Genomic DNA, 1153433 nt, shown 5'->3' with positions numbered 1-1153433 from the left:
ACCATTCCCGATCCCACCATTGGTATTAGAGCCTCTTTTATAGCACTAATCAAAGTTTTTTGCTATGGCACTAGTTAAAATCATTTTTGTTATGCCTTTATATTATTTGAGTTGCTACTAAACTATATGTTATTTGATGGCAAAAGCTAATGTAAAATATACATTAAATAGATGGAATGAATTGGTATACGGAAGTAGCAATAATCAGTCTACTGTATTAAATAATCTTTCTGCTTCAACTCTCTTCATCTTTTTCTTCTCCACCTTCACCAGAGGTATTTGAAAAGTTTCCTCCTTTTGGGAACACTATCATTCACATGAATTTGGAGGCCTACCACCGCAATATTCTTATGCTGACAGCATTACATAAGATACCATTTAAATAAGTTTTACTTCTGAATCCTGGCTATTTGGACCCTGAATATCAGTGCGCCAGTACTGACTCACTATTGATTGCTCAGCTCCTCTGGCATTATAACAATATAGTGCATCAACTCAATTCATCCCAACCAGGAGCTCCACAGAAAATGTATCTACTGCATATTTTATTAAATTGATCTAAGCAAAATTCCAGAGAGATTCAGATTCGCATCTCGGTTTCTGCATATAGCCAACCTTTGTAAACATAGCTATATGTCATCCATGTCAACAGAGATACAAAATGAACTCTCAAGGTGGACCATTCTCTCTGTGGTTTCTTCAAGACAAATTCACACCCACCTGGGCTCACTAGCAGGTCAGATTATAGAACACTGACTTTAAGATAATAACTATGTGTCTAAGTAGGAGAGTGGGAGTATCAGTGACCCTCTGTTTAAGTATGCCTTGACCTACATTCCAGAACTCTCCTATGAATGGGAACTGTTCCACTTCACACAGGAAACTGACTGTTGGAGTCCATGTACCTCCTCTCCTCCCCAGTGATATAGCTACCAAACTGTTTTTTAAAAATCAATTGAATAAAGGGAAATATACATGTCTATACTCATAAACATATGATAATGAAATGCTTAATGAACACTTAGTTCAAGGGAAGCCCAATGAAAGAAAATGAATGAAAAGTGGCTCTATTACTCTCATATCCCTTTTCTGGGTGACCAACTGTTCTAGTTCTCCCTGGACTGAGGGGTTTCCCAGGAGAGGGGACTTTCAGTGCCAAACCAGGGAAGTCCCTCCAAATTAGGGCTAGTTCTTTATCTTACTCTGCACAGATGTTAATATGACAACCTCAGCCCTCGGCAAAGGAAAGAAATAGTGCCATTTGCAGAGACGTGGACGGACCTAGAGACTGTCATACAGAGTGAAGTAAGTCAGAAGGAGAAAAACAAATATGGTATAACATTGCTTATATGTGGAATCTAGAAAAATAGTACAGATGAACTTATTTGCAAAGCAGAAATAGAGAGACAGATGTAGAGAACAAACATATGGATACCAAGGGGGGAAGAGAAGGGGGTGGGATGAACTGGGAGATTGGGATTAATTTATATACACTTATATTTTATGTATAAAATAGATAACTAATGAGAACCTACTGTATAGCATAGGGAACTTTACTCAGTGCTGTGTGGTGACCTAAATGGGAAGGAAATCCAAAAAAAGAAGGGGTATATGTATATGTATAGCTGATTCACTTTGCTGTACAGCAGAAACTAATACAACATTGTAAAGCAACTATACTCCAACAAAAATTAATTTTGAAATTTCCAAAATATAAGTACTTATGCCAGAATTCATCTCACTTTTCATTTTTATAAATTATGGAGGTCAGATATGATCTGTTCTTAAGAATTCTAGACACTCATATTTGATCTCAGCAGGTCTAAATCTCCCTTCCCAAAGTGTTTGAATTTCTGGGTCTCAAGCCGTAAGACAGGGAAGTTGTCTTAAGGAACCAACTGCTCTCTGGTGGCTCAACTGTGTTAGCTGAAAGAGATTCTCTGCTTCCCTATCTTGGATTTTCTGTCCCAACTCAATCACAAAATGAGAGAAAAATTGTCATGGGGCAAGAAACTTTTCAAACCTCAGATAGATTCTTCTCTTAGCTGAACCATTCCATTTATACATCTTGGCAGTAGTCATTAGCAGTGAGAAACCTAAAGAGACAACAAAAGAAAAATGTATGTCTTTTTCAAGAGCTTCTGAAGTGTTGAAAAGAGTTTCTATTTAAAAGCTTCTGACAATGATTGGCAGGATCTGAGAAAACCTCGCAAAGATGAGCCCCACCCTCTGAGAACTATTATCAGGAGAACAGTAATTGGCGAACACCTATTCCATTCTTACCACAATTGAAGGATTGCAATCTAATTGCTACTTGGTGGTCCCTCTCAAAGGTGAACAAAGCACAGATCAATACAGAACACCATGCAAAGGCTACTGAATGTCAAAGAAGGGGAGAAGTTCTAATGTTCTGAACTAAACTGACACGATAAAATTAAGGAGAAATGTGTATTGATTGACTGAGTGATTACTAACAGGCCCATTAGGGCAGTGTCTCCCCAAGAATCTGACATTTAAAATCAAAAATAGGACAGGCCTAATTTTAAATTTTGCCATTAGGGGATTTAATTTAAATGAGAAGGAGAACAGAGGTGTATATATCAACCCAATTTAGTGCAGACAGAAAAATAGACAGAGATGGAAATTACAGTCAGTGCAGAACAGACATAATGAAGCTCATTTACATTTGACGTAATAGATGTTTAGAATATTAATAACCCACATGGCGAAATGACCTACTGACAGTTGGAGTAATTAAACACCAACTTTTGAACTTTGTTTTTCTTAAGTAGCTAGTCGATGATAAATGTAAATAACCATGAAGGAGTTAAACCAAATTTTACCTATCAAGTAATTGAATTTAAGGCCCTAAACCAATTAGGTTGTGATTTAATCAACAGGGCCTCAGTAATGCGTGCTCTGATTCTCCTAATGAATAGCCTTGAAGGTTAGTTCTAAGTACAGAAAGTTGAGGGTCACCATTATTAGTGCAAGGAGAGGGAAGCAAAAACTGGGCCTTTGACATCTATCGTTAAAAGTGGAGTACAACCGCATGAACCATTTTCCCTTATCCAGCTTTATGTAGTAATCAAGAAAGATGCCTTTAGAAGTCATTTGGTTTGTCAACTAGGCAATAGTGCCTTTAATCCTAACTAAAAAAGAAATTACTTGGAAAAGAAAGAGTCTCCAAGAAGGGGAATAGCAGACATATGCTCAAACTGTGAGATTTCAAATGATATGTCATAAGATATAATATCTAATCACACATATAGAAGAGAACCATTGCTTTGTGGAAGAGAAAAACCAAAGACACTTAAGCACCAGATTAATGCCTAGAGATGTTACAAATGTTTTACAAAGTCATATAAAGAAATTAAGTCAAACTTAACTCCACGTCAGATTTTTCTTTTCAAACAAGAATCCACCAGGAAAGACTGATGTCTGTTAGATCTTGCCATTTTGTTAACAGGGGGTCACAAGTCCTAGTTATTACCTGATTGTGAAAAATATTCAAGAACAGATTGGTAATCTTGGACCTAATGCCTAAGTGAGAACAATAAAAACAGTCTTCAGCTGCCATTATATAACTTCTTTCTTCATTATCACACAGCAGATGATATCTGTTCTTCTGTTTCATTTTTTGCTTTCTAACCTGAGCCATAGGCCAGATTCTCCTCCCCTGTAAGTCTGCAGGGATTCTTTGGTTTGCACCTTTTGCGTAATTCTGCTTGGCCCTCTAAGTATGGCTCATTCGCCTGGGTTTCAATACATTTCTTGACTTTTACCTGCAGACCTTAATGGAGTTGAGTGCCTTGGAATAAGGGGTAGTTTTAACAGCAGGAGAAATCTAGGGATATTATGGGCTTGGAGCAATAATAACTAAATTTCTATTTCATAAACTGAGGGAGGAAAGGGAGAATCTTCTCTGAAGAATGAATTTTATCATTTTGCAATTCAAATTACAATGTATTGCTACAGTATAGTGACTGCTCCCTAAATTAAAGTAGTACAGTTACAGTACTTTTTGATATCTTCAAAAATGGTTTAGCAAAGATGAATTCCCAAATTCTAATCTTTGCAGTCTGAGACTTCTCAAAAACAAAGCTGGATCTCTATTTCCCAAACTGCAATAACCCAGGCCTCTTGTCTAAGAAATATAATTCCTGAAATAAGGTCAAAGCTAAATTCCTCCAATCTTAGTTTAAAAATGTTTTTTATGTTCCAGGTGTTTCACACAATGTCTGCATGAGGTGGTCATGCACTCTGGAAGTGCCCGACAACCTTGACGTAACCTTCGAGAGACAATCACTTACTCTGAACATTTGCAATATTTCCGACCATTACTTTTTTCAGCTCCCTTTGATGATTCATACTAAGGGTGGAGAACCGGAAGGGATATTTTCCTTCAGAGCCACAAAAATAGCCAAGATGTACTTTTTCTTTTAGCCATACATTTCAACATGCATAAACTCTCTGGCTGATATTTCTTGCCATTTGGTCCAACTATACTTCCTGAAGACACTGTATGAAAAGAACTAGTCTAATTTAAGAAGGAATCTGTCCCTGGTAAAACAATACATACAAAAAGGAAAAAAGAAATCATCTAATTTAGCCAACTTCCTTAAAGCCTTGATCTTAGAATCTGGTTTTTAAATAGAAAACTTCAACAAAAGTTACTATCCAAGTCATTTTGTTCTCAGTATATTTAGGATCATTTTATGGAAAACAGAGTATATTTAAATTAATTTTAAGGTCAATGAAACTTACATAACCTAAATAGATCCCTTCTTCATGCATAGTCTCAAGTATAATATATCAATATATAATTTTCCTTTGTCATCAAAATTTTCCTTTATTAAGTTTATTTTCAGAGAGATTTACCATAATTCTTTCAAAGATTCATTAAGATGTATATGGCCCCCCCAAAGTGTAAAAAGGTAAAATACTCTGAAATAAATTCAAAACATACTTTTTAGTAAAAGACTAAAATTCACATACACATAAAGGAAATAAAGTACATATTTACAGATTCACTACTGTGTTCAGATGGCATTACCTACCAGGACAAACACTCTGAGCCAGGGGATCTGCTCAACTGAGAATGGTATCATGATCAGAACTAAGAACTACAGCATAAAACATGCTGAAATTATCATAAATTATTAACACTTCTGAGTCTGATTCATTGAGGCTATTATTTTACTGGAAATGGAGATAAAACTTGAGGAGAAAAGCATAACAAAAGTACTCAAAGAGGTAAATGTCTTTTATTTTCAATATTTTTAATGGTATTATTTGCTCGGTATTTGTTATATACGGGAAAACACAGCTAGAATTTTAGGTCAGTGGTTCTTAAAGTGTGGTTTCTGGACCGGCAATTGCAACATCTCAGGGAACATGTTGGAAATACAAATTCTCAGGCCCCACCTCAGACTATCAAATCAGAGAAACTCCAAGAGTAGGCTCAGCAAACGTTTAACAAGCCCTCCAGGTGCTTCTGATTCACACTCAAGTTTGAGAAACACTGTTCTAGATAATCATCTTCAGGATGTAGTAAATTCCAATACAGACAGAGCTACAAAATATTTCGCATAAGCAATAATTTAAATAATACATTTATATAGTGTTTTGCAAATTACGAAGTACTTTGAAATGAATTAATCTCACTTGATATCTCAATATTATTGTGAGATGAACTGGGGAGGCACTCGTATTTTTATTTTACAAGATTAAATTGAGTGTGAAAGAGGTTAAGTAAATTCCTCAACCTCACAATGCTAGTTAATAGAAATAAATTAGAACCCAGATCTTTAGGCCGTAAAACATGTATGCTGCTACTAAGTAAAGAAAGAGTTGATCAGAATTAGTAGAGATTCTTTGTTTAACAACATTTATTGGTATCCAAACAATGTCGTAAACTCTTTAAAATTTTTTAATTAAGTAGCATTCAAAAATGCTACAAGTCTTACAAAAGACTACACACAACCATTTTAAATAGATATTCAAATTAAGCTCTGTCTCTGACCAAAACCAAATTAAATAAATTCTCAAACTACCAAAGTCTTAGTTAATGATTTTACCAATAAAACAATCATTTATTTTCACTCCTGTTGAAAAACAAAGCAGTTAAATGTTCCATATGGCCTCAGAGAATTCTATTTTCATAAAAGCATAAAGAAGAAATAAAGCTTAAATTTGTGGGAATTCAGTCAATCATTTTTTTAATATTAATTCTCCAATTTACCATATAGGAAGTAAGAAATCTTCTACCTATAATTTTTGTTTCCTATCTGGAAAATAGATTCTAGATATTCTTCACATAGTGCTTTTCTAAAGTGAGAAGGGCCTGTTTCTTACCCTGAGCTGAGTGTATCTCTTCTAAAACTTTAATAATCACAGTCACTTATTCTAACATGATTTATATCATGACCCAATCTCTCTTTAAGGACTCTTCATAATTTTGAAAGAAGAATTTAAGGATGTTAACAAAGTTGACACAATTTCAATTCAGACTGACACTACTCAAGACCTAGGCATAAATGGTGTTTGTTTAGTAAAATTAATATATCACAGAATCTGTGAGAATGTCTGATAACTATAGAAAGATTAAAGCAAAATGCTGGGGAAAACACATTTTTGACTGTTGCAGATGTTCTCAGATCCAACAGCATCTCTAGAAAAAAAGTATGTGTGAGATGTTTCTTTGAATGACACAGGAGAACAATTTAAAAATCTAGCCCAGGATTTCTCAAACTGGGATCTCAGAGTGTATTCTAGAGAATTAGAAGGCCCATAAGAATATTTTTTGTATATTATTTGTCATTTTGATGACAAACTTAAAAAAATCCCTCACCAGTTGTAAAGAAACTTCTTTGAGGTGACCATTTACAATTGAATAAATACGCTGTTTTCAAGGATTGAACATGTATTTCTTAAGTCATTCCTTCTCAAACTAGGGTTCAGGGTTGCACCTCCAAATTAGTTATGAGAATGCCTTTTTCTTTTAAAAAGACATCATTCACATTTGAGAAACAATAATTGTAGCAATTTAATCACTGCCTTAAATCTGATCAATCTAAAAAAAAAGAAACAAACTCTCCACTAGGAAGCTTAAATAAATATGAAACATTATTTTGAAAGCACAAAGAACATAGTGACAATGGCACAGTCTAGCTATATTTTCATGCAGTATCAGTTGAACCGTTTTGACCAACCTTGAGTGAAACAGCAGTGGGACAAGATAGGAGAATCCACCCGTAGGAACGAGTATTTTATCACTAAAAATGTTTTAATTTGGTTATAATATAAATCAGACTGATTTTATTTGGTTTTATTATTGTTTTAAATACTTTACAGACATGCCTCCCCTTATTACTTGTAACTGGGCTGGACTACTTCCACTGGCCTTCCTGTGGTACATCACTACTGACTTTGTAACACACACAATGCAATGACTCAAACCAGCAATTCAACAGGCAAAGACCCTCAGTGGTAAAGATCACGATCTGAAGATAATCTTTAAGATAATCCAAGTGTGTGGATGTTGAAAAACTCCATGGATGAAGAATATGGCCAGGGGTTAGGGAGACAATATATTAACAGAAAGTGAAGAAATATGAAGGAAATTCAGTATTCTCCATAATTGTCTACAATTTACCATTTATTTACCTTGTCCTGTTCTCAGTGAATTAATTTGTAACTGAAAACCCTGGTCAGGTTCTTTAAGTAGAAAAGCAGGTCTCCTCTCAATATCAAAATATAGATAGCCAGATTTCTCAGTGCCTGAGAAGAGAGTTACAACTACATAAAGGAAGGAACTTTGTTGTTGAATTTCAACTAAAAGTATCAATATGGATGGATGGATGGATGGATGGATGGATGGATGGATGGATGGATGGATAGATAGATAATTTAATAAATATAGCTTTGTTTACATATGTGTATATGTGTTAATATATGTGGTGTGTGTGTCTTCTGAAACAATCTACAAGCAATAATACTCCAGTAGCAAAGACCACATTAGCAACCATACTTTGATTTCTAAACATCATTCCATACTAAAAGGAAACAGAGCTTCTTGGAAAATTGGCTGATACCAGGGTTGGTGATGGGAAAATATAAAATGTTCTTGGAATATCTTTGAATCCAGAAATAAATAAATTAACCCCCCCCCCAAATAAGGACATGTCAAAATACACCAAAAAACAACAACAACAACAACAACAAAAACACCAGTCTGAACAAGTTCCTACTGGCCAAACTGGGACACTCTGTGCATCAAAATAAGTAATGTTATTAATAGTTTGTAATTCATTGAATTAAAGGAATATAAGAATCCATTATCTACTTATAAATAAGTAGATAAATAATTAAAAGGAGGAGATGGAAAAACTCATCTTTACAGAAAAATGCCAGCTAATGAGTGTAGAAAAAAATGTGAAATTAGAAATTCACTATGTGGAAATAATCATTGTAATATTTGATTCAGGCACAAATCATCAATGGATACTAAAACTAGAGGGTGAATATTTGATGAGACAGGATATTTACAAAGTCTCAAAGTATCTCTCCACAAGAAACTTATTAATTATGAAGGGGGAAATAGTAATTTTATGAGAGAAACCTGGCAGACACTGCCTTAACCAAATGATCAAAGTTAATTCACCAATAATGGCACAAATGGACATCATGTGCCTCCTGAGAAGGACACAACATCACTTCTGTGGTATTCCTACTAAAAATGTATAACTTGAATCTAATCATGAAGAAATATCAGACAAACCAAAATGGAGAGACATGCTACAAAATAACTATTCTGTACACTTCAAAAATGTCAAAGTCATGAAAGACAAAGGAATATCGGAAACTGCTCCAGAAAAGGGGAGACTAAAGAGATAGCAATTAAATGCAACATTCAATCCTGGACCAAACAAAAAAAAATTTTTTTTGGCTATAAACAATATTACTAGAAAAACTGGAAATATTTGGAATACATTCTTTACTATTACTTATCATATATATACTTTTATTATAATAATATTATATTGTACTGTAGGAGAAAAAAAAGTTTTCCTCAATCCTCATAGAGTCCCTGGTTGGGTCTGAAAATTACACTGATGAAGACGAATTAGCAGGAGAAAAGCTGACAAATTTTATTGAATTTTTGCATGTACATGGGAGCCTTCACAAGAGAATGAGACCTGAAGACGTGACCAGAGCAGGAAGCTTTTATAACTTTTAGACAAAGAAATAATAAATTTGTGACGAACAGACAAGGCAAGGGATTTGGGCCAGGGGTAGTAAATGGTAAAGAATGAACTAAGAAAATAATGGTTAGTTTAACAAGATTTATGAACTCCCTTGGTGATAAGAATGTCTTCCCTCTTCCCGGTACAGGAAGGGTACCTTTCACGGGAGATCTATCTCCTTTTAAGGAAGAAGAGCAAAGGGGGAGCAGGGGGCTCAGAGTGATCTTTCTGCTTCTGCTTCTTTCCCACCTCCTTCAGTTTAAGATACTCAATATGCCAAGCTGCCATATTTTGTGGTAGCCTGTCCTGAACATCAGTATCAATGCCATTTTCCTGATGTATATAACTATACTCTGGTTGTATTCTTATGTTTTCCATAAATACACATGGAAGCATTTAGGTGTAAAGTGGCAGCATACCTGCACTTACTCTTAGTTTAAGACAGAGGGTGGGGGGAGGATTACTACTCAGAGAAGCTAGATAAAGGTTAAATACTTGTACTGTTTTTCAACATTTTTGCAACTCTATTATAATAGAAAGTTAAAAGAAAACATATCCTTCTAATCTGGTGGAAACGTAGAAGATGGTACAGAAAATTCATCTGGAAGGTTAAAGAATAATCTCAGGAGACAATGGTATTATTGTCAGTTTCCATAGGGAAATAAGAACAAAGGTGCCTTCCTCCTCTCTGTCAGGGAGAATGACCTTCTACTGGGAAATGCAAAGTAAGTATTGAATTAGAAAACGAAAAATGCAAAGACATAGTAAGAAAGCACCTTGCCATTTAAAATGTATTTAAACATCTAAATCTAATGGACCAACATCATGGCAAACTGAATGAAAGGCATCTCTAAAGTTAGGTGGGAAAAGCAACTTAGTCAACAATTACAGATATGAAAGTCAGTCTATCCTTGGCAAATTCGAAAAGATCACAGAGTCAGGGAGAGATATTCAAGTGCTACTCAGGAGACAAGCAGATATTTTATTCATCTTCAAAAATGCAGATCTTAGCAGAGAAATTTAACTTTGACACTATTGACAGAATTGGGTCATGAGAACTTAAGAAAAAGAGACAATCACTCCAAGGATCACTAAGATCAAACCAAGCCATACTAATTTCACTTCTTTTTCTGAGAAACTCAGTAGACATGCAGGTCAGGATGCAAGTCAGGATGTATTTTGCTACCAGGAAGCCACAGGCAACATTTTACAACAAATCATCATGAACAAAATAGAAGGTTATGGGCTGATCCCACATTCTAATACAGTTTATATTAAAGTGGGTTTAAAATCATTCAGATCATTATCTCATAGTGTGTTTAAACTGGAGAGAATGATCTCATACTGTAAAGGATTCCATCCTGTTCAGAAAGTACATGCTTGAAAGGCAAATATGCCAAATTTATTGGGCATGGCTTCAGAATCAAACTACAGAAACAGAAATAAAGAATATTTCCACAAGTTGGAATTATTGTTTGACATAACAAGGCTATTGGTTCAGTAAATTGCATCAGATTATAAAATATGAAAAATTTGGAAATTACTGAAAATATAAAATAATATGTATTATAATGGCCAACACACAGAGATTGATATTGCTAGTATATTGACGATTTTTCTTAATTGTGCGTATATGCATGTATGTATATTTTTAAGTGGAAATACACTGCATATTCATTTATTACTTCATTTAGCAAATAGGTACAGGATGCCTGCCAGTGCCTGGCACTATTCTAGGCACTGGGGAAAGTCAGCTATAAATAAAATAAACAAAAACTCTTGAACTCATGAAAGTTATAATCTACATATAATTGAATATTTCTTCACCTAAAATTACAATGAAAGCATATTTTATGTCATTAAATATTTTTGAAATGATTGTAAATAACTGTGTAATGGTTCATTAGTGCTATTATGATGCATTTAACCATTTCCTTATTGTTGAATGTCTAACTAATTTCAAATTTTGTTGTCATAAATAACACTGAACAATTTTGAGCATAAATCATTAATCCCATTTCTCATTTACTTCCCATATAACATTTCCTGGATCATATGATGATCAGCTCTTTCTCATAGTTTCCAATTGGCTTCTGCAAAGATTGTAAGTATTTATAACCAAACAAGTAATAAATGAATGCTTGTATTTTCCTTACCATGAGTATTAAATTAAAATTTGAAAACAAACCAACTAATATTTGGCAATTTGATTGATAAAAAAATATATTTTATTGAGGTTTTAATTTGCATTTTTATTACAAGTTAGGACTGAATTTTTTATATGTTTATCAGATATTTTCATTATTTTTTGTGAATTATCTGTAATATCTTTTTTCTATTGGTAAATGGAATGTTCATCTTGCTTACATTATTTGCAAACACTCTTTATATAGGAAGGGAGAATAATTCTTTGATAACATAAACCTTATATGGGAAAAATATAAAAAGTTAAGTCAATCAATCTCTCTCTCTCTCTCTCTCTCATATATACACACACACGTCCAAACACAAGATGGAGGATTCCTGACCTAACAGTACTTCATCTCCGTTTCAAAAAAAAAAAAGTTTTCAGATGATATGCAAATAATGACCAACGCTGAAATATATGAAGAAAAAAACAATCTTAAGAGAAAGCATGTGTTCAAATGTGGGAAGTAACAGTTTTACTGGTTTTTAAATGTAAAAAATACCCCTCATATTTGAGTGCACATTTTAAGAGCAATACTGACATACAAAGGCTTTTCAGGAAGACAGCGACCAGAAACAGAATAGAACTTAAAATTATACTGTGTCAGCAAAATTAGAAGGGAGGATATTTATATTTACAAATGTAGTTTTCTCTCTCTCCACTGTTAAAAAAAGGAGAGAGAGAGAGAGAGAGAGAGAGAGAGAGAGAGTGTGTACCAGAATAGACTAATGTGGTGCTATAGGGCCCTGAGCTAGTATAGCCTCTATACCTGGTAGAATCTTAATAATTAATTAATTAATGAGTGCATGTATAAATGAGTGAGTGAATGAATGAATGACCAAATGAGCAAAAATCATAGCCTAAAATAAATGGAAGTTCCAGTAGATGTGTTTTTAGTCAACACAAGCACTACCTTTCTAATCGTTAGGTTTTACCAACAAAGGGTGGGCTGCCTCAGGCAGCAGTGAGCCCCCCAGGATTTTCAAGTACACAGGAGAAGGAATTGGGGCGACAGGGAGACAACTTAGCATCCAGCCAAGGAGTCAGTAGGGCCACTCTTACATCTATGGCTCTTCAATTCCGTGAAAGAAGACAAGCATACTATCATTTAGGAATCCAAAAAGGAATGAATGGAATGAAATGGAAGCTGAGAAATAGAAAAAAAGTCCGATTTCAAGCCTGAGGTGAAGGCAATAGATTGAAGAAGAGATTATCGTGAAAACCAGAGTATTTGAAAGCACGCTTCAAATGAGAAACCTGAAGTGTTAGGAGCCCAGAGTCTAAATGACTTCTTAAGTAAGTCAGACCAGTTTATACCACTTTGTGTTTTAGAATGGAATCATACATTCATTATGATCTGATAAATTCATATGATATCTGGCCAAAATGTTGAATGAATAGAAAATGTTAGTGAAGTATATTTCATTCATATTCAAATTTGCGGGCGGGTTGTAGGTAATGAAGAACACTCAATAAATATGACAGTGTTTCATTATTATTAGCACTCATCAGTTAAACGTAGCTGGCTTGATAGAATAAGTTATTCTACAGAATGGGTATAATTGAGATAAGAATCTTCTTCTCAACTTTTATACCTAATACATTAACTGCAATCAGGTTTCCAGCCAAATTAATCAAACAGATATATAAACTATTTAAGACGTTTGAGTGGGAGAGCCAGAGCCACTCTTTCTAGGCTCAGTCTGCCAAAAACCATTGGAGGCGTCTCTATTTCTAATATTAGATACTACAATTGGACCTCCGCCTCCTGTCTCCAGATAACTACGCAGTAGGGCCGACTTTCTCTCAGCTTATGTGAAGACAGAGGAGAACAAGATTCGTGACATTCTGGGATTTTGCCAGAATTCAGTGGGTGGTAGGACCAAGGCTGAAGGCCAAGGGACAAATCCACTAGCGGCACAAAACACACCCTCATGCTTTTGTTGATTAAAGTGTCACATTTCTTTCTGAGCGTGGGGGTAGGGAGGAAATAATCTACTTTTTAAAAGTGTCTCTCCAAGAAAAATAGTTCCAAGTTGAGGCTGGTATACTGTGAGGGGGGGAAAACAACTAAAATAAAAAGCTTAGCTGTAGTTCATTAACTTTAATTGGTTTTTGTTGCCTCTCCTCAGGTTTCCTGGATCTTTCAGCTATCTCCTCCCCCAACTCTCTGCTTCCCCTTCTTCTACCTCTCGCCTCCTCCCCCTCCAATCTGGCTTTCCCTCCTTCCTGGCAGCATTTTTAGCTTTAATTTGATAGTAAAAAACTGAATCCAAAGTTACAAAATTCTTCAGATTCAACTTCTTTGAAAGAAAAAGAAGTTTTGGAAAAAGAATGGATATCTCAGCTTATACTTAGCACTGCTTAAAGGTACATGTCCCCAACATGTGGCAGGTGCTCTATGAATGTGAAATGGATAATACAAATGCATGACATCATTCATCTGTTTAAAAATGTCTTTTGGCGGACTGGCTTAGTAAAGGCACTGTTGTGGGCCCTGGAGACAAGGAGAGAACAAGCAATGTCCCCATTCTTATGGAACTTCTAATTTACTGGAAAGACAGACAAAAACAAATGAACAAATCAATATATTAAAACTTGTTAGTGAAACATGCTATGAAAAAAAACATAAAGCAGGAAGGAATAAATTAGTGTTAGGGTGCTGCTTTTGAGAGCAAAGTCTTCTCTCAGGAAGTGACTCTTGGACAAACACCTAAAAAAGTGAGAGTATAAACCTTGCGACCTTTTGGGGGAATAGTGTTCCAGAAAGGGGAACCTGCAGCGGTAAGAAGACCAATAGATATGGAGTGAGGTAAACAAGAGGGGCAAGGGAGAAAATGAGGTCAGAAATAAATGAAAGAAAAAAGGAATTAATTGAACAACTTTTCCATTCATCTCTTACCACTTGAGAGTTATCCATATGCATAAGCACGCTATAAGATCTAACCCACTACTGTACCAAAATTTCCTAAGCATTTATTTCTGAAATGGAATGCTTTTTTATCTCTGCTCCAAAGTCCCCACTCCCATCATCACAAAGTTAAAGCTAATCTATTGTATAGCCATAACTCAAAGATTAGGGGCTAATTTGGATTGAGGGTAAAAGGGACAATGAGGCTGAAACCTACACCTAGCCCAGATTAATTCCTATGTACTGATAATTGGCCCACCCTTTTATTTAGCTAAGTGAATCTGTAGGAGCCATATAGCTCCTCCACATTTTATTTCTGCTGTATCCCACAAGATTTAGAATCAAGTGCATTCAAACGCAGCTCAAGACCTTAAAAAATCATAAATATGCATATATATAAACTATGTTTATGTATTATATACTGTACATATATAGTATATAAAATATTACACGATGTATACATACTATATATATACACACACATATACACATCTATCTACATAAATAAAAATGTGTGTGTGTATGTGTATGTGTGTCCCATACCCCCTTCCCATGGAAAACAAAACTGATTGCATTTTATCAGCCATGTTTGATATTTAAAATGCGGCTGTAGAAAATATAAGCACCTGCCTGTTTCAGATCCACTCAGAATTCCCCACTGATACAGATTCTTTTTAAAACCAAAGCAAAAACAGAAAGGAATGCTAAATTGCTTTTAGGTCCACTGGATGATTTCCATTAGCCTTGACTTATTTTAAGCTCAAGGCACACACAAGTGCTAATTTTCATCACTAATGTAGTCCAACCTGATCTACCCAGGCAGAATTGCACCTAAACCTCACACTTAATTCAATGCTTCCTAATAAAAGTGGGAGCCAATTTTGGAAGAGAAGAAAAGTTTTGTAAAAACAAAATACTGCAGTAACGACTAGGCAAAGAATATTACCCTGGAACCAGTAGAATTGAGTTCTACTCCTGGTATATGATGACTGGATAGTCATTTTATTTCTCTGAGTTTCAGGGTCCTCATCTGTACAAGGAAAGTATGTTGAATTGATTATTTCTAAAAACTATTTAAGATTTTAAATTCTATCATTAATTAGATTCAAAGAAGATTTGAAATAGATTCTTGGATAATAAATCCACATCCATGACTTACTATCCTTTAGTAACACTGTACCAAACAGAAAACTTTTCAAGACTGACAATTGTCTCATATGCAAAACTGCTTTAAGGTAAGAATAAATAGAAAAGAAAAAGCAAAATGGGGAAAGATTTTGAAAAGAAGAAATAAAGAGGGCTAGGAAAATAAAGTAAAAACAAAATCTGTAGAACAATATAATTCTGGAAGTACCCAAAATACCCACTGGATGCTGAGAGCAGAACAAGAATAGAGGAAGTCCATATAGTTCAACATTTGGGAAATAAAGAAGTCCTAGTAATAATAGCAAAAGTAATGTAAAGTGAGACACATTTGTCAGGATATTGCTACTTTCATGGCCAAGAGAATTCAGGACTTGTACTCTGTTATGGACTAAATTATTGTGTTCCCCCCAAATTAATATGTTGAGGCCCTAACCTCTAACATGATGGGGTCTTTGGGAGATAACTGGGTTTAGATGAGGTCATGAGTGCTGAACCTTCATAACGGGATTAATGGCCCTATAAGAAGAAAATGAGACACCAGAGTTTCCTCTCTCCACCACGTGAAGAAGAAATCAGAAGGCGGCTGTCTGCATGCCATGAAGAGGCCCTAAACGAAAGCCAGATCTACCCACCTTTATCTAGGACATCTCAGCTCCAGAACTGTGAGAAATAAATGATCGATGTCTGTTGTTTAAGCCACTCAGTCTTTGGTATTTTGTTATAGCAGCCCAAACTGACTAAGACACACTCATTTGCCACATTGTTCAATGAGCCGTTGGATGAGAAAGGTCATCTATTAAAAGAATTTAAACCCAGAAGCCTTTCGACTTTTTTGCTTCTTTGAGAGAAGGAGAAAGCGAGAGCGAGAACGACACTTTACCAACTCTATTTAAAAAGACAAGGGAGAAGGGAGCAAGAGGAAGTTGAGAAGAGACTTCAAAAGGATGACACTACAAGGGCTCCTCCATTTTGTACTCTTTCCCTTCAACATGTTCCCTCCTGGACCCAAGAGAGAAATAGCAAAGGACTTCGTATGTTTCTGGTAAAGGAGTGATAGAAATTAGGTACAGAGACAATGGATTTAGTAAAGGATAAGTGTCCTAATCCAAGAGTCTAATACTGAAGATTTTCCCATCCAGAAGATACCCCTTCCCCCCTAAACAAATGGTATACGTTGGCCAAAATTAATGTTTGATCTATAACCGTATATGAAATAGGTCAAAGCTTTTGAAAAATTGAATAACTGGCCAGATGATTCTCAAATAATCCTCAAACTATTCTTTCTGTGAATCCACATCCCCTAGAATTTTCTCCCTGCTTAACCTGAGTCTGACTTGTTTTGAGAAACAGGATTAATTCTGTCAAAAAAAAGAAAGAAATCCTGCTGTTTGCAATTACATGAATGAAATTGGAGGGCATTATGCTATGTGAAATAAGCCGAACAAAAAAAAAGAGAAATACTGCACGGTATCACTTATATGTGTAATTTTTTTTTTAAATAGTAGAACTCAGAAACAGAGTAGAATGGTAGTTGCCAGGGTCTGGGGAGTAGAGGAAATAGAAAGAAGCTGGTAAAAGGGTACAACTTTCAGTTACAAGATGAGTAAGGTCTGAGGATCTAACATATAATATGGTGAGTATAGTTGGTAAGATTATATTGTATAATGGAAATTCACTAATAGAGTAGAACTTGTGTTCTCATCAGGAAAAAAAGGTAAATATATGAGGTGACGAATATGTTAATTAATTTGATGGTGGGAATCCTTTCACAATGTATATATATATCAAATCATCATGTTGTACACCTTAAATATACTACAATTTAATTTGTCAATTATACCCCAATATAGCTTAAAAAAGAAAAAAAATGATTTTATGATAGCTTTAAGAAATTTTGAATGGAACAGTTTTTCTCTGACAACGCAGGATCAATACATGATTTAAAGAGTGAGAATATAAAACACGCAACGCAATTAACTCTGACACAGATCCTATGCACCCCAAATGCTCCACTGCACTAAACCTGCAACGGTATATGATGAGTAAAGGCCATGATACCTTAGGATGCTTGTTCAACCAACTCTGTGGAAGCACAAAAAGGGGAAAGAAGTTAACAGCAGTTAAACATCTACTCCAGGACAGACACTACTTCAGTCATTTTACACACGCTATTTTAGTTACTCCTCAGAACAACACTACAAAGTGTGTATTATTCACCCCCATTTCATAGATGAGAGAGCACTGAGATTCAGTGGATTTCAGTAACATGCCCAAGGCCCCAAAATGAGTAAGTAGTAGAACCAAAGTTTGAACCCAGGTCTAAAGGTGGGGTTGTTTAAAAAACAAACAAAAAAAGCTTGTCAAAAGCATGAGTTAATATGAATTTGCTTTGAACACTGGGAATCATCAAGATTTGAGGCTATTGGTACCTTTGTGACAAGAATTAAGCCCGCATTGATGGGACAGCATAAATCTTTCAGGAAACAACAATTTGCATGTGTACTATATACAGAACACCAAGCTAGACACTGTATAAAAGAAATATATACATACATAGATATATACATATACACGTGTATGTATCAATTTCTCAAGTATTTGACTATTAATTAGCACCTATAATTATAAGTCACCTTCATGCCTAAGCATTCTATTTTTATAAGAAAGGGACAAATAATGATAAAACCAAATGATACCAGCACATAATTCACAGGTATGCTTTTGTCTCAATAATCAGTCAATTCAACCTCTTAGCCCTGCTACAAGTATAGCTCCACTACTGGATCAGGATAATTTCATATTCTCAGTGGTAATCTTGGGTACCATGATATCCACAATCATCAAAGTCTGAATCATGTTGACTCTAAAATTATACGAATAGGAAAGTAAATTTATAAATACATTTGAGGAAATGGGTTATAACAAATGAAAAAGAGATTTTTATTTCTCCCTTCAATCTTACACCAATAAAACATGTCTTTCTTTTCTCTAGCTTTCAGGTGTCTAGTAAGAAAGAAGAATTTTTTCTCACATTTGCTGACAAAATCCCTAAAAGACTTTACTATTGGTGTTGCACATTGTGAGATGAAGGTAAAAGATTACATTTTTAATTACTTTGATCCCTACGTGTGGCTACTGACATTTATAATAATTTGAAATACCATTTCTTTCTCAAAGAAATATATTTTGCAACTGCATACTTCTAAGACTCTTTAATTATGAACGAACAGGTAACATTACACGTAACAGGATCGTCCAGTGTACATGGCACACCTTCTCCTCGAGCAACATAGTAATCCATTTAAGCCTTGGGATATCAAGATGTCACAAACAGATTCACTTACTTCTTGAACTAGTCTCCTTGCTTATCTCCATCATTCCAGCTCCTGCAGCCCACACTAGAAGTTATCTAAATTCCACTTCTGGAATGTAATTTCTGTAGTTTGAATCTTAGTAAAATACAAATGCATTATAGAGTGATAAGAATGAGAGAATAAGCAAATGAATGAAAGGATGAAGCTACTATTAACAGGAGTTTCAGATTCTTTCCTGAGAGCTGACTTTGTGAGGACTAAGGCCTTATTTTTTATAGTTGAATAATATTCCATTGTATGTATGTGTGTATATATACGATATATACACACACATATGTGGTATGTGTATATATATATACACACACACATATACATATGTGTGTGCATATATACATACATATACACACACACACACCACAGCTTCTTTATCCATTCATCCAATGAAGGACACTTAGGTTGTTTCTATGCCTTGGCTATTATGAATAATGTTGCAATGAACACAGGGGTACAGATATCTCTTTGAGATAATGATTTCATTTCCTTTGGATATATATGCAGAGTGGGATTGCTGGATCATACTATAGTTTCATTTTTAGTTTCTTGAGGAACTTCCATATTATTTTCCATAGTGGCTATACCAGTTTGCATTTCCACCAATAGTGTACAAGTGTTCTCTTTTCTCCACATTCTCGACAGCATTGTTATCTCCTGTCTTTTTGATAACAAACATCCTAACAGGTGTGAGGTGGCACTTAATTGTGGTTTTGATTTGCATTTTCCTGATAATTAATGATGTAGAGCACCTTTTCATATATCTGTTGGTTATCTGTATGTCTTCTTTGGAAAAATGTCTATTCAGGTCCTCTGTCAACTTTTTAACTGTGTATTTATTATTTCTGTTATTGAGTTGCATGAGTTCCTTGTATATATTGGGTATTAACCTTGTAGTAGACATGTGGTTTGCAAATATTTTCTCGCATTCCATAAACTGCCTTTTCATTTTGTTGATGGTTGTCCTTGCTATGCAGAAACATTTTAGTTTGATGTAGTCTCATTTATTTTTACTTTTGTTGCCTATGCTTTGGTGTCAATTCCAAAAATTTTTATCTTACACCATATATAAAACAACTCAAAGTGGATTTAAAACTTGAACATAGGACGTAAAACCAAAAACTCCTATAAGATAACATAGTAAGTAAATTTCTTGACATTGGTCTTGGCAATGAATTTTTAGAATGGACACCAAAGCAAAGGCAACAAAAGCAACTTCCTTGGTTAAATTTATTACTAAGTATTTTATTCTTTTTGATGCTAATGTAAATGGGATTGCTTTTTAAATTTCTCTTTCTGATAATTTGCTGTTGGTGTATACAAACTCACTGATTTGTATGTATTGATTTTGTACCCTGAAACTTTACTGAATTCATTTTTGAGTTCTAACATTTTTTTGATAGAGCCTTTAGGGTTTCTTATATATAATATCATGTTATTGGCAAACAGAGACAATTTTATTTCATCCTTTCTAATTTGAATGCCTTTTATTTCTTTTTCTTGCCTAATTGCTCTGGCTAGGACTTCCAGTACTATGCTGAATAAATGTGGCAAGAGTAGACATCTTTGTCTTGTCCTGATCTTACAAGGAAAACTTTAGCTTTTTACCACTGAGTATGATGTTAGTTGTGGGACTGTCATACATGGCCTTTATTACATTGAAGTACACTTCCTCTGTACCCAGGTCATTGAAATGATATTGAGTTTTATCAAATATTTTTTCTGCATCTATTGAGATAACCATATGATTTTTATTTTTCATTTTGTTAATGTGGTGTATTACATTGATTGTCTTGCATATGTTGGACCATCCTTGCATCCCTGGAATACTTGATCATGGTGTATGATCTTTTTAATGTATTGTGAATTTGGTTTGCTGACATTTTATTCGGGATTTCTGCGTCTTTATTTATCAAGGATAATTGTCTTCGGTTTTCTTTTCTTTTAGTGTGTTTATCTGGCTTTGGTCTCAGGGTAATGCTGGCCTCATAAAATGAGTTCAGAATAATCCCTACTCTTTTATTTTTTGGAACAGTTTGAGAAATATTGGTATTAATTTTTAAATATTTGGTAGAATTCACCAGTGAAGCCATCTGGCCCTGGACTTTGTTTGTTGGGAAGTTTTTGATTACTGATTCAGTTTCATTACTAGTAACTGGTCTCTTCAGATTTTCTATTTATTCATGGTTCGGTCTTGTTAGTTTCAGGGTTCCAGTAACTATCCACTTCTTCTAGTTTGTCCAACTTTGGTGACATATAATTATTCATGGTAGTCTCTTATGATCTTTTGTATTTTTGTGGTATCAGTTGTGATATCTCCTCTTTCATTTCTGATTTTATTTGATTCTTCTTTTTATCTTGATTAGTCTGGCTAAAGGTTTGTCAATTTTATCTTTTAAAAAAACCCAGCTCTTAATTTATTGATCTTTTCTATTGTCTTTCAAGTCTATTTCTCACTTCAGATCTGTTAATATTTGCTTTATGTATTTAAGTGCTCTTAAGTTGGGTAAATAAATACTTACAATGATTATATCCTCTTGATGAATTGACCACTCTGTCATTATATCATGTCTTTCTCTATCTCTTCTTACAGTTTTTGGCTTAAAGTCTATTTTGTCTAGTATAAGAATAGCTACCCCTGCTTTCTTTTCATTTCCATTTGCATGGAATATCTTTTTCCATCCCTTCACTGTCATTCTATGTATATCTTTAAAGCTAAAGTGATTGTCTTATAGGCATATAGTTGGGTCTTTTTTTTTTTTCTTAACCCATTCAGCCACTCAGTGTCTTTTGATTGGAGAATTTAGTCCATTTACATTTAAAGTAATTATTGAAAGGTATAGACTTACTATTGCCATTTTGTTCACTGTTTTTTGGCTGTTTTAAAGTTCCTTTTTTCCTCTCTTGCTCTTTTCCTTTGTGATTTGATGATTTTCCATAGTGGTATACTTAGATTCCTTCTCTTTATCCTTTGTGTATCCTATCTACTATAGGTTCCTGCTTTGTGGTTACCATGAAGCTTACATACACTATCATATAGTTGTAACAGTCTATTTTAAGCTGTTAAGTAGGTGAGGGTATGTCAAGACCCATCTGTGTCACAAAAGGGAGGATCTCAGCTAGCACTAGATGCAGGCTGATTAGAAACCAAAATCTCAGACAGCAGCTGGGAAAGTATATAGTGAAGCCCCTTCCAGAGACAAACTGAGAGGGGAGTTTTTGCCAGCTCCCTCTGCACTTGAGCCCAGGTGTACAGATATAGGGGGTCAAAGGTAGGGGATACTCCTCTTCCCATTTAAAAACTGATTCTTTTTTGCTATAGTCCTGTGGGACTCATGAATGCAAGCCCCACTGGCTATCATGTGATTTAGGGACCCATACCTTGAGTGGCGGCCATAAAAGTTGAGATTCTAGATGTGTGGACAAGCTCATAATGGTGACTTGGTTTTACTGTTGGAGTGAGCCAGAAGGAGAAGGCAAGGGGAGTGTCCACCGGTTTCCCTGATCTATGAGGAGAATCAAAGCCAGCCCCTAAATGCAAATTAGAAGGTAGACCCTCACACAGCAGCTTATAAAGTATGTATTCAAACCCCTTCTAGGGAAAGACTGGGAGATGGGCATTATTGCTTGCTCCCTCTCCCCTGAGCCCTGGAAGGGCAGTCATGGGGACTGCTTGTGTACCTGTTAAAAACTGCTTCTCTGCTTGCTACAGTCCTGTGGGTCTTGTGGAGGCAAGCCCTCTTAGCTTTCAGAAATAGGTGTTTGGGAGCCTGACCATGGAGTGGGATCTTAAAAGTTGAAGCATTAGATGTACAGTCCAAACACTTCACTCCTCAGGGAGAATCTGGGACTTGTGTGTTCCCTCTCAATTGTACGCCACTATGCCAGGGGTGGTGTGTATGGCAAGAGTGTGTCTCAACCTTTCCTACCTATTTCAGGGTGGGTATGTTCTCATTTGCCCAATGTGTAGCTGTCACTCAGCTAGTTTCTGAATTTCTCTCAGAGGGATTTGCCCTGTGTGTAGCTGTACATCTGGTGTGTCTCTGGCGGGGGAAAGGAGTTCAAAAACCCCCTTGTTGCCATCTTTTAACACTGCTAGCGACTAATTACACAAGGCTCATGAGTCTGTTTCTCACCCAGAGAGTTTTTTTGTTGTTTTTTTTTGCTTTCAAAAAAAGCAAAAAAATACTCTTTTGAAGTGTGTTATACATGTTCCTGCCTTCATAAATAAAGTATTAGGAGTAAAATTTTTATAACAACAAATACATTTAAAGCAAGATGCTGAACTACTGAAATAAAGATTAAGAAAAAAATCTATATTTCTGTTTTTATGCCAGTACCATACTGTTTTGATTACTATAGCTTTGTAGTATAGTCTAAAGCCAGGGAGCCTGATTCCTCCAGCTCCGTTTTTCTTTCTCAAGATTGCTTTAGCTATTTGGGGTCTTTTGTGTTTCCATACAAATTGTAAAACTTTTTGTTTGAATTCTGTGAAAGATGCTATTGGTAATTTGATAGGGATTGCATTGAATCTGTAGATTACTTGGGTATTACAGTCATTTTGACAATATTGATTCTTCTAATCCAAGAACATGGTATATCTCTCTATCTGTTTGTGTCATTTTTGATTTCATCAGTATCTTATAGTTTTCTGAGTACAGGTCTTTTGCCTCCTTAGGTAAGTTTATCCCTAGGTATTTTATTCTTTTTGATGTGATGGCAAATGGGATTGTTTCCTTAATTTCTCTTTCTGATCTTTAGTTGTTAAGTGTATAGAAATGCAAGATATTTCTCTGTATTAATTTTGTATCCTGCAACTTTACCAAATTCATTGATGAGGGTTAGTAATTTTTAGGTAGCATCTTTAGGATCTTCTATGTATAGTATCATGTCATCTGCAAAGAGTGATAGTTTTACTTACTCTTTGCTAATTGGGATATAAAGTCCAGAGATAAACCCATGCACCTATAGTCACCTAATCTATGACAAAGGAGGCAATACTATACAATGGAGAAAAGACAGTGTCTTCAATAGTGGTGCTGGGCAAACTGGACAGCTACATGTAAAAGAATGAAATTAGAACACTCCCTAACACCATACACAAAAATAAACTCAAAATGGATTCAAGACCTAAATGTAAGACTGTATACTATAAAACTCCTGGAGAAAAACATAGGCAGAACACTTTCTGACATAAAACACAGCAAGATCTTTTTTGATCCACCTCCTAGAGTAATGAAAATAAAAACAAAAATAAACAAATGGGACCTAATTAAACTTAAAAGCTTTTGCACAGCAAAGGAAATCATAAACAAAACGAAAAGACAACCCACAGAATGGGAGAAAATATTTGTAAATGAAGCAGATAACAAGGGATTAATCTCCAAAATATACAAACAGCTCATGCAGCTCGATATCAAAAAAACAAACAACTCAATCAAAAAATGGGCAGGAGATCTAAATAGACATTTCTCCAAAGAAGACATACAGATGACCAAGAGGCACATGAAAAGATGATCAACATCACTAATTATTAGAGAAATGCAAATCAAAACTACAATAAAGTATCACCTCACACCGGTCAGAATGGCCATCATCAAAAAATCTACAAACAATAAATGCTGGAGAGGGTGTGGAGAAAAGGGAACCCTCATGCACTGTTGGTGGGAATGTAAACTGGTATAGCCTCTATGGAGAACAGTATGGAGGTTCCTTAAAAAACTAAAAATAGAGCTACCATATGATCCTGCAATCCCACTCCTGGGCATCGATCCAGAGAAAACCATAATTTGAAAAGATACACGTACCCCAATATTCACTGCCGCACTATTTACAATAGCCAGGACATGGAAGCAACTTAAATGTCCATCAACAGAGGAACGAATAAAGAAGATGTGATACATATATACAATGGAATATTAATCAGTCATAAAAAAGAACGAAATAATGCCATTTGCAGCGACATGGATGGACCTAGAGATTGTCATTCTGAGTGAAGTAAGTCAGAGAAAGACAAATATCGTATGATATTGCTTATGTGGAATCTAAAAAAAATGGTACAAATGAACCTATACAAAACAGAAACAGAGTCACAGATGTAGAAAACAAACTTATGGTTATCAAGGGGGAAGGGGGGAGGGATAAATTGGGAGATTGAAATTGACACATACACACTAATATATATAAAATAGATAACTAATAAGGATCTACTGTATAGCACAGGGAACTCTACTCAATACTCTGTAATGGGAATTACCTATATGGGAATAAAATCTAAAAAAGAGTGGATATATATATATGTATAACTGATTCACTTTGTTGTACAGCAGAAACTAACACAACATTGTAAATCAACTATACTCCAGTTAATATTAATTTAAAAATAAAATAAAAAAGAAAGAAAGAAAAATTCCCAGCCCTCCCTGAACTCACAGCTTAGTTAAGAAAATTAGAAAGTCAAGAAATAATTATGCTGTAATCAGGCCCATTCCTAAGACCTGATGGACCTGAGCAAGGGTACAAATGGAGGCCTGCATACCAGATGTCTAAATATTTTTAAAACTATAAGATAAGCTACAAATAGTTGAATAAAATATTTTGTTGTTTTTTTTTTTTTCCACCTTGACAAATATACCTTCTTAACAACAGAGACTACCAGGTTCAAATTTAGAATTCCTGGATTCCTCAGAGTTCCAGGCTGGAAATTAACGTCATCAAAGAAGCTGCCCTCCAGCCCCAGGCCTGTAACTCTCTTCCCTTCTTTCACTGCCCCACCCTCAGCTCTTTTACTCTGAGGGGCCTAGGGAACATGTGTGTGGACACCTTAACAGAATATGTATTCTATGGTGTCCCGGGGCTGTCCTTAGAATAAGCTTTCCACCCTTATCTAAGCCTCTTGTTTTTCTCCATAGAAAGTTGCTGCTTTGCAGAGACGAGCTTGGCAGTGATGGGAGAAAGGCCAGCATTTGGGAGATTAATAAGTCAACCCGTGTCTAAAATGTATTCCTCCCAGCAGGGATTTTACTCCAGTAGAACCTAGTAGATAGTTACTGTAGAGGAACAAAGAAAAGGCTTTCCCTACCCAGTCCTGACTACCAGTCACATTCTAAAAGTTAGCTTCTTTTTCCCCTATGATTGAGATGTCCTAAGTGAAAATATGCCTGGGTACGATTTCTTCAGGGTGTCTTAGCTGTAACCTGAAGGGGAGGCACCAGGGGACCAAGAGCCTGGCCTGGCCTGTACGGGTCTGCAGCGTAGGTGGTGATTTTAAATGCCTTCCAAACAAACAGTAGGTCCCTGAAATATAGCATGATGGAAACATTTCTAACAAAGCTCAGACTTGCATTTGAAGCATTTGTCTCATTAAGATAGCGCTCAAATGAAAGGTTCATTTTACTAGGCTGAAAAAAAAAAAAGAAAAAAGAACAAGCTTCCAAGCTTCAACCACACTCCCTCCATACCTCAGATCTAGTGGTGCTCACATCAACTACATGGACTATTTTCAGATGCAAAGGTCTAGGGAAAGACCCTCAGCAGTTTGCTGGATAAGACTGGGGCCATTTGAGTAGAGTTTTACGGCACCATATATTCGGAGAATAATTTACAAAGGGGGAGGTTAGGACTTTGTGTAGCACATCCCTTTGACCACATGGACCTCGTCCAACTGGACGAGGGTCAGAGACCTTTAAATCAGGCCCGCTCTTTCCCAGGTCTGTGGGTGGTACTAGCTACAATTATCTTAAAAGAGGTATCCACAAAAGGCTAATGGATCCCTGAATGGGAGTTCTTCTTTGCAGGAGTGAGGAAGTTTTCAGAGGAGAGATGGCATTTGAGCTGGGTCTTACATCATGAGTGGGAGTTTACCATGTAGAGAAAGGAGGGAAGGGCACTCCAGGAAAAGAAACAGCATATGGGAAAACACAGAGTTTGAAAGAGTGGCATATTCAGAGAATGGTGAGAAGTTACTTGTGGCTGAAGCGTAGGGGGCATGTGGGAGATGAGAAGAGATGGCAGAGTTTGTGGAAGAAAGACTGGGGAGGCTTTGATCATGATGAATGTTGTTCTCCCAGAGGCACTGGAGATTACGTAAATGGTAGCATGGCAGACTCTAAAGCATCAACCTTGTGACTTCAGAGACGACCTCTGGCAGCGTGGACAGAACAGAACTGGGGAGACCAACTGATAGGCAGTTACACACAAAAAACAACAAAGCATAAGGCCCTTGTCATCAGCATTGAGAGCCTACACACGAACATTCTTCTCTGTGTCTAACTTATGGTACTGGATACGGAACATGAAGAAGGAAGAATAAGGTCTCAAAAGCATAGTCACCTCCAAAATAAAGCAGTGGCAATGAGCACAGGGACCCAAAATGAAGAGTTACGTAAGAGGGAGAATTGGGAGAACTTGGCTTACTGGGTAAGGAAGGGAGGGTAAGGCAAAGGAAGGTTTCCAGGTTTAGGAGATTGCAGTGTTGTTAACTGAGGTGAGATGATGAGGAGAGGAACAGTTCTTCTGGATTTGACAAAATTCACTTCATTTCTATGGTACTATCCTACATGGAAGCACGGTCTCGGAACACAGTGTTTCTGGCTACCCGGAAAGGCCCCCCCCCACCCCCAAATTTTGCGGCTTTTCCTTTTTCTCTTTTTTAAAGATTCTCTGTCCTAGTCTTTGTTAAGAGATTGTCCCTTGTCATATATTTGTGTTGTCAAAGCCCCAAAATGGACTGTAAATCAAATCATCCTATATGTTACAATTATAAGATTAAACAAGGACCGAAAGATGGACTCAGAGGCTCCTCTAGATTAAACATGGAAACTTCAGGGCATCCCTGCTATGATTTCTTAAAAGTTGCTTAAAAGTTCTATCCCAATGAGCTGAAACTGTCAGATGGGATCTCCAAATAAGAGGTATAATTGCCAAAATCTACAAAACAAGGCCTTGGGGGTAATTTGAACAAGTAAGGGTATTTGGTTGTCTTTAATCCTTCTGTCTATTGGCTTTTCTCTTCCATGAAATGCTTTTTTTTAATTCTCCAAATCACAGTAACGTTGTTGGAAAATCTTTTATACCAACTCTGTACACGTTTGAAATATAAAGGCAAACTTCAACTCAGCCATTTAAATTTCTCCCTCCCATTTCTCCCAAGCCCTTTGGATAGTTTTAAGGACTCCAGAAGAAGCATTTACAGCTAGCTTAGTTCCTAAGAGGACAACAGAGTAGACTGACCTAGGAAGAAGGCTGGTGTATTTAGCCAAGGCCTGGAGAGAGCAGATACCAGCCATGCTCTGCAGAGCTCCATAACCCACACAAGAGGCACAGCTTCACATACTGCAGCCGCACTGGAAGGGGCTTTCTCTGGCTCTGCTTGAGCTGTTTGCATGCTTCTCACCCTCCCAACCTGACAATCTGGTACCATTCAGTGATTATTAAATATACAAACAACAATGACAAAAAATCAAATGCAACAAAAAACAATATTAGCCGGGTAAGGAAGACAGCAATAAGTGATATAGATACATCATCACTGTTTTCAGTTTAATAGAAATATTATTTCAGCAACTTGAGTAACGCAGATATTTGTGATTGTGATTGCCATATACAGAAACAATGAAGGGTTTTTTTTTTTAACATTCTTTCAGGCATATAATAAAAAGTGAATAGTCTTAAGGAGATTGTTTTAAAGTATAATTTCTGTCTTCTAACTGTATGAACATATTGAAGATTTTCTCATGACTTTTTTAAAAAGTATTTTATTCTTCCATTTTTAGGTTTCTAATTAATTCAAGGGTTTTTTTTTTTCCCGATAAAAACATTTTTGAAAGACCTCAATTATTTGCTCTTCTTAAATGTTTTCCATTGCAAGGATTAGAGGTGATAAATCACATTCAGTTTATCTCCTACGGTTTCTTCTAGCACATTGTCAACTCCCCTCTCACCCTCATGGGCACACCCCCTGCACAGTAACTGCATATGGGACAGTGTAAAGGCTGTGGGATAAGTGACACTATTAGCACAGTGTGGTGGCTTTGATGTGTAGCTCTCGGCAGGGTTGCCAGAAGAGTGACAGACTCCTGCTCTAATGCAAAGACTATTTCTCATTTACTCGGTTCACTTCTAATAATCTTATATTACCATTAGTGGCAGAAAGCAGACAGACATCATGGCTGAAAAATCTCACATCCTTGGGATTAGTTTATTATGTTGAGTGCCAGCTTTCTGTATGTAATAAGCCCTTTATTAAAAATAAAAATAATGAAAAATATTTTTATAAAGAAGAATATCCAAATGTATAATAAGTATCAAAATGAGGTCAGTTCTTTATATTTTAATTCAAATAAAAAGAATATTATATCCCACACCGCCCCACACAGCCAGGCATGGGGGTGTGGAAACAATTTTTCTGCACAATTTTCTAAGGCAAAAGCCGCCCTAAGTCTCCCTGCATGTGCCAGTGTTCCAAGAATTTAGTTGTGCCATTGTCTAAGTCTTGACCAAAACACTGTTCCCAAACAGGAACAAAAAAATTTAATGAATAATTTTGTATCTAAAAATAAAACCATATTAATAGTTGAAAATTAGGGGAAAAAAAGAAAAAAGCATCAAAGGCACCCAAGAAAACAGAATGGATTGCACTCTGTGAGTGAAGGAGGAGTTAACCAATGAGCAGTTAACCAGTAGGTTTAAAGCAGAAGCCAGGCTACCTATAAATGTGGGAATGTTTTAAGTGTGAGGAAGCTGTTAAAGGGGATTTAAAAGAACAAAAAGTACCATTTGTTCCCCTAATTAACTTTGAAGAGTCTAATTAAGGGCAATGTAAAAGCCTAAGAAATGCTGGTTATTAGGCATGTACTTTAACTTGATCAGTGAGATGGTGTTCTTGTAAACAAAGATGCTAATTTCACCCAGCCCAAAATAAACCTCTCTGCAAATATCTCACAGCATAATCATGCAGTACCTTGGGAGCAGAATCCCTATCTAGTGCAGGCTGCCTCTTGAGGTTCTTAATTCTAGGCATTAATGGCACTCAATTTAAAGATGCAATCGAAGATAAAGAACATTCTGACAATTTGGTCTGAACATAGCCACTCCTCAAAGGAGTCTTCTTTATGTTTGTTATATTATAACTTGCCTGAGCCGCTCTAAGAATTGACCATTTTGATCATAAAAAGGTTGAACTTTACCTCTAAAATGGAGAAAAGCAAGATAAAGAGCATTTATAACTGATTAAAACAATACATTAGTATTATTCGAGGTTAGGTTAGGCTTTGCTTTGCTTCAAGACTATGTTTAAATTTTAGCTTTTAACACAAATAGATTTAGGGGGAAAAACGACAGCATTTCTTTTTAGAAAAGGAATCTGCCAGTAATATAAAAGTTATTACAATATTAGAATGATGGGATTATACAATTGGGTTTTTATCTAGTTTTCCTTTAGTTGCTCTAAGGAGTTGCTCTATGAGGGAGTGAACCCTCATCCCAGAGTTAAAAACTTTGACTTCTGGGAACTTGTTTTATGTTTTGATTCAGTGAAGATCAGTGTCTTAAGTTGGGGAAATTCAGATGACGGTATTTTCTAGGAATGCTTCACAGGGATGCTATAATGAGACCATTTTAAAGAGCTTTGCAATTTTTTGTGAAAAGGTATAATATTATGATTTTATTATTGTTAACACCAATAATAGGAGTCATTTTATTATTGTTAACACCAATTACAGGAGTGTGTGAAGGTAGACAGTTGTGCCTTAATGATATAATCACACCAAATGGGATTTCCAATCCTATTTAGTGTTTTGAATTAGCCATAGCCTGCAGTAGCTAGGGCAGCCTTGCAATTGGCATGCTATTAAAACTAACCCTAAAGCTTGCAGCTAGGGAAAAGAGTGGCTTCTGTGATGCTTTGAGACTTTGGTTCTAACATCAGCACTCAAAAGGACAGCTTTCAAAAAAGGGCAGTGTCTAACAGCCTTGAGACGAAGGATTATAGATTATAAACAGAATGAGTTTTAAAAATATATTTTGGCATACAGATACTTCCAAGGATTTTCTCCTGCTAGACTCTCAATAGCTTACTGCCTGTACCTAACCTGGCAGAACTTGTATGGATGGCTACTTTGCTGAGGGCATCCTGCCCCTGGAAAACCAACTGAATGTAGACATTACAGACCACAAAAATGACATACCCTAGAGTCAAACTGGAAGAGTTACACAAAATCAAGCACCCTAGACTTGGTAACAGAGTGACCTAAACTTTAAGTCTGCAAGTAAAACTCTTAGTTGCCTTGTGCAACAATATAAACCAGTATGTACAGAGTATCTACTGGGTACAAAACACTGCACTTTTATTTTAAGGATAGCAAAAAGAGGGTAGAAAACAAACATAAGAAGCAAGAGAATATGCAGAAGACAGAATCACTAAATCACTTTCTTTAAGTCCAGATCTTTTACTCTAGCCTTGAAATTAATATTTAGTAATTACTGAGTCCATGAAAATTATATTACACTGTTCCAAACTGTAATTATCCTGCCTGAGAGTACACATATGGCTTCCCACCCAGCCGTTTCCATCCCTTTCTACTGTAGCTCTTCCATCACTTAGGTAAGAGAATGCCATCATCTTCCAGAAGCAAATACAGAAACATATGTTACCCACACCAAATCCTCTGGAAAAAAATAAACAAGAATGAAGGGCAGAATCCATTTAAATCTATTACCAAATATATTTAAGCACTACCTGAGGTTTTATAAACCTTGATCATATCATTCCTAACTACTTTTATCATATCCCTAATCAATTAGTGATAGGAATTACCCCCAATAAAGGCAATGGAGACAAGAATCATTTTTCTTGTGAAAAGAGATTAGACTATGAACACTGTATAGATATTTGATTACAATATTCCTCTCTGATATGACCAAGGTTATTCCATGGTATTTTTCTGCTACATTGGACTGTGTGACTTTAATATGCCAATAGGACTTTATGTGTCTTTACCTGCCGCAAGAGACTAATTTAGTGCTAATTGCTTAGTATTGTCATCAAGCAGTCAGTGTTGTCTGCAACACCTCACTACTTGTGTGAAGCTTTGGGTAGGAATGCTTAGTGTGCACATGTATCTGTTTATTAGCCTTTTATTTATATTCTTTATTTTTCATCTTAGCTAGATTAAAATCAAAAACAAAAATGAATTGTTACTGAGAGCACAGTAAGTGCTGTCCTATAAGTAATGTATGGATAATTTTTCATCACTTTCCAGACAGAAATAAAGTTTACAGAAGAAATAAAGAAAAGTATTCAAAAGACTGAGAACTACCTAGGTCTGTATGCTGAACCTCTTTTTTAATATAGTGCATACCTATTTACACATTTTCTCAAAACTTACATCCTTACAAGCAGAGTACTTCTGGAAAGGGATAAAGCAGTTCCCTGGCCATCTCCTCCTCAAAGGTTAGATGATAAATAAGAGAACATGTAGCAAAATTGACCATTCTTCTCCCTATCAAAACGAGATCAGGCATTATTTTAAAAACTTATGAAAAGCCAACCTATTGCTTCCTCTCAGTTGTTTCTCTGGGAATTTAGAAGCATGCTTCTTGTGGTTATCTCAAGCAGCTTCGGACTTAGTCCTGACAGGAAAAGAGGAAATCTTTCTCAAATTCCGTTAAGCCTTTTTCTTCAAAGCTGCATTTCTTACAGGTGTTTTTTGAAGGAGTACATAACAGAACTACACATCTGTGTTGAAAGGCCCTGAATATTCCTTCCCTCCAAAGAAGTATTTCCTAGTAGCATATCCGAATGAACCGTGGGAGCCAAATTTTAACCTTCCGAGTCCAATACCAGAGACATGTCAACCCACATCCACCCTGCCTGATACTTGGATAATGAAATGCTCTATCCAGATGTTCTAACACCTTTGGCACAATGTATGTCTACAAAAATAATTCAGCAAGTTGCAGCAGGGATCAAAGATTTGGGATGGAGTTATACACCCACATTCAGAAGTAGCAGCTTGTTTCCTGTCATAGATGGAAGGGGACTCACTAGTGAGAACACTGTCTACCAAACCTGACACTAGAGACCTACTTCTTATGCAGCACACACTTCAAGGTATTTAGGTGCATGAAGCAATGGATCTGTACTGATAAATGCACACTGTCTTCCAGTCTCCTGGTGTGAACCAATCACATCCCTACAGGATGAGTAACAGAGGGTTGGAGTCTATTTGCAGACATGGGGCATGGAGGAGGTAATTCAGTCTCAGGGATACAGACTTGGAGTCATTGAGAAAATGTTCTTCTAATCCACTGAGCTAACCGTTTGAACAAGGGAAAGAGAGGTACTAGAATAAAGTGGGTGGGCCAACATAAATTTTGTGTAAGAATTGTTATATTTCAACCATTTAAACTGATACATCCCTGAAAAACAGTTTTCAAAAGCATGCTGCAGGTGAGTCTAAATTGCACAAAAAAAAAAAAAAAAGGAAGGTGCTAACGTGCAAATTTACATACCATCTCCTAAAAGTTATTCATTATTAGCGTTGTGAAATACCTGAAAAACATTTGTGATTTCTGTGTGACTTGTTTTATCTTTTAACAAAAATTCTGCGTTGGTGTTAAACAGATTTTCAACCCTCAACAAACCAGATGGCTAATCCAAAATTATTACATGAAGTATGAATAGGAAACCAAGAACTGTACTCTGCAAAAAGATAATGAGAATTTTTCAGCATTTACATTTTTACCAAATAAGTTATATTTCTATTTCATTGGTATCTACTTTGGAATTGTAACAAATAGGCCCAGTGATAATTACCAAACGTCTATATTTAGGGAAAACTAGCACACGTGTATCATAAATAATAGCACAAATTGATATTTCTGAATTGCTGTTTTTCTAGATATAGACATTTGGTAATTATCGCCAGAGTTGGCATGTAAAGAGGTGTTTAGACAATTTTTTAAATGCATATTGCTTACTCAGACCATGCACTAATGATATTCTGCAATGAAAATCATATTCAGGTATGTTACAATAAGGTGAGATCTTGACGTAGTAGATAATAAAGGAAAAGTATACCTTGCAGCTTAGCACAATCACTTCACTCTGGGGCCACCAAAATGGCTCTGTCTGGGACTGATAAATCACTTGCTATCTAACAGTGGTCCCAAGGTGGAATAACTTTGACCTGAAAACTAAAATGTTTACTGCCCAAATATTATTTTTGTACTTTGGCACAAAGAAGTTCATTAATTCTGCATCACTTGACTGTCTCCTGCAGCTTTTAGTTCTGACTTATTGCCTGATTGGCAAAGAGTAACTTCCAACAGAGAAAGGCTTAGCACAACTTAGCCAGAAAGGGCTTGCTTTTGGCCCCTCACCTGGCAGAACTGATGTCTATAGAAGGAAGTCTCTTTTTCTGCTCAGGTAGTATGCAGGGTACATTCAGACAGCAAATGCAGGTAGCAGATGGAAGACTTGCTTGATTCTGTCCACTACAGTGTCTGGCCAACTCTTGGCAAATATTATTTTCAGAGCACAGTGAGACATGTGAAACACCATCAGCTACTACCAGGTGACACCAACAACAGTGATGGAAGCTGTGACTTGGGCAATGGGAGGACCAACTGGCTGGCAGTAATGTGAAGTTACTAAACTAAACCTATCCTGTTCATTGCCACTGTGAGAAGATGATGCAGCTCAGTGGGCTGCTAATGAGAAGCAAAAGGAGAAAATAAAGGCAATGCCAAGAGGCATAAGAAAAGGAAGGAAGATAACTGAGATAGCATTTAAGCTTCAAGTAAAATCTAAATTCTGTAGTATTAAGACTAAGGATGCAGGCCAGTTTGGACTGACTAATAATAAGAATTTAACAAATATGCTTGAGATGCTTAGGCAAGAACAACAACAGCACAGCACAGCAAAAGAGATGGAATGGAAAAACAAAAACAACATGCATAAAAATGTAGTTAATATCACACAAATTGAACAAAATATCAAAACAATCTCTGCTAGGATAAGTTAGTATGATAAGGTATTTGCTGGTTCTTGGAAGGATTCTAAGGATTGGAAAAAATATTTTTAGATTAAATATTTTCAATAATCTATTAGTTCAGCCTATATGATGAAATGTACATATTATACAGTTAAATATTGGTTCTCTTCCTTCTCACACATCAACCCTCAGGGCCACAGATCTGATCATTTCTTTCACATCTTTTTTTTGTTGTTGTAGTTGTTAATGAGTAATCCTTCACAAAACCTAGTATAATCTCTCATTCTGGCAGAGACCATTAGAGCTCACCTATCACTCCACATGCAACCTTGCAATTTTGTTTTTTTCATGTGCCAACCTGGCTAGCTACTTCAATCAAATACTAAGCTAGTTGTTGCTGTGAAGGAAGTTTGCACATGTAATTTAAAGGCCACAGTCAGTTGACTTTAAGTAAGGGAGGTAATCCTGGATAATTTGGGTGGGCCTGATTCAATCAGTTGAAAGGCCTTAAAAACACAGCTGTAGCTTCCCTGAGACAGAAAGGAAAGTCCTGCTCTGTAGAGCAGCCTCAGCCTGTGCCCGTAAGCTGCAGCCTGCTCATGGTCTCTGCTTCCTGGGGGCCTCCTTTAGATTTCAGACTTGCCTTATCAGCCCCAATAATTTCATAAACCAGCTCCTTGTAATCAATCTCTTAACATGTGTATCTCCTACTGGTTCCGCTTCTCTAGTTGAATCCTGACAGATGCACCCCGCAAAATTTTTCTAACCTCCCTTCCAACTGGGTTGAAGCTGTGTGACTGCTGTGGCAAATGGACTAAGACGTGAGAAGGGATGCATGTCACTTGCAGACTGAGGCAGCTAAAATAAAGGCTGGCGTGCCTCCTCGGTCTCTCCGTTTTCTGTGGCCACCTTGAAGGCCACGTGCTAAGATGGTAAAGCCACAGTCAAAAGCAGACTGTAGCCCTAAGTCATAGAGCAGATGTGTCTCCTGAACTGCATCAGATTTTATGAGAACGAGAAACAAACCTTCCTTCTATTAAGCCTCAGATGTCTTAACCTCATTTTCAGGGTTTATTTATTATGTCAGTGTAGCCTTCTAGTCCCATTTAATAGATACATTTCTAACGTTCTTTCAGATCCCTAGATACACAGGGTGCTCAGAAACTCACGGGGCACATTTTTGTCGTAAATTATGAAGAAGTAACACTAGTATTAGATGATAGGAAATTTCATTTTCATTGGCAATGATTTACGCTAAAAACAGACAAAACTAGAAAACAATAACTGGATCAAAAGCATGAGCTGTAATTACTGCACTGGCTATACCTATTAGTAGAATCTCTGTTATTTTGTAAAATCAATTTTACACTTGTTTGCTCTTAGCTCCACCGCTGCCCACACTTACCAGAATCCGAAGAGTCTCCTATGATCAGAGAGTCCAAGATGTAAATAGCATCAACCACAGGAAGAAGGTGGAACAAGAAACACCATATTAATGTCCAAGGATGACAAAAGAATCTGACACAACAAACGGGAGGGGTGGCTGCCATATATATATATACAAACCTTTTCAATTCTTTGGTCTTATTGGGTCCTGACCTAGTAATCTCCTTACTAGATTTTATTTACTGAGATAAGAAAATATAAGAAATGTCTGGGAATGTGTTTTTAATTTAAAAGAACAGCTTTCACATACAATGCAAAGTGAACTACGTAAACAATTCATACATATAGACATGTATATGAAGGTAGACACACACATATATACACAGAAGAGAGTAAGAATGCTAAAACCTTCACAAGTGAAAAAGTTGATTACTCCTATGAGGGAATAAATAGGTGATTTTAAAATTATTTTCTCTATCTTCTATTTTCTAATTTTTCTAAAATAACTATTTTTTTAATTGGGGAAATTTTTATAATATAAGCAATAAAGGAATTAATTAAATATGAAACATTAAGATAAGCACTGTAAAAGATGATAGCATTATAAGCATTAGATCCTTGCATTTATTATAACACTTGCTTTTCAGATGGCTTTTCATTTAAAATTCACAGCATTTGGATTATTAATAACTAACTACCTTTTCCACAGAATTATCAAAAGTATTTTTTAATGAACAGCTAATCTTTCCCTAGCAACTAAATGATTACTCCATGCAGTAAAATCTAAATGTAAATGCACATTTCTCATTTTAACAAATATCTACTCAGCTTCCTTAGTGGATTTTTTTAATCAAATGGATAGGACTGTTACAATTAACATCATGAAATTTATGTCAAAAGATGCTACTAAATGCACAAGCATGATTGAAAACACTTTATTTCTAGTCAATATGAGGATTATATCCACCTCCAAAATTTGTAAATACTATTAGCTCCCATTACGTCTTGCTTAGCAAAAGTAGAGATCGTCTAGTCCCCACCCAAATGATCACAAGGTCCTGATTTGCAGGGAGTTATTAGTAGGTTTTAATTATTACTCAATTCTGCTACCTCCATCACATTTATCTTATCACTACATTGTTCACTACTAGTTTATTTTTCTTGGCAATATTCTTAATTTCCCAATTTTCTTCTATTTGTTCTAATTATGTCATGGAAATCATTTCTATCCTACATATACACGTTATTACCTTTCATGTACCATATTTGTCAATAACTGATCTTGGCTTTTCTCTATTTTAGAATCCTTACCAATTATGAAGTTTATAAAGATTTATCTTCATGGATGCAGAATGGAAATGAATGAATGAATGAATGAACGAATGAACAGATGAATGAATAAATAAATATTAACCTATTTCAGAGACCAGCTGACAGAGTTAACTGTGGTTTTCGACTTGTAAAGATTTAGAAGTATTCAGCTTCAGAAGCCAAGGGGCAAAGGACTTATCAAAGTGCTTCTGGTCCATGTGAAGTTTAAATGTCCCTGCAAGTTGAAAAGAAAAGAAGGAACCACCTGTCAATTACTCTCTGAAATGTTTTTCTCTGACTTATGCCTAACTTTGTTGATTCTTTCCTTTAACCCTTAATTGTACATCAACCCCCAAATGTTACTTTTTCTCTGTCACAGTATCAGTCTAAAGACCAAATATAGTTCTGACCAACCTGTTTTACCAAGACGTTCCATAATGTTTTTGAGGCATTTTATAGACTAGCTTTTGGGTTTGTTTACCTAGAAAAACTCCCTAATGTTTTTCAAAAGGTAAGTAAACAAGAACAATGATACCTTTTTCTTAATGAGCGGAAGGTATCAAGAGTGTCCCTAAGGCTGTGGTGAATAAAAGAGCAGCTGAGGTGAGGGCGAGCGGGCTGTCTCCTTCTAAGGTATCATTGTGGTTTTGCTGGAGAAGTCCAGGAAAATAAAAGCTTTCTATATCTTAATAAATGTAGTCATCTCATCTCTACCATAAACATGTATACAGCCCTGCCACTAGAGAAAAACTACAGAATTAATGATTTTGAGGTGTCTATCTACTCATCGAGACCCCAAGACTTGACCACCATGCCCACACCCCCATAAGTGCTTTTTGAAATTAGAAAGCCGCATATATTCCCAACAGTATATATACAACATGTGTACAGAAGTACAGCAAAAACAGCTCCATGACATTTTCAGTGAACGCTTTCCCAAAATACCAATTGACTGTTTGCTGTTCCAAGACCTGTTTAGCTAGAGACATAAATATAAAAATACAAATAAACATACAAATAAAACACAGAGAGTAGCTTCTTAGCTAAGGAGAGACAGAGAAATCATGTTCACCGCGTGTGGTTGGAACAATGTAGCCAACATTTACTTAAATTCTAAAATAATTATCTAGTCATAGAGTATAGAAGTTTCTTCACTCTGATTTCCTGGTCCCACAATACTTAGAGTTACTTCAGGCATTACTGATGATCATGGAGTAAAATGAAAAGTTTTACATGATGAAAGAATTAAATAATAATGATAAGAGCCAGATTATGAATCTCTAAGTTATTGGCTTAAAGAGAACAGTCTCTCCTACAATGGGTTTTACAGAATAAAAGAGGAACTATTGCAGATGCCAAGGTTAGCACAGATATGCACACTGAGTAAGTCTGCCTGTTCATGAACTATGCTTAAAATGTACAAAGAAAATAAAAAGATTCATTATCATTAATTAGCTAGTACATAATAAAACCCAATGACAATTTTTTTACAGTTCAGCATCAACCTTCCACACTACAGCTGAGTATTTTTCGTCTTTCTGAAGTGCCACAGCTGTTTCTGATTCTCTCACTATTGTTCTAATTTAAACACCAAGAAGTTTGTTTTCATTTGACATTGGATTAGATTTTCCAACTATTTGCTAGAAACTACACTCTTAATTTCTGCTGTTACATGTTCTTCTGTTTAAGTACCATTAAAAAGCCAACCTTTGTCTGATGCTTTAATTCTGAGACGGTCCAAAAAAATGTATGCTGATAGGAGGACAACAGTCAAAGTAAATCAACAATTGCCCTGGAGAATTTGACACCTTCCTCATTTCTGTTCCTTCCCAAATCAACAAGCTCTTGGTTCTACCAGATCTTTTGAAAAATGGTAGATCAAATGCCAAAATGGGCCACAAAACATAATGTAAATAAGAGGTATATGTATATATTTGATAAACTATAGCAAAACCTAACGGACTTAACAAAAGTGCAATAAAATGTTAAAAACTGTTTGTTACTTTATATTTTCTGTAAACTTGTCTTCCGGCCTACAGGATATCAACTCTTCAGCAAATCTAGTAGCAAAACTAGCATTCCTAACTATCTTTCTCAGTTAACTGTGTCCTCCCACAGCTCCTTTCCTGATGGAATAATAGCAAAACCCATTTTCTTTGTCACCATTATCACCAAATAACTTATGTAATCACAAATTAGCTGTCTGGCCTTGGACAAATTACTTAACCTCCCTGTGTTTCGATATACTCATCTATGAAATGGAGATAATAATATCACCTATGCTATAGGATTGTTATAAGGATTTTTTAAAAGTAATAAGTACAAAACACTCAGAACAATGCCTGGCATGCATTAAGACTTAGTAATTATTAGTTACTGTTTTATCTTTATTATCATTGTATTACTTTCATCATCATCAAATTTCACAACACAAAAGTTTTATCACAAATTGCCAATCATGATATTCCTAAACGAATCAAATATTTCAAGAACATGAAGCCCAAAAAGATCTTGATGGTAACATAAGATCCTTGTGCATGGAAGAGTTCCATTCTCATGATCATCTTTAACATTCCATATTTGGATTAAGCAATATCCTTCCATGACAAAATAAATTTCTCCTAAATTAAATTACTTTTTCTAATCTTAACATAAATTTTATACCACATAAATAAAAATTACATTAGTGGTAGAGGTCATTTCTATTGGGAAACTTGAAATATTTAATTATGTTTCATAATTTCTATAAATTTTCTAGAGAATAAAATATTAGTTGCAAATGTCATCTGATAGTTTGGACTGGCTTCTGTTAGATCTGTTAAGCTGCATACATGTGTTCATATGTATGAGAAAATACAGCCAATCTCAGGCAAAAGAAACAAATCAGGTTTGGACTTTTATCATAACCTGTTGATTAACTACCAGCAATCTGTCATGTTCTGGGTCACATTACTACAGAAAGCGGAGCGTCACCTCCCAGAGTGCCCCTCTGAGAACCTCAAGTTCATGGGAATGAACAGTGGAAGGGACCTCTGAACTCTTTCCCACAGCCAAATGACAGCTGTGATTCTTTGGCCTCAGCTTGCCTTCTTAAGCTGATTCGGCACGAAATTTATGGTGCCTGCTCCACAGTGTCCCATGCCAGCTCTGGACATTTATTATTCTGACCAATTATTGAAGGATATATGTTTTTCCTATCATCCAGTTTGATCAAAATCCCAGCCTCTAAGATATGAGGAATAAGCCACAGCTGAGGAATGAGGTAGGAGTATATTCGGATATGCTGCCAAAACTTGTTCCCTGAATCTTAAGTGCAAACAAGCATATTTTAATACTCTTTTTAAAAAGCCAAGTCGGGGCTTCATTTTATCAGCAAGTTTCTCACATCAGAAAGATGCGCAGGAGGAAAAAAAAAAAAGACATCAAAGGGGCAGACGAAGAGCTCAAACTTTTTTACATGAATGTTGGGTTTCAGTCTTTTCAAGCTTCTACTTATGAGCAGGGGAGTCTTTGGTAGATTTCCTAACCTCACTGAGCCTCAGCTTTCTCATCTGCAAAATGAAAATAATGTACAACTTACAGAATTTTGTGAAATTCAAATGAAATAATAGATGTTAAACATCTGACACAGAAAGGATTCAGTAAATATTACTTCTTACTAATATGGTGTTACTACACTTAGAGAAGAATTATTATATTTGTTTTTATTAAGTATTATTTTTATTATCAGTTTTGTAGGATTTTTTGAAAACTATATGAAAATAAATGTCTTCATGAATTTCATTGCTGTAACCCAAAATATGAAAATTTACTCATTATAGAAGCATTAATTCAACAAATACTGAGTATCTGCTTTGTGCCAGGCACTGTTCATGGCAATGGATATTCAGCAGTGAAAAGGCAAAGTCCTCGTTATCATGAAGCTTACAGTATTTGGGGAGGTAGACACTAACTTATATGTAACAAGAGATTGTATAAGGATTAAAGAGGAAAGAAAACAGTGAAATGAAATGATAGAGGCTGACATTGGGAGAAGAAGTTCGGGTGGAACCCTTTGGATGGGGCTTTAGACAGGTGGGCATGAAACAATCTCTGAGAGGCATTTAAAGTGAATCACAAATGATGAGAGAAGGAGCCAGCCACATGAAGAGCAGAGAACATTTGGGCAAGAAAAGGGATTGTTGTCAAACATCATAAAGACCTCAGTGTGTTAGAGGAACTTGAGCAGGAAAGATAGGAAAGAGAGAGAGGTGATGCAGGACTTGCAAGGCTGTGGGGAGGAGCTGGTTTTACCTTAGAAATAATGGGAGCTCATTGGATGGGAAACACTGTGACTTGTCTTTGAAGAAATTTAAATACGAGAACTGTAAGAAAAATAACAGGGATACTTGTTAGAAAGCTTCTTCTGGTCCTGGAGAGAGATGACAGAGGCTTGGACCAGGGTGGTGGTAATAGAAATGAAGAGAAGTAGTCATATTTAAATATCCTTTGTAGACAGAATCAAAAGGACCTGCCATGATATCATGTATGAGCATTGAGGAAAAGGCAAGAACCAAAGATGGCAAACAGTGGTGCTATTTCCTGACATGGGAAAGAAAGAAGAAAATTCTTCAACTGAAATGTGGGAGTGGGGAATCAGGAGTTCTCTTCTGGACATGTTATGTTTATGAGGACCATTGAACACGCATGGGGTTTAGTCAGGGCTGAACTCATGTAGATCTTCAGGCTGTCATCATACTGGTACCTGAGGAGTCAGTCTTAATTTAGCCAAAAACGCCCTGCAAGGACCTGATGTAAGTTAGAGGGGCAAATATATTTACAGGGGAAAAAAGTCTGCCTCCTATGTGTCAGGGAAAGAGAACTCTGGTTGATGGAAATTTCTTTATAATCACATAGCCAGAGCCATGTTCATCACTTATTTAGGCCTGACCTGTGGATTACAGAATCAGTAAAGTGAGGTATGGGACATGGGAGATTTGAGCAGAGGACAAATCAATCAGAAATCTTAAGCATCCAGAGGACACTCTTCAGTGTTTATGTGGAAGGTAATTCTGGAGATGGCATCCAGGATAACTATCTAGGGTGAGACATATCAACATCAGATTTAAAAGATAAACTTCTTCAGGGACTTCCTTTGAAATAGTAATATGTACAGTCAACACTCAGTTTTGAAATCTGGTGTCTCCAAACAATTATGCTAGACATTAATTTTAAACCCCTCCATCTTACATTTATAAAATAACCAACAATCAACCATACCTGGACTTATATTGAGCTTTGTACTTGTTCTCTTCACTCTTTTCCTCAAATAAATATGCTAATTAAATGTAAAATGAAAAAAAAATGCAGCCAAGAAGGGGAAAAGACAGTACAGTCAATATATTTCATGTTTCAGGATAACAAGGCTTTGCAAATTCTCAGAATTGAGTGGGGTATTATCAGACTACGATTACTTCTGAGTATCATTTAATATAAGTCAGAGTTGCTGTTCATAGAATGTGAAAAGTATACCTTGAACAACTCCCTACTCTCTTTCCAGAGGATAATGCTTCATAAGAAAGGTGGAAAATGTGTGTGTGTGTGTGTGTGTGTGTGTGTGTGTATGTGTGTACGTGTATAAAAGAGAAAAATAAGGAGGGAGGGAAAGGGGCAGAGAGAGAGGGAGGAGACATTTTGTGACATCCAAAATGATTTAATTCTAGCATGGAATTACAGTAATTGATCTTTGGAACCCTGGTGATCCTTGAGGTTGGCGTTATGACTCGGTTTGAAATCTTCTGCAGTATGGGGTGGTTGAGCACTGTTGTCCTGCAGCTGAGCCAGCAGAGTTACGCACTTTTGGTCTTTCCATCTGAGCTGCTACACAGAGAGCAGGTTTTGGAGCAGGTTCTTAGAGCATGAAGCCATTATGACTGAAGCTTGATGCTCCAAGCACAGACACATTCTCACTTCCACAAATGTTTAAGTAAAAAGAGAATGTGCTGAAGGAGGAAATTATTGTCTTTTTGTTTCCTTCCTTTCATTTTCTTTTCTGCAAAAGCACACCTCGTATGGTGTTTTGACTTACAGAAAATGAAAAACAAAGATGAATTCTGAAACTGCTAATTGGGTAAAAGTCTGGGTTTTCAAAGAAAGTAAAAGTTCTTTCATTAGCATGGAAAAACTTTTGAAGAGAAAGTATCAACCCTTTTCCATAGAATATTTCTTCCTAATAGAACAGATATTTGGACAAGATTCATCAAAATATATCTGTCAAAAAAACCTGCCATAGCAAGCTGATTTTTTCATGTTTCTATAGGATCATACTTAAAGTTAGTATAATTTCTAATGCAGCAACATTTTTTCATGAAACAGTAGATTTTCATTTAAGCAAAAGACATTGATTTCAGATAATGATAATTGGAATTAATGTAGTTAATATTAAAGAAATAAGATCTGCATTTCTCCTAGGCCAAGAAAAAGATAATAGAGTGGTAAGACCACATACATTGAAAACATTTCCCCATGGTTAACTACTGCCAGAAATCAAAGGTAAAAAAAATCTTATCTCTGGATTTTTCCAGAGCTTTCTCACCATAGCTCTGGATCTGGCAACCCAACCATGAAAATAAGAAGACTCCTACTCTAAAATATTATTCCTGACAATTCTTTGTGGAATTATCATCTATATAGACAAAGTACATACTGAATAAATATTTGGTATCTACTTAATGGCATACTGTATCCCTCAATTTTTTGGTGTCAGCAATTAGCACTGAAGACTTTTGTGCATGAAGCACACTGCTTATTGCCCACTCTACAGGGGTAAGAGACAAAGTGTATATGCACCACTGGCTTCTGAAATAATAACCCCATAGGGTACATAACTATAGTTGGTGTCTTTGGGGAGTAACTAACATTATTTTATAAAAATTATTCAATGTGTGTCTGCATTTTGATTGCTGTATAAAGGAGAAAACAATGTGAGGCCTGCAAGTGTGATGTTTATTTTTCAAAGCTACAGGAATAAGAAGATTGTTAATTATCATTTACCGACAAATGAGAAAATAACCTAAATCAAACTTCAAAATGGGTAGCAGCCAATATTCTGTAATACCCTAAATGGAAAAAGAATTTGAAAAAGAATAGATACATGTATATGTATAACTGAATCACTTTGCTGTACACCTGCAACTAACACAACATTGTTAATTAACTATGCTCCAATATAAAATAATTTAAAAAAACAGCAACAGGTAGCAGCATCTTGATGAAGAGTATAAATCAAAATGCTCTAATTTATTGGCGAGTTATAACTATCCCAGGGTTTGTGGAATAAAACACTCTTCATCTCTGCTTCCACCATTCAAATGCTTCCTCTGCTTTGTTAGCCCTTCGGGAAATCACAGTTCTCTCTTAAGTTGCATTTTCCGCCTCAGCCAAGCAAACTTACTATGTGATTACACTGCCATTTAAACCAGTATAACTGTAGTACTATGTGCAGTAGGGGCTACTCAGCAACAATGCCCCTCTGTCCAGGGAGGCTTTGTGGAATCTGGGCACTATAATGCTAAGGAAGAAGATGCTTTCATCACCAAGGATGGTGAAATCACTTCCACCAATGGCTAGAACTGAGGAAAATATGGGCTTCCTTTTCTTAAGAGGCAACAAGTTAATAAATCATCATTGGAAAATTCTGAGGCAGGTTGCTGGATATATGCTAATGAGACGATCCTGTAGCGAAGAAACCAAGGGGGATTTAAAAATCTTGAAACTGAGTAATGCTGCCTCCAGCAAGCCTCTCTCTCAGTGGTCAAAATATGTTTTCACTCTCTTGCTCTCCTCATGTTTCCTCTATGCAGTTCACACAATGCAGTCTCCAGCTTTACAAATAGCTTAATGTCCAAAAGCATATTTGTAAATCAGTGTTTGAGCTCAGAATGTGTCTTACCACAGGGGAAGAATATCACATGTGGGGGTTAGATTTCTAGGCTACACAGGGATAGTTAATTTCACTTTAATTATATAAAATAGTGAGCATTATATTTGTGATGAAAATTTTGGAGTTCAACGTTCTTAAAATATTAATAATTATAACAACAAAAACCATGTAAACCGTTGCTTTGTGTTTTTTCAAAGTGGAAAGCTGAAAATGAAAATGATAAAAGAATAATTGATCTGGGTATAGGCCCAAGAATCATTGCCTCTATGTAAGAAGATATCTAAATTTAAGGGTTAGGTTTTGATACTGCAAAGGACAAAAGTATCATACTCAAACCAATCATACTTCGATAATTTGCAAATTACATCATCAACACATGTACTTATTTTGCATGTGTCTTCTTCATTCATTAAGAGGTTGGACCACATCTTCCAATTATTTTATTTCGATCTCTATACCCACTATAGTTTTTAACTTTCTTTGGGCACAAGATAAATGAAATTATGGCTCTGAAAAAGTAACTGAGTTCTTTGACCACTTTGAAGCTTAACCCTGAGGCTAAGCTTTCCTGGATCTTGCACTGAATCTTATACTTGACCAATGAGAATGCTCTACATTGACACATTTATATCACTTCTCTTCAACACCTGCAACAACACAGCATTCCAAAGGTGTCCTCTTTTGAACTCTTTAAATTTGGCAGTGGAGGAAAAAAATACATACTGGATTGAAAAGATGTTCATGGAGCATGAGAGGAACTATGTTGTCAACAGGTTTCCCTATCTCTGCTCTTTCCTCTAATAGTCCACTTCCACACACACCACAGGGATTTACCAAACATTGTATCACAACTCTGCCCACTCTTATGTATCCAGTGGCTTCTGATCATACTTAGAGTAAAATCCAAACTCTGTATTATCACCTTCCAGATGCCTTCTGTCCTGGCCCCAGGCACCTCTCTGAACTCAGCTAGCACCACTATTTCCCTCGTCCTCAAGGTCTTCCACATCTCAGCACCACTTTACTTCTTCTGCCTGAAGGGCTCTTCTCCAGATCTCTGAATGGCCAGCTCCTTAACAGCATTTTGCTCCCTGTAAAATGTCATTTCTTACCTGACCACCCTTTCTAAAATAGCCCCTGACCTTTCTTCCTCTAATTTCAGTCATCATACTTTGCTTTATTTTTTTTTAGGTCACTTATCACTGTCTGAAGTCATATTATTTATCTTACTAATTTCTCTTTATGCCCTCCCCAAATGTAAATTTCATGAGGGTAGGGACTACTTATATCATAGTTAACATGTGTAGTAAATGAACAAACAGTTATTGATGTTAAAGAGACATCCTTGAGTTTATGTTGCTGTCTGTAATCACTACATTATTATTTACTTATTGCACTACTTTTTTATAATTAAATCATATTGTGATAGAGAAAAAGAAAATCATACCCTTTTCGACAGAAATGCAAAGTTCAAGAGGCAAAAGTTCAAGATACAAAGTCTGAAAGCACTTTAAGCCAATTCTTTCACAAATGAACTGAAAGGAAAGGTTTAAAGGGATGGAGTTTTTTAGTCTGCCAAATAGAAACCCAAGAAATTAGTTAATTATCGTCTTCACATATATGACGACATTTTTTATCATGAAAATGTCAAGGTTTTATCTGTCTATGAAGGAAAAGACAAAAACAGATTTAAATTAAAGCTGGAGATAATTAGAATGAACCTAAGACCCTCTTGGCAACAAGAGAATGGAGTACTAAAGTGATTTGAAATATAGGGGCCAGAATTCTAACAGGAGAGAGTTGGGAACTTCTACTTTGATTACATGGACATTAACTCGTATGAGAAGTGGACATAGTTGGAAATCCCAGACGGCCTCATTTGGCTAAGGAATATGTTGAGCAATATAAGGTTAACACAAAATAATATATGCTTATGTAAAACAGTTCAAACTAATACAAACATATAAATATATGCTCCAGTCTTTTCTAGTCCTTTGCATGCAGCTAATATTCTCTACCTGTCTGTCCAAATAAGCAGTTTACCTTCCAAAGAGAAACCGAGTGCATAATAATTCTGTCCTAGCTGACTTCTCCTTCTCCTTCTGCTCCTCTTACTTGGTTTACTCAGCAGATCCCAGAGGAAGAACAGGAGGAGATAAATGTCCAGTCAGACCTAAAACTACCAATGGTATAAGAGATACTACTCTTACCTATGATTTCAGAAAAACTGTTTTTCTACTCCATCGTTAGCTAATAATAATATTAATTTACAGTTACTGAAAATTTATTTTTTTATTTTTTTTATTTTTTTAACTTTTGGGTTTATTTATTTATTTATGGTTGTGTTGGGTCTTCATTTCTGTGCGAGGGCTTTCTCTAGTTGCGGCGAGCAGGGGCCGCTCTTCATCGCGGTGCGCGGGCCTCTCATTATCGCGGCCTCTCTTGTTGCGGAGCACAGGCTCCAGACACGCAGGCTCAGTAATTGTGGCTCACGGGCCTAGTTGCTCCGCGGCATGTGGGATCCTCCCAGACCAGGGCTCAAACCCGTGTCCCCTGCGTTGGCAGGCAGATTCTCAACCACTGCGCCACCAGGGAAGCCCTGAAAATTTATTATTTGCCAAGCACTTTCCGAAGGGCTTACATGAATTACCTCACTTAAATCTGACAGGTAGTTTAGGAAACCAAGACTCAGAAAGGTGAAACTCATTTGTTCAAGTTGATACAGATAGTAAGGGGCAGAGCCAAGTCTAGAACCCACCTTCTCTGACTACATTGGCTATGTTTCTGAACCATTCTGCAAGAGTAAGTTGGAATAGGCTAGAAACAGACAGTAATTCATTATACATTTTCATTTATCAGAGAGCATTAGTAACTTCCTGAGTCCCATGAGAAACAGTTATTCCTTTTTTCCTCCCCAAATCTCTTCTTTGAGAATCCCTTCCCATCTAACATTATCCAAAACTGGCCATAAGCCAGCAAGTATTTTTAAGTCAATCCATTTAAAAATTGGAGAGACTACCATGCTGAGACACAAAACAATTCCAAGAGTGTGAAGAGGAGAAATGCCCACAGTCTCCAGCTCTGTTTTCAGTATCCCCACATTGTGCTCTCTCTGAGATGCCCCATTGGGATTACAGTCAAACAAAGTCTATCCCCATGCATACACAGGGAATAAAGGACATGTTATTCTGTGTACAGACATAAACGCCACCCTAGCTGGTGTTTCTTGAGGGTAGTATGGCAGGATATAACAATTTTTTTAAATGTACATAATGTTTGCTCTAATAATTCTGCTAATGAACTTGCAAAGGACATACTCGTAAATGCACACAAAGTTTAGTTAAAAAGTTGTTCACTGCAGTATTTTTTTTATAGTATTAAAAATAAATGAAAAAAACCTACAAATCCTCACGCAGTGGACTGGTTAAACCAATCATGGAACATCAATACAAGGGCATTAGTATAACGTCTGAAAATAATTGTTAATTTCATTTTAAAAAGTGCTCACAATATATTAAGTGAATAAGCAGTAAGTTAACAATATGCACATAATGGGCTCATTTTTGCAAAATAATATTAAGATGTGTATAAGCACGAATAAAAAAGAGAAAGTCATGCATCAAAAAGTTAATAACAGTTATTACTACATGATGGGTTTGTATATTAATTTTTGCATATATGTGCTTTCTAAAACTCATATGCATTACTCTCCTTATGAGAAAATTGAAAGAAAGGGAAAAACAGGGTACCATAATGTCCTTTCATGAAGAGTATGAACTCCTCCTGCTTTCCAACAAGATTAATGTTTGCTTCAAATTGTTTTAATGAAAATGTATGCCTAGGAATTTGGCACTTGCTCAGAAGTAAAGAGAAAGATTTATTATGAGTTTAAAATCCTAGAAATCTCTTATTTTCACCTCTTCATGGAATTTGGGAAGAAATGCAACATTTAATATTTATAGACAAAGCCAGCACCTGAGCAACACTTGTGTGGCAGAGAATGGGCAGAAGAAGACAACCAAGGTGCTCAGGAAGAAAATCACTGAATACTTGTTAGTGATTTGGGAAACAGCCAGAAATTAATTGAAAATGAAATATAATGAGAGGCACCAGCCATGCAGAATATCAAATAAAAGCTATACAACAGAATACAGAAATTGGGAGACCTCCAAGATGGCAGAGGAGTAAGACATGGAGATCACCTACCTCCCCACAAATACATCAGAAATACATCTACATGTGGAACAACTCCTACAGAACACCTACTGAGCGTTGGCAGAAGACCTCAGGCTTCCCAAAAGGCAAGAAACTCCCCACGTACCTGGGTAGGACAAAAGAAAAATGGAAAAACAGAGACAAAAGAATAGAGACACGACCTGCACTTCAGGGAGGGAGCTGTGAAGGAGGAAAAGTTTCCACACACTAGGAAGCCCCTTCACTGGCGGGGACAGGAGGGGAGGGGGCGAGGCAGGGGGTGGGGGGGGAAGCTTCAGAGCCACAGAGGAGAGCACAGCAATAGGGGTGCAGAGGAGAAAGTGGAGAGATTCGCGCAAAGAGGATTGGTACCAACCAGCACTCAACAGCCCGAGAGGTCTGTCTGCTCACCCGCCGGGGCAGGTGGGGGCTGGGAGCTGAGGCCCGGGCTTCGAAGGTCAGATCCCAGGGACAGGACTGGGGTTGGCTGCAAGAACACAGCCTAAAGGGGGCTATTGCACCACAGCAAGCCGGGAGGGAGTCCAAGAAAAAGTCTGGACCTGCCTAAGAGGCAAGAGACCATTGTTTCGGGGTACACGAGGAGAGGGGATTCAGAGCACCGCCTAAACGAGCTCCAGAGACGGGCGTAAGCCATGGACACCAGAGATGGGCATGAGACGCTAAGGCTGCTGCTGCCGCCACCAAGAAGCCTGTGTGCAAGCAGAGGTCACTATCCACACCTCCCCTTCCTGGGAGGCTGTGAAGCCTGCCACTGCCAGGATCCCGTGATCCAGGGACAACTTCCCCGGAAGAACACACGGCGCGCCTCAGGCTGGTGCAATGTCACACTGGCCTCTGCCGCTGCAGGCTCGCTCCGCACTCCATCCCCCTCCCTCCCACTGGCCTGAGTGAGCCAGAGCTCCCAAATCAGCTGCTTCTTTAACCCCGTCCTGTCTGAGCGGGAATAGACGCCCTCAGGCAACCTACACACAGAGGCAGGGCCAAATCCAAAGCTGAACCCCGGGACCTGTGCGAACAAAGAAGAAAAAGGGAAATCTCTCCCAGCAGCCTCAGGAGCAGCGGATTAAATCTCCACAATCAACTTGATGTACCCTGCATTTGTGGAATACCTGAATAGACAACGAATCATTCCAAAATTGAGGCAGTGGACTTTGGGAGCAACTGTAGACTTGGAGTTTCCTTTCTGCATCTATTTTGTTTCTGGTTTTATGTTTATCTTAGTTTAGTATTTAGAGTTTATTATCATTGGTAGATTTCTTTATTGATTTGGTTGCTCTCTTCCTCTTTTTATATATATATATATATATATTTTTCCTTTTTCTCTATTTGTGAGTGTGTATGTGTATGCTTCTTTCTGTGATTTTGTCTGTATAGTTTTGCTTTTACCATCTGTCTTAGAGTTCTCCTTGTCTGGGTTTTTTTTGGGTTTTGGGGGGGTTGTTTTAGTATAGTTTCTAGCGCTTGTTATCATTGGTGGATTTCTTTTTTGGTGTGGTTGCTCTTTTCTTTCTTTTTTTCTTTTTTATTACTTAAAATTTATTTTTATTTTTAATAATTTTTTTTAATTTTTATTTTAATAACTTTATTTTATTTTATTTTATTTTAGTCTTTCTTTCTTTCTTTCTTTTCTCCCTTTTTCTCTGAGCCATGTGGCTGACCGGGTCTTGGTGCTCCAGCCGGGTGTCAAGGCCTGTGACTCTAAGACGGGAGAGCCGAGTTCAGGACACTGGTCCACGAGAGACCTCCCGGCTCCACATAATATCAAATGGTGAAAGCTCTCCCAGAGATCTCTATCACAACACTAAGACCCAGTTCCACTCAATGACCAGCTAGCTACAGTGCTGGACACCCCATGGCAAACAACTAGCAAGACAGGAACACAACCACCCATTAGCAGAGAGGCTGCCGAAAATCATAATAAGGTCACAGACACCCCAAAACACACCACTGGATGCAGTCCTGCCCACCAGAAAGACAAGATCCAGCCTCATCCACCAGAACACAGGCACCGGTCCCCTCCACCAGGAAGCCTACACAACCCACTGAACCAAGCTTAGCCACTGGAGGCAGACACCAAAAACAATGAACTACGAACCTGCAGCCTGCAAAAAGGAGACCCCAAACACAGTAAGTTAAGCAAAATGAGAAAACAGAGAAACACACAGCAGATGAAGGAGCAAGGCAAAAACCCACCAGACCAAACAAATGAAGAAGAAATAGGCAGTCGACCAGAAAAACGAATTCAGAGTAATGATAGTAAAGATGATCCCAAATCTTGGAAATAGAATAGAGAAAATACAAGAAACGTTTAACAAGGACCGAGAAGAACTAAAGAGCAAACAAACAATGATGAACAGCACAATAAATGAAATAAAAAATTCTCTAGAAGGAATCAATAGCAGAATAACTGAGGCAGAAGAACGGATAAGTGACCTGGAAGATAAAATAGTGGAAATAACTACCATAGAGCAGGATAAAGAAAAAAGAATGAAAAGAACTGAGGACAGTCTCAGAGACCTCTGGGACAACATAAATGCACCAACATTCGAATTATAGGGGTCCCAGAAGAAGAAGAGAAAAAGGAAGGGACTGAGAAAATATTTGAAGAGATTATAGTTGAAAACTTCCCTAATATGGGAAAGGAAATAGTCAATCAAGTCCAGGAAGCAGAGAGAGTCCCATACAGGATAAATCCAAGGAGAAACATGTGAAGACACATATTAATCAAACTATCAAAAATTAAATACAAAGAAAAAACATTAAAAGCAGGAAGGGAAAAACAACAAACAACATACAAGGGAACCCCTGTAAGGTTAACAGCTGATCTTTCAGCAGAAACTCTGCAAGCCACAAGGGAGTAGCAGGACATATTTAAAGTGATGAAAGGGAAAAGTCTACAACCAAGATTACTCTAACCAGCAAGGATCTCATTCTGATTCGACACAGAAATCAAAAGCTTTACAGACAAGCAAAAGCTAAGACAATTCAGCACCACCAAACCAGCCTTACAGTAAATGCTAAAAGAACATCCCTAGGCAAGAAACACAAGAGAAGAAAAGGACCTACGATAACAAACCCAAAACAATTAAGAAAATGGTAAGAGGAACATATATATTGATAACTACCTTAAATGTAAATGGATTAAATGCTCCAACCAAAGACATAGACTGGCTGAATGGATATAAAAACAAGACCCATACAGATGCTGTCTACAAGAGACCCACTTCAGACCTAGGGACACATACAGACTGAAAGTGAGGGGATGGAAAAAGGTATTCCATGCAAATGGAAATCAAAAGAAAGCTGGAGGAGCAATTCTCGTATCGGACAACATGACTTTAAAATAAAGAATATTACAAGAGACAAAGAAGGACACTACATGATGATCAAGGGATCAATCCAAGAAGAAGATATAACAATTGTAAATATTTATGCACCCAACATAGGAGCACCTCAATACATAAGGCAAATGCTAACAGCCATAAAAGTGGAAATTGACAGTAACACAGTGATAGTAGGGGACTTTAACACCCCACTTTCACCAATGGACAGATCATCCAAAATGAAAATAAATAAGGAAATACAAGCTTTAAATAACACATTAAATAGATGAACTTAATTGATATTTACAGGACATTCCATCCAAACAACAGAATACACTTCCTTCTCAACTGCTCATGGAATATTCTCCAGGGTAGCTCATATCTTGGGTCACAAATCAAGCCTTGGTAAATTTAAGAAAATTGAAATCATATCAAGTATATTTACCAACCACAATGCTATGAGACTAGGTATCAATTACAGGAAAAAATCTGTAAAAAATACAAACACATGGAGGCGAAACAGTACACCACTAAATAACCGAGATCACTGAAGAAATCAAAGAGGAAATCAAAAAATACCTAGAAACAAATGACAATGAAAACATGACAACCCAACACCTATGGGATGCAGTAAAAGCAGTCCTAAGAGGGACGTGTATAGCAATACAATCCTACCCTAAGAAACAAGAAACATCTCAAATAAACAACCTCACCTTACACCTAAAGCAATTGGAGAAAGAAGAACAAAAACTCCCAAAGTTAGCAGAAGGAAAGAAATCATAAAGATCAACTCAAAAATAAATGAAAAAGAAATGAAGGAAACAATAGCAAAGATCAATAAAAGTAAAACCTGGTTCTTTGAGAAGATAAACAAAATTGATAAACCATTAAGCAGACTCATCAAGAAAAAAAGGGAGAATTCAAATCAATAGAATTAGAAATGAAAAAGGAGAAGTAACAACTGACACTGCAGAAATACAGAGGACCGCAAGAGATTACTACAAGCAACTACATGACAACAAAATGGACAACCTGGAAGCAATGGACAAATTCTTAGAAAAGCACAACCTTCAGAGACTGAACCAGGAAGAAATAGAAAATATAAATAGACCAATCACAAGCACTGTGATTAAAAATCTTCCTACGAACAAAAGCCCAGGACCAGATGGCTTCACAGGCAAATTCTATCAAACATTTAGAGAAGAGCTAACACCTATCCTTCTCAAACTCTTCCAAAATATTGCAGAGGGAGGAACATTCCCAAACTCATTCTACGAGGCCACAATCACCCTGATACCAAAACCAGACAAAGATATCACAAAGAAAGAAAACTACAGGCCAATTATCACTGATGAACATAGATGCAAACATCCTCAACAAAATACTAGCAAACAGAATCCAACAGCACATTAAAAGGATCATACACCATGATCAAGTAGGGTTTATCCCAGGAAGGCAAGGATTCTTCAATATACACAAATCAATCAATGTGATATACCATATTAACAAACTGAAGGAGAAAAACCATATGATCATCTCAATAGATGCAGAAAAAGCTTTCAACAAAATTCAACACCCATTTATGATAAAACCGTCCGAAAGGAGGCATAGAGGGAATGTACCTCAATATAATAAAGGCCATATATGACAAACCCACAGCCAACATCATTCTCAATAGTGAAAAACTGAAACCATTTCCTTTAAGATCAGGAACAAGACAAGGTTGTCCACTCTCACCACTATTATTCAACATAGTTTTGGAAGTTTTAGCCACAGCAATCAGAGAAGAAAAACAAATAAAAGGAATCCAAATCGGAAAAGAAGTAGTAAAGCTGTCACTGTTTGCAGATGACATGATACTATACATAGAGAATCCTAAAGATGCTACCAGAAAACTACTAGAGCTGATCAATGAATTTGGTAAAGTAGCAGGATACAGAATTAATGCACAGAAATCTCTTGCATTCCTATACACTAATGATGAAAAATCTGCAAGAGAAATTAAGGAAACACTCCCATTTACCACTGCAACAAAAAGAATAAAATACTTAGGAATAAACCTACCTAAGGAGACAAAAGACCTGTATGCAGAAAACTATAGGACACTGATGAAAGAAATTAAATACAGTACAAACAGATGGAGAGATATACAATGTTCTTGGATTGGAAGAATCAACATTGTGAAAATGACTATACTACCCAAAGCAATCTACAGATTCAATGCCATTCCTATCAAATTACCAATGGCAGTTTTCACAGAATGAGAACAAAAACTTTCACAATCTGTACGGAAACACAAAAGACCCAGAATAGCCAAAGCAATCTTGAGAAAGAAAAACAGAGCTGGAAGAATCAGGCTCCTGGACTTCAGACTCTACTACAAAGCTACAGCAATCAAAACAGTATGGTACTGGCACAGAAGCAGAAATATAGATCAATGGAACAGGATAGAAAGACCAGAGATAAACCCATGCACATATGGTCACCTTATTTTTGATAAAGGAGACAAGAACATATAATGGAGAAAAGACAACCTCTTCAATAAGTGGTGCTGTGAAAACTGGACAGCTACATGTAAAAGAAATGAAATTAGAACACTCCCTAACACCATACAGAAAAATAAACTCAAAATGGATTCAAGACCTAAATGTAAGGCCAGACACTATAAAACTCTTAGAGGAAAACATAGGCCGAACACTCTATGACATAAATCACAGCAAGATCCTTTTTGACCCACCTCCTAGATAAATGGAAATAACAACAAAAATAAACAAATGGGACCTAATGAAACTTAAAAGCTTCTGCACAGCAAAGGAAACCATAAACAAGATGAAAAGACAACCCTCAGAATGGGAGAAAATATTTGCAAATGAAGCAACTGACAAAGGATTAATCTCCAAAATTTACAAGCAGCTCATGCAGCTCAGTATTAAAAAACCAAACAACCCAATCCAAAAATGGGCAGAACACCTAAATAGACATTTCTCCAAAGAAGATATACAGATCGCCAAGAAACACATGCAAGGATGCTCAACATCAATAATCATTAGATAAATGCAAATCTAAACTACAGTGAGGTATCACCTCACACCGGTCAGAATGGCCATCATCAAAACATTTACAAACAATAAATGCTGGAGAGGGTGTGAAGAAAAGGGAACCCTCTTGCACTGTTGGTGGGAATGTAAGTCGATACAGCCACTATGGAGAACAGTATGTGGGTTCCTTAAAAAACTAAAAATAGAACTACCATACGACCCAGCAATCCCACTACTGGGCATATACCCTGAGAAAACCATATTTCAAAAAGAGTCATGTACCACAATGTTTATTGCAGCTCTATTTACAGTAGGCAAGACATGGAAGCAACCTAAATGTCCATCGACAGATGAATGGATAAAGAAGATGTGGCACATATATAGAATGGAATATTACTCAGCCATAAAAAGGAACTAAACTGAGTTACTTGCAGTGAGGTGGGTGGACCTAGAGTCTGTCATACAGAGTGAAGTAAGTCAGAAAGAGAAAAACAAATACCGTATGCGAACACATATATATGGAATCTTAAAAAAAAAAATGGTTCTGAAGAACCTAGAGGCAGGACAAGAATAAAGACGCAGACGTGGAGAATGGACTTGAGGACACGGGGAGGGTGAAGGGTAAGCTGGGACGAAGTGAGAGAGTGGCATGGACATATATACACTACCAAATGTAAAATAGATAGCTAGTGGGAAGCAGCCGCATAGCACAGGGAGATCAGCTGCATGCTTTGTGACCACCTAGAGGGGTGGGATAGGGAGGGTGGGAGGGAAATGCAAGAGGGAGGAGATATGGGGATATATGTATATGTATACCTGATTCACTTTGTCATAAAGCAGAAACTAACACACCATTGTAAAACAATTATACTCCAATAAAGATGTTAAAAAAAAAATACAGAAATTAATCCTGGTAAATATGGTTATTCAGTCTATGGAAGGAGTAGAATTTCAGATCAGCTTTAAATGTTCAGGTTTTTAATAAATGGTATTCAGGTAATTGACCATTCATATCAAAAAAATTCTTTTAATTAATTTCCTACCTCTCACCATTCACAATTGTAAATTTGATAAAGATCCACATGTATGAAACCAATCTATAAAATAATTAGAATAAAGTAGTGAAAATGGAAAGGGCTTTCAAAGTCACATGTGAAAGCGCCAAGAAAATTAGTGATAGATTAAAAAATAAAATATGACCTAAAATTTCTGAGATGCAAAATACACTTTAAACAATATAAAAATAACTGGTATCAGCTGACACTCTTAGTACATAACTAAGCTCCCACAAAACAGTAAGAAAAATAGAAAGGATCTATAGAAAAATGAGCAAAGGATATGAATAGGCAATCCAAGAAGTAATACAAATAGCTAATACGTGAATGAAAAAAATGTTCACCATCAATAGTACATGAGTAAGTGCAAATTAAACAATAATAACAAGACGCCATTTCTCCTTCCATGGATCAACAAAAATTGTTTTAATTTGAAAATATTGAGGGTTGGAAATGCTATGGTGAAACGGAGATGTTCATACACTGGATTACTAGTTTATAACTTGAAACATCTGTTTCAAATATCAGAATAGTATTATCTATCAAAAATTTAATTGCACTTACAGACATCTATCCCCAAGAAAACCTAACAGTTAATAAAGATATGCGTACAGCATCGTTGCTAGTAGTGAAGCTACATGTTAATTGACATGGGAATGCCTAAAGAAAATACACCCCCACATATTCACAAAAAGCCAGACCTAAATGTCTTTGTATCTGTTTTACACATATATGTATGCACATTAATAAATACAAATATAAAACCCCAAACTGAAGCCCAGTTCTAGGTAAGTATAATCTCTACACTGTGAGAGGAAAAGAAAGGATGAGCCCCAGGATTTTAAACCCATTGTTCAGCAGAGGCCTGAGCAGCAAAGTGCATTACTGTATCTCTTCATATCCAAAGAAAAACTCAAATTCTCAGTTTCAGAGAAAGAGCTGGAGAAAATGAAATTTTTCTGTATCATAAAATCAGAGGATTTTTTTTTCTCCTGAGAGTAAAATTTTTGCTCTTGGGAGAGAAAAAATAGAAGGGCAGAGCAACATGGTGAAATGGCCAAGGGTCCCCTAGGAACTTTAATAAATAATATCATCTTAAATTGCTTGAGCTGCTATAGTGTCAAATACTCCATCATCTCTAACTTTCAGAAACATCTGCTCTACACACAAACGTGTGTGTGTGTCTCTCTGTGTGTGCGTACAAATTAAGGAAAGGGTCTGAGTTGCATGCTTGGGTTGGAGCCAGAGCAGAGATAAAGAAGCAGCTAAAAAATATAGAGAAATGAGGAAAACAGCTAAAAAACATAGAGAAATGAGGAAAAATCAAAGGAAGCAAGGAAGCCAGAGTCATGAAAACATAAGCCTACCAGTAATTCTTGAAAATCTTGGAGGCACATGTTCTTACTATAGGCCAGATTAACAGGCATTAAAGAATATCTCATCTAGATCATAAAGAGTAGAGTGTCCTAGCTGGCATGCAGGTTACAAAAGTTTATAAATGTAATGGTATAATGTTTACAACATTCACTGTAGAAAAATTACAAAAGGAACATGCACTGATTTAAAATTTGTATAGAATAAAAAGAGAAAGTCTCTTTTCACTGGCTCCCTCCTAATCACTCTCACTCAACTAGCACAGTTCAGAGTTCTAGACACTTACATGGTCGTTGATATACAGAGAAGCTGAGCTGAACTACTATCATTAATGTAGATGGTTTGTGACTCACCAGAAACTGCCCCACCCTGCCTGCCTGCCTGACTAGTATATACCAACAAGTGGCATACTAGCTATCTATATTTAGATAGGTGAAATAAGTATAACTGTGCATATTAATTGACCAAATTGAGAACTATATACAGTTACTCTTCAGTGTCCATAAGGAATTGGTTCCAGGACTCCCATAGATACCAAAATCCAGGGATGCTAACGTCTCTTATATAAAATGGCATAGTATTTGCATAAACCTATGCACATCCTCCCATATACTTTATATCACCTCTAGATTACTTATACTACCTAATACAATGTAAATGCTACGTAAATAGTTGCCTGTTCCCAGCAGATTCAATTTTGCTTTTTGGAATTTTCTGGAATTTTTTTTTCAGAATATTTTCAATTTGAAGTTGGTTGAATATGTTAAGGCAAAACCTGTGGATACGGAGGGCCGACTGTATTTTTTAAATGAAGTTAGGTTTATGGGGCCAACTGAACCCGAGAATAAAGAGAACTGCATCTATGTAGAAGATGAGACCACTGAGTAAAATAATGCTTTGTTGAAACTGAGAAAAAGAATAGTCCCGATGATCAGAAGTCTGTGATTATTCAGACACAGAGAACAGACTTGCGGTTGCCAAGGGGGAGGTGGGATGAGGGAGGGATGGATTGGGAGTTTGGGGTTAGCAGATGCAAACTATTATGTATAGAATGGATAAAGAACAAGGTCCTACTGTATAGCACAGGGAACTATATTCAATATCCTGTGATAAACCATAATGGAAAAGAATAAGAAAAAGAATGTGTGTGTGTGTGTATATATATATATATATACACACACATATATATATATAACTGAATCACTTTGCTATACAGCAGAAATTAACACAACAGTGCAAATCAACTATACTTCAATAAAATAAATTTTTAAAAGTCTGTGATTATTAAGTTCAGAAACTAAGCAAAGAACTTGTGTCTTAGAAAAACTTAAAACAAGCTCAAGTTTGACCAGAAATTGAATCTCATAAAAACCCGAGACTGGAGATATCACAGATGATGAAAAGGCATTTGACAAAGATATCTATAAGGAAGGACCTGACAAACCCAGAGATGGAATTAAGAGTCACTTTGCTGCCCCTATCCACTGCCTTACCAATAAGACGTAATAATTGATCCCAGCCCTATTTTGCCCAGCTGAGCCAGAGATAAATAAATACTCGATTCTTAAGATAACAGCCCAGGCAGTAACTACCAATGGATAACAGTTAACACAAGAGATGAAATTTTTTTACCACCAAGCGATTGAACAAAGTTATGCAGAAATCAGCTCTCTTCAAGTAAGATACCTCCTTGCCAAAGCAGAATTCAAGTATATCTACTCTGGCCAGAGTGCGTGTTACATGTGTACAGTTTTTACCCTGAGTATAAAACAAATTCCTGTCAATCACTCTGTGCCATCCAGTGTTACAAAACAGAGGTGAAAATTTATGTCCTCGAATCTCTATTCAGGAAAAAATCCACCTCAGTCTTTAAATTTTAGCAACAACAACATACAAAGCCTAGTCATAGTGTAGAAATATATAATGGCGAAAGGAATACAGAAGACCTCATTGCAGCTCTCAACTTCATCTCTACTGCCTCTCCAGAAAAAACTCAAAACAAGGATTACCAGCTCCCCTGGCACATGTGTTAGCCCACTCTGCTCCTAATCATGCAGAGAACAGAAATCTCGTGCCACACAATATTCTGTGACGGGGGAGGGTGGCAGGATTTCTGCTCAAGAGGTCAGAAGAGCAAAGAACTGCATTCTTCCTAAAGAAGGCTCTTGCAAAGTTTCTGCTGAATTGAGCTTTATACACGGGTGGAAAACCCAGTGTAAGGCATGTGGTTGCATCAATTATAAGATTTCAATTTGACAGTTTAATTAGGAAAAGGAGAGTTAGTGTAGGGCTTGCAGAATTCATGATGAATCACATACTCCAACAGGCTTCATTTTCATATTTCAATTACACACATTTCTAACTCATGAACAGCAACATAGCATTTTCTGTTTAATAAATGTGATATCTGTTGGAATTGATAACATTAGTTCAGTAATTACTGAGCCATTTTTGTCAGGCTTTTTAAAAACATGGAAAGAAGCCTTAGTTATTAAAGTTTAGCATCAGCATGAAACTAGCTTTTCAAACGTTCCAACTAAAGAGCTTTTGAACAGTGCACTAGCTATCCCTTATATGTAGAGGAGTAAAACTTAATAGCAGGTATCTGCACGAGATGGGTTTTGATCTAATCACATCTTATTTGATTACTTGACACACAACTGTAGCTATATTCTTTCTAGATCTTTATTCAGAATTCAGGCCAAAAAGCAAGGGAGCAAGACTTAGGTTTGAATGACATAATTTAATGCAAGATCATGCTTTAAATTCTGATCTGATGCTGATCTTTGCTTAAAAAAAAATAATAAAATGTAACAAAACACTTATTTTTCATCAATTTAAAGATAAAAGTAGATTCTAATAGGAACAAACTTTCAAAGAGGAGCAAGCTCAGTCAGTGAAAGCATGTAGAAACTTGTGAGTTCTTTCCCAGAGTGCCTGCTTTGGGTTCTGGGCACCTAAGCTGAGAAGCTGGCTATGCTCATAGATGCACTAGGTCTTTTTCTTTGCCTGGATTTTGAACAAACAGAAGTTCATTAAATCAAATACAGATGTCAGTTTCCTTAGGGACTAAGAAAAAGGTCATGCCCTACAATAAACACAACTGCAAACACTGGAAGTGAAGCACACTTCTGTTTTTTAAATTACTTTCAAATTTGCTCATAATGATCCTTTCATGAATGATCTCTTGACTTCTGTGTACCTGAACTACCTGCTTGCTACTGCTTCACCTGCAAAAATCTTGATATCTTGCTTAGATAAAGCACATTTATGTGTTAGTACGTGTTATATAAATATACAGAGAGACATTTGTATATGTATCACAAAAATTGCTAAATAATCAGGTCACAGAATATAGGAAAAATAGTTTTGTCACATGATATCACCTATTGCAAGTTAAAACTGTACATGTAAAGGGTTTGTATTTTACAGTCTCAAAAAAATTCATATTTCTTCAGATTATTAGTAATTCACATCCTTTAGTATCAGGGAGAAACTGAGTATTTTATTGATTTCTTCAGAATGTTAAATAAAATAATGACAATAAAGTGGCTAGCATAGTGCCTAACATTCACTCAATAACTGGTTACTATAATTATTGTTAGAAGGATTGGAATTCTTGTACAAAAATTAAAATCATATAAAAATTTTAAAGTATAAGAATTATAACCACAGAAAAGTAAAAAGTTTGAGAATTATTTCAAATTTAAAAAGAAAAATCATAAAGAAATGACATTCTCATCCCCAAATGGCACACCCTTAAGAAAATACTTAAGTTTAACACCTTTAGTTCCTTACTGGGCAAAAATTGCAGCTTGATCAGTGGGCAAATGAATATTTTCAGGACTTAGAATTGTTCTGCCCTGTCAGGTGGTAGCAATATAGATGCAAACAAAAGAAAATAAGAAAAAAAAGAGAGTTCAAGAAACAAAGATTTCCACTTCCCTTCATTTTGTAAATAACTGAGGCCCAGAAAAGCAAACTTTTTTTCATAATCACAACAGCTAAGAAATATCAAGTTAGATTGTATAGTAATATAATGTTCTGTCTACTTTAGCAACAGTTGCCAAGGTATGGTCCATGGAGCTCAAGGGATCCCCAATTCCCTTTCAGGGTGCACAAGCTCAAAACTAGTTTTCTAATAACCTTAAGGTTTTGGGGGGTTTTGTTTTTCGGTTTTGTTTGTTTGTTTAATTCTATTGATGTTTTCACTAATGGTGCAAAAGAAATTGTAGGTAAAACTGCTGGCACCTTTGAGTGAATCAAAGCAGTGGCACTGAGCTACTTGGCACTGAGTCGTATTTGTCACTGCCACAATCCCTATGAAAGATAAATAAGAATAAAAAGCCAGCTTAATTAAATTTCAAGTCCTGAGTACTCATCTTTTTAATATTCTGTGGGACAAAATGGGAAGCACACCTAAAGCCCTCTGCATATTGCAGGATAGTGGTCGTCTCCAGGAAAAGCACTTATGATTGTTTAAGTTTCCAGTGAACTAGCCACTTCCTTCACAGAACAATTTTTACTTGAAAGAATGAACTTTGATTATTTAGATTTGCTTATTTTACAGACATTGTCTTGAAGATGACAAAAAATGACTTAGTCACCTTAGGGAAAATTACCTGGACAGTATTTTTTGCAAAAGGTAAAATATAAGCTTTCAAGCAGAACTTAGAATTTTGGAAAATTTGCATCTGTTATCATGACAGCTTTCCAAGACGTAATGACTTTTCTGATAAATTGCTGGTGACAGTAATGAATGTGCTTTATTGATACTGTATAATAAGGTGTGTCAACCTTTGCAGATATGCATAGCTTAGTAAACCAGTATTTTCCAAATCAGCAGTAACAGTGTTACAAAACCATGCATGGGTAAAAGATAAATTTAAAATATAAGATAGGCAAATGGAATTTAATGTAACAAGTATGAATAGTTCTTGGTATGGTTTCATATTCTACATTTCAAATAACCTTTAAGAAATCATTACTACTTGTTGAGTTTTGGTGCAATATCAAAGAAGAATATTCAAAATATCCCCCCTTTTAACTATATGTTTATGAGACTAGGTTTTCTTGATATTATTTAACCAAATAACATATAACAACAGATTGAATGCAGAAGCAGGTATGTTTTCTATCAAACCAGACGTTAAAGATATTTACAAATATGTAAAATAATGCTAATTCTTCTCATTAAATATGTGTTGGGAAAGGTAGGTATTTTTTCGTAAAAATGTTATGTTACTTTAATGTTATTTTTAAATGAATTAATAAATAGTTTGAAACTTTCTCAGTATTACTTTCTAATGTGGTATATACTGATACATATTATTCACAAAAACAAAAGGTCTTTTTCATCCTCAAAAACTTTTAAGACTATAAAAGTCTCCTGAGTCCAAAACATTTGAGAACCATGGCACTATGCTGTAGAGATAACAAATGGGTTTCAAATAGAATATAAACTTGGATCAGTTGGTAACGGCTTCAAGGAATTGGTAGAGAAGGAACTAGAAGCCATGTTTTGAGTTATAAAGATAGAAAATTAGAAAATGTGGTACTTAAGTCACATTGTACCCAAGAATATACTGTATTTCAGATGTTTCAGGATAGTCCAATGTCCTAACTCATCTTTCTCTTCCTCATAGTACTTAGCACAGTGCCTATACAGAGTAGATTAATAAATGTTCATGAATTTAACTGAATCTAATACAAAATTACACTGACCCTTTTTACAAATTCTGATACAAGGTAGAGGGCCAATGGTTATTGTTCTGTGAAGCAAATGCCAAAAAAAATAAGTGTTAAGCTAAGGAGAAAATAGAATAGACATCTACACAGGTTGCATGATTTCAAGGGAACAGAATTTCTACCCATAAATAAAACTTTTTTTAACCTAATGATTAGTTCCTGAATTTATTTTTATAATTGGAGATGTGACCTTTCATTCTACAATGAAAATGTCAAAATACAAATACTCGAAGGAGAGGCAGCATATTCATCCAAATTCACAGTAAGTTTTAAATAATATTATCCAGGTTTGAAATGACATGATCAGATAGAAATAATAGGGCAGAAGATCTCAGATGAAAGACACTATGGAGATGGTGAAAGGAATGACACTAAGAGGAAAAACTGAAGATTCTAAAGGAAATGTATTTATTTCACAATTTGAAATAAGGCCAGGCATCTTTTGGGATTCCCTAGAACAACAACAACAAAATTATAATCATGTATTTTTCCAGCCCATACACAATATTGTAGCCTATGTAGAATAAAAATCTACAAAATAAAAATCAGAATGTCCCACAACCTAAATTTAGCCTACTGGACTCCTACATGGCAGCCAACATTCTACTAAGTCACTCTGCTGTGTGTCCTAGATGCGGACTTCAACAAGACTTCTCTCTTGCAATGGAATGAAAGAAGGCAGCCTTTCAAATAAGCAGTGATGGCTTAACACAATGGAAAGAGAACTAGGGTAGAGATAAGTAACTTGGGTTTAACCCAACCCTGACTATTGATTGTTAGCTCTGTGACTTTGCGCAAGTTTTTTATGCTCTCTGGGTCTCAGTTTTCCCTTAAGGGAAAATCTAATGATCTTTTTTGAAATATAAGATGCGATAGTTTTAAATTTAATTATTTAGATAGGAAATTAACATTTCTGTCACAGACATTATTTTTAGCATGTCTCATTGAAATTTTGTAGAACAATATTTCCTTCAAGGAAAATCAGAATACAGAATATTAAAAGCATTTTAATAAGACAAATTATGTGAGGAGAAAAATCTATATTTAAGCAACTCTTTTGTTTATCTCAACTTTTCATTAACCAGTTAAGAACTTATACTGTTTCACTCTGTTTTCTCCAGCAATGCCTAAAGGGCTACTACCTGAATAACAAGAAAAATGCTTATAAAGAGTTTAAATGGGAATTTGTTTCTATCAATATCCATCTCTGGCCATTTCCTAGGGGAATTGTATGAGTTCAAGATGTCAGAATCATTCTACAGAATGAAAATCTACTTTTTTCCTCTTTTTGTTACCTCAAGAAATACTGAAAATAAATTTTTTGTGTGGGACAATGTTTTTGTCATTTTAAGTCTGCTGACAACTATGTTTAGTCACATTTCCCCCCAACTGTTTGTTGAATAGGATCCCAATCCTAGAGTCACTTTAGAGTGGAAAGAGTAGTCTTTTTTTAATATAAGGTCTAGTGTCACATCGTTAACTCTCAATGGCTTTAAAAATCTCCCTCCCATTTTCAAAATGTACTGTACCAATATATATTTTTTACTAGTCTTTACCAATAACAAATACACACTAGATTTCATTAGACCACCAAAATGATCAGTCACCCAAATTTTCTACCTAGGCTAAGTGTGTCAATTACTATCCCTAATCCTTCCTTCTACTTTCAACTTCCTTTTTTATTTGGAACTCTTTGACTCTGTTGATATTTGTATGAATTTCTCCTTAGCTATTAAAAACAAACAACAACAACAAAAAAATAGGAAAACCTAAACAAACAAAATGTAATTAAACACCAGAAAACAAAAAGAATGGCTCTTAAATTACCCCATGATTACAATAGATTTATTAGAGAAACTTTCCCTCCTATTTGCCAAAGCCTGAATGACTGACAGGTTATTTACTTGGAGCATGAAATGAAGAACAGTTGCCAATATGAAGCACTTTTTTAAACCCAGTTAATCAACAAAGATCCCAACGTTGATTTTTAGACAGAGTAGTTCACAAAGATAATAATAATTCAGACTATAAAATTTGCACTATGGGTTGTACTGCATATGGGCCACTGCCTCTATGCCAAAGGTCCCATCAACAGATGACTGGATTAAGAAAATGGGATATATATACAATGGAATATTACTCAGCCACTAAAAAGAATGAAATTCTGCCATTTGCAACAACAGGAATGGACCTAGAGAGTATTATGCTTAGTGAAATAAGTCAGACATAGAAAGATAAATACTTTATGTTATCACATATGTGGAATCTAAAAAATAAAACAAATGAATGTGTATAACAAAACAGACTCACAGATATTGAAAACAAACTAGTAGATACAGTGAGGAGAAGAAAGAGAGGAGAGGCAAAATAGGGGTATGGGATTAAGAGATACAAACTACTATGTATAAAATAGATAAGCAACAAGGATATATTGCACAGCACAGAGAAATATAGCCATTATTTTGCGGTAACTTTAAATGGAGTATAATCTATAAAAATATTGAATCACTATGCTGTACACCTGAAACTAATATAATATTGTAAATCAACTATATTTCAATTTAAAAAAAGACTCCATCACTCACTTTGGGCTGGGGGTAGGGGGATGACTTTAAGAAGATAAAGTCTGAAGCTGGGCTGGTCATCTCATTAATTCACATCCATAAGAATTCAAATAATGGTCTCCGGTCAATTTGTTTCTTGATGTTCCTTTTTTAACTGAAGTTTCTAAATTACTTTTTAAATTCCAGAAAAAGCATTTGTAACAAATATAGAAGTCCTCTAAAATTTTGTTGTCCTTTAAAATGCAAGTCAAGGATCAATTATCAAAACAAACTCATTCCGCTAATCAGTTTACAAAGGTGCAAATTGTTTCTCAGAATACAATGCCGGGGAGGCTGCTTTGTTTAATGACAATCCTAACAGCAAGAATCCCTAGGGCAGGAAGCAGGTAATCAAGAATCCACCTCAAACTTTGAGGAGGCTGGCAACAGTTTATTATAATGCATGGTTACAGGGAGACCTTGTACAGAGAACAATACACTGAAATAGACCAGACTTGTTATGAAACAATAAACTTAAATATAGCTCTGAACTTGACACAGCTGAATGATTTTTGCCTTCTAGGATGGAATTTAACACTCTAGGCTAAATACTTCAAACAGATTTTTCTACTATCCACTTCGTATGCCTGAATGCACATACCATAATCACATTTTGGTGTGCAACTTCAACAGTGTGTATGTGTCCACAGAGGGTCACGATGTCATTAAAACCCAACATGAAAGGCTAAGGAGGTGACATAAAGATTGTTTGGTCAGATTATTTGAGGGCTTCCAGCACTCACCCTGTATTAGAAGAGATAAAGGATGCAAAAAAGATTTTTACAATACATTTTACAAATACAGTAGCAGGAAATTTGTATGCAAATGAAATATCAAGTGAAAAGAGTCACAGGATTTGAGAGGAAGGAAAAGAGTGAGGCTGAGTTTAAGAACTGGATTTGGATTGAGTTTAAATGGGCAGAGAAGGAGGAGCAGCACACTGAGGAAAGGTGTAGAGGTAGAGAATTGCATGTTATGTATAAAAGATAGCAAGTCCACCCCCTGGGCTGAAAGCAAGGGTCCTGGAGAAAGTAAAGCAGAGGGTAAATAAGGAAGGCAGATTAAGACACATGTGTACAGAATATAGGGTTGGCCTTCCAAACAAGATTCCCATTTTTTTCAGCAGAGTATCTCATGAGTTTGGGAGAATGCTGTGAGTTACATGACAAGCATCATTTTCCCCAAGTTAGAGGTGGGGTCAGGAATGCTGGGAAGAGGTCAGGGTCACACAGAGAGTGACACAGGGAATGACAGAGAATCCTGTTTCCCAGTCCAGCCATCTCTCAGCCAAGATATACTACAATCTCCCTGACTCTTTCCCAGGTTCCAAAATACTGAAATGGAATGACCGTGCTGGAATGAGCTAAAATGCTGGAACTGCCCCTTATTTTTTCCTTTCTCTGTGATGAGAAAGAAAAGAGAGGAGGACTACTGAACTTTAAACTTCCTGATAAACTATAATGTGGGAAAGTGCCATTTTTAGGTTTACATGAAGGAGCTACCTCTGAGAATGGCCTCTTGGCCTGTGAAAAACTAGAAACATCCCAGGAAGTCACTGAAATGTTGTAGTACTGTGAGAATTTGTATAAAAATAAACACTGGATTATTTCAGGCTTAGTCCCTAGAGAAAATGAGCCAGAATTACTCAGAACTACTAGCCTAATCTTGACAGAACAGAGGAAATTAACAACTGAAGCCAGATTTTTTTCCCTTCTTAAAAAAAAAAAAAAAAAAGCCCTATTTGTGATATTTCGGAAAATGAAAAAAAGAATCAGGTTAACCATGTGATTCAAATGACCCTGAAACTAAGATGGCTGAGTTTCCTGATGAGAAAATAAAATGCAGACCAGTGCTTCTTGGAAGGTGTCAGCTGGAAGCACAGAGGCAGGAGAGCTTGAATTCACGGATTCAAAGAGGCACATAATTCAGCTCTCTGTAAACTCTATTCTCTAGAGCTTGGTGGATTTTTTAAAGCTTGCTCATTTTTCCCCCTCAGGAGATATAAAGATTTAAAAGCCAAAGGAAGCACACACTATCACATGACACTATGGGAACTGCCCCCAAGCTTGACTAAAGTGCTTCCTTTCCACTGAAAAATAATTTCCCATTGAATCTCTGGTTTGAAAGAAATTTCATTGAGAACATCACATCACTCCAATATCTAATTCACATTTCTAATAAGAATGACTAAACAACAGCTCAGAGTTATTTATTAAAATACTGAAGACAACTGCTTCTTGACAACACTACGTTACATAGTTTAGTAAGGTAGTGCTTGGCATGTGCTTGGTAACTTCTATGTGTCCAGCACTGTTGTTTCAGCTGTAAAAATGTAGGTCACAAGCCTTCTGCTCAAGGAATTGTGCCACTTCTACACACAAGTATGACCAGTGGATCCATAGCTTCCTGACTTGTACCTCTCTGGGTCCACAGAGACAATCCAGGGATATGACATGAAGCACAGAAAGGAGATCAGAAGAAATCAATATCATGCCCCATTATCCCTTACAGCTAACACTGGCCCTTTTATTTCTAATGCAGAAAATTAACTCATGGAAGAGACTTCTGAGGTGTCACAGAGCAGGTATGGCTTCTGCTAAGACTGAATGACTGGCCAGGCAGTTTGTGGTTATTATGTCTAATCACACAGAAAAATGGGAATACGAGTGGCTTTTCTCTTTCCATGCTTGAGTGTGTCCCTGGGAAGAGTGTGTTCTAATTAGGGACCAGGATCTCTACCTTAGAGAGCCCAGAGTTGTAAGGACAGGAAGAACAAAGTCCCGCAGTAGATCATCGTTAATGATGGTAGTACCATTCTTGCTTCCTAAACTTGATACAGACCAAAGTTTCAGAGGCATGAATTTCTCTATCAAATACAATGCCATATAGAAGGTCTGATCCACCTGGTACATGGCACCACATTCTTCCAGAGTATTGCCTCTGAGCAGGTGATTCACCTCTGCATTCACCAAGCCATTCTTACACTATATCCACCTGGTAGCTTCTGGATGTTGTGGTATTTGATGCAACCAACAGAGTCCACGGTCATGGTCTTCTTGCTCCTGTACCTCGTTAACTGTGAAGTGGGTTTACCGGTGGGATGCTATATACTACAGGATTCCATGCCTGTGGATAAGGCACCCTGACAGTCTCTGGGTGGGGGTGACTTGGAGGGCAATAAAGGTGAACTCATATTCAGAACTGTCATCTATTTCTGTGAGAACAAACCACTAGGGCTTCCAGAACAGAAGAGACTCAATGTAGTCAACCTGCTACCAGTGGTTGGTTGGTTGGTCTCTTCATGGAATAGACACATCAGAGATTCAGCTTTGGTAACAGCTAGATTAGCCTTGGAAAGTGAAAGTCACTCTGTTGGATGCATGTGAAGCCTTCATCTCTGCTGATGGGTCCTCTCAAGTCATGAGCCCATTACACCAGTTCTGGGGTGGCTGACGACAAAGGCAAACTAATGTCTACCAACTGAGTCATTTGAGCCTAGTTTATATTCCATGATTCTTCAACAGTGATGCCTTCTGGTGGGTCTTCACAAACCATACAAACACCTTCACACTTTGTGTCTATTCCTTTGTTGTGTCCATCCACAACTGCTACCTCAGGCATTCCTATCTCTAAACTTCCGGGCCCCTGAGAAGTTATCCAGCCATTTCAATTACTCATGACTCTGTATATATTCTCACCTCAGGGCACTTCTTCCAGAAAGTAGGTAACCAGGTACACAACTAGAAACTGTGACAATGGAGAAGTTGTCTCTCAGCACTGTCTGACTATAGCTTGTGATGCAACCACATCCATTTTTGGTTTGACCCACACAGAGAACCAATGTATTTGATTATTTGGCAAGAACTCCATCTATTATTTGGCCCATCCATAAACCAAAGTTGAGCTTTCTTCTCCTCTTTCAGCAGTCATAAGGGACATCCCCATATGGCCATAGATGGACGCTGAAGAAGGGTGCTGGTGCAACCATAGTGGTTGACATAGAAGGGAGAGAGGCCTAAGCTACCTATTCATGCAGTTTTCTTGTGCTTTCTGGTCTGCCCAGGCTCAATGCAAGTCTGGCATTTGTTATGATGGAAAGCTGCTGGTTCTACCCAACTTAATGCCTTGGGGCATTAAACAGAACCCAGTTCATATGGGTCTCTACCAGGACCCAGTAACATGTTAAGAGCTGTTTCCCCACTGCAGATGCCATGGCCCTACTCTGGAACTGTAGGGTCTTTGACATGATTCTCTCCTTGCCTTAAGCTGCATACTGCATCTTTTCCCACCACTGACACCTCCAGCATCATGTGGTCTGCCAGACAGCATACCCTAAGTGGACTTTTGCATATGTTATAGCCTGAATCTGCTGCAAAGCCCTTTATTGCTCTAGACCCCATACAAAGACAACAGTCTTTTGTATCATTTAGCATATCAGCTAGAACAATATTTCCAAGTATAGAATGTATTACCTTCAGAACACAAATAGGCTTACCAAATGTTATGCCTTCTTTGTGATAGAGGATACAAGTAGCAGTTTTTCTTTAATTTTAGAGAAAATATCCCAGCATGCCCTGGACCACTGTATCCCTAAAAACTACATAAGTATCAGGTCTCTCAATTTTCAGTGGGCTTATCTCTCACCCTCTGGGGCACATATGTCTTACCAAAACCTCCAGCATGCTAATCTCCCCTCTCTCATTCTTCCTCATCAGCATGATATCATTAATGTGATGCTCTGTGGGATGTCTAGATAATCCAGATATCGTCTGACTGATGACAAGAGAGTGGGAGAGTTAACATATACCCGGAACAAAACTTTAAATGTGTATTATTGTCCTCTCTCTGTGTCCTTTCTTTTCTGATTATAGTAGAAAAGAATGAATTTTCTACTTCAAGCCCCATGCCATATACATGAGAATTAATTAATCTACTCAAGCAAAGATACCACATCCAGCACAGCAGCTGCAATCAGGACTATTACCTGGTTGAGCCTGTAACAGTCTACAGTGGTTCTCAAAGCTCTATTTGGCTTCTGAAGGGAGCAGACTTATGAATTAAATAGAGGTATGACAGACACCACTACCCTTGCATCCTTAAGATCCTTAAGGGTGATTCTATGTCTGCCGTCACTTCCAGAGGTCGATACTGTTTTTAATTCACTATCTTGATGGGCAGAGGGGGCAATTCCAAAGGCTCTACTTGGTACCTTTCATTCTAATAGCTTTTACTTCACAGTCCAAGGATTCAATTGGTGTTATTCCAACAGCTGAGTATCTTGAGTCTACATTTGACATTTGGGAATTAGGTAAATGACAACTGTGTGGGGCCAAAAACCTCGTGGACCTGCTCTAAGCTGGACTTCAGCCGGGACTCTACTGAGCATCTGGCCTTGTGTTCTCCCCACTCTAACAGGGACGTGATGATACTTCAGGTCTCTAGGTAACAATGTCCATTCAGGCCCTGTGTCAAACAGCCCTGGAAATGTCTGTGCCCATCCCACAGTGCCTGGGCACCCAAGTAAATATTCACAGATCCTCCTGGGGAAAGCTCGGGGGAATCGTTACAGTATACACCTGACATTATATTGCCGAGGGCTCTCCGAAGGATCCAACCACCTCATCAGTCACTGGATTCTGTGTCTGAAAACTGACTCAGGTCCCAAAATTGGGTAACAGAACGTAGCTTCCTTTTGGAGCAATGACCTTCAGATAACGTCTCATTTATTTTTCTTTTTACTGTATATATTAAGTAGCTTACATGATATCTATTTTGACCTAGGAAAGCCATGTTCTATTAACCACCACACTTCCCTGTGGATAGTCTCCTTAGCTGTCCTTCTGACCTTGCCAATTCTTAAAATAACTATGTCCCCTCCCTCCCCCCACTCACCAGCTTTTAGTGGTTAAGCACTGACAACTCAGCTTCATTGCTTCAGAGACCCATCATCCTCATAAGCTCATGAAGATCCCAGCTCAACGACTCCCACTCCTGCCATCAACCCTGGCCTACAGAGAAGAACCACCACTAAACCTCTCGGAGATGCTGATACTCTTCTCGCCAGTGGGTTGCTGATGGCCTTGGTGAATGGGGTGTTCCCCAGGCCCGCCCTGCAACATAATCCTCTGGTGGGTCTTTTGACCTCACATAATTTACACATTCCAACATGCCCACTTCCCCAAGCCTTTTAATCCCTTCCTCCACCACCTGCCACAGCAATGTAGCCATTTTATTTTACCCAGTGTGAGCCATCACTATATCCAGGCTTCAAAGAACCACCCTGGCAATGGGTTTTCCTCTTCCCCTGGGGTCCCTGACAGAAAATTAAACAACATGGGAAGATACAATGCCCTGAAGTTAATGAACTCTTGTTTATTTAGTCTTATGTCCTGGCCCCCTTGATCAAGCACCCTCAGAATCCAATCCCATGGCTCCTATCAGTCCATGCTATGTCAACCTTGCTGCTCCCTCAATATGACTACCGTAACTATGCCCTTTACCCTGATTCTCAAATTCCCAAAGCCTCTTTTATTTGTCTTCAATGGCATTAAGATCAAGCCATTATGCTTATAATAAAGAAAACAGCAATTTGTTTATGCCACAAAAGTATTTAATTTTAATTTAAAAGTTTATGTCTGTTCAGATACTTTTAGAGCAGGCAGTGGAAACCCCCATGGTTTTCCTTAGGTTCTGATTCATCCTAAGTCTGGATTCCCTCACAGTCACAAAATGGCTGCCAGTGGCAACTGGGCCTGGCTGCTGCTTTGTCTATGTCTAGTAGGAGAGAGAAAAAAAATTTTCTTTCCCTCAAGAAGAGATAAAATCCCTGCTCTCTGGTGTGATTGGGGCCATTTGTCCCACATGCCCACCACTGGGGGGGACTGGACCATGAGAATCTGCAGGGCATGTTGTGGCCTGACTGGCTCTATCTTGATTAATTCATTAACCCCAATCATAGCAGGTAGGGATTTTTGTCTTTTTTTTTTTTAATACTGCTTTTGTTTACGTGTGATTTTTTGTTTGTTTGTGTTGACTATTCTATTTTTATAGATATATTTTCAGCGCATAAAACAGTGCCTGGCCATAATTGGCACTCAGTAAATATTTGTTGAATGACTGAATGAAATGATTAATCAGGATGCCCTTCTGAAGCTGGAGATAGGGTAGATTTCTGAACAAAACTGAGGAATTGCTAGGAAAGGGAAGTGGACATAGAATAGCCAACCAATATCATCTGCCTTTCTATTCTGAAGCAGACTTTGAGTAAGTAATTCTTTCTCAAGCTGTGGGCTGCCACGTATCTATCTCAACAGAAGAAAAACACCATTTCAACAGATAATTAGAACTAATCAAACAAATGTTCTTTGTCCCTAAGAGTTAGTTCTGCCTCAGTTTGGAAATATTTCGTTTTCTTGGTATTAACAAAAGTTAAGGCAGGTTTTTTTTTCTATCTTAAACAACTAGTACTTTACAATGCTCTTAAAGAGATGTTGTACTTTCAAAACCATCATACACTCCTATGTCTGGTATTCAAAATAATCACTCTCAAGCAGTATAATATCTAAAGTGAGAATTCAATATCTTCTGCCATTAACAACATCATTAATAACAAATGTCTGTTTAATTACTCTTGCTAAGATTAAAAAGGCCATTATTCTTGTAACTTGAGAAATTCATTAGCTGGAAAAGGCTGTTTAATGCCAAATGCACTCCTTAAAGATGCAGTCCCCAATATTTGAAGGTATTTCTGAGATTCATGCATTTGCATTACTTTAAAAAAGCACTACCCAACTGTGCTGAAGATCATACTGTGACAATAAGCAAGCGCTGTAACATTTCAAAATCAGAAATGAAGCTACAAGACATTTTACAATACCATGCAGATTCTGTTCTTTCGAATATTTCAACTCCACACACTGAGCCCATTATTCATCATTCACCTCTCACTAATTCTGTGCTCAAATGAGTCCTGTACCAACACAGAGCATCCTAAGGTACAGTTAATATTCATCAGCACCTCCTCCAAAGGGATTCAGAGCCATAACTTAAGATCTTTGCAAGTCAATTTTAAAGTCTGAGACTTCAAGGAATTTAGACCCATTAAATGAAAATTACAAGATGGGATTTAGAACAACATCTTTCTTAATCCACTGTTTCAGCTCAATATATTTTTAGCACAGAAACCTGCTTAACATTTACTAAAAATTAGCTCAGTGACAGTGTACTCACAGAAAGCAATTCAAATTGCTTCAGTTGTAATGGTTACATACCACGTGTTGGATCATTCTTTGACTTTTTCGTCCCAGTGAACAATAAAGCAGAGTCACAAAACAAGCTGTAATGAAGCCTATCTCCTTGCTTCTAGGATTGATTTACTTACTGAATTTGATTCACATTTCATACTCTTTATGTTTTAGGTTCTGAGAAGCAAGACTTCAACAACAGAGGAGCAGGAAGAATTGCAGAGTTCAAGACAACAAAGGTAAATTACTACCTGGTAGAAAGTTGCTGCTCAGAAAGGAGTAAGTGTCTTGCGATAAGAGCATGTTCTCTCTTCTTTCTTTCCTTCATCTAGTAAGTATAAATTGAGCACCTCCTCAGTGTCAGGAACTAGGCTACCAACTATCTAAAGTTGAGTAAGACATGGTGGTTGCCACTGAGGAGCTCTTGCAACCTTGTCAAGGCTGCTAAACTTCTGGCCAGGAAATGCAATCCTGTTGTAGATGCTGTGCTAGACATTTGGGTAGGATGCAGTAGGACAGGAAAAGGGAGTGAGAAGTTCCAAAGAGTCAGTAAAGGCGTATGAAGAGGCATGGAAGATTTATATTTTGACAGATCTTTAAAAATAAAAAGTTTTTGTCAGTTTTCTTAGTTGTCTTTCATACGTTAGGGCAGAACAGGTGAAGGGAGAGTCTGTAGTAGTCTCAAATTTTATCCAGTGAGATTGATTCCTGTTACTCCCTTGCACAGGAGCACAGTTAATCTTATTTTGCTTGCTTGTTTGTTTCCATCTGTCTAAAGAGATACTGGAACCAAAAAGCTCATGGTTTCAGCACCATTTGCCACACTGCTCCTTGGGATGCTTACCTTTGAGAAAGGCAAAGTCTTCTGAACTTTATCTAATCAATTTACACCTATCATTGCTCTCTGTTAGGTTGAGCTGGTGCTCAAAGTACAAACTTACAAGAATCTTAACCAAAAGCAAGAAGCTGATTCTTCTTCATTTCTCTGCTTGAAAATACAGTGCCTACATGATTTTAAGCACCTGGGAAGATTAGGTTTATCAATGGTGTTGTAACCATTTGTGATAATAGTCAAGTAAAAGTAACACATACCTGATTATTCAGAAAATAAGAATAGTTCACTTCAGGAGGAAACTCTGTTCAAGTTAGCCATCCATGGAATAGACTGTTTACTAACTTGCTAAATTCCCTGATATTGGAAGTAGGAAAGCCAAAGTACACTGACATTAATTAGTAGGGAAGTAGATAAATATCTCTATTTTAGAAAGGTTATTTGGATTACATGACCTGCCATCTCAAAGATTTTTATGATTCTATATAGTTTTAAACAAAAACAATTCCTATAGCAATCATCTGTCTGGTCTTTAAAAGTCTCAAGGCAGCAGCAATATCTGTTTGTTCTCCCACATAAAAAATGAAGGTACAAGAACAAGTACATTAGTCTTGGCATGTTTTCTTGCTTGTAACTTTTTACTAACTTAATGCCTATGAATTTTAAAGAATGTAAGTAACATAGGGCCAAAAACAAGATAGTAAGTGGCATCCTCATCTGTATTGATGACTCTCCTGTAAACACACATGCAGTGCTTTTATGTGATGACATGAATTGCTCTTTGAACCTGGCTGGAGCTTACTGTATGAATTTGCCTGTGCTACCAATCCCTGAAAGAATTCAAAGAAATAATAGATGGAGCTTTACCTGGGAAAACTCTTTAGTTGTTAGAGTTTTGGTAGTGACTCAGAATAGGACTCTATGGCCATGGAATCCCTGGGGCTTTTAAAGATTGTAAAGCATCACAGTGAGTCTCTTAGGGCTGGGACACCATCTTCATGTGAGAAGTCTGGTATCGCAGTAGTGTCAATAGCTTGGCTTGAGTCTGTCCAGGCATCAGCTTGGCTCTGCCTGTGTTCTACCTTATGTTTTTATTTTTGAAGTTTCTAGTAAAGAAAATCATACATAATTTTTCACAGAATGAAAAGTTCAGAAAAGGCATTAAAATAATTCAAATAAACCACATGCTTTCTGGAGAACCTTCCCTTATTCTGTTTCATCTCCAACATCCCTAGTCCCTAAAGCTCCAGAGAGGACGAAAGGGTCTTCTTGCCAAACTCATTTGATCTCATTATCAGAAACAGACTATTTAGCATGCACAACTGGGGGTTTTACTCATAGCATGCTTTTCCTCATACACATATACAAACACATGCACACAGATATTTTAAACTTGAGTTTGCATTTCCATGGGAACTAAATAGACTTTTATAGTACAGATAAAAATGAAAGGAGAAGAGACATTTTTATTCTATAAAAGAATCATTTTTATTCTGTGAAACTCTATTGGGAAAATCTAAAAGCTAAGAGTGTAACTTCTTAAGTGGAAAAAAGATTCAATTTTTGCCATGAGCATTAAAATTCACACAAAATTGGTTGAAAGTCTCACCTAGGAGAAGGAAATATGTATACGTGTATATGCAGGTGTATGTGTGTAAATGTGCATACGTATTATAGAAATTAATAAATATGAAATGTTACTTAACAATTGTGTAGTTTTTACTTTATAAAATTCATGAGTATAAAACACATTGAAATATTTTACATAGAAATTAATTTTCAATGAAAGTGATCAAGCTTTCATTTTACGAAATAAATAACTTCACGAACAGCACAAGGAATTTCACATTTGACGAACCACCTTCAATTTGATTCTTTGGTTGTAGGTTGGAAGAAAATTTTAACTCAGGGTAATAGCTTTGAATTCAAGACAAACTTATAGGAAGAGGATAGAATGGAGCATGGGGTTTCTCATATAGTCCTAACAGAAAACCTTTTAAGCTAGCTTCATGAAAAAAAAGCAAAATTTAGTATAAGGGTAAAGGAACTCAAGAACAGGGATGCAGCTGAGCTACAGGAATAAATATGCTGAAAGGACTAAAGGGTCATATATAACTTGGGAAGATTTCTCTCCTAATCTCTCATTACCTACATCTCTCTTTACCCAGGTGTTTATTCTTGTCAAGAACTCAGTATATACCAACTCTCTCTGCTCCCCAAGTCATGTGAAATAAAAAGAAGTTTGTAAACGTTTTTCATTTTATAAAAGATCAATCAGAGTGAAGCTATGGTGTGTTAGGTGTAAGTTCAAACACTCCTACTGCCTACCTTGGGTAAAATGTATAACTTTGGACTGATCAACTGTGGCAAGGTGAATAGAAGCACATTATATGAAAATGGTTGCCTCTGCTGTTACTGGGTGAATTTAAGGGGAATAGTAGTCTTCAGAAAAGTGGCAGACAGTAAATTCAACCACAGTCCTTGTGTACCAGGCAGATTTCAAAGACTATGTGAGTGAGAAATAGAGCCAGGAAGCAATCACAATAAGTGATGAGGGTGTTACGTGACCAATTCTCAAGCTCTGGACTAAATAGCAAGACAGGAAGCTGTGTTGCATCAGAGTACTGGTAGATAAACTACAGTGGGGAGGATTAAGCAGTTTTACAAATTTTTCTATCAGCTGCTTGAATATATACTTGAAGGGCTAGTACACATTTTAAGTCTATAATGATGTCAGAATGTCACCTGAGAAAGTTCTCACAGAAAGCCTCAGAGTTACATACATTGTCTTTGAGAATTTTCCTTAATCAAGGCCCTGTTTCTTAGACTTGCAGGCTCAAATACTTAGTTTTTTTAGGGCCTGAAAGCAAATCCATCTCTCCAAGGCAGACTCATGTCAGCTCCCCTACTGAATCAGTCATGAGACTGTTATACAAGCTCCAATATACATCACACACACACACACACACACACACACACACGCATAGTTATAGATATAGATATACAGATATACAGTGTGATATAAACCCCAACACAATACACCTTCACATGTGCCAGAGTACTCATGTGAACATGATAGGAGCATTCTTCCTTGAAATTAAGAAACATGGTGGCAAAGAGGCACATGAAAAAATGTTCAACATCACTAATCATCAGAGAAATGCAAATCAAAACCAGAATGCGATATCACCTAACACCTGTCAAAATGGCTATCATTAAAAAGCCTACAAATAACAAATGTTGACAAGGATGTAGAGAAAAGGGAACCCTAGTACACTGCAGATGATATCATAAATTGGTGCAGTCACTGTGGAAAACAGTAAGGAAGTTCCTCAAAAAACTAATACTAGAACTACCATATCATCCAGAAATTCCACTGTTGGGTATACAGCTGAATAAAATGACAGCACTAATTCGAAAAGATACACGCACCCCAATATTCACAGCAGCGTTATTTACAATAGCCAAGGTATGGAAGCAACCTAAGTGACCATCAACAGATGAATGGATAAAAAATATGTGGAATATTACATACAATGGACTATTACTCAGCCATAAAAACAACAAAATTCTGCTATTTGCAACAACATGGATGGACCTAGAGAGTATTATGCTTAGTGAAATAAGTCAGACAAAGAAAGATAAACACTACGTTATCACGTAATCTAAAAAATAAAACACATTTATATAATAAAACAGAAACAGATTCACAGATATAGAGAACAAACTACTGGTTACCAGTGGGGAGAGAAAGGGGGAGGGACAAGATAGGGGTATGAGATTAAGAGATATAAACTACTATGTATAAAATAAATAAGCAACAAGGATATATTGTATAGCGCAGGGAAATACTGCCATTATTTTATAAGAACTTTAAATAGAGTATAATCTATAAAAATATTGAATCACTATGTTGTACACCTGAAACCAATATAATATTGTAAATCAACTATACTTCAATTAAAAAAAAAAGAAACATGGGAAGCAAATACTTAAACTTATCTTACTGACACCATTGCATGTGTTCACAAAGTATGCTTATAGCATTGTTTGCATAGCGCAACATAGAAAACTACCTAAATTATATGAAAAACCATACAACCATTTAAGAAAAGACTCTAAATGTTCCAAATCAAAAGCCTCATCCTTTTTTAACTATATGCAGTCTTGCTTTTTAAAAAAAGGACACATGAGAAGTAAACTCATAATCAGAATACTAAGTCACTAATTTACAATGAGAAATACATTTATTTCAGCAATCAGAATACTCATGTCCAGATGACCTGTCAATTTTCTCCCTAAAAGCAGGCCTACCAAATAAAAATAAAGAGTTGCTCAATGAGCATGGAATTAGAACAAGATAATTTAGTTAGCTAAATCAATGTTTAGTGGCATCAGGATAAAAGAATCTTATGTCTCCATCTGTGGATACTGAAGACGATCTTTTTATTAGGTTTGGAATACTTGAAGGCTGTTGGTTACACCCTACTGTAGTCTTTCCCTCAGAAATCATGATTTAGCAAATGGGACCACACAGCTCAAAAGCCCTTTAGCTATGGAAGGCTCCCTCCCTTGGGAAAGGTGCAAGGACACACCCAAAGTTTATTTCTGTGACATTCCTTTCTCTAGACTTTATGGCCAACTACTCCCCTTGCTGTTGGACAAATTATTTCTTTAATACCTTCATTCAGAATAGAGTCTGCTATAGTGTATCTTTGAGGCAACTTAACATTTCCCAGCTGTGACATAGTTATGCAAAAATTTTAATTTAACTTTCTCGGGACAATCTCATTTTCCTCATTTCCAAAGTCTTCAGGGAAGCTCCACCCTAATCCTCACATAGGTCAATTTGTGAATCTGCAGTTTCTCTTACACATTATGCTTCAGTTTACTAGGAATTTACTCCAAATGAGAGAAAGTGAATATTGGTTACAGGATATTGAAAAGTCTTCTGTCTCACCCTAGCTGACTCAACTACAAGCCATCCAGGAACCTCCACAGTGAGCCACAAGAAGAATCTAGGACCAGCCTAGGAACAAATCCAATGCAGAATTTGACCCTGAAAGAGACCATCCACAATTCAAATCCAGAATGGGGTCATGACATGAGAAAGAGGAAATATTTGAAATCTTGTAGTTGGTAATATCATGGAGCTGAATGGTATCTTAGTTTGGATTATAACCCCAGCCAGCGGCTAGATAAATGTGAGAATGTGCCTATTTCTCAGACAGAAGGTACCCTGTTAATTCATAGTAAATTTTAAACAAAACAAAGCTGATGCAGCAAGATCAATAGAAGACAAAATCAAATTAAGGGCAAATAGCATTAATGGAGATAAAAAGGGAAGCTACATAATATTTAAACAATCCACCAATAGGATATTATAATTGACTCTACATACCTAAAAAGACAACTTTAAATAGATAAAAGAAAAACCTTACAGAATTACAAGAAAAATACTGACAAAACCTCAAAGTAAGATATTTTAGCATTTCGCTTTCTGAAACTGACAAAATAAACCAACAAAAAAAAGTAAAAGAGATATATAAAATTTGGACAACACATTTAAATGTCTCTCTTTATTAGATAAATTTAGAATACTGTATTCCCCAAAGTATGAAAGATACATTCTTTTTAGGCACAGATAGAAACTTTTACACACATTGATCTAGCATTAGGACACAAAGAAATCTCAACAAATATAAAAAAAGTTATGACAACACAGACCATGTTATCTGACCATAGTTAAATAAGAAATGAATAATAAAAATACAATACAGTATATGTTTGGAAATATTTCTAAATGGTGCTTAGGTTAAAGAATAAATTTCTAAAAAAGCATAGTATAAAGAGCAAATTATAATGCTTTGATGAAAAAGAGGAAAATATAAAATATTTTAATTGAATGCCAATGAAAGAACTGCATTAAAAAAAACTTGTGGAACGCATCTAATGCAAAATTAAGAGGTAAGTTTATAACATGAAATAGATTTGTTAAAAAATAAAAATGATTCAAAAGAATTAGCATTGAACTTAGAAAACAAGCAAAGGAGCAGCAAAAAAATCAAAGAAAGATATACAAAAATAATTAAGATACTAAAAGCTAATCAAAGAGAAAAAATTATGGAAATTATCAGTGAAAGTTGGTACATTAGAAAAACTAGTGGGAAACACTTATAAGACTGATCAAGAAAAGACAGAAAAAGAGAACAAATTAAAAGTAATAGAAGTTTTGAAAAAATGAATATAATCACTGAAAGACTCGAGATTTTTTAAAATCATAATGCTATAAATAAACATTTTAAAAATGTCAAAGAAACATTTACTTTTCTAGAAAAATATACATTATCAAAACTGACTAAAGAATAAGTGAAAGGGCTTCCCTGGTGGCGCAGTGGTTGAGAATCTGCCTGCCAATGCAGGGACACAGGTTCGAGCCCTGGTCTGGGAAGATCCCACATGCCGCGGAGCAACTAGGCCCGTGAGCCACAACTACTGAGCCTGCGCGTCTGGAGCCTGTGCTCTGCAACAAGAGAGGCCGCGACAGTGAGAGGCCCGCGCACTGCAATGAAGTGGCCCCTGCTTGCCGCAACTAGAGAAATCCCTCGCACAGAAACGAAGACCCAACACAGCCAAAAAAAATAAATAAATAAATAAATAAATAAATTTAAAAAACAAAAGAATAAGTGAAAAATTAAAGGGGTTAAGAATATTCAAAAACATAAATCTTTGATCCAAAACCAGTTCCTATAAAAAATATATGAGCTAGAGACAATTTTAGAAATGATTCTAGCAATGACTGAAAAGCCTTCAATAAACAGACAATTCCTATCTTATGAAATCTGCTCAGGAGACCTGAAAAGAATAAAAGCGTAAGTATGATTCTCAAACCAGACAAGACTATTTATGAAACTTAAAAAATAGATTCTAAAATTTGTATCTAATATTAAAAAACTAAAATAACTATGGCAATCATGAAGAAGAAAGAGAAGAAACGGGAGGAGAAGGAGGGCTTTACTGGATAATGGAAGTGGCAACTTTATATACGGCTAAATATTTGCTCTTTGGTGAGAAAAGAACAGATTATTTAATACAAAGTGCTAAGTCATTTTGTTAATTATATGGAAAATAATTTCTTATTTCTCTATGGATAGGAAAAACAAGTAGAATGAGGAAACTGGATTCCTCCACATACCACTTACAAAATCAATTCCAGACAGCTTAAGAAACTATTTAGACAAAAGATAAAACTTCAAAACTTTCTGGGGAAAATTTTAGAGAACATTTTATGGCCTTATTAAAGAAGAATATGTCGTAAACAACAAACATAAAAGTGGGGGGAAGCAAACTGATTATACTAAAGTTTCAAATTATGCTATGACAACAGATTCCATAAACCTAGCTAAAATACACATTCATTTAATTTCAACACACATGCTTGGAAAAGGTAATTGTATCCTATACAACAAACAAAGTGAAAGTATCCAGAATATATAAAATATAACAAATAAGAAAACTGCAATTACCAACTAGAAAAATGGGTAAAAATTATAAACATTCCCAGATGAGGAAAGCCCAATGGCCAATAAATATATGAACATATACTCAACCTCTTTCACTTGAATCAGGGAAACTCAAATTAAAAATAACATAACATTTTATCTATAAAATATTGACCAAAAAAAATTAAATGCTAAGAATAGGTCAGAATGTGGTAAAGAGGATCTAGTAAACAATTCAGGTACTAGTGTAAATTTGAAAAACAATTTGGCAATAGTCATTAAGTATATATTACATTAGGTCCCATAATTTCACTGCTAGACACATGTACTAGAAAGAAATCTAAATATATGTACAAGGAGACTTAAACAATGATGTTCACTGCAGCATTTTTTTTGTAATAGAGAAAAATTGAAAATAAGTTAATATCCATCAGCAGGATAATGATATATATAAATGGTGGCACATTTCTAAATGGGTTACTATAAAAGGTTAAGGTTAATAAAATAGATCTACATGTATTAAAATGGATTGATTTTGAAAACATAATGTTGAATTAAAGTAAGGAATTTACAGAATGATGTATATTGCATGACTCTATCTATAAAATATTTAAACACACAAGCAATATTCTTTCTTCTCATAGATGCATACATAAGTAGTAAAAGGAAAAGGGGGGGTAAACATTTTTAGGAAGGATTCCAAGCTACTTCAAGAGAGTGGTGACAGGAGTGAGAAGGGAACAACAGCATTTGCAAGGACTGCAAAGGGGCCATCAGTTCTATCTCTAACTTTTTTTAATTCTGAAGGTGAAGTAGCAAAATACTAACATGCTTAAAATTTGGCTAGTAAGTATATGGGTATTCACTGCACTAATCTTTATAATTTTTTATGTTTACAGTATGTCATAACTTTTCAAAAGAGAGCAAGGAGATATAAATTGCCTCTGTCTTAAAACAATTTCCTTAGGGATTGATTCTCAAACCAAGGTACTCCTCACCCCGGGAGTACACAACACTGTTCTAGGGACTCGTCAAAGTCACATAAATAAGCCACATCTTCCAGGATCATCAATTTTGTTCAAGGACTGGGGAAATGGACATAGTTATAATAACAACAAATACAGATTTTCATGAGCGAGAGTCTGAGTTGCTTTTTATTTTCTCTAACCTTCACAGAGTTCTCTCTTCCATTCTACCCTTTCACCACTAACTTCCTCACTATCACCTACAGCTACCACTGGAGGTATTTCTGCAGAAATATTTGAAAAGTATTCCCCTAGGAGAAATTACATGATCCCATCCAATTTCCTCAACAAAAATAAGAATCTATACCAGGATGAAGAACCCATAAGGGAGGAAACAGACTCATATGAATTAACTCAACATTTGAACTCTTGTATTGACAAATCTCTTTCTTCACCTTCGTGATTTTCGTGTTTGGTGGAGACAGAGTACCCTGATAAATGCCAGTGAATTTCTTTCATGAATTGTGTTTTGGTGCAATGCATTCATCCTATATTGAGGGACACTGAGCAAAGAACCTCACAAAATTCTAAGAACACTGCTGAAAATGTTCATGATACTATATGATGCCATTTTATGAACAACCTCAGAAAAAATTTCTCATCTTATTTTAAGGAAATTTTTGCCTCTTCTAAGTCATTGGTTTGTCACTATATTTTGAATAAAGTGAATTGTGGAACAGATCACACTTCCCTTTTGAGTTAGAGTGAAATGTGGCCTACCCAGTGCAAGTAATGCTGTGCGGTGCCTTTTTCCTTTTTTTTTAAACATAATTTATGGTGTAGCTTTATGTCCTCACTTTATTTATTTCTTCTTTAATGCCTAGTTTTAAATCTTGCCATTTTGTTTAGTTGATGTAATTCTATAAACTGTCTTACATCCTAAATTAACAATAGTAAATAGATAAATAAAAGCCTATAGTATAACAATATACACTTGGAGGTTTACCAACTGTAGCTGTATTTCTCACTGAATAATTAACTATTTGGTTTTTTTTCATCAAGTAAATTTCTCACTTTTTATTCTAAAATTCAATGTTTTTTCTTTTTAATTTATTCTTGATTTTTTTTTTTAATCTGACAGTAACTATACTTCTGAACTTTCCTTTTGGTCAAGTGGACAATGTAGAAGGTATTGATTTTCTACTCAGAAATCGTGAATTCAAGCTGATTCTACCACAAATGAGTTATATAACTTTGATTATATCAGAGGGATTTTTATAAAGCACACTTTCATTGTCTGCAAAATGTGTCCACAGGGATTTTTTTAGTATGCAATTAGATAATGTATATAAACCATATTATAAACCATGAAGTTGCCTAAAAATATAAATCATAAGGAGGAAGGCAAGTACCCTAACTTTGACATATAAAAATCTAAGTTTAAGTTCTGTTTCCATTATTTACTAGCTGTGAAGCCTTGGGCAAGTCTCTTAACATCTAAAACTTCTGAAAAGCGGGAGATAACAAACTACTTCAGAAATAACTGTGAGAATCAAATGGGGAATTACATAAAAGGGTCTTACAAAATATAAAACTCAATAAAAATAAACCACTATTTTTATAAATTATTCTTCATAGAATACAGGACTATTAATTTTATATTGTCAGAGCCTAAGACATTACCTAAAACATAATTTCTATTCAATAATTAGGGTAAATTAAATTGAACTATTTTTTAGAATATATAATACTTCTGAAACAGGCCTAGTTGTTTTCATATACATTTTATTTTGGAACATTTTTCCTGAAATAACTGATTGAAAAGAAAAAAAAATAATGAACTAACTAGGAGTTCCTAGTTAACTAAAACATGGACTTTTCTGGTATTTTTCCCACTGCATTGATTGGTACATTAACTAAATTCTCAAATAATTTTAAAATCATTCTTTTCAGAATGCAAAAAAACAAAATGCTAACAGCATATTAAAATATAAGTAACCTCTGTGTTGGAAATGGTATTTTGGAAATATCTCCCCATATATATTTCCTTTCAGTAAACCAGTTTATCCTCCTGCATATCATACAACATTATCATCTACACATCTGACAAATATATGTACTCATGTTGAATTTATGTGTGTGTGTGTATATGTGTGTATGTGTACGTATTCATCATTTCTTACTGTGTGCCAGATAACCGCTCTGGGGTTGCATCATTCAACGAAACAAAATCTCTACTCTCATAGAGATTACATGCTGGTAGGGAGAGACTGAAAATAGAAATATGTATGTAAGTAAAACATAATATTCAGATGGGTGGTACTGTGAAGAAATAAAGAAGAATAAAGGGAACAAAGAGTTGAATGTATTGGGGTAAGAGTCCCCATTTTACCTAAAGTGAAAGGAAAAGAGTCTATGACATGATAGTATTTGAGCAGAGACCTAAATAAAAATGAGGAAGCAAGAAATGCTGATACCTGGTATATGTGAATTTTCAGACACAGAGAACAGTAAGTGAAAGGCCCTGAGGCTGGAGTCCCTTCACATTTTCAAGGAATAATGAGGAAGTCCATGTACCTGGAGCAGAATGAGCGAGAGGAAAATTAGTAGGAGACGATGTCAGAGAGACACTGAGGGATGAGTTCACATGAGGCTTGATGGGACTGTAAGGATTGGGGAGGTGTATTCCAAATTAGGTAAAATAGGAAGAATGCACTGAAACTGAAAAGGAGTACATGACTATGATTGTTAATTTTATGTGTCAACTTGACTGCATCACGTGGAGCCCAGATATTTGGTTAAACATTATTTTTGGATGTGTCTGTGAGGGTATTTCTGGATGAGATTAACATCTGAATCTGCTGGACTTAGTAGAACAGATCGTGCTCCCCAATGTGGGTGGGCATCATCCAAACCATTCAGGGCCTGAATAGAACAAAAAGGTAGAGGAAGGGAGAATTCATTCTCTTAGCCTGCCTACTTAGTTGGGACATCAGTCTTCTCCTGCCCTTGGACTGGGACTTATACTATCATCTCGCCAACTCTCAAGTCTTTGGACTTGAACTAGAACTTATACCATCAGTTCTCCTGGTTCTCAGGCCTTTGGACAAGGACAGGCACTACACCATCAGCTTCCACGGGTCTCTACCTTGCGGATGGCAGACGATGGGACTGCTTAGCTTCATACTCATACATGTCAATTGCTTATAATAAATCTCTTTCTAGATATAGAAAGATGGATGGATAGCTAGGCAGAAATAGAGATGGAGATAGAGATAAAGCAAGAGAGGGAGAGATTCTATTGGTTCTGTTTCTCTGGAGAACCCTAATTCAATGACTTACAGTAAATTTCTCCCATACATGAAGAGAAAGTAGAAAGCCCTTCCCTGGTGCCCCTAGTGGAGTGAGGATCAAGGTGAGATCCAGAGGTAGAGCAGAAAGGGGCCAAACTTGAGAAGGAGTCTATAGAAACTCTAAATATCTATGAGGAAATTTGGGAACATTATAGCAAGGGGCCTCTTTCTCCAAAGCCTGAGAGAAGTTGCAAGATTCTAAGAATAGTTTTGGAAAAGGGAAGAAGAGGGAGGTACAGGGAGGTGGCTAGAGATGTGAACGTGAGACAGTGCTCCTAGTTACCCATGGTCTGTGTGTAGGGGCTTAGGAGTTTCTGCATGCCTTAGTAAGGGGTTATGGAGGTTCTGAGGGGACTAGTTAAATAACAGAAGCCTGGGACCAAGATCAAGAAATTTTAGTGAGATGTTAGTATGCTGCATGCAAATATCTGGAACCATGGACTTCAGCTGTTGCCTTCATGACAACTACAGAGGCCAGATGGAACTAGTCACACTATTCTCACTGCCACCAATCTACCCAGATGCTATCTGGGGATGGAAGAAGAAATCCAAAGGACTAGCATTTTTATAAAAGAGGCTGACTTCCATAGGAGGAGGCTAGGAGACCACTGATTATCGAGGTTTCTTTCTACCCCACCTCCCTGCACACTACTCAGTAATGGAGGAGGTCATGAGAAAGATTAGTTACTTATAGACTGCCCCTTCAATTGCAATTTATAAATTGTGACCCTGCTTCATACCCACATTTTGGAAATCCAGTTTCACACATTGTTTATCAAAGATCTGTGCCATACATTAAAATGAATTTTCCCACTCTGTATGAGCAGTTATGTAACCAATAACATCTGGTTAAAAAATAACAATGTTTTATATTAGCTTGACTTTATAATAAAATCTAATTTAATTGTTTGAAAGTTTGGTGGAGCATCTACCACAGAAAATCTACTTATTAGGCAAAATCTGTTGCTGTTAGTCATTTCCTAAAGTGCCCAGCATTCTCCCCTCACCCCGACTTACTGAATAGGCCCTAAAAGCATGAGCTTTATTAGCCCGGTAAGACATTTTTAAATGTCTTAACTGAACTGCTCCTAAGATTTACTATCTGTACTCAACTGAAGACAAAATACTACTGGATCAGAGGCTAAGTGAGGAACTTTTTCATCTTCTTCCTCTCCATTTAAGCTCAAGTCAGATATTATTTTGAAAGGAATATTTATTTGGATAAAATCAGAAAACCAGCCTAAACATGGTCCTTCTCATGTTGTTATTCTGAAACTTCCATGGCTATTTGTGTATGCATTTTTCTTTCCCTCTTCCTTACAATCCTTATAACTTTATCCTCACTGGGGTTCTTCCGTGTTAAAGCAGATAAGCAAAAGTGAATCCTTATATTAGCCAGAAGGCAGTAGGCATGAGAAGAAAAAAGAAGTGGTGGTCACAATCGAAGGACATGCTCTTCGAAAGTGGTTCAGATATTTCAGAAATCTTACTCATCTCCTTTCGTATCTGCTAGTATGACCACCTTATTCTTCTTTTTCAGATTGCCTTTGGGGTTATCTGCTGTTTGAGTGTCATTACAAAAGTCAGTTCTGCTCAGGATCCTGGCAAATAATTTATCCCTGTGTCCTTAGTTTAACTCCCCATTGCTTCTTCCCAGCACTGCACTCTGGGTTTTAACCATACATCATGTAATAGTAGCTGGGTGCCTCCCTGCATCACTTTCTCTCTGATCATGAATACCAGTGTTATGCAAATGCCACATGAGTGTCTCAGATTATGTGGTTTTGCTGTGAAATCTAATCAAATACTGAGTCCCTTGTGGGGAGTAAAATAAGGCATCCTCAGAAAGTGTTATCTCTAGAGTTTATTACATTGGGATTACCATTCACTTAACAAAATATAATTTCAAAAAAGAATTGTATTTTATAGATATCTTACAAATAAATCCATATTTTTTAAATAACATGCTGTTTAACTCTGTCTGGAATCTTACCTTCTGCCCCCAAATTTTACAGCTTAGTTTTCCAGTGTCTAAGTATTTGCCTTATATTTGAATAATACAGTTTAATCAGATTTTCTAAAGCTTTTATTAGATTATTTTAAAGTGGTATAAATAATGTAAGTAAGGCTAATTTCATATTAGATACCTTCTGTGACGGCTCACGCAGCTCAAGTTTTTTTTTTTTTTTTTTTTAATTAGGGCGATTCTGGCAGTCATTTCTGACTTCTGTGGCATCTTTCTGCAAATCCTATCCACTTTACTGCTATACTGAGGTTCATTTGTGTCATTCAAATCTTTGCTCTTTAAATATCCACTTATAAATTTATTATGGCAATACATTCATATCTTTACATTTAATCTGAAATTTCGATAACAAGCAGGAGACGGAATAAATGAGTAGCAGACACACTTGACAAAATTAAAATGCTCTCCTGTCAGTGCCCATATGAACTATTACAATGACAGAATAGCATTTTAATTTTGTCCAGTTCTTCTTTCTCCTCTTCACTCTTCATTTCTCCTTCTCTGGCTTACTGTGGAAGCTTTGATAAAAGATCTAGACTTTAAGTGCCCAACATCCTCACAAAAATGTCGGAGGATGCTTTAGAATCATGGATTTTTGAATGACAGAGATGAACTTCGCTGCAGCACTGCTGCAGTGGGGCATTTATCATTTTGTTAATTAAGAAGGGTTTTCCAATAGTCACTCCAGAAATTGCCTCTGGAATATCATTAATTAACAATCCCACTTCCACCACGGGAGCGAGGGGGAAGGCCAAGCAGCAAAGCTGACAAGAAGAGTAACTACTACAATACACACATACAAATTTGAAAAGCACCAGACAAATTTGGAAAGGAGGACGAGAATTATTTAAAGCTGGTATTATAGGATCAACAGAGTTAACAAAAAATCCAATTTGTAGCATGAAAGCTATCTCGGTTCACAGGCCTTGTGCTAGTCTCTAAATAAAGTCAACAGTTTAGAAACTCTTTATCTGAACCAAATAATTTACCGTGTTGTTTGGAATTTGAGGTTTGTTGTTTTTCTCTTTTCCACGATGACTGTTTCCTTTCTAGGGAAGAAGAAAACAAGTCTTTTTTTTTTTTCCAGTTTTCTTATTTGTTGAGTATCCAGGTAACAAACTACTTAAAATCAACCAAACAAAACTTGATAATTGGCCCAATCCCCATCTGAGCCACAGAAGAATGTAACTATGGCAACCTGTCATTTAGAGCAGACCATCTCCTGTACCTTTCAGGATTTAAGTATGTGAGAATCTATCCCTTCCTAAGTGGAATTATCATGCCGGGAACATTTTGTTCTTTACTGTAAAGGAAGTATGAAGCCAGGATCCAAAATAGTTCTCAACAAAGTGTTCAGGTGAAAGAGAGGTTCAGTAGCTGTGAAAGATACAGATACATACTCTAATGTGAAGTTCTTTCTCATAAGGAATAAACAAGAAGTGGACTTTATGAAAGGTCAATAATTAAAGGCACAATGACTGTAGCAGGGTAGCTTGCTGAAACCTTAGTTTCCAAAATAAGAAGCTTTATGGTTAGAAAGTAGCAGCCTGACTGCAGAAACAGACCATCCAGAATTTACAGGAGTTTGATCTTTACAATAGTCACATTTAGCAGGTATCAGTAAGTACTATTCATCTCCCTTTTTTGTTGTTGTTGTCCTTTGGCAATCAAACCTTCAGCTATCTGGATTTTATAATACATGGGAACAGTATTTTTACTTCTAGTGAGAGAGCTTAACCTGGCCAGGAATAATCTCATAGACTCTTAATCAGCAGTTGTCCCAAACTGGAAAAGAAGCTTGAAAAGTGATCCCTTATATTAAGTAGACCAAGGCTTTTTTCTTAACCATTCAAGTACTGTTAGTCATGATTAAAATCTGTGATCAGCTTCAATTCTATAAATGAAACTGGCAGCCAACGCCTGCACTTCCACTAGAATAATTTTTTTAATAGACCTTTATTGGAGTGTAATTGCTTCACAATACTGTGTTAGTTTCTGTTGTACACCAAAGTGAATCAGCCATATGCATACACATGTCCCCATGTCCCCTCCCTCCCATCCTCCCTATCCCACCCCTCTAGGTCATCGCAAAGCACCGAGCTGATCTCCCTGTGCTATGCTGCTGCTTCCCACTAGCTAACTATTTTACATTCAGTAGTGTATATATGTCGATACTACTCTCACTCCACTAGAATAATTTTAGAGAGTATGAACATAAAAAGAGAAACTGGTGAGTGAATACCTCAAATTGTGAGGCTAGCAGGAATGAAGCAAGTTTTGTTAGAGCTGGGTATACTCTCTTTGCAGTCTCTACATCAAGGGGGCTATAATGGGTATCCGAAGAAAAATCAAGGGTGGATTTTGTCCTTCACATTGAACATGCCGTCAGCAGATTTATATTTCTACCTCACTGGTGTATGGGGATCACTGTGAATGCATCTAATACTTTTTTCTATATACAATATCGAAGCCATCTGTGATAATTCTCCAATTCCTATTCCTCTCAATTCCTATTCAGGTCAGCAAATGTGTACTGAGCACCTATTGTGTGAAGGGTACTTTGCTAAATGCGGTGGGGCATGCAAAGGAGCAGTAGTCGATTTTCTATGAAGCTAAATAACTTTAGGGCTCCTCCCATCCTCTTGCAAGGACCTGGCAGGGATGCTGGCAATTTTTTAATTTATAATTTTTATTATTTTCCTTTAAAAATTCTTCTAAAATTGTATGAGCTTTAGGTTCCACAAAACCTAGATATGCCTCTCTATCACGTTCCACTGAAGTTTAATGGAAGCATCTTAAGACTCGGATGTTTTTCTGTGAGGATCTATTGCAAGAAGAGCTGTGAGAAATGACTGACAGTGCTGCTAGAGGTCTGAAGATTTTTCAAGGGAAAGAAGAAATGTGGCCTGGGCAATACAGTGATGAAAACTATAATAATTTAAAGGGTTCTCTGTTTTACTGTTTGGGGCATCTTTATTTTAAATTGTTTTTAATATGTGAAAAGTTCCTAGCATTAAGTTAAAGAAACCATTTGGGAAATTCTCTTTTGCTAGCAAATGTATGAAGTCTAAAGTAAAAGAATGTAAAAGGAATAATATATAATTTATGTAATACACAGGCAATTACAATCTTAATAACTACCACTTACTGACTATATATTTTGTATTGGGCAGTATGCAAAAAAATTTATGTACATTGAAATCTAGCAGAACCCTGCAGGGCTCCCCCGCGCCAAGTAAAAAACTGAGCAGTTAATGATTAGGACAATAAAGTCACAGACTCAGTGTCTGGTGCACATTCCTGAGTTGCTGTACAGATACTGTAACTGCCACCAAAGGAAAAAGAAACTAACTGCATGATGACCAGACCATAGGCATGACATAAGCTGCTCCACTTGAGCAGTACTGAATCTACGGCTCACACAATTCCAAGAACTGGTCTCAAGAGCATGAGATTAACACTATTTACTGCTCAAAATAATCTATATCTTCCTGAGTATCAAAATAACTGTAGCTTGCTCTCCCCATATATGTAAGTGAACAACTAAAATTGTCAGCAAAGAGATGCTACAGACCCATGTTGAAACCTTCCGCCCTGAGAATACAGCACCCTATGTCAGCATGAAGAAGATACAGAAGATGGACCTTCGCCCCTAATCCCATAGAAATGGAATGATGTTCTGTCAAGTGGGGATCTGTAAGCAGCTTTTAGCAGGAAAGAGCTCTCTGCAGGAGGCACCCTTTTGTCTTAACCTTGAACCTGGCACTCCCACGCTCAACTCATCTCTGGCCCAAGCACACTTTTCAAATCTTTTAGTCACACAATACTTTGCCTAACTTGTCTGTTCTTTCCGTTGATCAAAGAAATAGACGTGAAGAATAAGTAATTAACTGACCAGATCTCTTCCATAGCGCCCCCTTCAGTAATCTCCTGAACATACTGTGTGACCAAACCGTGTGAACAAGATAACTTCCAGAGGAAGATCACGAGGAGCTGACAAACCTGCACACAAGCCTGCACACAGTGGGGGGTGACAGCTTTGACCCCCTGTCTCAGTGAATAACTGAGATGACTTCTCTGTTTCCCTTTAAAAGTTTCATGGCCGAGCAGAATCTTCGGAGGTGGTTTTTGGGGGATGCTGAGTCCACCATCTCCCCAGACTGCCAGCGTTCTGATTAAAAGCACCTTTCCTTTCTAGCATTTGTGAGTATTGATTTTGTAAGCCGTGAGCAGCAGGACCCCCCCATCTGACAAGACATTAAATCCTCATAATAAACCTGGGAGGTAGATACTATTATTACCTCCATTTTACAGAGGACTGGAGAGAATGACAACATTCCTAAAGTTATAACATTTGTAACCACTTAAAATCGCATTAGAAAAAAACTATTAAGTCACTATTTCATAACAATAAATATCGGCACTGTTACAGAATCTTGATTTGAAATTATAAATTAATAAGATCTCCTTTGAAAGCAATATGACAATATGAATTTTTTTAACTATAAAATTTTCATTCCTTTAAACCAATAATTCCATTTCTAAAGAAATCATCTGAAATTAGGGAAAGATTTATATCTAAAAATGTTTTCAGTATCACTTATAATAAGAAATAACAAATATTTAAAATTAAAGATATATAATTATAGTAGAATTTATGTTAGAATGATGTAGAGCCATTAAAAGTTTTGTTTAAAAATTTACCTAACATTATGATATAAAAGTATTAAACACATAAAAATGCATTTAAAAAAAAAGACTGCAAGAAAATATGCCAAACTGTAACAGTTGTTTGAGGTTATGTCCACCAGGTGGAAAGGTTTTATATGCAATTGAAGGTATGAGACTGAAACTGGGTGATAAGACATATCTGAAGCTCCAAAGAAGAATCATCAAAACAATAATGAAAGTCAAAGTAAACCAGACAGCATTAGATGAGATTAAACTTTCTGAAGCTTTTCTGGACCTTTGAAATCTTTTAAGTTTGAATTCTGTTTATAATCAAAGGATTTTTTTTTAATGGGGGAAATCACTGAAAACTGAAGATGTTGAAGAGGATTTAAAGAGGGAGGGAAACTTCACTTGGATCTGGAAATATCAACAAGATTTATATGAGGAAAGAGGAAAAGGCAATCCAGGGCCAGTACCAGAAGGAGCAAAAGCTTGGAGTAGAGAATGTGCAGGCTGCATCTATTTGGAAATGTCTTAATTTGATGGAATGCAGGATTCCCTTTAGAAAGATAAAAAATACATTTTAACTATTAGTGTGAAACCAAATTATTACGCAATTTGGTGCCATCTTGAGGAGTGTGAAAGTTACCTAGTAATAAGTTTTGGATCAATATAGGCTATCAAACCAAGGACTGGTGTGTAAAATGGCCCTGTAGGAAGATGAGTGGATGGGCTATATGTAGATGAGACAGGAACTCGGGAAGACTGAATGCAGGGAGCACTTTGCTGTAAAGCACGTGATGATTAGCTACGAAAGTAGTTCATTCATAGCGGTAATAATGGCAAGGAATGCACAGACCTCAAAAAAAGTTTAGCGGAAGAATCAACAGGATTTGATGAAAATGAAAGTATGAGTAAAATCAATGGGAAGGTATAGATACTTCAGAGACTCTGAGTTCCAGTGACATCAGTGGTACCCTTTTTTTTTTTTTTTTTAAAGGAGAAAGGCACAGCTTATTGGAAAGAAAATGATCTCAAATTTTAATATGTTTAGTTTGAGGCAGTCCACCAAGGGAACAAGTCCCAAAAGCAGTTGGGATATAGACCTCAGAAGCTGGGAACATGAAGCAAAAGTGTCTCTTAGGACTCAAACAAAGCTATGAGCCAGAAGAGAGGAAAAAAATGATCAGCTCTGCCTAGTACCATGAGAGGGTGTTAGCAGTTACTCATTTTAAGTGTCACTTTGCAAACAGACTTAAACCAACCTTTTGGAACCTAACCACATTATAAATAGAAGAAGTTCTGTAAAGAGAAGGGCCATCAACATGGAAGGGAAAGTCAAAACCATGAGTCATAGTTGATCCAGGGAAAACACACAAGAAGGAGAGAGGAATGGCAAAGAATTAAACTCTGGGAGTGTTCATAGATAAGAAAAAAAGAAAGAATAATTTAATTCCAAAACACAGTGCCTTAAACTATTTAAAACTCTGAGAAGTGAGGCCAAATTTGTTCTTCAGCTCAGATGTGGACAACACATTGAAATCTTAGAAAGAAAAAGCCAGAGGGAAACAAAAAACACACTTTTCTAGTCAGAATTCAGAGTACATCGTTTACTGAAAAACAAGAAGAAAACTCTCAAAATCAACCAGTATGACTGCATGTTTCACAAGAAATCTATTACTCAAAAATTCTCCAGGGAAAATAAGAAGCATATACATTTTGTTTTCAAATTCAGACTAAAGAATATATTAAGAGATTAAGACTAAAGAATATATTTACCTGGGAAGCAGCCCAATTAACTGAATTAACCTGTAATGTTGAAATTGAAATGCTTACATTTTCCTTCAAAAAACACACACGTAAATCAAAAGGACATTAAAAATAACTATCTACATAAACTATCCAAATTCCAAATCCTTTTATATGTATTTTTGTCAGACAGCAAATACAGTGACCTGCTTTCTGTGTCACAGTTTCTTCCCTAGCCATGATTTTAGAAAGAGCCACTATACTCTTTCCCATAAAATCTCACATTTATGGTTTCTCAAGTACAATTTCACTCGAATTAAAGCAAATATGTTCTTTCTCCTGATGGCCAAATCCCAAGAGGCTTATTAGTTAAATTGAAGCTGGACAGAGGTAGCAAGTCTCAAGAGCACTTATTGGGAGTCTGGGCATGTCCCGTCACCAGGATTATAGTAAAACACAGCACCATCCATGGAGGTAAGAGATAGTAAGTCAAGATGTTAAACTTGCTTTAATGTGGAACCAAAAAAAAAAGCTCTATTAACATATTTTTATTTGAATTTAACAATTGCCCACTTTTTGGGTATTTTTTCAAGTCATACTTTTAAGAAATAAAGCAATGCAGATAAGGTTCTCTATATCCACCCTTACTCCCATTTCACTACTTCCCTGCCTAAAACCAAACTCTATAGATGGATTTTCTACTTCAAAAAACTTTAGTAAAATACTCAACCTCACTAGTAACCAGGGAACTGCAAATTTAAATAATAACAATTGACATTCATCGAATTGGCAAGAAATTATAAAGTCTCACAATATCAAGCCTTGGTGAGTCTGTGAAGAAACAGGGATTCTCTTATACCTCTGATGGAAAGGTAAACAAAGCTATCACTTTGAGGAGGAATTTACCAATATCTTATAAATGTAGAATATGTTTATCCCATGACAGGTCAATTCCATGGCTAGGTTATGAAAATAAACTATTCTTTTCTCCTTCTGGGCATATAGAAGGATGATACTCCTCAGTCCCCTTGTCTTTGGGTGAGACTAGTTCTGGTCGATGCTTCAGAGAGTGAAATGACAGATGTCATGTATTGCTGGATATATAATTGCCAGTGTAAACCCCTCCAGCTCCTACTTGCCTTGCCAAAATGATCTTGGAAGCATACACTAATGTGTGAGGAACAAAAGATCAAGGCAGCCTGGGGAATGCTGAGGCAAACACGTGGAAGAGAGCTGCCCTAGATAATCACCTGAATCCTTAACAGATTTCATGTGAGCAAGAAACAAACTTCTTTTGTATTAAGCCACTGAGATTTGGAGGTAGCTTCTTATGGCAGCACAAATAGCTTACCCTAACTAATACATTAATATATACACCAGACAAAAATTCTCACACATATACACAGGAGTCATGTTCTCAGATAAATCCTTTGCAATAGTACAAAACTGATAAATATCTCAATATTTACAAGTAGTGAGATTGAGCAGTTTGGGTATATTTCTACAATGATATACTAATTGAAAACATAAAAGAACTTAATTTATATGTGTATGGATTAATCCTAAAAACATGAGAGAAACAAGTTGCTGAATGATCTGTATGATATGATAATGCTAGAATATAAACACAATTAGGGCAGGAAATTCAGCACCTATCTTATTCCCAGCACTTAGAATATCTTGGTAGGTGATAGTGATGGCTCAATAAATATTTGTTAAATGAATAAATGATTATTATTTTGGAAAGTTTAGAAATATATTACATACTGCATATTGTCTATAGATTCACACATGTAGTACACAGTTAAAAACATGTACTGAAAACATCATTTGTTAATTTATTTTCAGCTTAACAAAGTAACTATAAGATTAACTTAATTGCCTTGTAACCCCCAAATTAATCCTTCCCACTATTAGGACATTTTAATTTGACATGTACTGTTGACGTTAGGCAAGCTACGTAATTCTTTGGTGCCACAATCTCCTCCCTAGTATAATGAGGATTAAAACAGTACGTACTTTATAATATTCTTGTGATGATGAAATTAGATAATACATATAAAGTGCGCAGAATGGGGTGTAGCATAAAGTAAGCAATCAAAACTACTAGCTGCTGTTGTTGTTACTGCCATTATTCCTTAACTGGCCTTTAAAGAATTAAACAAGTCTATTTTCTAATTTCTTCACATATGAGTCATGATGTACATACCTAAAGGAATTAATAAAATTTCTTTTTATATTTGCCAGCCTCTTGAAAATACAATAGGCTTGTAAGTAAACCATTTTAATATCTAAACATTGATAATAACAAGTAGTCTGACAGTATGCCTAAACCTGAGAAACTGAGATACAAAGGGAAAAGAAATTCGGTTAAGAAAAGAAGTTTTGAGGCATCGGCTTCCTTTTCTCCTTAGTTTCTCAAATTGTTCTATTTCACACTACAAAGCTGGGTTACAAAGATGATTGTGTGTGTGTGTGTGAGAGAGAGAGAGAGAGAGGGAGAGAGGGAGAGAGGGAGAGAGGGAGAGAGGGAGAGAGGGAGAGAGGGAGAGAGGGAGAGAGGGAGAGAGGGAGAGAGAGAGAGAGGGAGAGGGAGAGGGAGAGGGAGGGAGGGATACCAAGTAGAATATTGCCATTAGCCAGCTGAAATTTAGAGGTTAAAATGAATTGGCTATGTGTAAAAGTTCAAAATTAAAAGCTGTTTTCTCTACTGATGAGAATGAACTTTAGTTTGGGATTGCACTGTTAGAGTGACCCCTTAACAAATCAATGACCCTCAATGGCAGTCTTACCAAACTTCCTGATCACTGAAAGAGAATCTCTTTCATTAACCCTTCACAGTTATCTTTCTTTTCTGTTTCTCATTGAGAACAACTTATAATTCTTATATGCAGGTAAATTAAATAGGCCAGGTTTAATCATTTGTAATTTGTAATAATATGATTGAATGTTAATCCCTAAATTGCTTTGTTTTACCTTAAATCATGTTAAAAAGTTGCCATCAATAGTAGACATCTGTTTACCATATATTTAACTTTCCTTTACAGTGTTCATTTTAGAAGCATGCATTAGTGAAGAAGTAATAGTCGGTATCCAAAACAAGTATCAGCTTACAATGTCCTACTTTAAATGGTTGTGGTAGTTTTACTGTTTCATGTGGAACAACTTTTTTGACTACCCTGTTTGTGTCTATAAGTAGAATAGGAGATACAAATTATAAAAAAAAACCTAAGACTCCCCAAAAACAGGCGAAGAAGTTTACCTCATAGTTTACCTTACAGTTCAGTGTGAAAACTAGTAACATAAACATTCTATGTCTATTGTACCATTTGTATTCTTTGAATACATCTGGTTTTTTATGGTAATACTAATAATTAATTAGTATGTTTGTTGGAAATAAAGCAGATAAATATTAGGAATTTTAATTTTCATAAAGTAAACACTGCTTTGCCACTAAACTTTATCCTTGGAGAGTTTTATATCTTGTAGGTTTTGATAGAAACAAAAGCTCATTAACAGAATATTTTTTACCCAAACCATTACAACTTCATCATTTTGAATCACAGCTCATTAAAACAATTATAATCAAATGTTTCATTTTCTTTTTGCCTTGTGAGAAACAGCTGAAAAGGTTATGTTTGTTTTACTTTATCTAAATCTCTGGGGGCGATATAAACAGGCTACATAGATTCGTGTGCTGTTTTTCACTTATGTTTCAATGTGTCTCTGATGCTAGTTTGAGTTATTTCATATTTATTTTAAAATTATTTTGGCAGAACTTCAGAACTTGGCATTATGAGCATAGTTAAGTTAACAAGACATTTAATACCATCCTCTCAAAGTTCAAATATTGGCAGGTGATTGCTTAATGGAATTCAGTTACATTCCCTTGCAGGTGTATTCTATTTTGGATCTTTCCAAATTTGAAAGAGGATAAATTCTCAATGGTAGTTTTAAGTCTTCTTTTATGCTCTGAAATCCAATATAACACACCATGTTAACTGAGCAACCCTGGACAAAAAGAAAAAAGCCACCACCCTGGCTACAGGTAACTCAACTAATCCAGAATTGAATGGAGACACACATATTCTAAGAGCTACAGGGATCTAATTGGTATAGCCTTGGTGTCTTCTTGTATTCTCTCGTTGTGTTTACTTATTCATTTTAAATACATATAAATTAAGTATGAGCCTATACTTAAGATTTCATTCAGATTGACTCACCCCAGGTCTCTGAATTGGTACCTGATAAGAGACCTGCCGCTAGAAAAACATTTTCAGCAAAAGTTGGACATCTGACTGCAACTTCTAATACTGATGCTATTCCATTGTAACATGCCATATTTATAGGATCACCTTAACGTTTTTAACCATTCTAACAATACGTAAAGTGTTTCAATTAACAATTAATGACAAGTGCACAATTAGACTTAAGACAAAATAAATATTTTGCATCACAACCTAGACATTGTAGGCAGATCTTTTGTATTTTGATATTAAATGTTTATCATTTAACAAATATTTATAATTATTCTATGTAGAGTACTGTTCAAAGTGCTATGGAGAAGTATAACAAAACAAAGTCATCTTCATGGAGCTCATGTTCACAAACCATAAACACATCAAAATTCTTTAAGAACACAGCATGTATAATTTTACCTCTTTTTCATCAGTAGTTACAGATATGATACTCATTTTATACATCCAAAAATAATTAGGAAAAGTAAAATTTTCATATCATGTAGGCCAAAAGATACTTTCTGACTTTTTTTTAAGTGTGTTCAATCCAATTGAATGATTGTGTAGGCAAAGCCAAAGCATATAGAGCAGATTAAGTGAATAAGATCAAAATTCCAGTAAGCGTTATTTACTGGATCCACCTTCCATCTTAAGTTGCAAATCATTAAAAAAAAAAAAAAAATCAAAGGAAGGTTATACTGTACCATGATGTTTAAGGACTTGAAGTGAATTGACTTGCGTGAATAAAATGGATTTCTTTCTAATGCACTTATGTTTTAAATGGTCAATAAAACACTAAATGATTTTCTGTGATAAACCCTCGAACACTTGACATCATTTAAAAGATGCAAAGGAAACCCACCTTCCTCCAAGGAATCCTAGCAATGTATTTGCAATAGAGCATAAAATGGTTCCATGAATTTCTTTCAAAGGTTGACAGAATCCAAATGGACAATATAAGCTAGTTGAGTTTACTTAACATATAATAGATAAATTAATTTATCGTATGTCAACATATGCAGCTCAAGTCATTCAGGTAACCAATAAGTCCAAAGACCCTACACAAAGACTCTTATTCATCTTGGTTTTAAATATGGCAGATTTATCACTGCATCAGTCTTTTCTAAAATCAGGACCACATGTAACTGGACTTTGATTATTGGACCAATATCTATTAATTGTTTAAAAAATGAAATTAATCCACGTTCACTTTGATGATATAGATAAATGTCCACTGCAAAGTTTACCTAAATTTTGATGGATATTTAGATAGGTTGATTTTAATGTGAGAACTGGAAGAAATAGCTTCATTATATAAATTTCTAAATTGAGGCCCAGAGGGCAAATGACTTGCCAAAGGTCAAATTACAAGTTATAAAGATGGTACTTGAACTCATGTCTTCTGATTTCTAGTTAGGTTTTTTTCCCATCAAACCATATGTTCTAGTTAGCATGGTGTGTAATAAATGACCCCAAATCTTAGTGACTTCACTTCACACCTACTAAGATGGTTATAATCAAAAAGACATACAATAACAAGCGTTGGCAAGGATGTGGAAAAATTGGAACCCTCATATATCACTGATAAAAATGTAAAATGGTGCAGTAACTTTGGAAAATAGTCTGGCAATATGTCAAAACACTGAACTTACAGTTCCCATATGACCCAATAATTTGACATCTAAGAGCTAAAAACGGAAACAACTCAAATGTCTATCAATTGATATAAGAATAAGTAAAATGTGGTATATCCACACCATGGAATATTATTCAGCCATAAAAATGAGTGAAAAATATTGATATCTGATACAACAGGGATAAACCTTGAAAACATTATGTTAAGTGAAAGAAGTTATCCACTAGAGGCTACATATCGTATGATTCCATCCAGATAAAATGTCCAAAACAGGCAAATCCATAGAAACAAAAAACAGATTAGTGGTTGCTAGAGGATAGGAGGATGAGGGAATGGGGACTGACAGCTAACAGAGAGAGGGTTTCTTTCTCTGGTGACGAAAATGTTCTGGAATTAGATAGCAGTGACGGTTACACAAACCTGTGAATATACTCAAAACCACTGAATGGTACACTTTAAAATGGCAAATTTATGGTCTGTGAAATAATTTCAAATAATAATTAATATACTCAAATAAAATATATCAATAAAAATTAATTTTAAAAACTTGACTTAAAACTACAATAACATTTACTTTCCTCATAAATCTGCATTCTTGTCAGCACTTTGTGTGAAACCAAGGTTGGCTAGTGCTACTTAAAGGCTGAGATTAGGAATTATCTGGAGGCTCACTCACTCATTTATCTGGTGCCTAGGCTGAGACTTGAAGAGTTAGGGCTGGGACAGTTGGAGAGACTCTGTCTCTATGGGAGCTTCGAGGCAGCCATGCTTCCTGCATGGCAACTCTGGCTTTCTTTGCCATATACCCCAAGACAGAGAAACAGACAGAAGCCATATGGCCTTTTATGACTTAGCCTCCAAAGTTACACTGCATTACTTTCACCACATTCTCTCGCTAGAGGCAGTTGTTAAACAGTTTGGCCCAGGTTCAGGGAGAGGGAACACAGAACCCACATCTCAGTGGAAGAGCATCAACGTTACATTATAAGAAAAGCATGTGGTCTGCGATATACACTGGTGCAACTATCTCTGGAAAATGAAGTCTAACACATTATACTTACTAGTCATTACAGGAAATCCAAATTTACTGTATTAATACATGTTCATCTTCTGGGGAGGGCATATGACAATAGAGAAGTAACTAGGGCATCAACTGAGCAGAAAAGATGAAATGAAATATTGGCCACTTCGAACCAACATTTTGGTGATGCCAGCAAAATACTTCCTGCTTCCCTCTTTGAACATTTCACCCTGCACTTACACCCTACACCACTCACTTTTTTTAGTATCAAAAATTCCTTGACAAGGAAACACATAGGTAGTAAACCCTGGGCTCATTTTCATTTTGCCTCTTTAAGTCACTATGTTTTAATGTGTTCAGTTTTGAGCAGTTTTCTTTTATAAACTATGGAAATATGAAATAATCTTTGGCAAGGTGGAAAGGATATAAAAAATATGGATCATGAGGGAAATCTCAGAACTCCCCATTCTCCCCTAAAAAAGAACAGAATCAATAAACAGAAACTCATCTCTACTTATCAGCCTAAATTCTGCTGCCCTGAAGATGTGCTTCACCCATATACATAATGATAATTTAAAAGCAATGGGAGAGTGAAGACAGATGATAGACAAGTGACGCTATAATTCTAAGCTTTTGATTTTTGTTATTTTTTTCTCTGAATTTGAGTAATTTAATTTTCAAAAAAAACAAAGACATATTTAAGCAAAAGTCATTTTTTCTAAAGTAAGTACTATTGAACCCCATGCATTAGTTAGGCTATGAAAGACTATGCTATGATAGCAATCTCAAAATCACAGTGGCTTAATACAACAGAAGTTTATTTTTCTGTCATGCTAAGCCAGCTACAAACCCAAGAGACTCTTGATGAAGCTCTCCTCCAATCAGAAACCTGGAAATATAGGCTGATTTAATTTTGTGGTTTACCATTTAAGTCCCTCAGGATCCCAGGGATTGCCTCCACAATCCCTCAGGCAGAAGAAAGTCTGGAGAATCCAGTAGGATCTTTCACTGCCTCAGACTAGGAGTATCACACATGACTTTTGCTCACATTGCATGACTTAGAATTAGAAACTAGTCCTTTTAATCTGCAAGATAACTGAGAAGTATAGCCTTTCCTTAGGAGGAAAAGGAAAATAAGATACTGTTAAATCATAGTGATGTCCATTACAATTTATTTTAGTTCCTATTCCAACTAGAAAAGGACACACAATAAGTTCATGGATGTTTTTTCAGATACCCACACTGGAAAATCTAATGGTCTGAATCTTTCTAAGATCCATCCTCCCTACATTGAGTGCTGTAGACATGTCCTTTATGCATACCAAAAAAGCAAATGGTGAGAGGGTTGTTAGATGTCTTCTATCAGCACAAAACATGTTAGTGATTTTTAATGGCTCTAGGCTTTCTGCATAAAAATACTTTAAAAATAGCAATTTCTGGGAAGGAGCTAGGGCATTTACCTTAAAGGTGAATTTTCATAGCAAGCACACTATTTGCCAAAGTGTATGCTGATGGAGATTAGTGGGATGCTAAACTGCTGTGGCTGATTGCAATATGGGTGAGGTTTTGACATCTTTTATTCTAACCTTTCAGTTTAATTTATATTAATCTGTGACTATTAATTTTTATTAACCTTTAACATTTTCAACTAAGTATATTTGTCTCATTTGTTAATCTTAGATATCACACAGATTACTAAATGTGACCTATGTCAAAAGCAATTGCAACTTGCTTTCCATGGTCCTGTCTGCTTAACCTTATCCATTCTGCCTTCTGCAGAATCTGTATTACAATACATTTTAATGATTGATATTCCATGAACCAGCTGCTATATTATGTTGTAAATTGCAAACTACTTAGTTATGCAAGCATAGTTCAAATGCTCCCAATATGGCACTCTGTAAAATATCAGTAGAGGTGATAATTCCAATTCTGAAAATATTTTAGAATTATAAAGTCCACTGAATGGCATTAGAAATCACTTGTCTCCATTCAGTAATAATTACTAAAATTTACTAAGCACCTACTTATAAGCCAGGCACTACTCTAAATACCTATTAAGTACCTACTAATATATACCTCAGAGTTACTAATCTGCACAACTCTGAGACAGGTACTAGGATTTTCCAGTTTTTTGGCCTAAAACTACCTTTAGGTAATGGTTAAGCCAAGAGTTCAAATCCAGACACTTTATTCCAGAGACTCTTACCTACTACCCTATATTCAGTTTAGATAAAGTGGAAGCTTGGGCTTTTTCAAGATGGCGGAGGAGAAGGAGGATGTGGAGTTTCTCTCTCTTCACAAATGCCTCAAGAATACATCTACAGATGGAACAATTTTCACAGAGCACCAGCTGAACAGTAGCAGAAGACCTTGGACACCAGAAAGGACAGGAAAGATCCCTGCATAACCAGGTAGGATGAAAGAAAGAAGAAGGGAAAAGAAGAGGAGAGGAAGCAGCATAGTACCTTTGCCCCTGGTGGGGAGCTGAGGAAGAGGAGAGGTTCCCACATCTGGGGAAGGCCGCTCACCAATGGGGAAATCAGTTGGGACAGAAGGGGAGCATCTGAGGCTGTCAGAGGAGAGTGAAACGGCTGGTCTGTGGCAGACAGGACAGAATGTGACCTACACAGACTGTCCATGCCACAGCCCTGTGTGCCCCAGACCGGGACGTGTGTCTGCTGGTGTGCACAAGGGCTAGGAGCTCGAACATGGGTATTGGAGAGCAAACCTGGGGAAAAGACGGCTGTTGGCTGAGAAGAGACAGCCTGAGGGGACAGGAGGGAGGTAATCCACAACCAGGAATGCTTATGGAGGAAACCCGGACTGCCACAGAAGCAAGGTGCCACTGTTGAGTGACATGCAGGGGGTGGAGCCGCCATTGCAGCCTCTCTTGCCCCATGCACCAGCACCTGCCTCCCAGGAGCTAGGAAAGGGCCCCGCCAAGGCTGGTACACACATGCCTGCTGCCAGGCACTAGGAAAAGTCCCTACCGGGGCTGGCCTTCTCCTGCCTGACACCAGGCACTAGGTAAGGCCACCGCCAGGGCCGGCCCTTGCGTGCCTGCTGCCATGTGCTAGGTAAGGCTCCCACTAGAGCCTGATCTCTCACACCCGGGGCTGCCAGCTTCTCCGCACACCTACTTACTGGTGGGACTGTATCCCTCGTGGGCGCCAACCTCCCCCTCCATGCACCTGTTGCCGCTGGGGCTCCCACGACCCCGGCAGCCAGGCCACCTCCATGCCCTGTCCTCACCGGGGCAGACCCAAGTGCTCCAGGGCAGCCTTGGGAGCAGACCCCTGTGGGTGGCCCAGACGCAGAGGTGGGGCTAAAACCACAGGGGCGGGGTGACTAAGGAAGAGGAATGAAAGTATTCCTGGGCAGCTGAACAAGCCACAGATTAAATCCCTGCGATCAGCTTGGTAAACCCTGTGTATATGGAATATCTGAATGGACAACGAGTGTTCCCAAAATTGAGACTGGTCTATAGGAACAAGTACACGTGAGAGTTAGGCCAGGTCAGAGCCTGAGTGCCCCCACAGTGCCCACAGTGGGTCCAGAGACCTGCCCAGAGTTACTGGAGGGTCTCCTGGGGAGGCAGAGCTTGGCTGTGACTCAAAGTGGGGGCAAGGACACTGACAGCTGAGACCCCAGAAAAATACTATTACTCTTATTTTTTTATGTTTTGTTCTGTTGTTTTTTATTTTTTATTTTTTTTATTTTTTTCAATTTTAATGTTTTTCTATTTTTACTTTACTCTTTCAGTGTTTTGTGTTTTTTCCTTGTTTTGCTATGTTTTGTTTTTAGTCTTTTTTTGTTTTTGTGTTTATGTTTTCTTTGCTTTTTTTTAGTTTGCATTCCACTTTTGCTTTGTTTCTTGTTTTTTGATTTTGTTAGTTTTGTTTTTAATTGTTTGATTTTGTTTTTGAGTTCTTTTATTTGTCTGGTTGTTCTCTTGTTTTTTGTTTTCTTTGTTTTTGTATGTGTGTGTGTTTTTTTGTTAGTTTTTGTGTGTTTGCTTTTCCTTTTACCATTTATCTTGGGTTTTGTTTGTTTGTTTTCTTTTTGCTTTTTTTTAACTGTTTTGTTACTGGTTGTTTTTGTCTTTGCTCTTTGTCTTGGGTTCTGTTAGTCTGTTTGTTTCCTTTCCCCACCCCTTATTATTATTTTTTCCACACCATGCAGCTTGTGGGGTCTTGGTTCCCCAGCCGGGGGTCAGGCCTGAGCCTCTGGGGTGGGAGCACCGAGTCCAGGATGCTGGACCTCCAGAGAATTCCCAGTCCCAGGGAATATTAATTGGGGAGAACTCTCCCAAAAGTCTCCATCTCGACTCCAAGACCCAGCCCCACCCAACTGCCTGCAGGCTCTGCTGCTGGACGCCTCACACCAAACAACAAGCAAGACAGGAACACAAACCCATCCATCAGCAAACAGGCTGCCTAAAGTCATACTAAGCTTACAGATACCCCAAAACACACCACCTGACACGGCCCTGCCCATTAGAAGGACAAGATCCAGCTCCAACTACCAGAACACAGGCACCAGTCCCTCCCACCAAGAAGCCTACACAAGCCACTGGACCAACCTCGTCCACTGGGAGCAGAAACCAGAAGCAAGAGGAACTATGATCCTGCAGCCTGCGGAAAGGACACCTCAAACACAGTAAGTTAGACAAAATGATAAGACAGAGAAATATGTTGCAGATGAAGGAGCAAGGTAAAAACCCACAAGACCAAATAAATGAAGAGGAAGTAGGCAATCTACCTGAAAAAGAATTCAGAGTAATGATAGTAAAGGTGATCCAAAATCTCAGATATAGAATGAAGAAAATACAAGAAATGTTTAACAAGGACCTAGAAGAACTAAAGAACAAACAGTGATGAACAACACAGTAACTGAAATGAAAAATACACTAGAAGGAATCTATAGCAGAATAACTGAGGCAGAAGAACAGATAAGTGAGCTGGAAAACAGAATGGTGGAAATAACTGCTGCAGAGCAGAATAAAGACAAAAGAATGACAAGAAATGAGGACAGTCTCAGAGACCTCTGGGACAACATTAAAGGCAGCAACATTCGAATTATAGGTGTCCCAGAAAAAGAAGGGAAAGAAAAAGGGTCTGAAAAAATATTTGAAGAGATTAGAGTTGAAAATTTCCCTAACATGAGAAAGGAAATAGCCACCCAAGCCCAGGAAGCACAGAAGGTCCCATACAGGATAAACCCAAGAAGTGGAAGTTTTCAACCACAGGAAAGACTTGGCAGTGTTGTACATGGTTTGATATACCATACAAGACCTAAAGTTTGATTTATTTCCTTCTTTCCTCCTCTCTCAACCCCATCTGTCCCAGCTTAATGAATTCTAGAACAATATACTTTTCTACTTCCATCCATCACATCTTATTGGAGCCTTTAGAGTTGAAGAAACAGCAAAAGAAACAGCCATTTACCTAACACACTCCTCTATGCTATCATGTGCTTCCAGACCCTTATCTCAAACCCCAGTTACTACTACTCTGGAAATGACTCACCAGCAGGGATACAATATATTTTACTTGTGAAAATTTGGGAATGAATCAATACCTTATGGTTCCCCATCACAAACATGACATGCACATGAAGACAGATCAGTGCCGAGATGCTGACAACAGCTGTGTTGGGGCATCCAGAGGGAAAGCCTGAATCACCTGAAAGTCACCTGAAAAGGAGCTTCAATAAGCACTCTTAGTACATTTCTTCCAATATTCCTCATGTTTGTAATATTTCAAGAAGTCTTAGGAAGTCAACATCAAAGATAGATATTTAAATTTCTTCCAATGTCCTTCAAGATTTGGCTCCCTTAAATCCAAAAGAGTTATCATTGGTCATTCAAATATTTAGGGTGAAAGTGTATTGAAAAGGAGAGACAAGAGAGCCTAAATGTAGGAGGAATGTAAATATAATACTCAGATTTTCTTTGTAAATTGAAAGTACAAAAACACTGTGCTTTATGGAACTCCTTATTAATCCAATACAGCCAAGTCCAAGCCTGGAAAGTTTTGATGTCTGATACTATAGACATCCTTATGGCCCTGACTTGTTTATTCCAACCCTCTTGTTTTGTTTATAGTTTTCCCCAAAGCCTCCCTGTTTTCCTTCCTTCATATGCCCAAACTGTATCTCTCATTCAAGATCAGTTTTTCTCACCACCTCCGTTATGGAATTGTCTCAAAATCTTTGACCTCACACTAGTTTCCTCTTTTTCATAAGAAATTCTTGGGCCTCTTATCACCTCTACTTATAAAAATAGCTATTAAAATTACTTGCTGTGACAAAATCATTAACTCTTTTGTATTAGAACATTTCAGTTTTTCTGATATCCTTCAAAGGATACAATACTGTGTTTTCCATTAAGTAAGACCTCAATATATTTATTTTGAATTTAACTGAATTGTTGTTCTTTTGCTAATCTTCTACATTTGGGAGTACTAGAAGGTAGCTGTTGCAACTTTTATGATCATTTTGTTTTAGAAAAATCTTATGTCATGTACTTGAGTTATACTTTACTCTGAGAAATGCTGACAATAAAGTGATACATTTTATTTACCAACCTATGTTCTCCAATGGGAAGGCAAGTCTTCAACTGAAGGTAAATTGACTTATATGTTACATTTTAATTTCAAAAAGAAAATCATTGTCCATTTATACTTCTGAAAATCTGGACTCCTTAAAAAGCAAACTGGGATATCTTCCAGGAAAAATCACTTCAGAAGGCACTACTTAAGAATAGAGAGCTTACTCTGACTCTGGATATTTTAAATACCCAAATTTAAGAAAGAGTTACAAACAATTAGTTATCATAAAACTCTTCTCACCAATTCTAGCTCTCTAGATTATTGTTAGTGGAACTAATAGAAGCATTTATTGAGAATAAGAACAAATTTCTGATAGATTCAATCTGCAGCGCTCTGAGCCACTGGACATTGAATTCATTCCAAAAATGAATGTTTATCTAGCGATGTCAAGCTGCCAATCAAGTTATCATTTATCTATCTAGCATTGTCAAGTTTGATAAGAAAAACAATTGCTAAAAGAAAGAGAATTAGTAAGAACCATGGGGGCAACTACTGAAATGGCCTTTTGAAAATGGAGTCCTTAAGAAATGCTCTATCGGACTCTTAAGATGTCTGTCTGTATTTCCTTTCATGAAACTAAAATTTAAAAATCTTTCTCTTGAATCTCAAGTTCTGAGCTCAGGATTTCTTGGGCTCAAGTCTTGGTCTTTTCTTATGAAAGTTCTTTTGGGAGAAATGTGGTAATTGTGGCAATCTCATACCCATCATTATAGCTTATAATGAAGTGGAATCTAGTACTATCCTTACATGAAACTGCTCTGTTCTTTGCCAAAAATTCATATCACATTTCATCTTCCAGTTATGATTTAATTAAAACCAGTCATATCCTTTTGTGTCTACTCAAGTTCTACTGTTTTTTTGAAACAACATAAGCAATTTCGGCTCTTTTAAAAAATATATGCATATATACCTCTCTGAATTTTTAATGGAGGGTATGAGGGCCATCATTATTGAGATTTAACTGAACAAACCATTTTCATGGGAGAATAGACCTCAAAAGTATGCATAAAATTAAGAGGAATGTATGGCTTCTATTAGTTTTATGTTAGAGCTAATTAGTGCCAGCATGAGCTATTAACAAAAGGTAATAGTATCCTGACTATAATATGTATTTCTCATGATAAGCTGATTCTAATATTAACCACTGGTCCTCTGTCACTTCTGGAAATGTGTTTGCTCCAAAACTGAAAGGAATTATTAGAGTTTTAAAAACCAAGAAAGCAAACACACAGATAAAAATGGCCAAGTGTTCCTCCATCTTTCCCTATAATACTAGAATAGATAATATTTTCTCCTTTTATCTAAAAACTTTAATAATGCATTGTATGACCAACCTTAAAAAAAAATAGGTGAACTCTTTTCTTTGACTTCAGCTGCATTTATAAATGAGTAATACATCACCCAAAAACATTTTAGAAATTAGACTTTGTATTCCATTATGCATTTAGACATTTATAGCTGGATGATAAACCTGTCTGCACCTCTGGGAGTTGGACTTATAAATCAGTGCGGCCTGTAAAAATATTACACTCCTATTTGAAATTATTGTGGTTCTATATCTTGTTCTTCTGGCTCCTTCAAAGAAATATGAATTCCCATGAAGGGAAAAGATACAGATATTTAAGGCAAAATGTATTCTTTGCTTTATTACAGGATACTGAGTTCCATGGGTTTCCTTCTAGAATTCTACATTATTTACTAAATTCCTAATAAAAGACTCAGAATAGTTTCTCCCACAGGTGAAACTATCATTGACATGAGCCCTACAACTTCCTTAATTACTTGGAGACATGTACTTGAATAAAATTGTAGTGAAATAACCTATTCATCTACCGTTCTGTAACTATAAACTTGCTTGGGCTACTCTGTATATCCCAAAGAAAGTCCTGTCTTCAAGACTGGCCTTTGACTTGGCTCCTGGGAGATGACCTCTGAGCCCTGGGAAGAATCTGTCTGATAATGTTTTTGTATGCCTAAAGCCTTGTGCCACTCTATATCAGCCTGACCTGTGGCCAGGGATGGGGGGGTAGGGATCTGAGTAGATGAGATCAGTCATGGAGATACCTACATGACATACCCCAATAAAAACTGGTCACCAAGGCTTGGATGAGCTTCCCTGGTTGGCAAGAGTTCACACATCATTTCAGTAGAATTAAGCACCTCCCCATGCAACTCCACTGAGAGGGAACACCTGGAAGCTTGCCAGGGGTTTCCCCTCAACTTTGCCCCCCAAGCATTTTACATTTTGCTGATTTTAATCTGTATCCTTTCACTGTAATAAACTATAACCGTGAATATAACAGCTTTTCTGAGTCCTGTGAGTCCTTCAATCCCCAAGCCTTAGGGTGGTCTTGGGAACCCTCAACACAAAACCTACTGCCAGTTTTTAAAAGAAATAAATGTATTGATTCTAGTAAGGTCCCCATCAATCTGCATTGGGATTCCCCTGGGTTATGGCTTGCTGACATGGACACACCCCTCCTCTCTGCCATATTCCACACTTGTGGTATGGCTGAATTTTTGAGCTTGCTGGTGTAAGAGTTGGTCTGTCATCAAAAACAATGGGAATAAATTTATGTCTTCAGAAAGTGATTCAGGAGTAATTACAAATAATATAAATTTACAGAGAATAGGATTTGGAAACTTTAAGACATATAAATCCCACCAAAAATCTTCATTGTGGCTACAATTAAAGAATTTACCCCTTATCATTGACTTTTAAAAGTTCTTCTCGCCTTCTAAGGTTGAGAGTCAGCCATCATTTCATTATGCTATTTAGGCAATATTAAGATTTTTCTGAATGACTTTATTTCAACAGGATACATGCTTCTTAGAACCTATATAGCCCATGTGCTCTTTTAACTTTATTCATAAAAGTTAGGCAATCATATATTACTTTAGACTTATTTAATGACTCCTTCACACTAAAAGCTGACCCTCAAGTCTCAATGAAAATGAATCAATACTGATCATTTATCCTAATTAAACGATTGTTTTAAAAATCCTAGGTATATATAACCTTTAGTGATTTTAAATAGTATCAATTTCTATTTTTTACTGAGTTGTTGATGTGGGGTGTTGATTTTTCTAAATTGATTGAAAAATTACATCTCTCCAAAGATCCTAAAAGAATTTGTCAGGACAAATTAAGATTGAGGACCAGTAAAATGTATGTGAAATTGAGTATCATAATATTGCAGTCATTCTTTTAAGCCTGGGTCTTAGTTTCCTAGTATAATCACAACAACAGAAAAGTAAAACTTTCCTCCCTCTGCTAAAAATAAAAAAACCTAGGGTTGTTAAATATTAATATTATAAATAAAAGTAATAATAATTATTGAATGGTATGGGTGCACATGACTAACTTCCCTTCATCAGTTCATTCTTTCAAACATTTGGATAAAGTCAAGCCTGAAGCTATAAAGGAACAAGTGATGATTATATATGCAAAATTCTGGAAAATGGTGAGGGTGTTTCCATTTGTATAGAGAAAGAGAAAAGTCTCACGGTTCAGGGACAGGAAGCTATGATTTACATAGTGAACATGGCAAGGACACCTATAAAGAAGCAAGACTTAGTCAGTGGCAGAAAAATCACATTGGCTTTACTCCAAGACACCAGGCACATCCCTGGAAAATTCTGATGTGCCGAAATATAACAGTATGTACTTTTCCCAGAGCCAGAATCAGTGCAATATTTGGCTTTCCTACTTACACTTGGAACATGGGATTCTTTTTCTTAAATCCTATCAGGGTTTTGTTTATGTTAGCACCTGCATGCAGCCTGAGGGTTCTAAGAAGGACTTTTTATATATGGGTATCGACTGCCCAACAATACAGTCATTTTTTAACTTAAAATATATTCATTTTGATAATCTCCATACTCTATAATATCTGGCAATCATGAAGATCAAAGTGTTACACTTACATAATTGTAACAAACCCCTTTAAATGAGTTTCTACAAATTCTTCACCATCATAAATAGGGAGAAACTGCTCAGCAATGTCATGTACGATGATAAAAGTTTATCAATAATCAAAGCCAGGCCACCAAATACCACCAGGATTAAGAGCCCTAGCTCTGAAGTATGAATTCCAGCTCTACCATCTACTAGCTTTGGGACACTTAATAAATAATACAATCTCTTTAAATACAAGTTTTCTCATCTGTAAATAGGGATAATAATTTTAGCTAACATAAAACTAAGCTGAAAGTGAAAATAACATGATGGATGTAAAACACTTTTTCACAGTGCTTTGTTCAGAGAAGTGTTCAATAACAGTTAATGTGGTGGGATAAAAGCAATGAACATAAGAAGGTCTATGCCCCTTCCCTCTCTCTCTTTGCCAGTCACTCAGGGAACTAGGTGGGAAAAGAGAACTAAGTTAGTATATGCAAACTCTCAAAAGAGAACAACAAAATCGAACAAAGAACATCTCTCCCAGGGCCTCCACTCTTTGAGAGAAGATGGAATCTAGTAAGCAAAATAGCAGGGACAGGTAGATGAGGGCACTATGATGGGATAAAAGTGTGAGAGATTCCCAAAAGTTGGGAATGTTTGAAGACAGGAAAGGACAGGAGATAAGAGTTAACGCTGACAAAATCATCAGACGCACATTAATTGATAAAAGTATGAATAAAGACTGAAAATTCTGCCTGAAGCATGTTTTGTTTTCTTGTTTCTGTCTTTTTAAAACACAACACATTCCAGGACTGGATATGTGGAGTCACAGATTATACAGGTGTTATGGGTTGAATTTTGTCTTTCCAAAATTCATATGTTGAAGCCCTAACTCCCAGTACCCCAGAAAGTGACTATATTTGAAGACAGGGCCTTTATAGAGGTGATTAAGTTAAAATGAGTCCCTTAGGGTGGGGCCCTAGTCCAATCTGACTTCTGTGAGAAGAGAAAATTTGAACACACAGAACACACAAGGATACTTGAGTAGAGGAAAGAACATGTGAGGACACAGCATAAAGCGGCCATCTGCAAGCCAAAGAGAAAGGCCTTCGAGAAACCAAACCTGCTGCCACCTTGACCTTGAACTTCTAGCCTCCAGACGTCTAAGAAAATTCATGTATGTTGTTTAAGTCCCTCAGTCAGTGGTATTTATGGCAGCACAAGTAAACCAATACAAAAGGTAAATATTTATACTAGCTACAAAGGGGCTTAGTGTAAAAGTGGTGGGAAAAGGGGGTTGCCTGACATCAAACTGTTTGACTTCTCAGATCATATTTGGTTCCACTGCTTTCTGACTATATGACCCTATGCTAGTTATTTATCTGTTCCTCAATTTACTCATTTAAAAAAAAAAAAGTATTATAATGGTGTCTGCTTCCTCAGATTGTTGTCAGGCTTAGATGAGATAAAACAATTAATGCCTAAAACAGTAGCTGACATATAGTATTGATCAATGGTCTTAATCAACTATTCGTGTTCTCTGTTATAATTATTTTCAAGGGTTCTCTGTCCTTCTGACCTTCAGCATATTCAAAGACCATGGCAGCACTGTGGAGAGAGTCCCTGAGTCAGCAGAAGCAATTTTGCTTCTTTGGGGTTATTGGGACAGCTTACTCCAAGTCACATACATCTACACCTTTTCCTTTATTCAAGTGACAATGAGAAAGGGTCTTCTCACTGATAATATTCAGAGATTGGGATTCATTGAAGGAAATGTATCCAGTAAAGAAATCTGGATAAAAATCAAGTTACAGAGGCAAGAGAGAACAATGCACTTTGAGCTTCTAAATTCTGACATTCTGAAATATGTTTGTTGCATACCATTTTTGATAACTAGTTTCTCCTTTTCTTTCTATTAGTTTGCAGTTCCAGATACCGTTCTTAGTGCTTTACATATATTAACTTATTAAATCCTCCTTATAAACATATGTGATATATACAATTTATAAATGAAGAGATAGAGAGGTTCAGTAACATGCTCAAGGTTATAAAGTGAGCAAGTACAGTTGGGATTTGAATCCTGGTGGTCTGGGGCAAGAGTCCTGGGACCAACTCTTATTCATCCTATATCCTACCTCAAAAGTTTATTAGGCAGAAATCATTTTTTCTCAAATATATTTAACCCAAAGTGTTTATTCTCAGGATGCTACAGAGCTTTTATTAGAAAAAAGTGACATGATTCATTTACTGGAGCATTAAACAAATATAGATTCATAGTATCAGTGTTTAAAAGCAAAATCTCCACCCTCAGGCTTATATCCCAGATCTATAGAAACTTTGGGAAAGTTATACGGGCTGATCTATATGAAATTGCTGAAGACCATTTTCAAGATATCATGAGCACAGACGACAGGACAGGAAAAAACAGATTATACACCAAGAACATATATGTGCCAAGAACATAATGTGCCGTTTTCCTACAGCATGTACAGTAGATTGAAGAAGTGGAGATAATTCTAGAAAGGTAGGTTTGGAGTCAGCTTGAAATGACCCTTGATTGAGTTCCAAGAACTCAAATATGATTTTTAAAATGAAAATAAGCATTGGTTCTTGAGCAAGAGCTTAAATTAATCACAGTGTATGTATCCCCTTATATGGGCTGTGCAGAAGAAACTGAAACTGGGGATGTAAACAGGAATGCCTTAGCAACATTTCCAGGTATTGGACAGCAAGAACTGAACTTGGTTTGTAGCAGTAGCCATGCAAAAATAGAAAACAATTTAAAAAGTGTTGCAAAAGAAAAGTCAGATTTGGCCACTCCTTAAAAGTGAAAGTAGAAAGGAAAGACAAGGTAAGATTCAAAGAAGACTGAGGTTCTTTGAGTCTAAGTTAATTGGCTCATTCAGGTGCTATCAGGAGAAAGTGATAGGAAGAGAAGATCCTGGTTTTTAAAAACAAAAGATAAAGAGTTTCATTTTATGAATAAAACTGCAGTTTGTTTTCCACCCATATAAATACATTTCTGCCATTTCTACCTTAGGAAGGTGAAGTTCTAATGATTTAAAGTAAGAGACCAAGGAGAAACACCTTTAAATTAAAAATATATAAATTCAACATTATTTGACTTTAAGTGACACCCAAGCAAGCACATAAGAGAGATTGCTCCTTCAGGCAAACCACTTGCTATTGACACAAACTGCTATTTGACAAGGGACTAGGAAAAAAAGAGTCTGAAGGAAAAAAATGAAATGTAAACAATGCTTTAATACTTTTCCTTTCTGCTTTTTGCTAGGTGCTTTACAAATTGTAAAGCAGTTAACTCTGCTTCAAGAGTTTTAAAAACAGTTGCTTACTATTAACTGTTTCTAGAGGCACTCTGCATTAGGGTCAAATTTCCAACGTTGTATTTGTACAGATAATGTAGTTTAGGTGACCTGGGAATTACTCTTCAAATTAGAACTGGTTTTTAAATATTGACAGCAAGTTAAAGAGATTTTACCGATTTTTTAGGAATTTCGGCAACATGGAGATTTTTACAGAGGTACTGAGTATTATTTCAAAAACTTCAGCAGACTCTCCAGAGTTGTGTTGTTGTTTTTTTTATGTCATTATGCTTCTACAGAAGCCAGCACATTCTCTGGAGCTTTAACAGATGACATTCTTCACTTTGCCAGCAAAGTACTCCAGGATGTATAACAGACCAATGAATTACTCCAGTAGAGCACTAAACAGGGGCCTGAAAAAGTTAATGCACCTTTCTAAATGCCAAATTTTTACAAAGTGGCTTATTTAAAAAGATAGATGTCAACCCAGAGTACTATACACATTAAATTCCTTAATAACAGATATTACTTAACAATATAAAAGCAATAAAGAAAAACACACTTTGGAAAAAAGTTGATTTTTCTGACTTCTCAGGAAAAAAAAGTCTGATAAAACCATTAAAACTTTCCACCCTTCCCCCAAAACATAATATAACGCTAGTAATTTCTGCATTTTAATATTTGAGGTTAGTCAAGTGTAAAAGAACAAAAACTAACTTACTTGCTTTTAATTGCTCTGAAGTAAAGCAATATTACACATATACATATTAGATACATATACATTCAGTTGCTTATTTTATTATTGTAGTGCATATATCATTGCTTGTATGTAAATATTTCTATATGAAACTCTATTTATACATTTCTTCTAAATACATAATTTTGTGTTTTCAGTATGAGCTTGGAGGTCAGCAGATCTGGGTTCAAACTGTTTCCTAGTTTTTTGACTTTGGGTAAGTTACTTAGTCTCCCTAAGCCTTACTTACTTCATCTGTAAAACAATCATAATACTAATAATCCCATAATGTTGTTATGAATACTAAATAATTACACTACGAAATCACTTATCATTGTGCTTGGATATAGTGTACCCACAATACGTGCTGGTTTTGATATTATTATGGTTCATTTTACTCCTCTCATTAAATTATAAGTATCTTTAAGGCAATGATTACACCATACTATGTTTTTGTAGTTCTATGTATCATCTAATACCTTGCCTATCACTCCCAGCCTTGAGTGACTGCTTTTCAAAGATTCCCTCTTCTTTATCCTCTGTATGAGTTACTGACATATTCCTAGATTTCCTAGATTCCATTTTCTAGATTCCAAGCAGAAATGTCACCAAATATTCTTTTGAACTTTGAAAACAGAAACACTAGGCCAGAAGCAAAACAAATATTTTGTCAAAATAATAGGAAAGCTTTTCCCAAGCTACAGTCCTCATCCCTCTAAGGTCCTTATGTACCAAAACCGTAATACGAGGAACATGCATGACCATGTTTAGTGCTTTCATTCATTCTATGAAGTACCATCGTACCTCCATTGTCTTGGATAGGCTATTGTCTATCCATCTGCAGTGTTCATCTTCTTTCCACTGGTAATAGAAAGAATTTCCCTTTCTGAGCCAGGAAGTTAAGACATGCACACAAAACAATTTACAAGTTCTCTTGGAGGCAAGGCTCAATATCCCTGATATAACGTCAATCCATTTAGAGTCTAATCACTTTGGAAGATAATTATACTTGTGACAGTGGAAGTCTAGTAGCCTCTTGCCTTGCTGCCTGCCTTTTCCTCTGGTTGGAATACCCTTTCCTTTCCCTTCAGAGTCACTTTTAATCATCTTTCAAAACCAATTTCACAGGAAAATCCTTTTTGATATCCTGAGATTGAATCAGATTTCCTTCACTCAATTATTCACTCAAGAAACATTTGAGCACCTACTATGTGCTAAGTACTATTCTACAGATGGAAAAACACAGCAATGATCACATTAACTAAAATCCCTCTTGGAGCTTACCTTCTAATGGAGGGAGGAAGAGAATAGATAAAGCGCATTACATGCCATAGGGACTAGTAAAACATGTAAGTAAAACACAGGATGGCAGAAAAATAAAACAGACTATGGAGAGTTAGGACAAGATATCCTGACCAGTAGGGTAATTGCTGTTTAAATAGGATGGTCATGGAAAGCCTTAATGATACAATGACACATAAGCAGCAATTCCAAGGAAGTAAGCGAAAAAACCAGGTGTGTGTCCAGAGGAAGAGTGCTTCAGACTGAGAGAACAGCAAGCGCAGAAAATCTGAGGCGGGAACATGTTCAAATGTGTTCGTATGTGTTCAGAATTAGGACGGATGCCCACATGCCTGGAGCTGGGTGAGCAGGAGCAGTGTGGTGCTGAGAGACAGGCAGGCGTGTGGAGCCTTTCACCTCGTCAGCCTGAGGACTCTAGCGTTTACTATGAGTTGAGAAGCCACTGCGGGTGTTTGAGTAGAGGAGTGTCATGATCTGACTTATGTTTAAATGAATTACTCTGACTTCCATCTCAAGAATGGACAATAGTGGGAGCAGGAAGGAAACTGGCAGATCAGTTAAAATTTTACAGTCATTCAGGGGAAAGATAACAGAGGTTCCCTATGTGTGTGTTTTTGTTGTTGTCATTGTTGTTGTTGGTTTTACAAGTTGACCAAAAGTTTAGCCTGCCATTATCCTACTCTTGTACATTTGTCTTGATAAAACTGTGACCTCCTTAAGAGGAGAGAAACTGGTCTCATAGCTATATAAACATTTTACCAAAAAACTTGGCATATTACAGTGCTCAATAAATGTTTACTGAATAAATAAATCTACTAGCACAGACTTTTTAAAAAAATTCAGACCATGAACAGGTCCACATACCATGGACATTTTAACAGAAATATTCATGTGAAAAATAATTTGGGCTGATTCACTGGCGGAGAAAAATATGAGTATTATCCTACATCTCTTGAGACATTGGTCTTCAATTCCATCCACTAAAAATGTAAAGGAATTAAAATTAGGGCTGTGAGCCAATCCCACAAAGGCAACTGAAGTAATAAAAGTAATGGATTTTGATCAGTACATAAAATGAAAATCATAAATAATATGCATGAAAAATGTAGTGACATTAGTAAGTAAACATCTGTTTTATATTATTAATGTCAGTTGAGAAAAAAATCTAACTGTAAAATCTAATTGTAGTAAATACATCAATTACTGTTTTGGCAAAAAGCATTTGAAATTTGAATGATAATGAAATGAGAAATTTTTTTTATGAATCAAGGAAGGTTTTAATACTCCAGCATCTATGCTCTGTCCATTTTTATTCATAACCTAAATTCTACAGAGTTCTAAATCCAATGCCATTTTGGACTTCCTTAATTAAGTTTCTAACAGATTCTATTTTCCATGAATTCTCCTACCTTATTCTATAGCTAGACAGTAGGTAACCTTTTCAGAAAAGACAGAATTTTTAATTTTAACTCTGAAAGTCATTCTCCTAACTTTCAGATCTGTTGAAATACTATAGCATCCTATGATTTTCTGGCATATACAAAATTGGAAGAAGGGACAAAACTGTGGAGAGAGTAAAAAGATCAGTGGTTGCAAGGGGTCAGGGGAAGAGGGCAGATGGGGAATAGACAAAGCACAGAGGATTTTTAGGACAGTGAAAAACTTTGTATGATATTATAATGTTGGATACATGTCATTATACATTTGCCTAAACCCATAAAACGTACAACACTGAATGAACCATAATGTAACTATAGACTTTAAATGATAAAATGTGTAGGTTCATCAGTTGTAACAAATGTACCATTTTTGGCAGAAGGTATTGATAATGGGGGAGGGGGTTGTGCGTGTTGGGGCAGGAGGTATATAGAAAATGTCTGTAGCTTCCTCTCAATTTTGATGTGAACCTAAAACTGCTCTAAAAAATAGTCTTTTAAAAAAATTGAAAGGAGAGGTTAAAAAAAAAAAGGAAATAAGTAAATTCACACCTCCTCATCCATTTAAAAAAATAATAAGATAGCAAAGCTTTGTCTTTCACCTGCCAAATTTAAACACTACAAAAAGCCGATGTTCAAAATCATTTCAGTTACTTTGTTTTCATACATGTTATACATACATATATTTGTGCATATACATACTTTATTTTCAAACAGCAAATGAACACAGTCTTATTAGAGAAATCAGTCTGGGAATCAGACATATTCTATTCTCCTTCCCCACTTGCCCTTTGATAATCACTCTTCTTCTACTTTGAAAAGAAAAAGCATACTTGTCTTTATCCTTCCAGAATCTCACCATGGTGCACTGCCTTGAAGTATAAATTTTCCTGATGCCCATCAAAGGAACAATTTGAAATAATGATATTAAGAACTCTGTGAAGACTTCTTAAATCAAGGCACAGTAAATGGATGATATGGCTTTCTGTCTGCCCTTATATATATTACACCTGTTTCCATTAATGGCTATGAGTGAAATTAAAGACAGGATAATTTGGCCCACGTTGGAATGATCTGAACTTAGATACACTGTGAATGGATATCAGGAGTGAAGACAATTTTTGTCACCTTGTCCTTCCCCTGCCTACTGACAGTGCTCCTGAGGGAAAGTCCTGAGAGCACTTTAGGCACAAAATATTAAAGGTGCAGCCACCTTACTGAATCCAAGTAACAAATCTACATTAAAACAATCTCTCATTTATTCATCAGAATCACTCTGGAAATCAGAAGTGATGTGGTTATCATAAAAAAAAAAAAGTTTTAAATATTGAAAAACAAAGGCAGACACTTTGTGACAGAAAGGAAGCCTAGCTTGGCTGATTTTTTTGACAATAAAAACTGACCTTTCCAACTAGGTTATAAGGTGAACATTTTCCATGAATTGAAAGAGTTAGGTCCACAGTTAGAAGTTTGATAGAACTATATATAAAATACTTTATAAGAAAGAAGAACTTTATCAAAAAATTGACACAGATGTATTAAATAAATGATATTTTTATTTCATCAACCCTTTCTGAGTATATCGAGTTAAACAAGGTGACTTTACATGAAAAAACAACAGTAATAATCACTTGAAAAGTCTTGGGAAAACCTTTATGTTTTTAAGAAAGGAAAATACTAATGACTGGGTAATCCTTTTGCAAGTCAGATGATTTCTAATTCTTCGCTTACAATGAAATTGAAGGTGGCTCTGATCAAGTTGATGATTGAAATACAATTTTAATAATACATAACTATATAATTTTTGACATATGACAATGAACTAAAATGTGGTATTCCTATAAAAAAAATAAACTTCATTTGCATCTGCTTATTTATGTGAAAATATTTATCAATGTTTTCAGCTACAAAAAAATTAGAAATAGAATGGATATAAAATTTGTCTCCTTCTAGTAATAAATAATATACATCCATGAATACATGTACCTTTCAACCCCCACAAAAAAAATTTAAATTTTAATAGTAAGTTTTTTCAAGATTTATAAATTTGTGTATTGTTTTGATCAATTATGTACTAATAATAGTTGTAATGGTAATTCAATCCTAGAAAAAAGTTTAACATTTATAGGTTTATGGTCACAAGAAATAGAGATTTTAATCTCAATTAATATAAATATGTTGCTAAGAATTAAGATAAGTATAGAATAAAAGATTTTCAAGTGTAAAAATGTATTATATCAGGTTAAATCCTTTGGAGAAAATGGGATTCAGTATGAATTCAAGGAAAATAAATCTCCAACTATTAAGACAATTTGTTCACTTTTTTAAATGGATGATGTTGGTTTGATATTGTAATATTTACACTCCGTTGGATACTTTTAAGAGAGTGCTATAGTTTTAGTTTATAATGTTAATATTTACAATAAACTGGAAATTATATCCTTTGCAACTCTTTAAAATTAGAATGAAAAATTTTAGAGTTTAATACTGTGTGAGGATATATATAGGGACTACATAAGACAAAAATGATGATCACTTTAAAACTTTATGCATCATCCTACCTTTAAATAAACAGAAGGGCAATCACCCAGAAGAGAAATCTAACCAGACCCTCCATTTAGGCAAAGAGTTCTACAGATTATTGTAGTAAAGGCTAAAGAACATTTCCATTTGGGACCACAAGTTGGATGTAATAAATATTAGAGAGCTTTAAACCCAATTTTAAGTAAGAAGGGAGGGAAAAAAAAAGATCTCCCTGCAGAGTGCTAATTGGAAGTAGTTTAATGACTGAAAATTTGCATATACCTCATGATTTATGATATGCCTCAAGAGGCCAAATGAACCAGAATCCAGCAAGTACAGTCCTTTTGGCTGATATGATCCTCTCAACAGACTATTTAAATATCCCCACGTGGTAAGTCTAAATGGTTGAGAAATGACGATGGTTAGTTAATCTAAGTTATCCGAAATAGCTGCTTAATTTGGGGCCATGCTTATGCCAGGTTACTACATAGAGGGCATTCATGAAATATCCAAGTGTGCATGGGCTGGTGTGGATCACACTGACAAAGGCAGAAGTCTGTTTTTTCTCCATTTAAATGACTTGAGCGTCCTTCCTTTGACAGTGACTAAAAAGTATATGTTATTTGAAAAGGCTCTTCCATGCACTTTTTTTTACTTGTATTTTTTATTGAGATATAAAGTGGACAAATATTAAATATACAGCTTAGTAGTTTTTGAAAAGCATGTGCCAATGGAACCTCCATCCAGATCAAAATATAGACTATTACTAACACCACAGAAGCCTCTTTTTGCACTTTCCCAGTCATTATCACTCCCCCATCCACTAAAAGGTAAGCTCTAATCTGACTTCGATTACAATAGGTAAGTTTTGCCTGCTTTTTGAACTTCATAAAACAGAATCATACAATATATACTCTTTTATGCCTGGTGACTGAAAAAAAAAAAGTCACAGGGTGAGAGAGTATATTGGCAATACATATATCTGACAAGGGACGTGTCTCAGAATATATTTTAAATACAAATAAATTTTAAAAGATAAACAATCCAATTTAAAAATAGACAAAAGACATATTACTAAAGAAAAAACCAAATGGTATTTCACACATTTTGAGTATCTTCCTTTTAAGTCCTGAGTCTTCTGAGATCCCAGTCTCAAAAGCTTAAAGTGCCCTTCTTTAAAATAACTAATCTCTCCTTTCACATATTCATAAAGCATTTATTAAATATCTCCTATGTTCAAGGCACTATGCCGTACAATGGAGAAGTAGGATAAATAAAGCTCCTGGCCTCAAGGAGTGAAGACTCCAGTAGTTGAAATAAGTCATGTAGAAAAATGGCCATACTTCAGTATCAGTAGCAATACTGACCATAATAGAAATAGGATGACTGACTGTTCCTACTTGACATGGGTGGAAGGGTGGAGACAAGTGATGCAAGAAGAAAAGGTGATATTTGGCTGATTTAATATCTTATGTAATTAGTGTTACACACCTGAATAAAAAACTTAGACAAATATCCTAAGGGAATGTCCTTCTTGATGATTTTCTAGCCCAAGCCTCTCTAATCATAGAAATCAGCCTTTGGTCCTAAGAGAGGAGATTATAAAAAGCTTTATGGCAGTAATTTGATGGATCGGAACAGAGAACCATTCTTACTTCTAATTCTACTCTGACCTTGGTATTCCAGAACGGGATAACTCTTTTCAACCTGTACCACATTCCACAAATTATTGGATTTTGTGACCCTGAATCTTAATATTCCACTAAGTACATTACTGACATCTACCAGAAAACTTCTTAATCTAGCATTTTTAATGCTTAAATCACCTAAGCATCAGATCCATCATCTATTCCTTCCTTCTTATTTCTTCATGCCACATGAACCCTGTTTAGTCCTTGGCCAATACTACCTTCATCTGCATTAGTTTGTTTGCTTGTTTCTACTTTGATTTTGGAGTGATTTCCTGGTTTTATAACTCATATGCACTTACCCAAAATAGACCTCTGGTCTTGCTCTTGAGTTTTGACTCCTGGTTTTCACTCAACTCTGAATGATTTCCACTCTCTAGATCCGAGACTTTTCCAGTCTGGCCTGTCTCACAGCTGTGGAAGTGCCAGCCAAAAAACAGGAGAGAGGGGGGATTTTTTTTTTTTTAATAAAAGCATGTATTGAACACAGCCTATTCTTTTCAAGTCAGGATATCAGTTTTTAAATCTTTGTGTCTACCATCCATATGTATTTAATGAATTTCCCTCATGTTTTTTGTAATACACTGAGTCATAGCCTGGAATAGTTTTCTCAAAATCTGGCCTACCTGAATCAGAATATCATACTTACTCTGAATAAGATTCCTAGACCCCACTGCAACCTACTGAATGAGAACATCTGAACCTGAAGCTTGCTTATCAGAACTTTTCCTAAGAAGCTCCAAAGTCTTGAAACAACTGAAATGGAACAAATTCATGAACCGACTGACCACCAACCAATTCAAGTATTTATTTTTGCCTACTCTTTGATAGGCACTACGGGAAAAATTCAAAGGGGCTGTCATAAACAGGCAGCCAACCCTCTGACATCATGCAAATAAGCCCAGGATAGCCTCATTGAGAGATGAGAGACCATATGAAGAGAGACTCCAGCTATCCCTTCTAAAGCACCAGATATGTGACTGAGGCTGGCCAAGACCATCCAGTCCAAGCCCAAGCCCACCCAGATGAGAAGAACTGCCCTCCCAGCACAAAGAGTGGTGAGAAATTTTTTTTATAGCATAATGTTTTACACTACTAAATTTTGAGGTGGTTTGTTACACAGCAAAAACTAACTGATAGACCTAGTAAAATTTCTTTTGCAGAAAATTTGTGGTAAGGGTCAACACATTCTATCACCCATTTTCTCAGTAGAGAACAACTTTACTGTATATTCCATCTGGTGTGAATTTGGCCCTTCCCCTTTCCTCATTTTCTTCCATTTATTCACAAAAGTTTTGTCACTTATTTTCTTCTGAAAGAGTCCTAACCATCTTTTTGTTTACTACATTTTAAATGCACTAACACTTTGTTCACCATCAACTACATATAAAGTTTTATAACACAGATGAGGCATCCAGTGTAGCTCTTTTTGTAAGAGCACAAAAATTGGAAACTGCCTAAATCCTCAACATTAGAATAGCTAGATAAAATATGGTATGTGATAAAAAATATTCAGCCACTGAAAATCATATTTTGAAGGGTATTTAGTGACAAGGAAAATGCTTATAATAATTAGAAAGTGAAAAGAGCATAATTTAAAACTATGCATATAGCTATTCACATACCCATATATAAAAGTGAAGGACATGTATTGGGATTTAACAGTCGTTATCTCCAGATAATGACATAATAAATAATTTTTACCAGCTTCTATGTTTTTCTTTATCAGTCATTACTTGTACAATGAGCACTTATTACTTTCACAATCAGAAAAAATGTTAAAAATAAATACATAAATTTTATTCTTGCTTTCTCTTGTAGTTCTCCAAATTAATCATTAAAATGTCTTTGTAAACTATATACATTAAATAAAAATAAGAAAATGTTCATTTGGCCACTAGAGTTTACAATGAGTACTACAGGGCTTTTGTTAAAAAAAAAAAAAAAAAAAAAAAGGTATCTAGGTATCTAACATAGATACTACAATAGCTGAAAAAAATTTAAAAACCAAATAAAATATAAAAGAAGAAATACTGGGCGTTGCTACAGCCCCAACCACTCAGGTGCATTCACTCTGTTTTTAGACATAAATGATCATCAGTCACATTGTGTTGCTCTTTCTCAAAAATGCAATTTTTCTATTTGATACTGAATAATGTATTAAATTTATTGGAGTTATGATAACTAACCTAAGTATCTGTGGAAAACAGTGCTTTTACTAAATATTGTTAGGGCAAAGACAAATATATTGTACTCTAAGTAATAAACTAGTTTTTCACAGGGATATAGATTAATAATTGTGAAACTACCTTATGTGTAGACTAGGATTTAGCAAATAATTAAATATATTGTGGGTATAAGAGCCAGCTATCTCACTGTCATAGAAAGGACATATTAACAAGGTAAGGGAGAAGGTTACAATGGACCCTGTAGGTTTGGATGTGAACTGGATGTATCAGTATAAACTACTGTTGTTGCCACTATTATTGTCTTTAACACAGATAGGTATAGGAATAGATATAAATGTGTATGTATGTATGTGCCTATATATGTGTGTGTGTGTGTGTATCTTTCCTAGTTCTGTCCCCTAAGAGTATTTAGAAAAAAGATTATCAAGCAGTAATGATCATGACTAATACCCAGATTTTGGTTTCTAAATATACCATACTCCAAGAAAAGTAACCAGACCTGGGCTAGGGAAAATACAATATAAGCCTGGAACATTTTATGGTGTCCGAAGTTACACAGTATCTTCTGATATGATGTACTGAGAAGGACACAAAATCATTTCTCTACAATTTTTGGCAAAAATGCATAATATAAACTTCAAACAACATCAGACAAACAAACTGAGATAGATTTATTCTACATAATACTGGCTAGTACTCTTCCAAAATGTCAAGATCATGAATAAAAAATTAAGACTAAGGAAATGCCCCAATTAGAAGAGACTAAGGAGACATGAAAACTAATAAAATTGGGGGATTCGGGATTAGATCTTAGACCAGATAAAAAACATTAATAGGAAAATTGGAGAAATTTGAATAAGGTCTGTAGATTGGTTAGTAGTAATATATCAACATTAATTCCTAGGCTTTGATCATTGTGCTATGGTGGGTTATGTAAGATGTTAATATATGGTGAAGATGAGTGAAGGAACCCTTTATGCCATTTTTGCCACTCTGGAAATACTTGAAAATTAAAAGTTTTTTTTAAAAAAGGGGGTTTCATGTAGGACAGGGCAAATTTTTTATTTTGATGTCACCCATACTCTCCTCCAAAAGTTGTCCCTAATTTCATAGTTAATTGTCATCTTATTTGTTTTAAAGATTTTTCTTACTATAACACTAATGCCCCTATTAGCAGCAAGAAGAATCGAGTTAAATGTTACACGATAAAATCTCTTTCTTCTTCCAATAATTTCCTTCTCTCCTTTAAAACTTTGAATTATGTTACTCTCTCATCAAATCTGTAGAAGAAAGTTCTTATTTATTTTTCTAAAATTTAATGTATTGTACAGCATCTTACAAACTTCCAACATTATTTAAATACTATAATAATGTAATTCTGGACACTGTGTTTAAATAATTCCAACTGTCTTGATAGCTACTCAGAATAATGTAGCTAAAGCATTACTCTAAATTCTGTAATTAAATAATTAGAGTTGTCTTGCTTGCATGCTACTTTTATTATTAGTTCTCTTTTTCTTTAGTTTTTTGTTTTGTTTTGTTTTCCCCTGAATCAATGCTGATATATCTCTGGAACGTGCTGGGATTTTTTTTTTTTTTTTTTTTTTTAATTTCCTAGAGTGAGATCACTACAAATCTCAAGTAATTTTCTTCTCTTTCTTTTCCTTTTCATTTTTTATTTTACTTTCTCTTTTTTAAAAAACAAAATTTAATTGTGGTAAAATATACATAAGACAAAGTATACCATCTTACTATTTTTAAGTTTATAGTTCAGTAGTGCTAGGTATTTTCACATTGTTGAAAAAGTTCTGGGATTGGTTGCTCTTTCTTTTTTACTTTTATTCACGTATCCAAACAAAAAAGATTCAGGGACTCCCCTGGTGGCGCAGTGGTTAAGAATCTGCCTGCCAATGCAGGGGACACAGCTTCGAGCCCTGGTCCGGGAAGATCCCACATGCTGCAGAGCAACTAAGCCCACGCGCCACAACTACTGAGCCTGCGCTCTAGAGCCCACATGCCACAACTACTGAGCCCACATGCTGCAATTACTGAAGCCCGTGCACCTAGAGCCCGTGCTCCGCAACAAGAGAAGCCACCGCAATGAGAAGCCCACGCACGGCAACAAAGAGTAGCCCCCGCTCACTGCAACTAGAGAAAGCCTGCACGCAGCAACAAAGACCCAACATAGCCAAAAAATAAAATAAATAATAAATTTTTAAAAAATGCAAAGCAAAGATGATTTGCTTAGTTTGGAGGACTATTAAGGAGAGTATATTCCTCGCTTCATGTACCATTTTTTTCAGATATTATTTGCGGTGATTCACACGAGCTATGAATAAAAGTTTTAGAGCTAATTTTGAGATCAAATGATTAGGAACAAAAACCAAGCAAAGAGAAGTAGCGAACTAAAATACAGTTATGCACCTCGTGTATAGGATGTGTCTATCTAAAGAGCTCAACTGTCCAGAATACAGCTTTACCAGAAAAAGTAAGTAAATAAAAGTTCTCTGGGGAAATAAAATTAGTGTCACAAAATCTATGTCTTAAATTTTATATACTTTAGGCACAAAGAATCTCATGCTTTATTCAAGGGTTTACTCTTTCTTTAAGGGCAATGTAACATTCTTGGCTCCACACCAGTTTGGGGCAAGGGGGAGAGACATACGCAAGAAATTGTACCAGAATCATTTTTTCCCCCAAATATAATTTCACACAACTATTCTAGTTCTCCAATTAAAAAAAAAAAGTGCTGGTAATGAGAATTCTAGTTTCAAAATCCATTTTTTCCCCTAAATGCTGACTTTTCATTAATATTTTACTAAATGTGTAGCACTGAAATAAGATGACAAAGATTAACATTTAAGAAAAATCTGGAGAGATATCAGACTAGATATGCTTAGAGACATTCACTGGGAAATGACCACATGCATTCATGGAGAATTTTTTGTCTCAGGTAGATGCCCTTGGGCAAATGATAGAGGCTTAAAAAGAAACTCCAAATAAAAACTGAGACTATAAGCTCTGTGAGGCCAAGAATCCTGTCTCTCTTCATCACTGTATTGCCAATTCCTGTCATATGGACTGAAGACTGTGAGGCAAAATTAGGACCTGGACTGTGTGCTTTCTACACACGATTATTCTTCTCATTTTCTGTGAAGTGAACTAAGGAGATAGGACACTGGAAGCAAGTAAACATATTCCTTTCTGGACTTAAAATAACTGATTGTAACAAATCCTATGGATCTAAATTACCATCACATATTTTATTTTAATCGGCTCACAGAACTTCCCCAAAGTTTTCATGATGATAGCTTTATTAGACATTTCAACAAGCACACCAGGACCATGCTAACTGCTATATACACAGAGCATCATTTTTTTTTTAATCAGTCATCAATTTTATACACATCAGTGTACACATGTCAATCCCAATCACCCAATTCAGCACACCACCATCCCCACCCCACCGCGGTTTTCCCACCTTGGTGTCCATACATTTGGTCTCTACATCTGTGTCTCAACTTCTGCCCTGCAAACAAGGTCATCTGTACCATTTTTCTAGATTCCACATACATGCATTAATATATGATATTTGTTCTTCTCTTTCTGACTTACTTCACTCTGTATGACAGTCTCTAGATCCATCCACGTCTCAACAAATGACCCAATTTTGTTCCTTTTTATGGCTGAGTAATATTCCATTGAATATATGTACCACAACTTCTTTATCCATTCGTCTGTCGATGGGCATTTAGGTTGCTTCCGTGACCTGGCTATTGTAAATAGTGCTGCAATGAACATTGGGGTGCATGTGTCTTTTTGAATTACGGTTTTCTCTGGGTATATGCCCAGTAGTGGGATTGCTGGATCATATGGTAATTCTATTTTTAGTTTTTTAAGGAACCTCCATATTGTTCTCCATAGTGGCTGTATCAATTTACATTCCCACCAACAGTGCAAGAGGATTCCCTTTTCTCCACACCCGCTCCAGCATTTGTTGTTTGTAGATTTTCTGATGATGCCCATTCTAACTGGTGTGAGGTGATACCTCATTGTAGTTTTGATTTAGAGCATCATTTTTGACCTAGCCTGCCTCCTCAGACTTTATGTCTGCTGTGAATATATCCAATGAAAGCGATTTCAGAACCTAGGTCTTGTGTATTCTTGGAATGTTGAGACTTTAAATATGAATAACTGACATCTTTCATTTTTTTTTTTTTTTTACGTGTACTGAGTATCTACCCTTACCAGTTAACTCTACTAGACACCGGAAGTACAGTGGTGAGGAAAACAAACACATAATCTTTTCTCAAGGATCTTATACTCTGCTATGAAAGATGGGTCAAAAGATGCAACAAAATTAACAAAATAAGGAAAATTGTCAAAAGTACTAGAGGAAGAAATACGGGGCTGATATAAGAATAACAAAAGGGGCGGATGAGGAGCAGTGGGTCTGATTTAATCGGGAAAGGCTTCCTGAGAAGGGGACAGTTAAGCTAAAATCTGAAGAATGATGCAGTGCTTAGAATGAAAAGAGACTGGGGAAGATGACCCTCTGAAGCAGGAGGGAGCTTCCCATGTTAAGGAGTTGAAACAAGACCAGGATGGCTGAGACCTAGTAGAAAGTCCATGATAAATGTTGAGGATTTTTCCAAAGAGCATTGAGAAGCCATTGAAGGGAGTTAGAGAGATGATTTATATAGCCTAGTTATATATGATATATTTTTCTTAGTTCCGAAACTAAAGTAAATAAATACTGCTAACTTAAATTTGATTTGCCCTGAAGTTTTCCATAATGCATTTGAAATAAAGGTTTCACCAACCTTTACTGTTTGAACATGTTAATGCTAAAGTGAAACTTGGTTTTCATGGCTGTCTTCCAAAGATCAGTCCTTACTGAACTCTAACAAAACTCAGAACCACTTACGTGCTTAAGCATCCTAGCTGGGAGCCCTGTTTTCCTTCTATTCTCTTCATGACCACAGAGATCTACAGTTCCCAGTGTTATATGACAAAGTGCATTAACCGTCTGCTTCAAGGGGATCCATTTGTTGTGTTGGCAGTTTTTTTTCTTCCTTCCTCCTCCCGAATGAGGCCCAGTCCCACTCACTGATGTCCTACAACAGTCAGACAAACCACCACCTCAAGTTCTGCCAGGAATCAAAAATAACTTTAATTACATTCTATACTGTGTATCTATATTTAATGATAATGGATAATATCGCTGATGACATTTTTTCAAAATTTGCTTCTCCATTTCCCCTTCATTCGGAAAAACGCCTTCCTGACCATCTGTGTACATAGCTTGTTTGAAGAATGTAAATGCTCATTCACCCTGTAACACCTCTATTATAATTAATGCACAGAAGTCCTTTAAAAGTTCCTGATTTTACCACCTGGAAAGAGAGTGGGCCTCACAATTGTTCAACAGAATTCTCTATACAACCCCTGACTGGGAACACATGCAGCTAATGTGATCCTGCAAATGGGCTCACAGAAATCCTGATACTTCCTCAAGGGAGCAAGATTCTTCTTCCAAGGCACAGGACACTTCAGAAAAGGGATAGAGGGAGACACTTTTCTTCAACATGCATTTATACCTTCTGGTACCTAATAATCCTTACCTGTGGTAGTCACGATTTCTCTAGACTTTATAGTTCTACACTCTTTCCAACGTCACATGGAAAGATGCCAGATCAAGATATAGGACATAACTCCTTACAAACTTCCCTTGCATACTCATGATCCTGCATACCCTGGCAAGATTAAATACCTTTTTGTCAGAACTTGCTGAGGACATAGAATGAGAAGATCCATGCAAAAATACCGTGAAAGATACAAAGGGGTGTGCAAACTTAAGGCACTAAGACTATGGCTTATTTGTCTTTGTATTCCCAATGACTAACACAATACTTGGTATGCAGCAGGTTCATAGTAAATACATACACATAACATAAAATTCTAAATATACATGTATCTATATCAATCTATATACAGTATATGTGTATATATATAGAGAGAGAGAGAGAGAATGAATAAATCTAATTACTGCATTTGAGTATCCACAGATTTAGCTAGCCTTTAACTTCCTTTTGTTTAAAATTCTTATCATTATGAAAGTATTTAGTATTTGTCTTTGGTGCTATCCCTCCTCCCTTTTTCTCTTGTTACCTAAACTTTCCCCAATATAGACACATAATTGCCCAAGGCCCCTCCTGATGGCATATGGTATTCCCACCCAGTCCTTAGCACTCTCTAAGTACTCTGCTATCTCCAACATTTTCCTTCCCACTTTCCCATCAGCTATTAAGTGGAAGAGCAGACATTCAAGTCCAGAGCTATCTGTCTCCAAAGCTCTTTCTCCTGATCTCTGCTCTTTCCCAAGGAATTTCTGGTTCTAATGACTCAATATTGATAGAAGGACCTTTCTGGTATTCCTCCTCATGTGGTACTACCTCTCCCTCTATAGTAAATGCAGTACTACTTAGAAGTCACCCTTATGTATCAGGAAGCAAGTGGGTCAAACTTTTAGAAACTTGAAGTTTGAGTGTCTAATTGGAAGCAAAGTAATCTGAAGACTCAGATGAGGACAGAAATTCTCTCCTGAAATCATCCTCTGTTGTTCATTCTTGGGCTCTTAAGCCACTAAGTGTGAGCGTCAGACTTGAGGAGTCTTTGAGATACAGCCAGTTGTCTTATCACTCACTGACTTAAGAGCAGCACCCCGATGAGTCACACATTGCCTCTGTCACAGCAGATCAGCTACAAGGCTAAAGTCATCATGTACACGGAGAGCTGTGCTATCAGTGATGGAGAGCAGCTCTTCCCTGTTCTTCTGAGGACTTTTAAAAAGGACTCAGCTACAGCACAAAGAACTTAGAATGGATTCTTATAAATACATAAAATGTTGAAGTTCTGAGAAAGTGAAATCACCCAGTGGTAACATAAAGCAGGGGTCTTCATAAGTTTTTTTTTTTTTTAAAAAAAGAAAAACATCTCATTTCCCTAAAGTTTTATCAGGTTGGGTTAGGGAAGGTAATACCAAAAAAAAGCAATAGACTAAAAGCAAAATAAAGATCACTTCTCCCAAACACACTCCCAGACCCCATCTTATACCTGTGCTTACAGTTTAAGGAATTGTAATGGCCACAAGCCATTACATGTGTAGAACCTACTAGCACAACTTGATGTATTGGTTGGACAACTACTGGAACAAAGTACGTATCTCAGGAGAATTTTAAGACAAGGAAAATAGTTTTCCCAAATGAATGAAATGTTGTCTTATTTAAAAGCAGAGAAATAACTACAAAATGTAAATTTTGAAATTCTTTGCAAATCTAAAATTCTGTAATTCTATGATTATTAAAAGCAAAATTAATATATAATAGAAATCTCTTATGTAAGATATTAGCTCTGAATATTTCTATTTTTAATACTTGTATTCTGTGAAACTAAAACATAATAAACGCTATAACAGGAGGGATGTCTTGACATTTGGTGTTCTCTAACCAGCTATTAGAATTGGCCATATAGGCTAATAATTTCAAGCCAAAGGTATTTTAGAGAGATAACTGCACGTAGCCATGTGTTTGCCTTCCTACACCTTGAATATTGTCTAATGGAAATAATACAACCCAGTTGTTCAAGAGTTCTTTAGTTATTTATGTGACTGAAATTACATTCAAATTATTATAACATTGTGAATGCTAGCTACTATGTGAGTTTTTAAAATATTTTCTATATTTAGTATAGTATAACTTTTTAATACCTGATATTAGGTCCTCAAAATGCACTGTAGTAGGGGGAAAAAAAACCCAGCCAACCCCCTAAAGAGAGTAATAAAATAGACATACATTTTTTATGGGACTTGTTTATCTATCCTCCCTGGAAGACAGGACTGCAAAGAGATTTTATTTCTTACTCTCATCCAGGGCTAGAACTTTATCAGGTCCCTGCCAGAGCTGAGTTCTGCTAGTTCCAGAAGGAAATCCTCTAAGTGGTTTAGTAAATGCTAAATGGAAACCTTGGGATATCTGACTACACAAAATTCAAAAGTAATAGCTTAGTAATTCAGAACAGAACCTCTGTGTCTCTCATTACAGTATGTTAAACTAAGTAGAAGATCTCTATAGTTTTAGCAGCTCAAATCCTGCCCTACTTGTCCCAGTCCTAAGCAATGTCTTCTCAACAACATTAACAAAGCAAAGTGTGAGCTACTTTCCTATTTCATCATGGGAGGGCTCAATTTCACATACATGTGTTTGTTTCTTTGGGCTCTGATCAAAACAGTTTCAATAAGTGTCCAGTCATATCATTACACATAAAAATAGTTTTGATTTTTTTGCCTGCAGACATTATGTCTTCAACACCTCAAGGGCTTCAGCAAAACATTCTTTGCTCTTTTCAGTAACAATGGTCCAATTCAGTCAATCACAAGTTTGGCTCAAAAATTGGCAATTCAGTTTGGCTCCAGCTAAACAAATCAGACCAAAGAACAAAATCTTCATAAAAAGGAAAGTATTTTGTAGAATGAAGTGGAAAAAAACAGCTTTTTCCTTCGATGAAAAAATTATGAATCTCTTAAACGGAGAGCTTAATGCAAGTGATCTGAATTAGGTTTTAGCTTTGATCTTAAGTATTTTTCCTTTTTATAACTCTAAGAACTAATAGTTATTTGCCTGAAATTTCAATGAAAATTATTTGGTTTAAGCTTTCCTGGAAAGTCTGCAACTGATTCCCTCACTCAAAATTTTACTTGAGGAGGTAAAGCTCTATAACAAGGTTAATTCTACTTAACACTCATTCTCTTCACAGACTTAAATAAATCTCAAGTTTCTAGATTTTAAATCATCATTTATTCTCTTAAAATAATTAGAATAACAGATCAGCTATCCAGAAGCCTTACGTATAGAAAACTATAGAGAAGCCTTACCTATCAAGAGTACAAACAAGAGTCCCAGAAGTCTCCAAGCAACAACCAAACGAGATGTCACAAAATTGACAAACAAAACATATGCTTAATGTATCAGGGGTCAAGGAAAGGTTTGCACCCTTTCCCTCTGGTTTCTCTGGCCAAGCAATTATGCGTGAAGGGAACCATAACTCAGTGGGAAATGAATATTAGTTTGGAAATGTTACCTTATTCTCTCTTCACTACTCTAACCCACCACCTACACAACTTCTCTCATTAAGAGCAAAATTTAGACAAAGTCTAAATAAGGATTCTTGCTCTTCTCTCCAAAAAACTAAGATTTGGAGCCCTCAAAACAGACTAAACATAATTTACCTACCCAGTCACAGATGCAGAACGGCTAAAACAGAAATAGAGAGTACACATGAGTTAGGATGAGTTAGTCAGGTCTATCTCTGTGAAGTAAACTCTATTTGATCAGTTTAATACAAAGAAGTCAAAAGTACTAGAGAGACAGGATATGGAAATGGATGGGTCATGGCATTAGAGGTAATGGTAACACTCCCTACTTGTTAAAATGTAACCCAATAAATGGCCTGTGCTTTAATCAATTATATTATAAACTCCTTCTCCCATAGGATATAGAAGTGGAAAGAATAAAATCGCTCCAACAATTCTCTCAACACAACTCCCAATGCTATAGTCATGGAATAGCTCCACAGGAGTTTCCTTGAAGCCTAGTTAAACCAATATTTAGAGAAAATTCTATTAACAAAACCTTCAGCCTAAGTAGTATGTAATATACGAATTATGGTAGAGAGAAGAGAGGAGATCAATATAAGAGCCATTTCAAAGGTAGGCTCACAGACAGCAATGAAGGTTGAGAGTATGGTTGAAAAAGAATAAGTAGATATACCAGTGCCTCAGGGCATAGCTCCTTGAACTCCTTAGGAAGAAGGCAAATACTTCTAGGGCTCTTGCAAGCTTCAGTGTATTAGGAGCCAAAGCATTTCTAACCCTGAGTTAGCAGGAAATAATTATGGTCTGGGTGTTCTTTTTTGGAAGTTCCAGAACCATTTGCTACTTTCAAGATGTTCTTTCTTCAAATTGCTGATTTTTTAATTGTAGTTCTCATAGGGTTATGCTTCAGTTATGTAGAAAAGTCATTTATGCATGTATATGAAATACTGTATGTCCTGATGATATCAATTAATTCATATTTGTATACATTTTTAAGGTTTCTGTAGTAAATATACAGATATATGAAAGACAATATAGAGAGGCTTTTGCGAATAGGCAAATTTCAAGATTTATTTAGTCATTCTCAGGACCTAGAACAAACTAAAGAGAAAACTCAAGTGTTAAAACCTTCAGTTTCTTACATTACATCTGCCTTCATTTGCCATATTTCCATATATAAGTGTTTCTGGAAGGCATAGTGTTTCTTCTCTTGTAATCTGAGTCCTGAACACTTGTAGCATGACTGCCTAAGGTATGACAAAATTCTCCCTGTGTGCTGTATCTCAAACTCACATAAGAAATCACCGTGGATTTCCCATGTGCAGAATGGTTTACCCTGTGGCTTGTACTTGGCCAGATTTTAATCTTGTCCTGTTACTGCTTCTTATCTAATCGTACGTAAAGGAAATTTGATAGATATAGATAGATAGATAGGTAGGTAGGTAGGTATGTAGATAGATAGATAGATAAATAGATAGACAGGCAGGCAGACAGAAATCCAGGTGATGTTTCCCAAAGCTTCCTATTACTATATTTTACATACTTGTATTCTACATTATCTGTTATTTGTCACTGACAAGAAGATGGATGATAGAGAGCTAACTTTTAAAAATACATAGTTGAACAACATAAAAACCACCATCAAAATTATGGAACTCTGAAGTAATTCTAATCCAACTTTCTTAGACATTTTAACTGTTAAGCAATGCTTATCACCAATAAAATGCTTAAAATTTATCTACATTAACTTGAATTAATGGGTAATAGCATAGCCTTTGGAGACAAAAAATTTGAGTATACCACACTCTGTTTTCTGGGGTTTTCTTAAAGATTTTTTTTTTGATGTGGACCATTTTTAAAGTTTTTATTGAATTTGTTACAATATTCCTTCTGTTTTATGTTTTGGTTTCTTGGCAGCAAGGCATGTGGGATCTTAGCTCCCCGACCAGAGATCGAACCAGCACCCCCTGCTTTGGAAGGTGAAGTCTTAACCACTGGACAGCCAGGGAAGTCCCCCACACTCTGTTTTGACCCAAGTGTTCTAGAATCCATGGTTTGAACTTCTATGTCAAAAATGATAACAATGGAACAGTAAACAAAACTGGTTTCCATTTGTTCTGAAAATTGTTCTCAGTTGAGGTGGCAAAAATTCTTAAGTTGTTAAAGGGAAAGAGATTTTTTTCAAAACCAAATCATCTAAATATTAATGGGCCAATGCTAGAATGTCAATAATCATAAAGATGAGTTGCCCTAAAAACACTAGAATCCTATAACTAATTGTTATTTGTTGAGTTCATTCATTAGTTTTGTCTTTAGAGAGGGAATTAGTGTAATATATTAAAAATTACCAAAAGAATTTAGGTGATTCATTGATTTCTCTCACTCTTCCTCTTTGGGTAATCTTGATACTTAACTTTTAAAACTCACTATCTTGGCACCAAAGTTGGCCAATAATATATTTTTATTTTCTTATGGGTCTGTTTAGTACTGGATACATTGATTTCTCAGCCCTGTTAGGCTCACATTGTTTCAAAACACACCTGTTCTTTGTAGAAATTTTGGAATATCTTACTACTCTTGAATCACCCTGTACATGCTAATTCAGTTTCGTGTAAATGTGGAATTTAGACAGTAAGGCAGTCAACTGAAATAAGATTAATAAATCAAAATCTTAAGTATTAAATATATCTCTTTCTTTCAGAAAGCATTTGGAAGAGATCCTCATTTACCCTGTCTAGACAGAACTGGTCAGTAATTGGAAAGAGTTTATCAGTCCTAACATTAGTGTCTCAGAGAAGTAGGCAATCTTAACAAAAGAAATAGAACAAAAATCAGGAAATTGGAGGTTTGGAAAATGGACAGGTTGAGAGTAACAGAGGTAAGATCTGTGGCTGGCCAAGTACTGAAAGTTGAATGAACCTCAGACATTGTTGCAATACTATTTATAAGACAATCACATATTTGGAGAAAACTTATAGTTAAAATCCACTAGGACACTGTGCCCTAACTTTTTTTTCCATTGTATTCCACATGTCAGATGCTGCCTACAAGAGCCATACAATTCAGTGGCAAAACTAGATTTGTAAAAAACAAACAAAAGAGAGAGAAAAGAAAATCTGAAAAATAAACAAAACAACACTGTCTTATTTTCATTTACATGGCATTCAAAAAGTATTTTTAAAGCATGAGAATTAAATCATACTGTTAATACTGTTACAGTTCTCAAAAAATGTTTTTTACAGAGAAAAATAAATATGACTAATATTTGCTTTAATATTAAACTACATGTCAAATATGAATTTTGAACTTTCTAGAATTCTACTAAACAAATATTAATAACTTGAGCAACTACATAATACTAGGTATATTCATAAACAAATATAATTCATTTTTATTACAAAATAGAATGTATAAGCTGTAACATTTTTTACATAAAGAGCATCATTCTCAATAAGACAAATATGTAAAACTCTAAGCACCCTAGTTTTTATCTAGTTTCACCTTTTCATTAAAAATGTGTGGGTAAAATTAAGAAGACAATGGAAGTAGCTGTAATATCATAGTTCATAAATTCTACAAAATACTCTAAGCACACAACTGTTGGCTGTAGAGCAGTAATGGCTGCTCACCAGAGGCTGCTGGATCTGTGTGGTTCTGGATCTACCTGTGATTTCTCTCACTCTTCTCAAACTCACATCAGAAAACATATGCGTTCAAGTGATATCATATATAAATAAATTTGAATCCTTTTAGACAGATGAAAATTAATGTCATTCCCAACTTTAGATCTTTGCCTATTATTAGCAACAGAATACTTCCTACACACCTCAAGATAATACAAATATTCTAGTAACTGCCCTCAACTGAAAGCTTTTCAAGGGACTGTTAGCTCCTTGAGTTTCCAGCACTGGTTCTTATTTAAGTCCCAGCACATGGCTTGAGGAGGGCACCTTGTCAGTATTCAATAATTGTGGGTGGAACTCAACTCAGCATCTGTTAGGTGGCCCTACCATTAAGGAGTGGTTTCTCTTCACTAATGGCAAAAGAGAATAGCCAAATATAACTTGTTCCTACAGACTAGCTGTCAGCACTTTTCATCCATATTAAAGTAAGCATGCTTTCAAAGGGAAAAAATAGCTTACTTTTATAAAGTTTTGGAATGATTTATAAATTTTTTATAAATATATATTTTAGTCTTTCCCATTATGTCTCCTCTTTATTGAGATTTCATCAATGCAGCAGAAGTGGGGGTGACTGCTCACAATTGCAAGTTTTGTGTTTATAAATGTATGTGTATGCATATGTGTGTGTTTAGAAAAAGGTAATACTATCTAAAAATGTCTCTGGAAGAAATCCAGTAGAAGAAAGACCCCGATTCTGTACAATGGCTGATATGATAAGTAAATCTTAAAACCTGGGACTCACACTTTAAATTCTGATCTTGGAGAAGAGTTTTGTTTCCAGCAAGGTTGCCTCAACTTCTCACAGTTCAGATTCCTAAATATGTTTTTAAAACTAGGGAATGACAATAGATAGGCCCTCATTCTCCAATTCTTTTTCCCATTTAAGAAACAAAATTTTCAATTCCCACCTCTATCTCAGTTGCATGCTTAAAATAATCAATACATAACATAATACAAAATATCAAACTTCTACAAAAACTTTAAAATGTTTATAAAACTTTGCAAAATGAATAAAGCTACATTTTCTTCAGTGAAGATATGTAAAAGCACCCCAGTGGAAGCAGAAGCTACTAGATCATAGTGAGCAGGTCTCATTTGATATCTATAATTACGTCCAAGAGTAGTATGAAAATGTTTTCCCTCCTTTTTGGCACAACTGATCTGGAATGCCTATTTAAATTAGGACAAAACCGGGAAGATCCCACATGCCACAGAGCAACTAAGTCCGTGCACCACAACTACTGAGCCTGCTCTCTAGAGCCTGCGAGCCACAACTACTGAAGCCTGCGTGCCACAACTACTGAGCCCACGTGCCACAACTACTGAAGCCCACACGCCTAGAGCCCATGCTCCACAACAAGAGAAGCCACTGCAATGAGAAGCCCAGGCACCACAACAAAGAGTAGCTCCCGCTCGCCACAACTAGAGAAAGCCCGCGCACAGCAACGAAGACCCAATGCAGCCAAAAATAAATAAATAAAATAAATAAATTTATTTTAAAAAATTAAATCTTAATAAAAAAATTTAAAAAATAAAAAATAAATAACTTAGGACAAGATACAGTAGGATTTCATAAAACTCCCAATTTTGTACAATGCAGCAATTTTCTAAACGTCTACAGTCTCAACTGCAAATTAAATTTCTATGTCAGTGTCAGGTTAATTTTCCAAGAAGACTCTTTTGAAAAAAGGTTTATTGAATGTTTCTTATGTGCTAAGCACTATGCTAAACAATTTTCAGGCATTATCTCACCAATTCTCACACCTATGAGTTTGATACCATTAAAATCCTCATTTTACAAATAGAAAAGGAGGTTTGGGGAGATTACGCCACTTGTCCAAGGTTGCAACAGCTATTACATGGTAGAACTATGTTTTAGACATAGGTCATTTTAACTTCAAAACTCAAGCTACTTACAGTCATGTACTCTTCTGCATGAAAAATCTTCAACTTGTGTTCCTTGTTGCACATTAGACAAGGAACAGCTTGTAGACTCTCAGCTTCAGAAACAACAGTTTTCCTCTGAGAGTGGTGGTCCTCTAGTCTCCTATGAGTTTTCTCTCTATTCTCTGACATTTCTAAGGCTAGTGTGGACACTAAGAATTATGAGGTGAGGATAGCGTCTTACTTCTGTCTGTTATTTGTCAGCACACAGGACCTTGCCTTTAATACAATAAAAGGGAAATGATCTTTGATGCAGACTTACTTTTCTACCTTTCAAAGCAAGGCTTTTCATACTATGGTCCAGATCTGGACTTAAGGTTCAGTCATTCAAGAAACACATTGTTACTGATCATCTACTATATGCTTTTCTCATTTTCTCATTAAAGAAATTTATGAAGAAATGAAGTATGCACATAATATATTCCCTATGCACTAAGTAAAAGATACTCAAAATTCAAGAGCATCCTGGAATAGGTATAGGGAGTTCATTTACAATCCATACCCTTTTAATAATTTAAATGGAAAAAAGAAAGCTATGTAAGTTAATAATAGTTCCTTAGTTTTAGAACCACCCAGTTTTTCAGGCCATATAGAGCAGGAAAAAAAAAAAAAAACCATCAATTTATTTTATCACTCTAGTGGAATATCTACTTTAAAACATTCCTAAAAAGGCTAAACTTGATCTAAGATATAAAATTATGAAAAGCATTTATTACTGCTTTGAACATGTTCAGTGTTTCCTTTCATATCATATCCTAGAAATACATTTCCTTAGAATCACTTTTTAAAAGAAGTTTAATATATATATAAAGTTTATATATATATAAACTTTAAAAGAAGTTTAATATATAATATATATATATATTATAATAATATATATATATAATAATTCCCACTATTTCACCATCCCAGACCCGATTACGTTGTTATGTTACCCTCTGGGCAAGGTCTACGGAAAGTGAAACATCATAACCCCTTGACAAATTTTCCTCTCTCTTCTTAACTGGAAATGAAAGAGTGAAAATTTGTGTTGAATGAGATCCAACCTAAGGTTCTGTCTACAAAAAGAAACAGACATTTCAAACCCTCCTCTTTTTCTCTGAAAATATAGAGGACAGTTCTCCATGGGGACTTTTCCTTTCAGAGTAACAATACTTGAAAGTTGAGGATTCATCCACTTTCACCACCTGATTAAAATGCCCAACCCTTCCTTGGCCTATTGCAGCAAGTGGTCTGTAAATCTGAGCAAACTTGAATTTCTTGCATTCCTCCCACCTGCCACATTTTCTTAACTGAAGGCAAAAAGTGTTGCAATTGTACGTATTCCCGTGAGCCTGCAGAGATTCACAGAGTTCTAACAGACGTTGCTTTACGTTTTTAAAATAGGACAAAGCAGTCTGAAAATAGTGAGGTTTTGGGGTAGATCTGTTTTTAAAAAGACTTAAATATGGTAAAAATCAATCTAAAAACTGTTCCAGGCAGCTGAGAGGCTGGGGATAACACGAGCGAAGGGAATAAAGAGAGCTCTGAAGAGCCAGTACCAGTTGCTAATACTTAATCTCTTTAAATAATGAATTAGCTGCTCATATCTACTGTGGCTGCTAAGAGAAAGCACTTTCTTTGTGGAGTGAAGTAAAGCTTGAATACCCATGAATTATTCAATATAAAGTGTGCCGGTTAAAATGCCTTGATATTGGAAGTCAAGTGTAAGATTATCTCTTGTCTGTCAAAAAGCATCTCTACCGTGTTACTGAGCCCTAGAGGACGGGCCCGAGGAGTGAGAAAAGAAAGATGGAAAGCCATCCAGAAACAACATCATAAAGCACAAAGCATTCAAAATGAGCGGGCAGCAGCTTCCTCACTGTGGGGGAACCCTTACTGACATGCCCTCTTTAAGCAGGACTTACTGCTTACTGCTTACCGTCATTACCCCTCTGTTCTCCAGGATGATAACATGGAAAAGTTGACGAACTACTTTCCACTGGAGACAACAGATACTAATTCACCAACTATTGCTGACTTAAAGAAATACTTTCCTTCCTAAGGTGTCTATTGAGAGTTGAGTGATGATCTTTTGATCAATTTAGAATTTTTAAAGTAAAAGTGATTAACCACAAAGCATACTGAAATGTAGACCATGGCAGATTTCAATGTACACTATTTCATTATCTATTACTCTATGAAGTAATTTCATACTCAGCTGCATATTTTTTTCTTTCCTGGATGTTCTTCCAGATTTTCCTTTTTCTTTTTGATAACTCAGAGAAATAATTTGGTGCATAGAGAAATCAAAATCCCCAAATTCACCATGTTTCTTTTAAAAATGAAGTACTTATAAACTGTATATGCTATGCCTTCATAAAGCATTTATTAAGCACTAGTTATGGGAAGGCACTGTTCTAGGTCCTGGGAATAAAAAGATCAATAAAGATAGTCCCTGCCCTCAAGACATTTGAAATGAAGAAGGGAAAACAGATGTACACACATTAAATCCATGAAGTTTCATAGATGATATGATAGAACATCCCAAAGGAGAGAGGGCAATTTATTTGAGTGGGGAATGGGGACAATCACAGAAAGCTCATAGAAAATATAATGCTAGAGATTAAATTTGAAAAAAGATGAAGGATGTTCATCTGGGCAGATTTGGGGAGGGGACTTTTATTAATAGGCGTGAGGACGAGTAAAGGCAGAGTGCTGAGAAAATGACCTGGCATGTCTGGAGAACAGCAGCCATCTGGGTGTGGTTAAAGCATCATGTAGAAGCTGACAGGTAAAAAACAGTCTAGGCTATAGGCAGAAGCTGATGTGGATCCCATGCTTAAGAAGTTTGAACTTTATTCTCTAAACAGTAAAAGATAATCAAGGGGTTAGGCAAAAGATTAACATCTTAAGGTTCTTGTTAAGGAAGGTCCCTCTGATGGTGAAAGTGCCTGAGAAAGTACAAAGCTCGGAATGGGAGGCCCAGCTGTGTTCCAAGAACCAATACTTCTGTAGCAGAGATGAAAAAGAATAAGAAGGACTGGTGACTAAATGATTGTGAAGAAAGTGGCAGAGGGATCTAATTAAACTTCTAGGTATCTGATTCAGATGAATGGTAGAAGGTGATGCTATTCACTAGATAAGAATAATCAGAATAGGTTAGGAGATAAAGAGAATTAGATCAATTTGGGATATGTTAAACAGAGATATCCAATAGGCATTTCAGTATTGTTACCTTGAGCTTTAGATGGGCTTGGTTAAAGATGCAAATTTGAGAGTCATTAGCTAGCCCTCAGTGAGTGAAGACATAGGGATGGATGAGTGAACCAAAAAAGTGCATAGGACTCCAGGGAAACCAGTAGTTAAAGGGCAGGTAGAGGAAGAGAATAACAAATTTAGAGAAATACAAGAAAATTTTTAGTGTGGGTTTGAAACTAAAGGATGAGGAAGCTTTAAGAAATAAGTGGCCAACAGATTCAAATGCCCCTTAGAGGTGAAATATGATGAAGATTAAAAATTATCTAATGGATTTGGCAACTAGGGGATCGTTGGTGAATTTCTGTATGGCAGCTAGTTTATAGGGGCAGAAACAGAAACCAAATTATCCAGGATTAAATAGGATGGTAAGAAATTCAAAATTATCAGTATAGACAATTCTTTAGAAAATAGGAACAATAGGAGGTATAGTGGGTTGAATTATTTCCCCTAAAAAGATGTGTTCAAGTCCCAGTCTCTGGTACCTATGACTATAACCTTGTTTGAAAACAGTCTTTGCAGATGTAATTAGTCAAGCTGGTAAGCCTTGGCACTCCTTGGCCTATCAGTGCATCACTCCAGTCTCTGATTCTGTCTTCACATGGCTGTCTTTCCTCTGTGTGTCACTAAATCTCCCCTTCCTTAAAAGGACAACAATCATATTAGATTCAGGGCCCACCATACTCCAGTATGACCTCATCTTAACCAGTTACATCTGCAATGACCTTATTTCCAAACAAGGTCACATTCTGAAGTACTGGGGGTTATGACTTCAACATATCTTTTGGCGGGGACACAATTCAACCTATTACAGTATCCTAGAGACAAAGTAATCTAGCAAATAGATATAGATATGAATATGCAAAATGATATAGATATAGATATAAACACAGGCATGGATACATAAAATGATTGAGGCCCAGGGTTTCTTTTCACTTACTCAAGTCACACAGCAAGTTAGTATCACAGCCCGCACTAGAACCCAGTTCTGCGGATTCTCAGTTAGCTGCCCTTTCTATATTGCCCACACCACCACACAACTCATTCAATGGCTTCATTTGGCCCTGTGGATACAATCCAAACTCTTTAATATGGTCTAAGGATCCGTATCATCTGGCCACAGCCTCAACTCAAGCCACTTATCCTATGTTCTATGCTCAAATCACACTGGCCTTTTTCTAATTTCATCAACTGGCTGGCCTCCTTTCTGCTTCAGTCCACAATGAACAGGCTAATTCCTCTACCTTGAAAGTGATACTCATTCCTTGGCCCTGCTCACTTTCTTCACGACTCAGCAGAAATTCGTTTCCTTGAGAAAATCAATGCTAGTAGCAGATTAAGTTAAATTCTACTTTTGTGTGGAATCCTTATACTTGGGAAAACTTTTTGCAATTATAATTAAGGTTTTATGTGTTTAATGTATATTTTCCCTGATTGACTGTAAGCTCTGAGAGGTCAGGAAACATGTTAATCTTCCCAAAATTCTAGCAGAGTGCTTGACATTTACTATGTACTTACTGACGGAAGCAAAAAGCCCTGACTTGCCCCCCATCAGATGGCTGACAAGGCAATCTGGACATGGTGAAACACTTGGATCCTTGCTGTTCCTCCAAAACACATTGGCATGGACTACTCTCTCTCTCTCTGGAACATTCTTACCCCAGATATCTTCATGGCTTTTATTCCTTACTTTCTTCAAGGGTTTTTCCCGATGTCATCTCAATGAAACTAGCCTGAATTTAAAATTATACCCCCATCCTCCTGAGCTTGCTCTACTTTTTCTTTTGTCACAGTAGTTATCGCTTTTTAACTTACTCTTATTTACTTACTTATTTTTTGACTGTTTGTCTGCCTTCTCCTACTAAAATATAAATTCTAGGGCAGAAATCCTTATCTTTTTTATTCAATAATGTATCCTGACCAACAAGACAGTGCCTAGCATGTAGTAACAGACTTCTCAAAATTAATTATTAAATGAATGTATTCCAGCAGCATGAAGAGGTACTACTAAAACTAAATATGTTCTATAAGAAGTCAGTACATATCCTCCATTGCTAGCATCAGAAACAAGTGTATGGTCTGTATTTTATTTGATGTAATTTCTTTTTTTTTAGAGAAAATATAATATTGCTGTATTTTGTATGCTTTGTGGTCCACATAAAAATGTCAATTTCAATCAAGAAGAGAAGTATTAAAGTAAGAGTAACAGCTAACCTCTGTTTTCCAGTATTATTTGGCAAAAAAAGAAAACTAAGCATGAAATTCAGTAACTGAATTAATCTCTGATCCTTCCTGACAACTTAAATCGCTTGATGCATTGCAATATTTTCTGCAATTTCCAGTGATTTGCTTAAAGCCAACTTCTACCTACTACTCTGCACATAAAGCCAGCTTGGATCTAAGCTTTATGAACATTTCATAAATCTAACAAAACTTTATGAACATTTCATAAATCTAACAAAACTATAACAGTAAGCACTGCCCCAATGTTTACATTTAGATTTTAAAATGTAGCAGAACTTATGGCAGTAAAAAAAAAAATCTTGAAGCAATTAGAGCTCACATACTAATCCATGTGGTTCCCTCGCATTCCTGTTCTCATGGTCTTTTTTGATGCTCAACTGCCTGCAACTGCTTAAGGAAGACAATACCTTAATGTGTCAGTTAAAGGCACTCCAACCACCTGCCACACCCCTTGCTGGCTCACCACTTCTGCTGCTGCTTCCAACACTGTCTTCATCTGTTTGGGCTTCCATAACAAAACACCACTGACTGGGGGGCTTATAATAACAAGAATTTATTTCTCATTGTTCTGGAGGATGGGAAGTCTAAGTTCAAGGTGTTAGCAGATTCAGCGTCTGCTGAGAGCCTATCTCCTGGTTCACAGACTGTGGTCTTCTCGCTGTCCTCATATGGCAGGAGGAAGAGAGCTCTCTGGGATCTCTTCAATAAGGGCACTAATCCCATTCATGAGGGGTCCCCATTCATGACCTAATCACCTGCCAAAGGCCCACCTCCAAATATCATCACAGTGGGAATTAGATTTCAACATAATGAATTCTAAGGGGACACAAACATTCACTATATAGCAAACACCGCAGACAAGCTTTCTCGAGCTCGGGCTCCTCCCAAGTTATTTTGCTGCTTCTGCCAACACAGCCATTCCTCTTTCACTAATTCTACTCCCTTGATACCACTTTGATCAATGTTCCATATCCTAAAACATGAACAAATGCTACCACTGTTATCTTGGCCAACCAATTTGATGTCATTTTTGCCACTAATCTTCTCACCACTTGTTTCTAGGAGGTAGGCAAACAAGATCTGAGATTTTTCATTACCTATTAAAAAGCTGCTGTAATACCTCTGACCTGATCAGAAGAAAGATCTAACTGAATAACTTGAAGTCCTGTCCTAGGGACACTGTGTGCTCAATCAGGCTACCAAGTCACTCCCAAGGCAGCTTATAAAAGTTCTTAGGCAGGCTCTTTTCAATACTAAGCAGGTGAGACAAGAACTTCTTCTACATCCTGGCTAAGGTTCCCAGATCCTACAATGCCTCAGACTTCCTCGTGCCCTTAATGGTTCTAGGCTACCAAATAACTCAAGAAATTAAGCAAAGTCTAAGAAGTGTGTATCTTTTGACTACTGCCCTTTTCCAATTGAGTTTAATTTGCATAGAAAATTCTGAAGCTAAATTTCTAGTACAAGTATATAAAATATAGAGAGAATGTCAAAGTTCTGTTTTGAGCAATGAACATCGTTGCTACTGACTTCTCTATAGCCCCTAATACTTTCAGAATAATTTCATTTAGTTCATTTTATTTATTTCCATGATGGTAATAGGTTTGTACGAAGCCCTCAGCAAATCTGTTGCCTAGCATGATCTGTAGTCCATGGATTGCTAGATTTTTGTGAGATGCCCTCTAAGAATTACAAGGCTAGTCTATGGCTACAAAACTGTTTAGGTTCGTGTTAAAACTAGCTTGTTCTTGTGAAGAGCAAATTTTCCCCTTTATTTCTTTAACACTGTACTCTAACTGAGCTATATGGCTCATATAAATGAATGTATAATAATACTAGAATACCAGAACTGGAGCACAAGATAGAGATTAGGTTTCTGACACAAGTTAGAAACCCAGATGTTACAATGGAGAATGCATCTACACTTAAACTAATAGCAAAATTGATTTGACTCGCAATTTCCAAGTGCTGGACCACAACTCCAAGCCCTGGAGACTTGACCTCTTTACTGTAGCTTCCTTCTTCTCCCTCCCCACAGCCACAACTTGGATCACTACTTGGATCACTACTTTTAACCCAGATCACTACCACAGCTTCCTATGAGAGCTCCCTACCACATACACAACTGCAGCTAGAAAGACCCACCTAAGATGCAGATCTAATGTACCATGACCCCCATCCCCTTGCCACCTAAAATCCTCCAGTAGATCTCCACTGCTTTCAGAAGAAGGTCCAAACACTTTCACATGGCACAAAATGGGTTTTTTATGATAATGTTGTTGGCAGATTCCATAACTTCCTCTCCCTCATCCATACCCTACACTTTACTTAAAACACATTAGCAGCTATTTTCAAAACATCCCATGTCCTGTCATACTGCTATTTTGAAGCTTTATCACTCTTTTAAAAAGTCAGATTTCCTGGGAAATTAATAATTCTTGAGGAGAAGTTTGACAGAAGGTGGAATAAAGGAGAATATTTATGATTTCACGATTTTCCTAGGCCACCAATTCTTCAGTGTAACTATCTTTATTATCAAAATTGAAGATGAGGGGCTGGGTGGGTGTGGGGAAGTGTAGCAGAAAGTTGACTGGGATCACCAATGTAGAGGCTACTGATACAACTACACTGAGCTATAAAATTATTTTTTAAAAACACACTGACTCAACTTTTATTCTCCATGTAGTCTTTCTGAATAATACTTCCAGAAATCATCAAGGTAAAAGACTCAGATTTCGCTATGAAAAAACTATAGAAAGTCACAGTGTCAATATGACCTATCTGCTTTCTGAGCAGACAAGTCTCAAGCATCTGATGGAAACAATCTCCAACCCCGCCCCAGAAAAGAACAATATTTGGACATGATTTCTCGGTACTCTAGAAAGTATTCAAAAGAATTTTGAAAGATTTTTAAACATATTTTACTTTTTATAGGTAGACAATATGTTTCTAATATTTGATTTTCCATTTATTAATAGAAAAAAATGTTTTGGTAAATTTTGAATTGCAGAACTCACAAATGTTTAAGTAACAAAATATAGATTTTACTACCTTTAATATTGGGGAGGGGATTCCAGATGGGAAGAAAAGAGCAATGAATGAGGAAAGGGAGAAAAAAAGGGAGGGAGAGAGTGGGAGGGAGAGAGTGGGAGGGAGAGAGTGGGAGGGAGAGAAGGAGAGAGGGAGGGAGGCAAGAAGGGAGGATAAAAGAAAACAAGAACCTTTGCCAAAAGAACTATCTGTTGAGAGGAGCTTCAAGATGGTGGAAGAGTAAGACGTGGAGATCACTTCCTCCCCACAAATACATCAGAAATACATCTACGTGTGGAACAACTCCTGCAAAACACCTACTGAACGCTGGCAGAAGACCTCAGACCTCCCAAAAGGCAAGAAACTCCCCACATACCTGGGTAGGCCAAAAGAAAAAAGAAAAAACAGGGACAAAAGAATAGGGACGGGACCTGCACCTCTGGGAGGGAGCTGTGAATGTGAAGGAGGAAAGGTTTCCACACACTAGAAGCCCCTTCACGGGCAGAGACTGCGGGTGGTGGAGGGGGGAAGCTTCGCAGCCACGGAGGAGAGTGCAGCCACAGGGGTGCGGAGGGCAAAGCAGAGAGATTCCCGCACAGAGGATCGGTGCCGAGCAGCACTCACCAGCCCGAGGGGCTTGTCTGCTCACCTGCCGGGGCGGGCAGGGGCTGGGAGCTGAGGCTCGGGCTTCGGAGGTCAGATCCCAGGGAGAGGACTGGGGTTGGCGGCGTGAACACAGCCTGAAGGGGGCTAGTGTGCCACACCTAGCCGGGAGGGAGTCCGGGAAAAGGTCTGGAACTACCGAAGAGGCAAGAGACTTTTTCTTGCCTCTTTGTTTCCTAGTGCATGAGGAGAGGGGATTAAGAGCGCCACTTCAAGGAGCTCCAGAGACGGGCGCGAGCCGCGGCTATCAGCGCGGACCCCCGAGACGGGCATGAGACACTAAGGCTGCTGCTGCCGCCACCAAGAAGCCTGTGTGCAAGCACAGGTCACTATCCACACCTCCCCTGCTGGGAGCCTGTGCAGCCCGCCACTGTCAGGGTCCCGTGATCCAGGGACAACTTCCCCAGGAGAACACACAGCGCACATCAGGCTGCTGCAACATCACGCCGGCCTCTGCCACCACAGGCTCGCCCCACACTTTGTACCCCTCCCTCCCCCCGGCCTGAGTGAGCCAGAGCCCCTGAATCAGCTGCTCTTTTAACCCTGTCCTGTCTGAGTAGGAACAGACGCCCTCAGGTGACCTACATGCAGAGGCAGGGCCAAATCCAAAGCTGAATCCCAGGAGCTGTGCAAACAGAGAAGAGAAAGGGAAACTCCCAGCAGCCTCAAGAGCAGCGGATTAAATCTCCACAGTCAACTTGATGTACCCTGTATCTGTGGAACACCTGAATAGACAACGATCATCTCAAATTGAGGAGGTGGACTTTGGGAGCAACAATATATATATTTTTTTCCTTTTTCTCTTTTTGTGAGTGTGTATGCGTATACTTCTGTGCGTGATTTTGTCTGTATAGCTTTGCTTTTAGCATTTGTCCTAGGGTTCTGTCTGTCCGTTTTTGGGGGGTTTTTTGAGGGGTTTTTTTGGTATAGTTTTCAGCGCTTGTTATCATTGGTGGATTTGTTTTTGGGTTTGGTTGTTCTTTCTTTTTTTTTAATTACTTAAAAAAATTTTTTTAACAATTATTTTTTGGTTTTAATTTTAATAACTTTATTTTTATTTTATCTTTTTCTTTCTTTCTTTCTTTTTTTCTCCCTTTTATTCTGAACCATGTGGATGAAAGGCTCTTGGTGCTCCAGCCAGGCGTCACGGCTGTGCCTCTGAGGTGGGAGAGCCAAGTTCAGGACACTGGTCCACCAGAGACCTCCTAGCTCCATGAAATATCAAATGGCAAAAATCTCCCAGAGATCTCCATCTCAGCGCCAAGACCTAGTCCACTCAATGACCAGTAAGCTACAGTGCTGGACACCCTATGCCAAACAACTAGCAAGACAGGAACACAACCCCACCCATGAGCAGAGAGGCTGCCAAAAATCATAATATGGTTACAGACAGCCCAAAACACACCACCAGCTGCAGACTTGCCCACCAGAAAGACAGATCCAGCCTCATCCACCAGAACACAGGCACTAGTCCCTTCCACCAGGAAGCCTACACAACCCACTGAAGCAACCTTAGCCACTGGGGGCAGACACCAAAAACAACGGGAATTACAAACCTGCAGCTTGCGAAAAGGACACCCCAAACACAGTAAGTTAAGCAAAATGACAAGACAAAGCAACACACAGTACATGAAGGAGCAAGGTAAAAACCCACCAGACCTAACAAATGAAGAGGAAATAGGCAGTCTACCTGAAAAAGAATTCAGAATAATGATAGTAAAGATGACCCAAAATCTTGGAAATAGAATGGAGAAAATACAAGAAACGTTTAACAAGGACCTAGAAGAACTAAAGAGCAAACAAACAACCATGAACACCACATTCATGAAATTAAAAATTCTCTGAAGGGATCAATAGCAGAATAACTGAGGCAGAAGAACGGATAAGTGACCTGGAAGATAAAATAGTGGAAATAACTACTGCAGAGCAGAATAAAGAAAAAAGAATGAAAAGAATTGAGGACAGTCTCAGAGACCTCTGGGACAATATTAAACACACCAACATTCGAACTATAGGGGTCCCAGAAGAAGAGAAAAAGAAAGGGACTGAGAAAATACTTCAAGATATTATAGATGAAAACTTCCCTAATATGGGTAAGGAAATAGTTAATCAAGTCCAGGAAGCACAGAGAGTCCCATACAGGATAAATCCAAGGAGAAACACACCAAGACACATATTAATCAAACTATTAAAAATTAAATACAAAGAAAAAATATTAAAAGCAGCAAGGGAAAAACAACAAATAACATACAAGGGAATCCCCATAATGTTAACAGATGATCTTTCAGCAGAAACTCTGCAAGCCAGAAGGGAGTGGCAGGACATATTTAAAGTGATGAAAGGGAAAAACCTACAACCAAGATTACCCTATCCAGCAAGGATCTCATTTAGATTTGACAGAGAAATTAAAACCTTTAGAGACAAGCAAAAGCGAAGAGAATTCAGCACAACCAAACCAGCTTTACAGCAAATGCTAAAGGAACTTCTCTAGGCAAGAAACACAAGAGAAGGAAAAGACCTACAATAACAAACCCAAAACAATTAAGAAAATGGTAATAGGAGCATACATATCAATAACTACCTTAAATGTAAATGGATTAAATGCTCCAACCAAAAGACATAGACTGACTGAACGGATACAAAGACAAGACCCATATATATGCTGTCTACAAGAGAGCCACTTCAGACCTGGGACACATACAGACTGAAAGTGAGGGGATGGAAAAAGATATTCCATGCCAATGGAAAGTAAAAGAAAGCTGGAGCAGCAATTCTTGTATCAGACAAAACAGACTTCAAAACAAAGACTATTACAAGGGACAAAGAAGGACACTACATAATGTTCAAGGGATCAATCCAAGAAGAAGATATAACAATTGTAAATATTTATGCACCCAACATAGGAGCACCTCAATACAAAAGGCAAATACTAACAACCATAAAAGGGAAAATCGACAGGAACACAATCATAGTAGGGGACTTTAACACCCCACTTTCACCAATGGACAGATCATCCAAAAGGAAAATAAATAAGGAAACACAAGCTTTAAATGATACATTAAACAAGATGGACTTAATTGATATTTATAGGACATTCCACCCAAAAACAACAGATTACACTTTCTTCTCAAGGGCTCATGGAAAATTCTCCAGGATAAATCATATCTTGGGTCACAAGTCAAGCCTTGGTAAATTTAAGAAAATTGAAATCGTATCAAGTATCTTTTCTGACCACAACGCTATGAGACTACACATCAATTACAGGAAAAAATCTGTAAAAAATACAAACACATGGAGGCTACACAATACACTACTTAATAACCAAGAGATCACTGAAGAAATCAAAGAGGAAATCAAAAAATACCTAGAAACAAATGACAATGAAAACACAACAACCCAAAACCTATGGGATGCAGCAAAAGCAGTTCTAAGAGGGAAGTTTATAGCAATACAATCCTACCTTAAGAAACAAGAAACATCTCAAATAAACAACCTAACTTTACACCTAAAGCAATTAGAGAAAGAAGAACAAAAAACCCCAAAGTCAGCAGAAAGAAAGAAATCATAAATATCAGATCAGAAATAAATGAAAAAGAAACGAAGGAAACAATAGCAAACATCAATAAAACTAAAAGCTGGTTCTTTGAGAAGATAAACAAAATTGATAAACCATTAGCCAGACTCATCAAGAAAAAAAGGAGAAGACTCAAATCAATAGAATTAGCAATGAAAAAGGGGAAGTAACAACTGACACTGCAGAAATACAAAGGATCATGAGAGATTACTACAAGCAACTATATGCCAATAAAATGGACAACCTGGGAGAAATGGACAAATTCTTAGAAATGCACAACCTTCTAAGACTGAACCAGGAAGAAACAGAAAATATGAATAGACCAATCACAAGCACTGAAATTGAAACTGTGATTTAAAATCTTCCAACAAACAAAAGCCCAGGACCAGATGGCTTCACAGGTGAATTCTATCAAACATTTAGAGAAGAGCTAACACCTATCCTTCTCAAACTCTTCCAAAATATAGCAGAGGGAGGAACACTCCCAAACTCACTTCCCTTCGTCTCACTCCCAAACTCACTCCCTTCTTCTACGAGGCCACCATCACCCTGATACCAAACAGACAAAGATGTCACAAAGAAAGAAAATTACAGGCCAATATCACTGATGAACATACATGCAAAAATCCTCAATAAAATACTAGCAAACAGAATCCAACAGCACATTAAAAGGATCATACACCATGATCAAGTGGGGTTTAACCCAGGAATGCAAGGATTCTTCAGTATACGCAAACCAATCAGTGTGATACACCATATTAACAAACTGAAGGAGAAAAACCATATGATCATCTCAATAGATGCAGAGAAAGCTTTTGACAAAATTCAACGCCCATTTATGATAAAAACCCTCCAGAAAGTAGGCATAGAGAGAACTTTCCTCAACATAATAAAGGCCATATATGACAAACCTACAGCCAACATTGTCCTCAATGGTGAAAAACTGAATCCATTTCCACCAAGATCAGGAACAAGACAAGGTTGCCACTCTCACCACTATTATTCAACATAGTTTTGGAAGTTTTAGCCACAGCAATAAGAGAAGAAAAAGAAATAAAAGGAATCCAAATCAGAAAGGAAGACGTAAAGCTGTCACTGTTTGCAGATGACATGTTACTATACATAGAGAATCCTAAAGATGCTACCAGAAAACTCCTAGAGCTAACCAATGAATTTGGTAAAGTATAAAGTAGCAGGATACAAAATTAATGCACAGAAATCTCTTGCATTCCTATACACTAATGATGAAAAATCTGAAAGTGAAATTAAGAAAACACTCCCATTTACCACTGCAACAAAAAGAATAAAATATCTAGGAATAAACCTACCTAAGGAGACAAAAGACCTGTATGCAGAAAATTATAAGACACTGATGAAAGAAATTAAAGATGATACAAACAGATGGAGAGATATACCATGTCTTTGGATTGGAAGAATCAACAGTGTGAAAATGACTATACTACCCAAAGCAATCTACAGATTCAATGCAATTCCTATCAAACTACCACTGGCTTTTTTCACAGAACTAGAACAAAAAATTTCACAATTTGTATGGAAACACAAAAGACCCCGAATAGCCAAAGCAATCTTGAGAAAGAAAAATGGAAATGGAGGAATCAGGCTCCCAGACTTCAGACTATACTACAAAGCTACAGTAATCAAGACAGTTTGGTACTGGCACAGAAACAGAAATATGGATCAATGGAACAGGATAGAAAGCCCAGAGATAAACCTATGCACATATGGTCACCTTATCTTTGATAAAGGAGGCAAGAATATACAATGGAGAAAAGACAGCCTCTTCAATAAGTGGTGCTGGGAAAACTGGACAGCTACATGTAAAAGAATGAAATTGGAACACTCCCTAACACCATATACAAAAATAAACTCAAAATCGATTCAAGACCTAAATGTAAGGCCAGACACCATCTAACTCTTAGAGGAAAACAGAGGCAGAACACTCTATGACATAAATCACAGCTAGATCCTTTTTGACCCACCTCCTAGAGAAATGGAAATAAAAACAAAAATAAACAAATGGGACCTAATGAAACTTAAAAGCTTTTGCACAGCAAAGGAAACCATAATCAAGACTAAAAGACAACCCTCACAATGGGAGAAAATATTCACAAATGAACCAACTGACAAAGGATTAATTTCCAAAATTTACAAGCAGCTCATGCAGCTCAATATCAAAAACACAAACAACCCAAACCAAAAATGGGCAGAAGACCTAAATAGACATTTCTCCAAAGAAGATATACAGATTGCCAACAAACACATGAAAGAATGCTCAACATCATTAATCATTAGAGAAATGCAAATCAAAACTACAATGTGATATCATCTCACACCGATCAGAATGGCCATCATCAAAAAAATCTACAAACAATAAATGCTGGAGAGGTTGCAGAGAAAAGGGAACCCTCTTGCATTGTTGGTGGGAATGTAAATTGATACAGCCACTATGGAGAACAGTATGGAGGTTCCTTAGAAAACTAAAAAAAGAACTACCACATGACCCAGCAATCCCACTACTGGGCATATATCCTGAGAAAACCATAATTCAAAAAGAGTCATGTACCAAAATGTTCATTACAGCTCTATTTACAATAACCAGGACATGGAAGCGATCTAAGTGTCCATCAACAGATGAATGGATAAAGAAGATGTGGCACATATATACAATGGAATATTACTCAGCCATAAAAAGAAATGAAATTGGGGCTTCCCTGGTGGCACAGTGGTTGAGAGTCTGCCTGCCAATGCAGGGGACAGGGGTTCGAGCCCTGGTCTGGGAGGATCCCACATGCCGCGGAGCAACTAGGCCCGTGAGCCACAATTGCTGAGCCTGCGCGTCTGGAGCCTGTGCTCCGCAACAAGAGAGGCCGCGATAGTGAGAGGCACGCGCACTGCGATGAAGAGTGGCCCCCACTTGCCGCAACTAGAGAAAGCCCTTGCACAGAAACGAAGACCCAACACGGCCATAAATAAATAAATAAATAAGAAATGAAATTGAGTTATTTGTAGGTGGATGGACCTAGAGTCTGTCATACAGAGTGAAGTAAGTCAGAAAGAGAAAAACAAATACCATATGCTAACACATATATACGGAATTTTTTTAAAAATGGTTATGAACAACCTAGGGGCAGGACAGGAATAAAGACGCAGATGTAGAGAATGGACTTGAGTACACGGGGAAGGGGAAGCTGGGACGAAGTGAGAGAGTGGCATGGACATATATACACTACCAAATGTAAAATAGATAGCTAGTGGGAAGCAGTCGCATGGCACAGGGAGATCAGCTCCATGCTCTGTGACCAGCTAGAAGGGTGGGATAGGGAGGGTGGGAGGGAGGGAGACACAAGAGGGAAGACATATGGGGATATATGTATATGTATAACTGATTCACTTTGTTATAAGGCAGGAACTAAGACCATTTTAAAGCAATTATACTCCAATAAAAACGTTAAAAAAAATTGAAAAAAAAAGAACTATCCTGTTATAAAGCTGAGTACTTCACATAGCTTTAAAATCAGGCCAGTGTTTGAGGGTAACAGATAAAAGAAATCTGTATCTTTTGGATTAAAAATTATCAAGGAAGAATTTGGGTAACCAAAAAAAAAAACTACCCAAAAGAAATCAAGAAGGATTGTAAAATGTGTAAGATACCCCAAAGGTAGTTGTACATATACGTGTAACAAATTTTTCCCAATTCAGCCCACGAGGCCACTATACTTCTCACTCAGTAATAGGAAATAGGCCTAATTTACCATGATGAAAAAAGAATTCCCTTTAACTAAATATTAAGACATACTAGATTTCAACATCTCCCTCATTGCTGACACTCAGTAAATATTTATTTTTACTGTTTATCTCAATAGATCTTATAATTGTGCTTGTTCAGGACGGCAACAAATCTTCAAGGCCTCCAGGTAAAAATTATGCAGCCAATGTGTAACTTTCTTTTGGATTCAATTTCAAAAAGAAACTCTGAGTTTGAAGCCTCGTAATTCATTTTAGGTATCATGCTGTCTTTGTATATTCCCTGATGCTTTCAAAATTAGGCGAAGCTCTTTTGCTGCTCAGAAATATACATCCTTGTTAGACTAGTATAAAAAAGGTCTTCAGGCTGAAACCAAATTCCCTACTTTAGAATATAATGCAAAATTTTTTCATATCCAAGAGGATATATGTCAGGAATACTGAGTTTGATGTTCATGACTGCGACTTCTTTCATTTTTTTTCTTAACAGAATATATATATATATAATTTGCTTAAGATTTGCAAAATGCATGTTGATTATTTTTTATTGTTTTCGTCTTAGTTCTCACAAACCATTAGATACAATTCTAAAATTAATACACAGGTTAAAAGTTTCATTTCAAAGATACACCAGTAAGTATTTATGTGTCTTAGAGAATTTTCATTTTTAAGACCATTTTCATTCATTGAAAATAAGTCTACTCAGAAGTATAGGATTTCTATACTTATAGTAAGAAGGATTTCATAACAAATATTTAAAATGTACTTCTCCCAGGCCATTACTTTTGACCAAGGCATAACCTTCAGGGATTTGTGGACATAGATATTAACATTAAAAAAGAAAAATGTTTATGCATTATATCATATAGATCATCACAGCAATCTAGCTGTAACTGTCTTTCTCTTTGATTTCTCCTTCTCCATTACACAAACTAAGTGATTCTATCTGTAAAAGGTTAAGCAAAATCTTTTGGTTTGGGAATTTAGTCTCCAAAAGCTAGTATTACAGAGATCAGCTAAGTACATTGTTTCTTTGTGGCTAGTGGGACTTTATTTTGGCAAACCTCCAAAACAGAACTGAGAGAATAAGTATAGAGAAGACCCCTTAATGGCATAGAAAAAAATAAGGTCTTACCAAAGAGAAATCTATGTATACATCTTATCTACTTCATTTATTTAAGAAAGCAGACCCACAACTTAGGGTACATATGAGCTTGGATTTTCATCTTGTACCACCTTTTCTAAATTGTATATACATATGTATTTTTATTTGCTATATTTTATATGTATATATATGTATTTTATGTATATATATGAATTATATACATCATATATATAGTTATGGTATGAGTAAACATAAAAAAATATATTTATGGATATAGATTCCACTATAAGACACACAGAGAACCCATCAAAGCTTTTACAGCATATTCCCCATTAACTCTTTTATGACACTGACAGTGTGTTATAATTATTAGACTGTGTGTTGTAGAACTCTTCATTATCTTCTGATGTCCATCAGGGGATATAAAGGGTTAAGTTTTTTAAATTACAAATTTAAAAATCATTACTACATTCCTATTCAGAAACACAAATTAATTATAGATGCAAATAAAGAAAGAAATTATGAAGGAACAACCCTGGACAAATTCAAACATGAATTCCTGAGGAGAGGAAGAAAGGGAATTCTGTCATTGGTGTTAAACCCTCAAACTCTACTCCCTGAGCTTACTCAAGTGTTCATAAGTGAGCACGTTACCCCCACTAGAGTTGTTTCCTCCCACAGTGTTTTCATAAATTTGCCATATTTTAATTTTCACAGCAATGGTAAAACATACAATTATTATCCCATTTTAAAGAAAAAGAAAACAAGGCTATGTTAGGTTAAATAAGTTGCTTAAAGTCATAGAATCAGGACTAGAATCCATGGGTCCAACTGTAAGACTACTGTTCATGTGGATACACCAAGGACAAATGTTTCCAACAATGTGTGGATTCCTCAGCAAAATTTTTTCCTCTCAAACAGAACACAAACAGCAAGTAGGCTGGGGAACTGGTTGTTAAGTTGTGTAAAGTAGTAGATAAAAGAACAGAATGAGACTCTTACATTCTGACTTCAGCACTCTAGGTACAAGTCTAGGAGAAAGAAGACATGTTAGAAACTTGGGGGGAATGCTAAAAGCAAAAAGACTTTGCCCCAGTTCTCATTTAGGAATCTAGGAAGAGACAGCTTTGCAGCAATTCCACCAGCACCACTGACTTAGGAATTAGCAAAGCAGAATGATGGCAATAGGCAGAGAAAGAACCTAAGTTAATACTTTCAAGCTGTCTTTCTCTCCTATGTAGTAATAGAAGAGACTTGGAAGTTCCCTTGTGCCCTGAGGTAGAAGTAGAGGTAGCTGAGATCTGTTGGGAAACATGCTGACAGCATGGGAAAGGCAGATAGCAAAAGGGAGTGCCAGCCCCTCTAGGCATTCTCTAGAGTCAGTAGGAGCCGAGGTGGGACCCACGAGAAATGGGGATGGGCTCCTAGTTTTCCTCATGAAAATTAGGCCATGAAAAAAAAGAAACAGGAGGTACACCAGTTATGAACTATAGGAACAGGAGAACAGGACACCTAGTACACTATCAACCAACCACACCTCAGCAGAGACAGCCGACCCTCCCCCAAGGGCAACACAGCTACCCTGCAGCCAAGAACAGCACAAGATCAAGGGCCCACCTCTTATACCCCAGTGTCCTGAGATCATCAGTATTTCTCCTAAACCCAAGAACTACTTTGGGAAAAGGGAAAGGGAGAAAAGGAGGGAAGGTCTGTGGACTAATCAAAAGATCAATTAAACTGGAAGAGTCTGAAGAACCCTAATCCCTCCAAGTTTAAAGTTGTAGGTTAGGTTTGTTTTTTTTTTTTCCTCCACTACATAGCACAGTTGGGATCAAACGGGGAGATATCAGTGAGCAAGACTATATGAGTTGCGAAATAAAAAAGTAATGTTTGTGAAATATAAATGTAATGTTTTCTTTGGACATTTCAAAGTCCAAAGACTTTAGAGTATGAATACATTTCTAAACCACTACAGAACCAACACACACTGAGATTCAAAAAATGAGAAGTACATAAATAATCATCTCCCTTTTAAAATCTTTCCTCCTCATCACTCTACTATTTGCCTTTTCTGTTCTCCTCCCCTCTTGGTTTTATTTGCCTTTAAAATAAGATAACATGGAAACTGAAAAAAACAGAACGGCCCCTGAAACTATATGAATATTTGTTCTGGCCTGCTGTTAACTCATTTGGGTACCCAAGCAAAGAAATTACATCTTTCTGCACCTTACTAAACTCTATAAAATGGAGACAACATACAAATTCACTTCAGATAGAGTTGAGAGTAAGAGCTTTAAAAAATGCCTGTGAAGCACTTTGCAAATGTTATACAATATAAATAATTCTGTATTTTTCTAACTGTTCCCAAAAGAGAATCAGGGCCTTGTCCTACTCTCCAGAGGTCAAGACAGAGTTAGGAGAAGAACTCCCTACAGTTCTGTTACATTTCCTAGTACCTACTGACCGAACCAGATGCTGGCAGGTATAAAATCTGAGACAGCTGCTTATCCAACCCCTTAGGGCCAAATGCTCCAAAAAATCACTTTTTTTGCAGCACACATCCTGATTCAGAATCTCTGAGCTAATTATCAGGGTTATGATTCTCAACCTAATCATTTCTACTATGCCTCCAGAGTAAGAGGGAATCTCAAAATTAACACTTAGTATGCGGAATTGTACACAGACAATATGCAGATGGCCCACGCAGGTTTAAATCATTAAGGCAGTTTCCATTTCTGTTTATGCTCCTCTTAGGTTTATAAAATCAACAAAAACTATTTACCGAGCTCTTATGGCATACAGCATGCTTCAGAGAGACACCAAGATGTAACCTATTTCCTACCCCTTGTTGAACTCAAGGTTTATAAAAATCATAAGGCAAAGAAGCAACTCTGCACCTGATATTGCACAGAAAATAAGCAAAAATCACACAAACATGCAGGCTTAAGTTAGTGAATTTTGTCAAAGGGTGATTGGTAATGAGAATTACATGCCATGTCATTCTTTTCCTGGTCTGTCCAGAAAAACTATCTGGAGTCAGGATTCAAATTGTGCAGGGAAAAATGAAAGAGGGGTGGTTTGACAGAGAAGAGGATGGAATTACACTGATCACAGAAGACAGTGATTGCAAAAGCACAGAGGTAAGAAACAGAAAAATGATTTTCCTGACAATTGCTGAAATTTTGCTTAGAGCTAAGAAGATATACAACCCGTGTGCAATCCATTATATATCTGTATCATCACACGTGCTGGGGGACGGAGCAGCATAATGGTTAAGGGTGGAATGAGATCATCTGGGGTCAAAAACCTGGCTCCCCCACAAACCAGCCTCATAAACTTGGGCAAGGTATTTACCCTCAGTTCCTTCCTATGTACAACTGGAATGATAGTAGTACTTCATGAGATTGGAACAAGAATTAAGAGATAACAATGTGAAGTTTTTAACACAATCCCTGCCACAAGCACCTAGTAAAGTTAACTGTTGATACTGTTGTTACTGTTATTTAGAAATGGATTTCGGGGATTGGTCTTAGAAAGATGTGAATTACAACCCTACCCTCAATTTCATTGTTACATAGTACGGGATAGTGGTAGTTTATTCATGAAACTTATTCATGAAAAAGATTGCTTATTCACCCACTAAATATATGTTTCATTTATAAAATAAGCATCTTAATATTTTTCAGATCAAGATTCTTTGAGGATTAAATATTATTATGCAGCTAAAATGCTTAACATAGTTCCTGGCACATAACATAGTAAGTGCACAAATCTGTGAGTGGCTCTTACCATCATCATCATTTCAGTAATTTAACATTATCACTATCAATTAGGCAAAGAAAAATTGGGACTCAGATAAAGAATATGATATTGAGGAGAGAAATGAAAGGAAAATGTGTAGAGGATATATTTTTCTCCACCTTCATTGCAAACTGGGAGATGTGGAATGGGTAACTGATGAAGCTGAGATAAGCAGGAGCCTTGCTCTTAATTCTGGAAAGAATTATTAGTATGCTTTTACTATGTGAGCCAAGCTTTGTGCTATGTGTTTTACAAACATTAGCTCCTATAACCTTCACAACCACCCTGTAAAATAGGCGCTACTGTCATCACCCTTGTATTATCAACATGTAATACATTTTAGCTAGAGAGGTGGAACATCTTGATAGGAGTCTCATGACTAGTAAGTAGTGGACAGAGTCAGGACCTGAACCTAGGTCTACCTAGTTCTAGTTCAGGTTCTTACCTATAATGTGTCACTGGGAACTTTGAAGGAGGGTCTTGAGAGAAATACAAGGAAGCAGAAGAGAAAAAGTATCTGTGAGAGAGTGTTTCTAACTTGAAAGCCAGAACTGTCCAAGCATTCTCCCATTACAGAGAGCATTCTCCCATTACCCATTCCTCTAGAAGTGTGCTTGGTTTTTATCATTAATACTATGCACCATTTTAGAATGTTTTTCTGGGAAGTTCAGTGTTGAAAATTTTTCTACTCATGCTGGGAATCTACTACAGTATTTCACAGAATCTAAACAATTCCCAGGTAAAAAGGGAACTGAAGTTAACTTTGAAAAGTTAAGCCTAGTCACCAAAAACAAGAAAGTTAATAAGTAAGACAGCAAGGGAAATATATATATATAAATTAATTATTTGAGACAGAATATCAAACTTAAAAGAAAATCCAACTAATTATAATCTCGAGATACTTTCTCATCTTCCACAGACACTTTCAACTACTTTATCAATAAAAGTCAAAGGCTGAAAACACCCATATCTGGGAAAAACATGGCATCTGAATGCTAAACAAGAGTATATTACAGTGTCAAGTGGAACCATAATTGGTGAAATAATAAATAATGTGAATATTTATCTTTGGATACTATTAAATAAACCATAACTAACTTTCAAATAAATTGAATTCCTCATCTTAAAAATTCCTAACCATGTGAATGTAAAAGTATGGACCATGTAGTAAAGTTTTTATTTTTCCAACTTTGGTTCAATTCTTTTTTTAACCCCCAAAATGGGGAGAAGCAAGACTGTAACTTATTTTGCTAAGTACCAATAACTTTAGAACACATATTACAAATTCCACTTAAATTAAAAGTTGAGTCAGGTAGTACACACAATTACATCTCTCCACCGTCCTCATTAAATTTCAGTTCAACCGGGAATGCTGTTACTTCTTCCAGATTTTCCTATTATACTCTTATTTTAGGCCAATAGCACTGATACTCTGCAGCAAGTACTTGCAGATCTTATGCAAATAGCATTATATTACCAAGAAGCAGAATGTGTAATTGTTTCTAATTTTTCTATACAATTATTGCTTTGGTGTGAATGATCATAGATTGTTTCAAAACACACCCTGGGTGACTACTTGGCAAAAATCAACAGGCAGAAGTTAGGTCTAAAGTTTTCACTTGGGGCATCTCCGCAGTAAATTGTCTTCCTCAGAGTAACTTCAGCTATCTAATTTTTCAAATCTTGCTGGAATAACAAGTAGCAAATTAGTGGATCTGTCACATGAATGCTATCTGCAATTTACTTAGAGTACACTCTTACTTCACAATCAAGTTTTGTCTTGATGTAATTGACTTAATAAGCAAGTATTTATCACACTTACTGCTAGAAAACATTAATTACCTTTGATCCTGCTGAACTTCACACCCACTTATTTTAAGAAAATTTGACCAGTTTAAAAAGTTACTTAGATAATTACAACTCATGTTGTATTAGCAATTTCTTAGTAGAGAATGTTGCATCCTTAGGAGTCTTACAAAATTATTTAAGCTTATTCAAAAAAATTGAAGCAAAATATACCCATTATTTAATAGTAAATTACAATATTCCAGAAGAAACTGGGCTGTATAATGAAAGTAAATTCAGTAATTATTCCTTTTCAAAGTTGATGAGGCTAAAAAATTTCTGAGTACAATATCATACGTCTCGGTTATTGTGGCCAAGGTCCTGGTAGGGTGGTGTAACACATCCCTCTTTATTTAAAAAATGATAATAAAGATCATGTAATCTTTAATTTGGGGGAGAATCTAAATTTTACATCTCATCTTCAAGACTCATTGCTAATGATGAAAAATTAAAAGTTGTTTCAGGTTTTAGAAGTGTTCTGAACACAAACCAAGCAGTGAATAGCATTTAATTACTTCATGTAAAAATTATCAGGATGTCCAAAATTAGTTCTATGCATAAATGTTTGGATATTCAATGGAGTTGTAGCCTAAGATCATTTAACTTATACAAAATTAATTACATGCACTCAACAATTTAAAAAATAAAGAGGGCAGGTGATTTTCCTTGCTTTTTCACTCAATGAGGACACAGGGTAGACTAGGGTGCTAAAAATGGGAGATGTGGCTACATGTCCCCTGTGTCATCACAGTTCATGTATGTGTCTCACAATCTGAGCACCCCATCATGCTGTGTATGATTCTGGCGGTTAACAATATGCATTTTCAGGTTAGTGTATCCTGTAAACAAAAGTTAGTCATCTGTTTCTCAACCAAGGAAAGAGCAATTTTTCAAACACTGAGATGAAAATGTGGATATTTTGGACTCAATGAAACAATAGGTTATGTCCTAGGTAACGACTTCTTAAGGGAATTTTAGTGTTATTTTGACTTTGCAATTTTTGCCCCACATGTTCATTTAAGAAACTGACCTACATATAAAAGAAGTCACTGTTCCTTAACTTACTGCAGCCACCTATTATCACATGGATACTCAAAGTTCTCTCAGTAGTGGCAAGAAACATTTTACTTCAGTGCAAAGTAGATTATGTTTGCATCTTTAAATCTCACATACCCACATGCATTACATACTCATAATGCAACTTGATTTGAATATTTAAATAATATACATAAATATTTAAATATCAAAGAAGGTTTCACATAGAAGTAGAGGATATCCATAATGAAACTTGATATTTACCTAATATTACAGCACAATCCAAAAAGTTAGTGCTAACTATCAACTGGAGATGCCAGAAGCAAGCCTTTCCCCACCACACTGAAGAAGCCTGAGCAGGTCTAGCCAGAGCAGCATTCTCTGCCAGGAGGTTTCCAGCACAGAAGACAGAAAAGAATTCAATCAGAATTCTTCCTGGAAAATCCCAGCTTGCCTCTAGGCCATCTTTTTTTTTTCTTTCTTTTTTTAACATCTTTATTGGAGTATAACTGCTTTACAATGGTGTGTTAGTTTCTGCTGTATAACAAAGTGAATCAGCTCTACATATACATATATCCCCATATCCCCTCCCTCTTGCGTCTCCCTCCCACCCTCCCTCTCCCACCCCTCTAGGTGGTCACAAAGCACCGAGCTGATCTCCCTGTGCTATGTGGCTGCTTCCCACTAGCCATCTATTTTACATTTGGTAGTGTATATATGTCCATGCCACTCTCTCACTTCATCCCAGCTTACCCTTCCCCCTTCCCGTGTCCTCAAGTCCATTCTCTACATCTGCGTCTTTATTCCTGTCCTGCCCCTAGGTTCATGAGAACCTTTTTTTTTTTTCTTTTTTTTTAGATTCCTTATATATGTGTTAGCATACGGTATTCGTTTTTCTCTTTCTGACTTACTTCACTCTGTAGGACAGTCTCTGGGTCCATCCACCTCACTACAAATAACTCAATTTCGTTTCTCTTTATGGCTTGAGTAATATTCCACTGTATATATGTGCCACATCTTCTTTATCCATTCATCTGTTGATGGACACTTAGGTTGCTTCCATGTCCTAGCTATTGTAAATAGAGCTTCAGTGAACACTGTGGTACATGACTCTTTTTGAATTATGGTTTTCTCAGGGTATATGCCCAGTAGTGGGATCGCTGGGTCGTAGGGTAGTTCTATTTTTAGTTTTTTAAGGAACCTCCATACTGTTCTCCATAGTGGCTGTATCAATTTACATTCCCACCAACAGTGCAAGAGGGTTCCCTTTTCATAGGCCATCTTAATTCAGATGAAACTCAACTATGATTTAAAAAAACAATTCACAAATATTTATAGAGTTCCCTACTATGCATAAGGAGCTGTCCTGGTTACTACAGGAAATATAAGATATATTTTTACAAGAGTTCTATCTATTAGAAAAGAAATTCATATCCACACACAAAGTTACAAGTAAACTATGGGAAAGTTAGAAAGCTGTTGAAATAGTCTAAGGGAAAAGTGATGAAGGCCCAGAGTAGGATAGTAAAATGGGAATGATGACTAGAGCTTTGAGAGACACCTAAGAACTGGAATAGTCTTAGTAAACAAATACATTTGGAGTGTGAGAAAGGAGTCAAAGATGTCTCAATTCTAATTGTGATAGCATTAACCAAGATAGAAAATAGAGGAACAAGAAAAGGTTTCGTTCAGAAAAGATAACACATTTTTTACTTTGTTGTTTTGGTTTTGTTTTTTAATATGGGTATTTGGGGAACAATTTCTTTTTTTTTCCTTAATATTTTCTTTTTTAAATTGTTTTAAATTTTTTAATTTTTATACAATTTTTAAAGGTTACTTTCCATTTACAGTTACTATAGAATATTGGCTATATTCCCCATGATGTACAACACATCCTTGAGCCTATCTTACATCCAATAATTTGTGCCTCCCGCTCACCCACCCCTGTCCTGCCCCTCTCCCCCCAGTAACCACTAGTTTGTTCTCTGTATCTGTGAGTCTGCTTTTTTCTCACATTCACTCATTTGTTGTACTTCTTATATTTCACACGTAAGCAATATCATACAGTATTTGTCTGTCTCTGCCTGACTTATTTAACTTAGCATAATGCCCTCCAAGTCCATCCATGTTGCTGCAAATGGCAAAATTTTAGTTCTTTTTTATGGCTGAGTAATATTCCATTGCATATTCTATTCATCTGTTGATGGACACTTTAGGTTGCTTCCATATCTTAGTAATTGTAAATAATAACACTATGAACACTGGGGTGTATGCATCTTTTCAAATTAGTGTTGTTGGTTTTTTTGGATATATACCCAGGAGCGGAATTGCTGGGTCATATGGTAGTTCTATTTTTATAAATAAGGGTATCTCAGAGGAAGTTGGGAATCATCTATCTAAAGTGATGTAGTAGGCTCTATTGATCTGTAAAATCACTGTCATATAGGTGATTATTCTACCAGTGGATATAAATAAAATATCCAGTGAGAATACAAATAGTATAGAGAGAGAATTAAATCTAGTAGTGCCCACATTTAGGAGCTTACAGCAGGAATAAGAATGGTGAGATGGAGAAAAGAAAAAGTTGTAGGATAGGAAACATTTAAGTCTAAAGAGAAGGATAGTTTTAAGAAAGAGGGCTTGGTAATTTCTGGCTGCTATTATGCTGAGGTAAAGAAATATGAGAACGGAAAAAATATTGGCATCTGTTTTAGCAATTAGGTCATTTGTACTTTTGAGAAGGTAAGAAAAATGTAGGAGGGAAAAAGCCATATCTTATGCTAACAATAAGAAACTGAGGATTAAAAATGGAGTTATAACTATAGACCAAACATCCAAACAAGAAAGGAAAAAAATCAGATGGTCACTACAAGTTAAGAAATGTATTTTTCAAGGTAGAGGAGAACATTCTAGTAAGGGATGATCAAGAATTATACAGTATCTCTTATGATCACTCTAAACCATAGATTTCTTCAACCTCTCCCCCTCCTTCCAAACTCTCTCCCACATACACTCTCCTCCCCCACCAGAGCCACACTTTTCTAGTAAAGGCAAGACAAAGTTACCGCATTAAGTGGATACTGACACACCTGTCAGAGGACATCAAGATGGCTGAACTGCCATCCAGGCTTCTTTAGGATTCATTTCCGTGAACATATGCAAAGAGCTGTTTCTATTAATCTAAGAACAGAAAGTGTGTACTAGGATGCAGGTTCTTCTTGGTTTAGTAGAAAACACAAACCCCAGTTCTAGCATGCGAACTAGTTCCATCTCAGAATGCTGTTGGAGAGAGATGATGCTAAATTGAATATCCAGACCATACAACCCTAGGCTAATCTCTGAGCATGAATATTAGTGGCAGAAATTAGTAAGCAGGAGAAATGTAAAGGTTCAGTTCTTATTCATCTTTGTACGTGAAACCAAACACAATACCATGTGTGGAGGTTCAATTATTGTTAGATGGAACAGAATTTTCTAAACATTTACCCAGTCTAAAATTACTCTATCAAACAATATGTTATAGTGACAAGCATATAAGACTAGGACACAGAAGGTTAGGGTTTCAGGTCTGTTCAAACTTTTGACATCTTTTATCTCCTTGATAGTTCTATCATCTGCATTCCCATCCTGCCAAATTTCACAGGTTTTGAGAGGGGAACACATTAAAAAATACATGTGAAAGTGCTTGGTATATTTTTTAAATACTATACAAATATTAAGGCACTTTTTATGACTACTATTAATATGTTATTTAAGGTGATCAGATGTTGACATAAAATGCTTTTTTCCTCTAAATTGGCTTTGCCACAAGTGTTATTTTATTCTTATTTACCCCTGTTTATCTAATCCCTGTTTGAAATCTGCTAAACTATTTGCCTATTTATCAGGGTGGCCCTAATTTGGAATACAGAGACGAAAGGCATTGGAAAATTGCACTGAAAGGAGTCACCCATGTACTATGATGGATCATAAATATGGATGACTAGAAAGTAAGATGCTTCGCTTAAGATGCAAATTAGCAGAGAATGAGATGCAGCGAGTTGTGCACCAGAGATTCAAATCCTGATGGAGAAGTCCCTGTAGGGTCACCAGACAAAAAGCAGGTTTCTGCTGTCACTCCCCCATGAGGCTGTAGACACTCCCTCAGCCTGCCATGCAACACTAATTGAACAGGATACTAACAGGAGAGAAAGTGTGCCAACCACATCCTTGAGTGCGGAGCTGCCAAGTCAGTCTAGGCAGGCACTCCTCGCAAGAAGCATACAAGCCTAGAACTACAACCCAGAAATCATCAGTTAGGCCAATCCAAGCAGCAGAGTGGCTCAGAAAAATGAGAAAAGCAGAAAGGGAGAAACTGAAGCTTTGTGTGGAATGCAAATAGTCATAATGAGGATAAATACTTCTCAAGGGAACTACAGGGCTCCATAATCGAAACTCTTTTCCCTGCCCTCCTATAACTTTTGCAAAGTGTCTCACCCAAATCCTCCATCCAGCCACCCTCCCAGCCCCCCCAGATAAGATTCAGATGATGAGATTCTTGGTGTAATATATCAGACAACAGGTTTGGAGTACATTTATTCATGCAGACATGGTAATAGTATATGAATATGCAGTCTTGAGTATGGCCAATAGCAGAGAGAGGGAGCGAATTTAAAAGTCAAGGAGAAAGGAGATCACTATGTAAAATGAAACGACAAAGTATCTGCTGTAAAAGTTCTCAACAGAGGCAGAAAGTAACCAGAAGCACAGTTTTAGTTTCATCGGTACTTGAATTGCTTTCTTTTTGCTGCTCTGTTTCTCTGCATACCTTCTCTCCATGGCCTGTGTTACGAGTCTCTTCTCAGAACTAATGTTACAACCCAAACAGGCCGTGTTCTTTGAAATGTGGCAGTAAGCAGGAAAAGAGAAGGCCAAGAGAAAGAGGAAACATGAGAAAATAAAAATGAGAACAGAAAGAAGGAATGACATGCATAAAAACCAGGGCTTGTTTTTTTTTTGTCATGCCTCAGTTTACCTATACACCCTTCACAAATTCTAAAACACACGCAGAGCCACATTAATCAGGACTGCAGCCTCAGGAACAGCAGGCTGAGTAACAGGCACCTCTCAAATCTGTCTTAGCTGACCCTCTTCCCAGCTGCATCATCTGTTAAACTGAACTGCAAATTTCTCAAAGCAGGTCACTGATACTTTCTGCTTCTGGTCACAAGATAAAGTCCCCAAAGGAACTGCCTCTCTCCAAACACAGGAATTTGGTATTAAAAAAAGGCAAGAAAGGAAGATAAACAAGAACACATTTAGAGCTTCCATTCACATGGTGAATCAGATTCCACAAACATCTTGAATATCCCTTTAATAAAGGGGAAATTTAGAATTAAGAAAATTTGTAATTTTTCCAAATCATGTTTAACACAAATAGATTCAAATGACTTCAAATCCAACTCATTCTCTTAAATACATGAATGGATATATCAAGTGACATTTATCCATTAAGAGATCTTTATTGAGCCTCAACTGTAATGAGCCTCAGTAAGAGGCTTGCCATCAAGGATACCATCTTTAATATCTATAATCCAGGGTGGCGGAGACTGTACGGGGACTCCACATTAAATCAAGATGCCCGCTATAATATGATATGCAAGATAACTCAGAATCCACAACCAGCATGGGGAACAGATTCAGGGGCACAGAGCAAAATAACCTCAGTGAGATCCCCATGTGAGGAGTTATCAACAATAGCTACAGACCACATGTCAGAGGGAAACAATTAATAAGTATAGCTAACATTTACTGAGCTCCTATTATCTGCTAGGCACTAAGTATTATCTCATTTAATCCTTACCTCAGGAACAGCAGGTAAAATAATGAGGAAAGCATTGTAATTATAAAACTGAGTTCAGAGAGATGAAGCAATTTGCTCAAGGCCACACAGTGAATAACTGGTGATGCGGTGCAGGTTTTGAACCCAGACACTTGACACCAGAGCCTCTACTAACCCCCGTACTAGACAGTGACAGGCTCATCCTCCGACCTCACCCCTCACTGATCCATCCCTCTGTGAACCTCCATCACCTACCCTTCTACACGGGTCTCTCATTATCTCTCCTGAGTGTCTGCCCTTCTCTAAGACCATTTTTGTCTCCATTTATTTCTTTTTCTCCTTTTTCAATATTTCTCTTTTCTCCCCCCCCGCAACCTTCTTCCATCTCCCTCCCTCCCTCCCTTTCTCTCTTTCTCTAAATCAAATTGAATATGGAGTTCAAATAAGTTCTTAAAATGACTCTATTTTATATCACCTGTTTTGAATTTAAAGTGTATTCGCAGTATGAGAGAAGGAGTTACCCTTTTATATAGCTATGTCTCCTCCCCCAGAAAAGAAAATCAAAATTATGTAGCTTTTTACTTCGACGTGGCCCATGAATGATCTATTTCTTGAATCAAGGCTTACTTACATGAGAAGGTTTCACCCTACCCAGAATTAGTGCTGTGGGCTGATTTGTGTCCTTCCCAAAATGCCTGTGTTGAAGCACTAACCCCCATGTGACTGTACTGGAGATAGGGCCTTTAAGGGGGTGACTGAGGTTGAAGGAGGTCAAAGGGTGAAGCCCTGATCTAACAGAACTGGTGTCTTTATAAAAGAAGAAGATATACCAGATATCTCTCTCCTTCCACCATGTGAGGACACAGGAAGAAGGTAGCTGTGTGTAAGCCAGGAAGAGAGCTCGCACCAGGAACTGAATCAGCAGGCACCTTGATCTTGGACTTCCCAGCCTCCAGAACTGTGAGAAGTACATTTCTACTATTTACGCCACCTAATTTTTGCTGTTTGTTATGGCAGCCCAAGCTGACTAATACAATTGGTCTTAAAAATATGGCTTTTCTTTAAGTGAAAATCTCATACTTTAAAATGTTAGCAGTATGATTTCAAGATGAGCATTATCATCATTACTGAACAGTTTTGAACTTACTGAGCCTTGGTCGTTTCCAGGACAAAGAAGAAGCATATTCCTAAAATGCTTATATTTAAAACATGCATTTTTAAAAATCACATCCAAGCTTTACCTGGCCATTTAGGACAGAAAACTATTTTTCTGAAAAGCTAACAGATTTTAACAGATGTAACCTAGATCCTTCCTATGAAAAACAAGAACAAGAAGAGAGAGGCCCCTAGATTTATTTACATGTGGGTTTGAAATGTGGTGACATTTTTTTCTGAGTGATTTTATTCTATATCCAATAGATGACCCTGTTACCGATTCAATCCACATCTGGTAAAAAAAATAAATAAACCACTCATCTAGCTATCAGGTCCAGAAACTGGGAACAACCTAACACAGGAAAATACTTTTTCAAAGTCTCTTTATTTTCCATGCTAAGAGCAGTGTGAACGCCACTGCTGTGCAGCCACTCACTGGAGCTGCTGAAACATCAAACAGCTTTAGGAAGAAACCAGTTGTTTTAATTATTTCTCCACTGGGAATCTTTGGCTTCATTGAAAGGGGTATATGAGCTGTTTGACAGCCAAACGGCAAAGTAAAAAGAATACAGAGACCACCGCCACCAACATCCCCTTCTAAGTTTCATGAAACTTCAACAAAATGTGGTTTGATGGCCTGTTGGATGACCTCTGAGAAGTGGAGAGTTACACTGAATCCATACTTCTTCTTCCTGTGAGATAAGCTGAGAAATTTGAGAGTAGTCCTTGTATCTGGGCCCAACTCAGACACGCTTTTTCTGATTCAGCCATAGCTCTGCTTGGAAACCTGTACGTCATGGCCTTGGCGGGCCCCCAAGCTTCCTCCTAAGCAGTCTGCTATTTTTCCTCTAGCTTACCCAAAATAGCTGGGCAGAGATTTAGTACAGTTGGTATGCTGGTGTTTATAGGCCAAAGTGTTGTCAAGTTTCTTTCTGTGGGCAAGCAGAGGTTCTTGCAGACAGACAAGAACAAAAGGAAAGGTGGTTCTGCCCTTCTAGTTTTGTTTCCTGGAAGAGTTAGAGATCCACTTTCCTTCCTCCAAACAACCCCAGTATCAGGAGACCTTTACCATGTTTAAGCTCCATCTCTATCTTCTTTCATTCTCTGAAAAATCCTTTTTCCTATTCTGAAGCCCAACTGCTTGGCATTACAGCATATCATTAGTCATATATTTAAACATATCTATTACCTAGGATCCTGCACAGGCAAGACAGGTATCGAAATTTCCTTCTTTCCTTCTGGAGAATTTTCAGGTATACTATTTCTAGTGTTCTATTTAAAATGCAAAGTCCAACATTTGTGGGGAGAAATGCAAGTGGTAAAGAAAACAGATCCCACCCTGAGGAGAAAAGAAGAAATAGATTTGCTAACTTATAACTATTTTCTAGAAGCTGTGTTTCTTTCCCCATACAATATTTGAACCTTTATTTTCCCCTTTTATAGAAATGGGGACCCCCCCCCATCCTTCCCTTCAATTTCCTCTTTTCTACTCAATGTAGCCCAATAAAATAAGAAGATGGTCCAGGTCTTCCTTATCTGTTATATTCTCCCCAGTAAGTTGCCACTCCCTTTGAAATTCCCCAATCACACCGTTGCTGTTACATCAGGCCATGTTGCAGGATAAGATACAAATTGGTGATTTGATCCAGGTTTTACTCTTTGAGCACTCAATTATATAAAGCATAGGTCTCTGATGTGGAGAAAAAAAAGGCAAGAACAAAATTACAGATTACACTCGAAAGTCTTCGCCACTTAGAATCACTGCAGCCACAAGAACTAGCACTCATGGCTCTCAGCTGCTATTTCTCTTAGCTAGGGCAGGACTGTGACACTTCCATGCCCTAAGAACTCTACAGGTCCCCTACTCCTAACCCAAATGCATTATTAGAAACAAAACCAATAGCAAACCATGAATGATTATTTTATAGTTTCTGAAATAAGACCAAATTCATAATTATGCAAAAATGAAATTAAGTTCTATCTAGATCTACTAATGTGTGTATGTATCTTTCTGCATTTGCTTTGCTGGGCTCTTAACCACTGTGGTTTTGAGCGTCAATGAGTGACCTAGCCTTGCCTGAGGCTCCTGGATTGGGTGCTTGTCCTCTGACTTTACATCTATATGAAATGAATGACCCAACCTGATATGGCTCATCCCTGTGGAGAATGTCTCAGGGAACGTTCGAGAAAAAACATCAGAGAGGATCAAATACCAACCTTTTGTCCAGCTGCCAATGTGGTAGCTCCCTAATAATGGGATGAAGGTATCAGGAACAATAGGTATTTACATTTATTTTAAAAACACCAGTCCTAATTCTATCAAACATTTAGAGAAGAGCTAACACCTATCCTTCTCAAACTCTTCCAAAATATAGCAGAGGGAGGAACACTCCCAAACTCATTCTACGAGGCCACCATCACCCTGATACCAAACCAGACAAAGATGTCACAAAGAAAGAAAATTACAGGCCAATATCACTGATGAACATACATGCAAAAATCCTCAACAAAATACTAGCAAACAGAATCCAACAGCACATTAAAAGGATCATACACTATGATCAAGTGGGGTTTATCCCAGGAATGCAAGGATTCTTCAATATACGCAAATCAATCAACATGATACACCATATTAACAAGTTGAAGGAGGAAAACCATATGATCATCTCAATAGATGCAGAGAAAGCTTTCAACAAAATTTAACACGCATTTATGATAAAAACCCTCCAGAAAGTAGGCAAAGAGGGAACTTTCCTCAACATAATAAAGGCCATATATGACAAACCTACAGTCAACATCGTCCTCAATGGTGAAAAACTGAATCCATTTCCACTAAGAACAGGAACAAGACAAGGTTGCCCTCTCACCACTATTATTCAACATAGTTTTGGAAGTGTTAGCCACAGCAATCAGAGAAGAAAAAGAAATAAAAGGAATCCAAATCAGAAAAGAAGAAGTAAAACTGTCACTGTTTGCAGATGACATGATACTATACATAGAGAATCCTAAAGATGCTACCAGAAACCTACTAGAGCAAATCAATGCATTTGGTAAAGTAGCAGGATACAAAATTAATGCACAAAAATCTCTTGCATTCCTATACACTAATGACGAAAAATCTGAAAGTGAAATTAAGAAAACACTCCCATTTACCACTGCAACAAAAAGAATAAAATATCTAGGAATAAACCCACCTAAGGAGACGAAAGACCTGTATGCAGAAAATTATAAGACACTGATGAAAGAAATTAAAGATGATACAAACAGATGGAGAGATATACCATGTTCCTGGATTAGAAGAATCAACATTGTGAAAATGACTATAACTACCCAAAGCAATCTACAGATTCAGTGCAATCCCTATCAAACTACCACTGGCATTTTTCACAGAACTAGAACAAAAAATTTCACAATTTGTATGGAAACACAAAAGACCCCGAATAGCCAAAGCAATCTTGAGAACGAAAAACGGAGCTGGAAGAATCAGGCTCCCGGACTTCAGACTATACTACAAAGCTACAGTAATCAACACAGTATGGTACTGGCACAGAAACAGAAATATAGATCAATGGAACAGGATAGAAAGCCCAGAGATAAACCCACGCACATATGGTCACCTTATCTTTGATAAAGGAGGCAAGAATATACAATGGAGAAAAGACAGCCTCTTCAATAAGTGGTGCTGGGAAAACTGGACAGCTACATGTAAAAGAATGAAATTAGAACACTCCCTAACACCATACACAAAAATAAACTCAAAATGGATTCAAGACCTAAATGTAAGGCCAGACACTATCAAACTCTTAGAGGAAAACATAGGCAGAACACTCTATGACATAAATCACAGCAAGATCCTTTTTGACCCAACTCCTAGAGAAATGGAAATAAAAACAAAAATAAACAAATGGGACCTAATGAAACTTAAAAGCTTTTGCACAGCAAAGGAAACCATAAACAAGATGAAAAGACAACCCTCAGAATGGGAGAAAATATTTACAAATGAAGCAAATGACAAAGGATTAATCTCTAAAATTTACAAGCAGCTCATGCAGCTCAATATCAAAAAAACAACCCAATCCAAAAATGGGCAGAAGACCTAAATAGACATTTCTCCAAATAAGATATACAGATTGCCAACAGACACATGAAAGAATGCTCAACATAATTAATCATTAGAGAAATGTAAATCGAAACTACAATGACATATCATCTCACACCGGTCAGAATGGCCATCATCAAAAAATCTACAAAGAATAAATGCTGGAGAGGGTATGGAGAAAAGGGAACACTCTTGCACTGTTGGTGGGAATGTAAATTGATACAGCCACTACAGAAAACAGTATGGAGGTTCCTTAGAAAACTATAAAAAGAACTACCACATGACCCAGCAATCCCACTACTGGGCATATACCCTGAGAAAACCGCAATTCAAAAAGAGTCATGTACCAAAATGTTCACTGCAGCTCTATTTACAACAGCCAGGACATGGAAGCAACCTAAGTGTCCATCAACAGATGAATGGATAAAGAAGATGTGGCACATATATACAATGGAATATTACTCAGCCATAAAAAGGAACTAAACTGAGTTATTTGTAGTGAGGTGGATGGACCCAGAGACTGTCATACAGAGTGAAGTAAGTCAGAAAGAGAAAAACAAATACCATATGCTAACACATATATATAGTATCTAAAAAAAAAAAAATGGTCATGAAGAACGTAGGGGCAAGACGGGAATAAAGATGCAGACCTACTAGAGAATGGACTTGAGGATACGGGGAGGGGGAAGGGTAAGCTGGGACAAAGTGAGAGAGTGGCATGGACATGTATACACTACCAAATGTAAAATAGCTAGCTAGTGGGAAGCAACCGCATAGCACAGGGAGATCAGCTCTGTGCTTTGTGACCACCTAGAGGGGTGGGATAGGGAGGGTGGGAGGGAGGGAGACACAAGAGGAAGGAGATATGGGGACATAGGTATAGGTATAACTGATTCAATTTGTTATAAAGCAGAAACTAACACACCATTGTAAAGCAGTTATACTCCAATAAAGATATTTAAAGAAAACAAAAAAACAAAAAAAAACCACCAGTCCTGAAAGAGAGCTCTTTTTGGTAGGGTACACAAACATTTATATTGAACCTTTTATCCCCAGCATTTTTAAGTATTACCTCAGTAATCTTCAAAGCAGCTATTTAAGGCAGGTAGAACAATTTGCTCTGCAATTTTATATGTCCTGCTTAATATGAGTGGGAAAGCGTGCAGGACAGCACTACCAAGCGTGGCTCACGACAGTACAGGCCACCATCCAGAGAAGAGAAGCCTCTCCCTGAGCTTCATCTGCCCACGTCTTTCCATACATTCCTATCTCCCCAACACCCTTAGTTACCTCTTTTAGGGCTGCATCCCATCTACAGGAGCTTCCTATCATCCCTCGCCCCTCAGCCCCCAACCAAAATTGCTCATCTTTCTAGAATCCCATGTCTTTGCCTTTATGCTGAGCAATACTGAGTTAATCTGAGAAATATCTTTGTGTTATACAGTCACGATGCCCTACATGTCACTCTTCTATTTATATTTTGACGAAGAACTTAGGAAGATAACATCATAATACAAATATAATAAAAAGAATGATACTTTAAGCAGGAGGATCTGGTGAATGACCCTTAAATGACATGAGATTTTAGTAGGCTTTACCTAATCATTGGGTCTGTCCAGTGGAAAAGTAAACTAATAGATAGGAATGAAGCTTAACCACCTCTCACTCTTCTTTATCATATAAAGAAAGTATATGTGTATACATGCATTTTGTGTGTGTGTGTGTGTGTGTGTGTGTGTGTGTGTGTGTGTGCATGTGTGTATCCCTTTAAGACTACTACTTTCCAGGTCTCTGCTTCTGCACTCTAACCTTCATCAATATGCAGGTCCTCTGTGTTTTCCTTAACTTTTAGATTTTAGGTATTAGTTTGCATTTCAGATATTCTATTTACTATTTTGTGGAGGGGATACCTGAAACTCTGTGCTTCCATCTTTAAGAAAACTGACTAATCCACAGCAGTTCTGGAATGATTAACAGCATCATTACTGTAACCATTTAGAAGTATTAGCTTCAAGAGACCAAAGAGTTACCCAATACCATTTATTGGTTTGCGTGTGACTTCCTGTCTATTCTAAAAGAGCACTAATTCCTATTCATTAAATCTTTTTCATACGTATTGAGATTTTCCTTAATAGTACAATTCAATTTTAATCATCTGACCAGACAATATGGCTTGTCAAAGGCAGAACTTGCCTCCTGGTGCATTGAGAACACTTGCTCTATATAAATCATTACTTACAGTTGGCCCTCAGTATCCAAGGGGGACTGGTTCCAGGAACCCCCTTACCAAATTCCAGGGATACTCAATTGCATAGTATTTGCATATAACCTATGCAACATCCTCCCATATACTTTAAGTTATGTTTAGAATACTTATAACACCTAACACAATGTAAATACTATGTAAATAGCCAGTGCACAGCAAATTCAAATTTTGCTTTTTGGAACTTTCTGAATTTTTTTCAAATATTTTTGATCCGTGGTTGGTTGATTCTGCAGATGCAGAAGTCGAGGATATGGAGGGCTGACTATATATCTCAGAAATTAATTAGCAACTAACATTTTATCTTAATTAATCAGCTAACATTTACATAATGACAGCTCTGTTGACATCCCAAATCCTCCATGCAGTTTTCATACAAAGATACCAACTAATCCAGGAGGATTCCTCCAAGTAGAGCTTGAGAGAAAGTATACCTTAGATTAACCTAAGAGAAAATATCAAGTCCCCACCAAGAGTAGACTTCTGGGAGGAGTGAAATATAGGATGAAAAAGAGCTTCTCAATAGCTTCTCTACTGTTTAAATTGTACCTCTAACATTTTATCTAAGATGAAATTCTAAATTGGCATCCATGTTTTTATTCAGATGTATAAAAATGTCTCTAGTGCCCAGCACAGTGCCTGACACACAAAGATGCTCAGCAAAGAATTGCTGGGAAAAAAATGAGTATACAAACACTCAAATGCCAAATATTAATCATTTTTGGACTATTCTCCATTTTATATTACCCAAACCTCGGCTTTCTTCCATTAGAGGAATCAGCAGCAGTTGGCAATAGTTTAATTATATTTTAGGATATATACAAAAACATAAAATCTATGTTCATAAAACATGAGCCAAAAAACATCTAACTGCCTAAGTACGGCCATTCTCAACTGCCCTCCATTTCCTTCTTAAGCACCACTTAAATGTTCCCTTATTGCCAATTCCAGATATGTCTTAAATAAGTAATAAGATAATTATCCCTGAAGCACACACACTCAACAGGCCAAATATTAAAATAATACAAGACCTTAGGAAAAAAATGCATTATAAAAACAAATCTTGAAAACCCAGTAGAGAGTGAAATAAACTGGCTGCAGGGCAGGACTGAATCAGACAAGTATGTACTGCAGTCTCCATGATTCTACTTCAGCATGAAAATTTCTGGACAGAGCAGGGATTGTCAGAGAGATCTGGAAATCTGAGACCTAGCTGAAATGTAAAACTAAGTAGCTATGTGAGCCTGAGCATGTGATAGACTCCAGTCTGAGTTTCTGTTCTGTTTTGTTTTCTTGCACACTGTAGACACTAATATTTAACCCAACTTTCCCCATCTGTAAAAATGATCATCTCAAAAGTCCTTTCAAGAACTAGTATGCATGGATTCTGAGATTTTAGGTTTCACTTCATGGAATTAGAGACTAACTACAATTAGAAGGGGAAAAAAATATTAGGAAACTTCTGCTCTCTGAAATTTATCATCAATCTTCTCAAAACACTAGATCCATTCCAGAATCAAAATGAAAGCTTCCCATTTTCTCTAATGTTTAAGCGCCTTATGTCCGCAATATGTTATTGTGCACTGAAAATTAGAGTGTTTTGAATTTTAAGATATCACATGGGCTTGTTTTCATATTTTTACTTGAGGTGGATCCTTGAATGAGAACCAGTGTTGGAAGCCTTGCCATAGTCTAGCAATTAAAAAGATGGGTCAGGCTAGATTTTGACCCTAACCTCAGTTCTCATACATCTTAGGGACCTGTCTAGACCAGCACCCCTAAAGCAATTCAAACTGAGACCTCTGAGGAGCCTAAATGACTCAGCTGAACAAGAGACTAGGACCAATCACCACCTAGAACCACTGCAGACCTAACCATTCCGTAACGATTTCTTGTCCTCCTCCTCTGTGCTTGGTACACTCCCCTAGACAGTGAGGATTCAGAGGTGAACATGACGTAACTCTCCTGTTAGAGTTCATAGTCTAACAGTTCACATGAAGAAGTAAATAGAGAAATACAGTGAGCTGAGTGCTAGGTAGAGATAAGGACAGGATGTACAATAGTACATACGAGAGGCATCTATCAGTCTACGGGGCAAGAAGAGGCAACATCTAACATGAGATCTGAAGGACAACTCAAGTAAGGTAAAGTGATAAGACCCTGGGGGAAGAGTGACCCATCTGGTAGAACAGGAAGGAAGTCCAATGTTGGATATCATTGTTGTAGCAACAGACAATGGAGCAGTGTTTCTCTACCTGGGTGTGCTCTTCTACCCACCTGCAGAGTCCCACCTAGGGAAACTGTTAAATATGCAGATTTTTAGACTCCACCTTAGCCTGACTAAATCAACATTTCTTGTGGGTATACCCCAGAGTTCTGAATTATAAAAGTTCATCAAGTGATTTTGATGAAAGTTGAGGTCTGACAACCACTGCAATAGCAAGCAGCCATTTCATGCTGGTGGCTGCCAGTGTTTAGGAGCTGAAGACGATCACAGGCCTGCACAGGAAGATGATCAGCAATAGAGAACCCTGAATGGTTTCCCAGTCATCAGGTTGGAGTTTGGGAACAGATTCAAGTCATGCAAGGAAAGGAACTGCAGTCCCGGACAAATTAGCAAGCCAGGATTCCACCACAGAAGAAAACGTCAGCCTTCAGAGACGAGGGCAGACAGAGCAGGACCAAGTCACAAGAATGAGGAAAAAGTTTAAATGATAACTAGACCTTAAGGTTAGAGAAAAACTGGCAGGTATAGGTGACCTCATGCTGAGTGCCAGAATGTTGGGCCAGGTCTGTGTTGAGGAGTCAGCTGGACTATGATGATGAAAGAAGGTGGTTTCTGAGACTGATAAAGCAGGCAGGCCCATGTATCCTGGAAATAGATGATAACAGTGTGGTGTGCCAGGTCATGTTATAACTTACTATTCTAATAAAATCATTGAATCCCTTTTGCCCTATTATCATTCTTAGTGCTTGTAGGTATATGGCTCTCAATATTTCAACATTCTTCTCCTTTACAGTTAGATGGAATCTGTTCATATTCCTAACCAGACCTAAATCTTACATTGAGGTGTCCTCCAGCAGGATTAGAGAACCACTTCTTTGATATGTGAGAATCAACACGTATCTGTGATTGTAATTTGGAATCACTGACCAATGATGGCCTTTCTAGTGTAAAACAATCAATCAAAATCCCTTTATTCAAACCACTTTTCTGACTTAATCTGCACTTTAGAGGGTAATTAATTTCACTTGTTGTTTCTAAATGACTAGCACAGTTTCTGCAGGTCATGGGATCACGCAAAGTAACTATGAGCCATACCGAACAAAAAGCCCCAGCCGTGTCCTGTTATGTTCATGACTCCAATACTGGTGTTCATGCTCTTGGCATATCAGCCTGGCTGACTTTCAACCACTTCCAATACTCATGTTGGTTCTGATAAAAAAATGTACAACACCCTCTTAAACTGGATTTTTTACAAGAAAACAACGTATAATATATGGTATAGGCTCTGGAATCAAAAACACCTGATTTAATCTCACCTTGCATTGATTAACTTGTGTGAACTTGGGGAAATTATCTACCTCTAAGATCCTTATCTGTACAATGAGGGTATTTATAATACCTAAATCTTTAGTTCATCAAAGTGCTTTAGAGATTAAGATAACTGTTTGTAAAGCATTTATAAGAGCACATGGTAAGTTTATTGTTATCCTTCTTGCTGCTACTGTTATTCGGGCCACTCCAGCCTAGAGGTACTGTGAAGGCACATCCATAGGAATCACCTGTTTTACTGGGCTCTGTCTCCCCTTGAGAACGAAAAGTGCCCCACAGGTTTCTTCTTGGAACTTGCAAGGAAATGTTGCCTGTCCTGATGATCAAGTGCAGTCTATTACAGTGTATCATCCATCACGTTCTTCCTATCCTGCCCAGTGCCGTGAGTTACATCCCAGGTCTACGGCTTGAGAAGACCACTGTCACTGCTGCTGCTAAGAGTGTTTGTGTCTGAGCCTAAGATGCTGCCTTCTGACATTCTCCAAACTCCAGCACACTACAGCCCCAACGATGTCACACTCCATCACCGGAAGCAGGGTGACTGAATACTAGCCATCCACAGTTTCTGTGAGAACAATTTTTTCAGCTAGTATGCGTAGCCCACCCTCCATACATTTCAACTATAGCTCCATGCACTAAGCCAAGGTAACTTTTTCTGAAAGAAACCCCAGGCTATCCTTCATCTCCACCCCCTTCCAAGCTCCTTTTACCAACTCTCCCCAGATCAACCTGCCAATAAACCCTTAAAACAGTGATTACTGGAAGATAGTATAGTTCAGAAGATGTGGGTTTCAGGGGAAAGTGACAGCCCCTCTGTCCCTCAGTTTTGTTTTGTTTTTCAGCAATAAAATTGATATAATAATAGAACCTAATTCACACAGAAGTTTTGAGGGCCTAAATGAGATGAAGTATATGAAAGATAGCACAGTGCCCAGCACATGGCATTGGCTTGGTAAATGGTGGGAATGACATCAGCTGTCACTCCAGTTTGAGCAGTCACATGTTTTGGACTGAACGTTTGTGACTCTCCAAAATTAACATTTTGAAATCTAATTCCCAATGTCATAGTATTTGGAGGGGGGGTGTCTTTTGGAGACAATTAGGTCATGAAGGTAGAACCCTCACGAATGTGATTTGTGCCTTTATAAGAAGAGACCAGAGTGCTACTTTGTGCTCTTTCCATTGTGCGAGGATACAAGTCAACAGTCTGTAACCCGAGGGCTCTCGCTAGGACCCAACAATGCTGACATCCGATCTAGAAAGTCCTAGCCTCCAAAACTATGAGAAATAAATGTTTATAGTTTAAACCACCCGGTCCATGGTAGTTAGAGCAGCTCAAACTGACTGAGACACTACAGTTTCAGACAAGACTAAGACTTCTTCTGTGACCTAACAGAATCATAATATTTTCTATTCCTGTAGGGTTTTTTTTTGTTTGTTTTGTTTTTTCCTTTTCATGGTTACCATGGGCTCAGTAGCTGTTGGGATAAAAACCTTTTAAGTATGAGAAAATGATATGGAACTTTGTTTTTCAAAGCCAATAACCAACTATATCCTACATAAGTTTAATATATCAGATTTACAAAAGATGCATTCTTCATTTTGTATAAGCTTGCCACCCAAGCAGATTAGCTGAAAAATATGACACATTGATTTAATTAGTTTTATAACCATTGTTCCCCAGAATTATTCCCTTGTTGAAAAAGTGAACCACAAAATGTGTTTACATAAATACATATTAAAGCAGGTTAACCCATTGTAATAACATTTGTATAACATCTAAAACTATAAAACGTCATTTCACTTTTGTAACTTATTTAATCCTCACAACAAACATGTAAGCCAAGTACAGCAGATATCGTTTCTATCTTATGGATAAGGAAACTAAAGCTCAAAGAGTGTAGGTAAATTGGACATGTCACATAGCTGGTAATGATGAAGTCAACACTTGAATCTGAGACTTTCCAAATCCTATACCAATGCTTATTTACTGTAATACCATTGGTTAAAGTTGTTTGCTTTGATTGATTTTGATATATATGCATTTTGGTATGCCAATCTATTACCTTCCATTCTGCCCAATTCACTTACTGAACATTTAAAAAGAATCCATTCCACCCTGTGTCACAATATGATGCCAAGAATCATCAGAATTCCTTATCCTTCTCTGACCTCTCTTTTGAGTTTCCCACCTAGGAAAGATTCTGGGCAAAGAGAATCCAGAAAGCAATTTAGGAAACAGTCAAAAACCATGAATTACCTTCACTGGGTTTTCTGAGGCTCTGAGGGACCTGTGAGAAAACACAAAATTGAGGTTGAGAACTAAGACAGAACTTCACAAATTGTTTTCTTCCTTCTTCCAAACTTTACTAGACCAGTGGTTCTCAACTTCAGTTGCAACTTAGAAATAACCAAGGAGCTTTCCAAAAATCCCAAAGCCCGAACCACACCCAGACCACTTAAGTCAGAATATCTGAGGAGGGGCCAGGATATGGGCAGTTTATAAAAGCTCACAGGTGCTTCCAATGTGCAGTCAGGGTTTGAGAACCAGAGCGCTGGGCTAAATGCCACATCTCAATGGCAATGATAAACTGGGGAACCAGAGTGGCTCTTAGAATAAGCACCCGCCGCTGGTATGAAGAAGGGCTGAGACCTTCTAATAATGAAAGAATGGTGTTGTGCCTGGTCCAGTGACAAAACTGGAATCTGGGTCAAGAGACAGCCAGATCCAGACTCCTCATATCAGCCCTGGCAGCAAGTGCTGAAATAATACAGGAAACCTTTTCTTCACTCAGGTTAAGCTCTCCATTTCCATATGTTGCCTGAGTTTTACCTAGACATTAAGGATTACTCTTCTTCCAATTTTCATTGTGCCTTCTGTGACTGCGCTGTTAATGTTAAAGCTTTGTTTATTAGGGTGATTGGTTCATTACCAAAAAAGAGGAAGTCATTCAAAATTTATCCTTCAGAAAAGAATCTGGAAATGTAAAACATTATAATTTTATCCCTGTTTTATACATATCCTTTTTTAACTCTCTGAAATCTCTTTTAGACCAGATTATTTTGCAAGTTAGAATCAAACATCAGTCTTACAGATATTGAATGTTAAAGAAATAAATATAACAAGAAAAATAACTTTCACATTTGTTTTAGCAGTATATTTAAAACTCCTATTCTCTCATTGTCTTAACTGCTGATATTTACAATAGAATTGAGGCCACAGCATTTATTGACCTTTCTTTAATCTTAAAATAAGTCACCCATTGCTTTTTGCACCAAAATTCATATATGAGAAAAATCCTAACTTTGCCCTTAATTTATGACTAAAAATATTTTTAACGTAAAATCATTCCTTATGTATTTATAGTATATTTCAGAAGATGTAGTCTTTTTGCCACTATTCTGAACTTGTCCCATCTGCCCTGATAAAAATACAAGTTATAGATTTAAGAATCTCCATAGGAATTCTTTAACTTTGTATAAACAGACAAAGAAATCATTCTTGAAATACATCTGATGACATGATAGACTGGTAAAGTCAAATCTCTCCAGAAGCAAAAATTAACTATGATTACTTGATGTAAGACATCACTCAAACCAATCAAATGTTATTTTGGGAAATCATAAATTTATATCCAGCGTCAGTTTGTCACTCATTAAATTCTTATAAGAATGATTAGGAAATTATCTTAATAAGTAAATGTTAGTCTTAACCTCTTCTTAGTTTGATGGCTTAAAAATATAAGTTTACATCAATCCATTGAGTCTTGCTAAAAGTCTCTTGCTGCTTGGAGAGTTATTTATCCTAGTATTAATAAACTTTATCCAGGACTGACAAGGAAATTCCTGCATTGCTCCATTCTGCAACAAATTTACCTATCCCGTGTTAGGAAAGCCTTCAAAATATGATTTGACAATATTAATAAATATTTACTGGGTACCTACTATATTCCAGGCACTGTGTGTGGTGCCTGGAATATATGAAAATCTCATTATCTAAAAGTGTTCCCATACAGAAAAACTCCAGGAGCAGACTGCAGTCTTGCCAAGGTGTCGTTTCAGTGACTGACGTGGATCACCACCTCCAGCAGTCAACAATGACAGCAGGCAAAGCTGCTTAAAAGAGAGTTACTGATCCTGCAGCTGTATTTTGCTTGTCGCTCTTTGAAAGATGCTCATTTGAAGATCTCGATTATGTGGAAGAGAGGAACAGAGAAGTTTTAGAGCCACAAGTAAATCACCCTGTTGGTAACTCACAGAGATCACAGAGGAGGGAAATGTAGTGGGAAAAAAATACAGAAAAGATTCTATGACCTTGATGACAAAGGAGTCAATTTCTTCTCCAATAAACTTGTTTTTTTTAAAAGTACTACAGCAAGAATAGAACCAAAGAGTGCCCTTTCATTTCCCAAAGGGAGAAAAGATCTAATCAAGGGAGACTCTCCCTTGTTAAGGTATCACAATGATTAGTTCTGGTAACATCTACTTTTCAATGAAAAGTATGCACTCCTTTGATTTGCTTCTAAATTACTCCCAAAATAACTATCTACATTTCTCACTTCCATCCTTATTGAACCTAAGGCAGAAAAAAAAAAAAAATTTCTGACATATCAATGATCACTTATCAATTCCCAGAAATGATAATAGCCAACTTTCTCAGATTGACTCTTAGGGTCTGTTCATCAGAATTATACAGAATGTTTGAATGAGGTAAGGGGTTTATATCTGCACTGATTTCCTCATTTTCCATAAAATATCCTGTAAAAATGGTGATATAATTCAAGTTTCATCCAATTTATTATGTTTTAAACATCTTCTACGTGAAGACAGTGAACAGGTGTGATCAATGAAAATGTCTAAAAATAGGACCATGGCTAACATCTCTTAATTTAGCCTAATCCACCTAAATTACAGTAAAACCTAATTTATTTGAACTTCATTAATTTTAAATGTGACAAATCTATACGGCACTTGGCTGAAGTTAATCTGTGAAATTAGATGTAGAATAGAATACCAGTTTACCACTTGTAGGAGAATTGGTTAAACTCTCTAAGCCTCTATTTACCTACCTGGAAAATGGGAATAGTCTCTCATCTATTTTTACTTTCTCTTGTCACCCATACTGTTAATACTCTATTCAATCCTCAAACACCTTCTGCATAAAAATAATACAAAAGCCTTCTAACTGAGACTTCGGCTTCCATTCTTGCCTATCCCACCCCCCAAAATTATAGGCCATTATTTACACAGAAGCCATAGTGATTTTTGAAGTCTAAGTCAGAGGGCTTAGACCTGGGCCACCCCCCAACCCCCAGGTTGCACAACCAGCCATGCCAGGACTCCTTCCCACACACCAATGGATCAGCAGCCACTGTGACAGGCAGGGCCTGGAAGCCAATAGGGCCAGGAGCCAGCCCTACCTACCAGAGTGCCCAAAGCAGTCAGCCCTACCACAACAGAAGTGCCCCTGCAGTTCACATGAGGGTACCCCTAGAGCATAAAGCTCTAGTGACCAGAAGGGTTGTGCTTCTGAGCCCCATAGAATGTCTCCTACATAAAGCCACCTCTCCAAGATCAGGAATTGTAACTGACCTACCTAATACATAGAAATAAACACAGAGATTCAGGCACAAATGAGGAGACAGGGAAAAATGTTCCAGATGATTGAACAAGACCAAATCTCAGAAGAACAACTAAACAAAGTAGAGATAATCAATCTACCTAATAAAGAGTTTAAAGTAATGATCACAAAGATGCTCAATGAACTTAGAAGAATGGATCAACATGTGAGGAGTTTAACAAAGAGTTAAAAAATATAAAAAAGAACCAAACAGAGCTAAAGAATATGATAACTGAAATTAAAAATACACAAAAAGAATTAACAGTAGATTAGATGATGCAGAGGAATGGAAAAGTGAACTGGAAGACAGAGTAGGAGAAGTCACTCAAGCTAAGCAGAAAAAAATTTTCTAAATGAAGTCACTTTAACAGACCTCTGAGAAAACATCAAGTGTATTAGCATTTGCATTATAGGGGTCCCAAAAGGAGAAGAGAGAAAGCAGCATAAAACTTATTATAAGAAATAATAGCTGAAAACATCCTTAACCTAAGAGAGGAAACAGACATCCAGGTCCAGGAAACACAAAGAGTCCAAAACAATATGAACCCAAAGAGAGCTACACCAAGACACATTACAACTAAAATGGCAAAAATTAAAGATAAAGAGAGAAACCTAAAAGCAGCAAGAGAAAATCAACTAGTTATGAACAGGGGGACTCCCGTAAGTCTATCAGCTAACTTTTCAGCAGAAACTTTGAAGACCAGAGGGAGTGGCATTATATAGTCAAAGTGATGAAAGAAAAAAACCTACAACCAAGAATATTCTACCCAGCAAGGCTATCATTCAGATTTGAAGGAGAAATAAAGAGTTTTACTCTAAAGCAAAAGCTAAAAGAGTTCAGCAGTGCTAAACCAGCTTTACAAGAAATGCTAAAGGGACTTTTCTAAATGGAAAAGAAAAGTTGAAATCTCTTTCAACTAGAGATATGAAAATTATGACAGGAAAAATCTCACTGGTAAAGGCAAGCATAGAGTAAAGGAAGTAGGTCAACCACTTATAGAGGGAAGTTTATAGTGATACAAGCCTGCCTCAGGAAACAGAAAAATAACAAATGATCTAACCTCATATGTAGAGGAACTAGAAAAAAGAAGAAGAAACAAAACCCAAAATTAGTAGAAGGAGATAAATAATAAATATCAGAGCAGAAATAAATGAAAGAAAAACTTTAAAAAAAATAGGAAAGATCAATTAATCTAAGAGCTGGTTCTTTGAAAAAATAAACAAAATTGAGAAACCTCTATCCAGATTCACCAAGAAAAGAGAGAGGACCCAAATGAAGAGAAGTTACACTTGACACCACAGAAATACAAAAGATCACAGGAGACTACTGCAAACAATTATATAGCCTAGAAGAAATCTCCCAAGACTGAATCAGGAAGAAACAGAATATATGAACAGACAAATTACCAGTAATAAAACTGAATCAGGAATCAAAAAAAAAAAAAAAACCAACAAACAAAAAGTCCAGGACCAGAGGACCTACAGGTGAATTCTACCAAACATTTAAAGAAGAGTTAATACCTATCCTTCTCAAACTATTAAAAAAAAAAGAAAAGGAAGGAATACCTCCAAACTCATTCTATGAGACCAGCATCACTCTGATACCAAAACCAGACAAAGGCACCACAAAAAAAGGGGAAAAAAAATTTAAAGGCCAATATAACTGATGAACATAGATGCAAAAATCCACAACAAAATATCAGCAAATCTAATTCAACAGTACTTTAAAAGGATCATACACCAAGATCAAATAGGATTAATCCCAGGGATACAAGGATGGTTCAATATCCATAAATCAATCAATGTGATACACCACATTAACAAACAAAATCCTACGAAGAAAAAAAAAATCATATGATCATCTCAATAGATGCAGAAAAATCTTCTGACAAAATTCAACATCCATTTATGATAAAAAAAACTCTCAATAAATAAAAATAATAATAATAATAATAATTTATTATTATAAATTATATATAAATTTATATAAATATATTATAAATATAATAATATAATAATAATAAATAAAATAGGTATAGAGGGAGCATGTCTCAACATAATAAATGCAATATATGATAAGCCCACAGCTAATATCATATTCAATGGTGAAAAGCTGAAAGAATTTCCTCTAAGATCAGGAACAAGACACGGATGCCCACTTTCACCACTTTTTCCAACATAGTATTGAAACTCCTAGCCACAGTGATCATACAAGAAAAAGAAATAAAAGGAATCCAAATTGGAAAGGAAGAAGTAAAACTGTTACTGATTACAGATTACATGATACTATGTACAGCAAATCCAAAAGATGCCATCAAAAAACTATTAGCACTAATAAATAAATTCCATAAAGTCGGAGGATACAAAATTAATATACAGAAATCTGCTGTGTTTCTATACACTGACAACAAACTATCAGAAAGAGAAATTAAGAAACCAATCCCATTCACAATTGCATTAAAAAGTATAAAATACCTAGGAATAAATCTAACCAAGGAGGTAAAAGATTTGTACTTGGGTAACTATAACACACTGAAGAAAGAAATTGAAGATGACATAAATAAATGGAAAGATACATCATGCTCATGGATTGGAAGAATAATTATTGTTAAAATGATCATACTACTCAAGGCAATCTACAGATTCAATGCAGTCCTTATCACAGTATCAATGGCATTTTTCACAGTACTAGAACAAAAAATGCTAAAATTTGTATGAAAACACAAAAGACCCCAAAGAGCTAAAACAATCTTGAGAAAGAAGAATAAAGGTGGAGGTATCACAAGCCCTGATTTCAAACGATACTACAAAGCTACAGAAATCAAAACAGTATGGTACTGGCACAAAAACAGAAACATAGATCAACAGAACAGAATAGAGAGCCTAAAACTAAACCCACACTTATATGATCAATTAATATACAACAAAGGAGGGAAATAGGGAAAAGAGAGCCTCTCCGAACTTTAGTGCTGGGAAAACTAGACAGCTACATGCAAAAGAATTGAACTGGACTACTCTCTCATACCATATACAAAAATAAACTCAAAATGGGTTAAAGACCTAAATGTAAGACCTGAAACGTAAAACTCCTGGAAGAAAACATAGGCAACATTCTCTTAGATATTCATCTTAGCAATATTTTTTTCAATCTGTCTCCTCAGGCAAGGGAAACAAAATCAAAAATAAACAAATGGGACTACATCAATCAAAAAAGCTTTTGCACAGCAAAGGAAACTATTAACAAACAAAAAGGCAACTTACTGAATGGGAGAAGATATTTACAAATGATATATTCAATAAGGGGTTCATATCCAAAATATATAAAAAAACTCATACACCTAAACACCAAAAACCAAAACAACTTAATTAAAAAAATGAGAAGAGGACCTGAATAGACATTTTTCCAAAGACATACAGATGGCCAACATACATGTGAAAAGATGCTCAACATCACTAATCATCAGGGAAATGCAAATCAAACCACAATGAGATATCACATCTGTCAGAATGGCTATCATCAAAAAGACAATAAATAACAAATGTTGGCAAGGATGTGGTGAAAGGGAAACCTCCTACACTGTTGGTGGGATTGTAAATTGGTGTAGCTACTATGGAAAACAGTAGAGAGGGTCCTCAAAAAGTTAAAAATAGAACTGCCATATGATCCAGCAATTTCACTCTTCACTATTTTTCCCAAGAAAACAAAAACTCTAATTCAAAAAGATATATGCACCTCAATCGTTTTTACAGCATTATTTACAACAGCCAAGATATGGAAGCAACCTAAGTGTCCTTAGATAGATGAATGGATAAAGATGTGGTACACACACACACACACACACACACACAGAGGAATATTACTCAGCCATTAAAAAAATGAAATCTTGGCATTTGCAACAGCATGGATGGACCTAGAAGGTAAAATAAGTGAATAAGTCAGACAGAAAAAGATAAATAACGCGTGATCTCACTTATATTTGGAATCTAAAAAACAAAACAGACAAACAAAACAAAATAAAAACATACTCATAGATACTGAGAACAAATGGGTAGTTGCTAGAAGGGAGGGTGGTCAGGAGGTGGGCAAATTAGGCGAAAGGAATTAAAAGGTACAAACCCCATATAGAGGGAACATATCTCAACATAATAAAAGCTATTTATAACAAACCCACAGCCAACATAATACTCAACAGTGAAAAGCTGAAAGCCTTCCTGCTAAAATCTGGAACAAGACAAGGATGCCCACTCTCACCACTTCTATTCAACATAGTATTGGAAGTCTTAGCCATAGCAATCAGACAAGAAAAAGAAATAAAAAGTACCCAGATTGGAAGAGAAGAGGTAAAACTGTCATTATATGCAGATGACATGATAATATATATAGAAAACCCTAAAGACTTCACACAAAAACTACTAGAACTGATAAATGAATTCAGCAAGATAGCAGGAAAAAAGATAAACATAGAGAAATTGGTTGCATTTCTTTACACTAACAATGAAATTGGTTGCATTTCTTTACACTAACAATGAAATATCAGAAAGGAAAAGTAAAAAAAAATCCCTTTTAAAATTGCATCCAAAAAAAATAAAATACTTAGGAATGAACCTGACCAAGGAGGTGAAAGACTTAATATGCTGAGAACTGTAACGCATTAATAGAGAAAACTGAAGATGGTTCAAAAAAGTGGAAAGATATCCCATGCTCTTGGATTGGAAGAATTAATATTGTTAAAATGGCCATACTACCCAAAGCAATCTACAGATTTAATGCAATCCTTATCAAATTACCCATGACATTTTTCACAGAACTAGAACCAATAATCCTAAAATTTATATGGAACCATAAAAGACCCAGAATTGCCATAGCAATCCTGAGGAAAAAGAACAAAGCAGGAGGCATAACCCCCCAGACTTCAGACAATACTACAAAGTTACAGTAATCAAAATAGTGTAGTATTGGCACAAAAACAGACATATGGGTCAATGGAACATAACATAGATCCCAGAAATAAACCCACACACCTACAATCAATTAATCTTCAACAAAGGAGGTAAGAATATACAATGGAGAAAAGACAATGTTTTCAGCACGTAGTATTGGGAAACATGGACAGCTGCATGTAAATCAATGTGAAGTTAGGACACACCCTCACACCATACACAAAGATAAACTCGAAATGGCTTAAAGATTTAAATATAAGACACAACACCATAAAATTCCTAGAAGAGAACATAAGCAAAACATTCCCTGACATATCATACCAATGTTTTCTTAAGTCAGCCTCCCAAGGCAACAGAAATAAAACAAAAATAAACAAATGGGACCTAATCAAATTTATAAGTTTTTGCACAGCAAAGGAAACCATAAACAAAATGAACAGACAACCTACAGACTGGGAGAAAATGTTTGCAAACAATGTGATCTACAAGGGCTTAATTTCCAAAATATACAAACAGCTCACAGAATCAATAACAACAACAACAAAAAACCCAATCAAAAAATTGGCAGAAGACCTAAATAGACATTTCTCCAAAGAAGACATACAGATGGCCAATAGGCACATGAAAAGATGCTCAACATTGCTAATTATCAGAGAAATAGAAATAAAAACTACAATGAGGTAGTTTTTATAAGGGAAAAGACTCTGGAAAAGAATAGATGTAGATAGATAGTTGTGTATAACTGAATCAGTTTGCTGTACACCTGAAACTAACACAACATTGTAAATCAACTATACTTCAATTAAAAAAATAAACACTACAATGAGGTACCACCTCACATGGTCAGAATGGCCATCATTAAAAAGTCTACAGGAACTTCCCTGGCAGTCCAGTAGTTAAGACTTTGCCTTCCAATGCAGCGGGTGTGGGTTCAATCCCTGGTTGGGGAGCTAAGATCCCACATGCCTCATGGCCAAAAAACCAGAACATAAAACAGAAGCAATATTGTAACAAATTCAATAAAGGCTTTAAAAATGGTCCACATCAAAAAACAAACAAACAAAAAAATCTTTAAAATAAATAAATAAATAGATAGATAAATAAAAAGTTTATAAATAACAAATGCTGGAGAAGGTGTGGAGAAAAGGGAACCCTCCTATACTGTTGGTGGGAATGTAAATTTGTACAGCCACTATAGAAAACAGTATAGAGGTTCCTCAAAAAATTAAATATAGAGTTGCCGTATGATCCAACAATTCATCTCCTGGGCATATATCCAGACAAAACTGTAATTCAAAAAGATACTGCACCCCAATGTTCATAGCAGCATTATTTACAATAGCCAAGAGATGGAAGCAACCTAAATGTCCATCAATAGATAAATGGACAAAGAAGATGTGGTACATATATACAGTGGAACACTACTCAGCCATAAAAAAGAATAAATGCCATTTGCAGCAACATGGATGGACCTAGAAATTATCATACTAAGTGAAGTAAGTCAGAAAGAGAAAGACAAATACCATATGATATCACTTATCTTGTGATCCAAAATATGACACAAATGAACCTATCTATGAAACAGAAAGAGACTCACAGACATAGAGAACAGACTTGCCGTTGCCAAGAGCGAGGAGGGATAGGGGAAGGATGGATTAGGAGTTTGGGATTAGCAGATGCAAACTATTATATATAGAATGGATAAACAACAAGGTCCTACTGTAGAGCACAAGGAACTATATTCAAATATCCTGTAACAAGCCATAATGGAAAAGAATATGTATATACATAACTATATAACTATATATTTATAACTAAACCACTTTGCTTATACCAGGAACTAACAAAACATTGTAAATCAACTATACATAAATAAAAAAAAGTTTTAATGGCAAAAAAAAAAGAGGTACAAACCCCAGTTATGTAAAAATAAGCCATGAGGATGTCATAGAGCATAAGGAATACTGTCAATAATAGTATAATAACTTTGTATGGGGACAGACTGTTACTAGATTTATTGTGGTGGTCATTTTTAATGTATGCAAATATAAAATCATTATGTATGAAGTACACATGAAACTATCATAATACTGTACATCAACTACATTTCAATTAAAATTTTTTACCTCAAAAAGCTTAGAGTAAAAAAGAAAAAATCTAAGTCAGAGAATGTCACTCTTCTGCTCAAAGCTCTGTAATGACTTCCCACTTACTCAGTTAAATCCAAACTTCTTCCCATGGCTGATATGGCCTACATTAGCTCCCCACCAGCACCACTTCTTCTCTAACCTCATCTCCCTGTTTTATTCCTAGATTTACTGAGGTACTATTGGCAAATAGAAATTGCACTATTTAAGATGTACAGTGTGATGTTCTCATATATAAACACATTTTGAAGTAATTACATTTTGAAATGATTAGTGAAGCTAATCAAAATATCCATTACCTCACATAGTTATCTTTTTACTTCTTTTGTGTATGTGATGAGAACACTTAAGATCTACTCTTTCTGCAAGTTTTGAGAATACAGTAATTTATTATTAACTATAGTCACTAAGCTCTACGTTAGGTCTCTAGAACTTATGCATATTATAACTGAAAGTTTGTACCCTTTGACCAACAACTCATTTCCTCTACCCCACCATTTCTAAGAGTTTCACTTTTTTAGATTCCACATATCAGTGAGATCATGAAGTATTTGTCTTTCTGTGTCTGCCTTATTTCATAGATCAATGTTCTCCAGGTTCATCCATATTGTCACAAATGGCAGAATTTCCTTCTTTGTCAAGGCTGCAGATTTCATTGTGTGTGTATATGTGTCTGTATATGTGTGTGTGTATATATACAACTATATATGTCTGTGTGTGTATATTACATATATATAATACATATACTTCAGTTCCATTTGGATGGAAGACCCAAATTAAGATAGCTCACCCTTAATAACTATGGTTAATTATACAAGAGCTGATACAAAAATTCTACTAATTCAGTGTTAGTTTTATAAACTTAAAAATTATCAAAGCTGGGTGTGGTGATTTTAAAATATAGCCCCAAATTCTTTGACATTTCTCACTTTGGGAGGGAGGGTCTACCTGTCCCCCACTTAAATCTGGGAAAGTTGTGGCTGCTTTAACTAATGGAGTACAACCTTCCCAGGCTAGGTCAGAATATGTCATGCAGCTTCCACCTCATTCTCTGGGGATGCTCACTTTGGGGTAAGCCAAGTACCATGTAAAATGTTGGACCATTCAGAGACCTCATGGTGAAGGGGCCATGTGTAGGTGCTCCAATCAACAGTCCCAGCTAAGCTCCCATCTGATGACCAGCATCAACTGTGAGCCATCTTGGATGTCAGCCTATGGCATTTCATGAGAAACCCCAAGTGAAGACTGTCCAATCAAGCCTTTCCTGAATTTGACCCACAAAACTGAGAGTAAGATTAAAGAGTTGTTTTGCACTTCTAAGTTTGGAATCAATGCATTACAAAGCAATAGAAATTCATATACCAAGACATGTAAAAATTGAGTTTCTTATCACATGCCACTTCACATATTATTCTCTTTTTTTTTTTGGCTGCATCGGGTCTTTGTTGCTGTGTGCAGGCTTTCTCTAGTTGCGGCGAGCGGGGGCCACTCTTCATTGCAGTGCGCAGGCTTCTCATTGCGGTGGCTTCTCTTTTTGCAGAGCATGGGCTCTAGGCGCGTGGGCTTCAGTAGCTACGGGACACGGGTTCAGTAGTTGCAGCATGTGGGCCCTAGAGCGCACGGGTTTCAGTAGTTGTGGCATGTGGGCTCAGTAGTTGTGGCACACGGGCTTAGCTGCTCCATGGCATGTGGGATCTTCCCAGACCAGGGATCAAACCCATGTCCCCTGCATTGGCAGGCAGATTTGTAACCACTGCACCACCAGGGAAGGCCCTATTCTGACTCTTCTTTCCACATGGTAAGAAAATGATCCATGTTAAATGTAGTCAAATATAAACATTGGCTTTGATTTATAAGAAGATAGGAAAGTGTTAAAACTGGAAGGTACTGTTGATTTCAGTCTCCTAAAAATGCCGCCCATGAAGGTTGTGGCTTATCAGTAGCGCTTGAGTTAGAGCAGGGGAAGTCCAACTACAGGCCAGCAGACCAAATTCAGCCCAACACCCCTGTTTGTATAAAATAAAATAAAGATGGCCTAAAGTAGTTATTATCTTGCCCTATACTAAAAAAACGGCAAACCTCTGAGTCAGAGAATGGCAAAATTGAAACAGGACCGTAAGTTCTTTGACTCATATACTAGTACTCTTTTTTCACTATGCTGCCTAGACAAGAATAAAATTTTTCATTAAAATCAGTATATTTTAATAAGCCTATTTCATGACCCTGTGAGTTTAATTCACATCACTAGTTTTTACATTTTATAAAGACTCTTTAATTTTTGTTTTTAGGGGTGGATTGGTTTAGTGTTTTTGTTTTGCTTTTAGTTTTGTTTTCAGAAAGAGGAGGGTTAGCCACAGGGAAAAAAATATACACTATTTAAAGTTTTCTGTGATACCATCCATGAAGGAAAAGAGAAGAAAATTGATATTTTAGATTAGGGGTTGGCAAATTTTTTCTCCAAGAGCCAGAATATTTTTCACTTTACAAACCATACAGTATGTGTCACAACTACTCAACTCTGCTGTTAAACTTGAAAGCAGCCACAGACAAGGCTTAAATGAATGTGCACGACTATATCCAATAATACCTTATTTACAAAAACAAGTGGTGGTCCAGAGTTAGCCTGTGATCCTAGTTTGTCAACCCTGTCTCAAATAATTTGGGGACACACACACACGTGCAGGGATGCAATGCTTAGGGTAAGAGTTACAAATTCTACACAGAGAAGAAGGGGAACGTTAAACATGAGGTTCATGTAATATTTTCCCTGTGTACTACATGGTTTGTTCACTATACTCTAAAATAATATCCAGTTTGAGAATAATATTGAATTAGAGTTGAGTATTACTGAAAGACCTCTTAAGTTAAAATTCAGTCTTTATTATTACAGCTTGAAAGTCTTACCTTTTTACAGCTGATTTATTTCTCCAAGAAATAAAAGGAGGCCATTCTAGATTTCAATAGCCCACTAAAACAGCTACATACCAGCCTTAAAATCCTAAAACATGGTCTTCTTTCACTTGGTGGCCAAAGTTTCCTAAACACAGTATTCTCAGACTGTATGAGATTTTTTTCCCTCCTAGTTTTCAGAACCCCTGAAGTTCTCCCAATACCAAAAAAAAAAAAAAAATGCTTATTCTTACCAGTTAGTAGAGGACATACCACTTTCAAAGGGAGAGAATTTCTAATCCCCTCCACAGGGCTTTACACTATCATACATTTCCTGGACATGCTGTCACCTACATGAAGGACCAACATTGCCTAAATGCTAACCACTCCGGGGCAAAGTGGGTGGGGTGAAGAAGACAGTGACCCAGTTCCTACTGCACACAGTTGAAGGTGATATTAAAGACTAGACATTTGGAAAAGAAGTATGCTTTATCTCTCAGCTTAAAATAAATGCCTACTTGAACAAAAAACAAAATTTTTTCCAGTGCTAAAAGCAAGCAAGTGGATTTTCTAGAGATTCAAAAAGAAAGAAAATATTTCCTTTGTGCCTAAGATATACATAGATTCAGAAAGGTTTTTTAGAAGGACTGATTAAGTAAGCAACTAATCAATTAGAAATTCCTAGTGATGTTAATTATATAAATATATAATAATGTATATATATAGTAATAATTATAAAAAGCAAAATACAAACATTATAGTACTATTACTTTCAACCATTTCAATCTAAAGAATAGGAAATTTTGAAGTGTTTGCTTTGAAAGCTCATAGAATTATCCACATGTGAAAAATCCAAAATTGCTGTAAAGTGTAAAAATTATGCTTTTTTCCACCTACAGGTAAGTCAAAATTGCTGCGCAAATTTTCTTCAAACTTTTTGAAAAGGAATTATCCAGAAAGGAAAATGTCTGAAGCTACACAATAGAAACTTCAGGAACAGAAGGAAACTGTCTTCAGTGCCTGCTTCTATAGAGCACAAGCAAAATAAACCACCCCCATGCACGCACCCACGCAAACATGTCCACACACACACTAGTGTACATTTATTAATTGATTCAACACAATTTTATTGAGTGCCATGTTAATTAATTTGCATATGAGGTATACGTATGAACATGTATATGTCATGTGGATATAACCCTGTGTGTGAACCTATCTGTGAGACCAAAGCCAAGGACAAGGCCTAAGGGCAAGGAAGAACCATGCAGGTAAGGTCCTCTGAAGCAGGTTATGTGTACACGAATGCTATAAAGGTTGATGTTAGAGATCATAATGGGAATGTAAGTGAGAAAAGAGCATAGAAACATATCCTTCTAGAGCACAGAAAATGTCAGTGGTGGGCAAAGATGGAGAGACATGCTCTTGGGACAGGACATGGAAGGAATGGGAGAAAAGATAAGCTATGTTCCATGAGTGATGAAGAGCAATCACTGAAACTGGGAATTCTCTACACCTTTTGAAGTGAAATTAGTTATTTTAAAATATTTCTGAAGTTGCACGGAAGACTGCTTAAGTTTGTGGGGTTTTTGACTGCAGTTATCAATGGTGAAAACCACTGTTTTCACTTCTAAAGTAAGAGAAAGTAAGGGCTGGCCATTAACTTTTCTCCTTACTCTCTGGCAAACCTGTATTTCAACTATTTTAATATCCATAAAACAAGGTACCAAATTAGTAAACTAGATCTGAGATGCTGCTCATGTGGGAAACAACTCACGGTGACACCAGAGATACAGAATGCTCTTATACTCACACAATAATCCTCTAGTAACAAAGGCCATCATGTTTGAGTTAGCAGGTGGAGACGGCCATCATAAGAATACAGTAAAAGGAAATGCAACATGGTAGACTACTAAGCAGTAATTTCTGCAGAGATGAAAACAACTTAGTCATTATAAAAGTCACTCGAGATTTCCAAACTAATAGCAATCTAGTTTTTAATTCTGATTTAGACATAAGATGCACACATATCAGAAGTTAGTAATTCATAAGAGAAGTAAGTAGGAAAAAACTCTTGGCTCTAATAATCAAGAAGAAACAGTTTATTTTTTAAAGTGGCAAGAATGACATCTGATACAATGCAGGGGAAAAAAAAGGAAATCAGAATATTCTCTCCATTGTTGCTCCCAAGGAGTCCAACATTCCTCTTAACAAGAGAAAACGGCCCACTGTGAAGCTGAGGAGCCAGGAAAACCTGACTGTTTAAGACTCAAAAGTCTCCCCAAGAGATGGAGCACTGAAAAGAAGTAGAACGTGGTCAGTCTAGAGAAGCATTCAGCAGAAGCTCACAGGCTTGGAAACAACTGATTTACCACCCTTAACTCCAAGCTTCCAGAGAGCATCCGATTTCAAAGCCCAAGATCTCTATACCCTGTCCTTCCGAGATAGCGCCAGACCAAGCCTGCTCACCTGGCTGTCTTTCATTCCCACTCAGACCAGCCCAGGACCTCATTGTAGACAGCCAGATGAGACTACCTTCTGGTTGCAGAAGGAGTTCAGGACATGCCACTTCACAGTATGCTGCTTTGGTATATCATTTTGTGCTGAAGCCTTGTAGAGGCTTTCTCTGAACTCCCCTCACCTGCCTTAAGACAGATCCTCCAAAAAGAATTCAATTTTCATAAATCCCACCCCCACTACAGGAATTTCATCAATCAGGAGAGATGGACTCATCATGGGAGAAGAGACTAGAAGTCCACCCCCAGACAAACTTTGTCACAAACTATCATGCCCTCCCATCTGTTCTTCAAAGAGCCCTATATCTTTCTCAAAAATCATTCACTCTCCCCTAAGTAGCCTACATTCCCCTCCCCGTCCCCTATTAATACAACACATAAGCTCTCAAATCTCTTACCATTTGGGGGAGGTATTTACTTTTTTTTTCCCTCTGATGCCACCTTGCATGTAATATTAAAAATTAATAAGTTTGAATAAATTTTCTCTTATTAATCTGCCTATTGTCCATTTATTTCATAGACCCAGCCGGCAAATCCTGGACGGTAGAGGAAGAGTCTTTCCTCCCCTATAAGCAGTCTCCTCCCAGCACCACGCCATCCCCGCCAGGCTGCAGGCTGCCCAAGACAGGTGTGTCAGAGGAAATTTTTTTAAAAGGAAGAAAATGGCCTTTAATATTTTGAGCAGGATGATAATTCCTTGGTAGGCTGTACTGGAATAGCACTTTTGTTAAACAGTAAGCATCTCAATGTCACATTCATTTTAAGAAGTCTTTGCCAGAAAATAATAATAGTATTAAAAATGGCACAGAGGGATTTGTTCCAGGATGTGAATGCTTTACCAACACCAAAGTAAGCTGTGTCTCTATGGCTCTCTTGTGCCTATGCAGAGTGAGTTGCCAGTTCTCTGACTCAGAAGCCATGCCCGGGCAGCTAGTGCATTCCATGTCCCAACTCAGTGAGTGCAGGGAGTTTGACCCTCGCCTCTACCAGGCCTAGACCTCACCTTCCCCATCAGAAGCTGCTGATCGCAAGAGCCACCCTGCTCTGCCACCACAACTAGTCCACAGCCAAGCTGGCTGAAACTTCCTGGCACCACAACCAACATGGCTAATTAGAACCTTTGTTCCCAATACATTTGATCATCAAAATAGCATTGCATTTCCCCCAGAGAAATTCAGTTTTGTCTCCATTTCGAGTAGTCTGATGTGTGGTAATCGGAGGGAGACACAAATTTTGAACTTGAGTCTTATGTTGAGACTAACATTAATTTAAATACCCTACATCAAGGAGCGGGGCTGTTCCTCCAAAGTGCTTTAAAACCCACCATGATTTTTCGTTGTTTCAGAAACCCACAGTGCAATCTGCAATGCATTATAAATTTTGAGCAGAGAATCTTATCTATATTTTCTTGTGCATTCCAAAACCCCTTAAAATACTGATCAGAGACAGTGCCCACATTCCAAGACCAGTGCCACAATTCTGCTGCAAGTTGAGGGAGAAAAGATCGAAAAGTAACAGATGTTTGGGTTGCCTAGTCTTGTTATTTTCAAGACTTCATCAACAATGCGAAATTTTAAATTAGAAATGTACTATAGTTCTATTGTTCCCTATGGAAATTTCTAACTAAAACCAGAGTCTAAGAATTCATTTTCAAACAAAAATTCTGACTTTGGTTTAAACAGGAAAAAAAAATTCTCTTAGAAGGGAAGAAAGTTCAGTCTGATGAGCAACCCCCTTCCCACTCCAGTCAGCACCACATTGGAGAAGAGGATTCAATGGGTGGTAACTGCTCTTTCCTGCTCTTGCAGACTTGGTGACTCCATGGCATGTGCTCCTGGGCTCCTGCTGTCCAGAAGGGAGGCTGTAGGGGATGCTCACAGCCCCATTACAGCGAGAATGTTTTGTGGATCTGGTCCCACCATGCTTGGGATAGCTCCACATGAGGTATCCTGACTCACTTCAAAGACAGGAGAGCTTTAGAAGCCCCTCCAGAAGGCTTGTCTGCATCAATGCAGCCATCCACACTGCTCATCCCCCGCTAGGTTTTTGCATGCCTGGGAAGGAAAGTTATTAGCTCCCTCCTGGACTCAAAGAAGAGTGAGAAGAGTCCATTGTTTACTCTCAAACCTGCATCCTTGGTGGCTGTTGCTTCACATATTAGCCAACTTCAAAGGGACAGCAACACAGGGCTTAAATTATACAGGATTTCAGAAGAGCTCAGATCCAGAGCTTTGGGGGCTGAGGACGGACCAACAAGTAAAACTGGTAAAGCAGAGCCAATTTTATTTGACTGTAAATTTATAGGAGGAAGTCAGTATCTTCTTGTTGTTGTTCCTAAAATCCTTTTATCCCAAGTCTTCCATGAAAGCACTCTCAACTACTCTAACCCACAATGATCCCTTCATTCTCTGAACTCTAAAAAAGACATCCAGTATCTGCTGCCAACTAAGCACTTTTATTATATACCCACCTGTATTAGTATTTTTAACACTGACTCCCCAGATTGATTTTGAGTGTCTCAAGGGCAGACAGAATGTCTTACACTTACTTCCAGGACCTATCACGGGGATAGTGGGGATGGGGGATCCAAGAGAACCATTTGGCGTTAAGTCTCATATTCAAAACAAAACTCAAATGTAAATTTTTTGGTATCTCCAAATGAAATTATACCTAAACTTTCATAGATATACTGGCAAGAGTTTTAAAAAGAAGCATTTCATCCAACAACTTTAAATTCGTCACAGTTTCTATGATCCTTTTTGGCATTACTTTATTTTTTTTTTTAATAATCTAGGAGCCTCAAAAAAAAGAGAAATGGCTTGGTTTACCTCAGATTTTCTGTAGTGCCTGGCATCATGTTACAAAAGATATGTTCATAAGGAAAATGTTCCCTAATGGTCAACAGACATTTTTGTAGGTGGAAGGAAGATGTATAAAACTGGCATGGCACTTCCCATGCAACCGGAAGTGAAAGGCCCAGGGCAACTGAAAAGGACCCCAGCTAGACTGCCTAGCTCCCACCTCCAAAGCAACTGTGTCTTCAGGTCTTTCCTCCTTCTGTAGGAAGCAATAACGTTAGTACCAAAAGAAAGATACCCTCTTCTACTGATAATGAGTACCCTCTAAGAACTTAGAGATAAGGTGGCCCTTTGAAACTAAAACTAGTAAAATCCAGAGACAATGGCTATATTTAACCTGTTTCAAGAGAAAGTCATGCAGGAAACTATCATGTATGGCCAAAGGGTTCTAAAAACGCCACAACTTCAACCAAGGTAGTCTCTAGAAGTGATCTCAGGGAAGCAGGACTAGAATGTGACTGTACTGGAGTCTAAAATCCCATATACTGTTTGGAGAAAGATACTGTGAAGCAAAGTGTCTGAAGAGTAACGTGAAACACAAATTAGTCATGAGTTCCTTGTGTGAGTTCACTTTGTGAAGAGGCTCCAGGGCAGCTGGTCACCTTTTGATGACACCTCCAAAACTGTCCTTATCTCCTAGGCACCTCTTTCTGGCCCATTCTTGATTTTAGCTGATGTGGTCATCATTAGTCCCGTACACCAAATTTTTCTGGCTGCCTTCTGGAACTTTGTGGAATGGCATTCCCTCATGTTTCTTTGCAGTTGGGTATGACCTTGTGACTTGTGGCCAATGAAATGTGATTGATTTAAGAGCCAGTAAATGATTCACCACATGTCCATTGTCCTCCCTTGCCCAGCCTGGATCACAAAAGCACAGAGATGGAGCCTCCCTCTGCCTAGGCCCAGAGTAAGAACAAGCAGAGCTCTCCCGCTGACCAGTAGGGGCTATTTGCCATGAGGAAAAATAAGCCTTTATTATTTTAAGCCATTAAAATCTTGGGATTATTTCTTGCCACAGTATAACCTACCCTATTCTGATTGATAAGAGCAGATACTAGCTCACAGTGTCTAATCTCCTACTCCCTAAACTGAAGTACATTCGGGGTTACATCGTTATATGCCAGGAGATTGTAGAAGCCACAGGATAAGAAAGATCCATGTTACAACAGCATCCACTGGACTCGTTAATATTAAATGTTTTTTTTTAATACTTGAAAGTTGCGAAGAGAGTAGATCTTACATATTCTCGCCACAAAAAAGAAATGGTAATAATGTGACGTGACAGAGGTGTTAACTAACGCTAAGGTGGTAATAATTGTTCAATATATAAGTGTATCAAATCAACACATTGTATATCTTAAATTTACACAATGTTTTGTCAATTATATTTCAATAAAGCTGGAAATAATCAAGTGATCTCTTGTGGCGAAAATAAAATGTTATTTTATATTAAGACAGACAGATGAGTGCAACATGTCATACAGTTTTAAGATAGAATAGAAAACGTCAAAGAATTTTGGAGGTATAGGTTTAGAGGATGAAACAAGTAATCAGAGCAGAAGAGGGATCTTTGAGAGGAGTAGCCTCAGTGAACAGAAGAGGAAACTGCGGTGCAGAGCACCTATGTGACTTATCCAGTGTCACTTAATGTAGTCCAAGTTGGCTTATTCCAATTCCAAAACTCTTTTGCCACCTTGAGTGTGCAGAAAAATGATTCTCCTAGTGTTCCCAACAACACAAGGGGAGAGACAGATCCTCATGTAAGAACCAGGCATCTTCACTATTCACTTGCGGGTGATTCCTTATACTGGTGGCAGTGAGGTAGCTGACCTCAAGATCAAACTGTCAACTGTTCACAAAGAGAGATATCTAATAAATATTCTGCTTTCCTTTCTTTCCCAACTCCTCACCTTACATAGGTGGAAAGATAAAAAATAAACAAAGATTTGCCTTCCCCTCCCTCTACATGCCTCCAAAATTTTCCAGCTTTTGATCTTTGTAATCTAATCAACTGTCTCCACTTTGGGCTCAGGAAATACAATGAGTTATTTTTTTTAATATGCCTCAGAGAAGGTTCCTCAGTGCTAAACAATCTCTTTTAATAGGTGTCTTTAGAACAAGGCAGGGGTTAAATAAATAACCCTCTACAGTCAGTTTAGTATCAGATCATTATTAAAGTATTATCTTAGGTAATGTTTGAAAGTAATATTTATGTTTTCGTTTTTAGGTTGGAACATAGGTTTTGTTTTGGTTTTTTTCAGACTCTTGGAATTTTATGAACCTGAGTTTTCAAGTGGGAGAATTCTTTGGAAGCAAAGAAAATGACTTAAAAATCATAACACACCCTTACTCCCAGTTTTTCAGAGCTAACAATACATATGTAAGATAACTTGATCTGAAACTCTAGAAGCAACTTAGCCAACATTCTTTGTATCTATAAAATCAGCCCATGATGATTTAAGATCAATAGCTTATAAAAGTCAATATTCAAGTTCTACCTGTTATAAGTGTGGTCCATTTCTACTACAGACCTTACTGAATGCTTAGCATTGTGAGGTGCTATACGCCATGTAAACTCCATGCCATGCAATGTCCATGAGCACTGAATCACATTACTGCTTACTTGTTTTTCATGCATATCACTCACAAAAGAGGAATTTCTTTTGCTTTTGCACAAGTCCCTGCTTATTTTCGGAGAGCATAACTCTCACAAATGAACTTTTGTCTCCCTGTTGTATTCTCAGTAAATGGATTTTTCCTGTGATGCTTTTTAGATGAAACTTGTTTCTAGAACAGTGAGTACCACCCCAAGTCAGATTTTAGTGATTCTATTGTCATTACAGCTACAGAAGAAAAGTCTTTAAGAAATTTCCAAAAGCTCCCAAACTAAATGCCACAGGATGGTCCCCATCTTACCTGTCCAAATCGTCCTCCACTCCTTCTTGCCAAAATCTTCTCTGCCAGGGCCACCTCCCAGCAGCATTCCACTTCTAAGCTTTCACTCATACTGTTTTAACATACACATACATACCCCATGTCTATGTTGCACAAACTTTTCTCTCCGCCCATCTAAATTCTGCTCAACCTTTGAACCCTAATCCAAATTCCAAAGCCTCCTGGAGCACTTTCTATATTTACCTTCAACAATAATCCAATTCTGTGAATTCTGACAGCAATTGCTGTGCTTGCCATTCATTCGGATGTTCAGTCTTATTCTGTTCTGCATCATCACGTAACTGCTAGATTGCATGCATGTGTCTTGGTTCTTTGATGTGATCAAAAGGTCATGGAGAGGAGGAAATATGTGTAAGCTAGAGGATGAAATACATGAGGAAAAGCCTACATGGCAAATAAGATCTTCATATATTGCCCAGTTCTTAGATCATTATAAATGTTCTAGGTCTACTATACAATGACCCAAAGAGGTAGACAAAACTTCACCTCTACCCACCTACCACAACAGCCACCCCCAAAATTGTTTGCCCTTTGGAGTCATACTAATATGAAGGCCAAAACTCAGATGACCCTGATGAACCAATCTAGCAAACGGACTGCTTCACCAGTGAGACTAACACATCAGACAAGACCAGGTGGCGGGAAGTTGACAAAGCAGCAGACAGTAGTGATGTGTCATGCATAAGCAGAGGAAATCAGCACCTAGCCGCTGTCAGCTGCAGACACTGCCCTCATTCCCTCCAGGTATAATCGACCTCTAGAAATAGCCTGCATCACAAAGATGGCCACAGAGCACAGGCATCCTAGACACATCCAAGAGATATGATCTTGAAAAGGCATGCACCTATGTCATATATGCAAGTTTCTCACTATAAATACAAGTAAAGATGGAAGTAGATTTCTATTACTTTTGGAATATGGGGTTGGCCAAAAAGTTCGTTCAGGTTTTTCTGTAACAGCTTACAGGTGAACGAACTTTTTGGCCAACCCAATATATATAGTTCTATACATATTTCAATGTTTTGGCTGTGTGGTTGGTTTAGTAGAGAATGGGAAATTTTCAGTATTTTATCTGTATTAACCAAAAATATTGTTGATGGTAAATCAATTCACTCTTCTCAGCATAACAGAGGTAGATGGCTGCACGTGCACACATCCACACCCACACCATCTTCCTTGGACTTTACTTTTTTTTGGTTAACATTACAGTTAATGTGCACTGCAGATAGTCATCCACATAGAGGCAAAATGTTATTTTAAAAGTTGCCTTCGGGCTTCCCTGGTGGCGCAGTGGTTGAGACTCTGCCTGCCAATGCAGGGGACACGGGTTCGAGCCCTGGTCTGGGAAGATCCCACATGCCTCGGAGCAACTAGGCCCGTGAGCCACAATTACTGAGCCTGCGCGTCTGGAGCCTGTGCTCCGCAACAAGAGAGGCCGCGATACTGAGAGGCCTGCACACCGCGATGAAGAGTGGCCCCCGCTTGCCGCAACTAGAGAAAGCCCTCACAGAAACGAAAACCCAACACAGCCAAAAATAAATTAATTAATTAAAAAAAAAAAAAAAAAGTTGCCTTCAGTTTGTGCCTGTTGTTCCAGAGCAGCAGTTTTCAACCATGGGTGATGCAGCCCCCCAGGGGACATTTGGCAAAGTGTGGAGACATTCTGGGTTGCATGACTCGGGTGGTGGTAGTGCTACTGGCATACTGTTAAACATCCTGCAATGCACAGGGCAATCTCCCACAACAAAGACTTATTAGGTCCAAAATGTCAACAGTGTGAAGTTAGAGAATTTCTGCTCTAGGGGTAAAAGCAATATATAATCTTAGGTAAAGTGTGCTTCTTCTTTTGGGGTGGGGGGAGGCAGGGGGTGGGGAGGGGGAATTACTTTAATGATTCTTTGTTTTATGCAAAAGAAAAACCAAAGTCTTTTTCTGAAATAGGGAATTTCAGACTCAAAGGCCTAATAATGGCTTTGTGAACAGCATTTCTATGGAAACCAGCATGGTGTTAACTTCCTTTTAAATTCCTTGGCTAGGGTGAGAATTTTAACTGAGCAGGACCCAATGGGGCCTTCCCAAGACAGATCCCTCCCCCATATCCTCTGCTTTAGCTCCTCTCTGAAGTACCTAGATAATAGTATCTGATGCACATTTCCTGAGTTGTTTTATGAAAACCCCTACCAAAGGGAAGATGTTAACTATTTGATAACCATGAGCACATATCCCCCAGGCCTACTGGAGCCTGAGGATTGATAATGTTAACCCCTGCGACACAGTCCTATTACTTCACCATCAACCAGTCAGAGAATTGTGCATGAGTTGATCACAAATCCTAAGACCCTTCCCCCTCCCTCACCTTGCCTTTAAAATACTTTCCTGAAACCTATCTGGGAGCTCAGATTTTTCAGCACTAGCAGCCTGGATTCCTTGTCTGGTGCCTTACATAAATACTGCACTTTCCTTCACCACAACTGAGTGTCAGTAGACTGGCTTTACTGAGCATGGCCAAGTGGACCTAAGTTTGGTTCAGTAACAAAACGAGGAAGGGGGCAGGGACAAATGGCCCAGATTTCCAGGAAGAACTGATTTGAGGGAACCCCTTCTAAAGGCGATAAAATGACTCCCAGCAATGTCCCAATGTAGGCAAGGGATTAAGAAGAGCCAGTCAAAAATATGCTCCCTGTAATGAGCATGGCAGATGGCAACTAGAATTGATGAGACTTGAACCAGTGGTAAGTTTTCCTTTTTCACATTGTTATTCTTTTATAATACCCCCAAGCCTTCAAAAGAAGTTTTGTGAAGTATCACAGCCTAGTATTTGTTGTGTTCGGGACATAATGATTACCCAGTCGAGGATTTAATTAGGGCAAGTGCAGGTAAAAGTGGGAAGGACACCAGGGGAGACTAGAAGAGTAGTGAGATCCACATGCAAGCCAAACCCTGAGTGAGGCAAAGAGGGAAAAAAGGTTGGGTCGAAGCCTCCTAGACCATTCAGCAGCCTAAGGGAGGTTCAGCAAGGCAGTGGGGAAGTCCAGGAACCAAAGATGGCTGTCAGAGGAGTTGCGTGTCTCCCAGGATGAGTCTGCCTTCGTAAACCTACCTGGCTCAGATACTGGCTGGGAAGTGTGGCCTTAGTGCAAACGTGAGGACAGATGTCAGCCTGCAACATCTGGGGAAGTTTGGTCAATTACAGTCCTTGTACCTGGAGATCTACTAGGTGCATTCTCATGGCCATCTCACAAATATGACCATAACCAACTACTGGACTGGTCAAAGTATCTGTCTCCTGGACACCTACCCTCAACCCTATCATCTGTTCAAATGCCCTCCTTTCAGCCACGTGCAATTGATGCTTTAATTATTGATAAACATCTCAATGATAAATAGTTTCCAACCAACAAAGAATAAAGAAAAGTAAAGGCCAAATCTTCCATAATCGCTGGAAAGCCTTCACCTATATGATAGCTTCACCTAGGACTGACATATGGCTATGCTCCTCAGAACTCCAGCTCAGGGTGCCTTAGTAACTTGCCAACCTCTGTCATACAATGACTGCCAGCTCGCTTTCCAGACTTGAAACTGCTCCATTAGAGACCCATCATTACCCACTACAGAACTTCTAAGAGAAAATTGAGTTGAATAAATTATTAGCAATTTCATAATAAACTTCAAATCATCTTCCATACATTTTCCTCAAACTGCCAGGGTAATTTATATATTAAACATTTAGATAGTATCATCCTTCCTTGTCAAGTCTCCCTTGTGAGAGACTGTTAAGTAAAGAGTAGACCATTATATTCCAGGAGAGTTTAAGTTCAGAAAGGCCTCAAGGCAGACCGTGAGCTAGAAGACTTCTCAAAGGCCTGCCAGCAATGTGATTTTATGATTTTGTGATAATCAGATGAAGAACCTGATAGCACATTGAGAAACTTTCCCCACAACAGAAAAGGAAGCCAGCGGAATAGCCAGCCTTAGGGAATGCCTCGCTTCTTGGGCTATCTCCTAAAATATGGAATATATTTTTAAACCATAGATAATCATGTTGTGCTCTTATTCAGAACTTCTTTTGGAATAAGTTGTCATTAGAAGACAGTATTTGTTTGCATTTGTAAACATTCTAAAAACAGCATGCTGAAGGACTAGTGAGCCTTAGAAGATCATCATAAGATTTTTGGTTTTGGTCTTAGACAGAATTTCAAACATGACCAGCAGGTATATTTCCAGTAACAGTGTGGACTAAAGTTCATTTCTCCCTTGTATCTTACACAGTGTGTTCACATTTACCAGCCCAAAACAGAAGAAATATTGATATAGTGATTTCAGACAAAGTTACAGTCAAGTTGGCCTAAAACACTGCGGACATAAAAATGTCCCTTAGCGTGTTCTTCACTCAAATCCATATGATTTTTGGTTGCCCTCACACTAAAATTACTGTTCACATTGTTTCCATCTTCTTCCATTTGCCCAGTGCTAGAACAAAAATGTTATTAACTTCACAGAGTGCACACACCGGCACACACATACACTCACACACAAAAAGCTCAGCTTGTCAACAGCTTTGGCGTAGTAAAATACAAATGATAATTAGAAACATGTGTCCCCAGCAAAGAGGCACAGAAACTAAAAGGTCATCTTTTTCCAAATGACCTAATTAGAAAAGCCTGGAGTGCTGGCTACAGCATAATGGTTTTACACAGCTTTTAACTCCGACTTCCTGTTTTAAAACAGTGCAATTTACTGCTCCTGTAGCAAATATGAATTGTCACTTAATGCCAACAGATTTAAGCCTCACAACACCACCCGCCTCCAGCAATCTCCTCATTGTTAGACCCATCAGCTGAGGATTGCTGATTTACCATCCCAGAATGACCATTTAAAACCTAGCGCCAGGATTGCTGCCAAGTTGAGAACAAGGGTTTCATGTAGAAGAGAGCCCACGAGGTACTTTACATTAATGCCAATTGAAATATGCATGAATAGACCAAAGGGAAAAGCAGTTGGTCTGAATCAGACTATCAGTGAATGCTTTTTTAGATTCTTTTTTCTAGTCCCAGAGCTAAGATTTTGATGCTGAATAATTTTAATTGCCCAGAGACAACAGACACACACTGGCTGAAAATGCTGCATGGTAGAAACTCAAACAGGCACCCAAATAGAATTGTCGTTTTAAATAGATGTCTCTGTAAATTTGTATTTAATCTCTCTCATATTTATTCAATATGTTGTGATGTTTCATTAAGTATTCATTTCACTTGTCTGTTTCATTGCCTCAATTCTCCCATCTGAAACACCTAACTAATGCTATGAGGAGGAATGTTTATCCAAGACTGTGAAGAATTTAAAAAGCAGTAATAGCAACGGGTGCCCCGCTACGGATTATATTTCCTAGCCTCTCTTGTAGCTAAGTGTGGTCATACGACAAAATTTAGGCCTACAGGAGGTGTATAGAAGGGATGCATACAATTTCTGAGTCACCTTTGTATAGACTATTTGCCTTGAATTCTCTGTCTCCCTGTTGCTGTCTGTGAAATGGTGACAGAGCTTCTCTGACAGCCTTGTACCATTTGTCTATATACTTTTCCATGAGAGAGAAATAAACTTCTATCACTCTTAAGATACTATAGATCAGATCCACTTTGTTACAGTAGTTTAGCCTGCACCTCAGCTGATACAAACAAAGGGAGGATCAAGAAGTTGCATCTATTCATTGTGCTTTTGATTTTGGATAGATCTTTTGAATTGTTCAATTCATTAGTAAACCAAAGAGAAAGTGACCTTCGGCTAATCTTCATTCTTGCTAATCCTTGAATCTATACCAGTCTTTAAGATCCAACTTAGTTCCTGGGTTCTGTTCCATAAAATAAGGAGGATGAGGGTTGTTGGAATTTCAAAATCCTGTGGTCTAAGGTTCTATACTGTACTATAACCTGAAGTAGATCAGTATGACTGAATTATTTTTCATGGCATTATATCAAAAGAGATACATCTGTAAATGTTGTTTCTATAATTCCTCAGATAAGAGAACTTTTGATACATGCATTTCTTTCATTTAATACTTTTCTGCAATATTTTTAATTCCTCTCTTCCTACTGTTTTCCTTCCTTTTATCCTTAGTCACACAAATATCTATTCCAATTTTTTAAATCCTTTCATTGGATTCTGCTGTCCCTCTGGTAAGTATCTTATTTTATATATTACCTTCTCCATCCAAACTTGTCAAACGTGCGGTCTAGGTCATCTGTGTGTATATTACATTCTCATTCTCTCCTTAAATCCCTAAAACCTGTGTTTGCCTCTCCCAAATCTACTAAAATTTCAGAAGATAACTATATACTCTATTTTCCCAATCCTTATGTTCCTGGACTATTTGTTTATACATCCAACAAGCATTTACTGAGCCTCTCTCATGTATCATGAAATAAAGGAATTAGGATACAAATCACAGTGCCTAAAGATCCCACAGTTTCATACCACTGGGCTGTTTTAAAGAATCTCCTTGAACTTGCCTTACTTTCCATGAAAATACCATTCTTCTGCTTCTCACCCTACTGCTCTGATTATTCCATTCTCTTTCTTGGCTGTTCTTCTTCCAGCACCCCTTAACAGGATTTTCCTCCCATGCTCAGTACCAGGTCCTCTGTTCTGTCTCTCTACTCTTTCTTTGGAAATAGCATCAGTTCTCCTGGCTTCAGTTATAATGATTACTATCTGTCCCTAGGCATAAATTTCCACCCAAGCTTCAGTTTCATATTCCCAATTATACCTCACACTACCCTTGAAATCCCAACATGTTCAAAACTAAACTAATTTTCTTTACACACACTCCCATCTCCACACCCTACCTATTTCCCTAGTACATTCCCCTACCTATATGTACATTAATTGTCTCCTCTTTCTCTTTCCCTATACAGGTTAGACAAGCCTTCCTAGACAATATTAGGAACAGAAGTTCCAGTCAAAGCAACATTATTTCCTTGGCTGCTTTAATTCAGGCCAGTTCACTCATGGTAACAGAAGAGCAAGCATTTACCTTTTCTCAGAGCATGGTTTCTTCCATGTAGTGCCAAGTAGGTGGGAGAGCAAATGAAGGAATGTCAATAAGCAGCTACATAATTTACCACCAACATTAACCTGACAAGAATTAGAGGGAGAAGTAATATGCCCAATCCCCAAAGAGTTCTCAAATATTCAGACTTAGATGAATATATTTTTAAAAGCATTTTACTCCAGAATCAAATTATATGAGTACTCCTGGTTCCTTCCATTTCTATATTATTAAAAAAATGGGAAGCTACATGTCTTTTTCCTTTCTTCTACTATGGTCGATGTTAAATTTACCTATTGTCCTCTTGTTTTTGGTTCCACTTTTGGTAAAGACCTGTTTACCTTGATCTGATACACATGTTTACATGTCTCAAAAAGACTATGAGACCTACTTTTGCCTCATTTCATACCTTATTTCACACATGCATACTTTTTATTGTGTGCTTTATCATTCAGAGTTCTTAGATACAAAAAACACAAAAGGATTCTTAAAGAATGAATGCAGAGTGCCCAAGATCACCTAAGTGTCAGGCTTACAGGCTATGCAGTCAGGAACAATACCCAAACCAACTGAAGGACTACCCAGCAAAGACCCCTCCTACACTGCCCAAGGGACCCAGCACAGGACACCAGAAACTCTTCTACTGCTAACCTGGAAGGCCAGATGTCTCTGCCATCACCTTCACCTGAAATTAGTTATTCATATACTTTTTCCCATTGCCCACTTCTGAACTGAAGTCTCAGTGAGGGTCATCTGACTGGTAATACGTCAGTTACATGACTGTACCATATCTGCAAGGGAGGCTGGGAAAGTGAATTATTGCCCTCAGCTTTGGAGAGAGATTAAAAAGGTAAGTTAATATCATCAAATTAGAAAACATATTCAAAGATTCTGTGCAAACAGTAAGTCTGACAAATGTCCACTACATTCACTCACTGGCTTCCCTTCCCAATTTCTCTTATCTTTGCCAGTATTACTATTATTTTACCACCAAGGCTTCTACTATCAGTCATATATGCAATTTTTTTATCCTTCATTTCCTAAATCCAATTAATTAACAATTGTTTTCAAGCCATCTACTACTTGTCCAGTATAATTATTGGTACTGGGAAAATTCAAAAGAAATATAAGCCATGATTTGGCCAAAAATCTGTAATAAACATAAAAAAGAAAATGAAATAATTAAAAGTGGTGAATGAAAAAACTGATTTTATTACAATAGGAATTTTGAGAAGAGATCTATCAGCATGGATCAAGAAGTCAAGAAAGGAAGGTTTTATAGAAGAATTTAGTATCCAATCAGGCCTTAAGTTTGGGCTAAAGATGGAGATTGTGCATACAAATCTACCTGTGTTCTTCCCAAATCCTCACTAAAATAATAGTGAAGAAATAGAAAGTTATGAACCTATAACAAGTACTACCTACTCAGGAACAATGCCCAAAACACAGAGGGAATGTCCAGCAAAGACACTATCTACACCGCCTAGGGCACCCAGCATGGAATCCAGAGAGGGTCCATGGGCAGATAAGAGGTTGCAACAAAATTATGGTAAATGTTAAGCAGATAGAGGAATGATAACTGATGTGAACGAAACCACAGATTAGAATGTTTCACAGAAGGATACAGTTAATAAAGATGTCAATTACCTCCCACAAACTCTGGACTCATGTGCCACATATTACAGAAAATACCGGCAACTAGGTCTTTATACCCTTGGAAGAAGAATGAATATTTTTCCTCTGGAAAAACTGAGTAAGCCTAGAGGAAGACACCACATTCTGACACACAGCACTTCTCTAGCATAAGCATCAGCCTCCCAAACAATAACTATAAAATAATCCCTTCCAGTCCATGAGCGACATCGAAAAACACAGGTTTCCCATTCAATTCTTTGAGGCCTTACTTTTAAATATGGACAAAATCAGGCTTGAGAAAAATGTTCAAGATGCAAGACTGAGGTAAAAATCAATCAGAATATATGACTCCAGAGAAAACAAAGACTCAAAGCCTTTTTTTTAAAAAGCCCTTAGTTATTATATTGCACAGAAACAAGGTGCTCTGAAAAAAACAAGTAGTCAAAGAACAAGAAAGAACGCTTTCAAATTAAAAATATTAATGAAACAAGAAATTTAAATGATGGGTTGGAAAATAAAATATAAATCTCTCAAAAGATAAAGCAAAAAAACAGGGAAAAGATGGAAAGTCTGACAGAAACTATATAAAATACAAGGTTTTGATCTAGGAAGTTCAACATCTGACATATAGAGAAAACAAAACAGTGAAGAGAAGGAAATTATCAAAGAAAAGGTACAGAATAAAATTCCACAGTTTATGAGATTGGTTACCAGCTTCAAGTAACCCACTAAAAGAAGAGAAATATTAATAAACAAATGAAAATATTCATACCAGGAGATGCCCTAGAGATATTTCAAAACACCATGAAAAAGAAGAAATACTAAAAATTTTCCTGCAAGAAGAAAAATGTCAAGAATAAAGACATTAATTAGACATGCAAGAACTCATACAATTTTTCTCACACATACCCTTTCTTAGGAAGTTATTTGGGAATGTGCTCTAGCAAAAGGAGGGAGCAAACCAAAAGACATGAGCCAAAACAGTAAATCCAAAAAGACAGAGTTGACTCCAACAGGAAGGTATTAAGGGAAGTCCTAAGATTACTACTTTATAACAGGCTTGGTGATAACCATCCCACATAGGAACAAAAAGATGAAGACTGAGTAATGAAGACACCAGGAAAAACATTTTAAAAACTTGAAAAACAAATGCCCGATACGATAGAAGGTTTGAAAAATGAGTGAAGAGTTATTAAAAGGAAGCCATAGCAAGAAAAAAAAGGAAGACATGTGAAACTACAAAAAAAAGAAAAAATCTGTAGAAGGAAAAAAAATGAGAATGTGACTTAGATCTGGAGAGAACAATATTCACATAGTCATAGTAATGAAAACAGATTTGATTACATTAATATTATTATATAGAAAAAAATAAAGAAGGAAAATGAGGAGTATAAGAAGCCTATGTTCTTATCTTCAGGGCAGGAAGTAAGAGTTTCTAAAATTGCTCATCACAAAATAGCAGCATAGAGAGTTAAACAGTTAAAAGAGTTAAAGATTTTTTCCTCTGGGGAGTAAGACTGGGGAGTCAGGGAGCAGGGTAGAGTTAAGTTTTTTTTTTTACCAGCCTTTCCATGATATTTGGTTTTTTACCATATGAGTGTTAATTTTGCATTTTAAGTTTTTTTTTTTTAATTAAGGGCTTAGGAGGGTAAATAGGATTTGGCAGAACTGAGGGGTGAGAGTGCACATTAAAATCATCAAGGAGAAATGAAGTCTTGGGCTCACTGAAAAGCCTGGCTGGTCAGAGTTTAAGTGTTACCATAAAACACAGCTGGAAAGCAAGGGTGGGACTAAGTTATTGAGGCCAGCAGTTTGTTGAGAGCTTTTGTAGATAGGTGAATAACACTTCCAGGAATGCAATGTTTTAGAAAAATCTGATTGGCTCTAGTGTGCAAAATGCCAGAGAGGAGGGAAAGAATCAACTTTCAGTCTCTCTCCTAGTCTATCTAATATATCTGGTCTAACATGTCCACCAATTCATTTTTGCCCCATAATCATAAAGCATAATTATCATGGTACTCTTCGCCATTATAAAGTCAAATCAGCATTTAGGACTCTTCATGATCAAGATCAGTGGTTCTCATTACTAACTTCTCATTAGTATCATCTAGGGATACTTTTTAAAAATACATGATTTTAGGGCAACATCTCAAACTAAACTCTCTGGGCAATAGTTCTCAAAATGGGGTGCCTAGACTAGCAGCATCAATGTCACCTAGGAAATTGTTAGAAATTAAATTTTGGGGTCCCACCCTGCAATACTGAATCAGGGTGAGACCTCCCGGTGCTTCTGATGACTAAGAGTCAAGACTAAGAATCACTGCTGCATGGTATACTGCTTCTAGTCCAGACTCTGGAGCCTGGCAACTCATTACATGACCTTCAGCAAATTACGCAGCCACTCTTGGTTTCCTCATCTGAAAAATGGAGATAATATCTACTTATCAGGTTTATGGAAAGGATTAATTTGAGTAAGGAATTTAGTTTATAAGTACTCAATAAATTATTTTAAAATACTATAGTTTAAAAAAAATTTTTATATTCTCTATAATCCAGACAAGCCAATCTACTTACCCTTTCATACACTTGTGTCCACATTGTATTAACTCAGTGAAATGGTTCTGCCTTCAAGAAATTCACAATCTACTAGAAAAACACACATACACACTAATAAAAACTTAATAAATGTTGAAACACATTTAAACAGAGTGCTATTAGAATGAAAAGAAAGCTCCTTAAAAAGTCTCACAGAAAAGCTTAACAGAAAAGGTGGAATTCAAAAACTGGTAGGATATCAGCATCTAGAAAGGGGGAGGAAGAGAGTAATGCAAACAGTCATAAGGATGGGTAGCAAATTAAACATAATCTATTTCAGCACTTTCAACATCGTGTAATAGCCGGCCCCTCCTTCTCTTACTATTGTCTCCCCCAGACAATCTTGAGCTGCACTTCATGAGCAGTACATGCAGACTTTCTGAGGACAAAGGTGGAATTCATTACATACAGTGTCAGGGGCCACACTTCGGCCTTTAGGTGGACATTTCAGCACACTGGACTCACAGCCTTTCTTTCTCTTTGAGTTCTTTCCCCTTCACACCCAGCTCCTTTCCCCTGTCCATCCTGCCCTCATTCACATAAGCGCTGAGCCTCTGAACTCCATTACTTTCTATACCAAGAATGCTCTTCTCTTCGTGTCTCCCAAAAATCCCATTTTACTTTTGGGTCAAAATTCAAATGAGAGTTATCTCCTTTTTGAAATCTCTAGATATTTACAACCAGAAGTAGAATATTCCTATGTCAGAGCATTTCTGAATTTCTATTATAGTCCTTAACATATGCATGCTTTAATACAACTATCAGTATACCTGCTACTATATTTATGAAACTTTAAAGAGCAGAGATCAGATTTTGTTCATCTTGTCATGTCCCTCTATAGTACCTTACACATTAGCTTTCAGTTCTTATTAGCTGAATTCAATTGACCTCTCTTGTTCAGGAGTATCAGTTATACCCATGTGTCTACACCATCAAGTCTAACATCAGAATCTTTCCATCTTTTGTAGCTGCATAGTGCCTATTCTACTTTATTTCCTACTTGACCCCAACACAAATACATCAATACAGCTTTATCGGTGATTCTCAGCACCGGCTGTACATTAGAATTCCCTAGAGAGCTTTTAAGAAATACCACTGCCCAAGTCTCTCCACCACAGATTTTTTTAATTGATCAAGGGTGGGGCCTAGGCATCTGTATTTTTAAAAAGCATCTAGATGATTCTAACGTGCAACCATGGTTAAGAAATGCGGAGCTAGTGTATTTGCCTCACTTCTTCCTGACAGTTACTCATTCATCTTTAAAAATATTTTCACAATCTTCTATCTATCTATTTTGGTGATTTCCAGACACCTCAGTATTTGTACAGGATTCAGTTAAAAGTCTCGCTTCCTTCAGGAAGCTTTCCACCTATTTCTATCTGCTCTAATCTTCTATAGTCCCATGTTTTACTGACTTACTATTTTACAGTTTCACGTATCAGTGCTTGACTTTCCACTACAAAGGCCAGCAGGGCAGGAAATCCAACTTAATAAATATGCCACTCTCAATTATCTCTTTGGTTTGATCACATTTTAAGATAAACACTTCATACAAAATAAATGAAAATAATAAAAACTAGATGTATACATATATTCTGATTATATTTCCGTAATATAGTGTGAAGAGTCCAAACTCTAGAGTCAGGCATACCTTGATTTAAATCCTAGCCCTAGCACCATCTAGTTGTGTGATGTGGGGCAAATTATTAGCCTTTCTGAGTCTCAGTTTTCTGATATGTAGAAAGTGAGTAATAGCAGTACCTACCTCATTAAATTATTGTGAAGATTAAATGAAGTAAGGTATGTAAAATGTTTAGCTAAACATCTGGCACATATTAAGCAATCAGTTCATAAATACAATTAATTAATTTTAAGTGAAAATTTCATACCTAACTCCTTTTAAATCAGAATTTTCTTGAGAAAAAGCATCCACCTTTTAAATCTTTTCTTCAGAAATAAAGTGATCCTTTATGCTGTATTGCTATATCTAACCAGATTATTTCCCTATCCCAAAGTTTAACTGCATTATTATGTTAGAATGCTCGTTACGTAAACTGCTCTAAGTAATTTCAATGCTTATGGATATATCATCACATTATATGCAGTTACCTACAATTTACAGATTTTAATTTAGTTACTAAATAGTAGGAAATTCTGATTAAGAATTCACCAGAGGGAGGAAATCAAATTGAAGGGAAGTCTGTATCATGGGCCATTTAGCTGAATTAAACCCAGCTTCCATGGGATGGTACAGAGAATGATTAGAATGCTACATCTCCGGTTACTACAAACATCAAGTTGATTACCACCCAATCTGCCTCTCTTCCTTTTCACACTCACTACCCATGACTTCAGAGCATTTCAATAATGAAACTCAACAGGGAGAAAAACTGTTTGAGCGTCTTCCTTCACCTTGTATAATCTCGTTCAGCTAACTAACATATACTGAAGTTGCCCCCAAATGACACCATTGAGAAAGATGGAGAAATGGGAACATGAAGCAAAAGGAGTGAGAGAGGGAAGGAGGCAGGGGGAGAGATCACAGGCCACAAATCATATAACTATAAAAATCAATGAAAATTCATTATAAAATAATACAGAAAAATGTTTAGTTTTATTTACTTTGCTCTGAACCCTACTCTTCAAGGTGCTTTATTGTTTTGCTGTTTAGAAAGTGCTAAGAGATTTCGACAACAGAAGTACTTCACTATTTTATTAAAGATCATTTTTAAATGAGCACTGAGCAATTTATAGAAAAATCTATGTTCTCTTCGGCTCATGTGATTCAGCCCTACCTGTGAAAGGTTCAATAAACTGTTATTGCTTCATATTACTGAATAGTTGCAACTATGAAAACAAAAATATAAGTTTCACTTTTCCATTCATTCTTCACATTTCCCCCAGCTTTCTCTCTCATCTCCTTCTAAAGTTTTATTCTTATTTCCTTCATATTTACTTTCACTATGTATCAGTACATTCACATTATTTAAACAGTGTTTTCAGATCAAAGCACGAGTCTTCATCTGAAGTGTATAGGTTTCTGCTGTGTTTAGCAATTTAAGCTCGGTGCTTTGTGACCACCTAGACGGGTGGGAAAGGGAGGGTGGGAGAGAGGCTCAAGGGGGAGGGGATATGGGGATATATGTATATGTATAGCTGATTCACTCTGTTATACAGCACAAACTAACACAACATTGTAAAGCAATTATACTCCAATAGAGATGTTAAAAAAAAAAGGAAAAAAAGCAGCTTTGACAGGTTCATATTTTTCACTGTTCAGTTTCACTTACTAGGTACAACTGAAGAAACTTCAGATGCAAAAGCAGCATAATGTACACAAACTGTATTTTTTCCCATCAAATCACACATTGAAATGGTTGGCTGATTGCCTAAGAATCAATTATCAGAATTTTTTTAATTTTAAGAACTTCATCTTTGAATATAAAAATTGAAAATATTTTTCTCTTCTAAGTTTTTAGTTATTGCTTATGAACTTTAAGTCAAAAACAGAAGTAGTAGCGTCTGTTGTTTCTGCCTAATAATTAGTACAGGCTGCAGGGTTACAAAGGTTAACACAAGGAAATCATTTGTTTCTTCCTACACATAGGAATATGAAAACACTTTTCAATGTAAACATACTTGAGATGCTGAGGTATATTGTGAGGAGTTAAACTGTGGGTCTTTTGTAAATTCACTTGTTTGCCTGACAGACAAGGGCATGTTTCAAAGGCTGTCTATGCCTGGAAGCTTATACCAGAAAGAATCTGCTTTTTCTTTTTCTTTCTTTCTTTTTTTTTTTTTTTAATGTGGGTTTGGGACCCTGGGGTGATGATAATATGTATTATGAATGAAGTACAGAAATTTGGAAGAGTGAAGGAGAAAAATTATTTTTCCAGTTATAATACAAATTGGTTATTGCTCGTTCCTCCAAAGACCAAAATACCGTAACTACTGGGAAGTCAACGAAATTATTTTCCAGTTTTGTGAATTGACACAGCAGAATAGGAGATCTTCATTTAAAATCTTTCGCAGTCAAAATAAACCCATCAGGGCTTCAGTATTTGGTTAGCAGTGTTTTGATCTTTGAGAAGGAACATACAAATTAGAATTATTTGGAGACCCACTCACCGCAAAGTGACCAGTTAGTTTTTATGGAGTCTAGATTAGTGCTAGCATAGCAACACCTACTGGTACGTTTATGAAGTAAAGTTGAAACCATCATGACCAGAAATCGGTTCCTCCATCTTAATGAGAAAAATTACAACCTAAGTTTTACCTGAGACGTCTATGTATGAAAACGACTGCTTCCAAACAAAAGAATGGAAAGGGAAACTACAGCTGTGGAAGAAAAATAACTTGATGTTTAGAGTGCCACCAAGGCAACTGTTACACTTCTCTGCAAACTGAATTTGCCATTCAGCCTGCTTCTAAAAATTATGTCATGTAGTTCATGGTTGAGACTGACCCTTCCCTTCCCCCTCTTCCTGCTCCTTGGCTTCCTCCTTCTCCTCCTCCTCCTCCTCCTTCATACTTTGTTTAAAGGGAGTCGCACAGTCACAGGAAACCATTCACAAGAGTACTGAATGGACTGAAGCAAGCTGAGAGGCATCACGTTTATTTTTACCACAGATATGAAGTCTAGTCACCAAACAATGAATAATACAGCACGTAATGTCAGAGTCTGCCAGCTCTACCAACTCCTAAACAACATCTTAACTTAAAGAGACATTCAGGAACAGCAAGGATCACAAAAAATAGAGCTGCAGAGGGTATAATAAGAACCAAAAGGAAAATACAGTCAGATTGCTACTAATCCCAAAGTTCAGTAGAATTTGACTTCGCCAATGTTTAGAAAAGCCATAGCTCCTGTTTAAACCCCTCTGCTCTGTAATAATTCCTTGAAAAAACAGCCCCAGGAAAGTAAGCAAGAAGCCATGTGCTGCCGCTTAACCAAGCTGTAGGCCTGGACACTCACTGGCTGCCCCTCTGCCTTCTCAAAAAAGGCAACAATTAGTCTTTGCTCATCAACGACTGAGCCACTGAAGGAGTTTAGGAGGCGGGCCGTATGAACTCTGTACTAATCCTTGAAAGCCAAGGCCTGAGGGAAAGTAAAGAGTATCTGAACCGCGGCAAGTCTGGTCAGTCTCTAAAACCCTGAAATAAAAATCCTTTCCCTCCTAGATAAGGTGGTAATGTTTGCTTTCCGTCTTCAAGGGTTATATAAATTGAGTGTCTGCTATTCCTAGTCTGTGCAGTTCTACCTTTCAGTTAAGATGGACTCCGTAACAGTTTTATTTCTTTAGTTAATGATGTACATACATCCACAATCCCTGTAGGAAATATTTAAGTGTCCTACTTGGTTTGAATCTACTGAGACTGATGGACTCTTGGAGAACACTAGAAAAGTTTGTGTTCCCAAAACATGTGAGTTTCGTACACAGCTGGAATAAGTCTAGACCTTTATCACCTGATGCCTGGCTTCCTGGGGCCACCTCCTAATTGCTCCCTCTAATATTAGTCTTACTCCCTTTCTGAACATTCCTGGCAGATTTATTTGTGTAAAATACTTCTTTCACTGAGTCATGTCCCTTCTCAGAAACCTTAGTTGCTCATCTTGCCAAAGAATTTTCACACTCCATAGCTTAATGTTCTGTTTTCCAGACATGGGCCCCGACCTTCTTTTCAACCATGGTTCTCACCAGCCCTTTAACACAGACCTTCCTCTCCTGTCAAGCTGACCAGCAGGTTAATCAGCCCTTTGCTCATGCACACATTCATTAGTACTGCCTCCATGCCTCAAGTCTTGGTGTTTGCCTCCCCCTTCTCTGTTACTATCACTTCTGTCCCCTCACCGCCCCCCCACCAGTGCTTTCCCCATTCCCTCTTTCAAAATCTTCTAGAAACCTCTATATAGACCTCAATTTTTATTCCAGCCCCACGTGAAGAATTCCTCTGATTTCCTTCCTAAGTTTTCTCTGTTCCAGACATATACTATCTTACAATTTAACTTTCCGTGTGTGTATTCCTTCTTCCAAATATGGCAACAAACTCCTCTAGAATAGGGATGGAACTTTACACTTTTATATATCCTACATAACTCCAAATACAATATACTAATCGAGAGGTGAAAAAAGGGAAGAAAGGTAAAAGCTACAAAAATTACTAGAAAAATAAACTCTGAGATACCATCTAGAATGAAAAGTAACTCATATTTTCAAGCACTTTCACATACATTTTCTCATTGAGTAAAGTATTACTATCTCAAAATAGAGCCAGAAAATTCAGGAAACTCTCACAGTTTCCACAGGATAAGAATATAGAAAGGGTGGTGGAATTGGAAGGTGGGGTACCTATAATACCTTTTCAGTGATTCAGTAATACTTAATTCAAGGAAGATCCACCTCCTGAGATACTGCCCTGGCATATTTTCTGTAACTTAAGGTTAAATCACTGCATTTTTCTTTGTTTTTTATTGTGGCTATATATATATATATATATATATATATATATATATGTATGTATGTATGTATGTATATGTATATATATGTGTGTGTGTATATATATATATATATACACACATATATATATATATATATATCTCACTGCATATTTTAAAAGTGGTTACTTTGTAATTCAGACCTCCCTAGTTTTCCTCACTGAATATTTCTTTTTCACACAAAAAACTTTATTTCTTTGGACTTTTGTACTTACCTATTAGGAACATATGTTGGGAAAAACTGGGGAGTTCTTCTACAAACTGCTTTAGAGGCTCAGGGGACAACAGATGTAAAAATATACTCTTCAAATATAAACCACTCTACAAATTCCATTTATTTTTATTATTGCTGCAGTTATTCTCATGTATTCTTAAAAGGTTAATTTTCCTCATAATAAAATGCATTTGGCATCTAGGCAATTATACTAAACCCTCTTTTAAAGAATATTAAAGGTCCTATACATTCCCATGGTCTGTTTTTTTCCTATCACATCTCAAATTGCTGTTACAGTGAAGCCAAATGTTATGTTAAACTAGGCCTGTGATGAACTTGCTTTCAGATGCTCTTTCAATGTAGTATTTCCTTCCAGTCATCCGTTTGAAGCTAGAAACACTCAAGGTCCTCAAAGGGCAAAAGGTAATGAGTCATCTTCAGAGCCCTAGAGATCGACAGGCAAGCTGGGGGAGTTGAAGGAGGAAGGGTAGGGGAAGAAGAGGAGAAACACAGCCCTCATACCACGTAATTTCCATATAAACTCATATATGAACCAAAGTAATACACCTAAAAGCTAAACAAAGTCAGTACAAATGCTGTTAAAATAATTGACGTTGAGGAAGATAAATAAGCTGCTGCCTATTGATCTGACTCCCTTTTGCCTGTTGGTTCTCACTTGACACCACACAATGACATTTCCCTTTGTGACCCCTGTGTCTTGATCTGGAAACCTAACCAGTCATTTCTCACTGAAGGAGAAAGAACAGTTTTGTTAACATCTGTTTTTTAGGTCTTTTATTTTCAAGTTCTTGTTGAAAACTCCTTGATCTGCCTACCAGGGAATTGGAGCACATACCATGTGCCTGCCACCTAAATCTCTTTTCTCTTTATTTGTTCTACAGAATATTGATTTAGATTTTGGCCTATTCGCATTGCTTTAAACTTTTAAACACTGGCTCTTATAGCTAGAGGAAACACTTTGCTGAAGCTAAAATGATCACCCAAGAGAACTTATTGGGGAAACACATAGACCAAAATTAGCCCTTGGCTCTGAATGTACTGCTCCCATTGAAAGCAGTGGAAGCTGAACTCTTAGGATTTGAAGACACATTTTCCTTTACATTGAATATAAAGGCTTTTTGAAAAGGCTGGGTTTATTTGAGTTTTGTTAAAGAAGCTGAATTAGCTCTCTGAATTAGCTCTCTGTCATATTATAAAAAGAGAGGCAGCCATTGCTTCTCTAATTTGTCTTGTAAGGGTTCTTTTGATATCTAACAAAATTGCCAAGACACCCTTTTTTGTTTCTGTACACTGATTGTTTAATACTACAAAGGACTAGGCATTATACCAAGCACTTTCAGTCTTCTATAGCTCCTACAACATTTTACTATAACATTTCCTAATCCTTTACAACCAAAATAACAATAAAAACAGAGTAATATTTAGAATCAAGATGGGAGAAGGGGGAAATGATGGTTGAAAGCAAGCAGTCTGAGTCTCTGATGAAAGAAAAATTTTAAGTTCTGACTTTACCAACTGACGACTGCCATAAATCCTCTCACTCTCCAGAAAGGTCTTTTATTCTGCTGTGGATAGTGCTGTTGAGAAAGATCAGATTTCCAAATGCCTCACCTTAAAACTGATCTTACCACTGAAATACTCAGGATGAATTAACTGGCACAAACTGACCCTAAGAGTCTGTGGCTCCAAACGTTCTGAAAGAGGCGAGCGCTGTGGATGTGCTGACCACAGGAAACCTCTGCACCAGCATGAGTCCTCCCACAGCATGACTGCACAACACAGCACTTCTCCAGGGCTCGTCCGGAGGCTAACACAGTGCCATCAGGTTGCTAGTTTACTCAGGAGAACCTTACCCTGGTTTCCCCATCTGTCCACAAACATAAAATGCATATTGTATACTTTGAGGTAAGTAAGGGCAACAGCCACGCCTCACTTCCTTTTGCATCTTCCATCCCTAACATAATTCCTGCACAGAAGCAATTAGTGTTTATTAAATTTTAATGAATGATGAATGAGAGATGCCAGATGACACAGGGTACCTTATAAGTTCATTAAAAAAAACAAACCTTGAAAGACCCTGAGATAACTTAATCCAGTTCTCTACTTATAAAGTAAGATTATACTTATACCAATAGGCACAGCTAAGTGATAGAGCAATTTGGGGAGCACAGAGACGGGAACCTGACCTAGCCTAAGAGGGTCAGAGAAGATTTCCTGGAAGCCTTGAGTCTTGAATTGAGTCTTTAAAATTATAAGAGGTGTGTGTATGCGTGTATAGGTACTCCAAGCAAAGACAACATTCAAGCCAGAGGACAGATCACGAACAATGCATACACAGAGCAGGAATCTGTGTAACAAACATGAGTCAGGCTGTGGAGAAGAATTAGCCTAGAGAGGTTGGGAGAGACCAGACAATCAGGAACCTTGGCTGGCAAGTCAAGGGGTTGCAAATTTTCCTGTAAGCAATGGGTGACCACTGAAAGGCTTCAGGCTAGAGATGACAGGGCTGAATGCATTTTAAGTAGCTCACTCTGGCTGGTTGTTGGAGGATGGTGTTAGGAAGAACAGGCCTGAAGATATGTAGGTGGATGTTGCAGATGTCACAGTCATTCAGGTGAGGGAAAATGAAGGCAAAAACAGGGAAGTGGTAGTAAGAAAAATGTTAAAAAGTGGAGTCATCAGGTCTTGGTGAGTGATTATATGGGGCAGAAGGGGAATCGGAGTGTTGAAAATGGGAAAGAAACAAAGAGTAGTAAGTCAAAGGTTTATGACTTGGGTGACTAGCTGGCTAATGTCTCCATCAAATGAAAAAGAGAATACAAAAACGAGAGCAGATTGTGTGAGAAGAAACGTGGGTAAAATGATGAGAGTGTCATGTCATCAAAAACAAGGGAATAAAGCATTTTAAGAAAAAGAGAGTATTGTAAGTAACTGGGAGTACATTGAGCAAGCAGACATCATGGAATGCAATCATATAGATAACTTGATCTTGTCTCTTGACTGGCCCTTTAAGTTTGCTCAGTGAACCTTGCAAGTCTTCCCCACTTGGTAAAAATCTATGAATCTTATGACTTTTCTGCTTATTTTCAGGTAATAGAAACTACAATCACCTTAAGTCACAAATACTTTTTTCTCTTTTTACTTCTTATTTTGAAATAATTATGTATTCACAGAAGGTTGCAGAGAGGCCCCATGTACCCTTCACCTAGTTCCCCCCAATGGTTACATCTCATATAACTATAGTATGGTATCAAAACCAGGAAATTGATATTGAAACAGTCTGTGTGTAGAGTCCTACATCACTATCACTTGTAGATTTGTGTAACCACCACTGCAATCACACTATCAAACTATTCTATTACCACAAAGATCTCCCTTAGGTTACCCCTTAATGTCACACCAATGCCCTTCAACCACCACCCCTAACCCTTGACAACCACTAATTTTCTTTTTATTTCCATAATTTTGTAAATTCAAGAATATATTTAATGTAACCTTTTGAGATTGGCTTTTTTCACTAGGCCTAATGTCCTTGAGATCCACTGAAGTAGTTGCATATATAGTTTATTGCTTTTTATTGCTGAGCAGTAGTCCACGATAATGGATGTACCAGTCTGTTTAATCATTCACCTATTGAGAGCCATTTTGGTTGTTTCCAGTTTCTTAGTATGATGAATAAAGATATGAACGGTCATATACACATTTCTGTGTGCACGTAAGTTTTCATTTCTCTGGGACTGCTGGGTCATACAGTAAATGTATGTCTTTTTTTTTTTTTTTTTAAACAAACTGCCAAACTATTTTTCAAAATGGCTGTACCACTTTACAATCCCAGCAGGAATATATGAGATCCAGTTTCTCTTCATCCTAGACAGCTTTTGGTGTTATCACTATGTTTTCAGTGTTCTAATAGGTGTGTGGTGATACCTCACCATGGTCTTAGATTTGCATTTCTCTAATGCCTAGTTATGATCAATATATTTCCATGTATTTATTTGCAATCCATTTATCCTCTCCAGTGAAATGCCTGTTCATGTCTTTTACCCATTTTCTAATTGAATTGTTTGAATTCTTTTTACTATTGCTTTTTTTTTTTTTAATAGATCTTTATTGGAGTGTAACTGCTTCACAATACTGTGTTAGTTTATGTTGCACAACAAAGCAAATAAGCCATATGCATACTCACATCCTCATATCCCCTCCCTCTTGAGCCTCCCTCCCATCCTCCCGATCCCACCCCTCTAGGTCATGGCAAAGCTCCAAGCTGTTCTCCCTGTGCTATGCTGCTGCTTCCCACCAGCCAACTATTTTACATTCATCAGTGTATATATGTTGATGCTACTCTCACTTCGCCCAAGCTTTGCTCTCCCACCCCATGTCCTCAAGTCCATTCTCTATGTCTACCTCTTTATTCCTGCCCTGCAACTAGGTTCATCAGTACCACTTATTTTTTTTAGATTCCATATATATGCGTTAGCATCCAGTATTTGTTTTTCTCTTTCTGACTTACTTCACTCTGTATGACCGACTCTAGGTCCATCCACCTCACGACAAATAACTCAATTTCAGTTTCTTGTGGCCAAGTAATATTCCGCTGTATATATGTGCCACATCTTCTTTATCCATTCATCTGTCGATGGACATTTAGGTTGGTTCCACGTCCTCACTATTGTAAATAGTGCTGCAATGAACATTGTGGTACATGTCTCTTTTTGAATTATGGTTTTCTCAGGGTATATGCCCAGTAGTGGGATTGCTGGCTAATATGGTAGTTCTATTTTTAGTTTTTTAAGAAACCTCCATACTGTTTTCCATAGTGGTTGTGTCGATTTACATTCCCACCAACAGTGCAAGAGGGCTCCCTTTTCACCACACCCTTTCAATCATTTATGGTTTCTAGATTTTTTGATAATGGCCATTCTGACTGGCATGAGGTGATACCTCATTGTAGTTTTGATTTGCATTTCTCTAATAATTACTGATGCTGACCCTCGTTTCATGTGCCTCTTGGCCATCTGTATGTCTTCCTTGGTGAAATGTCTATTTAGGTCTTCCGCTCATTTTTTAACTGGATTGTTTGTTTTATTGATATTGAGCTCCATGAGCTGTTTGCATATTTTGGAGATTAATCCTTTGTTGTTTCATTTGCAAATATTTTCTCCCATTCTAAGGGTTGTCTTTTGTCTTTTTTATGGTTTCCTTTGCTGTGCAAAAATCTTTTAAGTTTAATTAAGTCCCATTTGTTTGTTTTTGTTTTTATTTCTGTTACTCTAGGAGGTGGATCAAAAAAGATCTTGCTGTGGTTTATGGCAAAGAGTGTTTTTCCTATGTTTTCCTCTAAGAGTTTTATAGTGTCTGGTCTTACATTTAAGTCTTTAGTCCATTTGGAGTTTATTTTTGTGTATGGTGTTAGGGAGTGTTCTAATTTCACTCTTTTACATGTAGCTGTCCAGTTTTCCCAGCACCACTTATTGAAGAGGCTGTCTTTTCTCCATTGTATGTTCTTGCCTCCTTTGTCATAAATTAGGTGCCCATATGTGCGTGGGTTTATCTCTGGGCATTCTATCCTGTTCCATTGATTTATATTTCTGTTTTTGTGCCACTACCATATTGTCTTGATTACTGTAGCTTTGTGGTATAGTTTGAAGTAGGGGAGCCTGATTCCTCCCCAACTCCGTTTTTCTTTCTCAAGATTGCTTTGGCTATTCGGGGTTTTTTGTGTTTCCATACAAACTGTAAAATTTTTTGTTCTAATTATGTGAAGAATGCCATTGGTAGTTTGATAGGGATTGCACTGAATCTGTAGACTGCTTTGGGTAGTATAGTCATTTTCACAATATTGATTCTTCCAATCCAAGAACATGGTATATTTCTCCATCTGTTTATGTCATCTTTGATTTCTTTCATCAGTGTTTTATAGTTTTCTGAGTACAAGTCTTTCGCCTCTTTAGGCAGGTTTATTCCTAGGTATTTTACGCTTTTTGTTGAAATGGTAAATGGGAGTGTTTCCTTAATTTCTCTTTTGATTTTTCGTTGTTGGTGTATAGGAATGCCAGAGATTTCTGTGCTTTAATTTTGTGTCCTGCAACCTTACCAAATTCATTGATGAGTTCTAGTAGTTTTCTGTTGGCATCTTTAGGATTTTCTACGTATCGTATCATGTCATCAGCAAACAGTGACAGTTTTACTTCTTTTCCAATTTGTATTCCATTTATTTCTTTTTCTTTTCTGATTGCTGTGGCTAGGACTTCCAAAACTATGTTGAATAAGAGTGGTGAGAGTGGACATCCTTGTCTTGTTCCTGATCTTAGTGGAAATGCTTTCAGTTTTTCACCATTGAGTATAATGCTTGCTGTGGGTCTGTCATATATGGCCTTTATTATGCTGAGGTAGGTTCTCTCTATCCCCATTTTCTGGAGAGTTTTTATCATAAATGGGTGTTGAATTTTGTCAAAAGCTTTTTCTGCATCTACTGAGCTGTAGATGTTAATGTGGTGTATCACATTGATTGATTTGCATATATTGAAGAATCCTTGCAGCCCTGTGATAAATCCCACTTGATCATGGTGTATGATCCTTTTACTGTGCTGTTGGATTCTGTTTGCTAGTATTTTGTTCCGTATTTTCCCATCTATGTTCATCAGTGATATTGGTCTATAATTTGATTTTTTTGTGATATCTCTTTCTGGTTTTGGTATCAGGGTGATGGTGGCTTCGTAGAATGAATTTGGGAGTGCTTCTCCTTCTGCAGTTTTTTGGAAGAGTTTGAGCAGGATCGGTGTTAGCTCTTCTCTAAATGTTTGATAGAATTTTATTTGTTGGAAGATTTTTAATTACAGTTTCAATTTCATTACTTGTGACAGGTCTGTTTATATTTTCTAAGTCTTCCTGGTTCAGGCTTGGAAAATTGTACCTTTCCAAGAATTTGTCCATTTCTTCATGTTTGTCCATTTTATTGGCATATAGTTGTAGTAGTCTCTTATAATCCTTTGTATTTCTGCAGTGTCCATTGTGATTTCTCGTTTTTCATTTCTAATTTTATTGATTTGCATCCTCTCCCTTATTTTCTTGATGAGTCTGGCTGAGGGTTTATCAATTTTGTTTATCTTCTCAAAGAACAAGCTTTTAGTTTTATTGATCTTTGCTACTGTTTTCTTCATTCCTATTTCATTTATTTCTGCTCTGATCTTTACCATTTCTTTCCTTCTACTTACTTTGGGTTTTCTTTGTTCTTCTTTCTCTACTTGTTTTAAGTGTAGGGTTACATTGTTTATTTGAGATTTTCCTTGTTTCTTGAGATGAGACTGAATTGTTATAAACTTCCCTCTTAGAACGGCTTTTGCTGCATCCCATAGGTTTTGGATTGTCGTGTTTTCATTGTCATTTGTTTCTATGTATTTTTTTATTTCTTCTTTGATTTCTTCAGTGATCCCTTGGTTATTTAGTAGCACACTGTTTAGCCTCCATGTATTTGTGTTTTTTACCGTTTTTTTCCTGTAATTGATTTTCAATCTCATAGTGTTGTGGTCAGAAAAGATGCTTGATACGATTTCAATTTTCTTAAATTTTCCAAGGCTTGATGTGACCCTAGATGTGATCTATCCTGGAGAATGTTCCGTGTGCACTTGAGAAGAAAGTGTATTCTGCCACTTTTGGGTGGAATGTTCTATAAATATCAATTAGATCTCTCTGGTCTATTGTGTCATTTAAAGCTTGTGTTTCCTTATTTATTTTCTGTTTGGGTGATCTGTCCATTGGTGTAGGTGGGGTGTTAAAGTCCCCTACTATTATTGTGTTACTGTCAATTTCTCCTTTCATGGTTAGCATTTGCCTTATGTATTGAGGTGCTCCTATGTTGGGTGCATAAACATTTATAATTATTATATCTTCTTCTTGGATTGATCTCTTGATCATTATGTAGTGTCCTTCTTTGTCTCTTGTAATAGTCTCTATTTTAAAGTATATTTTGTCTGATATGAGAATTGCTACTCCAGCTTTCTTTGATTTCCATTTGCATGGAATATCTTTTTCCATCCCCTCACTTTCAGTCTGTATGTGTCCCTAGGTCTGAAGTGGGTCTCTTGTAGACAGCATATATATGGGTCTTGTTTTTGTATCCATTCAGCCAGTCTAAGTCTTTTGGTTGGAGCATTTAATCTATTTACATTTAAGGTAGTTATCGATATGTATGCTCCTATTACCATTTTCTTAATTGTTTTGGGTTTGTTATTGTAGGTCTTTTCCTTCTCTTGTGTTTCCTGCCTAGAGAAGTTCCTTTAGCATTTGTTGTAAAGCTGGTTTGGTGGTGCTGAATTCTTAGCTTTTGCTTGTCTGAAAAGCTTTTGACTTCTCCATCGAATCTGAATGAGATCCTTGCTGGATAGAGTAATCTTGGTTGCACCTTTTTCTCTTTCATCACTTTAAGTATCTACTGCCACTCCCTTCTGGCTTGTAGAGTTTCTGCTGAAAAATCAGCTGTTATCCCTATGGGGATTCCTTGGTATGTTATTTTTTGTTTTTCCCTTGCTTTTAATATTTTTTCTTTGAATTTAATTTTTGTTAGGGTTTATCCTGTATGGGACTCTCTGTGCTTCCTGGACTTAGGTGACTATATCCTTTCCCATATTAGGGAAGTTTTCGACTATAATCTCTTCAAATATTTTCTCAGACCCTTTCTTTTTCTCTTCTTCTTCTGGGACCCTTATAATTTGAATATTGGTGCATTTAGTGTTGTCCCAGGGGTCTCTGAGATTGTCTTCAATTCTTTTCATTTTTTTTTCTTTATTCTTCTCCTTGGCAGTTATTTCCATCATTCTGTCTTTCAGCTCACTTATTCGTTCTTCTGCCTCAGTTATTCTGTTTTTTATTCCTTCTAGTGTGTTTTTCATTTCAGTTATTGTGTTCTTCATCTCTGTTTGTTTGTTCTTCAGTTCTTCTAGATCTTTGTTAAACATTTCTTGTATTTTCTCAATCCCTGCCTCCATTCTATTTCCAAGATTCTGGATCATCGTTACTGTCATTACTCTGAATTCTTTTTCAGGTAGGTTGCCTAGTTCCTCTTCATTTATTTGGTCTTGTAGGTTTTTACCTTGCTCCTACATCTGTGACATAGTTTTTTGCCGTCTCTTTTTTTTTTTTTTTTTTTTTTTTTAATGAGTGGGATTGTGTTCCTGTCTTACTGGCTGTTTGGCCTGAGGCTTCCAACACTGGAGTTTGGAGGCTATTGGGTAGAGTTGGGTCTTGGTGCTGAAATGAGGAACTGTGTGAGACCTCACTCTGATGATTATTCGCTAGAGTCTGAGGTTCTCTGTTAGTCCAGTGGTTCGGACTCAGAGCTCCCACTGCAGGAACTTCGGCCCAACCCCGGGCTCATGAAGCAAGATCCCACAAGCCTCGTGGGGTGGTAAAAAATAAATAAATAAATAACAAAGTAAAAAATAAAATTAGACTAGGAAACTAATAGATATGTTAGAAAGAATATAAAAATAAAAATATAGATGAATCAACAACTGGAAGGTACATCAGTACCATAATAATAACAAAGAGGAGGAGGAAAAAGAAAAAACAGGGGGGGTGGGGGAAGGTCTTGGCTGTGGAGGATGGGGCCTAAGCAAGGGTGGGGTTTGGGCAGTAGGTGGGGCCAATGCTCAGGACCCACAGGGCTGGAAAAGGCCCTGGTCCTGTGGGGGATGTGGTTTAGGCTCAAGGAACAGAAGGAAACCAGGCATGCCCCCCACCCCTGGTCTCAGAGGGCAAGGGACCTCATCTGGGAGCCCAGCAGGCTTCCTGGGTTCAAGTGGGTGGGGCAAATGCTCTCCTCTCCTCTCCTCTCCTGCTCCTCTGGTCTGGGAGGGCCCCTCCCACCTACCTCTCCTGATCTTCCCGGCCTCCCTCCTGTGCCCCCAATGTCCCACACAACCTGGACAGGGCTTTGGAGGGCAGAGGATCAGCCTGGGAGCTCAGCAGGCTCCCCAGGCCTGAGTGGGTGGGGCAATCGCCCTCTGCTCCTCTCCTGCTCCTCCCAGAGGGCCCCTCCCACCTGCCTCTCCTGATCTCCCCTCAGCCTCCCTCCTATGCCCCCAGGACCCACATGGACTGGAGGGGGCTTTGGAGTGCAGGGCACTGGCCTGGGAGCTCAGCAGGCTCCCAAGGCCCAAGTGGGCAGGGCAATCGCCCTGTGCTCCTCTCCTGCTCTTCTCAGAGAGTCCCTCCCACCTGCCTCTCCTGATCTCGCCGGCCTCAGGGGCACCGATCCTGTCTCGCCTCCACTTCTCCTCCCCCCTCAGTCCCCCTACATCCTACCAGTTCACTTTGGGGCTCCTCCCGTCTCTTTGGGTGTCAGAGTCCCCCACCAGCGGCCATCAGGCATCCTAGCTATGGGGAGACACTAATTCCACATCTTCCCACACCACCATCTTGACTCCGCCTCCTGTTTACTATTGCTTTTTGAGAGTTCTTTACATATTCCAGATATGAACACTTTATCAGATCTATGGTTTGCAAATATTTCCCTCCTAGTCTGTACCTTATCTTTTTATCCTCTTCAGTCTTACATAAAACAAATTTTTTTAAATTTGATGAAGTCCAATTTATTATTCTTTTCTTTTTTTCTTCCTTTTTTTATAAATTTTTTTATTTTTATTTATTTTTGGCTGCATTGGGTCTTTGTTGCTGTGCATGGGCTTTCTCTAGTGGTGGTGAGCAGGGGCTACTCTTCATTGTAGTGCGCGGGCTTCTCATTGTGGTGGCTTCTCTTGTTGCGGAGCGCGGGCTCTAAGTGTGCGGGCTTCAAGTGTTGTGGCACACGGGCTCAGTAGTTGTGGCTTGCAGGCTCGAGAGCACTGGTTCAGTAGTTGTGGCACATGGGCTTAGCTGCTCCACAGCATGTGGGATCTTCCAGGACCAGGGCTTGAACCCGTGTCCCCTGCGTTGGCAGGTGGATTCTTGACCACTGCACCACCAGGGAAGCCCTATTCTTTTCTTTTATGGATCGTGCTTATGGTATCGTATCTAGGAACTCTTCACCAAACCCCAGGTTTCAAAATTTTTCTTCTATTTATCGTCCAAAAGTTTTAGTTTTATATTTTAAATTTAAATCTGCGATCCATTTTGATTTAATTTTTGTAGGTATGAGGTTTACGTCAAGGTTCATATTTTTACCCACAAATAGCCAGTTGATCTAGCATTATTTGTTAAGAAGACTATCCTTCCTCCACTGAATTGCTCTTGCACCTTTATCAAGTATCATTTGGCCTTAGGATTTTTGTGGGACTATTTCTGAGCTTTCTGTTCTGTCCTATTAATCTGGAAGTCTCTCTCTACCATACATTCTTAAATACTATAGCTATATAATAATTCTTGATACTGGGTTAAATGATTCTTTCTACTTTATTCTTCTTTTTCAAAATTGTTTTAGCAATAATAATACCTTTGCCTTCCCATATAAATTTTAGAAAACAAGCTTCTCTATATCTACAGAATTCTTCCTGGGATTGTGATAGGAACTGCATTAAAACTGTACATCAATTTGAGGAGAACTGACATGTTTACTATGTTTAGTCTCCCAGTCCATGAACACAGCACATCCACTGATTTATTTAGATTTTCTTTGATTTCTTTCATCAGTATTTTGTAATTTATAACATAAAAGTCCTGAACATGTTTTAAGTTTACTATTTCTTTTTAAAATGATTTTAAATGATACTGTATTTTTAAGTTGTTTTCACGTACTTATTCATATTATATCGAGGCACAATTTATTTTCGTATGTTGATTTTGTGGCTTTGTATCCTGTAACTTTGCTGAACACACTGATTAGTTCTAGGGTTTTTTTTTTGTTAGATTCCTTTATTTTCTACTTTATATTTTTAGATTCCTTTATTTTCTACTTTATATTTTTAGATTCCTTTATATTCCTTTAGATTCCTTTATATTCCTTTATTTTCTACTTTATATTTTTAGATTCCTCTATATTCCTTTATATTCCTTTAGATTCCTTTATATTCATTTTCTACTTTATATTTTTAGATTCCTTTATTTTCTACTTTATATTTTCAGGTGTCTAGGGGCAACAGATTTTTTTCTGTCATATTTGACTGGGTAGAAAAGTAATTGTCTTAAAACTTTCTGTCTTGGTAGACTGATCCTTTGGTGATAAAGGGCAGGAATTTGTTGGTTGTGTGTTTTTGCTTTCGCTTTTTTTGATTTTTCTTTGTCTGCACCCTTTGGAATTTCTGGATTATTGACTCCTCTAGAAATGGAGAATTACCCAGTCTGTGATCTATGAAGCAAAAAGAAAACCCAAGGAACTCATCACCATGTCTCCCCTCAGGTCCCAAGTTCCCTAGCTGGTCTGCCTTCCTCTCTTTAACATTCAGTCTACTTGTGTTTGTTTTATATATAATGGTCAGGACTTTAGCTCAACTTAATGAGAGGAATATGGGAAAGAATATCTACTCCATCCTTCTGGAAAAGGAAGTCATCCATATCACAGCATTTTTATGTCTCAATTAAATTATTTAATTTTTAATTTTCCCAGCTGAGACCTCTAGTTCAGGAAAAGAAGAGTAGTTTCCTTCTTTCTCTCTCTTTCCCTCTCCCCCTCCTTCCTTCTCTGTCTTCATTTCAGGGTATCTATACTTCCATTGGCTAGATAAACACACTTCCCAGACCTTCTGTGGTTGAAGGCATTGGAGGAAAGAAAGAGAAATGGCATCATAACTCTCTAGAACAGGTGGATATTTAAAGTTGACTCTTTCTCTTAAAGTTGACTCAACCTCTTGGATGGAGGTTCTCCAGAATCTCTCCATCCAAGCCCCTCTGAATGCCACTCCTTTGTCATAGAAAGTACCTCCTCTTTAGCCACGTGCTGCTGATCACACCTCAACTGCAGATTCCAGGTAGTACACTCCACAGCCTCTTACTACAAGAGCTTCCCTATGGCAGGATCACTATTTACAAGTCCCTCCAAAACATTTCTACTCAGAGTTCCACATCTCTTCCTTAAAATCGAAATTCTTTTGGCTGCGATAGAGGCAAGATATGTTATCAAGGTACCTAGACATGGCCTCTATTTAGCTACCAAAGTTTTTAAATTTTTTCTCAGATGTAAACCTCATCTACTGTGTCCCTTCAACTTTAGGACACACTTACAAAACACTCCCCCACCAGTCTAGGATGGCAGTGGTGGGGGAGAGGAAAGGAATCACAACTCAGCTTTTTCCAAAGAAACCCTACTCACCAAATCACATCAAATTCTCAACCTCCACCTTTTTACATGTTCAAAATAAGCAAAGGGCTCACGAGTCCTAAAGTCAGGTCTCAATCATTTTCATTGAAAATATGCATCACGTGGTACCTCTCCCTGTCTTATATTACCATATCTTGATACTTGAGTCAAATTTTCCCATTTAACATCTTATTACAGTTACAATAAGGGCAAATTCGCAGATGCTCTGTAAATACGAATGAATGTGGTATTACTGCATTTATTTAGCACTTCCATCAACTGATTAAAACAAAATGGAAGGCTCTTAGAATGGAATTGGATTTCTTCTCAATCTTAACTAAGATATCCATACACAGGATACACATAGTAGGCACTCAAATTGTGAATTACTGAATTGAGTTACAGTCAATAATGAAACACTATTGTTCAACCAAAGCTCAAGTAGCATATAACGAATTAGCTGGCATGCCATAATCATGTGTTATTGAAATTGTGATAATTTACTTATTATATGCAATGGGTTTCTGAAAAATCTACTCTTTCCATTAGGATTTCATTTTCAGCATTTTCTTGTCAGTAAAATCCTCACATCACTAATGTAACTTCTCATCACAGGCAGAATTGAATATTCATGCCTAGCTCAAATCACTGTTATTCTGGCCTGTTGCTTTTTTTTTTTCCCCAGATAGTTAACCCATCATTTGTATGGAAAATTTATTACAGTTTGCCATTTATAGACTCTCTTTCAGTCTGTTCTATGAACTGTAAATGTGGTAAGAAATTGTATTGGATTATTATGGAGGGTGGGGACAGAAAAATTAGACACATAGTAATCTTATGTTTGTTCATAAGACGCTTATCATTCTTCCTACTTTTGCTGAATGTTCCTAGTAACAGAATTCTTCTACTAGTTATGTGTTCTTCTAAAGTTTTCCTATCATATTAATGAAGAATCTTATTAAAGTCCAAAACAAATTAACCAGTATAAGTTAATTTGTTTTGTTAACTTTCTATGAATACGGACAGGATGAACTGCTATGATTTCAAATAACAAAAAAGTGTACTTCTCTTCTTACCTGACAAATAGACTTGCATTTTAATTTTTTATTAGATTATTTAGTAATAGACCAATAAATGTAGTCTAGCACTTTTTTGCAGAAGTAATGAATTCTTTGTAATATGAGATTTTCATGACAGCTCTCTGCTATTAATAAACTTTGCTGAGAGTATAGAGAGAAGGGTGAGGTTGGTTTGAGAATTACTGGATCTGCAGATTAGTGAAATGAATGAGTCAAGTTCTACTATATCAAAAATATTATCCATATTAATTTGTATGCTAAACAGTTTATAGTGATTCTGTCCAGCAGCAGCAGAAGCCACCATTAATTCTAGTGATAACCCAGGGCTGGTATTTTCCTCTACCAGGCAACCTGTGAAAACAAGCCCAAATTATTGTTGAAGCTGAATATTAATTAGGCTCTCTCTTGCCCTGTGACTTACCCAAATAATTCTCTGATAGTTAGGCAACCATTAAATGGCTAAGTATGCCCTGAAACAATATGTGTGCAATCTGGGAGTAATGCAAAAGGAGAACTGGATTAACTGAATCTTATAAACAGCATATTCTGTAGAGTGTTTACTTTCTAGGAGCTTCCATTCTGAAGCCTGGCATTCATCATTGACACCATACAGCTTTTAGCATAAACACCTTCTAAACGAATATTAATTGCATGTTAACAATATGACCCCTATATTTTGCCCACATAGAAAGCTAAAACTGTACAATCCATTATCAAAATAATATCTTGCTGTTAAAAAGCAATAACAGGCATAAATTCCCTAAGCATATTCAGGCTCAAGTCATATACTGTAACCCATACAGCTTCTACATCATATTCAGCTCATTCCAGCCACATCCCCTCCTCAACAGGTACAGCAGGCTTGCCATCTTCTCTGTCTTCTTATTTCCCCAGAACCTCTTCCCTCTCTCCTCCATGACAGGTCCTGTAGTTCCTTAAAAACCATTGCTTCTCACCAACATCCACCCTACCTCTCAGCCAACCTTCATATCCTCACCTGCTCAATTTTGGACTAGTTGCCAATGTTTCATCCAGTTTAAGAAAGTTTCGGTTATTTGTCCCTGAAGGTTGGGTTTTCTTCCCTTCTGAAGGAGATGAAGGAAAGTTTCTTTCAATTATTATGATTTAGAATCCAGCAGCTACAAGACAATCAGACGTCTTTTAAAATGCCAAGAGTCATCAGTTCGCAGAGTATCATGATTCCTATGAGTTATTATGCAAAAAAAGTTTTGGTCTCTCCTTTTCCCTTGTGATACATTACCGAAGGCCTCTTACTATTATCCTAGCTCAATGTGAACCTGACCACAGAAGGCAGATGGGTATGTGCAAGGAAGCAATGGTGAGGTGGGGATGGGAGTGGTGAGGGGAGGAAAAACTCTATCTTGCCATAATACAGATTAAGGAAAATGTGATCCTTGACCTCAAAAAATATATTTGAAGGCGAGCCTCATAAATGTTGATTCACCTAAAGTGAGATAAATCAATAGAAAAATAGAATCCTGGATTGGAAGGGGACTGAGAGATCATCTAGTCTAAGGTTGACCCTCTAAAAATACTCTTCAAGTGTCTTTCAGACAAGGAAATTAATTCCTTGGGTGAATGTCAGACATTTGAGAGGATAACTGTCATTAAAGGGTTTTATTTGCCATGTGCACAAGCAGGCAAGGCACTGTATGAAGGATTGAATTAGCATGGCTTCAGGACCTGGAACACTACCAAAGAGTTAATAAAGTAGCTAGCCAAGAGCAAAAGGATAAATGACATGCCTGGACCTGGTCAAGTTTAAAAGCAGAAATTACTGTCCATGGAAAAATGACCAAATGTAAACTTCAAGTTACACTGACAAACCAAAGCAATCTCAGGAAATTTAACAGTCTTAGCTGTAAAGTGATGGGTTAACAATCTACACTTTCAGGAGGAAAAAAAAAAAAGTAAGAGGCCAAAATAACAGTGATTTGAGCTAAGCATGAATATTCAATTTTGCCTATGATGAGAAGTTACATTAATGATGTGAGGATTTAACTGACAAGCAAATGCTGAAAATGAAATCCTTAATGGAAAGAGAAATATTTTTCAGAAACCCATTGCAGATAATAAGTAAATTATTACCAACTTCAATAAAATATGATGATGAACATGCAAACCTTTAATGTCTAACATTAGGCATTACTGAACAATAGAGGTTTCAGAAAGATGAGCACCTTTTCATGTTGCTCCTTTTATTTTTGAAGTATCCACCTCTCCTTGAGATTTCTTTCAGCTACTAATAAAAGAAAAGCTGTTAGAGGGTTTTAATGTATTCTTTACTTTTTAAAGAAATAAGGGAAAGTGGAGGATTCCCTTTTTTCCCTACTAATAAATGTGATTTTTTTGAAAGTAGTGTGTGATTATGTTTTTTTGGACATGTCAATAAACACATATTTATAATTATAGATTAAATTTTTACTAGTAAACAGTATTTAGACGTCTACTAAATTAGGAATAAAACAAAATTTATTTCTATCAATTTTAAATACGAAAGTGTCCAATTGTGTTCAGTCAGTAGGTGTTACCCTGTTGTTCTCAGGGTCAAAGAAGAAAAACCAAACCTTTCAAGAGCTTCTTGTTAACAGTGTTACTTCACAGAGCAAAATTTATATTCGGAATTCACAGTGGTTTGGCCTTTCTGAAGGAAATGCCTAAACAGAGGACTGTCTGTCAGTCAACTAGCAGTGCGAGTTTGGAGAGAAAGTGATTCCTTTTTCATTCCTGCTTAGTGTCAGCCTTTTACTGGGTTAGAAAACCATTTCACCCATCAGGATGAAAATCAAAGACCCTTTCTGAAGCAGAATAGAAAAGAAAATCTGAAACTGAGGTAAGGTGCTAATTTCCGGTATCTCCAGTGGCTGAGCGGTGAGTTGGCCCAAGGAGGTGGGACCTTGGGAACCCTAGGAGTCAGAATTCCCAAGAGGTCTCTTGCTGCAACAGCCTTTAAAGCTCTAAGGATGTAGAACAGAATGGAATAATCTCTCCCCCACATAAAGATCTATTACTTCAACAGACGCCAAGGTAATTTACCACTGAATACTTGGAATTATCCTCCTGATGCTTTCTCCTGGAAATAACTATCTGTGGAAAGGAGGAATAAAAATTATTTGAAAAAAAAAAAAATTATTTGAAAAGTAACTTCTTATCCTCTCTTGATCCCATACTGGGTTAACATGATCCTAATAGCTCTGTTAAACTTCAAGATGGAAATGACCTCAAGAAATAAATCGTTTCAATACAGAACATAACATTACTTAGCATGATAATGGTTCTGAGAAGTCATGAATTAAAGAACTCTATATATTCTCAGTGAGTACTTTTTACTATATACAAGTGTTCCTCTGGACACACTTTGGGAAATAATGCCCTAAGCAATCAAAAAAGACATGAGTCTTCCTTTAAGTGATATTAAACCTGGTGTTTGCCTGATAGATTTGTCTGCTCAGTTTCCTCTATTTTTCTAGTGTATCTTAATGACTCAACTTGAATTTAGAAAGAAAAATAGAGTCCTATTTTTTAATCAAAAAAATCAACTTCGATCACTGAATGAAATTGTAAAGAGCCTTGGTAATCTGGTTTTTACAGAGATGAAAACTAAATTGAAATAATAAATGCTTATGAAAAGGGAAATATGGCCAAAATCACACAGGACATAAGACCAGGACTAGCATGTGCCAATCCTGCCTATAACCCATTATAACTCAGCACACTGGTCCAAGCCACAGGCCTGATTTTTCTCCCCATCCTTCTCAAAACCTGCCTCCCACTCATCCACTCCACCATTCTACACTCTCAGAGCTCCTGACTTCTCAATCTACTCCCTTGTCCTCTACCTATCTCATTTTCCTGAAGAGATGCCCTGGTTGTAGACTGCTTCTCCCCATGGAACTTCAGTCCCTATCACCTCCACCTTATTCTTGGATACAAATCCTTTCCCTGACCTCCAGATCCACACACTGTCTAGTTCCCTAGATCCAACAGAAAGAAGCGAACAGAACCCAGATCTCCAAACTACTAATTCACCCATCATTCTTCTCATTAGATTCACTGACTCACTGTCTTTTCAGTAAATTCTCTCATTTATCTTATTGAAAAGGATAATCAAGATAGCAAGTTCCTAGTTGGGCGGGGGGAGAGGCAGCATGAGAAGACCTTAACAGAGCAAAAAAATATTGTTTCCCTATATATAGTCTTTCAATTAACCAAATACAGCACTAAGCTTTTATTTTAGTTTTTAATTAAAAATTATTAGATTAGTGCCCAATTTATCATAACTTGAGTTTTACATTGGACAGGCCAATCACATAGAGTTATTCAGTACAAATAAACAACAAACTTTCTGGAGTAATAGAAAGTTTTCCAGATAGGCATTGTAGGAGAGGAAAATAAACTTTTTTTCTACCCTCTTAGATTTGGTCAGGCCCAGCAAACTAAACTAACAAAAGACAGATTAACAGGAGAAAAACAGTTTATGTACACATATGATGAGCATAGATACAAGTGAACTCAAACGAGTAGTTAGAATTGGAGGCTTATATACCATCTTAACAAAGGGCAATAAATTGTGGAGAAGTGATAAAACAAAGGAAAAGGGATTTGGGCTTGTAAGGATGGTAAATTGTGGTAAGCTAAATATGAGAGGAAACTAATGGAAGATAAGAGTTATGTCAGTAAGGCTTGTTTACAGAGATTCACCTCAGTGCCCACTCTTTGCCTCCAGTGAGAAGGGTTGTTCTCCTGCTCCTGTTACAGGACAGAGGAGGGGGGCATACCTTCACAAAGGAAATTTATGCTCCGCTTTTAGGTAGAAATGGGGAGGGCAGATAATTCCTCCTGTGTCTGCTCTTAACTGCCTTCAGTTCAAAATGATCCTTACACCAAAGTGGCATGTTTTGAGGTAGCATATTCTGATTCCCTTCAGCACAGAATGAAATGAGGAAAAAGGCCATGTGCACTGGGAACTGCAGGGATGTGAATACATCCAGCCTTGGATCTAGGGGAAAAGTCTCTTAAAGTGATGGTTCCTTATTTCACTTTGTGTGAACTGATATTTGATTCATATCATATGCATCATATTTGATTCTACAGAACATAAGGCTTGAAACTGTAAATCAAGAGATCAAAAAATACAAATAATCCTTAAACTGTCTATCCATCACATATCTGGAAGACTTATTATTTTTATTTTCCTCACTAGATAGTTATATAAATGAATATTTGGGACCTGAAACCTTCAAACAGAAAGTGCTTGTGCTCTATCAGTAAATACTCTATTACTGGCAAGATGGTCCTCTCATTTATTATAGCTGCTAATATACCTAAAAAAAGAATGAATGAGTAGCATTTTCCTATTTATGAAAAATAAGCATGCCTAATTCGATAATGAAAAAATAATGTTTTCCAGAGGAAGTATTAGAGGAGAGCTTATCTGATTTTTCACTTCATGCCAGTAGAATTAGTACTCTGCTTATTCTGGTGATGAGTGGGGAAGAAGTGAGGAGCAACAGAACTCAAGGATACAAATTAAACTGTGACAAAGACAGATAATTTTGAACAACCTTACAGAGCACAAACCAACTACAAGAGCCTCCAGCCTCCTTGCCTCCCCTCTTCTCCATTCTTCTTTCTCTGTCACTCTCTCTCCCTCTCTCTTCTTATAATCTGTTTTTTGTCTTTTTTTTTTTTTTTCTCTATCTAGGGAAATAAGATTTGGGGGAATATGAATATTTTTTAGTCTCACGAGTTTTTATGTATATGATGCTTCCTGCCAAATAGTTGAGCCATTAGAATTATAGATCTAGCCTGTAACACTGTGTGTTGTCCTTTAGTTGACCGTCTGCACCAATGAAAGGCACTGTTGTCAAGACATTCCCCTTTGCCCTTGTGGTTACCATTTTACTCCAAAGGATTTCCAAGGGTGAAGCTATTATATTGCTCCAGTTACTGTATTCACCCTATTAAGTCACATTTTGGCTAAAAGCCTAATAGATGGCAGAGTCAATACTGAATTCAGATGAATTTATTCTTCAATATTTTTTAAAAGATACTTTTAGAACAAGGTCCTACTGGCAATTAACTAATATAACTGACAGTTATAAAATCAAAATAACATAGAAGCATGTATCATTTAAGTAATGCTTAAAAAAACATTCTTATGTAAAGTGAATTTCCTTTAAAATGTCATTGATTTTAATCTAAATTCAGATACACATTCTCCTGGCAAAAAAAAAAAAAATAGCTCTTGTATCTGGTAGCAGTTATAACTAAAAATGTGGTTACTTGTATAGAATCAAATATTTAAAAGAAAAGTAACATTGTTCTGATATAACATTAACCAAATATTCAGAATTATAATAATATAACAAATAATATAAATAATTTATATTATAAATTATAATAATATAACAAAAAACATTATAAAACAAAAATGGAACTATTAATATAAGGGAAACTCTGAAAGTACATCCCATTATGCCTCATCTGATCCTGCTTTTATAGAGTAAGCAAATTCTAAATCTAAAATAGTCTACTTTCCACAAACCTCAAAATACTTCAACTCTTGAGGCAACTGTCTAATTTTTATTTGTACTTTAAACACAAATGGAAGAAATCAATCTCTATCTAAGCACTGGGGTTTAATAATCTTTGGAGTCACTCCGCTGCTTATTCGCTATGTTACCCTGGACAGGTCACTTTAAATCTCTGGATTTCAGTTTTTTCACTTACAAAATTATGAGAGAAAGTATATATTTCAGTGGTTTTCACTCTAAGGTTCCTTAGAGATGCTTCAGAGACAGCAAGAGAGAAGCTCAATTTTGTCTCTGTTATGTACTGAGGTCCCACACGGGGACATCATGAGTGGGTTGGAGGGGATTTATCTGACTCCCAAAAAGCCATCTCAAATAAATGTATAACCTAACAAAAAAGACACGCCCCCCCAGCCTCAACACACCTGCAAACAGGCCGTTACCCCCAAATCCTTCCATTTAGACATTCTTAAGCCACAGCAGGACCCACGTCCTATTTCATTTTATAAAAGGTTTTTGAGGGGTTTTTGCTCAATTTGGAAGGAAAATGACCCAAACCAAATGAGCTTTGGGTTTTATAGTTAGACCACTTGGGACACAAACTCCTAATCTGCTCTCTATGATACCTTGGGCAGGTTCTTTAACATCTAAGAGCTTCAGTTTCCTCACTTTAAAACCAAGGATAACACCCAACTGGCAAAGTTGCTGCAGTGATTAATAAAATACTGCATATAACTGGGATGTTAAACATTGGGTGGCTTTCCCTGGGCTGTAACAACTCCACAGTCCTTTGAAGTGACACGTCTAAGACTTCCAATAATCCCCAAGGCAATTATACACATTGGCACCCTTTGTCTTTTAGGCTCTGGCTTCCCCAAATTTTACCTCTGCCTCACTCCACATAAAAATCAGTATACTTATTTCAGTTTTCACAAGCATTTATAAGTAAAAATGTGATAGATTTTTACTTATAAACCACCTAGGGTGGTTCATACTTTTTTCTCTCTTCCTGGCTTCCTCTCCCACATCTAGCTCTACCTTTCCATGCCTCCCTCCAGAACTGGCTTGGGAGCTCTAAATTTTTCTCTATTATGAAAAACATCTTCTCTTACTGTAAAATCTTGGCAATAGCTATTACTCATATTCTGATTCTAGCCCACACATCGTCCATGCATTATTTAACAGTTACAGAAAATATAATTCTAAAAAATTTTAGACATTGTGATTATCTCCCCCAAATTTATTCTATCAATCACTCATTATTAAATAGTTACTCTGTTTGGGTTTAGATAAATCTTGTTACTCAAAGTGTGCTCCACTGACCAGAAACTGTCAACATCACCCAGGAAATCATTAAAAACGCAGAATCTCAGGACCCACTCCCGACTAATGAGTTGGGGTCACAGATAACCCCACCTCTCTTGCTGCACAATCCTTGAGACTTCATGCAATTCATGCCTAAGCCAACCAGTGCCATAAATCCTTGGTCTCAGGAATCGGTTTAGGATGTGGACAATGCAATGATTGTCCAATCAGAGTGATGCTCAGTATTTGTGCTTTGTGTTTATCAGCAGAGGCCCTCTCTTCCACATCATACCATCCATCAAATATGAATAAGGAAACATAAAACCCTAGTTGTTCTGCACAGCCATCTTGCAATGATGAAGACAAATCCAATACAAAGAGGGTCTCAGTGAGTCTCAGCAGAGTGGAACCAGAACTCTGATGAACTGCCTTCTGAAACATATCCTACATTTACAACACATAAGCAAGAAAGTTCAGCTTAACTCTTGAGGCTGGATGGAAAAATCATGAACTAAGAGCCAAATCTGGTTTGTACTGCTCCAAACTAAGAATAATTTTTACATTTTTAAAAGGTGTAGGAAAAAAGAAGAAGGAAGGGGAGGGGGGAGGAGAGAGAGAAGGGAGGGAGGAGAGAGAGAGGAGGGGAGGTGGAAAGGGAAAAAAGGAGTGGAGGAGAGGGAGGAAACGAGAGACATACATGGCCCACAAAACCTAAAATATATACTATTTAGCCTTTTACCTCAAAAGTTTGCTGACCCCCTAAGGCAACCAAAGCAACCAAACAGAGGTTCTCTTAACTTCCTCATGCATGTAAATGGCCTGGCACTTAGCAGGTATTCAATTAATATTAGTTCTCACTATCACTCTCCTAAATTCTCCCTTCCCTAAGATTCTGTGACACAGTACATAAAACTAACAAGCGAAATATGCAAATATTAAATAAAATCATATTTTTTACACCTATAATTCTTTACATTCATCAAGAGATTGTGTTGCACTATTAATGGTTAAAAGCACTAGTTCTAGAACTAGTCGGCCTGGGACCCAATCCTTATCACTCACTAGCTGTGAGACTGTAGACAAGTTATTTAACCTTTCTATGTCTCATTTTCCTAAGTTGGAAATAATATCCACAGTACCTACCTCGTAGGGTTGACAAGACGGTTAAACGAGTTACTACATGTAAAGTACTTCAGATAGTGCCTAACACATGGTAAAACAAATTAATAAAGGTTATCTTTATCATATCTCTGCTTTACAATTTTCTAAAATGTTTAAATATCAATCAAGATTCATCCTAATGTTGACAGAGATGTGTAATCGTTCGACAAATGTTCACAACTGTGGGGAATAAAGATGACAGTGCTCCCAATACTACAAACTTCATCTAACTGATCACTGGAATCCTCGCTTATGCTTTCAGCACACTGTTCTTTAGTAGTGCTGGTTTGGGGTTGGTAAAACATTCTTTGTTGCCTACTAGTTCTCAAACTGTGGGTATTGGGAAAGAAACAAGAGTAAAAAGTACCTGAAGAAATTGCTATTCTGTTTCCTCCTTTATTGGTTTAAAGGATAATCTGTCACTACTAAAGAACAAAAGATATCCCCAAGAGCATTCCTTTTGACCCTTCTTAGCTTCCTCTTTTCCTCTGACTTTATTTTTAGATAGCTATCAAACAGGAAATTCCACTCCACTAAGAAATGGTGAATTTTCTAGCTAGAGATTGGATGGTGGGGCCCATTAGGAAATTAGTAGTGAAGAAGAAACCAGGGAGTTGAGGAGGGGAAGGATGGATGGATACTGGTAAAACAAGAGGCTATTTCTATTTTATTTCCCCTACTAGGAGTGAAACCAGTAGCTTCCATTTATCCCTAAGGAACAACTTTTAAAAACCAGACCAGATGATTTCAGGCAAAATTCAAAAAATCAAAAGACTGGCAAGACTACTGAGCAGGTACAGCCAACAGAACTGTTCTAATGCCCCAACACCGGATGGATGAGGGTGTGTAGGTACCAAGAGACATAACAATGATTTGCCGCTTACTGCTAAGTGTTGCCAAATGTGCTTTAAGCACCTCATGTACTGGAAATACACTGCAAATTACCTTCCTTATGTTGTGAAGAGAAACAGAAGCTTTTTCTTTCTTTCCTGTTTATATTATCGATCACTGCATATTCAAATCCACCTCTTCTGCCTTGTAAGAAATTGATGTATAGGATGTACTTTATAACACTTTGTACCATTTGGATTTGAAACTGTAAGATGCCACAGTGTGACCTTTCTGAATGAGTCTATTAGCCTAAATGTAGTTTCAACTTCTTAAGCCAGGAAATATGAAATCTCATACAACTACTAAAATTTTACATATTTTTTTGCAATTTGCAAAAATAGCATTATATTCTGGATTAAAGAATCAACTGTAAACATAATTCTACTGGTCACTATTACTAAGGATCTCTAGTATTGGTTTCTGTAGTGTCGGAGATGTGGATGTGGTAATATTCCAAGTCGAGAGATTATCATTTTTGTTGCAGCTTGCACATAACAAGGTAAAAGAAATGTTATACACTTACATTACCAAACTGGCAAGCTCACATAACAAACAGAGACTGGCCTGCTGATCTTAAAATACCTTTGTACAAAAATAATGATTAACAAATGATTTAATACTATGAAAGCTTTCTTAAAGTTTTAATCTATTAAAAATCATCAAAAATTAAGCTTTATTCTTAGTTTGTCCTCTTAATTACATTTAACTATTTTTTCAGCCAAGTAATATCTGCTTATAGTAAACAACTGAAACGGTACAAAAGGGTATATATAATATATATATAAATATATATATACACATATATATATGACTCCCTCCCACGACAGACACCATCACAGAAGAAACTACATATTACTAATAGTTTATTGCATCCTTCCTGAAATTTCTATACAATATAGGAATATATATTCTTTTTTTTTTTTTAAACACCAATTGAGCATCTTCTGTACTTTGCATTTTTCACTTAATATTTTTGGATTAAATTTCCATCCAATCCTAGTGGCCATGCAATCTTTTCAATCTAATGATCAAATCTTAAAATCTGAATACCGTAATACTGCACAAAGTGTTATTCCTAGTGCATCTTCTACCTACTCAATATAAGTAAAAGAATGGTTGGTCAGACATGTATGAGAAACACTTGGTTAAAAAAAGGTAAATAGCCTTCTTTCTTGCTGAACTTTCCAGATTCCTGAATGTACTGATTTGCACAGTGACTCGTTAAAAGTCTTATGCAGTAAATTACATTTCACGAAGTAATTTAAGCAAGAAGTTTTCTTGCAGAGGAGCACCTTTTGGGGTAGGTATTCCAAAGAACACACTTTGGGAACTGCTGAGTTATAGCATCTAATTTAATCATCCTAAAACCCCTGGCAGATGGGTTGTACTGTGCCCACTTTACAAAATAATAAAGCTGAAACACAAAGTTTAAGTGACTTTCCTATAGTCACCAGCTGGAAGTGGCAGAACTGGCATTAATCCACCAAATATATCCTCTGCTCCTTATACCACTCAGAGCTCATCATCCTTTTAGCATCACTAGGCACTAGTGATATTAAATACATATCCCTTGTCTTTAACTTAACTGATGAGCTAAGCTTAAAAACATTTTAATAGTATAGGTCTTGAATATCAGAAGGACCAAAAGCACCCTACATATAAAGCATGCAACAGGATTTCAGAGAGGGAAGAAATGATTTTGGACATAAGAGACCAGGAAGGGCTGATCTATATGACTTAAGAGTATGTTAATCATGCCCCTCCATACTCAGTTTTTTCAGCTACAAGTCTAAGATAATGCCCTTCTGGTAGTATTTAAAAGCAGATCAAATGAAGGCACTTACACAAAAACTGACTTCTCAAACAGTGTTGGTTCTTATTGTCATCTCCCATAATTTCCAATTTCCTTCCACTCTTAATCTTCACATTATTTGGAAAAATAAACCATTTTGCAGAAAACTGCGTATCTTTTTGCCATGATTCACATAAACTTCTGGCTTATTAGAATTCAAAAATGCCAAATCTTTTGAAAATATTTCTCTAAAAAAAAACTCAAAAATATTTTTGAAGATTTCTAAGTCAAAAAGTATAAATATTTTCAAAATAACTGTCAAGCCTTGTAATTTTTGCTTACAGATTAGAAAATGGAAATAAGACCAGTCGTAGAAAAAAATACCATGGGCCTCAGATGATGAGGACGGGAGAAGGTTATACGCATGAGGTCAGGAAGTGGCCTGAAGGAAGAATAAGTAAGACACTGACTTCTCCTCTCCTCTCTACCACTGAGTTGAGATAGAAGGTAGAAAGTGGATGGGAGGACACCAAGAGATGTCTACTGGCAAGAGCAACCTAACACAGGGTATCACTATTCCTCCATAACTTTCCCCATTCAGTTTCAGAATTCACCTGCAGTCAGTTTTCTCTCTCTAATCACATCTGCAGCCCAAGGAATAACAAAATTATGGGACACTCAGTTTCCAGCCTTTGCTTTAATTTGCTCCCTAAATTGTTAGCAACTTGACCTATCTCTTGATAGTTTTTGAATTTCTGACAGCATCTCCTCTTTCTTGCTATGACCTATTGGCTTTGGCAGAGATAATGCCATTTCTTGGACTAGTGGGCCTCTTGCTCCAGTAAAATGCAATGTCTCCTAGTAAATTCTCATATAAACATGCCATTATTTAACCTCACTTGCACACTGCCCTGCTCAGTGTTTATTTTATACAGGGCCGATCTCCCACTCACTCTCACCCCTATTAGATCTAGACACTTTAAACGGAGGAACCAAGCTGCAGCTCACATATTTTTGAATTACTAACTTAATTTTCTCACCTTGAAATTTTAGCTAAATTTTTATAAGACATTCAAGAAAAGATTTTTAAATATCCATTTCTTATTTTGGTAATTACACCAAACATGTCTTATGCACCAATTTACACATTCTGCTGCCTTCACCTCTTATTCCAACCACTGCAGCAGCAATCAGTTCTATGCAGGCTTCAACCACATTGGCACTGATGAAATCTGATAGGCTTTCACTCTAAACAATGGGAGAGGAAAGCCAGTGGATAAATGTTTACTCCAATCTTCCTCCTATCTGCTCTGAGATAGATTTCATAGGTTTCTTAGAAGGGCCCATGGGATTGAAAACCCATTGCCTACTATACTAAAAAGCTACAATAATCAAAAGAGTATGGTACTGGAACAAAAACAGAAATATAGATCAATGAAACAGGAAAGTCCAGAGATACACCCACACACCTATGGTCACCTAATCTATGACAAAAGAGGCAAGAATATACAATGGAGAAAAGACAGTCTGTTCAATAAGTGGTGCTGGGAAAACTGGACAACTATATGTAAAATAATAAAATTGGAACACTCCTGGGACTTCCCTGGTGGCACAGTGGTTAAGAATCCGCCTGCCAATTCAGGGGACATGGGTTCAAGCCCTGGTCCGGGAAGATCCCACATGCCACAGAGCAACTAAGCCCGTGCGCCACCAACTACTGAGCCTCTGCTCTAGAGCCCTCAAGCCACAACTACTGAGCCTGCGTGCCTAGACCCCATGCTCCGCAACAAAGAGAAGACACCACAATGAGAAGCCCACGCACTGCAATGCAGAGTAGCCCCCACTCACCGCAACTAGAGAAAACCCGTGTGCAAAGACTCAACACAGCCAAAAAATAAATAAATTTATTTAAAAAAAAAAAAAGAACACTCCCTAATACCACACACAAAAATAAACTCAAAATGGGTTAAAGACTTAAATGTACGACTGGATATTATAAAACTCTTAGAGGAAAACAGAGGCAGAACACTCTCTGACATAAATTACAGCAAGATCTTTTTTGATCCATCTCCTAGAGCAGTGAAAATAAAAACAAAAATAAACAAATGGGACCTAAATAAAAGCTTTTGCACAGCAAAGGAGATCATAAACAAAACGAAAAGACAACCCTTCATTTGAAAATATTTGCAAACAAAGTGACCAACATGGGGTTAATCTCCAAAATATACAAACAGCTCATGTAGCTCAGTTTCAAACAACAATCCAATCAAAAAATGGGCAGAAGATCTAAATAGACATTTCTCCAAAGAAGACATACAGATGGCCAAAAAGCACATGAAAAGATGCTCAACATCACTAATTATTAGAGAAATGCAAATCAAAACTACAATGAGGTATCACCTCACACCAGTCAGGAAAGTCATCTTCAAAAAATCCACAAACAATAAGTGCTGGAGAGGGTGTGGAGAAAAGGGAACCCTCCTACACTGTTGGTGGGAATGTAAATTGGTACAGCCACTATAGAGAACAGTATGGAGGTTCCTTAAACAACTAAAAATAGAGATACCATAGACCCAGCAATCCCACTCCTGGGCATATATCCAGAGAAAACCATAATTCAAAATGATACATGCACCCCAATGTTCATTGCAGCACTATTTACAGTAGCCAGGACATGGAAGCAACCTAAATGTCCATCAGCAGAGGAATGGATAAAGAAGATGTGGTACATAAATACAACTGAATATTACTCAATCATAAAAAAAAACCAAAATAATGCCATTTGCATCAATATGGATGGAACTAGAGATTGTCATACTGAGTGAAATAAGTCAGACAGAGAAAGACAAACATCATATGATATCGCTTATATGTGGAATCTAAAAAAAGAATGGTACAAATGAACTTATTTACAAAACAGAAGTAGAGTCACAGATATAGAAAACAAACTTATGGTTACCAGCGGGGAAAGCCGGGGGCGGGGTGGATAAATTGGGAGATTGGGATTGACATATACACACTACTATATATAAAATAGATAACTAATAAGGACCTACTGTATAGCACAGCAAACTCTTCTCAGTACTCTGTAATGACCTATATGGGCAAAGAATCTAAAAAAGAGTGGATATATGTATAACTGATTCACTTTGCTGTACAACAGAAACTAACACAACATTGTAAATCTACTCCAATAAAAATTTTTTGAAAATAAAAAAGGTTATGAAAAAAAAGAAAGAAATAAAATCCACTGCCTGCTGGCATGGCCAACTTGATAACACATCTTTGTATTGCTTTTTCCTTCTTCCTGTTTCATTCCTCTGTCCTTGTCTTTGGCTACCTAAGATTACACCCCCAAACAAACAGCTCTCACAAAGGCCTCTGCCTCAGGCTCTGCTTCGGTGGGTAAGCTGGTGTATTAATCATGGTCCAGTAGGAAAACAGAAACCACGCCAGAAATTTTAAGAGAGAAAATGTAACATAAAGAATTTTTCGATTTTAACAGAGGATTAACTACAAAGAGGTAAGAGAATGGTAAAGAACATGAGTACATCAGATAAAGGAAGCAGCAGCTGCTTCCAGGGCTAAGACAAAAGTACTCAAAGCAGGAATAAATTTGGAAGAGGGCTCTCCCCAAGGCTGAGAGTCAAAGCTCATTAGCGAGGGTGTGGCTGTGGCCCTTGGATGGCTGAGGAGTCAGCTGGAGTGTCAACAGGCAGTTTCCCGCTGGCCAGCCCCATTGGGGGCCAAAGAGGAAGCCATCCTCTGAGACGCCAGAAAGACTCTCTGTGAAGCTGTGCCCAGGGGTTCTGGTGAGACCCTCCAGGAAGCACTGCTGCTTCTGGCTAAACTGGCCAGGAAGCTACCTTTGGGGGCACTGGTAAAACTCACTGGGAAAGAACCCATCGTACCAACAAAGCTTCACATTGTGCCAGCGGGCTAAGAAAAATGTCTACAGGGTTCCACTCCAGGAGTACAAAGCAGGGCAAAGCCGGTGGATTGGAAACAGAGAGGCAGTGATAACTAGCACACAAGGCAAAGGCCACAATCTACTCACAACTGGCAAAACGTGTTCTTTCCCCCGGCCATTTACCAAAGTCCCTGGGACAGAGAAGCTCAGGCATGAACCGCAGTTTCCTTCCACTATCTTCCCAAACCACCTTCCTCTCACCTGCTGTTCTTTTATCTGCCTAGCTTCCCAGCTCAGAAGAGAACCTGAGCCTTCCTTGCTTTCAGGACTCACATTTTGCACTCACCAGCTCCTCGTATCTATCCCTGTAAGACGGGCTCTTGTGCCTGGTTATAGCCCATAAGGCCCCACGTAGGCCATACCAGCTGATGAGCTCCTCCACCAGGGAGAGGCATGCAACACCTCCCTTTCTCTCACACTTTCACTCGGAACTAGCTCTTGCATGTAAGATATTACCCAGATTCTTTGAGTCCGAAGTGCGCAGGGGATCTTGAAACCAAGGGTAATCACCAGTTAGAGCCATACACCTGCAACTTGCCTTCACTGGTCAAGCTCGCGCGAATTGTTTTTACGAAAACTTACATGTCCTCCAGGCGCCACGTAGCCTAAACAGTAAAGTGTTTCCTCGAGTTGTTTTTCAGAGACTTGGAGTCAGCAGCATCCAGTTCTAGCTCCAGCCAGCCAAGCCTGGTTAAGACCACCGACCTTCCAACTGGGCATGCGCCGGCGTCCACTCCGTGACCTTTTGACGTCAGAGGGCCGAGAATTCCACCCCCAGAACTTGCTGGGGCCAAGCGTCTACAGCTCAGTTGCACCTGAGCAGAATGATTGTCTCACCTCTTTCTTATCTCCAATTACCTTTCTCCGGGTTTCCCCACCCCTCAGCTTTATCCCATAAACATCCTGAGCCTTTGGGGAGGCAGATTTGAGATCCCTTATCTCGGCTCCTCGCTTCGCTGCCTTGTGAAGAAACCCTTTCTGTGCTGCAAACCTCTATGTCTCAGCGTTTGGCTTGCTGCATGTTGGGAAAACGAACCTGGTTCAATAACACTTTCATCCTGTCAACTTCTTCCTCACTCAATAAAGTCATCACAATAATTGAAAAACTTTGAAATGGTAAACTCAGCTAATCAAAATGCTTCCAAAGTCCTGATATTGAGAACATTCGTTTTGGAGTCAAACAAACCAGTGTTAAAATTCTGGCTCTGGCATTTGCTAACTGTGTGTTCTTAACCAAATATATACTTTTTTAACCTTTCTCTCTTCTGTAAATGGGAGATAAGGTTTGTTTTATAAGGTTATTTTAAAAATTAAAAAAGATGCATTTGTTCACCCAACAAATATTTATTGAGCACCTACTATGTGCCAGAAATTTTCCTAAACACTAAAAGGTAATGTATATAAACATCTGGTTCATGATTGAAGCTAAATATACAAGAATTTCCTTTCCTTTTCCTTCCCTTTGTGATTATGAACATTGCCCATAGTAAGTGAGCAACAAAATTTAGTTATCATTATTCTTCTTCTTTGTATTTCTTTGTCATATAGGAAGCACAAAAGAACACTCTTTATAAATTACATTCATATACTAGCATTATTAGGGCTCATTCCTATAAGGATACCCAGGTGGCTTTTTTCATAAAGGTGTTTTGAATATTCGTTATTTATGTGAAATTTGCCAAAAGAGAAAAATATCTCAGATAAACTGCTGTGTGCGATTAAGATCATTGTTAGTGGGCACACGTGCTTTCTATCTTACCCATTATAAATAATAGTACACATGTCAAATACCTTTGACATTCATATTGTTTCAAAGATTTTTGTAAGCATGAAACATTAACATTTTACATAGGGGGATGGAGAGGTTAAATCATTTGCCCAAGGTCACTCAGTACATCACTGACCTAATTACTAGCTAAACTCTTAGCTCCCTGTGCCCTGGTCCTACTACCTTTTCCCTGTCCTTGAGAAAACATTCACATACAGTGATGCCTACTTGCTTTTTACTCTTAAGAAAGTACACTGAAAAAAAGTATAACTTGAATTTTCCCCAAAATCAAATTAATCAGAAAATAAAATTAAAGCACATTTATTTAGCAGAAAGCTACTCTTTCCATTAATGAGAATTTTATTAAATATAATATTTCAGGCAATTCTTTTCTTCACGGTTTTTTTTTTTCCTCTTCCTTTCTCAGATTTATTGAAAAGCATTTTTATTAGTGCAATAATAGGTTCTGGGACATGCAATTATATTGAGATGCTGACACTTTCCTGTTAGTTGCAGCCTTTGGCCTGAGGCCAAACACTGAACCCAAGCATATGAGTTTCTTTGCCAGCAGTCCTGGCATGCCACTCGCCTGCATTTGTCCTTACAGCAACCTCCAATTTTATGCAATATAAAGAGAATTAACTAATTTTTCCCTACCATTACAATGGATCCAAATAGATAACTTCCATCTCTCTTTTAGGGAAAACAAAAAATTCCTTATAAAATTTTTGGAGGATGCAGTTAAGGACAAACCTGATTAGAAGCTTTTGATTGGTTTCATGTGGGGAAACACCATAAAGGGTTTCATTACTTTGTGAGTCATTTACAAACATGAAATGCAAATGCTTGTGCCTTTGTCATGAGTTTTCTTTATAGCTTTCACTTCTGTATATTTTTTATTGCAAATCCTCCTTCCAAGCTCTGAGCCGGAGCATTTCAGAGTAAAAGTGTAGATATCGACTATAAATAAAATACAGATCCAAACCTCTGGAACTTTTTTTAATTTCTCAGGCAAGAAAAACCATCCTAAGAAAAAAGAAACCACCAGAGGATGCTTCTGAATCCACTCCCACTTTTCGTTTAAAGACATTATGTTCCAATCGTAAAGAAGTTAAGCCTTTTATCTTTGCTAGATTCTGTGCCATAGATTACTTTACCCACATATCCCAACCTCCTTCTTGGAAATGTTGTATGTGTTGTTAGAAAACCCACATACAAACCTTAAAAATTTTGCTTTTCAGTTAGATGTAAAGAATGAGAAAACACACACACACTAGACCATGCCCTCTAAAGATATCTCTGGGGCTTCCCTGGTGGCACAGTGGTTAAGAACCCGCTTGCCAACACAGGGGACATGGGTTCGAGCCCTGGTCTGGGAAGATTCCACATTCCGAGGAGCAACTAAGCCTGTGTATCACAGCTACTGAGCCTGCGTTCTAGAGACCACGAGCCACAGCTACTGAAGCCCACGTGCTCTAGGGCCTACGTGCCGCAACTACTGAGCCTGCATGCTGCAACTACTGAAGCCCACACGCCTAGAGCCCACGCTCTGCAACAAGAGAAGCCACTGCAATGAGAAGCCTGCACACTGCAACGAAGAGTAGCCCCTGCTCGCCGCAACTAGAGAAAGCCAGCACACAGCAACTAAAACCCAATGCAGCCATAAATAAATAAATAAATAAATAAATAAATAAATAAATAAATAAAGGTCTCTGACCCAAATGTGAACAAAAACAAAGGGCAAAGTAGGTTCCTGCCATCCCTAGACTGCCCAGCAATGTACTGATGACCTTCCACCTCTACAGGTTGACTGTTCCAGCAAACTTTGGCAGTGTTTTGGGCATCACTTCCTCAGCCAGGAGGTTGAGACTAGAAAGACTAGTCCTTCTGACCTAAATTGGTGTGAAAGGCTCCTGGGAGAGGTCCCAAACACTCATGTGTCTTTTGAACTACAGCCCCTCAGCACTGACCATATCCCCTTCCTTTCTCACGGCTAGGGTCATTCTTGGTTTCCTGGGGCCATTTCAGTCCTACTGGATTAGGACTCTGACTGCAGTATATCTCTCATCAATCTCCTTTCTTGGGTACATACTGGCCAGACTCCTGCTTTAATCTAGTCAGACCTCACTCAGTGGCAAAGATTACTGGGAGCACTTTGAAACCAAACCAGATGCCAAACCAGATCAGGCCCAGTAGGCACAGTCCCTAAGACACTGACTGGACTCCTGCACACCTTTCTTTAGGTTGGCTCTACAGCCAGGTACTAAGCAAATGAAACCCCAGGCCTACACAACCACCCCCCCCACCACCACCCTCCAGAGATCAAGCCTCTAAGCTAGTCTCAGGGGTTCAAATGGTACAAAGGTCAGAGATGATCGTTTTTCATTCTTAGGAAGGTGTAAAGGAACAAAGGTCTCTAGGAATCTGTGAAGTTCAGAATAGGTGTGAGGTGAAAAGAAATTGAATTTGTAACCAGAATGGGCTTTCATAACGGAGGAGGAATTACAACGAGGCAGCTGGTGATGCTCTACTGACCACCAAATCAACTCCATTTTAGCATCACAGAGAGCTAGGATGGAGGAACAAGAACTGCTTGGGAGACAGGAATGGGAAAGGACCTGGTTAACAGGCAACAAGTGAGGCTCCAAGTCCCCACTCTCTCACAGAGTGTAAGACAAGGAGCCACATTCCCACACTGATAGAGTATATTCTCTTGAATATAATCTATAATCTTTGTGTTTTAAAGTGTACTCATTTGTTATTCTGTTCTTTTAATATAATCATAATACAATCATGAATATTAAATACAGAAATATACTCATATATGTATATGTGCACCTATATGTAGGTATGTATATGATATATCATGCATATATATAATAATGACGCATTAGATTTTTCACAGTACCCACTGGAACCTCTCTCATCAGTGAAGACATTCTCATGTTCTCCACCTCTCAACAACACGTCTACCCCTCTATATAGTCCCTAACAGCACTTGTAATTTACATGACTTCTGTTCCCTTCTCACCTGCCCCCCACACCTACAATACAGGCCTTGACCATCTTGTGTGTTCTATCGCCTACCGTCTTCCTTCTATCACTGGCCAATGCAATTTACCTTTCTCCTTCTTAAACCAGTTTCCTAGCATCCTTACACACCAATATTTTGCCACCTTCTTTACATATTTTACTCATGGGTAAGAAATAATCCCCATGTAATTTTGTCCTCATAAATCCCATTCAAGTGCATTGAATTTTCTTTGTCAAATTACTTCTCTCTTTTTGTTCAGAGCCCTAAAATGACATGGACGAAGACTAAATATAAGCAATAATAAATTCTCTTTTAAATTAATATTTGAATCAGTATGTGGAAAATAATTGCCATTAATACCAATAACAGTATTAATTTTGAAGCTAGAGCCAGAGAATCATTAGGGCCATACAGATTGGGAATTACTCTATTTGAAATGCTCATTTCATTGGAATCTACTTATATAAAACATTGCAGGGAACTTGTTTCTATTGTACCCTAATTTTTATGATGCTTGAAAAATATACACTGGTCACATTTTATGTACAAGATGAATGAAAACCTTACCTAATTCAACAGTCACATAATTCATATATTACAAAGGATAGGAAAATTACTGTTTACATTTTAAATGTCATCTCCAGGAGGAAATAAGAAAAATACAGGTTCCTCGCTTGATCTACTTGACCTACCAGGTTTGAAATGTGGAATTGTTAGCAGAATTTTTTTTTAATGCAGAAAGAGTAGTTGCTTCAGATTTTGAATGTAAAGTGAGAAATTATTGATATTTTTAACAGATGTGGGTTTTTCTATAATCCTGAAATAAGCAACTAGGGCTCAAGGGTAAGGAAAGGGACAAGCTTAATACTTCCAAACTTTAAAGAGATTTACCAATGATTAGAGAGAGACAACTTCCCCAAGGCTTACTAGGAGTCAGCTGAGAGGATTCTACCCAATTAACTACTGCTGTCCTACTACTGTCTCTGCCATCTATATTAGCCATGGCCAGGGAAAAGGAGGAAGAAAGAGTCACTGGGATCATTAGCCTTATGGGAAATTCAGATTTCAAGGTGAAAATAGATTCTCTTGCCTCCTCATGGGTGAGGGAAAGTGTTGCCTTCGCCCTACCAGATAAAAGACGAGGAATCCAAGAGAATCACTCGTGAAGTTCAGAAGAGGCTACTTGGAAGATACCAGGATATCACTCCTCACTGTGAGAGTTTCTGAGGCAGCAGACTTGCTCGTCTGCTTCAGTGTCTATTTCAGGAGAGAAAAGGAGAACTAGCGAGATGGAGAGCAAGGTAGGAACAGCTGACAGGTTCACACCAGTTTTCCACCATTCAAGTGAACACTACAAGGAGTAGCTAGGCCTGGGCTATCTAACCTGAATTCCACCCAACAGGGAGACTACCATTCAAGCGTGAACCCATAGAGCAGGGAAGAGTAAGGCACCTCCCCTCCCCCAGAGCTTTTTGAAGAAGTTGGACACATGCCCTCAAAAGAGCCAGCTTTCAGACACCTGCCATGCCAGGATCACTAAAATTCAAGCCAAAAAAGCAGTGATAACTAAATGAAAACCAATTAACGAACCTTCTCCTTCCCCCTCATCCCTCCCCGCTCCTTCTCACAATGCCAGGGGAGCTAGACCCAGCATAAGGAGGAAGACAAGAAATTCAAAACACACAGTGTGAGACCCTCCCTTTCAGCATGGCAGAATGAGAAGAATGAAAGAAGAGACCTCACTCCCTTCCTTACTTCTGGTCAACCCTGCTCTGGAAGCAGGCATGGTGATACAATTCAAATCAGTCAATGAATTGAAGATTTTAACTGAACTAGATTGAATGAGCCCAGAAAGTTATACAGTTTGCCTAGGATGTGTCTATGGGCTCCACAACCTAGACAGAAATATTCTTAACAGTACACTTGAAGGCAGATTTTTAAATGTAATAATCCACATGGTTGAAACTCTTCAATAAACCAAATATATTTCTATAGACCCCCAAGCATGGATTTGCATAATTTAGATTTGTATCAAATAACTACTGTGTACCTTACTTTTGAAAAATAGGATGTTTTGGAACTCAAGAGGGTTCATGTGGCAGTGGCTACCAAGATGTCTTGAGAAGGTTTCTTTATGAATCTAGCCCAGATGAGTACAGAGGAATCTGTAGCCAAGCCACATGGTGACCTAAGTTCAGCTTATACCTGGCAAAATCTAGCTATGCTGGTCTCAGTCACACCAAGTACAAATTCTCAATTTTGTTAACTAGTAAAATGAACAGTTTAATAGTTTTGTCCTACTGTACTTACCAATAGTCCAAAAACAGGTAAATTCTGCCTTTGCTGAGACCAGGAGTCACTGGTACAAAATTTTTCTTTTGTAAATTCTAGGCCAATGTCCCATTCGTAATTCATCTATGAGTCAGTTTTAAAATGAGCAGAGCTACACGTGCAATCACTGCCCAGCACAAACACGATTGTTTTGGTTGTATAAACCTAACTACCTAGATTTATATCCAATTTGCTCAGCCTCAGAAAGAACAGAAATACGAGCTTAATATTGATGGTGAACAAGTATTATATTTTGATTGACTTTTCTGTGCTTGTGAAGATTAAGGAGCCCATATTATTTGAAACTGGAGTCCTTCATTTTCTCTCATGTTAATAGCAGGCAGTTGTCACATGAACATAGTCCATCAAAGCCTCCCGTTGCCAGGAGCCACAGTAAAACAATAGTGGGTCAAGCAGCAAGTAGCACCAGATTACACAAAGTGCCTTTGTCTCTGGCTTCTTTCTTGAGCAGAGACCAGCAATACATATGTAGTGTATCAGAGGTTAGAATTAGACTATATCCGAAGATGAAAACTGATATTCCAATTTGTTTAAGGTATTTTCTTTCATAGCTACATTAACTCATGAAGTCAAAATGCAAACACCCAAATTTATGTCTAAAAGTATATTTATGTAGTTAGAAGTACATTTGCTATACTAGTGATAATTGATAAAAAGCAAGAACTCATAAATATGATTGGATGTAATACAAAATATAAGCTTTAATCAGTGTCAGTTATGCTGGAAACACAAGCCATTATAAAATAACTATGGTTGCTTTTTTTTTTCCTTATTTCATTAAAATTATTTAAGCTTTTGCTATACATTTATTATTTAGATTCATATAAGCAAACAATCAACTTCTTTTATTTGGAGTTTTACAGTCTTTGTTTAGAGAGAGGAGAAGTTTGACGTAAGCAATTTAGCTCCATTTTTTTCCCAAAATAACAAAAGAAACCATTTTTCACCTACAGAATCCCAAGGAGATTCTCCTTATAGAGTTATCTCATCCTATGCAACTGCTCCCATCGACTTTGTAGCCAGTGACAATGTAACTGTCTAAGTATTCTAATGAATCATGATGGGAACCAAATTTAGATACTGTTCAGCTTTTCACTGTACGAATGCTTTATTTTGAATTAATCAAAAATAAAAGTACAGTCTGTTGTTCTGACCTGAGGAGACACAAATAATTTACTAAGTTCAAAAAGCTAATTTTAATTTTAAAAATAAATATAAATATTTAGTATTCATGTACATTCAGGTTATCCTAAAAATAAAATGGAAAACAATCTGCAAGAATTATTTCTTAAATCTGTTTTGATAAAGCTTGGAAGTAACATGAAACTCATGAGAAAGTTCAGTATCATAAAGTTTCTAGTTTTATATTTAGGAAAAAGGAAAGTAAAGTCTCCACATTTTTTACTACTTAACTCCAAATTCCGTCCCACATTTCAAAAGAAAGAAAAAGAGGAAAGGAAGGAAGGAACAAAGAAACCAAGGTATGAAGGGAGGGAGGGAGAAAATAAAACTGAAATTTTATCTACAAAGGCTAGCACAAATTAGTAAGCTATTTAGCTAGTATACTACTTCTGAAAATTAACAGATACTGTAGAAAAAAAAGGAAAGGCTACTGTTCAAAAATTGGAGTCATTGTAAGGAAATTTACTTTTTTTGTCAATAAATATTTATAATGCCTTCAATGTGCCAGACACTGTTCTAGATGCTGGTGAAACCACAATGAACCACATAAATAAAATTTCTCTCATAATAGAGTGTATATCCTAATGAGAGAGGCAGGTAATTAACTATATAAACCAAAATATACTGTAATGGTAGGTAGTAATAAGCAGGGTATGGGATAGAGAGATGTGGGTAAGGAGACTTTTGTGAATAGGTTAATCGTGAAAGGTTTCTCAGAAGAGATGACTTGTTTGCAGAGACCTGGGGGATGATAAGGAGAGAGCCAGGGGTAAGTGTGGGGGAAGACCATTCCATGAGGGAAAAAGAAGAGTACCAAGGTAGGGATTTTATCCTGATTCCTCACATCTTCTGATTCACGTGCCAGCTTTCTTTAGCTCTTACTAACGCACTCAATTTTTATCAACTTTTCAATGATAATTTCTTGCTAAAGAATGACTGTTTTCAGTGAAGCCCTCTTTTAATAATGTTTATTTAAGGGCTGGAAAGGCTCTTGGAGATAAAGTGGATCATACTCTTATTTTACAGATGTGGAAACTAAGTCCCAGAAAGGCTACATGATCTTCCTGCTGTCACACAACCAGTTAATAGTAGAACCAGGAGTAAGGGGAAAAAAAAAAAAAAAATATATATATATATATATATATATATATACACACACACACACACACATACATACATATATGGAGACAGAGAGAAAGAGAGAGGATAGTGGCTTTTATAAAACTGGTGACAATAAATATTTCATGAATGACCAACTACTCTTCTAGGTCAGCCATTTTTCAAAACTGTACAATCTCTTTGGTAAAGTTGGTTTGTCTCCCCTAATGGAATTCTTCAATAAATTTGCAGGGATCTCCTTCACATACCATTCTATAAGTGCAGATAGGATTAAGCATGGTCCTTGCCAAATGGTTCATGACCTAAATTAGAAAGGAAGACAGAATATAAACATAGAAGAATCTAGTAATATGCTCATTTCATGCCTGGATAGTCCTGCTGAGTAATATATAATTTTGACAGTAAGCTCTTAAGAAAGAAACTTTATGTTTACTGTAGACATCTGAACATATTGTTGGCAAGAAATAAATAATCAATATTGATAACAGCCAAAATTTAGGCAATGTGCTCTCAATAAAATACATTGGTCTCTGTTGATTGGCACATATGCTATTAATAAACATTTTCTTAAGTACAATATTAGGCTTCCTATATTGTTATACTTGCAACACATATAAACGCAAATTAGGACTACAAAGGCTATTATCATTTGATCTGTATTAATTTATCAATGATAGCAAGGTACACTGTTATACAGCATGGGAACTTAAAACTGGAGTAGTTGATAGTTCTGAAATACAGTAAATTCTTCCTAAATTTGTTCTTCCCTTACATAAACAATATAAAAAAGAATTAAACCCTCCCTGAAAGACAGCAATAAAAAAAATGACCTGGTTTTCTGTGCCCAAGTTCCCAGTACTTTGCAGAGCATAAGTTAAAAGTCTCAGCTTTTCCACCGTGCGATTCAGAGAATGTTGTGGGAACAGAATGCGAAGGCAACTCAGCTGGAAAATATCTTAGATGAAATATTTTTGTCGAGCACTTTTCTCATGTGAATTTGCCTCTAGTTTGGTATATACCAGTCACCAGAACATGGCATTCATTTTACCTCATGTCTTGAGGATTTTTTTTTTAAATCAACAAACTGCTGCATAAGCCAGCAGAAGAAAAGCAAAAAACAAAGCAACCATGTTTAACAGGAGCTGTTTCTCTTATGAGATCAACAGACAAGAGTCAAATTTCAATATCCTCAAAGGTCCTTTCCTGTGATAAAGTGGCAATGAGGAAAACTCCTTAAGGCTCTCTGCCTAGTTTGGCTTTCTTCCTAACATCACATCAAATCCTTACCCATAAGGATTCATTTCTATTTTTTAAAGATACATGTCAATTTGATAGCTTTTATTCAAAGTGAATAACAATCTAAATATTAAAAGCATGTTTTCCTCCAGATGTGCTGATGTCTCAATAGCTTCTTTTTTAAATCAAGGAAAACAAAGCATGTACAACTGCTTATCAGATTTACAAGCTTGTAAAACTGATGCCCTGGACAAAACAGCAGCTTATCCAGTAGGTGTCATCTGATCAAACGTATTTCATATACACGAAAAAAGAAAGTTAAGAGAACCATATGAAAATGTAATCGTTAAAAAAACAATTTAGAAATTAATTAACTCCAATGATGGAACAAAAATAAATTAGGTTATCTTGACCCTATTAAAAGTTTACATTCCAGAGCAGTGGTTCTCAATTGCTCTCAAATTTAATTGTTCTGGGATAGGGGCCAGGTATTAGGAATTTTCTTTTAAGCTCCATAGGTGATTCTAATGTGCAGCCAGATACGGGAATCAATGTACTATATTAACAATAAAAACTAAAATGGGAAATGAGATCTAACTCCAAATAATTTCTCAGAATACAGCAATAAACAACAAAGGAAAAGAAAAATTAAAAGAGCCTTAACAATACGTGTTCATACAAATTGCCATTTAACTTTACCAATGATCAGCAACCAACCATGTTTCTATAGAGGTGAATCTTCCAAAGTGTTGCCAATTCCTTTTTGCCCCGCCACAATCTCATAAACCCCCTTTCACAGAGTACTAAGAAACTTTTTTCCCTCATTCATTGCTACTCTAGCTGGACTGATTCTGGCTTCAAAATTGCTACAGATCACAGAGGACACAGAGGAGACAATCATTAACTGCTAATTTATTATGATGATGCTGGTACAACCCTAGAAGCACTTCCTAAAAGATTAGCCTACAAAAAGAAACAGTCATCTGTACTGAAAATTTGTTAAGATTTTACAATTATTTGAGGTAATGGAATCCTTTGTTTGCTCAAATATCCAGAATTTCTCATTTTTGTAACAGTCACCAATATGCTAGGATGGGAGGGAAAAGAATGAGTTAAACAAGGTGTAGTCATTAGACTTTTTCTTTTTTCTTTTTTCAAAGATTTATTGAGGTATAGTTGGTGTACAAAAAAACCCTGCATATATTTGATGTATACAACTGGATTAGTTTGGATGTATGTATACACCTATGATACCATCACCACAATCAAGGTAATAAAATTATCCATCACTTCCAAAAGTTTCCTTGCGTCCCTTTGGGATTTTGGGTGGGGGGGGAGAGGGTTGTTTGGTTTTTTGTGGTGAGAACATTTAACATGAGATCTATCCTGCTAAATTTTTGAGTACACAATATCATATTTTTTAACTATAGGCACTATGTTGAAGAGCAGATCTTTAGAACATATTCATCTTGCAGAACTGTAACTTTATACCCATTGAACAGGAATTCCCCAATTCCCCCTCCCCTGGCAACCACCATTCTATTCTCTGCTTCTATGAGTTTGACTAGTTTAGATTTTTCATATAATGAAAAACAGAATCATGTAGTATTTGTCTTTCTGTGACTGACTGATTTCACTTAGCATAATGTCTTCCAGGTCCCTCCACGTGGTAGAATTTCCTTATTTTTTACGGCTGAATAATACTTTATTGTATGTATATACTATATTTTCCTTATCCATTAATCTGTTGATGAACATTTGGATTGTTTATTTTAGCTATTGTGAATAATGCTGCAATGAATATGGAAGTACAGATATCACTTTGAGATCCTGATCTCAATTATTTTGGGTATATACCCAGAAGTGGGATTGCTGAACCATATTGTTACCGGTAAACTGGGTTTGACTCTTGTTGGGTGTCAAGCTGAAAGACACAACCAAGACAAAGATCAGGAGAAGGAAGAATATATTACTTGCAGCAAGTAAGGAGAACACCAGGGATCCTTCCCAAAGCAGTGTCCCTCCAGCAAAACTGGGGAAGCTTTAAGCTAAGGGTATGTGCATATTCGTGTAGGGGCTTGAGCAGAGGAGAATTCTGCATAGAATTGGGGCAAAGGTTGATTGAATCCAAGCTTTAGTTGACTGAAGTCACAAGAGTCAGAAAAGGTCAACATCATCATTTCATCCTCCACCTGGATGGGGCGCCTTAGTTCCTGCACAGCTCAAAGATATATGTCAGATTCTTAAGTATATTCCTTGAGGAGGAACTAGGACTCTGTTTTACCATTGAACTATTGTTTCTTGACTGCTTTTCCTTTGTTCCTGCATTCCCTTACTTCCCTTAAGATCATTAATTACTGATACCTGTTCAAGGGCAAGCACTGTGGCCAAGCTTAGATCACAAAATGTCTTAAGCCAAAAATGTCTTCTCTTATGTCAGAAAAGCCATGCCTGGTTCTCTTTCTTGGGGAATTACCTACCCTATCTGCTTACAATATGCTATTTCTATTTTCAATTTTGGTGGACTACATCAAACTAAAAAGCTTCTGCACAGCAAAAGAAACAATCAACAGAGGAGAAAAGGCAATCTATGGAATGGAAGAAAATATTTGCAAACCATATATCTGATAAAGGGTAAATAGCCAAACTATTACTCAATAACAAAAATAATAATAATGATGATACTGAGCAGGACACTGTGGGGCTTCTGGGCACAAAAGCCTTTCTGTGTCCCCTATTTCTTGATTACAGGAAACAGGCTTCATTCAGCCTCCATGACCTTCCCTGAGTTCCAAGGAGCAGGTTCAAACATTTGCTAATTAGGGAAGGGAGGGAATGCGGAGAAAGGGAGGAACAGTCAAGAGAAAAAAAATAGTGCAACCTTTTGTTTAGGGGCAAGGTCCTGGTTCCCCATCAAGGGATATACATAACAATATCTTTGAGCTGTTTTGCAGATACTGAAACCCACACCAGGTGTGAGAAATTAACAATATGCTGCCCACAAGCATGCAGACCCCAGACCAGTTGGAACCAGAGGTTGATGACACTGACTCCCACTTACTTCACCACCAACCAATCAGAAGAATGTCCACGAGCTGATCACGCTCTCTTTGAACCATTACTATAAAACTTCTCACTACCCACTCCAGGTTGGGACACACAGTTTTGAGGGCATTAGCTCGCTGTGGCCCCCTTTGCCTGGCAAAGCAATAAAGCTATTCTTTTCTACTTCACCCAAAACTCTGTCTCCGAGATTTAATTCAGTGTCAGGGTACAGAGGCCAGATTCAGCTTCAATAATAAAAATAACCTAATTAAAAATGGGCAAAAGGCCTGAATAGACATTTTCAAAAGAAGACATACAAATGGCCAACAGGCATATGAAACATCACTAATTATGAGGGAAATGCAAATCAAAACCACCGTGAAATATCACCACACACTAGGATGACTATTATTTAAAAAAAAAAAAAAAAAGATAAGTGTCAAAGAGGTGGAGAGATTGGAGAAATTGGAGCCCTTGTACACTGTCAGTGGGAATGTAAACTGGTGCAGCCACAATGGAAAACAGACCTTCACTTCTGATGCCAACAAGCCTACAGTTTATGTGATCACAAAAAGAAAAGAACAAGAAACGTTGACTGGATCAGGACTTATCCTTTAAACCTCATTTTAGAATTTATAAATAACTTGACTTCCATTTGGTCAGAAAATACATTATCCACTGTTATCCCTTTTCCACAAAGAAATAAGAATATTGCCATTTTCAGTATGGGGCCCATGTGGCTCATAGAGATAAGCTGATGTCAAAAATCTATCTTCAGACAAAGAAAACTATAATTAAACAGATAAGCACAATGGGGGGTGGTGAGAAGGAATCTTAATTTGTAGTATTTGTCAATTTCCAACTTGTAAATACTCTCATCATGGCAGAGTTCAAGCTACAAATGTGATGTCAACCAGCTAGCGAAATTCCTGAAAATGTAACAGTTGGCTCTGGTGAAACAATACATGTAGACTTCAGTACACCACTGCCTATTAGTGTCTAGTTTATTTTACCTATTCCCTGCTGTATATATATTAAAAGCTTGATCCCATAGAAGTAATCATTATCTCCTCACAAATGCCAAAATATATTGAGATTGCATTTTACAGGAGACCTGACCTGGAAAAACTCTCCAGTCAAGATTTATACCCTTTATTTTATGCCACTTGCCCCATTTCTAGTCCCTCATAGGAATCACATTAGCAATCTCATTCATTTACTATTAAGATAAATTTTAACTCCCTGGTTTTAATTTGGGCATGGTTTGTGGTATTATATTGCACCAAATGTTGTCAGATTTCTAGTCCTAGCTCTGCAGCTCCAAGAATTTTGTAGCCCTGAGGGAACAACCACAAAGCCCATGTATTCATTTACAGACCACTGTTAATAAATGAGGTACTCTCCATCAAGTAGGGGCAGTGCTATTCTCACAGTGGTAAATGTTGAAATGACATTCCAGAATCTCTCATTAGGAATTACAAACGGCAGAAGGATATTCTGTAACATAAATTACAATAGAGATCAATCATATAACCATGAAATTTAGTGTTCATCAACAACCAAATGTTTGTTTATATAAATATTATGTATTTTATATAATAAAAGAAATCATGCTTTTAATAAATTATTTTTGAAGTCAGGAAAGAACTCCCAATCACTTGGATCTTCTGTAAGTTCAGCCCATTCTTACAGTAATGGAGGTAATGGAGGAACCCCAAGAGATGGAGAAGACAGCGGAAGAAGAACATTTAATATTTATTAGTTTATGAGGTTTAGTTTTAATTAGTCATTCTATTCATCTTTCAATGTATCTTTCTGAGTCTCCCCAGAAGGGGTACAAAAACTGGGGGGTAAGGAGAGAAAGATGTTTTTGCTCAGTTTTTAGATAACCTCTTGGTCATTTGTCCCCTACCAAACACAACTAGTCATAGTAGGAGGGCATCATTCACCTAGTATAATAGTAAAGAGATATTGAGGGAAGAGACTACTGCTCAACTATATATGAAACAGTGATGAATTTATTGCCCAGGCTAAGAGAGGGCAAAACATAGTCTCCTGAACAAAGCAAAAACCTGATCTTGCATTGGGTTTGGAGGAACCATGGAGTTCAGGGATTGGCTGAATTTTAGAAATGGAGTGAGTATATAGGCAGTGGCTGACTTTCAGTGTGGAGTTTAGTGATTGTCTAGTTTTCAGAAATGTAGGTACCAGGGCAAGACTGCTGCTGATTGTTTGGGAAAAATTTAGAACTAGTTTTGTGGTACTTTGTCAACAACTGGGATTTGAACCAAAACACAAAACAAAAAAAACATTCTTTTACTTCCTTTCACAAACTTGAAGAACAGGAACATTTTAGCCTCAGAAAAAAATCAGGAATGGTGATACAGTCAAGTGTAGAATTTCTTCTAGATGACACCTTCCTAATACATTTTATGAGAAAATATATGGATTGTCTAAAGAAATTAATTTTTACTTCATTAATAAACACAATTATTATTTACTAATATAATAATGCATTGCGTTTTGTAGTTAATCATAAAATCTCTAACAATTCAAATACGTGATTAGGTCTGGCTTTAATGGTGAGAGAATAAACCTGATCTAAACAGCCAAAGTTAAAAATGTTGAAATACGGGGGACTTCCCTGGAGGTCCAGTGAGTAAGACTCCACGCTCCCAATGCAGGGGGTCCCAGTTCAATGCCTGGTCGGGGAACTAGGTCCTGCATACATGCCACAACTAAAGATCCCACATGTTGCAACTAAAGATCCCACATGCCACAGTGAAGATCCAACATGCCACAACTAAGACCCAGTGCAGCCAAAAATAAGTAAGAAATAAATAAATAAATAAATATTTAAATAAATATTTTTTAAAATGTTAAAATATGGACTATTGCACATGATAGTTGGAGGATGTTTTTTGTGTGTTCTATGTTTATCTACTTTCAAAAATGGAAATTTAGGAATCAGCTGGATCTGTTCAAAATCTAACTCTGTCATTTACTAGATGTGTAACTGTAGAAAAATTAGTCACTTTGCTTCATTAATAAAATAAAGATAGTAATAACTTTCAATGTTGTGAGAAGCAATATATAGAAGAAATGCCTGCATTCATGTAGAATACATTGTTGAAATTATAAACAGAAATGTAATGTGAGAAAAGTAAATGATAATGTTGCCTGTCATTGCATCTACAAGAATTGCTGCTGAATAATAACAATGATAATAACAAATTTGTTTTAACAATAATAAGAAAATTATCTAAATCCTGAATTATGTTTTACAATATATTTCTATCATTTTTATATGCAGTCTTTATCTTTATTTTCTCCTCAATTGACTTCACAGGTTAAGTTGAGGAAGAAGTTTTACCACTTTCAGGACACTTAACGATTTCTATCTATGCCTTAATTAAACCTAATTTATGAGACCCACGTTTATTAAGACCAGTAATAACATTTTCATTTTTCTATTTCCACAAAGTGGTCAGAGAAAAATGTAATAAAATATTAAAACTGTTGCAGTAATTGCCAAAGACAGCAATAGTGCCAAACTCAAATCACTAGCTAGGAGGCAACAGCACCAATGCAATTCTCAAACCATCTAATTGTTGAGTCAAATGTAAATGTTGCTATTTCTTGTGGAAGAGATGCTGCACTAATACAGTAGCCATTAGCCACATGGGGTGATTTAAATTTAATTAAAATAATTAACATAAAATAAAATTTTAAATTCAATTCCTGTCTCACTAGCCATACTTCAAGTTATCAATAGTTACATGTGGCTAATGGCTTCCATTTTGGACAATGCAGGGAACATTCCAACATCACAGAAAAAATTCAGATAGTGTTGGTCTAGACACTTTTCCATGTATAATGTTTAAAAATGCAAATATTTTCTGAATTGTCAATTCTTCTCTCATTATATTTCATCCCTTTCTCTCCATTCTCACAACTATTTATCACCTTTCAAGTTCAGGATTCTCATGATTTAGCTATTATAATCATCTGTAAATAGTCTCACAGTTTCTATTCTTTTTCCCAGCTCATCCATCCTATAACACAAACTTGATTAATTTTTCCAAAGCAATGCCTTTTTCCCCACCCAAAACCTTCAGAGTCTTCACCTTGACTATAGTATACATGTCAACAAAAGTATTTAGTTCATAAGGATCTTCCACCAACTGGTTTCTTTCCTTCTACAAAAGGATTCCCAAAACTATGCAAGTTCTCTGTTCCATCACAAATATAAGTTCATTACTCCCTAGTTATGCTTTGCCCATTTCCACTTTTGCTCAAGCTATTTTTTTTCTATCTGGAAACACTATCCCCCATACTTAAATGCTCTGCAGAATCCTATCATATCCAGTCTAAGTCTGATTTTATCCTTACAGCTGAACTTGACCACCTCACAACTGTCTAATAACCCATGTCAGTGATCTCTCCTCTGTAACTCAGATAGTCCCCATTGACTATCATATTTTATGACATTCATCATAACTACTGCTCCTTGCCTTCAAGGACTTTACAATCTGTTTTCTAGAGAGAATTATATATCCACAAACAGTAGCCAAGAACTGTGAGAGTTCTTTTTGTATACCCCCATACCATTTACCACACATCTTTCATGAGGTATATTTTATAAAATAATAGATTCAGATTTTATCTAGAAAAGGGAGTAAAAGGTAGGAAAAAAAACAATATTTCTTGAGCATAACTCTGGATCTTCACAACCTTCAAGGTTAAGTATTATTTGATTCATTTTACAGATGAGATTCAGAGAAGTTAAGTAAATTGTTGAAGGTTATAGTTAAGTAATGGCACATCAGAGATTTTAAAACAGAGCAGCATCTAAAGCTCATGATCTGTAGCTCAAAGGCACATCTCCTTCAAGAAAGGACCTATGCTTTTTCCTCCAGAGCCAGTAATTTGAAAAAGTACTCATGGCACATAATCAAAAGTTATCTCTATGATTTCTGTCTTCTTCTGTCCTTTAAAACATGATCACAGGGGCAAGTTTTACCCTTCTCATTGGATTGAAAGTTAGGCAGCCCCAGGGCTGTCTAGGCTCTTTCTGGTAATAGAAATTCCTATGGTCACTTTAGCCCTTCATTCAGAAATTACAATATTTAATCCAACATATTAATTAACCCCTCAAACGTCATTCAGTGGGGAAGTAAGACTCTTCCCCGCTGCTCTCCAGCTAGTCCTGGCAGCAGATGGCCACCTGCCTTCAGGAGTGAAATGTGGTCTATTTCTTCTCTCTTTCCCTCACTTTTTTTTCTCCTTTACTCAATAGCTGCTGTTTCTTGACCTTCCAGGATCAAATGTGTGGTGGGAGGAAGGAGAGGTAAAAGAGATAGGAAAGTTCTTCCTTGACTGTAAGTCAGGAGAAGGTACCATGGAACATTCTTTAGGCCTGGCAGACTCATACTTTCATGGGTGCTTTAGCAGATTCTTTGGAGACTTTCATGCTGGGTACCTGCAAATGCAATTCTCTTGACTATGCTATGGCTGGCTGCTCCTAATCATTCTGTGGTCTCTGACCTCAGTGACATAGCTCTTAGCCTCTTACTCTAGGGTCCCCTCACCCTGATACACCATCTTCTTTTGCCAATTCCCATGTTTAAATGACTTCAGGCTAATATTCCTACTGAATTTTCCCCATGGCTACAATTCATGTACCTTTGTCCCCCTAACAGAGGCACATACAGAAACTTTGCAAATATGGTCCTTTTCCTTTAAAGGTTGCTTTAACTTACTCAGGTATGAATCGGACGTCAGTCTACTCTGTTCCCGATTGTAAGGAACACACACATCTAGTTCTCTGAGCTGAACCTCTCTCAACAAGACTCCAATCACTCCCATGTCAAGGAGGAGAGGTGATATTCATAGCACTCAGAGTTGTCTCCAAAAACTCTCCCCACAAAATCCTACTCTGTCCTCACTTTCTTTGTTCCTCAACATGGGTTGCAGAGTCGTCTCTCTAGTTCTCAGATGGGGGGGGTCACTCTCATAATTCATTCTTGAATGTAGCCCTCAATGTCTTTATGCCTCAGCCAAAACTGAGAGGATGAGTCCCATTGTAACATCCTGTTGTGCATATTAAAGGACAATTACCTCAGATAGAATATAATCTCTGTCATGGGTTATAGATTGTATTGATCCCAAAGTGGCAACTTTTGCTCTAAAATATCCATTTTCTATGTACTTACTCTGCATCCTTTCAGTTCCCAATTATTTTTTCATGGCGACATAACTTCTTCTCTTTTCTCACCACTCTATATATCGCTTTTAGAATCTACCAAGTACTAAATTATATTTTGTTTTAATTTTCATCTCAAGCATCACTCTTGGCATTTGTACTCTTTTAATCTTTCTCTTTTTACCTAGAAAATGTTGTTCGATAATATTCCTCACTTCCACCCATTTTGAGTCAGAATGAACAAAAAGTAGATATTGTTTTTGCTCTGCCTCTAATTTCAGATAAATTGCTAGTGTTATTGCAAGTAGTAATCTTCACTCATCCAGTTGTCTTTCACAAAAGGAGCAAAGCAGAATCTGCTCCTAAGTTAAACAGAAAGCAGAAATCAGAATGTCAAATTATAATTGGCATATCCCAGACATAATCAATATTGCCTTTTGCAAGTTCCTCCCACAGTTAAAGCAAACCCTGGTTAGTGCTGGCCAAATCTTGACTAATTTGGCTTCAAGTTATTACCATACTTAATATCTCTGAATCAACACTGATGACTAAGAAAAGTGAACTACAAGAAATGATCAGTCTTCAGTGCAAAAACTTTTTCACTTTGTGCCAACTCTTGCTCGTGCACCTGTTTTATGTTCAGAGTGGGAAGAAAATCAAAAAAGATGTGGCCAATTTTGAAAGAGACACAATGTTTTCAATGTCTCAAAATAGCTCAAATACACAGCATTGCTTCTTCTACTTATTCAAACTGCAAGGCTGATTAAGCATATGTGTAAAGCAGGCATGCAAATAAAAAATTACCTACTCAAGTCCCACCTTACTCTCCCAGGTTTCAACTTCTTATCTAAGAATTGATATTCACCAAATAGAGGCAGAGAGAAACCAGCAATTCAGGGGTTCATACAAGGAGGCAATGTGAGAGGAATTTCAGTATTGCATTTGTGAAGGGCTCTAGAAATAATCTAACCCAGTCTCTGTTTTTCAGAGGAGACCTCCAGTCTTAGTTCAAGTACATTGCACTTGTTAAGCTAACATAATACTACAATAAAATCACTGTGATTTGAATCCTAGGAAACTGAGAAGAAATGGAATTTATGTTAAACAGAGTCAGATTTTTACCAAAGTTGTCATTCGAGAACCATGAAAGGGCTCAGAAATTGGTGATAAGAAGGTATTTTAAAGGATTATTAATATGAATAAACCAATTTCATTTCCCTGGAGAGCCCACACTGTGAAAGTGGAAATATGAAGAGTCATGTTCTAGATTCTTTCCTTCAAGCAATTATGTGAATGCCACGGGTTCTTGCAGGGTTCAGGACAAAATATAGGGTTAGATGCATGGGTGAAGACTGAGACACATCTGTGCAGATCAGGTTTAGACTATGAGGGACAAGATGAGAGTCGGAACAAGGATCAACCATTAATGGATGAGCGTGCTGTAATGAGACAGATGGGTGATTCAAAACTGAGGATAAATCCCTAGGAGGAAAAGATATCCAGGGTTTTAGTACAAATAGCTAAAAACTCAAACCAAGTTCAAGATTCAAAGTATGTACCCAAGAAATAAAGGACAGGAAGTGGTTAGAAATCCAGATGGGTAATGTTACATATGCAAAGAAGATTCTAATCTCCCATTAGCAGAACAGTGAAGAATGTAATGATGCAATACTTCATTGAAGAGTGAATGTACATTATGTTGTATAGATATTTTTCTATTGATCAAAAATTTTATTTCATTTAATCTCCAAGGGTAAATTTTTTAAGTTGAAACAATGACATTTTAAATAACCCACCAATATTTTCTAAAACAATTAGGTCACACTTTTTTGGGCAACTGATCCACAAATTGAATTTCAAATCAACTCAGTGCAATGTAATACAAAAACAATTTTTAAGAAACTATCTGGGACAAGGTAACAAGGATACAATGATGAATAAAACATAGGATCTGCCCTCACAGAACTCAGTGTGACCGTGAAAATATCCAAGCAATTAAAAATGTGGTGAGTGTCAGGAAATGAATACTATCGGAGTACTACAAGGGGAATTCAATCTAGTATGTGGAATCAGGAAATGTCTCCTTGACAATGTATCTAAACTAAGATCTGGAGAGTGAGTAGAAGTTTGTCAGGTAGAGATTTGAAAATGTATGGGGTTTATTTTGGACTGTCACCATGACTGGAGAGGCTAGACTGGCATTCACAGGAATTAACCACCCAATCAACTGACCAAATTGTGAAAACTAACATATCATTGTTGTTTTAAGCCATTCAGTTTTGGGGTATTTTGTTGTTTTGCCTTCACATGGCCTAGCCAAGGTGCTGATGAACTAAAAATGGTCTTCTGATCATCCAAACACAGTACTGACATCAGAGCCTGATTTTCTATGCTTTTGCTGACTAAAAACTATGAGTACCCATGATTGGATCTGGCATTTAATTATTTTGTTGCCACAATGATGGAGGGTGCTATTAGCATTTAGTGAATAGGGCCCAGGGATGCTACATACCTTGCACCACAAGAAATTATTCAGCAACTCATTTGACTTTGGAATATCATGCCAGACATTCAATCAGGGGGAAAATCTGAGCCTACAACTTAAGTTTCTTTCACATATAAACAAAGTGTGCTTTATGCTGTTTTGATATCCATGATATTTGAGGAATGTAGCTACTATGAAAAGTGAGAGAAGATTGTATTTTACTTTGTTTGAAAGTATACCTGTAGTTGTTCATCATTCTGGAAAATCACATCACTGACAGCAACACCACTCATGGTATTTGGGCTGCTGGTATAACACAACTGTGTCAGTTTGCATTTGTGCCATCAAATCCACAGGGATTCTTCAAACAGGGGCACACATCTGACTACCTCATGATATCTTCTAGTGTCACTTTGCCAGAATATTTATGTATGGGAATGCATACTATTTTAACATTAATCTTTTTATTCATTTTTACATTATATAAAAGTTGTGGTATTATTGATTTTATATTATCTGTGGAGTTTATTTCAGGAAAGTAGAGGTGACATTACCAAATATATATTGTAAAAAGAGAACTTTGGCTTGGAGACGATTGAGCTCGGAAGGAAAAACGTAACCACTGGAGCCCGTCAAATTCTTGTAAGCGTTTTTAAATGTTGGTATTCTAAAAGAAGATAATACCTTTGCATCCAATTGATCACTTCCCTATTCTTAGACAGTTCCTTTGGATTGAGATATGAGTTAAAATGTGTAATGTTTGCAGCCAATCTTAACGCATACAGTTATTGACTGCCGTACATGTATCTCATAGCTTGGGCAAATTGCTCAACAGTTTGGCCCTATTTTCCCCCCAAACCAAGGACTGAATCAATTGTATAGGTTCTCTCTGGTCACTAGTGCAGCCCAATCTTATTCAGTCAGGGTTTCAATCGATTCTTCTATGGAACATCAAAATTGTCTTCTTTGAACAACTCAAGCATGGATCAGCATTAGGACTGTACTCTGTCCACTTAAGTTCCCTGAATTAACCTTTCTTGCTTTTCCTTATTTAATTTTCCATCTTTACTCACTGCTTTATCTATCAATTATCCCCATAAAATTCCAAGAGATATATTCCTTGTACCTTGAATATTATGATACTCCTATACTATCTATACTGCCCTCTACATAGCCATCTGAGTCTTCCAATCTCCTCTCCTGGTCACTAAGTCTCAACTCAATGAGTCTCTAGAGCAGGTATCCATCTCCTGATTGTTTTGCCTCCTCCTACAAAAATAGCTGTAAATAGCAGCCCATGTAGAGTTCTGATGAACTTTTTTATGCCAGACTCTCCCAGAAAAAAAAAAAAAAGTAGGAGCTTTTGTATAACCTTGAGTTTTTGTGTAATTTAGGCAAAACACTTAACCTCTTTTTGCCTTAATATCCTGATATGTTAACTGAGGTTAAAAGAGAAAATTAATCTCATAGAGTTGTGAGCATAAAATGAACTTATATAAGTTAAGCAATTAAAACAGTGTTTACTCAGAGTGAACACTATACAATATATTATTATTATTACACACAATTTTGGAAGTTATACTTTACAGTCCAGTTTGGTGTTTAAAGGCAATAATTTTAAATATATTTAGTAAAACACTCTAATTCCCATTTAATTAGAAAATTTGCTGATTATACAAACATAAACATACACTATAAAATTCTAGGGCCCCCCAGGAGACACAGAAGAATCTGGCCTATTTCCAAATAGAATTTGCTTCAACACCAGCAGCCTGGGTGAGGCAGTCAGCAACAGCCTGTAAGCATACATTGTGCTGGCCCTTGTCATTCATTGGGCTTTTGTCCCAACTGTGGCATGGTAAGCCCTCCAATCTGAAGTTCACTCCAGGTTACATGAAGTGAAAAACCATCCACTGAACTTTCTAGAAGCTTTGTTCTCTTGCAAAAATGACTCAGCATTTAGGCAGTTGTTCTGCACATGCCAAATTACTACAGACTTTAAAGCCCAGAGAAGGTAAGAAATCAGTTTAAGGTCTTACCAGCATGAAAATTAATCAGAATTCAATTCTCCCCTCTAGCTCTCAAATCTGTGCTTTAATTAGACTGGCGAGGGAGAACCAGACAATAAACTGAAACCAGTCATGAACTTCATTTCATTAAGCCCCTGGCAAGCTTCCTTATTAATTGCCTACCCAACATCCCATTCTTGACTGATAAGCTCATCCAGTTGTGCAAACGTCCAAAATAGAATTCTAATTGTATGGTTGAGGTCCCTACATCACATACAGCACTCCATTCTGAGATTCTCAGAAAAGAGGCAGATGAGTCCCAAGTAGTTGGTTTCAGCATTTAAAATTGGGTGTGAGAAGGAAACATGAGCATTGCAAAAACAACAGACTTAAATCACCAGGAGAGAGATAGTTTAAGAAGGTGCTGGATCCCATATTCCCACCATGGGCACTGGGAGAATCTTGGCCTTCAGATAAAGATGGGCTGAGGGAGAAGCATAGGCATGGGTTGTAACAATTATAGAGTGGCCAAGAAAGAGATATTGGGGGCCAGACAACAGTCATGGCTTTCAGTAACTGTTAGGAGGAGAAAGATGATTTTCCAAGTCTTTGGAAAGGAAATTCAGGGCTTAGGCAGTGGAACAAAGAAATATAAGGATTCAAAGCACAATGAATAAAAGATTATGTTCTTACCCTCTTCCTCTTTCTCTTTCCCCTCAGTGTCTCATTCCTTAACTAGCCATGATATAAAATTGTATTTTTGTATGACTTGTAAATCTATTTTCATTAGAAAATAGATTAAACTGCTTTGGTTTGGGGGTTTGGGAATTTCTTTTCTTGTTTTGGCTAATGATTATTGGCCCGCCGTAGAAAAAAGATACCTATCACTTTGAGCAGCTACTTTGCTAAAGCAGTAAATTGTATAGCAGAGTAACCAACTATTTAAAAGTACATTCAATTTATCTGAAGAAGTGAATTACCATCTTGCATGGTTTGAAGAGGTGAATTTGTGGTACACATATAATGTCTGACTAATGGAATACATAATTAAAAGAAGATCACTCTTTCAGGCATACAAATTATACAAGAGCAACACTTTGGACAGTGAATCATTAAATGTCTCCCTACTTGGAGTAGGCCAATTAGCAAAAGGTGCCCCCTTCCTAAGGACTGACACAATTCCATGCCAGGTTGTACTTTCCAGTCTTCAGCCAGCCTCTAAGGAGAGCATAATCATACATTGGAGCCCTCAACACAAATAACATCTTATTTTATAATCTTTACAGGCAACAGAGCACATTCAATATTCCACATCCCCAGGGCCATTGCACTGTACAACTCTAGGGGATACCAAGCACATGAAAACATCATGATGGTCTCCCTGGAGTTGTGCCACATGGCTATCCTGCATAGTACTTCTTCCCAAAGGATGGAATTAGCATGCAATTTTGAGTATAGGGTAGGAAATCTCTGACAAATGAGGCCTTCTCCCAAACCCTTCCCAACTACACATTGTTCAGCAGGCATCTGATCTATCAATTCTACCTATCCATTCAATATCTAGTCAATATCCATAACCTATCAATCAATTCTGTCTTGAGTCCATGTCCTTCTCTCCATCTCCACCTTCTTTTCTGAGGCATCATCCTCCCTCAGCTAGACCACTGTTCTCATGTTTCCGCTATGTTCCCTCCTCCAGTACATTTTCCACAAATATTACCATAGTCATATTCTTTAAACAAAACTCTAATCATGTCAATGTTTCTTAAAACTTGTCAATCATTTTCTATTTCTCTTAAAATAAAATCCTAAATCCCATGGTCAGCAAAGTCTCTGCATGGTCTTCTCCTGTCTTCCTCTCTAGTCTCATCTTACATCACCCACTCTTTCTCACTATCCTGCAGGCACATGTGCCTTCTTTCAGTTTCATCAGAGTGCCAAGCTCTTTCCTACCTCAGGACATTTGGATGCCCTGTTACCTTTGCCTAGAATTCTCATCCTCCCCATCTTTCATTAGGTCATTCCTGCTCACTCTTCAGGTTGCAACACAATTGCTTCTTCCTTGGAGAAACTTCAAAATCTAAATCAGTTTCCATCATGAGAGGTGGTAATCTCTCATCATCTTCTGTGCTTTACTGAATACTAATCACAGTTCATAATTAGATATTTATTTGTATCATTTATTGAATGCATCTCCCCAGTTTGTAAGCACTGCCAGGACAGGTGGATCCACTGCATCTAGCTCAGTGCCTGCTATACTTGATGAATAACAAGGTGGGTAATGCGCTTAGAGAGAGCTGGACTGGATACATAATTTTAGAAGTTTTCAGCATATATTAGACATAAAAGTGCTACAAAACACTCATAGTAAGAAGAGAAGATGATGAAAGACAGAAATCTGGGGATCTCAAACATCCCTATGTATGGACAGCCTATGCCCAATCAAGTTAATTCCCAGCTACCCAGATGAGAAAGAAAACTTTATGTGAAGATGATGGTAGTATTGGTGGCAGTTGCATTGAAGGTAGCATTTGTGTTGGCAACAACGATAAGAAATTTTTTTTTTCCTACCCACCATTTTCTGCACAATTTCAGTAACTTATTTTGATGTCAAACTTTATCACAGTTGCGTTCTAACTTCTAAGCACATAAACTACAGAACATAAAATCCTCCTCTTTGAAAACCATAGACAGTTCTGACAATATATTTGAATTCATTAACCTCTTAACTCTGGTACAAGTCCATGTTCACAAGTATGACAATGATTAAGTTAATGAGTTAATCATTCCCTTCTAGTTACAGTCTTTCTTAATTAGTTGATTTAAATTGGGGAGTGGGAGGAGGAAGGGGAAGAATATTCTGTGGAGTCTATTTTCATAGTGCCAGATAAGATTTCTGAAGGCTCTTTTTTTTTTTTAAAGATGCAGAAATGTAAACATCTTTTTAATACTGTTTATGATTTTTTAAGCTACCAAGTCCTACTAAGCCGATTATCATATTTTAGTGAAATAAATCACTTGGCAAACACTTTCTACATGCCTGTCCTGCCCTGCAGAGACCATACTCTTAAATTGGGCCCTAAGGGAACACAAAGAGGCCAAAGGATGTGACATGGGCCTGACAGGCTTGTGAATTTGAAGTTTTCTAGTCACCTAACCAAAAATTAAGGGCCACGGATCATATTTCCAGGATCAGCTGCATCCCCTTATAGGGCCTTAGTTCACATGTAACACCCTGTTCTCTGGTTTTAAAAATAAGTGTCAAAATTTACTCTAATGTCCCCACATGAATTGGATGAGGCCCCACAAATACCCTATCGTTACATTATGCAGATATTGTTCAAATAATATTCTTGGCATTTTAATTTCTCTTTCTCGTTTATGATTTAAAGAACTCTCTCAAGTGACCTTAAATGAATGCTAGATGACAGTCTCAAATTTCCTCTCTTCAATAATTTCTCTCTTATCAGTGCACTTGTAAGTTTTAAAATATCTTTGCTCCTCCCCCTATATAGTATAAACAATTAGGATGGTGTATACTCATTCTGTACTTTTGGAGTTCAGGAGTATTTTTCCTTTTACCTCCCAGTGTCTGTAGCAGAAAGAAGCAGAAAAGTGAGTGATTCACTAAAAGCAAACCGAGCTAAAGAACTTAGAAGATGATACCAGAGATTCATTGAGGCACCTAAGAGAAGTGATTTACACACAACTTCCCTTTCCACTTCCACTCTCATCTACTCCCTAAAACATTTCTCACTCTCTGCTTCTATGAGTTTGACTCTTTCACATACCGCATGTAAGTGGAATCATGCAGTACTTGTCCTTCTGTGACTGGTTTATTTCACTTAGCCTAATGTCCTCCAGGTTCATCCATGCTGTCACATATGGCAGGATTTACTTTTTTAAGGCTGAATCATAAAAGCAGAGAGTAGAATGGTGCTGGCTAGGGGCTGCGGGGAGGGGAAAATGGGGAGGCGTTGTTCAACTGGTATGTAGTTTCACTTACGTGGGATGAATAATTTCTAGAGATGTGCTGTACAACTTGGTATTTCTTAACATAAAATTACCAGGTTGAATTGATTTTCCTCTTTCCACTATTTTTTAGTCAAACTCAAAACATATTTTAATTTAAATACTTTTAGGTTTTGTTTTCTGTTTTGTTTTGTTTGTTTGACTATGCATTAGTCTCCAGGATCCTGAAGTAATCGAAATTGGAACTCTGTGACACTACCATTTGGAAGTATAGAGAAGAGAATTTTTTTCTTTATGTTTCTTAGGTATCATCTAATTGTTTACAATTTTTACAAATTTATCTTCACTTAACAATGCGAATATTAAGGCCTCCCTGAGAGTGTCTTGCCATAATTCTCTTCAGTAAATTTAAGCCATTGTAAAAAAAGAAAGAAAGCTTGTAAGGGCAGGAATTTACTGAAAACTGAATCTTTGCTGAAGAAGGCCACTGATCCCAGGACTAGTAGAGAGGTCTCATACTATGTTTGGCTCAAATATTGGCCATGGGAATGGGGATAGGGTCTCAGCTTAGCCCTGAGGTCCCTAGCAGGATGAAGTAGAAGAAAAAGGAGGGAATGGGGGAAAGAAAAGCAAGTTAAGCACTGACCTGGCAAACCATTATGTCATTTCATTTCTGATTTGCATTTTTCCCATGTATTCTGAAAAACAAAGAATATGAAAATTAAATGTAAGAAATCAAGGTTGTTCTAAAAAGTAAATACAACCTAGCACTTTTCACTTTAATACAAAAAAAAATTTTTAATTGTTTATACCTTTTACATTTATTTATATTTTATTGTTTGTATTTGTTTTCATACTATATTATAAGCTTCTTGAAGGCAGGGACCTTGAAGTAGGGCTTGTACATGCCACTCAGGAATCACAGTGCACCAAGTACATATGTACTTGAATGCAGAGATGAAACAGAATCTAACGTTACTTACATTTTTAGTGCCGTAAGAAATTAAACGTTTCGTATTGAGTTACGAGGGATTAAATTTATCTGTATTTTAGTAAATAATTTAAAAATGTGTTTGAGAAAATTTTTATAACTTTACAGAAGTGTTTCTTGTTTACCTGTCATTTTAAAAATTAAAAACAACAGAATATAATTCCAGTCTTTGTGTATGTGTGCACATGTGAGGTTATGTGTATATATATTTTATATGCGTGTGTGTGTATGAGGGAATGTGTGTGTGTGTGTGTGTGTGTGTGAGGGAATGTGTATGTGTGGGTATGTGCATAATAAGAGAATGGAGGGAAAGAAGCATCTCTGAGCACCTGAGCAGCCACTTGACTGAAGAGGACCACAACCAGCATGGCGTCTTGTCCTTAAGACTATACACTTAGTCAGCATCTGCCTTGACACTTGCAAGTCAAATCTCTATTGATTTGCAGCCTCACTGCCTCAGAATGTGCTGTTGGTGAGTAGAGCGTCTGGCAAGTGGGAGAATTCAGAATGCAAAACACTGGGGGAGACGTTGGCTCCACTGGGAAAGAGGTCACAGGGCTTTCCTCTTCATGGTGCATTCAAGGGAGTACAATCTTTCAGAAAAGCAACAGCAGCAAAACAGAGAAGACTAGTATAATGCATCCAGTATGATCAGACAAAGAAAAATAACCCCAATGAAAAATAATATGTAACTCATGAACCTGACTCTATCTAGCACCGGATAAAGAAATAATTTAACCATTATAAGTCCATCAGATCAAAATAAGTAGTCAACATTTAGACTAAAATGGGTATTTTTCACACTGGTTTATGCAGTTTGGCCAATTTCACTCTCTAAATCAATCTGTTTAAGCAGATTGATCAATTTCACATGGATGTAGTTTAAGAATGTTACAAGAATGTAAAAAAATCACACACACAGTCATTTCATAGGTGATTGACCAAAAATGGAATTTCCAACACAAGATAAAAACGAATACAATTATATGAATGGTGTTGGAAGTTGTATTTGCAGTTGAAAGACTGCTCTAAAACATATGATACCTTATAAGTGTGTCCAGTTTTTTAAAGCTGCCCCCAGGCATCCTTGCTGTAGAAGGTTTAGGGGCAGGTTATCAGACACTCATGGAAGTATCTCTGGGCTAAGAAAGGGACTTTCAGGCCACAGCATTCTCATGAGTTCTAAGAAGTCATTCCCAGTGAGAGGGACCACATTCGAAGAGGATTGACAGTTTAGACTGAAAACAGCTTTCAAAGAGACTAATCTTATAAAGTATTGCAAATGAATAAGGGCAACAGGAGTAGGTGTTCACCTGCCAGTCTCCGCCGAGCAAGATGAGCGCCTGTCTGTACTCACACATGCGCTGACTTAAAAAAAAAAAAAAAAAAAAATCACATAAAAAACAACATCTTTGCTACGGAGACGTTTTTAACAAGTATTACAGAAAGAGCACCAGCTACCAAAAAGAGTTGCCAGGGCCAGAAGGAGCCATCAATCGAAACAGTTTACATTTCAAAGTTTTTCCAAGAAGAGTGAAACCATCTCCCCGCCTTGATAGAAAACGGAGGCACTGTAGTAAAGGTCCTACGTGCTGCCTTCTAAGACAAGTTCCTTTCTCTCCAGTGGTCCTTTAACCCTTAGGTTGGTGCCAACAGGTACAGACAAACGGAAGTGTTTTCATCTCCTGGGGCTGGTGATCTGAGCAGCTTACTAGGCTGTGGAGTTAGGATAAAAAATCCTCCTCCTTTTATGAGTTTTGTAAGAAAAGATCTTTCTTGCTCTTGGGTACTATTTGAGATTAATAGGTCACTTTTACTTCTATACTCAGTACTTCCTCCTATCGCTTAACAAATAATTACACATATCTGCCTTGGAATGTTTTTTTCCCCTGGAGATAATTCAAGAATTGACTCTTACTTAGCTTCTTTAACAATCTAAAACATGAGTGCTAACAGTGCTACATTTTACCAGGGTATTTATTTGTCCCTTTTAAGAAATGGGGTGGTTTTTTGTGTGTGTTTGTTTGAAAGAAAAAGTTTGCATGTTTTTCTTTGGCCTCAGGAAAAAAAGAGCATTTCTTAAATTCAGTAACAATTTTCAAAAGGTCCATAACCTAATGTATACTTTTGGTTTTAGTTTTAATTTTCTGCTTAATTTTTCCATGACATTTCTAAACACCATATCTAATTTCCTGAATCTATTAGAATAAACTCTACATACTTTCATTCTTCGTTCTAGAAGCCAGTCAAATAGAAACACTAGTCTAAAACAATCTTTAATTTCATAATTAAGACTTGGGGAAAGAAAATAACAGACACTGCGAACCTTTTTTCACTGACTTGGTCCGGTGAAAATAGTTACTTGTGTGCCTCCCTCCCACACGTATGTCCCTATGTCAACAATCCCTCCACTAGATCCAATTGTGTCACCACATCTCTTTGACCCACTGGCAATTTGTACAACCATGATAAAGATTCAGACACCCTAATAACCCAGCAGCATTGCCATAACCATATTTTCTTAGATTGCAGTAGAATAGATCGGATAGAAAGGGGGAAAACTGAAAGGACCATCCTCTCTTTTTGCACACACATACAAATGCTATTCATTATGATTATAAAAATTACAGTCACTTTCTTAGATTGATCTGTTGATATTAATTACACAGTATCACTGAAAAATATTACCAGTTTCCATGCCAACATTCTTTGTAAATACCACTGGTTCTCAATGAACTCATTCTGACCTTCTGGTCTGAGGCTGTCACTGTGTGATGTACATAATTCTCTCAACACTGATCCATTACTTCTGCTCAGTGTTGGGGGTCAGGCCAATAGTGTAAAGTCAAAGATAATTAGCATCCCTATCAGTAACCAGCTACACGATTGCCGCCTAAGTGACAGGCCAGAAAAGCTAAGAAAAGAGGTAGCAATATGAAGTAGAAGGGAAGTGCCGGTACTTTCTGTGGTTCGAGCAGCTGCTATGGACTATCGGCATCACCAGGAGACCTCATTGCATTAGCATAAATTCAAATGACAAATGCACAGTGCTATTCAGAGACTCATTAATTTGCAATGGGTGCAGTGCTCATGACATATTAGTGCAAAATTCAAATGTCTCTGTAGCAATGTGAATTCAGTTGTGAGACCAAAGTTGCTAAAATGAAAATGTGTGGGTTTTTTTAGCAGTTTATTAAATTATGAACTGTGATGACTATATCCGTGCATCTTTTTAAGCAGATGAGGTCCAGCGTGCTCCAGCGGCAAATCGCATGGTTTATGTTGATATTTTCCTGTCAGACAATTTCCAAGCAGCAGATAAGATACTAGACTGTCTGCTTTGCTCTGCTGCATGTGGACTGAGAGCTCCCCCTTCTGGACAAATGACACTGCCACTCTAAAAGAAAGCCCGACCATTTATTGTCTTCTTTCTATATTTTTAACAACAGGTTCTGATGAAAAAATTTCGGTGTCCACCGAGAGCCAAAAGAAAGTAATTTGGTATCATTTATTGTAAATGAAAGTATATTATCACCTTCTACAAAATGCAGAAAAGCCATCCTCAATTGAAGTTGGTCTTGTATAATTTTATATGAAGCTACACCAAGATCTCATTTAAAAGTACCTTTTTTAAAAATAATTGCCTGATTTATATATACCAAGAAAGTAAGCAAAATACAAGATAATAATAAAAAATTGTCATATCCATACACTTTCATGATGCCATAAACAAGCTTACAATTATTAGCATTCAATTGTATAAAGAAAAAAGCATGCATATATATAGACAGAGCTTTTTAAACAAAGCAACCGAGTGTATATTGTATTCAACTTTGTTGAATGAGATTATGAACATACACAGACAAGAAAAGTCAGATTATACCTGTGCCAAATGTGTTTGGTGGATTAATATAAGGAATCTTCTGCCAAATTATTTCAAATTAGTCAAAGCAGATTTATCACTGGTGTGCCTTTTAAATATAGGCACGCCATATATATATATAAATAATGATTCAGATTAGTATAACAATGGGATAAAAGGGGTTAACTTTGTCTGCAGTACTGACAAAACCCAAACATACAAAATGTCAACCCCTGGACTTCTTAGTATCTAGGGTTCATAGCCTCTTAGAGGAGACCCAGATCTCAGTTTATATAACTACTCACATTCGTAACTAATACTTACAAAGACATACATTTAGCATTTCACAGTAGAAGACATAGCTTTCCAAACCATGAAAACATACCTTTGAATAAACTGAAAAGGAGGTTACCATTTAAAAGTTGCTTTTAGGAGAATAGAAAATCCACAAGTAAAAGTTTACCCTTTGGCCATTTGAACTAACTAGTCTCCACCTGGCTACCAGAAGTGTGCTTTAGCAGATCCTTATGTAAAACTATGTTTATCACTTTCTAAACTTTGAATAAATTATGTAATGTAAAAAGAGGGTTATGTCACACTATTATTGCTTCTCAACTTAATTATGTACTTTCTGAGTACTCAGTTTATGATGAATTTGAGGAAAGCCATTCCACTAAAAGCTGTGTACTTTAAAATTACATTTTATAATATCATTGATGTTTTGTGTCATCTTCAACAATTAAAAGATCATTGTCATCTATTCTACCTACTTGCACCTGAATTGGTCTTCCGTGACTTAGTAGGCTCATTTTATCTTATAGTCACTGCTACAAGAAAGATACAGAGGAAATGAGGACTGAGAAGGATAACTGTACATTAAACATGTGGAAGGAGCATGTAACTGAGCAATATCAGATTTATCTCTGTATCTGGATGTAAGGGCAGTGCTTTTCCCTACCACATTCTTTTTCACCAAGTAATTAGAATACTAGGCTCACAATATATTAGGGCTGGAAAGGCCGATTATCATTGATAATTGTTGATTATCATTTTACAAACACAAGAACCAGAGACTCAGAAAAGTCCATCAAATTAACCAAGATCTAATGGCTAGAAAGTGGTAGAACTGAAAAAAAGGAACCCTGATCTCTAGACATTCCTTCCCAACTTTATCACACAACAGAACCGCTTGGAGGGCTTGTTACAACAGATTGTTGGGCCCACACCCAGAGTTTCTGATTCCATATGGGGGGGTTGGAGCAGGAAGGGGGGAATTCTCATTTCTAGCAAGTTCCAGGTGATACTGCTCTTGCTGGTCTAGGGATCACACTTTGAGAACTACTGGTCTCTAAACCAGTTTTTGTAAACAGCTGTTATCTTATTCCTAATAACTTTTCTCATCATAATGAGCAAAGCAAACTCAAGTTAATACCACATTAATTCGCTATAATCTCTCTAATAGAGGGCTGGGGTAATACCTACAGTGTGAAAAGTCTGGAAGGGTACAACAACAAAAAAAAATTAAAGCAAGATTAAGGACTGTAGGGGCACTAAACACTAAAAAGATTATGGCCACTGAGGTGAATCACTATCCCAGCCCAACCCACCTAAATCTTACGGTAAAAAGCAATATTAAACCATATCCAGTGTAAAAGAGACAAACAACGTCCTAAAATGTTCTCTTTCTCTCCATCCTCAGAAATCTCTATGTCACTTATATCCTAAGAATTTCCTACTACATTTATCAAGTCATACCAAAGGCAGCTCTACTTCTATCATTTCCAAGTTACCCTTTTTCATTATCTCTTACCATTATCACGTGTCTATTTTGTGAGTGCAAAATAATCTCCGAGCTGCAGTTTTCTTAAATCATAACAGAATCTAGTCAGAAGCCAAACACAGGGAAGATGACCTTATCCTCTGCTGCCTTCCCCCACTAGCTGGCAACATTTAGACCAACACAGACGTTTACCTTCTTTTCAGTCTCTAAAACAGAATAGCATCCATAGACCTAATGAATCAAAGTGCAACTCATCATTGCCTATAAAGTATTAGCAAATTTATCTCACAAGAACCAGAAAGAAAGAGCCCCTGCATAAGGGAACTTGAAATTGCCGTTCTTGAAGCAACAGCTCAGAGGAACAGGAGTATATTCAAGAGGAATTTCACTCAGGCATTTGCCGGTTCCTTAGCCTCCTGTACAGAAGTCAGCAAACCCGTTCAGCACCATGGTCTCACAGTTGTGATATCACTGCCTTTTTTCCTGGTTTGGAGAATGACTGTGATGAAGGTAATCACCAGAATACCACCAAAAATAAAACAGTTTTTAAAATAGTTCGTTTGGAAAGTGAAAGTGACTGATGGTGTAAAAAGATTTTAATTATATATATAAACCTTGATATGTTTGTGCTCTCTCTTCCATTTTTATTGGGGTTTAACTACCTCTTTTTTCATAAGATTTTTAATTAAATTACCTTTTATCAGTTTTGTTAAAAAATTGATTTCATGGAATAGGTTTGATTCCAATTCATACAATAAATAAGATAGCACTGTTCTGAACATTGATAATCCTCCCCCAAAAAATAACATCCCTATTTCTGGGGCTCTTTAGTAAGTTATTACATTAAAATCTGCTTTAATATATTAAACGTCTACAGAAAATAACTTTTCCATTTTAGAATAATTTTCAAATATAAATGGTTTATAAGCAGATTTCACTCTTTTTGCCTTATATCCACTTTCTACCATTGTCCCCATTTTTCAGATAAGCCAACCAATGCCAGAAAAATTAACATAGGTTTGCCATAATTACAGGTGCATCCAGGGTGTCTCTGGGCTTACTCCCTGCCTAAACCAACACTTTATGTCCACCATCATTTAACCTCGGCCTTCCTTTAATAGACTCTGAATCCCAAAATCTTTCCCACTCTAGGTGGTTCCTTTCTCATTTCTTCTTCAGGTTTAGATAAAATAGACCTTCTGTCTACCACAATCCTTGAATGTTTTGAAATTTCTGAATTGTAGCAAAAATTTTATTTTCTTCTGGCTGAATTAAACTGAGTGTTTCTATCATTAATAATAAATAATAATAATTTAAAAAATCATGAGTGGCAAACATGGAATTTGTTCAGAACAAAAGACTATAAGAATATGATTCTTCTTTACAAGACAATAAAATATGTACTCCTTTGAAAAAAAAATTGTCTTTTTTAAAAAAATGTATTGAGACCAAGTATTGTAACTCAGAGGTTATTTGGCAAAAAGTTTATTAATGTAAATGGCTAAAAGCTAGCCTCATGTGAATACTAAGGCAGAAAAATAGTACTCCATTAATTCAGGTTATCTGCTCTACAACTGTATTTTTATTTATACCTTTTCATTTCAAAATATATGCGCATATACTATTTTTAATCCCTCAGTAAAAATAAAACTAGATGTTTTCCGGTATATTAAGCAAGTCTGTTTTACCTATTTCTAAAATCTTCTCTCTGATATTTTTAAGACAGTTATCTTACACAGACTCTAGAAATGCAAAGGCAATAAAAATGAATATGTTTTGTCTCATAGAGGAATCTTTTTAAATGAACATGTGAACATTCTCCATACAATTTAATAATCTGTATCCACACATAAAATTCTACAAAGAAGTATATTTTTGTGTGTGAGCCAATTGGCAAATTTGATTTTAATAAGAAATCAGTAAAATATGCATATTAAAAATGAAGAGGGTTCGGGTCCCTATCTGCCATTTATAGTAAGAGCTTATATTTCAGAGCTTAATAATGAACCTCCCTGGGGAAGATTTAATAAAGCAGGTGCTTTGGTATTGCAGGCAGTTTTGCTTTTCTGTCTCTCTTTTTCCCCCCAAAGGAAAAAAAAAAAATCTAATGACCCTGTTTATCTAGCATAAATCTAGTAAAGTATAGTCTGGACGATAAATCACCTAAGCTGATCCAGATCTCCGACCCAACCCACTGTTCATTACTGAGTTTATAAAGCACAACATGCCCCATGAAATTATAGGTTGAATCATTCTCTCTCCATCCTTACCACAAGAAGTATAAAACCAGTTTAGAGCAACTGGCAATTGCACAGTGTTTCAAATTTAAAGAAATACGTGTTATGAGGGGGTGGAGTAGGGGTAGGAGTCGTTCTTAACTGTTCTTTTCTCCAACAGAACACTGAACATCTAAAACATGTTCAATCCTGATAATGCTTGTCAAATATTTCACAGTTAAGCTTTGTTCAGATTTTTTACTATGAAAAATCAATTTAGTGGGATTCAGATTCTAGAGATAGAAGAGCTGGAAGAGACCTTAAATAACCTTGTTCTACCAGGTTCTATAGGTGAAAAACTGAGTCCCAAGAAAATTAAGTGATCTGTCCAAGCTTTTGCAAAAAGTCCAGCATAAAACTCAAGTCTGCAGACATCCAGTCCAGCATCCTTCTGACTGCTCTTTTCATCTGATTTTTTTCTTTAATAATTAAACAATTTCAAGGAGCTATACAATCTGATTTCACAATTAAGATAAAGCAGTCATTTTATAACCAGGACTGTGTAAAAATTCACTTGGTGTTTAGTCATTATAGTCAAATAGTATCATTATCTTTCAATTACAGAGATCAATTTTAGTTCATTAGCAAAATAAAATGCTTGCAGAAGGTCCACGCGAATTCTTCAAAGCTGCAATCTTCTAAATGCCAGAAGTGAAATACATTTCATAAAAAAACAAAATTTGACAAAAGCACTTGAGGTTAAACCACAGCTGTGCAAGCCTCACTGCCCTGCTTTATCATAGATCTGCTATAAAAGCATGATTCAAAGGTCTGAAAAGGAAAATATGTGCCATGGCCAACTAATAATTGCCATTTCCCCCTATTTCTTAGTTTTAGCGGCTTTTCCAAGAGAGATTTGGGTCACGGGATAGTGTGACATGAATAGAGCATTATGCGTACAGATTCAAGCTAAGATGATCTACAGGCTACATAGAAGGAAGACTAGAATAATCTTTAAGCTTTACAAAAGGATTACTACCTATAGGTAAAAACAGTGGCCCAAACAATATAGCTATTAGGAAGGGTGGCAACCTTATTAGACTTTCTGAACTGTGAGCCTTAATTGCTACCCAGGGAAATCCCAGCCAGCTAAGCAGAGCTAAAGCCAGAGGGGTAGCAATATTATCAAGTTTAAGTTGATGCTAATATACTCTAAGTAAGACTGTATTGGTATATTTTGGAAGAAATCATTTACAAAATATATATAAAGGTGTTGCAGGACTTCCCTGGTGGCGCAGTGGTTAAGAACCTGCCTGCCAATGCAGGGGACACGGGTTCGAGCCCTGGTCCGGGAAGATCCCACATTCCGCGGAGCAACTAAGCCATGTGCCACAACTACTGAGCCTTTGTTCTAGAGCCCGCAAGCCACAACTACTGAGCCCAAGCACCACAACTACTGAAGCCCGTGCGCCCAGAGCCCGTGCTCCGCAACAAGAGAAGCCACCACAATGAGAAGCCCACGTACCTCAATGAAGAGTAGCCCCTGCTCGGCTCAACTAGAGAAAGCCTGTGTGCAGCAACAAAGGCCAAAAATAAATAAATAAATTTATTTTTTAAAAAAAGATGTTGCTCCTTAATATGTTCAATTATTGTGAGGTTACATGAGAGTTTCTAAGATGATATGGACTTGTGAGTGTTAAATTGTTAGACTGTGTAAACTGAAAATACGGCCTTTGGTATTCCAACATATTTTTAATTGTATGTTTTTCAAAAAAAGGAGGTGGTGGTCCAGTCATACTATGATGTGGCCACATTAATATCACAACTAGTGAGGCTCATGGTATTAAGTCAGGCTTCTTTTATACATAAACCCTTTTCAATGTAAATCAACTCTTCATAAATTTGGTTATGCAACTTAAACAATACATGATCTCATTCTTCTTAGTGATTATTTGTTTCATGGGACACAATCCCTGGAATTCTCAGTTACTAGAAATTCAAGATGTTCATCTTGTTAAACAGTTAGTTAATATAATAGAAAGATCTTTTTGTGTCATACTGGACAAAGGGCCGTGGTAGTCAGGGAGCCTGACGGTAAGTTAAGGAGGTAAGCAAGTAAACTGGTTGGTTCAGGCCAATCAGGCATGTGGAGGCTTGAGCCAGTCCAAATTTAACCTAGCAGGGGAAAAACTATGTGACTGTCCTTGCATGAAGAGTCTGAGAAATGGTTTATCCCAGTTATGTAATATTGTGTTGTGTTGCTGTCCCTTCTATTTTAAAACTATCATTACTGAAAGTAACTGCTACATGTGCAGATGAAAGTGAAAACCCCACTGCACAACTCTTGATCTATTCTGCATTTTTCACCTGCACACCTAGTCTTTTGGATTATGATATTTACAACTAAATGCCTTATACATAAAATCTAGTATTGTTCCTACTCTTGCTCTTGTACTTTATTCCATAAATAAATCCATGTTATTAGGGATCCTTCTTGTCAAATTGTCCTAAATGCTGCCATTAATTCTTAGAAATTTTCAGCACTGCCTATTGTTTCATAATATGTTGCTGAGCATTCTTCACTTATATTTACCTTACGAAGAAAACAGAACTAAAAGAAATACTTCGGTATATTTATGTTCTCTTGATTTAGCTTAGAGATAAAGGAAAAAGTTTCAACCTTAGAGTTTAAAAAACACTGGAATGATCAGCTCAGTGCTTTGTGACCACCTAGAGGGGTGGGGTAGGGAGGGTGGGAGGGAGACACAAGAGGGAGGAGATATGGGGATATATGTATATGTATAGCTGATTCACTTTGTTATAAAGCAGACACTAACACACCATTGTAAAGCAATTATACTCCAATAAAGATGTTTAAAAAAAAAAAACCCCGGAATGACTAGAAATGAAGCTCTCCATCAATAAAAATTTTTACATAAAAAATAACATGCTACCTTAAATAGCTTAGATATTCTGTTTAAGGGCAAGCACCTAGAAAAGATAACTTCTCAGATTATTTTACTTTTTAGTCTCTTAAGTGACACATTTATGCATTTACATTAAACTACAAACATTACAAGAACTCTAAAGTTCCACTTGATCATTACCCTAATCCAAATCAGCTTCCAAGAGGTAAGCACTGTGACCAGTTACAAGTGTCTTCTACTAAACTCTTTCCTATGCATTTATTTCTTTCTTTATTTATGTATTTATTTTTGTTTAAGGCCGCACCGTGCAGCATGCAGGATCTTAGTTCCCTGACCAGGTATCAAACCCATGCCCCTTGCATTGGGAGCACGGAGTCTTAACTACTGGACCACCAGGGAAGTCCCTCTTTCCTATGCATTTATAAAGATATATAGAATAAGTGCAAAACTGCTTTTATATATATATATATATAGAGAGAGAGAGAGAGAGAGAATCAGGATATATTATTTGCTTGGTTTTACATGAACACAGAGAAAATAACTTTTAATTCTTGGATTGCATAATTTGATTAATTGTTCTGGGCAAAATAAAACATTTCCTTAGAACCATTGGCCTATGAGCTAGCATTGAATTTTGCTTCTGAAATAGCACGTAAGCAGGAGCATCCCCTACCTGAGGAAGAAAAATCTGCTTTTGTAGCCCTATCATGTTCTTTGCAGCCCTCCGACAGACAGCATATATTTGGCTTCAGGCTCATCTACAAACGAGCAATGTTATTCACCCTCAGTATCCATTATAAAAACTTGTACCTGATGAACCTCAAAGTTTCTGGATCACATACCCTTTTGGTCCAGCAACCGACTTTGCTCATCTTTTATCGTCATGCTTGTTAAATTCGCAACACACACACACTCATAAACATAGCCATGGAAAGAATTAAACCCTACACTGTTATTTCCTTAGTGGGGAAAAGGAAAGAAAAACAGGAAAGTCAATATTCAATATTTGCTGTGGTTATTTAAGTATACATATGTGTGTGTTTCCCCTTGGAGGCTGCTTGATAGAGGATGGGTTTACAGAAAGTTTAAATAAGTGGGTCAATCACTCTAAGACATACAGAGACAACTCTTTTTCAACTCTATTATTGGGGAGCTGTTCGATTTGATGTTTGATTTGAAATTAAAAGGTTTAAATAAATGCTTGGAAAGTATACTGGATGGCAGTATTTAGCAATCTTGTTTTCTTTACATAATGTAACACACTAATGGACTACATTTTTCTTTGCTTTCTGCCATTAACTCTGAAAATAAGCAAGTTACTGTCCAAAACAGAGCCAAAAACACCACAGGGTTTCTGGCTGTGAAGGGACACTTCATGCATAAATGTGGGAAAGGAAAAAGTTGATAAACAGCCAGTTGGGAAGTGTGAAGAGATTATTTTTATTTCGTGGTGTTTTCAGTGTGTAGTAAGTATCTCAGATGTTCAAAAATATATTACTGTGCCTGAGAGTTTACAATCCCCATGGTAGCTATTATCCAATGTAGTTGATATGAAACACTTATATCAGGGACATTCTCCCTTAGTCCCTCCCTCTTGCTCTCCCTCTCTCTATTTCTCTACTCCAAATCCAACAGGGTTAAAATGCAGCTTAACAGAAATCAAACAAACATAGGTACCTTGGAATTTTAATGAATGGGTCCATGAGATGCAGTTCCTGAAAAAATGAAACAGATGCTGCCCCTTTGCTGCTGTTCTCTCTTCCTGGTTATTTTTCTTTCTTTCTCAGTCAAAAGAGTCTGGAACTTCAGGGTGATTTTTCTTTGCTAACCGTCTTCTACCCAACATTGAATACCAAAGTATTATGTTCAGACCTCAAGGTTTACAATGATAGTGTTTGAACAAAACTGGGAAAAGAAAAAACTTGAACAAATTACAATCTGCATTCCATTGTTGATCCTGTAGAATTTTTTTTTAGTTATATATAAATACACACACACACAACATGGCCAACCTGGATCTCTGAAATGATAAAAATTAATTATCTGACCAGAGTGCCGACCTCCAACATCTTTGCAAGGTTTCCAGGGTATGATACACATTTTCAGTCTACATGAAACATTACCTGTGCTAGCCTTGCTCATTAGTTCATTCTTCTCGTCATTGCCTCTGATCATTCTATTAGTCATGATCTTGAATTTTTTATTATTATTTATAGATTGTGACAGTTTTATAACACAGGAAACATTTGAAATTTAATTTAAAAAATCGAAATTGTCTTATTTAATCAATAAAGGTGTGTTGCTTGGGAGTATAAATGGGAAGTTAATTTGTTTTGCAAAATAAATGCCACAATAGTGGAAAGACAAAAATATTCAAAATTCTCTTAATAAAAAGCAGCATGAAGAATATTTTCATTTGATATCTTGGAATAAAGGAGTATTAAAATATAATCAATTGACACATGTATAATCATGATTATAAATATTTCTTATATATTCACCTCCCCAAAAAGGCTACTTTAAAAGCAAAGAAATTATCACATAAGAGTTCAAAAGGATCCACCTATAATAAATCTGCTGAGTGAACATTCAGAAAGGCAGAGAGTTAGAACTTTTGTGAAGCTAGAACACAATTTATAAATACCATCTAATCATAATAGGTAGTGATTGCATGGGTAATTCCTCTAGGTATTCCATCCCAGTTCATTAGGTGAAAAACAAGAAAATCCAGAATAAAACTTGTTTCTTGGACCCTCCATCCAAAAGGAACCGAAGTAAATCACAGAATTTCCAATTTAATTTTGGAAGCTAGTCAACCCTCTGTTTAAACTTCTGAAATAATATTGGTAAAATAGAATCACAGACTCCTATCTGTTAGCTTTTCAAAGACATGTGGTTCCTCTGTTCCTATGCAAAGAAAAGTTTTATTTCTAGTAAACAAGACATTTCATGGGAAAAAAACAATAAAAATGATTTTATAAAGATAAAATAATACTTCTAAGGAGAGAAAAAATGGCAGTGTGCTTATATTCTCTATTTTAAGATAGTTTCTTTTTATATCAGCAGTTTCTTATCAAAACAAGAAATAAACTGTTCTTAAGATATTGAAAGATCAACCCCTGAAGGATATTGGTGTTTGACAAATAAAAAATAAAAAACATAGTGATTTTTTCTTTTGTAAAATTTGAAAATTACTAAACTCAAAATAAACCTCAGAAATAAGAGGAGCTCAGTAGCACCAAGAGAAATGTAGTACGCAGAGAACATTCTTAACCAAAAACTGCCAAATTTCCTACTTAGTTTTACTAAACAAATAAATCCATTGGTAGAGTAAGGGGTTGGGTGTTAAGGCTTCCTTCTTGAGTCTCCCTACCTTAGAAATAACCAGACCAATGTACTCCCACTAAGTGTTAGAAAGTGACGTACATCTTTGGGCCTCAATCTTTGGAGGAAATGTTCCCATACTTAGATGGCCACCCCAACTCTCTCTCCTGAGTGACCTCTTTGAGAATACTCTTACAGCTGTCCTGCCTATAAAACTAATTCCACAGTTCATCAAAAAGTTTAACATAGAATTACCATGTAATCCAGCAATTCTCCTCCTAGATATATACTCAAAAAAACTGAAAACAGCTGTTCAAACAAAAACTTGTGTATGAATATTCACAGCAGCACTATTCAAAATAACCAAAAGGTGGAAACAACCCAGATTTCCAGCAACAGATGAATGGATAAATATCATATACCCATACAATGAAATATTACTCACCCGTGAAAAGTAATTGATATGTGAAGTATCAATACATGCTACATGGTTGAACCTTGAAAACATTATGCTAAGTGAAAGAAGTCAGACACAGAATGCCATATGTTATATGATTTCATTTATATGAAAAAAAACAGAAAGGCAAATGCATAGAGACAGAAAGTAGTTTAGTGGTTGCCAGGCACCGAGGAGAGTGGGGAATGAGGACTGACTCCTTAATGGGTATGAGGCTTCCTTTTGGGGTAATGAAAATGTTCTGCAACTAGATAATGGTAATCATTGCACACACTGTGTAATAAAAGCCACTAAATTGTAAGTGGTTAAAATGGTGAATTTTATATTTTATGAATTTTACCTCAGTTTAAATAATAATAATTTCAGTGCATGTGACCTGGTCCAGAAAGCCTTCAGGTTTGGTGTGCCTGGCGCAACTAAGTTAGAGACCCTGGCAGCCAAGACTCCTCACAGCAATACTGAAGGTGCACTGTTTTCACGTTGGGTAAAGTTCCCACAGCAACACCTCAGTGCCTAAGCTAACTCTCTTAAAATGTGGCATTGTGGTCCTAAAGATAAAACCCTTGGTATGTTGACTTTTATTAGTCATTTTAACAGTATGCATTTTCAAGAGATCTGGATTTTAGAACATTCTTCTTTCCAAGTTAAGGACTTTCCGCCTTTTAGCTCTTTGGCCATTAGATAAAAGATATTTTGCAGAGGAAGTGGTGAATTGGCTTCCTTATAGGGCAACCATACATTCAGCTTCCTGGAAAACTTCTAGTTCACATCTATTGACCTAGTGTAATTATTAGTAGTGTCCCTACCACTTTCAGAAGTGTCTCAGTCTGGATGATAAATTATATGGTCTCCCTACTTCAAGGGGACCACTGTTAAGCTTCCCTTCCTGATCTGTCCAACAGAAGTCTTTTTTGTGCCAGCTTTGATCCAGTTCTCTGGCAAGTTAGATATGATTTGTCTTAATATATGCGTTCTGTTTGCCAAGGCATACATAGCATGTTTGGACAATATGGTCTCATTTTATGATCTTTTGCTCTTATTTATTCTTCATATCCTATGGTAGAGCTAATCGTTTGTGAAAACCAAAATGTTAGGAATGATGCCAACAGCAGACTTTTCTGTAGGATATACTTTCAAAAGTAGGTTAATCCGAAAGGAAAATGTCTTATTATACTCAGTTTGGGTAGACCCTGGTGTTACTGAATAGTAGTATTGAGCTAAATCTGGAAGAAATTTCACTTTCACCTATTTGATGGGACCAAGTGCTACAGATAATTTCATGGTTGTCTTCCAAAGCTTACTAACATCCCTCTAGGTAAAAAAGTTGTCATCCTTCTTTTTTCTTTTAATTTATTCATAGTCTTAGAACTTATCTTCATAAAAGATTAGATCAGAGAAGTAAGCGGTCTGAGAAGTCTGAAATGGGCTGAGAGGTTTTCAAATTAGATTTCTAGTAAGCATATCAAATTTAATGCATTTCCTTAAATGTCTGCTTATCACATCTAGAAATTTCTTACTTCTAGGAATTTGGTGGAATAATGGTCACATACCTCAGTATTTGCTGTCAAGATTATCCTAAACAAAAATTAATCAGGCAATACTTCAGTTGGGCTCCTTTGACTACAACAGAGGATCACATAGAACGTCTTAAGAGAAGGGAAGTTTATTGTGAGATTATGCAGTCTTGAAGAATCAGTTACTCTCTGCAACAACCTTCCCTGGGCTAGGTGGTCTTAATTACTGCCTTCCTTCGCTTATTCAAAATGTAAGTTCCCTAAAATCTTCACTTTCTTTATGGCCCACCATGGTGCCAACTTCACTCCATAGCATACCTTGAGCTCCAGCTCCTAATTCTGTCCACTAATTTAGTTCAAATAACTAAAAGTGAGAATCTAATTGGGCCAACTAATCTTGTATTAGGTCATTGACTCCCCTATTGAACAGCTGCCCTTGTGTCAGACTCACCACCCCCTCTCCTTCCCCCCAACCAAGATAAGTTGTTTTGGTCAGAGAAGAAAGGCTGGGTCATGTAGCATAGTTAAAATGCACACCACCTCCCTGTTGGCAGGGATTTTAAGCAAGGGAATCTCCCTCAAAATGGGAGATTCGGTATACCCACCTGGGGCAGATTTTCTTTTGTATTTTCATCAATCTTTTCAGTCCATCTCCATGAAAAGCTAGCACTGTGAACATGCTTTACCTCCATTCCTGCTCCAGCTACCCTGGACTCCATTCTCATTAACTCCTACTCTTAATTAGATATCAAATATTTCCAACATCAACTGTTAATGACAACTTGATGCTTCTCCCAGGAGATTACATTTAAATTAGTGACTCCTCACAGCTAATGGAGACATATTGGGAGCCTATCTGTACTATTAGAGGAATATTTAGAAACAAGAACTGCTGAGCACCTCCTAGCCCCCAATTATATCATACTTCTATTTACTTGACTAACTCGGGATTTTCTTGCTTTTCCATTTAATTCAAATCAATACCCAAACAAAACATGTTTTGTTTTACATTTCCATAACACTGTTTCAAAGTACAAAATTCATACAATAAAGTCTGATTTTTTAAAGTATTTTTTAGAATTGTAAGCATAAGGTGTATTTGAAAGTCCTTTCTGGGGAAATAAAGGCCAGAAATCAGGTGATAAAGCATATTGTATTATCTGTGGTCTTTGCTGCACAGTCTACAAAGTGGTTTCTATGAAGTTTAAATAATTGAATAAGATTTACTAAATGACTATCTAGCATAATATAGTACTGTAAAATAATCTACTTCTTTAATGAAAGCTATCTCCTTGCCCTCAAAGAGCCTATATTCAGTTTATGAGTTCCTCAGTATTCCCATCCTTGCTCAGTCTCTCAAGTTTTCAAATGAATAACTCATTCAGAGACTCGGGGAAAATAGCAAGTGAACAACCCTGGAAAGCTTCTCTGGGCAGAAAAAAAAAAAAAAATCCCATGGAATTTAATGTGTTAAGAAAATATCTTTCTTATTTCTCTGGTCCCCCAAGCAAGCCTGTCGAATTCCCTTATTTGTCTGCGTAGGAGACAATCAGGGACTGTACCAGCAGCCAAGGTTCAGGAGAGTGACGTGTCATGAGCAGAGGGTGGCATCAGGAGCAAGCGCAGAAGATAAAGGTACACCTATCTTTAAGGGGTCGCGTGTTTTGACTATCTTTTGTTCTCTTCCTGTGTCCCCAGGAAACATCATTCTGGAAGGTGAGGGTATGAGAAACAGGAGACAAGATGAAAGATATCAGGCAAGAGAAAGGGAGGGGAAGTAGATACACGGCCTGGCATCTCAGAATGTGAGGATTTTCTCTTTTCTGGGAAGCAAAAAAAGAAAAAAAGAAATGTCTTCTCAAGGAAATTTAACACTTTCATGCATATAATTAATGTATTAACACTTTAAAAAACATAGAGATATCAACTGTAGCTAATTCTATACTGAAGATACTGTTTTCAGGCATAGACCATGCAAAGAGTCCGCAAGCATATAATGAATCACATTCCTGGAAGAGAAGCTATCAATGATATAATTGGGTCTGGATTTTTCAATAGAAATAATGCCGTAAGGAGGATAGGGGGAGTATGTCCCCAGCTAAAGCTGATATTAAACATTTTATAGACTAGGCAGCAAAAAGCTATTTAATCCCCCCAATTAAAATGTTTGTTTTAAACTTGTACAGATTAAAACCTAAAATATGTTGAAATTCAACAGCACCCAAGTATGAATCCCAGCTCTATCACATTCTAGCTATGTGACTTCAGGTAAGTTTCCCCATCTATAAAATTGAGATAATACCTATCTCATAGGGTGTGATATTGTGATATAACAAGTGATACATATTTTGCTTTTCTTCCCTGACTCCTGGCCAGAGCTCTTAAAACTCTTGTAATTTCCTAAGTGATAAAGGTAAAAGGAGTGTCTTTTGTTATAATGTTTGGTTTTTGTCCCTGGCTCCTGAAGTAGCTCAAGAGTGATAAAGGTGAAAGTAATGTCTTTTATTGCTAATGACAAGCTCCTTTCAACCACACCTGAGTTTATGTTAATGAGGGGACCTACGGCTAGCCCCTAGGGATGGGAGGGCTTGTTACCAGGGGAACCAACAATGTAATCTGAGACTTGGAACTTTTAGGCCACCCCCCAACCTCAGGGTGGAGGAAAGAGGATGGAAGTTGAATTAACCACTATTGTGCGATGATTTAATCAGTCATGCCTACCTAATGAAGCTTCCATAAAAGCTCTACTAACCAAAGGGGTCTTGGAGGTGTTGGTGAACACAGTTGCTGGGAGTGTGATGCATCCAGAGAAGGCATGGAAACACCCCACCCCTTCCCACATATCTTATCTTATGCATCTCTTCCATTTGGCTGTTCCTGAATTGTATTATTGGGCTGTACCCCACAGGCCTGCAAGCCCTGTACTTGCCCAACTTCAGGACCAAAGAAAGAGCCTGGAGTCAGCAACAGAGCCATCAGTGATTTAATGGATGGGGGATCTACACGTCTGAAGCAAGGTCCTGGAGCAACACACCATGGTGTGCAGCAGATGGCAGGGTGGACATGGTGGCAGTCTTCACTCCCAGGGGGAGTGGGAGGTTACCAGTTATAGGGAGATTTGATGTCGGATTGGCTCATCAGTTACCAGGGAAACCAGCAGAGGGGCATGTCCCTCACCACCCTTTTGATAAGCTATCATGGTAGAGATGTTCTGATCTAAAGATTAGGACAATCACTAGCTGAGGCCTGGGACAAGTAAGTGGGAAGGTCAGTCAGGTGAGTAGGGAGTAGGTGATACAGGCACTGGTCAGGCAGGGGATGTACAGAGCAAGAGAACAGCCATCTTGAGTGGCCTGACCATACATGTATCTTTTATAATAAACCAGTAATTGTAAGTAAAGCGCTTTCCTGAGTTCTGTGAGCCATTCTCGCAAATGATCAAGCCTGAAGAGAGGGCTTCAGAAACCCCTGATTTATAGTAGGTCAGTCTGAATTACAGGTGACAACCTGGGACTTTTGATTGGTGTCTGAGGTGGGGGGCACTCTTTTGGAACTGAGCTCTTAACCTGTGTGGTGTGCACTAACTTTAGTCAGTTAGTGTCAGAATTGGATTAATTGTAGGACACCCAGTTGGCATCCACCAAGAAATGGAGACTTGGTGGGAAAGCCCCACACATTTGGTGTCAGAAGTGTTATGAGAGTAGAGGAAACGAGTTTTTCTGGTATAGGGTATTGAAAGAGTTAAATTAGGTAATCTATATACAGTACTCGGCAATGCCTATCAAACACTATGCACTCAATAAATGTTAGTTGTTATCATTATCACATGTATTGATTAATAAACAGGCTCCTGTCTTGCCACTCATCTTATAAATTGGCCTGGTTCATCAAAGCACTTTGCAGCTCACATGCCCTAGACAGAAACACCAGCCAACCCTGTAATGTAGAATCTTCCATGGTTATTTCTGACGTGGTTTTGGTTCAGTCACTTCTCCTCCTGGCTTGAACCATACCTCTGGTTCCCAATATCCACACTGCGCCCTCTTTAGCTCCAGCCCTATTCTGGCCCCCAACACTTAGTTGGGACCTGCCCAAGCTAGCTATTTCCCCTGCACCAACCACTCCCCCCACCTCAGCTCAGTGAAAGGATTTGAATCACCATAATTGTCATATATTTAATACAATCCAGTATAAAGATATAAAATATAATGCCCTCATAATTTTCCTTTAATTTAATTGAATCTTGATTCTTCCCTTACTCCTATCCCACTAAAAACTGCTCCTTCTCATCTCAGTGAAAAGCCCTCCCCTACTTCTCCAAAATTCTAGGTGTTGGTTCTTCTCTTTTTCTTCTTCCTAAAATCAACCCATCAACAAGTTCTATCACTCCAATTTTAAAATACATTCTGACTCTTTCCCCTTTTATCTGTATTGTTGACACCTTTGTCCACTGGAGAGTCCGCATCAGCCTCACCTGGGAACTTGCTGGACTGTGCTCAGGTCCCATCCCAGATGTACTGAATCAGATACCTGACGGAAGGGAGAAGAGAAAGGGCCTCAACCTGTGGTTTAACAGGCCCTCCAGGTGATTCTGTTGAACATTTCAATCTGAGAACCACTGTTTCCATCAAAACCACAATCATCTCTCAGTGTCAGTGTGTGGAAATATCTTAACAGCCTTCTGACTCAACTTTCTGCTTCTACACTTGCTCCCCTACCATCCATTTTCCACACGGCAGCCAGAATAATATTTTTTGAGTTGAAATGCTCCAATGACTTCCTATGTCCATTAAACTAAAATCCATTTTCCTTACTCTGGTTTACAAATCCCTATATGATCTGGCTACATCCTACTTCTCCAGCCACATCTCTCTCCATCTTTCATGATCTTGCAACACTGTTCTCTTTTCACTGCTTAAACATACCATGCTGGTTTCTGCCACAGGGCCTTAGGAAAAACTTGTTCCTCAGCTGGAAGCATTCTTGTCATTTGGGTCTCAGCTTCAATGCTTCCTCCTCACAGTGGGCTTCACATTAATTTTATTTAATAAACAGCTTCTGGGATCCAATAACTAGTCACTATTAGATAACCAACATTCATTCTCTACATATCAATGTGATCTCATAGATTTCTTATTTGCTATTTTGAGAGTTTATTATCTTTCTTCTACTATAATAGCCTAAGAGTAAGGACTTGGTCCATTGTGTTCACCTTTGTTCATCCGGAAACCAGAACAATCACGGGCATATAGCAAATGTTTAACAAATATTTATTGAAATAATTAGTTAATTGCAACAAAGCAGCAGAGGAAGAAATACTTTTACCAGTGTCAGGGAATTTGTAAAATCTTTGAGGAGATTGTGTCAAGTGACTCGAAAAGGAGGTAGAGTAGTACAATGGATCAAAGCTAAGCTTGGAGTTGGATCCAGCAAGGCTCAAATCCCAGCTCTACCTCTCACAGGGTAGAAGACTTGGAGCAAATTTCTATCTTTTTTTTGTAACCTCTTCAGCATCTTCCTCTCAGGGTTGTCATTGGGAACAACGAAAATGATATAACAGGGAACTCAGCACATAGGAAATACACAGTAATTATAACTTGGAACTACAGAAGATTTGGAGTTCCTTAAAAAATATGTTATATATTGCATATGACAATATGAAAGTAAATCAAAATTAAATAAAGGAAAACATTCACCTATAATCTTGTTACCTCAAAAAAACAATTTCATCTTGTTATTTCCCTTTTATATACATGGAATATTTTTACATAATAAAAATCCTAAAGTAGATTCAATTTTGTAACTTCTTGACTTTTTGAAAACCCAATTCAGAGATGTCTCCTTTTCTGTCTCCTTTTTAAATTTCCCTCAAGAAGACAGAGAGAAGTGTTCAAGTTGCTGGTCTCTCCTGCCTTTGAAGCTGAAAGTTTTACTACCTTCTTGAACTGTAATCTCTACATTAGCAGTTTCATCTTGCACTCTGATATTATGAATGTCATGCCTTTAAAATGCATGAACCAACCCTTATTTGCACTAAAAATTCCCAGCCTTTGATCATTTCTCATCCTTTTGTCTCAAAAATAACTATTCCAGGTTTTGACTCGAATAGTGGTCAACTCAAAGGCACACATCTCTGTGTTTGATCATGAATCTACAAAATTAAAAGACTTTGTTCTCATTGGAGGAATGCTAGTAACAGGGAGAGGAGTGAATCCTGGAGGCTGGTGGAAGCTGGAAGTCACAGTAGCATGATGACTGTTATTGTTCAGGAAAAACCCTGAGTGCCATAAATTGTTGGCGTGCCCGTGGTCACTCTTAAGTACTGGGAAGGGATGACATAGATGTAGTGAGAGAAGCACTGTAAACTGATGGACTCAAAAGTAAACAGCGGAAAGTGAAAGTCCCCAAGTTCACAATCTATCCAAACAATATTAAACGAATGACTACTACATGCCATACAATGTGCTAAGTGCTAGGAAGATAATAATGATCAAAGATAAATAAATGCATAAAACTGAAACCTAGCCATAGTTCCTATGGCCTTAAATTTATAATCTAGTGTAGGTAATCACAATGAGCCAAATAAATGCACAAATGCACATAAATGTATAACTGAGATTATTGTTGGAAAGAAAGGTACATAGTGTTACAACATCATGAAATAATTGGATCTCACCTGGATTTGGGGATCAAGAAAGGCCTAAGAAGGGGGCATTGAAACTGAGATCTAAAAGTAAATGTTAACTAGGAAACTTTTTGAGTTGGGGGTAGAAGGGAATGGATAGCAGAACATTCTGGACAGTGAGAATAACATACACAAAGGCCGAGTCAGGAGGAACAAGGCATGTTGATGGAACTGATGGAAAAGCAATATGATGATGACCAAAACTGCTCAGAAGGTGAGCTGGAACACTCTGGAAGTCAAAGTCGCATGTAACTGAATCAGTGATGGAGTTCTAACTCACAAAAATCTGTTGTGAGGATTAAAGGAATTAAATGAGATAATTCTGGTAGAGCACATAGTACAATGTCTGGCACAAAATAAAGCAGCTTGTGTTTTCTATTATTATTAATGGGAAAAATTAAATAAAATGGAGTCACTTATGTCAAAGGGTTTTTAAATGGAGCCCGGAGCCATTAAGGAAGTGGACCTTATGCCTGTCCTCACTGGGTGAAACATGAACTTTAGAACTGGGCCAAACTGCAAATATTCCACATATTCCAAGAACTCTGCAAGAACACCTGCAACTTGCTCCAGTAACAGACTTTAGCTTAGTGATAGCATTAGCAACCAATCATGTTTAGCCAAGACTAACTTTCTGTTGCCAACACCAATGAAAATTCTTTATAAGCAATTTATGCTAACATTTCCCTTATTTTTTATTTTTTTCTTCTTTGGCTTTTTTGGTTTTTAAAGCCCATGACTTGTCTCCCCAGGGAGACACTATTTGGGTGGCTACCCAGATCTGTGTAACACAAATTACAATTCTTTGATCCCAAATAAATGCTTTTGCTTGATTACTGCCTCTTAACATTGTTGGGTTGGCATTAACATTATTTGGTATTACCATGTCTAATGCCTACTGTAGGTCATCCCAAAATATTCCTCAATGGCATATTAATTATTTTGAATTAAAGTTTCTCAATGAACAGCCAACGTAAGAGGGACACTCTGACTCTCCTTTCTGTCTCCCTGAAAGCAGGAAATAATTCTATCATATGAAAAGAGCACCTCCTACATCCGGAGGTATAAGGACACTCATCACCAAAGACAGAGAATTTGGAGACAAGAAGCCTATGTAAACACACCTTGTTACTTCTTTAATTTACTACCCCAAGCCCAAACTCTGTTTAGATTCTTTACCAATTGGGCATGAGAGTTGAGAACATTTACTTTGTTAATAATATTTATTTATTTTCTGGTCATTAAAAAGTATATTCAATACAGAAAATTTGAAAAAAAATTTAAAAACATGAAAAAGCAAATAGAAAATCAGCTGAAAACATACATAAACCCTTTATTAATATTTTGATGTATTTCCTTACAGTACACTTCTCTCTATGTGTTTATGTATGGGTATGTACACTTTTCTAACAGCTTTATTGAGATATAATTCATACATCATACAATTCACCCATTTCAAATGTACAATTCATGTTTTTCAGTATGTTCACAGGGTAGTGCAACCATCACCACAATCTAATTTTATAACATTTTCATCCTCCCCTAACTTCTACTCTCCCCTCCCCCCCCACCACCATCATTTAATTAGCAACCACTCCCTATTTTCTCCAGTGGCCCAGCCCTCAGCCCCAGGCAACCACTAATCTACTTTCTGTCTTTATGGATTTATGAAATGCCTATTCTGGGCATTTCGTATAAATGGAATCATACACTATGAATTTTTTGTGACTCACTTCTCAGTATAACATTTTCAAAGCTCATGCATGTTGTAGATGTGTCAATACTTCATTCATTTTTTATAGCTGAATAATATTTCATTGAATAGATATACTGTATTTTATCTATCCATTCATCAATTGATGGATATTTGAGTTGTTTCCATTTTTTGGCTATTAGAAATAATGCTGCTATAAACATTCATGTACAAGTTTTGTGTAGATGTATGTTTCCATTTATCTTGGGTATATACAGAGGAGTAGAACTGCTGAGTTAATGGTAAATCAACGTTTAACATTTTGAGCAACTGCTGGACTGTCTTCAAAGTGGCTATACCATTTTATATTCCCACTAGCAACATATGAGGATTCCAATTTCTCCTATACTCTTTGAATTAAAATCTTAGTGTATTTAGTTTTGTGTAGTGCTTTACAAACTACATGAATGCTTCTCTCTTTGAAAGAATTACTTTTAATGACTGCATTAGTCTGCTTAGGTGTCATAACAAAATACCATAGACTGGGTAGCTTAAACAACAGAAATTTATTTTCTCACAGTTCTGGAAGCTGAAAAGTTCAGGACTAAGGTTCTGGCTGGGTTCAGTTTCTGATAAAAACTCTCTTCCTGGCTTGCAAATGGCCACCTTTTCACTTTATCCTCACATGGCCTTTCCTCAGAGCACATGCAAAGAGAGAGAAAGGTCTGGTTTCTCTCCCTCTTTATAAGTACATCAATCCTATCAGATTAGGGGCCCACCCTTATGATCTCATATAGCCTTTATTACGTCCTTATAGGTCCTATCTCCAAATACAACATATGAATTTGGGGGTTAGGACTTCAACATATGAATTTGGGGGGAGTGGGGTAGAGAATTCAGTCCACAGCAAAGGCTAAACAGTAGTCCACTGAAAAATTCTATATGAAAATAATGCTCCAGGAGCAAGATACTAAAGTTAAGAAACTTTTTCCTTAAAATATATTATTTGCAAATTTCCTTTAAAATTCATTTTGTTGTGTTAGCTACATACCCTTCACGTCCAAGTGTGGATAAAAGTGTCTTTCTGAAATTTCTCACCTGCATCTACTTGCAATCTGGAAGAACAGACTTCACACTCTTTCAAAAGATATTTAAATTTTCTGTGTAGCTCAACTGTTGTTGTCTCTAACTCCATTTCTATGCTAGAGAAAATGATGCCTTTTACACTAGTGAGAGCCTGAATAATCTTGAAAGTTTTCATGTGAACTGATGAAAGAAAAGAGGCCATCCTAGACTTAGCCTTATTGGAAGCTTCTACTAAGCAAAAGAAAAACTTCAGAATTCCAAAGAAAACTAATTGGAACCCTGGAGCAGATGGGAAAAGCAGAAATTTCAGAACACCTCTGTGACCTCATTACAAGCATAATGAAGGAGGCAAGATGGAGTTAATTAGAAAAGAGGCAAGAAAAAAGATTAAATGAGAGTACAAAAACAACAAAATGTAACTCAGAGAAAGGGAGGCATTCAGCAAGAAATAGAATAGGCTGATCTCTGCAAAACTATTCAGAATGGAGGGAGATGGGAGCTAGAATCAAACAAAGGGAATATAAGCCAGGTGGCCACTGAGGATGAAAAGTCTGTAGAAAACACAAAGAACAGGCACCTGGGAAAGAACTACCATGTATCAAGCAGAAAATATAGGCCTGGTAGCCAAAGTAATTTAGCTGGTTACACAGGAGGAGTCATTCTTAGCTGAGTGGCACTAACTGTGTGCCGTGTAGGTGATGGATAAAATTCAAGAGTTTTTTAATAGTCACAAATAGACACTAGTCCAAATTTGTCCTTTGCCATTTAAGACCACCTTAAATTTTTGACATCTTTACCACTTTCTAACTTAAGGGATATTCCTCTATTAACTATGTGTAGAGACTGAATATGACCTCTAAAGATCAATGATTATTTTCACAAGCAATATTTGTTCTTCAGATATAGCCTGCAGACAGTAAATTTTAAGACTTGTTCATAAAACAGCATTTAAGACATGCAGTTTGTTCATTTATCTATGGCTCACACTTGTTTTATAGCTACTTTATTTATTTATTTATTTATTTTATTTTTGGCTGTGTTGGGTCTTCGGTTCGTGCGAGGGCTTTCTCTAGTTGCGGCAAGCGGGGGCCACTCTTCATCGCGGTGCGGGGACCGCTCTTCATCGCGGTGCGCGGGCCTTTCACTATCGCGGCCCCTTCCGTTGCGGGGCACAGGCTCCAGACGCGCAGGCTCAGCAGTTGTGGCTCACGGGCCCAGTTGCTCCACGGCATGTGGGATCTTCCCAGACCAGGGCTCGAACCCGTGTCCCCTGCACTAGCAGGCAGATTCTCAACCACTGCGCCACCAGGGAAGCCCACACACTTGTTTTGACAACAATAAAAAGACAATGTCATACCCCCAAATTTCACTGTAAAAGTTTGTGACAAAGTATATCATGCTTTCTAATCCAAATATAATTTTGCTACTTGTGTAGACTGGTGGTTTAGATTACGAGAAATAAGTGAAAAAGGGATCAGGAAATTACTCAGATGACACAAGTCAACTTCCGGCTAGTTCAGCCGAAAATCATGTTTCTGAATTGTATAGATGAGCTAGTTACAATGAGCACACAGACGAGACATTTTCCACATATTTTCTTTATTTATATTTAAAATAATCCCTGTCTGTATCCTGTGGTTGAATTGAACATGAATGAAACCATAAAACATGACTTACTATGATTGTTAATACAAAAATGCTGGTAAATTTAGGGCTCCAGGTTCTCACTCATGTACTGCCCCAGGGATGTCACCAAGCAGGCATCAAATTGGACTGACCAATCATTTTTGCTGTATTCATACAGCTCTCTGTGTATCAAGAATGTAAGATTTCTTCTAGCTCATGACTGTCACATGAATAATGTAGAGGGTATGTTTCTCACATGTACCATATCTTTAAACCTCTCACAGAGCTACATTACATTATAAAGGTAAATGAAAAGTTAATGCTGCAAACTTCCTTTACAGTATAAAGGAAGAAATGAAAAGTTGAAATAAAACAGAGAGGAGGGTCAAATTACTTTGAATGTGATTTTTGGAGGGTAGATTCCAAATGAGAGGAAGGTACTATCTTATTAGAACTTATTTAAGAATTTATACCATGACAGTCTACATCATTTACCCCCCTTGTGAGAATCATTTCCTAGCAATTAGTCTCTCCTAGAAAGTCAGAACCTCATTTTAACAACCATGGTCTTTCTAATCCACTAATCTCTTTAATCTCTCCACCTCAAACCCTTCCAATTATCTGCCAGGACAATTCCAATTTCTGCCTGAAATTCCTGACTGTTCTCTTCTGTGTCTTCTGAGACTGTAGACCATTTCTAAAAGAAGTCAGATAGCCATGTGGACTGGCTTCTACAAACTCTTACCACACGTTTTTTTCCCCAATTGTTTTTAACGTACAAGATTGCCATCAATGAATAAACAACAGCAGCTGTCCACTTGTCAGCACTGGAGTCATTCTTTTCCCATCTTTTTACATCCCCTCCCCCTGCCTTCTTCATGATAATCTGTGTTTGTTAATAACCTTGATTCCTTACATCGATTCCTTCTCTTGCCTGGCCACTTGGATTTGAGCTGTGTTTTGAACTGTAGTTATTTGTACTTAGACTTGCTTTTTGATGATGATCATTCAGTGCAAAATACAACACTCTTTTTTTTTTTTAATATTTATTTACTTATTTAGCTGCGTCGGGTCTTAGTTGCAGCACATGGAATCTTCGTTGCTGCGTGCAGGATCTTCATTGTGGCATGTGGGATCTTTTAGTTGTGGCATGTGGGATCTAGTTCACTGACCAGGGTTCAAACCCTGGCCCCCTGCATTGGGGGCACAGAGTCTTATCCACTGGACCACCAGGGAAGGACTTCAGCACTACTCTTTGAGGATAGGTCTTAATCACCTTTGATTCTCACACACAAAAATACAAGAGCAGCCACTGAATTAACCTGTTCCCATCACCTACCCCAAAATTACTACCAAACCAGATGCTCCTTCTTCCTGACTCCTCCCAGATAGGGGTAAATTCTGAACATTTTTCAAACTTATTTAGGCCTCAACACTGTTTGATAATCTTTTTTTTCCAGGTCTTGGTTTAATTTTTATTTCCTTCTATTTTATTTTATTTTATTTATTTTCCTTCTATTCTATTTCCTTCCTTTTATTTCCTTCTGTATTCTTCCCAGCTTCTACAAGTCTCCAGAAGGCTGCCCAACACTCCACCCCTCATTTGCAGTAGACATTCTACTCTATCAGTCACTCCAAAGTCATTCAACAATATTAAGGCCGTTGACTTCTTAACATCCCAGGGGGCAAGTACCAGTTTCTCAAGAGCTGAGCTTGGAAAAGCCTTGAGTTTGCAATGTCTTTCTGTAGCCTTAATACTTGAAGCCACTGGCAGAATCCTTGCAAATATGGCAGAAACGAGGTGGTCTCCAAACCTAAGCCCCCTATCTGAAGATCTGCTGGTTAAATTGGTTTTATTTGAAGTAGATGGAAAAACTTAATAAAGGAAAGGGTATAAATATCAAAGTCACAATGGAGATAAAGCGTTACTGATACCAAATTGAGCTCATGAGGATCCTGGAAAATGTTTTAAATACTCATCAAGGAAGATGTGAAAGCCAGCATCAGTCACTAGGAAAAGCATCAGAGTAAACAAGCAGCAGCAAGCAGAATGCATATACCAGGGTGGCCCGGCAAATAGAGCAGGATGGGAGTGAAAGCACATCTCTCCTTAGATGGAGCTGAGCTGTGAGCGACAGCAACACAGTATGATGACAAGGGTAGAATGGGGAACTGACCAGCTGAGAACCAAGTGCCAAGACCTCTGCTCTCACAGAAGAGGGCGAGAGAGGAAATAAGACCACATTAACAAATCATGCTCCTCTTTTAAAACAAGTTTAGAATTTCATTGTTATAGATTGACACACACTCTTACACAATTTGTTCTTATCCTATTTTAAATCAGAACTACATGCAATGCATGGAGCAAGTATATTATATACTCTGTAGGGAAGCCTTTCAGGGGAAAGGCTTAAGAGTATAATAATAATGCCACTATTATATCTATAGCATTTTATCATAATGCATTTGACAAAATACTTAATTTTATAATAATGAATAGTATATAATGTATAGTATTTTCTTATTATTATGTAGTATAATAACAAAGATTACATAATATATATTATAATATAACATAATAGTCAATACTATAAAGTGGTATTTGTCTCCAAGCCTTCCACCAAAGCACCGACCTTCTTCTCTCCACTTCTGGCTAGCTCCTAAATTGCTCACACTTCTCCTTATCTGTGATTGGACTGTGAAAGTATTTTTCCTTCCACTCAGTGAAGACCTTACTTTGTGGTTGCTCTTTGCACTGCCCAGAAAAGAAGCCAGTCCTGTAGCCACTGAGGCTACAGGCTACCTGCTGCCTTTCCCTTCTCCAGCCCCATTATTATCCAAGCATCAGTGTTCAGGGACATATTCTTCTCATTTATCTCATCTTCTCTCAAAGCTTTTCTGATAGAACTGAAGCTTCTATTTCAGAGTTCCCTGGACGTGACCAGGTAAGCATCAGTTCACATTTTCAGATCTCAAAAAGTATGCAAAGGCCAAGTAAACAGAGATCAGAGACCTGCCCACTCCAGCTCCCCCAGAGATCTATAGCAAAAAACACAGGCTGCATCCTAAGCCACTTCATTTAGTACCTACTAGATAGATCATCACAGAGGGAAATATTGTGAAACAGTTGATGGCAAGCAAAGACCACACAATAGCCTACTGTGGGTAGCTTACTAAGACCGAACTTTGTGGAAGACAGACAAGTATGAAGATGGAGGGGATGGTGCAGGATAGAAAGGGGCAAAGAGGAGGAGAAGGAAAAAGAAACAGTATTCTTATTTGAAAACACATAAGATACCACCACTTTTACAAGATAAGTATATTTGGAAAATGACCACTGCTCAGTTAGACCCTAGATAACCACTCATCCTGATGGCTTACTTCATTCCCACAGTTGTCACTTTCCTCTGAGCCATGGAGATCTAAGTTGTCAATTAATAGATAGTGTAAGTTTACCTAGATGTCATGTAAGCTTTTAGCCATGCAGAAATACTTACAATGTTGTACTTCTCTTTCAAGGCTATCATGCTAATTAAACTCTGTTTTTCTGAGGAAAATCAGTGTTTAACAAATGTTCAAAGATTATAGAGTCAGTGATCCTTCGGGATGGGAAGTAATACAATTATTATTTTTTAAATGGCTCTCCACTCCTCTGAGACTACAGAATGTAATATCAGCTCTGAAAAATGTTTACAGTATATGTATATATGTATATATACATAGATTATATAAATTTTGAAATATAATTGCATGATATTTAAAATTTCCTAATACTAAGCATGGATTAATTTTAAACAGTTTTGTTTCAGTAAATGCTTTTTCTCTGTTTTTAACACCTGAGTACCACATAATAAATGTAATACAAACTGGAAAAGAGCTAGATAATGGAATATGATATAATTAGAAAACACTTGTCTCATAAAGATACAGCATCAATGTCTCTGAAAGAGTTAATATAACTTCCAAAAATACCAAACCAGGGACTATGAGAAAGCAGTGAGAAAACTGGTTCAATATAATATTGATTTTTCAAATTCTTGAGTCCAGAGCATGAGTTCCCCACTTGGTCTATAGATCCAGTCTAGGTATTCCTGGAACGAATATCTATAGTTCAGGCAGAGAGCTCAAGAGAGATCTAGCAATATAAATAAAGTTTGACCAAATTAATTCTAACATGGTTTAGCTACAGGTCTACAAACAATCATGCCATTGTTCTCCTGTGAACCCTTGGACTTTCCCATATTATCCATCTTGCTGTGAAATGCCCAGATATACTCCAGCAGCCAGGTAAACAATGGATGGCATTTAATAAAAGCAAATCAAAGTTAACATTTTGAATCAATTTCTTTCCCTAATATAGCAGCAGAGATTTAAAGCAAATGCTTTAATTGTGCATTTCTTCTGGCCAATCTTATTCTAGCATTAAAACAGTGCCTCCTACAAATTCGTCACTCCCACCTGCCAGTACTAATGTTGTAGTTGTGTAGGCATAACCCATGTGCATTTAGGCCCAAATTTAAAATATTCTGGAAGTTAGTGTTCCTTTTCAGTGTACTTATCTCTATACAAACAGGAAGAAGTTAAGTCTAGACAAAATCTGTATCTCTTAGGACATTTTGTCTTAAGCATTTTCCTCACGCTTTTTATTCTTCTTCATAAAACTGCTTTGTCAGATAATACTGGTTAAATTCTTAAACAAAAATAGCAGAGAATTGTAAATAAAGAACAGTATAAACAGCTCCTTGCTCCAAATTAATACATTTCCTATTATATTTTGTCAGTGTAGTTACAGCTTAAAAGATATAAAAGGAAGGTCCAAAGCAGCTGTGTAAACAGTAAATATTATCTAAAAATGAAACACCCTTTATTAGCTTTTTAGGTCTTTCTATTTCTTTTGGCTAATAGAGTGAATAATTCAAATAATACATTTGAAGCTGAATCATAAATCCATCAAAGAGCTTATTTTCCCTAAATCCCAACTTCCAAAACATATGGAAAATTGCCGTAAGGTAAAGAAAGTTGTTGCTTTTATCACACTGTGCATCTAAATTCCCAAGATGATTGATTTAACGAGGTTCACACATTAGAAGCCTTTTCCATTGTTACAATAAGAGGAAATCACGAGACAGATTAATGCCCTCTGCATGGTGCCACTGTATTAAAATGTCTTTGAAATGTCTTCGCTCCAGGAGCACTTCCTACCCATGCCAGTGCTTAGTAAAGTTGGTCTCTGTGTAAAGAATTTATTAGTTATGGCCGATGAAGCAGTTGTGCTGGAAATAAATACCTGCGACATGCTTACTTTCAAAAAGACATATAAGCCAGTCAGTTTGCAAACAAAATTTGATTTCATGGCTTGGTTTCAAGGAGAGCACATCTCTGAGTTGCTTGCAAGTGAGGCCACTCACAGGCCTGCCACAGTATCTAGGATCTTGTCACAACAGGGCAGTGTTAGCAAACTGGAAGCAAAGCCATGCACCCTCCTATCACTTAGGAAACTTCTCACACTTAGAGGCTTAAGGTGTTTTCTCTAAAGTGACAATGTTTTCTTGCCCTCACCTTCCCTCTTTTCCACATACACTGGAGAAAAGAAAACATTTCAACCCACTCTTACAAATCACTGGGATGGTGATATTTACCTGAGTCTGTCCCTTCTTACACCACTCTGGTAATACAAAAGAGGTGACTTTAGAAGAATTTTTTTAAACCAGATTAAGCTCATACCACATGCAATCAACCATCCTACTAATAACATTAACTGGGCACCAATCATATGCCTGGTAATGTGCTGCATGCTGGGATATACACATGAAATGATTTATGAACCAAAAATATTATTTATTATTTCATGACCATGAAGTAGATAATAAAGTCCAAAGTATGTAGCCTATACAGTAATAAGACAAGTTAGAAATAATAAAAATCACATTGAAAAGCAAGAGAACTATGGCTGACAGATACCAAAATGTATATGGCATAGAAAGACAATTGTTGGCACACACTGAACATTGGACCAACAAGCCTGGAAACAGAAAGGTTTCTATCTATCATGTCAGTCTTATTCCCTGGTATTATGCATTTCTGCTTCCTAGCCTTTACTTATGCTCCCCTGGTCTGGAGTGTTGTGGCTCCTCTCCATGTATCCAAGGGATGCTCTTCATAAAGACCCAACTGAAATCCCACTTGCCTCATGGCAACTCCAAACCCCAACAACCTCTCACTTCTGTAAATTCTTACAGTTTTTTTAATCTCCACCTCATACTTCAGCAAATATTGTCCTATACTGCTTGCTATTGTTTCCCCTTGGTTAATTTTATAATCCTAGCTAGCTAGCTTGCAAGCTTCCTGAGGGCAGGAAACAAGTCTTCCTTAACGTCTGCCTCCCCACAATACTTCCTATAGGAATGAGCCCATTGTTATTTGCGCTAAATAAATACCTGACAGTTTGCTCTAGGATGTGCTGTTACCAAAAAGGCTTCGTGTGGTTCTAAAAAAGTTGAGAAGTGCAGAATACATTTATTTACCACTTTAAAGTTAAAAATGAAACAGTTATCAAAATACACAGAAAACAAGAACACTGGGGTACAAATAGTAAAGTTGTAAATGTTTAATTAGGTCATTAGTTTAAAACAGTGAAGATTAGAATCATGAAAAAAATCCATAAGCAAACATAACAGGAACAAACAATGTAAGAAAATGCATAGTCTCTTTGCCTTACTCTGAAAAATTCTAGTATTGCTTCTTGAGCAGCCCCCTCGATTTAAAGAGAAGATAGAGAGAAAAGCTGTTGAGGCAGCTACTGGTGAGAGAGGTAAGCATGAAAATACAGACCAGGGTTCCACTTCTACTCAGATACTAACCAGCAGAAAGATTTGGGAAAGTTATTTAAACTCTTTAAATTACAGACTTCATATCTGTAAAATCAGACTGATAAAACCTAGCTCACTGGGTTGCTGGAAGGATTAAGTGAGTTCTTAGCCTATGTTTGACTCTCAGTAAACGGAGTAAATGTAACCATGTTGTTATCCATAACAGGCTTTGAAATTTTTACTGATAATTACTTAGAAGAAAAAAAGTATCATTTGTTCCTACTTGAAAACATGCTTCCTCTTAGAAATTAGCATATCTCTAGGCAAATTTTAAGAACTGGACCCTATAAGAGGAGATCCCTATAGCAGAGACTAAACAGCATGCTGGTAGTGCATAGAGAAGCCAGGTGAGCATGCCAGACCCTGAACTTTGCACATGTCCTTTCTCTCCATTTCGCACTTCACCCTTCCCATTCTTTTGGCTATTTCTTCAAGCATTCTTGAACTCTTCCTACCCAAATCCTACTTTCACCCTTTCTTCTTTTCCTATATTTTCATGAGTTCCCCTTCAGCCATCCTGTTGCCTACACATATTGCTCCTGAGAATGCAGAAATTTTAAAAATGAAAACAAGAGGAAAAATATTGATTCTCTTTCATGTGTGTAATAAGTTGAACCACATGAAATTGTCATTTTATAGGTAAAATTTATAGACACAAAAATATACAGTATGTCTACCTACAAATATTACAGATATCTTTTAATGCTCTTACTGTTCTGAGTTTGTAAAAAGTGAAGGTAACTTCACTTTGGTAACTGAAAAGTCATGTTCAAAGTGTGTTGAAATTTCAACTGGTTTTGAATAACCTTAAAACTTCCTTGCATTTGGCCAAGATGTGACTACAGCTTGTAAGTCAAATGCTTTTTCAAAAAATGAGTCATAAAACATGGATCAGTGTGTGTGGGTATGCAGTTAGGGTTCTCTGGTTGCAAGCAATAGAAGCTCACTCTGTCTAACTTAAGCATGAAAAGTAACTTAATGAAAGATAAAAGATAATTCATAGAATTTTTAAAAATCTGAACAATCAAGTCTTGCGAGAAAAAGAAGACGGCCAACCATGAGCTCTCAAGAGCAGGAATTAATGTTCAGAATCCTTAGGAAGCTCCCAAAGAATGATAAAACTGCATTTAAAAAAAATAATAATAGGGCTTCCCTGGTGGCGCAGTGGTTGGGGGGGTCTGCCTGCCAATGCAGGGGACACGGGTTCGAGCTCTGGTCTGGGAGGATCCCACATGTCGCGTAGCGACTGGGCCCGTGAGCCACAATTGCTGAGCCTGCGCGTCTGGAGCCTGTGCTCCGCAGCAAGAGAGGCCGCGATGGTGAGAGGCCCGCGCACTGCGATGAAGAGTGGCCCCCACTTGCCGCAACTAGAGAAAGACCTCGTACAAGAAACGAAGACCCAACACAGCCAAAAATAAATAAATTAATTAAAAATAATAATAATAATAGACTTTATTTTTTAGGGAAGTTTTAAGTTCATGGCAAAATTGAGTGGAAGGTAAAGAGATTTTCCATATACCCCCTGTCCCTACATATGCATAGCCTCCCCCATTATCACCCAAAGTGTATAGTTTAAATTACGGTTCACCCTTGGTGTTGTACATTCTATGGGTTTTGACAGATGTACGACATGTATCCACCATTATAGTATCATACAGATTAGTTTCACTGCCCTAAAACTCCTCTGTGCTCCACCTATTCATCCCTCCCTCCCCATAACCCCTAGCAACCACTGATTTTTTTTTTTTACTATCTCCACAGCTTTGCCTTTTTCAGAAAGTCATATAGTTGGAATCTACAGTATTTGCCCTAAAACTTATCTGAAAAAAAAAAGTGGTAATAAAGTTCTTATAAGTTAATATATATAGAGTGCTTAGAACATGGCTTGGGACATCATAATGCTCAATAAAAATTAGCTGGATATTATTCTCCCAACTCTCCTGACATGCGACTGTTATTAATTCTACCATTACAGTCACCCCTCACCCTTTAAGCTTGTATTTATACCCGTCTCTCTGGAATATGGTCTTAGCTTTCCCCCAGACTATATTTCTTTGCCTCATCTCTCAGAAAACCAACAGAGAACACTCCTTTTGGACTGACCTAATTTTTTCCCACCCACATATTGCCCCCATAATCAGTCTCTTAGTCTGATCTCTTATGACTCCAAATATGTCAGCAAACCAATGAAAAAGCTGACCCTAGGTATTCAAGACATCACCCTCATGTTGTTTAGAAAAGAAGATCACAGTAATTAGGAGAGCATCAATTTAGTAGTGAAACCACCATTCAAGTTAGGTAACTTGGGATAAAATCCTATACTCTGGAAATTTCACTCATCTATGCTAAAAGTTATCTTTATAGTATTCTTCTATGCCTAAACTTCACATAAATGTTTCAAATACTAACAAGGTGGCTTGGACAGCAAGAGCTCAGTGGTACTCAGATTGGTTCCAGGGAAGGAGTCAGGCCATGGGATCATAAAGCAATGGCAAGCCATTGAAAGAGAGGGAAGGAAGTAGATCAGCCATTAAAAGTTGTAGTGGATTTTGTTAAGACGTAAAAATAAAGGTTCAAGGAAACTAAAGAGTACTCAGAGTATACAGGTAAAGGATAAGGTTTATTTTGGTAAATTTAGTTAGCTTGTTAGTGATCAAAAAATAAGGAGTGACAATGACATACATATAGAAAGTTATGTTCCACCGGGCATTGTAGTTGCCTACCCACTAGCAAGTTCTCTGCCTTTTCATTACTAACAGCACTCAGTTTTTTCAAATATAAAGCAGCATCTTCTCCTCAAAAATCTGGGCTTCTATTCAACCCCAAGAAGGTAAGCTTGTCTGATTCAATTCTATTGTGGTAATTCTACTTCCCTTGCAAATGATCACTTCAGGAATAGACATGTGCTACCAAAGTGGCCAATAAGAAGTAAAGGGAAACTTCTGAAGATGGATGGATGCGCAAGTTTTATCACTCTTAAAAAAGGCCAGGAGAAAATTTTAAAAACGGAAAGGAAGTATCAAGCATTTATTCTCTCTTTCCTGTATTTTGAGTAACTAAATTGTTTATGAGGAAAAAATCTTCTTTATTCAAGAATTCCAACTAATAAATGCAACCTTTAAGAGAATAACAAATCTAGGCAACAAGTATCAATGCATGCCAAAATACTATGCAAAAGCTGATATGGAACTTTATAAAGAATGGATCTTATTGACAACTTCTGAATCCACTGATGAATCATAATATCACTAACAGTAGAACAACCAGATATTACCTGTCTTCTGATTTGAACTTTTAGGAAGTACACAGTATCACTTATGAAATATTCCTGCAAAATAAAACAAAAGTGAATCTGAATCTGTTCAAGTCTTCATATTTAAATATCTTAAATATGAGGAAGAGGATCAAGTTTAGTGCATCACAAGGAAGCAATCAGCCAAATCCAGTATGTGGATAGTCTACAGGATAAACGATACAGTTTCTTCAACAAAATAAATGGAGAGAGACAATTATAGATAAAAATAGATTTAGAAAAATATAACAACCAAATGCAGTGTGTGGACCTTATCTGGATTCTTTTTTTTTCTTTAGATAGTTGGGGAAAATTGAACATAGATTAGTATGTAAATGATTTTAAGGAATTACTATTACTTTTACATGTGATAAAAGTATATGATTTCATTAAAAGTCCATATTTACTAAATGCATGCTGAACAATTTATGGGTTAAATATGTGATATTTGTTGTAATATAGTCAAGGTTAAAAAGTGGAGGAAAGGAATAAATGAAGCAGATGGGCAAAATATTGATAATCGTCAAAGCTGGGAGAAGGGTGTATGCTTGACATTTTCCAAAATTGAAAGATTTTAGAGACATGGGAAAAATCTGACATAGAAGGATGCACCCTCTTCCTGTTTCCAGATTCTGAACATTACAATGACCCTGATGGGGCACCTCTTCTTATGGCAGAGCAGAAAAAGGGAAAGAAATTCAGTCACTGATGACATCATTGAGCCACTGGATTAGCCAGCTCTGACACCATCCTACTGTGTGATTTTATTAGGTCAAGTAATAAATGCTTTATTATTCCAACTAATTTTAAGATGGGTTTTCTATTACTTGCAGCCAGAATTATCCTAATTGGCACAATGTGATATGAACTTATTTTATTACTGCTTTTTAAACTGTTATTTTTAATTAAACAAGGTATTGCCTGCTCATTGAAAAAATAAACAAACAATAGAGAAGAAAATAGGGCACAAAGTTATTATTCCTCTCCATGCTCCCCCCACCCCATTTCCCGCTCCTTATCAGATGCATCCACTATTAACACATTTTTAATTAACTGGAATATCTGCACCTATGTTTGCCCAGATGATACTGTTTATGAGTATTCCTTTGTGAATCTGTGTGCCTATATATCTATGTGTATCCTCATATGGGACCTAATCCTTTTGGGACAAAGAACTTGTCTTTTCATTCAGCTATGATTGTCTCCCTAAGTGGCTAATGTAGCACTAAAATTTCACCAGGCTCTCAGTAAACATTTGTTTGTAGGTGATCATGATGTTAAAAAGAATAGCTAGGCTCACAAGAATTATTTCCAAACTGCACACAAACTGAACTCCAAGTCTGCAAATGCAATATTATACCTTCCCCACCCCCGCAGAAAAATAACAATAGATCACAACTAAAGATACCAGCAGGTGTGCAACATGCAAATGGCAAGCATGGAAACTGAAGTGACTGACATTCTGAAGACATTTTCCAGCAAGATAAATTGTCAAAGCTGAGAACATTTGAACAGCAGGGCACAGCAAAGAGGCATTACATCTTCACATTTCAAGTCATTTGGCTGTGCACAGCAGAGTTACTTATAAAACTTAGTAAAGAGAAATCTACATTAACTGTTGAGCCATCCATAGGACTGCATTTGGTAAGGAGAGAGGGCATATGTGCCCATCTGTTCCGGATCTAGCTACCTTCCCAACCTTCCCTCTCTTGTCATTTTTAGAATGTAAACATTTTGAATGTAGGGAGGAACTGGGTTCTGTGGTATGTTCTGAACAGTTTCCAGCACTTTGAGCACTTAGAACATTTTTAAGGAATAACAACATTTTGCATTGGACTGGAGGGAATAGAACTTCCCCTTCATTTGCTAAAATGAGAATATCTTTTATTCACCAAAAGCTGTTCTTTGGCTGACCAATTTAGTAAAAGAATAAAGAACTCTTCTCATGCTTAGAAGAGACCTGTTCTTAAACAATGAAATGGTAATTCAAGAAGACATGTAGCATCAGAGAGTTAGTTTGTAAAAGTAGTACTTCTGTGAACAAGAAAGATAGTTTCAGAATGTAAAAGCTCAGTTGAACCCAGCCAGTAGTTCTGCTTTGGGAGGCCCAGTCTCTAGAGCAGATATAGAAGAAAAGTGTGCAAGATTAGGCTGGGCAGTTATAAAAATGGACAGAAAACTTTTTAATTCCACATGTCCAAGTTGCAAAAGAGGGGAAGGGCTAGTGTCAATCTTGTAGAATCTTTAAGAAATAATAATAACCTGTTTCTTAAAAAGAAAATCAAAAAATTTTAAATCCTATCTGGAATTTATCCTACAAATATCATTGCTCAAGTGTGAAGCAGGTATGAAATTAAAGTGAGTCATTGTGCACTGTAATAGTGAAAGATGGGAAACAATGTAAGCACCCATCAATAGGGGACCAGTTGAGTCATTTATAGCACATCAACACAGTGGAATACTACGTAGCTATAAAAAAGAATGAAAAAGTGCTCTACATCATTATGGAAAGATCTGAGTTTAAAAAATACAGAATAGTATGTATAATATAATGTCAGTTTTAGAATAAATGAAAGATAAATATGTATATTAGTAGCAAGTATATGCATAAACAAAACTCTGTAAGGGCACATTTAAAATTTTCACAGTAGCTACCTGGGGAAAGTGGGAACTGGTCATGTGTGAGAAAAGAATTGAAGGACTGCTTTACACTGTGTAGGTTTTCATAGTTTCTTATTTTGAATCACATGACTATTAAAAACATTTTAAATTAAGTTCCTTTTAAACTTTTATTAAAATTTAAAATCAATTAAACAGGCCAAATTTCTTTTTAGGACGATTTTTTAAAATACATTCTTCCAAATATTACAAAAGAAGGCCATGCTTCCTGCCCCGATTGCCTCAAAAAATGAAAAATTAATAAAAAATTGGAGCAGGTAAGAAGGATGTAAGTGTATACAACACACTATTTTTCCCTAGATAGCTGTTAACCAGAATATATAAATATTTGAAATGGTGAGTTGCTAATGTAAAATGAAAGATGTAACCTCAGGGGTAGAACTGAATGCACAAGGGAATGACTACAATTTAGAGAAAGAAAAATACGCAGTCAGACTAATGCTAAAACCTCAATTTTGTCCACAGAGACTGTAAACAAGAAGTCTAGGTGAGTGACAAACATTATAAGATCTTCAACAATGAATGCTGGTTTATATTCTCCACTCCACTTACATCAATAACAGTTATATTTATGGAATATATAGCTGGCATCACCCAAAGGCCCTATTACCATAGAAAATAAAAGTGTGGATAAGGGCAACTCTGCCCATTGCCCCTGGTGAAAATAAATTGTTGAGGATACAATCTAGTCAAAAAATGAATGCCTAAAGGCCTCTGTTAAAAGTTTTAACTTAATTCCTGAAAACTTTTGTTGTATCTTTATTTTCTGTTATTTCTCAATTGTTTTGAAAATAAGTACTTATGATAGTAGGGGAAATAAATGCTGTATTAGGTTCTCTGCCAAGGCAATATGGGTCCTTCTCCCTCAATAATAACACAAAACAAAACAAAACAAAAAATTCAAGTACTATTGTTGCCTTCATTTTACCCTCTTTTCTTATTAAAAATAAAAGTTTAAAGAAAATGGCCACTGCTTTTTAATGTTGATTAAATGAGAAATAAGCCAATATTACACTAAAAAAATGCAATGAGCATAAATGATAAAGCAGCTAACATTATTATATTTGCTATTTAATTTAGAGATATTAATTATAAATATAAATCAATATAATGTAGGCATAATATTCTCTGATAGTGATAAATAATTTCACATTGTAATTCACACAAAAATCTTTCACTGGAAAATGAAGTCACTTTTTTAAATCAGGGAAAATACACTTGAGAAGATTGGAGCCTCTCCAAATAACTCATAGAAGCACAAACATGAGTTAATAATCTGAGTGTCATTTCAACTCAGTGTTTGTGAAGTATCAGATGTATGAAAAACTATGGTGAAAAACAAGGGGAAAACATGTCTCAACAAATTATCGTTATAAGTTATTTTATTTCTATACATGGTTTTTAGGTTTGTTTTAAATCAGTTATCTTTCCTACAATCCAGACCACAGTATATCATAGATGACATTGTTTCATTTGTCTAACATCATTAAAATTTATACCCAAGTAGTTATCAGTAGTTGCAACTGAAAAAATTTATAAAAGGCCCTGTTTAACAATTTGGGTATGCTATACTGTGACCCAAAATCAATCAATCCATCAATCAAATCAATCCAAATGCAAAAGCAAAAGTGCAGTCACTCATCTTGATAGTTTGCCTAAGTCACTAAGTATCCAAAAGTAGAAGTGAAAACTCTTAAGGACTGGAAGGCTCTAAGAGGCATTTAGTAACAGAGGGGACTTCTTCCACAACTCCCCTTGACAGATGATCATTCACACTGGATAACTGGGTAAGCACTACCAGAGATGAGGAATTAACAGAGAGCAGTTCCTTGTTGAATAGTTCTAATTCTTATTGAAAAGCTTTCCTTATTCCAACAACTAGCCCCCATACCTTATAGCAATTATTCCAAATCAAACAAAAAAAAGTCTCTTTCCCCTACATGGCAGCCTTTCAAATATTCAAACACTGCTGCCATGTACTGAGGTTCTTTTAGGTTCCAAACCAAATATCCCGAAGCCATTCCAGTGTTTTCTTATAACATACTTTCCAGACTCTCTACCGTCTACCTTCCCCGATTCTCTTTGATACTCATATATGTCAGTGTCCCTCTTGGAGTGTGACACCTAGAATTGAGTGTAATACAAGTTTAGTCTAACCAGCAGACAGTGCCCCAGGAAAAGTCTCTTGATGTGAACAATGCCAAGCTTCAATGAATGCATCCTGTAATTGTATGCCTTAACAGTCATACCACTTTTTTTGGTCTCATATTTCATTTAGGATTAACCATAATGCTAAGGTCTTTGTAATATTATACTTTCTGATTTCTTTTATATTATTTTAATGATCTTAGGACTTTATATTAATATTGGCAAAATTTTATCTGATTTCATCTTTCCAATGAGTATTGATTCTGTTATCTAGTATATTCACTATACCTCAAAGTTCATATTAGTTGTAATTTTTATAAGCTTGGATACTGTTTCCAAGGCATTAAAAAGAATGTTTAATAAGAAGACTAGCGCATTATGAAACTTCACTAAAGAAAGTCTTAAAAATTGACATCAGTGCATTAATTAACCATTTTTTTTTTGCATTTAGTTCACAGTCATATGCAATTCCAGTTAATTACATTATCACCAATTCTACATTTTATAACCTGTTCAAAAAGTACATGAAGAGGGGCTGTCAAATGAGCAAGCCACTCTGTACCATGGAATATTGCTGATGCATCAATTTCACAATCCAAAAAAAAAAAAAAAAAAGGAAATGGCATTACTTAAGAAGGACTTTTTGCTGGTGAATACATGCTGCCACCCAGAGATTACATTTCACATTTCTATATACCATGTACAAGTTTATTTTCTCATCAAAAAATTTTTCTTGTCCACCACAGGTGACCTTAGAATTTGGAATTCAACTGTTATGGAGTGTGAAATTTTTAAAACACTAGTGAAATTACTAAGAGTGGTCAAGGGCAAAAAGTAGAAATATGGTATGATTACTCAGTTCCAGTTGAATCGGATAGGTGAGTTCTATCCAGTTTTATCTCCAATGTAGTAATAACATAAAATAGTCTGGAGAAAACAGTCTTCTTTTAAACCATTATCTTATTAATAGTACCCAAAGTTGCATGAGTGTTTGCTTTAAGTGGCTTCTCTTCTGTCAACATTTGTTATCTTCTTGGCAAATAGAGGAAGAGTCTAGGAACAAGATACTCCTCCTTGGTTATGATAGTATCTAGGATGAGCAAGTGAATGAACTAATGAATAAAAAATAGGTAGAGAGAAGGAGAGACAGGGAGGGAGGAGTGAGAATTTTGTCTACTAACAAATTGATCTTGAAGCTCCCTTTGTTAGGGTATAAATGCTTTCCTTAAGTGACTTGTGGTGGGAAAGCAAATTCACCAAGGAGAGGAGCACAGAAGCAGTGGCAAAGAGATACACTAATAACTTGAGACATACCACCCAAATCTTTCACACAAGTTCTTGGATAGACTTGATTAACTTATTCTAAAAGATTTTTAATTTTTAGTAGGGAAAGATAAACCCCTCAAAATTCTGTCTGTGGACTAATACAGAAACATAAGCCAGTTGAGAGACCGTGGTCTGTCTACATGCAACATTTTGGAAGGCCTAATTAAAGTTGTAAGAATGATATAAATTATTTCTTCAATTATTTTAAAAATATTCCTTTTATAACAGATGAGTCTAATGCAAAACACTTTTTTCCCCAAGGGAACAAAATAAACTTGAGATGAATAGATTTCCAGAAAAAACTAATTGAGTTGACGTAACCTTATAAGAAAACATTAATTATAATACAAGTAGACTATGTAGAGATTAACTGATCTAAAACGCTACACATTGTGTAGGTGAAGATGAACTTGGTTTCACAAAGCAATTCTGGCCATTAAATTTTCAGGTTATAGGGCAAGCTAAAAGTTTTAAAGAATAGTCTCAATTTTTGAAAAGTAGTTTATTCTATAAGATTTCTCATTAATGTGCATTCTTTTCTTGGATCTTTTCCCTTGACATTAAGAAAATCACTTGATTTTTTTTTTTAACTTGCACTGTTCTGCCAACTACAAATTTGAAAGGCAATATTATTTGCTCTTCCTCCCCCTTATTAAAAATTATAAGCATTAAAAAATTTTATTCCTATTTATGTTTTGTGCCACTTTGGATAAAGTGTGTAGGATGTTAACTGTGTAACAGAGAAGGGTGATTCTTGTTGACTTAACTCTCCCCCAACATCTTCTTAGCACGATATTGTGTTGGTCCAGGGATGGCTAGGAAGAGGGGAGATGCATGGGTACATTGAGCCACACTGGCTCTAAGCTCTTTGGATCCTTGAAGCTAGAAAAACTACCTTTTCAATACTGTGAGCAACTTTATGTCCTCCAAGATGTGAAATCATATACCACTTTTTCCTTTGTCCTTAGAAAAATACCACAATGAGTCCCTTTGTTATATAGATATAAAACAGCGATGTTTGGGAAGCTGTGACTCCTAAGAGCTAAATTGTTCATTGAGATCATGGAAAAGGCTGAGTTCAACTTCCGCAGACTCTTTCCTTTAAAGAAAAATTCCTTTTTCATATCTGTTTTCATTGCAGCATACTTCCAAACTGTTGCTTTCCTTGTGGGTGAGGATGTGTGATAAATCTAATTATTGCTCACAGAATAGCAAGAACTAAGATTTAGAGCTACTGAAAAGATATCTGATATTATACTCGTTTCAAGGATAGAAAAGTGAACTCGAGTCAGAATCTCTGGGGATGGAGCCTGCACATGTATATTTTAGAAAGCTCCATGTATGCTTCTGAAGAACAGTCAGGTTTGAAAAGCCTTCTACAATGGATTGTAGGTAACCCTCTCATGGTCTAATTTAAGGTTAAAAAACCCAGATTTTGAAAATAATCTGATGTTGGGCTATTATGTTCTGATGTGACTAGAGCAAAGACACACCAGGAATGTTCTAAGACTGAGGGTTTTCTAAAAAGAAGTGGAAGTGAGAAGATCCAGGGACAAGACTGAGACTGCACATGTGAGACTGGGATGGTAAAAATTTCTCAGCTCACATTGGGCCTTATAGTTCAGAGTATAGGACCTTGGAGTATCAAGCCATACTAGACGGTGCTCCTGGAATAAGCTGAACTTCACTCGTAGAAGCAGACCAAAAGCCAGACTAGAAAGCACATGGGAATGGCAAGTGCCAAGGGAATAGTGGCAGGGCACTGACAGCTTCACCTACACTCAGGAGCTAGGTTGTACTTGTGCATGAATTATGCACAAGATTGTCTAGTTACCCATCTATTTCTCACTTTTTTTGTGTTAAAGTTATCTAAATTTGGTTCTGCGCTTAAGTACAAAGATCACTCCATTTAAGATATTACAAATCATCACTAGTTCAAAACATCCTCTGCCTCTGGGACAAACAAATAGAGAAGAAAAGTTTCATCTGTCATTCTTGGCATCCGACTTCTTCTCCATCAGCAGCTCAAGATGAAATCGAAACGCTAGCACATGCTCCAGGCCCTGACAGAGAGAAATATGTTGCAACAACAATTGTTGCTACCATGTTCAGATTCACATGGATAATAGATACGACTTTGCAGGTTGCCTAGCAGTGATGGGACTGTATTTCATGTAAGTGAAAAGTGTATGACGGTAATATCTGCATGTGGGCTCAGAAAACTAACATGTTGCAATGAAACGTGCAAGATTTACAATATTTAATGACTTTTGTGCCATATAATGCACAAGGATCCTTGGACTCCTTTTTTTGGTAAAAGATCTCATCACTGAATGTGCTGGTACTGTGATGCAGTGGCTACAGGAAGATTCTAAAATTTCATACAGATTTACACATAAGATTCCTATTGCTGGGTAAAAAGGGAAAAGTCAACCTGTTATTTTGTTAAATATTGCAAAATTCCTTCCAGAGGAGTTGTACATTTTACACCCTCTTCCCCCAGAAATGTAAGAAAGTGCCTATTTCCACAAACTTACCAACAAGAGTATATTACCAAACTTTTGGGTGATGATAATCTGATAGATGAGAAATACACCTTGGTGTCATTTTAACCTAACTTCACTTGTTATGAGTTTGCTTGACTATCTTCTCATGTGTCTAGGGATCACATGTACTTTTTTCTGTGTTGTGTATGTTTATGCCCTTTGCTCACTTTTCTATTGAGTTCTGGTCTTTTTCTTCTCAATTTCTAAGATTTGTAAGACTCTCCCTAAATTAGCTTATAGATTTAATATAAGTCCAAGAAAAAATGCCAACAGTTTTTTTTTTCCTGAAATAAGAAGTGCTGGGTTTTTTTGGATGCTTCTTTCTTGTTTATTTTTCTCTAAAAACTTGAGAACAACTTGGGATTGCTTTAAATATATAGAACAACTTATAAGATTTGCATATTTCTTGTTAACTTTTCTCTAGGTACCTATTTTATCTTTATGTTGCTATTGTAAATGGGGTCTTGTTTTTGACTATATTTTCTAACTCATTTTTGTGTCTATTAAAGCTATTTTTTGTATATTTTAATTTCATATCCTGTTACCCTTCTGAGCTTTGTTTGTAATTACTTTTTAACAGATTTTCTTGGAATTTCCCAGTTATCCATTCATAGATGGTCTTTTCCTTTCCTATTCTTATCATTTTAATTTTTTCTCTTATTTAATTGTGCTAGCTAACACTGCCAATACAATTTTAAATAGTAGTGCCAAAAACACGTGTCACTGTCTTATTCCTGACTTCACTGAGAATGCCTCTGATGCTTCCTTTATTGTGTAAGATGTTGTTTGGGGGATGATGACACACAAATATGCACATATGTGTGTATATGTATTTCTCCATTTAGATAGATATATAGATATAGTTAATCTACCAATCGCCATTTTATTGTTTTTTACTAAATCAGAAATGGAGACTGAATTTTGTCAAATGCCTTTTCAGCATCTATAGACATAATCATATGATTTTTTTCCCCTAAATCCCCTAACGTTACTAATATCAAACTATCCTTACTTTTATGGGATAAACCCCACTTGGCTATGAAGTCTTATTTTTTACTATACTGATGAATACTGTTTGCTTATATTTTATTTAATATAGTAATTGCATCAATATTTAGAAGTGATACTGATTTGTAGGGTTTTTTTGTCTTGTGAAACTTTAGTTGTTTTGGTAACAGTATTATACTCCCTTCATGAATGAATTTGGACATATTCTCATGTTTTCTTTATTAAACTGGAACAGTTTAAATAGCATAGGAAACACCTATTATATTTTTAAGGGATAACACTTTGACCAATTTTTCTTTTTTTCCTAAACCCATCTTCCTTTTCCTCCATCATCCAATTTTAGTCAATAATTATTTTGCAGAGTACTTATTTTGGGAATCTTATATATGTTTATACTTCTACCACTTGATTTGTCACCTTAAAGTGATATTACTTTACTTCTGGTTATTACTAAGGAAGCACTATTGAACTTACATTACTTTCTACCATCTGACCTCCTCCTTCTCCCAATTTTTTCTGAGGTGCTCAATTCTTGCATTGTTGAGGCATATAACATTTATATACCATTATTTCACCCTTATCCTTTTGTACGTTTTTTAAAATTCTTGGTGCTATATTTATATCTATGTATTGCTTACTTCTAGTCCTTCTGCCACAGCTTCCTGATGGGAAAAAGTGCATCTTCAAGTTCTTACTTGTTCTACACTTTTTATCTGAAACTTCAATTTCTTTCCTGAATGCTATCAATTCCCATTTTCATTTCATTCCTATTGTCATTTCATTCCTATTGTCTGGCCATCTTTTCTCTGAGTTCCTTTATTTCTATTTCATGATTTTTAAATAGCTGTATGATATATATATATTATATATATATATTATATATATATACATATACACACATTTTCCTTTCTAAGAACATCGTTTGCAATTTTCTTCTGATTGTGGTGCTGTTCTCTAGTGAGTTTTCTTCCATTGCCAAGCTCACTTGTAATTCCTTACTATGTGGATGTAGCACTTTTACTTTTTTTATTCATAATTGAATGAGTTTCTTTTTCTTGGCTTACCTATTATCAAGAGAACCTGGTGGATGCGAGAAGAGAGGTAAGGGTGCTTTCCCAGTTTCTTAGATCAAGGAATCTGCCTTCTGTTGTTACTGTGACAGGTATTTTCTTTACTATCTTCCACTGCATCTTTCCACAATCGTTCTCACTGCTTCCCCAAGCCCTAATGCCTTGTCCTACTTGTTCTCAGTCCTGCCCTCAGCAGTTCTCACTCAGATAGGACCCTCCCTCTTTTGGAGGGTGAATACTTGCTGATTTTGTGTGTGTGTTCTGCTTCTGCTAGAAAAATCTTACTCCAAGTTCTTCCCCACAGCACCTGCCATCCTGCAGCACCCTTTGGCATCCCAAGCTATTCTGGTTTCATACGTTCTTTCCTCAACTTACATTTTATTTAGAGTTGGTGGAGTAGGGTGTGGGGAGTTGTATGTTTTGTTGTGGCTTTTTGTTGTTTTTACTTGAAACCAGAATTCCTCTAGTACAAATTTCAAGTTATTATCTCTGTTGTTCTTACCTTGTGTTATCCAGGAACCTTTAGTAAATTTTGATAAAACTAATAGCCAGGTCTCTGGAAGATCGTGGAACACTCAGAAGCATCTGTGTTCACATATAGCATCAAACAGAATGTGTAGAAGAGCTTTTCCAGTCGAAGGATGGCCAGCCATCTGAGACTAGAGAAAGCATGCTAAGCAGAGGGAAGCTAAAAATCAGAGTATATCTGCAGTGTCGAAACAGCCAAAATAACACATGATGTGTTATTTATGAAGCTAGTAGGCACACTCAAGAACCCTCACAACTTCCTGTGGGGGAGAAGAATAATAATAACAGCAATAACAGCTAACACAGAGTGCCTCCTATGTGCCAGGCACTGTTCTCAGTGCCTTACATTTCTCTCTCACAACACTGTGAGATGGTTACTACTCTTTTCCCTATTTTACAGGTAAGAAAACTGAGACACAGAAAGTATGAGTAATTTGCCAAAGGTTACACAGCCAGTGAATAGTAGAGCTGAAATTCAAACCCATTCTGCTCCAAATGCCATGCTCTTGACTGGCATGTGATCTATATCTGTCAATCTTTTTCAAAAAAATTAGGCATCTTCAGAAAAGCTGATTTTTAAGGTGTCCTAAATATAGAACTCTACTTTCTTCAGTTTCTTAGGACATATGCCCAAAGCCGCCATAATTTGAGCAGTAATGTTAATGTGACTACATATGAGCCAATGTATAGATCAGGGAAATTTTGCTTTGCACATATATATTAAGAACAAATATCACTCTGGTACTTTAGAAACCAATGGGTAAAAATTCAAATCTGGAAGATAGTTATTTAAGTGAGAAAGTAAATGATTTACTTCAAGATGGCAATGATTTGATGTGCTCCACATTTTAAATAGAAAATGCGATTACAGTAAGTCCCCTACATAGGAACAAGTTCCATTCCAAGAGCACGTTCGTACGTCCAACAAAGTTAGCCTAGGTACCCAACTAACACAATCGGCAATACAGTACCAGCTACATCGCCACTGCTTTTAAACTTGCTTCCGACATCCTGGGCTTGAAATAAAGATACTGTACTACTGTACTCTGTACAGTACTGTACAATAAAGTACACAAAAGCACAACCACTTGTAGAGGATGCACGCATGTGATAATGTACGCCAGACATGTGAACTAACATGCAAATGCACATTCACATCTTTGAAAGTTTGCAACTTGAAGGTTCGTATGTAGGAGACTTACTGTAATTTTATTTCATTTTAAAATCAAACTAATATTAAAAAATAAAACCTCTTCAAGTTAAAAACCATACCTGCTCTGTTTGCTAAAATGACATCTTTCATTTGGGTTCTATGTATGGCATACAATCTTGCTTCCTTGAATATGGTCCCATGACTAAAAAAAGAGAACTCTTTTAACAATCACCAGAATGTACCAAACACCACTGATGAGTTAGTGTCACAATTATTAGAGAATATAGACATCGCATAGACAATTTGTGTTCTTAATTCCAAACTAAAATCTGTCTTTCTAAATTTTTTTTTAAAAAGGTATTTTCAGGAAAGCTGATTTCCCTGAAATATTTTACTCAGAGATGCCTAAAAATGATTACTCTGATTCATATAATAAACTGTCCAAAGAAGTTTTTGAGAAACATTCACAATCTTAAAATTTTAAATTTCTGCTCAAATGGTTTTCTTATTGGTTTTCAAAAAAATCATTAAGAAAATGAACAAGCAAACCAATGACGAGGAAAAAAATAGTTACAGTACATATATCTGAAAAGGACTTGGGGTATATAAAAACTCTTGTAAATTAACAATAAAAACACAAATCACCTAATAAAAAATGTGCAAAAGATTTAAACACTTCACAGAAGAAGATATGCAAAGGGTCACTAAAAAAGTTTTTTTAAGTGCACAACACTATGAATTTTTAGGGAAAAAGAATGAAATCTTGCCATTTGGGACAAAATAGGTACACCTTGAGGGTATTAAGTAAAATGAGTTAGAGAAAGGCAAATAACATATGATTTCACTCACATGTGGAATCTAAAAAAAGACAAAACAAACAAACAAAAGAAATGAAAACAAACCCATAGATACAGAGAACAGATTGGTGGTTACCAGAGGGGAAAGGGGTTGGGGGTGGACAAAATGGGTGAAGGGGTCATTTGTATGGTGACGGATGTTAACTAGACCTTTGGTGGTGATCACTTTGTAGTGTATACAGATATCAAATATAATGTTGTACACCTGAAACATATAATGTTACATACCAGTTTTACCTCAATTTTTAAAAAATGACAATGCAAAATGTAGCAAAGATGTAGAACAACTGGAATGCTCATTCTCTGCCCATAGAGGTATAGATGGTATAACCACCTTGAGAAATGAGTTGATAGTTGCTTATGAAGGTAAACATACATCTACACTGTCATCCAGTGATTTCACTCCAGCTATTTACTCAAGAGAAAGTAAAACGTATGTCCACAAAAAGACTTATACAGGAATACTCACAGCCCCCAAATTGGAAACAATCCAAATATCCATCAACAGGAGAAAAAATAAATAAATTATGCTGTATTCATACAATGGAATACTAATACAGCAATAAAAAAGAATGATTTCTGAAACACACAGCATGGATGAATCTCAAAAACATTACATTGAACAAATGAAACAGAATACATAAGAATATCTGTTGTATGATTTCTTTTATCTGAAGTCCAAGAATAGGTGATATGTGGTGACAGATATCAGAAAGTGATCCCCTCTTAAGGGTTGGGAGAGTGACTGAAAAGGGACATAGGAAACTTTTGGAGATTATGGAAATGTTTTTTATCTTGATTGTGGTGGTGCTTATACACGTGAACCCAAATATCAAACTCATCAAACTGAACACTTAAAATATGTGTATTTTATTGTATGAGAAATATCCCTCAATAAATAAAAAGGGAAAAATTAACAATGGTCATTTTCACTTATTTATGCAAAAACATTGCTTGAGTAAAGTTAGTATAATTATATATTTGATTTAAATTTGGACTTAAAATGATAAATGCCATATATTTCCTGCCATCAGGATCTTAAATTTCATTATTTTTCCTTCTATGAGTAAAGGAAACACAATAGCATCTGAAATGATCCTTAAGTTCTTTGGCTGAAAAAGAACAGACCCTCATTCAAATTACCTCAAATAATAAGGATATTTTGTGAGCATGCACACTGACGTAATCTCAAGAAAACCCAGAAACAGCCATGAGGTGGACCTCTGGAATTTGCAACAGGTCAAAAATTGAAGGACTTCATGTACCACAATGTTCATTGCAGCTCTATTTACAATGGCCAGGATATGGAAGCATCCAAAGTGTCCATCCACAGATGAATGGATAAAGAAGATGTGGCACATACATACAATGGAATATTACTCAGCCATAAAAAGAAATGAAATTGAGTTATTTGTAGTGAGGTGGATGAACCTAGAGTCTGTCATACAGAGTGAAGTGGATGGACCTAGAGTCTGTCATACAGAGTGAAGTAAGTCAGAAAGACAAAAACAAATACCGTATGCTAACACATATATATGGAATCTAAAAAAAAAAAAAAAAAGGTTCTGAAGAACCTAAGGGCAGGACAGGAATAAAGACCCAGACGTAGAGAATGGACTTGAGGACACGGGGAGGGAGAAGGATAAGCTGGGACGAAGTGAGAGAGTGGCATGGACTTATATATACTACCAAATGTAAAATAGATAGCTAGTGGGAAGCAGCCACATAGCACAGGGAGATCAGCTCAGTGCTTTGTGACCACCTAGAGGGGTGGGATAGGGAGGGTGGGAGGAAGGGAGACGCAAGAGGGAGGAGATATAGGGATATATGTATATGTATAGCTGATTAACTTTGTTATAAAGCAGAAACTAACACACCATTGTAAAGCAATTATACTCCAATAAAGATGTTAAGAAAAAGAAAAATTGAAGGACTCAAAGCAGGTATGGGAGCTAATTAGCCTATCACCCCGTCAACAGAAGGACTTTGTCGATCTCCCTCTGTTACTAGCTCCTGTGCTTCTGCTCTAGCCACTACCAAGCCAACTATCTCGCTCTGTGCTGTAGTATGTCTTTTGCCTTCTGCTTATGAATGATTTCTGCTTGCTCATAGCTTAGTCTCTAAGTAATGAACTGCTTACTCATCACTTCAGCTCACTCAGCCCTACTGCTGCTAATAAAATAACCATTGCTTTCTCCATATATCTTCAGTAAGATGTACCCAAATAGAACATCTAAGTTGGCCTAAATAAACATCCACACTTTGACAGAACTTACTTGCAAAATCACCTTGCAAAATGACCAGGCCATTCACTAGACAGCTTAAAGACCAGCTGCACTGAGTTTATTGTCCTTCCTTGAGTCAACCACAGTGACATGAAGACGGAATAGATGATGCCATCATAGCAAGATATGGGTAAGAAAATACATATGGCTTTACTATCAACAGGGTGCTGCTTTAAGCAGAGCAATCTCCCTTAGATGGCGTAATAATTGGTAAGAACGTGATTGGCCTGTACTGCATGTTATCACTCCTAAATAATCCAAAAATATACCTGAAGTCCATAGTGGATTTTTCTGATGGGAGAGGAGAGACTGGCAGGAGGGTACCAATCCCTAGAGATAATACTTAATTTGCATTGTGTCCTAAAGCTCATGGAAGTGAAATGAAGCGTAATCAGTGTGCTCTTGGTGGATCCTTACAAAAAGAATACCAGAAACCAGGCCGGGAGTGAGGCGTAAGTCACCCCATTTAAGTGAGGGGTCAGTTAGATTAACATAATTATAATAACATAATAACAATTACATGGCACTCCCTACACACCAGGAGCTCTTCTAAGCACTTTATGTTATTAACTCTTAATTCTCATACATACTATGAGGTAGAGGAGACCAAGACACATATGGAAAAAGTCATTTATTCAATGCCAAATATCTCAGAAATGGCAGAGGTGGGATTTGATCATAAACAGCTTAGCTCCAGAGTACATTTTAACCACTATATTATTTGGTTTCTTTGTGGCTCTTCACCAATTTACCAAGATAGAATCTAGTTTGAAAATGGAGGACTGATGCCTATTTTAAAGGAAGGAAACCCTCCCTGCTCCCAGTGGGTGACCTGCTTCTATAACAGTGACTTGATTAAACCTTGTAAGAAACCGTTAGAGTAGCTCCCCAATGAAGTCATGAGACTTCATTAATGAAGTGACTTAAGTGACTCTCTAGATCTAAGGGGAAAATGCAGGCTCCATTCCTGGTACTATCTGGATATCATTGGTGAGAGGGAGAACCTTCACCCATGAGGTGGAAGATAAGTATGAACCAAGAGCCAAGCTCAGAACCATCCAGCAGTGGCTGCTCAATCACCTGCAACACACGCACCCAGGAGAACATCTCACCTCTCATCTTACCTCACCTTACACTGTTACACAGCACCTAATAATTTTCAAAGCATCTCCACTCCTATTTTGAGCTTACACCAACCTGGTAAGGTAGGTAGAGCTTTATCATCCTCATGTCACAGATTATGAGGTTCAAGTTCCAAGACGGTAAGTGATCATCCAAGGCCACATGAAAAGTTAAATAGTGAAAAGGGGATGAGGACCCAGGGTTTCTGCACCCAGATTCAGTGTTCTCCCCATAGCACTTTACCAGCATGGACATGTGAGAGACAATCCAAATGCTTTCAAATAATAGAGCAATGAGACAACTTAGCCAGGCTTTCCACCTTAGGTCTAAGATCAGTAGTCAGATACCCAAGAATGCCATCCTAAGTATATGGCAGCTCATGACTTCTGATTTCTTGTTCAGTAGAGAGGGTACAAATTCATTTAGTTTTCTGTATATTTGCCTTTTGAAGTCATCCATCGGTCAACAATAACTGGGTATTAAGAGAAGGACTGTCATGTATGTTAATCAAACATATGCCTAAGTTTTCACCGGGGCAAATGAGAAGCTTACATGGGTTAAAACTAGCTGAATTTCCATTACAAGTACATTCCAATAGATTAAAATCAGTTGACCTAAACCCACACAAATGATCCACCAACACGATATTTAAGTATACTACATTCTATTAATAGTCTATTTTTACAAAAATTTTTTTTAAAAAACTAAATAACTCTTTGATTTTAAATTATGAACAACAAAGTTTAAATTTCTCAAGAAATGTACCATTCTTTAGGAAATAACGCATTTGTTTTGAGAGTCAAATTACCTTTGACCAGAACTTTAAAGATTCCAGTCAGAAAAGACAACAAAATATACTAATGTGGTAGCATTTGAAAGGTAGCAGAATACGCCACCCCAAAATATGATCGTAGGAGTTCAGGACAGGACACCCCACCCCAAACTATGCTGGTCTGGTATATTGATTATTTTGAGCTGTAGGTACTTAAAAAAACAGAAAATTCAAGGACAGGTTTTCTCTGAACTCCCCTTATCTGCCTAAAGGCAAATCCTCCAAAAGTAACTCAGTTGTCATAAATCTCCTCCCTCGGGAATTTCTTCAACCAGGAAAGAGTGACTCATCACATGAGATGAGAGTAGAAATGGCACCACATGGGAATGTAAATTGGTGCAGCCACTATGAAGAACAGTATGAAGGTTCCTCAAAAAACTAAAAATAAAGTTGCCATATAAAAAAAAAAAAAGAACATTATGGATTCAATAATTTACTTCAGGAAATATATCCCCAACATATATGATTTCTTCATATATGATTAACACTTCCTAAAATTCTCATTAATTTATTTATTCATTCAAAAACAGTTACTAAGTACCTACTCTGAGCCATTCTGGACACAAGGGATGCAACAGTGAAAAAAATAGCAAATTGAAAAAATCTTTGCCTTCATGGAGATAGCACTGGGGGAGGAAGAAAAGCAACCGATAAAAAACAAGTAGGTAAAATGTATAGTATAATAGATGGTGATAAATGCTAAGAGAAACAGCAAAGGAGGGAAGCCAGTTAGAAGGAGCTGTAGTTTAAATAGGGTGACAAAGGCATCTTAGTTTGCCTGGGACTGATCGGGTTTTAAAACTAAAGTCCCACGTCCTAGAAATCTTCAGTCCCAGGCAAAACAGAATACTTGTCACTCTAAATCTAGACTGAGTGGCCAGAAAAGACATACCATGAAAATATTATTTGAGTAAAAAGAACATTCCAAATAGAGGAAACAGAAAGTGCAAAGACTGAGGCTGGAACATGCCTGGCTTATTTGAGCAAAAAGCAAGGACCAGTGTGGTTGGAGCTGGTGTGAGCAAGGTGTGAGAGAAGTAAAAAATGAGATGAAAGTATGACCCGGTGTGGTGCTTCAGGGAAATGTTCAGTGTCCTCAGCAGGAGGAAGGAATATCGTCAGTACTGCTGCTCCTTACCAGGAAGAAACCTGCCCTGGATGCTGGTTGTTCCCAGTTCTGACTTCTGGTGCTTCAGGGAGACCAAGAAGCAAAAGGGGACAAGAAAAGTAGTTGGGGAAGGGAGGAGAAAGAAATGAGCCCAGCCCTAAGGAAAGGATCCCGCCCATAAATTCATCTTCCTCAAGGAAGTTTGAGGTTAAATCCTCAGATGTGCCTGCGTATTTATCCCATCTCTCCATTTCTTCCTCTCTAATCCTGTTCAGCTAGGCTCCTTCTGTTTGTTGACAACTCAGGGTTTTAAAGTTAGTACTACCACCAGACATTCCTGCTAATGGAAGAAGTCCAAATTCTATTTGGCCACGAATACAATTACACCCACAGAAGTATATTTTTGCTCCTAGCTTCAGTCTTCTTTTTGCCAGGTAGATAATTTATACAGAGCTAGAAAAAGATTGCTTGGGGGCAAATGACACAATACACTTGGCGCAGAAAGACACAGCCTCCATTTCTGAGACCGAGACATTGAGCAGTTCACTTCACTTTTCAACTCCCATTTCAGCATCTGTTTTAATTTAAATGGAGACGATATTTCTTTACAATCTACTAGTACCAGAAGGGTGTCATGAGGACACTTTTAAAATGCTTTCAACTACCCAAGATGAAAGATACTTTATGAGCATTATGCGATGCTGTCACTGAATCTTCATTCTCACTAGCCCTATTTATGTATCTTTCTTTTTTATTTTCAACAAACATAATCATGCAGTACACCCATTGTCTGCATACTTGGTAAATCTGCTAACTAGGCATTCGTGTGCTCCTTCAGGTGTTTCATCCATATTTATTGATATTCATCAAATAAGCAGGAATAGTGATGTAGCCTGTTTGCTTTTTTTATTTTCTGCTGCTTTAGTTGAAGACGAATTAAATTGTCTTTCACATGTTATCAGCAGCTGTCAAAAAGCATACCTTACTCAAAGACTTATTTTGTATTCAGAAAGCACGAAATCATGCAACCCAGTCACCCCAGAAGCAAACTCAATAGTTATCTATAGCTGTTTATTGAGAGGCAACTATGTGTCAACCATCAAATTCTTAAGACTGTATCTGGGAGCATTACCAGGAATGGGTAAACCACCATGTGACATATATGATTTCAAAGACTCCTAGCAATAATCCTTCCCCTGAATGTATTTTCCTAAATAGATGCCTCTAAATAATACAAGAGGGCCCATTAATGGTCTCCAGACCTTGAGTGGAGGCTTCACAAGTAATTTCAGCCACAAACACCCTCATAAGAGGGGTGAGTTTAGGTTTGGGAGAGTGGGAAGTAAGAGGATAAGAGCATAAGCATAAGAAAAACACTTGAAGGAGATTAAACTGGATATGTGAGACCCCTGCCTGATAGAAAAATGAAGAGTAAAAATGAAAATATTGTATTTTAAAAGGTATTTTTATAAGTATTTGAAGTCATTCAATTTCTAGAAATTGACAATTGATACCTTGTAAGAGCTTATAATGTAGCAAACATTTAGCCTTTAAAAATTATTATGTATATTTAACATAGCAGGGATGGGACTTCCCTGGTGGCGCAGTGGCTAAGAATCCACCTGCCAATGCAGGGGACACAGGTTCGAGCCCTGGTCTGGGACGATCCCACTCGCCACTGAACAACTAAGCCCGTGCACCACAACTACTCAGGCTGCACTCTAGAGCCCGTGCACCACAACTACTAAAGCCTGCACGCTAGAGCCCGTGCTCCGCAACAAGAAAAGCCACCACAATGAGAAGCCCACACACCGCAACAAAGAGTAGCCCCCGCTCGCTGCAACTAGAGAAAGCCCGTGCACAGCAACAAAGACCTAACACAGCCAAAAATTAATTAATTATTTTAAAAAGATAATTGGAGAATATTAGAAGCAATTTAAAAAAAACATAGCAGGAGTTTTTTTGTTCAACTCTTTTTTTTCTTTTGTTTTCCTTGTATTTTGTTTTGTTTTCTTTCTTGAAATAAAAAAGAGGGAGGAGTAAAATATTTACTAGAAAATGTACACACACACACACACACACACACACACACAGAGAGAGAAAAGAAACAAAAAGTTTAAGTTCATGAACCTCATTCTTAAATCTGAGATTGTTGACAAATTCATTTAACCTTCATATATGTTGATTACCTAATCTGGCAGATGCTTATAACATAACCACCCTTCTCTTATCCCAGAATTACTCCATTATGTGAGATAACGTGTACAAAAACACTCTGAAAAATATATCACTATTCAAATATTAGAATTCATTATTTTTTTAGTTTCAACCTATTAATTTTATTCTCCCTTCTGTCCATCAAAGTTTACCCTGAACAAACTTGCAAAAAAAAACCTTATGTGGGACTTCCCCAGTGGCGCAGTGGTTAAGAATCTGCCTGCCAGTGCAGGGAACATGGGTTCGATCCCTGGTTCAGGAAGATCCCACATGCCACAGAGCAGCTAAGCCTGTGCGCCACAACTCCTGAGCCTGCACTCTAGAGCCTGGGCGCCACAACTACTGAAGCCCACGTGCTCTAGGGCCCACGTGCTACAACTACTGAAGCCCGCACTCCTAGAGCCCGTGCTCCACAACAAGAGAAGCCACCGCAATGAGAAGCCTGCACACCACAAGGATGAGTAGCCCCCACTCGCCGCAACTAGAGAAAGCCCACACGCAGCAACAAAGACTCAACGCAGCCAAAACAAAACAAAACAAAAAAAGAAAACAAAAAAAAAACCTTTGGCATTTTCTTATGCAATTGCACTCTGCCACTTCCATAGGAGACTATGTTTATCTTTGCCCAACCTCTAGCAAGCATATCACTCCACCCTGTGTAGCCAAAGTGAAAGAATAGTCCTGAATAAAAAAATAAGGGTCAATCATTCAATAGACAAAAACTCCTTGCGTTTCAGTCATCTACTTGTCATGATGAGAAGCCACAAAACTATATTTGCATAGGAAGTACAAAAATAAATAAATAAAAAATAAAGAAGGGGAAAAAAGAAAAACCTGAGCAATCATCACATATTTTTCCTTTGAGGGAACATTCCTCAGTCTGTGTTTCAAGAAGGTATTTTCGTTAAGGATTTTTTTGTAGATTTCCCAATATGTAACCTTATAATGATGTAACCTGCATCTCTATAAATTATATAGCATGTGTCAGAATCAAATGCTCTTAAAATATTATAAAAGGTTGCTAAATATATTTTGCACATTCCTTCCTAACTCTATGTTATACAGTAATTGATACACAGCCCACAAAACATCTAAAAATACTTTTACAGCAAAATAAATGTCTGCAATTTCTTTCTACTCTATAGTAAATGTGGACCACAAAAACCAATGTAGAAGTTCAAAAGTACAATTCAGGAAGCGAAGGAAAGGAAAGATAAAATAGTGGTCTCCACAACTCAACATTTACTTCATCTCTGCCTAATTACCGATCCACGCATAGTTCAAAGAGTTAGAATCCGTTAGAATCATGCCCTTTTCCCAAACATATAGAAATATTTTTTTCTCTGGTCAGGAGACTGAATTTAAATTAAGCAAATATGAAGAAGTAGCAAACAACTTGCTTGGACACACTGTTGTTTGTTTATCCCACATCCAGTCTCCCTTCATCCTTCCTAACAGAAGGATGGTTTTCTTTAGGTATCCATGTCTCCCCTCCATGACTCAGGAGAGGAGCTCCTGACTCCTCACCCTCTCTAAGCGTAGCTCTCCACTGAGTAAATAGAAAATTGTGTAACTCTCAAAACTGCTTTTGGTCTAAGGTAGGATGTGTCCTAAGGTACACAGATTAGACTGAAGGGAACAACTTGATTCCATATGATTCCATACTTGAGGTCGGGGATCTCACTCTCTCCTGCTGGATGTGAACAAGAAATCATATAGCCCTGACAGTAACCACAAGGGAGAGAAACAGGAATACGATGAAGCTGATGCTGTGTATGCTAGAGCACAGAGGTAGAAAAAAACCTGGATCCTCAATGACTTCACACCAGCGATTTGATAACAAGAAGCCTGCCTTACTTCTGACTTAACCAGTTATATAAAATAAATGTCATAATTGTTCAACCAATTTAGGTTGGATTTTTGTTGTTGTTGCTACTTGCAGCCAAACACATTGCAACTGTTAGCAGACATATTCCTTTCAAGTGTTATTTTGTGCAGCTTATTAATGAGTAGACCTGTTAGGTAGGTACAAGCAAGCTCATACATGTATGTTTGCATTCATTGTATTGTATGCAAGTGACTAGTCCAGCTAGCTGCTGTTACTGGGCTGGAGAGGTGAGGGAGTCAACAGTAAAAATGCTTCATGCATCTCCATACAAAGGTATCAGTTTTAGCACTAACACAAATCAAGTAGTGACTCTTCCCTGCTAGGAGCTGTTAAAACAACATTCTCATCACCACAGTGTACAAAAATTATTTATGAAGAGAAAACTTAGTTTAAAAGGCTGCATGCTATCTCATCTTCCTGAAGGAGTCTTTCCACTCTTCCTCTCCACCTGATCTGGCTGAGTCTTACTCACTCTTCAGGGTTCAATATCATGGCCTCTTCTCCTGGGAAGCCCTTTTTGACCCATGAACACCAGACTAGATGCTCTTCTTATTTGTTTCCAGAGCATTCTCTTCTAACCCCAATCCCAGCTCTCTACTATATGGCAATTTCCTTTTTGTTTGTTTGTACTCACACCTAGCATGTAAGTTCCCCTGGGGCTGGGATGATGTCCAATTCACTATTGCATCCATAGTATCTAACCCAATGCCTGTTCATCATAGGTGTTCAATAACCATTAACAGAGTGAACATAGGCCCAGAATGCTTTGAATAGAACAAGACCTAGAGTTGCAGCATAAAATAGCCATTCCTTTTAGAAAATTGAATAGGAACTATTTTGGAAAAAGCAAAATTTCCAAAATAAGACTTTCTTTGAGGTGAATTCTGAGCATTTGTAATTGCGTATTTCAAAAAATTTATTAAAGACCCTGATGCAAGAAGAAAATATATCTTATGCTATAAGAGATAAATATATGTATGTATATACACATATATATATACATATATTTTTAAACTATGTAAACTAGGGAAGAAAAAAAATTGGGGTTTATAGCAGAGACAGTACCCTTAGCTAGATTGTCTAGAGTAATCATCAGTTCCTTAATGAGAAATAATTGAACATGGAGATCAGAATTCTATGTCCTTTATCATTTATTGTTCTTAAGTATAGTTATACACTTCAGTCATTCTCAACAATTTTGTACTGTTCATAAAGGTCCAGATTAAAGAGTCCTTTCAAGTATTTTTGATGTAGGTAAATCCTAATTGACTGTTTTACCCTAAAGATTCTGTTGCCCAGAAATGATGATTTATATTATGTATGAAGTTTTAATAATTATTAACTTTTTAAAATTTTAATTGGGATTTCCCTGGTGGTCCAGTGGGTAAGACTCCACGCTCCCAATACGGGGGCCCGGGTTTGATCCCTGGTCAGGGAACTAGATCCCACATGCATGCCGTAACTAAGAGCCCGCATGTCACAACTAAGACCCAACACAGCCAAAATAAATAAATAAATAAATATTATTTTAAAAATTCCCCATCTCCACCTTTAAGTAAGTAAACAAATAAATAAAATTTTAATCACTAGTCATGTTATTCTGGGTGCATATAATTCTAGAGGTCAATTACTATTTAAAATGGAACCAGAGACAACCAAAGTTATGTTATTACACCACAATTTTTGGTATCAAATAATTACAAAAACTCAAACTTCACTAGAACTTGGAAATCTCAAGCACTTTTCTAATATAGGACTTTGTTAAAAATAGAACTTGTTTTATGCCATTAGAAAATGTCAAAATTTTAACAATATAAATTGTAACAGAAGGCTTTCATTTTCCTTAATTAGAGCAAAGAAATTTGTTTTTTTAAAGTAATATTTTTATTCATGAAAACTAACACCCCAAAGAGGTCATAAAGTGTGTGAAGAGCAGATTTTATGGGAGATAAAGCAGAATAGTCACACTATATATCTAGAATACTTGCATTTGTTTTTTTTTATTTTTATTTTTTTTATACATCACGTTCTTATTAGTTATCTATTTTATACATATTAGTGTATACATGTCAATACCAATCTCCCAATTCATCCCACCACCACCACTACCCCCACTTTCCCCCCTTGGTGTCCATAGGTTTGTTCTCTACATCTGAGTCTCTATTTCTGCCTTGCAAACCAGTTCATCTGTACCATTTTTCTAGATTCCACATATATGCGTTAATATACAATATTTGTTTTTCTCTTTCTGACTTACTTCACTCTGTATGACAGTCTCTAGGTCCATCCACATCTCTACAAATGACCCAGTTTCGTTCCTTTTTATGGCTGAGTAATATTCCATTGTGTATATGTACCACATCTTCTTTATCCATTTGTCTGTCGATGGGCATTTAGGTTGCTTCCATGACCTGGCTATTGTAAATAGTGCTGCAATGAACATTGGGGTGCATGTGTCTTTTTGAATTATGGTTTTCTCTGGGTATACGCCCAGTAGTGGGATTGCTGAGTCATATGGTAATTCTATTTTTAGTTTTTTAAGGGACCTCCATACTGCTCTCCACAGTGGCTGCATTAATTTACATTCCTACCAACAGTGCAATAGGGTTCCCTTTCCTCCACACCCTCTCCAGCATTTGTTGTTTGTAGATTTTCTGATGATGCTCATTCTAACTGGTGTGAGGTGATACCTCATTGTAGTTTTGATTTGCATTTCTCTAATAATTAGTGATGTTGAGCAGCTTTTCATGTGCCTCTTGGCCAGCTGTATGTCTTCTTTGGAGAGCTGTCTATTTAGGTCTTCTGCCCATTTTTGGATTAGGTTGTTTGTTTTTTTAGTATTGAGCTTCATGAGCTGTTTCTTTTTTGGAGATTAATCCTTTGTCCGTTGATTCGTCTGCAGATATTTTCTCCCATTCTGAGGGCTGTCTTTTCCTCTTGTTTATAGTTTCCTTTGCTGTGCAAAAGTTTTTGTTTCATTAGGTCCCATTTGTTTATTTTGGTTTTTATTTCCATTACTCTAGGAGGTGGGTCAAAACAGATCTTGCTGTGATTTATGTTAAAGAGTGTTCTTCCCAAGTTTTCCTCTAAGAGTTTTATAGTGTCCTATCTTACATTTAGGTCTTTAATCCATTTTGAGTTTATTTTTCTGTATGGTGTTAGGGAGTGTTCTAATTTCATTCTTTTACATGTAGTTGTCCAGTTTTCCCAGTACCACTTATTGAAGAAACTGTCTTTTCTGCATTGTATATCTTTGCCTCCTTTGTCATAGATTAGTTGACCATAGGTGCATGGGTTTATCTCTGGGCTTTCTATCCTATTCCATTGATCTATATTTCTGTTTTTGTGCCAGTACTATATTGTCTTGATTACTGTAGCTTTGTAGTATAGTCTGAAGTCACGGAGTCTGATTCCTCCAGCTCCATTTTTTCCCCTAAAGATTGCTTTGGCTATTCAGGGTCTTTTGTGTTTCCATACAAATTTTAAGATTTTTTGTTCTAGTTCTGTAAAAAATGCCATTGGTAATTTGGTAGGGATTGCATTGAATCTGTAGATTGCTATGGGTAATATAGTCATTTTTCACAATATTGATTCTTCCAATCCAAGAACATGGTATATCTCTCCATCTTTTGTGTCATCTTTGATTTCTTTCATCAGTGTCTTACAGTTTTCTCACTACAAGACTTTTACCTCCTTAGGTAGGTTTATTCCTAGGTATTTTATTCTTTTTGTTGCAATGGTGAATGGGATTGTTTCCTTAATTTCTCTTTCTGATCTTTCATCATTGGTGTATAGGAATGCAAGAGATTTCTGTGCATTAATTTTGTATCCTGCAACCTTACCAAATTCATTGATTAGCTCTAGTAATTTTCTGGTGGCATTGTTAGGATTATTTATGTGTAGTATCATGTCATCAAACAGTGACAGTTTTACTTCTCTTTTCCAATTTGTTCTGTTTTTATTTCTTTTTCTTCTCTGATTGCCGAGGCTAGGACTTCCAAAACTATGTTGAATAATAGTGGCAAGAGTGGACATCCTTGTCTTGTTCCTGATCTTAGAGGAAATGCTTTCAGTTTTTCACCATTGAGAATGATGTTTGCTGTGGGTTTGTTGTATATGGCCTTTATTATGTTGAGGTAGGTTCCTTCTATGTCCACTTTCTGGAGAGTTTTTATCCTGAGTGGGTGTTGAATTTTGTCGAAAGCTTTTTCTGCATCTATTGAGATGATCATATGGTTTTTATTCTTCAGTTTGTTCATATGGTGTATCACATTGATTTGTGTATATTGAAGAATTCTTGCATCCCTGGGATAAATCCCACTTGATCATGGTGTATGATCCTTTTAATGTGTTGTTGGATTCTGTTTGCTAGTATTTTGTTGAGGATTTTTGCATCTATATTCATCAGTGATATTGGCCTGCAATTTTCTTTTTTTGTAGTGTCTTTGTCTGGTTTTGGTATCATGGTGATGGTGACCTCATAGAATGAGTTTGGGTGTGTTCCTTCCTCTGCAATTTTTTGGAAGAGTTTGAGAAGGATGGGTGTTAGCTCTTCTCTAAATGTTTGATAGAATTCACCTGTGAAACCACCTGGTCCTGGACTTTTGTTTGTTGGAAGATTTTAAATCACAGTTTCAATTTCATTACTTGTGATTGGTCTGTTCACATTTTCTATTTCTTCCTGGTTCAGTTTTGGAAGGTTATACCTTTCTAAGAATTTGTCCATTTCTTCCAGGTTGTCCATTTTATTGGCATAGAGTTACTTGTAGTAGTCTCTTATGATGCTTTGTATTTCTGTGGTGTCCATTGTAACTTCTCATTTTTCATTTCTAATATTATTGATTTGAGTCCTCTCCCTCTTTTTCTATTTTTCTTTTTTTAGAATGCAAGTTTTATTTTTGAATCTGCATTGAAATAAATATGTTAATCTTTGAAAAATATTTGGTTATATGCCACTAAAATTATTCCTAGAGCCCCCAGTGATAGTCATGCCCCATTCTGGAAAAGAGTACCATAGGGAATTACTGGAGGTACCCTGGGGAGGTAGGATGAGGCCACTGTTTGTTGAGCAAGGGTCATCTTTGTCCCAAGTAAGCTGCTTGTTGCTGTTCATAATTCTCTGAGCCCCAGACCTACCAGCATATTTGATTTTATCTTTCCTGGCTGGCAACAATTTGGTGGCTCCCTATTCTCTTCTAGATAGAAGAGTAAATGCCTTAACATAACCTACGAGGTCCTTGGGGATCCTGGGATAGGCCTACCATGGCCCCATCAGGCTGGTGAAGAGAGGAAGACAGGAGACAGGGAGGATTTCCTGGAGGAAGTGACATTTGAGCTGAAGTCTAACTGATTTATGGGAGAGAAGTAGGTGATGGTGGTGAAGAGCTTTTTCAGGTAGAATCTCCCTCTTTTTCTTGATGAGTCCGCTAAGGGTTTATCAGTTTTGTTTATCTTCTCAAAGAACCAGCTTTTAGTTTTATTGACCTTTGCTATTGTTGTCTTTGTTTCTATTTCATTTGTTTCTGCTCTGATCTTTATGATTTATTTCCTTATACTAAGTTTGGGTTTTGTTTGTTATTCTTTCTCTAGTTCCTTTAGGTGTAAGGTTAGATTGTTTATTTGAGATGTTTCTTGTTTCTTGAGGTAGGCTTGTATAGCTATAAACTTCCCTCTTAGAACTGCTTTTGCTGCATCCCATAGGTTTTGGATCGTCATGTTTTCATTGTTATTTATCTCTAAGTATTTGATTTCCTCTGTGATTTCTTCAGTGATCTCTTGGTTATTTAGTAATGTATTGTTTAACCTCTATGTGTTTGTATTTTTTACGTTGTTTTCCATGTAATTTATTTCTAATCTCATAGCTTTGTGGTCGGAAAAGATGCTTGATACGGTTCCAATTTTCTTAAATTTACTGAGGCTTGATTTGTGACCCGAGATGTGATCTATCCTGGAGAGTGTTCCATGTGCACTTGAGGAGAAAGTGTAATCTGCTGCTTTCGGATGGAATGTCCTATAAATATCAATTAAATCTACCTGGTTTATTGTGTCATTTAAAGCTGTGCTTCCTTATTAACTGTCTGTCAGGATGGTCTGTCCTTTCATGTAAGTGAGGTGTTAAAGTCCTCCATTATTATTGTGTTACCATTGATTTCCTCTTTTATAGTTGTTAGCCTTATGTATTGAGGTGCTCCTATGTTGGGTGCTTATATATTTATAATTGTTATATCTTCTTCTTGGATTGATCCCTTGATCATTATGTAGTGTCCTTCCTTGTCTCTTGTAACATTCTTTATTTTAAAGTCTATTTTATCTGATATGAGTATTGCTACTCCAGCTCTCTTTTGATTTCCATTTGCATGGAATATGTTTTTCCATCCCCTCACTTTCAGTCTGTATGTGTCCCTAGGTCTGAAGTGGGTCTCTTGTAGACAGCATATATATGGGTCTTGTTTTTGTATCCATTCAGCAAGCCTGTATCTTTTGGTTGGAGCATTTAATCCATTCACATTTAAGGTAATTATCAATATGTATGTTCCTATGACCATTTTCTGAATTGTTTTGGGTTTGTTTTTGTAGGTCCTTTTCTTCTCTTGTGTTTCCCTCTTAGAGAAGTTCCTTTAGCATTTGTTGATGGTGCTGAATTCTCTTAGCCTTTGCTTGTCTGTAAAGCTTTTGATTTCTCCATCGAATCTGAATGAGATCCTTGCTGGGTAGAGTAATCTTGGTTGTAGGTTCTTCCCTTTCATTGCTTTAAATATATCATGCCACTCCCTTCTGGCTTGTAGAGTTTCTGCTAAGAAATCAGCTGTTAACCTTATGGGAGTTCTCTTGTATGTTATTTGTTGTTTTCCCCTTGCTACTTTTAATAATTTTTCTTTGTCTTTAATTTTTGTCAATTTGATTACTATGTGTCTTGGCGTGTTTCTCCTTGGGTTTATCCTGTATGGGACTCTGTGCACTTCCTGGACTTGGGTGGCTATTTTGTTTCCCATATTAGGGAATTTTTCAGCTATAATCTCTTCAAATATTTTCTCTGGTCCTTTCTCTCTCTCTTCTCCTTCTGGGACCCCTATAATGTGAATGTTGGTGCATTTAATGTTGTCCCAGAGGTCTCTTAGGCTGTCTTCATTTCTTTTCATTCCTTTTTCTTTACTCTGTTCTGCAGCAGTGGATTCCACCATTCTGTATTCCAGGTCACTTATCCGTTCTTTTGCCTCAGTTACTCTGCTATTGATTCCTTCTAGTGTATTTTTCAATTCAGTTATTGTATTGTTCATCTCTGTTTGTTTGTTCTTTAATTCTCTGAGGTGTTTGTTAAACATTTCTTGCATCTTCTCGATCTTTGCCTCCATTCTCTTTCCGAGGTCATGGATCATCTTCACTATCATTATTCTGAATTCTTTTTCTGGAAGCTTACTTATCTCCACTTCGTTTAGTTGTTTTTCTGGGTTTTTATCTCGTTCCTTCATCTGGTACATAGTTCTCTGCCTTTTCATTTGGTCTATCTTTCTGTGAATGTGGTTTTCGTTCCACAGGCTGCAGGATTGTAGTTCTTCTTGCTTCTACTGTCTGCCCTCTGGTGGATGAGGCTATCTAAGAGGCTTGTGCAAGCTTCCTGATGGGAGGGACTAGTGGTGGGTAGAGCTGGGTGTTGCTCTGGTGGACAGAACTCAGTAAAACTTTAATCTGCTTGTCTGCTGATGGGTGGGGCTGAGTTCACTCCCTGTTGGTTGTTTGGCCTGAGGTGACCCAGCACTGGAGCCTACAGGCTCTTTGGTGGGGCTAATGGTGGACTCTGGGAGGGCTCACGCCAAGGACTACTTCCCAGAACTTCTGCTGCCAGTGTCCTTGTCCCCCGGTGAGTCAGAGCTGTCCCCTGCCTCTGCAGGAGATCCTCCAATGCTAGCAGGTAGGTCTGGTTCAGTCTCCTATGGAGTCACTGCTCTTTCCCTCTGGGTCCTGATGCACACACTACTTTGTGTGTGCCCTCCAAGGGTGGAGTCTCTGTTTCCCCCCGTCCTGTCAAAGTCCTGCAATCAAATCCTGCTAGCCTTCAAAGTCTGATTCTCTGGGAATTGCTCCTCCCATTGCCAGAACCCCAGGAAGCCTGACATGGGGCTCAGAACTTCACTCCAGTGGGTGGACTTCTGTGGTATAAGTGTTTTCCAGTTTGTGAGTCACCCACCCAGCAGTTATGGGATTTGATTTCATTGTGATTGTGCCCCTCCTACCATCTCACTGTGGCTTCTCCTCTGTCTTTGGATGAGGGGTATCCTTTTTGGTGAGTTCCAGTGTCTTCCTGTCGATGATTGTTCAGCAGTTAGTTGTGATTCCAGTGCTCTCGCAAGAGGGAGTGAGAGCACGTCCTTCTATTCCACCATCTTGAACCAATCTCCTGCATTTGGTTTTTATTTGATGCCTATTTTCACTTATTTCTAGTTTGCTGGTGATAACAGGATTTTCCAAGTTTATTTCTGTTGAAAGATAATGATTTTTGCTGCATATCTCAAGAGGACACCTATAGAAGCTTTTAAAAGCCAGCAAAGTTGCCCCTAATAAGAGTTCTCCAAATATAATTTTTTAAAAGCCAGCAAAAAAACAAACAAACTAGGTTAAGTGAATCTTTTGCAAGTTACAATTCCTATCTATAAATGTTTATTGAAAACCCATTGTGGTTATCACTCAGCCCCTGTATGGGTTAGGTGTAGGAGGTTGAAGAACTGTAGTTAAAGACTTTCATCTTGCATTCTAGCATCTGCATCCTTGGCATGTGCCAATAGAAAGAAAGAGCAAGAGATCTAAGGAGAGATGACAGAGTTGGCAACAAGGTTAGCTTAGTAAATTCTTTGAGCCTCTTATAACCACCATGAAGAGTCTTGGTTCACCTTTATTGAGTATCTACCTACTTAAATCCAAGCATGTTAATTGGGACAGCTTATTCTGTTATGGCATGATTGGTTGGTTGACTGGGTGATTTTTGTTGACAAGGGAGGGAGTAGTTCCCTATACTACTATTGCCTAGACTAGTATATATACTACAGTTTGTTGCTTTACTAATATTTCCTTTTAAATAGTGACTATTCTTATATGTCACCTTAATGCTCCTCCCAAGATATATTATATTTGTGTCTCTGTCTCATGCTCTAGTTCTCTATCTCTCCTCTTTACCTCACTCCCACTCTCCCATAGGTAAGTCTCTTTAGAAAAAAATTGCTAAGAGTATTAACTATGAAATGATGCACCCTATAATTATATGCATCTCATTTTAGAAGTCTAGAAAGGAGAGAAATTCAAAAGCAGCCAGTAGATTTTACCTACATAACCTACTAGGAAGAAGAGATGTAAGATTATCAAGCTGACCAACTTGAGAGAGAGACAATGTAAGGTTCAAAGAATGATGGCATTTGGACCCTAAATATTGTGAAACATCTCACAGTGCACCACACATACTAAAAACCTCATGTTAAGCAAAGAGAATGGAAAGCTTAGAAACCTGACATTTGAAAGGAGAAAGGTAAAAGTTGGTTACAATCCAGAGATGAACTGCGAGGAAGGTAGCATTGAGAAGAGTGGAAAATAGAAAGAAATCAGAAATGCTGCCAAATCCCAATCATATCTATGGAAGATGCATAAAGGAGAAGTGGATGGCAAAGTGGGACATTTTAAAAAAAAGAACTTACCTCAAAAAATAAAAATGTCATCATCAACAGTAGAAACAACAATAAAGGGAAAAGCTAAATAGATTGGGAGTAGAAATTATAAATGTAATTGCATGGGATTTTGAATATTTACATACACAGACACATATGAAATGTCTATCTAACAAACTGCAGAACAATGGAGAAGAGGTTCACCTTGGAGCCCCTTTGTTGAGTGGAAGTGAGTCTTAGGACCACACCTCCCTATGCTTGCTAAGACATTAATGTCAAAACCTAGTATTGATATTAAATAAATCACTAAATCTTTGCTAAAGTCTGTAATATGTAACTAGAAATAATTCTCTAAAGATGTGTGGATAAATGTGAATACTCATAATAGTGTGCTGTACTACTATAAGCACTTTTTCCTCTTTTGATATTTCAATATCCAGCAGTGTGTAATTATATAATGTCAACCTGTTATGTTTGAAAGTAATACCCCCACAGGGGTTGGCTTATATCACAAGATCTTTGAATATGAATGTGCTTATAAAAATTTTCCTTTTGATTATACCTATGTTGAGGTAGTTTGTTGCTATAAGTTGTGGTAATAATACTTCACATTTTATAGCCCTTTCATACAAGGATTTGGAGAGATGTTACTAAAAATAGGAGAGCTAAAATTCAATAACTAGAAAACCTAAAGTTGTGGTTCTTTCTCTATTTATTGTGGAGTATTTTAAAGATAAGATTTTTTTCTTTGGCTATTTCTCAAATTTTTCTGTGATAACACAGAGGAAGATTATACTAATATAAATGCAGAGGCAATTACAAAAAACATACAATTGCATAATCAACTAGAGTATATGTAATTGAAGAAAAATTTGTATCTAGAGCAAAGAAAAGACAAGCAGTTAAAGATTGCTTTGAACTCTGATGAAAACGTGCTATATTTAAAAATAAGATGACATTGGTAAGCTTCTTTTTGAATTGCTTTCTTGGGAATATAACTGGACCCATATTTGCAAAACAGCAGACTATGTCTAGTATGCTAGGCTAATTCACCATTTGGAATGGAATCTACAACTAGTTCTTATATAAAATATAAAAACTACAATGAGAAAAATATTAGTAAAATTACATTAGATTTTGAAAATTTATAATTCATTATAGCAAAAGCCCCCAACCTTTTTGGCACCAGGGACTGGTTTTGTGGAAGACAATTTTTCCACAGACCAGCAGTGGGGGAGATGGTTTCAGAATGGTTCAAGCACATTACATTTATTTTGCACTTTATTTCTATTATTATTACATTGTAATATATAATGAAATAATTATACAACTCACCATAATGCAGAATCAGTGGGAGCCCTGAGCTTGTTTTCACTTGCCACTCACTGATAGGGTTTTGATATGAGTCTGCAAGCAACTGATTTATTATGGTCCCTGTGCAGTCAAACCTCTCTGCTAATGATAATCTGTATTTGCAGCCGCTCCCCAGCGTTAGCATCACCGCCTCAGCTCCACCTCAGATCATCAGGCATTAGATTCTCACAAGAAGTGTGCAACCTAGATCCCTTGCATGCACAGTTCACAGTAGGGTTTGCACTCCTGTGAGAATCTAATGCCGCTGCTTATCTGACAGGAGGGGGAGCTCAGGCAGTAATGCCAGTGATGGGGAGTGGCTGTAAATACAGATGAAGCTTTGCTGACTTGCCCGCCACTCACCTCCTGCTGTGCGGCCAGGCTCCTAACAGGCCACGGACTGGTACTGGTCCATGGCCTGGGGGTTGGGGACCCCTGCATTATAGTGTGATAAGAATATAAGAATTTACTGCTAAATAGAGAAGGTGAACATACATTGCAAAAAATTCTTATTTCATGAATCACTTGATTTCTAAAAGGATTGGATTTCTTCATACTTGTGAGCAAAACCTGAATTTCAAAGTAAAAAAAGAAAAACTCATTCTAAAATAAGGGCTTCAGTGACAGACTAAGTTTTAATTCTAACTTTGTCATTTACTATGTTCCTTCAGCATTTTTTTTATATATATTAATACCTGCTATGGAAATATGTTGTGATGTATATAAAGCACCTAAAACTTCCTGTTAAGTATGGTGGATTAAACACACCTGTTCTCTGACAGCTACATGTAAAAGAATGAAATGAGAACACTCCCTAACACCATACACAAAAATAAACTCAAAATGGATTCAAGACCTAAATTTAAGATGGCACACTATAAAACTCTTAGAGGAAAACATAGGAAGAACACTCTTTGACATAAATCACAGCCATATCTTTTTTGATCCATCTCCTAGAGTAATGGAAATAAAAACAAAAATAAACAAATGGGACCTAATGAAACTTAAAAGCTTTTGCACAGCAAAGGAAACCATAAACAAGACGAAAAGACAACCCTCATAATGGGAGAAAATATTTGCAAATGAATCAACGGACAAAGGATTAATCTCCAAAATATATAAACAGCTCATGCAGCTCAATATTAAAAAAACAAACAACCCAATCCAAAAATGGGCAGAAGACCTAAATAGACATTTCTCCAAAGAAGACATACAGATGGCCAAGAAGCACATGAAAAGCTACTCAACATCATTAATTATTAGAGAAATGCAAATCAAAACTACAATGAGGTATCACCTCACACCAGTTAGAATGGGCATCATCAGAAAATCTACAAACAACAAATGCTGGAGAGGGTGTGGAGAAAAGGGAACCCTCTTGCACTGTTGGTGGGAATGTAAATTGATACAGCCACTATGGAGAACAGTATGGAGGTTCCTTTAAAAACTAAAAATAGAATTACCATATGATCCAGCAATCCCACTACTGGGCATATATCCAGAGAAAACCATAATTCAAAAAGACACATGCACCCCAATGTTCATTGCAGCACTATTTACAATAGCCAGGTCATGGAAGCAACCTAAATGCCCATCGACAGATGAATGGATAAAGAAGATGTGGTACATATATACAATGGAATATTACTCAGCCATAAAAAGGAACGAAATTGGGTCATTTGTTGAGACGTGGATGGACCTAGAGACTGTCATACAGAGTGAAGTAAGTCAGAAAGAGACAAACAAATATCATATATTAACGCATGTATGTGGAACCTAGAAAAATGTTACAGGTGAATCAGTTTGCAGGGCAGAAGTTGAGACAAAGATGTAGAGAACAAACGTATGAACACCAAGGGGGGAAAGCTGCGGGGTGGTGGGGATGGTGGTGTGATGAATTGGGTGATTGGGATTGACATGTATACACTGATGTGTATAAAAATGATGACTAATAAGAACATGCTGTATAAAAAAATAAATAAAATAAAATTCAAGAAGAAAAAAAAAGATAGACAATCTACAGGGACCCATGGAAAACAAAAACTGGAGCTGGACTGGAAAAAACAAAAAGAAAGTAGTTGCCTCTGGAGAGAGGGAATTAGAAGAGGAGAAAAATAAAACAGGGGCCAGCTATTTCTCGTGAGTCTTGAAGTATTGCTTGGGCTTCCCTGGTGGCGCAGTGGTTAAGAATCTACCTGCCAATGCAGGGCACACAGGTTCGAGCCCTGGTCTGGGAAGATCTCACATGCCATGCAACAACTAAGCCCGTGTGCCACAACTACTGAGGCGGCGCTCTAGAGCCTACGAGCCACAACTACTGAAGCCCGTGTGCCTAGAACCTGTGCTCTGCAACAAGAGAAGCCACCGTGCACTGCAATGAAGAGTAGCCCTCGCTCGCTGCAACTAGAGAAAGCCCACATGCAGCAACAAAGACCCAATGCAGCCAAAAATAATGAATAAATAAATAAATTTATTTTTTTAAAAAAAGCTGGAATAATTTATCACTATCCACCCCCACAACACCCCAAAAACAAAAAAATCGTTTAACACTCACATTTCACCTCCAAGTAACAATCAGTTCTGCTTAGGTGATCATATATCTGAGAAATGGTATTTACAGTGTGGCTATTTACAGCTTCAAATAGCACAGCAAACCTGATGAGTACCTGCAGAAACAAAGTAGTCCAGAGCAGAGGCTCAGTGTTTGTTATTAGGATGGACGGATAGTTGGATGGTTATAAGGATGAGTACTGACTAAGAGGACAAAACATAATCATAGCACACACCTAATCTTAGACATGCAGTCTGCAAATATGAGAGTGAGGCTGTACCTCATGTATTCCTTCTTTCACAAATTTGGGTTACCTTATACAGTCACAGGTCTCAGAATTGGAAAGGATATTAGGAGTTCATTTCGTTCTCTTTATCTAACAGATGAAGAAACAAAAGCTTTAAGAATTCAAGGTAAGGAGAAACTCTGGGAAGACAGTGGTGGCAGTGGGGTAGTTTTGAATCTCCCCAAATTCTGTCATAAAAACAGAAAACAGTTATAACAACAAAACCAAAACCCACAGACCAATACTTAAAACAAAGTAGGTGATAAGGTATCCTGTTGAACCCCCAAATCAAGCAGTTAGGGACAAAACATCAGCATCTACATGACCTGCGTGGAGTTGGCATTTTTGTATAAGGAGGTGGAGAGGTGTCTGACTGACCTGAGGATGGCAAAAACCCCAAATCATTGGAAAGTGTTTCAGGCTAAGACTCAAGGCTTCTTCCTAATAAAAATAAAATTGCTGTTTTAGAGGTAAATGTTGATTTAATTGATATCACAAAAGATCGGTGAACTATTCTTATGCTCTAGACTGCAGATTGAGTCACAGAAAATTTGAATATTGGAAAGTTATCAGGTTATAACAGTCACATTAGTTGGCAGTTTTTAAAAATTTGTAGGAAAATAAATAGCAGTTTGAAAGACTATTCATGTATGTGTGTGTGACCTTATCTATAACAATCTATCAATATTTTTATATAATCTTTCCTTCAGACTATTAGTTTTGTACTCTTTTTTTTAGTACTAAAACAAATATTCTAGAAAATCACTATATTTTGATTTTAAAATTGTTTCAAACTATGAAATTGACCTTTAAAAATACTAATGTTTTAGCTAAGGGCTGAAGTATCCTTTTAGCATCAGGAATACTTATTCTTATTTTGGGGATATCAAATCTGCTTTATTCCCTCAGAATGCATGAGAAGACCCTCCAGTATACATTGATATGGTGCCCTGAGGATGTCTCTATTTATAATGTGGGGTATCTCATGAACAATTCTGGTTCTAGGCAATAGTGCTCCAAGGCAGAAGAGCGTGGTCTGTCCCAGGTGAGTTTCTTAGGTGGCCCCCTACGATGTAAACTGGGCTGCCCTCAAGGCACCCTGTAAATTTATTATAAAAATCTAAAATAAAAAATACACAAAAACCCCAAAAAGTTTGCCTTAATAAAATGAAAACTGTTCCCCTGAACTAAATGTAACTTTAAAATAGAGCAGAGCAACAGCTGCCATAAGAAACAATGGAGGAGGCCTCCAGCACCTCAAAAAACACTTGTATATAACTCTGAAAGAAGTTTTTAAAAATCTGATTTTAAGTTGCTGAGGTGATTATAGTGTCTTCCGTGCTTTGCAACCATTACATTGCTTTGTGGGTAGACAATGAGCATTGACAATTGTTACAGTTTATTATAACAAATCCAGGATTTGTTTTAATAACCGTCTCACTTTAATGTCTCCAGAAATGGATCTTAGCAAGAACTGCTGAACAAATAGTTAAATCCAAGTCTTAAACTACCTTTTAAACTTTAGTTATTTGCAACATCTGCTTCTGACTGTGACAGAGTAACAGGGAGCTTTCCACCTTAAACAGTTAGAAAACTTGACCAAAATATAGGAGAGAGTTGTTTTCAGACATTGAATAATAGGTGGCATAGGAGTATGGTTCCTGAGGAGAGGGAGATGCTGAGCTCTACAGCCCTCCAGTATTCTGCATGAAGACAGTTAACAGTCCTCAGGGAAGGGGAGGGAGCCCAAAGTGACCCCAGTGGTCTTGCTGAGTTGAAGAGACAGAAGTTGGAATTCAGAAAGGCCAAGACAGGTAGACTTTCTGGGGCAAAGTACCAGAGAGGAGGGAGCTACAGAGGGATTTCCAGAGTTCTGTGGAGGGTGTCCCACAGATCTTTGGCTAAGCACTAATTTGTACATGCAAGAGAAGATAGTACCTCTGACCAAACAAAGAAGCAGCAGAAAGCAGTAAGCAGATCAATTTTCACATCTCCTACAGGGATGGAAATAGTCCCATGTTCCCACCAGGCAGAGTGGGAAGACATGTAATACACTAAGCTTGAGGAAGAGTCTTCAGAGGGTACTGCCTTAGCCACAGGGCCAAATTAGCCCTAGACTAAAGGCTGTTCTGGATCTGCCTAACAAAGCTTAAAACTCAGCCTCACCCCCATTGTGAAAGTGCGAAGTGAGAGAGCGGCATGGACATATATACACAACCAAATGTAAAATAGATAGCTAGTGGGAAGCAGCCGCATAGCACAGGGAGATCAGCTCGGTGCTTTGTGACCACCTAGAGGGGTGGGATAGGGAGGGTGGGAGGGAGACGCAAGAGGGAGGAGATATGGGGATATATGTATACGTATAGCTGATTCACTTTGTTATACAGCAGAAACTAACACAACATAGTAAAGTGATTATACTCCAATAAAGATACTAAAAATCAAAATTCACCCAAAAAAACAAAAGCACAATATCCATTATCCAATCAGTATTCACCACACAGGAAAAAGAGGAGTACACGACAGAGATGATAGAATTGGCAAACATGATGTGATGAGGTGAGAAATGGAAGATTTTTTTTTTATGGAACTTATAGAGATGAAAATTTTAGGACCTGAAATTTTATAAAAATATATCCTGATATAATTAACAGCAGATTAGGCACTACAGGTGGGGGGGGGTGGATTTGAAGACATGCAATAGAAACTGCCCGAAATGAAGCATAGAGAGAAAAGACTGGGGAAAGAAAGTATCACTGACCTCTGGGACAATGTAAAGTTGTGTAATATATGTGTAATCAAAATCCAGAGGAAAGCCAAGAGAGGGGAGGAGAGAAAAATATATGAATAAATAATAGTTTGAAATCTCCAAAATTTGGTAAATTCTAGTTATTTTTTAAATTCATACTATCTCTAAGAAAATTCCATTCTCCAGTGATTGATGAGCCTAATATTTAACTTGGGGAGATAAAAAAGACAAAAATTCAAAGCTAGTACTGAGAAATTCAACATAACATCTCAACTCTTTTATCAAAAAAAAGGAACAGAGAGAGAGAAAGAAAAAGAAAATAAATAATAGCCATAGGAAGTGAATTAAGGTTGAAATGCCATGTGGTATTTTACCCTTAATTCTGAATTTCCTTGTTCTCATCTATCTAAATGAGGCCCTAATGATATTTAAATGAAGCTACTTGTAATTCCCATAATAGGCAAAGAGAAGGGAGGTTAAAATAATTCTATTATTTCACAATGATGAAACAGATTGAATATTTCAATTATTCTACTTATTATAGTACACATAGAACAATGCTCTGTAATCTGCTTCGATATATATAGGTTCTTTACCCACACCACAGTGGGACTAATGCAGTCAATTTGGTTGAGCCTCACTCGCTGATTCAGTGTTGGAATAAAGTACTTCACAGATTAGCTTAGTCTGCAGCACTTAAAGGTCAGGATTTATTGTAATGTAAATCACAAAGCAATTTTATCTTGACAGAGATTACATACTGTTACAATATTTCTCGCTGAATCTAGCGATGCGTTTGCTTTTTCTTTGCAACTGCTGTGCAAATTGGACCGTAGCCCAGAAAAGAAAAAGAGATGGCAGGCTGCTTTGGCTTTTTAGAAACAACTTAATTCTCTTCATTTTTCAAAGTTCCACAAAGAAAAAAAAAACTCTGAATATACACATAAAACCATACATAAATACTTGTAAACCTTTACAAATCCTGAGCTTGAGTGCACACAGATATCTTTGAATGACCATCTCGCAAATATTTTGACGTGTTTTAGGAAAGAGTATAATTGCTAATGGCTGACCTCTTATCATTCATACCAAAGTGTCTTGATATATTATCTAAATTGTCTCCATTTGAAGCAAACAAACAAAAGCAATAACAAGCACTCATGCTTTCTATTGTCGGAAGTCACAAACAAAAAGAAAACTGAGTGCAAACAAAGTAAGGTGAGCATTAGGAAGTCCACTGCTGTCAGATCTTGGTAACACATACTGAAAGACAGAATGGCAACACCTTCCTAATTTTTCTGTTTCTTTAGAGACTGCAATTAAAATAGAAGGGATTGAGACTAGATATCAGAAAGACCTTTTTGATTACCAGAGAATTAAATGAACTACTCAAAGAGTTTGAAGAGTATTCATTCCTGAAATTCTCAAGACGAGATCAACTAAGTCTCCATCCTAAATCATGCATCTCAAAGAATAAACATGAATAAAATGTTCCCACAAAGTTTAAACCAGTGTATGTATTAAATTTTGCCAAGTTTTATCAATTCTTCATACATAGCTTCCATTAATAACATACAAAATTACTGGTGAGGCCCAGGACTTACCAGGAAATATAACCAAGGCTTATCTTCAGGTGCAAATACTCCATTTCTATTCCCCTCACCTGAGCCACAATTGGGTATTTGTCTTTTCTCCAACTCTTGCAAAGCACTTTTCCTGGAATGAAAGGTGATATATTATAATACTGTTTATTCAAATACTGAATAGTTTATTCTTTCATTCTCCTGGCTGTATCCTATCAAGCAGAGCTTCACACATGTCAGTCATTCTGTAACCCATTTATATGATTTATTTGTTTCCTTTAAATCAATTCTAAATTTGGTCTAAATAAATTTATTTTAAAATTAAAAACTTTACTTCCAAAAATATGGATTTGACATGCTAGTTTAAAAAATTTAATGTTTGCTATATAACAATTGAAATGGTCTCAGGTAACACCTGTTGTCCATGTAGCAAACTTTGGGAAATACAAGCTATACAAGGAGTTGTGAAAATAAAAGATAAGTGGTACAGGTTCATCTTGTATGTGGGCAATGAATGATATTCTTATTCATAAAATTCAGGTATCTGTTTCCACAATAATATGTACAATTAGGCATAGGCACTTCCCATCTGAAAGTTCCCTACGTATGGACTGATCAGACATCCTGGTTTGCTCGGGACAGTCCCAGTTTTTGTCTGTCATTGTCCTGGAGCCCCCTCTTTCACTCTCAGAAAATGTTCTGGTTTGGATGATAACCAAAAGAGTAGAAAACCGGACACCCTCAGAAAACTGGACAGTCAGATGTTTCTGATTGGCCTTAATCTTATCTGCTGGACAGTTCTGCAGCTCTTCCATACACATTGCCTTATTCAGTCTTCACAACAAACCTGTGACTTAGGTAGTATGTATAAATTACAAATGGGGGGAAAGGCTCAGGAAGGTTAACAACCCAGGGTTCACACAGCTATTCCAGGACACAGCTAGAACTCACATCCAGTCTCTGCTCCATATCGAGAGAGCTTTTCTAGGGAATTGGGAGGTGTGGGGCTCTAGGAAGGAAAAAGTGGGGTTTAGGAGGCAGAAGCATTCTGAGAAACAGCCCATTCCCTTTCACAGTGGATTTGAAGAGATCAGAGCAAGAAACAGCACAGCTCGTCTGCAATGTTGTCACATTCTCATGTCATAAGAAGAACTCATTTTCCATTAAAACTGTAAGTACTGGTTAGATTACCAGGATTATAATCAACAGGCCTTGTGAGTTAAATGGACTTCTGTGTTCTGCCCTGAAAATCTAACCAGACTTAATCACAGTTAAATTTTATAACTCTGTTTTCTTTTTGGATGCTGGAAAGAAAAGAACTAGATGGAGGAAAAGGAGGCACCCCTGTGTGGAGACATGGAGAAAAGGGGAGGAGGTGTAACAACATAGTCAGCCTGCCTTTCCCCAAGACCCTCCTTTCCTCCTGTGCCACTGTGCACTGCCAAGCACATCTCCCCTCCCAGCTTGCGTCGGAGAGGGCCAAAAGCTTTGCGTTACACCACTGGTTTACACCCTGAGAAACGTCGCGTGAGCTGCAAAATACACTTTGAAGCAACTTTCTAAAAGGCACATCTATATTTACCAATGTGTTCCACATGATTAAACTGTGAAATTTGTCTCCAGTTTGGCAATACCTTAGAGAGATGTTGTGAGGTTTAGAAAGAAAATGTCTGTGAAGTGCCTTAAGTTCCATGGAAGGAAAGCACTATATACATCCAAGGTGCTGTTACATGCCTTGATGCTATATTGGTGCAACAGCAAATAAAATAACGTAAGTTATGATGTCACAATGTTGTCACGCAACATCATCCACAGTGAGAGCAAGAAAAATCTGTTTTTAAAATGCCTCTTTTCCCCCTCCTCTTCAGCATGTTAAAGCATATGGTATCCAAAACTAGTTCGCAGTGAACTTCATTTCTGCCACTGCTGTAAATGAAGTTTCTTCTCAGGCAGATGTCAGTGCTAAAAGTTTGGTGCTCATAAATACCAAATTTACATAAAATCTATATAGCTTTTCTCAAAAGTCTTCCTTGGTTTGTTTAGGCTGATTGGATAGAACTCATAGTTCACTTATTTATTCCTGAATCCCTAATACATTTCCAGATTCACTAATTTGAAAAACAATAATTATGACTGAACCACAAGTGATATTCCCTGAGGCCTCTCTGACTGTAAATGTCATATGTCAAAAGAAAGAGAAAAAACTAGAAAGGTAACGGATATTCTTGAACTGTTAATTTAGGCCTTATGGGTCTAAACTATGAGTCACCACTTATACAAAAAGCATTTGTAGATGGAATAAGAAGTAAATCTTGTATGTACTTTACTCCCTGAAAACACCACCATAATAACCTCTTAATAAAGCAAACCTGAATTTATTGCTTACCACAGTACGAGAGGCCAATTCTCTTGACAAGAATCATGATGGTGTCTCAGAAGAGGAAAGGCAAAGACATACATATAAGATTTGGGGGATCTAGTTTAAGATGGATATACTGGAGGGCTTGATTACAATTAGGCAAATTTGTGATCTGATAGTTTAGGACTGGTAGACAGAGGGAGGGGAAAGCTTTTTTTAAAAAAAGGGTTTCAAAGCACATCTTGAAAAGTAAAAAACTGTTTAATGCTACTTTAGTTTGAGTTGTCTAATATTGGTTTAAATGGATTCCCAGGAATTTTCTGAAATGAACAATAAAGTTATTGTCAACTTTATCTTTTTGGGCAAGAATTTTCTGAAATAGTAAGTAAAGTCATGTCAATGCAAACCATAGGCTGTTGTGGGTAGAGATCGTTTTGTTTCTCAACTGTTACTCAGCTGGAAAAGCCCAGCACACCAAGAGCAGCTCCTTTTCTGAGAAAAGGACTCACTTTAAGCCACCAAAACAGACAATGGTCTCCTCTCAGATGCCACCTCCCTTCAGCCTTGTTGTCATTGCTTACCAAATTCAGATTGGTCCATTATTTCTTAAAGAAGCTACTACTTCTTTAAGCTCACAGTTAGTTCTTGGGACCATTCCTTTCCTTTACGTGACTTAACATATCTCTATGTATACAACATAGTTCAACACTTTGAGGACAAACCTCCAGTTCTTTGGAAACACCTCATCATCATTTCCACAATAAAAATCCTGATCTTATCTCTACTCTGCTTAAAACTTTTTAGTAAGTCTCCTTTGTCCTCTGGATGAAGACTAAACTTCTCAACATGCCTCTTGAACTGTATTTCCCTCTGCTCCTCTCTCACTTCTCTACATTTATGAGTTCATACATGAATTCTTTATGCCAATCACATTAAACTACTTGCAATTCCAGGACACATTTGGCTCTCTCTTCCCTCACTGAAAGTTCTCTTCTGTGCAGAGCTGTGGCTTTCTGGAAAACTCACCAACACTCCTTTACTTCTCTTACCACTGGTTAATTCTACTCATGTTAAAGATCCACTCAGTTGGATCTTTCTCCAGGAAGCCTCTTGCAAATATAAGGGAAATGCTCCCCTTTAGTGCTCCGTTAATACTTTGTACTTATTTGCATCAGCCAACTCCATCCCCAATAATAAGGTTCTTGTTACATTGTACTGTAATGGTCCATTTACTTGCTTACCCCGTCCTCCCTGTCAGTAAGCAACTTGAGGGCAAGTACCATGTCTTACCACATTGTCTGGGAAATAGAGGTCACTCAACATATTTTTTGAATAGGTAGTGAGTGAGTGGATAGATAAAACCTTATGACTGTGACCAAAAAAATTATAAAACTTGACAGGATCTCAAAAAAAAAATCATCTGATAGATCCTAAAAAATAAAAAGAATTCTCAAAGTGTTAGTTCCAAATCAACAGTAAAATTTAAGAGAATTAAAATTAAACTTTACACAAACCAGATAAATAAAACTTTTAAAACATGGGAATGAACTCTGTTAGTGAGGCTGTGGGAAGGCAGGCACTTTCGTACCTTAGGGTACATGCTTTTGGAGGGGAATTTGACAGCAACTAACAAAACTACATACGCATGTACATTTTAGCCCAACAATTCCACTTCTGGAATTTAGCCTGAAGATTCACTTACAATAGAAAAAGACATATACATCAAGTTGTTCATTGCAACATTGTTTACAATTGAAAAATACTAGAAACAACCTAAATGCCCATAAATAGAATAATGATTAATAAATCATGCTACATCCACAAATGGAGAATTATGCAGCTAAAAAAAAAGAATAAGGAATATCTCTATGAGCTGATATGGAGTGATTTCCAGGATACTTGGCTAAGAGAAAACAGCAAAATGCAAGAGTATCTATGGTATTCTGCCATTTGTGTTAGAAAAAGAAAAGGGAAATAAAAGAAGATATACATATGAAGGATAAACCAAAAACTAATAAAATTGACTACCTACAAGGGGTGGGAACAGAATGGAAGGAAGGAAGAATAAGAATAGGATAGAATGGATAAGGGGAAATATCTCTAAGTACATCTTCTTGTATAATTCTGGTTTTTAGAAAAATGACATTGTTTCACATACAAAAGAATATAAATAAATGATTAAAATCAACCAGGACTTGGAGAAAACCCAAAATGGAATATAAATAGCAACAAATGAGCCTAACTCTATTAGAAAGGAATAACATAACTAAGAAGAAAAGAAGAAAAGAACTAACCTAAGTAACTTTGGAAAAAAATTTTTAATATATATATTTTAAGTCTAAAGACAATAAAAACTGTACATAAGTATTATACCCTAATTAATAAATTATTCTGAAACTAAATGCATTCTAGAACTGAGCAAATAAATATATATGGATAATAAAATCCAGGTATCTATTTCACTGTTGGAGAAAGGATTTACAAATAATGAAAGAGGGAAGGCTAGAATGAATCCTGTAGTGTAGGATTGGAATTAGAGATATCAGTATGAAATTGAGGTTTTTATCTATACAGAGAAAGAGAGAGAGAGAATGTTTCCTTACTCTGTCCACTGAAAGGGTCTAGAAGCAATGACAGCACAGTAGTAATGAACACACTTAGCCCCCAGATCTTGATTTCTAAAGGTATCAATACAATGAACCAGGACTCCTTGGAGAAATGACTGATTCAAGGGCTGGAGCAAAGAAAGTTCAATATGAGCCTAGAACATCTCGTGGAGCCAGAAAGTATGGAAGTGTTTGAATAGGTAATGTTGATCTATAGTCCCTATGCACACACAAATATACAAATCTCACAAAACCTAAGTGAAATAAAGAGGGTGGAAAATATATGAAGTTTTTTGTTTAAAAAAAAACCCCACTGGTGGCAAGGGAGTGTAGAGAAAATATATAGGGGCAATATTCAAAATAGGTACCTAAAATTAATTAATTAATTTAACTCTCATTTAATTTTTTATTTTATTTTGTCTAGGTATCCAACTTTCCCAGCCACTTTTTGAAGGGTATTTAGAATGAAAGCATAAGCAATTATTTTATATCATGTGCTCTAATACCATAAGTGGGAAAAAGAAAACATTCCACTTGCTTGATCATTTTTTTTATTTATTTATTTATTTATTTTTTTTTTTTTGCTTGATCATTTTAATCCATTTTCTCTTTACCTATTATGGTTGTTACAAATAAAGATTAAATACTGCATACTTCAATGGTATTCTCAAGAATAATTTCCAACACTAAGAATAAAGATCCACTTTTATGTCTCATGGCCTTACAATAGCGGTTGGTAAATAAATATAGACAGTATTTCTTTGTTCTCCCTGGGTTACCCCGGAAACAGAAAAGGGAAAAATGTAATTCTCGTTGCCAATATCAACTTCAGATGAATGCTTTTATTTCAAATGAAAGTTGACCATTCTTCAGAGAGTTGCATTAGCACATATTTATGCTAATGGTGAGTGTTCGGACAATTACTCAGGTACTACCTGGGTCAGCTCTTCTAACGTTGCTTTGAATGTTATTTAAATCTTCTATTTTTATTTACTTTTCCACTTGTTTCTGATGTCTGTCCACTGGTGAATCAAAGACACCTGAGGGCACAGATTATATCTTACAATTCTCTTCTTTACACCCCCTACAGCATGTATCACAGCATTTGCTTAAAGAAGGAGATAGGGTTTGAGTAAGAGAGTGCTTATTACCTTGCAATTTTTATACATGCTTTCTTTACAAAGGAAGATAGATCAATATTACATACTATGAATAGAAAGGACAACCAATTAATCAGAAAAAAATATCTTTAATCATCTTCAAACTATTAGAAAAATATAAATACAAAGGAGAATTTGAAAATGATAAATACCTTTAGTCAAGTTAAATTAATCTAAGCAATTTTTTAAATGGCCAAAAGATACTTTAGAAAAAAAGTAAAGGAGGGACTACCCTGGTGGCACAGTAGTTAAGAACCCACCTGCCAATGCAGGGGACACAGGTTCGAGCCCTGGTCCGGGAAGATCCCACATGCTGCGGAGCAATTAAGCCCATGCACCACAACTACTGAGCCTGCACTCTAGACCCCACGAGCCACAACTACTGAGCCTGTGTGCTGCAGCTACTGAAGCCCACGTGCCTAGAGCCCATGCTCCACAACAAGAGAAGCCACCTCAATGAGAAGCCCATGCACCGCAACGAAGAGTAACCCCCGCTCGCTGCAACTAGAGAAAGCCCACACAGCAACGAAGACCCAATGCAGCCAATAAATAAATAAATAAATAAACAAATAAATCTTTTTTTTTTAATGGGGTTTTTTCCTGGCACATTCCATTCTTTTTTTTTTTAATTTAATTTTATTTATTTTTTTATACAGCAGGTTCTTATTAGTCATCCATTTTATACACATCAGTGTATACATGTCAATCCCAATCTCCCAATTCATCACACCACCACCTCCACCTGCCACTGCTTTCCCCCCTTGGTGTCCATACGTTTGTTCTCTACATCTGTGTCTGAATTTCTGCCCTGCAAACCAGTTCATCTGTAACATTTTTCTAGGTTCCACATATATGCGTTACTATGCGATATTTGTTTTTCTCTTTCTGACTTACTTCACTCTGTATGACAGTCTCTAGATTCATCCACGTCTCTACAAATGACCCAGTTTTGTTCCTTTTTATGGCTGAGTAATATTCCATTGTATACATGTACCACATCTTCTTTATCCATTCATCTGTCAATGGGCATTTAGGTTGCTTCCATGACCTGGCTATTGTAAATAGTGTTGCAATGAATATTGGGGTGCATGTGTCTTCTTGAATTATGGTTTTCTCTGGGTATATGCCCAGTAGTGGAATTGCTGGGTCATATGGTAATTCTATTTTTAGTTTTTTAAGGAACCTCCATACTGTTCTCCATAGTGGCTGTATCAATTTACATTCCCACCAACAGTGCAAGAGGGTTTCCTTTTCTCCACACTCTCTCCAGCATTTGTTGTTTGTAGATTTTCTGATGATGCCTATTCTAACTGGTGTGAGGTGATACATCATTGTAGTTTTGATCTGCATTTCTCTAATAATTAGTGATGTTGAACAGCTTTTCATGTGCTTCTTGGCCATCTGTATGTCCTCTTTGGAGAAATGTCTATTTAGGTCTTCTGCCCATTTTTTTGATTGGGTGGTTTGTTTTTTTAATATTGAGCTGCATGAGCTGTTTATATATTTTGGAGATTAATCCTTTGTCCATTGATTCTTTTGCAAATATTTTCTCCCATTCTGAGGGTTGTCTTTTTGTCTTGTTCGTAGTTTCCTTTGCTTTGCAAAAGGTTTTAAGTTTCATTAGGTCTCATTTGTTTATTTTTGGTTTTATTTCCATTACTCTAGGAGGTGGATCAAAAAAGATCTTGCTGTGATTTATGTCAAAGAATGTTCTTCCTATGTCTTCCTCTAAGAGTTTTATAGTGCCCGGTCTTACATTTAGGTCTCTAATGCATTTTGAGTTTATTTTTGTGTATGGGGTTAGGGAGTGTTCTAATTTCATTCTTTTACATGTAGCTGTCCAGTTTTCCCAGAACTACTTATTGAAGAGACTGTCTTTTCTCCATTGTATATCCTTGCCTCCTTTGTCATAGAGTAGTTGACCATAGGTGCATGGGTTTATCTCTGGGCTTTTCATCCTGTTCCATTGATCTATGTTTCTGTTTTTGTGCCAGTACCATACTGCCTTGATTACTGTAGCTTTGTAGTATAGTCTGAAGTCAGGGAGTCTGATTTCTCCAGCTCCGTTTTTTTCCCTCAAGACTGCTTTGGCTATTCGGGGTCTTTTGTGTCTCCATACAAATTTTAAGACTTTTTGTTCTAGTTCCGTAAAAAATGCCATTGGTAATTTGATAGGGATTGCATTGAATCTGTAGATTGCTTTGGGCAATATAGTCATTTTCACAATATTGATTCTTCCAATCCAAGAACATGGTATATCCCTCCATCTGTGGGTATCACCTTTAATTTCTTTCATCAGTGTCATAGCTTTTTGCATTCAGGTCTTTTGTCTCCCTGGGTAGGTTTATTCCTAGGTGTTTTATTCTTTTTGTTGCAATGGTAAATGGGAGTGTTTCCATAATTTCTCTTTCAGATTTTTCATCATTAGTGTATAGGAATGCAAAAGACTTCTGTGCATTAATTTTGCATCCTGCAACTTTACCAAATTCATTGATTAGCTCTAGTAGTTGTCTGGTGGCATCTTTAGGATTCTCTATGTATAGTATCATGTCATCTGCAAACAGTGACAGTTTTACTTCTTCTTTTCCAATTTGTATTCCTTTTATTTCTTTTTCTTTCTGATTGCCGTGGCTAGGACTTCCAAAACTATGTTGAATAATATTGGCAAGAGTGGACATCCTTGTCCTGTTCCTGATCTTAGAGGAAATGCTTTCAGTTTTTCACCATTGAGAATGATGTTTGCTGTGGGTTTGTCATATCTGGCCTTTATTATGTTGAGGTAAATTCCCTCTATGCCCACTTTCTGGAGAGTTTTTATCATAAATGGGTGTTGAATTTTGTCAAAAGCTTTTCTGCATCTATTGAGATGATCATATGGTTTTTATACTTCAATTTGTTAATATGGTGTATCACATTGATTGATTTGCATATATTGAAGCATCCTTGCATCCCGGGGATAAAATCCACTTGACAATGGTGTATGATCCTTTTAATGTGCTGTTGGATTCTGTTTGCTAGTATTTTGTTGAGGATTTTTGCATCTATATTCATCAGTGATATTGGTCTGTAATTTTCTTTTTTTGTAGTATCTTTGTCTGGTTTTGGTATCAGGGTGATGGTGGCCTCATAGAATGAGTTTGGGAGTGTTTCTTCCTCTGCAGTTTTTTGGAAGAGTTTGAGAAGGATGGGTGTTAGCTCTTCTCTAAATGTTTGATACAATTCACCTGTGAAGCCATCTGGTCCTGGACTTTTGTTTGTTGGAAGATTTTTAATCACAGTTTCAATTTCATTCTTGTGATTGGACTGTTCATATTTTCTATTTCTTCCTGGTTCAGTCTAGGAAGGTTATACCTTTCTAAGAATCTGTCCATTTCTTCCAGGTTGTCCATTTTATTGGCATAGACTTGCTTGTAGTAGTCTCTTAGGATGCTTTGTATTTCTGCAGTGTCTGTTGTAACTTCTCCTTTTTCATTTCTAATTTTATTGATTTGAGTCCTCCCCCTCTTTTTCTTGATGAGTCTGGCTAATGTTTTATCAATTTTGTTTATCTTCTCAAAGAACCAGCTTTTAGTTTTATTGATCTCTGCTATTGTTTTCTTTGTTTCTATTTCATTTATTTCTGCTCTGACCTTTATGATTTCTTTCCTTCTGCTAACTTTGGTTTTCTTTGTTGTTCTTTCTCTAGTTCCTTTGCGTGCAGGGTTAGATTGTTTATTTGAGATGTTTCTTGTTTCTTGAGGTAGGCTTGTATAGCTATAAACTTCCCTCTTAGAACTGCTTTTGCTGCATCCCATAGGTTTTGGATCGTCATGTCGTCATTGTCATTTGTCTCTAGGTATTGTTTGATTTCCTCTGTGATTTCTTCAGTGATCTCTTGGTTATTTAATAGCACACTGTTTGGCCTCCATGTGTTTGTGTTTTTTACGTTTTTTTCCCTGTAATTGATTTCGAATCTCATAGCATTGTGGTCAGACAAGATGCTTGATATGATTTCAATTTTCTTAAATTTACTGAGGCTTAATTTGTGACCCGAGATGTGATCTATCCTGGAGAGTGTTCCATGTGCACTTGAGGAGAAAGTGTAATCTGCTGCTTTCGGATGGAATGTCCTATAAATATCAATTAAATCTATCTGGTCTTTTGTGTCATTTAAAGCTTGTATTTTCTTATTAATTTTCTGTTTGGATGATCTGTCCATTGGTGTAAGTGAGGTGTTCAAGTCCCCCACTATTATTGTGTTACTGTCGATTTCCTCTTTTAGAGCTGTTAGCAGTTGCCTTATGTATTGAGGTGCTCCTATGTTGGGTGCATATATATTTATAATTGTTATATCTTCTTCTTGGATTGATCCCTTGATCATTATGTAGTGTCCTTCCTTTTCTCTTGTAACATTCTTTATTTTAAAGTCTATTTTATCTGATATGAGTATTGTTACTCCAGCTTTCTTCTAATTTCCATTTGCATGGAATATCTTTTTCCATCCCCTCACTTTCAGTCCGTATGTGTCCCTAGGTCTGAAGTGCGTCTCTTGTAGACAGCATACAGATGGGTCTTGTTTTTGTATCCATTCAGCAAGACTGTGTCTTTTGGTTGGAGCATTTAATCCATTCACGTTTAAGGTAATTATTGATATGTATGTTCCTATGACCATTTTCTTAATTGTTTTGGGTTTGTTTTTGTAGGTCCTTTTCTTCTCTTGTGTTTCCTACTTAGAGAAGTTCCTTTAGCATTTGTTTTAGAGCTGGTTTGTTGGTGCTGAATTCTCTTAGCTTTTGCTTGTCTGTAAAGCTTTTGATTTCTCCATCGAATCTGAATGAGATCCTTGCTGGGTAGAGTAGTCTTGCTTGTAGGTTCTTCCCTTTCATCACTCTAAGTATATCATTCCACTCCCTTCTGGCTTGTAGAGTTTCTGTTGAGAAACCAGCTGTTAACCTTATGGGACTTCCCTTGTATGTTATTTGTCATTTTTCCCTTGCTGCTTTCAATAATTTTTCTTTGTCTTTAATTTTTGCCAATTTGATTACTATGTGTCTCAGCATGTTTCTCATTGGGTTTATCTTGTATGGGACTCTCTGCACTTCCTGGACTTGGGTGGCTATTTCCTTTCCCATGTTAGGGAAGTTTTCGACTATAATCTCTTCAAATATTTTCTCTGCTCCTTTCTCTCTCTCTTCTCCTTCTGGGACCCCTGTAATGTGAATGTTGTTGTGTTTAATGTTGTCCCAGAGGCCTCTTAGGCTGTCTTCATTTCTTTTCATTCTTTTTTCTTTATTCTGTTCCACAGCATGAATTCCACCATTCTGCCTTCCAGGTCACTTATCCGTTCTTCTCCCTCAGTTATTCTGCTATTGATTCCTTCTAGTGTAGTTTTCATTTCAGTTATTGTATTGTTCATCTCTGTTTTTTTGTTCTTTAATTCTTCTAGATCTGTGTTAAACATTTCTTGCATCTTCTCGATCTTTGCCTCCATTCTTTTTCTGAGGTCCTGGATCATCTTCACTATCATTATTCTGAATTCTTTTTCTGGAAGCTTGCCTATCTCCACTTCATTTAGTTGTTTCTCTGGGTTTTTATCTTGCTCCTTCATCTGGTACATAGCCCTCTGACTTTTCGTCTTGTCTATCTTTCTGTGAATGTGGTTTTTGTTCCACAGGCTGCAGGATTGTAGTTCTTCTTGCTTCTGCTGTCTGTCCTCAGGTGGATGAGGCTATCTAAGAGGCTTGTGCAAGTTTCCTGATGGGAGGGACTAGTGGTGGGTAAAGCTGGCTGTTGCTTTGGTGGGCAGAGCTCAGTAAAACTTAAATCCGCTTGCCTGCTGATGGGTGGGGCTGGGTTCCCTCCCTGTTGGTTGTTTGGCCTGAGGTGACCCAACACTCGAGCCTGCCCAGGCTCTTTGGTGGGGCTAATGGTGGACTCTGGGAGGGCTCATGCCAAGGAGTACTTCCCAGAACTTCTGCTGCCAGTGTCTTTGTCCTCACGGTGAGACACAGCCACCCCCCGCCTCTGCAGGAAACCCTCCAACACTAGCAGGTAGGTCTGGTTCAGTCTCCTATGGGGTCACTGCTCCTTCCCCTTGGTCCCAATGTGCACACTACTTTGTGTGTGCCCTCCAAGAGTGGAGTCTGTTTCCACCAGTCCTGTCGAAGTCCTGCAATTAAATTCCGCTAGCCTTCAAAGTCGGATTCTCTAGGAATTCCTCCTCCCGTTGCCAGAACCCCAGGTTGGGAAGCCTGACATGGGGCTCAGAACCTTCACTCCAGTGGGTGGACTTCTGTGGTATAAGCGTTCTCCAGTTTGTGAGTCACCCATTCAGCAGTTATGGGGTTTGATTTTTTTGTGATTGCACCCCTCCTACCATCTCATTGTGGCTTCTCCTTTGTCTTTGGATGCGGGGTATCTTTTTTGATGAGTTCCAGTGTCTTCCTGTAAATGATTATTCAGCAGTTAGTTGTGATTCTGGTGTTCTCGCAAGAGGGAGTGAGAGCACATCCTACTCTGCCATCTTGAACCAATCCAACAAATAATTTTTTTTTTTAAAGTAAAGGAAATAGGAATGTAAGCATCTATTTGTTTCATCCTTACAATAACCTTATAATGTAGGAATTATTACCCTCATTTAATAGATGAGGAAATTGAGGCTCAGAGAACTTATTAAATTTGCTCACAGTCATTCAGCTAGTAATTGGCAGAACTAGAATTCACAATTCAATTTGATTTCAAAGCAAATAATCTTTCTACTATATCACAAAAAGAAACATCTCTAATAAAATCTGAAAAAGATGAAATCAAAATAGTCAAATGAAGTTTTAATTATATTAAAACTAAAAACAGAGCATGAGAGGCAAAAACAACCTTAGAAATTAAAAGCAACTCAAATAGCACTGGACTAGAAGTAAGGAGACCTGGGTTCTAGATTATTTCTCACTTTACACCTCTTCACTCTTCTAATACCTAGCTCATCTAAACCAGTCATTAAATATTCATTGCCTCATCCACTGACTGCAAGGTACAAATAGAATTCTTAAAATCAATCAACAAACTGTATTATAGTAAAGTTTCAATTAGCCAGAACAATTAGGAGATTGTTCATTTTAATATAATCCTTGGTTAATTAACCATAAATGAGAAAATCCTTTTTGTAGGTTCAAGGTTGCCATTGGAAATCTTTCCAACTCTATTTTACTAAGCAGAGCAAATTTTATTGTACAGAAGCAGCACTGGAGGACTTGCTACAATGCAGATTCCTAGGTTCCACCTCAAGAGAGTCTTATTTGGTATGTATGTCTGGAGAGATTCTTATTCAGATCTTAAGATGAAACTAAGAAGCATTAAGTAAAGGATACAAAACATAATAAAACCTTTTTTGATGGCAAGACTTGACAGTACCTCAGCCATCATCCTGACCACTAATCATTTTTTCCAAACCTCTGAAATTAGAAGTTGAAGGCACAGAATCCTGGACAAGAATCTAAGAGTCAATAACCCTGGCTTTTACCTTTGTTCTCTAAGGAAACTATATTTTAAAACTTCAAACTGAGGTTAGTTGCCTTCTAGTAAATTGAGGTTTTGAAATTTTTATTAGATTTATGTGACATGGAATACAAAGTGATATTTGGGATTATTAAAAACAATGTTCATGATACATCATATCTCAGAAATTAATAAGAATATGCCAGTGTCACACAAATGGTGTACACCAGACCTACTATTTCACACCTCCTATTTCAGTAGATCATAGGCTCAGTATATTCATGATTACAACACAAAGTGCATGGTCAATAGCTATGGGTTGCTAATGGATATATTAGGAATTAGTCTATAAGTAGCAGAATTTAAAAGATATGTTAAACAGCTGGTACAAATATTATTCTTAAAGAGAGAAAGAACAGTCTTTGTTTAGGAAAATGTCCTGATGAGCCACTTGGATGGGAAAATATAGATCAGAAGAAAACAGAAGAACAAAAGGAAGATTAAATTGTTCTGGATGAAAAATGTAAGAAATTTGGGAAAGATCTTCCTTGAGAGTGGAGAAAGAATGGAGAAAGATAAAGGTAAGCAGTATGGCAGGAGGTTAGAGTACAAGCTATGAGAAATAGCTAAAGTTTTTCATTTTCTTTAAGCACAGCAATGTTCAATACAATTTAAAATTATCTATTTGGCTAAGATATAAACTTTTTCTCTCTCTCCAAACATTCACTGAAGTCCACTATTCTCTAAACTTATACTTTTCATTTTAATCCCTTCTGAATTGTTCTATTTTTAATGTATATATATATTCATAAAAAGGAGATAATATTCAAGTACTAAGCTCTTCAGTATTTATTATTTCATTTAATCTTCAGACCAATTCTATAAAGAAGGTACTATTATCAAATCCATTTTACGGATGAGAAAGCTGAGTTTAGAGAGGTTAAATAACTTACTCAAGGTCACAAAGCTACTAAATGATGTACTGGGATTCAAACCATTACTAGATCAAACTTATGTTAACAGCTAAATAGGTACATACAGACATATACGCATATATACATACATACATAAAGAGACATCCTAGTATCTACATTTAAGTAAAATACATTTTTATAAAATAGGAATATTCAAAATATGAGTAAATATTCAAAATACTAGCAACAATGTTATATTACTATTATTTTCAAAATATTTCAAAATCACTAAAAGTGAAAGTATAGTAATAATGAATTCTAGCTATTGAATTCTGGCTATTCAGCATTTCTACTTTATTCCTTTATCATATTATCATCTTTGAAGAGTTAATCACTAATTAATTAATTGCTAATATTAGTAAATAACTAATAACTACTTAGTTAAATACTAATTATAGAGTATAATCTGTACATTGATTTTAAAATATGCCCACGAATTTTTTTGACACTCCTCCCTCCAAAAGTGGATCCTAATTCCCCTTCCCTTAAGTGTGGACTGGACTCAGTGACTCACTTTTAATGAATAGCATGTGGCATAGTGATGGTATATGACTAGGTCATAAAAGTCTGTAGCCTCCTCATTGCCCTCTATCTTGGATCACTTGCTCTGGGGGAAGCCTGCTGCCATGACATAATGACACTCAAGCAGCCATATGAAGAGATGCAGATAACAAGGAACTGAGTCCTCCTGCCAACAGCCAGTGAGGAATTGAGGTCTCCTGTCAACAGTCAAGTGAGTGGGTCACGTAAGAAGTGGATCCTCCAGCCCCAGTCTAGACTTCAGATGACTGCAGCCCTGGCTGACATCTTGACTGCAAACCTATGAGAGACCCCAAGCCAGAACCAGCTAAAGCACTCCCAGACCTGTGCCCACAGAAACTGTGTAAAATAATAAACATTTGTTTTAAGTCATCTAAGTTTGGAATAATTTTTTATACTAGCAATAGTTAACTAATACACTCCCTGTGTCAGTGATTCCCAAAATGTGGTCCCAAGACCAGCAGGATCAGCATCTCCTAGGTACTTGTTAGAAATGCACATTCTCACTCTCTACCCAAGACTTACTGAATCAGGAACTCTGGAGTTGTGGGGCAGCAATTTGTGTTTTAACAAGGTCCCTAGGTGATTCTAATGTACACTAAAGTTTGGGAACCACTATGCTAAGCCCTCAATAATTTGGCTAACATTTAACAAACCTCAAACCTCCTTAATACCAGCCCTCACTCTCCACCTCCAGGGAAACCTGTATTTATTCTTGCAATATGGTGTAATATTTCAGCATCAGATTGTGGACATGCTTCATTCTCATGACAAAACATCAGCTCAGAAAGGGCAGAGAATCTGCCTATCTCCACATTGTGCCTGGCACATAGTCAATGTTAAATAAATATTACTTGGATAAATACATGAATAACTAAATACACAACCATTGTTTAGTGAAGATTAAAATGAAGTCTTATCTTTTTTCTTTTCCATTTATCATCACTTGAACTTGAACTCTTTTAAATTGACTTCAGCCAATATCATGTTTGCTATGATATCCATGGAAATGAGATGCTCCTAGTATATAAAAGTAGAGATTAAAATGACTAAGCCTGACTTCACACAGACACTCACTTTGGTGGCTTGTGGAGTTGTAGAACACAAAATGAAGTCCATCAATTATCAGTAATGTACAATATGTCCCCTGGTCCTTATTAGGGACCTCATTTGGTGTTTGAACACCGAAAAGAGAGCTTGAGGAACCTGACAAATGCTAACATTTGCCTGACATTTGTTCTTATCATTCCTTTCTAAAACATGTATTATTAGAATATGATAACTCCAACTGACTACAGGAATGTAGGAAAATTAACAGGTAGTGATATGAAGCCCTCAAAATCAGCCAACTTGCTGAGCTCATAACACTAATTTTGTAGCATTTTTAATTAATTAAATGATAAAAATCTGTATTCAAACAATTTTGGGTTACAAGGTAGAACAGCCTTTTTTCCTAGTGAACATATCAGAGCCTTTGACATACACTAATGTGAAAATATGGAACCTTTTAAAGGAGCAGCTTGTAAAGCTAACACTTTAGTAAACAACAGTCTATTGTAAACCCTTAACAATTCCTTTACTTTCTTTTTTTTTTAATTGGAGTATAATTGCTTTACAATGTTGTGTTAGTTTCTGCTGTTCAAGGAAGTGAATCAGCTATATGTATACATATATCCCCTCCCTCTTGGACCTCCCTCTGACCCACCCCCATCCCACACATCTAGGTCATCACAGAGCATGGAGCTGAGCTCCCTGTGCTATACAGCAGGTTCCCACTAGCTATCTATTTTACACATGGGAGTATATATGTCAATCCTAATCTCCCAATTCATCCCATCCTCCCCTTCCCCTGCTTGTCCACACGTCCATTCTCTACATCTGCGTCTCTATTCCTGCCCTGCAAATAGGTTCATCTGTACCATTTTTATAGATTCCAAATATACGTGTTAACATACGATATTTGTTTTTCTCTTTCTGACTTACTTCACTCTGTATGACAGACTCTAGGTCCATCCACATCTCTACAAATGACCCAATTTTGTTCCTTTTTATGATGAGTAATATTCCATTGTATATATGTACCACATCTTCTTTATCCATTCATCTGTCGATGGACATTTATTTTAACTGGCTTCCATGTCCTGGCTATTGTAAATAGTGCTGCAATGAACATTGGGGCACATGTGTCTTTTTGAATTGTGGTTTTCTCAGGGTATACGCCCAGTAGTGGGATTGCTGAGTCATATAGTAGTTCTATTTTTAGTTTTTTTAAGGAACCTCCATACTGTTCTCCATAGTGGCTGTATCAATTTATATTCCTACCAACAGTGCAAGAGGGTTCCCTTTTCTCCACACCCTCTCCAGCATTTATTGTTTGTAGATTTTTTGATGATGGCCAATCTGACCGGTGTGAGGTGAAATCTCATTGTAGTTTTGACTTGCATTTCTATAATAATTAGTGATGTTAAGCATCTTTTCATGTGCCTCTTGGCCGTCTCTATGTCTTCTTTGGAGAAATGTCTATTTAGGTCTTCTGCCCATTTTTTGATTACATTTTTGGTTTTTTGATATTGAGCTGCATGAGCTGCTTGTAAATTTGGGAGATTAATCCTTTGTCAGTTGCTTCATTTGCAAATATTTGCTCCCATTCTGAAGGTTGTCTTTTTGTCTTGTTTATGATTTCCTTTACTGTGCAAAAGCTTTTAAGTTTCATTAGGTCCCATTTGTTTGTTTTTATTCTCATTACTCTAGGAGGTGGGTCAAGAAAGATCTTGCTGTGATTTATGTCAAAGAGTGCTTTTCCTATGTTTTCCTCTAAGAGTTTTATAGTGTCTAGTCTTACATTTAGGTCTCTAATCCATTTTGAGTTTATTTTTGTGTATGGTGTTAGGGAGTTTTCTAATTTCATTCTTTTACATGTAGCTGTCCAGCTTTCCCATCAGCACTTATTGAAGAGACTGTCTTTTCTTTACTGTATATTCTTGCCTCCTTTGTCATAGATTAGGTGATCATAGGTGCGTGGGTTTATCTCTGGGCTTTCTATCCTGTACTACTGATCTATATTCCTGTTTTTGTTCCAGTACCATACTGTCTCGATTACTGTAGCTTTGTAGTATAGTCTGAAGTCCAGGAGCCTGATTCCTCCAGCTCCATTTTTCTTTCTCAAGATTGCTTTGGCTATTCGGGGTCTTTTTTGTTTCCATACAAATTGTAAAATTTTTTGTTCTAATTCTGTGAAAAATGCCATTGGTAATTTGATAGGGATTGCATTGTATCTGTAGATTGCTTTGGGTAGTATAGTCATTTTCACAATATTGATTCTTCCAATCCAAGAACATGGTATATCTCTCCATCTGTTTGTGTCATGTTTGATTTCTTTCATCAGTGTTTTATAGTTTTCTGAGTACAGGTCTTTTGCCTCCTTAGGTAGGTTTATTCCTAGGTATTTTATTCTTTTTGTTGCAATGGTAAATGGGATTGTTTCCTTAATTTCTCTTTCTGATCTTTCATTATTAGAAAGTGGGCATACAGGGAACCTACCTCAACATAATAAAGGCCAAATATGACAGATCCACAGCAAATATCATTCTCCATGGTGAAAAACTGAAAGCATTTCCTCTAAGATCAGGAACAAGACAAGGATGTCCACTCTTGCCACTATTATTCAACATAGTTTTAGAAGTCCTAGCCATGGCAATCAGAGAGGAAAAAGAAATAAAAAATACAAATTGGAAAAGAAGAAGTAAAGTTGTCACTGTTTGCAGATGACATGATACTATACATAGAAAATCCTAAAGATGTCACCAGAAAACTACTAGAGCTAATCAATGAATTTGGTAAAGTTGCAGGATACAAAATTAATGCACAGAAATCTCTTGCATTCTTATACAATTTCTTTACTTTGAATTTTTAATTTTAAATTTTAAGTAAACCGTTTGCTTTATAAGATATGTCTTCTAGTGATATTTAAATCATTATTTCATATACTTTCTATAAACTTAACTACATACCCATTCCCAACTCCATAAATACTATTATATATTCATTGATATTATTATTATATACAAAGTAATTCTTTTATTATAAAGTACAACTTAGTTTTTAAAATTACATGCCCAAAATCACATCAATATTTTCCCCTTATGTTATTAATTTAAATAAAAACCATATAGAAATATTCTTAACAGCTCAAGGAAACAATTTTAGAAACTGACTGTGATAGTCAAATCCTTTGAGAGTATACTAATAATCTATATAATTGTACTGATAATACTCTAAAACAATGATTTCCAACTATACTGTTTTCCAACTGTTATCTGCCGCATACACATTCTAGGTTGTCAACCTCATTCTCTGAGAACAAATATTCCACCCCATTCAGAGATGGGTCCTGATACCCATGTGTCCTGGTGCCATAGACCAGAATTAATTGGGCCAGATTTGGATATTCAACTAAAGCTTGTCCAATCAGATTCTCTTTCCAGGAAATTGTATTTAGGAATAAGAAATTCTAGTATGTCTCTGCTGGTGTTAAAAACTGAGTCCATATAAATTGGGGGACTTGTGGGATGACTATTAAAATAGAAAAGAAAAATCAATCTTCAAGAAAAGCAATAAAACATACACACCAAGGAAAGTGTGTATGACCTTAGAAAGGTGCTTCATAATTTTCTATTTGTAAAAGCATGGCATGTCTTTATAATGGATGCTTTACAGATTTAACAAAGAAAAGTCCCTTCAGTTTGTCACAACCTACATGAAATACACACAATAGAATGGTTATAAAGTAGTAGGTAAATTGCGAGTCACAGAACCATACTTAGAAATTTCTACTTTAACATAAATAAAAAAATAAGGAAACAAATAGATAAAAACACTAAGCATTCTCCATTCTCCAAGGTCAAGCTTTCAAAGATCCTTTACCCACGTCTAAAGCAGCAGCCCTATTTTTATAAATGGCTTCTGTAGCTGAGCCACAGAACACAAAGGCTGCTCTCTGTTCTTCTATCAGCAGATTTGATTCTAGGTAATGGGCCCTTGTAAGGAAAAACTTACTTCTGTGTGTTTCTCCTTTGCTTTCACACTACTACCATACTCACACTTCTGATACCAGATGTGTGGGGCTTTTTCTCACACCAAGCAATTTTTTGTGACACCAGCTGGGTGTCCTACAATTCAACTCAATTATGACACTAACCAGAGTTAGTGAAGACCCCACAGGTTAAGAACTCAGTCCTACAACACTGTCCCCAACTTTAGATGTCAATTATAAGTAGTAGGACCTTTGGTTACCCACAACTGCTGTCCAACTTAGTATAAATTGGAGGTTCCCATGACCCCCCCTCCTTGGATTCAATCATTTGCTGAAACAGCTCACAGAACTTAGGGAAACATTTACTTACATCTACCAGTTTATTATAAAGGATATGATAAAAGATACAGATGAACAGTCAGATGAAGAGATACATAGAGCAAGATCTGGGAGGATCTTAACACAAGTAATTCAGTCACCATGGAGTTGAGAAGTACCACCTTCTAGGTACATGGATGTGTTTGCCAACCAAGAAACTCCCTAAACCCTGTACTATGGGGATTTTATTGGAATCTCCATCATGTAGGCACAATGGAATATTAACTCTGTCTTGTCTCTGGAGAATGGAGATTAGGGCTGAAAGTTTCAAGCTTTTAATCTTGGCTTGGTCTTTCTGGTGATTGACCCCCATCCAGGAGCCCACTTAGAGTCACCTCATTAGAACAAAACACATTCCTATCACCCAGGAATTTCAAGGAAGTCTCAAGGAGCTCAGTGTCAGGCATTCTTTTCACTCAGGAAATTACAATGGTCTTAGGAGCTCTGTGTCAGGAACCACATTTTAAAAAAAATTTCACAGCCTTGCTGGAAAAACTTTCACCGTCTTGTGAACTACCTGTGACTGTCATGACCTGCAGAGAAAGCTAAAGGTAAAACTTACAAACACTCCTTGCCCTACAAGGGGTGGATGAAAATATAAGCTATTCGGTGTCTGAGATTTCAACTTTTCCTGACTTACTAGTGTATGATAGCCATCTGGGTTAAAAAGAAAAAAAACTATTCATTTGAAAAACCAACTACTCAGCGAATAATCTGTGGATGGAAATCTGTATTGTTAAGATATCAAAAAATTATACTTTTGTTTACTTTTTTATCGATCCAACAAAACTGGATTATGATGTGATAATAAAACAGCTCCAAAACATAGCAACTTAATACAACCAGTTTAATTCTTTCCATGCTAAATATTAAAGGTAGATCATAGGAGATTTCAGTCTTGTCACTAAGTCACTAAGAAACCCAGGCTGTGGAAATTCCATCTTAACATATAGCTTCAGGATCATCACAGCAAGGGAATGCCAGACTGCACATGGGCTCTTAACATTCCCACCACTGGTTGACACATATCATTTCTGCTCCAGTTTTATCATCCAAAACATATAATATAGCCCACCTAACTTCAGAGGTGGTGGGAAGTTCACTCCTTTCAAACTCCTAGAAGTAGAACGTAATACTTGTGAATACATTATGACATGTTTTGCATTGGAGCACCTGACAGTTCACATTTCTGTGTAAGAAGTAGAAAACACTCCTCCTCACCTCCATAGCCTCTTCTCACTTAAAGTTCAAGTCTGACCCAAACATTTCAATTCATACACAGCACCTCAAACACTTCTGAACTAGTTTCTTATGATATAGAAGAATTCACTAAGGGATTCTGGCACAGGCACTAGCAACCTTTCAGAAATAAGAGGAAGACGATTTGTGTAAGCAAAAGAAATAGTGAGGCCTTGCTTTTCACAAATATCTTCTACCCCCAAAGTCTATCAGTTTTACCTCTTTAGGTTAAAAGGACCTTAAAATTATTTTAAATTTAAAAAGCAATGTATGCTCAGAAATTTCAGAAAGGGTAGGAAAGAATCATGACAATTAAACGTACTCTTTTTCACTACCTAGAGATATCTATTTCTTATTATAGAGAACTTCAATACATATTCAAAAGTATCTAAGCCTTTGATACATGGCATTATATTGTTGGGCGTTTAAGGAGATTATACTTTTATCATTATAAATAATGATGCAATAGGAATTTGTGTGCATCAATCTTTGCACAAATCTCTAAGTATCAGATTAGATTAATAAAAATATAATAACTAAATAAAAAAGTGAGGACATTTTTTAAGGTTTTAATGCATATTGCTCACCTGTAAAATCCATAAGGTCAGGAACTTTGTCTTATTTGCCCCTGGGTCAGCAGAGCCAGAAAAGTGACTGGCACATAGTAGACCTTCACTAAGAATGTGCTAAATGAATGAATGAACATATTGCAGAGACTGTCCAAAATAAACTGTACTTTCAAATATTATTTTTCCCACAGAAAGTTAAGTCTCTCACTTGTTGCCATCTTGATCTGATTCGTTGTTTAGCTAATTTCTTTCTTCCTGATACTCACTAAAGGAATAGGCACATTTAATGAGAGCCATTTCCTGGGAAATAGTAAATGAGAGGATACAAATTTACTTTTCCCTCTAAGTCCTCCCCCAAATTTCCCTGAGACCTTAGGATTCAACAATTTATTTGACAATTTTGCAGCAAGAAAAAGAAATACACTCCATAGGCTGAAAATATTTATATTTTCCTAAAGCCTGGGTAGGGGATAGATGCTAATAGTTGAATGAATATAAATACTATAAATTACTGGTGTGTGTGTGTGTGTGTGTACACCCACTAATGGACACAATAACACCAATTACATTTTGCCTCAGATGAAAAAATGTTAAAAAAAATTGTTCATATTCTTCAAATTAATCCACATCCAAAATGCATACATTGTTTTCCATTTCTAAACAGTACTATGATCTCAGCTAGATCAGCCTTTGACAAATTCTTTAGCTTGCCTGGCTCACTTTTCTCTAATAATACAAACGAAGTACACATGTAGTAGTTTGATACGAGCTTCTATATCTCAATTCCTAAATTAAGACCTTTCACAGAGCTTTTAATAATACAGTCCCATGCTCCTGGAATTACAAAGTTAAAAATCATTCCTTCTTTGTCTTTCAACAAATTTCAGTTCTATCCTCTGTGTGCATGTAAATTCTATTAATGCTAATGGAGGCAATGCATGTGCATACGGCGTGGAATATATCTCTAAACCACACTTTAATCTTTAGCTACATAACTCTGGCGCCTGTTCAAATGATGCATGTGCCTCAGATACACACTGTATGTCTGTGGTTTCCGGTCTGGATATTAAAATTTATTCACGTATTTTTAGTAGCTATTACAACATTTTGGTCAACAAATTTTCCTATTATTATTATACATGTGTTGAGTTTTCACTGAGTGCTAAATGTGACTGTAAACATTCATGATTTATTATAATGTAGTAGAATGTAAATGCAATTCCTGACCAGGTTATATTTGTTTTAAAAAATGGAAAATTTCTGTTGTTTTCCACCTGGTTAAACATAGGTAGTAAAGAGAAAACATAATGCAAACAAAATAAATATAAGTAACCTGGTTGCTTGTTTCTGTACTGAATCATGGTTATCCTTACATTAAAAAAAAAAAAAATTTAATGCATGTATTTAAAACCCAGTTAAATGATATCATATTAGGTTTACTAAAAATACTAATAATATTTTATTAATCATATTAACTTTTTGGAGAAAGTGGTTAGCTAAATAATTTTGCATTATTTTTACATAATCCTAATTGATGTTCTGTAAAATCATGTAGCAATTTCTCAAGAGAGCCCTACGCATCTCCATCTTTACATTTCTTCTTTCCTTTTCCACTTTTTACAATATTGCCCCAAAAGATTAAAGAAAGAAAAAAAAGAAGATAATCCTGAAATATGTAAAACATTGCATGGCCAAAATTTATATACTTTGAGGTGAAGAAAAATGGTAATTCTTCTCTATAACTGATCTCTTCTTATCCTGAAGCCCTATTCCAGTAGAAAAAAAATTTCCAATTAAATGTAATTCAGTCTATTTGCATTTTGAAATGTGAATATTCAGTCAATGCAAAGTTCAAAATCTCTGTCAGATCTGTTTTTCCCCTTCCTTCCCCTTTCCCTTCGAGAAACAGTAGAGGGAGTGTGAAGCTTTCATATCCTCAGGCAGTGATGTAGGGAAGCTCTCCTGTGATCCATGCAGTTTTGTCAGTTCTTTTGGTTGCAGCCCAGTCATTGGCCTCAACCAGTCTTCGGGCATAAAAATCCACCTTCTACAGGAACTTCAAATTATATGGCACTCACATACCCTCTCAGATACCTCTCACTTGCCGCATTCTTCAGCAATCTAATCTCTTACACAGTGGCATGTTGGATGTGGCTTTATTCCAATTTCAGGACTTCTCTAAAAGACTTGCAATGTCCTAAACCATGTCTTAAGAAGCCAAGACTAAGGGTCCCTTCACTAGGAATCTGTGTGTTTCCATCACCCTTAACCTCTGCCTGCAAGGCCCCTTCCCAAGTTTAAACCCCAAGGTGTGGAGTCAGGACATTCATCACTGACCTTTCACTGCCTTTCTCTCTCTCCTCCTCTCAGTGAAAGAATTTTCCACTTTCCCTTCCTACCTCACCAGAACTATTGCTAAAATGTATATTTCTTCTTTTCTATTCCATGGCATTTGCCTTTCTCCTCCCTTATTCCTTGCTAACATAATCCTGACTTTATTCAGGTATGAGTCAGAGATGTGTTTCAGGGGAGCCTGAGCCCCTTCCCAACTTCAGAGAGCATTATTTGGAGTAAGCCAACCTTGGTAATTCCATTACTCTGGTGACTTGTTTAGGAATGACATGTGATGCAATTATGATCGTTGAGATGTGAGAAGAGACATGCTGGGGCTTCTGGCAAAATGTTCAAATGTGAATGTCTTCTTCTCCCATGCTGCCTTTGGATATTTATGAGGACGTAAGGCCTGAACTGCTGCAGTCAGTTATTTTGCACCTATGACAAGAGTAGCCACCATGCTAAGAATAGCACACAGAATAAAAACAAAAAATCTGGTCCCTAATAATGTCATTGAGCCACTGAGCTAGACACCCTACCTAGAACCAGTCATCTCAAGATTTCTTTTTATGTGAGAGAATATTTCCTTATGGTTAAACACTCCTAGGTGGCTATTATTTGCAGCCAAAAGCATACTAACTGATTATATCTTCTCTGGGGTAAAAATGTCAGAACGGCCACACAGAGAGAAATCAGAGACCAGACAAGGAAAACTATATGGAAATATAGTGTAAAAAAATTATACCCATAACAAATACGCTGTTGTCAAGTGAGGTGAGAGATATGTAGTATCATTTCACAATTCTCTCGGGGGGGGGGGTTCAGCTATAAAAGAATTATTGGTGGACTTCCCTGGTGGCACAGTGGTTAAGAATCCGCCTGCCAATGCAGGGGACATGGGTTCGATCCCTGGTCCAAGAAGATCCCACATGCCACAGAGCAACTAAGCCCATGTGCCACAACTACTGAGCCTGCTCTCTAGAGCCCGCAAGCCACAACTACTGAACCTGTGCCACAACTACTGAAGCCTGTGCACCCTAGAGCCGGTGCACTGCAACTACCGAGCCCACGTACCACAACTACTGAAGCCCGTGTGCTCTAGGGCCCGCATGCCGCAACTACTGAGCCCACGTGCTGTAACTACTGAAGCCCGTGCACCTAGAGCCGTGCTCTGCAACGAGAAGCCACCGCAATGAGAAGCCCACTCACCGCAACTAGAGAAAGCCCACGTGCAGCAATGCAGCCAAAAAAAAAGAGTTATTGGTGAATTCAGGTTCCTACCCAGGAGTAATGAGTCCCAGTTGGCTACCTGGACATTATTGAGGCTAGATTTAATCTAGCCTGCATTAAAAAAGAGTGCCCAAAGTGCTATTAGCCCCTATTTAGTGGCATCTTTGATAGAGACCCAGATGTCTACAGTGCTTGAAAGAGAACTCCAAAGAGTTCTTAATGACTCAGATAAAAAAAGACAAGAGATAACTGATTTATCAGATGCTGCCTTCCATTTTTTTTTTGTTTGTTTGTGCTTTTTTTCAGTTATAAATATACGTAGTTTACGGAATCAACGAGTTCCACAAAGTTTTCATTAGGAAAAAAAAAAGCCATCTCTTCTGTACTATCATATCCTGCTTCCCAGAGACAACCACTCTTAGCTCTTTAAGGTAAATCTTCTGGAATATGACAATGTATTAGTTTGCTAGGGCTGCCATAACAAAATACCATAGATTGTGCCTTAAATAACAGAAATATATTTTCTCACAGTTCTGGAGGCTACAAGTCTAAGATCAAAGTGTCAACAGGTTTGGTTTCTCCTGAGGCATCTCTCCTTAGCTTGCCTTCTCTGTGTGCCATCTGTGAGGAGGACACACTTCTCCTCACATATCCTTTTCTCTGTGCCCATGCATCCCTGGTGTCTCTCTGTGTATGCCCTCATCTTTTCTTATAAGGACACCAGTCAGATTAGATTGAGGCCTACCCTAAAGGCTTCATGTTAACTTAATTACCTCTTTAGAGGCCCTAGCTCCAAATACAGCCTCATTCTAAGGTACTAGAAATTAGGGCTTCAACATATGAATTCGGTGGTGGGGGAGGGCACAGTTCAGTCCATAACAAATAATGTAAATTGAAAATATTTATATTGCAGTTACTACATAGCAGTACAGTGGTGATCTAAGCTCACTTACATATTACCCTCACAATAATTGTGTGTGATGTGTATCATCATATCTCCCTTTTATAGATGAGAACTGATATACAGAGAAGTCAAGTAACTTGCCTAAGGTCACACTGCTGGAGAGCAGCAGAGCTATCTTTCAAACCTAGGCAGTCTGAACCCAAAATTCATGTTCTTAATACTAAAGTATGCTCCATTCTTATATTGCTACTTCTCTCTATAGAAGATGAGCATTTAGTTCTCTAACACAGCAAATACAGACACATGAACACATGCACATACACATGTGCATATGCACACACACACCCATTCTTCCCTCATCTTCTCAATATTATTTCATTAATTTTGGTTAGATCAATATTCAACATTTACGGGGGTATTAACCAAGATGGCGGAGTAGAAGGACGTGCTCTCACTCCCTCTTGCGAGAGCACCAGAATCAAAACTGGCTGCTGGACAATCATTGACAGGAAGACCCTGGACTTCACCAAGGAGGATACCCCACCTCCAAGGACAGAGGAGAAGCCACAGTGAGATGGTAGGAGGGGCGCAATCAGAGTAAAATCAAATCCCATAACTGCTGGGTGGGTGACTCACAGACTGGCGAACACTTATATCACAGAAGTCCACCCACTGGAGTGAAAGTTCTGAGCCCCACGTCAGGCTTCCCAACCTGGGGGTCCGGCTACGGGAGGAGGAATTCCTAGAGAATCAGACTTTGAAGCCTAGTGGGAATTGATTGCAGGACTTTGACAGGACTGGGGGAAACAGAGACCCCACTCTTGGAGGGCACACACAAAGTAATGTGTGCATCGGGACCCAGGGGAAGGAGCAGTGACCCTGGGGGAGACTGAACCAGACCTACCTGCTGGTGTTGGGGGGTCTCCTGCAGAGGCGAGTGGTGGCTCTGTTTCACCGTGGGGATAAGGACACTGGCAGCCGAGGTTCTGGGAAGTTCTCCTTGGCGTGAGCCCTCCCAGAGTCTGCCATTAACCCCACCAAAGAGCACGGGTAGGCTCCAGTGTTGGGTTGCCTCAGGCAAAACAACCAACAGGGAGGGAACCCAGCCCCACCCATCAACAGTCAAGTGGATTAAGGTTTTACTGAGCTCTGACGCCACAGCAACAGGGAGGGAACCCAGCCCCACCCATCAACAGTCAAGTGGATTAAGGTTTTACTGAGCTCTGACCACCACAGCAACAGTCAGCTCTACCCACCACCAGAGCCTCCCATCAAGCCTCTTAGAAAGCCTCAACCACCAGAGGGCAGACAACAGAAGCAAGAAAAACTACAATCCTGCAGCCTGTGGAACAAAAACCACAGTTGCAGAAAGATACAGAAGATGAAAAGGCAGAGGGCTATGTACCAGATGAAGGAACAAGAAAAAACCCCAGAAAAACAACTAAATGAAGTGGAGATAGGCAACCTTCCAGAAAAAGAATTCAGAATAATGATAGTGAAGATGATCCAGGACCTCGGAATAAGAATGGAGGCAAAGATTGAGAAGATGCAAGAAATGATTAACAAAGACCTAGAAGAATTAAAGAACAAACAAACAGAGATGAACAATACAATAACTGAAATGAAAACTACACTAGAAGGAATCAATAGCAGAATAACTGAGGCAGAAGAACGGATAAGTGACCTGGAAGACAGAATGGTGGAATTCACTGCTGCGGAACAGACTAAAGAAAAAAGAATGAAAAGAAATGAAGACAGCCTAGGAGACCTCTGGGACAACATTAAACGCAACAACATTCGCATTATAGGGGTCCCAGAAGGAGAAGAGAGAGAGAAAGGACCAGAGAAAATATTTGAAGAGATTATAGTCAAAAACTTCCCTAACATGGGAAAGGAAATAGCCACCCAAGTCCAGGAAGCACAGAGAGTCCCATACAGGATAAACCCAAGGAGAAACACGCCGAGACACATAGTAATCAAAGTGGCAAAAATTAAAGACAAAGAAAAATTATTGAAAGCAGCAAGGGAAAAACGACAAATAACATACAAGGGAACTCCCATAAGGTTAACAGCTGATTTCTCCGCAGAAACTCTGCAAGCCAGAAGGGAGTGGCATGATATACTTAATGTGATGAAAGGGAAGAACCTACAACCAAGATTACTCTACCCAGCAAGGATCACATTTAGATTTGATGGAGAAATATTCAACATTTACCTTTTATGATTATGTATGTGTTTTTTACAGTTAGGCAGTAAAGACATTATTTCTTTCTCTTTCTTGCATAAGTTTTCATTTCCCTGGAGTTAATAGCAATCTTGTTTTTACATTTACTTAGTTTTACATGTAGTTATCACCAACTTAACCCCAAACTCTCTGAAAATTATTAAATCTCTTCTCAATTTTTTATTCACGGTAGGTGTTCTAGTGATTTCATCTTGAATAATTCCTGCCAGAGCTTTCGGACTTACTCAAATCTGGATTGGTCATTCTCTAAAGCCTAGGGCACAATCAATACCTTGGTATTTGCTTAATCCACATCATATTTTGCTTTGCTTCTTCTTTCATGGACAATACATCTTATAGTTTCTTATAATATGTCCTCATTTTACGGGAGTGTATCTTCCAGGAGCTTCCAAAGAAGACAAATGGGGAGGTAAATTTTTTGAGAACTTTCAGGTCTTCAAATGTCTATTCTATCTCACACTTAACAGTTTGCCTGGCTATGGAATATTAGCTTAGAAGTCATTTTTCTTCACCGTTTTGAACCTATTGATATATAGTCTTCAAGCTTCCAGTGTGCTAAGAAACCATTCTGATACTTAATACTTTGTATGTAACCTATCTATTCTCTCTGGAAAGTTACAGAATCTTGTTTTTGCTCCCTAGTATTCTGACATTTTGCTGTGAGGTGCCCTATATTCACAACTGGGCCAAGCACTCAACCTGGAAGCTCATATCTTTAAGTTCTTAGAAATGTTATTATTTTACTGATTGCTTTCCCCTTATTCTCCCCCATGACACCCATTTCCTCTCTTGTCTCTTTCTGAAGCTTTTTTTATTCAGATGCCAGATATTTAGACTCACCTTCAGAACACCTTTTGCTGTACTTTCTGAGATTTCCTAAACTTTACCTTTAAACTTATCTATTGAGTTTTCTACATTTCTACCATCACATTTTTTTTTAATTTTCAGCTCTTTTTTATTCTTTTTTCTTCTTACAGTGTCTTGCTTTTGTAGCATGGATGTAATATCTTCTCGTATTTATCTGAGGTTATTAATCTTTTTCTTTCCATTTTTTTTCTGTTTATTTGTTTTAGATTCTGTAATAGATGGGGTTTCCTGAGGCCGAGATTTAGGGGCAGGTGGTTAATTGGGGAGTGCCTTCAGGAACAATACCTTTAAGTGAGTGAGGAAGGCAGGATTGGGCCGACCGAGAAGCTGACCTCTGATGCAGTTGCAACAGCCAATCCCACAGGGAATTCTGAAGCCGGAATGGCCCTTTAGAGTTGTTCCCCATTTTTGTCCCCAGTTGAGGCAAGGGAACCATGTCTTTGTGACCGCAACTCAACATCTTACCTCTCAACCAGATGTGGGCTGCTCTGAGGAGAGGATGTAACCCTAGGCAAAGTGACACTTTTCAGCCACTCAGCTGAAAGTGAGCACTCAGTAGTCAACATTACCAGCAGCTGGAGGAAAGCTTCAGTCCTTGAAGGGCCAATCTGAACAGTGCAACACAGCATCTACTACAGTCTTTATCTTTCAGGTTAAAAACTTTCCTCAGTTAATTAGTGATCTTTGGTTTTTCATATTTAAGAGTGAGGTACTAAAACGTTGCCTGAAAGCTCTAAGTTCATGTTAGCACTTGTCAACTGTGAGCTTTACTGTACTGTGTTTGGGCCGGTCATTCCATTGGATTCCCCAGATGTCTTTTCTCTTGACTGGTCAGATTTCATAAAGAAGCATCTTCAGCCTAGACTGGACTGTGAACACTCTGCGCACCAAGTGGGAAAAGAGAAATGAGAGAAAGGGTCTTGATATTCAGTACGCAAATGCTCAATTAATCACTTTGTTTTCAGCAAGTTACTTACCCCTCCCCTACCTCTTCCTGGTACATCTTAATCCAAAGAGTTTTGTGGGATTTTTTCTTTTTTTAACCCAGTCCAGAAACTAAACCAGAAGATTGGGGAAGGGAATTTGCCTGGCTGTGAAACTGGGAACTTAACTGCTTAAAGAGGCTTTCAACCATTCTTCCTATTTTTAGCCCCACCTTCAATCGCATTTCCAGAGGTAACTGGAGAAGCCAATTCCTGAACCTTTTGGATATTCTGCAATGTGAAAGCTTCTCAGCTTTTCCCACTGTCAGCGAAGAATTTGGCTTTCTGGGTCTGCTGAGTCAGTACCATTCATTCATCTGCTTTCCAGCTTCCAGAAATTCGCTATTTCTTCCTCTTCCAATCTCTCTGTCCTTGTTGGTGTACGCCTTTTCAAAAATACCTATTTATTGTCATTTTAGGAAGCAAAAGTATATTTGTCTACTTAATCTCTGACTTACATATTCTCTTTTTCTTTCCTCTTTCTCACATACACACTTTTAAAATAGGTAGAATATTCTCCTGGTTCTAAAGAAAATGTCTTTTTTACACATCTCTCAGCTACCCAGGTGCCTCTTTTGCCTCCAATCCCAAGCAGGTAATCACTTGTATTAATCCTTTGTGTATCCTTCAAGAGTTTATGAATATAAAAGGAAATATGAATATGTATTCTTATTCTTTCCTTTTTAGACAAAAGGTAGCTTAAGACTGTTCTGCATCTTGCAGTTTTCATTTAATATTGCCTAAAACTCTTTGCATATCAGTGTAGAGCTTTCTCATTCTCTTTAACAGCTGTGTAGTATTCTATTTATCCAACCTCCTATCAAGGGACATTTATTTCCAATTTTTGCTATAATAAACCTATGAATAACCTTAAACATAAATAATTTTGCATGTGCACAAGTATATCCACAGGCTAAGTTCCAAGAAACATGCTGCTGGACCAAGCAGTGTCTATCATTTATAGGGCTGATAGATGTTATCCATTGGTGGTTGTACCAATTTTTAATCCCAGCAGTGGAAGAATGTCTAGTTTATTTATTTATCACCCCCCAACACACACACCTTCTAGTGTTTAACAGAGTATATTACAAAAATAACTGAATAGGTGAAAATGGTATCTCACAGTACTTTAACTTGGCATTTCTTTTAGTATGAGTAAAACTTTTCACATGTCTGAAACACATTTTCACCTCATTTTGCTTGAGTTGCATTCAATTCTTCATAATGTAGAGTTAAAACTTTTCTTTGGGGAGAAAAATGGTGTATGTGTGTGTGTGTGTGTGTGTCTGTAAACAGAAATTCAAAGGCATCCTTAAAACACTGTTGAGTCAAATGTATTATTATGGTATGAACAAAAAATATCTCTTGCTACAACTAAAACACCAGGTGCTGGTATTTCCTAGGGACAATGGAAATTATCCAAATACTTTATCTAGAGCAAGGCATTTCTCGTACAGAAAAACATATCTAGTCAGAAGGTACACTAACTCAAATTATGAGTTCACTAGTCTTGGTTGAGAAATATGCTTGGAAAGATGATTAGTCCATATCTGGAATACCTTAAAATCAACTGTGGTATTGTGGAGAAAATCCTGGGGTTAGAATCAGAAGGCACAGTATATTACATTAGTCAGGTGATGTAATCATTCTCAGCCTCAGTTTCCTGATCTGAAAAATGGAGATAGTAATATCTGCCCCACAGAATTTGTAAACTGTTCATCACTGAAAACCATTAATGTAAATTACTTCTAATCAGTAAACTCAGGAAGGAGGTAGTAACATGAGTCATGTAAAAAACACCTAGAATATAGAAACAGAATTACTTGAACCATAAAAAAAATTAAGGAATATTAAGAAATATTAGTATAAACAAATAGAATAGTACCTGATGCTAAGAAAGCATGTATAATCTGAAGGCACAAAAGAGAATGTCTTCACTAGAAATGAGGCAAAAAGATTTACCAATTTTGTGATTACACAACTTACCCATTTTATGATTATAAATATTATAGTATAAATTAAAATGCTCCATAAAAACTATAAGCCTTTACATCACAGACAAAAGCCAGTAGAGTAGGGAATAAAATATACTGAATTGGCAAAATTTAGAAACGTGTTTTGTGAAAAAGATTTTTCTCTGTTTTATGTAGGTCATCCTATATATAATTTTAAATACAAATTATTCTCAAATAAAGACTGAATTTATATTTTCATTTTATAATTATTTACTAAAAGAAGTTTGTTAAATCAAGAAAACCTCATCTTATTTCCCTATTTTTATATTTTAATTTTTACATATAATGTAAAAATAAAATTATGAGAAATATTCATATGGAATATAAAAGCATTTTTTCAAATGTGTGTATACCTCAAAAAAAAAAACTAATGTCATGTAACTGTCAGTGAAATGCATGTTCTTCCTCAGATTCAATTTTTTAGTTGCAGTAATAGGTCCCCCTGGTGGAAGTTGAAAGTATATTTTGTCCTATTTTTCTCTCTCCAAATACTATTCTAATTTGAACAGATTAAGTACATTTATATTCTTCCTTGAAGAAATGCATCGAGAAAGGTTTAAGCGAAGAACTGGTTGATTAAAATAAGTTAGAAGGCCTGTGAATTAATTGTCAATTGCACCACATGTAAATTTGTTCTTAACACATTCATAATTACAAGAATCAAAATCCCTCCCCCTAAAAAGAACATCCTCAAAACATAAGATTTAGTTAATAGAGATTAACAAAGTTGAATATGTAACAAGATGAAGCTTTAAAAAATCAGACCCATAGATTACAAGAATCTAGCTAATGACTCCTCTTATTGGTCTACAGCTATTAATGTATACAAGGCAAATGGCTCCCTAGAGACAAAAGTGCAATCACTGTTCACTGAAAACTCACAAGAATACTACCAAATTGAGGTACCAAGAGTTATTACACTTCTCACTTTTAGGTTACATGGGATGATACCCTAAGTGATACAAAATGGGAAAAATAAGTGTGCCAACTTCTTCTGTGCATGAATGAAACAAGTTTTTGAAATGAAACCAGAACCAGGTGTTCCCATTCAATCCCATCAGTGGATTCCCACCCAGTCACCTTAGAACAGTATGGAACTAAGATTTCATTCTGTGCTCTTTTGAAAACTGAGGTCAAGCAAAGTCAGTCTCAGGACAAAAACAGAAATTTGGATGATATTGTTTTCCACACCCTAGGGGTCCTGGAGATCCCAGAACATCCAAGATCAGATTGTAAATGCACAAGCCAATAACTACTGAGCAGTCCTTGCCATCAGTGTTTCTCGGCTACCCATCCTTTTCCGACAACTCCTTCCAGCTTCTCCCACACCACTCCTAAATCTCTGGCTTCCTTGAGGCTTAGGAACCCCTGAGCAGCTATTGATATGGTTAGCAGCTATTGAATTGGGCATTCCTCAGTGCCCAATTTATCAGAATCCTGAGCCATGTTTTAAAATACTGGGCCATACATTACAGCAATCCTAATTTCTTTTAATTTCATGTTTCTAGACTTTCTTTAGAAAGTAGTATATGGGGTATGTCACTGGGCAAACAATGAGTCTGTGAATTACTTTGCACTTTGGAAACTTCTACATCAACACAGTAAGTCAGAGTCTAAATCAAGCTTATATTTTTTTTACCTCTTAGCCCTCACCTTTTACCTTGGTCTGGATTCCTGGAACAAATGTCTTGATTATGTAGGAACAGGTTAACTACTCTGTAGATTAACAACACTAAGGTATAGCAGGAATCCAGTATTTTCCCTCCCCTATAGTCTAGGAGTTGGGGCCATGTACTGGAGAATAAGGGGCTGCTGTAGGTTCTCACCCCCACTTCAACCAGAGATGCTTCTCAGTTAACTCAGCACTTCTCCAATCCCAGGGAGACAAAAGGAAGAAGGAGAGACTAAAAGGGGTAAAAAGCAGCTATTTATGATGGGGAGATAAGCCTCGTCCCAGGTGTCTGCTAGCCAGTTAATTTGAAAACTCTTTCAAGTTAACACTGAATAACTGAAGTTGACTCTGATTTGTCTCTTCTTCCTTCCATCTGGTTTATAATCTATTACTGCTCATTAAATAATCTTACTGTATTTGTGCTGGAGACGTTTGCTATAAATTTTTCTTTGGAAAAAGATGAGATATAAATTATCAATAAAATAGAAACAACTCTTTAAGGAAAAAAATTTGCCTTTTCTATCTCTTTTTCACATGAATTAGAAATGAAGAAATGAATACCCTTTAGAAATGAAGACCCTAATAGCTGCTAGGAATTAAGATTAGCTTTTTACAATAATGCTTTTAATATCTTTTGATCATAATAACTTACGTAGAAATATAAACTGTTATGATTTTAAGCTTATTTCAACCAAATGGAAATAATTAACATTATTATTGTTTTGACCAAATGTAAACAGTATATGATTTATATAATTCTCTACTTTGAGATACCCCAGGTTCCCTAAGAATATACTTCCTTCAAATGGACTGAACACTGTGCCTGCTCATGCTTATGAACATTCCAAAGAAGAAACTAATGTGGGTTTAAAATTTTCCTCTAAGCAATCTCCTAGCTACCTGGGTCTGGGTATACCTGAGAGTCCCTTAGGGGCCTTGGAGATCCCAGAATTTCCAGGATCACACTATAGAACTGTAAGTCACCTGGGCCCATAGATCAATAATTCCAACCAAAGTACACGCCTAATTATATAAAAATTCGTATTTTAATAAAATTTGCAATTCACAAAACATTTTCACAAGTATAATCTGATTTAATTTTTCCCAAAACCAAATAAGTTAGTTACAACAGATATTACATTTTCTAGTTTTAAAAAATCTTTCCTAGCTATTTTTTTCTTTTAATCTTTGCTATAGCAGTGAAAATAGCCAATTAGATTTGAACACAGTTTCCTTTCGTAAAGAAAATCTTTAGAATCTATATCTTGCTGCTTTTCTTTCTATGAGGGAGTTATTTTGTTTTTATTGCCAATGCTGAAAAACATCACACCATCTCTTAGGACTTAGGTTAGCAATAATCCTCTCTCAGCAGGATTGGTATAGAAAAAGTCTCCTGGAAAGTTTAGTTTTGGCCAACTATTCCAGATTTAATTGAATATGTTTATCTTAATAGAAAATGAAAAAGAAAAATGTAGATTTTGCTTAAAGTATGGTTAAGTTTACCAGCTTGGCAAGGATTTTAAATGCCTGAATTTTCAACATAAGCAAAATGCATGTTTTCTAAGGAAAGACTGCTCCTCAGTAAGCCAAACACAAATCATTAATCTGCTGCGAAATTTAAGGAGGTCATCCATGATAGGAAATATGATTTGGACATATTTTAACCATTTAGCATTTAGCCGATGTATGCTGAATGCTATTTACTCTAAAGAGACATCCATTAGGAGTACGCTTGTATCAATGAGTCAACAGAATTTATGTTCTACAACAGTACACGTTTCCTAGCTGTCAGGCTTACACAGACCTTTTGGAAGACCTTGGGGGCAGACAGTCTATGATGATGCCACACGGAGAAAATAATTGCTCTTTTCAGAGAACACAGTGGTATGTTGGACAAATGTTACAATCATATTAAAATTAGAAATATTGGACTCCAGAAGTCTATTAAGTATCCCTGATTTCTTTTATTATGGAATAAAGAAAACCCATTTAAAAATATTTTTAATTAAGTATAAAATGGAAGTAACCCTGCTGATCTTTGATTCTATAAAATGTCAGTAATCTTCCCAAAATTATCATACAATGAAAAAATACTTTACATATTCTCAGAACAGCACAAGACATACAGCTTTCCCAAGTTCTAAAGAAAAAGACAACTTGGATTTTTGTAGACAATTAGATAATACTATTATAATTACACTCAATATTTACAGTACAACTCACAAAGGTAACTCTAACGTAAATATCTCAGAAAAAACAGAGACTTGATTTCACTAGTTTTAGATTGTATTTGGCAATCTTTTGTAGAGTCTTAGATGAAGTTTTCAATGAATGCTGTAAATGTAGAATGACATATGACAACACAGAATCAGGATATGTAGGCAAATTACCTATTTCAATTGAATGGGTAAGCCTAGGCTGTTTAATCAAGATCTCCAAGACCCAACTAAGCTGCCATCCAGATGACTGCCACATTTCATCCCAAGAATTTCTCTTTGCAACCCAAATCCTAAACAAGTCATCAGTCTACCATTAAAATAACCTTTACTGACCCTCTTCTCTGACCACTGAGACCGACAAGAGCTTTGCTTTAGACTATCAGGTCCATAAACCTTCCTCCTCTCCAGCTAGATGCCTCAAAGATCTTCCCACACATCCTTTTACCAAATATACTCCTAAGCCCAAGGTTCCTTCCATTTCCTACCAAGAATTTAAAGAGTTCTTTCTTCATTCAAACAGCCCCTAAAATAAAATCTTCTCCACAAAGGGTAAGTGGAAAAAATGTTTTCTCAAAATGAAAATATTTTATGACTACTCAATAATATGCACTTTATCAATAAGCATTTGCTTAATATTGTATTGATTATTTTTTTCCCAAACATCTACTTTTTCAATGTATTGACTCCATGATTTTAGAAACAGTCTATCTAAGCTTATTAGCTTCCAGAGGACTGGCACCAAATGTTAACTCACATGGAATAACACATAATACAACAAATGCCGTGCTAGATTATGCATAAATGTTTAATGCTTTTGCTGCTGAGCCTCTGAATTCCAGATTCTATCTCTTAGTTTTGTAGTTTTAAAAGTCTGATCCTTTACACCTTGAGATAGTTTATAAAAGTCACTGTAAGGAGATAATACAATCTAGTGGCTATGAGTGGGCCATGGAGTCAGAAGACTTAGGATCAAATTCCAATTCCTATTCCTACTACCTTGAACAAGTTACTTAAGCCTAAGCTTTGGTTTTCTTGTGTGTAAAATAAAGACAACCCAACAGTATCTACCTCAGGTTACTGAGATTAAAATATATAATGTATGTAAATAACTATGTGTGCCTGGAACACAGCAGCACTTAAGTTACTAAATTTTTAAAGACATTTCCTTTATAAAACTTAGCTGAAGAATGGATAGAATATTCATGTGGAAAAAACTACTTCTATAATTTCATGTAAATACAAAGGAAACAGGTTGAAAGAATCTCTAAAATAACAATGGTTACTATCCCAGAGATCAGGTGACAGTTATGTCCTAGTCTGCCCAGGCTAGTTCTGAATTACACCTGTTGTGCCAAGATAAATAATAGTCTCCCCTAAGCTCCTTCACTCTCAAGTAACCCGGTTTAGATCATAAAATATATGGTCAATTGTGTTGGTCATTACACTTTTTTTCCCCACAGCTCCAAACCACTATTCTGTATTCAAATGTGTAACAGTAGGGTTAGGACTGTGTAAACTACATTTCCCCTTTGCCAGCTGAATTTTTTTAAGCTCCACTAAAAAGAGGATGGTTCCATCCTCCAGCTTTTTCTCGAGATTCCCCAAACCAGCCTCATCATTCCCCATCAACATTAGCACCACCTACCAGTACCCCCTTCCTCAACCATCTCAGAGTCCCTGCTCCATAGGACCTCTCCTCCCAGCTTCTAGTTTCCAGTAACTACAACTTTTACCCTCAGCTATCCCAGGGTTCCTTTCCTGATTTTTTTTTTTTTTTTTTTTTTTTTGGTTCTCCAGCACCAATTTAACCTATTTCCTATATTACACTCTGTTAAAATATCCAGTTGTGCTCCTCTTGATGTCTGAGGTCTAACTGAAACTGATACTATTCAGAGGAATGGGAGTGGAGCTGGCAGTTAAAAAAAAAAGAATTTTCACTTTTACTTTATATATTACCTTTATATATATATTACTTATGTAATTTGTTTAACTTCATATTTTAAGTGATTTTTTGAAACTCTTTTGCCTTCTTCACATTGGTCTTCAGAACATTAGAAATTATCTTTAGTGTAGAACACATCACTAGCAATTCCCAAGAGAATTTACATCCAGAGATTAGCATCAGACAGATGGTTTAGGGAGTTGAGGAAATTAGCAACTCAATTGGATCGTCTAACTCATCATGGTGTTTGCTAATGCAAGACCATTAACACTGGCGCATCAACTAAATTTGAAAGTCTTCCATTAGAAGTGCTGTATGAATTTCCTGCAATAAACGATTAAATAAGCCTAGTGCAGTACCCACACCACATATTAAGTGCATAACAAATATGTTTTTGATTTCCTCCCCATCCCAACTACCTACCGCCAGACTCTAATCTAGGAGCTGTTAAGAGGTACATAACTTAAAGTAGGCTTTGTTGGTTTATATGTAAGACAAGATCTTAGCTGACAAATCCCAAACTATCAAAGCTTACCAGGATACCAGAACAGCAGATGCAGTAGGTAAGTTTAGCAAGAAAGTTATTTTCTTACATCATGAAATGCCATTGCATAATAAATATAACTATAATGGTAAATGACTAATACCCACCTCCACTTCCTTCTTGTTTAAAGCAAATTCACTCCTTTCTTCTTATTGCCGCCTCTACTAGCCAATTTTACAAGCCTCTGACTCTACAGTTATTAACACTGGAAAAAACTTGAAAATAATTCATATCCTTCTGTAGGAGAAAGCTTTCACAAACATAAAGAACTGAAGTGAGCACTCTTCCCTCAACCCACAGTAAGAAGAAACAAAATGCTGGCATCCCAAGGAGTAACCATTTATATTAAGAATAAAGAAGTTATCTCTGTAAGTGACAAAAAGTACCTTAGGTTATTTATTCCAATAAAGTGGTAGAAGACTAGCAAGCCTAGATACGTTTGTGTTTTATTCTTCATTTTCTTTATTCTTCAATTTCCTGGAAATCAACATATTTTGTGATTGAGATATAGAAGGCAAATTCATCAGTAAACGTGATACAATTTTTTAAATTTCACAGTCTATTTGTTGCCCTGGATATTGGTATTACTGTGAACACTGATTTCATATTCAAAACTGAATTTTAATATGGTGAACAATTAACTTGCTTTCTAGATAACTATCTGAAATATCACCACCATTACATTATTCTCTACTGATTTTTTGGTTAAATTTCTAGTGGATAACTCTTTCTGTAATATTCTAGGAGGCTCACAACATTTAAAGTGCCTCAAATTATTACTATGACCTATCTTCCCTAACCATGTGTTTCCCCCTAACATACACTTCTACAAGGAAGAAGAACCCACCAATATCTGGAAAATCTGTCTCCACTGTTTCCTGGTGAATCACAGAACGTTCCTTTATACAGCTAAAACAGAGCCTTAAATGATTTCTGTGGCTTAGTTTCCTATTTTCATCACTGTGACGTTTAATTGAGTGATAATTATCTTAACAGATCAAAATTCCAAAATTTAAATCTTTCACTTTGTCAAGAAGTTAGATGATTCAAACTATATTCAATTAGTTTAAGAAAGAAATATCCAGATTTAACTGTCATAACTTAAGATACCAAAAGCGTTACAGAACATAATATTGAATACATGAGGATAAATGAGTCTATATGCACAATACTTTTTCCCTCCAAACTGAAAGACATGACTCATGAAAAAGGAATTATGCCTATACTGAGTCATTTTGTACTGAAACATCAAATGTCAAACTTGTAATGGAAAAATGTGCTCTTCTATTGCAATTTATATTTCAATTTTCGTTTCTGAAAACAACCGTGTAAAGAGAAAAGATTTAAGAAAGATACTCTTGAGGGTTAGCAGACATTTGGAATCAAAATAAACAGAAAATTTACCAAATTTTAAAATACTAAAAAATAAACATTTTATTAAGGAAAGTCTGAAAAACATGTGCACCAAAACAAAAGTGACTACTAATGCTAAATAAAAAACCTTCAAAAAATGTGTACCACGATTCAATTTTTTAAACTTTATATATAAAAACTATATTATAAATACAAAGCTAAACTATTAGAGTACTAACAATACTGTTCATATAAAGAAACTTAACAGTAGTAAAATATGAATACATAAGATGCTTATTTTTGGTCCTTTTGGAAAAAAGAACTAAGTTGTTTTCTTTTTTTAAACACAGCTTCAGGCACAAAAATAGAATATAAGATGATAACTGCAACATTCTTAGTGTTTATCCTTGTAATTCTTTAAATGTCACCAGTCATAATAGCAATGAATTCCTCTTGATTTACTGTGGTAAGAAAGAAAATGTAAGTCAGAAATACAAATTTTTTTCAGAGAACACTATTACTATTTTACTAAGTATCTTTAAATTTTATATTATACAAAATTCTTAATAAACCAAGACATAGCTTTTTGCTTTTACTTCTTTGCTAGGAAGTTGAATACGTTAATTAAATTGAACTTCATGAATACAAAAATACATAAAATATAATAAACAATATAAATTAACATTCTATAATATTAGTTAGGAAAAAGACAAAATGGTATATGTTAAAAAAATCCATCATAATAATATTTATACACACTTAATAAAATAGTTTTAAAAACTTAAAATTTTATATTTCTTAGATAGTTAAACTCTCTTGATAATCATTATTGTACTAGTTCATTTAGCAAACCCTTTCTTAATAAATAAGCTTAAATATATCACACATGTAAGTTAGAATTCTGAAGGATAAAAATATATTAGAATTAGAAAAAACGTCAAATCATTGTTTTTTGGAACTTTTATATATTTAAAAGCCTATGTTAAAGAAAAACTAAATGAAACATAGTTAAAGAAAAAAATACTGCAAAAAATAAGCTATAAGGAGTTAAGAGGAATGAGCCGTCCAGGAGCTGATAAAGAACCTTGAATTCATGCATTCAATATGAAACATCTACAAGACACTATGATAGACACAGTAGAAAAGAATACAAAACCTGTAATACAAAACTGAAAATACTTTCAGTGATTTTATAAATTGTAGTACTGATCTTTAACCTTTGCAGTTAAATGAATACATTTCAGTATCTTATGAAAGCTATGACCCCTCTCGTCCTAGTTAAAAAAAAAAAAATCCAAATATATAAAAATTTTAAACAATTTCATCAATATGTACCTTCATTTAAGAACCCCTGATTTAGAAAAATCTAGAGTGAGGCATCTAGACCAAAACAGGAAACAAGGGTATATTTTTAAGAAAAACAACATAAGGAAAGCAGCCTTGGAATGATCTGACTACACATTATTTTAACAGCATAATAGAGCCATGATTAAAATATTCAAAATCTGAAAAGTACTTATGTTTTGTTACTTAAAGATCTAAAACTTTTTTCCCTCAATTTGTAAAATCTCAATACTCAAATTTCAAATTAAGCTTCATATAGTTCTAAAACAAAGCAACTCAATATTTATATTCTTTATATGTAAACACTTTAAAGCACTGTAGCATTTCAAAAGTATTTTAAACTATTCCATAATTTCATACCTAAAAACAAAATACTTAAGTCCAAAAAAGTGAACCTAAAAGCTGAAGGGAAGAAAGTGGCTAAGGAATTTAAACTAGCTCCTTTATCGTCAGTGAGACTTTCAGACAATTAGGAGAATCTGTGATGCCTTTATACATTCGGTTTTATAACCTTCTCTATCAATCGTATCTTATATCAAGTTCCTTGATGTAAGGAACACAATGCCTACCTTAAAATAGGCATTTGATAAAATATATATTGAATCAAACATATATGACACTTCATTTTTTTCTACACCGCCTTTTTAAACAAAATTTTCATAAATCAATCATTTCATAGGGTAAATCTTACTACATGTCATTAAAATAAAAAATTTTAGAGAAATTAAGTACCTTAGAGACCATCTGGCTTTGAGGGGAAAAAACAAATTTTAATATCTGAAGTGCCAGTTGAATATTTTACTAACACACTGTTTCCCATAATAGTATACAATTTTAAAAACCCCATAAACATAGAAACCTAATTAATATTTTACTTTAAAGCACAAGAGGCAATACAGTGTTATGGTTAAAAGCATATTCTTTGTCATTATGGAGGTATGAGTTTAAGTCTGGCTCTGCCATGTATTAGCTTTGTAATAACCTTGGACAGGTTATTAAACTCTCAGAGCTAGTTTCCTCATCTATATATATGCATGTATCCTATGCATAAATGGGTATAACACTGTATTCACTTCACAAAAGCTATTATGTAAATTAAGCGACATAATCCACAATGTAACATGCTAAGCACAGAATCTAACATATATAAAGTACTAAACAAATGTTAACATTCATCATAATTATTTAGAAGATGGTCCACTTTGGTTTTTTAAATGTTGCTTCCACTTTTCCAAAATGATTTACTGTATTTTATTTTATATATCTTGGGAGGGATTCTTTCTATATCATTACCACAGCTGTATTTATATTTTGTATTATGTCTTCTTTTCCTTTAATTCCTCATTCACCATGTTTATTATTCTATATATACAATAAAAAAAAAAAAATTTTCATTGCTCTCAAATACTGAAGTGTGAAAAATTCGTAAAAACAGAACAATCACTGAAGTCCAAAAAAGGAAGCGAAGTATTATGATCTTTACCAGTTTAACATATACAAAGAAAGCAGGTTAGTTATATCTAAGAAAAACTCTGCCTACAGTCCAAAAAAAAAAAAAAAAACAGATTACGTGATCAGATTAATAAATTATTATAAAATCTAACTTCCCACTTTTTCAAAAATGGGCAGATTTTCAGATAGCTACGGAGACCCAATATAAATTAAGGCAATAACCCAAAGCCACACTAAACAGATTAGGGTTGGAGTTCTCATTGTTTCTGAATATGAAAATGCCTTTAAATAATAATTTTCTGGACTTGCCACAATAACAGCTATCCTTAGTGTATCTCGTTTGAGAAGTAGATAATGTCAAATAGCTATATAAACTCTGCAATCAATCTCAATAGCATTTAAATATAACCGAAAAAAGCAGTATATGTATGCATGTGCAATACTATTATTCATATGGTCTACAGACAATATTTGATGCATACATGAACTCCCAGACCCTGCACAATACCTCAGAAGGCCTCCACCCCTAGATACCCACATCTCAGATTGGAAACTACTGGATTAGACTATTTTAATATGATAAGACCACCCTCCTATCCCCCCCCAAAAAAGACAAGTCTTAACAATAAAAGATTATGTGTCAGGTGTATTTTATTTGTAATCAATCACTTGGAAAAAAGAAATAAAAAGTGTTATTTGCCTGTTATTTTATTTGTAATCAGTCACTTGGAAAAAAGAAAAAAAAAGTGTTATTTGCCTGTTAGTCATGTGAATAAATGACAGTAGGATGCCCAAGCAACAGTTGTACAGTGACTGAAAGTGGAATAATGCAAGCAGTGAGGACCGAAGAAATGTTTTAAGGATGCACTAAAATAAATCTCCCAGCAATGGAGCACAGGTGTGAACTCAAACTCAAAAGCAGCAGGTAGAGCAGTCTAGCAAGGGATGCAAGAAATGGACACATTTTCTAAGAAAAGTTTCACATGATGTTTGAATTTAAGAACAGGTTACTAACTGGTATTTTATTCTAATGTCAAATGAAGCTAATAACTAAAACCTAACTTGCATGAGCCTAGTACAGGAAAAAGAAACTGTTTATAACTCTGGTCGTTTGACACGTAAGTAGCTGGAGTATGAAAAAGACATACCAAGATTCTCTCTACCACTGAAGAGAGTACCTTTACATAAAGGAACTCATTTAAAGCTAATTTAGGGTAATAATCAACAGCTAGGGAAGACACAAACATTTTTTAACTATGAAGACAGCGGATTATAAATCCAAATATTAGAATTATAGCTTAAGAAGTCCTTTAAGTCTTCTCAAGTTTTAATCATCTCTGTTTTAAAATATAACTAACTATATCGATACCCTTCAAAGAGCTAGTACTAAAAATAGAAAAGTTGTATAATGCTCAAATAATAGTCACATAAATATAATGAGAAAGCATAATAATGCGCAATTCTAATGGACAATCTGAGCTCATAACTATTTGCTACTGTCTTATCTCCTTATTGAAGCATGCCAGTATTTCCAAGATTATATATATATATATATTTATGTAAAAATGAATAGTTGGTACTATAGCAACATGTATCTATTGTAACGCACACTCCTGCTCGCTGCTTAAGTCAACAAACGTCAGAGTACTCATCATGTCCAAGAAAATGCAGGAGAATATAAAGATGAAGAAGAAAAAGGAAAACAAGTTTACATTTAATGCTAGGCACCTTCAATTATCTTCATTTAATACTCACAACCATCCGGAAAGGTATTACCATTCTGATTTTTATAAATAGGAAAACTGAGACTCAGACAATGTTAAAAACTTGCACAAAATTACAGAGCTACTAAGTAACTGGTAGAGATTCAATTCGAATCCAGGTCTGTATGATTTCAAAGCCTCAGGCCCTTCACACTATATGATTCCAAACTACTCTTCAATGGCTCACAATATAACTGGAGTGACACACATGTATATAACTAACAGAAGGCAGTGTACAAAAGGTCAAAATAGTTTATTTCTCTAAATGTTATGGGCCCTTAATGGAAATCTCATAATTTATAAACAGAGACCACTGAGGGAGGCTTTTGAGAAAAAGATGGAGTTTAAAACGAACCTGAGAGAACAACTAACATTTTAGCAAACAGCAATTGGCAATTAGAGCATTCTAGGATTAAAGAATAGCATGATGAAAGGCACAGCATAAAAAGATAGGACAGAGTATATTTTGTCAAAGTATGTATACTATATGGGAGGTGAGGGTTAAAGTAGAAAGTAGAAGAATACAGTGGGAAATAAAACTAGATAATTATGGTACGACAGATCATAGAAGACTTTGGACTTTACTCCATAGGCACTGAAGAATCACTGTAAGTGTTTGAACAGGAAAATGATATCACCAAACCTGCATTTTAGGAAAAGAATGCTGCTAGAACAAATTAGGAAGAGAAAAGAGGCTTATAGGCATAGAGGGCAATTAGGAGGCTACAAGAGACTGTAAAGTCAGTGAGAGCAGGGACAACATCAGCCTCTTTCATTGGGTAGCACCAGTCAGCACACAGAACACGGTACCCAGCAGGCATTCAAGGAAATAATGAACAAAGCTATGATAACATTCCTACAAAGAAACTAGGGCCTGAATTAGGACAGTAGCAGTAAACAAAGAAATAAAACAGATTAAAACTATCTGGAGGGTAGACTCAACAGAACTTAGACGTGCACGTAGGTTGAGGAAGAAGACATTAAAGGCTGAAATTTTACTGAGTGGCTGAAATTTTGGAGATATTTCACCTCAAAGAAAAGTAAAGCAGTTTCTTGAAGTGTGGAAGCTCATACTATAATCTGTACAGTTGGTTTTAAAGGTCTGCTTCATTCTAAACTGAGTATGTGAAATACTTATGCAAAAATCCCATTATAGGATGAAAAACATTTACACTAAATAGATAGCTTGCAAAGGGTCTTGAAAATCATTCGGTTTTAGAAAAAATTACTATATGTGTACAGTAGGAATATTTGGAATGTATGTTTTACTCAAAACTTACTTTCTCCATCACCATCTTTATCAAATTCTTCTATCATAGCCCGAAGTTCTTCATCACTCATGTTTTCACCCAATTCTCTGGCAACACGTCGCAAATTCCTCAGGCTTATTTTACCTGAATCATCATCATCAAATAGTTTAAATGCCTTCAATATTTCTTCATGTGGATCTCTTTCCAATATCCAGTCTGTCACTATAGTTAAAAAAACATGAAAAGTAAACCTTCATAGTCTCAAAGGCATTCATTTGTGAAATCAACTAATTATTAGATGAGAATTAAAGCTATGAGTCTGTCAACATTTAGTGTGACAATAAAAATGCCAAAGTCCAAAAACCCAAAGAGATAAACAGAAAATTAGAAAAACCAAATCCATATTTTAGAATTTAACCTTTACATTATCAACAATTTATCCCATTATAAGAATAAGTATAACTATATCACACAGAAGCAAAATTTTGAAAACTACATTTATACCATATTTATTTAAGGTTTACTATTATCAAGAATTGTACTAGGCTCCACTGACATCAAGCACACAAGTCTAGGAGTTTGTAACCTAGTTGTAGAGATGATATACCAACAAAACAATTAAAACCAACTAGATAAAAGTTGTTTGTTGGCTAAACTTAATAGTAATACTGATTGTTCTTCAAATTTAATACAACTTAAAAAGAAACAAAAAACCCCTGACAAATTTATAAAATTAACTGCCACCATTGATACAGATACAGTCTCAGACAGTAGATGAAAATTCCACTCATATCCTCATGATTTAAAAGAACCTCTTGGTTTCTCAAAAGTAGTTATTAAAAGGATTGAATCTGATTGTAGTAAGAAAAAAAAAAGGTCTGAAAAGGAGATCTCTCTAAAGTCAAATCCATTTTGTTCATCAAGATAATAACTATCAGACAACTAAGTTAAAATTAAATGTGAGTAATTTCAGGCCTCAATAGTAATAATTATTTTAAAATACTAAATGTAATAATATATAATAATAGAGTCAACTTAATATTTTTCAATATAACCACAGTCTTTAATCAATAGCCACAATAACAGAAAATTTTAAATCTGTGGTATAAAATTTTTTAAGTTACTAGATAAAATTCTGAAAATATCAAAGGAAATATCTCTGAAGTAATTCTACATGCTAGTCTACCACTACAACAAGACGTATTTATGACCTTCACTGTCCCATTAAAAATAACTCAATCCTGTTGAGGTTTACAGAATCACTAAAAATTTGCAAATGCTTATAGATGGAAAATACTGGAATATTTAATGCATCCAAAAGAAAAATACAATTCAAGTCCCCCACAAATAGTTGTTTTGCTGCTGTTTTCATATTTGGTTGAAGAAGCTTTAGAATAAGCACCTATTCAAGCTAATGTTAAATCATCTATACATATATTCAATAGTTTTCTTTTATCCATTAATTTTATACAAAAAGTCTTCCAAGTAACTAATTGAAGTATATTACTATAAGTATGCAAATCATCAAAGCTCATAAATATTCAGTTAAAAAGGAGTTGGCATATATACAGCCATAACACCAAAATAAAATACCACACTTAACTCTATGGCTCATACTCAACTTATTTTGAATTTAGTCCCAACAAAAAAGCAGGACAAGGAAAAAAAAGTGTTAAGAAATTTTCTTCACCAATTAAATAATTTACATGACAGGTGAACCAAAAAAGCAGCTTGCTGAAAATATTAATGTATTTAAAGAAGCAACAGGGTGATGTGGGGAACAGATGGGGCTCCAAGATGTATAAATTCCTATCCCACTGGTGCTTTAATTGTGTTAGTTACTTCAGACTTATGTGTCTATATAATCTTTTATCAATACTTTGTCTTAGAATGCAACTTTTCTTTGGAACTATAAATACCCATCATTCTGGACAGCTAAAACATTGTAACTTTATGGTGACTATCCTCCAGGCCTGCATCTTCTATTCTTATTCTACAAAGTAGAATTATAAGAAATATATTTATTTTTCAATGAAAATAAATCGACTGACATACAAGCAGTAAAGATGGGTTCAATCTATTTCACAAATTTCTGTCCATGTAACTCAATTTTCAAATGATTTAATTATACTCTCAGAAATGTACTTACTCAAAATACTTAGGCTTTATACATTATAACAATCACTTAATAAAGCAAATTCAAAAACATCACATTAAAACTTTAAACCCTATCAGTTACTTATATCCTAGAGTACTGAGGTTACCACCTTTTTTACTCTTGAATGTACCCCTTTTCTTTTTATTCTCACCACCCTCAGCATAAAAAGTCTATTACAGTTATCCCTCAGTTTCCATGGTATCCATGGGGGATTGGTTCCAGGACTCCCCTCAGATACCAAAATCTGGGACGGATAGCATTTGCATATAATCTATGTACATCCTCCTGTATACTTTAAATCATCTCTAGATTACTTATAATACCTAATATAATGTAAATGCTATGTAAATAGTTGTAAATATGATGTAAATGCTATGTAAATAATTGCCAGGCACACAGCAAATTCAAGTTTAGCTCCTTGGAACTTTCTGGAATTTTTTTTTCCTAATATTTTCAATCCGCAGTTCGTTGAATCCACAGAAGCAGAACCCAGGGATAGAGAGGGCCAACTGTATCTTCTGCCTGCAATCTCTTCCCTCCAACACATCTTTAATAATCTCAACAGTTACCTCTCTAAAACATATTATCTCCTCTTCTTTAAAAACTGACATAGATCCTCTGACTAAAGTCCAAACTCTGTGTTATGCAAGACTTTACCTAGCTAGCCCAGTCCTACCTTTCCAGTTATTTCCCTATCCTCTAGAGCAGGAGACTAACTGAAGTTTTCTGAACATGCTATATGTCTACTATTACTCCTTGTTGTTGCTGTTTTCTCTGCTTAGAATGCCTTTCTATACCCCTCCCACAATTTTCCCCTTGTGATGAAATCCTATTCCTGTTCCCAAAGCCTAAATTAAAAATCCCCTCTGCAAAGTCTTCAATTGCTCTAGATCAGGAATTGACAAACTTTCCTGCCAAAGACCAGACAGTAAATATTTTAGGCTTTTTTTGGGGGGGGGCCGGGGGAGCATAAGGTCTCTATCTCAACCACTCACTCTGTCATGGTACCACAAAAGCAGCATAAAAGAATGGATGTGGCAGGGACTTCCCTGGTGGGGCAGTGGTTAAGAACCCACCTGCCAATGCAGGGGACACAGGTTCGAGCCCTGGTCCGGGAAAGATCCCACATGCCACGGAGCAACTAAGCCCATGCACCACAACTACTGAAGCCCGCGTGCCTAGAGCCCATGTTCTGCAACAAGGGAAGCCACCGCAAAGAGTAGCTCCCGCTTGCCACACCTAGAGAAAACCCGCACGCAGCAATGAAGACCCAACACAGTCCAAAATAAATAAATAAATAAATAAAAATTTTAAAAAAAAGAATGGATGTGGCAGCATACAGGCAACAGCTGAATTTGGCCCAAGGGCTGCAGTATGCCACTACTGCCCTATACAAAATTATAATTTACCACAGAGTATCATAGCTTGTTATCACCCGCATTTAAACTGTAAGCTCCTTGAAAGAAGAAACTCTTAGTAACTTCTGATTAATTCCCTTCCCTCACCCCAGCATAGTACTGAATGCCAAAAAAGTCAGCAAATGTTTGCTAAGCAAAACAAAAAAATATATAATATTCTATTCTAAATAGGCAATGAAATAATAAATAGTACATGCCAAAAATAGACGAGTACAAATAGCTGACTTATCTTGGTCTTACTTTAAAGCAGCAATTCCTAAAACACCTGTAACTCACTAGCCCCAGGCTGTCTAAATTCTAAACTTACATTAAGTATGTTTTAATACGTTTTTCTAGCATTGGGAAGAATATGAAGTGCCAAACTTTATCTAGCAATACCTGTAAATATCTGTGGAACAATATCCTTAAACAGTAATAGATAGTAGATAAAAGTAAGATTCAAATATTCTGATTTAGAGTTATTTGTCCCAAACTATAAAACATATATTCATCTGTGGCCAGTTACTATTTAAAAATGATCAAAAAATGGGGAAAGTAATAGTTTTTGATTATTTGATTCTCAAACAGTAATAAAATTTTATTTTACAGTTGATATTCTCAATAGGTAACCTTAGGATAGTTAAAGTATGTACTAAGCCTGCCAAATGGTTGATCTTTGAAAGTCAGGCTGAAGTTTACTCATGACCATTTATTCTAGAAGGAACCCAGTATTTCTGTTCTGTTAAAAACATAGAAGAGATGCAGGGTTAGGAAAGGCGGAGATTACATGGGACTCTGGCTTCAACTGCTAATAAAATCAAAATTTTAAAACTGTATTCACCTAAGATGAAATAATGTGTTTTGTAAAATTATTAGAGGCAAATAGTGCTTAAAATAACCTACAACTACAGGAAAAAGGTAATGAGAAAAATATAAATACATGGAGCAGAATACTTTTTATGTTCCAGTGATATACATATTTTCCAGCCATTGAAACAAAGACTAATTTTTGAAGTAATAATAACAACAAATACTTAATAGAACTTACTACATACTAGGCCTTTTTCTAAATACTTTACATATTTTTAGCTTAGTTATTTCTCCTAAGAACCCTATAAGATAACACAACTATCCCCATTTTATAGCTGAAAATGAGGCACAGAGAAGTAAAATGACCAAGTTACACAGCTAGTAAGTGGCAAAACCAAGATCTAAACCCAGGTAACCTGGTTCCAAAATGTCCATGCTAAACCACTACACCATACCAAATGTGCCTGAATTATAGCTCTTTCCTAGTAGTATCATTTCTACTGTATCCTGATCCTTGTTTCTATAAACAATCTAAGTTGAAACTTGAACTAAGATCATAAACCCCAGAAAGCTTCAATACTGGGAAAAAAAAGATGGCTCTCTACCTCTTCTCAAGTAAATAATTCTACGAACTAGAGAAAAAAAAAAAAAAGAATATGCTCTCCAAAGGGACACGCTGCCTCTCTAAATAGTCATCTATTAGTTCATAAATTGGGGATCTTCTGTGCAGTGGTTTTTTTTGTCTTTTAGATTTATTTGTTCTTTAATTTCTTTTTTCTTTGCTTTTGGTTTGAATTTTCAGATTTAAAAGAAATTACTAATGATATGAATCTATTTTTTCCACAAGTACTAACTGCCATTTCTTTTCATTTCTCATATTACTTCTTGTTGAATATTTATAATAAAGGGTTTGTGTGTATGTCTGTGTGTAACTGAATTTTCCTAGATTTTAAAAATATCTAAAAATAACTAAATAATATGCTGATATTATAACCCAGTGGGTTGTTCTAAAATGTTTTCTCCTGCTCCCAGTCTGCTAAGTGCCTCCCTTACTACAATCTTCTCCCCAGCAGCAACTTTAAAGAGATGACTTTATTCATTGAGATCAAGGTCATCCAGAGTAGGAAGCCCCTCATAAGCTTTGTCAACCTGAAGGCATGCACTTCATCTACAGCTAAAGATACCAACTGCTACCAATTTCCTCTCCTTCCACTTTGCCAACAAAAATCACATACTAGGATGATCCTGGGAAATATTTTCCAAACAAAAATATACCAAATTTTATCTTTTACTGTGAGAAAATAATTTTTTGATCACTCTTTTACTTTTATCACATAATATAGGTACATATTACATGGAAAGACATCTTCCCGGGAGAAGCTACACAATAGTTCCTTGGTTAAAATCTTCAGAACAAAAGACAAAAAGATAAATCCCATTTACAGTGAAGCTATAAATCTTATTTTTTCTTTGAAAATTAGCAAAAAAAAAAAGTACCAAAAAAACTCCAAAATAAGATCCACATTACACAGCAATGTTCAATAGCAAAATTCCATAACCCAGAGACTTCTAAAAATATTGATAGTAACCAGATAATTTCCTAACAAACTGCTGATTACAAAGACTATTGTAAAATAGTCTTTACAATATTGTAAAATACACACCAACTTCATTAAAATCTTCAAAGGTGATTTTCCCTGTGGCTTCTCTGTCATAATCTTTAAGAATCTTCAGTACATCAGCTTTTTTTACATCAAACCCCAAGGCTCTCATTGCCACCTTTTGGATTAAAAGGGAAAAGCAAATTATAAACATATTTTACAAAAGAAGTGAATTCCAATTCTTAAATAAGTTTTTACTACTTAAAAGATGACAACACATCAATAAAACACACACTCTTTTGCATGTTTTATGTCTCTAAAATAACAGTGATAGTTCTTCATTACTGAAATTAAATGGCAATTTTTTTCATTTATATATCCCTTTTTTAATGACAAACTAATCAATGAGTGTTTATAGAATACATTCTACAATGTACTGACTTTAGTGCACAGATAATTTTAATAAGTTATTTTTTCTCAAAGGATTAACAAACAAATCCAAAAAAAGGCACAGCATAAATATTAAAAAGTTATACAATAGAAGAGATTAAAAAAATTATAATAAGAATTTTCATCAGACTCGACATGATTAGTTACCAAGTAAGTGGTCTAAGAACCTGACCTTAGAGAAAGAAGAGATCTAGTTACTAGTAACAAGGAAGGAGAGATGTTACTGGTTAAAGAAGTCTTATTTGGAGAGATTCGAGTTGTTCTTCGAATCGTATATGGATGAAGTAGAGTAGAAGGGCATTTAGAAAAGAATGACTAGTATTAAAACACACACAGAAATAAAGAATAGTCTTGAAGGCAATGAACAAAGCAGTTTACCTTACCTGAATGGGAAAAGATCAGGCAAAAGAAAGCAGCTAGCAAATGAGAAAAGTAGGTGGTAGTAAAAGTGTGGAGGGCATTCAATACAAATGAAAAAAATCTGAACTTTATCCAGGGTACAATGAGGAGCCACTAAGGGTTTATGAGCAATGAATAATATGATGAAAGAATTTTAGAAAGACGAATCTAATGATAGTGTACAGGAAATGGAGAAACCATTTAGGAAGTTCCAGATATAAAATAAGATCCCAAACCAAGATAATAAGAATAGCAACAAATGGAAGAGACATTATAAAGGAAGAATGGATTGAAGCTGGGTAACTAAAAGAAACAGTGAAAAAGTGAGCTAAAGAGATACAAAAATACTATCTTTCTCATTGTGCTGAGTTTAAGACCCAAACTACCTTAAACATCAATTTCCCCTTGGCTCTTTATAAATAATTCTAAAACTTAAAATTGACATTTTTTCCCCATTAGCATTGTGTCAACATCAGACATCACTTATATTGTTTGCACCAGAGAAAATAGGTTGAGACTGTTAATAACATGTTCAAATTAAAAAACAAATAACACTCCCTCAATCTGAAAAATGAATGGATCACCAAAAAAACAAAACCAAAACAAAACAAAACACAGTGGGAAGAGGAATATAGTTAGAACTGTTTAAAACCTACAGTTTCAAATTTTTTAAGTATGTGAGTGGAAAATAAGCTCCTCCATAGGAATATATTTTTACAGTTAAAATACTATTCATTTTACCATGTGAAAAGGAGTTTCTAAAAAGGTATGTTTTGAGTACTATTCAATTTTATAATAGCACTCAATGGTAAATGCTTAAAATGGTTTCATATTTCCAAAACCAGTTTAATTAAAACACTTTAAAATATATTTTTAATCAACTGTCAAAAATGCAAATCATTTTAACAGAAAAAGATATATTTTAAGTATATTACCTTTAATTCATGATAATCTATTGCTTCATCTTTGTCTGTGTCAAAAAGTTCAAAAGCATCTTTAATTTCTTGTTTCTGTTCTTCAGAGAGTTCTCTTCTTTTTTTCCTCTTTGTTTTGTCAACTACAAGCTCATTTCTATGAAATGATAAGAAAAAAGTCTATTTAGTCCACTTTAATCCTATTCTCCTAGGCTTCTAAATAATAAAATTCCAAAAATGCAATAAAAATTAGCCAATGAATAATCTTCTAAATTTCGAAAAAGGAAGTATTTTGTAAAAATATAAAGAAATTTTCCCTACGTGAGTCAAAGCCCTGCTCATTTTATAGTCTAGGCTGCTATAAATGTGTACTTCCTAAACTGAAAAGTGTTACAGGTTATTAAAAGAAATGAGGACCTAGCTTTCCCTCTTCCTAGCTTTGTATTTATTCCCACTAATATTACTGTGGAAGAAACAAGAACTGTGAATAAGAAACACTAGTTTTATATCAGAAACCCCAACAAAAAACAAAGCAACCGTAGTCCCATCATTCTACAATATAGACTGTTAAAAAAAAAAAAAAATTCAATTCACAACTGATGATCACTATAGATTAGGTTTACTTTTATAGTGCTTATAATTATCAAAATCATTGCAAAAAACATCTAATTCATCAATTAACTTACAAACTATTTTGGCATTGTGGGTTAAAAATGTTTTTAGATTACACATTTTTAACAGTTTGGCACTTCTTTGTAATTTCTCCCATTAATATTAACAAATCAGCCAAAATAATGAACCTAAGCATACCATGAATACTAAACACCAAAAAAAGTACATAATATTTGTGCTAATTCTATATAATAATGTGAAGAGTCAATAGTCTTGTAAATCTCACTTAACATATACATCTAGACTTAATTTCTCATAAACTCTGAAAAAACTTTAAGAAAGTAATTTACTGTAAAAGCCAGAAATGTCTTCCTTAAGAGGTGTCGATCTAAGTGTTCCAAATTTTCAAATGGGGCTACAAAACTTGTATAAGAACAAGTTTTGAAACGGAAGAATTCTATAAATTTAAAAAATGTAAAACCCAGTGGACTTCATTTGCATTTGAAGTTGTTTTGTTCTCTGAAATCTACCCCCAAAAAGGCAAGAGACGACTAAAAATGACCAAAAGAGGTATGACAAAGCTGAGGAAGTTATTTCACAAGAGACCTGACTTCACACAAACTTGCAGCTCCCGGGGGTCATTCTCTTCCCAAGATTCTGAAGGGACAAGTTCGCAACCCACCAACAACAGCTGACCCCATCCAAGAATACCACGATTATCCCTTATTAGAACTCAGTACCTTTTTAGTGTGACCTAACTACATAGACACTTTTAAGGTAAAACTTCTAGCTGGGGTTGGGGGCGGAGGCAACAAACCGTGCGTTAGAGGTTGGAACTGAAGGAAAGGTAAAGAAGCTTAAGACATTTCGGAAATCTAAGAGATTACCAACTATAATCACTAAAATGTGTCTCCGATTATACCGTAAAGCATGGCCGCAGGAGAAGAGCGAGGAGTGGGTTTTGTGTTATTTCCAAAATTTATGGGTAAGTATGTTAGCAGGAGGTCAGCGGGCTGGAAGCCGCTGACAAGGAACTGAAACAAGGGATGCTCCAAGGCCTGGTTTCCCGCAAACACCACGCATAGAAACCTCGCGATATTTCACTGCCTCCTCGAGACTAAGACAGCCCACCTTCTTGGCGGTGCAAAGCCCAACGCCCTGACAGAAATGACCACCTCAGCAGAAGTGTGCGGAGCTCACCAGAGCCTCCAGGGTGAGGGGTCCGGGCCCGGGAAGATTGGCCAAAGATCTCTCCTCTCGTCCCAAACTGCATTCCCTTCCTCGCCTCGGCCCCAAGCTGCCTCCCTTCCACACACAGCCGCCCTGGGGCCCGCGGCGGAGTGTGGAGAGCATTGCCGCCTGCTCATTACCGACCTCAGAGCTAAACTCATGTTCTCTTCGGACAGAGACGTTCCTCTCGAGAACGATTTTAACCCCTACCCAAGGCAGCACGACTTCCACAAGCCGTTCAACAGACACCAACGACCTCCGCGGCCTCAAGCACCTCCCACAAGGTAGACACGTCTGAGCTGGATTGGTTGAAATCGCTAATGTCCTGCCCATTGAGGCGAAAGCGTCACTAGTCCTCTGCTCTCATTGGGCATATTTCGCGTCAATCAAAGAGATCTCCCTGCCGGCCTCCCCCGCTACGCCTCCGGCCCTTTAGATTGGCCTATTGCTTTTCCCCCCTAATCCTTTGCGAAGCGCGGATCTGAGTGTTTGTTTGGCTTTTCGGTCGGAAGGTGGCTGAGCTACGCCTCAGGGGGAGAAGGCCTGCGGCTTGTGGGCCAGTGTCTGGAGACGGGGCGGGAAGGGAAGGGAAGAGAGACGCCGCAGGCTGTCCTCTGGCTAGAAGGAGGGCGTGGCTTACGAACGCAGTCTGCGAAATTTGACTGCCTTGTGTTCTACATTTTTGGATGGTTTAAGTACATGGGTAGTTCGTTTAAAACGCAGATTTAAATATCCCTCATTTTGATTCTAGTAGGTGTGAATCTGCGTTGTTTTTTTTTTTCCTTACAAACGCCAAGTGATTCTGAGGCAGGTGCTATGGATTATACTTTGATAAGCACTGGGTTGAATTATTAGGCAATTTACGGGGGAGCTGTACCTAAAGGGCCATTTGCTCCCCTCTTCCTCCTTTGAACGTTTCTGTCCTTATTTTCAAGGTCTGTAAGCTGCTTATACACATGATGTTACCTTCACTTACCTAACCAAGTCTCTTGAAGCTCACTTGGGTATTTAATATCTTTACCTGTTCATCTCTCCTACTAATCTTGAAGGCCAGGATTATACCTTTCATTTAACGCTATTCCTAGATGCTCAATATTTATTGAGCATTTGTTGCACTGAATGGAATCTTGCTGTGAAAACTCATAAAGTACTGAGCTAAACTGAAAATCTCATAAAGGAATGAAATTGTCTGAGGGTAGGTGTCGAGCCGGGGAAGGAGGAAGATATATAAACCCTGTGGTATAAATATAAAGGGATACATGTACAGGTTTAGAGAAGGGAGAGAACATAGCAGGGTAGAAGAAAGACTTCTTGAAGGAGATGACATATATGTTAGGCCTAGAAGGATGAGCTAAATTTGGTTAAGTAAAGATGGTATGATGGAATAAAGCTAAATAAAAATTAATATTTACAGGCTAGCCCCCCAAAAAAACAAAAGTAGAAAACTTCAAAGTGTCTTTATAAATTATCTTTGAGTCTAAAAGGACAGTAAAATTGTAATTACATACTTGAACATAATGACAATGAAAAAACTATGTATTAAAATTGTAAGATAGAGACCAAGCTATAGAAGAAAATTATTATTAAATACGAATGAAAATAAACCAAACATTTATTAGAATATTTTAGAAATGAAGAACAAAATTAATTGAAATTAGGAAGAAGAAATTACTAAGGATAAAACGACAACAAGAGAATTAGAAAACAGGTTTTAAAAAGAAAATTGTTAAAATAGTAAATTGGTAAGATATTCTCATAATCTAATAATAAACTGGTTTTCGGCAATACCAATAAAATTGACAGAGTTAGAGAAGTGTAACAGGAAAGGGAATATTGCCACTAATAAAGTTGGTAGTTTAAAAGGGAGGTTTAAAAATTATTAAACTACTTTATACAACTCCATTCTGCCAATAAATATTAATACCAAAATGAAATAGTCACTTTTCAGGGAAAACAAAGATAAGGACTCAAAAAAGGTAGAAAACTGATTTAGGTTAATAGCTATAGACAGGACTTAAAAATGATGCCAAAGTTCTGTATCACAAAATAAAAAGGCATCCAGCCTACTCAGATGTATGGGTGAGTTTTAAAAATTCTTAAAGAGCTAATTCTTGTGCTTTAAATCCAAAGCATGATGGAGAGCTTCTTAGCTTAATTTTTGAAACTAGCACAACCCTTAGCGTCTAAAAAAGCATTTAAAGTACTGAATGCAGGGCTTCCCTGGTGGCGCAGTGGCTGAGAATCTGCCTGCCAATGCAGGGGACACGGGTTCGAGCCCTGGTCTGGGAAGATCCCACATGCCACGGAGCAACTAGGCCCGTGAGCCACACCTACTGAGCCTGCGCGTCTGGAGCCTGTGCTCTGCAACAAGAGAGGCCGCGATAGTGAGAGGCCCGCGCACCGCGATGAAGAGTGGCCCCCACTTGCCGCAACTAGAGAGAAAAGCCCTCACACAGAAACGAAGACCCAACACAGCCATAAATAAATAAATAAATAAAAATTAAAAAAAAAAAAAAAAAAAAAGTACTGAATGCATGCTCCATGATGAGAGTGTGTGCATGTTGCTCACCATTGTATGTGTTGGCCTCATATTTGATATTCATTAGTGAACATATGTGCAAAAGTCCTAGATAGTGACAAAATGAATTTGGCATTGTCTTAAGGAACATTTCACTATAACCAAGTAGTGTTTATTTTTAAAATGCAAAGATAGTTCAAAATGTAAATCTGTATTAATTAATCATAACTAATTAATCATAATTCTAGGTTAAGGTGATCATCTCAAATGTCCAAAAAAACACTGGAAAATACTCAATACCAATTCCTAATAAAATACATATTAATAAACCAAGTATAAAAGATACTTTTTTTTAACATGACGAGTAATGTACCTAATAAAATGTTAGTGTTTTTCACACCTGGTCTCTGAAACACTAGAATTTTGTGAGATGTTTATGGTCATTTCGTGGAGAATGGGTTTTGTGGGCAAATAATTTGGGAAAATAGAATATGGTAATCAGAATGGTAAGTCCAGAGCCAGAGCCAAAAGTAGATAAAACTCCTGATTTAAGACGATAGTAGCATTAGTATTTGTTTAGTCTTCCTCCTGAAACCTTAATGAAACAGTAGTCGAGAAATTAATTTCTAATACTGAAGTGACCTGGAGAAAAACCATCAGCAGACAAGGTATTTCAAAAAATATTTGAAAGATCTAAAGAGACATGGGAGCCTGTTAACAAATGACACAGATCATCAAAGTGGCATCTCAGAATTTGCAGGAGATGACTAAAGGTTCAGAGAGAGTTGATCTGACTGGCAGAGCCCCAGAGAAACCCTAGGATTAGAGTTATACAGTAGAGGGTGGAAATGAGAAGAAGGCTAAATACAAAATGTAAATTTAAAAGCTCTTTAGGAAACCACTGCACTTCAGTTTCTCCAGATACCCCTCCTCATTATTCTTTCTCTTCACCTCTGTCTAGAACCCCACTCTTAAAAAAATGAATGAAAAATCAAAAACCATCAGAGATAGGAAGAAAATCAATGGCATGAAAGATAAAACTACAGAAAACAAACAGCTATCTAGGAAGACTGAGCTTAGGAACCAAAGGAAATTCATAATAAATTAATAATATTAAGCTTTCTAAGAGGTGGTCAAGAAAATACTGTATTGGAGAATAGGATACTTTGAAAAAGGAACATCCTGACAGTAAGAAAAGACTTGAAAATAAATATGATTGCAGAAATTAAAATTTTAATACAATGGTGAGATGGTTTAATTGAAATATTTCAGAACATATAGCATTCAGACAAAAACATGGAAAAATTGAAAAAACGTGGAGGATTAATTCAATAGATCCATCATATGATTAATAGGAATTCCAGAAAGAGAGCAACAACTGGAGAAGAGACAGAAAACTATCAAAGTAATAAATACATGAAGAAAAATTTCAAGGTACTGAAGAGTAGCACAAGTCTCCAGATTGATAGATATTCCTAGTGCTGAACAACATAAATGGTAAAGAAACCACACCTAGCCACATCAACAAGACATTTCATAACATCAAAAAGAAAAGAAAAAGGCCTAAAAGCTTTCAGAGACAAGAATCTGATCTCCTATAAAAGAATAATAATTGAATTAGCATTAGATTTCTTTTCAGAAACATTAGATAGATGACAATACCATCAAAATTGTAAGGGGAAATTATTTGAATTTAGGATTCTATTCCCTGTCAAGACAAAAATCAAATGTGAGAACATAATAAAGATTTCAGAAAATTCAGTCATCATTTATGCTGTCTGAGAGGTATATGCCATAAAAATGAGTGAAATAAAAAAATAAGATAGACATAAAAGACAAGAATTATAACCTAGTGTGGGAGGTAGAATGGCTCACCAAAAATGTCCATGCCCTAATTCCTGAAATTTGTGAATATGTTATATTACATTGCAAACGGAACTTTGCAGGTGTAATTAAGGTTACCAACCTTAAGATCGGGAGATTATCCAGTAGGCTCAGTCTAATCACATGAGCCCTAAAAAGCAGGGAACTTTCTCCATGTTGAGGCAGAAGAGGTCAGAGAGATGTGCATAATGAGAAGGACTCAATCCACCATTGTTGGCTTTAAAAAGAAAAAATGATGTTATGAGTCAAGGAATGTGGGCAGCTTCTAGAAGTTGAGACAACCTCCAGCCAGCAACCAGCAAGGAAACAGGGACCTCAGTCCCACAAAAGCATGGAACTGAATCCTGGCAGCAACCTGATTAAGCTTGGAAGCAGATTCATCCTCACAGCCTCCAGAAGGGAGCACATCACTTCTGACACCTTGATTTAGGCCTTGTGAGACCCTAAGCAGATAACTGAGTTGAACCACACTGTACCTAGACTTCTGACCTATAAAACTGAGACATAATGAGTGGGTGTTGTTTTAAGCCATTGAATTTGTAGTAATCTTTTATGGCAGCAAGAGAAAACTAGTATGTTTCATAATTCAATGAAAAGAGAAAAGGTGAGATACAAAAGGCTTAGAAGGCAATTAGTCTAAAATAAATAGATGGACACCTAGAATGTTTTCAAGAAGAAAAATTGAATGGATTGCAAGCAATAGATAGAAAAAATATATGTGTAAAAGACAAGTATGATAATAAAACCAATAAAACCCCCAAAATACAAAGATTAAAAAATTGAAAGGCAAATAATGAAGTAGGAAAAATATTTGCAAAATACATGAAGGACAAGGAGGTGTTATTTTTTATAATATAACTGAAAACTGTTTACTATACAATCTGACCTTGACCTGTTCCAAACAAGAAAGAAGTTTATTTTCTTGTTCTTCAATTACTGCTTTCAAGCATATTTTACCCAATCTCTCCTTCTGGTTGCTTTCTGTCTAAGGCATATCTTATAGCTTTCTTTTCATTGTTGATTATAAGAATAAGTCCCATTTCTATAATTATGATTTCCTTTCTGGTATTAAAACATCCAATCTAGTCTATGGCAAAACCACATCTAGTCCATTGCTTTTCCCTAATAGTTAGATAAGTTGTATTGGAACTGGGTAGCCTTGTGGAAAAAAGATAAAGATGGATTCATACCACAAACTTAACACCAGGATAAATTTCAAATGGATGAATGATTTAATAATAAAAAATGAAGTCTAAAAAAGTACTACAAGAGAGTGTGAGGAAGTGCTTTTATAATATTAAGAGTGGTGAAGTCCTGCCTAAATGTGACACAAAAGTCAGATGCTATATAAGTGTGTTATAGGCTGAACTGTGTCTCCCCAAAATGCATATATTGAAGCTCTAACCCCCAATGTAACTACATTTCGTGGTAGGTTCTTTAGAGAGGTAATTAAGGTTAAATGAAGTCATAAGGGTGGAGCCCTAATCCAACAGGACTGATGTCCTTATGAGAAGAGGTTGAGAAACCAGGGATATGTGCACACAGAGAAAAGATCATGTGAGGACACAGCAAGGAGGCAGCCATTTGCAAGCCAGGAGAGAGGCCTCCAGAGAAACCAACCCTGCTGGCACCTGGATCTTAAACATCCAGCCTCCAGAACTGTGAGAAAATAAATTCCTGTTGTTTAAGCCACCCAGTCTGTTGTACAGGGTTGGCCAAAAACTTCATTCGAGTTTTTTGCTACATCTTATGGAAAAACCTGAACGAACTTTTTGGCCAACCCAATATTTTGTTATGGCAGCCCTAAAAGACTAATACAACATGCAAAGATTGACAGATTCTACTATATGATAATGAAATATTTCTGTACAGCCAAAACTCCATTAAGCAAAGTAAACAAGCAGACAAAAGCATCGAATTCAAGATAAAATAACTACATTAAAAAAATTGATTTGCGATGGAGAACTGTATCTTCAGATATTTCCCAAGCAACGCCACATAGATGACTTTCTGGTCCCAAGGGGGAAAATGTAATTTTACCACAGGGTGTCACCAGTCTAATCTAATGATTTAAGTTAGCATCAGCAACTTGGAGTATTACCAGATATCAAATATCTGCTAATGTAATTCAATATGAAGTACCCAACCCAACCTCTTACATCTTTTAACCAAAAATGTTTAACTTCAATTTTATTAAATTGTAATGTTTAATCTTCCATTTTATAGGAAATATAGGAGATAAGGAAACCTCTTTTTTTTTTTTTTAAAAAAAAAAAAAAAGGCACCATGAGGAAACAATCAGACAAGTCCAGAAAGTAAAACATTCTACAGGACAAATGGCTATTCTCTTCAACAAGTCAGTGCATGGAAAAAAAGGGGCTGACCTAGATCAAAAGGGTCTTAGAAGAGAGTACAACCAAATAGAATGCCTTGTCCTGAATTAGATACTGGTTTGGACAAAGCAGCTATAAAAGGCATTATGTAGACAATTGAGAAAATTTGAATATGGAGAGGGTGATAGATGGACAGGGTGACAGATGATACAAGCAAACTATTTTGTCAGGCATTCTAATAATATTTTGTCAATCTATGAAAATGTTCTCTTGTTTAGAGATACAAACTAAAGTGTTTAGAGGTGAAATATTCAAAATATTTGTAGTTTACTTTAAAATAGCATACCTAAAACAGTTTAAAATTTTTTTAGTGCAATGATAAGTTCTATGATGAAAATAAGACAGGAGAGTGAGGTAAGAGGTGAGTTGAATACTCAGAGGTTGAGTACTACAAATTTGGGAAGGTCTCTGAGAAAGTGACGTTCAAACTGAGATATAAAATGATTTCCAGCTGTGTTACCTCAGGACCTGTAAAGTCCAGAAGAAAAGATAGAATTGGGTGTGACAGAGACTAGGAAACATCTGTGAGAATAAGATGTGGCAAGAAGAAGGCAAGAGAGTCTTCAAACAACAATCCAGTTGTGACACATGGGAAAGGAGAGCAGGAAGGAAGGAAAATTAGGTAGGAAGAGCTTCAGAGTGAAATGTAGTTGTGAGAAAATCTTAGGCCAATGAGGAGCCCCAAAGCCAGAATTGCCCTTTCAAGGAGTCCTGTGTTAGGCAGAAATAGCCTAACACTAGCTCTGATACCCCTGCAGTACTCACTCATTGGCTAGGTGCATCTCAGGGTAAGTGTGGTCTCAGTGTGAGTGGATCTGAAGGTAGAGCAGCTCGAAGGTGTTAACTAATGATCCTCACAGCAGGTTCTTTTAAAGGGAGATCTGACCAGGATGCCTTCATTACTGTTGCACAAACCTTGCAAAGGTCTGGAGGGAGAGTATATCAAAAAGAGGAAATAGCAAAGGCCCTAAGATAGGAACGAGATTGGCATATTCAAGGGAAAAAAAGAATTCAATAAGTTTGAAGCACAATGAGAGTGGCAGAGTGGTACAGAAAGGCAGATTGATAAACAGTCCTAATCACATAGAACCTAACAGATTATGATAAGGAGATGAATTTTATTTCAAGTGTAATGGAAACCCATCAGCATGTTTTAAGCAGTGAATTATTATGATCTGATTTAGGTTTTAGAGCCAAACTTCCTGAAACAATCTACATACAGCATCCATTTCCTCATATCTCATTTTCTCCGAACCCACAGCAAATCTGGTTTACATCCTTACCTCTCTACTGGAAGAGCTTTTACTAGGTCACCAAAGACTTCTTAATTGCTAAGTTCAATTGCTTCTTTTCAATTCCCATCCTAGTTGTCCCCTGGGTCGCATCTGCACATTGACCACTCACTCCGTAAAATTGCTCTCATGGCTGCTTTTTACTACTCCTTCCTTGTTTCCTTTGATGGCTTTTCTTCACCTACTCCCTAAATGTTTATTTTTTACAGAATTATATCCTTAGTACTTCCATGCTATCTCTAGGCCCTCTCATCTCCTAAATTCCAATAATCACATAACATGCTAACAACTCCAAAATTTCTCAAATTTTTTCCTCTAGCCCTCTACTCTCAGTCTTTACATTTGCATGTTATGCATGTCCATCTTAATGGAAAATAATATACCAAAACAAAAATCTTTTCTCCTAAAAGACTTCTTATGTATTCTCTACATTGGATAATGACATCGCCAGTCACCCCGTTCACATAACTCATTGGCATAACATTTAACTCCTCACTGTTGTCAAAGTATAATTTTCAAAATTTAAAGATATGACTATCGTACAAATGTAGAATGAATATGAGTATGTTTCCAAGATCTATTTAACTCTTTAATCAGGAAACCAGCAAGATGATAAAGCTGGTTTATAGAAAAATTAGAGAAACTGAGGCAGGTAGTCACAAAAGGTATGCTGAAATAAATTTGCTAGGTTACAATGTCCTGCAGGTTAATGTTTTTACAGGTCAAAATAAACTCTAGCCTTTGGTGTTACATTCTCTACCAGAGAAAAATCATTTGCAGAAATCTACAAGTTAACATTTTACTCAGTTTTAGCCCTAATCAATGGCAAATGTATCAGTGGAGTAGGCCTACTCATACAGTCAGTTGATTCACTACAAAGGCACTAATATCATTCAATGAGAAAAAGATCTTGCAATGAATGGTGCTGCAGCAACCAGATGTCACACAAAAGAGAAATGAACCTGATTCCTACAAAAATTGATTTGAGATGGATCATAGACTTATACATGAAAGAAAACATTATAAAGCTTCTAAAGGAAAATATAGGAGAATATCTCCATGACTTTAGGGCAGATAAGATTTCTTAAACAGGACTTAAAAAGCATTAATCATAAAATTAAAAATTGACAAATTAGATATCATCAAAATTTTACATTTCTCTCATCAAAGACACCATTAAAAAAGTGAAGAGGCAAGCCACAGACTAGGAGAAGACATTTACAGTACATATATCTGACAAAGCGTTACAAGTCAATTATAAAACTATGAAAACCAAATAAGAACATTGGATAAAATATTTGAATAGGCACTTTGCAAAAGTGGATATCTAGGTGGCCAATAAACATATAAAGAGGTGTCCAACAGTATTAGTTCTTAGGAAAATACAAGTTAAAACCACAATGAATATTATCACACATGCACCAAAATGACTAACATTTTGAAAAATGAAAGTTTTTTGAAAGACTAACAATATCACATGCTGGCAAGGATGTGGGCCAACTCTTAAACACTGCTGCTATGAGTGTAAAATAAAGCAACCACTTTGTAAAATTGTCTGTCTCTACTAATGTCAAGCTCACTTACCTTATGACACAGCAATTTCATTCCTAAGTATATACCCAAGAGAAGTAGTATGTCTCCCTAGAAAGATTTTTACAAGAATGTTTATTGCAGCTTTATTCATAATAACTCCAAACTGGAAACAACCCCAATTTCCATTAACAGGTTAAAGGACAAACAAAGTGAGGTATAGTCATACAATGGAATACTACCAGTGATAAAAGAAAAATAATAAAGGACTATTCATAGAGTCAACAAAAAGATGGATATTCATGGATATTGTTTTAAGTGAAATAAGTCATTTACCAAAGAGTACAGGCAAATGAATTTGTAGCACATGATTCCATTTGTATAAAGTTCAATGACAGGCAGAACTAATCAATGTTTGTCTAAATCACAACAGTATTACCTTTGGGTAGGTAGTAGCCGATGGTATGTACTGAAAAGAAGCACAAAGGAACTTTATGGAGTGGTGGAAATATTCTATATCTTGATCTACATGGTGGTTATAAGAGTGTATGCGTATGTAAAAATCTTCTAACTGCACACTTAAGATTACTGTACTTTATGCATTTTATTAGGTATGTTATCCATTAAAAAAGTTTTTCACAGGATTTTTGGATGAAAGTTTTGTAGAATTAGGGAATATAGATTGTAAAGGGTTAAAGAATGATGAAGCAGTGATTAACTTCACTTTGAAGAAATTCGGCTATGAAGAGGAGGAGAAGATTAAGGAATTAATAAAGATATCAACAAGTCAAAGAAAGTTTTAAAAATTCCTTTAGAATAGGGAATGCTTTATCAGGGGAGAAGCCAATTGAGAGGTACAGGTCAAAGATAGGAGTGAGGTAGGAGAAGAGAAAGTTGATAACACTAGATGCCTTGGAGTCAAAAGTGGAGGATTATCTAAATAAAGGGAAAGAAGATAGAGTGAAAAAAGAGAGGTAGGGTGAAGATACTCAGAGACTGTGGGGTGGAAGATAATTTGAGGACTTTTACTGTACCTGTTCTCAAACTTCTTAGTAAAATAGGAAGTCAGGACATCTACTAAAAGTCAGGAGGTGGGATGAAAAGATGACTGGAGGGTTTGTTGAAACCAGTTAGCTATTTCATTAGCTGTGAAGGACTAGTTATTTACTTTTTAAGTTTCCTCATCCCTGTGATGGAGATTACATTTACTTCACAGAGTTGTTATGAAGATTAAATAAATTAATGAATCTAAAGTATCCATTAAGACAATCAATAAATGTTAGTTTCTCCTTAAAAAAAAAAAGGACCAGAGTTGCAGAAAATCATTCTCCATGAGTAGTTTGAAAAACAAATTGAATAATCTGAAGTCAGGATAAAAGACCCAGTGGAGGACAAGGAACCTAGTCCCCAGCACTTCCTTAACATTTGTGAGGGCTGGTGCAAATGAGACTCCAAATACCTTATATACAAATATTTTAAAGTTATAAATCAAGCTGGCAAGCTGTTAAATAAAATATGTTCTATCCTCCTACTTTGACAAGTATAGCTTCATAATGACCTGAAGTCCAGGTTCAAAGTTAGAATTCTCATTCCTTAGTGTTTCATACTGAATCCTGGTAATGTGGGAAGATCCAGACCAACTCAGCCTTTCCTTCCTTCTTCCAACTCCACCCCACACTGTGAGGGGCCTGTAGTGTACATGTGTTGATACGCCAGCCTGGAAGCCCAAGCTTCATTCTCACCCTTAGCAAACAGCGGCCACTTGGCCACCCATGAGCTTAGGGTTATACACTCCAATGGCAAAGTCCTTGTTGTGCAAAAACCCTAGAGGCAGGCTCAGAGCCATTTGCACAGGGAATTCTGGGGTCCCAAGTATCTGGAACTTGGTCTTGAAGTGGGTATGTGGGCTTTGGGTGTGTAGGGGAGGAAAGTAATTTTCCCTCTACCTTTTTGAGGTCTTGCCTGAGATCCCTGTAATAAAAGACAGATTAACAAGAGAAAAACAAACAGAAGTTTATTAACATGTTTACCCCTCTGGGCTAATAAGGGTCTGTCTCTAATAAAGGATCTGTATCCTTTGAAGGGGGTGGGTAGAGAGAGCTTTTCCTGCATTTGCTGCTTCTTAATTGCCTTCGGCTCAAAATCCTTTTTTTTGTCAGAGGCACATTTTAAGGTAGCGTATTCTGCTACTCTTCAGACGGGTATATCTTAGGCCCCTGAGACTCCTCACCTCGTATGAAGTACAGCTGAGGAAAAGCCAGAGTGGGTTCCAAAGTGTGGTGCCCTGAGTAGGGACCTCTTGTGCCCAGAGCTCAGGGCAATATAGCTAGTCACACTTAGGTCTAGGATTAGCCACACTTCCTGCTTCTAGCAGTGAATACACATAGACTCTAATACTATTAACTAGAAAGAACAAAAAACTTAAGATCAAAATATGCTGAAAAATATAATAAAAGTGAAGTGGAACATATACATCCTTAAGAGGCTGCTTTCCACTTAAAAAGTAAGCCATCTAGCCTTTTGAGTTATTTTGATGGATTGAAAGCTTCCCTGTGAAGCACTGCATAAAATTTAAAATGATTTATTAATCTCAGATCTACTCTTCAGATCAGAGTATTTAGTTACCAGCAGTGGTCTGGTAACCAGCTTTGGGGAGCCTCGGCTAAAGCAAAAATATGTCATGGCTTCTTTGTCTGGCTTTACATTCCTTAAAACCAGGTAAGTTGTATTGAGGTACTCATGCTTGTAGATTCATAGGCTGTCTTTGAACCCAAATTGTGTTCTTATCACAACAGTTAGAAACAAAGGATTTTGCATTTTTTGGATGAATTCTCATTAGTAATGAGTCACTAAACATGCTACTAAATACAATATAGAGAAGAAGATTAATAGAGTTATTTTTAGCTACCACCTATATACTATAGGCAGACAATATCGAGAGCAGGAGGGAAATAATGGTTCTTTTAGTTTAATAAATCCTAATGTTCCTTAAAAAGTCTTCTCTTTCCCCCCAAAATTGGGGCATCCAGTTATATAAAGTGATTACTGTTGCAACAGCTAAGATATGAAGAGAAAGAAAAAGAGAGAGGGAAAAGAAGGGGAGGTGGGAGAGAGAGGGAGAATTGGGCTATTATACAAAAAAAATGATTAAAAGAAAAAAGTGTTTTGACTGAAGAGTAAAATGTGGTAACTGGTAACTAAAAGAGAAACAAAACACTGAAATAATTATGTTTAGGGCTTGGACAACTCAATATCTGAATATCAAAGTAAAGAAAAACTTTCTGAATGTAGATAAAAGAAACACAATAGTAGCTTGCATACGATAGGGTGGGAAATATATGTATATTTCCAAATAAACCCTCAAGTCAAATTCAATAGAATGTAAAATACCATATGAAATGAGAAGATCAAAATTTACATGTTATATAGTATATTATATATTATATATTGTTATATATAACATTTAATATGTTTTTATATTAGAACCTAAAATGTATGGAAGACAGCTCACATAAAAAGACATACAAATAGCTTTTAAACATGTGACTTGCTCAGCTTTTCTAAAAACAAGTTAAGCGCTCAAATAAATTACACTGAGATATAAATCTTCACCTACTAGATTCGCAAATGTCTAAGTCTGGAATTATAAACTTACTATGGAAAATAGCAGGAAAAGCCTTCTTTAAGCATTGTTGATAGTTAGGTAATTTGCAGCAACCTCTTTGGAGAGCCTTGGAGTTCATATGTATCAAGATTTTAAATGCACATACCATTTGAACTAACATTTATACTTCCCTGAAATTATCCTGTAGATGTACTTGTGCATAAAGTATGTGCAAAACTATTCATTGCCATTTAGAAAAAGATTGGAAAAACACTAAATGTCCATGAACAGAAGGCAGTTAAATATATTAATTTACATCCATAGCATGGAATTATTATACACCTGTTAAAAAGAATAAGGCAGATCTGTACATACTAATATGAAATATGTTTGAAATATATCAAGTGAAATAAAAGAAAGTACAAACCAGTGTATATAACATACTATTATTTGAGTTAAAATAATAATAACAATAATAATAAAGAGAGAATTAAGCCCACTTCACAATGTCAATGCTCTTCAGCCAAAGACTAAGAGAAATAACTGTAGTTGAACAAGTGAGTTTATTTATTTATTTTTGCTGCAAACACCACGAGGGAACTGTGAGGTGTCTCAGAAAAAAGAGGGTAAGAAAGGACTTGTCTCTGGTTGAGTCATTTGAGAGGGTCCAAGGAAGCAGGGGGAGCTATAGGATTGGGTGTCTAAACAAATTTCATCTATAGAGAGGACAGCCTATAGGAGGATAAAGATATAATTGGGTGAAGTCTCAGCTCCCCACTTGGCCTTTGCTGGCATCGGTGGGAATGGGGCCATAGCTTCTTCTGTGGTAAATTGGTTATTTTCGAACAGTTTTCTGTCTTGTTAGGCTGCCCTTTTCTGGTCATTTGGTTCAAGGGAGCAGTCTTTTTCTGGGCCTTTGTCAGTGCCCATTGTCATTTTCAGGTTGCCGGCTTCTCCGGTATTCGTTCTGGGATGATGTGCATAAAAAAAAAAAAAAAAATCCAGGCAACTCACCATGTTGTTTGTTCTTTAGATCCTGAAGTCCTTAGCTACTCTGCTTTCTCTTTACCTATCAGAATCTTCATATGTTTGTTTTATATGTTATGCCCAGTATTTTTAATTGTAATTGGAAAAGTACAGCTATTCCATCTTCCGGGAAATGGAAATCTCCTGGATGTATTTTTGCACTGCTTGAATTGTTTCATTCAAAGCGTGACTCATCCATTCAGATAAATAAAAACCTACATAGATACATGCCTTGCTTTTTTAGAACTGATCATTGCTAAATATCTATGAAGAAAATAAAGGAGAACAATAAGATAGAGAGTAGATGAAGTATGTAAAGCTGTGTGGATAGGGTAGTCAGGGAAAGCCTCTCTACAACACTTGAACTGGGATGAGAAGCCAGTCTAGTGAAGAGCTGAAAAAGAGCAGAAGAAGGGTAAATGCAAAAGTACTGAAGTAGGAAGAAGCTTGGCATAATCCAGGAACAGAGAGAATTCTAATATTAGTGGAGTCCTAGAGCTGGCTAGTGTTGTCTTACTTATCGACATAATGAAAAGAATTAATGAACATTCATATTGGAACTACATTTGTTTTATCAGTTGCAACCACAGTTTGAATACAGATACAAGGTTTTGACAAAACTCAATGAGAGAATTCCGCAATAATTGATATACTATGTGGAATTTATAATAAAGAATATTTTCTATTTTTAGTAATATTTACAGCTTTGTGCAACATATTCTTTATATCATTAAAATTTATTCTAAAATGTATGAACCTTTGTATAAACACGTGTGTGGGTGTATGACGCTTCAGAAAAAAGTGAAGGCTAAGAATAAATTTGAGTCATCAGTATTTAAATGGTAAAGCTATATAACTAGATAAAATCAACTAGAAAAAGTAGCGTGTGTCAAAAAAAAATAAAGTTCAAGATGAAATACTGGGCATGTGAAATGGAATGGTCAATATAAGAAAGAAAGAAAACCAGGACAAAATGTTGTACTCAAAACCACATAGGAGGAAGTGGTCAACTCAGTTGGACTTGGCAATATTGGTCACTTCAGCAAGAGCACATTTAGTGAAAGGTTGTTGTTGGAAGCCAGACTGGATTAATTTAAAATAGTCATAGCATTTCTATTGTTGATCAAGATTTATGCAAAATGTATTTTGAAATTTTCTCCTAAGTAAGAGAACTATAAGGTAGAAAGAAAACTACTTATATGCATAGGTTTACCTGATAATTAGAGAAAGAATTCCTTCCTTTAACCTGACTCTATTATGAGACCATCCCTTCTTGCTTGCCCTTCCCCTCCCTATCATCACTAAGAATCTTCCCACAAGACCACTGTATTTCATACATTCCTTAGGAAACTGTATAAATATTGAAGTATTTACAAGTGAGATGATGTGATGTCTACAGTTGGCTTCAAAATAATCCAGTATGTGTGTAGGGTAGGAGAGTAGGGATTTGATGAGGGTGTGGATGAAACAAAATTGGCCACATGTTGAAAATTGTGAGGATAATCAACTCAGGGGTTGATTATAGTACTATTTTTCTACATTTGTATATGACTGAAATTTTCCAGAATAAAAAGATTTTTTAAGTGTGAGGGAAGAACAAGGATAGTCTTTACCATCAAAAAACTTACACACAACTTGAGAAGGACCTTATTCAAAAGAGTTAAAACTTGGCAGGTGAAGGGGGGAGATTGTTCACTGACGGAGATGGCTATACCGTGTTGATGGAGGAAGCCAGACTGCAGCATGATTCAAGCATAGTAGGAACAAACATTCATGGAATGCTTATTTCTGTGTGCTATGTCTTACAGATGTTTTCTCATTTACTGCTCATACATCCTGTGAGGTCAGTGCCATACACACACACACAAAATTAATGCTAGGATATGTTAAGTTATTTTTCTTGGGTCACAAAGCTGGTAACTGGTAACTTCTGGGTGAGTAATCTCACTGGAAAAGCCAGAGTGAGGAAGTAATGGGCTAAGGAAGAGATGACCAGAGACCACCTACTAGCTTAATAAGACCTACAGAAGGTATGTTTAAAATGTTTGATTTTGCTACGAATATTTACAAACCAGGAACAAGGAACAAAAACTTGCAATTTCTAGCTTGTCTTAAAGAATCGAAGATTTAGCATTACAGATGCTGCCCCCTCTCACAGCCGAGGCACTGCTGCCCCCTTTCTGTGGGACTTGAGCTCCTTTATGCCGGAATCCCCTTCACTCGTTTTATTGCAAATGAACTGCTTCACTTTGTGCATTATGGCCTGTATAATTATTTGAGTTCATTTATATACTAATTATATTCAACTTGAAGTGTTATGACACACTAGCGTGGGTCTGATCAGTGAGAGAGAAAGGAATATAGTCATAGAAACAATGTGATTTGTCCACCACATGTTGAGAACTACAGTCCAAACCACTCGTCTAGCCATTAATCCTGTACTCTATGCCTATTGTAATGTCTCTTGCAGAGTTTTCTTGTGCTATAAATGTTAAGTGCCATATGAATGAGTGATATAATAATAAATGCTTGATGATTCAGAGGAGGGCACAATAATTTCTACAATCATTAAGGCAAAGAATTTTAAAGTTGGGTTGAAATTTTATAAGAGAATCAAAAGTATTTCAGATGGAAGGAAAATCAAAGGAAAAATGCATGAATATAGGAAAGTACAAAACATGTGGAGGGACTAGGATGGCAGACTAGTATATTTAAAGCTGAGACTCCTTCATTCCAGTAACTCTAGTATTCCATCAGGATTGGATGGAATCACAGAAATGTTAATACTAGAAAGGAACTTACAGGTAATCTATACTTGAAGCCCTTCTTTCCACAGATAACAACCAAGATTTTGAAAAGCTAGGTGATTTGCTTAATGTCACACAGCTAATTGGTGAAGGAACTGAAATTAGATCTTCCGATTTCTGATATTCTTCCTCCATACTTCCCTTCAATGTGAGTTATTTTCATTATAGACAAGGAGAGGAAAATATGAGCTGAGTGCTGGATATATTATTTTTAATGACCTCAAGTAGCAGCTGCCTTTTCCTTTCATCACTCACTTCCACTTCAAATTTTTAACCAGGAATTAAACCATGAAAGTGCTAGGGGAATCTGAAAGAAGAACAAAGGTTTAAGAATAGTTGATGTATCATACCACTTTCTGCCATTACATTATTATATTTACCTCATTCAAAAGGGATCGGCTCAGCTTCTAAATTCTACATGACTACCATTCTAGTAAGAGGAAGAAACTACATAATGAATTTTCAACCCTCTAAAGTGGACATGAAAAGAGGAAACAGGGCTTCCCTGCTGGCGCAGTGGTTGAGAATCTGCCTGCCAATGCAGGGGACACGGGTTCGAGCCCTGGTCTGGGAATATCCCACATGCCGCGGAGCAGCTGGGCCCGTGAGCCACAATTACTGAGCTTGCGCGTCTGGAGCCTGTGCTCCTCAACAAGAGAGGCCGGGATAGTGAGAGGCCCGTGCGCCGCGATGAAGAGTGGCCCCTGCTTGCCACAACTAGAGAAAGCCCTCGTACAGAAACGAAGACCCAACACAGCCATAAATATATAAATAAAATAAAATTAAAAAAAGAGGAAACATATGCTGGCAGCCAAGTCTCAGGCTTAGCCTTTATAATAATAAGGATCAGAATCTGAAAATAGTAATCAGTCTCAATATTGCTCAAAAGAGACTGACAGGCTGCCTCTGGCTTTCACTCCAAGTTAGTCATGCCTGGTTTACATCTTGGAATTTGAGACTGGCAGTATAGCATAGTATTAAGATCACAGGCTTTGGATTTGAACCCAGGCTCTAGCATTTACCAGCTAAGTGATAAGAACAATTTATTTAACTTCTCCAAGCATTAGATTGCACATATATAAAACAGTGATAAGAATAGTTTCTACCACTCTCATTGAGTTCGTTGAGAATTAAATACCTTGGTTTGGGTTTCCTCCAGAGCAACCTCTTAGACAAGGATTTGGGTTCGAGTAGTTTATTTGGGAGGTGATCCCAGGAAGCATGGTGAGGGTGTGATAAAGTGAGACAAGGAAGGGAATCCTATTGGGGAACCCTCCACTGATGGGCTAGGAAACTTGGAAGGATAGTTATCCACGACCTCTATTCCCCACTGGTTGAGGGTTGCCCCTGGGGTATTAGCTGTTACACACTTCTGGCTTACCCTGAGCACAGGTCAGGCACACTCCAGGGTCAGAGAAAGCCCTCACAGAGAAAGGTTCAGGGCTTGAAGTAAGAAGCTTTGGGTTTTTCCAGGAACTGTCAATGAAGGCTACAGGTGACCTCTGGAGGGGGCTGAGAGGATATGGGTAAGGCATTGACAGCATCTTCTATAGGGAGATAATGTGTTTGTCATGGTAGCATTTGGAACATAACCAGCCCTAGCAAATGACTTTCGTTACTTAAAGTACAAAATACTAAGATTCCAAAGGGAAAGTCTTCCCAATTAAAAAGAAGAAGCACTCTTACCAAGGAGATGAGATGAATGGACTCAAAACAAAACCTAGAAGTCATCCTTCACTCTACCTTCCTCTCATCCCATCAATCTAATCACTTTAACACGTTCCGCTCTCTCTTCTCTGTCCCAGCAACACTCCTTAAAGCAGGCGTTTCATGTTTCTTGCTTGAATTATCAGGTAACCTTCTAACTGGGCTTCCTGCCAGTCTCCCTTTCTTGCCCCACTACTACCCCACTCAACCCCTTCATTCAGGACTATGAGAATGCTTTTTCTAAAACCCAATTCAGAGGGAGTTAACTTCTACTTCCCTACTTCAATGATTCGCCACTTATTTGTGGGTGAGAATAAAACTTTTCAGCTTAGGATACAAGACTCTTCATGATCTAGTCCTGCTTACTTCTCCAATCACATTTCCCCTGTGCCACACTCTTAACTCCTAAATTCCAGATGTAAGTAACTTTCCTTGGTTCTTCATATATGCCACACTTTCTCATAATTCAATGCCATTTTTCATGCTCTTCACCACCTTTCTTCATCTAGAAAACTACTAGTTTTTATTCAGGAATTCAAGTTGGGATCTTTTTATAAAAAACTATCCCTGACATTTACCCTTCCCTTTGGTCTAGATCAGTGATCCAATAACAGTTTTGTATATCTCTTAAAACTTACCACGTGTATTATAAATGTCTGTTTACTTTCTTACTTACTAATTATACCAATGTGCTTCATAATCAGATACTGAGAATCTGTATTCTTAACAAGTACCCAGGGTGATTTTTATTCCTACTGAAGTCTAGGAATCAATTTATTGTACTAAGTGCTTCTTAAGGGAAAACATTTTTCTCTGTAATTCTAGTGCCTATTTATAGCATCTGGCATGTAGTTGGTATTCAATAAGTAACTCCTGGTTTAATAAATACTACTGTTTACATTTTGAGGATTTCCATTCTTTCACAGAGATTTTATCAGGTTGCCATCTATGTTAATATGACTCATTAAAAAATTATTCCCTGTACCAATGGTATTATAAATTGGGAATCTCACTGGTGATCTGCCAGTCCTCCAGCTAAGTGGCTATTAAATTTGACCTGTTGTTCCACTTTTTCACCCTTGATTGCCTTTAAACCTTTTCCATGAAAAGTATTTAGTCTTATTGGTTTTGTTAATGGTGTCTAGAAGAATAGTTCTCAAACTAAGATGTATCATAAAGACCTGGAGAGCTTGTTAAAAATAGATATGGCCCCAATCTCATAGATTCTAACTCAGTAGTATTTGAGAGAGGAGGGGCAAGGTTCTATATTTTTAATAAGATCTTGAAGAAGAAACTATCCCCTATAATAAATAGATCTACGTATTATATAGACAGAGAAAAGGCTGACATTTCTACAAACTGACAGACTCATGTTTTATTTCTTCTAGACAAATAGTGTGACCTGTTTCAGCAGAGACTGTCAACACACTTTACAAACAGCACTTGAAGTTTAGCAGTTCTATAATATTTTGCCTTGATTGACTTGCCTGGTAACTTAATGTACCTAAAGAAAATACATTGTCTGATTTTTTTCTTTTGCTTTTGGTAGATATAAATGTAGATTACATACTTAATCTACCAGGATCCTTTGCTTTTATTAAATAGCTGCGTGACAGCAAAATTGGAAATGTAGTCAAGGATTAGGAATGTGGTCCTCCAGCTTTGGCTTGTGTGTGCTCACATGGCTTCCTTCCTGCACGTAGCCTTCTTACTAGATGCCAGAATCAAATCTTTCTCCAAACCTTGAGTCTGTGCTTTTTTCCATTAGAACCACAACAGGATCTGTAGTTACCTGAACCCTGACAACAACTGTGTGGGGGTCAGGTGGGTGCCTGCAGGATGAGAAGTATACACAGTAATACTACTTCCTTCTCCTTTTTGTTTGTTTGTTTGTTTTTTCCACCTACTATCAGTCATCTTTCTTTTATATGTATATTTCCTTGAAGTATAGCTGATTTACAATGTTAATTTCTGCTGTACAGCAAAGTGATTCAGTTATACATATATATATATATATATACATTTATTTTTATATTCTTTTCCATTATGGTTTATCATAGGATATTGAATATAGTTCCCTGTGCTATACAGTAGGACCTTGTTGTTTATTCACTCTATATAATAAACTTCTCCTTACTTCTAAACACTGCTCAGGGGTTATATGGCAATCTGTGCCACTGAACCATTTTCAGAGTAGAAGGTTTCATCATTTCACACAGGGATCATAAATGGAGCCTATCTGTCCCTCTGTCTAGTTTCTGTGTCTCTCCTTTAGATTTTTGTATACCCTAGAAGATGCCATGAAAAGACATCTTTTCTCTTGTTTGTCCCAGGCTGGATGGATTCCATCATGATACTTTCCTGACCAAGGATGAGAAGGCTCTGCTAAGTTCAATGTAACATTATGGTTCCCAGAGTATAAAGTCTGCTTTAAAAGTGGAATCAGAGTACTCAGAAATTTTTATTTAAAAATTCCTCTTTGAAGAAACCTGGGTACATGATGATCTGAAAATCCAAGAGGAACCTGGAAAAATCCCTATCACAGCCAGATGGAGTCAGAATATCTGCAGGAGCTATTGTCTCTCATGCTGCTATTAGAAATGAAGTAGTTCTTGGGACTTCCCTGGTGTCACAGTGGTTAAGAATCCGCCTGCCAATGCAGGGGACACGGCTTCGAGCCCTGGTCCGGGAAGATCCCACATGCTGCGGAGCAACTAAGCCCATGCACCACAACTACTGAGCCTGTGCTCTAGAGCCCGCAAGCCACAGCTACTGAAGCCTGCGCACCTAGAGCCCATGCTCCTCAGCAAGAGAAGCCACCTCAATGAGAAGCCCACGCACCGCAACGAAGAGTAGCCCTGGCTCACCGCAACCAGAGAAAGCCCATGCACAACAACGAAGACCCAACACAGCCAAATAAATAAATAAATAATTTTTAAAATTAAAAAATAAAAAAAAGAAATGAAATAGTTCTATAGTACAACAGAGTAATTCTGTTTTACACAGGACTGTAAAAATGTATACCAATGCAGAAAATAAATGATGATATCTGTGAATTTTCTGTTTACCTCTAAATGAAATTTTGCTGGACTTTTAAGTATAATTTTTATGTTTAAATGTCAAAGTTTTGGGGTTGGAGAGTTTTTTTTTTTTTAATTTTTTAATTAACTTCACTTTTTTTTTTGATGATGATGAAAGCTTGATGGTATTCACATTGCTTAATTTGTGTCATGCTTTATTTATGGCTGTGTTGGGTCTTCGTTTCTGTGCGAGGGCTTTCTCTAGTTGTGGCAAGTGAGGGCCACTCTTCATCGCGGTGCGCTGGCCTCTCACTATTGCGGCCTCTCTTGTTGAGGAGCACAGGCTCCAGACGCGCAGGCTCAGTAATTGTGGCTCACGGGCTTAGTTACTCCGCGGCATGTGGGATATTCCCAGACCAGGGCTCGAACCCGTGTCCCCTGCATTAGCAGGCAGATTCTCAACCACTGCGCCACCAGGGAAGCCCTGGAGAGTTTTTTATAGAAATACATTTCTTATAATCAAAATGAATGATAAAATAATACTTATTTAATGGAATATTCTTTTGTAGCCAATTTGCTGTAATGGAGCTATTTAATAAAAGCAAAGGCTCCTGTTATAAGAGCCTAGCTTTAGACCATACTTTAGAGAACACGCTATTATAATTGTATGTAATGTATACCTATTTACTTTATATAGTTCCTTTTTAAAGTTTGATTTGAACTATTAATTTTATCATTAATTTGATTTTATGAATTGGCTTAACATTTGGTTTGTGGTTTGTGTAACATCTGACAATTTATTCAGTGGAACATTGTCTTTTATTAATATTTTCTTCAAATTATGAAAACATCTTTGCCTGTTCTAATTCATATTCTACAGAGCTTAATAATTAGGGAATATAACATGAAAAAAAAGAGTGACAAAATCTGAAACAGTAATTTTTAAAAGTATTTTAATAGTTGCTTTCTAAAAGCAAGTTTTTTGTTGTTGTTGTTTTAACTTAGGGCCACATAAAGAAACTATTAATGTGAACCTTCATGAGAAAAATTGTTTTACTGAATTTTTTCAATTAAACCACTAGATGGCAATATCTTTGCTTCTTTATGAATCCACTAGACAAACGGCTCTTGAAGAAAACCCTCAGTTATCATATGTTTTTAAAGCTCTGACCTCAGCTACCAAATTGCTATTCCTCAATTCTAAAGAAAGAAATCTACAGAGGAGAAAACTCCAGTCCAGTTAAAGAGTGCTCTATTGTATTTGGGTAGTAAATTAACGTCCTTCCTTAATAACCAGAGGTGTCACTGGGTCACTGAGGTGAAAACTCACTTAGAAGTTTGGCTTCACTTTGGAGCACACAAACTTCCAAGATTTTAGGCCTGTAAGGATACTCTGTACAGAAAGACAGCTGAAACAGTGTTCTTGAATCTGTCTTCATTTCTTACCACTAATTTTTTTGCTTTCTCATCTGATTTCACTATTTCTAAAATTTCTCTTTCCCCTTTATGGGTTAAAAAATACTCCTTTGTGGAGGAGATTCCTTTACCACAGAAAAGTTTACATACTGAATGCCGAAACTATAGTCACTATACCTAAAATATTCTACACCTAAAATTATCACTACAACTAATTTTTGTATAATTTAGGTTTACATATTTAGTAACCTGTCTGAGTTTCTTTTTCAATTGGAGCTATTGAGATACAATAATCAAAATATCAGGTATTTAATTGCTAAAGTATTATGTTCAAAAAGAAAAAAATATATTTTTTACTTTTATGTATCATAAAATGAACACACATGAAAGATTTTATTCAACTTAATAATAATGGGAGAATCAGTTTAAAAGAAAATTTCAAAAACATACATGCATACACACACAATCAGGAATGCTGAAAAGAACTTGCTAATAGATGCAAAACTGGTTAATTACCAATAAGGCAATAAAATTTAATGTTTGTGGTAATCTTTCCTATAAGGCAGAAATCAATTTTATATCTATGACACAAAATTAATTAATTTGCATTGGTGTGCAAAAGCATTATTCACTTTATTATTAGTTTTGTACAAGTTAATTTCTACGATATTGAGATGTAAAATAGCCTCCTCAGTAGAAAGTCAATCAAAGATGCACAACGTTATATAATCAGATAATCCCCAGAAGGTCTGCTAAACTCAATTAACTCTTTTGCCTATTTCCAAGTAGTGGACAGTTTTTCCTAACATTACTACTTTTTAAAATAATTATGTTGTTGGGATGAGCATTATGGTTGCAGAAAGAGCCTTATTCCATGTGCTGCAATATTTAGGGCAAACCACAAGGAGGCACTTTTTGCACTAGATTCCCTGCACAGATGATGACCAGGACCAATGATTAAATCAGGCGCACTGTCATTAAGTTTTGTAATAAATTAAGCAGACAATGGATTTCCTTAGCTCTGGAAGTAGATGTCAGAAGAGGTAAGCAAAGAATTGTCCCTAAATTAAAAGAGAATAGAAATTACTTGTCTCTGACTTGCCTCACAATTTTGAGTGTAATGTGGCACCACAAAATATTCTCAAATCTGGAGATGTGTCACAATTTCTCCAGAAGTTAGATTTGGAAAAAATTAAAAGAATACAGTAAATTTCGTGAACTAAGAAAGATCAAGATTTGCAAACACAAATGCCTACAAGGGCATTTAAGTAAAATGAGTCAAGCAGACTGGATATAATACAGGACACAGTAGGGGAACTATGACAAATTGGGAAGCTCATGCCCCATCTAAAGAGGGAGACTACTATTTGGGTCCAGCTGTATGACAATACAGATCCCCAAAGGCCAGATTTTCAGATTTTTCAAGAGAAATAAGAAAACCATATTGTTATTTGAATTCTCCTGATTTTTTTTTTTTTTAAAGATGCTGGCCACTTAACCAAAGTAAATAAATAAATAAATAAACATCATGTGTCTTCCCTTCCTCCCCCATAATTTGCCTAAGGGAATTTTCTAGAATCCTTCTCTCATGTGAAGGCTGTTGAAGGGGCAAGTGCTGAGAAGTGAGAGTGTGATTGCAGAAGTAGTGGCAAGAATTGAGCGTCACGGATGAGCAGGTCAACAATAAGTTTGTGTAGACTACACACCTATGAGCCCATTGGTAATTACCAGAAATGGAGGGTCCTTTAAGGGTTTAGACTTTTCATAACTTAGAAAAACCTAGGACGTCAAAGACCACTTTTATCACTTATTGTCCTCCTCACCTCTCCCACCCCAAGTTGTCCAGTACTGAGCTCACTGAAGGGAATCAATAAATATTTCCTCATTGAGTTTTCATTCAAATAACAAGTCAAACAGAAGGATCAAAATAACAACCTTAATTTTTTGTCAGCTGTTCGATAATTTAGACTGTGTGTGTGTGTATTGTCTAAATTTCTTAAACTCAGTGGGGAAGAAAAGCATGAATGAATTAATGGTGAGATTCCAAAATGGAGCTGGAAATATACTACCGCCATCGGCCTCTTTACCCCTTAAGGGTTTCACAAAACTGTAGATGATGTGTATTTTAACTGGTCACAGCCCCTGTAAGGCCATATACTAAGGCCTCCACATCCTATTGCTCCACCTGGAGACACCTGACCTAAACTGAACAAATCGGATTCTTTTTCTCGGACTTTTGAATACAGATACTGAGCCAATGAGTCAGAAGATGCTAAATACTTGAACTGAAAGGTCAGGGCAAAACATGAGAAAGGACAACAAATCAAAGCCAAGAACAAGATAGTTTATGTGGGAGCAGAGATGCCACAAGTAAACAGAGACAAACAGAGTCCATAACACTCTGACGGAGGTGAAAGGAAGTTGTTGGGTTTATAACAGTCTTTTTCCATTTTCCAGGTGACCCAACTGTATTTTATTCTTCAAATGTTTTTCAAATGGCCAGTTTTATCCCTTTGATAAATCCCCCTCTTTCCTGATGCTGATTTGAGTGTGTATTTGTTATACTTACAACCGCACAATTTTCTGTCTACTAGATGCAGCCCTGCCAGATGCAGGGAACTCGTCTTTGGCAGAATGGAGAGACCTCATTAATGTGACCTGAGAACACGGTGTGGTCTCCATGGTGATTCTTACAGTTGATTCTCAAGTACTTTTTAGCGTTTTGATTCTGAGGTTAAATTAAAGTGTTGCTGAAGAGACATGAAATAGAACCTCAGGGTCAAATTGAGTCTTCCTTGGCATTTCTTCTGTAATTCTCTCAACACAATACATTTCTGTTAAAAATATCATGATGACTGCTAGGCTTACATTTAAAGGTTGTAATTTTTGCAGTTTTTGCCATAAGAAATATCATTTAAATATTTAAAATTTAGTTCATCGTATTGTCTATTTAATGGCCAGATATTTCTAAAAGCTTGAAATAACCTAAATAGTTCAATGGAAACAAATAACCTAAAAACAAATGTATTTCTCCTTGATTCATTGATCAATGGTTCAATTACTTTTTTTCCCCTTTCCCATTGTCTCATTTTTCCCAATACCTTACCAGAATTTCTACATAGCTTGATAATATAGAACACACTCCCAATATTCTCTATTTGTGTATTCATTTGTCTATTCCCATACTACAACATATAGTTCAGTACTATGTACCTTGTAAATGTTAAATAAGCAAGAATTGGGGCTTCCCTTGTGGCACAGTGGTTAAGAATCCACCTGCCAATGCAGGGGACACGGGTTCGAGCCCTGGTCCGGGAAGATCCCACATGCCGCGGAGCAACTAAGCCCGTGTGCCACAACTACTGAGCCTGTGCTCTAGAGCCCACAAGCCACAAATACTGAGCCCGCGTGCCGCAACTACTGAACCCCGCGCACCTAGAGCCTGTGCTCTGCAACAAGAGAAGCCACCGCAATGAAAAGCCCACACATCGCAATGAAAAGTAGCCCCCGCTCGCCACAACTAGAGAAAGCCCATGCGCAGCAACGAAGACCCAATGCAGCCAAAGATAGATAGATAGATAAATAAATAAATAAATTTATTTTTAAAAAATAAGCAAGAATTGAAATGAATTATAGAAGATGCATAAAGCATAGTTTTTTAAAACATCTTTTTTCAAGTCTTTTACTGGCAAGTAGCTTTGTAATTATGTCTAATTATACCAACCATGTGGACAGTTATGTTATGGATAATTAAATTTCATTATTATTATTTTGCTATGAACTTACAGTATAGCAATAAGAACAAATAGACTCCTCAGCTTCTTTACCTCTAGTAACAAGCTTCATTGTACATTAGTTTTTATCATCAGTAAATAAATATATAAATATTAAATGATACTGAGCTGGAGAGGATCTATTAAAACCAGTCTTTTAGGGAAATTATTCTAATGGTAGTACTCAGGATAAGAGAGAGAGAAATGATGGGAAGCACAGTTTCCTGCAGTAATCCATGTGTTAGACGATAGAACCTTGAAATAGAGGGAAGCAGAAGGGATGAAACGTAAAAGGACAGCTTGAGAGGCATCATGAAGATGATGGCATTTTTGATAGGAAAGAACCAGGATAACTTGAGTGTTTGAATCTGAGTACCTGTGAGGGAAATGGGGAAATCAAGAGAGTTGGTTTTGTGGCAAGACTGTCTAAGTCAGAGTGATGATACAACTATTCCTTTCATGACCAGTGACAACTTTTATTGTTATATTCTACACTATTGGCACCATAAATAGTTATTTTATCAATATTACACATAAGAATCCAATCATTCGGAATAATCAGGTCTACCCACATTGAATAATTCTAGCCTAGAGCAAATATTGGTCTGAAATAGCCTTCTTTTTTTTTTTCCTCAGCTATTCATTACATAAATATATTACTGAGCACCTACCTTGAGCATGTTTGTCATATTCAAAGAAGAACAAGGGGGCAGATGGGACAGGAATTATGTGAGCTGGGGTAGAATGGGAAGAGATCAGAGAAGTAAGGGGGTAGATTGGTAGCAACTTATAAAACTACATAAGCCATCATTAGGACTTAACTTTCATTTGAAATGAGAAAAAAAAAAAAACTGTTAAAGGTTTGGGGCAGAGGAGTGATGTGATCCACCTTATGAATTTTAAAATGTCACTCTGGACACTTGTTGAGAAAACACCATGGGGAGCCAGGCAGGAGAAGGGAGACCAGTTAGAATTTGTTGTTGCAATAACTCAGGTGAGATTTGATGGGACAAGGGTAACAGTGGTGGAGATAGTGAGAAGTACTCAAACTCTGAATTTGAATTAGATTTTGAAGACAGAACCAATAGGATTTGTTATAAGTGGAGTGCATCAGGAATTTAGAAACTGTATTCAGCAATTAGGAACAGAACTCTACCTAGACTGTTGTTTTTTTTTTTTTTTTTAATGTAAAATAATCCCAGAAGTAGGCCATCCAAAAAGGTGTGGTGGCTCTCTGTGTCTTCTATCCAGCTAAGTCGGACCTTTTAAACAACCTTTCCAGAAGTCCTACAAAATATTAACATTTTGACTTATAACTCCTTAGCTAGAGCTTAGTCACAAGGCTATGCTTAACTACAAGGAGTGTCTGGGAAATGAAGTCTCTCAGGTGAGAATATTATTGCTCCCTGCCAAAAAACCCTGAGGTTCTGATATTAGGGAAATAGGAAGAATAGATATTGGTGGTAACTAGCACCTTCTGCCACATGAGTATGAGATAAACTGAGAGGTCAAGGATGACCAGAAGAAAAGGGCTTTTACCCCTCTTATGGCATGGACCCTTTTAGCCCTTGGTGATGCTTATGAACCACCCTCTTAGAACAATGTTTTAAGTGTATGAAATGAAATGCATAAGATTACAAAGGAAGCCAATTATATTGAAATATTGTTATCAAAATATTAGAAAATATGTGATATATATGCCTTTTCATAATTGCTCCTATAATTCAAAGCAATGATAAGTATTAAAGATATTTTGAAATTTCTGCAACAACTGTATATGATATAAAAATATCTGTGATTTTTATTGGTGACAATGTGGTTTATTGCCTGTGATCATAAATGAAGGAAATATTAAATTTTAGTTATAGGTTCATGGTATTATAGGTGTAAATTTTTCCCCATCCAAGTTTATAGACTCCATCACCCCTTGAGCCTTCATGAACCCAAAGTTAAGGACCCCTTTCCAAAAGGATTTTAGCCTGTGCAACTGGAAGGATATAAGATGCCATTACTGAGGTTTGAGAGAAAAAAAGCCAAAGTCCATTTTTGGACATATTAAATTTGAGATGTCTATTTTACTAGTTAGGTTTAGATTCACTTAAAATAACAGAAAAATTCAAACTATCAGTGGCTTTACATAACATTAACACATAAAGGTCTGAGATAGGCAGTCCAGAGTTGGCACGATGGCCCCACTATGTCAGTAACCCAGGATCCTTTCATCTTGTTGCTCCACCATGATTTTTCATTCCTAAGTTTCCTCTATGGGCCAAGATGGGTTTTGGACCTGAATCATTACATCCATTCTAAATGCCTAGAACAGAATTCTGGCAAAAAGATAAATATTTGTTGAAGGAATACGATAGAGACACAAATATTGTAGTCATCTTCCCAGAAGTAACTGCTCAAGTTTTAAGAGGAGATGAAAATTTTAAGGAAGAGAAATAGTTATGAGTGTGTGTATACACACACACACATATATGTATATATAAAAGCATATATATTTGAGATTTTTCCTTAAAAATCTAATTTTTATATAAAAGTTTGTATTTGTGTATATATACATTCACATGCAAAACACACACACACACACACGTGTAGAAGGGTCTGTGTTTAGAAGGCTTCTACACTCAGCTTAATGCTCTGCCATTGCCATCTTGAAAGTCTTCATAATTTCTGAACAAGGGGCCCCACATTTTCATTTTGCACTGAGTCCCACAAATTAAGTAGCTGGTCCTCTGAACAGACTTTTTGTTTTGGTGATCCAAAACCTTAGATCAGTCTTGAGATTGTACTTTGTCTGCTGGAGAAAACAAAACCATGATAAATCTTGAGCTAACGGTCCTGGAGTACAAATGGTGAATCACAAGTTTTAACTCCCACATAAAGTCTTAGTTCCCAACAGATAATACCTATGCTAAGATACACATATAGAATTATTACGTAGCCAAACACATATCTGAATAAGCACATATAGTGACTTGATGGAATCTAGATTAATACTGCTTTTCTGTATTCACAATTTGCAATACAGGGCAAAGAAATTCAACTTCCTTGCTTGTCAGAAAAGCCTCTTAAGTGGAATTCCAGGTTTTGAACTATTTAATCTTTAATGGATGACACCAAAACATAAAGTTAAAAAAGAACTTGGCAGTGAAACAAAAAGACTGGTGGCAGATAAGTTTAAAAAAAAAAAAATTCTTGACAGACTGTATCACTAGAAATGCAGCTGGTTCTAATCTGCATTCACCAGCTACTTTTTCCTCATTCAAGCACAGGCTGCTCTTCATCCTCTAACCAGCCAAGGTGACTGTCACTGTCAGTCCCAAATATAAAGGAAGCCAGCTTGGAGAAATGTTTTGGGCATTTTGCCTAGTCTAAGAAAAGAAAAGGAGACTGACCAAATCGTCATTTGTCACAACTGGATTTTTTTAAATTTAAAAATATGTTGATTACTTCAATCCAAAAGACCCTGGATATCTTGGAAATGGTGGAAAGAAAATATGAGTCAACAGGTCTGTTGCTTAAAGTTACCTAAACTGACATTCAAAATTTCAGTATAATAATATTTCTAGCGGTGGTTCTTAACCCATTCTCTGAGCATCAGAATCACCTCTGGAAATTTTAAGCACTCAGATATCCAGGCTTTTAAAATTACAGCCCTTCAGTTATACTTTTTTAATTGGTTTGTGTGCATCCCAGGCATTCATATTTTTAACACTCCTACATGATTTATATGTACAGTCAGGCTGAGAATTGTTATTTCTCTCACTTTTATATAAAGATATTAAAATATCTATTTTCCTATCACCCAAATACCTCTGGATTTTTTTTTTCTTTTTCTTTTTTAAATTGTAGGGCAGGTCTGGGATGGTCTGACTTAAACTTTAGAGTTAATAGTAGGCTTACAATTCACTTTTGGTGAGTCCTGTGATTACCTGAGAAAGATAGGCAGCCATCTGCAAAACAGCTACAGAAATCAGTATGTTTTGAGCTGATTCACACAACTTTAAAGAAGGCTTGTGCAGCATAGCATGCTCCAGGGTGAAGAACAGCAGGATTTTATTTAACAATCGTCAATGGACTTCCATGCAGTGCTGGGAAGGCCACTAACTGATGTGATAAAAGTTCAACTACTTGGACACCTTGGGAAATAAAGCATTTTGGGTGACAATTTTCTGGATAGCTGTATGTTTCTTCCTTTAAGCTTTAAAACCTACTTCAACCACTTGGGATACAAATAGTTCTCAACTGTGTTACAGACTTACTATTTTCCTAAGAATTTTATTGAGTATAATTTAATCTTTTCTTTTTAATACAGATTCTTAATCATTATCAACTGTTATGGAGTAGTCAGTCAAGAAATTGTAAAGAAAGGTAGAAATGGTGAGGTGAGCCAGGTTATCCAAGGTCAATAGGACCTGCTTTCTAACTTGAAGGCCCAGAGAATCACTATTATCATAGGTGTTAAAAGATAAACTGAGGCATATTAAAAATGTTAAGAGTTTATTTGAGCAAAAATCAATTTGAATTAGGCCACATCCAATCTAGCAGATAGAAAGGAGCTCCAGGGAGCTATCCAAAATGAAAGACTTTTATAGCCTTAAAGGAGCAGGAACAAGGAAGTTATACTAGGCAAAAAAGCAGGTGGTTATTGCAAGGTTACTTTTTTTTAGGGGATTACAGGGATCTATCAGGCAATTGCTGATTGACTGATTTAAGATTCCATTTCTGGTAGTGCTGAAACTGTAATTAAATTGTCTTGGTTTGGTGACATGGGGCTTAGAATAAGCAACTCCATTTTGGTCCTGTTGTCTTGTCTTTACCATAGCCTAGAGCCATGATCATATAAGATTAAACTCATACTCACTGGGGGGAGGGATAGTACAAGAATGCCAAGTTTGTAACTCTAACTCTCTCACACTGGAAATACTGATGTTAACCTAGCACGCTTTTGCTAATCTTCAAGCTCCAAGGGAAGCCAAATCAAAATTAGAAACTAATTTATAGATTCATCTTGAGAAATCTTAGAGGCTTAAGACGGTTTTCTCTATGTATAGGGAGTATACTGTAGTGGTGAAGAGTGTGGACTCTGGAATCAAGCTGCCTGGATTTTAATCCTATTTCATTCATCTTCGAACTTTTGGTCTCAGGTTCCCCATCTGCCACAAAAGAGTGGAGGGTAGCAAGCTATTAACAGTACTTACTTTATGTACTTTGTTGTGAGGAACAAATAATGTAAGCAAAACAAAACAGAGTTGGGCATATGATAAATTCTGTAAAAAAATAAAATAAATTCTGTATAAGCAGGCAAATATGGGAGTAAGTCATATTAAAAGATAATTTTCAAAAACAGTTAAAAACGGGAATTCCCTGGCGGTCCAGTGGTTAGGACTTCACGCTTCCATTGCAGGTGGCACGGGTTTGATCCCTGGTCGGGGAATTAAGAGCCTGAAAGCCACCGGTGCAGCCAAATAAATAAATACTTAAAAAAAATACAAAAAAACCCAATTAAAATCAAGCTCTGGTATAGTTATAAAATATACATGTATCAAAGATTCTACTTAACTTATTCTTAATGAGAGAACCAGGAAAATGTCATAACTGATTCAAAGGCAAAGTTAAAGAATGGAGTTTTTTTTTTTTTTTTTTAACATGTTAGTCAGAGTTTAGTTTTTTCTAAGGAACAGAAACTCATTGCAGCTCGGCCCCTCCTTTCCCAATGGAAGAAAGCATGTTATTTAAAGTAGTGCTTCTTAAACCATCTGTGGTGAAAAATCAGGTGTTTTTTGTTTTGTTTTTAAAAGCTTTTTTTTAAATTAATTTATTTTATTTTGGCTGTGTTGGGTCTTCATTGCTGCACGCGGGCTTTCTCTAGTTGTGGTGAGCGGGGGCTACTCTTCGTTGTGGTGCGCGGGCTTATTGCGGTGGCTTCTCTTGTTGCGGAGCACGGGCTCTAGGCGCGCCGGCTTCAGTAGTTGTGGCTCGCGGGCTCTTGAGTGGAGGCTCAGTAGCTGTGGCACACGGGATGTGGGATCTTCCCAGACCAGGGCTTGAACCTGTGTCCCCTGCATTGGCAGGTGGATTCTTAACCACTGCGCCACCAGGGAAGCCCTTGCTTTGTTTTTTATTTTATTTATTTTTGGCTGCGTTCGGTCTTCGTTGCTGCGCGTGGGCTTTCTCTAGTTGCAGCAAGCGGGGATGGAGATATTTATAAATCAGAAATACTGAAATGAATTTGCAGAGGGACTTAAAACTTGCTTTTTGGGGTGAAAGGGTCCCTATTGTCCTTCCACCAGAAAAAAATATACTTGCACTTCTATAGACAAGAATTTTATACATTGCTATTTACTCTTCCAAGGCTAGGAAAACAAACCCAAGCAACTCTCTGACCAGGTTTCATAGACAGTACCTATAAATTTGGGGAAATCCCTCATTCTTGAGGTCTCCAAAATATCAGAGTATACCTGGACTGCCAGGAAGGAAAATTCCTTACCATTTGTCAGTCTGGAGCTGTCTTGGTCCCTTCAGCCTTCTATACCAAAAATGCAATAGACTAGGTGGTTTATAGACAACAGAAATTTATTGCTTACAGTTCTGGAGACTGGGAAGTCCAAGATCAAGGAAGATTCCATGTCTGGTGAAGGCCTACTTCCTCATTCATAGATAGTCGTTTTTTCATTGTGTCCTTACATGGCAGAGGGGCAAGGGAACTCTCTGGATACTCTTTTATATGGGCACAAATTCCATTCATGTAGGCTCTGCTATCATGACCTCATCATATCCCAAAGGCCCCATGTCCAAATACCAGCACACTCAGTTTCAACATATGAATCGGGGCGGGGGGGCAAAAACATTCAGTGTATATCAGAGACCCCATAAGGCAGGAACAGGCCAACTTTCCTGAAAGGACTCTGTAGGCAACAACTTACAATTTCTTTAACGTTGAATTCTTTTGGTATTTATGCCTATTTGGATGACACTAAATTTATAAACAGCTTAGGAAGTATAGATATCTTTATGATATAGAGTCTCCTTGTCAAAAACTATGAAGGGTATGAAATTTTACCCCATTTGCAAGCTAACAAGTTAAACTGTTACAATTCTATGTATGCTGGCAGAAGACATGAGACTTCTGAATAAGAGACAAAAGATTTCATCACTCACAGCAATGGCAGTAGCTAGAATATTAGAATTTTCTTACACTGGTTCCCCCAGCACCAATTCCACAAGGTGATGTGATGAGAGCCAGGTGACATCTGTACATGCAGTGAATTACTTCATGGGAAAGAAAGTCTTAGCTTAGGGACCCAAAGTTTTTATATTGGACAGTAAGAAAACCTGCCCCTTGCTGTAGAGGAGATACCATCTCTATTTTTCAAGGCTGTTCACTATATAAGCACCCTTGAAAAATTTATTTCAAAAAGGGTGCCAAGACAATTTAACGAGGAAAGAATAGTCTCTTCAGACAAATTGTGCTGAGACAACTGGCTATCATTTGGCAAAAAAAAAAGAAGTTGGACCCTCTACCTCACATTGTAACCAAAATTAACTCAAAATGGATCAGTGCTCTAAATGTAACAGCTAACACTATTAAACTTATAGAAGAACACATAGGCATAAATCTTCATAACCTTGGACTAGGCAGTGGTCTCTGAGATATGAAAGTCCAAGCAGCTAAAGAAAAATTAGATAAAATTATCTTCATCAAAATTTAAAACTTTTAGGGCTTCCCTTGTGGCGCAGTGGTTGAGAGTCTGCCTGCCAATGCGGGGGACACACGTTCGAGCCCTGGTCTGGGAAGATCCCACATGCCACGGAGCGGCTGGGCCCGTGAGCCACAACTACTGAGCCTGAGCATCTGGAGCCTCTGCTCCGCAACAAGAGAGGCCGCGATAGTGGGAGGCCCACGCACCGCGATGGGGGGTGGCCCCCACTCGCCGCAACTGGAGAGAGCCCTTGCACAGAAACGAAGACCCAACACAGCCAAAAATAAAAATAATAAATAAATAATAAATAAAAAATTTTAAAAACAAATTTTAAACTTTTGGGCTTACCTGGTGGTACAGTGGTTAAGAATCCGCCTGCCAATGCCGGGGACACGGGTTCAAGCCCTGGTCTGAGAAGACCCCACATGCCGTGGAGCAACCAAGCCTGTGCACCACAACTACTGAGCCTGCGCTCTAGAGCTCACAAGCCACAACTACTGAGCCCAGGCACGCCACAACTACTGAAGCCCACGTGCCTAGAGCCCGTGCTCCGCAACAAGAGAGGCCACCGCAATGAGAAGCCCGCGCATCGCAACAAAGAGTAGCCCCTGCTCACCACAACTAAAGAAAGCCCACGTGCAACAACAAAGACCCAACACAGCCAAAAATTAATTAATTAATTTTTTAAAAAATTTAAACTTTTGTGCTTCAAAGGACACTGTAAAGAAAGTGAAAAACTTTCACACAATGGGAGAAAAAATTGCAATCATATATCTGGAAAGTTATTATGCAGAATATCTAAAAATCTCTTAAAACTAAATTTTTAAAAATCCTATAAAAATGGACAAAGGATATGAATAGTCATTTATCTAAAGAAAATATACAAATGGCCAATGTGCACATGAAAATATACTCAATATCATGTCATTAGGAAAATACAAATCAAAACCACAACTAAACCTTCATACACACTAAGATGGTATTCTAAAAAAAGACGAACAATGAGTTTTGGGGAAGATGGAGAGAAATTGGAACACTTATGCATTGCTGGTGGGACATATGAAATGGGGCAGCCACTTTGCAAAACAGTTTGGCAATTCCTCAAAAAGTGAAAAGTAGAGTTGCCATATGACCCAGCAATTCCATTGCCAGGAATAAGTTGAAGAGAATTAAAAACATATGCACAAAAAACTTGTACATGAATGTCAGAGCAGCATTATTCATAGTAGTCTAATATTAGAAACAACCCAAAAGTCCATCAACTGATGAATGGATAATCAGAATGTAGTATATTATACAATGAAATATTATTTGACATTAAAAAGAAACGAAATACTGATACATGCTACAACATGAATGAACCTTGAAAACATTATGCTAAACTAAAGAAGCCAGACTCAAAAGACACATATTATATGATTCCACTTACCTGAAATTTCCAGAATAGGCAAATCCCTGGAGGCAGAAGGTAGAATAGTGGTTACCAGGTTTAGAGGGAGAAAATGCAGAGTGATTACTAATAGGTACAAAGTTTCTTTTTAAGGTGATAAAAATGTTCTGGAATTAGATAGTGGTGTTGGTTGCACACTTTAGTGAATATACTTAAAAGTACTGAATTGTATACTTTTACATGGTGATTGTTTTGGTATGTAAATAATACCTCAATAATAAACATTGGGGGCTTCCCTAGTGGCGCAGTGGTTGAGAGTCTGCCTGCCAATGCAGGGGACACGGGTTCAAGCCCTGGTCTGGGAGGATCCCACATGCCGTGGAGCGACTAGGCCCGTGAGCCACAACTACTGAGCCTGAGCGTCTGGAGCCTGTGCTCCGCAACAAGAGAGGCCGCGATAGTGAGAGGCCCGCGCACCGCGATGAAGAGTGGCCCCCGCTTGCCGCAACTGGAGAAAGCCCTCGCACAGAAACGAAGACCCAACACAGCCATAAATAAATAAATAAATAAATAAAATTTTTAAAAATAAAATAAAATAAACATTTTTTTAAAAATTAGTGTAGAAAAACACATGCATAGCCTCCCCCGTTATCAACATCCCCCATCAGAGTGGTGCATTTGTTACAGTTGATTAAATCTACATTGACACATCATAATCATGCAGAGTTCATAGTTTACCTTAGGGTTCTCTCTTGGTGTTGTACATTCTATGGGTTTGAACAGAGGTCCAATGACTTGTATCCATCATGATAGTATTACAGAGAGTATTTTCACAACCCTAAAAATCCTTTCTGCTCCACCTAGCCATACCTGCCCCGGACCCCAGCCCCTGGCAACCACTGATCTTCTTACTTTATCCATAGTTTTGCCTTTTCCAGAATGTCATACGACTAGAACCATACAGTATGTATGTAACCTTTTCAGAATGGCTTCTTTCACTAAGTAATATCCATTTGAGTTTTCTCCATATCTTTTCATGGCTTGGTAGCTCATTTCTTTTTTTTCTTCCAGTTTTATTGAGATATCATTGATATGCAGCACTGTATAAGGTATACAGCATAATGGTTTGACTTACATACATCATGAAATGATTATCACAATAAGTTTAGTGAAATCCATCACATCATATAGATACAGAATTAAAGAAATATAAAAAGTTTTTTTCTTGTGGTGAGAACCCTTAGGACTTACTTTCTTAACAACTTTGATATATGACATACAGCAGTGTTAATTATATTTATCATGTTGTACATTATATCCCTAGTAATAATTTATCTTATAACTGGGAGTTTGTACCTTCTGACTGTCTTCATCTAATTCCCCATCTCCCACTCCCTGCCTCTGGTAACCACAAATCTGATCTCTTTTTCTATGAGTTAGTTAGTTTGCTTGTTTTTGATGTATAATTGACCAACAACACTATGTTAGTTCCTGTTACACAACAGAGTAATTCGATATTTCTATACATTTCAAAATGATTACCACGATAAGTATAGTTACGATATGTCACCACAGAGATATTACAAAGTTGCTGACTATATTCCCCACAGTGTACATTTCATACCCTTGACTCATTTGTTTTGCAACTGGAAGTTTATACCTATTAATCTCCCTCACCTATTTCTTTCCTCCCTTTCCTCCCCCCAACCCCAAACCTCCTGTTTATTCTCTGTAACTATAACACAGTTTCTGTTTTCTTTTTTCATTTTTTTTCACTTAAATTATAATGATATTTTATTTTAAATAGCCACAACATCTGACACTTCAAAAAAAGATACCACTAATAAATAACAAAAGTAGAAATATCAAAGTTAACAACAGACATAATGTTTAGCTGAGAATCACTTCAACAGAGTAAGGCTCTTAAGATATCAGACAAACCAATACTTGTTTGGAATAAGGTGTGCAACTTTCTTACTGTATAGGCTTACAGACAAGGCCCTGGTTCCATGTGGTCAAGGTTACAGTCACAAAACCTAAAATTTTAGCACAATTGTGCTTCAGACTAAATTTTCAATAGTTGTGCTCATCTACACAGGATATTATGGACTGCCCCCTGCAAAAAATTACAACTTGAAAGACTTCTTTCAAGCATTACCAGTATCCAATATGTATACATTCTTAACATTTCTGAAAATAGAGCAAAATTAATAGGCGCTGGTATTCACATCTCACATCTCAGGTTTTATGACTGACAAGTCTTAATGCTCCTAGACTTTGGGGTGTACAAGGTAGCAGTATTTTAAATTTGTTTAAGTAGAATGTGGGGAAAATCAGGATCAAATGGACATTCATTTCTTGACTGTAGCGCCATTAGCCCTCAATTAACTCTTTATAGGGAATGGTTAAGCCATCAAAAACTAAACCGATAGTTTTTATATTAAAATGCTTCTCCATACTAGTAACACTTTGAAGTCACTAAAAACTAAGTATTTACCTTGCAGAGGAAACACACAGAAATGAACTGACAAACAGAACAAAACAAATTATGAAAAATGCTAATCACCTAAATGGATCCATGTCCACCCTTTGTGTCTACTTCATACATTCTACCCACCCACCCCACTCCAAAAAAGGTTCAGGTTATTACGTCCCAAAGTAATCTATTCTTGAATTACTTTTAGAGAGACAAACTGCTCTGTAGTGTATAAGCTACTTAGGTCTACACATTCTAGGATGATGCACTTCCACTGTCATAGCTCTCAAATTTGGAAATCTGCTCAGGTTCAGTCTCCTTTTAAAACCTTTCCAAATAAACATAATTAGAATTTGGGATCCCTAGATTCAAAGACAGTACAGGTTATATGACACCTCCTTTTTTTTGGATTAAATAAAAGCCACAGGATTCTGTGTGGCTAAACACTAAATCTGAATTATTCGTGTCTGGCATTGAGTAAACATATTTTTAAGTTCATTCTGCTGGACTTCATTAACTACTTCAGGTTCTGCAGGGCTCTTCTGAACCTTTGCCACTGCAAAGTTTATCCCCTGGGTTAATCCAGCTTGGGTAATATTAGCAACCTGGACCATGCAACTTCGAATCTTTGCAAAGGGAGAGACTGCTCTGCTGCTACAGCTCTCTGAAGGAGAAGGAGTTACGTGAAGCCTTCTCTCAAGTTCAAGTGTGCCAGATTCAGAGCCGGGGGTCTTTTGAGATACAACTGAATGCCCTGGTTCAACTGACAAAAGATGTGGGCCTGCTGCAGAAAAAGACACATCTAATTGAGATGGTCGAGAAGGTATCTGTTCCGTTGATTCAAAGTGAGTTTCTTCTTTAGAAACTTGATTGGTCATTTGATTTCCTTCCTCACTAGCCAGCTGAGAAACAGACCTGGTTTCTGACAGCTGGGTCATTTTGTTTTGTGCATCTTGAACAAATCTGTGGCAATAAATACCCATGGGCTAGGCAAAGCCAGTCAATATGTGTATGTTGGCAGCAGAAGGACTTTTCTTCAAAGAAGACGCATAGCCTTTTCCAAGCCCACTTTCATGAACAAGAGTAACCTCTGAAGGAACATAAGTGCTAATATCAGTGCTGCTAATAGACTGGGATGGACTGCCTAATCGAGGTATTGAAGCAATTATACCACAACTAGGAAGAACATAGTCTACTGGCCCCACATTCTCTAAAGAGTTTGCTAGCTGCCTGTCTTCATCAGACTTGGAATTTGTAAAGAATTCATCAGAGTGGTATGAGTCATTATCTGAAGACATTTCCCCATCTGACTGCCTGGGCTTTATTATCCATCACACTAGTGTTTTCCATGGTTTCAAGACTACTATCTGATTTCCAAAGATTTACTTTTAAGTTTGGTTTTAGAAAGTTAACTTTCATTTCAGGTTTTGTAAAGTTTCCTAGCTTTCGTAGAATGCCAATATTTACATTGGATTTGGTCTGTTTCACTTTTTGATTTAGAGATGACAATTTGCTCATTAAAAAATTTTCCCCTGGGCCAAAGAGCCTTGATTTTGAGATCTGATGCCAATGATGTCTTCATGAGGTCTACTGCTCTTCCTCTCAGGCTTTTTCTCTATTATAGGTACATCTAATCCCGTGGCTTCCTTGGTGATCTGCAGCATTTCTGCAATGCACTGAAGGGTATCTTTTCCATCCTCTTCTGGGTTGCACATTACAGCTCTCAGGGTGTGGAAACAGCCACTTGCTTCTTTATATCTGTAGTGCAGTCGCATGCAGCAGAACTCTGCCTTACCGGAAAGAGTGGGTTCAGGACCTATTTCAATTTTTTCCAGGTCTTCTAGACTTAGTCGTTGATACTGGTTTACTTTGTCAACTTCATCATCGTAATAGGCCACGTAGTAGGCAGAGTTGGAAAGCAGCAACAGCATACCCACATCTCTGTGAGTAGCATCAATGAGGGTGCACTCTTAAAACTGTCGCTCGAGCCAAGCCAGAAAAATTACATCACGACATGTATTTTAATATGAAATAAATTCTAAACCTACTAATTAGTGTTACTTTATCTTAGCTTCTATTCTGACACTAATATTTACATTAGTCAGACATGATCTCAGTCAAAAGCATTATGTCCAGAACGAAAAGCACTTGGCACCTTAACAGGCAGTGGAGAAAGATGTCAGCCCTCCCCGCGCCCGCATTTTTACCGAAGTATAAGCTGCAGTAAATACTTAATTTCCCTCCCCGCTTAAACAGAAAAAAAAAAACCCAAAACAAAAAACCCACACTTTTTCTTTTTAAACACGGACAAGAAAACCCCTTTCAGTGCTTCCCGGCCCCCCACGCCTGCAGCTTGGAAGCAAGGGCTGCGCTGCTCGTTTTTCTCTTCCCGCCAGTCAGGCATCCCCTCCTTCCACACGATGAACACGAACCCCGCCAGCACCACATGCAGGCCCACCACTGCGACAATGGTCGCGCAAAAGCCACTGTCATCAGGGGACATTAACAGGAGGCTTTGGAAAAGCATGTGATCTATCCTGGAGCATGTTCCATGTGCACTTGAAAAGCAGCAGTAGGTGCTGCTGCTTTTGGATGGAATGTTCTATATACATCTATTAAGTTCATCTTGCTAACACATGTGTCCTCATGGTAGAATGGCTCCCCCAAATGGCTGCAGTCAGTGTCTGTCCCAATGTGATGTCCCATTGCCTCCTTCCTCTCCAGGAGGCTCTCCAAGATCAGCAGGGAGGTCTGGACCCAGGCTCCTTTCAAATTACTGCTTCTGCCTTGGGTCCCAAAGCATGTGAGATTTTGTGTGTGCCCTTTAAGAGTGGAGTGTCTATTTCCCAAAAGGGTCTCCCAAAAGTAAACCCTGCTGGCCTTCAAAGCCGAACATTCTGAGGGCTTGTCTTCCTGGTGCAGGAGCCCTGGGCTGAGAAGCCCAATGTAGGGCTCAGATCCCTCACTCTTTGGAGAAAAACTCTGCAGTTGTAATTATTCTCCTGTTTGTGAATTGCCCACTGGTGGGTACAGGTATTTTTTTTTTTTTTTTTTTTTTTAGTTTTGGCTATGTTGGGTCTATATTTCTGTGCGAGGGCTTTCTCCAGCTGCGGCGAGCGGGGGCCACTCTTCATTGCGGTGCGCAGGCCTCTCACTGTCGCGGCCTCTCCCGTTGCGGAGCTCAGGCTCCAGACGCGCAGGCTCAGTAGTTGTGGCTCACGGGCCTAGTTGCTCCGCGGCATGTGGGATCTTCCCAGACCAGGGCCCGAACCCGTGTCCCCTGCATTGACAGGCAGGTTCTCAACCACTGCGCCACCAGGGAAGCCCGGTACAGGTATTAATTATACCACATCTCTGCCCCTCCTACCTGTCTCACTGTGGTTCCTTCTTTACATTTTTAGTTGTAGAAGGTATTTTCTGCTAGTCTGCTGGTCCTTCTCATCAATAGTTGCTCTGTAGATAATCTAGTTGTAATTTTGGTGTGCCTACCGGAGGAGGTGAGCTCAGGATCTACCTACTCTGACATCTTGGCCACTCCCTGATAGCTGATTTCTTTTTTAGCACTGAATAATATGCTATTGTCTAGATGTACCACAGTTTATCCATTCATCTACTGAACGACATCTTGTTTGATTCCAAGATTTGGCAATTATGAATAAAGCTGCTATAAACATCCATGTGCAGATTTTTGTGTGGCCATAAATCTTTACTTCATTTGGGTAAATACCAAGGAGCACAATCAGATCATTTAGTAAGAATATGTCTTGTAAGAATGTGCCAATATTCTTACAAAGTGGCTGTATCATTTTGCATTCTCACCAGCAATGAATGAGTTCCTGTTGCTCCACATTCTCACCACCATTTGGTGTTGTCAGTATCCTGGATTTTGGCCATCCCAGTAGGTCTGTAGTGATATCTCATTTTTATTTGCACTTCCCTGATGACATATGATATGGAGCGCCTTTTCATATGCTTATTTGCCATCTGTATATCTTCTTTGGTGAAGACTGTATATTTTTTATGTTAATTTTATATCCTGCTACTTTGTTAAATTCTCTTACTGCTTTAAGTGGGTTTTTTTTTTTCATTTATTTCCATTTATTCTTTTAGTTTTCCATAAGATGCTGGCTCTTGGTGTATATATTTAAACTTAAGAGTAGAAGACTTTACAATTCCATGTGTGAAGGTGCTAAGGAAGGGAGGCTCAGCAATTGTGCACTGCATTGTAGGGTAATCTCACAGGAACCTTTCTTTGGGGACTCTAGATTCAGTATCATTAGGTCTTTTCTTTGGGGAGTCAACTTTTTAAGAAACGGCTTTTAAAATCTACTGTCTAGAGGGTAAATCTTGGTTGCCAGCATTCTTTAAGCTAGGTTAGAGGAGTCTGGGAATGTGAACTTTTATTATACAAACTTCACTGTACGTTAAGCTTTGCTAAATCCCTCTCTTTTTAGTATAGGACCCTGGCTTAACAATGTCTAGTTTCTTTTGAGTAGAGATCCTATTTAATCCTCCTCACATAATAATCCTCTAGTCAGGAGCAGATCCCAGTTTTGCAGGGTCTGAAGCTCATGAAATTTGGGGGCGTTGAGACAGAGAATAAAAAATAACTTAGTTTAAAAAATTAAAACCAGGGCTTCCCTGGTGGCGCAGTGGTTGAGAATCCGCCTGTCAATGCAGGGGACACGGGTTCGAGCCCCGGTCTGGGAGGATCCCACATGCCGCGGAGCAACTAGGCCCGTGAGCCACAACTACTGAGCCTGCGCGTCTGGAGCCTGTGCTCTGCAACGGGAGAGGCCGCGATAGTGAGAGGCCCGCACACCACAATGAAGAGTGGCCCCCACTTGCTGCACCTAGAGAAAGCCCTCGTACAGAAACGAAGACCCAACACAGCCAAAAATAAATAAATAATAATTAAAAAAAAAAATTAAAACCAACCAAAAAATGACCATTTGAACACATTTCTTGGGCCCCTCCCAGGGCCTTGGAAGGGACCCATGCCAGTGCTAGGCTCTGAACCTAAAGATTACTTAATTTCATGGTAAATCTAAACTAGCCTCCAATCTTCCTTGAGGTGGGGGGAGAGGAAATTGCTTAGTAGTATAGAATTAGGGGGGATTTGATTTAAATTGCGAACAAACTTTGAAGCGAAAAGACTTTCACTCCAAGTCCTAGAGGTACCTGCTGCTATCAATTTCTAAGCCTTTTTAGGGGGAGTTGTGTTGTAAAGGATTGCTTCTTTGCTTTCCGCATTCCTGTTTTCAGCTTTCTTGTGTTTGCCAAATTAGTTTTTGTTTCTCTATCAGCTTTCCAATGTCCAAAATGTTGATGCTCTTGGGTCCTTTACATTCTTGCTGTTCTTGTTAGTTTATGACACTTGAAAAAAAACAAAAAAAGCCTTCCTTGTCATTTTACTGAGTTTCAGAAAGGGGCAGAAGTTAAGGTGTGCTATACCTGCCATTCTTAACCCAAAATCAGAATGTGCCATATCACACTCCAAAATTGCCCCAAAAAATGGCTGGAGGACTTTACACTCCTAGCAGCACAGCATGAAAATATCCACTTACCTTACCCTTGCCAACACTCCATATTCTCCACATTTCTCAATCTGGTTAAACTATCTCATTGCTTAAATTTGCATTTCCCTGATTACTAGTGAGGTTCAGGATAATTTTATGTTTATTGACCTTTTGTGTTTCCTCTTCTATGACTAACCTGTTTATATAATTTACCCATTTTTCTAATAAGTAGTGAAGGGTATCAGAACATGCCACCCTAAAATATATCACTTTGGCATACTGATTAAGCTGAAGGCAATTGAGAAAAAGCGAATACAGGAAAGGCTCTCTGACTTCCCCCTTACTACTCAAAGCAGGGCATAAAACTTCCCTTGAGAAAGATGCCTTCCCTGTACCAGGATGAGGAGAACATTCTTATCACTGGAGATGGGGATCCAACATCAAGATTAACCTGTATAAAAAATATCCATTAAAATAACCCTGGGACTTCCCTGGTGGCGCAGTGGATAAGAATCCACCTGCCAAGGCAGGGGACACGGGTTTGATCCCTGGTGCAGGAAAATCCCACATGCTGAGGAGCAACTAAGCCCATGCGCCACAACTACTGAGCCTGCACTCTAGAGCCCGCGAGCCACAACTACTGAGCCCACATGCCACAACTACTGAAGCCCGCACACCTAGAGCCTGTGCTCTGCAACAAGAGAAGCCACTGCAAGGAGAAGCCCTAGCACTGCAACGAAGAGTAGCCCCCGCTCGCCACAACTAGAGAAAGCCCGCGAGCAGCAAAGACCCGACACAGCCAAAAATTAAAAAAAAAAAAAAAAAAATTTGTATTTCATTAGTTTCCACAATTTATCAACCCTAGCTCAAGCCCCTTTTTCCTGTCTCATCATTCTCCAGTTTGTCTTTCTTTGCTAAAATGGTATACATGCGCTCAAGCCTATCCATTCCTTTGGGTTTATATTTCATATATATTAACCTCTGTGTACATGTAAAAATATTAACGTCAAATAAAATTTGTATGCTTTGCTCCTGTTAATCTCTTTTGTAAGTTTAATTCTCAGGCCCAGCCTCAGAATCTAAGAGGGTAAAGGAAAGGTCTTTCCTCCCATACATTAGTTTACCTTTTTCTTGTTGATTTGTAGGCATTCTTTGTATTTGTTTTAACATTTTTTTCTGTTACACAAGGTAGGAATATTTTTAAATTTCTCTCCCTCTTTAACTTTCATTATGACATCTGAGTTCTAAGACATTTTCAATTTTGATATAGTTTTGCTTTTTGTTTCTATATAGAAAAGATCTTCCCTATCCTAATGTCTTAAACATGATTAAAATTTTCTTTCAGTACACATGTGATTCTGCTTTTTTATATTTAGATGTTTAATCCATTTGGAATTTATTTTTATGATGGCAGGGGCCTTCTTTCCCACATCAACAATTAAAATATATATTAAATAGTCCCTCTTTTATCCATTTATTTGAAATGCTGTATTTATTAACTACTTAAGGCTTATACAGGTATTATTCAGTTTCTGGGTTCTCTATTCTTGCCTAGGGATTTACACCTTATTTATTACAAGCTTTTCAAAACTGCACTTCATATAGAAAATAACCTTGTAAGACATTAAATGGAAATTTGCTAACATTATAAAAAATACCAACTATAGATTGAAATAAAATGTCCACTTTAATAGTTATCACATAAATGTTTACTTACACTTATCTGAAAATTATAAGAGGACAATTTGTGCATGTCACATTCATATTACTATCCATATAAGAACAACTACACATAATCATTTATTCAACTATATCAGAATAACACACAAGGTTTTGTTTGTTTTAGACTTCTCAGTTAAAAGGAAACACCAAATAAGGAAACTGAATTTCCAAAAATTAGGTTATTAACAAAATGAATAATAAAAATTATTTCTAAATGTCTTAGGTTTTGACAACTTTGAATTATACTTACATAACATTACTTCCCCAAACCATAAATTACAACAAGGGTCACTGTCAGGGTGAAAATATATATTTTTAAAGTTTCTTTAAAATATGCTATTATGCTTTAACATCACTTGATTTATTCTTGGCACATGTGGCATCTTGAAAAGTAAAAACACACTTTGCCAGTTTTATGTTATTGTGCAGGTATAAGAGAAAGAGCACAGCTTGGGAGACAGACAGACTTGTGTTCAGTTACCAGCTTTGTCCAAAGTTGTGTTGTTAGGCTGGTCAATTACTTCTTGGCACTGGGGCCAGGATTAAATTAAATAATGCCTATTTTAAAATGCATAGCATGGGCACTAAATGAATGATACATCCTTTCCCTAATTTACCCACATTGAAGCAATAGCAAAATATCACAGTCTTATGTTTTGGTACAATTTGAAAAACTAGGAAAAAAATTGGTAAATTTAAAAATAAAATCAATGTGCTTTGAAAAAATCGCACTTTGAAGAAATAAGGAAAGCCTTCATCGGTTTAAATATTTTTCAATAAAACTTAGTGCCTACTATAACCTGATTTTTAAAAAAAGTCCTAAAATATGATAAAATGGTCAATGGTTAAGGACTTTTGGTTTTCTCTTGTGCTATTGATATAAAAATAATGGCTATATTTAAGGCTCATTAAGTGATATAGTTTGTAGTTGCCCTGAACCAAATCTATGTTCTTGATGTTGCACTATCAATTAAAACAGACCTACTGCCTTGAATGACTGTCATAGAGAAATTCCCATGATATTCTTCATTTCAACAACCATGGCTTCCTTGCTGATTTTAAGTAAGGGTTCATTTTGTGGCATGTGGCAGTACAGCTTGTCTGTCTTAAGGATGATTCTTATATACACAATCACAGACCCATCTTTCTTATGCCAAATGCTTGGTGTTTAGAAGATCTAAGACACCGGAAAATTGAATTGACACAAGGAATAGCCTACTCTAGACAGCAATACTTCCATCCCTATTCTTAGCACTGAGGATGCAGAAACAACCCCATTCTTGTTTTCTACCCTCACCACCCAACAAATCATCCTTCCAAATCTGACTCAAAAACTCCTCCTCCAGGAACCTTTCCCTAACCAAACTTCACACCCCTCCATTTATGTCCCTGACACTCATGTGTAATTTGTATTAACTTCAACCTGCATATACTATTATTCAAGTTTTGTTTGTCTTCTACTTCCAGCTAGGATATAGTCTCTGACTTTTTAAGCTTCCACAGTGTTTAGCACAATGTATGCATGTATGTATGTAACTGTGTGTTTGCATGTGGGGTGTGTGTGTGTGTGGAATGAATAAAAGACTAAAGAACCTGAGTGGGGTGTAGGGTAGGAAAAGTTTCATATTTTTTCAGAAATCAAAATTGCTGGACCTTCCTAATACTAAAAAATCTGATTTCCAAAGCTATCTGAGTTTGGTTTTGGCTATGTCAATAATAAAAAGGCAGTGAAAAAACTGTTTAAAAAACCCTCATGAAATATTCCAAAAGGCTTTTCAATAAATTATTAAGAGTACCAAACTAAAATATTTTACTAAATAGTGGGATAATCTTTCCTATATCTTTATAAATGTAGACTTCTTTTCATTCAAGACAAAGAATACTGAACAGGAATAGGTGTTGTGAATCAGGATAAAAAAGGCAATTCACTCTAAGTCAATATCTAATGCACATTTTGCAATTAATTTGAAAAGGCTTCTGTGGCAAATATGTATGTTATGTTAAGTAAAAGAATGGTTTATATTAGGATGTTGTTTGGTACTATAAAATATGACACATATACTACAGCTGCTATTTAAAAAGAAAAATTTTGTTTATTATAGCTGTTATTATTAAAATAGGATATAATTTTAAAATTACTCTTAATGTGTATATTTTCAAATTTGCCTGACAGTGTCCTTTTGAGAAATCTGACAACTTATAGTTAGATTACAGACATTTGAATTTCACTTTTACAACTGAAAGTATTACACTTACTTAATAACAAACAACAATATATAGTAGTTTTTTTTTACTGAAGCACTCTGCAATTTATATTTAAAGCTTTGCAATAAAACAAAATTCACTGTTTTTTGTACGTAAAATTACATAACACATAATGTACACTATAATTACATTAAGAATAAATAAAATGAAGCATAAAAATTCTGTACCATAACAATGGATTGTTTTAGCTGTCATTCTAAATGTTAGTTTAAGTTTTGAGTTCTAATGTACTTTAAGCCCAAAAACCTTTATCTTCAAATAATATATTAAAAATATCGTTTGGAGTATAAACATAAAACTCTTTATTCTCTTTTTTCTAGGTCATCTAGGAAATAAAATGAGAGAAATGAGACGCAAGGATAGTTCTTTCTCTTACTGCAAAATGCCTCCTTGCTTCCTCATATACCTCTATATCATTTCTAGAACAAATATTACAGAATGATGGCAAATTACAAGCTTTGGCAAATTATAAGCTTATTTAAGTGGTTTCTTATTTGGAAAAAAGAAAAAATTTAAACTAAGAAGTTCCGTTTTTGGCTTATTCATTCTCAACCTTTTTTTCTCTAATACATAATAGTAGTAAAAAAGCACTTCTTAAAATGCTCACTATTTTAAACAACACAGAATTAAGTGGATTAATTTACAGAATTAAATACTAGGGCGAGGTCCTAGAATTTGTTACACGTAGGGCTAAACTTGCAAGAGATCGCATGGCAAAAGTAGAAACTTTGTGACATATCCCAGCTTTTGAAATATAGTTAGAAGCCAATCGAAAAAGCCTTTCAGCACCAAAGGTATTGAAGTGCCCAGGAAGCACCTTCTCTACCAGACCTCTGTCCACTAATTCTATCAGACGTTCACAGGTTCCAACATAGTCACTTATCCTGCTGTATGGGAGCCAGTCAATCAGTGATCCATCATACACGACGTCTCCACTGAAGAGAATCTTTCGGTCTTTGTCATGTAAGCAAATACTGCCCCTAGAATGACCAGGCATGTGCATAACAGTGAGCTGTCTGTCACCAAGGTTGATCACATCCCCTAAAAATGGAAACAGAATTTACAGATAAACATGTTATATATTTGACTTCAATCACTTAAAGAATAGAAGAACACAATGGTTTCAAAGATGTTGGGAAGGATGAACTTATTTTACTTTTATTTTAAAAATACCTACTTCTTATTGATGATTTAAAATAAGTTGCCTATATTTCATTTCTGTTGTTTGCTAGACCAGTGTTTGCCAAAGTAAACAGTGAAACACAATTTCTGCTGGTTGTTATAATATATAAAAGAAAAGAAGATTCTGTGGTCAAATAATTTTGAAAACTCTTCCTTCAAAGAAAATTAAGCAGCTTTCTTTTCTGCAAGATATGCTAATGTACATTTAATATGCTAACGTACATTGTGGACATACACAAGGGAGATATGGCTGTATAGTTTCTCAAATTTATTTGACCCAAAACCTCATTTTTCAGAATATCCATTGTACTAGTATCTGGTGACACAATTCATGAATGGTGCTCTAGTGAACAGTATTCTATTTTTGCCCTTTGTTTTGTCACTCTATGGAAATTAAGGCCTGAGGAATCAGTACAAATGATGATGCTCTGGCTACTGGTATTGCTGTAATAAACTGTTGTTAGTCTCTGACCCAGGAACCTCATGTCTTCTGTCAGAATCCATGAAACTGTGGCAGGCTAACTTACTAACCTGCAAGTATGGTAAAATCTCACACTCTTCCCAGTTATTTGACAGTGGGGAGGAAACTGAGCTATATGCATACAAATTGCTCTTTTACTGGATTTAAATCAGTACTAATTTAGGTAAATCATAATAAGTTAAAATATTCATATTGTTATCTCTAGTGCAAACATACACATATACAGAAAAAAATCAAAGAAATGTAGCTAAAACTAATAGTGAAATTAAAATGGTGTAATAATCAGGAATTGTTAAACATAAAAGAAGAAAATAAAGGAAAAACAAAGACATAAACAAGAAATGAGACACAGAAAACAGATAACAAAATGGCAGACCTAAATACAACCATACCAATAATTATATTAAATATGAAAGGGATAAACACTCTAATCAAAGGCAGAGATTGTCAGACTAGATTAAAAAGTGAGATATGTATGCAGTCTACGAGAGGAACTATAAAATCAAAGACAAAAATAGTTTGAAAAATTATACCATATGAATATTAACAATAAGGGCTTCTCTGGTGGCGCAGTGGTTAAGAATCCGCCTTAACTTAATGCAGGGGACACGGGCTCGAGCCCTGGTCTGGGAAGATCCCACATGCCATGGAGCAACTAAGCCCGTGCGCCACAACTACTGAGCCCACATGCCACAACTACTGAAGCCTGTGCACCTAGAGCCCGTGCTCTGCAACAAGAGAAGACACCACAATGAAGAAGTGCACCGCAACTAAGAGTAGCCCCTTCTAGCCACAACTAGAGAAAACCTGCATGCAGCAATGAAGACCCAACGCAGCCAAAAATAAATAAATTAAATAAATAAATTTTAAAAATATATATTAACAATAAGAGAACCAGAGTGGCAATACTGTCAGACAAAATGGATTTTTATATAAGAATATTACTAGAGAAAAGAGGTACATTTTATGAGGCTATACATTAGGTCAATACATGACAAAAAATTCTAAATGCATATGTACCTAAAATAGAGACTAAAAATTCTTCAAATAAAAACTGGCATAATTAAAATAAGAATAAACAGTTCAACAACTGTGCTTAGAGATTTGAATAGTCCTCTCTGAATAATTCATAATACAAGTAGATTGAAAATCAGTAAGGATACAGAAGACCTAAACAACACTATCAACCAGCTTGACCTATATAAAACTGACATATATAAAATAGTTTACACCAAAACAGTGAAGTACACATTCTTTTCAATTGCACATGAAAAAGGTGTTTTGTTATATTTGTACACTGAAAACTACAGAAACACTTTCAAGAGAAATTAAAGAGGATCTAAGCAAAAGGAGAAACATGCCATATCCATTGATTGGAAGACTCAAAGCTGTTAGGATGGTAATTAAATCCAGTTTTTCCTATAACTTCACTGTCTAATAGTACTTTCTAAGATAATGGAAATGTTCTGTATCAACACTGTCCAATATGGTAGCCACCAGCTACATGTGGCTAATGGTACTTGAAATAAAGCTAGTGCAACAAGGAACTAAACTTTAAATTTAATCAATCTTAATTAATTTAAATTTGTATTAGATAGCTACATGTGGCTAGTGACTACTTTAATGGTCAGTGTAGATCTATAGATTCAAGAATCTCAATCAAAACCTTGACATGCTTTTTTACAGAAATTGAAAATCTGCCTCTGAAATTTATATGGAAATGCAAATGACTTAGAATAGCCAAAACAATTTTGAAATAGAGGTATAAAGTTGGAGGACTTAATCTAATTTCAAGAATTATAACGAAGTTGCAATAATCAGGAGAGTGTGGTGCTGGTTAAATGATAGACATAATCATTGAAAGAGACTAGAGTCCAGAAGAAAACACTCACATATATGGTCAGTGGATTTTTGACAAAAGTATCAATTAAGATAATTCACTGGGTAAAAGGATAGTCTCTTCAACAAATTAGAGCGGAATACTTTGGATATATATATATATGCAAATAAACAATAAGCACCTCTCAACCCTTACTTCACAATATTAACAAAAATTAACTCCAAATGGATCATAATCCTAAATGTGAGAGCTTCTAGGAAAAAAAAAAACAGAAGAAAATCTTTGTGATCTTGGGCTAGTCATAGAACTCTTAGATATGACACAAAAAGCATAAAACATAAGGAAAAATGACTAATTGGACTTCATCCAAGTTATAAACTTTCTTGCTTAAAAAGATACCATTAAGAAAATGAAAAGGCAGGCCACACACTGGGAGAAAATACTTGCAAAATGTATATCTGATAAAGGACTTGAATTCAGAATATATAAAGAACTCTTACAACTCAATAAGAAAACAATTTTTCAATTTTTAAAAAAGAGAAAAGTTTTGATAGACCCTTTAACAAAGAAGATATTTGAATAGCAAATAAGTACCTGAAAAGATGCTCAATATCATTAGCCATTAGGGAAATGCAAATTAAACCTCAGTGAAATACCACTACATACTCACTATAATGGCTAAAATCAAAGGACTGACAAAATCAAGCATTGACAGAGATGTGGAGAAACTGGATCTCCTATACACTGCGCTTGGGAATGTAAAATGGTATAGCACTTTGGAAAACAGTTTGGCACCTTCTTAAACATTTAACATACATTTACCATACAACCCAGGAATTCCATTTCTAGCTATCTACCAAGGAAATGAAAGCATGCATCCACACAAAGGCTTATATGCAAATTTTCATGCTGCATTATTCATAACAATTTCAAACTAGAAAGTTCAAATTTCCTTCAACAGGTGAATATATAAAATGTGTTATATCCATAAATGAGTTATTTCTCAGCAATAGAAAGGAATTATTAATAGATAAAACAACATGCATGAATCTCCAAAACAGTATGCCAAATGAAAGAAGACACAAAATATATTATATGATTACATTTGTAGAAAATTTTCAGAAAAACAAAACTATAGTGACACAAAACAGATCAGTGGGGCCCGGCATGGGAGTAGGGATTGTTCTGGTCTTGCCTTGAATCCCAAAATTACATTAAAATGGAATCAGGTACTCCCAAAGTTCCCCACATTCTAGTCATAAGGGGCCAGATTCCTTCACAGGATAATTGTTCCAGATTCAAAGTGCTCCTGGGGCTCACAAACCACTGCCATTTCCTGTATGATTGGCAAGTAAGGTAAAGGAAATTATAGCTAAGTTGATTTAATAATAGAGCTGTTGGAGACAGATTGTTTAATAAATGTACAGGAAGGAAAGGAATGAGGGAAGTTCGATGCTAAAAAAGGAGCTCTAGAGAATTACCTATGGAGGGGTAGAGTCTTATGGGTTTTTGATATTCAAGGCAAGGTGATACTCAAAATACTTAGCAACAGATAAGACATAAGCACCCACCTATCAAAATGGATACCAACTATAAGCAATTGATAAGGCCATAGTGACTGAATATTACTAGATCTGCCATTACCCTATGGTTTTATAAATGCCTCCCTTACGCTTATAATGCTCACATATAGAGGTCATCAAGACCTCTCGTATAAGAACCAAAACTGCCTATGAAATGTATCATACGTATACCATATATAAATATATATAAAAATATATATATACACACACTATCCTTCCAAGCCCTCACGCTAACCCAGTTTTCACCAGATTCCAACCATACTAGACTTCTCTTGGCTGCTCAAATACCCTTTCCCATCTTGGCATCCCCAATTTTTAATTTTTATTTCATTTTTAACCAACAAACTAGATGTACATATTTCAAATAAAAAACTTCAGAAGCACTTAAAATATTCTTTGCCACATCCTGGCTCTATCTCCAATTCTGCTCCCAAGAGGCAACAACTTTTAACAATTATAGCAGCTTCTTCTGGTAGTTGCCTCTACTAGATATAGTTATGTAAATAATATTTATACTCCATTTCTTGTTTTCCCAATTAGATATACTCTACTGATTTCATTCATGTATAACCATTTCTTGGTTTTTAAATTTTAGATGTTGCCCATTGACTGCCACTATGAAATATAAGGATTTTTAGTAGCTCTTTTTACTCCCCTCTGTCCACCTACCATCAGCACACATATATACATTTCTCATCCTTTCACCCCTCAAAAGAGTAATGATTCAACTGCTTAGATCTGGAACACTCTGTGCCTGAGGTTCTATCATTGTCAGTGTCATCCTTTGCCATCATCCTGATGCTTCCTTTCAACTTTCTCTTGCATTAGATCTCCTGTTTCCTTTACTCCATATCTTCCTCTTGGTTTACTCCCTTATTTTGAAGGGAGTAAACAGGATAAAGGTATATCTTAGTATCTTCCTAAGTAATAGCATGCGGGATTTTTTGAGAACTTGATTGATAGTGGAATGGATGTTAGAATTCTAAGTTGGAAATCAGTTTTAGTCAGATAAAGCACAGCTCTTCTTTTCTAGCTCCAAAGCCATTATGATCTAGATGACCTTTTTTCCTTTAAATTTGGAAGCCCGTAGACTCTTCTTTGACCCCAGTGTTCTGAAATTTTATAATAATGTGCCTTGGGTTGGATGTGTTTTCATCTATTGTGCAGGGAAGTCCATGGGCTCTTTCAATCTGGAAATTTACATCCCTTAATCATGGGATATTTTCTTGAATTTTCTCTACTATGTTTCTTTTCCTCTACTTTCTCTGTTTGCTCTATCTGTGCTCCTATTATTCCAATGTCAGATTTTTCACACTGGTCCTTTACTGGTTCTCTCCTACTTTTCATTTTGCCTATTTGTTCCTTTTGTATGTTTTTCAACTTTATCTTCCAGATATTCTAGTAAATAATTTCTGACATTTTAAATTCCAAGAGTTCTTTTATGAGTGTGAATATTGTTCTGTCTGCTGCTTATTTTTAAGGCATCCTGTTGTCTCTCAGATATCTTGAATGCAATAGATTGTTATCCCCTGATGATATTAATGATTGCCCTCTCCTCTCAAGTTGCTTTACGTTGTTTTAGTATTTGATTTCATGTAGGATTTTTCTCAGATTTTTTATAATGCTTGCTTGTCTGTTTAAGAGTGGGGGGATAATGAAAAAGTTGTTTGAAGCACATGCATGGGGCCTGGTGAGCTAGGCTTCACTGTAGAAAGTTCAAGCCAAAGATTACTTAGGAATCAGCATCTTAGTCTTTCCTCTAGGGCTGGGCAGATTTTCCAGATAAGATTCTTCCAGTTTCCTACTTGGGTGGGGGAGAGGTAAAAGCCTGGCTCTCATTCTTCTGGGAAACTAGTAAAGAACATATATATTACCTCTCTATCATCTATCTATCTATCTATCTATCTATCTATCTATCTATCTATTCTTTATTTGTATATATATATACACATACACTTATCCCATTTTCCATCTGAACTCCTGAGCTCATTAGTACTTGGCATCCCTCAATCAAGAAACCCCTTTGCTTGCAACTTCCCTGGTGGTCCAGTGGTTAAGACTCCTCGCTTCCACTGCAGGATGGGTTTGATCCCTGGTGGGGGAACTAAGATCTCATATGCTGCGTGGCGCAGCCAAAAAAAAAAAGAACCCCCTTTACTTTATTCTCCCCAGAGAACAAACTAACTCTGGGGAGAGGAGCATTCACTTAGGGAGAAGAGTTCAGAGTTTTAACAGCTTCTTAAATGGCTTTCAACCAATTCTACTTATTTTAGTTTTCTTCCCTTTGCCCCCACTAAGGTACCAGCTACTGCTAATTCCTGAGCCTTTAAAGTCTCCTGCAGTGCAAACTGGATTGGCTCCCAATTTTCTATTGCTGGCATAGGATAAAACTGCTAACTCAGTCATCACATTTACTCTCCAGCATCCAAAACAGAACCTCAGTCAATGTGGATTTATACATAAAACAAATAGACAAACCATGGTCCATTTGCTGTAATCTTAGTGGGATTTTGAGAGGGAGTCAAATTAGATGTGTTCGTTCAATCTGCTACCCTTCTGGAATCTATTTTTTGTTTTTAACCTCCCCAAATGATTTTTAAGTTTACGTGAAACAACTGTTCTAATATCTTGATGACTCTAGGAAAATTGTTTAAACATGTACAATAGGGGCCAAAATGCCTGCCTATTGTGAAAAACAGGCAGAATGATGTGTGCCCATTCAAGAAGAATGTGCTATATCAATTTAGGGTTTATTGCTATCTTCTTATAAGAAGATATGATTTCACTATTAGCAGGGCGAGTTGTTTTTCCATCAAAGATGATGCACTTGATGATGATCTCTCCTTGCCCTCCTTGTCCCTCATAAACAAGTCAGCTTTTGGGTTAGTGATACACTGCACAGATTTATGCTTCTCCATGACAGGTGGTCATCAATACAGTAAATGAAATGTAATAAGCTAATGAATTCAGCCTCCTTATTTTCTAACCGAAACAATGAAGACTTCATGCTGTTAGGTATGTGCGGTTCATGTGTATGCAACTGTGTATGAATTTTTAATATAAATATTTTCTATCTCCTTCCAGGCACCTGGATTATGATAATATCAAGTTAGCAGGCCACACCATTCAGAAGAGACAGGAAATTAATATTCCTGAGAAAAGAGGATATTAGATACTACTTGAGAGGGTGAGACATCCAGCTCCTAATGAAAAACAATTTTTAATTTAACACAGTATTACCACCTTCAAAGTTTTTAGTAAATATTAAGCTTTCATTTCACACTTTCAAAGTCTTAAAGCACCACACAGGTAGCTTGCAGGTCCCTTGCAACTCCAAAATCCCGTAATTCCAGCATCAACTGGGATTTAGGAAACCTGGTTTCCAGTCCGAGCTCTTTCCCTAACTGGCTATGTGACTTCAGGTATGATATTCAAGCCTGACACAGGCTTGAATGAAGGCTTCATCATGAAGCTTTTTATAGGCTTCATCATGAAGCGTTTTATAGGCTTCATCTATAAAACAATAATTCCTGTCATTCTTTCATCATTGATTTCCTATTTCTGGCACAGAAGCAAAAGTAAATAAATCAAGTCATTTATTCATTTAGACAATTTAAATATATTTTAAATACTAATGTAAACTTTTTTTGGGGGGGGAGCTGGGTGTTAATTTAGTCTGAATACCCATCAACTGCATGGAAATCCTACCTCTAAAAGTATCAATTCCATCAAGAAATACAGTAATTAAAAGTATCTTTAATGTAAATTTAGTTTTCTTTCACCTCAAATTGTCAGGTAATGTAAGACTCCCATCTAAACCATTGTTTTTTTTAATCTTTAGATTTAAAATTTTAATGAAAAGACTGTTTAAGTGGGGTGTGAGGTATAGAATCTTGCTTTCTATTTTTTATGTCTCAAGTGATCAAGATCTCATCTGTAAGATAAACCCATTTTTGTAAAGTACTTCATTATTTGTCATACTGGTTGGTCATAAAAGTGAGACTTACTGTACGGCAGCAACTGGATTTTTCTGCCTCTTAGAGGAACGGTTTAATAAATTAATTTGGAAAATAAAATAGTTTCAAGATAGAAAGGAAAGAGGGTTTCACCTCCTACTCAGAATTACCATAATATATTTATGGGGTAGGATTTATGTATGATCTGCATGCTTTGATCTATTGTGCCTGGGTTGCAATCCTAGCTTTTGTCTGTATCTTGCTCTGTGGACTCTAGACAAGCCATTTAATAGGGAGTCAGTAGCCTCACTTCAAATGTGTTGTGAGGATAAAATCAACAGAAGCATTCTAAAAAGAAAAAAGAAATTAATATACAAATATCACTGCTGTGACCAACTGGCTCAATTATTTAAGTGACTGTGAGGTTGGAAGGGCTGGAACCCTACACTATTTTATTCCATTAGTTTCTTTCTGAACACCATCCTGTTTTTCACAGAGCCAAAGAGGCCCAAGGTTATCTATGCATTAGTCCACATACTGCACCATTACGGGAAATAGCCTCCTTATTAATCTTTCTCAGGCCTTGCTTTCAACCAGAACAGAGAGCTGTCATAACATAAGACTCAGACATATTCAACTTTTTATGTTCACAATCAAGCTTTTTCTCTTGTGAGGCAACATCAAGAACAGAAACCTATCTGGAAGATAAAGATGCATGAGCAGATGAGAACCACTGCTTTCTAACGGCTTTCTAAGACTACAGGTGGGAATTGTTCATACCCCGCGGATGAAGTCAGCAGTTCTCAAAAGCATAGAACATGACATGCACTCTCCATGAGGCGTCATTCCTTAAAAGTCTTTTCGCTAGAAAAGTGCCTGGAAATGTCAGACTTATGTTCGGGAAAAGAATGGGAATCCTAGTCAGAAGTCTCTATAGTGTTACTACATACCGTACCTTACACAGGAAACTGACTAGGGGGTGGGGCCGGCTTTCAGTCGAGTACTCAGCATTACTACAAGGTGCCGGAGCTTGTCTCTGGTAGGGAAGGCTGCAATGGCCTTCCAAAGACTCTATGGTCGAGTGGGCTTCTGACTCAGGGAAGGGAGAAACATAAGTAGTGTTTCTGCGATGTGACACCTTACAGCCGAGCAGGTCTGCAACAAGCATCCCTCGGACAGTTTCTCCCCAGTCCCTTCCCTTAATGAGAACGCGCGCCCGTGAGGAACCATTACCATCCTGCAGGATGAGGGTGGGCTGCACCGCTTGCACTCGGAACTGCCTGGCCCTCCAGCCCGGGCTCGGCGCCCGCACCACCTCACTGTCGGAGAGCCAGGTCACGGTCTCAAAGTTGTCCCCGCGAGCCAGCGCCTCGGCCTCGGCGTGGTGCACCGCCACCCGGTCGAACTGGTAGAGGCCGCCGGAGTGGTCGAAGTGCACGTGGGTGGCCACAGCCAGCAGTGGCCGGCAAGCCGCATCCTCTTTGACCCTGCGGTCCTGCAAGAGGCCGGAGGAGTACAGGTACTCCGGGAGGCTGCGCAGCCCCAGGCCTGTGTCGATCACCACGTCCTGCTCGGAGCCGCGCACCAGCCAGATGTTGGCGCGGTTGCCAGACTCATAGAAGCGTTCCTGAATCCAGAAGATGCCGTCGCCCAGGGACTTGTGGGCGTACCACTCGAGCGCAGACATGCTGGGCAAGGATGCGGCCAGGCGGAGTGGGTGTGGGCGTGTGTGCCTCCCGCAGGCTGTCCAGACTCGGGCGCTGCCGCTGTTAAGGAGCGGTCTGCCCGCAGCCGGGGAGAAAGCGCAGAGCTAGGAGGGGGCGGGGGATGCGGATGGGGTTGGGGGGAGAACCAGGAGGAGGAAAGACGCGCGGAGACTCTGCCTGGAGCGTCCGCCCGCACCCTCCCGCCAGGTCCGCAGAGAGCAGAAGCTGCTCTCCTCGCACCGGGGCGCTGGAACAATGGCAGCCTCACTGGCCGTAGCACAAGGGAGCGTTAACGCAGGGGCCAATGCAGTAGACGAGAGATCCAGAAAGTGATAACTCTTCCCACCTCTGGGGGTCTGACTGCAGAGGCCGCGAGCTAAGCGTGGGAGGGAGCAGGACAGCCCACCCACCGCGCGCTACAATGCGCACTTCCAGCTGGCGCAGAAAGAGTTAGGCCAAGGGGTTGACGACTACGGCGCCCGCCAAGGGCTAAAAAGCTCTTTGCCAGGAGGGCGGGGCCTAGCTAGGAAGTGGGTGGGGCTAATTGGTTGGGTTTGAACGCGGCTCTGAGGCCGCGTGGAGGGCGGAGCGCGCTTCTCCAGAGGTGGAACCAGCCCTGGAGCGCCGGAACCTTCTGTCCGCACCCCTTCCTTGCCGGCCGGCACTTCGGTTGCACAGTTTTCCAAGCCTCGAGACTTAGTGAGCAGGTAACAGAGGAGGCAATTGAGGGCTTGGGAGGAGTTGGAGAGGGTAAGTGGGGAGTTAAAGGGGCACGTGGAGAAGGTGGGGGAAGTCAGGAGTGGAGATTCATTAAAGCGCCTCTGGATTGAGGGGCATTGGGAGATAGCTTTACGTCCCCTTCTCCTAATCCCTTCACAATCGTTTAAAATTGTCGTTTCCAATTTTTACCTGGTCTCCACTTCCTAGGACTGTTTGCAGTGGGAATGGAATTTATACTCTTACCGATGGTAGATTTCCAATTCCGATGGTATGACTGGTTCAAATACGAGTCATTGCCGCAGACTTGCAGCTAAGGACAGACTATTCAATATGTTTTCTTAACTGTTAGCACTTTACCCTGTATCATGGGGGAGAGGTGTTGTTGATAAGATTTTTCCTCTCTTCTAAAAAATTAAATTATATATTCGTTCCCCTACCCTCCTTTGTTTTGCATTGTTTGTCCGCTCTTGGAAGAGAGCAAAGAAAGTTGGGAGAAAGGCTCAACTAAGGAAAGGTGGAGGCAGCCGCACCTTGAGAGGACGGGAAAAGTGGATAATGCCTGGGCGTGGCCCCAACAGCCACAGAAATCACCCCCACTATTAACACCAGGTTCCTGTCCCCATCCCGCATCTCCCCGCTGTTGAAACATCCATTTAGGCTTCAGAAATTCCCTTGAGAACTTGACTAACCTCCTTGCTCAGCCAGGAAAAATTATAAAGAGACCCATGAGACAGCATTATAAAAGATAATTAGGAAAACACTTATTGTGGCAGCTGCTAATAAGCCTTCTTAGAGGGAGAGGTGTATTCTCCTCCCCTACAATCCTTACGTCTTTGATGAGGATGTAGCCTTTCTGAATATTTTCCTAACCTAGTTAGAATTTATCCAGACACTCTGTTCAGGGTTATTCTTATGTGCAAGTCCCAAGCTAAAAGATGTGTAAAAAACAGAATTGTATTAAAAAAACAAAAAGTCATGATCTGGGTTCTCAAGAATTTGAAGGAAGATAATAACTGTACACAAATGTTTGCAATGTAAAGCAAATGAGATATGTACCCTGGAGGAAGTAAAAACTAGGTGCTATGAGAATATGCATGGAAGGGATTGTTGAGTGGCATTTGAGCTGGCCTTAAAAGACCACTGTTTGTTAGGATGTTCTCAGCAGGGAAGTACAGAACTCTCTGCAGTTTTATTTTTCCTCTAGGCAAGGGGAGGTGAATTGGAGTAATATCCTTACTAGGCCATGAGCTCAGCAATAATTCTCCCAATTTTTATTGGACTTTTGCCAGGCTCTGGTTGGTAATGGGTCAGGAAAAGGTGAATAAGTCTTCAAAGAGGCCTTCACACTTACAGATCCTTCTGCTTGTATTACACTTTCCCGTATATATCCTTCCCTAGTTCTCAGCCTGGCTTTTTCCTTCTCTTTGTCAGGTTTGTGCTCAGATATTACAAAATACAGGAGGACTTATTCAACCATTCTTTCCATAATGGCACCCGTGTTTCCTGCCTTTTTTTTTCATAGCACTAATCACTACCTGGCACTCTATAAAGTATATTTTTTTCCATTTCCCATAGTAGACTATGAGCACTATGAAACCAGGGATTTTGTTTTGTTCACTATTATATTCTCATTATGTAGAAGGTGGTCTGACACAGAGGGTGCTTAACAAATACTTGAAGGATGGATAATTGAAGAAATTACTGGGGAGACAGACAAGAACTGACAATTACAACATGATTTTTAAAAGGGTAATAAAAGCAGTGTAGTACTTGGGAAACAGAAAAGAGATAGGCCTACCTCCACTTAGGATGGAGGAAATGGTCAGAAGTGACATTTGCATAGTATCTTAAATGATGATGGGGGCTTGCTTACGTGGATGTGGCCTTCGAGGAACGTGACATGCAGCAGCTGGTGTAGCAGAGTTGGGAGCGGTTAGAGCTGGGGGTGGGGAGGTGCAGGGTGCAAGAGGCGGAAAGTTAGTCTGTGAAGCTCTGTTAGTCAAGGAGAGTGATACATCAAGGTTTGTGTTCTAGAGAGATGACTGGAGAGTGGATTGAAAGGGGGAGTCTGGCCATGAGAAGTTTATTTGTTCTGTATTAGAGGTCCAGGCAAGAGATGGTGAAGGCCTGAACTAAAGCGGAAGTGAAGAAAGGCAAACATGTAAGAAGGGACACAGAGCTGATAGTCTTCTACTATTAGATGAGGAGATCAAGGGAGGTGGAGACAAGGTCAGCATGACTGTTAGTTTCTAATTAGGGCAATTTAGGTGTTATTCATCAGGAAAGAAACTGTGACCTGGCTTTCAGTGCCTCTCCTAGCTTCCATGCCTGCTTATATCTGTTTGTATGTTTACTGACCAAGGTAATATGTGCAAGAGACTGTGTGAGATGTGGAGGACAATACAGTTAAGCCACAATTATAACTCATAAAATGTTAGAGCTAGGAGGAATTTCAGAGATGAGCTAAATCTCTGCCACAAAGTTGTTTCCACTGTTAATTAGAATAGGCTTTTGCATTTCAGCTCTTGGATACTTGAATTACACTCATCAAACTATCTCAGAACAATTCTGAATAGGAATTTTCAGGAGGCATCCCAAAATGGAAGGGTGGTGCATCTGATTTTACATTTCTAAATCCAATCTATTTTGCCATTACTATTTCACTTCATTGTAAAAATTAAAGACATTGCTGGGATTTAAAAGGTCTTCAACTAACCCAGAAGTGTGCTGCAGGCAGCATAATATAAATGCAAGGACAATGGAAAGGTATCATGAAGCTTTAACCCAGTCTTGTCTTTGTTAGGAATTAACTCTGTCTTTAGGCACTCAGCTGACCTCTTAGAGCCTCGCTTTCCTCTTCTATATAATGGGAAGTTCAATCTGGAGCAGTGGTTCTTAATGTAGGTTACATATTGGAATCTCCTGGAATGCTTTAAAAAGTCCTAGTGCCTAAATCCTACCTCCAGAGATTCTGATTTTATTGTTCCGGGGTGATGCTTGACGTGTTTTTTTTTTCTGTTTTTTTGTTTTTTTTTTAACTCTCCTGATGATTCCAGTGTACAGCCAGGTCGCAAACTTGTTCTAGAAGTTAAAAAAAAAAAAAAATCCTTAATAGTAGGCTGACTGAATTGTATTTCTGTGGGTAAATTTGCTCATCAGATCACAGTAAGTAAGTGAATAAATAAATAAGGAAAGCCTAACATTGATTACGGAGCTGTTGTATAGAGAGTATTCTGCTAAACAGTGGGGGATATAAAATCTCTACTGTTAATATAGTTGAAGAAATAAACAAAAAAAATGGAAGTGAAACTCCTCTTTGGATCAGGTCCATTTCCCAAAAGGGGCATTGTCTGTATTTCTTCCAGAATTGAAGAATGCTGCTGCCTTGTATGTATCACCTCAATTTTTAAAAATCCATTTATTTTAGCAAGAGGATCTTTCCAAGAGCAAGGTGGGATGCAATGACAGTTGTGGACGTTGAGGGACTTAAACTGGATCTTAAGGTAAAAAGGGATGCAGCCAGGCAAGGAGGAAGAGGGTTCCAGTGGAGAGAATGCTACTCAAGATATGATTATAGACGAGTGAGTCAGGAGCGTCAGTGCAGCCATCTTAAAAGGGCCCACAGTACTTGTAATAGGGAGTTGGGTTTTTTTAAAATAATTAATTAATTAATTAATTATATTTATTTTTGGCTGTGTTGGGTCTTCATTGCTGCGTGGCCTTTCTCTAGTTGTGGTGAACGGGGGCTACTCTTTGTTTCAGTGTGCAGGCTTCTCACTGCGGTGGCTTCTCTTGTTGCGGAGCATGGGCTCTAGGCACGTGGGCTTCAGTAGTTGTGGCATGCAGGCTCAGTAGTTGTGGCTCGTGGGCTCTGGAGCTCAGGCTCAGTAATTGTGGCACACGGGCTTAGTTGCTCCATGGCATGTGGGATCTTCCCGGACCAGGGCTCGAACCCATGTCCCCTGCATTGGCAGGCAGATTCTTAACCACTGCGCCACCAGGGAAGCCCCTGGGATTTTATTAAAACCTAGAGAAGAGACAGTTTCATAAGGATGGAGGCAGTAATGAGTGGTATGCTTTGGAAGTCCAAGAGCATGAACAAGGGAAAAAGGCCTGTGGATTTTGCCACTGAGGACCATTAGGGACCTTTGCATTTCAGCATCTGCCTGAGTATATATAGTTCCCATCACAAGTAAGATAAAAGCCAAACCCTTTACCATAGCTCACCCAGGGCTCCACAAGATCTGGTCTTAACCAGACTCTCCTTGTTCCTCACCAACTGCATGAGCTTCATGTTCCTCAGATGCTCCCAGCTTGTGGCTTCCTCCTTTGCCCCTGTTCTTCCTTCTGTCCATAGCCATCTTCACCTCATTCCTTCATCTTGAAGCTCACAGCCCCTCTCCAGCGCACTGCTCCGATTTATCCTCCACAGAAAGGCTTCCCTTGTGTGAAAAAGTCAGTACCATACCCCTTTGTTATTCTTTACCCCTTTACCATGATTTATTTTTCTTCAGAGCTATACTGATTTTCTAGGGCTGCCATAACATATTGCCACAAATTGGGTGGCTTAAAACAACAGACATTTATTCTCTCACAGTTTTAGAGGCCAGAAGTCTGAAATCAGGGTATTAGCAGAGTCTGTTCCTTCAGGACGCTCTGAGGGAGAATCTGTTCAGTGCCTCTCTTCCAGCTTCTGTGGTTCCTGGCACTCCTTGGTATTCCTGGGTTGCTGCTACAGCACTCAGGTCTGTGCCTGCATCTTCACGTGATGTTTCCCCTGTGTGTGTCTCTCTCTGTCCAGATTTCCCCCTTATGAAGACACCAGTCTTTAGGAGGGGGCTCACCCTTATCTCATATGACCTCATCTTAATTCGATTACATCTTCAAAGAGTTTATTTCCAAATAAGGAAGGTGACATTCACAGGTACCCGGGGGGTTAGGACTTCAACACATTTGGGGGTGGGGGGACATAATTCAACACTACAGGAGCACATAATATTATGTTACATACTTATGCTTGTTTGCGTTCTTTCATCCACTGAAATATGAGCCCTGAAGGCAGGGTCTTGGTTTTGTTCAGCGCTCTCTGAGTCCTACCACAGTGCCTGGAATGCTCAATATTAGTTGGATGAAATTGGCCCACATGAAGTAGAGGATGATTTGGATAATGAAAAAAATGGGAAAAGCTCGTTAAAAAGACTCTTCATTCAAGAAGTTTAGCAGGATGAAAAAGGACCACGGTAATGGTTAAATCAACTTTAAGGATTTTAAACAGTGAAGCTTAGGTCACACTTGTGAGCCACTTTTTCCATGAGACGGTTACCCGAGTCCAGGGATTACCTCTCAGCTCTGCAAGAGAAGAAAATGAATTTAGCAGCTTCCCCAGGTACAGGAGAACTGACTGCTGATAACCAAACTAAAAAGAAATGGATTTGTAGGCCAGAATGCCATGTAACTATTAAGAGTGTCTCAATAGTTAGGATTGATTTTTCTGCCAAGGGCAGTACATTCACTAATGGTAATCAGTTTATACACCCGAAGGTTTCTTGATAAATATGAAAGTTTAGAGTCAGCAGAGTTGATATTTCTCAAGGGATACTCCATCAAGCAACGGCAGCTGATATACTCTCTTTTTAGGGTGGGTTTTCATTAGAGTGAGGGTGTGAGCTCTTCTGCCCAGCAATTTTTATACTTGGGAGACCTGCTTTCTATAGGCTCAGCATATGTTTTAGTGACTCCGCAATTGAAACAAGGCCATTTGGATGTTTTCCCTCTCTTAGTGTGGACAAATGGAATGAGCTTGGTAATTAAAGTAAGTATCTTTTCTGTATGAATTGTGTTTCATAGTAACTAAATAGTAGATGAGGGGAATTGATTACTGGTGGGATTCTAGTTAGTAAAGAAAGAATGATAAAATTTGTGTATCACCACATTACAATCCATAATGGAACCGTGAATCTAGGCTATGATCATCAATGGCTGCAATTTTAAAATCATTAAGTGAAAACTGATAGGAACTTTATACTGGATGAAACAGACTGACAGCACCTAAACCCAATGACCAGAGAACATCACCGAGAAAGACTTCATGTGTGTCCTGTGATGCAGTAGGAAAAACAGAGCATCTCTTTTAAGTATTCTCGTAAAAAATCAAACCCAAATTTGAGTAAGCCTCTATTCCATCTGTTTATAGAAAATACAGGGAGTAGAGGAATGTGTTAAACCACATCTTGTGTAATCAATCATGTAAATCCAGAATATGGGAAATTGTACAGCCTTCCTACTCTCAAAGTGTGGTCTGCAAACCAGTAGCATTGATAGCTTCAGAGAGCTTGTTAGAAATGCAGATTCTCAGGCCTCACCCTGGGCCAGCTGGTTCAGATTCTGCCTTTTAACAAGATTTCTAGGTAATTTGCACATGCCTTAAAGTTGGAGAAGCATTGCAAAGGACAATGACCTTGTTTTTTTCAACACATAAATGGTTAGGGAAAAAAGGAGGGAACTGTTACAGTGGTATGGAGGGCATATTATTGCTTTCTTGGGCTTACAGAGTTGAGTGATACTCAGTAGCATCATTGCGGGAAAGATTTAAAGAATGTGCATTATAATCTTCACTACAGCCCAATGCAGAGTTGTAGTGAAAGAGCCCTAGTGTAGGAATCCTGTTTTCGCATTACAGTTGACTCTGAACAACACAAGTTTGAATTACATGGGTCCACTTATATATGGATTTTTTTTTCAATAAATACTAACACTACACAGTCTGAGGTTGGTTGAATTTGAGAATGCAGAACCACGGATTTGGAGGGCTGACTATAAAATTATACATGGATTTTTGACTGCATGGGGTGTCAGTGCCCCAAACCCCATGTTGTTCAAGCATCAACTGTAGAGTGTCATCACATTTCAGACGATTCAGAAATTCAATACAGGACTTCAGAATGACATTGTTATTATCTCTAAAGTTAAAGAGTACAGGTTTATCTTACCTTTAACTATTTGAGATGTTTTTCTCTGAACTTTAAAATTTTTTTTTGCTTGGACAGACCTCTTCAAAGTTTTACTGAGCCCATTCCCATTTCTAAAAGGAAGACATTGGAGGATCTCAAGGATTCTAACACTCAAATTTTAGGATAAAAAAATTATTTAAAAATTTAAAGTACACATGACTGCTGATAGTCCCCAAGTTGATTAAAAAAGCAAGGTGTCCCCTCTTCATCAGCACAACCTTTCCTTGTCCACATTTTGTAATATCTATCTGAGATCTTGTTGCCAAACCACAGAGCGGTGGAGAGAATTGCATCAGCTGGCTGCCCAGCGCTTGGGGCAGCATCGCAAAGGCGCCCCAGGATCAGCCCTCCACCCAGGATCTGGGTGAGGTAGTTGAGCCCATCATCACTTTACTTGCCAAACATGACTAGATGTGACGGGTTCAGGAGTCAGTTTATCACATATTTATTTCTTTACAGGTTTTGCTTTCCAGAAGTGTTTGAAATGGGCCATGCTATTTAAGGGGTGGAGTGTATTTGGTTTTAAAATGTTGGTTTCATTTTTCATTTGATCCAGTGAATCTTAATCATTAACAGTGTCTTAATTTGCCCACTTCTTCTGATGTAACTAGTTCTGATGGCTGGGAATAAAGGAAGAGGACGTGCTGCTTACACCTTTAATATTGAGGCAGTTGGATTTAGCAGAGGTGAAAAGTTACCTGATGTAGTATTGAAGCCACCCCCACTATTTCCTGTAAGTACATTTACAGCAAAGTGCTCACAGGGTGTTTTTTCATGTTTCAGAGAAAATTTAAATTCTGTATAAGACTTGAATATATGATATCATTACAATATCCTAACTATAAGAAAATAAAAGAGAGTGTGTCACTTACCTTTAATTTAAATATTTCCACTGTTCTTTTCTGAAACTTCTCTAATTTTCAAACTGCTTCCTTAAAATACAGAAAACTATATACACCTTTTCCTGAATGTATTCAGTATTTTTTGAACCAAGAAAGAATTTTTTTTTCAATCCTTGCATCTTATAATGCTGTTATTGATATATTCCAATATTAAAATAATATTTTTAAAAGTAAAGTCAGGTTTTACAGTGGTCCTCACTTCCCATTGTGCCAGACCTTCACCTAATGATTTTCTTCTCATCTTGTATCTATAGAATTTAATTTTGCTCCCTGGTATACCACTTGACCTTTTACCCACGGAACTTTTTTTTTTGCTTATTTCCTTATTAAAGTCAATTTTAATTTTGTTACTCTTTCTCAGAATGTAAGCATTTCTACTACATTTAGTGTTGCTTTTAAATTTAATGAGTATGCTGCAGACTTAATTGGTATAATTTTTAATTTAATGTTTTTGCTTTATATTAAGTTTAAAATGTAAGCTTACATTTCCAGATGCACATGTGCTGTAGTATAAAATATGAAAAAATCATAAATAACCAGGTACTCCCTCCAGGAATCTTTTCCCTCTTTTAAAAGGAAACATCCTTTGTTGAAAGATTTACATAAGTAGAGGACCCCGGATAAATGTATTGGGGATCTAGATGTCTCACATGGGGAGTGTCTACTTTTTGCTTTTGGTATTTTGCCTTTCTGATATATTCATTATAGCCTAAAAACAAAGGTAAATATCTCAGGTATAGACATAATGTCACTTTACATTGATTTCTTTTAAAACAAGCTCTTCTTCATGTGTGAGGTTACTTCTAAAGCTTGGGAATTTTAGTACATACTGTTTTCTTCTGCATAGAGTAAAAATGAAATTCCTTATTACTGGCTAAAAGGCTCTGTCTGATCTGGCCTTTCTGATGTCTCTCTGACCCTTTTCCTACCACTGTCCTCATTCCTTAGCCATGCTGATCTCCTTGTTCCCTTTGGCATTTTCCTCTGCTTGTTTCCCTGGCTGGAGCCATTGATTTCCCCGTTTCTTTGCATGGATGGCTTCGTAATTTTATCCAGCTCTCTGCTCAAAGATGACTTCCCCGAGAGATCATGCGTGCTTACCCTGTCTAGACCAGCCACTTCCAATCTCCACGTACTCCGTTAGTCACTCTTTCCTCTTCCTGGCTTCAGCCCTTCTATTTCACTTATCACTATCTGAAATTATATATTACCTCATTTGTTTACTTATTTTCTCCCCTAGAATATAAATTCCATGTAGGTAGGAAGTTTGACTAGTTCATCTCCTGTTGTCTAACCCCTTGTGACTTATAGTAGGCACTCAATAAATAGTTATAGAATGAATAAATTCAGAGTGAAATTTTTTAAATGTACCCTATACTTAGCCTGTGAAACCAGAACTATCTTTTTTATGTACCCTGAGGACCCACATTTTAATGAATATATATACTATAAATATATATACATATGTGGGTGTGCATGTAATTTTTAAAAATTGAAGATACAGATTCAAATTTCTGCTTTGCCACTTTTATGCTATATGGGCATACAGATTGTTCATTTCTCAGTTTCCTCACTGTAACAGGGGAGATATTGATACTTTAGATGAGTTCATGGATTTTGAATATTGAGTACATCCAGGTTGTAGTATGTAGTAACCAGTTGTTAAATGGTAGCTGCTACTACTTTTTTTTTAATGCTACTGCTCCCACCAATACCACCACCACTGACTGAGGTTAATAGGAGACTAAAGTGGCTGCTTTTATTTGGGGGCCTTGATTGTTAAAATATAGAATCACAGTCAACAGACTATATAGGAAAGTGATTATTGGTGTGATCAGTAGAAAAATTAGGCAGTTGGGAAAACTAAGTATCTTTTCTACTTCTAAAAGAAGAGCAAAATAGGAGATGGGTGAAAGGTTTAATAGATTATAAAAGCTCAAAATCTTTTAAGTTGATGGTAAAACTTAATACCTATAAAATGTAGTTTTTCAATAAAACTGACATTTTTCAGAATATAGACAAAAAGGATATTAAAATATTTAATTCATTTTTAAAAATTGCCTCTCAATTTAAACAGGATACAGATTATAAACCAGTGCCACTGAAAACAGGAGAGGGTGAAGATTATGTGCTGGCCCTGAAACAGGAGTTGAGAGAAACAGTGAAAAGAATGCCTTATTTTGTAGAAACACCTGAAGAAAAACAAGGTGCGTATTGGACTCTTTATGTGGTTCACTGTCTACAGATGAAATACTGTTTCAGCATAAGATATATGACCTTTAATGCTGATTGATTTGATTCAGTCAGAAATTTCAATCAACTACCTTGAAAAAGCATATTTATGTTGATTTAACAGAAAATATATTTTAAACTTTTTGATATTTTATTTTTTAAATTACCTTTCAAAACAGAAGTTTTATATGTTCAGTGAAATTTATGAAAAACAGAAATATTAAGAAAGTAAAAATCATCTGTATTCCTTATGTCTAGAGAACTACTACTAATATTTTATTATATATTCCAGATTTTTCTTCCATGTGTGTATCCCTTTTATAAAATAGGAGTCATATTACTTTGTATCTTCCTTTTTCACTCAATGGCATATATTAGCATTGTCACATATTCTTTTTTAGTTAATTTTTATTGGAGTATAGTTGATTTACAATGTTGTGTTAGTTTCAGGTGTACAGCAAAGTGAATCAGTTATGCATATACATATATCCACTCTTTTTTAGATTCTATTCCCATATAGGTCATTACAGAGTATTGAGTAAAGTTCCCTGTGCTATACAGTAGGTTCTTATTAGTTATCTATTTTATCCACATATTCTTAGTATTCTTAGAAAATATGATTTTTGATGACTATGTGGTATTCCATTGTGTGGATATAACATTTTTCATTGTAACTAGTTCCCTGTTGTAAGATTTAAGATTGTTTCTAGTTTTTTTTCTCATATGTATAATACTATGAGTACTATCCTTATACATAAATCTTTAATCAGGTCTCTGATTATTTAATATTTTGGTTAAAATTTTTGAAAGCCTTGACTATATTTTGGCTTACCATTTATATATCAGATATAAAATATAAAATATGTATTCACTGGTTATGCCAAGGACAGAGAGGAGAAATTACAGTTGGAGAAGGCTTGACAGTCTCAGACTGGAAGTGCAAAGTGGTTTTAGAGGAAGAGAACCCATTCCTGAGTAGTTATTTAGCACAGTAGAACTATATTGATTTTCAGTTTCTGCCCCTGAATGTTGAAATTAGAGAGATCGATACCATCCTTCAGTTCTCAAAACAACATCATTAAAACATGAGAAATTCATATAGTATCATTTCATTCCATTAGTATTAAAAATGCATAGCCTTTTCCCTCATTCTAAAAGATATAGAATTGGATAAGAATCAAAAAGGAAGGCTTATATAGTAATATTACACTTGCTTATAATTGTAAGAAGCATTTTAGACAAGTTTATTTAATTTTTCAAAACATAGCTTCTTGAAGTTATGTAATAAATGGTTTGATATTTTTACCTCAAAAATACTGAATTTTTTTACTTTCATGATTATGTTGCATGCTTTTATCTATTTGAGTTTAAAAATGAAATTAAATCTCATTTTAAAGATTTAAATAAGTAAGATTAAATGAACTAATAAATATTCATTCTTAGTGAATAGTGTAGGATATACTTTAGGCTTTTTAAAATTAGTCTCTTCTCTAGATTATGGGATGTACTTACTTAACTAAATGTGGTTGTTATTAAAGTACATGTGTAACTTAAAAGTATGTCATACCATGGAGACATTTGAGTCTTTTAAACCAGGAATATAATTTTGTTCCTGGTTTCTGAGAGTAGTTGGCTTATACCTGGATCAAGAGGCTCTTTACCTTTGATAACTAAATAATAAAGTATTTAAATATATAAGGAATCTTTTGTTACTGTTCCAGAAGAAACCTCTTGCATAGAATTTTCCAAATTGATACAAGTATATTCTCTTTGAATATACTCATGTTTACCTCTCTTTCCTGATATAATGTGTTATTAAAAAAAACTATGGTTGAAAATAAAGGCTTTTTGGGTCGGGGCATGACCTCGGCTGACCTGCACTCTGAGCCTCTGTTTACCGTGTGTAAAAGGCACACAAGGCCCAGGGCGCCGCCTAGAGGCACCTGCAGGAAGGAGGGTTGGTGCAGAGCCAGAAGAGCATGCAGCCAGGCAGGGGTCGCGGCTCCTACAAAGGCACAGAGCATGTCAGTAAGCTGAGATTCTGTGGCTGAGACCGCTGTTAAGAGCCTTCTGGCACTACTAATATCAGAGCCCTGTGGTTGACAGGGTCTTGGTGCTCCAGCTGGGTGTCAGGCCTGTGCCTCTGAGGTGGGAGAGCCAAGTTCAGGACATTGGTCCACCAGAGACCTCCCGGCTCCAGGTAATATCAAACAGTGAAAGCTCTCCCAGAGATCTCCATCTCAACGCTAAGACCCAGCTCCACTCAATGAACAGCAAGCTACAGTGCTGGACACCCTATGCCAAACAACTAGCAAGACAGGAACACAACCCCACCCATTAGCAGAGAGGCTGCCTAAAATCATAATAAGGTCACAGACACCCCAAAACACACCACCAGACGCGGTCCTGCCCACCAGAAAGACAAGATCCAGCCTCATCCACCAGAACACAGGCACCAGTGCTCTCACCGGGAAGCCTACACAACCCACTGAACCAACCTTCGCCACTAGGGGCAGACACCAAAAACAACGGGAACTACGAACCTGCAGCCTGTGAAAAGGAGATCCTAAACACAGTAAGTTAAACAAAATGAGAAGACAGAGAAACACACAGCAGATGAAGGAGCAAGATAAAAACCCACCAGACCAAACAAATGAAGAGGAAATAGGCAGTCTACCTGAAAAAGAATTCAGAGTAATGATAGTAAAGATGATTCAAAATCTTGGAAAAAGAATGGAGAAAATACAAAAAACGTTTAACAAGTACCTAGAAGAACTAAAGAGCAAACAAACAGTGATGAACAACACAATAAATGAAATTAAAAATTCTCTAGAAGGAATCAATAGCAGAATAACTGAGGCAGAAGAACTGATAAGTGACCTGAAAGATGAAATAGTGGAAATAACTACCACAGAGCAGAATAAAGAAAAAAGAATGAAAAGAATTGAGGACAGTCTCAGAGACCTCTGGGACAACATTAAACTCAATAACATTCAAATTATAAGGATCCCAGAAGAAGAAGAGAAAAAGAAAGGGACTGAGAAAATATTTGAAGAGATTACAGTTGAAAACTTCCCTAATATGCGAGAGGAAATAGTCACTTAAGTCCATGAAGCACAGAGAGTCCCATACAGGATAAATCCAAGGAGAAACATGCCAAGACACATATTAATCAAACTATCAAAAATTAAATACAGGGGCTTTCCTGGTGGCGCAGTGGTTGAGGGTCTGCCTGCCAATGCAGGGGACACGGGTTCGAGCCCTGGTCTGGGAAGATCCCACATGCCGCGGAGCAACTAAGCCCGTGAGCCACAATTACTGAGCCTGCGCGTCTGGAGCCTGTGCTCTGCAACAAGAGAGGCCACGACAGTGAGAGGTCCGCGCACCGCGATGAAGAATGGCCCCCACTTGCCGCAACTGGAGAAAGCCCTCGCACAGAAACGAAGACCCAACACAGCCATAAATATAAAAATAAATAAATTAATTAATTAATTAAAAAAAATTAAATACAAAGAAATAATGTTAAAAGCAGCAAGGGAAAAGCAACAAATAATATACAAGGGAATCCCCATAAGGTTAACAGCTGATCTTTCAGCAGAACTCTGAAAGCCAGAAGGGAGTGGCAGAATATATTTAAAGTGATGAAAGGGAAAAACCTACAACCAAGATTACTCTACCCAGCAAGGATCTCATTCAGATTCAACGGAGAAACTAAAACCTTTACAGATAAGCAAAAGCTAAGAGAATTCAGCACCACCAAACCAGCTAAAGGAACTTCTCTAGGCAGGAAACAAAAGAGATGGAGAAGACCTACAATAACAAACCCAAAACAATTTAGAAAATGGTAAATGTAAAATGTAAAAATGTAAATGGATTAAATGCTCCAACCAAAAGACATAGACTGGCTGAATGGATACAAAAACAAGACCCGTATATATGCTATCTACAAGAGACCTACTTCAGACCTAGGGACACATACAGACTGAAAGTGAGGAGATGGAAAAAGATATTCCTTGCAAATGGAAATCAAAAGAAAGCTGGAATAGCAATTCTCATATCAGACAAAATAGACTTTAAAATAAAGACTATTACAAGAGACAAAGAAGGACACTACATAATGATCCAGAGATCAACCCAAGAAGAAGATAAAACATTGTAACTATTTATGCAGCCAACATAGGAGCACCTTAATACAAAGGCAAATGCTAACAGCCATAAAAGGGGAAATCGACAGTAACACAATCATACTAGGGGGCTTTAACACCCCACTTTCACCAATGGACAGATCATCCAAGATGAAAATAAATACGGAAACACAGCTTTAAATGACACATTAAACAAGATGGACTTAATTGATATTTATAAGACATTCCATCCAAAAACAACAGAATAAACTTTCTTCTCAAGTGCTCATGGAACATTCTCCAGAATAGATCATATCTTGGGTCACAAATCAAGCCTTGGTAAATTTAAGAAAATTGAAATCGTATCAAGTATCTTTTCTGACCACAACGCTGTGAGACTAGATATCAACTAAAGGAAAAAATCTGTAAAAAAATATAAACACATGGAGGCTAAACAATATACTACTTAATAACCAAGAGATCACTGAAGAAATCAAAGAGGAAATCAAAAAATACCTAGAAACAAATGACAATGAAAACACGACGACCCAAAACCTATGGGATGCAGCAAAAGCAGTTCTAAGATGGAAGTTTATAGCAATACAATCCTACCTCAAGAAACAAGAAAAATCCCAAATAAACAACCTAACCTTACACCTAAAGCCGTTAGAGAAAGAACAAAAAACCCCCAAGTTCGCAGAAGGAAAGAAGTCATAAAGATCAGATCAGAAATAAATGAAAAAGAAATGACAAAAACAATAGCAAAGATCAATAAAACTAAAAGCTGGTTCTTTGAAAAGATAAACATAATTGATAAACCATTGGCCAGACTCATCAAGAAAAAAAGGGAGAAGACTTAAATCAATAGAATTAGAAATGAAAAAGGAGGAGTAACAACTGACACTGCAGAAATACCAAGAATCATGAGATTACTACAAGCAACTATATGCCAATAAAATGGCCAACCTGGAAGAAATGGAAAAAGTCTTAGAAAAGCAGAACCTTCCCAGACTGAACCAGGAAGAAATAGAAAATATAAACAGACCAATCACAAGCACTGAAATTGAGACTGTGATTAAAAATCTTCCAACAAACAAAAGCCCAGGACCAGATGGCTTCACAGGCGAATTCTATCAAACATTTACAGAAGAGCTAATACCCATCCTTCTCAAACTCTTCCAAAATATAGCAGAGGGAGGAACACTCCCAAACTCATTCTATGAGGCCACCATCACCTTGATACCAAAACTAGACAAAGATGTCACAAAGAAAGAAAACTACAGGCCAGTATCAGTGATGAACATAAATGCAAAAATCCTCAACAAAATACTAGCAACCAGAATCCAACAGCACATTGAAAGGATCATACACCATGATCAAGTGGGGTTTATCCCAGGAATGCAAGGATTCTTCAATACATGCAAATCAATGTGATAAACCATACTAACCAACTGAGGGAGAAAAACCATATGATCATCTCAATAGATGCAGAAAAATCTTTCGACAAAATTCAACGCCCATTTATGATAAAAACCCTCCAGAAAGTAGGCATAGAGGGAACTTACCTCAACATAATAAAGGCCATATATGACAAACCCACAGCCAACATCGTTCTCAATGGTGAAAAACTGAAACCATTTCCTCTAAGATCAGGAACAAGACAAGGTTTGTCCACTCTCACCACTATTATTCAACATAGTTTTGGAAGTTTTAGCCACAGCAATCAGAGAAGGAAAAGAAATAAAAGGAATCCAAATCGGAAAAGAAGAAGTAAAGCTGTCACTGTTTGCAGATGACATGATAATATACATGGAGAATCCTAAATATGCTACCAGAAAACTACTAGAGCTAATCAATGAATTTGGTAAAGTAGCAGGATACAATTTAATGCACAGAAATCTCTTGCATTCCTGTACACTAATGATGAAAAATCTGAAAGAGGAATTAAGGAAACACTCCCATTTACCACTGTAACAAAAACAATAAACTACCTAGCAATAAACCTACTTAAGGAGACAAAAGACCTGTATGTAGAAAACTATAAGACACTGATGAAAGAAATTAAAGATGATACAAACAGATCAAGAGATATACCATGTTCTTCGATTGAAGAATCAACATTGTGAAAATGACTATACTACCCAAAGCAATCTACAGATTCAATGCAATCCCTATCAAACTTCCAATGGCATTTTTCACAGAATTAGAAAGAAATTTTTACAATTTGTATGGAAACACAGGAGACCCCCAAATAGCCAAAGCGACCTTGAGAAAGAAAAATGGAGCTGGAGGAATCAGGCTCCCGGATTTCACACTATACTACAAAGCTACAGAAATCAAGACAGTATGGTACTGGCACAAAAACAGATATATAGATCAATGGAACAGGATAGAAAGCCCAGAGATAAACCCACACACCTATGGTCACCTTATTTTTGATAAAGGAGGCAAGAATATACAATGGAGAAAAGACAGCCTCTTCAATAAGTGGTGCTGGGAAAACTGGACAGGTACATGTAAAAGAATGAAATTAGAACACTCCCTGATACCATACACAAAAATAAACTCAAAATGAATTAAAGACCTAAATGTAAGGCCAGACACTATAAAACTCTTAGAGGGGGCTTCCCTGATGGTGCAGTGGTTGAGAGTCTGCCTGCCAATGCAGGGGACACGGGTTCGAGCCCTGGTCTGGGAGGATCCCACATGCCGCGGAGCAACTGGGCCCGTGAGCCACAATTACTGAGCCTGCGCGTCTGGAGCCTGTGCTCCGCAACGGGAGAGGCCTCGATAGTGAGAGGCCCGCGCACTGCGATGAAGAGTGGCCCCCGCTTGCCGCAACTGGAGAAAGCCCTCGCACAGAAACGAAGACCCAACACAGCCATAAATAAATAAAAATAAATTAATTATAAAAATATTTAGAAAAATGTTAAAAAAAACAAAAGAAAAAAAAAACTCTTAGAGGAAAACACAGGCAGAACACTCTATGACGTAAATCACAGCAAGATCCTTTCTGACCCACCTCCTAGAGAAATGGAAATAAAAACAAAAATAAACAAATGGGACCTAATGAAACTTAAAAGCTTTTGCACAGCAAAGGAGAACATAAACAAGAGGAAAAGACAACCCTCAGAATGAGAGAAAGTATTTGCAATGAATCAACGGACAAAGGATTAATCTCCAAAATTTACAAGCAGCTCATGCAGCTCAATATCAAAAAAACAAAAAACCTAATCCAAAAATGGGCAGAAGACCTAGACATTTCTCCAAAGAAGATATACAGATTGCCAACAAACACATGAAAGAATGCTCAACATCACTAATCATTAGAGAAATGCAAATCAAAACTAAAATCAGGTATCACCTCTCAACAGTCAGAATGCCCATCATCAAAAAATCTACAAACAATAAATGCTGGAGAAGGTGTGGAGAAAAGGGAACCCTCTTGCACTGTTGGTGGGAATGTAAATTGATACAGCCACTCTGGAGAACAGTATGGAGGTTCCTTAAAAAACTAAAAATAGAACTACCATACGACCCAGCAATCCCACTACTGGGCATATACCCTGAGAAAACTATAATTCAAAAAGAGTCATGTACCACAATGTTCATTGCACCTCTATTTACAATAGCCAGGACATGGAAGCAACCTAAGTGTCCATTGACAGATGAATCGATAAAGAAGATGTGGCACATATATACACAATGGAGTATTACTCAGCCATAAAAAGAAATGAAATTGAGTTATTTGTAGTGAGGTGGATGGACCTAGAGTCTGTCATACAGAGTGAAGTAAGTCAGAAAGAGAAAAACAAATACCGTATGCTAACATGTATATATGGATTCTAAAAAAAAAATAAAATAAAATGGTTCTGAAGAACCTAGGGGCAGTACAGGAATAAAGATGCAGATGTAGAGAATGGACTTGAGGACACAGGGAGCGGGAAGGGTATGCTGGGACGAAGTGAGAGAGTGGCATGGACTTACATATACTACCAAATGTAAAATAGATAGCTAGTGGGAGGCAGCCGCATAGCACAGGGAGATCAGCTCGGTGCTTTGTGACCACCTAGAGGGGTGGGATAGGGAGGGTGGGAGGGAGACGCAAGAGGGAGGAGATATGGGGATATATGTATATGTATAGCTGATTCACTTTGTTATACAACAGAAACTAAGACACCATTGTAAAGCAATTATACTTCAATAAAGATGTTAAAATAAATAAATAAATAAACAAAGAAATAAATTAATAAATAAAAAGAAAATAAAGGCTTTTTAAAAAAATATATGTGTGAATACAGGTTTATATATACTGTATATATACATTAAATATATATACACACACACATAGACACACATACACACACACACACACACACACATATAGTGTGCATATACACACCATGAATGGAAAAGAATTGGCCAGATTGAATAGAAGTACACAACTGTCATAGGGAGCCATATTCTAGATAGTGTTCCATCTCTGTATCTTCACCAGCCTTATCTCATCACTCACTACCTATGTGCTTTAGGAAAGAGAGACTTACGGACTAATGTAAAGAACTAAAGCTCTACAGACTTGGACAAATAAGGTAGGAGATCTCTTCCTGATAATCAAATGGCTGGTGGCTCAGGGCATTGAGATTTGTTCACAAAGAACTGAGGGCACAGAATAAACATATTTCATGTTGTGATAGATTCAAGGCTTGTTTGTAGTGTTCTGAGGTAGAATTATAGAAATGGCTGGTATTTTCTCTGCAATGAAATTTATTTTTTTTAATAAAGAGAAATGAATCAATGAATTTTATTATTTTAATGAGTTTTAGCTGCAAAGGTGCATAGAGAGCATCTGGTCCAGTGGTTCCCAGCTCAGGTTCCTGAACCACTGGGGTCCTCTGAGCTAGAAACAGGAGTGACAGTGGTGATGGTTCTGTAAGCCATTTTCAGAAGCTTAATGGGAATCATACATTTACCTGCATTATGACCACAAGGTCTGTTATTGAACAAATGGAGTTTGTTTGGTTTATTAACTCTCAATATACTGTCAGGGTCCATTTTAATTTTTTAGTTTCTTTTTGAGCAGTTCTTACTATTTTATGTAATGATTGATATTCATTACTTATTTTTTCATAGACATCTTCCAAAGAACAAAGAGAATTTGCTTTAGAAAAGAAAAAAAATTCATATTATCTTAGCATTACCATACTGGCCAATTGGACCCTTTCATAAATCTAAAATACATTTTTGAACCTTAGTGATCTTATTTTTCTTGCATCTTGAAATAGTTTTCTGTTTCATCATCATAGGTATTATTTCATCATTTTTCATTAACTGTTCTCTACTATGAACTCATGAATCAATGAGTAAACAGTATATCTCTAAGAATGAAAAGGAAGTACGGTATTTTCATACAGTTAATCTTTCACATAATATTTTGTGATAGGAACCTTGAAAATTCTGTTTGCTAAAATGACGTGACCATATTTTTTTTCGTTTTTGATGGTATTTATATACCAAATTTTATTTCATATAGTTTGTAACAAGACAACTGCTGAAGGCAAAGGCAAAGACAAAGATGATTGAAAGGAAATAGATTATGTAGAAATGAAACAACTTATTGGATTGATCACATTAATTGGTAATTATAAATTTAATAATGAAAATGTTTTACAATTATAGATCAAAGAAGATGGCTGGGCCATCCTCTCTTCAACAAAAGTGTGAGCCATAACAGTTTTATAAAGTGTTACATTTTGATGGTGCAAATACAAGAAGAATTGGAAGTAATGATAAGCTAAAACCTGTTAATAGAATTGTATTTGTAATCTAGAATCACTTGGGTGGTGCAGGTGTGAGAAAAAACAGAAATAGTAAGTTAGAATTTATTAAAGATGTATTTGAAATCTGGAATCAGGATATATGAAATGCTTATATTTAAGGCTTGTACATGACAAATCCACGATGCACAGTTGATGCGCAGTTAGCTGCATTCAAAGGATGTAGCTCATTTTGGGTGAATATACCTTCAAAACCAGGAAAATAGTGGAATATAATGAGTTTACTATATTTTGTTATTAAAATCCCCAGTAATTAATTTTCTTTCTTTTTAAAGAACACCTTTATTGAGATAAAATTCACATATCTAAAATTTACTTTTTAAAATATTTCAGTGCCTTTGAGTGTACTCACAGAATTGTGCTACCAACAGTGCTATCTAATTTTTAGAACTTGTTCATCATCTTGAAGAGATACCCCCATACCCATTAGTATCCCTCCCCATTGTCCCCTCCCCACCCTCAGCCCATGGCAACCAGTAATCTGCTTTGTCTCTAGTGATTTGTCTGTTCTAGACGTTTCATATAAATGGAATCATAATATGTGTTCTTTTGTGACTGATTACTTTCACTTAGCATAATGTTTTCAGGGTTCATACATAGTAAACCATGTATCAGTGTTTCATTCCTTTTTATGGTTGAATTATATTCCATTATATGTGTATACCACATTTTGTTCATTCATCAGTTGATGGACATTTGGGTCAGTTCCACATTGGGGCTACCATGAATAATGCTGCTATGAACATTCGTATACATGTTTTTGGGTGGACATATGTCACTTTTATTGTGTACATATCTAGAGTCATATGGTAACTCTTTATTTTACATTTTGAGGAATTGTCAAACTGTTTTCCAAAGTGGTTGCACCATTTTACATTACCAACAGTGTATAAGGGTTCCAGTTTCTCCACATCCTTGTCAGCACTTATTACTGTCTTTTTAGTTCTAGCCATCTAACTGGGTATAAAGTGATAGCTTATTGTAATTTTGATTGGAATTTCCCTAATGACTAATTATGTTGAACATCTTAGCATGTGCTTTTTGTCCATGTATATCTTCTTTGGAGAAATGTCTATTTATATCCTTTGCTTTTTTAAATTGAATTCCAGTAGTTGGTTTTCAACATCTCTTATTCTTCTGTAAATTATTTGAAAGTAACAAAAATATAAAAATGGTTCATTGGTAGTAACCGTTATTATTAATAAATGGTAATAATTTTTTCTTGGTAAATTGAGGGTTAAATTTTTTCAAAATATACAATCTGTTTTGGAGAAAAATTTAAAATGCAGATGCTGGGAATCTCTCATTGGCCTTCTCTTTACAGATGAAAAACTTGAGAGCAAGATTGAAGTCAAACAGTTAAATATCTATAAAAGCCTTGTGTCTTAGTTTCTGATCTACTCTTGTAGTTATCTTTGTCTATCACCATGGTCTTAGTATTATTTGGTGTACAATATTATATGTTACAGGTGTACAATATAGTGATTCACAATTTTTAAAGGTTACACTTCATTTATAGTTATTATAAAATATTTACTGTATTCCCTGTGTTGTACAATATATCCCTGTAGCTTATTTTATACCTAATAGTTTGTACCTCTTAATCCCCTACCCCTGTATTGCCCCTACCCACCTCCCTCTCCCCACTCATAACCACTAGTTTGTTCTCTGTATCTGTGAGTCTGTGGAAGCATTTTTTTTAACATGGAAGAAAAATCAGTGTCTACTTGGGTCTTGATTTTTATATTTTCATCTTTTATATTACCTTCTGCTTTTCATGACTATACTCCTAAACCAGTTTTTATGATGAACCATGGTTTCAAGCTATTGTATAATGGTGTCACTTGCTAACTTGTGCTGTTGGGAAAGGGTTTGGGCCCTCATCGAGGGAATTTCTTGTGGCAAAGTGGGCAAAGCAGAACAAGAGCCACAGCCACAGTTCCGTTTTTGCTGAGCTCATAAGGTCCCTGCACAGTTCTCAGCAGTGACATGGAAGGCTTACAGCTTGCTCATTCATGCCCCATCAAGTCCAACCTTGCCTACTCCTACCCTTTTCCCCATTCTCTTCCCCAATGGATTGTGAAAAGTAGCTCACTGAGAAGCCTAAGTAAATGTGTGTATTAAGCATTTGCTTACCTTACTGGAGGTAAGCAAACAGCCCTCCATCCTCACTTAGGTACTTAATACCTTCCAGTTATACAAGGTTTAGAGATTGGGAGCTGGAGGCCAGTGTCACAAGAAGAAAATAGAAGATGCCAAGTAGACCCCTGCCCTTATGTGTAAGTGGCTTCCTGACTTGCATTTGGGCTTTTGTGAATATTATTAGAGATGAGTCAGATTGTCTGATTCTAAGAACCATAATTAGGGTTTAGGTCTCTGCTCACCCCCAGCCATTCATACCCAGGTGCTTCTTGCCACTTCCCTAAACATGTAATACTCATTGAACTGTTCAGTATGTGTCCAGGAACACATTGTGGAGAAATGTAAGAAACTCCCTGTATGTGAAATAAAAGATGTTACCTGGTGTTTTCAATTATTTTAAAATTTGTTTTTTCTATCTTTTTTCTAGATATTGAAAGATACAGTAAAAGATATGTGAAGGTGTACAAAGAAGAGTGGATACCAGGTAATTGTAAAACCGAAAATGTTCAAATAATCTTTAAAGGCTATCTTCCTACCCCATATTTTTTAGGACAAATTTTGTATTTTCACCATAGGAAAATAGAGTCTGGCTCTTTTCCTATAATTAATTAGCAACATATATCTTTTGAAAACTAAGAAGAAAAGATTTTTATATTGTAACACGGAAGGGTTGAAGTGTTTTTGTGGAAATTCTTAGGATACTTTGTTTTTTTTTTATAAACTGGGGCTCACCAGAACCATTGGGTTTTCCATTTCCTTTTGCCACAATCACAGTTTTAGTCTCTAATACCAGTAATCCTCACTTCTGTGCACCTGCGTGATTTTATAGCTTCTGAGGAGAAAGCAAGTCTATTTTTATGAATATTTTAAGCCAAGTTTGTGTATCTTCCTTTCTTTCCAGCAGGCATAGACTCTTTTTGATTGTTAAGATGCCTTTTCAACAGAACCATACCTAAGAGAGTTTTTTTTTTTTTCAACATTCACAAAATTGCCTTGGATAGAGACAAGGTGAAAGGGGGCTGCAGAGAACTCATCCAGTTCATTCATTTTATAGAAAATTAACAGTTGCCATAGAAATGAAGAGACCTGTCAGGACGACATGGACCATACTACTAAAACGCAGGTCTCCTCATTTTAACTCACTTTCCTTTGACATCTCTGTCCTTGGTGTGTTATCGAAACTGCCTGTATGTAAATGCGTAAGTTGCATTTACAGCATTATTGCTTTCCTGACTTACAGTGCTCTTTCTTTTCAGTGCCGATTATTGATAAGGTTGTGTCCCTCTGAAAACACTGTCTTAGGTCTCTCATTTCTTCTACTTCATAAACATTCATCTCTAAATGATTCTCTTTAAATACTTTCTCATGATCACCTGTGGATTGTTTATAAAAAGAAACATATTTAAAGCAAAATTTATTAGTTCGGCTAAAATAGCTTGAGATACAAATGTTTTCTGCAGAAGACACTGAGTTTTTCTTCTATTAGCAGGCAGCATTTTTATCTATTTTTATGTTGCTTCATTTTTCTGATTAAGCTTAAAAATGAAAAGGAAGTGACAAATTAAAGGAATTGTTTAATTAATGCAGGCACAATTATTAATTGGAGAGCATTTACTTTTCCATAGCTATTTGTATTTTTAATTTTAAAGTTTTCCTATAATTATTAGAATTGTTTAGTTTTGCATGTATTAGGATTGTGATCACATATTTTAACTTCTGAAAAAAAAATTTTATTACATAAGAAATACATATCAACTACAGGGCTTCCCTGGTGGTGCAGTGGTTAAGAATCCGCCTGCCATTGCAGGGGACACGGGTTCGATCCCTGGTTTGGGAGGATCCCACATGCCGCGGAGCAACTAAGCCCGTGCGCCACGACTACTGAGCCTGCGCTCTAGAGCCCACAAGCCACAACTACTGAGCCCACAAGCCTAGAGCCCATGCTCTGCAACAAGAGAAGCCACCACAATGAGAAACCTACGCACCGCAACGAAGAGTAGTCCCCACTCACCGCAACTAGAGAAAGCCGGCGCACAGTAACGAAGACCCAACGCAGCCAAAAATAAATAAGTTAAATAAATAAATTTAAAAAAAATACATATCAACTACAGAAAACTTACAAAATACAGAGTAGTTAAATAAATAACACTTAAGAAAAACAGCTGTAATCCTAACACTCGCAAGGAATTACTGTAATATTTTGTCCCCCACCTAGAGCTTTCTCTGCACAAATATATATAAAAATATTTATATGGTAGGTTTATTTTTTAAATGGAATTCTATATGTATTGTTTTAGAAGCTTTTTTAATTTACCAGTATATCATGAATAACTTTTCATGCCCATAAATATTTTTCTACATTTTTTTGTTATGAAAATTTCTGTATTTGAAATTAATTATATAAATACTATATAGCTGTTAAAAGAATGTTGTAGAAATTTTATAACACTGTTTCAAAGCTATTTTAATAAACTTTTTTCTTCATAGGAGAAAATATATCACTGTTATAATTTGATCTCAGCTAAATATGTATAGTCAGATATTAAGAAACTTTATTTCCTTTGCATGAGCAACTATCATGTTCTTTAAATAGTTATAGCTAGTGCCAGTAATTCCTAGAGGAGACTGCCATTTTTATATTTCTCCTTTTGTACACACAGATTGGAGAAGACTCCCTAGAGAGTTGATGCCAAGAAAAAAATGCAAAAAAGGTACATTAACTAATATAATAATAATAATCCAGGTGGGAAAAGGTTATTGCTTAACTTCCATTTAATATGGAACTGTCAATCTAATGTTACACTCAATGTTCTGAATGCTTTTTCTTAAAATATTTTTGACATTATGATTATTTTGTTGGAGCCTTTTGTTGTTGATTTTTTGTTTTGTTTTCTTTGTTTTTTGTTTAATTGTTTTTCCTTTAATTATGGAATTTTGATGTGCTAGGAAAGACTTTTCAATTCTGTAGATATTCTCATTTGCATATTTGAAAGTTTTAAAATGATTATACTGGCTATATTTTAAGTTTTTAACTAAAACATTCGTAACTGGTAACGTTTGGGAACTGTCAAATAGAACTTTATGGTGTATATAAAATATCACAGTGAAAGCTTCTGTTGTGTTGTTCTTTCATAATTCCACCGAATACAAAGTTGTTGAGCATCTACTATTGCCAGACATTGTGCTAAGAGGGATAAAACAGTGAGCAAAGTAGGAGTAATCCTCGCCCTCACAGAGCTCATGGTCAGTTGGAGTAAAGACATTAAACGTAACACACTGTCTTCACTGGGAGGCCAGGGAAGGGTTCTTTGAGGAGGTACAATTGAACTCCAGATTGAAGGACGAGTACAGGCTTGCTAAGATGAGGTTGTGGGAGAGACATTGGAGAAATTGGGTTTTTTAATGTGTTTTTATTGTTGAGTTTTAGGAGTTCTTTGTATATTTTGGATGATAGTCTATAGGAAAAACACTCTTGCTGGGTGTTTGACCTTTCCTGTCACACCACTACCACATTCACAGCAATTCTGACACCAGATGTATGGAGTTTTTTCCTGCACATCAAGCCATTCTCTGCAACACCAGCTGTGTCTCCTACAATTTAATTCCATTCTGACACTAACTGGAGTTAGCACAGACCCCACAGATTAAGGGCTCCGTCCCAGGAGACTACTCCCCACTACAGATGTCAATCACAAATATAGTGTGTCTCCAGGTTACCCACGACTTCTGTCTGAGTTGGCTACAAATCAGAGGTTCCCATGCCCTCCACCCCCAACCTTCGATTTGATTTGCTAGAACAGCTCACAGAACTTAGGGAAACATTTACTTACGTTTACCAGTTTATTATATAATAAAGGTTATGATAAAGGATACAGATGAACAGTCAGGTGAAAAGATACATAAGATAAAGTCTGGAAGGTCGCCAGTGCAGGAACTTCTGTCTCTGTGGAATTGGGATGTGCCACCTTCTAGTACATGGATATGTTCACCAACCCAGAAACTCTTGGAACCACATACTTTGGGGATTTTTATGGAGGCTTCATCACATGGGCATGATCAATCATTAACTCAATCTCCAGCCCTTCTCCTCTTTTCCAAGGGATGGAAGATGAGGCTGAAAGTTCCAGGCTTCTAATCATGGCTTGATGTTTATGATAACCCACCCCATCCTGAAGCTGCCCAGCAGCCCACCAAGTGTCACCTCCTTAGAACAAAAGGCACTCCTATCACGCAGTAAATTCCAAGGGATTTAGACACATATTAGAACAACAACAAAAAAGCACACTGTTGTCACTTAGGAAATTATAAGGGTTTTAGGAGTTCTGTGCCAGGAACCAGGAGCTGAGACCAATATATATTATTTTCTATTATTTCACACAGTCCTTTTTCAAATATGTCTTTTGAAAACATTTTCTCCCAGTCTGTAGCTTGTCTTCTTATTCCTTGACTGTGTCTTTCATACAGCAGTTTTTAATTTTAATGTAGTCCAGCTTATCAGTTCTTTTTTTCATGGATCATGCCTTTGGTTTTGCCTCTCAGAAGTCATCACCAAGCTCAAGGTCATCTAAATTTTCTCCTATGTTATCTTTTAGGAGTTTTATAGTTCTGTGTTTTACATTTAAGTCTGTGATCCATTTTGAGTTAATTTTTGTGAAGGGTGTAAAGTCTGTGTAAATTCATTTTTTTGCACGTGGAAGTCCAGTTGCCTTTTTCTGTATTTATGTGGGTCTCTTTCTGGGCTCTCTATTTGGTTTCGTTGGTCTATGTATTTATTCTTTCACCTATACCACTGTCTTGATTACAATAGCTTTATAGTATGTTTTAAAGTCAGGTAGTGCCAGTCCTCTAACTTTGTTATTTTTCTTCGGTGTTGTGTTGGCTATTCTGGGTCTTTTGCCTCTCCATACATACAGTAGAGTCAGTTTGTTGATTTCTGCAAAATAATTTACTAGGATTTTGATTGAGGTTGCATTGAATTTATAGATGAAGTTGGGAAGAAATGACACCTTGAAGATATTAGCTCTTCCTATCCATGAATATGGACTATCTCTCCATTTATTTAGTTCTCTGATTTCATTAATCAGAGTTTTGTAGTTTTCCTCATATAGATCATTTTGTTAGATTTTTACCTAAGTATTTCATTTTGATGGGTACTAATGTAAATAGTACTATGTTTTTAATTTCAAATTCCACTTGTCAATTGTTTATATGTAAAAAATCTATTGAATTTTGTGTATTAACCTGTATCTTATAACCCTGCTATAATTGCTTATTAGTTCCAGGAGTTTTTTAGCCAATTCATTCAGATTTTCTACATGTTGTCTGTGAACAAAGGGAGTTTTATGTTTTCCTTCCCAATCTACATAACCTTTTGTATCCTTTTCTTATCTTATTGTATTAGCTAGGACTTCCAGTGAAATGTTGAAAAGCAGTGATGAGAGGGAACTTTCTTGCCTTGTTCCTGATCTTAGTGGCAGAGTGTCAGATTTTTATTATTAATGATATCAAGTTTTTCACCACTAAGTATGATGTAACTATAGGGTGTTTTTGTAGATATTCTGTATCAAGTTGAAGAATTTCCCCTCTGTTCCTAACTTACTAAGAGTTTTTATCATGAATGGCTGTTTGATTTTGTCATATGCTTTTTCTGCATCTATTGATATGATCATGTGATTTTTCTTCTTTAGCTTGTTAATGTGATGGATTACATTAATTGATTTTGGACCAGCCTTATATCCCTGGGAGAAATCCCCCTTGAATGTGGTGTATAATTCCTTCTATACATTGTTGGATTGGATTTAAGAATATTTTGTTGAGGAGTTTTGTATCTTTATTCATGAGAGATAGTGATCTTTAGTTTTCTTTCTCATAATATGTGTCTGATTTTGGTATTAGGGTAATTCTGACCTCATAGAATGAGTTAGGAAGTACTCCCTCGACTTCTGTCTTTTGAAAGAGATCCCACTCCCCTTTTTAACAGCTTTATTGAGGTATAGTTCACATATAATAAAATGCACATATTCGAAACATACAATTTGGTGAATTTTGACATATATATTTTAAATGGAAGTATTTTTATTTTGTTTTATTTCAAAGCTACAACATATAAGAATATTTAGCTTGATTGAGAACAGAATTATTATATATTGAGATCTGATAGTTTACCTGCTGTCCTTTATACCCTTGGCTTTTCTTAGACAAATATATTATTTTCACAATAAAATAACATTTGCTTGAATGATACTGGTCATGTCCTAGTGGATCACAAATTTTTAGCAGACTTTAAAGAGCTGAAAAGAATATATCTGATTTGGAGGAATTAATGTTCAAATACATCCCACCAACTGCTCATCCCTAGAATCACATATACACATTGCTGATTTGTAAAAGCTTCCAGTGCATCAGGATTTTCATTTGTTGAAAAAGAAAACAACAAAACTTTCTTTTTCCGTTCTTCTTAATATTTTTATTGCATATTATATAATTTTTGTGTTATGTTCCTGGTAAGCTTATACTCTCTCTTTTGTTAAAATGGCCTCCCCTGATTTACATGAAAGTAGACAATACCAAAAGAGCCAAAGACTGAAAAAGTTTGTTTCTTGAAGAACCAGCTATTGGCAGGTGTTGAAAGAAACAAAAAAATTGAAATATATGCATGTATTTGGCCAAAGATGAAAAAAAATTCATGTAAATGTTTTGGGGTTGAAACAGTCTTTTAACAAATGTTCATAATTTGACACTTCTTTCTCAATTATAAATAATACATAGCCAAAATTGCTGAGTGGACTTGAATATGCAACTAACTTTCTTGGCTAAGAGATTAATAATTTTTATAAGTTTATTTACCTGACCATGTTCTATAATATCCATTTAACAGATTTATGTGTATGAAATTTAAATAATTTGATAAAAGCTCCTTAGAGAAAAAGACTTCTTGATGTAAGTTACATTCTTAGCTAGTGTTTTCTGGCATCAGTATTATAATATATATTGAGAGCTTGTTCATATATGATATTTTATGTGCTACAATTCAGATTAAACAGTCTTTGCTCTCAAGGGGAACAGAGATAGTTACCCATCATTAAATCTATTTTTTTTTTATAACTTTTGTTTGAGCAAAACCTCACAAATATGTATGTTTGGGAGTTCTGAACTCAGTGACTCCCCGAGGGGCAATTTGGTATCACATAATAAATTGTAAATTCCATCAGTTATGGGTCATACCCCACATCTAAAAATTTATTCTTCTATAGGTTAAATGTTAATCTTTAACAAAATTAATCTTTCTGAGCCATATTTTCCTCTGTTACCAAGTAATTTCTAGGTATTTAGTTTGATTTTGGAAAAGAATGGTAATACTTTTTGATCACCATGGGACAATTTTGTAACGTATCATAATGTTTTGGTAACTGACTAGCAGGATCTATATGTGAAACAATTCTTTATACCCTGCAGTTTCACATTAGCCTCAAAATGCAATATTTTTGATATAGCTTAAAAAATTTTATATCCCAAAGCTATTAAAACATTTTATTTATATTGCTTTGAGTTTTCAGATTCATATGATGGGTGTGTTGCATTTAACTATTTTAATCTTCATTACAAAGATAATGCTATGCTGCCCTGAATATAACCTCTTTCTCATCTCTTTAACCACTGGCAAATATATATTTATTCTACACTTGTATGTTTTTTAATTGAAGTATAGTTGACTTACATATTATATTATATATTATATATTATATACATTATTATATTATATACATTATTATATTAATTTCAGGTGTACAACATAGTGATGTGATAACTTTTATACATCATGAAATGATCACCACTATGAGTCTAGTTACCACCGATCACCATATAAAGTTATTACAATATTATTGACCTATTCCCTGCACTGTACATTACATCCTCGTGATTATATATTTTCTTTTATTTTTTTTATTTTTTATTTTTTTTTTGTGATTATATATTTTATAACTGGAAGTTTGTTTTCTATTTTCCCAAACCTGGTAAGATTGCCCTATTTAAAATTCCTGATCAGTGAACAGGAAGCCAGTGCAGATGACACATTTGTGAGAGCCTTTCACTGGCCCTCTAGTGCTTCTACCTGAGGGAACATTGTCGCAGTTTTGGCCCTGGGGACATTAAATGCCAGTTCAAATTTTCAGTAAAGATATCTGGTTTCAGTCTTAGAAAATATCCTATTAAATGATTATCATTTACCTCCTCACCATGGAAAATTGGTGATGTGTGCTGATTTATTTTGTTCATTCTTTAGGAAAATTAAATCAGCCTGCAAATTTTGTGTGCCTGCTATGGCATACCAGCATGCTAGATGGCATATTAAAAGGCAAAGACATTTAATATACAATTGCTGTTATAGAAAAATGTGTTAACAGTGGTTTTACTTCAGCAGGCCCCAAATCCAAAAAGGCAAAAGATACAGGCAAAGGCACTTCACTCACTAATACTGCAGATGTATTGAAAAAAATTGAGGTAAGGTTTTCTTCTTATTATAAGAACAAACTGAAAAAATGTCATACCTCTTTTTGTCTTCTTCCACCTTTCCACCTTCTCTCTCTTTCAAATAACGTGTACACTTGGCAGAGCCAAGCCCAGCATACAGGGTAACTAGCAAGGTTTGAACATTGTTGGCTAGGAGATATGGGGGCTCCATTCTGTCCTGTCTACAACTCACCTGTCAGCTTGCCTCACCTTTTGTCACCTGACTCCTTTCTCACTCTATTCGTCTTTTCCCCTTGCATTTGAATTATGCATGGGAAAGAAACATGAATGTATATCTTTAAAAACCTCTCATTTTTTTCTCTTATTGGTATATGTGTATTTTTAATGCTTTTCTTCTGCTTTATGTTTAAGTGTAGAAGATTCTATTGAGGGAAAATCCTATCTTATGGCACTTATTTTTATATCTTTATTTTTTAATATTTCAAAAAAAAGATGTAAAATTAAAAAGATTAATAAACTAAAAATATGCCCTCCCATCTCTGTCCCTAGCCATCCATTCAGTTCCTCTATTTTAGATGGCCAGCGTTACCAGTTTCTTATATATCCTTCCAGAAACATTTTATGCATAGAAAATACAGATTTTTTTTCTTTTTAATGACTAAAAAGTAGCATATTGCACTGTTTTGCCTCTTCACCTTATCACTTAAAATATCTTGGCAATGTTTCCATGTCAGTTTGTGAAAGAGTTCCCTCATTCTTTTCTTTTTCTTCTTCTTTTTTTGGCTACACTATAAGAATGAACCATAATTTATTTAATCAGTAATCTATTGATGGACATTATGTTTCATCTAGTGTTTCACAATTATAAACAATGCTGCATTGAATCCATGTTAAGTATGTGATTTCACATGTTTAGGATAGATTTCTAGAAGTAGACTTGTTAGGTCAGCTGTTATGTGTACTGTATAATATGGAAAATATGGATAAATATTGGCAGATCATTCTCCAATGAGATTATACCAGTTTATTCCCTTTATTCCCACTATCAATGCATGAATTACCTTGCACTGATGGTGATGGTGATGGTAATGATAATGATGATGATGATAATGATAGCAGCTAGTGCTTTTTGAGAACTTTTTATATAGCAGGCTCTTTGATGAGCTATTTACATCCATTATGTGCTTAAGGCTTCGTAACAACAAAGAGAGATGGGTATTAAAATTCCTTACTTACCGATGAGGACGTCAAGGCTTTAAAACTTTTACTTGCCTGGCCAAGTTGGCATAGCTACCTGGTAACAGAAACTTATCTTTTTAAATTTTACTTTTGACCAGTCCTTGAGCTGAAGATAACATGTCTGAAAATCAAGCCAGGAAGATTGTTGAAGGAATAGCAATAACTGTCAGGTTTTACTGTGGTGGAATGATGGATGGGGTTGCAGAACTAGCCATCTTGTATTGATTGAACACAGATTCTGACTGTTCTTAAAACTTCCTGGAAAGAAGTTGCTAAGATGACATGTGCTATAAGGAAGATAGATCTGGACCTCCGGATGTGGTTTCTCATCAGAACAAGTTGTATTTCCTTATTCCCTATATTTAAACACCTTTTTTCATTACACACATTGTTAAAACTGGAGTTTTACATCTAGAAATCCCAATGAGTTAGCAGCTTTATTTAATAGAGCAAAGTTAGCTTCCAGATGACTCCATTATTGTTCATTTCTTCAGCAAAAGTAGTTGCAAGTTTTCTTTAATAAAACTTCTGTGATGGAGAGGGAATGACATCCAGTCAAATCTCATGGTTATTGTGTGAATAATCAGACAGCAGTAAACTAATATTTGAGCTTATTTCTGTATGACATACAGGTGGCTCTGTGAGTGGTCTATAGTATTTAAGCTAGAAGAACTGTTAACTGTTCATAATTCAACTGTTTTCAAAGTGTTTTCACATTGTTCTTAAAATAAATCCATAAAGTAGTAAGGGTAAATAGTTATATCTCACAGAAGAGAAAATGGAGACTACTAAGTAGATGAATTAAAACTAATACCTTAACACAAAAGGAATAAAGTGATGAGACAGTGTGTATGAGATCTTTTTTCTAAATTTCATAAATCTGATATTTGTTAACTGATTCAGGTATTTTATTGGTTTGATTTAGGTCTATGTAGTAGAAATAAAGTTGAAGTTATTTATTTAAAGATAATTGAGGTGGCAGTAGTGGAAATCAAGACCTCCTAGTCCCTACGTAGCACTGAATGAATTATATATTTAAAAATATTTTTACATAAATGGTTTAAATAATTCTATTGCTAATTATTAAATAATAGCTAATAGCGTGATTTTTCAGATATAGCGTATACCTTGCACAGAGTTAAATAAGCATAGCACTACAGTTCCCTTTTAATTATACAGTCTTGTGGGTTGTAGGCCTTTTTACTAGGGTTTGATTAAAATAGAAAAGAAAAAAATTTCATATCTTAATTAACATTAACATGTCATCATTATATGTATGTGTTTTTATAAACACTTAAAAAATCTGTAAATACTATTTTGTTTACATGCAATTTTCCAAAGGGATTGCCAATTGGTAAAAATTGCACACATTATATTGTAGTAATAACTCATATAAGGTAACATGGGTCAGTATGAAGATAAATCATCTTATGTCTATTACCTTGGTCTTATTTGTTCTACCTAAGTGGGGTAAGGTGACAGGAAGGGTAGAGTGTGAATTTTGATTAAAATTGAGACTATCTGATGTAGTCTTTCATTGCCTTTGGTTTTCTTAAATTCAAATTTGAATGTAATTAAAGGGATTAAAAAAAATATTTAAGAACCAAATGGAATAGTTAAGTTGTAGTCACACCAAATACAAAATATGTTTTCTCTCTGTATGTAATCTACAGAGCAAATATCTTATAATAGGGTAGAGTATTTACAGATTTATGAATTAGTGTTCTGATTACTGATTAAGAATAATAGTGTTTTAAAGTGATCTTATGCATTAATTATGAGTATTAATATATGAAATTATTGCTGTCCCCCACCTCCTAGAAAACTGGTGAAATTCTGTCACTTGTGCAAATTAAGCATAGAACAAGTTAGCAAATGGATAGTAACAGTAATACAAACAGGTCACTTTTTATCAAATGGAAAAAATTATTGGTAGTCATAATGGAAATATAAAGATGTAATCTTAAAGTTAAATCTCTGTCTTATGAGAAGGTGACAGTGGTTTTAACAAGGTGGATAAGTGGAGCCATCAGGTAATCAAAGTTTCTCTAACTCTGCATCTCTTCTTTGCCTCCATTCTTAGAGTTGCTAATAATTGCTAAGATTGACTGAAATTTGAGTTTTAATCTCTCTTTTCTTAAAGTACCTGCCAGATACATTAAGAAACAAAAATCCTTGGAAATGGGAAGTAAATAATGAGGGAGAACAGAGATAAGAACATGGATAATCTGCAAATAGGATGACTTGATATTATTTTAAACAGTTTCACTTAGAAACTAAAACATAGACATTTTGAAATGTTACCATTACATTCTCTTTTCTCCTTTCATGCTTGAAGGAAAACAAAATAACATTCTGAAAGTGCTTCTCCATAAACAGAATCAACTCAATATTTTAGAAGGAGGTAGGATAGGAATCATAAAAATAAAGCATCGGGCAGCAGAGCTGATATCACAGCATGACTCAAGACCCAGTTATGAAGTAGCAAACTCAGAGAAAATACCAGTGTAATGACAGACCATTTAGTCCCATTTTTCTTGAGTTAACTCACGGTGTCCTAGGTGGTGGCCTAGAGGCGTCGGTAAGGGAGGGTTAGAATTAGGGTGATAGGTAGCTGCTCTCTTGTGGTTGAGCAGGCAAGTCAGAGTCTAGTGGTTTCCATTTAAATTAATGAAGCTCATTTATACCAGGAATTGGAAAAGAGAGGTGATGGTGAAAAATCAGATGAGGAAAATGAAGAGAAAGAAGGAAGCAAAGAGAAAAGTAAAGAAGGTGACGATGATGAGGATGACAATGCTGCAGAACAAGAGGAATATGACGAAGAAGAGCAAGAAGAGGTAACGGTCTGTTCTGGGAGAGTAACAAAGTTAACTAAGCTTAAGGATGATCTAATATGGTATATAATTAAAGTAAACCAACAAACAAAAACCAAGTTGATGGGAACCAGGGGTATTATTATCACTGGCATCAAGTTCTTGGTACCAGGAGAATTATTATAGCGTTGAAATTATAGTGATACCAAATGGAATGTAGGAGGTAAAAGTAACTTGATAGGCAACTTTGAAAGTGGAAGTCCACAAGTTAAGGAAATTGATCAGATTAGTTTGAGATCAATATACATACAATTTTAAGTCAGCAATAAGGTAATTAAGGGTTTAGTCACATAGGTTTGAGGGGGGACTCTGCAGTACCATCAGGTTTTAAATCCCAAAGTGCATGTGGACATTATCAGAGAACATTCATAATCCAACCTCAAGTATCTCAGTCAGAACTCAGTGTTTTAGATTTGGGATTTCCAACTTTCAGAAACATGGTGCATTTCAAAATAAGCTGGAGTCAGTCAAGCAGGGTAAGTTTGTTGGTCACGGCCCCTTTGGGACTTTGTAAACGTCTCATGCATTAACCCTAGGCTGAGAGTTTCTTCTGCATTGCAAGTAACCATTGTCTTCACTCCATTTCAGCTTCTCACACCACACTCTGAATCTTTTTTTCACCTGAATTGCTCCACCTAAGAAATCTTTATTATATACTACAAGTACTTTACATTAAATTTTGGATTCTTATAAAATTTATATTGGTGTGCAGTGAGGGGGTACAGATGCATTTTTATCTGTTTCCAAATGGTTAGCCAGTTGCCTGCCTCATGTACTAAATAATTTTCTTTCTGCATGGATTTGAAATTCTCTTTTATCAGCTATTAGATTCCTTCACCTACTTAGATGTATTTCTGGACTCTGTTCCATTGATCTATTTCTGAACTATCACTAAGATGTTCCAATTAATAGAAGCTTCTGATTATTTGTTAATATTTTTAGAGCATGTTACCCTTCTTTTTCAGAATTTTCCTGAATATTCTTTGGCTTTTGAAATGCTCTGTTTATAAAGTCTACTTGAGTTGAGCTGTGTTGAAATTTAGATCTGTCCTAACAAGAACAGCAAACATTAGGATTCTAGTAATTTCAGAATTCTGTATTGGGTCTTAACAGAGTCCAAAACACCACCAGTGGGTTTATATAAGTATATTTCATTAAAAAAAACCCCAACTTTCTACTTTAATAAAGAAAGGATATATATTCTGAGTGTGAGGCTGGGTGAGTCTGGGTATAAGCAAGCTCAAAGCCTTTCCAGATTTAAAGTTACTCTTTGCTCTTTCTAGCAAGTAACTAATTAATGAAAAATTACTGCTAATTAACTCACCTGATATATATTGAGGATTTAAAGAGCATTTTGTTTTGAAGAGTAAAGTGGAGCAAATTATCTATGTAACACCTACATATAAAATTGAGAAAATATAGACTTTTTTCTTTCTGCAGTCTTTTGAGTGCTACAATTAAATAAAAAAGCAGGGGCCCAAATGAAGCCAAGAACCCTTTAAGCCATCAATTTCAACAAGTTCTCACTTTGTACCAACCTTTGTATCAAGATTACTAATCTCACAAAATTACCTAAAACGAATCATTGAACATACGTGGAGGTGTTCATGTCTAAACACAAGTGGCATATGCTCAATTTGAAATACAGTATCTCTTCCTTACTCATTTCCACTTGTATGTACAAATTGGCTAGCTTATATTTTCACACAAGTGTCCTTGCCAAGATCTCACTTACAAGGTGGCCTCACTTGAACTCTCAACCATGCCACTCCTCCCTGGTACATGGCCTCCGGATTCAGCCAGGTTTCCAGACTGTTGGATTTCTTGGCACCAGAGAAACCAGGCTAACTTTCTAGGGTCTTAGCTGGATACGGAACATTAAAGTGTTTAGGGAGGACAAAGTAATGAAATACATATCTGAATAATACAAGTTACCTTTCTTATATTATTTATATAAATCTATATATAAAATCCCACCATGCAGATACTAAAAAAGGTGATATCCAGGAGACTTTCTTTTGAGAATAGTCCCTATTTCTTACTCTATCATAATTTCTGCTGTAGATAGTAGAGATGTGGAGATTAATTTGGGGGGGGAGGGGGTGAAGTAGAAGAGAATCGCTTTATTGCTTTGCTAGGCCAAGGAGGCCACAGCGGGCTAATGCCCCCAAAACTGTGTATCCTGGAAATTAATTTTTTTATGGCAAATTTCAATCATTTACAAAAACTAGTGACTAGTAATATAAACACCTACAGACTCATCACCTAGCTTTAACAATGATCAATTCATAGCCAGCCTTTCGGCCACTCTTTCATCCACCCAGTCTGCTCCTTTTCCCCCCACTTCAAGCCCGCAGCTGCCTTGGATTACTTTAAAGCAAATCCCAGGCATTATATCATTTCATCCATAAATATTTCAGTATGTACTCAAAAATAAGGGCTCTTTAACAACATCACAATATCATTATCATACCTAACACAATAAAATGTAACTCTTTAATATCATCAAATATTAAACCAGTGTTCAAATAGTTTTGATTGGAAAAATTTTTTTTGCTTATTCCAGTTGGAATCCAGCTGCAGTCCATACACTGCAGTTGGTTAATAACTCTCTTAAATTTCTTTTAATCTATATCCAAAATGGATTTTTGAATTTTTGATAGAAAGCAGAAATATCGTGAGTCATTTACACAGATAGTAGTCTTACTCAGCCATAAGAATTGGAATGTTCCCAGGGGCTTAATCTCTCTTAATTTAAAAGAAACTGAGGGGCTTCCCTGGTGGCACAGTGGTTGAGAATCCGCCTGCCAAGGCAGGGGACACGGGTTCGAGCCCTGGTCCGGGAAGATCCCACATGCTGCGGAGCAACTAAGCCCATGAGCCACAACTGCTGAGCCCGCGTGCCACATCTACTGAAGCCTACGCGCCTAGAGCCCGTGCTTCTCAACAAGAGAAGCCACTGCAATGAGAAGCCCGCGTGCAGCAACGAAGACCCAACACAGCCAAAAATAAATAAATAAAATAAATAAAAAAATAAATAAACTGAGGGGCCCTAGATGTAAAATAATATGGCATCTTCTGCATTTGATTTAGTATCTTGAGGTCTTTTCGTTTGTTTGTTTTTTGGTAGGAAGCAAAAATCTCTCTGCTTATGCTCAGCTGTGCATTGTAACTGGAAAGCTCAGTTCTGGTGTATTCGAATGAATGTTAGTATAAATTGGCTTCGTTTCTTGAGTGTTTGTACATTTGTTTGGAGTAAGTGTTTAGTGCTTTAACTAACTAAACCGTGTATCATCCCACTAAGGTATAATGAATGAGATGTATAATCCTATTAAGGTGTAATGGTCATCCGTTTATGTTCTCTTAGCTAGTTGGTGCCTGAGAATAGTAGGAGATGGTGGTCTTGAGGAAGAAAGCACAGTTAGATATGTGAAAGTTAATGTGTGTTTTAAGCATTGAAATAACAGAGACTTCTTTTAAGCCTGGCATGTTTTCTAATTACCTAACTTTGATATTTATAAACTTATATTAAAGGGACAGCCTACATTATGTTCTTTAATGTTACTACTCATACTTTTAATGTTTACTGAGGAATATATCATTTCACTTAGGAAAATGACTACATTAATTCCTACTTTGAAGATGGAGATGATTTTGGTGCAGACAGTGATGACAACATGGATGAAGCAACCTATTAGCTATGAAATTTCTCAAAAAATATTTTTATGATACAGCTTCTGAACATTTGAACAGACTTGTTTTCTATTTTATTTCCGATAAGGAATGAGTATTTTATTTTTGTTCCTGTTTTGTTGGAAAGATACTTGTTACCAAAATATTCAGAACCACTTTGAGTTTACATACTAGTTACCTTACCAATTAGTCTCTGACATTCCTTCTCAACACCTCTGTTATCTCTCTAATATATTCAAGTGGATTTTTTTTTTTTTTTGGTATTATTTGGATTAGAATGTACCTAAAGAGTTTTTGCATCTTTTAATCTATGTATTCATACTTAAACAAATTTTTCTTGTTTAACTGCTGATCTTTTCTAAAACTACTAGTCATCGTAACGGATTTCTATAATCTGAAAGTTGGTTTAATACTGCACATGGAGCACTTTAAATACAAAGAAACTTGAAAATAATTTTATTTTTTACTTTTACATGGTATGTTCTGTGCTACTATATTATGACTACATAAACCTACCTGAGCTCTTACAAGTGCATATTTTATGAGATTAAAAATTTCGTGATTGGAAACACATGCACAAGGAAAAATCCCAATCTGAGCTAAATAAATTTCACAGCTTACATCTCAACCAATACAAAGGCCTGGGATGAATATTAAAAATACCTGAATTGGAGGCTAACTTCATACCATACAATATATGAATTAATCATCCCACGGTAACAAGTTTGATATCTCTGAGTCATTGGCTTATGAAAAATTAGACTGAGATTTAATTTTGTACTTTATAAAAATGTAGACTAAGTTCTAGTCATATAAATCTCATTAAAGGATGCATGTATGTGTAATCTGTGAGGTGTAGTGGCCTCTGTTACGTTTCACAGGACTGAGCTCTCCAATTGATTTATATAACAATGCAGAATGAAACTCAGGTCACTTTGAAATTTAGATTAATCTTTTTTGATTCATTTAAAAACTAGCTCCCCTGCCTTTTTGTATTGGGGTGGGGGAGAGGATACCTATAAACTTCAGCCTCCAATGACTCACATATGCCAAAGATTTTCAAGGAAATTCATATTATATATTTTAAAAATGATTTATGAACACTACCCACCAAAAGAAATACATTTTTCCCTCTTGGGAAGATACCACTCATTACCCTCTAACCTGAGAATCAGAAGCCCTAGATTCTATTTCTACCTTTACTATTAAACTCAACCTTGAAATTGAGCTTAAGTTTTCTGTGCCTTAGTTTCTTCACTTGTAAACAATTTTCTATAAAAATTGTTTAAACTCTAACCAAAGTTCACCATATGTATTCATTCTCTCACCTTGTAGAAATGATCATTCTTAATTTAAATTTGGTTCTCACCCTTTAAAAAATTGTAGATGGTAAAGTGATTGAAAACAGCTTTGAGAAACAAACATGTTTTCCTCATAAAATATATTATAATCTGATTTTCCCATCTTATTTTCTGGTGGGAAAAATTGGAGAAAATGTGTATTGTCTTGTGCCATTTTGTAACATGGCTTTCTCAGGAAAAAGACCACTTTCAATTGTAATATTTCCTCAGATAATTCAGTATGTGTGTGAGGGCCGTTATTCAGTATTGTGCTGATCCTATGTGATTTCTTATTTAAAGGAGCTTATCAATAACTTTAAAGATTCTAAATGGAAAACATGAATAAAACACTCTAAAGTATTAGCAATCTACCGTACTTCTTAGAGTAGAATCCTCAGTTTTCAGTTGTAATGGGCAAGTAGTCATTTAGGATTGATAATTAACATAAGTTTCTTAAACTCTCACCTCCTTAGTACTACAGCCAAATACAATTTAATTTATAGAAAGCTTATCTTTATGGTTCTGTTTACTTGCTTTATTATACATCTGAAGATAACACTTAAATTGGGCAACTACACCAAAGATACAGGAATCTTTTCCTGGCTTTCAATGTGTTGCCACCATTTTAGTCCTGCAGATGGTAAAGCATCTCCTATGGGCAAGGATTTCCCGGGAAGGCCCCAGCCATCTCCGTTAAGTGCATTGTCTTCCTCCTTTGGAAGATCTTTTTATGTTTAAAGTAGACTAATTGTGAGAACAGGCAGAAAGTATTTGCAGGTTGCTTTACCAGCATGAATCTTGCTTTTCTGGCTTAAAATCTCAGAGAATGCTAAATTATTCTATAAGAAGGCAAGCTTTAATACAGAGATTAACCTCATACTTGTTGGTGAAGTATCTTCAAAATTTCTATATAAGATGCAAAACTGTTTTGTTGCTCTAATGCTTATTTTTCTGTATTTGTTTACACATTAAATTCTTACAATAGTGTCCTTTTGTTTTATATTGTTTTCTTTGACCCTGCTGAAATATATTTGATAGAGAAAACTAATTTGTTAATACTTATTTTACCTAGTAAAATAACTGTATATTTATTGAGCAGGGATGCCAGTATCAAATGTTCTTGAACAAACCACCATCAACAAGAAAACTCTAGGTGATTAAAGTTGTGATAACAAACTAAGAGATTTGGATATTGAGAGAATTCTAAGAAACTCAGATGACCTTGTTAACCTTTCCTTCCCCACTACCTTCAGATGTACAGTATCAGTGGCTTTCCTTAATATGGTTAAAGGCTCTTAAGTTAGTAAAAACTTCTTATAAAAACTGTAAATACAATTTTAAGATCAAGATACTTTTAAAAATGGAGAAAACAAGGATTACACCACAAATTCTCCATTAAATAAATGAAAACTCCAAATAACTGTCGATTCTTTTTGCTACTGGTATTTTAAAAAATTAATATTTTGAGATGGAAAGGTTGTTTCATAATAAAATTTACATATAAATAGAGCATATTGTTACACGACCAATCTAACTTGCCAAGGTGTGGACCAGGTCTCATGAGGCCTTCTTCCATGAGATCAGAGATCCCCCCCAAATAACATTCATCTGAAATTTGTTTTCATTTCCTTTCACTTATGTACTATAAATAATCCAGTGTATTTTGTTTCAGTATAACAAGGGGGAATCTGAATTGGTAAATCTTTGGCAATTCAGTCTATCTTACATAGTATGTCTAATAGAGGAGGAGAAAAGGTTTGCTTTATTCAATTAAATTAACCAGATTCCATTTTCGATTGAATAATAAAATAGAAACTTTATTACATTTTGCAGGTCTTTTAAAATATGAAAAATGAGGGGCAAGAAGTTTTAAAAACCAGTTTTACAGATGTACATGCTAACATAACATTCTACAATTCCATGCTGCATCTGTATAAAATACATTATACAAAAGATTTATATAATTTGCATACATAAAAAGAAATAAAGCATTCAGATTTCTATGATCTAACAGTGCAATATGCACATACTTGGAAGAAAAATACTGATTTCTTGAGCAACTTTGTAATTCAAAATAAGAATGATTCCCATCATAATGTACCATTTAAATACAGACTCCTAAAAACTACACCTTTACTCTGTAACACTTTGACTGGATCTTTGTTTCACGATATTTCTAAAACTCTAACTGTATCCTTCATATTCCCAAGTAGGTAATTTTAGTAGTAGATACCTTTAAAAAGAACTAATGACTAAACAGTGGTTCATTTAAAGAACTCTTCAGGCCACTGAACAAGTAAGTAGAGTCCAGAAAAAGATAGATAAGCTTTAAAAAACAAAAAGTCTTTGGAGAAATTAATTTAACATTACTGTCTTCTAATTCTTAACGTGGCCACCAGACTCTATAACTGATCTTAATATATCTTTTGGGGACTTGAATCCTATAATTTTCTAGGAATACGATGGCAAAAAATATTTAATTTAAATGGCATCTATTAGTTTGAAACAATCTTAACCATTTGTACCCATTTAAGAAAGAATCTGCCCTTTTTAAAAATAGCAGGTTTTTCTTCACTTGCAACTCCAACTTTTTAAGTGAACCAAATGCAATGATTCACAGTTCTGTTACTTTTACGTCTGCATGTATGTATGTGTGTGTGTACATATCTTCTAATGTAAAGCCTCAAAGTAAATTCAAATAAGGGTTTCAATACAAAAGCCACAATATCAAATAACTTTTCTTGTTTTATTAAGTTTTACAAAGTAATCTGCATTTGTTACAAATTTTGATGTATTAGTACTTTTTAAAAGCTAAAATTATTCTAAATCTATTAAATGCTTAGGAAACTTTTCTTTTACAAATGACACTTAAGGATTAGAATCTAGAATTCTATATATGTAACACAGAATTCTATATATGTTATACATATATATAGAATTATATATAATTCAAATTATATTCAATTAAGTAAAAAAATATATTGGGTTGGCCAAAAAGTTCCCTCTGGTTTTTCTGTAAAATGTTATGGAAAAACCCGAACAAACTTTTTGGCCAACCCAATGTAATTCAAATATATGGACAAAGGAAACTGCCTGTGTCATACGGATATGTTATACTGCCTTCAAGGAATAGGACACTCTGCAAGACAGAAAAGGTTTTTAATCAAGTACATAGTATACCTCATTACTTTTTAAAAAGTTACTTATTTTATAAATCAGACTTCTCTATCACAATTTCAAAGTACCACTAGCAAAAAGGAATCCCTGACTCCGTAATTTCATCAATTTGATGTAAACAAAGTTCTTCAAAGGACATCTAGCCCATTCTACCCTAAAATAATCTGTATTTTCTTTCTTGAAACTTGATTTTCAGCAGGCTTAATAAATACAATGTAAACTGACCAAGTTAACACTGAGCATAAATTAGAAAGATCATACTTTTCTCAAGATGCCCAAAGCACATTAAAACAATTTTTTAAATCTTAAACTAATAGAGTTAACTCAAAAAATCAATTTGCTACAAACTTCCATATTAACACTTTTTGGTAATTGTCTAAGGCCCTCTAATATATGCAAGGGCTTTAATGTTTGACATCTTTGTCCTGTCTTTCTATGATACACTGCTCCTAAAAGTACATTAAGCCTCATTAAGCATATATATTTATTCACCCCACTTTGTTTCAAGACTGAAGTTTGAAATATAAAATGACTGGTCAAAAGCTGAAACATTAAAAGTTAGGAAATAATGCCCAGAAAATGAGGTGGTATAATATATCTTAAGGTACATACTTTATTATACACAAACAGGCAAGCCAGACTCCACCAAATGAATCATTTTGATAGCATTTTAAAAACACATACTTTTAAAAACTAAATGATGGAATCAGTATGCAAATGCTTATTTAGCCAGACTCTGATCCACAACAGATCTTACAAGTGGCACTCTTTTGACCAATCCATATACACCTTTGGCCTCTCTTCCCCAATCTGATGCTCTAGTTCAGGGAAAAAAGACCTAAGTTGAACATTTTCTCTTTGAAAAACAGAGGTTAAGGGATCAATATACAAAGCAATTTGTCTGTTTTTGCTAATGCAAAAGGTCTCTTTACCCTTGCTTTTCTGCAACAGACCTCAGAGACAGACAACAAAAATGTTATGATCCCATTAACTTGTGCCTGACAGTGAAGGTGGAGACAAATTCATACAGCCTATGTTATGAGTCCTATCGGACCATCTGAAATTATGCTTAATTTTAATTCTAAAAATTATACTAGTTTACGTAAAGTATTATAAGGCATTAAATGTAATTAAGGCATGTTATTACATGTAACACAGCAACAACTTATCACAGTATGTAAGGAAATATTTGCTAATTAATACTAATCTGTACATGTATAACACTTTTCATCAAAGAACAACAAAAGTGCTTTCAAACATCAGAGGCAAATATAATCACTTAAAAAACAGAAGCAGAGGCAGCATTCTTTAAGAGACAAAGATAACTTTTAGGTCCTGACATAATCCAGTGTTCTAGTGACCAAATGGCAACTTCCCAGCAGTAACACATTAATTTGGGGGCTTAAAAATAATAATATATCTCAGCTTCTATTACAGACATTATACATTTCTTTCCCCTTTCTGTTCTACTTATGTTTTCATAGCGTATGTACTAAATGTGGGGTTTTATTTAAGTTTCGAAATGAAATTTTAAGTAAGTCCTATCAAATAATTTTAGAATCAAACTTTTCTGCAACTAAATATTTTGATGGTAATAAATTTTCTTCAGTTGCAGACATCTGATGCTATCATTATTCTGCTTAATGAATTTACTATTAATAACCTCAAACCAAAAACAATTGCTTAAAAAATAAAATTTGAACATAACCAGTCTAGAATAAGAAAAAATGCATTTTCCAGGAACTTCCGAGACACATATTTAAATTCATTTCTGCTTTAAGCATTGATAAAACAGATATACAGATTTACTGCTTTCAGTATCAACAACTAGCAACTGTAGGGATTTTATGCTCAATCCATTTGTAAATGGCTCCAAAAAACAAACAAAAAAAAAGGTGAAAAACAAAGCATCTTCAGTCTCCCTAAATCCTGCCTTTGAAGTGGTTATTTAATATAACTGATTCACCCACCACATTCCAGATACACAGGTGATCACTAACACTGTAACTGAACTAACTGCTATGTTTTGTGTTGAGCAGCAGGTAACTGAGAATACTGACTATAAAGCTTATGGTCATCTTGTGGGCCAAAGGGTATTCCTTTAGTTGGAGCAATTTCATTTTCCATTTCTCTCTGCTGTGATGGGGGTGTGACTCCTGAATGCAAATGTGAAGAATCCACTGTTGAATGGTGACTTACATCCACTTTAGCTAAAATTTCATAATACAGCAAATAAAATACTGGCGTTATTATGCCTACTATCAACATTATCACTACAGCTGTCCACCACCCTATTCCCCAGTCTGCTCCATAATAAGGATCCTTACGTTGAATGTTTTTGTTATCAGGTTCAAAACGTACTTGTTGTGCTGTCAAGGCAGACACCACCTCATTAAGGTTCTCTCTTTTGGTGTCTGTACATTTTACTATTTGTTCTATGTCTCGGTCTACTTCTTTTAAAAAGCTACCAGCTGACTCACTGGAAGAAAGAGAATCATTAGCTGACAAAACTTCCTGTTGTTCTGAAAGGTACTGAACAGATGAAGGACGTGAAGTCTGTCTTCCTTTTGGAGGATAAAGTGTTTCAGTCAATGAACTAAACTTTTTTACTGGAATTTTGATAGACCTAAGGGCAAAAAAGTCTTGATCACTGATGAGATTGTTAACCCTCTTGATATCTGCTACCTGTAAAGAAAAAAAAAAAACAAAAGCAAAATTCAACTAAATTCTAAATCAAAATAGAAGTAGTAATATTCATTCATCCCAGTTACTTTTGGAGGGAAAAAAATTGAGCTTAATTATTAGAAGTAGTAAGTTATCACATCCAGAGAGGATTTTATATTATTTGTGGATAACATTTCTATACCATTCTTGATCTACCAGTCTTAAGAAATCACCGATTACATTCTATAATCACCCACATATTATCAATATTAACACTAATCCTAGCTATTTAAGTAGATTCTAGGATCTTTTGGTATTTCTCTTTCTATATCATGTGCAAATATCATACTTCTGCCGCTTGTAAACAATTTGTGAAGGAAGGATTACAGATACTTACGTTCTTTCTTCTAATGTGGCGATTAGAGTATAGGCAAATGTCAACTTACCCAACTAAAAGTACCATATTTTATCAAAACCAAGATGCAATCCACTCTAAGATGTGCCATTATTTTATGTATCATTAAGGTAAAAAAAACCCCACCAAATATTGAAGATGCCACCATTCTAACTTCAAAGATGTTAAAATGTGTAAAAGTATACACCTTAGAATTGATAAAATATGATAATTTGTCTCCTTCACTTGTCTCCTGAAGCCATTTTTCCCCAAACCTCTTGGTGTAAATGCATTATTCAACTATCCCCCAGATCAGCCATTTTTATAAGCTTTCCTTATATATTTTATATAGTCCTCGACCTGTCTACATGTTCTCTCCACCTGCCATTGTGAGTAAGGGGAGCAGGAGAGTGTTTCTCAGGTTACCAATTACTATGCCAGGCTCTCCAACTGCCTTTAAGTTATTAATCCATCATTTCCACCAATGCTGTAAACCCAAGCACTGATCATTTATCACGTGATTGATATCAGAGAGGTAAAGTGAGTCTAGGATAAAACTTAGATTTCTGGCTTGGCCAACTCGATGGATAATGATGTCACTCACTGAGATTATGGAACACTGTAGAGGGATAAAAGAATGAACGCAGATTTCACACATGTTGACTTCGAGGTGCTTGAAATGTGCCAAGTGGAAGATGTCCAAAGGCAGTTATAAATGTATGCCTGAAATTCAGAAGAATGATCTCAGCTAGAGATATAGATTTGTGGATTACCAGCAAAAATGGTAATTGAAGTCACAAGAGTAGATAGATTCACTAGAAAAAGTCTAGGAGAAAAAGGTAACATAGGAAAGATCCCTGAGGAATGCCAACATTTGAGGGGTATGCTGAGTTAAGAGAAATCCACAGAGGAGATTAAGAAACAGTGCCCAGGAAAGCACTATATGATGGTGGTTAAAAGCACAGACTATCTGGGTTTGAAGCATGGTCCTGACACTTTCTAGCTGTATGATTTGGGGCAAGTTGTCTAACCTGTCTGCAAATCAGTTTCACATATGTAAAATGACAGTAATAATACTACCTACCACATAGGGTTACTGTGAAGATTAATGTATTAAAATGTCCAAAGAACATCTACAGTAGTGACACACAGTATGTTATGTAAATGTTAGCTGTTATTAAATTTTAATAGTAGGAAAGTCAGAAACCTGCAGAATCCAGGTTGTCAAACAGGGTTCTTAAGAGGTAGTAGTGACCTGGATTAACTGCATATTACTGATGAAGAATGAGAGTTCTTATTGGAAAAATCAATTCCTTTGAAGTGTATGTGTGGGAGGAAAAGGGAGAGAGGACTGAACAGTAACTTGGAGATGAGTGTAATGTTAAAGGGTGCTTTGTCATTTTACTACCTTGAGACTCTTTAAAGGCAAATGAAGATTCACTGACAAACCCCAAAGCCTGATTCTATTCTCTTTAAATGCTCTTTTGCCTCGTATTGTATATTCCGACTAATAACTACTCAATAATCTTTCTGAACCAGGTTTCCAAGGTTTAGCATCTACCTAGGTTATCTCTCTAAATATCCCTAAAATATTTTCTCTGTTATGCTAACTTCCTTGGTTACATTTAGGATTCCAAATGTATCCTTGAACTTTTTGTTCCTCTTATCACTGTTTTATAACAGGCATATTTTTAATAATTCCTAAGGCTGAATATTTATAAGTGGAATATAGCACTAATTACCATATTTTTAAATGATAAATCCTTTTGTAAGGTTAATCTTTTGCTAGTTGAGCTCTGTCAAAAGGGAGCACTGCTTAACTCCCTATCTCTGCTATATCAATTTTCCCATTATTGTGGCCAATGCCATCTTTTCCCTAACGTTCAGCTAACTGCCTTTCATCACTCTTCATTTTAATTAAGGAAACCGCGGATACACCCTGTGATTTCCCCCCCAATACATTTTCTATTGGCTTCTTCTCTTCTTTACTATAAATATTTTAGCCTAAGCCCTAATCATATTCATTGGATCATCTTCCAGTAACTTCTTTCTTGGATTCCCTCTAATTCACCAGCAGGTTCCCGCCCCCCCCCATTCTGCAGCACTCTTGTTAAAATCTTACAATGATATTCTCTTACTATATATCAAACTTTCCCTCAGTTATCTTAAAGCACTTCATCCTAGTCTGTCACTCATTTCTGAAACAGCTATTAAACTTCCTCTGTTGTCCGCCTTATTTCCTCCTTGAAATCTCCACATCACTGTCATGCCTGAAATACTTTCTCCTTTTCACTTCATTGGAAATATAACCTATTTTTAATCATTCAGATGTCACTTCAAATTTCTCTTTTTCTAAGAAAATTTTCTAGGCTCATTAAAAGAAAATTAATGTCTTTCTCTAATAAAGCTGCTGGACCACACTCTTCTCTTGGATCTTCACCTTGATATTTTCAGTCTTGCCCCTAATTTTAAAGTCTTGATTAATTTCCATTATCATCCTTCTAAAGCACATTCTATAATTTATTTCTCAGTGGTCTTATTTCTCTACAGAACACATATTAACAATTTTATTTGCATTAAAGAATGAAATCAGATATTTTCTGATTTAACAATAAATAATGTTGCCATATATGAACAAGTCGCAAAAAAAAACCCAAACCCAGCTTTTCTTACCTCATCAAGAAATGCATTTCAATAAAATATTTATTAAACATTTAAATTAAAATTTATAATATTTGTTTTGATCAACTGTGAATAATTGCAATAATTATTCAGGAAAAATAATACATAGAACCTCATGGTCATCGGAGACTTTAAAATTAAATTTAAATATATATATATAAATTTATCAATATATGTGTGTGTTTCTATTGCAGAGAACTGACAGGTAATCAATAAAAGGTTTTCAAGATAAAAATATTTCATACTATGAAAGATTTTTGGGGGGATGAAAATATTAATCAAGGAGAAAAAATTTTTAAATATATAAAAAATTTTAAAATATAAAATTTCATGCTACTAAAAAAAGAGCTCATATATATATATTTTAAATGAATGATTTTAGGTAGCAAATCCTGGTGGTATTTAGGATTCCATGCATATATTTAAAGAGTATTCTAATAGTCTTGTTTTTAAAAATCAATATTGACAACATTCTGGAAATTAAATCCTTTATAACTACTTTAAGTCAGGATGTATTTAAGATGTTCACTTTAAAAGGTGCAACGAGGTACACAGTATATACGTTTCAAAATTCTTTTGGGAGCATGAAAATAAAAAGTTTGAAAACGAAAGATATCAACAGTTTCCATATCAGTGTGTTTACATGAAAATAGATTCCATGCTATGGATACAAGATGGACATGACACAGACATTAAATGGATTTAAACAGAGTTTAATACCTAGTAAAATAAAAAATATACCTTTCATCTATAAATCCCACTTTTGAGAATCTATTTCACAGAAATAAGGTACCAGTTGTGATGATATTCACTGCACAATGCAAAACATGGAGAAAACCCTATCAATGAGTAAGAGAACAACTTAATAATTATGGTACATCCATACTATGCAATATCATATAGCTACATAAAATAATGAGTTAGATCTATAAGGCTATGGGGGATATCCATGATATACTAAGAAATGAAAAAGTCAAAGGCAACTTGCAGAGTAATAGGTATAATATAAACCAATTTTTAAAACACAAAAATCACTACACACATATATATCTCCCCCCCAAAAAAGGTATGGAAAGAAATACACCAACGTGTGTTATCTCAGGAAATTGGGGCAGGAAAAAACCTTTCCTTATATATTTCTACATTCCCTTACAACTTGAATAAGGAGAAAAATAAACACATTTGAGTGTTTTTCAATCTGAAAATAGAATCATGATTTAGAAATAAACAGAAATTCAAGTATTCACTTAAAAATTTAAAAAGTTAACATCCACCAACATGATACTGATTTCTGTGAAAAGACAAAAAAGTGGGTGGGGGGGGAATACAAGATAAAAGGGCACAGAATTTATTTCAATTTTGTGCTATGAACAAATAATTTATTTGGGGCTGCATTATGCAAAATCAAGTTAAAACTTACCGTACAACAGTATTGAAGGGCTATTGCATTTAAAGTGTCTCCTTCCTGTATATCTTTTGTTAATACTATAATGTCATCCAGTCTATCTTTCGATGTACTTCTTCGGATTTTTTCTTTTCCTCTGGATCGAAGCTCATACACTTCAGCATCCTCCTCCAACATATCATTGTCTGTACAATTTCCAAATGCATGTACTTGACCACTTGAATGAACTCCTGGAAGAGGAAAACTACGATTCTGATGCCTCCCTGCCATAATGTCAAAATCTGGTAGGGAAAGAAGGCAGAGAAAACTTTGGAATGTAGCTGATCCATTTGACTGATTTACATGAATCTTATATTCAGGACACTTTACCTTTTGTTTTTTAAAGAATGGTTTTAGGTTCAAGTTTTATAGTTGTTGAAGTACAATGAACATATTTGGCAATGGAGACAATGGGATGGGAGGAAGAAGTAATCCATTCTTATAGACCATATATCACAAAACATGGTGATGATTACATTTTAACAAGGACAAATTGCTATATTTTTTTAAGTCAAAAAATTAAGTTTCCCCATTCTGAGTATGTGAAGAAAATTACAGAAATAATTTTGTATTATGTCTTAAAAACGTGTGATCATATATACAATTTACAGATCTGATAGAATCAAAGTATATGTTTTATATGTACACACACAACACTTTTATGAACCCCAAACTTTGAGTTGTTCTGCATTTTAAGTTCCATGGGATTGAACTGTCTTTTGAACCCCCTACCTACTTCCCTGGATCACGCTGATTTCAGTGTTTTTTATTTAGTATAGTATGTGCCTTCTATACAGGTCATAATTTTGCTCTCAACCAGGGATTTTTCTTCCCTGGCAGCTTTTCACCAAACTTTAACTTACCAAAGTCCTCATGAAACTCAATTTATGGTCTATAAAGATTGCGAACAGATTATAAGTTCTACATTCATTTCTACTTCAGAAAAGACATCTTAAGACTGACTGAGATGAGAGCTGACCTAAGTGTACTCACTCTCAACTCACCTTCATCAAGTTAATCTATCCTCATTAAAAAAGAACAATAAGCGGGAGAAGTTCTCCGATGGGAAGGGCACTGGGTGCTACATGTTCCGAACGGATGGCTTTGTTGTGGGGATGCCACGATGCATGGCAATGCTGCCCGTGTCATCAACCACTCCTGTGAGCCCAACTGCTTCTCTCAAGTCACCCATGTGGAGGGCCAGAAGCCCATCATCATCTTCACCTACCCTGCACTGCACCCTGCATGGTGAGGAGCTCACCTATGACTACAAGTGCACCACTGACAATGCCAGCACCAAGCTGCCCTGCAACCGTGGCGCCAAGTGCCGCTGAAGCTGTGGCTACCTGCCACAGCCCCTGCTGCCAGCTTGCCCCTAGCCTGGGGACTCCCTCATCCCTCCCAGAGCATCTTACCCCACCCTCATGTTCAGGGTGGATGTGGGCATGCAGGTGGTAAGGGCCCTGCCTCCACCCCTCCAGCCCGCCCACCCAGCAATCACCCCCTTCCTGCCCTGGGGGCCCAGAACAGATACTGTACAAAGGTTTCTAAATCCCTTCTTATCTATATTAAGAGGGTAGGATCCCAGGTGGAAACCAGATCCCCGCCCCCATAAAGTCTGTCAATGTTAAAAACAAAAAACAATACAAGAACATAAAAAACTATTACCACATTCACAGTTTTAGCTTCATATTAATTGTTCACATAAGAAAGGATAGTAGATTGTTCTCAATTATTGTGAAAGATGGAGAGTAGAGAGGTAGTAAGAGGAATTTGGGGAGATAAATACTTAAGGCTTAATGATTTGGCTCAGATATGAAGAGAAGAAATTAGTTAAGGATCACACCAAGACTTCTGATTTGCATCCCTGAGTAAATGGTGGTGCCATTCTCTAAGATCTGAAACACTGGAAAAAGAGCTTGGTGGGGGCGGGGGGCTTGGTAACTTTGACTGTAAATTCCTTTAAGACAACCAAAAAGAATGTCAAGTAATCAAGTGGGCTATGTAGTCAAATTCAGAAAGGTCTGGGTGATATAATTTCATGACTCATCCGCACAAAGGTGGAAACTGAAGCTGTGTAGATGAGATTAGAGAGAGAGAGAGAGACAGAGAGACAGAGACAGAGACAGAGAGAGACAGAGAGAGAGAGAGGGAGAGAGGGAGAGAGGGAGAGAGAGCGCACACAGAATAAGAGGGTCCAAGACTGACCCTTGAAGAACTGCTACGTTTAATACCTAGACGAAGGAAAATCAGACTGCAAAGACGAAAAGAAGGGTTCAGAGGAGTAGGAAACCAAGAAAATGTTGTGCCATAGAAGCCAAGACTAAATGATGTATCAAAGGCAGTTGTGAATACTATGGACAAGTACCAGGTGAAAAAGAAAAAAATCAAAAAAGACCAACTCCAGAAGTCTGAATTTGTAATATACATGACAATAGATTACATACTCTCTATGTTGGGACATACTTTAAAATTTTGGGAACTATTTCATATCATTGAATAGAACCCTTGAAAACCAGTTTCTGACTCTGCTCTATGGCAACACTGTAATGCTTCAAAAACTCAAAGGTTTCTATTCAGATAACATAAATAATAGCTATATATTAAGTCGATAATTTCACCTGTTCCCCCAAGAGCTACATTATTTATTACCATGAACTGGAATTCCTAACTCAACAGCCACCCAACTAAAGAAAGCTACCACATTTTACATCTTAAAAGCAGTTTTAAGTCACACCTATTCCTTCAAGGAATTCTAGCAAGTGACAACTCTAACAAGCTTAAAGATTAAACTTGTTTTAATACCATAATAAATTAAGGATGCTTTATTTTTATTCTGTTCTCAAAAAAGTTGAAAGAGTAGAGTATCTAACCTTCATCTAAAACAGGTAATAATTTTATTTCCACTTATTTTACAGTCTTTCCTGTCTTTAATGTAGGGAATGTCTGTGAATCCTGTGGATTCCTAGGCAAAATTTTATACATATGTACATTTTTCTGGGGATAATATTTATTGTTTTCATATTCTCAAAAAGTTTAAAAAGTTATGAACCACTTAATATACAGCAATTTACCCATGGCTATACTGACTCAGTTATGCTGCCCTTTAGACGTTTTTCCCCTGATAATTTGGTCTTAGAGCCCCAAACTGGCTTAGTACAGCTGAAATTCACTGAGCAATGCCCCAAAGCCATTTTAGATACTTATATCAACGTCTCTCCATGATATATTGCTAAATAATATTTAAAGACTAGAACGTCATCTGTTTCACGATCTCTTCACTCCGCTTGGAATGAAACGCAGGCAGTAGAATACCACAAACTGTGTAGTCTGTTTGTGGACAATCAAGAATTGGTTGTGTCCCTAATTGACGCGAAAAGGTAGACTCTGGCCCAGGCATATAATTATCTGAGCCAACTATATACAGATTAGAAAGTACACAGTATTCAAGTCATCTGGTTCAATTCTCTTCACCTGTCATACTTCTCTTAAGGAAGGAAAAAAGCACGAATACCCCCTTCAGAAAACTGAAACAAGCCTCCAAGAGTAATCCAATGGATACCGTGTTGAAGCACTCATCAGCTAGCTCACTTTCTGACTGAAAATGATTTCCCAAACGCCTTCGTGCTGCATAAATGCTGTTGGGTGTTTCGCTTTGACATTCCTTAAGCGGAGAGCAATAAAAGGGCCACAGGTCACAATCTAGTTCAGCACTGGGCCAGTATCACAGGGACTGTACCTGCCACGGCCAATTCAGTTGATAAAAACTTAACTTCCCTCCTCCTCGTTTCCACACGTCTTGTTTTTTTCTTTCCCTGTTACCCCCTGCGAGAATTAAATCTCAGATCTCTATCTTACACCATCACACTTGGACGATGTGAACGAGATGCTGTCAACGAATATTCAACAGAGACACGAAGTTGTGGGAGAAATGTAGTATGTCTAGGTGGGAAATGCGCTGCTCCGGGATTGGGGCAAGTAGGAGTCCTTCCTCTGGGCCTCAGTTTCCCGGACAGTGTAACAAGGGGCTTTGGTGGAGCTGGTCTCGAAGGTCTCCCCTGCCTCGGAGTGTCTTCCACGCGGGCCGGGGTCCAAGCCCCAACCAGGCGCCTCGCCACATCTGCGGCCGCGGGGTCCGCGCCGCCTCCAGCGAGGGTGCAGCTAGGGCCCAACCCCGCCGGCCGGGACCCGGCCACCCCCGATCTCTCACCACCATCTTTACCTGTCCCGTTAGCAGGCGGGACTCAACGAGGAGACGGCTACCAGGTCCGCCGCCGCCGCCGCCAGGGCTGCCGTCCCGGGCCAGTTCATGGCCAAGCCTCCGTTTTTGGCTGCCCCTGTCGACCGTCACCGCCGCCGCCAACGTCTCGGCCTTTAGTGCCGTGCGCCGCCGCCACGTCCGCAAACCTGCCGTGCGTCATCGCGTCAAGTGGGCGGAGGTGGGAAGGGACCTGGAGGAGGCGGGGGCCGGGGCGCGAGGGCGAGCCCAGAACCTGGGGCTCCCCAACCACAGGCCTACGCGGGCGCGCAGGCGCAGAGATTCCGCCGCAGCCCAGGAGTAGGGTCCGGCTCCAGCCCCGCCCCTGACTCCTCCCCTTCGGCCCCGCCCCTTCATCTCCAGTACGTAATAGATCCAGGGCCAAGGCCCGGGGCTAACCCGGCGGCCCGGGGCGACCTTCCGGCTGCGCCTTTGTCCTTCGTTCGCACAGCGGTGGCAAAGGCTGGCTAGAAAACACTGAGGGGGGAGGTGCTGGGGATTTGTCGGCGGCTGTTGTGCATTTCCTCTTGCTCGGCATCTGGAGGTTTCTGTGTGATGGGGAAGGACTCCCCAAAGCATAGTATCGACATCCATGTTTTAGATTGTTCTGTGCTTCTGACGCTTCCTGCTGAATCCTCTAGACTCCTGCAGAAAAGACAAAATGCTGGAGAAAAAACCCTTGGGCGGCGGGAGACAGTTGTTTCAGCCTTTGTGTTTTTAGGTGAGGAAAGTGAGCCACCTAGAGTTAGGCCCCGGGAAGTAATTGCCCTCGAGCCCTGGTTCCAGGCTTCCTATTCTCAATGAGACAAGGCTGTCTACAAGTTATAACTTAACTTATTTTGTTTTGAAAATTAACTGAAAGTATACCAAGTCAGTTTTGGAGTCAATAAGATATTAGTTTGTAAAATGACAAATTCATGACCTCATATATGATTCTTCTCAGAAATTTACTGAATGAGTATGATAATGTGTTTGAATTTATGTAAATGAGTGTAAAGCGTTTTAACGATGTGCCTAATGTCTCCCAGTGTTGACGTTAGACTTTGCCCTTTGACGACCGTGCTGTCTTATAACAATATACATTTTAGACCCAAACAGGCAGGGTGCAGGGTGCAGGGCACTTCTTTTCAGAATGTCTGAATATTTATGCATCATGAAACCTTTGAAGCTTTGTTTTAAATTATTCTCAAAGAGTATGTTTTTTGTTTTCTGGGAAGTGCCTCAGTAAAGGTTAGGAATTCTGCATTGCAATATTTTTCTTTTATTTGAGGGGATAGGCACTGCGCTCCACAATCTGCAAAAAGAACTGGAGGAGAAGAAGACTTTTTAAAAAAATGTTTTTTAAGTTTGTCGGAGCTGTTCTGTATGCTGTTGCCCTTGTGACACCCCTGTCTGTAACCATTTATCACTGAGACATTTTCTCATCGGTAAACAAAGGATATATTCCCTACTTGATGTGTAGGGCTCAAGCTGCTCAGCCTTCATGAATGTTAATGTGAATACAACCTTCTTTCTGCATATAGGTTACTTTTCTTATTTTAATGTCAATAGGCAGTGGAATCCATGTGAAAGCCCAAGAGATAGAATTTCAAGCACTTCTACAGGACTGCTACCTGTTTCCTTTGTATAAATACTTTCTCAATGACATGTGCATGCTCTTGAACCATTATTTATATTTGACAAAGGTGCAGTTATTGAGCTTTTTACAAAAAGACAGTAATAGAATTATATCTTATTATTAGAATATACAAAGGAAGCAGTTAGCCATGAATTTTGGCCAAGTTCCAAAAAGCTGGCCAGAAGGAACAAGTACTTTGTCCTTGAGAAAAAGGATGTGCCTAGTGCTGAGCAAGGCCACAAGGATTTTCAGGTTTTTTTTAGATCTCATCTGACACAGTTTTTATTAAAAGGCTGTAGACGAAAGAATACGTAGTTTCTATGAATGTGTATTTCTGACATTAAACATTTAGGTTTTGTGGTTTGCCCCAGAATAAAAATTGTATTTTAATAAGAGTGTAAAGTGATGCAACCAGTTAGGAGTGTTACTTGGAAATGTGAAAGTTAAAAATGCAATTGACTGAACTAGTACATTGCAAAGTAATTACCTTGGATTCACTTACAGATAAACATGTGTAAGATTTAACAGATAGGTTCAGGAATGTTTACTACAGTAATAGCCAAAAATCTGAAAATATTCTAAATGTTCATCAATAACAGACTGGAAACTTCTGGTACATTTAAATAATGCAATATTATGCCTTTGCTCAAAACAATGAAGTTGTTTTTCTTATTTTCTGATTTATTCATTCATTTACTTAACACATTTTTTCTGGAGAAAAAGTATTTGTGAGACCTTTGTTCTAGGCATTGGGGGTACAATGCTTAAAAAGACAAAGTTTCCTTATTCATGGAGCTTCCATTACTAGGTACATGGAAAGGTCTCCAAAATGTATTTTAAAGAGAAAACAGTAAGCTGCCACATAGAAGGTATGTTATTCTTTTGTAATAAAATTTTAAATGCACAGCCCTCATCGCCCACCCCCCCACACACATTCATATATCTATATAGGAAAATGCATTTAATTTTTCTTTCTAGAAAATAACTAAAGGAATTTTTAACAGTGGTTGAAAGGACTAGATGCGGCAGGAAACTTTGCCTTTTCTTTTTAGACCTCTCTACATAGACTGAATTTTTATTACCATGTGCTTTTATTATTATTTAAAAATATTAAGACTGAACACATATTATTGATGAATAACTGGACTTGTTTTATCCACAGTTAACCAATAGTCAACCATGCACCCCCTTAATCATTCCTGAGTCTCTTTGTACTTTGTGTGCAAGTAGTGAGTGTCTGTAAAAAAGAACCAGATCAAATCTGGTTCTTGGAAATCAAAAAAATGAAAGAGTAATGGAACATTTAATTCTTTCTATATTTCTTCTTTATTTCCCTCTGCCAGATTTCTTTCATCCTTGCTTCTTAACTCTTTGCTCCTTCTTGTATCCTTTTATCAGCCGTTCCTTCTCATTCTACTTTCTGGAAGCAAAAGACTGTAGTACACCAAGGAAATACTTAAATGAATTTAAAACTGGATTATGAGATGAAACCTAAAAAAAACCCCTCATCTCTGATCTTCAAACTATCTATATATAGAAAAAATTATTGTGTCTCTTCTCCAAAAGTCTTGAAAAAAACAAACAAACCAGACTGCATGATTCAGATTATGTTCTGCTAGAGATAAACCAGATGAGCTCCCTAGTTGCTGTTCACCCTGTGATTTTAAAGCATAGCGATTATCATAATCACAGCTCTGCCATAATGTAGATAAAAGAAGAGTCAAGCATACTTCAGGAATTCAGAGTTGCTTATAAATGCATTTATATATGCAAATATAAATGCTTATAAATGCAAGTAAATGTAATTCAGGGATATTAACTGTGACTTGAATGACTTCAAAAGTCTCTATCTATACAGACGTTACTAGATGAAAACTAGATTCAAAATACTATTCTTAAATTCTTTAGCTAAGTAGTTGTTACACATAGAAAGCAATAGTTATATATGTTTACAATTAAGTAGACTATAGTTTTTTTTTTTTAATAAATTTATTTATTTTTGGCTGCGTTGGGTCTTCGTTGCTGCACACGGGCCTTCTCTAATTGCGGTGAGCCAGGTCTACTCTTCGTTGCAGTGCACGGGCTTCTCATTGTGGTGGCTTCTCTTGTTGCGGAGCACGGGCTCTAGGCATGCGGACTTCAGTAGTTGTGGCTCGCGGGCTCTAGAGCGCAGGCTCGGTAGTTGTGGCGCACGGGCTTAGTTGCTCCGTGGCACGTGGGATCTTCCTGGACCAGGGCTCGAATCCACGTCCTCTGCATTGGCAGGAGGATTCTTAACCACTGCACCACCAGGGAAGTCCCAAGTAGACTATAATTTGAAATGCCTTGTTTCCTGTGAGCTCTACAATTACTGTGGCCACATAAGTAAATTGGGGCAGGTGAATGCCCTAGAATCTATAACCTGCTTGCTGTTTTGCCTACTCCTCCAACGACCTATGATGGTCAGAAAGAATTAATTGAGTCCACTTCACCAAAGGAGAACATGATAGATGACCCAGTCAATGGAACTGGGTGAAGGCATCTGGAATTGGAGGGCAAGTCAAAATAAAGTCCAGAGAGTGGATATCCAGTTAGATTTCTCAGGTATTCAGTAATGTGTTCACGGAGTCAGGAAGATCAGGAGGTGGGGAAGCATAAAGAAAAAATGAAGACATACATGGAAAGATCTCCAAAATGAAGACACAAAAGTGTTTTCTTGTTCTAGTCTAGGTCTTTCCAGATAGAGACCACTCCCGTGACAGTCCTTAGCTTAACCAACAGTATTTGAAAAGACAAGATAGAAATTCAAAGCAAAGCTTCCATGCCCATCCATATAAAGAATCATAGAACAGCACGGTGCATATACCTAATGAGAAGGTAGTGCTCATCTGACAAAATATAGACAGAAATTACATCTATTCATTTGACAAATATTAACTAAGCACCTACTGGGTTTCAGGCTCTGTTTTAAGCACTGGGGATCTGTAGTAAACAATCAGGCCCAAATCCTTGTTTTCATGGAGCTGAGTTTCTTGTGGTGGAAGAGAGATAAAATAAATAAATGAAACATTAGTACGTTAGATAGTGATAATTTAATAGAGGAAAATTAAGTAGGGAAGGAGGTTGCCGTAGTTTGTTGTTTTTATTGAAGTATAGTTGATTTACAATGTTATGCCAATCTCTACTGTACAGCAAAGTGACTCAGTTATATACATATAGACATTCTTTTTTGCAGTGTTTTGGGTAGGGGGAGTTGCTTTTGCAATTGGGTAGGTAAGGAAAGGCCTGATTGAAAAATTGATAGACACAGGCCTGAAGAGAGTCAGTTTGTGAGCCATGTTGGCACATGGGAGGAGAGCTTGCCAGGCAGAAGGAACAGCCAAGTGCCAGGTCTAGAGGAACTGTGCAGTGTATTGGAGGGACAGCAAGAAGGCCTGCGTGGCTGGAGTGGATTGCACAAGGTCAGAGAGCAACAGGACATGAGGTTAGAGGGAGACAAATCGGATAGGACTTTGTAGGCCATTCCCAGGACTTGGACTTTTACTCCCAGAAAGATGGGAAACCATGGGAGGGTTTGGAGCAGAGGAGGACATTATCTACCTTTTAAATGGATCATTTTAAAAGGTAGAACTCATAGAAGCAGGTAGATCAGTTAGGAGGCTATTGCAGTAACTGGAGCAGGAAAGAGGTTGGCGTGAATCAGAGAGAACATAATATATCAGATTAATTTGGATTAAAAATACTTGGTTTAAAAATATTTTTTCAAAGCACCCAAATTCGTGAGGTTGCTCCATTTTGGTTTTTAAGATATTTTTCACTGGTTCCTTCTTGTATACCTTCATTAGTGAGTCTGTTTTCCCTGTTAATACAAAATAAGCCAGATTTACCACTGTAGCAATTGTTGCATCTAAGTTTCCCTTCTCCCTTCTCACCATGTTTTCTTTTATTTACAGTTAAGGTTGAGCTGATTTTTTTCCTCTTTTTTCCAAGCTTTAATCCTATCGGGCTTCTAAATCCTTTCAGAATTATTTGAAGCAAAGAATGCCTGCTGACTTCAAAGAGGGTTTCACACTTGGATTTACCCGCTGGGGCATATAACGAGAGTAGTGGAAACTTCCTTCCTTTCCACAGAATAGTGAGTTTGGCAATGGTATATGTTGACCAGTGAACAGTCTGTTAAGAAGAAACACATTGAAACTCATTTTTTTTTAATCTGTTATTTTGAAAAGGACTTATTTTCCTTTCTAATATTCTAAATCTAATCTGTTATTTTATAGGAGAATCAATTTGTATTAATAGAAACTTGATTTACTTCCCTTTTATTACTTTGCCTTTAAGGTTACACTATAGATTTGGTTATCTATAGCATAACTTAATATAAATGAATAATTTGTTTATGAAGATTTCTAAATCTTATTGCTTCACTACAGCAGTCCTCAAAAGAAAGTTCCTTGTGTATTACTCTTGGCTTTGTGAAAGACAATTTATATAGATTTTATAATTAATGCTGATGCAAAAGAAGGGATTAGCTTGAGAAAGAATGATTCTTTGTATAAAAATATTGTGGTTGCTCATAAGACAAAAGCCATTAAAACCATTACATAATCTAGTATGGTAAAATAGATATGCTAGCTTTTCTGCTTTATTTGGTTTTAGCAACTGGATGGGATAGAGTTTGGTGGTGAATGGGATGTGAATACACGAAAGGGTTTATAATAAATCTTTTTTCTTCCTGCCTTGTCCTACCTTCCATGAGCCATATTCACCTTTCTCTAAATATCTGTCCTTTCCCCATTAAAATTCCAATTTCATAATAATTGAAATTGGGGACTACTATTGCTGTTTGGGTGTGTGTAACGAGAGCACCTAAAGGCATTGCTAGTAGACTGGAAAACTTCAACAAGGAGATTATGATTAGAATGGTAACATCCACTTCTTTCAACATTTGTGAAGTTAAGGCGGTCTTATGCAAAACTGACATTTCAATAGCTATACCAGCTTTTGTCAAAGTGTGGTCTGCCAAACTTGTCTAAGTGTGGTCTTGCCAATCCCCAAGACCCCTTCATAGAGTCCTCAAGGTCAAAACTATTTTTGCCATAATTCTAAGAAGTTATTTGCCTTGCTCACCGTGGTATCATTTGTACTTGCGTGAATGAGTCAAGGCCGTGGCATCAAACTATATTAATAGTCATTATATTGCTCACTGCTACATACTCATTTTTTATTTTTAATTTTATTTATTTATTCATTTATTTGGCCGTGCCGCGCAGCTTGCAGGATCTTGGTTCCCCAACCAGGGATCGAATCCGGGCCTGCAGCAGTGAAAGGGCCAAGTCCTAACCACTGGACTGCCAGGGAATTCCCCATACTCATTTTTTTTTAAAAAAAAAAACCTTTACTTGAGAATGTTCCTTAATTATTAAATTTCAACCCTTGACTACTTAGTTTTATTATTATTCTTTCTGATGAAATGGTAAAGCTGCATAAAGGTCTTCTACTACATATCAAAGTACAGTGGTTGTTTGGAAGAAAAGCCCTTGAGTTGAGTTGGAAGCTGAACAAGCCATTTTTATCATCAGACACAAATTTAATAGAAAGAATGACTGATAGAAAAACTATGGTCAATAAGACTTGGATATTTGGTGGACATTTTCTTGAAAATGGACAGAGTAAGCCAGTTACTTCAAGGAAAAGAAGACAGCATTTGCTACCATTGATAAAATTCAAGCTTTATCTCAAACAAAAATTAGATTTTAGAAAACTTTTATTGCCTCTATAAGTTTGGCAGCTTCCCAAAACTGAAAGAATTGAAATTGGTGGTGATGAAATTGGTGGTGATATTATAATAACATGGTTTTTCAAATATCATATTATGGAAAGTATCAACAGTTAAAAAATGTTCATAACTCAGTATACCTAATATTTTCCAAATGTACAGTGTTACAAAATCATGCACAGATAAAAGATGCATTTAAAGTATAAGGCCAAGGGGGACTTCCCTGGTGTCTGAGACTCTGCGCTCCCAATGTAGGGGGCCCGGGTTCCATCCCTGATCAGGAAACTAGATCCTGCATGCCGCAGCTAAGACCTGGTACAGCCAAATAAATAAATAAATATTTTTAAAAAATAATAAAGTATAAGAGCAAGGGATTTTAATGTGAGTAAATAAAAAATGCTTATTGATACGATTTCACATGCCACATTGCAGCTAACCTTTAAGAAACTATCACTTACTGAGACTTGATATAGTTATTAAAGAAAATATCTATAATTATCTGAAAAACTTGCTAAAATTCTTTTTTTCCTATCCTAACTAAATATATATGAGAAGCTGGATTTTCTTCATATACTTCCACCAAAACAATATATAACAACAGACTGAATGCAGAGCAAACAGAAGAATCCACCTGTCTTTAGTGCTAATAAATACCTTTAGCAAAGTTGTGGGATGCAAGATCAATGCATAAAAATCACTAGTATTTCTATACACTGCAATGAACAATCTGAAAGAAAATTTAGAAAATAATTCCATTTATTATAGCACTGAAAAGAATAAACACTTAGGAATATATTTAACCAAGAAGGTGCAAGACTTGTGCACAAAAAACTACAAAACAATGCCAAAAAAATTAAAACAACATCAATAAATGGAAAGACATCCTGTATTCATGGATTGGAAGACTTATGATTGTTAAGATGGAAATACTCCCCAAAAGTGATCTACAGTTTCAATGCAATCTCTATGAAAATCCCAATGGACTTAGAAATGGAAAAGCTAATCCTAACATTCATAACAAATGGCAAGGGATTCCAAACAGTCAAAACACTCTTAACAAAAAAAAAAGCAAAGTTGGAGGACTCATGTTTCCCAATTTCAAAACTTACCACAAAGCTAAACTAATCAATACAGTGTTGTACTGGCATAAGGATAGACATATAGAATATATTCAATGGAATAAAATTGAGTTCAGAAATAAACCTATACATCTATAGTCAATTGATTTCTTCTGTTTTTCTTTTTTATTGATTTTTTAAAATTATTTTTAACTTTTTTAAAACTTCTTTTAATTGAGTTAGAGCTGATATACAATATTATATAAGTTACCAGTGTACAATATAGTCATTCATAGTTTTTAAAGGTTATAGTCCATTTATAGTTATTATAAAATATTGTCTACAGTCCCTGTGTTATATAGTATATCCTTGTAGCTTACTTTATGCATAATAGTTTCTGCCTCTTAATCCCCTAGCTCTATATTGCCCCTCTCTCCTTCCCTCTCCCCACTGGTAACCATCAGTTTTTTTTCTATACCTGTGAGTTGGTTTCTTTTTTGTTATATTCACTAGTTTGTTGTATTTTTTGGATTCCACATATAAGTGACATCATATGGTATTTGTCTATTTCTGTCTAACTTATTTTATGTAGCATAATACCCTCCAAGTCCATCCATGTTGTTACAAATGGCAAAATTTCATTCTTTTTTATGGCTGAGTGGTATTCCATTGTATGTATTACCAATCTTCTTTAGTCATTCTTCTGTTGCTGGACAGAAGATCACTTCCATATCTTGGCAATTGTAAATAATGCTGCTATGAACTTTGAGGTGTGTGTATCTTTTCGAATTAGTGTTTTTGTTTTTGTTTTTTATATATACCCAGGAGTGGAATTTCTGGGTCATGTGGTAATTCAATTTTTAGTTTTTTGAGAAATCTCCATACTGTTTTCTACAGTGGCTGTACCAATTTACATTCCCAGCAAAAATATATGAGAGTTGCCTTTTCTCCAGATCCTCTCCAACATTTGTTATTTGTGTTCATTTTGAAGATAGCCATTCTGACAAGTGTGAGGTGATATCTCATTGTGGTTTTGATTTGCATTTCCCTGATGATTAGTGATGGTGAGCATCTTTTCATCTGCGTGTTGGCCCTCTGCATTTCCTCTTTAGAAAAATGTTTATTTAGATCTTCTGCCCATTAAAAAAAAATGTTTTTGATGTTGAGTTGTATGAGCTGTTTACATATGTTGGATATTAATCCCTTATCAATCATATCATTTGCAAATATTTTCTCCCATTCAGTAAGTTGTTTATTTGTTTTGTTGATGGTTTCCTTTGCTGTGCAAAAGGAATAAACTTACCTCAGGAGATAAAAGACGTGTATTCAGAAAACTATAAGACACTGATGAAAGAAATTGAAGAAAACACAAAAAGATGGAAAGATATACTGTGTTCTTGAATTGGAAGAATTAGTATTGTTAAAATGATCATACTACCCAAGGAAATCTACAGATTCAATGCAATCCCTATCAAAATACCAATGACGTTTTTCACTGAACTAGAACAAATATTATACTTTAAAATTTTGCAAGGAAACACAAAAGACTTTGAATAGCCAAGACAATCTTGAGAAAGAAGAACAGAGCTTCAGGAATCATGCTCCCTAACTTCAGACTATACTGCAAAGCTACAGTCATCAAAACCGTATGGTACTGGCACATAGATCAATGGAAAAGGATAGAGAGCCCAGAAACAAACCCACACACTTATGGTCAGTTAATCTATGACAAAGGAGGCAAGAATATACAATGGAGAAATGACAGTCTCTTCAATAAGTGGAGCTGGGAAAACTGGACAGCTGTATGTAAAAGAATGATATTAGAACATTCTCTAACACCATACACAAAAATAAACTCAAAATGGATTAAAGACTTAAATGTAAGACTGGCTACTATAAAACTCCTAGAGGAAAACGTAGGCAGAACACTCTTTGACATAAATCCAAATTTTTTTGGATCTGTCTCCTAGAGTAATGGAAATAAAAACAAACAAATGGGACCTAATTAAACTTAAAAGCTTTTACACAGCAAAGGAAACCATAAACAAAAATGAAAAGACAACCTATCGACTGGGGAAAAATATTTGTAAATGATACTACTGACATGGGATTAATTTCCAAAATATACAAACAGCTCATATAGCTTAGTATAAAAAAAAAAAAGAAAACAATAAAAAATGTGCAGAAGACCTAAATAGACATTTCTCCAGAGAAGACATACAGATGGCCAACAAGCACACGAAAAGATGCTCAACATCACTAATTATTAGAAAAATGTAAATCAAAACTGCAATGAGGTATCACTTCATACCAATCAGAATGGTCACATTAAAAAGTCTACAAATAATAAATGCTGGAGAGGGTGTGGAGAAAAGGGAACCCTCCTACACTGTTGGTGGGAATGTAAATTGGTTCAGCCCCTATGGAGAACAGTATGGAGGTTCCTTTAAAAACTAAAAATAGAGATACCATATGATCCAGGGATCCCATTCCTGGGCATATATCTGGAGAAAACTATAATTCAAAAAGCTACCTGCACCCCAATGTTCCTTGCAGCACTATTCACAATAGCCAAGACATGGAAGCAACCTAAATGTCCATCGACAGATGAATGGATAAAGAAGATGTGGTATATATGTACAGTGGAATGTTAGGAAAGATGTTAGGAAATTCATAATTCAGTACAGTACTTCAATTTGACAAATGTATAATAATTTCAAATGTGATTTTTCCTGTTATCTAGGTAGCTGTGCTAATAATACATAATTTACTGATTATTTATTATGTGCCAGGTATTGTTCTAAGAGATTTATTATGTGTATTGTATTATTATTTCTATTTTTAATATAATATTTTGAAGAATAATTTGAGAATAAGGTACAGACTTCATGACCCTTCATCCCTAAATACCTCAGCATATGTTATGTTTCCTGAGAAGGAGGACATTAACTCAAGAAATATAATATGATACAATCTTATTCTCTAATATTCAGTTTACATGTAGACATCCAAGATTGTCCTGATTATGTCCTTTATCTGATTTTCTTTTTGTGTTTATTTATTTATTTTAAAATAAGATCCAAGATTTAATCAAGGTTCATGAATTGCATTTAGTTGTCATGCCTCTTGAGTTTCTTTTAATTCAGAAGAGTTCCCCAGCTCTCCTCCCCCATCTCAGTTACTTTATCTTACACAACTTTGATATTTTTGAGAAATCTAGTCTGCAGTTGTTTTGTAGCTGTACCTCAATTTGGATTTGTTTGATTGTCTTCTCATGATTAGATTCAGGTTAAATTTTGGGGGACAAGAATCCTACATGGGTGATGTTGGGTACTTCTCAGTGCATCATATCAAAAGACACACAATGTGCAGATTTGCCTCCTTATTGGGGACCAGGCACTTTTCTAAGTACTTAACACACTTAATTTTAAAACAATTTATGTTGTAGGTATTTCTTTTATTTCTTATGGGTTCCAGTACTTTGTAAGGATGCTGAGAGATTGTGTCTTGTCTAAGGTCAGCTAGCTAGTAAATAGTATAGAGCAGAGTTCTGAGCTCAGTTGTTATAGAATCTGCAAAATTAACCACTAACTAACATTGTAAAGAGACTGATAACTGGTTTTGTGATTTTTATCTTTTACCTACAGGGTATATAAGTGGAATCCAGGAGATTGATCTTGAGGCTTGCCGTGAGAATTCCTTTGGAGAGAGCTGTCATTGTGCTGTGCATTCCACTCTGCCACCCCCAGGCAAGAGTGGTAGAGAGTCAGAGAATTGCTTAGGGAACTTGACATGGAGTTTGAGGGACAGATAGACTGGTACCTGACTCATCCTAAAAAAGTCAAAAGGTGAGTTTGACGCTGCTCTGAGTCAGAGTGATGGCAAGGGAAAGGTGTGGTGTTCTGAGGGTCAGTTGTGGACATGAGAGAGAGTCTAGATCGTTTAAAGATACCGCACTCAAGAGATATATCTGGAAGAATGAAGCGACCCCTACCAAGAGGATCTGTGACAGACTGTGAGAAGGCAGGGCCTGAAAGGTTAATTATAAGTGGCCTGCCCAGGGAAACATAGCCCTCCCGTGTCGGAGATCCCCATAGATGAGACTCTTCGAAGAACTCATTTAGGAAAGAACATTTCTTTACCTCTATATATCTCTTTCCCTTCTTTCCAACCCTGAAGGACCCATAGAAGAGCACAGTAAAATGGATAAGTTTAAGAGTCGGGAGGAATGGAGAAAAAGAATGACAATGCCCTCCTTCTCCATTGTAGGCTTTATCACCTGGATCAGACTCAAGCAAGAACAGACTGACTCTCAAAGCATAAATGGGAGGGAGGTTAAGCTTTGCTTATACTATCTGAGCATGAGATCATTTGTTAGTAATTGAAAAGTGAATGTGAAACATGGGATCCACCCAAGATTTCATCCTGGGACAGAGAAGAATGCAGCGTAGCTTTAATGAGTCAGTGGTGAGAAAGAACAAAACTGAGTTAATTTAATAAACTGGCTACTTTGGTGTGGAACCGCTTTCCAGTATTTCTCCTCAGGTAACTCTGGAAAACAGCTTCATCCTCCATCACTGCCAGACTGCCTCTGATCTTTGGCTTTAATTTAGGAAGAGCTGTTTAATGGTTATTCTCCTTCTGGGAAATGTCCAGAGATGTGTGCTAAGCACAGTTTTGTGAACTGCAAACAGTGTGAACTGCAAACAGAACTTTTCCAGTTGTTGAATGGAGGCGATTATCACTGACAACATAATATTTTTCAGTAGTACCACCCAAATCCTGCCCCTACAATGGGAGCCAACCACTGTTGTCTGAGCATGGGCCAAGCATTTGTTGGGATAGCCATTCTGCTCTGGCCGTTGAGCCTGGAATATGGACAGTGCTTGTCCACTTCCCCATCCGACCCCCAGTACTACATCTTTAAACTAGGTTGTGTAGGCAGCACTCAGTGGCAAAGTTCTTTGTCTCTTTCAACTCAGTCCCATTCTGCCCCTCTTCTTGCTTCCCATTCTTCTCTCCTTTCACACTGTTCCTAAGATGAGACAGCTTCTCATCTTTAGCTTCTCATCTTTTCTCATCTCAGCTTTCTCTCTTCTTCTCTCATCTCAGAAGGCTTTACCTTCTGTTTTCCAGCACTAGGCTTTCTCTCGAGACCCTGGAGGAGATGTGGTATTTCTGATTGGAGGTAGGATGGTCATCCATAGTAGGATCTGCTTTTGCCCTCTAGTTCCATTTGGGTTAAATTCCACTCAGTCCCACTCCAGCAGCCCTACACCTCCCTCTCAGCTCCTCCAATCCCTCAACGCACCCATACTACCTGCTTCTGGGCCCCTCAAAGTAGCAAAGGGAGGAAGCCTGGCACATTGTTTATGTCCCCATTTTGTAGAAGGGTTATAGGAGCAGAGTCGATCTGGAAAAGAGTTTTCTCCTCCTACCATCATCTCAAAAAGAGAAGGGCCTCCACTGAAGTGCCTCACGACTGTCTGAGAGTAGCCCTAACAGAAGGACAAGTGAAAAATTTTAAGTAAGTAACTGTAAGTATATCCAACTTATAAAATATTTATTAAACAAGGGGGAAAGGGCTTCCCTAGTGGTGCAGTGGTTAAGAATCCGCCTGCCAATGCAGGGGACATGGGTTCAAGCCCTGGTCCGGGAAGATCCCACATGCCGTGGGGCAACTAAGCCCGTGCACCGTAACTACTGAGCCTGCGCCCTAGAGCCCACGAGCCACCACAACTACTGAAGCCACCACAACTACTGAAGTCCGCATGCCTAGAGCCCGTGTTCTGCAACAAGAGAAGCCACCGCAATGAGAAGCCTGCGTACCATAACGAAGAGTAGCCCCTGCTCTCCACAACTAGAGAAAAACCCGCGTGCAGCAACAAAGACCCAACGCAGACAAAAAAATAAATTAAATAAAAATAAAACAAAAAAACAAGGGGGAAAAAGGAACATTAATTCATTCATGTGTTTAGGGAAAGGGGCTAAAAATGTTAAATAATTTAAAATTAAATAAACTGCATAAAATTAAATAAATGTCTTTTATTCTACTGAATGATGATGATAAAGAACCGAATGGGCTGCCATTTTAAATTAGGAGGAAAATTGTGTATTAGATTAAATTATATAAAATTGCTACTATTCAACAATTTTGCCATTGTTTGACCATTTTAATGTAAGAAAATATCAGTTTCATGTGGTTCAGCCTAATATTGATGTTTGAAAGGCATTTCTGATAGTATTTCTCTGCTGTAAATAAATGATAATATATGTTAGTCTAAATTTTTTCTTTTATATTATTTTCAATTACTTCACACTGCCAGCAGAGTGTGTTGGGTGCCTGGTGATATCAAAGGAAATTTTTATAATAAAAATGTATGCTTAGACACATCTGGTTATGATTTGCTTTTCCTTTTCTCCAATTGCATAATTCAAGTTGATGCTGCATAATTCTTTCTTCTTTATTCCATTCCATATGGTGGCAGAACAACTACCAAAAGATGAATACTTTCAGTACCTTTCATATCAAAGCTGCAGCTTTCACATTCTGTTCTATTGACACCGCATTTTGGCAGTGGATTAAGGGACACAGTTAAAATCTCTGCTCATAATTGGTTTTATTTGGGAAAGATTTTCTTTGAACTGGTGACCACCCGTGATTTTATAATTATCAAAAATTAACCAGCTCAGCATTTCTTGTAGGACATATTCACAATTCACTTCTTTGCTTTTAGAAGAAAAAAGAAAAGGAAAAAGAGAAAAAAGAAAAACTAAGGAGTATTAGAGAACTCCATTTTGTTTGGGAGTGTTCCATGTGGGATTACTCTAATGCAATGCTAAGGCTGTATTTGTCTGCATAGTACTCTTTCAAGCACAATCTTAAAAACCTTTTTTCTTTTTCAGAACCCTACAAAGAGAAAAACTCAAAAGAATTTAGATTTTCTGAAGAGTGAGGCAATTCCAGTGTAACTTTTCTGATATGACCTGACTTACAATACAAGCTACAGACAAAGCAACGAAGCTTTCTGCAGAATACTCTTTTTTTCTTTCCTTTCTTTAAACCATTTTCTTGAGATACAATTCATGTACCATACAATTCATCCATTTAAAATGTACAATTCAATGGTTTTTGATATATAACGTTATTAATGTTGAAAAGTAATAGTAAAATAAATATAGCATAAAGTTTGCCATTTTAATCATTTTTAAGCGTCAGTTCAGTGGCATTAATTACATTCACGATGTTAGATATCATCATGATCCACTTCAAAAACTTTTTCATTACCTTAGCCAGAAACTGCAAAGAGTACTCATATGCGTTTCAGTATGAGTTGAAATTCCTTTGGCTGTATGAAATTGTTTAAGTTAAGAAAGCTGACTGGATATTTGGAAGGTAAAGCACTCCAAACTTAAGTCTAAGGCTGCTGGCAACGATGTCTGTTTTAAGTAGACAGGCACCCACACATACATATACTTTGCAAGGCCCTGTGTGATCTCCAAACATAGCATCAGTCAAACCTCTCTTCCCACTAGGCTTGATTTTCCCACCCATGTGGGGAATAGACAGCGGGAGCTTTGTTTGCAGTGGCTTTGTTTCCTTGCAGCCATTGGTAAAATAAACATTACCTCAGTTTGAAGAAGTTCTTGGTAGAACTTGGGGGTCCTGGGATAGCAGATCCTATGGCCCAACGCTGATGACTTCATCATTTTATCTGGTGTAGACTCGCCCCACTGAAGATAACTGCATCACAGCGTCCTGTGTGCATCCTCGTAGGACTGGCCTAGGTCAGAAGATGTTAAGTGGGAGACTCCTTGGCTCTGGGAAGAGATGTAAAGGAGGAATACTGAAGAGAACCTTGCCCTCTCTCACATTAGCCTGCCCTATATGTCAATGAAGCTTCAAAGACATTTCAGGGTCTCACCAGGCAGATCCATACTTATGAAAATTTCTCATTTCATTGTTGGACAGTATTGATGAGCTCTACACTGAATTTAGCCCAGTGATAACTGAAAATACACACAGGGAGTATTTAGATTGAGAAATCAGACTCATTTTGTGACCCCATCCACTAGAAACTTACGTGATTATAAAAAAGTCTTTGAAGAAATCTCAGTATTTGAAAATAGAAAAGATCAGTTTCACAATTTTATATTTGTTGAAGGGGAAAGTGGACATTAATAAACAGAAAGATTTAGTAGTTAACATGCTTGTCCTGGTTCTTATTAATTATGCCTCTAGATGGGATATATAAAAATGGAATTTAAGGAATCGTATATTAAAGATTTAAAGATTTTCTATCAAAAGAAAATCTCTCCTCCCTGCCCTCCTCCCCCACATCGCCCAGGAAATTAGCTATTTGAATTCAGCATTTGACAAGCTTACCACAGTCCACAGAATGTTTTTAGAAACTTTAAATTCTTTTTCACTGTATTATCAGGCATGTAAATGCAAGCTTATTACAAGATAATTATGCAAAGAGTGGAAACGTTATAGTCTATCCTCATAAATAAAGTGTCGACAGAAATCATAATCTTGACCCAAATGGAACTTGATATTAGGAATGAAGGATTTGTTTGCCTCGCTTGCTCCCAAACTTCAAGTAATAAATCTCAAAAGCTTCAATATTGATTCAACAAAATGAATGGCTGAGTCACACAGAACGACTCTGACAAGTGGACAAATGCTGCCATGGCGACATTTTGATATGCAGTGTGGTTACTGAGCTTTGCTGGTTTCTTCCCCTGCCATTAAAGCAAAATGACAAACCACGGGAAGTACCACACACAGCGTGCCTAAACCAGAGGCAACTAGGAAAAAAGATTTAATTAGCTGTTCTTAAAGGATTAAAAATTCCATACACATTTGTATCTAATTTATGGGGAAATTCCTTTTAAAATATGAGAAAAACTGTTCTGAGACATGCTTCTTGTTAAGAAATAGAAATTATTATTAATCTAAAAAAAAGTCTCAGATAGCATTTTCTGTAAATGTTTTGTAAACAGATTTCTTGAGGAAAAAACATTTTTAACTTGGCAAGATAAAGTTTTAAAATATTTTCTACAGCACATAAAATTGTACTTAATTCATTCTTTGCTAAATAATGTAATAGATATTGAATATGGCCATAATAAAAATAAAATACAGTATATATGGCCAAATACTACTACTGTGTATATTTAGATTTATAATGAGATGAGACTATTTGTTAGAAAGTGATATGAATGCTCGGCTATTACTTGATCTTAATGTTTATTTGATGGAGCTATTTAGCAATTACATGTATATTCTTTTCTTTATTGGTATAAAATATACACAGATGTATTAAAGACAGATGCCATCACATCATAGCAATGAAAAGAAATTATTTAAAAATTTTAATGGGAAAATGCTTTTAAATATATAATTATAAATTTGTAAAATTATTTATGTATAATTACCATAGTGCTTTCAATATTGGATTGGTTAACTCACAAGAGAAACTTTGTCAACTACATTTAAAATAGAGCTAGAGTAGGAAATCATTGTTTTTATTTCATTGTTTTTCTGTCAGTTATTGAAATCTTACTATGTACCAGACTTCACTACCTCTTTCAATCCACACACAAGTCTGTACAGTAGGTATTATAAAAAAACCTCCATTTTGCAGATAAGGAAAGTAAAAGTGTGAAAGACTAATAAATTTATATTTGCTCGACCTAGTTATGTTATATTACCCTCTTGGCATCATCTGGACCTAACTATGAGAAATGCTTTTATTTTTGTTCTTCTATGCCTTTATTTTTATTTTTTTAAAAAATAAATTTATTTATTTATTTTTGGCTGCATTGGGTCTTCATTGCTGTGCGCGGGCTTTCTCTAGTTGTGGCGAGCGGGGGGCTACTCTTCATTGCGGTGCGCAGGCTTCTCATTGAGGTGGCTTCTCTTGTTACAGAGCACAGGCTCTAGGCGCGTGGGCTTCAGTAGTGGTGGCTCGTGGGCTCTACGCAGGCTCAGTAGTTGTGGCGGACGGGCTTAGCTCCGTGGCATGTGGGATCTTCCTGGCCCAGGGCTCAAACCCGAGTCCCCTGCATTGGCAGGCAGATTCTTAACCACTGCGCCACCAGAAAAGTCCCTGTTCTTTTGTGTCTTTAGAAATAGAAACAGTGTTACCGTTCTCACAGTCACAATATCAGGTTTTGTAAATGGACTTCTTGAGGAAGAATATTTTTAACTTGGGAAGATAAAAGATTTAAAACATTTGTAGTGGAACATAAAAATCACACTTAATTCATCCTTTACTTTTTGCTCATTAATTTTAGAAAAATTAAATATTGAGAGTATGAGAAACTTAGAAAAGGGAGCTAATACCAAGTACAGAAAAAGTGAAATATTAATTTCACATGAAAAAAGCAAGAGAGAAGTTTTAATGTTGTTATTTATTTTTTTGCATCACATTTCTGATTCTAAAATGCCACCTCAACTTCTGTTGTGGTCTGGGTTGACTGCTACCTTGTCAAACATCTAATCTTAAATTAAGGAGGAACGACTCTTTGTACACTGCATCTCTGTAGGAACCAAATCATTTACAGAGAAGGTTCTGACACGGCACATCAGAGATTTCAAAATAATTGTGATAAATCATGACAAATTAGTCACCTCTAGACAACCCGTAAATAGGTAAGAGCCAGGGTAACCAAAGGCTTTGGCAAGACAGGAAAATATGGGGACCATGGCTCCTGCTAGCTCTTCAGCCTCTTCCAGTTGGCCCTCCTCCGTTGGCTACTGAGCAGTAGCTTTTAGCAGCCCCAACTTGCCCAACTAGAACCAACCAGGGCTCAAGACTAAGTCTTTCCTCACGCCTAAGTCTTTTCTCCAGAAGGTGTAAAGCCATCTCTAGCTGAAGCTGTGTATGAACCCTTTCTGCCATACTCCTTTGCCCTGGCTCCTCCCTCATACGACTGTACAGATGTCAACTTTCCTGGGGCTTTGGTATCATTTTTGTTTTGTTTTTTGTCTTGTTGACCTAAAACAGATAGACTGCCAAATAGTTTTCCAGCAAAGATGGGTTTATTTGGGATCAGCAAAGAATATCAGTTCAGGACCTGCAACCATGGTGAGCCACATGCAAGTACCCCCACAACAAGGAAAGGAGAACACTTTCATAGAGAGGAAAAGGAAGTTGGAAGGACTACAGTAAACAAAGGCTATTCTTTGCCTGAGTCTTTGCCAGGAAAGGAGAGGAGTCTTTCTCCCTACTGGGCTCTGCTATTGCCACAAGGCATGAGAGCTCCCTCTTCTTGTCTCCCAACCCCACTTAAAAAAAAAAAAAAAAAAAAAATTATTTATTTATTTAATTGGTTGCACTGGGTCTTAGTTGTGGCTCGCAGGCTCCTTAGTTGTGGCATGTGAACTCTTAGTTGTGCCATGCACATGGGATCTAGTTCCCTGACCAGGGATCAAACCTGGGTCCCCTGCACAGGGAGTGCAGAGTCTTAACCACTGTGCCACTGGAAGTCCCCTGACCCCATTTTTTAAAAAAATAAATTTAATTAATTAATTTATTTATTTATTTATTTTTGGCTGCGTTGGGTCTTCGTTGCTATGCGCGGGCTTCCTCTAGTTGCAGCAAGCGGGGGCTACTCTTTGTTGTGGTGTGCAGGCTTCTCATTGCAGTGGCTTCTCTTGTTGCAGAGCATGGGCTCTAGGTGCGCCGGCTTCAGTGGTTGCGGCTCGCGGGCTCAGTAGTTGTGGCTCGCGGGCTCTAGAGTGCAGGCTCAGCAGTTGTGGTGCATGGGCTTAGTTGCTCCGCGGCATGTGAGATCTCCCCGGACCAGGGCTCAAACCTGTGTCCCCTGCATTGGCAGGCAGATTCTTAACCACTGCGCCATCAGGGAAGCCCCCCCGACCCAATTTTAACTGAGGTTTCTGTTTATTAATTTTTTACAGTCTGCAGAAGTTTGATCATGAAAGTCTTGTATAGGGTAGGAAAGACATGAAAAATGCCTCTCAGGAGCTATGGTATTGATAACCTTCCACTTATTCCAGGCTTCCAACTTTATTTTCTGATTTAAGCCTTATACTCCCCAGAAGGACTTACTCCTCTCAATTTTCCAAGACCTTTTTCGGCTTTTCAACCCCCTCATAAAGTACACGTTTTCTCATGTGGTCCTCATTGGTGCGAACAACTCCAGGGGGCATCCCTCACATAGATTTCCATGTAAATGATACTGCCAAGAGTTGCACAGCTCCTGCAGTCCTGGAGGGAATGACGCAGACAGGCAAGGAACCCAAACCCAAAAGAAACAGGTTTCTTTCCATTAATTGCCCAATTGGCATTCATATGACTTTGAGTTTAGACCTATTAGCCAGGCTTTGATATTTTTTTCGAACAGAATTTTCAAAAGTGTATTTTGAAGAATATTAATAAGAATCACATAGAAAAAGAAAGTTTCTATGAACAAATAAATATATAAAACAGTGAGCTAAGCAAATTTAAACTGGTTTATTTACTATAGTATTCAGATGCTTTAACATTTTAAAGTGCTTAATGGTTTTTTAAGAATGTTTCCCACATTTATGGTTTGATTATAGAGCCTTTTGCCATTTGCAAATTTGGGAAACTGAAATCCACAGTACATGCTTTCGGAAATGCTGATATAGCTGGTTTACTGAGGAGTTTTAATTCAGTGGGGTTCAAACATGAACTCCAAACATAAATGTGATTTAATATTGTTGTCTACAGTCTCTTCCCTCTGTGTCCTATGTCAAATTATTCTTTCTCATTGGGTAGCAAATCTCTTGGGGAGATTCCGTAATTTCAATATATGCCAAACTCAAATCGGATTCAAAGCTTTTTCCTCCTCGCTACAGGCTAGACCAATGGCTCCAGGGGCCTGAAATGGAAAGGAGATATGATTAGGTGTTGAAGTATGTAGTGTGTGTGTGTATGGTGATTCTGGTTCTAGAATACCTGTCTTTTCTACCTGTTCCTTTTCAAGGTCTAACTCTTCTGATGCTGAGAGCTGAGAGGGAGAATAGGAGAAGGACAAACATCTCTTTGACTGCTTATCGGCATAGTGCCCTCCTTTAAGGCTGTGGCTGCTTCTCTGGATAATACAGAGTAGCTATCCTCTGTGAGACTGGCACGTTGATGTTCTCAAAGGCACATGGGTATGTTCTGGTGGGTTCTGTGAGCCCTTCCCATTGCATGCTTCCTTGAAATCAGTTTTTTCTTAATCGCCTCCTTCAGCTACTTCCCTGAAGTACACAGTCTCTTGTTCCTGGGATCTTCCCACTTCATGGGCTGTTCTCTTGGGTCAGGTATTGACAAGATTTAACCAAAGTGCACCCTCCATGGTATCACAATCAATGAGAGATCTACACATTTTTGTACAAAGGTGACAGTGAGGCTGCTCCCTTACCCTCTTTCTCTCTGTCCTGCCTTCTTTCTTTCCCAGTTCTCTTTCCTCTTAGTGGTAGGGTCAGGGCAGATCAACAAATTTATTGGCCAGAGCAGACAACGCTGGAATGAGTAGCCAATCCTGCCTCTCTACTTTGATCTCCACTCTCTACCACAGTTCTGAAAGAGAGATAAAAGCAAGAACCTCCCCCATAGGCTAACTACTCAGGGATGATTTTCTTCCCCCTGAGGTGAGGGTGGAGGTAGGTAATTGTCCTGTATTTATCTTTCCACCTCTTAAAAGGCCCTGGAGGCACAGTCTGGTCTCAGTGGTTGGCTGCTTACTTTAGAAGTCAGGTACTTGTCTCTTCGTTCCTAGCTTAGGCCAAATCAACAGTTCTATGGGAGCAGAAAACGGCCCATTCAGTACATTGATTTTTAATACTGTACAATGTACACAGCAGGCGGACAAGACACCCCAGTTGATGCATAAGTTGATAATAGTTGTTAGCTGCTTTTTTAAAGTTTCTTTTCTTTTCTTTTTTTTTTAAAGAGTGAGAATGTAGAACTCAAGGCAAGTTTGTTAAGGGTCAGAAGTTTAGATCAGAACAAGCAAGAACTTAGCCAGAACCTGCACATATAGTTGTTGTGAAGGTCAGATTAAAACATTGATTAGAAACTAGGCAGAGAAAAAAGAAACAGCAGATTATAAATATGTGGATCTAGGACAGGGAATAGTCCAGACTTCTTGCAAAGACTCAGGGCTAGAATACATAAAAAATGGAATATATAGAGGGACCTTGTGGAACAGGACAGCAAATTCTGCTACAGAAATATTCTTAAGGACTGAGACCATATCCTTATTCATCTTTACATTTCCGAAACATCATAGATCCTTGGCACTCAATAATTGTTTGTTGAGTGAATTAATCAATTTAGGATAGCAGTATAAAAGAAAACCTGCTAACTAAAATAACTTTTGCTTCTGCATAGAGCAGGGATCAGCAAACTACGGCTCCTTGGCCATTTCCGGCCACTGCCTGCTTTTGTAAATAAGTTTTATTGGAACGCAGCCATGCTCATCTGTTTACATATTGTCTTTGGGCGCTTTCACACTACAATGGCAGAGTTGAATAGTTGCGACAGAGACCGCATGGCCTGCAAGTCTAAAATATTTACTGTCTGGCCCTTTATAGAAAAAGTTTTCTGAGCCCTGGCATACAGGTTTAAAATTGTTTTTCTATATGTTTCCTGTTGAGTGTGACTCAGTCACAGCATGGCTAGCTCAGGTCCAGAGGTCATTGGGAGCAGCTGGTTCTTCTGTCAGACAGGACAACGCAAGCCCTGGGAAGCAGAGCCGGGTGGATATGACAGATCTGACAGAGCCAAGAGGAAAGTCGTCTTGATGCAGCCCTGTAATCTCGTCTCTCCCTTCTCTGAACCATCTTTGTAATCTCTTTGATGGTCACATTGTACTTTCGATTATCATGATTTATGTCTTCTTTCTCCTACTCAATGTGGACTATAGGAGGGCAGAGGCCACATTTTGTCCATGTTCATATTCTGAAGGTCTAGTGATGCTTCTGGTTAAGTAGGTACTCACTTAGAAGACGAATTGTAGCTAGCAGGATTATGGTGCTATCCGAAGAAGAGGAAAAGCAAGGTCTCGCAGCTCAGAGGCAGATGGCTTTTAATTATCAGTAAGCAAGAGATTAGTTAAATGAATTTGGAGTAGAGTGTTCAAGGAAGCGGTAACACCAAGGGATAGCTATAGTTCAGGGACTTGCTCAGATTTTTATGTCCAGAAAGTCCAAGAATATTTTTCTTTTTCTAAACTGGGAGAAGCACCTCAAGCTTAAAGTATTCTCAGTTATTAAATGGATTCTCTGGTCCCTTTGTGGCAGAGAATGGTTTCCTTTGGCTCACGAAATGAAATTCTGGGTCCGACAGTGGGGCCTCCTTCTGACGTATTTGTCCAGTCACATCACTCATTCAACAAATGTTTAATGAGCTACTACAGTGCGCCAGGCCCTTTGAGAGCTTGGATTTAAGCTCTGTTTGTTTTTCCATTATGAAGTGCTAAGATGATAAACACTAAAATTTATTGAGAACTTTATGACATATTGGGGGTGCAAGGGAGGAAATTTGATTGGCTAGTTGCCTAGGCAGGTCTGAACCTAGAGAAAGAGGAGTCCAGGAGTGTAGCAAGCTCCTGACAAATCTTAATTTTTTCCTGTCTGGGCCCAAACAGAAGAAGCCTCTGGCAGACAGATTTGGGTACTCCTGCAGTAACATCCTACTTCTATGTTTTTGGAAGGAAGGGGAAGTAGATACTGCCTAAGCTTGGTTTTGTTCCTTTGATGAAATTCCCTTATGCATATCTAAACTTAGATATCTAAACTCAGAATGTCAAGTATGAGAAACACCTTTTTCAAGGAACTGAAAAGATCTTTGGAGAAGATTTACAAGGCTTATTAGTATGCAAGACTAACTAAATTGGAGAAGGAAGAAAAATTGTACGACATCAATACTTTTCTTACAGGGTTTAGGAAAACTAATTATTCTTTAATGTGTGAAATTTAGTGATTGATTTGATTTCATGAAGATTACAATAGTGAAAAAGACTTACACTCCATCAGTGCTGCATTTAGGCAGAATTGGGAATTAGGCCAACTTGCCTTCAGATCTTTCAACTTTCCTTTCAACACCCTTCTCTCTCAGTGGCCCCTCCACCTCCCACTTCCAGATGCCCAGTAATCCCCCTCCTTTCTGTTTTCCTTATCAAAGCGTGACTTGAAGAACCAGCTCTCTAAGCTGTAAATGATGGAAGAAGTTTAAAATATCTCTGATTCCAGCATATTTGTACTTTAACATGGGATCAAGTCATGTTTTCTAAGGCTGGATTGTGAAGTACAAGAAAATAAGCTCTGGGAATCCTTTTGATATGATAGCCTCCAGGTTCTTCACACAATCTTATTATATAGGCCTTTCCTCTCTCTCTCCCTTTCTTCCATACATATTAACTTTCTGCTATAACCCAGAGCCTATTCTAGCTACTAGCTATAGAGCAGCCAATGAGAGAGACATGGAACCTACCCTCTTGGAGCTTTCATTCCTATGGGCAGACAAAACACCTAAATAAACAAATAAGATCTTTATTAGGGATAAATAATATGAAGAAAATAAAGCAAAGTAGTAGGTAAGAGTGCCCACAGAAGTAATCAGGGCAGATACCTCCAAGGAAAGGACAGTTGAGCTACCCCTCAAATGAAAGATATGATGGAAGGAGACAGCCATATGAAGATCTCTGAAAACAGTGTGCCAGGCAGAGAGGAAAGCTTGTGCAAAGGTTCTGAGGGAGGAATGATTTTGCTGTGTTTGAGCCAAAGAAAGAAGTTCAGTGTGATGGGAATACAGTGAAAAGAGGGAGAATGGGACAAGTTGAAGCTGGAAAAGAAAAGACAGAATCATGCGGTTCTTGCAGTCCAGGTGAGGAGTTTGGCTTTAAGTGCAATGGACGGACATTCATTGAATACTTTCAGCAGTTGGTAACATCTACACGATTTAGCTAAAAATATCAGCTATACTGTTTGCTGTGGTTTTATTTTTCAGCTCTCGGGAGAAGCTTTCAGCATTCTATGTAATCTCTTCCTCTCGAAGCATTGCTACTACTCTCTGGGATGCTCATTTTTTTGCTTGGCATATTCTGCTTTGTGGTTCATTAAACTCTCACCCAGAGAGAGAGTGCAACCTCAGTGAACTCAGGGTTGTGATTTAGAGATCATTGTTTTTCCCACAGTGCCTTCCAGTGTTTTCTGCTTCCTAAACACTCAGTAATAATTGTTAATGAATTACTTAATTCCCTGAGGTAGCTTTGAGAAAGAGAGTGGGTGTTAAGTTTTCATTTTGACCCACACAGGGCCTAGGATGGTGTCACACACAGAGTGAAAATGCATGCTAAGTCCAGTTGTGCAGAATGGATTTAATCACAGAACTTGGTGAAACAATGATTAAGACAGAATAGTTCATTGATAAACACTGACTTTGTTGGGGTCTCAGTAAAGTAACATTTAGCTGCAAATAAAGCCTTTAAGCCTCCTAATAATACAATAAAACTGTGGGTGGACTTCCCTGGTGGCGCAGTGGTTAAGAATCTGCCTGCCAATGCAGGGGACACGGGTTTCGAGCCCTGGTCCGGGAAGATTCCACATGCTGCAGAGCAACTAAGCCTGTGAGCCACAACTACTGAGCCTGCCCCCTAGAGCCCACGAGCCACAACTAGTGAGCCCACGTGCCAAACTACTGAAGCCTGAGTGCCTAGAGCCCATGCTCCGCAACAAGAGAAGCCACCACAATGAGAAGCCTGCGCACCGCAACGAAGAGTAGCCCCCGCTCGCTGCAACTAGAGAAACCCCGCGTGCAGCAACGAAGACCCAATGCAGCTAAAAATAAATTAAAAACAAACAGAAACAAACAAAACCTGTGGGCTGAATATGTATTTTAGTAAGACATTTTAAATAATCTGAAAGCTATAAGAGGTTTTAAATAATTTAGAAGCTGTAAATTCATGGGTGTATTAACAGAGTAAACACATGTTAACAATAACTAATGTAAGTAAGCGGATCTGTTAATAATGCCTCATGGATTTACAGCTTCTAGACCCAGATTCACCTTTGCAGCTGAGCCTCACAGGGAAAACTGTTCAATCCCCTAGATCATTTAGGTCGCTCTTCTCACAACCTTCTCTTAAGCTTTGAAGTGCATCATTTGCAGTCCCACACCATTTCTGCATCAGAACCCTTTTGCCTGAATAACTTGTGGCTTTGATGCCATTTGTTGACTGTTGCAGCTTTGAGATGATGCACTTAGTAGCAGCTCATAATAATGCTAAATGAATACTCCTGGATAGCAGTTTGGCACTCAAAGTAACATTCTGGTTATTCCTGTTCCTACACCCTTCCTTGGGAAGGGAAACTTGGAAATAGGAAACCTAGGACCTAGTCCTAATTATGCCTTTAACTAAGCCACTCAATCAGCATTTATTTTAATTTTTTCGACCATAAAATCAGCGGTGAGGTGGTGCTGGACTGCTAATTGCTAATTTCAATCTCCCTCCTGGTTTCAAACGTCTATAATTCTAAGAATGCTGCATGTGCTTTAAAAATCTCTGATGCAGATGGTGATTTGCACGTTGCCGATGAGATGGTCTGACCTTGGGGGCTTTACTTTTAAGCCTTGGAAATAACTGCCAACATTTGTTGAGGATTTACCACGTGCCAGGTGTAAAGAGTTGCACCTCACACGATCTCATTCATCTAATCCTTCCAACAGCCTTCTTAGGTAAGAATTAATACTTGTATTTTATAAACGAGGAGACATAACTTACTCAGATTTTGACCTCAGTCTGTGCTTTTAAGTGTATGTGAGAGTAGATTGCTCATTGCTAATATTTCACCAACTCACGCGCAAATTCTCAAGAGGTGAACATCTCAGGGCGTGCTTCGACCTTAAAACAAATGTCCTTTTAGGAACGGAACAAGAGTCAGTAAATGGGTTTTCTCCCCGGAAAGAACACTAGCAATTGCTTACAATGGTGTACGTAGGGCGGAGTACCCCGCTGTCCAGGTGTGTGTGTTGTTCTTGTGCCCAAGGGGGCAAACTAGCAAGTTTCGTCAAAGCGGACTACCAGAAAGCGCAGTCCGCTCTCGAGGTCGAAGATGCGCTGCAGCTGCAGGACTCGCGTGTTCCTGCGCGCAGGCAGGTCAGCTCGGGGGCCTAGCTGCTGGAAGAGTCCATTAGGGACGGCCAAGACAGGGTGTTCCCGCCGCCGGAGCGCGGACCTAGCTGCCCGCTGCGCAACCGAGGGCGCGCTGCCTTGGGCGGCCACCCCCGCTCCGCTGGTCAGGTGAGCGCAGCCCGGGGAGCCGCGAGTCCTATTGGAGCAGACGGAGGATGGAGGGGGAGGAGGCAGGGGGAAGGATGAGAGGGGGAGGATGGAGCCACCTTCCTGAGCCGACAGCGGGAGAAAGACTCGGCAGCCCCGGCGAAGCGTGGGGACGCGAGCGAGAGGCGGAGCGAGGCTGTGCGAAGGGAGGACCGGCGGGGACCTCGGGGCGCGTGCGGATGTCGGTGTCCCCGGGGCCAGGTAAGCTGTGGCTGCGGGGTGGTGCTGCGGGCATCCCGGTGGCCCACGGGAGCGCCGCCGCATGCTCGGCGGCACGGGGTCGTTCGCCAGCACCTGTTGCTGGAGGTGGGCGGCGAGCGTGCCGCGGGCTGCTGCTAACTCAGCCGCGCCGCCCGCGTCCGCACTGTCTACGGCCGCGGCCGTGCATTGAGCGTGGCGTTCCTGTCACCCGCCCTTTCCACAGCTGCCTCATCTCAAAGAAGGTGAGAAGTGAGTGAGCAGAGGGAAAAGTTTCTTTTATTCTCTTTCTGCCTGTTTGAAACGTGAATCCTAGCTTTAATTTTAAAAAGTCTGCCTGAAAAATAACCGATCAAGAAAGGCGCGCCTTAGGTAATAATTAATAGCGGGAAGGTTGAGATAAATTTAAGGAGTCTTATGTTCCAGAATACCCGCTACGTCGAAGAACTTTCAGGGAATTAGGAATTAGCCTGGAGCTGTAGAATAATACATATTAAAAACGTACACATTTTTAATGTTTTAAACCATTTTAAAATTGATTTTTTTCTTAAAACTAAAACTAAGAAATTATGGCAGTTTTCATCAGGGGTGCAGCTGATTTTAAGGTGCAGTGTTTTTTTTAATCTGTGTAACTATTGTTTTAAACTAAAACAAAAATTTCACAAAACCCAAAACCTTTAAAAACTTGTGTAATGTGTTTATATGTTAGATGCACACTGTTTTAGAGATTACTAATATCGAATCTTGAAGGTGCATAATTACTGACAATTAGGATAAAGCTCAAAAAATGTACCGTAACTGATGCATTCAGCATTATATACAAATTCTTGCTGAAGTTATTACCTTACTTTACTAAAGTTCTTTTTCCGCCGCTGTGTGTCATTTATCAAAAGAGCCACATGGAACCACACAGAATAAAAAAGAAAAAAAGATGTTCTATGTTCTAGTCATGATACAAATGAACACCAGCAATTTATTTATTTTGGGGTAATTTCCTAGGATGCTGGGACGTGCCAAATACATCTTGAACTGTGTTGCAATAAAACGTTTTAAATATATGCGTTTAAGTATAACATGCTGGCTTTGCCATTAACTTACAGTGACTTTGGACATTCACTCATCCTTCTGTGCCTTAGTTTCTTCATTTATAAAGTAAAGGGATTAGACTAGGTGCTTGGAAAGACTTCTTTCAGCTAGAAATGAAATGTCTCAAGATTATAACTTTTTAAAAAGGAGTAACCAAACTGTATACGCTAAAAATAAGTATGACCGAAGCCTATCTCCATGATGAATGACAATAGCAGTCACCCAGTATTGAATGCTTGCTATGTAATGAATTCTAAGAAGGCCTTTATATACGATATTTTATATAACACTCACAACAAGACCATAAATTAAATAGTATTATCCCAATTTACAGATAATGGCACTGAGGCACGGAAAGTTTAAGCTCCTTGTCCAAAGTTAATAAGAGCTGGATCAAGGATTTCTCCTAAGTGCTTTGAGCATGTACACTATAATGAATGTGAAGATTAAAAGCTGAAACCGCCCATAAACACCAGCTAAGAAATAATCTTAGACTAAAATGTAAGTTCATAATGAGTGAAAGTAAATTATGAAACAACACTGAATCTTGATATCATCATATATAGAAATGATGTATCGGTCAACATTTATTATATTTTAATAACAACGATTATAGTTTATATTGTATATATACTTATCAAATATTGAGTGCTAATTGTATTCATTGTCCCAAAATGATAACATGAGGTATATTTGGAACACAAATGCTTTTGTGGTAATGAAAAGTAACGATTAGAAATAATATGGGAAGTCAGAGGCTAGTGTTACACAAAAGTATTTCAGATATCTTTCTACTTGGAGGTGCCCTTGCCTATGCTACACTCAAAGAAAAAGTGTTCATAGAAGAATCAGCTGTGAGTAAATCCTTTTGTGCATATTCCCACAATGAATGATAATAGTATGCCACATTTTTTGAAGGTCCACTATATACCAGGAATTCTACTAGGCCCTTTAAATAGAGTAACTTTATATTTAGTTGTCAAATACTATTTCCTTGATTTGCAGGTGAAGAAACTGAGGCAGAAAGATCTATGCTGTGGGAGGGTCCACAAAGAAAATACATTTTTGACTTAGATTAGGTGTGTGATCCTTTATTGTTCAGAAATTCATAGGCGGTGAATATAGCATTCAACTGCTCAAGTACTGGGAGGAGACTTGGAGCCAAACTAGACCAATCACTTTATTTTATATTTGGGGAAACTAAACTTAGAAAAGTTAAGAGATTCACTTAAAGACATATATTCTATTTTCCCATTTATGACTTAAGTCATTTGTACATTCCTAGAAACTAATAAGTGAGAAGCATGTTACCATTAACTTGGTCATTAAATGTTGAATTTATTGCCACTCAACCAAATGCTGCCCCATGCCCTTTTTTATATTGCTGTCTTACTGTTATTGAAAATTTCAAAGTTGCCCCAATTAGGATATAAAATCTTTGAGGACAGGGACTGTATTATATATTTCTCTAGTATCTCTAGGGTTTAACAAAGTGGTTAATATATTGAACAAGTGGTTTTGTTACCTATTTACCTGTGACAAGGGATTATTTTATGTACTGGGTCCAAAATCTGCACAGTGGAAGCACTACGCCATCACCACTTTGACTTCATGTAGAGGGCAACTAGACAATTTACACTTGCTTATAAAGCATATTAAGCTGCTTAGATCATGATTGTTTAATTTGACTATAAAATATAGTATGTTACCATGGAGAGATGTGGTTGGGCATTTCCCTGATGTTGTGAGAAAAAAACCCACACAGCTAAGTATTACACACAGTTGAGTGTACATTTCTCTCTCGCTGATTTGCAAATACCTTTTTTTTTCCAATTGTAAAGATAATACAAAGTCATGTAGGAAATTCAAATAGTACAGAAAAAAAGAAAAATTACCAGGAACTCCACTGTCCAAAGATTTTGGTGAACATCCAGCCAGAGAGATGTCTTTCTTCCCTTAAATCCTGCCGAATCAGGGTGAGAACTGAATTATTTATTTAACCGTTTACGGTTTAAAGCTCTATTTAGTCTTAGTATTCTCTCACCCTCAGGCAGCTCAACCATTATATAAACAAAGATATCTGTTGAGAAATGAAGATAAACATACTGCTAATAAACTAGACTCTTTCCCTCTCATGCAGAATGAAGTAGTACAGAAAGTTGATTTTGCCACGTATGCAGGCCTGTTTTTTTCCCTTCAGAAGGCAGGAGGCATCTTTGCAAGTTCAGAGGGTTCCCCGATATGCCAGGCTCTCAGGCCACACAGGAAGCCGAGCTCTGTTGTCCTGATAGAGGTGTGGCAGAGGAGGAGGAGGGTGGAGCTGGGACACAGGAGGCTGTGGTAATACAAAGGCTGTGTTTTCTGATCGCACTGTGACACACTATACACTTTAAAATGTACCACACCAAGTCCCTCCCCCAGCTGTTGGGCAGGTGGTCATGGGGGCCCTTTCTGGTGCAGTCAGGCGTAAGTCTGCCTGTACCTCAGAATGAGGGCAAGATGCTGAAAGGACATGTCTCATTCATTTATTCAGGATTCTGAAAACCCAGAATGGACCTTCTTTCATATAAAGGGCTAAAACTGACTGTTGGAATAGATGTCCATAAATGAGCTTTGAACTAATACAAAATTATTAGTTAAAAAGGAAGACTGGGGATGGGGGGGGTGTCTCTTTGAGAGAGGCAATGCCAGCTCTCCATATGCATTTGAATGTAATTACATTGAAAATATTCATTTTAAAGATTATATTGACTATTTAAATTTAATAAATGTATTTGTTATTCAAAATTCTTTTTCCCTAGGCACATTTTCTTGATTTGTACTATGTATTTGGGAGTAGAGTTCTTTCATGCTTTACTTTATTAGGGGCTTAACATGGCTTAAATCCAACCATCTGTTCGCATCTTGGCACGTCAGGTTGGAGGTGGTGGTACAGGCTAAATAAAATTCCCACAATTTAAAGGTCAGGGAAAGAGCTACTTTTATGAATAGATTTCCAGTGATTCTCAGCAAGACAATAGTGCAGAAGTGGAATAAAAATGCACTTCATTCTCTGAAGCACAAGGTCCCCTGTCTGTCTTTAGTTTTGCTGAAAGGCAATTAGCATTTCAACTAGCCAATTTGGTTACATGCAACGAAGTACTTGGGTTTATAATTTGCTGCTCTCTCTGTCTGAGGCTGTTGAGCTCCAGCTCTTATGTAATCCTCTCCAAGTAGCCTTCTCTCCAGTATAGTTATTGTTGCTGGTCTTAAATAACTAATCAACAGAGAGTGTTCCTTGCCTTCAACTGTAGGGTGCTATAGGGCAAGGAAAATGAAATGCCAAGCTAATAAGGGGATGATTGTAATTATTAAATAGTCATTATTGAAATGTGGCACAGGTTGAAAGATACTGAATAGCTTCAAATCAAATGCAACTTCAAAAAGGCATTGTGTGATTCTCTTAATAGTTTATTTCTGCATGTAGTATGTGCAATAAACAGAGGGTATATATATTGGAATTAATTAAGATGGCTCAAAATTAACAAAGAAGAAGCAATTCTTAATTATTTATATTGACTTTGCTCCTTTCTGCAAGAAAGAATTCTGTGGGGAATATGTGTAAAAGAGAAAATAATTTTTTTCTTAAGGGTTATAACAAACTTACAAGTGCTCTGAGGCATATTGTGGAAAGAATTCAACGGTTTGTATTTGTGTGCTAATTGGAAATAAGATTTTGTTAGCTTCTTTAGTCATGAATTCTGATAATTATAGTACTGTTGATATATTTCATGTATATACTCATATCCCTCTGAAGGAACCACTGTATGTTATGATAATCCTTTTGTTAGGATAACTGGAATGATATCCTTTAATCCATGTCATGTGGCAATAATTCAATTTAGCTCATCTTTTAATGCAGTCCTGTTTTTGCAAAGTTGTGCTTATGTAATTATTTGGAAAAATAATACATTTCTCATTTTTTCAAATAATGTTTAACTGAAAGAAGGCATGTATTAGATACAAGCCTTGCAATTGATCATTATAATTGAGAACATATATGAAAAAATTGCCTGATCTTCTATATTTCCAATCTGTGATATAAAGTGAAAGCCCTATCTTCAGCTACAATTAGAGTCATTTGTATATTATTCAACTAAATTCAGTGTTGATGAGTAGGAATGAAACAAAGAAGGCTTACCTGTCCTCTGGCAGACTAGTCAACTAAGGATGGAAAGTGTTCTGGAAAAAGTGGGACTTGATCTGGACTTTGCAGAGTGGTAAAGGAGAGGGAGTGGGGAGAGGTAGGAAGAAGGGCCTGGGGAGCATCTCAGATCAAAGGTGCAGAGATAAGAATGTTCCGGCTGTCTTGTCCCAGATACACATTATATCAACTTGACTGGAACTGTTGACAGAAGAGAAAAAGATGACTGAATGTACAGGGTGGGATCGATTTTTTTTTTTTTTAAATTAAGATATAATTCTTTTAACAGAACAAAAAAATCACCTTTCAAAGTAGATAATTCAGTGGTATTTAATGTATTTACAAAGTTGTGCAACTGTCACCACTGTCATTCCAGAACATTTTCATCACCTCAAAAAGAAATCCTGTTCCGATTAGCTTTTACTCCCCATTCTCTCCCCACCCCCAAGTCCTCAGCAACCCATCTACTTTTGGTCCCTATAGGTGTGTCTGTTCTGGACATGTCATGTAAATGGAATCATCTAGTACATGGCCTTTCGTGTCTGCCTTCTGTCAGTTACTATGATATTTTCAGGGTTCATCATGTTGTAGCATGTATCACTACTTTGTTCTTTTTTATGGCTGAATAATATTCCATCGTATGAATATACTACTTTTTGTTTATCCATTCATCAATTGATAGACATTTAGGTTGTTTCTACATTTTGACTAAATATTATGGACATTTGTGTACAAGTTTTTGAGTGAACATATGCTTTCAGTTCTCTTGGTTAGGCGTGGAATTGCTGGGTCAATAGAGAGGTGAATAAAACAGCCAGGATGCATTTAGAAGAACTTTATCCCTGCTATACATTCTGTTAAGCTTAGGGTTGCATTATGAGGCAAATGCATCAAGTATGGCCTGAAGGTTTATCACTTAGAACTCTGCTTGCATAGATCTCTGCCAATTATAAGACATTTAATACAACCAAACTGTGATAAAACAAAATAAAGGAACAGTTTGCAACCAACAACTTCTCCCTCACCACTGGCTGTATGTTTTCTTAAGAAGGGAAGTATGGTGATGGCTGGCATAATGCTTGACCTATCTAGGATATGCTAAAATCGGAAATATGATTGTATATTATCTGATGCAACTGAATTCAATTTTCTGATGACTTCTTTCCTTTTGGTAGGCACTCATCTAAATGATATGGTTGAATTGACAAAATGAGATAAATTAATTTTTGCTACTAAGACAAATTACAGAAGCTTTAAAATGTTATTTTGTTAATGAGGGTAATTCATTAAATCACTTGATTGAGAATTGGGCTTTAAGTAAAAGACATGTCCAGTTCACTAATGTATAGTTTGCCAGATATCACTAATTCTGGTGTGTGTGTGTATGTATGTACGTGTGTGTATTCGTGTATTTGTTTATCTGAAACCTTAAGTAGTTTCCTGAAAGGGTCTGATGTACTTTATAAAATAAATTGACATTTGAACAAATTTGTCTAATTTTGGTTGAGGCAAAATATTTTAAGCTCTTTTGAAAAAACCTAAAAAATATATTTGCTTAGTGCCTTATGATTTGGAACATATGTTCACATAAATTAATTCATGTCATCTTAATAACCACTTCATTGTAAGTTAACTGTTTTTACTTTATAGATGAAAGGAAGATTCATAAGTCAACAAAATTAATTAAAAACAACAACAAACCCAGATCTTCAACTTAATGTCCAAAAGTTGTCCACTCATTAATAATCACAGTGATGATCATATTGTAATATTTTGTTATTTTTGGTGTCTCACAAAAACATTTTTCTATTAATTTTAAAATGAATTGACTTCCTATCTTAAATCTCCTAATATAAACAAATCTGTTTCGTTGGGTAGCATTACATTGAAAACCTCACTATTATAAAAGTATAATGAAAACCTCAGCCAGGACTTCACTTCTTTTGAACATTTGTTACCAAAATTATTGTAAATAATTGGAGATAATCTTTGCATACCAGTGTAAAGCAGTTTGATCATTGTGTAGCAGTTTTACATAGTATGTAAATACCTTTCTCAGAGAAAGTCAGCAAATTTCGGAAATTGTTCTTGTTTTTTGGTGACTAAAATGCCCTAGCTTTTATAAGTCAGTGCTGTACCTACTACTTGAGACCTTGGAATAATATGATTAATAGAATTTCCAAAAGCTGTTTTAGCTTGCAGGGAATTTTATTACTAATATTCATGAAAGATATTATATTGGCGGTTGGTCATTCACGCATTCATTGTTCACTGAAGCAGTCTACCATGGACTTGGAAAACACACTGAGCTGATAGTGTCTACTTTCATATTTTATTACATCTATTGACCTCAAAATTTATTTCAATTTTATAGTGATTTTTAATGATACAAAATTCCAGTGATTTCATAGCGCTGCGTGTTTAGAAATCCTAATGCTACTCTTCTAGGCAGCCAACACCTTTCCCCTCCGCCCCCAGGCTCACTTCTTTCAGCACAGGAGATGAATGTAGCCATGGAAAGAATTAGGGCTGCTTACCTGCCTTCTTTCATTGCTTCTGCTCTTATTAAAGTATCATCAGCTACAAATAAAATTTATACTGACAACTAATTACCTTGCAAACGGCCAGTCACTCTGGGTGTGAAATTGTACATAATATGACCATTCTTATTACATCATTAAGCATTGGGTATAGCGCTGTTCTATTCACTAGACTCCGAGAGTGAGTAGGCTGTGGCTGCCGGTAAGAGGCTGAGTTTGATTATAGAGAGAAGAGAATAAAGATGTGCACTTTTCATTTCATGGCTTTTTTATATGATAGGCTGTATGGAGTGGTGACTTTTAAAATTATCTGTCCTGTATGACTGTTAGCAAGATTCTTTTGTTAATAGAGAATAGTAATCTAGTATTTACTTAAGACCGTAGGACCTGGACCTTGAGAGCCTGAGTCTGTAACCTGGCTTTGCATTTCCAGGGTACAGTCTTGACAAATATATTTAATCTCTCTGTATCTCAGGTTCCTCGTCTGAAAATGAGTGTGATAATAGTACCCATCATATATTTCAAATGGTTGCTATGAGGATCAAATGAGTTAACACATGTGAAGCAATTAGAACAACATCATTACCTAGCTTAGTAAAGTTAGCTGCTATTAGCTAATATTGTCACACATGAAATCCAAATTATTGATGATTAAGGTGCCTAAGGATATCTTCTTCCTTAGCTCCTTTTGCCCTCTCTAGATCCCTGAAGAGGATTTAAATTTACCTCGAAGCTACTAGAGCTCAAGCTTCAACCCCTAATGTTTTTTTTTCTTTTTTACTTTGTAGGCTTATTTTGGATCCTTAGAACATTAATCTTTAGCTTTTTTATTTTTTAATATAAGCACTTCCTTGAGAAAGTCTTCCACAAACCCTCAAATTAGGTTTTACATCATTCAGGGTCCTGTTTCTATAATGATTGCTGCTTTGACCCATGAGATATTCTAGAACTTGGTTTTTTAAAAAAAATTTACAAGTAATGCTACTTTATTTTTGGTTTTTGGTATTATTAATTTATCAATGAATTTTATTGTATTCAGCATACAAGCTCAATATGATAACCAGTTTCTGGAACTTACTGTCAGTTTTTATAAACCTTTCCTGTGTGTTCAAAAGAACATTGTGTTTTCTGATTGTTGGGGATATATTCTATATGCCCATCGGATCATCACGTCAAGCTTATTAACTGTGTAGTTCAAATCCTCCAAATCCTTCCTAATTTTTGTTTACTTGATATAGCAACTACAGAGCGGCGGCAGGGAGTGGGGAGGGAGAGGTGGAGGGAGAGAGAGATAGAGGATATGAATTGAAATCCCACACTTCTTTTTGGGGTTCTAGCAATTTTTGCTTTATATATTTTGAAGCTATGTTTTAGCTTGTAGTATCTCCTGGTAAATTGATATTTTTGTTACTATATAATGACTATCTTTATCTGTAGTAATGCTTTTTGCCTTGAAGTCTGTTTTGTCTGTTAGTAACAGACACCAGTAATATTTCAGTAGTATTTGCCTATTATCTCATGAACTTCAGGAAGAAGGGAATGATCCCGGAAGGGTCTAAGGTATAAGGAATGTTGACTAAAGTAGAGAGTAAACATTTGGATAAATGAAGAAAATATGAATGATTAAATTCTATATTCTAATGTTAAATATTGGGAGTTAAGTAAAACAAGATATAGTTTATGTTGTGAACAAAATTAGTATGATAGTGGGGTTTGTGTGACAGATGGTTGGGTTTAAGTATTCTAAGATCTTTTTATTGTTCAACAGTAAGGTGAAGATATTAACTTTATTATTATTTTTTAAAATTAATAAATTTATTTTTGGCTGCATTGTGTCTTCGTTGCTGTGCACGGGCTTTCTCTAGTTGCAGCAGTGGGGGCTACTCTTCGTTGCGGTGCGCGGGATTCTCACTGTGGTGGCTTCTCTGAGAAGTTGCAGAGCACGGGCTCTAGGCGTGCAGGCTTCAGTAGTTGTGGCGTGCAGGCTTAGTAGTTGTGGCTTGCGGGCTCTAGAGCACAGGCTCAGTAGTTGTGGTGCACGGGCTTAATTGCTCCACGGCGTGTGGGATGTTCCCAGACCAGGGATCGAACCCATGTCCCCTGCATTGGCAGGTGGATTCTTAACCGCTGTGCCACTGGGGAAGTCCCGAAGATATTAACTTTATTTATTTATTCCATTTTAAAATTTAATTTTTAATAAAGATATAGTTGACATATAACATTGTATTAGTTTTAGATGTACATAATGATTTTTAAATTGAGGTATAATTGACATACAACATTGAATTAGTTCAGGAGTGCAACATAATAATTTGATGTTTGCATATGGTGTGAAGTAAGTCTGGTTAACATCCTTCACCTCACATAGTTACAATTTTGTGTGTGTATGTGATGAGAACTTTTTTCTTTTTTTTGGAAAAAGGCTTATTTTTAAATTATTTTCTTTAATAAATAGTTTTTTTCTATTTTTTTTTTATACAGCAGGTTCTTATTAGTCATCATTTTTATACACATCACTGTATACATGTCAATCCCAATCGCCCAATTCAGCACACCACCAACCCCACCCCCCTGTGACTTTCCCCCCTTGGTGTCCATACGTTTCTTCTCTACATCTGTGTCTCAATTTCTGCCCTGCAAACTGGTTCATCTGTACCATTTTTCTAGGTTCCACATATATGCGTTAATATATGATATTTGTTTTTCTCTTTCTGACTTACTTCAGTCTGTATGACAGTCTCTAGATCCATCCACGTCTCAACAAATGACCCTATTTCGTTCCTTTTTATGGCTGAGTAATATTCCATTGTATATATGTACCACATCTTCTTTATCTATTTGTCTGTTGATGGGCATTTAGGTTGCTTCCATGACCTGGCTGTTGTAAATAGTGCTGCAATGAACATGGGGTGCATGTGTCTTTTTGAATTGTGGTTTTCTCTGGGTATATGCACAGTAGTGGGATTGCTGGATCATATGGTAATTCTATTTTTAGTTTTTTAAGGAACCTCCATACTGTTCTCCATAGTGGCTGTATCAGTTTACATTCCCACCAGCACTGCAAGAAGGTTCCCTTTTCTCCACACCCTCTCCAGCATTTGTTGTTTGTAGATTTTCTGATGAAGCCCATTCTAACTGGTGTGAGATGATACCTCATTGTAGTTTTGATTTACATCTCTCTAATAATTAGTGATGTTGAGCAGCTTTTCATGTGCTTCTTGGCCATCTGTATGTCTTCTTTGGATAAATGTCTATTTAGGTCTTCTGCCCATTTTTGGATTGGGTTGTTTGTTCTTTTAATATTGAGCTGCATGAGCTGTTCATATATTTTGGAGATTAATCCTTTGTCCGTTGGTTTGTTTGCAAATATTTTCTCCCATTCTGAGGGTTGTCTTTTCGTCTTGTTTATGGTTTCCTTTGCTGTGCAAAAGCTTTTAAGTTTCATTAGGTCCCATTTGTTTAATTTTGGTTTTATTTACATTACTCTAGGAGGTGGATCAAAAAAGATCTTGCTGTGATTTATGTCAAAGAATGTTCTTCCTATATTTTCCTCTAAGAGTTTTATAGTGTCTGGTCTTGCATTTAGGTCTCTAATCCATTTTGAGTTTATTTTTGTGTATGGTGTTAGGGAGTGTTCTAATTTCATTCTTTTACATGTAGCTGTCCAGTTTTCCCAGCACCACTTATTGAAGAGACTGTCTTTTCTCCATTGTATATCCTTGCCTCCTTTGTCATGGAGTAGTTGACCATAGGTGCATGGGTTTATCTCTGGGCTTTTCATCTTGTTCCATTGATCTATGTTTCTGTTTTTGTGCCAGTACCATACTGCCTTGATTACTGTAGCTTTGTAGTATAGTATGAAGTCAGGGAGTCTGATTTCTCCAGCTCCGTTTTTTTCCCTCAAGACTGCTTTGGCTATTCAGGGTCCTTCATGTCTCCGTACAAATTTTAAGACTTTTTGTTCTAGTTCCGTAAAAAATGCCATTGGTAATTTGATAGGGATTGCATTGAATCTGTAGATTGCTTTGGGTCATATAGTCATTTTCACAATATTGATTCTTCCAATCTAAGAACATGGTATATCCCTCCATCTGTGGGTATCACCTTTAATTTCTTTCATCAGTGTCTTATACTTTTTTGCATACAGATCTTTTGTCTCCCTGGGTAGGTTTACTCCTAGGTGTTTTATTCTTTTTGTTGCAATGGTAAATGGGAGTGTTTCCATAATTTCTCTTTCAGATTTTTCAACATTAGTGTATAGGAATGCAAGAGATTTCTGTGCATTAATTTTGTATCCTGCAACTTTACCAAATTCATTGATTAGCTCTAGTAGTTGTCTGGTGGCATCTTTAGGATTCTCTATGTATAGTATCATGTCATCTGCAAACAGTGACAGTTTTACTTCTTCTTTTCCAATTTGTATTCCTTTTATTTCTTTTTCTTCTCTGATTGCCGAGGCTAGGACTTCCAAAACTATGTTGAATAATAGCGGTGAGAGTGGACATCCTTGTCTTGTTCCTGATCTTAGAGGAAATGCTTTCCATTTTTCACCATTGAGAATGATGTTTGCTGTGGGTTTGTCGTATATGGCCTTTATTATGTTGAGGTAGATTCCCTCTCTGCCCACTTTATGGAGAGTTTTTATCATAAATGGGTGTTGAATTTTGTCAAAAGCTTTTTCTGCATCTATTGAGATGATCATATGGTTTTTATTCTTCAATTTGTTAATATGGTGTATCACATTGATTGATTTGCGTTTATTGAAAAATCCTTGCATCCCTGGGATAAATCCCACTTGATCATGGTGCATGATCCTTTTAATGTGTTGTTGGATTCTGTTTGCTAGTATTTTGTTGAGGATTTTTGCATCTATATTCATCAGTGATATTGGTCTGTAATTTTCTTTTTTTGTAGTATCTTTGTCTGGTTTTGGTATCAGGGTGATGGTGGCCTCATAGAATGAGTTTGGGAGTGTTCCTTCCTCTGCAATTTTTGGAAGAGTTTGAGAAGGATGGGTGTTAGCTGTTCTCTAAATGTTTGATAGAATTCACCTGTGAAGCCATCTGGTCCTGGACTTTTGTTTGTTGGAAGATTTTAATCACAGTTTCAATTTCATTACTTGTGATTGGTCTGTTCATATTTTCTATTTCTTCCTGGTTCAGTCTTGGAGAATTTGTCCATTTGTTCCAGGTTGTCCATTTTATTGGCATAGAGTTGCTTGTAGTAGTAGTCTCTTAGGATGCTTTGTATTTCTATGGTGTCTTTTGTAACTTCTCCTTTTTCACTTCTAATTTTATTGATTTGAGTCCTCTCCCTCTTTTTCTTGATGAGTCTGGCTAATGGTTTATCAATTTTGTTTATCTTCTCAAAGAACCAGCTTTTAGTTTTATTGATCTTTGCTATTGTTTTCTTTGTTTCTATTTCATTTATTTCTGCTCTGATCTTTATGATTTGTAACTTTGGGTTTTGTTTGTTCTTCTTTCTCTAGTTCCTTTAGGTGTATGGTTAGATTATTTATTTGAGATTTTTCTTGTTTCTTGAGGTAGGCTTGTATAGCTATAAACTTCCCTCATAGAACTGCTTTTGCCGCATCCCGTAGGTTTTGGATCATCATGTTTTCATTGTCATTTGTCTCTAGGTATTTTTTGATTTCCTCTTTGATTTCTTCAGTGATCTTTTGCTTATTTAGTAAGTAGTGTTTAGCCTCTATGTGTTTGTGTTTTTTACGTTTTTTCCCCCTGTAATTCATTTCTAATCTCATAGCATTGTGGTCAGAAAAGATGCTTGATATGATTTAAATATTCTTAAATTTACTGAGGCTTGATTTGTGACCCAAGATGTGATCTATCCTGGAGAATGTTATGTGCGCACTTGAGAAGAAAGTGTAATCTGCTGTTTTTGGATAGAATGTTCTGTAAATATCAATTAAATCTGGTCTGTTGTGTCATTTAGAGCTTCTGTTTCCTTATTTATTTTCATTTTGGATGATCTGTCCATTGGTGTAAGTGAGGTGTAAAAGTCCCCCACTATTATTGTGTTACTGTCGATTTCCTCTTTTAGAGCTGTTAGCAGTTGCCTTATGTATTGAGGTGCTCCTATGTTGGGTGCATTTATACTTATAATTGTTATATCTGCTTCTTGGATTGATCCGTTGATCATTATGTGGTGTCCTTCCTTGTCTCTTGTAACATTCTTTATTTTAAAGTCTATTTTATCTGATATGAGTATTGCTACTTCAGCTTTCTTCTGATTTCCATTTGCATGGAATATCTTTTTCCATCCCCTCACTTTCAATCCGTATGTGTCCCTAGGTCTGAAGTGGGTCTCCTGTAGACAGCATATATATGGGTCTTGTTTTTGTATCCATTCAGCAAGCCTGTGTCTTTTGGTTGGAGCATTTCATCCATTCACATTTAAGGTAATTATTGATATGTATGTTCCTATTACCATTTTCTGAATTGTTTTGGGTTTGTTTTTGTAGGTCCTTTTCTTCTCTTGTGCTTCCCACTTAGAGAAATTCCTTTAGCATTTGTTGTAGAGCTGGTTTGGTGGTCCTGAATTCTCTTAGCTTTTGCTTGTCTGTAAAGCTTTTGATTTCTCCATCGAATCTGAATGAGATCCTTGCCGGGTAGAGTAATCTTGGTTGTAGGTTCTTCCCTTTCATCACTTTAAGTATATCATGCCATTCCCTTCTGGCTTGTAGAGTTTCTGCTGAGAAATCAGCTGTTAACCTTATGGGACTTCCCTTGTATGTTATTTGTCGTTTTTCCCTTGCTGCTTTCAATTTTTTTTGTCTTTAATTTTTGCCAATTTGATTACTATGTGTCTCAGCATGTTTCTCCTTGGGTTTATCCTGTATGGGGCTCGCTGCGCTTCCTTGACTTGGGTGGCTATTTCCTTTCCTATGTTAGGGAAGTTTTCGACTATAATCTCTTCAAATATTTTCTCTGGTCATTTCTCTCTCTCTTCTCCTTCTGGGACCCCTATAATGCGAATGTTGTTGTGTTTAATGTTGTCCCAGAGGTCTCTTAGGTTGTCTTCATTTCTTTTCATTCTTTTTTCTTTATTCTGTTCGGCAGCAGTGAATTCCACCATTCCGTCTTCCAAGTCACTTATCCGTTCTTCTGCCTCAGTTATTCTGCTATTGATTCTTTCTAGTGTAGTTTTCATTTCAGTTATTGTACTGTTCATCTCTGTTTGTTTGTTCTTTAATTCTTCTAGGTCTTTGTTAAACGTTTCTTGCATCTTCTCGATCTTTGCCTCCATTCTTTTTCCGAGGTCCTGGATCATCTTCACTATCATTATTCTGAATTCTTTTTCTGGAAGGTTGCCTATCTCCACTTCATTTAGTTGTTTTTCTGGAGTTTTATCTTGTTCCTTCTTCTGGTACATAGCCCTCTGCCTTTTCATCTTGTCTGTCTTTCTGTGAATGTGGTTTTTGTTCCGCAGGCTGCAGGATTGTAGTTCTTGTTGCTTCTGCTGTCTGCCCTCTGGTCCGAAGATATTAACTTTAAACCTTTAAAAGTTTATAGGATAAAAATGAAATCTCTCAAAGAACAAACGCGTCCCCAAGCACAGCAAAGGGGAGAAAGAGAAGAAAAAATAAAACTGTGTAAGAGCAGGGCAAAAAAAACACAAAATAATACGACAGAAAAAAACTAAATGTAAGACTAATTGTAATAAATGAATATAAATTGCACTGTTCAGTAAGAACACAGAGATTATCAGAAATGACCGAAAAATATAGAAATCAATTATATGTTGTTTACAAGAGACACACATTAAACATAAGGACATAAAAAGGTTGAAAGCCAGAGAATGCAAAGAGAGATAACAACCCCTAACAATTTTGTATTTAATTTTGTACTCTTACTTGAACAGGAGCCCTTGGTTATGTATGCTTCAGTTACAGCCAAGCACTCTGAAACTTAATGGCTTAAAATAAACACTCCACACAGTGTTTTCTGGGACAGCTTACCTGGAGCTGGAGGGTCCTCTTCCAAGGTGTCTCACTCCCAGTGGCTGGTGGGTTGATGCTGGCTGTCGGTTCCTCTCCACGTGGACTGCACTATGAGGAGACTTGGACTTCCTCACAGCATGGTGATAAGTTCCTTGAGCAAGCATTATTTAAGAGACAAGAAGTGGAAGCTGTCAGTGTTTTAAGGTTTGGGCCTGGAAGCTAGTACAGTATTCACTTCCACTGAATTCTGTGGGCAAGTGGCCACAGAGTTTAGATTTAAGAAGAGGGGACATATAAGCCCATCTCTCAATGGAGAAGTGCCAAAAAATAATTGTGGGGCCATATTTGAAAACTACCACACTGCTGTTGTTACTAAAAAAAAAATAAGAAAAGTAGCTATTGTGGAGTACTTTGTTGAAGTGATGGCAGTTTGGCAGAGGGTATGTTTTCTGGGTTATTTAAAAGGGGAAAAAGCCACTTTGACCTCCTGATGGCAGTATATTCATGCATTTTTTTAGACTGGAATTTTCAACTGAGACACCAAAAAATATGTATATTAAATGTCAAAGCAAGTTGTGAGAAATTATTGAGGCTCAAAATTTCAAAGAAGATAACAGACTTATTGCATAATTTAAAAATTTACTCGTATAAAGTGTATAAAAAATTCAAAAGAGTGAAGTCTGAGAGAGGATTTTCTGAGGAGAATTTATATTGTAAGAACCGTGGAAGTGCTGTGACTGTCCTCTTTCCTGGGTGTATCTGTGCCTTACCTTAAATGCGGTGAGGAGGACTTAAGCTCCCTTTGGAGAGTTTGATTTGTGGATGAGGACTGTAGCAAAAAAGTTCCTGAATAATTTCTGAGAGGGCTCAGCATGATAGAGGGACGTGTCTGGGCTGAATGCATCACCTCCCACAACAGGGCAAAGGGAAGTAAGCCTTAAGGGGCAGCCATGACACTCACAGTAGGGATGTTAGCCAGAGGTTATTTTAAAGAGATCTTGCCTAAGAGGACTGCTTGCAGGCAGGCCCTAGTTGGGGTAAAAGAAGAGTTAGTGTTAAATTAATTAGAGCTTTGAATTGTTATGTGGGTTTGCCAGTAAATATGTATTATTATGAAAGCTTTCAAACATACACATACATAAAGAGAATAGTAAAATGGACCCCTTTACACCCACTGCCCAGAATTGGCAGTTTTCAGGATTTTGCCATACTTGTTTCATGTATCTCAACATATCACAGAAGGAAGCTATAAAAAATGTGGTCATTTTCTTACATAACCACAATGTTATTATGTTACCTAACGAAGTTAACAATAATTCCATAGTCTCATTCAGTGATGAGTTCATACTCAGATTTCCTTGATTGTCTCAAAAATGTCTTTTTAGAGTTTGATTCTTCTATTTAGGATGTAAATAATTCTTAGATATCCTATCTGACAGCCTCTTTAAAGTCCCCTTGAATCTCCCCTTTCCCCCATACCTTTGATGTGCTGAAGAAACTTGGTAATTTGTCCTCTAGACCATGTTCTGGATTTGATTGTTTCTTTCTTTTTGGAATACTTAATGTTTCTTTATTCCCTGTTTTTTTTCTTTCCTGGTAAACTTGGAGTTAGCTTTCAAGCCTCCATTGGATTCAGGTTCTGTACTTTGGGCAACATAAGTGGTGCTCTGAACTTTATATGATATTTATATGGTCATGTCTGGTTCTCTCTCTTTAGCGACACTAGGAGTCAGCAGTGGGTTTGGGTGGTAAAAGCCCAATCCCTCCATTCACAAGTTTCCCAGTAACTGCCCCCCCCCCACCCCAGCAGTTTTTATAATTGACATGTTAACATTGTATTAGTTTAAGGTGTACAGCAAACTGATTTGATATATGTATATATTGCAAAATGATCACCACAGTAGTTGAGATAACATCCATCACCTCACATAGTTACAAATATTTTTTCTTACGATGAGAACTTTTAAGATCTACTCTCTTAGCAACTTTTGAATATATTGTCAACTGTAGTCACCATGCTGTGTATTACATCCCCAGGACTTATTTTATAACTGGGAGTTTATACTTTTTGAACACCTTCACCCATTTCCACCCCTACCCCCCTCTGGCAACCACTGATGTGTTTTGTTTCTGAGTTTGTTTTTTAAGAGTCCACATGTAAGTAAGACTGTGCAGTGTTTATTTTTCTAGGTATGACTTATTTCACTTAGCGGAAAGTCCTCATGGTCCATCCATGTTGCCAAAATGGAAGGATTTCCTTCTTTTTCAAGGCTGAATAATATTCCATTATATATATATAAACATTTTCTTTATCCATTCATTCATTGATGGACACTTAGCTTGTTTCCATGTTTTGGCTATTGTAAATAATGCTGCAGTGAACATGGGGATGCAGATATCTCTTTGAGATAGTTAATTTTTTTCCTTCAGATATATACTCAGAGGCGGAATTGCTGGATCATATGATGGTTCTATTTTTAATCTTTTTGAGGAAACTTTTTAATGTTTTCTACAGTGGCTGCACCAATTTACATTTCCTCCAACAGTGCACATCCTTCTCAACACATCTCTTGTCTTTTTTGATTATAGCCATTCTAACAGTATGTGATATTTCATTGTGGTTTTGGTTTTCATTTCCCTGATGATTAATGACGTTGAGCATCTTTTATGTACCTGCTGGTCATTTTTATGTCTTCTTTGGGAAATGTCTATTTAGTTCCTTTGCCCATTTTTTTAATCAGATTTTTTTTTTTTTTGGTATTGAGTCATATGAGTTCTTTATATATTTTGGATATTAACTCCTTATCAGATGTATGATTTGCAAATATTTTCTTCCATTCTGCAGGTTGCCTTTTCATTTTTTTTGATGGTTTCCTTTGCTAAGCAGAAACTTTTTAGTTTAATATGGTCCTACTTGCTTATTTTTGCTTTTGTTGAATTTGCTTTTAATGTCAAATCCAAAAAATCATTGCCAAAACCAATGTTAAGGAGCTTACCCCCTATGTTTTCTTTTAGGAGTTTTATGGTTTCAGGACTTATATTCGAGTCTTTAATTTATTTTTTATTTTTATCTAATTGTTTCATCCGTGAATGATCATTTCTTTAGTTATTTTTTTAGGAGTTGCAAACAGGTGCTTTTCTAACTCTGTCATTCTTGCCACATTAGCTGGAATTCTTTAAGGAAAAACTTTTTCCTTAACTAGGCTATTTGGTTACTCTGAAAAGGGATTTACCCAGGATAGATAGGATAAATATTTAATTCTTCTTCTTTAAATGTTAATTTCAGAGTAAGGAGTTGATGCCCTAGTTGCTTTCAGTGGTGACCAATGAGACAGACAGACAGACAGATAGATTGATTTTAGTATCCTTTTGGACATAAGGATTTATATATTCAATGTGTTTCAAACAGTTGCAGTCATTACCCTTTTAGATGCACAAAATTTTAATCTTTGATCAGTGGGAATCCTTTCATGTTCCTCTTGTGTCCCATTGACATGACCTCATTAATCTTCAGTAGCTTCCTTGATGGTATGAGATGTTCAGGTTCATTTTGTGTGTTTCCCTCCCCAGACATCAGTTATTCCTGTAAAGAGCCCTGGTTCCTTTTAGGGGGGGGATGGTGTTTAGAGACAAAAATCTGGGCACTAGTGATGCTTATTGTTTTGGGTTTGTCATTACTTCTAAGCCTTTTTAATGCTCAATAGTCAGGAAATACCTATTTTTACAAAGAAAACTCATGAAGTGATACTGCTATTTCCAACTTAAGTTTAACCTTATATAGATTTGGCATAATTTCTTTGGTTTTATTTTCGTTTCTTTCTTTTCTTATGTAGTTACTTATTATTTGTTCTGTTCTACAACATATATAGTTTCAAAATACATTCTACAATGTATAAAATATGGTCCTGAAATGTATATTCTACAATATAAAAATTTAATTTAAACAAAATAATACTGATATTACCACTGACAATAAGAATACTGAATGAAGTATAAGCTTTCTTTACAGGTGTATTTGTCCTTAGAATTTATTCTACTTAGGGCAGACAGTCGAAATACTATGTTCTAAACACACTAAAGATAATTATATCACCACTTGATATACAGTTACCTTCTTTTGCTTCAGTTTGTTTGTCTCTATATAGATATGTTTGCCAAAGAAACATTAGCAACATAATTCCAGGGCTAGTAAAAATGGTTTCCTATAGGGGGAAGAAAGGAATAGGTGGATGGAGGTGAGAATTCTTTGAATATACCTTGTTATGCTATAGGTTTGAGCTTGTATTCATGGAAAAGAGTTATATATTTTGAAAATTGAAATTAGATTGAAAGATAACCTACACCTTGAGGTGTCAAATAGTCTGTTTGACATCTTCACCCCAAATTTAGGGGCGAAGTTTGGCTGGAGATGTAAATTTGGAAGACTGTGTTTAAAGCAGTGAGGTGAATGAGATCAGTGAGAGTGAGTGTAGATGGAGAAGAGGTCTGGGCCTGGGAACTGGAATATTCTGTCACGCAGACATCAGGAAAACAATAGGGATCCAGCAAAGGAGGCTGAAGGGTACCCAGTGAGTGAGAAGGAAAACCGGACAAATGTGGCGTCAGGAAGCCGCATGAGAAAGTGACTCAAGAAGCAGGAAGTGACCACCTGCTCTTTCAGTCACATTTTGTATTGCTAGCTTTCCAGTATATCCTAAACCACAAGAGCGTATTTAAAGAGTTATAGGAGGTTGCTGAACTTAGGGAAATGGGAGATATTTAGAGCGGGAGGGGTTGTGCTCTGATAACAGGAAAGCAAGTCCAAGTTAGAGGAGAAATTCAAGTAAGCCAATTTTTGTAAACCCTTCACTCCTCGTTTGACTACCTTCTCACAACCTCAACCTTCTCAGTGGATTTTGTAAGTGTAAATGGGATTCGGGATTTAAAATAGGATGAAGTTAAAATTTAAAGTTGAAAGAATAAGAATTAACAAAAAAAGTATTGTCTTTCATGAGTTGTAAAAAAAAAAAATTCAGACAGAAAAGTGATACATCTTTTTAAAAAAGCCAATTAATCTGATAAATTTTATGATGGAAGGAAGGGACAATTACCATGCTAGAAAGTGAGGGCCGAGTGGGTAGTATAACTTCAAAGTATTCTGTACCCTGGACACATCGATCAAAGGCAAAATAAAAAAAGGAGCAAGTCTGAGGGAGTCATTGCATTATGAGAAAAAGACTCCCTGTATTTCAGTTCGTGACACCAGATCTCCTAAGGCAAAGTCAAGAGATGAAAGATATTGTAGTTGATACACGCAATGAACTCTATTAAAGGCTTCCTTTCACTTGTGAATTTTCTTCAAAGGTAAGTTTTGGGTATAAAGGATTTCATAGAAGGATGTGAAATACACATGTGTGGGGGGAACTGTGTTCTCTTCTCAAGTCATGTATTGCAGCTGAAAGAAGAAAATGGAGAATGGAACATAAGGAAGAAAACAGGAAAGGTACAAAGATGATGAGAGATTTGTTTGTATTCTTATTTTGATTAAATGATGTTTCTGCCTTTTTTGTTTTATAAACACACTTGGGTACTAAACATATCTAGAAGTTCCGTATTTTGATAATGGGTTGAGAATACATTCACAGAATTCTAAGGTTGTAATTCTTGGATTATAATTAAGCCCTGAGGATTTATATCCACAATTCAAGTGTTAGGAAATGATCTTAGTTTTAGGGTTTAGTTTCAGAGATCTGTATTTTGCTTTTCAAAAACAGGATCAGGGACTTCCCTGGTGGCGCAGTGGTTAAGAATCTGCCTGCCAATGCACGGGACACGGGTTCGAGCCCTGGTCCGGGAAGATCCCACATGCCGCGGAGCAACTAAGCCTGTGCGCCACAACCACTGAGCCTGCACTCTAGAGCCCACGAGCCACAACTACTGAGCTTGTGTGCCATAGCTACCGAAGCCCGTGTGCCAAGAGCCCATGCTCCGCAACAAGAGAAGCCACCACAATGAGAATCCTGCACACCACAGTGAAGAGTAGCCCCCGATTGCCGCAACTAGAGAAAGCTCACGCAGCAACGAAGACCCAACGCAGCCAAAAATAAATAAATAAATAAGCAAATAAATAAATAAGTAAATACATTTATTAAAAAAAAAAAACCAGGCTTCCCTGGCGGCGCAGTGGTTGAGAATCTGCCTGCCAATGCAGGGGACACTGATTCGAGCCCTGGTCTGGGAAGATCCCACATGCCGCGGAGCAACTGGCCCGTGAGCCACAACTACTGAGCCTGCGCGTCTGGAGCCTGTGCTCCGCAACAGGAGAGGCCGCACCAGTGAGAGGCCCACGCAACGTGATGAAGAGTGGCCCCCGCTCGCCTCAACTAGAGAAAGCCCTCGCACAGAGACAAAGACCCAACACAGCAAAAAATAAAAAATAAATAAATAAATTTATTTAAAAAAAAAAAAAGGCCCAAAAAACAAAAACAGGATCAGAAATGACCAAAGTAAAACATATTCAAATGCGGTAACTATGGAAAATGTAGAAAAGCACAAAGAAACAGCAAAATCACTTCAAATTTTTTTACCTAAAGTTGACCACTGTTCTTTCAGTACTTTTCTATGTGGATACTCACTTGTATACATAAATGTGTGTGTATGTTTAGTATTTACTTCTTACATAAAGTATTATGTTTTAGGTTAACATACTGTAGCATAAAATTCAGTTAAAATAGACTATAATATTTCATAATATGATGTTCTTCATTCTTTTAAATAAGAACTAAAGTGACATATTTGATTTGGGGAATTAATATATATTAAAATGGCAGGATCATGAACAGAGATATTCAAGTTGTCTATTGCTGCATAAATGAACCATCCCAAAATTTAGTGGCTGAAATTAATTTATGATTATCTCTCACAGCTCTGGGGTTTGAAGGGCTGAGGGGTCATCTTGCTTGGGATTCATCACAGAATTAAAGCCAGATAGTGGCTGAGGATGAGTCATCTGACACTTAATTACTCCCATATCTGGTCTGACTTGTGAGGTCATGTCTGGACATGGCATGTGTGGACAGCTAGAAGCTGTCTAGGTATTTCTCTTTCCTTGCAGCCTTTCCATGTGCCTAGCTTGGGCTTCCTCAAACCATGGCAGTCTCAAGGGAGGCACATGTCCTAAATTGTGGTTGGCTTCTGCTGGGGCAGGCATTCCAAGAGGACTGGGCAGAAGCTTCAAAACTTTTTATGACCTAACCTCAGAAGATCCAGAATGTCACATTTATGCTACATTTTATTGGCAAGATTCAAGAGAAGAGGAGTTAGATTCCACCCTCAAAGGAGGAGTGGCAAAGAATTGGCAGCTATCTGTAACCTGTTGCCAGTGCCCTCATCCAATTTTAAAGTGGAATAATGCACTTCAGTTCCAACTATCTATGATAGTAGACGCATACCAGCCATGTTATATATTCATCTAACTACTGTTTGTGAACACGGACATTTAAAAATAAAATAGTATAATTTTGTATTAGTATACATAGTTATACATATTATACATAGTATAATATTGTATAGTTATATATATAGTTATACATATTATACATAGTATAATATTGTATTCATCCTACTTTTTAACCTTGAACGTTTTCTCATGCCTATAAATATTTTTATAAAAAATGTTTAAGGACTTCATATTGCTCTGATGCAGTACTTCTTAAAAAATTGGTCTTTGCACAAGGATTATCTACTGGTGTTACTGTATTAATGACAAAATAGTTTAAATTGTTTACTCTAAATTGCAGAGAGGTTAAGCAAACCAATATAAAGGGCTAAAGTAACTAGAGATCTGCTAAAGGAAAGGTATAACTGCTAATGGCTCATTACTTAACTAGCCATTAGGGAACTGTAAATGATTTAAGAAGTCAACTAATCAGAGACATTTAAAGTGAATTCCTGTCTTAGTTGCTAAAAATAATTTCAACCTGGTGGAAATTACTATTTTTTGATACATCCTTATAGAAGCTATGATTTTGTTAGTATTATTTGGGTGAATTAATAACAGTAATGCACAGTTATTGAGTAGTTACTCTAAGTTAGACATTGTGCTAAGAGTAGCTAGATGGAAGTGTCTAGGTAGTTGAAAATATGAATCTAGTTCTTCAGGATGTACATAGATACCAGTAGGGGTAAATTGTTCTGTGGTCATTATAGGCTTGGGAAATGATGGGTTAAATAAAGTTAAGTCTGCTGTGTTTAGGTCATCTTGGTGCTTGTTGTTTGCTTTAAGTATTTTGAATATTTAGGAAGATATGTATAGTATCTATACCACTTTTTTTCCTAAACATGATTCACAACAGATTTCTTTAGTCTGATCAAAATGTGGGCATAGCATTGCATAGTATATTGGGGAATATTGGTTGGAGCTTACATGAGAATTTAAGAGTTGGACTTGGGAGTCTTTTATAGGGGTTAGGAAAAGTTGAGATTGCTAAGAGGGAAAGTTTAAATTTGATATTGAAGGGAAGGATAGAGTTGAGGTAGAAGCTTGAAGAGGAAGCAAGGTTGAGGACAGGGTATTGTTTGACTGCGTCTGGGGCACAGGGAGGGCTGGAGAGAAGGAAGGAGAGGGAGAAGAGAAAAGGTAGAGAAGAGGTAGAGAGACTAATAGGGGTAAAGTCTTAAGGAAGCATGAACGAATAGGGTCAGAAGCATAGGTGGTGGATTATTCTTAGCAGTATGGGTGTTCCATTTTGGGAGACAGTCATTGGTGATGGAGGAAGAGAGGGAATTTTGAGGGAAGGGAAATAAAATCCCTAAAGTGTTTGAAATATAAAATTTTAAATGTGGGCAGTTAGTATTAATAGGCATTCTGATGCAGTAACGAAAGCAAAGAAGAATAAACCTTAGTTTAATTTTGAATTTACTAAGATGTACAATCCATTTTCCAGTAGCTGTTTACACATCCATGTGGAGTGCATAGTTGGGAGGCAAAAACTGATCTAAAGAGGATTTATCTTTCCTTTACCTAGGAAGAAACCCAAGAGGAAATTCTATTTTAATGTCTTGATTTTGGTCACGTTAACTGCTGTGTGCTCAGGCCTTAGACAATCCGTGGCACGTAGTAGAGACTCAGTAAGTATTTTTTGAATGTTGTTGAGTGATGAATGAATGTTAGACACAGCCACGGTACAGCAATAGGGTCCACGTGCTGCACATGGGTTTCCTTTGAGCTCTTTCAAACTTGTGTGCATGAATGAAAAGACTAAGCTCTTGAGAGGACTTGACAGTAAACTCTGTTGCTGGAGGGAGCTGGTTAGGGACTCTGTGGGCTGAAGAAGTGGTACAGTCCGTGCAGTGGCCCTCCTCTGAAAGGTGGTGCTGACCTGTGCTGGGAGCTGGGAGCAGTGTGGCACGAGGGCCACAGCCTGAGGCAGCAGGTCCAGGCAGATGGAGGAGGGCCAGGTTCAGACAGGGTACGGGGTTCTGAGGCTCAGTGGCAGCTGGAGCACTTGAGTCTGGGAGACACCAGACCTTTTTTAGGAATGCATAATCCACTCGAATTCTTGGAGCATTCAAGTAAAGAGCCTCCAAGAGGTAAAACTGGATTTCCTTTTAGCATGATGCATGAGCCTTGAGTAGGATTTAATTTAATTTGGAGAAATAATGGCATGGTGACATATTTGCACCATGGTTGTTTTGGACTAGTTCATACTTATTACATACTAAGGATTCCAAGGAATTAATAATTTTCATTATATCATAGCTGTAAGAAAATTTTAATCAAATCTAACTCTGTCATCCTCCCAATGCCCAGCATAGTGCTGAAGTAGAGTTGGGGCTACATTTCAAACAACAAACACTATATCCTTTAAGAGGAAGAAAAAAGAGAAATATTTAATTTTGGAATACGTGTAGGCAGTGGATCATGGCCATGAAAGGCCCCAAAGAGTGGAAATTTAAGGTAAGAAAAGAAAAAAATTAGATGAGTTAGAAAGAATGCTTTGAGAAAAGCACAGATACAGTTACCAAGCATGTTTATGAAAGCAAGAAAGAGTCAAGTCAATATAGTTATTAGGCATTTACTTTTCTGTAAAGATGAGTTTAAATCAAACCTAACAAATATGTTATTTATAATGAAAAATCAGAAGATCTTTCAAAATGTTTTATACAGCTCAGACCCATCTCAACGATCTATTAATGATAAACTCCTGGGCTTTCCCTGAACTGGAAAAATTTCAAACTTTGCCATAGAATTTTGAAATGATGCTCTGATAGATTTTATAACGTTAATAACATCTATCAGAACATTAGTCAAAATCCAGCCTGAAATGAGTTTACTCTGGAGTTAGTGGCACTTCCGGAGGTGCTTAACAGTATACAATAAGTTCAGTGAAGAGTATTTTAGCATCTGGAAGTTTTGACCTGCTTGATAGGGATACTTTTGTTATCTACAAAGTGTTGTAGAGATTTATCAAAATGGATTTTTGGCTTTATCATAATGCTTTTTATTTGTAAACCAGTCTGTGTAATTGGACAGTGTGAGAAGGTTAATCTCAGTGATTTCCCTTAGAGATACAAGTACATTGACAAAACGTGGTAGCATACTGAGGTGACATTAAATCTATTTCTCACAAGTTCAGTGTGTGTAAGACAGATGGAGAAATAAATTAATATTGAAAGGTCATTGGCTTCAAACTTTTTGGGATGGAAACGTTTGTAATCCAGTCTTAAGTTTTACAAGTTTCAAAGTTGCTGAGGACTATGGAAGTTGAAGGAAGAGTAGAAGGTGTTCAGACATTTTGGTTTCAAATTAATTTTGTTTTAACATTAAAATTTTGAACAGTTCATGAGGCCCTATGGAAAATTTGAAAATTGTTAATTGAAGGGGCTGGGTATCTAAATTTGTTTAAATTAGAAGAGGACTCCTGGCAGTTATAACAGATTGCATGGCATGTAATACCTTACAAATGGGAAAGAGGAATTACTCATCTGGACCATAGGTGATTTTCTATCATTTTACCTAATTCGTCTGAACATTACATATTTAGGCAATGTAGTTACTTTAAAGAAGCTATTTACTTTACCTTAACAAAATTTTGGTGAGACCAAAGAACTAAAGGCTTTTTTTCCCCCGTTTTTTCTTTTTTTTCCCCCATATATTGTTTAGCTCACACAATTCAGTTTTGTTTCAAACTTAATAAGTGAAAGGGATTAACAGAAAACAGAATGTTATGAACAAAATTAAATAAAAGCCTACTTTTTATTAAAACAAAAGTAAAAATGATAATAAATTAAAAAAAACATCCCTTCTGCTTGGAAACAAGAGAAAACCCAGCTCTTCTAAATAATCCTTGTTTTACCAAGGAACTAATATCTGTAGTAACAAAATTTTTAGAATATCATAGCAGCAAAAACTTAGCTTATCAAAACCTATGAGATGCAGCCACAGCTATTCTTGGAGCAAAACCATAGCTGTAGAGGCTAAGGAGTAATGAAAACTAAAATAATTTTAAATTTATGAATCTTAAAAAAATACTATAATAAACCAGTCAGGATAGAGGAATTGATAAAGATTAAAGAAAAAATAGGTGAATTCAAAAACAGAATATTTGTGGACTTGGTAAATAAATCCAAGGTCAAATTAGCCAGATAAAGTCAGGAGACTTATTACTTCATTTTACAGATGAGGAAGTAGACTCACAAGGTTAAGTGACTGCCTGAAGTAGCTCAAGAGTTTTATTAACAGAAGCAGTAATGAGCTTATGCACATATAACTTCAAGGAAATTGAGGAGCAAAATCTGAAATTGCTAATTAACCAACCATTTGGCAACATATCTTCATAATGACCCTATATTTTATTCTTTCTATTAGACTTCCATATGTATCCCTGAAAGGTACATATCTTCCAAGGATACATATGGAAGTATCTGCATCTTTCAATTAGATTCCAAAGACAAGTTATTACAGATTTACAATACTATATCTAGGAAATGTTTTGATGCTTGATATAGTTTTTAATAAGTGGATGGATGGATGAAAGGAAGTTGAACTTGTTTGATTTAAAGGAAAGCAATAAGAAGCTTAAAAAAATAAAAGGGTAGTTGGCTGCACATAGTGACATCCTTCCAAAGAGTATAGTATGGAAAGGGGCAGAGGCAGGGGCCAGTAACTTTGCAGTGGACAATCTGACAAATAGTATCTCAGTCAGGCGATCAAGGGCAGCAGCAACAGTGATGTCATTTTGATAGAATGTACCTTGGACATGATGTGAGGAGAGTGTCACTATGTCTGAAGTCTTCCCCATGACCCCAGTCTAATCATGAGAAAGTCATCAGATGAATTTCAGTTGAAGAACATTCTACAAAATACCTGGCCAGTACTTTTCAAAACTGCCAAGGTCATCAAAAATAAGAAAAGTCTGAGAAACTGTCACAGCCAAGAGGAGCCTAAGAAAACATGACCACTAAATGTAACATGGTACCCTGGATGAGATCCTGGAACAGAAAAAAGACATTCGGTAAAAATTAAAGAAAATCAGAATAAAGTATTGACTTTAATTAGTTAAATTATGTGTTTTGTTTTTCTATTTCATTATGAAAATGATAAATATTTATTTACGAAATCATGATATAAAGTCATGGTGATGACCCAGCAGAAGCCAGGTGGTTAAAAGTGTGTAGTGTTTAAGCCTGAAGATATCACTGGGCTCTGGCACAAAGCGGTTGTGGCAGGGGTTTTGACCTCAACACACCTTCAGGGCCTCTTGGTCTGTCTTCTGTTTTTCTACCCTGTTTTTTTTTCCTCAGGAAGAATCTCACTTTACTACAGATAGAATACAAACCCATTCTTCTAACTCTGAAAAGTACTCTCTTTCTGGGTTGATAGGTTGGACCAGGAGGGTGGGCATTTCCCACATTCCCAGACCTCCCTTCTACCTGTGCTTCCCATGCCAGGTACAGTGTTGTAGAGGTAGCTGATACTCTGGTTCAAGTTTTGCAGGTCATCCAGGAACATCAGGAACCCCACTATTTTGTTCTTCAAATACCATGTTGCAGTTCATTCCCCTTCTGACCTTGAAGTTAGAACCTGATGGGTTTTCATTGTGCTTTTTGAACTTTCCTAGGTTCTCAACATTTGCATTTACCACAGACATCCTCCTTTCATTCTAATGTTGCTGCTGTGAGGGTGGGTGGGTGGGAGGATGGTCTTTACACGGGCAGTCTAGGATACCCAATCTATTTCCTTTGGTCTCTTGACCATATGGACGTTGAAGGCCTGGAGCCTGGAATCTGGCACTTGGTGGCATGCTGGGATGAATTCCTTCCACTGAACCTTACAACTACCCCAGTGCTGTAGCTGTTCTTTTTTCCTCCCTTTAACAGTTGAGGGAACTTGAGGCCCAGAGAAGTGAATTGATTTGTCCAAAGTCACCCAGCTGGGAAGACGGTTGAGACTAGAGTAGAGCCCATGTCTGACTCCAGAGCCGGTACTTACCTCCTGCTTTAGAGGCATCTGTGGGCTCAATACCCCCAGAGGCCTTGGCAGTGTCCAGCTACAGGCTTCATAGCATCTATAGCAGGATCTTCAGGTATAACAGGAATGCTTTCCCGTTGTCTTATAAAATCAAATTCCTGAAACTGCAGGGAGGCCGTCTGCAAAGTGTGTGAGTGTGCGTATCCATATGTATGTGTGGGCACACACTTGTGCTTGTTTTTCTACCTTTGATTGGCATAAATAGAAGAAATATTTTACTTGCCTCTTTGACCCTAGTCTGAGGAGACATTGGCAGGGTACTGGAGAGCAAATTGTCTGTCTAAATAACAGCTGCTGGACAGATCCAGCCAATTGATGTCATGTAAAAATGTGGACTCAGATTTGCCCGTTCTGTAATTTTTCAAAATAGTCTAGAAATCCATTTTTTAAAATGCAAAATATTCACATTTGATCTTGGCAAAAATTCTTTTAGTGTTATTTTGTAAACACAGTTTAGACTAAAAAACACACATCTCTAGGCTTCTTTGGGTTGAAACCTCTGGGTTTATATCATGAAGCTCTCTCCCTTACCTGCCATGAGTGCAAATAATTCATTTAGAAAATACAAGCACCTACCTGCTCAGTAAAAACAGATGATATTCAATAACTAGGTACAGAATAGAAGGAAACTCACACAAAGTGGCTGAGAGAACCTTTCCCCACCTTTTTTCTTTAGGTTAATACTGAATCTCAGAGGAAAGACTAGAACTATTAGAGCTCTAATAGTGAGATATTAATTTCAAAAAATTACTCTTGTGACTTTTGTCTTTGAGTTCTATGAAGAATTAAAAATTGTAGTTGTAGAGAGTTATGGGTAGCAAAAATCTGTCTTTAAATTCTTATAACCTCTTTTCATAATTTGAGAAATTGTTTATAGATTGTTTTGGAAGATGGAGGGGTGCCATCTAATGGTGGCTCAAGAAACCTTCCTTGAGACACAGGATCCTTGTGTTTCAAAGGAGCAGAAAGGCAAGTGTGTCTTAACTTCTCCTTGACAGAGCTGCCTTTCGCACACTCAGATTTGGCGGCTGCGTGAACATATCTTGACTTAATTTATCGCTTCTGAGTTTGTCTCAAAGGATTTAGTATAGTGAATCTTTCATTTTGCGTTTTGCCAAAGTGGCGTTGAGAGAGCACAATTGAAATCCATAATCCTCGAGAGCTCCGCATGTGTGCTCTAGAACTGAAGCATCTCTACACTGTTCGTCCTTTTTCCTTGATGGGCATTTGTAATCCAGATATGAGCAGCTTGAATGGTTTTTGTGATATGCTTATTTGGTGACCTATGAAAATGAGAGTACATGATCTCGTGGATAATGAAGAAATTTTACACAGAAGATAGATTCCAGAGTAAATACCAAAGCAACTGGAGGTAACAGAGACTATAAAGAGAATAGAAAATTTAAAAAAATAAGTATTTTCTGAAAGGTAAAAGAGGTTAAAGGAAGAAGAACAGGATACCACTAAATTCTTATAAATTGAAAACACAGTGGCATAAATTAAAAAAAATTAGTAGAATTGAAATTTAATGATGAATTAAATTCTCTGAAAGGTCAGAAATCAAAGGATTGGAAATTAGAGAGAATTAAAGATTAGAAAATCAGAGGGTTAGAGAATACCAGTATCAAATAATAGGAGTTTCAGGATGAAAGAACAGTGAAAATGGAAGGAGGATAAATCATTGTGAAATAATATAAGAAAAATTTCCAAGTCTGTAGGTTGTGTGTCAGATTGAAAGGAACTGACTGAGTGCTTAGCCAAATGGACAAAAATAAACCGATTCCAAGAAAAATCCTCTGCAATTTCATAACACTTTTGGACAAAGAGGAGAACATTCCAGAGAGGGGATGACACAAATATGCAAAGAGATATAATACTTCAGAATCAGAATGATTTTGGATTTCTTAACAGCAACACTGTTCCATTGAAAACAATGGAACAAGGCTTTCAAAATAATGAAAGAAAACTGTTTTTACCTAAAGTTCTATACCCAGTGAACGTATTAAGTGGAAGATTAATATTACAGTAATTTCTAATATGCAAGACCTAAAACATTTATCTCTACACACCCTTTCTTGGGAAGTTACTGGAGGATGTTCTCCATCAAAACAAGGAAATAAACCAAGTAAACCAAAAAAGAGGAAAACATGGAATCAGCAAACAGGAGACAAACACAGGGAAGAATCAAAGGGAATCCCAGGATGATGTAAAAGGGGATCTCAAGATGGCTCTTGTGTTTCAGGTGTAGAGATCATGCTTAATGTAGGTCTTAATTAATGTAGGTTTGATAATGTGTGATCTAGGAAAGTGCAGGTTTCCAGATTTGTGTCTACTGTTCCCTAGAGGGTGAATTGATAGGTATAGTAAAAGTCAGCGGAAACCATCATTTTATTGATGAGATCTACAATATTGATGGGGATGTAGTTGAGACAATAAATATGTTCCCATCATGAATGTCTACATCGAAGCCTAGTATTTACCTCTCTATTAACCACTGTCTTGAAAAAATGTGTTGATTCCTGTAGTCTGTATGTAGAAGAAAACAGAATTCGTTGCAGGCATTTTCTCCTATAGACGTACATTTTTTTTTTTTTTTTGATGTGGACCATTTTTTTTTTAAAGTCTTTATTGAATTTGTTACAATATATCTTCTGTTTTTATGTTTCTGGTTTTTTGGCCACGAGGAGGCATATGGATCTTAGCTCCCCAACCAGGGATCGAACCTGCATCCCCTGCATTGGAAGGTGAGGTCTTAACCACTGGACTGCCAGGGAAGTCCCTAGACATACATTTTAATACGTGTATAATAGATTCTCTCATGAGAGACAGACGACGTTGATAACTGTAAGGGACTATGGGTAGAAGAAGCATTTGGCTGGTGGGGGCTGGAGTGAGGGAGACTGACTTTTTATTGTTTAATTTTTGTTCCTTTTTAATACTGTACTACCTCTACATATGTTAAAGATGACTAAAAATATATTCCTTAAAATTGTAAAGTAAGTAAAAAATAAAAAATAAAGGTAAGAAACATCATTTATAGTCTGAATAACTATGAGACTATTCCCTTTATCATTTTTTTTTTTTTAAGATTTATTTATTTATTTGGCTGCATTGGGTCTTCTTTGCTGTGTGTGGGCTTTCTCTAGTTGCGGCCAGCAGGGGCAGCTCTTCATTGTGGTGCACGGGCTTCTCATTGCGGTGGCGGAGTATGGGGTCTAGGCGTGCGGGCTAGTTGTGGCATGTGGGCTCAGCAGTTGTGGCTCGCGGGCTCTAGAGCGCAGGCTCAGTAGTTGTGGCGCACGGGCTTAGTTGCTCCGCGGCACGTGGATCCTCCCGGACCAGGGCTTGAATCCGTTTCCCCTGCATTGGCAGGCGGATTCTTAACCATTGCGCAACCAGGGAAGTCCCTCCCTTTATCATTTCAAAGTATTTAGCATTTCCTCAATTTGTAACATTAGATTATTTTGCTTTTGAAAGTTGCACATTTAAATTCTATTTTGGTATGGAAGAAGGAAACGGCCAATTTTTTGTAGTACTCGCCAAATACCAGTAACACAAATTAAGAATTCTTAGAGGCTGAATAATTGATGATATGAATGATGAAACTTCTCTTGTTCCACAGGAGTAATTCTATAGTTTTAGAATGCTCTTTAGTAAATGTAATAGAATTCAAGTAATTCTAAACTTGAAAACCTTGCTCCATTAGGATCATATTTTCAGTATGAATTACCTGGTGGTCACACCGTGGGAAGATGCTTGCTATGGCATTGACAAGGCAACAGCTGAAGCTGAAAGGTCAATGTATCTCTTCAATTCATCACTAGTAATGTTTGTCTTTTCACCTTGTCCTGTCATTCACAGAGGTTGTACAGTTTTTATTGTGAAACTTAAAAAGACCAAGTTAACTTTCACATTGATGAAAGGTTATGTATGAAAGTTGATTACTTCAAAATCAGCAAAATCAGTTGAATTCTCCTGTTTTTCTTTACATTGTCATCTATTGGGTCCTGATTCTCATTTATATATTTTATTCTATTTTGTTTCTACAGACTTATCGAAACTTAAGGTAGAAGACTATTCCCATTTATTCAAAATATAGTATACTTGCTACCTTTCCTGAGGTACCTATTAATAATAGGCAAGATGGGAGGAAGGTAATATCCTAGATGAACAGAATTTAGAATTCAGTGGTTATTATAACATATTGTGGGAGCAGGTATTTTTTAATAAATGAAATTTAGTATGTTTCTGTGCTAAGTAATGCAAGTGAGGAATGAAATTAGCAACACCAGTAGATTTTCAGAAGGGAAGAAGAGCTAGGCATTAAGGGAAAAAAGCAAGAGAAAGGAATTAATGCCTGGCTAATTTGAAGAAGCATGATATTGGGGTTCCTTAGGACAATCAGAAGGGCATTAACTTTTTCTTAATCAGTGTGGTATACTCCTGTCCTGCTTTGTTCTATTGTGAAAGCATTTTTGGTTTGTCTACGTGTCCTAAATTTCCTCACTAGTAATTGTCCATTTCAAGGTGGAGGGGATAATATTGTAGATGGTGGTAATAATTGCATGAGAACAGGAAAGATAGCTGGTGTGGTGTCCTTTCACAAATCTTTAGAAAAGACTGTGGCTGTTGAGTGTGAGAGGGGAGCAGGAGGGATCTTCCACTTGGAATATCCTAACATGAGTTCACAATGTCACAGGTTTGAATTTAATGGATAAATGTTGATGCTGGAAGTGACCGAATATCCAAACCAAGCTGGCTATAGCAGAAAATGTAATTTATTGCCTCAGCAACTGAAAAGGCAAGGGTAAAACTGGATTCAGTAACCTGAGCTTGATTATCAAGACTTGGCTCTTCTCCACCTCTTAGATCTGTCTTTGGCTGTGTTGGCTTCATTTTCACACTTCAGAGAAAACTGGCCCCAATCAACATGATCCTGAATCCAGCAGTAGAGGGAATCTGCATCTTTATGCTTAAGCAAAAGTCTCAGAATTGTCTTTTAAAAATTTTTTTTAAATTTTATGTTGGGACTATAGTTGATTTACAAGGTTGTGTTAGTTTCAGGTGTACAGCAAAGTGATTCAGTTATACATATACATATATCTATTCTTTTTCAAGTTCTTTTCCCATTTAGGTTATTACAGAATATTGAGCAGAGTTCCCTGTGCTATAAAGTAGGTCCTTGTTGGTTATCTATGTTATATATAGTAGTGTGTATATGTTAATCCCAAACTCCTAATTTATCCTGCCCCCGCCCCCAGCCTTTCCCCTTTGGTAACCGTAAGTTTGTTTTCTAAGTCTGTGAGTCTGTTTCTGTTTTGTAAATAAGTTCATTTGTATCATTGTTTTTTTTTTTAGATTACATATATAAGCGATATCATATGATATTTGTCTTTCTCTGTCTGACTTACTTCACTTGTGTGATAATCTCCAGGTTCATCCATGTTGCTGCAAATGGCATTATTTCATCAGAATTGTGTCTTGTTGGCTTTGATGGCCTGATCTAAATCCTTTGCCCATCCCTGTGGGTATCTTGGAACCAAGGGCCATCTCTTGTGGGTCTTTGTGTCCTCAGTGATTAGCACAGGTGTTATACAATGTATAGTAGGTGCTCAGTATACAGATGTTATACCAAACTGTAAGCTGCTCTTCTGAAAGCAACCAGTTTGCATTGTTAGAGCTGTTCTAATATATTCCTGATTTTAGTTTTGAAGTAATTTTTGTAGAATTAGGTGACTTGTTGGATAGGCTGAATATGCAAGAACCTGAGACTTTGTGTCTGCATGCTATCAGGACTCTATGCAAACTTCATAGTATAATCCAGGAAATAAGTAAGAAAGTAACCTAAATCTTATATTGTTTTAACACAATAAGAGATTGATTAAGAGATAAGAGATCTACTGGCAGGAACAGTTTTCATTTTTTTTTTTTTTTGAATCATGCTGAGCAGGAGTGGGAGGTGTGAGGGTAACATGGATGATAGCTGGATGATAGCTGGAACTGAGAGGATTTGAATGTTGGAATATCATGCCATTGCAGAGCAGAGGAATGATTCAGTGAAGCTAAAATTATTCTTTCACAATTGTGACAGAATATGAATTAAGCACATAATGATCTTTAAACATATGTGGTTTGAAATTCACTTTATAGAGACGTTTAAAAGAGGTGGTCTTGTGGGTCATGTAAAACATTCATTAAATCTAATAAGAGAAAAGTGACCTGAAATAGACGTAAGACTTATGTGTTGTGTCAGTTACCAACGCCTAGTTTTATGAGTTTAATAAAGGGAATTCCAAAGACTAGATTTTTAGTATGATAGAGGAAAATGTACCTAGTTACCCTAAAAAAGGAACTATTCAGCATTTGTGTCATTATGCCTGTCTTCTAATGGGAACTTCACTTTCAAAGCTTTTGCTTCATCTTCTAACTTCTATTGAATGCCAACTTTGCCTCAACAACTTTTCTTACAAGTTGAAAAGATGAAAGCAGAGGAGATTCAATTATCAATGATGTCACAGAATTGGAGGCATTTCCAGTGATGCTTGTTTGTTCATTTTGCATAATCTCAAAACTCACTGATGTGAGTCAATTTAAAATGAGCTTACTGACTTAACCACAAGATCTAATTGCCTAGGAGACTGCAGGAATGCACCATTTGAGCTCATTGGTCCTGACATTAAAAGATGTTAAATATTTAAAGCAGTCAAGAGAACCATAGTTTTAGTTAAATAAATTTCATGTTTCTCAGAATAATAAGGTGCAGACTTTTAGGAGATGCGTTAAGTATGGAATTTTATGGTAGTTTTGGTTATTGCACATGAGTTTAAAATAGTAGAATGGTTGGAAACATGTAGCATAAATTACCTACCATGTTATTAAAGGCAGAGAGATGTGTGATTTGTAAGAATAACGTGTAAGAGGCAGTCTAGTGTGGTTATGGGTAGAGAGTCTGGAGGTAGATTCCTGGGTTCAAATCCTGCATAGCCACTTACTTAGCTAAGTAACACTGCCTGTGTTAACTACTCTATCTGTGCCTTAGTTCCCTGAGCTATAGAATAGGGTTAATGATACTAGCACCTTCTTCACAGAGATGTTGTGAAGATTACTTATGTTATTGTGTATAAAGTACACAGAACAACACTATATAAGCATTTGCTGTTATGATTACGTTCTATAGGTCATGACATTTTTTTCTTCAGGATATATGGAATCTTAAAATGCTATATAGTAATATGCAGAAAAATATATGAGGACGTCTGCAGTAAGTTCAAGCGTATTGCATTGAAAAATTCAGTAATTAACTTACAGCTACAAATGTGATCTATTTCATGTCTCCTCCAAGACAGGTCCGTCATAATTTCTCACACTCTTGGATAATGTATTTCAAAGGGTGTCCCAAGGACCAGTTGTATTAGAATCGATAGGGCTGTCTGTTAAATGCAGATTCCTGGGCCCCACCCTAAACTCACTGGATCAGAATTTCTGGGTTTGCAAATCAGCATTTTAACAAATGTTGGAGTTGATTGTTATGCATGACAGATTTTGGGAACTTATGTTCCCAGTCATACATGATTTGCCCTTCTCATGCTATAACTCACTCTCACTTTTTCTTACTTAGAACTTCAGGTGTCATCTTATTTCTCTTAGCTCACGGTTCTATTACATCTCATGTTCAAGGAATTGAGATTTTTCTTTCAAAATTGCAACAGACCAAAGTTGTCTTTTTCTTACACATCCAAGGCCTGGGTTGCTACCTCCTCACCCCTCCATCCTGTATTCTCTTTCTTGTCCCTAGTTTCTTTCTTTCCCACTATTTGTCATAAGTGAGATGTAACGTCATCCTGGCTTTAGAATTCCACAAAAGATCTTCAGTTGTCTTTGGTTTAGCCCAGAGCTCCCAGTTTCCCGCCTTACCTAGGCTTTCTCCTGTTTTCCTTCTCTTTCATCTTTTTTCTTTCCTTCTCTCTCAGTACACACTCCTGGCTTAGAAGTCGAGGAAGAGTTGGTGAGGGAGAACTATTTTATTTCTTCTCCCAAGTCCCTTAGCCCCATGGCAGCTTTCTAAGAGAGAAGGCACAGGTGTAAAAAATGCCTCAGTGCTCCAGAATCTCTGTCCCTGTTGGTCTACGTCTGTTTCCTGGACTCTATCTGAACTCTGCATCCCTGTCTATGGATTTTGCAGCCATAAACATGTGAGACATCATTAGGCAATCCCAGACTGCATTGTTTGAATACACTCGACTGAGAAAATTGCATTTTAACCCTAAAATATATCAAGAGCTCGTTTATGTGGTAGTTCCTAAATAGAAAGCCATGTTTCGCCATGTGGAAATACCAGATACATGACAATTTTATTACATCTTGACCAAGGTAAAGATTAATAGGAAGCATTTTGGCTCATAGAGTACATAATGCAACTCTTCTTTAAAACGCATGAACTTGTTACGTTCGTGTGACTGATCACATAATCCTTTGGAATCTTAATGATCCGTGAGATAAATTGTTCACATTTTTAGAGGTACATCTACATTACAAAATAGCAGCTCTTTCAAGAGGCCAGTACACTGTTATGCTTTTGAAAACACTTGAATTACACAGTGTTAAAAGTAAGAACAATATTGATGACTCATAAACACACATTGTACTAAGAAAACTATAAGAGTTATGGAAAAGAAAGAAACACTTTGCCAAATTTCCTTAGTTTTAAAGCAACATGGACATTTTCTAAGAAGTGATATTAGTATTTTAGTTAGTAAAATGGGAGAAATTTAAGTCCTGGAAATTTACGTGTTCTTTGAAAGGATTAGCATTTCCTTGAAATAACTAAAAAATTTTAAAAAGCATTCTCAAGACAAAACTATGGGAAAAGTAGATACAAACAAGATACAAACTTTTAGCTTCAACTGCTTTATGTAACAGTTCCAAGAGTTTGCTCATATTTGTATAATCATCAAATAAATAATGTCCCATTAAGATTATCAATCCATTTGGTAATTTTTAGTTTTGGCTTGTATTTTACGGTTTGATTTGGGGGAAGATGGGCTTTAATTCAACTTTCATGTTGCTGCTTAGGTTTTACTTAGAATAAATTGGAGGGACTTTTTTTTTAAAGATTATTCTTTTTAAAATTAATTAATTAATTTTTATTTTTGGCTGTGTTGGGTCTTTGTTGCTGCACGCCGGCTTTCTCTAGTTGCGGTGAGCGGGGGCCACTCTTCGTTGTGGTGCGCGGGCTTCTCATTGTCGTGGCTTCTCTTGTTGCAGAGCATGGGCTCTAGAGCGCAGGCTCAGTAGTTGTGGCGCACGGGCTTGGTTGCTCCACGGCATGTGGAATCTTCCCGGACCAAGACTTGAACCCATGTCCCCTGCATTGTCAGGTGGATTCTTAACCACTGCGCCACTAGGGAAGCCCTGGAGGGACACATTTTTTTAATAAACTAAATTTAATAAATAAGTTTAAGGCAAGTTATAACTATTATGTTAATATGTAAGTTAAATAACAAAAAGTACTTACGGATAGTAAACAGTACTGCAGAAGAGGGTTGTGATTTTTGACTTACTTCTGTGATCACACATTTGAATTGGATGGCTTAATATTTGATGGATTTTTATGTCTTAGTTGCTTACTAACTCTTCACTCTTATCTGTAGGTAATGCAACGTAATGAAAATATATTGGATATATTTTGTGAACAAAATCTTTTTTTTTTTTTTCCCTATAGGGATGCCCTCTGCATCTTTATTAGTAAATCTTCTCTCAGCTTTATTCATCCCTTTTGTGTTTGGAGAAACAGAAATAAGGTTTGCTGGACAAACAGAATTTGTAGTTAATGAAACAAGTACAACAGTTATTCGTCTTGTCATTGAAAGGATAGGAGACCCAGCAAATGTCACTGCAATTGTATCGGTAAGAAATGACAGTAGTTCTGTTTTTACGGAAATAGATAGGAAATATCTTAGTTTCAGTGATAAGAATTTTTTAACTCTTTGAGATTGAGTAGTTCCATTATGATAAACAATTTGCAGATAAACGATTTATTCCTTTTATATCTGTTAGAAGTTTATAGAGTGCTGTAAGGTAGCATGTGCATTTGACAGTAAAGATATAGTATTTTAAAGATATAGGCTGATTATTTTTAAATGTTCATATGTTTATTTTAAAACAAATAAAACCCCAAGATATGAAGAAGTATTTCTAAGTAAAAGAACATTTTATTTTGGATAACTTGGATTCTCGTTATCTCTGCTTGGATTTATTACTTAGTATCAGGTGGCTTAGAGAAAATACGTGAAATATTTAAATGTAGAGAAATGGCAATTAAAAAAAAAACGCTTCTTATGTCAGAGAGCTCCTTTTTTGGGAGAAATTAAGTGTATTAAGTAGCAGTTAGATGGAATTTGTTAAACTATTGCTCTATCTTGCACACAGTTTAGTTAGTAGATAGATTATATGTACATGTATTTGTGTTTGTGTTTAACCAGAAAATCATGTCATATGACCACTAAGGACATTGATATATTTGAGGCCCAAACTACTTGGAATTTTTATTTTAAAAAATAAGTTTTTAAACAATAGGTTAAATCGTCACATTGGGAAACACTGTAAAAAGAGACAAAGAAGAAAAACTATCTATGAAAGAAACCCAGTATTATAATTTTGTGCATTGCTTTTAGTTTTTAATTTATGACATGTATATATATTTATTGAATTTATTTTTAGTTTGAGTATATATTATATTTGATAACTTTTTACATATAATTTTGATCGTATCCTAATAATTTTTTCAGGTTGCTCTGTCGTATTCACAACTTTTCTTGATGGTGGGGTCATCATTTCCCAATCATTTCTCAGCAGTTTTTCATAGAGCTTGCTTCCAGTTTTTGCTGTTGTAAATATTGCTCTGATGAAACTGTTTGCATACATATCAATTTTTGTATATTTTGGATTGTTAAATGATTTTTTGGGTTGGATTACTGTGGTTTTTCTCTTTATTTGTATCAGTGTCTCTTGATATTTAATTCTTTCTAAAAAGACCGTGCCACTTTTTTTGTGTCACTTTTTATATTAAGGTATGAGAACAAGTTTTCTAACACCCTTAACAACTTACTTGGATTTTTCAAGTATTTAAAACTAACTTTATTTTGTAAATGAGAACTAGAAATTGACTACAATATCCCTATAGACATCCTTCATTTTTAGTTTATACTAAATCGTGTTTTTTTCTAGTAGCTAAGTTATTCATTTTGGGTTCTTTGGCAGAAGAAATTTCATTTGGATTTGCACAAGAAGTTGCTCCATTATAATTTCATAATTATTGCTCCCTTGAGAATCTTAGCAATGCTGATGTTACAGAATGAGGTCTTAAAAAGTTTTGAGGAAAAATTTATAATGACTAATAAATTGGTATGCTAAAAGAATTGGGTCCTTATTGGTGTTGTGGGAGAATATAAATAAAACTTCAGGTTTAAAGCTTTGGAAAGAGTAGTTTCTTTAAGACTGATAGGGAAATAATTGATTTTCCTGATATATTTTGGCAGGCTACTTACACCTCTTCTTTGGGAGAGTTTTAGCTACAATTTGTCTTCCCTGTTAGGTTTGCTGTAATCCACTTCAGATCAATCAAGAGATGGAGAAAAAAATTTCACATCATTACTTTCCTATATAATTATTACTTTTCTATGTAATGATTCCTTTACCTTCTAGAGTGTAAACAAATGTTTTTATGTAGAATCATTTCTTCTTATAATGCTTTTTTTAAGGTGATTTTTATTAGTTGTTAGATATTTGTTTTGTTTTTCCACATCCTGTTTATAAACATCAGTGTCATTTGATGATTCATGTTTTTTTTGCCTGTTGATTGCTCTAATTAGCATCAATTTTGCTTGTCCTAACACTGTGTTATGTAAGAACTGTTTATGTTTTGCATTTGATAGCTGTATGGAGATGACACCGGTGACTTTTTTGACACATATGCTGCAGCTTTTATACCTGTTGGAGAAACGAATAGGACAGTGTACATAGCAGTATGTGATGATGATTTACCGGAGCCGGATGAAACTTTTATTTTTCACCTAACTTTACAGGTAATTCCTTTTTTCCCCGGTAAGCTTAAACTCATAAAAATCTTACAACGCTTAAAAATCATTTTCTCTAGAGATGAGCCAATTTAAGTGCCTGGTGGTGGTTTTCATAGAAGCCAGAACTGACAATCTCTTCGGCAATTCCACGGTCTGGTTATTCCTCAGACAATCTTGTTTAGAAGATTCTACAGCTAGTTTTTGGATTAATTCAGCTTATTTAGGAATTGCCATGACAGATGCTCAGGAAAACCTTGTCTTCCCTTTGGCCCTTTTCTCTTTTATCCCTCTTCTGCTACCAGATGCACAAAGAATGACCGTGACTTCTGAGTTCAAAGGAGAAGGGTACAAAAAGCAGGCTTGGCAGTGGGAGGTCCCTGTGCCTTAGAATAAATTTGGAGCGCCCCTGGGAAAAATGCTTGACTAGCCTAAGGTTTAATTGTCCTTTACGACTGAGGCAGTGACGGCTAACACTGCTCTAGTTAATTTTTCTGAAGTGAATTGAGAATTTTTTTAGAATGATTGGGTTGGTGTGATTAAAATTTTTGTGAAAATGGCACTTGAAGCAGTCATGTTTTACCTTTGTAAGACACTCTTTTTTCGTATTTCTTTATGCTGCTATTGAATATTAATAGAAATGTAGCAAACTCTTCCCATATTTATTAGAAAAATTGCTTTAATAGTTTAGCTTTAATTTGGTTCTATGATTTATAGAATAACTAATTCTTAAGTTTCAGCACCTTCTATAGTGTAAGAAAAAAATCACATATGAATAGAATTTCATACTGTTACTTAATTCTCTGTTATATTAGTAATGAAATTAGAATATATTACTAGCCAGTGATTATTTATAGTTATAACAATTTATATTTTAATAGTGATAAATGGTTTTCAGAACTCTTTTGAAGAATTCTTGTTTGGAGCTTAACCACGTTGACTTAGTTTTAATATATTTTCTTAATCTGTGCGTTAAAATATACTTGTATTTTTATTCATATTCTGAATGATTACTTAAAGACCAAAATCATTTTAAAATAATTTTTATTTTCCTCTTATGTTTAATTTCTTAATTTACTTTGGGCTTTTATTTTAGAAACCTTCAGCAAATGTGAAGCTTGGATGGCCAAGGACTGTTACTGTGACAATATTGTCAAATGACAATGCATTTGGAATTATTTCATTTAATATGGTACGGTTATAATTTGATTAATCTTGTGGTTGCTTAGATAATAGTCTATTAAATTTTTTGATTACTTTCTCTGCTACCTAGAATCATCCTGTCTTTTGATATATAAATAAAATTTGCTCCAACTCTGTCTGTATTCCACATTCTGTAGACTGTTCTTTTGTTTTACCTAAGATTTCTACGAAATGAGGGGACCCCTATGATCGTGGTCATCTCTTGCCCTACTCTCTTTCTGCTGATCATTTCACCTGACTCATTTGTTACCTCCTCTGGTGGTCTCTGACTCAGATGTTGTCCTTGTCAGTTTGGTCTGCTATAACAAAATACCATAGACTGGGTGGCTTAAAAACAGAAATTTATTTCTTACAGTTATGGAGGCTGAGAAGTCCAAGATCAGGGCTTTAGCAGATTTGGTGTTTGGTGCGGGCTGACTTCCTGGTTCATAGACAGCTGTCTTTTTGCTGTGTTTTCATGTGGTGGAAGGGGCAAGAGAGGTCTCTGGGGTCTCTTTTATAAGGATACTAATCCCATTCATGAGGGCTCTGATCTCATGACCTACTCCCCTCCCAAAGGCCCCAACTCCTAATAACATCACTTTGGGGGTTAGGATTTGAACATGAATTTTGGGGGGGACACGAACGTTCAGTCTGTAGCAGGTGTTGTAACACAGTTCCTTGTGCTTGATGTCCCCAACTGGCACTTCAAAGAGCATTGTCTGTTAGCCTCCTCTGAAAGTTTGGAGTAATTCGAGACAAGAAAAATGTATTGAAAGAACACTGAAAAAACCTATAGTAAACTTACAATTGAATTGCAGACGTTATAGCTCTTAATATAGTTATTCTATACTTATTCCCTACCCTGAGATTTTCCTATTAATTAATATTTCTTGAAGGTTAAAACTCCATGTCATCTTCCTCAGTTTTGCTCAACAGTTCATTTTTTTCTCCTTTATCACCAAATTCCTGTGTCCCTGGCCAGTCCTATGTTCAGAGGGTTTTGTTCTTTAGAAAAAAACACACAACACAGGTCCCCCCCCCCTTTGAGAGAAATTGTTTTCAGCTCTGAAATAAAACAAAATTTATCTCAAGTAAAACTGGATATTGCAAGTAAGTTTTAGTCTACAATAGGCTTCCTGGTGTGGAGTCTTTTTGAATCATGTTACTAATTATCATTACTAAAAGGTAATGTGACACTCCCCAGCTTTTTATTTATTTTCCAATTTAGGTTGCTACTTCAGTTGGTGTATTGTATGTCATTTTCTTAGCACCTTGAATTATCTTTGAAACAAGGTGAGCTATAGATAAATACGATCTTTATAGTTGCAGTATCTTTATTAAAATGGATATGTGAATAATGCCAAGGTAGTAGACGTTTTGTAACTTCCATTATATCGACATTTACAAAAATTAATAATTAATCAGTTAATCAATCGCTTCTATTTGAATGATATGGAATTTTTAGTTAATTATGAACCAGGCTCCCTTAATTGCTTAATTTTTCTCCCTACTGCTTTTCCTCTACACTCACTCCCAACTTTCATCCCCCACCTCAGACTGACTTGTTTAAAGGTTTCTTTCCTTCTTTCTTTTGACATTAAATATCTTAGCCTCTGGGAGTGAGTCTCTAGCATTGGTTCTAGGTCCCTGACTGTTGTGGTCTCAGAGCTGCCAGGAAGCCTCTGACTGGGCACTTGCCCTGTGTGATTAAAATTAAACTAAGTAACTGTTGAGCTCACAGTCGTTACTACATAGGCTGGCTTTGATTTCCAGACTGGATAATGATTATATCGATGATGAAGGTAACGATGATGATGATAACAATTATAGCCAACATTTGCTGGTCCTCACTATGTGACATGTACTAGGATAAGCACTTAGACGTGAATTATCTCATTGACACCTCATCGCAACTGTTTGAGACAGGCATTCCTATTCCTGTTGATGGATGGGGATACTGAGACTTAGTGTCAACCTGCTGCCTTAGCTAGCGTGTACCTGCCCACTCATCTCTTCTGCCCTGCCATGCCAACACTTTGCAACATTTGAAGCCCTGGCTTTTTCTTCCCCTCAGTGATCATGTCCTGAAAAAAGTCATTAGCAGATGTCTGTTTTCAGTGGCTAGCTGACCAATGAGGAGGGAGCAGTGGTTGGGAGCAAGGCTGAACCGTAGTCCCAATGAGCTGCCCTGGTTTGGAGGCACAACTCATTTCTGTGACCTCCTGGGCCCCTGGGAGCATTTGAGTTCATCATCTTTCAATGAGATAACCTTTAAGATTCCTCAGTGGAACAGCTACTTGTTGCTGGAAGCAGGACAAGAACCTACATCTTTTGCCTGACTAGTTTTATGTTCCCTTTATACTATTATTTTAACCTTTTAAGTGTTATTAGCTACAGTTAGTGAATGCTAGGAAACCCCACATTTTTAGAGCACAATGTGGATTGATTTGTCTGTGGAAAATTAGGATTTCTAAGGTAACAGTTTGCACGAGCTCCTGCCTCTGATTGATCAGCACGTGATGGTCTTTGCTCTTCCCAATAGCCTTTCTCAATCACAGTGCATGAGCCCCGGGGCAGAAATGAATCTGTGCCTCTTACTCTCATCAGAGAAAAAGGAACCTATGGGATGGTCACTGTGACTTTTGAGGTAAGTTTACTCTGAAATCATTTTAAATGGTAACGCTTCAGAGTTCATACCAGACGGCTGTAATTTTAAAATCAAGGTCCTTTGTATAATAAACATGACTCTTAATGAAATAAAAGTAAATACTTTGATCATCTGATAAATTTCATGTTTAATATAAAACTGTTTTCCTCGCTGCTTGGATGTACTGTGCTTACGTGAAACACAACATATCATTTTAGATTACAGGATAATAATAAACCACAAATTTAATAATAGTAATGTTAATTCTGTAAAATTCATAGAACATTTATGATAAATCTTCTCAAGGATATAAAATTTTAAAATGCTCATGGGTTCCTTAGGCTTATATAAAATTATTTAATATGTAGTCTTCCCCCATATACATTCCCCATTTTAAAAAATACACTTAATGGATGGTGTTAACAGCAGTTGTACTCCAAAATTTGGAAGAAAATCGGCTGTAGAAACGATAAGGTATCATCAGGTTATAGTGTTTTCAACTCTCTATGGATGTCTGAAGTTATTTTATTAGCTCTTGAGCCTTCTGTTATGTTGAAATAATTACAGCTAACATTTGTGGAGCACTTAATATTGCCATATACTGTTCTAAGTGCTTTACACTGATTATCGCTGCATGTAAACTGCAGCTCTTCCCAGCACTCAGTCTCCCTCATGCCCTTTAAAATTTTTTCTCCATAGTACTTACCATCATTGGACACACATTTATTTATCTTCCATTTGTTCCCTTTCATGAAATGTGAGGTCCTGGTGGGTAGAAAGTTTGCCTTGTTCCCTGCCATATCCTTAGTACCTAAAAGAGGGTTAGACACAGAGTACTTAATAAATACTTTTCAAAAGGAATATGATTTTATTAAATATTCATATCTAGCCTGGAAAGTGGACATTATTACGCTCATGTTAAAGATGAGGAAAAAGCTGGACAGAGTTATTAAATACCTTGCCCAAGGTTACACCGCCAGTGGTGGAACTGGTCTTTGATTCCCTTACTTAAGAGAATACACTAATTGTGAGTACATTCCGCTCAAGAAAAAGTACGTATAAGTTTTTTTCTCAGGTTTAATAGTATGGTTGAGAAAAAAAGAGAAAGCTCTTAGAAACCATGTAGTTTAATGTAATTATAGTCAAGATCTGTAATTATATTACAGGCCTTGACTGTTAGTTAGAAGAGCAAACTTAATATAGGTTAGTATCATTCTTCTTCTTCTTCTTTTTTTTTTCTTTTTGGTGGAAGTACCAGGATATATTTATTTATTAAAAATTTTTTTAAAGTATCATTCCTCTTGCAAAACATTTTTAACTAAATATGTCAGCTGATATCACAATAATGCTTTCTTATTCTTCTGAAATATTTCATGTTTATTGATGGCACTGTGTTTCCTTGCAGGTAGAGGGTGGCCCAAACCCACCTGAAGAAGATTTAAGTCCAGTTAAAGGGAACATCACTGTTCCTCCTGGCAGAGGAACAGTAGTTTATAACTTGACAGTTCTCGATGATGAGGTAGGATGTGTTAAGTGCTTAAAAGGGACAAGGCCTCTCTCTGTGTTACAGACATGTTAGAGAATATTATGTCAAGTATTAACGCAGTGGTTAAGAACCCGCCTGCCAATCCAGGCGTCACGGATTCGAGCCCTGGTCCAGGAAGATCCCACATGCCGCAGAGCAGCTACGCCCATGCGCCACAACTACTGAGCCTGCGCTCTAGAGCCTGTGAGCCACAACTACTGAAGCCCGTGCGCGCCTGGAGCCCGTGAACTGCAACAAGAGAAGCCATTGCAATGAGAAGCTCATGCACCGCAACGAAGAGTAGCCCCCGCTCGCCGCAACTAGAGAAAGCCCGCGTGCAGCAACGAAGACCCAATGCAGCCATAAATGAATGAATGAATGAATAAATTTATTTATTTATTTTTAAAAAGTTTCATTTTAACAGTGTCATCATTTTGCCTAATAGTGACTCTTACAGCTTGTTCTCCAGAGAGACATGATATGTATTTTGAAAATCATGTGATTGGTATCATATGTTTAAATCTTGAGATAGAAACTGTTCAGAGAGAAGCAAGAATAATTTGACATGATTGAAAACTAACAATTTGTATGTGATGTTAATGTAGTTTTCCAGATTCTTATATATTATCAGACCTCGAATGCTGCTTCTGACCCTACCCACCTGATGAAACTAGTAAGAACTAGTTTTTACTGTCAGATCTTTAGTTATCTAAAGATTGATCAAGGTTGAAAGCCATTATACTGACACTTCCTTACTTGTTCTTATCATTGCTTTATCTAAAATATGTTGTTTACCTTTGGAAAATATTTTAGTAAATAGACACTGAACAAGCCTCTTTATCTGCTCCCTTCAGGTAAAGATTTTTTTATTTCTATGTAATTGCATTGAAACAGAGGGATTTTTCACACTTTGTTTTTTTTGCAGGTGTTTTGGTTATTGATGTTTTACCACTGTTTATATTTCTCTGACAGGTACCAGAAAATGATGAAGTATTTTTGATTCAGCTGAAAAGTGTAGAAGGAGGAGCTGAGATCAACACCTCCAGGAGCTCAGTTGAGATCATCATTAAGAAAAATGACAGTCCTGTGAGATTCATTCAGAGTGTTTATTTGGTACCTGAGGAAGACCACATACTCACAATTCCAGTGGTTCGTGGAAAAGATGACAAGGGAAATATGATTGGATCTGATGAATATGAAATTTCGATCAGTTATGTTGTTATAACTGGGAATTCAACAGCACATGCCCAGCAAAATATAGACTTCATTGATCTTCAGCCAAACACAACTATTGTTTTTCCACCTTTTATTTATGAATCACACCTGAAATTTCAAATAGTTGATGATGCCATACCAGAGATTGCTGAATCATTTCATGTTATGTTACTAAAAGATACCTTACAGGGAGATGCTGTGCTATTAGTCCCTTCTGTTGTACAAGTCACCATTAAGCCAAACGACAAACCTTATGGTGTCCTCTCATTCAGCAGTATCTTGTTTGAAAAGACAGTTATAATTGATGAAGATACAACATCAAGGTAGGATTTATTTTAAATGTTGTATTGCTACAATTATTTTAATATATTATTCCAAGATTTAATATTTGTGGTGTTGGACACAGTGCTGAACTGTTAAGTGTATGTGTCATTTCCTTGACTTTTTTTTCTTATTTTGGGAGTGATATTTAAATCACATATTTAAATATGCAAGTTAATTCACATTATGGTAGTTTCCTAGGACACATCTACATATCTACTCCTTCATATTAAAAACAGTCATTCTTTATGATTTGGATTCTGCTTTTACCAGTGTCTGGTGGCCAACTTGACGTTGAAAATGCCCATTTCAAGGGAAATAGAGTGTATCATATGACCATATATTTCTTTAAACAATTCTAGATTTGAAGAAATTACAGTGGTTAGAAATGGTGGCACTCATGGGAATATTTCTGTGAACTGGGTATTGACACGGAATAGCAGTGATCCCTCACCGGTAACAGCAGATATCAGACCAAGTTCTGGAGTTCTCCATTTTGCACAAGGGCAGATGTTGGCATCAATTCCTCTTACTGTGGTTGATGATGATCTTCCAGAAGAGGCAGAAGCTTATCTACTTCAGATTCTCCCTCATACAGTACGAGGAGGTGCAGAAGTGAGCGAACCAGCAGAGGTAGATCTCTTATTATGCTTTACTTGTGGGAATATTTCTGTGTCATAGAACAGCTGAAGAATTTGACCACACAAAGCACATTTATGTTTAGTTTGATGTGACAGGAAGAACACTGGTTTTAGAAATGGTGGTTACTTCCCTTGCTGAAGGTTGTCCCTCTGTAAATAAAAAGTTTGCTCTTAAAAAAATTCCACAAAGTTTTCAAATGTGTTTTTGATTCATCTTTTACTGTATTACCTATGAGAGTAATCATTTTTAGATGTGATACATAAATAAATATTAAAATTCAAAATAGCCTAGAAAATAAACCGTTTGGTAATCTCAGATGTGAGAATTCTGCACTTTAATATTTTATTCCTTTATCTGCAGCTTTTGTTCTACATTCAGGATAGTGATGATGTTTATGGCCTAATAACATTTTTTCCTGCGGAAAACCAGAAGATTAAAAGTAGCCCAGGTGAACGATATTTATCCTTGAGTTTTAAAAGACTAGGAGGAACTAAAGGAGATGTGAATATGTTTTATTCTGCACTTTATATTCCTGCTGGAGATGTGGACCCTTTGCGAGCAAAAGATGGCATCTTAAATATATCCAGGAGAAGCAGCCTCATTTTTCCAGAACAAAAAACCCAAGTCACTATAAAATTACCACTAAGAAATGATGCATTCCTTCAAAATGGGGCCCACTTCCTAGTACAGGTACTTGAATGATTAAAATAATCTCAACTTTGGTTAAACTACAAGCGTGCTTCTCTGTGTGAGAGAGTTACCTAGTCATTATTTTGCCCTCATTTATATTTTGGATTCTGTTGCTTACTAGAAGTTATGTAGGGAGTCCAAAGAGAGACTGTCTGCCCCTAAGGCATATAAGGATGAATAAAACAAGGATTATACTAAAGTCAGTGTTTTAATCATGTGATAATAAAAGTAGATCAGACATGAAATGTAGGTCAGAATATAATGGATGATGTAATGGAGAAATTCATGAACTGTGAGTGGGGGAGGGCCAGGAGAGAGTGAGCCATTCTTTTGAGTTGATTTAGGAAAATGTGACATAGGAATATAGTTTGCAGAATAAATATGTTTTTCATGATGGATGCTGCAGGGAAGGCATTCCAGAAATAAAAAAAGCAATATGAGAGAAATTGTGTAGATAACTTTAAATAGTATACTAAAAAATCTATTAACTGTAGATAGAATCTATGGACTTCTATCTACTTAATAAGAAGAAATAAGGGCCCTATATTTCTCCATCTTATCTCTTTTATTTCTTAACTTTTATTAACCAGAGCATATTTTTATTGCCAAAGTTTGAAACATCTGTACTTATTTATGATACTATGGTTATATTTTCCATATGGTTGGTATTGGTTGATTTTGAAAATTAGAAAGCAATAAAGGGTGCTTATCAAATTTTGGTTATGTAAATAAATTTAATGCAGAATCAGATAGTATGAATGGATCAGTAAAGAAAGAATGTATGATCTATGTCACCATACATTTTGCTAACTGAAATATATATCAAATGAAATCTCATATTCCATTAATTTCTTTGAATAATGCTGCATTTAAATTTGTTTCATATTTTTGCCTAGACTTTGTTTTATACTTTATTATTGCTTTCTCTGGAGTTTCTAATTGCCCCTTTTTATTTATTTATTTATTTTTGGCTGCACTGGGTCTTCGTTGCTGCACGCGGGCTTTCTCTAGTTGCAGCGAGCCGGGGCTACTCTTCCTTGCGGTGTGCGGGCTTCTCATTGCGGTGGCTTTTCTTGTGGAGCACGGCCTCTAGGCACACGGGCTTCAGTAGTAGTTGTGGCATGCGGGCTGTAGAGCGCAGGCTCAGTAGTTGTGACGCACGGGCTTAGTTGCTCCACGGCATGTGGGATCTTCCCAGGTCAGGGCTCGAACCCATGTCCCCTGCATTGGCAGGCGGATTCTTAACCCCTGCACCACCAGGGAAGCCCTGCTCCTTTTTATATGCCATTCTTACCAAATTAGGTCTTCCAGCTGTCTTAGATGTGTTGAATGCTGAGTTTAGCTGTACCAACTGCTTTCTTCCCTTGCTTCACACCTGCTACTTGGGACTGTTTTTAACTGAACTCCTCAATTTTCTTGATTTCTTGCCTTTTACTTCTTGGATTGTGTTTTAGTTTTGTTGAAATATATCTATCGTCAAATACATGTGCAGAAAAAGTATGTGCAAGGTAAACTTTTTGAGTCTTTGAGCAACTGAAAATGAAATTTCATACATTGATAACTGGCTTCGTAGAATTTCTAGATTAAAATAACTTCTTCAGAACTTGAAAGGTATTGCCTTTTAGCTTCCAGAGTTGCTGATAAGAAATTTGAGGGGAAAGAAATCATTTACCTTTAGGTTAACTTGCTCTTTATCTCTGAAAGCTTTTTTTTTTTAATCTTGGCATTCTGAATTTCTCAGGGCTGTGTCGTGCCTTGCTTAGCACTTGGTGGGGTGGGCCCTTTTATTTTGAAGACTTTTGTCTTTTTTTTTGGCCTAAGTCACTGCTCACGCTTGTATGGTTTGTGCATTAATTGTGGACTCCTAGTGGAGGTGTCTAGTGAGTGGCCCGTTATGAGGATATATGATTTGTCAGTACGTAGGGATGCCTTTTTGCAATATGCCTACATATAGGGAGACCTTTGGTCAACATTCCAAAAGCTTTGTGGTGGGAGATCTGCTTTTCACCTTTATTATTATAACTATTATTATTATTCTATTGTGTCTCCTCAAAATGGGGAAATTATGATACGATGCATCCTTCTGTCAGTGAGGATAACCCACTTTTTTGGAGGACCCTTGAATTCTCTTCTTGGGGTGATGGGTGAACAGAACATGGTGTCATTCATAGTTGTTTCCGTTCCCCCGGCAACTTGTGGAATGCTCTTATGAGATGACTGGCCAGATGGTGGGGGATCTGGATCTGTGAAGTGGAATTGAGCAAGTGGTCAAGCCCATGGCCCTGACCCCATTGAGCAGGAAGTTAAGGCAATTAGAATGCTGCCACCAGAGCACATTTAGAGAGATATTTAGAAAATTTTAAAAAGCTTTAAGTTTGACCGCCTAAAAAACATGTCATAACTTACTTTTTAAAGTTGGTCCTTTTAATATATGGAAATACATACTAATTTCACCAGTTTGCAATTAGGGCAGCATTTCCCAAACTTAGGAATTATCAGGCGCCTCTGGGAGATTTAAATAACTTGTTGAGAGGAGTGTCAGAATTTATTGTGGGTTTTTGTGTTTTGTTTTTATTTTTGGCATCAGTGCTCTCCTTTGCCTTCTCTGTGGTTGGTGTCCTCTGGATTCAGAGCATTCTTACTAGTAGACATTGTCTTGGTCAGTTGGGGCTGCTATAAAGACTACCACAGACTGGGTGGCTTAAACAACAGACATTTACTTCTCACAGTTCTGGAGTCTGGGAAGTCTGAGATCAGAATGCCGGCATGGTGGGGTTTTGGGGAGAGCTGTCTTCCTGGTTTTCAGACTGATGTCTTTTTGCTTTTTGTCCTCACATGGTGGAGAGAGAGAGAGAGGATGCAAGCTCTTTGGTGTCTCTCCTTATAAGGGCACTGATGTATCATGAGAGATCTACCCTCATGACCGGATCACCTCTCAAAGGTCCCATCTCCAAATACCATCAAATTGGGCATTAGGGTTTCAACATGTGAATTCTGGGTTTGGGGATACAAACATTCAATTCATAGCATATATGTTTAAGGTTTTTTGTCCCTAGAACCTCAGTATTCAGTTCTCCCTCTGTCTGTCTCCTATCCTGCATAGGTCAAAACTCATATGAAAAACAAATTATTAAAACAAGTGAAATGAAGCAAAGGTTTCACACAGTTGCTTTTGCTTTCATGGAGGCCTGGGCATCCTGGAATTCCTGTAGTAGTTGCAGTGACATGACATGAGTTTGAGAACTGATGATACAGAAGGGTTGATTTTGAGTTGTAGAGAACTTTTCTGTTTTCCATTTCTGATATCTTTTCGTACTCTGCCTCAAAACCAGTTTTTACTGTGGATAGAGACCCCCTATATCTATGCTAATATTAGTAACCTTTATATTAAACTTTCAGTCTCTTGAAAATATCCAGTATCTCTATCCAAGTAGCTGCAGAGAATCCTTTTGTAAACAAAACTTTATTAAGAACCTTCAATCGGTCAGATATTATTCTAGCTATTTTATTTCAGCATTCTATATGAACATGACAGAATTTATTTTAGACAACACTTGAAAAGAAAGGAAAAACTTGAAGAAGCATGTAATATCTGAATTTTGGTGATGCCGGGTTAGAAATCTGTTTGCACCACTAATCCCAGGCTCAATTTTTTATCTATCTCTGTATTCAGTTGAAAAACAAAGGTCTTACAGTACCGACAGTCAATTTAACACTTTAGGACAAAAGGTCATTATTAGTCACTGACACAATTCCTTAAAGTTCAAAACAGCTGTAGGTTCTAGAAGGCTAGTTGGAATTAGAAGGTTGTGTAGTTTGTATAGTACGTAATGGATGAGCAACTCAAGAATAGGAGGCATCAGACTCTGCATGGAAAGCTGAATGAGGCTGAAGAAAGGAGAATCTGAGACATGAGCTCCTCATTCTTCAGTAACCCTCTCAGCTAAAATACGTTAGTCTGAGATACCGTTTTTGGCAGGCATGGGGTTACTAATGTGCTGTCTCAGTTGCAAACTGTCTGGAAGCAAAGAACGACTCTTTATGAATGGAGTAGTTTGATTTAGCAGATGCTTAAGGAACCCAGACAAAAAGGCTTAGAGACTAGGAAATAAGCCATGGAAAATTAGCATTTTTCTTTTGATCAGTTCATTCTGTAGCCTTCTATATCTTCTTTCTCTGTATTTTCCAAAAATACTATATTTAGAATTAATTCTGTAACTGTTTTGATAAATGTAAGTAGAATATGAATTTTCTTTCTTTCTTTTTGAAAAGTTTTGAAGTAAAAATAAGTCATTATTTTCCTTGATATATTCAACAGTATTATCAGTTTAACTCTTTGTGAATGTGTGGGAATGAGAGTGTTCATTCACAAACACGTGCTAACTCACACAAGACCAGTGTATTTTCAAAAGTCTTCACCTCCATCCAATGCACACTTTATATTTATATGCCATTCAAATATATATTTTTATTTTTAATTTCTTATGCTATTTTTAAAGATAAATACATATATATGGGTATGTATATTCTTTTTCTCTAGAAGGAATGACAGTTATACTTATGTGGTTTTAACTATGTATCTTTATGTTTCATCTATTTTATAAAGTAAATGCAGTATCCTAAAGAACCGCATGTTATATTTTACTTGACTTAGTCCACATACCAGTGTTTAGCAAAACTGGTCAGTCTGATTTCTTTTTTTTTCTTTTACCCAAGTGAATATTTACCAATCATGGAACTTTTGATATTCTTCTACTGTATATTATTTTCAAAGCAAAGTATGTTACATTTAAAAAGGCATTGACTTTTACCCTTAAAATGTATATTGTTCATCACAAAATGTGAGCGTATGTGCAGGATCAGTGCAGTCCTTGCCCGCCTGTGGAATATCAACTTAAATCACCAGTCTCTACAGGGGGTTACTTAGTGGCATTGCTTCCACATTACAAAGCCTAACAGAGGGCTCTGAAGAGTGGGCAATCCATAACGCCCCGTTAAGTTCACAATTGCTTTTTTTTTTTAAATTATTTATTTATTTTCATTTATTTATTTATGGCTGTGCTGGGTCTTCGTTTCTGTGCGAGGGCTTTCTCTAGTTGCGGCAAGTGGGGCCCACTCTTCATCGTGGTGCGCGGGCCTCTCACTATCGTGGCCTCTCTTGTTGCGGAGCACAGGCTCCAGACGCGCAGGCTCAGTAATTGTGGCTCACGGGCCTAGTTGCTCTGCGGCATGTGGGATTTTCCCAGACCAGGGCCCGAACCCGTGTCCCCTGCATTGGCAGGCAGACTCTCAACCACTGCACCACCAGGGAAGCCCCACAGTTGCTTTTTAACTTAAAATCTCTATGCTTTTTGCAGTCCTGTAATGATTGTCTATGCCTACACTCACGTGAACACTGTGAGGATTGATAAGTTGGATTTTGAAAAGTTAGAATATTAAGATGTTGAAAGTTTTGATGTATCAGGATTCTTATAGAGCTCATTTTGTCTTGTAGGGATAAATCAACAAGTTTATTGTGTAGCTGCTGTACTTAATGTCATGTTGCAGGAAAATACTGAGAAGGACACAGACACACAAGAGGTCTGTAGTCCTGTTGGGAAGTAAAAGTCTGGAACACACAAAATGCTGATAAGCAAGCAATATGTGAAGTTTAACGTTAATTTCCAAGTTTAGTGAGTGTAACAGTAGAAGTTCAGGAAGAGATAGAAGAAAGAGGGCTGGAGAATCCAAGGAAATCTTTATGGGAGAGAGGGATATTTAACTAGTCTTTAAGCGCGAGTACATTTTGACTTGTGAGATGATGGAAGGAGGCCATTCTACATGAGGATAAACTGTGAAAGTTACTCTGAAGGTCATGTTCATTAATCACAGGGACATTATATGTTATACATGTGTCACATTTCTTTAAACATAAAGACATATTAAGTCACATTTGGAGTTCTGAATGGTCTTCTGATAGTGAATTTTCTCTGGTAGAGAAGGGGAGTGGGTGATTTGATTGGAGGTGTGGGTCAGTGGAAGAGAGGAGGGAAATGTGGGCAACTCGCCAATATTTGGCTTTATATCAAAGTAGTTGGGAATAGGCAACAAGGAGGAAAAGCGGATGGTGGTATTGGTGAAAACAGTGGTAAGAGGACATGGAGCAGAGATAGTGATTTCTCTTTGGCACATTCTATCTGTAAGGTGTCTCTGTGATATTTATGTCATATTCAGTGGCAGTTGGTTATAAAGATTTGGAATTTGAAGGAGAGATCCAGAGATTATTATGGAGAGGGTATGAAATTATAAGATAAAGGTCTTAGGAAGAATCCTGGGGAATAATAATAATTGAGGATCAGAAAGAGCTCAAGAAGCCAGTGTGGGAGGTTGAATCAGATGGTGAATGAAGAAGGAAGTTGCCAAGTTTATTGGTGGCCTTTACCCATGCTTACTTTGTTTTCCCATGCAATTAAGACTTTAACATTTTTCTTAAAAATGTCTTTTCTTTCCATTTTTATGGTTTTTTTTGTTTATTATAGTTGGAAAATCTGGAGTTGGTGAATATAGTTCCCCCAATCCCACCCATAAGTCCTAGATTTGGAAAAATCCGAAATATTTCTTTAGTGGTTACTCCAGACATTGCAAATGGAGAAATTGGCTTTACTAGCAATCTTCCAATCATTCTGCATGAACCAGAAGATTTTGCTGCTGAAGTGGTAAGTAGGCTTTTTCTTATTGATGGGGCCTAATGAGTTTGAGATAATGTAAAGACACTATTTTTTAGAGGGGGAGGTTGGGTTAGTTTATAGAGTTAACAGATCTTGAAAAGCTTCACCATTTACAGCAAGCCTTCAATATGTAATTTGACATAAGTAACTGATGAATGTGTGATTTTTCATCATCTTTTGCCATATTCGATAGAATAAAATTAGAATTAATTGCTCACAGCAAAAGTAGGGTATTTTGATGAGGCTGCATTCAGCTAGTCGTATGACATTTGGTAGAGTAATAGCCAAACACAATTTTTTTTTATTGGCCAAGTCATATGTGCCACAGGAATCCTTGACCTTTTCTATTTCTGAGCACTCCTCATGCTTGCCTTGGGCAGGATTCAGGTGACGTCCTATACTTGGTGGTGGAGGTGATGGTGGTAAAGTAGTAGATGCCAGATCTTTGGAATTATATATATATATATATAATTTTGTTTACATATATATGTAAATTTCTAGATACACACACACAGACACACACAAACATGCTCACATATACAGCACCTCTCCCTGCCTACCCCCACCCTGGTTGAATTTTCCTGCCATCTATATAGGGACCACTCCGGTTTTTGACCTTACCATTCCCTGAGCCACAGTCTGTCCCTAAAACCCTCTCCAAGTCTCTTACACTTAGATTTGGTCTAAACTGGGTTGCAGTTGAGATCAGGAAAGTGGAGAGTTGTTTTTGTTATCAAAGCCTCATGTCAAAATATGGTGACCACAACTTCCTTTGTTTGTATATTTGATTCTGTGAATTGGCAGAGAAGCTCTATTTTTCAAGATGGTTTTGACTTTTTATATTTTTCATAATATTTTTATATTTTTCTTCTAAAAACTAAAAAGTGTTCAGTTTGTTCTGAAAGAATAGGTTGTTTTTATTCATTTGTCTTACAAAGCTGTACATTTACCATTTCATATTTTTCCCTAGAGGGAAATTAGCTTCTAGGGAAAGTTTTGGGCTCTGTGAAACCTGCATTCTTCCCATCCTGGGAAACAGCAGAAAGAGTGAGAATTTCCCTTTGTTCTCTTTGTCCCCAACTACAGCCTGGCCACGCCCACCCTCTTGGGGTGATTTAAGGGCCCAGTCCTTTCTTACTTTTTTTTGTCTTTTCTAAGAATCTTGCTTTGCTTGCTAGTCTACAGACTTGACCGTTGCTAGCCAAATTAGAAGAATGGTTAGTGAGGAAAATATCTTCCATGTTTTTCAAGATGGCCTATGTTCAAGGGCAAAGAGCAGAGGATACTTTTTTTAGGCACGTAAAAAGAATAGCATTATATACTATTAAATATTTGTTTACATTCTTTGTTTGGAAAAAAAACTTCATTATGATCTTTAGTGATCCTTTTCTTGTACATATTTAAAGTGTGCTGCACTTAAATAAAACTACCAAATACAATTTGTTTCAGAATTATTATAATAGTTTCCATTTATTTAGCTCATGCTATGGAGAGACACTTTAATCTTCACCAGGAACTTGCAAAATAGGCAACCACTAGCTTTATTTCACATGTGGAAATTGAGGTCAGAGAGGTTAAGTAACTTGCCCAGGGTAACCCAGAGCCATGATTTGAGCATCTGATTTTGTTTCTGCTGCATTTGTTGTGTTGGTTAGAAGCATTTCTTATTTGTATTATTATTTTCTTATTTTGCCCCCTATCATGTTAGGATGCATTTGACATAACTGTGTACTTCCCAGATTTAGTCACAAAAGCTTATTTTTCAGTTTGTATTGTGATATTAAATTAATTCTTTTTTTCCGAGAACCTCTGATGGAAATTTATTCTTTAGCCATTGTTCTGTGTTTTTCATGGTTCTTTGGCTTTTAAAATGAAGTCTTTTTATTAAGACAAATCCCAGGTTAGGCGTGTTTTTGGGTGGGGGAAATTTAGAGAAATTTGATTAGCAAAAACTAATATAAAATAGTCAAATCTGAAATTACCGTCATACTTAAAGAGAAGCTTGTTCAATTGTGCTTTTAATATCATTTTAATTGTTCACTTCTCTATGCACAATACATAAACATATTCATATAACAAGTGTATGCACTAGCTGAAAAGCATATGTAATTTGTGAGCATGTATTTCAGAAGAACTTGTTCTGTTTTCTTCTTTTTATAAGGTATGCATTCCCTTACATCGGGATGGAACTGATGGCCAGGCTACTGTCTATTGGAGTTTGAAGCCCTCTGGCTTTAATTCAAAAGCAGTGACCCTGGACGATATAGGACCCTTTAATGGCTCTGTTGTGTTTTTATCTGGGCAAAGTAACACAACAATCAACATTACTGTCAAAGCTGATGACATACCGGAAATGAATGAGACGGTAACACTTTCTCTAGACAGGTAATAACCCATTTAGGTAATGTTTAGTGACATTTATATGTTCACAAATAATTTTGTTTCTTGTTTTAATTCTTTTGTCCACATAAAGTAAAAAGAAAAAAACCTAACTAGATAACATCATGCTGACCTTCTTCTGACTTTTCTGCTGTTTGTTGATGGCTTCTGGTTAGACTTTTATAACATAGTGAACTCTTACCCTGCTATTTATCATGAAGAAACATTACATAGAGAATTTATGGAAGGTATTAGATACATCTTAAACATAGCTAATATGTTGCTATGCTCAAAAAATAGGCAGCAGCAAATCCAAAATGTTAGGTTAGGCAAACATCTCTGCTGGCTTCATTTTCATCAGGGAAGAGGATTAGAGCTTTTTTGAGTGAGTAAAAAGAAAGTGTTAATCTTCATATAATGAAATTCTCTTTTTTACATGGAATTTAACATTAAATAATACTAATTTTCCAGAGAATAAAAAATAATACAAATTTAAGGGGTATTTTTAAGTAATAATAAGGATTTAGTTAACATTTCTCAGTAAGTAATTTATATCAAGAAAATATCACAATCTCTCAAAGAGAAATTTTTTTCAGCAATTCAGAAAATTCCAAAAATAAAAAACTACTGTGCTTAATTGATGTTAATTTAAAAAATTGAAACCAAGCTTATCTACTACAGGTCTCTATATTAAAGTTGATACATATTAGAGAAGGTTAATGTGTGATTTGAGGGCTTTGCAAAATTTTTATTTTAAAAACAATAAAATTCATAGGTGAATCAATACGTGTTATTTTATACTGTTTTAATCAGGACTGAAGTAGTAATAATTATTTTATGTAACCCCTGGTCCTCTCCAAATTTTACTCTCAGTCTCTTATAGGTTTTTCTATGTTGGTGTATTGTGTAAACACATTTTATAAACCTTATGAGTAGTTGTTTTTATTTTTATGTGGAAGAAAAATTCAGAATATAGGGAACAAATCTGTTGAATGTCTGCTGTTCATTTTGTGTGCTTTCAGTACCACATTGTGTTTTCTTCCTTTTTCTTAACATAAAAATTAAAACCAAACAAAATAGGCAAACAAAAAAAAAAAGCAAAAACCAAATACAACACACACACACACACACACACACACACGCACAGTCTAAATGACTTATGGTTTTAATATATATTTTCCATTAAATCTTAAGGAAAGATATTTCATATGATGAAAAAATTGGTGAAATGTAATGAAATGTAAACTGAAAATTATTATTTTTCACTTGTGTGCTTTTTTTCCTTAAGTTAGATTTGAGTACTTATTAAATCAGTGGACAGTCTTAAAAACAAACTAAAGAAAAATGAACAGCAATTATAAGCCAAAGAGGTAGCAATCTATAGAAACTTTGTTAGCTAAGCTGCGAGTTTCTGCTCTGAACTAGATGTCTAAAGAATGATTTAAATTATACCTCTGCAAGTTCATAAGTGACTATTCTTCATATTCTTTCAAAATAGTCATTTTCAACCTTATCATGTAAATCTTTGAAAGTAACTAAATATAATTTTAAAGTATTTTTTTCTCTCTTTCCTCTGGGTTAAGGCAGTACACAAGAAAGTATAAACCATGGGGCAGAGAATTTCAGAAATTAATGGTTCCTCTGTTTTCAAGCAGAAGAAATTAGTTCAAATTTATACTAAAATGTTTTAATGCAATTAGTAACTAGTGCATACTTGAATTATCTCAGTTGTGCATGAACAAATTACAATTCAGTGTTCTAAGACATAGTTAATTAAATAAATGTGACAATCTTGTATTTTGTCAAAATCTCCGTCTCAATTTTGCAAATTTTTAACAAAACTAAAATGAAAGAATGAATGAATGCTACTGTGATTACAGTAAGTTACAATAAAATATTGCAACAAAAAATAATTAACACTTTATTGTGATAGCATTTACGATTTTCTTTTAATGTCAAATTCAAATGAAAATTTTCTATATTTCAATTAAATAGAGATAAAAGTTGCCCTGGTACTGAATGATTTATGATGCTTTTAATACCATACTAATTAAAAATATTTTGTTGTTTAGTTCTCACCAAATCAGAAACAATATTATTATGCCAATTTATTTCAGAAAAAATTGTAATATATGTAGTATACAACTCCTTATTTATAGTGTTATTTGACTTGAAAAATGAAGCACTAGGACTCTACATTCTGACATGTTTCTCCAGGCTGTTTAAAAATACAGCACATTGGGAATTTGGCAAAGTGTTTAGATTTCCTGATATGAAGTTATTTTTAAGTAATATTTGTCATAATTAAAAGATACAGTGATATCTTTTGGCTTCTTGAGTATATTCCTATGCAAATGATGAAAGATATGTATTTCTCTGCTGATAGAGTTTTTATATTTTCAAACAATAACTGGCTTTAGATCTGAGGATGTGGGATTTTATTTTTTTGAAACCTAATTAAAGCTACTAAGTAATTAAAAGTCGGGCTGAATGAAATTTGCTCAGCTGCTGTGGTTTTGTGAGCATGCACAGAGCTTGGCAGCCTCCAGCGCCTTGGAGCAGGCCTGGAAAGGAATGTCTTCAATGGGTCTTGACGTGCTGGCTGGTCATGGGGTCATCTTCCCTAAGTGGGAACTGCCGAACCTTTTGCTAGCATTTGTGAATAGCAAAGAACCCAGTGTGCAGAGTTCCCTTAAAGTGAATATGACTAGCTTGTGCGGGGGGAGGGAAAAAAGAGAGCTTTCTTTAGCTTTATTTTTACCCTGCCATTCACATTTCTAACAGTATTGGTGAGATTCTGGCAAATAGTGTCTCTGTCTTTCCCCCCCCCCACCCACTCCCCCCCTTCTTTCTGTGTTGACAGGGTAGAAACCGAAAGGTTTGTCGTGTATTTTGGGTAAGTGTGCTAGAGAATGTCTTGTTTTTGGTGATTCAACATTTTGCTTTGCAAGTCAATGTTTTGGACAAGGCTGCTGTTCTGCATGACCACCAGTCTTGAGAAAGTTTGCTTGTCCACCTGCCTGTGCATGCTTTGTGTGTCCTTTTATCTTCTAATGATAAGCTTATATGAAGTTTTTTTTTTTTTTGTATTAAGAGTTTTAAATTATGAATGCATTTAAGATATCTGATAAAATTTTTGAGAATTTATGTAATTACATGTTTTGAAGAACTTAAAAATTTTAACTTTCCTGATAGTGTACATATAACCAAGAGAACAATTAGTGTCCTTTGCTTGTGAGATTCTTACTTAACATCTTTTATGAATCTTGTGGTTTAACAAAGAATTCAGAAGCAGGGCGCTCATCTCTTCCATTGGTTTTTGAGTGCATCTAAGCAATTTCTTGCCTACATTCTCTCAGTTGTCGTATAAAGAACTTTGCAAAAATTTGCCTTTTTCCAAAAGGGTAGCACATTAAAAATAAATTCATTTGTTTAATGCTCAGAATGGATTTTTATATTTCACATTCTGATCGTGTTTTTTTTGTCTCTTAGCTTATATGGACATAGGAAATTTTAATTAATTAGAATATCAATGTAAATGAAATATGGGCAAATTTGCTATGAAAATTTGCTATTAAAAAATTTGCTATAAAAAATATGACTGCATTAATAATATAAAAAGGATAACTATCTTATTATTTGGATTATATCTTCTGTGGCCACTAGTATACTAGGTATTGGCTGTCAGATTTCCAAAAGCTGGGGAAGGATGTTAATTCAGATTCTCTATTACACAGGAAGTGTGCTGTCCTTTTTATATATTAATTGTGACTGCATTGTAATTTTGAGGTCTGATCGGCGGTACTTTTTGATTCAATAGAAAGTGACATTTGGAAGGGTTTAGAACAGCTTGCAGGATTGAGAATTCTCAAAGAGTATGCTGGCTTTTAAACCCTCAGAGCCTTACAGTCCTCGTTCCTTTGATCATTCTAATTATAGGCTGAACATAAAAACCAGAAATAAAAAACATCTTGGTTTAATATGTTCTTTTGAGATTTGTATAGGAATTGCTATAGCATGTCACGTATCTCAGATCTATTCTATTCCATTTTTTTTCAAGTATGTCACGCATTTTCTTTTGTTTTATTATTTTCTTTTGTTTTATTCTTTTGTTTTATTTTTTTTATTTGTAATAAAACAAAAGAAAATGCGTGAGGTTAAAATCAAGGTGAATAGAATCATATTAAAGGTCACAAAATATTTCTAAAATCTAATCCAATTTTATTTTTGGTCAGTGTGTCTTGCTTTAGTCCAAGCAGTTAACCAACTTGTATTCAGTTAGTATAATCTTATGTAATGAGTTTTTTTTGTTTGAAAGAAATTCAAGTGTATGTAAAGTTAAAACAATTTTATTTAAATTATTTTTAAACTACATGTTACAAATTAACTTTTTCTAAAACTGGAAACAAATCTGTGAATTTGATACTACTTTATAAAATATATTTAAACCTTTGATTAATGTATTTTTAATGTACATATGCAGTGTTTCGTTTCAGTCAAATATGAAAGAACCAATGAATTCAGAAATAGAAGTTCTCCCATAAATGTTATCAGTAAAACGGTTTTGATCTGAAGTGATTTTAATACACTTAAATTCAACTTAAATTTTACCTCCTAATAACCTTCATATTCATTATCTGAAGTGTTGTAAATATTTAAAATAAGACTTCAAAATTCAGAAGTAAGACTATAGGTAGTCTATAATACTTAAAAAGCCTATAAGACTTTTTCCCCTCTGACTTCTCCAGGGTCAACGTGGAAAACCAAGTGCTGAAATCTGGATATGCAAGCCGTGACCTAATTATTTTGGAAAATGATGATCCTGGGGGAATTTTTGAATTTTCTCCTGCTTCCAGAGGACCCTATATTATAAAAGTAAGTATGAAAGAAACTTCAATCTATTCTGTACTCACAGCTTCAAAAGAACAATCTCAAAGGATTTAAACTTTTATGGACTTTTTTTTTCCTGTCCTATATATGGTACTTTACTGGCAAGAACACATCACTATTATTGTTATAATCATATAGATAACATATAATGAGGGCCTTCTATATTCTGTTCCCTGTTCTAAGCACTTTGTAGTCACAACCCTTAATCTTCACAATGTGTTAAAGAGGTCTGTGCTCTATTTCACATTTTACAAATGTGAAAAAGAGACACATTGGCATTTCTAGCTGAGCCTTAGACACATTGCTTAAAGTTGTGATGCAAAACCTATTCAGTCCAAAATTCAGGGTGTCTGATTCTTTTGTTTTTTTAAAATACAGTTTTGAAAGGTTACAGTTCCGTTTACAGTTAGTACAAAATATTGGCTGTATTCCCCATGCTGTACTATATATCCTTGAGCCTATCTTACACCCAATAGTTTGTACCTCCTCTCTCCCACCTCTCTATTGCCCCCCCACGCACAGGTAACCACTAGTTTGTTCCTGTATCTGAATCTGCTTTTTTTTTTTGTTATATTCACTAGTTTGTTGTACTTTTTAGATTCCACGTGTGATAACATACAGTGTTTGTCTTTCTCTGTCTGACTTACTTTATTCAGCATAATGCCCTCCAAGTCATCCATGTTGCTTAAAATGGCAAAATTTCGTTCTTTTTAATGGCTGAGTAGTATTCCATTGTGTGTGTGTGTGTGTGTGTATATATATATATATACACACACACACACACACACACACACACACACACCACATCTTTATCCATTCACCTGTTGATGAGCACTTAGGTTGCTTTCATATCTTGGCAATTATAAATAATGCTATGAACATTGGGGTGCATGTATCTTTTTGAATTTTGTGGATTTTTTTAAGGAAGGAGAATCTATAGAGCTCCACATCATCCGTTCCAGGGGAGCTCTTGTTAAGCAGTTTCTACACTACCGAATAGAGCCAAGAGATAGCAATGAATTCTATGGGAACACAGGGGTACTGGAATTTAAACCTGGGGAAAGGGAGATCGTAATCACCTTGCTAACAAGATTGGATGGGATACCAGAGGTATGGGATTTTATTTTTTCTGTGTGCTTTTGTGGAAAGTTAATAGTATCTTGTATATTATGAATATAAATATTTTGAACATTGGCAAGGAGATACAGGAAAGGAAGCGGGCAAGAAAAGATTGAGAAGTGCTTTTGTTTGGAAAATAAAAAAAAACAAGCTTGAAAAACAAAGTAAGACTTATTCCAATTTGAATTGTCCATGTTTGTCCTACGTAAAGCAATACCAAACAATCTGAAATGTTCAGTGTGTAATCAGTTTTCATCTCCTTTTAGGTTTATATATGTTAAACCTTATTTTATGTAGTCTGTATTGACTGAACTTTCAGTGATAAAGTTTTGAACTGAAGAAATTTTTCTGTGAAATTACTCTTTTAAAGGAAATAAATTTTAGTTGTATATTAAGGGAATCAGATATTGTTCCATTATGTTTGCACACCGTTGCATATGTAGCTTTTACATTAATTTTATTTTATTTACTCTTATTAGTTTAAATGACTAGATCATCAGTGATAAGGTTAAGTCTTCTTACAATTTTAATATAGTATCATGGTTTATCTTTTCCCTTTTTGAATAATGTATACTTATATCTGATGTCTCTCTTAATTGATGGAAGGATGTTAAAAATTTAAAAATATCAGCTTTGTTTTTTCAGTGAGTGGCATGTTTGTGAAAAACTGATTCTTGAATACATATATTCTTATTTCCTCTGAAAATTTCAACTTTATATTTTTCCTAATTTGGCATGTTCATTTTAGTTGGATGAACATTATTGGGTGGTCCTCAGCAGCCATGGTGAATGGAAAAGCAAGTTGGGAAGTGCTACAGTTGTCAACATAACGATTCTAAAAAATGATGATCCTCATGGGATTATAGAATTTGTTTCTGATGATCTAATTGTTACGATAAATGAAAGTAAAGGAGACAATACCTATAGTGGTAATTTATTCTACTTTTTATATTCTATTACTGTTTACTGAAGAAGACATTAGTCATATTTTTAGTTTATTTCTTTAGTAAGTAGTTATTTTTAGTTGTCCAACTGCTGAGAAATTATATGTAGTACAGAAATTGGTGTTTTAAAAAATCATATTGCTATTTTTATTTCTTACATAGTATTGTGATGATGACTTCAGTTATATTTTGATTTCAATTAACCATATGTGGTAGAACTCAAACACTCAAAAGAATGAGTTGAGTCAAATAGGAAAAACTAAGAGTTACTGCTAGGGAACTACTGCAGTGGCACGAAATGAGATGTATTGATAGGTTATTTTTAGAGCCGTGTCTGTCTGGGTAAGAAAATCACTTTTGAGTATGCAGCTTCCTCTAGCTGCCCTTAACAAATATCCTTATAGGACTTTGTGATAGGTGTACCTAAGTAGTCACCATTCTGCTCCTTTTGCTGAATGACTTTTAAAATCGCAAACTGTGATAGAAAAGATCAAGTCCATTTATTTTATCAATTGTATACCTACAGAGGTAAGACTAGGTTAATTTATATACATACCTTGAGGCTGGGCTAAGGAAATAATTGGTTTTTATTAAAAAGAGGGCTTATTTTTACTTTTATTTGAACAATTTCTTCACTCATCATTTTAAAATTGTTTAATATATGCTCATATATGTTATACCCATTTGTATTTCACAGCTGTTTATGGTGTAATAAGAAATCGAGGCAACTTTGGTGATGTTAATGTATCATGGGTGGTTAGTCCAGACTTTACGCAAGATGTATTTCCTGTTCAAGGGACTATTTTCTTTGGAGATCAGGAATTTTCAAAAAATATCACCATTTACTCCCTTCCAGATGAGGTAAATGTTACACATATGACTCTCTCTTTTTTTGTTTAATAATTATTTTTTAAAATAATTAAACATCTGGTAATTTACTTTGTCATGAGAGTATGTGATAAAGCAGCAGCCCCCAACCTTTTTGGCACCAGGGACCGGTTTTGTGGAAGACAATTTTTCCACTGATGGGGGTGGGGGGGGCAGGGGGCGGGGGATGGTTCAGACGGTAATGTGAGCGATGGGGAGCGGCCGATGAAGCTTCACTCGCTCACCTGCCGCTCACCTTCTGCTGTGTGGCCCGGTTCCTAACAGGCTGCCGTGGCCCGGGGGTTGGGGACCGCTGTAAAGAACTCATGTGTGATAATGCCGGACTCTAAGCCAAAATAGAAATATTATTTTTGGTTTCCCTGAAGGCACTTTTAACTCTTAGAACAGATAGTCGCTGGTGACACTGCGTAGGTGTCAAATATCAGGGATTCATACTTGTGAGAGAGGTTAAGCACTTGGTTTGTACTTAGGCCCTTTGAGGATGAGGGCACCATCTACCAAGTATCCTATGGTGCACCCTCAGAATCAGGACATTGGACCAGGTGGATGGTGGATTCAGGGTAATGCAGAGAAAGAAGTTAGTAACCATGGGGTGGACCTTTCTGAGGGACACCGTGCTTCGAGTAGGTATGGAAACCTGTCTCCTTTCCTTCACACTTGTGCCTCGAGAGACAAAGTTCCAACATTGTTCCATTTTAGGATCTGGAGAAGACCGGCTTACATGGATGAGAAAGAGAAGCAGTGTCCCCCTGGGGAGCCACATAGGCTCAGATATGTGGGGAGTCTCATCTTGTTAGGACAGGGGAATGAGGTCTTTGTGCTGTACTTCGGTGAAACTTAAGTAAGGTTTGTAAGGGGCCTTTGAGAGCTAGCTGAGCTTTTGTTAATGATTATGAATTCTGTTCTGTGTCAAAAAGTTATTTTTCTGTTCCATTGTTTTTCCTTAAAAACAATATATATCCCATTTTCTTATAGAAATAACTTAAGCTATGTAGTATCTCTGTTTTTAACTTATGTAAGGCAAAATATCTCTATTTCCCTTAAATTTTATAGTGGGTCAAAGTAAAGTGACTGTTTGGATGAATGTACATTAAAATTTTGAGGGGTTCTGAGGCCTACTTGAATAATTTAGAGTGGTTCTGCCTCAGAAGTAGAAACGAACATTAGTGCTGTTATTAATAAAGCTCTTTTTTTAAAGAGATAAAAATAATTTAGGAATATGTAGTGGAATTATTTATACAAATCACCTGACTAAAAGCATGTGTAACATTTTCCAAAAGATTCCAGAGGAAATGGAGGAATTTACCATTATCCTACTTAATGCCACTGGAGGAGCTAAAATAGGAAATAAAACTACTGCAACTCTGAGGATTAGAAGAAATGATGACCCCATTTATTTTGCAGGTGGTATTGCTTTCTTATTTGAGTGAGTTCACATCTTTCTTGAACCGTATAAAAATACTTTTTTTCAATAATTGTTTGAAGTGAACATTTTCAATAAAGCACAATTGTCGCTTGTTTAAATAGGATTTCATAATTTGTTTGGATGATCATTATTCAATCTCTTTGACATTTTAACAAATACTTTTAAGAATCTTCTGCAGGAAAAAGAAAAGAAAATAAGTACTGTTTTGTTAGCTTTGTTCTCCTCCCACTTTTAAATTCCAAGGTATTTTCTTTCAATTGTGCAAAAGGGAACACTCTTCCACATAACCTCTTCCAGTACACAGTGTAGCCAGTTCAGGGTCTGCGTATTGTACTTAATGAATGGTTACTTACTATAATTACTATTATTTAATGGACATATAAGTTAACGTATAAATTAAGGTTTCCCCATTTTTGCCACTTTAATGCTTTCTTTAGAACTGTCTTTTCCACCTGAGACATCTTTTAGTTTTATTTGGTATGTAATCTACTGGTATCTAATTCTTTCTTAAATCATTTTTGCAAGCTGTTCAATTTACAACTGTAGGACACTTAAACCTCTTGAGTATTATTGATTTATATTTTAACCTTCAGTTAACATGTACTTAATGAGTTAGTCCTGTGTTCAGTCTTCTACTAACCCTGTAGAAGAAGTGGCAAAAATAAAACCTAAGATATCTGGGCCTATTCTCAAGGAACTTATGGCCTAAATTTGAAAATAAAGTGTATGAAACAGTAGGCAGAGGATTCCAGATAGTATGTAATTTAATGACAAACTGGGTGTTGAAGACAATGGGTTCTATAGGAGTCAAGGCAAGAGGAAGGCCATTGACTAGAAGTAATCAGAGGAGACCTCTTGTAGACATTGGGATCAGAGCTGAGTCTTTAAGTAAAGACACAGTGGAAGTCATTTCTTGTAGGGAGCAGGGAGAAACATATGTGATCTGAAAATATGTAGATGGAATCAGAAAAGCTCACACGTTTCTTCTTTTCTTTATGAATATTTCAGAACCTCGTGTAGTGAGGGTTTGGGAAGGTGAGACTGCTGACTTTATAGTTCTCAGAAATGGATCTGTTGATGTTGCCTGCACTGTCCAATATGCTACCATGGATGGGAAGGCTACCGCCAGAGAGGGAGACTTTGTTCCCATTGAAAAAGGAGAAATGCTTGTTTTTGCGGTTGGAAGTAGAGAGCAGAACATATCTGTATTCGTTAATGAAGATGATGTCCCAGAAACAGATGAGTCCTTTTATATAATCCTCTTTAATTCAACAGGTAAATAAATTACATTTATGGCAGATCTGTTGTTTCAGTGCTTTTATGAGATGAAATTAAGCACTTAACTGTCACCTGGGATTGTTCAAGAGCAAAATTGTTTATTTCATTGCTTTCTTGAGGGAAGGGCTGAGGAATATATGTGTTGAGACTTCGTGTACCTGGTATACTCTATGCCATTATTCTTAATCTTTTTTCACAATACAGCACACATAGAAAATTATGTTATTATTATATGAGGAATAGAAATCTTTTAGCTAAAGCTACCCTAAGTCTTTTCTAGTCATCCAAAGGCTTAGGGCATCTGTAGTCTCTTCCCTCCTAGCAGGCTGCTGGGCATAGTGGTTGGGAAGCTGCATTCTGTGGGTGACTTGAGCCCAATTGGCTCTGCAGCCACAATGCATGACAATTTGCAGGAGGGGAAATTCCATCTTCTCCATGCTATAAACGAAGCAGGATGTTTTGTCCCCATTATATGGGTCCTGAGAATGTTTTCACCCCATCTTTAGTAAATTAGAGGGATTATAGCTTCTTTTGGTATTTATTTTATTCTTTTAAGAGTACATAGAGTTATTTTTTTCCTTAATCTTTTAGAGTAAGTTGAAGACATGATACTCCATCACCCCTGAATACACGAGTGTGTTTTTTCCTATATACTAGGACATTTTCCTACATAACCACAATGTAACCATTGAAATCAGGTTAACATTAATACAATTATTGCCTCAGACCCCATTCAGATTTCTCCAGTTTAACCAACAATGTCCTTTCTAGCAAAAATGATCCTTTCCTAAATCATGCATTGCATTTAATTGCTGTGTCTCTTTAATCTCTTCAGTCCGGAATAGAGTCTTTCCTTGACTTGCATGACCTTTATAATATAGAAGATTACAGGGCAGTTCTTTTGTTGAATGTCCTTCATTTTGGTTTGTTTGATGTTCCTCATTATTAGATTCAGGCTTTGCATCCTTGGCAGGAATTTCATAGATGCAGTTCTGTGTTCCAATTATATCCCTTCTGTTGGCACATGATTTTGTTTTGTCCCTTTACTGCCATGTTTACTTAGACCACTGTTTAGGTGGTGACTGCCAGGCTTCTCTACTGTACTTTTGTTCCTTTGTAATTAATAAATATTTTGTGGGGGAGATAGTTTATGTAAATATCCTGTTACTCATCAAACTTTCAATTTTTTCATTGATATATTTATCAGTATGGACTCATGATTTCTGTTTAATGCAGTCGGTTATATTTCGCTATCATTTTTCTTTTTTAACATCTTTATTGGAGTATAATTGCTTTACAGTGGTGTGTTAGTTTCCACATTATAACAAAGTGAATCAGCTATACATATACATGTATCCCTATATCTCTCCTCCCTCTTGCATCTCCCTCCCACCCTCCCTATCCCACCCCTCTAGGTGGTCACAAAGCACCGAGCTGCTCTCCCTGTGCTATGTGGCTGCTTCCCATTAGCTATGTGTTTCACATTTAGTAGTGTATATATGTCCATGACACTCTCTCACTTTGTCACAGCTTACCCTTCCCCCTCCCCGTGTCCTCAAGTCCAGTCTCCACATCTGTGTCTTTATTCCTGTCCTACCCCTAGGTTCTTCAGAACCATTTTTTTTTTTTTTTAAGATTCAATATATATATGTGTTAGCATACGGTATTTGTTTTTCTCTTCCTGACTTACTTCACTCTGTATGACAGACTCTAGGTCCATCCACGTCACTACAAATAACTCAATTTCGTTTCTTTTCATGACTGAGTAATAGTCCATTGTCTATATGTGCCACAACTTCTTTATCCATACATCTGTCAGTGGACACTTAGGTTGCTTCCATGTCCTGGCTATTGTAAATAGAGGTGCAATGAACATTGTGGTACATGACTTTTTGAAGTATGGTTTTCTCAGGGTATATGCCCAGTAGTGGGATTGCTGGGTCGTATGGTAGTTCTATTTTTAGTTTTTTAAGGAGCTGCCATACTCTTCTCCATAGTGGCTGTATCAATTTACATTCCCACCAACAGTGCAAGAGGGTTCCCTTTTCTCCACACCCTCTCCAGCATTTATTGTTGTAGATTTTTTTTTTTTTTTTTTTTTTTTTTGTTGTAGATTTTTTGATGATGGCCATTCTCACTGGTATGAGGTGATACATCATTGTAGTTTTGATTTGCATTTCTCTAATGATTAGTGGTGTTGAGCATCCTTTCATGTTTTTTTGGCAATCTGTATATCTTCTTTGGAGGAATGTCTATTTAGGTCTTCTGCCCATTTTTGGATTGGGTTGTTTGTTTTCTTGATATTGAGCTGCATGAGCTGCTTGTATGTTTTGGAGATTAATCCTTTATCAGTTGCTTCATTTGCAAATATCTTCTCCCATTCTGAGGGTTGTCTTTTGGTCTTGTTTATGGTTTCCTTTGCTGTGCAAAAGCTTTGAAGTTTGATTAGGTCCAATTTGTTTATTTTTGTTTTTATTTCCATTTCTCTAGGAGGTGGGTTAGAAAGGATCTTGCTGTGATTTATGTCATAGAGTGTTCTGCCTGTGTTTTCCTCTAAGAGTTTGATAGTGTCTGGCTTTACACTTAGGTCTTTAATCCATTTTGAGTTTATTTTTGTGTATGATATTAGGAAGTGTTCTAATTTCATTCTTTTACATGTAACTGTCCATTTTTCCCAGCACCACTTATTGAAGAGGCTGTCTTCTCTCCATTGTATATTCTTGCCTCCTTTATCAAAAATAAGGTGACCATAGGTGTGTGGGTTTATCTCTGGGCTTTCTATCCTGTTCCATTGATCTATATTTCTGTTTTTGTGCCAGTACCATACTGTCTTGATTTCTGTAGCTTTGTTGTATAGTCTGAAGTCAGGGAGCCTGATTCCTCCAGCTCCATTTTTCTTTCTCAAGATTGCTTTGGCTATTCGGGGTCTTTTGTGTTTCCATACAAATTGTGAAATTTTTTGTTCTAGTTCTGTGTAAAATGCCATTGGTAGTTTGATAGGGATTGCATTGAATCTATAGATTGCTTTGGGTAGTATAATCATTTTCACAACGTTGATTCTTCAATCGAAGAACATGGTATATCTCTCGATCTGTTTGTATCATCTTTAATTTCTTTCATCAGTGTCTTACAGTTTTCTGCATACAGGTCTTTTGTCTCCTTAGGTAGGTTTATTGCTAGGTATTTTATTCTTTTTGTTGCAGTAGTAAATGGGAGTGTTTCCTTAATTCCTCTTTCAGATTTTTCATCATCATTAGTGTATGGGAATGCAAGAGATTTCTGTGCATTAATTTTGTATCCTGCTACTTTACCAGATTCATTGATTAGCTCTAGTAGTTTTCTGGTAGCATCCTTAGGATTCTCTATGTATAGTATCATATCATCTGCAAACAGTGACAGCTTTACTTCTTCTTTTCTGATTTGGATTCCGTTTCTTTCTTTTTCTTCTCTGATTGCTGTGGCTAAAACTTCCAAAACTATGTTGAATAATAGTGGTGAGAGTGGACAACCTTGTCTTGTTCTTGATCTTAGAGGAAATGGTTTCAGTTTTTCACCATTGAGAACGATGTTGGCTGTGGGTTTGTCATATATGGCCTTTATTATGTTGAAGTAAGTTCCCTCTATGCCTACTTTCTGGAGGGTTTTTATCATAAATGCGTGTTGAATTTTGTCAAAAGCTTTTTCTGCATCTATTGAGATGATCGTATGGTTTTTCTCCTTCAGTTGGTTGATATGGTTTATCACATTGAGTGATTTGTGATTATTGAAGAATCCTTGCATCCCTGGGATAAACCCCACTTGATCATGGTGTATGATCCTTTTAATGTGCTGTTGGATTCTGTTTGCTAGTATTTTGTTGAGGATTTTTGCATCTATGTTCATCAGTGCTATTGGCCTGTAGTTTTCTTTCTTTGTGATGTCTTTGTCTGGTTTTGGTATCAGGGCGATGGTGGCCTCGTAGAATGAGTTTGGGAGTGTTCCTCCCTCTGCTATATTTTGGAAGAGTTTGAGAAGGATAGGTGTTAGCTCTTCTCTAAATGTTTGATAGAATTTGCCTGTGAAACCATCAGGTCCTAAGCTTTTCTTTGCTGAATATTTTTAATCACAGTTTCAATTGCAGTGCTTGTGACTGGTCTCTTTATATTTTCTATTTCTTCCTGGTTCAGTTTCGGAAGATTGTGCTTTTCTAAGAATTTGCCCATTTCTTCCAGGTTGTCCATTTTATTGGCATAGAGTTGCTTGTAGTAATGTCTCATGATTCTTTGTATTTCTGCAGTGTCAGTTGTTACTTCTCCTTTTTCATTTCTAATTCTATTGATTTGAGTCTTCTCCCTTTTTTTCTTGATGAGTCTGGCTAATGGTTTATCAATTTTGTTTATCTTCTCAAAGAATCAGCTTTTTGTTTTATTGGTCTTTGCTACTGTTTTCTTCATTTCTTTTTCATTTATTTCTGATCTGATCTTTATGATTTCTTTCCTTCTGCTAACTTTGGGGTTTTTTTTTTGTTCTTCTTTCTCTAATTGCTTTAGGTGTAAGGTTAGGTTGTTTATTTGAGATGTTTCTTGTTTCTTGAGGTAGGATTGTATTGGTATAAACTTCCCTCTTAGAACTGCTTTTGCTGCATCCCATAGGTTTTTGGGTCATCGTGTTTTCATTGTCATTTGTTTCTAGGTATTTTTTTGATTTCTTCTTTGATTTCTTCAGTGATCTCTTGGTTATTTAATAGTGTATTGTTTAACCTCCATGTGTTTGTATTTTTTACAGATTTTTTTCCAATAATTGATATCTATTCTCATAGCGTTGTGGTCGGAAAAGATACTTGATACGATTTCAATTTTCTTAAATTTAGGAAGGCTTGATTTGTGACCCAAGATATGATCTGTCCTGGAGAATGTTCCATGAGCACTTGAGAAAAAAGTGTATTCTGTTGTTTTTTGGATGGAATGTCCTATAAATATCAATTAAGTACATCTCATTTAAAGTATCATTTAAAGCTTGTGTTTCCTTATGTATTTTCAATTTGGATGATTTGTCCATTGGTGAAGGTGGGGTGTTAAAGTCCCCTACTATGATTGTGTTACTGTTGATTTCCCCTTTTACAGCTGTTAGCATTTGCTTTATGTATTGAGGTACTCCTGTACTGGGTTCATAAATATTTACAACTGTTATGTCTTCTTCTTGGATTGATCCCTTGATCATTATTTAGTGTCCTTCTTTGTCTCTTGTAATAATCTTTAAGTCTATTTTGTCTGATATGAGAATTGCTACTCCATCTTTCTTTTGATTTCCATTTGCATGGAATACCTTTTTCCATCCCCTCACTTTCAGTCTGTTTGTGTCCGTAGGTCTGAAGTGGGTCTCTTGTAGACAGCATATATACGGGTCTTGTTTTTGTATCCATTCAGTCAGTCTATGTGTTTTGGTTGGAGCATTTAATCCATTTACATTTAAGGTAGGTATCGATATGTATGTTCCTATTTCCATTTTCTTAATTATTTTTGGTTTGTTATTGTAGGTCTTTTCCTTCTCTTTTGTTTCCTGCCTAGAGAAGTTCCTTTAGCACTTGTTGTAAAACTGGTTTGGTGGTGCTGAACTCTCTTAGCTTTTGCTTGTTTGTCTGTAAAAGTTTTAATTTCTTCTTTGAATCTGAATGAGATCCTTGCTGGGAAGAGTAATCTTGGTTATAGGTTTTTCCCTTTGATCACTTTAAATATGTCCTGCCACTCCCTTGTGGCTTGCAGAGTTTCTGCTGAAAGATCATCTGTTAACATTATGGGGATTCCCTTGTATGTTATTTGTTGTTTTTCCCTTGCTGCTTTTAATATTTTTTCTTTGTATTTAATTTTTGATAGTTTGATTAGTATGTGTGTTAGCATGTTTCTCCTTGGATTTATCCGTATGGGACTCTCTGCGCTTCCTGGACTTGATTGACTATTTCCTTTCCCATATTAGCGAAGTTTTCAACTATAATCTCTTCAAATATTTTCTCAGTCCCTTTCTTTGTCTCTCCTTCTTGTGGGACCCCTAGAATTCGAATGTTGGTGCATTTAATGTTGTCCCAGAGGTCTCTGAGACTGTCCTCAATTCTTTTCATTCTTTTTTCTTTATTCTGCTCTGTGGTAGTTATTTCCACTATTTTATCTTCCAGGTCACTTATCCGTTCTTCTGCCTCAGTTATTCTGCTATTGATTCCTTCTAGAGAATTTTTAATTTCATTTATTATGTTGTTCATCATTGTTTGCTCTTTAGTTCTTCTAGGTCCTTGTTAAACGTTTGTTTTTTCTCCATTCTATTTCCAAGATTTTGAATCATCTTTACTATCATTACTCTGAATTCTTTTTCAGGTAGACTGCCTATTTCCTCTTCACTTGTTTGGTCTGGTGGGTTTTTATCTTGCTCCTTCATCTGCTGTGTGTTTCTCTGTCTTCTCATTTTGCTTAGCTTACTGAGTTTGGGTTCTCCTTTTCACATGCTGCAGGTTTGTAGTTCCCATTGTTTTTGGTGTCTGCCCCCAATGGCTAAGGTTGGTTCAGTGGGTTGTGTAGGCTTCGTGGTGGAGGGGACTGGTGCCTGTGTTCTGGTAGATGAGGGTGGATCTTGTCTTTCTGGTGGGCAGGACCGTGTCCGGTGGTGTGTTTTGGGGTGTCTGTGACCTTATTATGATTTTAGGCAGCCTCTCTGCTAATGGGTGGGGTTGTGTTCCTGTCTTGCTAGTTGTTTGGCATAGGGTGTCCAGCACTGTAGCTTGCTGTTCGTGGAGTGGAGCTGGGTCTTAGTGTTGAGATGGAGCTCTCTGGGAGAGCTTTCACCACTTGATATTACATGGAGCTGGGAGGTCTCTGGTGGACCAATATTCTTAACTTGGCTCTCCCACCTCAGAGGCCCAGGTTTGACACCTGGCCAGAGCACCAAGACCCTGTCAGCCACACGGCTCAGAAGAAAAGGGAGAAAAAAAAGAAAGAAAAAATAAATAAAAAGAAAGAAAGTTATTAAAATAAAAAATAATAAAAATGATAAATAAAAAATTATTAAAAATAAAAAAATTTAAAAAGTAATTAAAAAAAGAAAAAAGAAAGAAAGAAGAGAGCAACCAAAGCAAAAAACAAATCCACCAATGATAACAAGCGCTAAGAACTATACTAAAAAAAAAAAAAGGACAGATGGAACCCTAGGAGAAATGGTAAAAGCAAAGCTATACAGACAAAATCACACAAAGAAGCATATACATACATACTCACAAAAAGAGAAAAAGGAAAAAAAAAAAATCTTTTGTGAAGTGTGAGGTCTTCTGCCAGCGTTCAGTAGGTGTTCTGTAGGAGTTGTTCCACATGTAGATGTATTTCTGATGTATTTGTGGGGAAGAAGGTGATCTCCACTTGATACTTCTCCACCATCTTGAAGTTGTCTCAGGAAATTTATTGCAGATGACCTCATCATCTGAGGGTCTCACACACCGCCACGGTGACTACCTTCGCCTGCCGTCCAGTACCCTTCATGGTGACCGCAGCCGCCACCGCCGAGCAACTGACACTAACAACTAACTAGTCGCCCTATTTTGCTATCATTATTTACTCTGATGGTCAAATTGTCCCAGATTTGGCCAGTGGTAGCCTGTTCAAGATGACTTCTTTGTCTTTGTGACCTGTCCCTATTATTCTGTGAGCATTTTCTTACTTCCTGGAACAGCAAGCTATTCCAGACTCATCTTATACTTTCCCTGTCAAAACCTCGAAATGAGTCATTTTTTCAAGAATCCCTGACTCCTCTTAGTGAGGAATGTTATTTATTTATTTATTTATTTTATTATTATTATTATTTTTTGGCTGCGTTGGGTCTTTGTTGCTGCGTGGAGGCTTTCTCTAGTTGTGGTGAGCAGGGGCTACTCTTTGTTGCAGTGCACGGGCTTCTCATTGCGGTGGCTTCTCTTGTTGCGGAGCATGGGCTCTTGGTGTGCAGGCCTCAGTAGTTGTGGCTCATGGGCTCTAGAGGAAGGGCTCAGTAGTTGTGGTGCACAGGCTCAGTAGTTGTGGCTCACAGGCTCTAGAGTGCAGGCTCAGTAGTTGTGGTGCATGGGCTTAGTTGCTCCGCGGCATGTGGCATCTTCCCAGACCAGGGCTTGAACCCATGTCCCCTGCATTGGTAGGTGGATTTTTAACCACTGCACTACCAGGGAAAGCCCAAGAATGTTATGTAGAAACCAGGACCTTGGCACTAGGTATGCTAATTATTATTGAGTTTATGGTCCTCCTAGGCCCTCTTACAGAGATAGGGAATATATGTATGTATGTATGAATTTATGTATATAGAACATCTGTAGTTCTGTACCCAACTGTATACATTGAAGACCATTAGTTCACCTAGGGTCTCCATTTCTATCCAATATCACAAGTTTCATTCTAGTTTTCATATTTATCCCTTCCTCCCCTGGTAATGAGAAATCCAGTTCCCATTATCTTTAATATCAATATATTTACTTATTTGATTAATTCACCCTGTGTGTAACCACTTTCCCATTGCTTCGTTTACCTTCTTCCCACAATGAGACTGCTTTTCTTACTGCAGTAGCGTTCTAGCTTCCTGCTCTAGGCCAACCCCCTACCCTCATGTGGATGCCCTCCCACTCCACTCAGACTCCAACATCGAACCGCAAGCTTTTCTCTGTTGGAGATGCCCTCCTTACCCTGCGTGAGCTCTAACCTTATGTTGGATCACTGTGGTGTCCTATCCCTAACTCACAGTGTGCATGCCTATGTTGTGCTCTACCTCTTAGACTGAAATATTCAGAAAGAAGAAGAGGAAAAGAAAGAGATCACTTAATTTTTGTTTGTGCTGTGTCTATCATTCCCCCTATTCCTTTGTCTCTCTCCATTTGTGTCTTTCTTCCTATTCCCCTTCCTCTCCATTATTTTCAGTACCACCTATGACATGCTGCATAACAAATGCACATGATAGCAGAACCCTGCCAAAATTAGGCGTTCTTGTTTTTATTAGATTTTATGATATATTTTAAGTTATTTTATTACTCCGTAATGTCAGGATTTTCCATACAGTTATTTACTGTCTGTTTTTATGTTTTTTTTCCTCTTTCCATTTGCTAATTATCAAGTAAGGTTGAGTACAATTGTATATTTATATAAATTATTTTTAATGTGCTGGTTTGCCATATATTTCCGTTTCTCTAATTTTAGTTTTAGGTGTTGTCCTTGTCTAATTTTCAAAGTTTTATTTGTATCAGTTCAGCGAACTTTGATAAATACCAATGACTGAGCATCTACCCTGCTAGGGGATGAAATTGATTAAGAAGCATTTGTCCAAGGACTTAACAGTAATATTGTGTGTGTGTGTGTGTGTGTGTGTGTGTGTGTGTGCGCCTGAGTGTGTGTACTTGTCAGTGTGTGTGTGTATTAATATAAGATGATAATCGCTATGCCAGATTGACAAAGTGTGAAGTGCTGTAGGGACACAGTGGAGGATGCACTTAACTTGGGAATTCAAGGAAGAATTCCTGGAAGAGTTGTTGCTTGAGCTGGGTCCTGAGGAGTGAAAAGAGGTGAATAAAGGTTAGGAAGCCTTTTGTTCACAGAGGGAACAGCTCCAGTAAGAGAAAAAGCTATGGACCTCAGGGTAGTGATGAGAAGAGACCTAATTTATTGGCTGTAATGGTGCTAACATGCTGTGGAAACAATTGGAGTAGAAAGGAATCAAGTTCAACACCATAAAGATTGCTTTGTTCTGTGTATGACCAGACCAGACTCTGCTGCCTAAAGGCGGAGATCTAGAGGGAAATATTGGGTTGCCCAAAAGGTTCGTTTGGGTTTTTCCGTAAGATGTTATGGAAAAACCCGAATGAACTTTTTGGCCAATCCAATATTTAAACCAGTGATTCTAATTAATATACCTTATGGGGTAATCCTTTCATTAATTTTTATGAAATGAAAGAATCTACCTCAAAATGTTGAAATTTGATAAAGCTATGTTTTTAATTTCTAATTAAACTATTGAGGTGATATTCCTATTGCAAAGAAAAATATCATGTATGTTTTTCAGTAAAGTAGTTCTTCTGTAATTAAACATTTCTTCAGAGACAGGTCACATTAAACTTATTTAGGCATCTCTCTCATTTATTTATGACCTTCAATGAGGAAATTCTTCCTGGAATTTGAACCTTATTTTAAACTGTTTCTTAGTTTAAAAATACAAATTTAACAATAAGTTAATTACTTTTTTGTTATTTTGACTTTTCCATTTTTAATTTAGGTGATACAGTAGTATATCAATTTGGAATAGCTACAGTGATAATTGAAGCTAATGATGACCCAAATGGTATTTTTTCCTTGGAGCCCATAGACAAAGCAGTAGAAGAAGGAAAGACTAATTCATTTTGGTAAGCATATTTGGACAAGGCAAATTCAAAATTGGTTAAAATAAAATAAAATCTTTACATATGCAAAAATTTGAAACATTGTTAATCTTTCAAAATTAAAAAAATGGTTAAGAATGGAATTTCAAAGTTGGTAGTCTGAATGAATTGTAAACTTTGTTCATGCTGTTTCCACTTGTTTAAAAAAAAACCCGACACTTTAGATGGAAAGCAGAAAATACTCTCCCCACCCTCCTTTACCCCACTTCTGTTCCTCGTCAGGACTGAGAGACTTCAGTTATCCAAGGTCTTCTGGAATTCTTCTTTCAAATGATATGTGACTACCCTCACCCTAGGCTTTGCTTTTGAAGAACTTTTGCCAATTCTCATCTAAATATTTTTCGATTGGATTTATCTTAGAATTTATCTTTCAGTTTGGACTTCGAAGATTATGATTTTTAAGACGGCTTCTTTTTATTATTTAAAGTTCTACTTCATTCTTCCTTTTCCATGAGATTCTTCATGGTTGCTCAGTAAGAACTGGCTGGCTGGTTTATATTAAAGATGATAAATAGACAAAGTGTATTTCTGAGATAATACAGAAAGTTCTCAGTAGATTTAGACTCACTACTTATACACTTTTCATAAAAAATAATTTTCTTTAATTTGTTATACAGGATTTGGAGGCACCGAGGACACTTTGGCAATGTTTCTGTGGCTTGGCAGCTATTTCAAAATGATTCTGTTTTGCAACCTGGACAAGAGTTCTATGAAACTTCAGGCACTGTTAACTTTATGGATGGAGAAGGAGCCAAACCAATAATTCTCCATGCTTTTCCAGACAAAATTCCTGAATTCAATGAGTTTTATATTTTAAAGCTTGTAAACATTTCAGGTGCTGCGTTTTCTCATCTATTTTATTTTACCACCAAAATTTACTATTTTATGCTGGAATAATTAGAGCTGTATAGAAAATACAGTTAAATGAAGTTTTATGGATGGAGACATATCCATCCTCAAACTTGTAAATAGATTTTTTTTCCACACCAAATAGAGTATCTCAAACAAAACATTAATGGTAGTTAGGAAGTACAGATTCATGGTAGCTTAAAGTTGGTCTTCGTACCATAATTTAAATAATCAATTTTCCCATCACTTTTGGTTTTAAGCATGGGAATTAAACCTTTCTAGTTAGTATCCTCTTTTCAGGCTCCACTGGTTGTTAATGAAATTATACTGAACCAGAATACCCTTGAAAATGTGGTGAAAACCATATGGTGACACTATTGTTCATTGATTAACAAGTAAATTACTTAATGAGAAGTTTGCTAAACAAATTCTTTTTGTCTTCATCTTGTACTAGAAAGTACTCCCAATTCTGCTTTTTCATTCCTTATAAATTATCTTATTACAGGTGGGTCCCCAGGTCCTGGGGGCCAACTAGCAGGAACCAACCTCCAGGTGACAGTCATGATTCCATTCAATGATGATCCCTTTGGAGTTTTTATCTTGGATCCAGAGTGCCTAGAGAGAGAAGTGGCAGAAGATGTCCTCTCAGAAGATGATATGTCTTACATCACCAACTTTACCATTCTGAGGCAGCAGGGTGTCTTCTGTGATGTACGAGTAGGCTGGGAAATACTGTCTAGTGAGTTCATTGCTGGTTTGCCTCCAATGATAGATTTTTTGCTGGCTGGAATTTTTCCCAGCACTGTGCATTCACAACCGCACATGAGGCGTCACCATAGTGGAACAGATGCTTTGTACTTCAGTGGGCTAGAGGGTGCATTTGGAACTGTTAATTCAAAATACCATCCCTCAAGGAACAACTCAATTGCCAACTTTACATTTTCAGCTTGGGTAATGCCCAATGCCAATACGAATGGATTTGTTATAGCAAAGGATGATGGTAACGGAAGCATCTACTATGGGGTAAAAATTCAAACAAATGAATCCCACGTGACACTTTCCCTTCATTACAAAACTCTGGGTTCCAATGCTACATATATCGCCAAGACAACAGTCATGAAATACTTAGAAGAAAATGTTTGGCTGCATCTTCTAATTATCCTCGATGATGGTATAATTGAATTCTACCTTGATGGAAACGCAATGCCCAGAGGAATCAAGAGTCTAAAAGGAGAAGCCATTACTGACGGTGAGTGTTATCTTTACAATTAGGACCCTGAATTTTGAGTTTTTAAAAATTTTGACTTCTTAAAAAGGCTAGTGGGTATTTAAAAATCTGCTTGTGTATTGGTTTATTTATTTATTTATTTATTTATAAATTTATTTATTTTTGGCTGTGTTGGGTCTTCGTTTCTGTGCGAGGGCTTTCTCTAGTTGCGGAGAGTGGGGGCCACTCTTCATCGTGGTGCACGGGCCTCTCACTGTTGCGGCCTCTCTTGTTGTGGAGCACAGGCTCCAGACGCGCAGGCTCAGTAGTTGTGGCTCATGGGCCCAGTCGCTCTGCGGCACGCGGGACCTTCCCAGACCAGGGCTCGAACCCGTGTCCCCTGCACTGGCAGGCGGACTCTGAACCACTGCACCACCAGGGAAGCCCTGGTTTATTTTTTTAAATAAAACTACGCGTCTACCAAGACCATAAGTTCTGTGCTGAGTGTTGCAGAAATGAATCAGGCAGAGTCTCTGCCCTTAAAGTACCTGAAATAGGCTCTGGGAGAGAGGTGTGCAAACAGATCACTTCAACACATTGTAGGAAGAAAGAAAAAAATTCCTCTTGTGATGGTAGGAGGGATGGGTGTGATATTCCAGGTAGAAAAGAGAACAAAGGTGTAGAAGTGTGAAGCAGAGTGTTGTATCTGGAGAACTGCTGTCAGCTCAGTGTTCTAGAGGTAAAGGGTGGTGGAGATAAAGAGGAATCAAAAGAAAATCATGTTGAACAATCCAGCAATTACAGGGGTTTATAGTATCAGGAGTTAAATTGATGAATTCTGTGGTATACTTTAAAGAGAGAATCCTTGTATTTAAGCCGAATTATGCGCTGTTTCCTTGAGAAACACACTTGTGTGCATGTTTATGTACAAATATCAGTTATCTCTGTTATAATCACCAGTTCCCTCCCAGCCCCTCTATCCTATAATTTGATTCTGTTTTTTTATTTAGTAGGAAAGTAGAGCAGAGCTTATATGGTTATATCTTAACAGAATATTTTCCTTCTGAATCTCCTGCATTAGATATCTGGTTGTATTCTTTCTTTCCTAGTAGGAAAAAAGATGGGCAAAAGAACAAGATACACACAGTACTGATTTCAACCTGAAGAACTGTGCTTACAACAATCTGTGGCACTAAATTATTAATCTTTTGATTGTGTGAATATATACACATGTCTGTTAACATTGATGTTAACATCAATTTTTTTGACATGATGTTAACCACCATGATGACATGGTGGTAGAATGGGAAAGACTGGGGAAAGTAAGAGCTGGTGTTTATGTAGCTTACTGCAAGGAACTTATATTGTCTATGTACTTTGTAACTTAGAGATAAAATTGAAAAGGTATATATATATTTTTAGGTTATTAATGAAATATAGGATATTTTATGTATATTATAAAATATATAAAAGTGTATAGAGGTGTACAGGTAGATGAATTTTTAAAAATTTTAAATTCATCAGTTTCAGCACTCCATGTAACCAGCCCCCAGATCAAGAAACAGTGTTCCAGAAGCCCTGTTTGGCTCTTCTCTAGTCATTGACTCATCACCATGCCCAACTACTATTGCCATTTCTAAGAGCATAAGATTAGTTTTAAATGTTTTTAAAATTTATGTAAATAGAATTGAGCAGTGCGTACGCTTGAGTGTCTGGGGTTTGTTCAGTATTGTGTGTGAAGTTCATCTGTATTTTTGTCTGTTGTAGATATTTCACTCTCATTACTATATAGTCAGTCCAGAACCTCTGGAGAAGGCGTGGAGGCAATCCCAAATCACTGCCAAGCTCTCATCTTACATAAATATCTTAGTTGAGTTATTGGAGAGGGAATAAGTAAAGTAATAAGAATTGGTGAATTCCTAAAGAGGGTTATTATTGATGCATAGTAAATAGTTGAGCTGCATATTGTTATTATCATGAAAAAGTCCCTAAAACTCATATAATGTTCCTGGGAAGGAATATTTCTTTTTCTACATTTATTGCATTAGTTGTTTGGATTAAAAGTTATTTTTGGTCCACAAAAACTTCTTTTGCTGAACTCTCACAGCTTCATTTAACTCAAGGTGAATTTCTAACAGATCAAGAATTGAAGTTCTCAAAGAATAGTAATACTAAAGTTTTAAAATTGTGACTGAATTGAATCATTCCATTCTTAGATATGCAAGGAAATTTTTAGATTTCCCAGAAGAAATGTCTATCCAAATATATACATATACCTCTGTATATACACGTACATACGCATGTACAACATATCCTTTGGTACAAAATATCTTAAATCCCAGCGATTACTTTACTGATTCGTTTTTCATTATAATAGATAGCCTTTATTTAATTGTGTTATTCTTATGCGAAAGCTTTACTTACCTAATAAGACTTTTTAATAAAATCACTTCAGTTTCTGAATGACACTTGTAATTTAGGACAGGATAGTTGTGGTTATTGTAGCATTTAAACCCATTTCTAATTTCAGGTCCAGGAACACTGAGAATTGGGGCAGGAGTGAATGGCAATGACAGATTTACAGGTCTGATGCAGGATGTGAGGTCCTACCAGCAGAAATTGACCCTTGAAGAAATTTATGAACTTCATGCCATGCCAGCAAAGAGTGATTTACACCCTGTTTCTGGATATCTGGAATTCAGACAGGGAGAAACTAACAAATCATTCATTATTTCTGCAAGAGATGACAATGAAGAGGAAGGAGAAGAATTATTCATTCTTAAACTAGTCTCTGTATGTGGAGGAGCTCGCATTTCTGAAGAGAATACTACAGCAAGATTGGTAATACAAAAAAGTGACAATGCCAATGGCTTGTTTGGTTTCACAGGAGCCTGTATACCAGAGGTAAGTAGTGAGTCTGGTGAATTTCAGAGTTAAAAAGTTCATCCTTAATGGATTTGTTTGGGAGTGGGCTTTCTTTCATTTGGTAAGATTGCCTGAGTATTGATGCTAGGCCCAGAAGTATGCTATAGCCAGCGGTGCAAATGTAAATTATAAGGTCTTTTCTCTTATAAGTTCACAGTTTGAATCAGAAGCTTAATAAGCTGAGGGAAGTAATAATAAGTTAGCAAATGAAACTTTAGCAATTATCTTTAAAGTTAATGCATTTCACAGAATGCATAATTGTACTCCACATGTAATTTACTTTTTGGCTACTGTGTAAGTAAATGAAATAATATATATTGAAAGCTTCTATGAATAATTGTAATTGAGACTTTATTAAAATATGATTTTTTGAGGTTTTTTTCCCCACATATGAAACGTTCTTAAGTAGTTACAGTGTTCTTCCATGTTGGATGTAAATGCCTTTCTTATCACCCATCTTGGCCAGCTTAATTCATTAGGCAGTTTTACTGCCCTTATCAGTCCTTTCCAAGCGTTCAGGGATTCGTAATCATCTTGGTTTCCTGTTCGGTAATGTGAGATCTTATGAAACCGCTTCACAGGTGTTGTGTGTGAAGCAACAGCTCAGTGTCCATGAAAGGATGCCAACGAACAAGAGAGGCTTTCCTTCTGCAAGTTGATTCTTGTAGGTTTAGAGGGGTGCATATGTAAATTGAAGCAATTAAGAAAAATATGAATGGGTAGAGCTTGAAAAAAATATCTAGGTCATTGGGCTCATTGTATCAATAGCTCAAATTGGGGTGCCTGGCTCTCTGGAGTGTTTTATGGCCCCTCTTATTCTTTGGTTTGGTGACAGTCATAAGAGATCTTCAATAAGTGTTCTTTTTCTATGCCAGAAATAGAATATCCTAGACAGGGAGGACAAATGTCATACAAATCTATGACTTAAAAGAGAAATATGTTTATCTATAATGATAATACTTTTAGATACTTAGTTGTCAAAGAACTTTACATGTTAGTTTTTTATGCACCTTTCTGACAATTCATAATGTAGCTGCAACAAATATTAATTATTACCTTCTCCACTTCGTGGAGTTAGAAACGGCAGCTTAGAGACCTGAGAAAATAACTAACCCTAGTTGAATTAAATGAGATAGGATGAAATACCTGATTCATAGTGTGGCAATTACTAGTATTTAATAAATACTTATTTTCTCCCCCCGCCTTTTTTGTTTCTAAGATACAGTGGGAAGCACTGGAACTTGAACTTATGTCTTGTGAATTCTAACCTGTTGTCTTTCCCCCATGTATGTTTGATATCATCATGTCTATTTTTAAAAAGACAAAGTGACTTCCATCAGGTTGTGAGAACCATTCTGTGCCATCTAAAATCAGCTTCCCTTCATATCTCTTCATGACCCGGCACCTGCCTATGGCTCTGACTTCTTGTGTAATTCTCCTCTTTGGTCAGTATGTTTCAGTCAGACTTGCCTTGTTTCAGTTCCAATCTCAGGACATCAGCACTTCCTAGCCTTTCAATCTGGAATGGAATGCTCTTATTCCACATCCTCAGAATTAGTCATTCAAGTCTCAGCTCCAAAGACATCTACTCAGTGAAGACTTTTTAATTTAAAGTAATCCTCCCACTTCTCCTAACTGGTCACTCTCCATCCTTTCACCTAGTTTTACTATTTTTTGTAGCATTGATCACACGCTTCAATTCCGTATGTTATTTATAAGCCTACTTATATACTGGCTATTCCTTTCTGCCACAAAGGTGAAAGAACTCTGAGTGTAACAAGGTTTTATTATTGTTCATTATTGTATCTCTAGGACCTAGCATGGCACATAGTAGGTACTCAATAAATCTTTGTTGAACTTGTGAATGTATTTTAATATCAAGACATGAAAAGGCTCATAGTTCAAATAACAAACACATCTAGATTCAGCTAAGCTGCATAAACAACCAAACTGAAAAACAAAACAATACATGAGTTTTTAAAACCTGCCTAAAATGAGTAGTTTTTGAGTGTTTCTCTGACTTTCTGGGCCATTATAGTAAGTCTTCAGTGCTGGCTTGTCTCACAATTTCCATTGATAGATTGTGTTGGTGTTGGTTTAGTTCCACCTAGGTATGCACCTTTGTTCCCAGATATTTCAGAATTTGAACAGGGCCAGTCAACCTTTGATTGCAGAAGAGAACTTCCTTATAGGAGCCACAGCATCTATAGTTGTATAACCGCTGGAAAGAAAAAGCCCACTTGAGAGAGAAATAGAATACATATATATTGGAAAGAGTAAAGTTTAGATGGTTAAATAGGAAAAGTGTTGTGTCTAAAAGATCAGATATTGGAATTTGATTGTTAGGAAGTTTACAGAATTTTCATTCCTGAAAGTCTTAAGAATTGAAGTATAAAACTCCTACTTTCATCTTGGTGTGATTTGAAGACAGGAGTGATATGAAATATTTTTGTCGTGATGACCATCATCAATATTTATTGATTGCTTACTGAAGTCATTCTCAAAGTGTAGCACAAGAACCCCTAGGGGTTCCTGAGATCTTTCAGGAGTTCTACAAAAGTCAAACCTAATTTTATAAAATACTATGATGTCTTTTTCATTTTATTGACATTTGCACTGCAAAAGCAATGGTTGCCGAAACTGCTAGCTGCTAGTGCCTTTGTATGAATCAAGGCAGTGGCACCAAACTGTACCAGTTGTCATTGTTTTATTTATCACCACACACCTGTAGTTTAAAAGGTGAAAATTTCACTTGAGTATCTTTGATGAAACAGTACAAAACATTAATTTGTTAAAATTTCTACCCTTGAATACCCACCTTCTTAACATTCTGTATTGTGAAATGAGAAGCACAAATAAAGCACTTCTGCTACATTAACAAAACATGATAGTTGTGAAGAAGAGCGTTTGTGCACATACTGAGTTGTGAGCTGAACTAGCTGCTCTTTTCGTGGAACACCATTTTTACTTGAAAAATGACCAACAAAGTTTGGTTACTCAGACTTGGGTATCTGGCAGGCATTTTCATGGAAATTAATGAAGTGAGTCAGTGACTACCAGGAAAACGACTGATAGTATTTGTTGCCAATGATAAAAATTTGAGCTTTCAAACAAAAATTGGAGTTGTTGGGACATTTTACCTGCCAAAGTGAGATTGATGGTTTCCCAATACTTTAAAGACTTTTCAGGTAAGATCGATAGTGATATTAGCAAGTGTGATTTACTTATTTTGTATAATGAAATACATCAACATTTGGAAGATCTGTATAACTCAGTGAACCAATATTCTCCAAATAATCAACGTGTATTGTTACAAAATCATGCATGGGTAAAGATTGATTTAAAGTGCAAGGTAGACCAATGGATTTTAATGTATTAAGAGTATGATTCCACATTGCAACTAAACTACTAAGCAATTAAGCAATTGCTTAATTAAGCAATTGCTTAATTCTAAAAATAGAATTGAGAGATGGAGAATTTAAGAATAGGAAGACCTATTCTAAAAGATATTCCAATTTCTTGCTCCATGTAATTTCTAAACATTATCTTAAATTACGTAAATAAAAATACTTTTCACATGAAAAATGCACACACATGTATGTATACATATGTATATGTATATATGTCAGAAATAGCAAAAAGATATTAAACATGATATCAGTGCCCTCCTTTACCTGACTATAGTCTCCCCACCAGGAATTTCTCCAGGCTGTCCCCACTGGATAGTTTATACCACCCTCAAAATGATTTCACCAAATCCACTCGATTACTTCTTGTGTCTGTGCCTAGAAAGTTCTCCCTGATGTCATGTTCCACTCTTTTTACACCTGACTTTTTGTGCTGAACTCATCATAAAATCATGAGTTTGTTTTCCTCTTTAGAGTTACCCAGATAAAGGGTTGTGCTTTTTTAAAAAAAAATCATTTGTAACCGTAGCATCTAGCATACTGGCTGACACACAAGAGGTTTCAATGAATGAATTACATGTGTAGTTAATTAATTATTATTATTTCTGCTTTTATTTATCCCTTTAAAGGAATGAGCGGAAAAACCAATGATTGTAAATACTTTTTAGCAGTCAAAAATATGTCCGGAGGAATGTAGAGGACGCCTTAGAGAGGGAGAAAGTTATAGAATTAAGTTTATGGTAAAAGGATTTCAGGAAAGCCTTGTAATTTTATCACTGATTTGAATTGGTGTATACTTATAAAGAACTTATGTTCAATTTCAGATTGCAGAGGAGGGATCCACCATTTCATGTGTGGTGGAGCGAACCAGAGGAGCTCTGGATTATGTGCATGTTTTTTACACCATCTCACAGATCGAATCTGATGGTGTTAATTACCTTGTTGATGATTTTGCTAATGCCAGTGGAACTATCACATTCCTTCCTTGGCAGAGATCAGAGGTAAACTCTACCTTCTCTGTTTCTTTGAGAGCCTCCTGGAAAGCTTTTCCTGATCTGTCTGTTCTGTAATTTATTTGCAGCTTCCTGCTTTTTAAGCAATTTAGAATATTTAGGCAATTAGTTATATATCGTGGCATAAAATATTTTTGTATTTATTTCTGCAATGAAGAATTAAGGATGTTAAATAATGTCTGTTATATCTGTTCTTTAATCTCGATATAATAAAAGTGGTATAGCTTGAAGATTTATCATTGTGGGTTTTTGGTGATTACTGATACAATGAGAAACTGCAGAATTCTTAATGGTACTCTTCCTGTCAGCCAAGAGGAATTCCTAAAACTGTAATATCATTTTATTTTTAAATTTGGAAAAAATAGGTAATTTTTCTTTGTTTTGAAAGTACCAGCGATCACCAGTTTTATCAGAAGCTTTCCGTGAATCGTCTGATTTCTGAATAGATGCTCCAGAAATAAGTGACACTTATTGTAGGTGAAATTGAGATGAGACCTTCTCCTATATAAATTTTTTTTTACATTCTAATATAAAATGTCTGATATGTTGGAATATTCATATCAGTATAATTTTTCATTAGAAATGTAAATAGTTTATAGGTCATCAGGGATAAATACTAAAATAACTTAAGACTTGCAAATATCTTTGAAGACATTTCTAAGGGACTTAGGAGTTGATTGGATGAAAGAGATAAAATTAGGAAAAATTTAAAATATTCTTAAGATTTAAAGAGTTCAAGCTAAAGAAGAGTGATCAAATCTCTATAATTTGGGGGAAGAAGGAAACAAATTAAATAACTTATAACAGAAGTTCCCAATAGCAGTCTGTAAATAAGAGCCATGATAAATGTTTTACTGGTCTTTGGTAAAATGAGGAAAATTAGGACAATGAGTAAGTTTTCGTAAGGCTGAAATTATTCCATTTAAAGGACTATAGTTTATTCTGATCCTGTCTTTTTCACTTCTTTTTTGGATTTAAATTGCTATTTCTTTTATCAAGTTAACAGTGATGATATGTGATAACTTTTTAATGTTCCCACTTGGAAAACAGAGTTGATCCTCAACATTTTCCCCTGGAAAATTTACCCGCTATGAAATAAAAATATAACTGGGAACCACTGTTTTGTAAAGAGTATTCATATATATTTTGGAAGAGCTAAGAGTTAATAAAAGTTTGGTCAGGAAAATAGTCGTGTATGCTCCTGTCAAGATTTATTTAAAATATTTTCCTCCGTCATTTTAAAATTTCTTTAAAAATTAATTGACCTTTAAAGCAACAATAACATTGAATACTGGGGTTGGTTTATAGCGCTGTGCCTGCTGGATCTACACTAGCTTCTCAGTCTTACTAAGCCAGAGACTGGATACTGAGGTATCTGCTGATGCTCTGTGACTATGCTTTCCAGCACAGACAGCAGTCAGGTGACCTCCACTTGGCTATTGCCTTCCAGATGTCTGGGGAGTGCATTTAATTAAATACACTTAAATCACATCTAGAAACCTAGTGGCAAGACAGTCTGGGAAGAGTGTGTGTGTGTGTGTGTGTGTGTTTGTGTGTGTGTGTGTGTGTTTTGCTGCAGTACAGGAATGTATACTGGAAATGTGTTTTTCAAGTGTTTTTAAATGGCCCATTAGTTATGAAATCAATTGAGTGAGTTATGAGGAAGATTTTCAAAAGAGAATAGAAAATAGCAGAGGGTATAACATATAGTAAAGGTAAATACTGTTTTGGGTACTGAGTCACCATGTGAGATACATTTATACCTTGATAGGGTCTTCAGTTTCAAACTCTTCATTTCACTAACTGAATTGAGTGAGTACTTTGGTATGCTTCAATACTTTAAAAATATTAATTGCTTCATTTTTAATGTACATCTTGATGTTTTGGTATTGCTTTTCATAGCAACATTTGTCAGCTTACTTTCTAGGGGCAAGATATTTTAAATCTTCAGACCACTACTGTTCCCTTTAGTTAAAAAATAATGACAAGATTTGGGTAGAAGTGTCATTTTTATACTTTGAGCACATTGGCCATGCCATGTATTACTTTATTAATTAAAATTTTGATTAAAATGAACATTAAGACCAAATTCAGATTCTGTCTTGGGCCTACATTAAAAAAAAAGTTCTCCAAATGCTTTTAGGCTTAATGACTAGTGTTTTGGAGATTGCATTTGGAATTACAGTTTGTTTTCAGACTGTTGTCACCCTCTTTTCTGGAAGAAACCAGGAAATCATACATCATTCCTTCCTGTCCCTCACTCCCTGTGCTCAGTCTTTAAGGCCTTGGTCTTCTATTTCCAGAACAAATTAAAATCCATCCATTTTTCCTCATCTCCATTGTCACTGAATTAGTTTAGTACCTCGTTAATTCTGGTCAGTCACCTCCTAACTCAGCACCTTGCGTCCTTTCTTGCTCTGTCCACTCTGTTTACATTCTGCCATGGTATTGATTCTAAAATGGAATTCTCATTTTGTCAGTCCCCTGCTTATGATTCTTCCATTTTCCTTTACTCTCTGTGGAGTGAAGTTCATTTTTTTAATGATAGCATGAACTGTTCCTATGATCTTGACTCCTGTTTATCTGTCCAGACTTCTCTCCCACTCTAGCCTTAGTGGTCTAATTGTAGATACCCAGATGTCTTATTCTTTCATGCTGTTGTTCCTTTTACTTGGAATGTCCTTCCTCATTATTACTCATAACTACAACTAATTCATTAAGACTTGCTTCAGACTTGTCTGTTGTAAAACCTTTACCAGATAGAGTTGATTGTTTTGTTCTCAGTTTACTTTGTGCATAACTCTATTATGACATTTTTGCATTGCATTTTAAATGTTTTTCCACAGATCTCTCTCCTACAGAAGACAGTGGGTCTCTTAGCGACTGGGGCCATTTCTAGCCCTGGCACATTGCAGATGTCAAAACATGCTTGTTCAGTTAATAAAAGAAGGAGGAATGGTTTTTTTCACTTCAAATTTTGACTTATATATTGTAGAGCATGGCTGAGTTATTGCTACTTCCTTTCCTAATTTTTTTGAGTAGTTTGTGTATGCCAGACTCATAGGGCTCATTGTAGATCTGTTTTCTAGCATTTATTGTGGATCTGTTTTCTAGCATGCGGCTGCTAGGTATGTCAGGCTTTCCTTAGGCCAGAACTAGACATGGATACATTGTCCTTTCCTATTGCCTTACCACATTCTATCAGATAACATGCAGTTCCTTAACCAGGAACTCTATACCCTGAGGTTGGTAATACCACTGTCTTTGGTACAAAGAATATATGATACTATATTGATATATCAATGTATAATATATGGTATGATATTAATACATGACTAGGATATTTTTATACAGAAAGTATTACTCTTCAGCACCCATTATTGATTAAAGAATTAATTTCTCAGATCTCTCTCTCTCTCTTTCTTTCTCTCTCACTCTCTATTTTTATGTCTAAGTTTGTGTAGAAATCTGTCATGTTAAAAAGTAACTTTGTTTGGCTGCTTTATTTTCTTCTGATAAGTGGCAAATAATTTCTGCATGCCTCATTGCTTAATGCCTTTGGATTTTTCTATTTATAGGTTCTGAATATTTATGTCCTTGATGATGATATTCCGGAGCTTAATGAGTATTTCCGTGTGACATTGGTTTCTGCGGTTCCTGGAGATGGGAAACTAGGTTCAACTCCTACCAGTGGTGCAAGCATAGACCCTGAAAAGGAAACAACAGATATCACCATCAAAGCTAGTGATCATCCATATGGTAACCAAGCCCTTTTGCAAGAATAATCCCCTCTTCTCTGGGTGTACTTGATCTCGCTAAGGGTTTAAGGGACTTCTGCAAATGATTGAAGTAGAACTCCTTCGGATGCTCTAACTTCCGGGCTCTTGGAACTTCTAAGCTGCCATTTTGAGGGACAGTGCTTGTGAAAAAAATATAAGGATCGATTTCTAAAGTTTAATAATATATTTTGAAAAGTATTTTTAAATGCAGGATTATTTTAAATGAAAAAAGTATTTTAATTCATGGTAATCAAATTTTTTTTAATTTTGAAAATTGTCCTACTGTGATATGTTAACACCTAATTGAAATACTTTGTAATTTATATTTTATTTGACTTCAAGAAGTAGCGTTATCACTGTCTGTTTATATTAGTTTCTTTTTGTCTTACGCTGAAAAGTGATAATTTTCTTTATTGGGAAACTATCATAGATGTCTGTCATAATAAGTTGAGACTGTTTTCTGCATTGAAAAGTAATAGTTCTTTTGTAGGAATAAAGCAAGACCATCCAATAAAAGATCTGTGAAGGAAACCTGGGAAGTTCTTCAACTCTGATTTTCATACTTAAATTTTCAAAAAAGCGTGTTGCAAATCCTTTAGGGTGCCATTAATTTTGTTCTGCTATAAATTGAAGGATGAATTCTAGAGAGTCAAATATGAGTAAATGTTTGATAATAGTATTTTAAAACTCCATCATTATTCTTTTTATTGATGCTTCCATTAAAAAAAGCTTTCTTTGGGTGGAGACAAGGAAAATTAGCATTTTAATTTTTAACATCCTGAAAACTTACTAACATATTCTGTCAAGAGCATGTTAGTCAAATCTTCACTCAAGTCTTTTCTAAATGAGAGCCCTCTGAATTTTATCCTGGTGATCAAAATAATCGTGTAAGATTGTTTCAAGTGAATAAGAGATTCTTCCACAGATAATTGGGGCAAGAATGCCCTGCTTCTCTTTGTATCTGCCAGGCTTGCTACAGTTCTCCACTGGGCTGCCTCCCCAGCCTGAGGACACAATGACCCTGCCCGCAAGCAGTGCTCCACACATCACCGTGCAAGAGGAAGATGGAGAAGTTAGGTTGCTGGTCGTCCGTGCTCAAGGGCTCCTGGGGAGGGTTATGGCGGAATATAGAACAGTATCACTGACAGCATTTAGTCCTGAGGACTACCAGGTAAATCACTTAATCCTTTTGAAGCAGTATTTATACTCTTAAAACAGACACGGTCCTCTTGGGGGATTGGAAGGGACTTGGCACTGTACCTGGAACTTACTAAACAAGGAAAAGAAGCATTGATGGCTTTTCAGCCTTTAAATTTCTGTGAATTAAAGTATTTCAGTCCACTAAAGCCTGACACTTAAATAGCTGTCATATTGATTTAAGATTTACAACTTGATATTTTGATACACATATACATTGTGAAATGATTACCACAGTAAGCTAATTAACATATCCATCACCTCACATAGATATAATTTTCTTTCCCTCCCTTCCTTCTTTCTTTCCTTCCTTCCTTCCTCTCTTTCTTTCAAGATGCTTAAGATCTACTCTCTTAGCAGATTTCAAGTGTACAATATAGTATTGCTCCAGAACTTACTCACCTTGCATAACTGAAACTTTGCATCCTTTGATAACTTCTCCTTATTTTCCCCTTCTTCCAGCTCCTGGCAAGCACCCTTCTAGTCTAGTTTCTGCTTCTATGAGTTTGACTGTTTTAGGCTCCACGTATTAGTGAGATCATGAAGTATTTGTCTTTCTGTGTCTGGCTTATTTTACTTAGCATGGTGTTCTTCAGGTTCATCCCTGTTGTGGCATATGACAGGATTTCCTTTTTTTTTTTAAGGCTGAATAATATTCTGTTCTATCTATCTACTATCTAATTTTCTTCATTCATCTGCTGAAAGACATTTAGGTTGTTTTCATATCTTGGCTACTGTGAATAATGCTTCAGTGAACATGGGAATGCAGATATCTCTTCAACATAGTGAATTCATTTCCTTTGGCTATATATCCAGGAGTGGAATTACTAGATCATATGACGGTTCTATTTTTAAGTTTTTGTGGACCCTGCATGCTGTTTTCTATAATTGCTATATGAGTTTGCATTCCTACCAACAGTGTACAAGCATTTCTTTTTCTCCACATCCTTTCCAATACTTGTCATCTCTTGTCTTTTTAACAGTATCCATTCTAACAGGTGTGAGGTGATATCTCATTGTGCTTTTGATTTGCATTTCCATGATGATTAGTGATGATTTGCACCTTTTCATATAGCTGTAGCCCATTTGTACGTCTCCTTTTGAGAAATGTCTATTCAGGTCCTTTATTCATTAAAAAAATTAAAAAAAAATTTATACAATTTTTAAAGGTTATGTTCCATTTACAGTTATTATAAAATATTGGCTATATTCTACATGTTATACAGTACATCCTTGAGCCTATCTTACACCCCATAGTACCTCCCACTCCCTCAGCCCTACATTGCCTCGCTACCCCACTGGTAACCATACTTTGTTCTCTATATCTGTGAGTCTGCTTTCTTTTTCTTACATTCACTAGTTTGTTGTATTGTTTAGATTCCACACATAGGTAATATCATACAGTGTTTGTCCTTCTCTGTCTGACTTATTTCACTTAGCATAATGCCCTGTAAGTCCATCCATGTTGCTACAGATGGCAAAATTTCATCCTTTTAATGGCTGAGTAATATTCCATTGTGTGTATATATATATATATATATATATATATATCCATATCTTCTTTATCCATTCATCTGTTGATGGACACTTAGGTTGCTTTCATATCTTGGCAATTGTAAATAATGCTGCTATGAACATTGGGTTGCGTGTTTCTTTTCAAATTAGTGTTTTGGGTTTTTTTTGGATATATATACTCAAGAATGGAATTGCTGGGTCATATGGTCGTTATATTTTTAGTTTTTAGAGAAACCTCCATACTGCTTTCCACTGTGGCTGCACCAATTTACATTCCCACCAACAGTGTATGAGGATTCCCTTTTCTCCACATCCTTGCCAACATTTGTTATTTGTGCTCTTTTTGATGATAGCCATTCTGACAGGTGTGAGACGATATCTCATTGTGGTTTTGATTTGCATTTCCCTGATGATTAGCTGTGTTGAGCATCTTTTCATGTGCCTGTTATCCATCTACATTTCCTCTTTGGAGAAATGTCTATTCAGTTCTTCTGCCCATTTTTTATTTGGGTTTTTTTTTTATGTTGAGTTGTATGAACTGTTTATATATGTTGGATATTAATCCCTTGTTGGTCATACCATTTGCCAATATTTTCTCCCATTCAGTAGGTTGTCTTTACATTCTGTCGATGGTTTCCTTTGCTGTGCAAAAGCTTTGAAGTTTAATTAGGTCCCATTTGTTTACTTTTGCTTCCATTGGTCTGTGTGTCTGTTTTTGTGCCAGTACCATACTGTTTTGATTACTGTAGCTTTGTAGTGTAGTATGAAGTCAGGGAGTTTGATTGCTCCAGCTCTGTCCTCAAGATTGTTTTGGCTATTCAGAGTCTTTTGTGTTTCATACAAATTTTAAAATTATTTGTTCTAGTTCTGTGAAAAATGACATTAAGGGACTTCCCTGGCAGTCCAGTGGTTAAAACTTCACCTTCCAATGCAGGGGGTGCAGGTTGATCCCTGGTTGGGGAGCTAAGATCCCACATGCCTCGTGGCCAAAAAACCAAAACATAAAACAGAAGCAATATTGTAACAAATTCAATAAAGACTCTAAAAAAGTGGTCCACATCAAAAAAACTTTAAAAAATGACATTAATATTTTGATAGGGATTGCATTGAATCTGTAGATTGCCTTGGGTAGTATGGTCATTTCAGCAATACTGATTCTTCCAATTTAAGAACACGGTATATCTTTCCATCTATTTGTGTCATCTTCAGTTTCTTTCATCATCATCGTATAGTTTTCAGAGTACAAGTCTTTTACTTCCTTAGGTAGGTTTACTCCTAGGTATTTTATTCTTTTTGACGCGATTGTAAATGTGACTGTTTCCTTAATTTCTCTGATACTTTGTTGTTAGTGTATAGAAATGCAACAGATTTCTGTATATTAATTTTGTATCCTGCAACTTTACCAGATTCGTTGATGAGCTCTAGTAGTTTTCTGGTGGTCTCTTTAGGATTTTCTATGTATAGTATCATGTTGTCTGCAAACAGTGACAGTTTTACTTTTTCCTTTCCAATTTGGATTCCTTTTATTTTTTTTCTTGTCTGACTGCTGTGTCTAGGACTTCCAATACTATGTTGAATTAAAGTGGCGAGAGTGGGTATCCTTGTCTTGTTCCTGATCTTAGAAGAAATGCTTTCAGCTTTTCACCGTTGAATATGTTGTTAGCTGTGGGTTTGTCATATATGGCCATCCCCAATCTCCAGTTGGATTATCATTTTCTTTAATAACTAAAACAAAATGAAACAAACAAACAAAAATCTATGTATGTATCCTTCATGACTATCAGAAAGCTAATACCCTTGGAGATGTTTCTGAGAATTTTCAGGCCATGGGTTGCAGAATGGATGTTGTGTTAGCAGGTATGAAAACAACATGAACCTCATTGTACACCTCCATTAGAGCTCTTGTGACCAGGTGCATTGTCAATGAGCAGTAATATTTTGAAAGGAATATTTTTTTCTGAGAAGTAGGTCTCTACAGTAGGCTTAAATATTTAGTAAACCATGTTGTCAACAGATGTGCTGTCATCTAGGCTTTGTTGTTCCACTTACAGAGCACAGGTATAGTAGATTTAGCATAATTCTTAAGGGCCCTAGGATTTTCGGAATGGTAAATGAGCATTGGCTTCAACGTAAAGTCACCAGCTGCATTAGCCCCTGATAAGAAAGTTAGCCTGTCTTTTGAGGCTTTGAATCCTGCCATTGAATTCTCCTGTCTAGTTATGAAAGTCCTAGATGGCGTTTTCTTCCAGTATAACACTGTTTTAACTACATTGAAAATCTCTTGTTTCGTGCAGCCACCTTCATTCATTATCTTAGTTAGATCTCCTGGATAACTTGCTGAAGCTTCTACATCAGCACTTGCTGTTTCACCTTGTACTTCTGTGTTATAGAGATGGCATCTTCCCATCAACCTTATGAACTAACCTCTCCTAGCTTCAAACTTTTCTTCTGCAGCTTCCTTACCTCTCTCAGCCTTTATGGAACTGAAGAGAGTTAGGGCCTTGCTGTGGATTAGGCTTTGGCTTAAGGGAATGTTGTGGCTGGTTTGATTTTCTATATAACTACTAAAACTTTCTCCATATCATCAATAAGGCTGTTTTGTTTTCTTATCATTCATGAGTTCACTGGAGTAGCACTTTTAATTTCCTTCAAGAACTTTTCCATTGCATTTAATACTTAGCTAACTGTTTGGCTCAAGAGGTGTAGGTTTTGGCCTGTCTTGGCTTTTGACATGCCTTTCTCACTAAGCTTAATAATTATTTCTAGCTTTTGATTTAAAGTGAGAGACATGTGACTCTTCCTTTCACTTGAACACTTAGAGGTCATTGTAGACTTACTGATCAGCCTAATTTCAATATTGTTGTATCTAAGGGAATAGGAGGCCCCAGAAGAGGGAGAGAGATGGGGGAATGGCTAGTCAGTGGAGCAGTCAGAGCACACACAATTATTAAATTAGCTGTCTTATATGGGTGTAGTTCCCTGTGCCCCAAAACAATTACAATAGTAACATCAAAGATCACTGATCACAGATCACCGTTTACAAATATAACAATAATGAAAAAGTTTGAAGTATTGTGAGAATTACCAAAATGTGACACAGAGACAAGAAGTAAGGGAATGCTATTGGAAAACATGGAACCAATAAACTTGCTCTACGCAGAGTCGCTAAAACCTTTAACTTGTAAAAAATACAATATCTGCAAGGTGCAATAAGGCGAAGTGCAATGAAATAAGTTATGCCTGTAGAAATTTGGAAGTTGGGAACATATACATGACATTAAAAGCCTAGAATATGGTAACCTTTTCTAGAGATAGGGTCTAGAGGGAATCTGATGAAAAATAGTTTTTCCAGGTCCTAGGAGAATGTTAAAATTGGCAAAGAACACAAAGATGAGCTAAAAAGGTAGGAAAAATAGGAAATGTGGTTATCACAGAATACCAGAGAGAGAGGGAGTGGCCAATTGTTTAAGATATTGCTAAGGTCAAATAATATGGTTTCCTAAGACAGTCAAATGTTATTTCTGCTGTTAAGATTTGTAGAATTACTCCTTTGATGACTGCACTCTAGGCAAGGTTAATTACTTTCTTTTCTTGAGCTGCTATATGTCTTTTATAGCAGTTGTTTTCTATCCTATGCTTAATACTCCTTAGGGAATGTTTGCGTGGAGATACAGATATGATTTGGCTGTTTTTGAATCCCAAGCATCTAAAATGGTGCAGCGCACATGCTGTGTGTTTGAAAATATTGAAAATAATTAGTAAGTGAGTGATTAAGTGCATTGGTACTTGGGTTCCTCAGTTTAGCTTTAGGATCATTAATTGCTCCGCAGGATGAAATATAGTTGTCCGCAAAAGCTAACCCTAGAAAAAATTTAAACATCTTTAAAATTTATTGTCATGACTTGAGGGGAAAATGCTTATATTAGATAGTGGGAGAAAAAGGGCCTTAAGACTTTAAATAACTACTTTTCTAGTAGCTATGAACTTTTCTGATGGGAGATCTGTATTGCGAATTGCAATTGTGATATAATCAAGGAAAGATTAATGCCCAGTGGATTGATATTTATTATTGCCAGGGGAAATTTTTGGAATGAAAATACCATTATTATTATGCAGTGAGTATTTAAATTACTCAATGACATAAACCGAATAGTTCTCAATATACTTAATCAAAAGAATTCCATGCATCTCATTGACTTAATTCTTTAGGAATTTGTGGATGTCACCTATTCAGATTTCTCATTTGCCTTAAAAATTTTTTTTGATGAATAGGAAAATAAGAGAGATCAAAATCCATCTGCTTTATTTAGTTTGAGGATATTTGTTTAGAATTTATATTGAACACTATTCATATCCACTTAAATGTTTTCAATTTTATATTTTACTTCATCTGTTTCAGTATTTATAACAATTTGGGATATAGTGAACATTCTCATTTTACACATTCACGTACAGAATAATTATAATCTAATGGATAAATCTTTTATTTATATTTCAGAGTGTTGCTGGTACCTTAGAATTTCAACCAGGAGAAAGATTTAAGTACATTTCTGTTAACATCACTGATAATTCTATTCCTGAATTGGAAAAATCCTTTAAAGTTGAGTTGTTAAACTTGGAGGGAGGAGGTAAGACTCAAAAATGTCAAATATTTACTTGTACACTCACCATAGTGGTAGTAGATTCTATTAAGGAAATAGGTTCTTTTGAATTAACCTATTGTGCTGGTTTTCCCCCTTTCATTACCCATTGGTCTTTTCCTAAAGTAGATGTGCTTTTACAATGAAATAATTTAATTATACTGAATCACCAAATTATAGCTATCATTCAGAGTAGGTGCCCCTAAAATCATCTCTCTATCTTCTTCCTTATTTCAGTTTTCACAGCAGCTCCTTTAGAGCTACCTCCAGCTGTAGAACAGGTCAAAGTTAATCTCTTTAGATAATCCATTATGAGGTGATTATCAATAAAACAGGTTAACAATACCTTACTCTCAATTCTGTAATGCCGAAAACTCTGACTGTCACAGATTTTTGGAGTCAAAAATCCATTTTGTGGCAAAACTCATCTGTATTGAAGACAGGCTACTTATAATCTTTATTTATCCCACTTAGATTAACTACATATGTTTCTTTGCAGAAGTATCACTGTGTTTGATTATCAGGTGCTACTGGGGGTGTTACAGTATACATGAGATGTGTACCATATTACCTTTATAAATGTAAGAATTTGGGAGTTGGTATGGTATTCATCAGGTCAGTCTCTTCCATTACAAAACTGGTATTATTAGCTTATTATTATTTTTATGTTTTGATGAAGAAAGTCATAGTACTGAGTAAGCCATCCAAAGGGAGAAATTGGGTAAGACAGAAATACTAAGATTGTCTTTTAGTATGCAGTGAGACTTTGGGGTAAGTATGACAAAATTTTCCCATGTTTCCCTTCCTTGTTTTCCCAAAGCCCAGGTGGCAGCAAAGGAGGACAAGCCAGGGAAATGATTAAACAGCGCCACAGCTTGGTTGACTACATAAAACAGTGAAAGTATGCTGGACAACCTGCTGGGCTGGTGTCATGTAACAATACCAGCTTTGCTTGTCTTCTAGAGACAAGTCCTTTCATTTCCAAATCATTATTTTCATGAAACGACTTCATTAATCAGAGGTCACTATAAAGTATTTGAAGAGTTGTTCTTTGTATTACTTATAGCTAAAAATACTTGTGTAATAGAGAAACTGTTAGCGTTACCTAATATTGATTAATAAGGAGCATCAAATATTCTTCAGAAATGATATTTGTGATCATAGTGATACTTGTGATTTTATATAGAAACTTCCTCCTGTATCTCTAGAATATGCATCGTTATGTATTAATTGGGCATGAGTACTCATTTGAAAACCAATCTTGCTCCTTAAGTGGGCAATACTGGCAGAGAATCTGATCCTCCCCGCCCCCTTTGAGTGCGCATTGGAGGCAGAGGAATCTAGACGCTGGCCTCCATTCCTCGAGTCGTAGCTGGGAGTGCCTAAGAGGTGAAATAGCTTGTAGAGCTAAATTCTTTTGAGGATCAAAGGAAAAACCCTTATTCCTCACTGTTTTGCCTATAAGACTAATTCTACATATGATAGCCACCTGAGTAGATGTTTTATGCTAGCCAGGGTACCTTGGTGTTAAATTTCACCCCTCTTCCTCACAACTTGTGGTTAATATGGAAGCCAAGCCATGCACTGGATAGTCCCTGAAATCCGTTTTGCCTCTAATGTCTTTAAGATCATTTCAGGTTTTGGGTGCCATAAATTCTCATATATATCCCAGTCCTTTGGAGGGGAAGCACAGAAGAGCAGGGCAGATCTTAGACTGGCATGTCAATCAAGGATACTGGTAGAAGCACATAGGTGTGGATGTGGTCTTGCTACTCTTACTCCTTTTCCACTGCTGCCATCGCTGCCCTTCCTGTCTTCTTTGTTTGCAAATATTTGGCATAATAATGGTTGGCTTGTGAGTGTAGTGGAAGTAAAGTTAGAATCACTTTCTCTTTATTATAGTCTTTATATATTGCCAGGATACTTCATTTTCTACACTATTATTTATTTGGTCTGTACAGTAGTTCTGTAAAAGGCAGCAGACACCTTTCATAGGTGAGAAAAGTGAGGTACCAAGAGGTTTAGTGACTTGCTGAAGGTTTTACAAATGGTGTCTCTCACAGCCAGGGCTGAAGCTGAGGTTTTTAGGCTGCTTGTTTAGGATTCTTTGAGAAATGTCAGTGGCAAAAGGGTGATCAAGCCTGAGAATGGTACATATGGTGGGAATTTAAGTGTGTGGTTGAAGGGAAATGTTAGATGCCTTTCCCTAATTTTGAATTGGTGGTTGTAAGCGGTAAGGTGACTGTCAAAGGTATGTAGGACTAAGTGTAAGCTGATACGTGCACGCAGATGTTTAAAAACTATTTAAAATGTTAAAAACAATTTACACTGTTGTAAAGTGAAAATTTAAAAATAAAACTAGTTAAATTGGCAGAAATGGGACATGCCAATTACAGCCTACATGGAATATTTCCTGAAGCTATGAATGAAAGTTTTATATATTGGTAGCTTGACTAATGTTACACTATTACCACCTAATCTGTTTTTTTTTTGAAGAATGCATGTCTAATATTACTGTATTTTCCTCTTTGCTGGATATGTTTTAAGAACTCTCAATTTTCTCATTGTGTCAACGTGTGTTGCGTGGGTTGTGTCTCTGTGTTTCTCCTTGTGAAGTGACTGAACTCTTTAGGGTTGATGGCAGTGGTAGTGGTGATGGGGACATGGAATTCTTCCTTCCAGCTATTCACAAACGTGGTAAGCAGCTGTTCCAAGGCCCTTTACTATTCTACATTTTAACTTTTCTTTTTAGAGACAAGAAAATTAACCATTTATTGATACCTACTACATGCAGGTCCTTTATGTATTTCGTCTCATTAACCAGCACAACTTTATGAAGTATTATTTGTTCCGTGTTATTGTCAGCCAGCTAGAAAGTGATCAAATCACAATCAGGTCCTGTCTGCCTCCAAAGCCCAGACTCTCCTCCTCTCTGTGTGAACCTAATGCAGTTTCCTGATTCTAATTGTAACAGAAATTTTGCTTGGTATCATTTACAAAAGTGATTATTGAAAAAGATTTTACATCGCTTTGAGTACCTGAAAAAGAGATAAATAGAACATTTATACTTTCATGTAGAATGTATCACACTGATTTTCTTTACGAAAACAAATGGGTCTTTATATGTAACTTTTAATCAGAACAAATGGGAAAGAGAAATTAAGAAGAAAACAAATGGGGAGGATAAGTTGCCAGTTAATGGGTGGGAATATTGAAAAGAGGATGCCTTTTGAATTATATTCGTATACAAACATGATTCAGCTTTTTACCTCAAATATTTTTCATATTAAGGGAGAATACATAGAATACTTGTTTTCTTTAGGGAGCACTTAACTAACCCTCAAAAGGATTCCTGTTGAGGAATCCTCAGAACATTCCTTTTTCACCATGTCAGGTTTTATATTTTAGTTTCAGAACTCAGGTTCCCACCCCTCTCATTCCTGACTTCCATCAATGCCTCATGTAACTTCTGTATTTAATTACTCTCCTAATTTAGGCATTGTTTATTTTGTCATTCGAATCCATTAATACAACATAAATGTTGAACATACTTCTTAGGAAAAAATTAAATACTTCTTTAGATCTTGGCATCTTTTTAGTTATAGGACTGGATGAGAACAGGAGAGGTAGATCTATAATATCATAATATGATGAAAATAAGCCTAGAATTAATGCACATTTGGAAACCAAGAATCTGTGCAGTCAGATTGATGAAAATCCTAGGGAAACTACTGTTTCATAAGGGTAAGAATCATTTTGGCTCACGTTCTTCTGAGGTTAACAAAGGTCATGGGAGACTTTCCCTACATGCTCCATGTTAAAGAATGTTCTCTTTCATAGAGAAGAAAAAGAAAAACAAGTTTTCCTTATTCATCTTCAAGTGCTTATGCAGCACTTGTATATCACGTTAGTGCCCAGACAGAAGAAGGTCATAAAAGCATGAATATGTGTGGCAGCCATTTGTGTGTGCCTTTCTTTCTAAAGCAAATTAGAACATGCTCAGTGAATGGTACATCTCTTTTCAAAAAGTTGTTCCTTGCTTTTCCCTTTGGTTTGTAAATTACTGATTAACATTTTCTTCTGTTTGTTGGAACTTATCCATGCAGCCAGTCTAGGAGCGGCTTCCCAAATTCTAGTGACAATTGCAGCCTCTGACCATGCTCACGGTGTATTTGAATTTAGCCCTGAGTCACTCTTTGTCAGTGGAACTGAACCAGAAGATGGGTACAGCACTGTTATATTAAAGGTGAGTACGTTTTTCTCCATTCCTAAACATTGCTTTTAACACTGTTTTATTGTATTATTAAGGTGTACTTTATGTTCATTTTTTTCTATTTAAGTGGAGGGGAATGAGTCTAGAGGCACAGACAATTCAAACTGCTAATTAAACAGTGATTTGGCATTTGTCTTTGTATTTCACTTTGCATACAAATTCATCTCATGACTCTGAGGATTCCTGACTCTTTAAGGAATACAGTGGATCTGTACTACATAGATTTTTATATTGATTCACATAGGCTGTGGTCACAAACATCTCCAAAATCTCTTTGGCTTACTACAACAAAGATTTATTTTTCACTCATGGTTTATGTCCATCTGAGGTGGGCTGTCATCAGTGACTTAGGACTGAGGATTGTAGAGGCTACATCTCAACAGGTGCTTCTCTCTCCACGGAGTGGGGAAATGTGAATGTGAGGAACTGCACACTGGCTCTTCAGCTTCTTTCTGGAAGTGATTCACAGCATTTCCACTTAACTTCTTTGGTCAAAGCAAGTGCAAGTCACATGACAACGCTAATGTAACCAGGTAGAGAAGTGCAATCCTGGCTTGTATCTCTCCCAGAAGGAAAGAAAATCCAAAACATTTGTGAACAGCAATAATAACAACTCTGTGTGTGTGTGTGTGTATGTCTGTATGTCTGTATGTCTGTGTGTGTCTACTCTGCATTCATCCAGTAGGAATTAAGTAGGATTCTATGGTTAAATAACTTAGAGGAGCTAGAAACTGGCTCAGCTTTCTCAGATTTTATACAAGTGATATGAAGGATCACTCAAAATATATCCTTTTTGTGTTCTTATGGCAGATCTTCAGTAAACTGTTGTGGAGTAAATTAAACAACTTCAGAAGGAATAACTAATTTATTTTATTATTATTATTTTTTTGGCTGCTTTGGGTCTTCGTTGCTGTGCACAGGCTTCTCATTGCGGTGGCTTCTCTTGTTGTGGAGCACGAGCTCTAGGCGTGCGGGCTCAGTAGTTGCAGCATGTGGGCCCTAGAGCACGTGGGCTTCAGTAGTTGTGGCGCATGGGCTCAGTAGTTGCGGTGCGCAGGCTCTAGGGTGCGTGGGCTTCAGTAGTTGTGTGCTCGGGCTCAGTAGTTGTGGCTCATGAGCTTAGTTGCTCCACAACATGTGGGGTTGAGTGGGGTTACTTTTCGTTGCGGTGCGCGGGCTTCTCATTGCAGTGGCTTCTCTTGTTGCAGAGCATGGGCTCTAGGTAAGCAGGCTCAGTAGCTGCAGCATGCGGGCCCTAGAGCACATGGGCTTCAGTTGTGGCATGCAGGTGCAGTAGTTGTGGCTCATTGGCTTAGTTGCTCCATGGCACATGGGATCTTCCTGGACCAGGGATTGAACCCGTGTCCCCTGCATTGGCAGGCAGATTCTTAACCACTGTGCCACCAGAGAAATCCCGATAACTAATTATTGGATTGGCCAAAAAGTTCCTTCGGTCTTAAAGTAAAAATAAAAGACACATTTTTCATTTTCACCAAGAACTTTATTGAACAACGTATTCACCCTTCTGTTCCACTGCCTTCCGCCATTTTTCAGGCAACGTCATAATTCCATCTTCCCAAAACTTTTTATCTTTTTGAGCAAAGAACTATTCCAGGTGTCTTTTACAGTCTTCCAGGGAATTGAAGTTTTTTCCATTAAGAGAATTTTGTAAAGACTGAAATAAATGGAAATCCGAAGGTACAGTGTCTGGTGAATATGGCGGATGAATCAGAACCTCCCAGCCAAGCTGTAACAGTTTTGCCTGGTCATCAAAGAAACATATGGTCTTGTGTTATCCTAGTGGAAGATTTTGTGTTCTTTGTTGACTAATTCTGGATGCTTTTCGTCGAATGCTGCTTTCAGTTGGTCTAGTTGGAAGCAGCACTTGTTGGAATTAATCATTTGGTTTTCCGGAAGGAGCTCATAATAGAGGACTCCCTTCCAATCCCACCATATACACAACATCACCTTCTTTGGATGAAGACCAGCCTTTGGTGTGGTTGGTGGTGGTTCATTTCACTTGCCCCACGATCTCTTCCATTCCACATTATTGTACAGTATCCACTTTTCATCGTCCATCTCAATTTGTTTTAAAAACGGAACATTTTCATTACATTTCAGTAGAGAATCGCATGCGAAAATGCAGTCAAGAGGGTTTTTTTCTCTTAACTTATGTGGAACCCAAACATCAAAGCGGTTAACATAACCAAGCTGCTGCAGATGATTTTCAATGCTTGATTTGGATATTTTGAGTATGTCGGCTATCTCCCATGTGGTATAATGTTGATTGTTCTCAAGTAATGTTTTTATTTGATTGCTGTCAATTTTAACTGGTCTACCCAACCGTGGAGTATCGTCCAGCGAGAAATCTCCAACATGAAACTTCACAAACCACTTTTGACATGTTCAATCAGTCACAGCACCTTCTCCATACACTGCACAAATCTTTTTTTGCATTTCAGTTGTGTTTTTACCTATCTTGAGATAATACAGCTATATGCTGAAAATGTTGCTTTTTTCTTCCATCTTTAATATTAAAATGGCTACACAAAAATTCACCAATTTTGTTAAGTTTTCTTTTTTTTAATGCACGCTGATATGATAGCTGTCACAATACAATCTAACAAAATTGTTTCTAATGAAATTAAAGACAACTAAGCACTACTAGAGCCATCTTACGGAAAAAAATCAAATGAACTCTTTGGCCAACCCAATACTAAAGAAAGAAAAAAAAAAGGAGTAAGGGAAAGCATCAAGTTTTATAAATTCCTGTCTCTAACTTTATTTTGAGCCAGCATTCATATTTTAAGTATAAATAAAAATTACTTTTAGTTGGGACTTAACTTGAAGTGATTTTTTTTAGGCTTTTTATTCTTTTTAACATAACTGTTGACAAAATATTTCTTGCTTTTTAAATGTGTTTTATATAACCTTGGGTTATATACTTTTTTGGTGAATTTTTGTTTTTTATATTATATTGAACATACAATTAAATATAATTTGTTTTAAAAAATGAGTTTTATGGCTAACTTTTCAGAAAAATTATGAGTCATCTATTCCTTACAATAAAGTATATACCTTCTTTGCAGGAAATGTAAACATCTTCATGAATATACTTAAATATAAGACACTGTTAATTACCTTTGCTTTATTACTAATATATGTTATAGTTGCAGAAGTGATACAGCTATAGTTTAGTTAGAAGCTAAAAATGTTCAGTCAGTCTGTCGTTTCATGCAACAATCACGTTTTAAGTGGGACTCCCTGAAGGTCTTCACGTATGGGTAGTACATTGCCTTCAAGAATTTTATATTCTTGAGAACAGCTTATATAAAATAAAGTAAAAAATTAATGTCCCTTTATCATTCTGTATTTACAGACCTCTAAGTCAATGGTTTTAATTCCTCTTTTAATACATTTTAATATTAAATATTTTAAAGATTATGAGAAGTCATGGGACTCTGTCTCGAGTGACTTTGCTTTGGAGCATAGACTCTGATCCTGATGGCGATCTGGCCTTCACCTCTGGCAACGTCACATTTGAGATTGGACAGAAGAGTGCCAACGTCACAGTGGACATACTGCCTGATGAAGATCCAGAATTGGATAAGGCATTCTCTGTGTCTATCCTCAGTGTCTCCAGTGGCTCTTTGGGAGTTCATACTAATGCCACATTAATAGTTTTGGCTAGTGATGATCCTTATGGGGTCTTCATCTTTTCTGAGAAAAATAGACCTATTAAAGTGGAGGAAGCCACCCAGAACATCACGTTGTCAATAATAAGGTTAAAAGGCCTCCTGGGAAGAGTCAAGGTCACATATGCAACACTGGATGATATGGAAAAACTGCCTTATTTTCCACCTAATTTAGCCAGAGCAACTCAAGGAAAAGACTATATTCCAGCTTCTGGATTCGCTCTTTTCAGAGCCAATCAGAGTGAGGCAACAATAACTATTTCAATTTTGGATGATGATGAACCAGAAAGGTCGGAGTCTTTGTTTATTGAACTGCTCAACTCTACTTTAATAGAGAAAGTACAGAATCGCCCAAGTAAGTAACCATTAGTGTGTTGTTATTATTATTAGAGGTAAGAATCCTGAAACAATAAATTAAGAATTTGGTATAGTAGAAAATTCTATAAAAATAATAAGTTCTAACTTTGAAAGCATCTTCTTACAAAAGTTTATCGATAAGGCAAATGGAAGTGGGACACTTGAAAACATGAAATCATGTTTTAAAAGCCTGTTACATTCCCAGACTAAATTTTTAGAAGTGTCTGTGTAATCCAGTGTAACTGATCTCTAGTACTATTGTACTTGATATTGTAGCTTCCAAAACATTCTGGAATCAATCTGGGGATTCCAAGGACAGTCCTAGTAGCAAGATCCTGAGTCTCTTTCACCTTGATCCACTCTGGAAGATTCCTTAAACAACAGAGTCTCTTTGTATTAGTGAGGAGCATGAGTGAGGATCTGGCAACTGCATGAGGGAAGTGGGGGGACAGGGCTATGTAGTAGTAAGAAATCCTGGAAATTTTGTGGGTCACCGTGAGAGCTGAGAAGAAGGCAGTGGTTGGGGATAAGAATGAGGAATGCAGAGTGACCCGTGTTGGGCAGAGGATCTGGCGCAGCGGCTGCTATTGGAACACAGCAGCCTCTACCCCTGGGGTTGTGGCTCAGTAGCTTTGTAGAGAGAGGGGGGCTACTAGTTGAGAGCAGGGCCTGAGCTTGGGAAGCTAAAGGTAGTTATTGCACTATAGCTTGTTCATTAGTCACATCTCTCTGCGAAGACGTATAACTTTAGAAAGGGGGTTTTAAATAAAGAGAAGAATCTAGATTTCCTGGAACAAGACAACAAGGAAAGGAAGAATGGTGATATTAATTTAATATCAGTTTTAGGATAATATTTGTAAATATTTATAAATGTAATACAGTAAATAAATCTGTATCTAACAATATAATAAAACCTTCTTAAGGAAATTGGAATTAAATAGTCCAAAGAGTAAAATTTAAGATCTGCATGTTGACTGTGTTCTGCCATATAGATTAAGGTTTCTTACAAGTAAATTTCTTCACCTTACTGATATACTGTATAGTAAGCACCATTCTTGCCCACAGTGTAATTGTAGTCTAGGGTTATAGAAGGAAATCTAGGACAACTGCTAGCATTAAATTTTCAGGTTACAGTCAAGGTTAAAATTCTCACACAATAACCCATCCCTTTTTTTCTTAGCAAGATTTAGCATCAGTTATAATAGCAAATACATTGAAAAAAACCCCAATAATTAGTCTTATTAAGTAAGAATTATAAAATATAGCCCTGTTTTCAAGGAACTCACAGTTTATTGAGTGAGCTAGAAATAAAACCGGGAGGGAGGATCGCATATAGCAGTGGCTAGGAGCGATGGTTGCTGGTGCAGATAACTTAGGTTCAAGTGTATAGTAATAAATTGTTGCCCATAAACTTTTAAAGCCCCAGTTTCCTAATCTACAATACAGAATTATTATAGGGCTTAAATATCATAATATATGTGAAAATGAATACAGTGTCTGGCACGTGGTAAGCATTCAACAAATGTGAACGATTATTATTAATAAAGTGGTGTATGCAAAATATCAATGTGCTGTGGAATGGCAGAAACAGTCAACATGTATTTATGCTTGATATGTTCTTGGAACCATGCAGCATACTTGGGGCGATTCAGAATAGGCATAAGCTATGATGTGAAATAATTAAAGGACAATTAAGTGCATTAGAAAGAAAACAGTAAGTGTCATTAGAAATGAAGAAAAAGAACAATTAAATGCAAATCTATGTGATATTGTCTCCATTTTAATAGGCAAAATCAGTGTAGGACCTGATAGGGTCTCTGTACTCTGCTCTGAGTGTAATCATCAACCTTCAGGAGAGCAGTGTGAGAAGACTGGTGATGAACAGGCGCAGGGCAGGATGAACAGTCGTGGATAATTGAAGGTTTGATGAGGAATTTCATATAGAGAGCAAGAGATTAGACAAACCCTTACATGATGCCTCTTAATTGTGTCCAGCAGGTACTATTCTAATGCCTTCGCTTACTTCCTCAACATCTTTGTGCCCTTGATTCCACATCTGTAAAATGTGGACAGTGTTACCCACCACACAGAGATGGTATGGGAATTAAATTCCTGGATGCAAGAAAAGTGCTTAGAACAATGCCTTTTGAATAGGCCATACTCAGAAAATGTCATCTGCTTCTACAACTCTGTGTTACTGCCATTTTTTTCCAATGTAGTTAAATTTAATTGTTATATTGATTTATAGTTTTGTGTTTTTAACTATATAATTTAGTGCAGTCTGGGCCTGTATCATTGAAATTAAATTGTGTCATTACTTGTTTTGACAAGGGTGCTAGTTGGAATTGAATCTAGAAAGTAAATCAGGGAGTTTGTGGAGGGTCCTAAATACCTTCAAAATAAGTTTTGCTCTCTCTAAAATCAGTGGCAAGTAAGAAGAGAGTCTTAAAAGTAGGCTTAAAAGCATAGCCTTAAAGTATAGCCTTAAAAGCCTAAGTGAGCATACTCTATTATAGCAGCATTGGGGTAGCATGACTCCACTTTCTGGACAAGGTAGTTGCATGACTATTAACTGAGATAGGGCAGGGGGAACAGGTTTATGAGGAAGGACAGTGAAGCAGGGAGAGAGGCAGTAATTGAATTAGAGTGTGATGATTTTCAGCTCCTCTTTGAGGGCAAGTAACTAAATTACTTACCTACTCAATTTTGTAACTGTAGTGCCTTTAAAAAAATTTATGGCATGCTGGTAACTAATTAAAAGAGCATAATTCTGTAGGTTTCATCATTTTCTGTTATCATATTTTGCAAAGTGATGATTAATTATACTCTAATCATTTTTTTGCCTTTTTACAAGTTTCCAATAGTTATTAAAATAATTCTTGTAGGGTAACTATTCCTTTGCTATAGTAAAAATCTCCCTAGAAGTTATAGGAGAGTAGGGACTTTCCATTTAGTTTATTTTTGTATCCCCAACATCTAGATTAGTGCTGGTACATAGTAAACGATAAATATGTTTTTGCTAAAAATAGTAGAAAACACAAAATGATTATCCCATTTGGCTGATGGATCTTGCTGAGGCTTTTTAAAAAATTTTTTTATTGAAGTATAGGTGATTTACAATGTTGTGTTAATTGTACAGCAAAGTGACTCAGTTATATATATATATATACATTCTTTTTCATCTTCTTTTCCATTATGGTTTATCACAGGATATTGAATACAGTTCCCTATGTTATACAGTAGGACCTTGTTGTTTATCCATTCTATATATTGGCTGAGGCATCTTGATGACTTTTGGCCAGTTCTTAGAATTTTCATATATTAGCTTTTCTTCTGTCTTTCAGTTCCAAACTCTCCATGCCTTGGGCCTAAGGTAGAAACTATTGCTCATCTAATTATCATTGCCAATGATGATGCATTTGGAATTCTTCAGCTCTCAGCACCAATCGTTCGAGTTGCAGAAAATCATGTTGGACCCATTATCAATGTGACTAGAACAGGAGGAGCATTTGCAGATGTTTCTGTGAAGTTTAAAGCTGTGCCAATAACTGCAATAGCCGGTGAGAAAAGACATCTAAGGAGCAGTGAAGTGTTTTAGAGGGAAATTGTATCCTTGATTAACAAAGCCCCTCAAAGATGTAGTTAAAAAAATCAACTAGAAAGTGATAATACCCTTGAATGTTTTTAAGGCACAGACCTAGAGTTTTTATTATATATTTATCACATTGATTTTGCAGAATTTGTGAAAACTGTTGGCAAATTGTATATGAATTTAAAAGCTTTGGTGACCCAAATATGCACAAACCAATGAAAAATAAACCAAGGAAAGCCTTGTTAAGCTTTCTCTGTGTGTACTTTTAAGGTTTTTGGAAGGGATTCATGTGTAAATAATACTGAAGAATACAGGATAAAATGTGCAGCCATATGATTGCAGTGCTTGGTAACAGTCTTGTCTCTCAACTCATTTATCTTGCTTGTTTATTTATTTATGAAGAACATGGTAGAGGCAATGATTAGCATTAGCTATTTTATGTATAAGCAAAACGATTTCATTGCCAAATGCAAACATTAGGAGACAGCCGTCTTTGGTAGTGCAGTTATAGCATCTAGAGGGAGATTTGCCTAAGAGCTATTCAATCAGAACCTTTCTAGTGTGCACTCAAAGGACGTGAGTGTGAATGGATGGGATAACATGATTGATTTTTTGAAATAAATCATCTGGATATGATACTTGCTTGAAAAGACAATGAACCAGGCTCACCTAGTCCTTAAATGACGTGTGTATAAGCGGTGGGGTGAGGAGGGGTAGCTCAGAGGAGTGCCTATCTGTAGGGGGCTTTACACATTGACAGATGGTGAGGGCTGGTCACTCTTCTAGAAAATCAGCACCCAAATTCCATAGGAAGCCTCTCTCTTTTCCTCATTCACTTTTTGACCAGAGACAAAGCCACCCCGAGTGGTATGCAGTAGCAGCTTTTAATCCAAATTTGTAGAAAATTTCATAGTTTCCAACCATAAGATTGATGACGCTGACATGCCCGTCTCTGTGCAGCACTGTAATTTATCTCCCCAGTGAGATCAGAAATCTAGTTTTGCTCTTTGTTTTAAGGTATCTTACACATTTTTTTTACTGTTGTAGATAAGGGGCCATCTTGCGGTAATGAATGACTCTCTATGTTCATGTGCATATCCATATCCATATGTATATGTCTGTGTCTATATCTGTATCATCTATATGTGCATATGGCAAATAGAACACATATGTATACATCTTTCTAAAAATGAAGAAATGAACTTGAACAACCCGGATGTCTTTTTCATTATTTTGTTGTATGAAACCCATTTTTTTCTTGCAAGAGAGGTAAATCTTGTTTAGAATAAATGTAGTCTCTATCCTCAAAAAAGTCTTTCAAAGTATGTCCATGGAATGTGATATGTCATAGTATTTCCCTAGAGTATGGGATGTTTATTATCATATACTGGAATAGGTCTTAGCATTTTTCCTTTTTGTCTTTATAGGTGAAGATTATAGTATAGCTTCATCGGATGTGGTCTTGCTAGAAGGGGAAACAAGTAAAGCCGTGCCAATATATATCATTAATGACATCTACCCTGAGCTGGAAGAATCATTTCTTGTGCAACTGCTGAATGAGACAACAGGAGGAGCCAAACTAGGGGCATTAACAGAGGCGATCATTATTATTGAGGCCTCTGATGACCCCTATGGATTATTTGGTAATGAGACTAGTTTGTGCCTCTCTTTTACTTGTCTGTATAGATTCATACATTCCTTTATTTTTAGAGACTCAGAATTGATTTGATCTTGTTTCCTTTTAACCTGCTATTACTGATACATAGGGGACCTATGCATGCTCACTAGCAGTGTTTAGTAAACCTAGCAGTGTTTAGAAATCAACCTCACAGCATAAATCTGGAAATCATACGCTTTTAGGCTTTTAGGTCAGATCTCGTTCCTAGTTGTGTTTTGTGAAGTTTAGACAATTCTTTAAAAAACTAATTTAATTCACAGAAATTTGTACAAAAATCTGAATTTCTGGCCTATCTTTATAGTAGAAAAATATGGTGACATCAAGCCCCTTTCCTTCATAGTGTCAGTCTTAGGAGAAGAATAGCAACTGCCAGGCTTGTCCCATTGCAGTTAGCCCCCGAACTCACTAGACCTACTTCACTTATGACTGGTATATTCCTGACCTCTGTGGACATCTGAGTTTATGCTTTCTGCTTCTATCATAATGAAAAATAATTTGGAAAATTTGGCAGGCCTGACCAATTGGTATCACAGCACGTTTCTCTGATTTTGTAGGGTTTAGCTTCTTAGATTGCTTAGGGGAAAAAAAGAATCAACTGTAGGATGGCAATTGGTTTGCTCTACGTTGACTTAGTTTCACTTTGTATTTGAAATTATCTCTGCTTTGCCCTTTAGGTTTTCAGATTACTAAATTTATTGTAGAGGAACCTGAGTTTAACTCAGTGAAGGTAAACCTGCCAATAATTCGAAATTCTGGGACACTCGGCAATGTTACTGTTCAGTGGGTTGCCACCATTAATGGACAGCTTGCTACTGGCGACCTGCGAGTTGTCTCAGGTAATGTGACCTTTGCCCCTGGGGAAACCATTCAAACCTTGTTGTTAGAGGTCCTGGCTGACGACGTTCCGGAGATTGAAGAGGTGAGAGGAATGGCTACTCTAGAATGACACTGTAAAACATATCTTGTCTTATAGTGACTAGAACAGATGGCTGTTATTGTGACATTTATAGAGGTGTCCGATAAATTATTTCTGCAAGAATGTTCAAAATATGGTAGTGTGAAAGTGATCCTTAGAGATAACAAAAAACAATGTTCTAAAAATAGGTCTCGTACACATACTAGTTTACTAGTATGAGATTTTTTTGGTACAGTTATGTAATATTTTCCTACGTTTTGGTTAAATGATTAAACATGTATAGTCTGTCATAAGTTTTGCTGTATTGTTTCATATAAACTCTTTGTTTGTATTCAGACTCCCTTTTGACTTGAGTGTGAGCCAGTCAGTCTTAATTAAGTGTAGATTTTGATTTTCCACTCATTCGTTTATTCTTTAGGATTTACTATGTGACAAATACCATGCTAGATTTATCTGCCTGATGTTTATTTTTCATCATGAGGAAGCAAGGTGGCAAATAAAGATAGAGTCTCAGTGGGGAAATTGATTCATCACTAACATATATTGGCTGAAGATAATTTTATTTTATTAAATTCAAGTATTAAAAGCTGGAGCTCATAAAATTACATTTAATAGCATTTATTCTTTAATAGTGTCAAATTTTTGTAGAAGGGAAGTCCATAAAATTTCTTTTTGGGTGCTAATTGTCATTACTCACTTCTTAAGTATTAGATATTAGTTAATACATATATAACATTTCTCTTTCCTTTTCTCTAAATTTAGGTATGAAAACCTAAAAACTTATCATAAATTTCTCTAAATTTATGATATGTTTTTAGTTTTACATTTTATCAGAGAATTTTCATTTGTGAGAATGTGGGAAATAAAGCATAGTAAATGAACTATTCATAAAACACATATGCAGTATTCTCCCTAAGTAAAAAGAAGGTATAGGGATTAAAAGTATATTATTGAAGTGGTAAACATAAACATGCATCTTAAAATTGATTCACAGGATTGTATAACAGAATATTAAGGAACTTAAACAGCCTGTATTTCTTCTGTGCAGTCATGCTCTATTGTTAAAAGTTGGTGATGGATTGTTCTGTTACGTGTTGGGATTGTAAATGTAACGGAGGAGTTTCTTTGAGTCCATTTATATTTTACTCCATTTTGTTCTTGTACTTGTATGGATAGTTTTGATTTTTTTTTTTCCTGCATCGTTTTTATTCTAATTTCAGAACCGGGATTCTGTTAAGGAAGTTTTCACTGTATTTTTAGGTTATCCAAGTGCAACTAACTGATGCCTCTGGTGGTGGTACTATTGGGTTAGATCGAGTGGCAAATATTATTATTCCTGCCAATGATAATCCTTATGGTACAGTAGCCTTTGTTCAGTCGGTTTATCGTGTTCAAGAGCCTCTGGAGAGAAGTTCCTGTGCTAACATAACTGTCAGGAGAAGGTATATGAGATGGCTACTTGTATGTGGCGGGGGAGGGTGATGGGACTTGTGGGGTGGTGGGAAAGGATCTCTTACACAATCAAATAAAGTTTGGTAGTTTTTATAGAATGTAAATTATTTTATAGGTTGTTATAATTTGTTAATTGAATTATGCCTATTAATATAAAGAGCTCACTGTATCTATCATACCTTTTATTAGTGAAATGGATTATACATCATTGGGCTTTCTAGCCCCAGACATTTATTGCTTTAATTGGTGATGTGTTTGAATTAGAACTTACATACAACTGGCTTCTAAATTAAAGAACATTCAGATGCCATATGAAGTGGTTGACTTTCAGGTTCTGTTTTGTCTGGATTTCTTTTGTGAGGCAGCATCCAGTTCACTGAGCTCCTTCAGAAATAGAAAATAGTTGGTCTTGTGGCAAGTAGTTACATTTCCTTAAAATGTACTCATGTTGGTATCATTGTTACTTTGTTTCAGTGAAAGCTAGTAATGAAGATTCATTTTCTAAGTCTTTGAAAATTCTGAAATGGATATGATTTGCATGTCTTGCAAGATATTTTCATAGCTTGGTTAAAAATAAGTAGTATTTGATTGAAAACGAGCCAGATTTCCTTACATGAGAAAACACAATGCGAAAGACAAATGTAATTAAGAAACATGGTTGTGTTTGCGGTAGTACTTTATCCACTTAAAAAAAAAAAAGTGAAAACCACAATCAGCGTTCTCTTCTCTATTATGTAATCCACAGATTGCTTTGAGTGCTTAACCTGTCTTTTAATTGTCACTCCACATTTTAGCGGAGGGCACTTTGGTCGGCTGTTGTTGTTCTACAGTACTTCCGATATTGATGTAGTGGCTCTTGCAGTTGAGGAGAGTCAAGACTTACTGTCCTACTATGAATCGCCAATTCAAGGGGTGCCTGACCCACTTTGGAGAACTTGGGTGAATGTCTCTGCAATGGGGGAACCCCAGTATACCTGTGCCACTTTGTGCCTCAAAGAACACGCGTGCTCAGCGTTTTCCTTTCTCGGTGCTTCTGAAGGCCCCCAGTGTTTTTGGATGACATCATGGATCAGCCCAACTGTTAACAACTCAGACTTCTGGACCTACAAGAAAAACATGACCAGGGTAACGTCTCTTTTTAGCGGTCAGGCTGTGGCTGGTAGTGACTACGAGCCTGTGACAAGGCAATGGGCCGTAATGCTGGAAGGTGATGAATTTGCAAATCTTACAGTTTCTATTCTTCCCGACGATTTCCCAGAGATGGATGAGAGTTTCCTGATTTCTCTCCTTGAAGTTCATCTTATGAACATCACAGCCAGTTTTAAAAACCAACCAACCATAGGACAGCCAAATACTTCTACAGTTGTCATAGCATTAAATGGTGATGCCTTTGGAGTGTTTGTGATCTACGGTATTAGTCCCAATACCTCAGAAGATGGCTTATATGTTGAAGTTCAGGAGCAGCCCCAAACCACAGTGGAGATGATGATCCACAGGACCGGGGGCAGCTTAGGGCAGGTGACAGTCGAATGGCGTGTTGTTGGTGGAACAGCTACTGAAGGTTTAGATTTTATAGGTGCTGGAGACATTCTGACTTTTGCTGAAGGTGAGTGATGGTTCTAAATGGATTTCAGTTCCCCCTGGTAAAGTCGTTATAGTCAGTTTTTATGACAAGGTTCATATGAATTTTTACTGTATACATACTTGCTAATATGTAAAAGTGAATGATGGTTTTGAAATAATAGTAGTTGGCTTGTTAATGGTTGACATGACATATGTAGGCCCATGACATAGGGCCCTACATGTGTATCTTTTTAGTTTATTAAAAAAGATTTTCAGGGAATGTGAGAATTTTATCCCTTTTATGTGTGGTAGCAGAGCCTTTAAGGAAGTGTAGAGACAACTCTAAAGCAACTTTTAATTTTGTAAGGGAAGTTACAAGAATGAGCCGTGTAGCTACAACCTAATGTGGGTAAGAAGTATTGGTAGCTAGGAAAATGGGTACTAACTGGGAAGCTTTTTCATATGCACTAGACAAATCAGGATAAACCTCCAAAGAAAATAATTTGTAAGTATAAATAGCATAAACTTTGGTGACTTGATTCATATTAAATTAAGCCTAGTGGTAGATCAACTTATAATACTGTTCTTAGACTTGGATGGAACCACTATTTTAAATTTTCATGAACAATGAAATTACAGAGAACTTGGACAGTAATTATAATTAGGGTCAGATTCACTGATTCTTTTCCAGGGTTGGTTGAATCATTTATATTTGAAAATTTCAAAAGTTCATATATTTAAAGTAGTTTTCTTTGGGTAGAAGAACGATATCTTTACTGAGATCATTATTTACATCTTGATTTAGGCAATTATAAATTCCATTTTAACATAGTGTTTTTCTGATTGAAAAGTAATATTTATTCATGAAAACTTCAGGTTATACAACAAAATGAAGGAAGTAAATGTTATTCACAATTCCATATCTTAGAGCAATTCATTGCATCTTTTATCATTTAATTTTAATGCATATACTTTTTTGGAAACAGTAGTCAGGGGTCATGATACATATAGATTATATACTTTTTGAAACATCTAATAAGCATTGTATTTTAGAGTAAATTTTAAAAATAATATAAAACTTCTCAAAAATGATTATTTCCTAGTAAATGGTTTTGGGAACAATGGAATAATGATCTGCTTGATGCATGGGGTTGTGTGTGTGCACAGGTTAGTAACTGGTAACATTTCTCCCTATTTCAAAGGAAATAATGAGATTTGAGGAGGGAGTGGAGATGAAAATTTAAAGTTAGATTTTTTTAGTGGCTTTGGTAACAATAAAGAAGTTATCATATAAAGTAGTGGCATTATACAGATTAGTATTACCTTGAATTGTAACTGTAGAATCACACAACATGGACTATATTTTATAGTTAACCTAGATTCTCAGATAATACATACTCTCTTGAGGCAATCTTGACACTGAATTGATAAAATATACCAGGGTCGTGAGAGAGAGAACATGCATTCACATCCATTTTCTCCTTTCTCCTGCCTTTTCCCACCCTTTCAACCTCTTTCCAGAAAGTGGCAAAGAATTAGATGGGGAACACTGTAGGTGAACAGCAGAAGCAGTGTTGGGTTTGGGGGTTTTCAGTGATGCCCTATCTACTAGTGGGGTCCTAGACCAAATTGCAAAGTAGATTGCTTGGCCCTTGTTGCTGTTATGCTTCCCTTTGAATTCCTTTTCTTCCTCCTTCCCTTATTGCCCAAATCCTGGAGACTAGTATTTGATGTTGTCATCTCATCTGGCTCCCCGAAGACTTATCCCATTTAGGTGGGTTCTCTTGCTCAGAATTTACCATCCTTTTCTGTTTCCCACTTTGACCACTATTCCCTAAGTGTTCCTGGTCTTTCAGGGAAGTTTTGGCTTGATTACCTGAAAATCATTCATGGTAACGCCAAAAAGAGAATGAGACCCCACTTTCCAGAGGGAACTGTTTCTAAACAGTAGATGCTTCAGAACCTCTTCCCCTAGCTAGGTCATGGTTCTAGGCTAAAGACCAGGAAGTAAAACCATGATTCCTTGAAATAATTCTACCCTTCAACTTTCCATAATTCAAAATGTCCTTTTCCACAGTCTGCCCATATTAATGAAATTTTTACAGTGTTTTATAGGTGAAAGGGTATACAGACTAACATACAACATTTGCTTATAGTGGCACTAATACTGCTCATGGTATTGAACTGTTATAATTCACTCATGTATTTTTACTTAACTTTTTTTTTTGAAGGAAGTTATCTTGGACCTTTGTGAATTCTCTATTGATGATTTTCTTACTTAGATTTTATTCCATTAATTCTTTATAGGTGAAACCAAAAAGATAGCCATTTTAACCATTTTGGATGATTCTGAGCCAGAGGATGATGAAAGCATCATAGTTAGCTTGGTGTACACCGAAGGCGGAAGTAGAATTTTGCCCAGTTCCGACACCGTCAGAGTGAACATTTTGGCCAATGACAATGTGGCAGGAGTTGTTAGCTTTCAGACTGCTTCCAGATCTGTCATAGGTCATGAAGGTGGGTTCCTTTTTTTGTTGAGCACATTCATTCTCTTTTCCATGGATGTCATTTTTTGTCTAGTTTTTTAAAGTTTCCCATTTTAAAAATTCTTTCATTATTTTGTACAGCTGGATATGTTAATGTACATGGAGCTTATTTGGGAGAGGGCTGTATAGTGAACTGTTTAACTAGATTTAGGAGCCTCGCAGATTGGTATTGTGTTCTAGCTTGCCACTCCCCACTAGTGTGGTTTTAATGAAATTGGTCAAACCTAGGATGCTCAGCTTTCTCATCTGTTAAATGAAGGGAAATACTACTTCCTTCATAGGTTTCTGTGTGAGGATTAAGTGGATAAATGTAAAGTGCTTAGCATGGTTCTGGGCACATAGTGTGTATGTGCTCAGTGGTAGCTGTTGATGTTAAATGATGAAATATTGGCTCTCTGTTCAAAAAAAAATAGCAGTTTCTGATCAGTGAATATTTTAGCCTGGATTTTATGTTTATATGTTTGTATATTTTATGAACAAAGTGCCAAACTAGAAAAAAATTATACAATGTCCTCTTTTCCCATAAAAAAACAGTAATTTCCTTGAATCTTAATATTTCACATCATTTATAGGGTTTACATTTATAGGCTACTTTTTGTTTAAACCATTATGGCAGTGTTTTTGTCTTTGAATAAGTCTGTTTGAGATAAAACTGGTATTTATAGTCTGTTTCACCATAATTTGTGTTTAAAATTAAAAAATAATTGTACCTAAAAGAGTTAAGAAATGAAAAGGATATAGATCATGCATTTGGACTTTGATTTTATGGGTGAGAGAACTGAGACAGAGATTAAGGGACTGGGCAGAATCATATAGCGAGTTAGTGGCTGTGCTGGAAACTGAATGAATTTTAGTGTGCATCACCTTTTACCTTACTGTACTCCCAACGTGCAAGTTTATTTAACTTAATGAAAATATCTGAGCCATTTTCCAATACTCTTTCCTTTTATTAGCGGTTTAGAATCTCATGTTGTCACAGCAATAGTGAGTAAAAGTAACTAACAAATTGCTATAAGTCAATCTAAAGACAGATCATCAACTCTCGAAAAATTATTTCTAGTATAATACAAGTAAAAAGTCACTGGAAGAGAAGTTAATCTCAATAATAATGACAACAGCAGTAACACTTACCGAGTGTTTTCTGCATGTCAGACATTTTACATCCATCATTTCACTTAATTTTAACAACAGGGCTATGAAGTGGGTATGACGATATACACCAGATTTTCACACAAGGAAACTGAGAATGTTAGAGGGATTACCCAGCACATAGTTATTCATGGTTGGGCTTAAACCTAGTGTTGTCTGAATCCAGAGCTTATGCTATAGGGCACCTTGTGAGAAGAAACTTGTTTTGCTTGAACTTACATCTACTGCAGAACCCGACAATGCAGGAACGTCGGGCAAATATTTCAAGATTTGAGTTGGAAGAATAATGAATTTGAGTAACAGTGTCCATGTGAGAGGAGGAAATTTGGTGAGAGAATCTGACTCTATCTTAAGCTAGGGGTGGAAATTGGATTTTTAGAGATAATCGTTGAAATCAGGAAAATTAAAGATCTAAAATTAAGATCTTAGTGGATAGAGGAAGAAAAGCAAGTTGTCAAGGATGGAGCTATGTGGGACACCAGGGTAAGGTGCTGGGACAGGCAAAAGGCAAAGGGGAAAGGGGAAAGAAGGCTCTGCCAGAGAGGTGGGAAGAGACCAAAATAAGAATGTGTTTTCATTAGTTACCAGAAGAAAGTAACCAGCGTGTCTCGTACTAACATGGGCAACAAGTGAGATTAGATTTCCAAATGGGCTAGAGGGAACGGTAGTAACTGCAGAGAAATTTTAAAGGAGAACTTGGCATGGAAAGCAAATAACTAAGGATAACAAAAGACAAGACTGTAGAAGCCTTGGGGGCAGTGCTCCTCAAAGTACTGTCCTCAAGCTGACGTCTGCACACAAAGTGTTTGCTTTTGGTTTGTGACAGGATAAGTTTGAAAATTGAAAGAATCTTTTCTAGAGACTTTTATAACGATTTCATTTTGCTGTGATATCTATGGGCTTACGTTTTGTATGTGTGTTCTTTTTGCCATTTAACTTATCTAGTCATTTATTTTATTGTGTTTTACAAAAATGTCAGTTTATGATAGATCAAGGAAAACAAAACAAAACAAAACAAAAAACAGACAAAAAACCCCTTGTCTGGGACTTCCCTGGTGGTCCAGTGGTTAAGAATCCACCTGCCAATGCAGGGGACACAGATTTGAGCCCTGGTCTGGGAAGATCCCACATGCTGCGGGGCAACTAATCCCGTGCGCCACAACTACTGAGCCTGCGCTCTAGAGCCCGTACACTGCAACTACTGAGCTCACGTGCTACAACTACAGAAGCCCATGCGCCTAGAGCCCGTGCTCCGCAACAAGAGAAGCCACCACAATGAGAAGCCTACACACCGCAACAAAGAGTAGCCCCCGCTCACTGCAACTAGAGAAAGCCCGCACACAGCAACAAAGACCCAGCGCAGCCAAAAAAAAAAAAAAAGAAGTGCTCACAGAAAAAAGCCAACCCAGAATTCTATACTAGTGAAAACATTTGTCAAGAATGAAAGTGAAATAAAGATATTTTCAGATAAAAGAAAACTAAAAAAAAAAAAAAAAATTAAAACAAAACAAAACCCTTGTCCTTCACTGCATTAGGGGTGAGAAGCACTGCCTTAGGGGATACTGTTTGTTGGCTCTGAGAGCAAGGAAAGGAGAAAAATTGGAGAAACCAGATTAAAGCGTAGAGTATTTTGGACTTGCTTTGTTTTGTTGAAGAAATATAGAGAAGAAGGTAATGTAGAAGAAGAGAATAAAAGTGTTAGTGGCATGGGGGATATGAATAAGTTCAGGGACCAGAAAGGATTAGATTTAAGGGAGGACACAGAGCTGGACTAGGTATGTGATTTTCAGCAATATGATGGGATTTTTTTTTTTTAAGAATACAAAAATATTTGGATGTCCAGGATCACTTGAAGGGCATTTTAACTGTAAAGGAGCTAGCGTCATTACATGCATCCTACGGGAGTCTGGGTGGTGACAGTGGTGGTGGGTTGGAGGCTCTGAAGAAACCCAGGCTCTTGTGCTGAGCAAGGAAACTGGGGAAACTGCATCTTGGGGAAACTGCAGGGTCTTGGCACCTGTGTTCTCTTTCACCTGAACGCACTTAACACCTGAAAACCAGATTATGGTCTCTTTAGTCTCCAACAGCTAAATATCTGCAGGGGATGCAAAGAGGAAAAATGATTAGTCATTAAAACACGTGGTCCAAGTGTGTTATTGGTTTATCTATCAAAAGCGTATCCTATCTGCTTCATCATACCAATCTATGAGCATGAGTTTGGTACAGGAAATAGAACAATGAATTGCTTTCATTAATCAGTACTCTCTAGAATTTTTACATTTTCTAAATAAAAATTGGGAGGAATTTCTATTTTTTTTAATTTACTTTTCTTTCCCTTTCCTCCTAAACCTTTTCCTAGAGTCTAAATTAATTTTCTTTTTTCAAAAACATTATGTCTAACCTCAAGAATTCAGTATTTTGTGCATGTATTCTTTGTACTACTGCAAAATTGCCTAGAGAAATGTATATCAAGCAGATGTTTACAAAACTGAAAACTTCATTGTGATTCTTCAAAGATAACTGCTAAAGAAATGGGGTAAAAAAATCATGCCATGTAGGCTTTTGACAATGTTAACATTGCTTTTGACTTAGTGTTGGAGTTTAATTTATGTGATTAGATTTAAAATGTGGACAATGCTGAACTTCTGGCTCTAGAATACATTTTCATTTCATGGGGAGGAATTGCCTTAGTGTTTAACAGTGTATTGAATTCTGTAGAATCCTATTTCTACATTTTTGTCCTAAAGCAATTGGACAGATGCCCAGTGGTAAATATTACTTTCTTCCAAACGTAATGGGCAGACTTTAGAAATATAGGACAATAGATTTTTACTGTGGTTGCAAAGTATGTATAAATGCGCTCTTTATAAATCTGTGTTAAACGTTTCACTTCACACATCTCTGCAGCATCATAATCATGTCATGTTCAATGGATTTAAAATTTCTCCTTTTCTCAGAGACAGCATGTATTTTTTCTAGGTAAAGATTTGAACAAGAGATGTGATTCTTTAAAAATATATATCGAACTGCTATATTAGAAACACTCAACTTTTTTTCTTATTGACAGTTTGTGTTTCATATTATTCGTATCCCTGTAATTGTTTTAACTCATTTTCTATTAATTGTAGAGCACAATCAGTTTGGATGGTTCCTGTATACCACGTATACATGAATCTATTAAAACATATTTCCTGTATTTTAGTTTTCCATTATTTTTATACACATTGTAGTTGACGTTGGTCTTTGTAAAAACAATCCTGATTTGTTTAGGAAGAAATACACAAAATACTCTGGGTTATTAAAATGAATTTTATATTCATATTTCTTATTTGTGTTAGGCTAGGTCTAGAACCCATATGATAGATCTTCCTTTTTTTTGGTCTTTTATGGCCGTGCCACATGGCATGTAGGATCTTAGTTCTCAGACCAGGGATCGAACCCATGCCCCCTGCAGTGGAAGTGTGAAGTCTTAACCACTGGACCGCCAGGGAAATCCCTTTTTTTTTTGGTCTTAGATCTTCTGCTTAGAGTTAAAATGTATCACCGATTTTTGGTGGACTCTAGATTTCATATCAAGATGATCTTCCAGGAATTAGTCAAACTCTTTAGTAGGGGAGGGCCCTCTCTAGGTCTTCATTCTGGGCAAAAACTAGAAGGCAGTGTGGTAAAATATTGGCTATCTGAAAATTTTACCTTCCTTCTTTAGGACCTATCTTCTGTCCTTCCCTTGTATTTAGAAGACTGAGCACTTGTTTCTAATTTTTTCCTTTTCCTATGTTCTTTGACTCCTCCTCTAGGTAGAAGGTAGCTTTCTGGTAGTTCTTCCTAGAAGGTTTTTTTTTTAAAAAATAAATTTATTTATTTATTTATTTATCTTTGGCTGTGTTGGGTCTTCGTTGCTGAGCGTGGGTTTTCTCTAGTTGCGGTGAGCGGGGGCTACTCTTTGTTATGGTGTGTGGGCTTCTCACTGCGGTGGTTTCTCTTGTTGCGGAGCACGGGCTCTAGGCGCGTGGGCTTCAGTAGTTGTGGCTCGTGGGCTCTAGAGCGCAGGCTCAGTAGTTGTGGCGCATGGGCTTAGTTGCTCCGTGGCATGTGGGATCTTCCCGGACTAGGGGTCGAACCCTTGTCCCCTGCATTGGCAGGCGGATTCTTAACCACTGCAACACCAGGGAAATCCCTAGAAGGCATTTTAAATGGACCTGATTCTTGGCAGTCTGCCTTAAAGAGGCAGTTAATACATCTATTTTGATTCTTAGGAAAATCTTCACACTATTTATGCTGTTGACGTGATTTTTAATAGGCTCATGAAATTATGTGTTTAAGGAATACTTGGTTTACCTTTTATTTGTGTGTGTGTTGTGCTTCAAATTGTGTTTCTTGTAATATTTTCTTGCAAGTTAAATTCTTGCATGGTAACATTAAATTTTCAAAGGTGATATTAAGTGGTATTAGACTGAGCATTTTTACATGTAATAAGTTTGTAGGAGGATTTTACTTTTTCCTCTCCTTGGCATTTCATTTTTAGTTTTGCCTTTAATGGTGTATTTATTCCCAAATCTCTCTGTACCATCTTACAACCATAATTTTTTTTATTATGATATTTACAGGTTCCCCTTCAACATGGATTTTCATTGACCTACATTATTTTTTTGCCACTTGTATTCCCACTGCATTTTTAGCACTTGTTCAAACTTCTATAATTTTCATTTTGAAATATTACTAGGTTTTGTGATTTTAAAAAAAATTGAAAACCATGACTCTGTATACCTGTTTATTTGGGTCACCAGCCAACACTGTAGGTGAAAGAGCTTACTAACTCCAAGGTTCTCTCTCTCTGGCATTCAGTAATAAACCCTTGAGAAATTCTGCCTGGTATACAATAGAGAGACTCCAGGGTTTCATTGTAGTGCCTGTGTTTTATTCATAGGAGTTATATAAGTATAAAAACTTTAAATAGCATGGCAATTATGGCTGATTGTACCCATTCTTTCAGTTATATCCTAACCTTTGGACACTCTGATTTCTGATAACATTTCCTTTATGTTTCAAAAAAAAAAATCCAAGTCATAGTCTGCTATTGTGATAGCAATTAAAAATTTTTTTTTGTATTGAAACATTTTAAAAGGTATACATTAAACATTGAACTGTTGTAGGAAATTTTATTTAGAAGTCTTCCTGTTTTTGCTTTCTTATATTTTCTGCTGTCCCAAAATAATTTATGTAATAAATGTGTTAAAGTTATGTATGCTTAAATTTAGTATGAAAATTTTATTTTGTTTTTTAGTAATTGAAATAAGATAATCTCTAAATTAATGAATTTATGATATTTTAAGAAACCTTTCTATTAGAAATAATTATTTAACTTTATTATTTTAAACATTTAAAAAACTGTGGTAGTTAAAACATATTTGGAAAGGGTGTTTGTATTTTACTGTGTTGTTGCTACTCTCCTCATTTAAAAGTGTCAGAAGTGTGTATTTATTTGGATAACTAAGTAAAAGTGATATTTTTAATGAATATGCATGGATTTCAACTATATGTCTATGCTATAAGGATGTGTTCTTTAAAGCCTTTTAAACATGAATTCATTTATCTTTTAATAATTATTAGTTTTTAGTAATATAGTTCATTAATGTACCTTAACTTCTGTTCATCATCATAAAACTTTTGAATTCAACATATTTTCAGCAAGACACATGGCCATCACCAGTACTCCCTAGGAGCTTACTTTTCACTTCCAGCAATTTAGAAGAAATGACTTTTATGATTTTCTTCAATTTTACAAAATATTACATGAGGGTAAAAGCCAGGAATGGAAAGTATCTAAAATGCCTCATTTATCCAGGAAGGATAGCTGTAACTTCAGTGAAGTTACAGAGGTTGAGATACAGATTTGACACCTTTCCTTTGTATTTCTTTTTATAAAACAAAATCGTTGATGGTATATGTAAGTTACAATTTCAAGAAATGTGATTTTCAGGTATTTGCAAGCATTTTTATGCATGCATTGTGTAAAATCACATTGCATACCAGTGTAAGGAATTTTTGTCCTTTTGGGAAGTGAAGGAAGAATTTACTTGTGTTATTACTAGTTTTGACCATGAGGACTTAATTATTTTCTTTAATTTACAGAACATTTATGTTCTGGTGCATGTTTTGGAGTGTATAAAAGTTTGTGTTTTCCATTTTAGCGTGTGCTTTTGTAACTTTTACATATTAAACTTCCTGAAGTTCTACTAAATGGAAGTATTTAGAAGTGGGATAAGCAATAATGTGTTAATAAACAATAAGCATGTATAAAGCTTCTAGAAAATTGCAAACAGAACAGGTTTGTAATGTTCTTGGAAAAGGTACTGTAGTAGTTGCATGTTTGGGATTTGGGTTTTGTTGACTTCAAATGTTAAGCTCATTTTACATTAAACATTCATCAATCTGTACATTTCACCTGCAGGAGAAATTTTACAATTCCATGTGATGAGAACACCCCCTGGTCGAGGAAATGTTACTGTTAACTGGAAAATTATTGGGCAAAACCTAGAACTCAATTTTGCTAACTTTACCGGACAACTCTTCTTTCCTGAGGTAATACCACCAGGAAAAGCTTTACTGCAATATCTGGAGGTAACTGTGTTTTGTGAGGAAAATGGGAAAACTCTGATTACATAATACAAAGATTAATAGAGATCCATGAGGGAGCTGCTTCCTTAGAAACCTAAAGGAAGAGCATTACTCAAAGAATTTCTAAGACTTAAGGAGAGGGTTTGTTTTTCCATATGTACTAGGTAGATCTCCTTTAAGGAAACAGAAAAAGTTGACTTTGTATTTGAGGCAAGCCCTCGTGTTGCTTTCTTGCCCTCCCACTGTTGGTGTCAACTGTGTCATTCTGAAGATGATGAGTACCGCTTGTCCCTCTTCTCTTAGCCCTCACTGTCTTGGAACTTTCAATGCACTTGGAACTTAAATGTTTCACTGCTACGAAACAGCAAATATAGCCTGAGAAACAAATGTCTTTTTATCTTCTGTTCACACAGTATTTTTGAGGTTACATTTAAAGGCTCTTGCTGACAGTTTGAAAGAAGATGATGGTGGAAAATAACTATAAGAAAGCAGTTCTTGGGTAGAAAGTTAGCACTACTTTATTGTTTCTCTTCGTCTTCTCTTCTCCACGCTCACTTGATATGAATTCTTGTTTGGTAAATTGTTTAATTCTTTTTCTCTTCATTTCCACTCCCTCAATATTAAGCCTAACCCCTATAACCTTCTGCCTTGAGGACTATATTTGACTTCTAATAACTGGTTTCCCTATAACACTGGTCTTCTTTTCCATACTCCAGTTTTTCCCATTAACCACTGCCATAGAAATCTCTCCAACTTATTGCTTTGTCTGGAATTTTCAATAGGGCTACATTGCTCACTAGATAAGATCTATATTCATGAGCTCAGCACTCAAAATCTTCCACAGTTGTTCCCTATCTACTTTAAGCCTGTTTTCTTATGAGTCAATGGTTTTTTATTTAATTTATTTTTTAAGCCACAGAACACTTTGTTTAAGTGAAAATATAGTTGGATGCACAATTTATAAGGCCAGTAAAAGCAGGAGATAGTTTGTGCTCAGTGACAGTAGAGGGATGAATTTCTTTCTGTTTGACATAGGGGTCATTGAATAAAACAATACCTGTTCATCTGTTGGATGACAATATTCCTGAGGAGAAAGAAGTATACCAGGTCATTCTGTATGATGTCAGGACACAAGGTAATGCAGAATTTAATTAAATTATTTTTCTGGTGTATTATTCTTTTCAGAAAAAAATAATAGTTGCTGTCTCTATATTTAACAGTTCGATGCATAGCGATTTTAAAAATGTTATTTAAATATCGTCTGCCCCATAACAATTTAGATCCAAAAGAATCAGCTCAGAATGAAAATACTTATCTTTATGGATTCAGTTAAAACCTCTAAAAATTTTGCTAAATATTTCCTATGGAATAAAATATATTTCCAAAGGTAGAATTTAATGAAATTAATTTTATACTAAGCTGACCAATTTGGATTCTGGATTAGTTTTATGGATAAATTAGATTTACTAATTTGGGCAAGTTATCTGGGTATTTTCCTCGGTTTCTAATCAATTTCTGTAATTCAGATGACCAGTATAGCACATAATGACAATAATAGGTCGAGCCAAAAAAAAAAAAAATTTTTTTTCTAAGAAGAAAAAAAACTAAAAGGTAACTTCTGTTTGTCATCCTGAAGATTTCTGTTAGAGGAGTGAAAGTAACCACTTTCTGGTTACTTTAATGTGTTTCAGAAAGTAGGGTTATATTTAAAGTATTTAGAAGTTAAGGTCAAGTCACTGTTAGATTTCTTGTGGTCCCTGACTTTCTTAGGAGTTCCACCAGCAGGAACTGCTCTGCTTGACGCTCAAGGATATGCAGCTGTTCTGACCGTAGAAGCCAGTGATGAACCACATGGAGTGTTAAATTTTGCTCTTTCATCAAGATTTGTTTTGCTACAGGAGGCTAACATGACAATTCAGCTTTTCATCAACAGAGAATTTGGATCTCTAGGTTTGTGTTACTCTAGAATGAATGGAGTTTCCAGGCAGGTGCTTTTTTAATATTCTACTAGGGTGGATGAAAGCCATTGCTAGAATAAGTCAAGGACAGGAAAACAATGAATATTTCTTAATTCAGGACAGGACTTTATAACTTCTTTATTTTTGAAAGATTAAAGGAACTTGTGTCACAGAATGCTGTGCAACAAACAATCATAAACTCTCAGCAGCATATGGTAATGGGCCAGCCGTGGGTCCACTAACTGAGCCTGGGCTTGGCTGGGGTGGCTGTATTCCATGTGTCTCTCATTCTTCTCCTGGCACCAGTAGAGGCACAAGAAGGCAAGCAAGAACATGCCAGACCCCGTAAGGTCTAGGCTCAGAACTAGCACACCATCACTTTTACCTTGTACTAGTAGCCAAAATAAGTCACACAGTCAAACTCAAAGTCTAGAGGTAGGCAGGGATGCCTTGCCCACAGTGCAACGTCACTGAGCCATTACATGGTAAAGGCCAAGAACAGAGGAAGGGGTGAGCAATTGGGTCCAATAATACAGCTACTGACGAGCTTTTAGGAAAGTCAGCAAGCTCATAATGAGATACTATTTTTTAACTTTAAATAATTTTAAAATCGCTTCCCATCCAATTCAATTAGGAGCCATTAATGTCACATATACCACAGTTCCTGGAATGTTGAGTCTAAAGAACCAAACAGAAGGAAACCTAGCTGAGCCAAATGTTGACTTTGTCCCAGTAATTGGCTTTCTGATTTTAGAAGAAGGGGCAACAGCAGCAGCCATCAACATTACTATACTTGAGGTAAAACGCTTATTTTGCTATTACTGTATTAAACGCGAATAACCAGATAAAAAGTAGAAGTTGATTAAATGTTCTGGTGTCTTTAAATCAGCTTATTTCTTTTTGTGACTTTTTTTTTTTTTTTTTTTTTAATCACACAGGGGATTCTGTTCTTGTCTAGATAGGCTGGTCTGTTGTTGTGTATTTTATCACAGAAGCAACTTGTGATAAAGAAAATTTCCTTAGGGCAGTCCCGTTTAAGATGTCTTTGGCCTAAGAGATTCCAAAGGAGCATTTTGATTACTCCAAGGGATTCATTGGACCAGCAAAGCCATGTAGGTCAGCGACTTAGTTGTTAGGACCGGTTAAATTAGAGATAGTGAGAAACTCACTAGAGGCTGATGGTATAAAATGTGATTATGGTCAGACTTAAAGTAGTCATTTCTGACTGAAATTATGTTTTAAATGATTTTTCATGTTGGGAAGTCTCGTGTTGTTTTGGGACTTAGTGTTTCAACTACCTAAATTCATTTCCAAGAAGTTTATGAAAATAGTACATATGGAGAGGATAGGACATGGTGTGTGGGGTAGAGGGGTAAAGGAAGGGAGAAAGAGAGAGAATGAATATTGCCTTAGAAAAATAATTTTCAGTTACTATGTATTTTGGGGTTCAATTTTTTAAAGTTTTAATTTTCTCAGAGGCTCTTTACTTTTACAAAATTATAAGTACTGTAAACCATCTACCCTCTGAAATCAGTAATTCTTATTTTGTTGATTACTGTGGCACTGTGACCTAATATGGTAGTATGAGAACTCTAAAGCCATAAGATGAAGGGTAATATTATTTCAGTATGTGACATACAACACAAGATTTGATAAAACTTTAAGGTAAGTCTTCTTCCAAATATATAATCTATTAATGTAATTGAATAAAAATAAATGGATTATTCCTTAGATACATTAGTTTTTAAAGCAGAAAATATATAGCCACCTTCAGAGGTCTGGTTTGCAGTCTTGTTTTATGAACACAAGGTTTCAAAGTTTCCTTTTTGCTCCCCAGGTTTTTGCAGTCGTTTCTGTTCTCAGAGTAGCACAAGATTAAGAGACTGCAAGCCTGTATTTACAGAAATAAGCTAGCCTGGGGCATGATAGGGGAGAGTTGTTGCATGGAGGTGGGGGAGAGTTGTTGCATGGAGGTGGGGAACAGTGCGAGTAGGTGGGGGACAGTCCCTTTTACATCGCTGATTCTGTAACTCACATTGGTCCCCTGTATTACAGAAGATAGAAACTGTGACCTTCATTTTCTTATTTTTTCACATGCCAACATATCTCCATTAAATACAATGAAGAGAGAGGTGTATGTACTGATATTATATATTCATATATATACATTGGGTTTCTATGTCATAATATTGTTGGCTGTCTGGTTACTACTGATGTGGGTTTTGCTCGTCCTCATGTTTTGAGCAACTGCCTTATTAGTGATTAATAGTAATATTGTATTAAAATTAACCATCATAAATATCTATCACTTTGTAGGGACTCTCTCTAGGCCAGGTACTCCATACACATTATTATTATTATTATTTTTTAATTAATTAATTTATGACTGTGTTGGGTCTTCGTTTCTGTGCGTGGGCTTTCTCTAGTTGCGGCGAGCGGGGGCCACTCTTCATCACGGTGCGCGGGCCTCTCACTGTTGCAGCCTCTCTTGTTGCGGAGCACAAGCTCCAGACGTGCAGGCTCAGTAGTTGTGGCTCACGGGCCTAGTTACTCCACGGCATGTGGGATCTTCCCAGACCAGGGCTCGAACCCGTGCCCCCCGCATTGGCAGACAGATTCTCAACCACTGCGCCACCAGGGAAGCCTGTATACACATTATTTTTAATCATTATTACAATCCCCAAAGTAGCAGTTACTTCCCTCATTATAAAGATGGCAGAATTGAGGCCTTAAAATTTAAGTAACTCACCTAAAATTACAGAAATTTGGTACTAGGTCTCTTTGACTGCAAAGCCTATATTTTTCCCATAGTATTATTCTATTCCTCATTCTAATCATTGGATATTAAGGTAATTTAAAATATTTAGCTCTTATTATATTTAAGATATACTAAGTTTGTATATTTATATAATTGGTTTACATATTATATTAGTCCAGGTAAAAAATGATATAATATTAGCAGTTTCATGTGGTTCAGCCTAATAACTTACACAACCAGGTGTAAGTTTAATAATTTTATGTTTCTTTAAAAATTTCAGCTTTATTGAAGTATAATTAACTAGTACTGTATGGTAAACTTATGTAGAATCTAAAAAATATATAAAATTATAAGATATTTGAAGTGTATATTCTGTTGATTTGATATATGTTTACATTGTGAAAGAATTCCCTACATCTGGTTAATTAACACATCCATCACCTCATGTATTTATCTTTTTTTGTGTGTGAGAACATTTAAGTTCTATTCTCCCAGCAAATTTCAATTATACAGTACAGTGTTGTCAACTATAGTCACCATGTTTTACCTTAGATCCTCAGACCTAACTCATCTTATAGCTGAGTTTGTACTCTTTTACCAGTCCCTCCCTATTCCCCCTGCAACCCCAGCCCAGCCACTGGCAACCAGTTTTCTACGCTCTGTTTTAACGAGTATGACTTTTTTTTTAGATTCCACACGTGAGTTATACCATGCAGTATGTCTTCCTCTGTCTGGCTTATTTCCCTTAGCATGATGCCCTCAGGGTCCATCCATGTTGTCAAAAATGGAAGGATTTCCTTCTTTCTTGTGGCTGAATAATATTCCGTTTTATATGTATACCACATCTTATCCATTCATCTGTTGACGGACACTTGGGTTGTTTCCATAACTTTGCTGCTGTGAATAATGCTGCAGTGAACATGGGAGTGCAGATACCGCTTCACTATTCTGTTTTCATTTCCTTTGGATAAATACCCAGGTGTGGGATTGCTGGTAGTTCTATTTTTAAGTTTCTGAGGAACCTTCATATTGTTTTGCACAGTGGCTGCACCAATTTGCATTCCCACCAACAGTGTGAAATGAAGGGTTCCTCTTTTTCCACATTCTCACCAACACTTACCTCTTGTCTTTTTGATAATAGCCATTCTAATAAGTGTAAGGCGATGTCTCATTGTGGTTTTGACTTGCATTTCTATGATGATTAGTGATGTTGAGCACCTTTTAATGTACAGGTCGGCCATTTGTATTTCCTCCTTGGAAAAATTTCTATTCTGTCCCTCTTCATTTTAAATCAGATTATTTGTTGTTTTGCTATTGAGTTGTATGACTTTTTAGATATATTTTGGATATGTATGATTTGCAAATATTTTCTTCCATTCCATAGGTTACCTTTTCTTTTGTTGATGTTTTCTTTTGCTGTGCAGAAGCTTTTCAGTTTGATACAGTCCCACTTGTTTATTTTTGCTTTTATTGCTTTTGCTTTTAGTGTTAAATCCAAAAAAATCATTGCCAAGACATGTTTATTTTTTCTGATATAAATCTTTTCTACTCTATGTTTGCATTTTATATTTTCTGTATACTATTTAAATATATATATATTTATATTTAAAAGATAATTTTTAAAAACAGCTTGCAAGGTAATTAATTTGAGAGCATAATTATAGATAATTTAATGGGTGTAATTTTTGCAGGACGATGTACCAGAACTAGAAGAATATTTCCTCGTGAATTTAACTTATGTGGAACTTATCATGGCTCCTTTAACTTCATTTCCTCCTAGATTAGGTATGATGGGCTTTTTTGTTTGTTTCTGTTTACTCACTGCAAACGAAGTAAAGTTTCTTCATTTTTTAATCAGAAGTGATCATTGTGAAGTTTGCTAATCTCAGCTATATGTGTAAATATGTGAGCTTTTAGACTTATTTAAATTTAAAGACCGTCATATATTGTAGCTTTGTACATTGGACAGCATAAAGACATTTAAAAATTGTGTGATGCTTTTTAAACATTACAATTATTTTATAACCAAATTTGTAATCTTCAAAATAGAGTTAGTTCTTATGAAGGCATTTTCCTTTTAAAATTTAATTTGCTATTTTCATTAGATCTCCAAACTATCAGATGTTTTTATTTCCTCTTAGATTAAGTAGAGTGTTTGTTTGCTGTGTTCTCTGCTTCTTTTTTGACTCTTTATCTCTTTCTTTTCATGCTTTAGAAAAGACTCAGTTAATTCATTACAGACTGAAAGGTAAAACTTGAACCTTAGTACAACTTTATGTAGATTACTTTAAAAAGATATATTCCTATTATTAAAACGCAAACTCTTGCTTACGATTTGGACATTTGATATTGGAAATTTTGTCTGAAGTTTTAGGTGTGACGGCCTAGTGGGGGTTGGTGGTGAGTTGCCCTGAAATAGCCTGCTCCCCATTCCTTGGTTAGAATAGTGGTCCGCAACCTTTTTGGCAACAGGGACTGGTTTTGTGGAAGATAATTTTTCCAAGGACCAGGGCGAGGGTGGGGATGGTTTGGGGATGATTCAAGCATATTACGTTTATTGTACACTTTATTTCTATTATTATTACATTGTAATATATAATGAAATAATTATACAACTCACCATAATGCAGAATCAGTGGAAGCCCTGAGCTTGTTTCACTTGCCACTCACTGATAGGGTTTTTGTTTTTTTTTTTAACATCTTTATTGGAGTGTAATTGCTTTACGATGGTGTGTTAGTTTCTGCTTTATAACGCAGTGAATCAGCTATACATATACATATATCCCCATCTCTCCTCCCTCTTGCGTCTCCCTCCCACCCTCCCTATCCCACCCCTCTAGGTGGTCACAAAGCACCGAGCTGATCTCCCTGTGTATGAGGCTGCTTCCCACTAGCTATCTATTTTACATTTGGTAGTGTATATATGTCCATGCCACTCTCTCACTTCGTCCCAGCTTACCCTTCCCCCTTCCCATGTCCTCAAGTCCATTCTCTACATCTGAGTCTTTATTCCTGTCCTGCCCCAAGGTTCTTCAGAACCACTTTTTTTTTTTTTTAAGATTCCATATATATATGTTAGCATACGGTATTTGTTTTTCTCTTTCTGACTTACTTCACTCTGTATGACAGTCTCTAGGTCCATCCACCTCACTACAAATAACTCAATTTTGTTTCTTTTTATGGCTGAGTAATATTCCATTGTATATATGTGCCACATCTTCTTTAACTGATAGGGTTTTGATAAGAGTCTGCAAGCAATTGATTTATTATGGTCTCTGTGCAGTTAGACCTCTCTGCTAAGGATAATCTGTATTTGCAGCTGCTCCCCGGCGCTAACATCACTGCCTCAGCTCCACCTCAGATCATCAGGCATTAGATTCTCACAAGGAGCGTGCAACCTAGATCCCTCACATGCGCAGTTTATAGTAGGGCTTGTGCTCCTATGAGAATCTAATGCCGCTGCTGATCTGACAGGAGGTGGAGCTCAGGCAGTAATGCGAGCGATGGGGCGCAGCTGTAAATACAGATGAAGCTTCACTCACTTACCTGCCTGCCGCTCACTTCCTGCTATGTGGCCTGGTTCCTAACAGGCCACGGACTGCTACTAGTCTGTGGCCTGGGGGTTGGGGGCCCCTGGGTTAGAAGGTGCTCTGGGCAGAGGGAAAATTAGTCTGAGTTAAAGGGGGAGAAGCATGGCCCAGAGCAGGGGCGTGAAGAATGGGAGTTCCTCACTCACTTCTGAGGCTCAGTATGACAACTTTGAAAATAGCAAAAGGGAATAATCAGTTTTTAACATATTATTATATTATTACTTGGAAAGTTTCCATTTTTATGCAAAAGAAATATATGATTCCAACAACTAGGCTGTTTACATCAAGCAATTATTACAAGTTAATTATTGTTCACACTAAGAAAACTGACAGAGTACATCATATTTCCTTATACTCAGAGGTAATTTGAATAGTTTAACTTTTGATAAGTGCTTTCTAATGCTCCTGTTTCAAGTGCTTTGTATATTAGTACCATTATTCCTTATGTTTGCCCATTTTATAGATGGGGGAGCTGAGCTAAGTACCATACCAAAGTCACACAGCTAGGAACTGGTGAGGCTGAGCTTGTGCTCTGTAGCTTCCAGCTTGATGGGCACAAATCCTGATTTTATATTCTTTCTTCAACATTGTTGATCCCTTCACTCAGAGAGAATTCCACTCTCCTTACCCATTCTTCACCCCGACAGCTGTCATAACGTATCCGAGAGTAAGGTAGACCTTCTGAAATTTAAAAGATAAAGGATGAACATAACATATTAAATAACAGAACAAAACAGTAACAGGGTTAGTTACTATTTCAAGACTGAATAATGGATATTGGTAACATACTGAGCTTGGTGGACAGAATACAGAATAAAAAGGGATAAGAGAAATTTACTTTAAGCTTAGTCTTTATTCCACCTAACCTTCCCCCATCTTTCATACCTTCTCAACTTCTGTTTGTATCCCTGTATCTCTCTGTTTCTTTTTCACACCTGTATTTTTCTCTGCAGCACGTCCTGCCTTTCTCTTCCCATTTTTTCCCTCCTCTTTCTACTCCTTGCAACTCTCCCCATTTTCCTTTCCTCTTGAAATGGATTAAAATAATAGAAATTAACCGTAACTTCAGTTGCTTATTTTATACTGTTCTCAGTTGATTAGATTTCTGTAAGTCAGTGGTTCTTGTTAGCAAAAGTTTCCTCATTCATATGTTATAAGTATTTATGTCTTATTTTCTTAAATATCTTTTGAGTAATGTTGGCAATACCTCTATATTAGGAATTATATAATACCAAAGGTCTTTAAATTCTATATCAAATAGTTCTCTTTTTAACTACGTATATTTATTTAAAGATATGTTTCTATGCTTTTTCAGATTCAGAGGGCTTGACTGCACAAATTATTATTGATGCCAATGATGGTGCTCGAGGCATAATTGAGTGGCAACAGAGCAGGTAAACCGAAGGCTGCGTAAGAGCCCTTTTCTGAGTTTCAGATTCTCTACTATCTACTGAATAAAAGCTTATAAGGAAAAATGAATGTATTCTCTTTATTATAGATTTGAAGTAAACGAAACCCAAAGAAGTTTAACATTGGTAGCCCAGAGGAGCAGGGGGACTCTTGGCCACGTTTCCTTGTTTGTGTATGCCCAGAATTTGGAAGCACAGCTGGGGCTGGATTACGTCTTTACCCCAATGGTGAACTCATTGAGAATTATAGTGATTTAGGCCCTGTAAATAAGTTAATCTTGAAATAATAAACTACTGTATATTCTATAGTAAATTAGGGCAGAAGATTTCCACATGATGGAATAGCTCTCTTCACTGTTTTCGTAAATTGTATAAATTAAACTTTCAGTACTCTTTTAAAGATTCTTCTGTATTTTACTTCATTCATTATTTTATTGTAATATTTGATACCCACTTCTTATTAATTTACTATCTTATTGCAGTATTTGATACTGGAGAACACACATTATTGTGTTAAACAATTTATATCATTAGATGACCTTCCCAGAGTGTTTCTTAACGCTTCTTGAAAATGTTAACTCTTCTGTTTCTTTGTTTTACTTTACCAAAACACCTTTAGTGTTTAAGAATGTTTTTTATCTTGTCTCTTCTTGCCTTTTACTGCTTAGTCAAATGTTTCCTTTCTTCCTCCACAACTTCTACTTTTTAAACTTAATATTGTCAGTTTAAATAAAAAGAGATCATGAAAAAGTAAGGGAAAAAGTCCTGTAAATAGGTTAGTTCACATTCAAAAGTATATTGTATTTATTTCCAAACATTTAAAAAAAACTCAGAGTGTATTTAAATATAATACTGCTACTTTTACTTTTTTGACCAGATTCTTCATTTTGCTAATGGAGAAAGGTATAAACATGTTGACATCATGATTCTTGATGATGACATTCCAGAAGGAGATGAAGCATTTCAGCTGATTTTAACAAATCCTTCTCCTGGACTGGAGTTGGGGGAAAATATAATAGGTAATTGATGATTTCTTATACACAGCTCCTTTTCACCCCTTCACTCCTGAGTGAGCCACGGGTTATGGGTGATGGCACTGACACCATCTGCCACAGTCACACATTAGCATTTTACAATTTTTTTCATGTAGGTCTTACTTTTTTACTTTGATTGCTAGGTATTGTTGCTATTATGAACGAGGTCCATTTTTATTATATTTTTAAATGGTTATACCTGATATATAGAGGTATTACAATAATCTTTTTGAATGCATGCTCTGAAGCAGACTTCCTAGCTTTGAGTACCAGTACTGCCACATACTAACTTGTGAACTTCCACAGATTGCCTGTCTGTGCTTCAATCATCAGTTCTTAAAATGAGAATGATAATATAATGAACCCCATAGGGTTATTGTGAGAATTAAATGAGTTAATAATATAGGTTAAGCAATTTGTAAGTTCTCAGTAGTATTAGTTGTTGTTTCGGCTATTATTATTAACATTATTAGTAGTGGTGGTAGAAAATAGAAAGCTCTTGATTTCTGAAGGTTACTCACCTTATATTTTACACTCTTATAATAGTTCTAATAATTTTTTTCTCTTGCCTTTTCTAAGAAGACAATCATGATGTCTAGAAAATAGTGACAGTGCTGGCTCTTCCTTTCCATTGCTTTTATACCTGTTACTTGGCTGTTAGCTCCAGGACGATGCTGAATAGTAGCAGTGATGACAGGCGTCGTTGTCTTGTTCTGTTTTTAGTGGCAACCCTTCTAATGTTTCAACATTAAGTATAATACTTTCTATTGGCTTCTGAGACATATCACTTCATCAAGTTGAGGAAGCCGTCTTTTATTTTGAGATTACTAAGTGTTTTTATTTATATCATGAGTGAATGTGGAATTTCATTAGATGCCTTTTAAAATTTCTCTTGTTTTTAAGATGATCTAGAAAAGAGTTGGCCTGGTTTACAATGAAACATGCACATGCTTCTCACTTACAACCCATTCTATTTTCATTTATTGTTTTAATACTTTTATTTGACAGCCTTAATCACTGTCCTTGCTAATGATGATGGCCCTGGAGTTCTAGCATTTAACAACAGTGAGCACTTTTTCCTACGAGAACCGACAGCTCTCTACATCCAGGAGAGTGTGGCAGTGTTGTACATTGTTCGGGAACCTGCACAGGGACTGTTTGGAACTGTGACAGTTCAGTTCATTGTGACAGAAGTGAATTCATCAGTGGAGTCGAAAGATCTGACTCCTTCCAAAGGCTATATTGTTTTAGAAGAAGGTGTTCGTTTCAAGGTACAGGATGAACCTTTACTGAGAATGAATGATTAATAGTTACAAAATAATTTTCTCTTGGAGGAACACCCTAGATCCTAGAAAGAAAAAAAAATCCAGTTTAGGTGATAGGTAAAGACGTGATTAGATTACCACATGAAAGTGCTCTAGTGCTGTATTGTCTACATAGAGTGCAACCGGAGAAATTTGTTCCATTAATAGAGAATGTTCAAATAATAAAGAAAATATGCATGTTGCTGCTTTAAATGTTAAGTATATTTAAATGGCATACTTCACTTTATATTGTCTATAAATCATAAACTAAAAGAAACTCCAAGCCATTCATTGCAGTCATTAAGCCATAGCCAGTCATTCTTTTGCCACATTTTCATTAAACAAAATACAATTGCTTCCTTCAGACTGCTTATTTGAGAAGCAAGTATCCTATGTAAACAGGAATAGCTTATTGGGGGGAAAATGCTGGATTTGGGATTAATCATAAATGTGAACTATACTTGCAGAAGTTTACCTTCTGAAACTTCTATTTCTGTATATTAGTAATTTTCTGTTCCTGCTACTAAATTTTATTTTTAAGACACAGTTTAAGTTTAAAATAACTAATTGTATTAGCTTAAGATATTTTTAAGCCAGCTATATAAAGTATAATAATTCTAAAATAATATACTTTAAACTATTTCATCTAAAAACAGTCCACCTAATTATTAATTTTATTTATGATCAGTTTGTATAAACTTCAATACATTTTTGAATTCATATTCATTTGCATGTCTAATTTTTTCATGTTTCTGGAAATATAGAAACTTTCATTGATTTATTCAAGGACACTTACATCTTGATATAGTTAAAAAGAATTCAAATTTGAAGTATTTTATGAATTTTCTATTTTTTTACATTCACATGCCTTTTTAAAAAAGTTTTAAATTTTATTTCATTTGATTTTTTGTATATTTTAAATTTATTATATTTCTATTGTGTTTTTTTCTTAAAAGACTCTTTTTCAAAGTGTGTTTAAAGACCTTTCTGTTCATTAGGCAAATTAAATTTTAGAGCAATTTGGATTAAATCTATTTTTCTCTCACCCACATAATTATCTTTTTCTCCACATGTTTTTATTCTGAGGTGTAAACAGTAAAATATAAAAATCTTAAGCGTATGGCTCAGTGACCTTAAAAATATGTATACACCAGTGTAACAACCACTTGGATTAGTATATTAATCATTAAACAGGGCTTCCCTGGTGGCGCAGTGGTTGAGAGTCTGCCTACCAATGCAGGGGACACGGGTTCGAGCCCTGGTCTGGGAGGATCCCACGTGCCGCGGAGCAACTAAGCCCGTGTGCCACAACTACTGAGCCTGCCTGTCTGGAGCTTGTGCTCCGCAATGAGAGGCCGCGACAGTGAGAGGCCCGCGCACCGTGATGAAGAGTGGCCCCTGCTTGCCGCAACTAGAGAAAGCCCTCACACAGAAACGAAGACCCAACACAGCCAATAAATAAATAAATTAATTAATTAATTTAAAAAAATCATTAAACAAACCATCACACAGAAGTTTCCTTCTTGTCCCTTACCCTCCCCAGAGGAAAGTGCTTTCTGGCTTCTGTCACTGAAGACTCATTTGCTAATTCTTGAACTTCTTATAAATAGAACCATACAGTATGTATTCTTTTTGTGTCTGACTTCTTTTGGTCAACGTCATTTTTGGTTGCACACTTGAGTAGTTGGTTCTTTTTTTATTGCTCAGTAGCATTTCATTGAATAGACCACTCTTTGTTTATCCATTCTTCTGTTGATAAACATGTGGGTTGTTTCTGATTTGTGCCTACCGTGGCTATACCTGCTTTTTAAGAGTGAATTCTAGGCTAGAAAGAGACTTAATGCAGTTACATAGCCAGGGCAGGATAAAGAAGTAGCAAAAATGAAGATCTAAATTTAATTTTTTAATCTCAGTGATGTTTTCAAATGCCATAAATTTTACTTTTAGACATTTCAGTTGGACTGTGTCACAGTGTTGATAATCTTGAAAGTTGTAACTTGAAACAGTTGTAACTATTACTTTATGAGGATCAGTATTAAAATAAAAGAGAGGTACTGTTTTCCAAAAATACTATTTTGTTGTCATAAATGTTTAGCAAATTACTCTGTGTGTGTGTTGCTGAATTCTAGTAACTTTATCTTTTGATTGTGTTTTCAGGCCCTACACATATCAGCCATATTGGACACGGAACCAGAGATGGATGAGCATTTTGTCTGTACCTTGTTTAATCCGACTGGAGGTGCTAGACTAGGGGCCCATGTTCAAACCCTGATAACAGTTTTGCAAAACCAGGCCCCTTTGGGGCTATTCAGTATCTCTGCAGTTGCAAATAGGTATAATTTATTCGTAAGGAAATTGTCACTTCTGAAGCTAAGTAGGAAATAACTTTTGACATAAAGAAAATGCAGAAGAAAATTGATCTCTGACTCTCGTAATGGGGACTTTTAAAATGAGCTCTAGCGGATAGATCGAGAGAGGCCATATGCCCCCTCATAACAGGGAACATCAAAAACCTAATCATGTGCTGTACAATGGTGTCATTAGAATTCTTATTTTCTCAGAATCCACACTTTCAGGTAAAAGCACTATTTTGTGTTTTCAGTAATAATAAAAAGCAAGAAATAGTTTAACTTATATTTAGCTGCTCAAACCAAATGAATGACTCTTCAAACATATATTAACATGACTGTAGTTTAAAAATTCCCTCTGGAAACTGACAAATATTTGTTTTTTTAATATCTTAGAAATATTCTAATAGATCTAGTTTTATTAGTATGTCAAGAATTTCCTGATTCATTTTTTCTCTGTAAAATGTTTTTAGTTTATGTGAGAAGAAACTTAAGAATGACAAAGCTTTATTTATTTTAGAATATGTAGTGTGAAGTTACTGAAGTTACTGACCCTCAGTATTTTCTCACTATCATAGTATCAGATAATAGTGCTTTTTAAATGTCTTCATAAGTGAATATTTTTGAGCTCTAGAGTCTAGTCTTCCTCCTGTATAAAATTAGTGGATGGATCTCACCTTGCGTAAATTTAAAAGTGTATTAAATATATACTAGCAATGTGATATAGGTATTTAACATGTAGAAATTACATGCTTTTTCTGCTTTCTGCAACTGTTTGTTTCTTTTAGAGCCACCTCTATAGACACTGAAGAAGCCAACAGGACTGTATATTTAAATGTGTCACGTACTAATGGCATTGATTTAGCTGTGAGTGTGGAGTGGGAGACAGTTTCTGAAACAGCCTTTGGCATGAGTACGTTTAGTTTCTTATAAAAACAAAATTCTATAACCAAGAAAGATTGCATGTATAAGATTTACATTTTCCCCCATGAATTGTATCTTATAGATCTGTTGAAAATGGAGAACAGATATCTAATTCTTTTACTGCATTCACAGATATTTATTGAGTGCCTGTCCTGTGACAGGCATGGTACTGAACTCATGGAACTTAGAATTTAAGGGGAGACAGAAATAAATCAAATAAGTAAAAATCAATGTGTAGTTTGAACTATAATAAATGTTTTAAAGGTGAAGTTCTAAATGTTGTGAGAACATAAGGGAATGCTTCCGAGGGGAATCAGTGTTTGAACTAAGACTTAATGTTGAGTAGGGATTATGCGAAGACTTGAGTTGGAGGAACATAGAAGAGGAAGCGGGAAGCTATCAAGGCAGAAGTCTAGAGCGTATAAGTGAATAACTGAAGAGTGGGCACTGGGTTTAGAAATAAGGGGGAGTGCTGAGTTTGGAGAGCTAGATAAGACTAGATCATTCAAGAACTTGAAGAATATATCACATAACATTAGTCTTTATCTTAGGGTTATGGAAAGTCTCTGAGTGGTCTAGGCATGAGGGAGGGTTCCCATGTATAGATGTGGGGTGGTCTGATCACATTTGCACTTTGAAGGTATCATTCTTGGTGCCAGGTAAAGAATGGATTGGCACAGGAGAAATTAGAGGATGAAGGGAGACAAACAAAAGGGCAACAGTTGATGGTAGCTTGGACTGGGTGATGGACTGGATGTGAGGAAGGTACCTGAGATGACTCTTAACGTTTCTAGTTTGTGCAGTTGGATGGAGAGTCAGGCCGTTCAGTAAGAAGGGGAGTGCCTGATGAAAACAAGGTGTTACTTTGGTGAGGGGAGTAAAATATTTGAATTTGAGTTAACTTTTTAGAAGACATTTCTCTAGACTCAAAAGAAGATCTCTGCTGGAGAGAGAAATTTGGGGACCTTTAGCATGCATATTGTTTTTAAAGTCATGGAAGTTGAGGTAAAAACCTGGAAAGCAAGGATGAAGATAGAGAAGGGAAGAGGACTCAGACCGAGTCAAATTGAATGACTAGGGAGAGGAGAAGGGGACTTCAGAGACCTGGTGAGAAACTCAGGGGAATGCAGGATTGCAGGCAGCAGTGAAAGAACATTTTAAAAAGAAAGGAGTAGTAAATCGTGTCAATTGCTGGTGAGAAGTCCAGTAAGATGAGAACTGAAAAAATATACATTGTCATTAGCAATATAGAAGACATAAAATCACAAGAGCTATTTGTATAGAGGAATGTGGACCGAATAACATTTTGAATGGAAGTGAGAGAATGCAGGCCTCAAATATGTACAACTAGTTCAAGAAGTTTGGCTGAGAAGGGTAGGATCTAGTAAGAGTAGTGATGGGGTGTAGGAGTCAGGGTTTTTGTTTATTTGTTTAGTTTGAAGAGACTACGCATGTGTAAATGCTGATGGAAAAGGCCTGGTAAGTAGAGAATGACTGAATATTTAGAAGAGAAGGGATAATTAATAGTGGGACAGTGGCCTGGAAGCCAGGAAGAGATGGGATCCAAAAAAGAAAGATTATGGTTTCTAATTCAGAGTTATCTCATTATAGTTTGGGTTCTGCATGTGTTTTGTGGAAGTGCTTGTGGGAGTATGTGTTGGAGGTTCTTAAATGTCAGCAGGCATTGTTTATTCTTCATTCACCATCTTCCGGAATTACGGTAGGGGAGGATTTGACCATGTGGTCGACTTCAGTGCAAAACATTCAGACTCTTAATGCAAAAGCTGTAGTGTGCCTTTAAAAGGTGGCAAAGCAGGAATCTAAAATATTGGATTTCTAGGAAAGGATATCACCAATGGATAGCACATAAAAGGCACTGACATTATGACTTCATCAACTGGTAATCTAAAAATGATCAATAATTTACAAGGAGCCTAGGTTTCAACTTTGACATTTGTTCTTGGTGCATAATGTTCACACCATTAACTAAAGTTTAAAAAGAACTAACTTTCTATGGGAAACTGTCATGATAATAGAACACACAAGGTGTTTTAAAGGTATTCTTCATTAGGCAGGAATTTTTTGTTTCTGTCTTTGTTTAATTGTAGCACAGAATTTTAGGACATGTACCTGTTATAGCAGGCTGATAAAACTTGATAGCTACTTGTAGTAGGTGAATCTGCTTTGACATTCTTAAAATATACAACATGTAAAGTTAGAAATCATTGGATGGGAATAGTTTCAAATTAATAGTGTAAGTTTTAAAAACCTATCATTTAGCATGTTTCCATAAAAGGTGTTTATTATTTCTAAATTTCTCTGTTATATTTTCATCATCTTTATGAAAGCTGATAAAAATCATACTGAACATATTTCCTTTTAAAGTATAAATTCAGTATTTATTTATAAATATACCCTGGAAAAGTCTTTGTGGGTTTAGAGCACAGTATTAACAATTTTTCTTGTCTTTGGGTGTTGATATTTTTAGTTACAATCTATTTTTAAGTTCTCTAGTTTGTGTCTTTTCTCTCTTTCTCATACGCATGCACTTACCATGGAAGCATTTTCACTTCTAGTAACAAACTCACTAGTTTCACTATTTAAACAATAAACAGAATAGATAAAGTTTGGAGAGGATTTTACACAAGCAAATCACGATTTATGTTTTTCAGGGGGAATGGATGTTAAGTTTTCTATATTTCAAAGTTTTTTGGATGCATCGGCTTCTGGCTGGTGTTTCTTTACTTTGGAAGATTCAGTATATGGTATAATGTTAAGAAAATTGTCTTCTACTGTTTACCGATGGCAAGGGATTTTTGTTCCACTTGAGGTAAACATCACTTATTTTATGGTACACAAACTATAATGTACATATAGATTTTGGATGCCCCGTGAATTACTGTTATTCCTTGTTTCCTAGGATTTACATATAGAAAATCCTAAAACTTGTGAGGCCTTTAATATGGGTCTTTCCCCCTACTTTGTGATTACTCATGAAGAAAGAAATGAAGAAAAACCTTCTGTTAACAGTGTGTATACATTCACATCTGGATTCAAATTATTCCTGGTAAAAAACCACTTCGCTTTTTTTTATAGATTGCTTTATTTAAAAGAAAAATCAGATTCGTGAGATTGAGCTAAATAGAAGATAGTGTATGTTCTATGTTAATGTGATAAGGGGTTTTTGGCAAATTGATACACATTTTAGCAAGGTGTCTTAATCCAGGGATATTTTGGTCTTTCTTGAAATGACATCTGGATATGCATACCTAGGGATCAGAATGATTTTTCAAGTTTTGAACTTCAAATATTTACTCAGACTATTACTGTAATTCAGAGCTTTTCTTAGTTAAATTTTCCTTTAAATTTTTATTCTCACTGTTCTGTCTTCCTTGCAGGTACAAACAATCACTATTTCAGAAAGTTCTCAAGTAAGATATTTTACTTCAGACAGTCAAGATTATGTAATTGTTGCAAGTCAAAGTGATGATTCTGAATTAACTCAGGTTTGATTCTTTTAAAATGAATTTTTTTAATACCATAATTGAAAGACATCAAAGATGTAGTCTGTAGGTTTAGTATAAAAGAAAACCATAATTTGATTATGGTAAAGTAGTAGAAAGAATATAGATATTGATTAGTCATAGTTAATTTTTAAATGATAGAGTTTTGAATAGTATATTGTCTTCAAGAACCAGAGCAAGTGTAATAATAAGCACGAACATTTAAGTAGAATTTAATTGCATCGGAAAACATGGAGAAAAATCACACAACTGGATAGATGGTATCACTAAAAATTCATGATTAACATTGCCAGATGGACACACAACGTCACTCCAGAAATCCCGTATTTCTCTAGTAAACTATATCACAGTGTCTTAATAATATTTATTTGATAATTTTCATCACTCCTCAGATTCCCATACCTGCTTCTCATCTCTTCACTTTCAGCTCATGACTTTGTTGAAATGAAAGCTACCAGAAAGGAGATTACTCATCTTCCCAACACCAAATTCAGAAACTGTCTTGTAAACCAGTCTTATTCCTGCCTCCTGTTACAATGGCAGAAGTGTTTCTTCTGTAAAACACAGGCGCCTCACATAGGCTCCCCTCTTGCCTTCATAAGGGTCAGTTATTCCCTCTAGTGCCAGCGTAACTGGCATCTCTCTCTCTCTGTAGAATTATTACAGTCAGCATAAATGCAGGATTTCCAAGCTTAAAAAGTGATTTCTCTTCTGATCTTATCCCCCTTTACTTCCTGCTTCATTTCTTTTCTCCCCTCTCTATTGATACCTTGAAAGAATTATCTACTTGCTTTGCAAACTTCTTCATGGTCACCAGTGACACCTGGGTTGCAAATACAGTGCGTGTTTTTTTCTGTCATTATTTTGCATTGCTTCCCATCTGCACTTGACTGTCGCCTCATCCTCAAATTTAAACCATCTCTTCTCTTGATTTTTGAACTACCACACAGATTTTCATTCTGTCTTTCTGTGTCTCCTTCTCAGTCTCCAATGCCACTTCCTTCTCCCTTTTCTGAACTTAGATATCTTGAAGTTTTTCAGGTTCAGTTTTGGTTCACATTTCTTTTTTCTTTCTCTTCACTCACTCTGAGTACTTTTTATCAATCCTATGGCTTTAAATATCAACTATAGGCTGTCTTCCAAATTTATCAGTAGCCTTTCCTGTGTATTCTAGATTTTGTGTCTAACTGCCTGTTGGCGTGTACAGTTAAATATATTCTAGGTATCTAAAATTTAACATATCTCGAACTAAACTGTAGATTTTCTCTATGAAACTTGTTTCAAGTGTTTGCTTTCATCTCGGGAAATAGTAACCTCATAAATGCAGTTGCTCAAGATAGAGTGCTGGGTTATATCTTTTTTAAAAAATATTTAATTATTAATTTTTGGCTGCATTGGGTCTTTGTTGCTGCACGCAGGCTTTCTCTAGTTGAGGTGAGCCGGGGCTACCCTTCGTTGCGGTGCACGGGCTTCTCATTGCAGTGGCTTCTCTTGTCGTGGAACACGGGCTATGGGCGTGCAGGCTTCAGTAGTTGCAGCTCGCGCGCTCAGTAGCTGTGGCTTGCAGGCTGTAGAGCACAGGCTCAGTAGTTGCGGCTACTAAGCGTGGGCTTAGTTGCTCCGTGGCATGTGGGGTCTTCCTGGACTAGGGATCGAACCCATGTCCCCTGTATTGGCAGGAGGATTCTTAACCACTGTGCCACCAGGGAAGTCCATATCTTTCTTGATTTCTGCTGATTATTCATTCCCATCTAATTTATTATTAAGTGTTTTTGATTATATCTCCTGATACTATTTTGAGTACAGATGTTTCTTTCCATCTCTGCTGCTTCTTCCCTAATCCAGGTCCCCATCACTTCTCACCGTGCTAGTAGAATAGCCTCCTAGCTGGTCTCCAAACTTCTCTGATCTCCTCAGATCCATGTTTCAAGTAGCTGGAGTAGTCTTTTAAAAATATTAATTCATGTTGCTCCTCATTTTAAAATTATTCAATGATTTCCAATTATGTTTGGAATAACTTCTAAATTATTTAATATGGACTGTAAATAGGATAACCATATGTTCTTATTTGCCCAGCACAGTGCTGCATTGTGCCTATTGTCCTACAGTGATTAAGATTGTCTCTTTCACTCTCTAAAGCATCCCTGTGTTAAATTATATGGGCACCTTAACAAAAGGTACCTCGTGATCGTACCTCTCCAGTATTATCTTCATTCCCCCAGTGCTGTCAACTGCATTCCAGCTGCACCAGTCTTCATTCAGGTTATGGCAAACTTTTTCTGCCTTAGAAACTTTGTCATGTCATTCTTTCTAATTTTATTAGGACATTCGTAATTCTCTATCATACCTCCCTAATTGTTGAGTACGTGTCTCAGTTTAGTAGTCATACATTTATTTAATGATTGATGTATTTATTGTTTGCCTTGCCCTAGTAGTTAATAAGATCCATAAAGGAAGAAGTGATTCTGTCCCTAACTTCTTGCATAATGCTTGGCTTATATAAGATTCCCAGTTTTTACTGAATAAATGTAATTCTTTGTGAAATTGACCAGATGCCATAAGAAATCAGGTAGATTCAGGGTTTTCTTTCGGTTTAAAATACGTGAACACTCACCTGAAACCTTGTATGCAGTGCCACCTTCAGGACTAAAAAGTTTAGGTGTTTTTCTTTATATTCTATTGCTTGAGCAGTGGGTAATGATAATACAGCATTAGAAAGTTTCTTATCTCGCTCTGAATTTTTCATATTTAAATAAATTTTCTCCTATTTTTGGCTTCCCCTTCTCTTGCTGTCACCCACCCCTGCCCAGATGTATATTTGAAATTGATTTATTTTCAGATAGCTTCTCTTTCATTCTGTGTGTGTGTACTCAGGCACACACACATACACACACAGATAAAAAGAGGGAGAGAGCAATGAGAGAGGATCAGTTTTGATATTTTCTCATTTATGAAAGTATCTTCCTAACTAAATTAAGGGGTCTAGGAGAGTAAACATGTGATATTGGCTAAATTCTCACAAGTGTTGAATTCCTAGTCATGAGTGTTTTGTATTTGAACATTCCCTGCAGGTCTTCAGATGGAACGGAGGAAGCTTTGTGTCGCATCAGACACTCCCTGTCCGAGGTGTGCTGAGCATGGCCTCATTCACCAGAGGAGGTGCTATGTTCTTAGCCATTTCCCAGGCTAATGCCAGGTCAAACTCCCTTTTACTCAGGTGGTCTGGAAATGAGTTTATTAACTTTCAAGAAGTTCCCATCAGTGGAACAACACAAGTTGAAGCCTTGACTTCAGGCGATGATATTTACTTAATTTTTGCCAAAACTGTCTTTCCAGGTAAGACGATTTAGTGTTTGCAATGCATACATAGTTGTTATCGAAATTATCTTCCATTCATTTTATGTTCATATGAAAATGCTCTTGTAATAATTTTTTAGCTAATCCATAGTATGTTTCTTGATGGATCTAAGTATTGATTGTCAGCTAACAAATGGATTTTGGGAAAAAAGAAAAACATTTTAAGTGTTATGTCCATAACCTGTGGGTGTTCTAAACCACTATTTTAAAGTTATTAAAATAAAATTGGGGATGGGTGGGTAAAGTAGAAAGAATTATGAAGATTTTACACCCAAGGTACAAACAGGTAACTTTTTATATGGCTATACTTGGGATGCCATGCATAATCTGCAGTGGTAATAAATAGTGCCAAGCAACTTTCGATAAGACCATTTAAAAATGTTCTCTGAATACAAATATGCTTTTTTCTGCTTAGTAGGACTTTCATAGGTAAAATTTCAACATTCCTGAAAAATAAAACATTTGTTACTATTCTTTTTTTTGATACCAGATCATGATTAATGGCTAAAGCATGTATCAATATATACTTCATGTGGTAAATGCAAGAAGACTTTTAAAGTGTTTCCTACTAAATTGTATTTTTGTTTAATTGAATGAATTCTGAGAAATGTCCTAAATTTGTTTCTTTAATTAAGTTTAATATTTTTATTATAGTTTTATTGTGTAATTTTGTCATTTTTTTCTGTAACTTGTGCCTTCAGATTTGCTTTTTATTCTGTTATTGTAGGAGATCAGAACTCAATTGAAATTTTCATCTGGGAGGGAGGACAGTCTTCTTTCAGATATTTTCAATCCCTGGATTTTGCTACTGTTAACAAGATCCACTCCTTCACACCAGCCTCAGGAATAGGTAAGGGCATTTTTAAAAAAATTTTTATTTATTTATTTTTGGCTGTGTTGGGTCTTCATTGCTGTGCACAGGCTTTCTCTAGTTGCGGCGAGCGGGGGCTACTCTTAATTGCGGTGCGCGGGCTTCTTATTGCGGTGGCTTCTCTTGTTGTGGAGCATGGGCTCTACGCGTGCAGGCTTCAGCAGTTGTGGCACGTGGGCTCAGTGGGCGCACGGGCTTAGTTGCTCTGCGGCAAGTGGGATCTTCCCGGACCAGGGCTCGAACCCGTGTTCCCTGCATTGGCAGGCGGATTCTTAACCACTGCGCCACCAGGGAAGCCCCCATACGTTTTAATTTTAAAAACAAAAACTTTTGTGAGAAGGGTTTTCATTACTTTTTTTGTTTTTGCAGATCTCTTTAATGTCTGGTTTAATAGTTAGATTCTCATGTTTGCATCTGTAATTCAGCCTTTTTCAATAATATCAGTCATCTGGCCTCTGGAAGATCCCAGTGTGCACTCATGAGAGAATGAGAGTGAAGTAGACAAACAGCATCTTAGTATTATTAGGGAAATAGTTTTGACCTCACAGAACTTCTTGGAGGGTCTCAAGGACTCTTAAGGGTCCTTGGACTCACTCTGAGCATTACTGAGGTAGAGAAATCCTTGAAGGCATTTCAAAGGCAGGTGATGATCCAAGGTGTGATTTTCAACTCCACCTAGCTTCAGTGTGTAGAACATGCTGGGTGCAGTTTGCAGCTGTCCGGGCAAGAGTAATGGAGAAGGCTTTGTGGGTGGTTAGAGGTGAGGGACTGAAATCAGGAGGACGTTAGTAAGAGGACATGTTGATGCATGGGGGTAGTTCAATTCACAAAAGTTAAAAATCTACAGAGGAAATGCTGTTGAGAAGAGTAGAGGATTTCACACAAATACAGGAATCTATTCTTGGGTTTTTCTCTTAGGTGCCGCACTGCTGCTTTCTCTATCAGGTGTTATAAACTTTAGGCACTGTCACCTTCAGTCACCTCAACTGCTGACCAGGACTCAGAGGTTATTTACCTCATTTTTCATAGTAGATTGTTTATCTCCTTGTACTTTGCTTCCATGTGTCCTACTCCCCCCTGCTCAGCCCTGCGTCCTCCCAGATGTCCATGCCACGTGCTCCCCTCGCTCTGGACTCTTACATCATTTTCCAGCCTCCCCCCAAGGTTGACTCTGCTGACAGTCCTGTGTCTGTCTCTGCTCTGCTCATCCTCTTCTTAAATAACTTCCCTTTACATTGTCAGCCTCTGACAGGCCATATAAATCTGTGATGTTACCCTGTGATTTCCAACTCTGTGACTTTCTTATCATTCACTCAACAATTGATTTACTGAATAAATTATGTATCCTTCATCATGTATGTGTTTAGTTTTTGTTTACTTGTCCTTTAATTTTGTGCCTTTATCATTTTTGCTTTCCTTATACCTCAAGTTTTCAAGTGGACTAACTACATCTACTTGAGTCACTTATTATGATTCAAAATAGTTGCTTAATGAATGTTTTTAAGGGTGAAGAGTGCTGCCTGAATGGGCCATTAATTGAAGTTATAGAATTCTCTTTAAAGGCTTAAAAAAATAGAATAGGCACTCTTTCCAAAAGAATTTGTGAAAAATTCTGCCAAAGGCTTGTTCTCTTTATTTCTTTTGTTTCTGTGACTTGAGGATGTAGAAGTATGAAAAGATTATAGGTAATTATTTAGAATGGCTTATTATAGATCCCCTGAAAGCTGAAATTATGCATTAAATAATATTCAAGGACTTTCTTATTTTGAATGTGTCAAATATTTTATTAAATGTATTAGATTGGAGCCATGACTGTGAGGATTACATATTTATTCTGGTTAATGGCTTGACAGAGATTATTGGGTAGTGACTGAATTCTTTAAATGGCAGAGGAAGAATGAATATGACAGAGACTGCAAAGACATATAAACGTAGCCTCCCCTTCTCCCTTTTCTCCTTCATTATTTAATAGATATTTCTTAGTGCCAGTTATGTGCCCAGCACAGTGGTAGACCCCAAGGAGACAAGGGTAAGCAAAATCAGGTATAGTCCTTGCCCTGAAGAAGTTTAACATCTAATAGAGAAGAAGGCCATTATATATAATCACACAAGTAAGTTTTTAGGTACAAACAGATAACTGCTATGAAAGAATAAAGTACTTGCATAACACGAAATGGAGAGGAGATGAATGACCTGGTCTAAGGGATGCCCAGAAAGCTTTCTTAAGGAAGAAACATTTAATTGTGAACTATAGGATGAGTAGGAGTTAATGAGGCAAAGATTTGAGCATGAGGCAGCCTCTAGGCAAAAGGAGCAGCAGGGGTAAAGAGGTCAGAGTGTGGCAAAGGACCAGGAAGAGGCCAGTGTGGCAGTGAGGGGAGAGTGGTCCAGGGTATAACTGAAGATGTAATCAGATAGGCCAGATAGGGACTTAAAGGGCTATTGTCTTTATCCTGTAGGTATTAGGGTGCCTCTTATGAGAACATAATGAGGAGATGAAAAAGAGAAGCGTTCAGAGAGAGAGAGGGAGACAGACACAGAGACAGATATTGTGTGTGTGTGTGTGTGTGTGTGTTTTAAAAATGGAATGTTGACTGCCAATGGGAGAAAAGCTTAGAAGCTGGTAAGAGAATATGTCTGTAGACAAGTTGGAGGCTCTTATCACAGTTCAGACTGAAGATCTTGAATGCTGGAGCTTGGAAAGTGGTAGGTGATACAGGTGCAAAATCTGAGAAGTAGATTAATTCAGAAGCTGTCTCTCAAGTAAAATCCTGGGAGTTGATGATAGATTCCATATGGGAGTAGGTAAGAGAGTGAATATCAAGGATGAGCTCTAATTTCTGCAACTAATGGATGAGAGGTAGTCCCTTAACTATTATGGTGATCCCTGGGAGGAAACCAGGCTTTTGGGGGCAGAGATAATGAGTTTTGTTGGGATAATTTGAAATGCCTTTGAGTCTTGATAATTTAGATACCAATAAGTGTTACTGGTTGGAGCTTAGAAGAGAAACCTAGACCGCAGCTACAGATTTTATACGTACAGAGGGTCATTTTACTACAGACAGGGGTGAAATTGTCTAGAAAGAGACTGTGTAGTATGTATGAGAGAAGGGGGCCTTGAACCAAGTTTTGCTGAATTCCACTTTTTAAAGAGAATATATGACAAAGGAGTCAGGAAAGATGGAAATCTGTAGCTAACACATGCTGAATGTTTATTATGTCCAAGGTCCTATTCTAGTCCTTTACTTTATCTCGTTTAATCCTCAAAGCTCTGTATGCTGCTGGAAAAATTCACCCCTCCCTCCCTAGTCCCTGAGCACTCTCAGTTTCATCAAAACGATTACCTTTGGAAATCATGGCCTTTGGAGATTATTTGTATTAATTCATCACTCTCTTCATCCCTGTTTAATCATCCTAAGAAGACCAGGCCCCCTGGGGATAAAGAGACGCTCTTCCCCATGTGGTCTATGCATGCTCTAGACCATATGAGCCCTAATTTCCAGACCAGATGCTCAACTCGCACCTCCCCCAACTCCCCTTCCCGTAGTGCCCTGTGTACTGTATCTCGAACGTTTGTCAGAATCTTCCCTTCGTCTCAGTGCTCTGGAACTCAGCACTCTCCTGAGGGCACTGCCTCTCATGCAGCCCTCTCTGGCTGCTCTGTCTCTTATTGGTTCCTTTTTATATTCCCAGATCTCTAAATGTTAGGAATGCTCGCTCTTGCGTTTAGTCTACACTCACTTTTTAAATAATCTTATCCAGTTTCCTTCCTTTGGGATATTTTTTCTTTTTCTTTTTTTTTTTTTTTTAAATAGTTTTGCTGTATGGAAGAGAATTCTGTAATCAGTACTAGTTAAAACTCCTGTTCCCCAGAGTAGATAGAGATTTAGGGAGTTTTTTTTTTCCCCCTTATAAATTCTCTGTCTGATATTATCTTGAACAAATATGAATGTCTGTTTTCTGAGAAAGTACTCTCTGCATACATATATGTAGATGTGAGCCCCTACGTGTCCTGCTCTGAATGTCTGATTATCTATTTGCTGCCTTGTCATTCTAATCAGATTGCGAGGAATTGAATAGGGTGTATCTCTAAGGGTTAAGATAAATAATCAGTGATGTTCAGGACACTTTAGTTTATGATTTTGGTTGGACTATAGAATCACTTAAACTTGAGAGATGTGATTCATCTGAGGGGTTTGCTCTTTATTGAATGTACATAACTTTATAAAACTTCATGAAAAATGTTTGGTCAGTTTTAAAATGAAAGTTTATTAATAACAATCTTCTTTGATCTTTATTATATAATATTTACTAAACTGAAATAGTACTTAATTACCATAAATAAACATTATCAATAGTTTTTGATATTTAAGAGTAAGGATATGGGATTTTCCATTTCAACCTATTGGCTAAAATTTTCCAAGAGACTCATGGTTTCTGGTTCTACATGTTATTTTAATGCCCAGTAAAACTTATTTGATATCTTCAGATTCCAATGTGTTTTTCCAAGTACTGGAATTTGTACATTTCTCCATGATTTCCTACTTTTCTTCCCAGTTTTAAGTCTGAAGATTGCTTAATGGTATACACAGAGTAGTAAGCCCCCTTACCCTCCTAATTTCTGCAGATATAAATATATGCCATTGCTTTGAACTATTAAGAGCATGCTTTCCTACTAACATTTCAGAAAGCATTGGCAGAATATACTCTAAGATCATAAATTTGTTAATATCCTTTGGACACCTTTAAGAATTTATCAGGTGGAAATAAATAAAATGATGAATGCTGTCTCTAATTAATATTCACAAGTTAAATAGAATACAAAAATAAACATCCAATGTAGGGGAATAATTAAATATATTTTAAAGATCAACTCTGTAGATTAGTATCTGTATATTAAAATTATAAATCTGAATGCTATATAGCAAAATATAAAGCTATATATATATAATGTATACTATAAATATAACATTAAGCTTTTTTTGTTTTGTTTTGTTTTTGTTTTTTTTTTTATGTTTTTTTTTAAACATCTTTATTGGAGTATAATTGCTTTACAATGGTGTGTTAGTTCCTGCTTTATAACAAAGTGAATCAGTTATACATATACTTATGTCCCATATCTCTTCCCTCTTGCATCTCCCTCCCTCCCACCCTCCCTATCCCACCCTTCTAGGTGGTCACAAAGCACCAAGCTTATCTCCCTGTGCTATGCGGTTGCTTCCCACTAGCTATCTATTTTACATTTGGTAGTGTATATATGTCTATGCCACTCTCTCACATTAAGCTTTTTAATTAAGATTTTTTGTATTTAGACTGTGTCGATTATGAATTCATATGAATGGTGACTGGAAAGGAAAATATAAAAATGAAACATTTAGTGGTGGGATTATGAGTCTTTTTCACTTTAAAAATATCCTACTGGGCTTCCCTGGTGGCGCAGTGGTTGAGAATCTGCCTGCCAATGCAGGTGACATGGGTTCGAGCCCTGGTCTGGGAAGATCCCACATGCCGCGGAGCAGCTAGGCCCGTGAGCCACAACCACTGAGCCTGCATATCTGGAGCCTGTGCTCCACAACAAGAGAGGCCGCCACAGTGAGAGGCCCACGCACCGCGATGAAGAGTGGCCCCCGCTCGCCGCAACTAGAGAAAGCCCTCACACAGAAACGAAGACCCAACACAGCCAAAAATAAATAAATAAATAAATAAATAAAATTAAGAAGAATGCAGCCTATCAGCCAAAAGCTGTTAAAAAAAAAAATCCTACCATGCTATCCAATAAATAAATATTAAGATGAATACAGAAGAGTTCAAAATTCATTTGGATTTTATCATCCAGTGATTTTTTTTTTTTTTTATTAAGTGGATTGTGGGTACACTGTCAGGCTGACTTGCACCTTCCACAGTATTTAAAAATTATTTATATCTAGTTATTTCAGAAATTGAATCATATTTAGTTACTGCAGCAATCACAATGGAACTTTGAGAGGTGGGAGAGGGAGGGTTTTGCGGGGGGTAGCTGGTGAGGTGACATTCACTTTTCATTCTCGCTGCCTTTTCTCTCCTTCCTCTAGTCCACATACTTCTTGTTGGCCAAGCTGTGTCTGCTCTTTACTGCTGGAATTCAGAGCTGAATCAATTCTCTTTTATTCTGGAAGCACCATCTGCTCATGATGCAGCCTCTGTTACAGTAAAGTCCCTTAATGCAAGCAAGCATTTAATTGCTCTTGTGGGAGCCTTCCACTCACACACATATGAACTGGCCTATGTCTCGAGCCAGTCTGACTTCATTCCTAGGTAGGTAGGTTCAACATTTTATGCTGAATGTCTTTGTCGCACCATAATTTTATATGGTACCTACCTTCTAAGTCTTTATCTAGTGATGGAAGAATATACAAAATACAAGAGCTATGAATAAGCCAGAAGTTTAGTTATTATCCATATTTCTAATATCTATTCTACCAAGTTAATTAGTCGTATATGAACATTTTGGATTAAAATTTTACTTATGAAATGTGACTTCTGCAAACTTTTAATACTAATCAGTATTATGAGAATTTTATGATTAATCTACCATTTATATGTCTTTAATTTGTTGTAGTTGACTTATTTTATATATACTTCTTATGCTAGTTCAGGTGAATTGATATTTGAGCCTGGAGACAAAGAAGCTATAATAGCGGTAAATATCCTTGATGATACAGTTCCAGAGGAAGATGAATACTTCAGAGTTCAGCTTAAAAATCCCAAAGGAGGAGCAGAGATTGGTATTAATGGTTATGTAAAAATAACTATTCTGTCTAATGATGATGCCTATGGAGTTGTTGGATTTGCTCAGGTAAAAATCCCACACTTAGACGTCAAATGATTTATTCATTGTATTTATTTATTAGTTTCTATCAGCACTCAGTGAGTCATACTTTGAGTGTCTTAAGCCTCTCTTCTTTTCCTTTCCCTGCTTCATCCCCAACTCTGCATTATAAGGTGAATTCTACTGATGATTGAAATTTACAGACTTGCACAATGGACCCTTGAGTCAACTTGTCTTAACGTTTTTTTTGGTACTGATTCCTTTCCTAAGATTAAATTTGAAATGTTACCAGTTGGCCTTGGTCCAGGAGTTTGGCTCTGCTCTTACCCTTGTTTCCAGAGGGTAATGGTGAAGCAGGTTCCAGATACACACTATGCACTGTGTCTTGTCACACACATCACCTACAAATACATTACTGTCCTTTTACGCCTTTGTTACTTCTGTGTATTAAGAGAAAGAGAGAGAAGGATGTTTGTAACTGTATGTGCACTGTACACATGGAGATGCTTTCTCCTGAGGAAAGAGAGCTATCCAGTTATTCCAGTTTGACTTCCATACCCAGACTTCATATTCCTTTACCAATGAGCCAAAAGGACAACCTTCATATTGTATCATTTAGTCCTATTTGCAAAATGTATCACGATTTCTTAGTTAGAGTTACAGCTGCAGGTATCTTGTGTTTTTCTCCGAAATATTCTGCAAATAAGGAAAACTGAACTGAAACTGGCTTAAAACACCTAGGGCGTGTCCACAGAGAAGGTGGGCTTGGGGTTGACTGGATACTCTGCTGTGTCACTATGGCTCAGATTCTTTTCATCTGTCTATTTTGCCAGCAGAAAGCTAACCTTTCGTTTTGTTGTTTGAAAGCTGATGCTATCATTAGGGCTACTGCTTTCTTGTTCATGTCCATTTGCAGAGAGAGAGATGCTTTATGTGGCTCTCTGTGTAAGGAAGAAGTTTCCCAAAAGCCTCTTCTTATGTCTCATTGGCCGGAACTGGGTAACAAGCCCACTTACTCAGTCATTTATTCATTCATGTAGCAGGTATTTAATAAACACCTTCCATGTACCAGATGCTGTTTCAGATACTAGAGATATGTTAGAAAATAAAACAGTAAAAATCTCCGTCCTCCTGGTCCTTAAATTCTAGAGAGGACAAGGGGAGACAGACAATAAGCGAAGACAGAAGAAACATCTGTACCATAGCTGATGTTAATAAGTGCCATGGAGAAACATTAGACAGGGAAGGCAGATGGGGAGTGAGGGAGGAGGTGGAGGTTGTGTGCTGGGAAATCAAAAAAATCAGGGAGGGCTGCGCTGAGCAAGTGACATAGGGCAAAGGCCTGGAGGAGATGAGGGAGGGAGTTCTGTGCATATCTCGGGGGAGAACATTCAAGGCAGGGGCACCCATCAGCAAGGGCAGAGGCCCGGACGTGAAGCCTTGCTCCTCTGGTGCAGCGGGAAGGCCACTGTGGCTGAAGCCAGTTACTAGGGGAGATGAAGGGCCAGGGCCCCGTGTCGGGGTCCCCACCAGCACCCACAGTTGCAGCGACTTGCTAGGACGACTCACAGGATCAGCATTTAGTCTTTCTCATGTCTCTGATTTATTGGAGTGAAAGGTTACAAAGCAAAATCAGCCAAGGGAAAAGGCTCATGGGTGAACTCCAGAGGAAACCAGGTGCCTTCTCTCCCAGTGGAGTCACACAGGACACACATCAATTCCCCCAACGTCAAGTTGAGTTGTGATAACGTGTGTGAGTGTTGCTGACCAGGGAAGCTTATTAGAGACTCAGCGCTCAAGGTTTTAACTGGGGGCTGATCACATAGGCACCCTGTACCTGGCATAGAACAAAATTCCAGAGTCCCAGAAGGAAAAGGAGTGTTCAGTATCAACCACATTGTGTGTACAAACAGTTCAGGCACAAGAAGCTGGTTATCAGTTCTGTGGATGGTGAGAACCCTCCCGATATCCAGGTTCCCAGACATCAGCCAAGAAGGAGCCCCGTAGGCCTTTTGAAGGATAGCGGTCAGGCCTGCTACCTTAACTCTTTCCTGCACGAGCCCCTTAGTGTTTTCATGAATTTGGCCTCTGAGGGAAACAGGGAGCTTTTGGAGGACTGGGGTAAAAGAGAAATTTGATCCAACTTGCACTTTTAAAGGACATTCTGTTCATAGAATTGAGACTAGATTGTAAGTGGGCAAGGACAGAAATAGACTAGGAGACTATTGCAGTAATTCAGCAGCAAATGATAGAGCTATGGGGAGCAGGAATGTGCCTTTCACCAAGACACAACCACTGTAAGAGGAGCAGTTTGGGGGGATAAGATTGGGTTTACTAAAACCCTGAGTCAATTCCTTGCAAGGATCGTAGGGTCACCCTATTACCCGCTCTGTCCCGTCTCTGGAGCCAAAGGCAGGTCAGCTTCCTCTGAGGCACCTCTGCCCAACAGAAATATAATATGAGCCCCTGGGTAATTCTGAGTTTTCTAGAAGCCCCATTAAAAAAGTAAAAAGAAACAGGTGAAGTCAGTTTTCATGTTATATTTCATTTAACCCAATATATCTGAAATATTATTGTTTCAACATGTAATCAACGTAAAATTACTTATGAAATATTTCACATCCTTTTTTTCCCATATTTTGTCTTCAAATCCAGTATGCATTTTTACACTTAAAGACTGGTCACATTTCAAGTGCTCAGTAGCCACATGTGGCCAGGAGCTGCTGTGTAGGACAGAGTAGCTCTAAGATGTGAGCTGCGCGGGTAGGGTTAGAAAGAAAGAAGACAACTTCTCTCCCCACCAGGTATTCACATGACTTGTTTCCTCACTTTGTTTCCTCTCTGCTGAAATGCCATCTTACAGAAAGGCCTTTTCTTGCTGATAATTGTGACTCCCACCATCATTCTTCATTACACCTTAATCTTCCTTATGGCACTTACAATGGCCTGATTTGTCTATTGCCAGTTTCTTTTTACTAGAATTAAAGAGTATGAGAGCTGGCATACTGCTTTCCTCGCAGCTTTCCCTGAACCAGGCAAGTGCCTGGCACTCTGTAGGTGCTTCCTGTGAGCCTGTCATTATGCAGGGGAGGAAACAGAAGACTCACGGGGCCTTCTCAGGATCTCATATAACTATGGAGGGCAGAGCTGGGGCTCCTGGGGCAGAACCCAAATGCTGTGCAGCTCAGCCTCATCTTCTCACCAGAAGCTGTGCTGCAGATGGGGAGTACATTCTGTTCCTCAACTGTTTAAGCATAGATCTCTCTTTATGAAGCCTGTTTCACAACTGTTCTAGAGACACGAAGTCACTGTGGTCTGATCCTTACCAATAGATAGTATCCTAGGTTTCTTCAATCCATTCAGGAAAATTCCTCAATACAAGCCTCTCGTGTCTGGACAGCCTGGTTCCAAGATGAGACTTAGTAGATGCTGAGAATTTCTTGAATATTTTCTGGCTGTATTAATCCTCATTTTACTAATCCTTGTTAACAGATGGCATGAAGCCTGAGAGAGGCTTCTCTTTTTAAAAAGCATTTTCTTTTTTTTTTTTAAAAGGCATTGTCTTTTGTGAATAAATTATATGCATCTTTTAAAATCAAAGCATTTCTGTAGGAATGTGTGATTGCCTTGAGCAAGATTTTACTACTATGTAACATCTGTAACAATGTGTTAAAATGCTGTGTAAAACACTATAGGATTGGATATCTACTCAAGTTAGCATTCTAACTGGAAGCTTACATAAGCTTAAATGAAATTTCTTAATTTCATTTAAGAAGTTAATGGGGGGGTCTTTTTTTAGATTAAGTAAAAGTAAGTAAAAAGACGAGAACCATCTTACTGGAAAGATTTAAAAAAATCTTTATACTCTGTGTTCTTGCTGTATTGCCTATGGAGAAACAAAGGTTATTGTACGAAGGGATTTTTTGGAGTATTAATTTTGAGGAAACGTTCATTAAATGGCTGGCAAGAGAAGTTGCAGGCCTTGGGCAAAGAATGTTATAGTCACACAGAGGCAGAAATCAGTTTGGAACAAAGGAAAGAGGCTCAGAAGTATAGGTGAGAAGAAGAAGAGAGTAAGAGATTCTCACATGAGGGAAAAGGATCGTTCTGGCAGGAAAAACAGTGGTAAAGACCATGAGCTAAGAATGAAACATCATCCATGGAAACATCACAGCGTATAGAAACGTTTCAGAGGATATGAATTTAAGGATAAGAGACTTTTGTAAATGATCAGTAAGAGCTCACTGCTTCTCATGATGTCATTACATTTGGGTGGGTCCTTGGGGACCATGTAGACCAAACACTTATTTTACAAACAGGAAACAAAGACCTAGAGGGATTGCCAGAGCTTAACATAGGGGAGGAAGAAGATTTCTCTGTTCTTCTAACTGTCTCTATGACACTTCTGTTGTATAAGCTATTTACATGCTATGTATACTCCTTTTAAAAATGTGTATGCTTTCTGAGTATAAAAATAGTATGTTTATTGAAGAAAATTTGAAAAATATAGAACCTGGAAAAAAATCCTATAAAAATTAACCTTTTCATTTACTTTAACTTAGTCTTTTACTTATTCAGACATGCATGTTTTAAAGTAAAATCTTGGTCATCCTATATTACTGTTTTTTAAATATTGTTTTTTACATAATATGTCATGTTGCTTAGTACTGTGAAGTTTGCAAATGCATAATAGCATGACCTAAAAGTCTGCTTAGATGATTTCAAATAACCCCTTATGACTTCCTGTGTATTTTTCAGAATTCATTATATAAACAGGTGGAGGAAATGGAGCAAGATAGCCTAGTAACCTTGAACGTTGAACGCTTAAAAGGAACATATGGTCGTATAACTGTAGCGTGGGAAGCTGACAGAAGTATTAGTGATATATTTCCTACCTCCGGAGTGGTATGTAATTTACGAAATTATAGGAGAGTCACTTTTAAATTATGGTTACTATTGATGCATGAGACCAAACCCTGTCTTGTGGGTGAAGTGTTTGAGTTTGACCATGTCAGCATTGGATTCCTCCTAATCACCATAGAGAGGGATACAAGTTAAGGTTAGTTTTATTGTTGTGATTTTTCTTTTTTCCCTATAATACCAAAATTGTCTGTAAAAACATCATCCCTTTTGAGATTCAATACACTGGTTGGCCAAATTATGGATGTATTACACTGTCAGAAAGATAAAACTAATCCAGCTGGGGCTGGAAATGTGGTTTCGAGATTTGGGTAGAATAGAAGCAGTAAATAGGGAACAAGTCCAGTGAAATAACCAGAAGTATGGAAAAGTAGACCAGAGTTGCTGAGTGATGTAGGTTGAGTTTCCTATAAATAGACTCTGAGATTGAGAGTTGTGGGCCAAAAGTTCATTGGGAAGAGCACGTATAAGGAAGTGAGGAAGGCAGTCATGTGCAGAGGGAGAAGTTGATCCACAGGGACAGTTGTCCCTGAGGTTGAGTTTTGGAGCTGAGCTTGTCCTTTGGAGTTGTTTCCAGTTGGGGCGAGAGGATATAATGTTGCATCCTGTTTTAGCTGTCCTTGACCTCTGGTCACCTTTTGGTTGAGGCATAACCTGGGGTGAAATAGTTTGCTGCAGCTAAGGACAGTTCCCAGTGAGAAATACAGAAGCTGTTATTCCCAGCAGCTGAGGGATGTGTGCATCAGTCCCACGAAGGGATCTGGACAGAGGATCACATTATCTACTGTTGGAGGGTAGAAGACAATTGTGGCACAGGTTCAAGAATGGACTCAGAATGGGCCAGAGAAGTAAATGACTAACAAAGTGAGGATTCAAGGGGACTTTAGTTCCTAACTGGAAGATGGGTTCCTTGACTTGTCTTGGGTTTCATAGATTAATCTGTGTATTTGGCCGAAATGCTTCTCTGAAGAGTGCTTTTAAAAGACCCCTCGTGGAATTGTCTCTAAAAAGGATGGGTGTATATTATGGTTCATCATTTCTTGGTTTCTGTATCATTTGAAAGGTGATTGAAGCTTCAGTGTCTTAAGAATATTATGGCAAATTTTCTTGCAGTGAATATTTACTTTATTCAAGCTACCAAAACTGTAAGTTCTATCTCTCAGTTTCTGTGTGTTCTGAATTATAATATGTTTCCCCAATTAATATTTCTTATATAAGCATGATTAAAATTATTTCTAATTTAAATACACAGTAGTATCAGGTGTGGACTGTATTTTTTAAAAATGTATTTATTTATTTTATTTTATTTATTTTTGGCTACATTGGGTCTTTGTTGCTGTGCACGGGCTTTCTCTAGTTGTGGCGAGCAGGGGCTACTCTTCATTGCAGTGTGCGGGCTTCTCATTGTGGTGGCTTCTCTTGTTGCAGAGCATGGGCTCTTGGCATGAGGGCTTCAGTAGTTGTGGTGCACAGGCTCAGTAGTTGTGGCTTGTGGGCTCTAGAGCGCAGGCTCAGTAGTTGTGGCACACGGGCTTAGTTGCTCCGCGGCACGTGGGATCTTCCCAGACCAGGGCTCGAACCCGTGTCCCCGCATTGGCAGGCAGATTCTTAACCACTGCGCCCCCAGGGAAGCCCTGGACTGTATTTTGGAAGAGAATTATCTTATCCAAAGGTCAGTAAGTTCTGTAAAGGGCCAGATAGTAAATATTTTAGACGTTGAGGGCTATATGTTCTCTTTCCCAGCTATCAGCTTTGCCCTGTAGCACAAGGGAAGCAATAGACAGTATGTTATCAAATGACCTTTTCTGTTTTCCAATAAAACTTAATTTATAAAAAATGGATTTGACCAAAGGGCAGTAGTTTTCTGACTCCTGATTTTATTAATAAAGCTCTTGAGTTTACATCCTGAAGTGCCTTCTCTAGGTAGAGAGATGAGTGTCAGCAAAATAGGCCTGTAATGCTAGTTCGAATTGTTGTAAATAGTTTGTATCCCTATTACTAGAGAATAAAGTCTGAGATGGGGAAAAAAGGGAAATGACATTCAAGAAGCAGACAGAAGCCCTATCTGAAAGGACTTCAGATGCTTTTAGCAAATTTAGGTTTGACTCTTCACACAGTGGAGACACAGGAGGAGAGAGAGACTCTGATTTGTATTTCTGCCTATCTTTCTCTCTCTATTTCTATTTTGATTGATTCATTGTTAAATAATACATCTATTCAGAGTTTAGGTGAGGGAAGTAGCACTCCTAGCAAAAGTTCTGTAGAGAAAAATGTTTAAACTATATGCCGCCTGCTTTTATGTTTTTAGATTTTTATATATGGTATCCAGGACTTAAATTTCCAGAAAGAGTATGTGCTCAATATTTTATTAAGAAGGTAGGTTTCAGGATAGGACAGTTTGGCTACATGTTTTATTAGCTAAGTTTTAGCAGTGGTTTACTCTTTCTTTTTCCTAACAATCTTCTACTTCTCATGTGAAAGGCATTTGATTGATTTGTAGGATCATATTATGTTGCTTAAATACCTCATTATTTAAGATATGGTCGATATTAAAAGATAATCTAACCTTTTGATATTCTTACTGTACAGTGATAAGTAGAATATAAGTAAAATCTTCTTTCTTTAAAATTTTAGATTTCATTTTCTGAAGGCCAGGCACTGTCTACAATTACTCTGACTGTTCTTGCTGATGACCTACCAGAGTTGTCAGAGATTGTGATTGTAACACTCATCCGTATTATCACAGAAGGGGTTGAGGACACATCAGAAGGTGCTACTATTGATCAGAAAAGAAACAAGTGTGTGATAACCACTCTGCCCAATGACTCGCCCTATGGCTTGGTGGGCTGGCATGCTGAGTCTCTCTTCGTTAGAGTGGCAGAGCCTAAAGGTAAATCCTGTTAAATATTTTTCAGGTTCTAGTAAGTTTTATCGGATGACTTAATTCTAATATTTACTAGGGATGTAAGTTTCTTTTTACATGATATTTTTCAGTTTGACAGGTCATACTCAATCCTTTTTTCCTTTTTGTTTGTCTTTATTAAATTTCCTGATCATGTCATTACACAGTGATATGGCTATATGAAATACTTTTACTTTTTGAGACATTGCTGTCATAATAGAAATAATAATATTTTAGTAAATCATTGTAGTAGAAGTGTTTGGTTTTTATTTTACTTTCTCTTTTTCATTTTTGATTTATCTGTTCTCTTTCCTCACTCAGATTTCTCTGCTATAGATTTTCAATAGTTATAGAAAACAATGAGCAGCACAGAGAAATGCATGTGGTACTCGAGGTGTTAATTATTAAACCCAAAGCAGTAATTAGAATAATATTTTTTCTGTGAAGCGTAAGTGATCAGTGCCTCTTTTCCTGTTTCCTTTGAGCTTAGTGTTGCCATCTTTGTCTAAATGACTATTCTTATCAACTGTAGAATAAATAGATTTTTATAGATAAAGGTCATTTGACTTATTTGAATAAAAGGTTATATATACTATATATGTATTAAGAATATGTGAAGGCGCTAAAATTTTCAGATAGGAACATGAACATCTTTCAAGGACCTTTTATTTAAATAGTTGATGGAAAAAAATGACATGTAATGATGCATCTAGGTCTTTATATATCTGTATATATCGGAATAGAAAGAACAATCTTAAAATAAAATGATCTGTTCATTTATCCATTCAACAATCATTTTTGAAGCACCTAGTAAGTACCAGAAATTGTGCTATGTGTTCTGGAAACAAAGACACGGTATTTGGTCATTAGAAATTCACAGACTGGCAGGGAAATTGACAGGCAGTTTTTTCATTTATATAGCAAATTAAATTTTAAAAATCTAAGAAATGAAATAAAAAAATACGTGCTGGGAAATACTTTGAACTTTGTGATAGCCACCTTTACTGTAAGAACGAAATTGCTCTTCTTCTAATGATTAGTTATTAAATGATGACTCTGTGTGCTTAATTTTTCATTTTCAAAGAATCTTCCTAGCATTTATAATTAGCCCCTCTGCTCAACCAGCAGGTATGCACTTTCCTAAGATTTTCAGCAGTTTCTGTTAAAGTGCATGACATGTGCAACATAGGAGAGTGAATTAGAGTACCAGAAGTGAGGGTTTAGAACTGGGATATAATGCTAACAGCGTGTGGTGATTCTCAGCACAACTTTGGAGACAAGGTGGATAAAACACTAAATACTCCTTGGGGGAGTATACATTGTCTTTGTTTTACCTCTCTTTTTTACCTGTCTGAAAGGGGTAGTGCAGAGCATTCTATCCTAAGTGCTTGGAATAGCATCAACAGCAAATAGAAAAGCTTACTTACTTAAGGCATGTCTGTCTCACAGAGAACATCACCACTCTTCAGTTACAAATTGTTCGAAATAAAGGGCTACTTGGAGACATAGCCATTCAGTTGGTAGCTAAACCCAATTTCTTACTGCACGTCAGTAATCAAGCCACTGAGAATGAAGATTATATGCTACAAGAAACAATGATAATAATGAAAGAAAACATAAAAGAAACTTATGTCAAAGTTGCCATTTTGCCGGTAAGTCTAAGGCTGCAATGAATGTGATGTAAAATAAAGGAAAATACTCTTGAAGATAAAAATGTGATGCTCTTAAAGGTAAAATCTTTAAAAAGGGTGCTTTTTAAATATAAAGATACAAGTACTCTAATGCTCCCACCCACCCTAATATTTAATAATGAATGACTATTTAATAACTAAAAGAAAATAACAAGTGTATTAATTGTTTATATTTATTTTTGAACTGGAATATTGTTTGAATGAACTTTGAAGCATTGAATCTGGATTGATTATGTGTCTGGTTGGATCCTCTATTCTGTTGCTTTGTTAGTTGTTTTCAACTAATGATTGAATGAATAAAATACCCAAGTCAATCTGGTTATTTTTATTATTGCTTTTATAGGACAGTGTTTTCATTCCATGATACAATCACTTGAATTAAGATTAGTCTTCAGATGGGGTTTAGATCTGGTTTTAGGGTTCTCACTCTCTTTCTCTCCTTTGTCTGAAGAGAATGTGTATATACGTCTGTAGTGATGCCCAAGAAACTGAAATTTGTTAATAGTATTATCACTAATATGTAATTAAATATTGTATTTCTATATTATAGTCCTACATATAATATTAATTATTATCATATCCTATTAAATGAATATAATATTGTATAATAATATTAGTGTTATTAATAGTGGTATTAGTGGTATTAGGTAATAGTGGCTTCCGGAGAGGACATTCTGGAAAGATGTATGGGATGGGGCAGAGCGGAGGTTTCCTTTCCTTTTCACTAGGTATTCTTTCTATCTTTTGAAATTTTTTATTACCTATTGAAAAATAAGGTAACAATTTTTGAAAAGTTAATTAAAATATAAGATTATAATTAGATTTACAAGTCCAGAGCTTTCACTTTTTAAGATGTATGTAGCATTTACCAGTTTCTCCTAAATTGAGGGAATGTTATATATGTAAAACATATTCAGTAGGATGGGGTCAAAATTGTAGAATAGATACTTTAAAAAAATTATTTTACTTGCTCATGAGTATGTGGCTTCCATTGAAACACCACCGATAAGCTTGAATATCCCCTAAGATTCTGAAGTTGTCAGTGGGCATGTACTAAAATATAAAAAGGAATCTTTTTTTATATGTGTGGCAGAGCTGCCCATGCCTGTGGACAGTCATTCTTTACTGAAAAATATTGTCTTTCCAATGCCAATTCAATATATTATAAAAAATAAAACACCGTCTCTCTCCCCTCCCCCTGTTCCTTACCCCCAGGATGATGCCGCCGAGCTGGAGGAAGGGTTTATTGTCAACATCACTGAGGTGTACCTGGTGAACTCTCACTTCTCTGCAGGACAGCCAAGTGTGCGGAGGCCTGGGATGGAAATAGTTGAGATAATGATTGAAGAAAATGATGATCCCAGAGGAATTTTTAAGTTTCATGTTACCAGAGTGAGAGGAACTTTCACATATTTATAGTAATAACAAAAGTTTGTACCTGCTGATTTGGCCAGTGTCATTTATTTTCTGAAAAATAATTGACTTTTCTTGTAGGTATTAATAAATGCCCATCTTAAAGGTTTTCTTATAGACTAATTCTTAGTTCTCTTTGAGCTAGAACAAAGGATTAAGCAAGTTTATTTACATTACATTTAAATGTAAGAGTTCTGAAGACCGAATATGCATACTTACAGTCAACTATTGATTTCTACTTTGAAGAGTGAAGTATAAGAACTAGTAGTAGAAATAATAAATTTAGAAAGTGATGACTTATATGAGTTACTTTTGTCTTGCATTTTAACTTATATTCTTTATTTAAAGGATGTTGGTGGAGTTATTACTGCCTATGAGGTACCTCCACCCCTGAACATTCTTCAAGTTCCTGTAATCCGGCTGGCTGGAAGCTTTGGGGCAGTAACTGTTTATTGGAAAGCAACACTGGACAGTGCTGGCCTGGAAGACTTTAAGCCATCTCACGGGATTCTTGAATTTGCAGATAGACAAGTATGCTAGTTATGGACTTATTAACATTTTTTGGTTGTACTTGTAACGTTTTATAGGCATCCACCAAATGAATGTGTAGTAGTGATTGCTGAATGTATTAAATTCTAAATTTCCATGTCAAGCCAACAGAGATATCATTAGTTAATGTATAATTTTTTAAAGGACAGGGGAAGAGAATATAAATAGGCAAGAATCTTACCCTCTCTGAAATTCCCCACCTTACTCTATTTTAAATAGAAGTTATAAAATGATAATAACTGGCTTGGAAGTGCCTAAGAATGTATAAAATACTGCCTGATGAACTAGACTATTCCTATGAACTTCAGGTTCTTTTATTCTATTTATTTCTTAATGATTATAAATATAAAATTTTTTTAGGATTTGCAGTAAAAGTGTATGCATTTATTACTAAAGACATTTATTATTATGTACATTTATTATTACCCAAAGATTTTTTTTTACAATTAAAAAACACTAAAATGATAGAAAAGGAACAAAGTAGTTAAAACTGGAAAAAATTGAAAAACAGTATTCTAGATTTGGGCCAACCAATCTTAAAAATTATAAAATATTCCTTAAAAATTGTAAGCTTGTGAACTGGGCATTTTGCAATATGTAAGAATAAGGTGTTTTGATAAATTTTTAAATCAGTAAGTGGAAAAAGCATGTGAACAACCATGAAAATGTTAGTAACTTCAAATAGCAGTATCTATTAACATGCAGTCTGATTTTGCCTGCACAGATTTGCACAGTGGGCATCAACTTATTAGTTGCCATTAGGGGGATAGTAATTACTGCTAAAAGATAAGCATACAGATCTAGATTTTCCTACACATAAAGGTCTATTGTTAATATTTGAAATCATGAGATTTTAACAAATTTAAGACTTTAAAACATTTCCTACTAAAAGGAGGGGAAATGCAGATTTTCATGTTAAAAGTAGAAACAAATAAATTGATTTTTCATTGAAGTAACCTTCCAACTTTATATTATCAGGACTTTATTCTTTTCATGAAGTTAAAGTCCCATCACTTAGCAGCACCCTTAGGATCATCATTATTCTTAAATTTAACATCCTGTAGGGAAAGTATTCTGTGTTCTACAGTACTGATTTGAGGTGCATTTTGACAAGCTTATATTTTAGCATTTGATTTTGTTCAGGTTTCTCTTTCTCTGAATGTGACGTCCAGATTTCTCACTTTTCTCTGTTACTATATTAAAGATGGATTTAGGTAGGAAAACTTCATTTTTTGATAAATGTCTGTGTCATTTCCCTTTGGGATACAGAAAAATATTTTAAATATGGACATAGAGCTGGGATATTTTTATGACTAATAGTGAAATCACAAGCTGGACCAAAGTTTTACTCATTTATAAGTTATAAAAACTTTTAACATAGATCCAGACAGATGAATGAACTCCTGATCACAAAGTTCTAAAAACATGAAATTTGGGTTTTCTTCCTGCCTGTCTTTTCCCCTACATTACAAGAACAGTAATTTGAAACCGAAGGGATTTATTCTAGTTACAGAAGACAGTAATAATTTATATGGTACCATTTTATATCAGGTCGTATTAATGCTAAGTATACTAAAATTTATGTTTGTGCAATGGTTATTGGAGCCTGCATGACATATTAAATATTTTTCTTCAAGAATAAGCCTTCAGGGCTTCCCTGGTGGCGCAGTGGTTGAGAATCTGCCTGTCAATGCAGGGGACACGGGTTCGAGCCCTGGTCTGGGAATATCCCACATGTCGCGGAGCAACTAGGCCCGTGAGCCACAACTACTGAGCCTGCGCGTCTGGAGCCGGTGCTCCACAACAAGAGAGGCCGCGACAGTGAGAGGCCCACGCACCGCGATGAAGAGTGGCCCCCACTCACCGCAACTAGAGAAAGCCCACACACAGAAACGATGACCCAACACAGCCAAAGATAAATAAATAAATAAAATTAAAAAAAAAAAAAGAAACAATTCTTAAAAAAAAAAAAAGAATAAGCCTTCATTGGTTTTTTGAATCTATAAATTATCCTATATTTTATTACATGTATAATTTCCTTTATCTTGGAAACAATAGACTGAAAAGTTTTGACTTTGAAATACTATAAATATATGACTTTTGTTTTTTTAATTTTTAAATTTTTATAGAAAATTTTTGGCCGCACTGCACGGCTTCTGGGATCTTAGTTCCCTGACCAAGGATTGAACCCAGGCCCTCGGCAGTGAGAGCACAGAGTCCTAACCCCTGGGCCGCCGGGGAATTCCCTGACTTTAAAATAGTATTATGAACACCACAGGCAAAAGTTCCTGCTTTTTTCTTTGGTACTATGTTTCTAAGTTTCAACTAAAAAGTTAAAATGTATGCGATCAAAAATTGCTATTACATTTTACCCTCTCTGCCTCTCTCCCTCCCTTTTTCCTTCTCTCCCTCCCTCTTTTCCTTCTTTCCTTCTTTTCTTTTATAGGTTATTGCAGTGATAGAAATCACCATAATTGATGATGCTGAATTTGAACTCGTGGAGATATTCAATATTTCCTTAATCAGGGTGGCTGGAGGTGGCAGACTTGGAGAAGATGTTGTGGTAACTGTTGTTATTCCACAGAATGATTCTCCATTTGGAGTGTTTGGATTTGAAGAAAAGACTGTAAGTGAAATATATCAGGAAAGGGGGTGCCTTCCCCTAAGCTAATTTTTCGTGTAATTTATAGTAGAAAGGTCTTTTTCTTTTTTTAAAAAAAACTCTGCATTACTCTTTACTTGCAGTTCTTTTCTCAAGACTCTTTTGAGTTGGCTGTTGAATTAGGGGCCAATCTGCTAACCTGTGCACACAGTTTGATAGTAGTGAGAGCTCTTAACATCAGGCAGTTACAAAGGGGTGTAATAGACTACGAGGTACTTTTTGTCTATACATGCTGTTCTGTACCGGCTCTGCTACCAGGCTGCCATCCTGGTTACAAGGCAAGATTCTGTCATGCTCCGGTTTTACACCCCAGGAATGGATTTAGCTGAGGAGGGATTTATATTCCACACCTTTCAGGCCCTCTATCTTGATTTATATTGAACAAAACACTACAGTCACCCCAGCTCCTGTGTTTCTCTGTGTTTCTTCTCTCTCTCCCCTCTTACTTCTCATTGGCTGCCTACTTCTAAGACCTGCAAGAGTGAGCCTAATTATTATTGGTTCAACCCCTGAGAGAGAAAAAGAAGCTTTGGCTAGTACAAAATTATCTCTCTACTTTAACTATACAATGAGGTGCTATAAACTATATCATAATTATTATGACATAATGATTGTATCATCATCATTATGACTTTACCTTTCAAAGGAAATTTCAAGATGAAATAATCATACAAATATTTAGATAATTTCGATAGACACAGCAACTTTTCTGGCTCCTTTGTCACCATTCCCTTTATTTAATCACTTATAGGTAATCAGTAATTCACCATAGATCATTTTAAATAATAGCAAATTGTTCTAATGCCTATTGTCTTTACTGTTCAGTGGATGCAAGGCTAGACCTGCAGCTTGGCTATCAGGGCTGGGCTTCCTAGATGCTCCAAAATTTAGATAAACCCTAATAATTGCCTAATTATTTGATCATTGAAATTTCAACTTCATAAGAAAATGGAAACTATAAAAGGAGCAGAACCCTTCTACTGCTGTAGCCTATTTGAGACTCTTCCTTGAGAAAGGAATGAGCAGAAATAAGTGTTTGTAAAGAGTGGTAGATTCACAAAAGAGTAGCTGTGAATGTTTTCTAGGCAACCTAAAAAGTCTGGAAAATACAAGATGTATAAAGAAAAGAGTAAAAGTACCCATAATATTTTTGCTCTAAGATAGATATCACTAATATTTTGTCATATTTCCATCTAGGCCTTCTTTGCATATATGCAGAGAAATATTTTAATATATATGAGTATGTAATTTATTTTTATAAAATGTATTAAATGTACTAAAAATGTATTCTCTATTACCTTCTGAGGTTAGATAAAAGGTTCAGGGTTTAAGTAGTCCAACCTCCAACTGATGAAATGTTGTAATAATGTTTTTGCTTTTAACTTTGTCACACTTTTGGACTTAGCCATTGGATGGTATATTTACAGTTTTCTCTCACCTTTTGAGAAAATGAAGGAGTTATGCTACTATTCGTAAATAATTTCTGTTTATTCATTTTATCTTAACTGCTGTCGTAAACCTTACTGCAATAACTTTAGTGCATCCTTGATCTGGGAACTACTGTCTTATTGTAATAGCCTCAGATTTCCACCTTGTCTTATAGTCTAAAAGTAAGATTTAAGGTACCCAAACCCTTATTGTGAGGAGTGAGTTGATACATGTAAAGCACATATAATTGGGCTTTACCCTCAATAGGTGTCAATTGCTGTTTTAATTGTTGATAATATTAGCAGTAGCTTGTGGCTCAGCCCTTTGTGGCTACTTTCCTTGTATTCTATCTTTCTTATAGCCAATTGCTCTTGATAACTTGGAGTTTATCTTTTAACCTGTATCTAAGATACACAATATTGTGCGCATAGTGAACATTCTGGTAGCATTATTTGGAGAGACAGATTATATTCAGAACTGAAGAACACTGAGAAAGGATTATTGGTATTAATCTGTCAAAATTAATAAGCTTCTCACAGGGCAATGTGCTGAGTATACCAAAGCACTGGGAATCACAGAGACTCCTGGAAATATGCTTGTGAAACTGAAACTAGAATATTATTATCTATGGAAACGAAAAGGGCTTATATACGCAGTTTGTTTATAATGGATTTTTTTTCTTTCTCACTTTGCTTTTTTCTTACTTGATATTTCTGGTGTCTGAGGAGTGCTTTGAACAGCACTGCGTGTGGAGTCAAAACATCTGAACTAAATCCCAGGCTCCTTTTCTCCAAATACATATATATCTGTGCTCCTCAGCTTTCTTAGAGTTTTTGTGAGGCTTAAATAAGATAAAGTACGTGCAAGAACTGACACATAATAGAACCTCAGCAAATATCAGTTGGCTCCAAATCCCTACTCTTGGCACCAATGCAAAATCTCATGAAAAAAGAACCCAACAAGATTGAATTATACACTTGTTAAGTGTCTTTCTTGAAAATGGAAAGCATTGTGTTATATTTTTGTATTTACATAACAAGTGCATAGTATAGGCTCAGTTTGGACTTTGCTTCAGAGTCAATATGTGTAATTCATATTAGGTCTGTATTATGTGGGGAGCCTGACTGCCATAAAAAGAACCCCCAAATCTCAGTTCCTTAATATAATAAGAGTTTATTTCTTCTTTATGCAAAAGTCCTACATCAGTGTTCCTAGTTGGAGTCTTATGGACACCTCTTCACCAACTGGCATCTCAGGCACCAGAGTCTCTCCATCTGTGACTCTGTCCTCCTCTAGTCATCCAGCAAATGGAGAAAGAGGGAATGTGGAAGATTGTGTGGGAAGTTGATGGCCAGACTATGATTAGCATACTTCACTTCTGCCTGTATTCTTTTGGCCAGAATTCAGTCACAAGCTCCACCTAATTGCAAAAGGGGCTAGGAAATGCCAAGTAGCTGAGTGTCTAGGGAAAAAAGGGAATGGGATTTGGTGAAACATTTTTTTTCTGCCACATGATTGTAACATGCTGTGATTAGAGTTCTAAATTCAAAAATTGTAGTCATTGAGAAGAGAAATGAGATTCTGTTTGTTCTTCCTGCTGCTTTTCGCTCTTTTTTTTTTTTTTTTTGTAACCTTACTGGATTTTCTTTTTTTCAGGTAATGGTTGATGAATCCCTTCTGTCTGATGACCCTGATTCGTATGTGACATTGACAGTTGTCCGGTCCCCAGGAGGAAAAGGAGCCATCCGACTTCAGTGGACCATAGATGAGATGGCTAAAGATGATCTCAGTCCTTTGAATGGGACACTTCATTTTGATGAGGTATAATCGTCATTAGGACTCCTGTAGTTTTTCTCTAACTTGTCTTTGTTTGATTTTCTGAATGTTTTGAAATCATATGCACCGTGGAGAAAAATCACAGACACACACACACACACACACACACACACACACACACAACCCCCACCCCAAGATGTCTGAAATTTAATTCAGACGCTACCTACATCCCACCCTTAAACTGCTCTTTTCTTGACATATCCTACCCTGATTGAGGGCAAAACCAGTCAACCAAGCCAGACATCTGGGTGTCATCCCCATCTCTACCCATTCTGTAACTCTTGTGTATATTTGACAACTGAGTTTAGTCAGTTTTCCCTTTTAAATACCCTTTCTGTTCCTCCTACTCTGTCATGGCTGTGACAATCCGTGCCTCCATCATCTTTCCTTGGATGGTCTTTTAACTGATATTCCCACTCCAAGTCTTTTCCCTTTTCTGTCCAGTATCCGTGCCACTAAGTAGGGTTATTTTTCTATAAGGAAGATCTCGTTATGCCACCCCCTGCTTAAAATGATCCAGTGGCGGCGTCTTACCCACAGAACTTCAGGCTCTGAAATGTGGAACACAGAGCCTCTTGGAGGGAATCCTGGCTGTACCTTCCTCCCAGTTAATCTGAGCACAGAGTTTCACTGTGAATGCAGTGTAACCAGAACCAAGGAGCATTTATCTATCAAACTCTGAACTCTTTTTCCCTGGAAGGAGGGATGGAGAGATGGAAGAGAATTGACAGGCTGATTCTTAAATCCATATGGAAATGCAAAAGACCAAGAATAGTCTCAGAAACTCACAAAGAAGAATGGAGGGTGCCCTTCCCTAACTAAACTTAAGATAATATGTAGCACAGGTAAATGTGACAGTCTGATATTGGCTCTGGGATAGACAAATAGACCACAGAGAAGAAACTGGAGAGTCCAGATTTATCAGTCTTTTATGGTTTTTGCTTTCATGTTTGCATAGATCTTTCCTAAATTAGTAAAAACTAAAGCAAAAGGAAATTAGTTAAAAACCAGAAAAACAGTAGAACTGATGAATAAGTTTTTTAAAAAGCAACAAAAAGTAACCTCACAAAATAAGAGCAAGCAAGAAAGAACCATTAAAAGGGAAAGTATAAAATTTTAAGAGATTACTTTGTACGTATCTAGACAAATGAATGTAAACATCTATATGAAATTGACTCTAATAGGTAAATAGTAGATATAGAAAGTCTAAGCAGATGAATTTCCATAAACAAAATAGAATTTAAAAAATTAAATAGGAGAGTAGAAGGTCCCCAAGGTGGATTTCTAAAAGAAATTTGACCAGATGATCCCAATGAAACATGGTCAATCTATTTTTTTTTTGAGTCTATTGACCTTTTATCAGAGCTTTCAACACCAAACAGCACAAAAGCAAATACTTTTTCTTCATTCAGTTTTCTAATAGGTGATGAATAAATTAATCGGTGATGCCCTCTGGCAATCCATTTGCCACTTAGATATTCTGCCACCATTTTTGAGGTGTTGGTTACTCTAATGGAATTAAAGATCTCAAGCCAGATGGCACAGTTATTTCATCCACTCATTTCTTAGGTTCTGATATGCGATGGCTCAAGAAACATCTCGGTTGCATGCCCTAAACCTCTATAAACTTCTCATTTGGCATGAGAAGAATTTAGAAATTACTTTGAAATTTCTTTAAAGATTTTCCATAGTAATAATGAGCAATCATTTCCCAGTTACTACATCTACTTCCCAGATGATTAGAAAGATTTTCTGGTGTTGAGCAGGATATCCGTACCAAAATGGCAAATAGTCTGATCTTTTACCCCAGGGAATAAGGCCATCCTTGTTCAGAGTACTGCATCAGGAGGGGTGAGTCTATGGGTCACCCTGGACTTGACCCTCTTCATCTTGTTCTTTGCTTGCCAACCTGGTGCGTTCCATGTACCTCTGCATAATAACCTTATTGTTCTTGTATACTCAGCTACTGACATATCTATGTCTCCATTCTAACAAATGGCTTTGTAGCTAAGCACATAGTTCAGAGCCGCTAATTGACAATGTGCAGAGAGTAAAAGGGATGGGAGTGATTCATTGCATCCCAGGAATTATAGATTTTCCATGAGTGCATTTAATAAGGTCTGAGGCAGGAAGTATACATTTTCCTAGCAGCTCTTATAAAAGTTTTAAGAAGTACAGTTACTGTAAAATAGAAAAAAAGGACTCTTATGAAGAGAGGACAGCTTGAGTGAAGAGATTAGAATAACGCTTTTAATAATAAAAATCTCAAAGAAAAGATGTGATTGCGGAACTAAGATGTACATAAGAAGCAATAAACAGCAGAATTCAAACTGTAGAAAATTAATCAGTGATGCATAGGACAAATTCGAGTTTTTTTATCAGCATACGGAGGAGGCGGTAAAGATAAAAGTGATTTCTGTCACGGTTATGTCTCGAAGTATTAAGCTGGTTGTCTTCTATATATTTGTTTTTCTTTATTCTTTCTCTTCCAGCCTACACTGAAAACTTAGCACACGGTCCAAGAAATCACTGAGCTAAGTTTAAACCAAGAGAGGGAAGGAATAATAGTGAAAATGCTTGAGATCAACACCTATGGAAGGAATGGGAAGGAAGCAGGAGTGGGTAGAGGGCAAGGAGTAAAAATGGGTAGTAGAAAGATAACCTTTATAAGTATTAAACCTATGACATTTATCTATTTACATCATGCTGTGACCATTTAATTCTAAGTGATCGAACTTTCAATGGTTGAAAATTTTCAGAAAATTTAAAAGTTGTGTTAACATTTCCCCCCTTTTTCCTATTATGAACCTTAATCGGATTTATGCTCAGAGCTAATTTTTACATAGTAATTCTCTCTAGCAGAAACCCATAATTCCAGGGCACAGAGAGGACACACTTTAAAAAATGCTTATGCACATAAATGTTATTCTGCTAATGAGAACATTCGAAACTTAACTTTGGTCAATCTGGAAAATGTGTTATTCCTCCTCATTTGATGCAGACTGAGTCCCAGAAGACCATTGTGTTGCACACACTTCAAGATGCCATGTTGGAGGAGGACAGGAGTTTCACCATTCAGCTGGTACCAGTTGATGAGGTAGAAATATCTCCAATAAAAGGTAAGAGAAATCGACATTTTTGGAAATTAAAAAGTAGATTTTCAGAAAAACGTGACCAGATAATCAGTAGTTACAAAGATAGGTAGTATTTGTTTTTATAATTCCTAAAACGTTTTCTAAATCATAAAGATGTTATTTCCTACTTGTATAACAGCTAAAGACTTTTTAAAGCTAAAATTACCATACCCATTGTTGGTAAGGTCATACGCCAAAGACTTCATACTACTTAGCTGTGTGATTTTTAAAAAGATAAAGATGTTTGTTTTAGCAGTGTTTATAAAGGAAAATAGGAAAGCTTCTTAAATGATCCTACAGTAGGAGACTGGTTAAATGTAACAGAATACTATGCAACTATTCAAAAACTGTGGCAGAAAAAGCCTTACTTACATTAAAATTAAGAACACTTCATTACATGGATAATTGTTACATTAATAAAACAGGCTTTTTAACAACATGTTCATTGTAATCCCCTTTTTGTCACGTGCATGTCATAAACATGTTTGAAATTATTTATTTGAAATGTTGATAGTGGTTTTTGATTACCTATATTTTCTACACCTACTTACAATGATCACATGTTACTTTTGTAATAAAATGTTATTTTAAAACAGCATCTTATTATGTCTCTTTCAGCCTATCTATTGCCTATTTTGATAAGAAAGTAATTACTTAGATTTTGACATTTCAGAAACAGGCATCATAATTCTCACTTGCCTATGGTCCATGTGAAAATTTGTTTCTTAGGTCTGGAGAGAAAGGATTACTGGAGCTAAAATGGTTTCATTATTGTACAAATAGTAATAACCATAAAAAATGGCCCAGCAACTTTGATATGAAAGCTTAGTTACTGTTGCATGTCCTATTTTGCCATCAAGAACTTCATCCTATGCAAGGGTTCGTGGTCAAAGAAGCAGAATTCCGTGGCTAAGGAAATTTGCAGAATTGTAGAGAGTATTGTGTACTGTCACCTATGATATCACATAGGGTAGTTATTCCTTTTGCATTTATATCTAGAGTACTTCCAGCAAGCACTTGAGGGATTCATATCTTTGCATTATATTCTTCCATAAGTTTTAAGTCAGCTCAGTTGTCTACATTGTGTTAAACGTCAGGGTTGATATTATATAGACTAATTAGACGCAAGAACAAGAATATAACAGTGGATCAAGGTAAATCATTTGTTAATATAAAAAATTCATAATATATTTCTAACTGTGACATCCTTGCACTTGACAAACCACTCTTGATCCCATTAATCCATTGCCAAAGAAAGTGATAGTATAGTAATCCAATCCTTTGTTTCATTAAACTCTAATGTGTGCTTCTGGAAACAATTTTATTTAAGTTACTGCTAAATTATGATATGAATACTCAAATTACTTGATATGGGTTTTATTTCCATTTTAGTAGGAATACTTGACACATTTTATAAACACTTACAAGCAAATGGTAGAGTCAGAAAATTAAAAATAAAAAAGGGCCCCCAAGAATTCTAGCTTTTGCTACATAGCTAATAGATACAGCCACATAGCCAATTTCAGTGAGCTACAAAATGGTTACTGTAGAAGTGGATTAATGCACATGGTAGAAGAGTACTTACTTATCATGGGAGTGATAGTGGAAGTACTGCCCATTTTATCCCTTTCATTAAAATGTGATCTTGGGTAAGTCATTTGCCTTAGTGTCTTCAATGCCTCTATGTGCTTAAATATCTGCGCTGGTAAAATGAGGATAATATTAGTACCTAACTTATATGATTGTCATGAGGATTAACTCACAAGATTAGTATATGTAAAGCCCTTAGAACATTGCCAGGCATGTACTAAGTGAATCCATGTGTTTTCTACATAAGTGGTATATCATCTTCAACTCAGGTAGCGCATCAATAATCATTCGAGGAGATAAGGGAGTGTCAGGAGAAGTTGGGATAGCTCCATCATCTAGGCACGTCCTCATTGGGGAACCCTCAGCAAAATATAATGGTACTGCTATCATCAGGTAAGGATTTCCTAATTTTTGTTTGCCTAGGTTAGGGTTTTGAAGTTTTATTTAAATAATTAGCATTATTAATTAAATACATTGTTCTCAATACAGACATATTCTTCAGGCATTGTCTTTTTATATATTTGTAAAATCCTGTGGAGAGTAGAACATATTTTTGATAAAAACTGAAGGTATGTTTTGAGTTATCTTGACGTTAGATCATGAGATGTTTTGTTTTTTTTTTTTACCAAATTTATTGGAGTATAATTGCTTTACAATGGTATGTTAGTTTCTGCTGTATGACCAAGTGAATCAGCTTTACATATACATACATCCCCATATCTCCTCCCTCTTGTGTCTCCCTCCCACCCTCCCTATCCCACCCCTCTAGGTGGACACAAAGCACCGAGCTGATCTCCCTGTGCTATGCGGCTGCTTCCTACTAGCTATCTACTTTACATTTGGTAGTGTATATATGTCCATGCCACTCTCACACGTCGTTCCAGCTTACCCTTCCTCCTCCCCATGTCCTCAAGTCCATTCTCTATGTCTGCGTCTTTATTCCTGTCCTACCCCTAGGTTCTTCAGAACCATTTTTTTTTTTTTTTTTAGATTCCATATATATATGTGTTAGCATATGGTATTTGTTTTTCTCTTGCTGACTTACTTCACTCTGCATGACAGTCTCTAGGTCCATCCACCTCACTACAAATAACTCAATTTTGTTTCTTATTATGGCTGAGTAATATTCCATTGTATATATGTGCCACATCTTCTTTATCCATACATCTGTCGATGGACACTTAGGTTGCTTCCATGTCCTGGCTATTGTAAATAGAGCTGCAATGAACGTTGTGGTGCACGACTCTTTTTGAAGTATGGTTTTCTCAGGGTACATGCCCAGTAGTGGGATTGCTGGGTCGTATGGTAGTTCTATTTTTAGTTTTTTAAGGAACTTCCATACTGTTCTCCATAGTGGCTGTATCAATTTACATTCCCACCAGCAGTGCAAGAGGGTTCGCTTTTCTCCACACCCTCTCCAGCATTTATTGTTTGTAGATTTTTTGATGTTGGCCATTCTGACCGGTGTGAGATGATACCTCATTGTCGTTTTGATTTGCATTTCTCTAATGATTAGTGATGTTGAGCATCCTTTCATGTGTTTGTTGGCAATCTGTATATCTTCTTTGGAGAAATGTCTATTTAGGTCTTCTGCCCATTTTTGGATTGGGTTGTTTGTTTTTTTGATATAGAGCTGCATGAGCTACTTGTATATTTTGGAGATTAATCGTTTGTCTGTTGCTTCATTTGCAAATATTTTCTCCCATTCTGAGGGTTGTCTTTTCGTCTTGTTTGTGGGTTCCTTTGCTGTGCAAAAGCTTTTAAGTTTCATTAGGTCCCATTTGTTTATTTTGTTTTTATTTCCATTTCTAGGAGGTGGGTCAAAAATGATCTTGCTGTGATTTATGTCATGCAGTGTCCTGCCTATGTTTTCCTCTAAGGGTTTTATAGTATCTGGCCTTACATTTAGGTCTTTAATCCATTTTGAGTTTATTTTTGTGTATGGTGCTAGGGAGTGTTCTAATTTCATTCTTTACATGTAGCTGTCCAGTTTTCCCAGCACCACTTATTGAAGAGGCTGTCTTTTCTCCACTGTATATTCTTGCCTCCTTTATCAAAAATAAGGTGACCGTATGTGCGTGGTTTTATCTCTGGGCTTTCTATCCTGTACCATTGATCTATATTTCTGTTTTTGTGGCAGTACCATACTCTCTTGATTAGTGTAGCTTTGTAGTGTAGTCTGAAGTCAGGGAGCCTGATTCCTCCAGCTCTGTTTTCTTTCACAAGATTGCTTTGGCTCTTCGGGGTCTTTTGTGTCTCCATATCAATTCTAAGGTTTTTTGTTCTAGTTGTGTAAAAAATGCCATTGGTAATTTGGTAGGGATTGCATTGAATCTGTAGATTGCTTTGAGTAGTGTAGTTATTTTTGCAATTGTTGCTTCTTCCAATCCAAGAACATGGTATATCTCTCCATCTGTTTATATCATCTTTAATTTCTTTCATCAGTGTTTTATAGTTTTGTGCATACAGGTCTTTTGTCTCCCTTGGTAGGTTTATTCCTAAGTATTTTATTCTTTTTGATGCAGTGGTGAATGGGAGTGTTTCCTTAATTTCTCTTTCAGATTTTTCATCATTAGTGTATAGGAATGCAAGAGATTTCTGTGCATTAATTTTGTGTCCTGCAACTTTACCAAATTCATTGGTTAGCTCTAGTAGTTTTCTGGTGGCATCTTTAGGATTCTCTATGTATACTATCATGTCGTCTGCAAACAGTGACTGTTTTACTTCTTCTTTTCCAATTTGTATTCCTTTTATTTCTTTTTCTCCTCTGATTGCCGTGGCTAGGACTTCCAAAACTACGTTGAATAATAGTGGTGAGAGTGGACATCCTTGTCTCATTCCTGATCTTAGAGGAAATGCTTTCAGTTTTTCACCATTGAGAATGGTGCTTGCTGTGGGTTTGTCGTATATGACATTTATTATGTTGTGGTAAGTTCCCACTATGCCCACTCTCTAGAGACTTTTTATCATAACTGGGTGTTGAATATTGTCAAAACCTTTTTCTGCGTCTATTGAGATGATCACATGGTTTTTATTCTTCAATTTGTTAATATGGTGTATCACATTGATTGATTTGAGTGTGTTGAAGAATCCTTGCATCCCTGGGATAAATCCCACTTGATCATGGTGTATGATCCTTTTAATGTGTTGCTGGATTCTGTTTGCTAGTATTTCATTGAGGATTTTTGCATCTATATTCATCAGTGATATTGGTCTGTAATTTTCTTTTTTTGTAGTATCTTTGTCTGGTTTTGGTATCAGGGTGATGGTGGCCTCATAGAATCAATTTGGGAGTGTTCCTTCCTCTGCAATTTTTTGGAAGAGTTTGAGAAGGATGGGTGTTAGCTCTTCTCTAAACATTTGATAGAATTCATCTGTGAAACCATCTGGTCCTGGACTTTTGTTTATTGGAAGACTTTTAATCACAGTTTCAATTTCATTACTTGTGATTGGTCTGTTCATATTTTCTATTTCTTTCTAGTTCAGTCTTAGAAGGTTCTACCTTTCTAAGAATTTTTCAATTTTTCCAGGTTGTCCATTTTATTGGCATAGAGTTGCTAGTAGTAGTCTCTTAGAATGCTTTGTATTTCTGCGGTGTCTGTTGTAACTTCTCCTTTTTCATTTCTAATTTTATTGATTTGAGTCCTCTTCCTCTTTTTCTTGATGAGTCTGGCTAATGGTTTATCAATTTTGTTTATCTTCTCAAAGGACCAGCTTTTAGTTTTATTGATCTTTGCTATTGTATTCTTTGTTTCTATTTCATTTATTTCTGCTCTGATCTTTATGATTTCTTTCCTTCTACTAACTTTGGGTTTCATTTGTTCTTCTTTCTCTAATTCCTTTAGGTGTAAGGTTAGATTGTTTATTTGAAATTTTCTTGTTTCTTGAGGTAGGCTTGTCTTGCTGTAAACTTCCCTCTTAGAACTGCTTTTGCTGTATCCCACAGGTTTTGGATCATCGTGTTTTCATTGTCTTTTGTCTCTAGGTATTTTTTGATTTCCTCTTTGATTTCTTCAGTGATCTCTTGGCTATTTAGTAACATATTGTTTAGCCTCCATGTGTTTGTGTTTTTTACGTTTTTTTCCTCTGTAATTCATTTCTAATCTCATAGCGTTGTGGTCAGAAAAGATGCTGGCTATGATTTCAATTTTCTTAAATTTACTGAGGCTTGATTTGTGACCCAAGATGTGATCTATCCTGGAGAATGTTCCATGTGCACTTGAGAAGAAAGTGTAATCTGCTGTTTTTGGATGGAATGTCCTATAAATATCAGTTAAGTCCATCTTGTTTAATATATCATTTAAAGCTTGTGTTTCCTTATTTATTTTCATTTTGGATGATCTGTCCATTGGTGAGAGTGGGGTGTTAAAGTCCCCTACTATGATTGTGTTACTGTCGATTTCCCCTTTTATGGCTGTTAGCATTTGCCTTATGTATTGAGGTGCTCCTATGTTGGGTGCATGAATATTTACAGTTGTTATATCTTCTTCTTGGTTTGGTCCCTTGATCATTATTTAGTGTCCTTCTTTGTTTCTTGTAATAGTCTTTGTTTTAAAGTCTGTTTTGTCTGATATGAGAATTGCTACTCCAGCTTTCTTTTGATTTCCATTTGCATGGAACATCTTTTTCCATCCCCTCACTTTCAGTCTGTATATGTTCCTAGGTCTGAAGTGGGTGTCTTGTAGACAGCATACGTATGGGTATTGTTTTTGTATCCATTCAGCCAGTCTATGTCTTTTGGTTGGAGCATTTAATCCTTTTACATTTAAGGTAGTTATCAATATGTATGTTCCAAATACCATTTTCTTAATTGTTTTTGGTGTTTTATTGTAAGTCTTTTCCTTCTCTTGTGTTTCCTGCCTAGAGAAGTTCCTTTGCATTTGTCGTAGACCTGGTTTCGTGGTGCTTAATTGTCTTAGCTTTTGCTTATCTGTAAAGGTTTTAATTTCTCCGTCGAATCTGAATGAGTTCCTTGCTGGGTAGAGTAATCTTGGTTGTAGGTTTTTCCCTTTCATCACTTTAAATATGTCCTGCCACTCCCTTCTGGCATGCAGAGTTTCTGCTGAAAGATCCGCTGTTAACCTTATGGGGATTCCGTTGTGTGTTAATTGTTGCTTTTCCCTTGCTGCTTTTAATATTTTTTCTTTGTATTTAATTTTTGATAGTTTGATTAATATGTGTCTTGGCATGTTTCTTCTTGGATTTATCCTGTATGGGACTCTCTGCACTTACTGGATTTGATTGACTATTTCCTTCCTCATATTAGGGAAGTTTTCAACTATAATCTCTTCAAATATTTCTCAGTCCCTTTTTTTTTCTTTTCTTCTTCTGGGACCCCTAGAATTCAAATGTTGGTGCATTTAATGTTGTCCCAGAGGTCTCTGAGACTGTTCTCAATTCTTTTCAATCCTTTTCTTTATTCTGCTCTGCGGTAGTTATTTCCACTATGTAGAATGTTCTTCTGCCTCAGTTATTCTGCTATTGATTCCTTCTAGTGTATTTTTAATTTCAGTTATTGTGTTGTTCATCACTGATTGTTCTTCAGTTCTTCTAAGTCTTTGTTAAACATTTCTTATATCTTCTCGATCCATGCCTCCATTCTAATTCTGATTCTTTCTAGAGAATTTTTAATTTGATTTACTGTGTTGTTCATCATTGTTTGTTTGCTCTTTAGTTCTTCTAGGTCCTTGTTAAACGTTTCTTGTATTTTCTCCATTCTATTTCCAAGATTTTGGATCATCTTTACTATCATTAGTCTCAATTCTTTTTCAGGTAGACTGCCTATTTCCTCTTCATTTGTTTGGTCTGGTGGGTTTTTACCTTGCTCCTTCATCTGCTGTGTGTTTCTCCGTCTTCTCATTTTGCTTAACTTACTGTGTTTGGGGTCTCCTTTTCGCAGGCTGCAGGTTCGTAGTTCCCATTGTTTTTGGTGTCTGCCCCCAGTGGCTAAGGTTGGTTCCATGGCTTGTGTAGGCTTCGTGGTGGAGGGGACTGGTGCCTGTGTTCTGGTGGATGAGGCTGGATCTTGTCTTTCTGGTGGGCAGGACCGCATCTGATGGTGTGTTTTGGGGTGTCTGTGAGCTTATTATGAGTTTAGGCAGCCTCTGTGCTAATGGATGGGGTTGTGTTCCTGTCTTCCTAGTTGTTTGGCATAGGGTGTCCAGCACTGTAGCTTGCTGGTCGATGAGTGGAGCTGGGTCTTAGCGTTGAGGTGGAGATCTCTGGGAGAGCTTTCACTGTTTGATATTACGTGAGGTTGGGAGGTCTCTGGTGGACCAGTGTCCTGAACTCAGCTCTCCCACCTCAGAGGCTCCGGCCTGACACCGAGCCAGAGCACCAAGACCCTGTCAGCCACACAGCTTTTCAAAAAATGCTACTTTAAGGTCCCTGCACCTCTTTCTTTGTGGAATGGGAGTGTGGACCTTCTGCCTTCTGCCTTGGACCTGCTAGTGTTGGAGGGTCTCCTGCAGAGGCGGGGGTAGCTGTGGCTCACCGTGGGGACAAGGACACTTGCAGCAGTAGTTCTGGGTAGTACTCCTTGGTGTGAGCCCTCCCAGAGTCCACCATTATCCCCACCAAAGAGCCGGGTAGGCCATGAGAAGGTTTCTGACTGTCTTTTAGATTATTTGCACAACCCCATGCCAAGGAGAGCACACTGAGTAACATCAAGAGATCTATGCTTTCAGCCCTGTTCTGTCACTAGCCATGTAAAATAGGAGTTACTTCATCTCTGTAAGCTTGTGTGCCTTAGCTACAGAATCATTCCTTAAAAAATCATCTGGATCAAAGATTTTATGATTCTGATTGTTCTAAAATTAGGACCTATTATTTAACTAGGGTGGTATGATCATAGGCAATTTTGTTTATCGTAAATTTTCTCATGAGGAGTGAGATAGCAGTTATCAATAAAATAGCTGAATTTGTGTTAAAACTTTATCTTTTTGGTAGTTTTTTCATTAGCGTTGCATGTGTGAAGTGTTTACTGTCCTTTATTCGTATTTTGTATCTTGTGTAGTAAGTGAAAAGTCCATACGTACTTTTTTTAAATTCCTTTAAACCTTCTACTTTTAGTGTTCAGCTTTTCCTAGTGTCCTTGTCAAGCAGATTTACGCAAGCTCAGTATTTTGGGTGTTACTGTCTTGGAATTAAAAGACTTTTTTTGCTTTATAGTTGATAGATAGGGTTATTGAAATTCATAATATTCTTGAAATAATTGAAAATTGTTTATTGTTGAAGGATAGAGCAAATATTTAGGAAAAGCTCTTTCAATAAAAATGAAATATACATTTGTGTGTTGTTGTAGCCTCGTTCGTGGCCCAGCGATTTCTGGGGAGGTCACAGTGTACTGGAGGATATTCCCTCCTTCCATGGGGGAATTTGCTGAAACTTCAGGAAAACTAACAATGCGAGATGGACAGTCTGCGGCAATTGTAGTGTTACAGGTATCAGTATTACTGATTGCTGTTATGCCCTTTGCTGTATGTGTGTGTGTGGTTGGGGGGTGGGGTGGTGGGAGGTGGTCAGTATCACAGAGTTCGTTGTTTTGCTTATATGATAGATATTTTTCTTTAAATGTTCAGATTCTGCTGCTCATGGCTCTTTCTGTCCTCCTCTAGGCTTTGAATGATGACATTCCTGAGGAAAAGTGTTTCTATGAGTTTCAGCTCACTGGAGTCAGCGACGGGGCAGTACGGCGTGAATCCAGCAGCACAGCCAACATCACAGTGGTGGCTAGTGACTTTCCCTATGGACGATTCGCCTTTTCACAAGAGCAACTTCGGGTGTCAGAGGAAGTGCAAAAGGTGGAGCGTGAAATGCTTAAAATCTTAAATATCATTTTTATTTTTTATATCGTGAGCGATCTTTAAAATGTGTTTCTTTGTTCATAGTCCAAAGTGTTCACAAACTGATTAATGTGTTCCTGATATCATTTTAACATAGAATTTATATACTTGGTAAATTTACATGTAACTTCGACCTAATCCTGGTAAATAGAATTAGAGACACTCAAAATTAAGTCTTGCCTGGTAGAGTACTCATCCAAAATAAAAAACTGCTTCTTGCATAGGTTAACCTCACAGTCGTCCGTTCGGGTGGCTCTTTCGGCCCCGTGAGGCTCTGGTTTGAGGCTGTGAGTGGGACAGCCGAGGCTGGCGTGGATTTCATCCCTCCTCCAGGGCAGCTCCTCTTTGAAGCGAGGGAGACGGTGAAAAGCGTGCACATTGAAATCCTTGATGACAGCCTTCCTGAAGGCCCTGAGGAATTTTCCCTAGTGATTACAAAGGTGGAACTCCTGGGAAGGTAAAGTAAAAGAGAAAAATAGGAAAAAGGAAACAAAACAGAGAGAAAGGATGAGTGAAAGCTAGGTTGTGCAGGGATGAATACTGAACTGACTGTAGAACAGTCTTTCCCTGCTTTGTCTCACATTTATGTGACACTAGACCAGGACAGTGGTGGCAAAGACTGTTAATTATACAATGTTCTAAAATAAAATTTTTTCCTGAAAGTTGAAAGTATGTGTTTCTGTTGTGTGAAGTCACTGTGGGCAGCAGGGAAATCGAACATGGTGTGGGCTTGTAGTAATTTGGTGAGGAAAGACAGGAGCTGTTCTCTAGGTCAGAGGGCAGCTGGCGGGGCCGATTTTGGTTCCCCCATCTCTGTCTCTACACCAGGGAACAGGCTGGACTGAGAGAGTTCTTTCCTTGATGTCTCTGAAGGCTGTACAGTATTGTCTTTGTGATGAATGAGGTAGATGTTTGCCCAATGGCATTTTTAAAGCAGGGGAGAAAATCTGAGTAAAAGATTGGTAGTTGGTAGTTGAGTAAAAGATTGGTTGGTAGTTAATGCACCATGTTTTCATTGAAGATCAAAAGTTAACCATATTGAGGCCCTCTCATTCTCTGATGTAGTGCAGCGACTTGATTAACAAGGGTGGGGAACACGTGTTGCATGATGAAGTAGATGAAATACCTACAGGTTAAGTGGCTCAAGAAGCACCTCTGCACCTATGGCTTACATACAACCTTCAACTGGAATAATGTTTGCACTTAGATAGGTCCTAAAGGAAGTTTACTTGTGCATGCAATGAAAATGCTTTTGCATTTGTGATATTAATGCAATGCTTTAAAGCTTTTTTTAACTAAAATATTTCACTGAATGACTTAGGCAGAGTGTATATCATTCCCCCGGGAAAAATTATTGTGGGCTCACTAACACTTCAACTCTTAAATTTCCCAGGTATGGTTCTGTGTCTGATGATGGGAATGAATTTGTACTTATATTAAATGTATTAAAACTTGAGATGGTCACTGACTATTTTAATTAAGTGAGTGAAGTTTGGTAAATGTAGCACATTATGTGTGAGATTATATCTGTGTTTTTGACTAAGTGGGGCTTGAAGCATTTGTCCTCGCTGCTGCCCTTTAAAAAAGGCAATTCCTACTTAAGCTTAATTCTGAGGAAACAAGTTTTTCTTCCAGATAAATTTCTAGGCTTCCTTTGATCTGAAAAGGAGAGTAGTATAAACCCAATTTTGCCTAGTTGCTAGAAAATTTACTGCCTTGATATTCAGTTACGGTAAGCAGCTAAACCATGATCCATCTCACACTACTGATAATGGTTTCTCTTATCATTTAATATTTTAACCCCCAGTTTTCTAATTTTGTCTTGTATGTAATCTAATTAATGAGCGTTCAACCTTTCCAAACTAGGTAGGTTAAAAATACTAGGTAAATAGAATTTGGGAATTGAAGGAAGGACTAAAATGGTTTAGTGCCATCTTTTTTGGTGGCTTCAGGAATTAAAGCGATGTAAAACCCGTGAAGTCAAAACTTTTCTTTGATGAGAGTAATAGCAATCTTTAAAAGAGACTTTCTCAGCAGAAATATATTGCTAGACAAGTAAACTACCATCTATATGAAAGAATAGAGGCATTGATTTAATTGATATTCACAGAAACTGGAATATTTTCTTGAATCTTGATGGTTTAGCTTAAAATTTCTTTAGTGGCATGACACTCATTATATCCTTAAAGTAACTCTCTCTTCCATAAAAGAAAAAAAAATAATAAAGTAACCCTCCCAACCTAACACTGTAGATCTCTAGCCTAGCTGGTTTCCATCTTTGAGTGCACTACAATTTAATGTACATTCCCGTCCGTGAGCCATTACTGTAGTATGTGCTCAGCAGTACATTCCTAGCCCCAGAGGTTCATTTTCCAACTTCTTCCCAATTTCCTAATAGTTTTATTATCTTCCTATTGCCTAAGTTTAATAACTTTATATTAGTTTTAGTTTTATGCAGGTAGTGATAATTGGGAGCAGCACAGAAATATATTTCAAACATCATTTCAGAAAATTAAAGTATTTTCGTGTTGGGATCTTTAAAAGGATGAAAAAGCTTAATAGGACTAAATTATAGGAGCTAATAGGACCCTTCTTCAATTCATGCTAAGCAATTATACTCAGTTTATTTTATTTATTTCTTATGACTCTGAAAGAGGGTATGATTTTACCATCCAAGAAAATGGACTTCAGGTGGATCAACCTCCTGAAATAGGAGACATCGCCATTGTCCGAATCATCATAATGAAAAATGATAACGCAGAGGGAATCATTGAATTTGACCCAAGGTATACTGCCTTTGAAGGTAGGTTCAGTAACATTACTTATAAATTTACCACCAATTTCTGAATTAGAGTACCTCAGCACGACATTGTCAGTTTGAATTGCCGTATGCAAATTTTCCTGGTTTGGGGTGTGTGCATGCGTGTGTGCGTGCGTGTGTGTGTGTACACATATATACACCTTTGTATGTATTTATATATGCCTTTATATATATTTACGTATTTATTTTAAAAATATATTTTGAGTTACCTTTGGGCAGTCTTGAATCTCACTTTTGTATGGCAAAGTGGAATGGTTGGGAATAAGGCATTTAGAGAAATTATGTTTAACTTTAAGATTGTTGAAATGTTTGTATTTTGAACACTTTTATGAATATATTTCTAATTTATGTAAAGCTTAATTTCCTTTGTGATTAGAAATCAGTGAATATTCACTTTCTAATGAATAATCACCTTTGAAATATTTTACTGGACCGCAGGTGCAGGTAGTATCTGGACTCCTAGTCATGCTTTCTTGAAACAGTTCCTAATAGCAGCTTGCCTTATCTTGCCAATTCTCCCCTCTTGTAGAAGCAGAATGCAGAATATATGGTTATATTTCCTCCTGGTAGAAGGAGGTGGCTGCTTTTCTGATTTTATTCAAAAGCAGAATATGAATATACCTTTCAAAATAAACATGTTATCTTCTTGTTGCGATTAATTTATTGGCTTCATTGCCTCCATCAAATTCTTTCGTTATCTAGCCATTTTTAAAGTTCATCAGAAATCACTTTAGGAGTTGATTTGTATTGACTTCATGGGTAAAGTCATGGAAAACATCACCATTTTGTGAACTTCAGTCTACAGCGAGTAAAAAAAGGCTGCATTTTTACACCAACAGAAAAATGGGACTTGGATCTTTTTTGTTCACTGATTTCTGTTTGATTCACTATCGTTGGGGATATTTGGGACAATACATTTATAACTACAATGTAAGTTCAGTACTATTTAGCCCTGGCTAATGTGAACTCTATTAAATGATATTTTAATATACATATGTTAGCATAGCTGAAGAAGAAATAAAATATGAATAGAATTTTTAAGTTGAAATCAAGCACTGAGGATACATTTTCAGATTTACAAGTAGATTTCATAGGAACTGAAAATGTAACAGAATCATCTTTATATCTGGATTTTTCAAGCACTCATATGATATAAATAACATACACCTTATTTTTTATATTACTGATGTTTCAGTTAAATATGCAGAAACAATCCAGAATGGTTTCCTTTGAGTACACATATTTTAAGTGTTTTTTGTGCTCATCTAGCGTTGTCAAAAAAGCAAGGGTTATTTATTTATATGTGGCACACAGAGAAAGAATGGCTATGCTAATGATTAAATCGATTATTTAAATTCTAACTTACACTCACTATAATTTTCAACTTGTGACACACTATAGTTCTCCTAAAAAAGTCATGACATTTTCACTAATTGTTTTTTAAAGCGATAAATGAACTGCGAAAAAATTGAGTGCTTGTGTTGTACTGTTATATTTAATTGTCACGTTTGATTTGACTGGATCTTATAAAAGTCACTTGCTTTGTCTGGCATACCAATTAATTTCAAATTCCTGTTACAGTGGAGGAGGACGTAGGGATGATCATGATTCCAGTGGTGAGGCTTCATGGCACTTATGGCCGTGTGACAGCTGATGTCATCTCTCAGAGCTCTTCTGCAGTTCCTGGTGGTGTTGATTATGTACTGCATGGTAGTTCAGTCACCTTTCAGCATGGGCAGAGCTTAAGTTTTATAAATGTTTCCATCATTGATGACAATGAAAGGTAATACTATTTAGTGATATTGGAAATAACATGGGCATATGTAAAGCATGAGTATTGTGCTCCAGTCCTTACCTATGTTTTGCACTGATAATAGAATTTTAGATTATACTTGTACCCATTGAAAAATGAGTGAGAAACTTTAGGGGGTGCTGAGATAGGGAAAAAGGGATTGGGAGACCATTGTGATTGTGCGTCACTTTTTCTCAAATAGAAGAAGAAATAATAATTTTTATTCTTCTAGATTTGAAAAGTCTAATCAGAATGTGGGAACATCCTGCAGATCACTTCCTTAATGCATTAAGCAATTAAAAAGAGGGGAAGAGAGTCCAATAACTATCCCAGTTTATGTAATATTGAAATGATCATTTGTGCTTGTAGCTAAGCACCCTCTTCTTACCACTTGGTGTGTGACTACTGTGCCTTGAATATGTATGACCAATTTGGAAAATGACTAGTTATTTGGATTTTAGAAGCATTTTAATATGTTTAGACTCACAGAATTGCTCCTTCTTGCTATGCAGTGAATTTGAGGAGCCCATTGAAATCCTGCTCATTGGAGCTACTGGTGGAGCGGTCCTTGGGCGCCACCTAGTGTGCAGAATCACGATTGCCAAGAGTGACTCTCCCTTTGGTGTAGTAAGATTTCTCAATCAAAGCAAAATTTCTCTTCCTAATCCCAATTCTACAATGATTTTACCCTTGATGCTGGAGCGGACTGGAGGACTCTTGGGAGAGATTCAGGTAGAGTTATTCTTCCCATGATTTAAAAAATAATTTGGATTGATAGATACGGTGTTGGATTTTCTTATTCCTCAAATACAGTCATTTATTTATTCACAGTCAGTAATATTTATTAATTACCTAGTAGGTATAAAGCAGCTTCTAAAATCCTTTGAAGTACATAAAAATGCATGAGGTATGTAGCTGTCTTCAGGGCACTCTTGAGAGACAGTTAAAAATTAAATGAAGGATTCTGGTAAAAGTCAACAAGTATTTGTAGAGGGCTTTCCATGTACCAGACCCTGTTATAGGCCCTGAGAATGCACCGGTGAACAAGACAGACTTCATCTCTGTTCTCATAAAGTTTTCAAACAATAAACAAAAAAAAAATGAAAAGAAAATGATCTGATAACACGAAGTTTTTGGCAGGAATGTAAAATCAGGAGACACAATCATAAGTGACTTGCTGGCCACTGTTGATTGGATGGTAAGGGTGTGATATTAAAGCTGAAAGATGATAAGAAAGAGGTGCTCAAGTAATTGTTAGAGGCATGAGCATTTGGGCAGAGGGATTAGCTAGTGCAGATCTACAAACTTGGCATGTTTGCGGTATGCAGAGCTCCATGTGGTGGATGGGCTTGGAAATGAAGGGATAACAGCACAAGATAGATCAGAGGGGCCATAGGTGTTTGGTCACAGAGGACTTTCTGAGCCAGGTTAAAGATGAGTCTAAGTGCAAATAGGATGCCATTAGAGAGTTTTAAGCAGGGGAATGATGTCAGTGTCACCGGGTTGTCAGCTCACTTATAACTGCTGTGAGGAAAATGGGTTGTCAAGAAGCCGCAGTAGAAGCAGGGAGAGCAGTTAGAAGGCTCCTGCCCTCTATAGCCCAGGGCAGAGCTGACGATGGCTCAGACGGGGGTGGAGATGGAGCTGGCCAGATGGGAAAGGACATCGAGTATGTTTTGGAGGAAAAATTCACTGGGCTTGTGGAGGGAAAGAGAGTAATCAAGGATAACTGCTAGAATTTTAGTTGAGCAACTGGTTGAATTGTAGTGCTGTTTACTGAGATGCCGAAGCTTGGGAGAAAAGCAAGAGTTCTGTTTTGGCCTTGTTGATTTGAGATAGCTACTAGACACCCCACTGGAGGGGCAGGTAGGCAGGGGGAAGTTCGAGTGTGGGTTGTGGGGAGGTCAGGGCTGCAGACAGATTCAAAAGATGTTGACACACCTGGAGGCATTTGAAACTCTGTGGCCTAAGGAGTGTAGACAGGGATGTAAGGGGTATAGACCCAAGCGCGGGCTCCCAACATTTAGGGATCTGAGGAGGGAGAGCCAGCCAAAAAGATTGAGGAGTAAAGAAGGAAAACTAGGAAGGTATGTGTTATGTGAGTAACATGTAAGCCAAGGAAGACAGGACACAGTGTTTCAAGAGAAAGAAGTGGTCAACTGTGTCCAGTGCTGATGAAAGATGAAAGAAGCAAAGAGAAGTGCCCAGTTTTCTTTCTTTATGCATATGAAACGTATACAATTTTAAATTATAGAAACTTTAAAAAATGCATTTGTTGCAATATAAAATTTTTGTTTCTTGTAACAATTTATGAAAATTTCTGTTCCTCTTACACTAGGAATTTAAGTATATTTATTGCTGCACGTCCAGCAGGCCTTTCACATGCTTTTATAGTCTGATTCAAATAGGTTTTGATGGACAGAAGCTGTACACTAGCAAGACAGTTTGTACTCATATTTTTAAAGTTTATATTACTCTAATATATATATTTAGAATATATACCTTTATGTTTTTGTTATCCTGTGGTGATAACAAATGACTGGGTATTCAGATCTTTCTTTACTTGTTAGACATTACTATTCATGAAAACAGATATTCTATAGATACATAGCTTATATTTGCAAATATTATTTTAAACAACATGAGTTGATAACATAGGAATTTGCTGGAGATATTCTAGAATAATTTTCACATGTATGTATATATATTTTTAATACTACATATCCTGCTAAGTAATTCTTTGTTTAAAGCTGATCGTTTCTATTAAAAAAACAAACACCCTGCAGGTAAACTGGGAGATAGTCGGACCCAATTCTCAGGAAGCCCTACCATCACAGAACAGAGACATCGCAGACCCGGTGAGCGGGTCCTTCTCCTTTGGAGATGGGGAAGGTGGAGTGAGAAGCATCATTCTGATAGTCTATCCTCATGATGACATTGAACTTGCAAAGACTTTCATTATTAAACTTAAACTTGTGAAAGGAGAAGCTAAGTTAGACTCCAGAGCTAAAGATGTTACATTAACAGTAAGTCAGACTTTGTTTTGCCCACAAAATTTTGGATTTAACGGATTTATTGGAAAATGCATTTACATTTGTTGAAACTCTATAGGCTTGTGATGAATTGAAAGTTATAAGACCAAATGAAGTCATAGTAATTCCTGTGGGTCAGATGTTCTGGTTGTTATGTTAGTTTATTCCATAGCCTCATTATTGATAATTTTTAAAGGCTTTAAGATAATGAGAAATACTTATTTTACACTTTCTGAGAAAATCTGATGTTTTGGGGATATTTGGCACTTTCAGAGACGAGGCATTCGTCATATCATACGCATTGGATATCTTTGCCATTAAAGTGCATAAAAGTTCACAGATAGTCACAAGTCAGATTGTTGGAAGGAAGAATGGTACTTGTTCAATTAGGGCAATGATGGTGTGGATCAGATCCGAGTTCAGCATATTTTGCATGAATCACCCAGTCCATCGGGGCAGAAAGTACTGGGGACCAAGGTTACTGAAAAAAAGACTGAAAGATGCACCTATTTTTTTAAGTTTGGAAAAAACTCTTGTCTGGGGTCTGTATCAGTCAGATGTCTCCAGAGAACCAGAACTATTAGGAAATAACATATGGAGAAAGAGAGAGTTGTTTTTTTTTTTAAGGAATTGGCTCATGGGTTTGTGGGGTCTGGCAAGTCCAAAGTCCATAAAGCAGGCTGGCAGGCAGGAAGCCCAGGAAAGAACCGAAGTTGCAGTCTTGAGTTTGAATTTTTTGGGGCAGGCCAGCAGGCTGGAAACTCAAACAGGATTCCTAAATTGCAGTCCTGAGGCACAATTCCTTCTTCTCCGGGAAGCCTCAGTGTTTGCTCTTTAAGGCTTTCAACTGATTGGATGAGGTCCGTTCACATTATTGAGAATAATTTTCTTAACTTCAAGTCAGCTGGCTGTAAATATTAATCACATCTGCGAAATACCTTTACAGCAACATCTAGACTAGTGTTTGACCAAACAATTGGACACCGTAGCCTAGCCAGGATGACACATTAAATTAACCGTCACAGGGCCTTTGCTTCTCTCCATATTGTATTATATCATAACCAGTAGAAAGAGGTTAGCTAAACTTAACTGGTTAAATGAAGCAAATGAGAGGTGAATAAAGCTAAATTCAGTCATTGAAGTATTATCCTTTGGTGATTCTACAAATTGTAGTTTTCTGAACACTTATTCCCATTATCCTTGGGAGAATAAGAACCTACTTGTTTTGGGTAACAATCAGCGTAATAAAGAAGGTTTTTAAAAATCAGGTAGCCAGGTGGATTATATCCAAGTATCATGATTGTGTTTCTTTCATTTCCTCAGCTTATCTTGTACATACACAATACATCAGTGTATTGATATATTGGATACCGTAATTTCATCCATAGCTGTTATATACATTTTCACTCTGCTCTCTGTTTCTGTTTCTAGATACAAAAGTTTGGTGATCCAAATGGAGTGGTTCAGTTTGCTCCCGAATCTTTATCTGAGGAGACGTATTTGGAGCCGTTAGCTCTGGAAGGGCCCCTGATCATTACTTTCTTTGTCAGAAGAGTCAAGGGCACTTCGGGAGAGATTATGGTATCATTTTTCCTTTGATTTTTAAGTAGAGTAGTAATTTGCCTAACAACTGCGGTTGAGGGGAACAGAGAAACTGCGTGTTCTGGAGAATTAAAGTTTTAGATATACTGAAGTGACATGAGTTTTCACACAGGCTGAGAAGGCTCATTGAAGCACCTTTGGACTCTCTAGCCAGCACCAACCTCTGGCTGTCTTTCTAAATTCAGTTACAATTAAGTTAAAAAGATCTTTCTCACATTTAATGATGAAGAAAATGACTGAACTATTTTGTAATTTTTTGTTTGCTATAATGTAAAGCTTTTCCTACTGAACAGGCCTATCCATGATTTTTATAAATTGCTTAATATATTCTTAATATATTCTTTTTTTGGATATACCTCTTTAAATGTGTTTATTATTTTAAGAAGTTTAGAACATTGTTTGAACTGAGGTAAATGTTTGTGGAATCCTTGAAACATTTCAAGAAAACATGGCTTGGAATCACTGCTCTAGGCCTGTTACTCTCTTAACATAGATCAATATGCATATATTCTTTATTTTCAGTATATTCGAGATGCTCCTGTAAATCATCAGCATATTCATCGAACAGATCAAGGTTATCTGTTTGCTAGCAAAACTTATTTTGTGAACTCTCTCTATAAACTTACCTCTTTTCCTGTATTGGTGATTAATTGTTACTTCTTCAGTTGAAACTTTATGGTTTGGAGGTAAAAAAATTCTTAGAAGATAATTTTTTACAGATTTTGGGAGGGGGGAATTCTTAATTTCTGAAATCTTAGATATCTTTTTTTTTTAAACATTCCATTTTCTCTCTCTTTTTTTTTTTTTAATCTTTGTTGGAGTATAATTGCTTTACAATGGTGTGTTAGATTCCACTTTATAACAAAGTGAATCAGTTATACATATACATATATCCCGATATCTCTTCCCTCTTGAGTCTCCCTCCCTCCCAGCCTCCCTACCCCACCCCTCTAGGTGGTGACAAAGCACCGAGCTGATCTCCCTGTGCTATGTGGCTGCTTCCCACTAGCTATCTATTTTACATTATGTAGTGTATATATGTCCATGACACTCTCTTACTTTGTCCCAGCTTACACTTCCCCCTCCCCGTGTCTGCAAGTCCATTCTCTACATCTGCGTCTTTATTCCTGTCCTACCCCTAGGTTCTTCAGAACCTTTTTGTTTTGTTTTGTTTTTTAGATTCCATATATATGTGTTAGCAAACGGTATTTGTTTTTCTCTTTCTGACTTACTTCACTCTGTATGACAGACTCTAGGTCCATCCACGTCACTACAAATAACTCAATTTCGTTTCTTTTAATGGCTGAGTAATATTCCATTGTCTATATGTGCCACAACTTCTTTATCCATACATCTGTCAATGGACACTTAGGTTGGTTCCATGTCCTGGCTATTGTAAATAGAGGTGCAATGAACACTGTGGTACATGAATTTTTGAAGTATGGCTTTCTCAGGGTATATGCCCAGTAGTGGGATTGCTGGGTCGTATGGTAGTTCTATTTTTAGTTTTTTAAGGAACCTCCATACAGTTCTCCATAGTAGCTGTATCAATTTACATTCCCACCAACAGTGCAAGAGGGTTCCCTTTTCTCCACACCCTCTCCAGCATTTATTGTGTGTGGATTTTTTGATGATGGCCATTCTGACTGGTGCGAGATGATATCTCGTAGTTTTGATTGGCATTTCTCTGATTAATGATGTTGAACATCCTTCCATGTGTTTGTTGGCAATGTGTATATCTTCTTTGGAGAAACGTCTGTTTAGGTCTTCTGCCCATTTTTGGATTGGATTGTTTGTTTTTTGGATATTGAGCTGCATGAGCTGCTTGTAAATTTTGGAGATTAATCCTTTGTCAGTTGCTTCATTTGCAAATATTTTCTGCCATTCTGAGGGTTGTCTTTTCGTCTTGTTTATGGTTTCCTTTGCTGTGCAAAAGCTTTTAAGTTTCATTAGGTCCCATTTGTTTATTTTGTTTTTATTTCCATTTCTCTAGGAGGTGGGTCAGAAAGGATCTTGCTGTGATTTATGTCATGCATTGTTCTGCCTATGTTTTCCTCTAAGAGTTTGATAGTGTCTGGCCTTACATTTAACTCTTTAATCCATTTTGAGTTTATTTTAGTGTATGGTGCTAGGGAGTGTTCTAATTTCATTCTTTTGCATGTAGCTGTCCAGTTTTCCCAGCACCACTTATTGAAGAGGCTGTCTTTTCTCCACTGTATATTCTTGCCTCCTTTATCAAAAATAAGGTGACCATATGTGCATGGGTTTATCTCTGGGCTTTTTATCCTGTTCCATTGATCTGTATTTCTGTTTTTGTGCCAGACCATACTGTCTTGATTACTGTAGCTTTGTAGTATAGTCTGAAGTCAGGGAGCCTGATTCCTCCAGCTCCGTTTTGCTTTCTCAAGATTGCTTTGGCTATTTGGGGTCTTTTGTGTTTCCATACAAATTGTGAAATTCTTTGTTCTACTTCTGTGAAAAATGCCATTGGTAGTTTGATAGGGATTGCATTGAATCTGTATATTGCTTTGGGTAGTATAGTCATTTTCACAATGTTGATTCTTCCAATCCAAGAACATGGTATATCTCTCCACCTATTTGTATCATCTTTTATTTCTTTCATCAGTGTTTTATAGTTTTCTGCATACATGTCTTTTGTCTCCTTAGGTAGGTTTATTACTAGGTATTTTATTCTTTTTGTTGCAATGTTAAATGGGAGTGTTTCCTTAATTTCACTTTCAGATTTTTCATCATTAGTGTATAGGAATGCAAGAGATTTCTGTGCATTAATTTTGTATCCTGCTACTTTACCAAATTCATTGATTAGCTGTAGTCATTTTCTGGTAGCATATTTAGGATTCTCTGTGTATACTATCATGTCATCTGCAAACAGTGACAGCTTTACTTCTTCTTTTCCGATTTGGATTCCTTTTATTTCTTTTTCTTCTCTGATTGCTGTGGCGAAAACTTCCAAAACAATGTTGAATAATAGTGGTAAGTGTGGGCAACCTTGTCTTGTTCCTGATCTTAGTGGAAATGTTTTCAGTTTTTCACCATTGAGGACGATGTTGGCTGTGGGTTTGTCATATATGGCCTTTATTATGTTGAGGTAAGTTCCCTCTGTGCCTACTTTCTGGAGGGTTTTTATCATAAATGGGTGTTGAATTTTGTCGAAAGCTTTTTCTGCATTTATTGAGATGATCATATGGTTTTTCTTCTTCAGTTTGTTAATATAGTATATCACCATATTAACCATATTGATTTGCGTATATTGAAGAATCCTTGCATTCTGGGATAAACCCCACTTGATCATTGTGTATGATCCTTTTAATGTGCTGTTGGATTCTGTTTGCTAGTATTTTGTTGAGGATTTTTGCATCTATGTTCATCAGTGATATTGGCCTGTAGTATTCTTTCTTGGTGATGTCTTTGTCTGGTTTTCGTATCAGGGTGATGATGGCCTCGTAGAATGAGTTTGGGAGTGTTCCTCCCTCTGCTATATTTTGGAAGAGCTTGAGAAGGATAGGTGTTAGCTCTTCTCTAAATGTTTGATAGAATTCACCTGTGAAGCCATCTGGTCCTATTCTTTTGTTTGTTGGAAGATTTTTAATCACAGTTTCAATTTCAGTGCTTGTGATTGGTCTGTGTATATTTTCTATTTCTTCCTGGTTCAGTCTTGGAAGGTTGTGCTTATCTAAGAATTTGTCCATTTCTTCCAGGTTTTCCATTATATTGGCATATAGTTGCTTGTAGTAATCTCTCATGATCCTTTGTATTTCTGCAGTGTCCGTTGTTACTTCTCCTTTTTCATTTCTAATTCTATTGATTTGAGTCTTCTCCCTTTTTTTCTTAATGAGTCTGGCTAATGGTTTATCAATTTTGTTTATCTTCTCAAAGAACCAGCTTTTAGTTTTATTGATCTTTGCTATTGTTTTCTTCATTTCTTTTTCATTTATTTCTGATCTGATCTTTATGATTTCTTTCCTTTTGCTAACTTTGGGGATTTTTTGTTCTTCTTTCTCTAATTGCTTTAGGTGTAAAGTTAGGTTGTCTATTTGAGATGTTTCTTGTTCCTTAAGATAGGATTGTATTGGTATAAACTTCCCTCTTAGAACTGCTTATGCTGCATCCCATAGGTTTTGGGTTGTTGTGTTTTCATTGTCATTTGTTTCTATGTATTTTTGGTTTTCCTCTTTGATTTCTTCAGTGATCCCTTGGTAATTTAGTAGTGTATTGTTTATCCTCCATGTGTTTGTATTTTTTACACATTTTTTTCCTGTAATTGATATCTAGTCTCATAGCATTGTGGTCGGAAAAGATGTTTGATACAATTTCAATTTTCTTAAGTATACCAAGGCTTGATTTGTGACCCAAGATATGATCTATCCTGGAGAATGTTCCATGAGCACTTGAGAAGAAAGTGTATTCTGTTGTTTTTGGATGGAATGTCCTATAAATATCAATGAAGTCCATCTCATTTAATGTATCAGTTAAAGCTTGTGTTTCCTTATTTATTTTCATTTTGGATGATCTGTCCATTGGTGAAACTGGGATGTTAAAGTCCCCTACTATGATTGTGTTACTGTCAATTTCTCCTTTTATGGCTGTTAGTATTTGCCTTATGTATTGAGGTGCTCCTATGTTGGGTGCATAAATATTACAATTGTTATATCTTCTTCTTGGATTGATCCCTTGATCATTATGTAGTGTCCTTCTTTGTTTCTTATAATAGTCTTTGTTTTAAAGTCTATTTTGTCTGATATGAGAATTGCTACTCCAGCTTTCTTTTGATTTCCATTTGCATGGAATATCTTTTTCCATCCCCTCACTTTCAGTCTGTATGTGTCCTTAGGTCTGAAGTGGGTCTCTTGTAGACAGCATACATACGGGTCTTGTTTTTGTATCCATTCAGCTAATCTATGTCTTTTGGTTGGAGCATTTAATCCATTTACATTCAAGATAATTATCGCTATGTATGTTCCTATTACCATTTTCTTAATTGTTTTGGGTGTGTTTTTGTAGGTCTTTTCCTTCTCCTGTGTTTCCTGCCTAGAGAAGTTCCTTTAGCATTTGTTGTAAAGCTGGTTTGGTGATGCTGAATTCTCTTAGCTTTTCCTTGTCTATAAAGGTTTTAATTTGTCCATTGAATCTGAATGAGATCATTGCTGGGTAGAGTAATCTTGGTTGTAGGTTTTTCCCTTTCATCACTTTAAATATGTCCTGCCACTCCCTTCTGGCTTGCAGTTTCTGCTGAAAGATCCGCTGTTAACCTTATGGGGATTCCCTTGTATGTTATTTGTTGTTTTTCCCTGCTCCTTTTAATATTTTTCTTTGTATTTAATTTTTGATCGTTTGGTTAATATGTGTCTTGGTGTGTTTCTTCTTGGATTTATCCTGTATAGGACTCTGTGTGCTTTCTGGACTTGATTAACTATTTCCTTTCCTATATTAGGGAAGTTTTCGACTATAATCTCTTTAAATATTTCTCAGTAATATTTAAATATTTCTTTCTTTTACTCTTCTTCTGGGACCCCTATAATTAGAATGTTGGTGCATTTAATGTTGTCCTGGAAGTCTCTGAGACTGTCCTCAATTCTTTTCATTCTTCTTTCTTTATTCTGCTGTGTGGTAGTTATTTCCACTACTTTATCTTCCAGGTCACTTATCCGTTCTTCTGCCTCAGTTATTCTGCTATTGATTCCTTCTGGAGAATTTTTTATTGCATTTATTGTGTTGTTCATCATTGTTTGTTTGCTCTTTAGTTCTTCTAGGTCCTTGTTAAACATTTCTTGTATTTTCTCCAATCTATTTCCAACATTTTGGATCATCTTTACTATCATTATTCTGAATTCTTTTTCAGGTAGACTGACTCTTTCCTCTTCATTTGTTAGGTCTGGTGGGTTTTTTCCTTGCTCCTGCATCTGCTGTGTGTTTCTCTGTCTTCTCATTTTGCTTAACTTACTGTGTTTGGGGTCTCCTTTTCACAGGCTGCAGGTTCGTAGTTCCTGTTGTTTTTGGTGTCTGTCCCCAGTGGCTAAGGTTGGTTCAGTGGGTTTTGTAGGCTTCCTGATGGAGGGGGACTAGTGCCTGTGTTCTGGTGGATGAGGCTGGATCTTGTTGTTCTGGTGGACAGGTCCGCATCTGGTGGTGTGTTTTGGGGTTTCTGTGACCTTATTATGAGCTTAGGCAGCCTCTCTGCTAATGGGTGGGGTTGTGTTCCTGTCTTGCTAGTTGTATGGCATAGGGTGTCCAGCACTGTAGCTTGCTGGTTGTTTAGTGGAGCTGGATCTTGGCGTTGAGATGGAGATTTCTGGGAGATTTTCGCCGTTTGATATTACGTGGAGCTGGGAGGTCTCTGGTGGACCAATGTCCTGAACTCAGCTCTACCACATTAGAGGCACAGCCCTGACGCCCAGCTGGAGCACCAAGACCCTGTCATCCACACGGTCAGAATAAAAGGGAGAAAAAAAGAAAGAAAGAAAGAAAAAAATAAAATAAAGTTATTAGAATAAAAAATTTTGAAAACGTTATCAAGTAATTTAAAAAAAAGGAAGAAAGAAAGAAAGAAGAGAGCAACCAAACCAAAAAACAAATCCACCAGTGATAACAAGCGCTAACAACTGTACTAAAAAACAAAAAAAACGGACAGACAGACCCTAGGACAAATGGTAAAAGCAAAGCTATAGAGACAAAAATCACACACAGAAGCATACACATACACACTCACAAAAAGAGAAAAAGGAAAAAAATGTATATATTGTTGCTCTCAAAGTCCTCCGCCTCATTTTGGGATGATTCGTTCTCTATTCAGGTATTCCACAGATGCAGAGCACATCAAGTTGATTGTGGAGATTTAATCAGCTGCTCCTGAGGCTGCTGGGAGAGATTTCCCTTCCTCTTCTTTGTTCACACAGCTCCTGGGGTTCAGCTGTGGATTTGGACCCGCCTCTGTGTGTAGGTCGCCTGAGGGCATCTGTTCCTGCCCAGACAGGACGGGGTTAAAGGAGCAGCTGATTTGGGGGCTCTGGCTCACTCAGCCAGGGGTGGGGGGGGGGGAGGGGGAGGGAGTGCGGGCGAGCCTGCAGCGGCATAGGCCGGCGTGACGTTGCAACAGCCTGAGGCGCCATGTGTTCTCCCGGGGAAGTTTTCCCTGGATTCCGGGACCCTGGCAGTGGCAGGCTGCACAGGCTCCCAGGAGGGGAGGTGTGGATAGTGACCTGTGCTTGCACAGAGGCTTCTTGGTGGCTGCAGCAACAGCCTTAGCGTTTCATGCCCGTGTCTGGTGTCCACGCTGATAGCCGAGGCTCCCGCCCATCTCTGGAGCTCATTTGGGCGGAGCTCATTTGGGCGGCGCTCTGAATCCCCTCTCCTCGAGCACCGAGCACCGCGAAACAAAGAGGCTACAAAATGTCTCTTGCTTCTTAGGCAGCTCCAGACCTTTTCCCGGACACACTCCTGGCTAGCTCTGGCACACTAGCCCCCTTCAGGCTGTGTTCAAGCAGCCAACCCCAGTCCTCTCCCTGGGATCTGACCTCCGAAGCCCGAGCCTCAGCTCCCAGCCCCCGCCCGCCCCGGCGGCTGAGCAGACAAGCCTCTCGGGATGGTGAGTGCTGCTCGGCACCGATCCTCTGTGCGGGAATCTCTCTGCTTTGCCCTCCGTACCCCTGTTGCTGCACTCTCCTCTATGGCTCCAAAGCTTCCCCCCTCCGCCACCCCCTGTCTCTGGCCTCGAAGGGGCTTCTAGTGTGTGGAAACCTTTCCTCCTTCACAGCTCCCTCCCACTGGTGCAGGTCCCGTCCCTATTCTTTTGTCTCTTTTTTCTTTTTTCTTTTGCCCTACCCAGGTACGTGGGGAGTTTGTTGCCTTTTGGGAGGTCTGAGGTCTTCTGCCAGCGTTCAGTAGGTGTTCTGTAGGAGTTGTTCCACATGTAGATGTATTTCTGATGTACTTGTGGGGAGGAAGGTGTTCTCCACGTCTTACTCTTCCGCCATCTTGAAGCTCCTCCTCGAGATTCTCTTTTTATTAAAAACAAACAAAAACAAATTCCAATGAGAATGTCAGATTATCTACTTACTTTTTACCTTCAAATATTGTCTGTGGTTCACTATTGAATGTATTTGTGGTACTGGTATTTTAAAGTTAACTTGTTTCTCTTTATCTTTTCAAATTATGTTATTTTAGAAGCAGGTGAAATGAAATTTTATAATCCTGTCCTGCAAATTGCATACAACAGCCTGAAAGAGTTAAGATAGTTTCTAAATTACCTAACTACTTGGAAAGTTTCACTTGGAATATAATGATGCACACTTAATTTTTTTGTATATAGTAGAGGAAAACTAATTTAAAGGATTTTTGATTCAATATATGGAATTGTATAACTTTGTTGGCTGTTTTTTTCCTTTTATTTTAGGTTTACTGGGAATTAAGCAGTGAGTTTGATATTACTGGAGACTTTCTGTCTACAAAAGGATTTTTCACCATTGCTGATGGAGAAAGTGAGGCCAGCTTTGATGTTAACTTGCTACCAGATGATGTACCTGAGTTAGAGGAAGTTTATGTGATTCAGCTTGTTTCTGTAAAGGGAGGAGCAGAACTTGATCCAGAAAAATGCATTGCACAGTTCTCTGTTTCTGCAAATGATGACCCACATGGGGTATTTGCCCTGTATTCAGATCAGCAGTCAATACTTATTGGGCAGAACCTTAGTAGATTCATCCAAATTAATGTAACCCGGCTTGCTGGAACATTTGGAGATGTGACTGTTGGATATCGAATATCATCTGGTCCTAAGGAGCAGTCTTTTGTTACTGAAAATGCAGAGAGGCAGCTGGTGGTCGAAGATGGCACCAGATATAAAGTGGACACAGTGCCAGTCAAGAGTCAGGTTTGTAGCATTTCTTTAATTTCCTGATCATTCCGATAAAGCTCCTTCAAGAAAGCCCTAGTTAATCTCATGATCAGTTTAAAGTCTTATTCTGATATTTAAATGGAACCATGAAAAATGCCTTAGAAAATGCATAGTAATTATTGGATAATACATATACTGAAGTATTTGCAGATTATAAGTAAATAAGTATATTCTTATTTGGAGATAAAATATTTTTGTCTAGATAGTAACAGGCACTTATTTAGTACTCCAGAGTTTCAGAAATTGTTCCAAGTGCTACACACACACACACACACACACACACACACACACACACACACACACACTGGATGCTTGTTGAAGGGAAGATATTTGTAGACTTCCTAGGACAGCAGACTGTTCTGCCGACATATTAGGTGAGAGTGCTAGGAATACATGGATTTTCTGTGGGTCAGGTAGATACCTAGCAGTCTTTCTTGGTCTGATCCACAGAAAGTGATTTGAGCAACTGTTTTCATCCTCCCAAGAAGATAACTAGTATCATTCCATATGCATGGCAGAGAAGTTAATTTATTGCATGCATGGGATGCATTATAGCTGTGAGGATTAATTATCTCATGGTTGAGAAAGTCTGTACCAGAGGACACTTTTAGATTATCTCCTGTGGTGGTACCTGGGACATTTTGAAGGATGGTAGTCCTCTTTTCATTTCACTTTGAAAGCTTAATGGTATAGTTGATAAGGATACTTAGCTTTCTTAATACCTGTTTGAATTATCTATGGATTTCTTAATATCTGTTTTGAAACTCTATTATTTTTATGATTTCTGTCTCTTTTCAATAAAGAGTAACAAAAGTTTACTAGCTTAGCCATATATGAAAGCTTCCTCTTATTTGCTTACTTTAACATCTTTCGTTAGTATATTTAAATTTCCGTGGGTTCCTTCTGTCTCTTACATTCTACTATGTGTGGTGTAGACTGCACATAGATTATTAGGTGTTATGTATGTGAGTTAGTCTTCCAAGGTGACTGTTTGGGGCAACGTGTGACATGCGCATAAACTGAGGGGAGGATTTTTCCAGCGGTCCCTTTCTCCCCTCACACCCTGGGTGTAATGCATTGCTCTTTAAAGTTTGGGATATTAGTTACAAGTTACATATAGATCTATGTGATCTACCGCCCTGATAAAAGTTAGGACTTCGGACAGGTCCGCCACAGAGAAGGACCTTCAAGTGGGTCTTGGGACAGAATGAGTTTCCATTAGGCTCTGAAAACTAGAAGACTCTTGATGTTGGTTTAACATGAGGACCAGGGAGTGAACAGTTACCTCGCCTGGGTAACAACAGGCTTCTCAGATGAAGTACTCACTGATGATAAGAATCATTGGCACGATAAAGAAACAAGTCTACGTTTAAAAGAATTTAAGTTAGAATGGAAGATAAGATTATGTTCATGGCTGTCATTTATTCAGATATTTATTGAGCACTTGCTATGTGTCAGTCATTGTGAGAAGCACAGCAGCTACAGTGATCACAAAGACATAATCTCTGTTGTCAGGTTGCTCCCTGTCTAGTGCAGGAGAAGGCCCTTGAACAGCCAATTATGAAAGCAAGCAGATAAGCAGTGTTCAAGATGCACACAGGATATTATGGGGCTGTTAATTCCATTTGTGCCCAAAGCCATCAAGAATGATGGGAAAAAAAAAAAAAAAAGAAGAAAAAAAAAAAAAAGGAAAAAAAAAAAAGAATGATGGGAAATATGTAGAATAGTATTGGTGATGTAGTCCTGGATCAGGGACATGGAAGGGCAAAACAGAACACCCTCAACTCCTAAAAACCTTCAAGATCCTTTTCAAATTAGTCTACCTGCTTTTCTTCTGTAGGCAAATCAGCATTTCTCCAAATCCACCGTTACTCCTGTTCAACTTTAATGTTTAATTACTGTACCCTGGGGACCTGCCACACTCCATAAGTCTGTGTGCTGCATGGGCCCATGAACAGAAGAGTTGGGTAGGAAGGCACAAATGCCTGGGAGCTTTGAACTGACATCTGGCCCTTCATTCTTTAGGAAATAGGGACAAAAAAATCCTTAGCTGCCCAGCCAGTGAACTGCATGGGGAAGGGGCACACCCTTCAAGGAGAGGAGGGAGGCACATGATTGAAGTCAGGACACCATGATTTATTTCTGTTTCCTCAGCACTTGATCTATGCTTCATGTTCAGTGAATGCGATTTTGAAAAACTGAAGATTGATTGAATGAATAAAACATCTGTTCCCCTCATGTTGCACATTTGAAACCACTATAGTACATATTTTACACATTTGGAGGGTGTGATATGTGTTTAAGTACATTACATTTAAAAGAAGAACAGACTTCACAGAAATGGTTATTTGTACATTCAGTAAAGATGTACAGAGTTGTTAGTAATATTCCAGGTTACGGGGGCTTATCCATTATCAATAACAAGGTTTCTATGGAAAAATGTATTATATCAATAAGTGTTAAAAAAATCTTTTAAAGTAATACCAGGTTTTAAATTCAGGATTTCCCTATTTTGTTGGATTCTAAAACTTTGAAAATTGGTAGTCTAATACATGGTGTTAGTTAGTAGTCTTTATTTGTCTGAAGTATTCAAATAATCAGTACACCTAAATCATTATCTGTTTTAAGTAACTGTCATTAGAGCTCTTAGTTTCTACCCAATGAAAAGGGAGAAAGTGAGTTTTGCTGGTTTTAGGAGCTGACACTGTTCACCAGTGAGCTCTTTCCATTCCTGTGGCACGTGATTTTGTCACTAATACTACTTCTGAGATTCTCATCATTCTTCAGGTCATTTGGGCACACAGAGAGTATTTGCAGATTTGTGTTTTTTTAATATTGTATGGCTCTCAGTGTTAGCGTCAAAGTCTTCCTGCTGGTGCTTTGTTTTGTAACATGGGGGAAAGGGCATATACTGATGAAACTGATACAAAAGGAAGAAAGTGCTAATGACTCATTGCAATGGTCAGTATTTTTCTTTGAAAATTATTTTTTACTATTAAGAAAGTCATTGATACTGTTTGTATATAGGTCTTCCTACCCCTGGGCTCTAATTTCACCTTGCAACTGGTGACTGTGATGCTTGTTGGTGGAAGTTTCTATGGCATGCCAAGAATTCTCCAGGAAGCAAAATCTGCCGTCCTTCCAGTCCCTGAGAAAGCTGCCAATTCTCAGGTAACTGGCGCTGGGTGTGGTACTACCCCGGAACCACTAGAGGGCAGCTCTTACAGGAAGGACTAAGATTCTTAGAATTTCTTAAGATTCACTGTTTCCTTAAATCTAAGTAATCCGATGAATATCAAAGTAGACACTGTGGATACACTATATGAAAATAATTTGTCAATTTTCGACATTAGATAGAAAAATATATTTCCTTTCTGGAGTTTTAGAAAGTTTCTGTCTTGTAGAATGTAAGATATAGAATTTTTTAATTAATTAATTAATTAATTAATTTTTGGCTGCATTGGGTCTTCATTGTTGCGCACGGGCTTTCTCTAGTTGCGGCGAGTGGGGGCTGCTCTTCGTTGCGGTGCGCGAGCTCCAGGCGCTCGGGCTTCAGTATTTGTGGCTTACGGGCTCTAGAGCGCAGACTCAGTAGTTGTGGTACACGGGCTTAGTTGCTCCACAACAATGTCACAACATTATGTCACGTCAAAGGGCCAGATCAGGGCCAGATCAGGGAAGATGTGGGATCTTCCTGGACCAGGGCTCGAACCCATGTCCCCTGCACTGGCAGGCGGATTCTTAACCACTGCGCCACCAGGGAAGTCCTAGAATTTTTAAAATAACAGTCACCTAGAGTCAAAACCTCAGGTTTTTTCTTGAAAATGAATATTTAACATTGAGGTATTTTATGCTAAATAATTAAAATTAGAATGAAACCTCAGTTAATATTTCAGACTGTCTCATTTACTAACATTGTAAATATTTAAGTTGTGGGGCTCTTTTTACTGTGGCAAGTTTGTTCTGATGTAGGTTAATACCAGTGGTGCACCTAAGTATTTGAATCTCCTCCCTGAGTTCATTTTAGGGAAGATTGTTCCCTAATCACTTTATAAATTCACATGAGAACGAAGAATACCTTGAGGGCTTTGCTTCCTGTGTAGGCCAATTCTGTCAATATAGGAACAAGACAGGGCTGCTGTCTCTGGCTACGGTAATGTGTGTATTTTATAAACCATAATAAGGGATAAGCATGCATCCTACTCCTTCAGGTGGGAGTTCCTTCAGTTCCTTGACCAGGATGTGGAATCTGTGCAGGTGGAAGGGCAGGAGTGTGGGCAGATCTGGCCACCAGCTTGTGTAACAGGGTCTCTGGCCATTAAGGGGATGCTCTTCAGTTACTCCCACCTGGGCTGCTTCTCCCCAGGGAATGAATTTGCTTTGTTCCCTAAAGTGGAATCCACCAGCATTAAAATTAACTGAGAGGAATTGTCTTCTTTCTGCACCTCCTCTGTTCAAGAAGGAAGGAGGGTATAGAATTTAATGCTTTGACATTTTGTTACCTACTTTTTGTTCACAGGTTGTTATAACAAAGATTCCTTTCAACCTGAATCCTTTGTTTGATGTAGTAAACTATTTTCTTCTCCTTGTCCAGGCATGTTGTCGCAACATTATGTCACGTCAAAGGGCCAGATCAGGGCCAGTCATGGAGTATTCCTGTCCTTGGTGTATCCTCTGTACTCCTTACCAGTATTTGTATGTGGTGTGTGTGTGTGTGTGTGTGTGTGTGTGTGTGTGTGTGTGTGTGTGTGATGTGCTTAGGACACTTTCAAACAGCCTCTAGCCATTTGGCAAGCATGAGCTCAGACATGCCAAAGATTTTGGCAATTGCTAACCAGAAGCCTCACTGTAATAAGGAATCTAGGCTGGTGTCAAATTGAAGTTGTTGTTTTTTCTTTTCTGTGGCTTCAGAAGCTGTCCTGTGGCACCCTCTCACACTTTTCTGCTACTCTCCATTCCAATTTAAAATGGGGAGAATGAGTCTTAATATAGAACTGTTGGTCCTATGGTATTCCAAATTTATAGATATTGGGACCAAAAGAGGTAAACTGAGTTGTCTAAATAACAATGTGAAGCCAGGAATCTGGTTTTATTCTTATTCTTTGACCAGAACTTATTTCATCTATAAATCCCAGGGTACCCTGGGAAGGTTGCCCTGAAAACCAGATCTTACTTGGTGTGGATGAAAAAGATTGTTATTTAAAAAAAATCTTCGAGGGTTTCTGATCCTCAAAAAAAAGATATTGTATTGAATCAAAGAGCTGAAAAGAACCTTAATAGAAAATCTAGTTCATGGTGCTCACTTTATAAATAAAGAATTTATTATTATACCTTAGAAAGAAGTCAGATTTCAGTTTTAGACAGATTAGGTTCTGTAAAGACCCATGAACAAGTCATATTAAAATACCATTTTTAATCTTTCCTTTCATTTAACCATAATTACAATTGTATTTTTAGATATTGTTAATTCAGGGGTTTACATTTTGATAAAAAAATAAAGCTATAAACTATAATCAGCATTATAAAATAGAATAAAATTTCAAATTTCACATGTCATTTCTTAAATACTACTCTTTAATTGAATATGTTTTAGAACAGGGAAGTATACTGTGTAAACAAAGAGAAAGTTGACTTTTAACCGACTCTTCAGAAAACAAGAACCTTTAGAGAGAAATAAAATGTTCTAAGCATGTTTTTCCTCAGGTTGGATTTGAGTCTACTGCTTTTCTACTCATGGACATTACTGCCGGAACAAGCCAAGCTGTGATTTCTAGGAGAGGCACATATGGCTCTCTCAAGGTTTCCTGGGCGGCTGGATATGTTCCTGGGTTAAAAATCCCCGAATTGGTTGTTGTTGGCAATATGACCCCCAAAGTGGGTGAGTTGTGGCTTTTCTAGGATTTTCCCTATAGAACATGGAAATGTGTAATTGGCCACTAATTTTCCTGGATCCTCTTTACTCTGGACAATGAGCTATTTGCCTTCTAATACAGCCCTCTCAGATTTAAGTGATTGGAATTTCACAGGCTGCTTGGTGAGAATGAGAGGAACTTTATTCGTTCACATGGAAAACTTCATACCTCACCTGGAAATAATGGTCACTAAGCAGACTACTCTGTTTATACGTGAGGAGTTTGTTAAAAGTAGTTCTAAAAACCTAATGTGGCCCATACAATAATCAAAAAAGACACACCTTTATATCCATTTACATGTTCATCTGAATATTTCTGACAGTTGAGCAGCTGTTATTTCATCTACTTTATTTTTAGTTATACCATAAGCTCTGGGAGGATCAGTGAGATGCAAAACTTAGATGGTTTGACCTCTACCTTGTAAAGTAGACATGATTAAAGGCAAGGTGTGTGTGGTCTACGGAGCTTCCTCTAAATTTATTTACACTCCCTCCCCCACTGGCTTTTTAAATGTTTTACCTTTTGTAGACTGTCATAGAATTTTTCACTATATTTTTAAGAGTTGAATCCCAATTTAAGAACTCAGAAATGAAACCCAACTTCCCTTTTCATGTTCCCTGTCAGGGAGTCTTTCATTTTCCCATGGAGAAGAAAGTAAAAGAGTCTTGCTGTGGACATTTCCTAGCCCTGGTCGGCCAGAGGCCTTTGTCATTCACCTCTCAGGAGTGCAGAGCAGTGCCCCTGGTGGGGCTCAGCTTCGGTAAGACCAACTTGATTTTCAGCCAAGAAAGTCTCTGAGGAGTAAGCTGGAATTTACCAGTTGAAACAAAAAAAGGACACAAGGATCTCTCTCCTTGAAGCAGAGGCGAAAACAGTTTTAGTGTAGAGCAGTATATGGCCTGCATTGCCAAAGATGCCACCACCCACTGCTTGCTTGAAGAGCATTTATCATGACCTCTCGCTCAAAAATGTTGGCCTGAGGTGACATCTCCAAAAAGAACCATGATGGCAAAGCCACCTATTTTTAAATGAAACTGTCTTCTGAAAGGTAGCCAAAAATACCTGATTTCTCCAAGAGATAAAGAGTAAACATAAGAAATCATAGTAGGATAATAATGTGACTTGAACTAGTAGTTCTTTTGAGTTTAATTTATATCAGTATATTTGCAGATAAATATGTCCTGGTCAAAAACAATTGACTTTTCTCATACTTGGGATGGACTTGGTCAGAACAGCAGAGGACAGATCTTAGAGCCAGACTCCTGGGTTTAATCCTGGCTGTGTCACTTACTTTCTGTGTGACTTTGGGAAAGTTACCTGATCTTTCTGTTCTTTAGTTTACTTATTTGGAAACTGGGAAAAATGTGTGGGCAAAACCAGTGTGTGTTCAAGTGTGTTTGTATACATATTTATGTATGGGAGATATTGGTTGGTGGAATCTAGTATGGCTTTTGATTATACATATGCCATTCAAAAAGTGTTTGGACACAACGTATTTTAGGTTAACAAATTCACATACCTTTAACAATAACAATAATAGCTAACAGGTTTTTTTTATTTCTTATTTTTACATTTATTTTATTGAAGTATAGTTGATTTACAATGTTGTGTTAATTTCTACTGTACGGCAAAGTGATTCAGGCTATCAGTTTTATAGTGCTTACCCTAGGCCAGGCATTGCCTCCCTCCTCTCTCCATATATATATACATATACATATATACATATACATATATATATATATACACATATATATATGTATATATGTATATATATACACATATATATGTGTGTGTGTATATATATATATATACACACACACACATATATATATGGACCTTGTTAGGTCCTATCACCTGTGACTGCAGGTCCTGTTCTTACCTTTCTTGTGCTCTGGTATATTCATCAATAAGTAAATATGGTTTTATGGAATTTGAAAGGGCATGTCATTTTTAAGATGTCCTCATGAGCAGTATCTTAGGTGTGTGAAAGGTGAATCTCTACAGTGGTATTCCTATTTTTCATCAGTTCTCTCATGGTTTAATTTTTTTTTCCAGATCAGGTTTCACCGTTGCTGAAATTGAACCAATGGGAGTCTTTCAATTTTCCCCTAGCTCAAGAAATATCGTAGTGTCAGAGGATACACAGATGATCAGATTACATGTACAAAGACTGTTTGGGTTCCACGGGGATCTTATTAAAGTTTCCTATCAGACAACTGCAGGAAGGACAAAGCCCCTGGAAGACTTTGAGCCTGTTCAGAATGGGGAGCTGCTTTTCCGAGCATTCCATGCTGAGGTTGATTTTGAAATAACTATTATTGATGATGAGCTTCCTGAGACAGAAGAAGTTTTTTACATTAATCTAACTTCAGTAGAAATTAAAGGATTACAAAAATTTGATGCTAATTGGAGACCTCGCCTGAATCTAGATTTCAGTGTGGCAGTGATCACAATATTGGATAATGATGACCTGGCAGGAATGGATGTTTCCTTCCCCAAGACAACTGTGGCTATAGCAGCAGACACAGCTCTTCCTCTGAAAACCGACTCCTCCACCACACACCCTGACACAACCAAGATAACTGCCATTCCACAGCCAACCGAAGTGGTTGCCATTGTTACTGAGGGGACTGGTGTGTCTCCCATCCCTGAGAACCTTGTCACCCTTCCTGGTACGTCTGCTATGTCTGAGAAGCCTGATGTGCCCACCGTAACTGCAGATGTTTCCATTCATGGAACATTTAGTCTTGGGCCATCTGTTGTTTACGTCGAAGAAGAAATGAAGAATGGCACGTTTAACGCCGCAGAAGTTCTTGTCCAAAGAACTGGTGGGTCTACTGGCAATGTCAGTATAACAGTTAAGACTTTTGGTGAAAGATCTGCTCAGAAGGAACCAAATGCATTGCCCTTTCCTGACATCCATGGGATTTCCATCCTAACATGGGCAACTGAAGAAGAAGATTTTGAAGAGCAAACTCTTATCCTTACATTTGTAGATGGAGAAAGAGAACGTAAAGTATTGGTTCGAATTTTGGATGATGATGAACCTGAGGGGCAAGAATTCTTCTACGTGTTTCTCACAGACCCACAAGGGGGAGCACAGATTGTGAAGGGAAAGGATGACAGTGGGTTTGCAGCTTTTGCCATGATCATTATTACAGGTATATATTTGGAGTGATGGAGTTAAAAATGTACTTTTGTGGTACAGAATTTGTAATAAGATCATTCTATCTTTAATTTAAGAAGGTGAATTACTTGACTCACTCATAGTGAATCATTAAAATTTTGTTTTCCTATGGTATGAACCCGTAACATAAACTCATGATGTTGTTCTGAGGTGCCAGGGTAGAGTTGAATGGACTGTAAATGTCACTTAGCTCAGAGCCAGCTAAACAATTAAACCATTTATAAATCTGTACTTTCACAATAAAGGGAAAACCTTAAAAATACTTAAGTTCATGTACTTCTTCTGAAATATACTTAATCACCCAAACATGATTGCCTGTCCTGTTTTGAAACCTCATTCTGAATTTCCCAACCACTTTCATTAATCTGTCCCAGAGTCTAAGATCTCATTGTCAGAAAATTCTTTATATCTGTTGGGAAATATATTAAAACTATTTCCTTTTGTTCTGCTTTTGAACCAGTGCAGTTTATATAAGTTTTGTACTATTGGGGAGGTGTGTGCATATATAGAGTTCCTCATGCATGTTATAAAATTTTTTGGTGATAATTTGCAGTTTTCCTCTGAAATCATACTATATTTCTTTAAGTGGCTTAGCTCAGTTTGTCAATACCTTACTGTAATTAGAGTATTGACAAAGCTGTCTCATGATTCTTACCCACTCCACTCTTTCATACAAACAGTTATGAGTTTTACATAGTGTTTTAGAGTTTCAGATAACAGTATGGTAAAACACAGTGAAAAGAAAATTAAAAGTTATGAAGCCTGTATTTTGACCCAGCTCAACCATTAATTGAGGAATGACTAAATCATTTAGTGTTTATGCTTTGTTTTTTATAAAAGGAAATATTTAGAATAAGCATGTTTATGATCCCCTTTTAGGATTTGGTGCTTCCTAGAATTTTATTTATTTTAGCCATTCAGTTATAATTCAGTCATAATCTTACAATCGTGTAACTTTTATACCCAGCATCATCTCATTTATGCTACCCTGCAAACTTACACCAATTAGAATTGTAATTTATTCCTATTCCTTCAGTTTATTGAATATTATAAAGTCAAATTCTGTTCTCCAAGTTACTTACTGATTTTGATTCACATTAGCTTAAGGCCATCTATATATTTCTATTAAAATTGTTTTGGCACTCAGCAGCCTCCTCCCCCATTCCATGAAATAGATATTTTATTACATTTATTTGAATAAGACCAGAGCTGACAATCAAAGTATTTAGCAATTAGTTTGACAGAGGCACAGACCAATCACAGTGGTTGCTGGAGGCTTTTTGCTGTCCCAAACATTACCCCATTAGTTACTGGATCACAGGGAGATCTATAATGGTTAGGGTGGTGACAGAGGGTTCTCTGGGGGCTCAAGACAGCAGCTGTATTCCAACTGGAATGGAAGTGCTCCTCAGTCAGTTTGGCATACCAACGCATACCAATATGGCATTCCGGTGCCTACCCATGCATCAGCTCTGAGCCTAACTCACCAGGCAAATTCCCATTTATCAGCTCTGAGCCTAACTTACCAGTCACTCAGTTGAGCCTCGATGAAGTTCTCTAATGAGAAGTTCCCTACCTAACATGGCATCATAAGTACTTGGCAAATGATTGGCTCCTCTTAGTGTCACATGATGTAATTCACCAGCACTTTTGCATGTCATGTACCCTAAGTTCCCTTACTCTGTCTGTGAATGTTCCTATCATTTTCTCCTCACCTGGCTTTTTAAAAAAATTATTTTATTTTATTTTATTTTTTTGGCTGCGTTGGGTCTTCGTTGCTGTGGGCTTTCTCTAGTTGTGGCGAGCAGGGGCTACTCTTCATTGCGGTGCATGGGCTTCTCATTGAGGTGACTTCTCTTGTTGCAGAGCACGGGCTCTAGGCGTGTGGGCTTCAGTAGTTGCGGTGCATGGGCTCAGTAGTTGTGGTGTGTGGGCTCAGTAGTTGTGGCGCACTGGCTTAGTTGCTCCATGGCATGTGGGATCTTCCCAGGGCCAGGGATCGAGCCTGTGTCCCTTGCATTGGCAGGCAGACTCTTAACCACTGCACCACCAGGGAAGTCCCTCCTCATCTGGTTTTTTATTTTAACATAGTATTTCTGTTTTAACTATATCATTAATTTTGCTGATTCCTCTTACCTTTAATCTTCATAATCTCACATTTAGATTTTAGAACAAACTTTCAAGATAAATCAGGGGAAAATAGTTTATTTTGTTTTGTTTTTGATCATTGGCACATTAGAAGTTTTGATTCATCTTACTGGAAATTTGACATCAACTTTATTATTGTAGATGTGGCAAGGGAAGTATTATACTCATTAGAACCATGCTAGTTGCTATTGCATTGAAAAAGAAAATGAAGGTTCTGCTTGTGGGAAGCTTATAATCTATTATTAACTGAGAGACCAAATTCCCATTAAAAGTGACCAGAAAACAGTTGCTGCTGAAGAAAAAAAAGTTGAGGTCTGGTTCTGATGCAGGGCTAAGAAGCGATTGTAGTGATTAATTGGTGAGGATGAGGATGGGCATCTGGCTGAGACAAAACACACATGAGGCACCAGGACAAAAGTGGTCCATCACCTCCATGTCCCTAAGCCATGGGCTCCACATTTGCTTACACTTCAGACCTGCAAAATAGGGGCTGGTAACCACTAGCTTTCCCGTTTCGGGACAGTTCAGTGGTTTTCTGTTTCCTTACAGAAGTTCTGTCTACTTGGAATCTCAGGAGTCATGTTTCAGGGTGAGGGGTACAAATGGTTTTTGAGGCTGATTGCTTTGGATCATTGCTTTTAGGATCACTTTGCAAAACTGAGTCATTGAGAAGTAGAAAGCAGCAGGAACTGTTTATTGGTGTTTCTCTCGTCTGAGAAGCTAGTTTACATTTTGGCAAGGATTTGGAGTGACTATTTCAGTGTAGTGTGGGCCCTAGGTTTGTTCCAGTTTAAACACAATTTTGTAGAATGATGGTGCCTGTAACCTCAAGAGTTGCTCAGAGGAGTTTCTTTTACTCAGAGGTTCTCGAGAGTTCCTTAATAGTTCTGTTTTTCTCTGGGGAAAATAACCGAATGTGAAACATAAATGGTCTTTTGGGTCAACTCTCTTATAGAAAAGTAAACAGTCAGATGGAGTTCATGTATTCACTAAATATTTATTGAACACTGTTCTTGGTACCAGGGATACAGCAGTAAATAAAACAGTTGCTTCTCAGTAGAACGTATATTCTGTCAGGATGCACTGATCTTAAACAGTAGCACCAAGGACTATGAAATAAAAAGTAGAGGCTCATCAGAGAGAGGTGAGCCTGTTGTCAATATGGGGAGCAGGATTTGATATTTTCTTTCTTTTAGTCTTCTGTTCTCAAAGTGTCAGCTACCTTGATGTGATCATTTTGATTCTAGTCTGTTTTTAGTAAAGATGGTTCAATGTTGTAGCTCCCGCCCACCCCATTCACTTGTGAATGACTTGGTTTTATACCATCTGAGCTGGAAAGATGAGTGAAGCATTGGAGATCTTTTAAATTCTTAAGTATATTATAATCTTCTATTTTTCTTTTCAGGGAGTGATCTTCACAATGGCATCATAGGATTCAGTGAGGAGTCCCAGAGTGGATTGGCGCTGAGTGAAGGAGCTGAGATGAGCAGACTACATCTTGTTGTCACAAGGCAGCCAAACAGGTATGTTTATATATATGTTGAAGGTGTAACATCCTGTATATCTAATTTGAATTCATAAAATGGTAGAGGCAGGATGAAATGTTGGTAGAAGAAGGTGGGGTGGAATTTGGCATGTCAGTGTTCAGATGCTCTAGTTCCTAATCTGTGATTTAACACGCTTGGTTTATGAACATAACTTGGGGCTGCTTTAACATTTTGTACTTTATAAAGTACCATACAGATGTTAGATTATGTTAAGTCATCACTTCATCGTACTTACTATTCTCTGATCACTCCGAATACACAACCATTTACTGTTAGGGAGACTGGGATTACCAACGTTTTGCTTGCAACGTAGTACAGTATAGTATACCTGAGTGTTCATCATGTACGTGCACTTGGTATGCACACATGTACATGTATTTGTACTACCTTTTCCATTTTGGGTCTAAATATTCTCTGAAAATGTAAGTCATCTCTTGCCCTTTATTTTTATAGTAACAACCATTTTGGCAGTAGTGTTTTTCCTTTAGAAGGATTCTTGTTAAAAGACAAATGAGGAACACTTACTTGAAGGCAAAGGTTCTCTATAATTTTTATGTTCATATTTCTGGTACATAGCATCAGGAATCATAGTTCAATAAATACTTAATTAGTACTGAATAAAGTGTGGTTAAAGAAATGCCATGTAAACTCTGGCCTTAATTTCTTAACTGTAGTGTGGAGAATTGGTTATTTTTGACATTATCAGTGGGAGAGTAAGTGCTCTGCTTTGGATGAAGAGGTACACTCAGGCACAGTGATAACACATTCTGCATTAGCTACAGGAATAATGCACTCTGTGACTGCATTTGCATAGGTTTTGCTTTGTTCCTAGAGCCTTTGAAGATGTCAAGGTCTTTTGGCGAGTCACGTTTAACAAAACAGCTGCTGTGCTCCAAAAAGATGGTGTGAACCTGATAGATGAATTTCTGTCTGTGTCAGGGACCACAGTCTGTACAGCGGGTCAGACAAAGTGCTTTATCACCATTGAGCTCAAACCAGGGAAGGTAAGACACTATGAGACAGAGTATTGGCAAATTCTGATTATATTTCTTTACAATTAATCATTTTAAAGCCACTTTGTTGAAACTTACACATTGCTTATGTGGAGATTCTTTGTGTCTCGCCTAGCCATAATGTCTAAATCTCTTAGATGAGCAATAGATGTCACACTTAGAATTTATTACATTATGAATTTTTGTAAATAATCTCATCACTTGTGCACTTAAGACTTACACAATGTTGTAAGTCAGTAATAAAAAAAAAGCTTGTATCTCAGTGCTAAAAAAACAAGCTCATCAGTTTTCTCTGTTCTGTTTCTTGTCATTTCCACGATTCTTCCTGGCCCACCTACTCATTGTGTGAATGATCCCTTGGGTCATTTTCAGCCAGATTAATATCTCTGATTACTCTGAATGTTTAGTTTTTTGCTTTTATCATATTGATAGATTTGGTCACGTCATGTTATATCCATAGATTTCATCCAGAATGAAAGTTCTCTCATTCTCTAGAGAGTTCAGTTCTGACCCACTGAAGAAGCACCGAGGCCATGCTTGATGAGCCTTTGGATAAATTTCTGTTGGTTCATGTTGCACATGGCACCCAGGAGCCAGATGGTCCCCCTCTTTCTAAAGGAACCTCCATTATTCAAACGGTATCGGTCACTGATGACCTAACAGAGCTTTAGTCATTTAGTAATCATGTGTGGCTTTTTTTAATGACTATTTCATGATACTTTAATGCCTAAGGAGCACTCAGTAGTATTTGTTCTTTGTCTACTACTTAATTTATTAAACTCAAGTATTTATACAAAAACTAGCCATAATATTATGAATGTTCAAAAGTATCATGATTTCTTTGTACATGCCAAACACTTTAAACAGCAGAAAAAGCACTGCACAAATAAAATTATTTCCAAATGTATAGCTATATTTAAACTCATTCTAAATAACAACCCTGTAGATTTAACTCTTTATTCATTTTTTCTCTACTTGTTTTTCACTTTCTGAGAATTACTGAAACGGTTATATTGATCTTCTCTAAGATTGCAGTGATACATATTTTCATACCTTCCCAGAACTGTAGTAATTTTATTGGTTGCAGAAGAGAAAGAATAATCATCTCAGATCACTTAAGGTTACATACTCTTGGTTATCAAGAGCTCTTTGTTCTTTGTTAGGACCACAGGTCCTGGTGCTTGTCTGAAGCTGTTTCAAATGAGAATTGCTGGTCATCTGATTGGGATCCATTTTATGACTTGACTTGTGAGATCAACATGTTTTTTTTAAGTTCATGCTTTACAAGTTAATTTTTTCAACACCATGTGTTTTCCTCAGAATGATTTGTTCTTTAAATTTTGCAGTGCCAGCTTTAACTTAACCATTGCCCTGTCACTGTTGAACGTGGAGCTGGTCTATTAGTGGTATTGGAAAGATAGACCTGCCTTGTTAACATCTTGTTAATATTTAAGAAGGCAACCTAGAGGCTTTACCGCATAAGAAATGAGATAACAAATCTGTGATCTTAGTGCATCTCTGCAGTTCATCTGTTCTATCGTATTCAAACAAACATACAATTGCATCATCTTTCAACTTCTGTGTGACCAACAGTACTCTTTAACTTTTTACTTGTTTTCATCTTCATTTGTATGTGTTTCACAGGTCCTAATAATTTATTCCTATTTTTGGTGCAATTCTTACTTTTTCTAGGAATAATTGTTTTATTAACATTTTTTATTAACTCTTTACTAACATACAAAGAGATGAATGTTCATCATTCCTTAATAAATGAATATATACTTAATAAAAGATATAACTGTCTTCATATGTTAACATTCTCCTACATATTAAACTTAATAAAATATTAGGTACACACTATTATTATACTCACATTTTTCATTTTAACCATTTTTTAATACATTACAATAACTTTTCTCCTTTAAGTACCATTATAGATTCAAATTCAACTAATTTTAATTGCTTACTAAATGCTTTTCTTTTTGCTACTCAAATAGTTATGCCATGGACACTGAAAGATCTATTAAGCTAGTCTTTTGTCTTTTCATATTGCTTTAAAAACCTCTGGATGCTTATTTGCTTTATAGCAATAACCTGTGTTCTAGAGCCATCTTGATTTTTCCTGCTCTAAGACATCCAATCAACTACTGTCTAAGAACTTGATTTCTTTCATCAAAAAGAGTTTCAGAGATCTGAATGTATGTTCTGGAGATAGGCATGAGAGTTCATGGTTGACAAAGATGCTGCTGTGAGCCATCTTGGTAGTGACGGAGCTAGAAAATATCTTTCTTCAAATATTGAGTTCCCACTGATTTTTTTTAAACTTGGCAAATTCCAAGAATTTTCTTTTTAAAAGTTTTTAAGGGGCTTCCCTGGTGGTGCAGTGGTTGAGAATCCGTCTGCCAGTGCAGGGGATACGGGTTCAAGCCCTGGTCCGGGAACATCCCACATACCGCGGAGCAACTAAGCCCGTGCGCCACAACTACTGAGCCTGAGCTCTAGAGCCCGTGCACCACAACTACTGAGCCCATGAGCCACAACTACTGAAGCCAGTGCGCCTAGAGCCCACGCTTCGCAACAAGAGAAGCCACCGCAATGAGACGCCCGCGCACCGCAATGAATGCGTAACATTAGACAAGTTGCTTAGCCTTCCTGAGCTTCCCAGACTTGGTTGAGTTAATAATAGGGCTGTTAGATTAAATGAGATAATGACTAAGAGGTTTTTTGACACGGTTCTTGGCAAGGAGTTGGCCCTTCACAAGGGAGGGTTACTATTATTCAGAATGGATGGGAACGGAGCCCGAGGTGATTCAGTGACTTGAGTAGTCACCACATCAATGCTGGTGGCAGGGGAGTGACAACAAAACACAGCAAACGCAATGCACGCTTTCATCTGTAGAGTTATACCACTGATTGATGGTGGTTTCTTCTAAAGACGCTCAACTGAAAGTTTTTCTACTCTACCATATCTCTAATTATCATCCCTATAGTTATTCAAATTTTTCATTTTCAAGTTATAAAGAATTTAAGTAACTTTCCCCAGGTAAATTACTTGGCAAAGATTAGAACTCATCTTTTGAATTCCAGTCCGTTTACCCTTTCTCTGCTGGGTGTCTTACTGTTCTGTGGTTCTGTCTTATGGTTCTGTATTAGCAAAATGTATAAAGGTCATAGTTAATTAACTTAGGATGCATTTCTTAGCCCACAAAATCTGTTTAAAACAAACAGATTGTCTAAACATTTGTTGCAAATATTTTTTAAAAGTATTTAAGTAAGACATTATTTCATTATTACTTTGTTTGCTTCTGAGCAGGTCTGGGTCCAGGAAAAGTTATTTTATACTAGTTGGGCAAAAGATCATCCTGGAATGCTGCTGCCCTAGCTAGGAAAGGAACTTGAGTTCTTGTGAGGTCTCCAGTCATATTTAGGTCCAGAGAGGTTCAGATAACGATCTGTGAGTTTTGCTTTCCCAATATACTTCAGGCATATTGTTTGAATGGAGTATTTTGTTGTAAGACTGGAAGATTCCTTTTGTCTCTTCTAATTATGTGTTGGCACCCATCTGCACACTGTTCAATTTGCATGGTTCCTTACTTAGATTATAACATATTCTTTTGACTCAAAGTAGTTATAAGTAATGTTTTAATCATCATCACAATGAGAAGAAATATTATGCTGAAAAACAAAGACAGGAGTATGTTGGAATGTAATATGCTGAAATCCTTAGTTAAATGAAACTATTGTGAATTCAAGCTCATTGGCCATTAGGGAATAATAGTTATTGAATATAGTTACCCACACTTTTCTAGTGCTTCAGTTTATTGTATTTGCCAAGTTTAGTTTCTCAAAAGCGGGAAGAGTGCATTTACCTTCATTTCAGTATTTACTGAGAGTTGATCAGCAAAAGTAAAGCATAATATACACCACAGGAAAACTAAATATGTTTCTTCAGACAATAGAAAGAGATTAAGTTCATTTATTGTGCTACTAAGAAGCAACTCATTTTGAATAATACTAAAGAATTTGTTTTATTGCTTCATGACATAATGATTCTCATTAAAATGATCACAAAACAAATGATGAATAAGGTCCTTGCTGATAAATAAAAATGATGCATTATAACAAATTAGACAATGATACACGCAGTTGAAAATGCTTCAGCTTAGCTCTTGGAGTTATGCTAGGAAGCTAAAAATGCTACTCAGATTTTTAGATTATTGTGTAAGAGCAAGTAAGTAAAAACAGGTGATTGACAGTATGTTATAGAATTGAATTCAGGCTTTGAAAAATTATTTGAGATTGTTGAGAAAGAACCGAGGTAAAACATGAGCAAACTGTAACCAACAGACTAAACTTAGATTTCTTGATACAGAATTTAGGGAAATCTTGAAAAATGCATAAAATCACTAAATTAACTCATCAATATTTGGTCATATTTATGTAAAACCCTTTAAAAATAAAACCTTACAAAGTTGAAGCTCCCTTTCACTCCTATCCCATGTTTTTTCAATTCCACACCCTGCCCTACCCCAATTGCCACCCCTCCACCTGAGATAACTACCATCATGGTGTCTTATTTTCCTTTTTACTCTAAATAAATATGTATCCATTAACAAAATGTAGTAAGCTTTATGTAATTTAAAATTTTACATTTATTGTAGCATGCCATACATATCATTATGCAACTTGATTTTTTACTCATTATCATGTTTTTGGACCCACCCATGTTGAAAAATATTGAAATAGTTCATTTTTTTTAACTACTAGATAACATTTCATTGTATGAATATATCTTATGTATCCTTTTGTTTATTGAAATATGCATAGATTGCTTCCTGACATTGATTTTCTAGTAAGAAGCTCACCCAGAGAGAGTAAAGGTATTAAAGAAAGACCAAAACTAATAAATCTCATGGTAATCTAACATAAGATTTTAATTCTGTAATTATACAGAGTGTATCTCTAGATGTATACTTATTTCTGTAATAATGTATATGAATAATACTATTTCTTAATATCAGAATTATCTTAAAATAGAAATCTATTAGTAATCATCCTTTTTTTTTTCCTTTTATCTCATTGTCAGATACCTCAAGTTGGAATGCATTTTTTTGTGGAACTGTATGAAGTAACTGCTGGCGCAGCCATAAACAATAGTGCCAGATTTGCACAGATTAAATTATTACAGAGTGATAAACCTCCAAGTCTCGTGTATTTCTCTGTGGGTTCTCGGCTGCCGGTGGCTCATAAGAAAGCCACTCTAATCAGTCTGCAGGTGGCCAGAGACTCTGGGACAGGACTAATGATGTCTGTTAACTTCAGCACCCAGGTAAGCATGCAGTATGTATTATCACACAGTAAGGTTTTCTTCTTTAACTGTAGCATGTATAATGAAACAGAGAAGAATTGATATATTATTTTCTGAATTACCATCGTAATTCACATTATATTTATTACATTAAGCTTTATCCTTGAAACAGTTCAATTTTTTTCACTTAGATCATGTTTTAAAATGATAGTCTTTTGTCTTTTTTTATCTTTTGGAAAAGTTGATTATACAGTGCAAAGCGTCTTAACATAAATCTCTTCTATAAAATCTTAGAGAGTTGAAATTTCTTCAGAATGAAACTGTATAAGACCAGAAACAAAAAGCATGGGTCTTTGTTCTGATTTTTACCTGAACTAGTTGAAAATCTTCTTCAGGACTTCAAACACTAACTGATCTTTATGTTTCTTCAAATCCATGAGTTCATGAGGTCTCACAGCCACTTTTCACATCCATCATATTAGGTGACATCAAGTGAAAGAGAGGGAGCAGGTGGGTATCCAGGGATTCAGAAGAGTAATGCTACGAAACGCTAAGCAACTAGAGCCTGGGGCTGGTCCACACAACGTGCTACACCTTTAGAGCATTATGTTTTAAACTTTGTTTTAGGAGCAAAACTCTAACATATTAAAGCAAAAGTGTGCATCTACTTTTCTTCAGGCATGATTGTAGAGGTTGGAGCTTGCCCACCTTAGCCCTCTCTTATTTCCCCTTGACTCATATAACTCCCAAAACCCCCCAGTTTGGAAACTACCATTCCGGACACTGCTACCATTTCCCCGGTTTCAAGATTTCAAAGCTGATGACACTTTAGGCCTTAAGGTATCAAAGTTGTTTTCTGTTTTTTATACAAAGTGCTGTTTAGTATGTCTTTGGTTGTTGAGTGGCTCAAACACATAAAACATTCTGTGTATAAAATACAACATTTGTGCAGCCAGTTTGCTGTAGCAATCATGTGAGTCAGGGATCTGAGGTTAAGACTGGAGCTGTGGGTAGTGAGCTGTCCTGGAAGCTTGCCAGGCAGAAAAGTTGTCTTTATGACAAAGTCTACAGCTTGGCAGGTGAGAAGACGACACTCTATATCATATGAGACTCTAGAAATAAACTCCAGCCTAAATAACGTTGAAATAGTACGAACATGAAAAGAAGTACTTTGATTCATGGAGATTTTAGCATTTTTTTCTTTTAAGCATTTAAGATGGGAAGAGAAATGAGAAAAAAAATATGTGCTTCCTTCTTCTCCCATGAAATATATATCATCATATGCTCACTACTTTGTAGAGTGGAAGACTGGAAGAAGGGATACAAAGATTTGAGGCATACTTTAGTTCACACACTCAGTTGAAAGGGGAGTTGAAAATGCCAAAATAAGAGTGTGAATGCCAATATCTCTTATCATATTTATTTATATTCTTTCTAGATTATCCACAAATGATTCCTTGCAAAATACATACTGTCACTAGCATGTAACTCATAGCATTTTTATAACACTATAAAAATCAACATAGAGGATCTCTGTGGTGATGAAAATGTATCTTGACTGTATCAACGTCCATATCCTGGTTGTGATATATTATAATAATGCAAGATGTTACCAACGAGGGATGTTGGGTAAAGGGCACAGGAGACCACTCTTTATTATTTCTTATAACTGCATGTGAATCTATAATTATCTCAAAATAAAAAGTTTAATTTTAAAAATTAGAAATAAAAGTTTTACCTCTCTGGTATGATTTTATTTTCCTGTTGCTTCATTGCCCCTGCATTTTCTCTCTCAATGCTAGGCATATTGTTAGAAGAGAAACTCATATAATTCTAGTTTCCAGTAGCTGACAAGAATGAGAAAATAATTATGGACCAAGTTGCTATTCTGTTACAGTGATATTAATTTTGCTTTTACTTTAAACAGATGTTAATAATGTAGTTAAAACAATAGCTACCCTTCGGTAGGTCAGCATTCCTGGTACATAAATACTATAAGTTCCCTTATATCTACATATTTGTGATCTAAAGTTAAGGGATATAAGGATTTGAGATAATGAAAATATCACTCATTCCAGTTATCTTTCTAAGTCAAATTTGAAAACCAATTCCAGATATTTCATTTGTATATATGTGTACTAGACCAAAGCCCACAAGTTCAAGAAAGAATATGCCTTTCCTTCTTAGTCTCACATTGCTTATTCTATCAAAGGCCATTTCTATGTTGATTTTCGTTGCTTTTAAATTGCATAGTGCTTCTTTTTTGTGTTTGTTATATGTATTTTATAAACACAAGAACATTTTGATTGTTCCATTTCCTTTAAATGTCTGAATTGTGAAATAAATTCTACCAGAAAATAGTGAACAGAATGTATATGTGCAGTTTATAGTAATAAAATCATCACCACCTACCTTAAGAAATCCAGCTTAATCAGGATCTTAAAACTAGCTGCCACGAACTCTTCTCTGATGCCATCCTGCTTTTTCCTTGCAGAATAACCTCTCCCCATCTTGCAGATAACCTCTATCCTATATTACATGATGAATTATTACCTTGTTTTTATTTATAGTTTTACCACATACCATATGCTGTAACCTGTTTTGGAAATTATGCAGATGAGATTCTTCCAGTTGTATTGTCTTACGGTGTGCTTTTTTTGCTCAACAATGTTTTTGAGAAATACGTGTGCTAATGTGTATAGTTCTTTCATTTTTCCTGTTATATGGTATTCCAGTGGATAGTTTAATTTCTCCATTCTGAAGCCAATAGTCTTTTGTGTTGTTGCCTTCAGCAAGGCTTTTTTCCCCTACCATTATGCTGCAGAGGCTCTTGAAAACCCTTTTTCTTCATTGATTTTTCACTTTTTGTTACACTTGGTCACTTCCTCCTTCTGGATGTGTGCTCTTCTCCTTTGGGCATCTGGAGCACCACACTTCCCTACTCTTAACCGTTTTCTCTCTGGCAGCTCCTTCCTGTTGCCTATGTTGGTCTTCCTGACCAATAAATACTGGGGTCCATCTAGACATACTCTCTAGGCTAGACCATCCATACCTGTTGTCTTTCAATATCTTCTATAGAATGAGAACTCCTGAATTTTTATCACTAGCCTCCTCACTGCCCTGGATCCAGACTCATATATCTGATTGCTCTTACCTGACATCTTTGTTTGAATTGTCTAAAAGGCATCTCAGGCTTAATATATATAATACATAACTCTTGATTTCTCCCTTAGCGCTATTTCCCCCCAGTTTACTGCCTTTCATTCAGGCACACAGCCAGGAGTTCTCCTCATTCTCCTCGCCTCTCCATCCAGCATTGAATGAATCAGAAAGTCCTGCTGACTCTACATTCAAAATATGTTCCCAGTCTGAGTACTTCTTACCCTTTCTACTTACACAACCTAAACTGCCGTTTGTGGTTTTTTTTTTTTGCAGGAACTAATGTAAAAACGTTCTATCTCTTCTTCCTGCTTCCATCCTCATCCCCTGCTACAGCCTAACTATCCACAAGAGCCAGAATACTCATGAAAATATGAAATAAAATGTGTCTCTCTCCTGCTGGAATCCTCCAGTGTCTTCCTGCCATACTTTGTATAATGGACATACATGATCTGACCCCTGGGCATATATGCCTCTGAATATCTTCAAATTGTTAGTAAGCTCACAATTGGAGAAATTCTGTGAGGCAGTAGTGACATTTCTTTTCTAATTCTCTTTCTTGATCTGTTCTAAGGCATCCGTCTTTCCTGATCTCGTCACTGTATGATGTGTATTTATCTCTCTGATTTGTTTTAGGAAATTAGAAAAAGTATAAAACCTCCTGTTTTAATAGTAACATTGTTGTGGCCCATCAGATTGTTTAGGAGAAATAAAATTTGTTTAGGACAAGATCAGAGGTTTACAGTTTCACTTAAGTGGTGTTGTTTAATTTCTAGGAGTTAAGGAGTGCTGAGACAACCGGTCGTACTCTCATATCTCCAGCTATTTCTGGGAAAGACTTTGTGAGAACTGAAGGCATGTTGATCTTTGAACCTGGCCAGAGAAACACCGTATTGGATGTCATCCTAACACCAGAGACAGGGTCTTTAAATCCATTTCCTAAACGCTTCCAGATTGTGCTTTTTGACCCAAAAGGTGGTGCCAGAATTGATGAAGTGTATGGGATCGCTAACATCACTCTTGTCTCTGATGCGGCTTCTCAGGCCTTTTGGGGGCTTGCGGATCAGCTGCAGCAGCCCCTGGATGGTGACATTCTCAGCAGGGTGCTGCACAGCATTAGCGCGAAAGTGGCAACGGAGAGCACAGATGAACAGCTCAGTGCTGTGATATATTTAATAGACAAGGTAAGAAGCCCTCGCAAATGTTAGCAGTTGCAACCCTGCTTCATACATTTTTTTTTTCATAGAAATTTACTTTTTGTGGGGAAGTTCTTTCTAAACATAAAACAAAACCCCAAAGTCATAAGGGAAATGATTGATAAACTTGACCACATAAAGTGTAAACAACATTTCTCTTTGCATATACCACAAGCAAAATCAAAAGACACCTAATGGTTATTATATCTCAATAAAACTGGAGGGGGGAGTAAGAAAAAAAGAGAGCGCTAATAGGTGTGGGGTATATTTATGCAAATTTATGTATAACAAGAATGTTTATTTCAGCGTTACTTATAATAACAAAAATTGGGAAAAATAGCTATTAAGAGGGGCCTGGCATATCCATAAAATGTAAAAATTGTTTATGATTTAGACATAAAATAATTAGAATAAGACAATAATGAAACCGGCATTGAAAATGTAGATAATCACATGGTAGGGTTGAAATTTTAACAGTAACTTACAAGATGCCCAATTAACTTTGTATTTCAAATAAACAATGAATATATTTTTTATTATAGGTATATCACAAATAAAAATAAATATTTTTATTTACAGGCACTATTTGGGACATACTTATATCAAGCAATTATTGGTTGCTTATCTGAAATTCAAATAGAGTCACCTATACGTTATCTGGCAACCGTTCTTATGTCCCATATGTACTTCATATGTGCTCTAAGATATCCTCGAATTCAGGAATACAGGATAGAACTTCCAAGTACTGATACAATGTCATTCTATAAGGTCTTGTATTTTAAGTGAAATTGTTTCATATTTGTAAGTTTTATTATCCCTCAGATTCTAACTTCTTTGAAACAGAATCTGCTTTATGCTATATATTTCTTTATAGGAAGAGCTCAACAAATCTTAGTTATTGTTTAGTTAGTAGTAGAAGTGACTACTTACTTATGTTCAGTAGAAACAGCTACTGTGCTAAAGAGAGCAACAGCCTTAAATGACTCACTATAAAGATGTTCTGGATAAAAACTCAGCTGTGGTTTTGGGCAAATTTTTGTCATGACATAATATTCTATCCCTTGATCTTCCTAGGTATGGTGCAATGAAAATTATTTAAAACGCTGTCATTTGCTTTAATAATAGTATTTGTCTTTTAAGACTGCTGGATTTGATATGCAAATTTTTAATTTCATTGGGTTTTGGTTTCCAGGTCATTGAAGCTTGGTAAAACACAAGTCAGGAGGCATTGCCTCTAATTTTGTGTTCTAGGACACCTGAAAAACCACAGGAATAATTTCTTCTGTGAAAGTTTGATAGACCCTCCTTTCCCATAAACGTCCCCCCTTCTTTTTCCTCTCCTGACAGTTTTTAAAGTTTTCCCTGTGGTTGATTCAGGTTTTCCACTTTTTCATAAGACAGTTTTGATAATTTGGGGAGTTCTTTTCATTGCTGTTTATGTAAAATTGCTATTTAGATCCAGCATATTTCTTTTTATTATATACTTTTTAATATTATATATCTTATATTTCAAGAATTATTTTTTACAGTTGATTTATTTTATAATCATACAAATGATGATTTAGACTTGGCTCTATATTTTCCTACCTGGTTTTGTATTTCATGCTTGCAATAATTTTGACTGAATTGTCTGCAGACTGAGTCAGCCTGTGTTGTTATTTTAGGACGAGCAAATGGGATGTTTTGAGTCAAGGAAGGGTGGCTGTCACAGGTGCCTCCTGGGATTGGCCGTTCATCATCTCTGTCTCCCTGGAAAAGCTAGGCATCCTCTTTCTGCCTCAGTTTCCTTATCTGGAAACAAAGCAAAATACCACGTAGCATCTTCCTCACCGGAATGTTGTGAGAATTAGAGAAGTTAGTATAACGTGCTGAGAACAGCACCCTTACAAACCAAGGGTTACATGAACGGCCTTTTTGTTTTATTTATTTATTTATTTATTTATTTATTATTTTTTAGACATCTTTATTGGAGTATAATTGCTTTACAATGGTGTGTTAGATTCTGCTTTATAATAAAGTGAATCAGCTATACATATACATATATCCCCATGTCTCCTCCTTCTTGCGTCTCCCTCCCTCCCACCCTCCCTATCCCACCCCTCTAGGTGGTCACAAAGCAGCAAGCTGATCTCCCTGTGCTATGTGGCTGCTTCCCACTAGCTATCGGTTTTACATTTAGTAGTGTATATAAGTCCATGCCACTCACTCACTTCGTCCCAGCTTACCCTTCCCCCTCCCCGTGTCCTCAAGTCCATTCTCTACGTCTGTGTCTTTATTCCTGTCCTGCCCCTAGGCTCTTCAGAACCATTTTTCTTTTTTTTTTAGATTCCATATATATGTGTTAGCATACTATATTTATTTTTCTCTTTCTGACTTAATTCACTCTGTATGACAGTCTCTAGGTCCATCCACCTTACTACAAATAATTCTGTTTCTTTTTATGGCCGAGTAATATTCCATTGTATATATTTACCACATCTTCTTTATCCGTTCAACTGTTGATGGACCCTTAGGTTGCTTCCATGTCCTGGCTATTGTAAATAGAGCTGCAATGAACATTGTGGTACATGACTCTTTTTGAATTATGGTTTTCTCAGGGTATATGCAAAGTAGTGGGATTGCTGGGTCATATGGTAATTCTAGTTTTAGTTTTTTAAGGAGCCTCCATACTGTTCTCCATAGTGGCTGTATCAATTTACATTCCCACCAACAGTGCAAGAGGGTTCCCTTTTCTCCACACCCTCTCCAGCATTTATTGTTTTTAGATTTTTTGATGATGGCCATTCTGACTGGTGTGACATGATACCTCACTGTAGTTTTGATTTGCATTCTCTAATGATTAGTGATGTTGAGCATCCTTTCATATGTTTGTTGGCAATCTGTATATCTGCTTTGGAGAAATGTCTATTCAGGTCTTCTGCCCATTTTTAGATTTGGTTGTTTGTTTTTTTTGATATTGAGCTGCATGAGATACTTGTAAATTTTGGAGGTTAATCCTTTGTCAGTTGCTTCATTTGCAAATATTTTCTGCCATTCTGAGGGTTGTCTTTTCATCTTGTTTATGGTTTCCTTTGCTGTGCAAAAGCTTTTAAGTTTTATTGGGTCCCATTTGTTTATTTTTGTTTTTATTTCCATTTCTCTAGGAGGTGGGTCAAAAAGGATCTTGCTGTGATTTATGTCATAGAGTGTTCTGCCTATGTTTTCCTCTAAGAGTTTGATAGTTTCTGGCCTTCCATTTAGGTCTTTAATCCATTTTGAGTTTATTTTTGTGTATGGTGCTAGGGAGTGTTCTTATTTCATTCTTTTACATGTAGCTGTCCAGTTTTCCCAGCACCACTTATTGAAGAGGCTGTCTTTTCTCCGTTTTATATTCTTGCCTCCTTTATCAAAAATAAGGTGACCATATGTGCATGGGTTTGCCTCTGGGCTTTCTATCCTGTACCATTGATCTATATTTCTGTTTCTGTGCCAGTACCATACTGTCTTGATTACTGTAGCTTTGTAATATAGTCTGAAGTCCGGGAGCCTGATTCGTCCAGCTCCGTTTTTCTTTCTCAAGATTGCTTTGGCTATTTGGGGTCTTTTCTATTTCCATACAAACTGTGAAATTTTTTGTTCTAATTCTGTGAAAAATGCCATTGGTAGTTTGATAGGGATTGCATTGAATCTGTAGATTGCTTTGGTAGTATATTCATTTTCACAATGTTGCTTCTTCCAATCCAAGAGCATGGTATATCTCTCCATCTATTTGTATCATCTTTAATTTTTTCATCACTGTCTTATAGTTTTCTGCATACAGGTCTTTTGTCTCCCTTGGTAGGTTTATTCCTAGGTATTTTATTCTTTTTGTTGCAGTGGTAAATGGGAGTGTTTCCTTAATTTCTCTTTCAGATTCTTCATTATTAGTGTATAGGAATGCAAGAGATTTCTGTGCATTAATTTTGTATCCTGCAACTTTACCAAATTCATTGATTAGTTGTAGTAGTTTTCTGGTACCATGGTTAGGATTCTCTGTGCATAGTATCATGTCGTCTGCAAACAGTGACAGTTTTACTTCCTCTTTTCTGGTTTGGATTCCTTTTCATTCTTTTTCTTCTCTGATTGCTGTGGCTAAAACTTCCAAAACTATGTTGAATAATAGTGGTGAGAGTGGATAACCTTGTCTTGTTTCTGATCTTAGAGGAAATGGTTTCAGTTTTTCACCATTGAGACCGATGTTGGCTGTGGGTGTGTCATTTATGGCCTTAATTTTGTTGAGGAAAGTTCCCTCTATGCCTACTTTCTGGAGAGTTTTTATCATAAATGGGTGTTGAATTTTGTCGACAGCTTTTTCTCCATCTACTGAGATGATCATATGTTTTTCTCCTTCATTTGGTGAATATGGTTTACCACATTGATTGATTTGCGTATATTGAAGAATCCTTGCATTCCTGGGATAAATCCCACTTGATCATGGTGTATGATCCTTTTAATGTGCTGTTGGATTCTATTTGCTAGCATTTTGTTGAGGATTTTTGCATCTATGTTCATCAGTGACATTGGCCTGTTGTTTTCTTTCTTTGTGACATCTTTGGTTTTGGTATCAGGGTGATGGTGGCCTTGTAGAATGAGTTTGGAAGTGTCCTCCCTCTGCTATATTTTGGAAGAGTTTGAGAAGGATAGGTATTAGCTCTTCTCTAAATGTTGGATAGAATTTGCCTGTGAAGCCATCTGGTCCTGGGCTTTTGTTTGTTGGAAGATTTTTAATCACAGTCTCAATTTCAGTGCTTGTGATTGGTCTGTTTATATTTTCTATTTTTTCCTGGTTCAGTCTCTGAAGGTTGTGCTTTTCTAAGAATTTGTCCATTTCTTCCAGGTTGTCCATTTTATTGGCATATAGTTGCTTATAGTCTCTCTCATGATCCTTTGAATTTCTGCAGTGTCAGTTGTTACTTCTTTTTCATTTCTAATTCTATTGATTTGTGTCTTCTCCCTTTTTTTCTTCGTGAGTCTGGTAATGGTTTATCAATTTTGTTTATCTTCTCAAAGAACCAGCTTTTAGTTTTATTGATCTTTGCTATCGTTTCCTTCATTTCTTTTTTTAAATTTTATTTCTTTTTTTATTTTATTTTACTTGTTTTTTGAATTTTTGAATTTTATTTTATTTATTTTTGTATACAGCAGGTTCTTATTAGTTATCCATTTTATACATATTAGTTTATATATGTCAATCCCAATCTCCCAATTCATCACAACACCACCACCACCACCACCACCCCCACTGCCACTTTCCCCCCTTGGTGTCCATACGTTTGTTCTCTACATCTGTGTCTCTATTTCTGCCCTGCAAACCAGCTCATCTGTACCATTTTTCTAGGTTCCACATATATGCATTAATATATGATATTTGTTTTTCTCTTTCTAACTTACTTCACTCTGTATGACAGTCTCTAGATCCATCCATGTCTCTACAAATGACCCAGTTTCATTCCTTTTTATGGCTGAGTATTATTCCATTGTATATATGTACCACATCTTTATCCATTCGTCTGTCGATGGGCATTTAGGTTGCTTCCCTGAACTGGCTATGGTAAATAGTGCTGCAGTGAACATTGGGGAGCATGTTTCTTTTTGAATTACGGTTTTCTCAGGGTATATGCCCAGTAGTGGGATTGCTGGGTCATATGGTAATTCTAGTTTTCGTTTTTTAAGGAACCTTCATACTCTTCCCCATAGTGGCTGTATCAATTTACATTCTCACCAACAGTGCAAGAGGGTTCCCTTTTCTCTACACCCTCTCCAGCATTTGTTGTTTGTAGATTTTCTGATGATGCCCCTTCTAACTGGTGTGAGGTGATACCTCATTGTAGTTTTGATTTGCATTTCTCTGATAATTAGTGATGTTGAGCAGCTTTTCATGTGCTTCTTGGCAATCTGTATATCTGCTTTGGAGAAATGTCTATTCAGGTCTTCTGCCCATTTTTAGATTTGGTTGTTTGTTTTTTTTGATATTGAGCTGCATGAGATACTTGTAAATTTTGGAGGTTAATCCTTTGTCAGTTGCTTCATTTGCAAATATTTTCTGCCATTCTGAGGGTTGTCTTTTCATCTTGTTTATGGTTTCCTTTGCTGTGCAAAAGCTTTTAAGTTTTATTGGGTCCCATTTGTTTATTTTTGTTTTTATTTCCATTACTCCAGTAGGTGGATCAAAAAATATCTTGCTGTGATTTATGTCAGTGTTCTTCCAATGTTATCCTCTAAGAGTTTTATAGTGTCCAGTCTTACATTTAGGTCTCTAATCATTTTGCGTTTATTTTTGTTTATGGTGTTAGGGAGTGTTCTCATTTCATTCTTTTACATGTAGCTGTCCAGTTTTCCCAGCACCACTTTTTGAAGAGATTGTCTTTTCTCCATTGTATATGTCCTTGCCTCGTTTGTCATAGATTAGTTGACCATAGGTGTGTGGGTTTATCTCTGGACTTTCTATCCTGCTCTGTGATCTATATTTCTGTTTTTGTGCCAGTACCATATTTTCTTAATTACTGTAGCTTTGCAGTATAGTCTGAAGTCAGGGAGCCTGATTCCTCCCACTCCGTTTTTTTCCCTCAAGACTGCTTTGGGTGTTTGGGGTCTTTTGTGTCTCCATACAAATTTTAAGATTTTTTGTTCTAGTTCTGTAAAAAATGCCATTGGTAATTTGATAGGGATTGCATTGAATCTGTAGATTGCTTTTGGTAGTATAGTCATTTTCGCAATGTTGCTTCTTCCAAGCCAAGAACATGGTATACGTCTCCATCTGTTTATATCATCTTTAATTTCTTTCATCAGTGTTTTTATAGTTTTCTGCATACAGGTCTTTTGTCTCCCTTGCTAGGTTTATTCCTAGGTTTTTTATTCTTTTTGATGCAATGGCAAATGGGAGTATTTCCTTAATTTCTCTTTCAGACTTTTCATCATTAGTGTATAGGAATGCAAGAGATTTCTGTGCATTAATTTTGTATCCTGAAACTTTACCAAATTCATTGATTAGCTCTAGTAGTTTTCTGATGGCATCTTTAGGATTCTCTATGTATACTATCATGTCGTCTGCAAACAGTGACAGTTTTACTTCTTCGTTTCCAGTTTGTATTCCTTTTATTTCTTTTTCTTCTCCGATTGCCGTGGCTAGGACTTCCAAAACTATGTTGAATAATAGTGGTGAGAGTGGACATCCTTGTCTCGTTCCTGATCTTAGAGGAAATGCTTTCAGTTTTTCACCATTGAGAATGATGCTTGCTGTGGGTTTGTCATATATGATCTTTATTATGTTGTGGTAAGTTCCCACTATGCCCACTTTCTAGAGACTTTTTATCATAACTGGGTGTTGAATATTGTCAAAACCTTTTTCTGCGTCTATTGAGATGATCATATGGTTTTTATTCTTCAATTTGTTAATATGGTGTATCACATTGATTGATTTGCGTGTATTGAAGAATCCTTGCATCCTTGGGATAAATCCCACTTGATCATGGTGTATGATCCTTTTAATGTGTTGTTGGATTCTGTTTGCTAGTAGTTTGTTGAGGATTTTTGCATCTCTATTCATCAGTGATATTGGTTGTGATTTTCTTTTTTAGTAGTATCTTTGTCTGGTTTTGGTATCAGGGTGATGGTGGCCTCATAGAATGAGTTTGGGAGTGTTCCTTCCTCTGCAATTTTTTGGAAGAGTTTGAGAAGGATGGGTGTTAGCTCTTCTCTAAACATTTGATAGAATTCATCTGTGAAGCCATCTGGTCCTGGACTTTTGTTTATTGGAAGATTTTTAATCACAGTTTCAATTTCATTACTTGTGATTGGTCTGTTCATATTTCTTTTTCTTCCTGGTTCAGTCTTAGAAGGTTACACCTTTCTAGGAATTTGTCCATTTCTTCCAGGTTGTCCATTTTATTGGCATAGAGTTGCTTGTAGTAGTCTCTTAGGATGCTTTGTATTTCTGCCGTGTCTATTGTAACTTCTCCCTTTTCTTTTCTAATTTTACTGATTTGAGTCCTCTCCCTCTTTTTCTTGATGAGTCTGGCTAATGGTTTATCAATTTTGTTTATCTTCTCAAAGAACCAGCTTTTAGTTTTATTGATCTTTGCTATTGTTTTCTGTTTCTATTTCATTTATTTCTTCTCTGATCTTATGATTTCTTTCCTTCTACTGATCTTTGGGTTTCGTTTTTTCTTCTTTCTCTAATTCCTTTAGGTGTAAGGTTAGATTGTTTAGTTGAAATTTTCTTGTTTCTTGAGGTAGGCTTGTATTGCTATAGACTTCCCTCTTAGAACTGCTTTTGCTGCATCCCACAGGTTTTGGATCATCATGTTTTCATTGTCATTTGTCTCTAGGTATTTTTTGATTTCCTCTTTGATTTCTTCAGTGACCTCTTGGCTGTTTAGTAATGTATTGTTTAGCCTCCATGTGTTTGTGCTTCTCATGTTTTTTTCCCTGTAATGGATTTCTAATCTCATAGCATTGTGGTCAGAAAAGATGCTGGCTATGATTTCAGTTTTCTTAAATTTACTGAGGCTTGATTTGTGACCCAAGATGTGATCTCTCCTGGAGAATGTTCCATGTGCACTTGAGAAGAAAGTGTAATCTGCTATTTTTGGATGGAATGTCCTATAAATATCAACTAAATCTATGTGGTCTATTGTGTTATTTAAAGCTTGTGTTTCCTTATTAATTTTCTGTTTAGATGATCTGTCCATTGGTGTAAGTGAGGTGTTAAAGTCCCCCACTATTATTGTGTTACTGTCGATTTCCTCTTTTAGAGCTGTTAGCGGTTGCCTTATGTATTGAGGTGCTCCTATGTTGGGTGCATATATATTTATAATTGTTATATCTTCTTCTTGGATTGATCCCTTGATCATTATGTAGTGTCCTTCCTTGTCTCTTGTCACATTCTTTATTTTAAAGTCTATTTTATCTGATATGAGTATTGCTACTCCAGTTTTCTTTTGATTCCATTTGCATGGAATATCTTTTTCCATCCCCTCACTTTCAGTCCGTATGTGTCCCTAGGTCTGAAATGGGTCTCTTGTAGACAGCATATAGATGAGTCTTGTTTTTGTATCCATTCAGTGAGCCTGTGTCTTTTTGTTGGAGCATTTAATCCATTCACATTTAAGATAATTATCGATATGTATGTTCCTATGACCGTTTTCTTAATTGTTATGGGTTTGTTTTTGTAGGTCCTTTTCTTCTCTTGTGTTTCCCTCTTAGAGAAGTTCCTTTAGCATTTGTTCTAGAGCTGGTTTGGTGGTGCTGAATTCTCTTAGCTTTTGCTTGTCTGTAAAGCTTATGATTTCTCCATCAAATCTGAATGTGATCCTTGCTGGGTAGAGTAATCTTGGTTGTAGGTTCTTCCCTTTCATCACTTTAAATATATCATGCCATTCCCTCCTGGCTTGTAGAGTTTCTGTTGAGAAATCAGCTGTTAACCTTATGGGAGTTCCCTTGTATGTCATTTTTCGTTTTTCCCTTGTTGCTTTCAATAATTTTTCTTTGTTTTTAATTTTTGTCAATTTCATTACTGTGTGTCTTGGCGTCTTTCTCCTTTGGTTTATCCTGCCAGGGACTCTCTGTGCTTCCTGGACTTGGGTGGCTATTTCCTTTCCCATGTTAGGGAAGTTTTCAACTATAATCTGTTCAAATATTGTCTTGGGTCCTTTATCTCGCTCTTCTCCTTCTGGGACCCCTATAATGCGAATGTTGTTGCATTTAATATTGTCCCAGAGATCTCTTAGGGTGTCTTGATTTCTTTTCATTCTTTTTTCTTTATTCTGTTCCGCGGCTGTGAATTCCACCATTCTGTCTTCCAGGTCACTTATCCGTTCTTCTGCCTCAGTTATTCTGCTATTGATTCCTTGTAGTGTATTTTTCATTTCAGTTATTGTATTGTTCATCTCCGTTTGTTTGTCCTTTATTCTTCTAGGTGTTTGTTCCTTAATTCTTCTAGGTCTTTGTTAAATATTTCTTGTATCCTCTTGATCTTTGCCTCCATTACTTTTTAGGAGGTCCTGGATCATCTTCACTATCATTATTCTGAATTCTTTTTCCTGGAAGTTTTCCTGTCTCTACTCCATTTACTTGTTTTTCTGGCGTTTTATCTTGTTCCTTCATCTGGTACAAAGTCCTCTGAATTTTCATCTTGTCTATCTTTCTCCGAATATGGTTTTTGTTCCACAGGCTGCAGGATTTTAGTTCTTCTTGCTTCAGTTTTCTGCCCTCTGGTGGGTGAGGCTGCAGGCTGGCTTCTTTGATGGTCACAGGATGAGTTTCTGCAGCTCCAGAGGTGCAGAAATATCCTCTTCAGATGTCTCCTTCAGAATAAGAAAATCTTTCCCAGATATCCCCTTGCAGACCTCTATTACCGCTCTTTGGCTAGAACTGGGACATATGACTGCCCCTGAACCAGTCACAGGAGAGGGGAATGACATTTTGATAAGTGATAACTAGACTAATTAGGTTCAATCTTCCTGAACTGAGAATTTGGCACGTTATTGCCTGAAAGAAAGGTGGATGGATAACCAACACGTTGCAGTTCTTGGAATGACTCTTCACACCAGCCAGTAAGAATCTGTTTATGTGAAGATCTCTTTCCTGCTAGTGTTGGAGGGTCTCCTGCGGAGGCTAGGGGTGGCTGTGGCTCACCGTGAGGACCTCCTTCATTTCTTTTTCATTTATTTCTGATCTGATCTTTATGATTTCTTTCCTTCTGCTAACTTAGGGTTTTTTTGTTCTTCTTTCTCTAATTGCTTTAGGTGTAAGGTTAGGTTGCTTATTTGAGATGTTTCTTGTTTCTTGTGGTAGCATTGTATTGCTATAAACTTCCCTCTTAGATCTGCTTTTGCTGCATCCGATAGGTTTTGGGTCGTCGTGTTTTCATTGTCATTTGTTTCTAGGTATTTTTTTATTTCTTCAGTGATCTCTCGGTTATTAAGTAGTGTATTTTTTAGTGTTTGTATTTTTTACAGATTTTTTCGTATAATTGATATCTAGTCTCATAGCATTGTGGTCAGAAAAGATACTTGATACGATTTCTATTTTCTCTAATTTACCAAGGCTTGATTTGTGACCCACGATGTGATCTATCCTGCAGAATGTTTCATGAGCACTTGAGAAGAAATTGTATTCTGTTGTTTTTGCATGGAATGTCCTATTAATATCAATTAATTCTATCTTGTTTAATGTGTCATTTAAAGCTTGTGTTTCCTTATTTACTTTCATTTTGGATGATCTGTCCATTGGTGAAAGTGGGGTGTTAAAGTCCCCTACTATGATTGTGTTACTGTCGATTTCCTCTTTTATGGCTGTTAGCATTTGCCTGATGTATTTAGGTTCTCCTTTGTTGGGTTCATAAACATTTACAATTGTTTTATCTTCTTCTTTGATTGATCCCTGATCATTATGTAGTGTCCTTCTTTGTCTCTTGTAATAGTCTCTATTTTAAAGTCTATTTTTTCTGATATGAGAATTGCTACTCCAGTTTTCTTTTGATTTTCATTTGCATGGAATATGTTTTTCCATCCCCTCACGTTCAGTCTGTATGTGTCTAGGTCTGAAGTGGGTCTCTTGTTGACAGCATATATACGGGTCTTGTTTTTGTATCCATTCAGCCAGTCTGTGTCTTGGTGGGAGCATTTAATCCATTTACATTTCAGGTAATTATCGATATGTATGTTCCTATTACCATTTTCTTAATTGTTTTGGGTTTGTTATTGTAGGTCTTTTCCTTCTCTTGTGTTTCCTGCCTAGAGAAGTTCCTTTAGTATTTGTTGTAATGATGGTTTGGTGGTGCTGAATTCTCTTAGGTTTTGCTTTTCTGTAAAGGTTTTAATTTCTCTGTCGAATCTGAATGAGATCCTTGCTGGGTAGACTAGTCTTGGTTATAGGTTTTTCCCTTTCATCACTTTAAGTATGTCTTGCCACTCCCTTCTGGCTTGCACAGTGTCTGGTGAAAGATCAGCTGTTAACCTTATGGGGATTCCCTTGTATGTTATTTGTTGTTTTTCCCTTTTTGCTTTTAATATTTTTTCTTTGTATGTAATTTTTGACGGTTTGATTAATATATGTCTTGGCGTGTTTCTCCTTGGATTTATCCTGTATGGGACTCTCAGTGCTTCCTGCACTTGATTGACTATTTCCTTTCCCATATTAGGGAAGTTTTCAACTATAATCTCTTCAAATATTTTCTCAGTCCCTTTCTTTTTCTCTTCTTCTTCTGGTACCCCTATAATTCAAATGTTGTCCCAGAGGTCTCTAAGACTGTCCTCAATTCTTTTCATTCTTTTTTCTTTTTTCTGCTCTGCCTTAGTTATTTCCACTATTTTATCTTCCAGGTCAGTTATCTGTTCTTCTGCCTCAGTTGTTTTTCTATTGACTCCTTGTAGAGAATTTTAAATTTCATTTATTGTGTTGTTCATCTCTGTTTGCTCTTTCGTTCTTCTAGGTCCTTGTTAAACGTTTCTTGTATTTTCTCCATTCTATTTCCAAGATTTTGGATCATCTTTACTATCATTAGTCTGAATTCTTTTTCAGGTAGACTGCCTATTTCCTCTTCATTTGTTTGGTGTGGTGGGTTTTTACCTTGCTCCTTCATCTGCTGTGTGTTTCTCTCTCTTCTCATTATGCTTAACTTACTGTGTTTGGGGTCTCCTTTTCGCAGGCTGCAGTTTTGTAGTTCCCGTTGTTTTTGGTGTCTGCCCCCAGTGGGTGAGGTTGGTTCTGTGAGTTGTGTAGGCTTCCTGGTGGAGGGGACTGGTGCCTGTGTTCTGGTGGATGAGGCTGGATCATGTCTTTCTGGTGGGTAAGACCACGTCCTGTGGTGTGTTTTGGGGTGTCTGTGACCTTATTATGATATTAGGCAGCCTCTCTGCTAATTGGTGGGGTTGTGTCCCTCTCTTGCTAGTTGTTGTGCATAGGGTGTCCAGCACTGTAGCTTGCTGGTTGTTGAGTGGAGCTGGGTGTTAACGTTGACATGGAGATCTCTGGGAGAGCTTTTGCCACTTGATATTATGTGGAGCTGGGAGGTCTCTGGTGGACTAATGTCCTGAACTTGGCTCTCCCACGTCAGAGCCACGGGCCTGACACCCAGCCAGAGCACCAGGACCCTGTCAGCCACATGGCTCAGAAGAAAAGGGAGAAAAAAAGAAAGAAAGAGAAGAATAAAATAAAAAGAAATAAAGTTATTAAAATAAAAGAAGAAAATTATTAAAAATCAAATAATTGAAAAGTAATAAAAGAAAAGAAAAAAGAAAGAAAGAAGATAGCAACCAAACCAAAAAACCAATCCACCAGTGATGAGAAGCACTGAATACTATATTAAAAAAACAAACAAACAAAAAAATGGACCGACAGAACCCTAGGACAAATGGCAAAAGCAAAGCTATATAGACCCAAAAAGTATACACATACATGCTCACAAAAAGAGAAAAAGGAAAATAAAATCTATATATAAAAAAGAGAAAAAGGAATAGAGCAACCAATCAATAAAGAAATCTATCAATGATAATAAACTCTAAATACTAAACTGAGATAAACATAAAACCAGAAACCCGTCAGTCACATACAGCAAACCCCAAGTCTACAGTTGCTCCCAAAGTCTACTGCCTCAATTTTGGGATGATTCATTGTCTATTCAAGTATTCCACAGATGCAGGGTACATCAAGTTGATTGTGGAGATTTAATCTGCTGCTCCTGAGGCTGCTGGGAGAGATTTCCCTTTCTCTTCTTTGTTCGCGCAGCTCCTGGGGTTCAGCTTTGCACTTGGCCCTGCCTCTGCTTGTAGGTCGCCTGAGGGCGTCTTTTGGGAAGTCTGAGGTCTTATGCAAGCGTTCAGTAGGTTTTTTGAAGGAGTTGTTCCACATGTAGATGTATTTTTGATGTATTTGTGGGGAGTAAGGTGATCTCCACGTCTTATGCCTCCGCCATCTTGAAGGTCTCCCCCCTTGTTTTATTTTTTGTGTGCTTTGCTGAAAGAAACTTTCTGTTACCCTTGAATATGTTTGAAAGTTTGAGTGACTCTAGAATTCTTGGATCACAGCCTTTAAGTCTTGAAACTGCTTATGTTGCTCTGCTGGCTTCTGTCATTTCATTTGCAAAAAAAGTCTGATGTCAGATTGAATTTTTATTTCTCTGTTAGTAGTTTTTTTCCTGTCTGATTTCTGGTAAGCGTTTTTTAAAACTCTTGAAATTATATTTAAACATCACCCAAATACATCTGGTATTGTTTCTTTTCCTAATTTTCTCTGGCATAAAGCAAACTCTGCATTTTAGACATATTTCTTTAGCTTATCAAGGATCTGTGTTGGTTTTGTCTTCTACCTAATATTTTATATGCTTGTTGTATCTTATGGGTTTGTCCCATTTGTCTGTAATATTTTCTCTGAGTTCTGGGAGTGTTCCTTGAGCTTATTTTTCATTTAACATATTCAGTTTGATCGTTTTAGTAACCAATGGGCTGTTCCCTGTCTCCCCATTGTAGTTTTTACCTTGTTAAATTTCATTTTGTACCTTTTATCTTTTCCCTGTGGATTATTCTCCAGTCTTCCTAATAGTCTTTAAGATGGCTACTCTTATAAACTTAAATCTTCAGCCATCATCTTGGCACTCTATAGATTACAATGTTATAAAAAAAAATATAGAGAACATTGAGCCACTTTCTCAGTGAGCTCAACTAGTAGCAGTAACAGAAAAATCATTTCAACATTGTCATAAGTTCATTAGTAAAAATATGTGCAAGTTACAGAGTGTAATCATGTATGCCAGCAGCTGGGGCATAGGGTAGAAATCACAGAAAAAGTGATGACTAATTTGGATTTTGAAGAATTAATAGGGACTCCTCAGGTATCTAGGAGTATAGTGGAATAACAAGTCAGTGGCTTCACACCCATGCTTACTCTGACAGTAAAAATGTGTCGCCCATCATTCATGTGAGGGGTAAAAATTAAATCATGAAGGCTGTTTTCCTCTTACTCCCCTTGTCCCTCAAACAACAAACAACCCAGTCCTTTCAGGTAGGAAGGCTCATACTTACCAATAAAGGCAAGAGTATCAGGAGCCCTTGACTACTCTTGGTTGGAAAAGGATTTTCTCATTTGATGTTTGAGAAATTTAGTGATACGTGGTGGCTTCTGTCCAATAAAAAACAGATAAGAATAAATTTGCTTCTATTATAGACAAATATTCTTGTGTCTGTTTCCTTAGTTGTTGGTCAAAAGAAAACAGAATCTTGGGGTAGGTGTAAAAGTGAGATTAATTTGACTCGTGATGTTAATTATTGTAGTTAAAATTAAGTGACCCATGCAACTGTTTGGAGCTTTATCTAGATATTAAATAGAAAATATTTTGGTGATTATGCCTTTTCTTTATAAAATGATTATTTATGCTTTTTAAAGTACAGATGTATTTGAAATATGATTCTGATGCTAACTTCTCTTAAATTCTTCATAGGTTCATCTTTATTTTTGTTAATGTTAGTAACTGGTAATAAAGAACAAGTTATACCATATATATCATTTAAGCAGTTTATTTTTGAACATATATTTTCATACTTGGATTTTTTTCCAGATAACTGTTGAAGGAAAGAAGCAAGCATTAAGCATTGAAAGCCGAAATCTTTTCTATGAGATTCTTTGTGCTCTTGTTAATCCAAAACGCAAGGACACTAGGGGATTCAGTCACTTTACTGAAGTGACAGAGAACTTTGCGTTTTCTCTACTGACTGATGTTACTTGTGGCTCTCTTGGTGAAAAGTAAGTATCATTTAATAGAATAGCAGTACCTTATATGTATTCCTTAATAGTTTACAAAGTAATATGCAGTACAAATTGACATTTAACTGATGTAACTAAGGATTATACAATCAATACATAGTACCTAATGGGCAAATTAAGTTAATTATTTGAAGAAACATAGAAACTACATCAAGAAAAATTAATTTATACTGTCAGTAATATATTCCTCTTGTTTTGAAGGTTCTTTTAAAAATAAAAATGTGTTATTGCTTACTCCTATTTATATAATGAGTAGAAAATACATTCTGAATAGAAAAAAAAGCAAAATGATTCCAACTTTTAGACATATTTTAGGCCATATTTTTTACTGTGGTAAAATATACATAAGATGAAATTTACCATGTAAACTATTTTTAGGTGTACAGATCAGTGGCATTTAGTATATTCACACTGTTGCAACCATCACCACTTGCATCTCCAGAACTGTCATCTTCTCAAATTGAAAATCTTTACCCATTAAGCAGTAACTCCCCTTTCCTCCCCTCCCCCAGCCCTGGTAACCTCTATTCTACTTTTCAGTCTCTATGAATTTGCCTATTCTAGGCACCTGATAAGTGGAATCATACAATATTTGTCCTTTGTGTCTGGTGTACTTTGCTTAGCATAATGTCTTCAAGGTTCATCCATGTTGTAGCATGTGTCAGAATTTCACTTCCTTTTTAAAAAAAGTTTTTTTAAATTGACGTATAGTTGATTTACAATGTTGTGTTAGCTTCTGCTGTATAGCAAAGTGATTCAGTTATAATATATATACATTCTTTTTTACATTCTTTTCCATTATAGTTTATCACAGGATATTGAATATAGTTCTCTGCTCTATACAGTAGGACCTTGTTGTTTATCCATTCTATATATAATAGTTTGCATCCGCTAACCCCAAACCCCCAACTGATCCCTCCCCCTACCCTTGGCAACCGTTTTTCTGTTCTCTATGTCTGTGAATCTGTTTCTGTTTTGTAGATAGGTTCATTTGTGTCATATTTTAGATTCCACATATAAGTGATATCGTTTGTTATTTTTCTTTCTGACTTACTTCACTTAGTATGATAATTTCTAGGTCCATCCATGTTGCTGCAAATGGCATTATTTCATTCTTTTTGTTTCTATGTAGTATTCCATTGTATATATGTACCACATCTTCTTTATCCATTCCTCTGTTGAAGGACATTTAGGTTGTTTCCATGTCCTGGCTATTGTAAATAGAGCTGCAATGAACATTGTGGTACATGACTCTTTTTGAATTATGGTTTTCTCAGGGTATATGCCCAGGAGTGGGATTGCTGGATCATATGGCAACTCTATTTTTAGCTTTTTGAGGAAACTCCATTTTGTTTTCCATAGTGGCTGCACCAACTTACATTCCCACCAATAGTGTAGGAGGGTTCCCTTTTCTCTACACCCTCTCCAGCATTTGTTATTTGTAAGTTTTTTAAGATGGCTATTCTGACTGGTGTGAGGTAGTACCTCATTGTAGTTTTGATTTGCATTTCTCTAATAATTAGCCATGTTGAGCATCTTTTCATGTGCCTGTTGGCCATCTGTATGTCTTTTTTGGAAAAATGTCTATTTAGATCTTCTGCCCATTTTTTGATTGGGTTTTTGTTTTTTTGTTGTTGCGTTGTATGAGCTGTTTGTATATTTTGGAGATTAAGCCGTTGTCAGTTGCATTATTTGCAAATATTTTCTTCCAGTCTGTAGGTTATCTTTTCATTTTGTTTATGGTTTCCTTTGTTGCATAGGAGCTTGTAAGTTTGATTAGGTCCCATTTACTTATATTTGCTTTTGTTTCTATTGCCTTGGGAGACTGACCTAAGAAAACATTGGTACGAGTTATGTCAGGGAATGTTTTTCCTATGCTTTTCTTCTAGGAGTTTTATGGTGTCATGTCTTATGTTTAAGTCTTTAAGCCATTTTGAGTTTTTGTGTATGGTGTGAAGGTGTGTTCTAACTTCATTGATTTACATGAAGTGTCTGTCCAACTTTCCCAACACCACTTGCTGAAGAGACTGTCTTTTTTCCATTGTATATTCTTGCCTCCTTTGTTTAAGATTAATTGACCATAGGTGTGTAGGTTTATTTCTGGGCTCTCTATTCTGTTCTGTTGATCCATATCAACTTTTAGACATACTTTAATATACTGTTAATTGTGCTTCTCCCTGGAGTTTTGGTTCAGTTTCATCCATTTGGAGGCAGTTTTCTGAATGTTGTTGAACTTCAGAATCTGTTGTTTTAGAACATATTGTTGAACTTCAGAAATGTTGTTTCATGGCTGGAGTTTCAGGGCAGAGAGCAAGCAAGAGGAAAAGGAATAAATAAAATGTGGTTTGTGTTATTAACTATATAGTTAATTTTGTAACTATATGTTAATATTCTCCACTTCTGGTGTTTTATTGATAAATTACATTCATAAGGTAAATTGGATCATTGTAGTACAAAGACCTAAATCATGTTTTAATTCTGTTTGACTTAACATAAAAATAGCTCATAATAGAACATGGTTGGAAGTTGATATTTCCCTCCAATTTTCACAGAGTACTATGTTATTTAAAAAACAATTATTGTTATTTAATGGGACATGTCTGATTAAAAGTGTTGTTCAGTGAAGTCAAATATTTCATAGCTTTACATAGTCCCAGTCCTTTCTCTTTGTTTTTCTATATTTATGCAAGATCACCAGGATGTTGAGATAGTCATAGACGTGAACCATCTACCCTGCTGTGCATGTTGATTCCATCTGTGCTCTCAAAGGCCTGGTGAGAACTCAAAAGGGTATAAGATGCACAAAAGGAGTGGCTTTTTCTGTCTTGTTGCCTAATGTATTCTCAGGGCCTAGAACAGTGTCTGGTACATGGTAGGTTGTCAGTGGTTATGGTATAATGAGTGAATAGAATGAATAAAGGAATCAATACTTTTTTGGCCATGTGCATCGTCCCTGTAGACTTGCTGTTTCGCATGTGTAATGGCAGTCAGGCAAGAGGAGCGAGCATGGCATATTTGGGGAAATCATCAATTGGGGAGATCATCTACCTTTAAAGATTGAATATAGAATACGTTAGGTAGGGTATGTGTATGTGTGTGTAGGAATCCGATTTAGGATTTTAGAGCCGTCATGTTGAAGACTATGTTAAAGATGAGTTTTTTTTAACTCAGGGAACTCTAAAGATGTTGACCATTCTAATATGCATTATTTATACATTGTCTTAAGCAGTATTCAGGGGCATCTACTGAGAGTGAAGGGTTTGGGAATAGAGCAGGGATATTGAGGACAATGATGGTATCTAGAACAACCATTTGGAAGCCAAGTAAAAACAATGTCAAGTGGCATTGAGGGTCTGACTGAAGTCGGTCATTGTGGATTTGTAGTGGTGCCAATCTACATGTGAGGTTTTCCCCCTCATTTAAGCCTAGGTGTAAAGCAGATTTGGGGATTGATCAAAGTGAGTGCATTGGAAGGGCATGGATATAGGAGGTTAAAGTGTCAGGGAGAGTGTAGTTGTCGTCAGGCCCTCTTAAGGGGCCAGGGATTTGACACACTTGTGTCAAGGTTGGGTAGAGTCACTGTACATGTTGTGTTGGTCTCAGAATGCCAACGTAATGGGGTCCCTGATAGCGCTGATGGGCTAAATATCAGAAGATTCCAGGGTGGGTGGGTAGGGGGGTAGGTTCACTGGTCTCAGTCACATTGTACCTGGTCAGGGGTGGGGAGGTCGACAGTGGCAGCTTTTTAGCTCTGAGTCACCAGTGAAGATGTAGGAAGCTAGATGGGAAGATGAAGAGATGAGCTTTTTATAAGCTGTTGTGGAGGTCCAGATGGCCTATATGGATTGAAATGTTTTAATAGGAGTCTTGGACACAGGGGTCTAGAGCCTGGACGAATGGCTGGACTAAAGATAGATGTTTAAAGGTACCAATTCAAATGTGGTAGTTAAAGATTTTTTTAAAAGAAAGTATATAGCTAGAGGAAAAAGTTGGCCCTTACCCTTTCCTTTCTTTTTCAAATCTTCTGTTTAAAATTCTCAACTCCATTTCCCAGGTTAGGGGCCTTGACGAGGTATTTGTATCCATGATATATTTATACATATTCAGCATCTCTTGTGGCCCATGTAACTTTTAAAACTTAATGCATGATTTTTATCCTAATATATTCTCCATACTTTTTGAGGCAGGTTTCAGGTATGATTCACCTTTGTGTCTCTTCATTGTTTGCAAACATGATAGATCCACAGAAAAAATGTATCAGATTTTTTGGAGGACTGGTTACAAAATACAGATTCGTAGAACCTCTAGCCTCCCCCAGGCAAGGTTTCTGATTTAGTAAGAATGGGATGTGATCTAGAAATCTGTATTTTAAAACAAGCTTCAAGGTGATTTCAACACACACTGAGGTTTGGAAGCAATTTCACTGAGCACGGGATCTCTTGCCTAGGGAATGTTGAAAACAGAGTTGTTAAATGGATAAAGATCCCTGCTCAGGGCTGTTTCTTTTATCAGATATATGGTTAAATTCGAAATGCTCTGATGGCTTAGAAAGGGGTGAGGTAAACTTGATGAAAACATGGCTGTAGGTATATAAGTTTTATGATATTCTTGAATATAAAGCAGAGTTTCAGTTTAGTGATGCATCCTTTCCTCAACCTATTCCACCAATGCTGATGTGACTAATACAGAAAAGTACATTTTATAGCCACAGATCTGATATCTGTGAAACAGCTTTCAAAAGCCCATGTTTTAGGTTATAAGGGGGATCCGGCAAGGGGATGCAGAAAGTTCTGTGCAGAAAATCCTAACAGTTCACCATAAAAGAACTGAAAGCACATTCTCTTTACTGCTCCTGGGTAGGTAGTGTCATGGTTATACATAAAGAACAGAGCTCCAATGTGATGAATTTTAACAAATATGAGTAGATATACATATGCATATGCATGCCATTTTAGCAGAACCCTTGCTTTTCTGTCATAGAAGCAAAACCATCCTTGACAGTTGCCCGTATTTGTCCATACTGGCTCTTCACTGGTACCCTCAGCAAATCAATGGGCACAAGTTTGAAGGAAAAGAAGGTGATTATATTCGAATTCCAGAGAGGTTATTGGATGTTCCGGATGCAGAAATAATGTCCGGGAAAAGTATATGTGAACTAGTCCAGTTTACAGAGTATAGCAGCCAGCAGTGGTTTATAACTGGAACTAATCTTCATGCCCTGAAAAATAAGGTAATCTATCATTTAAAGAATTACGTGGTTAGAATCTGATTTTTCCTTAGCAAACATATTCCTCAGGATACATTCACTTGATCAGATTTGTGGTAAGTGCTAGACATGGCGAGCTAATTACGAAACATGTCCTATCTTTATGAGCTAGTTGTAGAATGTTTAGTCTCAAAAATAGTTGGAAATATTTCCTTCATGTTTTATTAAGTAAAAATATATATATAAGTGGAGAAAGTGAAAAAAAAAACATAGCTTTCTCTAATGCTATATTGTATTGTATATCCCGCTTGTGATGAAGTCTGACAATGAAAGTCTGTCAGCTGGAGACTGCTCAGTAGCTGGAGTAGAGGTAGAATGTTTGCAGTGGAAAACCAACCAGACGCCCTGCATTCATAAGCTATGAATAATAGTGACAGTAAGCAAGTAGCTAAAATGACTAGAAAAATGAAGCAAAGTTCAGAATGGGAGATTCAGTCATGACATTAATTTGAAAAAGTCATTACATTTTCTATTCTTTTTGGCATTTTAGGTATTATCTTTGAGTGTGAAAGGCCAGAGTTCACAACCCCTGACCAACAACAATGAGATTCTCTACAGGATTTATGCTGCTGAGTCTAGAATTGTTCCCCAGACACCTCTGTGTCTCCTTTGGAATCAGGCTGCTGCAAGGTACTTGTTAATAATTCTTTAAAATCAGAATTTGTTCCTTCTCCATTCCAGTATCATTAAGCCCAGTTTTTTTTTGTACTGAACATAGAGGTCTCAGGTGAGATTTTAGACTGGAGAATAACCTCTACACTAAATGAGACAAAGCAGCATAGGAAATGGTCTAGCCTTGCGCAGGTGGCAAATGCAACCAAACAATTTAAATATGTGTTTAACACATTATGTACTCCTTTATTATTACAACTTTCATGGGACTTAGTGTGAGTTCTGCTCAATTCAGATAACCTCCCTGTGGTTATTGGTTAATTTATTGAGCAGGGAAGGAATTTCTTTTGACCCCTTCCATCTGGGCTTGTGGTTCTGGATCTGCTGCTCTATGTTTAGAGGGATTAGTAGGGATTTATAATTCTAGCGCACATATGACTTGGACTACATTTTGGGATTAAAGCCATGCACAAGAATGGGAAGAAGAGCGTGATTCTTTCTTTAACTCTCCTTGGCCTAAAACATGTTTCTGAGCACTTCTCTCTCTGGGAGCTCAACCAGGGCTGCAGGGTCAGGCATTGCTGGCGTAGAAGGTTTAGGGTTCAAATCAGTCACTAGGTTCTGTTTGTTACTGACTTACAGCCACACCAACTAAAATTCTAAAGAGGGTTCAACAGCTTAGTTGGGTAACCAACTGTCCTTCAAACACCAAAACTCTCCTTAGTCTCATTGTGAAAAAATAATTTTCCATTGAAATTCCTAATGTCCGAGGACACATCTTAAACCTAATACATAGATACTCTACAATCCTCAATATATAATTAATACTGAATGTTTCAAGCTTGAATCTGCAGTTGGGATTAAGAAGTTTTATGTCCTTAGAAAAGTAAAGGGACCAAGAAGCACTGGAAGAGAAGAGGCTCAATCGGTAGTCACTGAGGGATTCTCAGAGGGCATGGAATGTGACACTATATTTGCTATAATCATAACAGTTATTGTGGTAAAAGCCAAACCTTATAGAAGGAAACACCTGAAAGAACCCTGGGAAACAGTTACGTAATACACCTGGCTCAAAATCCAAAAAAGATGAGGAAGGAAACTTAGAAAAGCATGTAAGTAATTTATGTGGTTCAAAATAAAGGAGTTGTGAAAAATGAGGAAGGGTGAACACTGCACATTTGATGGCTGTGTTGACCTTTTGGTATTCTTGAATGCTAGGGAAGAGTACTTTCTGTTGAACACCTTGAGTGTGTTTGCTTTAGATTAGGTAGGGACTGCTAATACTGCTCTTTTGCGAGGACTGGCTTCTTCGGTGTTGGGAATGCTTCTGCAGGTTTAGTTAGTATTTAGGCTGCTTCTTAAGGTGTCTGTGGGATCTGTTGTATCATGTCTTGGACAAGATGTTCCCTCCAATGTTTCTTCTTGAAAATGTGGTCTGCTTACATCTTGAGTAAAGAACACTTAGGTTCAGTAAGTTATTTTTTCCTTAAAAGCCATCTCAACGCCTAAAGTATTGATGAAAGAGGAGTAGTGACGATTGTGTTTTTGCCCTAGCTGGTTGTCTGACAGTCAGTTTTGCAAAGTGGTTGAGGACACTTCAGACTACGTGGAATGTGCCTGTTCATACATGTCCGTGTATGCAGTCTACGCCCAGACTGACAACTTGTCTTCATACAATGAAGCTTTTTTCTCTTCTGGATTTATATGTATCTCAGGTGAGTTATAGTATTTTTGAGTCAACAATTTAAAATATCGATGAGAATAAAACCCGTTTTCCCGGAGTCCTTTTATATATGCAAGATGTGGGCGTACTGTAATTCATCAACACTAGGAGAAAATAAACTTTCCCATGGTCTTGGTCATTAATTCATACAGCAGTTGTTTATGGAGGACCAACTTTGTACTGAGGGAAAGGGAAGAACAAGACATAGTTCCAACTCATCCGTAATATAAAGTACAGTGTGGGATAGAAGCTAGATAGTAAGAAAGGGTATAGTTGATAGTGCTGTGATTTAGAAGGCAGATTCTGCAGTGGAATATCAGGATTGTGTGAGATAATATAAACAAAGCATTTTGTATTTTCATTAGAAAATAAACCTATCCCTTGGGTTGATTTGTATTCTGCAGTCTAGAAGCTCTGAATATGGCTTAACCACTATGTTAAAAAAGAAATTGTCTTTCACCTTCTACATCTAGGTCCCATTTCTGGCAGGAATAGGAACTTGAGTTGTGTTTAATGGCTGTCAAACTATTTACCTATAACTTAGCTTTGAATAACTATGGAATTATTCTCATTTGCTGTTTTGATTTTGTGGTTGGGAGTCTGAGAATTCCTTACACTATATTTCTGTCCCCACCCTCATCCGTTCTGTGCCCTGAGTCATCTTTTACAGACGTACAGCAGCTTCTGTGAACAATATGCTATGTAGAGGACTGGGTATAGGGTAACTCTGAAGCCAAATGGCCTGGGTTCAAATCCTGGTCCTGCCATTGGCTAGTTGTGAGACCTGGGCCTAATACCTCCATTTCCATACCCACAATATATGATTTTAAATTGTGTTAACAGGGTGGTAGATATACTAACTCAGACATTCTGCTTGCATGATATTTTGTATGTAAATGTGATTATCATTGAATTTATGTCTTTTACTTGGTGTACAAACAGTCCCCTAATAATCTTTATCTATTAGGAAAATTTTGTGGAGGTAGAAGCATGTAATTAATTATTCTTCTTTGTCCTGGTTGTTAAAATCTTTCCACTATAATTTAATATTCTGTGTCCTAGTTAAAATATTTGCACTATAATTTCATTTTATAAAGTTATATATTTTCCCTAATGTATCTTAATTCTAAACCTAACTTAGATTCAGTAGCAAAAGTTAATAATTTCTTATTCTTAAGAGCATCTTCCATAAGAATGATGTTTCTTGCTTAATAGCTTCTTCTAGGTACACAGAGTTCCAAAGTCAGATGGAGACATCCTATTTTACTTTGATGCAATCTATTTACAGAAATTTCATAGACTGATGAAATAGAGCCAAAAGGTAAAATGCTGAAATAAAATCTATTTAGATATCATTTCATGTATTTCCATAGAGACATAAATCTAAGTGCTAATATAACCCACAAAAATCCTTTGCTTGTTCTAAATACTAAACATCAAAGCAAAGAGCTTTAAAAACTAAAGAGAGAATGTTACCTTGATTTTTTTAGAAGACTAGCAGGACTGTAAGATATTTCCTGAGAGAATTGTTAATAAATATGCATTTTTGCAACTAACTCTTGAAAAGACTGCATAGATTTACTCATGTATTTGAGAACCAACACCCAAATATTAATATCTACATTTATTACTTTCGACTTAGACTGACTCATATTTGAAATTATTGTTTTTTTCCCCTCTGTCCATGACATATTGTAACATGGATTGCACGTTCTGTGGATCAGGAGACATAAAGTCCTATCTTTGTGCTCAGTTTCAGCTTCTGGGGAGGATGACATTCCACCCCTCTGAGGGCCCCCAGGAACGAGGCAAGAGACTTTCATATATCTTACATACACATTCTCTAATTTAGGTCAGGCCACACCAAATATCCCTCTGAATTTGGAAGCAATCTGACAAACTCTTTTCATGAAATGTGGTAACATACAATTAGACAGGAATTAAACCCTTTCTAAAAAACGTCAGGATAGATCACAGTGTATCTGTTCCAATTCTGGTTTACAGTTCTGGTTACTTTACTAGAGCAGAACAACGAAAATGATCCAAGTGTATGAAATGGGCATGTCGGCCAAGAAGTTAATAATCCTCCATTTAGAAAGGTGAAAGACTAGGCTATATACCTGTGACTTTTAAAATTGTAAACCAGTTTATCAATTTCCAAGAAATTAAAGTTATCCCTTAAAGCTAAAAAAAGATAGCGAGGATGAGTAAATAACTGTGCACAGCAGTGTAACGTTATGGGACTCGCCTCAAAGGTGATTTGGAAGAAACACAACTTACAATAACTTTAGATGATAATGCCTTAATTTTATAGTTATTGAGGAACCTAAGCATGGTTTGAGGTACTATTACTATTTGGAGAATAATATCAAAGAAACCTGCTCTGCTTCCCATAACTCTGTTGATGTTGGTCTATCAGAGGTAGACATTGGGTTAAAATCATCCTAATTTTGACTCTGGAGTACAATCCGTATGGCCTTATGAACTTAATGAGACCCTGTAACGTTCCGTAATCCACTTCGTTTTTAACATCAATACATGAACTAGGTCATGCTTGATGTACTTGTAGGTGGGTGAGTCTCCTGTTTTGAAGTGCTTTTAAGCTGAGACCTCACATTTGTTCTTTTTTGTTCTCTTATGGTGGAGAAATCCTTTAACACATTAGTCAAACTAAAGCTTTCCCTTTTAAATGATGAATAGTTTTATTTACTCTATAGATTACTAAGTATATAAATGCCAACACAATGTCATTGTTTACAGTAAGTAACAGGAGATAATTGTCTATAAATTGCTAAATACTAAGACTTACAGGATAAGTAAATCAGCACAATCCAAAATACTTTGAAGCATGCTTATTCTTTTGTTCAGGTTTATTAAACTGCAAGACTATTGTAAAAAAAAAAAAAGAATATTCTAGTTGTGCTTTTATATTTTACAAGCTGATATTCTAATTGTTTTTCTAGAAAAAAAAACTCTACCACCCATTTATTTTTAATTATTTTTAAATATAAGAGATATTTACTAAATTTCTGTGTCAGATTCTTCTAAAGATATTAAGTTCATATTCACAGTAATCATTGTCCTAAGATAGCCATTATAATTATAATTATCAAAACAGTTTCATTCTATCAGATGGGGAGTTATTTACAAGAAGAATCGAAAAAAATGTCAGAACTTAAAAAAAAAAAGCAGTTTTAAGGGGTCACTGCAGGTGATAAAGAAGTCAGAGAGCTTAGTCTAATTCTGACATGGCATAAAAATGTTGGATTTCTCTAGCTCTGTATCGATAATAACATGTATTGTTTAGGATGGCCCTGACTGCAAGTGACAGAAAACAAGTCAAATATCTTCAAAAAGCAGAATTTAGTTCCAGGGTTGATTAGTTCAGCACCCCAGTGGCATCATCAGGGGCCCAGCCTCCTTACATTTTTCTGTTTTGCTCTCCTCAAAGGTTTTATTTTATTTTCTCCGCCTTGCCCCTACGTGGTCTTGAGCTAGCTGCAGCAGCTCTAAGCATCCCACAACTCTGCCTAGGCTTGCCAAGGGAAAAGCACTTACTTGGATCCGGTTTTAAGAGCAATGAAAACTTTCCTGAAAACCACCCAGTGTGTTTTCCTGCACATCTCTTTGACCAGAATTGTGTTCTGTGACCTTTCATAAACAGTCTTGGGACAGTTTAACACAGCACTCTCCAGTAGATCTTTCTTCGATGATGGAAATGTTCTGCCCTCTTCAGTGTGGTGGCTACTGGCTACATCTGCTTATTGAGCCCTTGAAATATGGCTGGTACAATTGGGGCCTGAATGTTTAATTCTATTTAAGTTTAATTAATTAAAATTTAAATAGCCACGTGTGGCTAGTGGCTACTGTATTGAACTTCATAGGTTACCCAGAGGTTGGTCTCCTGGCAACCTCTTCCCTCTGGAGTAAACCCTTCCCTCTAATACACAGAACTTGTGTACTCTAAGGTGTTTCGTATTGACTTTTGTTCACCCTAGAAAACTTTCCAGGATTGACAATTTTGTTTTCCTGTCCTTAGCTTATTAATAGCTGTAATCAAGAGGCATCATGCTGAGGGGAGAGCTGCAGCAATATGGGAATCAATAGAGATGAGCAACAAAAAGTAAAAAAGGTGACAGTTACAGCTAACATTAGGTGGGAGAAGAGAAAAAAACCTAAGCTAACAAGCGAATAACTGATTTAATAATCTGGTGATCATTTGGTTTTTAGATTGATCTGTAGAGAAGACAGAGATACATAAGTAAAGCAATACAAAATTTATAAATATTTTAAAGAGATTTTCATGGGAAAAAGTATTAATATTTGGCTTGTGGAGGGATAAACTTCAGTGATTTGGACAGTATGTCCCATTTGTAAGTGATGCCAAACAGTAGAGTTATTTACTGGATATCTGTATTTATATACAAACAGTACATATGTATTTACACGTGCAAACATTCGAATATTCTATAGATAGATAAGATCTTTGGTCCACTTTGGTAATAGCAAAAGAATCCAGCGGTTCTTTAGAGTTTTTCTTATCTAAATCAAAGATTATCAATGTTATCATTTTGTTAAGGGTAATTTATCTTCCATCTTACTGTCTAATCGTATAGAAAAGTTATTTGTGTTAGTAAACAGATTAATTGCTTTTTTCCAACGTATTCTGTAACCTACATAGTGCTAAGGAAAAAAGCAAATGAAAATTATTCAATCAGCAACTTGTTTTTCTACATAATTGCCAAGGAATCAGTTTTTACAGACCTGTTTAGAGTATACCTTTAGGTAATACCTGGAATTGTTATACTTTATTTTTTTAAAATTCTATTTATGATTATACCTTTTTGTACCCTGTGATTTACATATTAAGGGAATTTAAACCAAAAAAAAGTTACAATTTTTAAAAAACTGACTTGTAAATTTAAATTATGGATGCTGAATACAGCTCTTCAATATCAGATAAGAAAATAAAAGAAAAATACTTAGCATATAGTGTTTAGGAACTTGGTAATTGAAGTATTTATTTCTTTAAATCTAAGGTATTCAGTATCTCTCCCAAGGCCAGTTGAGGCTAGGCCGCTTGAGGTTTTTTTAGCCGCATTCATTTCTCCTAAATAAAAAATGCATCTAGATAACCATCATACATTACACTTACAGGCTAATAGAACCTAGCGCACTTTCCTGCCACTGGCTTTGAATCCTGGACTGCCACCAGGTGTCATGCTAGCATTTTAATTGAAGCTTAATAGACTTAATTAAATATTCTTGATCTGGTCAAGTTTAACTGTACTAAATTTATATCATGAAATGGGAGTATAGTGGAGAATTACCAAGTTAGGGGAAAAGGCTGTGAATAAGCTCTTCTTGTGAACTAGAAAGAAACAGCTGACTCAGGAGTATTTCTCCTTTGCCCAGCCCTAATCCCCTTGCCTCACATTGTTACCGTCCACCACAGTAAACTCACAGTAAAGCACATATTTGTGATCATGTGGCCGGCAATGAAATGAGACTTCCAAGGCCCTGCTTTTAAGTCAGTGTGGTAACACACACAGACCCACACACACGCACTCATACACACACTCTCACACTCAACCTGAACATTCAGTTTAAGGTGACTCTGACCATCACAGGAAGTTCAAAGTGTACATTTTTGAGTTTGGAGCAGCAGCTTAAATAGTTTATAAGCTACCTAAGTAAAAATGCAGTTTCTGGCTATACTGTGTAGCTGTGTGGGAGGATTGGGCAGGCAGCCCCAGGACCTGCACACCTGTCCCAGAACACCTCATGGCAGCCTTCCTAAAAGTGGATTACTCCGGATTTCTTGGCCAAATTTCTAGGCTGAAAGCCTTGGCTAATGCAAAGCCTCACTTCCTGTGTGGAACTTTGTCTACCTAATGCAAACGTAAACATACTGAAAGCTTTTCCCAGAAGGATTTCTGAGAGGCATTTTTGTGCTGACAATTAGTCACAGACCCCGTGTGGGCATTTTGCAGATGCCCCCAGTCCACTTATGCCAACATGTGGTGTACGTACTTGAGAAGTTTGTTCCATGGCTTCAGAAAAGATAATGAAGAAACAAAATGTTAAACATATGCAGGATCTCCTGTTTGCCACGGAGGCGTTGATGAATGAGCTAATGCATGCAGAGTACAGGGCAAAGCAGCATACACAAGCCAGTTGTTATGTTTCAACACTTCTTAGACGAAATAACCCTACTGAGGATGAGAGTGGAGTAAAAGGCTTAAGTGGTAAAGCAAATAGGTTACTTTGTGCAGCACATTTAAATTTTAAAAGGCAGGAAATATTTTTAAAATATATATACGTTCTACATTTAAAACCTAACATTAAAAGAAATTTATACAAGTTGCAAGATAAAAGATTTATGGGTTAGTCCTGAGATTCTGATCTTCTCCTTGAAGTAGTATAGGTAGGTGAATTCAAGTAGATTTAAAGAAAATAAGAATAATGTTCTTCACACTACTTGGAAATGTAGATGTTTAGGTTAAAAATCATCTCAGTGAGAAAGAACACATTTTGTTCCTGGTTTTGGCACCCAGGAGCATAAGGTTGCTTTAAAAATTCATAATCACCACTGTTGTAATTACATAATTATTTCTAGTAGACAAAATGGGGTAATTACCAAACCTGAGTTTTGGTAACACCATTCACAATTTTATGCCTGAAAAATCCTATTCACCTCCCTAAATATCTCTATTTAGCCAAGCCACCTGATCATGGAAAATTAGATTGGAATTTGATTCTTTTCTTAAACAGTAAAACTTGTCTAAATTATTAATCTGCTTAATTTGTGTTTTCTTTTTAGTAGGGAAGTAAACAAGTAGATATTTGAAATTTGAAGTTAACCTTTGGGCTTAATAAGTGTGAGGATTTTATATGTCTTGTCAAGTGGAGTGGATTAAAATTGGAACATGAATGTTCCCTGAGATGTTGTGCTATGCGGCCTTATGTGCTTACCTTTTCCAAAGATTTTACCATGCTTCTGTTTATTCATGGGTTGTAAAACCACACATGGGCTTTTTTGTTTCTACAGGTCTCTGCTTGGCTGTTCTTTCCCATATCTTCTGTGCCAGGTATTCCATGTTTGCAGCTAAACTTCTGACTCACATGATGGCAGCCAGCTTAGGTACACAGGTAAGAGAGCGCTGGGATTTCCCACTTTCATGTGATGTTCATGTTTCTTCTTCCGTGATCCTTGGGTTGAATATATAAGTAAAGTTTAATCTCAATTTAGTTGAAATAAGCTTGTTTAAATTGTAGTGGAAGAGGATGGGGAAGGAGAGCAGTAAGAGGAAATGAGAGTGTCAGGTCTAAAAAGTGTATTTCGTGAACTTTCTACAGAGAAATACCTTAGTGTCACCGCTTACAAGAAAATAACTGCTGCTTATCTTGATGCATCATATTGTCAGTTTATGTATTACTAATGTGTATATATGTTAAAATGAGCACATTTTAATTTAATCTGAATAAAATATGCTCTGTTACAGATCCTTTGTATGGAGGGCATTAAAATAATATATACTGTTTATTTATTTATTTATATTTGGCTGCATTGGGTCTTTGTTGCTGCACGCAGGCTTTCTCTAGTTGCGATGAGTGGGGACTACTCTTCGTTGCCCTGTGCGGGCTTCTCGTTGCGGTGGCTTTTCTTGTTGCGGAGCACGGGCTCTAGGTGTGCAGGCTTCAGTAGTTGTGGCACGGGGGCTCAGTAGTTGTGGCTTGCGAGCTCTAGAGCACAGGCTCAGTAGTTGTAGTGCACGGGCTTAGTTGCTCCGTGGCATGTGGGATCTTCCCGGACTAGGACTCGAACCCGTGTCCCCTTCATTGGCAGGTGGATTCTTAACCATTGCGCCACCAGGGAAGCCCAGAATGATATATACTTTAAGACATCTGGATAATATATTTTGCTTCATTTAATATTATAGAATACAGTTTGGTAGAACATTCTTTTTTGAAAAACCGTTTCTATGGCAGAAGAAATAGTGTGAAAAACATTGAGTCATTCATTAACATGCGTTTTAAAGCATACAGTTTAAAGCCCGGAAAGCAGATCAAAAAGATGAAATTAAATGCCTTTTCTGTCCATAAGGTATTCACAGTCTGGAACAGTAGATGTACATACAAGTAACTCTAATGCAGTGTAATTAGTGTGAACACAGACTATTTGTGAATATAGTTGAGGACTTAATATTTCTGCGAAGGTAAGGGAAGTCTTCACAGAGGAGGTGATATTTGGGGTGGGCTCAAATGAGAAATTCATGCAGTTTGTTGATTAGGAGTAAGATGGGCATAGACATCTATATAAGCAAACAGGAAAAAGCATAATCACTTCTACTTGAAGACTGTAATTACAGTTTCAACTGGAAGAATACACTATATAATGTTATTATTGAGAAAACTTTGTAAAATTGTTTTATAAAATTTCCTCTTTTCTGGGTAGGTGGGTGCACATCTGAAGTGCAGAAAATGCTGGTGCCTGATTGCATGCTGGTGTATGCATGTGTTCAGTTTACGTAAATTTATTGTGCCGTCCTTACACTTAGGAGTTGCACGCATTTTAGAATGCTAATGGCATTCTATTGACCTCCAAACAGAACCTTTAAAAATAATACTAGAGGAGGAGCTGAAATATAAAATGGAAGATTATCTGGGACATTGGACTTCTCTTGCCTTTTTTGGTCCCAGGAGTGAAAATGACATGAGTAAGTTCCATAACTCTTTTTTAGGGAACAATGAAGTGCTGAATTCTAAGTAGAAGATCCCAGATTGTGCTTTTAAAGTACCTATGAACTATGAGAGGTAACAGCTGTTACCAAAGGGGGGCTTACATTGAGTTTGACAAGACTATTTATATTGCCTTGGTAGCTATCTTAGTTGTCTGATCTTGCCTTTGCTTCTTGTATTTAAGATCTTAGAAAACCCGCCTTCCATAATTAGAGTTTACTTGGCTGTATTCATCACCCACTCTGGTGATTTTTTGGCAGCAGAATTTGTACAAGTCTTAATTATAGAACCATAGAATTACAGACAACTCTTCAGTGTCCTAGCAGACAAATTTACTCATGTCTAGGGATGTAAAAAAAAGACAGGATTTATATCTTGGGATACTGCCTTCAGATTCACATTATACTTAACATTAATTTTGGAGAAAATAGTCAAATCCATGTTATTCAGTATATTTTTAGAATAGATAAAGCAACGTGGCATGAAAAATCCTACAATGTATGACTTGTCACGTGACATAACTAAAAAGGAACTTCCGTAGTTTATTTTTGGCAGGAAGAATTGTTGATAGGTTGTGGATAGAAAGTACTGTTTGCTCAAAATGTTTTACCTATCTACTTTGATTTTTTAAAACACTCTCTAAATTAAAGAGAATAATTTTCTCCCTTAAAACCTTTTAGCAAAGCCTTTGAAAAATTCTTCGACTCTCCAAAAAAAGGAATGAAGCTGACTGCAGGAACTTGGGCCTACCCTTTCATTTATGAATTTTAAAATCACGTTTATATCTCCAGTTACAGAATCTTGCCAGTGGGGGGATTCCAGTTCCAGTCTTGGACCTCTCATTTGGGATCCTCCATCAACTATACGTTCACATTCTTATAGTTTGTGTCCTATAGAGAAGTCTTAAAAAATACAGTTTGGCCTATGGGTCTTTGGCTAAAAGAGTAAAATTTCTCTAGCTGACCTCAAGTGTTTGAGTTGTGAATACTCTGTAGACAGGTCTGCCAAGACCATTTGGTTTTAAATCTTTATTGCTGGCCTAGGACTAAGTCGAATGGCTTTTGTGGAAAGGGGAAGAATGAAAACGTAATGGCCTCTGACTTCCTTTCAGGGCAGTGTGTCAGTGAGGGAAGCAGTCAGCATCAGGAAAATGTGATAGTCTGTATTTCTTGAAACATATATTGTATCTAACGTTCTTCCTTTAAAAGGCAAAAGATTCTGCTTTAATTTAGAATTTATGTCATTCAAGCATCTTTGAGAACCACTGACTATAAATTACCAGCAGGTGGCAGTAGAAGTTTTTTTTTTTTTTTGCAAAACTGGTTTTTAGTCTCTAGCAAAGATGGAGTTCAGTAGAGAACTTGAGATATTTTCACAGCACTTCTTGCACTGGGCTAGAGAGTGTTCTTCTGCAGCTTAGCAAATATGCATTTGTGATTTTCTACTTTTCTCTTTTTTTCCCCTTTGTTCAGAATTGAACTAATGAGTCTGAAAGGCACTGTAAGAAAGCTTGGGCATCACTAGCTTGGACTATATCTTTCTGTCATTTATCATTTACAGTTAAATTCAGGGATATAACATTCTTTTCATTATATTTATGTTGTTCTAAGCTTTAAGAAGTGTGTTGTTGGAGAAAAGTGTGTTTATTTAAATGTCACAGAAGTTTTAAGATAAGATTTGTGTTTTCAGTATTGTTTATTTTAAAAGTATGTATTTTTCTTCAGTGCCAAGTTAATGTTTCTCACTTATCTAAAAGAAAATGATTAAATGGCAAGAAATTGTGAGATCATTATCTTTAAATATGAAGGAGAAGAGAGCAAACAAATTTTCATTGCATTGGTGATATTTCTTGGAAAAACATCTAATTATATCTTAGGAATTTTTATCTTAGAATCACATTGCCAACCCATGTGTGCCCTGATAAGGCTGGTAAACAACTAGGACAAAGGACAAGTTTGCAGTTCAGGGTTCTCAGTTCTGGGGGTTCTGTCAGGAAAAGCAATTCTCCAAATCTAAAAAAAGAACAGAAGTTTCCTCATAGAAAGATGATAAGATAGAACTGCATTTACTCTGATTAATAAACTTAACCAGAGGGAAACGTTTGTTTGTTTGTTTTTTTCTCTGTTTTTTGTTTGCATGGCTTAAGCGCATTTTTCTGAAACTGAAGAGCAAATTAGTCTAGAAAAAAATGTATGTACAAATACTCTCTGAATTCAGATGACACCGAATATCTGAGAATTTGAAATACTTCAATATGAATTTTGGGTAGCCGCTGGAGGTATGGGAGTTTTAGCTTCCATAGGCCCTCTCCTTAAGAAGGGACAAGGAAATCGCCTTAAAATTCAGAGGACTGTTCTCTGGAATTTAGCAAAAGGTTGAACTGTCAGTGATGTGTCCAGTTTCCTCATTCTGTAATGCTTTGGGATGTCATCTTGCAATGTCATTTTGTTTCCCGAGTAGGATCCTGTGTAGATAACTCCTGCCAATAGATTCTGCTTTAATCTGCAATTTATGTTATTTTAGCTTTGATACGTATCTAGCATTTCTGAGACGCAGAATCATTGGCTGTACGTGAAGGAAGCCAGAAGCCAACTGTGACCTCTTCAGTACTGACTCCTTATGGCTACTCCAGGGTCTGGTTTCTCTCCTGGCAGCTTGCACTGTTGTGTTGAGTCTCTCAGCTCAGGAAAGTCATTGTGTGTGTAGGGTCTGAAAACATGTGTCTTATAGGCATATCTTTGTGGATTGAAGCAGAGTCAGATAGAAATTGTAAAATGTTCATTACTCAGAACAGATTTTTCATTAGTTGGAAGTTTTAGTTAATTGCTTGTTAAGCAGGGTATCCTTTGTTATTTCTGCTTTTGTTATTTAAGAAAAAGGAATTTAAGAGTTTGAGTACAAGAATAAAAATTGGACCTTGCTTTGAGGATTGGGAAGCACAAAGGATCATTATTCAGTGAAACATTTATGATCATTTGTTAGTGTAGATGTAAATGGATTAGGAAAGTGTGTCCTAAAGTTGGATGTAGGCATCTTGTTAAAATTCAGATACTAAATCATTAAGTCTGGGTGGGTTTCTGGATCCCACTAGTTGAGAGATGAGGTTAGCTCTGTTAGGACCCAGATACATTTCTGGTTGTTGTTGCTGCTACTGCTGCTGTTGCTGTTATTGTTTTTATTATTACTATTATTATTATTACTAAACCCATAGTACTAACCTATTTTCTTTACTATAAAAATTATTTGTGGAAGAAATTCCATTAATTAAATTTTTACTTCATTTAAAGCATCATTGCCTTGAAGCCGCTTACAAACATTTATCTTTCCATCCTGAAGGGAAAACTTCGGCTACCGTTTCCTTCTGGCTTTCTTTTCTTCCTCCTGGGTTACCAAGAAAAGATCCTCAGACATGGGAACTAATGTAGGACTGAGAGTGCAGACCAGACTTTTATTTTGGTCTTTCTCATAGCATTTCACACTTGCAGAACTTCTCAGTATTGTATGTGGACGTAAACCACTAGAAAGAAGGTGTAACCAGCACCTCCACCACCATTTCTTCCCTATAAAGAGCTTGTAAGCGCCTCCACTTCAATAGTATTGAGTATGTAAGGCTTTTATTTTTTATACAAAAAATCGTTAGGTATTTAACTGTACCTTTCCTTCACATAGACATTAATTTGGTGAACATGAATAAAGAGCATTCTGCACACAGATATGAATATACATTTGAGTTGAACTTATTAAACTATTTGATTCTAGTTTAGGTATGTTCATTAATGTGGCCAAAATAGTATCACATTCATGACTATGAATGCCCATTCAATCATCCAGCGGTGAAATTAAAGCAAAAAAAAAATTGAACAAACCCTACTTATGCCCCCATCAGGATCATCATTCATCTATGAACTCACCTGCTTCCACCTTATCTACCATATGCACAGTATTGAGATTGTGCAACGGGAAATACCAGGCAAGATATGTACACGTGAAGCATGTAGATAACGGTCTGAAAATGAACCTTATGGTAAGAACCAAGTTGTATGTAGAAGAAAGTCTCCTCTTCTCTAGGATACTAGGTAGTATTGCATAAGCTGTGGGTGAGGGCCTTAGCTTGAAAAGGCTCCACAGAGCAAGTGGAATCAGACTTGGTTGTTGAAAGATGGATAAGATTTGAAGAAATAGGATGTGGCGTATTCTAGGCGGGGGGGGGGGGGGGGGGGGGAAGAACAAGAATTAAGACCTGAAGGGTTTAGTGACCCTGGGAGTTCCACTTAGGTAAGACCTGCCCCTGGGCATAGGGAACTAGATAAGCCGATTGAAGGTGAGGTAGTTGTATATTGTCTGAGAATTGGTGGGAGTCACCAATGGAGTAGTCCGAAAGGGGACAATAAGAAAGGATTGTTCCAAAGGATTGATCTGGCAGTTAGGGTTTAAATAAAAAATGGATTAAAGTAGAAGAATGCCTGGAATTCGGGAGATCAGTTTAGAGAGGCAGGGTGGGCAGCTTTTACCATCATCTGGTTATGCTGGGTCACGAGCCGTGGACAGTGGTAGTGGCAATGAGAATTCAAAGGAAAGAAGAGGAACTAATTAAAAACACCCTGTTTTGCGCTATGAAAGTATTACTGAATTAGTTTTCTATTTAAATCAATACAAAGGTCACACTGTAAATTTTATTTTATTTAATAAATGTATTAATAAACATTAATATAATACCTACTAAGCATTATATGAGGTTGGCACTAGTACTCTTCCTGTTTTACAACTGAGGAAACCGAGGCACAACGAGTTTTAAGTTATTTGTCCTAGGTCACGTAGCGATACATTACAGAACTGGAAATCGAACGTAAGCAGCCTTTAACCACTACGTATACTGCCTCATAAATCGTGAATTAATGAGATTTACTCTATCACCAAAGAGATAGATAGCCTTTTCTACTAAGTCATTTGACTTAAATAGAAAAGGCCAGAAGTTTTAATAGATGGAGGATACATGCAATTTTGGGCATTAGGAATTTAGAGTTCCCATAGCACATTTAAGCTAGTGATTTCAGTGTTAGCTACATAAACAAGTGTTGACACTATAAAATAGTTTTTTGGGACAAGTTGAGGAGAGAACCTGATTATAGAATACATGTAACTGATGTGACTGAACTGTGCCATAAAACATTTACATGTATTGCTTTATTCACTCCTTGTAACAACCAGATGAGGTGGGTACTTTTATCATCCCTATTTTACAAATGGAAAGAATGGGACTAAGAGAAGTTCAGTTACCTGCCCTAACCTTCAGAGCTAGAATGTGGCAGCTGGAAGGGTCTGAACTCAAGTCCATCTGCTTCCAAAATCTGTGTGTTTTAAGACACTGTGCCGTGTGGAATGAGAAGGATCATTAGAAGCAGCTAACTAAAACATAGTTAAAGTTTCTGAGGCCAAGGAAGGAAAAAATGTTTCAAATGGAAGGATTTAGCATCAATGGGAGATTAGTCCTCCAGTTTGGCAAAAACAAAGTCGCTGGAACCCTTGGTGAGAGATGATGAAAATAAGACACAAAAGGTTAGGGAGTTCAGTCGATCGGGAGGAAATGGAAGGGCTCTTTCAGACCACACCTGAGAGAAGCTTGGCGGTGAAAGAAGGGACCTGTTGGGGCACAAGAAGCGGGAACAGCTCTGGCGCCTCTGATATAAAAAGCTCGCTGAAGGGAAGCTGGACCCTGGGGCTACCAGCTACCACCCACCAAAGGGGTAGGTCTCCTCCTCTCCCATCCCACTCCCCCTCCCACATTGGTATTTTTCTTTTCTTGAAATAGAACTTTCTTTAGCAGTTTGATGAAAGGGTAATAGGAATTAGTAAATTTCTCTGTGATCCATGTTTTTATTTATACTTTTTGATTACTTTGACATTTTTTATGCCTAAGACAAGTAACTCCCTGCTTGTGTGCCTAACCTAATCATGTTATACCTAGGAGACGATTAAAGCTCTAGTTTGAGCTCTTTTCTTCCCCCCATTTCTTGAATCCAAATTTTCTTTGATGACCTTACATTTTTGGTATTATTATTATTGAATTTCACATAAACTTGCAATCAGTCATGAAGTAAATTTGTAGCTAGTGCTTATCAAATAATTTTATAATCCATTCTACAATCAAAAATATTAATATTATGCTATTCACAAGTATGTGCTTTGAGGGATTAAGATGATGTTGGTATTTAAATGGAGGAAAACTTGAAGAAATAGTATGTTTTATGTTTGCTTTCTTCTTAAGAACATATTTTCTTTATATATCAAAATTTTTTATTCTTAAAATCTTTTAATAATAAAATCCAGCTCCTTTTTTCCAGCAAGCTTTCAAAATTCAGCTCAACCGTAGATTCACTAAATTGAAAATAAGTGGACGCTGAAGATACAAAAATAGTATCATGGTCACACTACTGGGAAATTCAAACTTTCCCGAGTGCTGAAGTAGCAAAGCAACAGAAAGAGTGAGTAATATTCTGAATGAGGCTACAGTGACATTATCATGTTTGCAACATAGCTTTTGTTACTAGGAAAAATTGTGAAGCAAATCCAGACTTCACCAGAAAATACCAGTTTGGAATCTTCTGTTACAGCCTCAAAAATATAAACTATCCTTGACTTTTAAAAGTCTTCTTTTGATCTCCCGAAGTAAGGAAAATCGGCATCTGAGAAAACATGTTTTTATGAACGTTTAATGATAGCTCTAAAGAACTTTAAGTAACAAATATGGAGTGTAGGAGCAAGAGTCCCATTTTTGGAATTAGAGGACCAAATGGGGGAATATCTCTGAGCTGCAATCGGAAAATCATTGGAAAAATAATAAGAATGCCTGCCTTGCAGAGTAGTTAACAGGATAATAGGTCACGTTCAAAAATCTTGAAACACAAGGCCTGGGGAACAAACGAGGGGCAAAGGCGGAGGGTAAGGATGATTCCTGCAGCCACACAGCACTGCAGAGGCCCGTTAGGTTCTGCCTTGAGTCCAGCGCTTCCTAATGCCCTCTGGAGAACTGAGCCTGCTTTTCTCTTCTGGAGGTTTTCTTAAATCAGCAGCAAGGGCGATGAAAGTTTCTTCAGCCCCGCCGTTTTTAAATAATCGGCTCTATCGTGCCTATTATCACACCTCTCACTCTACTCTCCCAGAAGGGTGTTTATGTTGGTCTGCATTATCTTTAGACACTATATTAATTTTTGCTTTGTTTATATTTTTCAAATGTGATTTTTTCCTCCTAATCTTAAGTATCTTCTAAGTGTTGTGTCATTATTGTTTGTGTTGCATTGTTAGAACCTTAAGAACGGTAGAGATGTAGATAGATATTTGAAAAAAAAACTGCATGTGTGTCTGTGTGTATATGGTTTGACCTTGGGAATGTGGATGTGTGTGCATTTGAAATTTGCAATAAGCATTTAAAAAAAATTTTATAGAAGTATAGTTGATTTACAATGTTGTGTTCATTTCTGCTGTACAGCAGAGTGACTCAGTTATACATATATTCTTTTTCATATTCTTTTCCATTATGGTTTATCACAGGATATTTTTATTTTAACATCTTTATTGGAGTATAATTGCTTTACAATGTTGTGTTAGTTTCTGCTTTATAACAAAGTGAATCAGCTATATGTATACATATATCCCCATATCTCCTCCCTCTTGTGTCTCCCTCCCACCCTCCCTATCCCACCCCTCTAGGTGGACACAAAGCACAGAGCTGATCTCCCTGTGCTATGCAGCTGCTTCCCACTAGCTATCTATTTTACATTTGGTAGTGTATATATGTCAGTGCCACTCTCTCACTTCATCCCAGCTTACTCTTCCCCCTCCTCGTGTCCTCAAGTCCATTCTCTACATCTGCGTCTTTATTCCTGTCCTGACCCTAGGGTCAGAACCATTTTTTTTTTTTTAGATTCCATATATATGTGTTAGCGTACGGTATTTATTTTTCTCTTTCTGACTTACTTCACTCTGTATGACAGTCTCTAGGTCCATCCACTTCACTACCAATAACTCAGTTTCGTTTCTTTTTATGGTGGAGTAATCTTTATCACAGGATATTGAATATAGTTCCCTGTGCTATACAGTAGGACCTTCTTGTTTATCCATGCTATATATAGTAGTTTGCATCTGCTAATCCCAAACCCCCAATCCTTCCCTCCCCTCCGCCCCCCGACAACCACACGTCTGTTCTCTGTGTCTGTGAGGCTGTTTCTCTTTAGTAGATGTGTTCATTTGTGCCGTATTTTAGATTCCACATATAGGTGATATCATATGGTATTTGTCTTTCTCCTTCTGACTTATTTCGCTTAGTATGGTAATCTCTAAGTTCATCCATGTTGCTGAAGGTGGCATTATTTCATTCTTTTCTATGGCTGAGTAATATTCCAGTGTGTGTGTGTGTGTGTGTGTGTGTGTGTGTGTGTGTGTGTGTGTGTGTGTGTGTATCTATCTGGATAGATAGATACACACACACACACACACACACACACACCATATCTTCTTTATCCATTCATCTTTCAATGGACATTTAGGTTGTTTCCATGTTTTGTCTATTGTAAATAGTGCTGCTATGAACATAGGGGTGCATACATGTTTTCCAATTATAGTTTTGTCTGGGTATATGCCCAGAAGTGGGATTGCTGGATCATATGGCAACTCTGTTTTTAGTTTTTTTTCAAGGAACCTCCATGCTGTTTTCCATAATGGCTGCACCAGTTTACATTCCCACCAACAGTGTAAGAGGGTTCCCTTTTCTCCATACTGTCTCCAACATTTATTATTTTTAGACTTTTTTAATAATGACCATTCTGACTGTTGTGAGGGGGTACCTCTCTGTAGTTTTGAATTGCATTTCTCTAATAATAGCGATGATGAGCATCTTTTCATGTGCCTATTGGCCGTCTGTATGTCTTCTTTGGAGAAATGGTTATTTAGATCTTCTGCCCATTTTTTGATTGGGTTCTTGTTTGGTTTTTTGTTTTGTTTTTTGATATTGAGTTATATAAGCCATTTGTATATTTTGGAAATTAAGCCCTTGTTGGTTGCATCATTTGCAAATATTTTCTCCCAGTCCTTAGGTTGTCTTTTCATTTTGTTTATGGTTTCCTTTGCTGTACAGAAGCTTGTAAGTTTGATTAGGTCCCATTTACTTATTTTTGGTTTTATTTCTATTGGCAATAGGCATATTTTTAACAAAGGGACACTATATTTAACGAAATAGTACTGCTAAGGACTACCGTAAGCGCTTGATCTGTGTAATTCCATGTAATCCTTATGACACCCTGTGAGACCGTCAGTATTATTATGATTGCCTCTGCATTGCACATGAAAAATCTGAGACCCCAAAAGGTTACATTACTTGCCCCAGGCCCAATGCCCCATCTCTGTCTGCGAAAGACACCTCAGAACCCCTCAATGGTGCCTTTCCCCTCCACTTCCATGGAGCATAACAGCATGGTCCCCTGCAGACAGTTTAAAAAAAAAAAAGCCTTGTTGAGATAGAATTCACACGCCATACATTTCACCCATTGAAAGTGTACAATTCAGTGGCTTTTAGTATATTCACCGAGTTGTGTACCCATTTCCACAATCAGTTTTATTTTTGTAGCTTTATTGAAGTATAGTTAACATTTGCTACTAGAGTAATCATGTTAGTAGGCCTCTCTTTAATCTTTTTAGCTCCTCAACATCTTGCTTCCTTTTGTGGCTCTTTTCAATGACTGGCCCTCACCAAACTGGTTTTTACGTTTCCATATACGTCGGTAAGTCCCAGGAAGCTGTGCCTGAGTTTTAGCTGCTTGCTCTACCTACAGTGTCTTACACTTAATTGCCTATCTGCCTAACCGAGCTTTAAGTTCCTGAGCAAAGAGACTATTCTTTTTTTACATCATATACTATGCCAAAAGGTGTATAAGAGGGCCAAAATAACAGCAGTTATACAAGTAAAGTAGCGTTTTCTATCGGCTTGTTAGCTGTGTGAGTCCAGAACCACCTTTCTGGCAGAGCCCCATTTGGATCCCATCTCCCAGGAACGTGTACTCTGTGTTCTGCCAGGGATGAGGAGGAACTTGGTTTCAGGCACTATGCTTTGGTTGTAAGCGTGAATGTTATTGCCAAGTTGAAAAAGTTACATGTCACATATCAACAACCAAGTGCATTTCCTGGCCAGGTTTCATGTGCAGAAGATGGCATGTGCAAATGATTTTATGGGCCTGGAAACGGAGAAATTCCACAGCAACCCCAGACCTCACCTCTAAGCCGCACCCCAACCCAATTTATGTCCTTGATCCTTCTGGAATATAGAAATCAAAGTTAAATGAAAGTCAGCTTCTGAGTTGATATTCTCAATTTTTGCGTGTTTTAAAACTTTTTTAGTATGGATATCCCCTTTGAAAAATATGTATAGGATTAACCATATTTGGAAATTAAATGCATTTTATCTCTCTTCTTACAGAGGATATCTCAATTGTATCTTTTTCTGTCAATCTTTACCTTTATCATACTCATCTAAGCCGTCTCTCTTTTATAGTAGTGTCCAAATTATTACCCACGGTTTTGCTCTGGCCCCTTTCTTTATAATCTGTTCTCTTCTCAGCAGCCACAGTAGTCCTTTGCAAGACTAAATCAGCTCAAGTCACTCTCCCACCTAAAATCCTTCAGTGACTTCCTACTGCACTGAAAGAGAAACTTCTGACCTGCATCCAACAGACCATGAGGATCACCCCTGCCTACACTGATCTCACCTCCTCCCATCTCCACCCGTTCACCCAGCACCAGTGACAGTGGACTCTTTCCAGGGCCTGAAACATGCCACCGCCTTCTTGTCTTGGGTCCTGGGTTCCAGTTAGTCTCTAACCCTGGAAAGTCCTACACTAGTGCTTTGCTCATTCATGTATTCATTCATCCATCCTTCATTCACACTCAGCTCCCATAACATCACCTCAGAACAGCCTCCCTGAGTAGCTCTCCCGCCCCACAATATCGCATCCTCATTATGTGTGCTTTATATTATATATCGGTATCTGAATCCTCTTGTTCATTTGTTGTATTCATTCCCCTTCCTCGCTCCCTACTCCCCTTCTCCTAGAGGGTAAACTCCATTAGATCAGGACTCCACTGTCTTGCTCATTGCTGTGTTTCTAGCACTCATAAAAAACTTTTTGGCACGTACTAGATTTCCAATAAAAACTAGTTAGAATAACAGAACAAACAGTGAGGTGAAAGGAAATTGTAGGCTTGCTCCTAATGAACGTCTTCAATTTAAAACTAACCTATCACCATTTTCTCATGAAAATAAACTTCCTGTATTCTCAATGCCTTAAAAAAAGTCAGAATTTAAAAAAAAGATTATTCATATTCTTAAAGAATTGTAATGTTGTAGTGATCTACAACTTATAAATAAATTGTATTATAAATTTTGGTTTATAATTTAAATGTGTTCAATTCCCAATTAGTTTTTCCCCCAAAAGTAGTTATAAAGAGAAGATAAGATCCCAAGCCAGCCACTAAAGCCCTTTAACTCTTAATCTGGCTATTGTGGGTTCTATTAGTAATTTTTCTTCATGTAAAACGCATTTCGATGTCTGGTGGGGAACTTCAAGAAAATCCTTCCTCCTTCCACAGCCTCTGTTACCTGGGTCGCCTTCCTTCAGAATTCCATAGAAGCAGACATGACGGCTCAGAATGGGGCAGGGAGAGGGGAGAGGAAACTCGTGGGGAAAGGCAGACTTCTTGAAACCAGCTTCCTGAGTTTTGGGTGGATGCTTGTGCAAGTGAGTTGGATAGCAAATGTGAAGGTTCTCTGGAGCTTGGGGACATAGTGTCAGGATAGAGAATTGGCTCATAATGTAGCTTTGTTAACTTCTTATTGAGAAGCAACGTTAGAGATGAGAGACCCGCCACTGGAGTACACAGAAAAAGTTTTTCAGTATCCCACAGTAAAATTTCTATATCCCATAGGAATAACATTTTGTGTTAAGATTGAGTGTAGACACTCAAGATAGATAATAACTAATTATAATAGCTACTTCTGATAAATAGTTAACTAGTAAATGTCTGTAGTGCCAAAGTAATTAAAATGGACCGTTAAAAATAAGGATATAAGTAACAAGGTTGTCATATTGGTAGTGTGTTGGAATTAGGGCTGGGATGAAATACCCCAACATACTGTAATATGTCTACACATAATGAACAATCCTGCCTTGTTTAGAGTCATGATGAAACCAATGTTAGTTTCGGAGCTTATTGTATATATCTAATACAACATCCCCAAAGCCTTTGAACTTATGAGTAAAGCATTCATTACAATGCCTGGTATTACAAGTGAGTTAATGAGACATAACAGTCACAAAACCCCATTCCTTCCCCTCAAAAAATATTGTAAAAAATTAGAGACTTTGCCTTTAAGGAGTACGGTTTTGTACTTTGGAAATCTTTAATTAAAAAAGTAAAAGTACTGGTTAAGTTTCTTTGCCTCTTTGAATCTGCCTAGAAAAGTGTTCAATAAATATTTGTTTTAGAAGGGCAATATAAGCATGTTAAATTATATAAATAGAGGCGTGTAGGTATTGCTTACACAGTTTCTTCACTCCACAGAGGTACAAAGGCCAGAGGAGTTTAAGAGATTAACCCCAGGAAGACAGTGTAGCTGGAGTGCTGGAGTTAGCTCAGGTCATGGTCATTACTATTGTTAACTCACTAGGTGCTTGTGAGACTCCATAAAAAATGGTCTTATATTGTACAAACAGTCCTTACTTGAGCAACTTTCAACTCTAAGGATTAGGGATTGCTCTTTGAAAATGTTTGTCAGGGTAATTATTGAAGGCTCTTGTGTGAATGTAGACCAGTCAAATGAGGACAGGGAGGTCCGTCTACTACCTTGCGTTTGAGTCTAAATCAGAGCAGCAGAAAAATATATTTATTCTGTAGGTAACAAAAAGACCTTTTCTGAAGTTTTTGTGGAAACCCAATTTAAATTTATCTCCTTGTACAGCCACCATTCATTGTTCCCATTCTGCAGATATTATTGTCGTATATAATATATCAAGCTCTTTGGTAGGAACTGCAGACATAAAGATAAATAAAACATAGTTTAGACCCTGGTACATTTATAGTCTACTGCAAAGGGGATAAACATGTAAATAAATGAATGCAATAGAGTGTGATAGGCAGTCTGTACAGCATACAGTGGGAACCAAAAAAAGGGGAGTTTTTAATTCTATCCAGGATGAGGGGTGGCGTCAGGAAAATCTTTATAGCGGTGAGAGTGCTAAAGCTGTCTTGAAAGATGAGAAGTCTTTACCAGGTAGACTCTACATATAATTAAAATACAGACTTTAGTAAAGGCAGAGGAATGGGCGGTGTCTGGCAGGATTGCTCTACATTGGATTATATTCTGTTTATTTCACAAGGCTTTTGGGATGTTTCCGCTGGTTAAGGGTTGATGGTGACAGAAGGAGAATTACTTCTGGTGCAGACCTGGAAGAGATGGAGAGTAGTCTCCAGACCTGAGCAGAACTGATATTTGGGGAAGAAACAGGAATGAGAATTTCTTATAGGTTTTTCTAGGATAAAAACTTGGATGCCACAGATATATTTTTGTGTCTCATGAGCATTTTTCTTAGAAGTGTGTTAACTGGTCTAACCTGAAAAGGCTAACATATCCAATTCTATACCACAGCTCATAAAAAAATCAGAAGTTTCTATTCTGTAAAGTGTCAGTAGAAGTTCAGATGGTTTTTTTTTTTGGTCATTTATTAATGCATGAGGTAATATGTTTTAGAAATCGAAGCATTCATTATGCATGGAGATAAAAAGCTATTTCATATTTTAAAGAATAATTCCTCAGAACAATTCTAATGAACTTTTTGTTGTTAGCTTTGGTGAAGAAATAGGAAAAAGCTGATCAGGTATAAAGTATTTTTCAATGTTATTTCAAATATAATCTGCAATCATATGTTAAAGACCCATAAAGGCCTAAATCAATATAGTCATATATATTGTAATATTTAAGCTTATTTAAAAATATTAATACAACAGTACATTTTATATGCCCTTTAAGTAAGCCCTAGGGACAAAATTCCAGAAAAAGGCTACAGTGAAATTGTGATAACTCCAACTGTATAACAGTAGGAAATATATCCTGTGTATATGTTCTGTGATACTACCCTTTGTGAATTTACTATTGAATTCATATTCTTGAGGTAAAGATAGAATTCAGAGCATAGAGAAATGCAGTGAAAATACCACAGGAAAGTATTTGTGTTGTTGTTTAAAATTCAGCATGTGTAAAGTTATCAACAGGCTTGAGAACAACAATATAAGCAATTTTTTCCTAAATAGAAGCTAGTCTGAGAGAATAGACTTCCGTCAGAAGTGGCTGCTGTTAGGGAGAGGGGAAGCTGAATTCAAATAGCTTTGTGAGAAACTAGAAAAGAGGAAGCAATTCAGCTTCACAATCAGTCCCTGACATTTGACTTACTCTCTTCGGAGTTTACAAGTAGCTGACAAGTTACATATAACGCACTCTGCCTAATCCTGGGCGGCCTCTCTTCCAGCTGATGTCTGCGTCAGTGGTGGCCATGAGAGAGGAAACAACTTGAAGAAAAGATTGTTTACCACTTCGGTGTAACATGAAATTTAGAAGGAAGTGGTTTAGCGCACCCTTGGAATACTGCTTTGTATAAATCTGAAAGATGTACTTAGCATCCAGTCCTAAACGATAATTAGGATCTCATTCTGAAGGGCACCTTCTTACTACTTCTTCGGGGGTAACTACAAAAAGTCAAAGACATACTTTTAATAAATACCTCTTATCTTTATAGTCATTTATAAATTCTGCATGAGATCAAACAAATAATCAAACTGACTAACAAACACCAAAGTAGTCACAGTCGTGTCCTCAAGAAGATTGTAATCTAAGAAGTACTGGGGCCACTTATACAGATATGGAGCAAGAGAAAATAAGGAGAGCATGAAATCAGCTACATGAATGTGGTGTAGCTGACACACATTCTTTGTTGCTGCACATTTATACTTTTTCCTGCTTAGAGGTGATAATTTACTTGAGGGGAAGGACTCCAACCACATTTGTTTGTTACATCTCTTTCGGTGGACAGACTGGAACAGATGGGAAGAGAAACCATTGACCAGTTGCATGTGAGTAATTCTTTCCCTGGAATAAGCCTGCTTCAGCTTTCAAGGGGAGAATGGCTTGGGGAAGGTGTTGTAGAAATAAGGTCACAGACTCCGACTTGTTTGAAAGGAGGCTTTTGCTGCTGTTCTCCCAGTCTGCAAGCAGGAGGAAGGGAAGGGAGCGCCCACCAGCAAAAGCGGGGTGAGGACTCCAAATTCACTTCCATAGTTCACAACGCAGGAGTGGGACCCAAGATTCCCTGCCCCCACTATCTTTCCAGAAATCATTTTGAGAGCGACAGGAAAGATGGGTCTTACACTCACAAGTAAGCCCACTTCACATATGCATCTGAAGGGCGATACATGTGCACATTTTGAAAACAAGACAACTATCACTGAACAAGATGAGATATAAATTTGAAAGGAGAGTTGAAAAGAAAAGAACAGTTTTCATTCAGATAAATAGATAAGGTATGACATTGTGGGAGTAAAACAATTAAGATACTTTGTTAGTTTAGGCTAAAAAAATTTTTTTTAACTTTTAAAATATGTGATACAGGGATCTTTTGATTGTGGAAGATCTGATTCCCCTCATCAAAGGAAGTGTGGCCTTTCCCCCAATTCCTTTCAAGGTTTTAGCCTTGTTTCTTGAAGTTTCAATTTTATTTTTCATGGTGCTGCTTTGATTTGTTTGCTTTTTTCCCCTTCATTTTCCTAAATGGTAAGTGACATATATTTAATTTTAAATTTTAATTCAGTTAAAATAAATTCTTTTAAGAGTCTGTGTTCAGGATTTTTTCCATTTTATTTATATAACTTTTAGAGAGGTGGTGGCATTGTTAATAGTATTCTTTTTGAGCTCCTGGTGTAATCCAGAGCCTTTTAAGTATGGTTACTTCATTCTGTTCTCACAGTAGTGCTCTCAGTAGGCATTATCATCTTTACATTATAGCCGAGACTTAGTTTAAGGCTCACAAAATACAATTACATTTGCCCAAGATACCACAACTATGAAGCAGGACTAAGATTTTAACCCATGTGCGTCTGATCCTCTTTTATCCACTAAACTACCCAAAAACGTGTATATGCACATATATGTCACAAGTACATGAATGTGTGTCATATAGAGCAGTACTTTTCCCTTTTCTTGGAAATTACTGAAGGCTTTAGCCAGGTAGATGAAATTGGAATAGTCAGAGTCAGAAGGTGACTTTCAGTGGGAAGAAAGCATTTTGAGTAAAGAAAGCAGCATCGGTGACACCTTGGGTCTTTGAATGAGGGTGTCAGGGGAAAAGCTTGGAAAGGCAGATCCAGATGAGCTTATGGGAGACCTTGAAAGCTCGATTTTTCGGACATTGGAAGGGTGTTGGTCAGAGAACTGACATGGTCAGAAGGTCCCGGAGCTGCCTCTCAGCTCAGCTTCTTTGGGCATATGGAGTTACTGACTTCACACCAACAGTTCCTTGGCTCTCAGCAGTGGCAGTAGTCGCCATCCCAATATGTCAGTTTTCTGGAGACTGGTGTTGCTGTGTTACGATATGGTAGTAATCTCAAATTTCCCATTGCTTTGTAGTCTCCTACCCTTATAAGTGAGCTTGCACTGAGCAGTGGACAGAGTTTAGCAAGGACCTTTTCTGATCAATGACTGCTCTATAAACCCCATGGCTCTACTTGGCCACTTAGAGTTCTGACATCCCCTGCTATCACTCTTTGGGGAAACTTAAACTCTGTCTGCTTGGTGATGCATCCTTTTCTTCATAGCTGGATGATGTTTGGAGCTGCTTTTTAGCCAAATCGGACTCTGAGGGTGAATACCGATGTGAAGAATTTTGTTGTACATTTCATCCCTAGTTGATAATTGATGGAATATTTTGTATTTCTTGGATCCTATCTCAGTCCATTGCCAAGAAACTGCTGGATTCCACCTGTGCAATTTTTAAAAAGAAATTAAACGATGCGTTCCAGGAAGGGTTCACATTTGCTCATTATTTCTGGCTTAATCAAGTTAAGGAGAAAGAATAAAAAATAGTTAAGACCAGAGCACCCATAACTAGTGTTGCCGGAAATTATGACCCTGTTACTTTGACATTTTGTGTGTATGTGGCAAAGGGGTCTAATTATTGGGCTGTTAATAATATTATTTAGGTACTCATTAAATGTGCTGCCATTTAATAGACTTGTCTCATCACAAACCTTCATTAAAAGTCTTAGAAAGTTTTTTTTTTTTAAATCTTGTATTTTTCCAAAAAATTCAAGTCATTGGACATGCTCAAGAGAGGTGGACCTTGGCCAGTGGGTCACAGTAAAGGACAAAGATTGGGTATTGTGTGTGAAGGATGCTCAAAATTTGTAGTATTTCATAGATGTTCCTGCAGTATCAATGCAAATTGTGGAAAACAAAATCTGGAAAATGATTAGTGATTGGAAAGAAGAGATAACAAGAATAAAATTTGGGGGGGGATTTCATCTTTAACATTTGACTATAAGCTAACTTTTACTGAGAATTAAGTCAATGGAAAAACTTCTAAAATTCGTCTTTGGGAGAAAATTGCGGATTTTCTCATAGGCGTAAAACAATTAGCTTTTCCATTAATATGTTCGCTTCCAAACAGAAAGCTATTTCTGGATTTTAAAATTGAATTTGATATTTTGATTTAGTGTAATTATTTTAAAAGAAATATTTTTCTCATTTCTGAAAGCAGTTTTACAAAGCTCTTCAGTGCTTCTTTGTGTGTCTTTCTCATTCATTTTGGAGGTGAGGATAGGAAATAATATTGAATACTCTGTTGAGAAACAGGTATTTTATCTTTTTGAAATGCCCATTTTACAGGTGTGGAGACAGACTTACCCACAGTCACCTGCCTAAGTAACTGAGGAAGCTGTGAATATAACTTGTATCTGGCTCATTTCAAAGCCTATTTTTTTTTCTATTACACATATAACTGTATATATATTTTTCGCGACAGACTTTTAACAATTTCTGTGTTATTTATCATTTAAAAATTTCAAGAAAGCTATTGTTCTGCTTGGGAAAACACCACCTGTGCCCAGACAGGCCTTTGGACGCACTCACCACTTACCTGTTTAGACATGATCAATTGCTCATTGTGTTTGCATTTCACATCTAGAAAATAAATGCCTTTCCTTTTTCTAAAGAAACTTGTATATATGGATCAAGTTCATGGAAGATGAGAGACAACATCCAAAAATACACAGATTTTTTAATCAATAAGTACCTAAGTATATAACAAATAATTTTTACTGTGTACAGAATTGTGATTTGAAAATTCTAAAGATTCTATCAATATCCTTAGAATCATGTTGAATTAAAAAGTCTTACTTTAAAAAATGTCTGTGACCATATTATATATTATTCTATTTGTAATTAGAGATATGTAAATTAGATTTTTTTTGGTAGTAATATTTCTATGAAAATTAGCAGTGCAGTAAGAAAAAATTCCATCTCCAGTTTGAAGGTTCAGAGAGCCTTCAAAGGTTAGTGGATATGTCCCTAACACTACTGTTTGCCTTAATTATCTCTGAATTCATTTTGTTTGTTCAACAGTATGATTTTAAAGAATCATGATTCTTTCTAAAATATTTTCAGATGAACCCTAATAGATTTTTAGTAATAGAGATATTATACTAAAAATTACATATTCATCTTTGGGTACCAGAAAGAAGGCCATATCTTGCTTTGTCTTCTAGACTAGCTGTACAGTATTTCAGGCCTTGAAGAAAAGAGGCAGCAAATATGTGTTGATTCTTAAATAGCTATCTGGGTTTTGCCCTCTTTTTCATATTATTTCAATAAGTATAAAGTCCAATATTGAGTTATATAGAAAATGCTGGTCTGCAAATCCCTAGTTAGTACTTTGAACATTTCATTTTAATTAATGATTTCCTTACCAACTGGTCCTTTTTATGATACATAGTTCCCTTTCACAGCTTCCAGATTTAACTGGGAGAAATACTTGTCCCTTGTCAACCTAGGAATCACACTCCTAGAGTAAAAATACTTTTCATGCACTTTAATGTCACTGGTATTAACTAAGTGGTTTTTATAAAGGTTTTATGGACCTAAACTAAGATTTCCCAACCTCTGCACTCTTGACATTTGGGCCAGAAAATTTGTTGTGAGGGACTATCCTGTGCATCGTAGAATGTTTAGCACCATCCCTGGCCCCTATCCACTAAATGCCAGTAGCACCCTGCCACCCAACTGTGATAACTAAAAATGTCTTCAGGCATTATCAAATGTCTCCTGGAGACCAAAATTGCCTCTAGTTGAGAGCCAGTACTCTAGACAACCAATCTATTCCTTTTATCATTTTTATCTACATGCTTTATGAAATGTATCCTGTTGTTTTTATTTTATTTTTTCTTCCAGTTTTATTGAGACATAATTGACGTACAGCACTGTATAAATTGAAGGTGTATAGCAAAATGATTTGACTTACATACTTCATGAAATGATTAGCACAGAAAGTTTAGTGAACATCCATCATTTCATGTAGACACAAAATAAAAGATAGAAAAAATTTTTTCCTTGTGATGAGAACTCTTAGAATTTACTTACTTAGTAACTTTCATATATAACATACAGCAATTTTAATTGTATTAATCATGTTGTACATTACATCTCTTGTACTTATTTATCTTATAACTGGAAGTTTGCACCTTTTTTTTTTTTTAATTTTTTTGGCCGCACCGCATAGCATGTGGGATCTTAGTTCCCTGACCAGGGATCAAACCTGCGCCCTCTGCATTGGAAGTGTGGAGTCTTAACCACTGGACCACCAGGGAGGTCCCAAGTTTGCACCTTTTGACTGCCTTCATCAAATTCCCCCTACTCCCACCTCTGGTAACCACAAATGTGATCTCTTTTCCTATGAGTTTTTTTGTTGGTTGGTTGGTTGGTTGGTTTTTGAAGAATAATTGACCTGGAACACTATGGCAGTTCCTGGTGTACAATATAGTGATTTGATATTTCTATACATTTCAAAAAGATCACCACAGTAAGTCAAGTTGCCATCTGTCACTATACAAAGATATTACATAATTATTGACTGTATTCTCACTGTACACTACATACCTGTCACTCATTTATTTTGTAACTGGAAGTTTGTACCTCTTAATCTCCCTCACCTATTTCTTTCTCCCCCACCCCACCTACCCTTCCCTCTAACAACCTCCTGTTTGTTCTCTGTATCTATGACTTTGTTTATGTTTTGTTATGATTGTTCATTTGTTTTTTATATTCCACATACAAGTGAAGTCATACAGTCTTTGTTTTTTTTTTTGTTTTTTTTTTAAACTTTTAATGGGAAAATTGACATAGCTTTTTTTTTTTTAAATTTATTTATTTTTTGGCTGTGTTGGGTCTTCGTTTCTGTGCAGGGGCTTTCTCCAGTTGCGGCGAGCAGGGACCACTCTTCATCGCGGTGTGCGGGCCTCTCACTGTCGCGGCCTCTCCCGTTGCGGAGCACAGGCTCCAGACGCGCAGGCTCAGTAGTTGTGGCTCACAGGCCTAGTTGCTCCGCGGCATGCGGGATCCTCCCAGACTGGGGCACGAACCCGTGTCCCCTGCACTGGCAGGCGGATTTCCAATCACTGCGCTACCAGGGAAGCCCCCAGTCTTTGTTTTTGTCTGACTTATTTCACTTATCGTAATACCCTCTAGATCCATCAGATGGTTGCCAAAGGCAAGATTTCATTCTCTTTTATGGCTAAGTAATATTCCATTTTATGTATATACCACATCTTCTTTATCCATTCATCTGTTGATGGACACTCAGGTTGCATCCATATTTTGGCTATTGTAAATAATGCTGCAGTGAACATAGGGGTGCATATATCTTTTGTAATTAGTGTTTTCCTTTTCCTCAGATAAATGCCCAGGAGTGGAATTGCTAGATCATATGGTAGTTCTATTTTTAATCTTTTTTTGGAACCTCCATACTGTTTTCCACAGTGCCTACACCAACTTGCATTCCCATCAACAGTGGGAATCCTCGCCAACATATGTTATTTGTGGTCTTTTTGATAATTGCCATTCTGACAGGTGTGACGTGATATCTAACTGTGGTTTTGATTTGCATGTCCCTAATGATTAGTGATGCTGAGCATCTTTTCATGTGCCCGTTGGACATCTGTATGTCTTCTTTAGAAAAATGCCTATTCAGGTCCTCTACCCATTTTTAAATGGGTTGTTTTTGTTTTTGTTGTTGAGTTGTATGAGATCTTTGCATATTTGGACAGTAACCACTTATTGAATATATCATTTGCAAATATCTTCTACCATTCAGTAGTTAGCCTTTTCATTTTGTTGATAGTTTTCTTTTGCTGTGCAAAAGCTTTTCAGTTTGATATAGTCTATTTGTTTATTTTTTCTTTTGTTTCCATGTCTGAGAAGGCAGATCCAAAAAAATGTTGCTAAGACTGATGTCAGAGAGCATACTGCCTATGTTTTCTTACAGACGTTTTGTAGATTTGGGTCTTACATTTAAGTCTTTAATCCATTTTAAGTTTATTTATTTATTTTTCAAACATCTTTATTGGAGTATAATTGCTTTACAATGGTGTGTTAGTTTCTGCTTTATACCAAAGTGAGTCAGATGTACATATACATATATCCCCATATCTCTTCCCTCTTGTGTCTCCCTCCCTCCCACCCTCCCTATCCCACCCCTCTAGGTGGTCACAAAGCACCGAGCTGATCTCCCTGTGCTATGCGGCTGCTTCCCACTAGCTATTGGTTTTACATTTGGTAGTGTATATATGTCCATGCCACTCACTCACTTTGTCCCAGCTTACACTTCCCCCTCACCGTGTCCTCAAGCCCATTCTCTAGTAGGTGTGCATCTTTATTCCCGTCCTGCCCCTAGGTTCTTCATGACCTTTTTTTTTTTTTTTAGATTCCATATATATGTGTTAGCATACGGTATTTGTTTTTCTCTTTCTGACTTATTTCACTCTGTATGACAGACTCTAGGTCCATCCACCTCACTACAAATAACTCAATTTCATTTCTTTTTATGGCTGAGTAATATTCCATTGTATATATGTGCCACATCTTCTTTATCCATTCATCTGTCTATGGACACTTAGGTTGCTTCCATGTCCTGGCTATTGTAAATAGAGCTGCAATGAACATTGTGGTACATACTCTTTTTGAATTATGGTTTTCCAGGGTATATGCCCAGTAGTGGGATTGCTGGGTCATATGGTATTTCTATATTTAGTTTTTTAAGGAGCCTCCATACTGTTCTCCATAGTGGCTGTATCAAATTACATTCCCACCAACAGTGCAAGAGGGTTCCCTTTTCTCCACACCCTCTCCAGCATTTATTGTTTGTAGATTTTTTGATGATGGCCATTCTGACTGGTGTGAGATGATATCTCATTGTAGTTTTGATTTGCATTTCTCTAATGATTAATTTGAGTTTAGTTTTTTATATTATGTGAGAAAGTAGTCTATTTGATTCTTTTGCAGGTAGTTGTCCAGCTTTACCAACACCATTTATGGAAGTGGCTGTCTTTTCCCCATTGTATATTCTTGCCTCCTTTGTCATTGATTAATTGTCCATGAAAGTGTGGATTCACTTTTGGGCTCTTTATTCTGTTCCATTAATCTGTGTTTCTGTTTTTTGCCAGTACTCTGCTGTTTTGATGACCATAGCTTTGTAGTATAGTTTGAAATCAGGGAGCATGATACCTCCAGCTTTGTTCTTCTTTCTCATGACTTTTTTGGCTATTTGGGTTTTTTTTGTTTGTTTCCAAACAAATTTCAGAATTATTTGTTCTAGTTCTGCAAAAACTGCCATTGGTATTTTGATAGGGATTTCACTGAATCTTTAGATTGCTTTGGGTAGTATGGTCATTTTAACAATATCAGTTTTTCCAAACCATGAGCATGGTATCTCTTTCCATGTGTTTGTGTTATCTTTAATTTCTTTCATCATTGTCTTATAGCTTTTTGAGTACAGGTCTTTTACCTCCTTAGATTTACTCCTGTATATTTTATTCTTTTTGATGCAGTTGTAAAAGGGATTGTTTTAATTTCTCATTCTGATAGTTTGTTTTTAGTGTATAGAAATGCAACAGATTTCTCTATATTAATTTTGTATCCTGCAACTTTACTGAATTCATTGATAAGTTCTAAAAGTTTTTTGGTGGTGTCTTTAGGATTTTCTCTATATACTATCATGTCATCTCAAATAGTGACAAGTTTACTTATTCCTTTCCAATTTGGATTCCTTTTATTTTTTTTCTTGTCTGACTGCTGTGGCCAGGACTTGCAATACTATGTTGAATTAAAATGGCAGGAGTGGGCATCCTTGTCTTGTTCCTGATCTCAGAGCTGAAAGTGCTTTCAGCTTTTCACCATTAAGTATGATGTTAGCTGTGAACTTATCATATATGGCCTTTATTATGTTCAGGTATGTTATCTCTGTAACTACTTTGTGGAGAATTTTTATTGTGAATGAATGTTGAATTTTGTCAAAAGCTTTTTCTGCATCTACTGAGATGATCATATGATTTTTATTCTTCAGTTTGTTAATGTGGTGTATCACATTGATTGACTTGTGGATATTGAGCCATCCTTGCATCCCTGGGATAAATCCCACTTGATCATGGTGTATGATCTTTTAATGTATCGTTGGATTTGGTTTGCTAAGATTCTCTTGGGGATTTTTGCATCTGTATTTATCAGTCATATTGGCCTGTAATTTTTTTGTTGTTGTTGTTGTTTTTTTGTTTTGTTTTGTTTTGTTTGTTTTTTTATACTGCAGGTTCTTATTAGGCATCAATTTTATACATATCAGTGTATACATGTCAATCCCAATCGCCCAATTCAGCACACCACCATCCCCACCTCACCGCAGTTTTCCCCCCTTGGTGTCCATATGTCCATTCTCTACATCTGTGTCTCAACTTCTGCCCTGCAAACTGGCTCATCTGTACCATTTTTCTAGGTTCCACATACATGCATTAATATATGATATTTGTTTTTCTCTTTCTGACTTACTTCACTCTGTATGACAGTCTCTAGATCCATCCACGTCTCAACAAATGACTCAATTTTGTTCCTTTTTATGGCTGAGTAATATTCCATTGTATATATGTACCACAACTTCTTTATCCATTCGTCTGTTGATGGGCATTTAGGTTGCTTCCATGACCTGGCTATTGTATATAGTGCTGCAATGAACATTCGGGTGCATGTGTCTTTTTGAATTACGGTTTTCTCTGGGTATATGCCCAGTAGTGGGATTGCTGGGTCATATGGTAAATCTATACTTAGTTTTTTAAGGAACCTCCATATTGTTCTCCATAGTGGCTGTATCAATTTACATTCCCACCAACAGTGCAAGAGGGTTCCCTTTTCTCCACACCCTCTCCAGCATTTGTTGTTTGTAGATTTTCTGATGATGCCCATTCTAACAGGAGTGAGGTGATACCTCATTGTAGTTTTGATTTGCATTTCTCTAATAATTAGTGATGTTGAGCAGCTTTTCATGTGCTTCGTGGCCGTCTGTATGTCTTCTTTGGAGAAATGTCTATTTAGGTCTTCTGCCCATTTTTGGATTGGGGTGTTTGTTTCTTTGATATTGAGCTGAATGAGCTGTTTATATATTTTGGAGATTAATCCTTTGTCCGTTGATTCATTTGCAAATATTTTCTCCCATTCTGAGGGTTGTCTTTTCGTCTTGTTTATGATTTCCTTTGCTGTGCAAAAGCTTTGAAGTTTCATTAGGTCCCACTTGTTTATTTTTGTTTTTATTTCCATTACTCTAGGAGGTGGATCAAAAAAGATCTTGCTGTGATTTATGTCAAAGAGTGTTCTTCCTATGTTTTCCTCTAAGAGTTTTATAGTGTCCAGTCTTATATTTAGGTCTCTAATCCATTTTGAGTTTATTTTTGTGTATGGTGTTAGGGAGTATTCTAATTTCATTCTTTTACATGTAGCTGTCCAGTTTTCCCAGCACCACTTATTGAAGAGACTGTCTTTTCTCCATTGTATATCTTTGCCTCCTTTGTCATAGATTAGTTGACCATAGGTGCGTGGGTTAATCTCTGGGCTTTCTATCTTGTTCCATTGATCTATGTTTCTGTTTTTGTGCCAGTACCATATTGTCTTGATTACTGTAGCTTTGTAGTATAGTCTGAAGTCAGGGAGTCTGATTCCTCCAGCTCCATTTTTTTGCCTCAAGACTGCTTTGGCTATTCGGGGTCTTTTGTGTCTCCATACAAATTTTAAGATGATTTGTTCTAGCTCCGTAAAAAATGCCATTGGTAATTTGATAGGGATTGCATTGAATCTGTAGATTGCTTTGGGTAGTGTACTCATTTTCACAATGTTGATTCTTCCAATCCAAGAACATGGTATATCTCTCCATCTGTTGGTATCATCTTTAATTTCTTTCATCAGTGTCTTATAGTTTTCTGCATACAGGTCTTTTGTCTCCCTAGGTAGGTTTATTCCTAGGTATTTTATTCTTTTTGTTGCAATGGTAAATGGGAGTGTTTCCATAATTTCTCTTTCAGATTTTTCATCATTAGTGTATAGGAATGCAAGAGATTTCTGTGCATTAATTTTGTATCCTGCAACTTTACCATATTCATTAATTAGCTCTAGCAGTTTTCTGGTGGCAGTTTTAGGATTCTCTATGTATAGTATCATGTCATCCGCAAACAGTGACAGTTTTACTTCCTCTTTTCCAATTTGTATTCCTTTTATTTCTTTTTCTTCTCTGATTGCCGTGGCTAGGACTTCCAGAACTATGTTGAATAATAGTGGTGAGAGTGGACATCCTTGTCTCGTTCCTGATCTTAGAGGAAATGCTTTCAGTTTTTCACCATTGAGAATGATGTTTGCTGTGGGTTTGTCATATATGGCCTTTATTATGTTGAGGTAGGTTCCCTCTATGCCCACTTTCTGGAGAGCTTTTATCATAAATGGGTGTTGAATTTTGTCAAAAGCTTTTTCTGCATCTATTGAGATGATCATATGATTTTTATTCTTCAGTTTGTTAATATGGTGTATCACATTGATTGATTTGCGTATATTGAAGAATCCTTGCATCCCTGGGATAAATCCCACTTGATCGTGGTGTATGATCCTTTTAATGTGTTGTTGGATTCTGTTTGCTAGTATTTTTTTGAGGATTTTTGCATCTATATTCATCAGTGATATTGGTCTGTAATTTTCTTTTTTTGTAGTGTCTTTGTCTGGTTTTGGTATCAGGGTGATGGTGGCCTCATAGAATGAGTTTGGGAGTGTTCCTTCCTCTGCAATTTTTTGGAAGAGTTTGAGAAGGATGGGTGTTAGCTCTTCTCTAAATGTTTGATAGAATTCACCTGTGAAGCCATCTGGTCCTGGACTTTTGTTTGTTGGAAGATTTTTAATCACAGTTTCAATTTCATTACTTGTGATTGGTCTGTTCATATTTTCTGTTTCTTCCTGATTCAGTCTTGGAAGGTTATACCTTTCTAAGAATTTGTCCATTTCTTCCAGGTTGTCCATTTTATTGGCATAAAGTTGCTTATAGTAGTCTCTTAGGATGTTTTGTATTTCTGCAGTGTCTGTTGTAACTTCTCCTTTTTCATTTCTGATTTTATTGATTTGAGTCCTCTCCCTCTTTTTCTTGATGAGTCTGGCTAATGGCTTATCAATTTTGTTTATCTTCTCAAAGAACCAACTTTTAGTTTTATTGATCTTTGCTATTGTTTTCTTTGTTTCTATCTCATTTATTTCTGCTCTGATCTTTATGATTTCTTTCCTTCTGCTAACTTTGGGTTTTGTTTGTTCTTCTTTCTCTAGTTTCTTTAGGTGTAAGGTTAGATTGTTTACTTGAGATTTTTCTTGTTTTTTAGGTAGGCTTGTATAGCTATAAACTTCCCTCTTAGAACCGCTTTTGCTGCATCCCATAGGTTTTGGGTCGTCGTGTTTTCATTGTCATTTGTCTCTAGGTATTTTTTTATTTCCTCTTTGATTTCTGCAGTGATCTTTTGGTTATTTAATAACGTATTGTTTACCCTCCATGTGTTTGTCTTTTTTACGTTTTTTTCCCTGTAATTCATTTCTAATCTCATAGCATTGTGGTCAGAAAAGATGCTTGGTATGATTTCAATTTTCTTAAATTTACTGAGGCTTGATTTGTGACCCAAGATGTGATCTATCCTGGAGAATGTTCCGTGCGCACTTGAGAAGAATGTGTAATCTGCTGTTTTTGGATGGAATGTCCTATATATATCAATTAAATCTATCTGGTATATTGTGTCATTTAAAGCTTCTGTTTCCTTATTTATTTTCATTTTGGATGATCTGTCCATTGGTGTAAGTGCAGTGTTAAAGTCCCCCACTATTATTGTGTTACTGTCGATTTCCTCTTTTATAGCTGTTAGCAGTTGCCTTATGTATTGAGGTGCTCCTATGTTGGGTGCATATATATTTATAATTGTTATATCTTCTTCTTGGATTGATCCCTGGATCATTATGTAGTGTCCTTCCTTGTCTCTTGTAACATTCTTTATTTTAAAGTCTATTTTATCTGATATGAGTATAGCTACTCCAGCTTTCTTTTGATTTCCATTTGCATGGAATATCTTTTTCCATCCCCTCACTTTCAGTCTGTATGTGTCCCTAGGTCTAAAGTGGGTCTCTTGTAGACAGCATATATATGGGTCCTGTTTTTGTATCCATTCAGCCAGTCTATGTCTTTTGGTTGGAGCGTTTAATCCATTCACGTTTAAGGTAATTATCGATATGTATGTTCCTATGACCATTTTCTTAATTGTTTTGGGTTTGTTTTTGTAGGTCCTTTTCTTCTCTTGTGTTTCCCACTTAGAGAAGTTCCTTTAGCATTTGTTGTAGAGCTGGTTTGGTGGTGCTGAATTCTCTTAGGTTTTGCTTGTCTGTAAAGCTTTTGATTTCTCCATCAAATCTAAATGAGATCCTTGCCGGGTAGAGTAATCTTGGTTGTAGGTTCTTCCCTTTCATCACTTTAAGTATATCATGCCACTCCCTTCTGGCTTGCAGAGTTTCTGCTGAGAAATCAGCTGTTAACCTTATGGGAGTTCCCTTGTATGTTATTTGTCGTTTTTCCCTTGCTGCTTTCAATAATTTTTCTTTGTCTTTAATTTTTGCCACTTTGATTACTATGTGTCTCGGCGTGTTTCTCCTTGGGTTTATTCTGTATGGGACTCTCTGCGCTTCCTGGACTTGGGTGGCTATCTCCTTTCCCATGTTAGGGAAGTTTTCGACTATAATCTCTTCAAATATTTTCTCTGGTCCTTTCTCTCTCTCTTCTCCTTCTGGGACCCCTATAATGCGAATGTTGTTGCGTTTAATGTTGTCCCAGAGGTCTCTTAGGCTGTCTTCATTTCTTTTCATTCTTTTTTCTTTAGTCTGTTCCGCAGCAGTGAATTCCACCATTCTGTCTTCCAGGTCACTTATCCGTTCTTCTGCCTCAGTTATTCTGCTATTGATTCCTTCTAGTGTAGTTTTCATTTCAGTTATTGTATTGGTCATCTCTGTTTGTTTGTTCTTTAATTCTTCTAGGTCTTTGTTAATCATTTCTTGCATCTTCTCAATCTTTGCCTCCATTCTTATTCTGAGGTCCTGGATCATCTTCACTATCATTATTCTGAATTCTTTCTCTGGAAGGTTGCCTATCTCCACTTCATTTAGTTGTTTTTCTGGGGTTTTTTCTTGTTCCTTCATCTGGTATATAGCCCTCTGCCTTTTCATCTTCTCTATCTTTCTGTAACTGTGGTTTTTGGTCCACAGGCTGCAGGATTGTAGTTTTTCTTGCTTCTGCTCTCTGCCCTCTGATGGTTGAGGCTATCTAAGAGGCTTGATGGTAGACTCTGGTGGTGGGTAGAGCTGACTGGCCTGTAATTTTTTGTGTGTGGTATTTTTGCCTGGTTTTGGTATCAGAGCAATACTGGCTTCATGGAATGAGTTCAAAAGCATTCCTTCCTTTGCAGTTGTTTAGCATATTTTGAGAAGGATAGGTGTTTACTCTTCTTTAAATTTTGGTAGAATTCACCTCTGAAGTATCTGGTCCTGGACTTTTGTTTGTCAAGAGTTTTTAAATTATTGATTCAATTTCATTCCTGTTTATTTGTCTGTTCATATTTTCTATTTCTTCCTGATTCAGTCTTGGGAGATTGTACATTTCTAGGAATTTGTCCATTTGCTCTAAGTTGTCCATTTTATTAGTGTATAACTGTTTGTAGTAATCTCTTATGACCCTTTGTATTTCTGTGGTGTCAGTTGTACCTTCTTTTTCATTTTTGATTTTACTTATATGGGCCCTCTCTCTTTTTTACTTGATGAGTTTGGCAAAAAGTTAATCAATTTTGCTTACATTTTAAAAAAAGCACCTCTTAGTTTCACTGATGTTTTCTATTTTTTAAACTATATTTATTTCTGCTCTCCTCTATTATTAAATAAACTATTATTTCTTTCCTTCTACTAACTTTGGGTTTTATTTGTTCTTTTTCTAGTTCCTTTAGGTGTAAGGTTAGGTTGTTTATTTTAGAATAGGCTTGTATCGCTGTAACCTTCCTTCTTAGAACTGCTTTTGCTACGTCCCATAGGTTTTGGTTTGTTGTGCTTTTGTTTTCATTTGTCTACAGGTGTTATATGATTTCTTAGTTGATTTCTTCAGTGACTTATTGGTTGTTCAGTAGCATATTGTTTAGCTTCCACATTTGTGTGTTTTTTGCAGCTATTTCTTGTAGTTGATTTCTAGTCTCATAGCATTGTGGTTGGAGAAGATGCTTGATATGATTTCAGTTTTCTTAAATTGACTGAGGCTTGTTTTGTGGTCTAGCATGTGATCTATCCTGGATAGATGTGCACTTGAAAAGAATGTGTATTCTGCTGCTTTTGGATGGAATGTTTTATATATATGTATTAAATCCATTTAGTCTAATGTATCATTTAATTCCAGTGTTTTCTTACTGATTTTCTGTCTGGAGGATCTGTCCATTGAGGTAAGTGGGGTGTTAAAGTCCCCTACTATTATTATATTACTGTCAAGTTCTCCCTTTCTGTTTGTTAATATTTGTTTTATGCATGTAGGTGCTCCTATGTTGTGTGCATATATATTTACAATTGTTATATCTTCTTGTTGGATCAGTCCCTTTATCATTATGTAATGTCCTTTGTTTCTTGTTACAGTCTTTGTTTAAAGTCTATTTTCTCTGATATAAGTACTGCTACGCTGGCTTTTTTTTCATTTCAATTTATGTGGAGCATATTTTTCCATCCCCTCACTTTCAGTCTGTGTGTTTTTAGATCTGAAGTGAGTCCTTTGTAGGAAGCATATATATAGGTCTTGTTTTCATGCCGACTCAGCCACTCTGTGTCTTTTGATTGGATCATTTAGTCAATTTCCATTTGAACTAATTATTGATAGGTATGTACTTATTGCCATTTGTTAATTGTTTTGAGGTTGTTTTTATACTTCTTTTTTGTTCCTTCCTTCTTCTTTTGCTCTCTTCCCTTGTTATTTGATGACTACTTTAGTGTTATGTTTGGATTCCTTTCTCTTTTTTGTTTGTGTATCCGTTACAGATTTTTGGTTTGTGGTTACCATGAGCTTTATATATAGCAATCTAAATATGTATGTGTGATTATTTGAAGTTTTTCATTTCTTACATTCAAATGCTGTTAAAGAACTCCGTACTTTTACCTGTCCTTCTGTTATATTTAATGTTTTTGACACAATATTTTACATTTTTTGTTTTGTGTATTCCTTAAATATTTATTGTGAATATAGATGATTTTACTAATTTTATCTTTTAGTCTTCTTACTAGCATTATAAGTGGTTGATCTACTTCACTCTATATTTGCCTTTATCAATGAGAGTTTTCCTTTTGTAATTTTCGTGTTTCAAGTTGTGGCTTTGTCTTTTCTGCCTAGAGAAGTCTGTCTAGCATTTCTTATAAAGCCTGTTTTGTAGTGTTGTACTCTTTTAGATTTTGCTTATCTATAAAACTTCTGATCTCTCCATCAAGTCTGCATGAAAGCCTTCCCAGGCAGAGTATTCTTGATTGTAGGTTTTTCCATTTCATCACTTTAAATGTATTATGCCACTCCCTTCTGGCCTGCAGAGTTTCTTTTGAAAAGTCAGCTGATACCCTTTTCCGAGTTCCTTGTACATAACTTATTGCCTTTCCCTTGCTTCTTTTGATATTCTCTCTTTATCTTTAATTTTTGCCATTTTAATTACAATGTGTATTGGGGTGGACCTCTTAGGGTTGATCTTGTTTGAGACTCTGTGCTTTCTGGACCTGGATATCTGTGTTCTTTTCCAGGTTAGGGATGGTTTCAACTATTATGTCTTCAGATATGTTCTCTGCCCCCTTTGTTTTCTCTCTTTTCCTTCTGGGACCCTATAATAAGAATATGAGTATGCTTGATGTTGTCTCAGAGGCTGCTTAAACAGTCCTCATTTTTTAAAATTTATTTTTATTTTTTTCAGTTCAGCTTGACTGATTTCTACTACTCTGTCTCCCAGTTAGCTAATTTGATCCTCCGTACCATCTAATCTACTATTTCTTCTAGTTCATTTTTCATTTCAGTTGTATTCTTCATCTCTATTTGGTTCTTCTTCATATTTTCTAGCTCTTTGTTAAACTTCTCACTGTGGTTCATCCATTCTTCTCCCAAGTTATTTGAGCATCTTCATGATCATTACTCTGAACTCTTTATCAGGTAGATCCCTTATCACCACTTCACTTAGTTCTTTTTCTGTGGCTTTATCTCATTTCTTTGTTTGGAACACATTCCTCTGTCAGCTCATTTTGCCTAATTCTCTGTTCTTATTTCTATGTATTAAGTAGGTAGTTACATTTCCTGATGTTGGAGAAGTGGCCTTATGTAGGAGATGTCCTATGGGGCCCAGCAGCACACTCTGCTCTGGTCATCAGAGCTATGTGCTCTAGGGGTGCCCTCTATGTGAGCTGCATGGACCCTTCTGCTGTGGTGGGGCTGACTACTGTGGGCATGCTGGTAGGTGTGACTGGCCCCAAGTCCAGTTCGTAGCCAGGCCCTACCTGTTGGGGAGGCTGCCAGCTCCTGCAGGGTGGGGCTGGGACCCGGCAGAGTTAGCTGCTTGGCCTGGGAAGTCCCAGTCCTGGTTCCAGCCTGCTGGTGGGCATGGCTGGGTCACAGGATAGCTGTCTGTGGGGCTGGGGGTCCTGTGCTGCTGTTGGCCTGCTGGTGGGCAGGCCAGGTCCCAGCTCGGCAGGCTGCAGGGACCAGGAGTTCCCAGGGCTAATGTTGGCCCACTGGTCAGTGGGACTGGGTCCTGGGTTCTCTGGTGGGGAGGGCCAGATCTCAGGCACCTGGGGTCTCTTGAGTTTCTCAAAGCATTATTCATTCCTTCTTCTGCATCACCCACAGTATCTGATCTATCAGCAAGTTCCATTGATTCTGCCTCCAGATTATGCCGTGACTTCATCTACTTTTTTACAGATCTATCCAGTACCTTCTGTGCAACCCACCACCCAAACTTATGTGACTACTGAAATTGGCTTCTAATTGGTCTGCCTACTTCACCTCTAGCTCCCTTCTAACTTGTTGTCTCTTGAGGAGCCAGTGTCATCTTTTAAAAATGTCATGTCGGGCTTCCCTGGTGGCGCAGTGGTTGAGAGTCTGCCTGCCAATGCGGGGGACATGGGTTCGAGTCCTGGTCTAGGAGGATCCCACGTGCCGTGGAGCGGCTGGGTCCGTGAGCCACAACTACTGAGCCTGCGCGTCTGGAGCCTGTGCTCCGCAACAGGAGAGGCCGCGACGGTGAGAGGCCCGCGTGCCGCGATGAGGGGTGGCCCCCGGTCGCCGCAACTGGAGGAGGCCCTCGCGCAGAAACGAAGACCCAACACAGCCAAACATAAATAAATTAATTAATTAATTATTTTAAAATGTCATGTATATTCTCTATTGAAACTCTTTAATGACTCCCTGCTGCTCTTCAGATTCAACTCAAACATCTTACTATGGCTGGTAAGATAGTACACAGCCAGCTCAGTCTGCCTCATCAGTCAGCCCCCACCTCCATCACTCTGCCCCTTGCTCACTGGGCTCCAGCCACACTGGCCTTTCTCGGTTCCCTGAAGGTCCCCTGTCTTGGAACCTCTGTGGGTATTGTGGCCTCTTCATGAAATGCTCTTTTTCTTGATCCCTGGCTCTTCACATTGCAGATTCCTTCACTCACTTCAGGGATCAGGTTGAATGTTACCTTTTTAAGGAGGCCTTTCTCATCACTCTGCTTCACTCTGTTTAATTCTCCCTCATCCTCAGCACACAATATTCTCTCAGTTCATTTTTCCTTCCCTCTATAATACTAAGCATGTTGTAGTTATTTATTCATTGCTGTTTCTCTCATGAGACTGTATACTCCATGAGGAAAAGAACTATGGCTGTGTTCATCACTACTGTACATTCGGTACCTGGAACAGTGCCTGGCTAATAATAAACACTCAGTTCATATTTATTAAATTAATTAATTAAGGTTTAGGTTTTATTTGTTTGTCTTTAATGTAGGCCCAAAAAATGTTAGCTGGGGAATAGAATTTGGGTGAGATTTTTAAAAATTACTGATTTCATATTGAAAGTGGATACCTACAGACTGAAATCTAATGTGGAGTTGTAATAATTCAACTCTGTGTTATCTGTCATCTATCATGCTTTTATGTAGTTTAGGTGTAAATATTTAACAACATTAACTAGCCAACACTTACTTCCTTTATTTGTATAATTCACAGTAAGATTCTTGTGCTACTTTTTTTTCACATACAGCATTCCAGACACAGTAACTCATTTTTTTCATTTATGTGGAAAAAGAACAAATACAGGCTTGACCTTAAATACAGGTAGAAAATGGCCATCTGCCTGCATACTCCGACTTCAGGGAGATTATAAAAGCAAAAATAACTAAAAAGTATTCTTTTACTCTTGATTTTTGTGCCTGAAATTTTACCATTTTGAATATTATCTTGTCCCTGGGGTTCTGTTAAAATGATATATACATGAGGGATTATTACACTATCCAAGTTCAGTATACATGAGATCAATTGCATCACTTTTATTTTGACTAGTGGAACTGGATAGCATTAAAATCATTTTTTTTCCTATAGAAGGAATAATGAACTTTAGGAGAAAACTGATCTCCACATATAGGCATACCTCAGAGATACTGCAGGTTTGGTTCCAGAGCACCCAAATAAAAGTGAGTATCACAATAAAGCGAGTCACACAAATTTTTTGGTTTCTCAGTGCATATAAAAGCTATATTTACACTACACTGTGGTCTATGAAGTATGTAATAGCATTATGTCTAAACAACCAATGTACATAGATTAATCAGAAATACTTTATTGCTAAAAATGCTAACCACCATCTGACAATGCAGGTTTGCCGCAAACCTTCAATTTGTAAAAAAAAGGAAAAAAAAAGTGCAATATCTTCTTAGACATATCTCATTTTACTGTGCTTCACTTTATTTTTCTTTGCAGATACTGCATTTTTTTAAAAATTGAAGGTTGTGGCAACCCTGCATTGAGCAAGGCTATTGGCAGTTTTTTTCCAACAGCATTTGCTCACTTCATGTCTCTGTCTGTGTCACATTTTGGTAATTCTTGCAATATTTAAAACATTTTCATTATTATATTTGTTATTGTGATCTGTGGCCAGTCATCTTTGGTGTTACTATTGCAAAAAGATTATGACTTACTGAAGGTTCAGTTTTATGACTTACTGAAGGTTCAGTTTTTTAGACATAATGCTATTGCACACTTAGTAGACTATAGCGTAGTGTAAACATAACTTTGATATGTGCTGGAAAACCAAAAAAGTCATGTGACTCACTTTATTGCAGTATTCTGGAACTGAACTCACAATATCTCTGAGGTATGCCTGTATATATTAGCAACTTCTTGTAGCTGTTCAAATTATATACACAAAAAACTTAACAATTGGAATGATATATTAAAACATGCATAAATATGCTTATGCACTTTGGAGGAAGAAATGACTCTACTTGGCCTTTTTTCGTAGATAATAAAGTATTATGTTGGATGTCATGTGTCAGTTACTTGGTGTTTTTAATCATAGTAGTACAGATTAGCTTAGTCAACTCTTACGTTAGTTTTCTTCTTTCTTATCTAGCCATTTTCACCTTCTATGCTTGGCTTATTTTTGTTAAGTGGTACAAATATTGAGTAACATTTATTGATGTTGGCACACTTTCACAACCGCCCCCCACTGTGGCCTTTCTCCTTATTACCTTATCTGACACTCTTAAGCTGTATTTTTATTATTCTTGCACAACTGATTCAGGTGAAACAGAGAAACCATAGTTTCTAATCCCATCTACTCTTTTTCTCACAATAGAAGCTGTGGCTACATCTGGGGTATCATTAGTGAGTTAAATGCTGAATATCACATCTTGGATTGTGGCCTCTTATGAGTCATTTGTCTTTTGAACAAGGTGTGTCCAATGTTGGAAAGAAATCATAGCAAGGTCTACACTGGAGTGCCAACAAGCTTTTCAAAAGAAGTTGCCACACCTAAACCTAAAACATTTTTTCAACAGCTAAGATTAAGAATAATTAACATTAAATATAGCCCCACTTATTTGTCCATTAAGTTTCCATGAAAACTAACATTTTAGCCATGTGTGTCACTGCTTACTTTAACTTCTTGATCTTTCAAAGATTTGTCTTCATTAGATTGGTCTTTTCTCCGTAGAAACCTTTTTTTTTTTTTTTTGTAATATTACTGCTGTTCCATAGGGAGTATGGAACTGCTCTGTGGAGGCTGATGGTCTAGATGAACTGACATCAACATTGTGATCTCTTGACAGGCCTTCCTTGTTCGTTATGCATAGAAATCTCATTTGGGGAGTGAGGAAGAAGAGCTCAATGCTGTGACCTTGTACAGATCATTGTTTTCAGAGCTAGAATCTCCCTTACGTGTATATTCTTAAAGCAAATACTTTTTTGTTAAGAGTCTATTTCAGTAGGAGGGAAATTCCTTGATAGACCTATCTTCTGAGACTATAAAATATGAAAACTGTTACATTTTATTTTTTCATCATTTGTTCATCTATTTTGGTCATGTAAAAGTAACCAGATTTCTTTTTTTATTATATGGTTTTCTATGAATATTTTTTGTATGCAATTTGGTATGTAAAAACCTTTCCATGTATTTGTGAAAACCATGTCTACTGTGTGTTAAAGCTTAGTGAAGTTGTTATACTATTAAGTTTTTTGAGTTTTGTATGAAGATAATTGTCATAAATCAAGAATATAAGCCTTATGATAATTATGTGCCCACACATTTGATGAGAAGCCTATGGAGAGATGATAGAGAACATTTTCCTTTCTTGCACGTAAGCAGATTTCTTTAATTACTTGAAAGACTTTGCGTGCCTGCTCCAAACAGCTACAAAATCCTTCACCATGCCAGCTGCTCACTCCAAAACCCAATCTAGTTAGTCAATCTTGCGGTTCCCGGAACTGACACATTTTTTTGAGGTGTTATCAGTTCTTAACCCAAGGGCAAGAAAAGGAGCCCTTTTTTTGCTCTTGATTCTGTATTTTTATTAATATGTATAGCCTAAGAGTGCTTTAGCTTCTTTAGCTATCGGTAATACATCATAAACACGGTGTCGTGCAGTACAAATAATTTTGCACCTTGCCTTTTCCCTCCATGCCAGGCTGTTGGAATGTATGCAGGCTGCTGTGTGCAGTCTGGCTTTTGCATCTTATTACTGGCTGGGCTCTTCTGCTCCATGTGAATGTACTGCCAGTTGTTTGTTCCTTCCTCCTTCCTCTCTGATGGGCTCTTGGATGATTTCACCCCTTTCATTCTTCCATGTGGTACTTCAGTGACCCGTACATAGTGATTAACAGACTCCGGAACTAGATTGCTTGGGTTTGTGGTCCCACCACTACTAGTTATGCGACTTTGGCGAGTCATAAACCTCTGTGCCTCAGTGTACTCATCGGTAAAATGTGGTATATTTCCTCTGAGAAAGGCGTGTTATGAGGGCAATAGAGTGAAAACATAGGAAGGACTTAGAACAGTGCCTGGCACGTAAAAGGCTCTGTACAAGTCTTAGCTATAACATTTATTAACGTGGTTCTTTGACATGCCTTCTGAGGTCTAAGGTGACACATTCTCATGAGTAAATGCCTAGAAGGGTAATTTCTGGGCCATAGCATAGGAATATTTTCAGTTTTGCTTGAAAATTATTAAGTTGTTCTCTAAAGACATTGTACCAACTTATACTTCTACTTGCAGTGTGTAAGTTCCTGTTTTTCCTCATCTTCACCAACACCTTCAGTCTGATAGGTGACAGGGTATTTCTCTGTTATTTTAATTTACATTTCTTGATGAAGAGTGAAGTTGAAAATCTTTTCTAATTGGCCTTTCTGGGAATTGCCAATTAATATTCTTTGTTCGTTCTTTGTTCAAAACAACATATATAATGCTGGATACAAGCAGATGAAATTAAAATGTAAGGAAGCTCACTTTTTACCTCTAGGAGGAAGGAGCAGGAATGGAATGAAAGAATAAGACTTAAATGTAACTGAACATTTTAAACAACAAAAATTTCAAGAAAATTTGGAAAATTTTTATGTTATATCTGGGTGATGAGTAGCTGGTTATAGTTTACATTATTTGTTGTTTTCAATATTTTATAATTTTTAAAAGAGAAATCAATTAGGTTTTATTGTCAAGCCAGGTCATGATGTGTTTGAGATTCAGACCCTCTTTTTGATTGGACATACTTTTGTACTTTTCTCACTTTTGGGTGGAAGGCATTGGTTTTCTTAGTATCTCAAGAGTAGTTAGCAATGGGTGTGTGTACAGAGGTAGTCATGCACTGTCATGTAACACAAACTGAAAGATACTGTCTTAAAATAGCCTTTATATGAAATCACCTTCCCGTAGATAACCAATAATTAAGTGATAGCAATATTCTAAATATCATTGAGTAAGAAAATTAGTATGTACGTTACTACAAGATAACCAGTTACTTACAGTAAAATCTTAATTATAAAAGTATAAACAGTAAAATTAAAATGATAACATTCACTTTATTAAAAAATATGGAAAATATATTTGGAAAGTAATAGGATCAGAAAAGGGAAAATCTTCAGCTTCTTGACAATACAGGATGATTATGGTGTGATTAAATAATAAAATATCCTATAGAATATTCTATTTTAAATGTTTTATTGAATATGTTACCAAAATTAACTATCAGTTATTATACTTGGATATCATATAAAAGTACTATTCTTCTTCGTTTTAGAATGACTTCTATTTTAGATAACATCATTAAAATAGGTTAAATGTTATTGCCTATGTAAGGAAACAAATCACATAAACCCACTTGCTCTCATTGCTTATCTATTTAGCACGTTTCAAGGCTCTTGTGTATTCAGCCCACAAAATCCACTTTAGCAGGGTCCATTTGCCTAATATTTATTGGCTGATTACATAACAGTCTTACAACGTCTTGAATAACAATTTTTAAAAGCACGTATTTATTTAACAGTTTACTAATAGCCGTTGAAAATAACAATGTTGCATTTCCTTTAAATATCCTCTCTATTTCAAGAACTTTTTGTTAAATCTGGTGTATTTTGTCCCTTTGTGTTGGTTAAACCTGAAGCATGTTATGAAAGAATCTGATTCCATTATTTGTAGTTTTAGCCAGAAGGATTAATAATATTAAATTAGAAAGATTAGCTAATTCAATATTTATTTTCCCCAAACACTACTGTAGCAAAAAGTTGTTCATTTTGAGGACTGTTATTGTGTTGTTCACACTTTTCAATGTATTTCCTATATTTTAGGTGTAGATACATTTAAAATTCCTTCTTAGCGTTGCTTTGAAAACGGGTATGGGGAGAAATAAAGAGGAGGATTTGAGTGTAAAAATAAGCCCCACTTAGAAATTCAGCATACTTTTAAAAGATCATCTAAAGTTAAATTATAGCTTATAGTTAAACTCTAATAAAGACTCAAAATATTAATAGATGTTCTAACATATTAACAGTAATAGAGTATGTGACTCAAAATAGGCCCCCAAATGCAAACAATGAAACTAAATGGAGCACAGCATCAAAAAATCTGGCAGTAAAATCATTTTGCCCCACCCTATAGCTCATGCTGTTCCCAAGGAAGAAGCAGTGAGTTCTAAGGCTTAAGTTTTGGCAAAAGTTTTCATCATTCTCAGACCTCCTTCAAACTCCTAGATCTGTATTCAATTTCACCATTCTTTTCATCCCCCTGTTCCATTTCCTCATCCTCCGCTCTTACTGACCACTTTATAAACATCAGGAATACCTGCACAACTTGATGTAATTTAAGTGCACCCTAAAACAAAGCGGCATCTAAAATGAGTAGGTGAAATAGCTTGCCTTTGCTTAGTAACTTGAAGACTCACTTGTTGGGTGGTAAGGGTAGGAGGGAGACTGAATTTGTTGACCAACTGACAAAACTGAGTAGACTAATACGTCTTAACTATTCTATTCCCAGGACAATTCTTTATTTCACTGATATTTTATGAGTTTTTTCAGAGCGCAGCGGTCACAGACTCTGCAAGGTAGGCTGGTTTCTCAGACTCCAGCAGGTTCCCTGAGTGTTGGCATAGATGCACCAAGCCCAGCACATGGCAGAGCATAGGGCACTGAGTATCATTTCCAAGAATGAATGTGGAACCTGATTCATTCTTTACCTTGAATTTCTTCAAGGTAGATTTTGATTAAATGTCAGTATTAAGGAACAATGTCTCATTTCCAAAATTTGGTCCTAAAATGCTTTTATTAGATCAGTTTTAATCACTCATTACTTATCGAGTTTCTAATAAGGGCCAGGCAAGGTTCATAGTGGTTAATTTTTCATTCACATGGAATATATATTTTATAATACTAGTTTCTAATATTATAATTTACTTTTTAAAAACTATCATAAATTAGTTTAAATGCAGTAGATCTGCAGTTTCTTTCTGAGATATTTCAAAGTCATTGGAAAGAAATTTATCTCTTTGTTTCTTGAACTTGTGAGTTTAGCCTGAAGTGATTAAATTTAAAAACAAATCTGATATTACAATGAATTATTTGTTACTCATTATATAAGCATCGGGGTTTATTCTTAAGAACTGAGCGGTTCTTAGTTTGTTCACTGTGGTGAACAAAAAAAGGCAAGGTTTCTACTTTTTGTCTGTAAGTATCATAACATTTGAGACAGACGTAAAGAGGTAAATAAACACACTTTACATACTGGTAAGTGTTAGGGTGAAAATCAGTTGGAGGGAGGTGGGCTCAAAGAAGACATCATCACTGTAGAGGTGACATGTGAACTGAGAGGAAATGCAGAGACTGGGGCAAGAACATTCTTGGCAGAGAAAACAGCAAATGCAAAGAAAATCCCAGAAACTAGAACAAGGTTGGCATACTTGAGCAGTAGAAATGGCAGTGTAGCACTTGCTTAGTGAACAAGATGGGAAGTCTTAGAAAATGTGGTCAGGAGGTGGGTGGGGCCTTGGTAGGACATATCTTTAAAGCTTAACATTTCTTTTCTTTTTTCTCAGTTCAGTAAACGCATAGGTGATCTGCCTCTTTTTCAGCAAATTTTAGGTTAGAGGGCTAGCTGATAACAATGTCATTATTTTGGCTATTTAGGGTTGAAATAATTTTTATTTTGCCGATGTCTCCAGCTTGGGGATTGTACTATAACATGGAGTGAGCGTATAGCCAAGATCATCCCAGACACTTGTAAGCAAGCAGTCAGGAGGGACATATCAAAAAGAAGGGTAGTATCCACACTTTGCTTTAATTGAACATGCATTTTTCTATTAATTTTGTGCAGAAAGTTGTTTCATCTATAGATCTGTGACATTCATTAGAATGAGATGTGCTCCGATCTGTCTAGGCTCAGGAGTGCCTGTGGAGTGACAAATAACTCCTTGAACCACAGCCTCTGACACAGCTGACTATCAAATGGTCAAGCTAAGCGGACTTTACTGCAGTTGAAAATATAAATTGTTGGACCATATACTTTTTTAAAACTATCATAAATTAGTTTAAATGCAGTAGATCTGCAGTTTCTTTCAGAGATATTTCAAAGTCTATGGAAAGAAATTTATCTCTTTGTTTTTTGAGCTTGTGAGTTTAGCCTGAGGTGATTAAATTTAAAAACAAATCGGATGTTACAGTGATATTATTTGTTACTCATTTATATAAGCCTCGGGGTTTATTAAGAACTGAGTAGAAAACAATTTGTATTGTTGTAGCTAATATATCCGGCAGTTGATACCTATTCAGTGTGTTTGGTCCCTGACTGCTATGTTTTATTCTTATGGTTTCAATATACATGTATTAGAAGTGAAACTAATATTATAAAATATATATCCCATGTGAATGAAAAAGTAAGCACTATGATTTCTCAAGGAAGAAAACTCTTAAAAAATAACCTTGTCATGAACTCCTTTTTACTGCACCAGCACAAAGCAGAATTAAATGCAGAAGAGGGAACTGCCAGGTCTACATGTAGCTTTCATTATGGTGTGATCTTGGTGAGCGAACCAACATAGGGTGTAGACGGTGAAGTGCCTAGGTGCTGAAGCTCCTTTGCAGACAAAGACAAAATAATGGATAACACTTTCTGTTCACAACCAGAACACAAGGGTCTCTTATGACGTTAATCAGTATGCTTGGGCCAAGAATTAGGGACCCAGCAATTCAGTCACGTTTTCTGGGTCTTCAGTGGTCATTTCATTGCCTTAAATGGTTGATATATTTTAATTTAGCTCTGCATTTCAAACTGGTCATAGAAATTAGTTTTTAAAGCTTGATAAACACACAAGTTCCAAGGTTTGGTTCGCTTAGTCAGTCTTGAGTCATTAGTGTATTCTCACTTTCATAGCAAAATGTCATCATTAGGATTTGTTATACTGAAGTACTTTCCTTCTGAATAAAAATGTAGGTTAGGGTTTTCAGTGTGTCTCACTTTCAAGCATGCTTGAATAAATTTAAATGCTGGTAATTGGTTGAAAGTAACTGAATCAAAGGAACTGGGGATGGTGTTACTGATTCTTGGAAGTCAGTTATGGTTAAAGATTAGAATGGACTCTGCTGCTCCCTTTCTCTCTTATGCAAACATAAAGTCCAAGGATCACATGATATCAAAAAAAATTACTAGCTTCTGCAAAACTTTTTTTTTAACTCTTTCTTTAAATAGTTTCCTGATCATATTCTGTTTGCAAAGTCGATGAAACAGTTGAACTAGCTGGCTCTTGGGTTTTAGCAGAAATATCTCATATGGCACACTCACTGGCCTCGTTCACCCACGGTGAAGGAAGATGCACTGCTCTGTCCTGGGTCTCCGCTCTGCCCAGACCTGTGGGACGGTATTTCTGGCCTCCAGTCTACTTGGGGAACAGATCACCCCACATACCTCTCTGTGGTTGTGTTCTCTATTCTATCTGACCCTTCATAGGTAAACATCCCTTACCTGGCCAAAAGCAACAAAGTTGGAAAAACTTGGCTGAATCGGAAACCTGTTATTAGTCTGCCTCTTCCTGTTTCCCAGGGTCCAACTTCAGGCCACTGTGCTTCCTCGCTGTCCTTGACCTCAGCACCCATCTAGTATATGAATTTGGACCTTCCTCTCTCTGCCTCATTTCACCCTCTTTCTTTGTACCCTGCCACAAATCTTTACACTCCAGATGCCTTTGGTTTTTCTTCTTTCTTTGAATGGACTTTCAGGTTTCCCCAGGCCTGGTATGCCTGTCCACGACATCTTCTAGACTCTCACTCTTCGTTCTTCCCACTCCTCCCCCACTGTTTCCCCATCTACTCCACCTCAGCTGAACAGTCTGGAATCAAGTGTGAGCTTCTTGCATCTCAGTCTGATAGAATTTTGGGCAGCTAACGTTCCCCCACCATCTAATGGACCTCACCAGTTTGTCTACTGTCCACCAGGGGTGACACCCCTTGCCACTGGTTCTTTAGGAGAGGGAGTTCTTACTGTGGATTTGTCCTGATTGATCCCTCTGGTTTCCTTTCTTTGACTTACCTTGTCCTTGCACTTTTTCTCACCCCAAATTTCATGTTGGATGCACAATATAAGAAACATATGTACTTCTTTCATTTACTATTTTAGTAAATTTTACCACCTGGCCCTCATTTTAGATCACTCCACTAATCTTGTTCAGTCTGTTAACATGTGATAGAAACTTAATGATAAGCAGAATGGAATAAATTTTACTAGCAGAAAGTAATACTTTAGAAATGTCTACTATTAGATAGGGATGTCTCCATTTAGATAGGGATTTAATAGTTCTTTTAGTCTGCATATAGACTACTGTTATTCTTTTCTTTGATTTAGAACTGTGCTTCTCAAACTTTAATGTGAATATGGATTTGTATACAAAACAAGTAAACAAATACGTATCTCGTACTTTATGGGCAAAATCACTTAGGTTTTTTGGCCCCTAAGAGAGTTATGTGTTTTGTTTTTTTATAATTTAAATCATTTGCCAAGATTTAAAAACCAGGAAATTTCAACAAAAATCCAGATTTCCAGTGTCAAAAAAATTTTTAATCTTGCAACACCACTACCTGCATTTCTCTGCAGCAGCTGTGTCCTGGCACTGAGGAACAACTGCCTCTTGACATGGGGACGTGCTCACTGGTTTGACACAATTCCCATCTTTCAGGCCTCACTCCCTTATATTAGCTGCTGGGCCTTATAGGCATTTGAGTTTGTGATCCTTGTCTTAAAAGGAAAAGAAAGGTTGGAGCCAAAGAGTTAAAGGCATAGATTTCCACCAGGCAGCACTTTGTTTTTTGAAGAATTAAAACGTACAAAAAAATTACAAAGAATAAAATGTCTTTTGTATTGCCACCACCCAGAATAAGTTACTGTTAAGTTCTGAGAAATTTGCATTCGAGGTTTTTTTTTTCCCCTTCTGTCCAGCACCATTTTTTATCCTGTAGAATTTTATTATGCTGTACAGGGCTTAATTTCTCCCTCAACAAGTTCCCCCACAGTTCTTAAAGATTTTACTACCTTCTTCCTCAGGAGATTCAGTAATCTCAGGTTTGCAAAATCCATTCACTTTGTAACTAGGGCATTAGACGTTCTCCAAATCAGGAACTTGAATGGTTCCCAGTCAGGATTCTCTCTGGCCACTAGGCGCAAGTAGAAAACGTGGTTGTCACTTGGTTTCATGGTGAACAGCACAGCCCTGAGTCTTTTTAATAGGTTAATTGGTGAGTACTCATAAATGTGGAATATTTCAAGGCAGTTGGATTCATCTTAGTCCTGACCTCACCTGTTTAGGTGTGTTTTTCAAAGTTTCTGGCCAGCTTTGGGCCAATGGAAGAAATGAATACAATCCAGTATTCATCTGGACCAAAACTGGGAGAGTCAGCTGCCTTTCTTGTGTGGTATGATACCCCCAGCCCCACCTCCATTGCCTTCAAACCTTTGCAAACCTTTGCAAGCCCTCCCCTTGGGAATGAACGTGAACCCATTTGACTTTTGTTCAGACTACGTATACACTTATCAATCTCTGATTTGTATTGAATAGTTGCTGTGCGTTTTAGCAGTTTACCTTACTTATACGTAGGTGTTTAGGATGCAACTAATTTTTAAAAATTCGTATTTAGACTCCTTTGCTTGCTCCCCAAAAGATAATTTAAAACCATAATATGGCTGTGATATATAAATACATATATATTAAGGTTATAAAATCAATTTTTCAATGAGTTAAAGTGCAGAGCTCAACACTTTAGTATTTAATTGATGTTCAGTTGAGGTCAGTGTCTTCCTTATCAAAAATATGCACTGTCCCAGCAGTATAATGGATTAAATAGGATTCTGTGGTCTGTTCGGGAAGCCTCGCCATCTCATAGCATGGTTTCTATGGAAAAGTGCATTCTGTACTAAGCACGTTAGAAAAGGATGCAAAGATGCTGGGATACTTTCTTACTCGGCCACAACCCCTAGGCATGGTGGAAAAGTGTATGTGACAGTCACTGCCTGCTGACTCTGGGATCTTAGGGATTAAGACTAGAGCCCTATCTCCTCCACTTATCCCAGCTCGACATAGTAAGTATGTACGGCACATTTTGGCACCTATGCTACACCTCTCTTCCTGTCTCTCTTTTCTTACTATCTCTCTCCTGTTTGCTCCCATGGACGCAGTGTTGGTGAACATACCTCATGCTTCAAAGGAACATATTCACCCAGAGGCCATTTCTGTGTGTCTTTCTGCTTATTGTTCTTATCTTAAAGATAAATTTGAAAATGCCTGTATTGTACTGCTTTATTTGTTCTGTAATCAGGTAAGTCACCACTGCTGTTATTTCCAGATGTAAATTTGTGCAATTCAATTCAATAGCAAATTCTCCTAGCTAAGAGAGGACACATGATTAAACAGTTCTGTACACGGTCAGGTTTTAGTGTTGCATGAAACAGCAGTTAACGGGGATTTTGAATTGAGTACCAGCAGGAAGTCCAGTATGCCTTGGCTGGTGAAAGCAGGGCAGAGAATGGAAGAGGGTGAATTTAAAGGGAGAAGTAGGGTCCAGATAATGTAAGGTCCAGTCGCTTATGATAAACTGTGTGATGCAAAGTCACTATAAAGTTTTGGCTGCCAGGTGGGGTATAGACCGTGGTGAATAGTGGATGGTGGGGAACAGTGAAAACAAAGAGAACAGTTAGGCCTTTGCAAGAGTCCAGGTGAAAGACAGTGATGGCTTGAGCTAGGGGAGCCATAGTAGGGAGAAGAGGTTTCAGGTTTGCACTATACTTTGAAGGTAAAACCAATAGGATTTACTATTGGTAAACAGTAGATTTACTGGATGAGATAGATGTTGTGGGTAAGGGGAAACGAGGAGTCCAGGAAAACCCCTGGTTTGAGTCATTTAATCTTCTTGATTCCTTTTCTTCATCACACCAGTTATCCAAGCTCCTCCTTCCTATGAGAAATCAACTTTGAGCCATACTCCATTACTCAGTTGCTTCTCATTACTTCTGTCACCACCCACCTCTGGAAGCTTACTGATTGTACCTGTTCTGTGAACTTTCTAACAGATTTTGAAATCCTTGCTCTTTCATCAAGCTCTTCTGATTGACCAGAGACCAGACTATTTCCACATAGTTTATTCAGTTGGGAGGAAGAATTTCCGTAGCTTTTCTGTCCTCGACCCAGTTGCAATATGTTGCCTCCTTTCTGCTGTGCGTACTACCTGTAACGGAGAAATACTAATGCCTCATTTTCCATTCACATACTTACTCTGCAAATTTAATTCCGTGTTTCAGTATATGTGCATTTGTGTGTCTGTCTTTGGTTTTTAATACCTAGAGGGCACTTCCTGCCTTATACTTGTGTAATTTGGTTTTAAAATAAATGTGTTTTAAGTGATGATAATATTTTGATTCCACTGTAGTGACAGTGTTTGGTAAGAATTTTAATCACACTTTTGCCAGTAGTCAGGCTCTTTCCTTCCCAACATACTAAAATGCTGATACACGTGGGTTTTTCAGAAGGCAGCTCTGTGCTTTCAGGTTTCAAGGGCTGATCTCTTCACCACACTGAGTTTACCATACTCTCCATTATGCCACCCTCATACCTTTGCTAATCTACACATTCACCCTATATTTCCCAATACTGGAAAGCCACTTTTGTGTTAGAAACTGTTTGGAAAGGGATGGAAAAATGTCTTGTTTTATAAAAAAAAAAAAAAAGACACCTCATTTTAGTAATAAATCTAGATTTTTTTATTGAGTTCACTTTAATAATATGTTTTTATGAACCATGGTTAGCAAAGGGAATTAATTTCCTTTGAGACTCACCATGGACTTTTAGAAACCAAGAATGATTTATTTGCTTTGTGTCTAAGATTAACCAAATTAAGAATGGAAAAATCCTATTAGATCATAAGAGACTGTTCCCTTCCCCACTGCAGGGTTATGCATGAGAGTATATTTCCTAATCTTTGTTCTTTTTAATAACATTCTTCCTGTATTCATTTGAAAGTCATTACCCCAAAATATTTCCATGAAATTATAATATCGTGCATGATTTCAGGTGGAGATAAATTCCATATGTTTATTTTATAATACAAACCAAAGTTTATTTTTTAAAAATATTGAGTAATGCTTATCTCTTTGAAATGGGACAATTATGTTAGCTTTCTTTTAAACTAATTTTTATTTCTTTTAAACTTTTTTTCTTAAACTTTCTATGTAAGTTTAAATAATAGCAGTATTTTCTTCTACTTGAGTAACTTTCACTGTTATTTTGGAATAGTGATATTTTGTTTGGAATCTACTGTGGACTATGGATTATTTGTCAGATATGCTTTAAAGAAATTAGAATGTACCCTAAACTGAGAGGCAGGCAGATCAGGGTTTTTTTTGTTTGTTTTTTGGGTCTTTTTGGTTTCCATTTTTTAACATAAAAAGGGCAGAATTGGTAGACTAATGATCCATTGGGACATGAATAACTCAAATAATAAAATAGTAGTTTGTAATATTCCATATATATGAATGGGTAAATAAATTACATATATTTATATGTATATAAATTGCTCCATCCGTATATCCATGTGTGAAGATGCTCATGTAGCCCACCAGACCTCTCAGCAAGTGACTTCTGCTGTGGTTCATGATTCCCAGATGATGGTCCAGGTAGGACTTAATTTTTTCAAAGTTAAGATACGTCTAGAAAATACAACTAGGAAATAGTCTAAATGAAATTAATTAGCAAATTATCAGGCATGTCATTATTAATACATTAAATGGTGTCACTGTGGACATTTCTCTTTCAACCTAAATGTGTGTATGTTTTGAATTATTTTCAAAGACAGTTGGGAAATCAGCTGGCTTTTTAAAAAATAGCTAACTTGGAAACAAAAGAATAAGCCTGAATGTTATGTATCACTTTTGATTCTCATATTATCTTAGTAACAGTTTGCAATTATATAATCACTTAAATCAATAAATTTTAATTTCTGTTTACCAACCCAGATGAAATCTACTGATTTACTACTTAAAATTAGCCATGGCTCATCAAGGCCTCCAATATGAAACCTAAACTCCGTAACACCGTGTATGCTTCAACACCAAGCTGTGCTTCAGTCTCACATTCCATCCCTTCTCTTTCTCACATACCCCTCATGCCCCACACCCATACTCTTGGTGGTCTCATATCTTTGCCCCTGTAGATTGTGCTGCCACCTGCAGCTTCTCCACTTTCTTTATCTCGTGAGTTACTACTCATTCTTCATGCCCAATATCAAATGGCTGGACAGCCTTTCTGGGCTTGATTAGGTGGACTTGAAATATTTCATATTGTCTAGGTTTTTCTAAGGCTGAGATGATGCTTTATTCATCTCTGTATCCCTCTTTTCACCTAGCATCTATCCCAGTGTCTTCAAAGTATTCAACAGCAGGGATATTGTGGAGGTTTATGGAATTTGTCAATAAATGAATAAGTGAATGTTATGGTAATCTTTCCCTGAATGGATAGTAATCAATGATTTAATGACTAGTGTCTAATATTTCCTATTCTAATTTTTCATATTTCACAGAAGTGAAGAAATCTATATCTATTGTATTTTGGTACAGAAGCCTTTTTTTTTTTTTAATTTGCTAAATAACCTTTACTTTGAATTCAGTGGTAGAATTTTATTATAATTATCTCAGGTAAATTACCTGATCTCGTAGAATTATATACTAAATAGTGTGTGCCTGCCCCTCTCTGCATTTATCTGAGTAAAGAGTGATATCACAGTATTCGAAGAACTCAGAGACATTTAAGAAGCACTGACTGCTAAAAGTCAAAGTGTACCGTGAATTCATAGCTCACCACTTGTTTGCAATCTCTTTGGGAATGCTGACACATGGAACAAGAAGAAAGTGCAAGGCTTCACACAGTCGTATCAGAATGCTCAGAGGATAAAATAATTGCTGTAGGAATTCATAGAGTGGTATGTTGAGATGGTTAAAGAAGGACTAAGAGAGTAGGTAAGATTTGTACTTGATTTTAAGGATGAATAGGAGGGGCGAATACTCCAGGAGGATGGGAGCATCATAGCAGAGGTACAGACTATGGAGAATATTCCCTTGATCCCTCCTCCTTATTCCATCTTTTCCTCCAGACACTCACATCTGCACAGGGTCACACTAGCCACGTTCTGGGAAAGGATCCAGTAGGAAACGTGTAAGAAACTTCCTGGCCATTACAAAATTGCTTCAGTATCAAATTGCTTTGTTGCTTGGGTCTTGCATCTGTTTCCTTGTCCTTTCACCAGCCCCTGTGCTAGTTAAAGTGGATCTCCTGATTCCTGACTCCTCGACCTTTTGACCATTCCCGAAGCTTTGCCGTTGTGACTTGGGGTTCTCATCTGCCTGCTTGATTTCTTTTCTGTATTTGGTATCTGAGCTCCTCCGACCTGTGTGGTCTAATTTCTGACTGGCTGAGGTTTCTGACTTGCTGTTCTCACTCAGACCCTTGGCTTGTTAGTATAGTTAGCTTACTATCTATCTAGTTGCTGACCAACTGCATAGACTACATTTCCAAACAGAGACTGTTGTAATCTCAGTTTTCTGTGCAGTTTCTTTTTCTATTGTAACAACCGGCTTGCTTGCCATGAAAGATTCATTTGTGGGAATACTGAAAAATATTTGTGGAAATACTGAAAGAAGAAAGGTTAAATTTGGGCTGTGAAGGAACTTTCAAGACAGGTTGAATTTTACATTTCTATGTCAGTGGTCTTCAAAGTGGGGTGTTGGCACCTGAAAAATATGCAGGATGATCCATTGGGGTGTGGAAAGATATTATTATAGTGATTAGTTCAATGCATTTTTATCTTTAAATTTTTTTAATGACGATAATTACTTAAAGTACAAAATAAATACGAAATGAAAATATGTAAAATAAAAGTAATCAAAAATACAAATATTTAAATAATAGAACGGCCCAAGTTACTCTGTATAATCATGTATCAAGTGTGGTAACAGTTTTCTGGAGGAAGGAGTCTAAACTCAACAACCTAGAAGGGTTGACAGTGGGGACCTTATGTGTTTATTCACTTACAGCCTTTTTGGGGTATTGCAGTTTATATGTGCCTAGATTTACAGATTGTGTTTCTAGCTTTAACCAAAATAGCACTCACGAAGTGATCAAGAGCCTTAACAAGATTCTTGCCAAGAACCTGCAGCCTGAAGCTGCTACTCATGATGCAATCACGTTGAAGCTGATACTTATACTCCTAATACAGACCCTTCCTTAACTACACTTAGAGCAAAAAATCAATGGTATTTTAGTCAGGTGTCACAGAAACCCCACCAACGAAAATAGGTAATTTCCAAGCAGACTATTACAAAAGTAGATACACACCAATATCTTTGAAGAAGAACCTCATTCTAAGTGTATATTCTGTTTTGAGATAGTAAGGACTGTGAGTGTGGTATTCTCATTTTAAAATAGTGTTTACTTCATTTTTATACTCAACCTTTAAAATGTCCACTTTTCCCCATGTTTAGTAATGTATGTATTTAATTCTGAGAATAGATGCATATATTTTATACATAAATAATATTCATGTTTTGAGTATATGACCAAACATTTTTTTAGTGATTGGGGTTATTTTGTGGTCAGCTGATTGAAAATGTTTGGAGACCCACAGGTTCTCCCAGGGAGGGGTGGTTTCAATCTGGGAGTGACAAGATGAATTTAGACTTTCCTGAAGTTTATTCTGAAGAGGTTGAAAAGAGAATATACCATTTATTGAATCGTTAGGTTCTCATTTGAAATCATAACCCAAAAGAATTCAGTTCTCTTGGAAAATTAAATTGTGTATCATTTTCCTGAATACTCAGTATAGGCTTAATGTGAACTAATTAATTTTTGAGGAAGAGGATATATGTGGATGGATAGATGATGATAATAGATTGATCAACTTTGACATGTGATCATGAGTAGTAGCTTCAATCTTCAGGTTCTTGGAAGGAATCTTTTTTTTTTTTTAAATGTAATTTATTTATTTATTTATTTGGCTGTGTTGGGTCTTCGTTTCTGTGTGTGGGCTTTCTCTAGTTGCGGCGAGCGGGGGCCACTCTTCATCGCGGTGCGCGGGCCTCTCACTGGGTCGCGGCCTCTCTTGTTGCGGAGCGCAGGCTCCAGACGCGCAGGCTCAGTAGTTGTGGCTCACGGGCCTAGTTGCTCCGCGGCATGTGGGATCCTCCCAGACCAGGGCTCGAACCCGCGTCCCCTGCATTGGCAGGCAGATTCTCAACCACTGCGCCACCAAGTAAGCCCAGAAGGGATCTTTTTAAAGACACATATGTATATAATTTCACAATTTTACTTTAATCTTTAATAGGAATAAACTGATTACTGACTAAAAATCTGATTTTTTATGGGAATTAATTTTTTGACAGTGGTGATGGCAAGTTCTTTTGTCAGCATTTCTGTCTATTTCCTACTAAAATTTTGGTCAGGTATTTGAACTTTGCAACTCACAAGAGAAAGAAGGATAATGTTAACCTAGTCTGAGATGGTCCTTATGTTAACTAAGTAGTGGCCAAATCTTATTTAATATAGAAAAATAGAGTTCCAGTTAATGTGTTTTCTGTCTGTTCTACAAAGAAACCTGGTGAAGGAGTCTTAATAGAGAACTATAGCATCTTAAACATATTTGATAATGGTTTTACCAAGGAAAGTAGTGATGGCTGTAAAATCAGTGTGGCTCTATTTTTAAGTGAAGTTCTTCAGGAAAAGGGGGTAGGCAGCATAATGAGAATTCTATTTTTAACTTAGGTCAGTTCTTTCATGTATTGACAACATGTGACTCTTTCAGACAGACAACTTGGCATTTACCTTTTGAACTCTTTTGTATTCTGTAAACATTAGGAAGGATCAGTTTGTCTCTTGATCCAGACATTCTCATCCAGACCTCATGTGCTGAATCTGTGATCAGTTACCTTTGTTTATTCAAAATCGATTAAAAGGTGTGATTTGGATCTGTTCTCTCAATATTTCCATAGAAACTAAAAAATTGGTCTACAATATTATTTTACATACTGGCTTATCTAGAAGGAAAATACAGTTTATTTTAGCTTTTGGTAATTTTTATTAATATAAAACATAAAATGAATCACACAAAAGTTGACCTTGAAACTTCTCATTTGTTATATTAGTGGTTTTAATATTATTACAGCTGAATTTCAAATAAGAAATTTTAAATATATAATATTTCCTCCCTTTATTTATGTATTTATTTTGGCTTCTGCCTTCTGCCTTCTTAGCTTTCTGCATCTCCAAAAGAATACACAATTTTTGAATGAGAAATGGTGTCATGGACTTTTTTCCCCTTGTCCTCTCAGGAAGTTAATTAAAATGGGAACTGTCTCAGGTCCCAGAAAAAGTGTCTTCCTATAGCTCAGGTTGAGGACACACTATACATTAGAGAACAATTGCAAAGTCTCCTGTAGGAGCAGCCGCATAATGATTAGAACATTGAGTCTGCAGTGCAACTACCTGGGTTCACATCTTGGCTCTGCCAATTCTGAGCTGCCTGCTATGGGCAGTTGACTTAATGGGACCAATCTCAGGGAGTTGTTAGGAGCATAAAATAAAAATAAAAAAAAAAAAAAGAAAGCATATAAACACCCTCACAAGGTGCCTAATACATGGTAAGTACTTTATAAATAAAAGGTGTTATTATTGTCATTATGATTGTGGAGAGGAGAGAACCTTGTTTAACAGGGGTGTTTAAGGAGATAATTAACTTCTCAAAAAGACCAGTGATGAAAAGCAGAAAGCTGATACCAGGTCTCCTTGTAATGAAGGAAGGGGGAAGGGAAAGGAAGAAGAGAAGCAGCTGAATGGGAGGACCTGAGTAGACTTGTGGCCCCAGTGGCCTTTATGATTTTAAATGACAGTACCAAGCATTTCTCTTGACCATCTGCCGGCATCAACTTTTGCTCAAAGTTACTTAAGTCCAGTTATTCAACCTATATTGTCCATGCTTACTGCTGTATATTAGAAATTTGGGACTTTGATGTTTCAATGTAAAACATATTATCATTCTCTGTAACACTCCTTTTCATACTGTATGAAAAGTAAGACTAGATAAACATAGTAGGTCTTGAAAAACTATTTTCTAGATTGAATTGAATAAGAAAAATTGTTCAGAAGCAAATCCTAAAATCAAAGGATGACCATTCCTACCTTTGAAGAAGAGAACTGGAATATTCACAATTGTATTATTAGAAACACATATTAATGCTTTATTAATTAGGCACTGTTCAAGTCCCTTTATACATACATACATATATATATATATATATCAACTTATCTAATCCTCACAATTATCCTAGGTACTTACTGCCATTTTACAGATGAAGATATTGAGGCACAAAGTATTTAACTTTCCTGAGGTCAAACATCCATTAAATGGCTCAGGATGTAGCTAGGCTCCAGAGCTCATGCCCAGACCCCTGCGTCCCATCACCTCTCTTAACCTTATTCTATGTTAATAAAATGCACATAGATTTCTGATCATTAAAAGGCTCACTGTAAAAATGATGTGCTGCACTTAACCAGGAGTTGGTGGTTTTGCTGGGTAATTTGTGCCCCAGGCAAATTGTGTACATTATAGACTGCAGAAATGAAGGTCAAGTGCCTTCTCAATGAGTTAATACTGAGGGCACGGTGGAAGCAGTGCTCTGCATTGATCTGGGTTCACCTTTGGAATGAAGTGCTATCTCACACGGTAGCAGCACTTACACTAGCCATCAGAGAATTAGCACTTTCGTGGATTTCACTCCTAACCTATAGCATAAGCCTAAATTTGTAGACTTTTTACTGCAATTATCCTGTTATATCAATGTTTGCCATTTTCTTAATGAAATTTCTTATTTTTATAGTTTGATAGAAGTTATCTAATTAGGTCTAATAGAAGTTTTACTTCTGAAAGTGGTAGCATTTAAAAATTAGTTTTGGGGGCACTTCCCTGGTGGCGCAGTGGTTAAGAGTCTGCCTGCCAGTGCAGGGGACACAGATTTGACCCCTGGCCTGGGAAGATCCCACATGCCACAGAGCAACTAAGCCCATGCGCCACAACTACTGAGCCCACGCACCACAACTACTGAAGCCTGCACGCCCAGAGCCCGTGCTCTGCAACAAGAGAAGCCACTGAAATGAGAAGCCCACGCACCGCAATGAAGAGTAGCCCCTGCTCGCCGCAACTAGAGAGAGCCCGCGCACAGCAACGAAGACCCAACACAACCAAAAATAAATAAATTTTAAAAATAAGAAAATAAAAATAGTTTTGGATTTAATGACTGATATAGAATTGTAAAATAACTTTAGAAGAGTATCAATTATGATAAAATTTTAAGAAATGTCAAGTTTTTTTCCTCAATTGCAAGAAATGTAAATTTGATATGGAAACCTAGGTATCCTTCATTCAGAGTTTTTCAGCTGTGTGCCTTGTAAGCCCCATTGTCACAATTCATGCATCTCTTCCCGTTGCAGAGTAGTTTTCTAAATATATCACAAAGGGTCAGCTTCCTTTCTGTAGAACCTCATTCTAAAATGAGTTCCATGTGAGTGTCCACAGGGAAAACCAAGCCAACCCAAAGTCACTGTCAACATGAATGTGTTCATTTTATTTGAAAATATTTAGAATTAGTTGTTCATAGACGTGTGATACTTTTGTCCTGCTTCAGCATCATAAATCTTTGCCAGTGAATTATCATGCTATACTGTTTTGTCACATGGCACAGATTTTAAAGTTTTGATAAGACCCTCTTAGCACAGTTACACTGACAGTGAAAATCTAATCCTCTGTTAGGTATGTGCGGTAGTGGGTGGGACTAAGGTAGTGGATCCAGGCTTAGCTGAATAATAACATAACCTTATTGAGGGAGGCTTGACTCTGTGCCAGCCACTGTGCTAAAGCTTTCCTGGAGACCATATCATTCAATCACAACAAATCTTTGAGTGAGCTGCTCTTATTGTCCCTATTTAAAGAATGATAAACCTGAGGCTCAGAGAGTTTATTCAGCTTGTTTAAGGTCACACAACTATTAAGTGGTGATAAACTCTTTGGTCCTTAATTCCAGACTAAAGAATTTGGATATTATACATAGTGAAGCATAATTATACAAGTGTATTACTAAAAATTATATAAGAAAAACTTTTGTAAATATGATTATTTTATCTAATAATTAGCCTTTAATAAAAGATATTTCCCCCATTTCTCATTGGTTTTCATTTACCAGAAGCTCCTAGATTCTTTTCATTAAGTTTATAGGTCAAGTGGTTAACAGTCTTTACACAGAGCTTTAAATCTGCCAGATATGTTTATTTATTAACAACAATAAAAACAAAAACAGCCTGTTTTCCAAGAAACCTTTTCTAATTTAACAGTAGTCATATGATCATGATATTTAAATTACCTTCAAGATCTCTTAAAAGACAAATTCTCTAAGTAACTGTTGGAATATTTATGGACAAGGAGAGTTTATAGTCTCTGCCCGCGTGCTCTCTTCAAAACTGGATGTTGTGATTCTTTTTCAGTTATATATTTTATATATATATGTTTGTATATATTGCTGTGTGTCACACTCACCATCCTGTGCTGGCTCCTGGATTCCTTGTCTCTCTCCTCACTTCTCTGCCCTAGCTAACAAAACTGACACCAACCATAATTAATAAGTAGAGGCAATGTCCGGTGCTGATATCCTGAAGAATGCAAAATGATCTGATATTTCTCCTAACTATACAATAATGAGTTGGACCCAGTAGGCCACTACTGTGTTGTGATTTATTCCTGTAAAAACATTCAGTGTATATTATGCATAAAAATTCTCCAAAGTTTGTCATTTTGCAGTGGCTATGCAAAATAAAACCTTGGGAATTTTTTAAAAAAGCATATTATACGTATATGTGTGTGTGTGTATATATATATATATATATATATATATATATTCTTTTTTGGATTCTTTTCCATTATAGGTTATTACAAGATATTGAATACAGTTCCTTGTGCTATATAGTAAATCCTTATTGTTTATTTTATATATAATGGTGTGTATCTGTTAATCCCATACTCCTAATTTATCTCCCCCCTCTTTGGTCATCATAAATTTGTTTTCTATGTCTGTGAGTCTATTTCTGTTTTGTACATAAGTTCATTTGTATTATTTTTTAGATTCCACATAGAAGTGATATCATCTGTTTGTCTTTCTCTGTCTGACTTAACTTCACTTAATACGGTAATCTCTAGGTCCAACCATGTTGCTGCAAATGGTGATATTTTATTCTTTTCATGGCTGAGTAATATTCTGTTGTATACATATACCACATCTTCTTTATCCAGTCATCTGATGGTGGATACTTAGGTTGCTTCGAGATAAGTTGTGATGTTTATAATTTTTTCTTTTGCTTTCTTTATTTTTCTTTTAACTTTGAGAAATTTAAACATAGTTAAACTTTTTTTAATATTCATTGTTATTAATTGGTGGGAATTATTACCTAGAAAAGACTAATTATCAAGACAGTAATCTTAAAGTAATCTTAGAAAATGTAATGTATTCAAATGTAGTGTAGGATAACTTTTAAAAAATTATTTGTTATAGGGTATTATCATTTTTAAACAACAAATAAATAATTTAAAATAATCAATATTCTGGTTTAAACGGACATTGATGTTAAAATATTATTTTTAAATTTGTGTTGAGTGACTATGGAGTTTGGCTTAAGAATTCAGTGGTTGTTTAATTCTCTGACTTAATATTACTTATTAATCTCTGTGACCTTTGATCAGAAATCTGGGGAAGAGCCACATGAACTGAGCATGATAAAGTCCATGACCTTGTTTATTTGTTTTTTTCATTGTGTCTGAAGGCTAAACTCTTTTAGGAATGCAAAAGCACTCTGCAAAAATGAATGCTGTGAGATTCGTAGAAAAGGGGTGGGAACAAAGTAAAAAATACACATCGAATTCTAAAATTAGCCACTATTAATCAATGCGCTGCCCACCAGGGGCTGTTGGCTGGCCTGTGGACCCTCCCACTCCCACTGGGATGCGCTGAGGAGGAGGAGCCCAGCCTCATAATCACAGGCTTTGCCCGTGTAAGTGTACTACGTGGGCATGCTTCATCCTTAGGCAGAAAAATTACCAAAATCACTTCAAAAGAGTAGATTGGTTGATTTTACTTGTAAATATAAATGTCATTAACAGTTCAGCGTTTCATAATTTATACGTGTAAACATTCAGACTCTAATAATAAGGCTTCTGGCCCTACTTAACAGCATCATTTGTTCATACTTTCAAGCCCTGGAATGTTTCTGATGCGCCTGTATTTGGAGTTGACAGGTTGTTGTTTAGATGGGTGTGGGCCAGGAATCTTGACCTCCTTGTAGTGTTGCCAGGAGGTTTTCTCTGAGTGTGCACTAACACCAGAGCTTGGAGAGATGTGGAGGGGATATTGGGGTGTGGGATGCTTTCGGCTTCCCCACTAAGTATTCAGTGTAGCCACTTTGTAATATTTTTATGGGATTGCTTCTAGAATCCCATTCTAGTGAGTTAATTGAAAGTAAGGTTTATATTTAATAAGGCAATGGCAATTTTTAAAAACATAGATTTAATATAACAATTTTTATTTAATTTGAAGTGGCAACAACTAAGGTGATTTAATAACATTTAAATCAACTATGTGATTTAATAACATTTAAAAGTATGAAGGTATTTTGAAATTCATAACATCATTACACTAAATAAAATCTAAAAGAAATGTAAATTTTCAACAGTTCCACCATCAATAGATCAATTGATTAGGATCCTTTTGTGATAGAGCCTTGGCATTTAAATATTTAGGAATCTCTGCAGGTGGTCTCATGGCCATCCCAGTAAAGAAACAATGTTTTATATAGTTTTCACTATGCATATTAGTGAAATATGTACATATTTTGTACTTATTATTTTATATTTTATTTATATATATATGCTATTTTACTTAATGTTATAGCAAATATTTTCAGTGCTTCTTCATAGTCTTCAGTTGTTTCATTAAAATGTCCATATATGTATATATCATAATTTCTTAAAATCGTTCTTATAACGTCGAATGTTTCATGTGTAAGTCAGTAGAAAACAATGGTGCAGTATCATTTGATTTCTGTTGGATCATTTCCAGACCAAATCAAAGAGAATGAACAAACCTTGCTGTTCATGGTTGCCACATTGCTTTCATAAGGGATGTAGCAATCACAATACTATCAGCAGTGAGTGCTTGTTTCACCACAAATTTCCTGGAATTGGGAATTATCATTTACTAAACACATGTTAAATCTTCATTATTTTGGGGACTCCAAAAATGAGAAGAGGGGGAAAATGCTGCAAATAGCTGCATTTACAAATACAGCCATGGGCAATTCCCTACAAGTAGGGGGATGTACGTAATATGTGTCTGTAAAGATAGATACAGGTATGTTATTCTAATTTAAAAGTGACTTTCTAAATCATTACCAACAAAAAAAATTTGTAATGCAAATTACCTACAGCAACCATGAATGGATGAAAATTAACTACCGTGACTTATGCTAGCCATGTGTTAGCAGTTGGAATACTTAAAATAAGCAAACAAGATTGTGGTAAATCAAAACAAAATGAACAAGTGAAATCGGCTTCACATTCTTAAGGTTTATATTAAGCTCTAAATCTGACACACTGCTGAAGAAGTAAGTTTCAAACCCAATAATCTCTTTAATTGAGAGAACAAACTTCTTTCCTTAAAAGAAAAACCACCTAGAGCGTCTCATCTTATGTTGTTTATTACCCCTTGACTATAGAAAGCATGCTTCCAAGTAGAAAGAACGTTATTGGCTAACAAATACATAGAAAAGCAGATGTAAAGAGAATATCTCTGAACCTTTGAATTGGACTCCTTCTCTTCTTCCCCCTACTCATCCTCTATCATTTTTATCATCATCATCATCATTTTTGTTAAAGGAGCATTTGTACAGTACTATACCGAGTACTTTCTCTGCCTTATTTTATTTCATCTTTATCATAGCTGTTAGGGAGATGTATTTCACGGTTTCCTTTTTTAGATTAGGAAACTGAGCATGGAGAGAATAAACACCCAGTTCAAGGTTATACAACCAGCAAGAGCAGAAGCTGGAATTTGACTGAGGCCTATCAGATCCTAGAGTCTATCCTTCTAATCCCTGCAATCAAACATCTAAGTGCACTTTCTGAGACTGTTTGGCTCTCACAGATGCTGTGATTTGGGTGCTAGATCATTCCAGTCTGGTGGCTATAGAAGGTGCTAATTCCTATAGGAAGTAGTCTCAGAGTTTTGGACCAGCTCTGGCTCTAATCATCCTCCAGAAGCATTCCTTGACTTTCAGGAATCCTGCAGTGGTTTTATGACAAGCCACATCTGCTAGAGTAAATGAAGGCCCAGATCCAGAGAGAAATGATCTAAACTTCTATTTCCCAGACGCTAGTTCTCTTTTATTAACATTCACATCACTAAGTTTAAATCTTGAGGCTATTTTCAGTGACTTTATCTCTTGCATCTTCCATGTCTATGAGTCACCAAGTTCAGTAGAAGAGGTAGGTACAAAGATTAGTGTGGAAAGACTAGATTTTGAATGTAGCTATTTCCGGTTTTGAAATCCAGCCCCACTATTTACTGTTTTTGTAACTTTGGACAGCTAAGTTACTTAATGTCTCTGTGCCCTGGTTTTTTGTTCTTTAAAATGTATATAACAAGTGTTAAATGAGATATCTGTGTATAAATTTTTTATACAGTTTCTGGTACATGTAGGCTCTTTATCTCCAGTATTTTTCACTCCACAATGATTATTTAAACCGTTCTTTTACATTTCCACTTCTAATATCACTACAGCCAAGACTTCCCTCTCTTCACTTCTTAGTTAGTGGAACATATACATATACCAGCCACCAGGATCTTCTCAAATAATCCTTTAACTATGTCTTTCCTTAGTTTAGGAATTCGGTGTTCATCACCCAGAGACTTAATCAGTCTGCCCCCAGGTCCTACACTGGACCATCCTGCCTAGTGTGCCTTTCTCTGATAGGGATTTAGGGATATATATTGTGTCTAAAAGTACTAATCCCAACCCATTTTGTCAGCCTTAGGAAACAAGGCACGTTTCCCAGCATAGTCACTGCTCCTTATTGTACTCCATTAATTTCTATAGATCTGTTTTTTTCTGTAACCACTTTTTTGTGCCATAACACAAGCTTCTCTAAAAGTTTACTATCTTTGATCTTAAAAAAAAAAAGTAGTATTGGGGACTTACCTGGCGGTCCAGTGGTTAAGACTCCACACTTCCAATGCAGGGGACCGGGTTCCATCCCTGGTTGGGGAACTAAGATCCCCACATGCTGTGCAGTGTGGCCGAAAAAAAGAAGTAGTATTTATTTTAAAGTGAATCCTTTAGACTTTACTGATGCCTTCTAGTTCCCAGTTTTTATTTGTGCTTATTCTTTCCATATTTATGACTGTATAGTCGATTCTATCTCCTCTCAGCCTTCTCCTCTTGAATCTTAAAGACTGACTTTGTCAGGTAGTCACTGCAGCACCTCTTCCATCCCCTTCAGCATTTTATTTGATTGATTCCAGACATTATTACACATTGACTTTTACAGGCATAAGAACTTTTTCTTTCTGGGTCAGTTATAATGCATAAACCTTTACTTGGGTGCTTTGTAGCAGCATAGGGCTTTGAGGAAGTAGCCTTCAAGGACCATAACATTCCATGTTTATCTTTTAAAGCTGGCAGAAAGCTCATTAATCAAACATGGAGTTTGGGCTAAGTTTCTCTAAAAGTTTTTTGTTGTTGTTTTAATTTGCCTACTAAAGATCATCCCTCGGTTTTCTGACTACACATAAAGCATTGTGAACTACCCGCTACCCCAAATATTAAACCAAAACCTCTTTTTCTAGTTTTTAATATTTTCCAGCTACTAATAGCATCCTTCCTCTCACCTATATTTAGAATGACAGAATCATAAAGGACCAAGGAACTCATCTGGTCCAATCATTTCCTTTTTGCCCAAGCCTACACCCTTGTTCCTATCTCATCTCTTACATACTTCTCGACAGTGTCTCTATATTCACAAATAGTAGTGAAATAGAAAATCTTGTCCAGTCATAATAGCAATTTATTCTAATGATTGTAGGGATGGTATTTAGATGGAATTAGAAATTTCAAAAAGAAGTCGATAAGAGAAAATAATGTTGGGAAATGTAGTTCGTATATATAAAATTCTTTTACTACAGTTTCAAATTAGAAGTTCACTTTCTTTTATTTTACCAGAATCTTATAGTGATTGTAATTTTAAATAAGAAGAAAAACAACTGGAGTTTGAAAAATTAAAGTTCTTCCTTGAAAGTAATCTCTTACCTTGATAAAATATACTACAATTACTTAATGTACTTATCTGTGATTCAGGTGAGATTTAGTTTTAGCTTTGAGTTTAGTTCCATTAGAGGAAATACAGACAATAGCCTGAGACCACATCACTTTTAGAATAAATAGGAAAAATGTTTTGAAAGAGGATTATTTTGCAGTACTCTTGAAAGTTGTTTGTATAAAACAACTTGAATAAAAAAGATATTTTTTCCCTTCAGAGTCAGGTTTTACTTTCCATTATTCTAAATTCTGCTGCCCCCTAGAATTAATATAATTTTATCAGATATGGGATTTATTTTTAATATGCTAATGGAGAATGATTAACACTTTATAGTTTACTCCTATAATGAGCTAAGCTAATCAAGAAATTTATGTTTTGTTAGATAAATTGAAGTTATAATCTTGTTAGTATTTTTTTCTCTAATTACTGAAGAAACAAAATTCATTTATTTATTTTTCTCATAAAATAATTATATAATTTCCTATAAACTGAAAAGCTCAACAGAAACAGTGTAGCTAATGTTTAAAATTTAAACATGGAATTCTACTCCATTAACTAAAAGAAAAATCTAACTCAAGTTCTTCTGTACTTACTAAAATTCTTCTTATAAATGTCATTAACAAACTGCTGTTTGCCAAATTCAATTGTTTTTCCATTTCTCATCTTTGAAACTGTTTACAACATCCTACGTTGTGAAACTTTTTCTTTTCACCATTTTAATTAGTTTCAAAATTTTATTATGAAGCATATAAACTATTAAAAATGTGAGCATTCATGTGCCCCCTCCCAGTTTGATAAAATATTATCAACAGAGTTCAAAGTCCCTGTGTGTTCTTCCCTGATGGTAATTTCCTCCCTGCCCAGACAGAAGTGTAACCATTATCCAAAATTTGGTATTTACCATTCTCATACATTTTTTATACTTTTACTGAGTATGTGTGTACTCCTACCTCAGTATGTCATATGTCACATTTTTATGTTTTAACCTTTATGTAAATGATATCAAAGTGTGTGTGTTATTTAGCACCTATTTTTGTATTTTTCACTTGACATTGTTATATGAGATTTGTCCTCTCTTTTGCTTTTTTAAACTTCTGTGACACTGTTTTCTATTTGCTCATTCACTCCCCCTACTCATCTCCTTTGGTTGGACCCTCCTCTTCCATTGGTTTTGTTCCCAGGGCTCTATAACTGACAGTATCTGCATTTGTAACTAGCACCCATGTGATCTGATACTGCTGGTGCTCAGGCTTTAGAAATAGTATATATATATTTGGTTCTTGAGGCATTGACAGGAACTGTATTTTGTTCAATTTGGAGTCCTCAAAAACTTCTACAGAGCATCTGTTACCTAGTGGCTGTCAGTACGTTTATACTGAGTGACCAGGTTTGTATTTCCTCTTGTCTTCTCTGGAAATATGCTGTCATAAGAAATCATGCTTGGAATTTGGGTGTTTTCAACACTAAACCAACCAAGTTGTTTATCTCCATGAGAAATAGAAGCATGTTTTGCCCCACCCAGACCATGTCCTTTTAAACTTGTGAGCATTACATGTATGTGTCACATAAATTGGATAGAATAAATTGCAGGTTATGCTCATAATGTTTGCTATGCCTATAAGGGATCCATTAGCTAAAAGGATATTTTCATACACAAATGTTAGGGTAAGATTTAATATATTGTATATAAAAGATAATCACCTCTAATTTAATATGTACTATAAAATTCCATCACAAGTTACAGATTTCCCATGAATTCAATTTTAAAGGAATTGCTTTTTTTAAAGAGTAAGGGAAGCATAATCTAAAATTTAAGTATATACTAGAATATATATATGTGTGTGTATATATATATGCGTATACATACACACAACTTGGAAGTTGAAAGGTACTGTTCGTATTTTTTTTTTTATTTTGCTATTTATGATTAGGCAAATCTTCTCTAAATAGGTTTTGGTCATGAGCTGGTCCAATGTGGATTATACTGCTCTGAGTATATTTAAGTTGTTGACTAATATATAGACATATGAGTATTTTTTTCTGTACGTTTTCTGTACAGAAACATTTTGTTAAGGAAAGTAGGGTGATGACTATGGGCTACAATCAAGGAAGATTTGTATTTATATTTTAGCTTATTTGTTCATCCATGTTCTGCTTTAAAATAGAGGAATTTAAGGTGGCCAGTCTATATTTAAGTATGCATTAAATTCAGCCATGGGTTTTGGTTTTCCATTGAATGGACTGACCTGTTAAGATTTCTTTTGTTGTTTGTTTCTGTTTTCTTTAATATGATTTGCCTAAAACTCTTAGGGAAAAAAACATGTTTCGTAACAGTACTGGTCTAAGGTCAGATCGTGGTGTGATTCTTGATTTGACAGCTTCCTGAGCTATAGGACGTGAGGTGCAACTTTCTCATTAGAAACACTTGATGCCAATATTTACTTTCAGTGTTGGTCTAACAAAATTTGATAGGTCCTTTTGGCAAACTATGAAAAAAAAACAAATAAAGTGAAGAAGAATGCCAACTTAAAAAATCGTTTTCATTATGGGCTTATTTGTCCAGGAACATTCGTACACAATCTTCTACACAATTCATAATAACCAAGTGGTAATGCCTTTTCATTGTCTGGTAGTTTTGTACGCAGATTTTTATAACTCTGTATTTAATGTATGAATTTGTCTAAATGCAATAATATTGTTTTGTGCATGTGTGTTTAAGTTTCTTACCAAATAAAAAGTGGCCAAATGTTGGTGTTAGCCAAATTTTTAATTTTTAAATGTTAGAGAATTATTTTTAGATTTACGCGAGTCCACACTTCTGAGTGGGTAATATAATTCTCCTTTGCTCACGTGATAATTTTTATTGTCCTCATCAGCTTGGTCTTGCACTCTTTTTTTAAAATTTTTATTTATTTATTTTTGGCTGCGTTGGGTCTTTGTTGCTGCGTGCGGGCTTTCTCTAGTTGCGGTGAGAAGGGGCTACTCTTTGTTGCGGTGCACGGGCTTCCCATTGCGAGAGCTTCTCTTGTTGTGGAGCACGGGTTCTAGGCACACGGGCTTCAGTAGTTGTGGCATGTGGGCTCAGTAGTTGTGGCTCGTGGGCTCTAGAGCACAGGCTCAGTAGTCGTGGCTGCATGGGCTTCGTTGCTCCGTGGCACGTGGGATCTTCCCAGACCATGGCTCGAACCCATGTCCCCTTCATTGGCACGTGGATTCTTAACCACTGCGCCACCAGGGAAGTCCGGTCTTGCAGTTTTATAAATGACTCCACTTAATGGAAAAGAGGATATATTGTGGTTTCAAGTTTAATAACAATAATTTTCCTGGGTTTTGAAGAAGTATCTCTCATGATGTGAGACCTTATATAATATAGATTATTCAACTCAGTGAACACTTACAGAGAACCCACCATGGGCAGTGCATGTTGCGGGGGGCTAGGGATAAACAAAACCTGACTTTGAGAAGGAGAACCCTAAACAGATTGGTTTACTACAGGGTGTCAGTGCTAGAATATGACTTATGAACAGGTCCCATGAGAGCTCAGAGAGATGGCTACTTCATTGATCCCAAGGTGACTTGGGATAGATGACATCCCAGCTGATCACTGAAAGATTAGCTTAGTAGATTTTGATAGGTGAAGCAGAGGAGGAGGGGAAGAGGAGCTGCTGGCTGCAGTGTGTCCAGGTAGAGAGAGTAGCCTTGGTAAAAGCAGGCAGCTCTGACAGAATTTGTCATGTGTTGGTGGAGGAAGAAGATCAAAGTTCAGTTTAAGATGACTGGAGTGAGTGTAAAGTAAAATTAGGCCAAAGTGGGAGATGAAACTAGACTGGTAAGCAAGAGCTAGTCGTGAAGGTCCGTGTATCCAAGAAGCTTGTATTTTACCGTCGATGGGGAGACAGTGCAGATTTAGAGTAGAGGGGTGATATGAAAGGAATCAATTATCCAAAAAGTTCATCATTTATCCAAGAATATAGCTAGCTAACTTAATGGAGCTTCTATAAAACAAGTGTCTTTTTTTTTAGTTCAGTTCTTATATTGCTGCCCAAATCGATGAATTTCATTAGGCAAAAATGTTTAATTTCCTAAGAGTAATACAGTTCTACTTAGAAATTAGGAAGTCTTTTAAAATCACAAATGCTAAGAATAAATAACTTTTTGGTATTATCAGTGCTTTTGAGCAAAATTTTATATAATGATTAAATTGAAATATGGAAAGTAGAGACCATTCAACAACATGCAATTGACAACACAGTTTCTTAAGAGAGATATTTTAATAATTTGTCCATTCCTTCTTCTTTGATTAATTCATAATTAGGTATGTTTCCTAGCTGGTGGGCAGACATGAAATAACTATTCCTGGACAGGCATATGCTTGAAAACCTTTGCTATATATTGACTGAGAAAAATCACTGGCAATTTACTGCTGATGTAAATTTGAGCACCTGAAATCCTAACACTTAATTGAATATTTAGTGGTCATAAAATAAGTGGTCCATAGGAGCAGATGTACAAAGTTAGAACAGCAAGAACCATAAAGAACTCTAGCTTTAGGTTTTCACTTTACTCACTTGGTTTTATTTTCCTTCACCACACAAATTGTTATAAATTTTCCACTTGCTAGAAAGGATTTCTCAAGCATTGCTGGACAGTTTAGCTTATTTTCCTCGTAAATAAATCTGTATGTAATCATTTTAACAGGTGAGAGAATTCAAGGAAGTGGTGACTTGCTAGGAAATGAGTTTGCAAGGCTGTGAGTTTTTTTTCTTTATTGGTATGATTTCCCAAATAACCCATTTCATTTTCACGTGAAAGGTACTTTTCCATCTTGTCACTTCTACATTTAACAAGTCTACCCGCTAGGAGGCGCTCTTTCCAAACTCTATTTTTCAAAGCACCCGGAAGACTGTTCCCCAATAAACCTTGTGGGTATTTATTCACCTTTTCTGTTTCTGTTTCTAAACTGAAGATGTTTGCATGCAGTCTCTATTTGCTAGTGGAGACAGGTCTTTTTATTGTTGTTAAAACAACAGTAACAAAAACTGCCAAATGTTTTGGTTGGTGCCTGTTTTTCTAGGTGCTATTTTTTGGACAGAGATATTTAATTTGTTAGAAAAACACAATCTATTTGTTATCACATATTTACTAAAAGTTCTATTAATACCTTTAAAATAGTGATTCTGTCCCCAGTATTTTTTTCTCTTAGGTAAAAACATACAGATCTGTAAGTTTATCTCAGTTGTGAAGAGTTGAGGATATTAAGCCACAATAGCATGCAATGTTACAAAAACTAAACATTGATTTGCGTTAGGAAGAGCTTTCAGGTTCAAAAAATCGTCAGAGACTGTAAGATTGGTGTGTAGTAGATATACACAAACATAAATACAGTTGAGAATGACCAGACCATAGAGAACATTTTCTTAATGGCTTGTGAAAGTCAGTCTTATTACTACTGGTCACAGACTGATATAGGCAGGCCCCTTGTGATAAGGATGCATATAAAATTAAACTAGAGTTATTAGTGATGTCCGAAAAAAAAATCACACTCTGCGTTTTAGAGATAGTAATTAATGCAGTTATTGAATTTTTAGATAGTTTCAGATTTCTATTATCAAAGATTGTAATTGAACATTTAAAATGCACTTCAAATTGAAATTGGTTGGTTTACTTAGAAAGCATGATTTTTCAAATTTGTTATATCAGAGTTAGAGGCCTGGCTCCAGGTATTCATTCATTTATTGAGTGCGGACTGTGTCAGGGCCTGTTCCTGACTTGGTTTAGAGCAGCAAACATAAGGACAAAATCCCTTTACCTGTGTTTGTATTTGGTAGTGGTGGTGACAAGGGACAAGGGTACATTCCAGGTTGCAACAAAAAAGGGTAAAGCACTTGTAAAAGGTTGAGAGTATGTAGAAGCTAAGCTACTTTATACAGAGAGGCCAGAAGGGTCTCACTGAAAAGGTATTATTTGAGAAGAGATCTGAAGGAAATGAGAAAGAAAGTCATGCATATAACATTCTGGATAAAAAGAAAAGCAAGCACAGTCCTGTGGTTTATTCTAGGAAGAGTCAGAGAGCCTGGGCCTGGAGTGTAGAGGAGAATGGTAGCAGAGGAAGTCAGAGAGATGTGAGAGGGCCTAACGGGATGTCACGGGTGGGATTTGTGCAGAAGAATGGGCTGATCTGACCTAACTTTTCAGAGGGTCACTCTAACTTCTGAGGTGAATCTAGGCCACATGAGGCTGGGATGAAAGTAGGAAAACTAGTTTAAATCGTTTTGCAGTGGTCTAGGCAAGAGATGTTGGTTCTTCGTGAACGTGAGGAAGTTCCTTAACTTGGTCGAGGCTGTTTCCTCCTGTTACTGGGAGATATTGAGACCTATGTATAAACTTGTTTTGAGGATTAAATGACAGAACATGCTGGGTTAATTTGGCCGAGAGTTTGTGGGACTGATTCATTTAGAAGGTCATCTCTTGAGTTTTATATACATGCACACGTGCACACGCACATATATATTGTATATATATTTCACCCAATCAAAATCGTATCTTTGATTATTGCAAGAATCAGTCAACTCAGTGTTCTCTCAGTCTCCTGTGTTCTCCATCAAATACGTTTTACCATTAATTGTATTTCTCAACGCAGTTCTGAGTATGTGTTTCTTTGCCTGCACGCTCCCAATTCCCAAACCTGTGATGGTTCCCTGTAACTTAGCATAAAATCAGAACTTTTGAATCCAACGTTTGAAAGTCTTCGGTATTCAGTTTCCTTTACCCACTGTTTAAGCAATGCCAGACTGATGGCTATTTCCCGTAAATGCCCGGCTCTCCAATCCTTCTGTTTTATTTAGGGTCCTTCTGCCTGGAATGTCTAGGGTGTGAATCTCAGTTCACCCACACAGATATGTAAGGAATATGACTCTATTTGATCATAGCTGAATTGAGCCCCATTCTGCTGGGGGCGGAGGTGGAAACTTAATCTGGCAATTCTGATCTCCCTTGGCTTTTTTTCCTGTGGCTGTACTTAGGTTCTTGGGGACTCTTATAATTGTAAACCATCGGGGGAAGGAAGGCAGGGACATCAGTCTGGTCCTCTGCAGTGATCCACTGGCAATAACACGCTGGCTGGCATCCCCGAGATGTCTGCCATTCAGCTGCTCTAGACTTGGAGACTAAGGTCTTCACTTCTGCTCCCTCAGAGTGAGTAGTTACAAGCACCACCCTTCAAGGGTGAGTAGTACTGGGACTTTGCATCTCCTTGTAACACTCACTCCCAGTTTCTGTAACCCCTGGGCCCTAACTGCTAGCAGTGGACTGAGGGGAGTAGCTGTAACGTATCTGGGCGAGTTTTGCTCTCTTACATAGAGAGGAGAGATTGATTATGCTCTTCAAACTTTTGGAAATTCATAGTCTGTACGTTCAACAGGAAAACGTGGGCATGTGATTTTCTAATAGTTCTTTTGTTACTGTTTTTAGTTACTAATTCTGTAGGCACCACAGAATTTATACCTTTACCCCTATACACACACCTATGGTATGTGTTCACCACAGTTAGGAAGATATACTGAGCTTTTATAGATAGATGTCCAAATGTCTTGTGTCTTAAAACAATGTTTCTCACAAGGTGGCTGGAAGGCCAACTCTATCAGGGTTACTAGGAATGGTTGTTTAAAATGCAGGTGTTCCAGAATTTTTGATTTAGAATCTCCCATGATGAAGATGGATAGTTTGCATTTGTAATAAATTTCCAAGGTGATTCTTTTGTGCCCTAAACTTTCTGAATCATCGCTGTAAGTTATGGAGAAAGACAGTGGCCAAAAGACAGTGTCCTTCCAAACAACCCTTTTGATTTCTTCTGGGCCAGGATATTATGGATTATGGATCAAATTTGGTTAATTGTTACTAGATTATTAATTATTTTATTATCTGTTTATTTCCAGCATAAATTGTAGTTTTCTTTCTCTCTCACATGCACAGACACTTACATTCTATCTGTATCTAAATCTGTATTTACATCTATAGCTTTCAAATTTGTTACTATATGAATTTTTATATCTCTTTATGATTTTTAAAGTGCTATCAATTTACCTATAAACAGCTTCCCCTTTTAATACCCAGTATTGTTTATTTGTGCCTCTTTTCTTGATAAGCCTTTCTCTAGGTTTATCTATTTTATTTATATTTTCAAAGAACAAGGTTATGGTTTTGGTTACTGTCTTTGCTTTTTTCCAGTAAGTTTTTTTTATTATTTATTTTTCTACCTAATTTATTTACATTTAAATCTATAGTTAGCTTTTGAATTAAATTATCTCTTTTTAGTTTTGTTTTGTAAATAAGTGCAATTAAGGCTATAAATTTAGCTTTCAGTGTCACTGTAGCAGCTTTACAATAAAATTTGGTACCTTCATTTAGTTCTAAATATTTTGTGATTTTCATTTTAACTTCAATTAGTTTGAGAGCACATTTTTAAAAAGGTTTTAAATGTTTCATTTTTATTTTCCTGCTGAGTCCTAATTTAGTAATATTGGGTCAAAAGCATAGTGTGTATGACATCATTTTGAAAAATTTTTTTGAGATTTTAGTGGGAATCTTGTACATAGTAGTTTTTATCAATATTTTCTGTTAACTTGTCAAACTTTTTGTTTGTTCACACCTTTTCTATCCTTACTACTTTTTTATCTGCTTGATCTATCAGTATCTAACAAAAGTGTTTTAAATCTTTTATTTTGATCGGGTATTTCTCACTATCTCCTTTGAATTCTGTCAGGTTTTGCCAAATATGTTTTAAGATTACATTGATATTTTTCATGTATTTTGATAGTTTTTTCTATTACAAATATCCTTTTATCCTTTTAATGCTTTTTTTCTTTTAAATTATATTTTGTCCAATTTTCTTATTGCTAAGGTAGCGTCTTGTTCCTGTTTTTAGTGTATTTCATACTTTATTTTCAGCCTTTTGTGTGTTTTTGTTTTAGATAAGATTCTTGTAAACAATTAATAGCTTGATTTTTTTTTAAATAAATTCAAGAATTCTCTCTCTTAATAAATGAGTTTAGTCTATGTACATTTATTGTGATTACTGATACATTGGATGACTTCTACATTATTTTATGTTTTCTGTTTATCATCTTTTTCTTTTCTTCTTAATTTTCTCTTTCCCTATCTTCTGGTCAATTGATAATGCTTTCTTCAGCCTCTTATTTTTTTCTGATAATTTAGAAATTGTGGATTGTATTAATGTTTCCTCATAAATTTTAACATGTATATTTAATTGTGAAAATTTTAACAGTATCTATAGTTATTATTTTTGTCCTCTTTCTAATTGAAGCAAGTCATCAATGTTTTGTTTATAGATTTTTTCAACAAGAATTATTATCATTTGTTTAGTACATAGATAAAAATTTTGGCCCATATTTGCTGTGGCCAAAACACTTGCTGTGTTTATCTTTGTTTCTTGTATATTATACCTTACTGATGAGTTTAATTTTCTTGTTCCAGAAGAATGTACTTTAATAAGTCTTTTGGTAAGTATGTTGGTGCCAAGTATTTCAGTCTTTTTATGTCTAAATTATATTTATTTTGCCCTCAATTCTTGAATAACAGTTTGGGTGGGTGTGAAATTTTAGGTTAAGAGTTATATTTCCTTGGCACCTTGCAAATATCGCTTCATTGTTTCTTGCCATCTGTTGCTGCCTATTTGTCATTCTAATGTAGATAATTTGTATTTTACTCCCTCTGGTAGTTTTTAAAGTTCTGCTGTTTCATTACAATATGTTTAGGTCTATATTTATCCTTATTTATTCTACTTATACTTGAAGTGCATATCAACTAATGACATGTTTTTCCTTAATTCTGAAAAATTCTCAGCAATTGCCTTATCACATATTTCTTTTTCAATTCTCTTTTTCTGGAGGATATTAGGATACTTTCCAGTATCTTACCTATTCTTTCATAATTTTTAACCTTGTCTTTCTGTGCTGAATTTTGGGTGAGCTTTTCAGTATTTACTACCCTTTCATTAATTCACTCTTTGATCCCAGCCTAAAATTATCCCATTTATTGCATCTTTTAATTTCAATAACTGTATTTTTAAATGTCAAGGTTTATATTTTTTCACATTTACCTATTCATATTTCATTTCTGTGTATATTTTGTGGACTCTTGTTATTTTTATTGATAATTTTGTCTGCACTAATTCTGGCCATTGTTAACCTACTCTCTTAAGCTCTTTGTCAGATTGTTTCATGAAATTAATTTCATCTGGAGCACATTTATATTCAAATAGTTGATTTTATTGATTGTCTTTATTTTCATTAGATTTATTCATGTGTTTTGAAATATTGGTTGGCAGACTTATTTTGAGTAGCAGGTTTTTTGTTTTCTTTTCTTTCTCCTCCTCTTTTCCCCTCCCTCTATAATCTCTTCACGTCTAATAGTACTGCAGTGACTTCCACCCAAAACTTAGAGCCCCCATTCTGGAACTCTGACTTACAATAACAAAGTAATACGGGGGATATGGTCAGTCTACTCTCGGAGCCAAATGATGACTTGGCTCAGTTTCTGGCCAGGAGGCTGTATTGGTGTTTTCACTTACCCAGTCTTACAGCTTCATAAAACACTAACACAGGCGACAGTTGACAGAAACTGTTTCAGTCTCTTTTCAGGAAGTTGAGCTAGAGAGGCATCAACACATGCCACGTGCAGTCCCCCATCTCCTGTGAAACATTTTAGTTTCTCTTTATCCCACAGGAGCTGAAATTTCTGATGTCTCAGCATACTTCCAGACCCATAAGCCCAACAAGATCACTACTTCAGCACCTGTCCAGTCCCTTGATTTTTGTTCCATTTCCAGTTCACTAAAATATTCGATTATATTTGACCCTGGCTGTAATTTTTACTCTTCCCACCCTTTTTTAAAAAAAAAAACTCCATCGTTGGTCTGTATTTAAAGTGGACTTTCCTCTGTGACGCTATTGTGCATCTTGAATTGGAAGTCCCGAACAGCTTGTTGGAGCAAGAGGAAGAAATAAAGAAATAATTTTGAGTTGTCATTCAGCAATTTTTAATGTCAATTAAGGCAAAAGTAACTTTTTTATTTACTGGCTTTCATTCTAGTTGTACAACTCATTGCTCTGAAAAATTCACTTTGATTGCCTTGAAGTGTTTCTTATTTAGATTGACTCAATTTTAGAACTGCTTGGTTTTGACTTGTAATTTGTTGCCAAATTTAATAACACTACCATAAGTATTGAAGAGTATGCTTTTTGGAGGGAAAGTATAACAGCAAGGCTGGCAGTGTTTCACTGTCAAAAGAGATATTATTTTATTAAAGGCTTCCCTACTGAACACTTCTATTAAAGCTTTTTGTGATCTACTCTGGATAATATTACTCTGCTTTCTCACAGAGTCTCTGCTTAATTCCCTAATATTTTTCACTCAACAAATATTTTATTGAGTGCCTATTATATGCCAGGTACTGTTCTATGCATAAAATATGGGCATATGATAGCAGACAAATCATATAAAGTCTCTAACTTCTTGGAGCTTACATTCTAGCTTATTGTAAATAATATCTTTGATCAAGCAGCATTTTTATTAATCACTAAACACTGAGGAAAGTTAGAATTCTGGGATTGGTTATTATGTGCTGTATTGGTAAGAGAAGTGCAGTTGGTGCTTCTAGGTTTACTTTTATTATCTTTCTACCCAGGTGCTATATCTAGAGGAACTCAATTGATTCTTGTCACGTGCCTAGAACACTGACAAAAGAAATAACTACCCAAATCTATACATGCTTGTGTCTTTCTATATATTTTCTATTGTAAATCTACAGTGGTAGAAGACTATCAGTTATTCTAATGCTATAGTTATGGAAGTTATGGACTTAAAATAAAGGTAATCCAGGAAAAGATAGATAATATATTTTGTTTGTCTAAAAATTAAACGTGCCACTTTTAGAAAACCACATTGAAATCTTCTAGCTTGAAAAACAAAGTTAAACTAAGAAGATGAAAGAAAAATGTATTGTCAGTTTAAGCCTTGGTATTATGTTTTAAAACATAGTAGTCAAAGAAGGGTCCCATTTTTAATGAAGTACAAGATGTGGATTAGAGTTTCTCTCATTAATTAGTTAGCTGTGTGGGGAATGACACTTAAAAGCAATTTTAGGGTGTTAGTTTTCATTGACTTACTCATTTTGTTCAGATTTGCTGCTGTGATTAATGAATTTTTGAGCAATGACGATTAGGTTAATTTGAGTTCATTATTCAAATACCAGGGCCTAACAGATGGAACACTAAACTGAAGGTCAGGAAATGTGGATTCCTGTCTAGGCTCACTGTTTACTTTCCCTGCAATTTGAATTTCTTCCTGCCTTGTAGAGATATTGTGGATTAATGTTACTGTGAATGAAATGCTTTAAAGGACAAGGATATAAAGTACTATGAAAGTACATGTGGAAAAAAATAATAATTTAGAGAGAAAAATCTTTCTTGTTCACCTGGGAATAATATTTGGAATTGATAAACAACTTTTCAGTGGAAATTTAGATACTGTGCTCTACAGTTAGAAGAATAGCTTTTCCTTTCTTTTTTTTTTTTTAATAATCATAATACCTAATATTTTGAATAGTGATTTCTAGATTTTTAAGTACTTTCTCATCCTAACTTCATACGATACTTACAAAAGCCCTTTGAATTAGACCATTTCTGTATAACCTCATGTAAAAAAAGACAATAATCTTTTCTTGGAGAGCTTAAGAGTGACTGGACACATTTATCTTATCCTTCAGCACTGATGTCATTTTAGAATTTCCCCATACAGGCAGGAGATCCTGTCATTCTTACCTCACCTCACCTCACCTCACCTCACCTCACTTCACCTCTTCATGGAGTTCAGAAATAACATATTTCCCAAGCATGCAACTTGATATTCTGATTTTCCTTAGGCCTTCAAAACACCATTGTTGACTTTGTTCTCTTAAGACCTGTTCCTGTAAATAGCTCCTAGCGTTTATTGCAGACTAGCAGAACAGCAGAAGAACTGCAGTTATTTCAGAAAAGGAATGTAAATAGGCTAAAAATCTACCACCCTCCGCGACTGTCCTTTAAGAATGTGGATATAAATCTGATCCTGTCTTACCCAAAATATGAGCTGCTCTTATTTTGTGACATACAGAAGCACACTCAGCATTCAAACAATTTCACAAAGGGAAAATACATTATTTGTATCATTTTTTAGTTTTCTCTAAGAATGCAAGGTAATTCAAAAAGCCAAGTTTAGTTGGCATTTACTCTGAATTTACGAGTCATCCATGATTTCGATGATGTTACTTCTTATTCCAAGTTTGTCCATTCCTGGCAAAGGGATGATACACAGGTGAACTGGCTAAGTTTCAGTACAAAGCTCTGTTGAATTGTAAACGTGTACACTGGGGACAGACAGTGTAGGATTATGTATATATGATCGCGTCTATTGTCACATTGAATTTGCTTCTGAGATGAAATTCCTAAAATAGAGAAGAAAATATGTGTCAGGAGCTTGGAGGCCGGCTTTAGAATGTGGTCAGTGGAGATGCTGTGTCATAGGACTCAGTTTCTGAAGTGAGGTCACAAACTTTAAGGCCTTCAGGGGCCAGTCACCGGAATGAAGACAAATATAAGGCAATGGGGAATGGTGACAGTGGGGACCCGAGGAGTACAGGCGCTGCCTAGGGGCATTCACATTTCAGATTATTAAAAACACTGTACTGGCCAAACAAAACACACATGCAGGCAGAAGTTCACTTTCCAGTGTGTGACGCCTGCTGTTAGGCCAAGTTCAGTTCCCTCAGCTGGTTTAGTGTGGTAGATCCCATTAGATCTGTCAAGTGTATGTTAGCATCTGAGGGGCTCTGGATCCTTGACTGAAAGAGTCACCGACCTTGTCACAGTGCCCTTACTGTTCACACTCTGTTCCTCTTCATCTTCCCATAGTGCCCATGTGCGGCTGCAACAGGCCCAGAGATACAGGAGCCTGAGGCCAGAACTCCACTCACAACAGGCTGGCGTATGAATCCTCAGCACTAGAAGGGGAACTGCAGTTAATATGGGGCGGCAGATGTTTGGTGTTATAAATAATGCAAATTTTTATTTTATCAGAACGGACTCTTTTTTTTTTTTTATTCAAACAGAAAGTCACAAAAATTATCATACTCATCAGTTCACTCAGTCCCATGTAATTAATTTTTTTTCTCATCTTGATCTTTTGTCAGCACTTTTATGAATTCATCAGTTTTCCATTAGAGTTCCAAAAATGCTTATTCATTCAGTTCAGCAGTATGGTCAATTACCAGAAACCTGTACTTGTCAGTGTCTTTTCCATGAATTCCTTGAAGATGAAACCGTTTTATAGGAACATTTTTGTGAAAGCATCAGAGTACACCCAGAACTGTCTGTAAATGACAAAAGACTTAAAAATGACCACGGTTAAAGATTTGATGAAAGTTCATAATGATGCAATTGACAAGGAAATTTAGTTATTTCTGAGATATGCGTTTTAAAGTAATAACTAGAATTATGACTTAAAACATTATACCAGAACATATAAGATTTTTAGAAATTTCATGTAATGTCTGAAACATTTATATTAACATATTTCCATACAAATAACCCAAAGAAAGTTTAGTATTAACTGTTTTATTGTTTGTTTTTTTATACTGCAGGTTCTTATTAGTAATCAGTTTTACACACATCAGTGTATACATGTCAATCCCAATTGCCCAATTCAGCACACCATGATCCCCACCCCACCGCGGTTTTCTCCCCTTGGTGTCCATACGTTTGTTCTCTACATCTGTGTCTCAACTTCTGCCCTGCAAACCGGTTCATCTGTACCATTTTTCTAGGTTCCACATACATGTGTTAATATATGATATTTGTTTTTCTCTTTCTGACTTACTTCACTCTGTATGACAGTCTCTAGATCCATCCACGTCTCAACAAATGACTCAATTTCGTTCCTTTTTATGGCTGAGTAATATTCCATTGTATATATGTACCACAACTTCTTTATCCATTCGTCTGTTGATGGGCATTTAGGTTGCTTCCATGACCTGGCTATTGTAAATAGTGCTGCAATGAACATTGGGGTGCATGTGTCTTTTTGAATTATGGTTTTCTCTGGGTATATGCCCAGTAGTGGGATTGCTGGATCATATGGTAATTCTATTTTTAGATTTTTAAGGAACCTCCATACTGTTCTCCATAGTGGCTGTATCAATTTACATTCCCACCAACAGTGCAAGAGGGTTCCCTTTTCTCCACACCCTCTCCAGCATTTGTTGTTTGTAGATTTTCTTATGGTGCCCATTCTAACTGGTGTGACGTGATACCTCATTGTAGTTTTGATTTGCATTTCTCTAACAATTAGTCATGTTGAGCAGCTTTTCATGTGCTTCTTGGCCATCTGTACGTCTTCTTTAGAGAAATGTCTATTTAGGTCTTCTGCCCATTTTTGGATTGGGGTGTTTGTTTCTTTAATATTGAGCTGCATGAGCTGTTTATATATTTTGGAGATTAATTCTTTGTCCATTGATTCGTTTGCAAATATTTTCTCCCATTCTGAGGGTTGTCTTTTCGTCTTGTTTATGGTTTCCTTTGCTGTGCAAAAGCTTTGAAGTTTCATTAGGTCCCATTTGTTTATTTTTGTTTTTATTTCCATTAGTCCAGGAGGTGGATCAAAAAAGATCTTGCTGTGATTTATGTCAAAGAGTGTTCTTCCTATGTTTTCCTCTAAGAGTTTTATAGTGTCCGGTCTTACATTTAGGTCTTTAATCCATTTTGAGTTTATTTTTGTGTATGGTGTTAGACAGTGTTCTAATTTCATTCTTTTACATGTAGCTGTCCAGTTTTCCCAGCACCACTTATTGAAGAGACTGTCTTTTCTCCATTGTATATCTTTGCCTCCTTTGTCATAGATTAGTTGACCATAGGTGCTTGGGTTTATCTCTGGGCTTTCTATCTTGTTCCATTGATCTATGTTTTGGTTTTTGTGCCAGTACCATATTGTCTTGATTACTGTAGCTTTGTAGTATAGTCTGAAGTCAGGGAGTCTGATTCCTCCAGCTCTGTTTTTTTCCCTCAAGACTGCTTTGGCTATTCAGGGTCTTTTGTGTCTCCATACAAATTTTAAGATGATTTGTTCTAGTTCCATAAAAAATGCCATTGGTAATTTGATAGGGATTGCATTGAATCTGTAGATTGCTTTGGGGAGTGTAGTCATTTTCACAGTATTGATTCTTCCAATCCAAGAACATGGTATATCTCTCCATCTGTTGGTATCATCTTTAATTTCTTTCATCAGTGTCTTATAGTTTTCTGCATACAGGTCTTTTGTCTCCCTAGGTAGGTTTATTCCTAGGTATTTTTTTCTTTTTGTTACGGTGGTAAATGGGAGTGTTTCCATAATTTCTCTTTCAGATTTTTCATCATTAGTGTATAGGAATGCAAGAGATTTCTGTGCATTAATTTTGTATCCTGCAACTTTACCAAATTCATTGATTAGCTCTAGTAGTTTTCTGGTGGCATTTTTAGGATTCTCTATATATAGTATCATGTCATCTGCAAACAGTGACAGTTTTACTTCTTCTTTTTCAATTTGTATTCCTTTTATTTCTTTTTCTTCTCTGATTGCCGTGGCTAGGACTTCCAAAACTAGGTTGAATAATAGTGGTGAGAGTGGACATCCTTGTCTTGTTCCTGATCTTAGAGGAAATGCTTTCAGTTTTTCACCATTGAGAATGATGTTTGCTGTAGGTTTGTTGTATATGGCCTTTATTATGTTGAGGTAGGTTCCCTCTATGCCCACTTTCTGGAGAGTTTTTATCATAAATGGGTGTTGAATTTTGTCAAAAGCTTTTTCTGCATCTATTGAGATGATCATATGGTTTTTATTGTTCAATTTGTTAATATGGTGTATCACATTGATTGATTTGCGTGTATTGAAGAATCCTTGCATCCCTGGGATAAATCCCACTTGATTGTGGTGTATGATCCGTTTAATGTGTTGTTGCATTCTGTTTGCTAGTATTTTGTTGAGGATTTTTGCATCTATATTCATCAGTGATATTGGTCTGTAATTTTCTTTTTTTGTAGTATCTTTGTCTGGTTTTGGTATCAGGGTGATGGTGGCCTCATAGAATGAGTTTGAGAGTGTTCCTTCCTCTGCAATTTTTGGAAGAGTTTGAGAAGGATGGGTGTTAGCTCTTCTCTAAATGTTTGATAGAATTCACCTGTGAAGCCATCTGGTCCTGGACTTTTGTTTGTTGGAAGATTTTTAATCACAGTTTCAATTTCATTGCTTGTGAATGGTCTGTTCATATTTTGTATTTCTTCCTGGTTCAGTCTTGGAAGGTTATACCTTTCTAAGAATTTGTCCATTTCTTCCAGGTTGTCCATTTTATTGGCATAGAGTTGCTTGTAGTAGTCTCTTAGGATGCTTTGTATTTCTGCGGTGTCTGTTGTAACTTCTCCTTTTTCATTTCAAATTTTATTGATTTGAGTCCTCTCCCTCTTTTTCTTGATGAGTCTGGTTAATGGTTTATCAATTTTGTTTATCCTCTCAAAGAACTAGCTTTTAGTTTGATCTTTGCTATTGTTTTCTTTGTTTCTATTTCATTTATTTCTGCTCTCAGAACAGACTATTTCTATGCTTTAACTTGCTTTTATTTCCTTTGAATTTTGATAATGACATACAAGGGAGGGGGAAGGGGAAGCTGGGACGAAGTGAGAGAGTGGCGTGGACATATAAACACTACCAAATGTAAAATAGATAGCTAGTGGGAAGCAGCCGCATAGCACAGGGAGATCAGCTCGGTTCTTTGGACCACCTAGAGGGGTGGGATAGGGATGGTTGGAAGGAGGTGCAAGAGGGAGGGTATATGGGGATATATGTATACGTATAGCTGATTCACTTTGTTATACAGCAGCAACTAACACCATTGTAAAGCGATTATACTCCAATAATGATGTTAAAAAAAAAAAAAGACATATTCTTATTTCAAAAACAGAAATTGCTTTGCCAGAGTTTCCTTCCCACAGGTATTGTTACAGAATGGACACATATTCTGTGCTTCAAATAATTGATTCTAAAACCAGTGCATTGCTTAAAATAATGCCACTGTATCAGTGACATTTTTCCGTTTTCCCTTTGTTGGATGATTCAGGACTGTTCTGTTTACTCTTCCTGTCTGTCCAGTGGAAACAGAAAAAGTTAGGATATTTGAATGAGCTTTCCTTGGATTCTTTACAAATTCTTTATATAAATATTTCTGTAGGACTTTATAAGCAAGCAAACAGAACAATTATACTGAATGACTTATACAGAATCAGGAAAATAGAGGAAATACAAATATATCTGATAATAAATAGTAAAGATGCAGTTATATTTGCTTTAGATTAATATTATCTTTTCAGATAATTAAGACATTAATAGGTTATTCAATGAGGTGTTTCAGTTTGGTGGTTAATTGCACAGGCTACATGGAAGCAAAAAGCCATGCTCTGTTCTAACTCAAACAAAAGCCCAGAGAAAGAGAGGAAGGATGATGCAAAGCCTGGAGCCAGCCAGTTTGAACCGGCACTAGTTGGTAATGACAGGGAGAGCCGAGGTGGGACCCGCAGAGAGGAGGAAGGCGCAGAAGGGGAATTACATTCATTCAGCCTGGGCTCGTTTCAAGGTTCGCTGTGAAGGCCATTTAGAAGCTCTCATTTAAATGTGTGGTTACGCGGGCATCATGTTCTCACAAACTTCTTATTCTTCTGTGAAAGAAACACAGAAATAGCTGTTTGCTCTAGAGCAGAGCTGTCTACATTTTCCCCCCCGGGATTTGCCCTTTTCTCCCCGTCCTGTTTAGAGCAGAATATGAATACTGATAAAAGGGAATCCTTAGTTTTGAACATTTCCTGAGAAAAAAAAAAAACAAAAGCAAAATATAAATAGAACCTGCTTCTAGAGAATTCCTAAGCAGGCTGTGCCAAGTAAAAGCACTTCTTTTAAATGTTGTAAAAGTAGACGTCACCATGCAAAGCAAATGAAACTTCACTTCAGACCATGTCTGATTGCAATGTTGTAGACTGTGCATCAGAGACGCCCATTTGCCGTCAATCAACAGACAGGAAATCACTTATAACCCTCTGTGAGGATTAAAGTCACAAAAGATTTTAAGGAAATGAAATTGGTTGATGGTAAATGATCAGTCTTGTGAAAATGTGTAATACACATAGCTATTTTTTAAAATGAGAATGACCTTTAGGAATGAGTTAAATTGAGTGGGCAAGAGTGTGGCTATGGGGCTTCTGGTATATTTCAAACTCATCATTCTCAAATCAGTTCTGTCTCATTAATTTTGGTTTTACTACTACTAGGCAACAATCCAAAACCATTTAAAACCTGCTAGATGGTTACCACTCTAGGAGTCACTGCCAGCATGGTCCCCCAACTGAAAACACAAGAGACAGAATTGGGAGAACAGTCTAACCCCCATTCTCAGCCACGCGCATATCTTAGGAATTTAAAGATGCGACTTCAGAGCAGACTCTCATGCAGAACAAGGGTGGTCTAAATTCAGGTGCGCATGAAATAAAACCCGTAGCTAACTTGACATTGCATTTCATAGAAGCCATCCAGGATGAGCTCATAGTGTTATAACGATTTTGGAAGCTAAAATATGATGATGAAATTGATTTTTAATTTTCCATGGTAATTGTGGTCACAAAAATCCTAGGTAATCTAATTATCTTATTTTAGCCATTGATTTCTATCTTTCTCCTCATAAAGCCTTATGTTAGAGCATTCACGAGAAAACCATACCCTTCTTTTTATTCTCCCCACTCTTTGATAGATACCCATCGAGTAAGGAATTGTCTAGAAGTAAGAGGGTGAAGCCAAAAGCCTAGCTAATCTAATCCAAAGTGTGAATAATTAGAATTATTAACTAGCCAAGTCACTAACACCATTCGCTCGTCAAGCAGTTTATGAAACTAACCACGAGTATTGTAAGTGTTAAGTGCTAAGATGATAGCAAAGACATTCATGATGACCCTATATAATCTTTAGCTTAAATACATGTACTTGACAATTAACTAACAATGGCAGTCAGCATTCAGTTAAGAAAACTCTAAGTAGCAGACACAGTAAGGAGTTAGTTCTAGAAAAATAGTGGGCCAGGTATATTTGGAGAAGATGCCATAACTTATGTTGTTCCCTGGCGGAGGGTAGATTTGACTAAAAGAGAGATGAGGAGAAATGAATATGAAATATTTACAGAAGAGTTGAGGAATTTCTCAGAGTTAGTAGTAGGTTCTGAGTTTGAGACTAGTGAGAAGTTTAAGTGTACAGATAAAGTGGGGTCAGGTTGAAGATTGTAAAGTTAATCTTTACGGAGCAAGGCTCACAAACCCAAATGCCTGCAAGAGACCAGAAAAGCTATTTAAGTGAGTCTCTAGGGACTGTGGTAACCCGTAACTGCATGCCCTTTCTAGGTGGAAGCCATTTTCCAACTCAGACCAATCATTCCCTATGGCAAGGACTTCTGACTTTTTAAGAAAAATTGAGTATCTGAACTGTTGTGTGAAATATCCGGATTTTTAAAACACTAAGCAGATCAAACAAAACCTACCTGGAAGCTGATTTCAGCCTATGACACTACAGCTACAATTTGTGTAGGAAAAGGTAAGCCTTGCAGCTTTTTCATCAGGCCAGAGAACATGATGAATATTTCAGGAAGGTTTCACAATGGTTGCCTCTAGGTGGTTTTGAATAGGAGAGAGCTACAGCCTCCAGGAAGTCTTTTCTGCCCCTTCTCCAACTAGGAGCTACAAATAATCACCAAGACTTGGAGATTGATTAAGCTAGTTTTCACATGTGTTTCTTGAGGGTGCTTTGGCCTGGAGGGAAAAGTATAGATTACCTCTTTAATACTAGCCTTTTCCTGTCCCTCATAAAAATGTCCTTTGTCAGCAATATCTGCTCTGCCTGCCTCTAGCCATACTTCACTTTTAATTGCCAATAAAATTGAACAGTGAGGGGTGAATGGGTGGGTGAGTTGGCTGGTTGGTTGGTTGTTCTGAGGATGTTCTGAGATCTGAGATGTAGAAGGAAAGCTTTAACCCCTGGTCTTTGAATTGGAAGTCTTGGAACCAAGTCTCAGTTCTTCTCTTCCTGGCTTTATGACCGTGGACAAATCATTCAGCTTACTGAACCTGACAGACTCTTCTCCAGCCTGGGGCCATAGCACACGCTGTGTTTCCTTGGCCTGCAAAACCTCTCTTACCTTTACCCGGCTGCCACTTTCTTGTCTTTAAGATGACAGCTAAAATGTCACTTCTTCAAAGAGGCCTCCGATGACCTTCCCATCTAAAGTGGAACCTGTACTCATTTCCTAGGGCTGCTGTAGCAAAGTACCACAACTTGGACAGTTTAAAACAACAGAAATTAATTCTCTCACAGTTCTGGAGGCTAGAAATCTGAAATCACAGTGTCAGCAGGACCGTTCCCCCTCTAAAGGCTCTAGGGAAGAATCCTTCCTTGCCTCTTCATAGTTTTTGGTGATTTCCAGCAATCCTTGGCATTCCTTGGCTTGTAGCTGCACTACTCCAGTTTCTGTCTGTGTCATCACATGGACTTCTTCCCTGTATGTGTCTATTTGTCTTCATATTTTTTTTTAATATTTTTTATTTATTTATTTATTTATTTATTTATTTATTTATTTATTTAGGCTACGCCAGGTCTTAGTTGCGGCTCGTGGACTTCTTCGTTGTGGCATGCGGACTCTTAGTTGCGGCATGCATATGGGATCTAGTTCCCCGACCAGGGATCGAACCCTGGCCCCCTGCTTTGGGAGCGTGGAGTCTTACCCAGTGAACCACCAGGGAAATCCCCATATGGCCTTCTTATCAGGATACCAGTCATTGGATTTAGGGCCCACTCTAAGCCAGTATGACCTCATCTAAACTAAGACCCTGTTTCCAAATAAAGTCAATTTCTGAGGCTCCAGGTAGATCTGAATTTTGGGGTGACACTATTCAAACTAGCACAAGCTCCCCTTTTATTTTTAAAAATGCAATTCCAAAATTCCTAAGCAAAATGGTACTAGGCCTTACCTGGCCAACGAACTGAATTTCTTCGTATTCAAAAGACAGATTTTTCTTCTTTCTTTCTTTTTCTTTAGTATTCTAAGGAGACCTAAAATACCAAAATTTAATAGAGGTAGGAGGAAGAGAATGCAGGTTCTGAAACAGCATGGAGAAGGTCATGGTAGTCTATTCTTGTCACAGGTATATTTATCCCCCGGATAAGGAGGACAGTGTTGCAGGGTGAATGAGAACCCATATGTCTGTCCTATCTTCCTGCATCATCAGTTATCAGTGTTATTTTACAGCATAATAAAATTAATATATAGTTAAAGTTAAATAAGCATGATGATATTAAGCAACATGTAAATTCACATAGTATTTAGGATTAAGTATGACACACACACAAAAGAAGTCTTTGTCAAGGATACAGCCCCAGACTTCCCAAGAAGAGTCAGACATGCATATTCTTCTCCAAAAGAGGTACATGAATAGAAAAGTTTGAGATATGCTAAATGTGTTATAACTTGACTTCACAACGACCCCACAAGATAAATATAATTTTAAAGATGTAGATACTGAAGTTCAGAAAGTTGAATAACTTCTCTGACATCACTGTTAACTGTTGGTAATATTAAAATTTGAATCCAGGACTCTGATTCAGAAGGATGAAATCTTTATGTTATATAAGGAAGAGATTTAGGAGCAAGCAAATGCAAAGGAGGGCATGCCAATAACATAAAATATCAAACAGATCAAGTTGGATGAGGACTGAAAAGTAGTTTTGGTGGCTACTTGGTGACTATGGAACCTAGATTAAAGAAGGTTGAAAATGAATGTGAACCAGAACGGTATACAACTGTTCATCAACCAGAATGACTAAAATTAAGAAAAAACAAACATACAATTCCAGGTGTTGCCAGTGGGGATTTCTGCTAGACATATAAATCACATGCCTATCCTACAACCCATCAATTTTACTTTTAAATATATACCCAAGATAAATATGCCATAGAAGACAAGTCTGTAAGATATTTATTGTAGCTTTATTCATAGTATTCCTAAATTGTAAATAACCCAAATGTCCATAGGCAGTAGAATGGATACATTTTGGTATATTCACTCAGTGGTATACTACACAACAATTAAAAATGGAGTGAAATACTATTACATACAACAACATGGATGAATCTCACAGACATTTGTTAAGAGAAATAAACCAGACATGAAATAGTACATACTATAGTTCAAGAACAGGCAAAACTAACTGATGGTAATACAGGTGAATATGGTGATTTCCTTAAAGCTGCAGGGTACTGACAGGGAAGGGTCACAAGTGAACCTTATAAAATGTTAGAAGTGTTCTATATCTTGATCTTGGTGGTGGTTTTGTGGGTATATATAGATGTAAAATTTTATCTAATTGCAATTAAAGATTCCTGAGATCTACTGTATGTAAGGTAGACTTTAATTTTAAATATTTGAAATGAACATTTTTCTTATGGTATCCTCATGAGCTGGATGGGGAACAAGGAGGTAGTAAATAAAGAGAATATATTTTTTAAAGAAGAAAGAAAGAAGGAATCAGGCCAGAAGGTCCAATATCTGGATAATAGTAGATCTAGAAAGTATGAAAAGAGAAAATAGAGGGGAGGAAATTATCAAAGAAATAATATAATAAAAAATTCCCGGAATTGAAGACTATGATTCATAAAAGCCCTTCAAATGCTTAGCAAACAAAACCAAACAAGGCACATAATCATCATGACGTTTTAGAACACTGTAATAAAAAAAAAGGTGTAAAAGTTTCCAGAGGAACCCACGCCCAGTGTCGCACGTTAGGGATCAGAATGGTGTCAGACTTCTTAACAGCAGTGCTGGAGGACAAAAAATTAGTAACTTTAGAATTCTGACAGTAAATTGTTTGTGTATCACAGCTACTTTCCCAGCTAAATTAGTATTCAGTTGACAGAAAAAGTAAAACATTTTCAGTCATACAAGACCTCAAAAAATGATCTCTGTGTACTCTCACATAGCTACTAGAGATGTGCTTCACTAAAAGAAGGAGGGAAACAGAGGGAAATATGGAATCCAGAATGCAAGGGAAATCTCAGGATGATAGCTGCACAGCAGGCCTTAGAGAGCAGCTGGTCTGTTATGACCCTTCTAAAACAATTTTTCTCGTAAAACCATGTACATGAATTTCTTTTAATGAATTTAAAAATGAATTCGGCTTAGATGGTAGAGGTAATAAATGGGAGAGCAGAGTCCCAGAATAGGTTACCAGAAGAGGGATTTGGTTATGAGCACAGGTGTAGAAAAGAGATGGGACATGCCTTTCCCTGTTACAGGGAAACTCTAAGGGTTCTTTGCATAAGATGTCCGTGCACATGATGGCTAGATTTGGTTTACAGTCTGACCCAAGTATTTTGAGATGCTTTTATATAAGTCAGAAAATGAAGAAAAAAATCATGGTATTTTAGAGCAATATGATAAGGTATGTTCGCTTGCATCCAGCCCAACCCTCTTAATTTTAAAATGGATTTTGTTCCATTGACTGTTTGGAAGTGACTCAGTAAAGTACACGGTGCTCTGATGTGGAGTTTCTTTGACAAAGGAAGGATGACTCCACTCGTGCTTGATTAACCATTTCCAGAATAATGCATTGTTAAACATGGACTTGGTACAATGGCTGGTCCATAATTCCTATCAGTATCTTAACAATCAACTGTTTCTGAATACAGGAGAGCTGGCAATCAATTCATAATTATGGTAGTTATCTCAATGAAAAATATAGTAATGAGTAGATTTAAAAGTTTCATGCTTCATTTTAAACTGTTTTTATCTCCTGGATCCAATTGAATATATATATGGAGAGAAAGAGAGAGAGAGAGAGAGAGAGAGGTATAGAGTATATATATTGCTGTACATTAAGGGAATCACACCACCCTGTTCACCGTGGAGAGGAAGTAGTCCAGGTGAAAGATAATAATAGAAGGAGGGGGAAGGATTGACATATTCCAGAGGTACTTGAAAAGTATAGCTGATAGAATTTGAGAATTAATTGCACAGGATGAAAAATAAAAGGAGTCAAGGTCTTGAGTAACTGGATGAATGGTGGAGCCATTGACTAGGACACAGGACACTGGAGTAGTAGGAGTACTTTTGATGGAGAGGATCAGAATTTTAGTGTGGAGCCTTGTAGAGAGAGGTTATGCCTGAGTATATATCTTGCATTAATTCCATAATCATAAATAATCACTTTATAAATAATGTTCTGTTATCTGTATCTCTCTTCCTATAGATGAGAGGCTAATTGAATAAAACATTAATGCTGACCATTTCATTTTACTACCATCAACAGAAATAAGCCTCAGTCTTCTTTTATATCCTTATTCCTACTTTTCAGAACAAAGAATAACCCCTTTATAACGTTTGTGGTTAAGACATAAAAACAGTAGGAGGGGGAGGGCATCTGGTGTGTGACCCAGCCTTGATATAGATCGGCTCATCTTAGCTTCTAGATGATCCACTGTTCCCAACTAAGAAATGTTTCTTCTGATCTTTAATCTCTTCCATAGCGCCCATTTCAATGCTAGTTATTCTCTGCCTGCTAGGTAAGAACTAGTTGGATTGGGTTGTAGAGAGGTAATGAGACTGCTAGTTTTTCAATGAGTCAGAAACAAGGCAGAATTATGGATTCTTTTTAACGTAACACAAAATTTTGAAGATGCCTGTTCCTCCTACTTTATTGAGGAAAGAATGAATAAAATTTCATCAATTACTGTGGATCCTTGAAAATAGACTATATAATTTTAAACATTTCCTTGAAATCTTAAGTTTTAAATTTAGTACCATTTATCATTACTTATCTCATAAGCCTACTAAATTCTATTTTATTTTAGTCACTGCTTACTCGTAAAAATTAGAATTTTACTTAAGTTAATGCAATTTCTGTTTTATTGGAAACAAGGACTGTGAGTAAATTGACACATAGTTAATATTTAGAAAAAAAAAAACCAAATAACTTTAAATGGTGCAAGCAATCAAATGAATAGGTCTCCAATTCAAATTTAATTTCTAAATCACAGATTTGTCAACATTTCCAAATGAGTTGATACCCTACATGAAATAAATTCAACAAATATTTTTAAATTAAATAATAAGTAATATTTTATTTTATTTTTTTTAATTAATTTTTTACTGGGGTATGGTTGCTTTACAATGTTGTGTTAGCCTCCACTGCACAACAAAATGAATCAGCCATACACATACAGATCTCCCCTCCCTTTTGGACTTCCCTCCCATTTAGGTGACCACAGTGCATTAGGTAGAGTTCCCAGTATGTTCCCATCAGTTGTCTATTTTAAACATAGTATCAATAATGTATATGTGTCAATCCCAGTCTCCCAATTTCTCCCTCCCCTTTCCCCCTTGGTATCCATAAGTTTGTTCTCTACATCTGTATCTCTATTTCTGCTCTGCAAATAAGATCATCTATACCATCTTTCTAGATTCCACATATATGCGTTATTATATATTTGCTTTGCTCTTTCTGACTTCACTCTGTATGACACTCTCTAAATTATTGCTTTAAATAATAAATATTTCTTTAAATTAAATACTTAACGAATATTTATAAATTCTCACTAGATCTTAGCCAATGTACTAAGTATTAGGGATACCTCAATAAACAAGACATGAGCCCTGCCCTCAAAGTGCTTAAATCTGAGCTGAGAATTTATTAAATCCAATTACATGGAGTTGGACCTATTTTTAAGGATATATATTATGCTGTATATAAAGCTATATTAATTTTTCCACACAATGGATTATTTGCTGTAATACTCTCATGCCAGTCAATGGCAATATAGATAAAGCTCAGTTATTTGTCATTATTGAAGTAGAAATTTTCTCTAAAGATGAAGGGTTGAAATTTCTATGCAGGCTTAAAATTAATGAAAATTTTTTATGGACATCCAGAGCTCCATTATACAAAGAAGTGATAGTTGCCCATAGTCTACACTGAATCTTTAAAAATTCTCTCTCTCTCATTTTAGTGCTGACTTTGCTGCCAAGATAGAGCTCCACTTCTAACCTCTGTCCTGCTGCCACCCCTCCACCTCAGTGTTTTCTTTTGGTTTCTGCCACTTCTCCAGAGAATCTTCACTTTAGTTCCACACAGCTGACTGTTTATGGACATCATTTGGCAGTTGGCATGCTCTTTTCCTTGTGATCAATCATGGGCTACCATTTATTCTCTCTGAGCCCTTTTTATTTTTCTTACAACTTTCTGTTCAAGGGTGGTCATTGTGTTAAATCTCATTTGTGCCTCAGGGTGGGACCATGGGAAAGATTGGGGTATGTGGGAAGGTGAGCAACTTTGAAGTTTGACTCAGCCTGGATACCTGAAGCTGCTATAAGGCTGATCTGTAGATACCCAACATGCAGAATATGATCAAGTACGATTCTTCTTCCCTAAGTCCTTGTCTTATTTCAAATAGTATTTTTATAACCCTCTCAGGAGAATAAGATTTTCTCCTTTGGGGCACGAATTCTCTGTGTGGATAATAATAAGAGGATAATACCAAAATATCCCCTCAAATGCCTACCATTTAGATACAGGAGTAAACTTTTATGTAGATCTTGACCTGTTTATGTTGACTTGCCCCGTTTTCTTATACATAGCCTTCTTTTGTGTTATTTCCTTTATGCTGCTGAATGGTCTATAGAAGGAATTCTTAATTTTTAAAAATTTTAAAAGAGAGGCACTTGGATTTTATGTTGATAATTGTTGTGTCACCTAGTTTATCAGTTCAAGAATATAAATTTTAGTATTAATATAAATTTAAAACAGTTTAATAAAATTTATTCATTGAAAAGAACAGTTTGAAGCACTTGTGAGAGTCACTAGCTTTGACCAAGTATATAAGAACACTGGTATTAACAGAAATATTCTTTAAAGCCATGCGGCAAATCTCAATTCTGTCTCCACATTCAAACAACTAATGGCAGTCCTTGCCTGAATTTTAGCAGTTATCATGGAACAGCATAAAAGCAGCAGAGAATAGCAAAAAGAGCATCGAGTTAGTGGTCAGATAAGCCCAATCCAAATTCTGTCATTGGTTAGCTGTAAAGCCTTTGAGTTTCTGTTTCCTTAGCTATCACACAGGGGTAATAACCTAAGAGGACTGTTATGAAGATTAAAATGAAATAACCTATCTACAGAAACCACAGAAAGCCCACCACACCTGAGAAACCCAATAAGTGTTGATTACTTTCCTCCTGGTTTATTTGAGTCAAAACATTGCCCAGGGACTTCCCTCGTGGTGCAGTGGTTAAGGATCCACCTGCCAATGCAGGGGACACAGGTTTGATCCCTGGCCGGGAAGATCCCACATGCCGGGGAGCAACTAAGCCCGTGCGCCACAACTACTGAGCCTACGCTCTATAGCCTGCGAGCCACAACTACTGAAGCCTGTGCACCTAGAGCCCGTGTTCCACAACAAGAGAAGCCACGACAGTGAGAAGCCCACGCACCGCAACGGAGAGTAGCCCCACTCGCCGCAACTAGAGAAAGCCCGCGCACAGCAATGAAGACCCAACGCAGCCAAAAATAAAATTAAATTAAATTAAAAAAAAATTAAAACATTGCCCAATGTCCCCATAATACTCAATAGTTTCAGACAGTTCTGGGGTTTATGTACTCACTTCTAGACCCAGGAATACTGGGTCTTCTTGGAGGAACTAGTTTATTTTTAGTGCAGGTTTTGGTTTTGGTTTTATATTAACTGACCTGCTCAAATAATGAAGACTCTCGACAATTTATAAACATCCTGATGTTTCTACTTTAAGAACAGTTATGCAAAATTAAAACACAATTCAAACTGAGAAAAATCTGAGAAACTCGTAGGAAATGTGACTTCATTTATACAATAGTATCCTCTATTTCTTTAAAATATGATTTTATTGACTAACAAGTTAGTTACCAATTGGAAATAACTGGAGTCTTTAGTTGCTAGCTGTTCATCAACTTTCCAATTTGAGACTCTCTTTAACTTCAATTTTTTGAAATTAATTTTAACTTGCCCTTTAATTTCAAATATTAAATGTCTTTAACAGATTCTCATGACAACACAGATGAAATCTGCATTTGTGGCTTCACTTTTTTCCAAAGATTTTTATGAACTGGAAATAGTAAAATATGCTAGCCTAAATTCTACAGTTCTGGCCCTTTCCTTCATCCCATCAGGCAATGAGCTTTGCTGCTTGCAGTGTCCAGAGCACAACCTTGTTGGATTAATGGTACAGTGGAGAAATCTAGGTACACACACTTATTCTTCTGCTTTGAATAAAATGTATAATCTTAGTTTTTGTTTTCATCACAGATTTATGCTGTCTGATAAAAGAACATGGCTTGTTCATATAATACTCAACTTCTCAGTTTCCTTATGAGCAGGTGATTAGATGCTTTAGTTCTTGTGGGCTGGCTAATGAGATTATAAACTGCTATAATACCTCAGGAGCCCTCACTCTGTATCACAGGTATCCTGTTTCTTCCAGAGGGCCACATGTTCTACACGTAGAGCAGGCTTCATTTATTAGAGCTGTCTTTTTCTAAATAATACATATCCCTCACCAGAATTGATTCAGTCATGTCACTTTCCAGGTATGCTGTTGTTGCTTTAGACCCTGCAGATGCATCTATTTTGCTACTAATGAATCTAATGACCTCTGTGAAATTACGGATAAGGTCAATGCAACTTGCCCAGCATTTGAAGAATAGCAATTCAAGTGAAAAGTTTAAAAAGTTGTATATAGAAGTTTAGCTATTTGATTTGATTTGAAGTAAAAGTATGAATTGAGACTAATTAACCATGAAAATAATGTATGCCTTTCCTTTATAATAATTGTTATAATTTTCTTGCGTAATTCTAAAAGGGGAAATGGTGCAAAGAGTAACATAAGAACTTCAGTTAGATGTACAGTAGAAACTAACACAACGTTGTAAAACAACTATACCCCAATTAAAAAAAGAAAGAAAGAAAGAGAAAGAAAGAGAGAGAGAGAAAGAAAGAAAAAGAAAGAAAGAGAGAGAGAAAGAAAGAAAGAAAAGAAAGAAAGAGTATGGTAATGGTTGTAGAAAATGTATTTGGTTGGCCAAAAAGTTCGTTTGGGTTTGTCTGTTAAGATGTTACCCGAACGAACTTTTTGGCCAACCCATATTTCATTTTTTTATTCCTTAAAAATCTAGATGAAAGATAAAAGCTTCTTTCTTTAAAGGTCTTTAAAAATGTGTTTAGTTTTTCTAATTGTGAATTAAATTTCTGCCATGCTCATTTAATTTTAACTATGCCAATGGATTGATCAAATAATTATCAATAGTAAACAAAAAGTACTTCATATATTTAAACAAATATTGGGGTAACTAAGTGTTAAGCTGACATTGATTTTTAATGATAACAGAATATATTAGATACCCACAAACTATGTAAAATCCTAAAAAGTTTTTTAAAACTTTTATAAAGCCTCAGTGTTCTCCTCTATAAAATGGAAGCAATGATCTCTAAATTCCACGGATTATTTAGGAATAGGATGAAATAATATCTTGTAGAGCATTTAGCATAGTACCTGGCACATAATAGCCATTCATTAAATGGAAATTATTATTATTGTTATTATTACCAATAAAAATAAGTTAGTACTTCTTTGACTATGTGCCAGATAAAAAAGACTAGTCTTGGTGTTAATGAATGACTCCTAAAGATATGTTTCTCAGAGAGATTACTCTTTAAAGAAAAAAAAACACAATAAAACAACTCAAAAAATCTGAAATGAGGACTAAGAGAGTGTTACATCTTTTGGAAATTCTGGTGTCTTTTACAAGATGGCCTTTTAAAATGTCTTTTTCTCTCGGTGGCATATGTCCCAAGCAATCTACTTTACCAAAGATGAGCTAGGACCAAAATTAAGATGTTTATAGATAAGCCATAAGGTTTTTATTTTTTAATGATAATTAACAACATTTTATAGACCAACTTTTTTTAAGTCATATACCTAAACAGATAATCTGACTGTGTCTGCAGTTTGAGTGAACACTCCCAATCTCCATCTGCTTCTGACTAAGAGCTACTGATTTACTTGTGTTCTGACAGTACCATGCAGCATGAGTAGGAGATCTGTGTTATTTACAGCAGTTAGGGACAAGGATACACTGAAGACAGAACACGTACAGAATGTGCCACGTGAAAACTATAAATATGTTGATTGTTTTTTTAATTGTATTTTCACTATGACAGCAATAAAAAAGTAATAATTATAAAAACCTGTTCAAACCAGTTTGTGACATTCAGTAGTTGCCAGAAACTTGCATAAAACACCTTCCTGACACACCTAGGCATTCACAGCCATATTTAGTTTATCATTCAAGGGTCTTTGATTCCATACATTTTATATAATAGTCAAAGTAAGTGTAAAGTACAGGGAGTAGGGATTTGTTTGAGATGGAAGGAAGAGAGGGAGGGAGGGAGGAGGTTGGGAGGAGGGAAGAAAGGAAGGGAGAAAGTCATGAAAGTGAACATAATAGATTTTGTATTCCTTGACACGAAGACCATAAGAAAGCTATTCAAGAACGTTTAAAGTCTTCTAGCCAATGTACGAAAAGAATAGCTGTGTGAAATCGGTGAAAAGAGTTAGAATGTTAAGTCAGATGTTTTTAATAACAGTGAAAATTAAGATTTGGTATTGACAGAACATTCCTGACACTTAAACACTCTCTTAAGGGATAGGGTAGAAACACAAGTGAAAAATATGCTAGCCCAGAAAAAAAAATAGTCGCAAACATACTGTGTGATCACAAGGTAGCGAAGAAAAGATACAAGAAATTAAGTATGGCATTATTCCAAGTGCTGTGTTTTAGGGACATCGTCCTGGCAATCTCTTCTGGGCACAGTCAAGCAAGAAAAAAAATTGATAACCTTTCCTCAGAGTTACTTTTCCACTTCTGGCTTCTATACTATTGCATAAGGAATTAAGGATTGTCACTAAGTTCTATTGATATTTTATGTTTAATACTGTGTTAAAGTTCTTCAGACAATTTTAAATGTTTTTTCAAATAATTTTTAAAATTGCACAGGTAATGCTGATAAAAAGTTAAACAAAAGGGAGTCTGTTACCACAGAATGCATTAGTGTCATGGAAATGTCATTACACTTGTGATGACACACTTGGCATTGCCACTGTGGCTAGTGCATCAGCAGCATGCAGAGATCTCTTTGTCTCTAGCATCAGATTAAAGTTATACACAATTCTCTACGGAAAGGTATTTTGCAGACATAAATGATTTACAAGTAACCGAGATAATTCAGAGCTCAGCTTTTTGTGATTTTTTTTGAACTTAAAATATCTTGTTTTTGCCATTGAAACTAATGTTTAAAATAGCTTACTTACCAGCTAACTTTGAAAGAACAGAGTGTAAAACTTTTTATGGTCAAGAGAAGCTGAGTAGGTTAGAAAAAGTGAGCTGTAAAAATTCACAAAAGAGATTATATTGATAATTTAGATTTCAGTGTTTTTTAGTTGAGCTTAAGACTGAGCACCATAACAACAGAAAAATTTTAATAAAAAAAAAAGTATACTAATAACAAGATCCAATGCCTTGAATACCTACTGGATTCTGCTTCAAGCTAAGATGAAATGACAGGGATCAGATTTACCCTCGAATCTGAAACAAATAAAAAATTAAAAAATATTTTAATATTTTAAATTAAAAAAATGAAGTAACAGTTTTCAAGAGACTGGAGATAAGGCAGTGAAGTATAGTGATTCCTGAGGTGTGGGAAAGAAGGTGAGCTTAACAATTGTCCTGAAATACTGCCTTATGAGAGTTTCCAGCCTGTGGCAGAAGGAGGAGGAACCCAGGTGGAGTTCAGCAGACTCACAGAACTTTTTTTAGCATATAGTTTGATGAATTTATATATATATATATATATATATATATATACACACACATACATATATATGTATATATGTACATATACACACACATTTGTGTAATCAGCATCTAGGTTCACAAAGGATATTTCCAGCACCTCAGTCAATATAAGAGATAAATATAAGATATATGATATATGATATAATATAATGTAATATATGAGGTAAACCCTTGCCTTTTTTTTGTGATAAGCACTCTTCAGATTTACTCTCTTAACAATTTTCACACATAACATAAAGCACTGTTAATTATATTCACCATGTTGTACATTGCATCCCTAGTACTTATCTTATAATTGGAAGTTGGTACCTTTTGACTGCCTTCATCCAATTCCTCATCTGCCCACCACCTGCTTCTGATAACAACAAATCTGATCTCTTTTTCTATAAGTTTGTTTGTTTGCTTGTTTTTGAAATATAATTGACCTACAACCCTGTGTTAGTTCCTGTTACAAAACACAGTGATTCAGTATTTCTGTGCATTTCAAAAATGATCACCATGATAAATCTGGTTCTGATGTCACCATAAAATATATTACATTTTTATTGACTATATTCCCCACACTGTACATTTCATACATGTAACTTATTTATTTTGCAACCTCTTAATCTCCATAACCTACTTCTTTCCTCCACCCACTCCCCTCCCCTCTGGCAACCGCCTGTTTGTTCTCTGTATCTATAGTTCTGTTTCTGTTTTATGTTTGTTCATTTGTTTTGTTTTTTACATTCCACACACAAGTGAAATAATACAGTATTTGTCTTCCTCTGACTTATTTCACTCAGCCTAACATCCTCTAGGTCCATTCATGTTGTTGCAAATGGCAAGATTTCATTCTTATGGCTGAGTAATATCCCAATATATATCACATATATATCACATCTTTATCCATCCATCTATTGATGGGCACTTAGGTTGCTTCCATATCTTAGCTATTGTAAATAATGCTGCAATGAACAGAGGGCTGCATATATCTTTCCAAATTAGTGTTTTTGTTTTCTTTGGATAAATACCCAGGAGTGGAATTGCTGGATAATTTGGTGATTCTGTTTTTAAGTTTTTGAGGAGCTTCCATACTTGCATTCCCACTAACGGTGCCCAGGGGTTCCTTTTTCTCCACATACTTGCCAACATTTGTTATTTGTGGTCTTCCTGATAGCCATTCTCACAGGTGTGAGGTGATATCTCATTGTGGTTTTGATTTGCATGTCCCTGATGATTAATGATGTTTAACATCTTTTCATGTGCCTGTTGGCCATCTATATGTCTTCTTTGGAAAAATGCCTTTTCAAATCCTCTACCTATTTTTCAATCAGGTTGTTTGTTTTTTTGATGTTGAGTTGTATGAGTTCTTTGTATATTTTGGGGATTAACACCTTATTGGATGTATCATTTGCAAATATTTTCTCCCATTTAGTAGGTGACCTTTTCATTTTGTTGGTAGTTTCCTTCACTGTGCAAAAGCTTTTTAGTTTGATGTAGTCCCATTTGTTTATTTCTGCTTTTGTTTCCCTTACAAATGAGGAGACACATCCAAAACTATATGACTGAGACCAGTGTCAAAGAGCTTACCTATGTTTTTCTCTAGAAGTTTTATGGTTTCAGGTCTTATATGGTTTCAGGTCTTTTATGGTTTCAGGTCTTATATTTATGTCTTTATTTTTGTGCATAGTGTGAGAGAGTAGTCCAGTTTGATTCTTTTGCACATAGCTGTCAAGTTTCCCAACGCCATTTATTGAAGAGGCTGTATTTTCCCCATGTATATTCTTGCCTCGTCTGTCATAGATTCATTGTCCGTGTAAGTGGGTTCATTTCTGGGCTCTCTATTCTGGGCCATCCATTTTTGTGTCTGTTTTTGTGCTAGTACTGTGCTGTTTTGATGATTGTAGCTTTGTAGTATAGTTTGAAATCAAGGAATGTGATGCCTCCAACTTTGTTCTTGTTTGTCAAGATTGTTTTGGCTGTTTGGGTCTTTTATGTTTCCATACAAATTTTAGAATTATTTCTTCTAGTTTTGTGAAAAATGCTATGGGTATTTTAATAGGGATTGCATTTGAGTCTGTAGATTGCCTTGAATAGTATGGTCATTTTAACAATAATAATTCTTCAATCCATGAACATGGTGTATCTTTCCATCTGTTTGTGTCATTTTCCATTTCAGGTCTTTTACCTCCTTATTTATATTTGTTCCTAGGTATTTTATTCTTTTTGATGCAATTGTAAAAGGGACTATTTTCTTAATTTCTCTTTCTGATAGTTAGTTGTTAATGTATAGAAATGCAATAGATTTCTGTATTTTAATTTTGTGTCCTGCAACTTTACTGAATTCATTGATGAATTCTATTTTTTGGTGGCATCTTTAAGATTTTCTATGTATAGCATCATGTCATATGTAAACAGTGACAGTTTTACATCTTCCTTTCCAATTTGGATTCCTTTCATTTCTTTTTCTTGTCTGACTGTTGTGTCTAGGACATCCAATACTATGTTGAATAAAAGTGGTAAGAGTGGGCATACTCGTCTTGTTCCTGATCTTGGAGGAAATGCTTTCAGCTTTTCACCCTTGAGTATGATGTTAGCTGTGGGCTTGTCATATATAGCCTTTATTTTGTTGAGGTGTGTTCCCTCTATACCAATTTGTTGAGAGGTTTTTATCATACATAGATGTTGAATTTTATCAAAAGCTTTTCCTGCATCTATTGAGATGATCATCATATGTTTTATGTTCTTCAGTTTGTTAATATGGTGTATCACATTGATTTATTTGCAAATATTGATTCATCCTTGCATCCTTGGGATAAATCCCACTTGATCATGGTGTGTAATCCTTTTAATACATTGTATTTTGTTGAGGATATTTGCGTCTATATTCATCAGTGATATTGACCTGTAATTTTCTCTCTTTTTTTTGTGATATCTTTGTCTGGTTTTGGTATCAGAGTAATGCATTCCAGTAAGTTCAGAAGCATTCCTTCCTCTGAAGTTTTTTGGAATAGTTTTAGAAAGATAGGTATTAACTTTTCTCTAAATGTTTGCTAGAATTCACCTATGAAGCCATCTGTTCCTGAACTTTTGTTTGTTGGGAGTATTTTTATCACTAATCCAATTTCATTATTGGTAAGTGGTGTGTTCATATTTTCGTTTCCTTCCTAGTTCACTCTTGAGAGATTGAACATTTCTAGGAATTTATCCGTTTCTTGTAGGCCATTTTATTGGTGTATAGTTGTTTATAGTAATCTCTTGTTTTCCTTTGTATTTCTGTGCTGTCAGTTGTAACTTCTCCTTTTTTCTGATTTTATTGATTTGGGCCCTCTTTTTTTCTTGATGAGTCTGGCTATAGGTTTATTACTTTTGTTTATCTTTTCAAAGAATGAGCTCTTAGTTTCATTGATCTTTTCTTTTGCTTTTTTAGTCTCTATTTTATTTATTTCTGCCCTGATGTTTATGATTTCTTTCCTTCTACTAACTTTGGGTTTTGTTTGTTCTTCTTTTTCTAGTTCCTTTAGGTTTAAGGTTGTTTATTTGAGATTTTTTTCTTGTTTCCTAAGATAGGCTTGTATCACCATAAACTTCCCTCTTAGAACTGCTTTTGCTGCATCCCTTAGATTTTGGATTGTTGTGGGTTTTTTTCATTTATCTCTGGTAATATTTTATTTCTTTAGTGATCCTTGGTTGTTAAGTAGCATACTGTGTAGCCTCCATGTGTCTGTGGTTTTTGCAGGTTTTTTTTTTCTTGTAGTTGATTTCTAGTCTCAAAGCATTGTGGTTGGAAAAGATGCTTGATATAATTTCAGTATTCTTAAATTCACTGACACTTGCTTTGTGGTCTAGCATGTGTTCTGTCCTGGAGAATGTTGCATGTTCACTTGAAAAGAATGTGTATTCTGCTGCTTTTTGAGGGAATGTTCTGTGTATATATCTACTAAGCTCATTTGATCTAATAATGTGTTATTTAAGGCTAGTGTTTCCTTATTGATTTTCTGACTGGATGGTCTTTCCATTGATGTAAGTGGGATGTTAAAGTCCCCTACTATTATTGTGTTACTGTCAATTTCTCCCTTTATGTCTGTTAATATTTATTTTATGTATTTAGGTGATCCTATGTTGGGTACATATATATTTACAATAGTTATATATTCTTGGATTGATCCCTTGATCATTATGTAATGTCCTTCTTTTTCTCTTGTTACAGTCTTTGTTTTAAAGTCTATTTTGTCTGATATAAGTATTGCTACCCTGGCTTTATTTGCATTTCCATTTGCATTAATACCTTTTTGCATCTCCTCACTTTCAGTCTGTGGTGTCTTTAGATCTGAAGTGAGTCTCTTGTAGGCAGCATATAGATGGGTCTTATTTTCATATCTATTCACCCACTCTGTGTTTTTTGAGTGCAACATTTAGTCCATTTACACTTAAATTAATTATTGATAGGTACTTACTGCCATTTTATTAATTGTTTGGGGTTCTTTTTTGTTCCTTTCTTCTTCTTTTGCTCTCTTCCCTTGTGATTTGATGACTACTTTAGTGTTACGATTAGATAAAAGTGAGTATATAGTATATATAGTATACTATATATATTTGATTAAGTTGCTGATCTCTTAAGTTCAAATGCATTTTAACAACCCTACATTTTTACTCCCCCTGCCCATTTTTACTGTTTTTGACATCATATTTATCATCTTTTTGTTTTTTGTATTTATTAACTACTTATTATGGATACACATGAGTTTACAGTTTTGTCTTTATCCTTCCTACTAGCTTTATACATGGTTGATTTACTACCTGTACTATATATATGCCTTTAATGAAGAAACTTTCTCTTTTGTTATTTTCATGTTTCTAGTTGTGGCCTTGTCTTTTCCTCATAGAGAAGTTTCTTTAACATTTCTTGTAAAGCTGGTTTGGTGGTACTGAATTCTTTTAGCTTTTGCTTGTCTGTAAAACTTCTGATCTTTCCATCAAATCTGAATGAAAGCCTTGCCAGGTACAGTATTCTTGGTTGTAGACTTTTCCCTTTCACCTTTTTAAATATATCATGGCACTCAATTTGGCCTTCAGAGTTTCTGCTGAGGAGTCAGCTTATAGCATTATGGGAGTTCACCTGTTTGTAACTTGTTGCTTTTCCCTTTCTGCTTTTAAAATCCTCTCTTTATCTTTAATTTTTACCATTTTAATTACAAGATGTCTTGGTGGGTTGCTCTTTGTCTTGATCCTGTTTGAGTCTCTTTGTGCTTTGTGGACGTGGATGTCCTTCCTAGGTTAGGGAAGTTTTCAACTATTGTCTTCAAATATATTCTCTGCCTCTTTCTCTCCTCCTTCTGGGACCCCTATAATCTTAATGTTAGTACACTTGATGTCCCAAACTGTCCTTATTTTTTTAATTCTTTTTTTCTGTTCAGCTTCAGTGATTTCCACTACTGTGTCTTCCAACTCATTGACCCATTCCTCTGTATCATCTAACTTTTTGATTCCTTCTAGTGTATTTTTTATACCTATTATTGAATTCTTCATCGCTGTTTGGTTCTATTTTATTTATGTTTTCTAACTTTTTAAAAAAACTAATAACTTTTCACTCTGTTCCTCCAATCTTCTTGCTAGTTCTTTAAGCATCTTTATGATGATTGTCTTCAACTCATTATTGGGTAGATTGCTTATCTCCATTATACTGAGTTTTTCTTCTGGAGTTTTATCTTGTTTCTTCATTTGGAACATGTTTCTATGTCACCCTATATTGTGTGACTTGCTGTTTTTATTTCTGTGTATTTGGTAGGTTGGTTTCATTTCCTGATCTCAGATAAGTGGCCTTTTGTAGGAGATGTCCTATGTGTCCTAGAAACACATTCACCTCTGGTCACCAGAGATGTATGTATTAATGGTGCCCCCTATTTGGGCTGTGTGTGTTCTTCTGTTATGGCGGGCTGCCTACTCTGGGTAGCCTGGTCAGTGTGGCTGGCCCTGTCCATTTCGTTGCCAGGTCCTGCCTTGTGGGGAGGCTTCCAGCCACTGGTGGGTGGGGCCGGGTCATGAGGAGACTGACTGCAGAGCCCCAAGGGGTCCTGGGGCTAGTGCCAGCTGGCTGGTGGGCAAAGGCAGGTACCAGAGTCTCTGGCTACAGAGCCCTGGGGGTCCCAGAGCTGGTGTCTGCCTGCTGGTGGGTGGGGCCAGATGTCAGGGCAGCTAGCTGAGGAGCCCAAGATGTCCCAGAGCTGATATTGGCCTGCTGGTGTGTGGGCCATGTCCTAGGTTCTCTGGCTACAGGGCCTGGGGGTCTTGGAGCTACTTTTGTGTTGCTGGTAGGTTGGGCTGTGGCCCAGGGGGTCTCAGGGCTAGTGTCAGCTCACTGGTTGTTGGAGCTGAATTCCAGGCTCTCTGGCTTCAGAGCCCTAAGGGTCCCAGAGTTTGTGTCAGCCCACTGGTGTGCAGGGCTGGTTCCTGGGCCCTCTGGTGGACAGAGCCAGATTCTGGTTTGGCGGGGCTGGGTCCCTGTGCTAATAAGCTGGAGTGAGGTTTGCAAAATGATGCTTGCCAGAACCAGTGTTCACATGGTAGAACAAACTCCCAGAAGGAGCTGCCACCAGTGTCTATGTCTCCAGGGTGAATTTCAGTTGCTCCTGCTTCTCTGGGAGGCTCTTCAAGATCAGCAGGTGTGTCTGACTCAGGATCCTTTCAAATTATTCCTTCTACCCTGTCTCCCAGAGCATGTGAGATTTTGTGTGAACCCTTTAGTAGTGAAGTCTCTATTTACCACGGCCCTCTGGGACTCTTAAAATTAAGCACTGCTGGCCTTCAAAGCCAAACATTCTGAGGTCTTTCTTCCCAGTGCAGGACCCCCTGGGCTGAGGAGCCCTGTGTGGGGCTTAGACCCCTTGCTCCTTGGGGAGAACCTCTGCAATTGTAATTATCCTCTTCCGTGTGTGTTGCCCACCTGAGAGTATGCAGCTCTGACCCTCCTTCCCATCTCGATGTTGTTCCTTCTTCCTGTCTTTAGTTGTAGAAGATCTTTTCTGCTAGTCTTCTAGCCTTTCTTATCAATAGTAACTTTGTAGATTGTTGTGATTTTGGTGTGCCCATGGGAGGAGGTGCGCTCAGGGTCTTCCTATTCCATCATCTTGGCCATTCCTCCCAGACCCACAGAGTTAAGGAGACAAGATGAGAGTCTTGGGAAACCATGACAGCTAGAGTTTGCAGGACAGAGTACTGGAGAAGAAAAAACTATAAAAAAGAACTCTGGAGATATGCAGAGAACTTGGGGAAAAGCATTTGAAATAATAATGATTTACAAATTTTCAAATTTGTTGAAAGTGTAAACCTACAGATTCAAGAAGTTGAAAGAACTGCAATGAATCACAAACAGAAGAAACATAAAGAAACTATACCAAGGCACATCATGATCAAATTGCTTAAAACCAGTGATAGAGAAAATATTAAAAACAACAAAAATTACAAAAAACAAATTTCAAACAGCAGATTTCTTGTCAGAAATCATGTAAGTGAGGGGATAGTAGAAACCATGTTTAAGTACTGAAGGAGAAAAAAACCTGTTAACCAAAATATATTTCAAAGTAAAGATGTTTTCACGTATACTAAAGCTAAAATTATCACCAGATAATTTTCACAGACGTGACAACTAAAAATCAAATAATGAGATGATAGATTTAAACTTTAGCCCACAAAATCACATTAAATGCAAGTGGTCTTAAATATGCTGTTTAAATGGAGATTTTTCAAAATGAATAAAAAGCAGGGCACAGCTATATGCTGCCTGCAAGAAGCATACTTCAAATGTAAAGCCACATATATTTAGGTTAAAAGTAAAAAGATGGAAAAAAATTGGATTGACTATATTAACATCAAAGTAGATTTCAGAGCAAAGAATAATATAAGAGAGAAAGAAGTTTATTCCATAATAATAAAAGGGGCAGTTTATTGAGAGAATATAGTAATTCTAAATATTCACGTACTTAATAACAGAGCTTCCAAATATACCATGTAAAACTGACAGAATTACAAGGAAAAATTGACAAATTCACAATTACAGTTGGTAATTTAAAGACCTCTCTTTAATAACTGAAAGAAAAAGACCCAGAAAATCAGTAAGAATATAGAATATCTTTAAAATGTTATCTTTAAAATGAATATAGAATATCTTTAAAATGTTTATAGAACACTTCACCCAGCAACAGTAGAATATACATTTTTATCAAGTGCACGTGGAATATAGGCTAGTAAATTTAAAATGATTAAAGTCATATAGAACATGTCATGTGACTACAGTGGAATTAAATTAGAAGTCAACAACAGAAAGATTGATGGAACATCCTCAAATATTTGGAAACTAAATAGCTTACTTTAAAATAATTCATAGGTCAAAATAGAAATCAGTATGAAAATTTCAGAGTATTTTGAACTGAATGAAAAGGAAAACACAATATAACAAAATTTGAAGGATTCTGTTAAAGCAGTATTAAGAGGAAATTTAAAGAACTAAATGCCTATATTAAAAAAAATATGATTGCATAAAAAGAAAAACAATTTTTAAACTCAAAATAAATAAATGATAAAGAGGAGAACAGAAATTACTGAAATAGAAAGCAGGAAAACAATACAGAAAATCAGTGAAACCAAGATCCATTTCTTTAAGAAGATCAATAAAATTATCAACCTTTAGCCAGAATGATCGGGGAAAAAAAGAAAGTAGATCCAAATTACCAATATGAGGAAAGAGAGAAATGACATCACTACAGGAAAGATCTTAAAAAGATAATAAGGAAATATCATACATGACTTTACATCAAAAGATTTCCCAATTGTGGTGAAATGGACAAATTTTTTAAAAGACACAAATTACCAAAATTCATTCAAGAAGAAATAGATTACCTGAATATCTCTATGTCTATTAAAGAAGTTGAATTTATATTTAAAAATCTTCCCACTAAGAAAATTGTAGTCCAAAGATGGTTTTACTGGTAAATTTTCTCAAACATTTAAGGAAAAAAAAATACCAATTTTACACAAATTCTTGAGAAAATTTAAAAGGAGGAAATGATTCCCAACTTACTCTCTGAAGCCAATGTTATCCTGATACCAAAATGAAACAAAGATATTACAAGAAAAGAAAACTATCAGCCAATGTTCCTTATGAACATTGATGCAGATATTCTTAATACAATTTTAGCAAATCAAAAGGATAATACATCACAGTAAAGTGGTAACTATCCCAGTAATGCAAGGTTGGTCTAATATTCAAGTCTCAATCAATGTAGTTTATCATTAATGAATAAAAATAGAGTAATATTTTTCAATATCTCAATAGAGAAATAGCTTTGTCAAAATTCAATATCCATTTCTGATAAAAACTCCCAACAAAGGAGGAACAGAGGGGGGAACTTTCTCAACCTGATAAGGGCATCTACGGAAGAAAAAACATAGCTAACTTCATACTTGTTTTAATTTGTTGGGGCTTCCATTGCAAAATCACAGACCAGATGGTTTAAATAGCAGAAATTTATTCTCTCACAGTTCTGGAGTCTGAAGTCTGAGATCAAGGTATTGGCAAGGTTGATTTCATTTTGACCCCTCTTTTCTTGCTTTTTAGATGTTCATCTTTCTCCTTTGTCTTCATATGAATTTTTCCTCTGTATGTCTGGATTGCTGTATCCAAAATTTTCACTTCTTATAAGGACACCATTCATATTAGGTTAGGTCCCACCCTCAAGACCTCATTTTAACTTAATTACCTCTTTAATGACATCATATTTGAATATAATTACATTCTGAGATACTGGACTTTGGTACTTCGACATATGCATTTTGGGAGGACACAGTTCAGCTCATAAAAATACTTAATGGTGAAAAACCACATGTTTAGCCTTAAGATGAGAAGTAAAACAAGGATGTTCATTTTCACCACCTTTGTGTGTATATATACACTATATCTGTATTTGTAACTATCTACCTATCTGTCTATCTATCTATTCGTCTGTCTATATCCAGTGAGTACAGTAAGGCAAGAAAAAGAACTTAAAGCCATTCTGATTTTAAAAAATAAGTAAAATTTCCTTTATTCAGAGATCCTTTATGTAGAAAATATGTTTTCTACAGAAGAACTATTCAAACTAGTTAAGTGTGTTCTATAAGTTTGCAGAATATATATACAAAATCAATATGCAATCAATACTTACAATCAATACAATATATAAAATCAATATACAAAATTAATTAATATGTACAGTCAATATACTAGCAATGAATAATCAGAAATTAAAGCTTAATGAAATACCATTTATAATAACAGCAAAATATAAAATACTTAGGGATGAATATTTTTTAGAATATATGAAGGACGTGTGCGTGGAAAATTATGGAACACTCCAGAGAGAAATTAGAAAAGACCTAAATAAATGGAAAGATAAAATGTTCATGAGGCTCAAGAGTCAATATTGTTAACATGTCAATTCTCCCCAGATTGAGATTCAACACAGTCCCAATCAGAACCCCAGCAGGACTTTTTTGTAGAAATTGAATACCTGGTTCTAAAATTCATATGGAATGCAAATGTCTTGGAATAACCCAAACAACATTGAAAAAAAAGAAGAAACTAGAGTCTAGCACTACCTGTTTTCAAGAATTACCGCTACAGTAATCAAGATGACGTAGTATTGTGTAAACATAGACAAACTGATGAATGGAAAAGATTAGAGAGTTTAGAAATAGATCCCCATGTATATAGGAAAATATGCAAAGATAATTCAGTAGAGAAAGGGTAGTGTTTCAAAAAAATTACACTGAAAAAAGTGGTTATCCACCTGCAGAACAAAAAGCTTTGGACCATACTTTGCGTTGTATTCAGAATACCTCAAAATTTACCAAAGACCTAATTTTAAAACCGAAAACTATAAAACTTCTAGTAAACATAAGAGAAAACCTCTGTGAATTTGAATTAGGCAAAATTTCCTTAGATATGATACCAAAAGTATAATCTATAAAAGGTCAAAAATGTATGACACAATTCGTAATTGGGTTTCATCCATGTTAAAAAGTTGTTTTTCAAAAGACAGTGTTTAGAGAATGGCAACACAAGTCACAGACTTGGAGAAAATATTTTCAAACAAGTATCTGATGAAAGGCTTTTATCGTGAATGTAGAAAGAACTCATAAAACTCAATCACAGAAAAACAGACCAACTTTAAAAGTGGGCAAAAGAGTTAAGTGGGAATTTCTTCAAAGAAGAGATATGGATTGCAAATAAACACATGAAAAAATGATCAACATCATTGCTGATTAGGAAAATGCAAATTAAAACCACACTGAGGAACTTCTGTGTACCTATTAGAAAGGCTAAAATTTTAAAAGCTAACCATTGCAAGTTTTAGTGAGAATGTGGAGTATCTGGGTACATGCATTTCTCATGGGAATGTAAAATATTACAACCACTTCGGGAAAATAATTGATCAGTTTCTTAAAATATTAAATACACACTTACCATATGATCCAGCCATTCCTCTCCTAGGTATTTACTCAAGATAAATGAAAGCATATGTCCATACAAAGACTTGCACGTTCATAGCAGCTTTCTTTGTAAAAGCCAAAAACTGGAAACAACCCAAATACACATCAACAGGTGAAAGGATATGTAATTAGAACACTATTCAACAATAAAAAGAGAATGAACTATTGATACATTATTTTGGATGAATTTCAAAATAATTATGCTAAATGAAATAAACTAGAGAAAAAAGTACCTATGATTCCATTTGCATGCAATTCTATTAAATGAAGCTAATGCGTAGTGACAGAAAACAGGTTGTCTGGGAAGTGAGAAGTGGTGGTGGTGCAGGGTGGGTACTGCAAAGGTCATGATGAAGCCTTGGGGATGATGTATACGTTAATTATCTTGATTGTGAGGATGGTTTCATGGGAGTATCTGTGTGTCAAAATCATACACTTTAAATATGTGCCATTATGTATTGTCTGTCAATCATACTTCAGTAACGCTGTTTAAAATAACACTTAATATGCTCAAAATCATGATAGGGTCGGTAGGGGATACTGAATACTTGCTATGTTTTCCTTCTTAAAAAAATGTAGTTCAAAATAATAATACTAGAGAATACGATTGAATTGTTGCCTTTAAGGAGTTGACAGTTTTCCAAGAGATTAAGGCTGATTTTTATATAAGAATTGGGAGAACTTGATAGGAAAATCAATCCTTATGTTCATAAAATCCTGTTTTAAAAATTCAGAGGAGGGAAGGGTTATTTATGGTTGAAAGCAATAGCCATATATTCATGACAGAGTTGACATTTCAACCACACCTTGAAAAATGGACTTTCAACAGAGAAAGATAAGAAACAATTCTAGCAACACGGAAGACAAAGAACAAAGGCAGAGCATTGAGAGATGATAGAACGTGTTTTAGGGAATGGCAGTCAATGCAGTTAGAGTAGCAGGTTTGGAGTATGCAGGGTCCTGTGGAAGGTAAGCTTAGGAAGAGAAGGTGGGGCAGTTGGGACTTGTAGACAAAGCCACTGCAATTCTGTTTCTTTGAATATTTCTTTGACTTCCACAAGCAGAACTACTCAATCTTGAGTTTGCATTCCCCTGATATTTTACCCCACATTCTGTTACAACATCTGTTACATTTTATTGCATCATGTGTGTGTCTGGCTTCACCCATACACACTCTCCTATTAGAAAGGACAACATTTGGCCCATTATAAATACTCGACAACACGTGCTGTTAACACTCTAAAAGACAGGAAAGTCTAGGAGTCTGTCATGATCAGAGTAGGCAGGTGGAATTTGAACTGCTCCTGAAAAACTGAGTAGGTTCTGGGTAAGATGGAGAGTAGAGAGGAGTGAGAATGTCTATAGTAAAGTGTCGGGGAGGGGTGGGAAGTGTATATTAAGGAGTACTGAGAATTGAGGTTTATAGGAAAACCAATTTTTATTATTTGTTATTATTTAGCCCAAGTAAGAAGAGACATGTGCTATATGTATTTTTTTATGCTTTTATATCTTTATTACAGTTTTGTCCAGCAGTAAATAGTATATAATGTTGTCTCTTGTGTCTAAAAATTTTTTAATAGATCTTTATTAGAGTATAACTGCTTCACAATACTGTGTTAGCTTCTGTTGTACACCAAAGTGAATCAGCCATATGCATACATATGTCCCCATATCCCCTCTCTCTTGAGCCTCCCTCCCACCCTCCCTATCCCACCCCTCTAGGTCATCGCAAAGCACCGAGCTGATCTCCCTGTGCTATGCTGCTGCTTCCCACTAGCTATCTATTTTATGTTCGGTAGTGTCGATGTGTTGGTGCTACTCTCACTTCGCCCCAGCTTCCCCCTCCCATCCCGTGTCCTCAGGTCCATTCTCTGTGTCTACATCTTTATTCCTGCCCTGCAACTAGGTTCATCAGTACCATTATTTTTTTATTCCATATGTATGCGTTACCATACGGTATTTGTTTTTCTCTTTCTGACTTGCTTCACTCTGTATGACAGACTCTAGGTCCATCCACCTCACTACAAATAACTCAATTTCGTTTCTTTTTATGGCTGAGTAATATTCCATTATATATATGTGCCATGTCTTCTTTATCCATTCATCTGCCAATGGACATTTAGGTTGGTTCCATGTTCTGGCTATTGTAAATAGTACTGCAGTGAATATTGTGCTACATGTCTCTTTTTGAATTATGGTTTTCTCAGGATATATGCCCAGTAATGGGATTGCTGGGTCATACGGTAGTTCTATTTTTAGTTTTTTAAGGAGCCTACATACTGTTTTCCATTGCGGCTGTATCAATTTACATTCCCACCAACAGTGCAGGAGGGTTCCCTTTTCACCACACCCTTTCCAGCATTTATTGTTTCTAGCTTTTTTGATAATGGCCATTCTGACCGGCGTGAGGTGATACCTCATTGTAGTTTTGATTTGCATTTCTCTAATAATTAGTGATGTTGAGCATCTTTTCATGTGCCTCTTGGCCATCTGTATGTCCTCCTTGGTGAAATGTCTATTTAGGTCTTCTGCCCATTTTTTAATTGGATTGTTTGTCTTTTTGATATTGAACTCCATGAGCTGTTTGTATATTTTGGAGATTAATCCTTTGTCTGTTGTTTCATTTGCAAATATTTTCTCCCATTCTGAGGGTTGTCTTTTTGTCTTGTTTATGGTTTCCTTTGCTGTGCAAATGCTTTTAAGTTTAAGTAAGTCCCATTTGTTTATTTTTGTTTTTATTCCCGTTTCTCTAGGAGGTGGGTCAAAAAAGATCTTGCTGTGGTTTATGTCAAAGAGTGTTTTTCCTATGTTTTCCTCTAAGAGTTTTATAGTGTCTGGTCTTACATTTAGGTCTTTAATCCATTTGGAGTTTATTTTTGTGTATGGTGTTTGGTAGTGTTCTAATTTCATTCTTTTACATGTAGCTGTCCAGTTTTCCCACCACCACTTATTGAACAGGCTGTCTTTTCTCCATTTTATGTCCTTACCTCCTTTGTCATAAATTAGGTGACCATATATGCGTGGGTTTATCTCTGGGCATTCTGCCCTGTACCATTGATCTATATTTCTGTTTTTGTGCCACACCATACTGTTTTGATTACTGTAGCTTTGTAGTATAGTTTGACGTCAGGTAGCCTGATTCCTCCAACTCCATTTTTCTTTCTCAAGATTTCTTTGGCTATTCAGGGTCTTTTGTGCTCCCATACGAATTGTAAAATTTTTTGTTCTAATTCTGTGGAGAATACCATTGGTAGTTTGATAGGGACTGCATTGAATCTGTAGATTGCTTTGGGTAGTATCGTCATTTTCACAATATTAATTCCTCCCCTCCAAGAACATGGTATATTTCTCCATCTGTTTATGTCATCTTTGATTTCTTTTATCAGTGTTTTATAGTTTTCTGAGTACAAGTCTTTCACCTCCTTAGGCAGGTTTATTCCTAGGTATTTTATTCTTTTTGTTGCAGTGGTAAATGGGATTGTTTCCTTAATTTCTCTTTCTGATCTTTCGTTGTTGGTGTATGGGAATGCCAGAGACTTCTGTGCATTAATTTTGTATCCTGCAACCTTACCAGATTCATTGATTAGTTCTCGTAGTTTTCTGGTGTCATCTTTAGGATTTTCTATGTATAGTATCATGTCATCAGCAAACAGTGACAGTTTTACTTCTTCTTTTCCAATTTGTATCCCTTTTATTTCTTTTTCTTCTCTGATTGCCGTGGCTAGGACTTCCAAAACTATGTTGAATAGGAGTGGTGAGAGTGGACATCTTTGTCTTGTTCCTGATCTTAGTGGAAATGCTTTCAGTTTTTCACCATTGAGTATGATGCTTGCTCTGGGTTTGTAATATATGGTCTTTATTATGTTGAGGTAGGTTCCCTCTGTGCTCATTTTCTGGAGAGTTTTTATCATAAATGGTGTTGAATTTTGTCAAAAGCTTTTTCTGCATCTGTTGAGATAATCATATGGGTTTTTTTCCTTAATTTGTTTATGTGGTGTATCACATTGATTGATTTATGTATATTGAAGAATCCTTGCATCCCTGGGATAAATCCCACTTGATCATGGTGTATGATTATTTTAATGTGTTGTTGGATTCTGTTTGCTAGTATTTTTTTCAGGATTTTTGCATCTATGTTCATCAGTGATATTGGTCTATAATTTTCTATTTTTGTGATATCGTTTTCTGGTTTTGGTATCAGGGTGATGGTGGCTTCCTAGAATGAATTTGGGAGTGTTTCTCCCTCTGCAATTTTTTGGAAGAGTTTGAGAAGGATGGGTGTTAGCTCTTCTCTAAATGTTTGATAGAATTCACCTGTGAAGCCATCTGGTTCTGGACCTTTGTTGGAAGATTTTAAATAAGATTTCAATTTCATTACTTGTGATAAGTCTGTTAATATTTTCTAAGTCTTCCTGATTCAGTCTTGGAAAATTGTACCTTTCCAAGAATTTGTCCATTTCTTCATGGTTGTCCATTTTATTGGCATATAGTTGTTTGTGGTAGTCTCGTATAATCCTTTGTATTTCTGTGGTGTCAGTTGTGATTTCTCCATTTTCATTTCTAATTTTATTGATTTGCATCCTCTCCCTTTTTTTCTTGATGAGTCTGGCTAAGGGTTTATCAGTTTTATCTTCTCAAAGAACAAGCTTTTAGTTTTATTGATCTTTGCTATTGTTTTCTTTGTTTCTATTTCATTTATTTCTGCTCTGATCTTTATGATTTCTTTCCTTCTCCTGACTTTGGGTTTTCTTTGTTCTTCTTTCTCTAGTTGTTTTAAGTGTAGTGTTGCATTGTTTGAGATTTTTCTTGTTTCTTGTTGTGAGATTGAATTGCTATAAACTTCCCTCAGAACTGCTTTTGCTGCATCCCATAGGTTTTGGGTCGTCCTGTTTTCGTTGTCATTTGTTTCTATGCATTTTTTTATTTCTTCTTTGATTTCTTCAGTGATCTCTTGGTTATTTAGTAGTGCACTGTTTAGCCTCCATGTATTTGTGTTTTTTACAGTTTTTTCCTGCAATTGATTTCCAGTCTCATAGTGTTGTGGTGAAAAAAGATACTTGATACGATTTCAGTTTTCTTAAATTTTCGGAGGCTTGATTTGTGACCCAAGGTATGATCTATCCTGGAGAATGTTCCATGTGCACTTGAGAAGAAAGTCTATTCTGCCACTTTCGGGTAGAATGTCCTATAAATATCAATTAAGTCTACCTGGTCTATTGTGTCATTTAAAGCTTGTGTTTCCTTATTTATTTTCTGTTTGGATGGTCTATCCATTGGTGTAAGTGGGGTGTTAAAGTCCCCTACTATTACTGTGTTACTGTCGATTTCTCCTTTCGTGGTTGTTAGCATTTGCTTTATGTACTGAGGTGCTCCTATGTTGGGTGCATAAACATTTGTAATTGTTATATCAATTCTTGTATTGATCCCTTGATCATTATGTAGTGTCCTTCCTTGTCTCTTGTAACATTATTTTAAAGTCTATTTTTATCTGATATGAGTATTGCTACTCCAGCTTTTTTTGATTTCCATTTGCCTGGAATATCGTTTTCCATCCCCTCACTTTCAGTCTGTATGTGTCCCTAGGTCTGAAGTGGGTCTCTTGTAGACAGCATATATATGAGTCTTGTTTTTGTATCCATTCAGCCAGTCTGTGTCTTTTGGTTGGGGCATTTAATCCATTTACATTCAAGGTTATTGTCAATATATATGTTCCTATTACCGTTTTCTTAATTGTTATGGGTTTGTTTTTGTGGGTCTTTTTCTTCTCTTGTGTTTCCCTCCTAGAGAATTTTCTTTAGCATTTGTTGTAAAGCTGGTTTGGTGGTGCTGAATTCTCTTAGCTTTTGCTTGTCTGAAAAGCTTTCAATTTCTCCATCGAATCTGAATGAGATCCTTGCTGGGTAGAGTAATCTTGGTCGTAGGTTTTTCATCACTTTAAGTATATCCTGCCTCCCTTCTGGCCTGCAGAGTTTCTGCTGAAAAATCAGCTGATAACCTTATGGGGATTCCTTGGTATATTATTTTTTGTTTTTCCCTTAATGCTTTAAATATTTTTTCTTTGAATTTAATTTTTGTTAGTTTGATTAATATGTGTCTTGCTGTGTTTTTCCTAGGGTTTATCCTGTATGGGACTCTGTGCTTCTTGGACTTGGGTGACTATTTCCTTTCCCATGTTAGGGACGTTTTCATCTATAATCTCTTCAAATATTTTCTCAGACCCCTTCTTTTTCTCTTCTTCTTCTGGGACCCCTGTAATTTGAATGTTGATGTGTTCAGTGTTGTCCCAGAGGTTTCTGAGACTGTTTTCAATTCTTTTCATTCTTTTTTCTTTATTCTGCTCCTCAGCAGTTATTTCCAGTATTTTGTCTTCCAGCTCACTTATTCGTTCTTCTGCCTGAGTTATTCTGGTATTGATTCCTTCTAGTGTATTTTTCATTTCAGTTATTGTGTTGTTCATCTCTGTTTGTTTGTTCTTTAGTTCCTCTAGATCGTTGTTAAACATTTCTTGTGTTTTCTCAATTCGTGCCTCCATCTACTTCCGAGATTCTGGATCATCTTTACTGCCATTACTCTGAATTCTTTTTCAGGTAGATTGCCTATTTTGTCTTCATGTATTTGTTCTTGTAGGTTTTTAACTTGCTCCTTCATCTGTTACATAATTTTTTGTCGTGTCTTTTTTTTTTTTTTTTTTATGAGTGTGATTGTGTTCCTGTCTTACTGGTTGTTTGGCCTGAGGCTTCCAACACTGGAGTTTGTAGGCTGTTGGGTAGAGCTGGGTCTTCGTGCTGAGATGAGGACCTCCATGAGACCTCCCTCCGATGAATATTCCCTGGGGTCTGAGGTTCTCTGTTAGTCCAGTGGTTCAGACTTGGAGCTACCACCCCGCCCGACCCCTCTTGGCTCATGAACCAAGATCCTGCAAGCCACGTGGGGTGGCAAAAAAAAAAAAAAAAGAACAATAACAAAGTTAAAAAAAAATTAGACTAGGAAACTAACAGGTATGTTAGAAAGAATATAATAGTAAAACTATAGATGAATCAACAACCGGAAGGTATAACAGTGTCACAATAGTAAAAAAGAGGAGGAAGGAAAAGAAAAAAAAAATGGGGAGGGGGCCCTTGGCTGTGGAGGGTGGGGCCTAAGCCAGGGCAAGGTTTGGGCCTGGGCAGGGCCTATGCTTTGGACCCACAGGGCTGGAAGAAGCCCTGGAGGCTGTGAGGGGTGGGGCATAGGCTCAATGGAACAGAAGGGGCCCAGGCGTGCCCCTCACCCCTGGTCTCAGAGGGCGGGGAACTTCACCTGGGAGCCCAGCAGGCTTCCTGGGCTCAAGTGGGTGAGGCAAATGCCCTCCTCTCCGTTCCTGCTCCTCCAGTCCGGAGGGCCTCTTCCACCTGCCTCTCCTGTTCTCCCCTTGGCCTCCTTACTATGCCCCCAGGACCAATGCGGCCAGGGGCAGTGGGGGGTCTTGGAGGGCAAGGGACTGGCCTGGGAGCTCAGCAGGCTCCCTGGGCCTGCGTGGATGGGGGAAACGCCCTCCGCTCCTCTGCTGCTCCTCTGGGAGGGCCCCTCCCGCCTGCCTCTCCTGATCTCCCCCATCTCCCTCTTATGCCCCAAGACCCACATGGCCTTCACGGGACTTTGGAGGGGGTGTACCAGCTTGGGAATTCAGCAGGCTCCCTGGGCCCAAGTGGGTGGGGCGATTGCCCTCCACTCCTCTCCCTCTTCTCCTGGATGGCTCCACCTGCCTGCCTTTCCTGATCTCCCCGGCCTCAGGGATGCTGAACCTGTCTGGCCTCCACTTCTTCTCCCTCCCTCAGTCCCACCACATCCTACTGATTCACTTGGGGGTTCCTCCCGTCTCCTTGGGTGTCAGGGTACCCCACCAGCAGCCAGCTCGTACCCTAGGTGTGGGGAGACGCTAACTCTGTGTCTTCCCACACTGCCGTCTTGACTCCGCCCCCTGTATATTTTAAATGAAAAAAAAATTAGGTATTTCCTCCCTTGGTTATTACAGCAGAGCTCTAATCAACCAGAATAAGAAAGAATTTTATAAGTTGTTAACAAAATATATCAGATACTCTCTTCTGGAAATATATATATATATATTTTTTAGTTAAGATGTACGTATGTTATATCAATATAAAATTAAGAATAGTATTATATTTGCCACGGGCATTATGTTCTATTGCCATTGTGAACCTCTGGTGGCCCATGGGTTAAAAAAGATTGAGAAACAATGAACTAGAATTTCGGCACTTTGAGACAGGACTCATGCTGGATGTAGCTTGGTGGGCAGCAGTGTGATGTTCTAGAAAGAACTCTGGCCTCTCAAATCAGAACACCAGGATTTGAATCCCACTTTAAAACTTGTTCAGTGACCCTTAAACAAGTTAGTTCCCCTATCAGATCTTCTTTCATCATTAATTAAACTGGGATAAAACAATAATGACTTCACATCATTAATATGTGGCACGTGTGCATGCACACACATGGACAAAAAAAAAAACGAGAAAACATGTAGCACCTTGCTGGTACATGGTACACAGTTTTCCGCCATCACATTCTTCATCTTGCATAGGTGGCATAATGCTCTGTAGATAGCAGGTATGCCAACACTTGCTTACTGAATGAATCAACACATGAATGACTGAGAACCATTGAAAAATTCCTTATTTTCTGTTATGGTGTTCAACTTAGTGTATCCAGAGAACTGACTGAAAATAACCTTTTTCCTGATCATCTCTATGTGTTTGAGTAAAAAAGCAACAGTAAAACTCCCTCTCTTCCTCGGTTATGTACCTTAAGAATATGTGAGCTAAATATGCTAGGAGATCTTATTTTATTTTACTTTAACCATTTAATTTATATTTTAATTCAATTTAATTTTAGATAGGCCCCATGAAACATAATCTCTGATTTTCCAAGTATTCTTAGCTCATCCCTGTTGTAGTAATATGTATTGAGAGCTCAGCCCTGTCTTGCTTACCAACCTTCTCCCATACAGAGAGAAGCATTTCTCATAGTTCAGAGAACATTCTGGAAGAATGTTCATAGTTTACAAAAGTAGGTATGTAACTGGTCTTATGATTTAGAAAAAGAAATTAAAACATAATCAAATATGAAGACGCCATATCTTAAGAATGGAATTTTGGGTGTTAAAACTGTATTCTGAAAATAAATATAGTTTTAAACAATAACTCGTACTAATCTGCTTCAAAGAAAAAATATTGAAAAGAATAAAAGTTATTTAAATTAGCATACCATTTATAAATAGTTTCATAGTTAAAACTAAACACATTCAATTGCAGTTTGGATTACACTGTTGTTTTACCTAGCAAACCATTCAGGTTGATTCGTACAAAACTAGGAAATAAATTCAACACAATCCATATTATAGAATCTGAATTAGAGAGGCTCAAATTTATTATAAGTACACTTATAAAGACTTTATGAAAAGATGCCACTTTGTGAAAAGAAAAAGCATAAAATGTTAAAATTATTCTTTTTGATTTTTGGATTTTTTATTTGGCTGAATCTCATAGTTCTGTGTTTCTAAGGTCTTTTAAGGCATAGTTTTCGGTTATTTAGTGTTCATTGTTAGTGTTTTGGTGAAGGTGTTCAATGAATATTTGTGGAATTTAGGAAGTTTAAATGTATGACCTATAATATATTACAATTCAGAAGTTTGAAGCTAAAATCTAGGGAAATCTAAGCATGTTTTTAAAATAAGCTCTAATAATTCAAAAGCTATTTGTGATACATTCTGGAAAGGCAAATTCGTTGGCTTTATTTTTTCCAGGGAACTAATTTGTACCAGATTGTTAGGATATAACGAGACATGCATTTCTAGTGTCTACTTTTTTTTTAATTGTGTGTTACAAATACTCCAAATCTAGAGTTAAAATAAACAAAAAGTTGAGTCAGGAATACTTCTTATTTAAAAAATAATCCTGGAATTTTGGAGTAGAAAGAGACTTTAGAGTTTATTTTTTCCAACTTCCTCCTCCTACTGATGAGGGAATTAGTCCCAGAAGGGTAAACTGACTTGTTTAGAGTCCATAGCTTGAAAAAGAAAACAGAAAAAAAAAAAGGAAAAAGGTTTCTTTTTCTTCTATACTTGGTACAGGAAGTACTCAGTAAATAATTCCCAAGAGGGAAGTCAGCATGGCATGAGATACATATTATTGTGAATTTATTAATTAGCATTTTGGTTCTTCTGTAATTGACTAAGGAGACTGGTTAAGGTAAGTCTTTCCCCATGAAATAGAGATGCTGGGAGCATGCAAGTTCTTATCCCAGATCCTGACATTCGCCACAATGATGCCATCCTGGGAACACTCCTGGGCAGAAATTTTCAGGAAGATTTAACGTACACACCTTTGAAATAAAAGGTTTGGGGAGGGGCATATTTCATTTGAAAATAAAATCAATGTTCTGATTTGATTTTGAGCACAGTATTCATTTTTTAAAATCCAAGAAATATTAATGACATTTGCATTTCCTTTTTAGAAGTTGAGAGATTTTGAGGCATAAGTCAGCTAGTTTTCTCCTTACAACACCCCTCTGTTTTTTTGGAATCAATCATTCTTTCTTTCAACAATTATTTATTGAACATTTCAGGCATATTCCAGGCATAGTGGTAGCTTATTAAAATATTAAGTTAAAAAGACTTGGTCTCTGTCTGAAAGAGGAAGGGAATTTATTCCTTGAGAGGTTACAGTACACTATTATTGCTCCAAATTTTCCCTTGCCATCTATACTTTCCATTATAAATTTGACATAGTAGTCATATAGTAGAGAAAATGATAGATAGAAATTACAGGAGTGTTTTACTGCATTTATTTATCCATTTATTCAACACGTATTTATTGAGTACCTCCAATAGAGACTTTGAGAGTACCTACTGTGTTCTAGACACTGGGCTGTGTGAGTGTGGGGTACACCAGTGAGTAAAACATTCAGTGATCCTGCCTTCATAGGGATTACATTCTAGTGGGTGACACTAACAATGACCAAGAAACATAAGAAATAAACAAATTACAGAGCATGTTAGAAAGTGACAAGCACTGTTTAAAAAAAACAGAAAGGTAGAGTAGGGAGATCATATATGTGGGAAGGAGAGAAGAAAAGAGGGTGTAATTTTAAATAGTGTGGTCAAGAAAGGTCCCATTGTGAAGGTTACTTTTGAAGAAAGACTTGAGGGTAGTCAAAATAAAAATCCAAGAATTAGGGTAACCGTAGGGTTTGAAATTTTACATTTATTTTAAGTCTATTTTGTTATATGTGTACTTCCTGACCAGAGGATGCAGATGACGGTAGACTCAGAGCTTTTTTTCTTCTATTTCTTTTCTCTCCTAGTAGCTTTGACTTACACAAGGAATGGTATTTCCACTCTATTTTCTCTTTTGTACTGAACTAAAATAAATGTATGTCATATGATTTTTGTCCATCTGTAAGAACAAGGTTTACTTTGAGAATTTCCTCTTGACAATCCGATGCAGCGTGTAGCCTAATTTCCTATAATTCATTGTTTCTTATAAACGTAAAAATCTGTGTATTGCCGTTTTAAGAGTGACTTAGTCATCTCATTTTGGGCAACAAATCAAATTCTTTTCCCTTTGAGTCATTGAGTCATCGATTCAGATAAGAAAATGGTTTATTTTCTTAATATTCTTGATTAATATGATTTAAAAATGAAAGTATTTGTTTCTTACAGATTGCATTTCTGGCATCTGCATATGCAAGTCCCCATCTCACGGAGGAGAGCTGTTCAGCCGTGGCTGCTGTCATACATTACCTGTATCTTTGCCAGTTCAGCTGGATGCTCATCCAGGTTGGTACCTCATTTCCTCCCTCTGCCCCCTTCAGCTTTCCAGTGTGTCTGGATGGAGTGGCCTTTATATCTGATATTCTTTATACTGAAATAGAAGTGATTCCATATATCCATCACTGCATTCCCATGAGATCAATGCATGAAAAACCTTATAAGCTGTACAGCATTAGAAAGTGTAGTGAATTTGAGGAAATGAGAAGAAATCTAGTAGAGTTGGAAATAAGGGAGTGGTAGGAGGTGAGGCTTGTGATGCAGGCCCTGTAAAGCACAGTAAGAAATTTTAACTTTTTTTCTATGAGAAGTCATAGAATTATTTTGAAGCAAGAGAGTGACATGATGAGATTTGGATTTTAGAAGGAACTCCCTGTTTGTCGTGAATTGAGTTCAGCAAAGAGTTGACATAGGAGCCAGTTAAGTAGCTTTAGCTGTATTCAGGGGAAAGAACGTGGTGGTATGAACCAAAGAGGGAGCAAAAGAGGCAAAGGGAAGTGAACAGCTTCTAAGAATTGTTTTTTTAAACTAGAACTATAGGATGTAGAGATTGGTTATAAAGAATGCAGAAGGTGGAACCAAGGATGTTACCCAAGTTTCTGGCATGAGTGAATGGGTAGATAGTGGTGCCTTGAACTAAAATAATGATCCCTGGAGACTGGGAGAAGATGATGAGTTTTTTTTTAAGGACATGCTGAGTGTGAAGTTCTTGTGAGATCTCCAGTGGAGACTCAGGGAGAAGTGGAATATGCAGAGCTAAATCCCAGAACAGAGGTCCATGCTAGAGAAATACATTAGACAGTTACTGACTTAGAGTTGGAAAATGGAGCCATTGCTTTGGAAGAGATCACTTTGGGAGAGAGTACAGAGTGAAACCCAAAGAGACCTAGCATAGTCTCCTGAGGAACTAGTAAGGGTTGGGGAGAGATTTGAACTCTCCTTTTCTGACTAAAGTCCCAAATTCTCTCTATTGTCTAATGCTGATTTGCTTGATAAAGAGGCTAATGTGAGAGTTGGATCCACTTAAGCACTATTAATGTCAATAATTCAATAGCTCAACTAAGATGCTGCCTTCGAAAGTGATTTCTACATGGTGGTATTGTTCAATCTTTCATGTGATAGTAATAGTTTCATATGTGTTTCTGAGTATGCAGGTGAAGTATACTATGTAAACAGATGCATTCAGGCCCTTGCATATTCTTTTTTCTTGTTGAATAAGAAGGATGTGGGATTTCTACCATCTGGCAGTATTGGAGGAAGGTGAGATGATACTATTAGTAGAGAATACCATACAGATTCAAGGAAGGGATCTTTTCCCAAGTATGATATTATAGTTGGCTCTGAAGGAGAAGAAAACTGAACTGTTTAGTTAACAGAACTACTTGGAACAATTGGAGGCCTGCATCTGGGTTTGAATTCTGGCTCTGTTTTTATCTTTGTAACCTTAATCAAGTTATTGACTCTCTCCAAGGTTTGTTTCTAAATCTGCATATGGGGATAATAATTCCTACCTCATAGAATTATTGTTTTATAGCTCTTTGAGCAGCTCTAATTATGGAAAGTTTATGGTGTTCTCCAGTCCCCCACCAAACAATTAAAAAATAAATCTAAACCATACAACATAAAACAAATACTTGCTGAAATTACAATAGCATTTGCAAGATTCTCTGACTCTCTTTAGCAGTTTATCTAAGTTGAACTTTTTATGTGCGCCCTGTGTATGTTGTCATTTATCTGCCTGAACTGAGGTCCATAGCGGTTTGCTGAAGGTCTTTGTCCATGTCCTTGACCTATTCAGTTTTTGATGAATGACCTGGATGAAAACACAGGAAGCTGTCTTATCAGGTATGCAATGATACAGAGCTGAAACAAGGTAAAACAGCAAGCTGCCTGTGTTAAGAGTACAGGTAGAACGAGTGTAGAAAACCTGTACTGTGACAGCTTGAAAATGAGAGTGAAAGAGACATAATCTGATGGGAGTTAATGTAAACAACTTGAAACTTTAATTTAACCCAAACTCAGTAGCAATCAAATGTGTGACCAGATTGCTTAAACCATAGCAACTACAGTAACTACAAAAACAACACAGACCTGGGTTACATTAATAACAGTATGGAGGCAGCTGGGGGAGCCATGTTTAAATTATAATCTACAATAGTCAGACAACCCTGGCACCCTGTAACCACTTTCAGCAGGAATATTATTAACCAGCCAATGAGAAGTTGGAAGACAGTCCTATAAGAAACTTGGAGGCAGCTGGAGACAACTAACCTGGAAAGAACTTAGTGAGATGTTATGTCTGTCTACAGATACTGGGAGGGCTGCTACAGGAAAGAAAGAATGGACTATATAGCTCCATTTGGAAGAACCAGAACAAATGGGTCAAAAATTAGGGAAGCAAATTTTGAATCACGTTAAGAACTTTTATAGTCAGTAAGAATTTCAAAGTTGAAAAAGGTATGCCTAAAAGTAGAGAGCGTCCAATCACTGAAATATATTCAAATGGGGGAAATGACCAACTTTCAAATATGTTGTAGATAGATTTCCTGCTTTAGGGGATGGCATATAAAATTTCATCCAACTTAATAGAGATTGCTGTATTCTGTATGTCTTCTTCCAGTTTTGAGTAAATATGATTGTGGATGATGCACATTTAGTAAACTAATTAGATTTCTGTATGGCTAACGGTTTAGGAAAACTATTTAAAGTACCAGTGAAGTTTAATGTGTTTCAGATGGTACACCACACACTTTCATGGTTTGTGGTGTGACCACAAGGGAAAAATTCAATAACTTCTGATTCTGGGTAGGTTACTTCTAATGAGTTACTTTGTGGTCAGAGGCTGTCGCCTTTACTAACCTGTGTTTTCCTGTTTATAAAATACTGTCTGCTAAAATCTTTTTTTTAACGAGAATTCGTTTTTAAAACATTATGTAAAAGATAAGACTACTGTTAATCCAATCTTGTTAGTCGAACAGTTGAAAATATTGAAAGAATATTAACATTTCAATAATTCTACTTCACATTTCTAGCAATGTAGGAGAGAAATTGATATATGTATGTGTGCATAGCTTATGATGAAAAGTTAATCACTAACTTTTAATCATTGAGCTAAGCATGCAAGAATTATTTATTTTGATCTGCATTATATCTTCAATCTTAGAATAAATACATTTAAATGAATTTATCTTGAAAAGTTGTTTTACTTTTACATCATACTTTTAATACATTGTAGTAAAAAGGGACTCTATTTTAGAGTGGGTAAAGAACAATTTTGTTGGTAAACATGTTACATAACTTCTCTGAGCCTAGATTTTCTTATTGAATGATTAGATTTGTAATAACAGTACCTCTCTTTGAGGACTGTAAAAAGCCAAAATGAATGAATACATGGAAAGAGCTTGGAATGATTCCTGGTATAGACTGCACACTCCATACGAATTTACCCATATTATCAGCTAAGCAAATATGTAGACTAATAATTCTTAGACTTTGAAACATGTTGAAATACTCTGTTTTTCCAGTATAATTTACATCTTTTTTTGCAAAAGAGAATTAGCTTGATATAGGGGAACGAGAGGGCTGACAGTGTAAGGCAGATGTGAGCTGAAAAGCTTTAGCAAGCTGATAACCTCTGACGTCTTTACTGAAGTGCACGCGTGGCTTATAGCAGGCTCCAGAGCTGGTGGCCTTGACTGTTTCTTTAGACTTCCCCTTTCTTGAGTGTTTCTTTAGGCTTCCCCTTTCTTTGACAGGGAGGTCACACTGTGCATGATGGGAATAGAGTAACAAATTATTTTACTTATTTTTAAGAAGTATACAGCTCACAAATTCCTTTTTGCCCATGGAAATTGAGTTATCCTGCTGTTTGCTCTTCATGTAAGATCACTCTGAAATTACTGAAACAGTAGGGTTATGTCTACTCTAAGAAAAATTGACAGTGAGAATTTAAGCTCTCATAGTATGTTTGCTCTATTTTCCTAGTTATTGTTCTAATTTTTGTTTCTTTTTTCTGTTTTGATTTGCTTTCATTTTAGAAATAACATATACTAATTGTACAAAACATAATCAAACACTATAGAGAAATATTAAATGAAAAGTACATCTGTTTCTCCCTCTTTCATATGCTCTCCACCCTCTGCTCTACCCTCAACCCTACTCCCAAAGTTAAACACTGTTAATGGTTTCCTGTGTATGCCTCCAGATATATTCCACAAATATATAAATATTTATAAATATATAAAGAAGCACATATGTGTGTTTGTGTGTATATAGTGTATATATGTTTACATATAGTGTATATATATACATATATATAGTATATATACAAATTTACCCCATACTGATATACTTTTTTTTCTATTCTATAATATGGTTATTCCATAATTTTTTTTCTGATTCCTATTAATGAAATGCTGGTTATTTCCAGTTATTTTTGCTATTATAAACAATGTTTCTTGGAACATCCTTACACTCTGAATATTTGTTTACTTACAGAATATCCGTAGAATAAATCCCTAGAACTGATGTTTTTACTCTTAACATCTATGTGAAACATGCTACCAGATGGATTGCCAGACCATGAGTGAATTCATGCAGGAAATAAATCACAAGTAAATTATTTGAGATATTAGTATATAATATAGGTAAATAGAAACTTAATTTTGCCTGTATATTCATTTGGCCCAGTTTTATGATCGTTTCCTGTCACCAAGTTAAATTATATAATAATCTGCTTCAGTTATGATCAATATCCAAGCCTGGATTGTCCTTGCAGTCTGTTCATTTCGTGCCGAGGGACACAGCTTACTCAAAACTATAATGTTTTATTTTGAAACTAAAGCTTACTTGAAGAACATATTTCTTAAATGGTAGAATAAAGTTAGAAATCATTTCACAGTTGTACTTGAGCATTCATATCTTGTGCTTTAATCTCTCCTTAAAATCTGGCTATGAAGAAGCAAATGTATGTATATTTATTTCTTGGTAGAAAGACTACTTAGTGCCAGAGCATAACAACAGGAAGGGAAATGCTAATATTAGCTGTGTTTTTCCTTTGTCATTGATTTAATTTGAGGGGACATCAAAGGTATTAAGGACAACAGACTGGTAATTATCAAGATAAAAATGATATATCCAGGAAATACTGAATTCTCCAATCCCCACAAAGCCTTGTAAAAATTGTTAAAAGGGAGAATAACTGGAACAAGGACACGTGGTAACATTTCTTAGACTCTCCTCTGAAATGAATGACTAAGAACGTATGGTAATGACAGAATTAATAGCATCTGTGATCTCTGACTGAACTTGATGCTATATATCAGTGCAAGATTTCTGGTGACACAATTAATAACCAAATATTAAACAACAGGCTAGATTCCAATCTTATTCCACATATCATGAAAATGTATGGGATTCAAGCAGCCTATTTTAACTTAAAAAAAGAAAAGGTAGGGCTTCCCTGGTGGCGCAGTGGTTGAGAGTCTGCCTGCCAATGCAGGGGACACGGGTTCGAACCCTGGTCTGGGAAGATCCCACATGCCGCAGAGCAGCTGGGCCCGTGAGCCACAGTTACTGAGCCTGCACGTCTGGAGCATGTGCTCCGCAACAAGAGAGGCCGCGATAGTGAGAGGCCCGTGCACCGCGATGAAGAGTGGCCCACGCTTGCCACAACTAGAGATAGCCCTCACACAGAAACAAAGACCCAACACAGCCATAAATAAATAAATTAATTAATTTTTTAAAAAAAGGTATTTCTCTTTTATATTTTATAAATATAATATGTATTATATTAGCATATATTATATGAGCAAACTAATGAATCTGTGTTTATGGAGCATAGGAAAGCATTTATGACTTATTACCATCAAACAGTTAACGCAGTATAGCTTCAATTTTCCTGTGCAGACACTTGGAAGATAGTAGCGGTAATCACTGAAAATGTTACTGTAAAAATAAATAGACATGTCCGTATACGAATGTAAGTAAATATGCTTATAGACACACCATCTTTTAGTTTATTCCTATCTATATTTGAACTAAATTGTATCTGGGTAATTCATTTGGTTGGTTTGCATCTTAATCAGAATCAGTTTAAATTCTAACAGCCTCGATTCCCAATTCTGAGAAATACGCTTCTCCTGTCCTCAGTTTCCTCCTGTATTAATAATAATAAAAATAAAACTTAGGAGAGCAGTTGTCTTTATTAAATGAGATATAGCTCAATGTGGGGTCTACATTTATTAACCAATTAGTAAGTACTGATTCCATTCTTCTTCTCTTAAACTGTTGTATTTAACATTTGTAAGTTTCCACCAGTTTAACGTTGACCCCCTTCATTAGGAGTTCAATCAAATCAATTCTACAATTCTTTCTGGCAAGGTAGTATATAAATGAATAAACTCAATAACTAAACCAAATTATGAAATTGTTATTAAATTCAATGAAAACTGTTAAATATTGAAATTGTGTACATCATCGTTTATTTGATATTTCTCAATAAAGAATGTATGCAGAGCATTTTACTAGGTACTACAAGGTATACAAAAATTAATCTACCATAGCTCACAGATATGTTTCAGCCATTTCTGTTCTGATTAAGGCTTTATAAGTTCTCATTTAGTGCTGGCAAAAAGTGGAGAGGGAGAGAGAATGGGTTATCTCCATACTTGAACCAGGAAAATATATCTCCATTGGCACATACAATGAGTGTGGGAAAATGAGCACAAAAAAATAAGCTCTCATGGAAACAGTAATATTGTCAGTATTTCTGTGACTTTCTATGGAAATAAATCTTAACCTTAGTCTTCACAAGATGCTTTTATGAAAAAGCTATGTTTTTCTCTCGCTGCTTCAGCTTCCTTATCTCTAAATAAGATGTCTTGAGATGGTCCATAAGATGGTTCTAACAAAGTGTTTAAAGCCTAGAGATAGAAATGTAACTGGAGACCTAGATACTGAAATTTCGATTCACATTTAGTCTTTAGCAAGAAATATGTAAGTGTGGTAAGCTGTGCTCAGTCAGTATGAAGCACGTTGGTGAGAGTGACACCTTTAACTTATACTGAATTTTCATAATTCTTTTAGTTCTAACATTGGATAAACACAGATACTGAGGCACATATGCTATATATCTGGCAACATAAAAAATATTATGCAAAGATAATGGTCTCTTGATACTCTAACCTTCGATTACAAAGGAGGAACCACGATTACAGGGAAAGGAATGTATCTCAAATGCTCCACTCCCACCTTATTGTGGAGAATGGCAGTACTGGAGCTTTTAACCCAAGGGCTTCAGGGGAGCAGTATATGCCTCAGTGTTTTTAGAACAATGAAGAAAAACTAAGTTAATCTAAGCAAACATTCAAATCATAAAAGGAATAATAAGCATATAGGCTAACTGACTGAACCCAAGTTCTGTAAGTACAGTTGGACCTCAAGGAGCTGTGAGCAGGAATGGATGGCTTTGTCCCTTCTTCTCTGCAAACACACTTTCTCTCTTCACTGTGCTTTTGGCTACTCCCACCACTAAAGTTCATATGTTTTCTTTTCTCAGTTGACCAGCTTAACTATCACAAAATTTCAGGGAACTCAGTGAGAGATGATGGTCCAGCCTGGGTCAGGCTTTGTCGCCAGCTCCACAGCTGTGGGCAGAGGAACAAGGTCATGAGCCCACCCTGCGTATGTTGGCAGGGGGTGGGGGAAGGTGAGGAGGGAGACAGGGCTCAGAGAAAGAGCGCTGATGGCCTAGGCATACATCCCAGAATATACCTACCATGCATACTATATTAAAATATTTTAAAATTCAAGTAAAACTTGAAGTGAGTTCGTCAACACCAATCTTAGGTTTAGGCCATATGGTATTTCCAGAATAATTAGATGTTGTTTCATTACATAGTGTTTCCATTCTTTAGCAAAAAAAAAAAAAAAAAAGAAAAAAAGTCATATAGTGGTAAATGCTGTCCCTAGAGTATACCTCAATGATTGGATTCTTTTGAGAAGGAAAGAGATTTTTTTTTTAATTAACAAAAGCTTATGACATTTGGAGCTTGATTTGCTTAACTGAGTATTCAAGAATCAGTGACCCGGTACCTTGAGCTTTTTAGAGCAGAAGCATTGCGTTTGTAAATCTAACAAGCAGTTACATTTGTCTCAGTCTTATCTGAGGCTGTGGTAAAGGTCAGACAGTTGCTGAAACGTTCAGTGATTCTAACTGATGGAACTAATGTTCATCTGTGTAAAAGCGGACATTTTGGAAATGCCCCTATCTTTATCATGATGAATCAACTTAAAAGTCATTTACCAATCTGTGCGCTCCTTCCTGTTTCTTCCACCGACTGCACCACTGAGTTACCATGTTATAAGGATACACACAACATCGATTTAAAATAAATAATCTGTACTTTTATTTTGGAAATGGGTTAATCATCCTTACTTTGCATGGATTTTCATTCTCTAAACAGGCAGTATTGACCACTCCAGCATCAGACGCTTGATACAGTCCCACCTATTTGAGTCATGTCCCTACGCTAATAATAGAAAGGAGGAAAAACGCCTCTTGGACCTAATAATTTTTAAAAAGAAGTTAGAACAAATTTACATAAGCAGCAACTCAAAACATGCTTCATAATTACAGATAAATGCAGATGTACATAAAGATATGGAGTGCTGACAGGAAATAAAATTCAGAGACAAAAATCTTCAAGTAACCAAACATTTTTATCCTTTCCTGGTTTAGGCCAATCAATACTAATCCTTCAAGGCTGATTTGGTTCAGATAGGATCTTACCTGGAGGCCTCAGCAGACTATCTGAAAGCCTTCCCGGGAACATTAGGCATGTTGTTTTCCACATAGAAGAGTTTCCATTGTATCACTGCTTACTTTTGGTCTTTATTTATCTTTTGTTTTTCACACTGTCTGACATTCTAATAGGAGATTTAAGTGAGGTGGTCACATTTTTAATGCTGACTATGTGCTTAGCACTTTATATGTAGTGTCTTATATAATCGTTATAATAGCTTTGTTGTACACATGAAGAAACTGAGATTGTTGTCACTTGCTCTGGGATTGTTGTCACTAATGTATAAAAATATACATATATGATTAATCTGTACTCACACTCCACAATATGAAATTGAGAAGGGGGATTTATCTAGTGGATAAGCATCATTGTGTGAAATATGTATGATATGACTTTCAATGTTGTTTCTGTAATAAAGGATAATTAAACATAAGTGATCTCATGGGAAAAGAACATTAGAAGGCAGAATATATAAGTTCTAGATTTGGTTTATATACGCGCTAGGTGTGATTTAGGGCCAATAGTAACATTTCCAGGCCTTGGATTTCTTCTTCTATTTATCTAATGTATCCCTTCATCCCCCTCACTCTTTATATACACTTGTCCCTTATTATATTTTTATCTTAAGAAGATAAGACATAACAGATATAAAGTATGATATAAATATAAATGTTTTCCTTAATGATTTCTTCCCGTTTGTTTGGAAAGTAAGATTCAAGAAGGTAAATACCTCTACCACCTCTGTTACGGTTATAGCCCCAGTGCCTGGACGGGCCTTTGAAATTTAGTAAGCATTCAATAAGCATTTATCACGTGCTTATCAAATGAATGAAAAAGAGAGAGTGTAAATTGAGAAAGGAGAATGGCCGCAAAACCTACCCCATCACAGTACATTTTTCTCTGTGCAAACATTTTCTGTTTACTTGTCTGTCTCCCACTTGGGACTGAGACTGGGGCTGTTGTCACAACTATATCCCCATTCCCTGGAACGAGTGTCTGACTCTACCACATGATAAGCCCTCAATAAGTAAAAATTGTTTAAAAGTCTGGAACATAGGACTATTTACTTCATTATCATCATGAAGCTGTTCACACGGAAAGTAAGTTTGAGTATCAGTGTGTGTTTCTTCAAAGACATTGACAGAACAGTCACAGACAATTATGACTGAGTAAATTAAAACAAATTAAGCAAAATATAAAGTACAGTAAATAAAGTAAGTATTTCCTAATGTTTTCGGACTTTTGAGATACCCTGAATTTCTCGGGTATATGAAAAAAATGAATGTGTGAACTGACTTAAAAAATCAAATCAAAACTATAGTTATTGAGTAGAGCCTGGCCCTTTGTTGATCTGTTGTCACTCTTTATGCCTAAGTCAGGTGAGTGTGTTTCCTGTGCCACTAGACCAGAGCCTGTTCATCTTATGCTCTGCTTCTCTCCTTAGTCTGTGAATTTCTGGTACGTGCTGGTGATGAATGATGAACACACAGAAAGGCGGTATCTGCTGTTTTTTCTTCTGAGTTGGGGACTTCCAGCTTTTGTGGTGATTCTCCTCATAGTTATTTTGAGAGGAATCTATCATCAGAGCATGCCGCAGATCTATGGACTCATCCACGGTGACCTGTAAGTACAACCAGGCAGAGCACACTGCCTCCTCCGCCTTTCTGTATCCACGCAGCTTTACTGGTAGAAGGTGGGAGCAGTTGACTAAGGGGTCTGACTGAAGGAGCACCATGAAGACCTTTGCCTTCCTGCCACACCTTCTAAATCTCTACTTCCTCTAATTATCTCTATAAATAAGAAGCTATTGCCTCTCCAGTTCCTTTGATAGATGCAGTTTTCTCAGGTGAATTGGTGTATCAAACAGTTCACAGCAATTTATACTTTACCATAATTTAGTTTGTTAGATTGGGACAAACAAAAATACCTAGTGATATCAGGGAACTATGAAAATTTTGGTGAAGAATAGAATCAGTGACTAATTTGGAGTGTGGCATGTTATCTAAGGAGTCTGATATTTGGGGAGGGGGGATGGGGAGCACGGCGGGCACCATCATTCATAAAATCCCTAAATACCAGAAGACTATCAGAGTGAATGGAGAGTGTCTGCAAAAGTACATGGGAAGGAGGCAAGGTCAGCTGGGTCCTTCTGATAGATTCTTATTAAAGTACACTGTAGTCTTGAAATCTAACAGATCTTTATACACACATATATATGCACGCCTTAATTCTGAATCTGGTATCTTACAACTTTGAGGACCACTCAGCCCCTTTTATTGACTCCACATTAAAAAAAAATAATAACTTTGTGGTAATAAAGCTTAATCAACTCCCTTGGTGTAATGAGGATTTAGAGGAAAAAGTAACATTTCTAAATAAGAAAGAATAGCCTAGTCACAATCTTATGAAGACAATATTACCTAATTATCTCACAGGTTATTGTGAAGATAAAAATTAGTTAACAGATGTAAAGAATCTTTTAAAGTAAAAGTACTATATAAGCAGAAGTCATTTTCATATTATTATTGCCTCTGATCAATTATGATCATCCATTATATACTTAATCAACACTTGTAATTGATGTATGCAGATATACTTCACATGTGGGCAATCACAGACTAATATCCCATACCACATTAAACCAAAGGAGATGAGCTATGTAATACACACACACCCATTGAGATACCATATATAGTAATTTAGTCTTTTTATTGCAATTCAGTAGGATTCCCTCATACTGATTAATTTATAGCATTACAACAATAGTATTGAAATATAGTATTATATTTTGTTGATATAAAATTCTAAAAGCCTGATCTTCTGGAAGGGAATGGTTGTGTCTTTTCACAGTTATATTATGACATATTACTACTCCTGGCATTAATTTAAGTCTTGGGCTGCCAGGATTAATTTCAGAAAGTTCTGCATCTTTCTTTGTCAAGTACAAAGTAACCATGAGACAAGTCCTGGTGGCCAGTAGCCATCTCTTTCATGAGCTCCCTGGCAAGATCAGAGTTATTTGGCAGCAGTTTTAGCATCACATGTATACACACCCAGTCTGGATAAATGGCTGTGTATCACCCGATGAAAGTGATGAAAGTGATGTTAATTAGAAGAAACTCTCTCTTGATGCTTCTAAGAGGATTTTTAAGAGAGAAATAAACTGTTATACAAGAATGTCCAAATCAACTGACTCTTAAAATATTTGCCTTCTGAGGCTTTTGCAGAAAGTTCTTTATTACCAGCTCAACTATAATAAATGCAATGTAAAATATATTAACCTTTACCCAATCTTAAAATTATAGGCTTATTCAACCAAAAGTGACTAACCTTTGTAAGTAGTATAGGTTACTTTTCTTCTTCATTCACATAGAATATTCATGTGAATTTATTCCAGTTTTTAAGAAATTCTGTATTTTTGATATTACTTTAATCTCAGTATAAGAATAAATTACTATGTTATTTTTGTAAAATATTGTATACTTATATCATCATTTAAAAACATGCCTTTTCTCTGGAGATGGTAGGATTTGTGGTTGTAAAATAACTGGACATCTGTTGTGCAGTGGTTGTTTGCAGTAATAAAACTTTCTTTTTAGTGAAGAATTTTCTCTAAGTAGATCTCTAATGTATTAATATGCTCAAGTTGTTATATTTACAATGTTTTTGTCAACTTTTGGAACCAAGATTATGATAATTTCGTAAAACCAGGAAGTGATTGCTCTTTTCCTATTAGCTGAAAAAATTTGCAAGTTCAGTGTTATTTCTTCTTTATTATTTTGGAAGATGTCACACATGAAGCCAGCTAGGCCTCAGGCTTTCTTTGTAGGAAGACTTTTAATTACAGATTCATTTTCTTATAAACATATAGAACTATTCATATTTTCCATATGCAGTTCTTTCTGTGTCAGTTTGATAAATTGTCTTTTTTTCTAGGAATGTTTCCATTCCATCTAACTATTCAAATTTTTTAGTGTTTGTAAGATCTGTAGTAATGAATCTTTTTTCGTTCTTGATATTGACAATTAGTGTCTTCTTTCACTATTTTTTCCTCTCCTCATCAGTCTTGCTGGGGTGTTTATGAATATTACTGTTTTTTCCCAAATTCAGCTTTTGACTTCTTGATATTCTCTATTGTGCATTTATTTTCAATTTCATTTCAGTTTCATCAATTTCTAGACTCATCTTCTTGATTTACTTTTACTTTTGGATTTTATCTGACTTTTCTCTTTTTTTATTTATTCTGTTTATCTTATTTATTTTATTTGCTTTGCTTACTATGTGCCAGGTAATGTATTTATTTTGTTTATTTAAAAAAATTTCCCCAGCTTTATTGAGATATAACTCACATATATAATTTTGTAAGTTTAAGGTGTACAATGTGATGCTTTGATATCCACATCTATTGTGAACTAATTACCACAATAAGGTTAGTTAACACCTCCATCACCTCACATAATTACCTTTTGTGTGTGTGTGTGTGTGTGTGTGTGTGTGGTTAAGGACATTTAAGATTTCTTCTCTTAGCAACTTGCAAGTATGTAATATATTATTGTTAATTATAGTCACCACGCTATACGTTGGATCCCCAGAACTTATTTGTCTTATGCTAGAAATTTGTGCCTTTTGACCAATATCTCCCCACTTTCCCCATCCTGAGGTCATGGCTACCACCATTCTAATCTCTGTTTCTATGAGTGCAGCTTTTTTAAGATTCCTCATATAAGTGAGATTATACAATATCTATCTTTCTCTGTCTAAAGTACTTCACTTAGCATAATGCCCACAAGGTCTATCCATGTTGTTGCACATGGCAGGCTTTCCTTCTTTCTTGTGACTGAATAATATTGTAGTGTATTGTATATATTGCAATATATATCTCACATCTTTATGCATTCATTCATAGACAGACACTTAGGTTGTTTCTATATCTTGGCTATTGTGAATAATGCTGCTGTGAACATGGGGGTGCAAATATCTCTTCAAGATCCTGATTTCATTTCCTTAATATGTATATACCAAGAGGTGGGATTGCTGGATCATATGGTAGTTCTATTTTTAACTTTTTGAGGAAACTCCATACTGTTTTCTGTAGTGGTTGTAACAGTTTACGTTCCCACCAACAGTATGTAATCTTTATTATTTCCTTCCTTCTGCTAACTTTGGGCTTAGTTTTTTCTTTTCCTAGTTCCTTGAGGTTTAGAGTTAGGTTGTTTGAGATCTTTCGTTTTTCGTCATGTAGGCTTTTATCACTACAAACTTCATCTTAGAACTGCTTTTGCTGCATCCCATAAGTTTTGGTATATTGTGTTCCATTTTTGTTTCAAGATTTTTTTTATTTCCCTTTTGATTCCTTCTTTGACCCATTGGTTGTTTAGGAGTGTATTGTTTAATTTCCACATATTTGTGAATTTTCCTATTTTCTTCCTGTAATTGATTTCTAGTTTCATACTATTATGGTTGGAAAAGATACTTGATATGATTTCAGTCTTTTAAGATTTGTTAAAGCTTTTTTGTGGCCTAATATATGATCTATCCTAGAGAATGTTCTGTGTGCACTTGAGAGGAATGTATATTCTGTTGCTGTTGGATGGCATGTTCTATATGACTTTTAGGTCCATTTGGTCTAAAGAATAGCTCAAGTCCAACATTTCCTTATTGACTGTTTGACTGAGTGATATATCCATTGTTAAAAGTGGGATGTTGAAGTCCCCTACTATTATTGTATTCTCATCTACTTCTCCCTGCAGATTGGTTAGTATTTGCTTAGTATATTTGGGTTTTCTGATGTTGGGTACATATATATTTATGATTATTATATCCTCTTGATGAATTGACCCTTTATCATTATATAATGGCCTTCTTCATCTCTTGCTACACCATTTGAGTTAAAGTCTATTTGTACAATGTAAGTATAGCTACCCCTGCTCACTTTTAGTTCCACTTGATGGAATATCTTTTCTCATCCCTTCACTTTGAGCCCATGTGTGTCCATAAAGTTGAAGTGAATCTCTTATAGGCAGCATATATTGGACCTTTTTTTAAAAAATCTATCCAGCCATTCTTTGCCTTTATATTGAAGAATTTAATATATTTACATTTAGAGTAATTATTGATAAGGACTTACTAATACATCTTATTGTTTTTTTGCCTATTTTATTGTTCCTTTCTTCCTTTTTCCTCTCTTGCTATTTTCCTTTTTGAATCGGTGATTTTCCATAGTGATATGCTTTGATTCCCTTCTCTTTATCTTTTGTGTGTCTACTGTAAGTTTTTTGCTTTGTGGTTACCATGAGGCTTATATAAAATATCTTATTGATATAACAGTCTATTTTATTGGTCAACTTAGCTTCATTTGCGTACAAAAACTGCTCTTTTACTCCTCCTCTTTTCTTTTTTGGGTCACAATTTACCTCTTTTTATATTGTGTATTTATTAACAAATTAATGTAGCTATAGTTATTTTTAATACTTCTGTCCTTCAACTTTTTTAGTAGAGTTAACTGGTGAACACACTACCTAACTACTGTATCAGAATATTCTGAATTTGACTACATGCTTACCTTTACATGTATTGTGTATTTTCATGTTTTCATGTGACTAGTATCCTTTCGTTTCAGCTTGAGGAACTCCTTTCAGCTTTTCTTGTAAGGCGGGGCTAGTGGTAATGAATTCCTTCAGTCTTTATTTCTCCTTAATTTCTGAAAGACAGCTTTGCCAAGTAGGGTATTGGTTGGTAGGTTTTTCTTTCAGCACTTTGAATATATCATCCCACTCTCTTCTGGGATACCTCTAAGGTCTCTACTGAGAAATCCACTGATGGCATTATGAAGGTTTCCTTGTAAGTTACAAGTTTTTTCTCTCTTACTGCTTTTAAGATTCTTTCTTTGTCTTTGATTTTTGACAGTTTTATTATAATGTGTTTTTCAGAGAAGATCTCTGTAAGTTGAGTTTGTTTAGGGACTTCTATTATTTATTCACAAGTCCAATAAACATCTTTACCAGAATGACATGCAGCTATCTTATATTTAACAGGTTTAAAATTAATCTCTTAAATGTGTGCTTTGACCTACATTCCCTAGGAAAAGTCCACCATCTACCTAGGTACCCGTGCTGTGAACGTGAGAGTTTTTCTACTATTTTCCCCTTACATTTCACATCCTATTAATCACAAATTGTTTCCTAGTCTAATTCATAAATGCCTTCCTACTACTTTCTCATTTTCATCTCTTATTTCATCACCATCTCTTCAGTTCATTAGTGTCATCTTTGTCTTCTCTGTTGTGTTGCCTCTTAACTTGTGTTCTTATCTCTAATTTCTTTCTTTTACAGTCCATTCACTAAATTTTGAAAAATGGAAATAACCGTATCACTCTGATGCTTAAAACCCAGGAGCTGCTTTTCATTACCGCCAAGGTCATGGACTGTTAGGTTGTCCACAGTTTGACTCTAAACTATTGAACCAGCTTCTTTTAGCATCCTTCCCACCCATCCTTTCCAGTTATCCTTTGTAACTGAATCACTTGATATTTCCCATGGTCTCCTATGCATGTACCTTTAACTATATCTTCTATGTCTCAAATAATTTTCTTTCTTTATGTCTGCCAAAAAAATACTTATTTTTCCTCTAAACATCAACTTAAATATCAACTCTTTAAAGTGTCTATTTTCAGATTAAAACACTACCTCTTATATATAACCTTGGTAGACTCAGAACCCATCATAAATGCTATGATTGTACCAATCATACTATATAATGAATACTTGAGTAAGTTAGCTATGTAAATTGAAATCCATCCTGGAGGTCAGTGATTAATTACAGAATATATGGTAAAAATAATAAATTTATGAAGAATGTGGGGCTTAATTTACCCCTTGATGGAAATATCTGAACTGGAAAAAAGAAAAGCCTTAACAACCAAGGCAAGTTTACACAAATGTAGGTTTAGAGAAAACTTTCATGCTTTCTCTATAATATATACATAATAAAATTTTACACAGTATATGGTTAGCAAAATGTATCTAAAATACCTGGAAGTCACCAAATGATACTAATGTCTCAACATTTTAAATACTGCGTGAGGCATGTCATATCTTATAAGAAGAAAGTCTTCTTATACATATATAATAGATAAAATTCTAATTTACCAAGAGTAATGGATTTTTGAATCACACAACATGATTTAGAGAAAGGTTTTAAAGAGCCTATAAAATTTTAAATTTACTTTTGCCTATGAAGTAGAACACCCAATATAGACTTGTTACCCCTTCTTTGTCACTGAGCCGGTTAATTCTATGAAATTATGAAAAACTATACTATACTCAAAGTTAACAAAAGAAGGCTTCCTATACCTTTAAAAAATTTTAAAGACATTTTCATCACTTTTTGAAAATTGTGCTAGAAATTCTTCTAGCTTTCTTTTTTATCTTATAATTGAACAGTGTTTAACTAAAGTAAAGCTAAAGTAAATGAAGTCTGTCCTTGATTGATTTCCATTGGTTACCAGAAGTAACTCTATTGAGAGTACCTAGAGGTAGTCTCTATCGCGTGGTGTATATTTAGTGTCTTTGGAAGTAGCCACCGATTTTTCTTGGGTTGGCTTCTCAGCTGCTCTAGGAAAAGGAACAATCTGAAGAAAAATCCCTAGCTTTATCATGCCAAATGCAGAGGAAAGAGAATACAGAAGGGTCAAGAGCCAGGGTAGAAGCCAAGGGAATATGGCCCTGAGACATTGTCTCTAAATAGATAATATGCTATTAATCTGGGGCCACACTTATGTGACTATGGAAGGATAGAGTGATTGAGAATGAGTGGCAGAGTCATGTCATACAGAGGGGAGGAGAGTGAAGACTTACTTATCTCCATATTCCTACCTCTGAGCTGTAAGACCCTGACACATTAATAAATGTCAGTAACAGTAAAAATGATATAGCAAAGACGATAGGTTATTTTGTACTTCCAAAGCACTTGCTTTTTTCTCTTTCTTGCTAGGTCATATGAATTCAACCTTAAAGAAAAAAATCAGCAAATTGCTTACTGAATAACTATTATGTGCTAAGGCCTAAGTGAATTCTCTTCTATTTAAGCTAAGAATTTGTTTGCTCATGATGAAAAAATGCATAACTTAATTTAAAAATTCATTACAGTTTTCTTTTTAGTTTTTCAGTACTTTAGTTTCTTAATATTTTGGCATCATGTTTAATTTTAGATATTCTTAACAAATCTTAATTATAACCTATTCTGATTATCCTGCTCCTGAACTGAATTACTTGTTTTATAAATAACTCAATCCTCTGAAAACAATCTAATTTTGCTAGCTATATTAGGAGAAATGTTGTTAACGTAGAGGACAAATTTGTGTATTCTAAATTAGAACTAAGTAGGAGATACAGCTCTGTATGGGAAGTATGATATCATATGAGAGTCTTTATTTTCATTGAATTACTTAAAAAGAGAATCATGAAAAATGTTTATAAATACAGGGAGCCTATTTACCTATCGTCTGAGGATTAGAGAAAATTGCAGTAAATCTATGGAAGAGAGATGTTGTCAGGATCTCTTCAAGGATTTTCTCAGGTGGGTGGTATGTTATTGCACATGGGTGTGTACACACACACACACACAAATACATGAATAGAAATAGCAGCTTTCGACTCGCATTTTCCATTTATCCAGAACTCCAAATAAAAAAATATTGAGAGTATGCTTCTCCACAAAGTCTTAGAATCATAGAATCAAAGGGTTGGAAAACTTCCAGGCATGTCCTCAAAGGCATATCATGATTCAAACCCCTGTTCAAAGACTTGTTAGCTTCTTGAACTTCTTACTCTAAACATACTCACTTTATATGACCTTTTATAGCTACTGATTATACAACTCATTCTACTACCCTTACCTCATTCTCTTAGCTTATGTTAGCTTTAGCTCTCCTAGCACCAGCCTCAGCTTTTTTGACTACTGTTGTATCTCTCCGAGAAAAATTCCAACTGGTGCTTTGACTTATACCCCTCATGACTTCTCTTAAGTCCCTGGATCCTCTTCTTCACATGCAAGATGGAACCTAGGTGAAAAGAGAACTTTATAAAGCATTGGATCCAGTCGCCATACAATCCTTGGGTAATCTTTACAGCAATCCCTGACAAATGTTCATTCACTTTATATTTGAACTCCTCTATGAGAAAACATGTATTTCCTCCCAGGACTTTCCACATAGAGTAGAAATCTTTTAGATTCTGGCTCAAAATCTAATTGCTGGATTCACACCAAAAAAAACCCTAAACATTTCAATTTAATAATCCTTCAGTTTGTCACTGTTATTTTGTTTCCAGGCTAAACATTTCTTATTTGTTCAAATATTTCCACATATAGCATGCTTTTGCATCTTTTCACTATCGTAGTAGCTCTCCTCTAAACTTGTTCTATCTATCCATCTATATCCATCTTCTTCTCTTACATTTTATTTTGGAAAGAATTTTAAACACAGAAAAGTTGGAAAAATTGTCAGAGTTCACATATATCCTTCACTCAAGGACATATATATACATACTTATATAACCATAGTACAGTGATCAAAACCAGGAAATTAACTATGATAAAACACTATTAACTAAATGGCAAACCTTCAGATTTCACCAGTTTTTCTCCATCTTTGGAGACAAGCATATGATTTTATTAATGTACCTCAATATATTAATGTGATGTATGATATTATTAGATAGAGCATACCTACCATTCCTAGAAGAAATCCCTCTTGGTCATTGTATTATTTCTTAATATGGAGTTGGATTCTCTTTATTTATATTTCACTTAGTATTATTGTATCACTATTCATGAATGATGTTGGTTTATAGTATTTTTTCCCCTTTGGACTGCCTTTATTTGGTTTAGGTAACAGTGTTTTACTTGCTTTATAAAAGGACTTAGGAAGTTTTTCTTCCTTTTAACAGTGCATGAGACAGTCTGGTCTCAAAAGGTTTGGTAGAATTCCCCTGTGAAACCATCTGGGCCTGTTTCTTTTTGTGGAGTTGTCCCTCAATAACTTTTTCTAGTTCTCTGTAGAAATTGGTCTGTTTAAGCTTTCTAAATCAAATGGGAACAATTTTGATAGCCTGTATTAAACTAGGATTTTATCCATTGTGTGTAGGTTTTCAAATTCATCTGCATGGAGGACTGCAAATCCTCATCACTTCTTTATGATATACCCACAAACATAAAATTCTGTTCTCCACAAATGATGTCACCATAGTGACCTAGTTTGGCTAATGTCAGACAGCATGACAGAGTTCTTTATTAATTGCTTGTAGCTATGGATAATGAAGAGAAGGCATATAATAGCCTTAAAATGTGTCTAGCATACCTTTGCCATTATTCAGTTTAATTTGAATAATAATTACAAGGGTTTTTGTATTCTGTACCTGTGTCCCCATGATGTGGTGTATTACTTAAGACACACAAGCAAAATAAGTTTTCTTATTCAAGTAAGAGAAATTGCCAGTAGAAGACAAAGATGAGAATTATCTGTGATCAATTTAATATTCTAAGTTAAATGACCTGAGTCATTTTACCTGTCGTAATTACTGGACAAATTCATAGATAGATTACCTCCCTTACTCCTTCTTTCCATAAGCATTCATTGAATACTATATAGGATATCCAAAAAACCAGTTCTACCATGTCCTATATTTGAGTAAAAATCACACATTTTTTAACACTCATTTAAAATCCACCTGTAATATCCTTCTATGTAAAGGAGATAGCATCACCAAATAGCATTATCAGTAAAAAGAATATTTATTTAGTCACTCTAGCTGGTTAACACTTATAAATAAGCACCCATGGCCAGATGCAACTCTGACTCTTATTTCTAGTACACAGACATCCAACTCTTAAGTAAATGTGCTTAATATTTGGCACACCCAGGTACTGAAACGTAGGGACCTAAAAAAAGTGTACTTTAGCCAGTTCACTGTACTCACTATGTGTAGGGAGGTGGCTGTAAAATTTTTCTTGATCGGAACACAGTTGAAAGAGCAGAGGCTTTGTAGGTAGATAGACAAGAAGTCAGCTACTGGCTCTGCTGTGTTCTAGCTCTGTGACCCTGAGCCGGTTACTCTCTGAGAGTTTGCTGTTCCCCATCTGTGGAATAGGTATAATAAAACCTGTGTGTCATAGGATTGTGATGTGGATTGAGTGAGATAATGCATGTAGAGAAAATGCATGTGCAGAACCTGGCATGGGGCGGGGGGGCCAGTTCATGACAGCCTTGTGATGGGTCTGTGAATGTGTGTCACACATGAAGTAATAATTACATGTAGTCTATCAGACAAGCCTGGCTAAACATTATTGACCCTATGAATTCCTGAAGGGCAGCTTATCATTTTACTACCTCCAGTTATTCTGAAACTATTATTTAAATTATTTCTATCATTTTCTTTTGCATCTTTGACATTAGGATTACAAATAATACACTCTTTAATATTTCTGAAACTCAGAAGCTTTTATCAGCCAAAGTCAGAAGTTTGGTTTATTTTGCTTTCTTTTGTGTTTGTCATAAATGAGAACAAAATTCCTCTAAAGCTTGCAATCTTCTATGATACTATCTCATTTGGTTTAGGTTGATATAACAGAATACCATTGACTACTGGGTGACTTAAACAACAAACATTTATTTCTCACAGTTCTGGAGGCTGGAAATCCAGATCAGAGTGACAGCAAGGTTAGGTTCTTGGTGAGGGCCCTCTAGCTGGTCTTGTCCTCACATGGCCTTCCTTGGTGCATGCAGAGAGAGATCCTGTGTTTCCTCTTATCTAAGAGCATTAATCCCATCACAAGGCCCCACCCTATGACCTAATCTAACAGTAATTATTTCCCAAAGGTGCCGTCTCCAAATACATCACATTGGGGGTTAGAGTTTCAACATATGAATTTGGGGAGAGGAGGAACACAAACATTCAGTCCATAGCTGGTATTTTTATAGTTTATCTAAATGTAAATCCAATCTGAAGTGAAAGATTAAGTATCCATTTAGTTCCAGGGAGTCCTTTTTGGTAAGACCACAAGTTGTAAAAAATAATAGAACATTAGCTTCATTTATGTCGAAAGATGAGGAACTGTATCCTTCCATATCCAGAAACAACTAGATTTATTCTAATATTATTTTCGGACAGTAGTGTCATATAAATATTTTTATTTGTGATTACTTCATTAGTATCAGTAATAGCTTTTTCCAAGTCTCAATACTTATAACAATATTATAATAATATGTAACTTCACCTATAACTTCATATTAAAGGTATTTGGTATGTATTTTTCTACCTTTTCTCTATGTATATACACATGCTCATACCTACATAAATACACACTCATAGGGGCTTCCCTGGTGGCGCAGTGGTTGAGAATCTGCCTGCCAATGCAGGGGACACAGGTTCGAGCCCTGGTCTGGGAAGATCCCACATGCCACGGAGCAACTAGGCCCGTGAGCCACAACTACTGAGCCTGCGCGACTGGAGCCTGTGCTCTGCAACAAGAGAGGCTGCGACAGTGAGAGGCCCACGCACCGCGATGAAGAGTGGCCCCCGCTTGCCACAACTAGAGAAAGCCCTCGCACAGAAACTAAGACCCAACACAGCCAAAAACAAATAAATAAATAAAATTTAAAAAAAAAATACACACTCATAATGAAAACAGGATATGTTCTGTTTTGTAATCTACTTTTTATTTATGGGACAATTTTCTATATCCGTATATATCAATCATATTTTGTACTGTAATGTTCTATTATATTTATTTCACCAAACTTCTATTGGTAGACTTTTGGACTATTTCCAGTTTTTCTTTATAACATTGTAATGAATTTCCCTATATAGGTATCTTTGTATACTTGTGTTATTGTTTGCCATAGGATGAATTTTGAGCAGTGGAATGGCTCATTCAAAGAAGACATATATAATTTTTTACTTTAAAAGATATTACCAAAGCATTTTCTAAAATGAACACACCTGTTTACACTCAAATCACAAAGTATGACAGAGCCTATTGCTCCACATTCTTGACAACTCTGGGCATTGTAAGTTTTTTTTCAGTGTTTGCCAACGCAAGGTAGGTAGGTAGATATATAGATAGATAGATATACACATACACACACATAGACATATATGTTTACATATATACATATATAGATAGATATGTTTTATATGTATATACAGGTATATGTTTTTATATATATGTTTTAATAGCATCATTTATTATGTATCAGACATCATACTAAGTACACGTCTCATTTATATATGATTGCATACACTTATTTACCATTTTTATCTATTTTGTGACTTGCTTGTTCATCTTCCTCCATTAATTTTTCTGATTGTTTTTCATGTTTTCCAATAATTTGAAGAGTAGTATTTCCTTGTTTTCTTTGTCACTTTTTTTGGAGGTGAGGTGCACTATATTAGGGCTATTAGCTTTTGTCTCCCTTGAATTTTTATTTCTCTATTAACACATCTTTCTCCTATCCATTTGTAAGGAAAATTTACATTTTAATGTATGAGATAAGCTTTTGTGTGATATCAGATTATTTCAGAGAATTAGTTTAAATGTTTTGTGTGCTAATTAAATTTTCCAAGTACAATAATGGTACAGTTAACACATTGAGAACATTAAAGTGATTTACTCAGGGTCAAAATGGTGAAAACGTGTTGCCACAAGAATCTCAGTCTGTGTTCATCCTAATTTATTAACTAGAGGCAGAATCAGGAAGAATAATGATTACGTTTTAATGCAGAGTGCTAAGAACTTAGGCATTTCAAATATCAAGCTGAATAAAGCATTAGGAAAGAGGTAATTGTAAAACTGCAGGAGGTGGAGTTGTAATGAGAGATGCTTGTGAATTGCATTTCATCTTGCTTATTTTCTTTAAAAATTTTACAGATGAAATGAAAAAATTGATCAGCTTTCATTTTCAGATGCTCTGCATTACAAGGTATTTTGCAATATATCAAAAACTCTCATTTGGAAATCTAAGAAAGCTCATACAACCACAAATGGTCAATCGTGTATTAGTTCAGGAAATAAATCAGTTATTTATAGGGGAAGTTTTGTTGAAGTCTCTAATGAAAAAGGAAATGCCCACAAATATAAACAGTTTGTCCAACAGGATATTTAGTGACTTAAGAAAACCATACCTGGCTCAAAAAGATTTTCTGACAGTTGATTTGGGGGTTATATTTTCTACTTTGTGGCTTTTCAGGAGCAAGGAATCTGCTTTCTTTTTTTTTTCTTAAAATAATATTTTTTTAATTATAAAATTAATCATTGTTTTAGAAATTATGGAAAACTTAGAAAATATAATTAAAAAAATAAAAGTCAGATATGTTCCCATCATTCAAATATTAGTACTTCTAACTGTTTATATGTTTCTGTTTATATCTAGATTTATAGATTTTTGCTTTTATTATGTAAAATTGGGGTCACACAGTTTTATCTCCTCCTTATTTCACTTAATGTTGTATCATTAGAATTTCCCATGCCATTGGATATACCTCCACATTTTTTTAATGGCATCACAATATCTGTCTCAAGATGGACTTTATCATAGTGTGTTTACCATTCCCCAGCATTGGACATTTAAGTTCTTCCCTTTCCTCATTTTTAATATTTAAAAGGTCTGCAGTATGTGTGCTGTGTCACATTTCTACATCACAGATTTCTTGAAATGAAATTACTGGATTAAAAATATGAAATTTTTAGAAATATTGCCAAACTGTCATCCAGAAAGTTTAAAAATTTAGTCTTAATGATGTTTCTGGAGAGTACCAGTCTCCCAACAGCAGTGCTAGTCTTGATTGTGAGCTTTATGGTTTTGATAGGTAAATGCAGTGTGTTAGGGTTGTCCAGAGAAATGGAACCAATAGGATGTAGGTAGGTAGGTAAGAAGGTAGGTAGGTAGGTAGGTAGGTAGATAGATAGATAGAAAGATAGAAAGATAGATAGATAGGTAGATAGGTAGATAGGTAGGTAGATAGATAGATAGATAGATAGATAGACAGACAGACAGACAGACAGACAGACAGACAGACAGACAGACACAAATTTATAGTAAGGAGTTGGTTCATGAGATTACCGAGGCTAGCAATTACCAAAATCTGCAGGGAAAGTCAGCAAGCTGGAGACCTGCGAGAACCAATCGTGTAATTCCAGTCCAGAGGCTGGCAGGCTTGAGGCCTCAGAAGAGGCAATGTTTCAGTTGGAGTCTGAAGGCAGGAAAAAAGCCAATGTCCCAGTTCAAAGACCATGAGGTAGGAAAAATTCCCATTAGGGAGAGCAATCTACTTTATTCAGTTTATCTACCAATTTAAATGTTAATCTCATCCAAAAACACCCTCACAAACACAGGCAGAATAATGTTTGACCAAATATCTAAGCATCCCATGGTCCAGTCAGGTTGCCAAATAAAATTAACCATCACATGGAGTGATTTATTATTGTTTCTATTGCTATTTCTTTAATGAGACCAGGGAGTTTGAATACACTCATATATTTATTCGGCCATTTGTACTTCTCTTATAAATTGTTCATGTTGTTTCTCTATTTTTTTATAGATTTGTGAGAGCCTTGTTCCTATTAAAGACATTATCCTTTGTAGTATTTGATGAAATATTTGTCACAATTTGTGATCTACGTTTTTAAATTGTAGTAAAACCTATCCATCTTTTCCTGCATTTTTCTTGGCTTATTATTTGTATGCTTAGAAAAGTTTTGTGTTCTTTCAGCATGAAGATTTATTTCTTCCTTAATTTCAGAAAATTTTTCTTCAATTACATCTTTAATGCCGTTCTATTCCCTTCCATTTAGGGAGGTTCTTTATTTCCTGAACACCAATTAATTTATTGGATCTTTGTATCTCCCGTATATGCATTATATTCTCCCTAATTTCTTTTCCCTTTGTGTTTTTTTCTCTCAAACATTTTCTACTTTTTGCTAATTCAGTTGCATACTGTATTTTTTATTTCTTACGCTCTTAAATAATTTGTTATTTTTGCTGGATATTATTTTTCACATCAGAACTCAGGAAATAATATATTATTATTGTCTGGCATTTCGTGTTACAGAGATTAGCCTGATACTGCTTTTCCATTCAGGTAAATTTATTCTTTACCTTCTTGGATGCTTGTAGATCTTTAACATTTTATTTCCATAATGTAAAAATTTGGGCTGAATGTATATACTTATAGCTATTTTTTCCTTTAAATGTGTCTGGTACTTGGGCTCTTAACTCCACAGACATAGCGTGTTCTGCTTCATTAAGTTTTTCAATCATATACATTTTCTAGAATCAGAGATAACAAAGTATTATGAGTACTTATCACTATACCTTGTCTTCTATGATCATAGTAATCACACTTAATCGTTTTCAACTCTTTGACTTTTTCCCATGCATTCTGCCACAGCTTCTCAAGTTTGTCTGCTGTTAGTCAGCTGAGTTTCTGCATTGTTATTCTGCTTATCCCTGCTTCCAATGCAGATTTCAGTTGTTACACATTTTTTTCCCGTTTCTTTTGCTTCTTTGACAATTCCTTCAGACAACATTTGTCTGGGCCTTATTTTGCTTCTTTTCCTTAGACTTTGCCTTCTTATATTCTATTTAAGTTCTAAGCAGTTAGAAAAAATTTTTTTCTGGCCCCTTAATAATTTTCCAAATCAGTATTTTTTTTTTTTCGGGGTTTCACTGTTTCTTCTCATGTATCCCATGTTGATTTTTCAAAAATTATTTACTCATCCTAGAATGAGATTCCCATGGAGCCTTCTGTTGTCCAATACATGAAGCTGTGATGGTTAGCTCTGCTCGCTTTGTTCTTAGTTAGAATCTTCTTTTTAAATATCAAGGTTGATTTAACGTCTATGTACATAATAATAGCCCAATTAACAAAAATGTATAGCATACCTCTGCTGCAGGCCTATAGGATAGAAGTGGCATTTTCATCTGCCTACATAGCCTAGTTGTCTGACACTTTAAACCGATAAAATACATGAAAAATGTTAACCCCCAACAGACATTGCTGCCAGGGTTTTTCCTGTCTCTGTACCTGTGAAATACATCTTTCCTAGGAACCATACCTCTCAGAGTACCATGCCCAACACAGTCCCCTTTACTCCTATTGCTCCTATGGATTTGGTGAACTGCAGGCTTGGAAACAATGGCTAAAGGTCATTAGTATCAATTGGACAAGTAGACTGCTGGCAGGAGGAAAAGAACTCTGGCTTCCTCACAAGGAAATTTCTGTGAGCTGCCTAGCTTTCCAGCGAAAGAGATCCTGGCTGTTATTAGCTAAATGAATGCCATGGGAATTTTTAGGTAACTTGTTTCTTCATGAGAAATTAAGGTGCCAAGAGGTGGAAAGTCAGAAAAAGTATGGGTAGCACAGCCGGGATTAAACCCAGCGGGTCTGACTTATCCGTAGGTCCCTAGCTGCTCTCGCACATGCACACTGGAAATCCTATTCTGCTTAAAACAGAGTAACTGATGATATTTTATTTGAATATCTGACAATTTCTCAGAAGGTAGAGGAAGCAGTGAGGCATACTTGACACAATTCTGTTCAGTTCGAGAAACAAACAATAAGATCCAGCAGCTATCAACCTTTGCCAAATGGAGCCCTTGATAAACAGAGGGAAAGCTTGAACATAATTAGATATGTGTTCACACTAAAATTTAGGAAGCTCAATTTTAAAACACTCAGATAAAAATTAGATAACATTAGTATTTCATGACCAGAGACTCTAAAAGGAAACACAGTACTAGAGGAGAAAGTTTAAAAATTAAATTCAAATGAAATGGTTGAAATAATTTTAAAGAGAAAAAAGGGAGAGATAGTCATCAGAATCATTAGGGTATATGTATTCTTTCTGGTGGGCTCAAATGAAACAAGGACAGGCATAGTGAAAGAAAGTAGGAATATATCATTAATAGAAAAAGAATGGCTAATATAAGAAAAAGGGATGCTTAAACCTCAAATGATGTGAGACTTGCTAAAAAAAATGATAAAATGACAACTGAAGGGAAGGAGGGGCCATTTAAAGTTATTGTTCATATTAAAGATACACTAAACAGTGAGGGAAATGTCTACTATAGGAAGGCATTTAATATTAGAAAAAGAAAACATGATTAAGGTAGATTTTGCTTTACCTTTCTCTGTCAAGTAGAAAGAGTCTCTAGAGAGAAGGAAAAAAAAGGCTGCTGGTAAAAGACTTGAAATCTCAAAGAGGTGAACTGTTTATGAGAGCACCTAAGTGTTCTAAATAACTTCACATTTCTCTTCCTGCATTAATGATAATACTCAAATGTGAGAGAATTTGCTGAACTGACATTGAGGAATGCAGGACAGTTAGGGAACAAATGGAGAATAAGCAAATATTGTCCCCAATTTCATAAATTGGATTCTCAATCTTCCTGGTCCTGAAAAAAGTTCCCAAAATATCTTCTTAAATTGATTCCTTAGGAGCACTTAGAAAAAAGAAAGTGGTGATAAACTAAAAGATAACATATACTCTTGGACTGATTTCCTTTATAAGGGGTATATCAATATATCAGGAGAATCCTATAAATACTGTAGTCTGTGACATATTTTCCTATGATTTTTTTTAAGGATAAGATACTAAAATATGGACTGGATATGGTTGAGTTGTCTTATGCTTGCTTAAATAAATGTATCTAACAGGTATTGATTTAATAATTTGTTTTGAATTCTGAAGGTAAAGAGACATGCAAAAAACAATAGCCTGTCAGGAGGAGAATGGCCATGATGGTTAGGAGGATGTCAAATGACATTATGTAGGGGTTTATGAATAGAAGCGGGGCCTTGTTATAAGGGAAAAGTCTTAGGGGACACAATACAGCTTTCTTCAAATGTGTGAAGGACTGACATAACAAAAAGGGAGACTGGGAGAGTCAAGCTTTGATTGAAAGCTAATTAAATGACCTTTAAAGTTCTTCTACCCTCAGTGGTTTATAATTTGATTCTCCTTTATAAACCTGAAATACTGATTTGTATTTTTTAATTGCTTTTAAATGTAACATACTACATTTAATCCTTCACTAAAAGAGCATACTGTGTATGCTTTTTCAGAATTCATTTTAAACTTTATAGCTTATCTGTGCTGGTTTTAGAGTAAATCCTCAATAAATACTCAATAAATAAATTTGGTTAACTTGATTTGCTTTAAGATTCTATTTGTTGCTAAAATATCACCTAGGATATAACTGATAACCCCAAAATTGACTTCTCCTAAGGGGAGAAGACAGCCCAAGATACTCATAAAAGAGAAATTTAACAGTATTTTAACAAATCTATTTTAAAAGTGTACAAAACTTTTTAAGGCAGCAATTCTAATTTGTTTGCCATTATTACTTATGTTGTGAACATCTGCTTATGCTGCATTCTCCAACTTATTATCAGCCGTATTATTCCTCTAGGTGCTCAAGCAAGAAAATTGAGTCATCTTTGGCAGCTTCCTCTCACCTACTTTCCACATCCTGTTAGTCACAGGGCTGTTGATCCTTTTGATAACACTTGAAACCTGTTCCCTCCTGTCCTGTTCTATTTCATAGGTCTAATTCGGGTCCTCATAGTCTTGAACAAAGTCTACTGCAATAGCTTCAAAGTCAGTTATTTTATTATTTACTCCCCATTTTAATTCTTTCCTTGTACTATCACCAGAGTTATTCTAAAACAAGATCTGCTTAAAACCCTTTGGCAACTCTCTGGAAAAAAAAATTCAAACTCCTATAAACAGTAAGCAGCACCATTAACGCCTGTGTTTTTTTCAGCTGTTCATACCCACTTGTGTTTGCTAAGCCCTGGATCTATACTTTTCAAACTAGAGTACTTGTAGAATGCCCCAGAGTCGTAGACAGAGCCTCAGAATAGACATGGCTTACCTTCCTGAAGTTTAATTTTATTTAAGTATCTAGGGTAAAAATAAAATAGTTTAGTTGGTACATAAATTAAAATATTATTTTTATACTAGACATAATATTATGCTCTGTGACATTTGAGTGGGAATACAGGCACAGGGCCTTACAGGGGCTGATCCAGATTCCAGGCAAACTGTGGAGAGACTGAAAAGATCAGTGATTGCCAGGGGTTATTCTGTATTATATTATAATGATGGAAACATCATTATACATTTGTCCAAACCCATAGAATGTACAACACCAAGAGTGAGCTGTAATGTAAACTATCGACTCTGGGTGATTATGACGTGTCAATGTAGGTTCATCAGTTATAACCCATGTACCACAACTGTGGGGAATGCTGATAATGGGGGAAGCTATGCGTGTGTAAGGGTAGGAGATAAATGGGGACTCTCAGTACCTTCCCCTCAATTTTGCTGTGAACCTAAAACCATTTTAAAACAATAGTCTTAGTAAAACAAAAAAAAAAGTATATAGAGTATCATTTTATTCATTAGATATACTTCTGACAGAAGAGAAAAGGGGTCTAATAATAATTGGAAGCATTTTCTACAGGCCAGCTTCTGAGTATATACATTCTAAACCTTGTTCCTCCACCATGCTCTTCTAAGGCTGCACTCATTTGCACATTTTCATATTTCTATGTAACCTCTGACCCTGCATGTCGTCACCACTGATGCCCAGCGAGGTGGTACCGTGGATTATGTCTAACAGTAACTTCATGAATGGAAGTGACTCTATGCCACATGAACATATCCCACACATTCCAGCAAAATTTACTCCCATCTAAACTTCCCCTTAGCCACATCCCAAATTATCAGTCATTCCAGTATCACCTAATGCAAGAGGTAGTGTGACAGAAGGAGAGTTGGGATTGAAAAGACAGCAGTGTCAACTGATTGCAATTAAAATATCTTAGTTTTATAAATTTTACAAAAACTCATAACCAGGTGAACATACTGCTAGGGCCATTCCCAGGCCCTTGAAAAGGGTTTATGCAAGTGAGTAGTCCTGAAGTTTAAGCTTAACCTTCATTAGCTTCCTGGTACATCCAACGCTGGTTCAGTATAAGAAAGAAAGTCTGCTGATACCTGATCATATACATATTTGGAGTCTAGGGGACAGTTCGAAAACATATCTCTACAGTGTAGCTTTCAGTGCTTAGAATCATTCCAAGAAGCTTTCCCTCCTTGATCTCTCTACTTCCTTTTCTATCTCATTGGCCCTGCTCCATCTTGCTACTGCATCTTTGCCCATTTTTCTCTCCATCCTGGGAGATTATTAATGGGTACTTACACCCTCAGAGCATAGCATATACAAGAAATACTAATATTTCCCTTCATAATATTGATTTTCCCTCATGCCTTTAAATACTTGATGTGTTGAAAGACCTTTTCCCTCCTAGTGGAGAGGTCAAGATGGAAAAAAAGAAGATGAAGAAGACAAACCCTATCCCAAGTGAAAATATCAATACATAAGGATGATGGAAAATTTTGATGAATTTTAAAGGCAAAATAGATGAAATTAAAGAAATACCTCTTAGTAGTGAGCCTTTTCAAGCTGCAACTTCAGATCACCCGAATAACCCATTCATTCTTTGCCATTAATGGTTCTGAGTGGGAAAGTCTTAGCAACACTGCCCTCGACATATTCAATTATTAGCCCTTTCCAAAACATGCCAAGCATTTCATGCTTTACCCTTTGTTCTTTTTTGGAAGAGCATTTCCCTTCTTCTCTGCTAGTGAATTTTTACTCAATGTTGAAGGTCTAGTCAAAAGTTGTTTACTCTGTGAGACCTTCTAAGAACACCTCAAGCAAAATTAATTACATCTCTTTCTTTTCCTGTGACACCTTTAACCCCTATTTTGTCACTTACAAGACAATCTTATACTTAAGTATTTACCTGTCTCCCAATTAGGTCATAATTTCTATGAAGGCAAGGTCTTATTCTTCTTTGTAATCCTGGAACCCACCCTGCCAGTATTGTGCTGGTAAATGTTTAACAAGTGGCTCATGGGAGCAGGGCACAACTGATTGTAGCATTAGTTAGTTTCCATGTTGTAAATGCTCCCACTATGGCTGGGTTCAAGCTATCAGTGTGACATCCTTGAAAATAGAGGTGGAAAGGGATGCATAATAGCACACCATTATATGACATTTCCACCACACGAATATAATAGATGCACGGGTAATAATAAAATGAAGTAAAATAATTAGAAAATGGTGAGTTTTGAGTATTTCTTACCTTTGCTTTTAATATAATTAACTGTAAGTCTGTATAATTTCATTTTTAATAATGGGTCTGTTTAACAACTGGTTCACAAAATTCTTGAAAATTTAACAATCACTTCTCATGAGCTTGTACAAGCCAACCTCAGCACAATACTGTTTGTAGTTCCTTAGAAGAAAATGTTGACAAATCATAACAGTCATTTTCAGGGGATTCTATTAAAAAATCATGTTGGTAGTGGAGTAGGGACACTAATACCTCCCCCAAGTTGATAACTGATGTTAGCCTCGTAATCTATTGCATTTGTATGTGACTTGCTATCTCTTCAATTCATAAAAGTCTTCAAAATGGGTAGTCCATAGCGGCGAATCACAGACTAAGGAAAAGACTATTGACTATTTCCTAAGGTTCCTCCAAGTGTAACTTTCCCCCTCATGTAGATATGAGGTGAAAGGAAGCAACTATGACCTTCTACTCTCAGAATCTCTGCAAAATGATCTTTCATCAAGGAAATGATGAAGAGAATAGATGTGGTATCCAGAGCTGTCAGTATTTCCTCTGATAAGGTTTTACTAGCCCAGCATCGTAATCAGGCCACATGTCCTCAGATTGTACCTCCTGGTTCTGTTGGACAGAAGTGAAACAAGACGAGGAGGACCATACAGTCCTGGCAAGTCCCAAGAATGACTTACTGCTGATTTCCCTTGACATGAAATAAGATACTCCTGGGAGATCTCAGAATGCTTTTTTTTATTCCAAATGTTCATACCTCTGATGTTTGCTTTGTCATATAATAAATGTCTGTCTGTGACAGATAATTAGAGCCTAATAATGAAAAATAATTACAAATTTTCTTTTGTTAAAGCTGTAACTTTTGAGTATGATTTTAATAAAAAGAATTCCATTTAAGTTTTTTTTTCCATTTTGTAATGGCAAAAGAGTGGCAAATCAGTCATGTCATGAACTAAAGTAATATAATATGTGTTTATTAAGTTGTGCTATAATGCCTATGTCACTAAATTGGGTGGATTTCAAAACACTCTATCATAGCCCTTCAGGTATTTGGAGTCAAGGAGGAAGAGAGACTAAAAGCATCAGAAAATTAAGGCCATATATTTAAATATGTTTCAATAATTTAAAGCTAGTTATGTGAATTATAAGTATGCATTTCATGTGTCTCTAAAACACTGAAAGTTGCTTTTATTTCTGAGTTCCATTAAGATGTTACAGAAACAAAGGGACATGACTGGATCAGGGTCACCCTAGTAATACTGCCATCGTCTTAGCATCTCATTCACAAAAATTTGTCTATGGTAGGTCACAAACAAAATAGTCTTTTAATGTGAGTTACTGAAAGCTGGATGGGGTAGGAAGTAGATGTTAGTAGGGGAACAAAATGAATGGCAATGTATAAAAGCTAAATGCAGCATGACACACGGGCTTTCTAAGTAATGAATAATGATCTCATTCAGAGCTTCTGAGAAGCGGTAGTTTCATACGCAGTTCCTAGGGTGGATCAAAGAACCACCTAAATATGAGCATACATCTGTCCATCTTCTAAAAGAAGGGGAAATGCTTGACTGAACACAAAGCCTGAGTTAAAACACCAGTCTTGTTCTCAGAGATCAGATGATCTCTGAGGCACTTTTCATTGACTCTTGTTTGCCCTTGTACAGGCATAGTTATGAATAGTAAGTGAAGTTTTGTTTTCCTCTGAGCCCTAAAATATTTGGAAATAGAGAAATCAGTGTTCACAGTTGTTCAATGGATTTTTGATGGGGCAAAAATAAAATGACAATTTTTAGGTCAAAGATATTTTCAGTAATTAAAACCACTGGAGAATGAACACCTTAAGTGATAGTCACTCTGTATATAGAGAAACTTTGCCTGACTTATCTGAAAATGCCTGGCTAACTCTTGTAATATTTGCATTAGAAACTTTCTGAAAATCTAGATTTGCATCCTAGAAATCACCTTTTACTCAAATATGTTAATTTTAATTTCTAAAAATTTTCTGAAATTTTTGAAATATTCAATATGCATTAGACAAAGTAATGATTCTCATACTACTAAGTTCTGTATTATAATAATTGACTTCTCTCTCTTTCCTGATAGTAAATTCCCTGAAAATAAAATCCAGACACTTTTTGACTTTAGATTCTCAGCATAGTGCAGAATTACTATTTGATAAATGAATGATTTCTTGGAAAGAGATAGCAACATATTTTATTGAATTCAATTTATATTACAAATGTTAGTATGTATAGAACAAATCTGTAACAGATTACAGGAAACCACTAACAGTTGTTTTCTCTAGGGAAGGAGATGGGGAAAGGGGTCAGGAGGCCTTTACTTTCTGCCTTGGAGTCTTCTGATTGTATTTATCACAAACTTTCTCTATTACTTTCTTAATAATAATGTTTAAGGCCAAAAATGTATGGTACCTTAAAGCTTCATAGAACGGAAAACTTGGCAACTAACTCTCTTACATTCATATTGGAGGCTGCACAAAGTTTTGTTACTATTTATTTTGTTTCCAGAGGAAGAAAATTTTAATTTGAACATTTTTATAATTATGAACGTGTCATTTCTAGTTCTTTTCTGATTTCTCGGATTCAGCTTCCTTACATAGTTCTGTATCCATTTCCCTTTCTTCCAGTTTCCTCATTTAGTCATATCGCCTTACTAAGTGGCAAAAAACACTGTATCCTAGGAGATTTCACTCCACATTTTTCCTCATTCATTTAGAACACTATTAAACTCAAAATATTTACTTTCATGGACCCTTTATATGTATTAGTATATTAGCATGTTGTGTACGTATACAGCATTACTCATCTATAAAACTAGAAAGTGATGAATTTTAAATTTCTCTATTCTTCCTCTTACTATCCCTGTATCATTGTCAATTTATCTGTTAATGATATGGTTTATGCTTTCCTTTCACAAAGGCTTTTACTGTGCAGATTTAGTAAGGTAAGAAAAAAAAGTGGTGCTAAAAAGACATGGTTTCCCATGTAATAGAGCTACTTTATTAGCTTCAAATGGCATTCCATTGAAAATAGTAGCAATTAGCTGATCTATCCATTTAAACTAAAACACTTTCCTGCCTGGGAAATGAGCCATGATCTCCTTCAATTCTGAGAATTCTCCCAGGTATCTGAACTTACCTTGACTCCATTCCCCTCCTCCATTCTTCACGTCAAATACAATCTCCCCTTCTTTTTGATCTTCCTTTGCAGCACATCTCACATTCGACCTTTTCTTTCCATTCCCACTACTACCACTTAAATCCATGATCTGAAATATTGAAATAAAATCAACCTCAATAGCTTGCTGGTCACCTTCAGTCTCTCTTTACATTGGGGCTGGGTTGGTCTACCTTCCCCTGTTGCTACTCTTCTAGTGACTCGTTTCCTACTAATGCCTAAATAAAATCTGATTTCCCTTTGCCTGACTTTCAATATCCTTGGACACCTTTTCAGCTTGGTCTGTAACTGTTAGACATTCCATTTGTTCCAGTCTAGTTGGGATACTTTTTTATTCCCCTTCTAACAACTTACTCTTTCCTTTCTCCACCCATTTGCTTATACCATTTGTTTTAATAAATCTCCTTCAGTTTTCCTTTCCTACTTGTCTGTTAAAATCTTATATATACTTTGGGGTTAAATTCCATGACTTTCTAGAAGGCTTGCTTCGTTTTCAGTATAGGCAGTCTCTCCTGTGAATAGCTTTCTATTTATTTAAACACTCTTATGGCACTTATCACATATTTTCTTGTATAATTTATGTAGCTTTTTCTCTCCTTATTAACTTACTCATCTACTGTGTGTCAAGTAGTAGGCTGATGGGGATGTTTTCCACGGCAAACAAGAAATAATTGCTCCCTGTCTGACAAAGGATTAGTGATAAAGTATATTCACAGATGATTAAAATATGCTTAAAATTGAGATGCTCAAATATACATCTGTTTGTAATTTTTAATCAACCTTTCATTGACTGATTTGGGCCATACTTTGCCTTCTATTCATTCAGCAAAGATTTACGGAGTATCTGTTTGGACCCAGGCACTGTGTGATGGGGAGTTCTTCAGAAATTACCAGAACCTGGAGGGTTCTTTCTCTCTTGGAATCCAGTCACTGCCTCAGCTCCCAGCCCCTGCAAGTTTCACACACAAATGCAGAGACAAATTCCCACCTCCACGGATCCAGACTTAGGACCCTGGTCTCTTTCTTGGCCTCTTTTTCTATCTGAATTTCCTTAAGCTGACTACTAATTAAAGAAAAGAAAACCTTGGGACTTTGGAGGGAGGGGAAATGCTGGCCGGTATTCCATAAAAACCTCTCTGTCCTTCGGGATCATCCGTTGAGAACGCAGACATCAATCCCATAAGCTTGCCAAGGGCAAGGTTGATGGATTTTAGGTGTCCTGTGGCAAATGGTAAGAGTGAGGGATTACTCTCACCCACTCCACCTTGAGTACAGAGACTGAGTAAAGTTAAGATGGAATAAAAGATAATGTGACCAAAGGGGGAAAAAGCCATTTAATTCATTTATTCATTCACTTGTTCATTCATTCAAGGAGTATTTATTAATCATTTTTATGTGCCATGCACTCTAATAGATATTGGAGGTATGGTATTGAAAGTAGTCTCTGACATTATTCCCAGTGATAGTAAAAAGAGAGAGGGTATGGGGATGAAAAGGGGAGGATAGAGAGAAAAGAGAGCAGAGAAGAAGACTCTGACGTCACTCAAGACTGTCACATGATTGTAAAACCTAGGGATGTTTAGACTATAATTTGAGGAGTTCCAATGGAAGAACCATTTATGAAACTATTGTCCCATTGCATTCAGTGGTACCTAGCAGCCTATAAGAATTAATACATATTTCAAACATGCCTTACTTTAGGTGTGGCTTTCAAAATGTATATATGTGACTCATGAAGAGCCTTGTTCTATATGCTCTTGCTAAATTGTCAATTTTACATACATATTTTTTCTCATTAAGAGATGTTCTCTCTTGCAGTGGTGATTGATCAGCTACCAAACCATGTAAACTGTATTTAGACCACAATTGGCAGAACGTGTTCTAATGAAAAGTGTAAAACACCAGGCACTTTCCTATAATTCTGTGTTAAAAATTAGAGGAAAAAATAAACGCCCCTCAAAATGTTAACTTTTCAAATTAAAATGTATCAGTAGGTCCATGGGAGTCTATGAAATGTCTTGCTTTGTCACCTGAGGGAGAACTGAAGCTGTTTGTTTATATTGCGCTGCCACTTCAGCCGTGAGTCAGGAACACTTTATCCTCCCATGGCATGAATACTGGGGGTGATAGCAGACAAAATAAGTACTCAGAGCAATATTCTACTCAAATTATTAACTCTGTAGCTCTTGATAAATAAGATTTTATGCTAGAAGCATCAAGTTGAAGATATGGCACCAGCGATGTAAATTGCTGTTGCATTCACAAAGTAGGAATGAATGCAAAGTACAAATGACTGTGTGCCCTTGGATGTGAATTTCCCCCCAGGATAGTGTTTCTCAGCGTGTGGTTCTCAGGTAATTTGCATCACCTGAAAATTCAGATTTCTAGGCTCTGCCTACAGTGATTCAGATTCCTCAGGTCTAGGGTAGGCCCTGGGAGTCTGTACTTTGAACAAGTCCTCGAAGGAGTCTAATACAAATTGAAGTTTGAAAGCTAGGGACCTAGAAGCAAAAGAATCTTTTCCTGTCAGTCAATGTAACTAAGTTGTTAATAGAAATAAAATTATAATAATTACATGTTCAAAAGTAGAGAATATATGTCATACACTGAAAGACAGTGTAAAACAAATTTATCTTATTGAAACTGTTCATAATCAGCCCCACCCAGTTTTTACCAAGTACATGCTGGGTTTCCCATATTTATTTAGAAAAAGAAAGCAACATCCAGAGACCCAATAAAGAATCTGGTCCCGAAAGGGAAAGGAAAACCTTTTCTGCAAACCTCTGAGCCATCTCCTGCCCCTTCTGACCGTGTCTGTTTTAAGAGCTGGTGTCCTGCAGGAAGTCCCAGGTGGGCTTTCTGGAATGCAATTTCATACTCTGCCAGCTCTCCCTGCCCTTAACTACTTGGAGTTCATTGAAGCTCCAGGCAGCTCTGGCAGCCAGCTACGTTTCTCGCGCAGTTCCGTCTGCTGTCCCAGGACCTGGATGTAGATTCCATGGGAGATGCCGTAAGTAAACTTGATATGGGAGATTTACTAGCTTGTAGGACAGAGGTTTTGGCAGAGCCTCTTCAGAGAGGTGTTGATAGAAAAGTTGAGATTTATGTTACTCAACATCTTGACCTCAAATAGTGTTTGTTTTGGGTTCTTAGGTGTGAAAGGCAACTTTTGCCCTTCTAAAAAGTAACAGACACTGTAAGTCTTGCATCTCATGTTTGCTTTAAATCAGCTAATAGAAAAAATGTACTGTATATTCATGCAAATAAATTAAGAAGTGAGTCTGAAATCCTTTTATGCAATAGTCCCATTGATATTCCTTTCAAAAGCAGTGTTCTAAAGTATATTGATACCGATTCAACAAAAATCCCCACATTTTATGAAGCAAGATTATATTACTCAGAATTCATGCTAATACAAAAGGCAGAAACCCAGTGCAAACTGGCAAGGCATAAGCCTTAAAGATTATGTATGTTAATTGATGTGCTGTGAATGAATGGCTTCAGGCATTGCTGAATCCAGGGGTTCAAGATGTCATAGCACTGTGACTTTCACCGTCCAGGGGTGGAGCTCATGTCATAGCGATCAGTCTTTCAGTCATTTATCACTGCAAGATGCTTCCCTTATGGTGGCAACATGATAGCTGGTGGCTTCAGACTCTCATCCTACCAATAAAGATGAAAGAGATTTTTCTTTTCAAGAGTTCTAGGGCTTCCCTGGTGGCACAGTGGTTAAGAATCTGCCTGCCAATGCAGGGGACACGGGTTCAAGCCCTGGTCCGGGAAGATCTCACATGCCGCGGAGCAACTAAGCCCATGCACCACAGCTACTGAGCCTGTGCTCTAGAGCCCGCGAGCCACAACTACTGAGCCTGCATGCCACAATTAAGTGAAGCCTGCGTGCCTAGAGCCTGTGCTCTGCAACGAAGACCCAACCCAGCCAAAAATAAATAAATAAAATAAATTAATTAAAAAAAAAAAACAGTTCTAGCAAAAGTCCTAAATATGAGTCTCATTGGCTTCATAGAGTCAGTGTCCAGCTCTGAGCTTATCCCTGTGGACAGGGGAGCAGGTGACATCAATTGGCCAGGTCATAGGCCCATTCTTAGAGCAAGGAAGAGTGAGGTAAGCCATGACCAAATCACGTGGATCTCAAAGGAAATTCTCTAGTGCTGTGACCAGAAGAAGAAGGAATAAATGCTGGGCAGGCGACTAGCAACTATGTCTATTACATAGGTACATCATAAGTAATAAAATGTAAAAATCTACAGGAAATTAATCCTAGGGTTAGGAAATGTAAGGGAAACAGCAGTGGGCTTTTTGATCCCCACTCTTCTGATGAGATTGCAGTCTACTTTGATCTAGTATAGATGAACATTCTTAGCTAGAATACTTTTAATAATCTCTTCTTCCCTTAAACTGTTGAATAAGCAAGGATGTTACACTTTAGTGTAAAATGAAACCAATTTAAGAATGCTCTTTGGTACACTTGTCTAATGGTAATAGATGTGGTAGCTTGACCATTGCTGTGTCATTAATTCACTTAGTTTTTTTCTCATTCTCTGGGGAAAAATTGGAAATGATGCCATTAGATCTTCACTTTTTTCGTAGGAGTCTGATGATTAGGAAACTGCTTTGTTATTTATTTTTAATTATAAAACACCCAGGATTCTTTGTGGTAGATGTCATCCAAATAAAATGATTGTTGGTGAAAATACCATCATCCAAGCACATTTTTTTAAATGAATATTTGTAGTTCTTCACATTTTAACTCTTTAGATTTGCATAACTATTTAAATATATATGGAGAGAGGTCCAGTTCTTCTTTCTCAGAGAATTTCCTTATTCATTTGTCTAGCTATTTCCTAGTCTCTGCATCTCTCCCACTCCCAGGTCTCCAATACTTCCTCGTTGTATAATTATCATTTGAGCAGCTGGAACTTTAAAATTCTCATCAAATAAGTGGGGCTTAGCTAGGCCTTGGTGATCAAAAAAGGTCATGTTTAAGAAAAATTGAAAGAAAATACGATAATGTTTTTAAATGTAATTTCTTCATGGCTTATAGTTATGGCACAATGACTGTGGTTTCTTCCCCATAGATTGCATATGATGCTACTATCTGTGTAATATTTGCTGGTTTATGTTATTTCTGGGCAGGTCCCAGTAGTCATTCTTATCGGGCTGCCATGGGTATACGCTTTTGGAAGCTGGCCTTGATCCTAAGGAGTGAGACTAGGAATCCAACATGTGTCCAGTTCCATTCTCAGCCCTCTAAACTATGTGACTTTCTTAGTACTGACATAGGCACTGGCCTGCATTACCTAATCAGTGGATCACAGAAAAAAGAACTTTCCAGACAGCTTCCATTTGTATGTGACTTTCCATTTTAGAAACTATTTTCATGTACATTATCCCACTTGAGTCTCATAATAGATGAGGTATCGTTATCCTAAATTTTCGGGTAGACTGGAGCTTGAGGACCTTTAGTAAATTGTGCCAATTTATGTAAGTAGGAAATGACAGTGTCAGGACTTTGACTCTGGACTGAATGTATATTCTTTCCATCATGCTGTTGCCTGGAATCCATTCTGGCATTTGTAGACTGTGAGACAAAGCAAAGCATGTGTGGAAGACCCTCTGCCATTGTTCGTGTCCATAAGGAAGGCTGCAAGGCTGAGGAATTTCAGCTGGCAAGCATAAAGGCTTGAGAGAAATTGAGACACTGGGAAGAGAATGAACCAGTAGGAGACATCTTAAAGGACATTAAACCTACTGAATGCCATTGCCTTGCCATCTAAATTTCTGAAATATTATTTAAGAGGTACTGACTTTGCGTATAAGTTCTTGCGCTGCTTGTATCACAATTCAAATAAAATATTTTCATTGAATGTCACGTATTTTGAAATATGTAATGTTTAATACTTTGAATTCTTTCAAACTTATCCCATTTACTAGTATGCAAAAAGAAAAAGCATGCTTTTTCTCTTTTGAGTCTTTTTTATATATTTTCAAATTTTAATGTAAATTTAGAGCATATATTTCCATATCAGAGAGACACACAAATCAATGATTTGGATCCCTAAGGGCAATTATTTTATGTCAGTTACTTTATTGTTGGGACTTAGAATTGCAAAAAGAAAATATTTTATCTAACCTCATTTTTATCTTGTTTCAAGAATGTCAATTACCACTGTCACAGTTGATTTTTGGGGGCTATAGTGCAGAATGGCATAAGGTTGTCAGTTTCATTCATCAGTAAGTAAGATATGACTTGATTTCTAACCGAGGCCTACTGTCTTTCCCTTGGTGATATTATTTTTCTCTCGATTTCCTCACAACGTTGTATTTACACAGTTAAGTACATAAAATCCAATTTGAGTGGCTGGAAGCAGATCAAATGGTTTAATAAACTCAGCTTTATTTATATTAGGTGGGGAAATCAAAGCTGAGGCTGATAATTTCTGTGCCCATGAAAGAATCAGAGACCTCATTAAGCCCACACAGAGAACCAGGTTAGAGACTGCTTATCTTCCACATTTCCTGTATGAAATAATCCTGTGCCATCTCATCAGCTTTTATGTGAATCTCTACCAAGGAAGTGCAAAACCAAGGTAAGTGTAAATCACACTGGCTCTTGACAAGGGCTGGCAGCAGGTAGATAATAGTGTGGTTGTACCACCAAATCATTACATCTGTGTGGCACAGGCCCATGGTGACCCTTGCCCTGGTTTTTCAGAAAATCCTGCAGCAGTTCTGAATTTTATTTTAAAAGAAGGGTAGTGTCTAGGTAGAAAGCATAATAGTATCTTCACCTGGAGCAACTGCAACACTCGGAATTCAGATTTAGATGCTTCATATGAGCCAGGGTATCGTACATCCAGGGAGGGAGCCAGTGAAGATCATTTTTTAAATGATTGCCTACCCGGGAGAATAGGGCAGCACGGTTATTAGTGTACTCTTCAGTCAGCACGATGGCAACTGAGGATGGGAATACAGTGACAGATTGTAAAATTGTGCAAGCAGTTGTATAGCACGCAATGCAAAACACTTTGAAATTAGAAAAAAAATGGTGGAACGGTTCATAGAGTAATCACCACCTTCAAAACAATTCCATTTTGAACTAGTTAAAATAGCATAATCATTGTCTGTCTTGTAGCCTTATGTGTCCGACTCAACCATCCACTGTGTATATCAATGCAGTCTCAGTTCTGTGATAACAGATCTTTATGGGTAGAATTTATAGCCGAGTAAACATATTTCTGCTAAAGCTAGACTTAAGCTTAGATACATCCAACTGCTTATAGAATGTCCATGGAGCTCAGGTGGGAAGAACCACTAAGATTACCATCAGAGAGAGTTGAATAGTTGAGCTATAAAAATTTTCTACGACCTCTAAGAACTTCTTTTTTTTTCCTGCCATGAAAATAGGCAGCAGGAAAAAAAATCTGACTGAAAGATTTGATTCAGATGCTCAACATAGAGTACCCCCTGTGCTTTAAGATTTATGGAAAGGAAACCCTCTAAGCAATTTTCTAAGTCCTGAATACATTTGGGTTCTTATTTGTGTAATGCCTATAATCAAGGCTAAATAAAGACAGCTAAGAGTTTAGCTTGGCCTCTGTTTTCTTGAAATGGCTAACATCCATTTATAGGCTCATAAATCCTTCAAGTGTTTCCAACTGTGGGATTTGCGGAACCCCCCCCACCCCCATTTATGAGCAGCTAGAATTGGGTCACAGCTTGATTACTGGTAGAGATACAATTTTGGGGAGATGAATACAGCAAGTTAGTTTCCCTTAATGTGAGGACTGAATTTGTCCCAGTAGGTTTACAAGTTACACTTTTAGCCTACAGCTTTCTGTATTGCTGTTTTAAGATGTTACATTTAAAGAAGACAAAAGAGCTAACAATACCTAAATTTAGGTGTGAAATCCTGGGACCTTTGAAAGGAAATTTGAGATCCTATGATTATTTCTGTCATTTTTAAGCTCCCTGTTGTCTCAGGTCTTACTTCCTTCTGTGCCAGTTAAATTAGAAGTGATTTCTTTTTCCCTATTGAAGATCCTGCAGGTGAATTTAAGATCTAATGATTTTAAAAGGGGATCAATGCTTAAACAGAAACCCTTACTTATAAGCAAACTTACATGTTACAGTTTTACAGTTAATAAGGCCAGTGTTTAAATGTTAAAAACAGTCTTATGACTAAAACACTGTAACATGTAGTTAAACTATGACTTTAATACAAGCACTACATACTCAGAGCATTAAGATTAATCTGCAGATGTTCACAGGCTGAATTAAGGGTGGGATATCAGAGCCCAGGGGAAAAGTGTGATAGTCTAAAGAAGTGGTAAAGGTGAGGTGATAAAGACCTTACTTAGAGATGCAGTGGGAATGGAATGGAAAACAAGGACCTGACACCAGAAATACAGTTGTTGCTATATATTCAAATTAAAAGGTATATGATTCCTCTCCCTTTCTTTTGTTTGGTTTTTGAGCTAGAGAATTGTTAATTTTCTTGAACTGTTGCAGGTTTAGTTGCCCAAGAATAGTGGGTGAAAGATATTTGGAAATGCTTTCTGGTATCAGGTTCAAAAATAAATCATATCCACACCTATGTTTTCTATCTCATAATCTCAAAAGGATCCTAGGCCACCCCCAAGATGCAGGGTTTGCTTAGGGGACAGGGAACCCAGAGTCCTAGCAAAGCTTCCCCCTGGAGCCCTGAGCAAGGCTGTTAGAGCTACGTTTCCTTTTTTGAAAATGCAAGTGTTTATACTGACAGAGATGGGATGAAAAACACAGAGTGTTACTTAAATGCTTTTAAAATATTATTTTTGTTTATTTTTAGAATGTAAGTGTAATAACTAATATATAGCAACTAGTAACTACCCATACTAGAACTTCACACATTAAAGTTTATCCCTTCATGGTTTTCATCCTATAGACCAGTGGTTTTCAACCTTGACTATACATTAGAATCACTTTTTGGAACTAGTACTAAACCAGTTTCTGTACCTAAGGCCTAGGGCCCAGATGTGAGTAGGTTCTAAAAACTCCCCTGCTGATTTAAATGTGCAGCCAGCGTTGAATTCCTCATCTCTGGATGCCCAACCACGTAGCATTGCTTTGTCTCAGCTGTTTGTTCTCTTGGTGACCTTAGACATTTCCTCCATGGTATGACTAGCCTTATTTACTGTGTGATGATTTTGAGACAGAGAAGAATGGCAATGAAATTGAAGGTTGGAGCATTTTCATTCTAGATGAAGAAAGGAAATTCATGTTAGTGATATCCTGTTTTAGAAAGGGAAGCAGTCTCTCTATTGCCTGAATTATTTTTGTAGATTAATAAACCCTAAGGTAATGCTCTATTAAGCGCTCTTTTTACTCTGCCAACATTTAGGGTTTGAAAACATTAAACCTTTGTTTACATCCTCTATAAATCAGCAGCGATTTGTTTCTCTCCTGGGATTTAACTAAGAGCAGTGCTCAGTTACACACACATATTAACAAAGTGAACAACTATACAAAATGATTAAAAGATGTAAAATTAAATTCCTAATCCCCAGAATATGCCTCTGAATATGTGCATATTTCATAATGAGGGCAACTAGGTTCCACTAAAACTTTTACTTTTTGGTTAAAAAAAAAATCAGTTTGTTCTCGTAGACACAAACTAAAGCATGAACATTTCTGCAGGGTTTAGAATGCTGCTTATTGCATAATGGGCTAAAGAGGGCTCTTTCATTTAAGGAGAAAGCATGCCCTTTAAATTTCACGCCAGGCTAAGTGACAGATGAGACAGTTTACATCCACTGAGATTTCAGTAACTTGATGCAATAGCCTTGGCAACAAAATTCTACCAAATGAAAAGCGTCAAATTGCACAGAATGGTGTTGGTAGCCAGTGGGTCTCCGCATGGACTTCCCTGGGAATTGTGCCAAGATAAAAGGCTTTAAAGTTTCCATTGCTACTTCTGAGTTATAAACTGCAGCTTTTTGAGCTCTCATTAGACTAGGAAAGTTGAATGCCTATAACAATGTCCTCTGACCAACCCCAGCGACCTCGAGAACATTCCCAATCCATCCAAGTAGGAGACCTGCTACACACTGAGTAACATATCCCTATTCTGCATAATTCTCCCTCTCTTCTCTCTAGCATCCCCTTGGTTCTCTGTTCTGTTTTTCCATTTACTCCTTCTCCCATTCACAGTCTCCCACCTCCTCCCCCATGCAGAACTTAGCTAACTTACATAAGAATCCCACAATTCGTCAGGGACAAAATCAGGAGCTAGCGTATTGTAAAAACAATAAAGTTGCCCAAGGGCAGAAGGAAGATTTTGAGGCCATGTCTTACCTATGCCTGACGATTAAGCATTTTAATACCAATTATCAAAATGGATGCACAGATACCTTTAAAAGAACTTGGGATTGATTTAGGATAAAAATGATTGACCTTTGTGGACAGAGTTGGAACAATGGATATAATTACTTTTGAAAATGTAGGGTCTTTTCGGTTTTGAGAGACCTTGAGGAAAAGCAAACTCTGAGATAAATAAGGTTTATTTCTGCTGATCTCTCAATGGACTGTCACAGGCAAAAGACAAAGCCAGTGGTGTACTCTTCCCCTCCCTTCTGCCACAACATTCAGCCTATAAACCACAGCCATCACCAGTCAGCAGCAGTGAAAAGACACCACACAAACTCTTAATGTTTGTTTCCATGAACGGCCACTGCATTTATGCCAGTACCTCCACTGATAGCCCAAACAGGGAATGGAAAGAACACTGTTTTAGTGCTCTTATTCCACTGTGGTTGGCCCAGGAGCTCTGGATATACTGGTAAAAAATAAGGCATAGTACATAGAAAAGCTCAGCAGATGAGCCTCAACACATGAAAGCACCTCAATTCTCAACAAGGCAGAGGTGACAAATTTGAAGAATTGGGCACATTATATTGATGAGATGATAACCCAAAAATGCCATCTAACAATAATAATAATAATAAATACCTATTGAATGCTTACTACAAAGTGCTGCTATGAAGTACATACTATTATTATCATATCCATTTTAGAAATGAGAAAACTGAGGCACTAAGTAATGACGTAAAGCTTGTACAAGTCACCCAGCTAACAAGTGGCTTAGCTGGGATGTGAACCTGCTCCCAGGTCAGTGCTTTAAACCCCTAGCCTACCATTCTGCTGACTTTTAGGAAACTTCTGTGACTTACAGACAAGATTAAATATTTGCAAATGCTTTAAAGCAGAATCGGTATGATGCCAACAAATGAAATGTAAATATTTCATTGGAGCAGGGCATAAAACAATGCCTTTTACTTTCTTTTATTGGAGTATAATTGCTTTATAATGTTGTGTTAGTTTCTGCTGTACAATGAAGTGAATCAGCTATATGTATACCTACATCCCCTCCCTCTTGGACCTCCCTCCCACCCCACCCCCCCTCCCACCCATCTAGGTCATCACAGAGCACCTAGCTGAGCTTCTGTGCTTTATAGCATGTTCCCACTAGCTATCTGTTTTACACATGGTAGTGTATGTATGTTGATCCTGATCTCGCAATTCATCCCACCCTCCCCTTCCCTTCCCCCTCTGTGTCCACATGTCCACATCTCTATTCCTGCCCTGCAAATAGGTTCATCTGTACCATTTTTCTAGATTCCACATATATGCGTTAATATACAATATTTGTTTTTCTCTTTCTGGCTTACTTCACTCTGTATGACAGACTCTAGGTCCATCCACATCTCTACAAATGACCCAATTTTGTTCGTTTCTATGGCTAAGTAATATTCCACTGTATATATGTACCACATCTTCTTTATCCATTTAAATGTCCAAATGTCATTGGACATTTAGGTTGTTTCCATGTGCTGGCTATTGTAAATAGTGCTGCAGTAAACATTGGGGTACATGTGTCCTTTTGAATTATGGTTTTCTCAGGGTATATGCCCAGTAGTGGGATTGCTGGGTCGTATGGTAGTTCTGTATTTAGTTTTTTAAGGAACCTCCATATTGTTCTCCACAGTGGCTGTATCAATTTACATTCCCACCAACAGTGCAAGAGGGTTCCCTTTTCTCCACACCCTCTCCAGCATTTATTGTTAGTAGATTTTTTGATGATTGCCATTCTGACCAGTGTGAGGTCGTACCTCATTGTAGTTTTGATTTTCATTTCTCTAATAATTAGTGATATTGAGCATCTTTTCATGTGCCTCTTGGCCATCTGTATGTCTTCTTTGGTGAATTGTCTATTTAGGTCTTCCACCCATTTTTTTAATTGGACTGTTTGTTTTTTTTGTTATTGAGTTCCATGAGCTGTTTGTATATTTTGGAGATTAATCCTTTGTCTGTTGCTTAGTTTGCAAATATTTTCTCCCATTCTGAGGGTTGTCTTTTCGTCTTGTTTATGGTTTCCTTTGCTGTGCAAAAGCTTTTAAGTTTAACTAGGTCCCATTTGTTTATTCTTGTTTTTATTTTCATTACTCTAGGAGGTGGGTCAAAAAAGATCTTGCTGTGATTTATGTCAAAGAGTGTTTTTCCTTTGTTTTCCTCTAAGAGTTTTGTAGTGTCTGGTCTTACATTTAGGTCTTGAATCCATTTTGAGTTTATTTTTGTGTATGGTGTTAGAGAGTGTTTAATTTCATTCTTTTACATGTAGCTGTCCAGTTTTCCCACCACCACTTATTGAAGAGGCTGTCTTTTCTCCATTTTATGTTCTTGCCTCCTTTGTCATAAATTGGGTGACCATATATGCGTGGGTTTATCTCTGGGCTTTCCATCCTGTACCATTGATCTATATTTCTGTTTTTGTGCCAGTATCATACTGTCTTGATTACTGTAGCTTTGTAGTATAGTTTGAAGTCAGGGAGCCTAATTCCTCCAGCTCCATTTTTCTTTCTCAAGATTGCTTTGGCTATTCAGGGTCTTTTGTGTTTCCAAACAAATTGTAAACTTTTTTGTTCTAATTCTCTGAAGAATGCCATTGGTAATTTGATAGGGACTACATCGAATCTGTAAATTGCTTTGGGCAGTATAGTCATTTTCACAATATTGATTCTTCCAATCCAAGAACATGGTATATTTCTCCACCTATTTATGTCATCTTTGATTTCTTTCATCAGTGTTTTATAGTCTTCTGAGTACAGGTCTTTTGTCTCCTTAGGTAGGTTTATTCCTAGGTATTTTATTCTTTTTGTTGCGATGGTAAATGGGATTGTTTCCTTAATTTCTCTTTCTGATCTTTCATTGTTAGTGTATAGGAATGCAAGAGATTTCTGTGCATTAATTTAAACTTAATTAAATTAAAATTAAAATAATTAAAAATAAAGCAGTCATAGATTATTTGACCACTGTGTTGCTTTGGAAACATTAACCAAACTACTATTTAAAAATCCTGCAATTTAATTATTACATAATGTATATTTTTCTATCTTGGTGCAATTCCCTTTCCCTATGTTGTAACACAAGTCTTGAAAAATGGAAAATGTCAAGATTAAATCTCTGAGCTTGATATTGAGAAGTAGTAGGAAAATAAGTATATGCTGTTAACTAGGGATGACTTTGGATTGGTGCCTCCTTGGATTTCAGTTAATAGAAGGAATGTGTTCAATGTTGAAGCTCTTAGGGAGGTTTAATAGCACTTTGAACATGAACATTCCTGAACTCATAGGTGACAGCCATCTGTGCTGCGAGTGGATTTTAGAGGCATGCCAAAGAGACCTGGCAGGTGGGAGACGGGAACACTGAAAGCCTTAGTCAAATACCTCGTCTATCAGTAAAAATGAATGTTTTCATGAAGACAAGTGAACCTCAGCTCTTATAGTGTGATGAGGATAGGACCAAAAGTCCACAGTACTAGAAATCAGTCCTCCCTGCCATTAACGAACTGCCTGACTGGAGGAAAGGAACAATCTCTCAGTTATTCATTTTCCAATCCATAAAATAATTAATGGACTAAGTAATGGTTGCTAACCTCTTTGATAATCTAATGAAAGCTCAGAACTTTCTCTCTTGAGAAACGTGCAGGCATAAATTCAGTGGTGTTCTTGGACTCCTAAACATCATCATAAAACCTAGGTTAAAAACATATAGGTTAAATCTCTCACATTCTTTACAATGCCTACTTTGGTGTAATGCTGAGAAGTTGAGATACAGTGGATGTGTTTCTTTGTTTGGGAACAAGGCAAGGCCACCCCAGAATATGGAAAGATATAGGAACAGCATGAGAAAGGGCATCAGAAGGTTATTGGGTTAGTTGGGACAGGCAGTCAGTGACAATAGGGAGGTCATTGAAATGAGAAGGCTCAGCTCTGTGCCGAGGATAAACTGGAGTGACTTGACGATTGTGCTTGCAGGGGAGGGGGTGACAAAGATTTTAATTTTGCTCTACTGCTTTGGTGTACTATGCTTTATACCTTCGTCCAGGCTGTCTAATCAGGATCTCATTAAGGAAAAGCTTAGCATTGTTTGAGTTCTCTTTCCCACAGCAGAGCGAAAAGTAAACAGCAGCCAAAGATAAACAAGGAACATTGCTCTTTTCCTGTGTTGTACAATAGTAAGTCTAATTTATTGACAGTATTGTTGGTGGTGTAAATACTGAATCTTACAATTAACTTTTTTTAAGAGCCTACTGGTTTCTACGCTTTACCAGGCCAGCAGACTTTCTTTTGTCGTTAATGGAATTTGTTTTCTAAATCAGGATTTCTTAAATAACGGGCTTTGTGTACTAGAAGACACTAGAGACCACTTGCTATTCAGGTCCAGTGGTTTGTTTTGTTTTGAATTCTTTAAACCAATGAATGGCTGAATTTCAGCATTTCTCTGTTTTTGTTTCTTGTAAAAAGAGTAGAAAGACAGATTTATGAGTAAAGAAGAGTTATACATCCCTGCTCTTGAATCTGTTTTGAGGCCATCTGGATCATGGTGTAGGGAAGGATTCCTACCAAAATCCATTCCTACCAAAATTCCTCTTCGCCCTCATACCCAGTTATCTACATAAACCTAGAGAGAGGGCCTGACCCCGTAGAACCTAGAGTTTCAAACAGAGCCATGGCTGGCCTGGGTTACAGGCCGGGTTTGTGCCAGAAAATTACATTTACCGAGGTCTGCTTCACCATTCCATCTTGACTGCTTGCTTATTTACTTGTGGCTATATTTTCAAAAGAATTTAAGCTGTCTTTGATATTCTTAAAGTTGGTTTTGGTATCTTTTTATTTTGCGCTTTGTTTGTCTGACCCAGCTCACATCCTGCTCCTAAGCTGATTCTCCCAGCAATAAGGCCCATTTACACATGGCCAGAATCTAACACACTAGAAACATCCTAATCATCTGGTGATGCCTTTCCCTGCCCCAGTGTTAAGACATCTGTGCCATCCAGGACCAGACTCTTTAAATACAACCTGTCCCAGACTTACCAGACTCATTGAACATGACTGAACCAAAGTCCAACAAGTGAAAACATTAGGCTTTTTTTCTTAGTTTTCTTTTTTAAAGGCATACTACATAGGTACAGTTCAACTTCCCTTTCTATCCTCTATATTATGAAGGTTACTGTATATCTTTTCTACCAATGTTTATTTTTGGTTTTTTTATAAATTTATTAATTTTTGGCTGTGTTGGGTCTTTGTTGCTGCGTACAGGCTTTCTCTAGTTGCAGCGAGCAGGGGCTACTCTTCGTTGCGGTGCGCGGGCTACTCATTGCGATGGCTTCTCTTGTTGTGGAGCACGGGCTCTAGGTGCACAGGCTTCAGTAGTTGTGGCAAGCGGGCTCTAGAGCACAGGCTCAGTAGTTGTGGCACACGGGCTTAGTTGCTCCGTGGAATGTGGGATCTTCCTGGACCAGGGCTGAAACCCGTGTGCCCTCCATTGGCAGGCGGATTCTTAACCACTGCGCTACCAGGGAAGTCCTCTACCCATGTTTTGTTTTGCTTTTTTATTTTTGGCTATGTTGGGTCCTCGTTGCTGCACGCGGGCTTTCTCTAGTTGCGGCGAGCAGGGGCTACTCTTCGTTGCAGTGCACGGGCTTCTCATTGTGGTGGTTTCTCTAGTTGTGGAGCACAGGCTCTAGGTGCACGGGCTTCAGTAGTTGTGGTACGCGGGCTCTAGAGCACAGGCTCAGTAGTTGTGGTGCACGGACTTAGTTGCTCTGCGGCATGTGGGATCTTCCCAGAGCAGGACTCGAACCCGTGTCCCCTGCATTGGCAGGCAGATTCTTAACCACTCCACGACCAGGGAAGCCCTACCCATGTTTTTATACTCTTCATGAGCTACATAGAATATTGATTTATTTAAATGTACCTATCCTTCTGCCTTTTGGTTGTTTAATCAATGTAATGTTTTAGAGATTATTCCAACATGGTACATATACCTTTAGTTCACCTATTTAAACTATTCTCCTATATGCCAGGGTATAAATAGAATATGATTTATTTCTCCAATTTGTTTACTATCAATAGATAGACATGTAGATTTTCCCTGATTTTTTGTTGTTATAAATAGTGGTTCAGTGAACACATTTGCATATGCAAAAATGTGCATATGCAGAAAATAAACAAAAATTTCTCCGGGACTTAAAATTAGAAATGCATGGAGGCACATCTCAAACATTAGTGGAAATTGACAAATTGCTCTTGAAGATGGTTGCAGCCATTTATACCCCACCAGACATATATGAGCATATCCCCACAGCTCTGCCGACACTTGGTAACTGGTCCTTTCAAATAATTGCCCATTTTTCCAATAGATAGTTTATCCTTTTCTAATTGATTTTAGGAGTTTGAATAACTTTTTTTCATGATAATAACAATTTGTCTTAAATATCTGCTTCCAGTCTGTCCCTTGTCTTTTTAATTCTGTGTATCTAGTGAATATTCAAGTTGATGTGGTCATATTAAACAATATTTTCCTTTAACATGTACTTTGCTTAAGAAAAAAATCTAACCCAATACCATTAATAATCTTTTATATTGTCTTCTAAGATATTTGAAGTCTTATTTTTTACATTTAGATATTTTATTTATCTGGAATGTATTTTTGTGAGTGGTGTCAAGTAGGGATTTATTTTTTAAAAAATAGCCGCCAATTGTCTCAATACCATTTATTGAGAAATTTATTCTTCCCCCATTTATTTGTCTTATACTAAAATTCCCCTTCGCATGTGGGTAGACTCTTTCTTCTGTTCCTTTTGCTTATCCCTGTACCAAGATCATACTCTTTTAATTGCTGCATATTTCTCCTATAATCTGTGCGTGATAAGATTATATTTATAGATATCCTTATGTTAAGCTATCTTTGAAATCCTTGGATAAACCCTACTTTGTTTTGGTCCACTCTTGGATTCAAATTACTAATATTTAATTTAGATTTTTTGCATGCATCTTCATAAGCAAGATTGGTTTTTTATGATCCTTCTCATACATTTCTGGCCCTTTGATATCCAAGTTATGGTAGCATCAAAAAATGAGGTGTAGAACTTTCTATTTTGTAATATTATTTGTATAAGATGGAGTTATCAATTTCATAAAAGTTTATTTAACACTCACCTGTAAAACCTTAATGACCTGAAACTATAGGGTGAGTTTTGACTCTAATTTCTTTAATTATTTTTAATCTATTCATGTTTTCTATTTTTATTGAGTCACTTTAGAACTTTTTTTCTAGAAAACAGTTTATTTCACCTAAGTATTCAAATTTTTTGGCATAAAGTACTTGATATTATTTTCTAATACCTAAAGTTATATCCCCCTTTTCATTTTTAACACTGTTTTTTGGCTTTCTTTCTTTTTAATGACCAGAAATGCCAATGATTGTTCGTGTCTTTTCAAAGAAGTAGCTTTTTAAACAATTACGCTTCATTAAGGTGACTAGTAAACTCCACTGAATAACTACTATATACCAGACTCTGTTCTAAGTGATTAGGATGGGGACAAAAAGAGAACAGTGAAAAATAAACAAATCCTACATCCCTGCTCCTGTGGAGTTTATGAGGCAGAGATGAAAAACAAATGTAAAATATGATTAATTATATGAGATATCTTAAGAAAAGCTATGGAAAAAAGTGGAGCAGGGTAAGCAGGAGCAGAAGTGCTATAGGGTATGAGGGGGCATGTGGGTTGCAATTTTAAAGAAGGTGGATAGGGGAGGTGTCACTGAGAAGATAAGAATTGAACAGATTGAAAGGGGGTGGGGAAGTTAGCCATGTGTGTATCTGGGAAGAAATTCCTGGTAGAATTTCAGTGCAAAGGCCCTAAGGCAGGAGCATTCTTGGTATGACTGGAGATTGAAAAGAGACCAGTGTGGCCCAAGTAGAGTGACTGAGAGAAAGAGGAAAGGAGAAGTTAGGGAAATAGGTAAGTGTAATCACTCTGGGTCTACACTGAGACAGCTCTGGTGGGAATGACAGGATCTGATTTCAAACGTAAAGGAAGCAGGGTGAAGTTAAGAGGCTATTGCAATAATAGAGACAAGAGATACTGACCACTTAGCTCAAGGTGGTAGCAGTGGGACTGCAGAGGTGAACTTGGAATCATCTCTCTGCTGTTTTTGTTTATTCATTTCTATTTTAGCAGTGTTGGCTGATATCTTTATTATTGTCTTCCTTCTACTTTCTTTAGTTGAATAATTAACCACCCTTTCTTAACTATTTTGTTCTAATAATTATAATTAAACACTGTATTTAGCCAAATCCCTAATTATATAGTTTATTCTTTCACTGTTTTTCTAACTTTTTTGTTTTTGTCAACTTGATCTATCAGTTTCTGAAAAAAATGAAATTTCCCAATTAGATTGTAGATTTGTTGATTTTACCTTATATCAGTGTTTGCATTATGTATTTCAAGACTATCTTGTTAGGTGCATATAGGTTTCAAATTGTTATATCTTCCAGGGGGGAATTGTTCTTTTTATCATTAAATAATATATCTTTTTATCTCTATCAGTGCTTATAAGCTTTCTCCTCTATTTGGTTTTGTATTAGTATTACTATCGCAGTTTTCTATTTTACTGTGGCATTTCCTGACCTTTTACTTTAAACTTTTTGGGTATGATTTTTAGGTAAATCTCATGTGGCATGTATCTGGATTTGCTTAAATCAAATCTAAGCTTTATTAGCTAGTGGGTTTAATACATTTACATTTACTGTGATTGTTGGTAAACTTTGAGTTATTTCTGCTAACTCATTTTGTATTTTTTGTGAATCTGAGCTCTCTGTTAGCTTTTCTTTTTGCTGTTCTTTCACTGGTTTAATTAAGCAATTCAATTTTTACTTACAGGTTTGTGTAGTTTTTGAATATATAAACTTAGCAAAATTTTTAAAGTTAATAGTGTCTTTAACATTTTCTTGAATGATACAAGCACCTTTATTTCCTTGTGTGGTGTATGATTTTTTTTTAGTTTAAGTTTAGCTAGACAAAGGTTGTTTTCTACAGGAATTCTCTGTGCACTTTAATGGGTCCTATACAATTAACATGTTCCAAACCAATTTTATCTTAATTTCTCAGCTTGATATTCCTGATTATATGAGTATGTGAATTTGGATGCCGCATCTAAATACATAGGGTAGGGGTTGGAGTTCAAATTTCTGGCTGGTAACTGTTTTCCACTTCTTCAGGGCAGTGAGCAAAGATTTTTCTGGCTCCCCTTTCATGATCTTGGCAGCCATTCACGGGTCCTAGATTTCTGCATGTAACTCAGTTCTACAGCTTGCAGGCAGAGCCCTGCCACCTCCACACAGGCATTAAACCCAGACCTCCCTGGTTCTGATTGCTCTGTGTCACAGGACTTGCAGCCCCCATTGACCAATGTGTGACTTTAATTTTGGCGTGTAAGGGTTTGTTGTGTTATATGTTCAGTTAGACTATATGTTTACATTTTTAGTATTCTTGTTTATTTACTTATTTTTTCTTGTTTATTTTTAAAGTAATTTATTTGGAGTAGAGGGGAATTCAGTATAGTCAACCATATTGACTTAAAGTCCACCTCCACATTTTTACTTTAAATTGATATTCAGAATATTAGTGATATTGTTTCATATTTCTAATACATTGTTCATTGTTCAAATACATTGTTCATTTAAAGTTTTTTTTTCTTCTTTTGGGTCACCAAATATTTTAATTCCTTTATATAAGGGAAATAAAATTCAATATATAGAAATTCTCAACCAGCTGCTGTTTTGTGATAACTTGTTTTTATATATGAATACCAAAATTTAAAAATTTTTAAACTTTTAATGTTTGGTTGAGTGCTTCTAAGAACATGGGAACAGTGATTGCTTTCTCTAAATCTTCCAAACTGCAGCTAGAAGACCGAGGCCAGGGTAGGCTAGGAGGTTACCCACACATTTTTCTGAGACTTGTAAAAACCAGTCAAGGTCAGTCTAAATACAAACCCATAACATTTCAATCCAGTAAGACCTGGATGCAAACTTTAAGCAGGTTAAAATCTGACTACCACGAAACTCCTAGAAGAATTAACACAAAAATTCATAGATACTGCACTGAAGCAAGGTTTACTGAACATCTGAAGAGAGATGCATGAAGGGTGACATTATTAACATCAATTAATGTTTTGTTTTAGAAAAAGGATCCTTTTAGAACTTTTATTTATCAAGTACTCCATCCTCCCGGGGTCACCCTTCCATTTAATGGTTTTGAGAACTTGACCCGATTCCCCATCACAGGAGAGGTGAGGAGTCCAGTGTCCTCACCTGTATCTCCATGAACACTTGTGCTTGGATTCCTGCATTTCTTGTATTCCCCCCTCCACTCTGCATCTAGCTTCTTTCGTGAATTTTCTTCTCTCTTTCTCTTATCAATAAAGACAGAAAACATAGACTTCTTTTACTTTTTTGTGCCCTGCCAAATTCTACAAGCATAAGTCAGGGTAAAGAGGAGACAAAACAGTATAATGGACATCTTGCTTGACATCCCTATTTTTAATTATTCTCCTGTCTTCTGCGACATAGAGACTTTCTCTGTGGCTCTATCTTCCAGCCCGGTCCTTCTTCCATCATCCAGCTTTCATATCTTCTCTATCCTCCACCCTCTTTTAGGTCCTAAGCTTTCACTACCTCCCACTTGGCTGCCCCTGGAAAGGAACCAGTTTTTTCTCACCTTCTTTGAAGAGCAAATCAATCTTCCCTTGGTCTCACCTTTTCTTTCTCTTGAGGCCCATGCATTTACCTCCCAATGGCCTATTAAGAAGTGTTACTAACTAAATTAGATCCATAAGAAGAATTCTGTTTATCACATTTTGAAATCAGATTTTTTTCTTCCTCAACATATGTTTTAGAATCATTTTTGCTGAATCTCAATTTTCTGAAATGCTTCAGCCAACTTTGATTTTGTCAAATAATAAAAATTATAAGAATGTAATTTTCAAGAATGTGATTGGTTAGCTATTACTTCGTAGTTATATTATTAACTAGCCCAACTTAGTTAAATCAAATCAAGTAGCACACATAGGCCAATATGTAACAGCAAAAGGAATCCAAAAGATCTTGAATTTTTAATCAAACTGAAAAGCCAATATAGCTTATGTGTGAAGGTCATATATAAATTCATATATCTCCCTGTCTAGTTTCAAGTCTTCCATCACTTGCTAGCTGTGTGACTTTGGACAAGTGATTTAACCTCTTTGCTCTTCAGTTTTCTCATCTGTAACATCCAATAATAATAATAACAATAATAATAGTACCTACCTTATATGGATGCTGTAAGTAATAAATGAGTTAATACACGTAAAGCTCTTAGAACAATGCCAGGCACCATACAAGCTAAGATTCACATATTCACACCACACACATTATTTCAAGTACTTAAGAACAAAAATATGATATAAAGAAGGGTGACCAATTGGGATTTTTAGATTAAGTATCACAGATATCTGACACTTAAAACATACTTAATGAAAAATTGCAGTTTTTCAACCTATTCTAGTATATCATAAATAAATCTAAAATATTCATAAGGAGATAAGGCATACACCCTTAAATTGTTCTTACAATTTAAGAAAACATATTTTCTGGCCTTTTGGATAATATAATAAAAAGCAGTTTACTCTTTTCAAGAACTCTGTTAAAACAATAGTGCTTATATATTGGATTCTTTATTCCCATGAAGCCCATCCTGGTACCTCAGCTTAAGTATTCATGGCTTAAATATTTTCTTAGATCAGTCTCCTAAGGCAAAAGAAGTAAAAACAAAAATAAACAAATGGGATCTAATTAAACTTAAAAGCTTTTGCACAGCAAAGGAAACAGTCGACAAAATGAAAAGACAACCTATGAAATGGAAGAAAATATTTGCAAATGATGCAACTCACAAGGGCTTAATTTCCAAAATATGCAAACAGCTCATACAACTCAACAACAGTAAAACAGACAATCCAATCAAAAAATGGGCAGAAGATCTAAATAGACATTTCTCCAAAGAAGACATACAGATAGCTAACAAGCACATGAAAAGATGTTCAATATTGCTAATTATTAGAGAAATCCAAATAAAAACCACAGTGAGGTGTCACCTCACACCTGTCAGAATGGCATGAAAAGATGTTCAATATTGCTAGTTATTAGAGAAATGCAAATCAAAACCACCGTGAGGTATCACCTCACACCTGTCAGAATGGCTGTCATCAAAAAGTCTACAAATAGCAAACGTTGGAGAGGATGTGGAGAAAAGGGAACGCTCATACACTGTTGGTGAAAATGTAAATTGGTGCAGCCACTATGGAAAACAGTATGGAAGCACCTTAAAAAACTAAAAATAGAACTACCATATGATCTGGCAGTTCCACTGCTGGGTATATATCTGGAAAAAACAAAAACACTAATTCGAAAGGATACATGCACCCCAATGTTCATAGCAGCCCTGTTTACAATAGCCAAGACATGGAAGCAACCCAAGTGCCCATCAACAGACGACTGGATTTAGAAGATGTGATATACATTTACAATGGAATGTTACTCAGGCATAAAGAAGAATGAAATACTGCCGTTTGCAGCAATGTGGATGGACCTAGAAAATATTATGCTCAGGTGAAATAAGTCAGAGAAAGATAAATACTACATGATATCACTTATATGTGGAATCTAAAAAATAATACAGATGAATCTATATGCAAAACAGAAACAGACTCACGGATATAGAAAACAAACTTGTGGTTACAGAGGGAAGGGCGGAGGGACAAATTAGGGGTATGGGCTTAACAAACTACTATACATAAAATAGATAAGCAACAAGGATAGGGTATAGTGTATAGCACAGGGAACTACACCCATTATCTTGTAATAACCTATAATGGAGTATAATCTGAACAAATACTGAATCACTATGCTGTACCCCTAAAACCAACATGATATTGTAAATCTACTATACTTCCATAAAAAAAATTCATGGCTTAAGAGTTTCTAGTAGTGAGGACATATGTATACGTATAGCTGATTCACTTTGTTGTACAGCAGAAACTAACACACCATTGTAAAGCAATTATACTCCAATAAAGATATAAAAAATAAATAAATAAGAGTTTCTAGTAGGAAATCAGAGGCCAAAAGGAGTTTTAGCATTGTTTTTAATGTTAAGGATTACAAAAAATAGATGATCTCCTGTTGTCAGAAACTCAGGATCTAAAAGTTTACCTTCCTTCCTAGCCTGCCACAGCTCATGGATACTGGCAGATATGAGAATTCTGGGTCAGAGACAAAGCAACTTTAATACTCCTGACACAGCCAGCAGGTCAGCTCCTTATAGCAATTCCCCTTGCCCTGCCCACTGCCCCCTGCCCCAAGATGCACAGGGGCAATGCGGGGCAACGTAGGTGGATGCTGTGCTCAGAGTGGATTTGCATTCCACCTGAAGACCCTCAAGTTTAGGAAACCCCAATCTTTTATAATGGGCTGCAAGCAAACCTATCTGATCTTTGCACAGGAAGGACAAATATTTATTATACCAGACAGTAACTAAATCCACCGTCTGCTCCACAAGGAAGCACTATCTCTACCTTCCAAAGCTGTCCATACATTCTTCAAAAGATAGTCCAGAACAAAAGCTGTCAGTGCCTCTGTTTGCAAGCCATCCAGAAAGAGAGAGACCCGTGGAGAACTGTCTCGCAATATTTATCCCATCAAGTCAGGGGGGAAAGGTATTGTCATATGTTCTTTGGGGGAGGGGGAATAAAGTTAGTTATATGGATAGATAAACAATGATCTCTTCATTATAATAGGAGGAAGATGAAAGGAACAAGATACACATCGTGTTTGCCTTCAGGAAGCTTACAGGTTTTAAACAGATAGGGCTTAAAATGATTCATTGCAATTTGGATAAATTCTACCAGAGAAAATTAAAATTAAATTATGAAATTATATATTGGGGGGACTTGATCTAGTTCATGATGTCGAAGAAGGTGTCACTGAGGAAGTAACAGTTGAAAACAAGGCCTAACAGAGTAGTAGTAATCATCAGGTTAAGAGTAGGGCGTACAGTGTTCTAGGTAGAAGGAAGATCCTACTCCTACTGGATGAAGGAAGCCTAGGTTATTTGAGGAACTACAAGAAGGCCAGGATTATTAGATCAGAATAAAATAAGCAGGGGCTAGATTGGATTTTGGACTTGATCCAGATGACAATGCAAAGTCACAGAAGGGTTAAGAGAGAGAGTGCTATTATTATGTTTGTGTTTTTAAAAGCTTCCCCCTCACAACCATTGTTGTATAAGGAACAGGTTGTAGGGGAATAGTGAATGCAGACAGTGGAGTTGAAAGTTTATTTCCATAGGCCAGGCAGGAGGTGATAGTGATCTGGTCTATAGACAGTGGCAATGTAGATGAAAAGAAATGAATGGATTCAAGAAATATTTATAAAGTACAGTATAGTTGTCAGGCCTGGGTGATTGATTTGATTTAGAGAGAGAAAAATAAAGTCATGGATGATTCTCAGATTTCTGGCATGGGCAACTGCACAGGCAGAGTGCCTAGAAAGAATTAACTAGCCTCTTGAGGATTTATCTCATAAATTCACTTCTATTTCAGTGACAGCAAGCATTTTAGATATATACACATAAGGAACCTGATTCTCTCCAGGGCTCTAAGAACTAACTTTTGTGCAGATGAAAGACAAGCTGTAGGGAATTGAGATGTTGCATATACCTCTTAACCTCAAAATATAGTGCTTTTTTGCTTAAGTTCATTGCAGAAAGAAGACCCTTATGCCATCAGTTGGTAAAAAAATAATGCCTCAAATTTTCCTACCAGTATGATCCCTTCCGAACTCCTACAATTAAAATTAGGGTATAATGCCATCATTAATGCTCCCTAAATTCCCAGCATGTTAGTTCTGAGGCTTATGTCCTTTTCTCATATTGTCTTACTGGTCAGACATACTGAACATATAGTAGATAAGCAACTATATCAAATACGTATTGAGCCTGATGTTCACAACGTGTAAATTATTTCTTAGCATTTAGGAACTCCTAGAAGCATATTCTTGGAGTATTTAAAATGTAATTGACAAAAATCTAACTCAAAGTAGCAAAAGAAAACATATAGCTCAGGTATGTAAAATCCTTCGGAGCAGAGTAGGATTCAGCAGCTATGAATACAGAAGAAGTCATCAGGGTTCTGTCTCACTCCATGACTCACCTCTGGATTCCTTTGTTACTTTCATCATTGGCAGGCTTTCTCCATGAGGCAGGAAGAGAGGCCACTGGCAGCTCCTAGCCTATGTGGTCCTTCTGGTTTCCCAATGGAAAACTGTATTGTTTTCCCACCATGAAAACAGGGAAGACCGTTTGAGTCATGTACCCATCTCTGAACGAATCAGTGTAGCCAAAGGATGAAGCACTTACTGTCCAACTGAAGACACCTGTTTGCCTTGATCAGCTTAACCAGTGTTATATGTAATCTCCTCTCCACAAGAATGGGGGAGGTGATCCCAGAACATGGGGAAGAGGTGATGGATGGGCATGCAAACTAACGAACAATAGATGTCATTTCAGGTAGGAAAATAGGAAAAGTGCTGAAACATCACTGAATGATTTCAATAAGGGCAAAAGCAGAATTATAGACCTGAAAGGTTAAAACAAAGTATATAAATGTAAGATGAAGAGGAGGTAATTATGCGATAATATAAATAAAAAGATGAAAAGACTATATTGTGTTGCTTGTGAATCAGTAGGTGCCAAAGTTTTAAAGTCAAGAAAGTACAAGGATGAATAAAAACTATGTATAGGACTTCCCTGATGATGCAGTGGTTAAGAATCCGCCTGCCAATGCAGGGGACATGGGTTCGATCCCTGATCCGGGATCGATCCCACATGTCGTGGAGCAACTAAGCCCAAGCGCCACAACTACTGAGCCTGCGCTCCAGAGCCCACGACCCACAACTACTGAAGCCCGCACGCCTAGAGCCCGTGCTCTGCAACAAGAGAAAGCCTGTGCACAGCAACGAAGACCCAACGCAGCCAAAAATAAATAAATAAATTTATTTTAAAAAAAAACAACTATGTATAGAATATGGGAATGATGATTTAGTTTTACTATTTTACTACCCTTAAATGAGATGCTTGTATCTGAGCTGGTACTCTTCAACTAAAAAAATAGACTGAAAACAAATTGGAAAAGATTCAGAAGAGTTTTACAAAGATGTGTAGTGGGTAGAAAATGAAATTTAAAAATCAATAATATGAATGCAGTGCTTTGTCTATGCAAAACAAAGCCTTTTGAGATAGATAAAATATGTAAAAGTATTGCAGCAGTAAAAGAGAAATTGAATACTTTTATATATATATATAGTTTTAATTCAGAAAAAAATGCATCTGTACTCAAGATAAAAAAAACAATACAAGAAGTTTGAGAAGAAGCATGAAACATTTGGATTTGAGATAGAGAAATTTTTAGCTAAGAGTTAATAAAGCATTGGAATGAATCAGAAGCCTTTCTGAAATCTTTTAAAATAGCGTTCCTGCTAATACGTTTGACTGGTGAGGACCCTGTGCTGTTCAGAGTCAGAGTGAAGAGTTAGATGAATATAGGCTTCCTGAGGGCAGGAATCATGTGTTTTGCAAATTTGCATCTCAGGGGCTGGAGCATAATAGACCCTAAAATATTTGCTGAGTAAACGTGTGTTGATGCAAATTTGTATAATACACTCAATTCCTAATTATCTGTGTATGGAATCTGTTTTGTGGATCTGCCAAATAAATATTATATTTATGCTGGCGCTATCATGCGCAACAGATGCCTAGACTGCCAATTTTCTAGCTGCTGTGTTTTCAGTGAATAGAAGCAGGATATGCTATTCATCCAAGTAAAAGATTAATGACAATGTGAAACGATATAATTTCTAATTATCTGCAATTTTGGATCCTCTGGTCCATTGTCTCCCTCTATTATTGTCATCAACTAAGAGTTCATTTTAACAATAATTATGAAAGATGGCACTTATTAATATCATAAATTATACTAAATAAAAAGCACATGTTCATAGCACCTTTATAAATAGATTTAATATTGAATCCAGGTTAAAATGGAATTGAGTGATGGAATTTGGGTTACAAAAAGAAACTGAAGGCCCATCTTCTACCTAAGCTCTCCTTCTATAATCATCTCATTATTTAAGTGATAATGAGATGGAGGCCTAACCATGTTAAATGATTGCCCAACGTGAAATAACCTCTTTACGGCAGAACCAGTACTAGAACCTGCTTAAAATGTGAAAATTTCCTGGAGTCAGAGGAAAGTTTTCACAGGCTCTTTCTTTTTTTTTTTTTAAATATTTATTTATTTATTTATTTATTCCTGGCTGTGTTGGGTCTTCGCCTCCGTGCGAGGGCCTCCTCCAGCTGCGGCGAGCGGGGGCCACTCTTCATCGCGGTGCGTGGGCCTCTCACTATCGCGGCCTCTCTTGTTACGGAGCACAGGCTCCAGGCGCGCAGGCTCAGCTGTTGTGGCTCACGGGCCCAGTTGCTCCGCGGCATGTGGGATCCTCCCAGACCAGGGATCGAACCCGTGTCCCCTGCATTAGCAGGCAGACTCTCAACCACTGCGCCACCAGGGAAGCCCCCAGGCTCTTTCTTAATGGAAAAATTCATTCCAATTGGTTAATATAATCCCTACCTTAATACCATCATGAGATTGATTTGTAATTTTCTTTTTCGCGATGCTCTGAAAACAAATTCCACACATGCAGATAAATACAGGCTTAATATGTTTTCCTTTCTCTTTATATATAAGGAACATCTTAGATTTGAGAATTGTGGTTCTTTTTTTCTTCTTCTTTTTTTTTTTTTTCGGGGGACCACACCAAGCAGCATGTGGGATCTTAGTTCCCGGACCAGGGATTGAACCCACGCCTCTTGCAGTAGAAGCACAGAGTCTTAACCACTGGACCACCAAGGAAGTCCTGAGAATTGTGTATTTAAAATCAGGTCTCCCTTAGAAGGTAGGTTTAAGGATAAAGAAATGAGGAAGTTATTTAACTGCATTTAAACTTGAGGTTCTTAGTCAGTTTTACTGATTTACCTTCAATCTGATTAATCTACACCACTGGCCCAGGAAGACATGCTCATTCAGTTCAAAGATCTCCCCAAGTTCTGCCTAAACTTTTCTGAAATCAGTTGAGTAGTTAATGCATTATGAAAAGATTGTGCTTTGCTACAGACAGTCGCTTTTATTTTGAATAATAAAGTAATCCAGTAATCATGCTGTTGGAGCCACCGTAAGTGACAATGGGTTATATTAAGCATCACAGTACAGTTGGTATATTAAAAAATAACACCTTTCTTACAGCCACAAAGAAGACTGTTTTATTTCATTCACAGCTGGGCCAGAGCTGTCCATTTGGACTTCACAAGACACGTCTACCACCTTGGACATTAAAGCAAATGTTACACTGCTTCAGCATGATGCATTTTGGTTTTTAGCCAATCATACTGCAGAGAGCTATCTATTAAATCAGGATAATTTAATCTGAATAAAATGTCAGCATTAGAAAATACAGCAGACTTTTAAAAATAATACCCTACAATCTCTTTCCTGTTTCCTTTATACATTTCTAAAGTTATGTATGTCAGGGCTTTAATAAACTTTTGCTTGTACATCCATAAATGGGAGGCACCCTAGAAGGCAGCCTAATTTTTTTTTTTTTACATGGGATTCCTAGTGCTGAAAGCATTCACTGTTTGGTTCCAACTCTTTATTGAGGTCCTTAAAACTTGATTTCTGGCTTTTTTTTTTTCCTTCCCAAGAGAACAAACAAGCTATAGTTTGAGCCAATAGTAACCCCCAAGCATTTTTATTAATGTGTGCTCAGCAACAGGCTGAGCTTTCTATGGTTGCTTTATCCACAGTCCAATGTTTATCTGCAATTTCCTGTTCACCATCTGGGAAAACCAGATGTAACTCTTTTGAGAGGAAGCACCGAATTTTCATCTCTGCTTCATTATTTCAGATGTAATCAAAGAAGTAAGCCTATGGAGTGTTTTTGACTCTAATACAGTAGAGTTGTCCCTAGCCTGGACAAAATTCCATCTGTGTTCATTATTCTTTTAGAGGAATTTCTATTCCAGATATAGTTATATTAAGTATTATGTTGGTTCAAGCTGATAAATCTTAATTTTTTAAATTAAAGCCAATATCTTACATCTTGATAGCAATACTTTTTGAAGCTCTGGAAGTTCTTGCTACAACTTTTTAAGGAGATTTCACTCAGTGCCCAACCCCCAGAGCCCCCTTGTTGAGAGAGGGAATGTGGTGCAGTGGTTAGAGAAGGGACTCTGGAGGCAGACCAACTGCTTGGGTTCAGACTCTGATTCTGCCTCCTCTTAGAGTTAACCTGGAACAAATTATTTAACCTCTCTGTGCCTTGACTCCCCCATTTGTAGAATGGAGATGATAATACTAGTACTACCTCTTAAGGATTAAATGTTATTCCGCTCATTCTACCCTTCTACTACTGAGAAGAGTGCCTAGCATTTAGTAAATAACACTTATGCGTTACATATTTTTACAGCTATTCCTGTCTCAAACCCTTTGCACTTGATGTTCCTTCTGTCTGGAATGTTCTTCGTTCAGATACTCCCATGGCACGCTCTTTTTTTTTTTAATGTATTTTTTATTTTTGGCTGCATTGGGTCTTCGTTGCCGCACGCGGGCTTTCTCTAGTTGCAGTGAGCAGGGGCTACTCTTCGTTGCCGTGCGTGGGCTTCTCATTGCGGTGGCTTCTCTTATTGCAACGCATGGGCTCTAGGAGCGCGGGCTTCAGTAGTTGTGGCTCACGGACTCTAGTGTGCAGGCTCAGTAGTAGTGGTGCATGGGCTTCTTTGCTCCACAGCATGTGGGATCTTCCCAGACCAGGGATCAAACCCATGTTCCCTGCATTGACAGGCGGATTCTTAACCACTGCACCACCAGGGAAGCCTCCAATAGCATGCTCTTTCACTTCAAATATCACGCCTCAGAGAAGCCTTTCCTGACCATCTTTTTCACTCTCTATCTCTATTCGCTACTTTATTTTATTATAGCTTTGATCACCACCCAATAGTATATATTATATTTATCTCATCTTTCTAACTCTTTGTTTCTTCAAAAAGAATGTAATCTCAGTAAGGATTTTTGTGTAATGTTATATCCCTTGAGTCTAGAATGGTGTCTGGTGTGTGTGTGTATATATATATATATATATATATATATATATATATATATATATATATATATATATATATATGTATGTATAATAGGTGCTCAACAAATATTTGATGACAGAATAAATGAAGACATTGTGTTAAAAGGATATTTACATTAGAGTACATTTCTATAGATATATGGATCTTTCTATCAGAATTCTCTAAAGCACAAAATAATCACAATTACTCCAAAATGCACTAAATTAAATAACTAGGTAAATGCATACTACATCAAATGGCCACATAGGGACACTCGTTGCCCTATGTATTAATGCAGACTTGTAACAAATACTATTATTCAAAATATTTACTGGATAGCTTGTGCTTAGGCAAATACTGGGATTTAAGGGATGACTATAATCAAATGAATTGGATTCTAAATAAGATAGAAAAAAATGTCACCTTCAGGCAAATTTAAGGTTTGAATCACCAGTGTCTTTTGATTATTTTTGAAGGGAGAATGCTTTAGGCAAAAGATATAAACTGACTCTAAGTGAGAAAAACAATACAGTGTATGAGGTCTCAAAATGCCTCATATAAATCTGTAGACTTATCAGATAGTCAGTGCAACTATTTTACTGACATGGGTCACATGCTGGCCTGTCAGGGAGAATTCCAGATGTCCTCCTCCAGATCCTGCTGATAAAGAATTAGAAAAATAATTAACCATACCCATTTGGGTACATATGGTGACAATGAGGATCTTTATGTTTTAGAAATAAAGTGATAGGATTTTTTTCCAGTAGAGTAAGGTGTTCATTGGGTGATATTCTGCCATTTCAAGACTTAGCATTAATTTGTTCAGGACAACAACATGTTGGTAATAATACTGGAATATTACTATCTTTTCCTGTTGTTTGAAAGAGACATTCAGTTCACTGATTTGTTTCTAGAAAAATCTCATATCTCAGTTGAGATATATCTCTCTGACTCTTTCATGTAATATTAGTAATTCCCAGAACTTCATAGTGACCTTATCCTGTTTTATTTTCCGTCATGGCATTATCACCATCAGATGTAGTATCTATTTATTTATTTGAATGTGTTTTTTCATATTTTCTTTCTCTCAGGTATCCATGTCAGATTCCAGTTGTGGTCTAAGAGGAAGTTTTTACTTTTTAATTTCTTTCTAATAACTTAGCTCAGGATGAGGTTGATAACAAAGAATTAAGAAAAAGCAGTATCCACTAGAAAGTAAGCTCCAGAAGGGCAAGGACTTTTTGTTGTGGTGGTTATTCACTGCTCTAGTCCTGGAGCCTTGAACAGTCTCTGGAATTTAATAGGTGCTCAGTAAGTACTCACTAAATGAAAAAAATGGAGAAAACACTGCTAGTCTTATGGATTTGTCATGAGGATTAAACTAAAGGTTGTGTGCAAAAGTACCTTATACAGTAGGAGATGGAATCCAAAAACCCTGAAAGGACTCATGTGGCACCCAGAAATGCCAAACCTGACTTTTAAGTGTATGAACGTCAACCCTTAAATATTGATACTGATTACATGCATGTTTTAAATAAATTTGACTTCTGAAAATTATATTCAGCATCCTCATTTTTATAGAGTGAATTTTTTATGATGATGAGAAGCTCATTATGATTTTCATTAGCAATTGGCTTTATGTTTGGCTTATACAAGCGTCTTTCTTATAAAAGATGAAATAATATCCTAAACATTTTACCAAACCATAGACTGAGAACTACTGATGATCTTTATTTGACTGGTATCTTGGCACTGTTCATTTGATAAAGATGACACTTAAACTACTGAACGAACTTGTTGGCTTTGCTTTGCTTTTCTTTTTAATTAATATCAAGGAAGGCCAGAGACAGTGCTCCACTTAGAACTCTTAAGCAAATGCAAATATTAACATCAGGACCTCTGCAGTGAGATTTTACAAGGATTAAAGAAAGGGAGTTACAAAGCATAAGACATCTGATATTAGCGTGTGTGACAGGCTGATAGCCTCTTTATTTTCTTGATCCTTTCTCCTCAAAAAGATGCATCTTAGAATCTAACTTTTCAAAATTGCATAGTAATTGCATTTATTAGATGGACTGTAGTGTTTTATACTCTGTTTTTGTTGAAAGCATTGACATACAGGAGAAGCTCTGCCGTATTTCTTTACAAGATAGATGCTTTACATGCTGATGGTGACACTTCTTTTAGGCTATCAGGAGAGTCTAGCTTTTAGACCTAGCGTTTTAAATATCTGTGACTTGTTAAAGATGTCTATGTCAGATTCAAGTTATAGTTTAGGAAAAATTTTTATTTAGCAATCAAGGACAAATTTACCTTGAAAAGATATGGGGCGAGGGGGAAGCAGTATCAAAGGCCTCTTCTCCCTCCAGAAATATTGCTTCTTCAGTGTTCTTCAGTTTGCTACTTTTTATCCAATATTAGTACATTCTTCAGTTGTTAAGTCTGGATTAGTTTTCAGCTAACAAAAGTGGAATTTTTCAAGGGGTGGTGAATTATACCTCTACTCCACTTCCCAAGCCCCCTCCACTCAGCTTTGATCTTATGGATCACATCTTGTCATGTCCATTGGGTTGAAGGGTCCTGAGAAGAGAGCATTGGTTCAGTAACTGCTTCCTTCCTGAGGCTGCTGTGATTTCTGGAGTGTCTGGGCTTCTTTTGAAATTCTTATATGGCAGTTCTCTTGAACTTTCTTCCATAATTATCCTTCACACAAACTGTATTGGAGGGGTTGTGAAATGACATGTCTCTCTTTTACTCTGGGCCTTTTTTCTAAAATTAGTAAAATACATAGTCCTTGTATCTTTGGACCAATCAAGCCTCTGTTTTAATTCTATGTAGTTATTAATTTTGGTCCCTGCATATGCCCCAAATCAGGGTCTATACACAAATCCTTGGCCTTGAAAGTTTTATAGCCCCAGAGGAACAAAGATTAATCATAATTATGTTATCTTCCTGAAAATCTCAGACCATGCTTCCTTTTTAAGAGTACAGATGATTCCTGAAGCAACAGGAAACAAAGCTGAGAAGTTTTTGAGCATTGCCTTTTCTTTGCCGTTGTCCGGGAAAGGGAGTATGGCTCTCCCAAGACTGTCCAAATTATTTTCCTATCAGGTGACTTAAGTAACAAATGTCCTTCTCGATTCTCATCTCTTTTCTTTCTTGGCAAATATGATTTCACCATCCTACTCCCCTTGCACACAATAACTCACGCCTTCCTTTGAGCTCCCGCCACCCTCCAGGTGGCTGTGCTATCACATTTAACACGTTGCAGTAAAATTTGGCACGAGCCTCTCCTCCACTGTAGACTCTGATCTTCTCCAGGTCAAGAGGCATGTATTATTCATCACTGATGAATAGCATGGCAAATAGCATGCACATAGTTTTTGCTTAGTAGGTGTATGTTGAATGAATGAATAGCAGTCATGTAACATGAACATTGTAACATGTAACATGTAGCAAGAACACTGACCATTGTATGACACAGTAACCATGTTGCTCTCATATTGGAAAGAGTTGTACTTCTCTTGAATTACTGTGTGTGTGTGTGTGTGTGTGTGTGTGTGTGTGTGCGCGCGTGCATGTGTGCATGCCTCTGAAACATCTGCTGGAAAAAGCACACTGGAATGAATGTATAGCTCATTTTTAGCAAATAGTACTTTGATACCCCACTCCTGATGCAGTCTTAGTTTATTTTCTATTTGCCTCATTTCTCTCATTTTTATTTTATCTTATGTAGATTATATGTCTTTATAAACTACTTAAAACCCTTTTAGGAACATTAGGTAAACTTTCATATTTTATAGGAATAATAAAGAAGCATAAAGAGGGTCCAGTACCTCTTTGCTGAGGAGGAAAGTAGGGGGAAAAACACCCTGAGAATGCTATTTACTATTACCCAGGTATTGAAATAACGTGATAGGCAGCTTATTTACAAAGCTGCCTCAGCTGCCAAAGAAAATGTCTTCCAAGGACAGTAACATAGCTCTGAAAATAAGAGCTTAGTCGTAACAAAGGAGACCACTGTGATGGCATGTGTTCCTTTACCCTTCAAAACAGCAGCCATCGGGAAACACATCCCTAAGCAGTTAGGCAATCTGCATCCCAACATGAAGACTTCATCACACCTGACCTTTATGTGGTTTTAAACCTAGGATTTAGTGCAAACAATTTTGGGTTACCTCAGCAGTACCAATTGAAGATTTAAACATATATTTTTTAAAGATTGCACGTCTGTCTTAGCTTTCAAATGACTAAATATTGACCCAGAGCCTTAACATTTTGTTTTTTGTTTTTTGTTTAATTTTTTTGTAATTGACTTACACTATATATTCGTTTCAGGAATACTGCGTAGTAATTCAATATTTTTATACATTACAAAATGATCACAATAAATCTAATAACCATCTGCTACCATACAAAGTTACTACAATACTATTGCCTATATTTCCTATGCTGTACATTGCATCCTTGTGACTTATTTATTGATATTTTATAACCGAAGTTTGTCCCATTTAATCCCCTTCCCCTACTTCACCCAGCCACTCCCCCTTCCTGGCAACTACCAGCTTGTTCTTTGTTTCTATGAGTCTGTTTCTGTTTTATTATGTTTGTTTGTTTGTTTTGTTTTTTAGATTCCCTGTATAAGTGAAATCATATGGTATTTGTCTTTCTCTGTCTGACTTATTTCTCTTAACATAATACCCTCTGGGTCCATTCATGTTGTCGTAAATGACAAGATTTCTTTCTTCTTTATAGCTGAGTAATATTCCATTGTGTGTGTGTGTGTTTATATACACCACATCTTCTTTATCCATTCATCTGTCGATGGATACTTAGGTTGCTTCCATATCTTAGCTATTGTAAATAATGCTTCAGTGAACTTTGGGGTGCATATATATTTTTGAATTACTGTTTTCATTTTCTTGGGATAAATACCCAGAAGTGGAATTCCTGCTGGGTTATATGGTAGCACTATTTTTAATTTTTTCATTCAAGTCACTGCTATGGGTGTTAAAGGAAATGCTTGCTCTTCTGAGAAATGGTGTTGGACCTTGAGTTAGAGGTGATGATGACTTTGTGGATAAGCTTGCTACAACAAAAAAAGTCAGTGATATTCAACAAATACATGAAACAATCTGAATACAGTTAAATGCCACATATAATTTCTATTCACAAGTTCGCATTACAGTGTTTCAGCAAAGTAATTTAACCAATTCACATGCTAAAGTGAATGGTAACGGCTGTCCTTTATTGAGTCTTTACCACATGCTAGGCATTGTGCTAAGCACTTTAATCAAGTTAATCTAATTTAATTCTCACAACACATTTATGAAAAAAATAGATTTTATTCATATTTTATAAACAAGGATACTGAAGCTCAGAGAGGTAACTTCACTTGCCCATAGTCACACAGCTATTAAGTAGCAGCCAAGGTTCAAAGCCAGGCCCATCTGATTCAGAGTCCACATCTGTAAGCACTTCACTTTCTCACTCCCTGTTTTGTGAAATCATCATATTCTTCTTGTCTTCCATTTAGAATGTCCCAGGCAGTAGTGGGTTTTGATGCATTTTCACCCATAATCAAAGCCAGTTAGATTAGTCTCTGTTTTTAGTGATAACAGGCAGCAGAATCTTCAAGCAAGTGTTTGACTTAGAGGAGATGATATCTCCTGACTCCTCTCTCCACACACCTGAGTAATAGGCCTTCAAATGAGTTATGAAGAACAGCCTTGACATTTGGTAAGATTTTATCATAAAAGTACATGATACCCTCCCAGACAGCATGTATATCACACTCTTGCATTTTCAGCATGTTTTTAAAATTATTTCCACTTTGTGGCACATGGAACTTTCATTTGAAGAAAGAGAGAATAAGAAATAAAGAAGAGAATACACTAGTATACCATCATAAAGGGAAGTTTTTGAAGACTTTAGCTGGCCCAGCTCTACATTTAAGAAGTTTGGCTACAATGAAAAAGTTAAGAATTTTAGCCAAAAAAAAAATCTTTACTGCATGTTAGATCATGATATTTTTTAATTAAAAGAAATTCAGAAAATTCATGAAGGAGATAGCCTTAATTTTTTTAAGACAGGTTTTGGACTATTTGGGTTTTTCTCATACATTCATGATTATGCTCAGAAATTAATATTACTCTGCTGTTCCCATTTCATTTCACTGCCCTGAAATCCTGTTGTTGAAATTACAGGACTTGAAAATAACAGGAACATCCTGTTGTCAAAAATAAATTCCTTAGGATAAAGTATTAATTCAACTGAAGCCAATTTTTTTTGGAGGGTGGGAAGTTCCTCAGTGGGAGGGGAGCTTATGAATGACAGAGTGCCATTCACTGCCCTTTCTTCATATCTTTGGATTCACTGGCCTTTTTTCATATCTTTGCTATATCTCTAACTAAATGAAATTTATTCTTCCGTATGAATATATGTTGCAAAAACTGCAAAAACTTAATATGTGGTGTCATTAAAAACTTTCATGAGAGGGATAAGTAAGGTCTAAGCTGCTTGGGTCACTACTATTGAGTATTATATTCAGAAATATGCATGTTTATTGTTTCTATGATTTATTCAGTAGTCCCCTAGCCCCTGGGAATTCATATGCAAGGTAAAATAAAACACTGGGGACACTTGCTAAAAAAGGAATTTTTAGATTATTAGCAGAATATGGCCCCTGAAAACACTGGGGTTATTTTTCTTGAGTCTGACTTATGCTTTGGACCCTCATTTGGAACACTGACTTAGGAGTTTAGACAGTCAGGTTCTGGGCAGGCCTCAGAAGTCCTTGGTTCTTGGGTTCTTCACCCATACAGCTAGAGTGAGGGTGGAATGACCTTTATTATTTCTTCTAGTTTTAAGATTCTATGAAGAAAAAATGCCTTCGTGAAAGGAGGAGGTACAGTTATCTTTCTGGTGGGCGGGTCGGGTTGATGGGACATTCACAATGCCTTGCTTTCTGATAGTCAGCATTGGGAGTCCTTCAGCAGTCACCCCATCCAGACTGTGGGCTTCCCAGTGGCTTGAAACTCTCCCTCTTCTAGAAAACCATCAGCTAATTGGCCTTTTCCCTCCAGAACTGTTTGCCTTCTCCTTAGAGGACAGCAGGTAAGAAACCATCCGTTCAAATGCCTAGAGAAGCCCCTGAACCCAGCTCTGTCTCCTGCTGCTGACATTTCTGGGCCAGGCCTGTTTGTCAGCCTGTGGCAGTGCAATAATGTTATGTTGGACTTCCTTGAGGGTTACCTACCTCGTTTTGAATGACCCATAATTACCTTGACTTTTCAAGTTGGAACCAAGTTTCAACAATGGTTTTGCAGAAACACAGATGAGTCATGCGGAAAAGCTGCAAGGGGAAAGTTTTCCTCTTTCCCCTCTTGCAGAGCCTCTGTGGACAAAGGCGGATCATCTTATTTGCATGACTAAATCACACTAAGTATCTGCTGATTGGCAAGGAATTCCAGAGGGAAAAAGCTGATTATCAAACCCCACCTCTTCCATGAAGTCTTCCCTGACTACCGCAGTTTGAAGACTTTTCTATCGTTAAACTAGTACTATTCAGCACTTTTCCCTAACAGATAAAAAAGGTGCTAGGTGTTCACACTTCCCTCTCTACTATTTGGTATCTTCTTTTTATTCAAATACAGGTTAAGTCTTGTATAGACCTAAGAGAATTTGGGGCTTAGTAATAGATGATTTATATATAATCATCATAAATATCTTTATTGAGCACCTACAGTGTTCCAGGCTCCCATCCAAGAGCTTTACATTCAGTTCTCACTCCGCTCTTACGAGGCAGATGCTGTTGTTCACTCCATTTTATTTTTTAGGAAACTGAGGTACAGAGAAGCTCAATACCGGCCCAGGTCACAGAGTCAGTAAAAGGTATACCTAGGATTGACTCAAAACAGCCTGCTTCCAGAGCCTTCATTCTTAACAGTACACTCTTTTTTTTGTAGGCAGTATTATACTGATGCAGTAAGAGACTTTTTCCTACTCTGTCCTTCTTCCCGCACATAAATTGTCAATAGCAACATCATTTTCTTTTGAGAAAATTCTTTACCTAAATCATAAAGGAAATCATTTTATATCTATGTATCTGGTATCTAGTGTAAGACTTTCCAACTTCGGACTTTCAAATGTTGCTTCTACATCTGTATGATCTAATCCTTGAGATTTCAAAACTTCAAGGAAAGTGAAATGTGTCATTTCCCATCAAAGCTGGGGATTCCCCATAGAGTGGACAGAATTTTGGCCTCCATTTGCTTCCAGTTTTACTTTCCTTTTCTGAAATTAATCCATAAACTCTATCTCGTTTCCCCCAGATATTTTGGCCTGTATTTCTCAACCATTTAAGCATTTATTAGATATCCCTCCCATGTTGGCAGTGTATTGTGGGATTTTATAATGTTCTCTCATTGTTGCATCGTACTTCTCTTGCTCCAAGACCCTTCAGGGAAGAAGTTATGCCTTTTACATTTGCTAAGTTTCCAGCTGTAACGGCAACGTTGCAGGAGGTATAAAAATACTCAATAAATATCCATTAATTGTAGTATCATAGACCAGCTCTAACAACGACCCAGTATGAACATATTAAGGGTGTTTAGATATCTTAAAACACATCTTTGATGTGCTAACCCATTACTCTGAAGACCAACATCCTTAAATATTTGTTCAGTAAAAAATTCAGCACATCACATTGAATTGAACTCAGCAACAGAGTGAGTATTGGAATTGAGACATATCTATGTTATCTACAACTTGACATAATGACCTTGAAATAATTGACGTTATCACCTCATCTACTTAACATTATCCTGTTTTCTCAATAGTTAAAAGTTAACACTGTTGTTTCCAGGATTACGATTTTACAGAAAGCACAAGGAAGTGTATAGTGTATTTTAAACAGGGTATGACTAACTTCAATTAACAATTTCTTAGTGATTTTAAGTCAATCTTTAGGAACATTACTTATTGCAATGTGTTACAAATGTTAATGTGAGTATAGATGATACAAGATGTGGGTATGACTGAGCATTCACTCCTACAGGGAATGCTCTAGGCATTTTTTCTTGGAGTATCTGCAACTTTCACATAAAGCCAGAGAAATCAGTGGGCCTAATCTTCAGGACAGTGTAATGTGGCTACTGTTTAGTAGTATATAGTCGATTAGAAGTTAGATTATCCTTCTACCAAGTGATTTTGCCCTTTTGAAAAATGATTACCATTGCTGTCAGGATTTTTTGCCACTTGAAACACCCATATCATTAATAGAGTGGCCACAGTGACACTTTTGTAAGCATAGACCTGCACTTCTACCTTTCTCATAATTTCCATGGGCTCTAAATGAAACACTACAAGTGTGTTCTAAGACTGTGGAGGGAACAGTATTCCAAAGTCTACAAAGTCTTAATCAGGAAAAGGAGAGAATATTTATGCTCTCATGAAACATAGCCCCTAACTTCTTCTAAACTATTCCTAAATGTTTTGAGTTTATTGAAATCACAGATTCAAAGCACAAAAAATAAAAAATGATATCTCCAACGTCAATCTAAGATCAGAAAGTGTGGATACTTCATCCTGCCTGTGTGATGAGGGATTAGCCTCACCTGAATCTGCTTTCCTGCTTTCCTCACTCTGTTGCTGAGTCCAGTTCAATCTGATGTGCTGAATTTTTTATTGAACAAATATTTAAGGATGTTGGTCTTCAGAGTAATGGGTTAGCACATCAAAGATGTGTTTTAAGATATCTAAACACCCTTAATATGTTCATACTGGGTGGTCGTTAGAGCTGGTCTATGATACTACAATTAATGAGTATTTTCTGAGTATCGTTGTCCGTAAGTGCAATTGTGAATGAAGATGGGGGGGGTGCAAAAAGATAAATATTTCTTGCACTTTAATCTTGTATTCCCACGGTCACCTCTATCACCTTTTCAGATACAAGAAGGTGATAGGATTAGTCAGAAAAAAACTTTTTAGCCAACCATTCAGAGGCTTGGTAAGCAAGAGGTTAAGGAGGACACCTTTGAATGCTCTAGGACAATGACATTTTCCAGTACCTATCCATTTTGTTTTATGAGGACATAGAGCATTAGTCCATGTAAAAAGTAACGAGTCAGACCTTATTCTGATTAAATTCTGAAGGGGCTTGATTCACTGGAACCTACCTGGAGCGCAGTTGACAAGCACTGTCCACTGGACCGATTTCAACAGTATCATCAAGTTGTTAAGGGGACAGACTGCTCAGACTTGAGTTTCTTGGAAAAAGAACAAAAAGAAAAGGTCATTTGGGGGTATCATGATTTTCAGACTGTTTTTTATCAATTCTTTCTACGCTGTTAATACTTTTAAGTTTTTAATGAGCAAATTATGTACAATACAAGGCTACATTTTAGTGTATGTAGTATATCTGACTACTTCAAAATTTTAGGCAGTTTAATATTCAGTGAATCAAAATATCTGCTCCTTTTGAAGTAGATGAAACAGTATTGCTTGGATATGTCCACATTTTTCTTAGCTCAATCTTTTCAAGTAATATAAGCATGTGGATACATTTTAAATACTAAAAGGTGAGACTGATTCTTATTCTTTGATCACTTGTCAATGCATAGAATTAGATAGCAATGCTAACCATGGAGTAGATTTGAGCTCTGAAACTGGTAGACATGGCAGTGATATCGGCAGGAAATGAGGTGTAGTTGGACCTCAGAGGACCTGGAATTAAAATGCTGAAAACCAGACCACACTCTTCATCTCTCAGGGACCACAGAGTCTCACTTGTTGTGGTGGACATCTCAATGCTCCTCCCAACCCTTGCCTCCCCCCGCCATTTTTCTATCCATTTATTCTCAATATTCATTGTGTGTTTACTCCAAGATGGCTGTTTGCCCTGAACTTAGAATGGTTCTAGTGCCCACTACTCACTGGCAATTATCCATGTGAAATTCTCAAGAGCAAAAAGCTGATTGGCTCAGCTCAACGTTTAGAGCAGAGTCACCAAGTTATAAATCAGGGGCAAGCCAGAAGAATGGCTGTCTTTGGGTCAGGTATCCATCTCAGAGCTGGTCACCTGTATTTGGGTGATCTGTGGGTGGGGTGTGAGGATAGAGGCATATAGAACACAGGCTCTTCCAGAACCCTTGAGCAGTGTCGGCAGTTATGGAACATGTCTATTGTGCCCACAACTAACAGAATCCTTATTCCTTCAAGGGTTGTTTAGATGCAGCGGATTGAGTATTTACGTCCCATCCACACCTGTCACAGCCCAGCACTCCCCTTCTTGTTTTGTTCCACCGGTCTGCAGATCGCTTGTGTCCTCTCTCACTTTATTCGCTATCTCTCTCTCCTTTTCTGTAACGAGAATGTTCAGGTTGCTAATCCCAGGCTTCTAAATGTGACAGATCTCTGCTTCTCTATCCCTTTTGCTTCCTGTTGCTTTTCTCTCTCTGGTTCTTCAGGCTGCTGTGACCACCATGTGCTGCAAAATCTCTGGGCTTGATTCTCCTTGGGGTTACACTTGGCTTCACTGCCAAATAGATGTAAAGATTAGTTAATTTTGTTAATTACTTTAAGCTACTTTATGCCTCATGAGTGCGCTAGAAGAGTGCTTCTCCAACTTTTCAATGTGCACATGAAACACGTGGGGATCTTGTTAAACTGTAGTTTCAGGAGCTCTGTCATGGAGTGTGAGATTCTGCATTTATAGCAAACTCCCAGGTAGTGTTGATGATGCTGATGAATTAACAATGCTTTGAATAGAAGATTAGATTGACTTATTGTAACTATGATCTTCTTGATGGGAAGGACCGTGCCTTAGGCATCTTCATCTGCCCTTCCATGTCCAGCACCATACCTGATACGTGAGAGATATTCAAATGTTGCTTGGACTTTGATTAAACTAAGCACACAGGAAACACAGGATTTTCTATGCCTACTTTTTTTAAAAGTGAGTGGTTTCAAAGACTGCTAAAAATCAGTGAAATAAATAAACATTTCTTAAGGGTCTAATTATGCAAAGGACTAGGAGAAATATTTTAAAAATTACAGTCCAAGTCCTCAAGGAAACACTGTCCTACTAACTCTAATATGTCTTTGCTAGAATTGTGAAATAATTTTAGAATTGTAGGGGTAGCAGAATGAGCCTATTTATGCTATAGCATTTGACCTCATATACTTTGTGTCATTTTTCCATACGTACAATAAGGCTAACGGGACTGTTATGATATTTATGTGTGATAATACATGTAAGGATTGAGTATCATGCCTGGCACATAGTAAATGATCACTGCTAATACTGTTAGTAGTGGTAGAAGAAGTAGAAACAGTAGTAGTAATATTTAAGATTGTTTTCATTACTAGCTAATTCAGCTTAAGAAAATACTTTGCTCTTCCTCTTCTTCTCTAAGTCCATACATTATCCTAATATGAGATTTCACTTTGTAGGGCTTATCTGCAATTTAGTCTTAATATTGTTCTTGTTTAGAGTTTAAAGGAAAATGAATTTTAGAATTCAGTTGTATGCACTACAACAGAAGGACTTCTAGAAGAATTTATTTTCCTAACTTGCAGCTCGTTAAACAGTTATTTTCTCTTCACTCCAATGTCTTCATAAATTTATTCCTGAGAAAAAAATGAATGTGCTTAAAGGGCTCTCTCTAAACCTCTCCAGTCATTTTGGATGGTACAGGAAATGCACACATATACACAGAAATACATGCATACATACATAAATTCACAGGTGAATTAAAAGTGTGTGTTAAATAATAACATCATCTTTGGAAAGAAAGTAAATTGAGCGGGCAAGGAAAGGAATATTGAACTCATAAGTATTGGCTTAGATATTATTTATAAGCATCTACATAATGAATAACATCTGTATTCTTCAACTAATAGGGCCAATACATCGATGTATTGTACTTTCTACACAAAGTAGGACTCAGTTTGCAATAAGTGAACAATTCTTGATTCATCATACATTTTAAAATTTCTGGAATAAAACTGACAGACCATCTCTTTTTTTCCCATATAAAGTAGGGCATCACCATGAGTTTCCACGTGGAAAAGAAAAAGCTGGTTGGAGCGGCAAATGTAGCTGTGACATAGGTGCCATCATTAGAGAAATCTCCCCTCCTGGGGGAGGTTGGCACATGAGCCTATGAGTCATAACTATTATCATTGTCTTGTTGAGGAGAAGTACTTATAAAGACCTTAGAAACAAACATCTATTATTCTTTCATTACCTAGTTCCGTTTTCATTACCTATGTAACCCAGATGTAACGCACATGTCAGATGCCTGGATTGCTTCATGTCCTCCAGTGCGCCAGGGTCAGCTTGTTCTCTAGAATATAATTTAAATGGACTCAAATTACAGTTTCACGTACAGGGAGTTCCCAGCATCTCTTCCAATATTTTTAGCAGTTGTAAGTGAAGCTTTTGTCTCTCCTGGACTCTTTGCTTCTGAGCCCCTCCTTATGCTGATTTCATACAAGAATAAAAAAAATGGAAATACCGTATACCATCCACATAATTTTTTTTAATCAAGTTGGGTGATACAAGTAGAAACACTTCAATAAGTATAAAGAGCTACCTGGGTGGGGTGGGGTGAGGGAGTAATAATAATCTTACTAAATGAGAAAGTGACATAAGGCGTTGTGAATGCTCCAGGGTAGACGTGAAGAGGAAAAACTGAAGGTAGTGAAACAACATCCACTCATTTCATCTGGCTTAAAATAGAGAAAAAGATGAAGTCCTGGCAAGATTTTGAAATAAAGTAGGATTGTCTGAGGGTTATAATAAGAAAGAAAATTTACCCATGAAACTTTAAAAGGGAACAGCAAAAGTTAGTCGTGTGATTACAAGAACCCAAAAGAATATTTAACACCAAAAGAGAGAAGGGTCACCAGAATGCTTTGAAGCTGGTTGAGCTAGTAATTACAAGGAACAACTTTCCTCGCCCTTTTTAAGAAAGCAAATCCACGTGGCCTTTGTCTCATTTTCTGGTAACTGCCACAGCTGTCCTTGAAGCAATAGTTGCCAGCAGGTTAATCAGCTGCTTCCACAGCCCTGTGTATGCAGAGTATTCAGTCTGCTTGTTTCTTACATTACATTGTTTTTCCAAGAATTTGTTCCCAGCCTTACTTCAGAAACTGTTTTGAACATGATATTCAGTTTCCTAACTCCCCACATCACTTTCATGTGATCTAATCTTCAGACTACCTGGATGTACTGTACATCTTGTTCAGTTGGACTAAAGAAAATTCTGGTTAGTGAGGCTTTTTTTTCCCTTTAAGGGTAGGGTATAGTTCATTTATCTTGGGAACTTTTAAATGTATGTCGCAAGTTTTATTCTACATCAGTAGAAATTCCATTCAGACAAGACTGATCAGAAACTTAGAATACGTATTAGCTTTAAAGGAAAAGTTCAATGAGAATTTAAAACAAGGAAGTGTTAGTATGTAAGATAGAATGTAGAATGACATAGCCAGCTCCACCTGCATTCCGTGGCCCAAGTCACGTGAGTAGGGGCCCTGACTGCGGCCTGCACTTGTGGGTTACCCTTTCAGCCCTGTCTCATTTGCAGTTGTTAGTGTTGCAGGAGAGTTGTCTGACCCCCTAATCCCTAAGAGAGGTAGTACACAAGGCAGAGAGTTTTTGTTGGAGGGAGACTGGGATGGAGTCCCAGCTGGACAGGAGTGGGCCGGAGAAGCCCCTGCCGGACTGTAGTACCTGAGCAGGAGAGGAAGGCAGGAGGGGCTGCAAACAGGGCAGGCGCGCTGGGGGCCCAAGCCCTCCTCCTTCATGATCTGGCCCCATGCTGACCACGTGGAGGACAAACTTAGGGCACTCTCACCAGCCTGATGCTAATGAGAGGCCACGATTTGTAGGGCTTTGAAGAAACAGAGGGGAAGAGGGTTGCTTCAGGATTAGATAATTTTCCTGCCCCTTTCTCTGAAAGAATGGCCCAGCATGGCCACGTCACTGTACAAACAGGGAGAATTGCAAATGAGATTGTGAAGAGCTGTGACACTTCGGGAATTTCTCCCCTCTTCCCAAGGCCACTGCAGACATGCCTGGTTACTTCTAACCTCCCAGAGGTCCACTTCGCCCAATTTATTTTTTGACCAGGATCACACGGCATTCATTGAAGTCCTCCTTTCAAATGTTTTCCTCTAAAATAAAGGAAAGTTTTCAGGAAAGCACTTCAGATAGAGAGGTGAGAACCAAACATGGCCAGCCGCCGGCAAGTGTAGATGTTGGAGAGCCAAACCTATACGCCATAAGACTGTGTACAAAATGTTTATTATCCTAAAACAGCTCACAGTAGATTCGGTAATTATCCCCATTTTACAGCCTGAAATTGACTTGTGATGACATTTTTCAAGATAAAAAATAAAACACTGAAGCCCGTGTGACTTCCTTAGTCAGTGTCTGAGTTTGTCTAAGCCGCTTTAAGCCAGCCTGTGGCAGTGAATGCATAATTCAGGTGAAAACAATAAGAAATCATTTAAAGCCAATGTACATAAAAACAAGTAGCCAACCTGACCCCTATTTTTAGTGCAGAAATATATTCAAGATCAAAGCCATACGTGTTTGCCTGTTTTATTTAATCACATGCCTTTTACCTGGAAGATGTGGGTCTTATGGCATACAAATGAGTGTACAGGGAAGGATTCAGGCATTATGCTGTCCAAATTAAATTTTAAAAGCCAGAAAATTCATCATTCTGACATCTCTTTGCAGATGCAGAATGTGTGTTGAAATATCTCTTGAAATGTGTCTTGTTTACTTGAGGAATACATTTAGCAGATCATATTAATTAGAAATGATATCTGAGTAAAGTCTTTAATAACGTATCTCTTTTTAAACATAAAATCAAAGGGAATGATTTCCCAAGTTGCAAGAATGGGTGTTTCCCCTGATTACCTATAGTTTGGATTTTGAGGTTTTCTTCTTAATAAGTTATATTTTTTTCCTTGAGTTATCAGCATCCATTATTTTTGGCTATATTGCAATCTAGGTTTGCAGATATTATGTATTAAAAAATGGAGAAGTTGGGGAAAATATTTCACAAGAGACATTCTCTACTATTAAGATTTCTTGTAAAGTATTATTGCCATATAAGTTGTAGGAGGTGTGTCCTCTATAAGAATACCTCAGAAGCACAGTTTTAGATACTGAGAACCTATTTAACAGTCCTCCATTTTGAGATTTTTTTGTGAAAGATTTTATATGAACAAGATGATTTTTATAACCCGTGAGTAAAATCTTCCAATTACATCTCTAAAACTATTTTCCGTGGAATTTCAGTATTACCAAAATATATAAATAATGTTAAGTTTACCTTAAACCTCATTGATCTAAATGAACTCCAGTAATAATAGATACAGTTATGCAGTATAGCTTCTAAATGGAAAATTGTCATCATTTTCAAGAGAATGAATGGCTCTAGGGAAATGTACAGCTTAGGAATGACAAAACTGTCATTCAAGCAGAGAACAAAATTGTGGAAATTACAGAGTTGAGCCCTGGGAATCTTCAAATTTGCCTTTAAACAATACCTTCTTCAAACTAGTGGTTACCAGTGGGGAGAGGGAAAGGGGAAAGGCAATATAGTGGTAGAACTATTAGGTATAAAACAGGTAGGAACTAAGAGGTAGGAACTATTAGGTATAAAGTAAGCTACAGGGGTATATTGTACAACACAGGGAATATAGCCAATATTTTATAACAAGTATAAATGGAGTATAATCTTTAAAAATTGTGAATCACTGTATCGTACACCTGTAACTTACATAATATTGTACAACAACTATACCTCAATAAAAAAATAAAAAGAAAAGATAAAAGAAAACAATACCTTCCCTCATGTGGTCCCTAGTGAAACCGTGGTCTCATTAGACGAAGAAGACAGAGCTGGAAAAGCAAGTATGCGTTTCTGAAATTTGTTTGGCCGTAACCTTTTTTGAAGTTTTCTGAGCACCTCAGGATATGCATGTTCCATGGAACCTACTTTGTGAAGCAGTGAGTTAGATTTAGTCATGTAGCCTCTACCCAAACAGAGCTCCAATTTGGCAAGCCAGAAAGTTGCTTTTGCCAACATTTAGATACAAAGAGCTAGTATAAAGCGGTGATGTAATGCATGGTGCATTTAGAAATGTTTGTGTTGAAGCTGAGTTATCTCTTCGCTTGTCTCTTCCAGGTGTTTCATCCCAAACATCTATGCAGCTCTGTTCAGTGCAGCTCTTGTTCCGTTAATGTGCCTCGTGGTAGTACTTGTGGTGTTCATCCATGCCTACCAGGTGAAGCCACAGTGGAAAGCATATGATGATGTCTTCAGAGGAAGAACAAATGCTGCAGGTTTGAAAGAAACTGTATTTGTATTTTAAGTTGGGGACTTTTAATGGAGGGAAAAGATCACTGAATATTCTTTATCAAGAAAAGGAGTGAGGTTCAACTCAGCTTTCAGCTCTGAGGCCATAAGTTAAATTATAGTTCTCCAATTTCTCCTGCTCCTTGGGACTTCCTGACATCTCTCTTTCTTCAGGGCTCTGCAGGTTTTATTGCTGATGCCAGTTTTGTCCCTAAGATATTAATATTCAAGTAAATGACTCACAGCCTTTGGGAGCTGCTTCCCCAAGTGTTCTTCAACTCAAGCAGTAACACCCTGTGTTCAACCTGTGAAATCTGTTCATTTCTTTCAGATTCTGAGACTTCATCACAAACCTCCATAATGCCTGGGAGTGCTGTATTTTGCATGTGGAGTTCTGACTGTGATGACAAATGTTTAAAAACATATGTGACCAGACAGCTTCATAAGTGGCTACACATGTCTGGTTATTTAAGAGTACAGTCTTTCCAGCTCAAATTGGCTCTCACTACAGCTCATTTTTTCCCTTTGAATCATACTTAACACAGGTTTTTATGATGTGTTTCTTTTTCTGTTGTTAGATTAGCGTCTCTTAGGAATTTTTTTAAGGAACAATAACCAAACACCTACATACAGAAAACTCGCTCTGAAATGGTTTGAGTGATATTAGGGAGAATCTAATGAGCTAGGGGTGGGGGGATCCCTCTTGGGCCAAGAGGAAGACTAGTCTTTTCTAAGCTTTTACAAACCTAAAGCCAAATGAATGGAGAAGTTCTTCACTTTTTAAGTGCTTTTCAGAGTTTAAGCAAGATACCATATATGAAGTCCCTAGAATACATAATATAATAATGTCTAATACATTATTAGAGACTCAATAGATATTGTCATTTATAGGCTAATAAAAGGATTCATTCTAATATAAGAAAAGCCTCTAGCTCCTAAACTGTGTCAGGGAAGATGCAAAAAGATTTTCCTTGTTGTGTAAAGAGAAGGGACTCTTTTGTATTAGTCTGTGGGGTAGTTTGTAGGATAGTCGTATCTAGCCAACTCTCCCCTCTTCTCTCTCATTTAGCATGCAATTATTATGTGGGCAGAAATATTATTTAAGGTTATGATTAATCTCAGATTCTTCAGTTAAAAAAGCAATATTCAATATAGAAATCCTGCTTTTTCACGGGGTATAGAATTTATCTAGAAGCTATGCTTTTATTCAACTTGAGATTCATTTTATTAAAATGCATATTCTCTTTTGAAGGAAAAGTTTGTTTCTTTCCCCAAATAACCAAATTTATTTTGTTACGTATATTATATAAAAGTGCCAATGTTTGCATGTTTTCAATAATGATAACATCATACGGGCCTAACCTAACGAGTTAGTCCTTTCATGCCTGAATCACCCCTGTGCCTTTTGGATATGATCCATCACGGTTACAGTAGATAAACAATGCTCTGATTATCTGAAAAACAGCCCTCAAGCATTGAACATAATGCTAAAAGCGCTAGCACACTTCTATCTCAACTAGCGAAACCTCTCTTGCAATGAAATATTAATAGAAGCATTGCTCTTATTGTAGCTTTTCAAATAAAAAAAATTATGGCAGTTCTGATTCCCCTATTCCCACTCAAACTAACAGTCATTATCTCACTTGGACTCTTACAGTGTTTTCCTGATAGGTCACTAGTTCTAATTCTTCTCCAATATCATTTTCTCAGATGTCTATATTTCAACAAAATGGCTCCCCTCACTCTCTAGCTTTACAATCATTCAAAGTCTCTCTCATTGCCCAGAAGAAAGTCCAGGCTTTTTATAACACAAGAGTCTCTATAAGTCCACCCATGGGCTGTCTTTTCATCCCCAAGTTAGTTACCATTCAGCCTGCATTCTGAACATGCCATCAATTTACTCCTCTTACTTGTTCTTTTTTTTAAAATAAATTTTATTTATTTATTATTAATTTATTTTTGGCTGTGTTGGGTCTCCGTTGCTGTGCACAAGCTTTCTCTAGTTGCGATGAGTGGGGGCTACTCTTCGTTGCGGTGCATGGGCTTCTCATTGCAGTGGCTTCTCTTGTTGCATAGCATGGGCTCTAGGCGCACAGGCTTCAGTAGTTGCAGCACACGGGCTCAGTAGTTGTGGCTTGCAGGCTCTAGAGCGCAGGCTCAGTATTTGTGGCACATGGGCTTAGTTGCTCCACGGCATGTGGGATCTTCCCAGACCAGGACTCGAACCCATGTCCCCTGCACTGGCAGGTGGGTTCTCAACCTCTGTGCCACCAGGGAAGCCCCTACTCTTACTCATCCTTAAAATTACCTGATACTGTCATCTTTGCTCATGTAAGGTGCCCTCTATGAACTCCTCATCATCAGTTGATAAAACTCATGTGTTTAGTAAATAATGTGAGAAAATGTGGATGAAAGAGAGGTGGAAGGTGCTTATTACCCTTCCATAATCTTCATTATCTCCCCAAAGCTGTCCTAAATAAACCCATAATCTAAGTAAAAGTGGTGTGCTGAACGAACATAAGTTAATCCCTAGGAAGCCCTTCCAGCAAGACACTGCTCACTCTTTTATAGAAATCTTGGAAGCTCCCAACATGCTACCTCTTCTGTGACGCCTTTGGAATTCCCTCTTTACGGAGCCACACCAAATAAGCATTACTCATTCCTTCTTCTATACTTTTAAAGCACTTTGTTCCTACAGCCATTACAGCACTTAGCACTTATTTCAGAATGAAATGGTGACTTGTTTTGGTGTGTGTGGCTGATTTCCTTAATAAATTATGAATTCCTTGAGGGTAAGGACTATTTATTATTCACCTCTGTATCACCAGAGCCTGGTAGAGTGCTCAGTAGATAGAAGGAGCATAATTAATATTTGTTGACTAAATGAATAAATTAATCATCATCAATGCACCATAAAATCTTATGATTATAGGAATGGATCCCCAAGCTAAATATAGCTTTAAGAAGAAGAGCAAGAAGAAGAGTCATATCATCAGAAGTAGAAATTATAGAATTTATCTCATTGATCTGTTTGTAGGTATCCCTTTAAAAGTTATTATTAGGACTATCATTTTTTCCTTGACTTCTCTGATTCCCAAAACCATGTGTTCAGCTTCGATCTCTAAGCTGATATCTTACATTTTATCTGAAACCTCCTTTAACTCTCTTCCATTTGAACATGTTCCACTTACCTTGAATTCAAATTTTCAAGAAAAAAAATGTCAATCTACTACTCTACCAAGGAGCATTTGATACTCTCTTTGAATCTGTCTGCTAAAATTCCATTGCATTGACCTGAAAAATATCCAGTCAAGAAGAACTGTAAATTCATGTTTTGCCCATTTCCCTGCTCCATATACATAGCAGTTAATGACAAGATATGACAAGAGAAAATTACAAAGAAGATGAATTGTGGATCAGAAAGAGCAGAAACACAAAGTATAAGCTGGGCTACCGTCAAGGACCTGATGTTTTCTGGGTCCACAAGCCTGTGAATGCAGGAGTATCTCAACTGCTGTGGTGGTAAGTTGGGAATTAAAGGTCTCACCCAAGGCCGGTAGACTGGAGCAGTAGCACCTGTAGGAAAGGAACCTGAAAAAGAGCTGCCATAGTAGCTTGGGCTTTGGCTTAGGGATCTGGGAGCCCAAAGAGAAAGCAGAGGAAGCATCTCACCAAGTTCCTGGGCCAAAATCTCTAGAGTTCAGGGTTTATCTGCCATATTCATATGTATATGTCATTATGGGGACAGAAGACCCATGACACCAAACTAGTCCTTTTTGGACAGAAGGGTTAAGTGGAGGCCACCACAAAACCATTAGACAGAATAAGGTAGCCAGAGAGAGAGAGAGAGAGAGAACAAGCAAGGAAGCAAATGCTTTCTACTCAAGATTAGCTGCAATATAAAAGTCCCAAACACTGGAGGAAAACTAACAAAGATAGCCCTTAAAATCAGCAGTCAAAGAGATGAATTTAACACAGAAAAAAATATAAAAATAGAATAAACTATACATAACTTTGTTATGTTATTTAGGCTCCTCAAAAATATAAAGTAGGAATCATCAAACTATGGCCCTGCCAGCCACTCACCTGTTTCCTCATTTTATCTATTTATTTTTTTAACAGTTTCATTGAGATATAGTTTACATGCCATAAAGTTCATCTGTTTAAATTGTACAGTTCATTGGTCTTTATTATATTTATATAGTTGTGTAACTATTGCCATAATCTAATTTTAGAATATTTGCATCATCCCAAAAAAGAAATCCCATACCTGTTAGCAGTCACTCCCCATTCTCCACCTCCCTGAACCCTAGGTAACTACTAATCAGCTTTCTGTCTCTATAGATTTGTCTATTCTGGACATTTCATATAATGGGATTATAGAATAGGTGGTCTTTTATTATGTCTGGCTTCTTTCACTTAACATAGTGGTTTCAGAGTTCATCCATATTATATCATGTATCAGTACTTAGTTATTTTTATTGCCAAATAATATTGCATTGTGTGAACATACTACATTTTGCTTTCCTATTCATCAGTTGATGGACATTTGGGTTGTTTTCACCTTTTGGCTATTATGAAGAACATTCCTATGGTCATTTATATATAAGTTTTTGTATTAACATGTGTTTTCATTTCTCTCGGGTATATGCCTAGAATTGGAATTTCTGGATCATACAGTAGCTCAATGTTTAACATTTTGAGGAACTGCCAAACTGTTTTCCAAAGTAGCTGCAGTGACCTGTTTTTGTAAGTAAAGGTTTTTTTTGACACCCAGCCACACCCATTTGTTTACATATATTCTATGGCTGCTTTCACAATACAGAGTTGAGTATATGTAGCTGCAACAAAAACCATGTGGCCTGAAAAACCTAACATATTTAATATCTGGCCCTTACAGAAAATGGTTGACCATTGACCCCTGACGTAAAGGAAGATGTATCCATTCAAAGCACTTAAACATAAAAAACAAAAATAGATATAAGCAAATAAAATTAAAACAGACCAATATGAAAATGAAAAAATTTCAGTAATCTTGGCAATGAAAAATAATACTAGTTGAAAATTTTAAATATCTTGATATTTGAGATAAAATATAGATGAGACACAGAGAAGAGAGAATTAATTAATTAGAATCCAAAGCTAAATTAATTAGAAATCCAAAGGAATTCATGTGAAAGATACAAAAAAAGAGAAAATATGAAAACAGAGCTAAGAAGTATGAGAATACGTTGCCAGGAGAAAAGAATACAGGGAATGGAGAGAAGTCAATATTTGAAGAGGTAATGTTGAGAATTTTCTAGAATTAAAGAAAGAAATTAACATAACTACCCATAAATATCTACCTTGTTTAAAAATGGGGGGAGAGGGGTAGGGGAATGCTGAAAAGTCTACTATATTAGTAAAGTTCCCACATCTGTATTTTTGAAAACTGGATAGTAAGTACCCTTTCTTTGCTTCTAATATTCTTTATTGTTAGAATAATTGGCACAAACCCCACTCAGGAGTTTGAGTCCACAGTGCAAGCAGTTGCCACTACGTTCTCTAAAAGCCAAAGCTTCAAATGCAACACAGACTAGTACCAAGCCTCTTCTCTTCTTTCCTCTGAGATTCCTGCACTTTTTACACCCCGTGTGTACGTTATACCTGAGAAGGAGGGCAGTTCCAATTACAGTCGGCCCTCTGTATCCCCACGTTCTGCATTTGCAAATTCAACCAGCCATGGGTCGGAAAATATTTGGGAAAAAAAAATTCCAGAAAGTTCCAAAAAGCAAATCTTGAATTTGCCACACACCAGCAACTATTTACATAGCATTTACATTGTGTTTACAACTATTTACATTGTATTAGGTATTATTTTAAGTATTCCAGGGGATGTGCATAGGTTATATGCAAATAGTATGCCATTTTATATAAGGGACTTTGAGCATCCTTGGATTTTGGTATCCTGCAGGGTCCTGGAACTAATCCCCAATGGATACAGAGGGAAGACTGTAGTCTCAAGCAGATCTGGCTTAGTTCTCTACAATTCCAAGCATGCAAAATAGCCCTTTTTCCTAAGGCAGCTGAGATGGTTTATAGTTTAGTTTTATTTTGCCCTGCGTTTTTTAAAATTTATTTTAATTTTTTTTAAATTAATTAATTTATTTATTTTTGGCTGTGTTGGGTCTTCATTGCTGTGCGCGGGCTTTCTCTAGTTGTGGTGAGTGGGGGCTACTCTTCGTTGCGGTGCGCAGCCTTCTCATTGTGGTGGCTTATTTTGTTGTGGAGCACAGGCTCTAGGCATGTCGGCTTCAGTAGTTGTGGCATGCGGGCTCAGTAGTTGTGGTTCTCGGGCTCTAGAGCACAGGCTCAGTAGTTATGGCGGATGGACTTAGTTGCTCTGCGGCGTGTGGGATCTTCCCAGACCAGGGATCGAACCCGTGTCCCCTGCATTGGCAGGCAGATTCATAACCACTGTGCCACCAGGGAAGTCCCCTGCATTTTTATAGTTGGATGAGTATTTTCAGATATTACAGTTGACCCTTGAACAGCACTGATTTGAACTATGCACTTATATGCAGATTTTTTCAATAGATACGTACTAGAGTACTATACCATCCACTGTTGGTTGAATCCTCAGATGCAGAAAATACATATATATTATTATATATATATAACTGTAAAGTTATATGTGGATTTTTGATTGCGAGGGGGTTTGGCACCCCTAACCTTTGCGTTGTTCAAGGCTTAACTGTATTAGATAGTAGCCTGAGAAATATATTCTCAAATAATAAATCAAGAGTTGAAAGTAAATCCCCTTTTATTACAGAAGCACAGTTTCCTAGTTTTCCAAATTATGTTAAATTTTGAGTATTTTTGGTCAAACCTTGTCAAGAGTTTTTTGTTTATTTATAAATTACCTTTAACAATGAGTAAGATGCATTATGAGAAGGAAAGGTCACTTTATAGTTTCCTTATAGCCAAACTGTTTTTTGTTTTTAGTAGCTAGAATGATTATGATTATTTATTTACCTTAGAGTTTTAGGTTTGGAAAACAGATGTGATTAGCTAACACCAGCATCGGCCCTGTTTGAATAACTGAAGAGCTTATATCAGTCAGTTTGTTGGGCTGGAATCTTCCATATTTCTATAGAACTGTTCTCCAAACTATTCACTCTGGTGCAGATTAGATGTGCCTGACAACAGGAGCAATTTTACATCAACACTTGTGTGTTGGTTATGTCTGCTCAGTATCAACCCCTTGACACTCTATATTTTGAGTGACTTCTTCACTCCTGACATCCCTTAATTTCAGAGCTCAAATTTCCACTGAAATCCAAAGGAAAGGGGGAACGGAGGAAGAGCTGCTGGTAAATCAAATACACTCTGTGCTGTAGTCTCCAAAGACAGCCACTGTCAGTCCCTCCCTTTCTGAGCGTGGCTGGGACAGCGATGTCAGCTTTGCTTCCTTCTGTGCCCTTTTTGCTGCTCGACTGCTGTGAACCACATTTTCGAAGGTCGGTGGCTCCTAGTGAAATTCACTGGCCTCCTCCTCCTTCAGTGAAGTGAGTGTGCAGTGAGAATGAGTCAGGATAAAGGTATGTTCCCTGAACTAAATTTTAGTGTTTTAAACAAAGCCTGTAATTTTAGGGTTTGGTTTTGATCTCTGGCAATGATAAGCTTGTCTCTCCTTTTAGGCTCATTAGAATTTACTGACTCTTTTCTGATTCATCAGCCAGTTCTTATGTGAGGAATGATTCATGGATCAGGGAAGGAAAATTAATTTGAATAAAGAGGAAGCAGATTACAAATCCCTTTCTTATAAAAATCCCATGCATATGTTTCAATATGATATATAAAAATGTAAAGGTGGCTAGATCAAGCTAGCCATGTATAACATGAATCTGAGGTATTTGGAATCTCCTGGTACAATAATGGCCGCTTCTCTGATTGGTAATATATTTTAGGATGAATGCTTCCATTTCTTCGGAGTCTCCATGTCTTCATATTTAGAGAACAACAATACTAATGTAAATCAAGATTCCATTGCTATTATGAAAATCATTGGAAACTTGCTCTAATGAATATTATGAAGTATCATCCCTTTCATCCTAAGGTTGACTAACTTCTTTTCTCCTGACATCTTAGAAATTTCAAAAAGAGTTCAGGGAAACTCAATATAAGCCAAAGGAAAAAGAAGAAAAGGAAATAGCTCCTAGTAAATGCAGTACACTCTGTGTTGTGTTCTCCAAAGATGGCCACCATCAATTATTTCCCTCCCTTTACATGTGTGCTTCTCCTCACATACAGCAGTGGAGTCTATTTCCCCTCCCTTTAACTCTTTGGACTTGCTTAGAATAAGATAATCTGATGGAAGTGATACTGCCCCATAATGGGTCTAGCCTTTAAGAAGACTGGCAGTTTCAGCTTCCTTTCTCTTGGAAGCCAGTCACAGTGTAAGAAGTCCAGTTACGGGCTTCCCTGGTGGCGCAGTGGTTGAGAATCTGCCTGCCAATGCAGGGGACACGGGTTCGAGCCCTGGTCTGGGAGGATCCCACATGCCGCGGAGCGACTAGGCCCATGAGCCACAACTACTGAGCCTGCGCGTCTGGAGCCTGTGCTCCGCAACAAGAGAGGACGCGATAGTGAGGGGCCCGCGCACCGTGATGAGGAGTGGCCCCCGCTCGCCACAAGTAGAGAAAGCCATCACACAGAAACGAAGACCCAACACAGCCATAAATAAATAAAAATAAATTAAAAAAAAAAAAGTCCGGTTACTCTGAGACCACCATGATGTTAGAAACTCCAAGCTAGTCATATGGAGTGGCCATGTGAATAGGCATAGTTGTTTCAGGCGTCTGATTCCAGACATGGGAGTAAAAAGCCTTCTTGTAGGTTCTAGCCCGAGTAGACACCACACAGAGCAGAAAACTGCCCAGCCCAGATTGTAAATTATTTTAAGCCACCAAGTTTTGTGGTGCTTTATTATGTAGCAATCAATAGCTGAAACACTCTGGTTCTAGTATCCTTATTATTCTCACATCGAAATTTTAAGTATGTCATTGTCATTTTAAATTCTGTTTTTATTCTTATTTTATTGTGCGGTTTTATTTTAGTTTTTATTGCTTGTGATTTCAAATACATATTACAGAATTCTAAGTGTGTCATTATCATTTTAAATTATACATGGTTTATAAATATAAATGGAAAAACACAATATGATTTTTTTTCCCTAAACCAAAATTGAGGCTTCCACTAAAGCAAAGTAAAAGTAATCTTACCTAGCAACAGTATGTACTTGAATCGGATCCAGAATGACCAATATAACAGGTTTCACATGTCCTTGGCAGTAAGCTGCTTGTTTGCAGTGTACTCCCAGTTCCATTGCTGAAAAGAAAATAAAAAACAATGCCTAGGGACCTAAGGAAAACCCCAGAGCTCCTCACTACACAATGAACAATCTCTTCCACTTGAGCTTAAAAAAATCTTTGTGAGCACAGTTTAGTCTTCCCACGTTTTGTCAGTAGTGCTGGGGAAAATCCGGAATATTTAAAGAAACATTATGGATGCTCATCTTCTGCTTAGGATTATATCTATGACCTCAGTCTTCAAAGAGTCAAATCAGGAATCTCTGAGCCTGAAAGATGATGTGTAGTCATTCAGTGTGTGTTGGTTTTTTTCATTATTGTTTTTGAAAGAATTGGGGATTTGATATTGCTCATTAAAAACTCCTAGAACAATAACATCAGGAATTAGCTTCCTAAGGCTTAGAACATCGAGATAAAAAGTAAAAAAATCAGAGAGTTGAGAGAAAGCTTAAATTTCTGTTTGAACTCCTGATTGACACATGTAACCAATGAAGAAAAGGGACTAGTAATTTGTGGCAGAGCTGGGTCTTTCTAAAACTCAAGTTTCCTGAATGTCTGTACCTCAGTGACTGCCTTTTACCTAGTCTGTTGAAAACTGATGAGACAAGGATGGTTCTCTATTCAGGCTATTTCAGTACTAAACTGTTAAATTCAATTTACATTTGTTTTCTAGGTGGGCAGTGGGCATAGAGCATGGATGTGGTAGGGTTGGGAGAGAGAGTAAAAGGCATGTAAGTGGCAGCTGTGGATGGACTTGGGCCCTGGTGGTGATCATCATTATCCTCATCACCACTACCAATCACCGTATGCCAGACACTGGGCTAAGCATTTCCTATATATTATCTCAATCTTTTACAAGAATCTTGTGAAACAGGTATTTCTATTCCTATAGTGAGACAAGAAAATGAAGGAAATGAGAGGCTTAGGAAAGTGTACAGATTTGCAAAGCCGTTAAATTGTGCAGTTGGGATTAGAACCACAGGTGACTCTGGCCAACACCAATGCTTCACAGTTTACCATTTTGTTATCAAAACTTTCATTGAGAAAAATAACATGTAAACATTAAATTAAACCTAGAGAGCTCTAATTCCATAAAAGGAATTGTTAGATTTCATTCCCGAGAAAGAATTTGAAGTGATCCAGGCTAGCAAATTATTTCTTCATCTTCTGATTTCCAAGAAAGACTGCCCCCTCTCTTTATGGTACTGAAACGTGCCTAGTTTTCCTCACTATTTGCATATGTAGTGCAGGCATAATAATAATAATATATAACTTTATAGCACTGTTTGAAGGATTAAAGGATTAAATGTCAATTCATATAAAGTCTTTAGCACACTCTCTGAAACATAGTAAGCACTCAGTATGCATTGGTATTTTTATTAGCATAACAACTCTTTCAATATGTAATTGGTGCAGAATATACTCAGACTTTGTCCTGTATACTTACTAAATGTCTCTCAAATATGCCTCTCTCTTCCTTTCTTCATGATTATGCCTGATGTATTAATCAGCTCGAGCTGCCATAACAACATGCCATAGACTGCGTGGTTTAAACAATTAAAATTTATACCTCACAGTTCTGGAGGCTGAGAAGTCCCATAATCTGGGTGCTGGCCAATTCGGTTCCCCATGAGAGCCCTCTTCCTGGCTTGCAGACGATCATCTTCTTGCTATGTTCTTACATGGGGGAGAGAGGGAGAGAGAGAGAATGAGGGAGAGAGAGAAAGGGAGAAAGAGAAATGTCTCATGTCTCTCCTTACAAGGACACTAATCCCATCATGAGGGCTCTACCCTCATGACTTAATTAACTCCTTAAGTCCCTATTTCCAAATACCATCACATTGAGGGGTGGGGCTTCAACATATGAATTTGGGGGGGGCCTCAATTCAGTTCATAGCACCTGGGTTATATCCTCCATCATCTCACAACTCTCTTAAACTGATATTCCTTGATTCTTGTCTGTCCCCATTCCACATTGAACATCTAAAAGGTGAAATTGATCACATCATTAATTCATCCAGTAGCAATCCTTAGGGACTTCTCTGGCAGTGCAGTGGTTAGAACTCTGTGCTTCCAGTGCAAGGGACACATGTTCAATCCCTGGTCGGTCGGGGAACGAGGATCCCACATGCTGTGAGGCGTGGCAGAAAAACAAACAAACAAACAAAAAACAATAGCAATCCTTAAACTGTAGGATAAAAGGAAAATTCCAATACTTCCCTGCATAAACTCTCCATATGCACAGCCATACTGAACTAGTGCTGTTGCCTAAGAGTGACATGATGTCTGGTAAGTCTGGACTTAAACAACATAACTGAATTCACTCTCACTTGCTGAGTTCATCATTTATGGTGGTTGGGGAGGAGAAGGAATGGAATTGAAATTAATTTCTTGATACCCATCGTGAATAGGCTTCAGTAGAATGTTAGTGGAAGATGTGGTCAGTATGATATACATTTAAAGCCAGTGTCTAAGAGCATCACAGTGGCATAGCTGCTCAGATTCACTGCACACTCTTTGCCCTTCATCTCTTATTGACATAGTCTTACCATTGCCATGCCAATACCATTGCCATGCCTCAGCTTGACCCAGAGGGTCAGTGAAACTTTCCCCATTGTTTATAATTTTTATGCATAGGCTGAGTTTCCCAAATATTTCCTTGGCAGCTTTTTCCCAAGTTAATTAAAAGTTTACATTTTAACTTTCCTGGCATACTCCACTCTTTCAAAGGACTTTTCCCCCCTTAAATACTTTTTTTAGTTATCTTGGAAAAATTACAGTGAGGTATTACTTTCTACTCTTTTGAAAATTACATGAAACAGTTATTCATATTTATTGCTTTGATCTAAGAGCACATTCAGCTTTTTAATGGGTGACTGAAGTCTTCCATTCAACTCTTAGCTAATGAAAATACAATTTCTGATTTTTTTTAACGTGTCTCTCTCAAATTTGTATTTAGACCATTGCCAAAGAATATATATAAAACTCTACTGAAGAGTAGAAAAATGAGTTTTTCAAGCCTGTTTTATCTTGGAATATTTATGGCATTGAAAACACTATATCCCCACTCAACCTGGTCTGTGAGCCACCTCAATTGGTGTCAACATTGTGATGTTGTGATACTCCATGGTTCTCTGTAATCAGGCAAATCCCAAGTTCTAAGATGTAAATTCCATTTGTGATTTGCAACTTTTTTCATGTATTATTTATTGCCATTCTCATTATTTAGAGATACTTTCAATTTATTATTCAGTGCCTATACAATTCTTTAAAGAATACATAGCCACAAAATAATAGTTTGTTTGATCACAGTTTAATAAATCAACTGGTACAGAATTAAAGAGAAGATCCAGAAATAAAGGAAAATAGCGTTGATAGGTCTAGGGAAATAGGCAGTGGGGACAAGTAATCTGGGGAATTAGCAATTGCATCATAAATTTCTTTAAAAATGTATGGTTGGCACGTCTGTGATCACAATGGTATACTTAATAGTTTATGCATTATAAAACTCAGAAAGTTGAATCGTGAAAAAGGACATTTTTATAAGTTGTTTCCTTTTGGAAGAAAAGGACATCCATATCAAAGGTGAAGTTTGAATTTCGTTGGGCCAGAAGGCAGTAACAAACTTGATCTGATCCTTTTATAAAATGATTCAGTTGCCTTATCATAACCAAAATGGTGGCCTCGTAAACAAATCACATTCCTTACAACCAGTTATAAGAGGCTACTCCTTCCAACTAACAGGATATCAAAATATTTTTGTTCCATCTTGTACTTACTTCAAGGTCATTATGTCCCTGCTTAATAACTTTTCCTATTTTTAAATTTTTGCATTTTGCTTACGCCACCCTTTTCCTATTCATATTACCGTTATTACCATTTCTCATGATATCCTCCCTTCCTCGGTCACCGTTTCCCTCTTCATATCTCTCTCTGCCCTCCTCTCCCAGTTCCTCACTCCTACTGGTCTTTATCTTCACTGTGACCTCCCTCTCTCTGACCTTGTGATTGAACATCCAAGGATATTTTCACTAGCTCCCTTGATTTCCTCACCAACTTGGCTCTCTCCTTAAGCAATTTTGCCAGTCACTGTTCCAGTCTATGTCATGTACTTCTCTTCTTTTTATGAGCCAATTAATGCTACTCTGTAATAGATACAAATTTAGTCTAAGTAATCTTAACTGAGCCATCTCTGCTTCTCAGTAATCCTTTGGATTATTTTTAATTGATTCTTTGGCAGTCTTTGAAACAGATTGCCCATAAGTCTTATACTTAATACCTTCTAGTCTCACTCTCTATATAAGATGTGAAAACAACCTGATGTTCTCTCACTCAACTATCCTTGTATTATCTGATCAATTCTTTTTTTTTCCTCCCTTCTTTGCCATTTTTCCTTCCATTTTAGGAAGGGAGTAAATAACTCATTCTCACCAAAGCCAACCCTCCCAATTGTGCTCTTCATCTGTTTTTCCTTTTTTGGAACTTGTTTCATTGAATTTTCCACAATTGCCTTACATCTTAAACATCTCTCTATTCTGGGTCTTTCCTCTCCATCTAAAAACATGCATCACTTTTCAGTGCCTGAAAGAACTTACTCATAATGCTGCTGCTTTATCAAGTTACCTCCTTGCCTGTCTCCTTCACCAACAAACGTCTTGTAGAGTAGTCGTTATGAGCTGTCTATACTCATCACCTTATGTTCACTGCTAAGCCTTGAGAGTACCTTGCTTATTCTCTTCCATTCATCACTTATAACCTTGGACACCAAATCTACTGACCACTTTTCTCATGTCCTTATCCTTAAACTCGTCTGTGTAAATCGATAACTTCCCTTCCTTGAATAGTCTATCTCCCTTGATTTTCATGATGCTCTCTTTTTTATTTTCCTGTTAAATCCCAGGCCATGACTCATTCTTTTTGTGACTCATAACTCTAGAGTGTACGTGTTTTCCAGGGATTGCCTTTGCCTTTTTCACATCACAGTAGTAATTTTCAAATCTGTCAACTTGAGCTCAACTTGTCTTCCCATCTTCTTTTCTGTCCTCTTCCTGGGAATAATAACTTGTCCTCAGGAAGTACAAAACTTGTCAACAACTTGCCTGCCCCAATTGCTCTGATCTCTGTGTTACTCATTCTCCCTCTTCCTTCTCTTCTTCCTCTTAATCCTTTTCTCATTTTCCTAATTTTGATGCCACTGTAATTTCTTTTACTCCACACTCCGAGACTTTCAGGTCAGTAGTTGTCAAAACTGATCATCAAAATCACACTTTCACAAATGATTGTTTGATGAGTCTCTCTAGAGGCTCAGTGAATTGGAACCTCCAGAGATGAAGTCCCAATATCTGTATAATTTTTAAAGTTTCTCACTGTTTTCTGATTTGGGGGTACTTCACCTTTAGATTCTCTCTAATATTTTTGTGTCCGTCCCCTTCTTTCCATTGTGGGAGTCCCTCCTCCGCCACTGCCCCAAGGCCTTCAGTATGTCTCACGTTGAGCACTGCAACAGTTACCTAACCGGAATCCCTGCCGCCAGCGCTCTCTCCACCAATCTGTTTACTTTCCTGTGAGATTAGGGAAATTTCTGTTTTGATTGGGCCACACATCTTCTCGGAAATTTTAAATGTCTCTCCATTTCCTGTAAAATAATTCTGTACTGCTTAACCTGGTCCTCAAGGTCCCTTCATGACCTCTTGCTACAAATATTCTTCTCACTATTTGCCTTCATGGACCTTTCACGCCAATCAAAAGGGATATTTTACACTAATTTATGCATTTGCCTTTTTGCCTCTCTTTCCACTACCTTGAGCTCAAAGTCCACATGTTCAAATATGGCTTATCTTTAAGTCCCAGTTGAAATGCCAGTGGCCTCTCCGATACCATCAATGGTAAGTAACTGCTCCTTTCCCTGAATTTTTGTATAACTTGATCCCTCTTTTCTAATATTGATCTTCTACCTTTTATTATAGTGGATATATATATTATATATATATATATAAAATATTTAAAAGAAGACCCATATGTAATTCATCCTTTTACCTGTCACATTTTATCAAATACATTTTTGAATCTTAAATAAATATATATTTCTTGAATAATAAGCAATAGCTGAAGTTTATATAAAACTGTTCTAAGTATTCTGCATTTTAACCATTAAATCCTAACTGAATTCAGTATTCTGTATTTAGGAGGTACTATTGTTATTCTCATTGTACAGATGAGGAAATTGTGCATCAGAGCAGTCAAGTAACTCACCAAGGTCACACAGCTCGTAAATGGCCCTCAAGTAATCTGGCTCCAGAGTCCATGCTCATAACCACTCTAGTATTCTGCCTTCTGATGAATAAATCCCACTCAGTCAACCTCAGCACATGCTTTTTATTTTTCATTTATTTATTTATATATTTATTTATTTTTGCCTGCGTTGGGTCCTTGTTGCTGCACGCAGGCTTTCTAGTTGCAGCAAGCGGGGGCTACTCTTTGCTGTGGTATGCGGGCTTCTCATTGAGGTGGCTTCTCTTTGTTGCAGAGCAGGGGCCCTAGGCTCACGGGCTTCAGTAATTGTGGCACATGGGCTTAGTTGCTCTGTGGCATGTGGGATCTTCCCAGACCAGGCCTGGGACCCGTGTCCCCTGCATTGGCAGGCAGATTCTTAACCACTGGGCCACCAGTGAAGTCCCAGTGCATGCTTTTTAAAAAAGTTTATTTGACTGACTGCCCATATTCAAAACAGATCTTTTTCTTTCATTTGAATTTAACAGAAGGAAATTAGAAAACTTAGTATAAATAACCTTCAGGAAAGCAAATGATGTGATTTATAATTAGGATACATCAACTTCAAGAAAGAAGTAGAAATTAGGTCGTAGGAAACACTAAAAGTATTGAAGAGCAATTTGACGCTCTATTGTACAGTTTTATAAAGACAGTATAAATCCATGTGGTTGTAAATTAACAAGTAATTGAAATGAACAATAGTTGATACTTACACTCATTTAATTTTATGGTTTCCACTAAGTGTGGTGATTTCCCTCTCTCCATCATTTTCCCACTAATGCCAGAGTCTTTGCAAATAAACACTTAATCTATGGTTATAGTAAAGCTGCTTTGCCACCATGAAAAAAATTGTTTTTTACAAATGTGGCTCACAAACTTTGTGACAGAATAAACTTCACCTGGTTTAAAAAAAAAAAAAACAGGACAGAAACAAACAAATGAAAAATACAGCAGGATCTGTCTAACCTATTAAAGATGGAATTGAATAGTAAAAATAGCTCCATGTTGGGGGCTTGGGAAGCAAGGAAGGGAGGGAGGGAAGAAGGAAGGAAGGAAGGAAGGGAGGAAGGAAGGAGGGGAAAAGGGAGGGGGGAGGGAGGAAGGAAGGAGTGGAAACATAAGCTAATTTGATTATGGGGAGGTAGGGAGGGAGGGGAGGAAGGAATGAAGGAGGGAAGGAGGGAGGGAGGAAGGAAGAGTGGAAACATAGTTTTGAGCCTGAGGCAAAAATAAGCTGTAGTATCTACCTTTTATTTGCTACTAACATCTGACACTTGTGAAACAGTGTAACCATTAACAATTTTAATTCCACATGAAAGAGGAGAAAAAGAGTTGGAATTAAAATCTTACAGATTTTAAGGTCTACACATGACACTGACAAACAAATACAGAAAGAAAATTTTAAAGTTTATCATTGGGTCCAAATCACTTTGATAAAATTACTTTGATCACTAATATAGAAATATTGTACATGTAGATGTTTTTTTGGACAGCCTCCTTCTCCCTAGATCATACACATGCCATTAAATCTGGGGATTACCTTTCTTTCTTATTAGCACAATGGTTTCTCTTTCTTTTCTCTGTAAGGGCTTGATCCAAGGTTGTTAGTAAGAATGAGCAATAAAATATTAGTTCATTTCCATATGCATAGACCTTCCTGGCACAACTGTTACTGTGCCATTATTTAATGGTTAACGATAAGCTTTTATATAACACAGGTATTATACCACTTTATGGTCTGTTCTTGTATATTCCTGAAAACAGCTCTCTATGTGGGTTTGGTACTAGTTTTCTGTATTTGCAGATGTAGTTATTTAACAACAGAGGGTAAGCAATATCCCCAAAGCTTTTGAGAAATACATAACATTATTTTTAAGACAAGACAATGCCCTGATAATCTGATACCAGAATGTCTTTTGGGAGAAGAGATGCAATTAATCACATTGACAGAGAGGAACCAAAAGATTTCATTCAGTTAGACTTTTTAGAATAGTGGCATGGCAAAGGAAATTAAAATAAAATAAAATTTTAAATTGGTGTTACAGTTTTGTAATGTGAGGGCTAGAGAACCAAATTAAAGAAAGGAAATACTCATTGAGGTCAGCTGGCATTTATCCAGATTGAGGGTCTCTACCAGGAAACAGTTCTGGGAACTGACATATTTAAAACACTGTAAAAATATTTTCTTGAACATATAGAGTTATTTTTAGTGTTAATTTTTCTGAGACATTGTGTCAGAATTGATTCAAGACTTCAGTGTTGAATTTGAGCCTATTAAATGGTAATGACTGCTCTGTGATGTACTATCAAACTATCTTTAAACATAACTGGCTAGTCATGGCCAAATACATAGCAACCTGATTCCCAAAATTATGAGACCATCTAGTAAGATTTAAAATATAGATATAGCAGGTTGAAAGATGCATTGTATGTTTTCATTGTGTTATGAAAGCAGAGTGTGTTGGGAATTGCTGTTAGGTGCCTGAGCATGCCTGGAGATGACTGTCCTGAACTCCTTAATGGCTAATTAACTGGAAATGTAGTTAGGAAGCTAAGTTAAGCCAGTCTTCGATTGTTGGTTGGCTGACTTCATGGTTGTTTTAGAACTCTGATCTTCTAAAAACGTTTGTCATAATGTGATTTTATAAAACATTTCTGAAGAGTGTAGAAAATTACTATGTTGGCTATGAAACCAAATGGTAATTCTCCTTCCCATAGTTTCAAGACATTTTTCCTCACAAGAAAAAAACAGATCGTTTAACCTTTTCCTTAAGAATCACAGACCTATCTGATCCCCGTCAGTAGGATATTCTCTGGCAACTTTGAAGTACACGGTTCAAATGGTATTACTCTAATAACAGTGCGTGCAAGGTCCGTGTGGGTAGGTCTCATCTAAGTTGATTATTCTCCTTGGATTCAAAATTATAGCCTGCAAATTGAAAATTATACGTAGTTTTTGCAAGGCGAGACCATAATTCTAGGCTTGTGCCATTTTGTTTCAATCCCAATAAATCACCCTCAAAGTAGGCCTGACACTCAACTGTCTTGTAGCATCCAGGAGAGCCTCAAGTCAGCCACTGACAAAGTGCTGCTATTTACGGTCCCAGCAGTCTTGAGACGCCTCCGAAAATTTGCTCACATTCCTCCTCTTTACCCCTGAAAATATACTCTAGGCCAGTACTGATTCTCTGCTCTGCCTGCAGATCTAACGTGTCACCTGTACAGATCCCTCCAAATTAGGCTTGCCTCCTTCCTATAGCAGGAAGGGTCAGGGTAAATCCATGTCAGAACATGGTAGCTATAGGCCCCCCATGATAGTTACGTGTACTCTATCTACCTTATGTCTGAGAGATCCTACTAGCTACTTAAATTACCTTTTAGAGCAGAGGTTTACACATTGTGGGTCACAATACATTGGTGAGTCTCATTGCCAGCATTTTAAAGTGGAGTGGGATGAAACAGGATGGGATGGGATGGGATGGGAGGGGATGGGAGAGAATAGACTAGAATAGAATAGAGTAGAATAGAATAAAGTATCAAAGGGAGACAGAGGGGAATAGAGGATATGGAGAGGTCCATTTTAAATAGGTTGGTCAGGAAGTTTTCAGTGACAGTTTGGATGTGATGGAACTTCGAGTCTGCACATTGAAAGCAACCCTCCTCTCTGTGTGATCTTCATATTACATCAGGATAAACGGAAGGGTTCTGACACCAAATAAGTTTGGAAAATCCAGGTACAAAAAAGTTAAACATGTTTATTACATGATTTTTTGGCCTTTTAAAGATACAAGAGAGGGCTATCTATAGCCATATGCTGTTTCTGTAACTTGACTAAAGTCACGATGGTGATGAGGGTGAGGATGATGGGATGAGGGTGAAGATGACAGGAGGTAAAGCTTTTTGAGCACGTGCTTTGTGCCAGGCTCTGTGCTGACTGCTTTCTGTGCGTGGTTCTTTCTCCCTCCCCCCATTTGGTGCAGTGTATGAGGAAAAATGAGTCATGGGGTAAATCCATTTGGATGGTGGTACTTGTACTCAGAAGGAAGAGAGAGTTTGAGAGGAAGGATAGCAAGTTTAGCTTAGAATGAACTGAATTTGAGATGCTTTGTGGATCTCCAGACCTGGAGGTCTAGAACTCAGGAGAGATGGAGATGCATATTTGGATATTGTTGGCCTAAAATGCTCATTGAAAGAAGGTGACGCTAGAGATTATGAGTTTGATAAGGATGGCTAAATAAAGTGAAGAGCCTGACACATCATCCAGGTGACATACACAGAGTCTAGCCTGCTGCAACAAACGTTTGCAACTGTGTCTGGACACCAGGGCCACAGGACTGAGAGTGGGTTCCCTGTTGTCCAGATGGTTCTCAAGAGCTCTTTTGGGAATGTGTTGAAGTACTGAGGCAAGGAGGAAATTCTAAAACTAGAACCAAGTATAGGACCAGTGACCCAAGGTTAGGAATGCAAACTACCCAGATGAAGTATGGAGTGTTTCTGTGAACAATTGACAAATCCAGTCCATAAGTTTGTTGTTATCTGTTCCAGCCACAGTATCCTAATGCTGATTTGGCAGTTCTGTGAAACATGTGCCTTGTTCTCTTCTACAACATTAGGTTTATTTGCTGAGAATACCGGTGGGTGACTATACATTGTGTATTAACCCTTGTTAAGAAAGCTCAAGAACGCATTTAATATTTTCTCACCAGGAAATGGATCAGATCAATGAAACTTCTTGGCCTTCAAGTATCTGCTCATTTCAGAATGAAGGCCCGTATTTTAGAAATAAGACCTTTTGATGCCTTTTTTTAATTACCTTTTTTTTCTAATTAAAAAATAATGCATGCTTATTGTTGGACATAGACCCATAAATATCTTAGATCCACATTATTTCGCAGTTGTGTTCCTTGTTTTACGTTGATGAGTTTTAGTAGCACATCCACATTGTTAGAATCAGGTCAGTGAGGTAAAATTAAAACAAGTACTTTAGAAGATTGTAAACACAGAATAAATTTCAGCTTCTTGTAAATGAGGTGTGATTTCTATAATAAAGCCATTATTGTTGTCACTGGTGCATAGCATTAAAGCCAAGACTGCAGTTACAAAGAAAAGACATAATATAGAACCATACTTCCTTTAAAAATGGCAATTCATTGAAATCATATTTTCCACTAAAAAGTAAAGAGATTTTATGTATTCTCAATGGAATCTACTAACTCCCATAAGTAGACTTTACTAATGATAGTAGTACTAAATAACAAATCTACTTGTTGGGTTTTTTTGGTTTTTGTTTTTTGGGGTTTTTTTTAATACTTTCCACAAGTAATTTCTTTCACTAAAACCTTTTCAGATTACTTTGTTTTTCACATTAGTGACCCTTGCTAATGTAAGTATTTTAAGTACTTTGAGGATTGATTGTTTTCTCCCTCGTTGTGGAACTTCATCTTGACACAAGCCTATCTTTTTAGCATGTAGTAAAATATACGTAACATAAAATTTACCATTCTAACTATTTTTATGTGTACAATTCAGTGGCAATAAATACATTCACAATGTTGTGCAACCATCACCACCATCTATTTTCAGAACTTTTTCATCATCCCAAACATAAACTCTGTACCCATTAAGCAATAACTCCCTCTTTTCCCCCTCCCAGCTCCTGGTAACCTCTATTCTACTTTCTGCCTCTGAATTTGCCTATTCTAGGCACCTCATGTAAGTGGAATAATACAATATTTGTCCTTTTGTGTCTGGCTTATTTTACTTAACATAATGTTTTCAAGGTTTATCCATGTTGTAGCATATGTCAGAATTTCATTCCTTGTTAAGGCTGAGCAATATTCCATTGTATGTGTACATTGTATTTTGTTTATCCTTTCATCTGTTGAGGGACATTTGGGTTGTTTCCACCTTTGGGATACTGTGAATGATGCTGCCACGAGCATTGATGTACAGATCTCTGAGTCCCTGGTTTTAATTATTTTGAGCATATACCTAGAAGCGAAATTTCTAGATTATGTGGTAATTCTATGTTTAACTTTTTGAGGTACCACCAAACCGTTTTCCACAAGAGCCACACCATTTTACATTCTTACCAGCAAGGCACAAGGGTTCCAATTTCTCCACATCTTTGCCAACATTTGTAACTTTCTCGTTTTTTGACAACAGCTATCCTAGTGGGTACAAACAGTATCTCATTGTGGGTTTGATTTGCATTTCCCTAGTGACTAGTGATGTTGGTCATCTTTGCCTATGCTCAATGGCCATTTGTATATCTTGGGAGAAACGTCTGTTCAAGTCCATTGCCCATTTTTGAATTGGGTTGTTTGTTTTTTGTTGACTTCGAGGGGTTCCTTGTATATTCTGGATAGCACAGTCTTTATATAGATACCCTTATTCCATGGGTCCAATACTGTGTTTTTAGGGTTCCCTTTTATCGGGAACATCGAAATGATTCTGTTTTCTATTAACTAATTCACTCCTAAACATATATTTCTAACATTACCTATTATAAATGCCTGCTTCAGTAAGCAGTGACTTATATAGCCAACAGAAAAGTTACTAGTATTTCACCAAAAGTGAAGTATCAGCTTAGGAAATATGTAACTAAATGATTTTCATTAAAAGAACATTAATTTTCAATTTGCCAAGAGGATTTCATAGTAGCTTTTAAACAACAGCATGCTGCTCCCCACTTTCACCACCATCACCCACTCTCACGCCCCTTCTCCCTTTGGTCATTGTTACTCTAGGCCCCAGAGGTGAACGGCACCTCCTTTAGGTTAACCATGAAGCTGATGAGGCATACGTTTTAGGGCCTGTTACTTGCATGGGCCTCTTCGAAGATCTTCTACCTAATTATGCTTTTGAAATTTTTAGTTTTTAAAGAAGCCTTTCCAAGTTTTATAAAAGTTCAGGCCCACAAAATCCGGATGTACCTCTGGATATGTTTCTTCCATCTGAAATCATGTCTTAGTTCTTGTTGCACTGCTGGAAAACCAGCCTGGGGTCTATGGTGCAGTATACTGAGTTATTTATGACTGGCTTTCTTTCCTTGCAGTTTCTGATCTGGGTTGCCAAACTACCACACTTTTCTGCAGAGTTACAGAAAAACATGAGCCCTGGGTGTTCCTAGTCAGCCCCGGTATGCTCTTTTGGCTTCCGCATGGAGCTTTGTCAGCACACAGCGCTTGTCTGGCTCTAGGCACTCACAGGAACATGCAGGCCAAATTTTGAAAATTTGGTTCCTAGCTGTTCATGCAAAATATGCATGTCCTTTTATACTGTACACAGAGCCATAAATAGAATTTTGTACTTGCACAGTGAGAGCAAAGAATGCAATTGCCAGACTAATACCTAATCTCTGAAAACTTTCATGAGCATAGCTTAGGCAATTTCCTAAATATTAGGGTATCTTGTCAGAAGTAAAAAAGAGCCTTCTGGCCCTTTATCAAATTGTATGATTTCATTAAACAAGAATGATGTTTTTAAAAAAAACTAAGTAAATCTTAATATATTCGCTCCTGTCCTGTGGTAAGGCATCGATGACACAGGAACTATTCATCTGCATAAACTGTGTCTTATATTATTCTTATTTTCTCTGTGCAGTTGTAATAACTTAGACAATTGACATTTTTTCTAAAAAGGGGATATCTGACAAGATATCAGTGTGGTCTCCTTCGAAAGCCTTTTTTCTTCTCAAAAAAAAAAAAATGCTCAGATTCCCTCTTCCTTTCTTTCTTCCCTTTCTTTTCCCTTCCAGAACAATTCCATCCTAAAGCCATTAGTTTGACAGAGCCAGGTATGCATCCAGTGGAAGGTGTCAAGCAGGGAGTATCACAGCCAGTCATTGTGAGGGGGCATCCGTGTGAAGGGTCGAGTGTACTCACGAGGCTCCTAAGAACCTGAGTGGATTTGGGAGGCCGTCTGTGCAAGGCAGGGACAACAGCAATGGGAGATTGGTTACAATCAAATAGAGTTGATCAAATAGGTAAATATTTTAAGAATAATGAGAAATACATTTCTTGCCAACAGAGAAGGAAGTTACAAATACAGAAAAAGAGACAATTACAATTAACCTTGTGGCATTGGATTGGAATTGGAAATATTGGTATACACTAATGATTTTCATTGTACAGAGATAGACGTAGAAATCTAGATGGAAATGAGTGTGTGTGCAGGTGTGTGCAGACAGCTATTCCCCAGCTCTGTCTACTGGGAGGACGTAGGAGCAGCAGCACCCCAATAGCAATGACCAGACCCAGCCCCAGATCTTGGTTTCTGAACGCCATTCTGCCCTAAAGGAAACCAGGACTGGGGCAGGGAAAGTACAAGATGAGGTTGAAACATCTTGTTGGGCCAAAACAGAATGATGAGGACATAACAGAAGTCACAGAAACCATCTTGAAGGGGTTCCCATTAATCAGACTTAGGACAATTTGAGCATCAAAATAAATGGTAGTAATAGATGATAACCCATTACTTGAGAATATATGAGTCCATATTATGAAAATAAATAAATGAACCAATCAGGTATTTGATAAGTGAAAGGATATTTACCTAGTTTCAAAGTAATGCCATGCAAGATACATACTAATTACAAAGGGAAAAAGACTAACTTTACGGTAGAGAATTCATGCAGCCACTACCTTAATCAAATGACCAAAATGAACATCCTAGGTAATGGGACAAATTGAAATCTTGTGCCAACCAATAGAATGTTATGAAAAGAACCCAGGATCACTTCTGTGATTTCTGGCAAAGCTTATAATCTAAATCATGGGAAAATATCAAACTCAAATTTAAGGGCACTCTACAAGACAAACTGGCTGGTAATCTTCAAAAATGCCAGAGTCACAAAAGCCAACGACACTCAAAGGAGCCATTTTATTTTTATTTATTTATTTTTTTAACATTTTTATTGGAGTATAATTGCTTTACAATGGTGTGTTAGTTTCTGCTTTATAACAAAATGAATCAGTTATACATATACATATGTTCCCATATCTCTTCCCTCTTGCGTCTCCCTCCCTCCCACCCTCCCTATCCCACCCCTCTAGGCGGTCACAAACCACTGAGCTGATCTCCCTGTGCTATGTGGCTGCTTCCCACTAGCTATCTATTTTACGTTTGGTAGTGTATATATGTCCATGCCACTCTCTCACTTTCTCACAGCTTACCCTTCCCCCTCCCCATATCCTCAAGTCCATTCTCTAGTAGGTCTGTGTCTTTATTCCCGTCTTACCCCTAGGTTCTTCATGACCTTGTTTTTTTTCTTCTTAGATACATATATATGTGTTAGCATACGGTATTTCTTTTTCTCTTTCTGACTTACTTCACTCTGTATGACAGACTCTAGGTCCATCCACCTCACTACAAATAACTCAATTTCGTTTCTTTTTATGGCTGAGTAATATTCCATTGTATATATGTGCCACATCTTCTTTATCCATTCATCTGATGATGGACACTTAGGTTGCTTCCATGTCCTGGCTATTGTGAATAGAGCTGCAATGAACATTTTGATACATGACTCTTTTTTTTTTTTTTAAAGAAATGTTCTCTCTCTCTTTTTTTTTTTTTTTTAATTTATTTATTTATGGCTGTGTTGGGTCTTCGTTTCTGTGCAAGGGCTTTCTCTAGTTGTGGCAAGCGGGGGCCACGCTTCATCGCGGTGTGCGGGCCTCTCACCATCATGGCCTCTCTTGTTGCGGAGCACAGGCTCCAGAAGCGCAGGCTCAGTAATTGTGGCTCACGGGCCCAGTTGCTCCGCAGCATGTGGGATCCTCCCAGACCAGGGCCCGAACCCGTGTCCCTGCATTGGCAGGCAGATTCTCAACCACTGCGCCACCACGGAAGCCCCACATGACTCTTTTTGAATTATGGTTTTCTCAGGGTATATGCCCAGTAGTGGGATTGTTGGGTCGTATGGTAGTTCTATTTTTAGTTTTTTAAGGAACCTCCATACTGTTCTCCATAGTGGCTGTATCAATTTACATTCCCACCAACAGTGCAAGAGTGTTCCCTTTTCTCCACACCCTCTCCAGCATTTATTGTTTCTAGATTTTTTGATGATGGCCATTCTGACCGGTGTGAGATGATATCTCGTAGTTTTGATTTGCATTTCTCTAATGATTAATGATGTTGAGCATTCTTTCGTGTGTTTGTTGGCAATCTGTATATCTTCTTTGGAGAAATGTCTATTTAGGTCTTCTGCCCATTTTTGGATTGGGTTGTTTGTTTTTTTGTTATTGAGCTGCATGAGCTGCTTGTAAATCTTGGAGATTAATCCTTTGTCAGTTGCTTCATTTGCAAATATTTTCTCCCATTCTGAGGGTTGTCTTTTGGTCTTGTTTATAGTTTCCTTTGCTGTGCAAAAGCGTTTAAGTTTCATTAGGTCCCATTTGTTTATTTGTGTTTTTATTTCCATTTCTCTAGGAGCTGGGTCAAAAAGGATCTTGCTGTGATGTATGTCATAGAGTGTTCTGCCTATGTTTTCCTCTAAGAGTTTGATAGTGTCTGGTCTTACATTTAGGTCTTTAATCCATTTTGAGTTTATTTTTGTGTATGGTGTTAGGGAGTGTTCTAATTCCATTCTTTTACATGTACCTGTCCAGTTTTCCCAGCACCACTTATTGAAGAGGCTGTCTTTTCTCCACTGTATATTCTTGCCTCCTTTATCAAAGATAAGGTGACCATATGTGGGTGGGTTTATCTCTGGGCTTTCTATCCTGTTCCATTGATCTATATTTCTGTTTTTGTGCCAATACCATACTGTCTTGATTACTGTAGCTTTGTAGTATAGTCTGAAGTCAGGGAGCCTGATTCCTCCAGCTCCATTTTTTGTTCTCAAGATTGCTTTGGCTATTCGGGGTCTTTTGTGTTTCCATACAAATTGTGAAATTTTTTGTTCTAGTTCTGTGAAAAATGCCAGTGGTAGTTTGATAGAGATTGCATTGAATCTGCAGAATGCTTTGGGTAGTAGAGTCATTTTCACAATGTTGATTCTTCCAATCCAAGAACATGGTATATTTCTCCATCTATTTGTATCATCTTTAATTTCTTTCATCAGTGTCTTATAATTTTCTGCATACAGGTCTTTTGTCTCCTTAGGTAGGTTTATTCCTAGATATTTTATTCTTTTTGTTGCAGTGGTAAATGGGAGTGTTTTCTTAATTTCACTTTCAGATTTTTCATCATTAGTGTAAAGGAATGCCAGAGATTTCTGTGCATTAATTTTGTATCCTGCTACATTACCAAATTCATTGACTAGCTCTAGTAGTTTTCTAGTAGCATCTTTAGGATTCTCTATGTATAGTATCATATCATCTGCAAACAGCTTTACTTCTTCTTTTCCGATTTGGATTCCTTTTATTTCTTTGTCTTCTCTGATTGCTGTGGCTAAAACTTCCAAAACTATGTTGAATAATAATGGTGAGAGTGGGCAACCTTGTCTTATTCCTAATCTTAGTGGAAATGGTTTCAGTTTTTCACCATTGAGGACAGTGTTGGCTGTGGGTTTGTCATATATGGCCTTTATTATGTTGAGGAAAGTTCCCTCTATGCCTACTTTCTGGAGGATTTTTATCATAAATGGGTGTTGAATTTTGTCGAAAGCTTTCTCTGCATCTATTGAGATGATCATATGGTTTTTCTCCTTCAATTTGTTAATATGGTGTATCACGTTGATTGATTTGCGTATACTGAAGAATCCTTGCATTCCTGGAATAAACCCCACTTGATCATGGTGTATAATCCTTCTAATGTGCTGTTGGATTCTGTTTGCTAGTATTTTGTTGAGGATTTTTGCATCTATGTTCATCAGTGATATTGGCCTATAGTTTTCTTTCTTTGTGACATCTTTGTTTGGTTTTGGCATCAGGGTGATGGTGGCCTCCTAGAATGAGTTTGGGAGTGTTCCTCCCTCTGCTATATTTTGGAAGAGTTTGAGAAGGATAGGTGTTAGCTCTTCTCTAAATGTTTGATAGAATTCGCCAGTGAAGCCATCTGGTCCTGGGCTTTTGTTTGTTGGAAGATTTTTAATCACAGTTTCAATTTCAGTGCTTCTGATTGGTCTGTTCATATTTTCTATTTCTTCCTGGTTCAGTCTCGGTAGGTTGTGCATTTCTAAGAATCTGTCCATTTCTTCCAAGTTGTCCATTTTATTGGCATAGAGTTGCTTGTAGTAATCTCTCATGATCCTTTGTATTTCTGCAGTGTCAGTTGTTACTTCTTCTTTTTCATTTCTAATTCTATTGATTTGAGTCTTGTCCCTTTTTTTCTTGTTGAGTCTGGCTAATGGTTTATCAACTTTATCTTCTCAAAAAACCAGCTTTTAGTTTTATTGATCTTTGCTATCGTTTCCTTCATTTCTTTTTCATTTATTTCTGATCTGATCTTTATGATTTTGTTCCTTCTGCTAACTGTGGGGGTTTTTTGTTCTTCTTTTTTCTCTAACTGCTTTAGGTGCAAGGTTAGGTTGTTTATTTGAGATGTTTCCTGTTTCTTAAGGTAGGATTGTGTTGCTATAAACTTCCCTCTTAGAACTGCTTTTGCTGCATACCATAGGTTTTGGGTCGTCATGTTTTCATTCTCATTTGTTTCTAGGTATTTTTTGATTTCCTCTTTGATTTCTTCAGTGATCTCTTGGTTATTAAGTAGTGTATTGTTTAGCCTCCATGTGTTTGTATTTTTTACAGATCTATTCCTGTAATTGATATCTAGTCTCATAGCGTTGTGGTCGGAAAAGATACTTGATACGATTTCAGTTTTCTTAAGTTTACCAAGGCTTGATTTGTGACCCAAGATATGATCTATCCTGGAGAATGTTCCATGAGCACTTGAGAAAAATGTGTATTCTGTTGTTTTGGGGTGGAATGTCCTATAAATATCAATTAAGTCCATCTTGTTTAATGTATCATTTAAAGCTTGTGTTTCCTTACTTATTTTCATTTTGGATGATCTGTCCATTGGTGAAAGTGGGGTGTTAAAGTCCCCTACTGTGATTGTGTTACTGTCGATTTCCCCTTTTATGGCTGTTAGTATTTGCCTTATGTATTGAGGTGCTCCTATGTTGGGTGCATAAATATTTACAATTGTTATATCTTCCTCTTGGAGCGATCCCTTGATCATTATATAGTATCCTTCTTTGTCTCTTGTAATAGTCTTTATTTTAAAGTCTATTTTGTCTGATATGAGAATTGCTACTCCAGCTTTCTTTTGATTTCCATTTGCATGGAATATCTTTTTCCATCCCCTCACTTTCAGTCTGTATGTGTCCCTAGGTCTGAAGTGGGTCTCTTTTAGACAGCATATATACGGGTCTTGTTTTTGTACCCATTCAGCCAGTCTGTGTCTTTTGGTGGGAGCATTTAATCCATTTACATTTAAGGTAATTATCCATATGTATGTTCCTATTACCATTTTCTTAAATGTTTTGGGTTTGTTATTGTAGGTCTTTTCCTTCTCTTGTGTTTCTTGCCTAGAGAAGTTCCTTTAGCATTTGTTGTAAAGCTGGTTTGGTGGTGCAGAACTCTCTCAGCTTTTGCTTGTCTGTAAAGGTTTTAATTTCTCCATCAAATCTGAATGAGATCCTTGCTGGGTAGAGTAATCTTGGTTGTAGGTTTTTCTCCTTCATCACTTTAAATATGACCTGCCAGTCCCTTCTGGCTTGCAGAGTTTCTGCTGAAAGATTGGCTGTTAACCTTATGGGGATTCCCTTATTTGTTATTTGTTGTTTTTCCCTTGCTGCTTTTAATATGTTTTCTTTGTATTTAATTTTTGATAGTTTTATTAATATGTGTCTTGGCTTGTTTCTCCTTGGATTTATCCTGTATGGGACTCTCTGTGCTTCCTGGACTTGAATAACTATTTCCTTTCCCATATTAGGGAAGTTTTCAACTATAATCTCTTCAAATATTTTCTCAGTCCCTTTCTTTTTCTCTTCTTCTTCTGGGACCCCTATAATTCAAATGTTGGTGCGTTTAATGTTGTCCCAGAGATCTCTGAGACTGTCCTCAGTTCTTTTCATTCTTTTTTCTTTATTCTGCTCTGCAGTAGTTATTTCCACTATTTTATCTTCCAGGTCACTTATCCATTCTTCTGCCTCAGTTATTCTGCTATTGATCCCTTCTAGAGTATTTTTTATTTCATTTATTGTGTTGTTCATCATTGCTTGTTTTCTCTTTAATTCTTCTAGGTCCTTGTTAAATGTTTCTTGCATTTTGTCTATTCTGTTTCCAAGATTTTGGATCATCTTTACTATCATTACTCTGAATTCTTTTTCAGGTAGACTGCCTATTTCCTCTTCATTTGTTAGGTCTGGTGGGTTTTTACCTTGCTCCTTCATCTGCTTTGTGTTTTTCTGTCTTCTTGTTTTGCTTAACTTACTGTGTTTGGGGTCTCCTTTTCGCAGCCTGCAGGTTCGTAGTTCCCGTTGTTTTTGGTGTCTGTCCCCCGTGGCTAAGGTTGGTTCAGTGGGTTGTGTAGGCTTCCTGGTGGAGGGGACTAGTGCCTGTGTTCTGGTGGATGAGGCTGGCTCTTGTCTTTCTGGTGGGCAGGTCCACGTCTGGTGGTGTGTTTTGGGGTGTCTGTGGCCTTATTATGATTTTAGGCAGCCTCTCTGCTAATGGATGGGGCTGTGTTCCTGTCTTTCTAGTTGTTTGACATAGGGTGTCCAGCACTATAGCTTGCTGGTCGTTGAGTGAAGCTGGGTCTTGGTGTTGAGATGGAGATCTCTGGGAGATTTTCGCCGTTTGATATTACGTGGAGCTGGGAGGTCTCTTGTGGACCAGTGTCCTGAAGTTGGCTCTCCCACCTCAGAGGCACAGCCCTGACGCCTGGGTGGAGCACCAAGAGCCTTTCATCCACATGGCTCAGAATAAAAGGGAGAAAAAATAGAAAGAAAGAGGATAAAATAAAATAAAGTAGGATAAAATAAAATAAAGTTATTAAAATAAACATTAAAAAAATAATTATTATGAAAAAAATTTTAAAAGAACAGACAGACAGAATCCTAGGACAAATGGTGAAAGCAAAGCTATACAGACAAAATCTCACACAGAAGCATACACATACACACTCACAAAAAGGAAAAGGGGAAAAAAGAATATATCTTGCTCCCAAAGTCCACCTCCTCGATTTGGGATGATTCATTGTCTCTTCAGGTGTTCCACAGATGCAGGGTACATCAAGTTGATTGTGGAGCTTTAATCCGCTGCTTCTGAGGCTGCTGGGAGAGATTTCCCTTTCTCTTCTTTGTTCGCACAGCTCCCGGGGTTCAGCTTTGGATTTGGCCCTGCCTCTGCGTGTAGGTCGCCTGAGGGCATCTGTTCTTCGCTCACACAGGACGGGGCTAAAGGAGCAGCTGCTTCGGGGGCTCTGGCTCACTCAGGCCGGCGGGAGGGAGGGGTACGGATGCGGGGCGAGCCTGCGGCTCCAGAGGCCTGCGTGACGTTGCACCACTGAGGCGCGCTGTGCGTTCTCCCAGGGAAGTTGCCCCTGGATCACGGGACCGTGGCGGTGGCGGGCTGCACAGGCTCCCGGGAGGGGCGGTGTGGAGAGTGACCTGTGCTCGCACACAGGCTTCTTGGTGGCAGCAGCAGCAACCTTAGTGTCTCATGCCCATCTCTGGGATCCGCGCTGATAGCCGCGGCTCGCGCCCATCTCTGGAGCTCCTTTAAACGGTGCTCTGAATCCCCTCTCCTCGCGCACCAGGAAACAAAGAGGCACGAAAAAGTCTCTTGCCCGTTCGGCAGCTCCAGACTTTTTCCCGGACTCCCTCCAGGCTAGCTGTGGTGCTCTAACCCCCTTCAGGCTGTGTTCATGCCGCCAACCCCAGTCCTCTCCCTGGGATCCAACCGAAGCCCAAGCCTCAGCTCCCAGCCCCGCCCACCCCGGCGGGTGAGCAGACAAGCCTCTCAGGCTGGTGAGTGCTGGTCGGCGCCGAGCCTCTGTGCGGGAATCTCTCCGCTTTGCCCTCCGCACCCCTGTGGCTGCGCTCTCCTCTGCGGCTCCGAAGCCTACCCCCTCCGCCACTCGCAGTCTCTGCCCGCGAAGGGGCTTCCTAGTGTGTGGAAACCTTTCCTCCTTCACAGCTCCCTCCCACTGGTGCAGGTCCCGTTCCTATTCTTTTGTCTCTGTTGTTTCTTTTTTCTTTTGTCCTACCCAGGACGTGGGGATTTTCTTGCCTTTTGGGAGGTCTGAGGTCTTCTGCCAGCGTTCAGTAGGTGTTCTGTAGGAGTTGTTCCACATGTAGATGTATTTCTGATGTATCTGTGGGGAGGAAGGTGATCTCCATGTCTTACTCTTCCACCATCTTCTCCTGGTCCCCGCCCCTAGGTTCTTCATGACCTTTTTTTTTTTTTTTTACATTCCATATATATGTGTTAGCATATGGTATTTGTTTTTTACTTTCTGACTTACTTCACTCTGTATGACAGACTCTAGGTCCATCCACCTCACTACAAATAACTCAGTTTCATTTCTTTTTATGGCTGAGTAATATTCCATTGTATATATGTGCCACATCTTTATCCATTCATCTGTCGATGGACACTTAGGTTGCTTACAAGTCCTGGCTACTGTAAATAGAGCTGCAATGAACATTGTGGTACATGACTCTTTTTGAATTATGGTTTTCTCAGGGTATATGCCCAGTAGTGGGATTGCTGGGTCGTATGGTAGTTCTATTTTTAGTTTTTTAAGAGACCTCCATACTGTTAAAGGAGCCATTTTAGATTAAAGAAGACTATAGAAATGTCAACTGGATTCTTCTGCTACAATGGAAATTACTGGAATAATTGACAGATCTTGAGTGGGATCTGAGGATAGTCGTAACATATCAGTGTTAATTTTCTCATTTGATGGTTGTATTGTGTTAATGTAGGAGAATGTCTTTGTAGAAAATATACATTACAGTGTTCAGAGGGTGATGGGGGATCAGGTTGGCAACTTTCAGATGGTTCAGGGAAAAACAAAACTTTCTTGTCATACTGTACTTGCAACCCTTCTGTAAGTTTGAGATTGTTTCAAAATAAAATAAAATTTTTAATTTGCTAAAATTGTAAATAACCGGTCAGATTTCCACAATGTATGTAGATTTTAGGCATTAATTGATGATGTTGAGTATATATGGACTTTGAGTTCTGTCATGAGAGTTGTCAGTGATGTGGTCCTTCCTGATGTCTTTCAACAGCTTGAAAATGTGTTTATGTGCAGCTGCTAAGATCTGATTCACTTTCCAAATATTCTATAGCTTGCCATTTAAATATTAATAACCCTTCTTTAAGATTATTATTCTAAATCCCAAATATCAAAGATAAGTAGAAAGGGTAATGAAGTCCTTTGGCCCTGAAAAAATCTGTTTTGGTAAATATTACAACAAATTGCACAATAAAATGTTGGGTAGAATAAGCTTAGTGTTGTCAGTAGTGAATCCTTCACTTCATCTTTGCTCTTAACCATAGCTGTGACGTTTGGTGTCCACTCAGTCAGAAAAAGAGATAAATGTGTACTTTTCCATTACATACAAACAAGTTATATCACTTAAGTTTTAAAATGTCAGACTGGACTACAGTAATTTTGAGAGCACACTGCTGCCTGCCATTTTCTGGTAGAGAGCTCTTTTAAGGAGATTTATATACCTGGTCTTCCCTGGGATTGAAATGTGATTGCACCTCCCCAGTTGTTGGTGGCACTTCCTGAACAGTCCAGCAGGTGGTAGTCTAGGAGAGGAACAGTTCTCGTCCTTCTTCAGTCCCCTGCCTACCAGCAAAACAGAAGGAAGGTGGACTCAGCAACGTTACCATTGCCTTCTCTGTCGTAAGACTGGTATTTCCAAGGTTGTTCTTTCAAAATGAGTACTTAGACATAGAGAGTATTTCCAGAAAGTGGCTAAAAATAATTTTGTGTATATGTATGATTATGCAGTATTCTGAAGTTCAAAAATTCTTTTTCTTTTCTTTTTATTTCATGGTGTCTAGAAATTCCACTGGTTTTATATCTCTTTGCCCTGATTTCAATGACATGGCTTTGGGGAGGCCTGCACATGGCTTACAGACACTTCTGGATGCTGGTCCTCTTTGTCATTTTCAACAGTCTGCAGGTAAGCCTTACAGTTTGGTTACAGCACACATGAACACGAGGCAGGGAGTTTCACCGTAAAGAAATCAAGTGTCCACATGTAGGTGAATTCGTATGCACAAAAACATCACGCAGAGTTTTAGAATAAAATGACAAAGATTATGTTAAAATTTTTTAACACCTGAAATATGGCTGGACCTCTAACTGCTGGTTATACAAATAGGGAAGACATAAAATATATTTACCCTCCTTCATTTTGACAACACGTAAGTAACTACAAAAACATGTTTCTTTTTCAATAGGATTGATGTTTTTAAACTTCACAGATGGCAGCCATCTAGGGCATATGCACATATTTGGAGTGGGTCTGTGTCTAGAAATTAGATCAACTGAGAGTAAAATAACAATGATGGTCAAGCAATTCCCTCTTGAGTCTGATGCTTGGTGTTTTGGTTCACTGAAAAATGATTGACGTCCTCCAAGTCTGGCAATGCCTAGCTTAAATTAGCTTTGTGAGAATGTTTGGATAGCATAACCAGGAATTATATAACTGTAACAAAAGTTAAAGCTGACTTTTTTAGTGCTTTTGTTAAATGGAAAAAAAAGTTGTACCCTGAAATTAGCAAATGGAACAAATGAACTCATTTTTTCTTACTTTTCAAGGTGAAAAGATGTGTCCTAGACTAAAACAATTTATTGAATTTGCCAAGGATATCTGTAAACAGCCCTTGTTTGGACCACCATCTTACAAGAAACCTCTGTAGGAAAAATATTAGGGTTATAGCATAAAACTGAAACATGACTCAAAACATATTTAGGTTTGCTTTTTAGGAGACAGATTCATTAGTGAGATCATATCTAACAGCATGGTGCCTAATCAAAACATAATATCGATTTAGGGAGGGAAAAATACAAAGTGGCTTAAACATTTGGAATCAAGTTGATACAAGTTGATATATAGACATCTCCCAATGGAGTTATAATTGAGTACCAGCTACTAGCGCAGTGTGCCAGTGCTGCCGTTACTAGGATGAAGATGACAGCACTGCTTCTCTAGGACCTGATGATTCAGGGAGTAAGCAAACAATTAGCTGTAAGGGTGTACTCTGGCAGGTGCCATGTAAACAAAGTGTTATGAGAGCAGAGTAGAGGACTTGTTTACTCCTGCCTGTGCTAGTGTTTGAGCTGAACACCAAAGGTGAGCCACTCAGGTCAGAGGCCCTGTCTTGGTCACCTTTGAATACCTAGGCCTAGCGGAACTAACACCACAGTCCACACTGACAGCCTATAGATGTGTTTTATTTGGTGGACACACTGGTACATAGAACAGGGTTTTAGATTGTTTTAATATACAGAGTGAAGTAAGTCAGAAAGAGAAAAACAAATACCGTATGCTAACGCATATATATGGAATTTTAAAAAGTTGTACTGATGAACCTAGTGGCAGGGCAGGAATAAAGACGCAGATGTAGAGAACAGACATGAGGGCACCGGGGATGAGGGGAAGGGGAAGCTGGGACGAAGTGAGAGAGTAGCACTGACATATATACACTACCAAATGTAAAATGGATGGCTAGTGGGAAGCTGCTGCATAGCGCAGGGAGATCAACTTGATGCTTTGTGACCACCTAGAGGGGTGGGATAGGGAGGGTGGGAAGGATGCTCAAGGGAGAGGAGATATGGGGATATATGTATACGTATAGCTGATTTACTTTGTTATACAGCAGAAACTAACACACCATTGTAAAGCATTTATATTCCAATAAAGATGTGAAAAATAAATATTTGCTCAATTTTTAAATTGAGAAATTTCACATGAAAACCTGAATGTCTGGCTTTTCTCTAATGGCAGTATTTGCATGGCAGCAATTTTCAAGTCTTGAGTAGTTGCTGCCCTCTTTAGATGGGTCATGTTACCTCATTATACTTGATATATTCAATTTGTTCATTTTACCTGCCCCTGAGTTTGTGTCATATTTAATGTTTATTAAATAAGTGATGAGTAGATAGTTAGAGATGGGTATTTCAGGCAGAGAATACAGTGTTAGCCTAGGCTGCAAAAAAGAAACGTGATTAATCTTGCCTACATTCAGCAAAGGTTTGGGGGAAGAAGAAAGGTTTTGCAGTTAGTGGTGGGAGAGGAGACAGAAGGCTAGGTTGGCTTAATCGCCATGTTACCATGCTCAGAATGGGATGTTAAACTTCACCCATTAGGTAAAGGGAAGCCATAAAAGTTGGGTGTTTTGTTTGTTTTATTCTGATTAGTTTTTTAAATTTTCTTAGGTTTTTTTCTTTTAATTTTTAAATTTTGAATGGGAATGACATGCTTATACCTACTTTTTAGAAGGATAACTGGAAATGTTTAGGAGGGTATTGAAAAGAAGAGCAGCTCCAGGCAGGAAGGCTGTTATCATATTCCAGCCTATAATGTTTGGGAGTGCACCTGGGAATAGAGATAGGTGACAGGTTTGAGAATATTCTAGAGATAAATATTGACGAAATTTGGTTAGCCAATTAAATGTAGGAACGTAGGGTGCAAGAGAGCAACGTCACCTAGAGATGCTGGCTGCGGTGAATGGCTGGGCACTGACTCCTTTGGTCAACATGGAGGTTACATCAAGAGAGGGTCCTAGGGAACATGCAGCAAAGTTGGTGAGTTCGTGAGATTTGGGAGACATTGGTAAAGCTAACCAATGTTTTAGCAAGAAGGCTAGTGAAAGAGATTGTTAGTGAAAGAGAATCAAGATATAGTGGTGTGGAGTTTCTGGTAGAAAAGAAGGCGTCAAAAGAAAACACCTAACTCTGTCAAGTGTAGCAGAGAAGTTAAATAGGATGAGAACAGAAGGGCATTGTGGTCTAGTGCCCTGGTCCCCAAACTGTAGTGTCATCAGAATCTCGTGAAGGGCTTGTTAAAACACAGATTGTAGGTCCCACACCCAGAGCTTCTGATACAGTAGATCAGGGTGGGACCTGAGAATTTGCATTTCTAGCAAGTTCCAGGAGATGCTGATGCAGCTGCTCTAGAGACCACAGCTTGAGAACCATTGGTTAAAGTAAGTGTGATCGTAACTCCACCAGCCTACTATCTGGTTGACTTCAGCTGAGTCACAGATGTTTACCCAGTTCTACTTTCTTCATCTGTGAAACGGGAATAAATACCATTTAGGATTACAGTGTGATTTAATTAAATGGCATAATGAATGTAAAGCAATTGTACAGTAACTCACACTTAAAGAACAGTTTTTTTTGTTTGTTTTATTCAAGAAGTTTAATGGAGAAAGCAATAGCTTAGGAAGGAAGGTTGGTTGGTTGTTTCAAAGGAAATTTGGGGGTTTGGTTTTCTTTCCTTGTGAAAAGAACCAACAGAGAAGAAGAAACTGACAACTGGAGGAAAGGCTCATTGCCTTGGCAAGATCATGGACAGGGCAGGAAAACAGAAGAGACAGATGGCCTGTCTGAGGGAGGAGTTAGACATGTTTCTTTCACTGAGGCTCAGGAAAGAAGGAAGGATAGGAGTACACGAAAAACTATTCTGGAGCTGAAAGTCTGGAAAGTTGGGGTTTGTATGTAATGCTCTCTCTTATCTGAAAGGCAAAAAGCAAGGACATTTGTTGAGAGGAATGGATTAAAACCTTGTGGTAAAAATAGTAAAAGGTAAGTAGCAGTTTCTAGGCAGAAAGCAAATAATAAATTATGGTGGGTTGGAAGATGGTAAAGAAATGACTGCTTAGAGAGAAATTGGTGGGATTCGGGTTGGACACCTGAAATCTGTAATTGTAATTCAGCAGTAATTAAATAAATTAAGCCTTACGATTGAAATGGCAGCCATTGTAACCTATCAAACCACACACAAGAGAAAGGTTTATTGAGCTCTTATGGAGGTTAGAGGTTTGGTAATAAAGGAGGATTGTTGAGGATTAAACTATATTTCACAGGAAGATGAAAAAGGAATTGTTATGATCTCTTTCTTTGAGGAACTGAAAACAAGCTAAGTATAAGTAAAAACTAAAAATATTTCAAACTCATCTTTACTGAGCTTAATTCCATCTATGCGGCACCGTTGAAGCAATGACTGTTTGTATCACTGTTGCCTGGTATCTGGTGTACTGGCACATTCCTAGCACCAGTGCTCAGTGAGTCAGTCCTAAAAGGAATGCCTGTTAAGAAACACTTGGAAAATATGGTTTCTCTAGGGTTTATTAAAGTTCATTTAATTTATAAACTACTTCACGTCTTCAACTTGGGCATTTCCATGATTCCATGCTTTTTTAAAATTAATTAATTAATTTATTTAGGCTGCTCTGGGTCTTAGTTGTGGTATGCGGGATCTTTAGTTGCAGCATGCGGGATCTTTTAGTTGCGGCATGAGGACTCTTAGTTGTGGCATGTGGACTCTTAGTTGCGGCATGCAAACTCTTAGTTGCCGCATGCATGCAGGATCTAGTTCCCCAACCAGGGATCGAACCCAGGCCCCCTGCATTGGGAACACGGAGTCTTACCCGCTGGACCACCAGGGGAGTCCGTGACTTTTGTATTTTCTTATTGGCTTTTGCCAACACCTGTGACCGGAAACGTGTACTATATATCTTACGCGTGGCTTTTATATTTTGCTCAGAGGTGATTACTGCCTCACTTTTTAATCCAGATTATTATTATGCCATAGGTGCTGTGAAACTGACAGATGAAAGTTATATTTTTATAATATTCTGCTATTTGATATTTATTATTGGCTACAATTTAAAAAAGAAAATCTTGATCATTTGAAATATTATCAGAAATTTCTTGATCACTTTCTGAAGATTCAGGGTTGAGCTACCAAACTTTTAATATGTTTGAGCATTTTAAGAAAATGTATATGAAATACTTTCTAAAGCATGATGGATGCAAATGCAAAAGTGATGTAAAAAAAGTTATCATTCTAAATATGTCTACTGTTATTTTTATTGCTTCTTCCTTGAACTCTAAGACATTTTTTCCCCAAGAACAGAACTTTAATTCAAATTTTTATTGATTTAGGCATGTTATTTACATCTTCTTGATTGTTTAAAAAAATTTAAACTGTTGAGTATCAAGAATAAGCAGAACATAGAGAATAAAGGGGGAAATGTCCTCTGAGTTTATTCCCTGGGGTTTTTTTTTTTTTTTAATTCTAGGAGTTGCTCGCTAGCATGTCAGCGTGTTTATGGTATCTGCTTTTTTTCCACTTCCCCATGATGTGCTTGATGTGTGGATGTGAGGTGAACAAATCCTGATTTTCATTGTGCTTTCTTTTGTATCAAAAGAGGGACTCCAAAATTTCCAAAAAGAAAAAAGTAGTTCTGTACATAATTGCTTAGCAATCCCAAATCCCAAAGGCCTCGGGGCTCTATCTTGATTTTTGCTAAATGGGCTTTCTGAGTGCGCTGAGCATGGTAGCCACCCCCAGTCTTAATTCCTACCGGCTTTCCAGCCCCAGCAGGGAAAATCCTGTGAAGGACTTAAATTACCCTCACTTTGAATCACTGATTATCCAGAAACCAGTCATAGGGTGACGGGTACTCTGGCCAGGCCTGGGTCATGAGCAGACGCTAACAGTGGAAAGATGAGTTGATCTCACAAAAACCACATGGAATGGAATTCCCACCAGAAGAAAAGAATCTCTTACCAATAGAATGGTAACAGTGCTAGGCAGACCAAAGTAACAGATGTCCATTATATATATTTTCTAAATTTTCTTGTTCACTGATGTAAGTTTGGACAAGGCGAAGGACAGCTATTGTCAGACTACTAGGAAACTTAATCAATGTGACATAGGTTTATTATGAATATCCTTGGGATCCATCATATAACCAAATGTCTCTATATTGTCCACAGGAAAGTCATAAGGGACTACATTATTTTTCTTAATTTTCTCATCCATTAACTCAATAACCTCTATTTTTTTTAAAAAAAGTTGAGTTTGTCGTTTCTAAGTAGATTTATGCTAAAACTTACAGATGACAACTTTCTTAAAATGTTTCGTTCAAGGTATATCCACATTTGTGTAACAATTAAAGAAAATAATCACTAAGTTCGATACTCAGCTGGTAGTCACTAGTAGAACCCTATCAGTCATCATAATATTGAAATAGCTACTGTCTAAACCCCCTGCAAGAATAGTGAGAGGCCCGCGCACTGCAATGAAGAGTGGCCTCCCCGCTCGCCGCAACTGGAGAAAGCCCTCGCACAGAAACGAAGACCCAACACAGCCAAAAATAAATAAATAAATAAATTTATAAACCCTTTGCAAGTGTCCCAGACTTCTAGCTATTTAAGCTAGAAGCACCACAGACCTCTAGCAGCTAAAAGGCTAATGCTTGGCTAGACAGGGAGCGCCAGGACCCTGCTCCAGCACTAGACCTGCAGTCTGATGGGTCAGTGCCTATGCCACACTCTAAACATTTTGTGCATCACTCCTAGCTTAACTATGTTCTAAAATACTTTTCTATTTTTAACCTAACCACACAGCTTCAGACTTACATACAGCATTTATTTGAGGTTTCTCTAGTGGTCTCACATTGACTATGTCAAAATTTCACTGACTGACAATCTTCTTACATGTAGGGAATCCCAGGTCAGATAATGAGGGTAGCCGGCAGTAAAGAGGCATGAGCTTCTTGGAGACGCTGAAAAATAAGTTCTGGAGAAGATTCATATACAGAGAAGAACCTTTCCAAAAGCTGAAATGCATTCTTCTTGCAATGCATAAGTTGGCAAGGGAGCGGAACTTTACATAGTATGGGGATATGACATTTCTCAGTATGTGAGTTATGAGACCACATTCTTCAGAATCTTATTTGACTGTCTCCCTGTAACTGACTTGTACTTCTTAGTTTATGCGAGCATCTGGTCTCGAGATGTTCCCTGGCAGTTTTTGAATCATTCCCTATTTCAGAGAAGGGAGTTACAACATGGAATTTGTAGCTAAAAATATATAGCCTGTATTCAAATTTAAGGTCAGCTAGTTAAAATCATTTTCATTCCTAGCCCCGCATCTTTAACAGCTAAATCGCTAGGGAAATAAGTGACTTAAAGGTGGGAACAGTTTCTCCTACATTTTAAAAAATTATTGTTTTTTAGGGGCCACTAGAGTGCCTTGAACACATAAAGCATTTTTCTTCTACTAAAAAATAGTGTTTCTTTTCTTTATCCTCCTTCTTTCTTTCTCTCCCTTCTTCCTTCCCTCTCTTTCTACCTTCGTTCCTCTTTTCCTTCCTTGCTTTCCATGTATCTCTTGTTGTTCTATGTTGAATTTCAGCTTTAAAACGAAAGCCATCTTTCATGAAGAGATTTTCCCAATAAAAATAGTCCTTGAGGTATCGTGAGAAATGGAATATGTTTCCTTGCTCACGAAAAGGTACAGGGTTCATTGCAAATGGAATAGAAAAGAAAATAATCCTCCATTAATTTTCTTCTGTGAGAATCCCCATTTAGCATCCAGAGGGCTTCAGTGCAGGTGTCTACATAGATACCTACATTTAGTCTTGGCTGCTTCCTTTTGAGGATAAACAGCTCTTGGGAAATACACATTGTTAAATAATCAGTTACAGAGGACTAATTGTTTCAAGGCACTCCCTTTGCGATTGCTTTCCAACAGCCAGCAGTAATAAGAAATGTCACTTTGTTTCCATCGGAGACTAGCACATGAACTATTCATGAAGAGTGGAAAAGCAGTGTTCCCAGAAAACCCTGGAATAAACATGTAGAAGCCAGAGGAGGTTGGGATTCTATCATTGATTTGTCCCAGAACCATGTCAAGTTCAGTGGAAAAAAATTACTACACTTGTTTTGTAGAGTGAAATTCAGAAACTAATGAATGCCTCGTGTGCTCTTCAGAACGTCTCAGAACATTTCTGTAACTTTACAAATAAATATACAGAAGCTAAGACAAGTAGATGTATTTAAATTGTCTTGATTAGGTCGTGCAACTCTGTTCAGTGTTCAATAGCATCTGGGCTGGTGAAATATCTTTGAGTTTTCATGTAATAAACTTCTTACTCCATTTGACAATGAATGATAGCATTACCTTCTCATTAACCTGTTGATTGGCCAAGCTGGGCTCTTAAGACAGAGTGCAGGATTTTTACCTTTGTTTGTGCTGGGTTCTCTAAATACAAGTGTCAGGATCTGATCTGCCAGTGAATGTCTTCTACAAATACAGGTTTAGAAATGATGGGATTGAATAGACTACCTTTTGACACCTGGCTGCATCCTTGCAAAACAGGTACCCCATTTCTCCTGCCCTAATCCTATGTTAGTTTCTTACTCAGTGGTTTTTCCATTTCAAAGTTTTTTCCTGTGCCCTCTATGACTGCATTTTTTGCATTTTAACCGTGTAACATGGCTTCTTGGGCTTTGTGAGCCTTTACTTTACCTGTGAAAGGATTTAGCATGCTCTGATTCTGAATTATCAAACCTACAAGAATTAGAGTGAGACACATACCTCCACTTGTTAAAACAGTTTTGGGAGAATAAAGCAGTTAACGTTTGAGCCAGTTTTTACCCAGTCATTCAGATTCTTTGCCTTGGTGTTAATTTATAATTTTTCCAGGGTCTAAAATTTTGTTTTTATCTCATGTATTACTCAGACGTTGGGGTGGGGAGAATACATTTTTTTGTAAATACATTTATATGCATATTTTATGATAACATTCTTTAATATTGAGCTGTTAGGTATAGTAGAAGAAGCATACAATTAAGTATCATGCAACCTCTATTCTACCAAATGACTTGACATTTCTGAGTTTTAGTTATCTACTTTCCAGAGAGAGATGCTAATTCTTGCTCTCAGTTTTGTCCTAAGTATTATATAAAAATATATGTATAAAATATAATTGGTAAACTACATAATGTTTTACAAATACAAAGTTCTATAAATGAATAAATGGACAAAAGAAATGTTTGTCAGAAGCTACATGAAGGTAAATGAGAGGCCAAAGAGAGGAAGTTTGTAAGCTCAGTCTTTTTTTTTTTATTGAAGCATAGTTGATTTACAGTATTGTGTTAATTTCTGCTGTATAGCAAAGTGATTCAGTTATACATATATACATTCTTTTTTTTAAAATATTCTTTTCCATTGTGGTTTATCATAGGATATTGAATATAGCTCCCTGTGCTACACCATAGGACCTTGTTGTTTATCCATTCAATATATACTATTTTTCATCTGCTAACCCCAAACTCCCACTCCATCCCTCCCCCTCTCCCCCTTCCCCTTGACAACCACGAGCCTGTTCTCTATGTCTGTGGGAGCTCAGTCTTTATTTATTTTTTTTTTAACATCTTTATTGGAGTATAATTGCTTTACAATGGTGTGTTAGTTTCTGCTTTATAACAAAGCAAATCAGTTACACATATACATATGTTCCCATATCTCTTCCCTCTTGCATCTCCTTCCCTCCCACCCTCCCTCTCCCACCCCTCTAGGTGGTCACAAAGCACCGAGCTGATCTCCCTGTGCTATGCGGTTGCTTCCCACTAGCTAGCTATTTTACGCTTGGTAGTGTATATATGTCCATGCTACTCTTTCACTTTGTCACAGCTTACCCTTCCCCCTCCCCATATCCTCAAGTCCATTCTCTAGTAGGTCTGTGTCTTTATTCCCGTCTTACCACTAGGTTCTTCATGACCTTTTTTTTTTTCCTTAGATTCCATATATATGTGTTAGCATACGGTATTTGTTTTTCTCTTTCTGACTTACTTCACTCTGTATGACAGACTCTAACTCCATCCACCTCACTACAAATAACTCAATTTCGTTCCTTTTTATGGCTGAGTAATATTCCATTGTATATATGTGCCACATCTTTATCCATTCATCCAATGATGGACACTTAGGTTGCTTCCATGTCCTGGCTATTGTAAATAGAGCTGCAATGAACATTTTGGTACATGACTCTTTTTGAATCATGGTTTTCTCAGGGTATATGCCCAGTAGTGGGATTGCTGGGTCGTATGGTAGTTCTATTTTTAGTTTTTTAAGGAACCTCCATACTGTTCTCCATAGTGGCTGTATCAATTTACATTTCTACCAACAGTGCAAGAGTGTTCCCTTTTCTCCACACCCTCTCCAGCATTTATTGTTTGTAGATTTTTTGATGATGGCCATTCTGACCAGTGTGAGATGATATCTCATTGTAGTTTTGATTTGCATTTCTCTAATGATTAATGATGTTGAGCATTCTTTCATGTGTTTGTTGGCAATCTGTATATCTTCTTTGGAGAAATGTCTGTTTAGGTTTTCTGCCCATTTTTGGATTGGGTTGTTTGTTTTTTTTGTTACTGAGCTGCATGAGCTGCTTGTAAATCTTGGAGATTAATCCTTTGTCAGTTGCTTCATTTGCAAATATTTTCTCCCATTCTGAGGGTTGTCTTTTGGTCTTGTTTATGGTTTCCTTTGCTGTGCAAAAGCTTTTAAGTTTCATTAGGTCCCATTTGTTTATTTTTGTTTTTATTTCCATTTCTCTAGGAGGTGGGTCAAAAAGGATCTTGCTGTAATTTATGTCATAGAGTGTTCTGCGTCTGTTTTCCTCTAAGAGTTTGATAGTGTCTGGCCTTACATTTAGGTCTTTAATCCATTTTGAGTTTATTTTTGTGTATGGTGTTAGGGAGTGTTCTAATTTCATACTTTTACATGTACCTGTCCAGTTTTCCCAGCACTGCTTATTGAAGAGGCTGTCTTTTCTCCACTGTATATGCTTGCCTCCTTTATCAAAGATAAGGTGACCATATGTGCGTGGGTTTATCCCTGGCTTTCTATCCTGTTCCTCTGATCTATATTTCTGTTTTTGTGCCAGTACCATACTGTCTTGATTACTGTAGCTTTGTAGTATAGTCTGAATGCAGGGAGCCTGATTCCTCCAGCTCCATTTTTCGTTCTCAAGATTGCTTTGGCTATTTGGGAAGAATCAACATTGTGAAAATGACTCTACTACCCAAAGCAATCTACAGATTCAATGCAATCCCTATCAAACTACCACTGGCATTTTCCACAGAACTAGAACAAAAAATGTCACAATTTGTATGGAAACACAGGAGCTCAGTCTTTAAATCCTCTCTTCAGCCACTGGTTCTCCCCCTGAATGGTCTCATCCCCTCTTAGGTATTCCCCTCATGCAGTCCCTTGCGATTACACTCACAGTGCTTGGCTTACAACATAGATTGTTGTCTTCACTCATCTGCTTTTAAGTGTGTAGCACATGCCTTCAGTTTCAGGTAAGTAACTTATGGGGGCAAAATAGGTTTATTGTGAGACTGCAGGGATTGGTGGGGACTGTAGAAGAACCAGACAGTAGAGCCTCCTCCCCAAAGCATGCAGATGAGAAAAGCAAACATTGTGTGGGCCAAACAAAAGCTTTGGCAGGTCAATTCTCATAGGGGGCAGTCAGTGTGCAACTCCCGTATAAAAACAAGTTCAAATTTCTTTCTCTGAAGAGGATTTAATTTTCTTTTGGAAGCCAAAAGAGAATAGGGGCTGATCACCTCTTTGGTCCAGCAGAAACTGGGTTTCAGGCATTGCAATGGTTACTCTAGTTATGGTTTGCCCCCCGTCTTGGGGCAAACTAAAAGTTTGTTCAGGTGACTCAGCTGAAAGCCTATCGTGTTTCCTGGAACTCCTCTTCCTCGCAGTCTCTGGACTCCATTGTTTCATTCCCTGGTACTGTGAACCGGCTGAATTCTCCGCTTAGCTTTTGAGCCTCTGAGCAGCTGCTTTCTGCTTAGTTTCTTAGCCTTTCAGCCTCACACAGGCAGCATCAGAAGTGGCAAATGCCTTTACCGTTCCCTTTCTCTTTGGAGCCTTGGCCCCTCAAGTCCTGGTTGCTTTAGTAGATTTGAACTCTATTTTTTGTCTCCCCAACCTTGTCAGATTGCTGCAAGTCCCAGCTACAACTTTCTGTTCAGCCTCTGGGCATCTCACTTTGAATTGGAAAACTCCCTGAAGGAAAAAAAAAAAAAGCAGTGAATATAGGGCTCCCCACTCAATGGGTTTTGCTTCTCTCTAGGATCTTGGTCCGTCAGATACTAGCTGTTGGGATGCCTTCCCTCTGCTGTTTTGTTACTATATTTGTTGTTGTTTTGTTATTGTGTATGTGTATCTGAAAGTATATTCTCCAGCTTGTAGAATTGTAATCAATTAGAATTAATCTGATTTAAACTCTATCAGAGCCAGAAACAAAAGTCTCAAATTTATTTCAACAAATAGCTAATAAATGTTTAACATAAACAGAATGCACATTAATAAATGAAGATATTTAGAGTCACTGCAATTCATCAGATATCCAGTGGATACCTCTTAAAACATATGCACTGGGCTGGTGCTCCTGGGAACACTGATGAGGAAGCCTATACATGCAACTGCTTAAGGTCAACTGATGAGGTGTACTTGATGTCTTCTATATCGCCAAAACATATATATAATATATATATTTTATATATAATATATATTTTATATATATATATATATAGTATTTTGAAAAATAAAAACTGAGTAAGGTCTTAGAATTTATAATCTATCAGTTGAAGACTGAGATTCAAAAAGGATATTCTGGCTATAGAATAACCTCATACCTTTTTCACAAAACTAAAATACACCAATAAGACAAACAGACAGTCAATACAGAGGAGCAGCTAAAGGTGCATATTTTGAAAGGTTACTGCTCTAGGAAACAGGTCTGCCTTCTCAGAATATGGATTTTAAAAAATGCCAACTAAAATCCTACTGAAAAAAGTTTTAATGGCATGAATTCAAATATAAACTGAAATTTTTAAAAAAATCCTTTTAGATAGATGGATCCAGGAAGTTCTATCTTCATCCTTCAGAATAAATCAATTCCATGTCACTGTTTTCCTCTGCAAATATTTAAATAACATTCTCGTTAGCTTGAGAAATACCATGAAATAGTGAGGTAAAAGTATTTTGGAATACAAGTACTATCCTACAGATTTTCAGCTTTGTGATCTTAGGCAAATTATTTAATTTTTCCAAAATGGGAATACGACGATTTACTTTGTAAGGCATCTGTGGACATAAAGCAAAAAATATTTTTAAATTTCTAGCATATAGTAGGTGTGTAGTAACATTAACTGCCTTTCTTCTTTCCCTCACGTGACACCATAATTGCGTATGCATTTAAGATTATTTCCACACAAATGAAACCTCTGAGCTTCAGATCCTCAGAGCATACAACTGAAATCAGTTAGCAGTGTTTCTCTAATTGCTGCTTATTCAGTCTTTTCAGAACCCTGCTGATGTCACAGGCCACATTCACTAAGATATCATCTCAACGATCTTATTTAGCTACAAGACCCCAGTGTATAGATACTATATAAATGTGATGTAAATATGACATCTGTTAGTTATAGGGTGTCCTTTGTTCCAAAATGTTAGTTATGAGTATAACTATAAACACTTCAGACTCTCTGTCAGCCTTGGAAACTCTCACTATAAAGTGGTAATATGGTAGATTACATGTATTTTACCTTATTGTTTGAGCCAATATCATAACACTGGAAATTTTATATTCATCCATTCAAAAACATTAATCTAGAATGTGTTTGTGTATGTATATGTTAGACCACACGTCTCCATGCCTCTCTGCTCAATATATATTTATAATAAAAATCACAACAATAGTAACTAATATTTATTAAGTGCTTATTATGTGGAATTGTATTTATTTCATTTAATCCTTACAACAACCCTGCAAGGTAGAGACTATTATATTTGCCATTTTAAATACAGAGAAACAGAGGCTTAGAGAAGTTAAGTAATTTAGGCTAGGTCACACACCCAGTTACTCATGAGCTGGCATTCTATAAACTATGATCATTTCCCCCACTAGGCTCTGCAATGCTGCAAGACTGTAGAACCTCTTATTATTTCCTTATTCCACAGTACCTTAGCAGAAGGCTGTGCTTATAGTAGCTATTCAATAAATGCTTGTTGAATTAAAAATTTTGCTAAATTAAAATACGTAAAGAGACAAGATGAATTAAAATGAATCAATAAGCATAGTTAACATATGAATTATTGTTTTGTTATCTTTCACTTATAAAAATTAATGCGTTTCAACAAATGTTTGTCTGTTTTAACATTGATGTTCACTATAAAGTCACATTCTCCCAAAGAACAGTCTCTTTTTGGCTTAGTTGAAGATCTTCATTGAGGGATCTGTGGGGCAGCAGTATCGTACAGCAGACTCCAGATTAGACAGAGGTTCCACAGTGAATATGCTGCCCACAAGTTATCTGCCATCCTTCATTTCCCTAGTTCTGTAATTTAGGCAGTCTTAATAGAAGTGACCTTGAGCATCAAGTCAAGTTAGCAAGTCAGGTTCCTGTGGCTTGCTTATTTAGGACACTTGTAAACACTGAGAAAGCTGAAACAGACATTAAAAAAAAAAAACATGATCCCTACCTTCAGAGGCAGGAAAAGCTCTAAAAATAACATGTGAAGTTGGTAGTATGTCTGTGGCTCCCTTACAGATCCCTTGCTTTCTCTTCCCATCTCTCATTGTCTCTGCCACTCTCTAAAGCCCAAGCTCTTAACTGCTGCTGCAACTGAACTGCCCTCCATCTGGACCAATTGCCTAGTCTGTCTTTTTAAATATCATATAGACCTTACTGGGTAGGAAAAAACTTACATATGGGACACAATTAGAGATTAAGACAGGGTTAGAAGAAATCAAGCGTTGGATTGCATGGCCCAGGCTCCAAGCATCTAGGAGGATGATCGTTAAAGGAGATCCAAAAACCATATGCCTTGAGCTAAACAGGCCAGATGGAGTGGGTTTCCCAAACCTCTGGTAACACTCTTATCCATGAACTCCACTGTTTTCTGAAATCCCTAACACACATTACTTTTCAATGAATATCAACTAAGTTTAAACATGGCAGCAAAAGCACAGTACAGTTAACATTCTTCTAGGAAAACATGATAAGTCTCTGGCTTTATTTTTCTCCACTTAATTGATATTTACAGTGAAGACAAAGACATAGTAAACTTAGCACTAACTAGGGCTAGACAAGCCATCTGAAATGATGGAATTGCAAAAAAAGGAATGGAAACTTTGGATTCACTGGCTGTATTCAATCCAAGGAGCAATTGTCCCAGATGTGCTTGGGTCTCTTAAAATGAAGTCAGGGAATTGATGCTTGAGAAGCCATCGTCTCCCTTTTGCTTCTCTGCTTTCTCTCCTTTTTGAGGGTTTAGGCAGTCTCTTGTCTGCTGATGTGGTCGCAGCACTTTGCACTGAAGATTTCTTGTTTCATCACTGAGTGCCCACCTCCATCCCCAGCACTAGCAAGAGTTGGAGAATCTTAAGTGAAAGAGTGCAGGAAAAAAGATTACTAGAACTGTATAACCTGATTACTAGAGCTGTATTAGTGACCTGATCATTTGCTAAAAGGAAGTTTTTCAAAGGAATTTTTTTCTTTTTTCAATGAAGAGTGATAGGCAAATTAAAATTGAGTAAATTTACCCATGATTTTTTTTTTTTAATCAGAAAACCCTCGAATACTTTTCCCCTTTAAAGTCTAACAGTTCATGGGGTAACCAGAGCTGTTACAATGAGTTGGACAGGGTATAGACTTACTAAATGAATTTTGCAATAGTTGTAAATGTTACCAAATTACAGACGATATGCTTTTAAGTTATCCACTTTTCATGAAGATTCGCTATAAAAATAAAGGGGAGACTGTACAGGGATGCCTCCCTTTTCACTTCTCATCCCAAGTGTGAAAATTTAGTTAGGTGTTTCTGAGTCTGTCAGGAATCTGCTTCTTTTTAATTTTCTTATAATAATACTACATTAGTAATAGATTTATTCATAATTTTCCTATTAATAATAACGCATTTATATTTCTCTGGGTCTTTTACAAATGTACATGCTTGAAACAAATTTAAGAAAAGTAGTCATCCCCATGGACGCTTTTCAACATCACATTCCTATGAGATACTTTTGAGAAATTTAACTTTCTGCCATGGCCTTTTGCTTTTCTTTTATTCAGATAATCTCATTCATCATATTTTAAAGGTTTACTTTCTTCCAAAGAAGCCAATTAAGTAGCCATTATAGAAAAAAAATCTGCAAAAGTTTTTCACATCTACTTGAATTTTGTCCGTTTGCAAATTTGGTTACTTCTGGACTAGTCTCAATATTTTGAGGAAACATCCAAGAAAATATTTTTTATTTCTAAATACATACTGGCCTCAGATAAAGTGTTTGGATGTCTCTCATCAGTGCCAGTGTGACTTTATGTGTGTACAGTCTTCAGTAAAATGAAATAATGTACTACAGGTAAACAGAGAGTGACAAGTTCCTATTGACTACACTAGTTGAATACAGGTTCTATATGAGAACCTCTGCTCTGTTCTTCACTCATGAGCTCCACTTCAAAATTAAATTACCTGAAAAACATTAACCTAGAATAATATAGATGTGTACTGCCAGTGCAAGAGTTATCTTGAAGAATGGGTGCCTTCAAATCATTGCTGCAAATTTTCTGGACTTGCTGTGTTTATCACCCCAATTTTTGTGGGTTTTATTAAGATGTGCTTGTAAAATTCTTATTTCGTCCTCTTCGTCCATGCTTCAGTATGTTATTTACGTATAAATGATAAAATCCACAGTGTTTTGTAACTGGTAGGTTTCTCTTAGTACACTATAATTTAGTACTTTCGTCTTTGGACAGAGTCCACAGTGTTTTTCTATGCCTCTGAAGCATATAAATCAAACATTTTATTCGGAAAAGTAGAGTCAGAGAAACAGAAAGGTCATCTCTACCAAAACAAAACCACATTTCGCTAGTCCTTGATGCTTAATTTCATCATGTGTTCTTCTCTCTCAAGCATGGAATGCACATTTTTAATGCAAAAGTGAATTGAAACCATATATAAAATCTGTTTGAAATCTGGCTTTGTCTGAATCACCAAATGGGTTCATTAATTGGTGTGAATTAACAAAATCCTATACGCCCCTGACCTTGATACTCACTACTCTGTTCCTTTCTCCTGCCTCCCTTTACTGACCTGAGGGAAAGAGGCGTGTTCTCTCGTGCTCTGGGTTATAGCTGTGCTTGCCCTCTGCCTGCCACTGTGAATTTTCTGAGAATCCTGTCTGGTTGCCACTATTACCCCCACACACCTGTAGGATTCATTCCAGCTTGTTCTTTCTTTTACACATTACTCTTCTTCTGCAGACCTCTCCCTCTCATTCTATACAACCATAATTCTGAGAGATTCTGCACTTTTCTCTATTGGTATCCATACTGTTTATAATTCCGTTCTTCTACTTAAAACAGTCACCTGCCCCCTGCCTAACCTTCTTTGTTTTCTGCTCCTCTGGATTATTATCTCCTATCACATATATTGCATTTTTTGCTCCTTTCACTATGACACCTTGGGTAATTCTTGGGCACCAAAAGTAGTTTTATCATTCTGTCAGGTTCTCACTGACTTAGTAATCTTTTTATTTTTAAATTTATTTTTATTTATTTATTTATTTTAGGCTGCGTTGGGTCTTCATTGCTGTGCGCGGGCTTCCTCTAGTTGCGGTGAGCAGGGGCTACTCTTTGTTGCGGTGTGCGGGCTTCTCATTGCGGTGGCTTCTCCTGTTGCGGAGCACGGGCTCTAGGCGCGTGGGATTCAGTAGTTGTGGTACGTGGGCTCAGCAGTTGTGGCACACGGGCTTAGTTGCTCTGTGGCATGTGGGATCTTCCCGGACCAGGGCTCAAACCTTGCTCCCTTCAATAAAATAGTTTAATGACAGTAACAAATAGCAACTCAAGAGACACAAATATTCATAGTTAAATGCTAAATTGATGATACTGACAAGAATACTCTATCACTTACTAGGTATCACTGGGAAATGTACTTCACTTCTCTAAGCCTCAGTTTCTCTCTGTCTGAAAAATGGGGATGATAATAGTACCTACCTGAGGATTGAATAATATGAAAAACATAATATATGTGAACCATGGTCAAGTTTGTGGAGTTGAAAGACCACTCAGAAATATTAGTTACTCTTACTGTGATGGTTGTGATCTAGTCTTATTTGTAATTATTCTTAGCAACAATAATAATAATTAGAGAAGTTCGCTGAAAGGTCTAGAAAAGGCAGAGATGACTTCATGAAAGATGTGGTCCTAGAGCTGGGTTGCAAAGGATTCCAAATTTGGATGAGTTTGGAAGAGAAGAAAGTCTCTTCAGGGTCTTCAGTTAGAAGAAATGGATCAGTCAAAGGCACAAGACGGGAAAGAACATGGTCATCTTCATCTAACTGGAATGACGCTTATGTAGGAGAATAAAAAGAAATAGCATTGAAAAGGCCCTGGAGTGGGCGTGGGGCGGTGGCATGAGCAAAGTCTTTTCGCCACATTGTTATGAGATCTATTAGAACAGTTTCAAGAACTTTTTTTAAAACTTCTTTAAAAAAATCATTCTTTTGGGCTTCCCTGGTGGCGTAGTGGTTAAGAATCCGCCTGCCAATGCCGGGGAAACAGGTTCAAGCCCTGGTCCGGGAAGATCCCACATACCGCGGAGCAACTAAGCCCGTGTGCCTCAACTACTGAGCCTGCGCTCTAGAGCCCGCGAGCCACAACTACTGAGCCCGCGTGCCACAACTATTGAAGCCTGTGCACCTAGAACCTGTGCTCCTCAACAAGAGAAGCCACAGCAATGAGAAGCCCCACAACAAAGAGTAGCCCCTGCTCACTGCAACTAGAGAAAGCCCGCGTGCGGCAACGAAGACCCAGCGCAGCCAAAAATAAATAAATACATTTATAAAAAGAAAAAAAAAATCATTCTTTTGTAAATACCTTAACCACTGTAAATATTTAATTCAGTTATTTGCATTCCATCTATAAAGACAAGTTCAAAGACAGCCACCAGGGTGTTTGTTTTGCTGGAACACAGAACCATAGCCACGGATGCTCTTGCTCCTCCCACCATCACTGCCTCAGCATGAGCTCCGAGCAGCATGAAAGAAAGAAAGAAAGAAAACGTAAATGCATAAAATAAAATAATATTGTGATCCAGAGTGTAATCTTGAGATCAGGGCCCATGATTTATAAATCTTCCACGCATCTCACAATCCCAGCCCTTCCGATAGTGCTGAGAACCTGCTGAATGGAACCCAGAAAGCACTTACAGTTTGGACACTGCACCAAGGGGCACTGCTGTGAAACAACCTCACCCCATCCGTAAGGCACAGAGAATGGTACCATCGAGGGCTCCTCTGAACTTCGCCCTGTGTGTATCCATCTAAAACCACTGGCCGTTCTCTTTTTTCTCTTCCTATCTCAATCTCTATTCCATCAGCTGGACTTTGTTATCATTTTTCTTTCCCTTTCAACATCTGTTTTTGATTGCATCTGTTCTCCTTGTGTTTTAATCTGTCTTGATCATTCTCACACATTCGGGGTTCCGTCAGTAATCCTCAAGATAACCATGAATGTTATCGTCTGAGACAGCAAGGCTTCCGCACACAAGGACCCATCTCTGCACTGAAAACACAAAGCCAAGAAATCCACCTAATAGTGTTCTGCAAGGCATTGTTTGTTTGTTTGTTTTAGGAGACATGCTGAATTTCCCAGTTCAGAAAGGGTGAAAAGACAGAATAAAACATCCAGATTTGCGCGATTTCAGAAAACCAATGCACATTCCTAGTAGCAGTTAATAATGGCCGGTGCTGTGAGGAATCATAGGCAGGCAACTGGATTCCCCAAGTCAGCCCAGAGTTGATTGCTTATGTTTTCAGAGCTGTGTGAAAGAAAGAACTGTAGCTGCCTCACTGCTGTGCGGTCAACGGGTGTCTTACAGCTGCAGGCCCTGAAGCACTTTGAAAATCACCCCAATTGTCTTTTGCCTCTGTGTTACCAACTTATCACCTAGCCCTGCAGCAGGTTTCACGCTGCGTTTCACCAGAAGCTAGCCTCTGCTGTTTTCTAAGGAGAGAACTGGCAACTGTCCTGAATACGGAGTCTAAATGTAATCTCCATAGTTTCAGGTTGAAGCAAAGAAAATATTTGAGTGCCCTTATCTTGACTTCGGACATCAGGCCTTATATTTATCAACTTTGCATTCCAATTTGGGGCCCGCATTAAGAAATAAAATAAAATCACACACGTGCACACACACACACACACACACACACATTTCTCCTTTGGCCCTCAGCACTCTCTCCCTTAGCGTGACGTTACATCTTTTTATCGACAAATAGTTGGCTCAGTTATATGAGTTATCCATCTTCCTCACTAATAAGTCTTTTCCTGCCAAAGCAATTCGATTCACAGACACAAGGCCATCAGAGAGGGGTGGCATTTGGGCCTTTCTTGAACTTCTGACCTTTTGGCAAAGGAAGATGGTTCTTACTAGTAAGTGCCCGCATGCGGCTTCAGGGCAGCTCAGAGGCAGGTAGAAAGGGGAAGGAAGAGGTTAGACAAAGTACCAGGCAAATTGCCAAATATCTGCTGACAACAGCCTAGTGCTTCCACCAGGTTCTCTCTTAGGAACTTCGGCTGCTTTCACGAGCAGCTGCACACACTCCCACGCTCCAAGGCCTGAGAGCAGACGGGCCGGGCCTGCGGTCAAGAGGCAGCGTGCGTTGTCTAAAGGGGCAGCAGCTACTTGGCTCCAGCTAAGCGTTTACTAGACAGGAAGCAGAGCTGGTGTCAGCCCAATCGTATGATTTTTCTAGAGAAACCAGAAACCAGATTTTGATGTGCAAGCTCCTAATTTGTTAATGCTGGCAACTATTTAAAGGCAACCTTGAAATAGCGTACAGGCCAATCACAGCCTGTTAGCAGGCGATGCTCAGCTGCCAGGGTGGGGCCTCTGGGTTTACCTAGGAGGCACTCGCTGAAGGGCTCCTTCCCTCATAGTCCACGTGGATCAGGGAGAAGAAACTCTTTCCCGGCTTCGCTGTCATTTACACATTTTTTTTTTTTATACCAAACATTTTTTTTAAAAATCAGAGTTGTTTTAAGAATTCTTGGACCCCTTTTCTGAACATAGTCTGGAACGAACCCCAACTCCCAGGGTGGCCACAGGATGACCCATCCCCTCAAGTGACCTCCAGTTCACGGCTGATCCGAGAGGGGAAGGGGAAGAGTCTGGCCCTTCTGGATGTTCTGGATGACTACGAGACACGGGGTTCAGCCTTGCTCAGATCTGTAGCCCGAGAGCAGGCGCAAATCCAGTTATCCTTGATAGACGGGGAAAAGCACACGCCTGGCAAGTCAGGCCAGGACCTCCTCAGCTGTTCTTGGCAACCTGCAGTATGTCCGTGCAGACGGGAATGAGATGCTGCGGGAGACGGAGGAGATAAAGGAGCGATGGAATGGGGAGTGTCAGGGAATGGCACTCATTCCTGTTCCTCAACTGGAGCTAAAAACAGGCCATGAAAATCAAAAGTAGAGGAGCTCAGTTACGATGCTCTGTGCTGCTTCCTTACATGTTCCTTGAATGCGCCCCTCCATCCACCAGGCTACTGGAAATTTTCACCAAAAATAGAAGCAGTGCCAGTGGTCCAGTGGCTGGGATGGAGACAACAGACGATTTTTGTTCCAAGTAGAGGACTGGGGCATGTGAGCAGATGAGACGTGGGACAAGGCAAAAGAAATGTCAGCCCCCTGGGCTCACGGGTGTATTTCTTCTTTACGCTTCTTTATGGTGTGTGAGAGTTGGCCCAGAAGTCTAATTAAGTGAGTCAGGACCTGCAGTTTTGGCTTTATCCAGCTGCACTTCAAAAATGCAGCTCAGCATTTGAGACAGTGTCATCTGTATCTTGTGTTTGTTCCTTTGTTTCTTTTTAATTGATTTTTTTTTTTTCCCCAGAGAGGCGAGGCTGACATCAGTCAAATATGCGAAGCAAGCTTATCTAATTAAAATGTTGTTTATTTACTTGTGATTTTAAAAAGAATATGAAGCATGGTTGTGAGACGTTTGTGTCTGGAAAGAGTTGAGCAACTCTAAAGCTGTAGCATGTGGCTATTGGCTAAAAATTGCTAAATTATGTTTCTTTATTTTCCACAAAATGTCAGATGTTGTTCTTGTGCTTCTATAAAGGTCAGTATGGCTTAAAGAGAGGGGAAAAAATGAAACTTGGACCATTCACTTGTTATTGAACTTCAGAAGTGTTTTATTTACCAGTAAAATTAAATCTAAAAATGCTTTCCTGGCTCTGAAACAAGAGGAACTAGATTGCAATAAAGTTAATGACTTTGTATTACTTTCCTCTTCTTTCTGGGCCTTTCACTGAAAAAGCAAGGAGAAAACTAGTTTGACAGGAAAAGTTGTTTATGATTACTCTGTGTGTACATATATGTGGAATATATATTATCATGGGATATGGGTGGGTTGTCATAATTTTTCCCTTATGCTTTTCTACCCTTTGTTGTTCTTGAACAGAATATAGTTGTGGAAATAAAGTCTTTTACTGAATACATTGCATAGGCAGTTAACAAATGCTAGCCAGGGACTTGCTTCTCAAGCAGAGAGGTCGTCTCCTGTTTATAATTGATGATGAACAACCGATCACACACATACACACAGGGCTAGAAAAAGAGAAAACACTGTTTGTTCTGGGTTATTTCCAAATAACCATTTTTATTTATTAGCACTGTTTGATTTGGTCATGGTGCACTGCCACCTCATAACCTCTTTTGGGGGGGAAAAAAAGTGAAAATAATAAAATAGCATTATTTAACAGTGAGAAGCCATAAATTTCTATTGAATTGCCTCTTCTGATCCTATAACAATGGCTGAAAGTAGTCTGGCAAAATACAGGTCAGGAAACTATCATTGCTATCAGTGACAGAACACATACTAGTAACATTTTCAAGATAGAGTATGCAAAAGTTTATCTTTAGTAGCTCCCCACTCAGCTTCCCATGTCGTTTTCCTTCTCCTGCCCCGTCTACCCCCTACCCCCTAATTGTGCTTTTTTGTTGAGTGTGGTTCAGTGTTACTTAACCCCCCCATGACAGTCTCAAGGTGCTAGTCTCAGGTGTGCCTCTTACCAGAATATTGGCATCTTAGAAAGGGACCCCCCCCCCAGACCTCCTCCCATTTCTCCTATTCCCAGAGAGAAAGTGAACCTCCTAAAACCCATGTGCCTCAGTTGCCCACCTTCCAGCATGTGCAGATAGCAGGCACAAGCTCTCCACCACACTTCCTGGGTTCAAATCCCAGCTCACCATTTGCTAGTTCTGTGATTTAAGACGAGTTACTTAACATCCCTGTGCCTCGGTTTCCTCATCTGTAGAGTGAACATGATAAATGGTACCCATCTCACAGTGCTGCTGTGAGGATTACATGAGGCAATATACGTAAAGCATTTCAGAGTGGTAGTACCTAGTAAGCATTCAATAAATGTCCATCTTTTTTGTTTTTACTGTTATTCTCAGTGTTACCTCCTGTTTTACAAATCTCATTTGCTGAATTGACTTGCAATAATTGCTTCTCTGTTCCTGGACTATGAATTTTCTGTAGTTAGCACTAGAAGATGGTTAATTTTAATTAATTGATTGATTAATTAATTAATTTACTCTGTTTCAAGAACTGTTATATGTACTTAGGATAAATCAATTAACAAAACAGACAAAAATGCCTGCCCTTGAAAAACTTGCACTTGGGGATGGGGAGTGGGGGGGGGTGGATAGATAATACAAATAAACTTAATAAGGAAATTAAGTAGCGTGTTAGAAGGTGATAAATGCCAAGTTCAGGAGAGTGAGGGTCAGGCAAGTGGGCTGCAGTTTTAAATTAGTGGTCGGGGATGCTCATTGAGAAGGCAAGTGATGACCACATCTAAAAGGAAACAAGGGAAGATCTCAGAGTCCAGCTTCAGTTGCTTTTACTTCCTTGTCTATTTATTTTTCAAATTTTTTCCTGACTAGAAGTTTTTGTTTGTATTATTTCTAATTTATTTATTCATTTATTTATTTATTTTGGGGCTGAGTTGGGTCTTCATTGCTATGCGTGGGCCTTTTCTAGTTGCAGCGAGCCGGGGCTACTCTACGTTGCGGTGTGCAGGCTTCTCATTGCGGTGGCTTCTCTTGTTGCGGAGCACAGGCTCTAGGCACGCGGGCTTCAGTAGTTGTGGCTCACGGGCTCTAGAGCGCAGGCTCAGTAGTTGTGGCACGTGGGCTTAGTTGCTCCACGGCATGTGGGATCTTCCCAGACCAGGGCTCAAACCCACGTCCCGTGCATTGGCAGGCAAATTCTTAACCACTGAGCCACCAGGGAAGTCCCTGTTTGTATTATTTCTGAGTAGCCATTAGTGAGTTCCATTACATTATTAGTATCACAAAGTGACTGTCTCTTAGACTAGCTCTTTTGATCTATTTTTTTTGGCCTTTATCCTAAAATTTCCCATTGCATTAATTTTCTGGTATATTTTGAGTTCGTCCCTCCAAAGGCACCACAAAATTAATTTTTAAAAATGTTTGTCTTGTTTTTCTCTCCCAAGTAAGTAGGGTTAATGTTAGGTTCATTATGTAAAGTTTCAATTTCACCTTAGGCCAATCTAGTATTGCTGCATCAAAAGGAAGTTAAAACTTATTTGCTTCACATCACTTATCAAGATAGGTGCAATGTGAGCCAAAGTAGGACTAAAATACTAGATCTGGAGATTGAAGCGTGCCAGTGGTGACTTTACCACAGCTGTGGAGAAAACTTTCTCTCTCTAGTACAGACACCTGAAGTTAACTTAATGAAGGACAGAAAAGGTAACAGATGGGACAAAAGCAAACTTTCTGTAAATTGGAGTTTTCCTCAAAAAAAATCTCTTCATAACTGACTTCGGCATTCCCGAAAAACAGGAAGAAAAATTTTATATTGACTGGTTTAGTTCAGGGAAATTACATAAAAATATATGACTCTAAAGTTTTCCATAACACTCTCTTATATTTGAATTTGTATGAGTTTGTATAATGAACATCAAAATAAATATTTTAATTATTTAATATTAAAATTAAGTTTCACTTCAAATGTGAAGTTTAAAAGTCTCTGGAACTGAGCCGGTCCCTCAGAGACGGGGTTTCAGCAGTTTTGTTCTGGGCAGTGCAGACGTCAGAGTGAACAAGATAAAACCAACAGAGTAGAAGGAGGGGTGTCACGCCCTGCTTTTCTCTCTACTTCCTGTTGAGGTATTGTCAACTCTCAAGACTTGCCTCCCCTGAATCTATGCGGGGAGAGAAGAGCGACCATTGCCGCTCCCTGAGGGTGTTGCTTCCCAGGCATTTTAAACTATGGGCTGCTGACGTGATGCGTAAACACTGGTCTTTAAAAGTACATATCTCTCGCTCTGGGTGGGTCATGTTATGTAATACCATTTGCCCCAGAAGTAGGCGTTCCTTTGCTTCTCTGCATGGCTCCGGACTGTAGTTAGAAGATACAGTGAGAGCTGTAATCTGGAGCGTCACCGCACAGCATTAGCAGGGTGAAAAACCTGAATGCACTGAAAATCACTAAGGTCCAGAGAGGATCTGGGCAGCACTAGCCTTGATAAATTACAACAAAGAGTTAGGGATTTGGAATCAGGCCCAAGTTTGAATTCCAGGTACAGTGCCATCCCTAAGTCCCAGTAAATGAAATAACACACATAAAGTGCTTAGCCCAGCACTTGGCACGTAAGTAAATACTCAATAAAGGTAGTTTTACTATTGGGGAAAAAAAAAAAAAAAACAAAGGAAAAAAGAAGAGAGGAAAAGAAGAGTTGCACAGCCTTAAATAATTCTCCAGATTTATTTTGAGTAAATACACTTTGTGCTAGAGTTTTTCATGGTAACCAGGTCACCGAAGCATGAAAAGCACTATTGCTAGGGCATACTGGCTGGAATGAGCAAATACAGCAATTATGGTCGTTTACGATACAGAGGGGTTTTATTTCATTCCCATCTCCTTGCCTTCGACCACGCTGTTATGTTCATGTGTAATTGTGTTCCCCTTTAAAATTTTTTCCCAAATCTTACCTTTCTTAAGGATCCAGCTTTAAACGTCCACTTCCCTGAAATCTTCTGTTCCTCCCTAGTTACCGTAATCTCCTGATCGACCCACATCGTATTCTGTATTTTCACTCACTTGGTACATCCTACACCACCTGGGGGTGTTCCCCAACCAGTTCCCTGAAGACCCACTCTCCCACTTCTTTTGTACTGCCCGGAATGCCTAATTAGAGGGCTGGCAGAAGGTCCTCAGTAAATTCTTGTCGAACTAAATCTCTTATTTGAAATTTCCAGTGTCTGCACTTCCCTCCCACAAATCTCCTCAATTTAGGGAAGTCTCTTGAAATGACTCACAAGTTTTAGCACCTCATCCCAAGCTGACCTTTTCAAATTATTTACATGCTTCATAGTTTTCCAACATGTACCACCAAAATATTTATATTAAAATAACGTTTAATTATCAAACATTGGCCCTAAGGGCTGTGTGATAGCCGGCAGCATTGTTCCAGTCAAGAGCTAGTTTAATAGCTAAAGGTTACATGCTTTGCCTCAAATCATAGACTTAGTGGTGGGGTTAGGAGTAGGAGTAAGAGTAGCCTCCCAGGGCAGTCGGGTGACCTTAACCAACCAGGAAGGTGAAGTCAGTGCCTCAGCTAACTCACTAAGTTTACTGGAAGTGCATATTTTCCACGTGCCAAATTCATTAAGTCATGGAGCAAATGTTGATTTTGCTATGCTTTGAAAAGTTGCTTTGCTTCTTGTACGTTTTCACGGTGGAAGAATTCCAAGATGTGACTTACTCTATGTTTGCAGCATTCAACTGGAAACAGGGTTTGTTATGTGACTTGGCCCTGTCGTTTATGGGCCACTTCTGCAGGGAAGGTGTGTGGAAACAACAGGAGAAATGCCTGATGTTTGAACGGTTGTCTCTCTCACAGAGGCAATAAGCAATATCCCCATATTACCAAGTTTGTTTGTTTGTTTGTTTGTTTTTTCGTAAAACCAAGTTTTTGGTTTTCCAACATCTGAAGGCAGGCATGCAACCTTACAGAAGAGTCATGTGTCCATCTTGTGGATTACTGTCACTTATTTCCAGAATTACAGTATCCAGGTTGTACATGGGGTCCTCTCGTTGGACTTCCCAGTAACCTGGACAGAGTACACTTTTGCACTCTCCTGTAGCTATTATGGTGTGACGGTTTTCATCAACTGCCTCAGGCCAGAGGTGAGCCAGCCATCACAGTAGGGAAGCCCATCCCTGGTCAGGCCTGTTATTATCCCTTGAACTTACTCTGCAGGCATCCTATAAAGCACTGAGACTTTGCTTGTTAACTAATAATAATCTTATTAGAGATTTGATTTATTACCAAAGGGACTACTAAACAGTTTACGTCTCAGAAAAATCTCTCCTCAGCTGGATGAATAGTCCATGTAGTCACACAGTAGACAAAGCCAAAGCAAGACTTTCTGACAGCTTGAATCCTGGGTAAGAAATGAGGAAGCTAACTTCACAGGTGACACCAGCACTTGGCCTGAACCATTTCAAGTTTTTTCTGTTTTCGTAATACAAATCTGGGTTGTTTTCAAAATCAACAGACTGTCTTGCTGTTGATTCACCAGCTAAACAACTTTGTTAAGCCCTTCCTAAAGTCACTCTGATTCTTGCACTCACTGGAAGTGTAGTAGCTTTACAAGTCTTCAGAATTCCTCAGGCCCCCCTCAAAGCAACACTCCAAAATATAGTTTAAAATCTAATCACACTTCTTGATACTGTAATTTTGAACAATCAACAGGATTCATTTGGGGTTTGCAGCGTGCTCACTGGAACAATAATGCCCATTTAGTAACCATCTGTGATTCCCTTTAGTTGTACACTGAAAGTAATATGCTACATGAAGATTTGGTTCAGTGTGATATCCGAAGCTTCACTGCTCTTCTCCACTGCTTGTTTGAGCATGAACATGTTGTCTTGTCCTCTTGGGTACCTTCTTCTACTGCCCTTTCCTCCTTCCTCCTGCCTGCTGCCTGGCTTCTTAATTGTTTTTTTGAAAAACTCACTTAGGAGTCAAGTCTTAGAAGGGGTCTTCTTTGCTTGCCCCCAACCACTTTTTGTTGTACTTCCTCTGAGTTCCTACAATATGATTATGTTTCCTGATTCGTATGCTATAATATCATTACTTTTGTTTTTCACTCACTCACCTGCTGGCCACTTGAAGACAAGTGTTATGTGTTTTATCTCTTGGTTCCAAACTCTAACAATGCCTATGCCCAGTAAATATTAAATGAATGAATGGATCCATGAATGAATGAATACTTGAATGAATGCTAAGAATAGTGAAAGGTTTACTGTACCTTTCCAACATGTTGACTTATACTGGTGTGTCCGAAATTCAAATGGCTCTCTACCACCCCCTAACCCCCCATACCCCACCCCCCCCCACACACACACGGGAAAAACTAGTAAAGACAGGAAGACCCATTCTGCTGTTCTTGCAGTGAACTGATAAGGACCACACTGATTCCAGAATGGTCTATCCTGTATTCCCAGTACTTAGTACTCAAATCATCAACATTGGTCAGTCCTAGGCAAATCTGAGAGGATTTACTGGGAAGTAAAACTTCTGTTTAAGTTCCTAGAGGATTATTATAAAAACAATGAGGCAAGGATTCTTTAATGTTAAAAAAATAAAGCAAGACTTCTGTAATGAAAACCAAAAGTTATAGTATAGATGAAGAAAAACAGTAATCAGCCTAAAATAGGAAAAGCCTGAGTTTAAAGTATTTAATTTTCTCTGGACTAAGAAATTGATGCAGACTACTGTCGGTGTTTTAAGGTCAAAATTATTTAGACAGATACATGTAGAATGTTTTGCTATTTTATTTATGGGTTAGAACTAACTCTGAAATTCATTTCCTTTCTTTATAAACAAATATGGTTGACATTTACTAGAGATGCTCTTTCTTCTCTGACACATAAAATGTGGATCTACGTAACAAGAAGAGAAAAAAATCACTATTAAAGATCTAGTTCTTGGGCTTCCCCTATTACCACTCTCAGTCATGCAGGCCATGAGCCAGGCTAAATGAAAAAGCACTTTGGAAAGAAGTAGACTTCTTCCCTTCCTATGAATTCTATCATCACTTGCTGTGATTGGATTCACTAGTATTTTTACGATATGTAGGATGAGGAATTACTTGTTTTTTCTCAAGTATCAATATACTGTAGAAGCTGCCTTTATCTTTCAGGACACCATAGATCAGAGTTTGATCCTTAACTTTGCAGGCTCAAAAACTCACACTTAACAAGGCTCCAGAAAGCTGATTCACTACTCAGGTATTCATGATGTATTAATTTACAATGAGATTTGTGTATGGCTGGGAAATAGACAAGTTATCTACAGAAAGTAAATTCGTAGATTTAACCTTCTTTGTGATAAGCCCTAAGAGAAGACAGAATATCTGCAACTATGTTATGTTCCGCAACGAGAGGAAAAAAAAATCAAACTTTAATTCTAGAAAGATTCATATAAAATCCGGTCTACAGCACACCTTGGTTTTGCACATAGGAAACTGGAACCCTAGGTTATCAGCACTATTTAGTGACAGAGCTGAGACTAGAATCCATGTCTCCTGGTTAGAGATCTATGTACTTTTCACAGCCCCTGCTGTCTCCCTGATTTTAGAGTGAAATGAGTAGTCCGAAGTTGGACCAAGAGATGGTTCAAATTCTTTAGTGACTATAAAATTAAACAGGAAAAACTCAAAAATAATATTTCCATTAAGTTAAAGTTGTCTGCTAAAGCACTTTGTCTCCACTTTGGGTTGGGGGGACTGGTAAATTTCTAAATTTAAAAATGGAAGAGGACATCAAGAAATAAAGCGTCTGGGTCACTGGTTAGTGGTGGAGAATCTCTGACAGATTCTCGCCTCTCACTGGCTACCTAAGTGATCACCTGTCATTGATTTCCTAAAAGTTTTGTCTTTATAGAACAAACTGTTAAACTTATTTTAACTGTCTACACTTTCGATTAACGTGTCTTTAATTATAAGGTCTTCTGGAGTTTCTGATAAATTTGAGTTTTATTACCTTCATCAGTAACACATTTCCAAATCATATTTTAGGTTGTAACTGAAAAGATTTCAACAGGCAGCTTCCCTCATCATTTATTCATTCAAAGGTATTTATTAAGTTGGCCACTACATCTGGTTCTGAGGGCAAACAGAAATGGTCTTAAAAAGAATGCATAAAACCACAGAGGCTGCTTCTCCTGTAGGAGGCATATTTTGATAAGATAATCACACAGATGTCGTCGTTAAAAATCGTGATAAGTTCTACAAGAGAACAGTTCAGGGTGCTATTAAAGAAAGTGTAAACAGAAAGAAAGCGAAAACAGAAGAAAGTCATCTTATCTGGGGGATTCCTAAGGAAGTGAGGTCAGAGGTTTGAGCAAAGTGGTACCAGGCCCAGGAGGGATGATGTGTTTTAGAAGAGTCTTCTGGAGAGAGCAGCAGTGTGAGAAAGCAGCACTTAGAGCTGTGCCTGGCCATTCTCCCTGTGTAATACACGTTCATGGAATGACTGAAAAAGGGACTATGCAAAGGCCCTGAGGTGGGGCACTTGAAATCAGACTAGTGTAGCTGGACGTGACGAATGCAGGCTGGGTGGTGACGATGAGCTTGGAAAAGTGGATGGAATCCAGGTCATGCAGAGGCTTATAAAACATGGTAGGATTGGGGCCGTGATCTTAAAAATCGTGGTAAGCCTTAAAGGGTTATAAGGAGTCAAGTGACACTTTCTATTATGGAGAATTAATTATTGTAGGAGAGGAGGGGAAGCAAGTAGGGGCAGGTTGATACAGAGATTCTTGCCATGAGGAAGGTGTGAGATTGTGGTTACTTTGACCAGCCTATGAGCAGTGGATTTGGAAAGAAGTCCAAGGGTCAAGGAATGTTTTGGAGGTAAAATTGACTGGACTTGATGATGAATTGGATTGGGAGTGGGGAGGAGGCAAGAGAAAGTGTCTTGCCAGGTGTCCCAGGCCCTCCTGGGGACCTCAGTATGTGTAGATGATCCACCCTACACAGCTCTTGGTGCTCTCCAGCCCCACTCATGCCACCTGGTGCCACCGGGACTTTGCCATCACCTCAGATTACTTCACTGCTCCAATATAAGGGAAGCACAAACTCCTGTGCTTCCAGCCGCTTCACACCTCGGTTTCCGAGCCTGCTAAGGAGAACTGTGTACTTGAGGAAGTTACTGAATCTCTCTGAAGGAAGGCTTCATAGCATTGTTAAAAGGTTTGAATGACAATGTTTGCAAAGCCCCCAATACAGTGCGTGGCACACACAGAATGCAATAAGATAGAAATTACCTTTCCTCTTTTTTGTGCTGATTCTTGTATCTTACACTTCTGAGAATCCCCACTAACCTTGTCTGACTTGCTACTACAGTAAACAAGCATGTTCTTAATACAGCAGTTCTTTTATCAGGTTCTTGTACAGAGGTCAACTCCACCACACAGCTAATTAAAGATACATACTTGCTATCAATTAGGCAGTAATAGGTGTTCTGAGGCCAGATTCCAATGTGTTTGGGAGAGTGTTTTCCCCACACCACCGACTAGCAATTCTCAGGACACCGGTTGGATGTCCTACCATTCAACTCAATTCTGACACTATCTACCTGGAGACAGCTTGAGATTCCACAGGTTAAGGGTTCAATCTTATAAGACTGCCCATCTCGGCACCTCCCCCCAACTTCAGATGTAGTTGCAAGCCCAGGTTTTTACCTGTACTTCTGACTGTCTGTAAACCAGATTCCCAAGATCCCCTCCTCAGGTTCAATTAATTTGCTAGAGCAAAACTCAAAGAAACATTTACTTACTAGGTTATTGGTTTATTATAAAAGGATGTAACTTGGCGACAGCCAGATGGAAGAGATACAAGGGCAAGGTATGGGGAAAGGGTGAGGAGCTTCCATGCCTTCTCCAGGTGCACCATTCTCCCTGAATCGCAGTGTGTTTGCCAACCCGGAAACTCTCCCAACCAGGTCCTTTGGGGTTTTTATGGAGACTTCATCACATAGGCATGATTGTTTAAATCACTGGGCATTAGCAACTGATTCAACCACCACCTCCTCTCCCCTCCTTGGAGGTCAGGGGGTGGGACTGAAATGGCACCATTGGCATCCAGCCCCCATCTTAGGTGCTTTCCAAAAGTCACCTCATTAACCTAACCAAAGACACCTTTATCACTCTCCTCGATACAAGAATGTCCAAGGGTTTTAAGAACTCTGTGCCAGAAATGAGGATGAAGACCAAATATATATTTCTTATTATAAATCACAATATCACAGGCAGTAACTCTGCTTATAGCACCAAGAGGATGCTTGCTCCTTTCTTTAAAATGTAGCTACCATTTTTTTAAAAAACAAAAGGTAAATGCTCAGGATGCCACTGACTTCAGCTTTCTATATTAAAGATTGAATAAAATGGAAAAGACCCAACTACCAATATCTCAAGCCTGTTAACTTCAAATCTGTGCATAAAATATGTAGGAACGAGGAAACAATATGTAACCTACAGAGATACGTGTCCAAAATTCCTGAGGGAAAGAAAAATAGGCAAGCCTAAAGCAATCTGTTTTACCCCAGGTAACGTATTGTCAAGGAATGGCCTGATGCTTCTCTGTGTCCGGATTTTGTTGCTTTGACAAATAATATAAAGGACCTCAGTCATCCTTTTGCCGTGTGGTAGAATACATAGATTCACTATTTTTCACCAATAACATGTAAATAAATATTTTCAGATTGTTTTTATTGACTGTACAAACATTTCCTTATACAAACTTAGAATGCTTTCTTATAATTTTTAGATTATTTTTTCAGAGAATATGGGATTTCATTTCTTTGTCTTGTAAGTCCCACATTTTCATTTGTTTATAAGATTTTTTTTCTTTTGGCCACGCCGCACGGCTTGCGGGATCTTAGTTCCCCAACCAGGGATAGAACCCTGGTTTCACAGCAGTGAAATCTCTGAGTCCTAACCACTGGATCGCCAGGGAATTCCCCACATTTTCATTTGTTCTAAAAATTACAACCTAGGTTAGAATAATGTTGTAAAATATGCATTCTCTTATAAGGGTGGTAAAAATTTAAAGTCAAGGTACAAACCGCTTTCTGCATTGAAAGATTTGCAGAAGTACATAAAGTACAAAATTTGGTGTTTGGAGTTTAGTTCCTTAATTTTAGCAAAGTTTCATTTTAGACATAGCTATTGCTTCATATACTTAAATTAAAAGTATTTTTAAACCAATAAAATAGTAAAATGTATCATGCTTTCACATATATACTCCCAAGGGCTTTAAACACACACACACACACACACACACACACACACACACGGTTCAGCTTTTATTGCCTTTCCCGTAACATTCCTTTCATCCCCTCCCACTATAGGTGGTTTTTGTTCCAACTTAATAGCCTATAAAAATTTGTGATGACATACCCTCATACCCCTACTTACTTGGGGTCTGAGTCATGGGAGCAGCTGCCAAAGAGATCACCCCAATTTGTCTTCTAGAGTTTCTGGGAAGGTGTAGTAAAGAAATGGCATAGATGGTACAACTATACCCATTTCTTAGTTAAGAGTAAGCCCTTAAGGCATCAATGCTGTTCGTAGTGGGATCCTGGTTTTTCTTGCCCTTATTTTTCAGATAATACAGATTTGGGGGGGGGGACTTCATATATTCACTCACCCACTCAACAAAGATTTATGAAGAACTTGGTCTTCACAGAGTGCTGTGCTGTGCTTATGGCAGTGATGCCCAGGGTGTGGGACGGAGTGTTGGGTTACCTAACCCAGAATGGAGTGGTGGGGTGGCCAAAGAAGCATCTCAGTGTCCTGGAGGAAGCTGATACTTACTTAAAGCCTTAGCCAGGCTAGGGGAGGAGGAGGGAGCAGAGAGAACAGCAAGTCCACAGGGCAAAGCTGAGAAAAAGTACAGCACATTTGGAGGAATTGAAAGTTCCTGGTGGTTCATTTTGCCCGGAGTGTGGAGTCTGAGGCAGGGAGTGGTGACAGACAGGACCAAACTGTGGAAGGCTTTATTAGCCAAGTTACAAATTGTATACTCTGAAGGTACTGGGAACCACTGAAGCATTAACACTTCCGCACTACCTTCACGTTTTTGTGAAATGACTCAATAAAGAATAAACCGTATCAGTGAAGAAACTGATGCCCATGCCTTAAGGAAGATGGTCAAGACTTGTATTTGTAATCGCACTAAGGCAGAACAGCACCATGGTTTGTATTCTCTACCAGTTCTGGGAAAGAAGTGGTTCTTAGCCATGTAAAATATTCAACCACCAAGAGCCTGCTTAGCTTTACAGTGTTACGTTATTTCTCGGAACACAACCTTGTGGCGGGCCACCTCAACTGGTAGGAATGTGCTATACAAAGAAAGAAACCAACCAGGTTGAGGATGAGACTAACTTTGTGCAAATCCTTTTAGCATAAAAACAATATCACCTTATATTTATAAAGCAGATTTACAGCTTACCAATATACCTTACATTTCTTTTATCTGAGCCTTATAATAATCCATTGAGGTAAAAGTTATTGATTCCCATTTTATAGATGAAGAAACTGAGGTTCATATAAAATATAGCTCAATATAACAGTATTTAGCAAATAGCAAAGCAATGTATACTAATTATACTAATTAGTATATAATTATACTTATTTACTAATACTACCTATTATACATTAAATTCTAAGATATATGACTTTAAATCCCATTCTCCACAAGAGAATGATTATAACCAGTCAAGAAAATTAAGTTTAAGGCTAGAATAAAATCCTTATTTAGAGTTTTTGTTAAATTATCAGTCGTAAGAATTAAACACTGCGCTTCCTAAAAGAGTAGAAGATAATACATAGTGTTCTTGGACTCCAAATATAAAACAATATAATACCCACTTTGCTGATTGGTATACTTGTTTTGGTCTAAGGAAGAGAAATGCTCTGTTTAAAATGTTCTTTTTTTTAAAAAAAAGAAAAGTTAATTGATTGACTTAAGGTCATGGTCATTAAAAGAAGCACTAACTAAAAAATTTATCTTTTACTACCAGTATAACATATATATAAATTGTGTTCTGAAATATTGGCTATGGAATCAATACATGAAACTAAATCTTTTTTTCCTTTGACTTTCATCACAAGAGATAATACATGCCCACATATGAAACTTACCGACTATCACAAAGTTGAAAAATTCTGTTGTGAAAGAAGTTTGGGAGTGTGGACCTGCATCGTAGGAGGCATTTTAGGCCACAGGACTTAATTAATTTATATGCCTCATATTTTTAACTCTAGTGTAAACTCTTTGAAACAGATACCACATCTTTTATATTATTTTATGAATCACAGAATTTTCCTATACTAGACCCTCAAAAACTTTTCAAAGAATAGTATACAACATTATTTTGCTGAAGAAAGATAAAATATTTGGAAGAGTATCCCCAAATTTAGGTAAGGCCAGTCACTGGACCCATCTTCCACTTCACTTATTTCCCCCTCAGGCAGCGATCTGAGATTTAGGAAGCAGAGGAACTCCTGGTGGAGCTCCAAGCGTTGAACCATGAGACTGGGCATGAAATACTCGAGAAAGCACTGAGCCTGTCTGTCCACTGCCTGTGTGGAACCTAAGTGCACTTCTTGGTGGACACTCAGCTATTATGTATTAACTTAATGAATGAATTGAAGATTGTTAGGAGAGAATTTAAATTGCAGACCATCCTTACGTAAAGAGGGCTGGTTAGAATCTGGATTTTTATTAGGATATACTCAATAGCTCTGCTGTTTCAAATAGGATTTCCTCCACAATGCAGGACCCTTCTTGAGCCCTATGTAGCCCTACTAAATTGCCATATAATTCACTGTCATTGACACTTGAGTGAAAGGGGGTGATGTTAATAAAAATGCTGAGACAGCAGGCTAAAACAGGAATCCCAAGCAAACCGGGACTATCCCAGGCAAACCAAGATCTGAGGTTTCTTCAGCTATCACCCAATTGTAAATCCAACCTTCAGCTCTTTTACCCAAAAAAATGCTTACATATAAAAACGTGTCCTTACATAATTAACAGGTGGGGAAAATAAACCCTCTCTAGAAATTGTAGTTTTAAGAAAGTTCATAGACAAGATAGAGTGGTTATTTCTGAGTGTTAAGATCGGGTATAAATTTGGGGTGCAGGGGGGTTGGCTTCTCTGTATTTTCTTTTCTTCTTCCCCCTTCTGCAATAAATGTTAACAATTGAACTTGGGCTGCTTTAAACTTTTGCTCTTTAAAATTAAAATATCCATACATTTTTAGAGTTTTGTTAGTAAATTAATTATTCCATACAGCATTCCTAGAGATATCTTGGTGTCCTTGTTTCACTGACTAGAAAATTGCAATAAAAAGATACTAAATATTTCTCCCTATTAAGTAGCTCATTAATCATCAGAAAAGAGTATTTGAAAATAATAACAAATAATATTTCGATAATATGTAATCTGGTTCTTAATATCTAGGATTATTATTGATTTCTGTTTACGTGCTATATTATCTCAAATCTATAAATGCAAAGAGTCCCAGAAGTGTGGTAACTCAGAGTTTTTATCTGCTGGTGAGATGTCTCAGAATTTTCCAGTTTTGCCAGTTATAATAAGAAATCTCTTTCTGTCTCCTCAGTGCATGATTTATAACCTGTGAGTTTCAGTACAGCAAATCATAGGATGTTGAGTTCCAGATTTCTATAAAAGTCTACATGGACTGTATCCTTATTTTGGAATTGACTCATCCAAGAATGTTTCTAAAACAAGGCCATTTATATCACCTTTGATATTTGATTAACCATGTTATGATGAAACGAATAATTTCTTAAAACCTTACTAGATTTTTTTCCTTTCAAAAGCAATATAAAAGATGTAGAAGCCCAGTAGTTATATGTCATTGGCTGACTGTCCGCCTTCAGCAACCTGTGGGACAGGAATAAGTCAAAAGTACAAAAATTGGGCATCTCCCAAAGGGACCTTGGTATCAGAGTTGACTTAATATTGGCAGGCAGGCACACCCATCGTAGAAAATGTGAAATATTCAATGTTCATTGAGTATCTTCAGATGGAATGCCTGAAGTTTGTAGTTTAAAGGAATTAAACTCTGTGCTGTATAGTCTTTTGCTCTAAGGATAATAATGAATGAAGTAGATGAGGTGGAAGGAGGAAAACCCCCCATCCAGTGTCAGCATGTAGTTATCAAACTGGCTGATCTCATGTCGTGCGTCAGGTCATTCCATAGCCTAAGGGTACGTTTTTCTTGACAACTCTGTGTATTATGTATTTCAGTCTCTTCTCATTGCTCTCTGGATGGGGGTGACAATAGACTGCAATATATAATATATAGTGCTATCAAGGAAAAGCTACCCTTAGGTTAGGGAGTGATCTGGTTGTGTTTTTCCCAAAGATATCAGTTACATCTGCAGTGAAGAAATGCCTCCTTTCGCTTCTTCTTAATGTCTGTTTGTGCAGATGTGGACCACCTCACTCTCCTGGAACAGAGTCTTCTCTTGGGGTCCCTGATATAGTGAACCGTGGCTGTTCTCTCATCTGACCTGCCTGACCAGTCGGTCGTTCCTTGTTTACTTCACTTGTTCCTCTTCCTGTTCGTGTTCTCCAGCTGTGCCGAATCCTGAGCACTCAGCATTTTCCTCTACATAGTGTCTTCCTTAAAAAAATCGTATACCATATGGCTTCAGCTTTTACCACTGCACAGCTATTTGCACACTTATGTCTCTAACCTTGCCTTTTCTCCTGATCTCCTGTCTAGTACTTACAGTAATCTTGTTTTCACTTCAGCATGGATGGTATGTAATTTAGTTTCCACAGCAAAATGATCCCTTCTCCTCTCTTATTTTTATTGGCACTGGGTCATTTAATTTTCCGTTTTCGTCATCACCAACATTATTCTTTGGTCTCCTATCACTGCACAAACAATTAAGATTAATCCATAGACTTGTTAACAGATATCTGAATGCTAAATTTTTAAGGCCTTTAGAAAAGGCAATTTAAAGGGTGCTGACCAAAACTATGTTAAAAAGTTCTTATCGGGTTAAGAATGGTTTTTTCATTTATAAATGCTGGAAAAAATAGAAAGGAGAATGATATTTTGTGACATGTGAAAATCGTATGAAATTCAAATTTCAGTGTAGTTTCGACAGAGACCATATGCCCTGCTAAGTCTAAAATATTTACTATGTGACTCCCTTCAAGAAAAAAGTTTGCTGACCCTTGGTTTAAAAGATTAGTGTTCACTTTATTAAAACAACAAATTCAAAACTCTAGTGTGTTCTTCAGCTTTTAAAAAAAAAACAGGTGGTTACACACTCATGAAACCACAGTCAAGATACAGGACATTTCCATCACCCCCAAAAGATTCCCCAGGCCCCCTTGCAGAACATCCCTCCCTTTGCTTCCATAGCCAGGCAACTGCTGATCTGCTTTCTGTCACTGTATATTAATTTGTAGTTTCTAGAACTTTGTATGGATAGAATCATACAGTGGGTACTCCTTTATGTCTGGCTTTTTTTACCCAGCATACTGAGTTTGAGATTCATTCATGTTGTTATGTGTATCAGTAGTTTGTCCTTTTTATTATTATTGGGGTTTTTTTTTCAGCTTTATTGAGGTATAATTGACAAATGAAATTGTAAGATATTTAAAGAATGCATCTTGGTGATTTTCTATAAGTGTACAAATTGGCAGTGGGCCGATTTGACCCATTACCATAGTTTGTTGGACACACTGCAGACTTTTTACTGTTAGACAAAACTAATAGTAAACTTTTGAATAATCTCTTCTGCATAGGAAAACCACCCCAGAGGACGAGGAAACAACTCACTTTATTTTATTATTGTCATTGTTATTATTATTATTAATATTATTCTACAAACTCTAGGTATTTCCAGTGCCTGTGGCAGAGATTTCTCAGAGTAAACCAAAAATGGTTCAAATTATTTTTTTTAAGTACTTATAAATATAACAATATTTAAATAAATAGTCATGGTACAATTTGGCATTTTTGTAATTTCAGTTAAAAACATTTTTCACATTCAAAGCTTAATCCAACTTGAATCTCTTCTCTACTTTTTATTAAAACCTTTAAAAAAAATTATCCTCAGATTTCAAACCTCTTCTCCATTATTTAGTTCCATCCCGGTACTGTCATGACCACTTCCAGCCTTCTCTGCCCCTCAATCCTACCACCAACTCAATTTGTACTTCTGAAAATTTTCTTATCTAGGAACTCTCAAAGCAGGGTGTTGGTGGGGTCAGGGGTTTGTGTTGTTGTAACTTAAAAAAAAAAACTTAATTTTCAGTTCCTTCTATCTTGTCAAAAATAGTCTGGCTCCTGATAAGTAGTATCATGACTGATTAGCACTCCATGCTTTGAAACTTAACAGAAGCATAAAGAACATTGAGAGTTTCTGTGATGAAGTCCTGTAGAACAAGGTTCAAGAGGAAAAGCTGAAGGAAAAGGGACCATACCATCTGGAGATGAAATTGCTGAGGCATAACCTAATAATTGTCTTTTGATTCATGAGTATTAATCTCGAAAAAGACTGACCAAATGTTTCTCCTGTCCATAAGTGACACACAGAGAAATATGTTCTTAAATTGCAGATAGAAACTTCAGTTGTATAAAAGCAGAAATATCTTGTGTATGCTCTCAATATTTATGATAAAAAAAAAACACATAGAATTGTTGCTCCTAGGACTTACAGTATTTAGAATAGACATCTTTCAAAGCCCCAACCTTGAAAGTGAAGCCCTGCTACCCAGATATTTCAGTCACAGACATGTCTGAAGCCAGCAGACTAAGTTAACTGAACTTCTGTTGACTCTCCTTGTTCTGAATAAATCGTGTCCCTTAAATTAATAAGAAATTTTAGAAGAACTTGACATAACCCATGGTGAACACTAGGTAATTACTGATCCCATCCAAATATTTTTAAGAGCAGTTGGGTGATAATTATTCCCAAAGAGTTCTAAATGTTACAATTGCACTGATAACCAATGGCCATCAAGATGACTCACTTGTTTCCTTTCCCTGTATATTTAATGCACACGTTAGATTGAAGATTCTTATTGTAAATAAGAACATTAACAAAAGCAACTTAAACTGTGAAAAATAAGAGCAGTTCAAAAAATATGAAGCAATGAAAAATGGAATTCCTACTTTTCTCACACCTGAAAAAAATGTACAAATGCATATACTGCATTTGTCTTTTCAGTTCTGTCATTGGCATAACATCCATTGTCTTTGCTGCTAAGTCACTGGTGATGCAAAACAGCAGTAGGTCAGCAGCCCAAGAGCTATGTGAAGCCAAAAACAAGAAATCACAGAGACTTCACAGGGGTGTCTACCAAGGGGAGAACAAAAGCAGAAGCTGTGAAGCCCTGTAAGGAGAAGTAGTCACAAGAAAAAGCAGCAGCAGTATGCAAACCCAGTCCCAGCAGAGAAGGCAGAGACAGCCAGGAAGTCACCTGGGGATTCAGCACCAAACAAGCCTACCACCAGAGGGGCACAGACCCAGAAGAGCAGAGGCCCAGCCAAGAGTGGATGCTTCACTCTCCCGTAAGAGAGTCTTGGCACATGTAATGTATAAAACACAAAGACTGAGCCAAAACAAAATTTTTATTGAGCAACTACCAAATTACCTAACTATAGTGAGAAAATTAGAGGACTAAAACGAACACTTGCCTGTCCCCACTCCATCGTACTCTCTCCCACTGATGAAACTTAAACACCAGAATTTCTTATTTAACAGATATTTCTTAAGCTCCTCCTGTGTGCCAGGGACCATGCTATAAACTAAAAAGTACAACAATGAGCTAACTGGACATAATCTCTTTCTTCCTAGGAGGTTACAATTTAATGAAAGATATTCTTTTTGTAATCCCAAATTTGTAATTTTTGAGTTGAAAAAAAAACCCCTAATTTTAATGAAGATTTCATTCCTCTAAGTCCTTTATCCTGCATTGTTTTGTGCTCTTTCTTAGGCTATCCGAAAGATAGGTGGTTTTGATTAGGCCATTTGTAGGATTACACTGCCTATTTCTTAACTATTTTTCATAACAGAATTAGCATACACCTGGAGATTTTGAAATTGCACATTTTCCCTGGGTCTCCAAAAACAATATTCCTATTATTTTAATATCTTTGTGCTTCAAAGTTTTAAAAACATAGAAAAGAAAAACAGCATTAATAAACGGTCCCTGTGTCCATGTTCCCTTTATTACTAATATACTGACAAATTTGCTTAGACTTTTTTTTAATCATTATTATTTTTGGAAAAATAAATATTAATTGTAAAGAATTGAAACAAATAATAAAAATATAAAGATTAAAAACTTTTAAAGTCACTTCAAAATTCATAAGTAATCCTCATAACTATTAGGTGACTATAATGATGGCCAGGAATTTTCCAAATTTGTTAGTACAAACCACAGATCCAAACAGCTTAGAGAATCCCAAGCAAAGAAAAATATGTCTAGGCATATCATAGTCAAACTCTTGAAAATCTGAATAGGAAATCATGAGGGCAGCTTGGGGATGTGAAGGAAACATTGTATTCAAGAAAATAATGATAAAAATTAATACCATTCTCATCAGAAACTCTGGAAACCAGAAGACAACGGAATGACATCTTTAAAGTCCTGTAACAAACGAGAAAACAAAACCTGTTAACCTAGAAATCTACATCTGGTGAAAATATCCCTCTAACAGGAAGGTGCAGTAAAGACATTTTCAGGCAAAAGCTGAAAGAATTATTTTCAAAAAATCTGAGCTTTAAGAAATGCTGAAAAGAACTTATGCAGGTTGAAGGGAAAGGGAAATGATATAAGAGAAATCCAATTATATGGAAATTAGTGGAGAACACCAGAAAGAGTAGGTCATTAAATATAAAGGATCATTTAACAAAACATTCCTACTTTATACATATATGTATGTCATTTTGTCTCAAAGACTATTGACTATTTTAAAGTAAAAATAACAACATTAAGTGAACATCATTTCAGGCATCTTTCTAGACATACTAAATATGATTGGATGCCTAATTATAAATAAAATTTAAATAATGTGACCATATTATAGTTGCTATAATATATTGGGTGGACCAAAAAGTGCCTTCGGTTTTTTAAGTAAAAATAAAAGACACATTTTTCATTTTCACCAAGAACTTTATTGAACAATGTATTCACTCTTTTGTTCCACTACCGTCTGCCATTTTTCAGGCAACTTCATAATTCCAAAACTTTTTATCTTTTTGAGCAAAGAACTGTTCCAGGTGCCTTTTACAGTCTTCCAGGGAATGGAAATTTTTTCCATTAAGAGAATTTTGTAAAGACCAAAATTTTGTAAAGACCAAAATAAATGGAAATAAATGGAAATCCGAAGGTGCAATGTCTGGTGAATACGGCAGATGAATCAGAACTTCCCAGCCAAGTTGTAAGTTTTTGCCTGGTCATCAAAGAAACATGCGGTCTTGTGTTATCCTGATGGAAGATTATGCGTTTTCTGTTGACTAATTCTGGACGCTTTTCGTCAGGTGCCGCTTTCAGGTGGTCTAATTGGGAGCGGTACTTTTTGGAATTAATCATTTGGTTTTCCGGAAGGAGCTCATAATAGAGGACTCCCTTCCAATCCCACCATATACACAACATCACCTTCTTTGGATGAAGAACAGCCTTTGGTGTGGTTGGTGGTGGTTCACTTCGCTTGCCCCACGATCTCTTCCGTTCCACATTGCTGTACAGTATCCACTTTTCATCGCCCATCACAATTTGTTTTAAAAGCGGAATGTTTTCATTACGTTTCAGTACAGAATCGCATGCGGAAATATGGTCAAGAAGGTTTTTTTCATTTAACTTATGTGGAATCCAAACATCAAAGCGATTCACATAACCAAGCTAGTGCAAATGGTTTTCAGCGCTTGATTTGGATATTTTGAGTATGTCGTCTATCTCCCGTGTGATATAATGTTGATTGTTCTCAATTATTGTTTCGATTTGATCGCTATCAACTTCAACTGGTCTACATACCATGGAGCATCGTCCAGCAAGAAATCTCCAGCACGAACTTTGCAAACCACTTTTGACACTTTCAGCACCTTCTCCATACACTGCACAAATCCTTTTGCGTGTTTCAGTTGCGTTTTTACCTTTCTTGAAATAATAAAGCATAATATGTCAAAAATGTTGTGTTTTTTCTTCCATCTTCAATATTAAAATGGCTACACAAAAATTCACCAATTTTGTTTTCTTTTTTTAAATGCATGCTGGTATGACAGCTGTCACATACAGTCTAACAAAGTTGTCTCAAATGAAGTTAAAGAGAACTAAGTGCTACTAGAGCCATCTTATGGAAAAAACCAAATGAACCTTTTGGCCCACCCAATAAAAAATTTAATTTCAATTTATTTGAATTTGTCACAAGAAAAACTAAAATGGAAGAGAAATAATTGTTGAATAGCAAAAAATGCTTCTACACCGCAAAAGATATACTAATCATCACAAGAAAGATAAAGGTCTCTCTTAAGAAAAGAAATTATAAATACAGTAAAGGATTGGAATCACTGTTTTTTATGAGCTAGGTGTTTCAATTTTATAGTGTCAATTGACTACATACTATAAAAGATGATAAAATCATCAATATTCAGAGCTCCTCCCATTTTCACTCTTCCCAACCTTAAGTATTTTTTTGGTTAATATTATACTTTTTACATTGTCTAGACTTAACATTTACATTTGAATCTATAACTGTAATTCTGATAATTTTTTTAAGATTGGTCCTGTATCTAAATGCACAGATGCAGGTCCTTTTACATGATCCTTTTACCATCATCATTACTGAATTCTGTTTTTTCCTTGGTATGGACAATTCATCTCTTTGTTAGTTATATTTTATTATCATGTAGTTTGGGTTGTAAGTTTTTTTCCCCGAGAAAATTTATTAATGCTGCATTCCCAGTATTATTTTTATGTTTGGTAATTTCAAATGCTGTATTGGCTGGGTATAATATTCTTGGACCACTTTCTCCCTCAGAACTAAGTAGATATTGCTCCATTGTCTTTTTTTTTTAAGATTTTTTTTTTTTTGATGTGGACCTTTTTTTTCTTAAGACTTTATTGAGTTTGTTACAATATAGCTTCTCTTTTTTATGTTTTGGTTTTTTGGCCCCAAGGCATGTGGGATCTTAGCTCCCCGACCAGGGACCGAACCAGCACCCACTGCATTGGAAGGCGAAGTCCCAACCACTGGACCACCAGGGAAGTCCCTCCATTATCATTTAACACTAAAAGTTGATGTAAAGAAGTCTGAAGGCAGCATAAAATTTACCACTTATTAAGAGATTCATTTTTTTCCCACTGGAATCTCTTAAAGTTTAAAACCTAATAAGGCTATGATGTGGTATTAAAGAATCTGTATCAAAATTTCCAGAGTACATGGTATTATACTTTCAATCTGCAGATTAAGTTTTTGTTTTGGTTTTTTTTTTCTCCAGGAAACTTTTCTTGTGTTAGTATTATATATTTTTATTCATCTTCAGTTACATTCATTGGATTCCCTATTTCAAGGATAGCAATTACCAATTCTTGAGTATTTTTCTTACGGAGTAGCTTCTTTAATTCCTTTAATCTCTCTGGGTTTTTTTTAGTCTTAATTCATTGGAATTTTATATTAGCAAAATCTCTTCCTTTATTTTCAAATTCTCTGAGTCATGATATGCCTTATCCATAATCAGTTCCAGCTACTGACAGCACAGTTGTTCATCAACTCTCATGGCATCCGTGAGATATACGGTGTCTGTAAAACCAATCCCTCATTGCTTGTAGGTCTCTAGCTTCTTATTCCTCAAATATTTAAGTGCTAATACCACTATCACATTTATATTTTAATATCTAGACTGATTCAATTCTTTGTGTTTTAATGGCTAGCGAGACACTATCACCAGCATATTTTTATCACATGTAATAACTCTTTGCCAGAATCTAAAATAAATATTAGAAATAGAGGCCATGTGGAGTCAATATGTCAGGTTGCTGAACACATTCAAGTCAGGATTGTTAAGAGCTCTTGCTGTGTGGGTGTGTCTGTGCTCACTGTTCTGTCACACTAGCTCCAACTGGCTGTGCATGCAGGCCAGCATTCAGAATGCAGACAAAATAATGAACTAATATTTCACTTTATTAAGAGACAGATAAAATTAAAGGAATGAGCCTGGGCAGCTGTTAAATGGGTTCATTTAATGCATTGGATAGTTTAACCACTTTCCTGTAACCTGAAGAAATTATGGGATGGGAGAGGCAGAGACAAAAAAGACTGCTGCCTAAGACTGTGCCTTTAGTTACAGTTTGATACCTGGTTTTACCCTCCTCTGAGATCTTTTTACAAGTCCTGCGAAGCTTAACTATTCTTAGTTGAGGACTGTATCTTAGTCCTCAGAGGGGATACTCAGATGAGGTCTCCAAATCAGTATGAAGCCCTGAGACTTCATTTCCTTCAGAGATAGGCAGCTTAATCAGCTTCCCATTTTACCCACTTCTCCTCTGCCATCACTTCTCGGGAAAATGTGGCAAATGGCAATGTTGATTCTTTTCCACCTCATATGGAACCAACATAAATTTTTGAGGTAAGCAGCCAAAATCTTCTGTACTTATTTGCTCCTTCAGATGTTAAGAGTATTTATTAACTCCTTTAGATCATTTTGGTCTCGTTTGTGTCTCACTGAACGTTTGCTAATAAGTTTAAATTCCTAAATCAAAAGAAATCCAAGGTTGGCCAATCCAGATACAATCTAACTAAAGACTTTTGAAAGCATTTTTCATCATTGTAGCAGGAGACCCAACAGAATAATCAAAACAGCAATGCACAGAAAGAATTTCCTTCTCTGTAAGCTTTCACTAAATAAGGAAAAGGAAGGACAGATGAATTATATACGTCCTGCTTCTGGAACAGTTAACCTATTATTTTGTAGGATATTGTTGTCTTTGTGAGCAACTTGGGAGTAGCAGCCAATGTTCTATCCTTGCATCTCATTATCTGGCAGTGCAGATAGGGGTGGTCTGCAGATTGGATTGAATAATTGAGATTCTAGATTCTCTCTTAAAATTCTTTTACAGAACATCATACAAAGGAGACCCTGAGATTTAACATACAGCGTTTGGAATAGGGACTTGTTTTCACTCTGAGGTCAGAAACCTCCACAGCTGAGTACTTTGGATAATGAAGGTCCTTTTTCTATATTCGCCCAGCCTGGGCTGGACATAGGCACATGTCATACAATCTGCATTTAAACTTTCTTTTCTTTCCATTTTAACAGTGTTTATGTTTCCTGGCACACATCTAAAAGATTCCGAATATTTACTGTATATGTAAATATGCTTTTAAGGAAAAAAAAACGTGCAGTTTTCACATGCAAGTTATTTTCAGCAGACAGTTCCTTCTCTGAAACACAAAAGGCTAGATATAAAAACAAACAAGAGAGAAGTGCTGTTTTAACAAATGAATCCTTGGAGATGGATTTTTAGGACTTTTTTTTTTTTCCTGATCCAGCTTTTACCCTATCACTTAGTAACGCTAAGAGAAATCCTGAAATAAATTGGTGACATTCTCACAGTTTTTAAGGCTGACAGTTTAATTTTTTTCCTGTTTTGTCTGTGGCCAATATAATTAGGTCATACCCATGTGAAAAATTACTTGTACAAGAAAAATTTTGGATGTGTATGTGTTTTCAGGAAGATTTGTTTCTGCTAATGTACATGACATCATTTGCACGTGAAACTAATTCACTTACTCTACGTAATTTAGAATATTAATGTTGTTTCCAAAAAACCAAAACGAGCCCAATTCAAAAGGGAATGAATGTTTCTGTTACTAATTTTTTATCATGGTTAGAGTAATTACATTTTAAAATATTTTTAGCAGGTAAACCACTGATTTTAAAACATATTTGTTAATTACATAGACTGGATGCCAACTGAGGAAGGGGTCATTCCAGTAGAAAGAGGAGAAAGGGCTAATTTATAACAATATTCCAGAAATGGCAACAGAGATCAAATGCTAGCATTCCTACCTTGCAGACTGTCCTCTAATTTCATTTTACATTAAAAGTTAGTTGTAATTCTTGTGCCTTGAGGATTTTCTAATAGACTTTTTATTATTTATACCAGCAGATACAAGTTTTAAGCCCACAATATTATTTGCTTTACTGCTTCTACACTGCCAGAAATATTAGGAGCTATGGGAGAATGCTAACTTAAAAAAAAATGACCACACTTATTTGTGTTTTATGAAGATCTTGACATTAACTCCTTTTCTTCTTTAACAAGCTGAGTGTCTTGCTTTCATTTTTGTGGATTAATTTAAGAATTTTAGTAATTAAGGAGATTCTTATTTGCTTCCAAAACTTAAACACCAGGATTAACAGACACAAAAGGCACAATTTAACATATTTTATTGGCTGAGTGTAAAGGTCAAAATTACCAGGCTTTGTAGAAGCACCATTAGAAGTATACAGTAGATCCCTTGTAGAAATCATGAAGGAAAGCCAGTGTAGGCAGTGTCTGGAACACAATTGTAAAATGTGAGTTGCTCTCTGTGACTGAAGCAGAGCAATTGTCAAGAGTTTGACTAGGTTGCAAAAGAATTTAAAGGGCCTGCAGATGTTTAAGAATGCACAAGATAGCTTTGTCGTTCTCATGTAACGTTTACTGAGAAGCAAGGCATGCTAAATATTAAGCAATCCATACTGAGTCCCTACCCAGCGATTTTATTTCCAGCTGAGATAAGTAGGTGAGATATTTAAACAGAATTAGAAGGCTTAATTAGCGCTGCCCTTCCCTGAGTCTCCAAGGTGGCTGGAGCATTACTCACCATTTTGCTAAGAAAAAATAAATGAGATTAAGTGAGATAGGTGGGAAAAGACAGTAATTTTTCAGAAGGCAAGAGGTTTGCCCTCTAAAACAAAATGTACACAGCTAATCAGATATATTTCTGCAATTCTGTTTTCATGTATTCGTCGAGCTAGATTCAGAGTTACTGATGTTCTAACCAAGAAAAAATGACTTCTAAGTGAGAGAGCAGTTTTCTCAAATGACACTGAAGAACTTTTGTGACATTCAGAAATTTACAGTGGCCTGTTGGTAGACTTCGAACATGTTCTGTCGTTCCCAGCTTTGGGTAGCATTTGGAGAACACTTGTAGAAAATCAGCTATGCTTACAATCATGTTTATTCTTTAGCTGTGGTAGCAGGACTTCCTTTAACATGCTAGTGTTCTCTTCTTTTGCAGGGACTGTACGTTTTTGTGGTTTATTTCATTCTGCACAACCAGACGTGTTGCCCTATGAAGGCCAGTTACACAGTGGAAATGAATGGGCATCCAGGACCCAGCACAGCCTTCTTCACACCCGGGAGTGGAATGCCTCCTGCTGGAGGGGAGATCAGCAAGTCTACCCAGAATTTGATCAGTGCTATGGAGGAGGTGCCTGCCCTTGCCCTTTCTCCTTCTCTGTCTCTCTCTCTCTCACTCTTTGATACACAACCTTTCCATTTTATGGAGTACAAGTTAAATGGTGCCATGTAACTTTTAAATCCTTTTCCTACTGACATTCTCTGATCTCTGGTATTTGCTGTGCTTACCATGGTATCATGTCTGTTATCTGATTCTTTTTCCTCCTTGCTTTGTGAGCTCTATTAACCAGCAGTTTGTACTGGGAGGTCAGAGCTCTTTCTTCAAAAGCTTCCTAATTTGTTACGGCAGTGACTGAATCTGCTTCAGAAATGGTTTTTCAAATACTGTTTCTTCCTGAAAATATTTTCACAGCTCTCTTCCTTTACTCATGCCAATCCACTACTTCAATCCCAACAAACAAATAAACCTCCCAATGTTCTCCCTCCACGTCATTTTGGGCTCTTGTGTCTAAATCACATTGCCACCAACCTCTCAGTAGTGCCGCCCATAGCATTGGTACCACTGCTTGTATTTTGAAACATACCTGAAGACATTTGTCCAGGAAGAGATGGTAAACAGGTCCCTGACAATTTCTGCAGTGCCTGAGATGCGCTTGCCTACCATTCCTTACACAGCCCATGTTAGTGTCTCTGTATTAAAGAGCCAGGGGGAACAGTATTTGTGTTTGCATCCTGAAAAATGGCAGGAAATCAAAGTGCATATGTCTGAAAAGAAAACAGTTTATAGATAGTTAAGTAGGTAAATAGATAATCTACCTGCTCAGTGATATTTTTTTGTCTTCCATGTTAATTTAGAAAATAATTTTGTTCATGTCAGGTGAAAATTAAGGTAAGTGATCACAAATAAAGTACCATATTTAAAAATCTTGATATGTGTTTAGTACCCTAAAGTGTTCAGCGATCTAGTACCATTTCTATATCCCGTAAGCTCTTAGAACTGAATTATTTTCGCATCCCAGGTGATAACAATAGAAACGGATATTTTTAAGATCAGCAGTGTGGGAGTAAATCTTTAAAAAAATGGTTTTTGTCTCTTTACTTGGCTACCCAGTTTAGCATTTGTCTAGATCGGGACTGTACATTAACCATTAACCATGTGTGTCTGTTTAAATTTAAACTAGCCACAATTACTGAGAAGCAAGGCATGCTAAATATTAAGCAATCCATGCTGAGTCCCTACCCAGCGATTTTATTTCCAACTGAGATAAGTAGGTGAGATATTTAAACAGAGACAGATAAATATTATATTTATTATAATATATATAATATAATATTATATAATTAATATATTAATTAATTAATATATTAATTAATATATTAATATATTATATTATAATATTTTATATTTATATATATATAATATATAAATAACGTTTAAAATTCACTTCATCAGTCACCCTGGCCACGTTCTAGTGCTCCATAGCCACACGTATCTGGGAGCTACCATAATGGAGAACAAATATCTAAAACATTTGTGGCATCGCAGTGCTACACTGAACTGTACTGAACCATCACTGTGTTGAACAGTGCTATTCCAGATGTCCCGCTTCTTCGTGAGATCTTTTAAGGTTTCATGTTCTCTCCAATTTATTTCTCCAGCCCTCAAATCACTTTTCTCAGTGCAAGGCATCCCCGCGGTGTCTCAGAGAACCTCATATTGGGAGGCAGCAGCTGTGACGGTTCAGTTCCTGGCCTGAGCCACTACTTGAATGTTCACTGGGGGTGGAGCGCACTGGCATACTCTAAAGTGTGCTCTGCATTCCTCAGCGGCTTACAATTGGCCTTGATCCAGCTGTCAAGGAGGGGCTGGCAGAGACATTCCAGAAAGCCACGCAGAGAAGGGAAAGCATTAGGAAAGGAAGGATTAAGGGGTATTTACCAGTAACCACAAGGGAAGCAAATATATTTACTCATTTCAAGATAGAACTATCTTTTTAGTCATTTAATTTTTAAAAAGGAGGACTTTAGCATTCTATCAAAGAGCTTTTCTTTTCAATTCAGTATATCCTCATAAATAGCTACTATACTTAAAATTATATGTTGTATCTTGAAGATTTAGGAGGGTTCCTCTCCAGTTCTTATATTTTTAACAGCTTTCTTTGCACATATTCTATGAAAAAATTTAACGTATTGATTGGGTTAAAAAATAATTCTCTTCTTCCACGCATGACAGCTTAGAAATCTACAAGTAACCCTTGTAGAGAAATTGTTTAGCATCACCAGATTAGACTGTCTCACGGAGAGACATACTTTTCTAAGGAACAAAGGTAAAATTAAAGTCAGTTCTAAACAGTTCAACAGCCCTTTCACTTAGTCTTTGTAATGAGATGCAGAGATAAATAGCTCATACAGATTTCAGGGTAAGTATGTATATACTCATATTATGGTTTCCTTTTCTCCCAACCCCAACCCAAAAAGGTGCCACCTGACTGGGAGAGAGCATGCTTCCGACAAGCCAGCCAGGCCAGCCCTGACTTAAAGCCAAGCCCACAAAATGGCGCCACGTTCCCTTCCTCTGGAGGATATGGCCAGGGGTCACTAATAGCCGATGAGGAGTCGCAGGAGTTTGATGACTTGATATTTGCATTAAAAACTGGTATGTGAACCCACAAACCCCATTGGAAGTAGGCACTCTTGCTATGCTACAATTTCTATCTTCTTCCCATGAAGTTGCAAAAGTACAATCAGTCACCCGTACCACATCCCAATTCTCATGACCCATTCCTAATCCCAGCCGAATTCTAGGATATTTTGTTCTTGGCACCAAATATGAGACAACCTAAAAATAATTGACAATTTGCTTTTAAGAAAAAGGCATACTCTAACTAGATGTAAATCTCTCTGCACTGGAATCTTGCTAGAACACCAAGATACTGCTGAGTCATAAGAATCTGGTAGTGATCTCCCTGAGAGAGTTTTGCCTCTGACCTACCAAAGAGAATTTCTTGTGGAGTATCTTTGGAGCAGAAACTTGCAAAGGCAACATAATGGGCCTCGTATAGTTCTACAGTTTTCAAAGTGCCATCATATATATAGTATATATATATATATATATATATATATATATATATATATATATATATATATATAGTATTTCATTGGCTCTTCCTATATGTTCAACTCCACTCAACCACTGACCCCGATGGAGAGTTGTTTTCAAATCAAATATGCAACTTTTTTCTTTTCTTTTTTCCCTCAGAAAAATGTTGAACTGTCACTGTTAGAAAAAGTTCAGTGAACTTTTTCATTTCTAGATGTACAAACATGCAAGAAGATGTGTCCGTGTTCAGATGAACCTATTGAAATAGTCATTCAAAAGTGCATGCTACTATATATATATTCCCACGTCAGATCAGTGCTTGGCAGTTGGTAAACCTTTTGTAGATGTTGTTGGAGAATGAATGAATGAATTCATTTCATGAATGAGTGAAAGAAAAATGAATCTTAGAGTTTGCTTGGAGGAATAGACATTAGATAAACATGACATAAAGAAGAGTAAAATAAGTAGTGGAAAGAGTTATTAATTATTGAGAATTCAAGGAAATTTTTTTTTAAACCTGCTCAGTTGATTCTTGAAGATATATAGAGCTTAAGTAAGTAAAGAGTGGAAGAAAAGCATTACAGACTGAGGGAATAGAATTAGCCAAAGCCCAGGGCTGCAGGTGCATGACCTGCTTGGGGAGAGGAAGCATGCAATGTGGCTGGGATGGAGGGTGAGTAAAGCCAGGCAGCAGGAGAAAAGCCCAGAAAGTAGTTTATCTACATTGTTAATAAGTTACTGTAGTTCCTCAACTGGGTTTCAGCAAGCACCCTCCTTGGGATATTCCTAGACATCCTTGGTGAAAGGATCTCCTGACCAAGTATATTTGGGAAACTGCAGAGATTGACAATTCACTTGAGCATTTTAGCAGCTCTAAAAAGTCCTAGAGTAAAGAAACCCACTTCACTTAATTTAACTTGGGGCTTCCAGAATACATTTAGTGATAGATTCATTTGGGGGAGCAGAAGACTTCCTGATACCCTGCATAATATTAAAATGCTCTTCAGATGCCACGCTAAGGGATGGGATTTTTATAGAACTCAGTGAGCCATCAAGGTTTTTGAGGAGAAGCACAACGTGTTCCCACTGGTTTTGAGGCAAAATAACTCTTAGGGAAGTCTGAAGAATAAATTTAGAAGCAAAATCAGAAAGGCTGAGAGGTGTTTACCGTGGTCCCAGGGAATAAGGTTTAGGCCTCAAATCTGGGGAGTGGAAAGAAAAAGGACAAGAAATGCTGAGGAAACACTGAGAGGACAGTCAGCAAAGGCTCATGCTTCTCACCTAGGTGACTGAGGGGTCATACATAGAGCATTTGCTTGTTTATTTGTTTTCAAGGGGAAACTGATGAGTTCAGACTTGGATAATTTGATCATTCTGCCTGGTGACTCTTAAATAGTCAAGTTGGGATCTTTGGCGAGGGATCGGGGTTGGAAGTAATGGTCTGAAAGGCATCATGCAGAGATTACATTTGAAGCTATGGGGATGAATAAGTTTAGTCTGGAAGAGTGGAAGCTAAGAGAGGAGAAGAAAAGAAGTGAGGGAGGGAGAGGGAAGAAGGGAAAACACGAGAAAGGAAAAGGAACAAGAAGAACATCTAAGATAATACCTACGTTTAAGCGTAAAAAGAAGAGGGTCCCACAGAGGACACTGTAGCATGGTCAGCACGAAAACTAGAGAGAAGAGTTTCATGAAGGAGGAAGGAACAACTGTATAAAATGCTCATTCGAGCTAGGACTGAAAGAGGGCTTTCAGATTACAAATAGTTCCCAGGGTAGATTATGTCCCCAGCACTGCAGTGCAGTCAGTTGATGTTACAGCACTGGAAGCATAAAATGAATTCTTGCAACGTAATTAAATTAGATCTGGGTCCTATATATATATATATATATAACAAGTATTAAATGCATTCCATTCCGGAATGTATGGAATGACTTACTTACTTATATACTGAGTTTAGCATTCCTTAGAGTTCACTAAACTCTTCAGGAAGTAAATACTTTAAAAGACCACAATAGCAGTCTGTAACACTGGCCCCCTCTATTTTTAGAAAAGGTCCGATAATAATCAAGTACCACCCCCTAGATGCGTTCCATCATACAATATGGTCAAATCAAAGGAGCAGTCCACCTGCCACTCCATCCACAGTGGAATTCACAAATGATACATTGGCCAGATGTGGACCAACAGGGAGTTTTATTTGACCTCCATTGCACTTTAACACTTTTTTGTGGCAAAATTTTAAAATTTAGAGATATCCCATAAAAATCCAGAATTTCTTTAAAAAAAAAAATCTACGAATAGAGTGCTTAAAATCTAACACAACACTGCTTGATTGGAGCTGAGTAATGGCTGCCCCTTTAGACAGGACATGAGCTCTTCAGTTTGTCCAGTGCCCACCAGACCTGTGTCACTGATTTATGTGAGCCTCCCTGGCACCTGTGATGTTTGAGTTTGCAAACCTTGACCTATCTCGGGTCCACCTTAACTGCGGGCCACTCCAAGTCAACTACTGAGAACAGTGGGACTTCCAAGTCTTTTTCATTTGAACCCCTAAACAACTTTGAAAAGTTATGTTACCCTTTGCATATATCTAAATAAACATCCAAAGGGTTTCATAAGTTTAAATAGAATCAAACAATGTCATTTCTATTGTATTATAAATTTTAGGGTTTAAGGGCCTAAGTACCAGAGCAATTTGATACCCACTGCTATTCATTTTATTTTAAATATATACAAGAAAGCTTTTCTTTTACATTTGGGGATTTTACACTATTCTCTTTTCTCTTTGAACTTGTATTACTATTCTACTCCCGACACAGAATTTTATCCTAAGGTAATATATTTTATGTTTGAAATTCATTTAATTGGTATAAAATAGAAGCCCTTGCCCCAAAACCAGTCACGGACTTGTTTTTCCATTTGAATTTTAACCATATTGAATTCCTTAAAGGAAAAAAAAAAAAAAGGACACAAAGGAAAACACTATTGACCTTTTTCATTTTTAAAATAAATTGTCTTTCTATGAGAAATTCACATTTCACTCTAAAAAGAGGACATCATATCTTTCAATTAGTTGTTCTTGAAATGCATCAGCCTCTCCACAGGCAAATGAGACACTCAGTTCTAGACTAGTGATGCCATGGTTATTATTAGTTATTTTAATAGAACTCTCCAATGTATCATCAGTGTCCCCAACCAGGACTTTGGGAGAATGAGAACAGTCACCCTGGGCACCCTGGGACAGCGTCCTTTTAGGGAAGAGGAGAAGGTAGTGAGCTAACTAGAACAGATTCAGCCCACACAGAGTGTGAGTGCAGGATGGAGGGGCATGTACTCTGTTTACATCCCTAACAAGAAGTGTTTTGAGTACTGGCATTTTTATGTTGATCCAAAGCTGACAAGATTCTAGAAAATGTCAAACTGGGAGCCTGTTGGGCTTAGAAACAGGGTGTTTTTCCACAGGGGCTTCTCCCAGAGGGACTAATCTGATTCTCCATCATCCTTAGTCCCTTAACTTCCTGATTTTACCTCAGACCAATGACACTAATGTCATGGTAAACGTTTCCCTACTGGAAACTTTTTGTTTGTTTTTTTGTTTTGTTTTTTTAATTTTTGGCTGCGTTGGGTCTTCGTTGCTGTGCACGGGCTTTCTGTAGTTGTGGCGAGCGGGGACTATTCTTCGTTGCGGTGCGCAGGCTTCTCACTGCAGTGGCTTCTCTTGTTGTGGCACGTGGGCTCAGAAGTTGTAGCTCATGGGCTCTAGAGCGCAGGCTCAGTAGTTGTGGCCCACGGGCTTAGTTGCTCCACGGCACGTGGGATCTTCCCAGACCAGGGATCGAACCCGTGTCCCCTTCATTGACAGGCAGATTCTTAACCACTGCGCCATCAGGTAAGTCCCCTACTGGAAACCTTTAAATGATTTCTTTTTCAGCCAGAAGAAAATAAATAAGTCCTTGAACACCAATGAAAACATTCAGAATCAAGGTCCAAATTCATGAACTCCTCAAAGGACTCATAAATTTCTCTTTCAGAGACATCACATAAAACTACAATGACTTATTTAACTTCAAGAACTTCTGCAGCCCAATGTACTAAACAAAGTTAGGTGGTCATCAAGGTGGAAAAGTAAAATTTGGAAATTTTTTTTTTTAATAAATTTATTTATTTATTTATTTATTTATTTATTTATTTATTTTTGGCTGCGTCGGGTCTTTGTTGCTGCGTGCGGGCTTTCTCTAGTTGCGGCGAGCGGGGGCTACTCTTCGTTGCGGTGAGCGGGCTTCTCCTTGCAGTGGCTTCTCTTGTTGTGGAGCACGGGCTCTAGAGCGCAAGCTCAGTAGTTGTGGCTCGTGGGCTCTAGAGCTCAGGCTCAGTAGTTGTGGTGCACGGGCGTAGTTGCTCTGCGGCACGCGGGATCCTCCCGGACCAGGGCTCGAACCCATGTCCCCTGCGTTGGCAGACGGATTCCTAACCACTGCGCCACCAGGGAAGCCCAAATTTGGAAAGATTTAGATTTTTTTTTCCTCAGGAGAAGATGAAGGAGTATGACCTTTGTTTCACTGCCGCATTTTAAAAGGCCATAGAAAATAAGAGTGGGCTCAGAGAGGGTTCAGAGAGCTCTGTGTTGGAATCCTAGCTCTGCAGTCTACTATCTGTGTGACTTTCAGTAAGGAACTCAACCTTTCAGTTTCCTCATTTATCAAATAAATGTTCTTTTTTAAAAAAATTTATTTTTTTAATTTATTTATTTTTGGCTGCATTGGGTCTTCGTTGCTGCATGCGGGCTTTCTCTAGTTGCGGCCAGCAGGGGCTACTATTCCTTGCGGTGCGTGGGCTTCTCATTGCAGTGACTTCTCTTGTTGTGGAGCACAGGCTCGAGGCGCGCGGGCTTCAGTAGTTGTGTCATGCGGGCTCAGTAGTTGTGGTGCACGGGCTTAGTTGCTCCGTGGCATGTGGGATCTTCCCGGACCAGGGCTCGAACCCGTGTCCCCTGCATTGGCAGGTGGATTCCTAACCACTGTGCCACCAGGGAAACCCATCAAATAAGTGTTCTTATTGTAAGTTTTCATGAAGTTTGGAGATTGTCTATGTGAAGAATCTACCACAGTGTCTGGTAGAATTTAAATTCAGTATGTGATATAAATTATTTGTTGGGTTCGATTTGTTGTTATGTTTAAAAACACTTTTAAATATTCATAATGTGTTCTGTAACACCTGGGTGTTCACTGTACCATAACTATTGAGTGAGGGGGTTCATGCTTGAATGTGTGCCAAGGAGTTTGAAATTTATTCTATAGACAAATATGAACACGTGAAACCTGTGGGACAAAGAAGTCACACGAATAGAGCTGCCCCCATAAGAGGCTGTAGGATGTAAAAGACAACACCCTACGTCTGGGGTCAGAAGTCCAGTTGGGGGACTTCGCTGGTGGTCCAGTGGTAAAGATCTGCCTTCCAATGCAGGGGACACGGGTTCGATCCCTGGTCAGGGAACTAAGATCCTACATGCCGCGGGGCAATTAAGCCCACATGCCACAACTACTGAGCTCGTGCCTCAACTAGAGCCCACGTGCCACAGACTACAGAGCCCACGTGCCCTGGAGCCCACGCCACAACTACAGAGAGAAAACCCGCACGCCACAACTACAGAGAGAAAACCTGCACGCCACAACTACAGAGAAGCCCACACACCATAAGGAAGAGCCCGCTCCACAACGAAAGACCCCGCACGCCTCAGCGAAGACTCCGCATGCCTCAACTAGGACCCGACGCAGCCAAACAAATAAAGTTTAAAAAAAAAAAAATTAAAAAAGAAAAGAAGTCCAGTTGGATATCTTCATTCTGTGACTTCCCTGCTGTGTGACGTGGGCAACTCAGTGAACACCTCTGATCCCCATTCAGTCCCTATGTCTGTAAAACAGGACTAATAATCATGCTTTCCTAACTAAAGCATGTTGAAATGTTGAGGAAAGGAGAGACGCTAGATGAATGTAAATTATTACTTGTAGTTCCTTTGACATTGCCCATTCAGTCTACCAAGGGGGAGAGTTAAGTGTTATCGCAGTTGCTGGCTTTTTCGTGAATTTTTGGCTTAAAATTTAAGCATGAAAATACCTTTCAGAAAATCAGGATACTTACTGCCAAATACCTTCCTAGACCATTGAATGAATTACAAAGAGACAAGAAACCTGGGCTGTGTTCCCAGTTCTGCCGTGTTGTACTTGTATGTAGAATGTGTCCTTTCTGAGTGTCAGCAAGGGATTAGGATTTGGGTATTGTGCATTTATGTCAACTGGGAGGAAATTGAAAAGGAGGATGAGGTGGATCGTACAGATGTGGTGACTCAGGGGAGGCTGTATCTAGAACTTGCTAACATCTTCCAGGGCTCTGGGCTACTGAACAAGCTGGTGACACCCAGCCGCTTGTAAAGCTGCACCCCACGTTGAACCTTCTAGCCCAGTGTGCTTCGTCCCTCACAGTCTGCTCAGCAGGCTCTTAGTTCAGAACTTCTAGTGTGCTTTGTCCCCATGCTGGGCAGACGCTTATGCATTCCTAGTGGCATTTAGAGCAGGCCAACCTTGAAATCAGAGGGAGTTGGTGCTCGTTTGTTCATTAAGCCCCACTCTTCCCTGGTGCTAATGCTGGGGTCCTCTCTGTTTCTCTGTAGTTGACCCCATATTGGGCAACTCTGTTACTCACCGAGATCAAGCTGCAATAGGCCTCAGGGCCTCAGTCACCTTCTCTTTATAAAATGGCAATGTGTCACTGATCCACTTGGTGGTTCTTCTAAGTCGGACAGTTCCTCTGCTTCCCTGGCAGAGAAACATGGGCCCTTTGTCCTTCAAAGGCAGTGTGGCAAACTCAAATGTTACTCACATGTCGGGCCAGTCAAACACCATAACTGATTCAAGAGGGCTGATAAAAACAGCGGCATAGGGCTTCCCTGGTGGCGCAGTGGTTGAGAATCTGCCTGTCAATGCAGGGGACACGGGTTCGAGCCCTGATCTGGGAAGATCCCACATGCCGCAGAGCAGCTGGGCCCGTGAGCCAAAATTATTGAGCCTGCACATCTGGAGCCTGTGCTCCGCCACAAGAGAGGCCGCGATAGTGAGAGGCCCGCACACCGCGATGAAGAGTGGCCCCCGCTTGCCGCAACTAGAGAAAGCCCTCACGCAGAAACGAAGACCCAACACAGCCATAAATAAATAAACAAACAAACAAAGAAGTGGAGAATTGTTTAAAAACAAACAAACAAACAAACAGCGGCATATCAGAAGGTAGTACCTGATCCGTGTTTTGGTTGTTGTTGTTTTATACAATCCAGAAATACAGGCCCAGTGTTGCCTTGTCTTCTACTTTTTAAAGAGTAACCCCAAATCTGATTTTTTATGTTAAATGTATTCATTTTTAAATCATGGCAACTAACTAAATTTTTGAAGATACATTGTCATTAGTAATATGCTAGTTCTTAACTTGAGGAAAGAGTTCGTGGGTGTTTGTCACGTTTTGCTTCATGACTTACATGTACATTATATATAGAGGTACCCTACAATTTATCATCCATACCAGGACAATTCAAGAGAGTAAAAGGGGTGTGATTAATAATTTTTTCAGGTATAAACTAGGACTTTTCTTTTCAAATATTGCATCCTCCAGCTCCCTGCTTGAAGGAATAGTAAAAGAAGTATTTGTGAAAGGGTGTGGAAATGGGGCTTGACGGATAGGTAGGAAGACCCTCAGGCTGGATTTACATGGCACTGCAGGACCAGTCAAGAGACATCACTTTGAGAAAGCTCTCCAATGGGCAAAAGTTGGAATATGTCTATCTGGTGAGGTCCAGCCGGGTTAGGAGTATCTTGAAAGGCAAGGCAGAGGGTTCCAGGCTGACGCAGTTGACAAGAGGAACTAATGGTTGTTCTTGAGAAGGCAGTGGAATGCAGAATGGATCAGAGGAACAGAACAGGCAATACAAATGGAAGAGGAATTTTCAAGAACTAGGATGCAGAGCATAATTTATTAATACGTTGAGCAAACATTTACTGAACACTCACAGTGTGCCAGGCACTGTCCTATTAGCTAAGAGACATAATCCAATGGGTGAATCTGAAATTTTAAAAGAGAATCATCATGTTTCCATGGGTAGCAGAGGGGATACTACCTGAGTTGATATTTATAGGAAGAGTGGAAGCAGCCAAGCTAAAGCGTTGAGGGGGCAGAGAAAGAGCATCCTAGGCAGAAATGCTTGAATAATAACACGGTGGGGAAAGGGAGTGGCCAGCAGCTCTAGTGAGACGTTAGGCTAGAGAGCAGGCAAGAATCAGGTGGATCGTGCCTTGAAGCTGGGCTGAAGACAAGCCCTCCAGAGGTCAGACAGCAGGAGGAGATACAAAAGAAAGCAGAATAGCTTTGGAAAGGGTCAACAGGGGACTTCCCTGGTGGCGCAGTGGTTAAGAATCCATCTGCCAATGTAGGGGACACAGGTTCGAGCCCTGGTCCGCGAAGATCCCACATGCCGCCGAGCAGCGAAACCCGTGCGCCACAACTACTGAGCCTGTGCTCTAGAGCCCGCAAGCCACAACTACTGAGCCCACGTGCGACAACTACTGAAGCCCACACGCCTAGAGCCCGTGCTCCACAACAAGAGAAGCCACTGCAACGCGAAGCCCGAGCACCGCAAGGAAGAGTAGCCCCCGCTCACCGCAACTAGAGGAAGCCTGTGCGCAGCAACGAAGACCCAACGCAACCAAAAATAAATAAATAAATTTATTTAAAAAAGGAAAGAAAGAAAGAGTCAACAGGTCAGTGGATGAGTGGATGAGATGGGCCAGTGCATTGTCAGAGAAACAAAGCCAGGAAGTGGGGTTTCAACAGCAGCCTTTAACAGGCAAGGACAGAGACCCAAAAGAGGGAGGGTTTGGCTAGAAAGAGGTCATTAGTGGGCTCCTGCTTCCATCTCCAAATAGGTTAAGAAAAAGCTAATCCACTGTCTTCCCATAGTTACGAACTGCAGAATTGCCTTTCCTACATCTCAGACAGATAGGGAAGTCTCAGCTGCCCAGGCAACTGGTTTTTCACTTCCCTTCTTGTTTGCAGTCTTGTGCCCAGCAGAGGGGGTGGGGCTGGGAACTGTAATCTCTGGTGATTCAGCCAACAGCACACCCTGTGACCACATCCCTAGTCTGTGTGTGTGTGTGTGTGTGTGTGTGTGTGTGTGTGTGTGCATGAGAGAGAGAGTGTGTGTGTGTGTTTATGTGTTCCTCTGCACATTACAGAAGAAAGCAACAAGGTGTTAGTCTAACATAGTGTCAAGTTTTCCGAATTATTCTGAGTTGTGAAAAAAGTAGTAAACAGTGGAGCGTCCTCAAAACAGAGATTCCAGGCGCTATCTCCAGTTAACAGCTAGCTTTGTGGGATTCTTGTGTGGATCTGTTTTGGCGCTGTGTTACATAATTATTTTTATCTTGGGAGCAGATCTGAGTCATTGAGAGCCAGTGTCTTCTGGGCACTGATATGATACCAGGTGTTGTCAATGCACAATTGTCTTCTCGGATCCCTGCCAAACTGAGTCTCAGCTGAAGGACCTACTAGGTTCGGTACATGTAGGGTTGGAGGTTATACGTTTTCTAACAGCAAATCCTACCCCCTGCTGAAAAATTCTAATAACCTGCCTGATCTTTTTTATTTTAGTAAGCCCCCAATTAAGAAATGCTGTTCTTTGGAGTAAGTTATACCTGTCAACCATGTAGAAACAGAAAAAAAGATTGAGAAGCCAAATTCGTGTCTTTAGAAATTAATTTGTACTTATAAAAACTACCAAAAGGAATTTAAAATACAGTTTTATAATTGCTAGGTATTAATAATATTTATTCTAAAGGTATAGCTCACTTTTTACTAATATAATAGAAATAAACGTGTGTTGACTTACTGTAACTTGACCATTAATTTGCTGGACTAATAGTTGGGAGTTTTGTGTTTATTCTTTTTCTATTTCAGGTGCTGGTCTCAGTGTCAGTGATAATGAATCTGGTCAAGGCAGCCAGGAGGGAGGCACCTTGACTGACTCCCAGATCGTAGAACTCAGAAGGATCCCCATCGCCGACACCCACCTCTAGCACCTCAGTAACCATTAGAATGAGGGTACTTCCCTGTTTGTATTGGCTCTGTGCTAAAACTTTCTAAGTACATGCAGCCATATGATAGGACTCTGTGAATTGTACTGGATGACTAACCCAGAGGTGATTGTTGTGTTTGGAATATAAATTACTTATCTTTGTGCAACCTGAAAATTAACTGCTATAATGAAAGACTGGATCGATTTGTATCAGTTAATAGGATTGACATATCAGTTAATAGAATGTACATATTTCAAGAGTATTAGTTGTTTTTTAATGATGCTACATGGCTAACATTGTTTAATAAAGGTAATAACAATCAATAAAAACCATAGAATCCATTTGGCATGACCCAGGCTCATTATTTATGAGGAAATATTGTGCCTGAGCAAAGAAACAAACTCTATCAAGATGATGTCCAGCACCCCGTTTCTTCCCACATTGATACAGGTGACCCAGATTTAAGACTTCACCTTCATTCCTAAAAACCATAAAATGTATTGTCTGTTGATTTTGCACCTGAGTGTCGACAGAGTACTGTAGTTTACATAGTCTTTGATCAAAAGCATGTATTTCTGCTCATTATAAAATTAGGGATCTGAACATTTTCCAGAATGAATGTTCTGTTCCCAGTTAAAAATAACTCCATCAAGCATTTTAGTACAGCTAAGAAGAGGATCATCCAAACAGTGCAGAGTTTGTTTGGGAGAAATATTTCTTGGTTTGGATTTTTCAGTCTTTGTCTTGGAATGAGAAATCAGCAAGTATGTCCTAGAACAAACCCTATTATGTTCAAGATGATTTCATTGACTATGGTTCCAGAGGAATCATTAAGAACAGAACAAGTTTGTTCTAAGAAAGCCTTTTTGACCTTTTATTTTTGAACTCTTAAGTATTTGGGGAAAAATCAGTAGTCATTTCAAGAAAAAATTTTAAAATTGAAAAAAAATCTGCCTAAGGGAAAATTTTGTTCTGTTAATCATTTCACTTAAAACCATAATTAAAACACCCAAGTGTTCTGTCATCACTGTGAAGCATGGCTTTATTTTTTATAAAACCTGAGGTGGCATTACTGATCTTGATGAATTATAAAATGACTCTCCTTTCTTCTTCCTATTGGTCCTCCCCTACTTCCATCTCCTCGTATATTGAGTTTTGATCAGTGACTTTTTAGGTAGGAAACAAAAGCTGCACAACAAAATCAAACAGCCTAAAAGACAAAGGCAGCATCATTGGCAGAGTTATAATCCTTTTTAGGAAGTTTAGAAATGGTGCTAATAAGATTGAATTTACGTTACATGACAAATAAGTTAGTGTCTCTCTCAACCTACAGCATTGTACTGTAGTCTCTTCCAAAATAAGAAGCAATTGATGGGGCTTCCCTGGTGGCGCAGTGGTTGAGAATCCGCCTGCCAATGCAGGGGACATGGGTTCGAGCCCCGGTCTGGGAAGATCCCACATGCCGCGGAGCAACTAGGCCCGTGAGCCACAACTACTGAGCCTGTGCGTCTGGAGCCTGTGCTCCGCAACAAGAGAGGCCGCGATAGTGAGAGGCCCGCTCACCGCGATGAAGATGAAGAGTGGCCCCTGCTTGCCGCAACTAGAGAAAGCCCTCGCACAGAAACGAAGACCCAACACAGCCATAAATAAATAAATAAATAAATAAATAAGTAAGTAAGTAAACGTTGACTTGACCCTGCTGTGTGCAAAAAAAAAAAAAGCAATTGATGGAATTGGTTATAAAATAAAAATTTAACATGAAAATTTTGAAATTGGTAATAAGCATTTTAAAATTATTAATAGGTTTTAATGAATTTGAGGCTTAGATAATGATTACAGAAATGTGAGATTTCATGGTGTGGAATCCATGAGTCATAATTACTATAACATTTGTTTTGCAGATAACTCGATTCCTATTTGTCACTTAAGGTAAAGTTATTATCAGCATTTTTAAAGTTCCTAAATGGATTATAACCATACCATAATGAATTCTCTAACAAAGACAATTGTCAATAGCTATTTTCATTTCTACGTGTTGTCAGAATTTGGGAAAATCTGGCCAAAAACATGACCAATCACAGACACCTTTCTTACTTCAGCTTACTGAATTTCTATTGTTATCCAAAACGCCATCTTGATAAAGAATCAAAAGAAACTCCTGCCACTGAGCAGCATGATTCTTTAAACATTAGAAGGAAAGGGCAAGATTTCTAGAAGCCACAGTGCTAAAACAAATAAGCTTCATATTCCAACAGCAGCAATATTTTGCTATCCGGTTTCCTCTCGATGTAGAGTGAGATGGGACATCAGCCAGGGAAGGATAGTACCAGGTAGGAGGAAGCAGATCAAATCAAAGTCTTAAAAATGAAAACTCGAAGACTAGAACTATAACACTTTGTGATCTTTCTTTTTCAGGAGGTTTTATACTCCCTTTCTCCATGACATTTTAAAAATAGCTTTATTAAGATAGAATTCACATTCAATACAACTCATCCATTTAAAATGTGCAATTCAGTAGTATTTGATTATATTTCATTATTGGGGGTTTTTACAATTAATTTGTATTGGAGTATAGTTGCTTTACAATGTTGTGTTAGTTTCTGCTGTACAGCAAAGTGAATGAGTTATACGTATACATAGATCCCCTCTTTTTTAAAATTTCCTTCCCATTTAGGTCACCACAGAGCATTAAGTAGAGTTCCCTGTGCTATACAGTAGGTTCTCATATTGGGGTTTTTTTAATTGCTCTAAAATATGTGTAACACCAAATTTGCCATTTTAGCCATCTTTAAATGTAGTTTTTAAATTCAGTGATATTAATTATACTCACAATGTTGTATAATCATTACCTCTATTTCCAAAACATTTTTATCACCCTCAGACAGAAACTGTGTATTCATCCCATCTCCTTGACATTTCCTTCCCTCTGTCAGTAGACACCTAACATTTCTTTGGGAAATGTCTCTGCGTCTGCATTTTTGTAATTATTTAAAATTTGTTTTTCTTGTTGCTTTAGTTTTTTTCTCAACTTTTTTTTTTCTTTTAGAATGTTAAGGCCAGAAAAAAGGATTTTCCTAATTTGGATGCAAGTGCAGACAGGTATGCAGTTGAGGTACGGAGCAGAAGTAGAGCCCACAGAATTCCAACCAAGCCGGGAGCCCAGGCAAATGAAAATCTTACTAAGCAAAACACAGAATGAATTTCACTCTGGAACTGTATCTTTGTGTTGGCTTTCAATCTCTTGAGGTGTTTTAGGGTTTAATTAATACTTTCCATGGTTCCTAAATCTGACCAGAGAAGTTTAAATACGCAGTGGGGTTATGGCTGGAAAAAGAAAATGCCATTCAGGAATATAGCTCCCAAACAACTTAGCCTTGTGTTTATCCGCCTTGAGTTTAGCCTTAAGTACTCTGGGTAGATCTGTTTGAGGGTAGGTCTCAATCAGATCGGTAGGTAATGTTGAGTTTTCAAAGCAGCTGGGTGGCAGAGTGGATCTCCTCTAGACAGCCTGACCTTGATAGGAACAGAGAAAGCAACATGGGAAATCCTGTATTTCATGTGGTTTTTAATTGTTAATGGCATGGACCCAGTTCCCCAGTACTGCTCTAGCAGGATGTAAGTCAAAGGACCACATTGCCTATAAGTAACATATTTAAAGAATGGACCAAGTGACTGAGGCTCGGAACTCTTCCATTATCTTGAATCTCTTTTAGTCTAATTGACTAACTAGTGAAATACAGGTGATTGATATTCTTATTGGTAAGATTTAGTTGGTACATTGATGTTGTTATTCAATACATCTCACCTACCTAAACTTTTCACTCATCAAAATAATTTTAACATCATAATAGAAAACCAAACTCACCTTTGCAAAAATTTAGAAAGCCCCAGATGCTTTCTAGCTAGCACATACAATGAATACATGCACAGTATTTTTAAGAAATAATAGCCCTGAGGGGGAAGAAACTTTACTTCTATTGTGGTCTGTAACTATTCAAATCACCCTGACAAGTTTGGCAACCCTCTTAATTAAAAATTACTACACTGGAGATAAAACGAGTTTAACAATTATGGTTAGTAAACATCTTTTACTTAAGTAACTTACATGGTTTCAGGAAAAGAAGCAAATGGAGAATAACTTTGTTTCCCATCATCTATGACAATGGGATGCAGTTATCAAACACTGTTGCCATGGTCCTTGGGAGCACTATGGGATGCTTCAGTTCAGTTCCCAGCCTGCCCCTGCCAGGGACTCAGCAATGGGGCCCAATAGCTTAGGCAGTGCTGTGAGCACCAAGGTTAGCGCTGAAGTCCCTAGAAAGACTCAGCTCAAGGAAATTGTTAGCATTCGCAGGGCATGAAATGGTATGTTAGTCCTGTGAGAAAAGATAAGTACTCACTGTTTTCTAACAGATAAAAGGATTCCAACTTAAGCAGGGTAAACTATGCTTTTCCCTGTGATTAGCCTTTAGGAGTCTATGAGCAAAATCACAAACTTGATATTTTTTAAAAATTTAAGAATGTATTAATACCATTTGTTTTGTAACAAGAATGAAGGGAAGAGACAATGCAAATCATTTCAACATCACTTATTTGATTATGTTTATTTCAAAGGTAAGGGTGTATGCTCGTGAGAGAGAGAAACAGAAAGAAAAGAAGGAAGGGAGGGAGGGAAAGGAGGAAAAGAAAGATTGAAAAAAGAATAAAAGAAATCTGGGAATTCAAAGCAAGACAAGCAAGGAAAATCAAGATGATAATTTCCATTACGGTTTACAATACACGATAAAAAGATATTTTGAAAAGCTGATTCATGAAGTATGTGACACTGTCCGTCATCCTGCTCCACAGTATATATCCTTAGTCTGTACATTCATCAAAATCATTGCAGAATTTCCTTCTTCTTTTAAGGCTGAATGGTATTTCATTGTATGTGTTCACCGCATGTTCTTTATCTGTTCATCTGTTGGACATTTGGGTTGTTTCCATGTCTTGGCTATTGTGGATAATGCTGCAATGAAGATGGGAGTGCAGTATCTTCAAGATACTGATTTCAGTCCTTTTTCATAAATACCCAGAAGTGAGATTGTTGGATCATTTTTCATTTTTTTGAGGAACTTCCATACTGTTTTCCACAGCAGCTGTGCTATTTTGCATTCCCATTAACAGTGCATTCCACATCCTCACCAATACTTGTTTTTTGTTTTTTTGGTATTAGCCACCCTGACAGGTGTGAGGTAATTTTTCATTGTGCTCTTGATTTGCATTTTCCTTATGTCTAGTGACATTGAGCCTTTTTGCATATACCTGTTGGCCATTTGTATATCTTCTTTGAAGAAACATCTTTTTACATCCTTAGCCCATTTTTAAATTAGGTTATTAGTTTTTTGGCTATTGAGTTGTAGAAGTTCCTTATATTTTAAAGATTAATTTCTTATCAGATATGTGGTTTGTAAATATTTTCTCCCATTCCACTGGTTGCCTTTACACTTTCTTGATGGGTGAAACAAGACAGTGACAGAAAAACAAATACTGCATGATTCCACTTATAAGGTACCTAAAATAGTCAAATTCATAGAATCAAAGTGTGGAATGGTTGTTGCCTGGGGCTGAGGGCAGGGAGAAATGGGGAGTTACTAGTCAACAGACATAAAGCTTCAGTTAGGCAAGATGAATAAGCTCTAGAGAGCTGTTCTTCAATATTGTGCCTATAGGCAACAACACTGTATTGTACATTTAAAGTTTTGTAAGAAGGGTAGACCTCATGTTCAGTGTTCTTACCACGATAAAATAAACAATTTTTTAAATTGTTAACAGGACTGCTTGATCACTATTCTTCACTGCAAGTGCTAGCATTGCATGGAGAAGGAAGTTCAAACAATTTTTTAAATGTTTTCCAGTCTCTTCTGGAACTCCTAGTTAACCTCTCACAGAACCCCTAATGACATCTGCAGAACCCCAAAAGAGAAACCCACATTTGACTGTAAGCTCCTGAAGAGCAGGAACTACGTCTTACTCGTTTTGGTATCCTGATCACCTAGCACAGTGCCTGGAACAAAATTGATGACCAATAAATACTCGTTCAACTGAAAAATAATTATCCTATTTGGATAGCTAATTAGAACATAATTTTTCTTGATCTTTTATAGTTTTATTTACAGATGTTTTGCCTTTAAGAATCTGAATGAATGTCAGTTATTGCACAAATCAGATGCCATATCATCTTCACGTTACCAACAGCTTTCATTTCCAAAGCTATAATTTGTTGAATTATATATATGTAATTCATTCTGCTTCCTAGTCATCCAAGGAGTCTTGAAAAACCACTGAAGACTATGAAAAACTTGTCATTTTCATTTTGGCAGTAGTCTATATAACAAGTTTCAAACTAGGATAATTTTTTTAAGGCTTACTAGGCAAGGAGGAGGCCAAACCAAAAGTACATAGACAACAAGAGGTGATGTTTACTCATCATATCTCATTGTTATTCCATGACCTGTTAGTCATAAGGGCTTTGTGTGGGAAATTACATATGCATGAATATTTTGTAACCAAAGGGTTATAATCTACAATCTTTCTCATACTTAATTGGTTCCACAGTAGGAAGTCAAAGAAGTATATATGTGTCATTTCATGGTTGATTCATTATGCCCGTACTAAATATATTTGAAATAACGGTCTGCATTGTAACACTCAAACCTAGATAACATATAATTTCTAATCTTAGTGAGCCAAGGGAATAAGACTAATTGTACTCTGAAGCTAAGAAGTCAATGTCTACCAGATTAATTGTTAGTGTCCAAGGTTCAGAAGAACACACTATCATCTTCATAACTGAGCAATGCCTCTACCCCATGCTGTTAGGAACTTACTATGGATAAGAGTCAAGACCTTCCCATATTCAACCACTTCATGATTTCTCAAGACAACCCAAAAGATTATGAGTCAAAAGTCATTGTTTCTTGTCATTATCCAAGATAAAGACTGATCTGTGGAAAGTAGACTTTCTTTCTGGCAGAGGACAAAAATATGTTTGAAGAAAGCAACTAATTTTTTAAATAAACATTTTAAAGTCAGCCAAAAATAGTTGATAAATTGCTCAAAAATCACAATTTGCCTGTGTAGATGCTATAGACTATATAACAGAATTGCCAGATTGTAAGGATGAACAGAAAGATGAACAGATTTTATTTGAATTTATCTTTGGTCCAAGTATTTTAAAACTCTATAAATGAGAACTGTATAAAATATTTTGAAAGAGAGAAAAAACATTTGTTTAATTCTACAAAATCTCCCTTTTTGTCTTAGCTTTTAAGACTGCTCACATAGTAAAGAAGGTTTTGGATCTTTACCCTTTGTCTTCCTATTTACCGTTTCCCCTTTTCCTCATACTGGCACACTTATTTTATATGAGAAACAATTTCTGAAAATTTATATTAGAATCATGTATTTAAATAAAGTATATCACATTTTTCACTCCATGTGAGAAAGTTTGATTAGAAATAAGGATTCTTTCTTTTTTTTTTTTTTAAAATCGGTCATCAATTTTATACACATCAGTGTATACATGTCAATCCCAATTGCCCAATTCAGCACACCACCATCCCCACCCCACCGCAGTTTTCCCCCCTTGGTGTCCATACGTTTGTTCTCTACATCTGTGTCTCAACTTCTGCCCTGCAAACCGGTTCATCTGTACCATTTTTCTAGGTTCCACATACATGCGTTAATATACGATATTTGTTTTTCTCTTTCTGACTTACTTCACTCTGTATGACGGTCTCTAGATCCATCCACGTCTCAACAAATGACCCAATTTCATTCCTTTTTATGGCTGAGTAATATTCCATTGTATATATGTACCACCACTTCTTTATCCATTCGTCTGTTGATGGGCATTTAGGTTGCTTCCATGACCTGGCTATTGTAAATAGTGCTGCAATGAACATAAATAAGGATTCTGATGGATAAACAACAAGGTCCTAATGTATAGCAAGGGAACTATAGTCAATGGAAAAGAATATGAAAAAAGAATGTACGTGTATAACTGAGTCACTTTGCTGTACAGCAGAGATTGGCACAGCATTGGAAATCAACTAGACTTCAATTTTTAAAAAAAGCAAAAAAAAAATAAGGATTCTGATAAAAGTTTAGCTTATATTAAGATGAAGTGCACCTGCTTGCTCATCAAAAGGAAAAGAGAAAAAAGACAAAAAATGGAGATGTGTGATGTTCAGCCAGTCCTCCTGAGAGCCTAAGTCACCACCTGATCATGATTCAGCTGCTGGAGATGAGCTGTAGGCTCAGGTACAAAAGCATGCATTAGAGGCTAGACAGCCAGACAGGGAGAGCGGAGCAATAGAAAATGTTTCTCTTTGTGTTTTTATCTTATCGTCAGAGTTTGTTTAAGGCTGATAACAGCTCTAAAATGTTGCAGTTACTCCTTAATACAGAGATGTTGACCCTTAGATTGGATTAGCCACTGCATTAGAGGCACTGTTACAGAATTCAGTCACACTAACTTCTTCACAGCAAGGAAGGTCTTCTGTCCCCAGAGAACAGATTGAGGTTGGAGATCTGCAGCCCAGAACGAGAATCTCTCCCCTCCCAACCTCAGCTGCCCTGATGCAGGCACCTGCATTTGTGCCTCAGGTGCTTGGGGATATTTGAGAGCCAGAAAGGCCCACTTTTGTGTGCTGATCGTGGTCGGAACAAGTAAAGGACCAAAACGGTCAGCGTGTTCTTCTCACCTCACATCACTTCCACTTTGTAGCTGGAAATACCAGGTAATATTTTTTTCCTTTCACAGTTCCCACCTATATCCTCCCCACTGAGTGTTGAAATATGGGTTATGTAATCCACACTGGATTTTTAGAAACTCATTTAATAAATACCCCCACTCCATTACTGCCTTTAGGGAAATGAAAAGCAGTTGGTATTTTCTACCTTCTAGGATTTTCACCAACAAACTAAATATGTTTTCAGCATAAATGAGGCAGAAAGACACTTAACTGTAAGTGTTCTCAATGCAATTTGTGTTTTTGGCAAAGACAGGCAAGATTTTTCTGTATGTGGGTGAATTATTTTGATATAAGATAGAGACAAGAGGCGAGATGGGATGAACCTTTTTGCTCTCGCCTCAGCTCAGGAGGTTTTGTGATACTCTCTCCCTTCCCCTCCCCTCTCCTTCCCTCCTTTCTTCCTTCTCCTTCCCCTCCCCCTCCTCCTCCTCCCTTTAGGTTCTCTGAAGTAGTTGTTAGGGGTTAACAAATTAGCAAGTCCAAACAATTATTCATAGTAAGTTTAAGAATGATTTATTTTATTTAAACAGTGATCAGTTCCCTTATGACATTCAGACTAGTAGACTCTGCTTGTTAATAGCTAGGAAACCCTATAAGGAAATTACTTTCCTGGACTTGAAAGGAACTTATACAAATAAATATGACCAATTGTATACTCTACAACTAAAGAAAAATGTATAGAACATATACTGGATTTTCATAGTAGAGCAAACAATAAAAGGAATGAATCCCATCAGGTGGAGAAATTTATTTTTTGAAGGGTCACAAGTAGATGCAGTTATTAGAAATAAAGTAGGAATTGAACATGCTTTAAAGACAAGGTAAATTGGATTTATTTTGCAATACAATTATTTAAGTCAAGGAGTAAAAGACAAAAGCACTATAAAATATTTGACAAATTTGGAACACAAAAGATTTCTGTTGGAAAATGGTACAACTCTAGATTAATGTCTGCCTATTTTACTTAAAGGTGAGTTTAGAAACAGAATTATTCACTAAATGATTACTCTGAAAAGCTCTCTTTGCAAACGCCCAAAATTTTCTAAAATTCTATTGGATTTAGCCTGCTGCTTCATTTCTACAAGAGAGTAGCTTATATTTTCTATTAAAACACTTACAACTGCTTACTTTTCTTGGTTTCATGGTACCGTACTTGAGATTATATACTCCTATCTCATCCAATCAACAGAAGTTTATAGGCAAAGTTCAGTGGATTTTGTATTTTGCTCAAATATTATCTCTAGAATACAGGGTTGTCCATTTGGAATTAAAAGATTCCTTCACTTTCCAGCATTTAAGCTATTTGACTGCTTTTGCTGTCCTTGGAGAACAGCCATTCTTTGCAGGACTTAGATCGCAATAAATAACACTGAGACCACAAACTAGAAACTCTAAAGATGGCAAGCCTTTTAACTTCAGTGATTTGTACTTCTCTTTGCATCTACACCTTCTCCAAAGCATAGTTGCTGAAGACTTAGACTTTCAGAGTGGAAAAATGCCAATCGGATATATAATAAATTTCATGCATTTCATCAACTCGATTCCAGTTGTCATATGGTACAATCTGTAGAAACCAAGGCCCTGTATGGCTTTTGGAATACACAATAGTTGATAACTGTTTTAGGACTAAACTGTGTAATGTGAAGCAGAGTGGGGAATTGCTCACACTCTGCCTGCTTCAAGGCAAAGTAAAAATTAAGCTCAGCATGTCATCACATACTTACAAGCGACTTATGTGAGCATTCTTTATAAATAGATTTTGACAGTGCCAAGGTTTCCAATAAAATAGGAAACCATTAAAATGGTTTATCGTTTATCATTTGTATTATGAGAAAAACAGGGAGAACCCTGATTCCCCTCAGGCAAGAATTGACCCTTCAGGGAGTGTAAAAGAATCATAGACAATGGTGCAAACTATTAAATTCATTCCCAAATAGGTAGGCTTTTTAAAATATGGCTTCTACAATGACCACCTTGGCAGTACGTATGTTCACAGCATGCGAAGAAGTACACATAGTAAAAGATTTTATAAGCTTCCTTTTGATGACATTGATGAGCTGTAGTTCAGTTTTCTCTAATAACTCTAAAGCTTCATTTCAAAGAAGAGACCATCATTTGTTTTAAAGAAAAATGTAACAGGGGTAAGATTAGAAATTTATACACGATACGTGCCCTTCTACGGTACAAATTTTATGGACAGTGAAATAAATGTAGGAAGAAAGCTCTTGTGAAGTCACTTGAGAGAGAATATTTTTAGAGTGTCTTAAAAATATGAATGAATAGGACTTCCCTGGTGGCACAGTGGTTAAGAATCTGCCTGCCAATGCAGGGGACACGGGTTCGATCCCTGGTCCGGGAAGATCCCACATGCCGCGGAGCAACTAAGCCCGTGCGCCACAACTACTGACCCTGCGTTCTAGAGCCCGCGAGCCACAACTATGGAGCCCATGTGCCACAACTACTGAAGCCCGTGTGCTTAGAGCCCTTGCTCTGCAACAAGAGAAGCCACTGCAGTGAGAAGCCCGCGCACCGCAACAAAGAGTAGCCCCCCCTCACCGCAACTAGAGAAAGCCCGCCGCGCAGCAACCAAGACCCAACACAGCCAAAATAAATAAATAAATTTATTTATTTATTTTAAAAAATATGAATGATAAGACTTTTATAATACAAACCAAAGTTTATAGCTAACAAAGTTATATACAGTAAAATACTACATATTTACATATATGCAAATATATAAATATAAAAATATATTTCCATATTATATGTATATAAATATATAACATATACATTTATATATTACATTTACAATGTAAGTATATATTTACACACATCTTCACAGACACACAAATGCACACATATAATAGTGTTCAGAGATTTTCCATTTTTTCTTTGGTTTTTGTGTATTTTTCAAGTTTTCTGCAAAGAACACGTATTATCTTTGAAATCAGAGAAAGTATATAGCTTTTTCGAAATTATTTTAGCCCTGAATTTAGCACAGGTGGTATTTAAGACACCTCTTTTTTTTGCTCAATTTCTAGTGAAACAATTATAGCTAGTGAGATCTTTTTAAAGACAATCTTTAAAAGCAGTTTTAGGTTTACAATAAAATTGAGAGGAAGGGACAGAGATTTCCCATATACCTCCTGCCCTGATACTTGCATAGTCTCCCCTATTATCAACATCACTCCCCAGAATGGTACTTTGTTAGGACCGAGGAACCTACGCTGACACATCATAATCATCCAACATCCAAAGTTTACCTTACAGTTCACTCTTGATGTTGTAATTCTCTGGGTTTGGATAAATATATAATGATGTAATCCATCATTATTAATTCATACACAGTATTTTCACTGCCTTAAAAATCTTCTGTGCTCTACCTACTTCTCTCTCCGCCACCCACCCCTACCCCTGGCTGGTGAGATTTTTAGAGTCTGAGGTGAGGATCTTGAACACCCTGTTCCTGGAGGAAATTACCTGCTTTTATAATCTGCTTCGTAGATGATATTAGGAGACCACAGTGATTGACTCACAGTGACCACCATGAGCCTTGGGACCACTGGAGCCATGGGCGCTAGAGCCTTGGGGAGCTCTACTCATAAGCTCTTAGACTTCCCTCTCAGCCTAAGGAAATCTTGAATTTGTGTGTGGAAAGCAAGAGGGAAAAGAAAAGGGAAGCCCCAACCCACAGGAAAGGTCTGTCACTGGCAGTTTATAGACGGAACAAAGGAGTGCTTTTATCCCAATCAGTGGGTGCCACAATGTTAGCATACTTTAAAGATAATGACATATATTTGGTGGTTATTCACCGAAGAGTGAACATTTGGGGTATTATTTCAGATGTTTGGATTTCTTACATGTTTCAGGGAAAAAAATAAACAACTGTGCTATATTTCAAAGAAAAACGCTAGCTCTAATTTTTTACCCTTCAGATGTTTGGAAATTTCAAATAACTGTTCCAAATCTGATCACTAAATATTTCTTTTGTTGCACAGAAACTGACTTTTAAGTCACTGTATTTAAGTACTAAAAAGCAAAGGGAAAAACGGGTCCTCTCCTGCCACTTTCTCTGGACTCCCAGGCCCAGCATGCTTCATATCTAATTGCATGCAATCCAAACCTTCTCCTCATACGGTTCCCATCCTCACAGCACCCTCTACTCAGCAAGCTCAGAGCTTCCAGCCTCTCCTATTTTGAAATACATGTAGCATAACTCAGCATTGTTTTAAAAAATCTTTTTTTATATTTAAGAACTTTATAGTTCTTTGATTTGTTTTCCTATCTTATATTTTTAAAAAAACTTAATAGATTGTGCTTCATTTACAGTTGTATGAAATAGATATTCTTTTAATTATAGTTGTCGAAAATAAGTCAGTCTCCTTTTATACAAATTGAGGTTCATTGAGAGGTGTCCTGCTCCGTTCTAAAATTAGATCAGTACATCCACAAAATGTTTTCTGTCTCTGGAGACCCTCCATGCCCAATGCCATCTGTTTTCTCCTGCTCTTCCTCCCACCCCCCTCCCCTTGAATATTCTCTCTCTTGAGTAATATTTTTCGGCTTCTTTATTCTTTCTTTTATTCTCTTACTGTGACAATATCAAAGACAATATCGTAACCAAAGAGATACTATGTTACTCAGGATAATTAATGTTAGCTATTATAAGAAACAAATAGCAACTTTCAGTGGCTTAAGTTTATTTCTTGTTTTGCAAAATTCAATATTCCTCCCCTCCAAACAACAACTCAGGAGACCCAGCTCCTTCTATCTTGTGGTAGCATCATCTTTCAGACCCTCAGAATCCTTCATTTTTAGCAGAGTGGCCTGGGAAAGAGAGAGAGAGTGGAAATCTTCACGGGATGTGTTGTGATCAGAACTACAAGTTCATTGGCCAGAGCTCAGTCACATGACTGAGTACAAGAGGGGCCAGGAAATATGCTGAACTGTGCACCATGAAGGAGTATATCTAGGTAAACACCAAGAGCCTATACCACTCAGTTCTTTCCATAATCACACCATCTCAGGTGACCAACCCTTATCTGGGGCATGTTTTATGCACACCCTCCTCTTACCATCCTAGCCACCCTGTTGCCTTCTCTGTCTTACCTCTCTGGCGCTATCATTTTAACTCACGCAGAGCTATTCTTCCCACAATCCCAGTAAATTACCTCCTGCCAACCCTCACCACTGTACTTCAATTTCCAGGTAAGAATCAAACACTTCCAAAGCTAATATCCTTGCCTCAGTTTGTGTTTATCCTTTCAGTGTTTGTAAAGAACAAAAAATGATGGAGAAATGAGCCAATAGAATCATCACCAGCCACCATAGGAAACTATTAATACTAAGAATAAGAAACCATAAACATGGCTATGATGAAAATTCTAGAGAAGAGAGAAGCTGAAATAAGAACTTAAGAGTTTTCGTAAAAGATTAACACAATATTACTTGATACTCCGATACAGGTCTACAATCCTTCAAAATTCCCTGAGATGAAAAGGTAAATCCTCAGTGCCAGAATAGAAAGCCTGGGGGTAGAAACTAGAGTTATGAAAGAGAAGTGCTCCAAAGAACAAGCTACATGAGGAAACATCTTGCAATTTTCAGACCTGAGGTCAATGGCCCAAAGATGAGTTGAAATATTCTGAAATACAATCTCTTACACCAGACGTCACTACTAAACCAGATATTTTTCTTCCCCGGAAACAAAAAACAAACAAACAAAAAAAAACCATGATGAAAAGACCTCACAGCTCTTCTGGAATTCAAAATCATACAAACATTGCTGGAAAAATAAATAGAGGGAGGTACTGAGGGATTTCCTAGTCTTTGCTTGTAGCCATCAAATTAATCATATACAATAAAATTAAAATGTTCCTATTTGACTTTATAATAAGTCAAATTTGACTCGTCTTTATAAGGCATGTTATAGTTTTTCAAACTTTGTTTAGGTTTATCTTATTAACTTCTTTATCTGTATCTCTTGAATAACTTAAGGGAGTATAACAGTCCTTCTGATTTAGATTGACTTGTTGCTATTGAAACTTTTTTTTAATCAAAATTATTCTAAAGCTTTACACCAGGTCAGATTGTTCTTGGCTGATTGGGGCAATAGTAGGTATTATAATTAAAAGTGAAGAAACAACTTAGATCAGAATAAAAAATTTTCCCTGGCTCTTTTACGTACAGGAAATCATAGATTATTCTTTTCCAAAGGGTAAAAAAACAATCTTGTGTGAGTAATAAGACAAATTTTTACACAAATAACCAATAACATGAGCTAGGCAGATGTTTATAAATTCTTTCACTTGTGCCATTTCTCTGGGAAGTTATTCAATTTAGGAAAAAGAAAATCATTTAAAGTGCAAGAGAATAGATGCTTTGCTCTTGGGACCTTATTATAATATGCCAGAGACAAAGTTCAAGTCATTCTTATTGTTAATAAGCCTAAACTGTAAAATCATGAATAGTGTGATAGATTCTTTTGGTTGCAGAAAGATCCACCTATAACCAGCTTCTGTGATAAGAGGAAATTGACAAGTTATTATAAAATTACTGGTCATGGTATGGAACTCTTTTCTCTACCTCTCTCTCCCTTCAGACTAGATTTCTGTGCTTCCCGGGTAGCTATGAGAGAAAACGTGGCTGACAAAATATACCAACCCATCCTCCGTTTAAGAAAGTACCTCAATCAAGTCCCAATTCTTAATTCCTGCAAATGAATCTCAGGTTGTTCCAGTTTGAATCAGGGTTTCAACCTCTGATTCAATCAACTTTAGCAGGGGCTGGGTCGTTTCATACAAATGGGGGTTAAAGGTGCACTGCTGGTACAGTTCAAGAAAAACACAATATACAGTAATAAACAAGGGTAAGAACAATGTTAGCATTAAAGCCTGGAAAAGTAAGCTTGCACAATGATGAATCAACCACCTTAACTAAAATTATGTAGTAATCTGGCTGATTAGCTGTCAGCTTTAGTAGCATATTACACACAATGTCAATGAGCTACTTAAAGAGCCAGGTTAATGTACTAGTTGCATCATTGGCCTCAGACAACTCACAACCACGAGGAAGATTCCCAAGGAATGGCTCATCCATCTACCTATCCATCTGTCTGTCTCTGTCTCTATCTCTAGCTGATCCACTATTTTGTGTTGCCGCACAGGCTCTGAATTGTTTAGCTTTAGGGCACTCAGTTCACAAAGACTGTGATGTGTATATCATCTTCTGGTTCTACTGTACAGCAGTCCTCTTCATATGACAGAACAGTTAAAGGCTTTCATATTTTGTTATGTTTTTTGTGCTGTAACCTACTTCTCCAACTACATTGCAAACTTGTGGAGGCCAGGGGTCATGTATTACTGTATTAGTTATGTATTGGAGCATAACAAATTACACAGAAACTTAGCATCTTGAAACAACACTTATTTATTCTCTCACCCAATTTCTGACTGTCAGGAATCTGGGAGCAGCTTAGCTAGGAGCTTCTGGCTGAAGAGATCTCAAGAGGTTGCAGTCAAGCTGTCAGCCAGAGCTGCAACCTCGTGGCAGTCATCTGATGGGCTGACCAGAACTAGAGGATCCACTTCCAAGATGGCTCGCTCAGATTGCTGTTGGCAGAAGCCTCTGTTCATCACCGCGTGGGCTTCGCAGGGCTGCCTGTGTGTCCTGACGAATTTCAGCTGTTCTCCCTAGAGCCAGTGATGTGCACTCATGAGAAGGAGAGGGGAGAGCACCACCGGGCCTTTTTATGACTTAGTCTCCAAAGTCACACACCACAACTTCTGCTTTATTCTTGTTGGTTAGAAGCAAGTTATTAAATCCATCCTCAAGGGGAGGGAAATTAGGCTCCACCTCATAAAGGAAGGACTATCAAAGAATTTGTGGACATGTTTTTAAAGCTGCCATTGATTTTCTAATGACATCTTCAGAGTTCACCTTTGAGCCAGTACTCAATTTTTAGTTTTCTGATTGATTGCATTGTACAGTTCAACAAAGTGAGGTAGAAGACAGTGATATTGTGATTTATAATAAGAAATATGTATTTTGTCTTCATCCCATTTCTGGCACAGAGTTCCTTTAGTGATGAGAGCAATGTTATGTTAATGAGGTGAAAACTACCCCCTTATCCTAAGGATGACAACAGGGAAGGAAGAGGGCCTGCAGGTTGAGTCAATCACTAATGGCCAATAACTTAGTCTTGCCTTGTAATTAAGCCTCCTTAAAAAACCCAAAAGGAGAAGATTGGAAGAGCTTCTGGGTTGGCGAACACAGGGAGATTCAGGGAGAATTGTGCTCCTGGAAAGAGTATGGAAGCTCTGCTCCCTTTCCCATACTTTGCCCTGTGAGTCTCTCCACCTGGCTGTTCCTGAGTTATATCCTTTTATAGTAAACCTGTGATCCAGTAAGTAAAATGTTCCTCTGAGTTCTATGAGCCACTCTAGCAAATTAATTTTACCCAAGAAGGAGGGGGTTATTGGAACCTCCAGTCTGTAGCCGGTTGGCCTGAACTACAGGTGACAACCTGGCTTTGCTATGGCATCTGAAACGGAGTCCAGGGGTTGGGGTGTGGAAACAGTCTTGTGGGACTGAACCCTTAACCTCTGGAATCTGATATTCTCTCCTGGTAGATAAAGTGTCAAAATTGAATTCATTTGTAGGACACCCAGCTCATATCCCCAGGGAACTGGTGGTGGCATGGGGCAACCCCTCACGCCCATTGTAAACTGGGTGCTCAGAACACCAAAAAGAGTAAACCAAGATCAGAGCTCAAAATACCTGCTCTTGTTTCAACTTTCTAGAAAAGTGTTTAATTTACATGTGTGTTATTTAATCAAATATATTGATTACTTATGCATTTATTAATACATTTATCCTTTCCTTTTAAAACCATAATTGAGCCCAGACTCTAACCCAGAACAATTAAATCAGAATCTCTTAGAGTAAGGACTTGGTATTGGCAGTTTTATATAATTTCTCCAGTGATTCTAATATACAGCTAGCAACAAGAACCACTGAGCCCAATAGTAATTTTGGATGTCTTTTTCAGCTCCAATTTTCCATGATTTATTCTCTTCCATAATGGTCTTCTGACGTTATAGCAGGTCCCTCACACAAGACCTATACAAGATGGATGCATATAGGACCCAAGGAGGTCCAAGAGACAGTACAGGAAAAGATAATAGGTATTTCTCCATTCCCTGGCATATGGTGTGTCTTTAGCTCTTTGGATATGTGAAAAACACATTCCCAATTGCTAACTCTTTTCTTTGATTGACAGAATGCCTTGGATACCACTTGTATCTGCTTCTATAGCTAGATTGTAACTAAGATTATAACTAAATGAGGCACGGAATTTCCTTCAGCTGGGGTAGGAACAGGAATTCAAGAGACCAGAGAGGACCCCTCAGAGATTCATCATAAGGGAGGACTTGGTATGCCTTAGATATTTTTCTTGGAGTTTGCTGGCTCAACGTGTAACTAAATAATTGCCTGCTTTATATAAACACGGCACCCGAGGGTAAAGATAGAGGCATCAGCTTCCTTCTTCCATGTTTCTATATACAGAGCTTTGACAAAGTCATTTCTCTTTTGCTGGCTACAGACTTCTCATCTGGGTGGAGCTGAGCTCACTGAAAGCAGGGTTATTTTGAAAATAGCACACCTATAATTGAAAAGGATTTCTTAAATCCTTTTATGATCTATCTTTTTTCTATGGCCTCTTACACCATCCAAAATCAAACCAGCTGAATCCAGAACCCAGGTGGCAGCTGTTCAGGCCTGGCCCCCAGCACCCTTAGGACTCAGGGTGTGACTCTTCAGTGAGATCAGACGTAACCCATGAGGCATCTCTGGCTACTTTCTAATTATTTCCATTGCAAAAGGCCCTCAGTTATTTGATGAATCATGTCATTTTTATTGAAAAGTAAACCAAGGGTGATAAAAGACCTATGGCCACACACACAAGAATCATGGGTTCATAACTGGGATCCAGAGGAAGAAAATCTGTACATACTCACTGTATATTTGGGTTTGGGGCACCAAGAATTGTGACCAGAAGGCAAGGGTCAGATCATCTATACCACACATTTCAGCAACAGTAGGGATTATGGTTCCTTTCTTTCTTTCTTTCTATTTATTTATTATTTATTTATTTTTGGCTGCGTCAGGTCTTAGTTGCAGCACGCAGGCTCTTTGTTGTGGTGCGCGGGCTTCTATTTGTGGCGTGTGGGTTTTCTCTTCTCTAGTTGTGGCGTGGGCTCCAGGGTGCGTGGGCTCTATAGTTTGCGGCATGCAGACTCTAGTTGAGGCGTGCAAGCTCAGTACTTGTGGCGCGCGGGCTTAGTTGCCCTGCAGCATGTGGGATCTTAGTTCCCTGACCAGGGATCGCACCCGCGTTCCCTGCATTGGAAGGTGGATTCTTTACCACTGGACCACGAGAGAAGTCCCGGTTTGTTTCTTTTTTTTAAACAAGGAGCTATCTTTGGCTAAAGATAGATTGATACACATCTGATTTTTAAAAATTATTCCTTGTTTCAATTGCCTTGTTATAATAACATAATATAATAATTACTGATTACTAGTAACATACCGGGCACTGCTTCATGTTTTTTTCTATATTTCATCTTACAGAATCCTCCTAACTTTTCTAAAAGCTATTTACTCGATCATTCCTGTGTTAGAGAAGAGGAAACTGAAACCTAGAACAATTGAGATCTTTACCCAATAGTAATTTCCACCTCAATCTTTTCCTCTCTGTCCTCTTCTAGCTTTCTTTCTGTTCCACCCTAATATTTGTTTTTGTTTTTGTCTTTTTTCCTTGATTCTTCTTTTCCCTGCCACTTGACTCTCTGGGCTTCAGGAGCAAGAAGTTCAATTTCAGAAGCATAAATGTTGAACTCACATAAAAAAAGATAAGAACAACCCAAGTTGAGGTGAAATTGCTGTGCAAAGAGGGGGAAGAAGCCAGGTCATCAGTGCAAGGATTTTCTCCTGACCCAAGCCCTCCCCTCGTTGCTGTCTTGAGAAGAAGTTGACTCGCTCACCTGACAGCCAAAACAAGTTTGCTAAGGAGGGAGAAGTGAGCACAGGAGCCTTACAACACTTGCCGCACCTGCCACCCACTTACTCAGAGAGCAGGAGGGTAAACATCACCTCAACTGGTGTAGCTGCAATTCAGCTCTTGACGCTGGGGGCCATGCACCCCAAGGAATCTGGAGGACTCAGATATGTAGATATAGAAATTTTAACCATAATAACGTCTTACATTTGTATAACCTCTTTACAAAGAATGGTCTCACATGTCATCTCATATCATCACTTACATATTTTATTCATGAATGTGTATGTGAAGTTTGAGATTAAAGTGAGGATGTTATTCCCCTAAAATAGCTTGAGACATTGATTTAAAAAAAAATCCTGTCTTTATTATCCATTTTAATAGTTTTCTGATGCAGTTTCATGAAACACAGAAAGGACTTGGTGGCACAAACTAGAACTATCTCTGGAGACATCTGTGTAAGGAGCTATGGGTAATTCCTGCATATATGCAAGTCAGCAGTATTCCATTGAAATAGTCAATCCACTGGCTCTGTGTGAGACCTCTCCCTACAGCCTCCCAGAAGTCTCCACTGATTTTTTTTTTTTATAAATTTATTTATTTTATTTTTGGCTGCGTTGGGTCTTCGTTGCTGCACATGTGTTTTCTCTAGTTGCGGCGAGCGGAGACTGCTCTTTGTGGCAGTGCACAGGCTTCTCACTGCAGTGGCTTCTCTTGTTGAGGAGCACGGGCTCTAGGCTTGTGGGCTTCAGTAGTTGTGGTGCATGGGCTTCAGTAGTTGTGGCACACAGGCTCAGTAGTTGTGGCTCGCGGGCTTAGTAGCTCCGCAGCATGCGGGATCTTCCTGGACCCGGGATCAAATCCATGTACCCTGCACTGGCAGGTGGATTCTTAACCACTGCACCACGAGGGAAGCCCCTCCACTGATTTTCTACACAGATCATGAACAGGAGAGATCTTAAAGTTACAAAGACTTGGAAAGACTTATTTTTATGGAAAATTGAGAAACTGGATTTAGAGAATGAACCTAAGGGTTTAATTAATCTTCACAGTCAGCTTGTGACCTTTCAATGTATTGATGTCTCTAGGATCTGTGAAGGGCACTGGCATGAGATTAATACACTCCCCTTAATCCCTACCTCAAGGGGATTTTTGTTTCGCTTCCTGTTCCCAGCAGCCCTGCACTCCTGCCAGCAGTCCCAGCCCTTCCCAGAGGTGTTTTATCAATGGAAAGAACCAAACGGTAATTCCTACCAGGCTCTGGAATTTCCAGATGCACGCAGAACTTTTATCATTATATATAATACAAACTTGGGAAGCCCTCACAGCTCCTAGAAGCAACACCCATTTAGAAAGGTAAACTGATTTGTTTCCAGCCCAAGCAGGTAGTTTCAGTTAGAGCTCTGCTAATCGGGCAAATAAGCATTTTAATCAGTCAACATATAAAATGTGTAATAATAAAAGTAATATATATAAAACATATTTACTTTTATAGAGTGAATATAAAATTTATCATTTAAAGCAAGACACTTAAGATCAAGAGGGACCACTAATAACAATCACACCAGGACAACAGATATAAACCTGGACTGTCCCAGGTAAATTAGGACATGTGGGCAACCCACCCATCAGTGAATATTTAAAACAGTTTTTCTCTGTTTCTCATAATATTTTTATTACAGTGGAGTGTGGCAAGGATCTTCACTTTCTTTTTTATACTGAGAAGTGGATTTGTTCTAATTTCTTGAAAAATAATCCTACATTCTAAGTCTCAGCTAATCTGTTCATCGTATAATTGACTTCTGTGAAACTGAGCTGTAGGTTTCCCACATATATTTCTGTGAACCCTTCAGAAGATTATTTTAAAATACCTGCAGTCCTTCCCCTGATTTCAACATTTATTCAAAGACTTTTAGTTTTATTTTGAACAAATTCAAAGTTTATTTTGGAAGTAAAGTGTCAGTTTTTCCCTAAAATGCTCCAATTTTTAGAAGAGCAATGGACTCACCTTTGGGAGGAACTTTGAGTACCTGAGTATATCAGCAATTTACTGGTCATCAAATGTTATAAACTAATTCTCCAGCCCCCGCCCCATGGGTCACTTACCTGCCTAATTTATATATAGATGTAGATGTAGAAATATAGAGACAGATACATACATTCTATTGGGCCTAGGTCAGACAAACACACAGGGAAAATCAGTTTGAACATCCTAGATTTTAAGAGGGCTCATTTGGCTACATTTCCAATTTAATTTTATTTAACAGTGTGTTATGTATTTTTTCTCCTGCTGTACACATTTTTGTAAGCTTTCTCAAATTCTTTGGAACTAGGTAGAGTACCAAAAAACAATCACAGAGTTGTGACAGAGGGTGTGAAAGCAGGGGGGGTTAGAACTGGTAAATTCAGAGGTTTAAGCAATGGCTAGTTAGGGACAAAAATGACATGGTACCTGCAAGAAATGGAGAGGATTCCTAGCACATGGGTCCTCCAGGTTGCATTATGAGGTGTTTTTAATTTACCTATTTTTCTCTCCTGTATTAGCATCCAAATATTAGTTTCCATTTTTGCATTAGTTGACATAGTTGCTTAAGGTAAGGGCACTACTCTAAGGGATTTCTGGAATACCTGTTTTCCAATAAAATTATCAGTTATTTATGAACATTCTAGAATCTAACTTGTTGGTATTGGGAAGTATTCTGGATTTTTTTGAGCAAGAAATAACATGATAAAATATGCTTTAGAAAGATTGGGCAATGAATAAAATAACATTTACATAGTGCTTGCTCTGAACTGAGCACAATAAGTATTTTATATTGATTATATCACTGAATTTTCAAAACAATATATGTAAAGTAGATACTTTTATAATACCCATTTTCCAGGTGAAAAAATAGGATCTATTTGTATTGAAATAACTTGTCCAAGTTCATGTAACTATAAAAAGGTGGGGTGTGTCAAACCTCTGCAAGTAGTGCTGAAGGTTGTTTGATCATCCACTATACTATCAAGACTAGATTGACTAGAAAAAGATACTGAAAGCAGGAAAATGATGTAACTGACTATTGCAATAGTCCAGACACAAGAGGATGAGGCAAATGGAAGGGGTTGGCAGTAAGGGAAGTGTTACAAAGGGAGAAATAGTAGGATTGTGATGTTCCATGGATTTGTCAGGTTATAAAGAGGGCACTAGATATGATTAGCTTGATTAATAGTAATTAATCGACACTGATAAACTAGTAAACATTGATAAAAGAGTAGAGGTTTTTTGTTTGTTTGTTTCCTTTCAATCTTTATTCCATGCATATACTTTTTTTTCCATAAATTTTGAGTCATATCATATACAATGTTTTATTTCTTAGCCTTTTTTTAAAGATATAATTTACCTTAGCATAAAATTCATAACGTAACATTTACCCTTTTAAAATGTACAATTCAGTGGTTTTAAGTATATTCACAGAGTTGTTCAGCTATGATCATAATCAATTTTAAAACATTTTCATCACTCCAAAAAGAAACTCTTGTACCTATTAGCAGTCACTCCCCCAGACCTTGGAAGCCACTAATCTACTTTATGTCTCTTTGCTTATTCTGGACATTTCATATAAATGGAATCATACAATATGTGGACTTTTGTGACTGACTTTTTCACTCAGCATAATGTTTTCAAGGTTTATCCATGAGTAGCATGTATCAGTACTTCATTCCTTTTTTGGCTGAATAAGATTCCGTTGTATGGATATACCACTTTTTACCTATCCATTCAGTAGTTATTAGACATTTGGATTGTTTCTACCTTTTGACTATTGGGAATAATGCTGCTCTGAATACATGTACCAGTTTTTTGTGAATATGTCTTCAGTTCCCTTGGGTATATACCTAGGGGCAGAAATGCTTGGTCATATAATAACTCTGTTTAAAATTTTGAGGTATCTCCAAACTATTTTCCAAACTGACTGCACCATTTTCATACTGTTGTACAGGCTGCTTTTTTTTTTCGAGAGAGAAAAAGATGGAAATGATAAATGTATTTCCCACATCAAATTTTAGTTACTAAACCATTTAGGTTCTTACTGAAGAGCAGAGGTTTTGCTAGGTGGGGGAATAACTCCTCTTTGGACGTTTTGAATTTAAAGGATATCTAGAATAAACAAAGATATTTGATATATTGATATTGTTTGCAAAGCAAAACTAAATACCCAAATGAATGTTTGCTGGACTTCCCTACAATATTTTACTTCATTAAGAGGAAATCCTGTTGGTAGGACTTATGGGATGTCTAACAAGAACCATATAAAAGAAGTATGATAATTTTGTTGCAGAAATAACAGGCTCTTGAGAACTTAAATAACTTGTTCAATATCACACAACTTGTAAATAACCAAACCTTTTGTGTTCCTTTGGTTATCAATAATAAGTCAGAATACTTACCACCAATGATGATTTTCAACCCCTTAGGCAAGGAGAGCTCAAAGTGTGAAGAGGACAAGGGAAGGAATGAACAAATGACAGACTGATGAATGAATGCATGGTATGTAAATTACAGGAAGAAAGAAATTCTCACCACTTGGAATTTACTTTTCCCGCTTTTCCACTAAACCCTGTAGGTTGTTTTTTTAAAAAACATTACTCAAAATTTAACCTTGGTTTCTTAAATCTTTCTAAATGGAAAATCATTTGCCTCTTATCCCTTTGTTGTTGTTTAGCAACCCTTCATACACAGAATGTAATCTCAAGATATTTCTGGGCAGGCGCGGGTCATGTGACCGGAAGGGCTCCTGACGGACGCCGTCCCTCCTCGGCGCGGCCTGAGCGCCCGGCCCGACCCCCGCCATGGGGTGCTGCTACAGCAGCGGGAACGAGGCCTCGGACCAGGACCGAGAGGAGCGGAAGCTGCTGCTGGACCCTAGCAGCCCACCCACCAAAGCCCTCAACGGAGCCGAGCCCAACTATCCCAGCCTGCCTTCCGCTCGCACCGACGAGCAGGCGCTGCTCTCCTCCATCCTCGCCAAGACAGCCGGCAACATCATCGACGTGTGTGCTGCAGACTCCCAGGGCACGGAGCAGCACGAGGGCGTGGACCGGGCGAGGCAGTACGGCACCCGCCTGGCTGTGCTGAGCAGCAGCCTGACCCACTGGGAGAAGCTGCCGCCGCGGCCGTCCCTCAGCAGCCAGCCTCACCGAGTGCTGGCCAGCGAGCCTGTCCCCTTCGCCGACTGGCAGCACGTCTCCAGGATAGCTGCTTATGCCTACGGTGCACTTTCTCAGATCCGCGTGGACGCACAAGAGGAGCTGGTTGTGCAGTTTGCGATTCCATGAAGAGAGGGGGCCCCTGGGCAGCTCTTCCTCTCCTCTCTTCACTCCGTCTCCACCCTGCCTCCCCTGGCCCCCAGCCTCACTGTGGCTTATACAGTATCCTAACCTGCTACTAATCGCAGAAGAAAGTGGAGGAGGAGAAGAGTGAGGCGAGGAGCCTGAGCAAGTGAGGATGGAACAAGGGAGGGTAGAACCATTTGGGACTGGCCTTCGAAGCCCTGGCCAGGGGTGGGGTGGGGGGGTCACAGGGACAGGGCCTGGTAGGTCTTCACCGTCACTGGGAAGGTGGAGGCGCCGGTGTGAGGGTGGTCACTAGGGGGCCTCTTCGGACCCCCTGCCCACCCTTTCTTGGCCTCACTCCTGTCCCCCTCTCCCTGACTTGGTGCTCACATGCACCTCACGAGGGCTTGTGACCAGGGTCTGGATGAGCTTGAATTTGAATGAACTGAGTTTGTATTTCTAGCACCCTGGGTTTTTACATATTTGGGGTTTTTCTGTTTTGGTTTGGTTTGGTTTGCCACCCTCGATAAAGGAAGTGTATCTGTCTGAAAAAAAAAAGATATTTCTGCTTAGAGCCTATATCGATGTTGGGCTTGGTCTCCTTTAGGAAATACTGCTGTCCCAAAGGATTGGGCAGCAACTTTCTGTCTTCACTTTGTTCAGAAATTCATGCTAGGCCATATTTTATGGTTCACTGGACGAACATATCTAGGACACTGCCTGTGTCTTTGTATCTGTATGCAGGTTTGCTTATCTTTTGGCTTCTAAAGCACTAGTTGTGGGAACAGGTTTCTTTCTGCTAACTAAATCTTGACTGGTGAACTCCTCTTTGTTTGGAGGTATTTTAATCCTTTCCAAATAGATATTAATTTACCTAGTTGATTGACTGGAGTTAAAATTCAACTGCAAAGTGAGAGCAGCTTGTTCTCTTCCTTCTGACAGATTCATGTCCATCGGAGTACATAATCTTCAACAAAAGATGACCAACCCATGAGGTGACTCTGAAGATTAACAAGGTTTGGCAATGTTTATACAACTTTTTAAGCTCTGATTGGAAAAGTGCTTTGGTGACCATAAAAAGTTGATCTTAATCTGTCTATGCTTAGAATAAGAATCGTCTTTCACATATTCAACTTTTTTCCAAAGGTAGTTTGCATTAGCAAGTTGCTGTTTTCCAAAAAGGTCAATCTGTGTTTGAGACCAGTTTAAATTATAGTTGGTGTGAATTCAGTTGTTCCCTGGAACAGGGGTCCTCAAATTTTAGCATGCCTGCAATCACCTGGAGGGCTGGACCTGGGCCCCAGAGCTTCAGATTCAGCAGGTCTAGGAAGACGCCCAAAATGGTGCATTTCTATCAAGTTCCCAGGTGAAGTGGATTCTCCTGGCACCAATACTTTGAGAACCACTGCCCTGGGAATTGCACACTCCCACCAGTGGGACTGAGAGCAAAAACATCCAAGGGAAGTTGTGTAAACTTCTCCAGAGAGGTTCATATGTGGTCATTTTAAATTAGATCTGGTTTTTGTTTGTTTTCTTATCGTTTGTATATTATTTGTCTTGGAAGGGAGCTATGAAGGAAAAAAAAGATGGCTTCTAATACTCGTATCTAGTTCTTTTGTTACTTGATCGAATTTCTATCAATGCCCGCTTCTAAATCCAGTATCTCCACTCACGTCTTCTCCCTCCACCCAAAACAGAACAAAACAAAGCAAAAATCTAAACTGAATGTTGTCTCTTGCCAGCACTTAAAAAGTTAACAACAGCGCCAAACAGAATCGCTCAGGTCAGTGGAGGGTAAAACCAGCATTTGGAAATTCTGTGAGAACACAAATAGTTTAAACTGTAGAAGAGGCCTGAGGAAATTACAGAGGGAAAACTTGCCGTCCAAGGTTCCAGTTGCCAAGGAGTTTGTGTAGGTTGCTGGAGACCTCACCCCTCCATGGCTCCTCTGTGACTCACTGTGTCCCTGGGAAGCCTCAGATTCAGCAACCAGAGAGAACTCAGAAACTCTGCCTTTGATCTCACTGGGATGCTCCAGAGAGCTTGGTTTCTAAAACATGGATGTTTCTGATCAAATAGATGGTAGCAGAGCCAGTACTCTGATTCCTAGAAATCAGTTTGGTTCTGGCCCAGGTGCAGAGGTTGAGATTAGAGAAAGCTGTGTCATGTGTCCCACTGCAGTAGCAGGAGAGAGGCAGGCAGGGTTAGAACACACTTGGATCCAGTTTAGATGTCTGGTTCGGTTTGGTACATCAAAGTCACTCTTGTTATGTTCTTGGAATCCAGCTCCCAGACTCCCCTGTTTTGGACTTGGATGGCCTCCTGCAGGTAGAAACTCCCACCCGTGAAACAGTTTTTCTTTCTGGATACATCTTATTCTTTGCCATTTCACATTTGCCCTTGCTGGTCCAAATCCAATACTAACCAGAGGCAAATATGTCAGTTGTCTTTTCCACAGCAACAAGGAGAGTATAACCTAATGCTGCAGTGCTTAATCAAACTTTTTCTGGGTTTACATGAGTGCTTCTGACACTTCAGCGTGCTTGTAAATTATCTGAGGATCTTGTAACGTAGATTCAGTAGGTCTGGGTTGGGGTCTGAGATTCTGCATTTCTAACAAACTCCCAAGTGCTGATGCTGCTGTTCTGAAGACCAGGCTTTGAGCAGCAAAGGGATTAGTTCTCAACTTGGGCTCCTCAATAAGATCACCCTGAGAGGGTGTTTGTTTGCTCTTTCTTGAGACCAATACCCAGGTACCCAGAGATTTGATTTGACTGCTCTGGAGTAGGGCCTAGTAGCTTTTAAAGAACTTCCTAAGTGATTTATTATGCAACCAGGATTGATAAGACAAATAAATTAATGTTTCTCAAACTATTGAGTAGCAATCATTAGTGGGTCGGAATCAGAAATAACATTAGAAATATTGTTTAAGTGAAACGTAATGTGTTCTACTGTGTTCTGCTCAATTCTTAGTGTAAAGATTGTTTTGTGAAACTTTTCAGCTGTGTGTCTGTGTGAATATATAGCTCTCAGTGTAAAATATATTACTGAGGGGGCTCCCCTGGTGGCGCCGTGGTTAAGAATCCACCTGACAATGCAGGGGACGTGGGTTAGAGCCCTGGTCCTGGAAGATCCCACATGCCACGGAGCAACTAAGCCCGTGCACCACAACTACTGAGCCTGCACTCTAGAGCCCACGAGCCACAACTACTGAAGCCTGCACACCACAACTACTGAAGCCCGCACACCTAGAGCCTGTGCTCCACAGCAAGAGAAGCCACCGCAATGAGAAGCCTGCGCACCACAACGAAGAGTAGCCCCCGCTTGCCGCAACTAGAGAAAGCCCGCGCACAGCAACGAAGACCCAACACAGCCATAAATAAATAAATTAAATATATTACTGAGGATTACAGTCCTCAAATTTCAAAAATTTGAAAGTTTCTATTGCAACTACTTAACCCTGCCATTATAGTGTGAAAGAAGACATTGGTAACAAGTAAATGAATGGGCATTGTTGTGTGAAATTTGTATTTCATACTAATTTTTACATATCACAAAATATTTTCTATTGTGCTTTTCAACCATTTAAGTATATAAAATCATTATTAGCCCATGAGCCCTGTGTAGATTGCCTACCCTGATTGAGATATCTTCTTGGTTTTGACTTTCAACTTGATGCAGTTATAACCAATTGCCTGAGACTTGGTCCCAGAATAGCCTATTATGGTTGGCTACTTCATCTTTTTATTTTGATTAAAAACACCTGGAGTTAGACATGCGGCCTTTTGTGGTGGTAGTAATAATAATTGTTGTTGTTAAAACAAAATAGTATTTTGGGCTTTAAAAATCTATGTCAAAGCCCTATGTTAAATATGGCAAAGTAGTTTTGGCAAAGAAGACCTGAATCACTGGATAGAACACGTGTGCTCACACTTTGTGTAGCAACATTTCACTTTGATAATGAAATCCCAACACCTCCCTTAATAAACTGGCAGTTTATCATAAGGAATAGATCTAAAAGGGTGTGCTTTGCAAATGCACAATTGATGACTACTAAATGCAGGTAAGTTCCTTACCAGAAAACATGATTTTTTCATACTATTTACAGGGAAGTTTTCTTGAACAGAAAACGAAACAATTTCAATGAAAGCCGTGGTTGAAACACCCTTCCCTTTTCTCAGTTACTTGGCATATTGTACATTTTGTAGTAACCTGTTATTGGATTTTACTTTAAGCCATTCAAGGGACCAGAGATAAAAGCCCGTTGGGTACTTTTTGGGGTGAGGGAGAGTGTTCCCCTTATTTTGGCTACAATAATAAATACTTAATGATTGCCCACTGTGTGCCCGGTACTCAGCTCAGCCCTTGAAGATATGGAGATATGTTAAAAAGTAATAGACCACGACTTCTGAATTCATAGAGTTTACAATCTCATGGCAGAGGCAGCTCTTGGGCAGTTACAGATAAATCTGTAATTACCAACCATGATAAAATTAAATGTAAGTGCTGTAAAGAGAATGCATCAGGGAGACTCAGTTTTGCTGAGGTGTTTCACGGGAGGCATCTTTGAAGAGTGACATTTCAGTCAAGGCCTAAAAGAAGCAGCAGTTACTCAGGACAAGAATGAATTTTCCCCAGACTGGGAAGATCCTATATGAAAACTCTGAAGGGAGAGGCAGGTGGAAGTTTCAAAGGGCTGTGAGGCTATTGCAGTTAGAACGCAGAGAGGTTGGAGGAGAGCTCTACAAGCTGAAACTGTAGAAGTAGCAGAGCCAGACCACACAGGGCCTGGTGGCCAGGTAAGAATAGTGTCCTTTATTCTAAGGGCAATGAGAACTAATCTTTAAGGACTTTTATAGGGTAGTTACATGAACAGATCTGCATTTTTAATCTCCAGGGGAGCCAAAACCCATGTTGAGTTTATTCATCTTCAAGTGCCAACAGAGTAACACATAGCGGAATCCAATACCCATTCACTACTGTGATGAAATACCCAGCATCACTCTGGCTACTGCTTAGAAAATAGTTGGAAAGGTGTACCAAGACTGAAAGTGGGAAGATCTGTTGTTAAGAAGCTGTGCTCCAGGCCAGAGATGATGGCATTAAGGACAGCAGTGGTAGAAATGGACCAAAGAGGACAGAGTCATGATGTGTTTCAGAGATAGAATAAGAAGATTGCTTATTGACTGAATGTAGGGAGGCAAGGAAGAAGGAGAAATGAAAGGTGACTCCCAGATTTTGCTTGAACCACTATATGAAGGGGAACATGGGAGAAGACATAGGTTTCACGGGATAGATTAATCAATTTGGAAACTTTCACTTTGAGATGTCTATGAAAGAGTCAAGGGGGACGATGTATGTGCAAGACATTGGCATGTGCATCGTATTTCAGTTTTTGTAATAAATGCTAACTTAGTACCTACTATATGCCAGGCACTGTTCTAGTCACTGAGGATATAAAGAGAAACAAAACAAAAGCAAAGTTTCGTATATGATGTCCTTTGAAGGCACAGTGCTCATAGTAACCAGGATATACAGTTAGAGAGAACTAGAGAAAGAGGAGTGCCTCAAGGTGACAATTAAGAAGGTAAAGATGAAGACAGAAAACAAGCCATTCAAAGATGTGGAAAAGTGTGCTCCAGAGCAAGGAGCCAGCAATCGCAGAGTCCCTGAAGGAGAAGTGAGTAGGTGTGTCTGAGGAGTGGCAAGAGACTTGGTGTGGCCGGAGTGAGGTGAACAACAAGAAACTGGAAGAAGGAAGAGGGTCTGAATCATATGGAAATTTGTAATCCACGGAATAATGGTTTCTAAGTGTGACTGAAGTCATTGGAGGATTTTGAACAGGGGAGTGATGTTATCCGATCTGTATTTTTCAAAAATCTATCTCTCAGAATAGATTATAGGGTCTAGTGAGGAAGAGGAAGATCCATCAAGAAAACTAGTAGAATACTCCTATTCATGTATTATGTTAGTGGTTTGGGCTGAGTTGTGTCCTGCCCCAAATTAGCATGTTGAAGCCCCAACCCCCAATGTGATAGTATTTGGAGATTGGCCTTTGGGAGGTAATTAGGTTTGGATGAGGTCATGAGAGTAGGGCCCTTAGGAGAATTAAGAATAGGAATTAGATGCCTTATAAGAATAGACACCGGAGAGCTTGCTTTGTGTCTCTCCCTCTGCCTTGTGAAGACATAGTTGGAAGGCAGCCATCCGCAATCCAGGGCAAGGGCCCTCACCAGGAACCCTGGTCATGCTGACACCCTGATCTTAGACTTCAGCTCCAGAACTGTGAGAAAATAAACTTATGTTGTTTAAGCCAACCAGTCTATGGTATTTGTTATGGCAGTCTGAGCAGACTGACAGAACCAACCAGAAAGCAAAAAATGACCTGTGGAGTGTGGGAGGGTCCAGAAATATTCCCTTACTGAGTTAGCTAATCTAGGTAATGTGCAGAGTTCTAATTTCCAGTGTGAACAAACAAAAGTCGTGAGTGTGCTTGGCATGGGAAGGAAGTTACTATGGTTTGGAATAAGATTCAGCTCCTGAACAGTACAGACAAAAGAACAGCTTCTACACTCTGGCAGCTAGTTTTCCTTCTGTCAGTTTCCCTGTCATATTCGTTTTCGGTCTCTGAGAAAGACCAAGACATAAATGTAAAGAGAGCAGTTCCACAGGCTGTAGGATTAGTCAGTTCTCCGAGGAGACTCAAAACTCCATCTGCTGCAATTTATTAGATCACTGTGAACCACACGAATCTACCGATGAATGGTAGCCAATGATACACCATTACAACAATGGAGATAATGTAATAGCCATGTCATAAAATGATTACCATCATCATGGTTATGTTTCAATTGTTTCTCAATGCGCCGAGCACACTAAAGGGCTGTATTTCTACCTGCTAAACTGAATTCTGGTGCTGGAGCTCCTTGGAGACACCTGCTGTGAGTGAGCGGTAATATTGTGATGATTATTTCTGCCTGGAGAGCGATTGCACAGACCTGTGCCAGCTGCCTGTCCCTGTGCTGGATTATGTAACAGTGGGCTTAAATCCAACTGAAAATCAAATCAGTTAACTTTATATTATTTAAATTTCCCAACGAATTAAAATTGCAGATAGGCTGAATTATCCTGTCCAATTTTGTGGCCATACTTTGGGCAACAGGCTGTAATGAGGCTGTAGTGAGGCACGGATATATTACTATTATATATCTATTACTATTATATATCTAGACTATTTCTTATATTACTAATTCTAGACTATTTCTAGGATACCCATTTCACAGTTCATTCAGTATCTATTTTTCCTTTCCTCTGAGGAGCACAGAGGCCTGCAAAAATAAAACAACCTCATTTTTTGTCAGATGTTTGAATCTGTCCAGTCTTATTTCTCAGTTCAGATTAATGAAGAAAAGCATCCTACCCTTGCAATATTCAGTGAATGACAACTGATTTCTAATCACTTTCCCAGGGCTGCATCAAAGCAACCCTTTGACCTCAAGAATGAGAGGTTTTCAAACCGGCAGCCTAGATTCATGGGCTAACTGATCATAGGTCTGGGATAGCTGAGAAGCCGACAAGTAGCCCCAAATCTAGGATTCTACCCCAGCCTTTGCTCTCTGAAAAGCCTGAAGGAGCCCTAAAACACAGAGCCCTAGATGCGATTTACGTAGTCATCACCCATGAATGTATCCCCACCCCACTGTGTCTCTGTTATCTCCTGCAGCTTTTTTTTTTAATTTGAGTGTTTTTTTTTTTTTTATTGAAGTATAGTTAATTTACAATGTTGTGTTAGTTTCAGGTGTACAGCAACAATGATTCACATATATCTATATATAGATATATGTAGATATATGTATTCTTTTTCAGATTCTTTTCCCTTATAGGTTATTACAAAATACTGAGTATAGTTCTCTGTGCTATACAGTTCCTTGTTGGTTATTTTATATGTAGTAGTATGGAAATGTTAATCCCAAACTTCTAATTTATCTCTCCCCTCCCTTTCCTCTTTGGTAACCATAAGTTTGTTTTCTATGTTTGTGGGTCTATTTCTGTTTTGTAAATAAGTTCATTTTTATCTTTAAAAAAAAATTTTTTTTTTTTAGATTCCACATATAAGCAGTATCATATGATATTTGTCTGGCTTACTTTACTTAGTATGATAATCTCTTACTTCACTTAGTATGATAATCTCTAAGTCCATCCATGTTGCTACAAGTGGCATTATTTCATTCTTTTTCATGGTTGAGTAATATTTTATTTTATATATATATGTCGCATCTTCTTTATCCATTCATTTGTTGATGGACATTTAGGTTGCCTATACTGTTGATGGGAATGTAAATTGGTACAGCCACTATGCAGAACAGTATGGAGGTGCCTTAAAAATAGACCTACCATATGCTCCAGCAATCCCACTCCTGGGCATATATCTGGTGCAAACTATAATTCAAAAAGATACATGCACCCCAGTGTTCATTGCAGCACTATTTACAATAGCCAAGACATGGGAGCAATCTCCCATAGCTTCTGCTCAGGAAACCTATGGAGATGGAAAGTGACCTTTCTTTTTTTTTTGAATTTTATTTGTTTTTTTATACAGCAGGTTCTTATTAGTTATCCATTTTATACATATTACTGTATATATGTCAATCCCAATCTCCCAATTCATCCCCCCCCACCACTTTCCCCCCTTGGTGTCCATACGTTTGTTCTCTACATCTGTGTCTCAATTTCTGCCCTGCAAACCGGTTCATCTGTACCATTTTTCTAGGTTCCACATATATGCGTTAATATACGATATTTGTTTTCCTCTTTCTGACTTACTTCACTCTGTATGACAGTCTCTAGATCCATGCATGTCTCTACAAATGATTCAAGTTCATTCCTTTTTATGGCTGAGTAATATTCCAATGTATATATGTACTACATCTTCTTTATCCATTCATCTGTCGATGGGCATTTAGGTTGCTTCCATGTTCTGGCTATTATAAATAGTGTTGCAATGAACATTGGGGTGCATGTGTCTTTTTGAATTATGGTTTTCTCTGGGTATATGCCCAGTAGTGGGATTGCTGGGTCATATGGTAATTATATTTTTAGTTTTTTAAGGAACCTCCATACTGTTCTCCATAGTGACTGTATCAATTTACATTCCCACCAACAGTACAAGAGGGTTCCCTTCTCTCCACACCCTCTCCAGCATTTGTTGTTTGTTGATTTTCTGATGATGTCCATTCTAACTGGTGTGAGATGATACCTCATTGTAGTTTTGATTTGCATTTCTCTAACAATTAGTGATGGTGAGCAGCTTTTCATGTGCTTCTTGGCCATCTGTATGTCTTCTTTAGAGAAATGTCTCTTTAGGTCTTCTGCCCATTTTTTGATTGGGTTGTTTGGTTTTTTAATATTGAGCTGCATGAGCTGTTTATATATTTTGGAGATTAATCCTTTGTCCGTTGATTCGTTTGCAAATATTTTCTCCCATTCTGAGGGTTGTCTTTTCGTCTTGTTTGTAGTTTCCTTTGCTGTGCAAAAGCTTTTAAGTTTCATTAGGTCCCATTTGTTTATTTTTGTTTTTATTTCCATTACTCTAGGAGGTGTATCAAAAAAGATCTTGCT

At 36.9% G+C, this 1153433-nt stretch overlaps 6 protein-coding genes, 1 long non-coding RNA gene and 2 pseudogenes across 28 annotated transcripts; 3 read left to right on the top strand and 6 right to left on the bottom strand.

Moving 5' to 3' along the window:
• Positions 1 to 319508: 319508 nt before the first annotated feature.
• Positions 319509 to 459386, bottom strand: LOC309657009 (phosphatidylinositide phosphatase SAC2 pseudogene; annotated as a pseudogene). The gene is made up of 4 exons (XR_014268324.1): positions 459230 to 459386; positions 453634 to 458852; positions 336165 to 341883; positions 319509 to 336130 (listed from the first exon to the last, which is right to left on the bottom strand). The product of XR_014268324.1 is annotated as a phosphatidylinositide phosphatase SAC2 pseudogene (transcript).
• On the bottom strand, positions 401966 to 418619 carry CETN3 (centrin 3). The gene is made up of 5 exons (XM_082458318.1): positions 418483 to 418619; positions 416518 to 416653; positions 414797 to 414911; positions 408798 to 408989; positions 401966 to 403419 (listed from the first exon to the last, which is right to left on the bottom strand). The coding sequence occupies exons 1-5, from the start codon at positions 418497 to 418499 to the stop codon at positions 403376 to 403378; spliced, it is 504 nt and encodes a 167-aa protein (XP_082314444.1). The 5' UTR covers positions 418500 to 418619; the 3' UTR covers positions 401966 to 403375.
• POLR3G (RNA polymerase III subunit G) lies at positions 418543 to 518717 on the top strand. Of its 4 annotated transcripts, none has more exons than XM_082458269.1 (8): positions 418543 to 418622; positions 485479 to 485600; positions 487847 to 487976; positions 500532 to 500588; positions 502765 to 502815; positions 508524 to 508606; positions 512506 to 512652; positions 516300 to 518717. In XM_082458269.1, the coding sequence occupies exons 2-8, from the start codon at positions 485484 to 485486 to the stop codon at positions 516384 to 516386; spliced, it is 672 nt and encodes a 223-aa protein (XP_082314395.1). In that variant the 5' UTR covers positions 418543 to 418622; positions 485479 to 485483; the 3' UTR covers positions 516387 to 518717. The 4 variants fall into 4 exon arrangements, with proteins under 4 accessions (XP_082314395.1, XP_082314394.1, XP_082314392.1 ...); XM_082458268.1 differs by lacking the exon at positions 418543 to 418622 and adding an exon at positions 477709 to 477887 and having other exon boundaries at positions 516300 to 518716; XM_082458266.1 differs by lacking the exon at positions 418543 to 418622 and adding an exon at positions 477711 to 477844 and having other exon boundaries at positions 516300 to 518705.
• Positions 463223 to 477118, bottom strand: MBLAC2 (metallo-beta-lactamase domain containing 2; the record flags this gene model as incomplete). The annotated part of the gene is made up of 2 exons (XM_082458258.1): positions 463223 to 467430; positions 476665 to 477118. 2 exons carry the CDS (start codon positions 477116 to 477118, stop codon positions 467045 to 467047), a joined length of 840 nt encoding a protein of 279 aa, XP_082314384.1. The 3' UTR covers positions 463223 to 467044.
• An 800-nt stretch (positions 518718 to 519517) lies between the features above and the next one.
• Positions 519518 to 532615, bottom strand: LYSMD3 (LysM domain containing 3). Of its 2 annotated transcripts, XM_082458246.1 has the most exons (3): positions 532305 to 532615; positions 528059 to 528324; positions 519518 to 523583 (listed from the first exon to the last, which is right to left on the bottom strand). In XM_082458246.1, exons 2-3 carry the CDS (start codon positions 528311 to 528313, stop codon positions 522918 to 522920), a joined length of 921 nt encoding a protein of 306 aa, XP_082314372.1. In that variant the 5' UTR covers positions 528314 to 528324; positions 532305 to 532615; the 3' UTR covers positions 519518 to 522917. The 2 variants fall into 2 exon arrangements, with proteins under 2 accessions (XP_082314372.1, XP_082314371.1); XM_082458245.1 differs by lacking the exon at positions 532305 to 532615 and having other exon boundaries at positions 528059 to 530188.
• A 27476-nt stretch (positions 532616 to 560091) lies between these two features.
• ADGRV1 (adhesion G protein-coupled receptor V1) lies at positions 560092 to 1120310 on the top strand. The gene is made up of 91 exons (XM_082458333.1): positions 560092 to 560298; positions 599296 to 599480; positions 601508 to 601657; positions 602745 to 602840; positions 605376 to 605480; positions 606886 to 606999; positions 607978 to 608543; positions 608904 to 609174; positions 609544 to 609873; positions 616392 to 616568; positions 618742 to 618965; positions 621823 to 621855; positions 623708 to 623834; positions 624774 to 624959; positions 625717 to 625897; positions 626610 to 626773; positions 628081 to 628204; positions 629235 to 629501; positions 639762 to 639888; positions 640542 to 640759; positions 641279 to 642022; positions 644511 to 644884; positions 649137 to 649313; positions 652904 to 653084; positions 654073 to 654275; positions 660315 to 660444; positions 663073 to 663153; positions 664563 to 664702; positions 668170 to 668779; positions 672126 to 672341; positions 673801 to 674016; positions 674726 to 674970; positions 676228 to 676409; positions 677214 to 678025; positions 680290 to 680499; positions 688129 to 688259; positions 689331 to 689430; positions 690066 to 690245; positions 690888 to 691051; positions 694703 to 694796; positions 697917 to 697995; positions 698100 to 698238; positions 698888 to 699029; positions 700053 to 700315; positions 702506 to 702681; positions 703485 to 703609; positions 706293 to 706450; positions 706541 to 706687; positions 707019 to 707126; positions 710216 to 710480; positions 711229 to 711351; positions 717444 to 717666; positions 718003 to 718207; positions 722939 to 723085; positions 725735 to 725990; positions 727452 to 727654; positions 728909 to 729085; positions 729455 to 729637; positions 732102 to 732281; positions 735402 to 735566; positions 738583 to 738700; positions 740575 to 740698; positions 747609 to 747747; positions 747922 to 748107; positions 748374 to 748606; positions 750804 to 750952; positions 752552 to 752753; positions 753275 to 753494; positions 755549 to 755788; positions 757226 to 757375; positions 765807 to 766280; positions 769332 to 769475; positions 772008 to 772182; positions 772841 to 772976; positions 774272 to 775377; positions 778957 to 779074; positions 779931 to 780102; positions 785198 to 785440; positions 789355 to 789762; positions 805346 to 805530; positions 810532 to 810781; positions 811308 to 811447; positions 812984 to 813144; positions 820204 to 820304; positions 939881 to 939997; positions 950237 to 950415; positions 1023081 to 1023238; positions 1056850 to 1056971; positions 1105309 to 1105500; positions 1107909 to 1108086; positions 1118524 to 1120310. Exons 1-91 carry the CDS (start codon positions 560106 to 560108, stop codon positions 1118640 to 1118642), a joined length of 19131 nt encoding a protein of 6376 aa, XP_082314459.1. The 5' UTR covers positions 560092 to 560105; the 3' UTR covers positions 1118643 to 1120310.
• LOC309659053 lies at positions 899986 to 929508 on the bottom strand. The gene is made up of 3 exons (XR_014262548.1): positions 923582 to 929508; positions 916333 to 916386; positions 899986 to 907540 (listed from the first exon to the last, which is right to left on the bottom strand). It is a non-coding gene; the product is annotated as an uncharacterized lncRNA (long non-coding RNA).
• Positions 958375 to 1023072, bottom strand: LOC309659001 (uncharacterized protein). Of its 16 annotated transcripts, none has more exons than XM_082458326.1 (8): positions 1022739 to 1023072; positions 1019121 to 1019219; positions 1017136 to 1017231; positions 1016049 to 1016138; positions 1013154 to 1013266; positions 995919 to 996018; positions 975161 to 975290; positions 958375 to 958852 (listed from the first exon to the last, which is right to left on the bottom strand). In XM_082458326.1, the coding sequence occupies exons 6-8, from the start codon at positions 995982 to 995984 to the stop codon at positions 958734 to 958736; spliced, it is 315 nt and encodes a 104-aa protein (XP_082314452.1). In that variant the 5' UTR covers positions 995985 to 996018; positions 1013154 to 1013266; positions 1016049 to 1016138; positions 1017136 to 1017231; positions 1019121 to 1019219; positions 1022739 to 1023072; the 3' UTR covers positions 958375 to 958733. The 16 variants fall into 16 exon arrangements, 2 of the variants coding, with proteins under 2 accessions (XP_082314452.1, XP_082314453.1); XR_014262475.1 differs by lacking the exons at positions 958375 to 958852; positions 975161 to 975290 and adding exons at positions 978219 to 978862; positions 982009 to 984455; XR_014262478.1 differs by lacking the exons at positions 958375 to 958852; positions 975161 to 975290 and adding an exon at positions 979172 to 984455 and having other exon boundaries at positions 1019140 to 1019219.
• Positions 1120311 to 1120355: 45 nt separating the features above from the next.
• LOC309658994 (ragulator complex protein LAMTOR1 pseudogene) lies at positions 1120356 to 1148673 on the top strand (annotated as a pseudogene). The gene has a single exon. The product of its transcript is annotated as a ragulator complex protein LAMTOR1 pseudogene (transcript).
• Positions 1148674 to 1153433: the final 4760 nt, after the last annotated feature.

This window comes from Balaenoptera physalus, assembly GCF_965194825.1.
Source record: "Balaenoptera physalus genome assembly, chromosome: 3".
NCBI classification, from domain to species: Eukaryota; Metazoa; Chordata; class Mammalia; order Artiodactyla; family Balaenopteridae; genus Balaenoptera; species Balaenoptera physalus.
Note: the sequence above shows the minus strand (reverse complement) of the source record. Positions and strands in the feature narration are given on the sequence as shown.

Bases quoted from the DNA above. Each gene is read 5' to 3' on its own strand.
- CETN3 (XM_082458318.1), bottom strand. The intron at 414,912-416,517 runs GTAATATACTTA...TTAATCCAAAAG, and splicing joins TAGATTATCATGAATTAAAG to GTGGCAATGAGAGCCTTGGG. The intron at 403,420-408,797 runs GTAAGTTTTGAG...TTCTTACCACAG, and splicing joins TAAAGATGGTGATGGAGAAA to TAAATCAAGAGGAATTCATT.
- POLR3G (XM_082458269.1), top strand. From the start codon at position 485,484: ATGGCTGGGAATAAAGGAAGAGGACGTGCTGCTTACACCTTTAATATT. The intron at 487,977-500,531 runs GTGCGTATTGGA...TCTTTTTTCTAG, and splicing joins AACACCTGAAGAAAAACAAG to ATATTGAAAGATACAGTAAA. The intron at 512,653-516,299 runs GTAACGGTCTGT...CATTTCACTTAG, and splicing joins ACGAAGAAGAGCAAGAAGAG to GAAAATGACTACATTAATTC.
- LYSMD3 (XM_082458246.1), bottom strand. From the start codon at position 528,313: ATGGCAGGGAGGCATCAGAATCGTAGTTTTCCTCTTCCAGGAGTTCAT. The intron at 523,584-528,058 runs GTAAGTTTTAAC...TTTTCTTTACAG, and splicing joins CCCTTCAATACTGTTGTACG to GTAGCAGATATCAAGAGGGT.
- ADGRV1 (XM_082458333.1), top strand. From the start codon at position 560,106: ATGGAGGGGGAGGAGGCAGGGGGAAGGATGAGAGGGGGAGGATGGAGC. The intron at 608,544-608,903 runs GTAGGATTTATT...AAACAATTCTAG, and splicing joins GATGAAGATACAACATCAAG to ATTTGAAGAAATTACAGTGG. The intron at 772,183-772,840 runs GTGAGTTGTGGC...GTTCCCTGTCAG, and splicing joins CAATATGACCCCCAAAGTGG to GGAGTCTTTCATTTTCCCAT.
- LOC309659001 (XM_082458326.1), bottom strand. From the start codon at position 995,984: ATGCAGAGTGGAGGGGGGAATACAAGAAATGCAGGAATCCAAGCACAA. The intron at 975,291-995,918 runs GTGAGGACACTG...TCAATATTTCAG, and splicing joins AAGTGTTCATGGAGATACAG to ATCATGGATTTAAGTGGTAG. The intron at 958,853-975,160 runs GTAAGTTCAGAT...CTTTTCACCTAG, and splicing joins AGGAGGGGAATGGAGTCAAG to GTTCCATCTTGCATGTGAAG.